This window comes from Microcaecilia unicolor, chromosome 1 (genome assembly GCF_901765095.1).
Source record: "Microcaecilia unicolor chromosome 1, aMicUni1.1, whole genome shotgun sequence".
Lineage (NCBI taxonomy): Eukaryota > Metazoa > Chordata > Amphibia > Gymnophiona > Siphonopidae > Microcaecilia > Microcaecilia unicolor.
The window spans coordinates 189,806,458-190,959,890 of NC_044031.1; the positions used below are offsets into that span (position 1 = coordinate 189,806,458).

The 1,153,433-nt window shown below is 42.7% G+C and overlaps 3 protein-coding genes across 4 annotated transcripts; all 3 read left to right on the top strand.

Moving 5' to 3' along the window:
• Nucleotides 1-394,074: 394,074 nt before the first annotated feature.
• On the top strand, nucleotides 394,075-927,748 carry ADCY1 (adenylate cyclase 1). Its single transcript, XM_030206815.1, has 20 exons — nucleotides 394,075-394,683; nucleotides 511,854-512,003; nucleotides 584,440-584,558; nucleotides 632,622-632,733; nucleotides 655,512-655,639; nucleotides 723,486-723,644; nucleotides 727,002-727,143; nucleotides 777,059-777,214; nucleotides 807,383-807,577; nucleotides 821,117-821,214; nucleotides 828,918-829,002; nucleotides 845,726-845,815; nucleotides 850,457-850,713; nucleotides 865,775-865,901; nucleotides 878,820-878,936; nucleotides 880,723-880,869; nucleotides 886,056-886,154; nucleotides 914,405-914,519; nucleotides 921,067-921,191; nucleotides 927,410-927,748. The coding sequence occupies exons 1-20, from the start codon at nucleotides 394,075-394,077 to the stop codon at nucleotides 927,746-927,748; spliced, it is 3,369 nt and encodes a 1,122-aa protein (XP_030062675.1).
• A 48,930-nt stretch (nucleotides 927,749-976,678) lies between these two features.
• On the top strand, nucleotides 976,679-1,010,425 carry LOC115460154 (coiled-coil domain-containing protein 201-like). 2 transcript variants are annotated; one of them, XR_003940389.1, is made up of 4 exons: nucleotides 976,679-976,785; nucleotides 988,107-988,584; nucleotides 1,004,017-1,004,119; nucleotides 1,009,903-1,010,425. XR_003940389.1 is itself a non-coding variant. In XM_030189993.1 (3 exons), the coding sequence occupies exons 2-3, from the start codon at nucleotides 988,123-988,125 to the stop codon at nucleotides 1,004,101-1,004,103; spliced, it is 549 nt and encodes a 182-aa protein (XP_030045853.1). In that variant the 5' UTR covers nucleotides 976,679-976,785; nucleotides 988,107-988,122; the 3' UTR covers nucleotides 1,004,104-1,004,518. The 2 variants fall into 2 exon arrangements, 1 of the variants encoding a protein (XP_030045853.1); XM_030189993.1 differs by lacking the exon at nucleotides 1,009,903-1,010,425 and having other exon boundaries at nucleotides 1,004,017-1,004,518.
• A 72,086-nt stretch (nucleotides 1,010,426-1,082,511) lies between these two features.
• IGFBP1 (insulin like growth factor binding protein 1) lies at nucleotides 1,082,512-1,105,274 on the top strand. Its single transcript, XM_030203343.1, has 4 exons — nucleotides 1,082,512-1,083,004; nucleotides 1,094,977-1,095,155; nucleotides 1,097,935-1,098,063; nucleotides 1,103,966-1,105,274. Exons 1-4 carry the CDS (start codon nucleotides 1,082,644-1,082,646, stop codon nucleotides 1,104,095-1,104,097), a joined length of 801 nt encoding a protein of 266 aa, XP_030059203.1. The 5' UTR covers nucleotides 1,082,512-1,082,643; the 3' UTR covers nucleotides 1,104,098-1,105,274.
• Nucleotides 1,105,275-1,153,433: the final 48,159 nt, after the last annotated feature.

Sequence of the window (1,153,433 nt, forward strand, 5' to 3'; positions counted from 1 at the left end):
CCAAGGAGCTGAAGTCGGACTGCTTGAACTATACAAAGGGGGAAAACCTATGAACATCTGCTTAAACTAGATTTTAAGAGACAGAGGAACTGTTTTCGTTTTTTTTTTTTTTTTTTTTTGCTTTTTATGGTCCTGAGGAGGAGAATTAACATATCAGGGCCTTACTACATTTATGGGTCATTTTACAAAGCTGTGGGAAAAGGGGCCCTGTGCTAGCGGCGGGAACCATTTTTCCCATGCACCAGGGCCCTTTTTACTGCAGTGGGTAAAAAGACCCCAGGCACACAAGGCCATGCGGTAAGAGAAATCTTACCACACGGCCATGCGACGGGAAGCCCTTACTACCACCCACTGACGTGGCGATAAGGGCTCCCGCACTAACCCAGCGGTAATCGGACATCACACGGTGATGCCCAATTACCATCGGGTTACCGCTACGTAAGCCATTTCTGGGGGTTTTCGTTTTCTCCTGGAAATGACGCGCTGTCAGGGCGGGACTACTGAGGGCCACGTTGGGCAGGCAGTAGTCCCAGAAGAGCAAGCGGTAAGCCCTCATTAGGCTTACCGCCGCTTTGTAAAAGGGCCCCTTAGTAAATGCAGAATATGTGAAGAAGAGAGACCAGTTGGCCAAGTACCTGGCTACCTGGGAGCTGATTGCAAATCCACATGTTCCCTGTGACAAACGTTACACTTTCTTTTAATTAAAACCTGATATATATATATATATATTGTAAGTTTGCTCCTCCTTCGCTCGCCCGGTGCAGCTCCAAAACAAAAAACAAAAACCCAAAAAAACACCCAGACAGCTGTTTATTGCAGAGGAGGTTAGATCCTCCTTCTTTCCCTTTATTCATCTACCGGCATACCAGCCGTCCAATCTCTTCAAGCCAGTTAGTTACACAGTCCAGGCTTCAGCAGCTACTTCCCCTCTCCCTCTTCACCCGAAAAGTCCAAGGTTATAACACATACAAAAAATAACAATGAGCCTCATGTCCTGCTCCCAGCTCCCAGGTTAGTTCCCTGCCCGTGACTCCCGGCGAGCTAGGGAAACTCCCCTGGGCTCCTCTCCGTCCCAGTAGTTGGTACACAAAAAAAAAACACCAAAAAAAAACACAGTATCACTGTCCACCACTCAGTCTTTCCTTAGCTTGTATATTTAAGCAGCAGTCTTTTCTCTCTCTCTCTCTCACCTCTCTCAATGGCTCTGCGCGGGCTCAAAGCCTAGGGTCCCACCCTCTTGGTCAGTCACACTCCCATCTGACCTCCTCCCGCGGACCCAGTTAAGCCCTGCGGTTGCTAAGGCCTTCGTTGAGCCAGAGCTGCCCAGTCCATCGGCTCTTCCAAGGTGCTCTCAGGCTCAGTCACCTCCATCGGGCAAGGCCCCTCCTTGTTCTCCTCCTCCTCCTCAGGAGCCCAATCCATATTCTCTGCACCCCGCCCTCCTTCCAGCTGCCGCCCCTTTCCTTCATTAAGAGTCTTTGGTGTCTTTTCTTTCTCCACCCACTTGCTCCACCCTCTCCCCCTCCAGGTTGGAGAATTGTGTTTACTCACTCCCCTGCGGCCCTCTTCTGATGACTCCCAGGGAGGCCCATACTCTCTTCTATCCCTGGGTTCCTTTGGGGTTTGCTGGGAGTCGTAGTTTCTCTTTTCGAGGTCTTTCTTGGGAAATGCCTGCCTGTAACGGGGGTACTCTTGCCTATCCCCGGGTTCCTTTGGGGCATGTTGGGTGTTGTAGTTCCTTCCGCTCCTTTTTCCTTTTTCTTCCCTAGCCCTTTCTACATACTCCTTACATACCCCCCCCCCCCCCCTTAAGCCTCCGTCTCCCCATTCTTCCTCCTTCTCCCCCTCCTCCTCCTCCACCCGGGACAGGGCATCCACATTTTCTAAGCACCTACCCGGGCGATGCTCCACAGAATATTGGAACGGCTGCAAAGCTAAGTACCATCGCATTAATCTCCCATTATTATTCTTCATCATATTCAGCCATTTCAATGGAGCATGATCAGTAACCAGCTTAAATTTCCTCCCTTCTAAATAGACACTACACTCTTGTACCGCCCATCGTATGGCTAAACACTCCTTCTCTATGGTGGAGTAATGCTCCTCATGAGGAAGGAGCTTCCGGCTTAAATAGAGCACCGGATGTTCTTCTCCTTCATGCTCCTGGGACAGAACTGCCCCTCCCCCCCTCCCCGAAGCATCTGTTTGAAGGACAAAGGGTTTCTCGAAATCTACCGCCTTCAACACAGGTTCTTGGCACAGGGCCCTCTGCATTCGTTCAAATGCCCTCAACTCCTCCCCTCCCCACCTCAATTGGTTCGGATTCTTCCCTCTCAGCATGTCAGTAAGGGCAGTGGCCATTGAGGAAAAATGCGGGATGAACCTGCGGTAATACCCTACCATACCCAGGAATCTACGTAATTGTTTCTTTGTGTTCGGTCGGGGAAACTCTTGGATGCTCTTGACCTTATTTAATAATGGTCTCACCTCTCCCCGGCCCACATTATATCCCAAATACTTCACCCGGTACTGAGCAAAATAACACTCTTTGGGGTTCAAGGTAAGTCCGGCCTCCCTAAAAGCCTGCAGAACCGCCTCGACCTGTTTTAAATGGGTATTCCAGTCCACACTATGTATTACTACATCATCCATATAGGCGGCTGCGTATGTCTGATGAGGTCGGAGAACCCTGTCCAGCAACCTCTGACAGCTCGCAGCCGCTGAATTAAGGCCGAAGGGTAATCTTCTGAACTGGTATAGGCCCATGGGCGTACTAAAAGCCGTCTTAGCTTGAGCCCCTGGCGTAAGCGGAATCTGCCAGTACCCTTTTGTCAAGTCCAGGGTAGTGAGATATTGGGCGGATCCTAGCCTATCCACCAGCTCCTCAATATAGGGCATAGGATAGGCATCCGCTTGGGAAATGGTATTAAGCTGGCGGAAGTCTATGCAGAATCTCCACTCCCCATCGGGCTTTGGCACTAATACCACGGGGCTTGACCAGGGGCTATTCGACTCCTCAATCACCCCGAAATCTAACATTTCCTGCACCTGTTTAATAACCTCCCTCTTTTTCATGGGGGACAGCCGATAGGGCCTTTGCCGGACTACCTTCCCCCTTTCTGTTCTAATGTCATGCTCCACCAGGTGAGTATTCCCCGGACATGCCGTCAACACATCGTCAAACCCTTTGAGGAGCCTTCCTATCTCCTTTTTTTGTGCCTGGGGCAACCGGGGATTAATCCCTGGTTCCCCAGGCTTGAAAATATCTCTTATTTGTGGCCCTAACTCCTCTCCCTCCTTTTCGTCCATCCGGGTCTGAAAGTCTACCCTTGCTACCCAGGGTTTCATAAGGTTCACATGGAAGGTTTGGACCCGACCCTTCTCGTTCGCCACTTCATACGTGAGCGGCCCTAGTCTCCTCTTCACAACCCAGGGACCCCTCCACCCAGAAGCAAACTTATGAGGATCCTCAGAGACCAGGATAAGGACCCTATCGCCTGCTATAAACTCCCGTTCCCGCGTTCCTTTATCATAATATTCCTTTTGATGATACTGGCTCCATTCCAGCCTGTCCTGGGAATATTCCTGTAACTTATCCAATCAGGCTCTCAGATCCTGTAGATATTCTACCACTGGCTGGTCGGACGTTTCCGGGGGTACCCAGTGTTCCTGGATTATATCCAAAATTCCCCTGGGCCTCCGGCCAAACATCAGCTCGAACGGGGAAACTCCTAATGAGTCCTGCACCTTCTCCCTATATGCATATAGCACGAAGGGTAACAGTTGGTCCCAACCCGTCCTATCCGCGCCTAGCGCTTTTTTTAACATCCCCTTTAAGGTTCTATTAAAACGTTCCACCATCCCATTAGTTTGCGGATGGTAGGCCGCGGTACGGATATGCTGTACCCCAAAAGCCTCCCACACTTGCCTTAAGGTGCTTGACATGAAGTTGGTTCCCCTATCTGTCAAAACCTCTTGGGGGAACCCCACCTCACAAAAAATTTTTATTAGTTCCCGGGCAATGCCCCTCGCGGATAGGCTCCTTAAAGGAATGGCCCAGGGGTACCTGGGGGCCATATCCATTACCACTAAAACATAGAGGAAGCCTCTCGGAGATTTTGTTACTGGGCCAATAATATCCATGGCTATTCTCCTCCCCGGTTGTTCCACCCTAGGGAGTGGCCTTAGAGGTGCCCTCGGGGGGAGATGGTCTGCCACCTTCTGACAATTTGGGCAAGACTTGCAATACTTCTCCACCTCCCCATAAACTCCTGGCCAATAGAACCGCGCCAATATCTGAGTTAGGGTCGCCTGAGAACCCTTATGCCCACCCAAGGGATGATCATGAGCCAGCCTTATCACCAGGGGACGAAAAGCTTGAGGCACTACTAGCTGTCTCCCTCCTTCAGCGTCCTCCCAGTTTGGCACCCTACGATACAATATGTCCCCTTCTACCATGAACCCCGGAGCCTCAATGCCCTCCCCCTGGCGGGCCCTCTCCCAGGCATATTCTAACGTGGGGTCCGCGGCCTGCTCCCTATGAAACTGGGGAAACTGTTCCTTCAATTCCCTCGGGGCTACCGGCAGGTAACTTTCTTTTTGTACCTGCTCCAAGGCCACCCGTCTACCCCTCTGCTCCTTTCTCCTCAAAGCTTTACCCTTTCTCCCTTTTCCAGGCTTCCCTAAGACCTCTCCCTGAAAAGGGAAAATACCTCCTATTCCCTCTTCCTCCGCCTCCCGGTCCTGTCGTGCCTGGGCTCGGGTAGTTACCAACACTTTTTTTTCACTAATACAGTCAGTAAACGGCGGCCAATCCCTTCCTAAAATCATCTCCTGGGGTAACCTGGGTAGAACAGCCATGGCTATCTCTATCTCTCCTGTGGGCCCCTTCACGTTAACCCTATGGAGGGTATACCGCGTACCGGCCCCGTGTATACACTGAATGGCCACTGCTCCCTCATAGGTATCCTTACCCCGGGTCCTCCTCGTTCTTAGTTGCTCCCATAATCGTCTAGAGATCATGGACTGGTCAGCCCCCGAGTCTAACAGGGCTAGAATAGGCAACCCCTCCACCTTGGCCGTATAACGTGGCCTGCACCCCTGGGCAACTTGAGAGATCCACCCCTCCCGACCTAGGCAATCCCTCTTGAAGTGCCCTGGTTTCCCACACTGATAACATAGTCTTCCCTCATAAGAGGGGGCCTTCTTACCCTGGCCTTCGGCCCCTACGGGCTTTTTACCCCCCCCCCCCCCACTTGAACCGGCCTGCCCTCCCTGGGGATCATTCTTGCGGCAGGAAACTTTGGGCCCCCAGCTTCCTGAGGTCGGGACTTTCCGCCCTCCAGGTCGTGTCCCCCCCAATGTTGGGCTTCCAGGTACCATTCCAACCCCGCTACCACGCCCTCTACCGTCCTACAGCCCCTTTGGACCAGCCCAGCCCTAATCTCCCTGGGAAGGCCCTGCAGGAATTGCTCCACTACCAGTTCCTGCAGAATCTCGGCAGTGGTATGGTGATCGGGTTCCAACCATTTTTTTACTAAGTCCATCAGTCTATTGGCCACCGCTTTAGGGGTCTCCCCCTTTTCCCACTTCGTGGCCCGAAACTTCCGCCTATACGCCTGGGTACTTAGTCCATAGCGGTCCTTGATGGCCTCTCTTAACCTCCCATAGTTGGCCGCGTCCCCAGTAGGCAAGTCTCTAAAGGCGGCCAGAGCCTCCCCTGATAGTGAAGGCACTAATCGCATGGCCCACTGCTCCTGTGGCCATCCTGCGGCCGCCGCCACCCTCTCAAATGCGGTAAGGAAATCATCCACATTGTCCTGCTCAGATAACTTCCCCCAGGTAAGTGAATTCATGGATATAGGTCCTACCGCACCGTTTCCTCCGGTCCCCTGTCCGGCCGCTCCGGTTCCAAACTCTCTAGGGTTACTGCTCCCCCTCTGAAAAAAGTCCTGTAGCAGATTCAACACCGGTTGTTGTTGATCTCGGGCGGCAGTCAAGGACTCCTCCACCATCTTTGCCGCCAGTTCTTGCTGTTTCTGGAACTGCATAGTCATCCATACTTGCGCCGGAACAGCTACTCCTGAGGAAATGAAAGCAGAAGACAAAAACTCCAAGTGCGATTTCACCACTTAGGTTTTCCCTCCACTCCCCCCCCAATCTTGGCCCTGCTTACCAGAACCCAAGACGGGTCTGCGCTTTTGTCAGCGTTGGCCCCCTCGACGGGCTTCAGGAACCTCCTGGACACCACCTTCCCACTCTGGCCACTCGTCTGGTCTCCGGACTCTGGGACTCCTCCGACTCGGTCTGTCTGCCTTCTGCGTGGACGTCCGCTGTACATCCCACTTCTGACACCAATTGTAAGTTTGCTCCTCCTTCGCTCGCCCGGTGCAGCTCCAAAACAAAAAACAAAAACCCAAAAAACACCCAGACAGCTGTTTATTGCAGAGGAGGTTAGATCCTCCTTCTTTCCCTTTATTCATCTACCGGCATACCAGCCGTCCAATCTCTTCAAGCCAGTTAGTTACACAGTCCAGGCTTCAGCAGCTACTTCCCCTCTCCCTCTTCACCCGAAAAGTCCAAGGTTATAACCCATACAAAAAAAAACAATGAGCCTCATGTCCTGCTCCTGGCTCCCAGGTTAGTTCCCTGCCCGTGACTCCCGGCGAGCTAGGGAAACTCCCCTGGGCTCCTCTCCGTCCCAGTAGTTGGTGCACAAAAAAAAAACACCAAAAAAAAAAACACAGTATCACTGTCCACCACTCAGTCTTTCCTTAGCTTGTATATTTAAGCAGCAGTCTTTTCTCTCTCTCTCTCTCACCTCTCTCAATGGCTCTGCGCGGGCTCAAAGCCTAGGGTCCCACCCTCTTGGTCAGTCACACTCCCATCTGACCTCCTCCCGCGGACCCAGTTAAGCCCTGCGGTTGCTAAGGCCTTCGTTGAGCCAGAGCTGCCCAGTCCATCGGCTCTTCCAAGGTGCTCTCAGGCTCAGTCACCTCCATCGGGCAAGGCCCCTCCTTGTTCTCCTCCTCCTCCTCAGGAGCCCAATCCATATTCTCTGCACCCCGCCCTCCTTCCAGCTGCCGCCCCTTTCCTTCATTAAGAGTCTTTGGTGTCTTTTCTTTCTCCACCCACTTGCTCCACCCTCTCCCCCTCCAGGTTGGAGAATTGTGTTTACTCACTCCCCTGCGGCCCTCTTCTGATGACTCCCAGGGAGGCCCATACTCTCTTCTATCCCTGGGTTCCTTTGGGGTTTGCTGGGAGTCGTAGTTTCTCTTTTCGAGGTCTTTCTTGGGAAATGCCTGCCTGTAACGGGGGTACTCTTGCCTATCCCCGGGTTCCTTTGGGCATGTTGGGTGTTGTAGTTCCTTCCGCTCCTTTTTCCTTTTTCTTCCCTAGCCCTTTCTACATACTCCTTACAATATATATTATTTACAAGAACTTGTTATACTGCTCTTAACACTAATATCAGATTGGTTTAAAAACCAAGATTTAAACAAACAGAAGGACACACACAGAAATTGAAAAAAAAAAGCCATTAGACAGAGGGAATGAAAATGCTTAATTGCAATATGGATTTGTCATGCCACCTGCGTATGTCTAATTTCTCAGGGTTACATGTGTTAGCATCCACATTAGTATTTTATGGTACGTACAAATTATGCTGTACAATTAACATGAACCACATGAACACTTTTTCTAGGTGTAAACCACTTTGACAGGCTCTCTCTTTTGAGTATATCAAGACTGAAATAAACTTGAATTTTAAACTTGAGGTGACGGTGAGAAAGAGGCTTTTTTGATCAGGACATATAATTAATCAGACAGATACATGCAGCTGGCTAAAGCCAACACCAAGTCAACCTGTCCTCTCTTTCCTGTACACCTCGGTACTTGTTTGATTTTCCTTTAATGGCTGCTATTTTTTTGACAAATGCATGTTCACTATCGTGCATGTACTTCGAACAATATAGCTCCTTCAAACACTGGGTGACAGAGCAAATCACTGGACCAGAGACCGTGATTCATTACCTTGACAAAATTCTATTCATAGTTGCTAGCACAGGTCAGTGTCAGAAGATTTGTGACATTTTTCTAAGAGTTGCTAAGCATTTTGGAATCATGTTGGCACACGAGAGAACAATTGGTCTACTCCATTACTATCATTCTTAGGTATCGAGCTAGACATAATGGTGCAGGTCTTGCGAGTGCCGTAGGACGAACTAACAAAAATTAAGAGTGCCATTAGGGAGTTATGTTAAGCTAAGAATGTGAACTTGAAACAATTTAATACTGTGCTGGGTCTTCTTTGTTTTGCTTCTCGAGCCATACCTATGGGACACATCTTTTCAAGGCGTTTAGCTTTAACCACAGTCAGGGTACATAGGAACCACAATTACATTAGGGTGAACAAAAACATTCAGGAGGACTCCATTTTTTACAGCTGTTTAATGGGTTAGCATTTTGGCAGGCGTTCCCCATCAGAGTCGCTGAGTTGAATTTTGTTTACCAATGCATCTAGGGGGAAGGTTTTGGTATATACGTCAATGGTGCCTGGATCTCTGAACCATGGCCAGTTGGTTTGAGACAAGGACAAATAAGAATATCACTTTCCTTGACTTATTCCATATCATGGCATGCTACACATCTGGGGGAGGGGGCATGCAGCTGGCCAATGGACACATAGGGTGGAATATAGTGAAATTAGAAAAGGTTTGAAGAAGAGCAACTAAAATGATAAAGAGGGTGGACCTCCTCTCATATGAGGAAAGGTTAAAGAGGTTAGGGCTCCTCAGCTTGGAAAAGAGACAGCTGAGGAGGGATATGATTGAGGTCTACAAAATCCTGAGTGGTGAGAACGAGTAGACATGAATCAACTTTTTACTCATTCCAAAAGTACAAAGACTAGGACACACTCAAGGAAGTTAGATGGAAATACTTTTAAAACAAATAGGAGGAAATATTTTTTCACTCAACGAATAGTGAAGTTCTGGAACTCTTTACCAGAGGATGTAATAACAGCTGTTAGCATATCTGGGTTTTAAAAAGGTTTGTGTACGTTTCTGGAAGGAAAGTCCATAATCTGGTATTGAGACAGACATGTGGAAGGCACTGTTTGCACCAGGATTGGTAGCATGGAATTTTGCTACTGTTTGGGTTTCTGCCAGGTACTTGTGACCTGGCTTGGCCACTGTTGGAAAAAGGATACTGGGATAGATGGACTATTAGTCTTACCCAGTATAGCTATTCTTATGTTCTTATGTTATGTTCTTATGTAGATTCAGTAAATTTGGGCACCAAAATAAATCAGTACCCAGCACTATTCTATACAAGGCACTCTGGGATGAGCAGTCTTTATAGAACAGCATTGGGTGATGAATTCTGTGCCCAACATCGAGTGCAAGAACTTACACTGACTGAAACCAGATATAAATCTTGTCTCACAAGCTGGGTGTGCATCAGCAGTATTCTATAATACTGCGTGTAATTTTCTAGAATGTCCCTGATCCGCCCATGCTCCACCTGCGGGAATGCCCCGTTTCCAGTTTCACATGGATATACTTAGGCACTATCCTATAACTGGGTACGTTAATATTTCCATACTGATTTGCTGTTTCAGCCCATTTTCATGCTTTGCTTTTCCACACCAAAATTTGAGCGTGGAATTAGTGCCTAACTTTAGGCACCATGGGCTAGATTCTAAATAAGGCACCTAAAAAATCCACACAGTAAACTTTTCTGCCTAAGTGTATTCTATAAGCGGTGCCTAGATTCAGGTGCAGTATATAGAATGTGCTTAGTTGATATCCCAGTGCCTAAAACTATGCGTCTCATTTACACCAGTGAAAATTTGGCATAAATCCCTGCGCATAGATTTATGCACACTGAGCCATATTCTATAACTATTTGCATGAATTTTGGAATGCCCACAAAATGCCCATTTCCCCGCCCATAGCCATGTCCCTTTTGAACTGACACATTAGAATTTAGGTTCAGTTCATTACAGAATACGCTTAGAGGGTTGTGCACGTAAATTCTAATTATTGCCAATTAGTGCTTATTATTGCTTGTTAAGTGCTCTTATTAAGGCTGATTAGCTTGTTAAGTACATAAGTATTGCCATACTAGTACAGACATCAAGCCCATCATCCTGTTTCCAACAGTAGCCAATCCAGGTCACAAATACCTAGCAAGATCCCAAAACAGTACAATACATTTTATGCTGCTTACAGGTCATCACTTACTATGTATGTTATGTATGTTATCGTAGAAATAAGCAGTGGATTTTCCCCAAGTCCATTTTAATAATGGCTTATGAACTTTTCTTTTAGGAAGCTATCAAACCTTTTTTAAACCTCGCTAAGCTAACTTCTTTTACTAACTTCTCTGTCAACGCATTCCAGAGTTTAATTACATGTTGAGTTAAGAAATATTTTCTCTGATTTGTTTTAAATTTACTATTTTGTAGCTTCATTGCATGCCCCCTAGTCCTAGTATTTTTGTAAAGAGTAAACAATCAATTCACGTTTACCCATTCCATTCCACTCATAATTTTATAGACCTCTATCATATCTCCCCTCAGCCATCTCTTCTCCAAGCTGAAGAGCCCTAGCCACTTTAGCCTTTCCTCTTAGGGAAGTCATCCCATCCCCTTTATCATTTTCATTGCCCTTCTCTGTACCTTTTCTAATTTCACCATATCTTTTTTGAGATGCGGTGATCAGAATTGCACACAATATTCGTGTAGGCATCTATAGGGATATTGTAGACGCTTACACAGTTAATGTGCATTAAAAACACTAACGCGCCTATAACTCAGCCTAGTAAACAGGGTCCCAAATGAGGTCTCATCAAAAAGTTACACAGAGGCATTATCAGCTCCTTTTTCCTACTGCCCATTCCTCTCACTATGCACCCAATCATCCTTAGGCTTTTGCCATTGCTTTCTACATAGGTGTAGCTTGTCTACTTCTTTTGAGGGGGCAAGGGATAAGGAGTTCAGATTAGTGGTGAAGGGAGAATTTTCTACCCCTACGCTCAGATGGGCATTGATTTGCTTTCTCCTTCCCCTCCATTTCTTTTGTTTTTAACTTATGTTTCTTTTTATCCCATCTATACTTTTCAATGTGCCTCTCCTTCTCCTGTACTCGCTCCTTACCTTTCCACAAACATTTTTCCTTCCCAACTCTTCATAATTCCCTCATCCTTTATCTCTTTCTCCACCTCTTCCCTCCTTGCATTTCTCCTCCACATCACCCTCTTCCTCTTTCCTTCTATCTACCTCTGGCTCTTCCCACTCATCTTTCCTCCTCACCTCTTGCTCAGTAATTCTTCATCCCCTCTCACCTCTCTCCTTCCCCCATCCTAACCCTTCCTCACTTGATTCTTCCATCTTTTCTTTTCACCAATTACTGTACTTCTTCCCTTCTCACTCCTCAGAAACCACTTCCTATCTCTCCCATCTTTCATCTTCCACCTCTCCAGCACATACTCTCTCATCCTCCAACCCCTTTGGCACACACTCTTCCAAACTCTCTCTTTCCTTCCCCCTACCCCGGCCTTCTTCCTCGGGGACATCAGAACATATTTTTACTTGGGAAGACCAAACAAACCAAGCTCTGTCCATGCCTCTCCTCTCTATATTGCTGATCCTATGTGGAGCAAAGAATTGGTAGGGCAATGGTCCCTGTGACCTGCCCTATTCCACTGCCTATGCGCCCTCTCTCTTCCCCTTCCACAACACTCTTCCATCCTTTCTCCACTGCCAGATACTGTGTGAAGTAACACAAAACCCTGCAAATAGACACATAGAAGCTCAGAAAGGAAAGGACAAATTTTGGTCATATTATAGAGAAAGAAATGGCAGGTTTTAGCAGCCTGTTGAATATGTGCAGAGAAGGAGAGATAGGAGTCAAAGATGACTCCAAGGTTACAAGCTGATGAGACAGGGAGGATGAGAGTGTTATCCACAGAGATAGAGAAAGGGGGAAGTTGGTTTAGGGGAAAAGATACAAGCTCAGTCTTGGTCATGTTTAGTTTCAGATGGCGATGAGACTTCCAGGCAGCAATGTCAGACAGGCAGGCTGATACTTTGGCCTGGATTCCTGCTGAAATTTCTGGTGTGGAAAGGTAGATCAGGGAGTCATCAACATAAAGGTGATACTGAAAACCATGAGATGAGTGCCAAGGGAAGAAGTATAGATGGAGAATAGAAGAGATCCTAGGACATATCCCTGAGGTACACCAACTGATAGTGGGATAGAAGTGGAGGAGGCTCCACCACAGTATACACTAAAAGTACGATGGGAAAGATAAGAAGAAAACCAGGAAAGAACAGAGCCACAAAATCCAAGTGAGGACAGCGTATCAAGGAGTAGGCGGTGATCAACAGTGTTAAAAGCAGCAGATAGATTGAGAAGGATGAGGATAGAATAGAGACCTTTGGATCTGGCCAGGAACAGGTCATTGGAGACTTTAGCAAGCACTGTTTCAGTTGAATGAAGAAGGCGAAAGCCAGATTAGACCGAGATGAAAGAAAGTCAGGACAATGACGGTGAACAGCATGTTCAAGTAGCTTGGATAGGAAATGGAAGAGGGAGATGGGGCGATAGTTGGAAGGACAGGTGGGGTCCAATAATTTTTTTTTGAGGAGTGGTGTGACTACAGCATGTTTGAAGGCATCAGGAACAGTTGCAGTGGAAAGTGAAAGATTGAGGATTTGACAGATAAAAGGGATGACAGTAGGAGTGCTAAGCAGATGGGTGGGAATAAGAGCAGAGGAACAGGTAGTTAGTTTTGAGGAGGAAAGAAAATGTGCAGTTTCCTCTTCAGTGATTTCAGAAAAGAAAGAAAAGGAGGCATGAGTTGAAGGAGGGTTGAGAGAATGGAATAAGGGAAGGAGAGGTGAAGGTGACTTGGTTGAGAATTCGTTTAATCTTGTGAACCTTATATGAAAGTACTCAGCCAGAGTCTGGGGAGAAAGTGAAGGGGGAGTTGAAGGTGAGGGCACTTTGAGGAGAGAGTTCAGTGTGGCAAAGGGGGCAGACTGAGGAATAATGTCAGGAAGTATTTTTTCATAGAGAGGGTGGTAGATACCTGGAATGCCCTCCCGCGGGAGGTGGTGGAGATGAAAACGGTAACAGAATTAAAAAATGCATGGGATAAACACAAAGGAATCCTATTTAGAAAGAATGGATCCAACTAAGCTTAGTGGAGATTTGAAAGCAGTGTTGGTAATTGGGAAGCAAAGCCAGTAATGGGCAAATATTTGCAGTCAGTGCTCTGGTTGTGGCTGGACAGATCCAGCTCCAGCTTCAGAAGTTGGAGAACAAGGACAGTGCTGGGCAAACTTCTACGGCTGAATAGATTTGGATGGGGTGGAGTGGAGCTTTTCAGGGACTTTGACGTTAACTTCAGAAATTTTAGAACAAGGACAGTGCTGGGCAGACTTCTATGGTCTATGCCCTGAAAATGGCAAAGACAAACCAAGACAAGGTATACATGTAAAGCATCACATATGTAATGAGTTTATCTTGGGCAGACTGGATGGACCATACAGGTCTTTATCTGCCGTCATCTACTATGTTATTATCCTGCTTATTTTTGAAGAAGAAGGGCGACCATCTTCCGACACAAATCGGGAGATGGCTGGCGTTCTCCTAATGCCGGCCAAATCGGTATAATCGAAAGCCAATTTTGGCCGGCTTCAACTGCTTTCCATTGCACGGCCGACCAAAGTTCAAGGGGGCATGTTGGCAGTATACCTCCAACTGAGCTCCACCACCCCTACTCTCCGATCTGGCTACTGTCTTGACCTCGTCCTCTGTTCTACCTGCTCACCCTCCAATTTCTGCGCCTCAGCTCTTCCTCTCTCTGACCATCACCTGATCACCTTCACACTTCATCACCCTTCCCCTCAGTCCCGCCCAATACTAACCACTACTTCTAGGAATCTCCAGGTGGTCGACCCTCCCACCTTATCCTCTACTATCTCTGATCTCCTCCCTTCCATCATGTCCTCCGAGACTGTCGACAAGGCTGTCTCCACATACAATCCCACCCTCTCCTCTGCTCTCGATGCCCTTGCACTGTCCATCTCCCGTCCCATAAGGTGTACTAATCCCCAGCCCTGGCTGACCCCTTGCACCCGATACCTTCGCTCCTGCGCCCGATCAGCTGAACGCCTCTGGAGGAAACCTCGCACCCATACCAATTTCATTCATTATAAATTCATGTTATCCTCCTTCCAGTCCTCCCTATTCCTCGCCAAACAGGACTACTACACCCAATTGACTAACTCCCTCAGTTCTAACCCCCGTCGTCTCTTCGCCACCCTTAACTCCCTCCTCAAAGTGCCCTCCACTCCCACCCACCCCCCTCACTCTCTCCTCAATCACTGGCGGACTACTTTCGCGACAAGGTACAGAAAATCAACCTCGAATTCACCTCCAAACCATCTTCTCCTCCTCCTCACCCTATAACACACTCCCTCAACCAACCAACCCAGGCCTCCTTCTCCTCTTTTCCTGATATCACTGAAGAGGAAACCACCTATCTTCTCTCCTCTTCGAAATGCACCACCTGTTCCTCAGACCCCATCCCCACCAACTTACTTAACACCATCACTCCTACTGTCACCCCCCCATCTGTCATATCCTCAACCTCTCTCTCTCCACTGCAACTGTCCCTGACACCTTCAAGCATGCTGTGGTCACACCACTCCTCAAAAAAACCATCACTTGACCCTACCTGTCCCTCCAACTACCGCCCCATTTCCCTCCTACCCTTCCTCTCCAAGATACTTGAACGCGGCGTTCACAGCCGTTGCCTTGATTTTCTATCCTCTCACGCCATCCTCGATCCACTTCAATCCGGCTTTCGCCCCCTACACTCGACGGAAACGGCACTATCTAAAGTCTGCAATGACCTGTTCCTTGCCAAATTCAAAGGTCACTACTCCATCCTTATCCTCCTCGACCTATCCGCCGCTTTTGACACTGTCAATCATAACTTACTTCTCGCCACACTGTCCTCACTTGGGTTCAGGGCTCTGTCCTCTCCTGGTTCTCCTCTTATCTCTCCCACCATACCTTCAGAGTACATTCTCAGGGTTCTTCCTCCACCCCCATCCTGCTCTCTGTTGGAGTTCCTCAGAGATCTGTCCTTGGACCCCTTCTTTTCTCAATCTACACCTCCTCCCTGGGTTCCCTAATTTCCTCCCATGGGTTCCAATATCATCTTTATGCTGATGACACCCAGCTTTATCTCTCCACACCACACATCACTGCAGAAACCCAGGCTAAACTATCGGCCTGCTTAGCCGACATTGCGACCTGGATGTCCAACCGCCACTTGAAACTGAACATGGCCAAGACCGAGCTTATTGTCTTCCCTCCCAAACCCACTTCTCCTCTCCCTCCACTCTCTATCTCTGTTGATAACACCCTCATTGTCCCCGTCTCATCTGCCCGCAACCTCGGGGTCATCTTTGACTCCTCCCTCTCCTTCTCTGCGCATATCCAGCAGATAGCCAAGACCTGTCGCTTCTTCCTCTATAACATCAGCAAAATTTGCCCCTTCTTGTCTGAGCACACCACCCGAACTCTCATCCATTCTCTCATTACCTCTCGCCTTGACTACTGCAACCTACTCCTCACTGGCCTCCCACTTTGCCATCTATCCCCCCTTCAGTCCGTTCAAAACTCTGCTGCACGTCTTATCTTCCGCCTGAACCGGTACACTCATATCACCCCTCTCCTCAAGTCACTTCACTGGCTTCCGATCAGGTACCGCATACAGTTTAAGCTTCTCCTTTTAACCTACAAATGCACTCGATCTACAGCCCCTCCCTACCTCTCTACCATCATCTCCCCTTACATTCCTACCCATAACCTCCGTTCTCAAGACAAATCCCTCCTGTCAGTACCCTACTCCACCACCGCCAACTCCAGGCTCCGCCCTTTCTGCCTTGCCTCACCCCATGCCTGGAATAAACTCCCTGAGCCCATACGCCAGGCCCCCTCCCTGCCCATCTTCAAAGCCTTGCTCAAAGCCCACCTCTTCAATGTCGCCTTCGGCACCTAACCATCATACCTCTATTCAGGAAATCTGGACTGCCCCTACTTGACATTTCGCCTATTAGATTGTAAGCTCCTTGGAGCAGGGACTGTCCTTTTTTGTTAATCTATACAGCGCTGCGTAACCCTAGTAGCGCTCTAGAAATGTTAAGTAGTAGTAGTATACTGAAGGCGGGATGGGGGCGTGGTTAAGAGATGGTCGGCCTCAGCTGATAATGGAAAAAAGAAGGCTGGCCCTGATGAGCATTTGGCCGACTTTACTTGGTCCCTCTTTGTTCACGACCAAGCCCTGAAAAGGTGCCCAAACTGACCAGATGACCTCCAGAGGGAATCAGGGATCACCTCCCCTTTCTCACCCAGTGGTCACCAACCCCCTCACACCCAAAAAATATTTAAAAAAAACATTTTTTTCCCATCCTTTATGCTAGCCTCAAATGTCATACCTAGCTCCTTCACAGCACTATGCAGGTCCCTGGAGCAGTTTTTAGTGGGTGCAGTGCACTTCAGGCAGGCGGACCCAGGTCCACCCCCCTACCTGTTACACTTGTGGTGGTAAATGGGAGCCCTCCAAAACCCACTCAAAACCCACTGTACCCACATGTAGGTGCCCCCCCATTACCCTTTAAGGTCTATGGCAATGTTGTACAGTTGTGGGGAGTGGGTTTTGGGGTGGTTTTGGGGGGCTCAGCACCCAAGGTAAGGGAGCTATGCACCTGGGATCAATTTGTGAAGTCCACTGCAGTGCCCCCTAGTGTGCCCGGTTGGTGTCCTGGCATGTGAGGGGGACCAGTGCACTACAAATGCTGGCTCCTCCCATGACCAAAGGGCTTGGATTTGGCTGGGTTTGAGATGGCCACCATTAGTTTCCATTATCAGCAAAAACCAATGGCGGCCATCTCAAACGCCGGCGAGCTCTAAGGGCGGCCCAAATGTTAAGATTTGTTCAGCCCCGACCGTATTATTGAAACAAGTGGAGTGAAGGAGTGGTCTAGTGGTTAGGGTGGTGGACTTTGGTCCTGGGGAACTGAGGAACTGAGTTCCATTCCCACTTCAGGCACAGGCAGCTCCTTGTGACTCTGGGCAAGTCACTTAACCCTCCATTGCCCCATGTAAGCCGCATTGAGCCTGCCATGAGTGGGAAAGCGCGGGGTACAAATGTAACAAAAAAACAAAAAACCGAAAAATGGCCAGTCATCTTGTTTCGATAATACAGTGGGGTATGCCGCTTGATGGAGCCATCATTAGAGATAGCCGGCCCCATTCGATTACACCCCTCTATATAACCCCATAGCTATTTCAAGTGATGAAAGATTGGTGTTTGTTCTGGTTATGTGGTATCATTGTGGGGGAAGGGCTAGAGGAAAAGCTAAAACCTGTAGCTAATTTAAAGAGTGAAAAGAAATGGTGTTTAACCCTGAGTTTTTAAGGTGGCTTAGTGGGCAAGAATCAGTTACTAAGAAATACCCCATAGCTACTTGAATGGTTGGAAATTAATGTGATTGAATCCTTATTGTAAATGATATGTAGAAAAGGTCCCTTGATTGATTATAAATTGAGTCATGCCTAGAGCTATGCTGTATAAAACCAGTAAGAAAACCTGGCCTGGATTGTGTGAAGTGAGCAAGGTCAGGCAGGAGCTTTAAGTAAGAGATTGCAGGAATATGTGGAATGTATTTCGATGACCCAGTTTCTGTTGTATGCTGTTTAGTTTGGACATATTAAAGAACCTGCATCTTACTGAATGGTCTTTAGTTTGTGTCTAATTGTGGGTGGCCCAAAAAGGTGGGGAAGGGGGGAGTCCCAAAGAAGAGGGTAAAAGCCTTATACCTAGGACCAGAAGGGGGCACCCCAAGGGGAGATATCACAGACTGCACCAGCATTTGGACTCATAAGGCACTTTGGGGCCCTTTTACCGAAGCACAATAGGCCTAGCGTGTGCCTACTGTGCGCTAAAACACCACTACTGCAGGATGTGCTGAGGCTTCCTGTGCTAGTTTGCTTCTTTGTGTATGCTAATCCTGTGCTGAAAAATATTGTTTATTTTTCAGCGTGGGAGGCATGAGAGTAGGCATGTCTGCATTAATCAGGTACCGTGGGCACAATATTGTACGCTGACAGATTAGCCCATGGTTAGCACAGGATCCCTTACCGCCTTCTAAATAGGTGTGGTAAGGGCTCCCACGATAATGGCCATGCGCTAATTGGGAAATTAGCGAATAGCCATTACAAAAAAAAAAGTATGGACATTTTACTGGTGTGCAAAAAGTATCTACAGTGCTTGGAAAACCCACATGCTAAAAGTAGCACAGGCCACTTTTTAGCACACCTTAGTATAAGGACCTTTTTTGTCTCCTAGTGGGGCTGTATCATCACTCAGTCTCCCTATTGGCCTCCCAGAAGCTGTAGGACTCCACCCGCACTTGACTTTCCATTGGCATCGGAGAGACACCAGTGGGGAAAGTATAATTTCTATGTTTATTGATTTACTCATAAATATAATTTACACTTGTTTTTGTTCTATTGGGATTTGCTGGTTTAAATCAACCAGAAGGCTTAATTATATAGTGCTCTTCTGTTGCATAACCCAGAGGCAGAAAAGAATAAACTGCCATGGCAATAGAGAATTTCTCAGAATAGAAAATGATACCTATAGGAATGATTATCTGAAACTTAACAATATCCCTCTCCTGTTTCCATCATCTGAGTACTTCGTCTCCTCTTTGTATCATTCTTTCTATCCCTTTCTGCTATGCCTGAGCTTCAAAACTGGTATATCAAGCACTTGTAAATAAAATTAAAATAAAACAAAGGGGTCTGTTTACTAATATGTATTGAAGTCAGTACTTAGTGCATGCTAATATGTTTAATTTATGCATGCATTAACAACAGAGCTAGAGCTACATGTGTAAAGTAAATACATGCATGAATGCCAAATAAGAAATTTGGCATTTATTCATTAAGATGCATAGCTTAATACATGTGGATTAATATGTATGCATGTTAAGGAAATAATGTATGTATGTGCTCTTTTAATGCATACGTGCTCCCCAGGGTTCCTCTCCAACCCTTTAATGAAATGGTGAAAAGGATCCCTCATGCTGCCTCTCTTGTCAGTGGTAAGAGGCAGGTGGTGAGCTCTGGAGGAGGATTTTGCTGGACAGAACAGGAAGTTAATTTTTCATTCAATTACTGATTGTGGCAATCCTGAGTGTTCCTTGTTTTCCCTTCCTTTGCTTTCAGTTGTCTGGTGTCTATCTTCTGGATGTATTTGTGTTTCCTTGTTTTGCTCTGAGTGTATTAGAGGATGACAGCAGGGGTGTAGCCAGACTTCGGCGGGAGGGGGGTCCAGAGCCCAAGGTGAGGGGGCACATTTTAGCCCCCCCCGGCGCCGCTGCCCCCCCGCCACCGTCGCCACCACCACCACCAACAACAACAACTTTGACCCCCCCTCCCCCGCCGCCGACACTCTCGACCCCCTCCCACCACCAATCCTTCCTCCCCCGCCGCCGCAGTTGCCTATCTTTGCTGAAATGAAGCCACAAAGGAAATCTACTGTAGCACCATTTAATTTTCAAAAAAGCGACTATAAAAAAATGAGGAATTTATTTATTTATATGTTACACTTGTACCCCACATTTTCCCACCTATTTGCAGGCTCGATGTGGCTTACATAGTGCCGTAATGGCGTTCATCAAGTCGGTTGATGGCAAATACAATGTAGTATTGTGGTCGAATGAGGCAGGTGTGTATCAGGCAACATGAGGGTCGAAGGGAATGAAGATTGTATATTGTCCAGTATGATCATTGGTAATGCTGTGTTGCTAGGTGTGGGGTTTACGGTGGATCAGTGGGGTGGACCTTTTTGAAGAGGTTGGTTTTTAGTGATTTCCTGAAGTTTAGATGGTCATAGATTGTTTTCACGGCTTTTGGGAGTCCATTCCATAGTTGTGCGCTTATGTAGGAGAAGCAGAATGCGTAAGTTGTTTTGTATTTAAATCCTTTGCAATTTGGGTAGTGTAGGTTTAGGTATGATCGTGATGATCCCATACTGTTTATGGTTGGTAGATCTATGAGGTCTATCATGTATCCTGGAACTACGCCGTAGATAATTTTGTGGACCAAAGTGCAGATTTTGAAGATGATCCTTTCTTTGATTGGGAGCCAGTGCAGCTTTTCTCGGAGGAGTTTAGCACTTTTGAATCGTGTTTTACCAAATATCAGCCTGGCTGCTGTGTTTTGGGTGGTCTGGAGTTTTTTTGTGAGTTGTTCTTTGCATCCCGCGTAGATTCCATTGCAGTAATCTGCATGGCTTAGGACCATTGATTGTATTAGGTTTCTAAAACCTTATCTCAGGAAGTAAGGTTTTAATCGTTTAAGTTTCCACATTGAATAGAACATTTTCTTTATTATTGAGTTTACTTGGCTCTCAAGGGTAAGGTTGCGGTCGATTGTGACTCAGAGTATTTTTAGGCTATCTGAGGTAGGGAGGGTGTGTCCTGGGGTGTTTATAGTTGTGGGTTTGTACTTACGTTGAGATGAGAGGATGAAGCACTGTGTTTTTTCAGTGTTCAGTTTCAGTTGGAATGAATTTGCCCAAGAGTCCATGATGTTCAGGCCGTCATTGATTTCATTGGTTATTTCTGTTAAGTCATGTCTGAAGGGAATGTAGATTGTAACATCATCTGCACAGATGAACAGGTTGAGGCCTTGATTGGATAGGGATTTTGCCAGTGGGATCATCATTATGTTGAAATGTTGAAGAGTATTGGTGATAATGGTGATCCTTGAGGTACTCCGCAGGCTGCTTTCCATGGCGGTGATATGTTTGAGTTTGATTTTACTTGGTATGTTCTGGTGGTTAGAAAACCCTTGATCCAATTAAGTACATTTCCAACAATCCCAAAGTGGTCAAGGAGTCTTAGTAGTATACTGTGGTTTACCATATCGAATGCGCTCGACATATCGAATTGGAGAAGTATGCTTTTACCTGTGGCTATTTCTTGTTTGAATTTCACCAGGAGAGTGACTAGGACAGTTTCAATACTATGGTGGGGTGGAATCCTGATTGTGAGTCATGTAGTATTGAGAACTTATCCATGTATTCCGTAATCTGTTTGGTCACCAAACATTCCATCAGTTTGACTACTAGTGGGATAGATACAACTGGGCGGTAATTGGTGAGGTTGTTTGTGTTTTTCTTGGTGTCTTTTGGTATTGGGGTGAGTAGGATGTTACCATATTCCTTGGGGAAGAGACCTTGTTGTAGCATGAAGTTTAGGTGGGATGTGAGGTCTGCTATGAAGTGGCCGGGGGCGGATTTAAGTAGATGATTGGAACATGTATCAAGTTTGCAGTGGGTGTTGGCGAATCTATCGGTTGCTTGTGTAACTGATTCAGTGGTGAGGAGGGTAAATATTGACCAGATAAGGTCAGCTGGGTATCCACCAGGGATTAGGTCCAGGTCATTAATGAAGTTTTTAATGTCGGTGTTATGCTGAGGAAGTGTGCTGCGTAATTTTGTTATTTTTTCGTTAAAGTAAATAGTAAGTTTGCAAGTGGGATATCTGTGTTGGTTGTGGTGATAGGGGTGGTGTTAGGGGTGGTGTTAAGTAACTTATTTATGAGTTGGAATAGTTTCTCCAGATCTTTGTAATCTGGTCCTATTTTAGTTTTGTAGTAGGACCTTTTGGTTTGTCTTATTGCATATTTGTATTTTCTTTGTATTTGTTTCCATGCATTGAGTGTGTGTTCATCTTTTATTTTTTTCCATGCTCGTTCAAGTTTCCTGGATTGTATTTTGAGTTTTTTAATTCGTCATTGAACCATGGTATTGAGTTTTGTCTTCTTGCTATTCTTGTATTTAAGGGTGCTATTTCGTTTAGTACGCTTCTGCATCTTTCCTCCCAGTGATTGAGATAATGTATGGAATCCGTTCGTGATGTCCATTCGTTGTTATATATCAGTTGCAAGAATACGTGTGGGTCTATTTGCCCTCTCGTTGTGTAAGTTGTATGTTCTGGTGTACGGTTTAATCCCTTCTTCTGCCAGTCTAGGGATAGGTTCAGTTTGTAGTGGTAGGTCCAAGGTGTTTCTGTCCATTTGATGTCGGTTATTAATAGGTTATGATTTGTGGACAATTTGTGTGATAAGAGATCCAGTGTGTGTCCCTTGGTGTGGGTAGCTTGCATGTGAGGCCATTTGAGATCCCAGGACTGTAGGAAGTCTTTGCATTCATGTGCATTGGTGGAGTTGGGGTCTTCTAGGTGAAGATTTATGTCACCTAGTATTAATGTATTGGAGTTGTTTATACAAGTGTTTGAGATGAAGTCCGTGAAGATAGCCTGGTTTTCATTCCAGTTACCGGGCGGTCTGTAAAACAGGACGCAGTTCAGATGATCGATCAGGGATTTGTTATGGATTCTGAATAAAGCAATTTCTAGTTGGGGTGTTATAGAAATGGTTAAAAAGAAGCTAAAAAAATTGATTGCAAAGGTTAGGACACTATCGGGCTCATTTTTAAGAGAGAAAAACATCCAAATGGTGATATAAGACTGCATTTGGATGTTTATTTCACAAAAACGTCCAAATCAGTATTTTCAAAACCTCTTTTTAGACGTTTTTCTCTGAAGTCCGTCAGAAGGACGTCTAAATTGCAAGGGGGTGTGTCAGGGGCATATTCAAGGTGGGACTTGGGCATTCCTAAGACTTGGACATCTTTCAGCCATAATGGAACAAAACAAAAACATCCAAGACTAAAACTTAGATGTTTTGAGCTAGACCTATTTTTATAACAAATAGCTGTAGTGGGAACTGAACCCACTTCCCTAGGAGCAAGGTCTACTGCACTAATCACTACGCTACTCCTCTACTCCACACAAGAGCTGTCCCAAAGGACCAGATGACAACTGGAGGGAATCTAGAATCACCTCCCTTTAGTCCCCCAGTGATCACTATCCCCCTCCCACCCCCAAAAAATGTGATTAAAAATATTACTTGCCAGCCTCAGATGTTATACTCAGGTCAATTAGAATAGCATGCAGGTCCATGGAGTAGTCTAGTAGTGGTGCAGTGCACTGCAGACAGGTGGACCAGGGCTTCTGCCTCCCCCTACTTGTTACACTTGAGGAGGAAACTGTGAGCCCTCCTAAACCCACCAGGAACCCACTGTATCCACATATTGGTGCTTCCTTCACTTCTAAGGGCTATGATAGTGCTGTACAGTTGGGTGTAGTGGGTTTTGGGGGGCTCAGCAGACAAGGTAAGGGAGCAATGGTGAGATGTGTACCTGGGAGCATTTTATAAAGTCCACTGCAATGCCCCCAAGGATGCTTTGTTGCTTTCCTAGGATGTCACTTTTCCACTATTCCACCTGATGCCAAACTTTCTGTAACATCTGAGCCTTGTGTATATTGTTTATCATTAGATGTGGGCTTTGAATTCAGATTTATTGATGAAAAGCAAGTCTCATTACATATATCTAAATACCAGAGTGCTATTCTCCATACTTCATAGCAAGAATGTACATTCCCTAATTACCTGTCCCAATACAACTGAATCTTTTACCTCCTCAGTGCATGTAAATGGTTTCATCCCTGTGTGGATTCTCTAATGCCTTGTGAGACTTTCTTTCCAACCAAAGCTTTTACCACACTCAGGACATGTAAATGGTTTCACTGCTGTGTGTATTCTCTGGTGCATTGTGAGTTTTACCTTCTGACCAAAGCTCTTACCAGACTCTATACATACAAATGGTTTCTCTCCCATGTGGACTTTCTGATGCACTTTGAGATTTAGATTGCAACTCAAACTTTTACCACACTTAGAACATGTGAATGGTTTCACTCTATTGTGGATTTTCTTGTGTATTTTGTACATTTTGCATTTGGATGTTTTTTTGTTTGTAAATGGATCAAAAAAATAAAACATACAAATCAGAAAACATTTTTCCAAACAGCATTTTCAAAAGGAAAAGAAAGACTTTTTTTTTGTAGAAAATGACCTTTCCTGTTCTGATTTTGGACGTTTTACAAAAAATGTCCAAATTCAGACTTGCATGTCATATCCATAAATGCCCCTTGTGCATTTGACTTGCTGAAAGTCAGAAGGAGCAGCACTAGAAACTGAACCCATGTTGCTAGGATCAAAGCCACTCCTCCTCTGTTTTGGACTTTTTGCATTTGGACGTTTTTTGATCAAAACTGGACCCCAAAAAAAGACGTCCACAGAATTTTCGAAAATAAAAGATAGACATCTATCTTTTTTGAAAATAACCTTCTTTCCTGTTCAGAATTTGGACATTTTTGTAAAACGTCTAAATTCTGATCATAACAGAAAATGCCCCTCCACATCAGGCATGGACATTGTTTAAAAATTCCATTTTGAAAGTCCAGACTAGATGTATTCCATGTATTTCCAAAGGTGGAAAGAAGAGAAAACGACAACTAGCATAGTTAAAAGGTGAAGGGAAAGAGGCTGTTACAGCCAAAAGAATGTCCTTCAAAGAATGGAAAAAGAACCCAAATGAAGAAAGTAAAAAGCAACATAAACACTGGCAAAACAGATGCAAAGCATTGATAAAGAAGGCTAAAAGAGAATATGTAAGAGAACCTTGCTGCAGAGGCTAAAACTCACAGTAACAACTTTTTCAGGTACATCAGAAGCAGAAAGCCTGTGAGGGAATCCATGGGACCATTAGATCATAAAGGTGCAAAAGGGGTGCTCAGGGAGGACAAGGCCAATACAGAGAAACTGAATGAATTCTTTGCTTTGATCTTTAAAGAAGAAGCTATAAGAGATTTACCTGTACCGGAAATGGTTTTCATGGGTGATGATGCGAAGGAACTGAAAGAAATCTCAGTGAACCTGGAAGATGTACTAAGCCAAATCTGCCAGTTAAAGAGTAGTAAATCACCTGGACCGGATGGCATACATCCAAAGGTACTGAAAGAACTCAAGTATGAAATTGCTGATCTGCTGTTAGTAATATGTGACCTGTCATTAAAATCATCCATAGTACGTGAAGAATTTTTAAAAAGGGTTCCAGGGGTGATCTGGGAAATTACATACCGGTAAGCCTGACATCAGTGCTGGGTAAAAAAGTGGAAACTATTATAAAGAATAAAATTACCGAATACATAAATAAATATGGTTTAATGGGACAGAGTCATCATGTGTTCAGCCAAGGGAAGTCTTGCCTCACCAACTTGCTTCATTTCTTTGAAGGTGTTAAGGGATCCTTTTACAAAGGCGTGCTGAAAAATGGCCTGTGGTAGTTTAGACACTTGTTTTGGGTGCATGAAGAATCATTTTTCAGCGCACCTATAAAAAATGCCTTTTTTAAAATTTTTGCCGAAAATGGACGTGTGGCAAAATGAAAATTGCCGTGCGTCCATATTAGGTCTGAGTCCTTACTGCCAGCCATTGACCTAGCAGTAAGGTCTCATGTGATAACTGGGTAGTAATGGTCTACGTGTAAAATGCCGATTACCGCCCGATTACTGCACGCGTATCAGAAAATAAATATATAAGCAGGGCAGACACGAGGTGCTGCCTGCCACACCGCTTCACTGTTTTTTTTAAAAGGCAGGGTGGTGGCAGGAGAAGAGGGCTGTCATTTTGACATAGCTGGTAGGCGAGGCAAAGCGGGTCGGGGGGCCCAGATGCGAGAAGGGGATGGGATGCCCAGATGGGTGAAGGGGATGGGGTGCCCAGATGCGAGAAGGGGATGAGAGAAGGGGAGCCCAGATGGGAGAAGGGGATGGGGTGGAGTGCCCAGATGGGAGATGGGGATGGGGAGCCGAGATGGGGATGGGGTGGGGTGCCCAGATGGGAGAGGGAGATGGGAGAAGGGGTTCGGGTCTGAGAAAGGGCCATGCCTGGGGCTGGTGGGAAAATGGGGCATGCCTGGGTCAGGTGGGAGAATGGGTCTGGGGCTGAAAAGGGGGGCCTTAATGCAAGGCATGTGGATGAAGGGGGCTGGAACTGGGGGATGAAAAGGAGGGTAGGTGGGATAAGGGGGCTAGTACTGGGACTGGGGGCTGAAAAGGGGCAGGGGCTGAAACTGTGGGGACTGGGGGCTGAAAAGGAGACAGGGAGAAGTGGCTGGGGCTGAAGCTTGGGACTGATGGGAGAAAAGGGCCAGGGCTGAAACTGGGGACTGGTGGGATAGTGGGGCTGGAACTGGGGGCTGAAAAAAGGGGCAGAGAGAGGGGACAGATCCTGGATGGAAGGGGGAGTGAGAGGGAGGGCAGACCCTGGATGGATGGGAGAGGGAGGGCAAATGGTGGATTGAAGGGGCAGAGAGAAAGGGCAGACAGTGGATGGAAGGGATAGAAAGGGCAGACAGTGGATGGAAGGGATACAAAGGGCAGACAGTGAATGGAAGGGGGAGAGAGAGGGCAGATGGTGAATGGAAGAAGCAGAGATAGAGGGCAGATATAGATGGAAGGGGCAGGGAGAGAGGGCAGACATTGGATGGAGGGAAAAGCAGAGAGGGCAGACACTGGATGGCAGAGAGAAAACAAAGACAGATGCTGGATGGAAGACAGTGAAAAGAAGATGAGGAAAGCAGAAACCAGAGACAACAAACTGTAAATAAAATATATTTTTTTATTTTTTTGCTTTAGGATAAAGTAGTATTGTAGCTGTGTTAATAAATGTTTATAATAGAACATGTAAACAAGGTAATCTTTTTATTGGACTAATTTTAATACATTTTGGCTAACTTTCGGAGAACAAAACCCCCTTTCTCAGGTCAGGATAGGATACTGTAACAGCACTATACTGTATTGACCTGAGGAAGGATATTTTGGCCTCTGAAAGCTAAATGTATTAGTCCAATAAAATGGTATTATTTTATTTTCTATATTTATTTTATTTCTATTTGTTAATTTGTAAAGTGGTGATTGGTTCTTGTTAGTTTTTTTCAAATTTACATCTGCTTCTTTTTAATTTGCACAGTATTAGGGGTCATTTTCTGTTTCTGTGGTGTTGCATTGTATGCAGAGTCTGGCATCTTGGGGGTTCAGTTTAATTTTTGTCTAAATAGAAAGTTTAAATATTACTACTTATTCTACAGTGGATTAGGGTGTATCTGTGTTTGTGAAAAAGACATGGCTTTCAGTTGGCACTGACTGTGCAGGATCGAGGATCTGTACTATTCTGTCTGGTTTTGTTTTACAATAGGTGAATTGATGTTCTGGTGCTCACTGTAGTGTTTAAGATGCTTTCCTTTTCCTTGTGTGATTCGTAGAAATGACTGCTTATGGTATGGTAGAATTGCTCTTTAGGTCCTGAGTGTTTTGTATTCTCGGCATGCCTAGTACTAGATTTTGGAGGGGGGGGGGTGTTAAAAAATGAATGGCCCCGGGTGTTAACTACCCTAGCTACGCCACTGCTTTGAAGACATTTATTAGTGTGGAGTTTTTTTTGGCTAGATGATGTTGCGCCGGGCCCACGCCTTACAGTCTGATAATCTCGGGCTGGTTGGGTGGCGATACTGAAGCTTTTTTTCCTCCACTTAAATCAACACTTACTGACGTGTATTGAAAAAGAGCTCTTTCTTGTATCCATTGTGTTAGACAGTGAGTGTGAAGCTGTGTTTTTGAGTTTCAATTAAATTTTAACTGCCAGACCCTGGACCATTCTTCTAACATTCGGAGATCCCTTCTCATCATTTCTACTCCCTCCAGGGTATCCACTCTATTGGCTATTTTTGTGTCATCCGCAAAAAGGCACACCTTTCCTTCCAACCCTTCAGCAATATCTCCCACAAATATATTAAACAGAATAGGCCCCAGCACCGACCCCTGATGAACTCCACTGCTCACCTTCCTTTCCTCCGAGCGGATTCCATTTACCACTACCCTCTGCCACCTGTCGGTCAACCAGTTTCTTATCCAGTTCACCACTTTCGATCCTAAGTTCAACCCTTTCAGCTTATTCACAAGTCTTCTGTGGGGGACTGTATCAAAGGCTTTACTGAAGTCCAAGTAGATTACATCTAGCGCACGTCCCTCATCCAGTTCTTTGGTCACCCAGTCAAAAAAGTCAGTAAGATTAATTTGGCAGGATTTTCCTTTGGTAAAGCCATATTGCCTCGGGTCCTGTAACCCGTCGGCTTCTAGAAAGTTATTTATCCTTTCTTTCAGCAGGGACTCCATTATTTTTCCTACCACCGATGTGAGACTTACCGTTCTGTAGTTTCCCACTTCTTCCCTGTCTCCACTTTTGTGAAGAGGGACCACATCCACTCGTCTCCAATCTCGTGGATCCTCTCCCGTCTCTAAAGATCTATTGAATAAATCTTTAAGAGGTCCCGCCAGGACCTCTCTGAACTCCTTCAGTATCCTGGGATGTATCTCATCCGGCCCCATAACTTTGTCCACCATCAGATTCTCCAGCTGTTTATAAACTCTTTCTTACATAAATGGCACAGTATCCACTCCATTCCCATATGTTCCCTCGGCAACCAACCGCGTTCCTTCTCCAGGATTTTCCTCCGTGAACACCGAAGAGAAATAATTGTTTAGCACGTTCGCTTTATCTTCATCACTCTCCACATAACCATTCTCATTATCTTTCAGTCTCCCAATTCCATTCCTATCTCTTCTGCTTTCTCCAAAATTTCTGAAAAAGTCTTGTCACCTCTCTTTACATCTTTAGCCATTTTTTCTTCCGCTCGCGCTTTCGCTAGCCATATTTCCCTCTTTGCTTCTTTGAGTTTAATCCGATAATCTTTTCCGTGATCCTCTCGTTGCATTCTTTTTTATTTCTTGAACAAAGCCTCTTTTGCTCTTATTTTTTCAGCTACTTGTTTGGAGAACCATATAGGCTTCCTGCTTCTTTTGTTTTTGTTTACTTTCCTCCAGGGCTTTTGTTGAGGGGGTACTTGGGGGTACTGAATACTGGCACCTTTTCCATTGTCTGCTAAAATTGACCCATGGTCCCCAAGGTTTAATGAAAAAGCTCAGGCTCTACACATCAATTCTGCCTTGTCATAGATTCTGTGGCTGGTTACAGGGGGCCTAGCTATTGTGGGGTGGGTCCCTCAGTGATCACCCCACCCCATAGGGTGGCCTGGCATTTGAGTACCGGCATCTTTTTTGTTAGAAAAAACACACTGCTTTCCTCACAAAAAGATCAGTCGCCATATTTATAGCAGCCTTTAGCTTGGACCAGTGTTTTTCCACTTCTCCTATGCCTTCCCATGCCAACAGCTCCTTCTTCAGGTATTCCCCCGTTTTATCAAAATCAGTATGTCTGAAATCCAGTACTTTGAGTTTTGTGCATCCGCACTCTGCCTTCGCCCTTATATCAAACCATACGGTGTGATGATCACTATTACATAGGTGGGCACCCACCCGGATATCAGAAACACTACCTCCATTTGTTAGCACTAGATCTAGCGTCGACCCTTCCCTCGTGGGTTCCGTCACCATTTGTCTGAGCAAGGCACTTTGACAGACGTTCACAATCTCCCTACTTCTTTCCGATTCCGCAGATGGGACATTCCAATCCACGTCAGACAAATTGAAATCTCCCAACAGTAGCACCTCCCCTTTCATACCAATCTTTTGAATATCTTCTATCAGATCCTTGTCTAAGTTCTCTGTTTGCACAGGAGGTCTGTAGATAACCTCCGTGTGGATACAGGTTCTGTCTTCTCGTTCCAGGGCAATCCATAAAGCTTCTTCTTTTCCCCAGGTTCCCCGCATTTCAGCCGCTCTGATATTCTCTGTCACATACAGAGCCACTCCTCCACCTCTTCAGCCCTTTCTATCCTTCCTAAAAAGATTATAGCCCGGTATGGTCACATCCCATTCATGAGAATCGTTGAACCACGTCTCCATAATAGCAACAATATCCAAGTTTTCTTCAAACATCAGGGCTTGCAAGTCTTGAACCTTTTTACTTAGACTCTGCAGTTCCTCAGTACCTCTCCGCTCTCATCTCTCCCTGCACTCCTCCCTGGGAACTCCATTCACTGGGTAAATCTCTCTTATCTGCACCCTTCTCCTCCACTGCTAACTCCAGACTCCGTTCCTTTTATCTTGCTGCACCATATGCCTGGAATAAACTTTCTGAGCCGGTATGTCAAGCTCCATCTCTGGCAGTCTTCAAATCTAAGCTAAAAGCCCACCTTTTTGATGCTGCTTTTAACTCCTAACCCTTACTCACTTTCAGTATCCTTATTTTATCATCTCCACCTTAGTAATTCCCTTATCTCTTATTTGTCCTGTTTGTCTGTCCTAATTAGATTGTAAGCTCTGTCAAGCAGGGACTGTCTCTTCATGTTCAAGTGTACAGCGCTGCGGACGTCTAGTAGCGCTATAGAAATGTTAAGTAGTAGTAGTAGTAGGTTGCACTTTCCTTGCATTGTTGTTTCATAAAAACAATTACTTAACGTGTGTATATGAAGATGTCTCTAGTTCAGACTCTTTGAATTCTTCTTTTTTGGATTGTGTATAACTTTGCTCTAATAAAAAATAAAATAAAAAGATGACTATATATGCATTATGATTAGGTTTTGAATACCAAGTATAAAAAATGAGGCAGAAGAGACCTCAGGAATGGACATATGAAAAACTAATTATGGTGGAGAGCTTCAGTTATTGTTAAATATGTCAAATAATGATGAAATAGCCTATTTACATTCTTATATACACTTGTGTGGAGCTATTGTTTCACTTTTGCTGATCTGATCAGATGATTTTTCTTATACACACAGCAATGCACATATATGATTGCTTCTTTTACACATTAATTAGTTTGTGTCCCTCATTATGCCGTATAATCTTCATTTTTTGAAGCAGTGATTGTTATTATCACTGTGGACAGACACTGCCAAGGCACCTTGCAGCCTGTGAAGCCCAAACCCACTCCCTGTCAGAATGACATGGGATTTTGGGCGATAAGGAGAGGCTGGTTTAAAACTGAAAGCAGTTTATAAAAGGTGGATTTTTAGGTGGAATTTGAATGTAGTTGAGTAGGCAGCAGGTGCACTGAAAGCATAAAGTAACTAAAACCATTTATAAGGTTTAGAGATGCTATAGGGTCAATATCTTCAGTGCCATATTGTAGCAATACTGAGAGCAAAAAGGGTTGTTGTTTTTTTTAAATTGGCTCAGCAGTTACTTGGTTTTGAATAAGAGCCAAAGTGGAGAAGAGAAGATTTTAAAAAGTGTCCTTTCAGCTTTATTGCCTCACATTAAAAATTCTTTTTCAGACATGTATGTTTTCCCCTAAGACTTTTTTGAGATAATTATTTTAAGTGTATATCAAATAATGTTAGTCACCAGAGTAGCTGAGACCATGTTTGCTTTGAATGTCAAAATGAGTAAGGTCCAAAGAAGTCAATAGTGGTATTGGCATGTTGTTATCAACACTCAGACGCCAAGACTTGTTACAATAACAAACTAGAAACTGAAAGGTGATCTCACTGCTGCTGTGTGCTGATAGCCAGGGTTGCTGAAGGATTACAAACCCATGCAGTGCTCTGAGGTGCTGAAAAGGTCTATTACCTTCCTTAGCCTGAGGCAGAACAGAGTGTTAAACCTCCATGCTACTGGGAACATAAATTTGATTACTGAATGCATATGCTCTACACTAAAAGATACACACTTTGCTCCAGAATACATCCAATTTAAAATGGAATAAACAACCATATTTGAAAAACAACATTGATCCTGCACTCTTTATAGAAGAACATAAGAACTGCCATACTGGGTCAGATCAATAATCCATCTTGCCCAGTATCCTGCTTCCATTAGTGACCAATCCAGGTCACAAGTACCTGGCAGAAACCCAATTAGTAGAAACATTCCATACTACCAATCCTAGGCAAGCAGTAGTTTCCGCCCATGTCTGTCTCAATATCAGACTATGGACTTTGCCTCCAGGAATTTGTACACTAACCACTGTTACCACTTCCTCTGGCAACACGTTCATGAGCTGAACTAGTTGTTTGAGTGAAAAAAAAATACTTCCTCCTATTTGTTCTAAAACAATGGAACAGTCTGCCATTGTGGCTCAAATGTGAGACCTAGGAGCCAGCATTTCGGAAGAGCTCAAAAGACTTCCTTTGCTTAAGGATTTTTATTGTCTTGTTTAAGTGATGTATGTTTAATACATCTTGTTTTTCCTGATTTTGTATTTTCATGTATTGTATATTTTATGAATGTTTTTATTATAATCTGCTCTGGGTAAGGGTGGACTAAAAAATTAATAAACCTAATCTAATCTAATCTAATTTAAAAGTATTTCCATGTAATTTTAATTGAGTGTCCCCCGTTCTTTGTACTTTTTAAGAGTTAAAAAATGGATTCACTTTTATCGATTTCACACCACTCAGGATTTTGTAGACATCAATCTTATCTCCCCTCAGCCATTTCTTTTCCAAGCTGAAGAGCCCTAACCTCTTTAGCCTTTCCTCATATGAGAGGAGTTCCAACCCCTTTATCATATTGGTTGCTCTTCATTGAACCTTTTCTAGTTCCGCTATGTCTTTTTTGAGATACTGCATCTAGAATTGAACACAATACTCAATGTGAGGTTGCACCATAGAGTGATACAAAGGCATTATAATATTTTTGGTCTTATTTTGCATCCCTTTCCTAATTTTTATTTATTTATTTGTTGCATTTGTATCCCACATTTTCCTACCTATTTGCAGGCTCAATGTGGCTTACATAGTACTGTGAGGTATGACAAATACAGAGTGATATTATGGTATAATAAGATGCATGTGTGATTCATAGTATCCTGTTGCTTTTTTGGCAACCGCTCCACACTGAGCAGAAGATTTCAGCATATTGTTTATTTTTACCTCCTAATTCTATGTGGTGTTCCACAAGCTAAGTGCTTAACTTTAGGCTCACAAATTAGTGTTAGGTACCCAAATAGGGGTAAACAGAAGTTAGATGCCTAACTGAACTTAGGCACTGTTCTTTAAGTTAGCACCTAAGTGCTTCAGTGCTTAAGTGCAAAGGGGCAGTGCATGGTGTATGGATGGGGCATGGCTGTTCACACACTTAGGCACCAGACTTTTAGAGTACTGCAACTTGCAAACCTAAATGCCAACATTTAGGCACCCACACTTACTCCTGCATTTTATATGTTGTAAGTGATAGCACCTAAATTTTGGCACACAAATGCTGTCTTAGTCTTTATTCTATAATGGAATCTGGGCACCCAGATGCCATTACAGAATACTATCTTGGTGCACAGATTTGGGTGCCTAATTTCTAGTGTCTGTTATAGAATTGCTCTCTTAGGACTAGATTAAGTAAATCACATTGAAAAATCATTGTGGACAAAAATTATGTGTCGAGTGCTATTCTAAAAAAGGTATTTGCACTTTATAGAACAGGGCTTAAGTGCCCAATCCATGCCTAACCTATGGTGCCTGCATTTACACCTACTGAAACTAGGAGTAAATGCCTGCACCTAAATTAGGTGTGGATCAGGCATATTCTATAACAATCTGCTTAACTCATAGAAAAGCCCCTGAAATGCCTCCCTAAACATGCCTCCTTCAAATTACATGCTATAGGAGTAACATGTACATTATTATAAAACAAGATGTGTGCATAACTCCCAATTAAGACCAATTAATGCCAATAACTGGTTGTAAGCAGCCAATTATTGGCACTGATTGGCTTATTAATCAATTAGGTTGTATGCACAAATCAGCTATGCATGCTGATTTGCATGCACAATTTTAGTCACCATATATAGAATCCATGGGTTAGTGTGTACTATCTGAAACCCATAGAAATTTTAATGGCGTATCTCAGATATTGAAGGTTGTGTAGATATTACTTGTGATGTAGTTGTAAGAGTCCAAGTATGTCTATGAGGTGCACATACAGGTAGGTATCAGATATAGGCAGATGCATGCTCATTGATGAATGTGCACATAGAGGTACACATGTTAGTGGGGTATGCATACATACATGGTTGTAAGCATAGGTCCAGACAGACAGACAGACAACCATGGCTATAGACATACACTGTAGATATATATTGGAGCTGATATTCAAACAAGTTATACATTCACCAGCAGGCAGTGAACATATAACAAACACTGCTGTCCAGAGACTTTCAGGCATTATATAAATAGTATCAGGCTGGAAATCTGTCTAAATGGCCTGATATTATTCATACAGTGAAACAGCAAGGGTGGATGAAGGGAGCAAAAGCCATGAAAACTAATCCAGATAACAGTAATATTAGAAATGATAAGTAGTAGTAGTAGTAATATTTGGTTGTTATCTGGGTAAGCTATAGATTTAATTTAGGTCTGCTCAAGAGCAGGCCTAAACTCAATGGATACCAGTGGAAGACATGCACTTATTTTAGAAGCATTCTTCATGTTTTAGAATTGCATAAACCAACATTTGGCAAGTATACTGCATACACATTTAAATCCCAATTTTAGAAAATCAGGAATTATATGTAAAAGACTCAACAATATACGCATGGCAAGGAGACATAGCCTGAGTATGTTTTGCACAGGACTTGGATAGGTCTAAAAAAATAGATGTGCATTCCCCCATTATAGAAGGGGAATGCACATCTATGTCTAAACAGATTCATGTCAGGACTTACACCTGCTACCCAAGATGTCAAGGAGTTAGAAAGTTGCTTGGTTAGTTCAGCGCTCCACTGGAGGGGTGGTCTCCCTCTTAATTTACAAGTGTTTTATTCCCCCTTCACTCACAAAAAAAAATGCAAAATTGGCAAGGGATATCAAACTCTGCAACAGTCTTGGAAAAAATACACTTGTATGTATCTAAAAAGGCGGGCATAAATGTGTGTATTATGGCCTTTATACATGTATATCAGTATTTTAGAACATACATGTGTATGTGCTGACACCTACACATTTGCACAGCTCTGTTTCCTCATAATTTAGATGTTTATGTTTCTAAGATGGATGCTGCTACTGCTGCATTTAACCAGGTCATATATATCCGCTCTTCAATGCATTTTAGAACAGGTTGTATGGCAGTAGATCCTATTCTAAAGTAGAAGCTGAACTTGAGACATCCCAATCTGGATTTCTCAGTTCTGATCTGTACGCCCTGTCTAAAATGTTGCTTCACACATGTAGCTATGTTTAAATTAACAAGGTCAACCACACTGAATAGGGGGCCCAGAGATACTCTGGTTTGAATATGTACACATTGTAATGGGACATGGTCATTACCTGATCCTGAGGGTGAAATAGAGTTAAGCTACAGGATCCTGGCTTCTTAGTTTATGAGAAATAAAGCAGAAAAGGATGATTTGCCTTTAAGAAAGAGGGAAGAAACAAACCAAAAAAATCCCATATGAGGTGAAGACATAGAACCCTGAAGCTCAGAGGGGAGGGTAAGTAAGAGTGTATCTGGAGAAGGCAAGATATAAGAAGTGCTACAGCCTGGGAGGGGACATTCTTCTGGTCCTTATTAATGAGAATTGGATAAGCAGGATGATAGGCAAAAACTCAATAAGGGGGGGGGGGACCTTCTAACAGACTCCCATACTTCTACTAGGTAGACTCCTCAGGTACTGCACCACTGATGGAAAGGTATTCAATCAAAAAGCAGGGGCAGGGGAGGTGTTGGTTCCCCATGGTCCTATATAAACCTCCCTGAGATAAATGAAGGCGCAGGAATGTCGATATTCAGCTGGGATGCACATAAGACACTTATGCAGACCCTGTTTTAATATCCACTGGGATCTGCATAAGGGATTCAGGTGTCCTCTGCTCTTCTGATCCCCCCTTTCCTTCCAGTCCCAATGTCAAAGAGGCCCAAGCGAGCTACCCTCTCCCCCACCCACACCTCCTATCCTGTAGGTTGCTAAGCCTACCTTGTCAAATCTTGGCGGTCAATGGGGTCTTAAGGGCAGAAGTGGTGGTGGACTTTGGTCCTGGGGAACTGAGGAACTGAGTTCGATTCCCACTTCAGGCACAGGCAGCTCCTTGTGACTCTGGGCAAGTCACTTAACCCTTCATTGCCCCATGTAAGCCGCATTGAGCCTGCCATGAGTGGGAAAGCGCGGGGTACAAATGTAACAAAAAAATAAAGAAGTGATACCTACTTAATCCTGATTATCATGGCTCCCTTTACAAAATGGCTGCTGTGACCTCTAGCAGCAGCTATTTTGTTAAAGGAGCCATGATGAGCAAGAGAAAGTAGACATTGTTTCTGCCCTTACCCCCACTAGACCACCAGGACTCAATAAGCTAGGCCTAAGGAGTCTAAGGCATAGGAGGGGATGGGATGGGTGACTAGCGCTCAGTCTGCCCTTCTTGAAATCAGAGGTGAAAGTGAGGGAAATTGTTATCACAGGGGAGGGTGAGGGCACCAGGAAAGCGGATGTTACAACCCAGAAGTTAACTAGGCACAAGCCAATATTCAAACCGATGCCTGGTTAGCTTTGTGACTAAAGTTAGGACAGCCTTTTTGCTGTCCCGACTTTAGCTGCTTATTTATATGGTTTGCAGTATGAGCATGGCTGCTAACAGCTTAATTCTCGACTCTGCCCAAACTCCGCCTTGTCACAAACCACAGTGCAGGGTTGATCTGTTGTAATATTTAGTGGTACAGTCTGATTAATTGCCACTGAATATCAACATTTATTATTATTATTATTTATTGCATTTGTATCCCACATTTTCCCACCTATTTGCAGGCTCAAAGTGGCTTACATAATGTTGTTAACAATGTCATTACAAGATATTAGATACAGTTAGTATTGTGCAGAGATTGAGTAGGGAAGAGAGAGGAAGGGAGAGAGTGATCGGGAGTTATGTAGTTGGATTTTCATAACTGATTGGGTTGGTGAGTTGAATTGATGAGTTGTCAGTTATCGGTTCTCATTGTAGGCTTTGTTGAAAAAGTATGTCTTCAGAGCTTTGCGAAAGATAGTTATATCGTTGATTGTTTTCAGGTCTGTAGGTAGTGCATTCCATAACTGCGTGCTCATGTAAGAGAAGGAAGTGGTATGCATCAGCTTGTATTTTAGTCCTTTACAGCTGGGGAACTGTAGGTTGAGAAATTTGCAGGATGATCTTGAGGCATTTCTGGGAGGTAGGTCCACGAGGTTAGACATGTATATTGGGGCGTCTGCATGAATGATTTAGAAGATCACACATGATTTAACCAGGCAAGAACCTCTCCTACCCAGTTAAACTACTTTGAATATGCTAATTTATATATATGCTGATCAATACCAACCTGCCTCTGTTTGTTCCTCTTTCTGAGTGGAAAAGGACACTAGAAGCTCTACAGATTATATAGAAGGTATTTTGGGCAGTTAATTTAAACTTTAAAGAAGAAGTTTATGTTGTGGATTTGAATTACACCCTGGCAAAAAAAAAGGATTAGAAAATAAAAACTATTGCAGCTGAAAAAGAAAGTCTTGATTGTTTCATTTTTGTAGTTTTCTTAGAGTTGAATATTTAACCCCTCAGCCCTGATGGTCTTGCAGCTGGTACATGCTACTTACATGGTGGTAACAATGTCTTGTTCCTTCTCATCCAGTTCATTAGTATATTGGCAAATGTTCACTTTCTATTATCTTGATTGGACACCTGAAGCATCAGAAGATAATGCACACAGAGGAGTTGCAAGATGCAGCAGGGTTTTGAATTTATATACAATAGGTGATAGTCAGTATTGTTTACTTATTGGAGAAAGAACAACTGGCAGTATCTCCACTTAACAATGGTAAATACCTATTTTACACCCTAGTATTTTGCAGGACCAAATAATAATCCGACCCAAGCACCAGAACTGGTAGACAAGGACAGGCAATTACAGTATTAGTCTAGTGCAGGGGTAGGCAACTCCGGTCCTCGAAAGCCATAGGCAGGTCAGGGTTTTAGGATATCTACAATGAATATGCAGGAGATAGATTTGCATACCATGGAGGCAGTGTATGCAAATCAAATTCATGCATATTCATTGTGGATATCCTGAAAACCTGACCTGCCTGTGGCTCTCGAGGACTGGAGTTGCCTACTCCTGGTCTAGTGGAATCATTTGACATAAAGGGGACATCAAAACCATGTTTTATTTACTGTAAAAGTAATAGTGGCAAAGTTAAAAAAAAATTGTTTTTAAACTTTGAGGCCAATATTTGAACATTACAATGAGCGTTTGTTTAAAACACTAGCCACGACATTTAAATAGCCTTCCATGTTCATCACTAGTGTCTGGATAACTAGGCAAAATTCTCTGACTCCAACTCAGTACTATACCGATAGTGCTGATGAAGTGAGAAGAATTTTCAGCAACAGTAATCATATAGATCAGCTAAAGTTAGGCACTGGGAATGATGAACGTTAAGTGCAAATTCTATATTGGCAACTGCATGTGTAATTGTCTTTATAGAATACTAGTGTTGGTCCATGGCCAACAGATTACCACTTTTCCTGACATGGCCAGACAAACACAGCTTCATAGGAAGCAATTTCTACAGCTGAAACCCAGAGTTTTAGCAGTAGGAGACACTTTTCTTCAGATTTCCTTGTAAGTGTCTGATCACGTATGGAAATAATCAACATGGTTTCCTCAGATCCTACCCATCTAGATACTTTTCTTTTGGGAAACCTGTTCCTCAAGATAATGCTACTTGGACTGGTTTTTTTTCTATGGTTTTGGAGTTAGTTTGAGCAGATAGATTTAGTTTAATATCATGTCCTTTTTGTTATTACTATTTTCTTTGATTTTTCTAATCTCAAGTGCTGCAGTCTCTGTTTGCTCCTAAGGGGTCCTTTTACTAAGAGCTTAAAATGGCTTACCACAGGACATGATTTGTTATTGCTATGCTGCTGGATGCCTGTTCCTGCCCCGACTGTGATGTCATCAAAAGTGACCCAAAACAGGTCCGTGATTTGTTACTGCTTCATTACCAGATGCCTGTTCCTGCCCCAACTAGGTTATCAAAATAAACCACTATAAATCTATATTTATTCAAGTTGGCAGTGGCATTTGCCTCAACTATCTCCTCTATTTTTGGCTTTATATTACATTATTTTGTGTGCATATGCGTGATATAGTTGTGCACTCTTGCAGAAATGGGTCCGTGATTTGTTATTTATTTTATTAGGGTTTTGCTATACCGCAATAATTGATAAGCAGAACCAAGCAGTGTACAAATAGGTTAGAAAGGAACTACAATCATTTACAGAAAAGAACTCACACAATAAGAAAGTTATAGATATTGAGAAGGGGGTGGGGGAGTCAGGGGATAACAGCGAAGGAAAAGCAGCAGGGGAGGGAGGGAGGCATGGGATCGAGGAAAGCAATTAGGAACAAATACTACAGATATGCATCAAAGGCCTGCTGAAATAGCCAGGTCTTAATAGCAGTTTTAAAACAGGGGAAGGACAATTCACTCATGCACTAGCTGGGCAATAGTGCTGATTTGGCGCGCGCTGTATATGCGTAGGCCCTCCTGCACCTTTGTAAAAGGGCTTCTGAGTGACCAAAAGTTCTGACGCCTCTTTCTTCTTCCCATCAGCCTACTTCTGATCTTTTGTTTCTTTCTTTTTCAATTTCCCTTCTCAGCTCCTGTTCTTTAAGATGTAAAAACTACTGCTTTGCTCTTGTCAAACTCCAGATTAATCTACCTAACTGAAACTTGGCAAAGGTTGGGCGAGGAAGAATGATTATATCAAAATCTCCCACTTGGTTTTTCTGTGTTTTTCTGGAATTAGGCATTTCTCATACCCAGAAAACTTGTTGGTATGATTATCTTTTAAAATCCATTACCCATATTCAATCTATTTTCTACAATATTTTAGGGGTATTTTATTAAATCAGACTCTTTTTAAAGCAGTGATTGGTTATACTAACCTGCTAATTGTAGGAGACTTAAAATTTCATGTCAATGATTCAAAAATATCCTATGATTAACTTTTTCTGTCTCAAGGATTTAAGTCTCACCCAACATGTCCCTTTTTCCACAATGTGGCAGGGCACATTTTAGACCTCGTCCTCTTAAGTTCTATGCAAGGTCTGATCAAGTTATCTAACTTCACTAGTTTTTCTATCCCATAGACTGATCCCTTTTTAATCTCGTTTACCTATTTTCTTATCCAAGATCTTCCATTGATCTCTATCAGTCAAATGCTACCTTTAAAAAGATTGATCTCCTCTCTCTCCATCCTTTGTTTCACCCTTTCCTCCAAGCTAAGATAATTTGTCATTTACCCCTCACCCCCTGTTTACCAAGCTGCGCTAGTGGCTGCCATGCACTAATGGTCTACTTTGAATGGGATGTGTTGGCATTGCCAAGCAGCAGCTGCTAGCATGGCTTAGTAAACAGGGGTGTTAGTGAGCAGGCCTCAATCTGAGAATTTATTTTAAACAACCCTAGTTACTCAAGCTTCTACATGAAACCACCCAGCTCAAAATCGGTGGTTGCGTACCATCTCAAATAACAAACACGTCATGCAGAGACACAATGAAAGAAATGTAAGTCACCTGCAAGACTTGCTTATTATAAGCAATGCTATAATTTCTACCATAGTAAAGTGAAAGAAGCCAAAATGAAGTATTGTTCTGCACTGATGTTTTCTTTGAACAATAAATTTCAGAAGCTTTTCTCAGTTTTAAATGAAATTACTAGACCAAGCACTTTGTCTTTGCACGTAAATCGACCGACTGCTGATGATCTGATGCAGTTCTTTTATAACAAAGTAATGCTCTATCAAACTAGCTTTGTTGCCTTGTCAGATTTCTCAAATCTAGTCTCTAGTGAACTCTCTCATGCATCCAACTTTGAAGCCCAGGTGTTTCCTGCTGATGATCCTACTGTCACACAATACTGGGATTCTTTCACACTACCTAGCCTGACCGTTTTTTCTAAGATTGTGACAAGCCACACATCCAACTACTTGCCCCCTAGATCCCATCATGGTGTCTTTCCCTCCCACACCATGGTCTTCTTTCTCTAGCAATAGCCATAATTAACAACAGTCTCCAGACAAGTATTGTACCTTCTATTGGAAACATTCAATCATATGTCCAATTCTCCACAAATGTCTTTAGATGCCTCCCTGTGATCTAATTATTGTCCAATTTCAAACCTTTGTTACGTTTCTAAAATCACTGAAAGATTAGTGTTTCAACAACTTCCAGATTTTGCAGATAAACATAACTTATTACATCCTTGTCAATCTGGGTTTCACAATGGTCACAGTTGAAAGACTATCCTCACTGCCTTACTGAGTAATTTTCATTCCACAATTGACCATGGTGATATTTCTATTCTTGTTTTTTTTTTTTTTGAACCTCACAGTGGCATTCGACACTATCGATCACAGTCCTCTTCTTTCCAGACTATCACACATGGGCGTTGCTGGAATAGTTGCTGGAATAGTGCACCACTGGTTTTCTTCTTTTCTGTTGACATGCACTTTCTCTGTTTTATTCTTAGATTCTACTTCTGAAAGGTTTTCTATTCCATGTGGAGCTCCTCAGGGTTTGGTGTTGGCCCCTTTGCTTTTTAATCTATTTCTTAGCCCTCTTGCTACATTTATACAGAATCTTGGTCTACATGCATTTTACTATGCAGATTACACCAAGATAGTTTTCCATACCTGTTAATCTCAAGAAACTAAATTCTGTTCTGACGTTGATTTCCTCTTAGTTAGAAGAAAATCACCTTATTTTCAATTCACATAAAACAGTTGTTACCTGGATTATAGATAAGCTTGCTGCTCCTTCTCCTGCTCAACTGATTGATGGTCAGGTAATCAAGCTGGTCTCTTCTCTCAAATATCTTGCTTCTTGGAGCAACTGGTATGGGAACTGACAAGAGTAGGAACTATTTTAGATCCACTCTGTAGTGGAATACGGGGCATAGTATGAGAGGTAACATTGTTGGGTCTGCTGGGAAACAGTGATCATAAAATGATCAAATCTGAGCTAATATCTGGAGTGAAGTCACTAAGAAAATCTATTGTAACAGCATTCAGTTTTCAAAAGGGTGACTATGATAAAATGAGGAAAATGGTTAAAAAGAAGTTAAAAGGATTGGCTGTAAAAGTTAGGACTTTAAACCAGGCATGGGCGTTACTTAAGAAAAAACATCTTGGATGCCCAGATCAGATGTATTTAATGTATCTAATAAGGTGGAAAGAAGAGCAAATGACAGTGACAGTCAGCATAGTTAAAAATAGAAATGAAAGAGGCTATAAGAGCCAAACGTACATCACTGAAAGAATGGAAAAAGGACCTGAATGAAGAAAATAAGAAGCAACATAAGCACTGACAAAGCATTGATAAAGAAGCCTAAAAGCCAATATGAATATAAACTTGCTGCAGAAGCAAAAAATCACAGTAATAACTTTTTCAGGTACATCAGAAGCAGAAAGCCTGTGAGGGAATCTGTGGGACCGTTATATTGTGAAGGATCAAAATTGGCACTCAGGAAGGACAAGACCATAGTGGAGGTCCTGAATGAATGCCTTGCTGCAGTCTTTAAGGAAGAAGATGTAAGAGATCTACCTGTACCAATAATGGTTTTCAAGGGTGATGATGCGGAGGAACACATGAAATCTCGATGAACCTGCACAATGTACTGAACCAAATAGACAAATTAAAGAGTAGTAAATCACCTGGACCAGATGGCATGCAACCTAGGGTACTGAAAGAACTCAATCATGAAATTGCTGATCTGCTGCTAGTGATCTGTAACTTGTCGTAAAAATCATCCATGGTACATAAAGATTGGAGGGTGGCCAATATACTGCCAATTTTTAAAAAGGGTTCCAGGGGTGATCCAGGAAATTACACACCGGTATTATTAGGAAAGAAATGGAAAACAAAAATGAGGATGTCTTATAATGTCTTTGTATCGCTCCATGGTTCGACTGCACCTTGAATATTGTGTTCAATTCTGGTCGCCACATCTAAGAAAAGATATAGTGAAATTAGAAAAGGTACAGAGAAGGGCGACAAAAATGATAAAGGGGATGGGACAACTTCCCTATGATTAAAGGCTAAAGTGGCTAGGACTCTTCAGCTTGGAGAAAAGGCGGCTGAGGGGAGATATGATAGAGGTCTATAAATTAATGAGTGGAGTTGAACGGGTAGATGTGAAGCGTTTGTTTACGCTTTCCAAAAATACCAGGACTAGGGGGTATGCGATGAAGCTACAATGTAGTAAATTTAAAACGAATTGGAGAAAATATTTCTTCATTCAACATGTAATTAAACTGGAATTCGTTGCCAGAGAATGTGGTAAAGGCAGTTAGCTTAGCGGAGTTTAAAAAAAGGTTTGGACAGCTTCCTAAAGGAAAAGTCCATAGACCATTATTAAATGGGCTTGGGGAAAATCCACTATTTCTGGGATATGCAGTATAGAATGTTTTGTACTTTTTTGGGATCTTGCCAGATATTTATTTATTTATTGCATTTGTATCCCACCTTATCCCATCTATTTGCAGGCTCAAAGTGGCTTACATAGTTTTGTTATACACAGTTAATCCTGGATGTCAGGTACAATTATTGTTGTGCAGAGATTAATTAGGGGAAGAAGTAGAGAGAAGAAGGAAGGAATTTAGTAGGAATATTAAACTATGGGTTTTCTTAGATGATAGGTTTTCAGAGGTGGATTAGTACAGTTCTGGGTTTTCATTGTAAACTTTGTTGAAGAAATATGTCTTGAGGGATTTGTGACCTGGATTGGCTACTGTTGGAAACAGGATGCTGGGCTTGATGGACCTTTGGTCATTCCCAGTATGGCAATACTTATGTACTTATATGCTTTTAAAATCTCCTGCTTAGCTTACTGTAACACTGTATACTCAGGGTACCCTTATTTTTCTTGTGCTATCTTCAAGCATTGTGAAATACAACTCTTTGGATTTCTTCTGCCTATCGTATACAGTTCAATATTCTCATCCTCACCTTCAAGGCTCTTCACCATGGTGCCCCTTCCTATCTTGCTGAAATTGTGTCCTGTACTCCACTCCTAGGCTTTTTCATTTGCTAAATGATCATTGTTTGCACATCCTATCCCCAAGAAATACCATGCGTGAATCAGCTAGAAAAAGTGCATTCTGCTGCACTGTCTCATCCTTATTGAATGCCCTTCCACCCCAAGTTCATCTGGAATTGTCATATCCTGAATTTTGTACTGCTCTTAAAAAGTATCTGTTCCAGAAGGCCTTTGGAGATGAGGTGGTAAATGGCAGCAAGGCACAATAAATTTACTGACCATTGATCTATTAGATTTAATATTTCCCATGTTTCTCCTCTTGTTCTAGTTTTAGTATTGTGTTAATGTTTCATTTCATGTTTTATAATTGGTGCTCTTTTCTTTTATCTAATTATATATTTTGAAGTTTCAAAGTTAATTCTAACATTTTTTTTAACAAAGCACAATGATCTGCAGTACTTCCAAGTGATTTTCAGAGTGATTGCATCTCTGACATGCAAAACCAAGATGGCCACTGGAACACGTGACATTTTAAAATAAAATTCTGTTTTTCCAACAATTTTTGCAGCGTTTTTTAAAATAGTTTTTTTTCTAGCATTCGTATTTAGTTTTTATGAAAAAGAATGTTTTACACATTAGTAAATAGGTTTTGTTAATGGCACAGACCATAGAAAAAAGGAGCTTTCTCCTCATTACTGAATATCTATATATTTTCAAGTTTTTTTTTTAAATTCAGTAAGTGCAATGAGTTCCAGAACTTAACTATTCTTTGAGTGAAGAAACATTTCCTCCTATTTATTTTAAAAAATATTCCCATGTCATTTCATTGGCAGTCCTCTGGTCTTTGTTTTTTTTGAAAGCTTGAAAAATTGATTCACTTTTGCCCATTCTACACCACTCAGGGTTTTATAGACCGCAATCATATCCCCCCTCATCCATCTCGCTTCCAACCTGAAGAGCCCTAACCTCTTTAGCCTTTCCTCATATGGGAGGAGTTCCATCCCCTTTATCATTTTGTTAAATTAAAAAAAAAACTTTTCTAATTCCGTTATTTCTTGTGAGATACGGCAACCAGAATTGAAAGCAATACTCAAGGTGAGGTCGCACCATGGAGTGATACAGAGGCATTATAATATTCTTTGTCTTATGTTGTGCCCCTTTCCTAATAATTACTAGCATATTGTTGGCTTTTTTGACTGCTGCCACGCACTGGGCAGATGATTTCAGCATATTGTTTACAATGACATCTAGATCATTTTCTTCAGTGCTGACTCCTAAGATGGAACCTAGCATCAGGTAACTATGATTCAAATTATTCTTCACAATGTACATCAATTTCCATTTGTCCACATTAAATTTTATGTGCATTTGGTTGCCCAGTCTTCCAGTTTCCTAAGGTCTTCCTGTAATTTTTCACAATCCACATGTGTTTTGACAACATTAAAGAAATGAAACAAATTGGTGAGGCAAGACTTCCCTTGGCTGAACCCATGCTAGATCCCATTTTGGCATTGCATACATTTATTGTTCTTTTTCTTTTTTCTTTTTTCTGTGTGTCTAATTCTATACCCATACACATAGACCAAAGAAGCTTTTGTTGCAGCACATTTTCAACAGTGCACATTTCACACCATATCATCAAAGGTATTTTTTATTTTTTACCCATAAATTGTGTCATGTATAACGTTTTATTTATTATTTGTTATTTTATATTCTTCATTTTTTATTTCGTATGGTTTTGTCACTTAATGGATGTGGTATCAGTAACATAATTAATTAAGCCTTTTTTAGAGATAAATGTAAATAATGATATGTTTCTGGTTTTTCATTTGTATAGCTCTTAATCATTTCATTTTTGTCTCACTTTTTTATATAGCCTTTCATATGGATGGTTTATGTATTTTATAACTATCTTTTTGTTTTTGATCATAACTTAAACGCATAGACAATATTTATTGTCCCCTAAGACAAATTTATGCATTCTATATTCCATGCATTTTAACATTTAATTTTCAATAATTGTTTTCTAATAATGTTCAATATTTAACTCATTGGAGTCAGGTTCTTATTTTTATTCAGTTTCATATTTACTTATGCAAAATTACTAACCATTGATGTTTCTGAATCAATTTTAATTTTCTGTTTTAATTTTTTGTTTTATTTTTAATGTCCTGTTTAGGTTCTTCAAGACCCCTGAGGCAGGCCTTTGGGCCGAAACACGGCCATGTCGGGTCGTTTTTCCTTATATAATAAAGCATTTTTTGGCATCCTCATTCGTTTTCCTCACTTTTTTGTTTCATATTTCAGATCCCATTAAGCCATATTTGTCTATCCAGCTTATAATTGAAAAAGAAAAACGTCTATATTGCGACCCAAATTGGGAGATAGACGTTTATCTCACAAAAACGAATAAAGTGGTATAATCGAAAGCCGAATTTGGACGTTTTCAACTGCACTCCGTCGCGGATACGGACAAAGTTGATGGGGTCGTGTCGAAGGCGTGGTGAAGGCAGAACTGGGGCGTGGTTATCGGGCGATCAGAGATGGGCGCCTTTCGCCGATAATGGAAGAAAAATATGCATTTTTAGCGAGAATTTAGGGCACTTTTCCTGGACCCTGTTTTTCCATGAATAAGGCCCCAAAAAGTGCCCTAAATGACCAGATGACCACTGGAGGGAATCGGGGATGACCTCCCCTGACTCCCCCAGTGGTCACAAACCCCCTCCCACCACAAAATATGCCATTTCACAACTTTTTATTTTCACCCTCAAATGTCATACCCACCTCCCTGGCAGCAGTATACAGGTAACTGGAGCAGTTATTAGGGGGTGCAGTGGACTTCAGGCAGGTGGACCCAGGCCCACCCCCCCCCCCACATGTTACACTTGTGCTGGTAAATGGGAGCCCTCCAAACCGCCCCCCAAACCCACTGTACCCACATGTAGGTGCCCCCCTTCACCCCTTAGGGCTATAGTAATGGTGTAGACTTGTGGGCGGTGGGTTTTGAGGGGGATTTGGGGGGCTCAACACCCAAGGGAAGGGTGCTATGCACCTGGGAGCTTTTACCTTTTTTTTTGTTTTTGTAAAAGTGCCCCCTAGGGTGCCCGGTTGGTGTCCTGGCATGTGAGGGGGACCAGTGCACTACGACTCCTGGCCCCTCCCACGAACAAATGCCTTGGATTTATTCGTTTTTGAGCTGGGCGCTTTCATTTTCCATTATCACTGAAAAACAAAAACGCCCAGCTCACAAATTGTCGAATAAAACATGGACGTCTTTTTTTTCAAAAATACGGTTCAGTCCGCCCCTTCACGGACCCGTTCTCGGAGATAAACGCCCATGGAGATAGACGTTTTTGTTCAATTATGCCCCTCCACGTGTTCCGTAATTTTATTCTTTGTAATAATTTCCACCATTTTGCCCAGCACTGAAATTAGGCTTAGCAGTTTGTAATTTTGCACATCATCCCTTGAACCCTTTTTAAAAAATTGGCGTTACATTGGCCACCCTACAATTTTCAGGTATTACAGATGATTTTAACAACAGGTTACAGATCACTAACAGCAATTTCATGTTTGAATTATTTCATACCATGAGGTGTATACCATCCAATCCAGGTGATTTATCATTCTTTAAATTGTCAATTTGGTTCAGTACATCTTCTAAGCTCACCAAAATTTCTTTCAGTCCCTCCGCATCTTCACTCTTGAAAACCATTTCTAGTACAGGCAGATCTCTTATATGTTCCATAACAACCAAAGCAAAGAATTCATTCAATCTCTCTGCTATGACCTTGTCCTCCTTGAGTTGCCCCTTTCCTCATAGGCTTTATTCTTCTGATGTACCTGAAAATGGTGTTATTAGTTTTTATCTCTGCAGCAAGCTTTTCTTCATATTCTCTTTTAGCCTTCATTATCAATGTTTTGAATCTAGCTTGACAGTGCTTATATAGCTTCTTATTTTCTTCATTTGGATCTTTTTTCCATTCTTTGAAAAAGAATGGAAAAAAAGATAGCATTAGAGGCAAAAAAACATAGTAAAATTTTTTTTCGGTATATTAAAAGCAGGAAGCCGGCAAAAGAATCGGTTGGGCCGCTGGATGACCGAGTGGTAAAAAGGGCGATCAAGGAAGACAAAGACGTAGTGGAGAGACTGAATGAATTCTTTGCTTCAGTCTTCACTGAGGAAGATTTGGGTGGGATACCGGTGTCGGAAATGGTATTTCAAGCGGACAAGTCGGAGAAACTTACTGACTTCACGGTAAACCTGGAGGACATAATGGGGCAGTTCAGCAGACTAAAGAGTAGCAAATCTCCTGGACCAGATGGTATTCATCCTAGAGTACTGATAGAACTGAAAAATGAGCTTGCGGAGCTACTGCTAGTGATATGCAACTTATTCTTAAAATCGAGCGTGGTACCGGAAGATTGGAGGGTGGCCAATGTAACACCGATTTTTAAAAAAGGCTCCAGGGGAGATCTGGGAAATTATTGACCGGTGAGTCTGACGTCAGTGCCGGGGAAAATGGTAGAGGCTATTATTAAAAACAAAATTACAGAGCACATCCGAGGACATGGATTACTGAGACCGAGTCACCACGGCTTTTGTGTGGGGAAATCTTGCCTGACCAATTTACTTCAATTCTTTGAAGGAGTAAACAAACATGTGGACAAAGGGGAACCGGTTAATATTGTGTATCTGGATTTCCAAAAGGCGTTTGACAAGGTACCTCATGAAAGGCTACAGAGGAAATTGGAGGGTCATGGGTTAGGAGGAAATGTCCTATTGTGGATTAAAAACTGGTTGAAGGTTAGGAAACAGAGAGTGGGGTTAAATGGGCAGTATTCACAATGGTGAAGGGTAGTTAGTGGGGTTCCTCAGGGGTCTGTGCTAGGACCGCTGCTTTTTAATATATTTATAAATGATTTAGAGATGGGAGTAACTAGTGAGGTAATTAAATTTGCTGATGACACAAAGTTATTCAAAGTTGTTAAATCGCGACTGGGAGACTGGGCGGCTAAATGGCAGATGACATTTAATGTGAGCAAGTGCAAGGTGATGCATGTGGGAAAAAAGAACCCGAATTATAGCTACGTCATGCAAGGTTCCACGTTAGGAGTTACGGACCAAGAAAGGGATCTGGGTGTCATCGTCGATAATACACTGAAACCTTCTGCTCAGTGTGCTGCTGCTGCTAGGAAAGCGAATAGAATGTTGGGTATTATTAGGAAAGGTATGGAAAACAGGTGTGAGGATGTTATAATGCCATTGTATCGCTCCATGGTGCGACCGCACCTTGAGTACTGTGTTCAATTCTGGTCGCCGCATCTCAAGAAAGATATAGTAGAATTGGAAAAGGTGCAGAGAAGGGCGACTAAAATGATAGCGGGGATGGGACGACTTCCCTATGAAGAAAGATTAAGGAGGCTAGGGTTATTCAGCTTGGAGACGAGAAGGCTGAGGGGAGACATGATAGAGGTATATAAAATAATGAGTGGAGTGGAACAGGTGGATGTGAAGCATCTGTTCACGCTTTCCAAAAATACTAGGACTAGGGGGCATGCGATGAAACTACAGTGTATTAAATTTAAAACAAATCGGAGAAAATCTTTCTTCACCCAATGTATAGTTAAACTCTGGAATTCGTTCCCAGAGAAAGTGGTGCAGCGGTTAGCTTAGCAGAGTTTAAAAAGGGGTTGGACGGTTTCCTAAAGGACAAGTCCATAAACCGCTACTAAATGGACTTGGGAAAAATCCACAATTCCAGGAATAACATGTATAGAATGTTTGTACGTTTGGGAAGCTTGCCAGGTGCCCTTGGCCTGGATTGGCCGCTGTGGTGGACAGGATGCTGGGCTCAATGGACCCTTGGTCTTTTCCCAGTATAGCATTATTTATGTACTTATGATGTTCTTTTGGCTGTAAGGGACCCTTTCACTAAGCTGCGTAAGCATCTACACATGCCCAACACGTGCCAAAATGGAGTTACCACCCGACTACCAGGTGGCTCTTGAGGTAATTTCATTTTTGCCGCACGTTCAATACGTGCATCCGAAAAATATTTTTTATTTTTAGGCGCAAGTAATAGACATGCACAAAGTGGCATTTGGTGTGCATAGGTCATTAGTGCCCAGTTACCGCTAGGTCAATGGCTGGTGGTAAGGTCTCAGACCCAAAATGGATGCGCAGCAATTTTCATTTTGCCGCACATCCATTTTCAGCAAAAAATTTAAGAAGGCATTTTTTATAGGCGCGCTGAAAAATGGATCGGCATACGCCCCAAACCCAATGCCTACACTACCGCAAACCTTTTTTCAGCGGGCCTTTGAAAAAGGACCCCTAATAGCCTCTTTCACTTCACCTTTTAACCATGCTGGCTGTTGTTTTTTCTACTTTCCACCTTTGTTAATATGTGGAATACATATGGTCTGGGCTTCTATGACGGTATTTTTAAATGTCTGATTTAAAGTACTAACCTTTGCAGCTGATCCATTTTGCTTCTTTATAACCATTTTCCTCATTTTGTCATAGTTGGCCTTTTTAAAATTAAATGCTGCAACAGTAGATTTCCTTGGTGACTTCACTCTAGATATCACCTCAGATTTGATCATGTTACGATCACTATTTCCAAGTGGCTCCAACACCGTTACCTCTCGTACCATGCCCTGCATTCCACTAAGGACTAGATCTAAAATAGCTCTAATAGCTCTGCCTCTTGTTGATTCTTGGACCAGTTGCTCCAAGAAGCAGTCATTTGTGACATCTAATAATTTTATGTCCCTAGTGCTCCATGATGTAACATTTATCCATGCAGAGTGGGGTAGACTAATGATTAGTGCAGTGGATTTTAAACAAGAAACCCTGGCTCAAATCCCACTTCCTATATTTTGTAATTATGAGTCCTCCAGGAAAAGAAAAATACTTTCTGTATCTGAATATAAACCTCTTCAATAGCTTTCAGGTTTGCAGCTGGCTTATATATTTAGGCACAGTAGGCATATTTCTGGTTCTAGAGGGCTCACAATTAAAAAAAAAAATGAGTTAATTTATAATTTGAACTAGGATCCCTTGGTTTAAAGTCCACTGCACTAACTACTAGGCAATTCCTCACACTTTCTTCCTGCTTTGGTCAGAATAGACTTCCTGGACCTATACGTCTAGCTCCATCTCTACCTGTTTTCAAATCTATGCTGAAAACCCACTTTTTCACTGCTTCTTTTAGCTCCTAGCCACAATTGCCCTCCCCTTGTCCCTTCCTCCCTTCTCACCCATTACTTCCCTCACCCGTAACTGTCTTGTTTGTCTGTATTACTTAGATTGTAAGCTCTTTTGAGCAGGGACTGTCTCTTTGTATCAGGTGTTCAGCTCTGCGTACGTCTGGTAGTGCTATACAAATGCTAATAATAATAATTCCTATAATATTTGAGGCTGTCATACAGCCTGGTTTTCTTTTCCAGTTTGATTTTAACAAGGGTAGGGCTGCTAGTTTATAATACATTCACTGGAAATATTTGAAGACCGGAAATGGCAAACGCCATAACGGCAAATGTAAGCCACATTGAGCCTGCAAATAGGTGGGAAAATGTGGGATACAAATGCTACAAATAAATAAATAAATAAATAAAATAAGTTTCACTTTCAGGAGCGAGGAAGAGGAACAGTAACCACTGGGGAAATTACGGAGGGGTCATGCCTTAATCTCTGCTGTGGTCAGCTGCTCACTCAGAGAACCTTTTTTTCTTTTCCTACCTTGGACATAATTGAAATAGGTCTAAGTTGGGACATCCTAAATTTAAGACTTGGATGTTTCTCCCTGTGACTATCACTGTTGGATGGCCTGTTTTGGGGCTGTCCCTAGTCCCTTCCAAAACATGCCTCGTACCCGTTCCCAACACAACCCCCTGCTATTTCGATTAACTGTAATGTTTGTACTTTTTTTTATGCCTTGCCAAAATTACAATTTGGACATTTTTGCAAGATAGACTTTTTTGGGTGTATTTTGAGAAGGTCTGTATTTATTGAAAATGAGCACCATAGTGTATCTAGATTTACAAAAAGCTTTTGACCATGTCCCTTATGACAGACTCTAGGAAATTGAAAAGCAACGGGATAGGAGAAAAATGCTGACTGCCACTGGCTGAATATCATGGGCTTGTGTGTAATTTTTCACACATAATGAAATTTTGAGAGGAAAGAGTAATGTTTCCAATTCAGTGTTTTAGCAAGTTAGACAACTGACAAATCTTTTAATCTTTTAGCAGAAGGTTGTACAAAAATATTTGCTGTTTCATACAGCGCGACATTTGGTAACCATGCACTGTTATCAGACATTTGGCCTCTGGATTTATCCAACTAGACTTCAGATATAGCTATTGCTAAGCATTAGTGTCATATAAAGAGATATCTAGCATAAGATGTCTAGGGAAAAAAAGTCATAACATTTTTTTTCTGCTTGATTTTAATACCTTTTGGTTTTCTGTGATTAAGAAGCACCTATGAAATTCAAAACGTTGATTTAAGCAGTAATCTTTCACATGGAAAATTTGAGCCATAAGATAGTATTTGAGGCTACCAAGGCTTTAGGCTAATTCATTTGGAAGCAAATGGTTTCCAGTGAATGTATTATAAACTAGCGTGAATGTATTATAAACTAGCAGTCCTACCCTTGTTAAAATCAAACTACATGGAGTAGACTAGTGACTCAGTCCATAGCACCCTGTGTTGCAGTGTGGTACAATTAGGCTTAAGAGTACTGCTAATTGGGGTAGGCTGGGTTGGGCCTACCACTGAAATTACATTCTTTATACTAGGAAGGGAAGAAGTATTTCTATTGATAATGTGGTAATCCATAATGACCATATGAAGATGATCTGAGGAATCACCTCAGAGATATCACTTTTGCTTTCATAGTCAGTGAGAATTTGTTCTGCGTCCTGTGTATGTGAACCTGCATTTTAGATAGAACACAGACTTCAGATTATAAACTGCTGTGATCTTATGTTTTTAAGCATAGCAGTATAGTAAATGAAATAAATTGTAAATTGTTGGGAAGTGCTCAGTTCTGATGGTATTTTAGAAAAGGATCTTCAGGCATAGAGCCTTTTCTAAAATGCCTGCAGAATGAACTGTCTCCGTGCAGCAGGATCATCCATTTTAAACGCCTAAATGTGGACAACATCAGTGGCTTAATGAATGTTGTAAAATCCTGCCTAAGTGCAGGTAGTTAACATGCAAGTCAGCCATTTTCAAAATCTACACACTACTCATACAGATGCTGCAATTGTCATTTTTTTAATTGGAGAAACTTAACAATAATAATTAAGGAGGATATCTGGCCAAATTGAGCAGTTTTAAAAAACTTCTATGTGCAAAGAAGCAGATGAATATCCCAAATGTGTGAATTTTCCCATATACATGTGCATTCTATTTGTTAAGTATGGAATACATGTGTAGGTTTTAGTTCTGCCCAAGCCCCATCCACATCATGGCCAAACCACACCCCCTTACAACCTACATGTACTGCAGATTTACACATGTGAATACCAATTTCTGAAATCAGGTTTTATATGTGTATCTGATACACACATGTAAATGTTGGTATTTGCAAATGAGTGGTCCTTTTATCAAGCTGCAGGAAAAAGGGTCCTGCACTAGCGGCAGGGGTCGTTATTCCCGTGCGCCAGGGTAGTTCTTTTTGCAGCCGGTAAAAGACTCCCCTCAAAAATGGCCATGCGGTGAGATAACTCTTATTGCGTGGCATGTGGCATGGAGCCCTTATTGTCACCCACTGAGGTGAAGATAAGAGCTTCCAAACTAACCCGGTGGTAACCAGGATGTGCATGGCAATGCCCGATTACTGCCGGGTTATCACCGCACAAGCCATTTCCAAGGGTTTTCCCACATGCTGCCTGCTGCTAACCTGCCAGAAGCCTCGATTATGCCATGTCTCACCTCCTCTGTCACAACTTTCTATTTATGCGTTGGTGGGACAAGGCAGAAAGGAGGCTTCCGGATTAGCAGCTGGCTGTGTGTGGGAATCACTGCCACTACTGGGGTCCTTTTCAAATAAGAGTGACCTTTATGGGAGGGAGATGCAGGACCTTGGGAGCCCAGCCTGCTCCCCTCCACACTGCCACTTCTGGGGACCCATTCATGAGAGAATGAGAGTTGTGGGTTGTGTTGTGTTGGGGTAGGAAAGGAGAGATGCTACATGGGGGGGGGGGGGTTAGAGAGACAGAGAATTGTTGAATGTGCAGGGGAGGGGAGAGAGAGAGAGAGAGAGAGGGAGAATTGTTGGATGTGTAGGGGAGGGGAGAGAGAGAGAGAGAGAGAGAGAGAGAGAGGGAGAATTGTTGGATGTGGAGGGGAGGAGGCAAGAGAGAGGGAGAATAGTTGGACATGGTTTGGAGGGGGAGGAAGGAAGAGATGCAGCAAAGGGGTGGAGAGTGGCAAGAAAGGGAAAAATCTTGCATATGGGGATGGGGGACAAGGATGAGAGAGGGACAATTGCTGGACATGGGGTGGAAAGTGAAGAAGGGAGAGAATGCTGCATGAGGGACGAGGAAGAGAGATTTTGGTTCCAGGGCCCAAGGGAGGGAGAGAGAAAGATAGTGGACAATAGGAGAGAGGGAAAGATGTAGGACATGTGGGTAGATGAAAGGGAGGGAGGGAGAGATACGCAGGAGGTAGAAAGAAGGTTGAGAGAGAGAGAGATGTTGGATTCAGGAGCAAAAGGGATTGAAGGAGAGATGCTGGACAATGGGAGTGAGGGAAGAGAGCGAGAAATGCTGGACCATGAGGGGAAGGTTTGAGATGGGTAATGGGAGAGCTAGTGGGTGAGAAAAGATTGAAATTTGATAGGTGGCTGAAAAGTAAAAGGGAGAAGGGTGAGAGAAGGTGAAACTTGAGATGACAGAGGGCAGAAATGAAAAAAAGAGGAAAGAGCTAAAAAGGAATGATCACTACATGTCACAGACAGGTGTAGTGAAGGAACAGACTAGAGAGAGTAAAAAAAAAACAAATGAGCAGCAGCCACTTGAAGTAGAATTAGCAGATGACAGACAGGAAAGAAGAAAAAAGAAACCGGAACCAACATGATGGAAAAATAAAACGTTCAGACCACAAATGTAGAAACCAGAATTTTATTGTGAATGCTTTAAATGGGACATGTTAGTTTTGGGAGATGTGCATAGTCAATATCTTTGTATCGTGTTCAGTAGGAAAGGAAATGCATTTCTGTTTTCCTTCCTCCAGTGTTACAGTACATGCTAATTTTAACTGCTTGGGGTCCGCAGTTCAATTTTGTCTAAATATTTTTATTTCTAATTTGTGATCCCTTGTTCTGTATTTGACAGTCTGTTGGTATGATAATAATGGCAGGTGGGGATATCGGAGGCCCTCCTTTATTTTCTAGCCTGGGCTGTAGCTTGGCTAACATCAGTCTTGACCCTTGCTGTATAACTGGTGGGGATCCCCAACCATCCCCAGCTAAGGAACTCCTCTAAAGATGGCCAGAACTCCCTTCTACAAAGCTCTGCAGTCAGTAACAGCATCCTTGAACCACCAACAACTAAACATGCATGAGGTGCTGGCATCAGTGGCTTAGGGACATTGCTGCTGCCTGCCAAGCTTGGTAAAAGGGAGTTCTGGGTTACATTTTGAGGTGGGGAAAGGGTGGGGCAGAGAAATGTTTGTGCCCACCCACTTTGAGCTCAGGCCCACTCCAAATTGGCTGTCTGGTTACTCCACTGCTTCACAAAGAGAATGTTTAATGCATCTAACAGTAGATCAGTGATCATCAACCCAATCCTCAGGGCATACCCAGCCAGCTAGGTTTTCAGGATATCCACAATGCATATGCATGAGATAGATTTGCATTCCTGAATTTCGAAGAGGCAGAGCATGTAAATTTCTCTCATTCATATTCATTGTGCATATTTTGAAAACCTAACTGGCTGGGTGTGCCCTGAGGACTAGGTTTAGAAGTCCTGGTTTAAGATCACTTCTGCTTATCCTTCTTCATCCTCATACCATGAGTTGACATTCTAGAGCCTCCTTTCCATTGAGAGAAGCACTTCATCTTCTGTACTGCTATCTTGAAGGTTTTTAAATGTCTTTGTCATATCTTCATTTCCTATCTTTTCTCCAGGGGGTACCTATTTACAACTTTAAGCCAATCCCTATATGCTTATGATGAAGACTATTAACCATTTTATTAGCTAGTGTACTTATTTTGTACCTGTGGCAATGGAGGGTTAAGTGACTTGCCCAGAGTCACATGGAGCTGTAGTGGGAATTGAACCCAGTTCACCAGGATCAAAGTAGGCAACTTCTCCACTCCATGCATAACTCCATATGTTTGCATTAAATTTAGCCTCCAAATTCGATATCATTTTTCAAGTTTCACTAGATCAGTCTTGTTGTTTACCATACTATATCACATACCCTACATAATCGCAGACAATGTCACGATTTACATCCCGTTCAAACATGATTTAAAGGAAATCACCAATGAGATTAATCAAAGCCTCCAAATCATGCACTCCTGGGCTGATGCATTCCAATTAAAACTCAACGCAGAAAAAACACAATGCCTTATACTCACCTCACAACACAACACAAGTAACCTCACCACCATATCCACACCTAACCTATCTCTTCCAATCTCAAACAACCTGAAAATTCTGGGAGTGACCATAGATCGAAATCTCACACTCGACACCCACGAGAAGAACACAACGAAAAAGATATTCCACTTCATGTGGAAACTCAAAAGAGTAAAACCTTTCTTTCCAAGATCCATCTTCTGTACCCTGGTACAGTCAATGGTGCTAAGTCACCTGGACTACTGCAACGCACTATACGTTGGCTGCAAAGAACAGACTATCAAGAAATTTCAAACAGCCCAGAATACCGCAGTCAGACTCATATTCTGCAAAGCAAAATATGAAAGTGCGAAACCTCTATGAGAAAAACTTCATTGGCTCCCACTCAAAGAACATATCGCATTCAAGATCTGCACGATTGTTCATAATATCATCCACGGAGAAGCCCCGAGCTACATGCTAAACCTCGTAGACCCGCCTCCCAGAAATGCTAAAAGATCAGCCCGCAAATTCCTTAACCTGCACTTCCCCAACTGCAAAGGACTAAAATACAAGCTATCACACGCGACCAGCTTCTCCTACATGAGTACACAGCTATAGAATGCACTACCAACTGACTTGAAAACGATTAACGATATAACGAACTTTCGTAAATCTCTGAAAACCTAGTTCTTCAATAAGGCCTACAATGGGAATCCATAGCTAATTACAACACCTCACCACTTCACCCTATTCCGATACTTATCTTTCTATAACTTTGCTTAGACTTTTTGTTCTTTCCTCATCCAGAATCTTTTTGTAACACCTATTGTATCTATCTCCTGGAATGGCGATGCCATAACAAGTGCTTGTAAGCCACATTGAGCCTGCAAATAGGTGGGAAAATGTGGGGTACAAATGCAATAAATAAATAAAAATAAAAATACTAGACCACCTAGCACCAACCAAACAGTGCCAAAACAGTCAGATCGTATAATCAACACTGCTGAATATCAAGTTTCAAATTTATTATAGGCTTACTATCCTGTCCTTTGGAGTACCTTCAGGGCAACTTACAATCTAAAGTACAAGCGAAAATAAACACATAGGTAAACAACAATGAAAATGTCAGACATGAGGATGTTATAATGCATTTGTATTGCTCCATGGTGCAACCGCATCTCGAATATTGTGTGCAATTGTGGCCGCCGCATCTCAAAAAAGATGTATAGTGGAATTAGAAAAGGTACAGAGAAGGGTAACAAAAATGATAAAGGGGATGGGAAGACTTCCCTATGAGGAAAGGCTAAGGTGGCTAGGGCTCTTCAACCTGGAGAAAAGACAGCTGTGGGGAGATAAGATAGAGGTCTATAAAATAATGAGTGGAATGGAACGGGTAGACATGAATCGCTTGTTTACTCTTTCCAAAAATACTAGGACTAGGGGGAATGCGATGAAGCTACAAAGCAGTAAATTTAAAACGAACAGGAGAAAATCTTTCTTCACTGAATGTGTAATTAAAATCTGGAATTCATTGCCAGAGAATGTAGTAAAAGCAGTTAGCTTAGTGGGGTTTAAAAAAGGGTTGTATGGCTTCCTAAAGGAAAAGTCCATAGACCATTATTAAAATGGACTTAGGGAAAATCCACTGCTTATTTCTAGGATATGCAGCATAAAATGTATTGTACCTTTTTGGGAATCTTGCCAGGTTCTTGTGACCTGGATTGGCCACTGTTAGAAACAGGATGCTGGGCTTGATGGGCCTTGGGTCTGTCCCAATAAGGCAATACTTATGCTTGTTAGGGTAGGGGGGAGAATTACATTAAATGAAAGGATAGAAAGGGGAAGGAAAGACCAAAAGGGAGGCTACCAGTATCCTCCAAGGTTGTTCCAGTTCAATGTTGATTTATTTATATGCATCTTTGCACACATGTGTTTTTAGATCAGTTTTAAACTGATCTAATGATGTCTGTTATCGGATACTAACAGGCAATGAGTTCCAAAGATATGGGACTTGTATATTAAATATAGCTTATCTTGTATGTTCATGAGGTATTTCATGGTAGCTTGGTATTACTAATTGATTTTGCTGAGCAGATCTGAGCACACATGCAGGACTATAAGGGATATGGTAACAGAAAAAATAAAGAGGTTGTTCATCTTGCAAAGTCTTGAAAACAAGTAATTTCAATTTATAGGTAATACGATATGTAATGGGGAGTAAGTTAGCATCCTTAAGGAAAGGTATAACATTTATCATATTTATTTGAATTGGTGATAAGATGAATAGCAGTATTTTGAATAATCTAAAGACACTATGGAGCTCATTTTCAAAAGAGAAAAACATCCAATAAGTGGTATAAATCTGCATTTGGATGTTTTTCTCACAAAAATGTCCAAATTAGTATTTTCAGAATGAATTTTTAGATGTTTTTATATGACGTCTGTCAGAAGTGCGTTCAAATCACTAGGGTGTGTGTCAGGGGCATGTTAAGGGCAGGATTTGGGTGTTCATAACACTTGGATGTTTTTCATCCATAACGGAAAAAAAACAAAACTGTCCATGACTAAAACTAAGACATTTTGAGCTAGACCTGTTTTTATAATGAATAAGGCATAAAAAGGTTCCCTAAATGACCAGATGACAACTGGAGGGAATGAGGGATGACTTCTCCTTACTCCCCTAGTGGTCACTAACCCTCTCCCACTGCCTAATAATTGGATTTCAAACATTACTTTCCAGCCTCTATGCAAGCCTCAGATATTATACTCAGGTCCAGTAGAGCAGCATGTAGGTCCCTGGAGTAGTTTAGTGGTGGGTGCAGTGAACTGTAGACAGGTGGACACAGGCCCATACCTCCCCCCCTACCTGTTACACTTGTGGAGGAAACTATGAGCCCTCCAAAACTCACCAGAAACCCAGTGTACCCACATATAGGTGCCCCCTTCACCTGTAAGGGCTAGGGTAGTGGTGTACAGTTGTGGGTAGTAGGTTTTGGGGAGCTCAGCAGACAAGATAAGGTAGCAATGGTGGGATATGTACCTGAGAACATTTTATGAAGTCCACTGCAGTGCCCCCTAGAGTGCCCTATTGTTTTCCTGGGATGTCTGGGGGACCAGTCTACTAAAAATGCTGGCTCCTCCTACATTCAAATGGCTTGATTTTGTGCACTTTGCACTTGATGTTTTTTTTTAAATGGGCCAAAAAACAAAACATCCAAATCACAAAACCTTATTCAAAACACTATTTTAGGGAAAAAAAGATAGACATTTTTCTTTTTTGAAAATGACCTTTCCTATTCAGATTTTGGCTGTTTTTTGCAAAATGTCCACAGTTGGACGTAGACATCATATCGAAAATGCCCCTCTTTATATCTTTAACTCACAGCCCCTTATACATAGAGTTGCATTAATCCAACAGTGAGATAACCAATGAGTGAACTAATATATGAAGTGCAGCTGGAAGAAGTAGTGAATGGACTAAATGGATCAGATGCAATCTGTAAAAAGGACATTTGACTACCTGGGAAATTTGTGATAGGAAAGAGAGGTTGGAATCTAACAGTACTCCAAGAATACAAACAATCTCTACTTGGGGAACAGGTGTATTAGCCAGAAGAACTGGAGAAGGCAAGGAAGGACTCATTCTATATCTGAAAAGTATAGTTTCTGAGTTGGTGAGATTTAAGACTAATTTATTTTCCTTAAGCCAATCAGAAAGTTGAGAAAGTTTTTATTAACTACTGAGATTTCAGAGGGGGTACATGTGTCTAATGGAACAAGTACTTGAATGTCATAAGCATACACACATGATGCGAAACCCAGGGATTGCACTAAAACCATCAGAGGGGCCAGAAATATGTTAAATAGCGTTGGTAATAAGATTGATCCCTGTAGGGCGTCGGATTCTAGACTATAAGGTGTGAAAAGAGAATTGCCTTGATAAAATTTAGTGGCAATTATTTAGATACGAAGTGAACCATGTTAATACTGTTCCTAAAATGCCAATAGACTGAAGGCGATGCAGAAGTATATGATGGTTGACCAGAACAAAAGCAGCAGATAAATCTAGGGAAAGTAGGAGTACAGACTTAGGGGGTTGTTTACTAAAACATAGCTCGAGATATCTGTAGCACGGCCCATTTTATTCCTATGGGCCCTGCTGCAGATAACTCAAGCTAAGCTTTAGTATTTCTGGGATAAGCAGTATAAAATGTTTTGTACATTTTTGGGATCTTGCCGGGTATTTGTGACCTGGATTGGCCACTGTTGGAAACAGGATGTTGGGCTCGATGGATCTTTGGTCTTTCCCAGTATGGCAATACTTATGTACTTATATATGTACTTATGTAAACAACCTCCTTAGCCTGATCTAGATAGAAGTAAATGACGGATGTAATACCTATCAATGTGGTTTCAGTACTGTGATGTTGTTGAAATATGGTTTGATTAGGGTGTAAGAATTGTGTCTCAATAATGAGGTTGATTAATTGTGTGTGAACTACAGATTCCAAGATTTTAGCAGTAAATGGCAGATTTGCAACAGGACGATAATAGTTCGAGTCTGTACTCGAGACCATTGGATCTTTAATTCTAGGCCATAAATTAGCAGTTTTTCAGTAGTCTGGTACAAAGCCTAAAGTGAGACAAAAAGAGATCATAGAGAGGATGAACGGGAGTAATGATTCCAGAGAACATTTCAAAAAAGATGACGGAATCAGATCATCTAGGGAGGTTGTGGTATTAAAGTTAAATAAATCCATTTTAAATATTGGGTTCTTAGCATTCTTCTCTTATTTTCAGTTTAGACTGCCATGGCATGACACGGAAAATGCCTGGATAGAATTAGGGCGGAGTGAAGTGGAACGCCCTGCTATATGTATAGCAGCAATATTCAGCCACTTTCCAATTCATTTTACATCAGAGAAAAAGCTGTCCTAAATTAAATTGCATGACCATATATATAATAGGTGAATGAAAAGTGGCTAGTAGAATATGTGACGAGTTACTGTATAGTGACAGAGTAGATGATTGCAGATAAATATCAAAATGACCCATCTAGTCTGCTCAGTAAAATAGTAGGGTTATACTACCACTCCACACAGGGACAGGAAATTATCAGTTGGCAGTGCCATATGCCTTAGTGATGAAATATGTTTTAACAGTAGCCTTGAAGGTTTTAATCAACTGTTCAACACGAAGATTACGAGGATTTAAATTCCGATTCATAAGTGCAGTAACAGAAAAAAAGTGGATCTGGCACCATGGGAGCAAATGTGCAGATGTGTAAGCATGGGTAGCAACTTCAAGAGTTTTATGTTTGGTTGAATCAATGAGATACAAACATAAAATTCACATTACAATCTTCAGATAGAAAAATAATTTTTTTGGATGTACTTGTAACTCAATCTGACAACACTTGGGAACGGAAGTATATATAAAATACATTCTTTGTTACATTTTTCTAGTAATTGTTCAGTACCACTGAAAAAGAGTTTACCAAATTCACTCAGTATTTAAGATATCGCAGGATCTGCATGACATAAAAACATTTAAACATCAATCCAAAAAAAACTTACTACAAAATTGTTAAATAGAGGGTATCCCAAAAGAGTTTTGAAAAACGCTTACACTAGAGCTAAATATAATCACAGGCAACTATTGCTGTCACAAGAAAAAAAAAAACATATTTGCACAGATTCAGAAATACAAACTTTAGTGATGCAATTTACATAGGGGTCTTCGTTAGCACCTAAAATTATCAAAAAACATTGGCGGATAATACAAGTTCATCCACCATTTTAAGATTAGAAGCTCAGAATTGCATAATCAAGAGGAAGAAATTTAAAAGAGCTTATGCAGAACAAAATAAATCGGTCATCAATGATGGATGGTTCTGATGTCTTTGGGCATTATATATGTGGCAATTGTAAATCCTATTCTATCATGCTACAGGTTTCAGTTGTCATCAATCCCAATGATTTAAAACATTATCTATTAAAATTTTGAACAGACTGTAATAGCTCACATGTGGTTATATCTTGATATGCCCGTGTTCAAAAAATGTACGTTGGGAAGACCACACAAAGTTTAAAGGTGTGACTCAATGAGCATAGATTTAATATTTCAAATGAAAAATGTTGACGCACCATGAGTTGAGCATTGCATACAGAAATCTCATAATTTTGAAGAATTAAAGTGTTGTGTATGGATCATGTAAAAGGACTCTATATGAGGTAGAGATAAAGGTTGAAGGCTTTTACAGATAGCACAACAATGGATTCACAATTTAATACATAAAGGCAGACAGGATTGAATAATAGAATTGAATGGAAAGCATTATTTGGATACATTCATTATGGATCAAGAATGTTTTTTCAATATATTCATAAATGATTATGAAAGTGTTTTAAAATGTACAGCAAATGATTATCATACACGGGGTGTATTCATCAGTGAGGGCGGAAGCTCTTATTTGACCTTAAAATTAATCTGATATTGATTTCATCTTAAATATTACAAAACTCTGATTGGCTGTTTCTGCTTGGCATCTGACGTATAAGTTCAACACTATTTTGGAATTTAAAAAATTGCTGGTAGTCAGAAAGAAACATATATGGGAACTGTATTAAGTAGGTTTTCTTCTTTTGCACAAACGTCCTTGTAAGTGAAATTACATAGCTGATATGATCCATGGGACATCAGTGCTAAGTTTTTGTTATAGGACATTTTCATGCTGTTGTAATATGTGCTGGTTTAATCAGAGTCTGGTTATGCTTCTGAAGAAGCTTTATGTGAAACAGGGGCACTTTGTTGAGCAAACCAGCACAAACTCTCAGCTTCAGATAAGTCCTGATTTTGTGTAAAAGTAGCACAGTAATTATCAAGCTAAAATAAATTTGATTAAAAGATTTAAAAACAAAAACAACAGAGAAAAGAAATAAAGAAAATAAATGGAGGTTTTGTTTTTAAGACTAGTGAGGAAGCTTTCTTAACAAGTCCCTATCGTTAGATAGGGCATACAGCTGAGCATCTAAAGTCTTTTCCCCTCCTGTTTTTGAAGCAAAAAGGTTAGAACTTAACTACATTTAAATGTAATACAGCTTAAATTTATATATTTTTGGCATTTTATTCTTCTGTAAATTTCTCTGCATGATTTTATCCTCATGTATTTTGTATTTGATATGTGATTTTCTATGTATGTGTCTTATGTATTTTGATATGTACAGACCCCTGATGCAGGCATTAGCTAACACACATTCTGTGCCAGGTCCGTCAATACAGTTTGCTTCCTTTGAAGTTTGGCTTTGCTTTGTTGTTCCATCTGTGGCACTCTACACTACAACACGGGCATTCGGCATTCACTCAGTCACCCCCTATCTATCCAAACACCACACCAGAAGCCAATTTCTTTAACAAATGTGGATTTATTTAGGCCGCAGCCAGGTCCGCAAAATGTATTTATTGTAAACCTTCACATAAACAATCACTGGTAAACATCCTTGATAAACATCTCCCTCTGAGTACACAGCCCTTCTTGCTTATATTACTACAGGCTGTGCCGTCCAAGCACCCTGTTCCTCCTCAGTGCTGTCTGCTATAGCACGCTGTCCAATCAAATGCATCCCGTACAAGGATGCATTTACCACTTTAACCAAAGCTATTGGCCCCCTGGCCGTCCAAGCCAGGAGACTAGCCGTATCCATCTTGTTCTGTAATCCTGCCCGCATGCAGGCATAACATTTTGCTGAGTATTGTAACTTGCAACAGGTCATTAACATATACATAGTAACTCAGTTTGCCATATTATCCGCTGAGGTGCTGTGTACTCGTCGCTAATGTTACCTAAGTTCCATAGCTTATGCCTTGCTGCGACAGCGACCCTTTCCCTGTACCTCATGGGCGGGAGGGCGGGTCAACACTGCTCCCTCTGCTTGCTGCAATCCAAATGGCGCTGTGTTTCCCTTCACAGCCCTTCTTCACCCCTCCTCCCTACCCGCCCCTTTTCCCATCACCCTTCAATCTCTTAATCTCCCTATCCCCTCCCACTCATCCCTCCCTCTCCTCCCCACCCCAGATTCTTCCTGAGCCTTCAGCCCGGTTGTAATCGGCTCCCCTTTAAGGGTGAGCCTTTCCATCAACACGGGCATTCGGCATTCACTCAGTCACCCCCTATCTATCCAAACACCACACCAGAAGCCAATTTCTTTAACAAATGTGGATTTATTTAGGCCGCAGCCAGGTCCGCAAAATGTATTTATTGTAAACCTTCACATAAACAATCATTGGTAAACATCCTTGATAAACATCTCCCTCTGAGTACACAGCCCTTCTTGCTTATATTACTACAGGCTGTGCCGTCCAAGCACCCTGTTCCTCCTCAGTGCTGTCTGCTATAGCACGCTGTCCAATCAAATGCATCCCGTACAAGGATGCATTTACCACTTTAACCAAAGCTATTGGCCCCCTGGCCGTCCAAGCCAGGAGACTAGCCGTATCCATCTTGTTCTGTAATCCTGCCCGCATGCAGGCATAACATTTTGCTGAGTATTGTAACTTGCAACAGGTCATTAACATATACATAGTAACTCAGTTTGCCATATTATCCGCTGAGGTGCTGTGTACTCGTCGCTAATGTTACCTAAGTTCCATAGCTTATGCCACAGCCCACGGCAACGACTCCTCGTTCGCCGCGGGCTCCCCCCAAACCCTGGCTGCGACCTACCACCAGCGTAATGGCTTCAATAAAATTCTGTAAATCAAAGTTATAGCACGCTGTGCAATCAAACTCTATACCTAGGAACGTTATCACATTCACAGGAACGTTATCACATTCACAGGCCCAACAGTCTTATCCTTAGCCAACGGTATCCCAAAATGAGCCGCCACTCGCTTGAAAGTGCTCAACAAAACCGCGCAGTCTCCCCCATCCTTACCCACTAACAAGAACAAGTTATAGGATCGATAAAATCATTAACCGACTGCCCCACGGGATAAGAAAGATTATGTATTAATCGAAACTTCCCGGGCTCCTTGTTTGGAACAATCCCGATTGGCGAAACTATCATGGCTGCAAAAGGTGGCTCACGAAACGGCCCTGCTATTCTACCCTTAAGCAACTCCTTCTGAATTTTCTCTGCTGCAATCTGATGATGAGCATGTATTGAGACAGCATTTCTGGGGTAATATGTAGAATGCAATAAAGGGCCCTGATAAGGAATAACATAACCTAAAGTGAAACCGGATGTGATGGCCTCCGCACTTACCCTATCATAGTAACGTGCCAGCCATACCTGCATACGCTCTAACTTAATTGGCGAAGGCGCCAGCTGACCCCAACTACTGACCAGTGTATCCCGACGGCATAGTCGAGTACCCTGGCTGCTGCCGACATTGCCCTGCTGAATGTCCCCCCCCCCCACACTGCACAGACATGCCTGAATTTACAGGGGTGCCTGGCCCCCCCACATGCCCTCCCGGCATTCCTAAGTACCCTACCCCTTCCTCTCGTTTCCAAATCTTTTCTTTCAGATTCTTGGAAATACAAGAAGACAAAGTATACACCCCACATAGCACACCACTTTTTGGATCTATGACACTTTTTGTCGTCTCTTGACTTAGACCCAGCAGTACTCCCGTCTCACCTGACCCCCCTGCCGGAACCCCTAAACCTACCCCTGGCCCCCCCACATGCCCTCCCGGCATTCCTAAGGACCTACCCCTTTCATAATCCAACAATGCATTGCGAATGCCTTGTGCTAAGGATAAATCATTATTCATAACATTCGCCTGGGTGGCAACAGTCGCACTACTTTGACCCGTAGGCAAAACACCACTTTGACCCATAGGCAAAACACCGCCGCACCCAGACTCATCAGCCGACGGCAGCGGAGCCGCACCATCAGCCGACGGCAGCGGAGCCGCACCATCCGGCCTGGACGACGGCCCCGCCTCCGCAAAGTCATCGGCCAATGAGTCAGATGGGTGCACCGGATCACCCATAGTTTGTAATCTCTGTGTAACAGATGACATTCCATACTGTTCCATTTGCTTCCGGAGCTCCGTCATCAATGCATCCAAACCTTCTTTTTCCTTTCCGGAGCTTCCCGCAGCCTGCTTGCTCCTTCCAGACACAGCCGTGCCTCTCTTAGCCACAGCCTTCGTGGGCACTGGAACTGTGGCCTTTTTTGGCGCTGCAGATCTGGATTTACGCTGAGATGGCATCTCTGCAACACAGAACTAATATGACAAAATGTAAATAAATTTGTACCCCTGCTTTAACACCTGCTCTCTACCCCCAGCCTATAACATCTTGAATCACTATGCCGTCACATATATCGAAACCTAATAGCGACCAAATCCCATGAATTAGCATAGAGTACCCCCATCAATACCATGCGGGATTCAAATGCAACAAATAAATACATAAAATAACCTAAACAAAATTATCCCTGAGACCGAAAATCGCATCCCACTATTTCCCACCGCCAGCATCACTAACTGTAACCAATCCTGAAAATATACCCCTTAACATTCCCGAACATCCATTATTAACATTCCTGAACATCCATTATTAACCATTGTCCAATAACTAAAATTGCCTTTGAGATGCCAATATGCCCAATAAAAAGGTATCATCTTATTTTCTTTTCCATGTTTTATTTTGTTTGATTTCTATTGATAGTCCAATAACTAAAAGAAATCCCTATTGAACATATGCTGCCAATATATGAACCACCAGTAGATGGCAATATATGAACCACCAGTAGATGTCACCCACGTATCATAATTAAAATGAATGCTAGCCTTACTGCTAAGCAATAAACGTCCAGTAGATGGCAGCAACGCACCATCGTTTAGGGAAACTGCGTAATTAAATATCGCCACTAGGTGGCAGCATTGCTATTGCAACGTATTGTACAGCAAATCAGGCCGGGAAAACAAAACGAAAGTAACCGGAATGCTTTTAAAAACCACACAACTGCGAATTCGGCCGGAAAAAAAAAAAAAAAAAAAAAAAAAAAAAAGGATCCGCAGCCAGCGATGGAAAGAGCTGAAGTCCCCCGTGAAACATGTGCAAAGGTGCAGCCCCCATGCTCCGCTTTGCCCACTGAAAGAGGCGCGAAAAATCGTGATCTGCGCCCCCCGAATGGCCGACGAGACACACACAAAATGGCCGCCGCAACAAAGAACTCAGCCAACCACGGGAGAAAGGGCGCGAAACGATCCACGGCGCTCCCAAAGTCCTGATCCGCGCCCCCAGGAAGTACACAACTGGCTCCTGAAATGGCACCAGAGACCTGAGCAACTCCGGTAAGATTTTCCCTTCAAAGCACAGCAGCAGCAACGCGAATTATATAAAACGCTCCCAAACTCCCCATAGCACAACCCCAATCACTGAAACCGCTCCCAAAACCCCCAAGCACTACTCCCAGCACTCGCATGCCCCCCCTATAACCCTTTCCTACCCTCTATATATTCCCTCAGATACAATGAATAGGTTTTTTTTTTTTTTTTTCCCCTTTCCTTCTCCCCTTTAATTTAAACTTGCTGCCCACATTATACCTGACAGCTTCACACAGCACAAATACAGAAAGCGCTATCCTCACTGTCCCAAAGCCACAAACAGATAATGGGTAATAGCTTGCTGATACCACACCAATTTCAACACTGCTCCCTCTGCTTGCTGCAATCCAAATGGCGCTGTGTTTCCCTTCACAGCCCTTCTTCACCCCTCCTCCCTACCCGCCCCTTTTCCCATCACCCTTCAATCTCTTAATCTCCCTATCCCCTCCCACTCATCCCTCCCTCTCCTCCCCACCCCAGATTCTTCCTGAGCCTTCAGCCCGGTTGTAATCGGCTCCCCTTTAAGGGTGAGCCTTTCCATTTACTGCTGCTCGACCTTCTGTGTTGCTGGTTCCCTCTGGTCTGCTTGCTTTTACCTGGCTTAAGAAAGCAAGTAGGTTATAAAAACACGTGGATGGGCATTTTCAGAAGAAACGTCTAAATCAGAATTTGGAAGTTTTACAAAGACGTCCAAATTCCGAACTGGGAAGTAGGTCATTTTCAAAAAAGATGGACGTCCATCTTTTGTGTTTGAAAATACCATGGATGTCCTGCGATTTGGACGTCTTTGATTTTCGGCCATTTCGAAAAAAAGACGTCCAAGTCTAAAACGTCCAAGGGCAAGTCATTGGGATGTGGGAGGAGCCAGCATTTTTAGTAGACTGGTCCCCCTGACATGCCAGGATAGCAATCAGGCACCCTAGGGGGCATTGCAGTGGACTTTGTAAAATGCTCCCAGGTACACAGCTCCCTTACCTTGTGTGCTGAGTCCCCCAAAACCCACTACCCCCAACTGTACACCACTACCATAGCCCTTACGGGTGAAGGGGGCAGCTATATGTGGGTACAGTGGGTTTCTGGTGGGTTTTGGAGGGCTCACAGTTTCCTGCACAAGTATAACAGGTAGTAGGGGGATGGGCCTGGGTCCACCTGTCTGAAGAGCACTAAACTACTCCAGGGACCTGCATGCTGCTGTCATGGACCTGAGTATGACATCTGAGGCTAGCATACAGGCTGTCAAGTAATGTTCTTCAACACACCTTTTGGGGGTGGGAGGAAGTTATTGACCACTGGGGGAGTAAGGGGCGGTCATCCCTCAATCCCTCCAGTGGTCATCTGGTCATTTGGGGCACTTTTTTGTGCCTTATTTGTAAGAAAAACAGGTCTAGCGCAAAACGTCCAAGTTTTAGTGCTGGACGTTTTTGCTTTGCTCCATTATGGCTCAAAGACATCCAAGTCTTAGGAATGCACAATTCCCGCCTTGACCATGCCCCAGATACACCCCCTTGAGATTTGGACGTCCTTCTGATGGACTTCTGAGAAAGATGTCCAACATGCAGTTTTGATTATACCAATTTGGACATTTCTGTGAGATAGATGTCCAAATGCCGATTTATGTCACTTTTTGGACGTCCATCTCTTTCGAAAATGAGCCTGATAGGCACCTTTGGGTCCCTTTTACAAAAGTGCGCTGAAAAATGGCCTACAGTAGTGTAGACGCATGTTTTGTGCATGCTCCGAATCATTTTTCAGTGCACCTGTAAAAATGCCTTTTTTATATTTTTCTTGAAAATGGATGTGAGGCAAAATCAAAATTGCCACTCGTCCATTTTGGGTCTGCGACCTTACTGCCATCCATTGACCCTAGCGGTAAAGTCTCAGAATGTAACTGGGCGGTAATGACCTATGCATGCCAAATGCCACTTGGCGCATTGCATGTCAGAAGATAAAAATTATTTTTGGCGGCGCGTATCGGCCACGCACCAAAAATGAAATTACAACAAAACCCACGTGGTAGCCTGGCGGTAACTCCATTTTGTCACATGTTGGGTGCACGCAGAGCCTTACACAGCTTATTAAAAGGCCCTCTTTGTGTCTTTCTAAGCTACTAATATTACTACTAGTGGCAGAAATTGCATTTACCTTGCAAGCATTGACTTAATTTTTCTCTCAAGCAGGTATAAATATCCTAGATTAATCATGTATATAAATAAATTATATATTTTATAATTTATGAGTAAGTGTGTACTTTCGAATTCCATCCACTTTCCACTCAAATTCTGCCCCTGTATAAGCCTACCAGCAAAGTACATGCTTCATGTCAATTGTCAAATGGCATGTATTTTCACACTGGTGGATATATATATATATATATATATATATATATATATATATATATATATATGGAAATGAATTTATAAAATTACCTCATTAATGTCCCTATGAATATATTATTATGTTTCTCTGTTTTAAATATTATATTTTACAAATTATTATTATTTTATTATTGCCATGGTATATGACAACAATGTTATGAGGGCTTTAGCCAGGAAAGGAAGTCTATAAATGCAAATAAATAAATAAGTAAATCAATCCTGCCATAAAAATAGATAAGAAATTTGATTTTCAGGGTTTTTTTTTTAACTTCAAGTTATTGTGTCCTTCCATAAATATAAGCTTCTTATTCTACTTCTCATGCTTGACTAATAAAACTACAGCAGAATATATGAAAGTGTATTTTCAAAGCACTTAGACTTACAAAGTTACATAGAGTGGCATTTTTGATATAACATCTAAATCCAATTTTGGAAGTTTTGCTGAAAATATCCAAAACTCAAGTGGCAAACATGGCCATTTTCTACCCCCCCCCCCCCTACAAAAAAAGACTATTTGTTTCAAAAATGGCTATTTCCTGAAATGTTTTTAGATGTTTTATGCCTAGTGCGTTTTCCCTTTGTGACCATTAAAAAAGATGTCCAAAGAAAAAACACACAAAACCAAGCCATTGGGATGTAGGAGGAGCCAGCATTCTTTGTAGATTGGCCATACAGACATCCCAGCAGAGCAATTGGGCACCATAGGGGGTACTGTGATGCACTTCACATAAAAGGTTCCAGGTACACCAACTTGATTGACTGCACATTTTGTCCTTTAGATTGTAAGCTCCTACGAGCAGGGACTGTCCTTCTTTGTCAAATTGTACAGCACTGCGTAACCCTAGTAGCGCTTTAGAAATGTTAAGTAGTAGTAGTAGTACACATCTCATCCTTACCCCTTTATATTGTATGGTGAACCCTCCAAAACCTACTGTACCCACTATAATAGCCCCTTAGAGGAGGAGTGGCCTAGTGGTTAGTGCAGTGGAGTTTGATCCTAGGGAACTGGGTTTGACTCCCACTCCATATCCTTGTGACTCTGGGCAAGTCACTAACCATCCATTGCCCCAGGTACCAATAAGTACCTGTATATAACATGTAAACCATTTCAAATGTAGTTGCAAAAACCAGAAAAGGCAGTATATCAAGTCACATTCCCTTTCCTCTTATGCCTGCAGGTGTCATCTATATGTTGGTAGAGTAGGTTTTTGGTGGGTTTTGCAGGATTCACACTACCATAAATGTACCAGTTAGAGTAGAATATGAGCCTGGATCCACCTCTCTACAGTGCACCAACCACTAGGCTACTCCAGGGACCTGCTTGCTTTTCTAATAGGAATGGCCACAACATCTGATGCTGCCATAGAGGCTGAAATGTACTGTTTCTTTCACATCTTTGCAAGTGGGGTTGGGTCATTGACCACTGGGGGAGCAAGGAGGAGTCATGTCTTAATTCCTCCAGTGGTCATCTGGTCATTTAGGGCACCTTTCTATGACTTAGTTGTATTGAAACAGATCCAGACCAAAACAACAGACTTTTAGTCCTGGACATTTTTGGTTTGTTCCATTATGGCAGAAAAGTGTCCAAGTTGTGGAAAAGCCCAAATCCCACCCCCAACATGCTCCCAACACACTCCCTTTTGATTTGGATGTACTGCAGATGAATTGCATAGAAAACGTCTAAAAATGTGTTTCAAAAATAGTGATTTGAACGTTTTTGCTTAAAAAAAAAAAAAATCCAGCTGCCACTTTATGCCACATTTTGGGCATTTTTCTCTTTTGAAAATATGCCTGATAGTAGCCTAAGGAACTTTGTAAGTCTAAGGGCCCTGTTTACTAAGCAGTGCTAATGATTAGCATGCTCTAAACGCTAAAGTCACTCATAAAAATATATGGGTGACTCTAGCATTTAGCATACACTAATTTTAGCGTGCAATAAAAACCCTAGCGCATCTTAATAAACAAGGCCCTAAGTTATTGGAAACTGAGCCCTATAGTGTATTTAATAAAAGCAAGAAATAATAAAAAGTAACTGCTGTAGGTTGTCATCATCACTATTATAAATAACTAAAAAAATTATGACATTTTATACACAGCCTGCCATGTCATTATAGTGCCTTACCCTATGCAGTGACAAGTTATGCTGCCATTGGTGTGTTGATTTCATTATGTATGTGATTTTGTAACTCATTCTTGGTGTTATTTGAAGAATGGTCTAAATATCAAAATAAATAAATACATGATTTACCAATGGGTTGATTTGTTGCAAAAAAAAAAAAAAAAAGGAAATATAGAACAGGCACAGCTTTACTCACTATCAGGTTTTTTCCAATTTTATTAAATGACTTAAAATCACTGGATAAGTGAGACAGATAGCTGAAGAAATGGCTGAATAATATTTTATTGCTATCATTTTTTAAATATTCATTTAATATATTTCGCAATGATGACTAGCTCACTAGTGCAACTAAGGATAACTATGATAAATGCATAAAATTAATTTACAGATAAAAATTCCAGGATATTCACATGCACTTCAGTTGTCTTTCTCTCTAGTGCCAAGCATGGTGCAATCAGTCCACTCGCAGATTCATCATATTTTCTTCTTTTCAAAACAGAAGTCTGTCATCTGCATGGTAAGAAAATAAATTCTCCCGGTGTGGTTACAAGCTGAGCTAACACCAAAAACATTTCTTATGGCCCAAGAATTTGAGAGATGATTTCTCTCCCTGTACATCGTGATGGGTGTCAGACAACAATTTTAAGACAGCCTGAGACTTCAACCCTGAGCCTGGAATAAAGGAAGTGGTGTTGAAAGCAGAGATTGGCTCCAGCAGAATTGATTATTTTGAGGAAATAAACATATAGCTGCAAAACATATAAACTGTATAGAGGAATTCATTTGGTGCTTCGTGTTCAGTTAGAAAAACAGCACATTGTTTAATATGCACTTTAAGTTAATATAATGCAGGATTAAGAAATTAGCTAGCACTGATGTGCACACACTGACCCAATGAATACACATCCCTATTAGCTGAGAGGAAGAGGGAACTTATTATTGGCAAGAAAAAATATTGGGCAATACTCTCTAAAAACACAGGGGCCCTTTTACAAAGCTGTGAAAAGCCCAACGCGGGCTTACTGCATGCTATCCTGGAACTACTGACGGTAGTTCCATTGCGTGCCATTTGTGGCGCACCAGCGTCTCAGCATTTACTGCCAGCTGATTTCTACCATGAGCTAAAAACACTACCGCGGCTTAGTAAAAAAAAAAAAACCCCTAATTGATTAGAGCAGGAATGCCCACTCTCTGCCCTCAAACACACATTTGGAACTTACTGCAGGACACCTGAGCACATCCTCTTGCAATAGACATACGTTAGCACATAAACGTTTAGTAAAAATGTCCCTAAATTTTATAGGCATGCCAATAAACTGACTGCAGACTAACAAATACACACATCCCTAATTACAACACTTCCTGTTCAAACATTACTAATTTTATTAATTATTCTATGGAATACAAGGTAGTAATTTGAATAACATGGAGGGGCATTTTCAATTGTGCATCTAAGTTTGACTTTGGATGTTTTGCGCTAAACGTACCAAATCCGAATTGGAAGTATACCCATATTTGAAAAGAATATCATTTTGAACAAGGTTTTGAGCTTTGTGTATTTATCTATTTAGGCCATTTAAAAAATCCCCTCAAAATGCACAAGTTAAAAACACATAAAATCAAGTTAATGGCATGAAGGAGGGGCCAGCATTTTTAGGAGACTGGTCCCCAGACATCCCAGGAGAGCAATGGGGCATATAAATACTCTCAGGTACACATCTCACCGTTTCTCCCATACTTTATCAGCTGAGTCCTCCAAAATCCACACACAACCCACTACCCCTAACTGTACACCACTACAATAGTCCTTATGGATGGAAGGGGCACCTATATGTATGTACAGTGGATTTCTGGTGAGTTTTGGAGGGCTCATAGTTTCCACCACAAGTGTAATAGGTAGGAGGAGGTATGTGCCTGGGTCCACCAGTCTACAAGTGCACTGCACCCATCACTACACTATTCCGGGGACCTGCTTGTTGCTGTAATGGACCTGGTTATAACATCTGAGGCTGTCATAGAGGTTGGTAAGTACTATTTTTAGTCACATTTTTAGGGAGTGTGTGGGAGGGGGGTCAGTGATCACTGGGGTAGTAAGGGGGGTCATTCTTGAATCCTTCCAGTGCTCATCTGGTCATTCAGGGCAACTTTTTGTATCTTATTCATTAGATAAACAGGTCTAGACCAAAAAGTTGAAGTTGAAGTTTTGTTCCATTATGGCTGCAAAATGTCCAAGTATTAGGCACACTAATCCCACCTTTGAAACACCCCTGTCACTCTCTCTTTCTTGCAATTTGGATGCCCTGGAGATGAAATGCATAGATAGATGTCTGCAAAACAGGTTTTGAAAATACTGATTTGGACATTTTGAGAAGAAATCCATTCAAATGGTGCCTTATGACACTCTTTGGTCATTTTTCTCTTTCGAAAATGAGCCCAGTAGTAATATAGTAGATGTCAGCAGATAAAGGCCTGTACAGCCATCCAGTCTGCCCAACAAAATAAACTAATAGTATAAGGTATGATGTGATACTACTGTAGATATGTATACTTGATCTTGATTTGTCCATGCCATTTTCAGGGCGCAGACCGTAGAAGTCTGCCCAGTGCTGGCTTTGCTTCCCAATTACTGATGTTGCCATCTAATTACCGCTAAGTTTGGTTCTATGCCTTCTATATATGATTCCTACAGTATGTGTTTATGACATGCATTTTTTAATTCTGTTACCTGTTTCATCTCCACCACCCCCTGTGGGAGGGCATTCCAGGTATCCACTACCCTTTCCCTGATATTTTCTGATATTATTCCTGGGTCAGTCAGCCCCCCTGCAACCCCAATTCATGTCCTCTAGTTCTATCACCTTCCTGTCTCTGGAAAAGGTTTGTTTGTAAATTAATACCTTTCAACTATTTGAATGTCTGTATCTTATCACCCCTGTCTCTCCTTTCCTCCAGGGTATACAGTCGGGGAAATAAGTATTTGATCCCTTGCTGATTTTGTAAGTTTGCCCACTGACAAAGACATGAGCAGCCCATAATTGAAGGGTAGGTTATTGGTAACAGTGAGAGATAGCACATCACAAATTAAATCCGGAAAATCACATTGTGGAAAGTATATGAATTTATTTGCATTCTGCAGAGGGAAATAAGTATTTAATCCCTCTGGCAAACAAGACCTAATACTTGGTGGCAAAACCCTTGTTGGCAAGCACAGCGGTCAGACGTCTTCTGTAGTTGATGATGAGGTTTGCACACATGTCAGGAGGAATTTTGGTCCACTCCTCTTTGCAGATCATCTCTAAATCATTAAGAGTTCTGGCCTGTCGCTTGGCAACTCGCAGCTTCAGCTCCCTCCATAAGTTTTCAATGGGATTAAGGTCTGGTGACTGGCTAGGCCACTCCATGACCCTAATGTGCTTCTTCCTGAGCCACTCCTTTGTTGCCTTGGCTGTATGTTTTGGGTCATTGTCGTGCTGGAAGACCCAGCCACGACCCATTTTTAAGGCCCTGGCGGAGGGAAGGAGGTTGTCACTCCGAATTGTACGGCAGAAAAATGGCCTTATCGCATTGGAACTACCTATATAAGGATATGCTAAGACCACTTTTTACCACAGTTTGGTAAAAAGGCCTCTTTTACATTTAACAAGTAAACAAATAATGGAACTTTTCAGAAACTTTGCATCACACCTAATAAATACTCCATAAGTTTCAGCCTTTACAGATGGCATCAGAATACAACTGGGGTGGACAACATTCTATATTTCTCAAAAAATAATTGCAACAAGCAGGTGTAAATGTTCCTAGTAACCTTTGAGAACTTGTCTATTTTCCTATTCCAGATGGTTTCTCACTCTGGTGATGGTGTCTAAGGACCTCAAGGTGACAAAACAATGTGACAATGTGGTGGCCATGGCCAGAAGGATGCTAGGCTGCATAGAGATGAGTATAAACAGCAGAAGAAAGGAGGTGTTGATGCCCCTGTACAGGTTCTTGGTGAGGCCCCACTTGGAGTATTCTGTTCAGTTTTGGAGGCCGTATCTTGATAAGATGTAAAAAGACTTGAAGGGGGTTCAGAGAAAAATGACAAAAAAGGTTTGGGGTTTGCATTGTAAGATGTATGAGGAGAGACTTGAGAACCTGAACATGTACAGTGGGGGAAATAAGTATTTGATCCCTTGCTGATTTTGTAAGTTTGCCCACTGACAAAGACATGAGCAGCCCATAATTGAAGGGTAGGTTATTGGTAACAGTGAGAGATAGCACATCACAAATTAAATCCGGAAAATCACATTGTGGAAAGTATATGAATTTATTTGCATTCTGCAGAGGGAAATAAGTATTTGATCCCCCACCAACCAGTAAGAGATCTGGCCCCTACAGACCAGGTAGATGCTCCAAATCAACTCGTTACCTGCATGACAGACAGCTGTCGGCAATGGTCACCTGTATGAAAGACACCTGTCCACAGACTCAGTGAATCAGTCAGACTCTAACCTCTACAAAATGGCCAAGAGCAAGGAGCTGTCTAAGGATGTCAGGGACAAGATCATACACCTGCACAAGGCTGGAATGGGCTACAAAACCATCAGTAAGACGCTGGGCGAGAAGGAGACAACTGTTGGTGCCATAGTAAGAAAATGGAAGAAGTACAAAATGACTGTCAATCGACAAAGATCTGGGGCTCCACGCAAAATCTCACCTCGTGGGGTATCCTTGATCATGAAGAAGGTTAGAAATCAGCCTACAACTACAAGGGGGGAACTTGTCAATGATCTCAAGGCAGCTGGGACCACTGTCACCACGAAAACCATTGGTAACACATTACGACATAACGGATTGCAATCCTGCAGTGCCCGCAAGGTCCCCCTGCTCCGGAAGGCACATGTGACGGCCCGTCTGAAGTTTGCCAGTGAACACCTGGATGATGCCGAGAGTGATTGGGAGAAGGTGCTGTGGTCAGATGAGACAAAAATTGAGCTCTTTGGCATGAACTCAACTCGCCGTGTTTGGAGGAAGAGAAATGCTGCCTATGACCCAAAGAACACCGTCCCCACTGTCAAGCATGGAGGTGGAAATGTTATGTTTTGGGGGTGTTTCTCTGCTAAGGGCACAGGACTACTTCACCGCATCAATGGGAGAATGGATGGGGCCATGTACCGTACAATTCTGAGTGACAACCTCCTTCCCTCCGCCAGGGCCTTAAAAATGGGTCGTGGCTGGGTCTTCCAGCACGACAATGACCCAAAACATACAGCCAAGGCAACAAAGGAGTGGCTCAGGAAGAAGCACATTAGGGTCATGGAGTGGCCTAGCCAGTCACCAGACCTTAATCCCATTGAAAACTTATGGAGGGAGCTGAAGCTGCGAGTTGCCAAGCGACAGCCCAGAACTCTTAATGATTTAGAGATGATCTGCAAAGAGGAGTGGACCAAAATTCCTCCTGACATGTGTGCAAACCTCATCATCAACTACAGAAGACGTCTGACCGCTGTGCTTGCCAACAAGGGTTTTGCCACCAAGTATTAGGTCTTGTTTGCCAGAGGGATTAAATACTTATTTCCCTCTGCAGAATGCAAATAAATTCATATACTTTCCACAATGTGATTTTCCGGATTTAATTTGTGATGTGCTATCTCTCACTGTTACCAATAACCTACCCTTCAATTATGGGCTGCTCATGTCTTTGTCAGTGGGCAAACTTACAAAATCAGCAAGGGATCAAATACTTATTTCCCCCACTGTAAATGGCCACCCATTATGTAGGCAGTAAAGGCTCATGCACTAAGCATGCACTAATTGGTACACAGCAATATAGCTGAATATACATTATACATGAGCGCAGAATTTATCCACTCTCTGCCCCCAGAGCTAAAAAGATACATTTTAGTTTTTAGCATGTGGATAGCACAAAAATTATTGCAGGATGCCTCAGTATATCCTATGGTGTCATTTTTTGCTGCAGTACACACATGTTAGTACTTATCACAGCTTAGTAAAAGGACCCCAAAATGACCCTATGTAAATGAATAAAGGAAAATGGGTGGAGAAAAGGTAAACATAGTACTACTACTACTTAACATTTCTAGAGCGCTACTAGGGTTACGCAGCGCTGTACAATTTAACAAAGAGAGACAGTCCCTGCTCAAAGAGCTTACAATCTAATAGACAAGTGAACAGTCGGTCCGATAGGGGCAGTCAAATTGGGGCAGTCTGGATTCACTGAACGGTAAGGGTTAGGTGCCGAACGCAGCATTGAAGAGGTGGGCTTTAAGCAAAGACTTGAAGACGGGCAGGGAGGGGGCTTGGCGTAAGGGTTCAGGAAGGTTGTTCCAAGCATAGGGTGAGGCGAGGCAGAATGAGCGGAGCCTGGAGTTGGCGGTGGTGGAGAAGGGTACTGAGAGGAGGGATTTATCCTGTGAACGGAGGTTACGGGCGGGAACATAAGGGGAGATGAGGGTAGAAAGATAGTGAGGGGCAGCAGACTGAGTGCATTTGTAGGTAAGAAGGAGAAGCTTGAATTGAATGCGGTATCTGATCGGAAGCCAGTGAAGTGACCTGAGGAGAGGGGTGATATGAGTATATCGGTTCTGGCGGAATATGAGACGTGCAGCAGAGTTCTGAACAGACTGAAGGGGGGATAGATGGCTAAGTGGGAGGCCGGTGAGGAGTAAGTTGCAGTAGTCCAGGCGAGAGGTAATGAGAGCGTGGACGAGAGTTCGGGTGGTGTGTTCAGAGAGGAAAGGGCGAATTTTGCTGATGTTAAAGAGGAAGAAGCGACAGGTCTTGGCTATTTGCTGGATATGCGCAGAGAAGGAGAGAGAGGAGTCAAAGATGACTCCGAGGTTGCGGGCAGATGAACATTTTTCCTCTTGAGAAAAATTGAAAGTTTTCATCCCGGATAACAGACTTATAAGGGAAGGAATGTGGGAAGTTGGACAACTTAAAGCAAAGGGTATACTTAATTTGTGGAGCTTTGCTATCAGTTGCTTATTGGAATTTTAATGAAATAATATTTTTCAGCTCTGAATTTGCCCTTTAATTTACTTTCAAAGGCATTTGACCATGTCCCAGGAAAAACAATATCCCATTATAGTGTCTGTGCTATAGCTCTAAAAAAGAAATTAAAATCCAGTTGACCTCAGTTTCAACTGTTTCTGTAATGCACTTCTAGCCCATTGTCACAAGATGGTGCTCGAGTAGCAGGAATGCTAAGGATTTGTATACAAACCATGGAGAAATGTGCTTGTTTCCAAATCTCTGCTTCTTATTACTTGAAAATAATAGTGTTTTCCCTTATATGTACACAGGTTGAAATGAAATAAAGATTTTACCCTTTAATTATGTCATTTACCTATTAAGAAATGTAAAATGTTGGTATTTATTGTAAGTATATATTATTTTATCATATATCTGAATCTGATAAATGAAAAATAAACAGGTAATACTCTGCTTTCTTTTTTTTTCACACAAAAAAGACCAAATGCTGTCAAATGGTTTATTCTTAGCAATACTTAAGCACCTTCTACAAAATTAGATTTTCATATCACAGACCTCAAGCACAAGAACTGCAAAGGAGCGGGAGCGGGGGTGGGGGGCAAGATGGTAGACATAAGATGAATCTTATTGGTGTTCACTCACAGCTTCCACCCCTTTCTTTTTTCTCTGGTAATTTTTTGTCTTTTTGGGGCTATAAACAGAAGCAAGGCCAGTGGCTGGAAGAGGTGTGTGGGCCGATGGATACCTAATTTTGGCCAGGAAGTATAATATATCAGAGCATTTGCTGAGATTGCTGGAAATGGAAGAAGTCACCCCCCCCCCCCCACACACACACACAACGTTGTTGATGGGGAACGCTGGGGGGGGGTGCGCTGAGAGGTGTGTGCTGGAAGACATATATAGTAAAATATTACTAATTGAAGAGTGCAGTTTGGCAAAATGACTTAATAAAAACTACAATAACTTGTTACTGGGGAAACGCGTCTTGGTCAGGTTTGCTGCAATAGGAGTGGGAGGCAGAGGAAGTGTGGGTAGTACTTTTAAGTTGTTCAGGTGCTGAAATTATAGAAGTAATTAGGGTTGGTGTGGTGTTCACTTTACTTAAAGGGACAGTATGTTTAATGTGTACTGGTGGTTGGGCTTTATATTGGTGATGTTTGTGAGGTGATGGTTTAATTCTGAAGATAAGGAATGGCTCCAAAGAAAGTAGTAGGAACTGAAGGTGGTGGGAAGGGTAAAAGCACTGGAAATAGTAAAGGAAAAGCAGTTAACTGACAAGATAAAAGGACGGGGGTTGGGGGAAAAAAGTAAGGGTAATGTATAAGGGGAAAAAGTTGGAAAAGGAAAAAAGATTTTGCAGAGAACTGAGGAAGTTGCCAGGAGTCGTCTACAGGAGGATGATGTGGTAAAAGGTCCTTCTTGGGCAGCTGATGAAGTTGCAATCAGAGGACAGCCGAATATGGCTTTCTCTTATGAAAAGTAGGCTGGATAAGACACCCAAGGAAACCTCCTTGGCCCACAGAGCACTTAAGTTGGGTGAACAAGAAAAAGGAGCACAGAGGAAGGTAAAGATGGATAGAAGCCCCATTATACCTAGAAACCTGGCAGGAAGGAACAGGGATTGGGCCTGTTTTAAATGTGGGAAAAAGGGCTATATTCAAAGGAACTGCCTCCAGAAAGATTGCCTTCTAGGAGAGTGGGGAGGAATGAAGGGAGGTTATGGGCCTTATCTAGAAGAACTGCACATAGAAGGCTACCCCTGTAAAGCTTTATTAGATGCAGAAACTAATCCATCCCTGATAACTAAGAAGCTATGGAGTAGAATAAAAGAGAGCTTAAAAGATGGGGAAAGCTGATATCGGGAAGGATTGGTAGTGAAGTGTGTCCACAGGGCAGCTACCTCGTATCCCTTACAAAATGTTAGCTTGAAATGGAGAGGCCACCTTTACAAAGAAGTGGCGGTAATAGGAAGATCCCCTTATAAAGTAGTTTTGTACCGAGACTGGAAGGGATTAAGTCAAACCTTGGGACCCATGGTAATTTTAGTAAATATAAGGGTCAAGGTTAAAGGAGAGGGTGACCTTCCGCTGTTAGAGGAGAACCTCAGTGAAATATTCCCTTTTGAAGAGCCCGGGGTTATAGAAGAACCTAAGACCAGCCGTAAACTAAGGACAGAAAGAAAGAGTGGAGGCCTTAAAAGACCTCCAATGCACTAAAGAAATGTCCTGGATATCAGAGGAGGTGAAGGGGAAGTTCCCTACATTTGAAGTGGAGCAAACCTAAGATCCTACCTTCAAATAAGCCTTCGAGAGACTAGTGAAAGGCCAAGGAGAAGGGTTTCCCCAATTTAAAGAACAAAAGGGGTTGCTTTTTAGGGAATCTGGGGAAAAGGACAGGGGAGTATTGATATCTCAATTAGTAGTCTCTAAGGGTTTCAGATGTACTTTACTGGAATTAGCCCATGACCATCCTTTAGCAGGAGATAAGGGCCTAAATAATACAGTTTCTCAGCTACAAAATCAGTTTTACTGGCCAGGATTCTATAGGGATATGCAACAATTTTGTTCCTCCTGTCCCCAATGTCAACGGGTATCCCACAGTATACTGATTAAAGCTCCTTTAATCCCACTACCTGTAGTTGAAGAGCCCATTAGTTGAGTTGGAGTTGACATTGTAGGTCCTTTAAATAAGAGTAAGAGAGAATTTCAATACATCATGGTGATGGTGGATTATTCCACTCATTTGCCATTGGTCCATTCCCTTGCATACCATTACAGCTAGGAATATTGGTTGGAAGCTTGTAAAAGTGTTTTGCCAAGCAGGATTTCCCCAGGAGATGATTACTGACCAAGGGAGTAATTTTATGTTCAATACCATGAAACAAGTATGGCATGCCTTTGGGATTAAAAATGTAAAAACCTTAGCCTATCACTCCCAGACCAACAGATTAGTTGAATGATTTAATAAAATCTTAAATGATATGTTATGCTGAGGCTTTGGAGGTCAAGGAAATAATTGGGATCAACTCTTACCATTTGTATTGTACACTGCAAGGGAGCAGAGACAGGCGCATTTAGGGGTCTCCCCTTTTGAGCTGTTGTATGGAAGGGTTCCTAGAGGCAAACTAGACATTGTAAAAGAGAAAATAGTCAGAGCATCCTATCCTGTCTGGAGGGTCTTAGGGAAAAGCTACACCAAATAACTAAGATAGCGAGTGAAAAGAAAAGATGTCTGAGCCTAGAGATCCTGGGGAAGAGATGGAGGCTCAATACCTTTAACATTTGGAGAAAGGTAGCAGTCAGCAGCCTCTAAAACATACCCTATCAAAACTCCACACCACAAAAGGGGCTCGGCAATCCCACCACCTGATCTTTCATCTTCCCACAACAGCACAAAAAGAGCTTGGGGATCCCACCACTTTTACAGGTCCCTCACCTCCCCCCCTGCCCCACACACACAGACATACACACACAGAAACACATATGAAGAGCAATTCTTTAACAGAGCTCCTATATTTAGGCACCCGATAGGAGCTTATTCTATAATGGAAAGTAGGCACCTACATTTCTTCACAGAATAGGCTTCTATCAGGTGCCTAAATATATGTGCCTACTATAGAACTGCCCTTAGAATATCCCTTCCAAATTAGAGATCTGCACAGGAATGGGGTTTGCGGGAATCCCATGGAACCTGCGGGATTCCCGCAGGGATGGAAGCAGTTCTACAGGGTTCCCGCGGGGATGGAAGCCATTCTGCGGGGTTGCCGTGGGGACAGAAGCAGTTCCTGTGGGATTCCCATGGGGATGGAAACAATTCCTGCGGGTTTCCCATGGAAGTGTAGGCTGCACCTGTGACAGCCTCTCATCTACCGATTACCAAGTTCTTTAAGTGCTGTCTTCTTCTCCTCTTCCTCCTTGCTTTAACACACAAATGACAAAAGTCTTCCATTAAGGAGGTGGTAGAGACACAAATAATGATGGAATTCAAAAAGGCATGGGATGAACACAGAGGATGCCTAATTAGAAAAATGGAAGTTGTGACGCTTAGATGGTGACTCTTGGCAGTGATGAACTAGGGCCGATACCGGACAGACTTGTATAGTCTGTGTCTCATATATGGCAATCTGGTTTAGGATGGGCTGGAAAGGGCTTAGACAACAACTACAGTGGTTGGAACATGAGGACAGTGCGAGACAGACTTTTACGGTCTGTGTCTCACAAATGAGAAGATGAATAGATTGGAGTGGACTTCGATGGCAACTCCAACAGTTGGAACATAAGGATAGGGCCGGATAGACTTCTATGGTCTACATCCCAGAAACATCAAAGGAAGACCATAATCAAGTATATATCATCACACTTGTTGATTTAATCATGAATTGATAATGAGTGTGGCTATTGGGCAGACTGGATGGACCACTCAGGTCTTTATTTGCCATCACTTACTATGTTACTATTAATCCTCTTTGCTCCCAGGCTGGTGCGCAGACCTCAGTTCTGACACAGGCATGAGCAACAGATGCCACCTGACCTACTGGCATGTGCATGTGGCGACGTCTCAGCACACAGTGCCAGTGAATCAGAGACAAATCTTACATTGAATTAAACCCATGTAAATGTTTAGGTCTTTTTACCACCTCTACAAAATCTTCATATATCAGTTACCCACGATTTGCAGAGATAAAAGACCAAGTATTGATACAATTAATATTTTTCTCATGGGAGAATAGAACTACTGCATAAATATGCTGGCTGTTTCTATCGCTCCAACATACTGGACTGAAACAGCTATTTTTGTACACTTGTGTTTAACAATGATTTACAGTGCCTCAACAAGTTATCTTACCCAGGATCATCCTGCCTTCTTTCAAAGTCATCTGGTTTCTCTCACCTGCTAAACCACATTCCCATGTTTGTTTATGCTTCCTCCTTTCCCAGGCCTGTTTGCCCGTAAGGATATCATATCAGATTATAAGTTCCTGGGCCTCACGATTTATGGCCTTTGCCCTTTGACTCTACTCCAGAGTGCATAACTGTGTTTATTATCTACAGTATGTCCGCACCAGAGTGTTCCAAATTCCAACTTCCATTCCTTCCTTGCCTGCAGGGCTGTGGCTCAAATCCAGAGAGAGACTGAGAGAGCTGACTGGAATTTTCTTTTATGCACCATTAAATTCTTGCATGGATTGGTGGGGGTGGATTAAATTATTGCGGGGATGGGTGGGTATGGGTAGGGATGAGTTAAATTCTTGCAGAGATGAGTGGGGATGGGTAAGAATCCAGTGGGGAAGGGTGGGGACAGGTACGATTCCAGCAGGGACGGGTGGGGATGGATAAGATTTCTGTCCCTATGCAACTCTATTCCAAATCATCTTTTCTCCCTGAAGATTTTGTACAACAGTTTACCCACCTTCTTGCTCCTCACGCTGACCTCCACTTTTGCCCGCCAATCCATCATAGGCAGTCAGTGACTGAACTATTTGGGGATACTCAGATGGGTGGGACTAAGGTGGAGGTGGAATGGGGTATGATGGAGCAAGTTAAAATCCTTATGGTGGGGAGGTAGCAACACCCACATCAACACTAAAGGTACAGTAGGGCCATTTTTGAACACAGCAGGGAAGGACCCCTTTTAAGGTGTCTCTGGTGCAGAGCTACCAGCAGCCACCCAATTATCATCTCTCTTACTGATGTTAATATACACCCTGAACACACACTCCAGGGAATTATGTGCAAAAAAAAAATCTAAATAATGTACTTCAAAATAATATACCATATTACATAGAATTTGCAGTATTCTGGTAATATATACAGGTACTTTTAACACTTGGCTAGCAGTCAGTTCTAGCTCCTCAGTCCAGTGTCTCCCTGTTGGCCATGCGAACAGAAGTGCTCAGCACACTGTTTCTCTTTCTATTGTGTTGCATTGTGTGCCGAACTTCTTAAGGGTTCAGTTTAATTTTTGTCTAGATATTTGTTTTATTTTTATATATTAACCTTTAGAGTAGGGTACATGGATAGGATACATTTTTTCCTACCTTTGTGGTCTGATCATTTAAGTTTTCTAATCATGTTGATTCCAATATTTGGGTTCTGCTTTCCTCTCGCTTCTCTTAACTTTCTCATCTTCATTACATCCGGCATTGATCTTTTCCTTTCATTTTCTTGTATTTATTTTTCTGCCTTTCTGTCCAGGTTTCATTATTACTAACCAGTCTTTAATTTCCTTCTTTTTATTGCATCTACCTATAGGCTTCCATCTCTTTCCCTCACCCTGGCCCTCCCATTCCCCTTCCTCATATTCCCCAAACTTTCACTAATTGTCCTCTCCTTCTTGCATCCCATGTCTCCTTCCTTCCCCTCTCCCCCCTTCAATCCACTGTCTCCCTCTCTCTTCTCTTCTATTCAGTATCTCTCCTTTCCCCTTTCTATCCAGCATCTTCTCCTTTTTTCCCCTTTCATTGTCTCCCCCTTCCATCCACTGTCTCTCCTCTACTCTTCCATTCAGTGTCTCTCCTTTTCCCCCTTCCATCTAGTGTCTCAACCCTTCCATACAGAATCTCCTCTCTTACTACTCCTTCTCTGCTACAACCATCCAGGATCTCCTATCTCTGTCTCCCTCTCTCCCTGCCTGCCCTGGGCATCCAGAATCTCCTCTGTCTCTCTTTCTTATGCCCTCACCATCCAACATCACCCCTCTGCTTCTCTTCTCCACCCCATCCCACACCACCACCTCCATCACCACACACCACCACCTCCTCTCTTTCCCTCCATCAAACATTGCCTTTCTGGCTATCATCCCCTAGCATTCAGCATTACTCTCTCTCCTCTCCCTCCATTCAGCATTGCCTGTCTCTCCCCAATACTCCTGTCTCTTTTTTCCTTCTACGTGGCTCTTTAAAACCTTCCCAGGTCGCTTACTTCTTGAGGTCACAACCACCTGGAGGAACTGTGACTTTCCTTACCCTGCTTTTCTCACATTCTCCTCCCTCTCCCCACCACTGCCTGCCGCCTGCTGCTACAGCAAAACAAAATAAACTGAGCTGCCCCAACCTGGGCAGGGGAAAAGGACACAAGTACTTAGATACTAAATTCCTCCTAGGCCACTACTGTGGCAGCCAGGAAGAAATGCAAGCTGCCCTACATCGTCCTGCTTTTCACTCGCTTTTCTTCCTCTCCTCCTGGGGTTACCATATGGCTCCAGAAAAAGGAGGACACATTGATCCAACCCGGGTTTTGCTTCCATTGAAAGCAATGGAAGTAAAACCCAAACTGGCTCAATCTGTCCTCCTTTTTCTGGAGCCATATGGTAACCCTATAACTCCTTCCCCAGCTGTAAAACAAAATGAAACTGCACACAGGGCTGTAGCCCTCTGTGCACCACTGTTGGCTTTTCTCCTCCTCCCTCCCACCCCAAAACAGGAAGTTACATCATGAGGAGAGGGAGGAGGAGGGTAGCCGGCAGCAGTGCACACAGGGCTATGGTCCCATATGCAGTTTCATTTTATTTTACAGCTGGAGGTGAGAGGAAAGAGAGCAAGAAAAAAGCAGGGTGAGGCAGGGCAGATCTCAGCTACTCCAGGCTGTCGCAGTAGAGGAGGAAGATAGTGTCTGGTTGCCTGTGTCCCTTTGTTTGGGGGGAGGGGCAATGCCCTCCATCATCCCCAAACTATGCCCATGCTTACCATCTACAAAATGGGGGCAGTAAGTGCTCCTGCAGTAATTGTTTTTAAAGGTCGCACGCTAACAGCAACATCAGCGTGTGGCCATTAATTAAAAAATATATAAAATTGGCCATTTTACTGTTGCAGTATCAATGGCCTTAGCACATGGGAAAAACCCACTTATGGGTACGCTGAGACCACTTTCTACCGCGGCTTAGTAAAAGGACCCCTATGTTCCTTGGCAATAATGCTGCTGAAACACTGAGTTCAATCACACAGGAGCCTGATGCTGACCTAAAGGGGTAACCTGTGGGACAGCAGTTCCAAGATGGAAGGATGTCTTCCTCCCTATATTGTTTATATCCTTTCTTGATTAGTGTGTTGGGGACCTTTCTTATGGTGGACTTGTAGGAGAGTTTTATTATAATTATTTTCATGATTTTATTCATTGGATGTAACTGTTTCTGGGTTTCCCCCTTTTTCTGTACAGTAATCTGACATGCTAGTAATGATAATTAAAAAAAAAAAAGAACAGCAAAGAAACTTTCACATAGGTGAAAAAAGAACTGGAAAGCATATATAACACTTTGACTCAAGAACCAACAGACTTTTGCACTTTGATTATATCAACTATTTTTTTTTTATTTTTAATTTATTTATTTATAATTTCAAAATTACACATCTTTTCAAAGAAGTATAAGGAAACAATAAAAAAAAACAAGAAAAATAATCACATTGTTGGGACAACCATTTGTCACAATAACAGTAATAATTTTGCTTTAACATCGACCACAAAAATTGGAAATACTTAAATGGATCCAAGATATAATTATATACTTAAAGGAAAACAATAATAAATTGTTACTTGCACTAGGTACATTCTCAATCTACCATACAGTGTCCGCATGGAATTTAAATTTTTACAATAACATTCTCAGCTTCTCTAGCATTAATAAAATCCTCAAGTTGTTTTGGATCAGAAAATTGATAATTATTTTGTAAATAAATAAAACGACAAATACAAGGAAATTTAAGAGTAAATGTTGCCCCTAAATTTAATACTCTTTGGCGCAGAGCCAAAAAAGCTCTGCGTCTAACCTGAGTTTCTTTAGCTAAATCTGGAAAAATCCTAATTTTTGCACCAAAAAACATCGAGTCCATATGTTTAAAGAATAATTTTAACACCATCTCCCTATCAATCTCAAGTGCAAAAGTCACTACCGCTGTTGTCCTTTGCGTAACAATTTCTAGAGAGGACTCCAAAAAGGATGTTAGGTTTAGTCCTCCATCTACAACCTCCTGTTCTCCTCCAATTTTAGGTGGTATTATTTGCTGGAGGTATATCACTCTTGTAATAGGTGGCAGGGCTTCGCCCGGCATCCCCAGAACCTCTCTCAGATATCTTTTAACCATTTCAACCGCTGATATAACAGGAGATCTGGGGAAGTTGACAAGTCTCAAATTAAGTTTCCTCTGTTGATTTTCAAGATATTCCAACTTCTTTTTAATGAAATTGCTATCCTTAACTGTGGCTTTATTCAAATTCTCCAGTTTTGTAATTTTACTGTGAAATGTTTTAATTTCGGACAACTGCTGGGCATTAATTTGCTCCTGAGTTAACAGGGCTTCAGACAATACCTTAATCTCTGCTGCATTATTTTTCAAAACTGTCTGAAGCGAGGAATGCATTGAAAAAGTCAGATCCCATAGTGATTCAACAGTCACTACAGCTGGTTTCACCGCTATGATATTAATCTCAGGAAGGGGGGTGTCGGAAATCCGTTGTAAACTTTCTTTCATTGTTAAGGAGAAATTTGTAAACTCCTGTCCTACCAGATTTCTTTCACTCTCTCCACGTTCGGCTGGGCTCCTTTCTTCGGTAGTCCCTTCCATTTCAGGCTCCGGGGCTCGCGAATCTCTAGCCTCTCGGGCACTTCCTGGTTGTGGTGGAGCTGTGCGGAGGTCAGGGCTCAAGGAAGCCCCGTCTACACTGCTGGCCGAGTTATTAAGACCCGGTCGGGTAGCAGGAGAAGATGTAGCCCTAGGGCCCAGCGATATACCGCAACTTTCCAAAGTCATTTGCCTCGATAAGGCGGCACTAGCGGGGGTAACAGGAGCCTCCCTCACCTTGCCTCGCCGTTTCCCCATATCCAAGGGAGATCAGCTACCTTACTCAGCTCCAACTAAGGTAAGTCGCGGGAACACGTCTGGCATAGCAATTCAAGCCAGCGCCATCTTGGATCCTCCTATATCAACTATTTTATCTATAAATTCTACAAAAGATGGCCTGCTCCTCACAGTTTATACCACAAGATGGCAGGGTGAATATGCTCTATCAAAAGAGTATTTTAAGGAAAGGTTAATAGCATCCATCTAGCAAGGAGTACTACCATCCATTTCCATACTAAAGTTGTACCATTCTAGGAATCTTAGGAGAGTTTTTACTAAATTATGCTACAATTTGCTGTTACCATGGCTGCAAATATAACTCAGAAACCAATGGAGACATTCCCAGCATTTTTCTTTACAAGTCCTAAATTAAAAGTTGCATTAGGGATATAAGTAATCTGTTAGTTTATTTGCTTATATTTCACTTAAACCTAAGCAGAGACAAAAAAAAACAAACAAACAAAAACATACAAAATCATATCAAACTGTCCATAAACAAAACATCAAAACTATAACAAAAACAAACAAAACTCCCTGTATTTACACATCAGACTCTTCCCCCTCCACCTTAATAATTTCTATAATTTCCACTATTACCTGCCTGAAAACCAGATACCAAACTCCACTGCCACCCACTACATAGAAATTTATATCAGTTGATAAGCTTCAGAAAACATATGAAGTTTTAAAAACTTACTTAAAATGCTATGTATCCATAGTTCTAATACACAAAGGCAACAAGTTGCACATCAATGGACCTGCTACAGAGAAGGCACTCATCCCGGGTTTTTTTTTTTTTTAAATGAAGCTTGTACAGTGCTGGAACAGGTGAGTGAAAAGACCTCTCTGACCTAGGAGATCTATTTGGCACATGAACTTTTTCACCTTAAAGTGAAATAATAAGCAGATTCCTGTTTTAAAGCCTTATGAATCAAAAGTAAAACTTTGAAAGTAATTCTCTCCTCTACTCATAGCCAATGTAAGGCTTGTAATATTGGTGTAATGTGTTGAAAGTGAGCACGTCCTTGAAATAAGATGGGCAGCAACATTTTGAACAACTTGCAGTGCTTGCATTTTTGTTTCTAGCAAGCCCAGGTATTGGGAATTACAATAATCAAGTATCTCAAGATCATTTTATTGATTCAGACAGCTGAAAATGAAGGGGCAGTGATACTCTTGGTAACTCCAGAGCAGTGGCGTACCAAGGGGGGGGCGGTGGGGGGCAGTCCGCCCCGGGTGCACGCCGCTGGGGGGGTGCCGCAGCGTGCGCCTGCTGCGAGAGTTCGCTAACTTCTCTCGTTCGCTGCAGCTCCCTCTGCCCCAGAACAGGTTACTTCCTGTTCCGGGGCAGAGGGAGCTGTAGCGAACGAGCAAAGTTAGTAAACTCGCAGCAGGCGCGCGCTGCGGCACCCCCCCCCCCCAGCGGCATGCACCCGGGGTGGGGGGGTCTTTCACGGGGGGGGGGGGGTCCACGCTGCATCGGGGGGGGCACTGTACCCAGGGGGCGGGGCACCGCCCCAGGTATCCGCCCCCCTAGGAACACCACTGCTCCAGAGTTTTAATCTTACTGCTTTTTTAGAAGCTTCTCAAAATTTGTTTCCTAGCAGAGCGACACTTCTGGTCTCATCTAATTTGGTTACGAAAACATATTTTCAATATAAAGAAGCATCCAAATATTCTCCGATGTGGCTTTTTTCACTCAGCTGAAGCAAAAGGCCTTTTTGTCTTTGAAGCCCCAGCTGTTATCAGTGGGAGGCACTTTTTATCTTAGATTTCCCTGTAAATGTTTGGCTCATATGCTGCTAAGCACTTTGTATTCTTTGAACTCTCTCAATTGGAAGGATTCATTTCTAATAAAGGATCCTTTAGATGTAGTACTCTGGACTTAGAAGCACAGTGCCTCTATTTAGGAGGTGCTAAGTGGTCCTCAGTTAACTCTGCATTGGTCGAGTACATGCGGTATTTGAAGCACATTAACCACAAAGCACCTTCCACACCTATTCTGTGCCCATGATACAAATGCATTTAGGGCTAGATTCTATAAATAGTGCCAAAAAAAAACCTGCTGAGCACTATTCTATAAACTGCATCTATAGTTATGTGTGGTTTATAGAATAGCACTTAAATCCTGGGGGGGGGGGGAGGGGGGTCATGCTTATATTTAGGTGTATCCATTTGCACCAGCAAAAATGTGGTACACATGCCCATGCCTAAATTTAGGCATGTAACCAAAAACCACACCCATGATCCGACCCAAAGCACCCATGACTCTCCCATTTATGTGCCCCCTTTTTTTGGAAAGCATGTAAAATTTAGGTGTGGATCACGGCCAAATCATTGCCCCCTATGTGCATTATCAGAACCTGGGGGGAAGGGTTATTTCTCAAAGTCCATAGGCACAGAGACCCCTGATTCTATAATTACACACATAACCAAAAACCACACCCATAATCTGCCCTAAAACACCCATGACTCTCCCATTTATGTGCCCGCTTTTTTGGGATGTACATAAAATTTAGGCGCGGATCACAGCCAGGGCAATGCCCCCTAAGTGCACTTTCAGCACCTGGGGGAAGGGTTGTTTCTCAAAGCCCATAGCACAGTTGGCATCAGCTGGTCTCATCTCAATCCCCCACAGTCCCATCTAGTATATCATTACTTTATTTTGAGGGAACCCCAGATTCTCACTGGTCGATCTTGATTGCGCTACATTCTGTGCCCAATATATGTATGAATGTCTGCATATCCAGATACGTATTGCCTCCGCTTGACCACCTATAAGGTATACAGTTATGACAATTTTCTCTGACACAGCTATACTGAAAGCACACGACTGGCATTTGCCTCACCCAGTTTGTGACCCATCTACCTATTATCATGATATGTTCCCTCGAGAGGCCCTGCATGGCTGCAGACATGTCCGCCCCGATTCTGAAGGACTGGCTGCTATATTTCTGAGTTTGCAAGCCTAGTCGCTTAATACTTTGGAGAATTGGAATTGGGTAAGTGGGTTCTTATCCTCATGTAGGAATAACCCCTCTGGACCCTGTGATCTGTGTGCTAGGAAGGCTTTCAAATTTTTTATGGGGCAGGCCTGGTCGTGTGTCATTTGGTTTAAAAATATACCAGCTCCCTTTCCCAGTTGGTCAGTTTTTGATTTTTGTATAAAGAGTTCCAATGCATTCCCTTTGAGAATGACACCTTGCATCAAAATGCCTTTATTGTACATGTCTTGCTTGGAATTGGGGATCAATTTGCCTATGCGCGGGGCACCATGGAAAGCCAAGACAAAGGCACATCTAAACAGCCGGATTTCGTAGTCATTGAAACAGATTTCTGGTATGTAGTGGAACAGACATAACAAGCATTCATGAGTAATTGAAAGCCGCTTGTCTACTTTGTCTGCTGTCCCCTGCTCCCATCCTCTCATCATTCTTTGAATAAGGAACATCTTTACAGGGTTGTTCTTTCCTAATGCTTTAGAGAAGAAGCTGATACTGCCTAAAGTGTTTGATACCATAGCTTTGCTACACCCTTTGGCTTTGGACATTAATATAGAATTTACCACCGTATCCATGCTAAAAATGTCCTCATATCCCTGTTCCTCACAGCTATTTCTGAATGACGCAAATGCGTTTGTATATTTCTTTCTTGTGGCATCAGAGAGGGATTGCAGCATCAATTCCCAAACTTTGTGGGGTCAAAGTCCCATACTCTGTCTAGTATCGTTATTATTATTATTATTATTTGTTGCATTTGTATCCCACCTTATCCCACCTCTTTGCAGGCTCAAAGTTAATAAACATTTAGTATTGCAGGGTTTTGGTCAGCATGATGAAAATAAGACAAAGTAATAGTGTACAAGCAGATATTAAGAGACAATTCTAAATATAGATGGGCGATTTGTACATATTCACATTGGTTGATCTTTGTGGTAGGCTTTATTAAAGAGGTGGGTCTTCAGTAATGAGCGGAAGTTTGTTCTTTCATAAACCGAATTCAAGCTGCATGGTAGTGCATTCCATAACTGCGTGCTCAGGTAGGTGAAGTTTGTATTTCATTCCTTTGCAGCTGGGGAAGTGCAGATCAAGGAATGTGCGGGATGATCTTTTGGTCCTAGGTGGTAAGTCAATCCGGTCTGAAATGTAAGCTGGTGTGTTTCCATGGATAATTTTATGAACTAATGAGCATACCTTGAAAGCGATATGTTCCTTAAGTGGGAGCCAGTGTAGTTTTTCTCGTAAGGGTTTGGCACTTTCAAATTTTGGTTTGCCGAATATAAGTCTAGCTGCAGTGTTCTGGGCTGTTTGGAGTTTCTTGATTATTTGTTCTTTGCACCTGGCATATAGTGCGTTGCAATAGTTTAGATGACTGAGCACCATTGATTGTACCAGGTTGCAGAAAACATTCCTTGGGAAGAAAGGTCGTATTCTTTTTAATTTCCACATTGAGTGGAACATCTTGGTTGTGTTTTTCGCGTGGTTCTCTAGTGTTAGGTGTCGATCAATGGTCACTCCAAGAATTTTTAGGGTTTCTGAGACAGGAAGGTTTAGGGTTGGTGTATTAATGGTGGTGAATTCTTTCTTGTTATGTTGGGAGGTGAGTATTAGGCATTGTTTTTTTTCTGCATTGAATTTTAACCGAAATGCGTCCGCCCAGGAATGCATGATATTGAGACTTTGGTTGATGTCATTGGAAATTTCTTTTAGGTCTTGTTTGAATGGGATGTAGATCGTTACGTCATCCGCATACATGTATGGATTAAGGTTTTGATTTGATAGTAATTTTGCCAGGGGTATCATCATTAAATTGAATAGGGTCGGCGAGAGGGGGATCCTTGTGGTACTCCGCATTCAGGTACCCATGCGGCTGAAATAGTCGAGTTAGATGTTACTTGGTATGATCTTGTGGTTAGGAATCCCTTGAACCAATTGAGGACGTTGCCTCCGATTCCAAAGTATTCAAGGATGTGTAATAAAATTCCGTGGTCAACCATGTCAAAAGTGCTTGACATGTCGAATTGTAGAAGTAGTATGTTCTTACCAGATGCTATCGTTTGTTTGAATTTAGCCATGAGAGTTACTAATACTGTTTCGGTACTGTGGTTAGACCGAAATCCTGATTGGGAATCGTGAAGTATTGAAAATTTATCTAGATAGTTTGTAAGTTGCTTGGTCACCAACCCTTCCATTAGTTTGGTTATTAAGGGAATAGATGCTACTGGTCTGTAATTAGTTAGTTCACTAGCATTTTTCTTTGCGTCTTTGGGTATGGGGGTGAGTAAGATATTTCCTTTTTCTTTGGGAAGAGTCCATTTTGTAGCATGTAGTTCAAGTGTTTCGTTATGTTGTTTATGAATTGTTGAGGTGCAGATGTCATCAGGCTGTTTGGGCATACAGTATATCTAGTTTGCAGTGTGATTTGGCAAATCTTTTGAGCATTTGGGAGATGATGTTCTCCGATAGTATCTCAAAGTTAGTCCAGGTTCTATCCGCTGGGTGAATACCAGGGACTGGGTCTAGGCAGTTGAGGAGTTCAGCGTAATCAATGGTACTGGTAGGTATTTTAAGTCGCAGTTGTACTATTTTTTCGTTGAAGTATCTAGCGAGATTGTCTGCATCAGGCGTGTCTTTGCTGTTGGTTGTGATTGGTGTGATATCTAATAGTTTATTCACGAGTTGGAAAAGTTTATGTGTGTCCTTGTAATTTGGTCCAATTATAGTTTTGTAATGTAGTCTTTTGGTTTGTCTTATGGTGTATTTGTATTTTCTTTGAAGTTGTTTCCAGGCGTTAAGTGTGGTGTCATCTTTCTTTTTATTCCAAGCACGATCTAACCTTCTGACTTGTGTTTTGAGTTTTTTCAACTCTTCGTTGAACCATGGTGTTGAGTTCTTTCTGTGTGAGATTCTTGTTTGGGTTGGAGCAATGTTGTCTAGTATAGATCTGCATCTGTCGTCCCATTCCAAGAGGAAATGACTTGTATCTGTTTTTATTGTCCATTCGTTATGGTAAATTTGTTGCCAGAATATTACCGGATCTATTTTTCCTCTCATTATGTAGGTTTTCTGTTCTTGTTTTTTCGGTGGTCCTTTTGTTCGCCATTGGAGGGAGATATTTGCTTTATAGTGGTCCGACCATAGTACGGGTGTCCATTTAGTGTCTGTTAGTATAAGGTTTGCATTGGGGTCAAAGTTGTGTGTGATGATGTCTAGAGTGTGTCCTTTTCTGTGGGTAGGTTGTGTGTGTGTCCTATGAAGGTCCCATAATTGTAGGAATTCTTCACATTCTCAGGTACTGGTTGAATTGAGGTCTTCAAGTTGTAGATTTATATCTCCTAATATGATGAGGTTTGAGCTGGAGACACAAGTGTTCAAGATAAAGTCCATTAGGTATGTTTGGGATTCTTGCCAGTTACCTGGTGGTCTATAGAGCAAGACTGCGGTAAGGTGTTCTTGCAGGTTTGAGTGATTAATTCTTACCGAAGCGATTTCAAGTTGAGGTAGAATGGATTCGGTTATTGTTGTGATGATGAACTCGGATTTGTATATAATTGCTATTCCTCCTCCTCTTTTTCCATTTCTTGTCCAGTGGGTAATTTTGTATCCCGGTGGACATAGATCTAAGATTATAGGGTCTTTAAGGTCATGAATCCAGGTTTCAGTGATGAATAGGAGGTCTAGATTGTCTGTGGTAATCCAGTCTATTATATTCCATGTTTTAGTTACCACTGATCTGGCGTTTATGTACCCCATTTGGATTTGCCTGTAGGGTTCCGTTTGGGATTTGGTTGTGTTGATTCTTATTATTTGTCTGGTTTCTTGGTATTTGGTTTTGTTGTGACCTTTCTTCTCTTTCTGTTGGTTGTTTCCGTACGTATTTGTTTTTAATTTTAGTTGGTTGTTATTCTTTTGGTTTGTTATGTTATTATTGGGTTGTTTATGGTTGTGTATTGTGGGAAGATTGTTGTTTATGTTGGGAGTGGTCCATACGTAGTGAATTAAGGGAAGGAAGTAAATTAGCATGAGTAGTTTGTTGGTGTTCATATTGGCTGTATTTGATAATGTTTGGTATGTCTGGTAGATGTTATTTGGTTTTGTTATAAGGTTTTGTGTGGTCATCAATCGGTATCGGCAATCATCATATGTGAACATTTATGAGCAGTTCTTGAGCCTTTTTGATATGATGTCAGTATTTTCAATATTAGCATAAATAGCATAAGCATATTATGTGTTAACGTATATGAACATTAAGCATGAATAAGCATTGAAACTAATGCATAAGGCATAAAGAAAGATGGTAGGTTCTGTTACATAACAGTGATTTGCTATAAGCTACAGAGTGAGCATAGGAAGAACGAGCAGAACAGTGATGGTAGGTTCTGTTACATGGCAGTGATTTGCTATCACCTACAGAGTAAGCATAGTAAGAATATGCACAACAGTGATACTTACAGAGTAGGCCTAGTAAGAACATGCACAACAGTGAGACTTACTACAGTTCGGTGTGATATATCAGGTGCATGCTGAATGAAAAGCAGCTAGACTGCAATGAGCTGTGTGGAAGGCATCCTCCAAGCAGAAAACTAAAGTTCTACGACACAGAGAGCTAAGGTTCTATGTGGTAGACAGCTAGAGATCAAGTTCATTAAAATCACTTTTGGGCTTAGATCATTCGGAAAGCCAGAGAGGGTCTCATGCATCGATAACTAAAACTTACCTCTTTGCTCCTGAGTGTCCGTGTTTGCGATAGCGAGGGCGCGAGGTCCTCCGGGGTTTGTCACTCAGGGTCGTTGATGAGGCGTTTTGCAGCCTCACTCGTGTGTTGCTTCTCTATCTCCCACGCTGCGTCGGCCACCAGGTACCGGGGTGATCAGGATGATCAGCCGCTGCGTGCTACCGTTGATACTTCCGAGGCCGTGTGGTGGTACGGCCGGATCGGTCGGTCTCCCGCTGCTTTCCGCTGCAGGTAGAGCACGTTGGTCTCGTTGATTTCCCTCCGCGGTCTCCCCTGGTCTCGTTGATCGCGCTCGTTGGGTTCCTTCTCACCTGGGCCACGCTGCTAGGCTATGATGCCTCTACCTCTATGCCTCAGTATTCCCGTAGTGGTTATGTCCAGGCTCTTTCGCCTTGTGCCAGGGTCAGCGTGTAGGAGTATACGTCGGCTCGGGCGGCCTCCGGAGCACAACCGTGAGCACGGTGCTCCTCTTTTCCTCCTCTTTGAACCGAGGTGGTCGGCGGCTGGCCTCTAGCGCTCCCCTCGCTTCACTGTCTTGCTATCCTGTCTTTGGTTGGGGAGAAAGATCTGGACTCTGCCATCTTGAAACGAGAAAGAGCATCAGCAATTTTATTATCACTGCTGGGTATATGTTTTTCCCTGATGCTAACATTATGTCTAAAATCAGGCAACAATTATGTCCAAAATCCTTACTGGATCCAATATCAAAATCATTGAAACATCATTGTATCCAGTTAATTTTTATCACCATCCTTCCATATATATATATATAGAGTAATTCCTAAAATTTTGGGAATTACTCTATATATTACAAAATTTTGGGAATTACTCTAACATTATGTCTAAGGCATTGCAATGTCTCTCATTAGGTTGATTATGGGTCCTGTATTGGAGGATAACCTCTTAAGGGTCTCCACCACAGCTATGTTATCTGAATTGAAGATAATGGCCCTGTTAGCAAGATGTTGTGCCCAAGTACGTAGTGCCACCATTATCGGGAAGAGTTCTAACAGGTAATATATTTTGTGGTACCTGCTTGTACCCATGTTTGTGGCCAGTGAGCTGTACATCATGCACCTTGAAAGTAGATTCCAAATCCCTCTCCTCCTGCAGTATTGGTGTATAGCTCGATGGCCTCAGTTTGCACGGGGTGGGGGTGGGGATGGGGTCCTGCCAGAAGGTACACCCCCATTGAATGTGCCAAGGAATTTACTCCACACCACACCATGGGTTTGGTTACTTTTATATGGTGGTGGACCCAGTTGCCAAGGCTAATCTCCTGACAAGTATGGGACCCAGTGGAATGACGGAGATCGCAAAACACAGCAAACTTAGCGGCTCCTGAAATTGCTTCAAAGTAGCTTTTTTGGCCATTAGCAAGCCTTCTACTGCTTGCTTCATTCTGGCAATCTTATCTTGAGGAAGTCTGGACATTTGTCTAACAATGTTAAGCTCTATACCTAGAAACATCAAAACCTACCGTCTTGTCTTGTGCCAAAAGGATACCGAATGCCTTTGCTACCTGTAAGAAAGTTTGCAATAATGCAGAGCAGTCACATATATTTCTGCTGATGAACAGAAAGTCATCCAGGTAGTGTACTATTGCTCCCACTGTCATTAGCTGTTCTACTACCCAGTGGATGAATGAGCAAAGTATGTGCAGGATATTGAGCAGCCCATTGGTATGCATTTGTCAAAGTAATATTTTCCATTACATGAGAAACCTAACAATCGAAAGGATTGTGGGTGGACTGGAAGGAGATGAATGTCTGCCTTTTCTAATTTTGCCTGAGCCCTGTGCATTTTTATTTCCTGGATGGCCTGGTCCAAAGACATATACTGCACAGCACAAAGCTGGGGGTCTATGAAGTAATTTACTGATTTGCCAATGGGATAGGATAGATTGTGAATAAGACAAAATTATCTTGGTTTCTTTTTTGGTATAATTCCAATTGGTGAGATGATCATGTTGCCTAGTGGTGGCATATCAAATGAGCCTGCTACCCCCTACCCAAGGTAGTCTTTTTGCCAATCTTGTCTAACACTATTGTGAGGTGCTTTTTAACTGAGGGTGTGTCCATAGACTGTGTTGTTGTCTGGTGCTGTGGACCTGTATAGGGGATGCAGTAACCTTCAGTGAAACCTCACAAAAGTGCTGCCGCTGCTGGTTAGTCATGCTAATGCTTTAGCCAAGGCCTGATAGCCTCAAGGTTGATGAGTGATGGTGCTATTGCCCTCTGGGATGATTAGGTTGGTATCCCTGAGTTTTCCTATCCCTTGGTGCTCTACATTGGCTAGCTGGGTGCATAGCGCCACATGTAGTACAGATATGTCTGTATTTACACAGGTTCCATGTACAATGGCCACTGCTGAACTCTCTACAGATCTTTTTCCAGCCATTGGACTGAACGGCCTGAATCCCCCTGCCTGAGGCGGGCTAAACATATTGTCCGTATGAGCTGAGTAAAATGTTGCTGGTTCGAGCTGATTAAATGCTCTGTCAGGCTGAAATAGGTCCACCACGTGGTGTTTCCAGGATATGGATGTATCTTCAGACCTTCAGACATATTTTCCTAAATTTGATATCATAATTTAACCATGCCCAGACCCTGTATCTCTTATGTGCTCTAATAATAATAATAATGTCCATGTAATGAATAAGGTATGGATCATTTCTGGTTCTTTTTTTACAATAACAGTCATAAATATGTAGAATGCTGAAATCCAATTAGTCATGCATTAAAATATTCATGGTTTCCTCTCCCTCTCAAAGGTGAAAACTAACATATCCCTGACATTTTTCTGTCATATTCCTGCTCCCACAGGAGAACATAAGAACATAAGTAGAGCCATACTGGGACACTCCAAAGGTACATCAAGCCCTGTATCCTGTTTCCAATAGTGGCTAATCCAGGTCACAAGCACCTGGCAAGATTCCAAAAAAGTACAATAAATTTTATGCTGCTTATCCTAGAAATAAGCAGTGGGTTTTCCCAATTCCATCTTAATAATGGCTTATCGACTTTTATTTTAGGAAATTATCCATGCCTTTTTAAATCCCCTTAAGCTAACTGCTTTTACCACATTATCTGGCAACAAATTCAGAGTTTTATTACACGTTAAATAAATAAATAAATAAATATTTTCTTCAGTTTGTTTTAAATTTACTACTTTGTAGCTTCATTGTTTGCTCCCTAGTTCTAGTATTTTTAAAAGAGTAAACAATTGATTCAGGTCTACCCGTTCTACTCCACTCATTATTTTATAGACCTCTATCATATCTCTCCTCAGCCATCTTTTCTCCAAACTAAAAAGCCCTAGCCACTTTAGCCTTTCCTCATAGGGAAGTTGCCCCATCCCCTTTATCATTTTTGTCGCCCTTCTCTGTACCTTTTCTAATTCCAATATATCTTTTTTGAGATGCGGTGACCAGAATTGCACAGTATTCGAGATGCGGTCCCACCGTAGAGAAATACAAGGGCATTATAATGTCCTCGTGTTTGTTTTCCATTCCTTTCCTAATAAGACCAAACATTCTATTGCTTTCTTTATCACTGCTGCACACTGAGCAGAGGGTTTCAACATGTCATCAACAATGATACCTAGATCCTTTTTCTGGTCAGTGACTCCTAACATGGAACCTTGCATCACATAGCTAAAGTTTGGGTTCCTCATTGCTGGCAGCTGGGAAACCTTGCCTGGCTGGTTATGCACATTGTTATCAGTATACCCTTGCTTTGCTATATACTGATGTATAGCATTGCGAATTACATCTGCTAATGACATGAGTCAGTGTCTGGAGGCCTTTCCGCAGGTGATGGTAAGGCCACATCATTAGAAGATGATTTACCCCCATTTTGCCTCCCTATGGTTGCGTTGGACACCGTTGAAGCACTTGACTGTGCTTCTGAAGGGGAATCAGCGGAGGGGTTGATGTCCATCGTGCACAATTGCTGGGCTATTGTGGCCATGCTGTGGTGCTTGATCTGTTTTTTCAATTCTGCCATCAGGAGTTCCATGTCTGTCTGTTGCGTTTGGTCCTGGGTCCTCATCTTCGGCCTTGTCACTCTCTTTTGTCGCTCTGATGTTGCCCAGCTACCGTCGCCTGCATTCATATTCTTGTAGGTAGTTCTCGCCATCTTTCGTGTTTTGTGCTTGGTACGCTGTGGAGGCATTTCCTATGCTGGGAAACACTATATATATATAAACATAGTTAAAACAACGAGTATCTGAATGGTATAATTTTGCCTGGTTCAATGGCCTCTCCCCCCTTTGTATTATTATTATTTGGTCTTTGTTATTGGAAAAAGGATATGTCTGTTACATAAAGGTGTTCCCATTGTAGCTGTGATGGAAAGTGCATCACTGCCCTCTAATGGCCTTTTAAATTGTTGCTCAGTGTGAATTGACTATTTTAACAGCGCTATAATATTGTCTGCAATTCAAAACAATTATCTCTCTCTCTCTCTCTCTCTCTCTCTCTCTATATATATATATATATATATACATTTTTTGTAAACCTGTATGCTTGTCCCCTCCTCCTCGCAATGCATGCTTCCAGTAGTGTATCTTATGAGTCAGTTCCCATGATCCTCAGTGCAGTTTAAGGCTCGTGAGGAAAATGGCTGCTTGCTAAAATGCAACACAAAATGGCTGACCGCCTTAAGAAAAAAACCCTATGCTTCATAGTAAACCCATCAGCCTCCTCTTCCTCATGGCAGCTTTATCGCTGAGTCATTGGCTCACTTCCCACTGTCTTTGTGCTGTTATTTTCTTCATGGGATTTTGGCATTTGGCCACCCTTGCTGGACTTTTCAGATTTAACGCTATGTCATTCTGACCTGTTTGCCAAGGGATACTCTACCGCGATGCTATATGTTCCCTTAGCAATTTTTTTTATATAAGGTATTTGATTTTAGAAAATATGCCTATAATAGGGTGCATGAAAACACTCATTAGCTAGGCAATTCTGCAAATGGGCACCTATTTCTAAAAGGGGCCTATTTAGAGCTGAATCTATAAAGAAACATAGGTGCCTACTTTCTTTTATAGAATATTAGTATAATAGGTCAAATTAGTGCCTATATTTTTGGTGCAACCACTTATACCATCTATAGAGCTAGAGTAAATGCACATATCTAGAATGCTCAAACATGGGTGTAAATTATAGCATTTAAGAACCTGTGCACCCTGTCCTTGATCTGTTTAGCCACCTTCAAACTGCAAACCATTGCATACCATCATAGATGAGTGTGTAGCCAAAATATTGGTATTTATGCATGTATTCTAGTATTCTGGTCACATGCATCTTGATGCCTAAATGTTGATACCCTCCTTATAGAATTACCTCCATAGTGGCTGAAAATTCATGGATGCCAGACTTACGTGTTTACTGACAGTTAAAATATAGCTTTGCAATTTGACATCTTTTGTACAGATGCCTCAAAACTGGATCCAAAAATGTAAACTATCCGCTAGTAGATTAGTACTGCTGAACAAAAAAAAAAAAAACCAATAATAACCCCTGCATAACCCAGCCTTTCTACAATGAATATATAAGAGATCCATTTGCATGCAGTGGAAGCAGTAAATGTAAATAGAGTTCATACATATTCATTGTAGAAATCCTGAAAACCAATCTGGGTTGTGTACCTCGAGGACTGGATTTGAGGACCTCTGATTTAGGCTTTAGGATTTATTCTAGTGTCTCATGGGTTTTCCAGGGTGATTTCTCTTCCTCTATATAAGAACTGTTGACATTGACCCATGTGGGAGAACAGGAAATGAGAGTTTTGGGGAAAAGTAGAAATCTTCAGCAACTAGTAGAACCCTTTAAGGTTCCTTCATAATTTTACCAGCATCTGGATTAATTTTCTTTTCATTCATATCCTTACTTTGTTCTTGTTGCAGTCTAATATATGTCTTGTTCAGGATGCAAAAAGGAAAAGCAAACACCATATTCTGATTCAGTATGTTAGATGTGTTAATTACAAAGGCTTTTCTAATGTTTTAACCTCAAAGATAATATACCAATCAAAATGCAAATAGGAGGGGAAATGATCAAATGATTACAATTTATGTACAGAGGGCATTTATATATATTTAAGCTGTTATAATAATAATACCCAAATGTTGTTATAATCATCACTCTCCATAATTCTAGAAAAGTGCATTTTTCAATATTTTTTGAAGAAAAATTGGTACCTCAGTTGGTAAACAAACTCACAAATTAATCAGAGTAGAATAATCAACTATAACAATTACTCATTTGCATAAAGCTCAAGCAGATACTGTATCTTCCAGAAGTCTCAGATATTAGTTAAATGGAAATACACACTAACACATAATAGTGCAATCCTAGTTTATGTTTAGAAATATATTCAAGAGATACATTCTGAAATATGAACATTTTAAAAACATGAAAAATATACTGGTGTGTTACTGTGGTAGAATATGTTAACACAAATTAATGCACATTCCACCTGATTCTATAAAGGTCACTAAAAGTTGCACACTCAAACTTAGGTGCGGTCCCCTTTTGCAAGTACAATTTAATAGAATAATGAGCCAATTAGTGCCAATACTTGGCTTTCTAACAAGCAATTATTGACACTAATTAGGTGTAATTGGGACTTATCCACGTAAGGTTAAGCACAGGATCCGCATCTAAACTTTACACGTGGTCCAAAAAATGGTGGTGCAGAATTGGGAGGGTCATGGGCATTTTGGGACGGATCAGGGGTGTGGTTTTGAGTTATGTGCATAACTGTAGAATAATGGTGTTCTGTGTGTAAATTTAGGTGCTAGAATTTGCACCATGTTTTCACTGGTGCAAATGGCCGTACCTAAATTTATGCATGACCAATCCACTTAAGTGTTAATTCTATATACCGTGCCAAATTTAGAATACAGTTTACGTGAGGGGTTTTCAGCACTGATTTTTTTAGGCACCATATATAGAATCTAGCCTTTTATTAACTATCCATGTACATTCATTTGAAATGACATGGGAAATCTTGATAACATTTCCCATATCATTTTGCGTCATTATTTTCTGAAATGTTGATTTTTTGTGTGTGTGTCATTCATAGTTTGCACTCTGCTGAAAGAGAGCCCACTTTTTTTTCAAAGTTCACTATTAGTGAAGAGTGGTCACTATTTGCAAAGGGGGCGTACTCTTTCTTGACAATGCACACATGCACAAACTATTGCACATGTATGAATAGTGCATGTATACAACTATTGAGAAAGAGGGTGGACTCTTCACAAACCGAGTATCACACACAAATTAATGATGTCAACAATCAGTTATTGCAGTTAATTGGCAGTAATTAGACTTGTGTGTGCATCTTCCTGCATGCCATTCTATAACTCCATGTGCCCTTATCTCCTAGCATCCAACTCAAAAGTGGGCATTCCAAAATTTGAACAGGAAATTGTAGAATACTGTCATTCTCATAACCAAATGCCAAGACTTGGATGTCCAAAAAACAGCCCAGTGCTTAACTGAACTTTAAAGTAACAAAGCACATTCAAACAGCCTCAGTGGTGACTCTTTTCACATAAGCACACAGATTCATGGATCATCAACCTCCTCATCAGCTGAAATTGAACATTTTAAATATCATTTGAAATAACATTTGAAATGACATTTGAAATAACACTTGGGGGTGACAAAAGGAAACAGGGGATTTCGGAAAGTCAACCCCAGAATAAACATGATGGCAGAGAGAAAGGTCATGTAAATATAAAAAAACACCCACACTCACTAAGCACATGGAAAGCTATGTGCACAAATGCTCCTAGTCTAAGTAAAAAGGTTGAAGACTTGCAAGCCCTGATGTTTGAAGAAAACTTGGTTATTGTTTCTATTGCAGAGATGTGGTTCAACGATTCTCATGAATGGGATGTGACCGTACCGGGCTATAATCTTTTTAGGAAGGATAGAGAGGGCCGAAGAGGTGGAGGAGTGGCTCCGTATGTGAGAGAGAATATCAGAGCGGCTGAAATGCGGGGAACCTGGGGAAAAGAAGAAGCTTTATGGATCGTCCTGGAAAGAGAAGACGGAACCTGTATCCACACGGGAGATATCTACAGACCTCCTGCACAAACGGAGAAGTTAGACAACGATCTGATAGAAGATATTCAAAAGATTGGTATGAAAGGGCAGGTGCTACTATTAGGAGATTTCAATTTGTCTGACATGGATTGGAACATCCCGTTTGCGGAATCGGTAAGAAGTAGGGAGATTGCGGATGCCTGTCAAAGTGCCTTGCTCAGATAAATGGTGACGGAACCCATGCGGGAAGGGTCGATGCTGGATCTAGTGCTCATGAATGGAGGTAGTGTTTCCGATATCTGGGTGGGTGCCCACCTATGTAACAGTGATCATCATTGATATAAGGGCGGAGGCGGAGTGCTGAAGCACAAAACTCAAAGAACTGGATTTCAGACGTACTGATTTTGATAAAATGGGGGAATACCTGAAGAAGGAGCTGTTGCCATGGAAGGCATAGGAGAAGTGGAAAAACAGTGGTCCAAGCTAAAGGCTGCTATAATTATGGCGACTGATATTTTTGTGAGGAAAGTAAACAAAAACAAGAGAAGCAGGAAGCCTATATGGTTCTCCAAAAATGTAGCTGAAAAAATAAGAGCAAAAGAGGCTTTGTTCAAGAAAAACAAAAGAACACAATGAGAGGATCACAGATAAGATTATCGGATTAAACTCAAAGAAGCGAAGAGGGAAATACGGCTAGCGAAAGCGTGAGTGAAAGAAAAAAATGGCTAAAGATGTAAAGAGAGGTGACAAGACTTTTTTCAGATATATTGGAGAAAGGAGAAGAGATAGGAATGGAATTGCAAGAGTGAAAGATAATGAGAATGGCTATGTGAAGAGTGATGAAGATAAAGCGAACGAGCTAAACAATTATTTCTCTTCGGTGTTCATGGAGGAAAATCCTGGAGAAGGACAGCGGTTGGCTGTCGAGGGAACATCTGGGAATGGAGTGGATACTGCACCATTTACGGAAGAAAGAGTTTATAAACAGCTGGAGAATCTGAAGGTGGACAAAGCTATGGGGCCGGATGGGATACATCCCAGGATACTGAAGGATCTCAGAGAGGTCCTGGCGGGACGTCTTAAAGATTTATTTAATAGATCTTTAGAGACGGGAGAGGTTCCGCAAGTTTGGAGACGAGCGGATGTGGTCCCTCTTCACAAAAGTGAAGACAGAGAAGAAGTGGGAAACTACAGAACGGTAAGTCTCACGTTGGTGATAGGAAAAATAATGGAGTCGCTGCTGAAAGAAAGGATAATTAACTTTCTAGAAGCCTACTGGTTACAGGACCCGAGACAATATGGCTTTACCAAAGGAAATTCCTGCCAAACAAATCTTATTGACTTTTTTGACTGGGTGACCAAAGAACTGGATGAGGGACGTGTGCTAGATGTAATCTACTTAGACTTCAGCAAAGCCTTTGATACGGTCTCCCACAGAAGACTCGTGAATAAACTGATAGGGTTGAACTTAGGACCGAAAGTGGTGAACTGGATAAGAAACTGGTTGATCAACAGGTGGCAGAGGGTGGTGGTAAATGGAATCCGCTCGCAGGAAAGAAAGGTGAGCAGTGGAGTTCCTCAGGGGTCTGTGCTGTGGCCTGTTTAATATATTTGTGGGAGATATTGCTGAAGGGTTGGAAGGAAAGGTGTGCCTTTTTGTGGATGACACGAAATAGCCAATAGAGTGGATACACTGGAGGGTGTCTCCGAACGTTAGAAGAATGTCTGAGGGTCTGGCAGTTAAAATTTAATACAAACTCTCCTAATTGGGGTAATGATTTATAATCAGAGTACAGACAAAATACTAAATCACTCAAAGTACTCCAAGTTCATGACTGTATAAATGTAATTTATTAAACATCATGTGTCCATAACTAAACTAGACTAATACTTCGAAACTCACATCCACTCACACAACAGCATTCATACCTGGTGTATTTCTATCAAACATTTACAATAACAATTAGATTATCATCAATCTGAACAGGAAAACGTTATATGATCATAATAGTCCAGTATACACGTGGAATGTCTCTTCACGTAATGCAGCAAACCTTGTTCAGTAGTGCCTCATTGAAAAGCCTCTGTTTTTCATAATCCAGATTGCATAAAAATGCATCAAAACGCACAACGCTTTCCCAAGTGTGAAGCCCTTTTCTGTCCATGGAAGCAGTATATGCACAGTAAATCAATTCAGCTGATTATCTTTCCCACACTCAGTATTGTCCTCTGTTCCTCAATGCTAGACTGCATTTCACTCTTCCTTCATCAGGAGGAACCATGAATCATTGAGACTTAATTCCAGGCATGAGTTATGGAGCGCTGCCCCAAAATTTAATGCCAAGAAGTGTAGAGTGATGCACTTGGAGTGCAGAAACCCGAAAGAGAGATACCGGATAGGAGGGGAGAGATTAGTAAGCTCGACTCAAGAGAGAGACCTTGGGGTGTAGGTGTCGGAGGATCTGAAGGTGAAGAAACAATGCGACAAGGCAACGGCCGAGGCCAGAAGGATGCTAGGCTGCGTAGAGAGGGGCATAACCAGCAAAAGAAAGGAGGTGTTGATGCCCCTCTACAAGTCGTTGGTGAGGCCCCACTTGGAGTATCGTGTTCAGTTTTGGAGGCCGTTATCTTGCTAAAGTTGTAAAAAGACTGAAAGCGGTGGAAAGAAAAGCTACAAAAATGGTATGGGATTTGCATTGCAAACTGTACGAGGAGAAACTTGCTGACCTGAACATGTATACCTTGGAGGAAAGGAGAAACAGGGGTGATATGATACAGACGTTCAAATATTTGAAAGGTATTTATCCGCAAACGAACCTTTTCCAGAGACGGGAAGGCGGTAAGACATGAATTGAGGTTGAAGGGGAGCAGACTCAGGACTAATGTCAGGAAGTATTTTTTCATGGTGAGGGTGGTGGATATGTGGAATGCCCTCCCACGGGAGGTGGTGGAGATGAAAATGGTAATGGATTTCAAAAATGCGTGGGATAAACACAATGGAATCCTGTTGAGAAGGAATGGTTCCGTGGAATCGTTTTTTTTATTTATATGAAGTCTTTATTGAAAGAAAATACAATTGTTCAACAGAACAAAGCAGGAATGGACCTCATATTCTTACATAAAATGTCATACTACATAGCATGAGCAACATGCTGGTCAGCACAAAGCACACAAACCCCGCATTGCCAGCCCAATAAGCCCAGACCCGTATACTGGTTTGCCACTATGCATGAACAAACAGAACCTTCAAAACATCAATCTTTATAGAACTTTTACATTATAGAACAGCTCTCAACCCCCTTACCCACCCCTCCCCCCATACCCCTCCCCTTCCCTCCCTATTAGAACTTGCACAGCTAGTACTCATAACATCCTCAAGGTTTTATGTTTACGATAAAAGGATCCCAGGCTGAGTGCCACCTATTGAGTTGGTTACACCTCTCAGCTATTAACTTTTCCATCTCACAAACATACCCCAGCTTCTTAAGCCACCTAGCTAGTGGCAGGACTGCGGAGAGTTTCCAGTAAGCCGCTATGACAATTCTAGCCGCACATGTGGCATAACATAGAAGGTGTTGTTGAACGGAGGAGAGTCCCCCCACTTTTGCTGAGAAGAGAAAGATTGTGGGGTGCTATGGAACTGGACTTCCCAGCCACACCTGCAATCTGCTGCAGACCGCTTTCCAGAAAGCCCTGATCTTCCTACAGATCCACCAAACGTGTCCCATAGAACCCTTAACCCCACAGCCCCTCCAGCACAACCCCGACAACGCAGGGTAAATGCGCTGGAGGCGATCAAGTGACATATACCACCTAAATAGGACTTTAATGGCGTTCTCCTTAAAGGGAACATGAGGCGACACCTTCGCCGTGTCCCGCTCCATCCTCTCCCATACCGCCTCCTCCACTGCCACACCCAACTCCCCCTGCCAACTCCTGCTATGAAGAGTGTATCGAGGTGCTTGCTGTGTGATAACATTATGTAGGTGTGATATCAGTCCACTGGTCATATCCGTTCCCTCACAAACAGGGCCGGTCTTAGCAAGTGCGGGGCCCTATGCAGACCAATTTGACAGGGCCCCACCCTAGCCCTGCCCCACCCTAACTTCGCCCCACCCTAGCTCCACCCCCACCCTAGCTCCAGAGCCGGCCACCCCTCCCTCTGAGCTCCAAGGCCCCCAGCTCCAGGGCTTGTCGATCCTACACAGTCAATGCCAACTGAAAACCATGTCTTTTTCACAAACACAGATACACCCTAATCCACTATAGAATAAGTAGTAATATTTAAACTTTCTATTTAGACAAAAATTAAACTGAACCCCCAAGATGCCAGACTCTGCATACAATACAACACCACAGAAACAGAAAATGTGCCCTAGTACTGTGCAAAATATAAAGACAACAGATGTAAATTTGAAAAAAAAACTAACAAATACCAATCACCACTTTACAAATTAACAAATAGAAATAAAACAAATATAGAAAATAAAATAATAGCATTTTATTGGACTAATACATTTAGCTTTCAGAGGCCAAAACCTCCGTCCTCAGGTCAATACAGTATAGAGCTGTTACAGTATCCTATCCTGACCTGAGGAAGGGGGCTTTGTTCTCTGAAAGTTTGTCAAAATGTATTAAAATTAGTCCAATAAAAAGATTACCTTATTTACATGTTCTATTATAAACATTTATTAGCACAGCTACAATACTATATCCTAAAGCAAAAAAATAAAAAAATATATTTTATTTACAGTTTGTCGTCTCTGGTTTCTGCTTTCCTCATCTTCTTTTCACTGTCTTCCTTCCATCCAGCATCTGTCTTCGCTCTCTCTCTGCCATCCAGTGTCTGCCCTCTCTGCTGTCCCCTTCATCCAATGTCTGCCCTCTCTCCCTGCCCCTTCCGTGCACATCTATCTCTGCCCCTTCCATTCACTGTCTGCCCTTTCTATCCCTTCCATCCACTGTCTGCCCTTTCTCTCTGCCCCTTCAATCCACCATTTACCCTCCCTCTCCCATCCATCCGGGTCTGCCCTCCCTCTCGCTCCCCCTTTCATCCAGGATCTGCCCCTCTCTCTGCCCCTTTTTTTCAGCCCCCAGTTCCAGCCCCACTATCCCACCAGTCCCCCGTTTCAGCCCCAGCCCTTTTCTCCCACCAGTCCCGAGCTTCAGCCCCAGCCACTCCACCCTGTCCCCTTTTCAGCCCCCAGTTTCAACCCGTCCCCAGCCCTTTTCTCTCACCAGTCCAAGCTTCAGCCCCAGCCACTTCTCCCTATCTCCTTTTCAGCCCCCAGTACCCACAGTTTCAGCCCCTGCCCCCTTTCAGCATCCAGTCCCAGTACTAGACCCCTTATCCCACCTACCCTCCTTTTCAGCCCCCAGTTCCAGCCCCCTTCATCCACATGTCTTGTATTAGAGCCCCCCCCCCTTTTTCAGCCCCAGAACCATTTTCCCACCAGCCCCATGCATGGCCCCCATTTCCCATATGGCCCCTTCTCAAACCCCAGTTCTAGCCCCCTTCTCCCATCTGAGAACCCCCATCCCACACCCTTCTCCCATCTCAGTCCCCCTTACCCCCTTCCCCCAACTGAGAACCCCCATCCCACACCCTTCTCACATCTGAGTCCCCCTTACCCCCTCCCCCCAACTGAGAACCCCCATCCCACACCCTTCTCACATCTGAGTCCCCCCCCGACCCGACCCGACCCACCTACCAACTCTTTTCTCCTGCTGCACCCACTAACTTAAAAAAAAACTTGAGAAGCGCCGAGTAGCAGGTAGAGCCTCGCGTCTGCCCTGCTAGTAAAAATCTCCTGCACGTCGTCGGGCCGACCTTCCTGCATTAAGTTCCGCCCTCCTCTGAGGTAATAGGCTCTTCCCGCATTAAGTCCCGCCCTCCTCTGAGGTAATAGGCTATTACCTCAGAGGAGGGCGGGACTTAATGCGGGAAGAGCCTATTACCTCAAAGGAGGGCGGGACTTAATGCGGGAAGGCCGGCCTGACGACGTGCAGGAGATTTTTAGCAGGGCAGACGCGAGGCACTGCCTGCTACTCGGCGCTTCTCAATTTTATTACATTACAGCGATCGATCGTCGGGGGTGGGAGCAGCAGGCGGGGCGACCCCAGGCGTGCCGCGAAGGGCCCCCTTGAGCGCGGGGCCCTATGCGGCCGCCTCGGTCGCCTCGCCCAAAGACCGGCCCTGCTCACAAAGGTGCTCTAGGGCTGATTGTTCCCTAAGCATCACTTCCCGGACTGCCTGTGTTTTAAAGAAATGATGTAATTGAAGGTAAGCATATTCATCAGTCTCCACTACCGGGAATTTCTTTCGGGCTTCTGGATAGGACATAAGAGATTCCCTTTCAAACAGTTGACCCCACGTTTGCAACCCTCCCTGATACCACCTAGTAAACGTTCCTCGCTCTGTTCCCAGGTAAAACAATGGATTGTGCGCAATAGGGGACAGACGAGACAGTGTGCACCGACGATGTGGAAAAAACTATCCCAGTTGGCTAGAGTAGTATATATAGAAGGACACAGGCCCTCCCCCAGTGACCTAAGGGAGCTCGGAAGCCACATAATCACCCCTAGGGGCCTAACACCCACAGTAAATTGCTCTATATGCACCCAATGCCTATCGCGGTAACCCTGAAACCAGTCCACAGCCGCACGCGCCTGTACTGCCCGATAGTACCAAGTCAGGTTAGGTACCAAGCCCTTCCCTATTCCTGGACTGATATAGGAAGGCCCATGCTAATCTCGGTTGCTTGCCTGCCCATATAAAGCGCACAATACGATCTTGTAGTGCAGCTAAGAACTTGCGGGGCATCTCAATCAGGAGGGCCTGAAATAAGTACAGCAGGCGCGGCAAGACATTCATCTTAACTGCAGCTATATGAACGAACCAGAAAAGTTCAAAGTCTCCTCACCTGTCCATGTCCTCAGTAAGTGCCCGGGCCATTTCCTTATAATTAGCTGTAAAGAGCTCTGAGAGCTTGGCCGTTATGTTCACCCCCAAATATCGAAGGCTCTTATTAGCCCACTGAAAAGCATACATGGACTTTAGTTCTTCCACCGTTTCTGCGGGGAGTGACACTTTTAAGGCTTCAGATTTCGACATATTCACTCTAAACCCTGATACTGCCGAGTACTCCTCAATGTCTCGCAAGAGCACAGGAAATGTGGTCAAAGGCCGAGGGACAAAGAGCAGCACATCATCGGCAAATAAAGACAGTTTGTGCTCCCTCCCCACTATCGTAATGCCAGTAATCCCCGGGTTTGATCTGACCCTAGAAGCAAATGGTTCCATCACCATAGCAAACAACAGCGGAGAGAGAGGGCACCCCTGCCTAGTGCCTCTGTGTAAAGTAAACAGGTCAGAATTCCCCCCGTTCACTCTGATACACGCTTTGGGTGAGTAATAAAATGCTTGAATCCACCCTCGGAACTGTGGCCCAATCCCAAATATCTCCAGAACTTTATACATAAATGGCCAATGCACCCTATCGAAGGCCTTTTCGGTGTCTAGACTAAGGAAACACAGAGGCCTTCTGAATCTTTTAGCCAGATATATGATGTCTACTACTCGCCTCATGTTATCCATTGCCATTCTGTGTGGAACAAAGCCCACTTGATCAGGATGAATGATCATTGGAAGCAGAGGGGCCAGTCTGTTGGCCAGAACCTTAGCTAATATTTTAACGTCCGCGTTTAATACCGATATGGGATGATAAGAGCCACATTCCAAGGGCTCTTTATTTGGTTTTGGTAGCACAGCTATCCAGGCCTCCAGCATAGAAGAAGGTAAGGACTCCCCCTTCCCAATTTGATTGAACAAGTCAGCCAAAAGTGGAGCTAATTCCGGGATACATTTCTTATAAATTTCGTTAGGGAGCCCGTCCAACCCTGGGGACTTACAAGATGGTAAATGTTGGATAGCTTTTTGGATTTCAATTGGGGTAACTGGTGCATCCAGAGTTGCTCGCTGTTGGTTTGTCAAGGAAGCTAGCTCACTCTGCGCTAAGTAGTCTGCAATGGAGTCTGCGGAGGGATTGATCTCCTGGTCATATAACTCCTGATAAAATTCATTAAAACGCCTTCATATAGCCTCCGAGGTATTAAGCATATATCTCCTGTCCCTCCCACCCCCCGGACCTGAGTTACCGCCCTCTCCACCTTCTGTTTATGCAGCCGTAGGGCCAAAAGACAGCCTGCCTTATTAGTGAATTCATAGGAACGAACTTTCGTTCTTGATTGGAGCTGGCATACATGTTCTGAATAGATGGAGTCCAGTTGAATTTGCTGGCTGCGCAGCTCCTCCAGGACTTCCTGAGAGCCACACGCCTTGTGCCGCTCCTCTAGGCTCCGAATCTTGTCCAAACATTGAGCCAGTTGATTCCTACGGACCCTGGCTCGCTGACTGGCTAGTTGCAGAAAGTAGCCTCTAGACAGGGCCTTCATAGCGCTCCAAGCTATACTAAGGGGAGGGCACAACTCCATATTCAACTCCAAGTACTCCTTTAACACTTTCCTACATCCCTCCACTACCTCCCCTTCTTGTAGCACACTCACATTGAGCGTCCATCTCTTATCTTTATGCTCTGCCTTAATAGTAGGCAGTGTAACCCAGACCGGTGCATGGTCCGATAATGTCACACTGCCAATGCCTGCACTCGGCCCTCTTTCTGCGAGGGCTACATCAAGAAAAATATAATCGATTCGTGAGTATGAGGCATGCACTGCAGAGAAGAATGTATAGTCTCTCACATGCGCATGACTCAGTCTCCAAACATCGAGGGTCCCCAAGAAGTGAGCCAGAGAACCTAAAGCCAGAGAATCCCTGTTCCCTACTTGCTGAGCAGATCCAGACCTATCTAGTTTCGGATCCATGACCCCATTGAAATCTCCCCCCAAGATGATAGCTCCCTGGGCAAATGTAGCTAAGAGGTTCTTTACCTTGGTGTAAAAAGCCCCCTGGTGGTCATTTGGTGCATATATAGAAGCTATAGTTATGTTCACTTGATCTATAATGATATGTAAAAACAAAAAACGCCCACCTGGGGTAGTTAGGATGGGAGAGAAGTCTCTCATGCCGTCGGCGAAGGTGCGTCTCCTGCAACATTACTATGTGAGGTTTCAGCTGCTGAAACTCCTTAAAGAGTTTTTGCCTTTTTTGGGGCACATTAAGCCATTTTACATTAAAAGATAAGACCTTTAAATCAGTACTCATTTTGGGTGACTAAGACAAAATAAGGTGAACACTACATACCGATCCATGACTGAATAGATAAGGGATGGGCTGAAGTGTAAATTTAAGGGACTTCGATGTTAGCTTCAGAACTTAGTTTAAGAACAGTACTGGGCAGACTTCTAAGGTCTGTGCTCTGAGAAAGGCAAGGACAAATCAAACTCGGGTATACATATAAAGTATCACATACCATGTAAAATGAGTTTAACTTGTTGGCCAGACTGGATGGACCGTACAGGTCTCTATCTGCCGTCATTTACTATGTTACTATGAAATATGCATTTATCACTTAGGTGTGAGCACTTGTGTCAGCCATAGGTTTGGCATATATGCATCTATGTTTCTGAGATACACATGCTCTGTTCAGACTCTGCCTATCAAAGATATGTGGGCGCCTATTTGGCAGTTATGCAGATATGTGCACAGATATGTGATTATATGCTGGCATTCTAATGGTTTATGCACATATATATCCCGGGATTCTATATATCGTACCTTGATTTCAGTGCAGAAATTGAAGCGTATTTCATATCAATGCTCATAACTTAAATGCATAAACAATTAGACTATTTTTTTTCAGATACCAGAACTGGATCTGGGTTTTTTTTTAATATATATATATCATTTCAGTATTCTGAAAGAAACAACAAGCTTTCTACTAGGTTTAAAATATGCATCTGCTGGTTGCCAAGTTATTCTGACAGAAATATTTCAGTGTGATCCCTTCCTTCACAAAATGACAGGCTGCTATCTAGAATTGTTGAGTAGATTCCATTTTTCTTTCTTTCAGAACTTCATCTAATTATCTTGGAAAAAAATTCTCCTTAACTAGGACAAATTTCTCCCATCTTTGTGGGATAAATTAGATTACTGAATTTATAGTAAACTGAATTCTCACAGGAATTTCTGTTTAAAGTCTCAGGAAATTATAAATCATACATTCCTCCACATTCAAATTTAATCATTCCCATAATTCTGCATGCTTTTACAATTAATTTGAATCTGCCAGAACATGTAATAAAGGCCCCAGTGCTGCCCAAGTTTCTAAAATAATATCAAGCCAATGAAGTCAGGTCAATCCTCTCTTGATCTCCCAACCACTATCCCCTATCTGATCCCCCTGCATTTCCGATGATTTGTGGTTTATTCATTTTATATACCACTCTTCCTCCAAGATAACAGAACAGTTTACAATTTGAAATAACAATTTCAACTAGAAAAGAACGCCATTATCCATAGTAAAGGGCTTAGGCCATAGATAGCAGGTATAAAACTTTAGTACTGACAACACAGAGCACAAACAAAAGACAGAGACTTGCAAGAGTGAATGGATCACAGGAGGAGAAGCCATGTCCAGTTGAGCATTAAACACATTTTCAAATAGATAGGTTTTTATTAGGGATCAAAATCTCAAATAAGAAGGTTCAAGGTAAAGATACCGGGTAAGGGAATTCCATAGGGAAGGTGAAGCATTAAAAAACGCTCTGCGTCTTGTGAGTTGGTAATGAACCTGGTGAGTTAAAGGAATTTGGAGACAGAGATCATCAAGAGAATGTAAAGTTCTAAAGGGGGAGTAGCACTGTATCAGCAAAGACAAATAGGAAGGGGTATCAGAGTAAAGAAGTTTATGTGTAAGAGTGAGAATCTTTAAATGAATATATGAAGTGATAGGTAGCCAATGAAATTGAATAAGGAGTGGTGAACCTCGGTCAAACCTACTGGCCTTAGAGCAGAACCTACTCAAAATCAACCTACTTCCCCCCAAACAGCCCTTTCTCCAAAACCATACCCCATACCAAGAGTAGATCCTGACCCTCCCCTCCCCCAAGTTCCATCCGGGCCTCACCCAAGGGTTCCTTGGTAGTCTAGTGGCATGGGATGGGAGTGGTACCCCTCTTCTCCCCCCCCCCACCCATCTGGCTCCAGGTAGTCTCATGGCACTACCCTTTCAGCATCCTTTAAATATAAGGAGCAGTTTCTCCTTATATGGAAGAATGACCTCTAGTGGTATTACCGCTAGGGATCATTGGTGCCATTTTGAAACCTGGAACCATAGGGGGAAGGAGTAGATGGAAGCCACTCCTGCCCTGTGCCACTAGACTACCGGGTAGGGGGTGAAGGAAGGTCTGCTCCAGAATTAGGGTCTACTCTGAGGGGTGAGGTATGATGTTGGGAGGATGTGTGCTTTGGGGTTTCTGATAGGGAGGAGGGTTCTATTGAGGGGCATCAAATGTTTGAGGGGAATTGAATATTCAGTGGGAGTATGTTAGGGGAAGGATTGGATGTTCAGGGGAATCATATGGAGGAGATGTGTTGGCAGGGGTCAGGAGAGGGTTGACCTAACACCACTAAAGCTACAGCAATGACTGTACTATTGAACTGCCAGTAGAGCTGCTGCATTTCGGTCACCTCTTTTTAACTCAGTTAAATGCACTGTGAAAGTTTTCATGCATGACAATGTGTACTATTCTCTGATGAAGCCCTATGTAGAGTGAAACCACCGAACAGGTCAGATTTGTTTGAAATACAACTTCTGGGTCTGATTTCTGCAAGTCTTATTTTTGGGGAGACATTGGAATTTCACGACATTAGCACACAAAGGGGTCCTTTTACAAATCAGCGTTAAGAAGTTGCTTTAGTGCGCCCTTATGTGGGTCTTTCCCACATGCTAAGGCCATTTTTAACACAGTAGTAAAATGGCTGATTTTTAAATTTGCATATTAATAGCCATGTGCTAATGTTTCTATTAATGTGTGACTGTTTAAAAAGATTAGCATGTATGCCCTTATGCCACTATTTGTAAGCAGGAAGGACACACACGCTAACCACGTGCTAATCAGTTAGCATGTGGCAATAGAGCAGTGTTAATTGATTATTGCAGAAATGCCTATTCTCCATACCCAGACATGCTACCTCCATGGTAAACATAAAAATAATTTTTTAGTGTTTGGTGTGTGCATGCTAACCTTCAACTTACCGCAGGATGCCTGAGCACACTCCACAATAAGCCATTTTGTGCTGCGGTAAGCACCTGCTAATGATTCCAGCAGCTTGGTAAAAAGACCCCAAAGATTTTTACTGCTGAACATTGATATTTAAGGTAAGTAGATGGTTATGTTTGCTGATAATATTTAACATATTGCCAGAGAGGCTTTTTTTCAGTTGGAGAGCTATGGTGATGCAATTTTTTACCTAAGCTAGGGCTCCTGTGGTAACTGAAAGTTCTGGAAACCTTTGAGCCTCCACCTCTTTTTCCTTCCCCTTTTTTTCAAGTGTGTATTTAGAATGGTATTCTTTACAATATAATGGGATAAGGTGTCTTTGGGACCCACTTTCGAAACAGAATAACATCCAAAAAGTGGCACAAAGAGGAATTTGGGTATTTTTTCCCCAAAACATCCAAATTGTTATATTTGAAACCTATTTTAAGACATTTTTTTCTATACAGTTGTTCTAAAGTGCATCCAAATCAAAATGGGGCATGTTGGAGGTGGAATGTAGGTATTGAAAAATTTGAATGTTTTTCTGTCGTAACGGACCAAAACAAAAACGCCCAGGTCTAAAACCTAGATGTTTTAAGTTAAATCTGTTTTAATAATGACCAAGTCACAAAAAGGTGCACCAAATGACCACTGGAGGGATTAAGACATGACCACCCTTACTTTTCCAGTGGTCACTGACCCCCTCCCCTCCCCAAAGATGTAAAAGAAACAGTACATACCAGCCTCTATGACAGCTTCAGATGTTATGGCCAGTCCTACAAGAGCAGCAAGCAGGTCCCTGGAGTAGCCTAATGGTTGGTTCAGTGCACTCTAGAGAAGGAGACCCAGGCCTATATCCCACTCTGTTAGAGTGTTCCCCTTCTCTGTTACACTTGTGGTAGAAAATGTGAGCCTCTAAAGCCCACCAAAAACCTACTGTACCTACTTATTTATTTATAGGTGACACTTGCAGATATAAGGGCTATTGTAGTGGTGTACAGTTGGGTACAGTGGGTTTTGGAGGGCTCCCCATATAATACAAGGGGGTGACAGTGAGATGTATACCTTGAACCTTTCATGTGAAGTGCATTGTAGGGTCCCCTAGGGTGCCCCACTGCTTTATTGGAATGTCTATGTGACCAGTCTACTAAGAATGTTTATTATTTAAAACATTTATAGATCACACTATCTTACAATTCTAGGCAGTTCCAAATTACATACACAATAAAACATCTTTACAAATAACATGATACTCTTCAAACATTTTAAACAAGACAAAACATAAAATACTGAGAAAGAAAGAAAAAAATAAATAAATAAATACCCTTCAGTCCTTAGCAAAAGCTTGTGCAAACATCTGAGCATTAAAGCACTTTCTAAACTGTGCAATAGAGCAACTTTTTTGCAAAACTTCAGATAGTGCTTTCCAAAGAACTGGTCCTTCAATATAAAATATGTAGAGCGATACACATCATATGCTGCAAAAAAAAAAGTCTTTGGAAAGTATTTTTGATTTTTACCACCTGATTGGGTTGATACTGATTGTTGAACAATTTATTACAAAATGTGCAGATTGTTGGAGTTTTAGTCACTCATTTTTTTTGTTGCTTGATTTCAGTTTGAATATTGACCTTGAATAGAGGATAAGAGAGGTATTACCAGGAAAACATTTTAGGTATTACTTGCCCTAACCTTGGCTGACTGAGGAATGTAAATTCACTAGGTGAGCCATCAAAGAATCAGCTTATACTATCAAACCTCCACTACAAAATTTATGCTTTTCTAGCTTTCTCATAGATACAGTCGCAAAGGGTCTGCTGAACAGCACCCCTCATTGTTAAATTTACTTAGAACATATTTTTTTCTCAGCTACAGTGCTCCAGGGAACTTCAGAAGAGCCTTTATCCTTCACTTCCTTTTATTTCCAGATAGCTTTTCTCATTAAAGGACAAAACAGGTCACTCCTCTGCTCCTTTGTCTTTCTCAGAGGCAATACACTTTTCTCCAGAGGTCTGGTCTATTTCTTTTACAAACCTTTTTGCAAATAGATGCACTACACCAGACAGAGCATTTTCTCTTTAGGCTCACAGGGCACATATAGATCCATAAGAGGGGAAAATTCTTTAAATGGTGCTCAGAATTTGGTGCAAATAAACCCCCCAGCACCGAATGGTATTTTATAATAGGTGTTCAGGGATTGGCACCCTTTATAGAAAAGTGCATAGCGCTGGGATCCATGCGCAACTTTGGGCATGAAGAGTTACACCAGCTGAAATCAGGTGTAAATCCCAGTGTGCAAGTTGGGTACAGATCTCCCAAATTCTATGACATTTTAAGGGAATGCTCCTGACCCACCCATGTTTCTCCCATGGCCATGCTCCATTTGCAGATCTGCAAGGAAACACTTAGGCATTTTTTTTTATAAATGAGTGTATAAGTGTGTTTTCATGTGGATATACCATTTACATGAGAACATAAGAGTGGCCAAACTGGGTCAGATCAATGGTCTATCTAGTCCAGTATCCTGTTTCCAACAGTGGCCAAGCCAGGTCACAAGTACCTGGCAGAAACCCAAATGGTGGCAACATAGCAGTTGCTGCCTCATGTCTGTCTCCATAGTAGACTATGGACTTTTCCTCCAGGAACTTGTCCAAACCTTTTATTAAACCAAGATATGCTAACCGCTGTTACCACTTCCTCTGGCAAAGAGTTCTAGAGCTTAATTATTCATTGAGTGAAAAAAATATTTCCTCCTATTTGTTTCAAAAGTATTGCCATGTGTGTATTGCGCTCACTAGAACACTTTTCCATTCCAAAAATTTGGCACAGAAGTAGTGTCTAATGTTTGGCACCATATACAGAATTTTTCCCATAATACATGAATACTCAATGGCACATGTAGTTCAATTTCATTGCATATTGTGAAGAGTGCTGTAGCCTTTCACTTCTGTATAATATTTATGGATATCTGCCTTTAGGAGGACATGCAGCATGGGTTGTGGATGCTTTGGTGGGGAGGGGATACTTGCACTAGATTGACCACCTGTGTTGAGTCTAATGCAGGGCTTTTTTGAGGGGGTACTGAGTACTGGCACCTTTTCCATTGTCTGCTAAAATTGACCCCAAGTTTTAATGAAAGGTCTCAGACTCTACACACCAATTCTGCCCTGTCATAGATTCTGTGACTGGTTGCATGAGGCCTGGCTATTGTGGGGGTGGGTCCCTCAGTGATCACCCCACTCCTGAAGAGTAGCCTGGCATTTGTACTGGCACCTTTTTTGCTAGAAAAAACACACTGGTCTAATGTAGCAGGGAAATAATATCATTGCAGCCTGACAATTCAAGTACATAATAAGATTGTTCTGTTTATTAAAGTCAAGAGTTCAGATAGTGGTGTTTATCAATGATTGATCCTATTAGTGCTGAACTAGACAAACTGCCATGGCATCATATCATATATATTATAATGCAAGAAGATCACCTCTTCAAATATATGACATTTCAATTATTTCTTAAACATGATTTTTCAGCAGGAAATGATGGTGGAATGAAATTCATAGGGTACTAATTATGCATTCTGACTGCATAGATGATTACTGGCAAAGATGTCATCTAGTTAACTAGGATTTGAAAGAGATGCAGTGTGTTAATTAAACTAATCGGCACATATTTAGGAAAATCCATGCATTCTTCTCCATCTGGAACTTCTGATGGGCTCTACTGCCTTATTTTAAAATAATAATGAATGGATATTTTGGGATTGCATTCTTAAATGTTGGGGTTATTTATTTATTAGGATTTATTTACCACCTTTTTGAAGGTGGTGTACAGGATTTATTTTCAGACAAGCAGATAAAAATTCTCATTCCTCCTGCTGTACCCTCCCTTCTCCAGTTTTCAAAATCTACCCATCAGTTGCTGAATAAAAGCTCTTTCAGGATCTTTTCCCTCTGGGGCAGACCATGAGCTGGTAAAAAACTTGACAACTCTCTTCCATGCCACATTCATTCTTCTTTGCCTGTGCTGCATTCTTAAAAAAAGGAAGAATCTCTCCTCCTCCATTATCAGCTTCAGTAAGGGAAAAGCTGGGATTTTGCATCAGTGGAAACAATTTCTACATGCACATGGAGAGGAATATATGTGACTGCCTCTGGTAAAAAGTGACTGAAATAGTAGATCCAAAATATCGAGAATGACTGATTTTTTTTTTGTAAGTAGAGTGGCATAATGGTTAGTGCAGTGGGTGGCAGACCTGGGGAACTGGGTTTGATTCCTGTTGCTGCCTGATGGTCAGCAGTGGGTTGAGACCCTGGGTGACAGGGTTTAATTCTCTCTGTATGACCCTGGGCAAGTCACCAAGCCCTCCATTGCCCCAAGTACAATATACTCCTTTTACAAAGGCATGCTAGCATTTTTAGCATGCACTAAAAATAAGCACGCACTAAACATTTGAGTTGCCCATATATTTCTATGGGTGTCACTAGCATTTAGCATGCGCTAATGATTAGCGTGCCCTAAAACTGCTAGTGTGCCTTTTTAAAAGGACCCCTGAGATTGTGGGCCCATTAGGGAAAGTGCCAGTATCTGTAATGAAATTTTAAACCACTTAGGTCTAGGCGGTATATAAATACTTAAATAAATAAAATAAAACATTTTATATTTGAACTTCACATCAAAGAATGGGGCTTGAACTGTTGTATTACACTAATTATTTGCACTAACAGAATTCATGAAGACTTCATTTTTTGTTTTCTAGAGACTTTAGTCAGACATTTTCAATAATAACTCAAGGCAAGTTGCATTCAGGTATGCCTAAGTATTTTCCTCTCTCCAGAAGGCTTGCAGTGTAAGTTTGTACCTGAAACAATGGAGGATTAAATGATTTTTGTGGAGGAGTGGCCTAGTGGTTAGGGTGGTGGACTTTGGTCCTGAGGAACTGAGCTTGATTCCTGGCACAGGCAGCTCCTTGTGACTCTGGGCAAGTCACTTAACCCTCCATTGCCTGCCACATTGAGCCTCTCATGAGTGGGGAAAGTGTGGGGTACAAATGTAACAAAAATAAAAATTTTTCCAAGGGGCAAAATGAACCGCAATGGGATTTCAACCCTCACTTCCTGTGTTCTCAACCCACTTCTCTATCTACTGGCCCCATTCATTCTAGGAAGATTGGGTGCAGAAAATGAGTATGCATCCGGCACTTCAATGCACCCCAAAAACAGAAGGGAGCTAATTGCTAATCTGTATGTTGAATTAATGTTGTGTATATGCAGGCTGTTGTGTAAAGTTATGTGCACAAAAAGGAAGGAGTAAAAGCGGTGTGGTGTGGGCCTACCCAGCATCAGTGTGACAAGACTCATTTTACAAAGTGGGTGTAGGTTGATGATGCACAGCTGCCACCTCCCAAGTGGAGGACTAGGCCTAATAGTACAGTAGGGGAACTGCGGGGAACTGGGTTCAATTCCCACTGCAGATCCTTGTGATCCTAAACAAATCACCTAACCATCGTTCCAGGTACAAACTTGGATTGTGAGCCCACTAAGGACAGAAAAAGTACCTGCATACAGTACATGTAAACAGCTTGTATAGAGCATGTTGAATAGATACATGAAACAAACTTATACTTCTAAACAGTTTTAGATAATAGAACATGAAAATGTACAAAGTTGTGAAGACTTTTTCAAGGCACTGCAGTTTTTTTCCTTTCTGCTATTCTTACCTTGCCAGCTTAAGTTGCTCATACCTCCAGTCATTTCCATGTTTCAGTTAATTTCCTCCATTTTGTGCAGGCCAAATATTTAATTTAGCTTCTTTCAAGCTCAGCAGGCTCTTGATTCAATACCTTTTTCACCAGAATCCAATTTATAGAAAGAAATCCATTTCGGGTGGGTTTTGGAGAGCTCCCATTTTCCACCACAAATGTAACAGGTAGGGGGGGATGGGCCTGGGTCCGCCTGCCTAAAGTCCACTGCACCCACTAAAACTGCTCCAGGGACCTACATACTGATGCGATGTACCTGAGTATGACATTTGAGGCTGGCATAGAGGCTGGCAAAAAAAAGTTTTTAAAGTTGTATTTTTGAGGGTGGGAGGGGGTTAGTGACCACTGGGGGAGTCAGGGGAGGTGATCCCCGATTCCCTTCAGTGGTCATCTGGTCAGTTTGGGCACTGTTTTGGGACTTGGACCTGAAAAAAAGGGACCAAATAAAGTGGACCAAATTCTCGTTACGGCCGGCATTCTTTTTTCCATTATCAGGCGAAGCCGGCCATCTGGTAGCCACGCCCATGTCCGCCCATGTTCCACCTTTGCTACGCCACCGACATGCCCCCTTGAACTTTCGCTGGCTCGATGATGGGAAAGCGGCGATGGTGTCAAAAAAGCAGCTTTCGATTATTCCGATTTGGCTGCTTTTGAGAGATCGCCGGTCATCTCCCGATTTATGTCGGAAGATGGCCGGCGATCACTTTCGAAAATAAGCTGGATAGTATTTGGGATATAGTCACACCATAGAGTGATAGAGAGGTGTTTTACATTCTCTGTCCCCCCCCCCCCCCCTCAATTTATTTCCTAATTATTCTTTGGACAGATAGTCAAAGATTTTAACCATTTTCAACCCACTTATAAACTAAGCAGTTCCTATAAAAACATGCATACTAAAGTACAAAAAATAAAAATAACAAAGTACATTTTCATTAACATACATGACATGAAGAACTGCCATCACAAACTCTCCAAACCTGCATTGCTCATCAGAAAAAAGCTTGTACGAAAAGCTGTGTATTTTAACAGCTCCTGCCCACTTAAATTGGTCAGGGTGAATGAGTGTTTGTATCACATATCATACTGAGAACTGTCAATTAGGATAAAAAAAAAATGAGCACTTGTCTCATAAATGAAAAAAATGTCCCAAAGGGAGCCTCCGTTTGACCTATAAGGCTTCATCAGTTGATTTTTTATATACTCTAGATGTGTTTAGATATCAATGGCAAACTTATACATGTATGATGCACTATGGGAGAGTTACGGCCCCTTTTTGTCTGTGCTCCAGTCTTGAACACAAAGAAATCCCCTGATGAAGCCTGATGGATGAAATGGAGGCCTCCCCACCCCCATCAAGACTTCCTAATTTATGAGATAAGTGCTCATATTTATTGGATTCTTATTGAGAGTTACTTATGGAGCTTTTTTATGACGTTTGCTCATTTTATACCTATGGGCTTTAGGAGCTTAGAGAAGGGTGCTAGAGGAGGAAGAAAAGCATTAAGGACCCCATTTAGTAGTGGACAGCTGGAGGAGTGGCCTAGTGGTTAGCGTGGTGGACTTTGGTCCTGGGGAACTGGGTTCGATTCCCACTGCAGGCACGGGCAGCTCCTTGTGACTCTGGGCAAGTCACTTAACCCTCCATTGCCTGCCACATTGAGCCTCTCATGAGTGGGGAAAGTGTGGGGTACAAATGTAACAAAAATAAAAATTTTTCCAAGGGGCAAAATGAACCGCAATGGGATTTCAACCCTCACTTCCTGTGTTCTCAACCCACTTCTCTATCTACTGGCCCCATTCATTCTAGGAAGATTGGGTGCAGAAAATGAGTATGCATCCGGCACTTCAATGCACCCCAAAAACAGAAGGGAGCTAATTGCTAATCTGTATGTTGAATTAATGTTGTGTATATGCAGGCTGTTGTGTAAAGTTATGTGCACAAAAAGGAAGGAGTAAAAGCGGTGTGGTGTGGGCCTACCCAGCATCAGTGTGACAAGACTCATTTTACAAAGTGGGTGTAGGTTGATGATGCACAGCTGCCACCTCCCAAGTGGAGGACTAGGCCTAATAGTACAGTAGGGGAACTGCGGGGAACTGGGTTCAATTCCCACTGCAGATCCTTGTGATCCTAAACAAATCACCTAACCATCGTTCCAGGTACAAACTTGGATTGTGAGCCCACTAAGGACAGAAAAAGTACCTGCATACAGTACATGTAAACAGCTTGTATAGAGCATGTTGAATAGATACATGAAACAAACTTATACTTCTAAACAGTTTTAGATAATAGAACATGAAATGTACAAAGTTGTGAAGACTTTTTCAAGGCACTGCAGTTTTTTTCCTTTCTGCTATTCTTACCTTGCCAGCTTAAGTTGCTCATACCTCCAGTCATTTCCATGTTTCAGTTAATTTCCTCCATTTTGTGCAGGCCAAATATTTAATTTAGCTTCTTTCAAGCTCAGCAGGCTCTTGATTCAATACCTTTTTCACCAGAATCCAATTTATAGAAAGAAATCCATTTCGGGTGGGTTTTGGAGAGCTCCCATTTTCCACCACAAATGTAACAGGTAGGGGGGGATGGGCCTGGGTCCGCCTGCCTAAAGTCCACTGCACCCACTAAACTGCTCCAGGGACCTACATACTGATGCGATGTACCTGAGTATGACATTTGAGGCTGGCATAGAGGCTGGCAAAAAAAAGTTTTTAAAGTTGTATTTTTGAGGGTGGGAGGGGGTTAGTGACCACTGGGGGAGTCAGGGGAGGTGATCCCCGATTCCCTTCAGTGGTCATCTGGTCAGTTTGGGCACTGTTTTGGGACTTGGACCTGAAAAAAAGGGACCAAATAAAGTGGACCAAATTCTCGTTACGGCCGGCATTCTTTTTTCCATTATCAGGCGAAGCCGGCCATCTGGTAGCCACGCCCATGTCCGCCCATGTTCCACCTTTGCTACGCCACCGACATGCCCCCTTGAACTTTCGCTGGCTCGATGATGGGAAAGCGGCGATGGTGTCAAAAAAGCAGCTTTCGATTATTCCGATTTGGCTGCTTTTGAGAGATCGCCGGTCATCTCCCGATTTATGTCGGAAGATGGCCGGCGATCACTTTCGAAAATAAGCTGGATAGTATTTGGGATATAGTCACACCATAGAGTGATAGAGAGGTGTTTTACATTCTCTGTCCCCCCCCCCCCCCCTCAATTTATTTCCTAATTATTCTTTGGACAGATAGTCAAAGATTTTAACCATTTTCAACCCACTTATAAACTAAGCAGTTCCTATAAAAACATGCATACTAAAGTACAAAAAATAAAAATAACAAAGTACATTTTCATTAACATACATGACATGAAGAACTGCCATCACAAACTCTCCAAACCTGCATTGCTCATCAGAAAAAAGCTTGTACGAAAAGCTGTGTATTTTAACAGCTCCTGCCCACTTAAATTGGTCAGGGTGAATGAGTGTTTGTATCACATATCATACTGAGAACTGTCAATTAGGATAAAAAAAAAATGAGCACTTGTCTCATAAATGAAAAAAATGTCCCAAAGGGAGCCTCCGTTTGACCTATAAGGCTTCATCAGTTGATTTTTTATATACTCTAGATGTGTTTAGATATCAATGGCAAACTTATACATGTATGATGCACTATGGGAGAGTTACGGCCCCTTTTTGTCTGTGCTCCAGTCTTGAACACAAAGAAATCCCCTGATGAAGCCTGATGGATGAAATGGAGGCCTCCCCACCCCCATCAAGACTTCCTAATTTATGAGATAAGTGCTCATATTTATTGGATTCTTATTGAGAGTTACTTATGGAGCTTTTTTATGACGTTTGCTCATTTTATACCTATGGGCTTTAGGAGCTTAGAGAAGGGTGCTAGAGGAGGAAGAAAAGCATTAAGGACCCCATTTAGTAGTGGACAGCTGGAGGAGTGGCCTAGTGGTTAGCGTGGTGGACTTTGGTCCTGGGGAACTGGGTTCGATTCCCACTGCAGGCACGGGCAGCTCCTTGTGACTCTGGGCAAGTCACTTAACCCTCCATTGCCCCAGGTACAAATAAGTACCTGTATTAAATATGTAAGCCACATTGAACCTGCTATGAGTGGGAAAGTGTGGGGTACAAATGTAACAAAAATAAAATAAAAAATAGATAGGAAGAGTGCCTGAAAAAGAGACTGTAGGGAAACAGATCCCACACTGAAAGAATCTCCTGTTTATGTGAGCAATGAGCATTGGAAGGGGGAGGGTGCACTCAAGGATAGATCACTATTGTCATAGCCAGTTTGGCTGGTTGAAGGTTGAGGGCAGAAACAACTAGCGAACTATAGCCCTTGCAGATTTTTTTTTTTTTTATGGAGAAACACCAAAAAGAGAAAATATGGTTTTGTTCAATGTTTAGGGAACTGTCCAAGGTTCTGAAACCTGTGTTAAAATGGTATAAAGTGTGATTGTGGTGTGGATGATTTTGCAGTAGGTGAAGTACGCTTTTAGAAAGTAAAGTGTAAGATAATTTTAAATTAATATGAGCACAGCATCTATTCTAGGAGTTGTCATATGTGAGGGGGAAAAGTATGGAATGTTTGGGAAATTTGAACCGATAAATAATAATAACTCAAACCTCTATTAAAGATTTCACCAGTTGGGTGCAGCATGGCAACTTGCATGAAATATGGGGGTGAAGAATGATTTCAGAGGATGGTACTTGTGAGTGGTATGGGGACCTTATGGAGTTCAGGTTATGGGTGTGAGTTCTGGGGGCATCCCAACTTCTGGCACACTGCCATAAGTTGGGATGTGGCTAGGTGATAGCAAAGGCTATGATAATTATCTCTGTTGTTTTATGGTTAAGGCAAAGCTCTCTGGCACTGTGGGCCATGCTTCTATCAGTTGTGATATGCTATGTTTCTAGACAAGGAAGCTAGTTCAATACCGACTAGCACCTAGAGAGAATGGCTAAGAATGTTTGTATGTTGTATAGTTTGCTGTTAATAAAGCTGCGACCAATGTTCTGCCATATTGGAATGGAGTTTGCTTTGTCTTTATAACACAGCTTGGGGGTGCTTGGTAATGCCTAGTGAGTATGCCACGTGAGTGTTGATGTCAGGATGCTTATGCATGGAACGCTGATCAGCAGATTGTCAATGGTGAGCACAAGGCTGACAGAACCAAACTATACTCCAAAAAAGAAAGGAGTTAAAACCTTTAAGTTAATAGAAAGAAATGGTATGTCATACTCTATAATTAAATCCTGGCTTAATGATGATATTTCAGCATCTCTGGAACAGGGTCGGAAGCTAAACAGAAAGTTGTAAATAGTCATTTAAAAATGATAATGAATAAATCCATGTGCCTACAAAAAGTGTTTGACAAGTTGAGTCACACAGTTTGAATCAATAGTAAAAGGGGATATAGTTAGGGATAAAGTACTATCTTGTTTATTATGTAGTCAGAAAACTTAGCAGTTCACATATCCAGTAAATTATGATTTTGCACACCTAGTATTACAAAAGAATATCAGGTAAATAAGTTAGAGTCTTTTTACTAAGATGCATTAGGTGCTAATGCATGTCTAACATAGCTTACATAAGTACATAAGTATTGCCATACTGGGACAGACCGAAGGCCCATCAAGCCCAGCATCCTGTTTCCAACAGTGGCCAATCCAGGTCACAAGTACCTGGAAAGATCCCAAAAAAGTACATTTTGTGCTGCTTATCCTAGAAATAAGCAGTGGATTTTACCCTAAGTCCATTTTAATAATGGTCTATGGACTTTTCCTTTAGGAAGCCATCCAAACCTTTTTAACCCCCCCCCCCCCCTAAGCTAACCACCTTTACTACATTCGCTGGCAACAAATTCCAGAGTTTAATTACAAGTTGAGTGAAAAAAACATTTTCTCTGATTCATTTTAAATTTACTACTTTGTAGCTTCATTGCATGCTCCCAAGTCCCAGTATTTTTGGAAAGAGTAAACAAGTGATTCATGTCTACCTGTTCCACTCCACTCATTATTTTATAGACCTCTATCATATCTCCCCTCAGCTGTCTTTCCTCCAAGCTGAAGAACACTAGCCACTTCAGCCTTTCCTCATAGGGAAGTTGTCCCATCCCCTTTATCATTTTTGAACACAATATTCGAGGTGCAGTCGGTCGCACAGTGGAGTGATACAAAAGCTTTATAATGTCCTCATTTTTGTTTTCCATTCCTTTACTAATAATACCTAACATTCTAATTGCTTTCATAGCCGCCACAGCACAATGAGGAGAGGGTTTCAACATATCATCAACGACGATGCCTACATCCCTTTCCTGGTCGGTGATGCCTAACATAGAACCTTGCATTACGTAGCTATAATTTGGGTTCCTCTTTCCAACATGCATCACTTTGCACTTGCTCACATTAAACATCATCTGTCATTTAGATACCCAGGCTCCCAGACTCATAAGGTCTTCTTGTAATTTTTCACAATCCTCTTATGATTTAACAACTTTGAATTATTTTGTGTTGTCAGCAAATTTAATTACCTCACCAGTTACAACCATCTCTAGATCATTTATAAATATGTTAAAAAGCAGCGGTCCCAGCACAGACCTCTGGGGAACCCCACTATCTACTCTTCTCTATTGAGAATACTGACCATTTATCCCTACTCTCTATTTTCTATTTTTTAACCAGTTTTTAATCCACATTAGGACACTACCTCCTATCCCATGACTCTCCAATTTCCTCTGGAAATCCAGATACACAATATCGACCAGCTAAAGAAATTGATTTTTCCTGGAATGCAACAAGGTATCCATCACATGAGAAGAATATCCTTTCTTCAAAAATTGCACCCTTTTAATAGCCAGGCCATGAGTTAGAATGCAGCCATGCCCTATATTAATAAGAGAAACTTGAACAGGCTCTACAATTCATGAGAGATATTTAACAGATGGACTAGATCTGTGTACCTGTGTCTCCTTGGCCAATCTGGAGCTATCAGGACCATGGAACCAGAATGCATTTCTGTCCTCTGAATAACTCTGGCTAATAGTGACCAGAAGGTTCTTTCCAGTGACTGAAAAATCTGTAACTTTGGCATTCCTTGCTGTCATCATAATATTCATAATTAGAGACCCCCAGCTTTAAACTATGCATTGGAAAGCTTGAGTCAAAAGACTCCACTCTCCTGAATTGAGAATTTCTGCAGAGAAAGTCTGTCTGAATATCTACAGCTCCTTCCACCTAAGCAGCTGAGAATTGAAGAAGCTAGCACTCCACTCAATTCATGAGACAACTGACTTCTAGCTCCACTAGGCAACTTTTGGTACCTCCTTGAATTATGTAAACCACTGCTGTAGCATGGTATGATATCTCTTGTACCTCCTTGCTCTGAATAAAGGGTAGAAACGCCTGCAGAGCAAGATGAATGGCTTTGGTTTATAGAAGAGTGAAAGAGAGGTTTTGTGGTCCAACTAAAGCCCATGAGCCAGCTCCCCCTGACAGTGGACTCCCCAACCTTGAACTTTGACATTTGTTGTTACTATAATCCAAAGACTCTAATTTCATCTCCCGACTGAGATTTCTTATGCTCAATCACCAGCAAAGACTAAATTTTGCTTCCCATGCTAGATTCAATGGTGCAGTGTGGTCCTGAGGTTGGGATGACCACCAAGAAAGGAAATAACTCTGCATGTGATCCCTGTTCCAGGGAACTAATTCCAAGGTTGCCACCATGGATCCCAAAATTTAAAGATCCCAGGCTATTTGAACTGACTCCAGGAGGCACTGTATCTCATCCTACAATTTCTGAGTCCTTTGATAGGTCAGAAACACCTTGCTTTGATGAGTGCCAAAAAGAGCTCCCAAATACTCTAGAGATTGTGATGGAGTCAGGCTGCTTTTGGACAGGTTCACCACCCATCTGAGCTCTCAAAGAAGTAGAAGTACTTGATTTCCTAGTAAAATTTTGCCCAAATAAACCAATTGTCCAAATAAGGGTAAACTAGCACTCCTCTTTTCCTTAAGGCCATTGCTACTACCACATTACCTTGGAGAAAGTTTGTGATGCTGTGGCCAACCCAAAATGAAGGGTTCAAAACTGAAAATGTTTCCCGAAGACTTCAAATCTGAGAAATTTCTGGTGCTCTACTCAAATAGAAATGAGGAAGTATGCCTCTGTGGCCACTAATGAGGTGAGATATCTACCCTGTTTTATTGCCACAATGACTGATTTCAAGGTCTCCATTATAAAATGTGGCACCGGAAGAGTCCTGTTCATGTTCTTGAGATCTAAAATAGGGTGAAAGGAACCCTCCTTTTTAGGAACTAATAAAGCTGGTCAAGGTAGATCTGACTGCTTGGATGTTCACAGGAGAAATCATTGTTTAGACATGGTGACATTAAGGGCTCCTATGCTGGAATCTCAACCTCCTCTATGGCCTGCATGAAAAGGCTGACTATAGAAAGGAAAATAGCACTCTGAGAAACACTTACTCTCTCAGGCATATACCACCTTGCATCCCCAAACAATGATCTAGAGGGCACACTTCTACCAGCAGGCTTAGACCTATCCTCTGGAAGTCTGGGAATTTTAGATTAATTAAAACGCTTCACCAACTTTTCTAAATTCTCCTCAAACAACAACTTAATCCTAATGGGCATCTTGTTCAGCCTAGATTAAATGCAACAACCACTGCCCAGTTTTTCAACCAGAGTAATTGACTAGCTGAAACAAATAATGCCAAGCCTTTAGCTGAAGCTCTAATGAGATCATGCAAGGTGTTGGACAGGAAGGCTGTGCCCATTTTCAAGAAAATCAACTGAGAGTAACTCCCAACAATATCTGACAAGGAATTATCTACAAACTGTTCAGCCCAGCAAAAACAGGCCCTGCCTGCATATCTACTGAAACCTGCAAAACCAAAGCCAACACTTGAAAAGCCTGTCTCAAGGCAGACTCTAGACAGTGATTCTGTGCTTCTTTAAGTGAAGCCTCACCTTCAACTGGGATTGTAGTCTTTTTTGCAACAGCTGTCACTAGGGCATCTACCTTGGGATAGCGTAAAGCCTCTTTTTCCTCTACAGGAACAGGATGCAATCTGCACTCGACTGAAACGGCACTCTCTAAAGTTTGCAATGACCTGCTCCTGGCCAAATCCAGAGGTCACTACTCCATCCTCAACCTCCTCAATCTTTCCGCCGCGTTTGACACTGTCACTCATGATTTACTTCTTGCCACGCTGTCCTCTTTTGGGTTCCAAGGCCCTGTCCTCTCCTGGTTCTCCTCTTATCTCTCCCACCGCACCTTCAGGGTACACTCCCATGGATCTTCCTCCACTCCCATCCCACTATCTGTTGGAGTTCCCCAGGGATCTGTCCTTGGACCCCTTCTCTTCTCAATCTACACCTCTTCCCTGGGCTCGCTGATCTCGTCTCATGGTTTTCAGTATCATCTTTATGCTGATGACACCTAGCTATACCTCTCCACACCTGACATCACCGCAGAGACCCAGGCCAAGGTATCGGCCTGTTTATCTGACATTGCGGCATGGATGTCCAACCGCCACCTGAAGCTGAACATGTCCAAGACCGAGCTCCTCGTCTTTCCTCCTAAACCCACTTCTCCTCTTCCTCCACTCTCTATCTCAGTTGATAACACCCTCATCCTCCCCGTCCCATCTGCCCGCAATCTCGGAGTCATCTTCGACACCTCCCTCTCCTTCTCTGTGCATATCCAACAGACTGCCAAGACCTGTCGCTTGTTCCTCTTCAACATCAGCAAAATTAGCCCTTTCCTCTCTGAGCACACCACCAGAACTCTCGTCCACGCTCTCATTACCTCTCGCCTTGATTACTGCAACTTACTCCTCACCGGCCTCCCACTCAGCCATCTATCCCCCCTTCAATCCGTTCAGAACGCTGCTGCACGTCTTATATTCCGCCAAAACCGATATACTCATATCACCCCTCTCCTCAAATCACTTCATTGGCTTCCGATCAGATATCGCATACAATTCAAGCTCCTCCTCCTTACCTACAAATGCACTCAGTCTGTGGCTCCTCACTACCTCTCCACCCTCATCTCCCCCTATGTTTCCGCCCGTAACCTCTGCTCACAGGACAAAGCCCTTCTCTCAGTACCCTTCTCCACCACTGCCAACTCCAGGCTCCGCTCATTCTGCCTTGCCTCACCCTATGCCTGGAACAATCTTCCTTTACCCATACGCCATGCCCCCTCCCTACCCATCTTCTAATCTCTGCTTAAAACTCACCTCTTCAATGCTGCCTTCGGCGCCTAACCGCTCGAGAAATATAGAATGCCCCAATCTATCCACCCTATCAGATTAACTGTTCACTCGTCCTCTAGATTGTTCACTTGTCTTTAGATTGTTCTCTTGTCTTTGAGATTGTAAGCTCTTTGAGCAGGGACTGTCCTTCTATGTTTAAATTGTACAGCGCTGCATAACCCTAGTAGCGCTTTAGAAATGTTAGTTAGTAGTAGTAGTAGTACATTCTCACCTTAAGTCCGGAGTTTCCCACTCAGCAGCAATCATCTCCTTAACTGATGTATGCATGGGAAAGGTTTTTGAAGGCTCTTGAACCCTTCTATAATAGGATCTTCATCAGAAAACGTTTTAAGAACACAATCCTCTGAAATTTTTAAAACTGACAAAACCTGAGAAATTAAACTGGGCAACTCATCCCTACAAAATATCCTCTCATTGGGGCTGCTGCGAGGGAATCGGAAGGGAAAGAAAAACATCCAAGTGCTCATCAGGGACATCCAAGTGCCTAACACGAGCTGGACGTCTTCCTTCAGCTTTTGTGATAGCTGTCCTTCTTGGACATGTTTTTCTTACCTGCCTGAACTGACCACAACCACAGTCCTCTCAATAATCCCCTCCAAGGTTGTTTTCAGCTTGCACCCCCCCCCCCCCCCCCCCACAGGATCAGGACGTGCGAGAACGTCCAAATCAAAACTTTTTGGACATCTCTCCCTCCAGGTCTCTCTCAGCCAATCACAGCACATTTAGCTGATACTGGTAACAGCTAAACATGCCGTGATTGGCTGAGAGAGACCTGGAGGGAGGGACGTCCAAAAAGTTTTGATTTGGACGTCCTTGCATGTCCCAATCCTGTGGGGGGGGGGGGGGGCGCAAGCTGAAAACAACCTTGGAGGGGACTGTTGAGAGAACTGTGTTTTTTTTTTTGTTCAGAGAGTCCTTCCTAGTTGCCTGATGTAAGCCTGCCTCTAACATGCAAAGCAGTAAACAATGGAAATGTTACACAAGCGAAGAGCAGCAGCACTTAAATTAACTGGGGCTCTTTTCAGTACTCTTTCTCTTCTGAGGTTTCATAGTAACATAGTAGATGACGGCAGAAAAAGACTTGCACGGTCCATCCAGTCTGCCCAAGAAGATAAATTCATATGTGCTACTTTTTTATTTGTACTGTCCTCTTCAGGGCACAGACCGTATAAGTCTGGCCAGCCCTATCCCCGCCTCCCAACCCCCCATCCCGCCTCCCACCACCAGCTCTGGCACAGACTGTATAAGTCTGCCCAGCACTATCCTCGCCTCCCAACTACCAGTACCGCCTCACACCACCAGCTCTGGCACAGACCGTATAAGTCTGCCCAGCAGTATCCCCGCCGCCCAACCACCAGCCCGGCACAGACCGTATAAGTCTACCCAGCACTAGCCCCGCCTCCCTACCACCAGCTCTGCTACCCATTCTAGGCTAAGCTCCTGAGGATCTCTTCCTTCTGCACAGGATTCCTTTATGTTTATCCCATGCATGTTTGAATTCCGTTACTGTTTTCATCTCCACCACCTCCCGCGGGAGGGCATTCCAAGCATCCACCACCATCTCCGTGAAAAAATACTTCCTGACATTCTTCTTGAGTCTGCCCCCCTTCAATCTCAATTCATGCCCTGTCAGGTTGCCGACAAATTCCCTGCTCCTCAGGGACATCTTTTTTTTTTTTTGAGTGAAGGACGTGTTTTCCTCATATGAGGGTGGTTTCCCTTTGAAAATCCATAGACAGGTCCTTATATGGGGAATATCTGGGAAGTATGTGAGATTCATCAGTGAAAAACAGCTGGTTTTCCAGGCCTGCCCTTGGCCCTGTCCTGAGTCTCCTCATTTCTCATGAAATATATCTGCTGTAATAGCATGCATATGTTCTCCACAGACAAAAATTTACGAAAGGATTTTTTTGTGGAAATCCCTTTGCAAATTGCCTCCTTAAAATATTAAAGCAGCATGACTGACCGAAGAAAGGATTCAGGCAAGAAATCTGTGGAAACTGGAGTTCAGTTGTGATAAAAGATTAATTTTAAAAATTTCAAACATACAAAAAACTATAATGGACTAAAGAAAGGAGACCATGAATAAGACTCAAAACTGTCTTTTACCAAAGCGTGGCAACATTTTGCACTTACCATGTGTAGATGCACAAATTAACACACAATGGGAGAATTCTAATTTTAAAAAATGTACATGGCAAATTCAGATGCCTAAATCTAGATGTTCTTTTATAGAATTGACTCTTTAATGTGCAAAGGCTTTTGCACTAACTGTTGAGGGTTAGGAGGTGACAAGTGCATCCACATTAAAACACCCATAACAGCATGTGGTTCATGACAGCCCATGTTCACAACCACATCCATAACCCCCCCCCCCCCCTCCATTTCCTGCTCCATAACAAATGATTCAGCTAGTATGCAATAATTGTCATACCAGCACAGTAATGGTTATCATGGTCATGCACTTCAATAACAAGACCCTAAAGAGTCTACCTGGATTTTGTTGAATATATGGGAAGCATTTCTGATTTAATAATTATAAGATATTCAGGCATTGTTTTTTAGGTAAGATATAGAATGTAATATAGGCACAAGAAAGAGATTATGTATGAAAATGTCGTATCCCTGAATGTTAGCAAAATCTCCACACAATTTTCTTTTATTCTTACTCACCGACTTTGAAAAAATAATTGCCTAAGGTGCTAGGGGAAAGTACCTGCAGAATCAAAGGAATCTAAAAATCACTTTGAAATGGTTTCAGCTGAGAACTTCTTTTGGAGGAAAAGGAATATGTAAGCGATCTAGCCTGTGATGATTTATAACCATTAAGTAGATCATAGCCCAGGGAAAACAATGGGTGAAAGGCTGCTAGAAGGGAATGTATAGCACCATTGAAAGAGTTCTAAGATGTCAAAAGATTCTATTGATTTAATCTACCCTTGTAGTCATTATATTAAATGTTTGAATCTAACATAGACCTTAGGAAATAGTTTCAAGCAGAACTGTTACCTTTTTTTTTTAAACATGAAAGGATGGTTTTCAGTAAAAGCAAATGAGAACAGCAAATGCGAGGTTTGATTCACCCAAATTCAGAACAGAAATATATTTTTGGCAGAAAATCTGACCCTTGATTTTACTACATAAAAATAGTCACATCTTAAAAATGAAAAGAAGACTCTGTGGTCCTGTATATCATGGAAAAGATCTGTAAAGCCCCAATAAATGATTTTTCTAAAACTCGCCACAGCTCTGAATAGCATGCTACTTTGAGAGTAATAGGCCCGGGTAAAAGAGTAAAAGAAGCTTAGCAGAGATTAAGTAATATATGTATATCTGGATTTTCAGAAGGCGTTTGACAAAGTGCCGCACGAAAGACTCCTGAAGAAATTGCAGAGTCATGGAATCGGAGGTAGGGTATTATTATGGATTAAGAACTGGTTGAAAGATAGGAAGCAGAGAGTAGGATTGCGTGGCCAGTATTCTCAGTGGAGGAGGGTAGTTAGTGGGGTCCCGCAGGGATCTGTGCTGGGTCCGTTGCTTTTTAATGTATTTATAAATGACCTAGAGATGGGAATAACTAGTGAGGTAATTAAATTCGCCGATGACACAAAATTATTCAGGGTCGTCAAGTCGCAGGAGGAATGTGAACGATTACAGGAGGACCTTGCGAGACTGGGAGAATGGGCGTGCAAGTGGCAGATGAAGTTCAATGTTGACAAGTGCAAAGTGATGCATGTGGGTAAGAGGAACCCGAATTATAGCTACGTCTTGCAAGGTTCCGCGTTAGGAGTTACGGATCAAGAAGGGATCTGGGTGTCGTCGTCGATGATACGCTGAAACCTTCTGCTCAGTGTGCTGCTGCGGCTAGGAAAGCGAATAGAATGTTGGGTGTTATTAGGAAGGGTATGGAGTCCAGGTGTGCGGATGTTATAATGCCGTTGTATCGCTCCATGGTGCGACCGCACCTGGAGTATTGTGTTCAGTACTGGTCTCCGTATCTCAAAAAAGATATAGTAGAATGGAAAGGTACAGCGAAGGGTGACGAAAATGATAGTGGGGATGGGACGACTTTCCTATGAAGAGAGGCTGAGAAGGCTAGGGCTTTTCAGCTTGGAGAAGAGACGGCTGAGGGGAGATATGATAGAAGTGTATAAATAATGAGTGGAATGGATCGGGTGGATGTGAAGCGACTGTTCACGCTATCCAAAAATACTAGGACTAGAGGGCATGAGTTGAAGCTACAGTGTGGTAAATTTAAAACGAATCGGAGAAAATTTTTCTTCACCCAACGTGTAATTAGACTCTGGAATTCGTTGCCGGAGAACGTGGTACGGGCGGTTAGCTTGACGGAGTTTAAAAAGGGGTTAGATAGATTCCTAAAGGACAAGTCCATAGACCGCTATAAATGGACTTGGAAAATTCCGCATTTTTAGGTATAACTTGTCTGGAATGTTTTTACATTTGGGGAGCGTGCCAGGTGCCCTTGACCTGGATTGGCCACTGTCGGTGACAGGATGCTGGGCTAGATGGACCTTTGGTCTTCCCAGTATGGCACTACTTATGTACTTATGTACTTATGTACTTATGTACTAAGAAAGCATGTGCTGGTAGACTCTACGGTCTGTGCCCTGATAGAGGATGAGTAGATTTGGATGGGCTGGAGTGGAGCTATTCAGAGGCTTTGACACCCCTAGAACCCTTTATAAAATCAGCATCACACTGGCCACCCTCCAATCTTCAGGCACTATGGTCAATTTTAATGACAGGTTACATATTACTAACAAACAGATCAGCAATTTCATGCTTGAGTTCTTTGAGTGCACCTGGATGTATGCCATCCGGTTCAGGTGATTTACTACTCTCTAATTTGTCAGTTTGGCTCAGTACATCTTCCAGGTTCACTGAGATTTCTTTCAATCCTCCACATTATCCTTGAAAACCATTCCGGCAGATCTTTCATATCTTCTTCCATAAAGACAGAAACAAAGAATTCATTCAGTTTCTCAGCTATGGCCTTGTTCTTCCTGAGCGCCCCTTTTACTCCCTTCTTGATCTAACGGCCCCACGGATTCTCTTGCAGGCTTTTTGCTTCTGATGTACCTGAAAAAGTTGTTACTGTGAGTTTTAGCCTCTGCGGCAGTTTCTCTTCATATTCTCTTTTAGCCTTCTTTATTAATGCTTTGCATCTGACTTGCCAGTGCTTATGTTACTTCTTAATTTCTTCATTGGATCCTATTTCCATTCTATGAAGTACAATCTTTTGGCTGTAATAACTTCTTTTACTTCACCTTCTAACCATGCTGGCTGTCATTTTCTCTCTTTCCACCTCTGCAAATATGTAGAATGTGTGGTTGTAATTATTTGTGCTGCTTTTACGAGTATAATTTCTCCTTTGTGCCAACTAAGAGGCCCTTTTACTAAAATGTGGCAGGTCTTTGCACTTACTGCACTTTAAAAGGAAATATTAATGTGCAGTACATCCATGAATTATGATTATTAACAATTTAATGCACATGCACTTACTGGTTGCTCTTGAGACAGCAATAACCCTCCTCATTCTATAACTTGGCACCTATTAGGGGCCAGGTGCGCACATAGTTTATAGAATAGTATCATTTCTACACTTCAGAGGCACCAATTAATTAACGTTTGAATGTGTAAGTTCTAGGTGCTTTTCTAAAAAGTATACATCAAAGTCACTTACCCTAGCTTCTAAGTATGTTGCCCAGAATTATGTGCCCAAATTTGTGCACCTGCCCAAGATACATGTACAATTTAATTGCTCAATGAGTCAGTTACATCAATAAGGGGGTGCTGACAACCAATTATTGACATTAATCAGCATTCATTAAAATTTTCACCCACACCTGGCTGTGTTCTATTCTACAGGATATTGCACCTAATTCTACTAGTATGTAACACAAAAGGAGGTTGTGGCTATGGGCATGTCAGGGGACATTCCAAAAAGGTATGCACAGAATACAGCCTCAGCATGCCTAACTTGGGCGCCAGCATTTATACCAGGTTTCAGCAGGCATAAGCCTAGCACCGAAAGTTAGGCGCTAAATGTGATTCTATGAAGGGTGTACATCTTTTACAGAATCAGCTTAACACTGATTTTTTTCCAGTGCCAAACTTTGAGCGCCGTTAATTGTACCCAGCCCTTTGTGGTGCAACTGTGAGGGGGCAAACACATGGGTGGATCATGGTCGGGCATAGGCATGTTAAGAAGTGACGTGCAATTTATAGAATACTATCAGTTGTATACATTGCATGGTGCACTTAGGCACACCAACTTACACCAGCAATTGTGGAGAAGTGGTCTAATGGTTGGTGTCAAATCAACAAGCACAGAAGAAACCAAACCCTCGTGCAGGTCACACCAAGCAGGCAAAACATCGGAGACACCAAAGATGATGAAAACAAACCAACGGACTCTAAGAGTTCACATCAGAAGTTTATTCCACAATAAGCACTGGAATAAACTTCTGATGTGAACTCTTAAAGTCCGTTGGTTGTTTTTCATCATCTTTTGGCCTCTGATGGTTGGTGTAAACAGGTTGTGGACCTGGGGAACTGGGTTCAATTCCTGTTGTGCCTGATAGCAGTGGGTCAAGATCTGGGGAACCAGGTTCAATTCCCTCTGCAGCTCCAAGTGACCCTGATCAAGTCATTTAAAACCTCCATTGCCCCAGGTACAGCAGTAGTATAATGTACTACTTAGACTGTGATCTCACTAGGGGACAGACCCAGTACCTGTAAATGAAACTGTAAACCGATTAGGTCTAAGCAGTATATAAATACTTGAATGAATGAATTAAGCTGAATAAGTGGGCACACTTACATTTTGGTGTGGCTTTGAAGCAGTATTCTACAATGGCTTAGGTGTGCTTATCTGCCACAACAGAATTAGTGCTAAGTATACCCCTGGTGTGCACTAACTTCACATCTGACAACACATGGTAAGTACCATGCACAGACTACAATGTGCAGTCCAATGCTGTTCTCACAGTGCCTGCCCCTAACATGGCATGAAGTTAATGTGTGAATTAGCATGAACTGTCAGGCTAACATGGTAACCAGTTGCTGAACTAAGAACTAAAAGTTAATTTGCACTAATTTGTATGCCAACCCCTGTATTCTATATGTGGTGCCCACAACTGGGCACCAATATGTGGACGCTGATTCCAAGATGTGCACCCAACTAAATGGCTAATGAGCTCATTAGTGCCAACAGGCGCTAACTGGCACCAATTAAAATTTGAATGCACATCTTGCTACGCACTATTCTATAAACAATGTGTATACAAATCCAATAGTGTGCAACTCAAAAAGGGGAATGACTATGGAGAATGTCAGAGGGATTCCTAAAATTTGTGCATGGGAGGTTGTCAGAGGCATTCCAAAAATTTGTGCACAGTGTTATAGGATACTGGGGATTTACACCCAAATTGGGCCCTGAGAATCATACCTGTTTCCAGCAGGTGTAGCCCCGGCACCCAAATGTGGATGCTGAAATTGGTACGCAATGCTATTCGAAATTGGTACGCAATGCCTATCTATAATTGGTGCTCATCTTTGAATTCCATTATAGTAGCATTGAGTGCCTTTTTCTCAGCACTGACTTTTGAGCACCATTTACTGAATCTAGCCTTAACTGCTTAATGTATTTTATTAAATGGGGCCCCTTAGTTATAAAATTTTAGCTTTCATTAAGATTTTAGCCTTGATTATTTAATACCTGGTTAATCTCTATGTGCTAACCTCTTTCTCTCTCTTGCTATATTGTCCCATTCCACAATGATTGAGAGGCAGTGTCCTACTTTGGCCTCACTACAGGGGAACGGTGTCTGATAAATGTTTTGGCAAACTTTGATGGCAGTGATACTGTGATGGAGAAAGTCATAGCACTAAAACTTATTCATAGCTGAAGGCCAACAACCGCAAAACCAAGTCCACTTGGGTAAGTATTGTCCCATCAGGTCTAATCCATACTGGCTCACCCGTCTCCAATTATTTTGCAGAACATTTCTATTTTATCAGGCAATGGATGCATATGAAAAATAAAAATAAAAAGAACAATCAAATTAAAAGAGTATATATATATATATATCTCCAAATGATGGAGAATTACTTGAATAGAACTATGCAATTCTCCTTGAGTATAGCTATATGTAGGATTAATTATAGAGTTACAAAAGCCAATCAGTTTAATTACACCCCTGTAGCATCAATTTCTAACTAGATGCTAGAAACTAATTATATAAGAAATAATTATTTCAGCTATAGTCCCCTTCAGAGATCGTTTTTTGTCTTGGAAGACACAATAAGTGATGATTTCTTGATTATCAATGTGAACATCCATATTATACAGAAGAATTGACCAGCAGTTTGTGGAAGACGATTGCTGCAATTTATAGATGTCTGAATATTTATCACCTCATTTTCAGTTTCACGTCGCTGCCGCATTATGTAACCGAGAACCCAAGGAAGCAGTTTTATCCTCCCACACAGAAGCAGACATATGGGCTTGTCACTGGTAAGGAAAGCACAGTGTTTTCATTCTAAATATGTGAGTGAAGACAGTCTGAAAACAACACTTAAAAAACAAGTCTTAATTTTGTTAGTATAGGAATATTATAGTGAGATTCCCTGTAAACCCCACCCTTTGAAGAGTACATTTGGTATGTATACATGTGTGCCATAATTTGCATGACTGTTGAAACTTCATTAGCTTGTCAAATGGGGGAAAAGGATGTCAGCAAAAGAGCACTACCTATTATCACTTCAGTAATAACATTTGACATCAATGCAGGGCATATCTGCTTCACTGAGAATGCTCTTTAACAAACATTGGAAGGCTCCATTCCCAAAGGTGTTACCAAGGAGTTCCTTAGGCTGATATTTGCATAATTTAATTGATTTAGCTAGACACAAGAGTCCCCAAACACAAGGGAAACACTTGTGGTCTCCTTTTACATTTCCTCTTGTTAAGGCACAGGTAGGACAAAGGTTTGCCAAGAAACTTTCATTGGTCCACTGACATATCATTCTCAACTCCCTTTAGGAAGCCATTTTGTCCTTGACCTTCACAATTTCTGCAAAGATCTTAGCACATAAAATCCATTTAAACTAGGACCCATGAACATACCTCTATGTGAGCCACACAAAGGAAGGAGAAGAAGATCTTCACGAGTATCAAACGACAACCAGAAAAGTGAGGTTCAAAGGAAACAGCATGTTAATAAGGGAAGAAAGATAGATGGGAACTAATGACTTTTGCTTTGAAAACCAAACCCAGGTGGAGTTAATGGATCATGGAAACATTTTCTGTATAGGCTTATTCCTCAAGAAAACTCTGGCCTCCTTCAGTTCTGTAGGCAGTTTTCCCCTCTCTTGGCTACACTCCTTCCAGACCCTGGCTTCCTGTGAATCTCACAATTATCAGGCTCATTCAAATCTTCTCTGCTTGCCCTCCCCATTTCAGCTGGGTGCTGATCCCTCTGCAGTTCTCTCAGGGTTACAGTATTCTTCATCTACTCTGCTCAATCTCCTCTTGGTGACTCTCTGCTCTGATGGTCTTTTTCAGATGGCACTTTTCACCTGCTGATGCTGTTGCTGGGCTTTGATCATCTGCTCAGCTTCTCTGTGCTGGATCACTTCCTCCACAGCTCTCCCATAAGTCCTGGGTAAATGATACTCCCCAGCCTTCAAGCTTTGTCTTATGCCCTCGGTGTCAAGCTCCTGTTACTCTATTATTATCCGTATGTTGGTTCCTTATGGTTTTCTTTCTCAACATGAGGGCTCTATGTGCTTATGCCATTTTTATTCTTCCTGCTTGAAGTATTCAGTTCCTTTTCTCTCTCCAAAGGAACCTATCTTTAGCCCTTTTCATGGGCTATGAGGCAAGAATATTTCTTTCTAGTTCTTGTGCCTGAGAGGAGGTAGGGAGATTCCATCTCTCAGCCATAATTCTTCCCTTTTCAGACTCACTGGAGGTCCCCTTCAGCTGCTTGCTGTCCCTACATATGTCTTTTTTTTCCACAGTTCTGAGTCATACCTATTGCAGGCTCAGAAGTAATAATGGCTGTCTCCCCAATTGTTCTCAACCCGCCTCCCAGTTCTCAATGCTCCTCCCAACAGCTTCCAGAAGTGTAGGCTCATAGGATGAGGAATACTGCAACAATCCTGTTCCTGCTGCTTTCATTCTTCCGCTGCCATGACCACAGCCACCCCTCAATGGCTCTCTTCAGGCTGCCAATGTCACAGCTGCCTCCCATTACGGGCCCTGAGGGATTTTTATTTAAGTGTATTTCATATAAAATCATGAGTGTCCACAATGGAGGGTCTATCTTTCTGTCAGTCTGTCTGTCTATCCATCCATACATAACCATTTCTGAGCCCATATGCAAAAAAAAAGATGTGTGTGTTTGTGGGGGGGGGGGGGGGGGGGGCGGTGGAGAGAGGGAGAAGGTAAGACAATACAGAAACTGGGCCATAGAAGAGGGCACAATGGTAGAGAACCTGGATTTTGCCACAGGATGATGGAGGAAATCCAGTCTGACTGGTAAAGAGATCCGCATAGTAATAAGAAGGCCAACCACACACTAGAAGATGCAGACTGGCAACATCAGAGCAGGTGGGGAAGGGGGTTATATGAAATGTCTAAAGTGTAATAAGAGAGTAGGTAGTGTCTATGTAGTAGCTTTGAGAGATTTTTTTTTAAAGCATAGGGAGATAGGGAAGGAGAAAGTGGAAGGGGGAAGGGGAGACAATCAAGGGAGTGGAGGAGGAGGGAAAGTGAGAGAAAGGGGGGAAAAAAAGAAAACTTCCACCCATACTCCACCTCTACCCTCTGCTCTTGCTCTTTCTGCCTTCCCACAACTCCCCTGCCCATTTATCCCTCCATACCACCTCACTCCCTTCTATCAAACCTCATACTCTCCACACCCCCTACCACTTTACTCCCCTCTACTTACATCCTGTCCACCACATATTTCCTGCCCATCATTCCCTTTCTAACCATTCCCTTCCTCCGTAACCCCAAAACATCTCCTCTGCTCATCTCTCACCACACTTCCTTTCAACATACAGATGTTCCCTCTATCCCTAAACCTTCTTGAACTACAAAAATAACTGCATAACCCACCCTCCAAAACACACTGTCACACTACACTCTTCCCATAGAAATATTTTCCTTACTTCTATCAACATTCCCTACACCCCTTTCTCCAACTGCTCTAAGTTCTAAGTGTTTCCCCCAGATTATCCCCAAAGAGACCCATTTGAGTCTGAATGGAGAAAAGGATATTTACCACTGTGTTACACCATAGAAGTGTAATTCTATAACACTATGGCTATATGGACACTCAGAAAGCACCTGATTGGTGCATAGTCTATAAAGGAAATTTCAGCAGGAATCCAGGCCAAAGTATCAACCTGCCTGTCTGACATTGCTGCCTGGATGTCTCCTGCCATCTGAAACTACAACATGACAAGACTGAGCGTCTTATCTTTCCCCCCTAAACCAACCTCTCCTCTTCCCCCATTTTATCTCTCTGTGGATAATACTTTCATCCTCCCTGTCTCATCAGCTTGTAACCTTGAGGTCATATTTGACCTCCTCTCTCTCCTTCTCTGCACATATTCAACAGACTGCTAAACCTGTCGTTTTTTTCTCTATAATATCACCAAATGTGTTCTTTCCTTACTGAGCCCCACTACCAGAACCCTATCCACGCTATTATCACTTTTTGCTTAGACTATTACAACTTGCTTCTCACAGGTTTCCCACTAAATCATCTCTCTCCTCTTCAATCTGTTCAAAATTCTGCTGCATGACTTATTTTCTTCCAGTGTTGCCTATGCTCATATTAGCCCTCTCCTCAAGTTACTTCTTTGGCTCCCTATTTTATTTTTTTTATTTCATTTGTACACCGTGCTTTCCCACTCCTGGCAGGGCTCAATGCAACTTACATGGGGCAATGGAGGGTTAAGTGACTTTGCCGAGAGTCTCAAGGAGCTGCCTGTGCTTGAAGTGGGAATTATAACCTCAGTTCCTCAGTACCAAAGTCCACCACCCTAACCACTAGGGCCACTCCTCCGTTTCTGCATACAGTTCAACCTCCTCTTAATGACTTACAAATGCATTCACTCTGCTGCTCCTCAGTACCTCTCCACTCTTATCTCTCCCTACACTCCTCCCTGGGAACTCTGTTCATGGAGTAAATCTCTCTTATCTGCACCCTTCATCTCCACTGCTAACTCCAGACTCCATTCCTTTTATCTTGCAGCTCCATATGCCTAGAACAGACTTCCTGAGCTGGTATGTTAAGCTCCATCTCTGGCTGTCTTCAAATCTAGGCTAAAAGCCCACCTTTTTGATACTTTCAGCGCCCTGAGCCAGTTTCTTACCTGGTCCATGCCTTGAGCCAGCCCTGCTAAATTCATAAAACTTACAGACTCACTGCTTTTCACTCAATAGGTGCAAACTGAAAATCAAGTCTTGGAAAGCCACCTAGAATCCTACTAAGCTGTCACTATGGTCAAGACATTTTTTATTTTTTAATGAAATTTCAAACATATCATTCAAGCATATCTACTATTCTCAAAACTTTAAGGTGGCAATTCTATAATGTGACTCCACCATTGAGGCACCTGAAAGAGCACACAGATCTTAATTTATAAAGGAAACTAGATGTCTTAGTCCTTTATAGATTACAAGCATAACCCAGTGTTGACTTGCCTAACATCTAGGCTCCTGCACTTGCACCAGCCATAAAGCTGGCTAAATGCGAGCACTTAAGTGCAGCAGGGCTACATGTAACATACAGTATTATGTAAATTCTGTAAGTAAGTGGGAACCCTGCTGATGTTGTGTCTGTGGTCCACCCTTATGTATGCCTCCCTTGCAAATATGCACTATGTAAGTTACACAATGAGGGGCATAATCGAACGGGGCGCCCAGGTTTTCCAGAGGACATCCTCACAGGATGTCCCAGCGAAGGGGCGGGGAAACCCATATTATTGAAACAAGATGGGCGGCCATCTTTCATTTCGATAATAAGGTCGGAGACGCCCACATCTCAACATTTAGATCGACCTTAGAGATGGTTGTCCTTAGAGATGTTTTCGGCGATAATAGAATCCGAGGACGCCCATCTCAGAAATGACTAAATGCAAGCCATTTGGTCATGGGAGGAGCCAGCATTCATAGTGCACTGGTCCCCCTCACATGCCAGGACACCAACGGGACACCCTAGGGGGCACTGCAGTGGATTTCAGAGATTGCTCCCAGGTGCATAACTCCCTTACCTTGGATGCTGAGCCCCCCAACCCGCCACCCAAAACCCACTCCCCACTCCCCACAACTGTACAACACTACCATAGCCCTAAGGGGTGAAGGGGGGCACCTACATGTGGGTACAGTGGGTTTCTGGTGCGTTTTGAAGGGCTCACATTTACCATCACAAGTGTAATAGGTAGGGGGGATGGGCCTGGGTCCACCTGCCTGAAGTGCACTGCACCCACTAAAACTGCTCCAGGGACCTGCATACTGCTGTCAGGGAGCTGGGTATGACATTTGAGGCTGGCATAGAGGCTGGCAAAAAATATTTTTTAAGTTTTTCTTTGAGGGTGGGAGGGATATAGTGACCACTGGGGGAGTAAGGGGAGGTCATCCCCAATTCCTTTCGGTGGTCATCTGGTTAGTTCGGGCACCTTTTTGAGGCTTGGTTGCAAGAAAAAATGGACCAAGTAAAGTCGGCCAAGTGCTCGTCAGGGATGCCCTTCTTTTTTCCATTATCGGCTGAGGACGCCCTTGTGTTAAGCACACCCCCGTCTTGCCTTCGCTATGCTTCCGGCATGCCCCCATGAACTTTGGTCATCCCCGTGACGGAAAGCAGTTGAGGACGCGCAAAATTGGCTTTTGATTATGCCGATTTGGGCGACCCTGGGAGAAGGACGCCCATCTCCCGATTTGTGTCGAAAGATGGGTGCCCTTCTCTTTCGAAAATAAGCCTGAATGTGATACTTGCAAGTGAGCCTTCTCCGGAGTAGCCCCCACACTCTGGAAAGCACTGGCCGAAAGGCTCCGCTTAACACAAGACTATTTCTACTTCAGGGAGCAGGTGAAAGCTTGGCTCCAGGCCTTTAATGGAAGAAATAACTAACTTGTTAGTCTCACTCGCACACACAAGGAATGACACAGGCTGCACATACTGCATCAGGACATGTTTATCCACTCCTACCCTAGCTGAGATAACATTTAACCATCTCTCTGACTGACCTCATGTGCAACTCTCTTTAAAGTAGTCACCTTACTTTCTAACTTATCTTACTCTCTTACCTATCTATATATTACATCTTTGCTTTACCCTTCATTATCAATTAAAATGTTCTATTTGACATCATAAGTAGTATACTATGCTATACTTTGTATTGTTATTTGACTATTTTTACTGCTGTAATTGCCTATTTCTCATGTTTGATCTGTTCTTACTCTATACCGCCTTGAGTGAATTCCTTCAAAAAAGCGGTAAATAAATCCTAATAAATAAATTCTACCACAACATTACTGTATTTGTTCATTCCGGAACTGGCGAACACCTTTACGGTACTATGTAAGCCACATTGAGCCTGCAAATAGGTGGGAAAATGTGGGATACAAATGCAATAAATAAATAAATAAATGGGTGTTTGCAAAATAGCACTTAGGCAAACATTTTGCATTTATATGAGTATGTGCACACATGCATGTGTACAGTAGATGCCATTATTCTAAACATTTAAGCACATAACTTGAACAAATGTGGGGGCTTAGGTTGTAGAATTGCCCCTTAAGGACCAAATTCTATAAATGGCACCAAAAAAACCCCAGTGCATAGTGCTATTCTATAAACCTCACTTAAAATGTAGGCGCTACCATTTACCCCAACTAAAACCTGGTGTAAAGGCCTGTACCTGACTTAGGCGAGGATCGGACATATTCTATAACAGTTTTCATAATTTTTTGGAATGCCCATGACACGCCCATGCCCCTCCCATGGCCACACCTCCTTTTGTGATCCACGCATTAGAATTTATGTGCACCGTTTTACAGAACACACTTAAAATTGCACACGTAAATTTTAATTAGTGCCAGTTAGTGCTGATAATTGTTTGTTAGTGACCAATTATTGGCACTGATTAGCTTGTTAAGTAATTAAGTTGAGCATGGTCTCTGTTTATAGAATCCAGAGGTAAATAGGTAGAAAGTATTTTCCTGAATTCTCAATATTGTTACCTGCCTGTACTTGCCCTTTGATGAATCTAATGCCTTAGGCATAGCACCTACATCCATCACTCTAATGCCCAGGAAGTAGCCATGGGAGAAAGTCCATCTTTCCTACATAAATCCCAGTCCTTATCACTGAGACAGGTACAACTTCTATTCCCTATGTCAGTCCTCCAGCATATGATGCATTACAGTGGCACCACCTGTGAGCAAGTTTATAAGTGATGATATGAACAGATGCCACAACAGATCAATACCTTTATTGGGATTCAGAATGTTCTCATTAAGGGAAGAAAACCATCTCCTGATGATTCAGCTCCATTCCTAATGGTGGTACCAAAGAGCTCCTTAGGCAGATTTTCAAATAATAAATGTATTGTCTTTGTCGCGGCTCTGATGTCACTCTGGTGTTGGTGAGCTCTCGAGTTTTCCCGAGCTCCACTAGGCCCAGGAAATAGCCGAGCACCCCAATCTTCACCCGCGGCGACCGCCGTTCACCGAGGGTTGAGCCCTCAGCTGCGGGCGGCCAGCAGGACTGCTGGAACCCCGGGGTGACGGCTGGCCTGGCTGGATATGGGTACGGAGTCCTTGGTGAGCGTAGCTTAGCCGGGCGGCTAACTGAGCACTGGGCACGGACCCAGTCTGAGGAAGTGGCTAGCAGGACGGCTAGCTGCCGACAGGAACAAACACAGTCTTGGAAATAGCTAGCAGGACGGCTAGCTGTCTTGAGGAACAAACACAGTCTCGGAAATAGCTAGCAGGACGGCTAGCTGTCTTGAGGAACAAACACAGTCTCGGAAATAGCTAGCAGGACGGCTAGCTGTCTTGAGGAACAAACACAGTCTCGGAAATAGCTAGCAGGACGGCTAGCTGTCTTGAGGAACAAACACAGTCTTGGAAATAGCTAGCAGGACGGCTAGCTGTCTTGAGGAACAAACACAGTCTTGGAAATAGCTAGCAGGACGGCTTCAAACAACAAAAACGGAAGCACTGGATCCCCCCCGTGTCTCCGTTTAAATCCCCCGCTCGTCCTGGCTGGAGAACAGCTGGAACCAATCCTCTCCGCCCAGGCCGGCAGCGGAGGGCCGGATTGGTCCTCCCGTCCGATGGGCGGAGTTCCTGCGCGGATGCGCCAATCCGGTGCGAGTGGGCGGAGCCTCCTCGCTGGTCTCGCTGCAGCGAGGAGGACGCCGACGCCGGCGCCGCCATCTTGGCCGGCGGATCTCCTTCTCCGAGGCCGGCGTTAGTTCTTCTGGATCGCCGGCCTCGGGGCAACTTGCGGCCGCGGCGATCCCCGTGGCATCCTTCCCCCGTCGCCCCGCATCCCACGGGCGACCCAGCCCTCCGCTCCGGCCCGCGGACCGCCAGGTAAGGGCCCGGAACGGGACAGTATCCTCCCCGGAAGACCCCTTCCTCCGGGGCCCGGGTTTGGACGGATATCGGGCGTGGAAGGCTTTGACCAAGTCTGGAGCATGAACATTAGCCACGGGTTCCCAGGAATTATCTTCGGGGCCAAAAGATTTCCATGATAACAAATAATACAGTCTTCCCCGCCGCCACTTTGAGTCGAGAATTTCTCCTACCTCGTACTCCGGGTCCGGGCCACCTGGAGATCTTCTTCTTGGGCTGGATGCGGGTGCCACCCGGACTCCCGGAACCTCTTCAATAGCGAGATATGGAAGGCGTTATGTACTCGTAGGGTGCCGGGTAACCGCAATCGATACGTTACTGGCCCAATTCGTTCTTGGATTGCATATGGCCCCGCATATCGAGGTCCCAGTCTTCGAGAAGACCCTCGAAGTCTCAGATGTTTCGTGCTTAACCATACCTTCTGTCCTGGTTGGAGCACGGGGGCAGGCCGCCGATGGCGGTCAGCAAAGAGCTTGTCCTTGATCGCGGTCTTCTGTAATTGTTCCCTAGCCATCTTCCAGACCTCTTGTAGGTCGGCTACGACTTGGTCCCCCGCCGGGTTCATGGCAGTCGCCGGGAACGGCCCTGGAAGCCGAGGATGTCGCCCATATACCAGGAAGAACGGGGACTGCCCTGAGGATGAGTGGTCACTTTGGTTATAGGCGACCTCGGCCCAGGGAAGTAGAGAAGCCCAGTTATCTTGTCGTTGGTTGACAAAGGCTCGTAAGAATCCTTTCAAGGTTTGGTTAATCCTCTCCACCATGCCGTTGGTTTGAGGATGGTACGCGGATGAAAAGTGGTTCTCTACCCCCAAGGCCGTGCACAAAGTTCTCCAGAAGCGGGAGGTAAATTGGGGTCCTCGGTCACTGATGATCCGAGTGGGTAATCCATGTAGTCGAAAAATGTGGTGAATGAACGCTTGGGCTAGAGAGGCGGCCGACGGAAGGTTCGTGAACGGAACAAAGTGAGCCATTTTAGAGAACCGATCTATCACAACCCAGATCACGGTATGCCCCTGGGAACGAGGTAAATCAGTGATAAAGTCCATGGATATCTCCGACCAGGGACTGGTCGGTACGGGCAGTGGTTGTAGGTCTCCCACGGGGGGTCCTCCTACTGACTTGGTTCGGGCACATACCGGGCACGAGGGTAACAAACTGGAGGATATCTCGCCTCATCTGTGGCCATCGATAATGTCTCGTGATGAATCGGAGTGTCTTTTGGTACCCGAAGTGCCCGGCCCATCTAGACGAGTGCCCCCATTGCAGAACCCTTCTCCGATCGGCGGCCGCCACGAATTTCTGGATTTGTGCAACCTCTCCTGTGGCTGCACTGACACAAGCGGGGTCTAACATCGGATGAGTCTCCTTAGTCTCTTCTGGTACCTCAAAGCCCGGAGAGCGCGTCTGCCGGGGTATTCTGGGAGGCCGCCCGGAACACTAATTGAAAATGAAACCTGGCAAAGAATAATGACCACCGGGCCTGTCGGGGATTCAGCTGCTGGGCCTCTTGGAGGTATAGGAGGTTCTTATGATCAGTGATGACCGTGAACCGGTGTTCCGCTCCTTCCAACAAGTGTCTCCACTCTTGCAGTGCTAGTTTCAGAGCCAAGAGTTCTCTATCCCCTACCGTATAGTTCCGCTCGGCTGGAGAGAATTTACGTGAAAGAAGGAGCACGGTTGACGCCGGCCTTCGGGGTTGATTTGAGAAATGACCGCCCCGGCCCCTAGGGCGGACGCGTCCACCTCTACAATGAAAGGTTTCTCAGGGTCGGGGGTCAACAGAATAGACGCGGACTCAAAAGCCTCTTTTACCTGACGAAAAGCCGCTTGCGCCTCTGGCGGCCAATCCCTGACCCTCGCGTTCTTGTGGGTGAGCGCCGTCAACGGGGTGGTCAACCTGGAGTACTGGGGAATAAATTGGCGATAGTAATTGGCGAAGCCCAGGAATCGTTGCAAAGCCTTCAAGCCCTTCGGTTGAGGCCACTCTCGAATGGCTTGGAGCTTGTCTGGCTCCATCTGTAATCCCCCTGGAAGCAGGATATGCCCCAAAAAGGGTAAGGATCGCTGATGGAAAGCACACTTACTCAGCTTAGCAAATAGATGGGCTTGACGTAGGCGGTGCAGCACTGCACGCACATGACCCGGATGCTCCCTGGGGTCCTTAGAGTAAACTAGGATGTCATCCAGATATACAATCACCGTGGAATTTAGCAATTCTTCTAGTACACAATTGATAAGACGTTGAAACACCGCAGGGGCATTGCAGAGACCGAACGGCATCACCCGATATTCAAAATGTCCCTCGTGGGTGTTGAAAGCCGTTTTCCATTCGTCCCTGACCGGATTCGTACTAGATTGTAGGCCCCCCGCAGATCTAACTTCGTGAAGATCTGAGCTCCTTGCAGTCTGTCCAAGAGCTCGGGAATGAGCGGCAGCGGGAACCGATCCTTCACGGTGATGGCATTTAATCCCCGATAGTCAATACACGGTCTCAGGGACCCATCCTTCTTGGCAACAAAGAAAAACCCTGCCCCGGCTGGGGATGTAGACGGCTGAATGAACCCTTTCCGTAGGTTCTCATGGATATAATCTCGCATTGCCTTGAACTCTGCTCGGGACAGTTTGTACAGTCGGCCCCGTGGGGGTACCGTATCCGTCTTCAGATCAATAGCACAGTCAAAAGACCTATGCGGCGGTAGTACCTCCGCCTCCTTGGGACTAAACACATCAGCAAAGTCTCTATACTCCATAGGCAGGGAGCCCAGTTCACCCGGTCCTTCCCCTGGCGACGTATTTAAAGCTGGACAGGTGCCAGCCCGACCCTTACAACAGTCTCTTGACAGGAATTACCCACGCTGAATATTTCCCCGGTCCAGTCGATAACCGGGTTGTGACCATCGTAGCCCGGCAATCCCAGAACCACAGGGTGGATGGTCGGGATAACACTAGAATTCGGCTTCCTCCCGATGGTCCTCTCCCACATTGCAGTCCCAACATAGGAGTAATCTCAGTGACCGGCTGGGGAAGGGTAGTTCCTTGGATGGAGGTTATCCGCAGCATTGGGCCTCCGGGGGAGCGTGGGCCAGCCCATTTGCTGCAGCAGTTCGAGCCCAATAAAATTGCCCCCTGACCCCGAGTCCACCAGGGCTTGGGTCTGAACCGTGGCCTCCTGCCCCGTAAGGTCACCGGTAGGATGATCAAAGTGTCCTGTAGGGGAGCGGAGTGCCCCAGAACCCTCCCCTCAGGGTGCCTTGGGGAGCGCATTTCCCGGCCGGATGGAACAAGTCCGGAGGGAAATGCCCAGCCTTCCCACAATAGAAGACAGTCCATTAGACTGTCGTTGCTGTCTTTCGGCAGGAGTCAACCGTTGCGGCCCATCACCATCGGCTCCTCCCCGGGCTCCGTAGTGTCCCGGTTCAACCTGGCGAGAGGACGGCCCTTTGTTTGTCCGGGGGGCCCCTCGTGCCCACTCTCTGCCGCTCCGCCCGGGCCTCTGGCTCGCATCCTGGAATCGGGTGTCCACCCGTATACAGAGTGAGATGAGGGCATCCAATTGTCCGGAATATCCCGTCCCGCCAATTCATCCTGATTCGTTCTTGTAACCCCTCCATAAAAATGGCCATCAAGGACTCCGGATTCCAACGCAGCTCCGTGGCTAAGGTACGAAACCGGATGGCATAGTCGGCCACCGTACCTTCTCCCTGATGAATCCGGAGCAGTTCCGATGCCACGGAGGAGGGTTCTTCCCGGAAGGTCAAACACCATCCGGAACGGCGCTGAATTCGTTAAATCCTCCAAAATGGGATCATTTTGTTCGTTCAGGGGAGCCACCCAGTCCTGGGCCTTCCTCCACAAAGGCCCATTAATGTAGCCCACCTTACTTTGGTCCGAAGCAAAGGCCTCCGGTTGCATCCGGAAGGCAGATTGCACGGTTGAGGAAACCCCCTACAACCACCCGGGTTACCATCGTAGCGTGGCTGGTTCAGGGAACCGAGGGTCCCACGCGGAACCCTCCCATACGGGGAAGTCGCTGCGGCCCCTTGGACCGCAGCGGCCTGGTTCTGTACCTGAAGCGTGGAAAGTTGAGAACATACATTCTGGAGCGGCCCGAGACAGGGCATTAAGCTGTTCCTGTTGCTGCTGGAGAACCTTGGCCAGGTACGTAGATCAGGTTGCGTCGGCGAGTCATGGCTTCCGTTTTCTGTCGATGGCTCTGATGTCACTCTGGTGTTGGTGAGCTCTCGAGTTTTCCCGAGCTCCACTAGGCCCAGGAAATAGCCGAGCACCCCAATCTTCACCCGCGGCGACCCGCCGTTCACCGAGGGTTGAGCCCTCAGCTGCGGGCGGCCAGCAGGACTGCTGGAACCCCGGGGTGACGGCTGGCCTGGCTGGATATGGGGTACGGAGTCCTTGGTGAGCGTAGCTTAGCCGGGCGGCTAACTGAGCACTGGGCACGGACCCAGTCTGAGGAAGTGGCTAGCAGGACGGCTAGCTGCCGACAGGAACAACACCAGTCTTGGAAATAGCTAGCAGGACGGCTAGCTGTCTTGAGGAACAAACACAGTCTTGGAAATAGCTAGCAGGACGGCTAGCTGTTTTGAGGAACAAACACAGTCTTGGAAATAGCTAGCAGGACGGCTAGCTGTCTTGAGGAACAAACACAGTCTCGGAAATAGCTAGCAGGACGGCTAGCTGTCTTGAGGAACAAACACAGTCTCGGAAATAGCTAGCAGGACGGCTAGCTGTCTTGAGAAACAAACACAGTCCTCGGAAATAACTAGCAGGACGGCTAGCTGTCTTGAGGAACAAAACACAGTCTTGGAAATAGCTAGCAGGACGGCTAGCTGTCTTGAGGAACAAACACAGTCTTGGAAATAGCTAGCAGGGCGGCTAGCTGTCTTGAGAAACAAACACAGTCTTGGAAATAGCTAGCAGGACGGCTAGCTGTCTTGAGAAACAAACACAGTCTTGGAAATAGCTAGCAGGACGGCTTCAAACAACAAAAACGGAAGCACTGGATCCCCCCCGTGTCTCCGTTTAAATCCCCCGCTCGTCCTGGCTGGAGAACAGCTGGAACCAATCCTCTCCCGCCCAGGCCGGCAGCGGAGGGCCGGATTGGTCCTCCCGTCCGATGGGCGGAGTTTCCTGCGCGGATGCGCCAATCCGGTGCGAGTGGGCGGAGCCTCCTCGCTGGTCTCCGCTGCAGCGAGGAGGACGCCGACAGCCGGCGCCGCCATCTTGGCCGGCGGATCTCCTTCTCCGAGGCCGGCGTTAGTTCTTCCTGGATCGCCGGCCTCGGGGCAACTTGCGGCGATCCCCGTGGCATCCTTCCCCCGTCGCCCCGCATCCCACGGGCGACCCAGCCCTCCGCTCCGGCCCGCGGACCACCAGGTAAGGGCCCGGAACGGGACAGTCTTGGCTAGACACAGGAGTCCCCAAACACGAGGGAAACACCTCTATTCTCTTTTACATTTCTTCATGTTGAGGCACAGGTAGAAAAAGGTTTCAAGAAACATTCATTAGGCCTACTGACATTTCATTCACAGCTCCCTTTAGGAAGCCATTTCGGCTTTGAGGTATCATACCACCCCTGGAGTCCTCCATCTCACATTTCCTTGGCAGTATCACTCCACCCCTGGAGTTCTAATGGGCTCACAATCTAAATTATATATTGTACCAATAATTCAATTATCTATGTTGTTGCAAATCTCGCACTGCAGCTGTGACAAAACTGCTTTCTTTTTGTAACCTCCAGTTGCCTTCTGACAAGCTCTTGAAAACCCCTGTAGCCTCAGTTGTTGGAGAGTATGTTCCTTTCCCTCCTAGTTGCTGCTGTCTCCCACTGATTCTGCTAATCTGTTTTATCATGTTCATATCTGCTTCTTAGCCATTCTCTCCAAACCTTGCAAAGAACTCTGTTTATTGCTTACACTATCCCCCTTTTCCATTTAAACTTACAAACTTATATGTTACTTGGCCTGTACTTAAAAACTTCTTGCCTCTGCCTTCATCCACTTTTTTTTTCTTTTTAAACTTTCATGTAAAATTGAGTGCTGATATTCCAGTAGTCATATTGCTTTGTATCAATATGTCTATGTTCTTTATATGAAAGGAATTAAAATATTAAACAGCAGTGGGGGTAGCCACGGGTGGGCCTGGGTGAGCTGGGGTCCACCCACTTTGGGGTCAGGCCCACCAAAAATCAGTGCTCCGTAAGTGTGGCTGGCGGGGATCCACGATCCCCATTAGCCAAAGATCTCCTCCAAGCAGAAAGAACACTTACACCCTGTGTAGCCAGCAGTATTGCTGAGGTGCTGCTGCCCCGCCCCTCCCGCATGCTCTGTTTGTGCTCATGTGCAGAGGCTGGCCATGTCAGTGGCTCTGGGACACTACCACTGGTTGCGTAAGGTGTAAATGTTCTTTCTGTTGAAAGGAGGTCTTTCGGCTGTCAGCTCAGGTTATTTCTTTTGGTTTGATTGGGGGGGGGGGGGGTGTAAGAGTACCAAAGGTGGCTGAGGAAAGCTGGGAGAGCACCGGAGGAGAGCAGGGAAGAGATGAGTTTTTGCACCCACTGTCTTTCGGCTCAGGCCCACCCTAAATATGCTGTCTGGCTATGCTCCTATTAAACAGGCACAAAGAGTTATGCTAACTGATAGAAGAATGTAATAAAAACTGAAAACATATTATTGTAACAAGCTTCGCTATGAAAGGTAAGGTTTAAAAAAAAAAAACTTACAGTGGCAGTGCATAAATTCTATAGTTTTTAGCATGGGTGACTTTAGTGTGAAGAGATTATGTGGACTTTTTATAGTTAAGGAGTTACCTTAATAACATAATGCCCTCCCGAGGGAGGTGGTGGAGATGAAAACGGTAACAGAATTCAAACATGCGTGGGATAAACATAAAGGAATCCTGTTCAGAAAGAATAGATGCTCAGGAGCTTAGCCGAGATTGGGTGGCAGAGCCGGTGGGGGGAGGTGGGGCTAGTGCTGGGCAGACTTATACGGTCTGTGCCAGAGCCATTGGTGAAAGGCGGGACTGGTGGTTCAGAGGAGGGGATAGCGATGGGCAGACTTATACGGTCTGTGCCAGAGCCAACTGGTGGGAGGTGGGGCTGGTGGTTGGGAGGCGGGGATAGTGCGGGGGGCGACTTATACGGTCTGTGCCTGAAGAGGACAGGTACAAATAAAAAGTAGCACATTATCTTGTTGGGCAGACTGGATGGACCGTAAAGGTCTTTTTCTGCTGTCATCTACTATGGTTACTATGTAATAACATAATTTTACACATTTTCATTACTTTAGAATTGTATTCTGCCTTGTTTAATTATTATACCGTATATTAGGGTTCTACCAGGTCCCTTCTAATGGTCTCCTTATCATTTATGTAGGCTAATTTATATGATATATAATATATAATAATAGTAAAAAAAGCGCAACTGGACCTTCAGGATTGAGATAAGTGTAGTCCTTTTTAATTATAAAAGAGACCCGACACGGGCCGTGTTTCAGCATACAAATGGCCTGCCTCAGGGGTCATGCACCAAAGGTTCTTATAAATTTAATGACACAAGGTTGAAAAGAACTGCACGGTCAAGGTATATTGCCCAAAGCGTAATAAGTGTTCATATAATTGTCCAGAATGCTATTGGTAAAAAAACCGCCAATACCTTATTAATTATTATACTCGTATATTGGGGTTCTACCAGGTCCCTACTAATGGCTCTCCTTGTCTTCTTTATCATTATGTGGGCTAATTTATACGAACAGTTATCTTAAAATATCTAGTCTTGGCATTCACCTAGAATTCCCCTTCCCCCAGCTGTATTACAGATTTTAGTAGAAATGTTGAAAGTATTGCCAGTGGAGTAGATTGAAAACAAAATGTAATTGAAATTTGAATGTATTAAACTCTTCTGCTGCCTTTAGTCAATAACTCAAATCAGCAAAAAATAAAAATAAAAAAAATACAAAGTTATTCATTGGGGAACTGGCTTAAAGGGCTCTACGTTGACCTGCTATATTCAAACACTGGTGGAGAAAACGTTAACCTATCATCTGAGACTAAATTGGTACAGCTTACAATTCACTGCTATTCACTCAGTCGGTGCAGAATAAAAATCAAGACTTGGAAAGCCGCCTAGAATCCTGCTAAGGTGTCACTATGCTCTAAACTTTAAATGGCTGCAAGCGTAACAGAGTAACACTGCTGAAATGTGACAATACAGCAATCACTTCATTTGCGTTTAAAAAAAAAAAAAGAATTCCCCTACTGCTTTTGATTATGTCATCTTTAACTGTGCAAATGGTAATAGCTAGAAAACTGTATCTAGGTTCTCTGAGCTCTCAGTATTAAGGGGGAAATGATCAAAACTCTGAGAGTATGTGCAAAATCTGTAGTTAACTTTACCCCATAAATTTCACATCAGTTCTCTAAGGGAAAGTATTAAAATTGCCTAGTGTTGAAATACTCCCAGAGATCTGCACATGGTTCTTGAAAGCAATGCATGCATTTTTTTTGCAAAAGTAAAACTTTATGTTTTTATCATCCTTGAATCTAATCCATCCTCTTCCACTTTTCCCACAGGATAAAGTCCATGCGTATATTTACCTGTGTGCAGGGTAGGTGATTTCAGACAACCTATTTACCCATGTAGAGGCAGTGGACCTCTTTCAATTGAAATGAGGCTCTGGAACAAGCAGGTGTAAACCACCAAGACAAACTCTTCTGGCTCAGCTCCTCATCTCTGGAGTGGTCTTTTTCATCCGCACATGCTCTCCAGAGGCTGGGGGGAAGGGTCACAAATAAATTTCTTCTTCTTCTCTGTCTCACACTTACAGCTCCACTCACACAAGCTGGACGTGGGCAGGGGCCGGATTTAATCCGAAAGGCTGAGGGTACTCTCTCTCTCTCTCTCTCTGGGCACATTCTCTCCAAGAATTAGCCAGCAGTCTCAGTTGCAACTAAATTTCAAATTTGCCTGAACATTACAGGGTGGTCCATGAGCTAAGGACAGGTACTTTCTCATTTCTCCCTTTTGTTCCTGTTCTTCCCTAGCATCACTCTCAAATAAGTGTATTAATTTTTTAAAATGAAGCTTATTTCTTTCTTATTCTCTGTATTCTAAAGTGTTTGTTCATTAAGGTGGACAGAAAATAAGAACTAGATTTACTAAAGTATGCTAGAGTGTTAGTATGAGCTGACACCATTTAGTAAATGGGTAACTATGACGATTTTTGTCAGTAATGGAGACCCAGAAGTGGTGAGTAAGCTAAGTCCACATACAGATTCCCACAGAGTGTGATCCATCACATTCACAGAAAGATAAAGCTTGAGCCCTCTAGTGCTGGTGGCTGCCTAGTCTTCACTGTCTGAGTCCAGAACCCAAGGAGAGAATCAGACAGCAGAGGAACCTCAATGGAGACACAAATTCAGGGCACTAAGGCAGTGGCATAGCAAGGAGGGCTGCCACCCGCGGCGGTTCGCTGTTGCACCCCCCCCCCCCCCCCGGGTGCAGCACGATGACACCTCCCCTCAGCGCATCAACACCCCCCCTGACCCAGTGCCTACCCTCCTCAGCTCCCTCCAACCAGCTGAGCAGCCCTACCTTTAAATAAATTTCGGAAGCCGTGGAGAGGTGAGGTGCAGCGCCTCGCGCCTGCAAGTAAAAGAAGCATGGATCATCATCGGGCTTTCCCTTCCACTGTCTGTCCCACCCTTGCAGAAATAGGAAGTTGCGTCAGCGGAGGTCAGGACAGACAGCATGAGGGAAGGCCCAAGATGATACATGCTTCTTTTACTTGCAGGCACGAGGCGCTGCGCCTCGCCTCTCCACGGCTTCCGAAATTTCTTTAAAGGTAGGGTGCTCAGCTGGTTGGAGGGAGCTGAGGAGGGTAGGCACTGGGTCGGGGTGGGGTGGCATCATGCTGCACCCGGGGAGGGGAGCTGGCAGGGTGCACCCCCCCCGAGCTGACACCCGGGGCGGATCTCCCCTCCCGTCCCCCCCCCCTTGCTATGCCACTGCACTAAGGACCTGATGCACAAAGGTCACAGTGCAAGCAGACTGGACCCTGAGTCCCCCTAACCCCAAATCTTTAAGGTACCCTGGTGGTTCAGCAAAACCCATTCCAAATCCCACCCTCTCCCCCAAAATAAACATACAAAACACCCTGGTGGACCAGCGGACCCCTTCCCAAATCCCCCCCCCCAAAAAAAAAAAACTTTGCAAAACTCCCTGATGGTCTACAACCACAAAATCTTGGTATTCCAATTGACCCCCTCTTGAGCCCCCCCCCTACAAAAAAACCTCCAAGGTGGTCTAGTAACCCCCCACTAATCCACATAGACGCAGGAGGGAGGAGCAATGCCTATTCCCTCCTGCCCTGGGCCCACCCTTGTCAAAATGACAGCACCCAGCCCTGCCCGGATGCACTGGGAGGGCTAAGAACTAAGGGAATGTTCGAACCCCTTTACCAACCAATGCTCAAAAAACAATGTGTATGTCAGTGCAGAGCATCGGTCGATAATTTCAATTTGCAGTTGAGCTGGCGTTTTTCCGCCGCTGTTCCCTTGCCAAAGTTTTGTGCATTGGGCCTTCACTGACAAGAGCAGGGCAGCATCAAGACTCAGATTCAGCAGGGAGTGAAGTAGGATCAAGAAGCATTTATAAGAAAATATTATATAAGAAAATATTAATCGGGGGAGGGGGAAGAGGGCAAAGCACAAGATGACAGCAAGTAGCTCTGGCAAGAAAATCAAACAGGCAATTCTATAAATAGGTACATGCGGTGCCTTATTGCACTTATTCAAGTTCACTATACATTATTCTATAAGGTAGTGCATAAGTGCCATAACTGAAAATGGTTGTATATGTCGGCAGAGCATGGAGAGGGCAATGGATGTGTTTCCAAAGTACACATTAATAATAGAATTCTATATGGCACACATAGGCAATGCCCATTTACACCTGTCTACAGTTGGTGCACATGGATGTGCGCCAATGCTTATGCTAGCATTCTATAACACTTCAAAACAGTGGCATAGCTACATGGGGCCACGGGGGCCTGCCCTCCCCCCAAATTTCCTCTGTTCCCCTGGTTTTGCTGCAGGGGTCTCCAACCCCCGCCAGCTGAAGCTTGTCCAGCGCCAGTCTCCAGCGCCGCTGCATTGCCTACCCTGCTCTGTCTTCCCCTCATGACTGTCACACACTTTTAGTGAAACTGAGCATGCTCAATTTCACTAAAAGGAGAATGCAGGATGAGAGGGGAAGAGAGAGAAGGCCAGGCAATGTGGCAGCGCCAGAGACCGGCGCTGGACAAGGCTTCAAGTGGCGGGGGTTGGGGACCCCCACCAACCAAGGTATTTGCTGCGGCGGTGGGTGGGGAGCGGCAGGGCAGCGAGGCAGCTGGGGAAATGGAGAGGTGGAGGTGGGGAGGCAGACCAAAATATGGCCCCCCATCCAAACAATATAATTAGAGCTTCTCGCATTAAGAAATTGATGATAATATTTTATATGGCCAATCATCTAGTATCTTCTAATTTTTCAACCCAATCTACAGTTAACACGGATAATATGGGACATGGTCCATGTGGAAGTTATAGAGCATGTCCTATGTCCTTTGCTATGTATTGTTTGGCAACATCCTCAGATGTCTAAACAATACAAATTATGTGCCAATACTAGCTGCTCTTCTGCCTTTGTAATATATGTTATAATATGTTCTTGTGTGATAGTTTATGTAGGATGAACTACAAGGACTATTAGACAGTGTCTTGATGAACACCACAGTAATTCTCACGGCCCATTTGGTGGCCCATTGTTTGGAACTGGATCATACATTCACTCAAATGCAGTGGTTGATTATTGAAAAGATTTTTGCAGGGTTTCCAGGGGGACAGATGACCTTCCTGTCTTTGAGAGAATATTTACTGGATATATGAGTTAAATTCTGTAATTCTGACTGAAGCTGAATGAATGTATTGAATGGAATGTCACTATTTAATAAAGTTGTTTGACATTGCCAACATCATGACGTTGATGGAAGTTTGTATATTTCTAGATTGCTGTTTATATGCATTAAGGATTTGACTGCAGTTGGGGAGAAGAAATCTGATATTCAGTCCTGGAAATTTTATTCTATTCAGCAGCCTGCAGGATCCCAGTACTGCAGGTTGCTGAATTCGAGGCAAGAAATAATGCTGCTTGTGAGCCACCTTGCACGCAGCATTATTCCTGCGGCTCAGCAGCATCGTTTAGCAAAGTTGTGGTCCGTGCTCCCAGCCACCAGATCAGATTCCCCCCAGGCTTCTGACACCCCTGACATTAATCACCCTCCCACACAAGGCCTGCCCAACCATCCACAAGAAAAATGCCCCCACTATCCTTTGTAGCAGTGGTGGTCCAGGGGATCTTCTGGCAGGAGTGATGTCCAGGTCGCTACTGCCAAATCCTTTACTGGTTACAAAATGGCACCTTAGTGGTAATTATGTGAGACTATTGCTAGGGGCAACCATTTTGAAGCAGGGCACGAGGACAGGGCAAAAGCGACTGGCAGTCACTCATGCCATAAGACCCCCCCTGGCCCCCCGGACCATCAATGCTACAAAGAGGTGGGGAGATGGGAGGCTTATTCTTGTTGGGGGTTGGCAGGCCTTGTGCAGGAGGATTAAATTGGGATGGACAGAAACCTGGGGAGACCCTGATCTGGTGGCCTGACAGCACCTCCCCGATGGTAAAATAACCCCAGCAAAAAGCTGGGGCTACTTACTGTGATTTCTTGGTCCTACCATGACTTGCAGTATATCACTTCAAATCGTGTTAGGGCATTTGCATAGTGATAAGATGCAGAATATGCATTTTCATATTTGCATCTCTTTACAACCTAACCTATGGGAACTTTAAAAAAATGGCCTTGATGCTGCTTGACCAAAAATACCACAGCGATTAAGTTGATTTAGGGCCTTAAATCATGTTATTTGGGCCTTAACGCTGCTTGATGAATTCCCCCCAAATGTAAATGAAATGAAATTTAAATAATTGAATTTAAAGCTATGTTGATCTTGGTTATTAATGCCAATGATATTACTTTCTTATAATTATATTTATTTTCAAATGCACAAACATGCTTTTCCCTGCTCAGGAATACATTCAGTTGCACTTCATGGCATACAATGTTTGGAATTTGAAACATCTTTATGAAGTCCAGAATTAACTTACTTAACAATGGCTCAAGGGTTACATCTAAATGCTTAAGTACACTAATCGTTTTGAAGCTGTCTCCTTGCAATATTGCTAATATTTTGACATGCCCAGTAGCAAGTCTGTTCACTGATAATTTTTCAAGTGGTATGTAAGAGTCATGCCACCACTGTTAATCAAACACACTGAATTCAAGGCAGGATCCTGGCTTTAAAATAATATATTAAATCTGATGAACAGCCTCTTAAATAGGAACTAATACTGCTATTAGCCCTTGGCTAGCCATTTAAAAACAGTAAGAAATGAAAGTAATATAAAAATTACGTTTGGGAAGCTTGCCAGGTGCCCTTGGCCTGGATTGGCCGCTGTCGTGGACAGGATGCTGGGCTCGAAGGACCCTTGGTGTTTCCAAGTGTGGGCATTACTTATGTACTTATTAGGATTTGGAACCTGTGCGATGGAAGCTTTTGTAGGTAGTTTGATACTGTTATATATTGGTTTGAATGCTATATGCAAAAAGTTCAGCACAAGAGATAAATAAGCTAAGGTTTTGTCATGGTCTCAGGCTCTAAACAACAGTCACGGACTCTGGAACAACGTGAGCCTTGCCTACTGTCGTCGAGCGGCAGCAGGAGGCAAAAACCCCCCAACCAGGATTGGCCTAACAAGCAAGAATGAAGCTGAAGCTTTAGGCAGGCATTGCTGGGAACAGACAGGACTAGAACAACAAGACTGGAGCTGAAGCTGTAGGCAAGCAATGCTGGAACAGACAGGACTGGAACAACAAGACTGGAGCTGAAGCTGAAGGTAGAGGGGACTAGAGCAAGCAAGGCAGACTAGGCAGAACACAAAGCTGATCCACACAGACAACAGAACTAAGGCTGAAGGCTGACCCTAGCACACAAACAAACAGAGAAAAACAGAAGTAGAAGTGCACACAGGCACCCTAAACAAGAAATCAAGACAGAAGTGCCCATGGGCACACAGACTAGAACAAGGCAGAAATGTTTCACTGCACGTGGACTAACCTGGAGAACCTTTGGCATTGCAAAGGCCCTGAATGAAAGGTCCACCACTTCCTTATAAAGGCCGTCACTACTACAGGACAGAGGCAGGAAACACACTGAATACCAAAGTGAGCCTTGAAACACACAGGAAGTGGAAACACTACAGGAAAGAAACAACAGTGCAAGGTAAAAGAACAGACAGGAGCCAGCTCAGAAGCTGACCATCGGGAAATAAGGTGAGTCAAAGAGGGGTCACGACCACAGTCATGACAGGTTTGAATGACATACAAGAAAATTTAATATACTGTATTATTAGGGCAATGTTGAGGGTAATGCAGTTATGTATGTATTATAAAATAATGAGTGGAATGGATCGGGTGGATGTGAAGCGACTGTTCACGCTATCCAAAAATACTAGGACTAGAGGGCATGAGTTGAAGCTACAGTGTGGTAAATTTAAAACGAATCGGAGAAAATTTTTCTTCACCCAACGTGTAATTAGACTCTGGAATTCGTTGCCGGAGAACGTGGGTACGGGGCGGTTAGCTTGACGGAGTTTAAAAAGGGGTTAGATAGATTCCTAAAGGACAAGTCCATAGACCGCTATTAAATGGACTTGGAAAAATTCCGCATTTTTAGTTATAACTTGTCTGGAATGTTTTTACGTTTGGGGAGCGTGCCAGGTGCCCTTGACCTGGATTGGCCACTGTCGGTGACAGGATGCTGGGCTAGATGGACCTTTGGTCTTTCCTAGTATGGCACTACTTATGTACTTATGTACTTATGTACTAATATAACTTTTCATAATGATATATGAGCCCAGCTGTTAACACATTATCACAGGATTAAGTACCAGTTGACTTTCCTAAAATAAAAATTGTTCATGTTCCCTTTGTCAATCTATATATGCAAATACTACCCCATGAAGCTTTAATTTTCAAAAAGAGATGGCTAGAAAGAATGATCCCATGATCAAATTTTCGCAGAAAAATAAATGAATCTAAACAAACAAAGAGAAATAAAATCAGTTCTTTTCAACTAAAGTACTCCCAGTGGTTATCTAGAGGTGGGATCTTATTATAATTATAACATGGGCATCTGGTTGTGGGTGGTTCATCAACTGATTCACACCCCAGGGCCCCCACAGAACATTTCTCCCAGTCTGTACATTTGCCACTTTTCCAAATTTTTTCCATCGTCAATATTTGTGGCTTACATTCCTGTAAACCCTTTTCCTGAGACTATAAACCAGTATAAGTTCCTGAACAAACTTGCACCAAAGTTGAAACAGAGCTTCCACTGATATCAACACAGTCTATAGTGAACCCGATGTTATTTGTGCCGTTTAGTAACAGTGGGATGCCCACTTAGCTAAGCTAGCTCTTTCATTATATTTGCAGGACTTATCCTCATTGGTGGTGTAGCAGAGTCCTGAATTTCTCCAAGATGAAACACAGGGGCTGATGGATCATTATTTCTGGGGAAGGCCGACAGCCGCTCAAAAAAGTGAATGGTTCGAACAAGGTATCTTTAAAAGATATCACTATAATAGGGGAGATAGGGGCATCCCGATAGCGAAGTTGCAATAGAGACCATAGCAGACCAGCCAGCTTATTTTCGAAAGAGACGGACGCCCATCTACCAACACAAATCGGGAGATGGACTCCGTCTCAAAAACAGGTATAATCGAAAGCTGAATTGGACGGCCCCAACTGCTTTCCGTCATGGGGTGCGGGCGAAATTCTTGGGGGCGGTGGGCCGAACGATAGCAAAGGCGGGGGCAGGGGGCGTTCCAGGGCGTGGTTAACAGATGGACCTCCGCGCCTGATAATGGAAAGAAGCAAGACATCCCCGACGAGCATTTAGTCCACACAAAGTTGGTCCTGTTTTTTTTCACGACCAAGCTTCCAAAAAGTGCCCAACTGACCAGATGACCACCGGAGGGAATTGGGGATGATCTCCCCTGTCTCCCCCAGTGGTAACTAACCCCCTCCCACCCTAAAAAACAAACTGTTTAAATATTTTTTCCAGCCTCTATGTCAGCCTCAAATACCATACCTAGCTCCATGACAGCAGTATGCAGGTCCCCCCGAGCAATTTTAGTTTAGATTGGTTCTGCGAAGGACCCATGCAGAGAGCAAAAATTGGAAGAAAAAAAAAACATGCAAGTGCAGTCAGGGACGTCCAAAAAAAAAACATGCAAGTGCAGTCAGGGAGGTCCAAATTAAAACAATAGTAATAGGGGGATTTGAACCAACCACCTTCTAGTTACACGACTTGTGCTTTAACCACTGCACCACTTATTCAGTTGCTTAGATATTCCTTCCCTTTCCATTAAGGTCCCGCCAAGTTTCTATCAGCCAATCACAGCTCATTTACCTGACATACGGTGTCAGCTAACTGAGCCGTGATTGGCTGACAGAAACTTGGAGGGACTTAATGGAAAGGGAAGAGGGCTAGGCAGCTGAATAAATGGTGCAGTGGTTAGAGCACAGGTCTTGTAATCAGAAGGTGGCTGGTTCAAATCCTACTATTACTATTGTTTTAATTTGGATGTCCCTGACTGCACTTGCATGTTTTTTTTTCTTCCGATTTTTGCTCTCTGCATGGGTCCCACGCAGCACCAACTAAACTAAAATTGCTCCGGGACCTGCATACTGCTGTCATGGAGCTAGGTATGATATTTGGGGCTGGCATAGAGGCATCTCAGGGGGACCAGTGCACTACAAATGCTGGCCCCTCCCACGACCAAATGGCTTGGATTAGGTCCGTTTTTGAGATGGCCGGCAGCGGTTTCGATTATCGCTGAAAACCGCGGACAGCCATCTCTAGGTCCAGTGATCTCATCATTTGTGTCGTCTATCTCTAGAGTCGACACAAATGATGGGATTTCAGCGGGCCGAAACGTATAATCGAAACCGAAGATGGACGGCCATCTCGTTTCGATTTTACGGTTCGCTCCGCCTCTTCCCGAGCCTTCTCCGGAGATGGATGTTTTTACACATGGGCGTTCGCGTTCGATTATGCCCCTCCAGGTGTCTTTAAATAAAAAGCAGACAGGTTTTCAAGATTGCAAATTATCACTGTCAATTGTTATTGATAACAATAACATAGCTTGAAATATCTATACAGTATGTAGATGCCAGAATCCTAAGAATTAAGATAAGCCAGTTAGAATATATTGCACTAATGAAAAGTTAGGCATCTCTGAGAACTGGTGGAAGGAGGATAACCACTGGGACACTGTCATACCAGGGTACAAATTATATTGCAATGATAGGGAGGATTGAATTGGTGGAGGGGTAGCATTGTATGTTAAGGAGGGCCTTGAATCAAATAGATTGAAAAATCTGCAGAACACAAATCTTGGAATCCCTATGGACTGAAAATTCATGTGTAAAGGGGAAAAGGGGCTTATGATAGGAGTGTACTACCGTCCACCTGGCCAGGATGAAGAGACAGATGGAGAAAATGTTATCAGAAATTAGAGAGACTAACAAACTGGAGAATACAATAATAATGGGTGATTTCAATTAGCCAATATTGACTGTGTAAATGTAACATTAGGGCATGTACAGTAGGTAAAATTCCTTCATGAAATCAAGGACTGCTTTATAAGGCAGCTGGTTCAGGAGTCATCAAGAGGGGGCACAATTCTAGACCTAGTCCTTATTGGAGCACATGATCTAGTGCAAGAAGTAATGGTGCTGGGGCCGCTTGATAACAGTAATCATAACATGATCAGATTATAAGCTCTGGAGTAAGTACACACAGGAAATCCAATATGTTAGCACTTAACTTAAAAAAAAAAAACTGATAAAATTTGTATTTATTTATTGCATTTGTATCCCACATTTCCCCACCTATTTGCAGGCTCAATGTGGCTTACAGAGTTTTGTTATGTCATAGTCATTACAAGATATCAGATATCATTGGTAGTGTACAGAGTTTTGTTATGGCATATTCATTATAGGATACTAGATACAGATGGTAATATACAAAGGTTAAGTCAGGGTTAAGTAAGAGAAAAGATAAGGAAGGTTTTAGGAAGGATAGTATAGAAGGTGGATTGTCAAAGCTGGTGGATTCATAGCATCTGCAAAGGTCAAAAATTTAAATTAGGTATGTATACTGTTCAAAAATACCACCCTGGAAGCCCAGGTCACATATATTCCATATATTAAAAGAGGAAGGAAGGCCAAATGACAGCCATCATGGTTAAAAAGTGAAGTGAAGGAATCTATTAGAGCTAAAAGAAATTCTTCAGAAAATGGAAGAGGATCAATCTGAAAATAATAGGAAACAGCATAAGGAATGGCAAGTTAATTGCAAAGCGCTGATAAGGAAAGCAAAGAGAGACTTGAAAAGAAGATTATGATGGAGGGCAAAAACATATTGTAAAAACTTTCTTAGGTATATTAGAAGTAAGAAACCAGAAACAAAATCAGGTGGACCCCTAGATTGATAAAGGGTGTAAAAGGGGCATCAGGGAAGAGAAGGCCATAGTGGAAAGATTAAATACATTCTTTCCTTTGATCTTCATCGAGGAAGATCTGGAAGAGATACTAATGCCAGAAATGGTATTTAATGCAGAGGAGTCAGAGAAAATGAATCAAATCTCTGTAAACCTGGAAGATATAATGGGGGCAATTTGACAAACTGAAAAGTATCAAATCACCAGAACCAGATGGTTTACAATCCCTGAGTACTGATAAAATTGAAAAATTAACTTGCAGAATGTTTGTTAGTAATATGCAATTTACCTTTAAAATCAAGCATGGTACCAGAAGATTGGAGGGAGGCCAATGTAACATTAATTTCTAAAAAGAGTTCCAGAGGTGAGGGAAATTATAGACCGGAGAGCCTGACATCAGTGCCAGGCAAAAATGGTAGAGACTATTATAAGAACAAAATTACAGAGCATATACTAAGCATGGATTAATGAGACAAAGCCAACATGGATTTAGTGAAGGAAAATCTTGCCTTACCAATCTACTGCATTTCTTGATGGGGTGAACAACATGAGGATAAAGGTGAACGGTATTGTGTATCTGGATTTTCAAAAGGTGTTTGACAAAGTATCTGAATGAAAGACTCCTGAGGAAATTAGAGAGTCATGGGATAGGAGGTAATGGTCTAACAGAAAGTAAGGTTAAATGATCAGTATTCTCAATGGAGAAGGGTAGATAGTGGGGTTCCACAGGGGTCTGTGCTGGGACCACTGCTTTTTAACATATTTATAAATGATCTAGAGATGGTAATAACTAGTGAGGTAATTAAATTTGTTGATACCACAAAGTTATTCAAAGTTTTAAATTGTAAGAGGACTGTGAAAAATTGCAAGAGGACCTTATGAGACTGGGCATCCAAATGGCAGATGAAGTGTAATGTGAGCAAGTGCAAAGTGATGCATGTGGCAAAGAGGAACCCAAGCTATACGTATGTGATGCATGGTTTCACATTAGAAGTCACTGACCAGGAAAGAGATCTAGGTGTCATCATTGATGATACATTGAAACCCTCTGCTCAGTGTGCACTGGCAACTAAGAAAACAAATAGAATGTTAGGTATAATTAGGAAAGGAATGGAAAGCAAAAATCAGAATGTTATAATGCCTTTGTATTGCTCCATGGTGTGACTGCACCTCAAATACTGTGTACAATTCTGGCCACCGCATCTCATAAAAGATATTGTGGAATTAGAAAAGATGCAGAGAAGGGCGATGAAAATAATAACGTGGATGGGACGACTTCCCTATGCGGAAATGCTAAAGTAGCTAGGGCTCTTCAGCTTGGAAAAGATGGTTGAGGGGAGATACCAGTTTTCAAAATAATGAGTGGAATGGAATGAGTGGATGTAAGTTGCTTTTACTCTTTCAAAATACTATGATTAGGGTGCACGTAATTAAGTTGTAAATTTAAAACAAATCAGAGAATATATTTCTTCACTCAATGTGTAATTAAATTCTGGAATTTGTTGCCAAAGAATATGTAAGAGCAGCTAGCTTAGCAGGGTTTTAAAAAAGTTGGGCTAACTTCCTAAAAGAAAAGTCCATAAGCCATAATTAAGATGGATTTGGGGATAATCCACTGCTTATTTCTAGAATTAGCAGCATACAATCTATTTACTGTTTTGGGACCTGGACTGGCCACTGTTGGAGACAGGATAAAGGGCTTGATGGACCTTCGGTTTGTCCCAGTATAGCAACACTTACGTTCTTATATTCTTATAATTGACCCGAGGAGAGCTCTCTGCTTCTAGGTGGGGTATTCTAACATTCTCTTCCAGTGACAGCATGACTTCAAGCTCAAGACCAGGAAAGATCCCCGCCCCCTTCTCCAATACCAGCAAGCTCACCCCTGAAAAACCTCAATGACTTTAAACTAGATGAAGGATCGCATGATCAATTTACATGCAGAAAAATGTATCTTTCTCCTTCAGTTAGAAACACTAGGGGCCCTGTTTACTAAGCCACGCTATAGGCACACTAGCATTTTTAGTGCACACTAATGCTAGAGACACCCATAGGAATATATGAGTATCTCTAGCATTAGCGTGCACTAATTTTTAGTGTATGCTAAAAATGCTAGTGTACCTTAGTAAACAGATCCCTAAGAATCTTTTGTATTTTTAAAAAGCTCATTTTAATCCCTTGTGAGGGCTCCACAATGTCCTCAATTAGAACTATCTTACTCACAGCAGCTCCTTCTTAGATCATGGGAGACCTTATAGTGAGAATAATATTTGGTGAGTAAGGAACTGGACTCAAAGAAAATTCCTAGAGCTCCACTGCTACCTTACTATCTATGGGCCCAATATTCCTAGCGTTTATCAGGCTGCTGACCAGTTAAATCACTTGGTCGGGACTAGCTGCTAAAATTCAGCGGCACTTAACTGGGAGTCAGCACTTGGTCGCTTAGGACTAGATTCTGTATATGGCACCTGAAAAGTCTCTGCAGAGAAAAAATACACCTAGTTGTATTCCCTAAAGTATGCCTAAATGTTATAGAATAGGCTTAAAGTTCTACTCAGTATATGGAATAAAGCCGAGCGCCTCTCCATGCAACCAAATCTGGTCACGTCCACTTAGGGCCATGCTTTACTTGGTGTAAATCCCAACTCCTAAATTAGGTGCAGCTGGTTATTCTATAATAACGCACATAGATTTTCGAAACACCCACAACTCACGCATTCCACATCCATAACCATGCCCCACTTTAACTGCGTAATTTGGAATTTATGCAGACCATGTTACAGCACACACGCTTAGGCGAGTTCTGCGTGTAAATCATAATTAATGCCAATTAGTGTTGATATTGCTTTGTTAACATCCAATTAATAGCATTGATTAGCTAGTTACCATTATTCACATTGCTATAGAATACGCCTCGATTTCCATATGGAAATCAAAGTGAGATATACAGAATCTGGGGTTAAGGGCTGATATTAAGCGGCCAGGTTTACTGCATAATTGAGACCAAATAAAAGTCTGTCCTATTTTTATGCGGTAACCCATGACTGCTTAAATGATGAAAACTGATGTAAAGTGTTAGCCAGATTTAAAATAACCAAATATTCAAAGCCGAGGCCCAGATACGTCCCAGTTTTGAATGTGGCAAAATGCTCACCACAGACAGCTGAATGTTGATCCCTATATTTTTAGGGGTGCTTTTACTTAGCTGAAGTAAAAATAGGTCTAAGCACACTCTTATGTGGTTCTTTTCCTCACGCTTAGGCCATTTTCACCACAGCCATAAAAATGCCTTTTAACATTTTTTTACATTAATGGTCATGCACTAATGTTGCCTTTAGCATGTGCCATTTTTTTTTAAATTACAGTGTGAGCACTCACTGCCACCGATTTTGTAGGCGATAAGGACTCCTTTGTTATCCATGCACTAACCAGTTAGTGCACAGTAATATTGATGTGCTAACTGGTTAGCACAGGATTCACACTCTTTGCCCTTGACATACCCTTTTTTTAGTTCCAATATTTTTATTGTGTTTTATAAATGATAACAAATGGCTAAAATAAAGCAATTAGCCAGCTTAACAAGTTACCCTTTTTAAAGAATTAGAAAATAATTTTTGTGTGCAGTTAGCATGTTCATATTTCACCTGAGCGTGTCCTGCGGTACTCCATTTTTTTGGTGCATTAGGTCCACATTAGCGCCTAACAAAGCTTAGTAAAAGGGTCCCTTAGAGGTCCTTTTACTAAGGTGTGCTGAAAAATGGCCCGCGGTAGTGTAGACGTATGTTTTGGGTGTGGGCAGAATCATTTTTTAGCGCACTTGTATAAAATGCCATTTTAACATTTTTGATGAAAATGGCTGTGCAGCAAAATGAAAATTGCCGCACGTCCATTATGGGTCTGAGACCTTACCACCAGCCATTCACCTAGCGGTAAAGTCTTACACGGTAGCCGGGCAGTAATGACCTACGCACGTCAAATGCCACTTGATGCACACAGCTGATGCATGCCAGAAAAAAAATATTTTTTGGACTTGCGTCAAAAATGAAATTACCGAAAGAGTCACGCGGTAGCCAGGTGGTAACTCGGAATTGGAGCACATTGGGCATGCATAGGTGCTTACGCGGCTTAGTAAAAGAGCCCCATAGTTAGCAGAGGTTCTTAGGACTCAGATCTTACAGTTCCCTGAACAAAGAATCTACACTTAGGTCTCTGTAGTGGAGTACCTATCTCTGAACCACAAGTCTTTTCTTTACCCTTCCATTTCCTCATCATAGGGAGCTCACCACCAGCAACAGCTCATCATTAAAATATTCAAATCCACTTGGGGACTGAAGATGCTCCCAAGTAGTGTTACTTCCAGTTGCATTGCCAGAAGACTCACTGTTATTCCAGCCTTTCTGTTAGAGTTTTTTTAAACAGTTTCATTGCTCTGTCCAAGTTTGTAAATCACTTGGAGTCCCTTTTACTAAGCTGCAGTAAAAGGGGTCTACGCTAGTGGAGGTGGCCATTTTTGCTACATAGCAAACACCCACAGAAGGTGAACTCTCCACAGGAAAACCAATGAAAGGCAAAACACACAGTGGATCCAAAAAAGTCCTCTCACAATGAGTGTCTTCCTGAACAAGGTCTTTATTAACAGTAGCAGAAATGTTCAGGAAGACACTCATTGTGAGAGGACTTTTTTGGATCCACTGTGTGTTTTGCCTGCCATTTTTGCTACATGCCAGGGCTCCTTTTACTGCAGCAGGTAAAAAGCCCCAAAAAAGAAATGGCCATGCAGTAAGTTTGCACTTGCTGCACAGCCAGTTTGGAAGGAGCCCTTACCACCACCCATTGAGGTGGCAGTAAGGGCTCCCGCGCTATCCTGGCAGTAACCCCCTGCGGAAATATTTTTTTCCAATACTTCTTCTAGCACCAGAAGTGCTGCACACTGGGGGGTGGAACTACTGCTGGCACCTTCAATGGGCTGGTGGTAAATCAGGATTGCTGCACAGCAAGCCTGTTGTCGTGTGACAACCCTTTAGTAAAAGGGCCCCTTGGTTCTCCCCCCAGCAGTGTTATTTTATTGAATTTTTTATCATACAACCAAGTAAACAACAACTTTTAAACAGCATATTCACAGAATTGACTAATGCACAATAGAATAGAGGACATCACATTCTATCATAGTGTTAAACCAAAACAATTAATTGAAAAATTCAAAAGAAACAAACTATTCTGATAAGCCCGGAAAGAAGCATATAAAATAAATGCCAACTTATAAGGGCTGAGATACGATCTAAGCTAGGTAAAACCAATCAGGCATTCAAACACAGTAATTCATTACAAAAGAAGTTAAGTAGCATAGAATAAAATAGGATAAACAAAACCAGAAACTCAAAAACAGCAAATCAAAATAAAAAGGGAAAAGACAATGAAAATGGACTATTACACTAAAACTAGAATAGAAGAAGAAGAAGAAAAGGAAACAAAATATAAAATCAAAGTCAAAACAACAACAAGCAAAGAATATGAACTTATTAAATTAGGAATCAAATCAAATTTAAAAAAGGAAGACCAAATTTCATAAAATAAGCTTGGCTTATTTTGCAGATTAAAAGACAGTTTTTCCATAGCATCAATTATATGCTAACCACCAGCACTATTCAAAAAATGCTTAGTGGATCTAAACTTTGCCACTGTCTAGCAACCACTGATCTTTATAATAAGATGAATAAACAATTTTAACTCTAGAGGCCCTGTTCACTAAGGCGTACTAGCGTTTTTAGCGCATGCTAAAATTAGCGCGCACTAAATGCTAGAGACACTCATAGGAATATATGGGTGTCTTTAGCATTTAGTGCATACTGTTTAGTGCACGCTAAAAATGCTAGCGCACCCTTACCTCAGCTTAGTAAACAGGGCCCTAGATCTGAAAAAAAACATATGCGCTTTAAGTCCCAAAAAGAAGATCTGAGGTTGATGATGAAATGTGCTGCCAAAAATTCATTACATTGTAAACAGGAAAACATCCCATCCAAAAAAGCTGTAGCTATGAACATTTCCACTATATCTGTAAATAATAATTTTCTTGATTACATCCACATGTCATCTAGATGGGTCCCATTTGCAAAGTTGAACAGCAGTAATGTAAACAATCATCAAAAGCTTTATTTGTGAGCAAAGAGTACCCACAGATCCCTGGGTTCTATATATGGTGTTCAATATTGCATGTAGAAAATTGGACATGTGTCCAATTGTTGCACGCAATTTAACTGAATAACAAACCAATTAGTGCCAATAATTGGGTGCTAATTGGCAATCATTAGAATTTACACACCCATCTTGCAAGGTATATTCTATAAAGATGTGCGTGTAAATTCTAGGTCACAGATCTGAAAAGGGGCGTGGTCATGAGAGGGGCATGGGGGGTCATAGGCATTCTAAGAATTTGTGCGGACTATTATTGAAAATGCCTGCTCTGTGCCTAATTTAGGCTTGGGGATTTACACCAGGTTTCAGTTGGTGTAAATCTGCATGCCTAAAAGTTAGGCACAGATCCCAGCACTAGGCGCTATTCTATAAACAGTGCCCAACTCAGAGTACCATTTATGGAATGACGCTTAACGTTTATTTTTTGGTGCTGATTTTTCTGCGCCATTTATAGAATTTGGTCGGAGCACTTAAAGGTATGTTGCAAATCTGTTGCCATTCTAATCCAGAACTAGGAAAACTCTCAAGATCATTCTACTTAGAGTACATTTTGGTAGGCCAAGTGGGAGAGAGTCTGCAAGTAATCTATACCAGTGTTTCCCAAATCCAGTCCTGGAGTACCCCTTGCCAGTCAGGTTTTCAGGATATCCACGATGAAAATGCATGAAAGAGATTTGCATATAATGGAGGTAGTATATGCAAATCAATTTCATGCATATTCATTGTGGATATCCTGAAAACCTGACTGGCATGGGGTACTCCAGGATTGATCTATAAAATTTGGAGATACATTTCTTATAATCATGCTTCTGGAATAAAACAAATCTTCCATGAAATAGAGAAAAAAAGCTATTCCCTGATGAACAGGAGAAAGATACTAATTGATAAAAGGTCAAAGACAGAGGTAGGTTTTATTTTTTTTAAAAGGATTCAATTGCTTGCAAAACTTCCCTAGTAATGAGATTTTAAAAGTCAGAGGATCCTCTTTCTTTAAAATGAATCTACACACATTAGTGCCCATTTGCCTTACAAAAGCAATGCTTGATAGGAAGACTGCTTAACAAAAAAACAAGATTCACTTGCATACCATCCTCCAATTTTTTTGAAACACAGGCATAAAAGGATAAGAATCATATGTTTTCTTCTGACAGTCCTTATCTGTTAATTAGAAAGCACAAATTGGGAGAGGATACACAATGATATGCTCTAGATGCACCCAGTTCTCATCAGCATTGGGAAATGTCCATGACTGGATAAATTTCAAATAGCACCTCCAAAAATACCATTGCAGGTTTGGCAGTCCTAAACCACCCTGCTGAACAGAGCTGGTTATCACATCAAAGCTAATTGTTGGCTTTTTCTTCCTCCATATAAATTTGATACATTTGTGCATAAGACAACAAAAAAAAAAAGAAGAGTGCAGTTGATTAAACAGAAATAGTAGCAGAGGAAAAAAAATAAACATTTTTATTTATTTATTATGATTTATTTACAGCCTTTGGAAGAATCTAGGCTGTGAACAGCAATATTAAGCTGAACATGGGCAATAGACACAGCAGTAAAAATATTCAAATAACAGTACACATTAAGGATACAGACAGATACGATAGAATAACAAGAGTTAAGAGAGAAAATAAGAGCAATTAACTTAAGAAAAAGTTTAGTCAGAAAAGATGCATGGAAATGATCTCAGCTGGAGTAGGAATGGAAAAGCAAATCCTGCTACAGTATGTACAGCTGAAATTAGTCTCTGTATATGTAGCTAGCTAGCTAGCTACTTCTTCCATTAAAGGCTTGGAAGAAAAACCAAGCTTTCACCTGCTTCCTGAAGTAGCAAATTGCATTAAGTGAAGTCTTTAACATTAACTTTAACATTAATTTTCCCATGCCATCTGCCCATGAAGAAAGGAGATTCCTAATTGTTTACTTTGAAATTCAACTGAATAATCTCAATAAATTTCTAGGTTTCACCACTCACAGATATCCACAGTTAAATATTACTCAAACCCGTAGATTGTGCAAAAGAGAACAATCTACAGGATGATTTGAAATACATGGCATTCGATTGATTTCAAATAATTCACTGCAAACCCTGACAAAGAACCAAAGAGAATTAAAATCCTCAAAATGTCATGGAAAGACTGGTGAAAATTAGATAATTACAAAAGGGTATTGTCAGCATACAACCTGACAATATGGCATTAATCTCTGACAGTGATATCAAATTGAGAGCCCAGTTGTCTAAAATAAATAGCTAAGGGCTCTGGTGCCAGGGCAAACAAGAACCATCCCTGACAGTCACATATCCCCTTAGAGAGGATAAATTCTGAAGTAGTAACACAATTAACGTGTACCAAAGCAAGGGAATGAGAATAAATGAGATTTTATTCAACCAGGAAAATGTGTACTAAATTAAAACTGACTAAAATCTGAAAGAGATAATCCCATTTGACTGTATCAGAGGCCTTTTCATTATCCATAGAGAACGATAGCCCTAGCAATATCTCCTTATTTAATAATATGCAGGACAGGGGTGGCCCAAGGCAAAATATCGCCTGAGGCAGGGATGAATTGCCCCCTCGGGCCATGGTCTGGCATCTCTCCTTCCTTCCTCCACCCCCTTCCCCAAGTTTACCTTCTTTTTCTATTTTCCAAAAGGCAGTGGTGGCAGCGATTCCCATATGCTGCCCTGCTGCCAGAACTGGCCTTTTCTCTACTGCGCCTGCCTCTGAGGAAACAGGAAGTTACATCAGAGAGGTAGGCCACAATAAAGAGAAGAGGCCGGTGCTGGTGGCAGGACAGCTTGTGGGAATCACTGCCATCGCTGCTTTTGGAAAACAGAAAAAGAAGGTAAACTCGGGGAAGGGGGTTGAGGAAGGAAAGGGGAGATGCCCCCACCTCGGCCTAATGATAGAGCTGCCACTGATGCAGGATATTGAATAATTGACAAACATTGTTGGAGCTCAAATGGCCCTGGATAAAGTTGATCAGAGTTGATTAAATATGAAATAAGATTTTCTAACCTTAAATATAAGATCTTAGTAAAAAAATTATATTCAGTATTGAGCAGTGATATAGGACAGTAATTTAGATCATAAAGTGAGTTCTTTACCTCCATTGTAACATAACATAGTAACATAGTAGATGACGGCAGAAAAAGACCTGCACGGTCCATCCAGTCTGCCCAACAAGATAAACTCATATGTACTACTTTTTGTGTATACCCTACCTTGATTTGTACCTGTGTTCTTCAGGCACAGACCGTATAAGTCTGCCCAGCACTATCCCCGCCTCCCAACCACCAGCCCCGCCTCCCACCACCAGCTCTGGTACAGACCTTATAAGTCTGCCCAGCATTATCCCTGCCTCCCAACCACCAGCCCCGGCACAGACCATATAAGTCTGCCCAGCACTATCCCCGCCTCCCAACCACCAGCCCCGCCTCCCACCACTGGCTCTGCCACCCAATCTCGGTTAAGCTCCTGAGGATCCATTCCTTCTGAACAGGATTCCTTTATGTTTATCCCACGCATGTTTGTACTAGCATAACTTACATCATATAAGATAGAAGAAGCCTGCCCCTATTGAATAACCTGAATATGTACTTCCAAGAGAACCGGGGGCAACTGATTCATGCAAAGCTTTATAGAATTCAGCAGGTATAACATCTACCCAGCAGACTTGTTGACTTGAGAGTCTTGATAACATGATAAACCTTGGATAAAGTGAAAACTTTATTCAGGTCTGTTTCCATTTCATAATATTATTGAGGCAGCTTAAGAGAAGCCAGCTTGGATTGTGCTATCATCAGTGCAGTAGAGAGTTGGGAGGAATATATGTCATTATAATAGGCAGCAAATGTTTTTTGCAATTGATGAGAGGTCAAAATCCAATTCTCCAGAGTTAGTACATAATTAGACTCATTTCACAAGAGAAAAATTCCTCAAAAACAGCATTAAGTGGCATTTGGATGTTTTTTGAAGATTTTCAAAACTCGGATTTGAGACTTTTTTTTCTGTACTGCGTGCAGATCACAAGGGGGCATGTTGAGGGCAGGATTTGTGTGTTACCAAAACATGGATGTTTTTCTGCCATAATGGAACAAAGCAAAAATGTCCAGGGCTAAAGTTAAACGTTTTGGTTTAGATCTGTTTCAATCATGACTAAGTCACAAAAAGGTACTCTAAAAGACGAGATGACCACTGGAGGGATTAAGGTATGACCCCCTTACTCTCCCAGTGGTCACTGACCCCCTTCCCACACCTCCACCCTCAAAGATGTGATAGAAACTGTACATACCAGCCTCTATGACCCTTACCCTTTTATACTGTATGGTTAGCCCTCCGAATCCCACCAAAAACCTACTGTACCCAACTATACACCACTACAATAGCCCTTAAGGCTGCAGGTGTCACCTATATGTAAGTACAGAAAGTTTGGGGGTTTGGGGGGGCTGACACTTTCCACCACAAATGTAACACAGTGGGTTACTGGCCTAGATCCCCTTCTCCTGAGTGTATTGCACCAACCTCTAGGCAAATCCAGGGACCTACTTGCTGCTACTAATAGGACTGGTTATAATATCTGAAGCTGTCAAAGAGGCTGCTATATGGTAAGTACTGTTTCTTTCACATATTTGGGGTGTGGGAGGGGGTCAGTAACCACTGAGGTAGTAAGGGGGATCTTTCCTTTATTCCTACAGTGGTCATTTGGTCCATTGGGGCACTTTTTGTGGCTTAGTCGTTATTAAAACAGGTCTAGACTAAAATATTTTAGCTTTAGTCCTGGATGTTTTTGTTTTTTTCCATTATGGCTGAAAACATCCAAGTCTTAGGAATTCCCTAATCCCACCTTAACACATCCCAGACACACTCCCTAGAGAATTGGATGCATTACAGACAATCTGCATAGATAAACATCTGCAAAATGGGTTTTGAAAATACTGATTTGGATATTTTTCTCACCAAAACATCCAAATGCTGCTTTATGCCACATTTTAGACGTTTTTCCTCTTTTGAAAATGTGCCCTGTGGAAGGGCATTTTCGATATGATGTCTAAATTTGACTTTGGAACAATACAAGAATACCGTGTCTCTGGTTTAGTTAAATATGACTTTGGACATTTTATACAAAATTTTCAAGGTTTGAATAAGAAAGAGGGCTCACAGTTTCGAACAAGATTTTGTACTTTGTACATTTTTTGACCATTTTTGGAAAACAAATGTTCAAGTGAAAAATGTAGAAAATCAAGCCATTGGGATGTAGGAGGGGGCCAGGCACTTTTAGTAGACTGGTCCCCCAGACAACCCAGGAGATCAGTGGGGCAACCTAGGGATACTGCAGTAGATTTCAAATAAATGCTCCAGGTATCTCACCATTGCTCCCTTAACTTGTCTGCTGAGCCCTGCAAAACCCACTACCTCCAAATGTACACCACTACAATAGCCCTTATGGGTGAAGAGGACACCTATAGTGTGTACAGTAGGTTTCTGGTGAGTTTTGGGATGGCTCACAGTTTCTACCAGAAGTGTAACAAATAGAGGGAGGTATGTGTCTGGGTCCACCTGTCTGCAGTGCACGGCATTCTGCTATAATGGACCTGAGTTTAACATCTGAGGTTGGCAAGTAATGCCTTTAATCACATTTTGGGGGGGGGGGGGGGGGGGGGGGGAGGGGGTCAGTGACCACTGGGGGAATAAGAGGAGGTCCTCCCTGATTCTCTTTAGTGGTCATTTAGGGCACCTTTTTGTGCCTTATTTGTTCTAAAAACAGGTCTAGCTTAAAATGTCTTAGTTTTAGTCCAGAACGGGTTTGTTTTGTTCCATTGTGGCTGAAAAATGTCCAAGTCTTAGGAACACCAAATCCTGCCCCCGCCCCCACCATGCTCCCTAGAGATTTGGATGCACTGCAGATGAACTGCATGGAAAAAACGTATTAAAATAGGTTTTGAAGATACCAAGTTGAAAAAAAACACAAACATCCAAATGCTGCTTTATGCCACTCTTTTGACATTTTTCTCTTTCAAAATGAGCACCATAGTAACCTGTGGAACTTTGTAAGTCTAAGTGCTTGAAAATGAGCCCTGTGGTCACATTAGGTCTTTTTACATCTTTCTTCATATTCATTATATAAATGTCTTGATCCTTGATTACAAGGTAGGCATTACTATACAGGAACAATATAATAAATTGCCAGGCAGGAATGGTACCCAATACAATAAACTGAGTACCTTTCGTGTCCTTTGCTGAGCTGTCAAAATAAAGGTTGAGCATAAATAAAAACGAAGCTTGTTGTAATCTTAGAAAAGAGATTGCAATTGTTTTGCAAATGTGGCCACATGTTATATCATTCACAAAACAATATAAATAATTTGCAAGAAGCAACACCCTTTGAATAAATCCAAAGAATACATAACATATCACATAGATGGAAAGTATGGTACAATGGAAGGTTGGGTGAGTTCTATTATTAAAAAAAAAAACATGGTGTTGACAGACAGGACTTACAAAGCCAGAATATAAAGGTTACTTTTCAATATTAATTCTCCAAGTGATTATGTCACTAACAAAACAAAAGAACACAAACATAAAAATAAACAAAATCAGTTATGTTTCTTTTCTTTTTGTAATTAAATTTAAAAGTTACAAAGTGTTTTTTTGCCAGTGTGGGAGGGGACTGAAAAATCCAGGGTGTTTGACTCATCAACAGAGTTCTGGTTTAGTTACAGCATTCAGCAGATTATTATATACTTAAAAAAAATTTGTTATTTTATGATTAAGGAAGAAAATCCTCCTGAAATGTGACCCAAAACCTCTTGAGGTGTGATGAATCATTTCATTACCATCTGTGAGGTGTTCGCATTTGATGTACTTGGTTGTTCTGGGGTTTCTTGCAGTTATGCTGTGAAGTGACCTTCTTGGAGTGGAGTGCCACATGGACTGGTGATATTTAACATATTTATAAATTATCTGGAAAATGGAACGACGAGTGAGGTGATTAAATTTGCAGATGACAAAAAACTATTCAAAGTTGCCAAAACATATGCTGATTGTGAAAAATTAGTAACATAATAGATGACAGCAGTTAAAAACCTGTATGGTCCATCCAGTCTGCCAGAGTAGATAAACTCATTACAAAAAGATATGAGATGATACAACATATGTATACCTCTCTGTCACCCTCAGTTCCTCCAAGTCTGCTACTCTAGCCTCAGAGAACAGAATCATTATCTGAGGGCTAGGAACTCCTTGCATCAAGTGCACACATATAACCTCTCACCAACTGGGAGATAATCATACATGTGACACTCAATGCAAAGACTGGATAGCACCCCTCAAGCTACTAGACTGCTGTCTGCATCTTAGTATTATAGATTTGTTTAATTAAAACTTCTTAAGGCACTAGGGATATTAGATGAATATAAAGACCCTTAAGATTATATAGTACTAGTAAAAAAGGCCCGTTTCTAACACAAATGAAATGGGCGCTAGCAAGGTTTTCCTCGGCTCCCCTGCAGCCACCCATGTCCAGTGACCCTCCTCTTTCCCCTGCTCTCCCGCAGCCACCCATGTCCAGCGACCCCCTGCCCCCCTGCAGCCACCCATGTCCAGCAACCCTCCTCTCTCCCCTGCCCCCCCTCCAGCCACCCATGTCCAGCGACCCTCCTCTGGACATGGATCAGCTGTGAGGCATGTTCCCCCCCCCCCGCCCCGGGTTCTGAAGTTGACATCATAATGGCTAAGGTGATGTCGGCCTGATCTACGGAGCCTAGCAGACCAACTTGGAATGAGCCACGGTCCCAGGCAAGTCAGAACATTGGAGGTGAGAATTATTATATAGGATGCATCATAATGGGTCTAGTGATATCAGCTAGGCTTCGGAGGCCCATCTTTGAAGAAAGTTACAGACACAGGCAGGCAGACACATAGAATGTTGGAGGTGAGAATTACTATATAGGATAATGTGTAATTTATTTAGTGTTTGCTTCTCAGAAACTAATTAAATGTAAATAAAACTCTAATAAAAAATCTATTCTTATCTAATTAGAATAACTGACTATAAATGAAGAGTTGTGCTAGGGGGTGGGTGGGAGATGGGGAGGGGGTGGGAATGAGACTGAACTAGGCCTTGCTATGCCTGCTAGAGGCTATCTGTTAATGCTGTGGTACAAAGTTCAAAAGGGGTATGGAGACTAGTAAATAAAGTCTGCTTTTTAAAAAAATTCTAACTATCAAAACCCCAATCTTTAAGTTCCCAAATAGGTTGAAGTGAATTCATTTTTCTCTCTTTCAAAAAGTACAAAGACTAGGGGTACTCAATGAAATTACATGGAAATACATTTAAAACAAATAGGAAAAAATATTTTTACACTCAAAGAATAGTTAAGCTCTGGAACTCACTGTGGAGGATGTGATAACAGCACTTAGTGTATTGGTTTAAAAAAGGTTTGTACAAGTTCCTGGAGGAAAAGTGCATAGTCTGTTATTGAGATGGACATGGGGGATGCTGCTGCTTGCCCTGGGATTGGTGGCATGGAATATTGCTACTAATTGGGTTTCTGCAAGGCACTTGTGACCTGCATTGGCCACTGTTGTAAGCAGGATACTGGTCTAGATGGATCATTGGTCTGACCCAGTATGGACTATTCTTATGATCTTATGAAGTCAACACACCTCTACTAGTTACGATCCAGTCTTCCCTGAACCCTTGTACTCTTATGAAAGAAGTTTTTGAAACCACTCCGGAGTGTCCAGTCTCTCCTAACTAGTAATGCTCAGTTACAGTAATCCAAGAGTCCACATGGGTTTTTATGAAGAGTAAATCTCATAATGTGAAGCTATTCAATATTGATTCTCTTATAAGTTCAACCACAAATGTACTACAGCAGTTTTCTCATCATTACAGGCTTTTATAGGAAGATCTGGAATACAGACCCTTATCATCTCATGACACTAAACAGCAATTCAAAGGTCAAATAACAAGATAAAGTTTCCCAAGTAGAAAAAATTAACTTCTAACTACTGTTCATCTATCACACTATTATGGAAAGTTAGTAGGCAGGATAAAACCTTAATTTATCAAAGAAGGAAAAAAATGCTTTCACTGTATTTGACAATCACAAGTCTGATGCAGAGAGTAAGAGAATTTTTTGAACACTGTATTTTCAGATATATTGCCAACAAATGGCAAAACCTAGATGTACCGTAAAATGCTGAGCAGAAAATGAACATATCCACATGTTCTGCTAAGCACTCCAGTGGTATAGCACTCTTCAATAATTAATTTGAGAGAAACCTGTTTTGTTCCTAACATACCTGCATTATTTCCATCTACTCATATTTTCCAATCATTTCTGCTCACTTCAATGCCATTTTACTGACTCCTTTGTGTCTGGGAGTTTCCTTTGTTATATTATGGGACCATTAATCACTATCCCACACGGAAAACTTAAAATGAGCATCTAGTTGCTGACTCTATTTATACAGTATTGACCTGACTCTGAAGAAAACCATGAATATCTTTTATCTCCTTCTAATTCTCTTTGTCATTCTTTCTCCAAATCCCTGTTCTTCTAGCCCCTTCCTATTTTTCCCTCTACAATCCTTCCTCTCTCCCTTCCCCTTCTTTTAGCCCTTTCTTGTTATCTCCCACTTCTATCCTAACTTCTACCCCCTCCTTCCACAAAAAGTCTCATGTGATCTTTTTTATCCTCTTCCTTTTATTCATTGGATATTGCTATGCTGCTGCACAAGAAGTAAGTCATTCAACTGAAAAGAAGCTCAGAATGAAAGGGCATGGCATGAAGGTGAAAGGGGATATAGACAGAAGTATTCTACAGAAATATTTCTTTATGGAAAAGGTGATGGATACAGGGTAGAAGCAAAGTCTGTATCTGAATTCAAGAAGCATGGGGCAAACACATAGGATCTCTAAAGGAGAGGAAGAAATAGTGGATTGTGAAGGACCTTAAGAGTGGGTGAGCCACCCAACTGCAGATATTCAACAGCAGTAAACTGGGCATTGCCAATGAATATTGTCTCTGATCACCCATGTTAAAAGTGAGCAGGTCAGAGGAGGTACAAGGGGCGGCACTGGGAAGGAGCCAGGGGTTATATGGATGCAGGAAATATTCAGGACAGCTCAAAATCTATCAAAACTTCACCCGCTTAACTATGCAGGCCCCGGCACTGAATATTGATTGGGACCTGCATAACATTTTTTAAATTCCTCCCTGAGCCCCCCAACTCCTTCCCTCACCTCTTCCACAGGCCACTAGCATTCTTAACCCCCCAAACATCTCCCCAACCCCCCACTAGTTTCTGCCTCTTGTGGCTGCCTTGTGCAAATGGCTGCCACAATCTCTTGTGGTTGCTTGAGGTATATTTGCAGAAGGCAGCCACAAGGGGCAGGAATAAGTGGACTTTGCTCCTGCCCCAATGCATCCCCCTGGACCCCAGGGCTACAGGTAGGCCCAGTGGGGCCTTCCTAGATGGTAGTGGTGGAGGGCTTGAAGGGTTGGGGACAGAGCCAGATTAAGGCATAGCAAACTAGGCATGTGTGTTCAGCTCAAACGTTTAGGGGGGCCCTGTCAGATGTGTTCAGGATTCAGCAGGCTAGGATTGCCAACTGTCTAGATTTTTTCAAGATTGTAAAAAATTGTACATTACCTGTCTCAAAGTCAGAAGGATGGCTAAGTGTGTGGATATTTTTCAGAGTTTAGCCCACTACAGCTCTTCAGTATTTCCCACTTCCAGTGCAGCAAGGAGGTTTAATAGACAGGAGACCAAGTGACGTCAAAATGTTGAACCCAATTAGGTCAGTCTCAGTTTCCCCTTCCCTGCAAAGCCGTCATTGTCATTCACTCAAAACAAAGCAAGCAAACCTGTGAGCTGCAGCATTCACATTGTCACTCTTTATTGTTGGTAGCATTTGTATTTAATCTCACTTATATTTTCAAACATGGCAACTTGTGCACTATTCTGAGGTACACAGAAGAAGTATAATAAAGGAATAACTTTTCATAGGTAGAGTAGTAATTTGTTATAAATCATAACCAGTGTGTTATTTGGAGGGGCTAGTTATTGGGACTTCTTAGCATGTGTTATATTCATACAGAGATTTTTTTTTTATCCTGGTAAATGGCCACTAAAACAGACATCATGTTATGAGAATCAGGTGCTCAACAAACAGAGTTTCTATTTATTTATTTATGACATTTATACTCCACATTAAGCATGAATTAGGTTGAAACCTGGGGGCATTTTAAATCTTTTTTTTCCTGTGCTTACATGAAAAGAAAAAGATGGCATGTGGGAACTTGCTCCTTTTGTGTTCTGGATTGCAGAGATATAGTATCAAAATGCACTTGATATTTTATTACTATTATTTAAAAGACAGATATTGAATAATGAGGGCAGAGCTACCTTCATGCAGAAGTCCAGAGTCAGTCTAAATGTGCCAACATTGTCCAGTTCAGCACACTATTAGCTGCCAAGTTCATAGAAAGTTAATTATGTTCAGTGGAAAATAAATCTGTTGGCTCAGGCTGCCGTCCCTTCCTCTTCCTCCCCATCATCTCTTGTGTAGGTTTTTCTGCTGTATTCGCTTCATTTTACTGCATTGGCAACTGCCTCTGTGGTGCACTGTAAGCCACATTGAGCCTGACACTGTTGGGAAATTGTGGGGTACAATGAGATAATAAATAAAAATATAAATATTCCATCATTGTTTCATTATTGCCACCATGTATTACATATGGGCATTTGCTTTCAGTTTTTGATTGTTTTAATTTGTTATCCAGACCTTACATACACATGGTTTGCTTTTAAACCCCAAAGTGAATCCTAAGGATGGTTGAATAATTAGGTATAAACTGTGTTGTTTCTGACTTTACTTGTTTTGGACTGCTATGGGTCCTGCTGATCTGTACATCTGTCTGGAATTCTGGAAGATGGAAATAAGGAATAATAAAATATTGGATGTACTCTGTAGAAGTTGTTGTTTACTTTTGCAATGTGATGGATGCCTGTTCTGGTATATGCATATGATAATCTTTGAATAACTGTCTATACTTATGGCTATGATTTCTGAACACATGGTATTATTAAGGACAAACCTTTAAATGCCCAGTTGGGTATATATGCTAATCTCAACTTTGTTAAATGTTTCAGACATATCCACCTATTTGATCCCATGATATAACTGAATTATATTATTCTGTCTCACCGTATTTTCAAATGTAAGCCACATTGAATTCGACTTTGTTTGGATAATGTGTGATATAAATGTAAAATAAAATCCTTTATCCTCCACCTTTTAAGACACTGCCTATCCAGCTGGATGGTGATGGCACAAGGAAAGCAAGTTTGGTCCAGTGAAGACTAACTCAAAATAACCTGTTCCTTAGCTGGACCCTAGTATTACCATATTGAAAATGTGACCATACCATGCCTCTTTGGTTATGTTTAGGGTTACCATATTTTGACCCCCAAAAAGGAAGACACATGCCCCGCCCCCTTTCACACCCACCCCACCCCTTCACACCCTCGCTCCGCCCCGTCACAACCTCACTCTGCCTCCTGTCACATTTTCCCTCTCCCCTGTCACATACCCCATTGCCCCCCCGTCACCCCCTCCCCTTACCTTACTACTGCCCTGGTGGTCTAGTGACCTCTTCGGGGCAGGAAAGAGCCCCCTCTTTCCTGCCCAGAGCGCTGCCCTGCATGCATCCTTCCTGTTGCTGATCCTTGGCACCGATTCAAAATGGCAGCCGAGAGTTGAAGTCTCGCGAGGTCACTTCAATTCTCGGCAGCCATTTTGAATCGGCATTGAGGATCAGCAACAGGAAGGATGCATGCAGGGCAGCACTCCGGGCAGGAAAGAAGGGGCTCTTTCCTGCCCTGAAGGCAGAAGAGGTCACTAGACCACCAGGGTACTAGTAAGTAAGGGGAGGAGAGGCTAGCAATCTGCCCATTTCTCTGGATTTCTGGACAAATGGGCAGGCTGGCGGGCGGGCCGTCCTGGGCCATCCTATAGGACAGCCCGCCCGCCAGCCTGCCCGTTTGTCCAGAAATCCGGACAAACTGGCAGATTGGCAAAACCCGCCCAGTTGCCCGGACATGCCCTCAAAAAGAGGACATGTCCGGGTAAATCTGGACATATGGTAACCCTAGTTATGTTCCACTAATAAGTTAAACGATTAACTGGATTTCTTGAAAGGATTATACAAACTTTGGATGCATGAATAGGGATACTTATTTATTCAATATCACAATTCCTCACGTACAGCCACAAACAACTCTTTTAGGGTGGATAGCATTATTTTTATTAACAACCAGATAGAGATAAGAGTTTTCGGTTTGGCACAGTACAAGTCATCAATTAATTCAACTCTGTGGTAATTGCCTATGAATCAGTTCTAATCTATAGTTGAGCAAGTATGATTTCTGCTCTATATTATATTATCAAATGTTGAAATTTTATATATTTCTGGATTGACAAGACTTCAGATGCTTGGCTCTCACAAACTGAATTTTTTAAAGATGGAATCCGGGCGAGCTTCCTCATTAGTCAAAAAAACCTCCGGTGTGGATTTTTAACTATATTCTATTTTAATTCTTATTTGATTATGATTTTTTAATTGATTTTTACTTAGATTTATGCAAGGGCACTTATCTCAAATATGGCTTGCACAGCTTGGTTCGCTCAACAGAGAGCCTCTGTTTCACAATTAGCTTCTTCAGGAGCCAAACCAATCAAAATAGATCAAAATAATGCCCTGGAATAAATGAAAAGAGAGAAATATGTCAAGAGTTCCATGGAAATATTCCTTTTGCACAGTGAAATCATGCTTTCTGCCTACCTTTTTGTGAGGTCAGTGCTTTCTTCCTTCAAATGCATAGATCCAACATGGCGCCTGTGTTTTAAAAGGAATTCATGGTGGGATTCATTATTTTATTTATTTCATTTCATTTTACAGATTTATAGACCACTCGAATCAAAGTGGTTTACAATAAAAACATACAAAATAAAATCACCAACAACAAAAACAACAAAATACATATCATCACTACATCATAACTGCATCAGTATAACAACTAGCTTTTCATAAATACCTCTATAAATAATTAAAGTTTCAATAGCTGCTTAAACTACAAAATTTCAGTATATAAATTAAGTGCAATTCACGGTGTACTTTATTAGGTAACTGTTTTGTTCTTACAGGGCTGGTTTGACCAATAGGCAGAGTAGGTATCCACCTAGGGTTTCACAATTTGAGGGGCAGCACAGTTGTGGTAATCAACATGGTTGTGTTCAGCATCTTCTCCCCAATGTGTTCAGTGGCTTCCCATCCTTTCTTTACCTCCTCCACTGTATCACCAACATATCATCTTGCCAATATAAGCTTTCTGTTTCTAAAAGGGCAGGACCCATCAGGCACATATGCACAGAAGCTCAAAGCCCTACACCAGGCATGACAAGTGTTGTATCGGTAAGCTAATATGCTGATTCTGCCACAGAAAGGGAAAGAAAGAGAAGGGACACCACTGCATACATTGGTGAGAGGATAGGGATATACTGGCAACAAGGGGGAGATAAAGAAGGAGAAAGATACTGGACACCAAGGAGTGGAGAAATTATGGAAAGAGAAAGATGCTGGACACCATGGGGGAGGGGGCAGAGAGTAAGGAATGGGAGATACTGGATTACTGAGTGAAAGAGGAGATACAAGATGTGAATGGGGTGGGGTGGAGGGGAGGGCATGGATCTGAAGTTTCATCTAGGGCAGCCATTCCCAACCCAGTCCTCAGGGCCAGGGGCGTAGCTACGGGTGGGCCTGGATGGGCCCAGGCCCGCCCAGTTTTTAATCAGGCCCACCCAGATGTCACCGTATCTCCTCACCCTCTCCCACCCCGCCGTAGTGCTTGTCTTCTACGCTATCAGCGCTGCCTCCTCCACCTCACAGTCTCCGAGTCCATCTCCCACTCCCGTGGCAGCTTGCGATTTGCTACTGGCACTGCCTGACAGCTGACAGACGCGGCGCAACATCCTGCTCCGGGGGCGGGGCCTTCCCTCTGCCGCGCTGATTCAACTTCCTGTTTACGCAGGGCAGAAGAACGCACATGGCAGAGGGAAAGTCCTGGAGCAGGTCGTCGGCTCTGCGTCTGTGATGTCAGGCAGCGCCGGTAGCAAGTTGTAAGCGCTGCCACGGGGGGGGGGGGGGGGAGACCGGAGACTGTGAGGTGGAGGAGGCAGCGCCGATAGCGTCGAATACAAGCGCTGCGGCAGGGGTGGGAAAGGGTGAGGAAGACAGTGGTCTGCTCGCCCTACAAGGGGAGGGGGCTGAAGGGAAGGGAGAGGTTCTGGATGTGTGTGGTGGCAAGGAGAGGTTCTGGACGTGTGTGGGTGGGGGGTGAGGAAGGCAAAGGAGAGCGGGCTGAAGGGAAGGGAGAGGTTCTGGACGTGTGTTTGGGCATCAGGGAAGGAGTGGGGGAAATCCTGGCCACACTGAATCACAGGAGAGGGGGGCAAGACGAAAGAGAGAAGTGACAGGAAGATGCTGGGAGGGGGTGAAGGTGGGGAGAAGAGAGGGAGCAGATGCTGGGTTAGAAGGGTGGAGGGAGAGAGACACTGGGAAAGGTGGAACCATGAGGCCAAGGGGTGGCAAGGAAATAATGCGAGGAAGATGGTGATTACAGGGGAAAGAATATGGTAATGGGGAATAGATTGAAGATGGAAGGGAATGGATGGCTGGGGAAGTAGAGAGATGGGGAATAGGAGAACTAGTGTGTGGAAAGGAAATGGAAATCTGACAGATATCTGAAAAGTAAAACAAAGGAAAAGGGGTTAGGATAAAATTTGGGTGGACAGAAAAAAGAAAAGAAAAAAAAAAAGAGGAAAGAGCTAAAATGGAAAGGTCAATATGTTAGAGGCAAGTGAAGTGAGGGAATGGAACAAGAGAGGAGAAAAAGACAAATGGACAGCAGCTGCTTGAAGGAGAAATAGCAGAAAGATTGGAAAGTTCAAAAGAGAAACTTGATCAACATGATGGAAAAAGAAAATGACCAGACAACAAAGGTAGAAAAGGCATTTTATTTTATTTGAATCTTAACTGAAATATGATAGCTTGAGAAATGTGCATAGCGGATGTCACTTTCCTCATGAGCTAAAGTGTTTCTGTTTCTATTTTGAGTTGGGAGGTGCTGGGGGAGAGGTGGAGAATAGGGGGAGAAAGGGGGCGGAGCAGAGAGAAAATTTTGTACCCACCCACTTTGGGCTGAGGCCCACCCAAAATTGGCTGTCTGGCTAAGCCACTGCTCAGGGCATACCTAGTCCCATCGGGTTTTCAGGATATACAAATGAATAGTCATGATTTAGATTTGCATGTAAGTGAGGCAGTGCATGCAAATCAATCTCATACATATTCATTGTGGATATCCTGAAAAACCAATGGGACTAGGTGTGCCCCAAGGACTGAGTTAGTGTAAATGGGGTATTAAAAGTTTTTTTTTAAATAATGTTTCCCCTTTACAGGGGCTTACCTGGGTTCCTGAGTTTGCTCTGGGGTCCGATTGGTTCTCTGGGGCATTTTGTTGTTGTGCCCTGCTGTTTTTCTTTGACTCCTTTGTGGGTCCAAATGTATTTGGGCTGTTTCTAGCCCATTTGGGGGCTTGTACATTGGTGGTCAGTGTTTCTGGGCTGCCCCAGGCTTGCTCCGGCGTTTTTGGGTCCCGTTTCGGCACAGGAGCAAGTCCTGGGGCTGAAGGGAGCAGGAGCATCCAAAAACGCAGCTGGTGCGAGTGGTGTGCTGCCGCGAATGCGAGGAGTAGGGGAGAGAAGGAAAGCTCTAGGCCTGGTCCACACATGCGCGCTGGATCTGGTGGATCCAGCGCATGCGTGGATCAGGTTCAGAGCTCCGGTGGGCCACAAAGTGAAGCCTGGGCCTCAATTTTTGAGATGCCCAGCCGGAGTTCCAGGGCTTTTTGCGTCTTTTCCATGCTGAAAATGGGAGGAGCGTCGGGGGGGGCTACTGGGACCCCAAAGAAGTTAATGGACCCCAGGGTACATGTCAGTGGGTTTGTTGCAGGAATTACCACTATTGTTAGCAGAATCTGTGGTACTTCAGGAGTCAAACACCACACACCAGAATGAGAGAGAAATCTTCTTTATTTGCCAGCAAACAAAGTAGGACATCAGCGCTAGCTCTCTCCTTCTCTTCAGCTCTCTGTGTCTTGTGTCTCCTGTCTTGGTTCCTTCTCGTCTAACGTAAGCTGCTTCTGTTCTCATTTATATAGGGTCTTAAACCCCTCTAGCCCCCCTTTCTCACCAGATGGTAAAGAATAGATTGATTACCCTGTCTTGAACTAATTATCTCTACACATTTACTCAAAAATATCAGTTACATAGGTTTGAGATATTTCCTAAACTGACCTATGACCTGGGGCCTCTCAAACTAGACAATGTGGCACCTATCTCCTGCATTTTATTATTATTAAATTCTCAGATTCCCAGCTAACTTCATAACTAGCTAGGTTCATTAAGGGGCCAATCTTACTTAATGGCACACAGACATGGTTTGTTATTACTTTCAGGAGACCAGTCCTACATTTAGCTATAATCCATCAAGGAGAAGAGTTGACTTTTCCTGACCTCTTTCACCTAGCTAGGACTGTGGATAATTCAAACCAGATGATGACCTCTTAAACTGCAGACAAATCTCACTTGAAAAGTCAGACAAAGATGTAACACTGAATTGAAAAGATATTTTACATAGAGAAATAGAACTTATTAATTAAACAGAATAAAACATATTTTAAAATAAGCAGAAATCAGAATTCCTTATAAGACAAAATCTAAATTATCTAGAATTATTTAAATCTAAACTATCTCCTTCTAAACAGCATTCAGCCTAATCTTTTAAAACTGCTTGCTTGCTGATCCCCTCAAGATTGTCCAGTATGCCTTACTTAGAATGGCATCCAGATGTGGTTTATTATGCCTTTGAACAATCCATCACTCAAAAAGGGACAAAGAAAGTTTCATTTCTCTCTGACCTTTCTAACCTCTAGTCTAGCAAAAGCTAGACATTTGAGTAATTAAACCCAGATGGCATTTTATCACTTGCAGGACTGAACCAAACTTAAACAGAATTAACAAATTAATATGATTTCTCTGTCCAAGCTGCCTCAGGTTAAGGTAAGAGGCCCTAGGGCCTTATTTTAATTTAATTTAGTTTAAGTTTTGAGCTTTTTGTGATGTTATTTGTCGGGCCTTCCCTGAATATTTTAAATTTTTCATTTTTATGGTTGGGGGATCTGGGGGGTCTGTTTAGGTGGACAGAGTCCTTAAAAAATTTTAATGTTAATTTTTAATAGTTTTGGGGGGTATTTTTGGTGCAAAGCATCCTACGCTGCTTTGGTTACATATTTTGGAATTCCAATGATGGCGTTTGTGAATGTACATGTTACTTCATATATGTGGAAAATTTGTTTAAATTCTGTTGAACTTTAGTGGTGTTTTTAGGTGAAAATAATGTAAAATGGTGCCTATAAAGGTTTTTTTTAAAAAAATAAAACATGGTCTGGATTCAGTATAATGTGACCTGAATGTTGGCACAATTTTTATTTAAATATTGTGTAATTTACATTGTATTTTGTGTTGAAATTCATTTCCTCATTGACATTAATGGGAAAAATGGATTTCAAGGTGGAGCCTGACCATAAATTTCAAACTGTAAAAGTTAGCTAACATTCTGAATGCTAGTGCCTGATTGGTGGTGACAGGTCAGATGACCAAGCTGAAGTTTTGTTGCCAGGGGAAATGAACCTGGTTACAGTGGGCAGAGGAGCTGAAGACACAGAAGAGGGTAGACATCTGTGGCAGGGGATTTGCTTGTGTCTAAGAAAATTGAGCTGTGAATAGGTAAGGGAGCCTGAATAAAGTATAATTTGACTGAATCAGAGAAGCTGGAGACGCAGAGCAAGCAGTCCTGCAAGTCAGAGTCTCTGTGAGTGTTTGCATGTGTATTGGTGTGCCAAGTGGTTATTCAGTAGGCTGTAATTCAATATAAAAACACCATTTTAAATGCTGGTGTGAACTTGCAGTGAAAGCCTGTTCTAATTTGAACGTAGATAAAACTGTTGTCCTTTGCTGGATCGCTGTTTATAAAGGCATTGGTGTCAATGGTGTGTGGTGAGAGCCTGACTGCACTGAGGGTCCATTAAAACCTGACGTCTCTTGTTAGATTGTTCATGTCAGTGGTACATGATGAATGACTGAGTATAAGGTGTGACAAAGTCATAGAGAAAAGTGTTCCTCATTAGCTAGGGAAAACAAAGTAATAAGATAGGTCTCACTATAGGGAAATTCAATTATTTATTGATTTGATTTAGATAATTTGGCCACAGTATTAAAATTAAAATCTCTATTAAAATTCCCATTGGATAGGGAAATAGGGTTTTATTTTCTTTGAGTTAATTAAAGTACAGGTTATGGGAGCTGTTAAATAGACAACGCTGGAACAACAAGTGCACCATCGTTCAAGAAAGACCAAAGTTTTCCCTCATTCAAGAAAGGTCAACATAAGCAGCTAAGTGTACAAGCATCAATCATACAGCGTTAAAAGAGACTCTACATACAAATATATACTTACCTGGAAGTTGGGTGTTTAGGCTCAGTCCTATTAGAAGAAAGGTTTGATTTCTGAAAAACAAAACGTTGACACAAAGAATCAATTCCTTAATTAAAGTTTTCATAGTTAAAGTAAAGTTTGAGCAAAAGAGAAATTAGCAAATATAAATATTTATCTGATTATTTTTGCTGTGTGAAGTTGTCGTATAGATAAAACTTGTTAATCAAAAGTATACACAATGTCTGGAAATTTAAGAAAGTAGAATTGTTGCAGGTTACTTATTCTTGTAGTGCAATATAAAAACTGCACTTTATAATTGATATTTTAAATGCAATTTAACATCAATATGTTACATTTTTAATACAGCTGTTTTTTTTAACAAAATCAATCTTAATATATTTATTGAAATATTTATTGTACTTTTAAAAGACCTTGTGGAGGAGTGGCCTAGTGGTTAGGGTAGTTAGGGTGGTGGACTTTGGTCCTGGGGAACTGAGGAACTCAGTTCAATTCCCGGCCCAGGCAGCTCCTTGTGACTTTGGGCAAGTCACTTAACCCTCCATTGCCTGCCGCATTGAGCCTGCCATGAGTGGGAAAAAGTGCAAGGAACAAGTAAAAAAAATTACTTTAATTTAATGTTTAAGTGTGCAATATTAACATCATTCTTTAAAACTTGAAACATCAAAGAAAATTTCTTGACCATCTTAAATTTCACATTATATATCATTCATAATACAGAATTTCCTCAATGTTCCTGTAAATTTCCTGAGTGGTAAGTGTTTAGAGTGGGAACCCTTACACCGTGATTAGATCATTTTACCACTCTCTTTAAAACCTCACCCATACGAGATCAACATTAGGAATGGCTGATCTAGGCTGTCAGATACTCATGTTGGCCCTGCCTTCTTATCATATAGGCCAGATTTCTTGGAGTGCTTGATGTATTGTCAGATATATGTTTTGACTAGTCTTGGCAATAAAGCCTGTATCTAGAAATGGGAGTAACTAGTGGGGTAACTAAATTTGCTGACTACATAAAAAACATTCATAAAAACATCACAAAATATGATGGTCAGCCGATGAGTATTAGCTTAACCCTCCTATGTGCATAGCGGCCAACCCACCCTCCTCCCCAGTAAATTCAATGCCAGTTGCCAGATACAGCCCAGCTTTGAATCTATGGGTTCACCGCCAAGCGTGGGATCAGCTCGGCTGATTCCTGCAGTCTGAATATCAGATTTGGCCCTACAGTTTTACATTTAGGATGCAATGTTTCTCAGACATGTTATAGAATAATGTCAGTTGTTCAATAACAATATAATAATTAGCTGTTAATTGTTACTAATTGCCAATTATTGACTATAATTGGTGCTAATTGACAGTAATTGGCAGTTATGTGCCTATCTGCCTGGAATAGACTTCCTGACCTGGTCCGTCAAGCTCCATCTCTGGCTGTCTTCAAATCTAGGCTAAAAGCCCACCTTTTTGATACTGCTTTTAACTCCTAACCCATACTCACTTGTTCAGTATCCATGTTTTATCATTCCCACCTTAGTAATTCATTTATCTTTTATTTGTCCTGTTTGTCTGTCCTAATTAGATTGTAAGCTTTGTTGAGCAGGGACTGTCTCTTTATGTCCAGTGTACAGTGCTGTGTACGTCTAGTAGCATTAAAGAAATGATAAGTAGTAATAGTAGTAGTCAGTATTCTATAAATTGTGTGCTGAATTTGCAGAGCGTGTAACTCTAAGGAGGCGTGGACCTGGGAGGGACATGGGTGGGACTAGGTCATGCTAGGCAGTTACACATGCAGGTTACAGAATACTAACATTTCTGCACCTAACTGCCAACAGTTGAGTGTCTGTATTTACATCATTTAGCTGGCGTAAGTGCTCATATCTAAAGTTACAATATAATACCCAACTTGCACGTTATTTAACATCTTCTTCGTAGCATTCAAATAGGTATTATTGTATAGGATCTATCAGGTGTCTCTGTCACCACCATTCAGGCTAATGTGAGCCAGGCACTTCTATGGTGGGTAGAAATTCCTCATTTAATCCCAACTTTTTCATTATAATTTTAATCAAACTTTAATTTAAATTAAATGCTGCTTAGCTTTAAAATTGTAGTATCACTATATTAATCTTTCTTCCTTGCTTCTAATACGGAGACATTCAGTCCGACATGAACTCATGTTTCGCAATACGTGGTGCTTCAAGGTATGTCTCCTTAATCAAGCTGGAGAACCACTCCATGCTTTTTTCTCCGTATTAGAAGCAAGGAAGAAAGATTAATATAGTGATACTACAATTTTAAAGCTAAGTAGCATTTAATTTAAATTAAAGTTTGATTAAAATTATAATGAAAAAGTTGGGATTAAATGAGGAATATCTGCCCACCATAGAAGTGCCTGGCTCACATTAGCCTGAATGGTGGTGACAGAGACACCTGATAGATCCTACACAATAATACATATCTAAAGTTAGGCAGGTAATATGGATTTCCGGTAATATAGTAGAAGTCCAAAAATCCAGACTGCTCAGGAATTAGGTTAGTGTGGATTTTTGGATTTTCCAGATTCTCAGGCAGCCCTGTCACATCACTCTTCCAGGCCCCAAGCACCCCCCCCCCCCCCGTGGTTATACCTCCCCCTTCCTTCCCTCTTGCATGACCTAGCATCTTTCCCCCCACTCCCGGCCCTGCCCACTTGCTCCTTCTCTAACCTGAAGTCTTCGCAGTGCCAGCGGCAGCCTTACTCACTGTCTGCCTCTGGCATGCACCGGGCCTTACCTGTCTGACCCGTATTGCCCCTTTTGATGCAACTTCAAGTCTTTGGAAGGGGTGCTAAAGGTCAGAGAAGAAAGGCCCAGTGCATGCCGGAGATAGCCAGTGAGTAAGGCTGCTGCTGGTACCAGGGGCATAGCCAGACTTCGGCGGGAGGGGGGTCCAGAGCCCAAGGTGAGGGGGCACATTTTAGCCCCCCCCCCCCACCATTGCCAACCCCCACCCCTGACGCCACTACCACCACCACCAACAACAACAACTTTGAACCCCCCCTGCCAATGACCCTCTTGATCCCCCCTCCCACCGCCAACCCGCCGTCGCCTACCTTTGCTGGCGGAGGACCCCAACCCCCGCCAGCCGAGGTCCTCTTCTTCCGGCGCAAGGCTTCGTTCTGTTTCTGAGTCTGACGTCCTGCATGTGCATGTCCTGCAAGATGTCAGAATCAGAAACAGAATGATACATGCAGGACGTCAGACTCAGAAACAGAACGAAGCCTTGCGCCGGAAGAAGAGGACCTCGGCTAGTGGGGGCTGGGGTCCCCCACTAGCAAAGGTAGGCGATGGTGACAGCGGGTTGGCGACAGCGGGTTGGCAGCAGGAGGGGGGGTCGAGAGGGTCATCGGCAGTGAGGTCCAGGGCCAAATCTATGGGGATCCAGGCCCCCCCGGCCCCACGTAGCTATGCCACTGGCTGGTACTGCAAATACCTCAGGACTTTGGGTTAGAGAGGGAGCAAGCAGGCAGGGTTCAATGTGGGAGGAAAGATGCTGGATCATGCGAGGAGGCGTAGCCATGGGGGAGGGGGCCTGGGAGAGTGAGTGAAGGACCGGGAGTGGAGGAGAGCATGCAGAGCTGGGAGAGAAGCTGAACCGTGTGGGGGGAGGGAGAGGGGATTCTGGTTTCTCAGGTGGTTTTCCGGTTTCTCAGGCAGTCGGCACGAAAATGTAAAGGGGCTAGATTCATGGGTATGGCATCCGGATTTATGGACTTCAATTATATTTTATAATGGCAGATACACAACTGCCATTATAGAATCTGCACTTAGAACGCATCATCCTGGTTCTTAATTCAGGTGATCTATTGAGAATTACTATGAACTTTTCTATAACTACTTCAGATAATGAACTGCAGACTGAATAATTGAATAAGTGAATAATCGTGACTGAAGAAATAGATTGTTGACCAGTTGACAGCTAAACAGATGATATGATTTCCAAGGATAGGCAGAGAAGGAAAGCAGTGGAATGGATTGTTTTCTGAACCCAAGATGGAGAATTTTGCCTTAGACAGAGAGTGTAATAAATGATCTTTAAGAACTGGATCTCTAGAAAATATATTTATGATCTGATGAATTCTGCTGTGGATATACACATTTTATAATGTATGCATGTATACCATGACCCTGCCTTCACTCTACCTAAACTATGTCCCTGAAAATACCTCCCCATGGTGTGCATATTATACATATACAGTATATACTTGTATGCCTGTAATTGGCCACAAGGTTTTATGAGTCATTTTCTGCTTGTGAAAATATAGGGTACTTTGTATGTAGAAAATGCTTTTTAAAATTACCCCCTCAAACATGAACTGAACTGCAGTAAACACATATTATTAATCCATGCTTCCAGGTAATATTTAAAAATAAGTGGCATGGAATGACAAAAGCTGTTTCCCAATTTTAATTGGTTAGTAAATGCACACAACCACAAATCCAAGATGCTAGCACTATATAGTGAAATGTCAAACACAATTGAATATCACAACCAATATATATATGGGGGGGGGGGGGGAGGGAGGATAAGTCTATATGTATACTGCAGAAAACAAGTTTTCCCTTCTTTTCAATATCAAAACAATAGACTGCAAAGATACTCAATATAAATTCTTCTTATCGTCCAAAATCATAGAGGCTGTCAACAGACAGACTTGCCATTTAGTTTTTCAGTAAGCTGACCTTTGTCACATTCTGCCCGATATTCAAAGTGACTGAAGCATGTAAGAGAGGATACTATCCATTTAAATTACACTTGGTCGGATGCTGAAATTCAGTGTTCCCTTAACTGGGCAGTTTTGCCATCTATGCTGGGTGCAAAGAACAAATTTTCAAAAAACTTCAAACTGCACAAAACACGGCAGCCAGACTCATATTTGACAAAATGAAATATGAAAACGCCAGTCCTTTACGAGAAAAACACTGGCTCCCTTTAAAAGAACACATTGCTTTTAAGGTTTGCACCCTGGTTCATAAGATCATACACGGTGAAGCTCCAGGGTATATGTCAGACCTTATTGACCTACCAATCAGGAACTCTACCAGCTCTTCATGTACATTCCTGAATCTCCACTATCCAAACTGTAAGGGACTGAAATATAAATTAACATATGCATCCAGCTTCTCCTACATATGCACACAATTTGGAATGAATTACCAAAATCCATAAAAATAACTCACGACATAGTGAACTTCCGTAAACTATTGAAAACGTATTTATTTAAGAAAGCATACAGTAACAACTCATCCTAAATGCCAATTAACAAAACATATCTATACAACGTGTATTCTATATGTCTTAACTGTTTTGCTAAATCTTCTTGATTTGTAGTTTAACGTTCCTAATTGTTCAAGTTAATTTTGTCATGAATGAAGTTTAACCTAATACCTTCAGCTCTCATCACAAGACGAACTTTCCTCCTGTAACCTAATCCACTCTATCCCCTCTACCTCAACTATGTATTTCTCCTATCCGGAACTGGTAAACACCACTTACGGAACTATGTAAGCCACATTGAGCCTGCAAGTAGGTGGGAAAATGTGGGATACAAACGTTATAAATAAATAAATAAATAAATAAATAAATAAATATTGGCTCTATCTGGCCATTTCTTAAGTGGGCAGGAGATGGGCATTCTAGTGGTGGAGGCAGGGAGGACATGTGGCTATGCAGGTGTCAGCAATGTTCAGTACTGGTGCCTGCATAGTTAAGTAACCAAATAGGACCGCAAGAAAAGCAGTTTGAACTTTGGTCCCTTAGCTATGTGGATGCTGACATTGAATATTGACTGGCATCCACGTAGCTTCTGGGTAGTAGCCAACATTGTTGCATGTGATCCCCTTCCTCCCACTTCCTCCTGGCCAATTGTGACCCACATCCCAAACCCTTTCCAAGATTAGACCCCAGAGATAGCCTTCCCAAGATCTGTCTTCCCCCTTCGGTGCCTCTGAAGTTGAGCCCTCCCCAAAGATGAGCTTCCCTAAGATGGCCTCATCAAGATCTTCTTCCTCCCCCTCAAGATGACCCCTCTCTGAGATGGCCCTCCTTGGGACCAGCCTCCAAAAAGGGTGTCTCCAAGATGGCCCCCTCTCCCACACCAGTGCCCCTTCCTTCCCCACACCAGCTCTCTCCCTCAATGCCTAGCTATTATCCCTGGTGGTCCAGAGGGGGTTTTTGCTGGCAGGAGTGATCCCCACTCGCTCCTGCCCCTAGTGGCTGCATGCCTTATAATGGCAGACATGAGCTCTAGCAGTAGTATTGCGGTACTACCACTAGAAGTCATCCTTCCATATAAGGGCTCGTATTCTATACATTTATGCACACAAGGGGCATGTACATGCGGTGCTTGGTTTTTAGATTTGCCCTTCACATGTCTTGTACATCAAAAAGATGCAAACTCTCAACCAATTTCCTATTACTGCCAATCAGCATTTACATCTAATTCCTCACCAAATCAAAAATAGCTTTGGTTATCCATCCAGAAGTTGCAATAAACATACTCCTGAACATTCTTCTGCCACTAAAAATTATTAACACAAACAAAAAACAGCGCAATCTATGTGTTTATTAAGCCAATTAGGAATACAAATGTGCAAAGTTAAAAATCTATCTTTGATCCATTTTAGGAAATGCATATTGAAATTTCCACCTTTAGGGTGTCTTATAGGCTCTACTAGGCTAGAAAATAAAGATTTTCAAGTGTGTATAATAACTGCAAACTATGAGACACTAATGGAGTATCAAGTTTTCCTCACACAAGCAACTTCTAAGTTCTGTCAACCTTGCTTGCAATGCCTGAGTGCTCTACCCAAAATAAAGTTTTCTAGGAGGGCTCCAAATTACATTTACTATTTCCTTAGCTTGACAAGTTGAGCAATGAACCAATTTCATATGTTTCCCAGCTGGACAAGGTAACAGAGAACCATTAAACAATTGTTCACAAACTGAGCAATGCTAACAAACAAAAATGTGCTTGTGTGTTAGAGGTTATTGTACCATGATTGCTAGAAAGAGATTGATAAAAAGAGCATAAATCTTAATCATGGATACGGTTACTTCTCCTAAATACAAAAATAGGAAGTTCTGGGAAATAAATGCAAAAATGGGAAAGTGTAGAAAAAACTGAGTGCAATTGCAATAACTTAGAATACTTCGTTTAACCAAATGAAACTGCAAAGAGAAAGGTAATATGCAAACACAGAGGTCCTTTTACAAATGTGCACCAAAAGGTGGCTTCGGTAGCGTGGGTGTGTGTATTGGACGCGTGCTAGGCCATTTCTCCAGCGAGTCTGGAAAAAAAGGTTTTTTGGGGGGTGGGGGGAACGGACGTGTGGTAAAATGAAAACCAGTGCACATCTACTTATTGCCTGAGCTCTTAATGCCACCCAAGCAGTAACCATCCAGCACGTGCCAACTGCCGATTACCGCCAGAAATGTCCATGTGGTAGAAAATAGAAAATTTTCTACCACGTGTTTTTGGCACATGTCAAACTTGGAATTACTGCCAGGTGCACGCACTAGCTGGGCGGTAATGACAATTTGATGCACTGCATGCAGGTAGGCCCTTACCTGCCTTTGTAAAAGGACCCCATAATGAGAATCCTTTCTTTGTAGTCATTTAGGGGTCCTTTTACAAAGGTGCACTGAAAAATGGCTTGCGGTAGTGTAGGCGTGGGTTTTGGGCACTCGCTGATCCATTTTTAAGCACGCCTATAAAAAAGGCCCTTTTTTTTGCTGAAAATGGATGTTTGGCAAAATCAAAATTGCCGCCCGTCCATTTTGGGTCTGAGATCTTACCGCTAGCCATTGACCTAGTGTTAAAAACCCACATGGTAAACAGGTGGTAATGACCTACACATGCCAATTTCCACTTGGCGCGTTTCCATTACGCGCGCCTGAAAATGAAAAATATTTTTCAGCCACGTGTATTGGACACAAGTCAAAAATGAAATTACCACAAGAGCCATGCAGTAGTTGGGTGGTAACTCCATTTTGGCGCATGTTGGGCACGCATAGACGCTTACGCGGCTTAGTAAAAAGACTCCTTAGGTATGTGTGAGATACATACAGTGGTGGAAATAAGTATTTGATCCCTTGCTGATTTTGTAAGTTTACCCACTGACAAAGACATGAGCAGCCCATAATTGAAGGGTAGGTTATTGGTAACAGTGAGAGATAGCACATCACAAATTAAATCCGGAAAATCACATTGTGGAAAGTATATGAATTTATTTGCATTCTGCAGAGGGAAATAAGTATTTGATCCCCCACCAACCAGTAAGAGATCTGGCCCCTACAGACCAGGTAGATGCTCCAAATCAACTCGTTACCTGCATGACAGACAGCTGTCGGCAATGGTCACCTGTATGAAAGACACCTGTCCACAGACTCAGTGAATCAGTCAGACTCTAACCTCTACAAAATGGCCAAGAGCAAGAAGCTGTCTAAGGATGTCAGGGACAAGATCATACACCTGCACAAGGCTGGAATGGGCTACAAAACCATCAGTAAGACGCTGGGCGAGAAGGAGACAACTGTTGGTGCCATAGTAAGGAAATGGAAGAAGTACAAAATGACTGTCAATCGACAAAGATCTGGGGCTCCACGCAAATCTCACCTCGTGGGGTATCCTTGATCATGAGGAAGGTTAGAAATCAGCCTACAACTACAAGGGGGGAACTTGTCAATGATCTCAAGGCAGCTGGGACCACTGTCACCACGAAAACCATTGGTAACACATTACGACATAACGGATTGCAATCCTGCAGTGCCCGCAAGGTCCCCCTGCTCCGGAAGGCACATGTGACGGCCCGTCTGAAGTTTGCCAGTGAACACCTGGATGATGCCGAGAGTGATTGGGAGAAGGTGCTGTGGTCAGATGAGACAAAAATTGAGCTCTTTGGCATGAACTCAACTCGCCGTGTTTGGAGGAAGAGAAATGCTGCCTATGACCCAAAGAACACCGTCCCCACTGTCAAGCATGGAGGTGGAAATGTTATGTTTTGGGGGTGTTTCTCTGCTAAGGGCACAGGACTACTTCACCGCATCAATGGGAGAATGGATGGGGCCATGTACCGTACAATTCTGAGTGACAACCTCCTTCCCTCCGCCAGGGCCTTAAAAATGGGTCGTGGCTGGGTCTTCCAGCACGACAATGACCCAAAACATACAGCCAAGGCAACAAAGGAGTGGCTCAGGAAGAAGCACATTAGGGTCATGGAGTGGCCTAGCCAGTCACCAGACCTTAATCCCATTGAAAACTTATGGAGGGAGCTGAAGCTGCAAGTTGCCAAGCGACAGGCCAGAACTCTTAATGATTTAGAGATGATCTGCAAAGAAGAGTGGACCAAAATTCCTCCTGACATGTGTGCAAACCTCATCATCAACTACAGAAGACGTCTGACCGCTGTGCTTGCCAACAAGGGTTTTGCCACCAAGTATTAGGTCTTGTTTGCCAGAGGGATTAAATACTTATTTCCCTCTGCAGAATGCAAATAAATTCATATACTTTCCACAATGTGATTTTCCGGATTTAATTTGTGATGTGCTATCTCTCACTGTTACCAATAACCTACCCTTCAATTATGGGCTGCTCATGTCTTTGTCAGTGGGCAAACTTACAAAATCAGCAAGGGATCAAATACTTATTTCCACCACTGTATTTTTAATTACAAATATCACAATGTGTTCATTTTAAATGGATCACTTTAGGTGTACTTTAGATTCACCTCACTTTTGTTTCTTCGCATTGCTTTTTACAATATCCTTTATACTGTACTTGAATATTTAGAATATAATTTTATCTGTATGATTGGAATATGTTTTCTGTCCTATTTTTGCAAGCTTTTTATGCATGTGATGCAAATGGTAGAGTTAATTACTCTGCTGTATTGACAGTTAATGCAAGGTAACAACCTGTACATTAACAAAATGTGCAGTCTTCTCCAATTTCACATTTTGTTGTCTACTTCATACACTCTTTTGGCTTATGAAAAACTTACCATGCACATTAAGGTACCACATTAAGGGCTAGATTCTATATATGAGCCTGAAAAATTGGTACCGAAAAAATTTTGATCTAGGCGTTTTCTATAAACCATGCCTAAGTGTGGTTTATAGAGTATACCTAGAGCCCTTACGTGCATGTAAACCTAGTCGTGGGAATTTATGCCAAGTAAAACCTGATGTAAATACTGGCGCCTAAGTTAGACACAGTGGGTGTCTTTTACTAAGGCTCACTAGCATTTTTATCGTGCACTAATTTTTAGGGTGTGCTAAATGTTAGAGACATCCATATATTCCTACAGATGTCTGTAAAGTTTAGCGTGTGCTAAAAATGTTAGCGTGCCTTAGTAAAAGAGGCCTAGTGCAGAGGTATTCTATAACCACGTGCACAACTGGGGCATTCGGCACTGCTCAATCATCCATTCTTTTACCACCAATAAGGAGAAACAGGACCAGCTGCTTCTTTGAAAAATTTGGAATTTATTATGGCCGCAGCCAAGCACTTTGCATTATATCTCAATAAATCGCATTTACTTCTGTTGTAAATTACATGACTTCCTATCGCATTACAACTCATAGGAAGACCCCCCAGGTACACAGCTTGTCACTCGTTTCGTGTTTGCTGATGCCCGCCCGAAAGACCTTTCCTTACCTGCTATCCCTCTTTTATGCCTTCCTTCCCCCTTCGACCCCCCCTCCCTCCCCTGTATTCTTTAACCCTTTCCTTGCCGCTGGCCTACAGCCCAGTTGTGTCCAGCCTCCCTATTTGGTTTGGCCTCCTCCTTAACTTTTTGTAATGCCCACAATCCGCCCATTCCACATCCATGGCCACATCCCCTTGTTGGCGGCACACATTAGAATTTACTCTCACCACTTTATAGAATATGCATAGCAAGTTGTGTACGTAAATTCTAAGTAAAGTCAATTGGTGCCAATAATTGTCTGTTAAGTCACAATTATTAGCGCTGATTGGATTGTTAAGAAATTAAATTGCACGTGCAAATACAGAATACATCTGGATTTGCGTGTGCAATTTTGGTCACACTATATAGAATCCAGAGGTAAATGTTAGTACGATGCCCACATTAATGGTTAGCACATGCTGTGACATTGACAGATAACTGGACTTAGTATATAGGCCCCTATGGTTTTATTTGATACATCTCCTTGAGTGAAGATACCTTTCATTGTATTGATGTGGACTAGGACGGGAATCACATTTTGTAGAAGACAATTGAAGAGCATAGGTTTGATATTTTTCAGTAGATTTATGTATTGTTTATTTGTTTTTTATTATAATTATCTCTCCTTGGATGATGGGTAAAGAGAATTTTTTTAATGATACTGCAGATTTCCCCGGTTACTTATTGCAAAGTCATGTGCAAGCTTAACCACACTCTGATGCTATGCAATGTGGGTAAAATAAATGAACAGGTGAATGGAAAAGATACAAGAAGACAGACTGTGCTATTGAGCATGTACTGTAGCATAAATAAACAATCAGGTGTTAACTGAAACAGAGGACATTAAATAGGCTACAAAAAAGAGTTCCAGCTGTATAGTAGCCTGGAATAAGGGAAATATAATACTAGAAGATAAAAGAAAAAGGACTCAACCAGCATTCCAACAAAAAATACTTTGGGAAAAAAAATCTGAATTAAAAATGTGTATTCCATGTTTAAAAAAAAAAACCCAAAATGAAACAAAACAAAAAAACCCACAAAAAAACAAAGCACAGTTGAGAAGAAATGCATGTCATGGAAGTTTTCCATATGCCCTTCTCAGACCATGTATAGGCAAACCCTACTTGTAATCATGCAGTTCATTACCAGTATGTATTCTTTGGGATTATGCTATATATAATGCTTATCTGGAATAAGTGCAGAAGAATCACAATGTATATAACCAGATTGTGTTATCATTATGGATCAAAGGCATTGGACTAAGAGTAGTGGTCATGGCTCAGCCTAACACTTTTTTCTCCTGTCACATGGTGTTTGCTGATCGGTTAGCTGGTCTTTTGTTCTCTCTGTGGATTAACTTGTTTTTATAACCACGTGCATACATAAAAGAATTATTCAAGCCAATCAGCTTCTTTTCAGAGAAAGTTGTTTGTGACCCCTGAGGCAGGCGCTTTGGCGCCGAAACACGGACCGTGTCGGGTCCTTGATATGAATATTCTGAATAAACTGTTTTTTGATATTATATCCCTATTGGTTTGCACATTTGTCAGCCTCTACTTTTGCTGTTTTGCTCAGCCTAACACTCTTCATCAAAATTTCACACGCTTTTCTTGGTTATGCAATGCTATAGAAATCAATGGGAATGACAAACATATTATAATAATTAAACGAACAATCTTTGAAATGACTTAAATAAAAGTGAACTAATCCATTTCGAGACCAATTTTAATATTGCCTACATTCCTTTGAAATCTGCAAGTAATTTTACATGTGGATTAGATACCAGTTTTCAAAGTGAAAGAGTACGTATGATTTGTAATGAAAATTGTCAAAAGAAAAAGTACCCAGGGAAACTTACATCTTCTTTTCCTATGGGTACTTTTTCTGATCAAATAACTTAGGGCTTCTATTACAATGCTGCACTAGCGATTCCTGCGCAGCAAATGAAAGATAGCACATAGGAATTGAATGGACTTCCTCTCATTTGTTGCACTGAGAATCGGTAGTGTGGCTTTGTAAAAGAGGCCATTATATAGTTTTGACATGTAAAACTGTCCCCCTAATTCTATAAAAGTTGTCAAAAATTACACTCACAATTTAATTGAACAACAAGCTAATTACTGTCAATAACTGGTATTTTAACAAGCAATTATTGGCACTAATTAGATTTAATTAGAACTTATGTGCATAAATTTATATGTGGAATCCACATATAAATTTTTAAACATGAGTAAAAAAAGGGGGGGGCTTAGAAATGGGAGGGTCATGTGTGGAACATGGATGTTCCTAGCATATAGAATACGAGAGATATGCACCTAATTTAGGTGTGTACATTTACACCAGGTTTAGGTGCAAATCCCGGGAATAAGAGCTGTTGTATAAACCGCACCTAACTTTAAGTGCAGCTTATGAAGTAGCACTTTATTGGCACTAATTTTTTAGGTGCCATATATAGAATCTAGCTCTATATGTATTGTTTCAGTCCCATCTTCAGCTCTTTACCCAGTGAGTGGATCATTTTATAACAGGTCACCAAGTTTTGAAGGTAGAAGAAGTGCCCATTTTTTAGTCTATTGTATAAAGTAAGTTGGCCACCAATGTGTATTATTAGGGGTAAATTGTCAGAAACTGCAGCTAGATTGAGGCTATGTACATTTACACCTGCTCAGAATCAGGCATAAATATTAATTCATAAAGTGCATTGTATGCACATATTTTTGAAACTGCAAGTGTATAGTAAATCATGAACCTTCCTGTGCTCTGGTCAAATTCTACTCTAAAACATGCATACAACCAGCTGCATAAAAGTACCGTATTTTTTCGGACTATAAGACGCACCGGACCATAAGACGCACCTAGTTTTAGAGGAGGGAAATAGGAAAATTTTTTTTCCTTTTTCCCTCCTCTAAAACCTAGGTGCTCCGGTGCGTTTTGTCCGAATCCCTCCCTCCGAGTTTGGGATCACCCTCCCCCCGGCCCTGTCACCACTTCTCCCTACTCACATCACGCAATCTTCCCTGGTGGTCTAGTGACGTCGGGGCAGGAAAGAGCCCCCTCTTTCCTGCCCAGCACGCTGCTCTCCATCCTCCTGTATGCAGCCTGACGGTCTCGGCGAGATTCAAAATGGCCGTCGAGACTTCATCTTGAATCTCGCTGAGACCATCAGGCTGCATACAGGAGGATGGAGAGCAGCGCACTGGGCAGGAAAGAGGGAGCTCTTTCCTGCCCTGACGTCACTAGACCACCAGGGAAGATCGTGTGACGTGAGTAGGGAGAAGTGGTGACAGGTCCGGGGGGAGGGCGATCCCGAACTCGGAGGGCGGGCGGCCTGCCAGCCAGCCAGCCAAATCTACCTTCGGACTATAAGACGCACCCCCCATTTCCCTCCCAAATGTTTGGGGAAAAAAGTGCGTCTTATAGTCCGAAAAATACGGTAGATGTGGAGGAGCATAAACGCCCGTGTGTAAGAGCGTCCATCTCTGAGAACGGGTCCGAATCGTATTTTCGAAAAAGATGGACGTTTATCTTTAGTTTCGAAAATACGGTTTGTGTCAGGCAAATGCATTGGATGTGGGCGTTTTTAAGATGTGGGCGTTTGTTTGAGCTGGGCGTTTTCGTTTTTCAGCGATAATCGAAATCGAAGCGTCCCAGCTCAAAAACGACCAAATCCAAGGCTTTGGGTCGTGGGAGGGGCCAGGATTCGTAGTGCACTGGTCCCCCTTACATGCCAAGACACCAACCGGGCACCCTAGGGGGCACTTTTACAAAATTGGAAAAAACATTAAATTACCTCCCAGGTGCATAGCTCCTTTACTTTGGGTGCTGAGACCCCCAAATCCCCCCCAAAACCCACTCCCCACAACTCAACACCATTACCATAGCACTTAATGGTGAAGGGGGCACCTACATGTGGGTACAGTGGGTTTGGGGGGGGGGGGTTAGAGGGCTCCCATTTACCACCACAAGTGTAACAGGTAGGGGGGGGATGGGCCTGGGTCTGCCTGCCTGAAGTGCACTGCATTACCCACTAAAACTGCTCCAGGGACAGGACTTGTTGCTGCTGTATAACCTTGCCACAGCAGTTCACACCGTAGGACTAATCTCGCTGAAAACGTCCTTTATTTCAATAACCGCATTTAGTCACAGTTAACTGCAGATCAGAGGTTGTGCCACTGGCACGAGTCTCCCTGGAACTAAGATTAGCAGTAGGTCAGAGCTGGCAGAATGGTGTACAATGCCCTCTTTCAGCAACATTCAAGGTAAGAACTAAGTTCTGTAACACACAAAAGGGATCTAAAACGGACTTATAAAAATGGCCACTACCTCGTGGACTACCGGAAACAAAACAGGGCACACTCTGACCCAGTAAGCAGAGGGAAAAGCACCATGGGAGAAGAGCCTACCAACTACCAACACCGTGAGACTGTAACACAAGCTAGTGAAATCACAGAGCCCAATACCCTACACCCACCACAATGCAATGCTGATGTGACCCTGCAGTGCACCCGAGAGCCACATCTGACCCAGGGAAAGGCTGTGAGAGGATCAAACACATTCTGCTGTCATGGAGGTGGGTACGGAATTTGAGAGTGGCATAGAGGCTGGGAAATAAGATTTTTGCAAATGGGTTTTTTTTGGTGGGAGGGGGTTAGTGGCCACTGGGGGAGTCAGGGGCGGTGATTCCCGATTCTCTCCAGTGGTCATCTGATCATTTAGGGCACTTTTTTGGGACCTGTTCATGAGAAAAAAGGGTCCAAAAAAAGTGTCCTAAATTCTCGCTAAAAACACCTTTCTTTTTTCCATTATCGGCCGAGCGCGCCCATCTCTGCTCAGCCGATAACCACACCCCAGTCCCGCCTTCACCATGCCTCTGACATGCCCCCGTCAACTTTATTCATTCCCACAACGGAGTGCAGTTGAAGACGACCAAAATCGGCTTTCGAATATACCGATTTGGTCGCCCACAGGAAATGGACGCCCATCTCCCGAACATGGGCATTTTTCTCTTTTCAAAAATAAGCTGGATAGTAACATAGTAGATGACGGCAGAAAAAGATCTGCACGGTCCATCCAGTCTGCCCAACAAGACAACTCATATGTGCTACTTTTTTGTGTATACCTTACCTTGATTTGTATCTGTCTTTTTCAGGGCACAGATCATACAAGTCTGCCCAGCAGTAGCCCCGCCTCCCAACCACCAGCCCCTTGATTTGTATCTGTCTTTTTCAGGGCACAGACCGTACAAGTCTGCCCAGCATTAGCCCCACCTCCCAACCACCAGCCCCTTGATTTGTATCTGTCTTTTTCAGGGCACAGACTGTACAAGTCTGCCCAGCACTAACCTCGCCTCCCAACCACCCCGCCTCTGACTATATTCTAGTCATTGTGCATACTATTAAAGTTGTGGGGTAATTTTATAAAAGCTCTCATATGTGCTCAAGGTATGTTACAATAAAAACATAAAATAATCTTACAATTGAATCAAGAACCTCTATCCTGTCTATATCAACCCAATTATATTTGCCCACTTTACTCACTAAGTGGGAAAGTTATCAATGTGGGCTACCATAAAGATAAGTTAATTTACTACAATTTGTGCTATTTTAGCACAGGTTCTCATTACATAACATGGGACCCTTTGCTAAAATAGCATGACAACAGTAGCCCGTTTTGATAACGCCCCCCTTAATGAAGAATTTAGACAACATCTAAGAAATCAATGACATCCTTATTAAATTCCTACAAAATTAAAAGCCTTCTCATAAAACAATACCAATTCCAGTAACTTAGTTCCCATAATCTTGAACCTATTACCATAATGCTCATGAGCAAGTAGATTGTAATTCAACAGCGCCAAGTATCTTAAGTAATGCTTGTTGCAAAGAACCAAGTCTCGTTGGGGGTTCATATCTATCTAAACACCCTCCAAATGTAAAGCAAAAAAGGGCCATGCAGTGTAGCTTAAGATGCATCTGAAATTCAACTGGTTGCCAAGTAATCTCTGTCAAAACTAGGAAAATATGATCAAAATGTTTGCTATTAATCACAAGTCAGGCAGCAGTATTCTGCACTAAATGTAATATTATCTGTTGATATTTTGAGAGGCCAAAAATAAAGAGTAGTACAATAATTTAATCTCAAACTAACATATGCATGATTCAATATAGCTAAGTCCTCATGGCCCAGCAGAGAGCAAACAGCAAAGAGAGGGTCCAAAAGTACACAAATCAGAACAAAAGAAAACACAAATGAGCCTTCAAGAATGGAACAATGGAGAGTCCTTTAATCCACCACTTGGAAAGTGTATGATGTAAGAATCCAGAGTTTGTATTTTGTGCTGTTTTGAAGAATCTACTTGGATACCTTTTTTTGTCATTGTTGAGAGTTTTAGCTTGACCCCTGAGGCAGGTGCAGTGCACACTGAAACACGACCCATGTTGGGTCAGTTGGATTAAACGACCATCCATTGTTCCATCCTTGAAGGCTCATTTCTGCTTTCTTTTGTTGTCCTTCAGAGAGCAAATCTACTAGAATTGCTAACATGCTGTCATCTCAGGAATGCACAGAGGCAAGCCTTGGGGTAGCAGCAGCGCATACTGTATTATATAACAAAATGTTACTTGATCACTAATATCAATAATTTCTTTCATAACAATAGAACAAAGTTGGTCAGCAATAAGACCAAAGCCACCTATATAAATTGGCTCCTGAAATGTTTATACTTTTCTTTAGAATACTAAACAAATGTCTAGATCTATCACTCTCCCCAGAACTCATCTCTGTATGGTCTTTGAATGTCCCCAGGGTCTTCAAAATGTATGTTTTATTCCATTTCCTTTCTAACTGCCTACCTTGACTCTTAATATTAACAAACCTGGATGAAACCATGCTGGCTGAAATTGGCCCATATTAATTTTAATCACCTTCTTATGGGCTAATTTAGCAACTGCCATAGTAAATTGACAATTCCATGACTCTACCAACTCTATAATACTAATATCTTGTATATCCTCTACTTTCAACTAGATCACTGCTCTTAATTTATTCACTGTCACCATTTCCTGTGTCTCTGCTCCATTCATTTTGTGCAGCTTTAATTTGATGAATACCTCCATATTAACTGTCCAGTCAATAGTAAGTGATCTGACCAGGGAATAAATTCTCCTCTAATAGCACTTAGACTCTCCACTATCTGTGCAGTAGAAAAAAATCAAATTGATAGTGTGACTTCCAGTACGGATTGATATAACAATTCTTTCCCTTATCAGCCATAGATTATAGGAATCCCTTTTCAATTGGGGATAGCAGGCCTTTAAAATTAATATTAAAATTCCCATTACTATAAATCTGATGCAGCTATAAGACATTCACTAAAAATCCAACAATTTTCCTAAAGCATTTGGAATGGGGGCAGAGGCCAAGTACAGACCCATTATCACTATACCAACTAGGATTTGAGAAATATCCCTCCACACATCTATACTGTTCCTACGACCCTTTCCACACACAGTTTACAATGTCTTGTCACTGAGTACCCCACTCAGACATGTCTGAGACTGGGAAAGGGGGAAAGGGAAAGTTTGCAGTTTTCAACTTTTTCAGGATGGATCTTGGTCTCAAATTATTGTTTACTGATTATGACTTCTATACTCCTGCAACAATCTTTATGTTCCTGCTCTTTGCTCCTTTGCCATTTCTATTTAAGTTGTTGTGATTGATATTACATTGAAGACCCACCTATCACTGATAATTGTTTGAAGTATTAATTGATACCGCTGTGGACATTGCCACCTGATTTGACAAACTAAAAAAGACCAAATTCCATACTTGTCCCCCAGCTTACCACTGTACCAGTTTACTGCTCCCAGTTCTCAGATCCTCACTGCTAATCGCCAACTTCACTTCTGGATTGCTATTTAGCCCAGTGAGTTCAAAGTGCTTGTGCCATAGGCGTGTGCTGTATAATAATGGCCAAGAACTACGTCATGCTTCTTGTGTGCTGTTTGGGGCACCTTATTCAGGTATATGTTACTTCTCTTAGCAGTTTTGACTGCATTTGTCTTACACCTAAATGTGCTTCTGCTCTGATACCCCTTCAAGCAACTCATTTGCCCTCTTTCAGATTCCTCTCTTTGAAGATGTCGCCTTATCTCTCAAGGTCAGGTGAGCATGATTGTTCATAGTTATCATGCTTACCTGAAATTCGCTTTCCAATCCTTCACATGATGTCCTCTTTGAAGGCTGCAGCACAAGGACCCACTTATTAATGACCTTGCCCTCACTTAATCTATACACATCTTATGTATCACTGAGATCTGGCTCCACCAGGTGATACTGTATCCTTCACTGTGGCTACCCCCTCAAATTACACTTACTCTTATTGCTGCCATCCTGTGAAATGCTTTTAGCTTCATATCAGACCTTCATGCTACCGCTTGGGCTTTTAATTTAATATCTCATTCTGATATTTCAGTTCTACATTTCAAGCCCTCTATTTTCTTCTTCATAGCTTTGCTCTATAATCTGCATCCTCTCTCTACTATCTTCATAGATGAGTTCTCTTATGCCTTAGCTGATCTATCGTTGACTTGCTCTCTGTTGCTTGCCCTAGGCAATTTTAATTTTCCTCCCTACAAACTTTTGCATGGTTTGTTCCTCTCTGGGATTCACTCAACATGTGATGATTCAACTCATTCCAAAGGTAATACTCTTGATTTCATCTCTTCCCACTCCTCCACAACCTTATTACCTACCTCTTTCTCTCTGCATTCCCAGTTCCCCAGTCTACTACTACTACTACTTAACATTTCTAAAGTGCTACTAGGGTTACACAGCGCTGTACAGTTTAAACAAAGAAGGACAGTCCCTGTTCAAAGGAGCTTACAATCTAAAGGACAACATGTGCAGTCAGCTTACAATCTAATGGACAACATGTGCAGACAGTCAAATTGGGGCAGTCTAGATTTCCTGGATAGAGGTGAAATGGTTAGGCAGTCTGTGGGAAAGAGCAGCCAGAGCTCAAGGAAAAGTCAGAGAGGTAAGACAAGGAAGGATATAGGAGGAGTGGTGGCAGAATGGGAACCATAGAGTAGAGAGAAAATCCTGTTCCAGCCAAGCCTGTTTGAGAATCCTGAATCCTGTTCCAGCCAAGCTTGTTCGAGAATCCTGAATCCTGTTCCTGCCTTGTGTATTGTCTTGCTTCTGTTATTCTGTTGCCTAGCTCCTGCCCTGTCTTGCCTATCTAGTTGTGCTTTGTTTTGTCTCTTTCAGTCTAGTCCTGTCCAGATCCAGTTCTTGCCTTGTCCTTGTCTTGCCCTTTTCTGGACCCAGTTTTAATCTACTTCTGTGTTTTGCCTTGTCTTGCACTTCTGGGTCCCAGTCCCAGTTTTAATCCAGTTCCGAGTCTTGCCTTGTCCTGTCTGGGTTCACGTTCTGGCCCTTGCCTACTTTTCCTTGCCTCATCTGGATCTGGTTCTTGTGTTGTCCATTGTGTTTAGTCACCTCTGTCCTGCCTTGTTGAGTCTGTTAGTTAATCCTAGTCCAGTCTGTTCTGATTCCTGCCTGTGCCAGCCCTGGTGATTTGTCTGCCAAAGCTCCGGCTTTGGTCCAAGGGCTCACTATTCCTGACAGTTGTGACACCAGCATACATGGAATTGCAGTAATCAAACTGAGGTAAAACCAAGGATTAAACTAGCAGTCTAAAGATGTCTGGCGAGAAATATGATCTGATTCTCCTTAGCTTCTGGTAGAACTGCTGAGCTGGGATGTGCCTTTGTAGGATATGACATGCTCACATGCACCCTGTGTACATAATCTAACCTCTTCCCTCTCCAAAATTCAATGCAATGTTCCTGTGAGTAGCAGCTATATCCATGGCCCATTTACTACAGAACACAGTAGTGCATGCCAGCAGATTTCATGTGATGTAAAGATCTCACATTTCTATTTTCCTTCCTTCTCCCAACTAGAAGCTTCCTCTCTGATCTACCTTTCTGTGAGGGAGTGACCGGTATAGCACTACCTGGAGAGTGACTGTGTTCCTGAGCATTCCAAACCTGGCTGCAGGGCCACATTGCCACACCTTCTGATTGCACTTACCTTTCTATGTATCTCTGTCTGCCTGTTGAAGCGATGGTGCATTCTCTCCCATGATCTGACTCTCAAGTAGTCCCTCCTGTGGCCTGTCTCTAGTTGCTCTCGATGCACCTGTGATGTCATCACATAGGTAATGCAAATGTGAGTGTGCATGTGCAAGAGTGCACTCAGAATGCTAGGCACCCCTCTGCATTTAAGTGTGAACCTCAAATCCAATATATTTGCCGATTCTATAAAGGGTGTGCATTTATGTTATAGAATCATAATCACTTTCGGATGTACCAAATTGCCTGCGTCCCCATGCAGATGGGTGCCCTTTAAAGAATTGTATCCATAGTACATACATACATAAGTATTGCCATACTGGGAAAGACCAAAGGTCCATCAAGCCCAGCATCCTGTTTCCAACAGTGGCCAATCCAGGTCACAAATACCTGGCAAGTTTCCAAAAAGTGCAAAACGTTTTATACTACTTATCCCAGAAATAGTGGATTTTCCCTAAGTCCATTTAATAACGGTCTATGGACTTTTCCTTTAGGAAGCTGTCAAAACCTTTTTTAAACTCCGCTAAGCTAACCGCCTTTACCACATTCTCTGGCAATGAATTCCAGAGCTTAATTACACGTTGAGAGAAGAAAACGTTTCTCCGATTCGTTTTAAATGTACTACATTGTAGCTTCATTGCATGCCCCCTAGTCCTAGTATTTTTGGAAAGTGTAAGTAGACGCTTCACATCTACATGTTCAACTCCCCTCATTATTTTATAGACCTCTATCATATTGCCCCTCAGCAGCCTTTTCTCCAAGCTGAAGAACCCTAGCCACTTTAGCCTTTCCTCTCTGTTTTCTATCTTTTAACCAGTTTTTAATCCACAATAGAACACTACCTCCTATCCCATGACTCTCCAATTTCCTCTGGAGTCTTTCATGAGGTACTTTGTCAAACGCCTTTTGAAAATCCAGATACACAATATCAACCGGCTCACCTTTATCCACATGTTCACCCCTTCAAAGAAATGTAGTAGATTCGTGAGGCAAGATTTTCCTTCACTAAATCCATGTTGACTTTGTCTCATTAATCCATGCTTTTGAATATGCTCTGTAATTTGTTCTTAAAATAGTCTCTACCATTTTGCCTGGCACTGACGTCAGACTCACCAGTCTATAATTTCCCGGATCTCCTCTGGAACCTTTTTTAAAAATCGGCATTACATTGGCCACCCTCCAATCTTCCGGTACCACGCTCGATTTTAAGGATAAATTACATATTTCTAACAATAGCTCCACAAGCTCATTTTTCATTTCTATCAATACTCTGGGATGAATACCATCCGGTCCAGGAGATTTGCTACTCTTCAGTTTGTAGAACTGCCCCATTACATCCTCCAGGTTTACAGAGAATTCATTAAGTTTCTCTGACTCATCAGCTTCGAATACCATTTCCGGCACCGTATCCCACCCAAACCTTCCTCGATGAAGACCAAAGCAAAGAATTCATTTAATCTTTTCGCTACGGCTTTGTCTTCCCTGATCGCCCCTTTTACTCCTTGGTTATCTAGCAATCCAGCCGATTCTTTTGTTGGCTTCCTGCTTTTAATATACCTAAAAAATTTTTTACTATGTGTTTTTGCCTCCAACGCAATCTTTAGTGCTCAATATTTAGTGCTATCTGCTCATTTTAAAGCCATACCTCTTAATGTTGCCTTGTACATAGTTCTAGCTGGCCAAAAGTTTGCATTTGCTAGCCCCATATTTAACAGCGTAAATCATGCTGAAGATCAGCTAGTTGTTTTTTAAAATTAAAAGTCAAGGGAAAGTAATTTTCATGGGAAAAGTATTATCATTAAGGGGCCCTTTTACTAAGCCACTTAAGCATCTATGCTCGCCCAACGCGTGCCAAAATGGAGTTATCACCCGGCTACCTCGTGGCTCTTGTGGTAATTTTATTTTTGGCGCACATCCGATACGCATATCTGAAAACTTTGAACATGTGTATCAGATGGGCGCCAAGTGGCATTTGACGTGGTTAAGTCATTACCGCCCGGTTACCGTGTGAGACTTTACTGCTAGGTCAATGGTTGGCCGTAAGGTGGCAGACCCAAAATGGATGCGTGTCAATTTTAATTTTGCCGTATGTCCATTTTCGGCAAAAATTTTAAAAGACCTTTTTCACAGGCGTGCTGAAAAATGGATCGTCATGCACCCAAAGTCCACACCTATATTTCCACAAGCCATTTTTCAGCACACCTTTATTTATTTTATTTATTTATTGCATTTGTACCCCACATTTCCCCACCTATTTGCAGGCTCAATGTGGCTTACAGAGTCCTTAGTTAAAGGACCCCTAAATTGCCAGCCTATGTGTAGGTGAAAGTGAGCATATGCTGCCATTTTGCCTGTTCTTTTATCCACTGTAGGGGGAAGGATTCCATTAGGCTGAGTTGGAGTGGGGTTTGGAAATATATGCATATGTTTGCATTTACAAAAGTAAGCACATATTTTTACTCAAAAGGATCTCCACAAATCAGAAGCTGTAAATGTATGTAGGTATTTTTCCTAGGATAATTTTCAAAGTGGTCATAAGCATACTTTCATTTTGAAAATCTTGGAAAACATAAAGAGTAAAAAGAATATGCATAATTTTCAGCAGTGAAGGCAATAATAAATTTACCCCCCTAAGCGAAAAGGGTGATGATTTTGTTTTTTAAGCCTAAACTCACTTTTGGGCACAAAAACTCTGTTATTCCCCTGTAATAAATTAACTCCTCCTGTCTCCTTCACATGACTTTATGGTGGGAGAAGAAGAAGTTTATTTCTGTGTGACTTCTTGGGTTTTCACAATTTATTACTTGATTTCAGCTGAACCACTTTACAAGAAACAGTGATTTGTGTATGCTGTGTACTTGTGGCAAGATGTAGCTTTGACTTGAAAGCTATTTCAAAAGTTTGAGATTTATATTTTATATCCTTTTGAAAACTTATTTGAAAGCTATTATTCTCAAGGGAGCAACAGATTCTGAATACTTATTGGCGTTTCAGAACTGAAAACAGCAAAACCATCTTGCAGATCTTACTGAGTATTCTATGCAGATCTATAAGTTCCTTATTCGTCAAAGTTTTTTTTTTTTCCTTTCGGGCAGTATTCAAAACATTTGTAGAGGTAACTTCAGGAGTTACCCAGGCAAAACACGAGGTTTAAAATTTCAGAGCCATAGATTTGAAAGCACCAAACCCTTCTGTGAAAAACTGCACTGGCTTCCAATCAAAGAACGTATTGCTTTCAAAATCTGCACCCTGGTTCATAAACTCATCTATGGTGAAGCCCCGGGATACATGACAGACCTCATAGACCTACCAACAGATACACAACAGAATCAACACGAACATACCTACATCTCCACTACCCAAGCTGCAAAGGACTCAAATACAAATCAACTTATGCATCCAGCTTTTCCTACATAAGCACACAACTATGGAACACATTATCAAAAGCCGTGAAAACAACATATGATCACCGAAACTTCCGGAAATCATTAAAAACCAACCTGTTAAAAAAGGCATACCCCACCAACCCAACTTAAATGCCTGTACCTTGCAACACAACGAAACCAAAGCTCGTAATGGACATATAAGAACTCTTCCTACTCTACGATTCTCTTCCTCTCTATGATTCCCTAATGTGTCTGTTACACATGAACCTTATTCTACCACAACATTACTGTATTTGTTCATACTGGAATTGGCGAACGCCTTTACGGTACTATGTAAGCCACATTGAGCCTGCAAATAGGTGGGAAAATGTGGGATACAAATGTAACAAATAAATAAATAAATAAATAAATAGAAAAATGGGGGGGAATGGTTTAGCAACTCAGGCACCAATTCTAATGTTTTATGATTCAATTTTATTTCGATTGCAATTTAAATTATGGCTCATTGATGAAACTGGTGAATATTTTACATAGTAACATTCAGCTGGTGGTGGGTAGCACTTTTGCTGTCCATTGCCATCATTAAATCTGGATATTCAATGCTGGGTCATTTCCGGCAACCAGCATTGAATATCCGGTTTCATTTTTGACTGCGGCAACTCAACTGGTTAAGCCAATATTCAGTGCTAACCTGTTATAAGCTTAGTGGTTAAAGATAAGCCTGCTATTTATGCGGCCTATTTTAACCACTAAACATAGCCAGTTTGGTGATGAATATCCATGCCTAATCGGCTATGTTGTACGATATAGATGGTTAGCAGCTAGCCGCTAACTGCGAATATTCAGTGGGAGTTAACTGCTGAATATCCGTGATTAGGCACTAAAATGTTATTTTAATAGTTTTGAATATTAGGCTCATTGTAAATGTTGGCAGATAAAGACCTGCACGGTCCATCTAGTCTGCCTAACAAGGTGACCAGAGTTCTAACTGCCACTTTGCACAGGTTCCACTTCACGATTAAACACTGGCGTACTTAATCTCTATTATCCCTACCAATTCTGGGGCACAGATCATAGAAGTCTGTCCAGCACTTTGGAATTATGACTGCCCAACTCAAGTCAAAATGCTAAAATTGAGACTTCTGAAGTTTATAAAATAACTCATTACCACCAAATGCATTTATTTATGCACTATTACTAAAGCTTAGCACATGCTAACAGTGTATGCTAAATGTTGTGCATTCTATTTTATACCTCTGGCCATGTGGCACTTAGCACTTGCTAATATCCATTTGTGCATGCTAAACTTTAGAAAGGCAGAAAAGGGCCTCTTACTTATTTTTAAAAAAATTTCTATTCTGCTCAATCTAAAATTCGTGTCAAAAATATGAAAAAGGAGTAGAGCTTTTTTGGCAGCAAAAAACAAGCAACTTCTACTATCACAACTTCTAAAAGGAGAGGAAAAAGGCCGGAGACATAAGACAAACATATGAATGAGCTATTGGATCTCTTATAGCCCAAAGCTATTTCAAATCCAAGCTCCTTCAGTTTCATCAATCATTTGACTCCAGAGCTTTAAACTGAATGGTCACTGTCTCAGCATATAAAACTTGTGAAAAAACAAAATACAAAATAGCTATCAACAATTATGCACAAATATGTTCCATAGTGCATATAAATATATATTCAAATATGCAAACAAATGACCACTTAACTTAAACAACTCCTGTGGATACAGAACTGCAAGTTTATTTTACTTATTTATTTATTTATTTATTTATTTATTTATTTATTTATTGGGATTTATTAACCACCTTTATGAAGAGATTCACCCAAGTTGGTATACAGCGGGTAGTAAAGAACTCCCGACGCCCTCTGTATAGAAAAGGCATTTCGGTCTACATGATCTGCCTCAAGGGATCAAAAGCAGTCGAAAGAATATAAATGTGTATGCTTGCAAAAAGTTGGTAAGCTAAAGGAAAACACCAAAAGCTCTAATTTCAAAAATAGTGAAAACTCTATTTCAACGTAATGACGTCACCCTCCACATACTACTACTACTACTACTTAACATTTCTAAAGCACTACTAGGGTTACGCAGCGCTGTACAGTTTAACAAAGAAGGACAGTCCCTGCTCAAAGGAGCTTACAATTTAAAGGACAACATGTGCAGACAGTCAAATTGAGGCAGTCTAGATTTCCTGGATAGAGGTGAAATGGTTAGGTGCTGAAGGTGACATTGAAGAGATGGGCTTTGAGCAAGGATTTAAAGATAGGCAGGGAGGGGGCTTGGCGTATGGGCTCAGGAAGTTTGTTCCAAGCTTAGGGAGAGACAAGGCAGAAAGGGCAGAGCCTGGAGTTGGCAATGGTGGAAAAGGGAACAGAGAGGAGGGATTTGTCCTGTGAGCGGCGGTTTCGGGTAGGAGCGTACAGGGAGATAAGGGTAGAGAGGTAGTGAGGGGCTGTAGATTGAGTGCATTTGTAGGTTAGTAGGAGAAGCTTGAACTGTATGCGGTACCTAATCGGAAGTCAGTGAAGTGACTTGAGGAGAGGGGCGATATGAGCATATTGGTCTAGGCGGAAGATAAGACGTGCATCAGAGTTCTGAATGGATTGAAGGGGGGATAGATGGCTAAGTGGGAGGCCAGTGAGGAGTAGGTTGCAATAGTCAAGGCGAGAGGTAATGAGAGAGTGGACGAGAGTTCGGGTGGTGTGCTCAGAGAGGAAAGAGCGAATTTTGCTGATGTTATAGAGAAAGAAGCGACAGGTCTTGGATATCTGCTGGATATGCGCAGAGAAGGAGAGGGAGGAGTTGAAGATGACTCCGAGGTTGCGGGCAGATGAGACGGGGAGGATGAGGGTGTCATCAACTGAGATAGAGACTGATATAGACACATACAGACAAAACAAACACAATTTGAAATTCTTGATAGATTACAAACCCTCCCAATATTCAAAACTATTTAGCCAGTCAGGAACAGCTCCTGGCTGGTTAAATAGTGTGTAAGCACCTAACCATGGATATTCAGTTTGAGATAACCAGTTAACTCATGCTGAATATCCTGGTTAGCAGTTAGCCACTAACTGGCTATTTCGTGCATCATAGCCAGTTAGGCGTGGATATTCAGCACATTTAACTTCACAATTACTTCAGTTCCTAGTAGATTATAGTCAATTATCCCAAGGAGATCTTTCAGCCTGTTGCAGTGACAGAAAAAAAAGCCATCTTAAACATTTATTTTAATTGAAATTTTCATAATATTAATGCTACAATACATTACAAAAAAAGAGAAATCAAGTACCCCTGTTTCTCCTTTCCTCCAGGGTATACATGTTCAGGTCAACAAGTCTCTCCTCATACGTCTTGTAACGCAAATCCCATACCATTCTCGTAGCTTTTATTTGCACCGCTTCCATTTTTTTAACATCCTTCGCAAGATACAGCCTCCAAAACTGAACACAATACTCCAGGTGGGGCCTCACCAACGTCTTATACAGGGGTATTAAAACCTCTTTTCTTCTGCTGGTCACACCTCTCTCTATACAGCCTAGCAATTTTCTAGCTTCTGCCACCGCTTTGTCACACTGTTTCGTCGCCTTCAGGTCCTCAGATACTATCACCCCAAGATCCCTCTCCCCATCCATATCTATCAGACTCTCCCCGCCTAACACATACGTCTTCCTTGGATTTCTACTCCCTAAATGCATCACTTTGCATTTCTTCGCATTGAATTTTAATTGCCAAACGTTAGACCATTCTTCTAGCTTCCGCAGATCTTTTTTCATGTTTTCCACTCCCTCTGGGGTGTCCACTCTGTTGCAAATCTTGTTGTCATCCGCAAAAAGGCAAACTTTATCTTGTAACCCTTCGACAATGTCACTCACAAATATATTGAATAGAATCGGCCCCAGCACCGATCCCTGAGGCACTCCACTACTCAGCTTTCCCTCCTCTGAGTGAACTCCATTTACCACCACCCTCTGGCGTCTGCCCGTTAACCAGTTCCTAACCCAGTTCACCACTTCAGGTCCTATCTTTAGCCTGTCTAGTTTATTCAAGAGCCTCCTGTGGGGAACCGTGTCAAAAGCTTTGCTGAAATCTAAGTAGATTACGTCCATAGCACGTCCTTGATTTAATTCTCCGGTCACCCAGTCAAAAAATTCAATGAGATTCGTTTGGCATGATTTCCCTTTGGTGAAACCATGTTGTCTCGGATCTTGCAAGTTATTGACTTCCAGGAAATTCACTATCCTTTCCTTCAGCATCGCTTCCATTAATTTTCCAATAATCGAAGTGAGGCTTACCGGCTTGTAGTTTCCGGCTTCTTCCCTATCACCACTTTTGTGAAGAGGGACCACCTCCGCCGTTCTCTAATCCCATGGGACCTGTCCCGTCTCCAAGGATTTATTAAACAAATCTTTAAGAGGACCCGCCAGAACCTCTCTGAGCTCCCTCAATATCCTCCGGTGGATCCCGCCCGGTCCCACTGCTTTGTCCACCTTTAGATTTTTAAGTTGTTCATACACACTCTCTTCTGTGAACGGTGCTATATCCACTCCATTCTCACATGTACTTTTGCCAGTCCATCGCGGTCCTGCTGCAAGATTTTCTTCTGTAAAACAGAACAAAAGTATCTATTTAGCAAATTTGTTTTTTCTTCATCATTACCTACACAGTGGTTCGCAGCATCTTTCAGTCTCACAATTCCCTTTTTAGTCTTCCTTCTTTCACTAACATGCATGAAGACATTTTTGTCACCCCTCCTTACATTTCTAGCCATTTGTTCTTCCGCATGTGCTTTCACCAGACATATCTATCTCTTGGCTTCTTTCAGTTTCATCCGGTATTCCTCCCCGTGTTTCTCTTCGTGAGTTTTTCTGTATTTCAGGAACGCCAACTCTTTAGCCTTTATTTTCTCAGGCACTTGTTTGGAGAACCATATCGGTTTCCTTTTTCTCTTGCTTTTATTTACTCTCCTTACATAAAGGTTTGTGGCCCTATTTATAGCTTCTTTCAGCTTGGACCACTGTCCTTCCAGTTCTCGTTCATCCTCCCATCCCATCAGCTCCTTCCTCAGGTATTCCCCCATTTTACTAAAGTCAGCATGCTTGAAATCCAGGACTTTGATTTTTGAGTGGCCGCCCTCCACTTTAGCCGTCATATCAAACCAAACCGTTTGATGGTCACTGCTGCCCAGGTGGGCACCCACTCGGACATTTGACACACTATCCCCATTTGTGAGCACCAGATCCAGCTTCGCTCCCTCCCTCATGGGTTCCATCACCATTTGTCTGAGCAGAGCACTTTGAAAAGCATCCACGATCTCTCTACTTCTTTCCGATTCCGCAGATGGAACTTTCCAATCTACATCCGGCAGATTGAAATCTCCCAGCAACAGCACCTCTCTCTTCTTTCCCAACTTATGGATATCTGTGACCAGATCTTTATCTAGATCATCCAATTGTGTCGGAGGTCTGTAGACAACACCCACGTGTACAGAGGTTTTATCATCTCTTTTTAAGGTGATCCATATCGCTTCTTCCTTTCCCCAGGTCCCTGACATTTCAGTTGCCTCGATGTCATTTCTCACATACAGAGCTACTCCTCCACCTTTTCGACCCTCTCTATCCTTACTAAATAGATTATAGCCTGGTATGTTTGCATCCCATTCATGGGAACTATTTAGCCACGTCTCCGTGATTGCAACAATGTCTAAGTCTGCCTCCAACCAGGGGCGTAGCCATGGGTGGGCCTGGGTGGGCCCAGGCCCACCCAGTTTTGGTTCAGGCCCACCCAGCAGTGGAGCGGAGGGAGCAGCTCTGTTCCCGCATCTGCCTCCCTCACTCTCACGGCAGCGCTTCCCAAACGCTGCCCACCACCGCCACGATCGTGGGATTTACCTCCCTCCTCTCAGCACTCAGCAGCAGCGGTAGCGAATCATACACGCTGCCTCCTTCTAACCCAGAAGCGGCAGAGGAGACGCTTCCGGGTTAGAAGGAGGCAGCTTGTATGATTCGCTACCGCTGCTGCTGAGTGCTGAGATGGAGGGAGGTAAATCCCGCGATCGTGGCGGCGGTGGGCAGCATTTGGGAAGCGCTGCCGTGAGAGTGAGGGAGGCAGATGCGGGAATGGAGCTCAGCCTGCACTGTAAATTTTTTTGGGGGGGGAAGAAGAGGGCTCCAGGCGGGCAGGTGGAATTGCAGGACATGGATGGGAGTGGGAGGGGCGAGAGGAGAATTGCTGATGGCTGGAGGGAGGGGGGCAGGGGAGAAAAGAGAATTGCTGGTATAGATGGATAGAGGGGGGCAGGGGCAAGAACAGAATTGCTGGGTATGGCTGGATAGGGGCAGGGCAGAGAGGAGAATTGCTGGGGATGGATGAATGGTGGGGGCAGGGGAGGGAATATAATTGCTGGGGATGGAGGAAGGGAGGGGGGCAGGGGGAGGGAAGAGAATTTGCTGGGATGGATGAATGGAGGGGGGGCAGGGGAGGGAAGAGAATTGCTGGGGATGGATGAATGGAGGGGGGGCAGGGGAGGGAAGAGAATTGCAGGGGATGGATGGATGGATGGAGGGGACAAGGGGAGAGAGAAAAGAATTGCTAGGTATGGATGGCTGGAGGGGAGAGGAGAGTTGCTGGATATGCGTGGATGGAGGGGAGGAAAGAGGAGATAGGAAGGTTGCTGGACATGGGTGTATGAAGGGGAGGGCAGGGGAGAGGAGGGTTGCTGGACATGGATGGAGGGAAGGACAGGGGAGAGGAGGGTTGCTGGACATGGATGGAAGAGAGGGAAGGGAGAGAGAAGAAATGCTGGACATGGATGGAGGGGATGGAAGAGTGAGGAAGGAGATGAGGGAAAAGGAAGAGAGGAGAAAAACTGCACATGGATGAAGAAAATAGGCAGAAGCTGGATCCACTGGACAGTCAAGTCTGCGGAGGACCCAGCTTTTACTTATGGATATAGAGCAAGAAATGAAGAAGAAAGGAGGAAAGTAAAGAAATAAATGGAAAGGAAGCCCTGGAAACGGAGTTAAGAGGACAGATAGCAGCAGAATCAGATACTGGGCCAGCATGATCAGAAAAACAGTCACCAGACAACAAAGGTAGAAAAAAATCATTTTATTTCATTATAGTGTTTGGAATATGTCCACTTTGAGAATCAGGTGCTCAACATTAAAAGTTTATATTTATTTACTTATTTATGGCATTTTATCCCACATTAAACATGAATTAAATTGGAACCTGGGATCATTTAATTTTTTTTTCCTGGAGAGAGTAATGCATTGCCCCCCCCCCCCCAGGCTCTCTCCCCGGCTATAGCCAGCTCTGCAATTTTGAGGGGAGGTGCACAGGTGGACGGGGGGGGGGGGGGGGGGGGGTGCAGAGGTGGACCGGGAGAGAGCCTGTTGTTAAACATTTACCAGCACACCACTGTCTAGTGCCCACCCATCCAACCTGTTGGCCCACCCAAAAATTGACTTCTGGCTATGCCACTGCCTCCAACATCAGGGCTTGAAAGTCATGAACTTTATTGCTTAGACTGCGAGCATTTGTGATCATCGCTTTCCATCTACATTTTCTGGTATGTGTTTCAACATTTGTGATTTGGGGGGGGGGGGGGGGTTGTCTTTGGGTACCTTCATATCTTTTTGTTCCACCTCCATTGCTTTTTCTTCCGCCTCAGTTCTATTTTGAGGAACATCACAGTGCTGTAATGGAGCAAAATAATTCTGTAGGGGCAACACTTGTGAGGGTGGATGCCTCTGTGTCACATAATGAAGTCTGCCTGAGCCTACAGTGAACCATCTATTCTTAGGTGGTTTTATCCTTTGAGGCAGTGATGTGAATTTGGCTTGATTCTGTGCATTATGATGTTCTGCAGTCTTAGAAGTTGCTTTAAGTGCATCTAATTCCTGCTTTACTTTACTGAGCTCCTGTTTTAAACTAGTGAGCTGATGACAGATAGGACAAGCCTTAAGGCTCCAGATGATTGGCTTTGAAACTAAAGCACCACAATTATTACAGAGAATAAAAGTCATCCTGATTTGTTGGAATGGGTATGAACAGGTACGCTATGATGGGGTTTAACAGTGTGCAAGATTAATTTTACTCCTCAGCAAACTGAGACAGTTGTAATTAGGGTGGAGTTAATTTGTGATAAATAGTGTATTTAGAAAAGCTATTTAGGAAGTGTCAGTCGGGGTGGGTGGGCTTAAACTTAAAACCTTTGGAATGTGTTTGCTGTAACCTATCTGTAGAGCTACATTTAAATGTACCAGAAGAAATGTCCAGGTCCACAGCTCTAAGGATTGGGACAAGCAAATCACAATTTTAGCAGAGTAGATAAAAGCAGGGTTTTTTGGAAAGATATAAATGCAAAATTAAAGCCAGAGCAATTCTTATCTGTGAGTGTCCTTTAGGCAGGAGTGTCCTTTAGGCATTTTTTAACCTTGTGGGTTAAAAAATGCATCTCCTTCAACAGAGCTATCAGCCACACCTGATCCTACAAATTGTCTTTTACAAAGCCAGATGGGGGGGAGGGCTTTGTAAAATAGCATTCTGGTTTGGCTCCAAAGTAAAAGTAACCACCATCATCCTCCTCTGAGTAATCACTTCCAGTGAGGATTCCAGAAATACAGTCAGATTCAAATTATCCTCCCTCGGAGCACTAACTGGCACTCTTAAAGATCTGCCTGGGGATAAGATGTACTGTGCCCATGTAATAATCACTAGACATACCCAGAACCTCCACCAAATATTTATTTACCATATCAAGAGGAGCAACTAAAGGTGAGTTAGAAGAAATTGAGCAGTCTCAGGTTAGTTCTTCCAACCTGATTTTCCAGGTATTCCAAGTGACGATGAAGGAAAGCCTTATCTTTCTCTGAGACTGAACTTAACCCCCCAAAGTCTGAAGTTTTGATTCCATAATATTCTGCTTAGAGGATTGCTGAACAGTGATTTGTGCTTGAACCAGTATCATTTCAGAAATAGTCTTAAAATCCATGCAGTTTTCCACTATTAAGGGTCACATAGAAGAATGCATATCATATGCAGTATCCCACAGTGCTTCTAAAGTCACAATGGATGGCTTTTCAAAATCCTGAATTTTAATAGCAGGAATAGGATTGCTTATAGCCTGAGCTACCGTACTTATAGTATCAACAGGGAAAAGGTTTGAAGCAAACTGCAATAACTCTCCTCCAGGGTCTGAAGCAATCACTGCCAAAGGTGAATTCCCTCTCTGTTCACTTCCATTCACCACAGTGGAGGTGTAGGGAGCATATTCACCAACAACAAATTCACTCCCAGGCTGCAGGGGTTCTGCTCACTTGACAGGGCTCAAACAAGCCCTGTCTAAGCTGCTGGCCAGTGCTGGCATGGCAGCACCAAAAGAAGGGAGGAAGTCAGCGCGCCAGCAGCAACCCTAAACTGGAACAGTATTGTTTGCCTCTTTGGGGGAACTGCGGTGGGGGTCGAGAGAATCTCTCTCACTTTCCCTCTCCTCTTGCCCATTGCAACCACAGGCACAGAACCTGATGGGGTTAGTGAAGCTGACGAGGATGGAGCTCCTGAAGGTATGTCTTTCCTCTACAACGCCATCTTCCCCCCCCCCCAAATTCTTTTTCTACCTTTTGTTGTCTTGCCATTTAATTTTTCTAATTGTGTTGGTCTCAGTCCCTGGTTTCTGCTTTCTTCTATTTTCTCGAGTAGAGAGGTGTAGTAGCCATGTTAGTCTACTTTTAAAGGTAATCAGTAGAAATAAAACAAAATAAAACATGGAAAAGAAAATAAGATGATACCTTTTTTATTGGACTCTATTTTCTCTTAACTCTGTCTTTTTTTTTTTTTGTCTTCAAATCATGTAACGACATTTTCATTTCCATACTCTGTAAGCCACATTGAGCCTGCAAAAAGGTGAGAAAATGTGGGGTACAAATACAATAAATAATAAATAAATTCTCCATTTGTCATTTTCTCTCTCTCCTCCTTTCTTCACCTGCTCCATTATATTCAGCTTGATTTTCCCCCCTTTCATCTTATTCCATTTAATTTTCTGCTTCTCTTTCTACTGAGACTTCATTCATTCTTACTATCCAGACTTTCAATCTCCCTCTTTTTAGTGTGTCAAACCATTGCTTTGCATCTCTTTTCCCCTAAGTTTTCAGTAGCTCTTCCCTTTCTCTTTTCCCCCTTCCATCCAGCATCTCTTCACTTTCTCAACCCCTTCCATCCAGCATCTCTTCTCCATTATCCCATTTCATCCAACATCTTCTATCTTTTTCTCTCCCCTTCCATCCATCTCTCTCTCTCTCTGCCCCCTTTCTATCCAACATCTTTTTCCTCTTTCTCCTCTTTTCCCTCCTTCCATTTAACATCTTACTCCTTCTCTTTCTTCTTTCCCCTTCCATCCAGTATCTTTCTCCCCTTCCATCTAGTATCTCCCCCTCTCACTCTGTCTCTTCAATCTCCTTGCTCCCCCTATGTCCATTATCACCCCACTGGGGTGTCTTCCTACCCCTGTCTGTGTCCAACATCACCTCTAAGTGTCTTCCTACTCTCCCCCTACTTATCATTTCTATAGTACTACTAGACATACCAGCGCTGTACACATGCATGCAGGTACTGCCTATGTCCATTGTGAGCTCACAGTCTAAGTTATTTTTCATACCTGGGGCAATGGAAGGTTAGGTGTCCTCCTACCAGGGTCACAAAGAGCTGTAATGGGAATTGAACTCATTTCCCCAGGCTCTTAGATCACTGCCCCAACCCATTAGGCTACTCCTGTAATATAACAGGTCAAATATTACTACTACTACATATTATTTCTATAGCGCTACTAGACGTACGCAGCGCTGTACACTTGAAGATGAAGAGACAGTCCCTGCTCGACAGAGTTTATAATCTAATTAGGACAGACAAACAGGACAAACAAGAGATAAGGGAATATTAAAGTGGGGATGATAAAATAAGGGTTCTGAACAAGTGAATAAGGGTTAGGAGTTAAAAGCAGCATCAAAAAGGTGGGCTTTTAGCTTAGATTTGAAGATGGGCCAGAGATGGAGCTTGACGTACCGGCTCAGGAAGTCTATTCCAGGCATATGGTGCAGCAAGATAAAAGGAACGGAGTCTGGAGTTAGCGGTGGAGGAGAACGGTGCAGATAAGAGAGATTTACCCAGTGAACAGAGTTCCCGGGGAGGAATGTAGGGAGAGATGAGAGTGGAGAGGTACTGAGGAGCTGCAGAGTGAATCCACTTATAAGTCAATAAGAAGAGTTTGAACTATATGCGGAAATGGATAGAAGCCAGTGAAGTGACTTAAGGAGAGGGCTAATATGAGCATAACGACACTGGCGGAATATTAGTCGTGCAGCAGAATTTTGACGGGTTTGAAGAGGAGAGAGATGGCTAAGTGGGAGACCTGTGAGAAGCAAGTTGCAGTCGTCTAAGCAAGAGGTGATAAGAGTGTGGATGAGGGTTTCTGGTAGTGTGCTCAGAAAAGAAAGGGCAAATTTTGGTGATATATATAAAGAAACACATAAACGATTAGAATTTAAATCTAGGCAGCTCTTTTATAGAATTACCTCCTGAATATCTAATGCTGTGCTGCTCCTGTGTACCTACCATACTATCACTTTTACTGAGAGAGACAGACAGACAAGCAAAGAAATAGAACGAGACAGACGGCAGAGAAATAGAGAGCTGGCCTGGTACAGTGTACATTGAAAACAGAAATTATCTCTGTCAGCTAGTGCACCTTTTTCTAAGGCGCATGCTACACAAGTCAGAGAGAGAGAGAGCGAGAGAGAGAGAGAGAGGGAGAGAGAGAGAGAGTCGTGTGCCACTGAAATTAGTTGCAAAGTTTATAGAAAAGGAGCCTAAGTAATTTGCACAAATAACTACATATAGTGGCAATTATTGCTCATTGCCAATTTTAGCGCCTATTAGCTAGTTCAGTTATGTGTATAAATGACAGCTGAGTGACCAATTGTATGCCCAATTTTTAACGCCCCTTTATAGAATTTGAGGGTGAGTGTACTGAAACAGTGAGAAACAGCAACTTTTCCTTGGATTCTTTCTGTCTGAAAGCTCTCATACAATTGACCAACTGCAGGATGGTGGCTATGGCAACTTCTGTTTAATTTCAGTTTCAGGAAAGCTCTGATGCAAACATGACTGCTCCTTTCCCCTTCCCTTCCTGGCTCCAGACCATCTGGGCTGAAAAGTAAACATGCAATTCTTCATTATTTTTATTATTTATTGCGTTTGTATCCCACATTTTCCCATTCTGTTTCCCCACAAACTGTAATAGCCCATAGACTTGAATTGGATTTCCACAGTAGCTCAAGATTATCTATATTCAGTAAGTAAATATAGTAAATATTTCCCATTCTTGGAGAGTTTACAATCTTTCATTAATATATTTTTGTTTAAACCTAAATTAAACAAAATAACCTTTTATTGTGTTTTTCATTTAATTTTCAAACAAATGCACATATCTTCCTTAAATGTAACCATTGTGAGATAGGATAAAAAGAGGCCATGCTGTTAACATAAATTTAAACAAAATAATTGACTTTGAAAAGCTTTCCTTTTGTTAAGGGTACAGTCATTTTTACTGCTGTCAGCTGAAATAAGGGCAGTTTAAGCACTACACTCAAAGACTCCTTAGTGGGATTTGCAAAAATACCAAGTAAGGCAAAGAAATAAGGATTTTCTCCTTATTTAAATTTGTTCCTTCCCATGGAGCAGTTAAACAATACTCAAAGGGTTATGTTTGAAGCACCGCATTGCATAGAGCCAAAGATAATACATGGGCCCATTTACAATCCTCATACTATTTTAACATTGAACACATTCCTCATACCTCAGTCTTTTGAACTGATTTACACTAAACCATGCAGCAAGCACACACTTGTAAACCAGGTATTTAAGACTTTTTGTATTTTAAGAGCCCTTTCCCTTTGATGTGGAATGGCGAAAGGCCCGTTTTAAATAGCAAGGTTCTTAATTAAGTGATCCACTTGACTTCACAACTAAGAGTATTATCAGTGACTCTATGATAGTGTGTACAAGTAGCTGCAAGCCATATTAACAACTACGAAGTTTAAATGGACATATGGCCAGGTTTAATCATTCTGTAATTCCTATTCCACAGTCCCATAACATACACTTAGGAATGCTCAAAATAGGGCTTCATCTCTGAAAACCTGGTTTGCATTCCAATTGAAATAATAGAGCAAGAACAAGAACAAAATGGACTCTTGAATTCCTATCTCCTTCTAGAAAGAAACGGTAGCTAATCAAATGTACCAATTAATATTTAATAAATGTGTACCATGCCTTATGATTTTAATTAAATCTTAAATCTCTGTGCTCTTATGGAAAAGGATTCTAAATTTAATCATTTTTTCTATGTCTATACACTGTTTCTACTGACTTGTCTCTCTAAAAATCAATGGAGGCAAGATTTAGACAGCCAGCTGCCACATGAAGATAAATCATCCACCTTTCTGCCTGATACCCAAGGCCCTATCCATGTAGGAACAGTCACCAAATAAGTGGTTTGTCTTAAATTAATAACTTATCCATTTGAAAAGGGCCTGTTTAGTAAACTGCAAAAGCTATAACTGAAAAATTAATGTATGGTAAATGCAAAGGCTGTACAGTAATTCAGAACATAAGAATAGCCAAACTGGGTCGATCAATGGTCCATCTAGCAAAGTATCCTGCTTCCAACAGTGGCCAATCCAGGTCACAAGTACCTGGCAGAAACCTAATTAGTAGCAACATGCTAAAAATCCTGGTCAAGTAGTGTCTTCACCTATGTCCATCTCAATAACAGACTGTGGACTTTTCCTCCAGGAACTTGTCCAAACGGTTTTTTTTTTTTAAACCAGATGCTCTAACCACTGGTACCTCATCATCTGGCAGCAAATTTCAGAGCTTAATTATACTTTGAGTGAAAAAATATTTCCTCCTATTTGTTTTTAAGAGTATTTTCATGTAATTTCATTGAGTATCCCTGGTCTTTCTCCATTTGAAAGAGTGAAACATTGATTCACTTCTACCCATTCTACACTACTCAGGATTTTATAGTCCTCAGCCATCTCTTTTCAAAACTGAAGAGCTCTAACCTCTTTAGTCCTTCATCATATGGGAGGCGTTTCATCCCCTTTACCATTTTGGTAGCTCTTCTTTGAACCTTTTCTATTCTGCTATATCTTTTTTTGAAATACAGTGACCAGAACTGAATGCAGTATTCAATGTGAGGTCACAGCGTGGAGTGATACAGGACATTATAATATTCTTGTCTTATTTTGCATCCCTTTTCTAACAATTCCAAGCATCCAGTTTGCTTTTTTGCTGCCGCCATACACAGAGCAGAAGATTCAGTGTATTTTCTACAATGACACTAAGATCTTTTTCTTGAGTGCTGACACCTAAGGTGGACCCTAGCATCAGGTTACTCTGATTCAGATTATTTATTTATTAACACGTTTATACCCCCACAATTTCCCATATAGTTGCAGCTCAATGTGGCTTACGCAAATACAACATACAATATAAAGTAGGAGCATAAGGTAACGAAGTATAAAGCAACAGTAAAATAAGGAGGGATGGTGATAAAAGGGTAATACAGTCGCTTATAGTAGGACTGATCACTTTGCATTTCTCCACACTAAATTTAATCTCCCGTTTGATGTCCAGTCTTCCAGTTCTAAGGTCTTCCTGCAACTTTTTACAATCCGCGTGTGTTTTGACAACTTTGAATAGTTTTGTGTCAAATTTAATCACCTCACTCATCGTTCTGATTTCCAGATTATTTATAAATATATGTTGATAGCACCAGTCCCAATACAGATCCCTGTGGCACTCTACTATTCATCCTCATCCATTGAGAAAAATGGCCATTTAACCCTACCCTCTGTTTTCTGTCCAATAACCAATTCCTAATCTGCAATAGATATTGCCTCCTATCCCATGTCTCTTAATTTTATTGAGAGTCTCTCATGAAGAGTTTTTTTCAAAGCGTTCTAAAAATCTAGATACACTACATCAACTAGCGTACCTTTATCCACATGTTTAATCACACCTTCAAAGAAATGAGGCAAATTGGTGTGGCCCCTTGACTGACCATGCTGACTCAGGCCCATTAAACCATGTTTGTCCACGTGTCCATAATTTTATTCTTTATAATAGTTTCCACTATTTTGCCTGGCTTACCGGTCTGTAATTTCCTGGACCACCCCTGGAACACTTTTTAAAATCGGAGTTACATTGGTAACCTTCCAATCTTCAGGTACTACAGACATTGTAATGACAGGTTACAAATCACTAACAGCAGATCAGCAATTTCATGTTTGAGATCTTTCAGTACCCTGGAGTGTAGACCATCTGGTCCAGGTGATTTATCACTCTTACTTGTGAATTTGGCTCAGTACATGTTGGGGGTATATCAAGCTTGTCCTCTGCAGTTACCATTCAAAAAAATATTTTCTATACTTACAGTATTCACAACCTGTACCTAACACTTTCTCTTGAGGAGGTGGTAAGTGCACTTGTGCTAAGCGCACATATGACAGAACACAGTAAGTACCTTGCATCAACTTCAATGTTCAGTCCATGCTCATTTTTGGCACATGCTGTTTTACCAATGTAATAATAGTTACCACTAGGAAATGAGCTTAATGCATTCTAACGTGTGACTTTCCATGAACAAAGCCCATTTCTAATGTGACCAGAATTGTCTCTTTGGACGAATTGGACTTTCCACAAATTGGATCCTTAGATGAACTGTCATTAGACCAATTATACCAACACAACTTACAGAATATTGTAAGTTATGTGGATAGCGCTGCATGTAGGGGCTCACATTTGTGCCAGCTCTATGGCTGGTGTAAGTCCAGGGTCTCTAGGTGTTTGGCGCATCAGTACCAGGTTGCACTATTATTCTGTAATTGAACCCAGGCATTTACTTTCCTTTATAGACTGGAATGCTCTTGGGATGACTAAATGGAGGTGCTCAATTATAGAATTACCACCCCCCCCCATGTGTGTCAATTTGTGAGTCAATATAAATAAAATTGATTTATCATATATTAAAGGCTAATATTCAAAGGCAGTTTGTGATTAGCAGTATTGGTCACAAACATGATAAAAGTTGCCGGTGCCACTTTCAAGGGAGGGGGACAAAAACCACTGGAGGATTAAGGGGCGTGACCACCTCTAATACCTCCAGTGGAACGCTGCACAAAACAAAACAGTTTGGGGGGGGGGGAATTATTAAGTTGGGCTTTTACTGCACTTTGATTTTCCATGGGAACCACCAACAGGTAGTTAACTTAGTACCACAGGTTGCTGACTATATGCTGCTTATGAGCCACTCGTAAGCAGAGTTATTCCACCATTCTGGGAGCATCAGGGCATAAGCTGGGCACAATACTCCTGGGTTACATCGTAAAGGGGGGAAATTCTGTATATGGCACCTAAACAATCAACTCTGAAATCAGTACCGACTAAGTGTATTCTATAATCCGTGCCTAGATTTAGTGCCGATTATAGAATACACTAATTCATATTTCAGTTACCTAAATTTACACGCATTCATTTACACCATGAAACATGGCATAAATCTCAGCATGTAGATTTATATCATAGGATCATATTCTATAACTAGGCGCATAAAGTTCAGAACACCCAAAAAAAACCCATTTTCCTGCCCATTTTTCCCTATGCGTTAGAAGTTCGGCACACATCATTACAGAATACGCTTAGCAAACTGTGTGTCAAAATTCGAATCAGTGCCAATTGGTGCTCATTATTGCTTGTTAAGTGCTGTTATCAGCACTCATTTGCTTGTTAAACTTGTTAGAGAATGCGTGCCAATTTTGGTGCCGATCTTTAGTGAAAACAGATGCCCCCAAGCTCCTCCCTAATTACAAACACCATTCCAAAGGCCACCCCATCTGTCGGCTCCACTTCAAAGTGCAACCCATGTTAAGGGCCCCCAAATGAAAGATTCCCCAGTTCAAGACTCACCAGAAGTTTTCTCTCCTGAAAATGCTCTCCAAATTCAAGCCCTCCCACCTGGAACTACTGCTTCCAACTTGAAGTCTCACCTGGGGCCCTAGTGAGTTCTGGGAAAAAAGCAATCCCCAGTCTTTCCTGTTGTTGTCAGCACCAGGTTCAAAATGGCACTGGCAACTTTTTAGGGGAAGGCTTGCAGAAATCACACTCATCCCCCTAACCAAAACTTGCATCCTCCCCCCCCAAGAACATCACCTGGCCCTTCCCAACCCCCTTTGAGCCCATCCCCCAGCACCAATAATGGACAATTATCACCCCCTACTCCCCTCAATGAAGGTGTGATTACATTACATTAAAGAAAATATGATCTATAGGTTTTGGAAAATTCCCAAACAAGATAAAATTTTACATTTTCTTCAGAATCCTATTATTTCTGCTCTTGAAGTTTTCTGAAAATGTTTGCTGGAAACATTCAGTTAAGATGTATCCTCTTGGGGAAAAAAATCTATTTACCACAGAAAAAAATTTAGATTAAGCTCAGAGGAAGATCAGCAGGCTGGAAAATTGACTTTGGACAGCCGATGTATCTCAATTGTTGCCAATTTCTTTAGAATCTGAAAATATCTCCTCCTTTATGTTGCAGTCCTTTACTCTGGAGAAGTAAATGTTCTCATTTTCCTACAAGAGAGATGGGTAGGGAGTTTCTGTGCTTTTCTGTAAGAGCATGATGTGCTTTAATTAGAACTGTAAACCTTTATTTTCCCTGGTGTATCTTAAGGATGTTGTGTGAATGGAAATTGTTTCTAGCTTTCTGAACACAGGCTCTCTACTGGAGCTCAATTTATCTTCCTTTCCCCCTGTTTCTTTTTAGATAGTACAGGGCCCAGATATATTTTCTACAAACCTGATCAACTAAAAGAGTAATATTTAAACTCTGTGGTATTTCTTTTAAACAACAACTGAATTGTGGGGGAGTCAGTGTGTCTCTTTGGCTGCAAACATAACAAATTCTATAATTGTCTGTTCTTAGGGCGATGGGTTTGGTAACCTAGACTAGCAGCTCTGAGAAAGTTATGATATTGGTTAATTTCTTCAAGAAAAGATTGGATTCCTGCCTTAGTCATGTTATAAAAATGTTTTTTTACTGATGTTTCTCCAATAGCCCAATAGATTCTAGGTGAATTTCTTGCTTCAAGACCCAGGGCTTTGGCCCTGGGAATGTCTCTTCTCTTGAAGTTCCCCAGAAGCTGTATGGTGAAATTTCAGGAGAAAGATTATTATTTTCTAGATCCTAAGCAATTACAAGAGCTAATCTTCTCACAGGAGAAGAACTGAGGGAATGTTCTGCGAGGTTCCAGAAGCTGGTGATGTATTATAGGGAGATTAAAGTTAATGGACAGGAATTACTACTGTTTAGTTTTCTTTATTTAACTAAGCTAAAGTAAAAAGTGACCTTATTGCACCCTTACACTGGTCTTTCTTCCACTCTAAGGCCATTTTTACCACAGCCGTAGAAATGGCTTTTTACTATTTTCTGTATTAATGGTCATGCGCTAATATTGGGTATGTACTAAATCTTAACACAAGGAGGAGATCCCGTCAAATTAGTCAATCTACACAAATCTATAATACAAGAGATATTCTTCTCAGGGTCTGAACTTCCAGAATAATTAAGAAGTGTGAGGAGGAAAAAAAGCCTCAAGAAACTCCCAGCTTCATCTAGCTGTAGGAGCAGGACTGCGTCAACACTGGCTTAAAAAACCTCCTACTGATAGTATCAGGGAAGGGTTTGGTACTGGAGCCTCTCTCCATGTAGGTTGACACCTTTCTATGACCACTGGTGTTCTCTGGAAGATCGTATATTAAGGATTCCACTCACTTCATGAGACTTTTGGAGTGGACCTCTGGAGGACAGTGTGCTTGTAACCCTAGATGTGGTACCCCTGTTTACTATGATCCCTCAGGAGGAGGCTCTGGTAGTCATTGAGTCATCCTTGAGAGATCTGTTTGACAGTAGCCTCACCTCTTTTGTAGTTAGTTTAGCCTCACTGGCGATGAAGAGGAATTATTTCCAATTTGATGGCAAGATCTTCCAGCAAGTTTCTGGTGTCGCCATGGGTGCTACGATGGCGCCCTCTGTGGCAAATCTCTTCATGTTGGATTTTGAAGAAGGATATGTCTATCAATGTGCTTTTCAGACGAACATCAAAATCTGGATACGCTTTATTGATGACATATTTTTGTTGTGGTAAGCTGATGTTGAGATATTGGATCGCTTTGTACAATATTTGAACTCCTGTCATCCAAAGATAAAGATCACTAAACAGAGCAATGACAGTACTATTAACTATTTGGATGTGAAGGTGTATAAGGAATTGTCCTCTTTTAAGACCACGATCTACTGGAAGGAGACAGATGTGAATATGCTCCTAGACTTTTCAAGCTGTCACCCAGGAGCCCTGAAGGATAGCCTACCTTTTTCTCAGATGTTACGCTATCGGCGTCTGCGCTCAGAAGAAAGGGATTTTCGGTGCCAAGCAAAAGATTTGGGCAAATGACTTCTGTCAAGAGGGTACCCAAAGAGGGTGATCGCAGGTGATTATCATTGCGCCAAGTATAACCATCGGGATCGCCTGCTTCGCCCTCGAGAGAGGATGGAACAAGATGAGAATGATATCATCACCTGTGTCTTGAGATATACGACAAAAGCTAATAGGGTCTCTAGGATTATTAGAGACCATTGGGGTATTCTGAGAACTCTCCCGATTTTTTCAGATGTAAGAATTAGATTTGCCTACAGTCGCTCTAAGAATTTGAAGGAGTAATTGAGCCCCTCTTTATTGCCAGCAAGATGTCCAGAGATACAGGTGTTTAATGGGCATAAGAGATGTCACGATTGCAGCATGTGTCCTATGATGCTAGAAATAGATACATATACACATCCCCATACAGCACGTGTCTACTATCTGAAAGTGAACACGACATGCAAGTCAGATCATGTAGTTTATTGTATTGTGTGTCCCTGCAACAAGTTGTATGTGGGCCAGACGATGCACCCATTGTATACTCGTCTGATAGAACATAAGAGTGCTATCAGGACTAAGAAATCCACTTCACCTCTTGCAAGTCACTGTGATGTTATGCAGCACCCATTCTCCCTGTTTAAGTGCTTCGTCCTATAACACATACTGACATCAACTAACCGTATTTGGGGTGACAGAAGATGTCTGCTGCTTCATAGGGAGCAACGTTGGATTTTTCAACTAAACTCTTTGATTCCTGAGGGTCTGAATGCGAAAGTAGAGTGATGCCATTTCTTTTGAAAGAAGTAAAAATATTTTTTCCATATGACGTGTTGATGAATGAGGATACTGTGTATTCCTTTAAGAAATCCCTGTGATTGACTGCCGTATTCACAGAGCACCTAACGTAATTACTTATATAGAGGAGCCATTTTGTTGAGTTCCCATCTTCCTCCTCTGCTAAGATAAGCGCGGAGGTAGTGTGCCATACACATGGATTAGTCGAAAGATTGTTTAATAGATTGACAGTGTATTTTTGCTTCATTTTGTTTTGCCAACTATGAGCTGATCTATTATCCGTTTTGACTGCCAGACCCTGAAGCAGGCTGAAGAATCGCTTGCCATCGTAGGTCATGGTCTTAATTTGTGGAAAAGGAAGTACATAAGTATTGCCATACTGGGAAAGACCAAAGGTCCATCAAGCCCAGCATCCTGTTTCCAACAGTGGCCAATCCAGGTCACAAATACCTGGCAAGATCCCAAAATAGTGCAAAACATTTTATACTGCTTATCCCAGAAATAGTGGATTTTTCCCAAGTCCATTTAATAATGGTCTATGGACTTTTCCTTTAGGAAGCCATACAAACATTTTTAAAACGACCAGAATTGAACACAATATTCGAGGTGCGGTCGCACCATGGAGCGATACAAAGGCATTATAACATCCTCATTTTTGTTTTCCATTCCTTTCCTATGCTTAACATTCTATTTGATTACTTAGCCACAGCAGCACACTGCACAGAAGGTTTCAACGTATCATCAACGACAACACCTAGATCCCTTTCTTGGTCTATGACTCCTAACGTGGAGCCTTGCATGATGTAGCTATAATTCGGGTTTTTCTTTCCCACATGCATCACTTTGCACTTGCTCACATTAAACATCATCTGCCATTTATTTATTTGTAGCATTTATACCCCGCTCGATAGCAGGTTCAGTGTGGCTTACAATGTATGGTACCAAGTATCACAGAGATAATACAATTGTATAGAGTAGGACAAGAGGAAGAGATGTGGGGGGAGGGATTGAGGTAAGGGTACTGTTAGTGGTGTGGATTAGGTTCATGAGGTTAAGTTAGGTCATTTGGATAGGCTTGTTTGAAGAGGTAGGTTTTCAGCAGCTTTCGGAAGGGTAGGTGTTCTTTGGTTGTTCGGATGTGTCTTGGTATGGCGTTCCAGAGTTGGCTGCCTATGACGGAGAAGTTGGATGCATAGTAGGTTTTGTATTTGAGACCTTTGCAATTGGGGAGGTGAAGATTGAGATATGTTCGAGAAGATTTGGACCTGTTCCTGGCCGGGAGATCAATCAGATTTGTCATGTAACTTGGAGCTTCTCCATGGAGGATCTTGTGAATTATTGTGTGAACTTTGAAATGTATTCGTTCTTTGATAAGGAGCCAGTGGAGTTTTACACGGAGTGGTGTTGCGCTTTCAAATTGTGATTTGCCAAAAATGAGTCTGGCTGCTGTGTTTTGAGCGGTTTGGAGTTTTTTCAGGATATGGGCTTTGCAGCCAATGAAGATACTGTTGCAGTACTCGGCGTGGGTAAGTACTGTGGATTGTACCAGATTACGGAAAGTTTTTTTGAGGAGGAATGGTTTGATTATTTTCAGTACCCAGTCTCGTAAGGTCCTCTTGTAATTTTTCACTATCCTCTCGCGATTTAACGACTTTGAATAACTTTGTGTCATCAGCAAATTTAATTACCTCACTAGTTGCTCCCATCTCTAGGTCATTTAAAAATATGTTAAAATGCAGCGGTCCCAGCACAGACCCCTGGGGAACCCCACTAACTACCCTTCTCCATTGAGAATACTGACCATTTAACCCTACTCTCTGTTTTCTATCTTTTAACCCGTTTTTAATCCACAATAGAACACTACCCCCTGTCCCATGACTCTCCAATTTCCTCTGGAGTCTTTCATGAGGTACTTTGTCAAACGCCTTCTGAAAATCCAGATACACAATATCAACCGGCTCACCTTTATCCACCTGTTTGTTCACCCCTTCAAAGAAATGTAGTAGATTGGGGAGGCACATTTTCCCTTCACTAAATCCTTGTTGACTTTGTCTCATTAATCCATGCTTTTGAATATGCTCTGTAATTTTGTTCTTAATAATAGTCTCTACCATTTTGCCCATCATTGATGTTAGACTCACCGGTCTATAATTTCCCGGATCTCCTCTGGAACCTTTTTAAAAAATCGGCGTTACATTGGCCATCCTCCAATCTTCTGGTACCATGCTCGATTTTAAGGATAAATTACATATTACTAACAATAGCTCCGCAAGCTCATTTTTCAGTTCTATCAGTACTCTGGGATGAATACCATCTGGTCCAGGAGATTTGCTACTCTTCAGTTTGTAGCAAAGGTGGAGGGTGGGGAAATACTGAACAACATATGGGGGAGGCCATAAGGGGTTGTCAAGGAGATGAGTGAGAGGAGAATGGTGAATACAGAGGGTAAAAATGTTGCAATGGGGGGGGGGTGACAGAAGGGAATAGGAGAATGGAGAATTAGTGATATCAGAAATGGGAGAGCTAGGTACTGAGAGAAGGACATGGAAAGTTGATAAGTATGCAAAAATTAAAAAGGAGGAGTTGGAGAATTGGAGGGTAAGAAAGAGAGTGAAATTTGAATGGACAGAAAGGCAGAAAAGAAAGAGAGGAAAGAGATAAAATGGAAAGATAAATAGAAGGAGGAGCGAGAAGAAAGGAAAAATAGAGAAAGTTAGCAGAAGATAGACTGGAAAGCAAAAGAGAGAAACTCACTCAGATTGTCATGATTGGAAAAATAAAATGCTCAAACAAAGGTAGGAAAAAAGTGTTTTATTCTGAATTTATGAACTGGAATATGTTTGGGAAAATGTGCATTGCGAATATCTTTGTACTGTGTTCAATACACGAGTAAATGAAAAAACATTTCCAGTGTTGAGTGCTGAGTTTTGACTTCTTGGGGTTGTCAGTTCAATTTTTTTTCATATTTCTGTTTCTAATTTGTGTTCTCTATTTGATGAAGGTCTGTCTGTCACTGTGTTTTGCCTGTGACCAAGGTGTTTTGCCTGTGCACTAGAATTAATATATGTAGGGCAGAGCCAGTTGTCCCCATGCTAGCCTGGATATTGTTTTATCACAATGAGAACAAAAAAAAAAAATCCCAGTCACAGGGCACAAACCAGATATTTGCAAGTGCTGCAATACAGGCTTCTGCCAAATCACAAATTATGTGAGAGGACTACTTAATTCATGAGAAATCTTCCTGCCCACATGCCACCTGCTGAGCTGGCTAAATCTAAATCAGTTTGCAATAGAATCTGAAATGACTCACATTAAAACCAGAAATGGCTTACCTAAAAATATCTCAAAACCTTGGTTAACTCCAACTTCTGCTCCAAGTTGGATTTTGGAAAGTAACAAAACAGCCCAAATTTAGAATGGAGTACCTCCTTTTTTTTTTTTTTTTAATAAATACCTTAGTGTGCCCTTACACAGGTCTTTCCCACACCCTAAGACCATTTTACCATAGTCGGAAAAATGCATTTTTATCAATTCTTTTCATTAACGGCTATGCACTTATTTTGTAGGTGATACGGGGCCGGCCATCTATAAGGGCGGCCATCTCTAATGACGGCCTCGTAAAGTGGCGTATCTGACTGTATTATTGAAACAAGATGGCCGGCCATCTTTTGTTTCGATAATACGGTGGGGGCCGGCCAAATCTCAACATTTGGGCTGCCCTTAGAGATCACCGGCATTAGAGATGGCCGCCATTGGTTTTCGCCAATAATGGAAACTAATGGCGGCCATCTCAAAACCGGCCAAATCCAAGCCATTTGGTCGTGGGAGGAGCCAGCATTTGTAGTGCACTGGTCCTCCTCACATGCCAGGACACCAACCGGGCACCCTAAGGGGCACTGCAGTGGACTTCACAAATTGATCCCAGGTGCATAGCTCCTTTACTATATGTGCTGAGCCCCCCAACCCCCCCTCAAAACCCACTACCCACAACTGTACAACACTATCATAGCCCTTAAAGGGTAACGAGGGGCACCTAGATGTGGGTACAGTGGGTTTCGGGTGGGTTTTGGAGGGCTCCCATTTACCACCACAAGTGTAAGAGATGGGGGGGGGGGGGGTCCTGGGTCTGCCTGCCTGAAGTGCACTGCAGTACCACTAAAAACTGCTCCAGGGACCTGCATAGTGTAGTGATGGAGCTGGGTATGACATTTGAGGCTGGCATAGAAGCTGGCATAAAAATGTTGAAAAAAATTGTTTTTGGGTGGGAGGGGGTTGGTGACCACTGGGGGAGTAGGGGGAGGTGATCCCCGATTCCATCCGGTGGTCATCTGGTCAGGTGGGGCACTTTTTGGAGGCTTGGTCCTAAAAATAAATGGAACAAGTGGAGCCGGCCAAGTGCTCGTCAGAGCCGGCCTTGTTTTTTCTATTATCGGCCGAAGCCAGCCATCTCGTAACCATGCCCTCATCCCGACTTCCGTACCCTGCCAAAATGCCCCCTTTAACTTTGGCTGGCCCTGCGACGGAAAGCAGTTGAAGCCGGGCAAAATCGGCTTTCGATTATACCGATTTGGCCGGCAATAGGAGAATGCCGGCCATCTCCTGATTTGTGTCGGAAGATGGCCGCCCTTCTCCTTCGAAAATAAGAAGGAAGGGCTCCTGCGTTATCCATGTGCTAATCAGTTAGTGGACGATAACGTAGATGTGTTATCTGGTTAGCACAGGGATGCTCATTCTCCTCCCTGATATACTCCCTCAAAAATATTTAGCATGTGGTTAGCACACACATGGGAAAACTAACATGGAATGATTTGGGGGCCCTTTTACGAAAGGGTTGGTGTGGGGCAACCTCATGTGCAACTTTCTTCAAATCAGTCACCTTACTTTCAAATTTTTCCTACTTTCTTACTCATCTACATGCTACAACTTTGCCTTACCCTTCACTACCAATTATAATGTTCTATTACGTATTGTGTTGTCATTGCAAGTAGTATACCATGCCATATTTTGTATTGTTACTTGAATATTTTTACTGCTGTAATTGCTTATTGCTCATATTTGATCTATTCTTACTGTACACCACCTTGAGTGAATTTTTTTCAAAAAGGTGGTAAATAAATCCTAATAAATAAAATAAATAAAACAGGCTTGCAGTGCGGCAGTCCCTATCTACCACAGGAGCCTAGTGGTAATTATTATTATTATTATTATTAGCATTTGTATAGTGCTACCAGACGCACGCAGCGCTGAACACCTGACACCTGAACACCTACAGCACGTGCCAGTTCCAGTGCTACAAAAATATTTTCTATTTTTGTAGCACCAGTGCTTATCCAGCGGTTACCGCTGGGTTAGTGTGGGAGCCCTTACCGTCACTGTAATGGGTGGCAGAAAGTGCTCCTCCCCCGAAATGACCGTGTGGCAAGTGGTTCACTTACCGCATACCCATTTATTTTCCAGCAAATAAAACAACCTTTTACCCACTGCAGTAAAAGGGGGCCTCAGCATCAAAATCACATGCTGATGCTAGCGCAGGCCACCTTTTACTGCAGCATGGTAAAAGGACCCCTTAATGTGTCACATGTTAAGCTATTTTTGCTGCATTGAGCATGTGTTAGTATCAAAAGCAGCTTAGTAACTATAGAATATAGATAACTCTGTAGTAGGGTAATTGATGATTTTTAAAGCAACTAATTATTATTACTTTTATTAGTATTAGCTATTAATTCCCAGCTTTGATCTTGTTTCTCTTTTTGTAACCTGCTCAGGACCCATTTTTGAAATACGGCAGCATGCCCACAGCATAGAAGAGCAAAGAGAGACAGAGAAGCAGCAGAGGGCAGGAAAGAGTGGGATTCTTTCCTGTCCCCGCAGCTGCAAAGGCCACTACACCACCAGGGGGGCCTTCAAGAATCAAGGTAGGTCTTCATGGGAGGGCTGTAGTGTAGCGCGGGGTAAGTATGGCAGTTTCTGGTGCCCCTCGAATGTTGGTGCTGGCCCTGTCTTGTAACTTGTGAAGGCTAATCTTCTTTCCCTTACCTTTTCAGCTACTGCGTTTGAGAACCAGAGCAGCCTTCTTTCCTCTTACTCTTATGTAATTTTCTAACATAAAGGTTAGTCACCTTTAAAACAGCTTTTAGTTTCACCCTACTGCTGTTCTACTTCCTTCAGCTGTTCCCATCCAACCAACTCTTCCTTTAGAAATTCCCCCATCTCAGCAAAGTTAGTTCTCTTGAAATCTAGGACCTTCAATCTTGAATAAGCCCTCTCCCCCTTTGTCTTAATATTGAACCATACCATTCAGAGATCACTAGATGCCAAAAGATCTCCCACAGTAACATCAGAAATAATGTCCTCGTTTCTATGCATGAGGTGTAGAATAGCTCCATCCTGCTTTGGTTCTGTCACCCACTGCTGAAACAATTCTTCCTGTAGAGAATCCAAGATCTCTTTGCTTCTAGTCAACCGTGCAGTAGGGACGCCTCAATCGACGTCCAGCATATTAAAATCAGCTATCAGTAGTACTTCCCCTTTCCTAGCTATCTTATGGATATCTTCAATTGTCTCTGTCCATTTCTTCTGACTGTGAAGATGACCTGTATATTACAGCAATGTAAATACATTTTCCTTTCCCTTTTACTAGTTTAACCCATAGTGCTTCTTCCTTACCCTATATGTCCTGCAGTTCTGTCACTTGGATATTATTCTTAACATATAACGCCACTCCTGTCCTTCCTGGTATAACTTCCAAATATCTACTCAGTGGTTGTTATACTGTGGTGCTCACTGTTTAGTCTAAGTGGTGGAGGAAAGCTTCTGTTTATCCCCGGTCACTATTCAATGTTTAGTGTGACTCTCAAGGATTAAATTCTTCATTGGCTCAAAACCCTCCATTTTATTATTTAATTTTTTTAAATCAATTTTTTACTTCTAATGTTGTTATAAGGTTAACATATAGCACTTATCTTCGTTTTCCTATATGCTAACCTTATAATAACATTAGAAGTAAAAATGGCACTTAACCCGGCGGTAATCGACAGTGTACGCGCAGTGACGATTACCGCCTGGTTAACATCATAAGACCTTACCGCTAACTCAGTGGGTGGCGGTAAGGTCTCAGGTTGAAAATGGATGCGCTGGTTTTAATTTTGCCACACGTCCATTTTTGGCCACTAAAAAAAATGGAACTGTGAGCATCCAAAACACATGCCTACACCAGCACAGGCCATTTTTTAGTGCACCTTAGTTAAAGGTCCCCTAAGTTCCTTCATGGTTTTCCCTACCTATTTTATTCCCTTTTGAGGTTTTATTTGCAGTTATGATTTATGTTCTTAAAATTTAATTTAGCGACTCCTTTCCATTTAAAATCTTCCAAAGTTTGTAAACATACAATGTAAAGTCTAAATGGAAAATGCCAAGAAATAGGAATCTCTACTTATTGTTCAATCATGTTTTAGGGAATAGAAAATATCAAGTTCTCTCCTCTATTAAAAAAACAAAAACAAACCTTGGATATAAGGTAAAAATACAAACTCTATCTCTGGGGTGAAATCCACATGACACGTAACAGCGTTACCAAGTAATGCAACAAATGATAATATCACGTTTCTTTCCATCATTTTGCTTCAAGCTATTTGTATAGGTCTTACCATTACTATTTATTTCTAATTACACATGAGCATAAGTACCCTGCTGTGTTAGACTAAGGGTGGCCAAACCCAGCTCACCTGTCTTCAGCAGTGGCTAGTCCAAATCTTGTGGAAGAACCCAGGAGATATCAAACAACAAGGCCCTTTACATGTTCCTCCCTCCCAAAGCAGGGGATGGAGACACCCAAGAACATAAGAATAGCCAAACTGGGTCAGATCAATGGTCCATCAAGCCCAGTATCCTGCTTCCAACAGTGGCCAATCCAGGTCACAAGTACTAGGCAGAAACCCAATTAGTAGCAACATTCCATGCTACCAATCCCAGGAAAAGCAGTGGCTTCCCCCATGTCCATCTCAATAACAGGACTATGGACGTTTCCTCCAGGAACGTCTCCAAATCTTTTTAAGTCCAGAAATGCCTACCGCTGTTACTGTATCCTCCAGAAATGAATTCCAGAGCTTAACTATTATTTGAGTGAAAAAATATTTCCTCCTATTTGTTTTAAAAGTATTTTCATGTTACTTCACTGAGGGGCACTTTTACTAAAGGGTTGCCGCGTGGCAACCCGGAACTACTGCTGGCCCAACTGCCTGCTCTTCTTCCTCTCTTCCAGATCATGTCTTCTTTTCCCAGCAAACCCATGCACTCCTCACTGCCTGTTTCTACTCCTATTCCACAGCTTCATTATCAGTCCATGTCCCCAACACACAGCTTCTCTGCCCTTTAGAGCTCCATTTCTGCCTCTTTCAGCATTTCAGAGAAGCATTCTCTCTCCCAACCAGTAACCATTTTCAATTCCCTTTTCCCCTTTCTGACCCCCTTTATTTATCTCCCAGTGCTTCTCTGTCTTTTTACCTTAACTGCTATAGGTATTACTTTGGTAACATAGGTAAATTGTCATGCCAATAAAGTTATCGGAATAAGTGTCTTTTTCTTTTCTCAGTAACAGTCTGCTGCACTTTCCTTCCGCATTGGCAGCTCCTATTTACAGCAACTCTCCCCTTGCAGTCTATTGGCTGCAGGTAGAGGTGGAAACAGTAGCTAGGATACAGAAGCACCTCCTTCCTGTGTTTTCCTGTAGCTCTGCGACCTGGAGCTTGCTGCCTGAAATCTACAGACTTCCAGGGGAAAATATTGGGGTGCCCAGGCACCCACAGAGCTGGTGCCTATGCCTACCACATATAGGTGACCATACATGCCAGTGTAGGGAATTTCACTTTTTAAACTGCCTTACCTTGTTCTCTAACTGCTACATTTCATTCTATGTAAGTTTGTATGCTACTTGGATAAAGCTGGAAATCTTCCCTTAGAAATGCATTTTGGGGGGCTTAATTCTCTGGAACCCCTGGTTCAATGTGGTCCAATTTCCAACTCAATATGTATTTTTACCAGATTTACCCATGTGCCAAATTTCATCCTAGTCTGTTACATTTTTTATTCTTTCTACCCACCAGAAGCTAGAAAGAATTATACAAAAGAGGTGGACAAAGTCTGTTTGTCTGAGGGCAAAATAACTCTCTGAAAATGTAACAGAATAAGATCAAATTTCGCAAGAAGGGAAAACAAGCCAAATCAGACTAGGAGTTCCAGAAATAAGCCCCCCTCCCATGAAATATAGATAGATAGATAGAGATTTATATTTCTGTGGGAGGAGTCCCAGCTTATGATCCATAGAAAAATTAACGGAATGGGGTGAAACTTGACATGTGGCAAAAATCAGTAAAAAGACATACTGAATTTGAAAATAGGCCACATCAGACTAGGGGTTCCAGAGAAATGAACCCCCTTCCCTAAAACATGGCCCAATTCATTTCTATGGGAAATAAATTCCAGTTCCTGTAGCATAGAAACCTAGGTAGGGCACAGCAATTTAAAAGGTGGAATTCCTTATTTTCCAAACACCTAAACTGCTTCGTCTGTCTTCAAAACTTTACCCCCTCTCAACTGCTCCATCCCTAATAACTACTCCCCACAACTCCCATACTACCCCACAACTTGCCCCATCCCCAAAACAATACCCCCTGCAACTGCCCCACCACCTCCCTAATTGCCTTATCCCCAAACAAAAACCCCTGCTATTACCCCATCTCCAAAACCTGTCCCTGCAATCTGGGCCACTACCAAAAACAACTCCTCGCAATTACAGCCCCCCAACTGACACACTCCAAAAGTATACCCTGTTATTTCCCTACCTCACCACAAACTAGCTTCACCCAAAATCATTTATGACATATATGCTAACACTGCCACACAAAGGTTAGCACTAACACAACCCCTTTTGTATAATTCTTTCCAAGTTCTTTTGGGTGGGAAAGAATAAAAAGGTAAAAGAATTTTAGAGATTATTTGAAAAGGATTGGAGAAGAAACTGAGAATATTGTTATGTCTCTACACAGATCACGGTACATATGGTTGTCCTATCTCGGAAAGAAAGAAATGGAGCTGGAAAAGGTATAGAGAAGTCAAGAAGAATGTGATTAATCTTCACAAAAGTTAGGGCTGTTAAGTTTGGAAAGAAGAAGATGGGGGATATGATAGAAGTTGATTATATCATGAGTGGGGTGGAATGAATAAATAGAAGATGGTCATTTAGCCTTTAAATAATATTAAAAGATTATACACAATGAAATTAACAGCAAGCTGATAGAAAACAAATCATAGGAAGTATATTTTTACATGTGTGTGTCATAAGCTGTGAATATGTTTCTGTAGGATGGGCCAAGGTGACTAATATAAAAGGGTCAAACAAGGTTTGTTCCTGGAGGAAATGTATTAAATTATTAGCAAGATAGGCTTGGAAGCCATCACTATCTTTGAGCTATGAGAAATTTGTCTACTTTTTTGGGATTCCTGGTACTTGCATTGGTCACTATTGGAGACACAACGCAGGGCTCACTGGACTTAGTCTGATTCAGCCTGGAGCTTCACTTTTCTTATGTTCTTATAACCTAAATTGTAATGGTTGTGGTATAGAAGCAAAAATATACTAAATTGTACTAGCAATATATAAAGTCACACAGGTTTTAAAGCTCTGCTATCTAAAAAGAAAAATGGGCAGCTGCATGTGAAAGACTGTAAGTCTATTAAAGTGAGACGAGCATGGAACAAAGTGTACAAATAGACTGAATCATAAAACATAAAAAGAATAAAACAGCAGCTGAGGACCACTACTTCTATCTAGTTTGTCAATATGCAGTTTATAATGCAGTGCCATAAACCCAGTTGATATAGATCCTGACAAATTTGGGGGGACTCTACTCACTCATTTCTTTGACATTTGGGATCCTTGGCTTATCTCAGACTTGCTTGCATTCTGATATGATAATTGTCTCTTTCACTTCCATTCCTGCATCCATTTCTCTTTCCCTGAAAAAATGTTTTTGTTTTAAATCTTGCTCCTGAGTCTAACCCCAAGGCTCATTCTGTGACCTCTGAGCTAGAACATTCTTTCTCAATAGAAACGTTTGCATCTTGATTACACTTCTGAGGCCATTCAGTGCCTCTGTGATAGTTTCCCTAGTTCTTCTCAAGGCTATACATATTTCTAAGCTGTGTTAACTTGATATGTGATTTGATATGGCACTGCTCAAATATGACTTTTAACCTAAGTTAAGACAAGACAAACTTTAACACCACCAAACTGAGAGTGGAAGAGTAGCATAATTGTTAGAGCCCAGGTACAAAACTCAGATTGTGAGCCCACCAGGGACAGAAAAAGTACTTGTACATAATATGTAAACCACTTTAGTTGTACTACAGGAAAGATGGTATGCCAAATGCATTACCCTTACCCTTACTAGGGGCTCTTTTACTAAGCTGCGTAAACATTTATGCGTGCCCAATGTGCACCAAATGGAGTTTCTGCCGGCTTCTGCCTGGCTCTTGCGGTAATTGCATTTTTGGCATGCATCTGAAAAATAATTTGTATTTTTGGACGCACGTATCGACGCGTGCCAAGTGGCATTTGATGCGCGGTAGGTCATTACCGCCCGGTTCATTTTGCCGCACGTCCATATTCGAAAAAATGTTAAAAAGACATTTTTTACAGGTGAGCTGAAAATTATTCTGCGTGTGCCCAAACGCACGTCGACACTTACCACAGGCCATTTTTCAGCACACCTTTGTAAAAGGGCCCCCTAGTGCTACAGGACAGAATCCAATAGACCTAGACCTGTAACTCCACCATCTTCTGATACTGAAAGGCACTATGGGGACAATTCTATAATATAGGTGCTAACATATGCTCATTACACAAACTGGACATCCATAAGTATGCACATACTTTAATATGCCAATATTCTGCCTTAGTTTATTCTGTAAATATTTGTGTGACCTCACTTTCAAGAATTTACTTACCATACCCTGATAAATACCTCAGGCAAACTTTCATTAAAACGGAGGTGAAGTACAATTATTTAAACTAACCCTGCCGTTCTATTTCTAAAGTAGAAGGGGAAATAGAATCTAAGAAGAATAAGTAACTCAGATCACAAATTAGTTAGATTAATGAAAATCAATAAAATGTATTTTAAAATTTAATTATAATAATGTTTACTACTGAACAAAATAACCAAGATTTTGTATTTTGTTTTACGTTCACTACTCAATCAAATCAAGAAATTTCTACTGGCAATCTCTATCAATAAGTATTTTTCTTTATATATATGACCAAGTTTGTATGAAACATATTAATATGTTTAGGTTTAACCCAGAGTAATAACATTTTAAAAGAAATGATGCTTTGGTGTATGTTTCTTTCTATTCAGGTCTTCACTACTACAGAGGTAAGTATTGATTTACTTTCTGCACTCTATCTTTTAAATTTCACAGTTCTTTTTCCTTATTCTTGTTGAAGTTAGCTGGTTTTCAAGCTTTCTTGACTTTCTTCGGCTCTTCTCCTTTCTTTCATGTTGGGTTACCATTTTCAAATACTGGAAGAACTGGAAGCTGGTCCTGGATATACCTCTACACTAACTTAAACAATTTAAATGAAAAAAACAAAACCTATTCTCTATTTATAATTTATAATTTATTTATATATATATATATTTTAAGCTAGCTATCCCAGATAATAAATGGATAGTTAGGATTCCCTGCACCTTAATCCACTCACATTTAAAAACTCAAAGGAAAGTCTCAATCCAGAGTGTTATTTCAAATAAAATATTAGGCTTTGCACTGGTGTACCAAGGGCGGGCGGTGAGGGCAGTCCGCCCCGGGTGTCAGCAGGTGGGGGGGTACTCGCTGGTGCCACAGTCCCCACTGCTACCACCAGCTCTGTCAACAGACGACCCTCTTCTCCTGCCACCCGGCTGGCACCCAGCCTTTAAAATAAATCTGTGAAGTGCCTCGCGTCTGCTCTGCTGTAATTAAGCAAATGCCTTGTCACGTCGGCCCTTCCCTCACTGGTCTCGCCCTCTGATGGTAACTTCCTATTCCTTGAGGTCGGGACACAGTGAGGGAAGGGTCGACGCGACAAGGTGATTTGCTTCATTTACAGCAGAGCAGGCACAGAGGTGTTTCACAGATTTTTTAAAAAGGCTGAGTGCCGGCCAGGTGCAGGAGAAGAGGGTTGTTGTTGACAGAGCTGGTAGGCAGGTGGGGACTGGGTCTGGAGGGAGGGCTCAGATGGGAGAAGGGACTGAATCTGGGGGGCTCAGATAGAAGAAAGGGACTGGACTGGGTCTGGGGGGGCTCAGATGGGAAAAGGGACTGGGACTGGGTGGGGACTCAGATAGGAGAAGTGGACGGTCTGGGAGAAGGTCTCAGATAGGAAAGGGCCTGGAGCTGGAACTGGGGTCTGAAAGGGGCAGGAGGAGAATGGGCCATGCCTGTGGCAGGTGGGAGAATGGGTCTGGGGCTGAAATGGGAGGCCCTAATGCAGGGCATGTGGATGAAGGGGACTACTACTACTACTACTACTATTTAACATTTCTAAAGCGCTACTAGGGTATGCAGTGCTGTACAATTTAACATAGAAGGACAGTCCCTGCTCAAAGAGCTTACGATCTAAAGGACAAATGTACATTCAGTCAAGGGGCAGTCGAATTGGGGAGTCTAGATATCCTGAAAGGTAAAAAGGGTTAGGTGTCGAAACAACATTGAAAAGGTGGGCTTTGAGCAGGGATTTGAAGATGGGTAGGGAGGGGGCTTGGCGTATGGGCTCAGGAAGTTTATTCCAAGCATAGGTTGAGGCGAGGCAGAATGGGCGGAGCCTGGAGTTGGCGGTGGTAAGAAGGGTACTGAGAGGAGGGATTTGTCTTGTGAGGGCTGCAGACTGAGTGCATTTGTAGTTGAAAAGAAGAAGCTTGAACTGTATGCGTTATCTGATTGTAAGCCAGTGAAGTGACCTGAGGAGAGGGTGAATGAGTATATCGGTTCAGGCGGAATATAAGACATGCAGCAGAGTTCTGAACGGATTGAAGGGGGGATAGATGGTTAAGTGGGAGGCCAGTGAGGAGTAGGTTGCAGTAGTCAAGGCGAGAGTAATGAGAGCATGGATGAGAGTTCGGGTGGTGTGCTCAGAGAGGAAAGGACGAATTTTGCTGATGTTAAAGAGGAATAAGCGACAGGTCTTGGCTGTCTGCTGGATATGCGCAGAGGAGAGGGAGGAGTCAAGATGGACACTGAGGTTGCAGGCGGATGAGACGGGGAAGGATGAGGGTGTTATCAACTGAGATCAAGAGCGGAGGAAGAGGAGAAGTGGGTTTTGGTGGAAAGACGATAAGCTCGTTCTTGGCCATGTTCAGTTTCAGGTGGCGGTTGGACATCCCATGCAGCAATGTCAGATAAGCAGGCCGATACCTTGGCCTGGTCTCCGTGGTGAGTCTGGTGTGGAGAGATACAGCTGGGTGTCATCAGCATAAAGATGATACTGGAAACCATGAGATGAGATCAGTGAGCCCAGGGAAGTGGTGTAGATCAAAAAAAGAAGGGGCCCAAGGACAGATCCCTGGGGAAACTCCAACAGAGAGCGGGATGGGGAGGAGGAAGATCCATGGGAGTGTACTCTGAAGGTGCGGTGGGAGAGATAGGAGGAGAACCAGGAGGGACAGAGCCCTGGAACCCAAATGAGGATAGTGTTGCAAGCAGTAAGTCATGATTAACAGTGTCAAAAGCTGCGGATAGATCGAGGAGGATGAGGATGGAGTAGTGGCCTCTGGATTGGCAAGGAACAGGTCATTACAGACTTTAGAGAGTGCTGTTTCTGTCGAGTGTAGAGGGCGAAAACCGGATTGAAGCGGGTCGAGGATGCCTGAGAGGAGAGAAAATCAAGGCAGCGGCTTGTGAACGGCGCACTCAAGTATTTTGGAGAGGAAAGGTAGGAGGGAGATGGAGCGGTAGTTGGAGGGACTGGTAGGGTCAAGTGATGGTTTTTTTGAGGAGAGGTGTGACCTACGGCGTGCTTGAAGGTGTCAGGGACGGTTGCAGTTGAGAGAGAGAGGTTGAGGATATGACAGATGGTGGGGTGATAGTATGAGAGGGGACTGGAACTGGTGGCTGAAAAGGGGCAAGGGCTGAAACTGTGGGGACAGGGAGAAGTGGCTGGGCTGAAGCTCGGGACTGGGTGGGAGAAAAGGGCTGGGTTGAAACTGGGGACTGGGGGCTGAAAAGGGGACAGGGAGAAGTGACTGGGGGCTGAAGCTTGGGACTGGTGGGAGAAAAGGGCTGGGGCTGAAACTGGGGACTGGTGGGATAATGGGGCTGAAACTGGGGGCTGAAAAGGGGGGGGGGGCAGTTGGGCTAATGGGGCTGGAACTGGGGTCAAAAAGAGGGGGCAGTGAGAGAGAGGAGGGGACAGATCCTGGATGGAAAGGGGGAGTGAGAGGGAGGGCAGACCCTGGATGGAAGGGGGAGCGAGAGGGAGGGCAAACCCTGGATGATGGATGGATGGATGGAGGATGGATGGATGGATGGATGGATGGGATTAGAAAAGCAAATAAATAAAAAACATTAAACAGGGCAGGGGTTAAATTAGAAATTCAGCACAAAATTTCAGCACCAGGCACTTAAACTAGGCTCATAAATCTAGTCAAATGGATGGCAGACCGAATTTAGGAGCATAACTCATAAACTCCTAATGTAGGTGATGTTCAGAAGGAAAAACGTACACTCTTATGTTTGACTAAATTAGGATACAAAGTTTGGGGCCCTTTTACAGAGCGGCGGTAAGCCCAACGCAGGCTTACTGCTTGCTCTTTCGGGACTGCCACCAGCCCAACGCGGCCGTCACAGTAGTCCCGCCCCGAGTGTGCAACATTTCCAGGGGAAAAATGAACTACCCCAGAAATGGCTTGTCTGGCAGTAACCCGTGGAAATTGGGCATTGCCGCACGCTACCCAGTTACCGCCGGGTTAGCACAGGAGCCCTTACCGCCACCTCAATGGTTGGCGGCTAGTGCTCCTTGTCGCATGGCTCTGGTGCATGAGAAAAACGCCCCCCGCCACCAGTGAAGGGTCATTTTTCCCACAGCATGGTAAAAGGGTCCCGTGGAGGGTCATATCGAATGGCGCCAGCCAAATAGCTGGCCACCATCTTCGAGGCCGGTGCTGGAAGTGGGCGGAGCCAACTGTATTTTCAAAAAAGATGGCCGGCCATCTTATTTTGCCTTAATACGGTTTGGGCCCGGCCAAATGTCAGAGTTGCCGGGTTTAAGATGGCCGCATCAGTTTTCGGCTATAATGGAAAATATGCCGGCAATCTCAAACCTGGCCAAATCCAAGGCATTTGGTCGTAGGAGGAGCCAGCATTTGTAGTGCACTGGTCCCCCTGACATGTCAGGACACCAACCGGGCACCCTAGGGGCACTTCTAAAAATTAAAAAAAAATAAATAAAAATAGCTCCCAGGTGCATAGCTCCCTTACCTTGGGTGCTGAGCCCCCAAATCCCCCCCACAAAACTCACTCCCCACAACTCTACACCATGTAGCCCTTGTTGGTAAAGGGGGCACCTACATGTGGGTACAGTGGCTTTTTGGGGGGGGGTTGGAGGGCTCCCATTTACCACAAGTGTAACAGGTAGGGGGGGGGTGGGCCTGGGTCCACCTGTCTGAAGTGCACTGCACCCACTAAAACTGCTCCAGGGACTTGCATACTGCTATCAGTGAGCTGGGTATGACATTTGAGGCTGGCATAGAGGCTGGGAAAAAGTTTTTTTTTTTTTTTTTTTTTTGGGGGTGGGGGGGGGTTGGTGACCACTGGGGGGAGTAAGGGGAGGTCATCCCCATTTCCCTCCGGTGGTCATTTGGTGAGTTGGGGCTCCTTTTTGAAGCTTGGTCATGAAAAAAAAGGGACCAAGTAAAGCCGGCGAAATGCTCTACAAGCCTGGCTTTTTTTTTCATTATCAGGCGAAGCTGGCCATCTCGTGAGCACGCCCCCGCTCTGCCCCCATCCTGCCTTCACTACCCTACCGACATGCCCCCTTGATGTTTCGCCGGCTCCACGACGGAAAGCAGTTGGCACCGGCCGAAATCGGCTTTCGATTATACCGATTTGGCCGGGTTCAGGAGATCGCCGGCCATCTCCCAATTTGTGTCGGAAGATGGCCGGCGATCACTTTCGAAAATGAACTGGTTAGGCACTTAACTAAGGGCCCTTTACTAAGCTACATTTCCTGTTATTTGTGTGGTTTAGCACACTGTAACAACTAACATAAGGATATATTAGCATATCTATGTGGTGAAAACTCCATTTCCATGCATTGAGGGGCCCTTTTAGAAAGGTTCAGGAGGGCTAACACACAGGTAGGCTTCCTCTCATTTGCCACACTGGAAATCGGTAGTACAGCTTTGTAAACACGCCCCCCCCTCAGAGAAAAAGGTTTCTGCCCCACAGCATTCCTTCAGTCATATCTATTTGTGGAAACACTGCAGAGAGGAAGATTGCACACTTGATTGCATAAAACATGGCAATGATACAGATTGATATTTTTGAGTCTGCGTTACGGAAGCTTGGGAAATTAAATATGTTGGCCATATGTATGGTATATTGTCTCTCTGAACTACTGTCCTAGTAGTTTTTACTGGAGCTTTAGATAACATTAGTTTCAGTTTCATTGATTCTGCAAAGGAACTAGCACAAGGCTGGAATCTATTTTCCAAGTCCCCTGATGCATTGACCCTGTGAAGTGTTGAAATTAGCTCAAACTAAGACCTCCCCTTGATACAATTCTAACTTGTGGGTAATGAAATGTGAGGGGAGGCATTTGGAAGGATGCTGACAGTCAAAACATGAATCAAATAAGATGAATTCCTCAACTTTTAAAAAAATCTACAAGGCTCCTCTTCCAGAAGCCAAGGGGTCAATATTCAAAATATTTTAACTGGTAGGATATGGCTCCTGGATGGTTAAATTGCTTAGTCACATCTAAGTACTCATTTTCAACGAGACTTAATGCCGCTGAAAATGACCAGTTAGCGCCTAATGCAAATCAACTATTTTAGGGCATTCCGAGGGCAGAGATAGTACTTACCTGGCCAAAGTCACCGCATAAAAGTCAGTCCTATCTTTATGTGGTGCCCCAAAGCCGGTTAAGTGCTGAATATTGCACTTAACTGTAAACCTGGCTCAAACATGGCCCAGCGTTGAATTTCTGGGCACAACACAAGCAGTGGTCAGCAAAATGCAGAGTATGAACCCCTAAATATTCATGTATTTAAGGAAGAGAACAGGGGACATCAGTCTTTTATCTAGTAAAATCTGGATTCTCCTTTTTGTAATCTCCTATATATTTCTTATTCTTCTCAAGAATGAAAAAATATCTATAAATTAAAGTCTTCACTGAGTTAAAGTTACAAAGATTACCGGAGGGATACAGGCTTAATTAGCCAGGTGAAGCAAGTGGGGGAAGGTACTTATAACTCTCCAGAGCACTGTCTAATTTTATCCTAATGACCAGAGACAAGGCCATTATTTTTCTTAGGAAGCCATGAGTGCCTTCTTGCCTGAGGGGCTTAAGTCCTTTGTATGTGATCACAGAATCAGAGGATGTGTTATCTAAGTATTGAGCAGACTTAGAGGCCCTTTTTTTTTGTTTGTTTTTTTATTTGTACCCCGCGCTTTCCCACTCATGGCAGACTCAATGCGGCTTAGGTACTTATTTGTACCTGGGGCAATGGAGAGTTAAGTGACTTGCCCACTGTCACAAGGAACTGCCGGTGCCTGCAGTGGGAATCAAATCCAGTTCCCCAGAACCAAAGTCCACCACTCTAACCACTAGGCCACTCCCCACTCCTTTACCTAAACTACCATAAAATTTGCAACCAGCGCAACAGGATTACACTGTGTAGTGCTGCTGATTTAACACAGTAGCAACTGGGGGTGTTCTTACTATTTCTTATTGCAGGTGGTATGTTAATATTCAGATGTACATGTGCTACCTGCTCCTGGTCAAAAATTTACATCAGGCATAGATGGTGTTCAAAAATACCATCCTGGAAGCCCAGACCAGATACATTAAAAAAAGGAGGCAGGAAGGCCAAACGACAGCCGGAACGGTTAAAAAGTGAGATGAAAAAGCTATTAGACCTAAAACAAAATCCTTCATTAAATGGAAGAAGGAACTGACTGAAAATAATAGGAAAGAGCATAAGGAATGGAAAGCCAAATGCAAAGCACTGATAAGAAAAGCAAAGAGAGATTTTGCGCCCTATGGAATGCCCCGCTCTATCTGTAACAAACTCCCCTACATCCAGGACCTCTTTATCTCGCGTCACCTCCATCTGCTCGCCATAACAGAAACCTGGCTCTGCCCTGATGACTCTGCTTCAGTCGCAGCCCTCTGCCATGGTGGTTATCTTTTTTCACATACTCCTCGCCCTGCTGGTCGCGGGGGCGGTGTTGGACTACTTCTCTCTCCCTCCTCCAGATTTCAACCCCTTCTTCCACCTCAATCTCACTGTTTTTCCTCCTTTGAAGTCCACTGTATCCGCCTTTTCTCTCCTCTGCCTCTTCGAATAGCGGTCATTTATCGTCCCCCTGATAAGTCCCTTTCATCCTTTCTCAGTGACTTTGATGCCTGGCTTGCCTTCTTCCATGATCCTTCCTCCCCCTCTCTTATCCTTGGCGACTTTAATATTCCTGCTAATGATCCTTCCAACTCTTATATTTCCAAGTTACTCACTTTAACATCCTCCTTTAATCTCCAACTATGCTCCACCTCCCCCACTCATCAAAATGGTCACTGTCTTGATCTCATCTTCTCCTCCAACTGTTCACCCTCTAGTTTCCTTTCCTCTGAGCTTCCCCTCTCTGATCACCATCTTATAACTTTCACACTTAAATCTCCTCCCTCCCAGTCCCATCCTATCTTATCTAATTTGTCTAGGAATCTTCACGATATTGACCCTTCATCTCTATCCTCCCATGTTTCAAACCTCCTCTCTACTGTGGCACCATCCACGTCTGTCAACGAGGCTGTTTCTTCTTACAACAATACTCTATCCTCTGCCTTAGACACTCTTGCACCTTTGATGACCCGCCCTAAAAGGCGTACAAACCCCAACCTTGGCTGACTTCTAATATCCGCTACCTACGTTCCTGTACTCGCATCACCGAACGCCTCTGGCGGAAATCTCGGGCCCTTGCTGATTTCTTACACTTTAAGTTTATGCTGACCTCCTTCCAATCTGCTCTTCTACACGCCAAACAGGATTATTATATCCAACTGACCAACTCTCTTGGCTCTAACCCTCGTCTTCTCTTCACCACATTGAACTCTCTCCTCAAGGTGCCCCCTCCCCCAACTCCCCCTTCATTATCTCCTCAGACCCTTGCTGAATTCTTTCATGACAAGGTTCAAAAGATAAACCTTGAATTCTCTACCTCACCACCTCTCCCTCCATTAGTCCATTCCCCTCTCTCTCCTTCCCCTTAATCCTTTTCCTCCTTTCCTGAAGTTACTATAGAGGAAACTACACTTCTCCTTTCTTCCTCAAAATGTACCACCTGTTCCTCTGATCCCATTCCCACCCACCTTCTTAATGCCATCTCACCTGCTCTTATTCCTTTTATCTGTCACATTCTCAACCTCTCACTTTCCACTGCAACTGTCCCTACTGCCTTTAAACATGCTGTGGTCACACCTCTCCTTAAGAAGCCTCACTCGACCCTACTTGTCCCTCTAATTACCGACCCATCTCCCTCCTCCCTTTTCTCTCCAAATTACTTGAGTGTGCTGTTCACCACCGCTGCCTTGATTTTCTCTCCTCACATGCTATTCTTGACCCACTACAATCTGGTTTTCGCCCTCTCCACTCAACCGAAACTGCACTTACTAAAGTCTCCAATTACCTATTACTGGCTAAATCCAGAGGTCTCTATTCCATCCTCATCCTTCTTGATCTTTCCGCTGCTTTTGACACTGTCGATCACAGCATACTCCTCGATATCCTGTCCTCACTTGGATTCCAGGGCTCTGTCCTTTCCTGGTTCTCTTCCTACTTCTCCCTCCGCACCTTTAGTGTTCACTCTGGTGGATCCTCTTCTACTTTTATCCCTCTGCCTATCGGCGTACCTCAGGGTTCTGTTCTTGGTCCCCTCCTCTTTTCTATTTACACTTCTTCCCTTGGTTCATTAATCTCATCCCATGGCTTTTCCTACCATCTCTATGCTGATGACTCCCAAATCTACCTTTCTACCCCTGATATCTCACCTTGCATCCAAACTAAAGTTTCAGCATGCTTGTCTGACATTGCTGTCTGGATGTCTCAACGCCACCTGAAATTAAACATGACCAAAACCGAGCTTCTCATTTTTCCCCCCAAACCCACCTCCCCACTCCCCCCATTTTCTATTTCTGTTGATGGCTCTCTCATTCTCCTTGTCTCCTCAGCTCGAAACCTTGGGGTCATCTTTTACTCTTCTCTCTCCTTCTCTGCTCATATCCAGCAGATCGCCAAGACCTGTCGTTTCTTTCTTTACAACATCCGTAAAATCCGCCCCTTTCTTTCCGAGCACTCTACCAAAACCCTCGTCCACACGCTTGTCACCTCTCGTTTAGACTACTGCAATCTGCTTCTTGCTGGCCTCCCACTTAGTCACCTCTCCCTTCTCCAATCGGTTCAAAACTCTGCTGCCCGTCTCGTCTTCCACCAGTGTCACTTTACTCATACTACCCCTCTCCTCATGTCGCTTCACTGGCTCCCTATCCGTTTTCGCATCCTGTTCAAACTTCTTCTACTAACCTATAAATGTATTCACTCTGCTGTTCCCCAGTATCTCTCCTCACTCGTCCTTCCCTACACCCTTCCCGTGCACTCCACTCCATGGATAAATCCTTCTTATCTGTTCCCTTCTCCACTACTGCCAACTCCAGACTTCGCGCCTTCTGTCTCGCTGCACCCTATGCCTGGAATAAACTTCCTGAGCCCCTACGTCTTGCCCCATTCTTGGCCACCTTTAAATCTAGACTGAAAGCCCACCTCTTTAACATTGCTTTTGACTCATAACCACTTGTAACCACTCGCCTCCACCTACCCTCCTCTCTTCCTTCCCTTCACATTAATTGATTTGATTTGCTTACTTTATTTATTTTTTGTCTATTAGATTGTAAGCTCTTTGAGCAGGGACTGTCTTTCTTCTATGTTTGTACAGCGCTGCGTATGCCTTGTAGCGCTATAGAAATGCTAAATAGTAGTAGTAGTAGTAGTAAGCTCTTTGAGCAGGGACTGTCTTTCTTCTATGTTTGTGCAGCACTGCGTACGCCTTGTAGCGCTATAGAAATGCTAAATAGTAGTAGTAGTAGTAGTAGTAGTAGTAGTAATATTAGAAGAAAGAAACTGGTAAAAGAATCATTGGACCTCTAGATGTTCAGGGGTAAAAGGGTCACAAAGGGAAGACAAGGCCATAGAGGAGAGATTAAATTAATTATTTCTTTCAGTTTTCACCAAGGAAAATGTGGTATTCAATGCAGATGAATTAGAGAAACTAAAACAAATGTCTGTAAACCTGGAAAATGTAATAGGGCAATGTGACAAATTAAAGAGTAGCAAATCACCTGGTCTGGATGGTATACGTCCCAGAGTGCTGATAGAATTCAAAAATAGAACTTGAAGAGCTACTGTTAATAATATATAATTTACCTTTAAAATTAAGCATGGACCAGAAGATTGGATAGTGGCCAATGTAACACCAATTTTTTAAAGGATTTCAGAAGTTATTCCACGCCGACACTCACCTGGCCCCCAGGTGACCAAGCTTTGTGGTTGCTGTGGACTGTTTTTTCCCTGTTTCTCAGACATCTTCCAGGTTCCATTCCAGTCCTGATATTCCAGCACTCCAGTCTTGCCCTGAGGATTCTGCTGCCAAGCCTCACCTGTGACCTCATCTGTAATTGCCTTTATTAAGCACCTGGGAACTTTCAGGCTTTGCCTTTGCAACAGATGTCTTCAGATGTGCTTCATCTGTGAGTACTTGTTGCTGTTCTAGCTCTGCTAGTTCTTGTTCTGTGTATCTTTAAGCTTCAGTTCCTTTCTGTTTGTATCTAGCTGCTCTGTGTGACTTTAAGCTTCAATTCCTTACCAACGCAGAATAGTAACTGTCAGGCCTAAGGATGAAAAGTCAGGGGAAAGAAGGGGAGTAATCAATGAGGTCAAACATGAATGAGAGGTTAAGAAAGACTGCAAGAGCAATTTGGCCCTTGTCCAGTTGTGAATGGACCTGATTTATAATATTGTCTCAGTACTACAATGAGACCTAAAGCAAATTAAGTTGAAGAAATATCACTTATCCATGATCTTAGAGAAAAAGTAGATTAGAAATTGGATGACAATCTGCAGCCAAATCGGGGTCAAATGATTTTTTTTTTTAATGAATTGGTCTTGTAACTCCCGTTTTCTTTTGAGGAGGCACTTGTCCTGATGAAAGGCTGAGGTTAATCTGGGAAAGAACAAAGGAGAGCAAACCTATGTTGGCTAATCTAATCCAGGTAGATGGGACTGGATCCAAAATGCATGTGGTCTTTTTTTTTTTATGTATGATACAACTTTAGTGAAAGTGCACAGGGATTGTGTCTGAAAGTAAGACCAGGGAATGGAACCTATGAATGTATTAGGGTTCACCTGTGAAGAGGAGAGACACAGTGCAGGAACCTCTACCAAAGACTGTGGGGTAAGGGATAAAGGATCAACAAATGGTGCTTGCAGTGTAGATATTTTAGAGTATCATATAACAACTCAATTCTCCCTATGTATCTTCAAACTAGGGGCTCATTTTCAAAGCACTTAGACTTAGAAAGTTCCATAGGTTTGTAAGGCTAAATGCTTTGAACATACACCTCCACATCACTTAATGGTAATTCAGTTTAATGGCAAGTATTTTCATCAAGTCTCTGGTGTTGCCTTGGGGGACATTTTGACCCCATTGGTGGCAAATTTGTTTATGTCTACATTTGAAGACAAATGGATTCCTATATCACAATATGCTTTATGAATCAAACTATGGTTAAGATTTATAGATGATGTTTTTTTTTCCTTTTGAACTGGACCTAAAGAGATCTGCATGATTTTGTACAATGGCAGGATGAACATCATAGCATGATTAAATTTACAATGACCAGTAGTGAAACACAGTTACTTTTTTGAATATAAACATTCAACGGTTAGAGACTGAATTAGAAACAACAATTTTCTGGAAGCAGATGGTCATTTTTCAAGTTTTTATCCTGAACATTTGAAACAAGTCTACCAGTATCTCAATTTTTGAGGTACAGAAGGATATTTTCTTCATGATCAGACTTTAAGATGCAATCTAAAGAATTGTGTAAGACTTGCTGCTAGGGGTATCCTTTGAAAATTTTAGAACAAGCATCAGGAATGAATCCCGCCCTCCTGATCCCCTCCAATCTCCGAAATAGCTCCCTCCATCATCCCCTCTACCCCTAGCCAGTGAGCATCAATGCCCCTCCCCTCCCCCTTCCAAATGAGCCCCCCTCCCTAGGTCTAGGTAGGCCCCCTTGTGCCTACCTGTTTCCTTGGTGGTCTTAATGGGGGTCATTGGGGGCAGTAGTGGTTCCCTCGCTCCTGCTCCTTTCAGCTGCACTTGAAAAATGGCTGCCATGACCTCTCATGGCAGCTCATGGTACTATACAAACTAGTGTTGATTTTTTTTGGAGTGATATATAGAAACCAGCCCTTAAATCTAATCTAAACATCTAAGAGCAGAAACAAAACAAGTCATAAATCAGTAATAATTCAAAGGTAATAGTCAATCATTTAATGTGCATTATATCAAAGGCAGGCAGGGAAATCAAGCTCCTTATTCAGACCTAGAGGAATTACAGTCTTAAACTAAAAAATCAATTTCTGATTAACTTTTATTAGCATTTTATCTATTTTACCTCCTCTCTGTTATTAATGGTCTTTGCAGTATAAGAAATCTCTAATCCTCATATTTATGGTTCTTCTTCAAACAATGTTCAACCAAAGGCTTTTCCAATAATTTCCTATTGAGAGCACTGCAATGTTCTATCAGTCTTTTATTGAGCACTCACTTAGGGGTCCTTTTACAAAGGCACGCTGAAAATGGCTTGCGGTAGTATAGGCGCGGGTTTTGGGTGCGTGCCAATTCATTTTTTAGTGTGCCTGTAAAAAGTCTTTTTTTTTTGCTGAAAATGGACGTGCGGCAAAATGATAATTGCCGCGCATCCATTTTGGGTCTGAGACCTTACCACCAGCCATTGACCTAGCAGTAAAGACTCATGTGGTAACCGGGCAGTAAAGTAATGACCTACGCTTACCAAATGCCACTTGGCACATGTCCGTTACATGTGCCCGAAAATAAAAAATATTTTTCAGACGCACATATCAGACGAACGCCAAAAATGAAATTACCGCAAGAGCCACACAGTAGTCAGGCGGTAACTCCATTTTGGCGCACATTGGGCATGAGTAGATGGCTTAGTAAAAGGGCCCCTTAGTTTTTCCTATATATATTAATTTGCATGGACATTAACATGCATAAATGACTCTCCTGCTTATAATCGAACGAGACAAACGCCCAAGTTCCGACCTAAATCGGGAGATGGACGTTAATCTCACAAAAACGAGTAAATCCATATAATCGAAAGCAATGTTTCAGTGCGTCCGTGTCGCTCGTACGTGAACGTAAAAACATCCAAATAAGAGGCGTGTCGGGGGCGTGTTAGGGGCAGTGATACGACGTGGACGGGTACAACGTATAACGAATAGCGAAATGGCTCTGGTTGAGCGGGAAGATGGGCGTAATATGATGGACCCGAAATAAAAGCGACCAGAGCAAGGGGGAAAGCGTCTTTAGACCCATTAGCGATTGTGTGTAGTTGGAGAGTGGCGATATTGTTGGTGGAAGAGCTGAAGTGGTGGTTGCAGAGAGAAAGCCGAGCGTGTTGAGTACCTGTGACGGTCGTCTGTGTGCCCTGCCTCTTTTTGTGTCTTACCCTTTGACCGTTCCTTACTCGTACTCCTTTGCTCCATCGCCCCCTTCCCCTCCCCCTATCCCTCCCCATTCACTCTTCCCACGTGTATACTCTATTCCCTGACCTCCGTTTGTCTCTGTGTTCCTGTACTGTTTGGCGAGTGAGTGGCCAGAGGGCGTGGTGGCTGGAAGTGAAAGATCTGTGTGTGTTGCTGTTTGTTTGACTACTAGTCCTAATACTTGCACTGGTGGTGGGGATATGGATGCACTTAATGCACTTGTGGCATGCATGCTACACGAAGAGGCCTCCCACCGCAGGAGGTATTCACGGCCCCGAGTGTTTAGGCCCCGCACCACCTTCCTACAACTCACTGACCAGCAGTGTCTAACAAGGTTCAGGTTTGATAGGGCCACTATTCGTCAGCTGTGTGAGCAGCTGACACCCCTCCTTCAGCCCCAGACACGTAGGAATAACCCCATCCCTGCCCACCTCAAAATCACTTCCGCTCTCTCTGTCCTGGCCACTGGCAGTTTTCAATCCGTATTCCATATCATCAAGCTGATCAATCCATAGACTGGTGGGTTGTGTCCATCTACCAGCAGGTGGAGATAGAGAGCAATCCTTTTGCCTCCCTATATGTGGTCATGTGCTGCCGGAAACTCCTCAGTATGTTCTCTATCTCAGCAGGTGGTGGTCACACACAGCAGCAGCTCTGGCTAGGCCTCCAAGCCTAATTTTAGGTTTTGTTGAGTGCCTGGGGTTGAGGGCTCTTCTTGAGCAAGTGCAAACCTGGTGGCGCCAGGTCCCTCCTTTTCTCCCCCCTCCCGCTGGCTCCGTTAAAAAAAAAAAAAAAAAATTTTGAACGTCCTTAAAGGCGTTTATTTCGACGTTTATTTAAACGTTTATTGCAGCATACTCACTGGGACACCAGGTCGTTACAGCTCGGAGCGGAAAGCAGGTAATTTTTACCTTTTTATAGCGGGCAGGGGGTTCCCCGATTGATCTCCACGTGGCATATGGCGTCGGAGGGCGAGGGCGCAAAGGGTCGCTCCCCGGATCGCTTCGGCGCTTCTAGAGGGGATGCGGGGGTCTTAAAATCTGATTCGCCCTTGTTGGGTGACAGTTTCGTGACCGATGAGTGTCCCGGTCCTTCCTCCGGCGTGGCGGTTTTTCCCGCCATAAACGCCCATCCCCCGCTGCTCGCCTCCGCCATCTTGGCCGGCCACGCGGCTCGGACGGCTTCTTCTTGGGCCGCCCTTGAGGGAGACATTAATGCCATGGACGCCCTTAATTTGGGCGACGGCACCAAAACGGCTAAAGTTAAGCGCCGTTCTTCCCGCGCGGCTCCTTCGCGGAGTGTCGCGCCGGACGCCATCTTGGATGCGCAGCATGTCTCTCCCCCGCTCTTGCGAGCGCCGGTTGAGGGTGCGTCTAGGGCTGTAGCCCAGGCTGCGGAAGTGCACAGTCTGGGGGGTTTCTCCCCTGAGTTTGTTTTGCTGCTGCATCAGGCCTTCCTTATGCAAAACGCTGCCCCTGCTCCCTCGTCTGGTAAAGAGGTTGAGGTCCCCGGAGGTAAACGCCCTCGGGTTGATTCCCAGGCCTTGGAGGACCTTGTCTCCTCCGATGTAGATGAGGGCAGCGTATCTGAGTTCTCCCAACGGTCCTTTGCGGATTCCTTGGAGGAGACAGATCCCCGCTCGGTTGGAGCGGATGACCCCTCTGCAGCGCGGCTTTTTAGCTCGGAGGATTTGCCCAACCTGTTAGTGCAGGCCATGGGCATTTTGAAGATTTCCTCTCCGGAGGACGTCTCTCCCTCAGCCCCTGTTGGCTCTGCCATTATGCTGGGGACGAAGCGCCCGCCTAGAACCTTCCACGTGCATGATGCCATGCACACCTTAATTTCGGCTCAATGGGATGTCCCGGAAGCGAGCCTCAAAGTGGCTAGGGCTATGTCCCGCCTCTATCCTTTACCTGAAAGTGAACGTGAGGCCTATCTGTGGCCTACCGTGGATTCTTTAATCACTGCGGTGACTAAGAAAACGGCGTTGCCGGTGGAAGGTGGCACGGCCCTAAAGGACGCCCAAGACAGAAGATTGGAGGCGGCCTTAAGGTCGTCCTTTGAGGCGACTGCTTTAAGTTTGCAGGCCTCAGTTTGCGGTTCCTATGTGGCCAGGGCGTGCCTGACTATGGTGCAGCGGGCTTCCCCCTCGGATCATTCCTTGAGGGCTGATTGGCCGGCCCTGGAATCGGGCTTAGCCTATTTGGCAGACTTGCTGTATGATGTCTTGAGAGCCTCAGCTAAAGGCATGGCTCAGACCTTCTCTGCGCGGCGGTGGCTTTGGCTGAAGCATTGGTCTGCTGACCACGCCTCTAAATCCCGCCTGGCTAGATTGCCTTTTAAAGGCAAGCTGCTCTTTGGGGTCGAGCTGGACAAAATCGTGACCGATCTCGGCACATCTAAGGGCAAGAAGTTACCAGAGGTTAGGGCTCGGGCCAGTGCTCGCCCCGGTATCTCCAGAGGACGGTTTCAGGAAGCCCGTCGGTACCGCCCGGGCAGGTCGGGCTCCTCTGCCCCCTCTTCCTTCAAGAGGAATTTCTCCCCCAAGCAGCATTCCTTTCGCAGAGACCGCCGTCCCGGAGGTGCTCCCTCCGGTCCTCCCCCAGGGTCTCGTACCCAATGACGGGGCCTTGGTCCACGCCCCAGTGCAGATTGGAGGACGGCTGTCCTCGTTTCTGGGCGAGTGGACCACAATAACTTCAGACGCTTGGGTGCTGGAAGTCATCAGAGACGGCTACAAGCTAGAGTTCTGCCGACCCTTAAGAGACGGGTTTGTACTCTCTCCCTGCAAGTCTCCGGTCAAAGCTGTGGCAGTGCAGCAGACCTTGGACAACCTGATCCGCCTGGGGGCGGTCGTTCCGGTGCCAGAAAATCAGATTGGCAAGGGACGTTACTCCATTTACTTTGTGGTACCAAAGAAAGGAGGTTCTGTCCGGCCTATCCTCGACCTCAAAGGGGTCAATCGGGCCTTGAAAGTGCGGCACTTTCGCATGGAGACTCTCCGCTCTGTTATAGCGGCAGTGAAGGCAGGAGAGTTCTTGGCTTCCTTGGACATCAAGGAAGCGTACCTGCATATTCCCATCTGGCCTCCTCACCAACGCTTTCTGCGTTTTGCAGTCCTGGGACGACACTTCCAGTTCAGAGCCCTCCCTTTCGGGTTGGCTACTGCTCCGCGGACCTTTTCCAAAGTAATGGTGGTCATAGCGGCCTTCCTGCGAAAGGAAGGAGTACAAGTCCATCCTTATCTGGACGACTGGTTGATCCGAGCCCCCTCTTATGCAGAGTGCGGCAAAGCTGTGGACCGGGTAGTTGCTCTTTTGAGCTCCCTGGGATGGATCATCAACTGGAAGAAGAGCCAGCTGCGCCCGACTCAGTCCCTGGAGTATCTGGGAGTTCGATTCGGCACCCAAGTGGGCAGAGTGTTCCTGCCAGACAATCGGATTGTCAAACTTCAGGCTCAGGTGGACCAGTTCCTAGTAGCCTCTCCTCTTCGGGCTTGGGACTATGTGCAGCTGTTGGGCTCTATGACGGCCACGATGGAAGTAGTGCCCTGGGCCAGGGCTCATATGAGACCACTACAACACTCTCTGCTGCAGCGCTGGACTCCGATGTCGGAGGATTATGCTGTGCGCCTTCCCTTGGACCCAGCAGTGCGCAAGGCGCTGAGCTGGTGGATGCAGACAGACAAGTTGTCTGCGGGAATGCCTCTGGTGACCCCAGAGTGGATTGTCGTCACGACGGACGCCTCTTTGTCGGGCTGGGGAGCCCACTGCTTGGGAAGGACAGCGCAGGGGCTCTGGTCTCCTGCAGAGGCAAAGTGGTCTATCAACCTCCTGGAACTCAGAGCCATTCGGTTGGCGCTTTTGGAGTTCATCCCGGTACTGGCCTTGAAGCCAGTACGGGTCCTGTCAGACAATGCCATGGCTGTGGCCTATGTCAACCGCCAGGGAGGTACCAAGAGCGCCCCTCTAGCCAAGGAGGCCATGAATCTATGCCAGTGGGCGGAAGCGAACCTGGAACAGCTGTCAGCGGCCCACATTGCTGGAGTCATGAATGTCAAGGCGGACTTTCTCAGTCGCCATACCTTGGAGCCCGGAGAGTGGCAACTATCGGCTCAGGCGTTCTTGGACATCACGAAGCGCTGGGGCCAGCCGAGCCTAGATCTGATGGCGTCATCGGCCAATTGCCAAGTGCCGCGCTTTTTCAGCAGAGGATGGGACCCTCGATCCCTGGGAGTAGATGCTCTTCTCCAACAGTGGCCGACACAAGAGCTTCTCTATGTGTTCCCGCCCTGGCCCATGCTGGGCAGGGTGCTAGACCGGGTGGCAAAGCATCCGGGCCGGATAATCCTGGTGGGTCCGGATTGGCCCAGACGTCCCTGGTATGCGGACTTGATCAGGCTTTCAGTCGATGATCCTCTGCGACTGCCAGTGGAGCAGGGCCTGTTACATCAGGGTCCCGTGGTGATGGAGGATCCCTCCCCCTTTGGTCTTACGGCCTGGCTATTGAGCGGCAGCGTCTGAGAAAGAAGGGCTTCTCAGACAAGGTCATCGCCACTATGCTGAGAGCGAGGAAGCGCTCTACTTCTACTGCTTACGCCAGGGTTTGGCGTATCTTTGCAGCGTGGTGTGAAGCAGGCTCACTTTCTCCCTTCACTGCTCCAATTTCTTCAGTGTTGGCGTTCCTGCAAGAAGGTCTGGAGAAAGGCCTGTCGCTCAGTTCCCTTAAAGTCCAGGTAGCGGCTCTGACTTGCTTCAGGGGCCGCCTGAAGGGTGTTTCCCTGGCTTCTCAGCCAGATGTGGTGCGCTTTCTCAAAGGAGTTAATCACCTGCGCCCTCCTCTGCACTCTGTGGTGCCTGCGTGGAATCTCAACCTGGTGCTAAGAGCATTGCAGAAGCCGCCTTTTGAACCCTTGTCGAGGGCATCTCTGAAAGACCTGACGTTGAAAGCAGTCTTTTTGGTGGCTATCACTTCAGCCAGAAGAGTTTCCGAGCTCCAGGCACTCTCATGTCGAGAGCCTTTTCTGCAGTTCACTGAGGCAGGAGTGTCTATTCGCACAGTGCCTTCCTTCCTGCCCAAGCTTGTTTCTCGCTTCCATGTGAATCAGCAGCTCTGTCTCCCTTCCTTTCGTAGGGAGGACTACCCAGAGGAGTACTCTGCTCTCAAATATCTGGATGTGAGACGTGTCATCATCAGATACTTGGAAGTGACCAATGATTTCCGGAAATCGGATCATCTGTTTGTCCTGTTTGCAGGTCCTCGTAAGGGTCTGCAGGCTGCTAAGCCTACAGTGGCAAGATGGGTCAAGGAAGCCATTGCAGCGGCTTATGTGGCTGCGGGGAAGATGCCGCCCATCCAGCTGAAGGCTCACTCCACAAGAGCTCAGGCGGCCTCGATGGCAGAGGCCGGGTCCGTCTCCTTGGAAGAGATATGCAAGGCGGCAACTTGGGCATCGGCCCATACATTCTCCAAGCATTACCGCTTGACTGTGGCTGCTCGGGCGGAGGCCCGGTTTGGGGCCACAGTGTTGCGGTCAGGGATTTCAATGTCCCGCCCTGGGTGAGTACTGCTTCGGTACATCCCACCAGTCTATGGATTGATCAGCTTGATGATATGGAAGGTAAAATTATGTATCATACCTGATAATTTTCTTTCCATTAATCATAGCTGATCAATCCATAGCCCCTCCCAGATATCTGTGCTGTTTATATTCTGGTTGAATTTTAGGTTCAAGTTTAGTCTTCAGTTACTTCAGGAGGACTTCGTGTTCAAGTTTTTTCACTTGGATCCTACAAGAGTTGAGACGAGTTTGTGTAACAGTGAGCTGCTGCATTCCTCTCCCCTCCGTTTTACGGGGCTGGATTGAGACATAAATTCTGCCGGCACTCCCTCCCGCTTCGTGCGGCTGTAGGGCAGCTTTGTACCCCTCCCGCTTCGGCGGTGTTAGGGTCAGTCAGCTCCTCCCGCGGTTGCGGTTGCAGGATAAGCCAGATCCCCCCGCATCGGCGGGTGTGGTGTCCCTCCCCCGCTCCACGGGGATGAGCTGGACGGATTCCCCTCCCCCACTTGTGTGGGGATGAGCTGGGTTAATTCCCCTCCCCCGTTTCGGCGGTGGTGAGCTGGGCAGAGTGTCCCTTTGTGGGTGTAATTCTCTAAGTGCTGAGTCCTGCGGATGGAGCTTTGATATCGACATACTGAGGAGTTTCCGGCAGCACATGACCACATATAGGGAGGCAAAAGGATTGCTCTCTATCTCCACCTGCTGGTAGATGGACACAGCCCACCAGTCTATGGATTGATCAGCTATGATTAATGGAAAGAAAATTATCAGGTATGATACATAATTTTACCTTAGCTGCTAACACAGGCCTCACCCAGGCTTCTATTTCACACTGTCTCACCCAGTTCCTAGATGCCTTCATAACTGACACCTCACACTACATCACTTTCCCCACCACCCCCCAGGCCCTGCACAACAACATGGCCGCCTTCTATGCTGTTGCTAGATTCCCCTCGGTCATCGGTGTGATAGACTGCACACACGTAGCCCTCAGACCCCCCCGGGCACACGAAGCCACCTACAGAAATAGGAAGGCATTTCATTCTATGAGCATGCAAGTTGTATGTGATGCCCAGGGGGAGATATTAGACGTGTGTGCCAGATACCCCGGCTCCAGCCACGATGCCTACATCCTACAGCACTCGGGCATCTTCCGCAGGTTCCAGCGAGGGGAGTTCATTGGTGGATGGCTACTAGGTAAGTGCAACATGCATGTACCACCCATACTAGACCTCCTCCACTGGGCAACCCTCCGCCCTGGCTTCCTCCACCACAACCCACTATCCAAATCCCCCCGCCCCCCCTGTATTGCTCCAAGCGATACACACTCATCTATCTCATTCTGCTTTTCTGCAAAGGTGACTGAGGCTACCCGCAGAGGACATGGCTCATGACCCCCCTGATCCACCCACAACCAGGGCCAGAAGAAACCTACAACAGGAGACATCGCAGCACCCGGGGGATCATTGAGCGCACCTTTGGTTTATTGAAAAACCGCTTCCGCTGTCTGGACCAGTCTGGAGGAGAGCTGCTCTACAGTCCAGAAAAGGTGGCCAAGATCTTTGTGGCGTGCTGCATGTTACACAATTTGGCCCAGCGCAGAGGACAGCCTCTCCCAGAGGAGCCACAGCCACCACCAGAAGAGGCCCCAGATGAGCTGGAAGAGGAGCCCCCTCCACCCCCAGCCCACAGAGCAGAGCTCAATGCCTACCAGCTTGGCGTAAGAGCAAGACAAAGACTCATTGAAACAAGTTTTATTTTTTACATTCAGTGCATATGTGTGTGTTCAACCCCACCACCACCACCACCACCACCACCACCACCCCCCTCCCACACCCACCCCCCTCCCACCAACCCTCACCCTACAGCATGTCCCATCATTTTCCCCTTCCCTTCCCCTCCTACCCCTCCCACGCCCTTCCTTTGCAGCTGGTGCTGCATGGGAAGTCTCTTCACCCTCTTCTGAGCTGCTGCTCCCAGTGTCCTCCTCCCTATCCCCACGGCAGCCTGCGGCTTCGGCTGCACCGTGGAAATCGGGCCACCTTCTTCGTTCTAGTGGTCTGGCCACAGGACCCAGAATGGGAGCAGATTTGGTGGGTGCTGCAGGAGTGGGTGCGGAGGCTGAGGATCGCAATGCCCACCTCTTAGCTGGTGGTTGCTGGTGGTCAGTGGAGGAGGATGTTGATGGCAGGGGCTGCTCCAGCAGCACGGGGGCTGGAGTAGGCGCGGTGCCCTGAGGGCGCAGGTGTTGGATGCTCTGCTCCAGCCGTCTCAGTTGCTGGAGCACCTCCTGGTGGCCTTCACGTTGCGCTTGGAGGAGTTCCTGGTGTGCTCGCTGCTGTGCCTCCAGTGCTTGGTGCTGCAGCTCCAGTTTCTGCTGCCGGTACTCCTCCAAGCGCACGTTGTGGTGGAGTAGTTCCGTGGCCAGCCGCAGGAGTTGCCTCCTTTGGCCGGATGGCCTCTGGCGGGGAGCTGGGCCCTCCTCCTCCTCAACAAAGTCCTCCGGTGCTGGAGGTGCGGCCTCTGCTGGTGCAGGTGGTGGTGGTGGTGGTGGCAGAGGCTGGACAGCTGGTGCAGGTGGTGGTGGTGGTGGCAGAGGCTGGACAGCTGGTGGTGGTAGAGGCTGGACAGCTGGTGCAGGTGGTGGTGGACGCAGAGGATGCACAGCTGGTGCAGGTGGTGGAGGCTGGACTGCTGGTGCTGCAGGCTGTGGAGGTTGAGGCTGGACTGCTGGTGTAGGGCATTGGCCTTGCAGGCCACTAGGGCCAGCCTCCTCTGAGTCATCACCTGTATAGCACAAGAGTGAGGAATAGTGTTGGTGCAAATAACCCACTTTTGTCTTTCAGCATTCATATACATTGGTATGTCCCCCAACCTGATGACCCAGCAAAGAGATGGTGAGGAGGAATGGAATTGACACGGGTACGAAAGAGAGAGCCCCGCAGGCAGCTGGGTAGAGGTGGTGGATGAGCAGCCAAGAGAAGGACACCACTCACAACGTTGTGCTCAAGCTGTTAGTTGTATAATTGTTAAATTGAACAACATTGCAGCATGTGTTGTGTTACTAATGACTTGCTAAACTGCATAGAACTGCTTTATGACCCCCATTACAGGCTCCTTCAGTTGAATGCATGTGGCCCACACTCAGTAGAGCACAGAGGTCACAGGAGGAACTAGGCACAGTTTGGTAATGGGAAAATAGGAGGGAGTAGTAGGGAAGGACGGCCCCCAAAGTTCTGCCACAGTAGTAACCTACACACACCCATAGGAGCCAACTGGAAAGTAGTATTGGGGGTGCTAAGCCCAGTGACCAACACTCCTCCCTGCACAGCTACATGATCTTTCCTCAATATTGGGGGTGCTCACACACACACACAGCACCCACCCTGTCTGCTTGCTCCTATAACACACATGACCACTACCACTACTCAAATAGAGCTTACAATTAATTCTATAAATATGGGCACACAGGACAAGTAAGAGGAAACCCAATGACAACGGTAGGGATAGGGAGTAAGGGTAGAGAGCTAGTGAGTAGGGGTTACCAGGTCACAACAGCATCATAAAGGTGGCCTGTTAATATACATAAAGACAGCCAGAGATACTCCCCCCCCCCACCTACCTCCCTCCTCCTGCCCCCCACTCCTCACCTCCCTCCCCCTGACCCCAACTTCTATAACACAAGTGTACTGCAGCACAACAGATACCCCAACTGCATAATGAAACACCTACCTGAGTCCTCAGCCTGGCCCGAGGTGTCCAGGGAGCCAATCCCGTGGATGCCCTCCTGGGGTAGGAGGGAGTACACCATCAGCTCCATGGGCGTAAGGTTGGCAGTGTCATTGCCTGGGGGATTGGCCCCCGCCTTCCTCCGAACATCCCTCCTCAGCTTCCGCCACTTCCTCTTGCAATCCTCCACGTCTCTCCCAGCATGGAAGACAGCATTCAGGCTGTCCCGTACTGCCTCCCATTCGCGCTGCTTTAATGTTGCTGCCAGCCTCTGCCCTGTGGGAGCAAACAGACTCCGGTGCCGCTGTACTATTTCTTGCACCAGGAGCTCCACCTCTGCTTCGACAAAATTACCCTTCCGGGTCGGCGGCATGCGTGGTGGCATTGTACCAATGGGGTTTTCGAAAATACGGAGTGGGCATTTATATAGGCGCCAAGAACGCCCATTGAGACGGGGGAATAGGCGTTTCTGATATGGGCGTTTCTTTTTCAATTATACACATAATTCCTAAGCGTGCCCAGCTCAGATAGCGATTAGGAACACATGGTTTCGATTATGAGTAGATAAGTATGGGCGTTTCCACCTGCCTTCCCTTTCTTCATTGCCATTTTACCTGCCATTTCCTGCACTTAGACCTTGCCCGTTGTTCGTAATAATCATTTACAGGGTTTTACCCTCACTTATATGAAGGTATGTGTTTAGCAATGTATGCTTGGGTACACCTGTGTATTTAGGGGGGGGGGGGGAATTATTGTTGGCCCTCAGCCACCACGCCTTCCGTTTCCTATCTTCCACATCCCCTGATGCTCCCTTCCTTTCTCCCATTCTCTCTGCCTGGTTGTAGCAGGCAGTGTGTGGGGGCCAAGAATTTAGTACAGTCGGCCCAAATCAAGCACCCCTCGGTAAGGGTCATTTCAATCAGGGAGATGAGCAGCTAATGTTCCAGAAGATAAAAGGCGCACTACACAGTCTTGAAACAGACGTTCATGGTAAGCTCTCATTTGTCTGCCACCTCTTCTCTTTGTGCTCATAGTCAAGGAGTGTGCATTCACTGTATGTATGTAGTCTGGAGTCAGATGTTAGGTAGCTCTCTTTTCACCAGGTTCCTGTGCACTGTACTGTGGGGTTGGCAGGTCCTCAGTGGTGTGGGCCAGCTGTTGGAGGTGCTGTATTGGTTCCCGGTAGCTTCCATCTTCCTTGTTTATGTGGTGTACCCCAGTCCCCATTTATGAAGTGGCCACCCATTCTCAAGGTCCATAGGCGGGGGAGGGGAGAATGATTAATGCAATGGATGTGTATAGCACATTATGGAACACCTTCCTAAATTGCTCCATAGGTAGTAGGGTAGGGAACATGCACATTACATTGTTTTTAATCGGTAGCCTGGACAAAATGATCGAGGTGGCTACAGGTAGTGCCACTGAGGCCTATGACGTGGTGGTGAGGGAGAGGGGGGTGTGTACAGGTACCAACCCAAAGTAACTGGTGGTGGCTAAAGCATGGTGGCTGCTGTGGCCTAGTGGTTAGAGCACCAGCCTTATAATCATAAGGTTGCTGGTTCAAATCCCACCTAAGGCAAGTTACTTCAGGGACAAAGTTTGACACAAACCCAGAATACTTGAATGTAACACACCTTGATCGACTACTGGAGAAAGTGTACTGTGATCACACCTGCAAGTAATGAGCACCATTTTTATTTGTGCCCTTCCCTAACACAAGTATTACATTGCAACTGTGATGAAGTAACCATCCATCTATTGGGTTTCCCATTGTTTCCCTTTTGCTCCTCAGCATTATATACCATAGCTGATGTATTCAATGTGAAAATATGAGCCAGCTGTTTGTAGGTCCTTCTTGCCCCCCCCCCCCCCCCCCACCAATGTGGCATGTGGGTAAGGATATGTGTCCATCAGACAGCAAACACTGTGTATGTGGTACCTGGAGTTATGTGGAAGTGTGTACCTGGCAGATCACACGTGGTACACTATTAATCTCTTATTGATGGCACTCTGTATTGTGGGTCAGTATGGTGGAGGGGAGGGAGGAAGGGAGAGAGAGATGCTGGCTGGCCATTTTTATTCATGAACACAAATATCCATCCAGCCTCCCCGGCCCAACCCCCCTGCACATATGGCCATGCAGGTTGGAATGAACAGGTGGCGTTCTGTATGGCCAACATTCTCAGACATACATCACCTTCTCATTCACACAGCACATTTAATGCTATGCATATTGCTGCCTCCTTCCTCTCAACTCAACAGCACCATTTGGTGTTATGTAATGCACAAGGGAGACAAACACACACACACACCCTGATAGTTATATTGTAACAGAAACATTTATTTCCCCCCCACCCCCACCCCTACAAAATAAGCCCCAACAATGCCCTCCTCCCCCCCACAACTCCCCACACACCCCAACAATTCCCTCCCCCACCCCCCACAGAACCCCCAACATTTCCCTCCCCCCACACACACAATCCCAACAATTCCCTCCCCCACCCCCCACAGAACCCCCAACATTTCCCTCCCCCCACACACACAACCCCAACAATTCCCTCCCCCACCCCCCACAGAACCCCCAACATTTCCCTCCCCCCACACACACAACCCAAACATTTCCCTCCCCCCCCACACACAACCCCAACAATTCCCTCCCCCACCCACTCCCCACACCCCCAACAGGCCCCCCCTATTTAAATTAAGGGCGGCCACGCCCTCTTAGCAAGGCCCTCTGTAGCAGGGCAATGAGCAGCCCCAGCAGTACCCTTAGTGGGCCCTGGAGCTGCTCATTGCCCTGCCGTAGGGCTCTCACCTCCTGCAGCAGCTGGTGCTGGCCAACTATAAGCTGCTGCTGGCCATCTACCAGCTGCTGCAGGAGGCGCACCACAGTAGCAGGGCCAAAGGCTGGAGGTGGGCCAGGGGACATGGAAGATGGCCCAGGGGATGGAGGTGGGCCAGGGGACACTGAAGCTGGCCCAGGGGATGGAGGTGGGCCAGGGGACACTGAAGCTGGCCCAGGGGATGGAGGTGGGCCAGGCGATGGCGCTGCCTGAGGGGAGGGAGAGGCCTCATACGGAGCTGCAGGTGGGGAGGGGTCCTCATGAATGTCCTCATCCTCCTCATCTATGATGAGGACTCCCTCCTCCAAGTCCTCCTCCTCCTCCTGGTGGGCCGCCTCCTGGCCTGGCTGCTGCTCCTCCTCCTCCTCCTCATCCAGGTGCCCCTTCTCCTGCTCCTCCTCCTCCTCCTGCTCCTCCTCCTCCTCCTCCTCCTCCTGCAGGTGGTGGCCCTCCTCATCCTCGCGCTCAGCTTCCTGCTGGTGGAGCCCTGTGTATGTAAAAGGAGTGTGATTGAGATCAGTGCATACACCATGGCTTGCATAGTGCAGTAGCTGGGTGGCGTGAGGCAGGGGATGGGGCAGGGTGTGGTAAGGCGTAGCCTATGCCCATGGGGAATGAGCTGCATCAGATGACATGAAACAGAACCCTGGACCCTCCTCTGACACACACCACGCAGGACATGTTGCCATACCAAATTCATTGCTGACCAGCATGTTTGCATTGTGAGATGCAACGAGGGGTTGATGGGCAGTTGTTGTAGGAGTTATTGGGGGGGTGGGGGCAGTGGGAAGGGTGTTGAGCACAATTCTTTTATGTGATTTAGGCCATAACATGCAGTAAAAGTAGGGCCTCAGGCAGCTGTACCAGGACACAGTAATCAGCCACCACAATAAGGGGAATAGTAAAGTGTGGCATATCATCTCATTCATCTTGGGGGGATGGTCGGACGTTGCAGGCACGCTCATGGGAGAACCCCTGCAACCTGCATCCTTGATCTGGGACAGATATGGTATTACTAGGTGGCTATTAGGCACATGGGAAGTGATATTGTACAACACATTTGCTTTATTCATGAAATGTATGTAGTAATCTGTACAGGTGTCCTGTTTTTGAATACTTACGGCGAGCCCTGAGGTGCCTTCGCACCGCCCGGATGAGGTCGGGCCTCTCCCGCCTCACCCGGCGGAACCGCCACCTCAGGGACTCCAGGTCCCGGTGGACTCCAAAGCGTCTGTAAGATATAAGTTTGTAGAGCAGGGGTCAGGGGTGTTGGTCCTTTTTGTCCTCTGCACACATTCATTTGCTATTCACATACCAGAGAGAGAGGGTCTACAGTGTTGGGGGGGGGGGGGGCACCTCCATTGGTAGTGAATCATAGGAGCCACCTTTTACCATTTTGGGGGGTGGAACCCCCAGTGGAGATGACCCCTCCCTCCATACATATTTGATATTGGGGGTGGGGTGGTGAAGCACCCACAGCAGCCACCGAGTTGGTTCCTATGCAGATGATGCCAGAGAGGTGGGCATGAGGCCAGACAGTACCGTTTGTATACATTATAATGTATGCTTGTTAAACTACTTTATATGTGTTATCATGACCATGTTATAAAGTATGGTATAGGTTTCATTGGTCTCATGCTTCCACTATTCGGAGGCGTTGTAACCCACTGGCTGCAAAGAGGGGTTGGAAAATGTGGCCTTCACATAACTAACGAAATTGTCACATAACACTAATAGCATAGTCACATACCTAACCTAACGAAATACATTCTTGTAGGGATGTGGGAATGGTGGTCGTTTCAATAACATACAAATTATTAGTGATTGTGCATGTTCCTATATTACTCATGATCCTTGCATGGACACTCCAGTTACTGCTGGTAACATTGATGACGGAGCTGTTATATGTGTAGGTACAGGAGGGGAGGGGGGTTGGGCCATAACCTTACCTTTCTAACCTTTCCCGGATGCGGGACCAGGCTCGCATGGCCTGCAGCCTGGGGGGCAGGTGGTGGTGCTGGATAAACAGCCTGTGCCGGTGCCTTACGCACAGCCGCACCAGCAGCAGGCTCTCCTCCTCTCCAAAATTTGGCTCCCTGCATTGTGCCATTTTTCCACGTGTTGGAAAAGAAGTGCCTTATATAGACGACCTTGCGTGAGGGACGTCGTTTCATGCACAGCTCCATATATGGATGACCATTCCATATATGGCCCCTATCAGCACGTGGACGCCCTCGTAAGCATAGACGTCTTTGACGTGCACATGCCTGCAGGAGTGTGAAACGTGCCTTATATAGATGAGTATGACGCACCCCACCCGACCCTTTTTACATATACACAATATGCATTTACTGCATGTTCAGTAGGTGTACAGTGCATGCAGATCCGGACATTCAGATGGGCACATATGATGAAAGTATGGGTGGAGCAGCATGATATGTCTGTAGTTGACACATATATGCGTTCCTCATATATTTCCATACCTGGATGGCCTGAACAACATGTACTGTACTTGCGATACACCTTTGTACATTATTTTACACACCACGTGATTTGGTCGTTTGCACCTGCAATAATCGACCATCTTAGGGCGCCCAATTTAGTCACGCTTATGCGCTCGTCATTTGATTGTTTTCTTACAGGGATAATCGATTATCGAAAAACGCCCACACTATTTTTCCATTATACAGGTCTATTTTTGGACATTTTCGTAAGAACGTCCTAATTCGTACTTGGACGATCTTTCCATTATGCCCCTCTCTCTGTTTTATAATTTGAAAAATGTCTCAATATATATTCTTTACCAGTAGCTGAATGTTGAATGCATCTGATGGTCATGTTCACATAGACAAGTAACAGAAGAGAGGGTCCAAAAGTACACAAATCAAGACAACAAAAAAAGCACAAAAGGGCCTCCAAGGCTGGAACAATCTTTAATGAAAGGGACCTGACATGGGCTGTGTTTCCGCACAACGTGCGCCTGTCTCAGGGGTCTGACAAAACACAAATATACAAAATTCTAAATTAAAATATGTATCCACGGTGGTTGAAACTGATTGTATTGGCTGTCTATTTTTCTGTGTTGAAATATGACATTTCTCTCTCCCCATTTATAAACAACCTCACCCAGGAAAAATATTGCCCAACAGGTTTTTCAACTAGGAATGATTTGGAGAAATGATTCCACATCAGAAATAGCCCAAAAAGCTGAGGTAGAGGGAGGGGCAGAAGAGTTAGCAATAGACAGCTACCTCAAATGGTTTTGACCACCGACACAGGAAAAATATTAAGTAGAGGCTATAATCTCTCAGGTAGAACATTGAATACTGATAAGATTGTGGTTTTAAATAGAGGTCTACCATTTACACCAACACCTCATTACAATGAATTCAATACAAGAGTAGAATTGTTTAGATTCAGTCTCAAATTATTTCTCAAAACAAGCTACTAGTGTTTCAGATATGTCTATTGAGAAATATGATAGTAAATGGATGCCTCTTGACATCCATAACTCCATGATTATAGCCTATGAAAACATGATATTAAAGGAAATTACTCAGCTTGAGAATAGAGGTAAGAAAGTGTTATATAATTTGAGCAGAGATGAAAATGCTGCTATAGCATCATTGAAAAATGATCCTGGTATTAATATAAAACCTGCTGATAAGGGCAGTGGGGTGGTTGTTATGGACACAGAGCAATAGTCTAAAACATTGATCGACAATTACAGGATCACAAATTTTACATGACATTAACTCATGATCCTACCTGGGAGATCTAAAGAAAATTGATCCCATCCTGAAAAAGGGGCTGGAAGGTGACTATCTGTGACTAAGAAGGAATTTGAATTTTTAACAGTTCAATCACCGAGTATTGCTGTACTATACATTTTGCCTAAAATACATAAATCTTAAAAAAAAACACCTAATAGACTGATAGTATCTCTAAATGGTTCTGTTTTTGAACTAATCTCTATTTTATTGACAAGTTTTTGAGACCATTCATACCATTAATACCATCATACTGTATGTTAAGGACTCCTCTGATATGATTAATTGTTGGAATCAGATAAATTTTGATGAAAATTGTGTTGTAGTGACCTTAGATGTAGAATCATTGTATACTAACCTCCCACAAGATGAAGCTTTAAATGTTATTCAAGAAGCATTACTTAGGTGTACACATCCAAGGAGAATACCTGTCTTATTTTTTATATCCCTTGCTGAAATAGCATAAAAAGAAAACTATTTCTGTTTTGATAAAACATTCTACAAACAAATAAGAGGCACAGCTATGGACTATACTATGGCACTGTCTATTGTCAATCTTTCCCTCCTGTTTACAAAGCTGTGCTATAGACTGTTGATGCGGTAATGCTGACACAGCCCATTCACTGTGAATGAGCTGTTTGGCTTTGTAAATAGGGCCCTTTATATAGCAAATTTTGAGAGACAAAATAACCTATTTTAAAATAACCCTCCATGCATAAAGTACATGTAATGACAAGAAGAAGCGTACTTGTATATGACTCTGCAGTAGGTGTTTTGGGTGGAGTCATGATTTATACATAGTCTTTATAAGATGCTCTTAAACATGAACTTTGCCTGACAAATTACCGCACAAGATTTTATCACTAATACACAAAATACAGAATACTGGCTTCCCTCTATTTTTATTCCTCTTACTCATTCCTTAGAGTGTTCATCACTTCGTATCTAGCACTTAATTCAGCAAAATTTGCTGGTAATCCCCTCTTTCCATCAAATTGAGTTTGCATATATTCGATCCTCTATCTTTATTGTGATTGCACCAACATTTTGGAATGACCATCCACATTATTTGAGGTTTCAGCCTTCATATCAAAAATTAAAAACTAGTCTGAAAACCTCTCTTTTTTTTTTTTTTTTTGGGGGGGGGAAACATTTGAAATTCAAAGACTTTGAAAAGCAATTGGGAATAGGTGCAGCTATTGGATCAAAGTGCTCAATATAGTGAACTATCAACTATGTCTTTTTTATGAATGGAGTTCCTTTCCTTAATACTTATTAGTAAACCATATAAATGGGGTTCTGATGTGAAGTATATCAAATATATCAATAAATCTGGTGAGACCATGGTCACTAAATCTGCCAAAAAGATCACCTGAAAGTGTTTAAAGATAAGATGGTGGATAACCAAGGAGCCGTGTTCTCACAATTTATGTCCTCAGCGCTGTCCAACTTTATTGCTGCAGTGACAAACCTGATGGAGCCAAGGTTGATGCAAATCTCAACCCAGCTGGCTCACCTGGAGATATTTTTTACAGAAATTACCAGCTGTACAACAGAGTTGTAACCCAAATATCACAGACAGAGGATGAGTCCCATGCTCTAAAAACAGCGATGGCAGCATTGCAAATGCAGGTTCACCAGCACTTCGATGGCTTGGAGGAACTGGAAAACTGCTCCTGTCAAGACAAGATTCTTTGGTTTTCAGAATCGTTGGTTGCCTCACAGATTTTAACTACTCTGGAACACTGGTTAGATGTTACATTTTTGCTGTGTGATGGCCATGACTTTGTGAGAATAGATAGGGTGCAGCATCTGGGCAACTGCAAGGTCAGGGATGTGAGACCGCGTGTGATCATCACAAAATTTCACAGCTACCAGCAATGGGTGGAAATCTTAAGGCAGTATAGAGTGAAATGAGATTCCTTGATGTACGATGGAGTGCCCATTAGTATCTTTCAAGATCAGTGCAAAACTCTGATGTTTCTCAGAGTTTTGCACTGATCTGCTCCGCATCCATTGATAAAAACCTGCGCTTCATGCTGGTGTACCTGGTCACCCTAAAGATATATCATGCAAGGTGATGGGAATCTTTGTGCACCCTGGAGAGTGCCTTGGCCTTTTTGAACCACCTTACTTTGCCAGGACTCCCAGTCTCTTCAGCAATGAGACTGTATAGACTGTTAGTTGTGAGTGTCCCTTAGGATATTTTTTTTTGTTACATTTGTACCCCATGCCTTCCCACTCATGGCAGGCTCAATGTGGCAGACAATGGAGGGTTAAGTGACTTGCCCAGAGTCACAAGGAGCTACCTGTGCTGGGAATTGAACTTAGTTCCTCAGGACCAAAGTCCACCACCCTAACCACTAAGCCACTCCTCCACTCTATTGACTGGTTTGCTCTATTGCTCTTGGTTATTTACGTGTTATATATGGATTACTTGCCTATTTACGCTTGGGTGGGTTTGAGATTTATTATTTTCAAGTTATTTCTTTAGTATTTCAGTGCTAAAATTTCTGTTTACATTATCTGTGCCATAGACCCTTGCTATTCATGTGTCTGTGAGTTGTTGAGAGGAGGGGGTCCCTGTTACATTTTAAAGTGACTCCTACATGTTAGCCGCTGTCTGTAGGCTGACATGTTATTTGCTGGTTTTGTTTGGGGGAGGAGTTTGGGAATTGGGTGGGGGAGGGCAAAGGGGGTCAGTGTGGGATTTGGACTTTGTGGGGACTCCTACATCATGGTTCTATACTTGTTTTCTCACTAGATTGCATACTATACCCAAGTGTCTCACAGGGTGTTCAATTGTACACTTTTTTGGATGTTCTCAGAATGGGGGCTGGGTATCCTGAGTATCACTTGTCAAGATTCTTAGCTAAAGTTATCCTCCCCATAGCTAGCTTTGTATGACAGTTTTTTTTTTTTTACCACTTTGCTTCCCGGAATGTAGATGGGATAACATCTCCTATTAAGTGCAACAAAATCCTCAACACCCTGAGATGTCAGTGCAGTGACATTGCCCATTTACAGGAGACATGCTTAACAGACACCGAACACTTAAAACTAAAGCACCTGTGAGTGGGGAATGTCTTTTATTCCTCATCTAGGAGCAGGCATGGTGGAGTTGCTAGCTAAATCCCTCAGTTACCAGGCAAAGCTGATGTTTAAAGATGACAAGGGGCGCTGTTTGTTTCTCCAGGTTGGGTACAGGGTAGGTCTTATCTTCTATTGGTAATCTATGGCCCTCACCTACTTTGAGAAATCCTTTTATCTTCCATTGTTAAAGACTCTTTTACCCTTCACAGACTCGGAGCTGATAGTATTGGGTGACATAAACCTGGTCTTGGATGTTCTGATGGACTGCTCTGATTCACATTGGGGAGGGAGGGGAGTCATTGAGGTACCGTGGACAATGTTCTCAGGGCATTCACCACTGCTTTGGATTTGATAGACCCCTGGCAGCTGTTATAACCTGTGAACAAAGATTTCATGCACCTCTCCGAGGCCCATGGCTCGCTTGCACGATTGGATTATATTTTGGTTTGCTGTGCGATGTTTTCACAGGTTGCAGCAGCTGTTGTGGACCCTGGTGGGGGTGTCAGACCACTCAATAGTTTGGGCTGACTTGGAGGCTCCATCATATCATATAGATCATGTAGGAATTGGTGAATTTCTATTTATCTCATTCATGTCTTACTGTCAGTCCCAGCAGATCCTGCCCTTGGCTGTGAGCCTTGATGCAGAAAAGGCCTTTGACAAGGTTAGTTGGGACTTTTTGTTTGAAGTTCTTTCTGCTTTTGCATTTCACAGTTGGTTGTGATGTGACAAAATGTGTATTGTTACCTGTTTGCACAACAACATAGTGTTACACAGCCAACTATGCCTGCAAATAATGCCTCATTGTACATGCACAAGCAAAGGCTAGACAATAAAAAATGTATCTCACCTTAAATAACCAGTAGAACACCTATGCATGTCCAGCTCTCACTTGTCATGTATCCCTCTAATCATTTTTGCTAAATTGGATTGTACATAGAATCACACCAACAATCTATATATTCAAACATCAATTAAGAGTTCAATATGTGCCAATGTGAATAACATCTTGTGGCTCAAACTCTCACTAAAAATATACTGGTTTGGGTCATTAAAAAGCAAGTGGGTATCCCCTGAAATTTTCTCACTGACCTCTGTTGCAAAAGCACTGTGATGTGTGAATATAGTCTGCACAATAGCAGCAGCTGTAACAATATTAATATAAAAAAATTAATAGGAGAGGCAGAACGTGATGAAAAAAAGAACAGAAGACCCGCCCCTCTCCCCCGAGTTCATGCTTAATAAATCTTAGCAGATATTTTTAAGGAAATGGCTGAGCATTTATCTTCAGTTGGCACAAATGCAATGGCCTTTAATGCATCATTCCAAGTGGAAACAGAGCAAGTGTTGGAGCCAGATGGCCTGTGTTCTTAATTGGCAAATATGGTTGTTATTCTGTTGTATCAGACAGCTCTCATCTGCACAGAATGAATTCATGTGCTACAGGTATCACACTAAGTTACCAGGAACAACGGAGTAATTTTGCTAAGTTTTAAAGCAGTATATTTCATTATCAGATGTAGAAAGCAGTAGAGATTGTGCTCACTGAATTGGATCTAAGGATAGCACACCTGTTAGTGTGACCTATTAAGCTTTCCTATGAAACAAGCATCTAAAGAAACAGAGATACTATAGCAAAATATTTATGTATTTATTTATAATCCCCCTGATATTCCAGCCGGTGAAGGTTAGTTTTTTTTAATCCATGCTGACCATCACAAGCTAAATTAACCCTCAATATTCAGTGCCGGGCCACGTTCCGCATCAGCACTAAATATTGGGGACTAAATGTGGGCAGGCTGGGCGCAAGAACTTATGCAGGGCTGGCTGATAATCATCTGGATCCCACATAAGAGTTATGCAGCACAGTTGAATATCAGGCCATGACCTGCTTAATATTAAAAAAAAAAAAAAAGTAAAGTTCCCCCAAGCCCCCTCCCACCCCTAACAGTGCCCCATCCTTCCCTCTCTCCTCCCCAAGCCCACAGAAAGACATCCCAGAACCCCCCAGCCATCTAGGTAGGCCTCCCGGGCCTACCTATATCTCTGGTGGTCCAGTGGTGGTCACTGAGGGCAAGGGGCCACTCCAAAATGTCTGCCACAAGGGGCAGGAGTGAGGGCACGTTGCTTCTTCCCCTAACCACCACCACTGTACCACCAAGGATACAGGTAGGCCCAGGTGGGCCTACCTGGATGGCTGGGGGTGGAGGATGTTCCAGAAGGGGGCATTTATTGATGAGGGTTGGGGGGAGAGGGAGGGAAGGAGGGGGTATTGTTGGGGGGCAGGGGGGGCTCCAGTTTTTTTTAAGTTATGTGAGTGACAGCAATATTCAGTGCCAGGACTCACATAGCTAAGCGACCTTATTTAGGACAGCTTTTTAGCTATCCTAAGTCAGGCTATTTAGCTATGCGAGTGCCAGTACTGAATATTGCTGACATCCGCATAATCTCGGGCTCCTCTTTGGTGTCGCCCCCATCGCCACCCCTAACCTGCCCACTTTTTGTTGTCTGTTGGGATATTTAACAGCACTCTCTGGTTTAAGTGCCGCTGAATATCCCCACTTAGGCAGTAGCAGTGTGTTTTTTCTAGCAAAAAAGGTGCTGGTACTCAAATGCTAGGCTACTTTTCATGGGTGAGGTGATCACTGAGGGACCCACCCCACAATAGCCAGCCCCCCTGCATCCATTCACAGAATCTATAACAAGCCTGAGCTCGTTCATTAAAACTTGGGGTCCATAGGTCAATTTTAGCAGACAATGGAAAAGGTGCCAGTACTGAGTGTCCCGAAGTACCCCTCAACAACAAAAAAGCCTTGGACAATTGGCATTCATAAAAATAACAAATAAACCGATTGCATTTTTTGGTGTTTAGAACTGAGAAGAAAGTGTTGTGAATTGATTTGATTTCATGTCAATTGTATTAATAAGTATGGTCTGATATTATTTTGTTCATACTGTAACAGTGCAAAAAGCAGTAAGTACAAAATATGCCTCATCAGTCTAAATGACTGTTTATAATTAATTCAGTTGGTATTCATTGTACTATCTTTAATCAGGAGTAACTCATTTGACTTTCAAATGGCTGTCAAGAGAGACTTCCACTGGGGTGCCATTGTTAACTTGCAATGCCCCTTCATGCTGTTATGCAGTCAGAAACAAAAATGTCTGTCACTGGGACTCAAGTGGTGATAAATTTGTACATTGCTAACACTGTACTGTTAATATAGAAGGAGTAGTTATGATTGCTGTGAAAGGAAATTAATGACCACAGTATTCTGCGGAACACTAAGGGGCTAATTCTGTAAGAAGCCACTAGATTTGTGTGCATTAATGCCAGTATTCTGGTCATCTGTGCCGCTGTGCGTAAATGAGTGGTTCCGGTTATATACTATTCCGTAAGTACGTGCCAATATTCACACAGTTACATGCACAGATTATAAAATGCAATAAACTTTACTCATACTTTCATAATGTAGGCATGAACATTTACTCTGGCTCTATGGCCAGTGGGAGTTCTGGTGCCTAAAATAGAGGTGCATGGCTACTTGTTACACTAGTATTCTATAAAGTAGTTTTCTTTATAGAATAGGGTAACAAAAGACAAAAGGAAACTCAATTCAAAGTGTAGAGTGAGGAATAACCTCTGTGTGATCTAACACCATAAAGGAATGGTGGGGGGGAAGACCTCAGATGACTGTGGTATCCTTTCAGATGCCAAAATAATGTAATATCACAGCATCTAACCCACAGTTCACAGCTTCTATCATTGGTCACAAAACCCCGCAACCAAACCAAGAGACAATTTTTTAATGAAAAAAAATGATTGTTGGTGCAGACAATTTCCATCAACAAAAATGTATAGTGACATAATTAATTTTCATATAACCAAGTGAAAAAGGAACTAAAAGTTGAACTTAACTTGTATGGTAGTCTGGAGCAGTAGAGTCCTGATCCCAATAGGAACCTGTTTCACCATACAGCTTCCTCACGGGACTGCAGTGCCTTCTCTTATGTTACTGCCTGTTCAACTACTCAGCAATGGCGGCAGTTAGTCTTGGCAAGTAAAAATAGGCACACTGTTAGAAATAAATATATCCATATAAAGGATCGAGGGTTATTGAACGGCGTTAAGGCAATAACCTGTCTTATTTGTTCCTTAAAGTGACTTAAAGGGCACTAACATAGGTTGTCTTGCCCTAATATAATATTATTTAAGTCATAAGAACATAAGAAAAGTCATACTGGATCAGACCGATGGTCCATCTAGCTCAGTATCCTGTTTTGAACAGTGGCCAATCCAGGTAACAAGTACCTGGCAGAAACCTAAATAGTAGCAACATTCCATGCAGCTGAGGGGACTTATGAAAGAGGTCTATAAAATAATGAGTGGAGTTGAACAGGTAGATGTGAAGCGTCTGTTTATGCTTTCCAAAAATACTAGGACTAAGGGGCATGCGATGAAGCTACAATGTAGTAAATTCAAAACGAATTGGAAAAAACTTTTCTTCATTCAATATGTAATTAAACTCTGGAGTTCGTTGCCAGAGAATGTGGTAAAGGTGGTTAGCTTAGCGGAGTTTAAAAAAGGTTTGGACTGCTTCCTAAAGGAAAAGTCCATAGACCATTATTAAATGGACTTGGGGAAAATCCACTATTTCTGGGATAAGCAGTATAAAATGTTTTATACTTTTTTGGGATTTTGCCAGGTATTTGTGACCTGGATTGGCCACTGTTGGAAACAGGGTGCTGGGCTTGATGGACCTTTGGTCTGTCCCAGTATGGCAATACTTATGTACTTTTATGCTACCAATCCCAGGGCAAGCAGTGGCTTCCCCAGGTCTATCTCAATAGCAGACTATGGACATTTACTCCAGGAACTTCTCCAAACCTTTTTAAAACCCAGATACGCTAATTTCTGTTACTATATCCTCTAGTAATGAGTTCTTGAGCTTAACTTCTTATTTGTTTTAAAAGGATTTCCATGTAATTTCATTGAGTATCACTTTGTCTTTGTACTTTTTGAAAGAGTGAAAAATCAATTCACTTTTACCATTAAGAACATAAGAATGTAAGAATAGCCATACTAGGTCAGACCAAGTATCCTGCTTCCAACAGTGGCCAATGCAGGTCACAAGTACTTGGCAGAAGCCCAATTAGTGGCCCAGGCTAGTTAGAGAGGGACTTTTCTTAAGGGTGAGGGGCAGTGTTCTATAAACCCCCCTCACACTCTACAACTGTAATCTTCAGGACAGGTGGCAAAAATAAATCTTTCAAAATATCATTTAATTCATTCACACTTGAGAAGGATATGCAGTTGAAAACTGATATCTATATGCATATCCAGGAATTATGACAGGGAATTCTAGGAAATTTTGCACTACTGACCCAGCCTCTTGTATAACTGGAAGTGTTACCATACATCTAGAAATGACTATACTTTAGAAAGCAAAGATCTGATGATATATTAGTTTCTAAAATATTTTTCATTCTGATCCTAAATTAATTGTAAGTGCCTAAATTCATTTATAGGGCTTTAACTTCATTCTACAAAATATTGTCAGTTTTATATCACAGTGGGTCAGATTTTTTGTTGTTGCATGAAACAGTTTATTAGTGTCCATTTATTAAATACTACCACTAAATGATATTGAAGGCAACAAAAAAAAGGCAACTCAAATGCAAATTCTAAGTGCAAAAAATTATTCTACAAATCTATTTAGGGACGTCGTTATCGAGGTGCTTTAAGTCAATGAAATGTGTGAAATACCACTATCATAGGTTATATTTACCATGACACATTTGTTATTGTGGGTTATATAGTAATAAGATGCAAAGCATGTAAATATATGCAAAACATCTCATAACTAGTTAAAAATTCAATGACACTGCAAGCAGTTTTATTCCCTGAAAAAGTTTTTCTATCTTGAGAACATTGGGCTGCAAAGCTACAGCCCAATGCCCCCAGGCTGCTTCTGAAAGGGACCAATCATTACTGGGTAGCAAGTGCCATCCCCAAAAAACTGGCTTGCCACCCTTTATTCAAGCCATCAGATCAGGTCCAGGGTAACCATACCCTGCCTGATTTAATGGCTTACTGCTTCTGCCCTACTCTACCTATCACTCTCTCTGTTCCACACACTTTGTTCTGTCTCTTTAAGCTCCATAACTATGAGCACAGCACTTTCAGTGGTACTCACAGATGAGACCGGAATTTCCTGTTACAATAACTGGAAGTTCCAGACCCACCTGCGACTACCACTGAAAGTGCTTATGTTTGCAGTGCTGCAGCTTAAACTAATGGGACAAAGGCTGTGGAGTATAGGCAGTGAGTATAGGCAGCTGTTCCTTCTAGTTCTTCCAGGCGAGGAAGAGACAAGGGCAAAGGTGGATTGACTGGAGAATCAGGTCCAGATGCTGAGAAAAGGGGCAAAGGAATGGATGTTTAGGAAGGAGGCAGATGGTGCAGGAAGGGGCAGGGATATAAGCTGGAAAAGAAGTGAAGAGGGAAGGGGTGCTGGGGAAGAAGGCAAGGCAGATGCCAGGAGAGGGAATCGATGTTGAAGGAGACAGGCAGATGGGAGAGGGAGAGGCATAGACAAATGCTGAGAAAGTGGAAGTGGCAGGGACAATGGATGCTGGGGAAGAGATAGATAGGTGAGTTCTGGGGAAAGGAGCCAGGAGACAGAAGATCAGATACTGACATGGAGTGATGGGAGAGCAGGGACTAGAGAATTAGGTAGGTATACAGAAAATGAGTGGGAGAGCAGAAGAGCAGGGTGTGAGATTGGGTTTGGATAGAATGTGGGGACTCAGGATTTAGATGAGTAGCATGGGAATATGGAAACTTAAGGAGTAGGTGAGGGCAGAGTGAGGACTGGTATTAGGAGAACAATGGGAAGAGTATGACTAGAGGTGTATTAGATGTGCAATGCGGTATGAGACTAAATAAAAGTGGGAAGATGGTATGCAAAATCTAGAGGGGCTGTAGGTTGAGAGGCTGTAGGGGTGGTCTCTGTGTCTCACCTTTGTTAAGCCTGAGACCTGGTTAGGCCATGAATCATCTTTTCTGAAACAACATGGATTCTGCATTTCTTCTTGGCAGCATTGTGCTGGCTGACATCCTTCAAGGACATGCTGTTTAATTGCTCTGGCCCTCCAGTTTATCTCCTGGGAAGCTGTAGAGGAGAAAGAGCTTTCAGGCACAAAGGGCCTCCGTATCATGTGTAAAATTGTGAAGGAGTGGTATGCACTGCAAGAAATGAATAAGGTAATGCTTTCTGTTTAAGCTCAAGGCCCCTCATTATGATGACCATCCAGCTTATAATTGAAAGTGATCGCCGGCCATCTTCCGACACAAATCGGGAGATGGCCGGCAATTTTTTAAAAGCGGCGAAATCGGTATAATCGAAAGCAGCATTTTTGACTGCATCGCCGCTTTCCTGTCGCTTCGCCGGCGAAAGTTCAAGGGGACGTGTCGGTATATTAGCGAAGGCGGGGCATGGGCGGGCATGGGCGTGACTACCAGATGGCCAGCTTTTGCCAATAATGGAAAAAAAAGCGGCGTTAAGCAGTATTTTGCTGGCTTTACTTGGTCCTTTTATTTTCACGACCAAGCCTCAAAAAGGTGCCCCAACTGACCAGATGACCACTGGAGGGAATGGGGGATGACCTCCCCATACTCCCCCAGTGGTCACCAATCCCCTTCCAAACTAAAAAAATTAAAAACCTTTTTTGCCAGCCTGTATGCCAGCCTCAAATGCCGTACCCACCTCCATGATAGCAGAATGTGTGCTATCCTCCGACAGCCTTTCTCTGGTTGCGATGTGGCTCTCGGGTGAGTGTGACACCTTTTCTGTTAGGTGCCCTGCAGAGTCACATTAGCAATGCATTGTGGTGGGTGTAGGGTACTGGGCTCTACTCCCATGGTGCTTTTCCCCCCTGCTAACTGGGTCAGAGTGTGCCCTGTTTTGTTTCCTGTGTAGTCCATGCGGTAGTGGCCATTTTTGTAAGACAGTTTTAGTTCCCTTTCCTGTGTTCCCCACGTTAGAGAATGTAGTTCTTACCTTGCATGGTGCTGAAAGAGGGCATTGTACACCATTGTGCCAGCTCTGACCTACTGCTAATCTTAGTACCAGGGGATTCTTTGCCAGTGGGGCACAACCTCTGATCTGCAGTTAACTGTGAGTAAACGTGGTTATTTCAAGAAAGGATTTTTTTCAGAGAGATTAGTCTTCAGGTGTGAACTGGTGTGCCAAAGTTATACAGCAGCAATAAGTCCTAGAGGCTGTATGCAGGTCCCTGGAACAATTTTAGTGGGTGCAGTACATTTGTGGGTAGTGGGTTTGGGGGGGGGGGTTGGGGGGCTCAGCTCCCAAAGTAAGGGAGCTATGCACGTGGGAGCTTTTCTGAAGTCCAGCGCAGTGACCCCTAGGGTGGCTGGTTGGTGTCCTGGCATGTCAGGGGGGCCAGTGCACTAAAACTGCTGGCTCCTCCCATGGACAAATGCCTTAAATTTGGCCGGGGTTTGAGATGGCCGACATAACTTTCCATTATCGCTGAAAAACAAACCCGGCCATCTCAAACCCGGCGAACTCCACGGCATTTGGCCGGACTAAACTGTATTATTGAAAAAAAGAGATGGCAGGCCATCTTTTTCGATAATACGGTTCCAATCAGCTGTAGTGCTGCCGCCAACATAGATCGCTGGCGATCTATTTGGCCGGCGACGTTCGATTATGCCCCTCCATATGTAACCTGCTGGACAGAGGTATACGGTTCTAGATTGGTCCCTGATTGTCACCTGGGAACCCGGAGGGCAGTGCCAATGCTGGACTTGGAGAAATGAAAGAAAGGGACAGAAGAGAGGAGAAGAAGATCTATGGTATAAGCATTTCTCTGAGGCAGAAGTCTACATTGCTAGAATACCTGTGAACTGTATCTCTTTGTGTTGAGTTCAGCACAAGGCCAAATTCAGGAAAAGATTTACGGCTTCTAGAACAGGAGCTGAAATGTGGGTACCCAGTCAAAATAGCCCCGACAAAATAGCCCAGACAAAAAAGCTCCAAACAAAATAGCTCCTGACATAATAGCCCCTGACATAAAAGCCACTGTCAAAATGGCCTGCCCACAATATAGCCCATTGACAAAAGAGCCCGATCAGGCTGCCCAGAATATGGCACTGCATTTTTTCTAGGGGGCTATTTTGTCTAGGGGCTATTTTGTCAAGGGTTATTTTATGGGAGGGGCCATTTTGTCAAGTGTTATTTTGTGGGAGAGGCCATTTTGTCAAGGGCTATTTTGTTACAGGCTGATTTGCCAAGGGCTATTTTGTTACCAGACTGTTTTTTTAGGGCTATTATGTCATGGTGCCTGAAATGTGCTATTTACTGTGGATTTTGGTGTTCTAAATTCAAATATGACAATTAAAACAGCTGAATGGCTACTGTTTTCAAGATATTTAAATAGCGCTGAAAATTAAGAACCAATAAAATTTGACGCTCAATGCTGTTCTATAAAGGACACACTGGGATGTGTGCTCTTTATAGAATGGCATTGAACACCAAATTCTGCACTTAATTTTGGGCACGATGACTTAAGCCAGCTGAAACCTGGTATGAATCCTGGTACATAAGCTGTAACACTGTGCACATCTTTTGTGACCCCCCCCCCTGACCTGCCCACAGCCTTTCGATGGCCAAACCTTCTTTTGAGTTGTGTGTGATCCAATTTAGGTGCCCATTGATACAGAATACTGTGTAGCCTGATTGGTGCTAAAATCACAATTAGTGCAATTATATATAAGTTAATTCCAATAATTAAATTACTGGAGCCCATTAATTATTTTGGGCGTCGATCTGGGATCCATGCCCAAATTTGGGTGACCTTTATAGAATCTGGGGCTTTATGTATATATACTGCATACTCTTTAGATAGCACAGTTTTAATTAAAATGTGTAAATGTAGGTATTTTTATGGTTGCTTTACATGATAATATTTCACCTGTCCTCTTTATGTAAATTTTTAGAACTCAAGAAAAAGTTATATAAATAAAAAGTATTATGAAAAAAAAGACAAAAATCTTTTATCCATACATATGTGCATTATAATTTAGTCCTTTTTCAGTGTCTACTCAGTGCTTCTTGGCTTGTATTTTGTATTCTTGAAATGGAGCATCTCTTATCAATATCCAACAATATTCTGCAAGCTTTGATGAGCTCCATTTGACCTGAGGGGGATCTAGATGAGAGTGCAAAAATATATATTTTTAGTGACATGCTGAAGCCAAGGCTTTTATATTCCTTGAGGAGGTTTTCTATCAACTGTTTATAGCTGTCTGCCTTATTTCCACAAAAGGTTTTTGTCACTTACTGGATGCAATCTTTTCCTTCCCACACAGAGCATGATCAAGTGCATCATCTTGAAGAAGATGGTGAATCTGGGGACCCATAAAGGTACCCTTTAAAAAAAATTTAGCTTTACTTAGGTGTCCTTTTATCAAGTGGCGGGAGACATTTTTGTTGCACACTGAGGCCCTTTTTACTGCTCTTACCATGTGGCCATGTGGGGGAGAGCACTTACTGCCACCCATTGAGGTGGCGGTAACTAGGTTGTGCGCTTCTCTGCCCGATTACCGTCAGGTTAGCACTATGCTAAAAAATATAGACTGATTTTCCATAGCACAGGAAATGGTGTGCATCAGGACTGGAACTACTTCTGGCGCCCGCGTTGGGCTGACGGTAGCTCCAGATTAGCATGCAGTAAGCCCGCATTAGGCTTACCGCCACTTTGTAAAAAGACCTCTTAAATTGGAACTTTTCCAGACAGTTACTTGAAAGTTGCTTTTATCTTGTCTGTGGTCTTGACAAAGTTCTTCATTAGACCCAGCTTGATGTGTAAATTTAGTAACAAAACCTTCTTTGATTCAACAAGCGATGGGAGATGAACACTTTTCCTCTCAGGCTCCAATGCTTGTCTGGGTGGTCAGTCTCCCCTGATCAGAGTTGCCAGGTGGAAAATTTTTTGCCAGCCCAATCCAGCCCCAAAACCAGCCCAAAACCCGCCCAAACACAAACCCCGCCCCTAACACCCCCACCCCCGCGTCATCACCCCCCGCCCCCCGCCGTCATCAACCCAGCCCCCGCCGTCACCGGCCCCGCCTCCCCGTCATCGGCCCCGCCTCCCACGTCACCGGCCCCGCCTCCCCGTCATCGGCCCCGCCTCCCACGTCACCGGCCCCGCCTCCCCGTCATCGGCCCCGCCTCCCACGTCACCGGCCCCGCCTCCCACGTCACTAACCCCGCCCAAAACGTCACTAACCCCGCCCAAAAAAACGTCACTAACCCCGCCCCCCCGCGGCCGAAAAAACCGCCCTGAAGCCCAAAAACAGCCCAAAAAACCGCAACCCGCCGCGGGCAAAAATTTCCCGCGGCGGGTCGCGGAAAACCGCCCAATTGGGCGGTAAAACCGCCCACCTGGCAACACTGCCCCTGATGTAGTGAGAATTTCTTGCACAACTATCCCATTCACAAGAAAACAGCAGTACTTTGTGTATCCAGTCTGCAGATCAAGCTAGAGAGCAATAGCCTTCAAGTTCCATTTGCTGAACTAGCTTAATCTGTTAGTGATATACACACCTACTTTGTTATTTTACAAATTTCTTACACTGCTTAAAACAAAGCAATTTCCAAAAAACAAACAAAATAAAATACATAAAATACAACATAGAAAACATCACTACAAACAATGGAGTTAACATAAAGTGCTATATAAATCTGCTAACATTACAACATACTGTCTCAAAGCTGTACACAATTATCTCAGTCTTGTTTGCAGAAAAGCCTCAACAAACAAGGTGGTCTTTAAAAGCTGTTTAAATTGCAAGGCCTTTGGACATAAACATTACTGCCTCTTCAAGGAATTCCATAAAGAAATCCCTGCTACAGAAAAGGCTGAAAGCTTTGTATCCTGACATCTCACATGAACGGCTTGGTCGAGAGAGAAACACATTGCTGTCTCCGATCCCAAACTTCTACTTGGATGATACACACAAAAACAGTCCTTCAAATTTTGTGGAGCAGACAAATATATAGCTTGATTAATAAATAAATATATAATTTTAAACTGAACCCGAAACTGAACAGGTAACCAATGTAACTGTTTCAGGATAGATGTAATATGGGTTACTGTAGAACAGTGGTATGCTGGTAAATTTTTAACAACAGGCTCTCTCCCCGGTCCACCTCTGCGCCCCCCAAAATTGCAGAGCTGGCTATAGCCGGGGGGGGGGGGGGGGGGGGGCAATGCATTACTCTCTCCAGGAAAAAAAATTAAATGATCCCAGGTTAAGTACATAAGTACATAAGTACATAAGTAGTGCCATACTGGGAAAGACCAAAGGTCCATCTAGCCCAGCATCCTGTCACCGACAGTGGCCAATCCAGGTCAAGGGCACCTGGCACGCTCCCCAAACGTAAAAACATTCCAGACAAGTTGTACCTAAAAATGAGGAATTTTTCCAGTCCATTTAATAGCGGTCTATGGACTTGTCCTTTAGGAATCTATCTAACCCCTTTTTAAACTCCGTCAAGCTAACCGCCCGTACCACGTTCTCCGGCAATGAATTCCAGAGTCTAATTACACGTTGGGTGAAGAAAAATTTTCTCCGATTCGTTTTAAATTTACCACACTGTAGCTTCAACTCATGCCCTCTAGTCCTAGTATTTTTGGATAGCGTGAACAGTCGCTTCACATCCACCCGATCCATTCCACTCATTATTTTATACACTTCTATCATATCTCCCCTCAGCCGTCTCTTCTCCAAGCTGAAAAGCCCTAGCCTTCTCAGCCTCTCTTCATAGGAAAGTCGTCCCATCCCCACTATCATTTTCGTCGCCCTTCGCTGTACCTTTTCCAATTCTACTATATCTTTTTTGAGATACGGAGACCAGTACTGAACACAATACTCCAGGTGCGGTCGCACCATGGAGCGATACAACGGCATTATAACATCCGCACACCTGGACTCCATACCCTTCTTAATAACACCCAACATTCTATTCGCTTTCCTAGCCGCAGCAGCACACTGAGCAGAAGGTTTCAGCGTATCATCGACGACGACACCCAGATCCCTTTCTTGATCCGTAACTCCTAACGCGGTTCCAATCTAATTCATGTTTAATGTGGGATAAAATGCCATAAATAAGTAAATAAATATAAACGTTTAATGTTGAGCACCTGATTCTCAAAGTGAACATATTCCTAACATTATAATGAAAATAAAATGATTTTTTTTCTACCTTTGTTATCTGGTGACTGTTTTTCTGATCATGCTGGCCCAGTATCCGATTCTACTGCTATCTGTCCTCTTAACTCCGTTTCCAGGGCTTCCTTTCCATTTATTTCTTTTCTCCTTTCTTCTTCATTTCTGGTCCTCAGCTTCTGCCTATTTTCTTCATCCATGTGCAGTTTTTCTCCTCTCTTCCTTTTCCCTCATCTCATCTCCTTCCTCACTCTTCTCTCCCCTCCATCCATGTCCAGTATTTCTTCTCTCTCCCCTCCTCTCCCCTGCCCTGCATGCACCCATGTCCAGCAGTGACCCTCCTTTCTCCTGCCCTGCATGCACCCAGATGTCCAGCAGTGACCCTCCTCTCCCCTGCATGCACCCATGTCCAGCAGTGACCCTCCTCTCCTCTCCCCTGCCCTGCATGCACCCATACCCAGTGACCCCCTCCATTCACCCATGCCCAGCAGCGACTCCCTTCCCCCCCCCCCTGCCACCCCCTCCCGAGTTGTTTTGCAAATTCTTCTCCTCCCTCCCTCTCTCCCGATCTGGTCCCTCACCGCCCGCTTGTTTTTTGAATTCTTCGGGGCAGGCAGTCTTGCCTGCCCGCTTCCAGTTCCAACTGTCCTCCCTTGCCGATTCGCGCTTCAAAATGGCCACCGAGACTTCAGCCGAAGTCTCGCAAGGCCGCCTCTGGAAGTCTCGGCAGACATTTTTAAAGCGCGAATCAGCAAGGGAGGACAGTCAGTGCTGGAAGCGGGCAGGCAAGACTGCCTGCCCCGAAGAATTCAAAAAACAAGCAGGCGGTGAGGCGGATCCGGAGGGAGGGAGGAGAGCCAGAGCCGGCTTGCTATTTTCAACAACCGGCTCGCAAGCCGGAAGAAAATTTAACAACTGGCTCTTGCGAGCCGGTGCGAGCCGGCTCCAGCACACCACTGCCGTAGAACCATTGGTGACCAACCTTGCAGCAGTGTTTGTATCAACTGCAATGCTCTAATCCTGGATTTACACACCCAACAGGCATATAATGGTACGGAGAAATAACATACTTTCATGAGGATTGCTCCTATTATGTTTTTAAAAATCTCCCCCCCCACCCCCCCCACCCCGCTATGCAAAACTACTTAACTGGCCAGGAACAGTTCATGGCTGGTAAAATAGCGTTTAAGCACCTAAATGCAGATATTCAGTGCTTACCTTCCACTGAATATCCTGGGTAGCGGCTAGATGCTAACTGACTATATTGTGTGATGTAGCTGGTTAGACGCAGATATTCAACACCAAACCAGCTATGTTGAGCAAACAAAATAGGCCACTTAAATAACAGGTGAGATAAACCAAAGAGGCAAACCTTGAAGAAAACACACAGTCTTTATTTGTTACCTAAAGGTTCCCAGGAGTTCAAACATCTGTGCCTGACAAACCTGTCTTGTTCATTGGAAGGTGCAGGTTATAAGTCATAACAACAACAACAACAACAACAATAATAATAATCCTTTGTCATTCACATGTCAAAGGTTGTACATTCTAACCCAGTAGCATATTTTTGTCCTCAGAGATCCATAATTAGTAAAGTTTCATTAAATTTATTCCTGAAGCATTTTGGCTGTAGAACCATGTAATCCACCTTGCATGGACAAAGTAAAGAGTGGACTATAAGTTACAGTATTTGTATTAGTATTAGTATGTCTGCTGCTCAGTATAATTGTTTGAGAGAAGATTATCAAGTAAAATCCAGGATAACTGAAGCAGAATGGACCCCCTGCCTGATTTTCATGCAAACATAATTACTAGGACTGTGTACTTGTTTACTCACCTTAAAAAAGGTGTTCGATATTCAGTCAGCAGTGGTGAGTGTTTTTTGTTTTTATGTTCACCATCATTGCCAAGTTTAGACCTAGATATTTAATGCTGAGCCGTGTCCATGCATCAGCATTGAATATATGGGCAAGCAATAATCCTTGCATACCCACATAGTTAATCTGAGCATAGTTAGGACTGCTATTTAAGCAGTATTACTTGCATAGGTAGCTATGTAGACACTGGCACTGAAATTCACCAGTGCCTGCATAACTTTTGGGGCTACTCCAGCACTGCCTGGTTAAGTGCCACTGAATATCCCCTCCCAGCCCACTTAAGGGTCCTTTTACTAAAGGGTTGGCGTACGACAATGGGCTTGCCGTGTGCCAATCCAAAACTACTGCAGGAGCCCGGTGGTAATTTCCACCTGATGGGGTATTTTCCTGCTTTCTCACCTTTGTTGGTTAAAGGCCTGGACATCCTTTCCTGTTCTAATATGTATTCTACAGCCTGTGGCATGAATACCTCAGTAACTATTAGAAACCAGATTTTTACATGGCATAGCTGTGCTGGCTTTGTCCAAGGACATGTGTTTACATGCACAAGCCATCTACCTTATCTCCTGAGAGGCATGGAGGAGCAGTTTTCACAGAGACAGAGTCTCCAGGAGTATTTGTGAACCAAGAGGGAGTTTGATACTATCAGACTTGTGACTGATAAGAGTTTCTTTGCTGCAATCTGAAGGCCTCTCATTGTCATCACCATTAATTCTGCTGGACAGAAGTGCACAGTTTGTGATTGGTCCATGTGTGTCACCTGGTCCAAGAGGGATGCCAATGTTGGACAGAAGAGAAAGAAAGAAAGTGAGAAGAAAAGATTTGTTGGTGGAGAAATCTCTCTCAGAGGTTCTAGAGAGACTGATTTCCCAAAACACCAGTGAACTGAATTCCTTGTGATCAAAGCTGACAAGGTCAGTTCCACTGCAGCTCTGTAACTTTCCCCAAAAACTGTTGGCTCCTTTTACTCATTATAACAGCAGTAGCCCTCTAGGAACAGAGAAAGTACCTGCCATATATACATAGTTGGAATAATCAGTATACTTTGGTAGTGAGCAGAAATTTGTAACTAGCTTAGCATTTTGCCATATTGTTATTTTTAAATCCATAATAAATAATATATTTCAGTTTTTGCCATTATTGCTTTCATTGGTGCAGTATGACAGGTACTTAAGGGCCAAATAAGAGGTGCTGTCATATTCCTAGAAACAAGTCCAGAGTAATTGCTATTTAGTGATTTTCTCCCAACCTAAGTACTTCTACACCTCCCCCCCCAGCGCGCACCATTTTCGATGCTACAAAAATATTTTCTATTTTTGTAGCATTGGTGTTTACCTGGTGGTAATAACTGCCCCGTTACTGCCAGGTTAGTGCAGGAGCCCTTACTTCAACCTCAATAGATGGTGGTAAGTGGTGCTTCCCGAAATGGCTATGTGATAAGTGGTTCATTACAGCACAGCCATTTCTTAAAAAAAAAAAAAAAAAAAAGAAACAGTCTTTTAACTGCTGCAATAAAAAGGGGCCTCAGTGCACATCAAACACTCATGACAGCGCAGGCTCCTTTTACCACAGCTTAGTAAAAGGACCCCCTAGTGTGGTTTAAGCAGGCAGGAACCCTTTTCTGCTTGGTTAGACCTTATTGAATATCGAGACAGTAGTATGCAGGAAATTGTCTTAACATTCGTTAACCTACATACCACACAAAGAATTGATTTGTGTGTAATAAAAAGTTTTAATTCCAGTTTAAAAGAATTATTGTTAAAACAACTGCTTGAAATATATATTAAAAAAAAAACACCCTCAAATTAGGGAAAACTCCAAAAATGAACCAATTTTTTTTTTTTGCTTTATGTCATGCACATCCCTATAATTCATAGCAGGGAATTGTTTCCTGCCCTGTAACTTTATTTACAAAGGTGTCTCTAATGCCTTTGAAAATCCAGATATGTTAATAGTTACACAATGTATTTGATATTTGATAGACCATTATTCAAAACACATTATACAAAACCAAAAAATATGACTGTAAAAACTAAACAATATATAATCAGTAAAAAAAAAATGAGCAAATGCATAAAACAAAATATTCATAGACAATGAATAAGCAATTGAGCTGAAAATGAAGGAAACACTTGGGAAAAAAGGTAAGACAACAAGGGAAACACTGCTCACCTGGTCTATCAATAGAGGATGTAGAAATGTGGCCATAATGTGAAGTAGGTACCTGAAAATCATATTTTCCTTATTACAAATTTGACAATAATTGTCTAAAAAGCCCTGGTTTTAAATGTCCTGGGAACGAGTTCCAGTATAAGGGAGCTAAACCACTAAAGCTGAGTTCCAGTATGAAGGCCAAGATGGCTGTCGCATAAGGAAATTAGTTTACTTTTCATGTTCAAAGATTTCTTTAATTGTATATATTGTGAAAGATTACAAATAAACCTTAACTTCTAATTCTGGAGAATTAACTTCTAATTCCGGAGACTTCAGTGGCATTATTACAGTCTTAGGGCTCCTTTTACGAAGCAGAACTACTGATTAGTGTGCGCTGAATGCAAAGAAACACATTCAGTTCCCATGGCTTCTTTGTATTGAGCATATACTAATCGGTAGTGCCACTTTGCAAATGGACAACTTAGTGCTATTCAATTTATTCCTGTATGCTTTATGTAAAAATCAATACAAAGTTAAAGATTTTTTTAAAACATAAAAATAAAAAAAAAACAGTCTGAAAGGACCTAAGAACACATCTCAGACAATAAGGATAAAGAAGAAAATGTAAATACAAAGGAAGTCCTGAATTAAAAGCATGATGAGCCAGGTGATATAGTAAATACATCCTTTCAAGAAGGAGCTCTACCTTGGTGTTCAACGCATTTTTCTGTTTGATTGGTGTAGAAAACCCTGAACTTGACCCAGAACTCCATTCCAACTTCAACTCCAATTCTAATCTGACCTTTATGGATAAATTGACAAGAAAAGTCTTGATTCAACTTGAAACTATCATATCTCCCCTTAGTCATCTTTTCTCAGCTTGGAGATGAGACGGCTGAGGGGAGATATGATAGAGGTCTATAAAATAAAGAGCGGAGTGGAATGGGTAGATGTGAATCGCTTGTTTACTCTTTCCAAAAATAGGGGGCATGCAATGAAGCTACAAAGTAGTACATTTAAAATGAATTGGAGAAAATATTTCTTCACTCAACTTGTAATTAAACTATGGAATTCATTGCCAGAAAATATAGTAAAAGCATTTAGCTTAGTAGGGTTTAAAAAGGTTTGGATAGCTTCCTAAAAGAAAAGTCCATAAGCCATTATTACAATGGATTTGGGGAAAATCCACTGCTTATTTCTAGGATAAGCAGAATAAAAAGTATTGTACTGTTTTGGGATCGTTCCAGGTACTTGTAACCTGGATTGACCATTGTTGATGGATCTTCGTTCTGTCCCAGTATGGCAATACTTATGTACTTAGGATGTCAAATGTGCCTTCCTATATAGTTGCAGGAGGAACATTTGGGGGTCTTTGCTCCAGAGTAGTGCCAGTTAATGATAATAAAGGAGTAGTCTATTCAGGAAAAGTAACCTGATTAGAGAGAAATATAAAAATCCAGGTTAGGGTGAGAAGCAAGGTCTTCTTCCTCTAGAGGGGGTGCTGCCAGGAATGATGTTGAACTGTACAAGATGGATTTCCCAATTTGGGGCCTTTCTGAACCTTGACTCCCTGTTCTAGGAGCAAAGGGAAGAAAGAGAAAGCACTGGGGCTCCCAGTCTGCTCCACAGACGTCCCTTGTAATAACAAGAAAAATCAGGGGTTGCCAGCTTAGCACACAGCTGTCTCCTGAAAAACAGATTGCCTTAAAGAGGAAGGAGAATAGATCAAAGAAAGAAAGGTGCAGAGTGAAACAACATCTAGCCCACTGTGCTGACAGGGAAAACAAGGATTGGAAGCTAGAGAGCGCTTGATTCTTCTGTGAGCTAGGAAATTGAACCTAAGGTCCTGGGTAAATCCTGACCTGCGTATACTCAAGAAAAGGGAAGCAATGGCAAACACAGAGCCATAAATTGGAGAGAGAGAGAGAGAGAGAGAGAGAGAGAGAGAGAGGTGTGTTTGGAGCACAGAGCAATTGTACTATATGCCAAGATCAAGAGAGGTGATAACCAGGGGCTACTGTACACCCCAAAGTCTGAGTATTAAAAGGGGGGTTTGGTTAAAAGGAGAGTGACTGCTAACCACTTTGCTAGAGAAAGAAGGCTCTTATGAAAGAGAAGAGTGCAACACTCATCTAGCAGAAAAGGAATGAAAGAGATGTTGGAAAATTTAGGAAAGAACACAGAATTGCTAATATTTTGAATGTCTTCAATACTTTTATGGACTGTTTGACTCATCATTTTCATATAATTGTTACTGTATATATTTTGACACTTGAGAAGAACTAAATAAATGAGGCTTTTATTCACACTGTACAGCAGCCTCCTTTTCCTTTCAAAGTTCCATTACTGTGCCTGCCAGAGACTTTGTTCTAAATGAATACTCAGTTATCATGGGACCCTTGGACTACTCTGTGTGTTATGAGAATGATTTTGAGGAGTTTGATGTATTTTGATCACAGACTCTTTTACAGTTGTTTACATATCCACCTCTGTGGTCAACCCTCAGCACCATATTTGAGAGGTCCATTACACATATTTTATTGAAGTTCAAGAGAGTAGATCAATACCAGGCTGGATTCTGCAGGGATTTTTACATTGGTTTAAGACACTGACAGATTTATTTCACCTCATGTTTGATTTTGACATTACAGATCACATGCTGCTGGTTAGAATATATTTAAGAGTTAGGAACTGAAAGCACTTCTATAAATTGGATCAAATCCTTAAAATGTAGGCCTTAATCAGCGTGAACAGCATAATTTCCATCTTAAGACAATTCTTTTGTGGGGTTTAAGTGTGTATTGCCCCTGTTGAGCAGAACTATCTGGAAGTTTGAGAGAGTGGCCCATGTTATTTTTCTTTTGAAAAAGGACTACGTGAGAAAAACTATGCACCTTAATCTGTCCCCAGGAAGTTTCAAGCTCACTGGCAGGCAGTAAATTCAGACTCAATAGTTATAAAACTCTGGGCCTGATATTTATCCAGTGGCAATTAACGTTTTGCTGACCACCACTGGCGTTCCACCACTGGCGTTAAACCCAAAATTTTAATACTAGGCCATGTCCAGGCACATACATTGAATTTCTGGGTTTCTGGAGCTGGTTAATGCATAGGTTGTTAAGTGTGATATTCAGCACTTAACTGGCTCTAGGTTACTGCATAAAGATAGGACTGACTTTTATGTGGTCCAATTTATTCAAGGGGCAGGAGCGAGAGGGCTGCACTCCTGCCCTGATGACCACCAGGGCTATAGATAGGTCGGGGGGGGGGGGGCTCTACCTTGACAGTGGGGGGTGGGGACCTTCCGGGGTGGTGGCTTCTTATTTCTGGGGGAAGGGGGAGGGAAAGAGGTGGCATTGTTGGGGGCTCAGGGGCTCTTTTTTTTTAAGCAAAAAAAAGTTACGTGGGCTCTGGTTGAATATCAGCCAGGCCTGCATAAGTTCCAGCACCCAGCCTGCCTAAAATTATCTCCCGCTATTCAGTGCCTGTGCCAGGATATAGCCAGCACTGAATATCGGGGGATAATTTAACCAGCGACGATCAGTGTTTAAAAAAAAAACAATGATTGCTGCCAGCTGAATATCAGGGGAAAGATTTTAAGGACCCTTTTACTAAGCCACGTAGGTGCTTACACGTGCCCGAGCACCAATTCGGAACTATCACCTGGCTACCACATGGCCTGGGCGGTAATTTCATCTTTTATGCGCATCCACAACATGCGCTGGAAAATATATTTTATTTTCCGGCACGCGGTGCTAACCGGGCGGTAATCAGCATTGTACATGCACTGATTATTACCACCCGGTTAACGTGCGAGACCTTACCGCTAAGTGAATGAGTGGCAGTAAGGTCTCAGACCCAAAATGGACATGTGCCAATTTTCATTTTGCCGCACATCTATTTTCGGCCAAAAAGAAAAGGCCTTTTTTGCAGGTACGCTGAAAAATGGACCTGCGTGCGTCCAATACATGCTTCTACACCAGTGCAAGCCACTTTTCGGCGCACTTTAGTAAAAGGACCCCTTAAAAATCATATCTCAGTGAAAACTTCACAACTTTTACCCAATTACAGTTATGACTATTACTGCTCCTGATTTGTCTATCTTTGCCTCTTCACAGACATTATTCTTCAATGTTAATTTAATCAGGACTTTGTTTTCCCTGGGCTCCTGATAAGCAGTGGTGTGCTGGAGCCGGCTCGCAAGAGCCGGTTGTTACATTTTTAAAGCTCTTGCGAGCCGGTTGTTCCTGCAGGCGAGCCGGCTCCCAGGGGCGGCGCAACATGGCGGTAATGGTTACTCTCCCTAGTACTGTGTTGTCAGCGGGGAGATCTGTCTGCCGGATGCACCCTCCCGCTCCCACGCACTTCCTTCTGCCAAGAAAGGGGCGGTTCTTCTAACTTGAGTCGTCGACGTCGTACGTTCCGTTTCTCCTCCCCCCTTGCTCTAAGTGTGTGATGCGAGCGACCTGGCAGATCCAAAGGGCTGTTCTTCTCCAATCAGTAAGTCCAGACTGGGGGGGGGGGTTGATGTTGCTGCCTGCTGTCAGAAGTGATCTTTGCGCCTCCGTGTGTCCTGCTGCTGCCCTTGTACAGGAGGTGACGGCTCGGAAAAGGGAAGGGTTGGCTTTCCTTTCACATGCCTCGTGTTTGGTGAAAAAAAAAAAAGGAAAGCGCAGCTGCATGCTGGTGCCTAACTTTTTGGGGGACTGCTGAAAGGCAGTAGCAGATTAAGGGAAGTGCCGGGGTTAGACCTGCTGGGGCCCACAGCTGAAATCTGACCCTCCCCATCCCTTTACAGCCCACTGGAAAGCTGTGTTTTCTTAAGCTTTAGGTAGGTTTGGGGGTCCCAGAGCAGTTGCCCGGTTTGTACCCCACTAGCACCGATCCTGCCTTTACGTTTACCTCCTTGGTAAGTTTTTCAAACTTTGGCATCTAAAAGGCAGATCGCCCGGGGTGGGCTGCAACATGTGCTGTGCCAGTCCCCCGGCACAGTATTTGCAAAACTAACCGGTGATGCGCCCAGGTATCGTCAAGGGATGCTGCTCTATTTTTTTTACCACCAAAATCGGCAATCGGATGTTCCCGCTGGGTAGAAAGTTGAATTGAACTGTGAGGTAACCTAAGGGGACACTTTTTTTTGTTATTATTATTTTATATTGAAATTGTGTGTTTGAATGGAGACTCCGGAGGAAGCATTTCATTTGCATTCATATGGCTGACATGATACTGTACAAGCTTTGCCATGGACTTGGTGTTTTGTTTAGGTTTGATGTGGTACAGCACATTTCAAGGTGTTAATTTCTGCTTTTATCCTTTACTCTGCCTTGGACTTTTGCTTGTCTCTAGCACAAACGGGATAGCGGGTGGAAGGAAACATTGGAGAAATGCTGGAGAGGAGGCGGGTAGACGCTAGAGAGAGGTGGATGGAAGGAGAGATTGGCAGAAGATGCTGGAGAGGAGGCCGTTGGCCATGTGAAAAGAGACATCAAGAGAAGATGCTGGAGAGGAGGCCAAGTGGAAGGGGAGATCAGGGGGGTCACTGGATATGCTGGAAAAGTAGATGGAGGATATACTGGCCACAGAAGAAGGTGGAAGGGGAGATCCTGGAAAAGTAAAGTAAAGAAATAAATGGAAAGGAAGCCCTGGAAACGGAGTTAAGAGGACAGATAGCAGCAGAATCGGATACTAGGCCATCATGATCAGAAAAACAAAGTCACCAAACAACAAAGGTAGAAAAAATCATTTTATTTTCATTATAGTGTTTGGAATATGTCCACTTTGAGAATCAGGTGCTCAACATTAAAAGTTTATATTTAATTACTTATTTATGGCATTTTATCCCACATTAAACATGAATTAGATTGGAACCTGGGATCGTTTAATTTTTTATTCCTGGAGTAATGCACTGTCCCCCCCCCCAGGCTTTCTACCCAATTTGGAGGGGGGGGGGTGCAGAGGTGGATGAGGGGCGCAGAGGTGGACCGGGGAGAGAGCCTGTTGTTAAACATTTACCAGCACACCACTGCTGATAAGTAACATCCCCCAGAATACAATCACATACAACCCTCTGACACTCTTTATTGACAGTAGCTGCTTCTTCCACTGTATATCTCCTCATCAATACAGGATTATCCAGAGGTGGATATTCCTAGCTTTTTAAACTCCAGGTGGATACCATACTATGGTTTCTACTCAAGAGCTTGCATCACAAACAAATTGTCCTCTTAGCAGCTTCCCGAAATTCTAAATTACCAAATAATACTGTAGCATTCTTTTCACCAAATTCCTACATCCCTTAAGGGATCTGAGAATTAAGCTTCACTGAATTCTACCTTTCTAGTATTTCTCTGAATCTTTTGTAGCTTTACACCAGGATATAAAAGCAGAGGACAGAAAAGTGTGCATGTGTGTGTGGGGTGGGAAAACATAAAATGAAAGATCAATGCCAGACAGATGTAAAGAATGAAAGGAAGAAGACGAGGAGAGAAAAGAAATGGAAAGGCCAACATGCAAAAGAATTTGGGAGAAGACTGGCACATGAAAAGTGGAAAAGAGACTGGGACCAGCCTAATTAGAAAAATAAAATTCCCAGACAACAAAGATAGAAGATGCATTTTTTTCTATTTTTATTTTGCAAAGTACAGGGGACAATACATTTCTGCTTTGTTTTTTTAACCAATATTGTCCTGCTTATAGTTTGAGGGGGGATGTCCATTTCAGTTTTTGTCAGAATGTTTTTTTTTTTGTGGTCCCCTATTTTGTAGCAGGTGAGGGTCTGTCCATATTCTACATGTGCAGCTGAGGTGAAGGATTCTGCTAGTGTGTTGTGTCTGTGTAGGAATTTGTAACAGTCCAGCTTGTTACAGATTCCCAGTAGCAGGTATATTGGTGCTCTAGGGCCCAGTGTGACATTTATAGTACTAGCTTTTCATAGGTGGATTAGGACTGCTATGGTGTGGTAAGTTTTCTGTATAGGTTTTAGTGTCTTCTTGCAGGGTTTTGTGTTATTTCATAAACTGGCTGGCTTTATTTGAAAGTAAGCTCTGGGGCATGGGCTACCTTTGGTGGTGCTTGTCACCAAAAATAAAAATGCTCAGGACTAATGGGCTCCACATCATGTAGAGTCACCACACAAACAAAAGCCTATCTGATTTAAACAAAGTTTCTACTGGTGGAAGGATTGTTCCTGAGGTGATGGTCACAATTTGAATAATTTTACATGGAGTTAAGACAGGCTGCCTATTATGGCTGGTCCTGGGACTTCTGCTACCTCCCGCCTCCTGATGTAACTTCCAGTTTCCTTGTAGGTGGGATGCAGCAGAGGCAGCCTGTTCTAATAATTGCTGGCCACGGTCACTGCACTTGAGCGGCAATACTGGCACTGCCGCTTGTCCGACACTGACCAGCACCTAATTTACAAAACTCTGCTTCCCCTGATGTCAAAACCTGATGACACCTCTGCTGTGGAGCAATACAGAGGCATTATAGTTTTCTTGGTCTTATTTACCATCCCTATTCTAATAATTCCTATCATTCTGTTTGCTTTTTCTGGCTGCCGCCACACACTGGGTAGAAGATTTCATCATATTGTCTACAATGGCACCTAGATGTTTTTCTTGAGTGCTGGCATCTAAGGTGGAACCTAACATTGGGTAACTATGATTTGGATTATTTTCCCCAATGAGCATCACTTTTCACTTGTCCACATTCAATTTTGTTTGCCATTTGGATACCCAGTCTTCCAGTTTCCCAAGATCTTCCTGCAATTTTTCACAGTCTGCATATATTTTAACAACTTTGAATAGTTTTGTGTCATCTGCAAATGTAATCACCTCACTCATCATTCCTATTTCTAGATCATTTATAAATAAGTTAAATAGCACTGATCCCAGTACAGAACCCTGGGCTATGCCACTATTCACATTCTTCCACTGAAAGAAATGGCCATTTAACTCTACCCTCTGGTTTCTGTTCATTAACCAATTCCTAATCCACACAGAACATTGTCTCGTATTCCATGATTTTTTAATATTCTCAGGAATCTCTCATGAGGGACTTTGTCAAAATCTTTCTGAAAATTTGGATACGCTACACCACTGGCTCACCTTTATCCACATGTTTATTCATCCCTTCAAAGACATTAAGCAAATTGGTAAGGCAAGATTTCCCTTAGCAGAATACATGTTGACTGTATCCCAATAAACCATGCTTATCTATGTGATCAGTAATTTTATTGTTTATAATAATTTCCATTATTTTGCCTGGCAGTGGTGTCAGATAAAATTATATAGCTACATGAGGATGCTTCTGTTGCAGGCTTAAATTTATTCAGGTAACATTATCTGGGTAAATGCAGCAGAAAAAAAAAAACACCACCAACAACAAAAAAAACCCTTTAATATCCAGAGACGTCCTACTGAAAACAAACTTGCATATAGTTTTCCAGGTAAATCTATCAATAGAAATCAAGCAAAATAAAACATGGAAAAGAAAATAAGATGATACCTTTTTTATTGGACATAACTTAATACATTTCTTGATTAGCTTTTGAAGGTTGCCCTTCTTCGTCAGATCGGAAATAAGCAAATGTGCTAGCTGACAGTGTATATAAGTGAAAACATTCAAGCATTACTATGACAGTCTGACAGGGAGGGAGGATGGGGGTGGGTAGGAGGTATGCATGGGGACATCAAAGCATATCATTGATATTCTAAGGTGAGGGGTGGGGTGATCAACAGAGAAATACAGCTTTATGGTTTATAATGGGCTAGGAACCCCAGATCCTTGTTAAGTCCTTTCTGTTGGGTGTTAAAATATTCAATCATTCTGACTTCAAAGGTTTTACGTTCTTGTATGGTTTTAAAGTTACCTTTCAGGATTCTCACTGTGAAGTCACTGGTACAGTGTCCTGGTCCTGTAAAATGCTGACCAACAGGGGTGGGAACCCTACTGGCACCAGTATTGTTCATGTGATGTCTATGTAAATTGAATCTTGTCTTAAGCATCTGGCCTGTTTCTCCAATATAGCATCCTTCGTTACATTTTTTTACACTGAATGATATATACCACATATACCAGGTAAATCTAGAAAGTTTGTTGCTCACCTCTTGCTGAATATTGACCTTTAGTTTTTCAAAGAAAAAAGACAGAGGGCATAAAACTGGAACATAAGAGCATTCTAAGGAGTTGATGAGGTGAGGGATTGGCAGCTTTAGAAGGTGTTGGATATGTGCCAAATTTATGGTAGTCTGTTTAGAATGAAGTTGCCAATGCCCAACCTGCTAACCCTCTGAAGTCTACTTGCATGGTTATACACTGGAGGAATCCGAACATGAACCAAGCCTCAGGTTGTTTCATAGCTGAACTCTACAGAAGGAACCAGTGGCATGCATGCTGAGATGAATTGCACCTAGACAGCACTAGTGCATCAGACAGGATCAGCTGTGACCCCTTGATAAAGCGTTCCGTGAAACAGGTAACTACCGGGGTCCTGTTGGCTGACAATAGACTGAGATAATCCAGGTAAGTCTGGCTGGTTTTTTTGAGTGATTCAACTTAATTGCCATCACAAGTTGCATTATACAGACGAAGGCTTGTCTTTTTTGAGCAAATTGCATAGAAAGGAATCTGTGTACATTAGGAGAGATTGCATTGTGCATACTAAGCACTTCTTTGGACAAAGAAATAAGACAAATAAATAAGTAAAAAAATTTAAAAAAACACTTAAAAAATTAGAAATATTCAATTTGGTAGGAGGGAGATCAGTCGATGATTACATAAGGACACCTCTGGGCAAACACCCCAATACAGGGTATACAAAGTTGTTTGATAGCGCGTGGAAATTATATGAGACCTGTTCTTCCCCCTCAGATCAAATTAGAGTTTGTATTGTAACATATTTCTAGGATAAGCAGCATAAAATGTATTGTAATGTTTTGTTATCTTGCTAGGTACTTGTGATCTGGATTGGCCACTGCTAGAAACAGAATGTTGGGCTTGATGGACCTTTGGGCTGTCCCAGTATGACATATTTCATGATGTTGGAAGGAGCAAAACTGAAGATGGCAAGAACTGAAATGACCTAAGTGTGGCAGGCAAAGAGTTGAGGCTTAAAAGACATAAAGGAAAGGGACTTGGTGTGGGGTAAAGTATGGAAATTTCTGTACAAATCTGTTAAAAGTGGAGAAATGTGAACTTGACTGACTGGATGGATCATTTTGGTGTTGATGTATTATGATACAATACAGTGGCGTTCCGAGGGGCGCTGACACCCTGGGCGGATCGCCGACGCGCCCCACCCCCCGGGTGCAGCGTCCCCCCGTGCAGCGCGACTTCCCCCCCCCCGGCAAAAGGACACCCCCACCCCGGCAAAAGACCCCCTCCCGGGTGCACGCCGCTGGGGGGGGGGGTGCCGCGTGCCGGTCAGCGTCATTGGTTTCCATGCTCCCTCTGCCCCAGAACAGATTACTTCCTGTTCCGGGGCAGAGGGAGCATGGAAACCAACGACGCTGACCGGCGCACGGCACCCCCCCAGCGGCGTGCACCTGGAGCGGACCGCCCCCACCGCCCCCCCCCCCCTTGGTATGCCACTGATACAATATGCTGTTATGTTCCAGGGTTAGCAGATGGGGTTATAGAAGTTAGCAAGGGAGGGACTGTCTCTTTATGTCCAGTGTACAGTGCTGCATATTTCTGGTAGCTCTATAGAAATGATAAGTAGTAGTAGTAGTGCCTCAGATATAGAGAAGATCTCTTGGCAATTTCTCAAAATGGGTTAGTTTTGCATATACCATGACAGGAATGAACCTCACTCATAAGCCATGGCATGTGGAGTATAATCTCAGTCTCTCAAATGTACTACTAATACTTGCAGTAGAACTTGCATTGTGCCCACGAGATCTTACCCCTGGAGCTCATAAGATGTATCATGTATGGGCAACTTATCCAGGTGAGTTTGAGAATTCTTTTTGATCAAGCCTGTGTCACCAAAATGATGGGAAATATTTCAGTATCTTTCTGCCACATTTTCTTGGTCCAGATTGCATTTCTTGGTACTTGAAGATCTTCTTTCTCTCTCTCTAAACATGATAATTACTTGGGACTGGCATCTCTTTGATTAATGCTGCTCAGGAGTTTTTCTTTTTTACTACTATGTCTGGCTTTCTTGCATCTAGTTTAGATTCTGTCTGAATGAGGATGTTCCAGGTGATCATAATCTCTTCATTTTCCACAATTGATGTTATAATGTTAAAGAGTTTCCAATGAATGAGAATTGCCACTTTGTTGAGCCTTTTCATATAAAAAGTTTCTGTCATCAGCACTTCAGAGCCAGCTATGAAAAGACTACCTATTTCGAGCTCTTTCTTACAGAATCTACAAATGTTGCTAGTATCATTTTTTTTCTATGCTTTCTGTGGACCATCTCTGTGTGAACATGTATGCATCTCCCTACAGGCAACATCTCTTCTGTGATTACCGCAATAATGAGAACAGAATTTGCAGGATCTGCAAATGTGACATTATGATTATTCTGTCCTTAAGTGAGAGATGTTGGTACATTAGGCATTTGTGCTATTGTTCAGAACCATGCAGTGAAAGATTACAAGTAGTGGCAGCATGATAAGGAAAAGGAAGACCTGTAAAGGCAGGTTGGAGTGACAGAACATATCAGGACCTTAGAGAAAGGAGAATGTGCTGGCAGGGTTTACAGAAAGAAGGAAGAACAAGGGAAGATAAGGCATATGCTTTCTTCCCCCCACAATAATGAGGGTTTGTCTGCATGAACATGGTCATTGTGTGTGAGGACAGAGAGACAGAAAGAAACTTGTAAGAGCTTAGCAGGGGACAGAGTGTGAACTGGGAAGCTTGCTATATCTAGGAATTTGCTTGCACAGATCAAGTTTGTCAGTTTTATCTCCATGCGTTGTTATATCTGTGCTCCGTGATGCTAGTGGGAAGTATTGAAATCAGTGCTTCAATTTCACAAAACACAGTAAAACTAGAAGATATACTGATCTGACAGCTATGTCCTGGAAGTGGTGGCCTTTCCAGATCAAAGTTGAGAACAGATAGACACATTAATAAATTGGATCCAGAAATGGGAAGCCCCATCCTATAAGCAACACCCAGCCATGCTCTGTAGCAGAGGAAGGGCCCCCTGAGCCCTTTTCTTCAGCTATTTCTCTTTCAGGTGATATGAAGTTCTATGGTTGTATCATCAAATCAGTGCTTCCCAGGAGATGGTAATTACCATATTTTTCCACTTCCAGGCAGCTAGGAACAATGGATCCCCCTCTGGCAGCACGAACCTTGCAAGCAGAAAGAGGTCCTGTTAAAAGATTTGGATTTCCTATCCTAAAGAATTGACATAATAATATCTGCTTCTGGGTACAAAGAGATTGGAAACTGAGCAGTAATTATAAGTGTGTATTCTGTCCATATTAATACAGGCATTGACTTTTCTCAAGTATTCACATAGTTTTCTAGGCTGAGATGACACATTTCAAAACAGTGTGGCTCTGGTCTGTGCAAGATAAAAATCTAGAAAAATGATATATGGCATCTGCAAACAACCAGTTAAGTGCTCTTTTAGGAGTGTGAAAACTGCTGTCAGGTAGACAATAATGAAAATCTTTTCCATATACATAGCTAGAAGTATATGCTTATGTCAACAATGCTGTCATGTCGAGTTTTGGAGGAATTCCCAGAGTGGTAAGAGAAGGCAAGTTCCTGATTATTTAGCAAATCCCATCTGCAATTTGATCATTTACCTTTATACTATAATTTTTCAGTGACAATTCTCAAAACAATTCTTATCTGTTTCAAAACTTGTTTTATGATTGTTATAAGCATTGCACTTTGATAAAGATAACTGGGATGATTCTTGATTTTATTATGTATGTGAAGATGTACCCCACCTAGAGTTATAGGTAATCCGGCCAATATTCAGCCAACGGTGGTCAGTGTTTTTTAAAATTCTTACTGTTACCACCTGAATTAGACAGCAGTATTCAGTGCTGGACCATGTTCAGGCACTGGCACTGAATATTGGGGGCTAAATGTTTGGCAGGTAAAAGTTTATATCAAAAGCATTTATTTGGAGCAGTCAATCAGGCTTATTTTCGAAAGGGATTGCCGGTGATCTTCCGACACAAATCGGGAGATCGCCGGCGATCTCTCAATTCCGGCCAAATCGGTATTATCAAAAGCCGATTTTGGCTGGCCCCAATTGCTTTTTCATTGCGGCGCTGGCCAACCTTCAAGGGGGCGGGGCAGGAGGGTAGCGAAGGCGGGAAGGGGGCGGGGCGGGGTTACGAGATGGCCGGCTTCACCTTATTATGAAAAAAAAAAAACGCCGACTCAAACGAGTATTTCGCCAGGCAGACTTGGTCCATGTATTTTTAGGACCAAGTCCCAAAAAAGAGCCCCAACTGACCAGATGACCACTGGAGGGAAGTGGGGATCACCTCCCCTTACTCCCCAAGTGGTCACCAACCCCCTCACAAACACACAAAAAAAATTTAAAACATTTTTTCCCAGCCTGTATGCCAGCCTCAAATGTCATACCCAGCTCCCTGACAGCAGTATGCAGGTCCCTGCAGCAGTTTGTAGTGGGTGCACTGCACTTCAGGCAGGTGGACCCAGGCCCATCCCCCCTACCTGTTACACTTGTGGTGGTTAATGTTGAGCCCTCCAAAAAACCCCAAAACCCACTGTACCCACATGTAGGTGCCCCCCTTCACCCCTTAGGGCTATGGTAATAGTATAGACTTGTGGGTAGTGGGTTTTGGGGGGGGATTTGGGGGGCTCAGCACCCAAGGGAAGGGTGCTATGTACCTGGAAGCCAATTTTGTTTTTTTAAAAAGATGTTTTAAGTGCCCCCTATTGTGCCCGGTTGGTGTCCTGGCATGTCAGGGGGGCCAGTGCACTACAAATGCTGGCTCCTCCCACAGCCAAATGCTTTGCATTTTGCCGGGTTTGAGATGGCCGGGTCCGGTTTCCATTATGGCTGAAAATCGGACCCAGCCATCTCATCTAAACCCGGTGATCCGCCGGCGATCCTATTCTAAACCCGGCGAGCGATTTGGCCGGCGCCAAGCGTATTTCGAAAATACGCTTGACTCCGCCTGCTTAAGGTGCCGGGCCCGAAGATGGCCGGCCAGCAATTTCGCCGATGCCGTTCGATTATTCCCCTCTATGTACCATAAAAACTATTGTATAAGATCATGACTGCATTACTTGCAATTGCACCACAAAAAAAAAAAAAGAAAGAATACCCCCTCTCAGGGCTACATTAAAGTCTATGGTGGTCTAGTGGCAGAGGCAGGGCAGGAGCGATGCCCCAGTCATAGCAGCCATTTTGAGAACAGAGATAGAATAGGCAGAAGCAACTGGGGTTCCCTCCTGTCCAAACTACACCCCTAGACCACCAGAGATTGTAAGAGGAGGAGGGGAAGCTCCTGTTCAAGAGGGAGGAGGGATGGAGGGAGACAAATGGGATAAAGCACACATTCTTGGCTTCCACCGAAAACAGTCATTTTCGGCGAAAACCAAAAACTTGGCTGAAAATTAAAATTAAAGTTCAGCCAGCCTCTACTTCCATGTAATGCTTTGAGTGACTCTCTAATTGTCCTTTACTAGTTCGTCAGTCTATCTCATGTGAGACTCGTCCATTGCTGTCATGAGATTATCCACTTCATTTTTGATCACACAAATCTGTTCTTCCCGGTCCACAATTACACTATTTGGCCTAGTGATGCACAGTACTCACAACAACACAGTCATCACCATAAACAACCTGCATTTGGCAGTGAGTTTCAATTGGAAGGACTCCATCAACAGTTAGAAATATTATCATGGCACGTTGCTTAAATCACACTGACGAGTGCTCACTGCATGCTTCTTTTTCACAACCAATAGCAAAACAGCATCTTCACACAAACACATCTCACCAACTGAGGTGAAGGAAATTTAGTTCATCAGTGTTGCCATCTGTTGATGAATTATGGAAGTAGAGGCATTATTTTTCATTTAACCCTTGTATTTTAACCAGTTTTTCTACCAGGCCAAATTTTATCCTGTTCTGTTAAAAGTGTTAGACGGTTATTTTGGCTCCCAGGCAGTCATATAGTCAATCTCAACCCCTTATTTATAACTCTTTCCAACATCAGTTGATTTGGAAAGAATAATAAAGCTCAAAGAGTATTAAAGTTTAACAAATCCTACAGAGTTACTAGTGCAGCACTGACTCTAAGGTTTGTACATTCCCACCATGGTAATGTGGTTTGGCAGACCCCTGCCCAGGGCTACCGTCTTTTAAAGGGGTAACAAGATAGTACTACAGCCTCCTGTCCCTTTCTCAAAGCTGCATTTTTGTTAACGGTCTGGAACACTGGGTCACTAACATGCAGCCCAATGCACCTATGTTCCATCTTAAAAAGGTTGGAGCATTTCCAAATTAACAGTGCTCCCTGTCTCCCCTCCTCCTGAAAACCCTAACATGAAGATACTGCCAATGATCTCTACTCTCCTGAAGAGACCACCCCCAAAAGAACTCCACCCCACCCCCATAGGTCCACCCTTGTTCTTACCTCTATCACTGATGGTCTAGGGATTCCAAAATAAGAGTGATTTCAGTCTCTCCTGCCCCTGATGGTGCCTGGTTCAAAATGACACTAGTAATCCCTAGAAGAAGCCTCACAATACAACCACTAGGGGTCAAGCCAACACACCGCCTTGGGTGAATCTCTTCATAAAGGCAGTTAATAAATCCCAATAAATAAATAAAAGGGCAGTCAAGGATAATTTTATTGATATTACATATTACAATATAGATCCAGTGGAATACAGGTTCACTTTTATCTCAATCAAATATCTTGGATTCCAGCACCCACGTTGTGTGGGGTGTACAGTGCACATATATTGCCATTTTGAAATATGGTGTAGGTGGTAGATACCATGTTTTAAAAAAAAATTCAGATAACTATCCAGGCTTTGGCACTGAATATCAGTGGTGCCCAGATAATTTCCAGCTCCATCTATGCCCCATCCCCAAACAGCCCCAGCATTAACCAAAGCCATGGCAGTTAGACATGATAATCAGCAGCACTGTCTGGTTAGTGCTAGGGCTGTCTGGGGATGGGACATAGGTGGAGCTGTAAGGTGTCTGGGCACCACTGATATTCAGTGGTGGAGCCTGAATAATTATCTGAATTAAAAGAAAGCATGGGCCAAGCACATAGGATCTCTAAGGACGAGGACGAGATCAGTGTCGTACCAAGGGCGGGGTGGTGGGGGCGGTTCGCCCTGGGTGTCAGCACAAGGGGGGGTGCTCCGCTCCCGCTGCTCCCACCCAAAGGCCACTGGCACCACAGTCCCCAGTCCCCACTTGCCTACCCTCAGCTCCATCGACAGCCCTCTTCTCCCTGCCACCCTGCCTTTAAAAATAAATCTCCGAAGCGGTGGCGCAGTGCCTCACGGTCCACTTCTTTTACACGAAGACGTGAGGCACTGCACCACCACTTCAGAGATTTATTTTTAAAGGCAGGGTGCCAGGTGGCAGGGAGAAGAGGATTGTTAATGGAGCTGAGGGAAGGCAGGTGGGGATTGGGTCGGAGGGGATTCAGATGGGAGAAGGGGACTGGAGCTGGAACTGGGGTCTGAGAAAGGGACAGGAGAGAGAATGGGGGTCCAGGTGGGAGAATGGATCTGAGGCTGAAAAGGAGGGCAGGTGAGAGAATGGGGCTGGAGCTGAAAAAGGGGGCCCTAATGCAAGGCAAGTGGATGAAGAGGACTGGGAGCTGAAAAGAAGGGTAGGTGGGATAAGGGGGCTAGTACTGGAACTGGGGGCTGAAAAGGGCAGGGGATGAAACTGTGGGGACTGGGGGCTGAAAAGGGGACAAGCAGAAGTGGCTAACCCCATGTTAAGACATCTTGGTATAATACCAGGAAATTTACCTTATTTCATTTATAAATATATATTTTATTCTTGCAAGCAAAAAGAGAAATGAGAAGTAAGAAGGTGAGATCTCATTTTGACAGGTTTTACAACATGACATTACTTACTCTGCAGAAAGTGCAGCCACTCAGCAGTTTCAAAATTACAGGCAGTTCTGCACCTGTCTTTCTGAACTAAACAAAGTATAGAGCAATCAGGGCTTTTCCCCTGATGGCTTATTTATTAAAAGGCAGAACATAAAATGTGCAGGCTCCAGGTCTGGCTACTGAAGAAAAGTCCAATTCAGCAGTATTCTGAATACATAAGGAGGAAGTTGCTAATATGGCATTTTACAGCAGCTTAGTCTATGAGAGTCACAAATCTGCGGTAAGTCAATGCCACATAAGTTAGCAACTCTATGGTAAATAAAGAGTGTAACTTGTGATCAACCTCACAAGCTGTGTTATTCAGCTAACACATGGCCCAGTGCTTTTGAGGGGAGGGGTTAAAGGGGCAGGGGCTTTTCCAAATGAAGCAGGGTCCCCCTTCCCCCAAACAGACTCCCTTTGAAGACTCCCCACCCTCTCCCCTCATAGGTTCCCCTAACTATATTAATCCCTGGTGGTCCAGGGAGTTTGGGAAGGAGTAACCCCAGTTGCTTCTGTCTCTGCTGGCAGTGGGTTTATGGTGATGAAGACTTCTAGCAGAATATTAGGTGTACAGTGAATGTTTTGAAAATCCCCCTACCTCCACCTCTTTTGGTATTTACTTCTGTTTCAAGTCATGCATGGTTGTAGGCTAACCACTCATTTGTGGGAGTGCATGGGAGGACAGCTTGAGGGAGAATTAGTGCTTACCTCTCTAGGGTTAAAAAACACCCCCAAAATTGCAAAAATGCCAGTTTAATTTTAGAGCTGTTTTACAAAATCCCCTAAGCACACTCGGGGAAGGAGTTTGAGTGGAGCGTGGGCAGTCTTGAAGTACACAGAGGGCAGATTCTGTAAATGGCATCTAAAATCTAGACGTGTCTTAATACAGCGCTTAGTGTTTTTTTTTATATAATATGCCTAAAGTTAGGTGTTGTGTATAGAATAGTGCATAGGATCAGGGAACATGCCTACATTTAGGCACAGCCATATACGCCACTGAAAACCTTGTGTAAATACCAGCACCTAAATGTAGGTGCATTCCCCTGAATTCAGTAACCACGCACATAAATTTGAGTAATGTCCCTGACACGCCCGTACTCCTCCCATGACTGTGTCTCCTTTTCAGCTATGTGTGTTAGAATTTACATGCACCTCTTTTTAGAATACTAAAAAAAAAGCGTGCATAAATTCCAATTATTGCAAATTAGTGATGGTAATTGGTTGTTACCGGCCAATTACCATCACTGATTGCTTCATTACTCAACTGAGTAGTGTATGTAAATTGGCCATTCACTACTCGCCACACCTTATATAGAATCCACAGGATAGGTTATAAAATATGCACCATCACATGTACGTCACTCATATACATTTTACACCAGTTCCTGAGCGGATGCATATATACTCAGCCACATTTCAGCAGCTTTGCTGATGTTACTTTATAAATGCACACAGATGCCTGTATGTTTTTATAAAATAGCAGCTAAATAGGCACAAACTTGTACTCCCAACCTAAGTGGGCCTTTTAGAAAGGCGTGCTAGCATTTTTAGCACATGCTAAAAATAAGCGTGTGCTAAAAGCTAGAGATGCCCATATATTCCCATGGGTGTCTCTAGAAATTAGCGTGTGCTAATGATTAGTGTGCGATAAAAATGCTACTGCACTTTTGTAAAAGAACCCCTAAGAGAACAGTTATAAAATCACCCACTTTAGTAATATATTGTCATGTGTCGTGTAATATATCTAAATGTTTATTTAAATACTACTACTAATAGCATTTATATAGCGCTACCAGATGCATGCAGCGCTGAACACCTGACATAGAGAGACAGTCCCTGCTCAAAGAGCTTACAATCTAGATAAAACAGACAGACAAGACACTATGGGCAAGGGAAATACAGGGTAAAGAGGAACAGGGGAGGAGGAGGGCAAATGAGTAGCGGTTAGGAGCCAAAGGCAGTAATGAAAAGGTGAGCTTTCAGCATAGATTTAAAAACAGGTAGAGATGGAGCTAGATGTATGGGTTCGGGAAGATGGTTCCAGGCATAAGGTGCCGCAAGATAAAAGGAACAAAGTCTGGAGTTAGCGGTGGAGGAGAAACTGCAAAATATTAATGTTAATTTTTGTGAAAACGGGAACAGAAAGAAAAACGGCTTTTTGTGGTCGTTATTGAAAAGCAGATATCGACACCACGGAGCTTGGATATACATTGTCAGTAACAGTTGAAAAGATTTTCATGACCCCAGTCAAATCCCTTGCCTTCCTCTGAGTGGGCAAATCCCTGGTGACCAAGTGGTGGTAAGGGATGGCCCTTCTACCCCCTCCTCCCCAGACACAGCTCCATTATCAGTAGGAACATACACTTAATTTTTAATTTAGAAAAATATTCAGTTTGTCATTGGGCACCTTGATTGCTGATCAGTACATACACCAGATGTAGAAGACTAACCTGTGAAAAGGAAATTGTTTGTCTTGAGTTCTTTAAGCACAAGGAATACAGGTCTGACTGGGAAAGGTCTTAGGGGGTCTTTTACTAAATATTACCTCGAGTTATTTGCAGGAGGGCCCATAGCAATAAAATGGGCCCTGCTGCAGATAACTCGAGCTAATCTTAAGTAAAAGACACCCAGCTAGTGTCATAACTGAGAGGGGGCTGATAGTCTAGGACCAATCAATTTATTCAGCATAAATCTGAGGGAGACCAAGACACTGTCACCTCAGGATACCTAATATGTAGCTCAGAACTGTATGAACATCCGTCAAATATGCAGGGTTGTACCCGCTGCTGTAAAAGGGGACCTCAGCGGGCATCAAAAAAGCTCGCTACTGCTAGCGTAATCCCCCTTCTACCGCAGCTTAGTAAAAGGACCCCGCGATGAGATAACTCAGACTTAAATAGAGAAAGGGGCTAAAATAATACAGAGAGTTCTTTCCCTGCAAAGAAACATTCTTTTGCTGAATAAGGTGGACCTGTAAAAAAAGAAAAGAGGAATGTTTTATGTTTTTATATTCGTGTTGATTTATTTTCAAAAATTAAAAAAAAATCATTGATTACATTTGAATATATTTATCATCCACCAGGAGAGTTAAATAAAACTGTCATTTCTTTTAAACTGACTGGTCTTTTGACAGCTAACTGGTTCCATCATGTATCCTCTAACCTGACTGGAGAAGCATACTCTTCTTTTTATATTTTAGCATCTCAGCCTCGCCTCTTAACCTCTAGGAGCAAGATAGACTATGGGGTTAATTTTTGAAGCAGATAGAAATTTCAAAATGGCCCAAAACACGTCCATCTGACGAAAATGTCCACATCACGATTTTTGAAAAGGCAGAATTTGGACATTTTCCACTGAGGTCATCCAAATAGCCAGGGGGGGGGGGGTGAGTGTGAGTGTGTTTTGGGCAAGCTCAAAATTAGGACATCTTTCTGTGATAATAGAACAGGAAAACACATCCAAGGCTTAAAAGAAGAACATTTGTATTTAGACCTATTTCAATCATGTTCCAGTAACAAAAAAGGGTTCTCATTCACCAGCTGACCATCAGAGGGATTGACCCCCTCCTCCCTCTTTAAGAAGTACGTTTTTGGGATCTTGCCAGGTATTTGTGACCTGGATTGGCCATTGTTGGAAACAGGATGCTGGGCTTGCTGGACCTTTGGTCTGTCCCAGTGTGGCAATACTTATGTATTTATGTATAAGTGAAACTGAAAAGGGATATCAGGCTGTATGACAAATATCAGGTATTATGGACATACCCAACACTGCAACAAGCAGCTCCCAGGAGTAGCCTAGTGCAGTGGACTGTCAACAAGGGGATCCAGGTCCAATTCCCACTCTACCTAGTACATTTGTGATGGAAAACGTGAGCCTTTCAAATCACCAAATTACCTACTATACCTAAATATAGGAGGCACCTGCAGGGTGGGAGGTGATTGTACTGGTGTACAGTTAGGAACATTAGGTTTTATTCTGTTCCTGGAGGACTCACACTACAAAATAAAGGAGTTATGGTGGGAATTGGACCTGGGTGCCATTGTTTAAAATCTACTGAAGAGGTTGCCCCTCTGATTTGCAGGGATGTTTGTGTGTCCATTTCTCTCAAAATGATGTGTCTGGTTTTCTAGCATTTATAGATGTCTTCTGTGCAAAAATGTCTATCTTAGAGCCATTTTCAAAAGGGAAACCCAGATGTTTTTCCTGTTCGAAAATGGCTCTAATATGAACTTTTTTTTTTTTAACATAATGAGCTAAACATCCCAATTCCATCTTGGACATTCAAAAATGCCCCTCCATGTGGTTTTAATATTTTTATTTGTTTATTTATTTTTTTAATTTACATTTATGAGATGTCTGCCCAAAATGCTCCAGGTGACTTACAATATAAACATACAGGTATAATATTCAGTGGGAGTTACCAGTCAGAAATGGCTCCTATTTAGTTAACCCCCACTGGCTAGATCTCGCCATGTTATGATGGTTCTGTGGTATCTAACCAGATAATGCTACAGAATATCATGCCTGACTACAGTGGCACTATCCAGTTAGTGCTAGAGCTGTCTGGGGATGGACATAGGTGTAACTGGAAATTATCAGGACACCACTGACATTCAGTGCCGGAGCCTGGATAACTATCCAACTTAATAGTTTAACTTGCTCAGATAGCTATCTGGACACTGGCTGAATATCGATGGTACCCCGATAACTTTTGGTGACCATCCAAGACCCAGATATTCAGTGATGGTAGCTGGAAATTTCACACACACACACACACACTCCTCCTCACACACATACCTAGACATACCAAAATATACATCTCTACACTCCCACCCCATATAAACTGCCTGAAATAGGCGGTTGTCCGCTCACTGTGATTTGGGTGGGCAAGAGCCTCTCCTGCCCACTTAAACAGTACTGAAAAGCAACTGTTGCATTCCTTCTAAACCAGTTTGTCACAAGCTGACACCAGACTTGTGCTTTCCTTAACAACCATGTGAATAACAGGTTGGGGAGAGTTGGTAACCTAGAGGTCAGGTACTTGAAATCTCTATAATTAATCTTTCTGCCACCAGCCTCAAATGGAATTGTTGTAGGCCTCCACTACTTCCTCTCCTCCTCATAATCACCACCATTCCTTCTGTATTTCCCTTGTATTATTGCTAGCAACAACTAAATGATACATGGAGGGGTTTGACATTTTTGATCAACTGTGAATTGTAGTGTTAAGTGTGCCACGCAGGTGAACAATGTCTGTCAGATGTGTCACAACAGAAGAAAGGCTGAGAACTACTACTCTAAACATAATCTCATCTCTAACCCAACAATATCTTCTAAAAATCTATGGAGGCCTTTTACTAAGCTGCAGTAGTGTTTTCAGCATGCTGTAGAAATCAGCTGTCGGTAAATGCCAGCTGATTTCTACCGCGAGCTGAAAACGTAACAGCGGCTTAGTAAAAGACCCACTATGTTGGAAAGCATTCCCACAGTTGTGATTCTGCATGCTTTCCCTACTTGTTTTCCAAATAAGTAATTTGGAATTTTTGGGGGGGATCACTTCTCTAACACTGATCAAGTGGTTCTGGTGTTCTGCGTTTCCAACTGTTCAGTAATATTTACATGAAGATTTGTGAGTTTTGTCCCTTTATTGCAGTTCTTTTGCTCAGAAACAGGCACAGGCAACCGTTGATCCAGGGCCAGATTTAGGGGGTGCAAATAGGACTGAAGAAGATACAGCTTGCTGATGGACTTTGGGGACCTCTCCTAAATTTCTGCCCTGGGCCCTAGAATATTTAACACTAGCCCTACCTTGATAATTTTTTCTATAATTCTTTCCAATATTCCATATGCTGGAAAGCATAAAAAATGATCATGCATGCATCAAACTGAAAAGAAGGGCATCTGACTCTGCAGAGAATCATCACGTATCATTGGAAAGTGACAGCTTAGAGTTGCACATAAGGAGTGGTCACAGGCTTTCAGCTCTAGTTGTCATGGAAATGTCTCTTTTGCATCCCTAGGGCTTCAGTTTGCTCTTATCCAGTCAAGTCAATATAATCATTCGCAACATTTACTGTTAGAAGAAAAATCCTTAAGAAAAAAACATTTTTAAAATTGTGTATTGTATAAACAGTTGTCCACTTTTGCTCATAGGGATCTTCCTATGTTAGTCTCTGAATAAAGGAAATCTCACAGTTGAGCATTTTTGTTCAGACACTCAGGCAATATTTAATTGAATGAGTGATGGTCCCTGTGGCAGCAGACACATTCATTAAGTGCCTGCAATTGGAGCCTGACATATAGACTGAACTGTTGAATAATTGCATGGGAGCCCAAGAATAAAGAGGCTAGAATATTTAGACAATAGATTTATAAGTATTGATCATTATTTGAGCTATAATTTGCAGTAAATTTCAACTTTTAATTATTGCCCACTAGGAAGCTGATTCTCAAAATGGATGCTAGCAGTAAAAGGAGGTTAGCGCTAGATTTGTGCACATGTTAAACAGCGCCAAATGCTTAGAGAGCTGAAGCACAGGTGCTAACATGTGCACCAAAGATGGCTACAAACTACATTATGATGTATTTAAATGGATGATAATGAGGTCAGTAACTATTTTTTCCTCATTCTCAGATGGCTAAGGAGCCCATCCTTAACCAGTGTTATTTGATCTCCCAATACCGACAGTTGATTCATTCAGATACTTGGGCATCATGATTGATAGTAGCCTTTCTTTTGACAAACAAATCTCACAGACAATAGGTACAGGATTCTATTGGTAGTGTCGTCTTCATTCAGTATCCCTGTATATCGATCTTTTTATCTTGTCACACTTTAATCCATGCCTTCATTATTTCACACTTAACTGTAATATAGTTTATAAAGGTCTTCCTCACTTCCAGTTATGCTGCTTGCGAGTGTTACAAAATACTGCTGCCTGTTTTATTTTCAGGAGCTGAAGGAGATAAAAAGGTACGTAGACAAGGCCTACAGAGATGTTGTAGAGAAGTCCCACTTCCAGTCTGGCAGCCCCTGTGCTGTTTTGGAGGATGGAGGTCTACTAGAAGGAAAGCATCACCTTGGTGAAGTAGGAAGTAATACTTTACCCAGAACCTGCCCACTAGGGAATACAATATCCTCTCACAGTAGGGATGTGTCTCCAGGAGCTTCTACCAAGGAGGGAACGGTTAGGACAGCTGTTGTAGTTGGTGATTTAATTATTAGGCATGTTGATAGCTGGGTGGCTGATGGGTGTGAGGATCCCCTGGTCACTTGCCACCTGGTGCAAAGATGGCGACCCTCATGCAGTATATATAAGTAAATAAGTGCTGCCATATTGGGACAGACCGAACGTTCATCCAGCCCAGCATCCTATTTCTAACAGTGGCCAATCCAGGTCACAAGTACCTGGCAAGATCCCAGAACAGTAAAATACATTTTATGCTGCTTATCCTAGAAATAAGCAGTGGATTTTCCCAAGTCTATCTTAATAATGGCTTATGGACTTTTCTTATAGGAAGCTATCCAAACCTTTTAAAAATCCCACTAAGCTAACCACCTTTACCACATTCTCTGGCAACGAATTCCAGAGTTTAATTACACTTTGAGTGAAGAAATATTTTCTCCAATTTGTTTTAAATTTACTACTTTGTAGCTTAATTGCATTCCCCCTAGTCCTAGTATGTTTGGAAAGAGTAAACAGATGATTCACGTCTACCCGTTCCACTCCACTCATTATTTTATATACCTCTATCATATCTCCTCTCAACCACTTTTTCTCCAAGCTGAAGAGCCCTAGCCATTTCAGCCTTTCCTCATAGGGAAGTCGTTCTATCCCTTTTAGCATTTTTGTCACTCTCCTCTGTACCTTTTCTAATTCCACTATATCTTTTTTGAAATCCAGTGACCAGAATTTCACACAGTATTCATGGTGTGGTCACACCATGGAGTGATACAAAGGCATTATAAAATCCTCAATTTTACTTTCCATTCCTTTCCTAATAATACCTAATGTTCTATTTGCTTTCTTTGCTGCCACAGCACACTGAGCAGGGGGTTTCAAAGTATCATCAACTTTCCTGGTCAGTGACTCCTAACACAGAACGTTGCATCATGTAGCTATAGTATGGGTTCCACTTTCCCACATGCATCACTTTGCACTTGCTCACATTAAACATCATCTTTCATTTGAACGCCCAGTCTCCCAGTCTCATAAGGTCATCTTGCAAATTTTCACAATCCTCTTGCAATTTAATAATTTGAATAACTTTGTGTCATCAACAAATTTAATTACCTTACTAGTTATTCCCATATCTAGACCATTTATAAATATGTTTAAAAGCAGTGGTCCAAACACAGACCCCTGCAGAACCCTACTGTCTACCCTTCTCCATTGAGAACAGGGAGCATACGTCGCCTACATAAGATTTTAGACAGTGCTGTCTTGATATAGGTGGGTACCAATGACATAGTAAAATGTTGGAGGGATGTTCTGGAAGCCAAATTGAGGCTCTTAGGTAGAAAGATAAAATCCAGATCCTCCAGGATAGCATTTTCAGAAATGCACCCTGTTTCACGCGCAGGACCCAAGAGGCAGGCAGAGCTCCACAGTCTCAATGCATGGTTCAGACAATGGTTCAGGATTGAGGGATTTTGATTTGTTAGGAACTGTGTAACATTCTGGGGAAGGGGGAAACTGTTCTAAAAGAATGGACTCCACCTTAATCGGGATGGAACCAGGCTGTTGTTGCTAACTTTTAAAAAGGAGATAGAGCAGCTTTTAAACTAAAATGGGAGGGAAGCCAATAGTCACCCTGGAGTGCATGGTTCCGTGTGGAGTACCTTTGAAGGATACTATTGAAATAGGACATTTAGGGAATCCCAACAGAAGCTTTTAATAATGGTGAAAGAAGTCCAGGATGTAAATTATCCCCGTCAACTTCAAAGCAGCTTGTAGATGCTAGGAAAAACACAACTTGAAGTGTCTATATACAAATGCTAGAAGCCTAAAAAATAAGATGGAAGAGTTGGAGTATGTAGCACTAAATGAAGAGGTAGATAAAATAGGCATCTCAGAGACCTAGTGGAAGGAGGACAATCAATGGGACACTCTGGAATCAGGGTAAAAATTACATCAATGATAGAGTGGATCAAATTGGATGGGGGGGGGGTTTGTGCTATATTTTAAAAAGGTCATTGAGTCAAACAAAATAAATATTCTACAAGTAACAGATAATAGTGTGGAATCCTTGTAGATAGAAGATCCATGTATGAAGGGAAAGAGTATGCTGGTAGGGCTGTACTACCGTCCACCAGGACAGAATGAACAGACAGATGAAGAAATGTTTACAGAAATTAGAAAGCTGGCAAATTGGGCAACATTATAATAATGGGTGATTTCAATTACCCCAATATTGACTGGATATTTGCTAAATCAGGGAAAGCTTGGCAGGTAAAATTATTAGATGCAATAAATGGCTGCCTTTTTGAGCAACTGGTCCAAGAACCAAGAAGGGGAACTATTTTAGATCTACTCCTTAGTGGAATACAAGGCATGATAAAATTTGAGCTGATATCTGGAGTGAAGTCACTAAAGAAATCCACTGTAGCAGCATTAAATTTTCGAAACGGTGACTATGACAAAATGAGGAAAATTGTTAAAAAAGCATCTGAAAGGCTGCAAATGTCAAGACTTTAAATTAGGCATGGACGTCATTTAAAAATACCACGTGGAAGCCCAAACCAGATTTATTCCATGTATTAACAAAAGTAGGAAGAAGAGCAAATGACTGCCAGTGTGGTTAAAAGGTGAAGTGAAAGAGGCTATTAGAGCCAAAAAAGCATCATTCAAAGAATGGAAAAAGGATCCAAATGAAGACAATAAAAAGCAATATAAGCAGTGTCAAGCTAGATGCAAAGCACTGATAAAGAATGATAAAAGAGAATATGAATAAAAACTGGCAGTGGAGACAAAAACTCACGTACCATCTTTTTCAGATACATCAGAAGCAGAAAGACTGTGAGGGAATCCGTAGGGGTGTTAGATCATGAATGAGAAAAAGGGGCACTCAGGGAGGACAATGCTATAGTGGTGAGATTAAATGAATTCTTTGCTTTAGTCTTTATGGAAGAAGATGTTAAAGATTCACCTGTACTGGAAATGGTTTTCAAGGGTGATGATATGGAGGAACTGAAAGAAATCTCGGTGAACCTGACACACTGAGCCAAATTGAGAAGTTAAAGAGTGATAAATCAGATGGATGGCATACACCCCAGGGTACTGAAAGAAGTCAAACAAGAAATTGCTGATATGTTGATAAAATAATCCATAGCACCTGAAGATTGAGGGTGGCTGGTATAACACTAATTTTTAAAAAGGGATCAGGGAAATTACAGGCCTGTAAGCCTGACTTCAGTGCCGTGCTAAATACTGGAAACTATTATAAAGAATAAAATTACGGAACACAGACAAACATGGTTTAATAGGATAGAGCCAGCATAGGCTCAGCCAAGGGAAGTCTTGCCTCACCAATTTGCTTCATTTCTTTGAAGGAATAAATAAACTTGTGATAAAGGTGAGCCATTTGATATGGAGGGGCATAATCGAACGGCGCCGGCCAAATAGCTAGCAGGCCATCTTCGGGGCTGGAGCCGTAAGTGGGCGGAGCCAACCGTATTTTTGAAAAAGATGGACGGCCATCTTTTTCTTCACTAATATGGTTGAGCCCGGCCAAATGTCAGAGTTTGCAGGGTTTGGGATGGCTGGCATCGGTTTTCGGCCATAATGGAAAATAATGCCGGCGATCTCAAACCCGGCGAAATCCAAGGCATTTGAGCATGGGAGGAGCCAGCATTTGTAGTGCACTGGCCCCCCTCACATGCCAGGAAACCAACTGGGTACCCTAGGGGGCACTTCTAAAAATTAAAAAAAAAATCAAAATAGCTCCCAGGTGCATAGCTCCCTTCCCTTGGGTACTGAGCCCCCTAAATCCCCCCAAAACCCACTCCCCACAACTCTACACCATTAAGGGGTGAAGGGGGGCACCTACATATGGGTACAGTGGGTTTTGGGTGGGTTTTGGAGGGTTCCCATTTAACACCACTAGTGTAACAGGTAGGGGGATGGGCCTGGGTCCACCTGTCTGAAGTGCACTGCACCCACTAAAAACTGCTCCAGGGACCTGCATACTGCTGTCATGGAGCTGGGTATGACATTTCAGCTGGCATAGAGGCTGGCAAAAAATGTTTTTAATTTTGTTTGGGTGGGAGTGGGTTGGTGACCGCTGGGGGAGTAAGGGGAGGTCGTCCCCAATTCCCTCCGGTAGTCATTTGATTAGTTGGGGCTCCTTTTTGAAGCTTGGTCATGAAAAAAAGCGACCAAGTACAGCCGGCGCAATGCTCCACAAGCCTGGCTTTTTTTTTTCATTATTGGGCAAAGCTGGCCATCTCGTGAGCATGCCCCCGTCCCGCCCCGTCCCACCTTCACTACCCTACCAACACGCCGCCTTGATATTTCGCTGGCTTCACGACGGAAAGCAGTTGAACCCGGCCAAAATCGGCTTTCGATTATACCGATTTGGCCAGGTTCAGGAGATCGCCGGCCATCTCCCGATTTGTGTCGGAAGATGGCCGGCGATCACTTTCGAAAATGAGCTAGATAGTGTATCTAGATTTTCAGAAAGCTTTTGACAAAGTCCCTCAAGAGAGACTCCTGAGAACATCAAAAGGTCGTGGCATAGGAGACAATTGTCCTTCTCTGCACTAGCAATTGGATATTGGACAGAAAGCAGAGGGTAAGGTTGAATGGCCATTTTTCTCACTGGACGAGGGTGAATAGTGGAGTGCTGCAGGGATCTGTACTGGGACCGGTGCTATTTATCATATTTATAAATGGTCTGGAAAACTGAACGACGACTGAGGTGATTAAATTTACAGGTCACACAAAACTATTCAAAGTTGCCAAAACATATGCTGATTATGAAAAATTGCTGGAACACCTTAGGAAACTAGAAGACTCGGCATCCAAATGGCAGAAAAAAATGTAATATGGACAAATGTAAAGTGATGCACATAAGTACATAAGTACATAAGTAGTGCCATACTGGGAAAGACCAAAGGTCCATCTAGCCCAGCATCCTGTCACCGACAGTGGCCAATCCAGGTCAAGGGCACCTGGCACGCTCCCCAAACGTAAAAACATTCCAGACAAGTTATACCTAAAAATGCGGAATTTTTCCAAGTCCATTTAATAGCGGTCTATGGACTTGTCCTTTAGGAATCTATCTAACCCCTTTTTAAACTCCGTCAAGCTAACCGCCCGTACCACGTTCTCCGGCAACGAATTCCAGAGTCTAATTACACGTTGGGTGAAGAAAAATTTTCTCCGATTCGTTTTAAATTTACCACACTGTAGCTTCAACTCATGCCCTCTAGTCCTAGTATTTTTGGATAGCGTGAACAGTCGCTTCACATCCACCCGATCCATTCCACTCATTATTTTATACACTTCTATCATATCTCCCCTCAGCCGTCTCTTCTCCAAGCTAAAAAGCCCTAGCCTTCTCAGCCTCTCTTCATAGGAAAGGTCGTCCCATCCCCACTATCATTTTCGTCGCCCTTCGCTGTACCTTTTCCAATTCTACTATATCTGTTTTGAGATACGGAGACCAGTACTGAACACAATACTCCAGGTGCGGTCGCACCATGGAGCGATACAACGGCATTATAACATCCGCACACCTGGACTCCATACCCTTCCTAATAACACCCAACATTCTATTCGCTTTCCTAGCCGCAGCAGCACACTGAGCAGAAGGTTTCAGCGTATCATCGACGACGACACCCAGATCCCTTTCTTGATCCGTAACTCCTAACGCGGAACCTTGCAAGACGTAGCTATAATTCGGGTTCCTCTTACCCACATGCATCACTTTGCACTTGTCAACATTGAACTTCATCTGCCACTTGCACGCCCAATCTCCCAGTCTCGCAAGGTCCTCCTGTAATCGTTCACATTCCTCCTGCGACTTGACGACCCTGAATAATTTTGTGTCATCGGCAAATTTAATTACCTCACTAGTTATTCCCATCTCTAGGTCATTTATAAATACATTAAAAAGCAACGGACCCAGCACAGACCCCTGCGGGACCCCACTAACTACCCTCCTCCACTGAGAATACTGGCCAAGCAAACCTACTCTCTGCTTCCTATCTTTCAACCAGTTCTTAATCCATAATAATACCCTACCTCCGATTCCATGACTCTGCAATTTCTTCAGGAGTCTTTCGTGCGGCACTTTGTCAAACGCCTTCTGAAAATCCAGATATACAATATCAACCGGCTCCCCATTGTCCACATGTTTGCTTACCCCCTCAAAAAAATGCATTAGATTGGTGAGGCAAGACTTCCCTTCACTAAATCCGTGCTGACTTTGTCTCATCAGTCCATGTTTTTGTATATGCTCTGCAATTTTATTCTTAATAATAGCCTCCACCATCTTGCCCGGCACCGACGTCAGACTCACCGGTCTATAATTTCCCGGATCTCCTCTGGGAAGAATAATCCGAATTATAGTTACCTGAAGCTAGGATCCATCTTAGGAATCAGGAGTCCTGAAAAAGGTCTAGGTATCATTGTATACAATACAATGAAATTTTCTTCACAGGGTGCAGTGGCAGCCAAAAAAGCAAACAAGATGCTAAGAATTATTAGGAAAGGGATGCAAAATAAGACCAAGAATATTATATTGCCTCTGTATCGCTCCATGGTGCAACCTCACCATGAGTATTGCATTCAATTCTGGTCCCAATTAGAGGAGTTTGACTCTTATATATCCTGATAGTGTGGAGGTGTTCCTTTAAATTGGTGAAAAACAGATAGATTCACCCTTAAAGCTATTAAATCTTAACAAAACGAACCTCAAATCTCCCAGCAAAGAACTCTGCAAAAATATTGTCAATCCCCTGCGTTAATGGGAGTGGAGTACTATCATAGGTTCTGTTCAAGAGAGAATAGAGAAAAAACCCCCAACGTAAAAACTCATCAGCTGGATGAGAAAACCGAAAGGGATAAAAAACTCTCTTTCTCTCTTGAGCTTTGTATATAACTAATATATTTAAACGAACACCAGTATACCCAGTATAAGAGAGTTTTTTATCCCTTTCGGTTTTCTCATCCAGCTGATGAGTTTTTACGTTGGGGGTTTTTTCTCTATTCTCTCTTGAACAGAACCTATGATAGTACTCCACTCCCATTAACGCAGGGGATTGACAATATTTTTGCAGAGTTCTTTGCTGGGAGATTTGAGGTTCGTTTTGTTAAGATTTAATAGCTTTAAGGGTGAATCTATCTGTTTTTCACCAATTTAAAGGAACACCTCCACACTATCAGGATATATAAGAGTCAAACTCCTCTATTTGGGCTTATATATATTATATTGGGTTTGCTTTCTCCTACACTAGTTAGAGTTTTCCTATATTCAATTCTGGTCACCATATCTCAAAAAACATATAATGGAATTAGACAAGGTTCAAAGAAGCGCGACCAAAATGATGAAGGGGATTGAACTGCTCCCATAAGAGGAAAGGCTAAAGAGGTTAGGGCTCTTCAGCTTGGAAAAGAGACGGCTGAGGAGGATAAGGTCTACAAAATCCTGAGTGGTGTAGAATGGGTAGAAGTGAATCAATTTTTCACTCTTACATAAAGTACAAAGACCATCCTGGAAGTCCAGTCTAAATATATTCTGTGTATTAAAAAAGGAGGAAGGAAAACCAAATGACAGCAGGCATGGTTAAAAAGTGAGGTGAAGGAAATTATTAAAGCTAAAAGAAAATCCTTCAGAAAATTGAATAAAGAACTGACTGAAAATAATAAGAAACAGCATAAGAAATGCAAGTCAAATGCATAGCGCTGATAAGGAAGGCAAAGGAGGACTTTGAAAAAAAGATTGCGTTGGAGGCAAAAACACATAGCAAAAATTGTTTTAGGTATATTAAAAGCAAGAAGCCAGCAAAAAAATTGGTTGGACTGCTACATGAATGAGGGGTAAAAGGAGCAATCAGTGAAGACAAAGCCATAGTGGAGAAATTAAATGAATTCTTTGCTTTAGTCATCACCAAAGAAGATTTGGGAGAGATACCTCTGCCAGAAATGGTATTCAAAGCTGACAAGTCAGAGAAACTGAATGAAATGTCTATAAACCAGGAGGATGTAATGGCACAATTTCAGAAACTGAAGAGTAGCAAATCTCCTGGACCTAATGGTATTCATCCCAGAGTACTGATAGAACTGAAAAATGAACTTGCAGACCTATTGTTAGTAATATGTAATTCATCTTTAAAACCAAGCATGGTACTGGAAGATTGGAGGGTGGCCAATGTAATGCTGATTTTTAAAAAAAGGTTCCAGAGGAGATTTGGGAAATTATAGACAGGTGAGCCTGACATCAGTGCCAGGCAAAATGGTAGAGACTATTATAAAGAACAAAGTTATAGAGCGTATTCAAAAGCATGGATTAATGAGACAAAGCCAACATGGATTTAATGAAGGGAAGTCTTGCCTCACCAATTACATTTCTTTGAAGGGGTGACCAAACATGTGGATAAAGGTGAGCCAGTCAATATTGTGTAGCTGGATTTTCAAAAGGCATTTGACAAAGTACCTCATGAAAGACTCCAGAAGAAATTGGAGAGTCATGGAATAGGAGGTAGTGTACTATTGTGGATTAAAAACTGGTTAAAAGTTAGAAAACAGAGTAGGGTTAAATGGTCAGTATTCTCAATGGAGAAGGATAGATAGTGGTTTTCCCCAGTGGTCTGTGCTGGGACCACTGCTTTTTTAACATATTTATAAATAATCTAGAGATGGAAGTCACTAGTGAGGTAATTACATTTCCTGGCGACAAAGTTATTCGAAGTTGTTAGATTACAAAAGGATTATGAAAAATTACAAGAGGACCTTACGAGTCTGGGAGACTGGGCATTTAAATGGCAGATGACGTTTAATGTGAGGAAGTGTAAAGTGATGCATGTGGGAAAGAGGAACCCAAATTATAGTTATGCAATACAAGGTTCCATGTTAGGAGTCACCTACCAGGAAAGGGATCTAGGCATCATTATTTATGGTACATTGAAACTCTCTGCTTAGTGTACGGTGGCAGCTAAGAATTCAAACAGAATGTTAGCTATTATTAGTAAAGGAATTGCTAACAACAATGTGGATGTTATAATGCCGTTGTTTCGCTCCATGGTGAGACCGTAGCTCAAATATTGTGTTCAATTCTGGTCACCACATCTTAAAAAAAGATATAGTAGAATTAGGTACAGAGAAGGGTGACAAAAATTGGAGCTTTGGTAGGCCCAAACAGAATCCAGGGCCTGAATTTTAAGTATCTGATTTGATATGATGCCAAACAGATTGCTATGGGAGATTGTGGGCAGGCTCTGGCAATACAGTGGATCTATCCAGACCAGATCCAAGGATGGTGGCCTTCTGAAGAGCATCCTTGGACCAAGGTAAGAATCTTGTGGGCCTCCTGGGTGGTTATTTTAGTTTTAAATTGTGAATTGTAGAGTTGCTGGGCTCAGGCTACTGGGGTATTTTATAAAATTTTAATTTTGGTGTATGGGGAGTCTTGGAGTCTCCCTGAGGTGGACTGGATAGCTAAGAAATGTTTTTAAATAATTTTAATTATTTTCACTTTCCATGTTGCATGTGGCCTGCTTGTGGGCTTCTGAGTATGCATTTTGGATCCACTCACTTATACTAGAAGCCAAAGTCATATTTTAATTTTTGAGATGGGCGCTTTGGATTTTTATTTAATTTTTGGACACTTTTGCAAGAAAATTTGATAGTATCTTATACTTTAGGTTATTTTAAATTTAGAAAATAGAGTGTGGTTGGGGCACTGTAAAATGGGATTTTGCAGTGATTTTTTAAAAAAGGTTATGATAATTATATTGGTATTTCACCAGGAAGTTTATTTTTCCCACTTATTTCAATGGGAAAAATAGTTTCCAAAATGGAGATTGCCCTAAAGTTCTAAGGGCCTTTTTTTTTTACTAAACCACACTAGTGATTTCTACGTGGCAAATGTGAGATAGCTCATTAAAATTGAATGGGCTGTTTTGCATTTGCTGTGCCAAGAATCACTAGCTTTTTAGTTCTGTGTTAACAAGCTGGTATGCCTGATTTTCTGGGAGGACTGGGGAGTGCTTGTTTCAATCTTAAAACACCAGAGGTGGTGCAGTTGGTGAATAGTTACCTAGCCTGGCATGGCTTAGGGAGCAGATTGGTTTGGCATAAATGAGCTTAACCAATAAGGGCCTGTTTTACAGAAACCAAGCACAGTTTCTGCTAAGTGTGGTTAAGTGGGCTTGAGTGCATCTGAGTGCACCAACACAGAGACTATAGAGTAGTGAAATAGTCACAGAACAGGCATTTCAGAAGGGAAGTGAATTATCTTTTACTTTTAAATAATAAAATAGTCCAACAGTGTTATAATTTTTAAAATTGCCAGATAGAGTCTCTGCTGTGCAGAGGTAGTAAGGAAGGTAGGGTTTCCCTTTCTGTTTTATGAGTTATGCTAGTAGCTTGCAGAGCGTAGCAGTGTCAATGCTAGACTGCTGGACTGTTATGGGCACCTCCAAAAGCAAGGCCAAAGCCTGGACCAAGACAGATAAGTGGTACTATACAACAAACACTTCCAAGGGAAACCCAGAGAGACAAGGGACATTGCTTTATTTCTTGGAGTCAACTTTTAAGAGACTTAGGGGTCCTTTTACAAAGGCACATTAGCATTTTTAGCATGTGCTAAAAATAAGCATGTGCTAAACCCACAGTGGGTGTCTCTAGCGTTTAGCACACGCTAATCCTTAGTGTGCACTAAAAATGCTACTGCGTCTTTGTAAAAGACCCCCCTTACTTACCAGTGACATAATCCTGGTTTGGGTCTGAGGAGTTGCTTCGGGGCAACTGAAAGAGAGAAAACATAAAGAGTAAATTCTTTGAATGGTATAGTGATTAATAAAATAAATGGAGCTTTAGGAAAACAAACATAGAAGTAACTTATCTGATATTAAATCTGAAGTGAGGTTTTTTTTTCCACTTGATTGAAGTGTTAGGGGAAAGTAGCATTCTTGTTGTATAGCAGTGTGCAATAAAACATTCTAAACATCTTGCACTGTCACTTTCCTGTTCTTGTGAATTCCCTAAGTGGGTGTTGGTTTTGAAGAGAGCCAAGACACCGTGACACCAGGGGTGTAGCCAGACTTTGGCGGGAGGGGGGACCAGAGCCCGAGGTAAGGGGGCACATTTTAGCCCACCTCCCAATGCCACAGACCCCCCACCACCACCTTTGACCCCCCTGGTGCCCCTCCCCTTTCGACCCCCCCCTTCCCCCCCGCCATCAACCCTCCCCCGAGTCCCCCGCTGCTGCCGCATTCAGGTACCTGTGCTGGCGGGGGTCCCCAACCCCCCCCAGCTAAAGTCCTCCTCAGCCGGTCTCCGGGCCAGCGCATTGGTGCAGCTGATGTGGAAGCCTAGGATTCTGTTTCCTCTGTGTGAGTCATCCTGACGTCCTGCACATTGAACATGCAGGACGTCAGGACGACTCGCACAGAAACAGAATCCTAGGCTTCCACATCAGCTGCAGACCAGAGCTGAGAGAGAAGGGAAGGCTGAAGCGCTGAGCCTGCTCGCCTTTCCCTGCTGCTGGGACCCATGGTAAGATGAGTTTTAAATTCTGGGCGGCAGGAAGGTGAGGACAGCTGTTGTGGGAGAAGAGGTCTGGCTGAGGTTGGGACTGGCACTCAGAGGAGAGGAGGAGGGGGGCCTGGAACTCAGAGGAGAGAGGGGGCCTGGAACTCGGAGGAGAGGGAGGGGGGCCTGGAACTCGGAGGAGGGGGGAGAGGGGAAGGGGAGAGAGGGGGAAAGGGGAAGAGGGGAGGAGGGGAGAGGAGAATGCACCACCTGTAAAAAAAAAACACATTTCAGCACCCCCAATCATTTTGAAAATTTGGCGCCTATGAGACCTCGTCCTTAGTGGAGTGCAGGATCTGGTGCCTTGATAACAGTGATCATAATATGATCAGATTTGATATCAGCTTTGGAGTAAGTACACACAGGAAAATCAATTTGTTAGCATTTAACTTTCAAAAAGGAGACTATGATAAAATAGAAGAAGGGTGGAAAAAAAGAACCTTAGAGGAGCAGCTGCGAAGGTCAAAAATTTACATCAGGAGTGGATGTTGTTCAAGAATACCATCCTGGAAGCCCAAGCCAAATATGTTCCATATACTAAAAAAGGAGGAAGGAAGACCAAACAACAGCCGACATGGTTAAAAAGTGAGGTAAAGAAAGCTATTGGAGCTAAAAGAAAATTCTTCAGAAAATGGAAGAAGGATCCAACTAAAAATAATAAGAAACAGCATTAGAAATGGCATACTGTTTTGGGATCTTACCAGGTACTTGTAACCTGGATTAGCCACTGTTGGAAATAGGATGCTGGGCTTGATGAACCTTTGGTCTGTCCCTTTGGCAATACTTATGTTCTTATATTATTGAGTCTTGTGGAGAGTAATTCTATAAGGAGAATGCCAAAATGTAGTCACCATGAGTCTACTTAAATGACCAGAATACCAGTGTGAGCAAATGTCAATATTTCAGCTTCGTGCTATGCTATAACACAGTGCCTACATTTGATGAAGGGTGTACATGGGCGGAATCTGGATGGAGCATGGGTGGTGTACAATTATGTGCATTAATTATAGTACTATGCATGTTTTTAAGCAATCTAGGTCACAACATTTACATCTGCTGTATGGCTGTTGTAACAGCTAACACTTAAATAGGCTTGTAATTGTAATTGCTTTTCTTTATAGAATAGCCTCCCTAGGCAACTTTGTGGCACCTAAAAAGAGGTACCCCTTTAAAGAATTGTCCTCCACATGACTTATAAGTCCAAAATTATCTGTTCAACCCCTGAGAATATCTAAAAAATACATTTTCATGGCAAGAGCAATCACCAACTACATAATGCTTTTGAATACAGGGATGCCTAGGGAGGGAGGACAGGGAGGGCAAGAGTCCCCCAGGCCCAGCCTCCAAAGGACACCTGGCTCCAGCAGCCCAAGTAAGAGCCAGCGTCTTCCCCTCCCCTTCCAACCCTCCAGTTCACTACTTGCCTAGAGTCATTGAATGGCAAACGACAGTGATCAAGAGACACTGCTCTGCTGGCCAGGGCCGCCTAGAAGGGGGGGGGGGGGGCAGGGGGGACAAAATTCCCTGGGCCTGGGCCTCCAAGGGGGGCCCGGCGCCGAGGTCTCTCTCCTTCTCCTGCTCCAAGGCCGCCGGCGCTGCAGTCCCTAGTCTCACCTGCCTGCCCTCAGCTCCGTCGATAGCCCCCTCGGTCCACCACCGGGCCACCTGCATTCAAATCGGCAGCGCCTCACCTCCGTGTGAAAGCGGCAGATTGCCTCCCTTCGGGCCTTCCATCAGTGTGTCCTGCCCTCGTCTGATGTAACTTCCTGTTTCCGTGAGGGCAGGGCACAGTGAGGGAGGGCCCGAAGGGAGGTGATCTGCTTTCACACGGATTTGAGGCAGTATCGATTTGAATGCAGGGGGCCCGGTGGCGGACGGAGGGGGACTGTCGTCGGGGATGGGGGTGGGCGGGTGCAGACTGCAGCACCGGCAGCCTGAGAGCAGGCGAGGGAGGCAACAGTGGTAGTGATTGGGGGGGGGGGGGGGGGACAGCCCTGCTGCCGGTCACTGGTCCTTCCTGCCACATCTCACCTATTCAGAAACAGAAGTTACTTCACAGGAGGTGAGATTTGGAAGGAAGTAGGACATGTGGTCTCTCTCATTCGCTGCTGCCTATCATTTAATGACTCTAGGCAAGTAGTGGATCGGAGTGGGGGAAGGGCAGGGGGCAGTAGCAGTGGCAGGCCTCTTAACATTGTTTGCCTGGGGTCTGGCTTTGTCTCTCAGTGGCCCTGTCTGAATATTGTATGTTTGACTAAGGTTTAGACTTTATATTTATAAGGGCAAGACTTTGATGTTTCTCTTACATATGTGGCTTTTATGATTGCACAGTTTGATTCAGAATGCTTCACAAATAAATCTGGAATTTAAATCTCTCATCTGTGGTACCTAGAAATGCTTAAAGAGAAACTATTCAAGAGAACCTTATATGGATGACCTTGCACTGTGATTTTAATTCTGCCTGCACAAGCTCTGTAGTCACAACTTTTGTAGCCTATAATTGAATCTTCAGTTCCCATTTACTGGTTTATAGATTTTCTTGACAGGCTTTTCTCTGATTCTTCCTGCATAGCTCCTGAGATACTTCTCATCACTTCCCAAGGAACAGGAGTGATTTAGTCAGACTGTATACATGTCTCCCCCATACTGAGAAAACCTTTTTGCTACTCAACTTTCTCTCTGCGTTAAAGCTTCACCCTGCTGCTGACACACCAATTGGCATTAAGCTGATGGGAGTGGCAATGTTTGTGAATTTGAAAAACATCTTTAAAAGGAAACTGAATAATGCTGAGACAAAAGCAATTAGTATGTGCAATTTTTCTAGCTAAATGCAAAATGGGTACTAAAGATTTTCATTTCTTGAGATGAAAAACATTGAAATATTTGCAAAGGGCCTTGATTCTAGATTGACTTTTCATTTGTTTATGTTTAAGCAAGAAACTTATCACTTGCACAATAATTTTCTATAGGACTGTTTTAACATGCATGTTAAGCCCTATTGAAGGAAGGGAGACTGGATATGAGCTACGGCAATTGCCAGGACCGTGCTCTGAAGCAGCTATAGAAATGTGGCCCATGTCAGCTGAGGTCCTGAATATGTTACAGTGCTATTAAGCTAAGTGCAATTGAGAAATAAATAGTAATATTTGATAGATAACTTGAGAATTTGGGAATTTTATAATAAAGTTTAAAAAAAAGTCATTTTATTAAAAACTCAAAAAGAAAATTAAATATTAGCAAGGCTGGCAGTGATTATGGACCAATGATGAGCTGTGCAAGCTGCGAGGTTGTGATCCCTTTGTGAAATGAGTTGCTACCGAGGTCTTAGCTACCATCCATAAAAGTTACCTTGCACCTGTTAGAGAAGAATGTACTCACACTGGGTTCTAAGATAAGGCCTTATTGAAGAGCACATAGTAACATTTCATGGTTTGTAGCTTGCATAAAAAGTCATTAAACTACACATTTGGTTTTCTGGATAGGCCCCATAAAGTTAAGATTTTCTCTACTAAACATTTTATTCAGTTTTAATTTAGACTCACTGAACAAATTTAGGATATGTAGTTTATGTATTCTCATAATCTTGTATATTAATATGTAAGAAATGACTTTACAACCCATTTATAGGGGTAATTCTCAAAAGGTCATTCAAAGTTAGGCGCCAAGATACAGTGGAATGAGCATGGATTCTAGAACAGCAATTAAACATGCAACTGCAGTTATAGAATACTAGTGTAAGTTTGTATTTTACTCATCTAACTTTAGGTGCGAGCACTTATGCTAGCTAAATGACTGGTATAAATGCTCGTGCCTTAATGTAGTCAAAAAATGTCAACAGTGTGATGATCCCTTACTGAAGGGTGAAAAGCTATATGACATGGCTAGACTTGTCATGAACTTGAGGAGGTTGATAGCAGCAAAAAATTACTATATAGCAGAGTGTGGGAACGCCTTACAAACATTGGAAAGTCTACAGAGGGGGCACGTCGCTGTTTAGGAATTGGAGCAAGCGATGTTGCAACATTGGAGACCACGAAAAGCAGTCATTACAAGTTGTGAGGTGAAACAGAGGCGGACCATTGACTCACAAGCTAAGTACCCATATTGTAGCAGTTACAACTTATTGTCTTATTATATAGACAACCTATTGTCTCATTATACAGCGCTATGGATATATAGTATATTACAGTGACTGATAGTATATTACAGTAGTAGATAAAGTATGAAGCAAATGTAAGAACGATATCTCTCACTCGAAACAAGTAGCGCTTGTTTAGGTGCAAAACACCAGACAGAGTGAATGAGAGAACATATCCAGATCTTTTAAGCATGGCACATTGTCTATTTTAGAGTACATGAGGGTTATTGCTCACAAGAAACAAAAAGAGAAAATATAGTGGAGACATTCTATGATCGAGAAGCTTGTCCACCCTCTGGGGCATAAATCACTTCGTGTAGTCCCGTTTGGGTGAGTTTACACTCTTGAGATTTCTCCATTTTCTCATAAAAACTTTTCACAGTAGTTGACCTGATACTGGATTGTTTGTTCTCTCATTTGCTCTCTCCTTACCATACCCTGGTTCGTTGTTGGTTCTAGTATATTGTTACCAGAGGTTATTTTGGGATTAATTTTCAAGATATGGCTAGACTTAAAACATCCAAAAGGTATATCATTTTTGATTGTGAATGTATGCAAGAGACAGGAGTACACAGGTCCAATTACATCTTTGCAATGCATCTTTACTGTGAGCATGAGTGGGAATTGAAGGGTTGAGCTGTCTCTGAGTTCATTGGGGCTTTTATTGACAAACTAGTAAAAGAGGCCCGTTTCTGAGCAAATGAAACGGGTGCTAGCAAGGTTTTCGTCGCCAACACCCTCCCTCCCTGGCCAACCCCTTCGTTGTTCTGCCATTGCTCCGCCCCCAAAGTCATGACGTTTGATGCGAGGGCGGGGCCCGGAGCGATTTCCCCCCCCACCTCCCTCCCTGCCAACCCCTTCGTTGTTCTGCCATAGCTCCGCCCTCGAGGGCGGGGCTCGGAGCGATTTTGGTGGCTTCACCACCACGAACCTTCGAACCTTTTTGAAGGAAGTCAGGGCTTGGATTCACTGACGTCAGTGTCCTCAGAACGTTGAGGGTGAGTTTTATTATAGTAGATGGTTCAAGGACTTTCATAGCCCACAACTCAAAACAGTATGACAGCTATTTCATCATCAATCAGCTGTTGCATGAAAAAATGGAAACAGGGTTGTTAGCACAGGGCAGTACCCTTTTAGAAATTAGGGTTGATACGCTTGGCATTCACATTACAGATTCTCTAAATTTTCTCCCCATGTAACTTAGCAAGCTCTTGCAAGCCATGGGCTTTGAAGGCAAGGCAGTGTATTTTCATCATTTTTTTAACACCATGAAAAATCAAAGCTATGTGGGGGAAATGCCTGAGGAAAAATACTACTGTGTTAAGAGCATGATGTGTGATGAGAAAGAGACTTTCATGTGCTGGTATAGTAAGACCAGACATAAGATGTTTGATTTGCATAAAGAATTGGCCTACTATTACAGACAGTATGTGTACATTTTACAGCAGTCTTGTATCCTGTACACAGAAAACAATTATGAAAATGACAGAGAGGGTTACGGAAGTAGAACAAGAAAAAATACCAGGGGTTGGGGGCGATAACCCTAAAGAATTGTATAGATCTGTTTAAAGACATCACACTTGCTTCCACGTGTATGGCCAAGTTCAGGTTTATGTGTTTAAAAATGAAAACCATAGCACTGCTGCCACCTGATAACTATCACCGGCAATTCAAGAGATATTCAGCCCCAGTATCTGGTGGTTGATGTACGTTGAAGACAAGGAACATATACATATCAGGTATGCTCTATTGAGTGGTGAAGCGCAAGTGTATGACTACTTTCTCAACAGCTAGGTATGGACTGGTAATAGCAGGTTCTTAAAAAATGGAATAGCTCATACTGGAAAACAGATGTATTCTTAGCTCAAGGGTCAAAGGTTGAAGATTAGTTTGTGTCTGGTAGCTATTAATACTGAAGAAAGCTGAAATGTAATGACATTAGAAGTAAACCTATTTCAGTTTTTTTCCCTTTCCTTTCTGGTGAGACTCAGATTTAACTGAGTGTTTCTATCAGCTTTTTTATTTAGATGACTGACAATCTTTCAGTACCTTTACTTTGGCTGGTTCATTCTGTCACAGAGTCCCTAGTAGGTAGAATAATACAATACTTAGGATTGCGTCTTTATGTCATTGTACCTTCAAGAAATGCATCCAGCACAAAAGGGCATACAAGGATTATTGAAAGCAAAGAGCCAACCAGGAAACAGGAACTAAGATTAACAGAAATACGAGACATAGGTAGGCATAGGCTGGCTATAGCAGACTCTCAAGAAGATGTACCTTAAGGTCCCTTATCCTTGGAATCTGGTGTTCACTTGTGATGTGCTATATCCTGAACAGGAAATATGAAAGAGATAAAAGTATAGAAAAGGACTCCCAAATGTTGACTTTTTGAACTATGCACTCACGGTACTGTTTTTACTGTTTTCTTAATGTCAGTGTTAGCTAGTTGTGGTAAAGTTTGCAGCACTGTGTTTCAGGTTTCTCTCCACTCCTACCCACATGTTAAAGGAACTCTCTTAAAAAAAAAAAAAAAAAAAAATATATATATATATATATATATATATATATATATATATATATATATAACATTTTTCCATATTGTCAACTGAAATCAATCATAAAAGAAAATATTACAAACATTTCCACTGACATCAATATACCACAGCATAGGGGAAATTACTTAATACCATATTAAACTGCAATAAATAATAACAAAATCTACAGAGGATCACTTCCCCCCAGAAGAAAAAGCATCACAGCTTGGAACCAGTGAAGGACCAATCCAACAACCTACCGCCTGATATTCAAAAGGATTTAACCAGGCATAAGAGGCTCCTGCCCAGTTAAACCTCAAGTGCTGACCCAGCACATGATATTAAGTTGCACTTAACTGCTTAGTGCCATTGAATGTCGCAGTGAACCAGCCATCTCCTAAGCACTTAAGTTTGGACAGGCCAGGCAGAGCACCTACTTAGTCAGTTAGTGGTGATTTTCAGTCTACTAATGGACTAAGTAACTGCATAAGGTTAGGACAGCAAAAAAGCTGTTAACAAGTGTCAGTCTGATTATCGACCGGTGCCCTGTTAACTTCCAGCTGACCGATGAGACTCAGATATTCAAAGCTGGGAGGTACGCAGGCCCCAGCATTTAATATCCAGGGTCAGTTCAGCCTGTGTCTGTGAGTGGCTCACACACCGCTTACCAGTAAGGGCTGAATATTGGGCAGCTAGACTTTTCCTGATTTTAATCCATTATATTATAATACTAAGAAATTACTAGAAATGATGATGTGTATATTCAAAACTTTGAAATTCGTCATATAAATGTTTTTTTAAAATATGGGGCCACCCACTTAATATCTTTTGCCAGACATCTCAATTTCTGTTGAAAAATCATCCAGATAACAGGAGGGCCGGGAGACAAAAGTTCATATATCCCACTATCTTGTTGCTTATCCCTTTAAGTAGGACAGTATAAATGGCTTACCTTATTCTAGTATTCAGCATTCAGGCTTAAATGGCTAACCAGTTTATAATCGAAAATGATCGCCGGCCATCTTCTGACACAAATCGGGAGATGGCCGGCGATTTTTTAAAAGCGGCGAAATCAGTATAATCGAAAGTGGCATTTTTTACTGCATTGCCGCTTTCCCGTCGCTTCGCCGGCAAAAGTTCAAGGGGGCGCATCGGTAGATAAGCGAAGGCGGGACATGAGCGGGCATGGGCGTGGCTACCAGATGGCCGGCTTTCGCCGATAATGGAAAAAAAAAGTGGCGTTAAGCAGTATTTCGCCACCTTTACTTGGTCCTTTTATTTTCACGACCAAGCCTCTAAAAGGTGCCCCAACTGACCAGATGACCATTGGAGGGAATGGGGGATGACCTCCCCATACTCCCCCAGTGGTCACCAATCCCCTTCCAAACTAAAAAAATAAAACTAAAAACCTTTTTTGCCAGCCTATATGCCAGCCTCAAATGCCATACCCACCTCCATGACAGCAGAATGTGTTGTATCCTCCGACAGCCTTTCCTTGGTTGCGATGTGGCTCTTGGGTGAGTGTGACACCTTTTCTGTTAGGTGCTCTGCAGAGTCACATTAGCAATGCATTGTGGTGGGTGTAGGGTACTGGGCTCTACTCCCCTGGTGCTTCCCCCCCCCCTGCTAACTGGGTCAGAGTGTGCCCTGTTTTGTTTCCTGTTGTAGTCCATGCGGTAGTGGCCATTTTTGTAAGCCAGTTTTAGTTCCCTTTCCTGTGTTACCCACGTTAGAGAATGTAGTTCTTACCTTGCATGGTGCTGAAAGACCTTTGTGCCAGCTCTGACCTACTGCTAATCTTAGTACCAGGGGACTCTTTGCCAGTGGGGCACAACATCTGATCTGCAGTTAACTGTGAGTAAACGTGCCTATTTCAAGAAAGGACTTTTTCAGAGAGATTAGTCTTCAGGTGTGAACTGGTATGCCAAAGTTATACAGCAGCAATAAGTCCTAGAGGCTGTATGCAGGTCCCTAGAACAATTTTAGTGGGTGCAGTACATTTGTGGGTAGTGGGTTGAGGGGCTCAGCTCCCAAAGTAAGGGAGCTATGCACGTGGGAGCTTTTCTGAAGTCCAGCGCAGTGACCCCTAGGGTGGCTGGTTGGTGTCCTGGCATGTCAGGGGGGCCAGTGCACTAAAAATGCTGGCTCCTCCTACTGCCAAATGCCTTGAATTTGGCCGGGGTTTGAGATGGCCGACATAACTTTCCATTATCGCTGAAAAACAAACCCGGCCATCTCAAACCCGGCGAACTCCATGGCATTTGGCCGGGCTAAACCGTATTATCAAAAAAAAAGAGATGGCCGGCCATCTTTTTCGATAATACGTTTCCGACCAGCTGTAGCGCCGCTGCCAACATAGATCGCCGGCAATCTATTTGGCCGGCGACGTTCGATTATGCCCCTCTGCGTCTGCTGAAAATCAGTTTTAAAGTTAACTAAGTAATCCAGTTAACTTCAACTAGATTTCTCACTGCTGAATGCCAGTCCCTATTTGAAGCGTCTTGGAGCAGGAGCTGTCTCCATTTTATGTATTGGTACAGCACTGCATATGTCAGATTGAGGAGCTCCCTGCAGAGTATGTGTCAGTTCCAGTTTAGAGTACAAGCAGGCATTTATCCGGAAGCATACATACAGAACTGAAACAGCAACCTTACTTAAATTTCTCCAGGTTAAGGCTACACAGCATAGGAATAATGCAAGCACAGTGAAAAATCTATTGTAGGTCAGTTACATCAGTCTTTTATATGCCTGACACAATTAGATGGACTTCATGTTGGTTTTTTATATACTGGAACAGATACATAGATACATACTTTATATATGAGAAGTCACAAGTCTCTTCAGATGTTCAATTCAACTTAGCCATCTAGGCATCAAGAACTCAGAAACATTTTGATGATCCTATAAATCCCTTTTGAACTCCACAGGATCAGACTGGATCATGAGGGATAGGGACATATTTGTTTGCTTGAGACCACAAGCAAGCCCAATGCCTGATCAGGAGATTTACACAGTGGCTCAGAGATAGAGCTCCATCCTGAAGTGAGATAAATCCTTGGTTCCAAGATAGTCAGGGTTCTTTTTATCTGATAGCATCCACCAACTAGCACTACAGAAATTTTAAATAGTTGTAGTAGAAGTTGTAATAAAGCAATTCAAGAAAGATCCTAGATCTGGTATGGTTTATGGTTTATTAGAACTTGCTATACTGCTCTAGCTGCCATGGCAGAACAGAGAGGTGTACAGTTTAAAATTTTCGGAAAGGAAAGGAACGCCATTAAAAATAGGAAAGGCATGCATTCAAACAAAAGAAAGTATAAGAACAGAGTAGCCAAATATTTAAACAAATATTAAATACAGCTTTCCCAACTATCTCACACTAGGTAATCTGACAGGATTTAGTCTCCAAAAGCTTGCCTAAAAAGTCATATCTTCAAATTGGCTTTAATAGATTTAAGCGAGGGATCACCATGAAGAGAGCGGGGCAGAGTGTTCCAAATGTGAGGAGATAGAAAAAAGAAAGCACAGTGTCTAGTGGTTTCTATGGCCCCCTTTTACAAAGCTGCACTAGCAGCTGCCGTGCAGCAATGCCGACACAAATTGGGAGATGGGCATCCTTCTCTCAGGGTCACCCAAATCGGCATAATCGAAAGCCGATTTTTGGACGTTCCCAACTGCTTCCCATTGCGGGGATGACCAAAGTTCCCGAGGGCGTGTCAGAGGTGTAGCAAAGGCATGCTTAACAGATGGGCGTCATCAAGCGATAATAGAAAAAAGAAGGGCGTCCCTGAGGAGCAATTGGGCGACTTTACTTGGTCCATATTTTCTTATGACCAAGCCTCAAAAAGGTGCCCGAAATGACCAGCTGACCACCAGAGGGATTCGGGGATGACCTCCCCTGACTCCCCCAGTGGTCACTAACCCCCTCACACCCTGAAAAAAACAACTTTAAAAACTTTTTTTGCCAGCCTGAAATGTCATACTCAGGTCCATCGCAGCAGTATGCAGGTCCCTGGGGGGGTGGGGGGGTGGGAGGTATGTGTGTGTCAGCGGAGGCATAGCAAAGGCATGGACATCCTTTTTTCAAACATTTTGGACGTCCTGAACTGCCCCCCCCCCCCACAGGGACAGCCAAATTTCAAGGGGGTGGCAAGGAGTGGAGGAGCAGCCTAGTGGTTAGAGCATTGGTCTTGCAATGCAGAGGTGGCTGGTTCAAATCCCACTGCTGCTACTTATAATCCAAATAAATAAAGGGGATGTCAGAGGCATAGCAAAGGCATGGACATCCTTCTCACAGAAACATCCACATTTTGGACGTCAACTACGGAGGCATAGCAAAGGACGTCCTTCACCCATACTCCAAAATAAAAAAGACATGCCTGACGAACACTTGTACATTTTAACCTGGACTTCTGTTTTTCTAAGGTTGTAGATTGCAATTTATTTAAGGTTGTAGACAGTTATTATACACGCAGCTTGTCTGCATGCATGAAGCCGTCTTTGGCATGCGCAGAGCACATAGGCGTAGACTGGGGGGGCGAGGGGGGCAATGCCCCCCCAAATGACGACGAGGCGCCGCCGCGCCATTAGTTAAAAAAAAAAAAAACACATGCAGGCATGCGCTCCTCTCCATCCGCTTGGCTTCCCTGCCCTCTCTATCTGCGTCCCGCCTTCCTCTGATGTCATTTCCTTTCGGGCGGGACGCAGACAGAGAGGGCAGGGAAGCCAAGCGGACGGAGAGGAGCGTGTCCATCTACCCCTCTCTCTTCCTCCCTCCCTCCGGCGCAGGCAGCAGTCTTTTTCAGCGTTCCTGATAGCGGTAGCGATGTACACGCTGCCTTCGGCTCTGCCCCAAAGCCTTCTCTTCAAGTTCCTGTTCCCGCATAGGTGGGAACAGGAACTTGAAGAGAAGGCTTCCGGGGCAGACCGAAGGCAGCGTGTACATCGCTACCGCTGCCAGGAACGCTGAAAAAGCTGAAGACTGTTGCCTGCGCCGGAGGGAGGGAGGAAGAGAGGGGGTAAACGGAGTCACCATCTTGGACCTCGCGGGGGGGGGGGGCAGTAGAAGGAAGATGGATGGAACTGGGAGGGGTGGGGAGCAGAGGGAAGGAGCAAGAGATGGATGGGACTGGGAGGGGTGGGGAGCAGAGGAATGGACCAGGAGATGGATGGGATGGGATTGGGAGAGGTCAGGCACAGCAGAGGGAAGGAGCAGAAGATGGATGGGACGGAGGGATGGTGAGCAGAGGGAAGGAACAGAAGATGGATGGGACTGGGAGGGGTGGGGAGCAGAGGGAAGGAGCAAGAGATGGTTGGGACTGGGAGGGGTGGGGAGCAGAGGGAAGGAGCAAGAGATGGATGGGACTGGGAGGGGTGGGGAGCAGAGGGAAGGAGCAAGAGATGGATGGGACTGGGAGGGTGGGGAGCAGAGGGAAGCCTACTGGAAAGAAGACACTGCATAAAACAGAAGACACTGGGACCAAAGCGAATAGAAAAACTAAATGATCAGACAACAAAGGTAGATAAAAGTATTTTATTCATAATTTATTAATTGAAATGTGTCAGCTTTTTGAAATGTGCATCTGTGATATTTTGCCTGTAAATTTCAATTCCGTCATCCATATTAGCATATTCATTTGCATATGTATATATGCAAATGATATGCTAATATGCTCCGCCCATTCTTTGCCCCCCCAAATGAAACAGTCAAACTACGCCTATGGCAGAGCAGCCACTCATAATGCATGGCTGCTCTGCACTGGCTTTCTCTCCTTAGGAAGGAAATCATGTGCAAATGAGCTAACAGCGAGCAGCTCATTTGCATGTGGCTTTCTTCATGTATGCCCATTCTTTTGCTAAGGGATCAGTAAGGGAAGGGCTTTTTCCGTTCAGTTTGTGCATCTGGCTGAAGGCAAGGGAGCTATGTACCTGGAAGCAATTTGTGAAGTCCACTGCAGTGCCCCCTAGGGTGCCCGATTGGTATCCTGGCATGTCAGTGGGACCAGTGCACTATGAATGCTGGCTCCTTCCATTACCAAATGTCTTGGATTTGGTCATTTCTGAGATGGGCGTCCTTGCTTTCCATTATCGCTGAAAATCAGAAATGACCAAGTCCTGGGGATGACCATCTCTGCTGGGAACGACCATCTCTAAGGTCGACCTAAATTTGCTGATTTGGGTGTCCCTGACCGTATTATTGAAACGAAAGGTGGACGCCCATCTTGTTTCAATAATACGGGTTTCCCCGCCCCTTGCTGGAGCCATCCCGCGAGGATATCCCCAGGAAAACTTGGGCGTCCCTTTCAATTTTGCCCCTCTATGCCTCTTTTTTTTTGTTCTTTTGTACAGTACTTTGCCTGTCAAGTTTAATAAACAGTTTTCAAAAAAGGTATATAGATAGATAGATAGATAGATAGATAGATAGACACACAGTACAGTCTTATCTGAGTTTTGCTAATATGACCATCTAGCATATCCGACAGCCCACCCCCGGTGATGTCATCACATTTATTTCTATTAAAAATCTTTGTTTTAGAACAATTTTTGAAAATTGGGAACTCTATGCCTTTGTTTATCCATTGTTTGAGGGATTTATGCAGAGTTATCTGTATTAAATGACTTTGTACTTATCTGTCATGTCTGTGGCCGTGCCCCCTCTCAGACTCACCTTATTTCCTGTGGTCAGCTTCTGAGCTGGCTTCTGTCTGTTCTTTGTGAGTTAGTTCTGTCTCTGTCTCTGTGTGCTGGCTGCATTAGATTGTCTGTGTGCTGTCACCCGTTCCAGATTTCAGCCCAGTCCGGTCCGGATCTTCCAGACTGCCAGACCTGCTTGTTTTGTTTGAACCTGCACAGCACCCTTAGTTGCCAGGTGATTGTTGCTTCTGAGTCTCAGTTGCTGCTGGGCTTATTAGCCATTTTGAAACCTTTCTGCTTTGCCTTTGCATTGCGTCTAAGGCCCTGGTATGTTGGAGCTTGTTGCACTTCAGCCTGAGTTTGTTTCCTTGCTCTTGTTCTTGCCTGAAGTCTTGCCTGTTCTAGTTAGTCTATGTTTAGTTTAGGGTATTGCTTGTTTACTGTATTGCTTGTTTCCCAGTCTTGCGCCTTGGTTGTATGTCTTTGTCTAGTTCTGGGTTTATCTGTGTTTGTTCCCTGCTTCAGTGGCTGCTTGCAGCTTTCAGTTCAGTCTCCTGTCTAGCTGTGTTTGTTCCCTGTTTCAGTGGCTACTCGCAGCTTTCAGTCCTGTCCTTTAGCCTATCCTTTCCCTGCCTTGCTGTCCCTGTGCTGCCTAGCAAGTCCTGCCGGTCACCTGAAGCTGAACTCTTGGTGAAAAGTGGCCAGGTGCAGGTGAAGCCTAACTGTTTGTCAGAGATCTGCCCTGTCTCTAGCGTGGGGTGGTTTTGCCTGCCACTGCCGCTCCTCAGCAGTGGCCCAAGGGCTCACAAACCCAGTTTCCAGCTTTGAAAACGTGACATTGTCTGACAATTGATCGGTCCCGTTTACATCAGAAAATTGAGACTGTAGTGTGTATATATATATATATATATATATATATATATATATATATATATATATATATATATATATATATAAAGCGTCCACAAAGAGGTATCAGAACCTTAAAGGATTTCAATGTATTTTTGTGTTCTTCAGCTTGGAGAAAAGATGGTTAAGGGGAGATATGATAGAGGTGTATAAAATAATGAGTGGAGTGGAATGGGTAGACATGAATCGCTTGTTTACTCTTTTCAAAAATACTAGGACTAAGGGGCACGCAATGAAGCTATAAAGTAGTAAATTTAAAATGTATCAGAGAAGATATTTATTCACTTAATATTTAATTAAACTCTGGAATTCATTGCCACAGAATGTAGTAAAAGTGGTTTGCTTAGCAGGGTTTAAAATGTTTGGATGGCTTCCTAAAGGAAAAGTCCATAGACCATTATTAAAATGGACTTGGGGAACATCCACTGCTTATTTCTAGAATAAATAATATAAAATGTATTGTACCTGGAATGGCCACTGTTGGAAACAGGATGCTGGGCTTGATGGACCTTCGGTCTGTCCCAGTATGGCAATATGGCAACATACTTACTAGATGTCACATTGTTTCCCTGGGAAGTGGAAGTGAGCCCTTGAGTGACTACCCAAAGGGTGGTCTAGCTGACAAGCTTTTGGTTCTTCATCTGGACTGACCGCTGTTACCCTTGGGTTGAGCCCTTAGGTGCAGGCAGCCTGCAGTACTTGCAAAGTCTCAGTCGAAGGTCGGAGTCCAGTCAGCGGTCAGGTCAGGCAGCAAGCAGTAGAGACATCCAGGCAGAGGTCAGGTCAGGCAGCAAGCAGGAGAGGTGTCGATATCCAGGCAGAGGTCAGGTCAGGCAGCAATCAGGAGAAGCGTCTATATCCAGGCAGAGGTCAGGTCAGGTAGCAGGCAGGAGAGACATCGGTATCCAGGCAGAGGTCAGGTTAGGCAGCAACACTCACAACAGAAAGGCAAATTCACAGCAGAAGACGAATACTGAGGATCTGAGTAAGGTGAGAGGTAGGAAATATAAAGGGAAAGTGTCTGACATCAGAGCTCCACCCCTGACCGCCATGACCCACCCTGAGACGCCCTGCTGAGAGCACACCCTAGAGGCCTCAGCCCAGCCAGGTCCCCAAAACAGACCACCAAAGTCAGCCTGCTGCCAGAACGGTTGTGCCTGCGTGCACCAGAAGTTAGCGGAGCACAACAGAATGGCGGGAGTCAGCTGAAGCAAGGCAGGAGTCGGTGGTGTGGCAGAGATGTGACACTGAAGCAATATACTAGAATATGTAAATGACCTATGAAGCAAATGAAGGATTGTACTTTTGGAATGAGTAAAAACATCGATTTACTTCTACTCATTCTACATCACTCAGCATTTTGTAGACCTCAATCATATCTCCCCTCATCCGTCTCTTTTCCAAGCTGAAGAGCCCTAACCTTTTTAGCCTTTCCTCATATGGAAGGAGTTCCATCCTCTTTACATTTTAGTTTCTCTTTTTTGAAACTTTTCTAATTTCACTATATCTTTTTTGAGATACAGCAACCAGAACTGAACTCAATACTCAAGATGGGATGCACCATGAAGCGATACAAAGGCATTATAGTATTTTCGGTCTTATTCACCATCCCTTTCCTAATAATTCCTAGCATCCTGTTTGCTTTTTTGACCCCCGCCGCACACTGAACAGAAGATTTCAGTGTATTATCTACAACAACACCCAGATCTAGCATCAGGTAACTATAATTCGGATTATTCTGTCCAATGTGCATCTCCTTGCATTTGTCTACATTATATTTCATCTGCCATTTGGATGCCCAGTCTTCCAATTTCCTAAGGTCTTCCTGCAATATTTCACAGTCCTCATGTGTTCTAACAACCTTGAATAGTTTTGTATCATCTGCAAATCTGATCATTTCATTCATCGTTCCGATTTCCATATCATTTATAAATATGTTGTATAGTATTGGTCCTAGTACTGATCCCTGTGGCACTCCACTGTTCACCCATTTTGAATATAACAGAAAGATGTCATTCTACCTTTAGCAAAACTACATTGAGTGGGATGAATACATTTTGGCATCATTTTTCCAAGTCTATCAGCTAAGAGTTTTGAAAATATTTTACAATTAAGGAATGACTGATATAAGCACATTAATTTATGTGTTATTAAATGTTGGAATGTACGATAAAACTCATACAATGCCATCACTATCTGGGGCTTTATTAATGTTAAGATTTTTAATTGCAGCCTGTATTTTAATTAATGATAAAGGGAGCTTTAAGCGCTGTAAGTTGATTTTGTGTCAATTTTGGTGGTGAGAATTTGTTATGAAAATCAGAATTGTGATTATCAGTAGGATGAGCAACAGATGTAAAGAATTGCTCATAGTATTCTTTAAATATAGTTACTATATCATGTGCTTTATAATATAATGTATTTTTTGATTGAATTGCTTTCATTTTAACCATATTGCTTTTTTTTTTTTTAGGTAATTAGCTAGTAATCTGCCAACTTTATTTCTGTGCTCTGTGATTCTGCTGTCATACTCCCACAGGGGAAGAGAAGGATTAGTTATTTCTGGTTTCAACTTTTCTCTCCAGAAAGGTTCACTTACTCCCTCCCTCTCTCCTTTCTTTCTATCTTTTTACAAAAAAAATCAAACATTCAAGTCCTGAGCGCAGCTCTCATTTTTACCCTAGGTGTTCACCTAGAGCAGCCCGGGGTCCATAGTTCAACACAGTGTCCTTTCACTGGCTTTTCCACTTCAGTTACATATCAGACCAGGCCACATGCAGGGTTTATAGCAGCCTCTCCAAGCTTGGGCCCACCACCTGCCTTCACCCGGTCCACAGTAAAAGTCAGGATTGTCACAACCCAGAGTCAAAGCTGGGCAATTGTCCTTACCTCCCCCCAAAGTGGGGAGTGCAATTCCAGGTACTCTGGCAGGCCCTCTACTTCTTGCTGCTATCAAGATACCCTCTTATAACAAATATGTGTAGCACAGTTCTCTCATTGTCCTTTTCCAAGCATAGTTCATAAATACACAAAGCAGTTTATAATGTCTTTGGCTTCAATCCTTTCCCTTCCCCCTCCTCACAATATCTGCTCAGAGGTTCAAGGGACCCCCACCCATTCCTTACCAGCACTAACACCTGGCAACCTCCCACATGGGTCTGAATTGAACTAATTATCTGCTATTGCTCTGATTTTGTTGAAACCTCCTCCTTCCTTGCACCAAGGTAAAGAACCAGACCACCAGCAACCCTTTCAACTGTTCATCTTTCATCAGGGCTAGGGAAGAGACGTCCATGGGTTCCTCCTCCACTGCCTTCTCTCCCCCCCCCCCCCCAACTCCTCTCATTTCTCTTCACTTTGCCAATCCACCAGCTTCTCCTCGGGGCCCTCTTCCAGCTACCTCATATCTTCAAAATTAGCCTTCCCTAGTCCTTCCCCCTCTTCCCCCTTAGGATCCTGGGAATTGTAGTGCGGGGAACGCCTTTTGGCCTATCAGGTGACCTTTCCAAGGGCTGCTGGGACTTGTAGTCCCTTGGCCTTTCTGGGGAAAGAGAAAAACTGAGTTTTAGTTTTCAAGGTAGGAGACAATGAAAATTTCTGTTCAGCTGATTTAACTTCAGATTCTAACTGGTGTAGTTTTTCTTTCCTCATTTTATTTTGTTTAGCAGTATAGGCAATGATGTCTCCTCATATATATGCCCCCAAAGGTATCCCAGATAACAGAATATCTCAGATCTAGAGTTTCATTATATTCAAAATATTCTGATATCCATAATTTAGCAGAAGATAGAAATGTGCGAAAGTGTAATAAAGCAGTATTAAGTTTCCATATATCAGATTTTATTGTTGTAGATCCAATTCAAGTAGTAATGAGATGCAGGCATGATCTGATACATGAATTGGTTCTATTGTAGTCATCTTCAATGTTGAAGAAAGAGTATTAGGTATTAAAAAATAATCTAATCTCATATGAGAATTATGTGTATTAGAATAAAAGGTGAAGTCAAATGTGGAGGGATGTTGGTAAGTGAACATTATTTTGCTTTGTGCTTTGGGAACTTAAAGATTGGGGTTTAAAGGAGGAATTGTAGGTTAGTGGTAGGCAGAATAAAAAAGTAAAAAAGCAAACTTTATTAACTAATCTTCCTACTCTTTTCCCTCTAGTTTTAAAACTTGAACTTTCTACCACAGCATTAACAGGTAGCCTGTAGCAGGCACTGTAGGAACTAAAGTATTGGGGGGGGGGGGGGGGGGAGAGAAAAGCAGGCATTATTAACTAGTTTCCCCATAGTTTTTTAATTGGATTATTAATTCTTTTTGTATTTAGAGATACAAATTTATACAAACCTGTTATATAATCTATAATTATATAATTAGAAAGTTTGCCATGAATGTGAAAAAAATACAAATAATTATATTATCAAAAAACTTTTAAAGCTATATATCTTCAATGAAGGAATACATCCAAACTATGTTTACTCGTGCTCTTAATAGTAGCCCAATAGCACTAATTTGCTTAAAGGAATATAACATCTTACTATTGAAAAGAATAACCCCCATGTTCATTAAGCCGTGCTAGCGGCTGCTGTGTGGTAATGCTGACACAGCCTATTCAGTGTCAACATTAACGCATGTTTGCCGCTAGCGTGGCATAGTAAGTAGGGGGGAAACTAAACATCCAAGTAACATGAATAGAACCTTAATCCCACCCGGCCCTCCAAAGAGCCGCGTAAAATTTGTGGCTATCCCTAATGCTCTCATCAGGGTAAGATAAAAAATAGTGATATATCTTACCCGAGGGGGGGGGGGGGGGAGAGAAACTCAGAAGATTTTACAGGAGCAGCTCATCCATTACAGCACTTTATTATCATGATAACATAAATAATGGTTCAAGAATCACCTGCAAAACTTTAATAACAACTCATAATCGTGTGTTTCATGAATCATGAGAGATGGAAAGTTCCAGCAAATGTAGTTGTCATCTGGTTTAGCTCTTCTTGCTCCCTTATAAAAGATTTCAGCAATTTTGGGTCAGCTTCAATAGCTTTCAAATGGGCTCTGAGTATCAAAAATTGACACCGTCAAACCGCTGTGGTTTTAGTATAATCAGCAGTGATATAGATGGATTGACCTTGCTACAAAATCTGATGCATAGTTTTCATTTTGTCCATAATCAGAAAAACGTGTTGATATCTTAGAATCTTCACAAGCAAAAGAACAAGATTTGGTATTATTAGCTTGAGTTTTCACAGGAATTCAATCTGCCCTTTCTACTTTGAAAGGGAGTTCAAACCACATTTGCAAGATTTCTGGCAACCACTTAAAAAAAAAAAAGAGCAGGCTGTGTGCCTTCCGACCGTTTATTTAATCTAATGACCCTCACATTTCTTCAGTTTTGATTACTGAAGTCTTCTAATTGTGCCACTATCATTTTTAAGGCCTTCCGGTCAGTTCTGTGTTCCAATGATAATTCATCAATTAACTTTAACTCCTGTTTACTAAGCTGCACTAGTGACTGCCGTGCGCTATAGCAGACACAATCCATTCACTTTGAATGGGCTGTGTCGGTATTCCCGCGCGGCTTAGTAAACAGGAGAGTTTTCTTCTGTTCCAATTTGTTTAAACGGACATCCAGTGATGATATTTTTTATGTCAAATTCATAAGTTCAGATTTGATATCTTTGACATCACTTTTACTGTCTGTCAGTAGTTCTGATATTCGGTGTAGCTGTGACTCCACGTCATCCATATTACTTTCTGTCAGAGTCATGACCTGTTTTGTCGGTGATGTTTTGCTGGGTCATGTTTCTGCCATTTATTTGTTGTTTATTGAGCAAATGATGCTTCAATTTTACTATGCCTGTGATTAGGCATTGCATTTATTAGGTGAAATTGCCAAAAAATCATAGAAGATGATGATGTTTTGCTTTGATTATTTGTGGTGAAATGGAGGAGCCGATCTTTCACACCTCCATTTGTAGGAGCTCTCAAGCGCCCCCCCCCCCCCCCCCCCCCCCGCAATATTGTAACAATTTAACAATGATTGCTCTCTGGAGCAAATGAGGATCCAGTTTCACGTTTAACTCACAGTGCGCTCTGTCCACCTCATAATGAGGTACTACCGGGGAGTCTGGGAAGCAATGGAGTAAAATTAATCCAAATACAAACATTTCACCCATTTCCCTACCTTCAGGAACTCCTACTATAAGGAGGATGGATATCCCCCTCCTGTTTTTTTGATCTTTTAGTTTTTCTTCTAAATAAGCCATTTGATGCAAAAGACCTTTCTTTTCAGTTAACTCTCATGATTGCTCTCCATTACCATCAAGTGACCTTCCGGCTCCTCCTTCATGCCTTTCAGCACCTCTAATTTTGCTTCAATTCAGCAAACACTGCATCCATAATCTCATGTTCAGCTGCTCTTATCTCCTGCAACACAGTTTCTAAAGTTGTGGTGTGGAGCTCCATAAGTCCTCAGTTATAGAGTTCTCCTTCTCCTGTTGTTGCACTGTCACAGTTTAACTCTAGCCACCAGTGGCCTTAGCAGTTTTCAGGGCATACATCTCCTTAGGGAGGCAGCTGTTTTAGGCTTCAAAATTTTCAGCATGGTGCAATAGAAACAGATTGCTGGGATCTTTGCAACTGCAGGTCCCAAACATCATTCACATGCATATCCCTATTTATTTCTACTTTGCTGAAGCTGGGGATATTTTGCATTCTCAGCCCAAGCAATGTTAAGGTAGCAGGTCCCTAGTTTGACTTGCTATCTTCTACAGGAGTATCCTATGATATTTTCAGAATTGCGCTCAGTTCTCGAGCCCCCCCCCCCCAACGGTCATATTCCCACACTCCTGACCCCCCCCCCATACACACACACTTCATAAAACATTTAAGTGTCAGCCCCTTGATTCCCTAGAAAATTCTGATATACAAGCTTCCTACACCTAATTTCCTGATTCCATAGAAAATGTTGTGTCAGCTCTCCAAGTCTCACTCTCCAATTCCCCCCCCCCCCACCCTCCACCGCCTTGGGCACCTACCATTTACTCTCTGGCAGGCAGTGGAGGTGTACAAGTGGTCCTCCTGCCCCAGAACCTCCTTCTGTAATAATGGTGAGACTGTCGGTAAATGCCAGGGCGATCAAGATGAGGGGCTAGGGGAAACGAGGGGGCTGTTAATTCAACTTTTTCTGTTGTGGTGGTGTTAACTTTCAATAGTAACATAGTAAATTCAAGCAGATAAAGACCTGCATGGTCCATCCAGACTGCCCAACAAGGAGGCCAGAGTTGAATCAGGTACGCTGCACAGGTTCCACATCTTCATTATTAAACAGCCCCTATCTACTAAGATGTTGTGACAAGAGTGTATTATTTGCTAATTAACACGTTAGTTGTTCAGCATAGTGAAATTTAATGCAAGTTACCTCATTCATTTTTCATAATAATGAACTTCTTTGCATGTATTTGTGTGCTTTGTGGCTCATTATTTTTTAACATGAGTTGCATTAAAAATGCCCATTAAGCAATGTCATTATGTAATAAATACTGCATATTATTGCCAATTAGAATGTGTTAATTAGCAAATATGACACACTAGTGTCATAACACCTAAGATGATAGGGATCTTTGTTTGAAATATATTTATTTGGACACCTAGGAGGGTCTAATGTTTTGTCCAGAGAAATCTCATAGGCTACTTTTTGACCTGAAATGTCTAAGCTAGAGACTTCAAACTGTCTCTGAGAAACACATTCACCCCACACTTTCTCTTTCTGAGAAATGCATACATTAGACTCTCTCTCTCTCTCTCTCTCTCTCTCTCTCTCTCTCTCTCTCTCTCTCTCTCCAATATTCAGCCGGTGACAGGCAGTTCAGTTAGCTGCCACCACTGGCGCTGACCCCGGATATTCAATGCTGGGCTGTTTCCGGAGACCAGCATTGTTCTGCACAGAAATGGATTTATAGACTCCACTCTTTAGAACCTGGAGGTTTGAATACGCGCTTGGAATGGTGTCATTTCTTCTAGCTTGCTGATTGGCTGTTATCTTTTCAGCGTCTGATGTCACGATTATAAATTCAACATGCAATGGCGACAGATTGGAACTTCCACGCTGCTGAAGAGAGCTGTGTGAGTACTCTATGTACTGTTGGAGGGTTTGCCATCGATTTTGATAAATTATATGTTTGCATGTGACTCTAATTATAGAACATTCACTATTTATTTTTTCCCACAGTTGCAGCCTGAGACCCTGAAGAAGCAGCGAAACGCTGGCCACCATCGGCTCAGGGCAGCTTCTGAGGGACCGCACAGCGTGAGCAGGAGTGAGAACCTTAAACAGAGATAAGTGAACCTGTTTAATATTGATGTTCTTGAGGATTTGTAGTGTAACGTTCAATGCATTACAGATCAATTTATCAATGAAAAAAAATCAAAAAATTAGAATATTTTGGCTTCAGCTAGAAGAATTTTTTATAGCTGTAGCCCAGTGGCGTTCCGAGGGGCGCTGACACCCGGGGTGGATCGCACGATGCGCCCCGCCCCCACGGGTGCAGCGCCCCCCCCATGCAGCGTGACCCCCCCCTGGTGAAGGGACACCCCCCCCCGGCGAAAGACACCCCCCGGGTGCATGCCGCTGGAGGGGTGCCGCGTGCCAGTCAGCGTCGTTGGTTTCCATGCTCCCTCTGTCCTGGAACAGGTTACTTCCTGTTCTGGGACAGAGGGAGCATGGAAACCAACAACGCTGACCGGCGTGCGGCACCCCCCCCCCAGCGGCGTGCCCCCAGGGCAGACCGCCCCCCCCCCCCCCTTGGTACGCCACTGCTGTAGCCTCAGGGTTTTTTGCCAATGATGAAGAGAGGGCATTTTTGCCCGTTTTAGCTTGTAGAGACTTTTCATAGAGTCCCCAAGCTCATTGAGGCTTTTTCCCTGATTGTTGTCATTTCATTATTTGTGGATTTATTTTTGATTTTTGAATGATTGATTTGTATCCACACCACATATTTAACATTTAGTGAATTTTTATTTTGCCACACGTCCATTTTCGACAAAAATTTTAAAAAGGCTTTTTTTTACAGGTGTGCTAAAAAATGGATCTGCTCACACCCAAAACACGCACCTACACTAGCACAGCCCATTTTTCAATGCACCTTAGTAAAAGGACCCCTATGTGAATATTTAGCGCTGGCTGATTAAGTTAATAGTGAGCAAAGATAGGACTGCTATTTATGTAGTCTGATTTGCCCACTGAACTTAGGTGGCCAGCTCTCGAATATTCATGGTTAGCTGGCTATAGCCATTTAACCGTTATGCTCTAAGCGCTATTGTTCAGCAGAGATAACCAGCTATCTTGTGCTGAATATTAGTGTTTAGCCAGCTACGCACTATTTAACTGGCCTGGAGCCATTTCTGGACAGTTAAATAGTACTGAACATCAGGCTCTCTGTCTTTAAGAAACAAAACACATTCACTTTCTCTCTCAGAAACACACATACAGAGGCCAGTTTTAGAAAGGACATTAAGAAGGAATTAAGACATCCAAGTTAACACATGGAAAATTCTCCAGTATTTACAAATGCTGTGCCAAAGACAGAATGTCCTTGCACAAATTTTACAATTTCTTGTAAAATTTGTGCAAGTACATGCAGAACTGCATGTTGATGTCTCCCAACATCCAGCAGCATAGGAGCCATCTTTTCAAAACTTTTGAGAGTGCTAAACCCAATGGAAATTACCCCTCCCAGGACAGATTTGATGAGTTTCTTAATATTGGTGGTGCTCAAGCACCCACAACACCCACAGAGCTGGTTCCTATGTCCAGCAGAAGCAGTAAATTAAGAAAATAAAAGCAGCTGGTGGGGAGGGGGAGGAATATGCAAGTGCAATCTACATGTATGCAGCAGCAGATTGTTAAAATGGCCTCCCTGTTCCTTGTTCACATCCCAGTCCTGCAGCACCAGTTCCCACACCCTCCCTGATCACTCCTCAAAAGCACCTGATCTCCTGAATAAGGTACCTGGCTGCTTTGTTGGGGGACTGGGTGCCTTGTTGAGACAGTGGGTGTTTTGGGGGATTAGATGCCTTGGTGATTTGTTTGGTGAGGGAGAGGAAATTGACCTCAGGCTCTATACCTGCTACTTCAAGCAAGCACTTCTGCATGGCTCAGGCAGGTGTAAATGTTGACATCTAGATATTTTTGTCATTGATGTGGATTTTCCTTGTAAGATGGGTAATCCATCTCAGTATTGTAGGTCTTCCTAAACCACTCCCTCTCCACACCCTTACCTCACCTCTTGGTAAAAGTGCATCACCGAATTAAATAGCCCCTGTCTAAAATCGCAATTACACATACAAATATTGCTATTTACAAGTGGGGATGTTTCTAAACTAGGGCCTGAGTCTCTATCTATGAGAAACATACACTTAGTTTCTCTCTGACTTTCTCTGTAAGAAGTGCGTGCTCTCTCTCTCACTCTTTTTAACTTTCCATCAATATGCTCAAGTACAGTCACTTCAGGCAGCTAGTATTAACCTGAGAATTCTTTGCTTCTTTCATGACCAAGTTCATGTACTATGCTCAGAAGTTGGTTATGGAAAAAAAATGTATGCATTTGTTAACTCTGAAACAAAAAAATAAAAATAAAAGAGAACGCCTATCTTTCGACACAAATCGGAAGATGGGTTTCCTTCTCACAGGGTCGCCCAAATTGGTATAATCAAAAACCAATTTTGGGCGTCCCCAACTGCTTTCTATCGCAGGGACAACCAAAGTTCATGGGGCATGTCGGAGGTGTAGCGAAGGCGGGACTTGGGCGTGCCTAACACATGGACGTCCTCGACCCATACTGGAAAGAAAAGGGCATCCCTGACGAGCACTTGGCCAACTTTACCTGGTCCTGTTTTTCTTACAACCAAGGCACAAAAAGGTGCCCGAACAGACCAGATGACCACTGAAGAGAATCGGGGATGACCTCCCCTTACTCCCCCAGTGGTCACTAACCTCCTCCCACCCTCAAAAAAAAATCTTTTAAAATATTTTGTGCCAGCCTCTTTGCCAGCCTCAAATGTCATACTCAGGTCCATCACAGCAGTATGCAGGTCCCTGGAGCAGTTTTAGTGGGTGCAGTGCACTTCAGACAGGCGGACCCAGGCCCAACCCCCCCCCCCCCCTACCTATTACACTTGTGGTTGTAAATGTGAGCCCTTCAAAACCCACCAGAAACCCACTGTACCCACATGTAGGTGCCTCCCTTCACCTCTTAGGGCTATGGTAGTGGTGTACAGTTGTGAGGGGTGGGTTTTGGGGGGCTTGGGTTGCTCAGCACACAAGGTAAGGGAGCTATGTACCTGGGAGCAATTTGTGAAGTCCACTGCAGTGCCCCTAGGGTGCCCAGTTGGTGTCCTGGCATGTGAGGGGGACCAGTGCAGTACGAATGCTGGCTCCTCCTAAGACCAAAGGGCTTGCATTTGGTCGTTTGTGAGATGGGCATCCTTGGTTTCCATTAGCACCAAAAATCAGAAACGACCAAGTCTAGGGACGACCATCTCTAAGGACGACCTAAATTTCAAGATTTGGGCATCCCCGACCATATTATTGAAGCGAAAGATGGACGTCCATCTTGTCTCAAAAATATGGGTTTCCCCGCCCTTCCACCGGGATGTTTTGCGAGGACGTCCTCAGCAAAACTTGGGCGTCCCTTTCGATTATGCCCCTCTATGCATCTCAATGCTTTCCAAGAAAAATCTGATCTAAAGTTTATTTGATCATTTTCTAAAATGTCAAGCATTATATATTGGATTCCCTGAGTAGCACTGTCAGGGGCATTTTCAAAAGAGAAGGGCGCCCATCTTCCGTCACAAATCAGAAGATGGTCATCCTTCTCTCAGGGTCGCACAAATCGGCATAATTGAAAGCCGATTTTGGGCGCCCTCAACTGCAGTCCATCGCGGGGATGACCAAAGTTCACGGGGGCATGTCGGAGGCGTAGCGAAGGCGAGACTGGGGCGTGCTTAAGAGATGGGCATCCACGGCCAATAATGGAAAAAAGAAGGGCGTCCCTGATGAGCATTTGGTCTACTTTACTTGGTCCATTTCTTTTCACGACCAAGCCGCAAAAAGGTGCCCAAACTGACCAGATGACAACTGGAGGGAATCGGGGATGACCTCTCCTTACTCCCCCAGTGGTCACCAACCCCTTCCCACCCTAAAAAAAAATTAAACATTTTTTTTGCCAGCCTCTATGCCAGCCTCAAATGTCATACCCAGCTCCATGACAGCAGTATTCAAGTCCCTGGAGCAGTTTTAGTGGGTGCAGTGCAATTCACGCAGGCGGAGCCAGGCCCATCCCCCCCCCCCCACCTGTTACACTTGTGCTGGTAAATATGAGCCCTTCAAAACCCACCCGAAATCCACTGTACCCACATGTAGGTGCCCTCCTTCACCCCTTAGGGCTATGGTAGTGGTGTACAGTTGTGGGGAGTGGGTTTTGGGGGGGTGCTCAGCACCCAAGGTAAGGGAGCTATGCACCTGGGAGCAATTTGTGAAATCCACTGCAGTGCCCCCTAGAGTGCCCGGTTGGTGTCCTGGCACGTGAGGGGGACCAGTGCACTACGAATGCTGGCTCCTCCTACGACCAAATGCCTTGGATTTGGTCGTTTTTGAGATGGGCGTCCTCGGTTTCCATTATGGCCAAAAACCGTGGACGACCATCTCTAAGGTCGACCATTTCAACATTTAGGTCGATCATCTCTAAGGTCGACCTAAATGTTGAGATTTGGGCATCCCCGACCTTATTATCGAAATGAAAGATGGACGCTCATCTTGTTTTGATAATGCGGGTTTCCCCGCCCCTTCACTGAAACGTCCTTAGAGATGGGTGCCCTTAGAGATGGTCGTCCCCATTTAATTATGCCCCTCCACATAACTCACCTCGTTCAGTAATAAACTGCATCCTGTCAAAGATCTAACACATTTACCAATTTAGTAAAATGCCAACTGAATAGAGAAGCCACCGGTATTCACCCTGTTTCATAACCTGGCAGAACAGAATCAAGGTTGTAGTGTACAGGGAAAAGTATTTCATTTTTGTTTGTGACTTTTTGTTTTGTTTTCCATTTTTTTAAATTCTTTAATTTCTATAACCAATAGGAAATAAGTGCATAAGTAATGCCACACTGGGAAAAGACCAAGGGTTCATCGAGCCCAGCATCTTGTCCATGACAGCGGCCACATGCAGCCTGCAGCACAACTCAGGTTTTGTTTCCTGCCCTGGTATCTCCATGTTCCCATCCAAATGTCTGAATTCCTTTCTCCATTCATTTCTCTTTATAAAATACTAATAAAAGCAGCAGAAATTGTCCCTATTTTGCAAGTACAGACACTTAGAGGGGCATTTTTGATATGTCTAAACTCGATTTTGAAAGTTTTGTAGAAAACGTCCAAAAACCCAGTAGTGAACATGACCATTTTCAAAGCAGAAAAGCATCCAACTTTTTGTTTCAAAAATGGCAATTTTCTAGATGTGTTTGTGCTCAGTGCATCTATCATTTTGGACCATTTTTGAAAAAAGAAAAAAAAAAGTCCAAGGTAAAAACGCACATAAACAAGCCATTGGGATAAATGGGGGCCCAGCATTCTTAGTAGACTGGCCACACAGACATCCCAGCATAGCACTGGGGCAACCTAGGGTCCAATGCAATGGACTTCACATAAAAGGTCCCAGGTACACATCTCACCATTACCTCCTTATATTGTATGGTGAGTCCTCCAAAACCCACCAGAAGCCTAGTGTACCCAACTGTATACACTACTTTAGCCCTTATGCCTGTAGATGTTACCTATATGTGGGTACAGTAGGTTTTTGGTGGGTTCTGGGGGGCTCGTACTTTTCACCACAAGTGTACCAGTTAGAGTGGGATATGGGCCTGGGTCCCCTTGTCTATGGTGCACTGCACTGACCACTAGGCTACTTTAGGGACCTGCTTGCTGCTGTAATAGGATGGGCTATACTACTACTTATCTCTTCTATAGTGCTACTAGACATATGCAGCGCTGAACGCAAAACATTTAAGAGACAGTCCCCGATTGACAGAGCTTAAAATCTAATCAAGATAGACAAACAGGACAAATAAGGGGTAAGGAAATTACTTAAGGTAATGTAGTAGCCATAAGGAAAGCCACCCTCAGGCCAGAGGCCTGCTCTTTTAACAATGAAGAGGAGAGTTTGCAGATCAGGCCTGTCACATAGTTAAAAGTGGCCCAGAACATGTCAATTTCATGTGCCAAAACTAGCGCAGGCTATTTTTACCACAGCTTAGTAAAAGGGTCCCTTAGAACTACAAAGTCACAAATATAACCAACAAATAAACAAAAATAGTAAAAACAAAGTACGACCACCTAAATTTCCGGAAAGAACTAAAAACAATCCTGTTCAGAAAGGCATATCCCATCGACCCAACATAAAAGCCTGAGCACCTGCAACACTCTCCACTTATACCTCATACAATCACTATACGACTGGGCAAACGCATCTGATGGTACTATGTAAGCCTGCAAATAGGTGGGAAAATGTGGGGTACAAATGCAACAAATAAAATAAAATAAATAAATAAAAGTTGGACATTTGTTGTGAAAAAACTTCCAAATACAGATTTATGCCACATTTTTTGAAGTTTTTCTGTTTTAAAAACGAGCACCCTGGTATACCTGTTATGAAAAGTACTTTTTTTAAACCAGCTAGCTTCATGCATATAATTCTGCTATGAGTGATATGGATGCTCCTCTCAACTCCAAAGTCAAGTTTCATCATATTAGAATCACTGCAGTGATAGTAGCCCTCTTCAAATCTGCCCTGTTGAATATCATCTGCAAAGCAGCTATGTGGTCCTCCCTTCTTACTTTTACTACATGTTATTGTCTGTACCATGCCTCAGCAAAAGACAGTGCCTTTGGTCAAATGGTGCTAACCAACTTATTTCTATGAGCTAACATCTCTTGCAATGGACTACGTGGACTGTTCTATATACTAACTCCCCAATATTCAGTGCAATTGAACTGGCCAGGAATGGCTCCTGGCTGGTTAAATAGCCTTAATCCAGCTAAGTGCTAATATTCAGAGTGAGATAGCCAGCTAACTCGGCTGAACATTAGCACTTAGTAGCCAGCTGGATGACCGGCTATGTTGCGTGATATAGCTGTTCAGTGCCAATATTCAGCATCTGGCCTACTAAATTTGGTGGCCAAATTAGGCCGCCCAAATAGCAGGCCTATCTTTGGCCACTTTGAACTTAACCAGCCAGTGCTGAATATCAACTTGGTTGGCTATGTTCATAGCGGCCAAAAATAAACCAGATATTCAATGCTGGTCACTGGAAATGGCATGGCATTGAATATCTGGCATCACTACCAACCATGGGCGATAGTTGAGCTAATTCCTGTGGTCTGAATATAGGCCCCTAAGATAATATAGAAGTTGAATAGCCCTAAGCTTGGGAGTCACCTACTAGTATACTTGACCCAATCCTGCTTGTCAACAAAGAAAGTGATGTTGCTTACCTATAATAGGCATATAACAGCAAGACTTAATAAAGCATACAATCCCTCCCATCTCTCTGAGAGCTACTCATATTGAGCTTTGAAAGCAACTGAAGAAGCCACTGTGCACAGGAAGAATATGCACATGCTCAGAACTTTCACTAAATTCTGAGGTCTGGGAGATCAGTTCAATCCTGACATCATTAGATGTATGCCTTATCACTTATCATTATATGTGTCCACTGAAAACACTCGCTGCAGGTAAGCAACATGACTGTGAATGTTCCATTTTTTTAAGAGTAGAAAATTCATTTCACAGATGTTACATATGCATAATTACACAATGCATGATATAAATATATTGAAATCTACCTTTTTTTTTAATCATCTCTTTGTGAAGAGCAATGTAAACCTTTGGATACATTGCTATCAATAGCTCTGCAATTGATTCTTGCATGCTGGAAGGATAGTATGAGATTGTATTCTGCCTATTAGTGGTATACTGTATTGATGTTTTAAAACATTAAGTTGCTGCAACAGTAAAACTTTCTAGGGTAAACCAATTATATACAAGCTTGACATCTTGTGAATATAAGATGTTATATAATTCTAAGCTGTAGCTAAAGAATCTTAGCGGGAACCCATGGCTGCAAGAACCTATTGATAGTTTTGCTGACTTTTTCTTCTGTCCTCTATGGTTTTCCTTCTTGTTATGTATTTACATAAAACTTAAGAACAATGTTTTAGTCATCTTGAGAAGCCTTCTCTCTTTTTTTGTTTGCCATGTATTTTTTTTATTTTCACAATACAAGCTGTTTGCATCCTGCAAGAGAATGCTAATCCCCACTTTGGCAGGGACTGACAGCTATGACAAACCACAGGAGGGTTTGGAAATGAAACCTAAACACCTACTAAGACTTAGGATGAGACACTGTGGAGCCCGTTTACAAAGGCACATTGAATAAAATGGCCTGCGATGGTTTAGATGATTATTTTGGGTGCGTGTAGAATCATTTTTCAGCACAATACTAATTTTGGTTCGAATGCAGATCAGACAATCAAAAATACAATACAAAAAAAGGGATCTGCTACCGATAGATGACAGGAAATTCCTCCAACGAAGGCTGTCTTCAAATTAGCAGGAAATTAGTAGGGTTTTGATACCCGGCGTAGCTTTTGCAGATCAATTGAAGACCTGAAAGCTCTTTGAGGCCTTTTTTCCTGCTAATTTGAAGACAGCCTCCGTTGGAGGAATTTCCTGTCATTTATCAGTAGCAGATCCCTTTTTTTTGTATTGTCATTTTTCAGCGCACCTGTAAAAAATGCCTTTTTTGTTATTCTTGCCAAAAATGGACGTGCGGCTAAATGAAGATTGCCGCGTATCCATTTTGAGTCTGAGACCTTACTGCCAGCCATTGACCTAGCGGTAGAATCTCATACAGTAACCGGACAGTAATGACCTATACACGTCAAATGCCAAGAGTTATTTTACCATGTGGCCATTTTTTGGATGGGGGGCATTTTACCCACTGTGGTAAAAAGGGCCCTGGCACGTGGGAAAAATAGCCCTCGCTGCTACCACAGGGCTATTTTTCCCGCAGCTTGGTAAAAGGACCCCTAAGTAACATGCAATAAAAAAAAAAGGCAAGGCAAAATCAGAACACACTTTAAAGATTTTTATATAACCCTATTTTCTTCCATTTTATTTTACTACGATTAGGGCTGTTAGAATACATACCAATAAAAATGCTTTCTTGGTTATTTTTTTAACTGTTTTTCTTATTAATGTGATAACCTTATGCTGTTAGCTATCCTGGATCTTGTTTTAGAGAGGAGCAACATAAACTGAAAAAATAAAAGTGCCCTGTGCTTTGGGGTCCAGTTTAATAAGATATTTTATTTTGCTTCTGGCACATAATTTAAAAAAAAAGAAAAAAAAATGACAAGAAATGTGTTCCTGACATGCCAGCATTAAATTTCAATTCAAGTATGTGCTGGAAAATAATGTGCCCTTAAGCAAATCAGGGGAAGAAATATATACCATGTAAAATTAAGGAAAGAAGCTTAAATGCAGGATACATGTAGAGGATTTGGTTCCGTCACTAAGCAGTTCTAACATATTTATTCATAGCAACAATGGGGCACGGCCATATGTTAAACAGCAATAAGTAAATTTACATGTATTTTAAATCAAGAAAGATTTGAGAATAAACACGGATAAAATCTGATGTGATATATATTTTTTAATTGTTTAATTGAACGTAGTTGTAAGACTGCAGAACCAGGAAAGCAGCTGAAAACAGGCTTTTATTCTAAGCCTAGCAGTGTTCAGGCTTCTAAAGAGGTAGCAACTCTGCTTGGGGGATTTACACTGGAAATAGATCCAGCAACAGATGTGTAGTTAATTTGACCTAATTAGCCCTTATTGGTTTCTAGAAATACTCGAAGGAGCTCACATAGATCCAGTGGCTTCTATAAATAGCTTGATGGTACTGTGCCCCATTTGCCACTGAGAATGAAAACAGGCAGCTTTCCTTCCTGGGTGTTTATTTAACTGTGCATGCAATCAGCTTTGGGGATCGAGATTATTTTGTTATCTTGTTGTAATTTATCTGCACTGATCAAGAGAGCTTTTATGGAGGGTTGGGGGGGGGGGGACCTCTCATGGTTGCCACCTCTACAGAGAACTGTGTACAGTATCTGTCATATATCTAGGGCTGCTTTAACCAGCTATGGGGCCCTGGACAAACTTTTGTGGATGGCCCCCCTGCCCTAAGTCCAGCAGCATAGTTTCCTATTACCCCCCCCCCCCCCCCCCCCCGTCAGCCAAGCCACTACTAAGCAAAAATAAAAAGTGACATAAAGTCATGGAGCTCTTATAAGCAGGAAGTCTACATCTGAAGAGGCAGGACTGTCAGAGCCATCAACAGCTTCTCTTTATGCCACTTTTCTAAACCAGGAAGCATTAGGGCTGGCGGGGGGGGGGGGGGGGGTATGAAATCTGCCTGACCAGAGTGGACTCTATGATCGGTTTTGCTTTTACCCAGTGCTTTTATTCTAGGAAAAAAAGGTGCTTGTAGTCATACAGGGCCAACTTTAGGGGATGGATTGACCATCCATGTCTCTGTCCCCACATTGGCCACACCCCTTGTTCTCAGCAGCAAAGCATATAAAAGAGCTAAATGAAAAGTTTGCAAATGGTAGATATACTCAGCAAAACTTGCTACAGTTAAATTGTGTAGTCTGTAAAATAATGATCCCTGACCCTTTACACTGGAACATTGATATGTTATATGTAAACATACATTCTGCATGCACAGAAGCCTTCTTGACACAATAGTAGGTAGAAAGCAGAGTCAGACATTCCCCCATAGAACTCATCATACAAAACAAATGTGTGATTGCAGTGTCATCTCAATGACACCATCATGAACCCTCTCCAGTAAAAGGCATCTTGTGAAGTAATACAAAACGCTACCAAAGTCATTCAGGGATTATAGGACAAATCTATCAATCCATAACAGCACCAACTTAAAAAACTCGTACAAGAACCTATCTAGGAAATGACAGCAGAGTGAATATTGCATTGAGCCCTAGAATATACACCAAGTGGGAAAATTGAACATGCCAGATCTCCCTTACTCAGAAAATTTGGTCTTGGCCACACTGACAGTCTCTCTTCAAACATAAGTGACCACAAATTAAAAGAACTAATGTAGGCAACAATTAACTTTCAACCCGTAGATGCCAGAATATACATATAACATAACACCAAGAAAACAGGAGATAGACACATTTTCTCCTCTACAGTGCAAAATATAAAGTTGGCAGATGTAAATTCGCAAAACTGGCATATTGTAACCACTAAAATGAAAATAAAATCATTTTCCTACCTTTGTTGTCTGGTGATAATATTTTTCTAATCATCTTGGACCCGATATTCAGCATTATTAAACCAGCAGGAATGACTTCAGGTGGTTAAATAGTGCTTAACCAACTATGTACTAATATACAGCATGAGATAGGCAGTTATCTCCATTGAATATTAGGGCTTAGTGCATAGGGCCTTATTCTATGAAGGTTATGCTCCCAAATTTACGCTCCTAAAATTTATTCTCCTAAATTTATGAGCATACTCTAAAATAGATTATGCTCCTAATTTAGGAGCATACCTTTTAGGAGCATTAACTTAGGTGCATAAATTTTAGAAGCATAAATTTAGGAGCATAACCTTTAAATAATAAGGCCCATAGGGGGAGATTCTATATTTGGCGCCTAAAAAAATTGGCAGTGCTGGTGGTAGTAGTAGGAATATAAGCTGTTTGTTAATCATCTTTATCTACTAACTAACTAGCTGACCTAGAAGAGCCCGTGTCGGGTATTCATCATTAATAAAGGATTGCATTTTTCTCATTCCTGAAGGCCCAGTGTTTACTTTTTCTGTTTGGAGGAAAAAGGAGGACAGTTCTGGTTCCCTATATAACTTCAGAATTGTACCAGAAGGATCTGTCATTATTTGAATTTTTAGATTTAATTGCTTTTCTGAAACCTGAACTTCAAATGAGTTTTAGCAGGTAGGACTTTTTCCTAAAAGGCATACAGTCTAAATTGGCACTAAAGGTAAGGGAGAGAAAACTGATTTGTATAAGGAACATGAGCGGTAGAAGGGGATTTTCGCCCTGGGTTCCTTGGCTCTTGGCTCTGGCATTAACCACCAGTTATGTTTGCTATGGAGTTCATGTATCATGCCAGCACAGCCCAGTGTAGTGTTATCGTGCCAGACTCCACATTCTAATGCTGGGTGATTGTTTCATTCAGTAGTAAGAGAAAGAGAATAGGAACATTCCTTCACATTTCTAAAATGAACTGTTCAGAACATGGTGTTAAAAATAGGCAAGCAGTCTTCTCTGCCCTCAGGAACAGTTTGAAGAGAAAAAGAGACAAGATAGTTGGTGAGAATACAGAACTGTCCTAATGAGGATAGATTTGTCAAGAAACCTAAAATAATAAAGCAAACAAACCAAATCAATTAGCTTTCAGTGTGTAGAAAATCCTTTAAATACAGAGAGATGTAGTTTGCCTCTGCTTTGCAGCAGTAAATTTGAAATACTAAAGAGGCCCCTCTGCAACCCTATAAATTTCATATATTTCATTAAATAGCGTGCAGTACTTATTCTGCCCATTTTATGTTGTCGTACATTATGGCCATGCTTCTCAATCCAGCCAGTCAAGTTTTCAGGATATTCATAATGAATATGCATGAAATACATCTGAATACCAAGAGGACAATTCATGCAAATTTATCTTTCGCATATTCATTGTGGATATTCTGAAAGCCTGAATGGCTGAGTGTGCTCCAAGGAATGGGTTGAGATGCACTGCATTAAGGTATAATTTTATAAATATGTATATACATAAGAAAGAATATGTTTAGTTTTCTCAGTGTGGACTTGGCTGGATTTTCACAGTAAAAGCAGATGCATGGTTCTTCTTTGAAAATCAACCCAGGAAAACCGCAGTGGCGTAGCCATGGGTGGCCCAACCAATTTGGGCTCAGGCACTCTCAAAATTGTGGCACTCTTGCTGTGCCTGGCGGGGATCCCCAAACTCCACAGATGATTTCCTCCTCGTCAGGCATCCAGAGCTCTTCCAAACAGCAGCACTTTGCTGGAGCTGATGTTGACACTGGCTGCTCTGCATAAGCTTAGTTTTCATACATGCGCAAGCACCAAGCATGCGTGGCTTGCCAGTGTCACTGTCAGTACGAAGTAAGAGCTTCTGGCTGCTGTTTGGAAGAGTGCTGGATGCCCGAGGAACAGGGACTCATCAGCTGGTAGGGTTTGAGGATCCCCTCCAGCTCAGATATTTAATATTTTGGGTGGGGAAAAGGGGAAGAAAGTGAAGAGGGGTAGGGAAGGGGAATAAATTTTGTGCTCACCAATCTTGGCCTCAGGCCCACCCAAAATCAGACGCCTGGCTATGCCCCTGAAACAATGTAACATGGAGGGGAATAATTGAACGGCGCCTGCGAAATTGATGGCCGGCCATCTTCGGGCCCAGCGCCATAAGTGGGTGGAGCCAAGCGTATTTTTGAAATACACTTAGTGCTGGCCAAATCGCTCGCCGGGTTTAGAATAGGATCGCAGGCAGATCGCCGGGTTTAGATGAGATGGCCGGCTCCGATTTTCAGCCATAATGGAAACCGGACCTGGCCATCTCAAGGCATTTGGCCATAGGAGGAGCAAGCATTTGTAGTGCACTGGCCCCCCTGACATGCCAGGACACCAACCGGGCACCCTAGGGGGCACTGCAGTGGACTTCAGAAATTGCTCCCAGGTGCCTAGCTCCCTTACCTTGGGTGCTGAGCCACCCCAATCGCCCCCCCCCCCAAACCCACTGCCCACAAGTCTACACCATTAGCATAGTCCTAAGGTGTGAAGGGGGGCACCTACATGTGGGTACAGTGGGTTTTGGTTTTTTTTGGAGGGCTCAACATTAACCACCACAAGTGTAACAGGTAGGGGGGGATGGGCCTGGGTCCACCTGCCTGAAGTGCAGTGCACCCACTAAAAACTGCTCCAGGGACCTGCATACTGCTGTCAGGGAGCTGGGAATGACATTTGAGGCTGGCATACAGGCTGGCAAAAAATGCTTTAATTTTTTTTTGTGGTGTAAATGGAGGCATGTAGTTTTAGGCGTTAGGATATCAACAAAGCATATTCTATATACTGCGCCTAAATCTAGGCGCCACTTATTGAATACGCTTAGGTGGAAATGTTTACCAAACAAATTTTATAGGCGCCTTATATAGAATCTGGCCCTTTACGTCTATTCTTTTTTATCTTAAGCAAACTCTCCAGCTACTCACAATGCACACTCTACATTTACATGTTGGTCTTTCAAATCTAATCCTCCTGTTTACTAAGCCGCACTAGTGGATGCCATGCGCTAATGCCGACACAGTCCCTTCACTTTGAATGGGCTGTGGCAGCCACTAGCATGACTTCATAAACAAGGGGGCAAGTTTCTTGCTATTAGCGCTAGAGATGCTATCAATGTCTACTGTGGTACCTTTTTTAGGTCACAAACTTTGTCCAAATATGCTCCAGAGAACTATATTTACTATATGAAATTCTTTATTTAGTGGAATCACTGCTTAAATAAAAACACAAGAAAATAATATCACTCAAACTTCATTCATACCAATCACGCCTTCCATTCACCATACCCAACACAATTGCCAGTTAAACAATCTTAACAAGATTATCTTTATTCAGAAGCTGATGATCCAACTAAAGGATCAATTGTAGAAAAACACCAGTTTCAATGAGACATCCATGTCCAAAATGATGTGTAATCGGTGCAAATCTACTAAGCACTACTGCTTCATACAAGTCAAAAGGTGTTTTTGATGAAATCCCATTTAAAACAGCAGGACTTGATAATCTCTTTGTAGTGGAACAAAATAAATATTGACTCTGAATATTTTTGCTATGGTTGTCCAGTCTCTTGTTACTTGGGTTTCATCAGCTAGACAAACTAGTAAAATCTTACCACATTTGTTCCCCAACGTGGAACCACATTTTGATTTCTTCTTCAGGAGGAACAAGTAAACTCCCTACAAAAAAAAAAGCATGCACATAGTACTCCGAATTTAACTCCTGCGCGTATAACATGTAAATACTATCTCAACCTCAACATCATTCAATGTCAACTTTTAGCTGCTTACCATAGGGATAATATTCAAACTTCACCCGCTACAAATGTTGACCTCAAACAGAAATACTCTTTTTATATACTTCTGGGTTTATAAAGGAAGCAAATGCATCCCAACATATGAAAGTCATTAGAGTCCCCCACAAGGTGAATCACCATTCTGCATCCAGGTTTAACCCCCCCCCCCCCCCCCCCCCCCCAGGGACCACCATGTGGCAATAGAAAATAAACATTTGTTCCTGAGTCATCAATATGCTGCTAATATCACCACCTCTCTTTAAATTAACTAGCAATAATGTCATAAAGCTTAAGTCATTGACTGAATGACCTGCTTCCACCCAGTGACCCATCAGGGGAGCTTCCATTCTCATATTCCTGATATTGCTAAGGTGCTCTGCTACACACTTTCAATTTCCTGTTTGTTTGCCCAATGTAATACAGCCTTCTGACTATGCCACTGTGAAGCTGAACTATGCAATACACTAACTGATGGCTGCCACAGGTAGTCTTGCTTTTAAAATAAAACTTTTTAGCTGTCCCTGGGATAGGCAAACTATTGGTAGTAAGGGAAAATTTACAAAACATGCATTTCCCACATGGGGAATGCTCTCCATTCCACTGTTCAAAGTGTGATGTTTTAAATATTTTCCCCGACATTAGCCTTACGTTTATAAGCCACCTTAGGGTGTTCCTGAAGCCCCAATGCACTGTTAAAACATTCCAATGCTTATGAATAATCTGACCAACAGCAGTTGCACAAGGGAAATAAGCAAGAACACACACTGGAGGGCTCCTCCCCAAAATTTGCTTTGGTAAAAAAAAGCCAAGCCCAATGAGCATATAACGCCCACTTGTATGCTTTTATTTTGATCACATTAACTAGGCACCCCCATTGAGTGAACCGATCCATCATACTTCTCGCCTGAAAAATTAACTCATCAACTGTAGAACAAAGGTGCCTGATCCTCAAAAACTGACCGACAGAGATTCTCCTCTTTAAAGAATTAGGATGAAAACTAGAATACTGTACAAGGGTGTTATTGTCCGTTTCCTTCCTGTAAATAGTAGTAGTGAATTTATGTACAGGTGATGTCATCATTTTAATATCCAAAAATTCTATTTCTGAATCATGAATTTTGACTGTAAAGTTAATATATGGAACACATTGGTTAATGTGGTGAATGAACGCCTGTAAATCTTCAATATGACCCCTTCATATCATATCAACATTGTCAATAAAGCGTTTCCACAGTACTACATGATTTTTATAACAGGAGAGGTAAACATATTGGTTCTCAAACTTGGTCATATACAATGTTAATATGTGGCCTAGCTTCAGACCTACCACTGGAATAGTGGTAGGCTAAGCTACACAGCCTGAAGCAACTGAAAGAGTATTGACTAGGCCAAGTAACAAGCTAATAATGTCATATTTGAGGATCTGCAATAAGCAGTTCTGAACAATGAGTCTTAACACAACCAGGTACAACTTTTTAATTGAATATAGCACCTATAATGAAAAAATAATGAGTAAAAGGAATAAAATGAGGTTCATAAAATGGGACATATTTTCCATAAGATGGCACACAGATCATGAGATGTTATGAAATTTATTACAAAAGAGAGATATGAAACTGATAAAGATATTTTGGTAAACGAACAAAACAGAATGTTCCAAAAACATGTTGACTTTAACGGATATGGGGTAATCTCTTGAAATAGCTAGAACGGAAAGACAGATGGTACAGATGCGCATGTGGCCGGATACGAAAGTATGATCTCAGAAATTGAGAAATATTAGAAAAAAAAAAGGTACCTCACAATAGACTTCTATTGGGATTTGTGGCTATAAAAGAGATAAGATTTTGAGAGAAAGTTGGAGTTCTCCCCAACGCTTGCTCAGACGGCAGGGCCCTGTGCGACTGAAACCAGAGTCTGTCTGATGTCTGTACTTAATTGAACAACTTGGTAAGATTAAAGTCTTCTTTCTGAAATTTATCTCTGTCTTTATTTCCAATAATTCTTTACCTGTCATTCTAACTTAAAACTAAGCCACATACAACTCACACACACTCTTTACACTAAGTTTCATAGATTTCTAATACTATATATATATGGGGACTTAAATGGACAAAGATCTATTTAGATCCTGTATAGATCCTGACAAATGGAAGACCATGATCATGGACTTTATCCTAGACTTAAGCCTCGTGGTATCTACACAACAGAGGTATCACTGGCATGGAATATCAAAAGGATTTAGGCAGGCGGCCTAACACATAGTGGAAGCGCAGACCCTTTGTCCCTGGAGAAGGGTATTCCTAGGGCGCAAGGAGGACCTTCCAGTTTACAACAAGAAGACTATAGAGGGTGCTACAGTTGCACCCATTGCTACGTAGGCCCTTAGTTTGAATGAAAAACCGCTGATGGATTTCAAAATAATTGTTGCAAATGACATAGGAAAGTAATTCACGCAATACCCTAATCTTGGAGTCTGGAATGGCTGCCATTTGAAAATAGTGGCATGCCATACCCACCGCCTGAAATTGAGGAATGTTAGTATACAGCGCTACTACATTAAGTGTAACCAGAGCACTGCCATTATCAGTGACCTCCACTTCTTCCAGTAATTGAATGAAATGTATAGAATCAGCTTGAATGACGTGGGGACATAAAATCATGTCTATATATTGAGACAAAAGTTCTAAAACTGAACCTCTTGTAGACACAACAGGGCACCCAGGAGGATTCAGCAGAGATTTATGGATTTTTGGTATAAAGTATATATATGGAATCTTTGGGCACTCACAGCATAAAAAGCAATACTCTTTACAGGGTAAAACCCCTATGTCAAGTGTTTGAGCAACACAAGCTATAATATTCTGTTATGATTCATATGTAGGATCATGATCAATAGCCCTATACAATTGTTCCTGCTATAACAGTTCAATTCCATCTTTAACATATTTAGAACAATCCATAACTACTATGGCCCCTCCTTTGTCTTTTCTTTGAACTATTAACAAGGCAGTTGGTTAATTCTTGTAAACACTGCCACTGACTATGGGACAAATTACCTCTCCTGTTTAATCTAGACCACTTTAGATCAGAAAGGTCTTTCAGCATTAACCTATTGATGTGTTCGGACTACCTGGGGGAACCCATCTAGATTTTTTAGGTGACACTTGATGCCCAGACGTCAATTGAGTTGTTTCTTAGCACTTTCATCTTATAGATGTTTCAGCTTCTGTCTTTTAAGTTGTTCTTTGTATTCAACTTTTCTTAAGCACACGCCATATTGTTGGCTTATATTTTCTCACTTTTGTTTATTTGCTGCTCTGGCAGGTGCACAGATGTCAAGTTTTACCTTTCAAGGTTGAAAAACCTAGATGCACCATTCATATAGGTGTTGGCAATCTCCAAGCCCTGCTAGCTGAAGAAATTCACAGACAATTCAACCTCAGTCAGTAAACTGTGGCAGTCAGCAGCGGTGCTCCAAGCTGTTGATGCTGGCACCATGTGCATGCTCAATTCTTGCATATGCTCAGTTTACGTATGAGAACTGAGCATGCCTGATGTGCCTGTTTTGGTGGCTCAGAGCACTGCCACTGTTTTCTAAACATTGATCTGCGGGCTACAGATGTCTTCAGCTGGTGGGCCTTGGGGATCCCCACCAGCTAAGGTATTTATTTTTTACATTTCATAGAGGGGGGGGGGAAGAGGTAAGAAAAAAGAAAATGTGTGCCACCCAACCTACCTATTGGCCTTTCCAAGAATATCCTTCTGACTATGCCACTGGAAAGCTGACCATATTTCAAGTTACATAAATATTTTTGTTCATTTTAAAACCTATTTTATACTAAAATACACCATTAGCCAACAGCTCAGTATATGACTCTGTAAGCAAATATTTGACTGCCAACTGACTCTATCCTGATCCAATCCTAGTTTTATGCCATTGCCTGCATGGACTTATAGTCCTGGTGTCCTTAATGATTTTCCTAAGAAACCCAAGACTATTGGGCCATCTCCCATAAGTGCAAAGCCTGTGCAGTGATTGTTGGTAGCATCACCAACATCTTCCCACACAGGTACCGCACAGAAAACCTTTATCATATGGTACGTGCAGTTACGGCTCTTGCAGATGCATTTACCACTTCCTCTTTCAGTATTCTATAACAACGCATGTAACTTAATTGGCTTACCAAGCTAATCAGCATTATCGGCACTTAACAAGCAATAATGAGCACTAATTGACAATAATTAGAATTTACACACTCACTAAGGGGGGCTTTTACAAGGTATGCTAGTGATTTTAGTGCATACTAAAAATAAGTGTGTGCTAAATGCTAGAGACACCCATATATTCCTATGGACATTTCTAGCGTTTTGCGTGGCTTTGTAAAAGACCCCCTAAGTGTATCTGTAATGCAGAGCGCCTAAATTCTAATGCATGGAGCCAAAAGGGACCATGGTTAAGGGCAGGGAAATGGGCACTTTGTGGGCATTCCAAAATTTATGTGCACTGTTATAGAATAGTGTTTCCCAAGTGCAGTCCTGGAGTACACCTTGCTTGTCACGTTTTCAGGATATCCACAATGAGTAGGCATGAACTCGATTTGCATATATTACCTCCATTATATACAAATCTGTTTCATGCATATTCATTGTGGATATCCTGAAAACCTGACTGGCAAGGGGTAATCCAGGACCGGACTTGGGAAGCACTGCTATAGAGTATGCCTCTCTGCACCTAAATCTACACGCTGGTATTTTCCTTGGTGTAAATGGATGTGCATAATTCTAGGCACTAGGATATCAACTATGCATATTCTATATACCATGATTAAATCCAGGTGCCACTTATAGAATACACTTAGGTGAATATTTGTTCCATATTACACACCGTCTTTAGTGACCATAGAAAACTAGTTGGGCAAGCATGGCAGAAACTTCTCTCCACAGCTTGACTTTAAGAATGAAAAGCCAACTATGTTACATTCCTGCTTTGGGAAATTTCGCTATCCTATGGATTTAGCTCAGCTAGATGGAAGAATACATATTTTTCTATTGCAGCTTCTCTTCACCACATTGAACTCTCTCCTCAAGGTGCCCCCTCCCCCAACTCCCCCTTCATTATCTCCTCAGACCCTTGCTGAATTCTTTCACAACAAGGTTCAAAAGATAAACCTTGCTTTCTCTACCTCACCAGCTCTCCCTCCACTAGTCCGTTCCCCTCTCTCTCCTTCCCCTCGTTCCCTTTCCTCCTTTCCTGAAGTTACTATTGAGGAAACTACACTTCTCCTTTCTTCCTCAAAATGTACCACCTGTTCCTCTGATCCCATTCCCACCCACCTTCTTAATGCCATCTCTCCTACTCTTATTCCTTTTATCTGTCACATTCTCAACCTCTCACTTTCCACTGCGACTGTCCCTGCTGCCTTTAAACATGCTGTGGTCACACCTCTCCTTAAGAAGCCTTCACTTGACCCTACTTGTCCCTCTAATTACCGACCCATCTCCCTCCTTCCTTTTCTCTCCAAATTACTTGAGCGTGCTGTTCACCGCCGCTGCCTTGATTTTCTCTCCTCACATGCTATTCTTGACCCATTACAATCTGGTTTTCGCCCTCTCCACTCAACCAAAACTGCGCTTACTAAAGTCTCCAATGACCTATTACTGGCTAAATCCAGAGGTCAATATTCCATCCTCATTCTTCTTGATCTTTCCGCTGCTTTTGACACTGTCGATCACAGCATACTTCTCGATACCCTGTCCTCACTTGGATTCCAGGGCTCTGTCCTTTCCTGGTTCTCTTCCTACCTCTCCCTCCGCACCTTTAGTGTTCACTCTGGTGGATCCTCTTCTACTTCTATCCCTCTGCCTGTCGGCGTACCTCAGGGTTCTGTTCTTGGTCCCCTCCTCTTTTCTATCTACACTTCTTCCCTTGGTTCATTAATCTCATCCCATGGCTTTTCCTACCATCTCTATGCTGATGACTCCCAAATCTACCTTTCTACCCCTGATATCTCACCTTGCATCCAAACCAAAGTTTCAGCGTGCTTGTCTGACATTGCTGCCTGGATGTCTCAACGCCACCTGAAATTAAATATGACCAAAATCGAGCTTCTCATTTTCCCCCCCAAACCCACCTCCCCGCTCCCCCCGTTTTCTATTTCTGTTGATGGCTCTCTCATTCTCCCTATCTCCTCAGCTCGAAACCTTGGGGTCATCTTTGACTCATCTCTCTCCTTCTCTGCTCATATCCAGCAGACCGCCAAGACCTGTCGTTTCTTTCTTTACAACATCCGTAAAATCCGCCCCTTTCTTTCCGAGCACTCTACCAAAACCCTCATCCACACCCTTGTCACCTCTCGTTTAGACTACTGCAATCTGCTTCTTGCTGGCCTCCCACTTAGTCACCTCTCCCCTCTCCAGTCGGTTCAAAACTCTGCTGCCCGTCTCATCTTCCGCCAGGGTCGCTTTACTCATACTACCCCTCTCCTCAAGACCCTTCACTGGCTCCCTATCCGTTTTCGCATCCTGTTCAAACTTCTTCTACTAACCTATAAATGTATTCACTCTGCTGCTCCCCAGTATCTCTCCACACTCGTCCTTCCCTACACCCCTTCCCGTGCACTCCGCTCCATGGATAAATCCTTCTTATCTGTTCCCTTCTCCACTACTGCCAACTCCAGACTTCGCGCCTTCTGTCTCGCTGCACCCTACGCCTGGAATAAACTTCCTGAGCCCCTACGTCTTGCCCCATCCTTGGCCACCTTTAAATCTAGACTGAAAACCCATCTCTTTAACATTGCTTTTGACTCGTAACCACTCGCCTACACCTACCCTCCTCTCTTCCTTCCCGTTCACATTAATTGATTTGATTTGCTTACTTTATTTATTTTTTGTCTATTAGATTGTAAGCTCTTTGAGCAGGGACTGTCTTTCTTCTATGTTTGTGCAGCGCTGCGTATGCCTTGTAGCGCTATAGAAATGCTAAATAGTAGTAGTAGTAGTAGCTTGGCGATCCTGCATTCACTGCATAGCAGTACAGCTAACAAGAAAAAAAAATGGAAAGAACAGTCTTTACACTTGGCTGATATAATTTCCTAGATAGATACAAAACTAGGTGGCTCTGTGGCCAGTTGGTAAAATTGAATGCTCTGCTCAGGCTCTCAATTACTTGGAGCTGTGTGCTGTGCTTGGAGGAAGAAGTGCTGTGCCCCTCATGTCCTTTGATCAGTTTGACTGAATCACAGTTCTTCAATTTGACATATGCAGAGTTGAATATTAGTTCTTTTGGTCTGAGTTATTCATTTGACCCCTGATGTAGGCATTGCTATATGCCGAAACAAGGGCTGTGTCCAGGGGTGTGCTGGTAAATTTTTAACAACAGGCTCTTTCTCCGGACGTAGCCAGCTCTGCAGTTAGAAGGGCCAAGGGTGGCGGGGGAGGGGGAGCAACACTTGCCTCTCTCTCCTCCCTCCCTTTGTGCAGGCACACTAGGCGTACCTTTGCTGTTAGCCAATAAATGGACTGCCACCACTCCCAACGTCTTGCTCTGAGCAGCATGCTGAAACTTCTCACACATGCTGGAGAAGTCCCAGCCTGCTGCTCAGAGCTGGAAACAAGGAGCGAGGAACAGCAGCAGTCTATTTACTTGGCTGGCAGGGCTCAGCATCCCCCTCCAGCAAAGTAAAAGAGAACTCAGCAGGGGGCCCAAGACCACATTTTGGGAGCCAGTTGTTAAAGTAGCCATGGAGGGCCCTATTTTAACAACCGGCTCCCAAAATTCTTAAAACCTTAACAACCGGCTCTTGCAAGCCTGTGAGAGCCTGCTCCAGCACACCACTGGCCGTGTTGGATCCCTCTATATCTGCATCAAGTGTTGGATTCGTCCTTGGTCAGCCTCTACTCTTTTCTGTTGTGACTTTCTGGCGTAGAGGCATCCCCTGTTTGTGTTTTGTCTCAGTTACTGGCCTCCATTTAAAATGCAGCTGCAAGAACGATGCAAACTGTTTTTGAATTCCACAGAATGTCCCTCCTCATTTTGGACTGCACATAATATTAGGAAAGGTGTTTGCACATGCATGTGTGTTTTCCTGCACGTCCAGTGCAAGTGTTTTTTTTTTTTTTTTTCATATTGGGTGTTTGAGCAAGCCCTGGAGGGCTGGTCAGGCTGATTTCCTGGTGCTCTGGATGCTGTATCCCAGCAGTTACTGCATTTCTTCACCCTCCACCCCCCTCCTAGTACCTGCTGCACAGGAAAAAGTGCTATGCAGTGTTCTATGTTCCCTGCCTCCCCCCTCTATCCTATTCCTGATACTCAATGATCCTGACTTCTGCAGCTGCACCACCTCTTTAACTCTGTGAGTGCTGAGAGTTGCTGTCCCTTTGCAGTGGCTGGAACCTAGGAGTGATAACACTCTTAATCTCTGAGACAGAGAGAGAGAGAGAGAGAGAGAGAGAGAGAGAAACTGCTGGCCTTTGGGAGGGGGGATGGAATAGAGATAGAGACTTGGGGATGAGGAGGAGAAAGTACTATGCATTGGGGAGGGAACCAAGAGAGAGAGGGACTGCTGGGCAGGTGGAAAAGGTAAAATAGAAACAATGTGCTGGACATGAGGATGAGTGGGGAAATAAGAGAGTGCTGAGTATGAGGGGGGAAATAATAGAGAGGAAGAGACAGACAGCCACAAAAATAACTGCTGGGCATGAGGGAGGAAATAGAGAAAGAGACTGTTAGGTCTGAAGGGGATAAAGAAATGGAGACTTCTGGGCATGAGAGAGAGAAGGAAACTGCAAGGTATGGGACAAATAATAGACAGAGGGACAAGGAAAAGAGAGATGAAAAATGTCACGGGGGGGGGGAGGGAAGAAAGAAGTGTGAGAGATGAAAATTGCTGTGTGGGGGGAGGGGGGAGAGAGAGGAAGAAAGAGTGAAACTGCCGGGCATGGGGGAGAAATAGATAAAAAGAGTAGTACACATGAGGGGAGAAATGAAAGACTACTAGTCATGAGAGAGAAAGTAGGACATGAAAAAAAAAAGTGAAAATAACAGTAAAATGGCTATTTTGTTTTCAGTGCTTGAAAACCCCTGCTCAAAATCTATCAGTCTCTTACTCTAAAATGCAACTGATGTGGGGCTCTGTTTGTAGATAAAAGAACTTTCCTAATGTGAACTGCTAAAAATGTTCTGCATGCTGAAATATTGTTGTCTCAGGTAGATTAGTATCTGAATACAAGGTTGTACATTAAGTACATAATTGTGCTCTGATTATATAATCTACCTAAAAAGCCACTAATCTACCTAAAAAGCCACAAACAGTTTGCAGTTCAACTGAGACAAAAATATTTCAGCATGCACATTTTTAGCAATTCACATTAGGAAAGTTATTTTATCTACAAACAGAGCCCCACATCAGGTGCTCGGGCTGACATTTATCTAGAATGGACCCCTGGTCCAGTGTCTTCATTCTGCCCAGTACTTACACAACTGCATAGCACAACTGGAGCAAAATCTGAAAAGGGAAAAAAAAATGATGAATGCAGTCTCTAAGCAATGCTAGATCAGTGGATTTATGTGATTCCAGTCTGTTTCCCCATTACCGTTTGGGAAGGGGAGAGGGAGAAGGAGAACGTGGATAACAGTCTCAAGCCAGGTCATGTTATAAGTGCCACCTTGGGGAGATGTGTCTGGTTCTGCATCGGCTATGCGCATACGCTCAGTGAAGTGCTGGGATCAGACGTAGGAAGGGAATCACCCTCTCTCTCTCTTTCTCTCTCTCTCTCTCTCCCTTTTCCTCCCTCCCTCTCGATGCATCTCGATCCATGCCCCTCTTCCTCCCTCTCTTTTTTATTTTTCAGACATTGGCTTGTTTTTGTTTGCTTTATCTTTTTTGTTTGGTTGTTTTTTGAGGGGTTAATGGTGCACACAGCATACCATCACCTCCCCACTTCTCCTAAGGATAAGAACCTGAAGCCGGACCTGCCTGTTGATTACTTCATTCCTTGTCGCTTTCAGTTTTTGGATGTGGTTTAGCGTTATTCCGAGATTATCCGCACAGCAGCAGGAGGGCTAGGTGGAATAACCCAAGAGATTTTACAGTCCAGCACTTTCTGATCTTGTTGCGATCTGTCTCTCTACGATGCCCTCCCGGCTGGGCTTCAGGCATTGAGGGGCTCTGAGCACTCACCTGGGGTTTTATGAATGGCCCTGACATGGAGGAAATACCGTTTCAGAAAGTCAAAACCAGGAGGAAGAAGTGCCACTGCTCGCCCAGACCCCCTCTGGATGCCATCGCCTGCGAGGATGAATTTGACTGCAAGGAGCTGGAGTCCCTGTTCCACAACTACAACCTGAAGCTGGAGCAGACTTCCACCCTGAAGGCGCTGGCTGTGCTCATCATCCTGACGGCCACCCTGGCCCTGGTGGAACTCACCTCGGGCCCCAGCTTAACCATTTCCAAAGGCTCTCACCCCGTGCACTGCATCATCTTTGTGTCGCTGTTCATTGTGACCAACGTCAAGTACCTGCAGGTCACCCAGCTGCAGCAGATCGTCAAACTCACCCTGCTCTTTGCCTTCACTTTCTCCTTCCTCTGCTGCCCCTTCTCCCTGGCAGCCTACGGCTTGAAGCCCCCGCAGGCTCCCGAGCAGGGCATGTGGCAGCTCATGCTGGTGACGTTGGTTTCCTACTCTTTGCTACCTGTGTGGACCCTGCTGGCCATCATCTTCGGGCTCATGGTGTCCATCTCGCATCTCATTGTCACCGTCACCTCGGTTAGTGCCAAGGAGCAGAGGCTCTGGAGAGCGGTGAGTGCCACCTTGCCATTTCCAGGCGTTCCCAGTACTGTGTCACCTATTCCTCTCTCTCTCTCTCTCTGAATGAAATCTCCCTTCGGTTCTTTCCCCTTTTCTCTGTTATGCTTTGTTTCTATTACTGTTATTTTCTTGGAGGTGGTGTTCTTGGAAAGGTGGTACCGGGGTCAGTTTTTCTTTGCCCCTCTCAGTATTTGATCATTATGAGGGGAGGGTAACCGATTCTTGACTGCATCGAGCAATGAAATGGGGAGACTAAACAGGATCTGACTTTTGAGATCAAAATAAATCTTCATGAGTGGAGGAGTAGCCTAGTCAGTGGTTATGCAGCGGACTTTGGTCCTGGGGAACTGGGTTTGTTTCCCACTGAAGCTCCTTGTGACTCTGGGCAAATCACTTAACCCTCCAGTGCACTAAGTGCCTGTGTATACTATGCAAACCGCTTTAAATGTAGTTGCAAACACCACAGAAAGGCGGTGTATCGATCCCCTTTTCCTTTCATGTCCATGCCAAGCTGTAATGTAAAGTGTAATGCTGGTGCTCCTGAAGCAAAGCGAGCAAGAGGGCAGCAAATCCTGATGGGAGCTGTTCCACAAGTTGGCATTCCGTGGCAGTAAAACTCCTTAGGTGGTGGGAACCCGAAAAGGGGAATCCTCGAGTCTAACAAAATTACATCTCCTCTCTCAAAGCAGGCTTTAAACCTTGGAGCTGGGACCCGTTCTACCAGGCATGTCCCCACATCCCCCCCCCCCCCCCATACGCTTTCACTCAATAACTCTCTGCACACAATTGTGGAATAACCATAGGCCGCAGCTTGATTTATTAACATTTAAACTTCCAATTAACATCCGTATAGGATAACCCCCACCCCCGAGCTACAGTTGTCATAACAAAAGCACCCACAATTGCCCCCTCCGCCGCTCGCCATGATAGCAAAGCAGCAACTTCCACTTCCGGCTGTCACCGCAACTCTTCACCCTTTCGACTCCGCCTTCACAGCAAGAGGCCTGGCCCGTGTGGACCTCCACACATTATTCCGGGTCACCTGACCCATCTTAATGACCTGGCTCAGCCCCCCCATGAGCCATTGCTTCTGTAGCTCGGGTTTTTTTGCCACAGGGGGGGAGGGGTCCGTGCACCTGCAAAGGCCCCCTCCCACCCCCCCCCCAAAGCAAGCTGCGGCCTACTGAGACCCTGCAATACCATGCTGCTCCAAGAATACCTGCACATCATTTTAGAATAGATCCAGACCCCCATCAGACAGGTGTACCCTGTCCCGTGCAAAAGCCCCGCTCATTGAGCAGCCACCCAGTTGTGTTGAAGTTGGAAACCTCCCATCGTTCTTACCCATACTGTGACCTGCCGATTGACCTTGCGCAACCCCTGTGCCCCTTGCGCGCCAGTAGGCGGGCAGGTCTGGGTATAATATCCGACCACCAATTTTGTACCAGGAAACCAGGCCAATACCAATCGTGAGTCTCCCCCTTTTTAGTGTCACTGAGTCTCTTACCCGTCCAACCATCCACCTCGTTCCCCCACCCCGAACCAGTAACCCCTGAAGGTGTCGCGGTCTGTTCCGCAGCCGATACAACAGTGGCCCTCGCTGACTCCTCAGCATGCCCCACTCTCCTCGCCAGGCTATCTAGGCCCCGCGCCGCGCCAATCCCCGGTGAATCCCCCCAGGATGTCTCGCTGCTCTGCTACCAGCCGAATGAATGAAGGCGTGTCCAACCATCCAGACTGAGTAGATCGAACCAACAGCATCTCAAAGGGGAAGGGGCAACCACACACGGGGAAAGCGAGCACCCACACCGGCAGCCCCTTCAATAAACTAAACCGCCGGCATATCAGGCCACCGGCTAAAGCATAGAAATAACCACGACAGAGCACACCCCACCATTATGTACTGGCCCTGTACTAGGCTCCCTCAGGAGGGCCTAATATACCCACGGTACGCCCCGGAAGACCACCTGCTGGCGCCATTCGCATGTACTAATAAGGAAAGAGGGCCATGTGGGCGGACCCCCCAGGTAGGCCTCCAACAAGGACACTGGGTATGAGATCCTGCCCGGAACTCCATTTTTTGTGCGCAAGATCTTACTGCGCCATACTCCAGTCTGGATACCAACAGTCTCCCGTAACAACCCAGATAACACAGCAACCGACCTGCGGCTAGCTACAAGCTCGCCTGCCCAAAAGGTCCCATAAGATGCCAATGCGGAGGTCACTCGGAAGAAGCGTATCTCGAATGTTGGATAAGTCGCGCACTCAACAGCCCGCAAAAAGCACACCCAAAGTCGTGAGTAATCCGCCAGCGCACGTCCAGCACCAAGGAAGATGAGCGGCTCTGACCATTCAAGGCACTGCTCACCTGAAAACTAAAACTCGGCAGGCCTCACCCACACACGTTGCTGGAAAAGGAGAACCCAGCCAGATGATGCGCGGCTGCATTTAGAAAAATACCCCATGCCTGTGTGAGAACAATGTAGGCTGCTAACAGCTCACCTGATGCCCAACTCGCTGTCCAGCCTTAGTCCCGAAACTAACTAGTCACTCTGTCCTATCCACAGGTATACGCTGACCATGTGGCAGGTGCAATCGAGATTCTCGACCGCTCCCACACCTCAGGCCTCCTAGCCGCCAAAATGCCCTGGCATTGGCTGCCCTTCCGCCTCTGCCGCCTGTGCCAAAGCCCGGAAAGTCTGAAATTGAAACGAGAAAGTGCATCATCCATACGATTGGACATTCCCCGGCATGTGCCTAGCCCGTACGTGCACATTTTGTTGCACACAGCGCAGGACCAATTCCCTGATCACGGAGCTCACCAGCAAGCACGTGCAACCTCCTTATTCACCACCTCTACCACCCCCTGATTGTCGCACCACACCAGGATGCTTGTACTTTGCCACTTCCCTGGCTGCCACTCGCATGCCCCTACAAACGGGAACAGCTCCCTGAAGGTAATGGTCTTTGTAACTCCCGCCGCTATCCAGCTGTCCGGCCACGGTTCAGTGCACCACGCGCCCTCACAGTACACCCCAAACCCAAGCCTTCTGCTGCATCCGTACAGAAGTCGAGATCCGCATTAGACACCACCGTGCTCTGCCATGCTAATGTACCTTTACACGCACACAAAACTCCAACCACATCGCAACGAACTCCCGCTGACAAGCACACATGATGAGAAGGCTCCGTGACCCCTGACGTCGCAAATGCCAGCCGCCAAGACAAGGCCCGACCCGTCGGGATGACGTGACATGCCAAATTAAGGCTCCACACCCGGGACTGAAATGGTACACAATGTAGCCTTACGGGCCTGTAACACTGCCAGAATCTGCTCTTCCGACTGAATCACCTTCTCCCGCAGCAAATGGGTAAACTGTCCGTATTGTGTCAATTTCAGTGCCGAGGTCTGTGAGGACCGCGGCTGGGCCCTCCATTTTGTCGGTAGCCCAGGGGATGCCAAAGTCCTCCGCAACCACCCTAAAGACTCTCAGCATATGCCCACGGTCCCCGACCTCAACTGCCCCAATAGAGAGAAATTGTCTAAATAGCGCACTATACTTTCGAGCCTGGACCCCTGCCCATCACCCAGTGTACGTATGAGCTGACTGTTCCCCGTACGTACAGGCGACTGAACCACCCATCGGCATTCCAGCCCCCATAAAAAAGACCCTTCAAAGTGGAAGCCCAGCAACAGAAACGCAGAAGGGTGAACAGGTAACAGCCTGAATGCCGCCTCAATATCGACCTCAGCCATCTGCGCCCCTACCCCCCCGGGCATATCAACCGTACCACATCGTCAAATGACGTGTACTGCACTGAGCAGAAGTCTCTGGGAATGCTCTCATTTACGTACCCACCCGCTGGGTCCGAGAGGTTGCGCCTGAGCTGGAATTACCCCAGCGCTGTCTTTTAGGTATAACCGCACCAGGAGATATCGCAAAGGACGGAAATGGACCGGCAATCCTGCCGAACGCAATCCCCTCCGTCAACTTATTCCTCACCACCTCCCGCAGCCACTCGGTGGACCCAAGTTCTGCCCCCAATTACTGCCCAGCTGACCTTGAAACAGAATGACAACCCCCTCCACGAGATCCCACCCTAATGCCTCTGCAGCGTCCCTGACCGGATATCGATGGAGCCATGGCAGCATCGCATCGACCCTCACCGGTATAAGGGCACGGCTAATCAATTATGGCTTCGCTGCGGACGGTCCCCCCGGTCCCTTCCTGACATTCTGCTGCTACATGCCTCTGGCCGCAGACGGAACGGATGCGTCGCAACTTGCAGTCCATAAATGGACAGGAAGCTCTACTGAACCACCAATAGACCTCGGAGTATGGCCCAGATCCGGCTCCCGGGACACCGCCCCCCCCCCCCCCCCCGCACTCATGGCCCGAAGGACCGACCCAGAGCCGCCTGGGCCAACCCCCATTTACCCATCCCCCAACCTCTACCAGTGCTGCCCTGGGAGCCATGTGAACCACCATAAATTGATCCTGTGTCGGCAACGCCCCCATTCACTGTCATGCGCAGACAAGACCGAACCAAATTACCACCAGTTTGGCGCTCTCACGCTCCCTCGTACCCTCTGCCTATGTCTTCTCCTTCGCAACCTTCCGGCGCCCCCCAGCCTCCCGCTACTAACATATAGCTATGCACTTTCTCCGCCTGATCTTCCTACATAACGAGCGCAGGACCCACTCCCAGACAGGGCTACCCTGGCAGGCGGGCCCCTCGTCCTCTCTCCAGCACCCTTTGCCAATTCTGCCGCCCTGGAGACGCCCACTGACCGCGAAGAGGAGGATGCGGAAGAGGAATAAGAGGAAGCCCTAATCCGCTTCCCCCCTGCCCCTCCCTTTTCGTCACCCACTCCCCCCTGTGCTCGCTTAGAGGACGACCCATTACCCGATCCAGAAGCTCCAGCACCTGCCATGGACGATCCCGAGACTGCAGCAGGGCTGTGTCCTGACGCCCAGTCCAGCTGCTCCGCCGTGTCCTGGATGAACGGGGTCCTCTCCTGCCCTGTCTCTGTCTCACCACTGGTTCCTCCTGCTGCACTGTAGAAGGGCGTTCCGCCGTCCCCTGCTCGATCTGGCTGGACCCGGCAGTCGCCGGCTCCACTCCCTCCGTTGCAGTCTGCACCTGTAATGACAAAAGGAAGCGGCAGCAAAACCAGCCCCCTCGGACTTCCACACTTGCCCCAGCCCCCCCCCCCCCCCAGGACGCTTCCGGCAAGACCCCATGGAACCCCGGAAATGCCCAATGCATATCCGCCCTCGGAGGTATCCCAGCCCATGTGACCACCTGGGGAAGAGCCATGGCCGCTGCCCATAGGGGCATAGCGCAGGGAGACCCAAAACTCATGGGTATGGACCCCAGCCTGTCGAAGAGTCGCCTATGTTTGTAGGAAAACCCTCCCCCATAGCTCCTCGATACAGGACCAGAAGGCTGTGCGTGCCCACCAACCGCCGCTGCTCTCTCCACCCGCCGTCTACCCGCAGGCAGCAGACCCCCCCTCCATAAGCACTCTGCCCAGGCCATGTGTGCTCCCCTTAAAACCCCAGCCGTTGCCACCTCTGCCATGCAAGCAGCAGGGAGGGGGTAGGAATCCCTCACTGATTCCCTGCACCAGCCCCCCTACTCTGACCCTTTCTCACTCACCGCCAGCTCCAGCCTGTTAGTGAAGGTCGATGCCTCCACTGGCAACTCCCCTGCCCCTTTTTCTGTGACCCCCGCTGAGCTCCTTAGATCTGCCTCCCCCCCCCCCCCCCCCCTGGTACTCACATGTGCTGGGCTGCCTGGAGTCACTGGCGCAAAATGAGCTCCACACCTTGATTCTCCTCTGCCTGCTCCCAACACCATGGTGCAGGTCTCCCCAGTTCCTTCCTGCCTGCCTGGGAACTTTGTCCTTTTGACCTCCTGAAGTTGGACTCGATCCAACAAAGTTTCTAACCTCTCTGTGAAGGCAGGAACCTTTCCTCCAAGCCACTGCAGCTGTTAGTCTGTAAGTTTTCTATCTCTTAAAGCCTCAATCATTCTTGAAAAGCTGCACAGCTCCTTTGCAAAACTGCCTCCGAGGATCAGACAACGCCCTGAGCCTCGGAGGAAGCAGAGCCCCTCTTCCCTTCCCACAGCCCTGCCCCCCAGCAACCTATCCTCCAATCAGCTGCCTGTGTTGCTTCTGTGCTGTCAGCTTCTGTTGATCTGACCAATCCCAGCTGCCCACGTGCTCACCAGCAGAACACGACCCCCCACCCCCCCCCCCCCCCATAACCACATGCTCTTCACCCCACTGCCCTCAGAGCCTTCTCGAACGGGCCCAGCCCTCGTTTAACTGGGCCCGTCGAGACAAGCTCTCGGGCCTTTCATTCGCAGACGTCTAAAGCTTTTGATCTGTCTGCAGTCGCAGGGGCTCCCTCCTCCCCCCCCCCCCCCCGCTATCCGCACAATGACCACAGTGAATCTTTCTCCCAGTTGCATTAATTCCCAAGCAATTTGCCTTTCCTAAAATGATGCTCCTGCTGTACCAGGTTTGCTTGCATATGCCCGTAAATGAAAAAAAAAAAGGGGGGGGGGATGAGAGTTCAAGTCAAAATTTGCCAATTTCATTTTGTTTCTGGCATTTTGAGATGTTTGTTCAGGGTCCCAAAGAGGCAGCATAGGACGTACGCGTGTGATGTACCCTTTTTCTTAGTGCTTGATCGATGGAAAAATTATTATTTCTTTAAACTGTAATCTCGGTTAATTAGTTAAAAATTTGGCAAAGCAATTACTAAACAAAAATGCTCCTTTCTGGTTTATGATCAGGTTGTATTGTTTTGATAAAATATAGAAAACATTGTTTCGTTATAGTTGAATAGGTTTATATATTTTTTATCTATACGTTTATATGTTTTTATATTTTATGTGCCCTGTTAAAATTATTGTTTACTTAAAACTCAAACAATTTATTTGACCTAAGGGATGTTCAGAATGGTGAAGCAGAAGGAATTCCGTGTATTGGGCATTCTAACATTGGAAGAAAAAGGTTGCAGGAGCTGTAGGTTGCTACTGGGATTAACCTGGGTGATGAAGTCGCTTTAAGAGTGTGTTTCAGTGTTTGAAACCCAGCAGTGCAGGGAATTTGGCCGTGTTAGCTTGATAATGGAACATTAATGACGGTCTAATTTACAGAAGGATGACTGTCATTACTTGTATTTGATTCCATTTGAGCTACCTAGTTGGAGAATTAATTGCCCACAGCCCAGGAGATTGGAGTGGCAAGGATACAGTGAAAATTCTGTACTATGCAAGATAATACACGATTAATAGGAACTGGGTCAGACTCTGGAAATAATGAATACCACTCAATTGGCAGTTTTTTAGAATGTCCTGCTATTATCTTTCTTACCTCCTTGCTAGAGTTGATAAATGTTGTGCAGAATGCGAACCTAACCTGCAGTTCACCGGGAAGCAGTGCATAAAGAGCGGATTGAAGGGAAATATCAGCCGAAAGGATTTATTTCTTTACCAGTCCGTCGGATATCAAATTATACAACAATCAGAGCACAATTATGTACTTAACAAATTCCAGCCTTGTATTCAGATGCTAATTTACCTAAGAGCCACTAATAGCTTGCAGTTCAACTGAGACAAAAATAACATTTGTAGCAAATTCACAATCCAATTCAAATGAGGAAAGTTGTTTTATCTACAAACAGAACCCGGTATCAGGTATATTTTCAGAGCAGGAGGCTGATAGATTTGAGACTATAGCAAGGGTTGCAAGCAGTGAAGCAGAAGAAATGCTATTTTCTGTTCCCTCCTCCTCTCTACCCAGTTGTCTCTTTCTCTTCCCTGTCTTCCTCCATACCCAACAGTTTCTCTCTCCCCTCTCATCTACCATCAAGCAGTTTCCCTCTTTGCGCATGCGTGAGCCTGTCAACGCTCAGTGAAGTGCTGGGATCAGACGTAGGAAGGGAATCACCCTCTCTCTCTCTTTCTCTCTCTCTCTCTCTCCCTTTTCCTCCCTCCCTCTCGATGCATCTCGATCCATGCCCCTCTTCCTCCCTCTCTTTTTTATTTTTCAGACATTGGCTTGTTTTTGTTTGCTTTATCTTTTTTGTTTGGTTGTTTTTTGAGGGGTTAATGGTGCACACAGCATACCATCACCTCCCCACTTCTCCTAAGGATAAGAACCTGAAGCCGGACCTGCCTGTTGATTACTTCATTCCTTGTCGCTTTCAGTTTTTGGATGTGGTTTAGCGTTATTCCGAGATTATCCGCACAGCAGCAGGAGGGCTAGGTGGAATAACCCAAGAGATTTTACAGTCCAGCACTTTCTGATCTTGTTGCGATCTGTCTCTCTACGATGCCCTCCCGGCTGGGCTTCAGGCATTGAGGGGCTCTGAGCACTCACCTGGGGTTTTATGAATGGCCCTGACATGGAGGAAATACCGTTTCAGAAAGTCAAAACCAGGAGGAAGAAGTGCCACTGCTCGCCCAGACCCCCTCTGGATGCCATCGCCTGCGAGGATGAATTTGACTGCAAGGAGCTGGAGTCCCTGTTCCACAACTACAACCTGAAGCTGGAGCAGACTTCCACCCTGAAGGCGCTGGCTGTGCTCATCATCCTGACGGCCACCCTGGCCCTGGTGGAACTCACCTCGGGCCCCAGCTTAACCATTTCCAAAGGCTCTCACCCCGTGCACTGCATCATCTTCGTGTCGCTGTTCATTGTGACCAACGTCAAGTACCTGCAGGTCACCCAGCTGCAGCAGATCGTCAAACTCACCCTGCTCTTTGCCTTCACTTTCTCCTTCCTCTGCTGCCCCTTCTCCCTGGCAGCCTACGGCTTGAAGCCCCCGCAGGCTCCCGAGCAGGGCATGTGGCAGCTCATGCTGGTGACGTTGGTTTCCTACTCTTTGCTACCTGTGCGGACCCTGCTGGCCATCATCTTCGGGCTCATGGTGTCCATCTCGCATCTCATTGTCACCGTCACCTCGGTTAGTGCCAAGGAGCAGAGGCTCTGGAGAGCGGTGAGTGCCACCTTGCCATTTCCAGGCGTTCCCAGTACTGTGTCACCTATTCCTCTCTCTCTCTCTCTCTGAATGAAATCTCCCTTCAGTTCTTTCCCCTTTTCTCTGTTATGCTTTGTTTCTATTACTGTTATTTTCTTGGAGGTGGTGTTCTTGGAAAGGTGGTACCGGGGTCAGTTTTTCTTTGCCCCTCTCAGTATTTGATCATTATGAGGGGAGGGTAACCGATTCTTGACTGCATCGAGCAATGAAATGGGGAGACTAAACAGGATCTGACTTTTGAGATCAAAATAAATCTTCATGAGTGGAGGAGTAGCCTAGTCAGTGGTTATGCAGCGGACTTTGGTCCTGGGGAACTGGGTTTGTTTCCCACTGAAGCTCCTTGTGACTCTGGGCAAATCACTTAACCCTCCAGTGCACTAAGTGCCTGTGTATACTATGCAAACCGCTTTAAATGTAGTTGCAAACACCACAGAAAGGCGGTGTATCGATCCCCTTTTCCTTTCATGTCCATGCCAAGCTGTAATGTAAAGTGTAATGCTGGTGCTCCTGAAGCAAAGCGAGCAAGAGGGCAGCAAATCCTGATGGGAGCTGTTCCACAAGTTGGCATTCCGTGGCAGTAAAACTCCTTAGGTGGTGGGAACCCGAAAAAGGGAATCCTCGAGTCTAACAAAATTACATCTCCTCTCTCAAAGCAGGCTTTTCGCAGACGTCTAAAGCTTTTGATCTGTCTGCAGTCGCAGGGGCTCCCTCCTCCCCCCCCCCCCCCCCCCCCCCGCTATCCACACAATGACCACAGTGAATCTTTCTCCCAGTTGCATTAATTCCCAAGCAATTTGCCTTTCCTAAAATGATGCTCCTGCTGTAGCAGGTTTGCTTGCATATGCCCGTAAATGAAAAAAAAAAGGGGGGGGGGGGATGAGAGTTCAAGTCAAAATTTGCCAATTTCATTTTGTTTCTGGCATTTTGAGATGTTTGTTCAGGGTCCCAAAGAGGCAGCATAGGACGTACGCGTGTGATGTACCCTTTTTCTTAGTGCTTGATCGATGGAAATATTATTATTTCTTTAAACTGTAATCTCGGTTAATTAGTTAAAAATTTGGCAAAGCAATTACTAAACAAAAATGCTCCTTTCTGGTTTATGATCAGGTTGTATTGTTTTGATAAAATATAGAAAACATTGTTTCGTTATAGTTGAATAGGTTTATATTTTTTTATCTATACGTTTATATGTTTTTATATTTTATGTGCCCTGTTAAAATTATTGTTTACTTAAAACTCAAACAATTTATTTGACCTAAGGGATGTTCAGAATGGTGAAGCAGAAGGAATTCCGTGTATTGGGCATTCTAATATTGGAAGAAAAAGGTTGCAGGAGCTGTAGGTTGCTACTGGGATTAACCTGGGTGATGAAGTTGCTTTAAGAGTGTGTTTCAGTGTTTGAAACCCAGCAGTGCAGGGAATTTGGCCGTGTTAGCTTGATAATGGAACATTAATGACGGTCTAATTTACAGAAGGATGACTGTCATTACTTGTATTTGATTCCATTTGAGCTACCTAGTTGGAGAATTAATTGCCCACAGCCCAGGAGATTGGAGTGGCAAGGATACAGTGAAAATTCTGTACTATGCAAGATAATACACGATTAATAGGAACTGGGTCAGACTCTGGAAATAATGAATACCACTCAATTGGCAGTTTTTTAGAATGTCCTGCTATTATCTTTCTTACCTCCTTGCTAGAGTTGATAAATGTTGTGCAGAATGCGAACCTAACCTGCAGTTCACCGGGAAGCAGTGCATAAAGAGCGGATTGAAGGGAAATATCAGCCGAAAGGATTTATTTCTTTACCAGTCTGTCAGATATCAAATTATACAACAATCAGAGCACAATTATGTACTTAACAAATTCCAGCCTTGTATTCAGATGCTAATTTACCTAAGAGCCACTAATAGCTTGCAGTTCAACTGAGACAAAAATAACATTTGTAGCAAATTCACAATCCAATTCAAATGAGGAAAGTTGTTTTATCTACAAACAGAACCCGGTATCAGGTATATTTTCAGAGCAGGAGGCTGATAGATTTGAGACTATAGCAAGGGTTGCAAGCAGTGAAGCAGAAGAAATGCTATTTTCTGTTCCCTCCTCCTCTCTACCCAGTTGTCTCTTTCTCTTCCCTGTCTTCCTCCATACCCAACAGTTTCTCTCTCCCCTCTCATCTACCATCAAGCAGTTTCCCTCTTTTTGTTCCCCCTTCATGCCCAGTAATCTCTCATTATATATTTATATTTCTCCCCCCCCCCCCCCGCAGCAGTTCTCTCTCTCTCTCTCACTCTCTCTCTCTCATGCTTAGCAGTCTTGCTTTCTATTCCTCCCGCAAAGTCATCAATATCTCTCTATTCCCCCCCCCCCCCCCCCCCCCCCCCAATTGCCCAGCAGTTTTCCTTTCTCTCACACCTGGTACACACACTCTCTGTTTCCCCCCTTGTCCCCTGTCAATCTCAGCAGTCTCTCTCACACATTTTCCTCCTCATGTTCAACAGTGTCTTTCCCTTTTTACCACCATGTGCCTAGCGGGTTCTCTCTGTTTCTCATGCACAGCAGTCTTTCTCTATATTGCTTTATCCCCCCCCCCCCCTTGTTGTCCAGTAGTTTCCCTCTATCTTTTATATTTCTTCCCTCAAAGCCCAGCAGTTCCCCTCTCTCATTCCCAGTCTGAATCCATTCTCCACCCGCACCCCCATGCCCTGTAGTCCATTTCTATTTCTCCCTCTTACCATGTCAAGCAGTCTGCCTCTTTTTTGAAGATTAAATATGCTATCACCCTCCCCCCCCCCCCCCCCCCCCCCCCCCCCCCCCAGTCTCCAGCTCTGTCTTTCCCTCCCTGAAAGGCAGGCTGGCCACTGCACTTCTGCAGAGAAGCTAGGCAATAAACCAAAATAGCAGAATTAATTTCAATTCACACCTTGAGCTGCAAACTGATGGGGCCGATGGTTAGAACCAAACACAGGCTCTAGAGGCAATTAGCTCTGGACTTAACACCCGCAATGGTGAGCACAGAATACTCAGAGGCTCTAGCACGGAAGACAATGTGCGCTCCAAAGATTAGCGCAAATAGCATGCTAATGTAGTCAAAGGGATGTTAATGAGGTCATTTCCTAGTCCCTCCCAATACTCAGGGAACAGCGCACAAAACAAAGCCGCCCTTAATGCTGAAAAATAACACCAGCTCAGAGCAGGCATTAGAGTGTTTGACGAGAGGACTTCTCATGATCCTTTCTTTAAAATCTGATGTTTTTTTAAATATAATTTGGAAGCAGAAGAGAGCCTGTGCAAGCCCCTAACATCGAGATTCTATTTATGGCGCTTAAAGTATCTGCGCAGAAAACATTTCTGCCTAATCATATTCTATAAGATTTAGGTGTGGTATGTAGAATATGCTTAGATTATATCCCAGCGCCTAAAACTACGTGCCTCCATTTATTCCAATGGAAATATGGCATAAAACCCTGTGCATAGATTTACATGGACTGGGCCATATTGTATTGCAATGCACATAAATTTGGGAAATGCCCATTTTCCCGCCTATGGCCATACCCCTTTTGAACTTCACGCTTTAGAATTTATGCGCAGTTCATTACAGAATACGCTTAGCGAGTTATGTCCTCAATTCTAATTATTGACAATTAGTGCTCATTATTGATTGTTAAATGTTGTTAAAAATGCTGATTGGCTTGTTAAGCCAATTAAATTACACACATTGTTATGGAATGTACTTAGATTATGCGTGATATATGTGATCTGGCAGTAAGCGTTGGTAGGGAGAGACAAATGTGTGTGAGTCAGAGTACGCCCAAAAGTGAAAGCACACATTGGCACCAGTTTCTTGCATTTAAATATAAGCCTTCCATGTTTAAAAAAAAAAATGAAATGCATATGTTTAAAGGTGCAGAAAACACACCAATGTGTGTTTCACTTTTGGGTTTGCCAGATGCATGTGCATAGGAGCTGAGCTTACCGTGAAACTCTTCTGCACATGTGCCAAACACATTCCCCCCTTGCTTAAGCAGTGTGCATATAATGTGAATACCATTTCCTTTGAGCATTGGTGAGCTAAGTTTCTGCGCTGTTCCAGTGGTATGGTTTCTGCGCAGTTGACTTACTGCGGGAGTTCTGAGCATTGGCCCATGACTGTATGATAGGGGATACAGGTGGCCCTAGCTTGACTTGCAGGGTAAGGCTTTGTACCCCTCCCAAATCCTTTCTAACAGTCCTGCTACAATACTTTTTTCATTAGCACCTCCAGAGATCAACAGTAGCTGCTGAGCTGTCCCTGCTTGTAATTAGAGAGAATGGCTGCTGATTTTGCTTGGAGTTAAGAAGTTGAGCTGGGCCAAAAAGCAAGTGCTGGCAATGAGAGGTCCAGAAGGACTGCATAAAGTCCTCTTCCAGTATAATTAAAGGGGTAATGCAGTTGCAGGAATCCGGTTCAGTGTATGTGAGTGGCTACAAGTTAAAATACACAATTGGAAATTGAAAATACAAGAAAGAAAGATTTTTGGGGGGAAAGTAAAACAAAATTATTATACTTGATTTACTCATGACTTGCTTAAAGTCGGTGATGGTTTTGACATTTCAAATGCTTGAACCTCCTTCTATTGTACATCCAGGTAATAGAGAGCACTGCTGTAGACCTCTAGGAGCACCCACCCCTGTCTTATATGAAGAGGGAATTCCTGGAAGAGAGCACAATTTTTATTCAATAGAGGTGGACAAATTATTATTATTATTATTATTATTATTAACATTTGTATAGCGCTATCAGACGCACGCAGCACTGAACACCTGACACAGAGAGACAGTCCCTGCTCGATAGAGCTTACAATCTAAAAATACAGACAGACAAGACAATTAAGGGTAAGGAAAGTACTGGGTGAGAAGGAACAAGGATAGGGGAATTGAGTAGTGGTTAGGAGCCAAAAGCAGTGGTGAAAAGGTGGGTTTTCAGCTTAGATTTGAAAACAGGCAGAGATGGAGCTAGGCGTACAGGCTCAGGAAGTCCATTCCAGGCATAAGGTGCCGCGAGGGAAAAGGAACGAAGCCTGGAATTAGCAGTGGAGGAGAAGGGGGGCGACAAGAGAGATTTGTCCAGCGAGCAGAGTTTATGGGGAGGAATGTAGGGAGAGATGAGAGAGGAGAGGTAATGGGGGCTGCAGAATGGATGCATTTAAAGGTCAGTAAGAGAAGTTTGAACTGTATGCAGAAGCGGACAGGGAGCCAATGAAGTGACTTGAGGAGTGGGCTAGTGTGGGTAAAACGATTTTGGCGGAAAATAAGTCGTGCTGCAGAATTTTGGACAGACTGGAGAGGAGAGAGATGGCTGAGCGAAAGACCAGTGAGAAGCAAATTGCAATAATCCAAGCAAGAGGTGACAAGGGTTTGGATAAGGGTTCTGGTAGCGTATTCAGAGAGGAAGGGGCGAATTTTGCTAATGTTGTAGACAAAGAAGCGACAAATGAGAAAATGCATAAATTATGACAAAAAAAAGTGACATAATAATAACTGCAACCAAAAAGGAAGCACTAAATACTTGAATAAATGGATAGTTTGCAGTCTAGTTCAAAATGCAGATTTTAACAAAATACCTATCATAATATAGACAAATATACACGTTTCCCAATTTTAGCTCTCTGATACTGTATAAAGTTAGAAGATGGGCATGCTTGTTGAGATGAAAGATAAATATTAGTAGCGTGTGTCTGATTGTGCATTAGAACGTAGCAAGAGAAAACCTTTTAGAGTGGCATCATGATTTGTTGCCCAAGTTCAAGGCTTCAAGCGTTCTTCCAAGTAAAAGAGAACCAACTGATTGTTATAGTCACATCAAGGCTTCCTTAAATACTTTTAATGACAGAATAGAACACACAAGGTTAGGAAAGTCCTTTTATTAAAAGACATTGTTAAACTGAGGTATTAATGACTCAGACTTTGTTTTAATTAGAGGTGGCATCTATACCAGATACGAAGAAGCTACCTTTTAATTTGCATTATAAATTGCATTGTAGCTAGAACAGCAGCACTTCCTGCTGGTACCTTCCTGGTTCTTTTGTATTTTTGAATGGTAAGTGTGCACAAAACTACAGACTCACACAAAATCACCAAGGAAGTTGATATGATAAATATCTTTAATATGATACCAACAGGTTAAACAGCTACATAGCTTCTGGTAATAGGTAGAGGATCTTCAAAGCAGGCTCTTGCCTCCCTTGCATTGGGAAAGGGCATGAAGGGTCTGGACTGCAGAGACTTGTGACTAAATCCCCACAGTGCACAAAGATGGAGTAACAAAGCAAAAAGCAAAAATAAGAAAAAAACTTCTCTTAAAGAACCAGTGCATAGTTGCAATTAAACTCTTGCTCTGCCCAGCCCAAATGGGGCAGAACCTGGTTAGGCTGACCAATCAAAATATGTACACATACACAGAAAAGGAACACTTCTCACTCCCAGTTACTAATCGATAAGAGATGTGAAAACTCCTTAGCAAAGCCCTTTAGAAATCTGTGGTAAACAAAGAAACGTCAGAAGAGAAAAAAAGACCAAATATGTGAGGCCAAAGGTAAATGGATTAAATGAAGGATGTGGATACCTAGGGAGCCTTCTAGGCCATTTCAGTACAACCTTGTGAGCCTGATTTCCAGTAACAGAAACAGGTTAGTTTTATTCTGCATCACTGATTCAAACAATTTGTGGGTTTCATACCTGTTAACAGCTATGGTTCTTATATTTGAAGAAGCTGGGCTTCTAAATTTCTGCTGTATTTTCACCCAAACTTAAAGAGAGAAATTTTCCAGCTGAGAATTTGTCTTAGTTTAGGCCTAGAAGTAAAAAGTAACAAAACTGAAGAAATACCACGTCAATATGGTAAATACCAAAAACAAAAAATAGTGGATTAAATATCTCTTCTAATCAGAAACCTTCACTTCCATAAATATGTAAGATGATAAAAAAGTGGAGGCGAAAAAGACCTCAGATGGCTGTGATCCTTTCTTCACAATGTATTTGTTGATCCTGCAACAGGGCAGCCACTTCTATCATACACAGCTCACAGTTTTGATCATTGGTCAAAAACCTCCTTTGGAATTTTCAAGTTTTCCTGATAATGCTCACTCATATATACAATATATCTTCACCTATCATTAATTTTCATGCTCGTTGACTATACTTCACACCTGCTTCCTGTTCTGTTAAGAATGCCTATAATACCTGAAGCTGTTACAGATCCTATTGTTCCTTTCCGGTTCCACTTCCAGGGGAGAGGGAGAGGGACAGCAACCACTGGGGAATTAAGGAGGTGTCATGCCTTAATCCCTCCAGTGGACAGTTCAGTAATCAGAGCACCTTCCTGTAACCTAGATGTTCCTGAAACAGGTCTAAATATGGACGTCCTTCTTTTTAAGCATGGACATTTCTTCCCCTTTGGTAATCACTGCTGGACATCCAGATTTTCAAATACAAATGACTAAAGTATGCTACCACATTAACAGATTTGAATACCCTTGATGTGTGTTATTTTACCACTGGTCCCATTTTATGCAATAGGGTGTTTTTATTAATTGCTTACATTAATGCTATTCCACCTGTTGACAATTGTAGCTGATATAAATACAATGAATATAGGAGTGATATAAAAGCCCAGGTGAAAGATTGCATGTAAAGGACAAGGAATACTTTGGGTGCAAAGAGGAGCAAAAGAGATAGAGGGTGGGAACAATCCAAAATAAAGGCAGACTTTGACGGTGGAATTCATGGTTACAATAGTTAAGGATAGAGAAGATAGTAATTCTCTGCAAAAATTAGACTTCAGACTTTTCCAAATTATGCCATGCATATATACCCTTAATTGTAAGGGCAATTCTATTTCTAGTCAGTTAGGAAAACATCTTTTACTGAGTTATGACTTAGCTGTGTCATTGAAATTCATCATGCTGGACTGCTTCCACATGCTTATATAAACATGATTATGTGAATGTGACAAGTAACCTGAAGACAATTTATGGCAAACAACAGTGTGAAAGAGAATAGCAATTCTTGCCCTTTGGCAAACATCATAGTGTAGACTAGGTCTTACATTATTCAGATTATCTTTTGTATGAGCACAATGTGACACTATCCAAAAGACAAACAGATGCCTTGTTTTAATAGATATTTAAAGTAATTGAATGAACACATAAATATATTGCAGTAGTCAACAATTAAAAAAAAATGTTGATAAGGCATAAAGTCCTGAACAATTTTACTGTATATCTACTATAACCTACAAACAGATGCATTTGAGCAATTTCTTTCTGTTCTAAGGTCAGATGTGTCATAAGGCCCATTGAAATTCAAATGCAGACATCCAGGATGAGATGAGGTCAGTTTTGGCTGTATTTTACAAAAGGCTTTGGAAAATGCATAGCCCAGGGCCAGTGGAACACAGTAAGCAAGGTAAGCATGACAGGGGGATGTGAGGCACAAACAGAGCCCCCCATCATGGTTGTCTTGCTTACTGTGGTACACCAGGGCCACACTCAAAGCTGGAAGTCATTAGTGGGGATGGGATGTGGTAGAGGTTTGTCTGTCTAAGCCACGCCTGAACCACATCCAAGTCACACCCCCTCGAAACTGCTATGTCCCAGTGACCTCCATGCATCAATAATGGCTTTCTGAAATCATCATTTACACGTGTGTGCAATCTATGCACATAAATGCTGCTATTGACATGTGAAGATGATTTCTAAAATAGTGGCATTTACGTTTTTGGGAATATTTTTTGTACCCTTAACCCCACATCTCCTATCTATACACTGCTGCTGACATTTGCAAAGTGTTTTAAGTATGCAAAGGTTCAAAGAAGAGCGACCAAAATGATAAAGGGGATAGAACTCCTCTCATATGAGGAAAGACTAAAGAGGTTAGGGCTCTTCAGTTTGGAAAAGAGATGAATGAGGGGAGATATGATTGAGGTCTACAAAGTCCTGAGTGGTGTAGAACAAGTAGAAGTAAATCAATTTTTTACTTGTTCCAAAAGTACAAAGACCAGGGGACACTCAATGAAATTACAAGGGAACACTTTTAAAACAAATAGGAGGAAATATTTTTTTTTACTCAATGAACAGTTAAGCTCTGGAACTCTTTGCCAGAGGATGTGGCAATAGTGGTTAGTGTATCTGGGTTTAAAAAAGGTTTGGACAAGTTTCTAGAGGAAAAGTCCGTGGAGGGGCATAATTGAACGAAAACGTCTATCTCCATGGGTGTTTATCTCCGAGAACGGGTCCTTGAAGGGGCGGACCGAACCGTATTTTCGAAAAAAATACACGTCCATGTTTTATTCGACAATTTGTGAGCTGGGCGTTTTTGTTTTTCAGTGATAATGGAAAATGAAAGCGCCCAGCTCAAAAACGAATAAATCCAAGGCATTTGTTCGTGGGAGGGGCCAGGATTCGTAGTGCACTGGTCCCCCTCACATGCCAGGACACCAACCGGGCACCCTAGGGGGCACTTTTACAAAACCAAAAAAAACGGTAAAAGAGCTCCCAGGTGCATAGCACCCTTCCCTTGTGTGTTGAGCCCCCCCAAATCCCCCTCAAAACCCACTGCCCACAAGTCTACACCATTACTATAGCCCTAAGGGGTGAAGGGGGGCACCTACATGTGGGTGCAGTGGGTTTGGGGGCGTTGGACGACTAAGCATTAAGCAGCACAATTGTAACAGGTGGGGGGGGATGGGCCTGGGTCCACCTGCCTGAAGTCCACTGCACCCCCTAACAACTGCTCCAGGGACCTGCATACTGCTGCCAGGGAGGTGGGTATGACATTTGAGGGTGAAAATAAAAAGTTGTGAAACATCATGTTTTGTGGTGGGAGGGGGTTAGTGACCACTGGGGGAGTCAGGGGAGGTCATCCCCGATTCCCTCTGGTGGTAATCTGGTCATTTAGGGCACTTTTTGGGGCCTTATTCGTGAAAAAACAGGGTCCAGGAAAAGTGCCCTAAATTCTAGCTACAAACGCATACTTTTTTTCCATTATCGGCGAAAGGCGCCTATCTCTCCTCGGCCGATAACCACGCCCCAGTTCCACCTTCGCCACGCCTCCGACACGCCCCCGTCAACTTTGTACGCTTCCGCGATGGAGTGCAGTTGAAAACGTCCAAAATCGGCTTTCGATTATACCGCGTTATTCGTTTTTGTGAGATAAACGTCTATCTCCCGATTTGGGTCGAAATCTAGGCATTTTTCTCTTTCAATTATAAGGTGGATAGTCTGTTATTGAGATAGACATGGGGGATGACACTGCTTGCCCTAATGTTGCCACTAATTGAGGTTTCTACCAGGTACTTGTGACCTGGATTGGACACTGTTTGAAACAGGATACTGGGCCATTGGTCTGACCCAGTATGGCATGTTCTTATGTATGTATGCCGGTTGTTTCGTAGCACAGCTTATTACCAAGTAGAACTGGTGCTCTGAGCAATGCAGCTGTCATCTCTGCACAAAAGCTTATACTTTTAGCATTTCTCAAAGAAAGCTTCTATCAGGTATATTGTCTGTAAATCCCAGAAAGGAGACAGATCAAAGTCAATATTTTCACTTCATTTTCATTATCTGTTCAGTAGCAGTGTCATCATGGATCTTAGTTGCCTAATTTCTTATATATACCCAAGGTTTGTTTATTATTATTTTTATATTAAAAAATAAATTTCAAGTACATATATTTTCTATAATACCTATAGAAGTATGGATAGTGATGACTAGCATATATGCATTACAGTAAATGGCCACACTAGTGAAGATTTGATATTTTCTGAGCACTGCAAGTGGCAAGGAGTCACAAATCGAGGGTGGCAAGGAACACCTTTGGTATGCTCCTTGCACACTTTTGGTGTGCTGTTCAAGGCAAAGTATAGTGTAGCTAAACAGCCATCTTAAAGCATCCTCAAGTAGATAGCAGTCATAATAAACAAAGAAAATCCAATTCAAAGTTCAATTGCTTAGAAGAGAATTGTTGCCATCTGCACAGTCTGCATCTAGCCAAAAGCAAGGAATTGGCCAGAACCTCAGCCCAGCTAAAAGGAAACACTAACTCTCAAAGGAAATATGGGGAAGTAACTCAGGGAAAATAAAGGGGAATGACTTAGGGAGATGGTGAAAAGTCTTGATGGAATTACAGTAGATATAATATTGTATTTCAGATTTTGTATGGCATTGCCCCTGACTATATGCTGCCCCTTGCCTTCTCACAATTCAGTCTTTGGTGCAAGATATTACCTGTGTCTTCATTTTCCTACCTGTAAAAAAGTAGTTTATAAATCTATAGGTACTAAATGGTGAAATTCCTTGCCGAAAAATAAAAGATCCCAACATGATTATTTGTTTTGTTTTTGTAAGTGTTTGAAACCTTTCCTTTTCAAAACATTTCTGTCAATTGATACTGGTGCCTAATTTCCTCCTTCCATTCTCCCCATTATGCTTTATTATTGAATTCTTTATATATTTACAGTCTTTCCTTATTGATATGTGTGGGTTTATATATTTTGTTTCATATTTTGTAATGACTTCTTTTTAGCTTGTTAGCCACATTAACTCAAAATTGCACAGGAAAATGTGGGGTATAAATGTCATAAATAAATAATAATAGATTATGGATCAGCCCCCTAGAACAGCTGCTGATGACAAAGCATGGTAGCAAGACTGGGCTGTCTCATAGACTGCAGGGGCAGAGAGGGAAGGCTGGTCCTAACTCAGAGCTAACAGTCAATAGGGAAAGCACACAAGGAGTCAATCACAGGATACTGCAAACTATAGGGAAAAGCAATTCTAAAACACAGTGCTATCTATTACACAGACAATGCAATTGAATTTAAATAATACATATACTAAGTAAATATAACAATACCCCATGCCTCCATGAATATGGGGGCAGAACACTTGGTACAGTGAGTAGTAAAGTGTAAGGAATAAAAAACTGGATCATAAATGAGTGAATGTAACTAAAAGCTTTGACTGCATTTTAGAAAGGCTGTACAAATTGGAATTGAGATATGCAAGCTGGGATATCTCAAATCTGCTAGCATTTTAGAACAGGATCTGCTGATGTAGATCCTGTTCTGATATACATGGAAAAAAAGACTTTTATGTGATGGTTGCAGATAATGAGTGCATCTTTTTTAGAAACAGAAACATCTAAAATATCAATGGGTCAAAGTGGGAACATAAATGTTTATGTTATAGAATAGTAACATAGGTGTTTATGTTAACCATATTAGAAACATATGAACATAAGAAAAGCCATACTGAGTTACATCAATGGTCCATCTAGCCCAATATCCTGTTTCCAACACTGGCCAATCCAGGCAAAAACCCAATTAGTAGCAACATTCCATGCTACCAATCCTAGGCAAGCAGTGGCTTCAACTACGTCCACCTCAGTAACAGACTATGGACTCTTCCTCTAGGAACTTGTCCAAACATTTTTTAAATCCAGATATGCTGACCGCTGTTCCCACATCTTCCGTCAATGAATTCCAGAGCTTAACTATTCTTTGAGTGAAAAAATATTTCCTCCTATTTGTTTTAAAAATATTTTCATGTAATTCTATTGTGTGCCCTGGTTTTTGTACTTTTTGCAAGAGTGAAAAATTGATTCACTTTTACCCATTCTACACCACTCAAGATTTCAAAGACCTCAATCATATCCCCCCTCAGCCGTTTCTTTTCCAAGCGAAGAGCCCTAACCTCTATTACATTTTCTTATATAGGAGCAGTACCACCCCTTTTATCATTTTGGTCACTCTTTGAACCTTTTCTAATTCTGCTATATCTTTTTTGAGCTATGATGAGAAGAATTGAACACAATACTCAAGATTAGGTTGCACCATGGAGCGATACAGTGGCATTTTAATATTCGTAGTCTTATTTACCATTTCTTTCCTAATAATTCCTAGCATCCTCTTTGCTTTTTTGGCCGTCACCACCGCACACTGGGCAGGAGATTTCAGTGTATTGTCTACAATGACACCTAGATCTTTTACTTGAATGCTGACTCCTAAGGTACATATAGTTTGGATTATTCTTCTCAATGTGTATCACTTTGCATTTGTTCACATTAAATTTCACCCTACCATTTGGATATCCAGTCTTCTAGTTTCCAAAGGTCTTCCTGCAATTTGTCACAATCTGCATGCATTTTGACAACTTTGAATAGTTCTGTGTCATCTGCAAATTTAATCTCTACATTTGTCATTCTGATTTCCAGATCATTTATAAATATGATAACTAGCACCAATCCCTATATGTACCCCTGTGGCACTCCACTATTCACCCTCCTCCACTGAGAAAAATGGCCATCTAACCCTGCCCTCTGTTTTCTGTCCAATAACCAATTTCTAATCCACAGAAGGACATTGCCTCCTATCCCATGGTTTTTCAATTTTCTCAGGAGTCTCTCATGAGGAACTTAGTCAAAAACTTTCTGAAAATCTTGATACACTGTCAACCAGCTCACTTTTATCCACATGTTTATTCACCACTTCAAAGAAATGAAGCAAATTGGTGAGGCAAGATTTCCCTTGGCTGAATCCATACTGACTCTCTCCCATTACACCATGTTTGACTATAAGTTCTATAATGTTATTCTTTATAATAGTTTCCACTATTTTGCCCAGCACTGAAGTCAGGCTTTCTGGTTTGTAATTTCCCAGATTACCCTTGGAACCCTTCTTAAAAATCGGTGTTAAATTGACCACTCTCCAGTCTTCAGGTACTACAGACGATTTTAATGACAGGTTACAGATTGCTAGCAGCAGATCAGCAATTTCATGTTTGAATTCTTTTAGTACCCTGGGGTATATACCATCCAGACCATGTGATTTATCACTCTTTAACTTGCCAGTTTTACTCGGTACGGCTTCCAGGTTCATCGAGATTTTTTTCAGTTCCCCAGTACTTTCAGTTTCATCATCAGCCTTAAAAAACGTTTCCAGTAAAGGTAGATCTCTTACATCTTCTTCCGTAAAGACCAAAGCAAATAATTAATTGAATCTCTGCAATGGCTTAGTCCTCCTTGAGTGCCCCTTTTGATACTTCATGATCTAATGGTCCCACGGATTCCCTCACAGGCTTTCTACTTCTGATATACTTGAAAAAGGAGTGACTATGAGGTTTTGTCTCCACAGCAAGTTGTTCTTCATATTCTCTTTTAGCCTTCTTTATCAATGCTTTGCATCCAGCTTGACAATGCTTATGTTGCTTCTTATTTTCTTTATTCGGATCTTTTTCCATTCTTTGAAGGATGTTCTTTTGGTTCTTTTAGCCTCCTTCAATTCACCTTTTAACAATGCTGGCTCTCGTTTGATCTTCTTTCAACCTTTGTTTATACATGGAATACATCTGGTCTGGGCTTCCACAATAGTATTTTTAAACAAGGTCCATGCCTGATTTAAAGTCCTAGTTTTTGCGACTGATCCTTTTAGCTTCTTTTTAACCATTTTTCTCATTTTGTCATCGTAGCTTTTGAAAATTAAATGCTGCTACATTAGATTTCCTTAGTGATTTCATTCCCGATATCAGCTCAAATTTGATCATGTTATGAACACTGCTTCCTAGCAGATCCAACACCATTACCTCTTGTACCATGCCCTGCATTCCACTAAGGACTAGATCTAAAATAAGTCCTCCTCTTGTCAGTTCTTGGACCAGTTGCTCCAATAAGCAGTCATTTATTATACCTAGGAATGTAACCTCCATAGCACTCCCTAATTTAATATTTATCCAGTCAATATTGGGGAAATTGAAATTACCCATTATTATAATGTTGCCCAATTTGCCAGCTTCCCTAATTTCTGTAAACATTTCTTCATCTGTCTGTTCATTCTGTCGTGGCAGATGGTAGTGCAGCCCTATCAGTATACTATTTCCCTTCACAGATGGGAATGCTGTTTCATGTGGAATGTTTATTGTGTTTGACTCAATTTTCTCTTTAACATATAGCACCCCCCCCCCTTCAATTTGATCCACTCTATCATGGCAATATAATTTGTACACTGATAACACAGTGTCCCATTGATTGTCCTCCTTCCACCAGGTGTCTGAGATGCCTATCCCCATAACTATCACAGAGGCCAGAATCCCTTGCCAGTTGTGCTTCTAGGGATTGGGGGGGGGGGGGGGTGTGGGGACACCAACCATTTTACCTGAACTCTAATCAGCTTTTCTGTGCTAGAATCTCAGTGCACTGTTTGTTAGCTTGTCTTTGACTGTCTCAGTGTTCCATGTTCTTTGGGGTGTGGGAGTTTGCTCCACCCTGTATGCTGAAGTCAGAAGCAATGATTTAGTAAAGAAAAATATTTTAAGGCAATACCAGTTCTACTTACCGTTTCTGCACTTTTACACAGCGACTTTGAGCAGTGACTAAAGCTAATCTTTTAATATGTTTGTTTCTATTATGTTAGTGATAGGAATTTTTAAGCTTGGAGGTGTTATTTTGTGAAACTGCAAAGCATTTAAATACTTGGTTGTACGAACTAAGTAATAATCTTGATATTTTAAGTGATCTTAACATAAGCACAAAGGGCTAGATTCTATATATAGCACCTGAAAATTCCGCATGGAAAAAAACATATGACTAGGCGTATTCTATAAAGTATGCCTATATTTATAGAATAGGTCTAAATTTCTGCACGGTATATAGAATACGCCAAGCACCTCTCCATGTGATCAAATGTAGTCATGGCCATTTTTGCCGTGTTTTAGATGGTGTAAATTCCTATGACTAAATTAGGCGCAGAGTGGCTGTATTCTTTAACAAAGCACTTATAGAAATGTCTATGCCCTACCCATGGCCATGCCCCTTTTTCAACTATCTATCTTATTTTCGAAAAGGAAGGACGCCCATCTTCTGACACAAATCGAGAAATGGGCGTCCTTCTCCCGAGGTCGCCCAAATTGGCATAATCGAAATCTTTTGCATCCTCAACTGCTTTCCGTCACGGGGATGACCAAAGTGCATGGGGGCGTGTCAGCAGTGTACCAAAGGCAGGCAGGGGGCGTGGTTAAGAGATGGGCGTCCTCGGCCGATAATGGAAAAAAGAAGGGTGTCCCTCATGAGCATTTGGTCGACTTTACTTGGTCCATTTATTTTCACGAGCAAGCCTCCAAAAGTTGCCCGAACTGACCAGATGACCACTGGAGGGAATCGGAGATGACCTCCCCTTTCTCCCCCAGTGGTCACCAACCCCCTCCCACCCTAAAAAAAAAAAAAAATCAAAAACATTTTTTCAGCCTCTATGCCAGCCTCAAATGTCATACCCAGCTCCATCACAGCAGAGTGCAGGTCCCTGGAGCAGTTTTTAGCCGGTGCAGTGCACTTCAGGCAGGCGGACCCAGGTCCATCCCCCCCCCCCCCACCTGTTACACTTGTGGTGGTAAAAGTGAGCCCTCCAAAACCCACCTGAAACCCACTGTACCCACATGTAGGTGCCCCCCCTTCATCCCTAAGGGCTATGGTAGTGGTGTACAGTTGTGGGGAGTGGGTTTTGGGGGAGGATTGGGGAGCTCAGCACCCAAGGTAAGGGAGCTATGCACCTGGGAGCAATTTGTGAAGTCCGCTGCAGTGCCCCCTAGGGTGCCCTGGCATGAGAGGAGGACCAGTGCACTACGAATGCTGTCTCCTCCCACAACCAAATGGCTTGGATTTGGTCATTTCTGAGATGGGCGTCCTCGGTTTCCATTATGGCCGAAAACCAGGGACGACCATCTCTAAGGTCAACCTAAATGTTGAGATTTGGGCGTCCCCGACCGTATTATCAAAACAAAAGATGGACGTCCATCTTGTTTTGATAATACGGGTTCTCCCCCCCCCCCCCCTTTGCCGGAACATCCTTAGAGATGGACGCCCTTAGAGATGGGTGTCCCCGTTTGATTATGCCCCTCTATGTGACTTAGAATTTAAGCGCACCACATTGCAAAATACAAGGGCTCTGTTCAATATGGTATGCTATAGACACCCTGAGGAATATATGGGTGTCTGTAGCGTTAGCGCATGCTAATTTACAGTGCCCACTAAAATTGCTAGAGCGCCTACAGAGCGGCTTAGTAAACTGGGCCCTTAGTGAGTTGTACATGTAAATCTTAATATCAATTAGTGCTGATAATTGCTTGTTAACATCCAATTAACAGTGCTGATTAGTTAACCAGTTAAGTTATGCGTATTGTTATAGAATATGCTTTGATTCCACACAGAAATTAAGGCACAATATATAGTTTCCCAGGGTAAATGCTTTTCAAGAAGCATTGGTTAAGGTTTTTAGGTCTTTTGCATTTGAGGTTTGGCTTGTTGGGAGGAGAAGGTTTGAGCACTGCTGGGATTTCAGTTTCTTCCCTCATACTTACAAAATGTAACTGTACTATTTGATAAAAAAAGCAATCATAAAATGACCTCTTTACCTATCTACAATGTGATAGATTGTTTTTCATTGCCACAATGCATTCCAGAAGTTGTGCAAAAAAGTAGATGTGTGAAAAGGAAGAGCAGAGGTAGGAATTTACAAAATTTAATCAGGATTAATATAGATCACTTGGTTGAAGAAAATGTGGTGGTTACTGAATGCATCTATTTTAATGCCCATTCTGTATGTAGTAAAAACAGAGTTGATAGGGGATTTAATTAGAGATAGACAACCTGGGTTCAGTTTTATTACTAAAACATGGCTTTGATTCTATCTTTTTGTCCATCTGGTTATAGATTCATTCATTGTAATAAATTGGATAAAAGTGGAGGAGGTTTAGCATGGTTATATAAGAATTTTTATAATTTAAAATTTACAGAAAAATCAGTAGAAGATATGAGTGGGCCTGAGCCCTAAGTAGGTGGGCCCCGGCCCACCCCGGCCCACCTGTGGCTATGCCACTGGATAGAATATATGTTTTGCCAATTTTTAGTGAGTGCAGTGCACTTCAGGCAGGTAGGTGGACCCAGGCCCAACCCCCGCCCCACCTGTTACACTTGTGGTGGTAAATGGGAGACCTCCAAACCCCCCCCCCCCAAAAACCCACTGTACCCACATGTAGGTTCACCCCTTCACCCATAAGTGCTATGTTAATGGTGTAGAGTTGTGGGGAGTGGTTTGGGGGATGATTTGGGGGGCTCAGCACCCAAGGTAAGGGAGCTATGCACCTGGGAGGTATTTTAATGTTTTGTTTTTATTTTTAAAAGTGCCCCCTAGGGTGCTCGGTTGGTGTCCTGGCATGTGAGGGGGATCAGTGCACTACCAATCCTGGCACCTCCCATGACCTAATGCCTTGGATGTGTTCGTTTTTGAGATGGCCGCCTTCGGTTTCCATTATCGCCGAAAACCGAGGCCGGCCATCTCAAATCCGCCCAAATCCTAGGCATTTGGCCGGCCCCAACCGTATTATCAAAAGAAAAGATGGCCGCCCATCTTTTTCGATAATACGGTTGGGACTGCCCCTTCTCGAAGCCGTTCCCAGAGATGGGCGCCCTTAGAGATGGGCGGCCCCTTTCAATTATGCCCCTCTATGTCTCATAGGTTTTCAGATAACAATATTTTTTTGGAATGGGTCTTAATACAGTTAAAATCTACTCCTTCATATGCTTAAGGAATGATTCAAGTATGGAATACTGCTATTTCTGGAGTACGAGATAAACTAGCACCTTTACATTGAAAAGTAAAGAATAAAAAAATCTAATAATTGCTGGTGCACTGAGATTTGCAGGATTTGAAAAGGAACGGCAGAACGACAATGGAGAAAAACTAGAGAGTATAGTTTGTATCAGGCTTGTTAGTATTTGGGATTATAAAAAGGCAATAAAAGAAGTAAAAGTTCAAGTCTATGACAAAAAGATACATGATTCTGAAACTGCTTCCAACACACTATTCAAAATTTATATTGAATTAACTAGTACTGATAGAACCAGGAATATTTCTGAAATATCTCAGCCTTCTACAGATCAACTTACTCTTTTTTTTTTCAATCTAAGGTTAACAATATTTGACATTTATTTGTATTAAATAATATTGATGCTGATTTACTATTTGAATGACAGGTTTAACTAGATATTTGATATACCAGCGGATAGATTATGGAATACATTTTCTCCTGTTTCTTCTGCTACCAATCTATTACACTTCTTTGAAGGGGTGAACACACATGTGGATAAAGTTGAGCCGGTTGATATTGTATATCTGATTTTCAAAAGATATTTGACAAAGTACCTTATGAAAGACTCTAGAGGAAATTGGATAGTCATGGTAGTGTTCTATTGTGGATTAAAAACTGGTTAAAAGATAGAAAACAGAGAGTAGGGTTAAATGGTCAATATTCTCAATGGAGAAGGGTAGTTAGTGGGGTTCCCCAGGGGTCTGTGCTGGGACCACTGCTTTTTAACAAATTTATAAATGACCTAGAGATGGGAGTAACTGGTGAGGTAATTAAATTTGCTGACGACACAAAGTTATTCAAAGTTTTTAAATCGCGGGAGGATTGTGAAAAATTACAAGAGGACGTTACGAGACTGGGCGTCTAAATGGCAGATGCCATTTAATGTGAGCAGGTGCAAAGTGATGCATGTGGGAAAGAGGAACCCAAATTATAGGTACATAATGCAGGGTTCTACGTTAGAAGTCACAGACCGAGAAAGGGATCTAGGAGCCAGTTGATATTGTGTATCTGGATTTTCAAAAGACTCTAGAGGAAATTGGAGAGTCATGGGATAGGAGGTAGTCTTCTGTTGTGGATTAAAAACTGGTTAAAAGATAGAAAATAGAGAGTAGGGTTGAATGGTCAGTAGTCTTAATGGAGAAGGGTAGATAGTGGGGTTCCCCAGGGGTCTGGGCTGGGACTGCTGCTTTTTAACATACTTATAAATGATCTAGAGATGGGAGTAACTAGAGAGTTAATTAAATTTGCTGACAACACAAAGTTATTCAAAGTTGTTAAATCACAAGAGGATTGTGAAAAATTACAAGAGGACCTTACAAGACTGGGAGAGTGGGCATCCAAATGGCAGATGGCGTTTAAGGTGAGCAAGTGCAAAGTGTTGCATGTGGGAAAGAGGAACCTGAACTATAGCTACATAATGCAAGGTTCCACATTAGGAGTCACCAACCAGGAACGGGATCTAGGCATCATTGTTGATGATACATTGAAACCTTCTGCTCAGTGTGCAGTGGCAGCTAAGAAAGCAAATAGAATGTTAGGTATTATAAGAAAAGGAATGGAAAAAAATAATGAGAAAGTTGTAATGCTGTTGTAATGCTTTTGTAATGTTCCATGGTGTGACCACAACTCGAATATTGTGTTCAATTCTGGTCACCACATCTCAAGAAAGATACATTGGAATTACAAAAAGGTACAGAGAAGGGCGACAAAAATGATAAAGAGGATGGGATTACTTACCTATGAGGAAAGGCTAAAGTGACTAGGGCTCTTCAGCTTGGAGAAAAGACAGCTGAGGGGAGATATGATAGAAGTCTATAAAATAATGACTGGTTTGGAATGGGTAGATGTGAATTGCTTGTTTATTCTTTCTAAAATACTAGGTCTAGGAGGCATGCAATGAAACTACAAAGCAGTACATTTATAACAAGTCAGAGAAATATTTATTTTCTCAATGTAATTAAAATCTGGAATTTGTTGCCAGAGAATATAGTAAAAGCAGTTAGCTTAGCGGGGTTTAAAAAAGATTTGGATTGTTTCCTAAAAGAAAAGTCCATAAACCATTGGGGAAAGAATCCACTGCTTATTCCTAGGATACTTCAATTTGGTAGACCAATATTTCTCGTGTGGGGACTTTATAGCCAATATCACATATATTTTGTCCCAAACTACTATATATTCTCCTGATCAATCTATTTCAATTATTTAACAATTACCAATCTCTCACAGTGGCAATAATCTCACACTTTGTAGTAGTCTCACACTTTACAGTAATCACTTTGATGTGATATCTTCATTCTTTTGGGGATCCTCAGATATTAATACTGCTCTTACCATATGAACATAATATTCAATGTTCCTCCAACTAGATGGCTGAGGCGCAAATCCTCATAGATCAACCCAGTTATTTTCTAGAAGTTTTTGATTTTTTGACATTTTTTAACCTTTTCATATAGTTTCTTATGATTTAAAAAGATATATCTTAACTGCACTTTAACTGCTTGTAGTAAACTTGAAAGCAGCACTTATCTTTAGTAACAGCAACATTTAAATATTGCTGTTACTAAAGATAAGTTTTGCTTTCAAGTTTACTCCAAGCAAAGTGCAGTTAAGATATATCTTTTCAAATCATAAGAAACTATATGAAAAGGTTAAAATGGATACAGTCTTTAAAACGACTATCAATATAAAAGGCGCTAAAGTAGTATACTGCTATGACTGCTGCTTTAAAAACAAGATATGAATCCAGGAAAAACACCAAAGCTGTGTACTACTATAACCCAGGGGCATAGACAGACACCCACATTTGGGTGGGCCTGGGCCCAAGATGGGTGGGCAGAAGAACTCTGCCCTGTCCCACAAGTGATTTGGTCTCTCACTCTCTTGCCTGCATGCCATATGGTCTCTCAAACATCCCCCCTACCCCGCATACCTTTTAAATAGCAGATTTTCACCAGCAGAGAGCAGCAACTAATACACACTGCTCATGTTGGCCCCACAGTCTTCCCTCTGATGCAACTTCCTGTTTCCACATAGGTGGGAATACAGCAGAGGGAAGGCTGGTATGCAGTTGTTGGGAGTTTTCGACAGGTGGGGCTTGGGGATCCCTGCCAGACACATCATAGGTGTGTCTGCTACTGGGTGGGCCTGAACCCAAAGTAGGTGGGCCTAGGCCCGTCTAGGCCCACCCTTGGCTACGCCACTGCTGTAACCGTGATAATATTAAGGTTGTACTATGAAAATGATAGCACCCCCAGCTCAGAAGGGAATATCAAGAGTTAAACATTAAAAATGTGAAACTGAGATTAGTTTAAGACAGAGCAGGACAGATGCATTTAACCTAGTTACAGATTGCTGACACTTGCTGAATTAACAGTTTCAACAAGCTTAAGTAATGACTGTTTTGTTCTGATGCTGGGAAGTGCCACTAAGAACCCGCATGTTTGGAAGGGAATAGGGAAGTAAGAGAGAAATATGCAGATGTTTGAGCATGCAGATGTAATATGAAATAATTTTGTTAGTTCCGTATTTCTATAAATGATAATGATCTTTACCAAAATATCTAGCAGCTGTCTGACCTTTGCTCTTTAGAATTCTGATAGAAGTTGAATATAATCTAGCCAGTGCATTTTTTTTCAAAGTTTGTGTCCCATGATTTGTGATGTAACCAGTTAATTTATGACTTAATGCATTCTTAATAAACTAGTAAAAAAGGCCTGTTTCTGACACAAATGAAACGGGCGCTAGCAAGGTTTTCCTCGTAGTGTGTATGTTTGTGAGAGTGTGTGTGAGAGTGACTGTGTGAAAGACAGAGAGTGAACGTGCGAGTGTGTGTGTGTGACAGAGAGAGAGTGAGACTGGGTGCGAGTGTGTGTGTGTGTGTGTGAGAGAGTGTGTGTGAGAGAGTGAGAATGAGAGTGTGTGCCACGGGCCCCCCCTCCCAGTTCCAGGGTCAGGCCCCCCTCCCTCCCTCCCAGTTCCAGGGTCGGTCCCCCCCTCCCTCCCTCTGAGCTCCAGGGTCGACCCCTCCCTCCCTCCGAGTGTCAGGGTCATGCCCTCCCTCCCTCTGAGTATCAGGGTCATAGGGTCGTAGGGCCATCCCCCCTCCCTTTGAGATGCAGGGCCGTCCCCCCTCCCTCTGAGTTGCAGGGCTGTCCTCCCTCCCCCTCCCTCTGAGTTCCAGGGCCGTCCCCCCTCCCTCTGAGTTCCAGGGTCCTCCCTCCCACCCTCCGTTCCTCCCATTTCCAGAATCCCCCCTCCCACTCTCCATTCCTCCCAGTTCCAGGGTCCCCCTTCCCTCCCTCACTCCCAGTTCCAGGGTCCCCCCTCCCTCCGAGTTCCAGGATCGTCATCCCCCCTCCTGTTGCAGGCCCCCTCCCTCCGTTTTTGAAAAGTCATCTTCACTTATCCCGTCGGGGTTACGGCGGCCGGCAGCAGCGGGACAATGCATGCAGGCTCGGCCCTTCTGTCTCTCTCAGCTCTGGTCCCGCCCTCATTTCCAGTTTCTGCAAGGGCGGGACCAGTGCTGAGAGAGACAGAAGGGCTGAGCCTGCACGCGTTGTACCGCTGCTGCTGGCTGCCGTAACCCTGACAAGGTAAGTGAAGATGACCGAGCAGAAAGAGGAAATGACGTCAGAAGAAGGCGGGATCACTGACAGGAATGAAGGGAAGACTAGAGACGGGCTTTCACTGCGGCTGCTGCGACGGAGGTAAATCAACTATTTAAACCCTCCAGAGCGGCGGGAGGTGAGGTAAGTATGGCTTGTGGTGCCCTCCTACCATGCTTACCTCACTTACCGCCGGGTTGCACCACCCCTGGGAGCCGGCTCACCTGCCAAAACAACCGGCTTGCAAGAGCTTTAAAAATTTAACAACCAGCTCTTGTGAGCTGGTGCGAGCCGGCTCCAGCACACCACTGGAAGTAGCGCAGTAGCCTTTACCGTCTCCTAAATAAGTGACAGTAAGGGCTCCCATGGTAATGCCATGCACTAATGGAAATGAGTGTGTGGCCATTACAAAACAAAATATGGCATGGTAACCATTTACTGCCATGCTAAAAGTGGCCACAGCACATGGAAAACCCTTAGTGCAGTTTGGTAAAAGGACCTGTTATTGATTTCCTTTCAAAATTTTGTGGTTGGAGCTTGGAAGGGAGGAGTGCTGGGTGTGAACAAAACAGAAAACCTTCCAAATTTGATCTGGAACCCCTGGTTTGGCTGGCAGGGGTCCCCAAACCCCTGCCAGCTAAAGCCTTTCTCCAGCGCTGTTCTCTGCACATTGCCTGCCCTGCTTCCTCTCATGTCACATGCATGCTCAGTTTCACTAAAACCAAGCATGCAGTTGATGTGAGAGGAAGCAGGGCAGGCAATGTGCAGAGAACAGCGCTGGAGAAAGGCTTCATCTGGGGGGGGGGGGGGTTGGGGACCCCCACCAGCCAAGGTATGTGGAGTTGCAGCAGGGCGGGGGTTTGCAACCAGAGGCGGGCCAAACTGTACCTCCCTCCCGCACTTTGGGCTCCAGACCCTCTTAAGAGCTGAGGTCTGGCTAAGCCCCTGGAATGGAGTATCAAGAAAAAAGGTCAATAAGAACTTGAGGCTGATGCAAAAAATTATGCTATGCCTTTTTTCTGCAGGATTAACGCTGCCTTAACACATAGTTTTGCACATGAGCTAACTCTGCATAATGCCTTGTGTAGACATCAGCACACAGCCTATTTAAATCCACGGTAATTAGGCTATTAGCTGTTCTGTGCAGATGCAGAGAAGCGACAGACTGAGCACAATGCCAGGGCTTTAATGCCAAGTCTGAGAAGATTTAAAAGGTTAGGTCATTCTTCTGTTGTCACATTAGTGGAGATTTCAAACTAGTTTCTTCTTTTTACTGCCAGCATATGAGACCTGCATAGGTAAGAACCCCCCCCCCCCCCCCAATATAAATTCACAACTAAATACCACCACTATTTATCAAAAAAGGAAGAGGGGACCGAAGCAACTCTCAGTGACTCCAATGCAGTGACCTTATAAAGTTTCCTGAGCAGTGATCCTATAAAATAATTCTCACCTCCAACGTTCGGTCTCTGCCTGGGACCCTGGCTCCGTGGTCTGATTCCGGCAGTAGATCAGTGACGTCATCCGCATCACACAGCCTCTTCTATCACTTCTGTTTCTGCTGTTCGTGTGGTCCCACCCTTAAGGGCGGGATCACAGGAACAGCTAAAACAGAAGTGAAAGAAGAGGCTGTGTGAAGCGTACGGAAGGTAAAAACGTGCAGGAGGTGGGGAGGGGGGTCCTGAAAGGACAGGGGAGGGAAAGGGGGGGTCATGAATGACACGGGGGGGGGAGGGGGTCTTCTTTCGCTTCTGTTTCGGCTGTTCGTGTGGTCCTGCCCTTGAGGGGTGGGACCACAGGAACAGCTGAAACAGAAGCGAAAAAAGAGGCTGTGTGACGCAGGAGGTAAAAATGTGCAGGAGGTGGGGAGGGGGTCCTGAAACGACAGGGGAGGGAAGGAGGGGTCATGACCGACATGGGGGGGGGTCCTAAAACTACAGAGCGGGGTCTTTTGAAATGACACGTGGGGAGGGGATTCCTGGAAATCAACTGGAAGGGTAGGGGCAGGTCCTGGAACTAGAAGGGGAGGGGGGGTCCTGGGTCAGGAAGTAGGGGGGATGGGAAGAAGGGGGAGGGGATGAATGGGGAGGAGGAGGGGGAGGGGGTCCTGGAATTCGGAGAGGGGGGAGAGGCGGAGTGGGAAGGGGAGAGGGGGGATGGGAAGAAGTGGCAGGGGGGTCCTGGAACTCACATGTGAAGAAGTGGGAGGTGTTTCAGGAACTCAGACAGAGGTGGAAGGGGGGAGGGGAAGGGGGTTCACCAAACTCTCGGTTTTGCTGTGTCTCACATATGCACTCACACACACAGTCATTCTGACACACACACACTCTCTCACAGACACACTTGCACCCACTCTCACTCTCTCTCTCTGACACACACTCACACAATCACTCTCTCTCTCACACACAGTCACTCTCACACACACACTCTCTCAAACATGCACACTACGAAGAAAACCTTGCTAGCGCCCGTTTCCTTTAAAACTGAAACGGGCCTTTTTTATTAGTATATACAGTGGGGGAAATAAGTATTTGATCCCTTGCTGATTTTGTAAGTTTGCCCACTGACAAAGACATGAGCAGCCCATAATTGAAGGGTAGGTTATTGGTAACAGTGAGAGATAGCACATCACAAATTAAATCCGGAAAATCACATTGTGGAAAGTATATGAATTTATTTGCATTCTGCAGAGGGAAATAAGTATTTGATCCCCCACCAACCAGTAAGAGATCTGGCCCCTACAGACCAGGTAGATGCTTCAAATCAACTCGTTACCTGCATGACAGACAGCTGTCGGCAATGGTCACCTGTATGAAAGACACCTGTCCACAGACTCAGTGAATCAGTCAGACTCTAACCTCTACAAAATGGCCAAGAGCAAGGAGCTGTCTAAGGATGTCAGGGACAAGATCATACACCTGCACAAGGCTGGAATGGGCTACAAAACCATCAGTAAGACGCTGGGCGAGAAGGAGACAACTGTTGGTGCCATAGGAAGAAAATGGAAGAAGTACAAAATGACTGTCAGTCGACAAAGATCTGGGGCTCCACGCAAAATCTCACCTCGTGGGGTATCCTTGATCATGAGGAAGGTTAGAAATCAGCCTACAACTACAAGGGGGGAACTTGTCAATGATCTCAAGGCAGCTGGGACCACTGTCACCACGAAAACCATTGGTAACACATTACGACATAACGGATTGCAATCCTGCAGTGCCCGCAAGGTCCCCCTGCTCCGGAAGGCACATGTGACGGCCCGTCTGAAGTTTGCCAGTGAACACCTGGATGATGCCGAGAGTGATTGGGAGAAGGTGCTGTGGTCAGATGAGACAAAAATTGAGCTCTTTGGCATGAACTCAACTCGCCGTGTTTGGAGGAAGAGAAATGCTGCCTATGACCCAAAGAACACCGTCCCCACTGTCAAGCATGGAGGTGGAAATGTTATGTTTTGGGGGTGTTTCTCTGCTAAGGGCACAGGACTACTTCACCGCATCAACGGGAGAATGGATGGGGCCATGTACCGTACAATTCTGAGTGACAACCTCCTTCCCTCCGCCAGGGCCTTAAAAATGGGTCGTGGCTGGGTCTTCCAGCACGACAATGACCCAAAACATACAGCCAAGGCAACAAAGGAGTGGCTCAGGAAGAAGCACATTAGGGTCATGGAGTGGCCTAGCCAGTCACCAGACCTTAATCCCATTGAAAACTTATGGAGGGAGCTGAAGATGCGAGTTGCCAAGCGACAGCCCAGAACTCTTAATGATTTAGAGATGATCTGCAAAGAGGAGTGGACCAAAATTCCTCCTGACATGTGTGCAAACCTCATCATCAACTACAGAAGACGTCTGACCGCTGTGCTTGCCAACAAGGGTTTTGCCACCAAGTATTAGGTCTTGTTTGCCAGAGGGATTAAATACTTATTTCCCTCTGCAGAATGCAAATAAATTCATATACTTTCCACAATGTGATTTTCCGGATTTAATTTGTGATGTGCTATCTCTCACTGTTACCAATAACCTACCCTTCAATTATGGGCTGCTCATGTCTTTGTCAGTGGGCAAACTTACAAAATCAGCAAGGGATCAAATACTTATTTCCCCCACTGTATATATTTTTTTTCAGAGACTAATCCCCCTGTTTATTAAACCGCACAGCAATGCCGACACAGCCCATACAAAGTGAATGGACTGTGTTGGCATTAGCACACAGCAGCCACTAGCGTGGCTTAGTAAACAGGGGGTAAGATTTTATATAAACCTAAAAATTATAGACTTTAAAATTTTGCATGATAAGGACATTTAAGTGATGGATGATTATTTCAGCCAATGATTCAACCAGACTTAAGCACGAGGAAATATTGTGCCATTGAATGTTTTGAGGCTTTTTCCTTCCAATCTCTGATATCCTATGAGACTCTTTTTTGATAAATAATGGAAATATTAGTTGTGAATTTATATAGTCCTCCATTTCCCTATTACAATAATTGTGTGAATAATAATAATAATAAACAGAACTGATGTTGTAGTAAAGCTAGATTACTGAGAGCTCCATAAACACACAGGTATGAACACAACTATATTGGTACCCGGAGTTCCATGTGCACACATCTGTACAAGGGCTGTTCTGCAATAAATATCACTAAATGAAAAAAAAAAATGCACAGAATGGCATTCTAGCACATGGGCAGACAGATATGCATGCAACTCCAGGTGCCAGTAAAGGGCTAGATTCTATATATGGCACATAAAAAATCAGTGCCGAAAAATATAACACTAAGTTCTATTCTATAAACCTTGCTTAAAGTTAAGCACAGTTTATAGAATAGTGCTCATGCCTGGGAATCATGTCTAACTTTAGGTGTGTCCATTTGCACCAATTTAAATGTGGTGCAAATCCTCACGCCTAAATTAGGCACGTATCGCCCTTATGCTGTAACTACATGCATAAATTCTAGGAATGCCCAGGATCCGCCCATGCAGTGGCGTACCAAGGGGGGGCGGTCCGCCCCGGGTGCACGCTGCTGGGGGGTGCCGCGGCGCACGCCTGTCAGCTCCGAGTTCGCTAACTTTGCTCGTTCGCTGCAGCTCCCTCTGCCCCGGAACAGGTTACTTCCTGTTCTGGGGCAGAGGGAGCTGCAGTGAACGAGCAAAGTTAGCGAACTCGGAGCCGACAGGCACGTGCCGCGGCACTCCCCCCAGCAGCGAGCACCCAGGGGAAGTGTCATTTCGCCGGGGGGGGGGGGGGGGGCGCTGCACCCGGGGGGGGGGGGCACATCGACGATCCGCCCTGGATGCCATCCAGGCTAGGAACGCCACTGTGCCCATGACCCTCCCATTTCCACTCCCCATTTTAGGACTCACATATAAAATTAGGCACAGATCCAGTACCTAAATGTATGTGTGTAACTACTAATTAACTCCAATTAATGCTAATAATTGCTTGTCAGGATGCCAATTGACTCATAATTTAACTAAGTCGTGCGTGCGCCCAAATTTGCATATGCACTCAAAGTACCATATATAGAATCTGGGGGAAATGGCTTTCTGCTCAGATGTGTGTGTAGCTCTAGCTGCTGATAGTGCAGCCCTGTATGTCTATCCATCCAGTGTGATCTCCCAGGTTAGCAAGCACATTTTGCATATAATTTGCTTACTGCATCGGCAAACAAAAATATGGCATTATGCTTGGATTAGGATGTTGAGCACTAAGCATCAGTGCATGGCTCTAATGCAAGCTTACTGCATCAGACTCTGTATTAGATAAGATGTGATATTTTTATAAGCAGCTAAGCTCTGTGGTTGGCACTAGTGATACATCCTGGGTAATTTGGAGTGGAATTATAGGACAGACTAAATGGGCCAGTGGGCCTTTTTTCTGCTGACATGTTTACAGTAGTTTCTATTTGGCATTTTTCTAATATCTGTCCTCCAGAAGCCATATCTTGTGTGAATCAAGACTCTAATACATACCTGGGAGTATGAGAAAGTACTTATAACGTGTCCTGTGGGTAAAACATGAGCATTGATTTTCTTTTGAAGAATATTTTTTATTCTTTCAGATTGGAATCTTTAGTCCTAGAAGTACACAAATAAGACTAAAACAGTTCTAAGGAAATCAACAATCTCATGAAGTTTCCTTCTTCTCTCCCACTACCTTGCTATCCTCTTAATCTCAAATGCATAAGTATTACCATACTGGGACAGAACAGGTGTTTATCAAGCCTAGTATTCCAACAGTGGCCAATCAAGGTCAATAGTACCTAGCAAGCTCCCAAAAGAGCAAATAGATTTCATGCTATTTATCATAGGAATAAGTAGTGGATTTTCCCAAGTCCAGTATAATAATGGTTTATGATATTTTCTTTTAGGAACCTGTCCAAACCATTTTTAAACCCTGCTAAGCTAACAGCTTTTACCACATTTTCTGGCAACAAATTCCAGAGATAGATTATTTATTGAGTGAAGAAATATTTTTTCCAATGTATTTTAAATGTACTACTTTTACTAGGCCTTGTATTTTTGGAAAGCGTAAATGAGTAATTCACCTCTACCCATTTCACTCCACTCATGATTTTATAGTCCTCTATCCTATCTCCCCTCAGCAGTCTGATTTCCAAGCAGAAGAGACCAAATTCTCATAATGGAGTCATTTCATACCCTTTATTATTTTCATCGCTCTTCTCTGTATCTTTTTTGAGATGCATGGACCAGAATTGCACACAGTATTTGAGGTGTGGTTGCACCATGGAGCAATACAAAGGCATTATAACATCCTTATTTTTGTTTTCCATTCCTTTCCTAATAATTCCTAACATTCTATTTGCTTTCTTAGCTGCTTCTACACACTGAGAAGAGAGTTTCAATGTATCATCAACAGTGACACCTAAATCCTTTTCCTAGGTAGTGACACCTAATATGGAACCTAGCACAATATAGCTATGGATCGGGTTGCTCTTCCCTCCATGTATCACTTTGCACTTGTTTACTTTAAAGGGGGAGTTCACCACAAGTTGTGCTATTTTAGTACAGGGTCTAATTGCTTAAAATGGGATCCTGTGCTACAATAGCGTGGCTTGTATTAAAGTAACCCATCTTATCTATAGCTCATGTTAATAAAGTCTCCTCCCATTGCCTTTGGAAGCCCAATTTCCCAGTCTCATAGGGTCTTCTTGCAATTTATCATAATCCTCTTGTGATTTTAAAACTTTGAATAATTGGCACCTGATCTCTGGCACCACAGAGTGGGTGTGCTTAGAACCAATTATATAATGACTTAAAGGTGTGCTTATGCCATTATAGAATACTAGTAAAAAAGGCCCGTTTCTGTTTGAAAGGAAATGGGCGCTAGCAAGGTTTTCCTCGGAGTGTGTGTGTTTTACAGAGTGTGTATGAGAGTGAGTGTGTGATAGAGAGAGAGTGAATGTGTGAGTGTGTGTGAGACAGAGAGATTGAGACTGGGTGCGAGAGTGTGTGTGTGAGAATGAGAGTGTGTGCCAGGGCCTCCCCTCCCCTCCCTCCCTTCCAGTTCCAGGGTCCTCATCTTCCCTCCCTCCCTGGGTCCTCATCCTCCCTCCCTCCCTGGGTCCTCACCCCCTCCCTCCTTGGGTCCTCACCCCCCTCCCTCCCTCCTAGGGTCCTCATCTCCCCCTCCCTCCCTCCCAGTTCCGTTCCTTCCAAGCATGATTGCATAGCTGTACAGTGACATGCATCATCTTTCACTTTTGCTTACCCACATCGCTGTAGCGCACCCATTTCTGATGGAAATGAAACGGGAGGCAGGCAGGCACAACTGAGGCTCCTAGGGGCGGTGTTTTTTTCGTCAGCTGGGGGGAGTTTCGGGAGGGCATCAGCATTTCGGGAGAGGAGAGTTAGGGAGGCGGCGGTTTTTTTAGGGCGGTTGGCAGGGGGAGGAGTAGGGAAACACCCTGCCTGGGTCACGGTTTTACTTACCCACATCACTGTAGCGCATTTGTTTCACTTTCCCCACTGTGCAACAAAACAACTCAGGCTGCAAGGGGCGGCGGTTTTTTCGTCAGCTGGGCGGCAGCAGTTCGGGAGAGGAGAGGGATGTCACCGGCGCTTTTTGAGGGCGGTTGGCAGGGGGAGGAGTAGGAAAACACGCGGAGCGTGTTTCCCTACTCCTCCCCCTGCCTGAGTTGCGGTTTGTTGCTGTGCGTCGGGCTGGTGACGTCATCCAAGATGCAGCCAATCAGTGGGATGATCTCTCCATCTACCAGACCACCTTCGAGAGATCCACAGTTCCAGGCAGCCTCAGAACGTTGGAGGTGAGAATTATTATATAGGATTAGTACAAAGCCACTTTGGCACATCAAAAGTTAGAAGCACTGATTTACAACATGTCAATGGCTCATGGAAGTGGGCATGCCTAAATGTGCCATGAAATGCACACAACTGAAGACCCATGACATGCCCATGCTCTGCCTATGTGTACACACCCTGACAGTTGCATGCTAAGCAATTTAGATGCACTTTTTATAGAATAGCATCTAACACTTACACGCATAACTGCAAATTATTGGCACCAATCACATGCCTAATTACTTATATAGCCACACTATCGGTGCCTAAATTTAGGTGCCGTCTTATAGAATTGCTTTTTTGTGTGTGTGTCATTAGCAAATCTGATAACCACACTAATTATTATTCTTTACAGGTCATTTATAAATATGTTAAAAAGCAACAATCCCAGCACAGAGCCCTGAAGAACCCCACTATTCACCCTTCTCCTTTGAGAATATCGACCATTTAACCCTAGTCTCTTCTTTCTGTCTTTTAGCTAGCTCTCAGTCCACAATAGTACATTGTCTCCTATCCCATGATGTCTCAATTTCCTTAGGAGTCTCTCATGAGGTACCTTGTCAAAAGCTTTCTACACATCTACATACATTATGGTGTGCCGTTCCCTCACTTTCTGTGGGTGTTTTCCCTTGCTGCTCATTTTCAAAGCACATAGATTAAAAGTTACATGAGTAACCTATGTAACTTTGTAAGTCTATATGCTTTGAATTGAGCCTCCATATCAACCAGCTCACCTTTAAACAGATGTTTTATACTTTCAAAAACATGTGGCAGTTGGTGAGACAAGATTTCCCTTGGCTAAATCCATAAGTACATAAGTAATGCCATACTGGGAAAAGACCAAAGGTCCATCGAGCCCAGCATCCTGTCCCCAACAGCGGCCAATCCAGGTCAAGGGCACCTGGCAAGCTACCCAAACGTACAAACATTTTATACAAGTTATTCCCGAAATTGTGGATTTTTCCCAAGTCCATTTAGTAGCGGTCTATGGACTTGTCCTTCAGGAAACCGTCCAACCCCTTTTTAAACTCTGCCAAGCTAACCGCCTTCACTACATTCTCTGGCAACGAATTCCAGAGTTTAATTATGCATTGGGTGAAGAAACATTTTCTCCTATTTGTTTTAAATTTACTACACTGTAGTTTCATCGCATGCCCCCTAGTCTAGTATTTTTGGAAAGCATGAACAGACGGTTTTGTCCCATTAAACCAAGCCTGTACATAATGTTCAGTAATTTTGTTCATTACAACAGTCTCTACCTGTCACGCTTAATGGAAGGTGAACCCTTGGGTCGTGGCCAGATTGGCACTGCCAAGCTAACCCAAGGATCAGCTAGGCCTCAGCTGGTGACAGGCTATTCACTCTAGGATGCTAACTATACAGTCAGAAGCAGGATCTTGCTGGCTATAGATAAGGCTGAAAACACTGGACAGGGAAACTAAAGTACACTCATACCAAAGCGAAGAACAAAAGCACAAGGAGCCTTCAAGATAGGGGGCATCAACTCAAATTTTATTGGACAGACCTGACACAGTCCATGTTTCGGCAAAATAGCCTGCATCAGGGGTCTTAAAAACAGTACACAATGTCCACAAAAACACTTCTGAAGCTGAAGATGCTAACAGATGCCAAACAATCACAGAAACAGCTGGATTATAATCTGTCCAACGCATTTGCTGCATTGTACAATGGAGAACCAGCAAGGCTGGACTGGATACAAGCTGGAGCCAAAACTGGACTGAAGACAGGCAGGAGACTAGGTTGGACTGAAGACACGCTGGAGGCAAAGCTGGACTGAAGAGATGCTGGAGACAAAACTAGACTGGAAACAGGCAGGAGGAAAGGCTGGACTTGAAACAGGCAGGAGGCGAGGCACTACCAAGTCACATTCACAGAAGCGTTTGTGAAGGCACTGGAGTGAAGCCAGAGCCTGCCTTAAATGTGGATAGCTAGAAGTAGAGTCTCTCTCTGGTTTCCTGTCCCAGCTACCTGGGCCCTGTAAATGGAAATTCTGCGTGAGCATGCAGCTAGCAGGACCGGCCCTTGACAGCCACAGTGACTCCCTGAAGGCAAGCTCTGCCTCCCCAACCAGAAGCCCTGCCATTGGAAGCATCCCACCACTACAGGAGCATCCTGCCATTGCAGAACAGCCACCTGGACTCTGGGGGGAGCCACAGGGACCAACCTCAGCACCCTTGTGAGGCTGAAAAGTGAATCAGGGAATGGGGAGCAGTCCTAGTAGCTGTGACACTACCATTTTGCCAGTGCCATACTCCAGAATGGAGCTTCTCATCCTTCATATTTCCTATCAGTGGCATTCCTAGGGGGAGCATTGGGTGCGGTCCGCCCCGGGTGCACGCCGCTGGTGGGGTGCTGCGCGTGCCTGTCCTGAGGGAGCATGGAACGAACGAAGGACAGGCGCGCGCAGCACCCCCCCAGCGGCGTGCACCCAGGGGGGGTTCTTTCGCGGGGGAGTGTCCTTTCGCCGGGGGGGGGGGGGGTCGCGCTGCATCCGGGGGGGGGGGGGCGCTGCACCCGGGGGGCGGGGCGCATCGGTGATCCTCCCCGGGTGTCAGCCCCCCTAGGAACGCCATTGTTTCCTATTAAGTTTTAAATGAAAACACACCCCTAAAACCTTAAAAAGGAATGGAAAATGATACTTGCTGAAATGAAGGTTTGAAAAACTACAGCAGAGTCTTTAAAAGCTACACTATCTCCATCAAATCAATGAATCAGGTATGATTCAATCTGAGTTACATTCCTGTTCTTTTTCTAACAGCACATCATATATAATTGGATTTAATTTCTGAAATTGCAATGTCAAGTATTTTACAATAGAAAAGACACACATTCTGATGTTTTAATGAAAGAACAATTATCTATAACAAAGGTAGTACATAAACATCAAAAGATTATTTCATTTTGACTATAGCTGTGAAAGAATATTAATTCTTGCCTCCTAATAGTAAAATGGAGTTGGTATTATATGATAATACAATTCAACTTTAGCAGAGGGTAGCTCATTAATTGCGATCTTAAGAGAAACAGTGGGTGAATTAAATATATCCAGCTGTCTCCTACAGCATCTGCCATTTTTGCAGACTTTTCTGTGGCCGCATTTTTGCATCTACCCTTTGCACTCAGATCTGAATTTCATTAGAACCAGTACCAAATAAAGAACTGATTATTTTTATTTAGTTTGCTGCTGAATTTTGATATTTACATTTATTGATCAGACTGAATGGACTGTGCGGGTCTTTATCTGCTGACATTTACTATGGTGCTTATTTTCAAAGCATATGGATGTCTCAAAAGGCTGAAATGGATGTCCATGTGCTTGAAACATCCAATTCGTGAATTTATAAAGGCAGAATAGGGAAGTCCAACATTGCAGTACGTACAAATAGCAAGGTAGTGTGTTCTGGACTAGGAAGGGCCTGAAATCTGGACATTCAACAGCGATTACCGAAGGGGAAGAAACGTCCAAGTCTAAAAAGAAGGATGTCTTACCAGTTTCAGGATCCAGCAACAGTCCATTCAGATCAAATTCTTCACAAAAAACTGTTTTTAGGTTTTCAAGGTTTTTTTATACTCAAAACATATAACTTTAAATCACACATTGATAATTTTCATGGTGACCTCAGCGGTGCTCATTGAAAAGAATGTAAACATGGCAATGTAACTAGCACCCACTTCTTCATTGGTCCACCCAATTCCTTTAATTTTCTACTATCTGTCTTATCTCTCTTATCAATTAAATTACTTAGCTTTTCTTTTTTAATATCAGACCAAGTTCACTCAATTCAAGTTTTTGAACTACTACAACATTATTCAATTTTTATCCAGTTAAATGTCTGTTATCATATAATTTCTCTTATAGAATGGAAATTATAAAACATTGTTATTTTGTATTGAATTTGGATGTTTGTTACTCTTAAAATCTAATAAAATGTATTAATATAAACTAAAAAAACATTTACCATTCCTTTCCTAATAATTCCTAGCATCCTGTTTGCTTTTTTGGCTGCCATTGCACACTGGGCATAATATATCAACTTGTTGCCTACAATTACACCTAGATCATTTTGTTAGGTGCTGACCTCCAAGGTGAACCCTAGCATAAGACAGCTATGATTTGGACTATTCTTCCCAATGTGCATCACTTTGCGTTTGTCCACATCAGGGTTTTTTTTGAGGGGGTACTGAGTACCGGAACCTTTTCCATTGTCTGCTAAAATTGACTCATGGTCCCCAAGTTTTAATGAAAGGTCTCAGGCTCTACACACTAATTCTGCCTTCTCATAGATTCTGTGACTGGTTGCAGGGGGCCTAGCTATTGTGGGGTGAGTCCCTCAGTGATCACCCCACCCCTGAAGGGTGGTATGGCATTTGAGTACCAGCACATTTTTCACTAGAAAAAATGCACTGGTCCACATTAAACTTCATCTGACACTTGGATGCCCATTCTTCTTATCTTCCTGCAATTTTCACAGTCCGCATGTGTTTCAACAACCTTGAATATTTTTGTGTCATCTTCAAAAATCATCTCACTTGTCATTCCGATTGCCAGATTATTTATAAATATGTTAAATAACACTGGTCCCAGTGCAGATCCCTGCAGCACTCCACTATTCACCCTCCTCCACTGAGAGAAATGGCCATTTAACCTTACCCTCTGTTTTCTGTCCAATCATCAATTCCTAATCCACAACAGAACATTGCCTCCTATCCCTTGACTCATTAATTTTCTCTTGTTCAAAAATACATGTGCGATGGACGTTCATTTGGGATATTCTGGTTTTGACATCCTTTCGAAAATGCCACTCCATATAAGTTGAGACAGTTCCATGCAGCTAAACTTAGTAGTAATAATGTATTTAGGATGATGATTACTGATGTGTTCAATGGGTTATATTGAGAACCATTTTGGGGTCCTTTTACTAATCTGTGGTAAAAAGTGGCCTTAGCACAACCTTGCATGGGTTTTACCCACATATCTAGGCCATTTTTGCCACAGTGTAAAAATGGCCTTTTTATATTTTTTTTTTATTCATTGCCATGGAGCTATTATAAGTACATAAGTACTTAAGTATTGCCATACTGATACAGACCGAAGGTCCATCAAGCCCAGCATCTTGTTTCCAACAGTGGTCAATCCAGGTCACAAGTACGTGGCAAGATCCCAAAACAGTACAATACTTTTTATGCTGCTTATTCTAGTGCCATTGTGCACGACAACAGAAAGAAAAAAAGTACAACTAGGATTTCAAGATTGGAACAATCAAGAGTCCTTTTATTCATAAAGACTCAACACGGACCATGTTTTGGCATGACAACACCTGCTTCAGGGGTCCAAAACACTTTAGGCCCCTTTTACAAAGAGGAGGTAAGCCTAACGTGGGCTTAATTTTCATTTTGTGTTGTTTCCCCATGTTGTGTATGGAAATTTGTCTTGTTCTGGATTTTCTGGCCATTTTGTTGTTTTGTCAGTTTCCTAAAATAGTGCTCACTCTTTGGCAACACTGTGTACTATGTGGAAAGAGGGTGTACTGTTTCAGAAAAAGGATGAAGTCTTTTCCCGAGAGTGCTCATGCATACTAGTTTGATCACACGTGTGTTTTGGTTCCACTGATGGGAATGAGTGCACACTACTTCCACACAGTGCACTTCTAAATAGTGCAAATGACAAAACATGAAATGTTGTGGTGATCACATGAAACAATGTAAGATATGCCGTTGACATTTCCTGTGTCATTGCAAATGACAGCCCATCCCTAATACAGGGATTCTCAAACCAGTCCTCAAACCATTCTGGTTTTCAAGATATCCAGAATGAATGTACATAAGATAGATTTGCATTAAATGGAGGCACTGCAAATGTATCTCATGCATATTCACCCCCCTTCCAATATTCATCTGGAAGCGGTCAGCGTTCTTTAAAAATGCTGACCATCGCCCACTGAATTAACCTCCAAAATTCACTAGCATGCCATGTCCGTGCACTGGCACTGAATATTGGGGGCTAAGTGTGGGCAGGCAGTCAATTGGAGCTGATACGGGCCCAACCGATATTCTGAAGGGACTGGCATAAGAAAGTTATGTGACCCAGCTGAATATCAGCTGAGAGCTGAATAACTATTTTTTTTTAAATAAAACCATCCCGATTCTCTTCCCAGCCTCCCTCCTATCCCCTGACATGTTCTTAAGACCCTCTCTCCCCTTGAACAAACCTTCCCACCCTCTTCCCCCTCCCGATGTCTAGGTAGGCCCCCCCTTGGGCCTACGTGCCTCCCTGGTGGTCCAGCGGGAGTCTTCGGGGGCAGGAGCAGAGTCCCCTTGCAGCTGCCTTTCAAAATAGCTGCCGTGACTTCTCATGGCTCGTGGGAGGTTTGGTTTGGAGGGAGGGGAGGAACTTAGGAACATGGCAGGAGTAGGAGGGGGTTCAGGAGGGTTTTATTAAAAGAAAAAAAAAAGTCATGCAGGTGCCGGCCCAATATTCAGCACTGGCACCCACATAGCTTAGCAGCCTAATTTAGGACAGCTTTTGTACTGGCACCCACATAACCACAGGCTCCTCCCCAGTGCCTCCCCTAGCGCTGCCCTTGACCTGTCCACTTTTTGGTTGGGCAGTCTGTGGGGATATTCAGCGGCACTCTCCGGTTAAGTGCCATGGAATATCCCCACTTGGGCTGTGGGAAGTGATTTAAGCAGGCAGGACAGGCTCCTGCCTGCTTAAATCGCTTTCAATATTAGCCCCATTGTGGATATGCTGAAAACCTGATTGTCTGGGTGTGTCCCATGCACTGGGTCAAGAACCCCTGTGTTAAGACAGTATCATACTATAAAATAATGGGCTTTGATTCTATCCCAATCAGAATTTCATCTAAGGTAGTGGTCTCAAAGTCCAGGTTTTCATGATATCCATAATGAATATGCAATGGAGACAACAGGCTTGTAAGTCAATCTCATTAGGATGTGTTGAAATCCAACTGTTTTGTGACCCTCAAGGACAGCAGTCTGAGTAGGGATGACAGACTTCCCCAACCTTGCTTGAAGGAACATAAATGATTCTGGAAGGGTGGAGGAGAATTGAGTCAGCCTTCTGACGGCCAGCCCAGCACACCTTGAAACGAGAAGCAGCCCAGGTAGAACCCCGCCAGAGGGATGTAGGTGACTGGGCATTCCTGTTAGGATAATGCTGGGAAGAAGGTTAAATAATTGTGAGAAAAACAAACAAACTGTTTCCAGAAAAAAAGGATCCCAGGCCAGGAAGGGAAGGAGACAGGTGAGTGTGGATTTAGAACCAATGAAAGGCTCTGCTCCCAAGCTAAGTGAAAACTACATTCCTTGGTGCGTATAGGGTGGGGTGGGGTCAATAAAAACTGCTCAAGTTTATTGAGAGGTTGAAGGACTGTTCAAGTTTTTTGAAAGGTTGTATGAGACTGTGCTGTTTGCTTGTATGAATATGAAACTTTTTGGGGTACCAGTATGGGATAGAATTATAAATGTGTTAGGAATTCGCACGGAACTTAATTATAATGTTGTTCTGTTGTGATCAGTCACTTGATCTCATTTAGGGGTATGTTTACTAAGGTGTGTTAGAGTTTCTAACACACCTGTAAAGTTAAGGTATGTTAAACGCTAATGCGCCTATACATTTCTATGGGTGTGTTAACATTTTATGCGCGTAAACCATTTACGTGCATTAAAACGCGCCTATAGCACTCCTTAGTAAAAATAGGCATTATTAAAGAAAGGCGCATGCTAAGCCATTTGATTTACTTATGACCATAGCTATATTGTCTATATTTTCTGATTGGAAAAACAATACAGTTTTGTCTATGAATGCTTGGTGGAAAACTGTGTGTCTCACTAGGAAGTACAAATAAATTGCTGCAGATAAAAGACAGATCTTTTTAGTGTTTAGAAAGGCCTAGGTTCCTTGAGATTTGTTTTGTCAGTAGGTTGATATATAAATAGAGCTGAACTTTGGTCTTTATTAAAAGGGACTGTGTAATGTATTTGTTAGACCCGGGGCTTTATTAAGTTATACTGTATTTGTATTTGTTTTTTTGGCACCTCTGAGAAAATTTTAAATGTTTAAACTATAAGAGTCATGGAAACATGCAGGGCCACCGAGGGGGGGGGGGGGGGGGGGCAGGGGGCAAGATTACCCCAGGCCCGTCCTCCAAGGGGGACCCAGCGCCTGGCTCTCTCTCTCCTGCTCCTGACGGGACTCGGGTGATCGGGTCCTAATAGGAGTGGGAGAGAGAAAACTCCAGCACTGGGCCCCCCCTTAGAGGCTAGGGAGGAGCAGACACAGGGCTTTGGGGCCTCTTTTTTGGCTGGCGGGGGACCCCAGGCCCCACCAGCAGAAGAAGCCTTCCTCCAGCAGTGTTCTTCACTCCGCATCATTGCCTGCCCTGCAGCTGCTTTTCCCCTTACATTGTACGCTTGGTTTTGGTGAAATTGAGCATGTGCGACCTGAGAGGAAAAGCAGCCAGAGGGGCAGGACAGGCAATGCGGCGGAGTGAAGAACAGCACTGGAGAAAGGTTTCTTCTGCTGGCGAGGACTGAGGATCCCTGTCAGCTAAGGTATATGGATTTGTGGCATGGGAGAGGGGGACAACAGAGATCCTGAGGGGAGCAGCAGCGGCGGCCCTGCCCCGGGCCTGGTTCAGTCTCTCGACAGCCCTGGAAAAGTGCACCTACTTTTACATGATCTGTGCAAAGATATTGTTGGGGTAGACAGGAGACAGTTGTGTTGCATGCAATACACAAATTTGCACCATTTCAAAAGCCTTTATTTTGTATCATTTAAGGGGGTAATTATTAGGGTGCAGTAAAAGTCGAGCTTTTACTAAAATGAAGTAACTGTTTGCACTTATTGTACCTTAAGTGCAAAGCCTGAGTGGTAAATGCAGGGGGTGTGCCCAGCATCTGCCCTACATTTTCAACAAAGGGTAGACACTTACCACACAGCACTATATAGGGTCCTTTTATCCAGCTGCACTAGAAAGTGGCCAGCGCTATAATTAGCATGTGGATTTGCTGCTCACTCCAGCCACTTTCTAGCATGGCTGAAAAATGGCCACAGTCAACTTTTTTTAATGACCACATGCTAATTTCCCATTGTGAAATATTTTTTAGGAATCTTTCACAAGGGGAAATGTGCTTCAAGATTAGAAAAGTCTAAATTGTAAATTAAGCTGGATAATGGTAACTCACTTTGATGGAGGTTGCTTCTTTGGAGTGATGAAGGAGATCCTCACTGGAAAATAAGTCTCTTTGTTGCAGAGTTGTTTCTGGAGTCTGGAGAAAGTCTTATCAGGGATGTGTGTGAAGTCTAGCAAGGATGGAGGTGCAGATCAGGAATCAAGACCAAGAGCCAAGAGCAAGAGCGAAGAAGCAAGCTGGACATTTTCCAGGCTTTTTATCATCTCTTGTTGGACCATAGACTGAAGTCAAGTGGGGGTGTACTCGATCCAATGAAAACTCAGGGATAGCTGAAAACTGGTTTCATCTAGTTTTGAGATGGAGCATGGTAACTGGTCACATGTTCAATGACATCATAAGACTTTCTGTCTGGATATCTGCTGTGATATACATCCAGAAGGCATCTGACAGGATTACAAGAGTCTTTGTCTGAGAGTAGGTGGGCTTCTTTTGTCAGATTAGATAGGTAGATGGGCTTTTCAGTCTGAGTCATTGTCTGAGAATAGATGGAGTTGCACTGTCTTTGGTTAACTCCAGTCTCTGTGATTGCTGTCCATCTTCTGATTTTTGTTCTTTGGAGGTGTGTTGATGGACTTTAAGTATCCACCTGGCTAGCTTTTGTTATCAGTAGTTTCCAGGGGGAAGGGGAATGTGAAAGCCAGACCAGTTTATCTGATACTGTTCCAATAAGTCTTTGCAGCTGTATTTTTTTATATATACATTTGTATCTGATCCAGCAAAATCAATAACTCTGATAATTACACTCATATCATGCTACACCATTAGTGTGTGACTGTTACTGCTACCTATATAGGTGGTGGTAAGGGCTCCTGCGTTAATTGGATAGTGCGCAGTAATGTGCCAGACCTTTCCGATTAGTGCAGGCATGCCTACTCTCCGCCCCCAGACATGCCTCCTGCGCTGGAAAATAAAAAATATTTTACAGGGTGGGATTAGTGCGCACTAAGCAGAATACTACCGCAGGATGCGTCAGCATGTCCTACAGTATTGCTTTTTTAGTGCGTTGTAGGCCCGCGGTAGGCCTACCATAGCTTAGTAAAATGGCCTACAATGCACGTGCTCCCACTCAGTCTGCCACTGCAGATAATGTGGAATGGGCCTACTCAGAAGTAATAATAATAATAATAATAAATAAACTCACAGAACTGCTGTGAAAACTGACATCCCGCCCCAACATCAAGTCCCTCAAATCAGAGCCTCTGACACTCTCTAATCCAGACCTCTCCAAGTTCACCCTCTGATCTTAACCACCCCCAAGATATCCACATCCGAATCAATCCCTATCAAAATTGCACCCCCCACCAAGATCACATCGCATCCTATCTTTCCAAAGACCTTTCTCACTCAATCTGATTTCCGAAAAACCTCCCCAGAGCCGTACATTTAGAAATAGCCCCATTGCATTCTCAACCTTTTTCCCCTTTTATTTTTTGTTGTGTGGTACTAACTTGTTGGTCTCGTTCACATACACAGGGAGTGACACTGGCCACACATACTGCAGCAGGACATGTTTATCCACTCCTACCCTAGCTAAGGTAATATTTAACCATCTCTCTGACCTCATGTGCACCTCTCTTTAAATTAGTCACCTTATTTTCTAACTCCTCTTACTCTCTTACCTATCTATAAGTTTCATCTTTGCTTATACCCTGTGCTGTCTATTAAAATATTCTATTGCGTATTGTGTTGACATTGTAAGTAGTATACTATCAGGGGCATTTTTGAAAGAGAAGGGCGCCCATCTTTCGACACAAATCGAGAGATGGGTGTCCTTCTCTCAGGGTCACCCAAATCGGCATAATTTAAAGCTGATTTTGGGCATCCTCAAATGCAGTCCATCTCGGGGACGACCAAAGTTCACAGGGGCATGTTGGAGGCGTAGCGAAGCCAGGACTGGGGCGTGCTTAAGAGATGGACGTCTTCGGCCGATAATGGAAAAAAGAAGGATGTCCCTGATGAGCATTTGGTCGACTTTACTTGCTCCATTTTTTTTCATGACCAAGCCTCAAAAAGGTACCCAAACTGGCTAGATGACCACTGGAGGGAATTGGGGATGACCTCCCCTTACTCCACCAGTGGTCACCAATCCCATCCCACCCTTAAAAAAATAACTTAATTTTTTTTTTTTTTACCAGCCTCTATGCCAACCTCAGATGTCATACCCAGCTCCATGACAGCAGTATACAGGTCCCTGGAGCAGTTTTAGTGGGTGCAGTGCACTTCAGGCAGGCGGACCTAGGCCCACCCCCCCCCTTACCTGTTACAGATTCTAGTGAATGTGAGTCCTTCAAAACCCACCCGAAACCCACTGTACCCACATGTAGGTGCCCCCTTCACCCCTTAGGGCTATGGTAGTGGTGTACAGTTGTGGGTAGTGGGTTTGAGGGCTCAGCACTGAAGGTAAGGGAGCTATGCACCTAGAAGCAATTTGTGAAGTCCACTGCAGTGCCCCCTAGGGTGCCCGGTTGGTGTCCTGGCATGTGAGGGGGACCAGTGCACTACGAATGCTGGCTCCTCCCATGACCAAATGGCTTGGATTTGGTCGTTTTTGAGATGGGCGTCCTCGGTTTCCATTATCACTGAAAATCGGAGATGACCATCTCTAAGGACGACCATCTCTAAGGTCGACCTAAATGCTGAGATTTGGGCATCTCCGACCGTATTATTGAAATAAAAGATGGACGCCCATCTTGTTTTGATAATAGCGGTTTCCCCGCCCCTTCGCCGGGACGTCCTTAGAGATGGGCGCCCTTAGAGATGGTCGTCCCCGTTCAATTATGCCCCTCCTTCTGTAATTGTCTATTGCTCATGTTTGATTTATTCTTACTGTACAATGCCTTGAGAGGCCCTTTGTCAAAGATACTTAAGGGCCTATGTGTGTCCAATGTGTGCCAAAATTACCATTACGCCCGGCTATTGCGTGCCCCGAGCAGTAATTCTGAATTTGGCATGCACCGAAAACATGCAGTAGAAAATATTTTCTTTTTTCTACCTCATGGCACTGACCCAGTGGTAAAAGGCAGTGGGTGTGCGCTGCATGCCGGCGTAGCGTGTGAGACCTTACTGCTAAGTCAATGGGTGGCGGTAAGGTCTCAGGCCGAAAATGGATGTGCGCTGGTGTTTATTTTGCTATACGTCCATTTTCCGGACCCTTAAAAAAGACCTTTTTCCCAGGACTTGGTAAAAACTGGCCAGGCACATGCCCAAAAGACATGCTCACACTGTCGCAGGCCACTTTTTGCCGTGGCTTAGTAAAAGGGCACCTGAGTGAATTCCTTCAAAAAGGCGGTAAATAAATCCAAGTCTAACACAGGCCACTTTTACTGCGCCTTTGTAAAAGGGCCCCTAAGTGCTCCTGAGGTAACTCTGAGCAGGTATAGATCCACCCTGGGTTTTACCCCGGGGTGGGATAACATGGCAGAGTCACCCTGAAACAGTTAGTGGTGATTAGAGACAAGAAGAAAGGTAATGAGATTGATTGGGTTGGGAGAACAGGGAACCAATGGGAGGGGAGGCATTAGTTTAGTTGCGTGAGCTCAGATGGGAGTAACAGATTTCAGCATCCCTCCAAGCCCTCCCAGTTCTTGGTGTTGGGCATGGGGGGAGGAGTAAGTAGCGGTAGGGCCTTAGTTGGGGGATGGGGGTGTCTGTTTGCCGCAGTGGGGTTGGAAGTGCATTTTTCATTGTCAGTGGAATTGTGGAAGTGGAACAGTTAGGGCATTTATAGTAAGGAAATTGGAGAGGGGTTCATTTGCGGTACCGCCATAGACTTGGGGAGGAAGTAAGATGGTTCAGCGGTACCATGGACCTTTCCTTTGGGGACAGTGTTATTGTTGATATGTCAGTACATTATCATCTGACTGAGATGGGGTTTGTATTGTTAAATATGATCAGTTCAATTCTAAGTGATTTACTCATTGTTTAGGGTATTTAATAAAGCTGTGGCTGATTTTAAGCCACAATTAGTGTATTGGTTTTATTTTGATTTGAGTGTGTTTGTAGTGCATGGAAAGGGCGTGTGAATGTCTATGTTATGAACTAATGGGAACATTAATATATACCCTGAATTAAAAAAAAAACTATAAACCCCCCCTCAAATTGCTGTATAAAATTTGCTGTGCTAAAATAACATGAGTAGTAGTATTGTAAAATAACATGTCTTAAAGGTATGACACATTGATAACTACACCCCTTAGATGGGTCTCAATCTCCCTGGAAATATTCACCAGGCAAAATAACTTTCATACATATAACTTTGCTATGCTATGGGTGACTTATATTCTGCAATATCTCCATTTGGATTCACTGTGGATTATAAGCAAAGAAAAGATGCACCCTAGTCAGGTGGAATTACATTACATAAAAAAGCAAAAAAGCATAGCAGACAGAAATTAGACCTAAATTAGCAGAAAAAAAAAATCATACCTAAATTAATCAATACCAAAGACAGAAAACATATGATCTTGTAGGCATTTCCTAAATAAGAAATAAGACAAAGTTGATTTTACAAAGGGGCCCTTTTACTAAGTGGGCTTCCAGCTCACCATTCTGGGACTACCACCTGGCTACCACAGGAGCCCAGAGGTAGTTCCCACCCCCCTGTGTGTGCCATTTTTGTATTTGTATTTTTGTAGCGCTGGTGCTTTCCTGGCGTTAATCAGGCTGCACTGAAAACGTTAGCACACCTTAGTAAAAGACCCCCTTAGGATCCGAAGGGGTCTTTTTACAAAGCCGTGGTAAAAAGTGGTCTGTGGTTGTGTGAGCTCATCTTTTAGGCACGTGTTAGGCCATTTTTTACCGTGGCTAGGAAAAGACTATTTTTTAAAGGGCTAGGAAATGGGCCTGTGCTAATATTAAAATCAGCGTGTGCCTATTTACGGCCTGAGCCCTTACCACCACCCATTGACCTAGCAGTAAGGGTTCATGCGCTACTCACTCGGTAACCATGCAACACGCACCACATGGGCGTGCTACCGGTTATCGCCTGGAATGCCCCCGTGGTATTAACGCATGCTACCTGCGCATTAGCCCATCTGCACCTTAGCAAATGGGCCCCTAATTTAGGAGCATACATTTAGGAGCTCAGCTTTATTCAAACATTGGTCCCATAGATTTTAGAGCACATGCAGTTCCAGGTGAAGGAGAAAGTGATATGGCCAGGGGAGGCAAAGTATACAGGAAGGTGTGCTCAGATTTATTGCTTCTGGTTTAGCAGACAAAAGAGCACAGCAACTGGTATAAAAAGCACATAGGGCCTCCAAGAACAGGTTGGTGTCAAAATGTGGCTTTATTAAAATATACGGTCCATGTTTCAGCAACCTCCTGCATCAGGGATCTATCAAAAAGACAATAAATATCACATAAATCAATTATATAATATGAAAATGTACATAATATGAAAAAAAAAATGAGAATTAAAATCATAGTAAGCTAAATGAAATAAAAACATTGAGATTATAATGTTAATATTAAATGTATAAAGCATACACATTGTCAACAGAAACTATAAAACAGACAGTAAATCACCTCAACATCAATATTACATAATGTCAACAGAACATATTACATATACAAAAAAGTCAAAATAAAATATGTGATGCTATTAAATATTACATATGGATTAAAAGGTAGAAGCTATTAAAAAGTGTTTAAAAAAGAAGGTATGAAAAAGACCAAGCTGACACATCTTGATAATAATTAATTATCATCTGCAATGATCTGATCAGTCAATAGAGAAAGCCAATTAGAATACTATTTTAGAAAAAATATGTTGAAAAAAAGTTAAACGTTCATATGACAAAACATTGCCAGTAATTATTCTGGTGATTAGAATACGTAGAGGATGGTAGAAAAACCTTTGTGCTTCAAAGATATAAGTAATGTCACTAAACTGTTTGATACAAATTAGTAATGGTGATAAAAGCATGCAATACATGTGAATTCCAATGGGAATTCACATGGCTCTTTACCATTACGGCTCAGGGCTGTCTTTCAGTTTACAGTTAAATAAAACATATTTTTGCCCTTTGGAGGGCCAAGTTATTTTTCTGTGTGTTTGCTATTGTAAGATGTACTTTCATTCTTGACACTACACAGTTTTCACAGGGCCTAAAATTTCTTTTGTCTTGAGCTAAAATATTTTTGGCAGTGTATGAAAAGAAGACTAGCTCTGTGAGCAATGATGCACTTAAGCCTTATATGATTCACTGTAAACTTCTGATTTTGGTGAGTCTTTTGTCTGAATTATTACAGCAACAGAAAGCATGAGGACTTCAATGCTACGTGTGTAAACAAATACAGCTCAAGATTAAGCAGCAGAATTTTCTGTAGTTCTGATCTTATGGAAACACCTTTCAGAATTGATGCATAGATACAGGGTGAATGAAAAAATGACAGCTAGGCCAAGGTGGGCCAGAATATTAAACAAAAGTAAGAAATATATTTATTGTAAACTGCACTGGCATAAAAATTATAGAACATTTACAATTAAAGCTCATGTAAAATATCCGACATGGCCTTGGTTTGGTTATCACACCGGCATCAGGGAAATAATAAAACTTTTATATGTATAATAAGCACAAAAACACAAGAAAATAATATTTCTCCAATTCAACACAACATTCCTGGAGGGAAGAAATAAATAAGAAACAGAAAACAACAGGACAAAATTAGTATTTGGAAAACAATGATTGCATCATACAAATCACAAAAGGGTAATTAGAATGGAAAACAGACTCACCTGGAAGGGATGAAGACAAAACAAATTCCTACATGTCTGGTCATAGGCTTTCATCAATTTGACCAGAGCAATTAGTAAGAACATTTTGAAAAATGGGATATCACCTTTAAAATAATAAGAATAAAAAAGAAACATTTATAAAAATAACAAAAGTCTTGTATTAGCTATGCATACTCAAAATAGAGTCTTAAAAATAAAGGGGACATTTTACTTAGCTGCACTTTAAAATGGCCTTGGTGTTCCCTTACGTGGGTTTTTCCCGCACCTTGAGGCCATTTTTACTGCAGCACTAAAATGGTCAAATTTCCTTTTTTTATTTTTTGCATTAATGGCCACGTGCTAACGTCATGGCCATCCATGCTAATTAAAAGTAGATGAGGGAATGACAACTGATATTGCCTCCAGCAGAGAAGCCAGTAACTGGGACCTTAGCATGTCCTGGACACTTAGGAGCCTTTTACCAAGCTGCGGTAAAAAGGGCCCTGTGATAGCGTTAGCACGTGGATTTGTCACTCACCAAGGCCTCTTTCTGCAGCCGGTAAACAGCCAAAAAACGGAAATGGCTGTGTGGTAAGTAAACACTTGCTGCATGGCCATTTCCAGGGGGAACCCTTAGGTGACGGTAAGGTCTCCCACGCTAACCTGGTGGTAAAAAAAAATAAAGATTTCCAGTCATGCCAGATGTGGCATGCCCTGGGGGCAGTACTACCGCCGTCTCCCACAGACCGGCAAAGTGCAAGATTGGCACACAACAAAGCGGTCGTAGCTATATCGCTGCTTTGTAAAAGAGTCCCTTAGCCAATGCAGACTTATTCTAGCAGAGGCAAATGCAAGTCACAAATCCTACTGAGACTTTGCTGCCCTTCTTGGTCCTCCCAAAAAACCCAAGGAACAGAACTTAACACAAAACTATCTCTACTTCCAGAAGCAGTGAAAGCTTGGCTCTTTAACCAGGACTTTAATGGAAGAAGCAACTAACTTGCTAGTCACACACACACACATGACACCGGCTGCACATACTATAGACATATTTATCCACTCGCTAGGAAAGCGAATAGAATGTTGGGTGTTATTAAGAAGGGTATGGAGTCCAGGTGTGCGGATGTTATAATGCCGTTGTATCGCTCCATGGTGCGACCGCACCTGGAGTATTGTGTTCAGTACTGGTCTCCGTATCTCAAAAAAGATATAGTAGAATTGGAAAAGGTACAGCGAAGGGCGACGAAAATGATAGTGGGGATGGGACGACTTTCCTATGAAGAGAGGCTGAGAAGGCTAGGGCTTTTCAGCTTGGAGAAGAGACGGCTGAGGGGAGATATGATAGAAGTGTATAAAATAATGAGTGGAATGGATCGGGTGGATGTGAAGCGACTGTTCACGCTATCCAAAAATACTAGGACTAGAGGGCATGAGTTGAAGCTACAGTGTGGTAAATTTAAAACGAATCGGAGAAAATTTTTCTTCACCCAACGTGTAATTAGACTCTGGAATTCATTGCCGGAGAACGTGGTACGGGCGGTTAGCTTGACGGAGTTTAAAAAGGGGTTAGATAGATTCCTAAAGGACAAGTCCATAGACCGCTATTAAATGGACTGGAAAAATTCCTCATTTTTAGGTATAACTTGTCTGGAATGTTTTTACGTTTGGGGAGCGTGCCAGGTGCCCTTGACCTGGATTGGCCACTGTCGGTGACAGGATGCTGGGCTAGATGGACCTTTGGTCTTTCTCAGTATGGCACTACTTATGTACTTATGTACCCTAACTAAGATAATGTTCAAGCACCTTTCTGACCTCACTTGCAACTTTCTATAAACTAGTCCCTTATTTTCTTACTCCTGTTACTCTATCATATCTATCTATATGCTCCATCTTTACTTACACACTATGCTGTCTATTAAAATGTTTTATTGCGTATTGTGTTGAGGGCATCAGTTTAACCTCCTTTTTTAATTCTTCCAGCCTTAGCCACCCCTATCTGATAGGCTATTGCATTGCATAGTTGGCCAATAGGAACATGGCCCAATCAAGAGAGTGCACACACAGAATGTAGGGAGCAAAACAGCCTACCAATAGGATATAAACAGGAAGGGATGTGGCTACTTGCAAGACCAGATAAGCTATGTCATATTAACTGCACAGATGGAACAAGGACCCTCTTCCACCCCAATGGGCTTGTGAGTGCAGTGGCACACACAGGTGTATGGGTACCACACCAAAGACAGTGTCTGTATATCTGGAACAGCGGTGGATTTTTTAATTTGTGTCTTGCAGCATTTTTGCTTTCAATGAAAGGTATTAACCAAGGTCAGCCTTGGAGTGGCCTAGTGGTTAGGGTGGTGGACTTTGGTCGTGGGGAACTGAGTGCAATTCCCACTTCAGGCACAGGCAGCTTCTTGTGACTGTGGGCAAGTCACTTAACCCTCCATTGCCCTATGTAAGCTGCATTGAGCCTGCCATGAGTGGGAAAGCATGAGGTACAAATGTAACAAAAATAAATAATATTATTATGGGCCCTTTTACTAAGGCGTGCCCAAAAGTGGCCTGTGCTGGGGTAGGCATGTGTTTTGCACACAGACTGGTCCATTTCCTGATTGCGCATGGATAAAAGGGGATTTTTTAATGTGCTGGAAAATTGGCATGCAGCAAAATGAAAACCATCATGTGTCCATTTTCAGCCTGAGACCATAATGCCACCCATTGACTTAATGGTAAGGTCTCACGTGTTAACTGGGTTTTAAGCATGCAGCGTATGCCAACTGCTGATTATTACTGGGTAAGGACCATACAGTAGAAAATAGAAAATATTTTCTACCGCGTGTTTTGGGCACGTGCCAAAAATGGAATTATCACCAGGTGCATGTGGTAGCCGGCTGGTAGTGACAATTTGACGCACATTGGACATGCGTAGATGCTTACACGCCTTTGTAAAAGGGCCCCTCAGTGTTCACTGGACTGAATCATATTGCAGTATATAATGAAGGGAAGCTAATGTTGATATCTAAAAGTCAGCGGTAAAGAGAAACAGAACATTAGCAAGCTGAAACATTCACATTTTGGTGTAAGGTTTAAGTATATTAAACCAGGGCATACTAGAAACATTTTTTAATCATTTTATAATATATTAGCTCATGAAGTAGCTGCATTCTACTTCTGAAAAACTGTTTTTGTTTCAGCAGTGAGGCAAAAGCATCCTGAGTTATGTTATCAGCAATGCCTTTCAATGATTATTAATACAGTTTAACGGAGATGGTTGGACTCTTACATTGCAGGTTTTTCTACGCCTCATCTTCTTTTGAGGCCCTTTTACTAAGCTGTGCTAAAAAGGTGGCCAGTGCTATCAGTAGCATGGGGATTTCCCGCACACTGAGGCCACTTTTAGGAGGTCTTTTACGAAGTGGCAGTAACCCCAATGCGGGCTTACCACTCGCTAATCCAGAACTACCACCGGGCTGCTGCAGCTGCCTTGCGGTAGCTCTCACCCCCAGCATTCGCCACATCTGGTGCTACAAAAATATTTTTTTGTAGCACCCGGTGTTTACCTAGCAGTAATCGGGCAATGTCGCGTGCTGCCTAGTTACCACCAGGTTAACATGGGAGCCCTTACCGCCACCTCAATGAGTAGTGGCAAGTGCTCCCCCCAAAATGGCTACGTGGCAAGTGGTTCACTTGCTGCACAGCTATTTCTTTTAAAAAAGACAGCTTTTTACCCACTGCAGTAAAAGCGGGCCTCAGCGTGCTTCAAAAATATGCCTTTTACTGCAGCTTGGTAAAAGAACCCCTTAGTATGGCAGTAAAATAGCCATACTTTCCATTTTCTCTGTTAATGACCATGTGCTAATTTTCCCATTAGCTCATTCTAATAGCCAAAACAGCACAAGGAGCCTTCAAAACTCAGAGCGTCCCATCTTCACTTTATTGATCAGACCCGACACAGTCTGCATTTCAGGGGTCTATTGATGATATCTGATTCCAAAGAAACAATCCAATAATGAAAACCAAACTTGTCTTGAAAAAGACAGGTCCACTAGGTGCTTAATAAAGAGACGCCAAACAGCGCAGGAACAAAATTTGAGCCTGATGGGGTGTTCCACACTGTAAATAATTGTCAAACAATAATTGGCAAGATTAGTGCTGAATCAAATGAGACAAGAGGCATAGCTAGCTGGTTATAAAAAGTTAAGTTGAGATGCTCTCAGTTTTGAAAGCTCCTTGTGCTTTTTTGGCTTTTAGCTTTTGCTTCTTTGCTTTTTGATTCCCTCTCCTCTGTATCTCCAATTAACTCATAGCCATTAGCTCATGAGCCCTTACCGACACCAATTTTCTAGGCCGTAAAAGGTTCCTCTGCTAACTACATGCTAATCGTTTAGCACGCACCAATTAGTAGTGCTAACCAATTAATGTTGGGCACGCCTGCTCTCTACCCCCAGAAACACCACCAGTGCTATTTTAACCAAACACAAAACCACTGCGTTAAAAATGATTATTAATGCTCAACGTTTTGATCATGTTACTCCACTGTTACTGAGTGTATAGTGGCTGCCAATATCTACCAGAATCCAACTATTTCAAGAAAAGGCTTTTTTTCTTGCTCACTGATGAACCTATAAGGTGTAACGTATATACCAGTGCAGAATGAACTAGCAGTTATAAATGGTTAAGCTCTTGAAAAAGCCCCAGCGAAAAAGTGGCGCTCTGTTGAGCTTCTTGATGAAAATTGGAGACTCAATTTGCCAGATAAGGCATTAGTTTGAGCTTGAATAAAAATAGAGGAGTCATGACATAGGGCCCTGTTTACTAAGCTACACTGTGAGCATGCTAACTTTTTAGCACATGGTAATGATAGAGACATGCATTATATTTCTATGGGTGTCTCTAGCATTAGCATGTGCTCATTTTTAGTGCGCTAAAAAGTTTACGCGCCTACAGCGCAGCTTAGTAAACAGGGCCCGTAGAATTAGGAGAAAATGTAACAAATGCAATAAAATATTGCTGATTTGAAAAAACAGAGGTTTTTTTTTTAGATCAATAAAGAAAAAGCTCACCATTGTAAAGAGCAGCAAACACATTGCGAGCTGTAAGTTGTAAACAGCATTGGTAGAGTGCCAGAGATCTTTTTTTCCTCCAAATGTTAATATACATTTAGAAAATACAAAAAAATAAAAAACCATGGGCCTCTTTTGTTAAGCGTCAGTAAGCCCAACACAGGTTTATCGCTCGCTAAACAGGAAGTACCGCCAGGCTACCGCAGCAGCCCAGCAGTACTTCCCATCTCTAGCACGCCTTCATATCCAGCGCTACAAAAATGTATTTCTGTAGCACCAGAGTGTACTCGGCGGTAATCAGGCAGTTCCCCGTAACAAATCTCTGTAAGCCACATTGAGCCTGCAAATAGGTGAGAAAATGTTAAATAAATAAATGTGCTTCAGGGGAGGGGTGATATGCCGGGGGAGGCGTAGTGGCAGCCAACTTAGGTACGTCACTGATCTTGGTAAAAGGGCCCTTTGAGATTTATGCTCATATAGCCTCTTGGAAAATTTACTAGGGCTGAGCACATACATTTTTAACTCAAAATTTCACTAAACTCTTAAATGTAAGAGCTTAAAAAGTAGGTGGTAAAGGGCAGATTTAGGGCTGGGAAAAGGAGTTAAGATCTTAGCACTGAATTTTAGTATTAGCCTCATAAATTAGGCTCATACATTTAGGCAAATGAATGGAAGATATAAATTTATGAGAATAACTTTTAAATGATAACATTTCAGCTACCAAGTAGGAGCATGCTGCTAAATTTGGCTGAAAATAGGGCACACATTTAAGAGGCTAAACTTAAGAGCATAAGGGGCCCTTTTACTAAGGTGCGCCGAAAAATGGGCTGCGCTAAGTACATAGCCTGTTATGAGGTGGGAAATGAGTGGGTTATGGGCAAGGAAAGGGCATAGACCTTACATTGCATTTAGCACATGATCACTTACTATGTACTGTCACTGTTACAAAGAGTTTAGGTGTATTCAACCTGTGCATCCAACCTGTCGGTACATTTAGAGGGGAATTCATTAAGCAGCATTAAGGCTTTAATGCACCTTAATGCAAGGTAAGGGAATTAGTATATTTTAAATGCTAAAAGCCCATAGGTATAAAATAGGCTTTTAGTATTTGGGACTAGATTCTATATATCATGCCTAAAAAATCAGTGCCAAAACGAAATATGCTTAGGTGTATTCTATAAAGTACGCCTAAATTTAGAAGGAATCTATAGAATAAGCCTAAAATTCCATGTGGTTTATAGAATACACAAAGCACCAACGTGGTGTAAATGCCGATGCATAAATTACACATGGACTGGATGTATTCCTTTTACTAAGCCACAGTAAAAAGTGGCCTGCGGTAGCATGAGCACATCTTTTAGGCATGTGCTGGGCCATTTTTTTTTTACTGCATCTAGGAAAAAGGGCCTTTTTTAAGGGGCTAGAAAATGGATGTGCTAAAATTGAAACCAGCGCTCATCTGTTTTTGGCCTGAGACCTTACTGCCTGCCACCCATTGTAAGGTCCCACGTGCCACCCATGCGGTAAGCATGCAGCATGCGCCACCTGTTGTTTACTGCCGGGTAAGCAGCCCGCAGTAAAAAATAAAAAAATATCTTCTACCACGGGATTTGGTGCGTGCCAAATTCATAATTACCGCCCAGTTCATGTGCTAGCCTGGCGGTAGTGCCGATTTGGCACATGCTGTACATGCCCTAGGTCCTCCTGCAACTCTGTAAAAAGGCCCCCATAAATTTTAGAAATATCCCGACCCACCCATTCCATGCCATGGCCATGCCCCCTTTTCTACTATGCAGCTTAGAATTTACATGCATCATAATACAGAATATGCTTAGACTAATTAATGCCAATTAGTGTCAATAATTGCTTAAGTGGCAATTATCAGCGCTGATTGGCCTGTTAAGTAATTATGTTGTATGCGCAAATCCAGAACACGACTGGATTTGCATACACAACTTAGATCGCGCTATATAGAATCCAGGGGTTAGCACATTCTAATTCCCATAATGTGCATTAAGGCCCTGACACTGCTTGATGGAAATTCCCCATATTTTTCTGGCAAGATTCTGGGAATACCCCCAACAGATACTGCATAGGCTTTGCACTTACTGTGCAGTAATTTGAGCACTTTCTATGCAGCAAGTGCAAATCTTTAGTAAAAGGGCCCCTAAGATAGAACCATAATTTCCTAAAGTAGCCCCTGCAAGAGAACACACTATCAGTCAGATATGTATGTGATCTGTAGGATTACTGCTTCTCACAGGTCAACTGAACAGGTCAATCTATTTTTAGTTTTACCCATTCTGTGCATGGATTTCCAGTTCTAATTTCTATATAGAAATTCCTATGAAAGTTAGGGAATGGGGTAAAATCAGGAATAGATCAGTCTACCTGCTGGGTGAGGTGACAACAGGTTAGTACAGTGGTTCCCTTTTCCCCTCAACTGCTGGAAGACAGTCCTCCTGCTTCTCTCATTTACAGATGCTATATCTTAAGAAATTGTAGAAACTGGAAGAATTATATTCTTCTCATTCAGCATAAGTTTCCTAGAGATATCAGTTGGTAAATGTGGTGAAATCTGATCCAAGCAGTTTCATTGCCCAATAGTTTGAGAAATGTTATTCGCCCAAAAAGTTGACATTATGACACCACTATAGCTTATATAGAATGTCACAAAATTTGTGATAGACTAGACTAAATACAGAGATTTCTAATGAGTGATTTTAAAAGAATGTGGTTCATCAAGATACGGAAGTCCCTGATTCAGCTAGGGCTGAATAATGGGGCTGAATGGAATCCCTATTTTCTCATTGGGTCTTGTGCTAGTGGTTCAAGCAGTCAATCTGGAGACAGCACTAAGGATGGGAAGAAGATGGTGCTCTCACTCCCATTCTGGGCAGCTGTTGCCTGCCCTTCCTCTGTGGTTTAGATTATTGTTGGTTTTTTTTTTTTTTTTTTGGGGGGGGGGGGGGTTGTTGCAGCTGGTGAAGTTGAATCACATGTTGCCCCACTTGTACCAATCTAGGGAGGTTTAGTCCAGTTGAATTTTGGCTCAGGAGGACCTACAGTTTTCTAGGGTCACCACTGAAGAGTTCAATGGTCTTCTGGGTGTGAAGCTGGAAGTCTGTGATCTAAGCAACCTAGTGTCAGGGCAGGAAACTCAGTAGGTATTGCTATATTATTGAATACATTCACTTTGACTAGCATGACACCATCTAGTCAAGTGGCCTATGGCAGCAGATGAGAATTTTGGGGCAGCTGACAGATCATGTCAGCTCCAGAGCAGGCATCTTGTTGATATGCATAAGATATGTATTCAGCTGGACTGGCAGTGTGGATGTACAAATTATTTTACTGTATTTCATGATTTTGGATTTTGTTAGCTAATAAAGCTGCAGCTCTGTTTTTCCACACAATTATGTGTCTGTCATTTACTGAATAAGGGAAGGGGGGTGGTTATGAATGTCCACATTAATGTTCTGAGATTTATGCTGTGTTTGCCTGAATTAGCAGTTGAGTCAAGGTCCATTTAGCAAAAATGGCAGATAACAGATGGCTTTATCTGAAATGATAATTCTGTAGACAATTTATTAGAAACTGTATTAAAGAATATATAAGAAGGGTAATTTCAAAACTAGATACGCATTACTTGACCTGTGGAAACAGGCTATTATAAATTTGCCCACCTGATGAGCTGGTAAATTTGTGCATATAGAAGGTAATTTTATAGCAGAACATCTATGTTGGAGGTTCAAGAAGATGCCCATTTTCCCCCTAGCTTACAAAGGTAACATGGGCATTTGATTATCTGTACAAAATAGGCTTCCAGAACCAGCCTCAATAAGATGTATAAATATGTGTGTGTGTGTGTGTGTGTGTGTATACTACAGGTGGACCAGAATATTCTAGAAGGTTCAAGTATGTACATCATTACTTTGCCTCCCTTCTGCCCCAACTACACCCCAGAAATATCTATACAAGATCCATACAGAAGTACACACAAGTTTTTGGCACACACACACACACACACACACACACATATATACACGTTTATGTTTTCAAAAGTATGTGGGGAAATTTTGCAAGGAAAACTATACACAGATGTTCGCCACTGTAAATGTGTGAGGGTAGTTTTCCTTGTGTAAGTTTTAAAAGATAAGAACATGCATTTTTTTTCTTTGAAAATGAGAGTAAATCTCACTAGTATAAGTTACCCACAAAGTTTACTACCACGTGGTCTGCTACAAAATTTCTCCCATAGTTTACAGCATGTGACATGGTACTAAAAAGTCTCCTGTGGACAAGAGTGTGGGATAGTATCTGCAAGTTCTCGAAGCTGTTTCCTCCACAATCCTGTCTTCCTCTCCAAAAATTTGCACATGTAGGTTATAAAATAATTGCTTAAATGGGTGCAAATTGGCACTAACAACCAATAATTGCCAATCTTTGGAATTACTTGGCACTAATTGACACTAATTTGCAGTTATGCATGTAACTCCACTTACACTCCATTCTATAATGTTAGCGCATAAATTTGATAGTGTGTAACTGTGAGAAGGGCATGAGAAGGGTAGGGGAGTACCAAGAACTAATGTACTATTCCCCCCCCCCCCCCCCCGATATTCAAAGCCAGGAATTGGTACATAACCAGCTATCCAGAGATATGCAGGGGCCCTTTTACTAAGCTGTGTAGATGTGTATGTGAGTCTTCCATGTGTCAGTTTTGATCTACTGCCCGGCTACCACGTGGCCCGAGTGGTAATTTTATTTTTTACGCGCATTCACTAAGTGCGCTGGAAATTTTCTGGCGCACAGTGCTAACAGGGCGGTAATCAGCATTGTACATGCTTACACCATTACCACCCAGTTAACGCATGAAACCCTACTGCTAGGTCAATGGGCAGCAGTAAGGTCTCAGGCCCAAAATGGACGCACGTCAATTTGTATTTTGCCGCACATCCATTTTCAGCCAAAAAAGGCCTTTTTTGCAGGTATGCTGAAAAATGGACCTGCACACATCTAATACTCGCGTCTACACCAGCGCAGGCCAGTTTTCAGGACCCCTCAATGAGAGATAGCCGACTATCTCCTGCTGAATATCCCCAGTCAATGGATAGCAGCTAGCCGGTTATATCGCGCAATATAACTGGCTAGCCGGGAATATTCAGCTCCAGTTAAGTGGTCAAATTTGGCTGCATGAATACCTGGTATATCTTTGGCTGATTTGAACTTGACCAGTCAGTGGTCAAAAATAAACCGGATATTCAATGCTGGTCACCAGAAACAGTCCGGCATTGAATACCTGGGCTCAGTGCTGATTGCAGGAGGCAGCCCAATTACCTCCCACAGTGTGAATATCGGCTCCTATGATTTAAAAGACTGTCAGTTATGCCTGTGTCAGCCATATTTAGGCACAAACATTTACACTTGTCATAGGTCTAGAATAAGTGCTCCCACCTAATGTTTTGTAAGTAAATGTGTACTTATGCTAGTATTCTACAAAGGCATTTGTGTAAGTATTTATGTATTTATTTATTAGGATTTATTTACCGTCTTTTTGAAGGAATTCACTCAAGGTGATATACAGTAAGAATAGATCAAACATGAGCAATAGGCAATTATAGCAGTAAAAATATTCAAATAACAAAACAAAGTATGGCATAGTATACTGCTTACAATGTCAACACAATATGTAATAGAACATGTTAATAGACAGCGTAGGGTATAAGCAAAGATGTAACATATAGATAGGTGAGAGGGTCAGAAGAGTTGGGAAGTAAGGTGATTGATTTAAAGAAAGTTTCACATGAGGTCAGAGAGATGGTTAAATATTATCACAGCTAGGATAGGAGTGGATAAACATAAAATTTATGGATAAAGTGGATAAAGTAATTACCATTAGAGAATCTGAGCTTTTTCCACACAGTTTAGGCGCTTACCCTTAAGCAACCTTTAGATAATTACCACCCAATTCACTTGTGATCACGGTGATTTACAAATCTAAAACATCAAATAAGAAAGTGTGATAGTCACATCCAGGATAGTTGGGTTAAGGCAGTTTCAGTTTGAAATACAAGTCCCAGAAGGCATTGCAGGCAAGGAGCCAGGGGGTGAGATGAAGAACCTGGACTGGACTCCTAGCTGCAATCGGGGAAGACATGGGTGTAAGCTGGCAGGATGTGTAGAGTGACAGCCACTAGGGGGAAAGAGAGATAGGAAACCCTGTGTGCAGGAGCTCCTCATTAGTCTAATGCTTACCTCAGCTGGTATGGGTGTGAGGGAAGCTAGTGGAAGGAGAATGATTGGTTGTGTGAGCAGAAGCCAGGAATTGATTAGGGAGGTGGGAAGGAGTCCCAGAGGAGTTCAGTTTAGGAGGAGAGAAGCAGTTGCAGGCTGAAAATCCTTGGGCAAGAGAGGTCCCTAAAGTACTGAAGCAGGCTGCAATTCCTTGGGTGTGAGGAAGTCTCTAAAGTATTGAAACCTCCTGAAAGTAAAGGCTGCTTTGTAATTGAACTGGGGATGATGAACTGATTGAACTGTTTGTCTTGGGAATTGAACTACTGTTTATTGTGCACTGGATAAAGAGCCCAGGCTGAAGCTGACTATGAGCCTGTATTGAATCCTGGTAGGTGCTGGTAGCCTACTGCTTAAAGGGGACTATTTGCCACACACTTTCAAGTGGCTTACATGTGCTTAAGATTTAAGGTGAATGCTGCTGTTGGAACCGTGTATCAGGTCTACTAGAAACCTGCATGGAATAAAAGTCTTAAAATTGAAGTTGCTGGTGGACATTTGTTTCTGGATTGTACCGGGAGCACTCTTCCTGGTGACAAAAGAAATTACTTAAAATACAAGATAGACACACTGGGCCAGATTCTATATAAGGTGCCTAAAAAATCTGCACGGTAAATATTTCCAACTAAGTGTATTCTATAAACAACACCTAGATTTAGGCTTATTTGTTATCCCAGCACCTAAAACTATGAGCCCCCATTTACACCAATGAAAATGTGGCGTAAATCCCTGCGCATCGAGACACACTGGGTTATATTCTATAACTACGGACATAAATTTTGGAACACCCATGAAACACCCATTTCCCCACACACATATCTACGCCCCTTTTTAACTACACACATTAGAATTTAGGCGCAGTTCATTACAGAATACACTTAGCGAGTTTTGCATGTAAACTCTAATTATTGCCAATTAGTTGCTCATTATTGTTTGTTAGGTGCTGTTATGAATGCCGATTAACTTGTTAAGCCAACTAAGTTACACACGTTGTTATAGAATACACTGATTTTGGTGCGGAATGCTAGGCGCGATATATAGAATCCAGAGGACATGTTCTTTTTTTGCATGTTTTGCATCTCATTTCTATGTAATGCAGGGTAACCTAAATTACACAGTGTTAGTGCACCACAACCAGCATTAAGTCCTTTAACACATATCAAGGGACAAATAACTTAGATAGTGCCCTAACACAGCTTAATAACTACCTCCTTCAGTTGCAATAGAAAAGAACAATATTGGCTGAAATATCACATGATCAAAAGAAAAGACATCCCATACCAAGAATCAAATGTATTATACGCCTTTATGGTGGAAGAGGGCTGAAGCTTGTCTCTTGACTTATCTTCATAATGAAGCAAAGACAAAAGAGTGAAGAGGGCAAAAAAAAATTTTGAAACAAATGTATGTCTAAATATATATTTGTCTAAACCAGCTAACTGAAATATAAATCAAAATTAGTTAAATGAATGAAAGTGACCCAACATGTTTCATTATATTTGCCTGCATCAGGGACAATAAAATATTTATAAATCTCCAGTTCAACCTGCAACCTGCTCACTGTGCCAAACTGTGATTATAACCTTCATGGTACCTTCTGCTCAGAGTGAATCTGCTGCTGTGGCTTAGAAGGACCACAGCATAAACAAGATCTTGTTGGGCCCCTTGGGCCTTCTTGCTCCTCTACCTCCATGGAGATCAATAAAGTTTCTAACTCAGAATATGGAGGGACCTTGGAGAGGTTCTGGCTTGCATAAGCAAGGGAACCATTTGACCCTGGAAGCATTTCCAGCAGTTGTGACTGAGTCAGGAGAACTCAATTGCCTGGTCCCAGTGGTGGTTGGCGTGCAGAGCAACTGTAAGAGGCTGTCTTGTCAACAGTCAGAGAAGAACTGGCTACCATGGATCCCCTCAGACTGTTGGTGAGACCAGCTAAAATTGACATGGAGCTATTTAGACAGCCCTGGAGGGTCTACACCAGGTTTGTTCCAATTTTGCTACTTTTTTTTTTAATTCTTCATCTAGGTTGTCTAATCTTGAAACTACTTCACAGTAACAAAGTACAACGATTGATACAGTGCTAAAATCAATTAAAGTTCTGAAAAATGCTGCTACTCAGTAGGTGGCTGGTAAAGCACTATCATTGAGAAAGATAGAAACCTTGGAGAATAGGAATAGGAATTTGAACCTCAGACTGTTGATTTTTCCTGTTTCAAATATTATTGGACCTAGGGAACTTTTTTATAAGTTCCTCTCATCAACTTTGAAGTTTACAGAAACTAATATGACACCTGTTCAAACAATTTATTATTTAACGTTACCTAAAATGGAACTAGTGACAGGAGGGGCCTAGATGTCTCTGGGCTCCTGTAAACTTCAGATATTAAATCAATGGTAACTTCAGGTATTAAATCAACCAATAGAACTACTCTACTGATTCTCTGGTTTTTCTACAGAATAAGGAATCTATGTTGAGACTTCAGTACAGGTTAAGAAATGTTTCCTTTTGGGGTTAGAGAGTATATCCCCCCCTGTTTACAAAGCAAAGCTCCTTCTACAAGCTTTGTCTCATCAGATTCATCCAGCCTCTATTAAATCCCTCCTGATATCAATGTTTTAATTCACTCACTGGTTATTTCACAATTCGATTACTGTAACTCCCTCTACCTAGGACATCAGATTAAAGATCATCACCATTTACTAGTATAAAATACTGCTATGAGTCTTCTATCACATTAAGAAATTCGACCATATTACTTCGCATCTCAGATCTTCACACTGGCTTCCCATTTCATTACTTAAACTCTCACGGCCATGGAACCTCTTTATCTTTTGAAATGCCTTACTCCATATCTACTAACTCGTGCTCTAAGATCATCACATCTCAGTCTCCTCTCCATTCTGTCACACAGAAAAATTATTCATAAACAAAGTAGACATACAATATTTGCCTTTGAAGGTTCTAAACATTGAAATTCCTTACCATCTCACTTTCGCCAAATAACTTTGCTATTTCTGTTTAAAGCCAAACAAGACTTTTTAAATTTCATGATGCATATACCTAATTTTATTTCAGATAAGGTCACTTTACCTGATTAACAGGTTTTTCCCCTTCCATATCGTTTCCCTCTTTTCTCCATCTTTCCTATTAATATTGTAGTTCTACACGAGTTCCTTTTGTTTCGAGTAAGTCATATATGTTGATTTTTCTCTTCTTCTGGAGGAGGAGTAGCCTAGTGGTTAGTGCAGTGGACTTTGATCCTGGGGAACTGAGTTGATTCCCACTGCATCTCCTTGTGACTCTGGGCAAGTCACTTAACCCTCCATTGCCCCTGGTACAAAATAAGTACCTGAATATGTAAACCGCTTTGAATGTAGTTGCAAAAACCTCAGAAAGGCGGTATATCAAGTCCCATTTTCCTTTCCCTTCTCCTTTCTCCTGTTTTTAGACTGCACTCCACCTAGATAGCTTGCTCTGTTAGGTGGGATAGAAAGTTTTTAATAATCTTACTCCTTCTGTACTTTCCATGTATGATCCCTATGTAAACTCCATGATTCACTGCTACCATATCGAGGGAATGAGTGAACAGAACCTAATACCATTTTTTTTCTCGGATTTGAATTCTGCATTTTCCAGCACATCAGTCATGCAAATTGACACCTTCCATGTTTGCACTGTAATTCTTTATCAACTTGTGCTGCATAACAGAAGTCATGGCATAACTATCCTTACTTCACCTTTGACATGTTGAAAGCAGCTCCGCAGCATTAAAATTTATTGCTATTCTGATGATACCTCATCATTTGAACTTTGTGTAAAGAGTCAAAGTGGGCATCAAAACTTCCTCATATCAATTTGCTGATATTTTTTACAGAAGAAAATGTGCATCATTTTGTACCATTTTCTTGTATTGTTCCCATGGCATGAATTGACATCACAGAGAATGTGGCCAGTAGATTGTAACTTGTAAAAGAATTCTAGAAATATACTTTATAGTATAATCTGTCAGAAGGTGGAACAACATCCAGAAGAGAAATGACCACATGTGTTCCAAGAGGCAATGCTGTCTGTTGAGCAAGACCTTCTTTGTTACAATATAACTGGAACTTAAGGCAGTAGCCCATGCTCGACCACAGAGTCCAATATTTGTAGCCCAATCGCATTGGTGTTCCTCAAATAAATTGTTTTAGGCCATGATGACCATAGTAACAAACAATTATTTCATCAATTGAAAGGCCCTTTGAATGAAATCCAAATTTAAAAACATTTTTGCTCAAAGAATCCAAAATCGGATGGATTTTGAATGCTCAGTTATTAGCATGCTGAAGTGCAGTGCTATTGTCAGTGAAATGCAGTAATGACTTCAATTTCATGTAGCGATTCCTGGGCATCAGCTTTTGAACTCATTTGGCTTTTAGATCATCAGCTACACTCCAGTAGTCTTTTTTCACTTGAGTGAATTTAATAGCCAGACAGTAAAAAAATGCCTATGAAGGTTCAAATTACATTGGCATTTAAAGTGAAGTCAGCATCCTTTTTACAGCCCTTGGCTAGCATATTGCTGCATTTCACTTGAAGTAAGGCTGAACATGTGCTTAAAAAATTCAGTTAGTGTAATGTACTCCAAATCTTGCTTGAGCTTCAAAGTCAGTTCATCTACTTTGCTATCTTCTCCAGCTAGAAAATTACACTTTGTTTTAGTCTTTTCCCACTTCATACAGTAACAAGGAACTTGGTAATTGGTTTTATTAGCTACTCTTCACTGGCAGACGATGGTTGAATTCCATGACTATATCGATGCTTCCTGACATGTTCATTATTATCCACAAAGGATTCTACAACTCTCTTACTATCAAGTTGACCTTTCTTAGTAGATTCTAAACAAGCATTGGTAATGACAGAGGATTCAGCAACTCTCTGACAACTGCGCTGATGTTTGACAGTAGGTTTCAGTACATCACTCTTAATGTCAGTTGCTTCCAGGATAGCAGTTTTACAAACTGGTTCTTCTGCAACACTCTGACCTTTTTCAAGCATCTTCAAGTTCAATATCACTGTTGTCAGCAGCTTCAGTAGCAGCATCAACACAGTCCTCCTCATCAGTTACTACATCAACACATTCTGGTGGAATTAAAGCCAAGTCAATCTCTTCTCCATTGAAACTTTCATTTGTAATTAGTTCTATGGCTTGTTGCAATGTGTTGAACTTCTAATGAAGCATTATTCTACGAAATATAGTACAACATAGTAAATGTTCTTTATCAGTGATAACACTTACTGGACAATTATAAAATCAGTATGTCAGCCTGTTAAGGAAATTGGACTAAATATTAAGAAGGCTAGAATACATAGGCCTATCGAAAGCTAATGACTGTACATGATAAATATATGGTAATAAAGAAGACATTGTTAGATGTACACAAAGCACTTTTTTTTATTCTAGGGTTGTTAAGGTATAATAGCAACGCATCAACATGCAATGCAAAGGGTAATAATTAGAACTCACTAATATTGATTCAACAGAACATGAAACCACAATGATTGCCATTGACACAATCACACTACAACACATTTTACAAGTGCTACTTGCAGCCAGCATCCTATATATATGAGTGGAGGCATGGCCTGGTGGTGGACTTTGGTCCTGAGGAACTGAGTTCAATTCCCACTTCAGGCACAGGCAAGTCACTTAAACCTCCATTGCCCCATGTAAGCCGCATTGAGCCTGCCATGAGTGGGAAAGCATGGGGTACAAATGTAACAAAAATAAATACAAAATATAGAAAACATGAAAAATTGTAGACTGTCACTTTGCTACTCACTCTATTTATAATTCATGGATAAACAATTACTATTGTAAGAGGCTTTTTCTGCTCAACAAACATTTTTATATTAAAAATCATTTTTGAAAAATCATTTATGGTCCTGAAAAATCATTTATAGTCCTGTATGTCCACACTGTACTTTATTTTATATACACCATTGTTTAGATAACTCTATTTTCTAAATGACATTTTGATCCTTTTTCTTGGTTGAGAAACATATTGTTGGATCTATCTTAAGATGACAGAACCTTGGAAAACAGGCTTTAGTTTTTCTGCCAATTCTGTATCTGCTTTATTGGGATCAAGCTCTTTCTTTGGTACAAGCCTGGTTGCTGGACATCTAGATTGGGAAACATTAAGTATTCAATTTAAGTCCGCCATAAAATTAGAACTGAACAGCGCAATACTTGTGGAGTATTGCAAAGTGGAGCACATCCCAGGAGGGGAGGGTTATGGATTGTGAAAGCTCCACAAATCTTTAAAGATGACCAACAGTTTGTGCAGCGATGGAATAGGATACTCAACAAATGCTCACTTGATCTAATGCTCCTTATCATTGAGAAGAGTAAAATAGTATTGGAAACTGAAAAGATTTCTCTTGATGAAGAATTAAAGAAGTTTAAAGATAAAAGTTCAGTGGCAGATTTTGAAAAAGAACACGATAAATTAAGAGACTATGATCAATTTCCGTGAATCTATTAGAAAATTCAAGTTGAAAAAGTTTGTACGAGACACCAGAGACTATGAAGACAACAAAGTTTACCCTTTAATCCTATAATCCTTTACCCTATAATCCTTGGGTGTCTAAGGATTATAAAGCCCCAGCAAGTCTTGATTGAGCTGATGTTGATGATCCTTTGGAATCTAGATTAAGTGATAGCAGCTCTAGCAGTCATAGTGATGATGAATCTTTTTTAGAGGCAGATGCACTAAACGTTTTTCATCGTTAAATGAGCCCTCAGGGAAGAATTTCCTATCCTTTCCATGCACTTAAGCCTATTTTCCGACGACAGTAGCAGCTAACGAAAACGGAATGGAGATGAGCAATTAGTGTGAAAACCCCATTGAAACGACATGCACTAACCTTTTCCGATTGCCTTTACGCAGGAAAAAGGCAGGAAAACTAACGAGAGGTCTGGACCTCTCGTTAGGACAGCTCTGTGCCAGGAAAAAGTGTTAATTGAAAAAATAAACAAACTTTGAGCCAATCCCAGCGCATTAGCAGAGCTAAAAGCGCTGTGATTGGTCCAAAGGACCTCAGAAAACACATAAAAAAATAAAAATAAAAAAAGGATCGGGAGGGGGCAAGGGCGCTCATCAGGAGCGTCCTGTACGGACGGCCTTGCCCCCCCCCTGCTGCTCCCCACTTTCCGCCGCTCCCCCCACCCCGAAAAAGCAAACTTCTAGAAGCCCCTGCCCCCCTCCCTTCCTCAGTACTCTGTCACCTGTGCTCCGCCTCCCGACATCCTCCGTCCGTGTCCCGCCCCCTTTTGGGGTCGTCGCCGCCATTCCCCTCCTCCATCGGGCCCCCCTTCCTCTTACCGGGCCCGTGCAGCGCCTCTCTCCCCTGTCCGAAGGCGCTGCACGGGCAAGAAGAACGCTGAATCAGCTGATGCCTGCCTTCGCGATGGCGCGTCTTTCTCCTCCTGGGCCCGCCCCTGTCTGACGTCAGTAACCTACGTAGGTTACTGACGTCAGACAGGGGCGGGCCCAGGAGGAGAAAGACGCGCCATCGCGAAGGCAGGCATCAGCTGATTCAGCGTTCTTCTTGCCCGTGCAGCGCCTTCGGACAGAGGAGAGAGGCGCTGCACGGGCCCGGTAAGAGGAAGGGGGGCCCGATGGAGGAGGGGAATGGCGGCGACGACCCCAAAAGGGGGCGGGGCACGGACGGAGGATGTCGGGAGGCGGAGCACAGGTGACAGAGTACTGAGGAAGGGAGGGGGGCAGGGGCTTCTAGAAGTTTGCTTTTTCGGGGTGGGGGGAGCGGCGGAAAGTGGGGAGGGGGCAGGGGCTGCTAGAATTTTGCTTTTTCGGGGTGGGGGGAGCGGCGGAAAGTGGGGAGCAGCGGGGGGGGGGGGCAAGGCCGTCTGTACAGGACGCTCCTGATGAGCGCCCTTGCCCCCTCCCGACCCTTTTTTTTATTTTTGTTTTTATTTGGGAGCCATGTGCTTGCGATTTGACTGTGTTGTGACTGTTTGTGGCATGCGCAGAGCAGCTAACATAACGCTTGGCTGCTCTGCGCATGATTTGGGGGCCGATTAACGATGTGTATTGTGATTCTTTGATACATTGTACGTTTCACTACCGATCTCAGCATGTGTGACTTTTTTTTTTGGTGCATTTTTCGTTATTTTAAAATCGTTAGGGACTTTAACGATTTAGATTTTTTTACGTTTGGTTGCTGCATCTGCCTCTTAGAGACTTGTTGCTCCCGAGGTCGGAGAGGAGGAGGGCGCAATCGGTGACAATGGAGAGGTCCCTCAGGATCCACAAACCAGATCTGCGAGACAACTTCATCAGTGGTATTTAACCTTTCCTCCATGACCCTTGAACAGGCAGACATTTCGTTGTTTTCTAAAAGTCTGTACCAGCAACTCGTTTCGATGAATTTCAGTTTCATATTGATCTTGAACGGTTCATTAGAAAGTTGCAATTACGCATATATTTTTCCACCAAGGAGCAAACTGATGACCCCTCTAGATTGGCTGTCCATTTGAATTGGACCCCTCCAGGACCCTTAGACCCCATTATAAAAATCTTTAAGGAAGTAGTACTAAGAGACAGAAGCAGAGAAAAACATCCAAAAAGTGACATAAGTCTGCATTTGGACATTTACTACTACTACTACTACTACTACAACTTATCATTTCTAAAGTGCTACTAGACATACACAGCGCTGTACACTTGAACATGAAGAGACAGTCCATGCTCGACAGAGCTTACAATCTAATTAGGACAGACAAACATGACAAACAAGACATAAGGGAATATTAAAGTGAGGATGATAAAATAAGGGTTCTGAACAAGTGAATAAAGGTTAGGAGTTAAAAGCAGCATCAAAAAGGTGGGCTTTTAGCTTAGATTTGAAGATGGCCAGAGATGGAGCTTGACGTACCGGCTCAGGAAGTCTATTCCAGGCATATGGTGCAGCAAGATAAAAGGAACGGAGTCTGGAGTTAGCAGTGGAGGAGAAGGGTGCAGATAAGAGAAATTTACGCAGTGAACGGAGTTCATGGGGAGGAATGTAGGGAGAGATGAGAGTGGAGAGGTACTGAGGAGCTGCAGAGTGAATGCACTTATCTTACAAAGATGTCCAAATCAGTATTTTCAAAATCTCTTTTTAGACGTCTTTCTCTGAAGTCCATCAGAAGGACATCTAAATCTCAAGGGGGTGTGCCAGGGGTGTGTTCAATGTGGGACTTGGGCATTCCTAAGACGTCTTTCACCCATAATGGAACAAAACAAAAACGTCCAAGACGTTTTGAGCTAGACCTGTTTTTATAACAAATAGCTGTAGTGGGAATTGAACCCACTTCCCCAGGATCAAAATCTGCTGCACTAACCACTAGGCTACTCCTCTACTACACACAAGTGGTGCCCCAAATGACCAGATGACCACTGGAGGGAATCGGGGTTCACCTCCCCTTACTCCACTAAATCACAAAACATTTTTCCTAACAGCATTTTCAAAAGGAAAAGATAGACTTTTTTTTTGTAGAAAATGATCTTTCCTGTTCTGATTTTGGACGTTTTTTGTAAAACGTCCAAGATCAGACTTTGATGTCATATCCAAAAACACCCCTTGTGTATTTGACTTGCCCAATGTCTCAAGGAGCTGCAGTGGGAATTGAACCCCTGTTGCCAGGATCAAAGCTCACTGCACTAACCATTAAACCACTCCCCCTCTGTTTTGGACATCTTGCATTTGGACGTCTTTTGTTCAAAAATGGATAAAAAAAAAGGACGTCCAAATCACAAGAAGTCCATAGCATTTTCAAACACAAACGATATATGTCTATCTTTTTTGAAAATTACCTTCTTTCCTGTTCAGAATTTGGACGTTTATGTAAAACGTCCAAATTCTGATTTAAACGTTCTATCGAAAATGCCCCTCAAGGTCTCTCAGCAAAAAACATCAATACCACAACAATCTGACAAGTAGTGAGAGACACTTTTTGAACACTCTTAAATCTAATTGTGACGCAATGAGGGGCATAATCAAACGAGGGCGCCCATCTCTAAGGGCGGCCATCTCTGGGAACGGCCCTGGGAAGGGGCGGAGCCAACCATATTATCGAACAAGATGGGTGGCCATCTTTCATTTCGATAATATGATCGGAGCCGGCCATGTTGAGATCGCCGGACTTAGAGATGGCCTGCCTTGGTTTTTGCCGATAATGGAAACCGAGGCCGGCCATCTCAAAACCGGCCAAAACCAAGCCATTTGGTTGTGGGAGGAGCCAGCATTTGTCTTGCATTGGTCCCCCTCACATGCTAGGACACCAACCGGGCACCCTATGGGGCACTGCAGTGGACTTCATTAATTGCTCCCAGATACATAGCTCCTTTCCCTTGGCTGCTGAGCCCCCTAAAACCCACTCTCCACAACTGTACACCACTACCATAGCCCTTATGGGTGAAGGGGGGCACCTACATGTGGGTACAGTGGGTTTCGGGTGGGTTTTGGAGGGCTCCCATTTACCACCACAAGTGTAACAGGTAGGGGGGGATGGCCTGGGTCCGCCTACCTGAAGTCCACTGCACCCACTAAAACTGCTCCAGGGACCTACAAACTGTTGTCGTGGAGCTGGGTATGACATTTGAGGCTGGCATAGAGGCTGGAAACAAATGTTTTTAATTTTTTTTTAGGGTGGTAGGGGTTGGTGACCACTGGGGGAGTACGGGGAGGTCATCCCCGATTCCCTCCAGTGGTCATCTGGTCAGGTTTGGACACCTTTTTGAGGCTTGATCCTGAAAATAAATAAACCAAGTAAAGTTGTCCAAATGCTCGTCAGGGCCTGCCTTCTTTTTTCCATTATCGGCCGAGGGCGCCCAGGTGTTAACCACGCCCATTCCTACCTTTGCTACGCTCCCGACATGCCCCCTTAAACTTTGGTCGCTCTTGCGATGGACTGTAGTTGAGGGAGGCCAAAACTGGCTTTTGATTATGCTGATTTGGCCGCACCTGAGAGAAGGGCACCTATCTCCCAATTTGTGTTGGAAGAAGGGCGCCCTTCTCTTTCAAAAATAAGCAGGATAGTGATCAGAAGAGCTGACAAAGGAGGAGCTGTTGTTATTTTAAACACAACAGATGATGCCCTAACACAATTAGCTGATGCTAATACATATAACAAACTTGATCTAGACCCTACCAGTGAAATCAAAGAAGAAATTAAGCTTCTCACACAAGAAGCTTGGGAAAAAGGTTTTTTTGATGAAGAAAGAAGTTAAATTTTTGAATTGTGCACATCCGCAAACTCCAGTTCTCTATATGCTTCCAAAGATCCATAAGAAATTGGACAAACCTTCAGGAAGTCCAATATTATCAACTAGGGTTTCATTATTAGAAACCTTATGCACATTTATGGATTAGTTTTTTAAACCATATGTTTCTACAGCACCATCATTTGTTAAAGATATGACCCACTTTTTAAAGATCTTACAGGGAACACGAGTTAACGTCACTGATAACATTCCTATGGTGACTATGGACATCAAATCTTTATATACATCAATTCCACAGTCACAAGTGTTAGAAGTAATTTGGCAAATATTGAAGATTGACAAAGACCTCTTGATGTTCCATCAGAATTTTTATTTGAATTGTCCAAATTGGCCCTAAACAAGAATTCTTTTTTGTTTCAAGGCACTTTTTATCTACAGACTGCTGGGGTCACAATGGGCGTCACATTTGCCCCACTATAGCTAATTTTGTATATGAACAATTTTGAGAATAAATGGCTAAAGAATTCACCATTTGGGAACAAAATTTATATGTGGAAACATTATATTGACGACATTTTCTTCCACTGGTCAGGCAATAATCATCAGCAATTAGGGCCAGTCGAACTCTGTGCAAGCAGTGAGCAAAAAGTACTGCATCGTATGAAGCCCACATACATTCCCACTGTTTGTGGTGAAACAGGTCCTGTTGGAGCTTAAGATAAATGCTGGCTAATTTGAAGTGTTGTTCATGCAGGCAGCTGTATTTATTCTGATATTATTACTCATGCATCAATAACAAAGCATAAGGATAAATACTGAATTTTTAATGAGTAGTTTCAATTAAATAAAAAAATAATGCAGAGGTTTTTGTAGGATCAATGAATGAAACTTGAACTCGATTGTACAGACATAAAGAGCATTGGATTTGTCTGTGGGTTTCTGAGATCTTTTTCCTGTGTAAGTTGGCCTGATTAAGGACCTTTTGCTTTCTGCATGTTTGCAAGTGATCTTTACAGATCTCTGGTCTGTTAGTAAATCCTCAGGTCCAAGTTTGGCACAGAAATCGGCTCTAAGCACTGTTCTACAAACAGTGCACAACTCGGTGCACCGTTTATAGAAAATAGCGCTCCACGTGGATTTTTTTTTTAAATCCAAATTTGGGTTTGCATTGGATTGATACGAGAAACAGGTTCTTGGCACTGTTTCATATTCTCCTGATGAAGTAGCGAAACAGACGGGTCCCTTGCTGTCGAGAAATTGAAAAAAATATTGAAAAAAACATTGTGAATAACAAGTGGAATATCCATAAAATTGAAACGTTGGTTATATCAATATGGGGAGCTCCTTGGAACATGCTGCACTGTATGGTCTATACTGAGAAAGGAAAGCCAAGACTTTGGATCATTTGCAGGATCATCATAACCAGGATTTAAAGCTAAGTGAAAAGATTTTGAATATGAGACTATCCTGAGGTTTCCTAAGACTGATACACGTTAGCTAAGTGCAACTTATATCCTTGGATGTGTATTTTGAATGAGTGAGCTCCTCTGATGAGATTGGAAAATGTTTTTCACACCCTTTCTATAATAGGGTGTTAGATTTATGCACTGGGATTGATATATTGATAAAATTAAATATATCCCCTGATCCGTTTTTTGGCCACAGAATCTTTTTCTCCCCATGATTGAGAGTAAATGGGAGTTTTTTGATGTCTGTGGTTTGTTTCGGAGGAGGGAGGAGCCAATAATGACAGCCATCAGAGGGGAGTCCTAAATATAGGTTCCTTGTGCTTTTAAGGCTAATTTGTATAATTGATTTAGATTTGATAATTGGTTAGCCCAGTGCTTAATCTAATTCTCGGGTAGAGTGTATTTATACTGATTTTCTGTGCTATTTTTTCACTCTAAGCAGTCGTGCGAATTTTTTGAGAATCCAAATTTGGGTGCCATTTACTGAATCTAGTCCTAAATTTAAAATTGTGTGCAAGATTATAGAACTAGGGGTTATATGTACATGTTTCGTAAATGGGTAAATAGAAACTCTGATCCACATCCACCATAATGAATGCCCCCAGGAACACCTATATAAGTACTTAAGTACATAAGTATTGCCACACTGGGACAGACCAAAGGTCCATCAAGCCCAGCATCCTGTTTCCAACAGTGGCCAATCCAGGTCACAAATACCTGGCAAGATCCCCCGAAAAGTACAAACCATTTTATGCTGCTTATCCAGAAATAAGCAGTGGATTTTCCCCAAGTCCATTTTAATAATGGTCTATAGACTTTTCCTTTAGGAAGCCATTCAAATCTGTTTTTTAAACTCCACTAAGCTAGCCACCTTTACCACATTCTCTGGTAACGAATTCCAGAGTTTAATTACACATTGAGTGAAGAAACATTTTCTCTGATTCGTTTTAAATTTACGACTTTGTAGCTTCATCGCCTGACCCCTAGTCCTAGTATTTTTGGAAAGAGTAAACAAACGCTTTGCGTCTTCCCATTCCACTCCACTCATTATTTTATAGACCTAAGCACATTCTGCCTATTCTGTGCCATCTCATAGGTCCTCTTATACATGTGTATTATATATGTTTCCATATGCAAAACATGATTCACATACAGAAAATACTTTGCTAAATACCCCTTTTTATTTTTTGGCTTGCACTAGATCACACATTTTGCAAATGCAGCTCATAATTCTAAACTATTATGCAGATTTTTAAAATAACTTTCCAGATCTTGATGCATTTCAGTTCTATCACTTATGTAGAATACACACTTCACATTAAAAGGAGCTTCTCTTTAATGAAAATGAACATATTAATGTATTTATAGTGTCTCATGAAAGCTATTAAACTACAACACAGTAGGGACTTTTTTATGTGACAAGAACTTTGCTTGAGCCCTTGCTGACTGGCTGCTGAGACTGTTGCGGTACAGGACATAGCTCATGAGTTGTAGAAAATAGGGCTTTGCTGCCTAGATTTTCTATATGTGCACACTTATCTTTATAGCAGTGTAAAGGCTCAGTGGCTAATCTACATAGTTTAGTATTGTTTGCATCACTATTCCATGATCTATCACTGTACCTCTGATTGGAAAGAATGTACTAATTATTGTTTTAATTTGCAGGTATATCATTGCACAATATTATTGGACCCTTTCATTAAGCCATTTCATTTGGCCCTGAGAGAACTTTTGGTTCTATGAGATTGTTTTCTGTCTCTTCTAAATGGATGGATTTTTAGTTATTTTGATGCAACAGCTCCTCTAGGGTTCTAGTGATGCTATTTCTTTTTAATGTCATAAATATATAAAAAAAAGGTTTAATATTGAAAGCTATATGGATTTTCAGTCAGACCATTTGTAGTGGCCTCAGGCTTCTTGAGTACCAGAAAATTAACTAGGCTGAAAAGATAACCTGTCTGTGCGTGGGGGCCTATAAACGTAGACTTCAAAGGAAGATATCATTTTAACTCATGTGTTCAACTGTTCTGAATTTTTTGGACTTGTCGGTTTCTATATATCCCTCTTTATTTTACCCTCAAGTCAGTATTATTATTCACTGTTATGCATAAGACAAATTTAATTCCTAGGCTTGACTTTTGCATTTTGAGCTCTAAGATTTGGGGATGCTGCCAAGATATCATTTAAAGCTCCCATGGTGGGGGGAAAGGAAAGGTGCCCTAGACATTGAGTAGAACTGAGGTACATGCATAGCATGTTCTTAAAGGAGAGAGATGCAGTCTTAGTGTCTCTAATGTTATAAAGTCAATTTTAAGGCACTGGAAATCATAATGTCCAACAACTTTTGTTCAGTTTTATGTGGAGAGACATTTTTGATATGACATCTAAATACAATTTGAAGAGAGACTATCTCTATTCTGCAAGTGTGACTGCAAGGCAGTGTCTGAATAGGGATCGATTTGTGGTTCTGAGATTTTGGTAACATATTATGTTTCAGATTTGGCAAGACTGTTCTCCTAATTCCTGGTCTGTGTGCTAATTTGGTTTGTGTCATTTTGGGTATACTTGAGCTGTAACAGTTTATAGAAATTCTAATGAAAAAAAAATCACAAGCTATTTTTCTTCTCCAATACTGGTGTAGTATTTTCAATGATGCCTGTTTACATGTGGCATAGCTGGAAAAAGGGGTGTGGCTACTGTAGGTGTGGCTACCATAGGGGCAGAGCCATAGATAGTGACCCCACCCTAAGGTTACCCATAGTGAGATACCAGTACCTTTTTTCTTACAAAAAAAGCACTGCAAATAAGACAGGATATGAAGTAGGAGAAGAGAGAACTACAATCTCAGATAGGATGGGAGAGGAAAGCACACAAGGGTCAATAACTGTGCTGCCAGAAGCTGCACATCTGGTGCCCACAATGAGAGATGTGACTCAGTAGTAGTCATCTTCAAAAAGAAAAGTTTTCAAATCAGCCTTGAAACAATCAGACTTAAGTGCCCTGGCATCATATTCCGCAGTTCAGGGTCTAGCACTGAGAAGCTAGTTTATGACTCCACTTGACATTCAATTTCCAATTTAGTGGGTACAACTAGACAGTTCTTTTTGGAGGATTGAAGTATACTTGGAGGAACATAGGGTATCAGCAAGCATGAAAGGAAACCGGGTTCTCCTGAGGTCCAAATGACCCAATAACAGAGGAGGGTTTGACAAAATCCTGAGAGGGCATCAGCCAATCACCTCGACCCCTACCCATCAAAGATAGTGCAGCATGCCATTAGGGGCCTCATAGAAAGGGCCATAAAATCTTCTTCTGTTTCTAATAGCCAACTACCAACATTAAAAAGGGCAGCGATCAGATCCAAGATTATGTGGGCACAGTAGGATGCTGTGCAACAGAATTCCTAATTTGTTTGGAATTTGCCCCATTCTATTTACTTTTGTTGCTGGTGCAATAGTTAAATGGAAGGAGGAAGTCAAGGTTCTTCCTCAAGAATCCACTTTGGTCGTCCAGACCACCATTCTGCATTATTCCACCCAAAATTGATATTTAAGAAAGTGAGAATCCATCCATGAACGTAAAATATCCCCTATTGCCATGGTAGTCAGGATTAAAATTAGGTGAATGTTATCTTCTGTTAAATGAATTAGATAGAAATAGATTGAACAATACTCCTTTGAGTGAAAATGGTTCTGAAGTATGAAGTATCTCCTGTATTTTATGCTGCATCTGCTGTAGAAATGATTGTACATTAGGGTACCAATATAACAAATGTTCAAATGTGCCTTTGTCAGATTTGCATGGCCAGCATTAATCTGAAATTTCAGAAGAGATTTTATGCAATTTAGCAGCTATCCAAAGGGCATGATGTGCCAGGAAAAACATTGTTTGGCAGACGCTGATCTAATTGAGAGTATTCTCTTAGTCCAGAAAGTGTTCCACTTCTTTTCATCCACCTCTATGTAGAGAGTTTTATACCACAATGAATATAAATTGTTCAAAACATTTTTTTCTCATTTTGAGGTGAATGGAATAGTTTTGTAGTTAGGAGGTGATTGCAATAATTTTAACAAACTTTACAAGATAAACTTGCAAATAAAAATATAGTGAGAGATTGAACACATCTAAATCATAAGAAACACATTAAGGAAAACTTTATTAATTACAATTTATCACTTCCTTAGACCACAAATTAAGTGGTGGGGGGATGATTAACAGATGAGGAGATCCAAAAGAAATAAAAAAAATTCTGTTGGAAAATGGCCAGACCCGAGTATTCCCATTATATTCTCTACTTAATCAGTTGCCCTCTATCTTATTCCTTTGGTCTATTAGATAGCTTTTTCATATCAAAAAAAGTTTTAAGTTATTCCGGTTCAAAGAAAACATATTTGCTGCCCAGACATCTTACTAGGCATTTGCATGGATATGCCAGAAGAAATGTTGCTCCCAAACCCTTTGTCTCTTCTCTAAGAGCTAAGAATTGTTTCCTTCTATCTTGTTTTGTCTTTGTAACATCAGGAAACATCCAGATTCTTTGACCACAAAATGTTTATAAGGAATTCTTAAAGTATAACTTCATTACCGAATTCATATCTTGTTCAAATTGAGCCACCTCAGACATTGAATCTTCCAATAATGCTGAAATATCCTGAATTTCTTGCATGGAATCTTGATTTAAAGGCAAATTCCTTGATCTAATAGGCTCTGATCCAATAGGCTCTGCTCCAGACTATAAAGGTATCGGTATATAATAAGTCTTATTAAATGGAGGAATAGCCAAAGCAGGATAATGTAGAATTTCCTGTAGGTATTTTTTGAAGAAATCAGTAGAACTCATTCCTACTACCATAGGAAAATTCAATATTCTTAAATTCAAATGTCTATTGAAATTCTCAATTTGCTCTATCTTCCTAGATTTATCTTTTATCAAAACTTCAGTAGTGGATTTTAAATTTACCAACTCTTGTTGCATTTGTTCTGTTTGAATTATTGAATCCTGTTAAATTTTTTCCAAAGAAACAGTTAAAGTATCAACTTTACTCACGAGATGAGCCATGCCCTGAACTGTTTTTAAGGCCACCTTGGTTAAATCTTGCAAAGCTCTCCAAATAGCCTCCAGAGTAACCTCCATGGGAGCTAATAGCTCCAAGTTCACTTCCCCTGCGATCTGGGTAGGTGCGCTGCCGTTCAAGGCCCTGCCGACATTGACTCCTGACTCAGCTAGGGCCTCCGCACTCCGCCCAAAAAACGCTGGGCATGGAGGGGGATTAAGATCAGGAGGTGAAAGCGACATTTCTATTCCCAAGAAAGCCGTCGCTCCTCCATCGGCTCTCAGCTCAGGTTCAGCTGGTCCAGTAAGTGGGACACCGGTTGCATAGCGATCTATCGTCTGCTGAATCAGGGACGAAGTTCTAACCAACGGCATTTGGCCCTTCACTGTCCCCTTCCTTTTGGTGTGAGGCATCGTAGGAAAAAAGTTAAAGAGACACGCCAGCAAACAATACTGATCGATCGGCAAGCATGTTCAGGACGCAGGGCACATCGATTCAGGGGGCGTGTCAAGATGGCGACCTGATCGTGACACGCCCCCCTGAATCGATGTGCCCTGCATTTACTGCATGGGACAGATGGTCACTGAACCGTGCAGTAATTAAAACTTGCCGTGTGGCCATTTCTAGAGGGAGTCCTTACCACCACCTATTTAGGAGGCAGTAGGGGCTCCCATGTTAACCCAGTGGTAACTGGGCAGCGCACAGCACTGTCCAGTTACCACCGGGTAAACCCCTGGTGGTAAAAACAAATTCTGGTTGCACCAGAAATGGCACGCGTTGGGGTGGCACTATTGCTGGCTTCTGAAGTGAGCTGGAGGTAGTGCTGGATTGGTGTGCGACAAAACAGCAGTAGCTCTCCCGGCACTTTGTAAAAGGGCCCCTAAGTGAATGCTAAGCTTTACATTGTTGAAAGAATGTCTATTACCAATAAATCCTGTTTGGTCTGTCTGAATTAATTTGGATATATATCTTGATATTCTGTTGGCAATACTTTTTGCATAGATTTTTCCATCTATGTTTATAAGAGATAAAGGTCTACAATTAAACATGTCTGTGGGATTGCGACGTGGTTTGAATAATGCTGTCATAAGTACATAAGTATTGCCATACTGGGAAAGACCAAAGGTCCATCAAGCTCAGCATCTTGTTTCCAACAGTGGCCAATCCAGGTCACAAATACCTGGCAAGATCCCAAAAAAGTACAAAACATTTTATACTGCTTATCCCAGAAATAGAAGATTTTCCCCAAGTCCATTTAATAACAGTCTATGGAATTTTCCTTTAGGAAGACTTGACATAAAATCAGCCAAAGCCAAAAAACTCCAAAAATGCGCAACGCTCAACCATCCTAGTTCAAAATTAAGACAAAAACTGACTCGGAAAACAATCAAATACATTAGCTTAGTAGTATTGCACAAAATACAATCTTCTATATGCCTCACCCCTGAACATAATTGAAATGTTTCACTTATCTGTGTCACCACTCTTGACTTCTATCTAATTCAGTTCCCCTCAGCTACAGAGAACTCAAATTCCAGGATTTCCAGCAATTCACCATCTCCTGATCATTAGGTCCCAGTGTTCATTAGAGAATCAGCTCCTCTGATGAAGTGGATAGTGAAATGAGGGGCCATAATCATTAGGAGGGACAGGGTTACAACAGATATGAAAGAAATTATACATAAAATGGTTAAGAATGTCCAACGGTCTGTCTAAGTGCAAAATAGTTCTCAAAAAATTAACAGAACAGGACAAAATCTAGCATGGGGGAAAAATGTTAGCAATGAGCCAGATCAGACTTGGGAATCCAGAGATGTGCACTATAACCGCCCCTCCCCCCCCCCCCCAAAAAAATACAATGCATTTCCATGAGAGAATCAGCTTCAACTACTGCAGCATAGAAACTTTAATACACCAAAACAAAGTAGTTAGAGAATTGCTTCATTTCCCTGCCTTTCTACTATACTCTCCTCATCACAGACCGCAACACAGTCAACAGACATGCACATAGCTACCCACACAGACACACCCATCTGCCCACACACAAGCACTCTTACATACACCCTTCATAAAGGTCCCTGTTTACTAAACAGCATTATAGGCGCATTAACGTATTTAACGCACATTAACCATGTATGTGCATTAACCAAGTATGTGCATATAATATCCCTATAGGCGCCTACATGGTTAGCATGTGTGCTAAGTGTAGTTGCACTAAAAACACTAACATGCCTTAGTAAACAGGGCCCAAAGACAGATACATCTAAGCAAATAGACCCACAGACCCAGACATACAACACAAAATAGATGCACACCTATACAAAATATAGATATACACATACACAAATAAAACATAGACCCTCACAAAAAAGACATACTAACCCATATACATGCATACACACCCACACAAATATAAACAAAACATATATATATATACACACACACGCTGAGGGAATGAAAATAATTCAATGAAGCATATTTTGTATGCTTTCCTCACCAAGCACTCTACTTGCTACCTTACCTCCTTCCCTTATGCTTTCCTCAATGGGCTGGCTCTTAGCAATTCAGATATACATTTCATTTTCCTGTAGATTTTACTGTAGAACCTAGTGACTCAACTGTATAGCTTTCTTAATGGTTGCTGTGTATGGATACCTAGTGGCTGAACCATGAAATTTACAAGTGGTTACTATGTGTATGGACTCCTAGTATGAAAATGCATAGCAATACCTGCTGCCTTGGAACAGTGATACTCTGTGGTTAAATTGTAAAATATATCCTTCAATGTCACTGTAAATATAATTCAAATAGTTAGATATACTTGGGTTGATATTAAGTCGACAGTGTTCAGCGTTTTGCTGACTTCTGTCAGCATTATTCCCAGACATTCAATGTCAGGTCCTGCTCGGGCTTCGGCAATGAATATCTGTTCTTGTGAAGCCGAGTATTGCATAGCTGGTTAAGTCCAATAGTCAGCACTTAACTGGCTATAGATTGCTGCATAAAGATAGGACTGACTTTTATGTGGCACTTAACCGGCCAAATGCTGACTCCACCTAGCCAGGTTTCATTTAACCCCAAACATGCAATCACACAATTTAACTGGCCAGGAGCCATGTCTGGCTGGTTAAATCGCTTTGAATATCGACCCCATTATTATTATTTTCAAACCAAAACAATGTTTGGATACTATCCACCTCTTTCTCCTCAATACAGATTATGCTTCACATGTTTTCACCACTTGTTTAACATTGATCATTAATATTTTTCTTGCTTGCTTATTTTATTATACTTCACGCACATAAGTCAATACTGTTCAAATACTTCACCATGTATAGAATTGTATCTCTCCATTTCACAAGTGATATTGTTCCTTCAATAGCATTCTATTCATCTCATCCTTCCCATCACACACAACATGATACATGATTCTATGAAAGCTGACACCAAATACAAATTACGCAATATTTTAGCTGAGACCTATCAGGAACTATGAAACGTGTGGGTTATGAGTGGTACCTTTACTTAGTTAATAGTGATGTGAGATAGAGTATGTGTATGAGTGTGTTTTGTAGCTTGGGTACTTTGTCATATTTTTCTTCTCTTTTCCTGTGTTCCAGGTGATCTATTTCTGAAGAATGATCCTGGCTCCGTTTCTCATTGCCCCTACCCTTCCTGTGCTGGGTTGCTCTGTATAATACTATTGTGAGCTTTTAGGGCATCCAAGCATTGAAAGGGTGGAGAGCTGATTCTTCTGTGAAAGAGAAGCCAGATTTTTACCTTTATGAGCAGAACAACTGTTAAGGAGAAGGTAGAGTGTGTACATGGAAATAGTTCTTTTTTTTCATGTTAGAAACATGCTAACTTTCCAAAAACATCATACTTTGTACTTTCTTAGGTCAAATTCTTTCATTTTCAACCAAGAAACAATAGATTTCTCTGCATACTTTCTGTCTGCTTTTCAGTTTCTACTGATCAGTGTTATTTTTTTTTTTTCTCTCAGCATACTTAAATGAGGCAGAGTGGTGATTGTGAACAAAGGACATTTTCATTTCCTGCCCTCAGGGCCTCTTTTAGCAAACTGCACTAGTGATTCCTGCCTAGCAATGTGGAAGAAGCCCATTGAAAGTGAATGGGCATTGTCAGCATTACCACATCAGGAATTGCTAGCACAGTTTGGTAAAAAAGGCCCTTAGTCAGTGCTGGCCTCACTCCAGAAGGGTGCTTTGTACATGTTATCTTCTCTGTTCCAGATGTTACAGATGTTTCAGTGGAAAAGGGATTTAAAAAAAAAAAATTATAGATGCACATTCATTTTGAAAAAAATGGAGAAATGTGACAAATTAATTCATTTTCACTTTGTTTCAGTTAAAAAAAGCAATAAATGTGCACTGGTCTCAAATGAGCAGAAATCTTTTGCTTTTATTCATTTTCATTAGTATTATAGTACATGAAGCAAGATCAAGAACACTTGTTATTGTTGTTGACAGAACAGAAGGACAAGGAAGAAACCAAAACCAGTTGATTTATCATGCTGAAATTTTTGGACAAGCAGCCTAACAAACCTATCCCAGTTTCACCTATTTCAAATTCTCATGAATAATTATATCTTGAAAATAAACAAAACAAACCAAGCACTATTTTGTAATCAGAAATCTTGCTTACTCAATGGAATGGAAACTGGATACATAATCAAATGTATTGATTTAGTATAGGGGCTTTCAATCCAGTCCTCGGGCACACCCAGCCTGTCGGGATTTTCAGGATATCCCCATTGAATTCAGTGACCAAGACTGGGGCTAGTATTCACCAAACAGCCAAATAAGCAGTTGAGACTTTTTTTTTAAATATAACTTCACACTCAATAACTTTGTTGATTATAATAATGATGCTCTAAACCAGAATTGGCAAGGCATTCAACATGTATGCAATAGAACTATTAACTATAGCATAAGTATATACAAAGTCTGTACTTCACTTCTGTATTTCAATAGTACTTTATTCCTACAAACTCCTATTTCCTATCACTAGGAGGTGGAAGGGGTCAACCAATGTTCTCCTTAGCAAAATTCCTATAGCTAGGTGCTGATAGCAGGGGTATCAGTGCTGTTATCAGATGGTTATCACTTGCAGTTATGCTGACACTCTTGATGGAAACCCATAGAAACTGGTTTACAAAGAAAGTTACTTTCTGATTAGGACCCTGTTAGCTATGCCTAGAACCACAAATTAGCCCTGCACAGATGATAAGATGTTCCTGACACAAAATATTGTGACCAGGGTGCCTTGCTGGAATTTGCAAAGTAGTTCAGATTCCCCTTCTCTATTCCTATGATTAGAAGAGATGTAGAGGAGCCTCCAATACTCTAACAATCCTGACAGGACAGTGCATCTGACACCTGTGCTCTTCTGTTTCACCCCTTTAGCCTATTATTACGCTGGGTGGCTAGTAAAGGATCAGTGTCCTACATCTGCTAAAGCTTGACTTGATGGTTCTCCCTTGTAGTTGAAGAGTCAGAGGTGGGAATTATGAACTTAAGGCATGCTTACAAAGATTCATCTCAGTTTTAAAGTAAGAGGAGGATTCTGCTGCCACCAGAGCCTCCCACTGATTATATTAGTTTCCAGTAAATTCCAGCTCTCTCTGAAGAGTGTCAGAAGGTAGGAAGTTCACCTGAAAGACACCAGCCTGCCTGCCTACATATGGGTTTATTCTAGTAGTGGATTATAGTAGCAGCATTGAGGATTCAGGCAACATTCCTCACTGCTGCTACAGACAAAAAATGCTACAAACAGGTGAAACTAAACAAGAAAACAAATTTTGCTCTGCACAAAATTTAAGTTCTTGCTGTGACAGGCAGGCAAACAATCTGTGTATGAAAGAGTGAATTTTAAAACCCTATCAGCCGTTTTTGTTTTTTAGTCAGAGTATTAAAGTTCATATTAGGTACCAGAGAGACTATGAGGGGCATTTTCGACCGGGGACGCCCATCTTTAAGGGCGCCCATCTCCGAGGACGGCGCCACGAAGGGGCGGGGCCGACCGTATTTTTGAACGAGATGGCCGACCATCTTTCATTTCGATAATACGGTTGGGGCCGGCCAAATGTCAGAGATGGCCGGCCTCGGTTTTCGCCTATAATGGAAACCGAGGCCGGCCATCTCAAACCCGGACAAATTGAAGGCATTTGGTCATGGGAGGAGCCAGCATTTGTAGTGTACTGGTCCCCCTGACATGCCAGGGCACCAACTGGGCACGCTAGGGGGCACTTCTAAAAATGAAAAAAAAAATTAAAATAGCTCCCAGGTGCATATCTCCCTTACCTTGGGTGCTGAGTCCCCCAAAACCCACTCCCCACAGCTCTACACCATTACCATAGCCCTTATGGGTGAAGGGGGGCACCTACATGTGGGAACAGTGGGTTTTATTGGGGGGGGGGGTTGGAGGGCTCCCATTTACCACCAAAAGTGTAACAGGTGGGGGGGATGGGCCTGGGTCCGCCTGTCTGAAGTCCACTGCACCCACTAAAACTACTCCAGGGACCTATATACTGCTGCGATGGACCTGAGTATGACATTTGAGGCTGGCATAGAGGCTGACAAAAAAAGTTTTTAAAGTTGTTTTTTTTTAGGGTGGGAGGGGTTTAGTGACCACTGGGGGAGTCAGGGGAGGTGATCCCCGATTCCCTCCAGTGGTCATCTGGTCAGTTCGGGCAGTTTTTTGGGACTTGGACCTGAAAAAAAGGGACCAAATAAAGTGGACCAAATTCTCGCCAGGGACGCCCTTCTTTTTTCCATTATCGGGCGATGCTGGTCATCTCAAAGCACACCCTCATCCCGCCCCTGTCCCGCCTTTGCTACCCTACCGAAACACCCCCTTGAAGTTTGGCCGGCTCTGCGATGGAAAGCAGTTGGCGCCGGCCAAAATCGGCTTCCGATTATACTGATTGGCCGGCCATCTCCCGATTTGTGTCAGAAGATGGCCAGCGATCTCCTTCGAAAATAAGCTGGTATGGGCCCTGTTTACTAAGACACGCTAGCGTTTTTAGCACACGCCTAAAATTAGCACATGGTAAATGCTAGAGACTCAGACAGCCACATATTCCTATGTGTATCTTTAGCATTTAGTGCACAATAAAAATGCTAGTGTGTCCTTATCACTGCTTAGTAAATAGGGCCCTATGTCTGCAGTTTGCTCCTCATACAGTGTGTTCCCTGTTGTATGTAAAATAGAACCTTTATATCTTTTATATTACTACAGAAATTGTGTCAGTGGTGTCAAAGGGCAGGAGCGGTAATAGTAGAAGTAGAGAAAGAAACTTATCCTCCAGAGAGAACTAGGGCCAATAGAAGCAATGTGATGCTCAGAGATTTGGATTGCTTTGCCCATCTTCCTGATTCTTGGGGTGTTTGTGCATTTGTTTGGGATGCTTCAGCCCTGTCTCAGTGCCTGAAACACCTCAAGGAAAAGACTGGTGCTGCTTTGTCCCTCTCATATCATCATGAACCTGAAAGAAGCTATAATAATCATCTTACAGTTATTTCTGTGTTGGATTTCAGAAAGAAAAGTTGCATAGAAGTTGCATGCTTCAGAATTTGGTGAAGGAAAGGCACAAAATATTAAAAAGACAGAGAGAGAGAGAGAGAGAGAGAGAAAGGAACACTGGAAGGTGGTCTCTTACAGGCAAGCACTCACTCCTCTCTGTATGTATGAGAATAATGAGCTATAAATTAATACTTGCATGCATATATAATACGAATGCTAGCAGTGATCTGTTTCTCATTCAGTCATACTAATGGTTTTTAAGAGGCAAGCGTGACAATGGAAGAAGCAGAAGTGGAAATGTAGTTCAGCCTCCAGAGAGAGATATTGGGCCAGCACAAACACTAATGATGATCAGAGACTTGGCAATCCCATAGTCACCTTCCAAGATATAGAGAGATATTTTCATGATGGAGGAGAGAGAAAGAGAGAGAGAGAGAGAGAGAGAGAGACCTGGAGAGGCAAGGGTCATTGAGAAACTGAGACTACAGCCATCTACTCCAATTTACTTTCATGGACAAAAGAAGGAATAGTCATTGGAGAGTATCAGCAACAACCTGGGGAGGTGAACACAGTAGTAAGAGGACGGCAGATAAAACCAACAGAACGCAGTAAATGTGCCATAAAATAGATTTTGGTAGATACCCCTCTGCCTGATTCTTGGTGCTTTGGGATGTTCCTGACCTTTCTGGTACAATTTTGTTCATCTCTCAGTACCTTGGAGTGTTTTCTTCCACCGCTGGTGTCACTCTATCTTTCTTGGGGTGTTTCAACTACTGTTGGTGCCACTTGCCTCTCCTTGAATGCCTTGGGTTTTTCATGCAACTATTGCTGCTTCTTTGCTTCTCTCTTGGAGCTTTGGAATCTTCATGTCTTTCTTGGTGCACTACAAATGCTGGCTCCTCCCATGACCAAATAGCTTGCATTTCGCCGTTTTTGACATGGACGTCTTTGGTTTCGAAAATCACCGAAAGTCAGAAATGTCCATCTAAGGATTTGGACGTCCCTGACGGTATTTTCAAAATGAAAGATGGACATCCATCTTGTTTCGAAAATATGGGTTTCCCCACCCATGGATTTCGCCGTTTTGCAAGGATGTCCAAATCGCAACTTGGACGTCCCTTTCGAAAATGTCCCTCTATGTAAACTACATTTCAGGGCCTGCCAGTCACAGACCTAGTTTCACATTTCCTCTGAGTCTTGAGAGACTTTACCTTTTGTTTTCTGTACCTGTGAAGCAACAGGCCTTTTTATATTGGACCTTTCCAAATGCCCTGTCAGCCACAGCAGTGAAGTTAGAGGACCCCAGTCTCCCACACAGACATCCTTGCCTCAAGCAGCCCACAACCCTGAAACAACAGTGCCTGGAGCCACAGACTCTGGGGACTACTGTTTGTGGGCATAGCTGTGTTCGCGCTGGTATTAATACTGCTAGAAAAACATTGTATTATCTTTTGTTAGTTTTTCACTTTGTGTTATCTGTTGTTAATTTTTTCTTTCTGTTTATGATTAGGAACTCACTGTTATAGGATTTATTATTAATCTTCACCTTCTTATTAGCCATAATATTAGTTATTAGAAAGGAACTGTATTATTTTTGTTTAGCATAACCATTAATATGTATATCATCTATTGGCTTTTTATTATTCATACTTTTACGTCTATCAGCATACATGTCTTCAATTCCAGGACTTTTTTGGCAATAATAACTTAGATTCCCAAGACGTGGATAGGTACTACACTCTGGGAAGATAACTGGTCAAGACCACAATGAAGTTAAATTTAACTGATGAGATAGTCACATTACAATTGGATGTTTGTAACATAGCCAATTGTGGATCTTTAGACTGGCAATGATGGTATTGTCAATAGTATGTTTATTTGTGTACTTATGTTGAAATGAGTCAGTATACATCTCCTTGCATGACATGGGCTAATGTATGGTGGTATACCGTACCCAACTTTTCCACAGAAAAATACCAATTGGCTTGGAATAATCTCTTATGTCATAATATAACCCTTGTCCGACAACCAGTAGACTGTACAAATTGTGAAGAGGGAAAATGTAACCCTGTACTTATTATCTAATACTGGTTCACTTAATCCCTTGCTACCTCAAATTTCAGAAGCAAAGATTCCTATTAAGCTCCTTAATGTAACCAGCCTTAGGGAAACATTTGTTCTTGAGACTGGTTTCGGTGAAGCTAATGTGTGGCTAGATTGGATTCGGTATACTATCCGGAGTTTAAACGTATCTGATTGTTATGTTTGTTCTGCTTCTCGCCCTGAGCCTCAAGCAGTCCCTTTTACCTTAAATTCAGTAAATGATTACAATGGAACCATGTGCATGTTAAAACTGCTTCAGGGTTCCAGTAAAACTATCGAACCACACTGCCTTTCTCTCAGTATATTGTTCCCTGACTTATCCAAGGGAGCGAAAACACCCCCAGTATTCAGACCACCAGTCCCTGGGACAATTTTTTAGATCTGTCTAACCCCCCAAAAATAATCCTGAATCCTTACTCAATTGGTAACCTTTCACTATGTAACTATAACTTAACCTTTATCATTGACCTTGACTTTTCTGACTTTTTTTTGTCCTCAGGCAGACATATGGTGATATTGTGGATCCAAAACCTTATACTCAATACTGCCCACCAACTGGCAAGGCAAATGTGGTCTAGTCTAATTAGTGATTCCATTTAATAACCCAATCAGTTGATAATCCAGTTGTTTCTAGAAAGAAGCAAGAAATCCCTGGTTCCTTTGATGATAGAATTTATATTGACTCTATAGGTGTACTAAGGGGGGTGCCAGATGAATTCAAGGCCCGCAATCAAATTGCTGCAGGTTTTGAATCCTCATTGCTTTGGTGGTCCACTATTAACAAGAATGTTGATTGGATTAATTACATTTATTATAATCAACAGCACTTCATTAATTATACTTGAGATGCAGTTAAAGATATTGCTGCTCAATTAGATGCCACATGAACTTGTTGAGAATTCTGGTGTAGATACCACCTGGACTGGGTGGATGGACAATATTTTTGGAAAATGGAAACTTTCATATTATCTAGTTTGACTACAATGATGTTATTGCTGTATTTGTACTTCTTGGCTGTTATACAACACCCTGTATTAGAAGTTTAGTGCAACAATTAATTGAAACTGCTTTAAGTAAGAAAGAACCTATAGGACATGAATATATTCTATATGAAAGACTACCTATTGACGCAGAGATTTAAAATGTTGATGATAATGCTTAAATTTTTTGTGATTTCCTTTATTCTGCATCATTATCCTTCTCTAGGATTATTCAGATGGGAAGGCATTGTAAGTAACATAAGGCCCGGGGAAGGTTAAAGAAGGACAATATATATCTCACTATAACCACCTTGTCTTGTTACACATAACCCAATACCTGTCATTTATAGCCTATAGAGTTGGCATGAATTGTGACTGATACCTACTCCCTAACCTTAACAATGTGACCAAAATCTAGACACTTATGCAGGAAACTGAAATCGCCCTTTAGTGCTCATGAGATCGTATGGCAATGACGGGTAAAGACAGGATTCTTATCCTGCTAAGGGAATCTGAGTGGCCTGCAACCTAAGCCAGCATGGGGCTGGGGCACTAATACAGAATATGTAGAATAAGTTAACGAAATAAAGGTGAGATACAGGTCCTAGGTGCAGGACTAGGCTGTGGTTTATGTTTTCTGTAACACCAGGATCACAAACCTAATATAAATGAAGTCCTAATTACAAGGCCTTCAAGGGGGGAGATGTAGAATTATGAGCACAGATATGCATTATGGAATTGGTTAAAAGGCCAGAGATTAATAAGTCTGTGTGACACAGGAATCTATCAGAGATCGATGAGCCTGCATGATCTCTGGTATTTATGAAACCCTTACGAACAAGGGAGGCCTTTGAAAAGAGGATAGTGTAAACAGCAGAAGAATGATGCCCAAGCAGCCTACGAGAACCAGATGCTGGGAATCAGATAATAATCTGTGAGAAGGACTGTTTGCAGAAAAAGAGTCATGTAAATCATTGCCTGAAACAAACGATATAAGCTGCCGTCTCAGAAGAGTATTTCAGAGAAGCAGTTTCAGTGAACAGCTTTTTATGTTACTGAATTGATCTCTCATGAGAAACAATTGTATTTGTATTGGTAAGTGAATAAAAGATACTTTCTCATATGCACTTAGCATTGGTTTCTTTTACCCCTCCCAGTTGAGAATGGCTGGTTCATGCTAATTTAGGAAGGGATACAAGCAGCCTAAAAATAGGCTTCAACCTTTTGAGTTAAAAAAGTGTTTTGTTTTACCTTTGTAACCTCGTCTGTCTGTATAATCTGAAGGCCCACCCTTAACCCTTGCTCATGTTATCACAGGTTGGTTGTTTTATTTTTTTTGGATTTTTTTTGTGTCTTGTCTCCTTTTGGCGCCTTTGGGTGTTCATGTGCCAATTTACTCCTCTCATGGTAGTTTGAGCTGGCTATGCCACAGTTGGTATACTTTGCTCCTATTTTGATGCTATAAGATGTTCATGCCACTTATGGTGACTTGGGGTTGCTGTTGCCTCTGCTGCTTTAGCTTAGCTACATTAGAGCATGCAATTATATTTATTGAAGGTATGCTTATCCAGGAAACCAGAAAATGTTATCCACACTTATCAATTCATCAGCAGGTAGGAAATACATACAGACACATTGGAAGAAATGAGATATGTGAGGTTGTGATGTGAGTGTTGGGGTATTGATTTTTGTAAAGTATAGGTGAGCCGTAGAGGGAGTGCTTGCATATAGGAGTGTGTACACCTGGAGAGTGAATATGCAGGATGTGGGTTTATAAGGAAATATAGAATATATAAATGAGTGTGCTGAGGTTTGTGAGAGTATTGGGAGCAGAAAAACTGGTGAGTTGAAGTGGTAAGAGTGTTGTTGTGATATGTCTAGGGTATATGTCTAGAGGGTATTGGGAGCAGGGAAACGAGTGAGTTGAAGTGGTAAGAGTGTTGTGATATGTCTAGGGTATATGTATAAGATAGCAAACTAGTGATGATGTATAAGGAACTGGGTGGTTATTTGGGTGTGAGCACATGTCCACGGTTGTAAGGGTACACAAATGTGTGGCTATGGATGATGGGTGTGCATAAGTGGGTGTGGTTTGGAATATATGAGGGTAAGGTTAACTTAAAAATGCACGGGATATGTGTCTGTGTGGATGTGGGGGGGGGGGGGGGAAATGATTTGGAGTGAATTGGGAGCTGGTGGTTGTATATATGGCTGTGAGTTTAAACAAAACAGTCCTGGATATTCAATAAAGTAGAATTTTCTACATCATCTGCTGTCCCCCCCCCCCCCCCCCCTTTCTTTTGTTGCCCTTGTTGTGACTGTTTTGTTTGCACGGCTACAAGGGTTGCTGTTCTTCTGTATTTTGGTTGTGTGCTATGAGTTTACGTACATGGACACAAAGGGAATGTGAGCTATATAGGGTAGGTGCATATATATGAAACCTTGTATGGTTATATTTTTGTGTTGGGGGATGTATATTGTGACCAGAAAGCTAAGTCAAACCACCTGGGAACAGAGGGCGGGACAGACAGCGTGAAGGAAGGCCCGATGAGGATCCACGCTTCTTTTACATGCAGGCTCGAGGCGCTGCACCTCGCCTCTCCACGGCTTCGGAAATTGCTTTAAAGGTAGGGTGCAGGAGCTGGTTGGAGCCGGAGGGAGCTGAGGAGGGTAGGCACTGGTCGGGGGGGTGGGGGGGGTTGATGTGCCAAGGGAGGGGGGAGCTGGCAGGGAGCACCCCCCCCCCGAGCTGACACCCAGGGCAGACCGCCCCTCCCGCCCCCTCCTTGCTACGCCACTGCATACCTGTGTAAGACTCCAGGGCCTGCTCACTCAGTTTAGCCAGTCGTCAAGACCAGGACTCTCACCCTAGGGTGCCCCAGGAATGTATTATTTCTGGGGTGTGTGGAGATTGTGTGGGTGTCAAAATATAATGCGTGTGAGGTGCCTTGAAAATGTCTTTTGATGCCATTCTTTGCCAGCTACTTCATTTCATTTTTCTTTTTTCTTTTTATTGTCTTCCTATTTCACGTTGCCAAATTGCTGGCAAAAATCAGGAATGGAGAGATGGTCAAAATTCTAACAGCTTCTAATGAAAAGCAATATGTTTTGGTAGGCAGGGCTCAGTTCTCTGAAAATATTGACCCTGTATTTGTGACATTGGATTGTATATTTTTACCTTTTCATCCCATATGCTAAATTTGGTGAGTGCTCTTCTATTTTTGGAGAGTTATTATGTCTACAGGCACACATACAGATAGCTGGACAGATAGACATCAGTCCATTTTTTATATTTATTTTCCGCATTTTGCAAAGCGTAAAAAAAAAAGGAGTTACCTGCAGAAAAAATGAGAGGAAATGAGAAAAACATTAGTAATATTGTATGACAGGAGTGGCCTAGTGGTTAGAGCACTGATCTTGTAATCCAGAGGTGGCTGGTTCAAACCCCACTGCTGCCTCTTGTGATCTTGGATAAATCACTTAATCCTCCATTTTAAAAGTATATATTTTGGGGAGGGGACATGTCATGGACAATGTGGGCAAGTCTGTGTTATCCAGCTAACACATTATGATTAGCATTAGCACATTTTAATTGGATAACACAGAGTTAACGTGTGAGGCGGTAAGTGCTTCCCCCTTAACATGCAGGCACCATGTGCTAATGACAACATCAGCGCACAACCTGCATTAAAGTATATAAAAACTGCTGCATTAAATTCCACATTACCACGTGTTAAGCCCAGATTCAAGCACATTTTAGTAAAAGGTCTCCAAATTTTTCATACTTGTATTAAGAAAATAAGAATAGCCATACTGGGTCAGACTAATGGTCCAGTATGCTGTTTCCAACAGTGGCCAATCCAGGCCACAAGTACCTGGCAGAAGCACAATTAATAGCAACATTCCATGCTACCAATCCCAGGGTAAGAAGGCTCCCCCCATGTACATCTCAATAACAGACTATGGAATTTTCCTCCAGTAATTTGTCCAAACCTTTTTTAAACCCAGATGCGTTAAGTGCTGTTACTACATCCTCTAGCAATGAGTTCCAGAGTTTAACTATTCTTTGAGTGAAAAAAAAATTCTCCTAGTTGTTTTAAAAGTATTTCCATGTAATTTAATTGAGTGTCTCTTGGTCTTTGTACTTTTTGAAAGAGTGAAAAAAAAATTCACTTTTGCCTGTTCTACACCACTCAGGATTTATATCTCACTATTCACTCCCCAATGATAGCCCAGAGCAGGTGTTCTTAACCCAGTCCTCGGGACACACCCAGCAAGTCAGGTTTTCAGGATATACACAATGGATATGCATGAGATAGATTTGCATACATCATTGTATGCAAATGTATCTCATCACAATCGTGGATATCCTGACAACCTGACTGAGTGTGTCCCGAGGACTGGGTTGAGAGTTCCTGTCCTAGAGTGACTTACAAGAAACTTAAACATAAATGAACAATGGGAGGCCAGTAGTTTTGGACAAGAGGCTTACTAATTTTGGTAGCAATGAGGATTACTACAGAACTCAGTAATAAGACATGACATGGGTTTGGGTGTTTGATTAAGTGCTGGTCTGTAAGAATTGAAGAGAACTACAATGAGGCCTGAAATGGCCTACCAGTGGAGGTGACAGAGGCCAGTATTATACCAGATTCTATGCATGCTATGGAAAGAGAGGATAATGGTAGGAAAAGGATTAAAAGACATCCCCCTCCCCCGATATTTGAAACCATTTAACTGGCCAGAAACGCACCTGGCCAGTTAAATGGCACTTAGACAGTATTCTGTACAATTACAAGCTCAAATGATGCATAAACATGTGCCCCCTATTGGAAAATTGAACTTTAATGGTGAAGCACATGCACAGTTGTCAGATCAGAACTGCTCAGCATCGGATGTCAGCTCTGAAGCCAGGCACCCATCCTTTCTAGAGCGATTCCAAAATCAGTCCGGATTCAAAATAACCATTTGGATAAATTATGACTGAAAATTGCATGTAAAACTAAAAAGTCATATCATGTGATGCAGCAACTTACCATTCATAGAAAGACATCAATTTACTATGTTCTTCTGTTTAAAGCTTACAGGCATGGAAGCAGTGCATATTTTCTAGCGAAAAAGGTGCCGATACTCAAATGGCAGGCCACCCTTCAGGAGTGTGAGTGATCACTGAGAGACCCACCCCACAATAGCCAAGCCCCCTGCAACCAGTAACAGAACCTATGATAAGGCAGAATTGTTGTGTAGAGCCTGAGCTCTTTCATTAAAACTTGGAGACCATGGGTCAATTTTAGCAGACAACGGAAAAGGTGCCGGTACTCAGTACCCCCAAGTACCCCCTCAAAAAAAGCCCTGCATGGAATTATCAATGAGAATGTGCAAGCATGAAGGTAAAGCTGTGTGAGAGGGGGTGAAAGACTGTGCAGCTCACAGCAGAAGCTGTTGAGGTCTGAGAAGTGATCAGATCCTCCACCCAGGACTCTGTGGCTTCTGCAAGCCTTGGAGAGGGACCACACCAGGGAATCTTGGCCCCTTTGTTCTTGCTTAGACCACTCTGGGCTACATTTTCTGGCTGAAAAGAGTTCTGGAACACAGAATATATGAGCAAATGGATACCACTAAAAAACATTTTTGACATTTTGCAAATGTCCATTCTCTCTCTCTGTCTGCACGTTCAGGTCACTATTCAGTGAGCCACTGAAAGGCAACAAATCTGTATAAATACAGGTGTTGAAAAATATCTACAAATATTTTAAAAAAACACAATTTTCTATTCAGTTCTGAAAATATATACTTGTGCCGTTGAAATTAAAAGTGTAGCAAGTCTATTATACGGCTGCACTGAATATATTCTAGATTGGATACATTGGAATCAAATAAAATACTGACCTTCCTATTTGGTACTTATATATGTACATTTGTAAAGCTACCACGTATATTTGACAATGACAGAGGTAGGTACCAGCTTATATAACCAACTTCTTTGGGCATGAGTGTTTGAAGATCAGAGTCCATACTATCATATGCATGAATTTTTGTTCAGGAGGTAGGTAAATACACATAAGATACATGGAGGTGAGGAGGATACAGAATCTGGAAGTGCAGGGCAGGGTATGAAAAGAAAAGCACTTGTTCTCACCCAATCAAGACTTTGACAGTAGGACATTCCAAGTGCTTGGCTGATAGGTAACTGTTGTACATGAAAATTCATTCCATCACCTGATCTTGGGAGTCAGGGGCTGTGAAACTAGGCAGAAAGCTTTGTATCTTGTCTCTAACCCTTATTTAGTCATACCTTGTTCCTGTTACCTCCCTTCCTCACCCATCACCTATAGCCTTACATTGTAAGGTCTTGGGTACAAGAGAATAGTGAGCTGATAGCTGTTACAACAATTCTCTCCCTCATTCACTACATCTGTATTTGCCCATGTTTTGGATGACTGACTCCAGATAAGCTCTTGTCCTTCTAACCATGCTGCCTGCCTGAATATACCATCTGGCTTTGCCTCTTCCTCTTCCTCTCCCTCACCCCACCCCCCACCCCCAGGCAATTGCAGTTACCCACTGAAAATCTGGCTACTTGTTCCCTTCTAATTGTGCCTTTCTTTGTGAGGACTTTGATGCAATCATGCTCACCAGCACACCAGAGAGATCATAGAACATCCTTAAGCCATTTTGAAAATCCACTTCAAAATGTCTAGATAAAATAGCAGGGTATTTTACTCTACAGCCCAGAAAAGGTCTGCCATATCTTTGGTATCTGCTGTACCAAATGTGCAAGAATGTGCTTTGGTCTAGTAAACCAAAAATCTTCAGACATCCCAGTAATCTGGGGAAGAAGAAACAATAGACACTTATCTAGCTATACCCACATGAATACTTGCCTACCACCATCAAGTGACCCCTAAAACTACAACTACAAACAGACCGGTACTTGGAAACTTGGGCCTAGTAAATGCCAGATCATCCAATAAAAAATTTCCTACGATCCATGATGTCATCAGTGAATACCACTTAGACATCTTGGGAATAACTGAGACTTGACTGGATGAAAGCGGAGGAGTGCCATTGGCTGGAATATATCCCACAGGATTCACTATCCTGCACCAACCAAGGCAAGGGAAGCAGGGTGGAGATGTAGCAGTCCTGATCCGAGAGACATTCAAACTGTGCAGCATCTCCATCCCCCACCTGTCTGAGTCAGAATGCCTGCTTATCCAGCTGGGAGACAAGGAACCAATATGGCTGCTTGCCTGCTAATCCAGCTTGGTGACAAGGAACCAATGTGGCTGCTCATGATCTACAGACCACCTCGCAATACCACATCTGTGCAAGAACTGCTGAATCTGGTAACTGAGGTAACCCTAGCTACTCTAGGTTACTGATCATGGGAAACTTTAACCTACATATCCAGACACCACTACTGCTGCCTTCCTTAATATGATGGAAGCTCTAGGATTCATTCAGGTGATCAATTTCCTACTCATGAAAAATGTCATATATTAGACTTGATGTCCTCCCAAGGGATCAACTTCTTGAAACATAAGACCAAGTCAAGCAGGTCAATAACAGTCTCAGAGGCCCCTGAGCTAAATGCTCCCAGGGCAAAAAGGTTTAAGCAAAGCAATGTCCGAGCCAATGCTCCCAGGGCAAGCAGGTCAATAACAGTCTCTGAGGCGCCTGAACCGAATGTTCCCAGGGCAAAAGACACACAGGCACAGCGCAGCAAAACAGGAACCAGGAACAGCCCAATTGGATCCTTCCACACTCCGAGCACAGCCACCTCGTCCAGGGATAATACAAGACGCGGCTATGGCCGCAGGACCTATAGCATTCCATGCCATCCCAGCACACACAGTCCCAAACTCATCACTGAGCGTACTCACTGCAGCCAGCGACCAATGACTCACTAAGGACGACTGGGGACTCAGCAAAAGTGCAAGAAGCTCTCAGGACTTCAAAGCTTGGAGGCAGGCTTCACTGGAACAGAGCAAGAAGGTGAAAGCTACAGCAATGCTTCAGGCCACAGCCTAACAAAGAAACAGCAGATGGAACTAGCAGAGCCTCAGCAGACCTTAGCTCAATCAGGAATCATTGCCAGAACAGCGAGTGCACACCGAGGCCGGCTTAAGAAAGGCTCAGCACTAATGACATCATCAGCTTGACTTCCACCACCCTACAGTGACCCCCACAGGTCACTGGCTAGAACTACAGATAGATCTAATGGGGTCTAGATGGAACAGGGCACTGACGTGCAAGGCACAGACGATGATGACCGTGACATTACTGTTCACGGTTGCAGCCAATGAAAATCGTATACCAAACAATGCTAATGAGATGATCAGCATTCAAATGTGTATTCTTAGGGATGCACAGCCTAATTAGGTTGTAAGCTCTGTCGATCAGGGACTGTCTCTTCATGTTCAAGTGTACAGCGCTACGTACGTCTAGTAGCGCTTTAGAAATGATAAGTAGTAGTAGTATTTATGAGCAGTGCACGGAAAGGCCCACCTACCTTTAGCAGGGGAAATTTTACAGGAGGTTTGGAGCAGCCAAAGCAGGCAGCTCTTCAAGTAGGCAATGGGATAACACGCCTTGGAAGCCAGGATCCTCTTGGCTGTCCTGTTGGTGCTTGGCTGCTGACAGACCTTGGAGATGGCTATGGGAGACTTGGGGCAGGAGCAGCCAGACTTCCCTGTCCTCCTGACAGTGCAAGATAGCAGCTTAGAGGCTCTGTGCAGCGCATTGCACTCCCAGGCCACCCTTGGTTTCTGGAAAAATGCTTAAAGATTAAAAATCACCCCTTTCCCTCTGGCTCCAGCTGAAGTTGTTTTGCATCAAAAAAGTTTTTAAAAAACTACTCACAGCTTTCATACATACAACTTGTATGCATGTATGAAAGCCATGGGTATCACACACTGTTCTGAGAATGTGCAGAACAACCAAGCTTAGCGATTGGCTATTCTGCGCAAGTGCAGCTTACTGATTGGCTTGCTATCCACCGAACTGCTCACTGTTCCAAAGGGAATCGCTCACAATTTTCAACTTGGTAACTTTTACCAAGAATCTCAATGAAGACGGATGTTTCCTGAGACTTTCATGCATCTGCCTCTGAGAATCTATGCAGGCACCTACACTGCCAGATTAACAGCTACCCTACATCTTCTCCTGTGTGCAAGGAGAAATGACAACCTCATGGGAATCACTTCTTTGACCCCAAAACTCCATTTACACTTTAGAGCAATAGCAATGGTCTCATTAAATTTCACTAGGAAGCCCCCCTAGAAAAGAAGAGACAACACCACTTGTCACAAATTCAGATTTTATATTATGTAAAAATACATTTGCCTGAGTATTGTACTTGCATGTGCTTCTATAAGTGCCAGTCTTATTTATTTATTGCATTTGTATCCCACGCTTTCCCGCTCATCGCAGGCTCAATGCGGCTTACATAGTAACAAGAGAATACAATCTGTAGTATCTGAATCAACAAAGGAGGTGTGTGGTAGGACAAATGAACAAGGGTAAATGGGATAAAAGAGGTATGAGAGAAAGGATAGGGATAGGTAAGGAAGTGAAGCGATGAAGAAGAGGTAGGGGAAGAGCATGGAGGGTAAGAAGATTGGTAGGAGGTAATTTCTGAGCCATTGTTGTTAATGATTAGATGAACCGGTAAATGGATGGGTTGCTTATGTTTGCTTATGGTAGGTCAAGTCATTTGGGTAAATCTGTTTGAAGGGTTTTCAATAGTTTCCTAAAGGGAAGGTATTTGATGATTTGACTTGATAGGATCTAGAGGTAATAAAGCATTCAATCCATTTTATAACGTTGCCACCAATTCCCAACTTATTCAGAAGTCTAGTAAGAATACAATGGTCAACCATGTCAAATGCTCCAGACATATCAAACTGCAAAAGGAGTACGCTATTTCCGATTGATATTTCTTGCTTGAATCTGGATATTAAAGTAAGCAATACTGTTTCCGTACTATGGGTAGGACGGAACCCCGATTGAGATTCATGATTCAGTCTCGAGATAAATGTATATTTTTGTATGTGAGAGTAGAAGAAAATAGTATTTTATCTCTAAAATTTCATGACTGAAGAGGTCTTTCTACAAGATCTAGCCAGAAGTCTCTTCTGTTACATGGATAAATCATTATTAAGACATTCATATTTTTGACATGTTATTATCAGGAAAGCTCTTTGGTTAGGGAGAACCAATCTTCCAGTACGCTTGTTTGTTTCTCTTGAACTGTTTTCTGATGAGTGGAGATACATACTTTCCATTATCTCCTTGAGTGGAGATACATCCTTTCTTACTAACACTATTTACATAGGTTTCTTCCGGAAAAGAAACCATTTAATTACATACGAGAAATCTAATATTTACTTGCTGTATGATCAATATTTACATTAAGTTCTTGTGGGTCTTTGCCTATCTAAAGGTCCATCATAGAGAAGCAGGACATCTATGTACAGGTGGTAGCCTGTCTTCCTTTACTCTTTACACTCATATCCGGTAGACGTCAAGTTATATTATTTTAATTAACTCCATGAATATTCCCAGATACTTTTGGATAGAGGCACTCAGTGGATTTGCTTTCCATCAGTTCATACTCTATTTACCCTTGTTTTTTGTCTTCCTGAATTCCTCTGGAAGATGCTGAATTAATTATATACATGGTCTGATTTCAATATGATAATATTAGCTACTTCCTCCTTGTGGAATAGAATAAACTATCATGTTCATAAGTTAGGTAATGCTCTGCCTGACAACTACTGATGTGAGACAAAAGTAAAACCTTACACTGCTTCTTGTAGAGGCACTGGAAATCTATGCAGGCATCCACGCTGCCAAATTACCAGCAGTCCTACACCAGCATCAACTGTCACAAAACTGAGTATTAACATAATGAGGAAATATTTAACAAGCACTTACATAGATTAGGCAGATGCATGTGGAATTCAAAGGCACTTCTATGTATAAGTATGAAAATGTATAATCTCACAAGTCTATTTGTATATCTGCTTTAATAAGTCAGACTTAATAGGTTAATTAATATATTGTTCCCCTCCCCCCTCACATAGTCTGTGAGCAATGAAGGCAGATTAGGCAAAAATGTGTCTGTTTAGTTGAACTGTGTGAAAGGGGCATTGGGTGTGCACAAGTTCTTTCAGGTGTGGTACTTGGGAAGCTGTAATAATATTTTAAAGGCAATGCATGCAGCCTTTCTGCTTTGTGGTCCTAAAATATTTCTGGTCAATATTTAGCTAGCTGTGATCAGCTTTTTTTAAATGCTGACCGCCACAGGCAGAATTAACCCCCAATATTCAGTGATGGGCCATGTCAGGGCACCAACACTGAATATCAGAGCATGACCAATCAAGAATGTGCCGCTCTTATACAGATCCCATCCGACATTCAGCTAGGACCCACATAAGACGATGTGCCAGTCCAACCCTCCATTTCCCTTTATCATTACCTCCCCTCTGATCCCTGAACCCCCAGATCTGAAACCTCCTGATCTCTCTCCTAACCAGAAGCCCCTCCACAATAGCAAATTTACCCTTAGTGCATATAAGGTCAGATTCTATATAAAGAGTCTACAAAAATCCATGTGGTAAACATTTTTGCCTAAGCATATTTTGAAAATGTGGCTACTCTGGTATAAAGCTCTTTATGATTCACACAACTTCCATATTCATGAAGTGGAACCCTTTTCTATTTCTGCAAAACTCATCATGCTGAACTTGCACTTATAGCAACTAGGTATAGTTTGTTGTTAGAAATGGCATTGAGAAATGTCAACAAAATGGTGCTTACGACTGTATTCTACACGGTTTGGGTGTGGGTTACAGGACCCTTTTAGGAGGGCAGCAGTTGCTGCCATGTGTCATGTTCCCTTCTTCTCCATTGGGAAAGTGGCTTGCAGATGGCCCAGCTTACAGCATAAGCACCATTTTGAGTCAGGGCTAGCAGACCTGTGTGCCTCTTGCATCTTGAGGGCTCCATCACCACATTACTGCATTGTTGTATCTGGTGGGGGGTACAGGTTCTGACCAACTTTTGCACTATTATAATGTGTGTGAGTGCTTAAACCTGATGTCATGCCCATTGACATACTGGGTTCCTGTGTGCTATCCCAATACTAACTGTGACCTACCCAATATAGGGGAAGGCTCATGGAAACACTTGTTGACTTTCCAGGATCATCCAAATCTCCTCCTGTATCCTTCTAGTTGTAGTGTGAGTGATAGTAAATGACCCTATCTAAAAAGGTGATGCTTGTTGTCAATGACAAGCACTGCCAGGAGGTTGCTTTCCTCATCGGAGAAATTTGGTTTCCTCCTGGCCATCATCTTGCTCATTTATGATCTTTATCAGAGGACGCTGTGTTATGCAGAATAGGAAACATGCCATTGAGGCTTCACATGGCTTGTGCTGCTCATCTGCAAGATGTGCACTAGTACACATGCACTGAATGGCTATGTGCACAGGTGGCCAAGGGGAGGAACAGCCATGTTAATAAACAGTCAGTCTTCTGGCTAAGTGTTTTTGAGTGTAGATCAGTCTTAGATAGTAGTGCCATGCTGTACAACTTGTGATCAGTACCCTAGTCAGCATAGGTATGTGTGAGCTCACTGGAGCAGGGATAGATGCCTATCCATGGTTTTCAAGTCTTCTGTTATACCATCTGGCAGTAGTCTTATGCACTTATGTAACTCATTATTTTGGAAACTTAGGGGGAAGTTATCAATGTGGGCTATTGTTAAGACAGGTTATATTATGCAATGAGAACCTGTGCTAAAATAGCATTTTAAACTAGAAGGTGAGGGTGGCATATGGAAGCAGGTCAATTCAGGTAGTCACCCCACAGCAAAAGTCAAGATGTTCCAGTAGTAAAGCAAGCAACATAAACACTAATCTTAGCAATTCACTTCTTAGCAACACAGTAGAAGGTGAGACTGAACAAAAATGCATATAGAAGATAAGACTGCCACTGAGATATAGCTGGAAAGCAATGACCATAAATGCTCACAATTTAAGCAACAAAGTTCATGATCTGCATGTCCTGATGTAAGAGGCAAATTTAGATATTGTTGCTATCACAGAGACATGATTCAATGAGTCCCATGAATAGTACACAAACATATCAGGCTATAATCTAGGAAGGATACAGATGGCCGAAAGGTGGAGAGTAGCTCTATATGTGAGAAACAATATCATAGCAACTGAAATGCAGGGAACCTGGGCAAAAGAAGAAGTTATATGGCTTGCCTTGAAAAGAGAAGGTGGAAACTCTGTCCACATGGGTGTTGTCTACAGACCTCAGACACAATCAGAGCAGCTTGATAAAGATCTGGTTGTAATTATCCAAAAGTTGGAAAAGAAAGGGGAAGTACTGTTGCTGGGAGATTTCAACCTGCCAGATACAAATTGGAAAGTTCCATCTGCAGAATTGAAAAGAAGTAGAGAGATCATGGATGCCTTTCAAAAGTGCTCTGCTCAGTCAAATGGGGATGGAACCCACAAGGGAAGGAATGACGCTGGATCTGATACAAATGGCGAAAGTATGTCTAATGTCTGAGTGGGTCCCCACCTGAGCAGTAGTGATCATCAAACAGTTTGGTTTGAAACAACCTGTGACCTTTGACTCTCTTTGCTTGTGAAATAAACTGGATTTACAGCTGAGAAACCTCCTGAGATCTGCATTAATTGTAACAAAGGGCACCAGAATCAGAAACTGCTAACTGAAACCACCACTACAACTTGTGAGTTAATGTTCATATCTATTACTTATACTATCTCTAAAGCTCAATTATCTTGCTTAAGCTTCCTCAGCATTAAAAAGTCCAAATAATTTCACAGGAGTGAAACATATCCATCTGATGCCTGTTAAATATTAGATACTGGACTTTAAAATCCAAAGTACCAAGCATTTCCCCTTGCTACATTCCATGGTATGGTTCATGTCAATGATGCCTCTTTGTCTTACAAATACCTGAACTGCTCAGATAATCTCCTCCTTCCCTTTCCATTGCCTGCAGTAATTCCAAACCTACATCTTGAATATGTGGAAGGGCAAAATCGAAAGGGATGCCCAAGTTTTGCTGAGGACGTCCTCGCAAAACGTCCCGGTGGAAGGATGGTGAAACCTGTATTATCGAAACAAGATGGACATCCATCTTTTGTTTCGATAATACGGTTGGGGATGCCCAAATCTTGACATTTAGGTCGTCCTTAGAGATGGTCGTTCCTAGACTTGGTTGTTTCTGATTTTCGGCGATAATGAAAACTAAGGACGCCCATCTCAGAAACGACCAAATGCAAGCCCTTTGGCCATGGGAGGAGCCAGCATTCGTAGTGCACTGGTCCCCCTGACATGCCAGGACACCAACCGGGCACCCTAGGGGGCACTGCAGTGGACTTCAGAAAGTGCTCCAAGGAACATAGCTCCCTTACCTTGTGTGCTGAGCCCACCAAAACCCACTACCCACCACTGTAGACCACTACCACAGCCCTAACGGGTGAAGGGGGCACCTAGATGAGGGTACAGTGGGTTTCTGGTGGGTTTTGGAGGGCTCACATTTACCACCACAAGTGTAACAGGTAGGGGAGGATGGGCCTGGGTCCGCCTGCCTGAAGTGCACTGCACCCACTAAAACTGCTCCAGGGACCTGCATACTGCTGTGATGGACCTGAGTATGACATTTGAGGCTGGCATAGAGGCTGGCAAAAAATATTTTAAAAATGTTTTTTTAGGGTGGGAGGGGGTTAGTGACCACTGGAGGAGTAAGGGGAGGTGATCCCCGATTCCCTCTGGTGGTCATCTGGTCAGTTTGGGCACCTTTTTGTGGCTTGGTCATAAGAAAAACAGGCCCAGGTAAAGTCGTCCAAGTGCTCATCAGGGACGCCCTTGTTTTTCCATTATCGGTCAAGGACGCCCATGTGTTAGGCACGCCCAAGTCCTGCCTTCGCTATGCCTCCGACACGCCCCCGTGAACTTTGGTCATCCCCGCAACGGAAAGCAGTTGGGGATGCCCAAGATCAGCTTTCGATTACGCCGATTTGGGCAACACTGTGAGAAGGACGCCCATCTTCTGATTTGTGTCGAAAGATGGGTGTCCTTCTTTTTCGAAAATAAGCCTGATTGTGACATAGTAGATGATGCCAGATAAAGACCTGTATGGTCCATCCAGTCTGCCCAACAAGATAAACTCATTTTTGTGATACCATGTATGTATACCTGACCTTGATTTGTTCTTACCACTTTTAGGGCACAGATGGTAGAATTTTGCTCAGCACTAGCTTTGCTTCCCAATTACTGATGTTGCCACCCAATCTCCACTAAGCTTCTGTGGATCCATTCCTTCTGAACAAGATTTCTTTGTGTTTATCCCATGCATTTTTTTAATACTGTTACTGTTTTTTTATCTCCACCACCTCCCGCAGGAGGGCATTCCAAGTATCTACCACCCTCTTCATGAAACAATACTTCCTGACATTTTTCCCGAGTGAATAAGAGAACTATCTGGATTTGTAACCATGAGAGCCACACTGTGGCCCGGCGTTCACCATAAACTCTTCTATCAAAGCTGCATGACAGACTATGGAAGAATGGCAGCCTGTTAGAGAAACCCAAGGGATGCTTAAGCTCAATTCTCTCCAAATACTTGACCTGCTCAGCTCTGTACTTATAACCATACTTCAAACAGCAAACAAAGGAAATCAATAACTTTATAAAATGAGAGCTACTCTGTGGCCTCTCACCTGATATAAACTGTCTACTGCTGCATGACTGACTTTGGAAGAATGGCAGCTTAAATGAGGAACCCTACCTAATTACAGCGAGTCATAGCATCACTTTGAAGTCTGCCACACTGGCACATCCATACCCCCCACCTTATAAGTTCCTGAAACACCATGACCTCTCCTCACCATGGGTAGCTTGTACCTTCAAGGAGAACTCAGTTGTGAAATCTTTAACAATGTGCATTTAAAACTGATAAAGAGTGCTAAATCCAATTGACTTTAATTTAAAAAAAACTGTTACCATGAAGCTTAACCCTCTCGAGCACGTCCGGTGGCAACCTACCAGCTAACTTAGTGCCTAATCCTATCCTCATAATCTGTAATCAGTCTAGAACCCTGTACTAAGAGACACCCTAATTGTAATGTCAGATACCTGCTAGACAATGCCAATATATACCGTCAGAATACTACTATGGTTATGGACCAGAACAAAATGGCTAACATTCAACAGCCTAAAAAACCTTACTACCTTTTGCAATTAACCAACCAACTTTCCCTTTTGGAACACAAGGTTCAACTCACTTCTATCCCAGCTATCCATATCAATTCTAGATCTGTGGGGAACAAGGCTCTTTCACTCAAAGAGCTGCTATAATCTTCAGATCTGAGCTTTTTATTCATCTCAGAAACATGACTCATAGAAGTTGATAGTCCGATACTGCCCCACATCTATCCTTCCACATCTATTCTTTATTCTCCAAGACAAGGGAAAAAAAGGAGGCGAACTTGCATTTATCTTTCATAGTTTTTTTTCCACATGTCTTTAGTTAGTTCTGGGGTTTTTTCTGAACTGAAATACATGCTATACAAATTCTGTGATAATTCAAGAGGCAAATCAAATCACCCTACTCCTCATTTACCGTTCTCTGGGTAAGACTGAGCTTCTTATCTTTCTCCCTAAACCAGCCACTCCTCTTCCCCCATTCTCTATTTATGTGGATAACACTCTCATCCTTCCTGTCTCATCAGCTTGTAACCTTGGGGTCATCTTTGATTCCTCCCTCTCCTTCTCTGCACATATTCAGCAGACTGCTAAAACCTGTCGTTTCTTTCTCTATAATATCACCAAAATTTGCTCTTTCCTTTCTGAGCTACCAGAACCCTCATCCACACTCTTATCACCTCTCGCTTAGACTATTGCAACTTGCTTCTCACAGGTCTCCCACTTAGCCATCTCTCTCCTCTTCAACCTGTTCAAAATTCTGCTGCACCAGTGTCGTTATGCTCATATTAGCCCTCTCCTCAAGTCACTTCACTGGCTTCCTATCCATTTCAGCATACAGTTTAAACTCTTCTTATTGACTTATAAGTGCATTCACTCTGCAGCTCTTCAGTACCTCTCCACTTTCATCTCTCCCTACACTCCTCCCCAGGACCTCCGTTCACTGGGTAAATCTCTCTTAAATGCACCCTTCTCCTCCACTGCTAACTCCAGACTCCGTTCCTTTTATCTTGCTGCACCATATGCCTGGAATAGACTTCCTGAGCCGGTACGTCAAGCTCCATCTCCGGCCATCTTCAAATCTAAGCTAAAAGCCCACCTTTTTGATGCTGATTTTAACTCCTAACCCTTATTCACTTATTCAGAACCCTTATTTTATCATCCTCACTTTAATATTCCTGAGGAACTGAGTTCAATTCCCACTGCAGCTCCTTGTGACTCTGGGCAAGTCATTTAACCCTCCTTTGCCCCTGGTACAAAATAAGTACCTGATTATATGTAAACCGCTTTGAATGTAGTTGCAAAAACCTCAGAAAGGCGGTATATCAAGTCCCATTTCCCTTTCCCTTATCTCTTGTTTGTCCTGTTTGTCTGTACTAATTAGATTGTAAGCTCTGTCGAGCAGGGACTGTCTCTTCATGTTCAAGTGTACAGCGCTGTGTACGTCTAGTAGTGCTATAGAAATGATAAGTAGTAGTAGTAGCTTGATCCAAAGCAGAACCACTAGTTGTAGAGATAACTTCCTCTGCCATGTCACAATTCTCAAGGATTATCTTCCTGGGAGACTTAAACCTACACTTGGAAAATGATGCAGACATCAATGTCCACAATTCAAATCATTCCTGAAGGACTGTGACCTAACTACATTCTCCGAAGGTGCAACTCATAAAAAAGGACATATGTTAGACTTCATGACGTCCTATCCTAATAGCTTGATTAGTTCATTCAAATGGAAGCTTGATATCTGTATGTGAAGCTTAGTACTACTACTACTTATCATTTCTATAGCGCTACCGGACATACGCTGTGCTTCACACTTGAACATGGAGAGACAGTCCCTGCGCAATAGAGCTTACAATCTAATTGTGACAGACAGACAGGACAAGTAAGGGATAAGGGTTAGGACAGACAGGACATATCAGTGATAGGGGACAGTTGAAGGTTTAGGATTAGGAGTTAAAAGCAGCATCGAAGAGGTGGGTTTTTAGCCTAGATTTGAAGATGGCCAGAGATGAGGCTTGGCATACCGGCTCAGGAAGTTTATTCCAGGCATACGGTGCAGCAAGATAGAAGGAACGGAGTCTGGAGTTAGCGGTGGAGGAGAAGGGTGCAGATAAGAGAGATTTGCCCAGTGAGCAGAGTACCTGGGGAGGAGTGTAGGGAGAGATGAGAGTGAAGAGGAAAGTAAGAGGAGTTTGAACTGAATGCGGAAATGGATAGGGAGCCAATGAAGTGACTTGAGGAGAGGGCTAATATGAGCATAACGATACTGATGGAATATTAGTCGTGCAGCAGAATTTTGAACAGATTGAAGAGGAGAGAGATGGCTAAGTGGGAGACCTGTGAGAAGCAAGTTGCAGTAGTCTAAGCGGGAGGTGATAAGAGTGTGGATGAGGGTTCTGGTTGCATACTCAGAAAGGAAAGGGTGGTGATGTTATAGAGGAAGAAATGACAGGTTTTCGCAGTCTGTTGAATATGTGAAGCGAAGGAGAGGGAGGAGTCGAAGATGACCCCAAGGTTACGTGCTGATGAGATGGGAAGGATGAGCGTATTATCCACAGAAATAGAGAAAGGGGGGATAGGAGAGGTCGGTTTAAGTGGAAAGATAAAAAGCTCAGTCTTGGTCATGTTTAGCTTCAGATGGCGGTGAAACATCCAGGCAGCAATGTCACAGGCATGCTGAAACTTTGGCCTGGATGCCTGCTGAGATTTCTGGTGTAGAGAGGTAGATCTGGGAGTCGTCAGCATAAAGATGATACTGAAAACCATGGGATGAGATCAGAGTACCAAGCGAAGAAATATAGATGGAGAAGAGTAGAGGTCCCAGGACAGATCCCTGAGGTACACCAACTGACAGTGGGATAGAAGAGGAAGAGGATCCACCAGAGTATACGCTAAAAGTACGTTTGGATAGATAAGAAGAAAACCAAGAAAGAACAGAGCCTTGAAAACCAAGTGAGGATAGAGTATCGAGGAGTAAGCTGTGATCGACTGTGTCAAAAGCAGCAGATAGATCAAGAAGGATGAGGATAGAATAAAGCCCTTTGGATCTGGCCTGGAGCAGGTCGTTGGAGGCTTAACCAGACACATGTCATCCAAACTCATCTCCACTAGAGGTAAAATCAATTAGGCCACTTTCTGGTTGGAGTTAACAGATTCTCTCACTAAAGCATCTCCTATACATGGTTTGTTCAAATCCCGCTGGCACACCAAGGTGAAAGCCATACTAGACAAAATTGTTCCATTTACCATTAAAAAGGTCAAGAGATCCAGACATTCACCATGGTTAACAGAGGAACTATCCATCTTAAAAAGGAATGTAGACACCTTGAAAAGCAATGGAGAAAGAACAAAGATATTACCGATAAATCCAAATTGGAGTCAGCCTTCAGATGCAACAAAAAGAAGGTAGCTGACTCAAAACGCCAATACTATAGCCTAATAGGTCAAGATGATCTTGATAACAAAAAACTTTTCTCTTTAGTTAAAACACTAGCTTCCACCAATAAGGATGAACATTCATAGAAAACATATCCCAATGCCCAAGACCTCGCTGATCATTTCACCATTAACATCCTCCAAATTAGGTCTGAACTATCTAAGGCTATTCCAACAGAGGAAAATAGCCCAACCATAGTTCAGCCTTAATCACCAGAGATCCTACAACCCAAGGACTCAAAACTGACCAAAAACAGAGAATATTTTCAATAACTAACAGTTGAGGATGTAAGATCAATGCTCCTGAGCCAACTGCTCACTGGATCAATGCCCAAAACACTTACTCAAATACATCCCTATAAAACAGTAAACTGGTTACTCGATGATCCCAATGAGCCGTTAAAAACTGGCTCTCTTCCTCCTGATATGGGCAAAATTGTTCTCCACTACTGAAGGGATCTGGGCTAGATGTAACATCACCTACAAACTACTGTCCAGTGACTACTACTACTACTTCTTATCATTTCTATAGCACTACTAGATGTGCGCAGCACTGTATTTTGGACATGAAGAGACAGTCCCTGCTTGACAGAGCTTACCATAAGCGCCAACTCTGTGGGTGCTCAATCACCCCCAATAATTTGGAGCAGTGACCGTGTTGTTTAGGCACTACTGGCTGCCCTTCTGCTCCCTGCACTGCTGTCCCACTCCCTGCCTTGCACCTCTGTCCTTCAATTTTCTGGGCCACCGGCAGCATCAGTGAGGTAAGCATACTGCCTTCGGTGGCCCGGAGCCTTTCCCTCTGCTACAATTTCCTGTCCCACATAGGCGGGATGCTGCAACAGAGGGAGAGCTTCCGGGGCCACCGAAGGCAGTGTGCTTACATCACTGGTGCTGCCTGCGGCCCAGAAAATTGAAGTAGGGCGGCGGTACAGGTAGCCAGAACAGGTTACATTAAAAAGCTGAAGCAAATTAGGTAAGTCTACTTTTCCCTCTCCCCCACACTTCTGTCGGTCATCCCAGTTCACACAAAACAAAGCAAGCAAACCTAAGAGGCGTTCTATCCACGTTGTTGTTTATTGTTGATAACATTTTTATTTGATCTCGCTCATTTTTTCAAAAATGTGAACTTTGTAGCATATGGATGTACACAGGAGAAGAAGTATTGAGTAATTAATTCTAAATTGTAAATCATTGTGTCATTTGGAGGGGCTGGTTATAGGAACTCTCTGTATTCATTCAGAGATGTTTTCACCTAGTAAAGGGCCACCAAAACAGATATCATGTTATGAGAATCAGGTGCTTAAAAATCAGACTTACTATTTATAACTACAATTTTAAAAAATACAAAACATTAATTAGGTCGAGACCTGGGAGCATTTAACGTCTTTTTTTCCTGTGCCTTCATCAAAAGATAAAGATGGCATGTGGGAACTTGCTCCTTTTTGTTTTGTGGAATGCAGTGGTTATTATAAAAATGCACTTGCTATTTCACAGATAGATATTGAATAATGAGGTAGGGGCTTCCCTCATGCAGAAGTTCTGTCCGGAGACAGTCTAAATATGCCACCATTGTCCAGTTCAGCACACTGTTAGCCACCAAGTTCATACAAAGTTAATTATGTTCAGTAGAAAATATATCTGTTGGCTCAGACTGCCTACTGTGTGAATATTCCACTATTATTGCTACCAAATGTTACATATTAAGGGAATTTACTTTAATCTTTGTTATCCAGTCCTTACATGGGTTTTGCTTTTTAAACCCAAGGTGAATCATAAGGGTGGTTTATTCTGAATTAATTAATTGGAATATGTCAGTTTTTGGAAATGCACATCTCTGATGTTTTCCATTTTACTTGACTTCTTGAGGTTTCTAGTTCACTTCTTTTGCCTTCATTTGATATCTGGTCCCTTGTGATATATTAATTGTGTCATGTGTTTTTCATGTATGACCACAGTGTGGTATTCTGCATAGAGATCTTTGTTTTGTTTTGTTTCATTAGGGCCCAGTGTAATATTTACACTGCTGTCTTTTTACACATGAGGTGGTAGCTCTTCGTGTCCTAGCAGTTAGTGCTATAATGATCTGGTAATATTCTTACTGTCTCTTTACCCGGGTTGGTGTATACTGTTAAAGATGTCTTAACAAGACGTGGTTTGGATTTTAAACATGCAGGGCACAGTGCTTTGATGGTGTAGTAATGTCTCAGGATTAAGGAATGCTGTGCAAGCTAAAGTTTGGGAAGCGGAGCCTCGTGTTATCTGTGAATGCAATCTAGGACTATTTCTTAATTAGTACAGACAAACAGGACAAATAAGGGATAAGGGAATTACTAAGGTACGAATGATAAAACATGGGTACTGAGCAAGTGAGTAAGGATTAGGAGTTAAAAGCAGAATCAAAAAGGTGGGCTTTTAGCCTAGATTTGAATACGGCCAGAGATGGAGCTTGATGCACTGACTCAGGAAGTCTATTCCAGGCATATAGTACAGCAAGATAAAAGGAACAGAGTCTGGAGTTAGCAGTGGAGGAGAAGGGTGCAAATAAGAGAGATCTACCCAGTGAACAGAGTTCCCAGAGAGCAGTGTAGAGAGAGATAAAAGTGGAGATGTACTAGGCCACTCCTCCACTTTTGTGTGTTTGGGCACCATTTCCAGTTTTGGGCTGGACACAGCCCCCCCTACCCCCCCCCCCCCCCCCCCCCATACACACACCTTTTCCAAGGTGATGAAGGTGATGGCAGCCTATTTGGGATGCCAGTGTATCTGGATGCATCCCTACCTGGGCGATTGGCTGATCCAGTCTGACTCAAAAATGGAGTCAATGGGGGGTCACTGTTCAAGTTATTGTTCTCATGGATGGTCTGGGCTGGGTGGTGAATTGTCTGAACAGTCATCTGCTCCAGACTCAGGTCCTGGAATATTTGGGAGTTCGCTTCGACACAGCTCAGGGGATGGTTTTCCTTCTTGAAGATCGGGTGGCAAAGTTACAGGCACAAAAATTCAGAGACTGCATGCTACCAACTCCCAAGCTTTGTGACTGCCTGCAGCTCCTGGGCTCCATGTCAGTGACTTGGAAGGTGGTTATTTAGGTGCAAGCATGCATATGACCTCTATAGTCAGCCTTGTGGTCCAGGTGGTCTCCACGTTCACAGGATTTTGAGCATATTTTACCTCTCTTTGCAAGGGCATGAGCTACTCTGGACTGATGGGATTGTCCGGTTCACCTCCTTTGGGGAGGCCTCACTGGAAACCCCACATTGTGTGGTAGTTACCATTGATGCAAGTCTTGTCAGCTGGGGAGCACATTGCTTGGGCCAAGGGTACACCCTGGAGTTGTCTTGGTTAATCAGTCACCTGGAGGTGTGGGTCATACTTCTGGACTTGCTGGAGCTTCTTCCACTGCTTCAGGGAAAGGCAGTCCAGGTGATGATGGACAATGTCACAGCGGTGGCCTAAATAAACAAACAAGATGGCACCCAAACCTAGGCAGTAGTGTTGGAAGTTGCAAGTCTCTGTCACTGGGCAGAGAAGCATCTGCAGGCCCTGGCAGTAGTGCATAAAGCAATGTCCAAGCGAATTTCTTTAGCCACTCCCAGTTGGATCCCAGGAGTAGGAGCTGGAGCCAGAAGCCTCCCAGCTCATTCAGGATGTTGGGGGCTTCCAGTGTTCAACTTGATATTTACATGCTCCAGTGCCAAGACTCAGCGATTCTTTAGCTGCATAAAAGAGGCAGCCTCGCAGGGGATAGATGTCTTCATTCAACTGTGGACAGCAGAGAAGCCTCTGTATGTCTTCCCTCTTTTTCTTCTGATAAGCTGTCTGTTGCACAGAATAGTGTGTCATCTACATCCTGTCCTTCTGGTAGCTTCGGATTAACTATGGCATGCAGATTTAGTGCATTTACTAGTGACCGAACCACTTCCTCTACCCAGAGGCCTTGATTTTCATCAGAGGCAGGTGGAAATAGAAGAACCGGATCTCTTCTGGCTTACAGTCTGACCCTTGAAAGACAGCATTTGGTGAGGTGTGGCTTTTCATCTGCACTGATTTCTACCTTGCTTAAGTCCCAGAAGTCTTCCACGCCATTGGCTTATATGCAGGTCTGGAAGGTGTTTGAACAACGATGTGCCAAGTTGGCTCTGTCATCATGGAAGGCTCATATTCCTGTTGCTTTTTTTTTGGATCAAGGGCTGAATCAGGAGCTGACACTGAACTCTATCAAAGTCCAGGTGTCATCCCTTTCCAGTATTTGGGGCAAGATGAATGGCCTCTCCCTGGCAGTGTATGGGGATGTAGCCTGGTTTCTGAAAGGAGTCACTTATTTGTGGCCTCTGATATACCCTTCCTTTCCTTCCTTGGACCTGAATTTGGTCCTTCACATGCTCTTTGGGGGCTCCCTTTGATCCCTTACAGTGCGCCTTGATTAAGGACCTTATCCTCTAGGTGGTCTTCCTTGTGGTGATTACTTCAGCTTGCAGAGTCTCAGAGTTGCAGGCATTGTCCTGTTGGGATTTGTTCCTCTCTTTATTTTGGAGGATTCAATGCCTATCCATAAGTTCCCTCCTTTCTGCCCAATGTAGTCTCAGCATTCTATGTGAACCAGTAGGTATATTTGCTTTCCTTTCTGGAGGAAAGATGTGATCCCTCTGCTTGGAAACTATACAAGTTAGGCTTATAGTGGACATTGCTTTGCTACTTGGAAGAGACAACAATGAATTTCATCAATCTGATCATCTTTTTGTTCTGTTCTCTAAGGCCATATTGTGCATTGGATCAAGTTGGTCATAAAAGCCACTTATATTTATAGATATTGGTCGGTGCCTCCAGGTGTGAATGCTCACTTGACAAGAGTTCAGGCCACCTCATGAGTGGAGGCCCAGAATGTTATTCCAGAGGAGATTTGTAGGGTGGTGAAGTGGTTGTCACTTCATTCTTTTGTGAATCATTTCAGATTGGACATGCTTGCTAGGGCATGCTCAGACTTTGGCAGAGCTGTTCTGAGGGGAACTTTGTCTTCCTCCACCCAGTAATTCTGCTTAGGTACATCCCACATATTCAGAATGATGCAGCCAGATGAAAAGGTGAAATTATGTCCTACCTCATAATTTAGTTTCCTTTAATCAACTATACTGTTCCAAAGCCCACCCTCGGATGACTAAAGCCCGGGGGTCTCAGGGTGCTCTGCTGTTTCCTCTTCAGTAAAAAAAAAAAAGAGAGAGACAAATGATAATGTTAGCGAGTGCCACTCTGTGATGTTTTGCTCACTTGGTTATCATTGCAGCTGCAGTGGTTAGCGGGGCATGGGTGTATGTTATGAAGGGACCTTCTGTGCTTTGACAGATGCATAATGGAGATTTCCTTGAGCACCAGGAAGTTATAACAGTGAGTTCACTGGAAAAGACCAGTTTTTTCTCTATCTTCATCTCCTCATAGGAGTGGAAAACATCCACATGTTCTGAATGGTGCCACTGACTAAAGGAAAGGAAATTATCAGGTAAGATAGCTCTTTCTTATCCCAACCCCTGGGATCTCTTTCTTGGCTCCATCTAATATATTTCAGGACAAACTGGATGTTAGGGATAGGCTGTCATTTGCAAGAATATGGGAAATATCAATGACATATCCTATGTAGTTGCATGTTGTTAGTGATTGAAAACAAGCAAAAAAAAAAACATGACATTTGTGGTCTATCAATTGCAAAAAATAGTGTGCACTCTTTTGAAAGAATAGGCACTATTTTGAAAGAGGGCACACTTTTTTGAAAAGAGCACACATTCTTATCCCAATAGTGTACTCATTTGAACTTTTGTTCATGCATGAACCACTGCACATGTGTGCACTATCAAGAAAAAAGTATGCACTCTTTTTGTAAAATTATGCCCTCTTTCAAAACAATGTACACTCTTTTGAAAGAGTACACACTCAATGACTTTGCTCCTGTGATGACAAAATAGCCAAATAAAAATGAATGTTCTCAGAAATGACACAGGAAACAAAGTAGATTGAAAATTTTTCTGGTTGATTTTTCTATTGGATGTACAACTTCTGAAACGTGATAATTCATTTTTCTTTTAAATACATACTCAGTTTATGTATTTATTTAAAATAGATATAGCCCATGCTATCTTGTAATTCTAGGCAGGTTACAAAAATAAACATACATAATAGGATACAACATTACAAAACATAAAAATAAATACATAAGGCATTCCTTAACATGGAACTCTACAAACTAAAAATAATCATGTGCCTAAGGCCTAATCAAAAGCATAATTAAACAAAACAGCCAATATTTTCTAAATTGCAAGATTTAGATAATCTCACGCAAATCCAAAGTTAATGTAGTCCAGAAACGTGCACCTTCCACCTGAACCAAAGTAGCATGATACCAGGGGCGTAGCTAGACAACAGATTTTGGGTGGGCCTAGGTAAGAAATGGGTGGGCACCAAGTGTTCTACCCCCCCCCCCCAAAAAAAAAAATATTTCAGTGGGTGGGAAAATGCTTCTTTCCACCTTCGCAGTCTTTAGCAAGCATGCACTGAAAACTGAGCATGTGCAGATGCCAGTATCATGTAGAGTAGCATTTTTGTTACCATCAGGGGGAGGTCTTCAGCTGGCAGAGCTTGGGATCCCCACCAGCTACCACTAAATGTGTGCTACTGTTGGGTGGGCCTGAGCCCTAAGTAGGTGGGCCCCGGCCCACCCCGGCCCACCTGTGGCTATGCCACTGCATGATACGTGTCCAATCTCGTCTTTTCAGTAGAGCGTAGATTATGTGAGGGTTGATAAATTCTTAGTGAAGATACCAATACAAGGCATACCTCATTATTCAGTGATTTATAAATCAAAGTCAAAACCTTGAACCTGATTCTCAAGTACACAGGCAACCAATGAAGTGTTTTCTTGTTGTTGTTTTTAACTGGGGTTACATGATTGTATTTGGAGACTCCATTCAATAGTCTCGCAGCAGCATTTTAAATCAGCTGCAGGGAATGAATTACAAATTGTGCCAGACACTAATAAAGCAAATTACAATAATTTATAATTGATGAGACTAGCGCTTGCAGTACTGTATGGAAATTGATCTCAGGTAATAGATTCTTCAATCGTCTCTACAATTTTAACCTAAACAAATAAACTATAAATAAGGATATAGTGTGCACTCTTTTTAAAAAAAACTGCACATTATGTGCAAAGAGGGTGCAGTTTTTCTGATAATTCACACATGCATGATGGCTCATGCATGCATGCACTACTAAGAAAGAGAGTGTACTCTTTGTCAGTGGCATACCAAGGGTGGGACGATGGTTGTGGTCCACTCTGGGTGCAGGCAGTAAAGGTGTGGACTGAGCAGTCATGCGGCTGTTGGCTCTGCCGGTCCCCTGCCCCCTCTGATGTCAGTTTCCTGTTCCAAGACAGGAGACCGGCAGAGCCTACAGTCACATGATTGCTCAGTGCATCCCTTTGTTGCTTGGAGCGAAAGTCAGAAGCGGGCAGCATGGGTGACACACCTGAAGAAGGGTGCTCTGCTCAGGATGGCAACCAAGCTAGGTACGCCAATGCTCTTTGTACTTAGTCCCTCATTCTATAATTTTAGAGCTGAAATGTGATTGCTAAAATTATAGCATACTAGCAATTACACGGGTACTAGTCTATGATTTTAACACACAATTTTCTTAGTGCCTAAATGTAAGGGTGGGCCTACATGTGGGTGTAGCATGGGTGGAGCATAGGCAGGGCTCCCACTTACATGCACAAGTTACAATAGTCATGTAAATGCGGCACTTTCACATTTCCACTTTCTATTGAAACCTAATTGTAGGCGCATAGATGCCAATTTGCGCCAGTTGTAGAATTGCCCCATAAGGCCAATTCTATAAATGGTGCCTGAAAAATCTGTACGGTAAAAAAATATGGCTAGGCATTTTCTCTAAAGTATGCCTAAATTTATAGAATAGGCTTAAATTTCTGCACGGTATATAGAATACGCCAAGTGCGTCTCCATGCAATCAAATTTGATCACGTCCATTTAGGCGTAAATCCTGACATCTAAATTAGGCACAGAGCGGGTGTATTCTATAATAATGTGCATAGATTCTAGAAACACCCACGCCCCGCCCATTACATGGCCATAACCACGGCCCCTTTTCAAATATACATCTTAGAATTTACACACACCATATTACAGAATACACTTAGCGAGTTGTGCATGTAAATCTTAATTAATGCCAATTACTGCTGATAATTGCTTGTTAACATCCAATTAAGTTATGTGCATTGTTATAGAGTACATTTCGATTTCTGTGCAGAAATTAAGGTGTGTTATATAGAATTTGGGGGATAGTGCACTCTTATTTAATAAGAGTGTACCCTTTTTGCATATGGTGTGTGCTCTGTGAGAACAGCATACACTCATAACAACATTCATTTCATAGCAACAACAAAATGACACAAACGTTTTCTGGCTGTTCATCCCTAATTATCTATCTATCTATCTTGGCTAAATCACTTCAGGGTCCTTTTACTAAGGTGCTCTGAAAAATGGGCTGTGCTAGTGTAGGCGCATGTTTTGGGTGTGCGCAGATCCATTTTTCAGCGCACATACCAAAAATGCCTTTTTTTGCCGAAAATGGACGTGCGGCAAAATTTAAATTGCTGCACGTCCATTTTGGGTGTCTGACCTTACTGCCAACCATAGACCTAGTGGTAATGAATCTGTGCGGTAAAGACCTACGTGTGTCAGATGCCACTGGCAAAAAAAAACCTTCCAGACCCGCGTAGTGGATGCTCGCCAAAAATGAAATTACCACAAGAGGCACGCGGTAGTCGAGCAGTAAGTTCATTTTGGCACACGTTGGGCATGCGTAGAGCCTAACACAGCTTAGTAAAAGCACAGCTTAGTAAAAGGAGCCCACAGTGTCCGGATTCTCATTTTGTCCGCTCTCGATACCTTGCCTATGATTGCCATTCCAGTTTGAAATGCTTGTAAATAAATCATCTATAACTTATCATATTATCAAATACAAATTATTCAAATTCAAATTATTGTTTTACAAATGTCTATGTCACTGTGACATCATTAACAGTAAGCTGGTGCCCCTTTTTTTCAAATAATGGTAGTTTTACAGTGCAAACATTTTTGAAAGTGCAAAAATCGCTTGGTGGTCATGCTAAAAAGTCTGTAATTTCACCATATTTAATTTCATCATATTTAAAGATAATCCATTCAGCATATAAACATAGATAATAACAACAAACAAAGCTGAAAAATTTCACATTGACATTTCAAGTGGTTGCTGAGAAAACAGCAAAAAAAAAACTCTAGAGGGTTACTTTTTTTTTTGCCTTACCCTGTATATTTAGATAGATCCAAAACAATACAAAACCAATATAGATTTACATAGAGATCTCTCATTCTCTGTATTATAGAAATATATGCTATGTATATCTCCTAGATTGGTTCCAGACTAGAATCAGAATAAAACCAACTATGGGGCACTTATACTAAAGTTTATTAAGCAAATAACATGAGCATTAGCGCATACTGTTAGTGCACAGATAGCTAAGAGTTAACTCAGCAGCTTGACATTTTGGGGGTAATTCTATAATGTAGGTGCTAGAAATTCCCGTGAAAATGTTTAGAATACTCCCATATACACGTTTGCTAAGTACCAATTATCAGCGTTGATTAGCTTGTTAATCAATTAAGTTGTGCTTGCAATTTGGCTGCACAGACAAATAACACACAGAACTTGAGACAACATATATAGAATTTGGGGAACAATGCCTGTGGCCCATGATTTATTTTTTTTAATCAGAAATAATGACAATGAAGTAGAAGTTATTTATTTTCATGCCTTGCCTTTTGTCGTTGAAAATATACATAATGAACAGAAAACAAATACATAAGATACAAATATATACATACAGTTCAAATTAAAAGCTCATTGGTATTTTAAATGTCACAAAATTCATAATGTGGTCCTGCCTACACAAATACATATCCTTTAGTAAAAGAGCTCCCTGTGTGTCACTTAGCAAGCAGAAATATAAACGGTCTACATAGAATATTAAATCATATCTTCTTTTTTCTTGCAGGTTATGGCCAATTCCATCCTTTTTATCAGTGTTAATTTATCAGGGATCTTTGTGAGGATTCTAACTGAAAGAGCACAGAGAAAGGCATTCCTGCAAGCCAGAAACTGCATAGAAGACAGATTGAGACTGGAAGATGAAAATGAAAAACAGGTCAGTTAAAATATTGCCAGTTTGTCCCATCTTTATATGAACATCTTTGTTCTAGGTTACACATTCAGCAACCAGTTGCAAAGGAGGGGACTCCTAAGCATATCCTGGGAAAAGATTTATACTTTTGCACAGCACTGATAATCACCATTATCATCATAGTCTGATTTGGGCATGTAGTGGAATTGAATTTTAAAGATTGTTTTTCAACTCTGCCTTGACCGACCAGTGCACTTGGGGTCTGTATTTTTGATTAGAAGTAATTCTGTTTAAAAATGATTGTTTAACTTTGATTGTGTGAAAATAAATTGGAATGTAGAAGATAAGACACAGCTCTAAATAATTTGGTATGTGCCGGGAGAGGTGGAGCCTGTTTTCCGATTCAGACTGGCCACCTGGACTGGGAAACATGTGACCACATTCCCACAGTATGGCTTGTTTACCTAAACAGAGAAATTCTAAAGCATTCTGTAATGTTCCTTAGCTCTGAACATGAGTTCTAAGCCTAATAAAAAGGGAAGTTCCTTTCAGGGAAATGGGGAGCTCGTCTGTAAGTAACGTACGAACTGTGCAGAGAACCATATTTCCTGGTTAAAGAACTCCTGGCTTTCGCTGAACAGCCCCCCCCCCCCCCCCCAGCTGATGATAAGAGCCTGGATGATGTAATGATCAGTGATGGACATATGTATATTTCCTGGTCTAGAAACTCCTAGCATTGCTTGGATGTAGAGATTAGGGACCAGTGATGTAATGATTGTTTACAGGTATTGTTTCTTTTCGGTTATAATCATTGTATATAGCTTAATTATTATATATATCATAATCATTGTAGATTTTAGAACCTCTAATAAAGGTTTCATTTACCTAATACGAATCCAAAAGAATCCACAGTAATTACTGCGTAATCTGTGTCAGTAAAGCAGGTTGTAAATCCATAGCAGAACAGGGTAAGAATACTAGAGTAAAGAATTTCTCATAACTAATTTCACCCTTCACAACTAGTGCCCTTCTTTAATTCCTAGCTTGATGGATTTATACACTTGTAATCCTACATTTGTATTTATGAAGGAGGATAATTCATCCTCATGGTGCAATAATCAAACCATGCATGCTGTTTATCTACATTTTCTAACCAGGTGTTTCGTTTACTGTTGCCTCTGAGAAAAGTACCTCAGGGGCCCTTTTACTAAGCCACCTACGTGTGCCCAACATGCGTCAATTTTGAGTTACCATCCGGCTACTATGTGGCCCCTAGGGTAATTTCATTTTTGACGCACGTCGGTTATGCACGCTGGAAAATATTTTTATTTTCTAGCATGTGGGTGGTAATGGGGTTGTAATCAACATTTTATGTGCACAGACTATTACTGCCTGGTTACCGCGTGAGACCTTACCACTAGATCAATGACTGGCAGTGAGGTCTCAGACCCAAAATGGATGCGCGGCAGTTTTCATTTTGCCATTTGTCCGTTTTCAGCAAAAATTTTAAAAATACATTTTTTTACAGGTGTGCTGAAAAATGGTTCTGTATGGGCCCAAAACACGTGTCTACACTACCGCAGGCCATTTTCAGCATGCCTTTGTAAAAGGGCCCCTCAGTGATTTGTGCCTGTTTTTTTCTGCACATCTGTTTTCCCTTCAGACTAATGTGTGTAGATTTGAACGTGTCATCATGCATAATTCCCTAAACAAACCTTCATCAATGGAGATCATTTTAAAAGGGATTTGTGGCATTTGCACATGTAAATAAATGGCCCTATTCATCAAAAGTTACTGTTTACACCTGTATGTCAGTGGCACACAGAGTTTTGAAGGGAACCTGCTTTCGGTGTCATTTCATTAGGCATGAAAAATATGGTTGTTTTTCAAAGTTTGCAATGGTAATACACATCATGGGGTTATTTTAGAATATAATTGTGGCCCTGGTTTGGTGACCATTTTGGAGAACACTTAAGGGCCCTTCTACAAAGGCGTGCTAAAAAGTGGCCTGCGCTAGATGATTTTCTGGTTCTCTCAGGCCACCTCTTAGCGTGCAGAATTTCTATTTTTGGCAATAATGGCGAGGCACTAAATCAAAAATTAGCACCTGACCATTTACCATATGAGCATTTACTGTCTTCTGTTTACTTGGTATAAAAGGCTCACGTGCTAACCCCGCTACAATCGTGCAGTGTGCGGCAATGTGGCTAGGCTGCCAAAAGCCCCCCCCCCCCACACCCAAGGTAGAAAATAGAAAATTATTTTCTACCATTGTAGAGAGGTGTGGTAGCCATGTTAGTCCACTTTTAAAGGTAATCAATAGAAATCAAACAAAATAAAACATGGAAAAGAAAATAAGATGATACCTTTTTTATTGGACATAATGTAATACATTTCTTGATTAGCTTTCGAAGGTTGCCCTTCTTCGTCAGATCGGAAATAAGCACATGTGGTAGATGACAGTATATATAAGTAAAACATCCAAGCATTTCATTGATAGTCTAACAGAGTGGGGTGGGTAGGAGGTATGCATGGGAACATCAAAGCATTTCAGAGATAGTCTAACAGGATGGGGGTGGATAGGTGAGAGGAGGCTGATAAACAGAGCAATACAACTTTATGATTTATAATGGACTAGAAAACCCAGATCTTTGTTAAGTCCTGTTTGTTGGGTGTCAAAGTAGTCAATCATTCTGACTTCAAAGGTCTTACGTTCCTGTATTGTTTTAAAGTTACCTTTCAGGATTCTTACTATGAAGTCACTGGTACAGTGATCTGGTTTTGTAAAGTGCTGACCCACAGGGGTGGGAACCAGGTTGGCACCAGCATTCTTCATGTGATGTCTATGTATATTAAATCTTGTCTTTAGCATCTGGCCTGTTTCTCCAATATAGCATCCTTCGTTACACTTTTTACACTGAATGATACTGTATATACCACATTGGAAGATGAGCATGTGAAATATTCCTTTATGTTGAATATTTTTCCTTTGTGAATGACTGTGGGGTCCTGTGAAATGTTTTGGCATAGCTTGCAGCTGGCTATATTGCAAGGATGTGTGCCCTTCTCTACTTTTTCAGTCTGTGTTGGAAGTTTACTTCTGATTAGCTTGTGTTTCACGTTGGGTGGCTGTCGGAAGGCCAGCATTGGTGGGGATGGGAATATCTCTTTCAGTAATTCATCCTCTTGGAGTAGAGGCTGAAGATCTTTTATGATTTTTCTTAATTTTTCCAGCTCTGGGTTGTATGTCACTATAAAGGGGATTCTGTCTGTGGCTTTTTTTCTTTGTATTGTAGCAGATTTTCCCTGGGTGTTTTCAGGGAGGAGGCAATATTTTTGGAGATTATTTTGGGGTTGTAGCCTTTCCGTTCGAAGGATGCAGTCAGGATTTCAAGATGTCTGTCTCTGTCCCTTGGGTCAGAGCAGATGCGGTGGTATCTTGTGGCTTGGCTGTAAATAATGGATCTCTTTGTATGTGAAGGATGGAAGCTGGAGTTGTGGAGGTAGCTGCATCTGCCTGTGGGTTTCTTGTATATAGATGTTTGTATATAGCCATCACTGATTGAGACCGTGGTATCCAAAAATTTGACTTTTTCTGGGGAGTAGTCAATTTTGAGTCTGATTGTAGGATGGTATGTATTGAAGGAATAGTAAAATTGTTTCAGAGTTTCTTCCCCCTCCGTCCAAATCATAAAAATGTCATCGATGTACCGGTAGTATTTTAGAGGTTTGGTCTGGTATGTATTCAGAAATGTCTCTTCCAGCTCAGCCATAAAAAGGTTGGCATATTGGGGTGCTGTCCTGGTACCCATTGCAGTGCCCATTATTTGTAGATAGATATCATTGTTAAAGCGGAAGTAGTTGTGAGTTAAAATAAATTTGATTAATTTTGTAATAGTTTCTGGTGAGTATTGATGGTCCAGTGTGAATGTTTTTAGGAGTCTCCCACATGCAGCTATGCCATCCGCATGGGGAATGTTGCGTTACAGTGATGTTCAGATGAAAGAATAAGGCAGTGTATTTTTTCTTTATTGAGTTTTAGTTTTATACACTTGCATGACTACCAATAAAGTATTCATAAATGAAGATATTATAATATTACATTAAATATATAAAACAAGGACATACCACAATAATAGTGGAAGAGTAGCCTAATGGTTAGCACAATGGAATGAGAACTAGGGGAGCTCAGTTCAAATCCCACTGCAGCTCCTTGTGATCTTGAGCAATTCACTTAACCCTCCGTTGCCTCAGATACAAACATAGGGGCAGTTTTACAAAGTTTAGTGTATGCTAACAGAATTAGCACACACTAAATGCTAAGAAGCCCATTTTATACTTATGGGCTTCTTAGTATTTAGCTTGCACTAATCTTTAGTAAAAGGGCAACTTAGATTGTGAGCCCACTAGGGACAAAAAAAATGCCACCTGTACCTGAATGTGCACCATTTCAATAAGTTTGGGGATTGCAGGCAGTATATAACAAATCAAAATACAAATATATTTACACAAAAATTAAAATTTCTTAACTGCTATAAAGTCTTTCTTCAACCACAAATTGCAAGGTAAATTATTTCAGAGTTGGAGCCCGATAACTAAACATTTGCTTGGGTCATAGTTTTCATGTCACTAAAAAAGGATATAAAACTAACAACGCCTGCACACAGGATACTTGATTAATGTGCAAGTTTGTAAAAATGATCCTATGCTAACTTTTGAACAAAAGGGTAAGTTTTTAGCCCCCTGTTTACTAAGCCGCACTAGCGGCTGCCATGCGCTAATGCTGACTCAGCCTATTCTCTTTGCCATGCAGCAGCTGCTAGCACCACTTAGTAAACAGGGAGGGGGTTAGTTTATAACAGAGTACCTAGGCTCAAGGCACACAGGCACTTGTGCTGTAATTATTTACCATTATAAAAACTGTAATATGTGGAATGTGATTGTTTTCTTTCTCCTGAGTTTGTTTTTATTATGTATACTAGTAAAAAAGGCCCATTTCTGACACAAATGAAACGGGCGCTAGCAAGGTTTTCCTTGGAGTGTTTATGTTTGGGAGAGTGTATGTGAGACTGACTGTGTGAGAGACAGAGTGAAAGTGTGAGTGTGTGTGTGTGAGAGAGAGAGAGAGATTGAGTCTGGGTGTGAGTGTGTCTGTGAGAGAGTGTGTGTGTGAGAATAAGAGTGTGTGCAAGTGCGTATGTGAGACAGTGTGAGAGAGAGTGTGTGTGTGTGCGAGAGAGAGAATATGTGTGAGACACAGATTCTAACTCCAGACTCCGCCCCTTCTGGTTCCAATCTAATTCATGTTTAATGTGCAATAAAATGCCGTAAATAAATATAAACTTTTAATGTTGAGCACCTGATTCTCAAAGTGAACATATTGCAAACACTATAATGTAAATAAAATGATTTTTTTTCTACCTTTGTTGTCTGGTGACTTTCTTTTTCTGATCATGCTGGCCCAGTATCTGATTCTGCTGCTATCTGTCCTCTTAACTCCGTTTCCAGGGCTTCCTTTCCATTTATTTCTTTCCTTTCCTCCTTTATTCTTCATTTCTGGTCCTCAGTTTCTGCCTATTTTCTTCATCCATGTGCAGTTTTTCTCCTCTCTTCCTTTTACCTCATCTCATCTCCTTCCTCACTCTTCCCTCCCCTCCATCCATGTCCAGCATTTCTTCTCTCTCCCCTCCTCTCCCCTGCCCTGCATGCACCCATATCCAGCAGTGACCCTCCTTTCCCCTGCCCTCCATCCCCCCATGTCCAGCAGTGATCCTCCTCTCCCTTGCCCTGCATGCACCATGTCCAGCAGTGACCCTCCTCTCCCCTGCCCTGCTTGATGCACCCATGTCCAGCAGTGACCCTCCTTTCCCCTGTCCTCCATCCCCCCATGTCCAGCAGTGACCCTCCTCTCCCCTGCCCTGCATGCACCCATACCCAGTGACCCTCCCCTGCCCTCCATCCCCCCATGTCCAGCAGTGACCCTCCTCTCCCCTGCCCTGCATGCACCCATTTCCAGCACAACCTTTAGTTATCTCCCCTCCATCCACCCATGCCCTTCTCTCCCCTGCCACCCCTCCTGAAATGTTCACCAGCGACTTCTCCCTCCCTCCATCCGTATCAGTCCCGTCCCTCGCCGACCTGACTCTTCTAATTCTTCGGCGGGGCAGGCAGCCTTGCCTGCCCGCTACCAGTGCTGACTCTCCCCTGCCGTTTAGCGTTTCAAAATGGCCGCCGAGACTTCAGTAGAAGTCTCGCGAGGCCGCCTCTGGAAGTCTCGGTGGCCATTTTTAAAGTGCAAACCGGCAGGGTAGAGTCAGCGCTGGTAGCGGGCAGGCAAGAGTGCCTGCCCCGTCGAAGAATTAGAAGAGTCAGGTGACGGTCGGTTACAGTGAGGGTCCGGATCGGGCGAGCGATTGATTTATTGGGCGGGCGGGAGGAGAGACGGCTCGCAGTAGAAAACAACCGGCTCGCAAGTCGGTACAAAATGTAACAACCGACTCTTGCGAGCCGGTGCGAGCCGGCTCCAGCACACCACTGGTGGTTTCCCTTTCCGCGGGTGGGTCGGCAGGGGGAGGAGTAGGGAAACACGCGGAGCGTGTTTCCCTACTTCTCCTCCCTTTGCGTGGGTGCGATCCGTTTGTTTAGTATTTTTTTTTCCGCCCTCGACGTCATGATGTTTGACGCTAGGGCGGGGCACGGGTCTGTGGGGTGGCTTCACCACCATGAATCCACGAACCCTTCAAGGAGTGATTGAGTGACTTCAGAACGTTGTCTTCAGAACGTTGAGGGTGAGTTTTATTATAGTAGATTATTTTGTAAACTACCTAGATTATAGACAATATATAAAATTTTAAAATAAATAAATAAAATCAAAGTAGGAGCTCTATTTTCTTAGCACCTAACTAGTTTTACACATTTATAAGTATATTTGAGTACCTAATTGAGTATGAAATGAATTGTTCCACGTGCATGAGGCACTTACAAAATGACCTTTGTATATTCACTTCTTATGTCCAAAGTGGACAAAATCTCTATAATTTTTGACTCAAGATTTATTATGAATTTGCAAGGAGATGTATCTTTAATTCAAAAGCTTTGTTCCAAAACCTGTTAAGTACAAAAAGCTGTTTTCTGGATAAATGAACATTTTTCTTGTTAAGAATTTTTTTGTCAACATAGTACATTTTTTTTCACTGAATATCATATACTTTATGAATAAAGGCCTTTTACAGCCAATTTGACATATCCTATGGCTATCAATGAAAGTAGTCCGTTTCTAATATAAACTCGTTTTTGAAAACAAATGTACTTAGGTTTTGGAACTAAACTTTTCAATTGCTTTAGAACAGCAGGGGAATAACTAACTGGTTTACAAAAAGACATTTGGCTAAACTACAAAGAATTCTGAATTCTAAAGATAAGAACATAAGCGTTGCCATACTGGGACAGACTGAAGTACCCTGCTTCCAACAGTGGTAAATTCAGATCCAAGTACCTGGCAAAATCCCAAGTAAAACAGATTTTATGACTTATCCTAGAAATAAGCAGTGGATTTTCCCAAGTCCATTTTAATAATGGCTTATGGACTTTTCTTTTAGGAAATTAGTCAAACCCTTTTTAAACCCTGCTAAGGTAACTGCTTTTACCACATTTTCTGGCAATAAATTTCAGAGTTTAATTACACATTGAGCGAGACATATTTTCTCCAATTTGTTCTAAATGTACTACTTAGTAGCTTCATTGCATGTCCCCTGATCCTTGTATTTTTGGAAAGATTAAACAAGAAATTCACTTCTACCCATTCCACTCCATTCAGTATTTTATAGAACTCTATCATATCTCCCCTCAGCCGTCCCTTCTCTGGGCTAAACAGCCCTAGCCTCTTTAGCCTTTCCTCATAGGAAAGTCATCCCATCCCCTTTATACAAGCATTCATTTGAAACAAGAAAGGAAATATCAAAGACATTTCTATTCAGGGCCAGATTAATACTATATTGGGTCCTAGATAAACATATATTTGTGGTCCCATTCTACCGTGGACCTCACCCCCCACCATCATTTCACCTCTCCAGAAATAACAAGGACATGTGCAGAGCCTAGCTGTGGATATGATAGCAGTCATAGGGGGTCTTTTACTAAGCCGCAGTAGAAATCAGCTGGCAGTAAACACTGAGACGCCCATAGCTGATTTCTACCTAAATGCTAAAAATGCTACTGCAGCTTAGTAAAGACCCCCATAGTTTGTGAGTGAGCCTGGGGACTATGTAAGCACATGCTTTGAATGGAGAGGCTTAATGGATAGACAGAGAACTGCCAAGTTACCCAGTTCCAGGAGGGAAATTCTGAGCCAGTCCTGAATTTCTGCAACTTTATCCTGGTACACTATCACGCTTATTTTTGAAAGAGAAGGACGCCCATCTTTCGATACAAATCAGGAGATGGGCGTCCTTCTTGCAAGGTTGTCCAAATCGGCATAATCAAAAGCTGATTTTTTGACACCTTTGACTGCTTTCCGTCACAGGGATGACCAAAGTTCACAGGGCGTGTTGGCAGGGTAGCGAAGGTGAGACTGGGGCATGATTACAAGATGGTCGTCCTCGGCCGATAATAGAAAAAAGAAGGGCGTCCCTGACGAGCACTTGACCGACTTTACTTGGTCCATTTTTTTTCACGACCAAGCCTCACAAAGGTGCCCCAACTGACCAGATGACCACCGGAGGGAATCGGGGATGATCTCCCCTTACTCCTCCAGTGGTCACTAACTCCCCCCCCCCCCACCATAAAAAACAAGTTTAAAAATACTTTTTTGCCAGCCTCAAATGCCATACTCAGGTCCATTGCAGCAGTATACAGATCCCTGGAGCAGTTGTAGTGGGTGCAGTGTACTTCAGGCAAGCGGACCTGGGAGGGGCGGTTGGGGAGCTCATCACCCAAGATAAGGGAGCTATGCACCTGGGAGCAATTTCTGAAGTCCATTGTAGTGCCCCCTAGGGTGCCCGGTTGGTGTCCTGGCATGTGAGGGGGACCAGTGCACTACAAATGCTGGTTCCTCCCACAACCAAAAGTCTTGGATTTGGACGTTTTTGAGATAGACGTTTCCATTATCGCCGAAAACCGAGGACAATCATCTCTAAGGTCAACCTAAATGTCAAGATTTGGGCGTCCCCGACTGTATTATTGAAACGAAAGATGGATGTCCATCTTGTTTCGATAATATGTGTTGCCCCGCCCCTTCGTGGAACCGTCCTTAGAGTTGGGCGCCCCTAGAGATGGTCGTCTCCGTTCGAAAATGCCCCTCCACAGGGTCCAAAGTGCAGTTCCAGGAGGGAAATTTGAGCCAGTCCTAAATTTCTGCAACTTTATACTGATACACTATTGGGCTCATTTTTGAAAGGGAAGGACGCCCATCTTTCGACATAAATTGGAAGATGGCCGTCCTTCTTACAGAAATGTCCAAATCGGTTTATCGAAAGCTGGTTTTGGACATTCCGAACTGTGATCAGTCGCAGGGATGGCCAAAGTTCAAGGGGGCATGTCAAAGGCATAGCGAAGGCGGGACTTGGGCATGCCTAACACTTAGACGTCCTTCACCCATAATCGAAAAAAACAAGGACGTACTTGACGAGCACTTGAATGTTTTCACCTGGTCATGTTTTTCTTATGACCAAGGCACAAAAAGGTGCCCGAAATGACCAGATGATCACCGGAGGGAATTGGGGATGGCCTCCCTTTACTCCCCCAGTGGTCACTAACCCCCTCCCACCCTCAAAAAAACATTTTTAAAAATATTTTGTGCCAGCCTCTATGCCAGCCTCAGATTGTCATACTCGGGTCCATGACAGCAGTACGCAGGTCTCTGGAGCAGTTTTAGTGGAAGCAGTGCACTTTAGGCAGGCGGACCCAGCCCCATTCCCCCCCCCCCCCCAACCTGTTACGTTTGTGGAGGAAACAGTAAGCCCTCCAAAACCCAACACAAACCCACTGTACCCACATCTATGTGCCCCCCCCCCCTTCACCTGTAAGGGCTACGGTAGTGGTGTACAGTTGTGGGTAGTGGGTTTTGGTTTTTTTTGGAGGACTCAGCACACAAGGTAAGGGAGCTATGTTGCTGGGAGCTATTTATGAAGTCCACTGCAGCACCCCCTAGGGTGCCCAATTGGTGTCCTTGCATGTCAGGGGGACCAGTGCACTACAAATGCTGGCTCCTCCCATGACCAAATGGCTTGCATTTTGTTATTTCTGGGATGGACATCTTTGGTTTCAAAAATCTCCGAAAGTCAGAAATGTCCATATCTAAGGTCGTCCATCTCTAAGGATGACCAAATTTAAGGATTTGGACGTCCCTGATGGTATTTTTGAAACGAAAGATGGACATCCATCTTTTTTTGAAAATACAGGTTTCCCCGCCCCTGGATTGGGACATTTTGCAAGGATGTCCAAATCAAAACTTGAACGTCCCTTTTGAAAATGCCCCTCCACGGGGTCCAAAGTGCTGATTTCAATTGGTGGTATCAGAGACTACAAATAGAACACTTATATGGGATAAAAGTTCAGGGTTGGCCAAAAGATCTCCCTCTTGGAGCTGAGTAACTTGGCAGCTCTGCAGCAGTGGGCTCTGAACAAGGTGAACTGTGCAAGTCATTTTCACTCTCTATTGCCTCTGATTAAATACTTGAAAGATATTAATATAGAAACAGAAATTTTCCAGAGAAGGGAAAATGGTAAAACTAGAGGACATGAATTGAGGTTGCAAGATGGTAGACTTAGGAGTAATGTCAGAAAATTCTTTTCACAGAGAGGGTGGTTGATGCTTGAAATGCCTTTCCAAGAGAGGTTGTGGTGAAAAAAATGGTGACAGAATTCAAAAAGGCATGGGATGAATACAGAGGATCTCTTATTAGAAAAAGAACAGTTTTAAAAAACTCAAATGGTTGCAGGTGTGTTTGCATGTCGAGGATGAGGACCAGAGGAACTCAATTTGATTCTCACTGCAGCTCACTGTGATCCCAGACAAGTTACTTAACCATCCATTGCCCCAGGTACGCACACACACACAGATTGTGAGCCCACTAGGGATAAAGAAAATAATATGGAAACTGCTTTGGTTGTACCACAGAAAGGCAGCATATCAAATGCATGACCCATCTCTAGTAAGAGAGGAAACGTAGTGCCTGCATATCATTGACATTCGCTCATCATCATCCACCTATTCTTGCATTCAACCTTATTTCAACAAATGACATTACCATTCTTTATTGGCATAAAATTTGGCTGCGGCTTTATTCAACAAACATAATTCATTACTTTAACACAATACATTAACTTCTTCCAGTAAATGTTGGCATCCCCATAATGTTTTTTTTAACAATTCAGAGCCATTTGGTAACGAAACTAGCTCCCTACCTTATCCCCAATTGCCCCCCTTCAAGTCCATGTGACTCACGGTACCGTCAAGCCACAGTTCACTCATGGCGGTTCCGCCCATGAGTTACTCTTTTAATCAAGCATCTTTTATTTTTTTTATATTTTATTTATAATAATTTTACAAACTTTTTACAAGCCATACACTTATCAAACAGAAAAACAGCATACAATAAACAAATAAAGGAAACATCATATTGCGAGATAAAGTCAGTTTTCTTAGACCACCATTATGGGAAGCGTGGCTGGATCATAGAAGATTTATCGTAAGCAACTTCAAATGTAAACATAAAGGCTACGTGTGATTACCTCACCTACATTACTATTTCCAACATTATTTTAACTTTTTTAAATCAAGAAAAACTTTTAATTGCTTAGGGGAATAGAAAATGTATGTTGTCTCTCCAAATCAAACCAAGCATTTACATGGGTAAGCAAGGTAAAAAGTTCCCCCAAGTTTCAATGTTTCCTGTTTCACGGCCAAAAAACGTTTTCTCCGTTCTTGAGTCAATTTGGAACATCCGGATAAATTGAAATTTTTCCTCATCCAAAAACCGCATTTGAATGATTAAAGTAAAGTCTTAAAACGGCATTAAGATCTTGTTCAAACACGAAGAAAACTAAAAGCGTGGCTCTCTCCGTAACATTTTCTATTGATTGCTCCAAAATAGCAGATATATTGTTCACATCAATATTTATGTTTTCTCTGCCTCCACCTTCTCCTTCTTTCTTCCTTGGAATCTTAGGCAAATAAAAAATCTTATTGATAGGGGGAATAGCATCCTGTAGTACTTTCAGATTTTCAACCAAATATCTTCTAAAGAAATCCATAGGCAGAGTCCCTGGGACTTTAGGGAAATTCAAGAGGCAAAGATTCAATCGCCAATTAAAGATCTCTATTTGCTCAATCTTTTTATGGAGAGCCAATTTGTCTTTAACCACAGTAAGCTTGAAGTCTTGAAGCTGTTCCACTTCATTTTAAATTTGTTTGACCCGAGTGGAGAGATCTTCTTTCACTGACTCAAATGTCTTGACCAAATCTTCAAATTTAAGAAACAAAGCAGTTACCTCACCTGAGGATTTCTAGAGTTGAGTCCATCTTATTGAGCATTAACCAAATCTTTCCAAGATTTACTTCCGTTGATGTATCTGAGACTCCGATCAAACCCTGGGCCTCATTCACCAGGCTCTTTCGCTGCAACGCATGGCCCTCGCCAGAAACTTCACACGCCACACTTTCGGAAACGTGTAGGCCATCTCCCTGCAAAGCAGCCGACGCTGGACACAGAGGAATGTTGGAAGCAGAGGGGAGAGAAAGTGATGTTTCATGTCCCAGCAGAGGTTCTACTTCTCCAATTTTCTCCGCAACGGGACTTACCACCCTCAACTCACTTGGAGAGGCTCCGGCGAGGAAACGATCCAATCTCTGCTGGATTGGGGATGACACTGAGGTAGGCAGGGGAACAAATCTCACTGTCCCTTTTCTCTTTGTATGAGGCATTATTCAAAGGTAAATTTACAAGAAATAACCCAGCCAGAGATAAGCATCTTACACACCGCCTGGGTCACACCACCATCTTGCCACACCCCCCTAATCAAGCATCTTTTAATGCAACATTAACTTCACTGCATCTGCTGCCTCTTTCTCCCCTCATATCCCACCAACAATAAGCTGTGACCGACACCCCCCCCCAAAAAAAAAACCTAGAAAGAAAAAAAATCCCCAATCTCAACTGAACAACCCCACTTACCCCCAAACTTTCCTGCCAATAACCCAAATAAGCATAACAAATCAAAATAGAAGACACACTGCACACAAATAGGTTGTGTATGGATGGGCACACAATTTTCAAACTACCTCAGCCACCCACACTTGCTCTTACCCACCCAATAATAATTTTAAAACACCACCAAAACTTCTATGTTTACCCCAAACCACCCAGCACCCACTCTCCTATCCACCAATCATCTTCTCTCCTGTTGCTACGCTTCAATAATATACTGTTCAACCCTTTTCTTATCCTTCCTTCATTCTTCCTCTTCTCTTAGCCACCCATCCCACCCCCCTTTTTTCTATACCCATCATTCCACTGTTCCTTCCTTTACTCAGTCAATGTTATTAACCCTCACAGTCCAAACTGTGGGGTCTCTTTATGTAGAACAAAGCTATTGAAATCTGAAAGGGAGATTATCTAATCTGTGCCCTGGATGCATGAACTGTTACTTCTGAAAAATAAATATTATGGAATATAAGTTATACGTTGATTGATAATGGTAAGATTCAGAAATAATGCTGCTTCATCTCAACCCTTTCTCAACAGTATGTATTGATTAGCAAGCCTTACTTCCATTTATGTAACTAGATAAGTTAAATGGGCTCTATGGCATGACAACAATTAATTGTGCTGTCAATTAGCATACCCATGTTTAGGAACAAGTACAGAATCAAATAGCCTTTGGCCAAGAAATGATAAGCACAAGAAATACCATTTATAATGGGACTCAAGGGAAAAGCATTTGGAAGACATGAATGACTCTCCTATGAAGAATGAGCTGTCAACTGAAGGAAAGGTAAATAGACTAACCACCCTGGTTGCTAAGCTGTGCTAGCAGCTGCCGAGCGGCGATGCCGACATTGCCCATTCAAAGTGAATGGGCTGTGTTGGCATTACTGCACTGACAGCCGATAGCATAGCTTAGTAAACAGGTGGGTAAGGGTTATTCAACCTAGGGAGAGATTGCTGAAAGGAGGCACGATAGAGGTCTATAAAATCATGAGTGAGGTAGAACAAGTAAATAAGGAACAGCTATTTACTCTTCCAACAGTATTAAGATTAGATTATTCTCCATGAAACTAATAGGTAGTAAATTGAAAATAAATTGAAGAAGATATGGTCATGGCAATTAGCATAGTTGAGTTTAAAAAAAAGGTTTAGACAAGTTCCTGAAAGAATAGTTTTAAGCTATTATTAGCTACAAAGCTAATAAAGAGATAAATTCTTGGCTTTACTGACCTTTGGTTTAATTCAGTCTGGAGCACTGCATGTTTTTATTTTCTGTATCTTCCTTTAAACACTTTAAAACATCCACAAGGATGAAACAGACTGCCTGCCTTTAGTATACTACTCTTGGTCTGTATTCTTTCCCAGGTAAACTTTTCTCTCTGTAGGATATTTTTCTTAAATAGGAAATAAGTAAGAAAAAAAAAGAGAATTCATTGGTCCCTATTAATTTTATTTTAGGCTTGATTTCCCAAAAATAAAGATGAATAAAAGAGGGTTATAAACAGCAAACAATAAAAATCTCTGTCATGCTTTGATTCCATAAAGCCTTCCAAAAATATTTCTGAAAACCCATCATTAGATGCTCACTCGTATCCCTTTAAGTGCTTCTTATTGGTACTGTCAATGACAAATGTTATACTGCAGTATATCTGTACACAACTATAAGCAAGAACAGAGCATTGGACAACATTGAAAATTGACATGCTATGTAACAATTTACCCAGACAAAACTGTCAAAAGTACAAACACACATATAATAATATCAAACAGCATTCTCAATAATAGCCATAAGAAAAAATCGTAGTCCTGAGCAAAAGATTTTAAAACAATTTCACAAAGAAACCAGAAATAGCATTCCAAAATAGGCAATTCTCTACAAAATTATGACTCAAAGTCTGCAACAGGATGCATTTTTGAAGGATAGGCATTGACTAAGGTTGGCCAGACTCATTCATACGAGATGTATATAGAAGCTGTTCATTAGGGATATACATTTGTTTTTGAATAAATTCTAAATTGTGATGAGTGAGGGAATTTTATTAAGAGGGCAAAATTAACTGAATCCTCATTCGTGTATTTCTTTGTTTTGTAACAAACTGCACCTGCAGACAGAAGGGTGCACGCAAACTGGAGCCACTTTAGGAAAGGGAAGGCATACACATGAGGCAGTACACCAATCATGTTGAAATTTTTTGATAAGTAGTGAAACAAACCTATCCATGCTTCTCTTCTTCCAAGTCCCATGGCTGCTGATATGATCATCACCTCAGTAGAAAAGTGAAACAATATTGCATCAGAGTGTCATTCTGCCCTGCATTTAGAAAGTGATGCAGAGAAAAAGGTGCAAGGTTGAAAAAAAAATAAGTATCCTGTTTAATAAGCCATGCTATAAGTGTGTTAGCATTTTTAGCACATGCTAAAAATTAGCACGATAATGCTAGAGACACCCATAGGAATATATGGGTGTCTCTAGCGTTTAGCATGTGCTATAAATGCACACCTTAGTAAATAGGGCCCTAAATTTTTTTATGTCAAAAACTTAAAAAAAGCAATTTTAATATCATCACACATTCTTGGTTAATAAGTAGCCTTGAAATGTATTAAGTGAATCCCAGATTGACAGAGGTCATCACGTTTACCATGAAAATGTGGCAAACCATACTCCATCTGTAAGTTATTGTTTGCTAGATAGCTGTCCATCTTATATATTATCTTATCCACTTCCACTAGTGATTCTGTGGTGTACTTTGTTTATTAGCAAACTACTGGATTATGGGAGTTTTCCAGAATCACTGGGCAATATTGTCCTCACTCCAGTTCCTAATAAAGTTGGATTAGAGTTATCCATTACATTGAATTATAGACCTATTGCTAGTATTCCACTTTTTAAATTGATGGAAGCCATAGTGGCTTCTCAATTAACAAACTACTTGACCAATTGTAATTGTCTACATCATTCTCAGCATGGCTTCCGTGCTTTGTATAGTACAGAATCCTTGCTTCTTACATCATTATCAAATGCTTAAAGACTAGTCTCTTATTCAATTTGATCTTACTGCAGCCTTTGATACAGTGGATCACTTTTTCTATTGTCTAAATGTAATGATTTTAGAATTTTTGGTAAGGTTCTTAAGTGGTTTGAGGAATTTTTAAGTTATAGGACATACAAAGTAAACATGAATGATAATCTTTCCACAAGCTGGAGAGTACATGCAGGGCAGATACTGGGCACACTCCCTACATGTACCACCTCAAGAAATAAATGAGTCTTTAAAGCTACCTCAATTTTTGATTTAAAAAAGTTTAGAGAAATAGAGGCTGGGAGAACATTCCAAAAAGAAGATGCCATGCAATAAAAAGTGTAACTTTTAATCGTATCAAGTCTTGCGCAGGAAACTGATAGAATATGCAAGCAATAATCATTGAACGATTGCAGAACTCTAGGAGATGTGCAAGGAACAACAGAACATGAGAGAAAAGAAGAAATACCTGTGTACAGAACTTTGAGTAAGAGTGAAATATTATACTGACTACAGTAAGGAATAGGAATGCTGGATTACTATAAGAATGTGGTATACCTATATGAGTAAAATGGACTGTATGAAATTTTAGAATGCCTGTGTCTGATATCTAAAAGACACAAACAGAATTCTTGATAACCTATACAAGCTATTCAATGTCCTTTAACAATATTCCAGATATTAAAATGATTCAAATGGGTTAAAATGATTTAAATGGTTGTAGCTATGCTTTGGGTCATACTTGTTGAACAGGTTTTACTTTTTGTACAGTCTCATTTTGACATAACTGGGGAGGTTGCTGGCATTGAGCTGTTTCTCTCTTCTCTGATCTCGGACATAGCTGCCTCTTCCTAGCATTAGTTTCACATGACCCAAGTGATCTGCCGTTCTGATTTTACCAACCATGCCATTAGTTTACAACCTCTATGATGAGCATGTTTCTATGTACTGTAGATACCTGTCTTCTTTCTCTACTTGCTGTGCACCTTTCTTGGGATTTCAAGTCTTCATTTCACTATTGCTGATGCAATTTTTTCCCTTTGTACACTGTCTTTGGTTATTTTCCTTCTATTGCAGTGATTCTCAACCAGTGTGCAAGTGCATATTGGTTTGCCTTAGTGGTGGCAACCAGGAACATAACTATGCCTGGTCTCATGAGGCTCCTGCCTCATCTCTATTGTACATTGCCCCAGAAAACAATCCTCTGACTTTTCCCAGGTATCATGTACAGAATAACAGGGGCAGAGATGAGCTTGAAGCAGACAGAGCAAAGAAGATCTACCTTGTTCCTATTCTGCCCCTTCCCTCCTATCATGCAAGGAAGAAGGGGATGGGTGTGAATGGAGAAACAACTACAGAACAAAGAAGATCAGCTACTCCAACTTTTTGTCTTCCCAGCTGAGAAGAGACTGAGCGATATTTCATCAATGGTGGCCTCCTGTAGTCTTATCCACGGATTTAAATTGAACACCGATAAGACTAAACTTCTCTGGTTGGACAGAAGTGTTGATTTTGTTCCTGACTCTCTATTTCTGATAATCTTTCTTTAAAGGATAACAGAACGTCAAAGGTTCTTGGTATCATCTTGGATAACACTCTTTCTTTGAACCTCAAGTAAATCATATCTTACAAGTAGTATTTTTAAAGCTTTGTCAGCTACATCAAATTGTCATTTTTTTTCAAACTCCTCATTTTGCTACTTTGGTGCAGGCTACTGTATTATCTCATTTTGACTATTTTAATATTTTATATCTATCCGTTACTGCTAAACTTTGCTCAGAGCTACAGATCTTGCAAAACACTGCAGCCAAATTGGGTCTTAAAAGATCGGATAGCTCTTCTTCAGCTCTTGTTTCTCTTCACTGGCTCCCATTTCAAGCTTGTGTTCTACTTAAACTGTCCTGTATAATTTTGAAATATTTGATGGTTTTGTTCCTGCTTATATTCTTGATTTCTTTTCACTGCCTTCTGTTAACAGTTTCATTAGAAAAAGGGACCCATTTCACTTGTTTCTGCTTCCTACCTGCGTCGCTCCTCTTTATGACCTCCCCCTTTTTCCCCCCTCCCTTCCCTTAACCCTTTCTTTACCTACTGCCTATACTTTGATCTACCTTCCTCCCCGTTTTCCCTCCCCTCACCCCCTCCCTTTCTTCAAACTACCTTTTGTCTGCCCTCAGCCCAGTTGTGTCCGGCCTCCCTAATCGGATTGGCCTCTTTCTTTTCACTTGTTTCTGCCTGCTTTTTTAGGAGTCAGAAACAAGTGTTATCTTGCAGCTTCTTTTATTTATCAAACTTCTCATTTTTTGGTCATCTCTTCCATTAGAATTACGTATTTTGGGTTGTTATTCTTTTTTGTTTAAGAAATGTATGAGTTAAGTTTTCATTTTTTTTTGTTACCCACTTTGAACCACTTTTGTGGGAGTTAGCGGGATACAACAGCCATATTATATTACATTACATTACATTATAATGAAGCTGGGTGAAGCTGGTGGCGAAACGGGAGCTCGCTGTAGGGCGTGGGCGTACCGAAAGTCCTATATGGAGAGCAGCAGATAAGTGTACCTTTTAAGTAGAATATGAAAAAAGGGACATGAAAAAATAAAAAAATAAAAAAATAAAAAAACAGAAGTCTAAGGCTTATGAGGATACTCGAGGTAGGCTTATTGCGTGAATATGGAAGCCACCGGTAAGAGTCAGTGAGCTAAATACTTTTATAATACGCTCACTGAGTGTCTGAAGCCGATTCTTCTATAAATTGGAATAATAGAGGGTTATTGTCTTGCTATTTATAGTAGACTTGAGAAAAGAAGATTAGCAAGTTCCATTAGTTTATTTAATTATAATGGAATGGCAATGCACATTGCAATACATTAATTCTAAATTCAACTGCATACTGAAACGTTTCTGGAATAATATTAAAGAGAATTAAACTTTCCAGTCCTCCCCTAGATAAAACAAATTACATACAGTATATAGTACTAAACAATCCATAAAGGATGGGAAACCCAGATAAAGCGTAAGAAAAAGACTAGCTTGTTCTAGTAAACCACAAGATTCATCTTGTTCTATAATGCCCCAGTTAATGGGGATATATAGAGATGGCACACCTGGGCACACAAACTGGGCTCATCAACCAATTTTTTTATATTTTGGATTTAATTTACACATTTCATTGGTAGCATAATGCAAGTAACATTTAGTATAGTAAGTATTTTCAAGCCCACCAGACGGTTTACCATCTAACAGGTTTATTTACTAACCTCTGCTAAGGTTTTGCATTTAATACACTTTAACAGCCACATTAAATGTGTGTTAAGTACAAAACCTCTTCATTAACTGTTGGGGTATTCCTGGTGCTTTGAGTAAGGCAGAAACAAAACAAAGTGGAGATAACCAAGGACCAGCGGACCCAACAGTAATCTGTAACTGGAATCCACAATATATAGCATAGCAGTAAGCCAAAATAAGCATGTGTCACATGTACTACTACTACTTAACATTTATAAAGCACTACCAGGGTTACGCACCTAATAATGGTTAGGTGCCGAAAGCGACATTGAAGAGGTGGGCTTTGAGCAAGGATTTGAAGATGGGCAGGGAGGGGGCTTGGCGTATGGGCTCAGGGAGTTTATTCCAAGCATAGGGTGAGGCAAGGCAAAAAGGGCGGAGCCTGGAGTTGGCGGTGGTGGAGAAGGGTACTGAGAGGAGGGATTTGTCCTGTGAGCAGAGGTTACGGGTAGGAGCGTAAGGGGAGATGACAGTAGAGAGGTAATGAGGGGCTGCAGATTGAGTGCATTTGTAGGTTAATAAGAGAAGCTTGAATTGTATGCGGTACCTGATCGGGAGCCAGTGAAGTGACTTGAGGAGAGGGGTGATATGAGCATATTGGTCTAGGCGGAAGATAAGACACGCAGCAGAGTTCTGAACGGATTGAAGGGGGGATAGATGGTTAAGTGGTAGGCCAGTGAGGAGTAGGTTGCAGTAGTCAAGGCGAGAGGTAATGAGAGAGTGGATGAGAGTACGGGTGGTGTGCTCAGAGAGGAAAGGGCGAATTTTGCTGATGTTAAAGAGAAAGAAGCAACAGGTCTTGGCTGTCTGTTGGATATACGCAGAGAAGGAGAGGGAGGATTCAAAGATGACTCCGAGGTTGCGGGCAGATGAGATGGGGAAGGATGAGGGTGTTATCGACTGAAATAGAGTGGAAAGACAATGAGTTCGGTCTTGGCCATGTTCAGTTTCAGGTGGCGGTTGGACATCCAGGCAGCAATGTCGGATAAGCAGGCCGATACATTGGCCTGGGTTTCCGCAGTGATGTCAGGTGTGGAGAGATGAAGCTGGGTGTCATCAGCATAAAGATGATATTGGAAACTATGAGATGAGATCAGCGAGCCCAGGGAAGAGGTGTAGATTGAGAAAAGAAGGGGTCCTAGGACAGATCCCTGAGGAACACCAACAGAGAGCGGGATGGGGGTAGAGGAAGATCCATGAGAATGTACTCTGAAGGTACGGTGGGAGAGATAAGAGGAGAACCAGGAGAGGACAAAGCCCTGGAATCCAAATGAGGATAGTGTGGCAAGGAGTAGATTATGATTGACAGTGTCAAAAGCGGCGGATAGGTCGAGGAGGATGAGGATGGAGTAGTGACCTTTGGATTTTGCAAGGAACAGGTCATTACAGACTTTAGTGAGTGCCGTTTCTGTCGAGTGTAGAGGGTGAAAACCTGATTGCAGCGGATCGAAGATGGCATGAGAGGAGAGAAAATCAAGGCAGCGGCTGTGAACGGCGCATTCAAGTATCTTGGAGAGGAAGGGTAGGAGGGAGATGGGGCGGTAGTTGGAAGGACAAGTAGGGTCTAGTGATGGTTTTTTGAGGAGTGGTGTGCTTGAAGGTGTCAGGGACAGTTGCAGTGGAGAGAGAAAGGTTGATGATATGACAGATGGGGGGGGGGTGACAGTAGGAGAGATGGTGTTTAGTAAGTTGGTGGGGATGGGATCAGAGGAACAGGTGGTGCATTTCGAGGAGGAAAGAAGGTGGGCGGTTTCCTCCTCAGTGATATCATAAAAAGAGGAGAAGGAGGCCTGGGTTAGTTGGTTGAGGGAGTGGGTTAAAGGGTGAAGAGGAGGAGGTGGCTTGGTAGTGAATTTGAGGTTGATCTTCTGCACCTTGTTGCGGAAGTAGTCAGCCAGTGATTGAGGAGAGAGTGAGGGGGGTGGGAGCGGAGGGCACTTTGAGGAGGGAGTTGAGGGTGGCGAAGAGACAACGAGGGTTGGAGCCGAGAGAATTAGTCAATTGGGTGTAATAGTCCTGTTTGGCAAGGAATAGGGAGGACTGGAAGGAGGATAGCATGAATTTGTAATGAATGAAGTCGGTATGGGTGCAAGATTTCCTCCATAGGCGTTCAGCAGATCGGGCGCAGGAGCGAAGGTATCGGATGCAAGGTGTCAGCCAGGGCTGGGGATTATTACGCCTTGTGGGATGGGGGATGGATGGTGCAAGGGTATCCGGAGCAGAGGAGAGAGTGGCGTTGTAAGTAGAGACAGCCTTGTCGACAGACTCGGAGGACATGATGGAAGGGAGGAGATTAGAGATACTAGAGGATAAGGTGGGAGGGTCAACCGCCTGGAGATTCCTGAAAGTAGTGGTTAGTGTTGTGCGGGACTGAGGGGGAGGGTGATGAAGTGTGAAGGTGATCAGATGATGGTCAGAGAGAGGAAGAGCTGAGGCGCACAATTTGGAGGGTGAGCAGGTAGAGGAGAGGATGAGGTCAAGACAATGGCCAGTTTGGTGAGTAGGGGTGGTGGAGCTCAGTTGGAGGTTGAAGGAGGATGTCAGAGTGAGGAACTGAGAAGCGTAAGAGTCGGATAGGTCATCAGCGTGTATGTTAAAGTCTCCAAGAATGAGGGACGGAGATGAGGGTTCAAGAAAAATGGACAGCCAGGCATCGAAGTCGGTAAGGAAGAAAGAGAGGGACTTTTCAGGGGGGCGGTAAATGACTGCAACTCTGAGTGGCAGTGGGTAGAATAGACGGATGGAGTGAACTTCAAAGGATGAGAAGCAGTGAGATTGCGGTAGGAGGATGGGTTGAAAACTACAGGAGGGCAAAAGTAGAAACCCGACGCCTCCTCCGCGGCCAACTGGGCGGGGACTGTGGGAGAAAAGATAACCTCCATGGCATAGGGCCGCGACTGAGACAGAGTCGTCAGGGGTGAGCCAGGTTTCAGTTAGGGCGAGCAGTTGAAGGGAACGGGAAATGAAGAGATATTGGGTGAAGGAAAGTTTGTTGCAGACCGAGCGGGCATTCCACAGGGCATACGAGAAGGGGAGGGAGGGGATTAGAGATGAGATTGGAGACATCCTGGAATTGTTTGCATGGATAGGACGAGGACAGGTGTGGAGGACCAGGATTGGGATTAATGTCCCCAGCGGAGAGCAGGAGAAGGAGTAAGAGAGTATGGAGAAGAGTAGGAGAGGTACAACGACAGCGACAAAGGCAACGAAGGCGAGATGTACTCAGATAGAAAGGAGATGGACGAATAGAAGGAAGGAAATGTTTAAGGTTGAGAGCTGAGAAAAAGGAAGAGGAAAAAAGAGATGGTGAGATGACGAATACAGATGGTGGAAATTGTGTTCCTGCAGTGTACAGTGGTTTAAGATGGAGAAACAAATTAGGAAGGGACAGTGCCAAGAAGAAAAAGTGTACTGGAGCCATAAGTAGTAACTGGGAGAAAAATAGATGTAAAGATAAAAGTGCCCCGGCACCTAGAACGGAGGCCCTGAGTGGATCGGAGTGGACCTGGGAGTCACCCCGGAGAAGGCTGTAAAGGATATGCAGATGAGCTGCAAGTCCTCCACAGCACCTGAAAGGCAGCCGGTGGTAGGGCTGGGCACTTCTCAGCTGAGGAAGGCTTACCAGGGGTTAGGCCGAAGCCAGCATTCCTCCCCCTGAGGGTCGCCTGATCCTAGCCAAAAAGCTAAGTTGTATTTGAATCACAAAACATCTCAACTTCCAAACAACCTTAAAGACTCTCTAGCCACTATCTCCTGAGACTGAAATGCAAATGTAAGATAATTATCAGAAATCACCCCCAATATTTTCATTTTGGTCTCCAAGGGAAAAGTCATTCCATCAATATGTAGATCTTTATCATTAATGGGGTTGAAAAGAGTGCTGAATACTAAAAACTTAGTTTCCTCCTTGTTCAATTTTAAATTGAATGTTGCAGCCCATTCCTCTAATATTTCTAATCTCTTTTTTTTAATGAAAGAAGCTATACTTAAAAGCTCATCCTCCAAAGGAATAAACATTGTATTATTATCAGTCTATATCAATGGTTGGAAGTTATGTCTAGAGATCCTACATTCCAGGGAGGCCATCATTAGATTAAACAGACTTGGTGATATGGGGGAACCTTGAGGGATGCCACAACTCAGGTTCCATTTTTTGGATAATGCTCCCTTCATTTTCACCCTATAATATCTACAAATCAGAAACCCCTATACCACAAAACCTCGTGGTCCAGCAGGTCAAAAGCACCCAAAATGTCAAATTTATTATTCCTTGATGCAAAAAAGGACAAGAATTCACAAGGAGCATTTTGCAACAAATATGCCAGGCAAACATCCAGTGAGCAATGGGATCTAGATGTAGGCATGTTCTAATTAAAGAAATGGGGAGGGGGGAGGTGAGAGAACCTCGTGTTCAAAGTCTAATTCTTGAATATGGTCCAATGGATGCTGTGTTTGAGGGGGAATTTCTCTCCTGGCATTCTCTACCTTAGACCTAAAAAAACAAGACAAGTGAGTTCACAGATGGGATCAAATCATTTGATGCCAATAACTCCTTCAGATTAGTCAGAATATTAAACAAGGAATAAAGTTGTTTTGTTTTGTTTTTTTTTAGATTCATTCAGTCCGACTTCCGGCGGAGCTGCTGGCCAAGATGGCCGCCACGAGCTGAGCTCCGCAAAGTCGCGATCGGGGATCCTCGATTTATCCCCCTTTAACGCCCCGAAACCCAGCACAACTCTGCGCCACAACAGCAGGGCACGCGCTGAAAGCAGATCAGAGTAGTGGACAAGGGAAAGCGGCGAAGTTGAGAGTGCGGAGAGCCGAAGTTGTGTACCGCCCTTCCCCCACGTCGCGGCGTGCTACCACGAGCCGGAGAAGTAGGAAGGTCGAAGCTCGCACGTGATCGGGACGGAGAAGAACAGCGGAATTGACTGAGTCCTGCAAAAGGAACAATAAACTAAGCAAGAGCGCCCTAGCAATTAGCCACGACACAGGCTGCTGAGTGAAGAAGGGGCAAGGGAGCTAGAATCGCTACAGGCAATAGGAAAAAGGCAGTTTATAGGCCTGCATACGGAGGCCAAAAGCAGCACATGCTCTTCACAGACACCCGGCAGACTCAGCATCGGGTAAGAGATTAAAAATATACAACAGAGCTTGATGTAAAGACGCCAGAAGCCATTAATATTAAGAGGAAAAGAAAAGAAAAGAAAAGAAAAAAAAAAAACAGCTATTGGCCCTAGAACAATATGAGAAGCTTTTCCTACTTTAAGACATTAAAATAAGATCTTAAATTATAAGAGATACAGACGATTGTTTAGAGCAAACAGATTAAACACTCGGGAAACAGGAACGGAGATCCAAAGACCTCTGAGGACAGAATAAAAATCATCGCTGTGTATGGCTACCCGCAGCTTAAAAAAAGAACCGGAAAAATCCAGGGGGGGAGGCACAAAGATGGCGGAGAAAAGCACCCCCGCATCTCCTTCAGTGAGCTCGGTTTGGGCCTCAGAAATAGTAACAGAGGTCAAAATGGCAGTAGAAGAAACAATGAGCCAACAACTTCAACAGATACTGGACAAGCTGGATGGAATGGATCAGCGGTTTACGACCTTCACGAAAGACTTTCAAGAGGTCCAGCAACGGTTGGGGGAAGTAGAAGCAACAACGCAGGAATCATCAAGGACCATACAACATCTCCAAAAAACAGTAACAGTACTGGAAGAAAAAGTAGATGATCTAGAGAACCGCTCTAGAAGAAACAACTTAAGACTGGTAGGAATACCTGAATCAATAAAAGATGGAGAGCTCAGGGAATTTCTTGAAACCTGGCTGGAGAAGATTTTTAACAACCAAAGCACGGCAGGGCCGCTCAAGATTGAACGGGCACATCGGCTGGGAGCCAGAAAAGCAACCTCAGATAGACCTAGAGTGGTCATACTGAAACTGCTCCATTATCAACACAAAATGGACATATTAACAGCTCTCAGGAAAGGAGAAAAGCTGGAGATAGAAGGACATAAGATAATGTGCTTTCAAGATTACTAAAGTCTCTTTACAAAGAAAGCAATATTCACAGGTATGTGGACGCCTTCATAAATTACAAATACGTTTCAGCCTATTATATCCGGCAAAACTGCGAATCCAGCACAATGGCGGAGTGAAATTATGTGAAACTGTGGAAGCAGCACAAACGTTGGTTGATCAACTGGAAAGAGACAGATCGAGCCCCTCCAAAAATAAATAGTCTCAGCCGGAAGTGAGCGAAGACAAGAGAGGGACAGAAGACACAGTGTAAACCTGTGGTGTTAATTTTGCATGGCTGTGATAAGGTGGTAAATGTTACATAGAAAATATTGTATAACAAAAAGGGGACAAGTAACAAAAAGTTGAGATTTAATTGTTAGCGAGGATCCTTGATCGCTGACACGGAGGTTGAGCACCATTGGTGCACTTAGGAGTAAGGGAAGGGGGGTAAGTCAGGGGAAGGGTGGGGTAGGGATGGGAAGAAGGGGGCTTACATTAAGTAACTGGAACGTCATGGTACAACAGGTAGAACAACAAATAAGCAGTAGCCTAACACCTGGAGATTTAAAATACAGAGTGATGGGTAAAGATAAGCGAGGGGGGGGTACAGGCTGGGATGCCTCCTTTGCCCATTGAGAGCGGGAAATACTTCAGTTTATCATCAAATAGAAGATGTCACGTAATGGCACTTAAAATAGTGATGTGAAATGTGGGTGGTATCTCTTCACCGATTAAACGACAGAAGATATTACAAGCACTCCATAAACAAAAGGTTTCTATAGCCTTATTGCAAGAAACGCACTTGAATGCTAGAGAACATGAGAAACTTCATAGATGGTGGGTGGGTTCCTACTATGAATCCCCGGCGCAGGCCAAAAAAGCAGGAGTCATAATATTGATCAGGAAGGGGATCCGTGTTCTGACTCATAAAGTTATAACAGATACAGAGGGAAGATTTGTGATAGCACATCTAACAATAGAGCGTCAACCAGTTGTACTGTGTAATCTGTATGCCCCTAATACATATAACAAGGCTTTCTATAAGAAGCTCCTACGACATCTGTCGGGGTTTGAAGGGCTCCCACTATTGGTAGGAGGTGATTTTAATGCAGTAGATGACCCTAGTATAGACAGGTCGCACGGAGAGAAGAAGGGGACAGGAGCGGACTCACGGGGAATCAGAACACTTAGTGAGGTGCTGGACATGGTGGATGTGTGGAGGACTATGCACCCAGTTGAACGAGACTACACTCATTTATCTCGGGCGCACGACATCATGTCCCGCATTGACTATATCTTCATATCACGAGATCTGTTTACAAGGATTCAAGAGTCTGAAATAAGTCCCATAAAAATTTCAGATCACGCGATGGTAGCTGTCACTTTGAGGCCCTTAAGTATAGACCCAAGTCACTTCCAATGGAAATTTCCAACTAGATTATACAGGGACAAAATATTCCGGGAATATATACTACAAAAATACAAGCAGTTCCAAGAAAACAATCAGGAACATAGACCCACCCCAATATTGTTCTGGGAGGCGGCCAAAGCGGTAATACGGGGGGAGATAATAGCATACACGAGCCATCAAAAAAAGACAAGGGACAAGGAGATGCAGAGGCTGGAAAAAGAGGTAACAAGGTTGAGGAGAGCATACGGACGAAGTCATTCCATACAGTTAAAAGCTCAACTCCTAGAGCTACAACAGACTTTAAACGAAAAGATTCAGCAACAGGCCCAGAAAAATTATATATATTATAGATATCAGTTATATAAATATGCCAACAAAAATAGCAGGATGTTAGCACGTCTGGCAAAGCCAAGACAAGGACCTTCTAAAATAGCTGCTTTATATTCCTCAGATGGCACATTAGTGAACGAGGATGCCCAAATAAATAAAGTACTGTTAGGGTTTTATAAAGGCCTATATTCAGCCCCAGATCCTCCCCCGTTGGATAGCAAGTTGTATTTCAGTAGCCAAGAGGTAATGCGCGTAGACCAGAGGAGCTTGGATATGTTAAATGCCCCCATTACGGAAGGAGAGGTGTCCTGGGCAATACAGCAAAGTCCATTGGGAAAGGCCTCGGGCCCAGATGGCTACAGAGGGGAATTTTATAAAATGTTGAGAGAGGAGGTGGTACCATCTTTGACAGATATGTTTAATGCTATAGTGAAGGAGCAACAAATGCCTGCATCACTACGTCTGGCGCAGATCATAGTATTACCTAAGCCAGGGAGAGATGCAATGAAACCAGAGGCATATAGACCGATTTCATTGCTCAATTATGAAGCTAAGCTTTATGCTAAGGTCCTAGCAAATCGCCTCTCTAGGATATTGCCAGATATTATAGAGGAATCTCAAGTTGGCTTTGTACAGGGTAGGAATACTATGAAAAATGTGCGAAAGATAATTACAACATTAGAAGCCGTGTCAAATCAAACCATACCATCAGTGTTAGTCAGTTTTGATGCCGAGAAGGCTTTTGACAGGGTGGTCTGGGATTTTTTATTTGGTACATTAAAAGCCTATGGGATAAGTGGGTTTTTTCAAGAGGCGATACGGACGCTTTACTATTTACCACAAGCCCAGATATGGGCCAATGGTATAATGTCTACCCCTTTCTCTATATGTCGTGGCACTAGGCAGGGGTGTTCATTGTCGCCTTTACTGTTTGTCTTAACATTAGACCCCCTAATAAGAGATATCCTGCGGACATCAGACATACAAGGAGTTACAATTGGCGCTAACACTTTTAAAATTGCAGCTTTCGCTGATGACTTGCTAGTTCATGTGACCCACCCTAACACCTCACTGCCGGCCCTTTTGGAATGTATGGAAGAATATGGAGACTTTTCTGGCTTCAGATTAAATTTAGAGAAGTCGGAAGCTTTAAATGGACAGGAGTTACCAGAAGGAGATTGGCGTGAAAGGGTTCCATTAAAATGGGCAGAAGAATCTTTTCGCTACTTAGGAGTGAGACTATCCATGGATATTTCTAAATTATACCATCTGAATGTAGAGAAGTTGATACAGGATACAGGCCGCACTTTAGAGCAGTGGAATCATTTGCCTTTATCACTGATGAGTAGAATAAGTATATTCAAAATGATTATATTCCCAAGATGGCTGTATATCCTACAAGTCATGCCACTACACTTACTACGTAAAGATATACGAAAATTGAATAGGATATGTAGGAAGTTTCTCTGGGGGGGAAAAAAATCTAAGATGCGTATAGAATATCTCTATGATAAATGGGAACAGGGGGGATTGGGACTACCCAATATCCGACGGTATAACCAAGCATGTCTCCTGAGACATCTTCGGGATTGGATGTTGGATACGGAACAATTTACCCCGCTAAGATGGGAGCAAGCATTATATGCACCTTGGCACATAAATTTTTTGTTACAGGCCCAAACCAAAGAGCTACCACCAATGTGTAAGAAAAGTATATTGTTACACCTCCTAAGACAAATTTGGCGCTTTCTTATGACAGTTTGGAATCAACACCCAAACATTAGCGATCAGCTTCCACTTCGGGGAAATGGAGGTTTCCTGCCTGGACTGGAAGCTCGGATATTTAAGAGATGGTCAGACATGGGAATCACTCTAATTGAACATATAGCAAATGAAGAGGGAAGATTATACACATTTACATACCTGCAGCAGAGACTGTCTTTAACCAACACAGATTACTTTACATATAGACAGTTACATCATTACTGGCATAGCTTAGACCAAGAGGCATTGGGCTCAAAATTGGGACAAAAACTGCAAGATTTTTTAAAAGGGGACGCACGTGGCCAGGTGTCTATATCCAGTTTGCATCGGGCGCTGCTGTCGCTCTGCCAGCCCCGAAACTATAAAGCATTAACAGAGGCATGGAGCAAAGATTTGGGGTATGAATTGAAAGGGGTAAATTTTGCAAAATTGATAAAAGATATCCCAAAACAAGTGGGTGGGGCGGAGCTGCAGGAGAGTCAATACAGAATAATACATAGGGGATACATAGCACAGACACAAGCAGCAAGAGCCGGTTGGGCACCGGAGGCGCAGTGTGTAAAATGCAGACTAGGGAGAAATACATTGTTGCATGCATTTTGGAGTTGTGTAAAGGTAAAAATTTTTTGGAAAAGGCTCCATAATTATTTGGAGACTCTAGTAGGGTACAGGTTAATCCCCTCTTGGAGAGGGGTGGTACTAAATAAAAGGGGAGCCTACGAACTTTCAGATAAGAGCACGGATCTCCTGCTGGGTAAGGCGTATGCAGTGGGGAAAAAATGCATATTGAGACATTGGATGCAAGAGGAACCACCCACCATCTGGCTTTGGAGGAATACATTTCATGAGTTGATGCTATGGGAGGCTAGAGCAGCACGAGGCACCCCAAAGAAAAGAAAAGCATTCATTTCCATTTGGAACAGATACTTGCAACAAATCTCTCATAAAGCACGAAGTGCAGTGCTCAATAATCTGACCGAGCCACGAGATAGAAGGAGAGAGAGGCTAAAAAATTTAAGGTATGGGAGGGGTTAGTGAAGTATGCATAGTTTGAGTAGACCGCCTCAGAAATGGGGGAAGGTGCCAGAGGAATCCGGTCACGTTCACCTACACTCTGATAAGTATACTGAGGGGAGAGGGATGACATGAAGTTAAAAGTTGGTTTAAGAGAAGGGAGGGAGGGGAAATAGTTTTGAAAAAGGTAAGATGCTATGTAAATTGAAGGGTTACATGCCATAATAGCTAGGAAAAGTTTTGATTGAAGAAAAACATTCAGCAGTCTCGTCGGTAAACATTGTTGAGACCTAAATGAGGTAATAAAATACAGAGCAATCACGAGACACAATTATTGAAGTTTAATATGGAAGTTTATGGGTTAAGATAGAATTATCTGTTATCAAACTTTTATTGTATAACAAAGAATTGCAAATAATGCATCTTCATTCATAACAATAGTTAAAACATAAAAAGTAAATATAGAATAGGGTCTGGGGGGAGGGAGGGATAAATGTTGTATTTCAAAATGGGATGGCTGTACGCAATGTTGCATGGTTGAAGTGCTGTTCCACTGAGTTTTGTATAATTATTTTGAGAATGTTATGTTTAGGTGGATTGGTACTTTTGGAGATGTCATCAATAAAAACGGGTGAAAATGACAAGTAGAGGGGAAAGAGGGAGGGTTAGGGGAGTTGGGAGAAACTGTCAAAAAGATTGATGATGGACTTTATCATTGTATTTCTATTTTGAAAGTTTGCTGGTGGCATTTAAGTTTCTGCCAGATACTGGATGTAGTTATCTTTGTCATCAATAAAAATGTTGAAATATAGATTCATTCAGTCCTTACTTAGTGTGAGGGGGTATTCAGAACACTGCCCCTCACCCTTAAGAATGATCTCTCAGGTACTTCAAGCCACCTTAAAAACTTTAGCCCCACCCAGGGAAGAAGTGAGACAGGAGGGGTGGAACTGAAACCAGGAACTGTAAAAGGCAGGGCCAGAGTGGGGTTAAGAGATCCCAGAGGGAAGGAGCAAAGACATATTGCATATACCCCATCGCGTACCTGTGGAAAGGAACCGTAACAGTCAGGTAGACCAAGTTTAACATGGACCTTGTAGCTCTGCATATTGGATCCATTCTGAGGCAGGCTAGCTAGTGAAGTACTAAGAACTGTACAGATAACTCTGGGAACCAGGCTAGAGTCAGGAGAATGTATTTCCTTACCAAGAAACTGTAGTGCATGGAGTAGTCCTGCAGGAGCAGGCCATGGATGACATTCTTATGTTCAAAGACTAGTTTTTCCTTTGATTTCTCCTTCCCCTGTGAATTGAATAGGACCCCTTTCCCAACACCTTTAATAAACATCAGTTTTGCTCACCCTTACCTGCATCATGTTGTCGCTTTATTAGGACCCAAAGCTTGCCTCACTAACAGTATCATACCCAGATAATATGAGTAATAACTACATTTAGTTTGTTCTGTCTCAGACTTATATTCATTAATCACCTTTCTCCATGCTAGTTTGTGTGTCATGACTCTGGGAAGGTGAGCCTTTGGGCCTCAGCTGAGTTGGCGCTGCCTGATCAACCTGAGGGTTAGCCTGGCCTTGACTGGCAAGTTACCCAGGCTAGGCACAGGCTCAGCAGGAACTGGTGAACAGTCTGGATCTGATGACAAGGCAGGCAAGGCAGGATAGAGACAAGGCAGGCAAGGCAAAAGCTGGAGGCAAAGCAGGAGCTGGAGGCGAGGTAAGCAAAGCTGGCTGGAGACAATGCAAGGCAAGGCTAGCTAAAAACACGGCAGGCAAGGCTGACAAGGCTGGCTGGAGACAAGGCAAGCAAGGTTGGCAAGGCTGGCTGGCTGGAGACAAGGCAAGAAAGGCAGGAGCTGGAGACGAGGTAAGCAAGGCTGGCTGGAGACAAGGTGAGGCAAAGCTGGCTGGAGACAAAGCACACACTATGTACTCAAGGTGACTTGTTGTGAAGGCAAAGAAGTAAAGTCCCAGACACCCTTATATAGGGCTTAGCTTCTGTTGTCACTGGAAGGTGTACCTGGAGTTTCCTGCCGTTGGCCCCTTAAGAAGTGGGCTTCCAGCGCACGTGCGTACCTAAACTCACCAGCATTGGCCAGTGTCACGGGACTGAAGAGTTGGTCTGGCGGGCATCCCTGAGTGTTTAAGGAGCAACCCACCATGCTGGCATGAGCAACCCACCATGCTGACAGCAGAGCCCTAAGACCCAAGGACTGCGGGGACTGGTCCCGACCTGTGACCAGCAGGTGAGCTGGGGGGTTCAGGGCCAGTTGTAGCTGTGACAGTGTGCGACTCAGTAGGATCTTTATGCCATAATCTCTCTAGCTTCCTACATTCTCTTTTAAGTGCTAACAGGTCATCTTTAAACCAGCTTGACTTTTTTTTACCTAAACCTCTCTTAAGTTGAATGAGAGCTAAGTCATCTAAAACCTTACCACAAACCTCATCCCAAAACACTGTTGGGTCATCAATTTTCAATCTGTTGCATTAAAATACCTATTACCATATTCATAAACAGTTGTGAATCAATTTTCCCTTTTGTTTCAAACTATAAAATCATACCATTATTAAGGTTCCAAGTTTTCTCCTTACAGTACAGTATAAACTTCAGCTTAAAAAGGTCTGACCAAATTATTGGCTTCCAAGTCCAATCTTTAACAATAAAATAATCCACAGCTTCCATTCTTGCTACAATTTGATGACCTTTATCATGAGTGTGTCCTGTGTAAAAAAACACATAACCTAAATAATATAACATATCATATACCATTTTAGCATCAAAGTCATCTTACCTTTCTTAATGGATATTAATACCCCCCAGCAGCAAAACATTAGCAAACCTCAGGCTAATATCAGAAATAAAATCCCTGAGGTCATCATACGCTGACCTCCATTTTCCCGGTAAACAATAAACTAATATACAACAGAATCTGCTATGTAAAGAATCATCCAGAACAGAAAAATATAAAATGTCTATAGAGGGGGAAATAAAACTAGCTTCTAATTGTAAATCAAGAAACAATTTATAGATTAAAACCAGCCCTCCATCCCTTTTCCCATTTCTAGTTAGGTGAATCGTTTTATAACCATTGGAGCAGGGAATCATTTTATAACCATTGGGGCAGAGGTCTCCGATTACTGGATTGTCTTTGAAACGGAACCATGTTTCAGTTATAAGCAAATACCTGGTTGCCCCTCTTCTATCCAATCCTTAATTATATTAGTTTTATTAACTACAGATCTTGCATTAATAAAATATACAAGCATAGGGTGTAGGAAAGTTCCTAAGGATTAACTTCTCCTGGGATCCTAATTAAATTAGTCACGAGGAGCCACTACACACATGCTTATTCCTAGAATGTCCACCCTTCATTAAACTTCCTTGTGGTGTGTATCTTAATAGGGGTAAGCATTAAGCTAGCGATAGCAATTAGAGTAGATTGGCGATAACTATTCTGCACCACATTAGTGTGACAAAAATTTGTTATAATCACTGGAATATGTACCCCCTCCCCCTATAGCCAAACACCTAATGAGTCACTAAAAATAATATTTAAAAGATGTTCAACAACCAGCATCCTGACTTCACCATTTTCATAAATAAAACTGCTAAAAAAAGAAAATAAAACTAAAATAACTTGCCTTTCAGACTACAATCCCCCAATTCCAAATCCTCCTACCAAAATCAAACAGGAAGGACAGAAGATATAAACACTCATAATTACTCAAATAAGAGTCAAATTCCAACAGTTAGCAAGCCTAAGTTCCCATCAAATCATATGGCTCCTAAGGGGCTCACTAAAGGGTGCTTGCCTTCTGCTCATGCCTTACGCGAGCCGTCTCCAGCATCTTACTATGAAGAAATAGGGGTGGGGGATGGTGTCATCAACAGGTGTCAGGCTCTGACCCTATAGCTCCTCCTACTCCTCAGTTCTGATGTTGAGGGAACTGCCAATGATGTAAGAACAGGGCAGGAAGCAGTCCACAGCACTGGAACAAGATAAGACAGCAAGACTTCCTCTCCAGGCTCAGGAGTAGTACACAAAAACTATCATCTTACTGGGAAGAAATAGGGATGAGGGATGGTGTCATTGACAGGTGCCAGACTCTGACCCTGTAGCTCGTCCCACTCCTCAGTTCCAATGTTAATAAGATTAGTTTATTTGATATACCCTCCATAAAGCAGATTATAGACCATAGACTAAGTTGCAAGTCACTTAATCCTATTTTAATGCATTAATACCGAGCATAAACAAAGCACAAACAGAATCCTAAATCAAGGTGAGGCCCTGTCCCTAATTTGAATGCCAGACTCAGTTTATGTCTCATTCAAGCCATCTTTACACTTTGAGAAAACTTAACTGAAGAGCCAATATTTCAGTCCTTTCCTGGATGTTAGACAGTTTTCTGATCCTTTAAGCTGTAACAGTAAAGTGTTCATGTAAATCTGTTCTACTGTAATAGAGTTTTTTTTGTTGCCGTATTTCTTGAGAAGACCCTAGGGACCAGGATGCCTTATACAGAAAAAGGTGTTATTTTGGTTGCAAATATCCTTGACAACTAAATACTTTATTGACAAGATTATGAACTGTGCAGGGAGCCATTGGAGGCTTTTCAGCATTGGAATAATTTGATCTCTGAGGGCACACCTCACTATGAGCCACTTCATTTTGTATTTGCTGGAGACACTATAGAAACTTCTTGAGGATACCTGTTTACAGTATGTTGTAATTGCCCAGGCATGCGGTAATAAGAACATGAATAGCCCTAATCAAATAATCTCTCTCCAAACCATGATAAAATCAATGCCATTCTTTCTGATTGGAGTCCCACATCTGACCTCTAAAATCCTCCAATTCTAAGATTTCCAGGCCACTAGAGCTGATTTTACTTTCCAGTTATCCTAATAACAGTTGAAAGATAATGGGCCATGTATGAACCCTTGAGTAGGTAAGACATTGCCTTCAAGAAGTTCATTGCCATCAGCTTTTTGCTGGCAATATTTTTCCAGGAATAACTCAACTTAAGGTGTTCATTGCTTTTCTCATTATTTGATTTACATAATAACAAGCTGTTTTGAAATCATTTACATGCTCTGCTTCTCATTACTACAGTATGTATCCCACGATACCTTATATTAACATATATTATGGTAATATAACGTGCTCCATTGCCCTTTAACACATGTTAAGAAACAACCTGTGTTGTGGCCATACTGCACCTTCATAACTTCCCCCCATAATTTAGGGATCATAGACCTCTTGCTTCAGACCGTCTGATTCATAAATACATCTGGTATTCTTATGATTATGTAGAAGTACCTCTAGAAACATATGGTGATTCTAGACATAAGATGGTTTTTACCACCCTTTTCCAACTTTTCAGGTCAGTTGCTTCTTTGTCAATATTTTGGCATACTTTTTATTGCTTTTCTAATTAATATTTAGATTGGGATTTGAAATGTGTTGCAAATTATCTCATTAACTGTGCATTTTTTTTGTTTGACATTTTTCATTTGTTTGTCTGCCCTTCTTGTTGGATCTATCCTTGGAATATCCTGACAAGCATTAACCTTTCGTGCCAAAAAGAGTAAAGCTCATGAGCACTGTATCTGAAATTAAGAAAATGTGTGCAGCAACTAATATGGCAATTATAAGCATCTGAAATCATGGAAGGCACTATGATTGTGATTAAAATCAATTTGAAAACCATGACCAGAAATATTGCAAGACTAGATTTGCAAGTCTTAAGTGTTTTGATATTGGACACTGTTATATAAACTGTTACTAAAGTTTCAAAATGACTGCTGAAATTACTAAATGGATAATTAGGAAAACAAAATAAAGGCCTGCCAACTTACATTTAAATAAAGTAACAGAAAGAAGACCTTCGAAGGATATATTTTGTGGACACATGCAAGCATATTTACACAATATCCCCTGGTTTCTATATAGCGCAATTTAAGTTGTGCGTGCAAATCTGGTCATATTCTGGATTTACGTGCATAGCTTAATTAGTTAACAAGTCAATCAGCATTGATACTTTCCACTTAACAATCAATTATTGACACTAATTGGCATTAATTAAAATTTATGCACACAACTGTCTAAGCGTATTTTGCAATGTGATGCATGTAAATTCTAAGTTGCATAGTTGAAAGGGGGCGTGGCCATGGGTGTGGAATGGGTGGGTCATGGACATTTCTAAAATGTATGCGCATTGTTATATCATACACCCGGTCCACGCCTAATTTAGACATCGGGATTTCCACTAAGTTTTACTTGGTGTAACTACCTGCAACTAAATATAGTCATGCAGATGGGCACTTGGCGCATTCTATAATCCATGCAGAAATTTAGGCTTATTCTACAAAGTACACCAAAATTTAGGCATACTTTATAGTATACGCCTAGGTGCATTTTTTCAGTGCAAATTTTTCAGGTGCCATATATTGTATCTATCTATCTATCTATCTATCTATCTATCTATCTATCTATCTATCTATCTATCTATCTATCTATCTATCTATGCATGTGTGATGTCAACCAAAAATTTAAATAATCATTAAGGGGTCCTTTTACTAAGCTGCTTTAGGCACTAATGTGACAAAATGGCTTAATGTGGGACACGCTGAAATGCCATGCATTAGTTCTGGAATATCTGCTTGGTACCTACGTGGTAAATATTTTTCTGAATTTTTTATTTTTGTTTTTTGAGATGGGTATGTCAGGGGCAGAGAATAGGGATTCCTGCACTAACCAGTTAGTTTGTCTATATTACTATGTTCTAACTGGTTGGTGCACAGATAACATGGGAGACCTTACTGCATGCAAAATAGGTGGCGTTGCAGTTGTGGTAATAATGGCCATAGTGCATGGGAAAGGGCAGACTATGGCCAAGTTTTACTGCAGTTTTGCAAATGCAACCCTAAGTTCTTCAAAAATCTTGGGAATGTGCAGGAGGCAAAATGACTACAATTGTATCATTTTTTTACACCAGTTTACCAACAATTACATAAACTCATCTTTAGAATGTACATGCATCTTTTATAGGTCTCAAATGCAAATATATTTATTTTCTGCTTCTGGCTGCTATAAACTGGGTAGAAACTCCACTGCACCTGCACAGCTCCCATTATAGCTTATGGGTGATGGGGTTATAAGTGTCCTTTGTTCAAGTGATATCTGTTGTGGAGGTTTTTTTCTATCTGTCTGTCAATCCATTCATTCATACACTTATGTTTCCACATGCATAGATGTTTTAGAGGCACATACACAATCAGAATGAAATGGAGGTGGTGTGAACTGAGGGGATGGCGGGAAGGCCAGGTCCACGTCCCAAAAGAAAAGAAGAGCCAGTGGCAGAAGTATTGGGGTAACACGGTGCCTATGCCCCATTAGTCAAAATGTGCCAATGGCAGCATTGACTTAGACCAGGGGTGGTGGGGAGCTCACGTCCCACTGGCTAGCAACAGCTGATGTGAAAAAGGTTACAGAGGTGGGGGGGGGGGGGGGGTGGCAAATAGAAAAGAGGAGAAGGTGGAAGGGGATGGGGTAAAAGGAAGGGGAAGAAGTAAAAAGAATTAGTACAGAATATAGAATGAAAAAAAGAGAAAGCGGAAAGAGTTAATACTACAAATCTCCACCACAGGCACACAGATGTGCACCCCTTACATACAACATCCCCACCCCATATAAACCCTCCCCACGCACATATACTCCCAAAAACCCATGCACATACTTTAATATACATGTCCTTCTGTCTCCCTCCTCCCAACTACACCAAACTCCCTTCCCCCAAAGTCATGGGTGTAACGGGGGTATTCCTAAAGTTTTTGTGCATTGTTATAGAATAATTGGGATAAGCACCTAATGTAGGCACATACATTTGTACCACATTTCAGTTGGTGCAAATGGCCATGGCTAAGGTTAGGTGTGACTCCCGGGCATATGCTCTATTCTAGAAACTGCTCCTAACTTTAATCACTGTTTATAGAATAGCACTTTTTTGGTGCCGTATATAGAATCTAGATTTTAATATGTGGGTAGTGCTTACTAACAGGCTACTGCAAAACATGTTAAAGTGTTTGTGGTGTTTTTCTTGCTTGTGTGCTCTAACCACACGTTACTGATTTTTTGGGAGGGGGCATATCATGATCAGAGATTGGGTGGTCCTATGTTATCTGGCTAGTGCTTAATGTGGTAGCACTTAGGGTTAGATTCCATATTCCATTCCGATTGAAACTGAACGCAGAAAAAACTCAATGCCTCATACTTACCTCCCAATACAACATGAATAAATTTACTGCTATTAACACACCCAAACTAAATCTGCCAATCTCAGAAACTTTAAAAGTCCTTGGAGTCACTATTGACCGCCATCTAACACTTGAGACTCATGCGAACAACACAGCCAAAAAGATGTTCTACTCCATGTGGAAACTGAAAAGAATAAGACCATTCTTTCCGAGATCTGTCTTCCGCAGCCTAGTGCAATCACTTGTACTCAGTCATCTGGACTACTGCAACTCACTATACGCAGGCTACAAAGAGCAAATACTGAGGAAACTTCAAACAGCCCAGAAAACAGCAGCCAGACTCATCTTCGGAAAACCAAAATACAAAAGTGCATAACCCTTACGTGAGAAACTACATTGGCTCCCACTCAAGGAACGTATCACCTTTAAAGTATGCACATTAGTTCACAAAATCATTCATGGTGAAGCCTCTACATACATGTCTGATTTAATAGACCTGTCACCTAGAAACGCTAAAAGATCATCCCGAACTTTCCTCAATCTCCACTTCCCTAAGTGCAAAGGCATAAAATACAAAGTACTGCATGCATCAACCTTCTCTCATATGAGCACGCAATTCTGGAATACACTACCACGCAACCTGAAAACGATCTACGAATTAACCGACTTCCGCAGACTATTGAAGACTCATCTCTTTGAGAATATTTACTGCAAAGATCAAAACACATGAATCCATACACACTAAAAGAAAAGCACCAATACACTCTCTTCTGAATTCTCTTCCCCCATACTCTCACCAAACTTAAAACTCTACCCACAGATAAAATTGTTATACCCTAATGTTCTCTTGCTATTGTTCTATCGCCCTATCATTTCCCCATTGTTACATTCCATTGTTCTATTCCCAGATGATATTTTGACTTTGACTTTGTCTTTCCATAACTCTTCACAATGTAACCCATAATCATACTGTGACTAATTGTATTTCCATCATTCACAATGTATTGTAAGCCACATTGAGCCCGCAAATACGTGGGAAAATGTGGGATACAAATGCAATAAATAAATAAATAAATATATAGTGCCTGAAAATTCTGTATGGAAAAAAAATAAACCTAGGTGTATTCTTTAAAGCACACCTATATTTTGTAGAATAGGCTTAAATTTCCATGCAGTGTATATAAAAACTATGCAAAAATATTGACAATATTGCAGTATATAGAATACACAGAGCGCCTCTCCATGCGACCAAATTTAGTCACGGCCATTTACACCATGTTTTACTTGATGTAAATCCCGATGCCTAAATTAGGCACAGAGCAGATGTATTCTATAACAAGCATAGATTTTAGAAATGACCACACCCCGCCCATGACCACTCCTCCTTTTCAACTTTGTGACTTAGAATTTAAGCACACCATGTTACAGAATACACTTAAAGGTCCTTTTAGTAAGGCATGTGGAGGGTCATTTTCGAAAGGGATGTCCAAGTTGTGATTTGGACGTCCTTGCAAAACGGCAAAATCCAGGGGCGGGGAAACCCCTATTTTCGAAACAAGATGGACGTCCATCTTTCGTTTCAAAAATACCGTCAGGGATGCCGAATCCTTAAATTGGGACGTCCCTAGACATGGACATTTCTGACTTTTGGTGATTTTCGAAACCAAAGACATCCATGTCAAAAACGACCAAATGCAAACCATTTGGTCGTGCAAGGAGACAGCATTTGTAGTGCACTGGTCCTTCTAACATGCCAGGACACCAACCAGGCACCTTAGGGGGCGCTGCAGTGGACTTCATAAATTGCTTCCAAGTACATAGTTCCCTTACCTTGTGTGCTGAGTCCCCCAAAACCCACTACCCACAACTATACACCACTACCATAGCCTTACGGGTGAAGGGGGGCACCTAGATGTGGGTACAGTGGGTTTGTGGTGGGCTTTGGAGGGCTCGCTGTTTCCTCCACAAATGTAACAGGTAGGGGAGGTATGGGCCTGGGTCCACCTGTCTGATGTGCACTGCAGTACACACTAAAACTGCTCCAGGGACCTGCATGCACTGTCATGGACCTGAGTATGACATCTGAGGCTGGCATAGAGGCTGGCACAACATATTTTGAAAGATGTTTTTTGAGGGCGGGAGGGTGTTAGTGACCACTGGGGTAGTAACGGGAGGTCATGCCTGATTCTCTCCAGTGGTCATCTGGTCATTTTGGGCACCTTTTTGTGCCTTAGTCGTAAGAAAAGCAGGTCCGGGTGAAAACGTCCAGGTGTTCGTCAGAGATGTCCTTGATTTTTTCAATTATGTATCAAGGACGTCCAAGTCTTAGGCACGCCCAAGTCCCGCATTCGCTATACCTCCGACATGCCCCCTTGAACTTTGGCCGTCCTTTGCAACGGAGTGCAGTTGGAGACGTTCTAAATCGGGTTTCAATTACACTGATTTGGATGTACCTGGGAGAAGGACGTCCATCTTTCGATTTATGTCGAAAGATGGACATTCTTCTCTTTTGAAAATGAGCCCAATAGGCACCTACATGCATCCAACGTGTGTCAAATTGGAACTACCACCCAGCTACCGCATGCTCTGGGCGTTGATGTACGTTCAAAACACGTGGTAGAAAATATTTTCTATTTTCTACCATGTGGCACTTACTCGGCAGTAATCAACAGTTTAGGCATGCTGATGATTACTGCACGGTTAGTGCATGAGACCTTATTGCTAACTCAGTGGGTGCCGGTAAGGTCTCAGGTCGAACATGGACTCGTGCTGGTTTTAATTTTGACGCATGTCCATTTTCAGCCACAAAAAAGGTCTTTTTCCAGGTGTGCTCAAAACTTGATCTGCACATATCCAAAACATGAGCCTACACCAGCGCAGGCCATTTTTTGGTGCACCTTAGTAAAAGGACACCTTAGTGAGTTATGCATGTAAATATTAATGCCAATAAGTGCTGGTAAGTGCTTGTTAACATCCAATTGACAGCGCTGATTAGCTAGTCAACCAGTTACGTTATGTGCACTGTTATAGAATGCAATTTCTGCACGGAAATTAAGGCGCGATATATAGAATCCTGTGATATGTGTCTCCTAAATAGGAGATGGCAAGTACCCCATTTCAATTCTTTGCACATTTGCTTATGGGAACTTATGCACATGTCCTGCAATAGAAAAAGCTCTAAAAATGCTGCATTCAGTCTTGGTTTAGCGCACGGGAAAGTCCCTTGTAACACTCCCCCCCCCCCCCCCCCCCCCCGTTAAGCTCAGATTTTATTGCAGCCTATAAAACTACCCCTTTATTTGCAAATAATGTGCACTGTTTTAAATAATGCACTTAATTTGAAAATGAAAGTAAACAAATTTTTACTTAATTTAATATCAGTGCTTATATTTTGATCTTTCAATCATATAAGGTACAGTGATTATCATTTCTTTCTTTTTTTAGTTTATCTTGAAACAAAATGAAATCAAACAAACCTGTTTCATTATGTTTTTATTTTCATTGCAAAAAGAATGCATGAATGCACCTCTCTAATCAGCAGCTGTTTCAAATAATCTTGAAGTATCCATCTGGCTCTGTACATCTTAGGTTAGTCTGTCACTGTACCTAATATGTAAATTCCTTTGATTGTAACCACAGAAAGGCAGAATATCAAATCCTATCACTTTCCCTTTAAAATGTATGCATATAGTTCACATCATAATTTTATCTGCATTATAAAAGAGTATTCCTTTGGCTATGTTTAGGCTTGGTAAGGAAGATATGCATACCTGACTTTACAAATAAGTGATAGAGAATGTCTCTGTCTGGGGACAAAATAATACTGAAAATTCAGTAGAAAGGGACAAAACTTGGCATGGGAAAGGGAGAGGAATGGCTGAAAATATACACTGGGTTTGAAAATGGGCCCGAACAGCCAGGGTCATCCAGAGATGTAAGCTTCCCTCAAAAACTGGTCAACACATTTCTATGGGAGAAGCCATTCCAGCTTCTGCAACATTGGAACTTACATGCAATGAAATATAACAGTTAGAGAATTACTCCTTTCAAACTGCCTCTCCTCTGTTTTCTAATTCCCAGTTACATTGCTGCCCCCACCCCCATCACACACACACATAGCACCCCCCCATATACAATACCCTCCACATACAAAAATTACACCTGTCCCCCACCCCTACCTACCCCACTCCCTCTCCAACCACACCCTACCTATCCTGCACAAAGCCACTCTTACTCTCCTCTAAGTCAAATATATATACAGAGACAGAACAGCTACATACATACATGCACAGAGGGGTTGTAAAGAATTCTATGTGCAATGATTCACCTGCTTTCCCCACTATCAAGTATACAAGTATCTAAATAAATAATAAATACATGCTATTTTCCTTCTTTCAGCCACCTGCACAAATAGGAGAAAACAATGAGGGCAGTAGTGACCTACATAAATCTATCTATCTATCTATCTATCTATCTATCTATCTATCTATCTATCTATCTATCTATCTATCTATCTATCTATCATATGAGTATGTGTGAGTGATTTTTTTTTCTCTGGATTCATGTTCGGTGAACAGCTTACATTAGATGCTCTGATGATGATGAATTCTGATGCAGTTTAGTGTTCCCTCTTAATTTGCTCTTGCTCTTATTTTATATCCACTGAAACCGTAACCTTCTTCTGTGTATCTTTTCCCAGCTAATTTCATTGTTATTGGTATGATGATCTCTAAGAACTTATCCACTGGTTAATTTCCAGCTGTATGTCCACAACTTAAGACAGGGCTCAACACATCCTGGATGCCAGGTTGCCATAGCAACTAAAAATTGGGACCTGGTGCCTAAGTTTTGCAGCCCTGAACATAAGGAAATTAAGGACGAGGCAGTTCAAAGCACAGTAGGCAGTACCAGCATCCTTCTCCCCACCAAACCTGTACTTCCAATGCACGCTCGCTTGACCACGCATGCATGCACTCCCAGACGCCCCTCACAGCAATGGTCTGGCACAAACGAGAAGTGAAAGAACAGAAGAACAGCTGGATGTCAAGTTATAGCTGCCTTTTTTTTGCCACTTTGTACTAGTAATGTAAAATTTGAACCATGTGGTTCAAATTTTGTATATAGCGCCAAAGCGGCATGGGAGGCAGTTGTGGCCTGACATGTAGCTACTCTTCTTTTCTTTCTCTTCTCATCAGTGCAGGGTGGCAGTGGGGGAGCAAGACATGGGTGCCTGTGTGCCATGGAGAGGGGAGCAGGAGGGAACATATGGTGGGTGTCTGTGTGCCACAGGAAAGAGAGAGAGCTGGGTGTCTTTGCAGGGGGAGGGGGATGAAGCAAGAAGGGAGAGAGCTAAGGGTTTATATGTTGGGGTGCAGGAGCTGGAGAGGTATGTGCAGGTGGAGAAAAGATAAGGAGAAATTCAGTTATGAGGTGGTCATTAGGAGATAGTTGCAAGAGGGGGAGTTTATACCACAGGGAGGTACAAGGGGTGGTGGTCAACAAGAGACAACTATTTTTGTGTGCATGCTGGGGAATGCAGAAAGAAAGCTGTGGGGAATTGTGGCATGGGGCAGAGAGAGAAAGAGCAGTGGTGGATTGTGGGCTGGCGGACGGCAGACAAAGAGAGAGAGAAAAAAAATGGGGATTCAGTGCTGGAAGAAGTCAGAGATAATGTTGCGGCAAGGCAGAGAGAGAGAGAGAGAGAGAGAGCATGTTGTGGGAGGCAAAGAGAGAGAGAGAGAGAGTGTTGTGAGTGGCAGAGAGTGAGAGAGTACTGGGGAAGGTAAAGTGTGTGTGTGAGAGAGAGAGAGTTAGGGGGGAAGAGAGAGATTGTGCTGGGGTGTCAGAGAGAGAAAATGCTGGGAGAGGCAGAGAGAGGGAAATAAATTGAGGTATCTACCCTGGAAAGGCAGCCCACTTGGAACTTTCTTAATTAAGAGGATATTTGAAGCACTGGCAACTGCATAAGCAGCCCATAAGGACAGTTGTGAGAGGGGAGTTTATGCCACAGGAAGATATATGGGGTAGTGGTAATCGAGATACAGCTGTTTCTGTGTGTGTGCTAGGGGGAGGCAGAGAGAAAGCTGTGGGGGCTTTTGGGCTAGGAGTAGAGAGAGTGCTATGGGGGATTGTGGGCTAGAGAGAGAGAAAGAGTGAGAGGGAAAGAAATTGAGGGCCACCCTGGAAAGGCTGCCCACATGGAGCCTTCTTCATTAAGAAGATATTTGAAGCATTGGCAACTGCAGAAGCAGGCCCATAAGGAACATTGCTACTGAAAAGGAAATTCTCAGCTTTTGCTAGGATCAATTTAAATTGCTGGAGGTGTTGTGGTTGATCAGTCACCTGGTGACTCGGGCATCGTGCCTGGCCTCTGTGGAATTCATTCCCCTACTTCAAGGGAAGGCACTCCAGGTGATGACAGACAACGCAACAGAAGTAGCCTACATAAATAAACAAGGAAGTACTAGGAGTTAGGGAATGGCATTAGAAGCTGTGAGTCAATGCCATTAGGAGGATAGGCATCTACAGGCCCTGTCAGCATATGACGTAGTGGGAAAAGACAATGTCCAGGTGGACATTCTCAGCCACTCCTAGTTGGATCCCAGGGAGTGGGAGCTGGATTCAGAGACCTTTCAGCTCATTCAGAACTGGTGGGGTCCACCAGTGTTTGACCTGATGGCTAGATACTCCAATGCCAAGGCAGAGCACTTCTTAAGCCACTGGAGGCAGCATCACAGGAGATAGGTGCTTTGGGCCAGCTATGGCTGGCAGAGGAGCCCCTGTATGTTTTCTCTCCATGGCCTCTGATGGGCTGCCTCATCTCATCCTTCTTGTGGCTCTGGATTGGCCCCATTAGCAGCAGTATTAGTATGCCTGTTGGTAGCTGAACTGCTTCTACCCAGAGGACGCAGCCTTCTTTGTCAAGGTCTAGTGGAAATGGAGGATCTGGATCCTTTCTGACTTACAGTTTGGCCCTTGAAAGGAAGTGTTCAGTGAGGCATGGATTTTCATACACAGTTGTCTCTATCTTGCATAAGCCCTAGAACATAAGAACATAAGTGTTGCCATACTGGCACAGACCGAAGGTCCATCAAACCCAGTATACTGTTTCTAATAGTGGCCAATCCAGGTCACAAGTACCTGGCAAGATCCCAAAACTGTAAAAACAGATTTTTTGCTGTTCATCCTAAAAATAAGCAGTGGAGGTTCCCCAAGTTCATTTTAATAATGGCTTAAGGGCTTCTTTTTTTTTTTAAGGAAATTATCCAACCCTTTTTAAAACCCTGCTAAGCTAGCTGCTTTTACCACATTCTCTGGCAACGAATTCCAGAGTTTAAATACACATTAAGTGAAAAAATATTTTTTCTGGTTTGTTTTAAATTTACTACTTGGTAGCTTCATTGTGTGCCTCCTAGTGTTTTTGGAAAGAGTAAGCAAGTGATTCACATTTACCCATTCTACTCCACTCAGTATTTTATAGACCTCTATCATATCTCTTCCAAGTCTTCAATCTCCATCGCTTATGTGCAGGTTTGGAAAGCTTTTGAAACTTGGTGTGCTGAGTGGGCACTGTCTCCTTGGAAGGCACAGATTCCTGATGTCTTTTTGCAGCAAGGGCTGGATCAGGGCCTGGAAATTAATTCCATAAAAGTTCAGGTGTCTGACCATTTCAGTTTTGGGGGCAGAATACAGGGCCTTTCCTTGATAGCACATGGGGAGGTGGTCCAGTTTCTGAAGGGGATTGCTTATTTGTGGCCTCCAGTATGGCCTTCATTTCCTCCTGAGACCAGAATTTGATCCTTCAAGTGCTTTCCGGGGCTCCCTTTGAGCTCTTATGGCATGCCTCAATCAAGGATCTTATCCTGAAGGTGGTTTTCTTTCATTGTAGCAATCACTTCAGCTTGGAGTATCAGAGTTGAAGGCATTGTCTTGGGACTCAGGACCCAGTCCTCTCCTTTTCGGAGGATTTGGTGTTAATTTCCATGTTTCCCTCTTTTCTGCCCAAGGTGGTTTCGCTGTTCTATGTGAACCAGGAAGTCTATTTATTCTCTTTTCTGGAGGATGGCTCCAATCTCTCGGATTGCAGACTACACAAGTTAGATGTCCAGAGAATGTTGCTTCGTTATCTGGAGCAGATAGAGTTTCTGATCACCTCTTTGTTCTGTTCCATGGCCCTCATAAAGACCAGGCAGCCTCAAAGGCCGCCATTGTGCATTGGATCAAGGCAGCCATTGAGATAGTCTATGTTTGTACAAATAGGCCAGTGCCTTCGGGTTTTAAAGTCCACCTGATGAGGGCTCAGGTGACCTCATGGGCAGAGGCCAGAAAGTCACACCAGAGATATATAGGGTGGTAACTTGGTCATCACTTCAATTTTTGGGAAGCATTACAGGTTGGACATGCTGGGCAGGGCTCGCTTGGACATTGGTAGAGCTGTCCTCAGGAGAGCTTTGTCTTCCCCTGCCCAGTAGTTCTGCTTGAGTACATCCTACTTGTTCAGAAAGGAGCAGCCAGACAACTTTTGTCTTACCTGATTATTTCCTTTCTAGTCAGCTATGCTAGTCTGAAGCCCATCTTTGGAAGACTAAGGGCCTGGGGCTCTCAGGGTGCTCTGCTATTTCCCTTACAGTTAACAATAAAAAATAAACATTAATGATGAGAGGAAACAATAATGCAGTTTTTAGAAATGCAAGTTAGCAAGTACCACTCTGTGGTGTTATGCATTTTGGTGATCATTGCAGTTGCAGTGGTTGATAGAGCGTTACAAAAGGACCTTATGCTGCTTTTGCAAATGCTTACTGGAGATTTTCCTGAGCACCATAGGCAACCCGTATAAGAGGCTTGGGGAGGCTAAGCCTCCCCAGCCCAAATGCAACATGGGGCTCTGCACGTCGCTGCCTGGCAGATTACCGGTTCCTGCCCGAAAGAAGCCGGAACTTCCCTTCCATGCTGCCTTGCTGCTTAACCCACTGCCTCTCCGATTCAGTGGTGATCGGCAAACAAACACTATGCACGGAGCCATAGAGCTCCGCATGGCAGTGCTGACAGCTCTTCCGGGCCCACCCTCTATGATGCAACCGTTGCATCATAGAGGGTGGGACCGGAAGAGCTGTCAGTGCTTCCATGCGGAGCTCTATGGCTCCGTTCACAGTGTTTATTTGCCGATCGCCACTGAATCGGAGAGGCAGCGGGTTTGGTGGCAGGGCAGCATGGAAGGGAAGTTCCAGCTTCTTTTTCTTTTTGCAGCTAGGCCAGGGGGAAGAAAAAAAAAGAGAAGATAATGCTGGAGGCAGGAAATGGGAGGAAACAGAGAGGATGGGGGAGGGAAGAGGCAGAGGCACAATGTTGGATACTGGAGGGGCAGACAGAGAAGCAAGGCTAGATGTTGGATATTTGGGGGGGGGCAGACAGAGAAGCAAGGCTAGATGTTGGATATTTGGGGGGGGCAGACAGAAAAGCAAGGCTAGATGTTTTGGGGAAGAAGAGGCAGATGGACAAAGCTGGATATTAGGGGGAGAGAAGAAAGAGGAGCAAAAAGCTGGGTATTGGTGGGGGGGAGAGACAGAGGAGCAAAGCTGGATAGTGAAAAGAAAAACAGGCAGTGGAAGAAGAGAGGCTGAGGTGTAAAGTGAAGAGAGAGAGGGAGGAGCAATGCTGGAAGGTGGGAGAGAGAGAGAGAGAGAGAGACAGACAGACAGACAGACAGACAGACAGAGAAGAGATCTGTATGGTATGTGAGGTAGGGTGAGGTGGAAGAGAGAGAGGAGATCCTGGGTGCCTGGGGCAGGGGAAGAGAGAGAAGAGATGCTGCTTGGCAGGGAGGGGGAAGAAAGATGGAGGGAGAGAAACAGAGAGGAAATTACGGCAGGCAGGGAGAGAGACACACACACAAGATCCTGGATGGTGGGGTGGGAGAAAGAGAAACAGATCTTTTGCCCTGAGGGGGGCATTCAGACAGACACACACACACCCTGGGTGAGGGAAAAAGATGGAAAACAGGGAAAATGAAGTATGGATAAGTCTGAGTGGTCAGAGAGGCAGAAAAATGGAAGAAAGCAGAAAAGAAAATATCAGTGTCGGAGATGGATGTAGTAGAAGATGTGAAGAAGACATGCAAAGAGAGAAAAATGATAAATGGACAAGAGATATGGAAAGAGTTAAAAGACAGAAAGGCAGTAACCAGAGGCAGCGACCTGCACAATTAGAAAAAATAGATGCCAGATAGCAAAGGTAACATTATTTTTAATGTAGAATGAAGTAGCCATGTTAGTCCACTTTACAGGTTAATAATAAATTAAAATAAAACAAAAAAAAATGTAAAATAAGATGACAACTTTTTATTGGACTAAATACATTTTTGACTTGCTTTCAGAGGTCTAAACCTCCTTCCTCAGGTTAGTAAACTCCAAAAAACTAGTCAAAAATTTTATTAAATTAGTTAAATAAAAAGGTGTCACCTTATTATACATTTTTGTTTCAAATATTTATTCATTTTTTAATTTAGTGAGTGGAATGTGTCAGTTTCTGAAATTTAAATCTGTTGGGCTGACTCAGTATGGCTATTCTTATGTTACAGTCAATTTGCTTTATAGGTCCTGAGTGACTTTTTTAAGGTTTTGCATTACTTTTCAATACACCTAATATTAGAATTTGGACTTAATTTAGCTCATAGCATTCTCAGTAGTAACTCAACATTCACTTGCTAACCTTGAATCTAACTAATTGGGATGGTACTTTTCACGTTTGGGATGGGACACCCTTGGTATCTCTGCACTCTGGAAACTGGACCTTAGCACTGGTGCTTTTGTGTCATCCAAATGTTCTGGCTGCCTATTCTGTAGAAATGCACTTTTCTTCCAACTATACTGTTCAGCCATCAAGCTCTCAGACAGTTTGAGCAACCACTTTATTCTTTGACATATGATACATATCTAATATCTAAATTAGATAATTATGGATGTAAGCCCCACCACTGGCACCGCCCCTGACCCTGCCTCCTTTAGCCTCCCCAAACAGTTGGGCCACCGACCGCCTATACTGAACACAATCAGGTTATACAGCGAGTTCAATGGAAAAGGCCAGTTTTTTTATTGTTATTGAAGATTGTTGCTAAATAAAGATTTTCCCTGGACACCATCTGCGAGAGGTTTTTTCTTCCACTGTTTGTTGTCAGGAGGGGATAACACCCACTTGTTCAGAAAGGTCCAGCCGACTAAAGGAAATAAAATTATCAGGTAAGACATAATTTCACCTTTGTAAATTTTGGACCTGGTCTGGATGGTCCTGTGTTAACCAGTGCAGATAGCTGAAGTATAAACATTGTTTAAATTAAAATTGAATAGGATAAACTGGAAGTCAAGTGGAATCTGAAGTACTGAAACAGGAGGAGGTAACAGGAATGAGACCTGGTATTCTTTTTCAACATTTTCATGCCCCTTTCTCTTCCAGCATCAAGTTGCTATGTGCTTCCTAGGGTTTTCAATATATATTATCCTAGGAGGAAAATGTTGGAGAATTATGCTTCATAGTCGTTGAATGTAATGAAGCTTTTCCTTGATGCATTGTGTAGTTCATAAGGAAGTAAGACAATGTGTGCAAAGGTTTTAAGATTTATTTCCTCTTCAGCTTTCTAAACAATATCTAGCAAAGCTATAGAAATGATTAGTAGTAACTCTTAACTCCTGTGGAGAATTCTCTCTAGTTTCATTCTGGATGGAAAAATGCTATTTTGTTCTTTTTCTTTGTAATATATTGATACTTACAGAGTTGAATTTTATTTTTGGTTTAGAATATATGTAAATGAGGCAGGCTGAAGCACAGGCAAACATTTTTACCATAGTGGAAGATGAAATCATAGTCAGAAAATGTCTAGTGTCTTTCCTCAGAGTTCCATGTGTTTATTTATTATTTGTTGCATTTGTATCCCACATTTTCCCCACCTATTTGCAGACTCAATGTGGCTTACAATAACACATCATGGCAAGCGCCATTCAAGAGTAGATAAACAATTGGTTGCATACAAAAAAACAAGTTTAGCATAATGGATATAAACAATTCAGTAAATCAGAAACAGTCAGACTATCAAGTAAGTAATGATGCATTGGAATACCTATTATTGATTATTATGGTAAGTCTTGTTAAAAAGAAAAGTCTTTAGTGATTTTCAAAAGTTGAGATTGGTGCTGAATATTAGAAAAGGTCTAATAAATGAAATACATATTGGAGGAAATCTAATAATGTATTGCATGTGGGTTTTCAAATAATGTTTAATTTTGTTGGGTTTTTCTTTGTAAGAGGTCGCAATTATTTTTATTTACCAGTTAGTGAATATATTTCTGCCATACATTTTTCTAAGCCCAGAACTTGCTTAAATCAGTTTTTTTTTTTAATCATAACTTTTATCCCCTTGGTTACTAAGCTGACCTAACAGCTTCCACACAGTAGTGCTGACACAGCCCATTCAAAGTGAATGGGTTGTGTTGGCATTAGCACATGGCAGCCGCTAGCTTGGCTTAGTAAACAGGGGGGGGGGGGGGGGGGGGGTTAATGTGAATCACATTATACTCTAAAATTATAAAATGAATGTTATAAAAGTATCTGCATTTAACAGTATTACAATCATTATTTGTCATTTATTTTTTACTCTTTGAAATTTGTAACATATCAGCCCACAATTTATGTTTATTACAGAATTTAGCCCTGGTGTTCTAGAGTGTGATATTTTGGAGGGGAAAATGGACTTTGCATAGTAAACAATGAAAAACCTTAGGCAACTTCTCAAAGAGGCAGAAATACCAGGCTATATCTAAAGTTTAAAGCACAAATACCCTTTTGAGAAAAATATTTAGTAAAAGCGACAGTTTTAGTAAACGTTCACATTCATGAGTTACTACTATGTAGATCCATGAAAATCATCTCATTCCTGTGGAAAAATAGAAAACTCAGGACACAAAAATGGTTCTACAGGTTGGCACAGTTCTTTTTCTGAAGAGCTGGGGAATTTGGATACAGCAGTGGCCATGCAGTAAAGGGCCCAAGTTTACTAGTAGCTAAGCTCCTCTCCAGGCCTCTCTGAACCCCTGGGCCATTTAAGTTGTGTACCTAATTAGCTTGTGCAGATCTCGATGTGCGCCAAATGTTGGTATACAACTTTGGATACCGGGGGATTATGTATGCAATTTTTTAAAATTCTATAAGGGGCCCTTTTACTACAGTGATTTGTGTTATTTATTTGCTGCATTTGTACCCCACATTTTCCCACCTATTTGCAGGCTCAATGTGGCTTACACTATGTTGCAAAAGGTATAATCATAAAGAGAGTAAGAGGTATGGTCTAATTTAACATATTACTGTTTAAGAAATTAGGTAGGTAGGTCAGTAGAATTATTTACATAACACAAAATAAAACAGGTAAGATATAATGACCAATAGTGATAATGTGATTAACATAATCAAATTAGAAGGGATCAGTATTAGTTGGTTTAGATGTAGAATGGAATCAAGTCATTAAGGAGGATTTTTATTGTAAGTCTCTTTGAACAGGTGCGTCTTCAATAACTTCCGGAAGGTTGTCAAGTCATGCGTTGTTTTTATAGCATTCGGTAGTTTATTCCATGATTTTGTGCAGAGATATGTGAAGGTAGATGCATGTAGTGATTTGTATTTGAGTCCTCTACAATTGGGGTAGTGGAGGTTTAAGAAGGTACGTGATGAACTTTTGATGTTTCGTGCAGGTAAGTCAATTAGGTCTGACGTGTATGATGGAGCTTCTCCATGGATGATTTTATGGGTTAAGGTGCAAACCTTGAATGCAATATGCAATTTGATCTTTTAGTGGAAGCCAATGTAATTTTTCTCTGAGGGGTTTAGCGCTCTCATACTTCGCCTTTCCGAATATGAGTCTAGCCGCAGTATTTTGGGCATCTGGAGAGTTTCTTAATGGTTTTTTCTTTGCATCTTGCGAAAATGGAGTTACAGTAATCCAGGTGGCTCAGTACTAGCGATTGCACTAGTTTGTGGAATACTTCCCTTGGGGAAAAAGGTTTCACTCTTTTCAGCTTCCACATAGCAAAAAACATTTTCTTTGTCACATTCTTCGTGTGGCAATCAAGGGTGAGATTTCGATCAATAGTAACAACGCATTTTTATTCTAAAGTCTTATTTTTGAATGAATACTGTATATTGTATGGTAGCCACAGTATGTTGAGATTTGTTCTTAGCTTCTTCCTCTTATGCTGACTGTGAATGAAATCTTTTTGAGACATAACATTACATACTTCTGTCTTAATTAATTCAGTCCTTCAGTTCAATGATTCTGAAATACCAATAAAATGAACATTAAAAAGAAATGAAACACAGTATGATTTACAGTAAGATATCATGAGAGATGCAGTGATCAAACAGCTGGTAGCATATGCTCATGGCTTATACCTTGCTCTAATCTTCATATTCTGAAGCTTATGTTTTCATGAAGCAGCTAATTATAGGATTTACAGACAATGATTTCCAGCAGGATATTAATAGGGAATCGGGGAAGCTAAGTAGAAATCTAAAGCAATACTTTTGTAATTTGAGCTCTGGGTTCTTCTTTGCAGGTTGTGATACACACTGCAGTGTAGGAATTGTGCAAAGACGAGGGCGTGAATGAACTTTCAAGCTCATAGCTTGAGTGTTGTGACATGCTATAGAAATGGCAATGACCTTCGCCTTAGCACCTGTCACTCATGCAGATCTCCTGGTCAGTGACAAGTTACTCTTGATTCTGCTTGCAGAATATGGCCAAACATAACCAGAAAGAGAGATGGCAGCAAGTTTCTGGGCCAACTTTTAGAAGAGAAAGTCAAACAAAAAGCAATCTAGAAGAACAGATCAACGTAAAAAAATGATAAGATGTGTTGAAAGAATAGCATAAACATGATTTTAAAATATGGTCTGATTCAGTGGCATACTGAGGGCAGGGTGGTGGGGGCTGTCCGCTCCGGGTACACGCTGCAGGAGGGTTGCAGGGAACAGCCGCACAGCTTTCGGCTCTGCTGGTTCCCTGCTTCCTCTAATGTTACTTTCTGTTCCGGGGCAGAGGGAGCAGGGAACCGGCAGAACCGACAGCCGTGCGGCTGCTCACAACACCCCAGCAGGCAAGAAGAATGCACCCGGGGGGGCTTGGCGGTGATGCTCCGGAGGGGAGATGCTGCACCCAGGGAGGGCGTTGTGCTGCACTGAGGGGGACGGATGACGCTGCACCTGGGGGAGGGGGCTGCGCAGCGGCGAACTACCCCGGGTGGCAGCTGACCAAGGAACGCCACTGGTCTGATTGACAATAGAACAGCAGAATAGATAACAGAAAAGTAGTTACCAGTCTTCTGCATAGCTTGTAGCTAGTAGGCAGAGTAGCCACTGAAATTATTTGAGGTACAGAAAGATTATTGAGAGGGTGGTATCACTGGAATGCACAGAGAGTTCTTAAAAGGGTCTGTGGAGGGGTATGCAAAAAATAGACCTGAACTGAAAATGCTACTAAAGCACTTATTATATACATATAAATCAAGGGAAGTAGCATAGAATTTTGGTTGGAGGCACTGTACCCTCTAAGCTGAGTGGGAGTCCTTCAGTCACATTGCTGCCAGTGGGGGGGTGGTGCTTCAATATTGTGTTTTCAATCGCTAGGGACAGGTAGGTTCACTGGAGTCATACAGAGCTTACCTGTCCCTCACTATTGAAAATGACACAGTGAAACAGCACCCCCACTGGCAGGACTGTAGGTGGAGGACTCCCACTCACCTTAGAGGGAACAGTGGTTGAGAGTGCCAAAAAAAAAACCCCAAATTATAGCGCCGCCTCTAAGCTCTTTTATTTCTGATGTTATGTTGAACAAAATATTGGTTGGTCTATAGCCACTGTGGCCCATCCTACTCCTCCCTCAATGCTATAAATATGCTAATGATATTTACTTGCATATATTTATTGACTGCTAATTTTTCCTGTTGTCTCTCATTGATAGTAAACAAATGTATTTGTCAAAAACATTCACATTAGGATTAATGCATTAGGGAAATCCAGGAATATAACTACTAGGTTAAAACCAGATGAGTACTGAGGGCTTTTTGTTTTTTTAATTTATCAACGTTTTGATTTTTAACAACCAAGGGGCTCTTTTACAAAGGTGCTCTGAAAAATGTCCTTCAGTAGTGTAGACGTGTGTTTTGGGCGTGCGCAGAATCATTTTTCAGTGCACCTGTAAAAAATGCCTGGTGGATAGGCATCTGCACCTGGAAAATCACTGTCAAATGGTAGTCAAAAAGGAGTTCAGTGTTCTTAGGAAATTAAAGCAACTATGTCACTGTTTTACTGTTGATAATTTTAGACAGCTGGTACAATCCCTCATCTTGTCACAAATCGATTATTGCAATGTGTTATATGTAGGCTGTGCTGAATTAGTAAGAAAGAGATTGCAGTTGGTACAAAATGTAGTTGCAAAACTGATCTTTTCTATGTCCAAAGAGTTGCCCCGCTGTATATCACATTGCATTGGCTTCCAGTGGAGGGAAGAGGGATTTTCAAACTTTATACAATCATTTATCTGATTCTATATGGAAATTTTCCTGAATATCTAAATCAATGGATATTATTACCAAAATTAGGAACAGAGGACTGGCTGGCAATTTCATAGATCTGTCATTTCCTTCTCCCAAAAGCATAAGATTCAGGTCATTATATGCATTGACTTTACCTTATCTATCCGCAAAATGTTGGAATGATTTACCAATCCAGATAAGGACCGTGACTCATTATAGAGCATTCCACAAACTGTTGAAAACTCATTTATTTAAAAGACATGTTTTACGAAATATACAATAATTAATGACGGCTGGTAATTAGTCTATCAGATGACATTTAAGTTCCTTCTCTTTTTGTTGTAATTCTTACTATGTAATTCCGGAGAATGAAATCACTTCTTGATATAAGTCACATTGAACTTTTAATGGGAATATTGGCGACTAATAAGAAATAAAGGAAAGGAAAGGAAAGAATTGACAAGAGAATCATAATGGCCTTAGATTCATGATGATATCATCAGCCTTGGTATTTAGAAGCCTAGGATCAGTATGTCTGACTTTCTATCCAAAAGCTTCAACATAGTGGGTCGAGGGACTCTTGCTTCTTTCTTGTCCCTTCCCAAGATGGCTCCCACTCTTCTAGCTGTCAGATTCACCTGTGATAAAACTCAGGATTCCTAGTAGCAGAGACTGGGGATTTATAGTTGAAGCCAAAGTAGCTATAGAGTGAAGGCAAAAGTTAGTGAATCCTTATTCTCTGGGCAGCAGGTGACAGTCTCATTAGATCAGCATCAAGGAGGGGGGATTCTTGATTAGAGACCAGTGTTAGTATAAAGGGCTTCTCCAGGGAGCTGCCTCAAAATAACTACTCACTGATTACTACATTGAGAGTGGCTTCAATTGAAAGGTTCTATCCTTTCCCACACTGGCTAAACAATAACAAGTGCTATTTCCCAATCTTTCCATGCCCCATAGACTACAATGGTACTATCTTTATGGACTCATGTACATTGAGTTTGTTAAGAGGAAATTAAGTGAAGATCTGAAAATCAAAAGAGGCTTCTGTGAAGTTAATCCATGCTAAGTAGGCTAGGAGGGGATATTCAATGGCACTTAACTGGGCAGTGTCACTGAATATCTCCTCAGACCACTGCAGTGCAAGGGTGGTCCAGGGGTAGAGTCAGGGCAGAGCTGGGATTTACTCAGCAGCAATATTCAGTCTGCTAACTTGGAAAGGACAGCAAAAATGTGCATGTGTGTTGGGGGGGGGATCATGAGAGTAGCACATGTGTGTGGGATGGGTAGGAGCTAGGGGGTTGTGAATGTATTTTGTGGAGGGGTTGAGGGCAGCAGATGTGCTACAATGTACTCAGGGGCTGATGATCAAATTCCCCATGCTGTTCCGAACAGCGCTGGGAATTAAAGTTCCATTGACAAACCTAATAGCATGCATATTGATCCGTGCTATTAGTTTTGATCATAGGGGGACTTCTGCAGGAGGATTGAAATCACACCCAGTGCATCCCACGATGCACCAGGCAGTGCAGTGCACTACCATTTTTAAGGCAGTGTCCCACGAGGAAGGAGTGCTACTCCCTCTTCCCTTCTAAAGGTACTGGGGGGTTTGGGGGGCACTAGACCACCAGGGTGGGTGGGGGTATGAAGGCAGGTGGAGGTAGGGTTACTCACTGTACCACCAGAGACTTTTTGTGGTGTCGGGGGGTTGGGGGCTAGAGGTCTGCCAGACCTCCAGCCCCTTGTGCCCTTGTGGCGGGGGGTCGAGGGGCTGGAGATCCACTGTACCTCCAACCCCCCCATGTCTAGGGGGGGACAAGGCCACTGGACCACTAGGGAAGCTTACCATGGGGAGTTGGAGACTGGAGGTCCACTGACTATCCAGCCCCTATGTCTGGAAGGGGCATGTAAGCATGCAAATGCATACTGGACAGGGATCCACATTCCTCCCCAATGCTCCACAGGACCTAATGCCAGTTCCGAGTTGGTGTAGTGTTTGAGCATTCTGGAGGAATAGGTAATGTCCTACTTGTGAGCCAGTAAGCTCGTTGTTTCATGTGCTCACCGACTCTGATCATGGTGCAGCAGCAAATGCGGGTGCTAGTACGGCGCTAATAGCCTCTAACGCCCATGTTTGCTCTGATCATCTGGGCCTCAGAGTCTTTGTAAAAGAGTAAAGAAAGACATCAATCTGCAAAGTGACAGTTACAGGCCAGTTGCAGGCAGCTTGGGTAGAAAGGTTGCTGAAGGAGACCTCCACATTTACTGCTGAGGAATGAGACTACTCAAGCAGTGTGTGCACTGATGACACTACAACCTCATAGCCCAGAGGAGCAAAGGACAATATTAAAGTGGAGAAATCCCCAGTTCCCAAGCATGGTGGTCCAAATTCTTGGACTTGTTCATTCACTCCAGGCAGGCTGACATTGCTGCCCTATATGTACATTTTCTTTAATTGATAACACTAGCTGCCTATCATTGGACAGTTTCTATTAAGTCTATTCTTTAACAAAGGCAAAAATAAAAGCCAGCTTTATTCTCACTTCCTCTGCTCTAGCTCCACCTGACTGGAATATGCTGGAATCATTGATCATTCTTTTATTGTTAATTATGGCTCACACACACAATGGTATTTGGTCATTTTATAGTGAAGATCTGCAGTGTCTGCCACCACTTTACCCTAATAAAGAAAGAGCTATTTCATCAACACTATTCCCTTTCTCCTCTTAATCCTCATTTCATTTATTTATTCTCTGATTAAATTTACTTTCACTGTGTATCTCCTCATTCTGTTAATCTTAATTTGCCTTTGCCTGCCTGTCTGTCTCCCTAAATCTGATGTGATTGAGGTAGTTTATCCTCACCCCACTCTTTCTCAAATATTCTAGGGTTATCTTGGGTTATCTTCTGTCCCAAAACATAGGGAGAGATGTATTAAACTTACTGGGCCAGTAATGTGAGTTTTTGACCGGTTCAAGACAGTTTAGTAAGCAAGGAGTCCAGCAATGAATGCACAAGAGAGCTCGGTGGGCTTTTCACCATTTGCGGCAGCAGACACCAGGAATCACATGTTAATGTATTTAAATGAGCAGTTTTGTATTCAAATGTGCATTCCGAGCAATGCACAGAAGCAGCTCCTACCTTTTATGAGGGAATTTTAATGGGTAGCCAGGAGCTGTCGCAGCATGACAGTAAGCTGAAGAAGCAATTAATTACTTGTTCTGTTCTCTTGTGCCTTTAACCCTCCTGTCCTTTGTACTCTTGTGCCTTACCCCTTCTTCTCCCTGAAGAGAAATGTCTTTCAAGGTGGCTGAGCGGTTGTCTACATGTAGTTGAGGCATGCCCACTGCACCCATGTAGTTTAGAAAAAAGCTACACATGGCTTTCACACATGCATGTATGAAAGCCGTGTGTAGCAGTGGAATCACGCAGAGTGCCCGGAATCAGGAAGCCTTGAATGTTCAGCTTCCTCTTGGTGGGAGAGGGCTGTTGCAGTTTCCTGCTACAGCTGGGATCTGATTCTTCAGCTGTGCAGTCAGATTGTATCTGCTTTGGCGCAGCAGTGAATACTGGAAATTCACTTCTGCTGATCTAGGACTAGTTTACAGAAGATTTCTCTCCAGAAAAGCAAAGCTTTCTTGGGGTAGCCAGGAACTTGTTAGGCACTAACAAGGTGGGTGACCAGAAACAGTTTGGGTTTCCTTGGTCACCCATGGCTTTCATATACACTGCTTGTATGTGTGTATGAAAGCTGTGGGAACCACACTCCGTTCTGAGCATGCGCAGAGCGGACGTGCTTAACGATTGACTGTTCTGTGCATGTGCAGATTACCAGCTACCTTTCCCCTACCGAGTTGCTTGCTGTTTTTGTGCGCAGCTCATTTGCATGCGATTTCCTTTGGGAATTATTCGCTTTACCGAGGTGGAAATAGTGAGCGGTTCCCTCCGGAGACTTATTGCCTGCCACATACCTTATACATTGTGCTTCCTGACTTCCAATACTGTCTTGTGATCGCTTACTGATACTTACTATAGGTTTTATGAACTGAAATGAATCAGGACTCAATTTTTCAGATATTTTAAAGCATAATGAAATAAAAGAGCTAAAATAAATGGAATATGGTAATGGAATTCAAGAATGCATTGATTCATATTTGAAAACAGAATGGAAGCAAAACAACTTATGCTTAAGAGGCAAATCCAGTAGTTACAAAGTAGTGCCAGGCAGACTTCTATGGTCTGTGTCCCAGATCTGGTTCAGCTGGAGCGGGTTTTGATGGAAACTCCAGCTGTTGAAAATTAAGCCAGTGCTGAGCAGACTTCTATAGGTTGTGTCATGAAAATAGCAAGGACAGCTCAAGATCAAGAATGCATACGTTTTCATATCAAATACCAGGAGTTTATTTTGTTGGGCAGACTGGATTAACCATGCAGATTTTTATCTGCTGTCATCTACTATGTTACTATGAATGTAATACTAGCACATATGAAGCTGGGCAGTAAAGAGTGAGAGGAACAATTGAAATACAGATAGGAAAAAAATCAAATGATCAAATTTGGGTGGGTGACTGAATAACTTGGGAAACTGACATGAAGTTAAAAGCCTTTCACTTGTCCAGGTGGTAGTCTCGCTCTACTACCACTAGGGGGCACAGGCACATTGGATGATGGCACTGACTGGGCAGTAGTAGAAGAGAACTGCTATTGGCCCAGACCCTAAACTGCCAGTGGCAGAAAACTGGTTAGATCAGTGGGTGCAGGAGGGTAGTGCTTGGGGGGATGTTGGTGTCGGGATATGGGGATGTTCATGTTGGGGAGGCTTTGTGTCTAGCAGGGGGATTGGGAGATGGATCAGTCATTGGGGGCAGCATTGAAAGAGATCGGACATCAGAGGGAGAATCAAAAGGCCAAGTAGCTGCCCCACCGCAGCACTACAACTGTCACCAACCATGCTATCAGACTGTCAGTAGCAAGGCTGCACTTAGCACGTCCTCTTGAACAGGTGGTGCGTGGTACTGACCATGCCTCCAACCCACCCATCATGTCTGGTTTCTGCCCCTACAAGTGTTAAGCAGCTAGTGCTGGATTTTTACTATATGGATTCTTTTAACATATAGTAAACATCAGCATGGGTTCACGCTAATGTCTACTATGTGATAATACCCACACTATCTACTTCATGTACCTTTGGTGGCTCAACCACATAAATGCTTTAAAAAATGACCAGATATCCAAATAGCTTCATCTGTTTAAAATTCAAAATGACTAATGTGCATATTAAAAAGGGGAGGGACTTGGGACAGGTCGAGGATGGTTCTAAAAGTTATACATTCAGTTGCAGAATTCAGCTACTGAAAGATTTTATAAAAGGGTATTTATTTATTTATTTATTGCATTTGTACCCCACATTATCCCACCTTTTTGCAGACTCAATGTGGCTTACAGGGTGTTAATATGAAAAGTCATTACATAATCTTAGATACAGTCTGTAATAATCTGGAGGTAGAAGAGGAATAAGTTAGAAGGTGTTAGGTAAGGTCGTGTGAGGGGTGTTTTAAAGCATTTGGGTGGTGTAAGGAGTGCTTATGTTGAAAGTCCAAAAATTCCCCTTTTCTCTAAAAGCTACTTAGAAAATATATCTATTAAAAAGCAAAAAAACAAAAACAAACCTCCAGTCCTATACAGAGAGTCTTTTAAAGCACTCCATAGATCTCAGAAATCAAGGCAAGATTGTTTTAGTGAGTGAAATAGCAGGAATATATTTAGTTTGATTGTTGCTGCATTAACAGCTCACTCTTACGGTCCCACAGGCAAAATAGACCTCACTTTTTTGTTCAGTTTTATAATGCAAGTAAACAATCTCAGTCCAATCTCGCATTAGCTCATAAAATATTTATCTCTAAGCCCCAAGAGTGTTCAAAAATTAGAATTAAATCAACTGCCATTTGAGCTGCATTTTACAGAGCATTATTTACTGAGATCTGCTATTACAGGATACATCTAAGTTGCCTATGTTTCAAGTTTATTTAATTTTTGATATACCATCCAATCAGGAGACTTTCTAGGTGGTTTACGATGTCTATCATCAGAATAGTAAAGGGACCTCCATTTGCAGACAGTAAGGAGAAAGGTGAAATAAGTTAAAATGCAATGAAATTCTTCGGCAATGACCTGCCTATACCCATCATAGAGTGCCCAGGGCAAAATATATAAATAAATACAGAGAGAAAGGGCACAATAATATTAAACCCAAAGGCATCTTGAAATAAGAGCTTTAGTTTCTTCTTGAATGCCCCTATGGAACATTCTTCACAGGGACTTTCGAATGGGAAGAAACGACCATGAGTAAAAAAGGAGATTTTTATCCAGACCTGTTTCAGTCACATCCAAGTTACAAAAATGTTGCTCAATTGAACAGCTGACCACTGGGGGGGGGGGGGGGGGGGTTAAAGCATGACCCCTTCCTTGATCCCTCAGTGGTTGCCATTATCCTCCCTCTTCCCTAAAAGTGAAACTGAAAACGAAAACCAGGCTCTATATCAGCTATAGGTATTATGATAATTTTCAACAAAGCAGCAAGTAAGTCAGAGGAATAGCCTAGTGGTTACTGCAATGGAATATGAACCAAGGGACACAGGTTAATATTATATATTAAAAAAAATGAAGTCACACTTCATTTTTTAAATATATAATAATAATTCTAAGACTTCCAGAAATAGAAACATATCTACTGTACCTAAGACACCTGCAAGCCTGAAGGCTATTAAAGTGGTGTACATTCAGGGATAGTAGGGCTTTTTTCAGGTCCCGGAGAGATCAAATTTACAAAAAAAAAAAGTTATAGTGGGATTTCTTTTTTTTTTTATTTAATTTATTTATTTATAAGTTTCACATAATTACAAGATATACTTGTTTAAGATAACTCGGAATTGAAAAATCATTCAAAAGAAATCACAATAATATTTCATATATCCTTAGAAACAATATTTTCCTATCTTAGACCACAAATAAGGGGGAGTTAAAGAACTTGAGGAGACAAAATCAAATTATTTCCCTTATTTAGGTAATAGGACCTAGACCGCCCCACGGGTTCTCAATACTTCATTGTTCCCCTTAGTCCAAGAGGTCACTTGACAATCTTCTTTGTTTCAACAAAACTTTTCAATTGTTCAGGTTCAAAAAAAATGTACTTATTATCCAAATATTTAATTTGACATTTACATGGATATGCTAGCAAAAAGCTAGCCCCCAGAGCTTTAACTTCATCTCTCAATAAGAGGAACTCCCGTCTTTTTTCCTGGGTAATTTTAGTGACATCTGGGTAAATCCACAAGCGAGATCCCAAAAAAGTTTTTTGAGCATTTTTAAAATACAGTTTCATAATTGAATTTAGGTCTTGTTCGAAGACCAATTATAGTGGGATTTCAACCTGTGTCCTTAGGATTACAGTCCACTACCCTAATCACTAGGCTACTGATATCTCTGTGGCCATATTTTTGAAATGATGCTAGACAGATATTCACATTCCTGTTTTTTTGTCATTCGAAAGTTGGATATTTCACTTTGGAAAATGACTATTCATTTTGGATGTTTTCAGTGCAAAAATGTCCATCTTGCAGCCATAACTGAACAGGAAATCTATACATGTTTCCTGTTTGATTGTGGCTGTGAGAAGGACTTTTTTTTTTGGGAGGGGGGGGGGGGGTTCGGACTTAGACCTTTTTTTTAAATGCCCCTCTATATACCCTGGACCAGATGGTATCTAGCCAAATGATACAGTAGGAAGGGATAACTAAATGGATACTCTCTCTTGACTGTAGGAGACTAGGAGCAAAATAAGGGGAAGCATGAGAGATAAACAGGGGACTTCTATAAATGGCCCTTATTTATATATTTTTATTTAGTTGTACATTTGATATACCGCAAAATTGAGCCTGGGTAGGTGACGTGGAGGGGCATTTTCGAAAGGGACGTCCAAGTTGTGATTTGGACGTCCTTGCAAAGTGGCGAAATCCAGGGGCGGGGAAACCCGTATTTTTGAAACAAGATGGACGTCCATCTTTTGTTTCAAAAATACCATCAGGGACGTTCAAATCCTTAAATTTCGCCATCCCTAGATTTGGATGTCCCTAGAGATGGACGTCTTTGACTTTCAGCGATTTTCGAAACCAAAGGAGTCCATGTCAAAAATGTCCAAATGCAAGTCATTTGTACATGGGAGGAGCCAGCATTTCTAGTGCACTGGTCCCCCTGACATGCCAGGACACCAACCAGGCACCCTAGTAGGGGACACTGCAGTGGACTTCACAAAATGCTCCCAGCAACATAGCTCCCTTAACTTGTGTGCTGACCCCCCCCCCCCCCAAACCCACTACCCACAACTGTACACCACTACTATAGCCCTTAAGGATGAAGGGGGGCACCTAGATGCGGGTACAGTGGGTTTGTGGTGGGTTTTGCAGAGCTCGCTGTTTCCTCCACAAATGTAACAGGTAGGGGGGTATGGGCCTGGGTCCGCCTGTCTGAAGTGCACTGCAGTACCCACTAAAACTGCTCCTGGGACCTTCACGTACTGTCATGGACCTGAGTATGACATCTGAGGCTGGCATAGAGGCTGGCACAAAATATTTTTAAACATGTTTTTTGAGGATGGGAGGGTGTTAGTGACCACTGGGGGAGTAAGGGGAGGTCATCCCCGATTCTCTCCGGTGGTCATCTGGTCATTTTGGGCACATTTTTGTGCATTAGTCGTAAGAAAAACAAGTCCAGGTGAAAACATCCAAGTGTTCGTCAGGGACGTCCTTGTTTTTTCCGATTATGGGTCAAAGACGTCCAAGTGTTAGGCACGCCCAAGTCCCGCCTTTGCTGTGCCTCCGACACGCCCCCTTGAACTTTGGACGCTCTTGTGATGGACTGCAGTTGAAGACGTTCTAAATAGAGCTTCGATTATACCGATTTGGACGTCCTTGGAAGAAGGACGTACTTCTTCCGATTTATGTCAAAAGATGGATGCCCTTCTCGTTCGAAAATGAGCCCCTAAGTGGTTTACACCATAACTAAAAATATCCGATGAAGTATGGGACTGGGACTGGGAGAGAAATGGGCAGAGAAAAGGATAGAAAAAGGTCAGGGAGAAAAAATAAGAAAAAGACAAAGAGACAAAGAAAAAAAAAAAGAACAAGAGCTTATTTATTTATTTATTTATTTATTTATTGCATTTGTATCCCACATTTTCCCAACTATTTGCGGGTTCAGTGTGGCTTACAATACTTTGTGAAGGATGGAAATACAGTGTTACAGTACGATTATGGGTTACATTGTGAGGAGTTATAGGAAGACATAGTCAAGTCAAAATTCGTTAGGGCATGGAAATCATGTGAGGTTATAGTGGGGAAAAGATAAGGCGATAGATCAGATTCAAAAGAACATAGGGTATAACATTTTATCTGTGGGTGGAGTATGAAGTGTGGTGACAATATGGGTAAGAGAAGTTCAGAAGGGAGTGTATTGATGCATTTCTATTAGTATGTATGGACTTCATGTGTTTTGATCCTTGCAATACATTTTCTTGAAGAGATGAGTCTTCAATTGTTTGCGGAAGTCGGTTAATTCGTAGATCATTTTCAGGTTGCATGGTAGTGTATTCCAGAACTGCGTGCTCATATAGGAGAAGGTTGATGCATGCAGTACTTTGTATTTTATGCCTTTGCAATTAGGGAAGTGGAGATTGAGGAAAGTTCTGGATGATCTTTTAGCGTTTCTGGGTGGCAGGTCTATTAAGTCAGACATGTATGCAGGAGCTTCACCGTGGATAATTTTGTGAACCAAGGTGCATACCTTAAAGGTGATACGTTCTTTGAGTGGGAGCCAGTGTAGTTTCTCACGCAAGGGTTTTGCGCTTTCGTATTTTGGTTTTCCGAAAATGAGTCTGGCTGCTGTATTCTGGGCTGTTTGAAGTTTCCTCAGTATTTGTTCTTTGCAGCCTACGTATAGTGAGTTGCAATAGTCTAGGTGGCTGAGTACGAGTGATTGCACTAGGCTGCGGAATACGGACCTTGGGAAGAATGGTTTTATTCTTTTCAGTTTCCACATGGAGTAAAACATCTTTATGGTTGTGTTATTCGCGTGAGTCTCCAGTGTTAGGTGGCGATCAATAGTGACTCCGAGGATTTTTAAAGTTTCAGCGATTGGCAGATTTAGTTTAGGTGTGTTGATAGCGGTAAATTTGTTCATGTTGTATTGGGAGGTAAGTACGAGGCATTGAGTTTTCTCTGCGTTCAGTTTCAGTCGGAATGCATCTGCCCAGGTATTCATGATGTATAGGCTTTGGTTGATTTCATTGGAGATTTCGTTAATGTCTTGTTTGAAAGTAATATATATCGTTACATCATCTGCATATATGTAAGGGTTAAGGTTGTGATTTGTAGAAGTTTTGCCAAGGGAGTCATCATTAAGTTGAAGATGGTTGGCATAGTAGAATTTGATGTGACTTGGTATGAGTGCAGGGTTAGGAACCCCTTGAACCAGTTTAGGACATTGCCTCCAATGCCAAAGTATTCAAGTATATGTAATAGGATTAAATGAGTCTTCACACTCAGTTACATGCATTTGCAAATAGATAGGGCTTCAATAGGGCCTTAAAAGATTGTACAGGCATGGGTGTCCTCAGTGAAGAAGGCAGAGAGTTCCACAAGTTAGGACCTAGATAGCTAAAGGAAGTATCTCGAGAAAGTGAGAGACGAAGAGCCGATGGTGATAGAACCTGTAGAAAATTATCAGAAGAGGATCGAAGATTACGCACTGGATAATATGGAACCAATAATTTGGATAAATAAACTGGGGCAACAGAAGAACGATTCTTAAAGGCCAAAAGTAGTATTTTTAAATGGATCCTGAATAATACTGGAAGCCACTGTTCCAGTTGAAGAAGAGGGGTGACGTGATCAAAACGATGTGCACAATGGATGAGTTTAACCGCCGTAGACTGAATCAATTGAAGATGCTTGAGTGAGTATAAATGTAAACCAGCGTACAGTGAGTTATAGTAGTCAATATGTGAAATAACCATAGCATGAACTAGATCACAAATAGAAGAATCTGAGAGACATGCACAAATTGAACCAATTCTGTGCAAAGAAAAAAAAGAAGAGTGGATAACAGCATCAAAATTAAAATTGCATGTGCAAATTTGGACGCATGCCCAATTTGTGTGTGCAATTTAATTAAATAATGAGCCTATTAGCACCAATAATTGTGCACTAACAATCAATTATTGGTGCTAATTGACAATAATTTAGATTTATGTGTGCATCTTGCTAAGCACTATTCTATAAAGATGGACGTGTAAATCTTTTAGCACACAACTGAAAAGAGAGTGTGGCCAGGTCAAGATATTCACTTACTATACGTGCACTACTACAGAATTTGGGGGATCCACACCTAATTTAGGCATGGAGATTTAGGCAGGGATCTTCACCTAACCTAAACGTTAGGCACAGATCCCAGCACTACTTGCTATTCTATAAACGGTGCCCAACTCAAAACACTTTTGTAGATTAACGCTCATCACACAGTTTTTATGGTGTCCAAATCTGAGCATCATTTAATGACTCTCATTCAAAGTGTATACTATAGATATAGATGCCTCCTCCTCCTTAATGTACTGTATAAGGTCAGTTCTATAGACTAGGTGCTCACATTTATATATGTGTTACATGTATTAATGTTAAATACTAGCACTTACTGCATGTACTTACCGGTGCATATACTTAGGTAAGTGCTAGCAGGTTGCCTAAGCACTGTTCTGCAAATACCCACTTAACATGCAGCGTGGATACTTGCAAGGGAGCAGTCACGGGGGTGAGCATGGGTAGTACTCCCACTTACACACACAATTTGAGAATTCTGTACAGTACATGTCTTTTCTTCTCACATTTAAGTGTCCACACTTACACTGGCTCTATAACTGCTGTAACCACAGATATCTAAATATTAGACCTGCCGATACTGGGCTACACTTCTATTCTATAACTTAATCCATTATAGAGTAATTTGCTACCACATGGCTTCAGGGCTCATGAACAGAGGTGCCTAGCTAATGCTAGTTTCAATAGAAACTCCAGCTGTTGAAAATTAAGCCAGTGCTGGACAGACTTCTACGGGCTGTGTCATGAAAATGGCAAGGACAGCTCAAGACCAAGTATGTATATGTTCTCATATCAAATACCAGGAGTTTATCTTGTTGGGCAGACTGGATGAACCATGCAGGTCTTTATCTGCTTCCATCTACTATGTTACTATGAATGCAATAGCAATACAATTGAAGTTGGGCAACAAAGAGTGAAAGGAACAATTTCAATACAGTTTAAAAATAGGAAAAGATTAAATTATCAAATTTGGCTGGGTGACTGAATAGCTTGGGAAACTGAAACAAAGTTAAAAGCCTTTCACCTGTCCAGGTTGATAATATCCCTTTGTGGTAGTAGAACAAGACTACCACTAGGGAGCAAAAGCACATTGGATGGTGCCCCCAATGTACATCATTTGGGATCATCAGAATAAAGCTATTTCTATTCAACAAAACTTCCTCAGATATCTGTGTGGTCTCGATATCCCTTACTGGCATAGTAACTTAGAAATATGTTAGTAAATCACGTCAGCTAGGACCTGTATAGTCCATCTAGTATGGTCAACAAGGCAGTCAGAGTTGTACTTTCCGATCTATGCAGATTACACCAATCTATGCCCTGTTTAAAGTGTTAAGGTTGTTTAACTTTTGTTTTCCTTCCATTCTCTTTTTGTATAGGCATCCTTTGTTTTTATCTCATGTGTTTTTGAATTCTATCACTTTACTGTCTCCACAAGGAGGGTATTCCAGGCAGGCTTCCACCGCCCTCTCTGTTAAAAAGTACTTTCTGATGTTACTCCTCAGTAACAAAAGGACTTTCAGCTCCTTCAAGAAAATACTGTGAGCAAGAATCATATTCCTATGGGGAAATTCTGACTGTCTGTAGTGCATCACCCTAGGGTTACATACACAAAGTGGAAAGCTTTAGATTTAGACTAGCTGCTCATGCTCTGCATAAAAGGTGGGAAAATGTGGGATACAAATGTAACAAATAATAAATAATAATAATAAATCAACTCCTATACTACCTGTTTTGCTGCCCTGTGCAAATGATTATTATAGTGCCCACTTCTCTGCTCCCCACACATACATGGACCTGGATTAAAATGAAGTCCTTCCAGGACAGGATAAGCGCCTAGGACCCAGAAAAGTGTCTTGGTTCTCATCATAATATCAATATAATGGTCAATACACAGCCTGTGGCAGTGAGTGTTTTTTTTTCTTTTTTAATACTGACTGCTACATCATAAGAGCCAACTTTTCAAAGTGATTTGGGCTGCTATACATATTTAATGCTCCCTCATCAGAGTAATAGAGTTTGCCCGATTTTGGGGGTCCTAAACAACCTACAGAGCTGGTACCTCTACTGCAGGCAGAATTAGGGCTTGGTATTCAGTGTTAGCACCTATGTGGGAACTGGAACTGGACTGAATATCCAAGCTCTGGTTAGCCTCTGCCTATAGCCAGAATGAATTGTAGGCAGGTGAAATATTCAGTCTGTTACTCAGTAGCAAGCTGAATATAGTTTTGTGGTACCCACTCACCCCCAACATAAATGGCACCCCCTCCTGACATCCCCCTAAAAAATAAGCAGTTTCATGTTGGGGGAGGGGGGTTGGGAGGGGAGTGTTGATCTTGGGTGGGGATGGGACCAGGAGGGGTGATTGGAAGGGATTTGAAGCAGAAACAGTATTGGTGGATTGCAGCTGGAGTGAGAATAGCAAGGCAACACAAACATTATATGAGTTCTGGCTAACATGTAGTGCCATCGTTCTCACAATTAAGCAGTGAAAATTAGGACTGCTTTATATACAGTCCTATCTTGCCACTTAACTATGCAGGCACTAGCACTGAAAGTGGTCTGTGCCCGATAACTGCCGGCTTCTTCCTGACTCTGCCCAGACTTGACATTTGTGGTCTATAGGAATAATTTAGCATCACTGCCTGATTACTTGCAGTTGAATAGCCCACAGAATACGAATCGAGCAGGCAGGAGCATCTCCTGTGCTTATGTCATTTTGAATATCAACCCCATAGTGTAAACCCTTCAAAATAGGTGATTTCCCGTAAATTTGTGACTACAACTAACTATATTTCATGAGGAGATTTGAATTTAATGAGAAAATAAATCTCATACACCAATTAGACTACACACTAATAGCAAAACAATTGATTCTGAAATATTTTTGGTACTCAGAACCTCACGACCTATACCATGCTAAAATATAACTAACTCCCAGAACTCAAACAGCAGCAATTCTATGTATGAAAATGCAACAATGCAAATATGACAACAGGATATAGAACCTGGCTTAAGAGTGAGGATCATTCCTGTCATGCAATGTGAAAAACAAAATAACTACTGAAACATAGTTTGCTCAGAACTGTGAGTGGCACAGACTGCATGGATCCTTAGTATAAAAAAAATATCTTTTAAATTAATATTGGCCTCAAAGCTCCAAGAGCACATACTGGCTCGATTAAACTACATTAAATCATTAAATCAGGTGTTGCTTTTACTCCTGGTTTTACTTCCATTGCATTCAGATGCTGAGGAAAATGAGAGGGAAGATAGGAAGCAGGTACTGGGGAAGGGGAGGAGAAATATCTTACTAACTGATCCTAGATCATGGAGAACAGGCTAAGCCAATCTCCCTGTTACTTCCATTGTATTCAATGCCCTGGAGCCATATGGTAACCCCACTCTTTCCCCACTTTCCCCAGAACCTGACTCCTAGCTCCCTCCTTCCCTATTACCTGATTACTGCCTTCCCCTTACCTTTCCCCAGTATCTGGTTCTTGACTTCTGCTTCTGCTGTTTCCCCATTAACTGGCTTCTACTTCCACCTTTCCTGCTTCCTCAGCACCTGACTTCTGGCTTCTGCTCTCCTCTTCCCATATTTCAGCCTTTCCTCCATCTCCTCTTCAACAGCACCATCCTCCTAACCTTTACCTTCCCCTCCCCCCTCCACACACTTTCATTACCTTCCCTAACATCTGATTTGAAGCAACAGCAGCATCGGGAAGGCTAGAGCTTCTTAAAATGCTGTTGCTGCTCTGACACTCTCTCCTGGCACAAACTCATGACTAGAACTTCCTGTCCTTATTGCTGATCTCACAATAAAGATCATGTGGCCTATCCAGCCTGCCCATCCACACCAAACACCAATATCTACAGTCTGTTGCTTTCCCTCAGAGAGACCCCCCTGTGCTTGTCCCATGCTTTTTAAAAATCAGATACCCATCATTATCTGCACCACCTCCAATATGAGGCTGTGTCTTTCATCTATCACTCTTCCCATAAAGTTTTATTTCTATTTGGATTACTACTGAGTCTATCTCATTTCACCTTTATCTTATGCCCAGAGCTTCCTTTCAGGTAAAAGAGGCCTCTCCCTTGTATGTTTATACTATAGAGTCATTCAAAGGTCTCTATCATATCTCTCTGGCCCTCTTTCTTCAAAATTATACATAGATGGATTTAAAGGTTTGTACTATATGCTCTATGATGAAGACCTCTAGCCATTTTAGTAGCTGGCCTCTGAACTGAGTTTATCCTTTTTATCTTTTTAAAGGTGTGATCTCCAAACCTTGCAGAGTACTCTAATCCCCCTGTTTACAAAGCTGTGCTAGTAGCTGTCATGTGGCATTGCCGACACAACCCATTCAAAGTGAATGGGCTGTGTCAGCAGTACCGAACCTCCAGCCGCTAGCGGGGCTTTGTAAACGGGGGGGGGGGGGGGGGGGAGGGTAAATAAGGTCTCGCCAGAGACCTATACAGAAGTACTATCACCATCTTTTTCTGCTGGCCATTTTTCTCCCTCTGTCCCAAAGCATCCTTCAGGCTTTTTCTGTCACCTTATCTACCTGTTTGGCCACCTTAAGGTCATCAGATTCCTCTCTTCACCTATCACTTTATCTCCTAGGTCTCTCACATGGCAAGTCACGGTGCTATTACTGAGCTGCACCTTCTGTCTGTCACCTGAAAAATGTATTACCTCCATGTTCTTTCTTGGTTTAAAAAGACAGCAGATAAGAAATGCAAGTTATTTCCAATAAAGGACTTGAACTATCGCCTCTGAAATATTCACAATAAGCATGCTAAGAAAGAAGAGCTGATAAGATTTGAAACAAATTATATTCTGAATGATAATATTAAAATAAAATAGAGAATAAGCAATTACAGAACATCAGACCTCAAGGAAAATATAGATAAACCATAGATTGCAGAATTAAAACAACACAAATTCTCTTCGGAAAAATTACCAGCACTAAATGACAACATTGTAGACAGTTTCAGCAGAAAGACTCAGAAATTTACATAAGCAGGAAGAGTGAATAATTCTGCAGGATGAGGTTGTGGTACATAGGCAGGGAAAGGTTTATTGTTTATATTTAAATTTGGCATACTGCTCCTCCTATTCAGAGATCAAAGTGCTTTACAATACAACATAAAAATCTGCATAATAAAAACTAAAACAGAATTACCATCCATGCAGCTGTAGCTCAAGGTGGGTTACATTCAGGTATAGTAGGTATTTTCCGGACCTATTGCCAGCCCGACGCGGGTGCTGGCGGTAGTTCTGCCCCCCAGTGCACGCCATTTCTGGTGCTAGCGGTAATTAGGGAAAATATTACTGCAGGGGGTTACCCGACTGTAATCAAGTAGTGCTGTGCACTGCCTGGTTACCATTGGGTTACCGGGGAACCCCTACCGCCACCTCAATAGATGGCGCTAAGTTCTCCCTCCAAAATGGCCACACGGCAAGTGCAAACTTACCGCACGGCCATTTCATTTTTTCCAGTTTTTATCCACTGCGGTAAAAGGGGCCCTGGCGCACAGCAAAAATGACCGTCTCCTCTAGCGCAGGGCCCCTTTTACCGCAGCTCAGTAAAAGGGGCCCTTAGCTACAAAGCAAATCAAGATGATTTTCACAATAGAATTTAAACAGGCAGAAAGGAACTCCACAAGGTACAGGACAGATATCATTCATCTGAAGAAGCAAGCAAACTGCAAGATAGCAGATCGACTGCAGTACTGTCCGGTATTTTTATTTATTGGGGATTTATTAACTGCCATTATGAAAAGATTCACCTAAGAAAGTATATAGCAGATTATAGTGAAAAATGAGGGCGTGCAAACATGACCAAAATGGGAGTGTGTTTGTGTCCTAGGTACCATGCTGCAACACCATGGTTTAATAATTTTCACTTTAACCCCCCTCCCCCCACACACCCTTTTCAAAAAAACAAAAACAAAAACACTTTTTGATCACTAAATCTCCTGATGCTTCAAAGATTCACTTATTTCCCATTTTGTTTCATAATACTTGCTAAGGTGATATGAGAAATAAAGTGCCAAAACCTTCTACTCGGGAGAGCCGCACAAGATATATCAGCAAACAAAGGAGATTGAATGGATGTTTTCTTTTCTTGCAGGAACGGCTCCTGATGAGTCTCTTGCCTAGGAACGTTGCTATGGAAATGAAGGAAGATTTCCTGAAACCACCAGAAAGGATCTTCCACAAGATTTACATTCAGAGACATGACAATGTTAGGTAGGATGAACAGCATCTTGTGAAATCGTGTTTATGTGTGTGTGTGTAAATGCCTGAGTCATTTAACAGTTTACATTAGAAGTAATGGGTGGAATAAATCTTTTCAGACTGTTGACTTAAGTTATATGCTTCGCCTATTCCCTACTCTATTTTAGTCTTTTTGATGATGCTGGGGAACCACTGTCTTTGTCTATGCTAGTGGCAGCCTATTTGTATTTTTGTATAACCAGGAACAAACATTCACTGTATTTAGCTGTTAGAACATTTGAGAGGTGAAATGGTGGTATATTTCCAGTCTCCTCTCCCTTAAAAGAAAATATACTATAGAATTTGAAGGTTTATCTGGGAAATACTTTTCTAAACTCAAGTAGTTGCTGAATTGAGTTAAATTATTTTCTATTGAGAATACATAATAAGCTGTAGAGCATAATCTTTTGAAGACTAATTGTCTATACTAGAAAATGAATACATTGGCAAATTGTATCAAAGATGTAAAAGCATCTTTATCATCCAAAAATTAAAAGATAAATGCTGCCTTTTGCAAAGTCAAAGAGAGCAATCCATTATAAATACAGGGTTGCTGCAAACTGTCATCACCTTAAAATGCCTGACAAGAGGGTTAATATTCAGTCTGCAGTGATAAGCGACTTGTAAGTCACTCACAGTTCACCTCAGATGTTTAATGCCAGGGCATGTATGACCACTGGCACTGGATATCCAGGTTAGTGTAGCAACTTGGAAGTTTACTAGGCACTGGTCAATATTCAGACCAGTACCCAATGAACTCGGCGGATAAAGTTAGGACAACCTTTTTCTGTTCTAAATTTATCTGCTTAATAGCGGTGAGCAGACTGTAATATTACTGGACCTAGCCGGTTAGGCGCTTACTGGTTAGAGGTGATATTCATCAGCATTACCCAGTTAAGCACCACTGAATTTCAGTGACCGGTCAGCTCAGCGAGGAAGTTGAACCAGCCAGGAGCCTTTCCTGTCTGGTTAAACCAGAGCTGCCAAGTTACCTATTCCAGGAGGGAGACATTTTGGCCAGTCCTGGTTTTAAACTTACATCCCAAAGCAGTGAAGTATTTGTAGTCCATGATTCTACCCATTGAAATAAGTGCTGCAGGTCCCATAATGCCCCATGATGAGGTTGACAGAAATCCAGGACTGGCCAATAATCTCCCTCTTGGAATGGGTAACTTGGCAGCTCTGTTAAACTTAGAATATGGATCCCAATGTGTCCAAAATACACAATCTTTAGATTCATTCTGACTTTAAATGAATGTAATTTAATGCTTATAAATAAAGCACAAACTCTGAAAAATGTCTCACAAGCTCATTTCTGCCTTCCTTCTGTGTGCAGAGGCAATGTTCAGGACTCTGTGGTGTATCAGCACAGCTCCTAGTATTCTTTGACATCTGAATCATTTTACATATAAAATGTAACTTTTGTTTTACATATAAAGATGAAGTAGTTTGGTAGGGGCAGGTTCAAAGGATCTCAATGATCTGTGCAAAGATGGAGGGAGACTGGCTTATGGTGCAAAGGTGTTGAGGATGTCAGGAGATGAAGGAGAAAAGATCAGAGAAAAAGGGAAGAAATAAGGTATAGAGACAGGGGAGAAAGGGGAAAGGATGGAAAATCTGGGATAAGGTTGAGGAGGAGTATGAAGGATGGGTCTGAGACAGGGAAGAATTGAAGGATGAGTGATGAGAAGGGGAGGGGTGGAGAAGAAGGAACTGGGGTTTTTTTCAGGGTGGGAGGTGGTTAGTGACCACTGGGGAAGTCAGGGGAGGTCATCCCCAATTCCCTCCGGTGGTCATCTGGTCAGTTCGGGCACCTTTTTGATGCTTGGTCGTGAAAAGAAATGGACCAAATGTTCGTGAGGGACGCCCTTCTTTTTTCCATTATCAGCCGAGGACATCCATCTGTTAACCACGCCCCCATCCTGCCTTCAGTACACTGCCAACACGCCCCCTTGAACTTTGGTCGTCCTCACGACGGAAAGAAGTTGAGGACGCCCAAAATTGGCTTTCGATTATGCCGATTTGGGTGACCTTAGGAGAAGGACGTCCATCTCCCAATTTGTCGGAAGATGGGTGCCCTTCTCCATTGAAAATAAGCAGGATAGAGTCTGACGTCCCCTTCTGGTTCCACTTTCAGGGGATAGAGAGGGGGACAGCAACCACTGGGGGATTAAGGAGGTATTATGCCTTAATTCGTCCAACAGACAGCTGCACAATCAGAGCACCTTTCTGTAACCTGGACATTCCTAAAACAGGTCCAAATAAGGACATCCTTCTTTAAAAATATGTTTCTTCCCCTTTGGTAATTGCTGTTGGACATCCAGATTTCATGCCCTCCTTAGTCCCGCTCAAAACATGCCCAGAAAATACCCTTCTGCTATTTGGATGTACTACAGTGTTGGACATCCCTGTTCTGTCTTTGAAAAATTGGGATTTGGACATTTGAAGCACGTGGATCTCCATTTCAGCCTTTTGAGACATCCATATACGTGAAAAATGAAATGACATGCTTCTTATTATGCAATCACTTTGGTCTAAGAGCTGTTTCATAATACTAGAACAAAAAAGTGATGAGCGAGTCAAACTCATCTTATGGCTAACTGCTGCAGAAAGCCCAGGATGAAGCAAATATAAAATTAGCTCTCATATAGTAACGGAATGATCAAGATAAAGATGACCTTCGTGTTGACTCGGAAGTTGATCTGCAAAACAATTTGGTATTTTAGTTTCATGAAGAACAAGATAGCATAGGAAGCAAAAGGAATGAGAGTTTTGCTAAATTTACCAAACCTCTGGGGCTTAATTTGAATAGTTTCAGTTAGAGCCCTTATTGACACTTTGGTCTTCCAGTTGCGTCCTTCTATGTCAGGCTTGCTCAAGTTCAGCCCTTGAAGGCTGCAAGCAGACCAGATTTTCAAACTATCCCTAATGTATATGCACGAGAGAGATCTGCATACAGTGGGTTTAGTGACCATGCAAATCTTTCTCATACATATTCATTAACAAACCACTATACTGGGCTAAATCAATCACTACAATAACTGTAGCCTATATATGTATAATATAAACCCTATAAACAGTTATGCTCAAAATCTTTTATTATGCAACTTTAATCAATACAAACCCCATATCACATTATTTTTATATAACTTAATCTTCACATCCGTGCACACTCACCATACATACTGGACTAATCCAATACAAATACCACACATAAACTCACTAATACACCTCAATCCTGACTACCCGTTCTATTCAATAATATACTCATGCTTTTACAGTCCATAATCATCCTCCGTTGTCATCATATCTCCAAAATTCTTTTGTATAATCCAATCTCATACCACCCAATGATGGTTGATTATGCGATGTATTCCTTCAAAATGCACATTCCACACTGCACAATATCGCAATGTTAATTACGATGCCACTCCTTGAAAATGGCTGAATGCTGAACCCAGTTGTATCCAACTACACTCTCAGTGCAGTATGCAGTAATCTTTGCTGTACCACTTGCTTAAACTTGCTGGATATCTGAACGAATAGTATTTCCAATATACAGGTTTTCAGCTCTTTAAACCATTCCACATCTTCAACATAACACCCCAGACTCAACACAGTCTGCGTTTCGCTACAGCGTCATCAGGAGTCGGGTCCTATAAAAACCAACATGTATGGTGATACTTTGATAATGCACACAACATATATATATACCATCTTCCTTATCAACCATTGTTATGTTACCCACAATTAGTAGCCATAAGCTACTTATGGATGCGGGACGATAAGGTATTCCACCTTGCACCAACTCATGCGCTCAACAAAAAACCACCGGCACATGTGCGGTGAAGCCTGGTCCACTCCCCCTATTAGTACCACCCAAACTCCTCCCTATTCACACACTCAACCATTCAACCTCTTTGTTTAAACCGAATGGCTCAACAGTGTTCCACATGAATATGGTTCTTTGCTCTTGCCGTAGCAATTGTCGTGCAGTATTCCCCCCTCAGGCTTGGTAAGCAAGAAACACCACTAGTTGTACATTGGGATAGGGCAGGACATACAGTGGAGGAGTTGCGGTTTGTGGTGTTGATGAGGGTACTGAGTAGGAGCCGAGGGGGGAATACTGCATGAGGTCTTTTTTTGTACTTGGTTCCCTCTCTTTGTTACACCTTGTATGCTATAAATTTGATTTATCTTAAAGGGTTTTTATATAAGATAAGTTGGGGTGTCTTTTCTTATTATCCAGGTTTTACATGTTCACAAATCTTTACACACACAGGATAAATTTGGTAGGAAAGTTTACTGGTAATTGTGTGCCTTGAAAAACGTTATCAGTATATTAGTTGTAAATTGCAAGCAGTTCATTAAAGTTGAGTATCAGTGAATCAGGATAAAAGGATCCCCAGGGCCTAAAGAAGTCTATTGTGGTCTAAGAATGGAACCCATGTGATCAGAGCAATTGTCTCAGTGTCTCTCCATAATGAGAACCCGAAGAACAGTTGGTTCAGGGGAAGGAGATGCAATCATGCATAATTTATATTTTTCATTCGAAATTTCCTTTGTCATTTTGGAAAACTTTTATTGCAGCTGTTTGTGCCTCAGGTATTTTAAATGTGTGTGTTACTGTTTCACTTGTTGGATAGGAGACATATTTATTATTCTAATTAGCCCTGGTGCTGTTGATCCTTTTTATTACAGGGGGAGTTTCTTGAGGAAATAACCACGCATACATTGCTGTTCCAATTCAACTTTCTCATATGCGTTCAGTTTAGCATTGAATTCATTCCAGTGAATGTGTCTGAAGCACAACTACAATATATGTAAAAGTCATTTGCAGAGCACTTAGTGGAGACCCTGCTATAGAAAGTCAAGCATCAACCATTTTTAAGTACATACTTTGCCAGCTTCTGTGCTAATGTAATCTGCAAATCACACTTTTTTTTCCCCCAGTACGGGTTGCTAAAGGGCTGTTTTACTAAAGTGAATTAAGCAGGTAACCTATGAATTAACGCACACTGTTACTGCATGAGCGCGGTAACTCTTACTATGGTGGCATGACAGAGTACACTAATTGGTGCATGCTATGTTAGGGGTGAGAACTGGGCAGTTTATAAGCAGAGAGTGGGCATGGACTGCACACCACGGTTAAGGTACAGTACTTACCATGCTCTGTTATTTGTGTGGTTAGCATGGGTATACTTACTACCTGCTCAAGAAGTGGCATTAAGCTTATCCCTGCTAATTGCAAACAGTATTAATGACAGTAAAAAAAAACATTTCAGTGCAGTAGCTGCAGAGGACAAGCCAGGTACAACCTCAATATTTACTGCACAACCTTTGTGCTTACTGCATATAAACAGGGATATTCTATAAATGGTGTACAAATCTGCACGTTATTTTGAGATGCTTGTTCAACTAAACTGGGTAGCGAGAAAACATCAGCGCTAATAATTGGGTGCTAACAATCAATTATTGACGTTAATTGACAACAATTACACATCTCACTAAGCACTATTCTATAAAGATCCACGCATGCAACTCAAATGGGGTGTGGCCAAGGGAGGAGCATGGGTGGTTTAAGGGTATTCACTAAAGATGCACGCTATATTACTGAATACCAGGCATCCATGCCTAACTTATGTGCCAAGATTTACACCAGGTTTCAGTTGGTGTAAATTCATGCATCCAAAGTTTGGCCTAGAAATTGGCTCTGAGCAGTAAATGGTGCCCATTATAGAATACCGTCCGCACCAATGTTTTTCGGTGCCAACTTTTGAACACCGTTTACTGAATCTAGCTCATTACGTTTGCTGCTAAAGCATGATTAATGCAAAAACTTACCACAAAATGATCTGTTGCTCATGTCTGAATTTTAAATACAGAACACGTGGCTGTCAATAGTAAATATCAAATGTATTTTATTTATGCTATAGACAGGAACACCAGTTCAAACTGCAAAAGCAACCTTTATAGCCGAGCAACTTTATTGTAGTAGGTGTTACTAAGCCTACGATCAACATTTTTTTCCTATTTTATAATAATTTCAATATAGAATGAACCCAAACAAGAAGACCTAAATAGATAACAAAATTAATTCTCCCATAGAGATTTCACCAAGTGAGCAAGCTTAGAAAAATATACCATTAAATAGATTGGTGATAAGAGTAGGGTCCCTCAATTCATGAGCCATGGCAACCAGTCCTCGGCATTAGGAGCAACCAAATGAACACTGCCTTATGTTTAGGCAAATCATTACTGCTTACTGAGGCCCTTTTACTAAAGCTTAGCACATGTTAATTCCATACTGCATGGTAAATACAAAGAAGTCCATAAAAACAAAATAGGCTTCTTGACACACATTAATAGAATTAGCATGCGCTAAGCTTTAGAAAAAGTAACCTAAACATCATATGGCACACATGTGAAACTCAAAGTGTGATCTCTAAGTGCAATTATGCAATGATTCCCAAACCTTGTCCTGGAGGCATCACAGGCAGTCAGATTTTCAGGATACCCACAATGAATATCCAGGAGAGAGATTTGCATGCATTGTCTCCACTGCACCTGCAGATCTATCTCATGAATATTTATTGTGGGTATACTGAAAACCTGACTGGCTGGGAAGCCTCCAGGACCAGGTTTGGGAACCACTGCAATAATGTGATACTTTCAATTTAAATGTAACATATGCTGACAACAAACTGCTCCTAGTCTAATCTCTCTATCATCTGATCACAAAATGTGTTGAAACACCTATCTGTAAGTCACTGCACAGAGGAGGCACAACAGAGCTCCATTTCAGAGAAACTATCCTTCTTCAAGAACCCCAAACCACTGTTGGTGTAAAAAAGTGTAGGCATGTGCGTTTCATTTTTGTAATCTCAATAAAGCTTTCTTAGTGATGCCATGCTTTGACTCTTTTTCCATAGGAAGACAAGACTCTGATCTGCCATTTTCTCAAACACACATGCCTACACTGTTTTACACTACCAGCAGTTTGGGGTTCCTGAAGAAGGATAATTTTTTGCACATTACCAAACAGGTCAAGCTTCCTGCAACAGAATTCTTCCTGAGGTCAGTTTAGAAAAGTGAACTGAAAATATGCAGAAGGATATCAAAATGACATTAACCTTTCTCCAACCTTGGCTCCATCCCTTAATTCATGGTGACAAGTAAATTACACAGCATGCATACTTCTTAATTTTATTTGCTCCTTCTATTCCACCCAAAACCCAAGGGAATCACCTCATAGCATACGTGGAGGGGCATAATCGAACAAAAACGTCTATCTCCATGGGTGTTTATCTCCGAGAACGGGTCCGTGAAGGGGCGGACCGAACCGTATTTTCGAAAAAAATAGATGTCCATGTTTTATTCGACAATTTGTGAGCTGGGCGTTTTTGCTTTTCAGTGATAATGGAAAATGAAAACGCCCAGCTCAAAAACGAATAAATCCAAGGCATTTGTTCGTGGGAGGGGCCAGGATTCGTAGTGCACTGGTCCCCCTCACATGCCAGGACACCAAACGGGCAACCTAGGGGGCACTTTTACAAAAACAAAAAAAGGTAAAAGAGCTCCCAGGTGCATAGCATCCTTCCCTTGTGTGTTGAGCCCCCCAAATCCCCCTCAAAATCCACTGCCCACAAGTCTACACCATTACTATATCCCTAAGGGGTGAAGGGGGGCACCTACATGTGGGTACAGTGGGTTTGGGGGGGTGGTTGGATGACTAAGCATTAAGCAGCACAGTTGTAACAGGTAGGGGGGGATGGGCCTGGATCCACCTGCCTGAAGTCCACTGCACCCCCTAACAACTGTTCCAGGGACCTGCATACTGCTGCCAGGGAGGTGGGTATGACATTTGAGGGTGAAAATAAAAAGTTGTGAAACATCATTTTTTGTGGTGGGAGGGGGTTAGTGACCACTGGGAGAGTCAGGGGAGGTCATCCCCGATTCCCTCTGGTAGTAATCTGGTCATTTAGGGCACTTTTTGGGGCCTTATTCATGAAAAAACAGGGTCCAGGAAAAGTGCCCTAAATTCTAGCTACAAACGCATACTTTTTTTCCATTATCGGCGAAAGGCGCCCATCTCTGTTTGGGTGATAACCATGCCCCAGTCCCACCTTCACCATGCCTCCGACATGCCTCTGTCAACTTTGTACGCTTCCGCGATGGAGTGCAGTTGAAAACGTCCAAGTTCGGCTTTCGATTATACCGCGTTTTTCGTTTTTGTGAGATGAACGTCCATCTCCCGATTTAGGTCAGAACTTGGGTGTTTTTCTCGTTCGATTATAAGCAGGATAGTAGAACAGAAAAATAACAAATGGTGGTAGCAGGTGGGATGGATAGCCAATTTTCAGGCCAGGTAATTTACCTGCTTAATTTCTTATTCAGGTAAATTCCTTTAAAAAAATATCTTCTCCATTTGCAAATAAATGGTTTTATATGCAAATAAGATGGTGTGGCAATTGAAGTTTGAGTAGGTGCTATTGCCTTCTTGACTGTTTTGTGCAGACAGCATGGACCACACATGCTCCATGAGGTTTCCATGTTTTGTTTTATTTTTTCCTATAGTGGACCAATACTACTCAACCAACTTGGCTGGATGAAGTTTAGACACTGCAAGGCATGGACATCTTGTACATAAACCCCCAAACCATACTCAACAAAATGATCCCATGCACATAACACCACCCCACCCCTCCTATATAAACACCCATAGAAATACAATCCCCTTCCCACAAATGCCTCCTTATATTCTCTCCTAAAGACATCTTCCACTTTGAAACACAAATCCATATCTCCATAAAACATATTCCTGATAACCCCCTTGAGACACAGTCTATCCACAAACCTCTCAACCTACATAAGCATCTATCCACCCAAAAATACCCCATGCATCTGTAATGCCCCTGACCTGGGTACTTCTGGGTTCGGGGTTTGAGCAGACTTGAGCCCCCCGTGAAGGTCAGACTCTGTTGGATCCTTGCTCACTCAATCACTTGGCACGCAGTACCTCCATCTGGGGAAAGAGGTGCTAGGGTGTGGGAGTACCCTCTTCTCTCCCAGGAACCCAAAAGGTAAGGTCCAAACTCCTGTGGGAAGCAAGGCTGGCAGTTAGAATAGGCTGCCTTTGGGGGATGGCTATACACTTTCTCAGGGCCGTGCCAATGCGGTAAGCCAGGTAAGCAATGCAGGGGGGCGCCTGCCTTCGAGGGGCGCTGCTGCCCTGCGGTCCCTGCCTTCCACTCACTTGCAAAATCTTTTAGCTGAAGTTGCGATCGCCCCTGCCCTAAAACCGGAAGTGAAAGCAACAGCATTATTCACTGAGGCAGGCAGGCTCTTCAATTTATTTTAAAGAATGCAACCAAATTGCTATATATGCTGTGGTTTGTGGCTAATTCCTCACTCAGGGTGAGCTTCAGAGCTTGAACCGCATTCAAATTAAAGACAACCTGAAATTTTAAAAGTGCTAAAAATAAGTTTTAAAAGTATTTGTATTAAATCTAATTGCAGAATTCAGGTGCTGGGACTCTGTACTTGGTTGTCATGTGCTCAGATTTGTTTAAATCGTATGCAAATTAGTCCGTTTTTGGGAGGTTCTCATTTGCATATTTATGAATAAAAAATGATGGAAGTGTTTACAGCCTTAATGTTAGGGCATGGCTCTGATCAAAAGTGTGAAGTTTGGTCCAAAAACGAAGGGTTTATCTAGTGTTTTTCACTAAAAATTCCCATTACAGTGTCTGTATGTTAATCTGCATTCAAATAGAGCTCTCTGATTGGATGATCAGCTTTTGTTAGAAATCTGCCCGGAAGGGAACAGAGTGAGACAGCAACTGACTGTCGGTTTGGCCAAGAGAGACATGCAGCTGTGAGTTCCTGTGTGTGTTGACTGAAATTATAAAAGACTGCCAGATTATGTGGTAAATGAGAAAATATGAATGAAAAGAGGTTGGTGGAGATTGAAGTTTGAGATTTCTCTAGTGAAAAAGGATTTGAATATTTCAGGATTACTTGAAGTTTATGAAGAATAGAAAAGGGTGAATTTCAGTTTAAGAGTGTTTAAATCCTATAAGCTATATAAAGGCTAGGTAGATTTAAGTGACTGTAAGCAAGGAAACCTTAATATTTAATCTGAAATAAATATTTGATCTGAGATAGTTGATCAGAGACAAATGTTTGATCTGAATTATATCCTTTGGTGCAAAGGAGATTAGAAAAAGAATCTTTGGAAACTAAGAGGACTTTGCTCACATTTTGAATTAGCATTCCTATTTTGAGTTGGAAATCTTTGAAGTGTTATGAAAATACATTTTGCTTTAATGAAATTGCTAAACTTTAGAGTCAGAGCCTTATCAATGAGGGATACATACAGTGCTATTTTTTTCCTGAGGTCCAGCTTACTTGCCTGCTCCCTTCTGTTCCTGCTTTGCTAGACGGAGGGGGTGGGGGCGCCAACTGATAGTCTGCAGGGGGGCACCAGAGACCCTAGGCACGGCCCTGCACTTTCTAGTCCAAAATGACCACTCCTCAGTCAGCAGCTTAAAACTCAAAAGAACAGTTTATTCTTCAACTGTAGACCACCAGAACATTCCAACTGTATGAACTTTCCACCAACATGTACAATCTTTAAATAAGACATACTTCTGATATTCCCCCACGGGAACTGCTGTATTCTCCTCTCTTGGATATATTTTCAAGGTGCTTTGAAACAGGATTATTTACACTTTGTACAAGCTCCTATCCATGCCTATCCCCAAAGACAGTGCCCCAAAGGCTTGGCTTCTTTCTGTATCTCAAGTCCAGACCCTCATGCTCTGACCTCCACCCAGCGTGACCTTTGTGTTGGCTGACCCTGGCTACGGGATGGGCATACCCTAGCTCCAATCCCACACTGCCCACCCAGAGCTCTCCTTCACAGTTGTTATTTTTCTCTTAGCCGCAACTCTCCTTTTTCTTTAGCCATTGGATTCACTTCTTTTAACTCTGGGACTCCCTGTTACCGTTCAGGTCAATGGTAGGGGACCATGAGGCAACCAAAAACCTGAAGGTAACCAAAGACTCCCCTAAAGGGCAAACAGTCCTCTTTATCTCCTCTTAATCTCCTTCCCCCCTCCCGTTACTCTTCAGTCTCATGGCACTCTCTGCATTTTATTTCAAAAACTAGTCCCTATGGGTGGGCTCCCTCCGGGACCTCCCAGTCACCCCCTCCCAGTGACTCCCTACATGGACTTACTATCTCAGTAATCCCAATCTAACAGGGGAATTACACATCTGTCTCCAAGATACACAGCCCCATTCTTGTTGGAAAATATCCTAAAGCCATTTCTCTGGATGCTTTTTCCTGCTACTCTGTTTTACTTTATTCTTATAAATGCCTGAGAAATTGAATAGCCCATTGTTATTTTTTAATGGATATTTATTTAACTGAATAGATTCATCACAGTGAGCACAGATAATACCAGAGGGACTTAGTGTATTGATGAATTACTTTAATCTTTTTTTAATCTCATAAGTACTGTAAAGGTAGTCTTCCATTTTAATTGTATTCATTTAATAAACATCCTGATTATTTTCTTTTATGAAGTCTGACTTTCTGCAAAGGCAATTCTTACTGCATACTGATCTGCTGAAAATAACAAGTGTATTTTCCTCTTAAGCAGCAGGTTAATACTCTTGCTGGGAAGGAGTGAGGGAAGTTGAAGCTTAATGTGTGCCATCTTGATTAAATCTATGAGAACAGACAACCGCTGCAAAGGTACCTGCTGTGAAACTCTTATTCTGAAGGAGAAGATTTCACTGAATTTATTAGGTCTTTTAGAAAAGCTAAAGCACATTTCTGGGTTAAAATATCAAAGGATTCACTTCAGGTGCCATAGGGCACCCACCTCTTTGTTCTTTATATATGTCCTTTACATTGTCCCTGTTTGAGCACTGAATATTTTACAACCATCCAATCTGAAATATTTGCCTTACAAACAAAAGGCAAAGTCAGCCTGTAAGAAACTCTCAATACCTGTACCAGAACAGAAATAGATTACATTCTGAGCTAGAAAAACAATTTTGATGGGCAGACCAAAAACTTTTTATTTCATTTAGTTTGCTGTGTCATTTAGGCACATTTTTAATTCTGTTTTGTTTGTTTGTTATGTTTTGGGAGCAATGCCATAAGTAATGCATATTAAGCACAAAGGGCTAGATTCTATATATGGCACCTGAAAAATCCGTGTGGTAAAAAAATAACCTAGGCATATTCTCTAAAGTACACCTAAATTTATAGAATCAACTTAAATTTCCACGTGGCATATAGAAAATGAGCAGTACCTCTCTAATTGACCAAATTTGGTTGTGTCCATTTAGGTCATGGTTTACTTGACCTAAATCCCAATGCCTAAATTAGGTGCAGTAGGTGTATTCTATAATAATGCGCATAGATTTTAGATATACCCATGCCCCACCCATGGTCATGTCCCCTTTTCAACTATGTGACTTAGAATTTACACACATCACGTTACAGAATACACTTAGCAAGTTATGCACATAAATCTTAATGCCAGTTAGTCTGGTAATTGCTTGTTAACATCCAATTAACAGCGCTCATTAGCTAGTTAACCAATTAAGTTACATGCATTGTTGTAGAATACCCTTTGATTTCTGAGCAGAAATTAAGGCTGTACCTTGCGAAGGATGTAAAAAGAATTGAAGCGGTGCAAAGAAAAGCTACGAGAATGGTAAGGGATTTGCGTTACAAGACGTATGAGGAGAGACTTGATGACCTGAACATGTATACTCTGGAAGAAAGGAGAAACAGGGGTGATATGATACAGACGTTCAAATATTTGAAAAGTATTAATCCGCAAACGAACCTTTTCCGGAGGTGCGAAGGCAGTAGAACGAGAGGACATGAAATGAGATTGAAGGGGGGCAGACTCAAGAAAAATGTCAGGAAGTATTTTTTCACGGAGAGAGTAGTGGATGCTTGGAATGCCCTCCCGCGGGAGGTGGTGGAAATGAAAATGGTAACAGAATTCAAACACGCATGGGATAAACATAAAGGAATCCTATTCAGAAGGAATGGATCCCAAGGAGCTTAGCCGAGATTGGGTGGCAGAGCCAGCCGGTGGTGGGAGGCGAGGATAGTGCTGGGCAGACTTATTCGGTCTGTGCCAGAGCCAGTGGTGGGAGGCGGGGCTGGTGGTTGGGAGGCGGGAATAGTGCTGGACAGACTTATATGGTCTGTGCCCTGAAGAGGACAGGTACAAATCAAAGTAGGGTATACACAAAAAGTAGCACATACGAGTTTGTCTTGTGCTGGGGATAGTGCTGGACAGACTTATACGGACTGTGCCCTGAAGAGGACAGGTACAAATCAAAGTAGGGTATACACAAAAAGTAGCACATATGAGTTTGTCTTGTTGGGCAGACTGGATGGACCATGCAGGTCTTTTTCTGCCGTCATTTACTATGATATATAGAGTTTAGGGGAAAGAATGTGTACATCCTCGTTACATATAGCGCACGCTATTTATGAGACAGGGAAAATTCAAAATTTCAGATTTTTCCTCTTGTGAGCTAAAAATGACATGAAACAACATGAGGGGAAAAGCATAGCAGGGCTGGACCAGTGGGCTTCAGTCAAGGAACAGAAATATCCAGGAGTTATAAATATAGTGAAATTTTTATTGAAAATGTATCTAGATATCTGATATAACAAATGGACTCCCATGTAGTTTGAAATGAATGCACTTCCCTATGAAATGCCCCCTTTATGGAGCTTCCTCATGTCCGGGATCTGAGCAGGAGGGGGTCCTCCTCAACGGGCAAATTCCCTCGGACCCTTTAACTTCTCAGTTGATGTGTGGTGCCTCTACCTGGGAAAAGAAAGTGGTTATGATGATATTAAGATTATATGTGAAAATAATAGTCCCCCATTCAGAAATAAATATTAGAGGTTAAATGTTAGTATAATAAAATGATGGAAATGATTAAATGCTGTCTTTACCAGATGCAGGAAACTGTTATTAAACATAAACATGTTTGGAAGAGAACAGGGAAGTGAATGTGAGATTTACAGATATCTGAGCATACAGATGATGTATGGAATAATGTGTGATAGTTCTGCATTCCTATAAATGTTAGATTTTTACTGGAACCACTAGTAGTGTTGGAAAGTATACTGAATCTCCTGAATTTGCAGATGTAAGCAGAATATAATCTAGCTAATGATTTTTCAAAGTTTGTGTTCCATGATTTGTGATGTAACCTGTTTATTTATTTAGATTTTGCTCACACCTTTTTCAGTAGTAGTTCAAGGTGAATTACATTCAGGTACACTGGATATTTCTCTGTCCCAGGAGGGCTCACAATCTAAGTTTGTACTTGAGGCAATGGAGGGTTAAGTAACTTGCCCAAGATCACAAGGAGTGACAGTGGGATTTGAACTGGCCACCTCTGGATTTCAAGACTGGTGCTCTAACCACTAGGCCAGTCCTCCAGTCCACATTTATGATTTAATGTATTCTTAATAAAAGAGCAGAGGACCTGAGGGATCTTGAGACAGTTATGGGTGAACTCACTGTCATTATGTGGAACTCTCAGGTTTTCTTCCAAAGGCCTATGATATATTTTGTTTATTAGTGGTATGTGTGTGTTCTCTGTCCTTTGGCCTTCTAGAGATGGGAATAAAGAGCCGGGTGTGTTATCTGCTCCAGTGGGGCAGTTAAATGGTGTGACTCGGATCTCTATCTAGGAATTGTCAGCGGACACACACTTTCACTCAGGTAGGACCATGGGTTGGTTCTGGTTGTTTAAAGGAAACTGTTGCAGGAAATTTTAAGATGCTAAGAGAGACACGGGTTAGGAGTGGCTGGGACCAGTTGGCATTAGGGTCATGGCAGGAAAAACGCTCATTCTTATTCCTTGATGATGACTATGAGTGGATGCTGTTTTTGTGTCTGGCAACCCACCAGTTTGAGTGTCATACATGGAATTGGAAAAGCTATGACTGGTAATTTGTGATGACGGGAAACCACGTGAATCTGGGAGGAAGGCTGATAATCTTTAAGTGCACTGTTCTAAGTGAAAAAGATGATTCAGTTCAGGGACATGTTTCACTTATGTTGCTGTTTATTAGAACTGCAGTGGAACTGAAAAAGAAAGCAAATATGAATGCACTGCCATTGATATTTTTTGATCATTCTAAATTGTGCTCTTTAAAGGGAATTCTGGAGGATTCCCATCTAATGGATATCTATGTACAGAAGGAGCAGAACTTGAGTACTCAGCCTAGCCTGTTAGATATTCCTGATTAAGTTTAAAAATCTGCTCAGAATTTTATGTCTGCAGACAGTGTCCGGTTTATATATGTGTCTCCAGTATGGTCTGTTAGCTAAGTGTTATGTGGCCAGATAAGGGAACTATAGGCTGATTGCAATCTTGTGCTGGCATGTTCTCATCTAATGCTGTTTGTTGGGGTTTTTTTGTTTGTTTTTTAAGTGTTTGTCTCTCCCTCACAGTGGCACAGGAAAGGAAGTAGCAGAGATGACAGCCCTGTGCTATACAGTGACATAGTGAGGGCGGCTGACACCCAGGGCGGGTCGCCGCTGTGCACCCCCCCCCCGGGTGCAGCATGGTGCACCCCCCCCGGCGCGCGCACCCCCCCACGGAGCGCATTCTTACCACTGGCACTCCGCCCCGAGTGCACATCGTTTCTGGGAGCTGCGTCGGCTCTGCTGGTTCCCTGCTCTCTCTGCCCTGGAACAGGAAGTAACTTGTTCTGGGGCAGAGAGCAGAGAACCAGCGGAGCCGACATCCCCCCCCCCCCCAGTGACATGCACCCGGGGTGGACAGCCCCACTGCCCCCCCCCCCTTCCTATGCCACTGGTGCTATATTTGTTCTATATTTAAATGTTTAGAATTTTAAGGAAAGAGTAAAAATGCATGCTAACGTATTTTCTTGAAATACCTCTCTCCTAGCAAGAATGTTAAAATAATATGACTTTACCAGGAAAAAGTTTTTGTTATGTCAGTTCTAAGCTATGTGATTTATGAGGCACTCCTTTTTCTAATGTGTTTCTAATCCTTCACAACACAACAGGTTCTATAGAGTAAGAAAAATGTTATAATATTGTTTTGATGTATATGAAAAAGAATATAGAACTACAAAACATCATATTTAGGATAATATATTTGGGTGTGATAAGTTAGCAAAACTCCGTAAGGATTAAACACCTTAAAAAGGATAAACGAGGGAAAAGATCTCAGAGAGCTGTGGTCACCAGCTAAATATATGGTTATATGCAACAATCAAAGTCATTCAAACCACAGTGCATAGCTTTAATCATCAGTCATAAAACCCCCCCCGATCCAACCTGGTGTTTAATAACTAATTTTTAAATTTTCGTATTGTTCTTGTGAAAAAACATTAATGAAATTTCTGGGAATGTAGTTGCCTTTGCAAGCAAGGTCCGTTGTTTTGAGGGTTATAAAAACTACTTTACAGTGTGGGCTCTACCCAGGGAACTTACTTAAGAAGAGAAAAGGGTTCTCTCAATAACTGAAGGGTCTAATCTATATTTTTTCCCAATTTTAAATCTGTTATGAGTGAATGAAGTAAGTTTTATGTTGTCATCCTGCCTGATATAGATTTAAGGAGTACTCTGATCTTTGTCGTAGCATAGAATAAATAAAATATTTGGGGAGATTTGTAACTATGGTTGAATGTTATAGAATTGATGTCTATTGTTTGAAATATGCTAGAGTGAATGTCAATCTTAACTTACTCTGATAATAAGTGAAGTTTCCTGAGTGCTGCTGACATGAAATGTTATTTTAAATTAAGTCATGTTTCTGTGAGGTTTAGTGCATCCTGTTTCCTTAGTGACAGCAAATGATTTAAAACACTACAAGATATAATGTAAAAAAAAAAAAAAAAAAGCATAAATGTTAGATTTTAAGTTATATTGTGATTTTCATTCTGCTTTATGTGCTTAGATAAGGTATGGGACCTTATTACATAGGTATGATATGCCTCAACATTGTACATCATTGGAAATCTTTTAAAAGTGCCCTAATAGATGGAAAGTTGCAAAAAAGAAAAAATGTAATTGACCAGACAAAAAAATGACTACTTCTGTTTCTGCTGTAGGATGGTGTACAAATACTAAAGATACACCAAGGGTCCTGAACACTTTTCTCAGGCTTTGTGGGAGTGGAGGAGTGGCCTAGTGGTTAGAGTGGTGGACTTTGGTCCTGGGGAACTGGGTGCGATTCCCACTGCAGGCACAGGCAGCTCCTTGTGACTCTGGGCAAGTCACTTAACCCTCCATTGCCCCAGGTACAAATAAGTATCTGTAATATGTAAGCCGCATTGAACCTGCTATGAGTGGGGAAAGTGCAGGGTACAAATGTAATAAAAAAAAATTTATAAGGACCCGGTGCCCTCCATTCTGGTACAGATTTATTCATGTGTACTAATAGTTCAGAAACAAGTTATGTATCATATAGGATTTAAGCTGAAATTTGTTAATCTAGAATGACATTTTCTGAAATGTCTGTAATTTATAAAGGGAAGGAAATCTAAGAATCATGGCCATCCTAAATGTGTCTTCCCCTTAACAGCATGACTGCAAACTACCTGTATGTTTGTGAGTAATGGATTTCATATAGATTGAACCTCTTTATGCCATGGAAAGCAGACGTCTGCCTTTGCTAAACTTAAGCAGCTTTGGCCAAAGCACCCTCTGTCTGTTGTTACCGGATTATGCTTTGAGATTTCATTAGGGAGACCCTGCAGTTTAGACTGTTGGGGCAATAACATTGACTGAGCCAGAAGGAAGGGAGATAAATAGTTAATAGAGGTGAGGGTAGGGAAAAGATAGAATGGTTTGAAAGAAGGAGTTGAGAGGGTTAATGTTGAAGTATGGGTAAGGTAGTAACAGGAGAGGAAGGGTTATTGGATGATAAGGGGAGGTGAGGATTGGTGGTTGTCATAGGAATGGTTGTGGGTAAACAGAAGTGTTTTTGGCGGTTTAAAATCATTATTTGGGTTGGCAGGAACGGATGAGGGTGGATGAAGGGTTAGGATTTTGTGCCCTTCCCAACCCGCCCTGTGTTGTGTGGTTTGTCTTTAATTACAATGGATAGTTGGTGACATGTTGTGGGTTTATTTTATAATGATTTTGATGGGATGGTTATGGTGGGTATGTGAGTTTGGGTGGGGAATGGGAGGTTGGTAGCAGCTTTTGAGTCAGCCGGATATGTGGGGATAAAGAGGCACCAGATGCGGTTAAGTGGATATTGGTTAAAAGATATTTTGATGGAAAAAGTAACTTGTGGGCGGAATTGCCACGAGTGAGATGTGGCTTGATGGCACCGTGAGTCACATAGAATAAAGGGGGTAATTTTGGACAAGTCAGAGAGCCAGTTTCGTTACCGAATGGCTCTGAACTGTTAAACCACTCTGGGAATGCTAACATTGGTATGGAAGAATTTAATGCTTTGGGCCAAGGTTAAGTTATAGAATTGAGTTATATATTTATATATGGTTAATAAAGCTGTGGCCAAAATTTAATTCCAATGATGAGTTGTGGTATTATTATTTATAAATTAATAGATTGTAAGATGAGGATTGGATGATGTGCGAATGTTATGTGTTTCTCATACCAAAACGGTTTTGATATGAACCTGTACATTAGGGTAATTTAAAGCTAACTTATGATTTTTTTTTTTGTGCACAGTTGTTCAGTGTAATTCACAATGCTTTGTAATGTATGGAGGAACTTGGAAGTTAAACCCTCATCCCTGAGGAAAATCTATGTATGGTGCCTGAAAAATCCATACAGAAAAAAACAAATGCCTAGGCGTATTCTTTAAAATACGCCTAAATTTTACAGAATAGGCTTAAATTTCCACGTCATATATAGAATATGCTGAGCGGCTGTCCACACAACCAAGTTTGGTCATGTCCATTTAGGCCATGATTTACTTGATGTAAATCCCGATGCCTAAATTTGGTGCAGATAGGGTATATTCTGTAATAATGCACATAGATTTTAGAAATGCCTATGCCCTGCCCATGGCCAAGCCCCCTTTTCAATTATGCAACTTAGAATTTAGCCACACTACATTACAGAATACACTTAGGGTCTTGTTTACTAAGCTGTGCTAGGGTCTTGTTAGTGCTTTTAGCGCGTGCTTACCATTAGCATGCGCTAACTGTGTAGGTGCCCACAATATTCCTATGGGCGCCTACCCAGTGCGTGCTAATTTTGAACATGCGCTAAAAACGCTAGCACACCTTAGTAAACAGAGCCCTTAGCAAGTTGTGTGTGTAAATCTCAATTAATGCCAATTAGTGCTGATAATTGCTTGTTATCATCCAATTAACAGCGCTGATTAGCTAGTAAAACAATTAACTTATGCACATTGTTATAAAATGTGCTTTGATTTCCACACAGAAATTGAGGCGCCATATATAGAATCCCGGGGAATGGGCCCAATCTTCAAAATAAGCTGAGCGCCTAAATTTAGGCTCCTAAGTTAGCCTCCTAAACTTGTGCTCTTTTCAGCTGAAAATTCATTTTAATTTAGAAGCTTAAAAGCAATATTCATAAATATAGGCCTGCCATTCATTTGGCTAGATTTATGAGCCTAATTAATGTGCCTACTGCTGAAAATCACTGCTAAACTCCTAACTTCTTTTCCCTGCCCTAATCCACTCCTGTTGTCACCCACTTTTTATGCTCCTAAATTGGCCTCTTTGAAAATTTAATAAGGCTGAGTTCATAATTTTTTACTCAAAATTTCACTAAACTTAAATTTAGGAGCATAATTCTCAAAGTTAGAATATAAATCCTATATGAAACTGATCATTGAAATTGTTGTTTCAAAACATACCTTATCGTAATGTTCACTCAGATTCCAGTGGAAGGGCACATAGTTGCTGGAAATTTTGCTTCCCTGCCCATTCTGAATTCATTGATCTGCTGGGTGCTTTCTTGGAGTAGAGGAGTAGCCATGAGGTTAGAGCTTTGGGCTAAGAACCTGTGAAGCAAGGTTCAGTTCTCACTGATGTTCCTTGGGATCATGGCTAGGTCACATGAAAGGCAATTCTAAAAGCCTACATTTTCTTGCCAAATAGCATCATATTTACAGAACAGTAGTACTTTTCTGTATGAATAGTGCCACTAATTGAAAGTTTTACATATAGGACCTGATATTCAGTGCTGTCTAACTAGCCAGGAACAGCTCCTGAAGGTTAAGTAGCATTTAGCAAACTAATCACTAATATTCTGCATTAGATAGCCTGCTATCTCCACTGAATATTAGCATTTAGCACCTAGCTGTTAACTGGCTATGTCTCATGACTTAGCCGGTTATATGCAAACATTCAATGCTAACCAACTAAGTTTAGTGATTAAGATAGGCCATATAAATGTAACCCTATGGGTTAAATTTTAAAAGATTACCTGGCTCCTTCTAGATCTGGTGTAGAGACAGTGAGCAGCAATGCAGTGAAACTGAGTGGTCTGTGTGCATGCGCTGAGTGTTCCGCATGCTGATGGAACTCTCAGGAGAGTGACAAACAGCTCAGGCTGGCAGTTGGGAGAGAGCTCTATTGGTGAGAACATGTTACTAGGGAAAGACTGGAAGAAAGTTGATGCTGGAGATCATCAACTGAAAGAAAAGGTGCCCACCGTTCAAGAGAGAGAGAGAGAAAACAGAGAGAGCAGCTAAGTGACTGAAACTATTTTAAAAAGTGCACATAAGAGAAAATAGTAAAGGAAACCTGAACAATAAGTGAGAGATAACTAAAAGAAGAAAAAAAAGAGTAGAGGAAAACTTACATGTTGGGATCCTTGGGGGTCTGAGGGACAAGAGAGGGGAGACTTTGAAGAGTCTGGTGTTTTGCAGAATTGAATGTACCTAAATGATTTATGTTACTAATAGTTATACTTATCTGAGGATGCTCTCAATGTTTCTAGAGACTAAACTGATTTGTGTTGTAAACCTGTAATTGAAATACATATGTTAAATTTGCAAGTTGGTAAGACTTCATTAGCATTTAAATATAATTCAAATAATAAAAAAAATATGTTATTTTTATTGTTAAACTCCCTGGTTGGTGTTGAGTCATTTTGGGGAAACACTGTGACATATTTGGTACCATCATTTAATACCTTGCTCTGCCACCAGGGGGTTTACAATTGGCATCACGGACAGGATAAATCACCCCACTTAACACCCTGGGGGTGACCTTGCCTATAAATTTAAAATGTATTGTGGAATGTGTATCAGTGGGTTCTTTCTGGCTAATTTTTAGGTCCCCCGAGGGTCTGAGTTCACTCCCAGCCACAGAATGGAGAAACAGCGACGATTTTGGGATCGAGGAGCAGATTATAATAGAGAAGATTACTGGGAAGAAGAAGAATACTGTAGAAAAAATGCAGCTTGGCATCATGGACAGTGGTGTGAGAATGCTGGGAGGTTCTCATTTCAAGAGGACCGGAGGTCTCTCATATGTCACAAGTGTGGTCAAGCAGGTCATGTCTGGCGACACTGCTGAGCTGAGTGGGCAGTGGAAGACCTCCATCATGAGAGGATGCAGAGGTCCATGGCAACCAGAAGCAGGGACCGGAGGCCTCTCATATGTCACAAGTGTGGTCAAGCAGGTCATGTCTGGCGACACTGCCGAGCTGAGTGGGCAGTGGAAGACCTTCATCATGAGAGGATGCAGAGGTCCATGGCAACCAAAAGCAGCAACCTAGGCTTGTGGGAATATGAGTCAAGTCCTGAAGTTGAAAGGGTCCGGCAACCCAGGTCTAGTCCAACACAGTGGTACCAGGTCTATCAGACCACTGAGGTCCGGACCCTCTCGTCTGAGGAGTTGGTTCAAAGACAGAAGAAAGCTCAGCTTCTAGCACTGATGGAAGAGAAATTAGATAAGATTGAGAGGGCATTTGAAAAGTTGGTTGAGGAAAAAAGAAGGAAAAAAGAGGAAGTTGTGGAAAATTTGGGTGTTCAGCAGGACTTGGAGTCACCGGTTCTGGTGTTTGAAGAAGAGCAGCCAGTGACAGAGGGGAATGGGAATGAAGAAGCCTCAGATCCTGAGTTGGTGGAATCACTTCCTAAATCAATATTAATCTCTCACTCTGATGAAGTCAAGCTGCCAGAAGGAGAAGTGGTAAATGAGGATCCTCCGGTGATACAACCACACAGGGAACCAGTGCAAGAGGAAGAGCTCCATGTGGAGAATTCTCTGGAGGAGGAGATGTTGGAGCGGCAGGAAATTTTGGAACCCCTTGTGGAAAACAGAAAACTCCAGGCAGATGTTGATGAGGTAAAGAGAAAATATCCTGAGAGCAATAGTCCTGAAAATTTAATATGGTTGAGAATAAGTGAATCAGCACATTCAGAAGAGATTGAATGGGCAGTCAGTTCAGTAAGAAAAGAAACGGTACTGAAGAAAAAGTTACCGTGTCGGGTCTGATCAATAAAATACTGAGTTAACACCCCCACTCTTGAAGGCTCCTTGTACTTTTTTAGGTTTGTTGCTTCAAATCGGGTAGGTGGCACTTCAGCACTCTCCTTTCAGTCCACACCATACACAGTATATATATTCACACTTAACCAGTTATCCGATAAAGAGTGGAATTTATTGTGGCCGCAGCATTCTACAATTTATATCTATGAATTATTCACAATAGCAAGCAATTTCCAATCATGTATACATTTTACAGTAATAAACAATCAAATATATGACTCGATTTCTATCTAGAGCATTTGAGGCAAGTGGCCTAGCCTTTTTGAGTCGCACAGTTCTCTCTCTTTCTGCCATAATCACGCTGTAGCTTTTTGCTCCATCTGGGGCATATACCGCCGACATTCCCAGGTGCTAACATCACAGCTTTGCTGAAGGGATTGCCATAAAAGCATCTTCCCTCTCATACCCGTTGACTCTCTTTCTTGAAGCCTTCAGCCTCCCCATTCCATCCAAGGCTGAGGTAGGCTCCGCTGATCATCTGCTAATCTTTAACAGGCCCCCCTCCGTACAAGAGGGGAACTGCCCTTGATCTTAGACATCATCCATGCCACTACTAGCATGGGACAACAACCACATGACCTTTGACTTTGCTTTGGTCTGAAACATAGTGCTGTGTACTCTTTCAGGCTAGGACCCACTGCCTGTGGAATGCTGCGATAAGTCTCTACCTCCTTAATATGGGGTGGGTGGGGTGGGAGAGCTGTGGGAGCAGCAGGCTAAAATGGTGAATGGTACTGCCCTTCTTGCTCCCAGAGGTCACCTCTTTCCCCACCTCCTAGACTTCCTGTCTTGTTACCTGCCTCCCTATAGGTCCTCTATTTTTTAGTGCCCCCCCTTACTTATCCCTTTCCTAACTTGCCTGTGCTTGCAGCTCTTCTATACTTCCCATCGCTCTCCACTCTACCTCCTATTCCTGCTGTGCTGGGCCACGGCCCGTTTGTGCTTGTGACTGCCTAATGCTGGGTCAGTGTCCTTTTCGGATATTCTTCAGATTCCCACTGATACAGTAACTTGTAATTGACGCCATCCTGTATTTGGGTAAATGTAGTATGCAATTAATATTTCTTGTATTAATTGCTTAATCGTGTCACATTTTTAATACCATTTGATGAACTAATATAGACAAAAAATTACTTTGCTTCCAGACAGTTTTTTGACTTGCTATTAAATGAACCATAAGTACAGCATATTCTTAGAATTGGCAACCGTTTTTTTCAGCTGCACCTGTTGAGCTAAACACAGCTAGATTTCCAAGTGGTTATTGTATCCATTTAATACTTATCTACATATGATTACATCTATTCAATCTTTTGTAATAACTGGCAATAGAGGCACGTTGATAAAACTCTCATGATTACTTAAGTGTCGTCCTAATTTAACTCTCCCTCTGCTTGAAATCAATTCTTCTTGTGTTTCTAAAACGCTTGCTTGAATAGGCGTGAAACTCACATGGGTCATATTGCAACTTAATTTAAGAGAAAGTTAAATGAGGACTTGTGATTCAATTTTCTCATTTCAGCGTGTTTAGTTAGTATAAATGGACCATAAAAGGATTAGGACTTGTGCTGGCTGTATTCTATGGATGTGCAAAGGACAAAATATTTTTGAATTTTTTCAGTTCATTTGGACTTTTTTCATGAATTTTGAGTGGGTTTTTTTCCAGTTTTTTTCACATCCTATATAATAATTTGCACCTCCATCTGGATGCCTGGATTCATAACACACTTCCCATTGGTCTGCCCTGGCGATGATGTCAGAGGGCGGATCAGTGAGAAGGAAGGGAAGCCAGCACCAGCCAGCGGAGGTGAGTAGAGAATCGCCCCCGTCCCTCCGAGTTACAGGCCCCTCTCCCCTTCGAGTTGCAGGACGTCCCTCTCCCCCTTCTCTTCGAGTTGCAGGACGTCCCTTCCTCCCCTCCTCCGAGTTCCACGGTCCCGCGCCTCCCTCACTCTCTCTCTCCCCTCCGAGTGCAAGCACGACCTGTCCTCTGGCAGCCCCTCGCCTTCCTGCGTGCCGGCTGTAATTTAAAAATTCTTACTTTGGGGTCCGGCATCTGCAGTGAAGGTGAGCGGCGCTTCAGACAGCCTTCCCATGTGTCTCAGCTCTGCCTCTGATCCCGTCCTCATTTCCTGTTTCCGGAAGGCTGTTGTAGATGTGTATATTGTACGCACACAGGCCCATTTTCAGCGCACCTGCAAAAAATGCCTTTTTAGGCTGAAAATGGATGTGTGACAAAATGAAAATTGGCGCACGTCCATTTTGGGCCTGAGACCTTATTGCCACCCATTCACTTAGTGGTAAGGTCTCATGCATTAACCAGGTGGTAATCATCAGCGCACGTACAATGCCGATTACCACCCAGTTAGCGCCGTGTGCTGGAAATAAAATATATTTTCCGGTGCACCTACTGGACGCACGTACAAAATGAAATTACCACCCGAGCCACGCAGTATTTCTGAATTGGCGCTCATTGGGCGCACGTAGGCGCCTACACAGCTAAGTAAAAGGGCCTCTATCAGGCTTATTTTCGAAAGAGAAGGATGTCCATCTTTCGACACAAATCACAAGATGGGCGTCCTTCTCACAGGGTCGCTCAAATCGGTTTAATGGAAAGCCGATTTTGGGCGTCCCCAACTGCTTTCCATTGCGGGGATGACCAAAGTTCCCAGGGGCGTGTCGGAGGTGTAGCGAAGGTGGGACTTGGGCGTGCCTAACACATGGGCGTCCTCGACCCATAATGGAAAAATAAAGGGCGTCCCTGACGAACACCTGGACTACTTTATCTGGTCCTTTTTTTCTTACGACCAAGCCACTAAAAGGTGCCCAAACTGATCAGATGACCACTGGAGGGAATTGGGGATGACCTCCCCTTACTCCCACAGTGGTCACTAACCCCCTCCCACCCTTAAAAAAATTTTTTTAAACATTTTTGCCAGCCTCTATGCCAGCCTCAAATATCATACCCAGCTCCAGGACAGCAGCATGCAGGTCCCTGGAACAGTTTTAGTGGGTGCAATTCACTTCAGGCAGGTGGGCCCAGGCCCATCCCCCCTACCTGTTACACTTGTGGTGGTAAATGTGAACCCTTCAAAACCCACCAGAAACCCACTGTACCCACATCTAGGTGCCCCCCTTCATCCCTAAGGGCTATGGTAGTGGTGTACAGTTGTGGAGAGTGTATTTTGGGGGGGTTGGGGGGCTCAGCACACAAGGTAAGGGAGCTATGTACCTGGGAGCTTTTTCTGAAGTCCATTGCAGTGCTCCCTAGGGTGCCCGGTTGGTGTCCTGGCATGTCAGGGGGAGCAGTGCACTAGGAATGCTGGCTCCTCCCATGACCAAAGGGCTTGTTTTTGTCCGTTTCTGAGATGGGCGTCTTTAGTGTCCATTATCGCCGAAAATCAGAAATGAGCAAGTCTAAGGATGACCATCTCTAAGGACGACCTAAATGTCAAGATTTGGGCGTCCCCAACTGTATTATAGAAACGATAATACGGTTTCCCCGCCCCTTCACCGGGACATCCTGCAAGGACGTCCTTAGGAAAACATGGGCGCCCCTTTCGATTATGCCCTTCCAAGTGTGTCTGCAGCCTGGAGAAAGCAGAGCAGGAAATCAGGTACTTGAAATCCACATAACTGGTCCTTTCTGCTTCACCATTATCCACAATGCTCACTGCTGCCACCAGCCTCAACTGGAAATATTGCAATATTCCCCAGCAAGCAGTCACCACCTTTCTTTGCATCATTTTCAGCAATAATGAATGATGTATGAGGGATTATTTTGTTTTTGTTCAGCCATGAACTGTAGTGTTCTGTGCGTCACAGATGTGAACATCATCTGTCAGGTGTGTCACAATGGAGGAAAGGTTGAGAGCCACTTGTCTAGAGACATGAGGCAGGAGAGATCCCCCAATTGCTTTTCCCCCATCTGTTTTGCGATGCTGTGAAGAGGTAGTGAGAGTACCAATATTATGATTGTATAATTTTTATTAGAATAGGTTACTATAATATTCTTTTCTTTGGGGGGGGGGGGGGTTATAATCTAAATATGCCAAAAAGTTACAACTTATTCAGAATAAGGCAGTGAAAGTAATTTTTTAACAAGTACAATAGTGTTTCTGAATTTATTTCTAAATTGCATTGGCTTTCTATCAATAAAATAATTATTTTTAAGGCAGCCTGTTTTTTTTTTCAGATTCTGTACAGTTTTACATGAGATTTATTGATTAATATGGCTTCTGTTTCTTTAGTTGGATTTTCATCTAGATTGCAAAATTATTTAGTGTTACGCCCTCCTCTTATTAAGAACGTGTGTTTTCTAAAATTGCTAATGCTACATTTTTAGTTAAGGGGGTGTCATTGTAGAATTCTACTAGAACAGACACAAATTATCTAATGCTTACAAAGAAGTTAAAAACGTATTTGTTCCCTGGAGGTTTTCCAGCTAGGTAGATATGACTTTAATATATGTTGGTTTATGTCTACAATATATTGATGTAGTATATTATAATATTATGCAGTTTAGTATGTTGCTGAATATTCTTTCTACTGTAAACTGTACCAAACCTGAAAGGCATATTTTTATGTATGTTGTTGTAAGTTGATGGCTTTGTTTTTATGTGCTACTGTAAACCACATTGAACTCTGAAAAGGGGGAGTTTAGCGGTCTATAAAAATAAAATTGATATTGATATTTTAGTTTGAGTTTTTATAATCAGCATTCTGCTTTTTGGGAACTGAGTTTTAGCTCTGTTATATCTTTTGTAATCTGCTCTAATCCTTTGGTGAGATGCGGAAAATAAGTACCTTGTATTTTATTGTATAAATTCTTTGGCCATGTTCCGTATATTGACCTTCTGGAGCAACAAACTTTATAGTGGACTTGATGATTAGGGTAATTAGCTTTCTAGGTTTTGTTAACTCAATATACTATAATATGAAATTGCATTATGTCATGCATCTGTGAACATTCAAGGAAGTTCTTTAAATTGGCACCTACATTGAGGGCTAGATTCTATATAAGGCACCTGAAAAATCTGAGCGGTAAAAAAATACACCCAGGCATATTCTCTAAAGTACATCTACATTTTATAGAATCCATTTAAATATCCATGCAGTACATAGAATACGCTGAGCGCCTCTCCATGTGACCAAATTTGGTCGCATTCATTTAGTCTATGTTTTACTTGGCGTAAATACCTGCACCTAAATTAGGTGCACGGAGGGTGTATTCTATAATAACAGCGCTGATTAGCTAGTTTACCAATTAAGTTCTGCATATTGTTATAGAATATGCTTCAATTTCCATGCGGAAATCAAGGCATGATATACAGAATTTAGGGGTAAGTGCCTAGAGCCTATCTGACTGAAGCCTACCCTAATGGAAAGTAAGCAGCTACTTCCCCTTTACAGATACTAGTGTAACCACATTTATATACACATCTGTGATTAGATATGAGTACTTACACCAGCCATTGCACGGGTGGAAAATGCTCATGCCTAGATTCCAGAAATACATAGTAACATATAGTAACATAGTAGATGACGGCAGAAAAAGACCTGCACGGTCCATCTAGTCTGCCCAACAAGATAAATTCATATGTGCTACTTCTTGTGTATACCTTACCTTGATTTGTATCTGCCATTTTCAGGACACAGACCGTAGAAGTCTTGCCAGAACTAACCCCACCACCCAAACACCAGCCCCGCCACCCAATCTCGGCTAAGCTTCTGAGGATCCATTCCTTCTGCACAGGATTCCTTTATGTTTATCCCACGCATGCTTGAATTCCGCTACCGTTTTCATCTCCACCACCTCTGGCCGGAGGGCATTCCAAGTATCTACCACTCTCTCTGTGAAAAAATACTTCCTGACATTTTTCTTGAGCCTGCACCCCTTCACTCTCATATCATGTCCTCTCGTTCTACTGCCCTCCCATCTCCGGAAAAGGTTCGTTTGCGGATTAATACCTTTCAAATATTTGAACATCTGTATCATATCACCCCTGTTTCTCCTTTCTTCCAGGGTATACATGTTCAGGTCCGCAAGTCTCTCCTCATACATCTTGTAACGCAAATCCCATACCATTCTCGTAGCTTTTCTTTGCACCGCTTCCATTTTTTTTACATCCTTAGCAAGTGTAAATTATACATGTGTAAATTATAGTAGTCTATAAGTTATGCATGTAAGGGTGCACACCACCTATATGCCATCCAGACTTTGTACATGTATATACCCATCTGCACATATTACAAATAGTACAGAACTAGACTTTTGGCATTTCTGCACATATGTGCACACATACTCTTGCATATGCCAATATTCTGATCATTTAAGTGTGTAATTTGCATATCAACATTAGCAGTTTCTTCATAGAATTACCCCCATTGTGCTCATGGAAACAAATACTCTACATAAGATATAACAAATTATCAAGGGTTTAAAATATATATTTACAAGAAGAATTAGGACTTAGAAAAAACTGAATTAAGACCTATAAAGGATTTTGTAAAAAGTACAGGGAGACCTCTGCAACAGGTCTTGTTAGCTATACTTACGTTTATGCATTGAAGGACAGCAGTTTTCATATAGCCAATTTGCAAGAATACATCACTATTTACTCACATAAATGGCTTTAAAAATTTTTCTCCCCAAGCCAGGCTCCCAGAACAGCTGGCATTTAATGAAAATGGTAGCAAAATACTGATTGTGCTTGCCAGCTTGGAGCACAGAGAAAGGATAGCCAGACACCAAGGCAAATAATTATGCAGTTATTAAACTCTGCACACAAGATACTGCACAACAAGAAAGAGGATATCCGTTTCATCAGCAAGAAGAGTTTGACCTTCTTGATTTTTCAATGAGGGTTCTAGCAAACAGAAGGGGAATTATCGTACTGCTCACAGCTATATCAGGAAGGATTTAAATCCCAGCCACAATTAATGTTGAAATACGTTTTGTAAAACACATTTCAGACATTGTTAACAACCTTTCCAGAGTGCTATAATAATCATGACAATGAGGTTAATATTGTTATAACACTATTTTCATTTCTTTTGGTTTTTCTTTTTTTTTTCTTCATTTTTTATTGTATGAGTAGAACTAGGAATTCTTTAAGTAGGTACACAATGACAAAGGGGCTCATTTTCAAAGCACTTAGACTTACATAGGTTAATATGTAACTTTGGAGTCCTTTTACTAAGGTGTGTAGAAAAATGGCCTGCACTGTTGTAGACGCATGTATTGGACACGTGCAGGTCCATTTTTCAGTGAGCCTGCAAAAAAGACCTCTTTTTTGGGCCAAAAAAGGACGTGCTGCAAAATAAAAATTGACGATCGTCCATTTTGGGCCTGAGACCTTACTGCCACCCATTGACTTAGGGGTAAGGTCTCACACGTTAACCACACGATAAAATATATTTTTCTGTGCATGTAGGGAATGCGTGTACAAAATGAAATTACCGCCCAGGCTAAGCGGTAGCCGGGCGGTAGTTCCGAATTGGGGTACATTGGGCATGCATAGACGCGTACACGACTTAGTAAAAGGGCCCCTTTGTAAGTCTAAGTGCTGTGAAAATACGCCTCCATAGATCTGAAGCCATGGGGAGAAAACTCTGATAGTTTAGCTAATAGACCTGACACTGATAGTTGAACCGGGTGGAGATCTGACAGTCGGCATCCAAAAGATGGGAAAGAAGGAGTAGGTGGTGATGGTAAGAGATTTCAATGTATCAGATGTGAATTGGAGCATACAGCCTGCAGAATTAGTCAAAAGTAGAGAAAACCTGGACTTTCGTAATAGGGTTCTTCTTAGGCAAATATTTATTTATATATTTAAAATATATATTATCCACACTATCCACATTTCTAGGTTGGTGTGAGAGAGAGAGTGAGTGACATAGTGGCAGGTGTCCCTAGAAACACTCTCTCACTGAGGTTATAGTTCAGCCTTACATCAGGTGGCATTAAACCTGCAGTGTCATAGGGGTGGGGCTCAGGCAAGGAGGAGGTTACATTCCCAGAGCCAGAAGAGTTCAGGGAGGTCCTGAAGCAGGAGGCTTTCCATGATGAAACCCTAAGGCAAGAGGTCTCTGGAAGGGAAGGTCCTGAGGGCAAGGATCCTTCCAGCATATTCTTGTTGGCTGCTGCACCTGGAGAAGTGGAGTAGCCTTCAGTGGATGTGGTTACCCTAAGTGTTTGTGAAGAAGAGGTTCCAGTAAGGTAGAAGAAATTACTTGTAACCTAAATAGACTCTGAGAAATAAAGTTTTCCTTTTGACCTTTACACTACCCGCTGTCTGTATTTTATGAGGAGTGCAAGCCTCCCAGTCACTCATGTGACCACATATTGTGACTGTGGTGGGATTTTTTTGTGTCTCTACAGAAGAGACAGCCCATGTACTGTATCTTCAGGGATTGGGGCTTCACTACAGCAGGGGGAGGGGTCTATATAAAGGCTAAGGAGATTAGCTCTGCCTTAGAGAGCTTATGGTCTGTTTGGGGCTATTGTACAAGCCACACCTAGCCAGGTGGAAGAGATGGAAAAAGTAGTTTCAAAGTGTTAAAGCAAATACCTTGGAAGCTGTTCTCTGTTGGAAGCACAGAGTGAGAGAAAATGTGTTGTGGCTTCAGATTGAGCTATAAACAGCAGAGAGCTGACAGCTTGATTGAGCTGTAGTCTGCACCTGAGAGTAATCAGCAGAAGCTAGTCAGAAGCAGAGAAAACTTCCATGCAAAAGTGAAAGTAAGATTGCTGCCTTTGGAGCAGTCAAGGAAAGCTGGTCCAGATTCCAGGAGTGGAGCTTGAACTAGAGCTGCTATTGATAAACTGGCTCTGGGAAACTTCAGAGCAAAGAAGTATAAAGTTGTAAACTGTGCACAGAGAAAAATATTAAAGGATGAATTGCTTCCAGAGAAGCTGCATCTGGAGCACTTCAGGAACTTGGTCTGGAGAGAAATGTTACAGCCAAAGCTGGAGCTTGTTTGTTCTGAGGAAAGGTCAGGTCCTGAAGGCACAGCAGACTACATAGAGTGAGAGACTCCAAGTGGTGACCAAACACACAAAAAAACTGCTGCCAGAAAAACTGCAACTGGAACGGTTGGAAATCCTGGAGTGGAGTAGTTGTTCCAAGCCAGTACTCCAGCATATACTAGTAAGGGACCAGTGAAGGTGCATTAAGGATTGAAGAGTAAAATTTTAGGATGGACATTTGGAATCAGGAGTGGCAGGAAATCCGGTTAGCCCTACAGCAATGCTCTGTAAATCCAGAGGTTTACTGGCCCTGAGGATGGGGCATGGCTGAGGAGCAGGTAAAGTCCAAAAAGAGGGCCATGAAACAGTCACAAGGGGTGACTGGCAAAGATCCTACTGGGGTCTTTCCTTTCTGAGCACACTACCAGAACCCTCATCCACACTCTTATCACCTCTCACTTAGACTATTGCAACTTGCTTCTTACAGGTCTCCCACTTAGCCATCTCTCTCCTCTTCAATCTGTTCAAAAATCTGCTGCACGACTAATATTCCGCTAGTGTCGTTATGCTCATATTAGCCCTCTCCTCAAGTCACTTCACTGGCTTCCCATCCGTTTCTGCATACAGTTCAAACTCCTCTTATTGACCTATAAGTGCATTCACTCTGCAGCTCCTCAGCTCCACTCTCATCTCTCCCTACATTCCTTCCCGGGAACTCCGCTCACTGGGTAAATCTCTCTTATCTGCACCCTTCTCCTCCACTGCTAACTCCAGACTCCGTTCCTTTATCTTGCTGCACCATATGCCTGGAATAGACTTCCTGAGCCGGTATGTCAAGCTCCATCTCTAGCCGTCTTCAAATCCAAGCTAAAAGCCCACCTTTTTGATGCTGCTTTTAACTTTTAACCCTTATTCACTTTGTTCAGAACCCTTATTTTATCATCCTCACTTTAGTATCCCCTTATCTCTTCTGTCTGTCTGTCCTAATTAGATTGTAAGCTCTGTCAAGCAGGGTCTGTCTCTTCATGTTCAAGTGTACAGCGCTGCGTACGTCTAGTAGCGCTTTAGAAATGATAAGTAGTAGTAGTAGGGTAGCCAAAAAGGCACCAGGAGGAAGTAAGATAAAGGAGTCTTCAAGAGGGAGCAAGTTAAGTGACCTGCCAAAATTCAAAGGGCTAAGGAGGTTAAGTACCCTGACAAAGGCAGGAAGCCAGAAGCCAGACAACTGGCTGGGCAGCAAGTGAAAGTGATGTCTTGGCAGAGTAGTGAGTTACAACCCAAGGCTAAAAGCCCCAAGAAGGAAAAGGGGACCTGTCATGGACAACAGGTAGATGTTAAGTGCCTGTCTCATATGCAGCCCAAGAGGTGGAAGAAAATCAACCACTAGAGGTGACTGAAGACCTGGATGTCTGCTATGGTGTCTCAACCAAGGGAGGAGACAGAACCTCTTGAAGTTCACCCAGTAAAGGTTCAGGACCCAGCTCAAGGTTTAGTAAGCGAGTTGGAAGAGGTCGACTGCTATATTAAGATGCTGGAAGATGAATTGCAGTAAGCTGCAGTGTGTGCACATCAACTATGGGAAGAACAGAAGTCCCTCCAACAACAACTGGTAGAGGTTAAGGACCAGTTGCAATTTCAAAGAGAAAAGTGGAAGGAAGACCATGCCAAGCTACAGGACATGGCAAGAGAGAAAGAAGAGCTGATGGGAGCTCTTGCATAACAAGCCAGGAAGTATGTGGAGGAATTACAGAGTATCCATACTACTGTAAAAGCAGAACAGGAAGGGTTAAGGGAAACCATTGAACAGCAGGCGGAAGATATAAGGCAATTGAGTGTCAAGTCCCTGGGAAGGGATCCTGCAGAGACAAGAATACAACCAAGGTAGGAGGAGCTCCAGGCCTTGAAAGTCTCCTTAAACCATAGAGAGGAGCAGTTGGAGAAGGAGACAAAGTAGTCACAGAGCCAGAATGCATGGCTGAGAGCCCAACTGAAGGCTAAGACCTAAGAAGTCCTGTCTCTAAACAGTGACAGAGAACAGGAGGTTACAGAGTTGAGGAGCTGTCTGAAGCAGAAGACAGAGAAGGTTACCCAGCTATAAGAGCAGGTAACCTGTATGAATTCCTCCAGTGAGACACTGCAGAAGCAGGCAGAGGTGCTGCTTCTGAAGTAGAGAAGGCAAAGACACTCACCCAGGTTGCAGAGGAGCCATGGATGAAGTTAGCCAGTCATCTCTATATATAAAAGGCACTTCCAACGTTCTAATGAAGCCTCAGCCGGACGTTTGAAGCGGTCTAGATATCCGGTTTCCCCATGAGTGTCTGCCCCGCCCTCGCGTCACACTCGATGAATCGCGATCTCCCCCTGCCCCTCGGCGGCCATTTTCAACAGGCAACCGGCATCACGGAGTGCCAGCGACAGCCGCGACCAGGCAGGAACGTGGATCTTTCTTGCCTGCCACGAACATTTCCTAAAAAACAACCGCAGTGGATGGAGGGGCAGGTGAGACAGCAGGGTCGCTAGACATGGGTGTCTGCTGGGGGGGCAGGGCGAGAGCAGGTTTACTGGCATGGCTGGCTGCAGGGGGGGCAGGGGGAGATGACGATCGCCGCTGCACATAGGTGGCTGCAATGGGGCAGGGGGAGAGGAGCCTCACCACTACACATAGGTGCCTGCAAGGGGGCAGGGGGATAGGAGGGTTGCAGGACATGGGTGGCTGCAAGGGGGCAGGAGAAGAGAACGGTCGCATGACATGCGTGACCGCAGGTGGGGCAGGGGGAGAGCAGGGTGGCTGGAGGGGGGTAGGGGAGAACAGGGTCGCTGGCCATGGGTCGCTGCAGGGGGGGCGGGGGAGAGGAGGGTCACTGGACAGCAAAACCTTGCTAGCGCCCATTTCATTTCTTACAGAAACGGGCATTTTTTACTAGTGTGAAAATAATGAAAACATTCCAAAGTACTTACAAGAGCATTATAAAATGTAGAAATCGTTGAGTAGGAAGGATTGGGAAATTGTGATGGAGTAAATTTGATAGTATGTTTGAAGAAGGAAAAAAAAATGTTTACTATGTACAATTTTTTTTTCTCAGCTGATAGGAATGTAACCCTTAGGGGTTAAAATTTGATAAAAATATTTTCAGTGGATGTTTTCCCAGAGGGGGTCTTAAAGGGAGTCTTTGGCAGGGTTTAAAAATAACCATCGACGGAGTGGGTATCTTAAGGGTTAATTAGATTTTTGATGGGTGTTCTGATTTATTTTGGAATTTTTAATGGGGCTAAATTATAGAAAAATGTGTGTGGGGGGGTTGCTTAAAGGGGTTAATTTTAGAAAGTAAAACCATGGTAATTTGGGCATGGTAAAGTATGATTGAACTAGTGAGTTTGGTGGGGTTTCGTGTAAGAATTCATCTAAATATCTAGTGAATAGCATTTTTCCATTATTTTCTATGGCAAAATTCAAAGTAAAAATGGAAAATCAGTTAAGCTCAGACAGGGTTCTAAACATCCATTAAAAAAAGGTTCTAAAGGAACATTTCTATTGGTCAAGAGATGCCAAGTATTCTAGCTGAGTCACCGTTGCCTAGGAAACGGTGGGCCTGTGAAAAAAGAGAAGGGCAGAAGCAGCTGAAGAGAGAGAGTGTGTTGGGAGAGTGTCTGGAGGAGAAAACAGGAGAAAGCAATTCAAAAATATTTTAAGAGGGACTTCCAAGGTTTGCTAGGGAACCTGAAATATAGTGATGAACAGCCGTAGCGAGGGGAGCTGATACCCGGGGCGGGTCGCCACTGTGCACCCCCCCCCCCCCCCCGGGTGCAGCACGGCGCACCCTCCTCCCGCTGGAGTGCACCCCCCCCCGGAGCGCATACCTCCCCCCCCCCGGAGCGCATACCTGCGGCGAGGGACAGGCGGGAGGGCCGATCCGCCTCGACTGCACGTTGCTGGGGTGTGTCGGCTCCGCGCTGGTTCACTGCTCTCTCTGTCCCGGAACAGGAAGTAATCTGTTACGGGGCAGAGAGGGCAGTGCACCAGCACGGAGCCGACACCCCCAGCAGCGTGCACCCGGGGCGGACCACCCCCCCCCCCTTCCTACGCCACTGGTGATGAATTTGAATATTGTCATTAATAAATGTCAGAAGTTCTGGGAAGAGAATAAGTTATTTTGGCTGATGTAAGTAGCAGAGTGAGTGAGGCTTAGTAGAGAAAATCCAAAAGAATATTCTTCCTTGAGAGGTGTGGATGGATGCAGTGTATAGTAAGCCTCTGTGTTGTTTTTCTCTGAATGGAAGTTTTAAAAAAATGAGGTATGAAACATAGTGTATGGGGATTGAGCGTAACAGTTTTTCAGCTGTATTTGCTTCTGTTTCTGCCCATCCTTAGTGAAGGGAAAGTAAAAGAAAAGGTGAGGCCTGGAAGAGAGGGATTTTCCAATTATTTTTATTTTCATTAGTTTAATTGGCCACAGTATTTGCATATCTCTTTTAAAGTCACTTAGTATAGTTGTTTTTTTGTAGTGACAGGAAGATTTATTTATTTATTTATGGTTCATTTGTATCCCACATTTTCCTACACATGCAGGCACAATGTGGCTTACAGAAACATGAGGAAAATTTACAATTTAAGAAAATATTGTAAAGTTGACAAAGAATAGACAAGGGGAGCAGTAGCTAACAATGGAGAACTAAGCAGGGTGGGGGATCGTGATGGGAATATCAATCAGCTGAGTAACTAGGGGAGTACGTTTTAGCAAAGAAGTAAGTTTTCAGCAATTTCTTGAAGAGGATGTGGTCCATTTGCGTTTTGAGGTGCTGTGGAAGAGCATTCCAGTATTTAGGACACCAGTAGCGGAAAGAAGAGGTGAAAAATCATCATATATTTGTCGCCCTTGCAGTTTGGGAAGTGTAGTTGGAGATATGACCGTGCTGCAGGCGTGGCATTCCTTGGTGGAAGATCAATCAGGTTGAGCATATAGTCCGGAGCAAGACCATAGATGATTTTGTGGGTTAAGGAGCAGATTTTAAAAATAATACGTTCCTTCACAGGCAGCCAATGTAGGTTGTAGCGCAGAAACTCAGCATGTGCAAATCGTTGTTTTCCCAGAATCAGTCTTGCGGCAGTGTTCTGGACTGTCTGGAACTTTTTCAATAAAGAGACCTTGCAGCCCGCATAAATCCCACTGCAATAATCTAGGTGGGATAGGACTAACCAATGCACAAGGGTACAGAACAGCTCTCTGGTAAGGAAATACCTTATGTGCCGGAGCCTCCACATAGCATTAAACATTCTTTTGGAGACCAAATGCACATGATTGTCGAACTGTAGGTGCTTGTCCAGATTCACTCCTAAAAGCCGCAGACTGTTGGAAATTGGAAGAACATAATCCTTAAGGTTTTCTCTCCAAATTTAATTTGGTTAAGCTAGGTGTAGGGAGAAGTTTCACCAGGAAAGGAAACCAGAGACTACACATCACTTCTTGGAAGGAAATCTTCGGGCCCCCACGCAAGAAAGAGTCTCAAGCTTCCACCATCTTAAGAGAGGAGACTACAGCTAAGTAACTGGTTAAACAGGATTACAAACTGACATACTTACCAGAGTATCACCTGGGTTCTTCCATGGTGAAACGTGTGAACATATAGATTATTCACAAAGAATCAAATTCCAATTAAGGTCTAAGAATTCAAAAGGTTAAAAAAGAAGTGAGTTTATGCATTCTAAGGTTAAAGTATTTTTACTTATCTGATGCTTGTGCTGGTTCTGTAATGCTTCGGATAACTCTGTTAAGAGAGAAAAAGTTAATAGAAAAAGTTCTTTTGGGAAAATTTGTGTTCAAATGTTAAAAGCAAACGAATTATATTGAATTTCTAATCTAATATATAATTAAAAAACCTTACCAAAGTTAGTTGAGAATATAAAATAAGGATATAAAATTAAGAAACTGATTTTTTTTTTCTTTAATCTTGAATGTGGGGGATTAAGTAAGTTTAATGTACACCCACCCTTTACTCTCAGCGGTGTGATCCTTGGCCCTTGGCATGATTACAGATGTTAATATCCTTTACAATAGAACTTATTGTTTGCAGAGAGCCTGAGGGGCAGGGGTGGTTACATGATGAAAGTCTCCAGGGGGGTAGACCATGAAGGAGTTGCAGTATATGACTACCCAGCTCAAGAGAACTACTCAGACAAAGGTTTGGCTGGAGAACCAACTGAGAGATGTCAGGAGAAGAGCAAAAGAAAAGCAGTGGATACAATGAGCTCATGTCCTCACTCACAGCAGGGAGATGTCTCTCCACAAATGGAAGATATAAACAGACAGCTAAAGGAAGAATCAGGAATTACAAAGGGCCTGGCTGGTGCCTTACAGATGGCCAGCCAAGAGCTTGAGGCGGCTTGTGCACAAAATGCCCTGGGAATGAAGAGTAAATGCCAAGGGATGTTACTCCAAGTAGTTTCAGAAGTGGTTCACTGGCAAACCAGGTGTGTGGCAAGTGGGCAACCAATATCAGAAGGGCCACACTAGATAGAGAGTGGCTTGGCCAGTACTGAGGAGGGCCAGTCCAGTGTCCCTGAGTTCTGGAGAACAGTCACCAAGAATTAAGTAAATTGCTACAGGCTTATGAAAAAGCCACCATGAAGCAGCTAATGGACATTATGGTGAAGTTCTCAGAGAGTGGGGAAACCTGTGTGTTTCATGTTGAAGTTTCACCCAGAAATGCAGTGCTTTTTTTTTGTGCCGGTACGCAGATGAGGGAAAACATTGCATTTGAGAGACTTTGAGGGTGCAGAACCCGTGCCTGTTTATTTTCCTTCCAGTTGCTCATGTGACCACGGGGGGGGGGGGGGGGGGGGGGCCTAAACATATATCAAAGGAATTTAAAAGTATAGTATCAAAAATATCACCTGCTCGTCCTTTGTGATGTTTGTAACCCGCTTAGATTGTTTAATGATAGAAGCAGGATATAAATGTCAAGAGTAGAATAAAATAGAATACTTCCAAATGCCCTTCTAAACAGTAGTTTCTTCAGTAGTTTGACATGGTTCTAATCCCAGCTGTAAACTGTACCATTGAAATCCTCTTCTGATGGTAAATGACTGATAGGAATTTGCAGAAGGAATCTGCAGTAACCTATTGGTACTAGAATGCAATTCTCTTGCAGCAATATAAGGTGTCAAAGATTCTATAAAACAGAAGGGAGCATAGAACCCGTGAGCAATATTGGACCAGATTCCTATGAAGAAAGATAGTGTTTCCAATGTTTAAGTAGGTGCCCAACTGTGCAATCAGTAATCATTAGATGGGACAGTATAAGATGATGAACAGAGAGGAGACATAAGCATTGGCAAGAGATTTATTAAATGTCTTGAGATTAGGGATAATGGGGTTGTACTGAGTTCAGCTGCTAAAAGCCATCAAACCTTTGTTGTTGTTTTGTAAAGTGCTGCTTCTGAATCCTGCTTTAAAATGTTGAAGGTAGCCTGAAATTTCCTGTGGAGTTGATAGCTTTAATGACTAATCCTCTTGTTTCAACTGCCACCTGGGATTAATATAAGCTTGACACAAAGTATTGCAGCATGATTGTTATGCTATTTTAAATGTATTGGTTTCTGACCTTTCTTCTCCTTCATTTTTTTCTATTGTTTTCTCACCTCTTTTCTCTTCCTTGTTTTTATTAATATATATATTTTTGTATTCAAATATTAGCACATCTTTTACAGTTGATGGGGTAAGAATAATCCTTGACCAGGATCTACTAAATTTGCATTTTCATTTCTAAATTCTGTGTAGAAAGATTTAATACTGAATTTTAGTTGGCATTTTTCTCCAAAGACAAGCAAGACTTTAGATTCTCTCTGATGAGTGACATCTGCTGACGGGTCCCCAGTATGGATGCTACCTAGTGTTCCTTTACCTTTAAGAAGCATTTAATAGGTCTGCACGGCACATGCATGAGTGACTTCTTATCAGCTCATGTCACATGGGACCTACAGTCTTGTTCTTTCCACAAAGCAATGAAGACTCATTTTCAGTCGTATGTCATGAAGAGATTTTTAAATTTTCTCTTATGTATCTTTCTGTCTCATGGTTCTGAGTACTGAGGAGCTATGATTCTATAAAGTGTCCTCTTGGTGCCCAAATGCACAAGAGACCCCAGTAGTCTAGAGAAGTGGTGTGTGAGAAACTGTTTGGCACCCAGAAATCTGAGTTGTCAACATTAGCATCAATAGTATCAGTTCCCATGGCTTGTGGAGGTGTACTAGACACTAGCGACACAACAACATCGAGGAGGTCCCTGCCTACTTCGACATCAAGTGCCAGTAGTGTGCCCATGGGTCAAACATCCTTGGACCCAACACAGAGGAAATACATGGATTCAGTGTCATCCTCATCAGCACCAAGAGGTTCCAATGCTAGGCATCAAGCAAAGGTGAAGAAGCACAGCATTAGTCCTCCTTGACGCATGATGCCAGGAGCCCCAGGGCATCAGTGTTGCTGGTACCTAAGAAGAATCAGCAATGGGAAGACTGATCTTGGTAGCAGTGCTGTCATGCCAATATTCCCAAAGCTAGGACCTTGCTCTTGATTCAACACCAACAGTTTCTCAGGCTTTCCCTACACCAGCACTGGCAACTGCTTTTACCAATGCCTGCACTAGAGTTGGAGCCAAGTAATGATCTAGGAAAAGCTGGGGCGCCTCCTGGATCAGCATGATGCCAAGGCATTGAGGGTGGTTGTCCCAACTATTGACCCACTCCTGCCTATCTTGGAGACCCATGCTCTGTCTGTGGGGTGGTCGTCAATGCCGGTGCCTCACTGGTTTGTAGAGCTGACACTGTCCGATGCAGTGACCCTCTCCAGCCCATTAGGGGAGGAGGCTGACCCAAAGTCATGAAAGGGTTCTGCACCTCAGTGCCCTCACTCTGGGCTCTCTAGGGACACAGAAAGTACCTGCATATAAAGTTACAGTGCTGCATATGTCTAGAAGCGCTATAGAAATTATTAGTAGTAGTCGTAGTAAATTTGGGTATGCTGCTGAGATGTGCATTCAAATTAATTAACACATTCTTAACCATCAATAATAAGGTAAGAACAACCAATTATTGATGTTGGTTGTCATTCATTTTCATGTGCATCTGGCTGCGTGCTATTCTATAAGGCAGGGTGCCTAACTCTCATAGCGCATGTCCCACATTGCCATGGGAGGGGCATGGGCATTTCAGGGATGTTCCAAAAAGTCATGAACATAGTTATAGAATATTAATTAATTAATTTTTATTTTATTTATTCATGCTTGTATCCCATAATTAACCAAAAATGAGTTTCGGTTCAATGTGGCTTACATTTAACAGTTGTTAGAGATTACTTTGATTCAATTACATTTACAAGGTTGTATGATGCTGTATTTTATATTGGTTGGCAAGTGTGCCTAACTTCAGCGCCAGTATTTACACCAGGTTTCATCAGGTGTAAGCCTGGTGCCCAAAGTTAGGCATGGGAATTAGTGCTGTGCATAATTACTGCTAGGTTAGTTCCATGCTAAAACATATGGGCTGATTTTTCCCTAGTGTGGGGAATGCTCCTAGCCAAGGCTGGAATTACTGCTGACGCCTGCAATGCTACATGCAGCCTACATGTCAGACCTAATAGACCTACCATCCAGGAATGCAAAAAAATCTTCTCGCACATTCCTTAATCTTCATTTTCCCAACTGTAAAGGTCTAAAATACAAATTAATGCACGCATCTACCTTCTCCTATATGAGCACGCAACTCTGGAACGCGTTGCCACGCAATCTGAAAGTGACCTATGAACTGACCAGCTTCCGCAAATTACTGAAGACTTATCTCTTTCACAAGATCTACCACAAAGATCAACACATGTAAAAATCCCCAAATATATCCAGAAATGTCTTATAACGTCTTGTTATACCAATATCATGTATTTCCTTCTGTAATCCAAATGTATATTCTCTCCCTATTTCCATTATCCATGATGTATTGTAAGCCACATTGAGCCTGCAAAGAGGTGGAAAAACGTGGGATACAAATACAATAAATAAATAAATGGGCTGCTGGTAGCTCCAGATTAGTGTGCGGTAAGCCCACATTGGGCTAACCGCTACTTTGTAAAAGTGCCCCTCAGTTTTTCTCTTTTTAAAACGTTTAGGGACCATTGGTTGAGGTAGAAATGCCTTGTTAACTTAGAGGCCCTTTGTCTTAGTGTGTACTAGTAGAATTAGCACGTGCTAAGAAATTCATTTTATACCTATGGCCTCTTAGCATTTAGTGCATGCTAATTCCATTAACACATGCTAAGCTTTAGTAAAAGGGCCCCTTAGCCATGAAAACAGCCATTTGGCTATTTTGTTTTTAATAATATTGGATGGGTCTAAAGGTCTTTATGCAAATACCAAAAACACACATTCTGATCAGCACTGCAATTCCTTTGAAGTTTGCAAAGAAATGAGGCAAGAATGTCCTTTATTGCCTCTATTGTTCCTGTTTTTCCTAGAATCACTCACTAGCCATTAAGCTAAGGAAATTAGATTCTTGTTGAAAGCAGTTGATTTGTATAGGAAGGAAGTGAAATTCTCTACTTTGCTCTAAACTTGCTGGCTTTCAGTAATAACCTTGTTGTCAATGATATCTTCTTAATATTTGAAATGTTTGCTGGGTTAGTTGTACTACAAATGATATTTTCGAAATCGTTAGTAATGAAGTTAAGCATTTTGATATATTTTATTTTTGTTACATTTGTACCCTGTGCTTTAAGAAATGAAGAGCAACCTTCCACATGGGGATGCTAATTTTATAACGGAAAGCCTATGTGAAAAGTGCCTATTTTTATTACATTTGTACCCCACACTTTCCCACTCATGGCAGGCTCAATGCGGCAGGCAATGGAGGGTTAAGTGACTTGCCCAGAGTCACAAGGAGCTGCTTGTGCTGGGAATTGAACTCAGTTCTTCATGACCAAAGTCCACCACCCTAACCACTAGGCCAACATTAGGTTAACATTAACATTAGGTACCTATAAATATTATGTGCCTTTATAAATAGAACACCCAGAATCTTCCCCAATACTGCACAAATTCATATACACAAATTTACACCTGCTCTAAAGATAGTGTAAATTAGTGCAATGTATTTTATGCACGTCCCTGTGTATCTTATAAAATATGCATACACTTCAGTGGTATCCAGACTTTTATATTTGGGGTAAAAATATGCAGTACAACACATACACATCTCCCTTAATTAACTAAATTTTGCAAAACGGACCATCAGATAAAAAAGTGAATGCCAAATGAAAGTTTTTGTGGTACACTCTAAACTTCTCATAGGTCCATGATTTCTATTCTATACTCATATTTACTTTAAGGTGTTCTCTTCTTTCTGGTTATTGAAACTTTCTTTGGGATATGGAATTTAAACTTTCATTTTAGTTTAAATAAAAGCTTAACTTCTAGGTCCATCAGTAACCTCTTTCGACATAATCATGTTTCATGTATATCCGCATCAGAGGCCTCTGTCCTGATTCAGATATAGGCAAATTACGTATCCAACCAATGGTTACACTTTACCCACTATAGCAGTGATTAGAGCCTGATCGAATGATACAGGGACGTTTGAATACTGCTGGGTGTTTGAGGTCTTTCTTCACTGTGAGTTGGCCTATTCATACTTGTAGTATTAATTGAAATGATCAAATTAGTTAGACTTACAGGTTTCCACAGTGGTTGTTTTTTTGTTTATAAAAGGTTGGTTGTGGAATTCTTTTCTTCACCCTTTTGTTTTAAGTGCTCTTATGACTATGGGGCCCTTTTACTAAGCTGCAGTTAAAGGATCCCTGCGCTAGTAACGGCGGCTGTTGTCGTCATGCACCAGGAACCCTTGTATTGCAGTGGATGTAAAGGCCAATAAAAGAAATGGTTGTGCAGTAAGTTTGCACTTGCCACATGGCCATTTTGGGGGAGAGCCCTTACCGCCACCCATTGAGGTGGCGGTAAGGGCTCCCGCACTAAGATGGAAGTAAACGGGCAGATTACTGCCCGATTACTGCTGGGTGACCCATGCACTAGAATACTGCTGGGTAACCCATGCACTAGAAAATCAGGTCTGATTTTTTTGTAGCTCAGGAAATGGTGCATGCTGGGGGTGGAGATACTACCGGCATGCACGTTGGGCCGGCGGTAGTTCTGGGTTGCTGCATGGTAACCCTTTAGTAAAAGGTCCCCTATGTGTGGTCTGCATAAAAGTATGTGTGATATTTTGTGCGTTTATACATTTTATACACGTATGCCTGGGCAGTTTTATAAGGGCCCCTTTCAAGTTGGAAAATGGGATTTATGCATGCAAAATGTTTTCTCTAAGTGAGTACATGTTAAATTAAAATGGTGATTTTCATACAGATAAGAGGGCATTTGATAAATGGTCCAAGATTTTGGCACTGGTACAAATCAGTGCAGAGCGCTAGTCTATAAATGGTGCTCGGGGTTGGGCACCATTTATACAATAACACTTAGAGCCCATTTCCTCACCAAACATTGGGCACCAGTATTTATGCCAGCTGAAACACGGTGTATATACCAGCACCAAACTCTGTGCGTTTTGGTGCGGAAATGGGGCTATTCTATAGTCCCATGCACAACTTTTAGGAATGCCCCTCCCACTCTCCTGGCCACACCCCCTTTGAGTTGCATGCTAGGGGATTCAGACACATGGGGTTAATTATTTATTTATTTGTTGCATTTGTATCCCACATTTCCCCACCTATTTGCAGGCTCAATGTGGCTTACAATGCTCCATCATGGCATTTGCCATTCCAGAGTGAAAGATACAATTGGTAATACATAAAGAACATGGGTGATATAATAGAATTAAACAATCAGGTATAGAGAGAAAACATATAGAACATCTGGTGAGTGGTGATGTGATACAGTTTTTAATTATGGATCATTGTGGTATGCCTTGTTCAAGAAATAAGTCTTAAGTGATTTACGAAAGTTGAATAGGTCATATATTGTTTTCATATATTGTTATAGACTAGGGTATGAGAAGACACGAACAAATTTCATTTATTGCCAATTAACTGCAATTGATTACATTAATTGTAATTAATTGGCTCATAAGCTGATTAATTTGCATGTGATCAAAAATTTCATTGTCAAAATTTTGGCGCCATATATAGAATCTGAGGGATACTGTATAGTCTTTTTATAAAATAATCATCTTAATATGTGTGTAAAGTGTATGGCAAAGATTTTGGTTTGCTTGTTTCTGGTTCCATTTTGGATGTTTTGACTACCTTTGAAGCTTTTTTTTTCTTTTTTAACAATTTGTTTCCAAGCTTCATTTATAAACATTTTTTGAATTATGGAAATCAACTTTACAGAAGTATGGGGGGGGGGGGGGGAGTTTCAAGATGGCGGCACACCGAGATCGCGATTAACATATATCAAGGAGAGTTGCAACTAAATTAATATTCTTGAAATAAAAATACCTCATACAAAATGAAAAGGTTTGGTCAGGGTCATAGCCTCATCGCCCATGACCTCCTCTCCCTCGCAACAATCTATCGAGAGGTTTACCGTGAGGACGTCAGACCACAACGCCGGGAGGGACCCTGCTGTCTCTTTGGGAGGAGACCTTCGAGACTTAGGGCTAAATGTTACCGGAGCTCAATCCACCACCTCCACCCGTTGGTCCTCTCTCACAGTTGGGAACACCTCTATCAGAAGTCGATGCAGGGGAAACTGAGGAAGGAGGCACTGAGGAGAGCAGAGCCAACGGAGGTTTGGATCCACGTGGTCCACAAACTCAGCCTAGAGGAGACGGTAACACTTGAGAGCATTTGGGAAGCTCTCCAGCAACTAGACGCCAAGCTGACTAATTGAACAGAAGAGATTGCCACATTAGTGAATACTATTGATACATTTTCTAAATCTCTAGATGGAATTAAAAATGACTCTAATAATCAAATAACTGTGCTTAAGGATGAGGTAAAAAAGTTACAAGAATTTTCAACTATGACTATAAAAGACAAAAACTTGATAGATAGAAAAATTGAGCAGATGGAAAACTATAATCGAAGACTGAATCTATGTCTCTTAAATTTTCCTAAATCCTTGGGGATTAGTCCTCTGGATGCATTCAAAAAATATTTGATTGAAGTTTTGAAATACTCTCCTGAACTTATTCCTCCAATGAATCATATATATTATATTCCAATTAAGAAAACAACAGACGCAGACCAGAAAGTGGAGTCACAATTACAAAGAAAAGAGTCAGAAAAACTTAATTTGACTGGAATCATCTGTGTCAGAAATTTCTGATCGTATGACTCTACTTGTTTCCTTTGTATTTGAACAAGACCTAGAAGCGGTCAAACGTTTATTCTTTAGAAACTCTCAATCCTTATTTTATGGTGAAAAGATTTGGATGTATATGGATGTTACTAGACAAACTCAGGATAGGAGAAGAGCTTTTTTGGCTATTAGGAAGGATGTTTTGGCATTAGTGCCTCATTCTATCTTAATTACCCTTGCAAATGTGTAATAAAATATTTAGGTCTTAAATATATCTTTTTCTATCCAGAACAATTAAGAATCTTTGTTAATGCTAAAAAATTAGAAACAGCTTGACGTCTGAAATTGAGATTAAGATTTCAAGGTCTGAGTTAAGTCGTGCAAAGCAATATTCATCAACCAAGAGACGGGCAGAGCTACGGAGTCTCAATGCGTGGATGAGACGATGGTGCAGGGAGGAGGGTTTTAGATTTGTTAGGAACTGGGTAACATTCTGGGGAAGGGGGAGCCTATTCTGAAAGGATGGGCTCCACCTTAACCAGGGTGGGACCAGGCTTCTGGCATCGACATTTTAAAAGGAGATAGAGCAGCTTTTAAACTAGAAATGGGGGAAAGGCCGACAGTCGCTCAAAAGCGCGTGGTTCGGGATAATGTATCTTGCAAGGATACCTCACAAACAGGGAAGATAGGGTTTCTGGATAGTGAGGTTGCACAACAGACTGTGGTAGGCCAGGTGCCCTTAAATACAACTAAAGATCAGACAAAAGATGGCAAATCAATAGTGTCAAGTGCTAAGCATCATGCAAATAGGAACAACAAACATACTCTGAAATGTCTATATGCAAATGGTAGGAGTCTAAGAAATAAGATGGGAGAGTTGGAATATATTGCACTAAATGAAAAATTGGATATAATAGGCATTACTGAGACCTGGTGGAAGGAGGATAACCAGTGGGACACTGTCATACCGGGGTACAAAGTATATCGTAGTGATAGGGTGGACCGGACTGGTGGAGGGGTAGCATTGTATATTAACGAGAGCCTTGACTCAGATAGATTACAAATTCAGCAGGACACAAATCACACCTTTGAATCATAGTGGGTTGAAATTCCATGTATAAAAGGGAAAAGGAGTGTACTACCGTCCGCCTCGCCAGGATGAGCAGGTAGACGCAGAAATGATAAAAGAAATCAGAGACGCAAACAAAATGGACAATGTGATAATAATGGGTGACTTCAATTATCTAAGTATAGACTGGGTAAATGTAACATCGGGACACGCTAGAGAGGTACAATTCCTTGATGAAATCAAGGACTGCTTTACGGAGCAGCTGGTGCAGGAGCCGACGAGAGAAGGAAAAATTCTAGACTTGGTCCTTAGTGGAGCGCATGATCTGGTGAGAGACGTTATGGTACTGGGGCCGCTTGATAACAGTGATCATATGATCAGTTTTGATATCAACCTTGAAGTAACTATACACAGGAAGTCAAATATATTAGCGTTTAACTTTAATAAAGGAGACTATGATAAAATGAGAAGAACGGTGAAAAAAAAACTTAGGGGGGCAACTGAGAGGGTAAAAGGGGGTCTCGGCGCATGGCAAATCCATATCCCAACACAGGCCCCCTTTTACAGCAGCTTGGTAAAAGGGGCCTTTAAACACTTACACACAGCCTTACATAATAGCACTTCCATCACTTATGTGCATAAGTGGTAATTTTATATGCACACAAAGGGGTGAGCACTCTTGAGTGCCTTGTTATAGAACTGCCCTTAACTTATGTTCAAGAAATAATGACTCAAAAATAAGGAAGTATATTAATGCATGTGGTGTTGCGCCTGCAGGAAAAAACACTACCTAAATATAGTGGTCTCATATAGCAAGCTCCTTTATTAGAAGCTATTGGTTATAGCAAATGAAAATATTGCCCCTTCCCAAAACTTCTTAGCATATTTTTTAAAGTGGCTATATGATTTGGCCTATTATATTTATTTATATTGTATTTCTAGTATATTGTTGAGTACATTAACCCTTCTATAGGATGCATTCATTGTCTCCCCAAATAAGAGTCAGAAAGGATGAAGCCACGCTATGAAAGTGTATATGCTCTGGGAACTTCATGTTTCTCCATATTTATGTTTGGAGTATTTCTCTGAGTATCACTGGAAAATTAACATCCCTTGAACTGTCTGGCACTAACATTGGCTTCCTTTTTGTTTCAGCATTTTGTTTGCGGACATTGTGGGGTTCACTAGCTTGGCATCACAGTGCACTGCCCAAGAGCTCGTGAAGCTTCTAAATGAACTCTTTGGAAAGTTTGATGAATTAGCTACAGTAAGCTTGAATTTTTTTTCTTTTTACCTGAATTTATACTGCTTTCAGAAAACTGATGCCCTGAGTTGAGTATTTGAGTTTGAAACATAATGTTATTGACCACTGAAAACTCTTTTGCTGCAGGTGTAAATAAGGAACTACTTCACACTCCATTATTTTGAAGTCATCTCACATTTTGGAGTAATGTATATTCTTAACACATATGTGAGTCTACATGCCAAAGGGGACACTAACAATCATGTGACTCAATTTAGCCTTTCTCAATACAAAATCATTTCTTTAAAGGTGATATGCCATGCATACCTCATTGTCACTCCCTATTTTAAATATTAATAATTATTTTTCTGGTATCTAGATAGATAGATAGATAGATAGATAGATAGATAGATAAAGAGTAATTACCATGGAGGTGACTGGGGAAGGCAATGGCAATCCAGCCTACTAATAGACTGCCAAGAAGCTTTCATGCAAGTGGCGACCCTATAATTTTTTTGCAACTTAGTACTTGCGTACAGGGGACTAAATTTACCTTTAATTATTATTTGGTCCTGTCCCAGGAAACATAGAGGCCCTTTTACTAAACTGTGTTAAGCACTGAATGCAAGTTTACCCCATGTTAACTGCTAGGTCAGAGCCATGATAAGCGGCTTGGTGGTACTTCAGCAGTTAGCAAACTTTAAACATGGTGTTAAGTGCTTATTGTGTCAGAGGCGTGGCATGGGTGGACAGTAGGTATAAAAGGCATTTGGCTGTTAACATGCTGCATTTACTGTACACTAACTGCCTAACAAAGAGTTAACATAGGACCACTTACCATCTTCTAAAAAGGTGGCAGTATCAAATTCTATATACAGCGCTCAAAATTATCTGGGCAAATTTGGGCAAGCATCAAATTAACACACGCAATTCAATTGTTTAACAAGCCAATTAGCTCTGATATTTGGGTGCTATCAATCAATTTGTGTTGCTATTCTGTAAAGATACTGTTTATCTTTCTGCCCCTCTCCCAGGTATAAAGGTACTAGTTACCTGTAACTCCAGGGAATATGGTCCTAACACCACCAGGTGGAGAGACAGAAAGACACAATCACAGTTAAGTGTCCTGGTGCAATTGCTTGAGCACCAGGAGGTGGATAGTAAATAGGAGAGACACTAGTGTACTATAATTGTGAGGTACAGTGGCTAGGATGTGTAACAGAGAGAGGGTAATGTGAAGCAAGCCAGTAAGGTGTAGGTGGACCCACCCATGGTCTTATTAAGTTACCCATTAGTATTTGGTGACAAGGGAAGATGATCATGCATGGATGTATTATACATTACTGTTCATTAACATTAATATTTAAATATTCAAAATCAGCATGAATTTCAGCATGTTCAGGTGCAACATTATGACGCATTCTTTCGCATAACACATATTGTCCGATAGGTTCTTTCTGGCTCAAGGCAGTTTCAATTAAGCGTTCTACTAATCTTCAACAGCCAAAAAGTATAAAAATAGAAATAACAACAATGATTGTGGTCAGTCCAGACAGAAAGAAGTTTTTCCATTTTGTCCAAGGGCACTGTCCGATCATCCTTGATATACCGCCTTTCTTAGGTTTTTGCAACTACATTCAAAGCGGTTTACATATATTCAGGTACTTATTTTGTTCTAGCTCATCAAGCAGTAGTAGCCATTAGAATAAGAAATATAGCCAAAACAAGAGTGGCATCATTTTGGGGTTTGCCTATGTAATCTATAGGGGCAAATCTAGAACTTGATGCCTCCCGTGAGGCACACCTGTGCCACACGATAAGTGTCAATTCTATAATGGCATCTGTGCATCAAAATGCCATTATAGAAAACTAGCATAAATCTGAATTGCTGGAACTAAATGTAGGCACATCCATTTATGCCAGGGCAATGACAGACATAAAAACACCATGCAAGGCACATAACTTATAGTATACTATGGTCAGTTGGAGACACACCCAGAGCTCTCCCATGTTCTACCCACATATATGCCCCCTGGCAGTTAGGTGCTATAGCACTTATGTGCGACCTTATAGAATAGGCCTAGTGTGCTTACACAGCTAACTGCTAATTTCTGACGTGAATAAGTGGTGCGTAGGTGCAAGTGCCAAGTTATAGGCTTGCCTTTCACCACTGTTCCCTCTAAGCTGAGTGGGAGTCAAACTACATTGCTACCAGTAGGGGGTAGTGTTTCAATATCTTGCTCTCAACTGCTAGGGATAGGCAGGTTCCCTGAAGTCCTGCAGAGCTTGCCTGTCGCTCACTGTTGAAAATGTGATAGTGAAACAACAACACCCGTTGGTAGGACTGTAGGTGGAGGACTGCCCCTTAGCTTACAGGGAACAGTGCCTTTCATGTCTATAAATGTCAGTGCTTAAACAAACAAGTGCAAGATTTTACAAAATTGGATGCCCACGATCAGAAAGGTGAGCATAATTGCCTCCTCAATCACTGATGCAAGCCTTGGTCCAAATGAGCAGTTAACTCCAACTAACACCTGTTTTGGAGCAGGTGTAAATGCTAATGCCAATATTTTTTCAAGTACTATTATACCACATGTCCCATTTTATTCATTGAGACCTAGCTACAGCTTAATGGTAGCCCACATTGACAATTTCCCTCCAGGGGCACTTAGGGGCAGGACTACCGCTGGTGGCTGCGTTGGGCCGGTGGTAGTCCCGAAGAGCGAGCGTTAAGCCCCTTAAACTGTGCTGAATATAGTCATTTCAGCTTTCCTTCAACCTGACTAATCTGTGAACCTATAAGAACTGGAAATGAATACCACTGAATTATGTGATCATATATTCTATCTGGTTTTAATTATTGTAACCAGCTTATATATTGCAAGTAAACAGTTATTAGTCAGAAGGTTTTGAAGACATTACTCGTATCTCTCTTTCTGTTATTATATTAATTCTGGCTGTGCAATCAATTGATTTTTTTTTTTCAGCTTGTGGGATCTTTCTAGAAAAGATGTTAAATATGTTAACCAAAAGTCAGGCAGTCCATCAGTGCCAGGCTTCTTCTAGTTTGGGGCAATTTCTCATTGGTTGTGAGCTCAGCCCATTGCTTAGTTTGATGTTTGCCTTTTTCACTTTGTCCTGTGTGCTGGGTAGACATTTTGCTTTTCATTTAAATTTCACCAGAACCATTCTACTTCAGCTTTGGTTGATGGTGTTTTAAGTGCATTAATGTTCTTTCTTAGTTCCCCATTGAATTGCTCTGGGCTTTGTCTAAATGTTTAATTTTGATATTTCTCATTTTTGTTGACTTCATATCTCCACAGCTATTGTGCTTCTGACATTAATTTCAGTTTGTTATTGGAGCATATGAAATGTATTCATACAATCCCCCATTATTCTATTATTTTATGGTTCTGTATCATAGACCAACTCTCAATATGTCAAATATTCTCTCTGTGCATAATATGTTGCATCCATACTAGATTGTATAAATTATTTTGTTGTTATTCATATTGTAAGCCATATCGAATTAAATAATGATATTTGGATAATGTGGGATATAAGCATCAATTAAATAAAATAAATTATAAGGGTGATTACTGAGTGATGTGAGAGCCCTCCCTGGAGTCCTTGTGTAAGCAGCAATAAAGAAATGTTTTTACCTGCTTACACAAGCATTTTTGATGATTGATTTTGATCTTCCTGACAATTCTCCCTAGTAAGTCAGCAGCTACTAAGAAGGATATTGTTATATCATTGTATTATTGAGTCAATTTTATTTGTCCTAATTTTATGAATGTTTTATTGTAACCCACTTTGATATAGAAGCAGGCTATAAACTATGAAATAAATAAAAATACAAATAAAAAAGAAATAGAAAAGAAAGACGGAAGTCCAAAAGACACCCGGCCTGGTTGAAAAGTGAGGTGAAGGAAGCTATTAGGGCTAAAAGAAACGCCTTCAGAAAATGGAAGAAGGAACCATCTGAAAATAACAAGAAACAGCATAAGGAGTGTCAAAGCAAATGCAAGGTGCAGATTAAGAAGGCCAAGAGGGAGTATGAAAAAAAGATAGCATTAGAGGCAAAAAAACATAGTAAAAATTTTTTTCGGTATATTAAAAGCAGGAAGCCGGCAAAAGAATCGGTTGGGCCGCTGGATGACCGAGGGGTAAAAGGGGCGATCAAGGAAGACAAAGACGTAGCAGAGAGACTGAATGAATTCTTTGCTTCGGTCTTCACCGAGGAAGATTTGGGTGGGATACCGGTGTCGGAAATGGTATTTCAAGCGGACGAGTCGGAGAAACTTACTGACTTCACGGTAAACCTGGAGGACATAATGGGGCAGTTCGGCAAACTGAAGAGTAGCAAATCTCCTGGACCGGATGGTATTCATCCTAGAGTACTGATAGAACTGAAAAACGAGCTTGCGGAGCTACTGCTAGTGATATGCAACTTATCCTTAAAATCGAGCATGGTACCGGAATATTGGAGGGTGGCCAATGTAACGCCCATTTTTAAAAAAGGCTCCAGGGGAGATCCGGGAAATTATAGACCGGTGAGTCTGACGTCGGTGCCGGGGAAAATGGTAGAGGCTATTATCAAAAACAAAATTACAGAGCACATCCGAGGACATGGATTACTGAGACCAAGTCAGCATGGCTTTTGTGTGGGGAAATCTTGCCTGACCAATTTACTTCAATTCTTTGAAGGAGTGAACAAACATGTGGACAAAGGGGAGTCGGTTGATATTGTGTATCTGGATTTTCAAAAGGCGTTTGACAAGGTACCTCATGAAAGGCTACAGAGGAAATTGGAGGGTCATGGGATAGGAGGAAATGTCCTATTGTGGATTAAAAACTGGTTGAAGGATAGGAAACAGAGAGTGGGGTTAAATGGGCAGTATTCACAATGGAGAAGGGTAGTTAGTGGGGTTCCTCAGGGGTCCGTGCTAGGACCGCTGCTTTTTAATATATTTATAAATGATTTAGAGATGGGAGTAACTAGCGAGGTAATTAAATTTGCTGATGACACAAAGTTATTCAAAGTCGTTAAATTGCGACAGGATTGTGAAAAATTACAAGAGGAAACCTTACGAGACTGGGAGACTGGGCGGCTAAATGGCAGATGATGTTTAATGTGAGCAAGTGCAAGGTGATGCATGTGGGAAAAAAGAACCCGAATTATAGCTACGTCATGCAAGGTTCCACGTTAGGAGTTACAGACCAAGAAAGGGATCTGGGTGTCGTCGTCGATAACACACTGAAACCTTCTGCTCAGTGTGCTGCTGCGGCTAAGAAAGCGAATAGAATGTTGGGTATTATCAGGAAAGGTATGGAAAACAGGTGTGAGGATGTTATAATGCCGTTGTATCGCTCCATGGTGCAACCGCACCTTGAGTATTATGTTCAATTCTGGTCGCCGCATCTCAAGAAAGATATAGTAGAATTGGAAAAGGTGCAGCGAAGGGCGACTAAAATGATAGCGGGGATGGGACGACTTCCCTATGAAGAAAGACTAAGGAGGCTAGGGCTATACAGCTTGGAGAAGAGACGGCTGAGGGGAGACATGATAGAGGTATATAAAATAATGAGTGGAGTGGAACAGGTGGATGTGAAGCGTCTGTTCACGCTTTCCAAAAATACTAGGACTAGGGGGCATGCGATGAAACTACAGTGTAGTAAATTTAAAACAAATCGGAGAAAATATTTCTTCACCCAACGTGTAATTAAACTCTGGAATTCGTTGCCGGAGAAAGTGGTGAAGGCGGTTAGCTTAGCAGAGTTTAAAAAGGGGTTAGACGGTTTCCTAAAGGACAAGTCCATAAACCGCTACTAAACGGACTTGGAAAACTCCAAAATTCCAGGAATAACATGTATAGAATGTTTGTACGTTTGGGAAGCTTGCCAGGTGCCCTTGGCCTGGATTGGCCGCTGTCGTGGACAGGATGCTGGGCTCGATGGACCCTTGGTCTTTTCCCAGTATGGCATTACTTATGTACTTATCTACTTATGTACTTAAAATGAAGGCAGGCATTGAGTAGCTTTGAGGCCCTGGAAGCTGCCTCAGCTAGTCACAGGTAACATAACATAGTAACATAGTAGATGACGGCAGAAAAAGACCTGCACGGTCCATCCAGTCTGCCCAACAAGATAACTCATATTTGCCTCTTTTTGTGTATACCCTACTTTGATTTGTACCTGTGATCTTCAAGGCACAGACCGTATAAGTCTGTCCAGCACTATCCCCGCCTCCCAAGCACCAGCCCCTCCTCCCAACCACCGGCTCTGGCACAGACCGTATAAGTCTGCCCAGCACTATCCTCACCTCCCAACCACCAGCCCTGCCTCCCAACCACCGGCTCTGGCACAGACCGTACAAGTCTGTCCAGCACTATCCCTGCCTCCCAACCATCAGTCCGCTGCCCACCACCGGCTCTGGCACAGACCGTAAAAGTCTGCCCAGCACTATCCCCGCCTCCCAACCACCAGCCCCACCTCCCGATCTTGACTAAGCTCCTGAGGATCCATTCCTTCGGCACAGGATTCCTTTATGCTTATCCCATGCATGTTTGAATTCCGTTACCGTTTTCATTTCCACCACCTAGCGTCCATCCAGACCATATTAAGGGCCAGGAGCAGCCTAAAGTGGGCATGAGGAGCCATGTAAGAGGTCCTCAGGGCCTCTGGTTTATTTATTTTTATTTTAAAATATAGGTTTTGAGCCACGTTTGCTGGGGGGCTCCGGGGAAACATTTTAAAAATTACTTTTTGGTAGTCATAGGGGTCTGTACCTTGGAAAATTTTATTTTTGCCCAGAAATCTGGAATTTTAGGAGCAGAGGGATAGTGATCTTTAGAATGTGCATTTTGAGGTTTTGTAGGTTATAGACATAAGAAGGAAATGTAGCGCAATTTTTCATTGTCAAGGGATTTTGACAAGATTTTTGGCCGTTTTTCAGGGGAAAATATATAGTGTTCAGAAAAACATTTACTTTTAAAATCACAAGGACTTTGATATCAGGATGATGTGACAGGGTGATGAATTTGGTAGCGTTTCACATTAATGGGTACTTTTACTAAGATGCACTAATTGATTTAGTGCACACTAATTATTAGCATGTGGTAAATGATGATGCCCATAGGACTATAATGGGTATCATCATTTACCCCCCTGTTTTCTAAAGCTTAGCTCAAGTTATCTTCAGCAGGGTCCATTTTATTTCTATGGGCCCTGCTGCAGATAACTCGAGCTAAGCTTTAGTAAACAACCCCCTTAGTGTGCTAATCATTAGTGCAAATCCATTAGTGTGCCTTAGTAAAAGGACCCCCCATTTTGCAGTAAAACTGTAAAAATTACATTTTTTCTATTGAAGTCAATGGAAATTCAGGGTTTCAAAATAGAGCTGAGTACTGTAACCATGGGGTTTTGTGATTTTGAAAAAAATTATAAGATTTAAAAGCTGGGTGCTGATTGGCTAGTGGAGGTTGGGAGGCGATGGGATGACACTAGCGAGATCCCGTTGAAACAGCAATGGCTTGGGCAGTTGGGTGCAAGCTCTGAAAGAGAGAGGTTTGTTCCTGAGTGTTTGAAAAGAGAAACCAATAATTTTATTGACTCTCTGGTAATGATCAGGAATAGTTTGGCAAAGGTTTAGTGGGAATTGTCTTAGAGTTTTGTAATGGTGGTGGTTGTGGGGGGTGGGGTGAGGGTTGGCTTTGTGGAAAAGGCCTGTGAGGGTTAGGTTTAAGACTCAGGAGTGGGAGCCTGGTCTTAGGTATGGCTCTTGCCAGCTGGAGGAGTTGATACCAAGTTTTAGTGAATTCCCCTTGGTTTTTCTTTGACAGGCCCAGAATTTTGAGGAGCTGAGCAGTGCTGCACTGCTCTGTGGGGTCCTGCTTGTCTAAAGCAGTGGCCAAGCATAGCTCTTAAGGGGCAAAGTCAAGGCTGCGTGTTTGAAGCCTAAATTTAGTAGTTGAGAATCTCAACTTCATACTTGAGATTGTCTGAGAGTCCAGACAAAGTCTGAGACCAAAATAAAACCTGGCCCTAATCAAGGATACTTGCACATGAAAGTTTAAGTTGCAAGAACGAGGGGCAGGGGCAAACCTTCTTTTTGGCCCAGAAGGGTCACTGTCTGTCTGGGTGGAAAAAACTAGGGACTCATGTTTATTATTTTATTTCTGATGGGTAGCTAGCTACAGATAGGTTCCTGCTAAGAAGCCAGTTCACACATAGATTGCACACAGAAGGAGAAAGTTTGATGTTGTTGTTGTTAATATGGTTGAGAAAGGTAGTATGTACTAACCTGAAGCTAATGATCTTGCTAGTTCCTGCTCCTGATCTTGTATCTAGTGGTTCTGGTTCCTGCTCCACGAATGAAGCTAGCCCAACATCAAGCAAGAGCAGGGAAGAACACTTATTACAAGCTGAATGGGCTTTGTCGGCATTAACACACCGGGAGCCACTAGTGCTGCTTGATGAAAGAGGCCCTTGACATAAGAACGTAAGCGTTGCCATACTGGTATAGACAGAAGGTCCATGAAGCCCAGCATCCTTGTTCTAACAGTGGACAATCCTGGTTACAAGTACCTGGAAAGATCCCAAAACAGACAAATAATATTATGCTGCTTATCCTAGAAATAAGCAGTGGATTTTCCCCACGTTCATCTTAATAATGACTTATGGACTTTTCTTTTAGGAAGTTATCCAAACCTTTTTTAAACCCCGCTAAGCTAACTGCTTTTACCACATTCTCTGGCAACAAATTCCAAAGTTTAATTACACGTTGAGTGAAGAAATGTTTTCTCTGATTCATTTTAAATTTACTACTTTGTAGCTTCATTGCATGCCCCATGGTCCTAGTGTTTTTGGAAAGCGTAAAGAAGCCATTCCACTTCACTCATTATTTTATGGACCTCTATCATATCTCCCCTGAGCCATCTTTTCTCCAAGCTGAAGGGCCCTAACCACTCTAGTCTTTCCTCATAGGGAAGTCATCCCATCCCCTTAATCATTTTTATCGCCCTTCTCTGTACCTTTTCTAATTCCACTGTATCTTTTTTGAGATGTGGTGACCAGAGTTGCACACAATATTCAAGGTGCAGTCACACCATGGAGCAATACAAAGACATTATAATGTCCTCATTTTTGTTTCCATTCCTTTTCTAATAATACCTAACATTCTATTTTCTTTGTTTGCTGCTGCTGCACACTGAGCAGAGCGTTTCAATGAATTATCAATGATAACACCTAGATCCCTTTCCTTGTCAGTGACTCCTAATGTGGAACCTTGCACCACGTATAGTTCGGGTTCTTCTTTCCCACATGTATCACTTTGCACTTGCTCACATTAAACATCATCTGCCATTTGGATGCCAAGTCTCCCACTCTCGTAAGTCCCTTAATTGGGACATACTTGAAGTGGGGTGGGGGTCCACATTGCCTCTTGTTGAGTTGAGCTGGAAAATAAGAACAAGAAAAAATAATTTTACACAAAATAATGCATTCTAAGGTAAAAGGTAAACACAGGAGTTGCAAGACAAGGAAAATGGCACTTATCTGGTATTCAAAGCTGACGAGTCAGAGAAAGTGAATGAAATCTCTATAAACCTGGAGGATGTAATGGCGCAATTTGACAAATTGAAGAGTAGCAAATCTCTTGTACCAGATGGTATTCATCCCAGAGTACTAACTGAATTGAAAAATGAACTTGCAGAACTATTGTTAGTAATATGTAATTTATCTTTAAAATCAAGCATGGTACCGGAAGATTGGAGGGTGGCCAATGTAATGCCAATTAAAAAAAAAAAATTTCCAAAGGAGATCAGTGAAACTATAGACCAGTGAGCTTGACGTTGGTGCTGGGCAAAATTTTAGAGACTATTATAAAGAACAAAATCACAGAGTATATTCAAAAAGTCGTTGGTGAGGCCCCACCTAGAGTATTGTGTTCAGTTTTGGAGGCCGTACCTTGCGAAGGATGTAAAAAGAATTGAAGCGGTGCAAAGAAAAGCTACGAGAATGGTAAGGGATTTGTGTTACAAGACATATGAGCAGAGACTTGATGACCTGAACATGTATACTCTGGAAGAAAGGAGAAACAGGGGTGATATGATACAGACGTTCAAATATTTGAAAAGTATTAATCCGCAAAAGAACCTTTTCCGGAGGTGCGAAGGCAGTAGAACAAGAGGACATGAAATGAGATTGAAGGGGGGCAGACTCAAGAAAAATGTCAGGAAGTACAGTATTTTTTCACGGAGAGAGTAGTGGATGCTTGGAATGCCCTCCCACGGGAGGTGGTGGAAATGAAAACGGTAACAAAATTCAAACACGCGTGGGATAAACATAAAGGAATCCTGTTCAGAAGGAATGGATCCTAAGGATCTTAGCCGAGATTGGGTGGCAGAGCCGGTGGTGGGAGGCGGGGCTGGTGGTTGTGAGGCGGGGATAGTGCTGGGCAGACTTACACGGTCTGTGCCCTGAAAAGGACAGGTACAAATCAAGGTAAGGTATACACAAAAAGTAGCACATATGAGTTTATCTTGTAGGGCAGACTGGATGGACCATGCAGGTCTTTTTCTGCCGTCATTTACTATGTTACTATGTAAAAGCATGGATGAATGAGACAAAGCCAACATGGATTTAGTGAAGGCAGATCTTGCCTCACAAATCTACTACTACTACTACTTAACACTTCTATAGCGCTACAAGGCATATGCAGTGCTGTACACCATACACATAAAGACAGTCCCTGCTCAAAGAGCTCACAATCTAAATAAGACAGGTAACAGACAGAACAACTAATGGGGTAAGGGGAATTAAAGAGGAGGGGATAAAAGGTACAGGCAAGTGAGCAGTGGTTAGGACTCAAAAGCGGCGTCAAAGAGGTGTGCTTTTAGCTTGGACTTGAAAACGGCCAAAGACGGGGCTAGATGTACATGCTCGGGAAGTCTATTCCAGGCATGTGGTGCAGCGAGATAGAAGGAACGGGGTCTGGAATTAGCAGTAGAAGAGAAGGGGACAGACAAGAGAGATTTGTCAACAGAACGGAGTGCCCGAGGGGGTGGGGTGTAGGAAGAGACAAGAGTGGAGAGGTACTGGGGAGCAGCAGAGTGAATACACTTATAGGTCAGTAAGAGAAGTTTGCATTGAATGCGGAAACGGATAGGGAGCCAGTGAAGTGACTTGAGGAGACGGCTAATGTGAGCATAGCAATTTTGGTGGAAAATGAGTCGTGCAGCAAAGTTTTGGACTGATTGAAGAGGAGAGAGATGGTTAAGTGGGAGGCCGGTGAGAAGCAGGTTGCAATAGTCTAGGCGAGAGGTGATAAGAGTGTGGATGAGGGTTCTGGTAGAGTGCTCAGAGATGAAGGGACAGATTTTGCTGATGTTATAGAGAAAGAAACAACAGGTTTTGGCAATCTGCTGAATGTGAGCAGAGAAGGAGAGAGAGGAGTCCAAGATGACCCCAAGGTTACGAGCTGATGAGACAGGGAGAATGAGAGTGCCATCCACAGAAATAGAGAAAGGGGGGAGAGGAGAGAGGTGGGTTTAGGGGGAAAGATGAGAAGCTCGGTCTTGGCCATGTTAAGCTTCAGATGATGTTGAGACATCAAGGCAGCGATATTAGACAGGCAGGCTGAAACATTAGTCTGGATGTTGGTTGAGATTTCGGGGGTAGAGAGGTAGATCTGGGAGTCGTCAGCGTAGAGATGGTATTGAAAGCCGTGGGATGATATCAAAGAGCCAAGGGAGGAAGTGTAGATGGAGAACAAGAGAGGACCGAGAACAGAACTCTGAGGTACTCCAGTTGGTAGTGGGATAGAAGTGGAAGAGGATCCACCAGAGTGTACACTAAAGGTGCGAAGCGAGAGGTAGGAGGAGAACCAGGAAAGAATAGAGCCCTGGAATCCAAGTGAAGACAATCTATTTCATTTCTTTGAAGGGGGTGAACAAACATGTGGATGAAGGTGAGCCAGTCGATATTGTGTATCTGGATTATCAAAAGACATGTGACAAAGTATCTGGTTAAAAAGATAGAAAACAGAGAGTAGGGTTAAATGGTCAGTATTCTCAATGGAGACGGGTTGATAATGGGGTTCAACAGCATTTAACTAGATAGAGCCAATATTCAATGATACTAACTGGCCACCTTGAAACTGGGCTTTATGAGGCAGATACGTGAGCGCTGTAAATATTCAGTGCTAGCTCCTGCATAGCTAACCAGGCAGGTAGGACTACACAAAAAGCAGACCTAACTGTCCACTTAGCTATGTGGGTGCCATCATTGAATATTGGCCAGCACCAGCATAACTTCTGGATAGCTGCTTGAAGCAGCACTTAGTCTTCCATACCTTTCTGAACCAACCCAAAGAGCAATAGGTCCCTTCCCTCCTGACATACATAAGTACTTAAGTATTGCCATACTGGGACAGACCAAAGTTCTATCAAGCTCAGGATCCTGTTTCCAACAGTGGCCAATCCAGGTCACAAACACCTGGCAAGATACCAAAAAAGTACAAAACATTTTATGCTGCTTAAATAAGCAGTGGATTTTCCCCAAGTCTATTTTAATAATGGTCTATGAACTTCCCCAGACCCCTCCCAAAAGACAATAGGTCCCCATCTTCCCGATGCCCCTCAAACAGCAACAGGCCTATCTCTCCCTTCTGCCCCCCCCCCCCAAAAAAAAACAGTAGGTCCCATCCTGAAGCCCCCTACCTCTCAAAACTATGTTGCCCCCCCCCCCCCACATACTGAGGCTCCAAAGATGCCTTTGGAACAGAAGCGATCCCCAGTCCCTCCTATCCATGCCAGCTGCAGCCTCAAAATGCCTGCTGCAACCATTAATGGAAGTCTCACATTATTGTAGAAGTCACAGCAGCCATTTTGAGGCCACAGCTGGCATGGACAGGGGTGACTGGAGATCCATCCTTCCATGAAGTCTACCAGGGAAGTTTAAGATAGGCTCAAAGGGGCTTACACGGGTTGGTGGGGTAGGTTGCTTCAGGAGGGATTTATTGCTCTTTGGGGGATTTTGGAAGGGAGAAGGCCTATTGCTGTTTTGAGGGGTTGAGAGCCTATTACTCTTTGAAAGAGGGTGGTTGGAATCAGGAGAAGCTGATACTCTCATAAGTCCCAGCAGTCAGCACATATTTAGTAAGACCTGGCTATTCAATGATGGTGCCCAGGCATGGGCCAGCATTGAATATTCAGGTCTAATTTAGCTGGCAATGGTCAAAGCTTTAAAAAATATGCTGACTGCCATTGGCAGAACAATGACCTGATGATCTCATTCTAAGCAGTGGCGTAGGAAGGGGGGGTGGGGGCGGGGGGGGCGGTCCGCCCCAGGTGCACGCTGCTGGGGGGGTGTCAGCTCCGCTGGTTTACTGCTCTTTCTGCCCCGGAACAGGTTAGATCCTGTTCCGGGGCAGAGAGAGCAGGGAACTAGTGGAGCCGACACAACTCCCAGTGATGACGTGCACTCGGGGTGGAGCGCCAGTGGTAAGAATGCACTCCGAGGGGGTGGTGCGCGCTCTGAGGAGGGGGTGCGCCATGCTGCACCCGGGGGGGGGGGGGGGCGGGTGCGCAGCGGCGACCCGCCCCGTGTGCCAGCTGCCCTCACTATGCCACTGATTCTAAGACTGCATACACAACATAGATAGAATGACTTACTTTACATCTGGTTTATATAACGCTCTAACGGCTTCTTTCACAAAACTGCACTAACGATTCCCATGTGGCAAATGAGAGGAAGCCCATAGGAATTGAATGGGCTTCCTCTCATTTGCCGCACTGAGAATCAGTAGCATGGCTTTTTTAAAAGAAGCCCTTAACCAGTTGGATTCTGAGTGGTTTACAATGTGAAAGAACCAGGGTAAACCCTTGGGAAAATTACAAATATCACACAAATAAACTAAGCAATGTACAGAAAATACAACATGATATATAAGTTGTGGCCAATTCCAATATACATGTTATTCAGACTAATAAATTGACATTATAAAGGATCTAGAAATATCCTAAAAACTAATGTTTTCAGATTTTTCCTAAACAATGCATAGTTAGAGAACTGATAGAAATATTTCCAAATTTTAGTAGATTGAACAGCAGAAAGTTTATTGTAAGTAGAGGCTATCCTAATACCCTTAAGAGAAGGTAAAGGAAAGTAAGAAAAATGACAAGTTCTCCAAAGCCTGTTAAACCTTGCAAATTCAATAAAAAAAGCTAAATAATCTGGACAAGCTCCTAAAAGAATTTTAAATAATGTACAACATAGGCAACCAATACAATTTCAAATAATCAGAACTTCTTTTAAATTTTTTCTAAGAAAAAATTAATCTAACTGCAGTGTTCTGAATAGTTTGCATTTTTTTAATCAACTGCTTTGGTGAACCCAAATAGATCAAATTATAATAGTCTAGTTTGGAAAAAAAAAGTAAGGCCTGCACTAATAGTCTAAATTGTTCTTTTTCAAATAATTTTCTAATTCTCCTTAGTTTCCTCATACATAGAAAGCAAACTTTAACTAGGATATTGACATGATGATCCAATGAAAGTGTTCGATCCAAGTACACCCCTAACATTTTAATTACAGAACATAGAGGTTATTTAATTTGATTGATGACAGATGTTTTCTGCTGCAAATGATGAATTGTTTGATCTTGAGGATCAACGAAAGTTTGTAATGTGACAGTCACATATTTTATATTAGCAACATTTGAAGTTGCCACCCTATCAGGCTTATTTTCGAAAGAGAAGAACGCCCATCTTTCGACACAAATCGGGAGATGGGTGTCCTTCTCCCAGGGTCGCCCAAATCAGCATAATCGAAAGCCGATTTTGGGCATCCTCAACTGCTTTCCATCGCGGGGACAATCAAAGTTCCTGGGGGCGTGTCAGAAGCATAGCAAAGGCAGGACTGGGGCGTGCTTAACACATGGGCGTCCTTGGCCGATAATGGAAAAAAGAAGGGCATCCCTGACGAGCACTTGGACAACTTTACCTGGTCCTTTTTTTCTTACGACCAAGCCATAAAAATGTGCCCTAAATGACCAGATGACCATCGGAGGGAATCGGGGATGATCTCCCCTTACTCCCCCAGTGGTCACTAACCCCCTCCCACCCTAAAAAAACAACTTTTAAAATATTTCTTTGCCAGCCTCAAATGTCATACCTAGCTCCCTGACAGCAGTATGCAGGTCCCTGGAGCAGGTTTAGTGGGTGCAGTGCACTTCGAACAGGTGGACCCAGGCCCATCCCCCCCTACCTGTTACACTTGTGCTGGTAAATGTGAGCCCTTCAAAACCCACCGGAAACCCACTGTACCCACATGTAGATGCCCCCTTCACCCCTTAGGGCTATGGTAGTGTTGTACAGTTGTGGGGAGTGGGTTTGGGGGGGGGGGGTTGGGGGGCTCAGCACCCAAGGCAAGGGAGCTATGTACCTGGGAGCAATTTATGAAGTCCACTGCAGTGTTCTCTAGGGTGCCCGGCTGGTGTCCTGGCATGTCAGGGGGACCAGTGCACTAGAACTGCTGGCTCCTCCCACGACCAAATGGCTTGGATTTGCTCATTTCTGAGATGGACATCCTTGGTTTCCATTATCGCCGAAAAACAGGGACAACCATCTTTAAGGTCAATCTAAATGTTGAGATTTGGGCGCCCCCAACTGTATTATCGAAACGAAAGATGGACGCCCATCTTGTTTCGATAATACGGGTTTCCCTGCCCCTTCGCTAGGATGTCCTGTGAGGACGTCCTCAGGAGAACTTGGGTGCCCCGTTCAATTATGCCCCTCCACGAATCTCTCAACCTCCTTGGGGCTGTTAGACATAGAAAATCTTCTTTTAGGTTCTACCTGCAACTAAAAGCAATTTTTTTATTCTCAAAACAAGAATTTAAAGATGGGACTCGCCAATATTTTCTAATGACAGAAATAATTTTAGAAGGTAATAGAGAATATTGCTAAATACATATTGCATCCCCTTTCCAGTCAATATTCAGCCACAGCAGTCAGTGTTTTTTTTAAACACTGACCACTGGGGGCAGCATTAGGCAGTAATATCCATAGTCAGGCTGTGTCCAGGCACTGATATTGAATATCAGAGTCTGACCAGAGTATGTCAGGTCGCTGGCCCTTATGCAGAGGGGCAATACTGGGCACAAGGGTAGGGATAGGGACACAGAGGAAAGATGCAGATATAATATGTACCTTGCAGTGACTTAAATAAGGGCAATAAAACCTGTTCTAGTGCTCTTTAAGTCACCTTAAGGGGCAAATAACATGGGCTATTGCCCTAAATTTCCTCCAGCAAGTAATATCAAAAGTCTGATATAGTTTATTTGATATTTACTATACTGCTTTTAATGGTTATGGGAAAATGGTTTACAATCCTAAAATATTAAGAAAATGCAGAAAGGAATGCCATTTTTTAGACAGGAGAGAAGAAAGAGAAATATCGAGTAAAACTAACAGTAAAAAGAAGGAGACAGGGACAAATTATACAGGATCTTTCTGGGTTTATTTGATGCTAGATTGAATCATGATTGCTACGTTTAATTATCAAAATCTCAGGGGGTGAGTTAGGAGCTGAAAAATATTTGGGGGGTGTGCAAGTCTAATGCCTAACACAGTGATTCCCAAACCTGGTCCTGAAGGCACCCCAGCCAGTCAGGTTTTTGGGATATCCACAATGAATATTCTTGAGAGATATTTGCATGCACTGCCTCCACTGCATGCAGATCTTTCTCATGAATATTCATTGTGGATATCCCAAAAACCTGACTGGCTGGGGTGCCTCCAGGATCAGGTTTGGGAACCACTGGCCTAAGACACTTCATACTCTTGCGCTGTCTGTGCTCTAGAACAGGGGTTCTCAACTCAGTCCTCGGGACACACCTAACCAGTCAGGTTTTCAAGATATCCACAATGAATATTCAGGAAATAGATTTGCATAGAATGGAAGTGGTGGATGCAAATTGATCTCCTGCATATTCATTGTGGATATCCTGAAAACCTGACTGGGTTGGAAACCCCTGCTCTAAAAGAGTGTGACAATTGATTGCTTGCTCTGGGTATTTTCTTTTCTAGGAATAAAAGTAGCACAACAATATATGTATCAGCAGAGCAAATACATTCAAGCAGTACTGTCATATTTTCCAAGACTGAAGCCTGGAAAGTTATTTTTAGGATTGCTTCTGTAACTGGAGGTGCACTGTGTTGGTTGGAATCCATTCGCTCTGAATTAGGTCAGGATTGCATTCAAGAAAAATAGGTCAAGACCTGCACCTGCATCAAATTGTACTATTACTGAATATTTAGCGATGACAATGCCTGCCATCCCCCGCAGTGTCACATCTTTTCAAAATAAGTTTTTCCTTATGCTACATACAAATGAAATTGCTTTTCTGAGAGGGTCTGTGTGCCTCCTCCTGCACGACACAGAACAGGTGCACAAGGTAATTTTTAGCTGTGCTACATGTTGAGAAGGAACAAGTGCAACTTTCCTAAATACAGCAAGACTATACACTGAGGATGCCTTCTATCTATTTCCTTTTTAATTCTTTTTGGAGGCATATAGATTACCTGTGATTGATATTTCAAATGGAAATTTGAATTAAGAAAAACGACTTATTCTTAATCATCCCATTTATATGTTGACATGTAGGAGATGGGTAATTGGTTGTACAACATGAAGCATTACTCATTCTATGAAGAGGAAGGCCAGGAGATGTTGCAAAGGGTGGAGAAACCAAGTGAGCAATCTGGCCAAAGCAGGTACTATCTCAGCTGGAGAACTGCTCCTTTAGATCAGTTGTAGGGTTCCTCATTTAAGGGCACCCTGAGTAACAGTGCTTTAAAGGTTTGCAGTTACCATGTTACATCTAATGCACATAGGAGTCCTTTTATTAAGCCATGGTAAAAAGTAGCCTGCGGTAGTGCGAGCGCGTCTTTTGGCATGCACTGGGCCATTTTTTGTTGTGTCTAGGAAAAAGGACCTTTTCTAAGAGGCTGGAAAATGGACATGCACTAAAATTGAAACCAGTATGCATCCATTTTTGGTCTCAGATCTTACCCTACCCATTGATTTGTTTTACATTTACTACTTCGTAGTTTCATTGCATAGCCCCTAGTCCTAGTATTTTTTGAAAGAGTAAACAAGCAATTCACACCTACCCATTCCACTCTATCATATCTCTATCATATCTCCCTTTAGCTGTCTTTTCTCTGAGCTGGAGAGCCCTAGCCACTTTAGCCTTTCCTCATAGGGAAGTCGTCCCATCCCCTTTATACTTTTTGTTGCCCTTCTCTGTACCTTTTCTAATTCCACTATATCTTTCTTGAGACACGGTGACCAGAATTGACACACAATATTCAAGGTGTGGTTGCACCATGGAGCGATACAAAAGCATTATAACATCTTCATTTCTGTTTTCCATTCCTTTCCTAATAATACCTAACATTCTATTTCCTTTCTTAGCTGACACCACACACTGAGCAGAGCAAAACGTATCATCAATGATGACACCTAGATCCCTTTTCCGGTCGATGACTCCTAATGTGGAACTTTTCATTACATAGCTATATTTTGGGTTCCTCTTTCCCACATGCATCACTTTGCTCTTGTTCTTGCTCACATTAAACGTCATGTGCCATTTGGATGCCCAGTCTCCCAGTCTTGTAAGGTCATCTTGTAATTTTTCACAATCCTCTTGTGATTTAACAGCTTTTAATAACTTTGTGTCATCAGCAAATTTAATTACCTCACTAGATACTCCATTTCTAGATCATTTATAAATATGTTAAAAAGCATCAACCTGGATCATACTCCTGGGGAACCACACCATCGACTCTTCTCCATTGAGAATACTATCAGGCTTATTTTTGAAAGAGAAGGACGCCCATCTTTCGATACAAATCGCAAGATGGGCATCCTTCTCACAGGGTCGCCCAAATCGGTATAACGGAAAGTCGATTTTGTGCATCCCCAACTGCTTTCCGTTGCGGGGACAACCAAAGTTCCTGAGGGTATGTCGGAGGCATATCAAAAGGCGGGACTTTTGAGGGTTGGAGGGGGTTAGTGACCACTGGGGGAGTAACGGGAGGTCATCCCCGATTCTCTCCAGTGGTCATCTGGTCAGTTTGAGCACCTTTTTGTGGCTTGGTCATAAGAAAAAAAGGACCAGGTAAAGTCATCCAAGTGTTAGTCAGGGACGCCCTTTTTTTCCATTATGGGTTGAGGACGTTCATGTGTTAGGTACTCCCAAGTCCCGCATTCACTATGCCTCCGATACTCCCCCTTGAACTTTGGATATCCCTTCGACGGAAAGCAGTTTGGGACATCCAAAATCAGCTTTCGATTATACCGATTTGGGCGACCCTGTGAGAAGGACGCCCATCTTGCGATTTGTGTCGAAAGATGGGCGTCCTTCTCTTTTGAAAATGAGCCTGAAAGTGATCCATGTTTCAGAAAGGATGTGGTGTTATTACTTTTTCTGGATATCTCTTCAGCATCTGATATGGTGAATCATTGTTGCTTGATTGTCTGTAGGCTTTGGGAATTTGTGACACATATAGCTGATTTTGCTGGGGGGGGGGGGGGGTTGGAGGTGGGGGGGCTGAGCAGCAGTAAAAGGTGCTATGAGAATGGCAAGAATTGAGCTGGATAAAAATGGTTTCTTCCTAGCTGTAGTTAATACTATAATGCAGTCACTTGCCACTGTGTTGAGATAGTATAGATCAAAGTAGGGGTGTACCATGGAAATCCACTAAAAGGAAGGCTGGAGATAAAGAATCAAAAATCTTTAATGAACATAAGTATAAGACACATAGTAAAAATCCAAACATCCAATGTAAAACGTTCATATAACAAAAAACAAAAACTGTATAGATTTCCACCAGAGGATATTGCAATTATATTCAAGTACCCAGCAAAGATGTGAAGCAAATTTTGGAAAGTGCTTCTTTCTTAAAAATTGATGTGAAGCCTGCAGGCCAAAATCTGCATGGACTCTTTACCAGTGCAGACATCTTTGAAAATCCTCCCCACCCTCTTATGTAGACAGTTTACATATGGTATTCAAGCAATGAATGAACTATAAAAAAAAATATGTTCACTTTTTACTGAGTCTGTGGTACCTTTGCTAATGCGTCTGACTTTCTGGAAATCATCTCAAGTAGTGCTGCTGAGTCCTACTTTTGTGCTAGAGGAAAGTAAACAAACCAGTTATTAAAAACACAAGAGAGCTATGAGAAGAGAGAAATAGCTTTAATATATTCTCCCTTTGGGCTCTTTATTTTTTGTTCAAGGAAATCAAGGCAATAGTGAAGAAATGTTAAATTTCTCCATACTGTTTCAAAAGAACTTAAGCAGAGTATTTGTCTTACTACCTTTATAAACTGGATAGTGTAATTTGATTTGATTTATTTTTTCTTTTCAACATTTATGACAGACATGTTTAAAAATAATAAAACATTAAAATTTCTATGATCAAATTTAGGAGCTATAGAGGATAATATAGAAATTCCCACTTCAACAAAAATCCTCTCTAATATTGGATTTACTAAAATGAAAATGTAGCCTAATACACTATACAAACTAAATATAATATTGGAGGAAAAAGCCTCAACAGACTCCTCTACATTAGGCTCACAGGCCAATAATTACACAGAATACTTGCTGTCATTGGCACAGAAGTGAAGTGAGCTGCACAGACCATGGATCCTGACAAAACTTTGGCCATTGTCGGATGTGGAGAGTGTGAAGAAACTGTGCACCTACAAAAGATAAGTTTTTGTCCTGTGGACTTTAAAAATGTCAATAACTCTTAGAGGCTTTTTGTGCCGATGATGACAGTAAGTACTCCGTGTAATTATTGGCCTGTGAGCCTAATGTAGAGGAGTCTGTGAGGTTTTTTCCTCCAATATTATGATATATTTAGTATGAGTAGTGTATTAAACTACATTCTCATTTTAGTAAATCCAATATTAGAGAGGATTTTTGTTGCAGTGGGAACATTAAAATTTCCACATACACTGAAAACTAATAATTATACTGTATTTGACTACTTGTGTTGAATGCAATATTTGTAGAGACAGTACAAGTCAGGTGTAGAAAAGGGGGGAAAATCATCCTTTCATCTTGCTTTGGGACCAAGCAGATCAAGTTTGTTGAATTTAAATTCACCATAGTCAAGAAGTTTCTGTCTACAAGGGTCCAATTTAACGTCACATGCAGACAATTATATTTCTGTTTTGCCCTTTCCTTTTAATTAATTAACCAGAAGGTTTTCTGTACAACAGCAAGAAAAATGGCACTTCAACACATTTTCTAAAGAAAATGTGTATATGAAAAAAAATAGCAATTTGTTTACTAGGAAATTCAGGTACACTGCATACATAATTTTCAAATGGATACTAGAAACAAGGACTTGCCAGAGGCCACAGGAACAGTTGATGGTATGCATGACTCAAACTCACCTTCCAATGGTTCTCAAAAGACTTAGCCCAGTGCTCAATCTACTTGACCATTCCTTCTCGCAGTTGGTCATGTCATATTATATTACATGATTCAAATCAATCAACCAAGGCCAAAATAAGCAAGTTGAAAGATATACAGCCATTCTCACAGAAAAATGTGGTCAAATTTTGAACTGATTTGAATATTTTCTCATACCAAGTTGTGTAAAATTGCACAATTTAACATTTGTCCATTTGCTCCAAAAATACAGTGAAAGAACTTGGTGAAATTTACATAGCTCAAGTCCTGATGCTGGGCTTACATGAAGGAGAAGTGCTGCAATTGTAACTGGATTGTTTCCACATTTAATAGGGATAAATGTGGAGGAATATTTTCAAAGCATTTAGTAACCTATGGAGCTTTGTACGTCTATGGGCCCCTTTTACTAAGCGGCAGTAAGCCAAATGCAAGCTTACCGCTCGCTGAACTTGAAGTACTGCTATGCTACTGCAGCAGCCCAGCGGTACTTCCAACCCTTAGTGTGCCGTCATATCCAGTGCTACAAAAATACATTTATTTTTGTTGTTCTGGAGTGTACCCAGCAGTAGTTACTTCTGGGATAGCACGGGAGCCCCTACCTGTACCTCAATGGGTGGTGGTAAGGGCTCCTCCCCGAAATGGCCACATGGCAAGTGCTTTACTTGCTGTACGGCCATTTCCTGCAGGAAAGAGAGACTTCCCTTTTAACTGCTGCGGTAAAAAGGGGCCTCGGCATGTTTGAAAAACACAAACTGACACCAGCGCAGGCCCCCTTTTGCCACAGCTTGGTAAAAGGGGCTCTATGTAATTATGTAGGTCTAAGTGCTTTGAAAATGAGCCCTTATATAGTGTGAGTCTCACATGGTTTTCAACAGTGTTTTGAGGAGGCTCTACATTTGTGTACACCTCATTCATTCACCCTTGAATTGTACTTTGGACTCCTGATGCATGTAGCTGAAACACAGCCCGAGTCGAGTCCGCCGAGCAGGTTTGCATTTGTTTATGATACTGATGTGAGCAGATGCCAATAAAAGTGTCATTCCTTTGAAGACATCTTTGGCAGCACGCTGGTCTTTTTTTGGTCATCTGCACTGTTTTCTTGTGCTTCAAGGTGTGGAGGTTTGTTCCTCTTCTGGGCTTAAATAAATAGATTTAGAAACTGTATTATCAGCAGGCTATCAAAATGGCTAAATCATGAACAACTGAAATATAAGTAGCCAAGCATTTTCTATGCTAGGCATCTTGTAGCCTTGGTATTAAGGAGTGTTTTATCATTGCTGTTGTTTCTCATTTTGTTACAGGAAAACCATTGTAGAAGAATAAAAATCCTAGGAGACTGTTATTACTGTGTATCAGGACTGACCCAGCCAAAAACAGATCATGCCCACTGCTGTGTTGAAATGGGGTTAGATATGATTGACACCATTACGTAAGTACTTTCTGTATGAACTGCATTGGCTTAAACTGAAATACTTGGTAACAGGGAGAAGACAGAGATGAAGACTTGGAGAAAGAGAAAGTAACATGAGTGTAGGCATCATGTTCGATTATGTATTTTGTAATCCAGAAAAGAAAGCATTTTCTCTACACTGCATTCTCCACTGTACATTACTTTTCCACTACATTGAGTCAGTGTGCAGAGAAATGAGGAGAAAAACTCATTAAATGCTACTACTAGCATTTCCCACTTAACAATGAGAATTCAGCCAATGTTAGGAGAAACCAGTTCTCTTGTAAATGTAATAAATAAAGAATGCAATACTCTGTGTGTGGGTAGCTTTGGACTTTGCTCACAGCTTTTTTTTTTTTTCCATTAGTAGCTTTGGATTTTGATCTCATCTTTCTTCTAGTGCTAGCTCAAGGAGAGTTGCATTTAGGTACACTGGATGTTTCCCTGTTGCTGGAGTGCTCAGTTGGTATCTGAGGCAATGAAGGGTTAAATGACTTGCCCAAGAACACAAGGTGCAGTAGTGGGATTTGAACTTGCTACCTCTGGATATCAAGACTGCTGCTCTAACCACTAAGCTACTCTCCCACTCCCAAAGTTCATGCTGGCCTTAACACTTATGTTAAGATCAGAAGCTTCATTGGCTGCTGACAGAAACGCGGATCAAATTTAAGCTACGTGTTGGCATTTGGAATCTTGTGTAGTCAGGCTCCTAAATACTTCACAGCACTAGTTAATTTACTTGCTAGTAGACAATTATACTTGCTATGGAATCAAATGCAGCTTAGTTTTCCCATTTTTGAAAGCTCTCAAGAGTTATAGGTATTTAACATCAACTATTTCCTATCAGGTTCCCTCCAACTGGAATTCATTACCACCAATAATTTGAGTTGAGTCCAGTTGCTTCCCTTTTAGGAAAAAATTGAAGACCTTATTTCAACAATTTAATAATACTAAACAACTTCATGGTTAGTTTACATGATGTGATTGTAGAGTTGTTGATAGTTATTTAAGATCATATGTTTATCTAGGAATGTTCAAGAAATTTAGGGTTTCTTTTACAGAGCCGCACTAGTGATTCCCACACGACAAATGAGAGGAAGCCCATAGACATTGCCAGCTGCAGCCTCAAAATGCCTGCTGCATCCACTAATGGAAGTCTCACGTTATTGTAGAAGTCAAAGCAGCCATTTTGAGGCCATAGCTGGCATGGACAAGGGTGACTGGGGAACCATTCTGCCATGAAGTCTACCAGGGAAGTTTAAGATAGGCTCAAAGGGGCTTACATGGGCTGGTGGGGTAGGGTGCTTCAGGAGGGATTTATTGCTCTTTGGGGGAGTTTGGAAGGGAGAAGGCCTATTGCTGTTTGGAGGGGTTGAGAGCCTATTGCTCTTTGGAGGAGGGTGGTTGGAATCAGGAGAAGCTGATACTCTCATAAGGCTTCTCATAAGTCCCAGCAGTCAGCACATATTTAGTAAGACCTGGCTATTCAATGATGGTGCCCAGGCATGGGCCAGCATTGAATATTCAGGTCTAATTTAGCTGGCAATGGTCAAAGCTTTAAAAAATGCTGACTGCCATTGGCAGAACAATGACCTGATGATCTCATTCTAAGACGGCATACGCAACATAGATAGAATGACTTTACTTTACATCTGGTTTATATACCATTCTAAGGGCTTCTTTTACAAAGCCACACTAGCAGTTCCCACGTGGCAAATGAGAGGAAGCCCATAGGAATTGAATGGGCTTCCTCTCATTTGCTGCACCAAGAATTGGCAGCGCAGCTTTGTAAAAGAGGTCCTTAGGAAAGTTATTGTAACCTGCATAGAACTAAAAAAGGTAAACATGGGCTATGTCTTAAACGTAACATAATGTTTCATTTCAGGTACTTAAATCTATTTCTTGTTTTGGTTCTTTTTAAGCTGGCACTTTTTCACATTTGTGTTTTTCAAAATGTAATCTTTGAAAAAAAATGATTAAGGGGCGCTTTTACTAAGCTACGTTAGGCACTGACACATGCTGAATGCAGCTTTAAAAAGCTCACTGTAGGACGTGCTCAGGCATCCTGCAATAAGTTTGACATTCATGTGCACAAACCGTGTGGAAAAATATTTTTCATTTTTTTCCAGGGGGGGGGGGAGGGATGTTGTGAGCAGAAAGTGAGCATTTCTGAGTTAATCAGATAGCACATCTACAATAACTTGTGCTAACTGATTAGCGCAGGAATGCTTCATGAGCCCTTACTGCTTACAAAGTGGGTGGCAGTAAGTACTCGGGCACTAATTTTTCTTAATGGCCACAAGCTAATGGCAACATTAGTGCATGGCCATTAATTCAAATAATTGAAAATCAGCCATTCTATGGCCTTAGCATGCAGGAAAGACCTATGCATGGACACACTAATGGTATTTAATGCTAATTTCATGACCTTTTTAAATGTTAATATACATCGCAGGATGTTTACTAAAATGCAGTAAGTTCTGCATGTACTGCACCTTAAGTGCAATCAGTGCATTTCTCCTAGCAAAAAAGGTGCCGGTACTCAAAAGCCTGGCCACCCTGAAAGGGTGGGGTGATCACTGAGGGACCCACCCCCAAAATAGCCAGGCCCCCCTGCAACCAGTCACAGAATCTATGACAAGGCAGAATTGGTGTGTAGAGCCTGAGCTGTATCATTAAAACTTGGGGACCATGGGTCAATTTTAGCAGACAATGAAAAAGGTGCCGGTACTCAGTACCCCCAAGTACCCTCTCAAAAAAAGCCCTGAGTGCAATACTTAATATATAGTTTTTGCAAAGCTTGTACAAAAGAGTGAAGGAGTAACCTAAAGGTTAGTGCAGTGAGTAGAAAACCTGGGGGACAGGATTCAATTCCCAGTATAGCTCATTATGCATCAGGTACAAAAACAGCTTGCGAGCCCAGTAGGGACGTAGAATGTTCCTGCGTAGAATTGGTAAACCACCTTGGTTGTACCACAGAAAGGCAGTATATCAAGTCCATGACCCTTTACCCTTTTAGTACATATGAGGGCATGGCCAGCAACTGCTCTATATTTACTATACAGGACAGATTATTGCTGCATGGGCTTTCGTTATATGCATCTACAGATTGTGTAGATGTATCCATGCTATCTGCTGAAGCATGTAACACATATCCCAGCACCAGTACTAAAGACCGTGCACTTCTGGTAAAGCAACCCCCTGATCAGCACCCCCTGAATTGGTTTGGGGATTTTTTTGACCCATTCTTGTAGGGTTAAGGTGAAGGATGCCTTTTCTTCACCATGGAAGAACACATGTGGAGTCCCACAGGGATCACCCCCCCCCCCCCCCCCTCCTTTGCTCATCAATGTCTTTTTACGGTCTTTGGGCTTTTTGTTGCAAAATAACAATTTCCTATATTATATTTATTGAGATGATATTTCTGTTTTAATACCATTAATTCTATATCTGATAGTGACTCCTCCAAGAGCCAACATTATATAACATTATTAGGTAACTAGATGTTCTGTCATAAATTAAAATTAAATGCAGAAAAACCCAACACATTTATGTTTTGATACTAAACTGGAGAATACAGTGCACTCCATTTAAGTGCATGTCAGATAAGCGCATGCTCTGTTTAACTGTATGCCGTACTTCGGTCCCGTTTTTGGTGCCATCAATTTCTATGGGGACAAACTTCGGTTTAGCGCACCACTGATAAGTGCAAGATTCGCTTACATGCATGGTGTAAGACCCCGCTCCTCTGCAGGGAAGACTCTGCACAAGCGCGTGCACAGAATATGGAAGCTGCTTGGCGTGTGACAACCAACGAGATTTCAAATATACTGCCTCTTTAGCTGCCACAGGCAGAATAAGTGAAAGAATGTTGTTAGAGTGTACACTGGGGTCGTCGTCGCGGCGGAACTGTAAGACTTTAACACTGGCTGAACGAATATAAGTTCTTTAAAAAAAATTAGAAAACAAAGTCAAGCATCTATTGCTAAAGAATATGGTGTCAATCCTAGTCAAATTTCAAGTGTCTTGAAGCAGAAAGAACAGCTTCTGGAAGACTGGCAAAACAATACAAATCCACAATGGAAACGAAAACGGGAGGGAAAAGCTGAGGAGGTAGAAGATGCTCTTCTTCGGTGGTTTTCTCGAGTCAGGAGCAGACAGTGTCCTGTCAGTGGTCCACTGCTTATGGAGAAAGCTAACCAGCATAGTCTTGGACTAACTGAATTCAAAGCCACTGTTGGATGGTTGGAAAGATGGAAGGAAAGGAACTACATAAAATTCAAGTAACAGCATTATGAGAAACAAGACGCTGATGACTTTGGTGCTGAAAATTGGGTTGTTTCCTTTCTTCCTACCATCTTCAACGAGTTTGCATCTTGTGACATTTTCAATGCTGACGAAAATGGTCTCTACTGGCGAGCGATTCCTGATGGAACATTTGCATTCAAACATGCCGAAACTACTGGAGGTAAAACGTTGAAGGACCGACTGATGATCCTCCTTTGCTGCAATATGGATGGGAGTGAGAAGTTGGAACCCCTCATCATTGGAAAGAGCAAACAGCCCCATTGCTTCAAGAAAGTTAAGCGACTTCCTGTGTCATATGAGGCTAACGCAAATTCATGGATGACTGGGGAAATTTGGAAGCAGTGGCTAAAGAAGTTAGACACTAGAATGCGGGCACAAAAGCGTCAGATTTTGTTGCTTTTTGATAATTGTGCTGCACACAGTGATGATGACAGGCTGTCTAATGTCAAGGTGGCCTTCCTGCCACCAAACACTATCTCTCTGATCCAACCTGTGGATCAGGACATAATAGCCAATTTCAAACAACATTATCGGGCTCTTGTGCTACGTCGTCTAATGAGCGTTATGGATGACCAGACTGGCTAGGATAAACATGCTGTTGAACTGGCTCGTAATTTATCACTGTTGGATTCCCTACGTATGCAGAAAGAAGCCTGGAATCATGTTACACAGGCAACCATTGTGAACTGCTACAAGCGGGCAAGCTTTGTTAAGAATGTGGAGAGGGACGAAACAGATGCAGCTGTTGCAAACACGTCAGATGAACAGGTTATTGACATCCCAGCTGGTGTTATTGAAGAGGAGTTCCATCGCTATATAGCTGTTGATTTCGATCTACAAACAGCTGAAGACAGCACTGATGTCGAGATATGCGCCTTCATGCAGGCAACAACGGCTGATGATGGAACAGATGATGAAATGAGCAGCGAGGCACGTGCTGATGAAATTCAACAACCTCCTCCTGTCACTTTTGCAAGAGCACTGGAGAGTCTCAACACCGTGCGGGCCTATCTGGAGGCCACTGGATGTCAGTGCTATGACAGTTTTTACCATCTGGCAGACATGGTCTATGGAACTCACAGACCCAATAGTGTACAGAGGACTATAACTGATTACTTCAAGTAAGCCTAGCGTCAGTTAACGGAGACTGTATACTGTACGTATAATAATATTGTACATATGTTTATCAGATGTCAAGCCTCTTTGGGTAACAACGGTTAAGTGCACGCTCCGGTTAACTGCATGTAGAGGCTGGTGAGTACTATTTTTATTCATATTTTGGGGGGGGGGGGGTGGGAGGGAATCATTTCCCACTAGGAGAGTAAGGGGGGGGGGGGTCATCCCTGATTCCTTCCAGTGGTCATCTAGTCATTTAGGGCACTTGTTTTGTGCCTTATTCATTCTGAAAACAGGTCTAGACCAAAACATTGAAGTTTTCACCTTAGATGTTTTGGTTTTGTTCCATTATGGCTGTAAAACATCTAAGTGTTAGGCATGCCCTAAGTCCACCCTAATCCATCCTTCAAAATGCCCCTGACATGCCCCTTTGTGATTTGGATGCACTGCAGATGATATGCATAGATAAACATCTGCAAAATAGGTTTCAAAAATACCAATTTGGATGTTTTGAGATAAAATCCATCCAAATGGCGCTTTATGACACTTTGTGGACATTTTTCTCTTTTGATAATGAGCCCCACAATGTTTGAGCACAATAGGTGGACATCACATGTGTACGGGTTCAGTGCAATTACTTCTTGCTCTCTTGATGTAATTGTTTTCTGCAAACTGCATCCCAGTTCTGGTCATCTTCATTACTGCAATTTATAGTACTCTCATCAATGTCCATCAGTCTGGTATGCCTATGCAGAACTGAACAGACAATGAGACTACCACTGATATGTGGCTGGAAAGCAATGACCACAAACGCTTGCAGTCTAATTATCAAAGTTCATGATCTGTAAACCCTGATGTTAGAGGCAGATTTAGATATTGTTGTTATCACAGAGACATGGTTCAATGACATAGTAACATAGTAGATGACGGCAGAACAAGACCTGCACGTCTATCCAGTCTGCCCAACAAGATAAACTCATATGTATTACTTTTTGTGTATACCCTACTTTGATTTGTACCTGTCCTCTTCAGGCCCCGCTTCCCACCACCGGCTCTGGCACAGACCGTATAAGTCTGCCCAGCACTATCCCCGCCTCCCAACCACCAGTCCCGCCTCCCACCACCAGCTCTGGCACAGACCGTATAAGTCTCCCATGAATGGGATGCAAACATACTAGGCTATAATCTATTTAGGAAAGATAGAGATGGTCAAAAAGGTGGAGGAATAGCTCTATATGTGTAAAACAATATCAAAGGAAATGAATTGGGGGCCTGGGAAAAGGAAGAAGCAATATGAATCACCTGGGAAAGAGAAGATGAAACCTCTATCTACATGGATGTTGTCTACAGACTTCCATAACAATTGTTTTAGCTTTATAAAAATATGTTTGTAAATATCCAAAAGTTGGGAAGTACTGTTGCTGAGAGATTTCAACCTACCATAGGCGGATTGGAAAGTTTCATCTGCAGAATCAGAAGGAAGTAGAGAGATCATGGATGCTTTTCAAAGTGTTTTGCTCAGAGAAATGGTGGCAGAACCCATGAAGGAAAGAGTAACGCTAGATCTGGTGCTCACAAATTGGGAAAGTGTGTCTAATGTCAGAGTGGGTACCCACCTGGGCAATAGTGATCAGATGGTTTGGTTTGATATAACAGCTAAAGCAGAAGGTAGGCACTTAAAATTCAAAGTTCTGGGTTTCAAACATGCTGACTTTAGTAAAATGGGGAAGTATCTAAAGAAAGAACTGATGAGATGGGAGGACATATGAGAAGTAGAAAGACAGTGGTCTAAGCTGAAAGGATCTATAAAAATGGCTAATGACCTTTACATAAGAAGAGTAAATAAATGTAAAAGAAAAAGGAAACCGATATGGTGGCTGGGAACACAAAGGCAAAAGAGTTGGATATTCATGAAATACAGAAAAACTCAAGAAGAGTAAAAAAGAAAAGAATACCAGATGAAACTGAAAAAAATCTGTGAAGAAAGTGTGTTTTAAGCCTGTAAAAATGTATTGGATATTTTCCTGCATTGATTATGTTCTGAAGTGTATTTCTTCTATTTGACCAGCAGATGGTGTTTCTTTGCTCTAAAGCTGTTACAGAGAACTGAATGTTTTTTCTTTAGTTTGACACAAAAAGGAAGCTAGAAGCAGTATATATTTGAAATCTTGTTGACTGGGTTCTGATTAGCCCAGGAGCACATCTCATTTGGACTTCACTGGTTTTGAGTTCAATTTCAGCCCAGGAGAAGAGAGAGAGAGAGAGAGAGAGAGAGAGAGAGAGAGAGAGAGAGCTCTTTGCTGAAGCCTTGTAAAAAAGGGTTATATTTGATAACTGGTGAACAGCTATATATGTCCTGATCTTCCCAAGTACTTTCTAGGAAGTAAGCAAATGTTTAGTTAGTTTTCTAATTGATACATTTTCAGGTACTTGTTACTGTTTGCTATTTGCATATTGTCCACTGTTCCAAGTTCTGAGAATAAACACATTTGTTTGTTCATTCTGCCTGTCTGGACTGATAAAGAATCCTGGTGGTTTGTGTGTTAGGTCTTTGAGTGCTTTCTGGGAACTATGGGACCACTGGGAGTGTGACTCCAGTAACCTAGAAATCACTGGGGATAATTTGAGAGTGGGAGACTCCCCCATAGGCGGTTGTGACCCAGTCGGTGGGAGGAGGATAGACCTTCTAAGTGGCCATGGGGTAACTTCAGGAGGTGGCTAGGTGTTTTGTGACAGAAACCAAGAGAGATATGTGTCTGGTAAAAGCACAAGTGGAAGAACAAATGGCTAGAAGTGTAATAAGAGGAGATAAGAACTTTTTTAGGTATATTAGTGAAAGGAGGAAGGCTAAAAATGAAATTGTGAGAGTGAAAGATGCTGTGGACAGCTATGGTCCTTATTCTATAAAGGTTATGCTCCAAAATTTATGCTTCTATTTTTTGAGCATAATGTATGCTCCTAATTTAGAAGCACAAATTTAGGAGCTTAATTATGCTCATAAATTAGGAGCATAAATTTTAGGAGCATAACCTTTATAGAATAAGGCCCTATGTGGAGGGGAATGAGGAAAAAGCAAACGGGCTAAACAAATACTTCTGTTCTGTGTTCATGTAGGAAACTCCTGGAGAAGGGCCACAATCGGCTGGTAAAGGTACATATGAGTAGATATTGCACCATTCACAGAAGAAAGAGTTTATGAACAACTTGAAAAATTGAAGGTGGACAAAGCCATGAGACCAGACCGGATCTATCTCAGGATATTAATGCAACTCAGAGAGATTTTGGTGGGTCTTAAAGAATTGGTTAATAAATCCTTGGTGATGGGAGAGGTTCCACGGGATTGGAGAAGAGTGGATATGGTCACATAAGTGGTGACAGAGAAAATGCAGGAAACTATAACCCGGTAAGCCTCACTTCGGTTATTGGAAAAGTAATAGGAGCATTGCTGAAGGAAAGGATTATGTACTTCCTGGAATCCAATGAGTTACAAGAACCAAGGCTACATGGTTTTACCCAAGGTAAATCGTGCCAAATGAATTTGAATTATTTGACTGGGTGATCAGAGAACTGGATTGAGAACAAGTGCTAAATGTAATCTACTTGGATTTCAGCAAGCCTTTGACACAGCTTCTCATACAAGGCTCTTGAATAAACTGAAGTTGGACCCAAAGTGGTGAACTGGATTAGGAATTGACTGACAGACAGAAGACAGAGGTTGGTGGTCAATGACATTCACTTGGAAGAAGGAAAGTTGAGTAGTGGAGTGCTTTAAGGATCAGATCCGGGGCCGATTCTGTTCAATATATTTGTGAATGACATTGTTGAAGGGTTAAAAGGTAAGGTTTGCATTTTTGCAGATGATAACAAGATTTGTAATAGAGTGGACACCCTAGAGGGAGTGGAAAACATGAAAAAGCATCTGCAAAAGCTAGAAGAATGGTCTAATGTCAGGTTCTCAGATTCAGAGCCCGCGGGGCTGGGCTCTGGAGCAAACGTGAGCCCTTGGGCTGCTGACGAGGAGCGACAGCAGCAGGCAAAACCCACCAACCAACGCTGGGCAAGCACACCGGCACCGGTAGGGACTGCAGGCACCGCCCAGCGAGCCAGGACACACGGACTGGAATCCCCCGGACTGGAGGACACAGGACTGGAACACTGGACTGCACTCCCCCGGACTGGAGGACACAGGACTGGAACACACCGGACCGGAACACACTGGACTGGAGCACACTGGACTGGTCCATCCAGCTTCACCTGCGCTTGGCCACTACCCCCCCAAGGGTTGAGCCCTTGGGTTCGAGTGGCCGGCAGGACTTACCGGATACCAGATGACACAGGGACCAGGACTGGAAACAGAAGTACTGCTAAACCTAAACTGACCTAAGCGCTCCCAAGCCCTAAACCACCAGAAGTGTTCCAACAGTACTAACAAAAGGACTTCCTAAGCCCTTCACTACTAGAAGTACTACTAATAGAGACACACAGGTAAGCAGGGGAGCCACAGGGAGAGAGCAGGGAACCTAAACACAACAGCTCACACAGGTGCTCCTAACAACCCCAAAACCTGAAGTACTTCTATCGGCAACAAAAGGGAAAGCAGGGGAGCTACAAGGGAAAAGCAGGGAAGCTACACACCTACGCAGAACAGGTGCTTCCTAAGCACTACACTAACAAGCTAAACACAAAACTAACAAGGTTCCTAAGCACTACTCTAGCAAGCTAGATACAAAACTAACAAGGTGCTTCCCAAGCACTACCCTAGCAAGCTAGACACAAAACTAACAAGGTGCTTCCCAAGCACTACCCTAGCAAGCTAGACACAAAACTAACAAGGTGCTTCCTAAGCACTACTCTGGCAAGCTAGATACAAAACTAACAAGGTGCTTCCTAAGCACTACCCTAGCAAGCTAGACACAAAACTATCAAGGCGCTTCCAAAGCACCAAAGGGAAAGCTAATGAAGCAGAAAGTGCTCCTCAACACTAAGCACTAACCGTGACCTTCAGCAGACGTTCTAAAGCACACGCAAACACCAACGTTGCAAAGGCCCTGAAGGAAAGAACACCACTTCCTTATCAAGGCCTTCCCAGATGATGTCACACTCCCTAGACCCAGGTAACAGCACACTGACCCAGAGAGGCCCAACCCACTCCAATGCAGCCCCGTGAAGCACTTGAAGCCAGTACACCCAGAAAGGGAGCAGAACAACTCAGGCAACACCTACAGCTGCAGTAAAGTGAGACAATTAGCCCCATGCTGCTGGAAGCTGCCAGCACACAGAGAGAGAGCCAGCTCAGAAAGGACAGACAAAAGAAACAGAAGCCAGCTAAGCTGACCACCAGGAAAAGGTAAGTTTGAGAGGGGTTATGACCATCATCATAACATCTAAGTGTAGAGTGATGTATCTGGGGAGTAGAAATCCAAGGGAGCTGTGTATTTTAGACGGTGATAGGCTGATATGCACAGAGAGGGAGAGGGACCTTGAGGCGATAGTGTCTGAAGTCTAATGGCGACAAAACAGTCACTCCAGTGGAGATCTGTAGGGCTCTGACATGGTTTCCATTCTTTCTTTTGTGAAGCATTACAGATTGGATGTGCTCGCCAAGGCCTGCTCACATTTTGGCAGCGCTGTCCTTAGGAGGGAATTGTCTTCCTCTGCCTACTATTTCTGCTCGGCTATATCCCACTTGTTCAGAACAGTACAGCCAGACAACAAGGAAGGTAAAATCATGTCTTATCTGATAATTTCCTTTCCTTTAGTTGGCTGCACTGTTCTGAAATCCACCCATGGAAGACTAAGGCCTGGGGCTCATGGGGTGCTCTGCCCTTTCCTTTACCATTAAAACAAAATTAAGAATTAAAAACAATTCTTGAATAAACAGGATAGTGAGTGCCATGCTATGGTTCTCTGCTTGCTCGATAATAATTAAAGCTGCAGTGGTTAACGGAGAATGGGTGTGCATTAGAAAGGGCCCTTCTACTGCTTTGGCAGAAGCATACTGGAATTTTCCACTGTGCACCAGCTGATTATACTGGTGAGTTCACTAGAAAAGATCACTTTTTCTCTACCTCCATCTGCTGGTAAAAGGGAATAACACCTACTTGTTCAGAACAGTGCAGCCAACTAAAGAAAAGGAAATTATCAGGTAAGACATAATTTCCCCTTATCTGCAGCAGTAATAAAATGGGTCCTGTGGAAGATAACATGCACTAATCTTTTGTAAAAGACCCCCTTGGATCCCAAAGGCACATCTCATGGGGCATTTGGTACAGATACTGCACCATTGTTGTAGCCCTTCTCTAGGCTGCTTCAACTGTATTTCCATCTGGAGATAAGGCAAGGATGTCCTGAACCAGCTTTCTTAAAAGAACAGAGACAAATGAAAAATTGAAGCCATGAATAGAACAGTGTTTTAGAATATCAATTAATTCTTTATGATTAATTGCAAAACAAAATCATTATGGCATGCTTTCAGAGTGGGAGGCAAAGTTTCAGATTGTTTTGTCTTCTGCTGACATGCTTATTACCAGCTGTCCTTGTTTTTCTAACATTTAAAAGAAATGTAAAATTAATGTGTTTTTTTTAGTAGCAAGTATCTTCACTACGACTACCTTATTTAATTCAAAAACAGAATCCCGAAAAACAAAAGATGTAAAAATTTAATCAAGAGTAATAAACTCATGCTGGAGTCCCAAGAAAGCTAAAATGTATACAATGAATAAATAGTTTAACATTTCTTTTCTTTTTACATTTACCAGATTGTTTTTCTAGAATTCTGTTGAAATTTGTGCACTTGTGATTTCCTTCTCTATAAGTAATTATATTGTACATTGCTCTGAGCATCACAATAAAAGAGAGCTTTAGAAGAGTGAAACAAAACTGAATATTTTCTAAAGCAATTCAAGTAATTGAGACCAGAAGAATTCCAGGTTGAAGTGTGGCTTGAAATTAAATATGAAATATTGGCAATGGACAAGCAAGTTTCCAGAAAGAAGTAGTCAAACTTGTGAGTCAGAATCAAATCTTTAACAAAAAATTACTTCCTGCATAATAAATATACATTTAAGAGTCCAATATTATAAGAAGTAATGGGACAATAGTTAGAGGTGTTAAATGGGGTCAATTGGTCTAGAACAAGGTGCCTGACCCTTGTGCGTGCTCCTTAGGCATGTACTCACAGAATGTGCCTGCGGCATAGCTGCAAGAAAAACTCAAACATATTTGCCACTATTGATGATGTCACTTCCAGAGTTGTTTGGATAGCAGGAGGTACAGGAGAGAGAGAGCAATCAGCACTGGAAAGAGATCCAAGTCTGCAAGACACAGCACAAAGGCTTACAGTAATAAAACAAGCATAATAAAATTAATTAGAATAAAATGCACCACAAGAGAAGCTCAACTTTATGTGATAATAATAATGAAATCATTTCCAGGGTTGTTTGGCTAGCGATCAGATACAAGAGGGACAGCAATCAGCGTCATAAAGAATTCCTAGTGATGATATCACTTCTGGGGTAATTTAGATAGCAATCAGGTACAAGAGGGAAAGAAATCATCATCAAAAAGAGGTCTGAGTGATGTTCTGAGGTCATTCAGATAGCAATTAGGGACAGAAACGACAGCAATCAGCATCAGAAAGAGGTCCAAGTGATGATATCACTTCTGGAGCCATTCAGATAGCAATCGGGTACAAGAGGGACAGCAGTCAGTCAGGTAGAACATAGAAAGAAGAACAATACCAACAAAGGAATAAAAGAAAGGAGGAAGGAAAGGAAAGTGAGTGGAGGAGTGGCCTAGTGGTTAGGGTGGTGGACTTTGGTCCTGGGGAACTGAGGAACTGAGTTTGATTCCCGCTTCAGGCACAGGCAGCTCCTTGTGACTCTGGGCAAGTCATTTAACCCTCCATTGCCCCAGGTACAAATAAGTACCTGTATACAATATGTAAGCCGCATTGAGCCTGCCATGAGTGGGAAAGCGCGGGGTACAAATGTAACAAAAAAAGTGAAAGGAAAACTATGAGGGGTAGGAATAGCTAGAAAGCAGGGGCAGAAGGAAGGGATGGGGATTGTGTTGGGGGTGTAGATAAAATAGAGACTGGAGTGGGGGAGGGGGAAGAAAGTAAAGAGTAAAAAGGTGATGTAGGAAGAAAAATGGAAGGACAAGAGGAGACAGTTAACTATCGGGGCATAATTGAAAGAAAAGGGCGCCCATCTTTCGACACAAATCGGGAGATAGGCATCTTTCTCTCAGGGTCGCCCAAATCGGCATAATCGAAAGCTGATTTTGGGCGTCCTCAACTGCTTTCCGTCCCGGGGATGACCAAAGTTCATGGGGGCGTGTCAGCAGCGTAGCGAAGGCGGCACGGGGGCGTGGTTAAGAAATGGGCGTCCTCGGCCGATAATGGAAAAAAGAAGGGCGTCCCTGATGAACATTTGGCTGACTTTACTTGGTCCCTTTTTTTCACGACGAAGCCTCAAAAAGGTGCCTGAACTGACCAGATGACCACCGGAGGGAATTGGGGATGACCTCCCCTTACTCCCCCAGTGGTCACCAACCCCCTCCCACCCAAAATTACTTTTTTAAAAACATTTTTTGCCAGCCTCAAATGTCATACCCAGCTCCATCACGGAAGTATGCAGGTCCCTGGAGCAGTTTTTAGTGGGTGCAGTGCACTTCAGACAGGCGGACCCAGGCCTATCCCCCCACCTGTTACACTTGTGGTGGTAAATGTGAGCCCTCCAAAACCCACACGAAACCCACTGTACCCACATGTAGGTGTCCCCTTCATCCCTAAGGGCTATAGTAGTGGTGTATAGTTGTGGGGAGTGGGTTTGGGGGGGGGTTGGGGGGCTCAGCACCCAAGGTTAAGGAGCTATGCACCTGGGAGCAATTTGTGAAGTCCACTACAGTGCCCCCTAGGGTGCCCGGTTGGTGTCCTGGCATGTGAGGGGGACCAGTGCCCTATGAATGCTGGCTCCTCTCATGACCAAATGCCTTGGATTTGGTCACTTTTGAGATGGGCGTCCTTGGTTTCCATTATCGGTGAAAACCGAGGATGCCCATCTCTAAGGACGACCATGTCAACATTTAGGTTGACCATCTCTAAAATCGACCTAAATGTTGAGATTTGGGCATCCCCGACTGAATTATCGAAATGAAAGATGGACGCCCATCTTGTTTCGATAATACGGGATGCCCCCACCCATTCGCCGGGACGTCCTTAGAGATGGGCGCCCTTAGAGATGGTCATCCCCGTTCGATTATGCCCCTTCACATGTGTTTTATTGAAATCAGTTTTGGGTTCAAAGTGGAATATAAATGTTTTAGATAAATAAATAAAGGGCCAAGAGAGGAAGGAAAGGAAGAAGGAAGAGAAAAAGGGATACAGGAAATAGAGTGTGCAAGGGAAGGGGAAGGAGAGAGAGAAAAGGGAAAGAGAAGGGAAAGGAAGGAGAAAAAGTAATGGGAAAAGGAAGGGAAGGGGGGAAGGGTAGGGAAGAAAAGGGAGAGGAAGAGAAGGAGAATGGGATGTGAGAGGTGGAGGAAGAGAAGAAAAATAGGGAAGGGGATTAAAGGGGAGGAATGGGAAGGAAAAGAAGGGAAAGGAAAAATGAAGAAACTGGGAGAAGAGAGGAAAAGAAGAGGGAATAGGGGAATGGGAAGAGAGAGGAGTAGAAGGGGAAGGGAAGAGGTGGAGGGCAGAGGGAAGAGGAAAGAAAGGGGGAAAAGAAGGGGAAAAGGAAAAATGGGGTGACGAGGAAACAAAGGGGATGCAAAAAAGAAAAGAGGGGAAGGAAAAATTGGGAAAATGTGAAAGGAAGAAGTAAAAACAAAAACCCTAAATGTGGAAAAAGAGAACTGAAAAATGGAAATCATACCAGAAAATTTATCCAGGGACTTTCTGACAACTCTTAATAAAGTTTACAAAAGGGTATTTTATTTTTTATTTATTTATTTATTGCATTTGTATCCCACATTTTCCCACCTTTTTGCGGGCTCAGTGTGGCTTACAATACATTATGAGTGATGGAAGTACAATTTGTTACAATTCGGTTATGGATTACATTGTGAAGAGTTATATGAGACAAAATCAAAGTATCTTTAAGGAATATAGCAATGGAAAAGAAAAGTGTAACTTTGGAAGGAAACAACGGGAAGCTAAAGGGCAATATATAATAGTAAAAAAAAAACAACAACATATGGTATACATTTTTCTGTGAGTAAAGGTGAGTGTGGTGAGATTTCGGGGGGTGAGAATTCATAAGAGGATGTATTGATGTATTACTGAACAGTGAATGTGGACTTTATGTGTTTTGGTTCTTTCCGTAAATTTTATCAAAAAGATGTGTCTTCAATAATTTGTGGAAGGTGGTTTGTTCATAGGTCGTTTTCAGGTTGCGCGGCAGTGTGTTCCAGAACTACGTGCTCATGTAAGAAAAGGTTGACGCGTGCAGCGCCTTGTATTTCAGGCCCTTGCAGTTAGGGAAGTGGAGGTTGAGGAAAGTTTGGGATGATCTTTTAGCGTTTCTGGGTGGTAAGTCGATTAAATCTAATTAAATCTAATTCCTGATTAAGGAGTCCTTGTCACGGAACCCAGGATGGTGAGCTCTTGGGCTGCAGCCAGGCTGCAGCAGACCTCTGGGGAGGCACAGAGCAGAGGCAAACCAGGCACTGAATACAAATAAGATTCCAGACATGGCAAGTAGACAGAGCACACTCAAGACAAGCAACAAGCACCACCAGAAAAGGGAGATAGACCACTCAGGCAGGCCACAAGGCTGATCCGGAACCCACTCGTACAGAGTCCAAGCGTACGGGCCTCACGGCCGAACTGGAACCAAATCACACCAGAGGGAAGGGGAAAGAAACAGAACAGAATCTCTTGAGCAAGTACTACTCAAGCAGTGCACACATACTGCACTAAACAGAGCCACAAACAAGGGGTCAAAAGACCCTACACACAGGCACAAAGAAACTGAAGGGGAAAAGGCAACCCAACTTAGACTCACATGGTAGAAACCACAAGTAAAAATAAGAAAACCACATAGGAAGGCAGCACAGGACTGGGCTTAGAACCCCATCTATAAATGAATAGTCGTAACCAAGTCAAACATACATCACACAGAGAGGTAGCTTAAAGCTGAGCTAGTAGTCCCAGCTAAACGGAAGAGCTGACCACTTGTGCCACACAAAGAGGCAGCTCAAGGCTGAGCTAGTAATCACAGCAAACAGAAGAACCATTCACTCAAACAGACAGGATGCACAGGACTGTGCTAGTAGACACAGCTAAACAGAGGAACGGCCCACTCATGCCACAGAGAGACCACTCAAGGCTGCGCTTGTAGTCACAGCTAAACGAAAAATCGATCCACTCAAACACAATCAGAAACCTCACAGAAAGAACTCAAACAGAAAGCACACAGGAAAAACTCAAGACAAGGCCACACAAAGGAACACTCACGGCTATGCCATACAGAACTCAAGGATAAGAGAAACCACTCATGAAGGAACACTCTAAGCTGTACCATACAGCACTCGGGGAGAGGGAAACCACTCAAAGGAATATTCAAGGGTGTACCACCAGACACTCAAGGGAAAAAGGGAAGCCACTCATAGGAATACGCTAGGCTGTGCCAAATAGCACTCAGGGGAAAAGGGAAATCACTCATAGGAACACTCTAGGCTGTACCATACAGCACTCAAGGATAAAGGGAAGCCAATCATAAGAATATAAAAGGCTGGCCATACAGGACTCAAAGGTAAAGGGAAGCCACTCATAAGAATACACAAGGCTATGCCACAGAGCCAAATAGCACTAGAGACAAAGGGAAAAGCAATCACACAGGGAAAGCTGCCTTTACATACACAAATCAGATAAGGAGGAATGCTCACAAGAATCAGGAGATAGACACAGCAGACAAAGAGTTAAAGCAGGCTAAAGGAAACACATCAGCAAGAAGCAGGGCTTACACTGCAGTCAAAGGTTTAAAGCAAACAAAGGGAAAAACAACAATGTTCTTACCATAACTCAGCCAGCACCCAAAGCCAGGTAGGGAAAGGAAAGGCAGGGAGAGACAGAGCACACCCAGCTGCACGGAAGCAAGGTAATCAAGGAAAGCAGTTGGGCTGGCAACAACCGGCTCTCTGAACAGTGAAAGGTAACAAGGGAAACCACACAAGGAAACAGAACAGGCTTAAGCTGGAGAGCCTAGACAACAAGAAAAAAATCTATTTGGGTTCAAACTAGAACCACACATAAACAGAAAAACAGAACAGGGCTTTGCTTTGGAGCAAAGTTAACAGACAAGTAATCCATACAGGTTTAAACCAGAACAACACACACAAAGAAACAGAAGAGGGCTTTAAGCAGAACAACACACACAGAGAAACAGAAAAGGGCTTTGCTTGAGAGCAAACCTAACAGGGAAGTAATCCATACAGATTCAAACCAAAACCACTCACACAGGGCTCAAGGATGTGCCCAAAGGCACAGCATAACAAGAAGACCAGTTCCCTCAGAATCACACAACAGTACAAGAAAAAGGAAAAAAGACCTGTTGCAAAGGCAATGCAGGAAAGCACCCTGGGTCCTTATAAAGAAGTAGGCTGATGATGTGTTGTATGTGTGTCGGGAAAGTGTGCAAGCCTCCCTAAAGATCTCTCCGTTTGAGATGATGTATGGGAGAGTACCCAGGGGAGTGCTGGACATTCTAAAACAGCAGTGGGTGCCACCCGAGGAGCAGGATAAGGAAGTTAATAGGTATTTGGTTGATCTAAAGGAGCGCTTGAGGGGGGTACAGGAGGGGGCGCAGCAGCAGCTAGCCAGAAGCCAGGTCACCCAAAAGACCTATTATGATAGGAAGAGTGCTAATCGGACATTTCAGGTGGGGCAAAAAGTGCTGGTATTGATATCTGACTCACCACATAAATTCACAAGCCAGTGGAAAGGGCCTGTAATGATAGAGAAACAGTTAGGTCCCACCACCTATGCCGTGAGACATGAGCAAGGCCGGATACAAACGTATCATGTGAACGTTCTGAAGCCTTGGCGGGAGAGAAAGGGGTTATGGAGTCAGGGGATACAGGAAGGGGAAGAAGACCTGGGGCCCCAGATTATAGAGTTCTCACAGAGGGGGGAACCCCGGATAGATCCAGGCCTTAGTGAACCCCAGCAGCGGGATCTGCGGGCAGTCCTAGATGAGTTTCGGGATGTGTTGACCGCTCGTCCCGGGGAGACCACTCTCATAACTCATGATATTATATCAGAACCAGGGAGAGTAGTGAGGCAGCGGCCCTATCGTCTCTCACCTCCCAAGCGGCAAGAGGTGGTCCGGCAGGTTAAGGAGATGGTATCCTTTGGGGTAATCGAGGAGTCATTCAGTCCCTGGTCAAGCCCAGTGGTGCTCGTACCAAAAGCTGATGGTACCTGGCGGTTCTGCATTGACTTCCACCAAGTCAATGCCCTGTCCACCCCGGATGCTTACCCAATGCCCCGCATTGAGGAATTACTGGATCGTCTGGGAACCGCCAGGTATCTGTCTACCCTGGACTTGACCAAAGGCTATTGGCAGATACCCCTGACGGAGGGAGCACGGCCAAAAACTGCTTTTGCTACCCCAGTAGGACTTTATCAGTTTAAAAGAATGCCATTCGGGTTGCACTCAGCATCTGCGTCCTGCCAACAGTTGTTGGATCGAATATTACGTCCGCATCAGGAGTATGCGGCAGCATACTTGGATGATGTGGTCATCCATAGTGAGGACTGGGCCACCCATATAGTCCGACTCAGAGGGGTACTGGATACGTTCCGACAGGCAGGTTTAACCTTAAACCCCCAGAAATGTCATTTCGGCCAGCGACGCGTGAAATATTTGGGGTACATGGTGGGGGACGGACATATCACTCCCTTGTGCGACAAAGTGGCTAGCATTAGGGAGTTTCCACGTCCGGGGAATAAGAAAGGGTTAAGGTGATTTTTGGGCATAGTGGGCTACTATCGGAGGTTTATTCCCCATTTCGCCTCAATAGCAGCCCCTCTAACAGATAAGTTGAAAAGTAAGAGCCCTAACACTCTTCAGTGGGATGGGGAAAGTCAAGAGGCCTTTGATAAGTTAAGGTCGATATTGTGTCAGGAGCCCGTACTAAGGGCAGTGGACTTTGATAAAACCTTCGTGCTCCAGGTGGACGCCTCTGGGGTGGGGTTGGGGGCAGTGTTATCCCAGCTAAATGAGGGACAAGAGCATCCTCTCCTGTACCTGAGTCGCAAGTTATTACCGCATGAGACGAGGTATTCCACCATTGAGAGGGAATGTTTGGCCAGTAAGTGGGCCATACAGGCCTGTCACTTCTATTTGGATGGCCGAGCATTTACGTTGGTGACTGACCATGCTCCTCAAATGGTTGGGACATATGAAGAACAACAATGCCCGTCTTACCCGGTGGTACCTGGCCCTGCAACCCTACCGCTTCTGAGTGGAGCACCGGGCGGGTCGGCTGTTAACCAATGCCGATGTCCTGTCACGAATTGCTAGTGAAGAAATAGAAATCCCTAGCAATCAGTTGAGGATGGGGGTATGTGAGAGTGCAGGTGAAAGGGGATCCGGGAAGGCACGAAGAAAGGGGGTACAGGGAGCCGGGGAATCCCAACGGGGCAGATTTCATGTGCACAACACCCACATTCAGAAAGCTGGGCTACCGGAGGCAGAGAGGTTGGCTGGGTTAAGGAAGAAGGGGAGGAACTACCAGTCCCAGAATCCTTCTCTTCCCCACCCGGCTGTGCAAGAGTTAGGGGAGGAGATAGAAGATTGGGAAATGGTCTCTGAGGAAGGTGATGAGGGCCAGCTGGAGAGATTGGGGGTGGGGGAAGTTGAAGAGGAGGATAAAATGGAGATTACTGAAGGACTAGGGGAGGAACAGATGGAGATTGGAGCCCTGGCTCAAACCCAAAAAGCTGCTGTAAGAGGGTGGCTAGCTGTACCTTGGAGAGACTGGTGGAAGACCGGAGGAGAGAGGCTGAGGCACTGGGGGAAATCTCTACTAAAGAGGAAATAGGTGCAGCCTGTGGGAGAGAAAGAGAGCTGGGCACAATTGAAACTCCAGCCTGAACCAGGTGGGAATAAAACTGTGTAACCGTGCTGTAAGAAGGTGCAAGAAAGACTGTGTAAACTGTTTCGTACTAAAAAGGTCTGGGCTGCAACCTACCAAGCTATTTGGTTTTTCCCTCTGATAATGTACTGTTCCCTAAGTGAAGTAATCTGAGCTAAAGTGAAGTTATATGGACTGTTTTTGAACCTGAATTTGACTGTGTTGAACCTGAATTGTGCTCTGGGCTGCTAGCCTAAACAACCTGGAGTGAAGGGTGTTTTGTTGATTTGAAGCAAGAAAATAAAAGCTCTTACTTATAAACATTGGGCTTTGAATGTGCTCTGTGAAAGGAACAGAGGGAGGAGGAAGTCCTGGGAGTTCAGAGGAGCCAGATTGCTGTGGAGTGAAGGCAACAGTCGTGTGGAGGAAGAGACAGCTAAGCAGGGTCAAGCCTGGCTGGGTCCTGGATGGGTGACCCAGCTACAGTAGGTGAGAGACAGGGAGATATGCATGGAGACAGGAGGGTGTCAAAGCAATACAACTTTATGGTTTATAATGGGCTAGAAAACCCAGATCTTTAAGTTCTGTCTGGTGGGTGTCAAAATATTTATTCATTCTGACTTCAAAGGTCTTACATTCCTGTATTGTTTTAAAGTTCCCTTTTAGGATTCTTACCATGAAATCACTGGTACAGTGTTCCGGTTTTATAAAGTGCTGCCCCACAGGCGTGAAATCGTTATTGGTACTAGCATTTTCATATGGTGTCTATGTAAATTAAATCTCTTCTTTAGTATCTGACTTGTTTCTCCAATGTTGCAGCCTTTGTTGCATTTTTTACACTGAATGATATATACCACATTGGAAGATGAGCACGTGACAGATTCCTTAATGTTGAATATTTTTCCTTTGTGAATGACCTTGGGGTCCTGTGAAATATTTTGGCATAGTTTAGATGAAACATTTAGATGAAATGTTTTTCTTGAAGCAGAATGGAATCCATATCACTCGTGGGATTTACAGCCTTGATAATTAAACAACTTCAGATGTTTGATAGTATGTTCTGCTTCTAACCACTGATCTACTATCGGTGCAGTATGAATTCCTTTAGTGATAAAACTTTTGTGTTCTATAAATTCTCATTTTGATTTTCCTTTCTATTTTACTTATATATAAGAGCTAATGGGGGTACTGGATAATAAAAATCACAGTCTGAGTAGTGGTTGGTATTAAAATCATAATTAGTAACAGGATCTGTGAACCAGGATTGCTCCAAAGAATGTTTACAAACAGTGCAGTTCCCATGACCCTGGTGTTGGGAGTTGTTCAAAGGAGCCCAGAAAGTTCTGAGGGTACAAGTTTCTCTTTCAAGTTCTTTCATCTTGGATAGGATATGGTTATTTTTTTTATATTGAAACAGTCATGTCCCACATGAACACACCAGAATCTCCTAATGATGTTTTGAATATCTCATGCTAAATGTAAGACTTTTAGGGTACAAACAATGCCTGGCTCACTTTTTTTGTCCCTCCAAAAGCACCTGTCTGTTAACTGTCCTAATTTAACATACACCTAGTGGACAAATTAAAGGGGAAAGTTATCAATGTGGGCTATTGTACTATTAACCCCAAGTTATTAGTAATTAGATCTCTTTGCTTAAAATGGGAACTGTGCTAAAATAACGTTAGTAGTAAAATAATCCATTTTAATGGTAGCTCACATTGATAAATATGCCTCTTACTTGGATAACTTTGATTGCTAAATCTTTGTACCATACTCTGAGCTTGTCATTCAAATTCATCAAAATTTGATCACTATTTATATAGTCTCAAAAACAGGCAGTATAGCAGGTTGCTGTTTAGGGGCCTCTTTTACAAAGCCATGCTGCCAATCCCCGCGTGGCAAATGAGAAAGCCCATAGAAATTGAATGGGCTTCCTCTCATTTGCGACACCGAGAATCGGTAGAATGGCTTTGTAAAAGAGGCCCTAGGTTTCTTGTATGGAAGCCATTATAATGTTAAGTATTTGTTCTTGTCTGTGGGATTTTTGTATATTGTAGTTTCAAAACAGTTCCTGTGTATTTTTTTAACCTAAATACTCAAATAAGGAATGGATTTATAATCATTCTGCATTTTGAATTTTTGATTTTTTCCGTTGAAGTCAACCATAACAGAAATGTCTGTAGTCATCCTACATCATCTCTTCATATCAAAAAGATGTCAGCTATATATTGCTTGTAAAATCTGATTTCATTACTAAATGGGTGTTCTCTCCTCAAACTAAGCAACATACAGATTTGCAGTATCAGGAGCCATAGAGGCTTCCATGGCAGTACCTTTAATTTGTTGAAAAAAACTTTTCTTGGAAGCAAAAGTAATTCTTAATAAGAACTACAAATGCAAGAATAAGAATAAAATGGGTTGGGATTGTACAATGGCTGAACCTTTTTTCTCTGTGGGATGTTTGCATATAATGAATCTATATCAAGTGTGACCAATATGATATCTGAAAAGTCAGCATCAAATTCATGTAGCATATTAAGCACAACTTAATTGGTTAACGAGCCATTAACAAGCAATAATTGGATGCTGACAATTATTGGTGTGAATGGGCACCAATTAGGAGTTGCATGTACCAAATGCCTGTGAGCTATTCTTTAACACTGGGAGCCCAAATCCCATAATGCACAACCCAAAAGGGTTGATGGCCATGGGATGGGCATAGGCAGGTCAGGTGTGTTCCAAAATTTTGGGTGCAGTGTAATAGAATACCAGGATGTGTGCCCAACCTGCGGGCCATGATTTACACCTGGTTTCAACAGACGTAAGTCCTTATGCCTAGTATATACTCAGCCGGAAGCATTCTATATATAATTGCACCAAGCACTGATTTTTTTCCATTGCCAATTTTTGTGCACCATTTCCTGAATCTGGCCCAAAAGATCTTAAAAATGATGTATGAATATCAAAAGAGGTGCTAAAACAGAGTCATTTTCCAATAGCAATTTGTGGATTTTGGGTAGGATGTATATAACTGGAATGACAGATTTTTAACAGTGAGAAGATGTTTTTCTGTAATATGCCTGGTCTGAAAGGTCAAATCCACAATAGGAAATGTCTCTTCCATGAGGTAATATTCCCTTTCATTGATCTGTCTATTTATTCAATATATTTCTCTCTTTTCATAATAAAAATACCCCTCCACACATACACACACACGCCTCCCCCCTTGTCTGCAGGTTTGATCACTATGGGCCTCTTTACTAAACCATGCTAGCGATTCCCATGTGGCAAATATGATGCAACCCTTTCAAAATGAATGGGCTGCGGCACGATTGCTGTGCCTGGAATCACTAATGCGGTTTTGTAAAAGAGGCCCTACAGTATGTCTACATTTCAGGCTAAAGTGTGAATGGCCTCGTTTTCTCCCTTAAAACTGAAAAAATCTCTAATGCTTTCTTTGTTCTACGGTTGAAACTTCCCTAAGAACACATTCATTGAATGTGTGCATCAGGGTATCAATTGATCCCAGGGGGAACCCATTTAGAACTATTTTCATCTAACAATGCATCTGAGTGACTAGCTGCAGTGTTAGCAAAGTGTAGTTTTCTACTAAAATGGAACAAATCCACCCTGGCTTGGAATGCATTATAACATCTGGATGGGACAAAAGATAAGTCTAGATGGTGGGGAAGGAGATCATCTAAATCACTCCCAATTCTTTTCCTGTTTTCTTCCATTTGATCTATCCCCTATTGTGTTCTTGATGTGCAATACTTTTCTTCCTGAATGTAACATGTCTAGTCTATTTTTGGCTTAGATTATGATACTACTCTTCCTGTAATCTATTTCATTGCATTTAAATTTCTCTTCTTTATGTGCTTAATCTCTTTTCTAAAATTGTCTCTGAGTCTATTTATATCATCTAGCACAACTTCATAGTTCTCATCCTCACTTTTTAAAACATTCATTTTTTTTCTTAGCTGTTACTTTCAAGTGATCCCAAGTTACTCTTCCCTGTTCTTGAATATGGCCCTTAGGGGTCATACCACAAGACTACCACTAGGGGCACCATATTGGCTAAAGGCACAGGCATGAGTAGGGTTACCATATGGCTCCAGAAAAAAAAAGAGGCTAGATTGAGCCAGTCTGGATTTTACTTCCAAATGGAATTAAAACCCAGACTGGCTCAATCTGTCTTCCTTTGTCTGGAGCCATATGGTAACCCTAGCAAGAGCAGGCGGTGTGGGGGTCTTGACTGGTGGACAGAGGACAGGGATGAGATCAGGAGATGAGGATGGTAATCTAGGAGGTAGGGGTCTTGATTGAGGAGATAGGGATCTTGATCAGGGGAAAGTTCCAACAGTTCCTTCAAGATATGGTAATAGCTTTGAGGTCCAATGCACCTGGGCTATTGGAATAATGCTGCTTGTGGGGTGACTTGAAAGCAACATTATTAATTTCATATTGGAGTCAGCAACTTGCTGTAACTCCAGGGGTAAATCAAGGTGCTGTAAAAGCCCACCTTTCACCACATCTTGATAACTCCCCCCCCCCCCCCCCGAGGAGTGAAAGGGGGGCATCCTCGATGGATACCATGTCCCAATTGAAAGAGGTGGCAGGATCAACCATTAACTAACAATGATGCAGAAGGAACTCAATAAAGTACTTTGACCCAAGTTGTAAATTACCTCCAAAATTAAAAGCGTCTAGAACTTAAGAGCATCTTCTACAAAGCCACGCTAGCAATTCCCATGCGGCAAATGAGAGGAAGCCCATTCAATTCCTATGGGCTTCCTCTCATTTGCCATGCAGGAATCACTAGTGCAGCTTTGTAAAAGAAGCCCTGAATTAGATAAATAGCACATAAGATACCAGAGTTTCAATCAGGGGAAACACCAATGAGAGAACAGGTATATTCTCTCAAGGTGCCCCACCTGAACCACTCACACTAGTACTCAATAATAATTTAACATAAGTGCTCTCTCTTAAATTTTAGAACTCCAACCCCTAAATGGTCCATACTTAAAAGTTAATGTTTTCCACTCAAACGGGGAGGAGCAAGAGAAAAATTTTTTTTAAAGCACGTAGCTTGTGTAAAGGTGGTCCGCTGACAAAACGTGTGTAAAGTCCAAAACTTCTTATATATCAGCGTTCAAATCTCCCACCAAAGCTCCATTGAAGCACATAAAAAGCGTTGGGAACAATTACTGTCCATCAAGAAAGGTCCCACACGCTGTCAATATACTGTGGTAATCCACACTAGTCCATTCTGAGATGATTTATTTAAAACTGGACCCCATCAGACCTCGACACAGCTGTGTTTCGTCCATACAGTCCTGCGTCAGGAGTCTTCTCACCGTCTGTTATTTATAGATTCTATCCAATTCTTGTAGTGTTAATATATAAGATGCTGTTCCGATCTTTTCCGCTTGCCTTGGCTTCGGTCAGCATTTAACGCTACAATATCTACAAGAGATATTTTTCTCAAAAAATTGGATAGAATCTATAAACAACAGACAGTGAGAAGACGCCTGATGCCAGGCCTGTATGGCCGAAACACAGCTGTGTCAAGTCCTTTTCTCCCTGCTATTCTTTGGCTAATAAAGTTTATTTTTTAATTTTTACAACCCAAGTGTCGTCTATTTAATGTATTTATATTTTTAAATACATAGCCTGCGACTAGTTTTATATTTTGATTATTTTATTATTATTGTTTATTTTTGTTTTTTTCCCATTTTTGTTTTTGTGAGTCATCTTCACTGTTTTGTTTTCTATAAAGCTCAGCAGTCAGCTTCATTGTTCTGTAAAGAGAGAATGGCTCTATCTACTTCCCTTATTGTAAATGGTTTGTTAATTTGATGCCTAGCAGAATCATCTAATAGCGGAATAGGTAACTTTACTAGTCAATCTCTTATTCAATCTTGGGTAACAATTAGGTGAGCTGAGAGAAGAAAATAGTTTGGTAATACTAAGAAAAACAAGTGTCATTATCTTTAGGCCTGTATACAAGAATGGAGGATCAAGTTTTAACACAGGTGATTTTTTTTTCTTCATTTGTTATGGTGTAGTTGCCACAATAAGATTTTGCTGGCCTTATTTGCATGTTCATAGAAAGGTGGTTTGGTTAAGCTCATGTGGTATGCTACTTTGGTTGATTCCAAGGCAGCTAGTTTGCCTTTAACCTCAAGTAGATGATGCAAGGTTTTATCCCTTCTATTATGCTTGTGATTTTGTACATGCCTGGTGAAATCAAATTGTAAATGAAAACTTTCTGCCATCCTCTGCTTCTTAATTTGAGTAAAAATTGCAGAAATGTTGCCTCTAAAGACTGCTTTTCTTGCATCTCAAATTGTTAAAAATATGGGGGCCTTACTATGATTGAATTGAATGTACTCTAACCAGTCAGCTGTCAGCTTTTTCACAAACAAAAGATTAGATATTAATTGCTTGTTAAAAGACCACTGTTGGGAAGTCTTTGCCCATTTGTATCTGTAATTGAAAGCTTACGGCTGCATGATCTAATAGCACTGTGTTCTACAGAATACAGGAGGCCCTTCAAAATAAGCCAGTAGTCAATTGTAGAAGAAAGGTTATGAACAACTATACATATATAATTGATAATATGCAATTTTAGGGATTTAAAAAGTATATTGAAAAGACCCCCCCAAAATCTCAGGGGAGTCATCATTAGACCAAAATATATGACTTCTCAAAAAATGGGGAAAATGTCTCATACACTCCTGTGGCAAACTCTCACTTTTCAGGTGCACACAGCACAAAAAGTAATCATAGACATAAAAAACCCCTTAGATACTTTTTTTGGTTTTTAAATATGCACAAAAGTATATAAAAAATATACGTAATTAAATTCTTCGCTTTTGAACGCCCAAATTGACAGCAAGAATTCAAATCACTTATCTTAACCTGCTGTCCAGTTCAAATGAAGGGTGGTACTTCCTTGCTTCCAGAAACACTGTCATGGAGTCCCAACGGTCCCGTTTCGCTCTGCTTCTTCAGGGAACCACATTGCCATAATCCAAATGCTGGAGGGTTAACTTCCCACTGCCTTCAGGTTAAGGTTTTTTTTTTTTAATGTCTATGATTACTTTTTGCGCTGTGTGCACCTGAAAAGTGAGAGTGTTGCCACAGGAGTGTATGAGACATTTTCCCCATTTTTTGAGAAGTCACATATTTTGGGCTTCACTGGCGGACATTGTGTTGTTTAACAGCTATTCTTATTAGTGAAGTTGATATTTTGTGTGGATTCATACAGTCATCATTAGAAGCATATAAGTTGACTAGCATAGACAACTCTCCAAATATATATGCCACAACAATAGCAAATCTTCCCTCCAGATCAGAAAGTACTTGTTCTGGCACAAATGAATAGTGTTTAGCAACCTATATAGCTATACCTCTTTTAACTTTGGTATATGAGAAGAAGAAAACCTGGCCCACCCACCTCATTTTCAACTGCAGATGTTCTGAAGTAAATCTCCTGTAGAAAGACAATAGACAGCATAAATTTCTGAAACTCAGTCAATATCTTTTATTCCATTAAGATGGTAAGTTATGTATGTGGACTAAGGATTGCTCTTTATTTCAGTTTCCTTCTGAGCTACTTGTATCAGCCATGGAATTTAGGAAACGTGAGAGAGGCTTGTTTGACTGCTTGTCATATCATTTCAGAATGAATGGTAAAGTGACCTCTACTCCTTCATCTTTCCCCTACCAAAATGGTTCTGCTGCCTTTTGCCCTATAGAGTAAAAGGTGTCAAAACCAAATAGCATAAATGAAGATTCAGCTCATTCCATCCCAATTATTCAGTTTGTTTAAAGGTACATGAATCAAAAATGCCCTCTTCTGTTACATTTTAATATTAGACAAATGCACATTTCTATTTGGGCCTTGCCTTTTACCAACAGCTAGGATTTCATATAATAATCATGGTCCATAGTGTCTCTTGATTTTTTTGTTTTTGTTTTTAAGAGTGTACATTCATGAGCATGCATGTGGTTCATTTAGGTGCCTAAAAATGTAGAGTGTATGCCAATTACTCGAACTTATCTACAGTGATAAATTAGCATACCTACAATTGAGTGCCTGTTGAAGTTCTTGTGTGCATAAATCCCCCAGATTCTAAATAAGTCAGTCAGATTTGGGAATGGATCCCAAAGCTACATGTAAACTAGCTAATCAGGTGTTAACAATTGATTATTGGCATTAATTGAGAGTAATTAGGAGTAATGCATGGATTTGCCCTATGTCCTATTCTATAACATGTGTGCTTAAATTACATTGTGCTTAACTGCAAAGAAGCTATGGCAATGGGAGGGGCACGAGCGGGTCAGCAGCATTCCCAGAATTTAGGCACAATGTTATAGAATACTTGCATTTGCATGCCTAACTGCCATTAGTTGGGTGCTATCATTTACACCAGCTTTTGGCAGGTATAAACACTGGTGCCTAAAGTTAGATGCAAAATGCGTGCTAATTTAGTATTCTGTAAAGGGCACTCTGCACACAGAATACTATCTTAGCACAGTTCATCCTAGTACCTAATTTTGGGCTCCATTTACTGAATTCCCCCCCAAAATGCATTACTACAAAATTAGATAGGTCAAAGGATCATGAAAAAAATTGTGGAAATCAGGAAAAATGTGTTTTAAATGAGCACAGACCATTTTTTTTTATGTTTGGCTGTGCATACCTGTGGAGGGGCATTTTCAACATGATGTCTGTCTCAAAGAAAACGTCTCTCAGAAACATCCCCAAAAAGTGATGCCATAATACATGCCGAAAACCCCCCCCATCTATCAGTGTTCAAAAATACACCTTCAAAATGTGTAAAATGAAGATGTACCGCAGAGTGAGATAGATGCAATAAGATTGTTGTGTTGCCAATAGAAAATAATCAGCAACAAATGTACAAATGTGGAAGTGGCCCTGCATTGTATACAATTGGCGCACACAGTAAAAGATTTGACATGCATGGTAATTGATCACATTAATCCCACACGTCGGGGTGGAGATACTGACAAAACATTGCTGCAGCGAGAAACATTTTGAATATACTGTCTTGACACTTTAGAACCCAGGGGACTCAATACATACTTGCAGTGGGGATGTTACATGTGAGCCAGTTATGTTTTGCCACCCGTGTACCATCAGTTCCTTCTGCACACTTAAGTCACTTCCAGTTTATAAGCCGTTAGAAGACGCCACCGCCATTTGCCTTTCGTGGTGGCACAAGCTAAGAAGAGGTAAGTTCAATACATTTTATGCTGCTTATCCCAGAAATAAGCAGTGGATTTTCCCTGTCAATTTAATAATGGTCTATGGACTTGTCCTTTAGGAAGCCATCCAGACCTTTTTAAAACTTTGCTAAGCTAACCACCTTTACCACATTCTCTGGCAACAAATTCCAGAGTTTAATTTAGAGCAGGAATTTTAGAAATGTTCGTGCAACATGAGTTTTTGTGCTAACGTGTTTTATTCTTAGAATTGGAATCTATACAATAGTTTTTCTAATAAAAAGTTGTTAAAAAATGGAGGTTTTGGTTCCTGGAGGCAAGTGATTGACCACACACAGTAGGCTCAAGGGTCCGGAACAGCCCTGTGCCATAGAGCCCCACAGCACAGAGTTGTGTAAATAATAGGTATGTTGTCTAGCACTAGTGATCTGCCAAGTACAAACTTGCAGATAACCATATACTATGTTTGCTCTGTGATCAGCAGACACCCTTACCCACAACCAAACCACATTGGTGAGGGCCAGGAAGGAGCTACAAACAGCTGGGTCATCTTTGTCACATTGAATGTATCAGCAATGGTATATAGTGCTGAGGAGAAAAGGGAAAACCACTGTAAAAGCATTAGATGGATGTTTACTTCGTCAAAATTGCAATATAATACATCAGGTACAGAAGGGCACAGGCTAGGGGAATTATATAGGCACCGTGCTGTAGCCACCTGCAGGTTATTTAGAATAGGAGCTGTAACCAGAACCCCTCTCCCGCACCATGACTTAAGGACTCAAGACCATGGTAGGCACACACCTGTGGCCTCCTTGAAAATGGTTTGCAGGGTAGAATTTAGAAATGTTGTTGTTCCATAACTATGGAGGATTGTAGGACTGGCCAATAATGTGGAAAAGACATTCAGTGCATATATGCTTCCCCCCTCCCCACCCCCAGCAACCTTCAGGATGGGTGGGCACTTCATAAAAAGGGGACTGGGGTTCACCACATAAAGAAGAATGGAACCTACCGGGGAGCGGTACAGGCCCAATGAGAAGCTAGAGCACAGCATCGAGGGCCTACGGCATGACCTGCAAGCACACAGTACAGCCCTGATGCAGCAACAAGTGGCATCTCCTTCCACCACTGCACAGCAACCACTGGCAAACCTGGTGAAAATAGAGGTAAGATTTGAATGCAGAGAACATACAGAGAATGGGAAGCCCTTGACCATGAGGGATGCACACATCCATTCTCAGGGCCTCTTCCCGTCCCCCACCCCCACCCCACAGGCAGCTACAACTGAGTGTGTCCAATAGAGAACAAGACATCTGTACAATGAATTCGGTAGAAACAATCATGGCTCTCAGAGTCCAGTGTATTACAGTCCACTGCTGTCCCTTGCAATCCTGTTGACCAGCTGCAGTGCAAGATGCAAGACGTGTTTGTTTAGCACCTACATAGCAGAAGGAGAAGAGGTGGCTAAGAGGTATGAGCTTACCTTGAACTTGCCAAAAGGAACACCAATCTGTTTGCTCCAAGGGGCCAGAGGCTGGCTGCTTCAACTATGGAGAGAGAATGGGGGTCAGTGAGGGACCGCATCAAGCACAGCAAGCAGCTCTTGGAGGGTAGAGGTTGGAGAGTTGGTCAGATGCAGAAAGTGCAGAGTAAATGCTAAGCTGCCAGCTAACACCCAGTCAAAAACTTTTTGAAAGGAAAGGTACACAGCCCACACACCAGTTATCTTTTAAGAATTGGCCAAAAGGTGTCCCCTCTCAAAGAAAAACAAAAGAAAACTAAAAAAGCAAACAGGTCTACAAAAGCATACAGTGGCAAAAACAAGGTTTACTATAACTGAAGATAAAACGCTTAGAAATACCACCCCATAATCTAAAGAAAAACCTCTAAAGTGCAAGCACAGAGAAAACCGTTTTAAAGAGGCGCCAATAAAGGGAATGCAAACTTCCAAACCGGAAAAGCAGCTGGGGATGTTTATCATTTTCACTCATAATCAAAATTAGGGCATCTAAAACACAGAGCAGCTGGGGACATCCATAGTTCCCACCCATAATAGAAATGAGGACGACCAAATCAGAGGAAGCAGCTGGGGACGTTTAGGGATTTTGCCCATAATCGAAATTAGGACGACCATCTTGGGGACGCCCATGCCGCTCTTACATGGGTGTCCTTGGGACGTCCTTCTCAGTATTTTCGATGTTTTGCATCCCATTGTCAGAGTGGCACCAAAACAGGCACCCACCCGCAAAGGTAATTTCACTGTATCCTCTGCACTCCTTCCACAGTTCTATGTGTACCCGCCTGCCTGTGTGGCTCTCTTGCACATCACTCTCTAAAATGCACTGTACTCCTCTTCTCCAGCTCTGTACCATCTACAATCAGATCTGTGATTACCTGCTAATGCCATTCTTCACCATCTGTTTGCTGGGTCTTCACATGTGGGCCTATGTATATGAATGCTGCAAAACAAAACTGGGTTATTTTGACCAACACACTTCCGCCCCTTTTGCTATGCAGGTGATGACACCAGTCAGACACAGAAGCTGGTCTTAGTGGGCCCCAGCCCCAGCATACTGAAAGGCAGATAGAGCAGCAAACCAGGGACACAGACAAAGGTAATAGGGCACTGAACAGCTCTCTACTTTCTCTCTCATCAACGATCTCACCACTCTCCAACTCCACAAAATCGCTAATGGGTCTAAAGACGACTTCCCCTTTACCCTGGTCGCTTTTATTTCAGGTCTAACTAAGGACGCCCATGTTCCCACCCATGTGAAACCATTTTGCTAGCCGTTATATGTTGGAGGTGCCCATCTCGTAACGCCGACCATAACACGCCCCTAACACACCCCATGTGGAGACATCCTTAGATGGGCATCCTCTTGCTGAGGATGTCATTATGGCCCTGTTTCGCTTGTTGGATTTGGACGACCTTCTTTCACAGGGTCACCCATGTGCCTTTTGTGTCGCTTTTTGGATGACCTTCTCTTTCGAAAATGAGCCTGATAGTGTGTATCTCAAAAAGGGATCATGGCCATGGGAGGAGCATTCCGAAAATTTGTGCAAGCTATAGAGTACTGGTCTGACTGGCACCCAAAGTTAGGTGTGAGATCTGTGCTTAAACGCTATTCTATAAAGCGCATGTGCCCTTTACAGAATAGCGTTTAGCACAGATTTTTTTTTCTGATGCCAAATTTTGAGTGCCATTTACAGAATCCAGCACCTAGTGTCTGCTTATGAGGAGACAGTAAGTGAACTTGTACATAAGTACATAAGTAATGCCATACTGGGAAAAGACCAAGGGTCCATCAAGCCCAGCATCCTGTCCACGACAGCGGCCAATCCAGGCCAAGGGCAGCTGGCAAGCTTCCCAACGTACAAACATTCTATACATGTTATTCCCGGAATTGTGGATTTTTCCCAAGTCCATTTAGTAGCGGTTTATGGACTTGTCCTTTAGGAAACCGTCCAACCCCTTTTTAAACTCTGCTAAGTTAACCGCCTTCACCACTTTCTCTGGCAACGAATTCCAGAGTTTAATTATACGTTGGGTGAAGAAAACTTTTCTCCGATTTGTTTCAAATTTACTACACTGTAGTTTCATCGCATCCCCCTAGTCCTAGTATTTTTGGAAAGCGTGAACAGACGCTTCACATCCACTAACTGCAAATGTGATAGTGCATGTTAAGTATCATGTACTAACTTCAGTTTGTAGACTCTGCCCATCCTCTACCAATCAGGGGCGCAGCCAGACCTTGTCAGGAGGGGGATCCAGAGCCTGAGGTGGGGGGGCACAGTTTAGCCTGCCTCCCCAGCCACCAACCCCCCCGCCACTTTGTTACCCCCTCCCACTGCCGTCCCCCCTCCGCCGCCATCGCCGCCGACCCTCCTCTGTCACTGCCAGGTACTTTTTCTGGTGGGGGTCCCCAACCCCCGCCAGCCAAAGCTTTCTTCAGTGCCGGTCAACTTCGGCACCTTCGCTGATGATCTGTTTCTGACTCCTGACATTCTGCGTGCACATCCTGTATGTAGCCTCCTGCAGGACATGCACACTGGACGTCAGGAGTCAGAAACAGATCATCAGTGAAGGCGCTGGAGTTGATCGTCGCTGAAGAAGACTTCGGCTGGTGGGGGTTGGGGACCCCCGCCACTAAAGGTACCTTGCAGCGGCGGCGATGGGGGAGGACATCAGCGGGAGGGGGGTCCAAAGTATAGGGGGCCAGGGCTTAATGTGTGGGGGGTCCATGCCCCCGTGGTCCCACCTAGCTACACCCCTGCTACCAATGACCTGCCTAGTTCCCACCCTCTAACACAACATGAGAGCACATGAACATTCATGGGCAGATGATCAAAAGCCCCGCGCTGTTCCAAACAGCGCTCTCAAAATAGCGCTAGAACAGCGCAGGGCTTTACCGTACCTATGATTAGAGATAATTGCATGCATATTTAAGCATGCACTGCTCTCTGATCATGGGGTAGAAGTGCAGGAGGATTTGCCTGAGACAATCCTCCTGCACTTGTTTGACAGGTTTGGGCTGTCAAAAGCCCAGACCTGTCAAACACAGGGGATCACCGTTGGACCAACAGATCCCAATTACCCCCGCCCTGAGCCAAGCGAAAGAGGGGCTAGAGGTCCAGTGGACCTCCAGTCCCCCCGACCCCTCCAACACAGGTTGGGGGGGTCACTGGCGCTCTGGTCACTGATCATTGGGGATGAATAGATTTAGCCCTGTTTTGCATGCTAGTTGTGTTCAGAACCCATGAGTGCATTGTTTCATGCGCTCGGGGGCTCTGATAATGGGGCGGTATCAAACGCAAGTGCTAGTATGGTGCTAACAGCCTCTAGCACCTGCGTTTGCTTCTGATCATCAGCCCATCAGGCATTAACTGCATTACACTGCAACAATTATTGTTCACAATTTCAGGTGTTAATTGTTTTCTGCTCTTTAGTAAAAGGGTTCCTGAGTGTATGTTTGTTCATATGTAGGGTAATGAGAATTAGATAATCTTGCATAAATTTTTGTAAGGCACCTTAAAAAAAAGAAATATGCACTAATGAATGTACATGAATATACATCCCTAAGTTTCACTCTCCCAACCTCCCTATGGTTGTGCAGAGTATACCTTTTACCCAGCTAAAAGATGCAGCGTGCTTACTTTTATCTGCTCAGATGGTGGGTAATTTTCAAAGATCTGTATTAATTATGTAAACACATTTACCTACATAAAATCTTTCAAAATTACCTTCCCATATATAGAAGTGCACTTTAAATAGAGTGACTTGTATCCTTACTAAGAAAACATTAGCTTGCATGAGAATCAGTATGTGATACTCTTCACTGATTTTTGTCTGCACTGTTCAATTCCACTCATTTAGCTCTAAAATAAACATCTCTTGGATTTTGGGAGGATGTCTGCAGCACTCATACAGAAACTAATGAACTTAAATAGAAATTTGAGAGCTGGTGCTTGCAGTGTAGACGTGCGGATGAAAAGTAATGTCTCTGCTCTAGCAGATCTTTATTCAAGTGATGATTTCCAGTAATGATTTAAGTAAAAGAGCTTATCAGAGCTGAGTTAATTATTGCTTTTAGAAATACAATTGGAAATGTTTCAACAAGCAGAATACAAATACAAGCATTCACATACTTAACATCAAAACCACTTTCAGGACCTACAAACTCTGCCTTAACTCATATGTCAGGAAACTCGGGGTACAGCTGGAATCAACACTTCTGATGATCCCCCAAATCCAAGACAACCTTCAGAGGCTGCCTGTATTATCTGGGCAACTATGCTGTCTCTCGCCATAGATTGAGAAGGGAAGGGAAATGGGACTTAATATACCACCTTTCTGAGGTTTTTGCAACTACATTCAAAGCAGTTTACATATATTCAGGTACTTATTTTGTACCAGGGGCAATGGAGGATTAAGTGACTTGCCCAGAATCACAAGGAGCTGTAGTGGGAATCAAACTCAGTTCCCCAGGATCAAAGTCCACTGCACTAACCACAGTGGTTCATGTCAGCATACATAATAATATCAAGACTGGATTACTGTAATGCAGTCTTCATTTGTGTGCCTACAGTGGACTTGCACCTGCGCCAGTTGATTCAGAATGCTGCAGCATGACTCCTAGAAGGTTGTATATGATGTGATCACACCACCCAATTCTGCAAAAAGTCCACTGGCTACCAGTACAACTCAGGGTTAAATTTAAAACTCTATGATCTTCAAGGCCATTAAAGGAAATAGTCCAGAGTACCTGAAGAACAGGATCTGCTGCTATGCACCTCGAAGGTCGCTAACCACACTTTTTCCAAAGGATATCATATGATGTGACACCCGCCAACAAGCCTTCTCTGGAGTAGCCCCCACACTGTGGAATGCACTCTTAGAAAAGCTTCACCTAATACAAGACTATCTCTACTTCTGGAAGCAGGTGAAAGCCCAGCTTTTCTGCCATGCCTTTGATGGAAAAAGCAACTAACTAGATAGTTACACACACAAGGACTAACATTGGCTGCACTTATTGCAGGAAGACTCAATTCTAATACGTGTGCCTTTTATGACATCATGTGCAATTTTTCCATAAGTTAGTCATGCTTATCTTCTTTGTAACTCTTGTTACTCCATCTTATCTGTCTGGATGTTCCATCTCTGCTTACCTTCTGTGCTGTGTCTATTAAGATGTTTTTATGTGTATTGTGTTGACATTGGAAGAAATGTATTATATTATAATGTGTTTGGTTATTGGGTTTTTTTTTAACCAACGTAATGTGTATTGCCTATGTCTAGATGATTCTAGCTGCATACTGCTTTAGGTGAAAAATCCTAATACAAAAATAAATAATGAAACAAAGAACTAAGGGGTCCTTTTACTAAGGTGCACTTAAAAATGGCTTGTGGTAGTGTAGGCATGGGTTTTGGGTGCACGCAGAATAATTTTTCAACGCACCTGTAAAAAATGCCGTTTTTAAATTTTTTTGCTGAAAATGGACGTTCAGTAAAATCAAAATTGCCGTGCATCCATTTTGGGCCTATGACCTTACCATCAGCCATTGACCTAGCGGTAAAGTCTCACATGGTAACCAGGCGGTAATGACCTATGCATATTAAATGCCACTTGGCGCATCTGCATTACGCACGGCCGAAAATAAAAATGATTTTTCTACTACGTATATCGGACCCACCTCAAAAATGAAATTACCACAACAGCCACATGGTAGCCGTGTTGTAACTCTATTTTTGCGCACATAAAGCCTTAAGCGGCTTAGTAAAATGGCCCCTAAATAAAAATTAAAGAGGCCAAACAAGAAGTGATCTGCAACTGAAGTACATTACATGAGCCTCAACATTTTATTCATCACTATGAAACAGAGGAAAAAAATCATAGACAATTGTAATCAGATAAAGACCATATGGCCTATCCAGGCTACAGTGAGATGATGGTAAGTTAGGGTCCCTTTTTAGAAAGCATCGGTATGCCAAATGCAGGCTTTCCGCACGCTAAGCCAGAACTACTGCTGGCCCACCACTACCGCCGGTGATTGTTCCAGGTTGGAAAATTTCTTCAATGTTATAGTGCAGCGCTAACCCAGTGGGACTTGGGCATCGGCTTGCACTGCTCGGTTACTATTGGGTTACCGCAGGAGCCCTTACCGCCACCTCAACGTGGTAAGAGTAATCTTACCGCATGGCCATTTTTAAAAGGGGCTTTTTACCTACTGGCGCACAGGAAAAATGGCCCCTGCCGCTACCACAGGGCCATTTTTCCCGCAGCTTAGTAAAAGGACCCCTACATGATAGTAATTAGATAAGCAGGTATCCCACTGTTAATGTCACCTGCAATTTTCTTCTTCATCTTTTAATTTCCAGCCCATATTCACTAATTTTATTTTATTTTTACTTGTGTCCTAAATTAGATTCAAGTCTCGTGTTCTGGACCTGATTGTGTCAGTACCTGAATTCATTGCTTCATTGAAATCTTAACCTCTATCATAATGCATGTTAGCTCTGCTTGTCCTCTCTGGGGTAAAATTTGAAAGCTTTTGCCACTTTTTACATGAATAAAATAGAGTTAATGCCCTGTATGTGGCTAAGTGAATGTTTAGCCACCTGAAGAGTATATGTACATTCATAAGATGCCCAAGCATGGTCGCACAAGAAAAGAGGCATTCTGTGGATGTTTTGAGGGGATGTATTAGATTTATACACATATATTATATTTGAAAAAGGTATGACATAAATATGCCACTAACATACCTAAATTTACACCTGCATTGTACTGTACATTGCAAATAATAACCCCATATCCAAATTTAATTTAGACAGGTATCTTACGTTTGAAAGTGAAAAGCAGTCGGGTAACTTTGCAGGTAGGCAGCCGGATGAAAATGTACCCCTATACATTTCATGCAGTCTGCTGTAGTAACTTTTTTTCCCTTTTATCCTGATATAGTAATTTAGACAATGCCTTGACCTACCCTAGTCAACATTAGCATTCTAAGAGGTGTCTTGTGGTTTGTTATAAGTAGTGCTTAAATAACTGTACAAGAAAATGATCAGTAAGCTGTGATAAAAACATCTGGGCCAATATTCATTCCCAACGGTCAGTGTATTTTTTAAATGCCAAACAATAGCGCAACTTATGTATAGTTAGTGGCACAGAATATGCATGTACAGTAGTACATTGACTAATGGTGACTAAATATAAATATAGGAGTCCTTTTACTAAGGTGCGCTAATGGATTTAGCTAATGATTAGTGTGCATTAAATGATAAGAAACCCATTATATTCCTATGGGCATCTTATCATTTAGCATGTGCTTATCATTAGTGTGTGCTAAATCTGTTAGTGTACCTTAGTAAAAGAACACCATAGATTTTGTGGTAATATTCAGACGTTATGGAGTAATTTTATAAACTTATATATGCACGAAACCTTATTTTTTCAATGCGTAAAAGGCCTCTTACATAATTACCCTAGGGGTTGTGGGCATAAGATTGCATGTGATGACAAAGTAGCATGTATTTTTACAGGCTATATATGATCTGAGGCACAGATGGAACAGATTGTGGGCAAAGTCAACAGTAACTATGTATATACATTTTTTAATACATGTGATTGTGCAGATTGTACATGTATAAATTTATACCAGCTCCTAAGCTGTTGTAAATGCCTACAGCTTCAATCTAGCTATGATTCTACCAGTTTACCCCTAGTAACCTATAGCAATTATGTAAACAGGTGCCTTATGCTCCCTTTTACAAAGCCGCGTGGTAATGCCGACACATCCCATTCACTTTAAATGGGCTGTGTTGGCATTACCACAGCAGCAGCCGCTATTGCAGCTTTGTAAAAGAGAGGGTTAATTTACATGCCAATTATGCACCAAGGGGCCCTTTTACTAAGGTGCAGTAGGCTTAATGTGGGCCTGCCCTTCGGTAAAAGTGCACTACCATGGAATGTGCTGAGGCATCCAGCATAGTTTACTGCTCAGTGTGCACTAATCCCGCACTGAAAAATATTTTTATTTTCCAGCGTGGGAGACATGCCCATGGGAGGAGAGTAGGCATGCCTGCGCTAATTGGGTAGTGTAGACACATTACTGTGCGCTACCCAATTTGCACAGGAGTAGCGCGGAAGCTCTTACCATCTCCTAAATAGGTGGCAGTAAGGGCTCCCGTGCTAATAGCCACACACTAATATGGAAATTAGTGTGTGGCCATTACCAAAAATAATAAAGATGCAGCCATTTTACTGGCTCACTAAAGGTGGCCGCAGCATGTGGTAAACCCAACCACGAAAGGTAGTGTGGGTCACCTTTTAGTGTCCCTTATTAAAAGGACCCATAAGTGTATAGAATACTGGTACTTACCCATGGAATTGTCACCAGAAAGCACAAATTGTATGTGTAAGTGCTAGGCATGTCATGGGCATAATGGGTATATCATGGGCATCATTCACAGCCTATAGAATACTATCAGTTGTGCACACTGCATGGTGTACATAAGCGTGCCCACTTACTCCTGCTTTGAATTGGGATAAGTGGTTGTGCCTACATTGCAGAATACCAGTGCCACCTTATGCTAGTATTATACAATGGCTTAGATGCACCTAACTGGCGTTATAGAATTAGCACTAAACATAGCATTTTGTGATGCCCAAGTTGTTGCCAGTTTATAGAATACCTCCCCCTCCCCCTCCCCCATATGTCTTTATAAGATAGGCTGAAAACAGGTGACCTGCTATATAATTATCACCATACATATAACTAAGCAGGCTTAAAGTGAACCACTCAGCTACATATAATGTGGATAAATATCACCACTGTAAGTATAATCATTGCCCCACACTCTGCCCTGTTTGAAGTGGTTAAAGAGATTTTCTGACATTATCCTTATTGGGACTTTCAATTCATGGGCCTCCAGTGAACGTATAAGTCATTTTCAATATTGGGCCAATCGTGAAACAGTGTTTCAAATTTTGGAATGGAATTAGAGGGGGAAGTAATCAACATGTGCTATCGTTAAGACAGGTTATTTTACCACAAGTGATGCTATTTTAGCACAGGATTTCAATGCATAAAATCTTAATGGTGGTCCATGTTGATAACTTCCCCCCTAAGTAGGGCCTCTTTTACTAAACCATGCTAGTAAAATCCCAGTGCAGCAAATGTGCTGCAGACCATTTTGAATGAGCTGCATCGCATTTGCCGCACGGAAATCGCTAGTGCGGTTTAGTAAACGAGACCCATCATTTCTTAAATAATATGTAAAACTTCTTCTGGTTAGGCAAATCTTTGCTACTCGTTAGATTGAAAATAGAACTGAATAGCTCAATGACATTTTTAGAGCCATTCTTCTTCAACTGATACCACATTCTGCTTGCTTAATGTGCTAACATTAAAAAAAGGAATTTGTTTTGGCAGATAATGATGCAAATGTTCTTGTTTTTTAGTCATCACATTTGTTCCCATTGATTTATTGGAAAACACAAATAGTGAACAACAAGTCTTGTTTCCAAATACTTTCTGTGAAATATTACAGAACTATTGTCTAACTAGCTCATCTATCCAATACAATATGAAAACAGCAGAACGACAGTGCTTCTGTTTAAAAACAGATTTTTCCAGAAAAATGTCAGCATTATTGTGTTTCAGGTTGGTTAAAATGTTTGTTGAAGAAAAGGGAGATTGTTTTCATTATAATATTAGTATATCTCACTGTCCATTTCTACCTCTGCCCTTATGCTGGTCTTTAATTCAAGATGGCATTCCGTAAACATCATAGGATCAATTTTCAAAGGATTTAGCCTTCTAACTTTGAGAATTAGGTACATAATTTAGCCCCTTTGAACACTGACTAGAGCTAAGCCCCTAATTTTGATATCTGTTTCCAAAATGCTCCAAACATTAGGTGTTTGCAAATAGGTGGAGCCAGGGGCAAGGCCATGGGGTAAGACCTAAACATCAGCGCTAATATCCAGCATTGAGCACCTAGCTTAAGTGCCAACATTTAAGTGAGGCAATAGCAGGCCTAAAATTAAATGCTTCAGTTGTGGGATCCTCAATTACATGAGTTTATCCTAAAACTTAAGACATCTAATTTCAGCTGAAATGTCACCATGCTTAAGTTACCCAATATGGAAACGCCTAGGTAAGATGCTTTAACATCCTTTGAGTGCCTGCATGATATTGGCTAGAGATGCCATGGTAGGTTTTTAAAAGTTATACAAGTCTCATTCTAAGTGGGCATTGACTACTTTGTTTAGGGAAGTTGAAGCAATAGAGGGAGTATGGTGGAAATGGAATGACAGCCCTTGACTACACAGATTTTCTCTTTTGCTTCATCCCCATACCCCATGGATATCTCTGATTCATATGATCTTCTGCTCTTCTCTATGTCTCCCACCTCACTTAGTCACTCACTCCTCTTACCATCCACAGAAAAAGTGCTGGCATCTGCTCTCTATGCCCCCTTTCCTTCCCCATCAATTGAAGAGTTGGAGTATTTTCCCATGTCTGGCTTCTGATTGGCTCATTCTGCTGGCCAGGACTAATCAGAGACAGGAGGTGGAGAAGTAATAGTCGCAGAAAGCAGACAGCTTCTTCCACCTTCCTGTTCCTGCATAGGTCACTGTCCTAGATCCGGCCCTGAAGGTTAGTTGTTTCACCTACTCTGTTTTTTCTTTCCCCTTTTCATCCAACCTCTGGGATTTGTCTGTAACTTGGGTCTCACCGACCAGCTCATGTCTCTCTGATCAGCCACAAAAAGAAACTACTCATTCTCCACACACTGTTCAGGCTCTCTCACTTCAGCTTGGGCACAGGCCGGGGCCAGACAAAGATCCTGAAGGCCATAGAATGCTAAGCTGGGCTTTGTCCTGAGTATCCTTAACAGTCCAGAAGCAGGCTCTTCACTCTCTCACGCTCAAGGAATACTCGCCACACCAAGGAAAATCTTTACTGAGCTCTGCAACAGGCAACAGGCAGTAAATCCAAACTCTATAAATCCTTATGTATAGTTCGCATTTGGTTTAAGAGGTTTTTTGTCCATCCAAGACTATTGGGTACAGTTTTATTCACTAATTAAATGGTTTCTAATAGCAATTCCTGAAGTACATACAAATTTACAACTTCTCCAGTTCATCACCCATCCTTTTGGGCTATATAATCCAAAGCTGTGCTGGTAGTGTTGGTGATCACCAGCTAACTCGTCCAGGATCAGACCTTTTTGAAGTGGCGTAGCCAGACCTGATATTTTGGAGGGGCCCAGACAACATGGGGGGAGGCACTAGACATTTAGGTGCAAATAGTGCTTGGTGTACTCCTAAATAATGCTTTGGAGTGCACTTGATGATGGATTTTGAAGTAAACACTCTGCCCAACAGCTGTCCTGCAGCAGCAAAAGCCCCACACACATTTATGGAAACTTTGGAAACACTGACATTTTTAAATATAGTCACATTATCCCATAACTTAAACTTGAGTCTGGTCGACATCTCAACACATATCAAAGTATCCTGCAAAATAATTACTAAAATAGTACATATCCTTCAACTTGCTTTATAACAAATATAAACACCTGACCAAGCTGTATTAATAATACAGGTAAATACCTTTGAAGTTGCAGTTTAAATATACAGCCTAAGAAATCTAATATAAAAAAATACCAACCCCTAACACTGCACAATGGAGTATCAATCTGTTAATTTAAACATATTTTTTTACATCCACAGAAATCCCCCATAGCTCCTCCTCTAAGAATGGATACAAAACAGAAAAAGGGCATTTCCTCAGGAACTTGCCATTCAAAAAAAGTTGATTTTGGTGTAATCTCAATAACGCAACAGCAAAACAAGGAGACACACTCCACACAACACTGAAACTCAGACAAACAGTGAAGTATGGTGGGAAAATCGTTTGGCAACGTTCATGCTAGATACTTTTCTATTGAGCAAATTTACGTTTAGAACTCTGCACAGCGCTGCAGACAGACTGTACTGTTAGGGGCCCTTTTACTAAGCCATGCGCACCAATTTGGAAGTACCACCCAACTACTGTATGGACCGGGCAGTAATTTCATTTTTTACACGAGTCCACTACACGCTGGAACTTTTGCGGTGCACAACGCTAACCAGGTGTTAATCGGCAGTGTACACACACTGATGATTACCGTCCGGTTCACGTGTGAGACTTTACTGCTAAGTCAGTAGGTGGCAGTAAAGTCTCAGGCCCAAAATGGGCACGCACCAATGTTTATTTTGCTGCATGTCCATTTTCAACCAAATAAAAAAGGCCTTTTTTGCAGGTGCGCTGAAAAATGGACCTGCTCATGTCTAATACACTTGTCTATACCAGCGCAGGTCATTTACAGCGTACCTTAGTAAAAAGACCCCGTAGTGTATGGATTTTGTGCCTTTGGCAGTGTAAGTAATACTTTGCACCTGCATTTGATCAGATATTAATAGACCCCTGATGCAGGCTTTTGGCCGAAACATGGTCCATTTAGAATTATTTGCATGTTTCAATAAAGAATCTTCTGCCATCCATCATCCACTTCGTTTAATATTTTGGCTGAGTAATCTCAGTAAAAATATAGACCCTCTCCAGACCCAAGCATATTGTGAAGCACCTGTAACACAAAGCCTACAAAAATCACTCAGGACCTATAGAGCTAATCTACTTTACCATTACACCACTAAGTTACAGAAGTAGCACAACAAGGACTCTGCCTAGGGAAATGCAACACAGTAAACACTGCATTCAGACCTAGAACATCAATATGCCTATTGGAAAATTGAACAAACTGAAAAATCACAGATACTTAAATAGAAACTCCATGAAAACAGACTACCTAGCCTTGGTCACGGAACAAAAATAGACCCTTGCTAGGTACAGAATAAGTGAGTACAAAGTTAAAATATAAATACATAGACAAAAATTAAACTTAAACCCTAAGAAGCCACACTCTGCAGGCAGTGCAACACTAGCAAAAGAGAAATAGAAACGGCATTCTGCAAAATATAAAGAAAGCATTGTGAATTTACTGTAAATTTGACATTTTCTGTTCACTGAATTAGGAATAAAATTCTTTCTACCTTTGTTATATGGTTGTTTTGTTTTTTTTCCAGTTATGGAATCCTTTTACTAAGGTGCGTTGAAAAATGGGCTGCGCTAGTGTAGGCACGTGTTTTGGGCGCACGCAGATCCATTTTTCAGCTCACCTTTAAAAAATGCCTTTTTAAAAATTTTTGCTGAAAATGGACGTGCAGCAAAATAAAAATTGGTGTGCGTCCATTTTGGGTCTCATGACCTCACTGTCACCAATTGACTTAGCAGTAAGGTTTCAAACAGTAACCATGTGGTAATCGTCTATGCACGTAGAATGACGATTACTGCCCGGTTTCCGCCACGGGATTCTGCCTCTCTCATGATGACCTTAGTGATCCTTATTATAATGGGGAATTTTATATCGATACTTCTATGGTATAATGAAGATGACATGTACATCCTGTTTTCTATTGACCCACTTCTCTAATTACACCCCACTTCACTTCTGTTTCCATGCCATTTCATCCGGGTTAAAGGTTAAGGGTAACACATTTGATATGCCGTCTTTCTGTGGTACAAGCAAAGGAGTTTACATATTATGTTCAGGTACTTTCTCAGCCCCTAGTGGACTCATAATCTAAGTTTTTTTTTTAACCTGGGTGTTTGAACATCTCTAAATTCAAGTCTGTTTTCTGGGCTCCACCTCCTGTTCTCTTTCTCCCCCTTCAGTCTCTGGGATCACTTGGCCTTTGTCAGGTCTGTCCACATCATCGGATTTATCCTGGATTCTAGTCTCATTTTCAAGTCACAGAGAGATGGTATGGAGAAATTTTCTTTTTTTTGCTCTTCAGCTTATTCATCAAACCCTTCCTGCTACTGAACATAAAATCTTGATTCTTTTCTTTGTTATCTTGAGGCTTGATTTCTGCAACTCTCTTTACCACAGTCTCACTCTCTCCTACTTAAAATGTCTTCAGTTCATTCATTGCATTGCTGTAAAGCTTCTGGCTGGGACCTATTGTTATGACCATGTTACTCATCTTCTAATTTCTTTTCACCTGTCATCCTACCAATGTTCCCTGTAAGGAGTGGCCCTGGATTTGAATATTTATGAGAGTGATTTGCATGTACTGCCTCCACTGAATGCAAATCTCTCTAATGAATATTCATTGTGGATATCCTGAAAACCTGACTGGCTGGGGTGCCTCCAGGACCAGCTTTGGTAACCAGTAGTCTAAGCTGTTGTTTCTTTCTCAAATCCAGGGCCACTCCTTACAGGTTTGGGAACCACTGGCTTAGATAGTTTCATATAGAGCAATTTTGTTTGAAACTCATTTAAATTGGGTCAATAAAGGATTTAGTTTAATTTTTATTTAATTTTTAGTATTTAATTTTGTTTGAAAGTCGAGTCAGTATTTTTGTGAACAACCATGTCAAATCTGTGAGCTATGCTCCTAAAATGTATGAGCAAGCGCTCACACGCTCTGCTTAGAGGGAACATTGCTTCCTACTACTGCACATCTCAAATTCAAGATCATAACTTTGGTCCATTGTGCATTTTATTGTGACCAGTTTCCGTTCTTAGTTTTTCTGATTACCCCTTACAATCCATCATGCACCCTTTGAGTACCTTATGCCCTTCTTTTGCTTCCCTCTCCTCATCTGCATCTGAACATTTCACATCACTCTGCTTTCTCCTAACTGAGCACTTCCCTTTGGAATTTGATTCCCCTCTATCGTCATCAAGAATCCTCATTTAGAAAACATAGGGGTTGTTTTTCAAAGCGGTGCTATCCCAGAACTCCGCTGGCACAACACAGCCACCTTCGGTAGTTCTGGGTCGAGTGCGTGCCATTTCCGGTGCTCTGTGGAATTTTATTTTGTAGCATGGTGCTAACTTGGTGGTAATCAGGCATTGCTGTAAACTGCCTGGTTACTGTCGGGTTACCACAGGAGCCCTTACCACCACATGGCTATGCGGTAAGAGTTATCTTACCGTATGACCATTTTTTGGGGCGGGGGGTATTTTATCCTGGCACACAGAAAAAATAGCCCACGCAGCTTAGTAAATTGACCCCTTAGATTGTGAGCCCACTAGGGACAGAAAAAATATCTATAAGTAGTATATGTAAACCACTTTGGTTCTACCCTGTGAAGAAACAGTGTTTTAAGCCTGTAAAATGTATTGGATATTTTCCTGCATTGATTATGTTCTGAAGTGTATTTCTCCTATTTGGCCAGCAGATGGTGCATGTTTATGCTTAAAGCTATTACAGAGGACTGACTTTCTTTTAGTAGGCACACAGATAATAGCAAGTGTCTGTAATGATGTAACCAGTTTTTATTTGAAATCTTGTTAACTGTGCTGTGATTGGCCCAGGAGCTCATTTCATTTGGACGTTTTGAGTTTCAGTTTCAGCCTGGGAGAAGAGAGAGATATCTGAAGCTCTGTCAACAGATATATGCCCTGATCTCCCCAGCTACTTTCTAGGAAGTATGCAAATGTTTTCTTAGTTTTATAATTGATCCATATTTGTTCATTGTTCACTTTTTATGACAATAAATAATTGTTTATTACCTCTGCCTGTCTGGACTGATAAAGAATCCTGGTGGTTTGTGTGGGGTCTATGAGTGCTTTCTGGGAAATCTGGGACTACTGGGAGTGTGGCCTCAGTAACCTAGAAATCACTGGGGATAATTTGAGAGCAGGAGACGCACCCAAAGGTGGTTGTGACCCAGTCAGTTGGAAGAGGGTGCTTGTGTATGCTCACTGTGTGGCGTGAGGGTCACCATCTACTGAGTAGTTCAAGTATTTTTAATCTGTAACCTCCAGTTACAGAGCACAGTGAACAAGTGCAGCAGTAACAGGGTCCCTTTCCTGTTAAGGATTTTTTTTGGTAGTGTTTGGAGATTAGCAGTGTGCTGATGGTGACTGGCAGTGGCCAGCAGACAATGGAGATGCCTGATCTAACACAAGAGCAACCGGATATCCTCAGCGAGGATGAGGTGCAGGATTGGCCTGTGCAGAATTCTCCTGTGGGGAGAGCAGACCTCTTGTGGGCAGAGGCCCATGAGTCGACAGGGCCAGATGCAGTGGTGTGCAGATAAATGTTTAACAACAGGCTCTCTCCCTGGTCCCCCTCTGCGCCCCCCCCAGTCCCCCTCTGCGCCCCCCCCCCCCAAATTGCAGAGCTGGCTATGGCCAAGGAGAGAGCCTGGGGGGGGGGGGGGGGGGGCGGCGGCAATGCATTACTCCAGGGAAAAAAAATTAAATGATCGCAGGTTCCAATCTAATTCATGGTTAAAGTGCGATAAAATGCCATAAATAAGTAAATAAATATAAACTTTTAATGTTGAGCACCTTTTTCTCAAAGTGAACATATTCCAAACACTATAATGAAAATAAAATGATTTTTTTCTACCTTTGTTGTCTGGTGACTGTTTTTCTGATCATGCTGGCCCAGTATCCGATTCTGCTGCTATCTGTCCTCTTAACTCTGTTTCCAGGGCTTCCTTTCCATTTCTTTCCTTTCCTCCTTTCTTCTTCATTTCTGGTCCTTAGCTTCTGCCTATTTTCCTCATCCATGTGCAGTTTTTCTCCTCTCTTCCTTTTCCCTCATTTCATCTCCTTTATCTCTCTTCCCTCACCTCTATGTCCAGCAATTTCTCCTTTCTCTCTGAGCCCTGCCCTCCCACCCATGCTCCTCTGTCCCCTCCATTCATCCCTATCCAGCAATTCCCCTCTCTCCCTGAGCCCTGCCCTCCCATCCATGCTTCTCTGTCCCCTGCCCCCTCCATTCATCCCTATCCAGCAATTCCCCTCTCTCCCTGAGCCCTGCCCTCCCATCCATGCTTCTCTGTCCCCTGCCCCCTCCATTCATCCCTATCCAGCAATTCCCCTCTCTTCCTGAGCCCTGCCCTCCCATCCATGCTCCTCTGTCCCCTGCCCCCTCCATTCATCCCCATCCAGCAATTCCCCTCTCTCCCTGAGCCCTGCCCTCCTATCCATGCTCCTCTGTCCCCTGCCCCCTCCATTCATCCCTATCCAGCAATTCTCCTCTCTCCCTGAGCCCTGCCATCCATGTCCAGATGATCCTCTCTCCCTTGCCCTCCTGCTCCCATGTCCAACTGCCTGCCTGCCCTGGTGCCCTCTTCTCCCCCCAAGGATCCTTTTTCTTTTATTTTAAATTTACCTAACCTCCATCAGAGTCCAACCGCATGGGCAGCAGCATCATTGAAAACGCTCCCCTCCCGAGTCCCAACGTCTCTAGCAGAAGCTTCCTGATTTGTTCATTCTCAGTGTCCTTGGGGGGAGAAGAGGGTGCCAGGGCAGGCAGATAAGTAGCGGACAGGCCCTGCGCGAACCGGCAGCGAGGGAGAGTCAGTGCTGGCAGGGTTGGTGAGGGACTGGATCTGGAGGGAGGGAGAGCCGGCTCGCGCTGTTCAACAACCGGCTCGCAAATCCAACCAAAATATAACAACCGGCTCTTGCGAGCCGGAGCGAGCCGGCTCCAGCACACCACTGGCCAGATGCCACACCCGTAGATCCAAAATGATCTACTTGCTAGAGCGACAGCGGCTACACCAACAGCAGCTGCAGCGAGAGGAATAGCAGCAGTGGCAAGAGGAACGGGAAGAGCGACAGCGGGAGCATGAGTGGAAGTTCCAGCTGCAGAAAATGAAGTTGGAGATGGAAATAACTTGTATCCAAAGCTCCAGCCTAACTCCTGAGCCATAGCCAGAAGCAGGATCTACAGCACAGATTGGAACCAACTTCTTTGATGATGTTTGAGGTGATATTCATGGATATCTAACTGCCTTTGAAAAAATTTACCACTTCAGTGAGATTCCTCAGAAAGACTGGTGTGCTATCTTGGAGGAAAGCTCACTGGTAAAGCACTTGAGGCGTTCCAAGACTGTTCATGGAGACATGCTCCCAGTTTGAGAAGGTGCACAAAGCTTTGTTGAATTGTTATGCCATTACCCTCGAGATCAAACAGACTAAAGTTCCGGACTTTGCAAAAGGGGGTGGATGATACTCACAGCAAGTTTGTGGTTCAGCTAAGATACCAGCATCAGTGGTGGCTCAGTGGAGCTGAAGTTAAAACCCTGGAGGACTGCCAAAACCTGATGGTCCTGGAGCAGTTTCTGTAGCGTTGTTATCCAGAGGTGAGGGAACATGTTCAAGATCACCAGCCCCATACTCCAGAGAAAGCGGCTGAGTTAGTTGATATCTTTATGGCTAACCGTCCCTGGTTGGCAAAGAGTAGCCGACCATATCACAGCAACCAGTATCTAAGGGCAGCCAGGGCCCTAAGCCAACTATTCCTGCAAACCTCAGAGACTGCCAGCAAACCCTCCAGTGTTCCCCAAAAACCTAAAGATTTCAGGCATGAATGTCCTTCTTACCATTGTGGGCACACAGGACATTTCAAAGTGGATTGCCCAGATAATACCAAGCCTGCGCTAAAGATCCTTTCAGTTCCTGCACCTAAGCTGGCAGCTTTCTTGGGTGGCTCCAGTACCACAAAGGAGACCCACACAGTTGCTTCAGCACAAAAAGTTACTGTCCATTCCTCAAGTAAGGAAGCATATGGATTTCCACAACACTACAACACTCCAGTAACTATGAACCAGAATCTGGTGGCTGGACTTGTGGACATAGGCTCTAGCATGACTTTGTTATGACCAGAGCTAGTGCTGGAAGATGCTATTCTACCAGGGTGCACTGCAGAGGTAATGCTAGCCAATGGATCCAGAGAGATTGTACCCATTGATCGAGTATTCCTGGATTGGGGGTACCAAGCCTGGATACAGAGAAGTAGGCGTAATGAAAAACGTGCCAGTACCAATGGTGTGTGGGACCAACATGGGTCCAATGAACATTACCCTTGATAGCGGAGTCAGCATTTCTGCTGTGGTGATCCGTAGTAAGGCCAGGGTGGCCCAACAAACAGAAAACGGTTATCATGTTCTGAGTGTGGTAAAAGCTTCTGTTATAAGCTCCGGAAGGGCAATGAATGTGGCAAAGCTGATGACCTTTCCAGAATGGAAAAGCCAGAACCACCCTAACACTGCACTATCGAAACACGATCAGCAGTCTGTGAAGGCCACAGTCCGGGGACTCTCTCTTAAGGAGGGAGGTGTGAAGAAACAGTGTTTTAAGACTACAAAATGTATTGAATATTTTCCTGCATTAGTTATGTTCTGAAGTGTATTTCTCCTATTTGGCCAGCAGATGGTTCATGTTTATGCTTAAAGCTGTTACAGAGGACTGACTTCTCTTTCTTTTAGTTGGCACACAGATAATAGGACGTGCCTGTAGTGATGTAACCAATTTTTATTTGTAATCTTATTGACTGCGCTCTGATTAGCCCAGGAGCTTATCTCATTTGGACTTTATTGGTTTTGAGTTTCAGTTTCAGCCTAGGAAAAGAGAGAGAAAGAGATCTCTTTGCTGAAGCTCTGTGAACAGATATATGCCCTGATCTCCCCAGGTACTTTGTTAGTTTTATAATTGATCCATATTTCAGTTAGCTGTTATTGTTTTGCTGTTTGTACATTTTTTATTTGTTGTTCAATTTCTAAGACGATAAATAATTGTTTATTGCCTTTGCCTGTCTGGACTGATAAAGAATCCTGGTGGTTTGTGTGTTGGGTCTGTGAGTGCTTTCTAGGAACTGTGGGACCCCTGGGAGTGTGGCCCCAGTAAAACTAGAAATCACTGGGGATAATTTTCCCAGTCGGTTGTAGGAGGGTGCTAATGTAGAGCACAAGTGGCTGATGCAGGCTGACCTGAGCTGTGCTGGAGACAGACCCTCTAAGTGGCCGAGGGGCAAACCCAGACAGGTGGCTAAGCATTTCATGACATACCCACAGAAACATGGCATATCAAATCCTTAACCCTTAACTCTCTTGATTTATAAAACTTTCTTAAGTCTTGAAGGGAAAGGGGACTTGATATATCGCCTTTCTGAGGTTTTTGCAACTACATTCAAAGCGGTTTACATATATTCAGGTACTTATTTTGTACCAGGGGCAATGGAGAGTTAAGTGACTTGCCCAGAGTCACAAGGAGCTGTAGTGGGAATTGAACTCAGTTCCCCAGGATCCAAGTCCACTGCACTAACCACTAGGCTACTTGAGCTGCCCTTTTCATATGCCCTTGGAAATGATTCCTTTTGTTTCATTATTTTTTATTTATAGGTTACAAACATATATTACATTCAAGCAGTGCTTGTAAACTAAGGCACCTTTTTACGGAGTTGCACTAGTGGCTGCTGCATGGCAAGTGCTGACAGAGTGCTTTCAAAGTGAATAGGCTGTGTTGGCATTACCGCATCAACAGCAGCTAATGAGGCTTTGTAAAACGTGGCCTAGGAGAAAGTTTATTTGAAGAAGAATTACATTAAAATACAATAATATTGAGGAAATAAATTTTACCCCTCTAATTAAGTCCACTACAAACTGCAGAACAGTCCCAAAAGGAAGTTTTAAAGAAGAAAATAGCACATAGTAAAGTATTTTAGCAGAATGCTGATGTAACTTCACAGTCAATTAAATATTATGGCTCAGTTTGGAATTACAGGGAGTTCTATCATCTGAGAAGTTCTCTCTGTAGAATGAGAGACAGGGGCTTTAGAGGATAGAAAGAAAGTCAATTGTGACAGTTCTAAACAAAAAAAAAACATAGTTAACATTATTATACTATGTTAGACACTTAAAAGAAAATTAAAGATAAAATTGAGCTCCTAGTTGTAAACTTGAGGTCTGAGAAGCAAAAATGAACAGCTACATCAGGAAATGTCCATACTTTAGTAGTACAGTATAAAGCTAGGCTAGAAACAAAATATCTCTTTAAAAACCAAGGCTTTATCTCTCATTTCTCTGTTGCAACCAGAGTTATCAATTGATTCTGAGTCTTTTCTCTTTGAACTAGCTGTTAAGCCCGTAAAAACGGGCAAGTATTGCAGCCCTCCTCTCTCCCCTGGCCTCACCCCATCCACCAATCCTCCCCCTCATATCCAGCAACCCTCCTCTTTCCCTTGGCCTCCTCCCTCCCCCCATGTCCAGCAATCCTCCTCTCTGCCCTGCTCTCACCCCATGTCCAGCAACCATGCCCTCTCCCCCCTGCCCTCCCCCCATGTCCAGCTACCTTCCTCGCCGCCGCTCCCTCCCCCCTCCGTGCCGGGCCCCCTGCACTGACCTGACAGCACCACTCACCTCCGTGTGAAAGTACTACAGGCAGCAGCAGATCGCTCTGCTGCTGCCTGCAGCCCTTCCACATGGAGGTGAGAGGCGCTGTCAGGTCAGTGCAGGGGGCCCGATACGGAGGGGGGCAGGAGCGGCAGCGGGGATGGGGGGAGGGTGGAAGTTGGTTCGCGCGATGTTCGTTTCCAGGCGGCAGCGGCGGCTTCCGACAGTCCGACTCCATTTCCCTCTCTGTTCCGCCCTCTGACGTCATGACATCTTGACGCGAGGGCGGGACAGAGAGGGAAGTCTGTACTGCGCATTTGCAGTTGAGTCGGTCACTTGCTGTTTATATGTTTGATAGAACCATTAGACTAGACTAACCAAAAGTTCTAATGAGGGTTCCATATTCTGTCTATTGTCAGCAGATATGCCAGTAGAAGATGGCCCATAACCAGCTTGAGACAAGAAAGTTGGCAATACTAATTTTAAACCTTCTAGAGTACATCTGGTTAAAGATTCAGTTGATGTCATTAGCAGATCACTTTGGAAAATTAAGAAATCTTAAGTTTATCAATCTACAGACATTTTCCACTCTTTGAATTTTCTATTAATAATCAGATTATCTTTCATTAGTGCCATACCCATCAAACATATAAACGGCGAGTGACCGTACTCACTCGCAAATGCGCAGTAGAGACTTCCCTGTCTGTCCCGCCCCCACGTCAATACGTGATGACGGGAGGGGCGGGACAGAGAGGGAAACTGCGCCGCCGAGGTTGCTACCCCTCCTCCCCCACTCGGAGTCGCCGCCGCCGCCACCCCTCCACCCGGCCCCGGCCCTTTCTTCCCTTCTGAACTTACACATCCATTCGCCGAATGCAGCAACGCACATCAGCTGAGCTGCCCCTTCCTTCTCTGCCTGACGTTACGTCACAGGAGGGCGGGGCCACAGGCAGAGAAGGAAGGGCACACGGCAGCTCAGCTGATGTGCCTTGCTGCGTTCGGCGAATGGATGTGTAAGTTCAGAAGCGAAGAGAGGGCACGGCCGGGTGGAGGGGTGGCAGCAGCGGCGGTGACTCCGAGGGGGGGGGGGAGCGGTGGTGACCTCGCAGGGGGGGGGGGAGGAAAACTCCAATACCAGCCCGTTTTTACGGGCTCAACGGCTAGTAAGAACATAAGCCATACTGGGTCAGACCAATAGTCCATCTAGCCCAGTGTCCTGTTTTCCAAACAGTGGCCAAGCCACATCATATGTACCTGGCAGAAACTTAATTATCAGCAATATTCCATGCTACCAATCCCAGAGCAAGCAGGTGCCTCCCCATATCTGTCTCAATAGCAGACTATGGACTTTTCCTCCAGATCCGTTAACAGCTGTTACCATATCCTTCCACAAGGAGTTCCAGAGCTTAACTATTTGTTGAGTGAAAAAATATTTCCTCCTATTTGGTTTTTAAATATTTCCATGTAACTTCCTCAAGTGTCCCCTATTCTTTATACTTTTGGAACGAGTAAAAAATTGATTTACTTCTACTCATTCTACACCACTCGGGATTTTGTAGACCTCAATCATATCTCCCCTCATCCGTCCTAACCTCTTTAGCCTTTCCTCATATGAGAGTTCCATCCCCTTTATCAATTTGGTTGCTCTTCTTTGAACCTTTTCTAATTCCACTATAACTTTTTTGAGATACAGTGACCAGAACTGAATGTAATACTCAAGGTGCAGTCACACCATGGAGCAACACAAAGGCATTATAGTATTTTCAGTCTTATTCACCATCCCTTTCCTAATAATTCATAGCATCCTGTTTGCTTTTTTGGCCACTGCTGCACACTGATTGTTTGAAGTTTTGTTTTCCCCTGAAGCAGCTTGGATTGCAAAACAGGGACACCCTGTCGGGATTGAACAAGACAATTTTGAAGGAAGAATGTACCAAGATAAGTGTTGTAGATAATCTGAACATTTGCAACATATGATTATGTACTGTTCTTATTTTTGATACTGTATCAGTAAGAGTAATTGCTTTCTAAGGATGTTTTTTGATCTAAAAGTGTGGAGGAGGTTTTTTTAATGACTGATGATTATTGTGAGCCACCTATATAAAATGAAAGCTTGCCTTACAGATAGGTGTGTCTCCTTTTACCCATTTACCACCAGGTTAGAGTGGAGAGTGCCAGAGAGTGGAGAGTGCCGGAGAACGTGGTGAAGGTGGTTAGCTTAGCAGAGTTTAAAAAGGGGTTAGACGGTTTCCTAAAGGACAAGTCCATAAACCACTACTAAATGGACTTGGGAAAAATCCACAATTCCAGGAATAACGTGTATAGAATGTTTGTACGTTTGGGAAGCTTGCCAGATGCCCTTGGCCTGGATTGACCGCTGTCGTGGACAGGATGCTGGGCTCGATGGACCCTTGGTCTTTTCCCAGTGTGGCATTACTTATGTACTTATGTACTTTTCCACTGAGGTCTTTTTTCTCCACTTTTAATGATTGATGCAATTCTCCTGATACAGTTCATTCATGTAGAATTTTTCATTTGAGTTGTGTGATCGGCAGTGCTTTTTTATTAGGAAAAAAGGTACCAGTACTCATTATAGGCGGGGTCACCATCTATGGCTTTGCCCCTATGCTAGCCACATCCACAGTTGCCACACCCCTTATACCAGCCATGGCGCATATAAGCAGTATCACTGAAAATACTATACCAGTATAGGAGAAAAAATAGCTTGTGATTTTTTCTCATTATAAATAATTTCTATAAGCTGTTACAGCTTTAGTATACCCAATACAAAATAAGACAGCAGATATAAATTCTCAAATTGGACATCTTCCAAACACTAAAATGAAAATAAAATGATTTTTTTCTACCTTTGTTGTCTGATGACTTTGTTTTACTGATCATGTTGGTCCCAGTCTCAGATTCTACTGCTCTCTAGCTGTTCCCTTAACTCTGTTTCCAGGGCTTCCTTTCCATTATTTCTTTACTTTCCTCCTTTCTTCTTCATTTCTTGTTCTACATCCTTAGGTAAAAGCTGGGTCCTCCGCAGACTTAACTGGAGGAGGTATAACGTGGATCCAGTTTTTGCCTACTTTCTCCATCCATGTGCAGTTTTTCTCCTCTTTTCCCTTCAGTATGCATCTCCTTCCTATTCTTCCCTCCCCTCCATCCATATGCATCTCCTTCTTCTCTCTTCCCTCTCATCCATCCATGTCCAGCATTTCTCCTCTCTCCTTCCCTCCATCCATGTTCATCTCACTTCCTCTCTCTTCCCTCCCCTCCATCCATGCCAGCATTCCAACTCTCTCCCATCCCCTCCATCCATGTCCAGAATGTCTTATCTCCCCTAAATCAATGTGCATCTCCTCCTCTGTCTTTCCTCCCCTCCATCCATGTACAGCATTTCACCTCTCCCCCTCCCCTCCATCAATGTTCATCTCACTTCCTCTCTCTTTCCTCCTCTCCATCCATGTCCAGCATTTCAACTCTCTCCCTTCCCCTCAATGTTCATCTCCTTCCTCTGTCTTCCCTCTCCTCCATTCATGTACAGCATTTCTCCTCTCTCCCTTCCCCTCCATCTGTGTGCATCTCCTTCCTCTGTCTTTCCTTCCCTCCAACATTTCTCTTCTCTGCTCTCCACTTCATCCTTGTCCAGCATTTCTCCGCTCTCCGCTCCTGTCCATCCATGTGTATCTCCTTCCTGTCTTCCCTCTCCTCCATCCATCCATGTCCTGCAACTCTCCCCTCTCCCCTGCCCTCCCCTCCCATCCATGTCCAGTGATTCTCCTCTGCCTCCCCTCCCATCCATGTCCTGTGATTCTCCTTTGCCCCTATTCTTCCCTCCCATTCATGTCCAGCGATTCTCCTCTCTCCCCTGCCCTCCCCTCCCCTCCCATCCATGTCCAGCGATTTTTCTTTGCCCCTATTCTTCCTTCCCATTCATGTCCAGCATTTCTCCTCTCCCCTGCCCTCCCCTCCATGTCCAACATTTCTCTTCTCCCCTGTCCTCCCCTCCATGTCCAGCAATTCTCCTTTGCCACTATTCTTCCCTCCCATTCATGCCCAGTGATTCTCCTCTCTCCCCTGCCCTCCCCTCCATGTCCAGCAATTCTCCTTTGCCCCTATTCTTCCCTCCCATCCATGTCCAGCGATTCTCCTCTGCCCTCCCCTCCAATTCATGTCCAGCGATTCTCCTTTGCCCCTATCCTTCCCTCCCATCCATGTCCAGCAATTCTCCTCTCTCCCCTGCCCTCCCCTCCATGTCCAGCGATTCTCCATTGCCCCCTATCCTCCCCCTGTCTTCCATGTCCAGTGACTCACCAAGCCTCCACCTTCTCCCGAGTTCATTCCAGCCCCAGCCCCACCTGCCTGCCCTCAGCTCCCTGACTTTCCATTCGTGCCTCCTGCATTGACATCTTCTATTTACCCGAAGTCGCAGCGGTGAACCAGCAGAGAAACTAAGCAGCAGGCAGGCAGTCTCGCCTCCTCGTCGCTTCCCTCCTTTCTCAGTGCCCCACCCTCGCAAAAAGAAAATTACATCAGAGGAAGGCAGGACGCTGAGAGGGAAGGGAAGCGACAAGGAGGTGAACCTGCCTGCCTGCTGCTTAGTTTCACTGCTGGTTCGCCACTGCGACTTCGTGTAAATAGAAGATGTCAACACAGGGGGCACAAAAGGAAAATTGGGGAGCTGAAGGTGGGCAGGTGAGCCGACCCTTAGAAAAAAGGTGCCTACTCCTTGTAAGTGCTAATTGAAATCACCCATTATAATAGCATTGCCCAATCTGCTGGCTTTCCTAATCTCTGTAAACATTTCTTCATCTGTCTGTTCATTCTGTCCCTGCGGATGGTAGTACAGCCCTACAAGAATACTTCTTCCCTTCACACATGGAATTTGTATCCATAATGATTCCACGCTGCTATCTGTTCATTTGGTTCAATTCCATCTTTCACATATAGCGCAACACCCCACCCCCTCCAATTTGATCCTCTTTATTATTGGGATACAATTTGTACCCAGTTAACACAGAGGGGCATAATTGAACGAAAATGCCTATCTCCATGGGCGTTTATCTCCGAGAACGGGTCCGTGAAGGGGTGGACCGAACCGTATTTTGGGAAAAAATAGACGCCCATGTTTTATTCAACAATGTGTGAGCTGGGCGTTTTTGTTTTTCAGCGATAATGGAAAATGAAAGCGCCCAGCTCAAAAACGAATAAATCCAAGACATTTATTCGTGGGAGTGGCCAGGATTCGTAGTGCACTGGTCCCCCTCACATGCCAGGACATCAACCGGGCACCCTAGGGGGCACTTTTACAAAACCAAAAAAAAAGGTAAAAGAGCTCCCAGGTGCATAGCACCCTTCCCTTGTGTGTTGAGCCCCCCAAATCCCCCTCAAAACCCACTGCCCACAAGTCTACACCATTACTATAGCCCTAAGGGGTGAAGGGGGGCACCTACATGTGGGTACAGTGGGTTTGGGGGGGTTGGACGACTAATAAGCATTAAGCAGCACAATTGTAACAGGTAGGGGGGATGGGCCTGGGTCCACCTGCCTGAAGTCCACTGCACCCCCTAACAACTCCTCCAGTGACCTGCATACTGCTGCCAGGGAGCTGGGTATGACATTTGAGGGTGAAAATAAAAAGTTATGAAACATCATTTTTTTGTGGTGGGAGGGGGTTAGTGACCACTGGGGGAGTCAGGGGAGGTCATCCCCGATTCCTTCCAGTGGTCATCTGGTCATTTAGGGCACTTTTTGGGGCCTTATTCGTGAAAAAACAGGGTCCAGGAAAAGTGTCCTAAATTCTAGCTAAAAACGCATACTTTTTTCCCATTATCGGTGAAATGCGCCCATCTTTGTTCGGCAGATAACCACGCCCCAGTTCTGCCTTCGCCACACCTCTGACACGCCCCCATCAACTTTGTCCGCATCCGCGACGGAGTGCAGTTGAAAACGTCCAAAAATCGGCTTTCGATTATACCGCTTTATTCGTTTTTGTGATATAAACGTCCATCTCCCGATTTAGGTCGGAACTTGGGCGTTTTTCTCGTTCGATTATAAGCAGGACAGTGTCCCATTGATTGTCCTCTTTTCACCAAGTCTCTGAGATACCTATTATATCTACCTCATCATTTAGTACTATATACTCTTAACTCTCCCATCTTATTTTTTAGGCTTCTAGCATTTGTATTCAGGCAGTTCAAATTGTTTTTTTTCCCTTTGATCTACAAGTTGCTTAGATGTTGAAGGGGATATTGTGCATCCTTTATTCTGCTGTCTCATTAAACACACCTGGCTTACTTTCAGCATTGCTGAAACCTCTCTACTGGGATTCCCTAAATGTTCTGTTTCAATAGTATCCTTCAAGGATACTACACATTGAACCATGCGCTCCTGGGCGACTGTCAGCTCCCCCCCCCCCCCCCTCCCATTCTAGTTTAAAAGCTGCTCCATCTCCTTTTATAAAGTTAGCACCAGCAGCCTGGTTCCATCCCGGTTAAGGTGGAGCCCATCCTTTCGAACAGTACTCCCCCTTTCCCAGAATGTCACCTAGTTTATTTATTTATTTATAACATTTGTATCCCACATTTTCCCACCTATTTGCAGGCTCAATGTGGCTTACATAGTTCCATAAGTAGTGATTACCATTTCCAGAGAGGAGAAATGCATAGTTGAGGAAGAAGAGACAGAGTGGACTAGGTTATAGGAGGAAAGTTCGTCCTATGATAAGAACTGAAAGGTATTAGGATAAGCCTAGTTCCTAACAAATCGAAGTCCTTAATCCATGCACCATCATCTCAACCATGCATTGAGACTTTGGAACTCTGCCTGCCTTTTGGGTCCTGAAAATGTTACCCTGGAGGTTATGGACTTCAGCTTTCTACCTAAGAGTCTAAATTTGGCTTCCAGAACCTCCCTCCCACATTTACCTATGTCATTGGTACCCACATGTACCAAGACAGCCGGCTCCTCCCCACCACTATATAAGATCCTGTTTAGGTCATGCCCACAGAATCCAACTTCTTCAATTTTAAATCTATATCTTGAAGCTTCTCTTGTTCTGCAAGCTGTTTTACATGAAAAGTCATCTCACTAAGGGGTCCGTTTATTAAGGTGCGCTAACAGATTTAGCGCACGCTAACAATTGCCCATAGGAATATAATGGGCATCTTATCATTTAATGTGCCTTAGTAAAGGGACCCTTAAATGATTCTTTTGATCTGCTTGTTCTTCCTCCTCTTTTTTGCTATGAAGCTGATATAATTTCTCTTTCCTCTTGTTCTTTTCTATTTTATTGGCCTTCAGAGTTTTGAAGGTTGGTATAGAAAATGCCATAAATACATAAACAATGTAAAAATAAATGGGCCCTTTCACTAAGTGGTGGTAAGCATTAATGCGTGCGTACCATATGCTAAAAGGTACTACCGCCAGACAAGCTCAGACACCCCATGGGATTGGTGCACATCAATCCCATGCTAAAAAATAGAAAATATTTTTAGCATGGGGGGGGGGGGGTGTTTGGAGGTATGCCCTGTGCTAATTGGCAAATTGCAGCGTGCTGCTGATTAGCATGGGAGCCCTTACCACCTTGTAAATAGGTGGTTGTAAGGGCTCATGCGATAATGGCCACACGCTAATTGGAAAATTATATTGTGGCCATTAAAAGGAAAATTGAAATTGTGTCCATATTATAGCCATGCTAAAAGTGGCCTCTGTGCGTGGGAAACCCATGCGCTAAAAATAGCACAGGATACTTTTTAGTGCAGCTTAGTAAAAGGACCCCAAAATAAACTGTTTTGGGAAGACTTATTCTTCTCATGCCTCTTATAGTCGGGGCATATAGGATTCTGTTTCCCTGTCTCTCTTGTATGACAAACTCAAAAGAATTTTAGAGCCAAGGATAAATTGAACAAATGAGTTTGTATTGAAATAAGAAATCCAGATGATAGATCAGAGAAAGGAAAGTGGAGAAATAGATACACTATACAGCAATTTAGTATCCAAAGGGCTCTACTCTATCCTCATCCTTCTTGATCTTTCTGCTGCTTTTGACACTGTTGATCACAACCTACTCCTTAGCACGCTGTCCTCACTTGGATTTCGGAACTCTGCTCTTTCCTGGTTTTCTTCTTATCTCTCTCAGCGTACTTTTAGTGTTTACTCTGGTGGATCCTCCTCTTCCTCTATCCCGCTCTCAGTGGGTGTACCTCAGGGATCTGTCCTAGGACCTCTCCTTTTCTCCATCTATGCTTCCTCCCTTGGTGCTCTGACTTCAGCCCACGGTTTTCAATATCACCTTTACGCTGATGACTCCCAGATCTACCTCTCCACACCAGAAATCTTGGCAGAAATCCAGGCCAAGATATCTGCCTGCCTGACATTGCCGCCTGGATGTCTCACCGCCACCTGAAGCTCAATATGTCCAAAACTGAGCTCCTTATCTTCCCACCTAAACCAACCTTTCCCCTTTCCCCACTCTCTATTTCTGTCAACAACACGCTCATTCTTCCTGTCTCATCTGCTCGTAACCTTGGGGTCATCTTCGACTCCTCCCTCTCCTTCTCTGCACATATTCATTCAATAGAGTGCTAAAACCTGTTGTTTCTTCCTCTATAACATTGCCAAAATTTGCCTTCTCTTTTCTGAGCATGCTACCAGAACCCTCATCCACACTCTCATCACCTCTCGCTTGGACTACTGCAACTTGCTTCTCACCGGTCTTCCACTCAGCCATATCTTTCCTCTTCAATCTGTTCAAAATGCTGCTGCAACTTAGAATTTAGACATACTACGCTATAGAATACTCTCAGAGGGGCATAATCGAAAGGGGCGCCCAAGTTTTCCTGAGGACGTCCTCGCAGGATGTCCCGGCGTAGGGGTGGGGAAACCTGTATTATCGAAACAAGATGTGTGTCCATCTTTCGTTTCGATAATATGGTCGGGGATGCCCAAATCACAAAATTTAGGTCAACTTAGAGATGGTGGTCCTTAGAGATGGCCGTCCCCGATTTTCGGCCATAATGGAAACCGAGGACGCCCATCTCAGAAACGACCAAATGCAAGCCCTTTGGTCATAGGAGGAGCCAGCATTCATAGTGTACTGGTCCCCCTGACATGCCAGGGCACCAACCGGGCAAACTAGGGGGCACTGCAGTGGACTTCAGAAATTGCTCCCAGGTGCATAGCTCACTTACCTTGTGTGCTGAGCCCCCCCCCCCAACCCACTCCCCACAACTGTACACCACTACCATAGCCCTAAGGGGTGAAGGGGGGCACTTAGGTGTGGGTACAGTGGGTTTCTGGTGGGTTTTGAAGGGAGCACATTTACCACCACAAGTGTAACAGGTAGGGGGGGATGGGCCTGTGTCCGCCTGTGTGAAGTGCACTGCACCCACTAAAACTGCTCCAGGGACCTGCATACTGCAGCCATGGAGCTGGGTATGACATTTGAGGCTGGCAAAAAATATTTTAAAAGTTTTTTTTTAGGGTGGGAGGGGGTTGGTGACCACTGGGGGAGCAAAGGGAGGTCATCCCCGATTCCCTGTGGTGGTCATCTGGTCAGTTGGGGCACCTTTTTGAGGCTTGGTCGTAAAAAAACAATGGACCAACTAAAGTCGCCCAAGTGATCATCAGGGATGCCCTTCTTTTTTCCATTATCAGTCGAGGACGCCCGTGTGTTAGGTACGCCCCAGTCCCGCCTTCACTACGCTTCTGACACCCCCCCCCCCCCCCCCCGTGAATTTTGGTCATCCCCGCGACAGAAAGCAGTTGAGGTTGCCCAAAATTGGCTTTGGATTAAGCTGATTTGGGGGACCCTGGGAGAAGGACACCCATCTCCCGATTTGTGTCGAAAGATGGGTGCCCTTCTCTTTTGAAAAAAGCCTGGTAGTGAGTTTTGCATGTAAATCTCAATTAATGCCAATTAGTGCTGATAATTGTTTGTTAAAATCCAATTAACAGTGCTGATTAGCTAGTTAACCAACTAAGTTATGCACATTGTTATAGAATACACTTTGGTTTCCGCAATGATTTTCAGGGGTTGGCCTTAATTTACAAATCATTCTTAATTTTACATAACCACTGCAAAACCATAGAAATTAGTTTCTGACCAGAATAAGGAAGAAACAGTTACAAATATGATCATTCACTGGATCGGAGAAGGTAGAATCCAGAGAAGACAAAAGAAAGACAATGCCATAAAAGAGAAGTTGTGTAGCCACATCAGAGCTGATCTACACACTGCATAAAGGCAGCACATGCTTTTCCTTAGCATGCAACAGTGAACTGTTCCCAACACAAAATTGAAAGGCGGCAGGTATGCAATGAATTTATATTGATGGGCAGACTGGGTGGACTGTACAGGTCTTTATCTGCCACCATCTACTATGTTAGAACAGAAAGAGGCATAATGAAAGACAGGAACTGGGGCAGGCAGGATGTAAAAGCAGAAACTGACTCATCAAAAATTTTAAAAAAAGAAACCCTACTGTGACAGTTTGCCAGGCAGTTAAGTAACACATGAAAGCAAACTATAGGTAACAATTATACAGAGCCCTGTCTAATGTGGTGTCTGTAAGATGGAGCAATCTATATTAATTTATCAATGCTGGCAATACTCTCTGTAGAGTTCATCAGTGCAGGTAGCAACAATCTGCCAGCTCTAGAGTCTATTGCTTGCGTCAATTTATTTCTCAGCTTTCATTTTCACCAGCTGCCTTTTGGTTTCTACTAGACTCTTTTCACCTGGATTTCCATTGGGTTAGAGAATGAGTCAGAAGATGCTGGCATGTCTTTGGAGACCAGTTACCAAGCTCCCCAAGCCTAGCTGTTGGTCTGAACTGCAAACTAATTTGGCATACTTATATCAGCCTCACAGAGGTTTTCAGGGGTCTAGAGTGCAGCAAAGCCCACTGAAGTATCCAGTGTATCGAAAACCACTGAAGATTTTGTAGTGAAGCCCACCACCAGCAAATTTCACCACACACATTTTCTGCTCACATGGAATCAAGCACTATGTACATCGTGCCACTAACATATCTGAACTTACACCCACATTTTGCTTAGTATAAATGTGCATGCATATATTTGCCACATAACAATGCTATATCCAAAGTTAGGGCCTCTTTTACCAACCTGCATTAGCGATTCCTGCACGGCAATGCCGATGAAGCCCATTCTTTTGTAAAAGAGGCCCTTAATATAACTAGTTCATCTTTTGTTTAGAAGTCTACTTGTGTGTGAGCATGAAAGCAGTCATGTGATTTTGCAAGTATGTGCACCTACATTCACTCTCCCCCCCACCCCACCAAGAAACATCCACACACCCTTGTGTACTAATTTTTGACATGGGGAAAAAAAAAACTAAATATCGAGGTTTTTACTGATGTTTCAGGGAAAGAAAAGACACAAAATGACATATCATTGATATCAATGTACATCCCTAATAAATTACAGAAGGGACAGACCCTGCTCTGTATAACTTAAAGGGTATGTTTTATGTAGCCCACCATGGGTGTATTTGCAAGGACAATCTACATATCTAAATGTAGGAAATTAAGACAAAATTATGAGACACTTTTCACATTTTTGATATATTGAGAATATCAATAATAAATGAAATAAAATATATTAAGAAATAGTTAAAATCAAGAAGGCTGTGATCAGAAAAAATGGAGGTTAAGGTTCAAAAGAAGTCTCAGAAAGGCAGGGTTTTAGACTAGATCTGAATTAGGCTAGAAAAGGAGCAGGCTGCAGTCACTGAGGAAGCCTATTCCAAATTCCTCCTCATAAACTGCTCTGGTAGGATTCATTCTACCTAGCTAGCCAGATGGTAGGGATGGAAAACTGAGAGCTAAGTGGAAAGGCAGGAGCAGGGGATGTGTGACCAAGGAAAACACAGCTGTTATCTGCCTTGAATCCTATTAGAAAGAAGCAGGCTATAAATACCTTTTTAAATGAAATAAAGCACAAAACAGGAAAACAAAATGATGAATAAATTGGACTCCTCATGTTCCCCCCCCCCTCAAGAGAAAAAGATTAATGACAGAAAACAAATGTTGCCAGACTTTCATTTAAACTTCAATCATTTCCTGTCATTTTTAAGATGTATTGCCCTCTCCGTGGTGTTTAAAGAAGTGTAAAAGTTATGTGGTGGGGAACAGCAAGGGTGGCTGGTATCAGAATTTACAGGCTATGCATTGGGGTGCTTAGCTCACATCCATGCTCGGAGGAGGATCAAGATCCCAGGCTGACAACACCAGAATATTAATCCCCACATTTCTTCAATCTGCTGGCTTTTCTGATCTATTTGGATTCCTTAGAATACTAATTACCCCCCCCCCCCCCAAAAAAAAAAAAAGTATTATAATGTTAGGGTGCTATAAGGCAGGTTACATTTCTATAAATATATTACAAAACAATATATTTAGGCGTTTGCTCGTGTTCTATATTACTATACTACATATACTACATAGTAAACTGATATTGTGCTTACTCGATGACTATTTTATTATTAAAGAGGAAAGACTTCAGAATCTCGGGCTCAGCTGATCATGCTTATTAGCGATACAGCTGAGCACAACGCCCAGCGTGCCTTTTATTCTTGGTTCACACTGGCGAGAATCCTCATTAGCCAAAACCTCTATCTACCTGTAAGTATATTTTACTACAAAAGTACTTAGCTGTGGATAGTGCTTAATTTATTGTTCATGTCCGTGCCCGACGGCGAGCTCCCGCTTCGCTCTTAGCTTCAAGGAACCGGACTGACCGTCTCTTTACTGCACCTACAGACGTACATAAAACAGTGTTTAAATCAGCCACCTTTTGCACATGGAAAGTCGTTAGATAACTCACTTACTTAGGTATTCAGGTTCACCTTCCTTTATCACCAGCGTACTCAGTTGTGATTATCATTGCAGTGCCGGGGGTATTTAAACTGTTTCCTGTTTAAACCCCTCCTATCTTTTACGGGGGGGATTTAAAGGGCAAGACCCTAACAGCCTGAAAAAAATCCATCTCTTCAAAAAAACCGATCATCTCCTCAAAAAAGTATAATAATTCATCTCTTCAAAAAAATACTTTCCATTCAACTTTGGTATTTAATCTGTAAGGAATCAGAGATCCCAATTTATAAATCCAACGTTGCTCTCTCTGTGTTATTCTACGGTCTCGATCTCCGCCATGAATATACACAGGAACGTGATCGATCACTATGCATCTCAGGTCTTCAAACTTATGTGAATATTGTATACAATGCTGAACAAGAGTAGCATCTATGCGAGAATACTTTAAATTGTGTTTATGATCACTTAATCGAATTTTTAGAGACCGTATGGTTTTTCCCACATATAATTTTCTACACGGACATATTAAAATGTACACCACATGATTCGATTCACAATCCGTGGTGTATCTTAGATTGTATTCTTTACCATCCCGCGGATTATGGAACTTATTCATGTTCATCATCAACGGGCAAAAAATATATCTAGAGCAAGATCGATGTCCCAATATATATTAAATATAAATATATTACAAAATTACTTTCATATCATAGAGAGTGCCTCTGTTTTACTCTTTGCACATATGAGGATGCGACATCTCAAATTACAAGTTAAAACATCCCACCAAATAAAATCTGGCTCATCAGCCAAAGTCATTTTTTTAATTCCCTCAACTGGTCTAAATGCGAGTCCATCATGTTCACTGGCCCACATTCTTCTTTACCTCCTGCTCTGGTTCTAGACAACAACTTTCTCCCTTTTAATAATTCTATTAGAATCTTGGGGGTTCTGTTTGACTCAAAACTCTCCTTCAAACCGCAGATTGACAAATTTCAAATCTTTATTTTTTGCTTTACACCGTATCCATTCTGTCTGCTCAGTTTATTCTCACTTTTATTCTAGCTTAGACTAATATAACTCTCTGTATGCTGGACTTCCTTTACACTCTCTGAAACAACTTCAATTGACTCAGTCAACAGTCATCAAACTCATCCATTGAGCACATCACTTTGACCACGTCACCCCTCTCCTTCACCTTGAACTTTAGCTACCAGTTTCTTCTCATATCCTCTATTAGCTGCTCATGCTTGTCTTTAAAGGTCACTTCCCTAATGCTCCTGCTTATATACATAGGGGCCAATATTCATACAGTGGTAGTTAAACTGGCTAACTCCCACGGTTGGTGCTAAGCCTGGATATTCAATTCTGGACAGTTTCTGGTGACCGGCATTGAATATCCAGGTTAATTTTGGCCAGTTTGAAGATAACCAGCTAAGACGATACTCAGCCAGTTATCCTCACACCGGCCAAAGATATTCCATGGTTTGACGTCACCAAATATGGCTGCTAAACCCACTTTAAAAATTGGCAGAGAGCTGGTTATATCATGCGATATAACCGGCTATCAGCTAGCTGCTAACCGAGGATATTCAGCACGGGATAGCCAGTTATTCCCCATTGAATATCGGTGGATAATTGGCTAAGTGCTATTGAACCGATCAGCAGCTATTCTGACTGGTTAAATAGTGCTTAATATCAGATGGATAAACTTTTAGGGGCTCATTTCCAAAGCACTTAGACATACAAAGTACTGTGCTTTAAAATGATCCCTTTAAGCCCTTATTCTCCTGCCTATCACCTTTGCTTATCTTCTGATAATCTTCTTTGCATTCTGCCTCCCTCTGCTCTTCATCTTTCGCTCTCCCATGACATGGCCTTTAGCTTTCTAGGAACCCAAGCTGTGGAATACACTTCTCTCTTCTCTTTCAGTCCTTAAAAACCTTACTCAAAACTTTTCTCTTGGAATGGAAAGCAGTACTCTGGCCTGAGCCATAGGAACAGTCTAGCCAATACGAGATTAATACTTCCTGCTCATAAAAGTAACATAAGAAAATATTTCAGCCCTTGAGTATGTATGAGTCATGGTTCAAATTATATGTTTATTTACCTAAGCAACTTGATTGACAGCCTCTGGGGAAGAGGGAGTCAGATTCCAGCCTTGGGTTTGATTGAACTGGTATCCAAAATCTGAAAGAGGAAACTGCTTGATCAAACTATATGCATAATACTCAATTGTTGCAAATACTGTAGTGGTAATACTAGCTCCTTCTGCACTTATAAGAAATATTTTATAGCTGTACCTTAATAACTTGTCAGTTTTACAGGTTTGTACTTTAAAAACAATTGCCAGCTATTAATTCAGGTCTGCAAGTAACACTTGAAATATGTATATCATCAGCAATCCAGATTATATAATACAAACAAATCAAGTATAAACATAACATATATACTATCTATTTCAGATCGGTAGCAGAAGCTACTGAGGTAAACCTCAACATGAGAGTTGGATTGCACACAGGCCGGGTTCTTTGTGGAGTCTTGGGTCTTCGTAAATGGCAATATGACGTCTGGTCTAATGATGTTACTTTAGCCAATGTGATGGAAGCTGGGGGTTTGCCAGGGTAAGTCTAGAAAAATTACTGGTACTCACTCAAATGTGTTGTCCTCAGGTGCTGAAATCCACTTCAAAATGCTAAAAACTGGAATTTTGGAGCTTGGCACCTTTATTGGCTCCCCTTACATCTGCAATTAAAAAAGAATTTCAACCATTTATACATGTAATTGGTGGAGTGAAGGAAAAGCTTAATAGTGCAGTGGCCTGTGAACCAGGGGAACTGTGTTCAATTCCCACTGCAGCTCCTTATGACTCTGGGCAAATCCCTTAACCTTTCATTGTCCCAGGTGTATATAATGCGCAAACTGCTTTGATTGTAACCACAGAAAGGTGATATATCAAATCCCACCCCTTTTACTTGTGGACAGTAAAATCTGCTGCTCATTTTTGGAAACATATCCATCTATGTTTTCTGGCACTGTTTTGGAACCCACTATCCTTGGTTGGTTTTTTGTTTTTTTTGGAAACTGGGGACCGAACCAGAAACACTGGGGGATTATAGGGGTGACCTCCTCTAATCCTTCCAGTAGAGCGTTACATGAAACAAGCACTTTTCTTAAATCTAGCCATCCAGGGGAGCAGAAGTAGAAACCATCTGTTTGAATATAGATATACATTCCTCTTCAGACATGTGAAATGCATGTGTATTTTTTGGCCCTACCCCAGTCCTGCCCTAAACATTTCCACACAATAGCCCCATTGTCAAATGAAGTGAGATTTAGGGGCATAGTTATCAACGTGGGCATCATTAGGATATGATGTTTTACCACTAACTTGTGCTACAAATTGATAAATTCCCCCCATTGACATGTATATCCTGCCTTTGTAAAATTGGGATTTAGACATGTATGCAACATACATGTCTACAAGCCAGGCTATGCATGTCTAAAACATGCATAGGGCTTCTAAAATAGCACCACCTTGTATATGTTTTCTTATACATATTTTACAAAAGTTTGATTCATCAAGCTTTTTGTAAAATTCAGCATGAGTTTTGAATACCCCAACTTGGACATCCTTTGCAGACCTAGATAATTTATGCAAAACTGGGCCTCACATATCTCATTCATGGCTGACTGAACATGAATTAATGATGCTATTGCTTCAAATGATATGTTTCTTTTATTCCATCTATCTTCTGAAGTATAAATGAAATCAGTCTGATGGCATATACACTAGATAGATAAGTTGACACAAATTGAAATTCATCAAAAGAGCCTGTTCATTCCCCTTCCCTATGAAGTCACCTTTCTCCAGGCTGATTCTATCACCTCTTTCCCAAGCATTTGCCCTCCACCCACCTATCTTGCTGCTCAACCCTAGCCCAGCACATGCAATCCCTTTTTTTTTTCCTTTTCCTTACCAGTTGGTCTTTCTTTCATTCCTTCTCCCCATCTCTATTCTCCATCACTCTAAATTCACTCTCCATATCCTACCAGTCTGAGGAGAATGGGGTAGAGGAGGGGGAGAGGGAGAGGGAGAGGGGGAGACAGAGAATGGTAGAGTGCTGTTGGGTGGTGGTATGATTCATCTTCTCCCTTCCATATTTTTACCTTCCTTCCCTTCTGGCACCCTGCTCTTTTCTTTCCCTTCCTACCTTCTTCCCTTTCATCTCCTCTCATTCTCTCTTTCCTTCTCCTTCTGCTACTTGCCCTTTCTTAACAACTACCTCATTTGCTGTTCTAGGTCTGGTTCTCTTTCTATTGCTGGAGGGGGGAGCAGGGAATACTCCACCAGTACTACAGATCCTTGGCAGTTAATCTTAATTACTCATGTAAAGCTCTGGCTGTAATGAGCACATTTTAAAAACCTGTTCATGCTTTGGAACACGTGTAAAAGCCATTCTCGAAATGTGTTTGCTTAAATTTATATTCCTTTTTAAATCGGGACTATATAAATACATTTTAAGTCTGCCAAATCCATACCAGCCCTTTGAAGTTTCTGCATTTGAGGGATCATCATGCGTAAGCAGTTCCTTTCTGAAATCACCATTTACATGTATGTAATCTATATGTTTGTCACTATTTACAAGTAGAGAGGCTTTCAAAATAATCTTTAAGAGGCCCCTTTTACAAAGCGGCTTAGTAAAAAGGGCCCTAATTTAGGTGCCTAAATATTGTTTACTATTTTTAGCCAAAATTAGAAGCATAAATTTTCAGCAACAAATTCACCAAAATTTAGAAGCCTATAAATTATGTTCACAAATTTGGGTCTGTTATTCATTCATTGACCTAGATTTAGTAGCCTATTTATGGTTCTTTCGCCTTCATTGTTAACCCTAATTTCTACATGCCTAATGCTGAAAATCAATGCTAAACTCATACCAGATGATATTCAGCTGGTAGAGGTCAGCACTAACCATAGGCAGCTAAATTAGCCCCAGATATCTCAGTGCTAGGCATGTGCGGTCACCAGCACTGAATACCCGGGACTAACTGGAAAACCAGTGGTTGCTAGGTCTTATGTGAATTCTGACTGATGTTCAGCTAGGGCCCGCATAAGACAGTTATGTGGGCCCTCTCTGAATATCAGCCAGGACTCACATAACTTTTAAATGATTTCTAGCCCCTCCAATCCTCTATCCACCCCCTCCATCCCCTGCAACGTCAATACCCCCACCCACTTACCCCTACCACAGCCCTCCCAGGCCACCTATCATCCCTGGTGGTCCAATGGGAGCATTGGGGCCAGGTGTGAACCCCACTCGCTCCTGCCCCTAGTGGCTGCATCATCAAAATGGCTGCCTCTCACAGCAGCCTCACAGTACTGAATATTTCTGGCACTGTATAACTGCCATCTCCTCCCCAATAGCGCCCATGACCTGCCTACTCTTTTTATGGCCAGTCAAAGCCGATATTAAGCAGCACTGCCCAGTTAAGTGTGCTGAATATTGGCAGTTGGGCAGCCCTAAGCAGTTTAAGTGGGCAGGAGCTTCTCCTGCTGCTTAAATTGCTCTGAATATTGGTCTGATTTTTCCCAGTCATAAATCCAACTTTGCTGCCACCCATTTCTAGACATCTAAATTTAGGAGCCTAGATCATATAGGTGCATAAATTTAGGAATTCAGCTCTAGCAAAGTTTCAGAGGGCAATTTAGGAACCTAACTCTCAAATTCATGAGCCTAAAACCATTGAAATTCAACCTCACTGTATTTTCACAACTGAAGGATGTTCCAGTTATAAGAACCAACTTTTTATGAAGCCAAAACTGTATTCTTCAATGTGTAACACAGTATGGTGCATATTTCAGAATGTCACAATGTAATGATGTTACTTTAATTAAATAGGCCCCCAATGTTTATGGAAGAAGGGAAAACATTTACCACCTTGCTTATTCTTTCCTTCCCTTTTTTTTTAACCTCCAGAAAGGTTCATATAACAAAGACCACCTTAGAGTGCCTAAATGGGGACTATGAGGTTGAACCTGGATATGGGCATGAACGGAACAGTTTTTTGAAGAAGCATAACATTGAAACTTTTTTCATTGTGCCATCCCATCGAAGGAAGGTAGAGTGCATCATTATTTTCATTATTCATGCTTTGGGTTTAGTGGCTAATTTAAATGTCTAATTTTTATGATTAAAATAACTGCTGCTGTAGTTATAAATGCAAAGTGTCAAACTAGGAGCTTTAATTTGAAACCTAGGAATCATAACAACTTCTTGCCAGACACAACTACATGTAAAAAAGTTATTTTCAGAAAGAAATGTAGATAAGAACATAGGCATTGCCATATTGGGTCAGCCCAGTATGCTGTTTCCAATAATGGCCAATCCAGGTCTTAAGTACCTAGCAAGATCTCAGAAGAATAAAAACAGATTTTATGCTGCTTATCTTAGAAATAAACAGTGGATTTTCCCAAGTCCATTTTAATAATGGCTTATGAACTTTTCTTGTAGGAAGTTGTACAACCTTTTTTTAAATACTGCTAAGCTAACTGCATTTACTACATTCTCTGGCTGTCACTGGCAATGAATTCCAGAGTTTAATTACATGTTGAGTGAAGAAATATTATCTACAATTTGTTTTAAATTTACTACTTAGTACTTTCATTGCATGTCCCCTAGTCCTAGTATTTTTGGAAACAAGGATTCACATCTACATGTTCCACTCCACTCAGTATTTTATATACCTCTATTATATCTCCCCTGAACTGTTTCTTCTCCATGCTGAAGATCCTTAGCCTCTTTAGTCTTTCCTCAAAGGGAAGTCATTCCATCCAACTTACTACTTTTGTCACCCTTCTCTGTACCTTTTCTAATTCTACTATATATTTTTTTGAGATATGGTACCAAAATTGCACACAATATTCCAGGTGTGGTCACACCATTGAATGATACAAAGACATTATAATATTCTCAGTTTTGTTTTCCATTCCTTTCCTAGTAATTCCTAACAGTCTGTTGCTTTCTTAACCGCCACTGCATACTGAGCAGAGGGTCTCAACATATCATCAACACCTAGATTCTTTTCCTGGGTGGAGATTCCTAACATGGAACCTTATATCATGTAGGTATGGTTTGGGTTCCTCTTTCCCACATGCATCATCACTACACTTGTTCACGTTAAGGAGTCCTTTTACTAAGGTGCACTAACCGATTTAGTGCACACTAAATGATAAGACTCCCATTATATTCCTATGGGCATCTTATTATTTAGTGCACACTAATTGTTAGTGCGCGTTAAATCTGTTAGCACTCCTTAGTAAAAAGATCCCTAAATGTCATATGATATTTGGATGCTCACAGGCTTATTTTTGAAAGAGAAGGGTGCCCATCTTTCGACATACATCGGGAGATGGGCGTCCTTCTCCCAGGGTCACCCAAATCGGCATAATCGAAAGCCGATTTTGGACGTCCCCTACTGCTTTCCATTGCGAGGATGACCAAAGTTCCTGGGGGCATGTCAGAAGCATAGCAAAGGCGGGACTGGGGCGTGCTTAACACATGGGTGTCCTCGGCCAATAATGGAAAAAAGAAGAGTGTCCCTGATGAGCACTTGGCCGACTTTACTTGGTCCATTTTTTCTTGCGACCAAGCCTCAAAAAGGTGCCTGAACTGACCAGATGACCCCTCCCACCCTAAAAAAACTTTTAAAATATTTTTTGCCAGCCTTTATGCGAGCCTCAAATGTCTTACCCAGCTCTCTGACAGCAGTATGCAGGTCCCTGGAGCAGTTTTAGTGGGTTCAGTGCACTTCAGGCAGGTGGACTCAGGTCCATCCCCCCCACCTGTTCCACTTGTGGTGGTAAATGTGAGCCCTTCAAATCCCACCAGAAACCCACTGTACCCACATATAGGTGCCCCCCTTTGCCCCTTAGGGCTATGGTAGTGTTGTACAGTTATGAGGAGTGGGTTTTGGAGGGCTCAGCACCCAAGGTAAGGGAGCTATGCACCAGGGAGCAATTTATGAAGTCCCCTGCAGTGCCTTCTAGGGTGCCCGCTTGGTGTCCTGGCATATGAGGGGGACCAGTGCACTATGAATGCTGGCTCCTCCCACGACCAAAGGGCTTGCATTTGGTCGTTTCTGAGATGGGCGTCCTCGGTTTCCATTATGGCCGAAAACCAGGGACGACCATCTCTAAGGTCAACCTAAATGTTGAGATTTGGGCATCCACGACCTTATTATCGAAACAAAAGATGGACGCCCATCTTGTTTCAATAGTACGGGTTTCCCCGCCCCTTCGCAGGCACATCCTCCGAGGACGTCCTCAGGAAAACCTGGGCGCCCCATTCAATTATGCCCCTCTCAGTCTCCCAATCTTGTAAGGTCCTCTTGCAATATTTCAGAATCTTCTTATGATTTAATAACTTTGAACAACTTTGTGTCATCAGCAAAATTTAATCACCTCACTCATTGTTCCCTTTTCCAGATCATTTATAAATACGTTAATAGCAGCAGTCCCATTACAGCCCCTTGGAACCTCACTACCCTTCTCCATTCAGAATATTAACCATTGAACCCTACTATCTGTGTTCTATCTTTTAACCAATTCTTAATCCACAATAGGATGCTGCCCCCTATCCTATGAGATTCCAAAGTCGTTGATGAGGTACTTTGTCCAAGTGGTTGTAACACTGTAGATAGTGTCAGAAAAAAAGAGCAACTGGCCTAGCCAATCTGCTCAATTATTCCTATTCATATTGTTAAACATGTATCCATGCTGTCAGTCATAAAGTGTGACCACTTGCATGATAAAAAAAAAAAAACAGTCCTGGCAAGTGGTTAATTGGGTTCATAATTTGTATTCTATTATTTAGACAAAGAATATATGAGTTCCTCCAATTAGTTAATGATCAGCGCACCTCCCTTCCTATGTCCACTCCCAAAGTCTGTGATTATTGAAATAGTTGTCAATACCTGTGTTGTGATTGTCCAAATATCTAAACTCTTAGGTCTTCTTGTAACCTGTGAGACAGACCTGGCTGTATAAAATGTCTGTGTTTTATCTGTGAGTTGTAGTAGTAGTGTATTTTCAGCCTCTCATCTAGCATCAGCTACTAGTTTAATTCTGTCTTTACAGTTTCATCTAAAGAGCTATCATTACTAATGGGGCTGAAGTATCCTTGGAAATCTGAAGAGCAACCCTGGATATACGAACCACTATATTTCTGCTAAAACGTCTTGATTTTACTAGAGCTGCATATTAATCACAGTTAACACTTTATTTATTATAGTCACGATTTAAAAAAATTAATTACAGCTAATAAAATTAATTCCCAGCCCCCCACCCTGCATTTTCCTCCCTTGTCAGCTTCTCTGTACCTTCCAAGTTGCTTAGAGAGCAGTGGCAGCGCAGCACTGTCTATACCAAGGAGGTTAGATTAACAGAAGACGGCATGACATCAAAAAGTTGAAGCCCTCTCCCTTGCACAGCAGCCACATTAGTTTGTCCAAAACAAACATATGGGAAACTTACAAATATACAAAAAAGCTGACAAAGCTGTCTAAGTAACTTGGAAGGTACAGGAGGAGGAGGAGGAAAGAAGCAGGCAGGAGGGAGGGAGGGAAAGAAGAAAGGGAGCAATATTGGACCTGGAGGGGGGAGCAGGGAAAGAGAGAGAGAGAGTGATGTTGGACTCGGTGGGGGGAAGAAAGACAGACAGACATAGAGAGAGAGATGTTGGACTGGGGGAGGGGAGAGGGAAATGCATCCCTAATTGTTACTGTAGTTGCAACTTGACAGACAGACCCATTAGTTGACTGCTTGTATATTTATTAGGGCATCTAGGTTTATCTACTGTGTCATTCTGTGCACATGTGATCAAATCTTTTATATAAAGTACATGCATAAATTGAGACTCCGCCCACATTATAACCAAATTCCAAACCAGTACACGTCACTCTCAAGTGCACATACAAGGATGAACATACTTATACACATGGGGTAATTTTATGAGGCACCATAGGCATATGTAGCACGTATGATGTTGAATCATTACAGTTAAACGTGTGGTTCTGGGTGGGGCCTCTGCCATCTCTTCACTTTTTTCAGCTAATGATACCTTGCTTATCCCATAACTTCATTAATTAATTCCCCCCTGATATTTAGCTCGTGGCAGTCAGTGATTATTTTTTCAAATGCCTGCCACTGCAGTTTTTTTAAGTACAGATATTCAGTGCTGGACTATACTAAGATATTACTGCTGAACATTTGGGCATAAAGCAGCCACTGGCACTGAGCCAGGTGCCAGCAATATTCAGACTGGTACTCAGATAATTACATGGATAAAGTTAATACAGCCTTTTTGTTGTCCTAACGTAATCCGATAACTGCTCAGTTAACAGATTGAGGGGTCTTTTACAAAGGCACACTAAAGGAATATATGGGCATCTGTAGCATTTAGCACATGCTTATTTTTAGAACATGCTTATTTTTAGCACACGCTAAAAACGCTAGCGCACCTTTGTAAAAGGCCCACTGAATATTGCTGCTAACCCCCGGATTCTCTATAGTGTGCCTAGAGATCTGTACCGAAATCGGTGTGGATTCTATAACGATGTGTGTAACTTAATGAGCTTAACAAGCTAATGAGTGCTGATAACAGCACTTAACAAGAAATAATGAGCACTAATTGACACTGATTAAAATTTAGGTGCATATCTTGTTAAGTGTCTTCTGTAATGATGTGCGCTGAACTAACATGCACAGGCGAAAAGGGGCATGGTTATGGGCGGGAAAATGGGCATTTCATGCGCATTCCAAAATTTATACTCCTAGTTTTAGAATATGGCCTAGTGCTCCTAAATCTATGCGCAGGGATTTACACCAAGTTTTCGTTGGTGTAAACGGATGTGTGTAGATTTGGGCGCTGAAGTGTGAACTAAGCGTATTCTAAATGGGTCCTTTTACTAAGGTGCACCGAAAAATGGGCTGCACTAGTGTAGGCACGTGTTTTGGGTGTGCGCAGATCCATTTTTCAGCACGCCTGTAAAAAAGGCCTTTTTAAAATTTTTGCTGAAAATGGACGTGTTGCAAAATAAAAATTGGGTGTGTGTCCATTTTGGGTCTAGGACCTTACTGCCACCCATTGACTTAGTGCTAAGGTCTCACGCGTTAAACAGTGCAGTAATCATCTACGCTCATAGAATGACAATTCCTACCTGGGTTTTGCCACGTGCCAGAAAATAAAAATTATTTTACGGTTTGCGTAGCAGACACACGTCTACAATGGTAGGAGGGCAGTAACTCCAAATTGACATGCATTGGGCACGTGTAGGTGCCTACAAGAATAAGTAAAAGGGCCTCTTAGTCGGCACTGATTTCAGCACCAATTTGTTTAGGTGCCATATATAGTATCTCCTCCTAACTGTGTAACTCTCAGCATTTTCTTAGCTCCAGTGCCAGATTGCCCTGGTACTTTCTGGATAGCACCAGGGTGGTCCTTGGTAATTTTCAGCAGGATTAACTGGAAAATGCTGCTGAAAATTAGTGGCTGGCCCCAGTGAGTAGCAGTTATCAGGGAAATAACTACTGCTACCCAGATAAATGCCCTGGAACATTAACCTCTTACATTATAGCCTCTACCTTGCATTCCAGCCAGGTGTGCCATGCAGTCACCTTACGTTCCATGGAAAAATATTTCCTGATTATTACTCCTGTCTGTCCCCTAAAAGTCTCTTATTACTTTTAGTATTTACAGTTATGTGTTAACAGCAACATTAATATGGATTTTTGTGTAAGGTGTTCCGCCTTGCATTTAAATGGGCAGTTTAGCACAAATTTGCATTTTAATCAGCTCAGTTAAATGTTAATTCAAAACCTCAAAGCAACGGACATAAAATAAAATTGCAACCATTAATGTCAATGCATTAAGATGTGTTAATGTGCATTGATGCTGTTTTAACTCATGTTCAATGCTAATGCAAGCATTTTACTGCATTAACATGTTAACTCAGTGTATTGCTGTTTTCCAGTTTCTTTTCCTTATTTTTTAAAAAGCTGATTATCAGTGGGCATCTCTATATACACATCATGAGTAGCCATACTACTTGGCTGAGGAATAATTTATTGTTTACAAATATGAAAATTAAAGCATGGATAAGCACCAAATTAAATAGTGGGAAAATGGAAATTGAACAAATAAAGGGCTTCTTTTACAAAGCCGTGCTATCATTTCTCGGTGCAGCAAATGAGAGGCAGCCCATTCAATTCTTATGGGCTTCCTCTCATTTGCCATGTGGGAATCGGTAGCGCGACTTTGTAAAGGAAGCCCTTTTTAATGTAATGGGTAAAAAGCCCCCAGAAAAACATGGCCATACGGTAGGGAACCCTTACTGCCACCCATTGAAGTGGCAATAAATGCTACCGCGGTAACCTGGTGGTAACCGTGCAGCGCACGGTGATTCCCAATTACTGCCAGGTTACTGCTCCGCAAGCCATTTCCAGGGGTTTTCTTTTTCCTCCAGAAATGGTTCATGCTTGGGGTGGAATTACTGCCAGTAGCCACATTGGGCTGGTGGTAAAAGAGCCCCTTAGTTAAGCAGTGAGACAGCAACTTTAATTTCCTTTCATTTTGAAGGCAGAAATAAGCAATGAGGGACTGATGAGAGTGATCCCTTAGTCCCTCGTGTAAAGCCCTGGCCAAAATGTGCACTTTTTAAGAATCTGTGCATGGTTCTAAGTTGGTGTAAAACCTGAAGGGGATATTTACCCCATAGACATGTATTTCCTTTCTAAAATGAGGGATACACTTGTAGATTTTTGCTTCACCAAAGTCCCACCATTGTAAGATCTCTGCATGGTGTAGATATCTACATTTAAATAGCAGATTTCTAAACTATTTACACATATATGCAATTTATACATGCAAATGCTACCATTAACACATAACCTACTGTAGGTCTTCAATTCAACCAGCCTGAATTAAACATATAAAGTACACCTATAATGCCAGATTCTATATAAGGTGCCTAAAATAATACGCACAGTAAACATTTCCTCATAAGCATATTCTATAAGCGACTAAATCTACGTGCCTCCATTTATACTAATGAAAATGTGGCATAAATCCTGGCCCTTAGAGTTATGCACACTGGGCCATATTCTGTAACTACATGTGTAAATTTTTCCCCGCCCATAGCCATGCCCCTTTTGAACTGCGCCTTAGAATATGCTTAGCGAGTTGTGTGAGTAAATTCTAATTATTACCAATTAGTGCTTATTATTGCTTGTTAAGTGCTATTATCAATGCTGATTAGCTCGTTAAGCCAATTAGGTTATGCACGCTATTACAGCGTGATTCCCTGGTATAAGCATCTAACTTTTTAAAAACTTTTTATTTATAACCATTTAAATTTTTACAAGCGATAAAACAACTTGCTGGAAATACAGAGAAAGTAATATATAGGAATTATTTCAGTCAGGTAATTCTATTCTCTTCCTTAGACCACTAAATAGGGAGAGTGAAACAAGACAAGGAGATCAATTAAACAGTAAACAGAAAAAAATGTGGTATTAACCTGATTATCCCCAGATATTACTCGTCTAATTCATTATTCCACATTGATCATCTGGTTGGCTTCTTCAAGGCCAATACGGTGTATAGTCAAATCATTTCATTGAAAACATACCCACTGTCCAACATTAGTCAGAAATAATACATCTGATTACATTCTTTCTCCTTCAAAAACCAGAAGCCATTTAACAATACATATACTTAAATCTCTAATTCAAATTCATAAGCATCTAACTTTAAGTGCAGCTTATAGAACATTGCTTTTTTTTAGCACCAATTATTTTGGCACCATGTATTAAATTTAGCTCTATATGGATAGTGCTGGAGCATTTAAACCCATTTGCACCCTGGCCCCATAGGGGTAAGTTTTATAATTAACTTCTACCCCCTCATTCATTCGGTAAATGGTGCCCAATGTTAGGTGTACAATTAGGCGCACGGTTATAGAATAGGGTCAGTTACGTGCATTCATTGGATAACTGGTGCTAAATTAATTTCCAAGTTAATTAGTTCCTTCTTTGTATTGCCTGTTGCAAGACCCTATTTCCAGTTGTTTGTTGTTTTCATGGAGCCTGGTAGGTAGAGATTCTCAAATGTGACAAATAATGTCCTGCTTGTCCTTGGAGAAAGGTAACTTACTCACCTATAGCGGTGTTCTATGATGATAGCAGAACATATAGGGGTTCTTTTACTAAGGTGTGCCGAAAAATGGCCTGTGCTGGTGTAGACATGTGAATTGGATGTGTGCGGGTTCATTTTTCAGTGCACCTGCAAAAAAGGCCTATTTTCTTTTTGCTGAAAATGGATGTGTAGCAAAATAAAAATTGGTGCGCGTCCATTTTGGGCCTGAGACTTTACTGCCACCCATTGGCCTAAAGGTAAGGTCTTACACGTTAACTGGGTGGTAATGGGCTACGTATATACAATGCCAATTATCGCCCGGTTACCGCTGTGTGCCAGAAAAATTTCTGGCGCACTTAGTGGAAGCGCGTACAAAATGAAATTACCACCCAGGCCAGTTCAAAATTGATGCGCATAGGTGTCTACACGGTTTAGTAAAATGGACCCATATTGACATATACCCTCTCTCCTCCCATAGGAGTTGCATTCCTTAAGATTTTTCATTATACAGTTGATCTCGCGCATTCACAATGAGCAGTAAGGCACCTGCACATGCTCATTACAGTGCTGCCAAAGGCTTCAGAAACTACTAGAAAATTGAGTAGCATCTGTGCTAGGCTCCAGCGGATGGCATCACCCATATGTATTAATATGTGTCCTGCTGTCCTTGGAGAACACCTGCTACAAATGAGTGATTTCACTGTCAAGTAAGCACGTAAAAATGAATATTATCTAGGCACAAATTTAACAGCTTATACTCTTGCTATGTGGCTTTTCTATATCTATGAATAAGGAAGCTATATATTTGCTGGCTGTAAGTGTATGCTCCTTTGAAAATTGACCCCTTAGTTCACTTGACATATACAATACAAAATGTTTAGTGAATATGGCAATAAATATATATAATTCTGCTAGTCATTTTATTGAATTCTTATCATTTTTCAAGAAGTCAGTAGCTTTAGATGAGTTTAATAACTGATAGAGTCAAAGTTAACATATTATTGTCAAATTATATATCAGTATGAACTAGTTAACAGAGAGCAGAATATATCAATGGCATAATAGTTCCTAAGATAATTAAACCTTTTTCTTATTCCTTTCTGTTAGGGGGTCTTTTACTAAAGATTAGCTCGAGTTATCTGCTGCAGTTAACTTGAGCTAATCTTTAGTAAAAGACCTCCTTAGGGCTCCTCTTACTAAGCAGCAGTAAGCCCAACGTAGGCTTACCACTCACTGCAGAGGAAGCGCCAGAGTGCACCCGGCGGTAATTGGGCAGTGCCATGTGCTGCCCGGTTACTGCTGGGTTAATGTGAGAGCCCTTACCGCCACCTCAGTGGGTGGCGGTAAGGGCTCCCTCATGAAATGGCTGCATGGATAGAGCCTATTTTCCCCACCCCTTCTTTGTTTTCTTGTACTTGCCACCCGGCCATTTCCTGTAGGAAGATGAGACTTCCCTTTTATGAGCTGCGGTAAAAGTGGGCCTTGGTGCGTGTGTAAAACACACACCGATGCCAGAGCCGGCCACCTTTTGCCACAGCTTGGTAAAAGGGGCCCTTAGTTTGTTAAGGAGTTCCATTTTGTGTATTGATTTGTTTAATTTCTTATTTTTTTCATGTAAAATAAAAACACAGAATACAAGTATTTTGATCATATATTCTACCATCTTTATTAACTTTACAAAAGTATCTTGATGAATATATTCTAAATTAAACCATATATTGTCCTACATTGTATGGGGACTTGAAACTCCCCATCATCAACTCCTGGGAAGTTACTATGCCTATAGACAATTTTCAGACCTCTGTTAAAATTAGACTTGTTAATTGCATCCATCAGGTCAATTAAAATGTGTAAACTAAGCTCGAGGGTGGGGAGATGCAATTTCATAACAGGGTACTTAGCAAAATTTACATAAAACTAATATTGATGCTTATATTATAAAATCCAAGAATATAAATACAAAAATATGTATAAATTAAGATACCAGAAAAGAGTCACCGGAGTTGGTGTATGACAAATATAATAATAATGTATCCTTAAAATGAATAAATTAGAGGAACATACTCAAACTCTCATGACCAGTATTTCAATCAATGGTTCCACTAGTTCAGCCAGCTGCATTCAGGGTCTCAAATTTCTATTACCTCCTGTCCCCTTATAAAACACACATTTACTCACACCAGGCTGAATAAATCTATGAATGGCTCAATACCGAACAAAAATAACTGACAGTGTTGCCCCCCCCCCCCCCCCAACACATACATAAGCTGCCTGTTGCTTAAAAAAAAACTGTATCGGGGGAGTTCCCAATGTTTTTGAATAGGAACATAGTTTTTATAGTGAAACATCAAGAAGCAACACTGTCATGAAATTCTGAGTAGTTCCCTCAATTTATTAATATTGAAGATACAATATATTTTTAAATTTATTATTCCATTTGTTATACATTAGCTCTGGTGATTTTTCTTCTGGAATTTTATATAGGCAAAACGGCCATCTGTGTACCATTATAAAACAGGTTCTAAGAACTATCCCTAATAACACACAAATTCTCTTGCATAAATGTACATCTACTCTGAAAAAGCTGTAAATATGTGTGTGTATTCTGTACATGCATATGTATTCCCATTCCATTCAAATTATGTCCTGGGATCATTTACGTACACATTATAAAAAAGTAGGTACAATGTTGTAATGCACCCACTTCTTCTGTATGTATACCTCCATGTAATTTTATAACAGCTACTATTTGCATGCAAAACATTTACACATTGAAGATACTTTATAAAATTACTCCCATGGAAAGTAATTCTATGTAAATCAGGTAGGCAGAGATGTATGCCTGGAAATGGAGGCCTAAAAGTGTGCCAGTATTTTATAAACTATGGCACAAATCACACAGTTTATTAGATAGGCATATTTTTACTACCCCCCCCCCCCCCACCCCTTGTAAGTAAATGCTTACATGCCAAATATATATATTTACAAATGTGCATGTACATATTTTATGCAATGTGTGCAGAGATGTACATACATAGGAACATAGACAAAATGATTCGTAGAGCCAGGACACCAAATTTGAGCAGGAGGACCAGTGCCAGTTTTAGACATATAGGAGGAGATTCTATATATGGCCCCTAAACAATCGGCGCAGAAATCAATGCCGACAAAGTATATACCATAAGTGAAACCTAGATTTAGGTGCGGTATATAGAATACGATTAGTTGATATCTCAGTGCTTAAAACTATGCACACATAAGCACCGCCATACTAGGAAAAGACCAAGGGTCCATCAAGCCCAGCATCCTGTCTCCAACAGTGGCCAATCCAGGCTTCAAGAACCCGACAAAACCCACCCCCCCCCCCCCAAAAAAAAAATATATATATATATATATTTAATAATGTTCAATGGACTTTTCCTTCAGGAATCTGTCCAAACCCCCCTTAAACTCCATAAGGCCAGCTGCTGTCACTACATTCTCCGACAACGAGTTCCAGAGTCCAACTACACGCTGAGTAAAGAAAAACTTTCTCCTATTTGTTTTAAATCTACCATATTCTAGCTTCATCTCGTGTCCCCTGGTTCTATTATTTTTTGAAAGTATAAGCAAATGCTTCACATCTGTCCGCTCTACTCCACTCATTATCTTGGGGACTTCTATCATATCACCCCTCAGCTGCCTTTTCTCCAAGCTGAAGAGCCCTAACCGTCTTAGCCTTTCCTCATAGGGAAGTTGTTCCATCCCTTTTATCATTTTCGTCGCCCTTCTCTGCACCTTCTTCAATTCTTTTATATCTTTCTTGAGATGCAGCGACCACAATTTGACACAATATTCGAGATGTGGTCGCACCATGGAGTGATACAACAGCATTATAACATCCTCGTGTTTGTTTTCCATCCCTTTCATAATAATACTGCTATGGTAGCTGTGGAGGAGCATAATCGAATGGAAATGCCTATCTCCATGGGCGTTTATCTCCGAGAACGGGTCCGTGAAGGGGACGTTTTTGAGCTGGGCGATAATGGAAACTAAAAATGCCCAGCTCAAAAACGTCCTAATCTGAGCCATTTGGTCATGGGAGGGGCCAGGATTGGTAGTACACTGGCCCCCCTGATATGCCAGGACACCAACTGGGCACCCTAGGTCAGTGCGGTGGACTTCAGAAAAAGCTCCAACATGCATAGCTTCCTTACCACGGGTGCTGAGCTCCCAACCCCCCTCCCCCAAACCCACTACCCACAAATGTACAACACTATCATACCTCTTAGGGGTGAAGGGGGCACCTACATGTGGGTACAGTGGGTTTTGGAGGCCTCCCATTTACCAGCACAAGTGTTACAGGTGGGGGGGGGATGGGCCTGGGGCCACCTGGCTGAAGTGCACTGCAGTATCCACTAAAAGTGCTCCAGGGACCTGCATACATGCAGGCCTCTAGACTGGTTGCTGCTATATAACATTGGCACACCAGTTGACACCTGAAGACTAATCTCTCCGAAAACGTCCTTTATTGGAATAACCGCCTTTACTCACAGTTAACTGCAGATCAAAGGTTGTGCCCCACTGGCAACGAGTCTCCCTGGTACTGAGATGAGCAGTAGGTCAGAGCTGGCAGAATGCTGTACAATGCCCTCTTTCAGCCACATTCAAGGGAAGAACTAAGTTGTCTAACGTGGCTAACACAGGAAAGGGAACTAAAACTGGCTTACAAAAATGGCCACTACCGCATGGACTACAACAGGAAACACAACAGGGCACACTCTGACCCAGTAGGCAGGGGGAAAAGCACCATGGGAGAAGAGCCTACCAACATCGTGAGACTGGAACACAAGCTAATGAAATCACGGAGCCCAATACCCTAAACCCACCACAATGCAATGCTGATGTGACCCTGTACTTAACTCGAGAGCCACATCTGACCCAGGGAAAGGCTGTGACAGGATCGAACACATTCTGTTGTCATGGAGGTGGGTACGGCATTTGAGGCTGGCATAGAGGCTGGAAAAAAAGTTTGTAAAGTGGGTTTTTTTTGGTGGGAGGGGGTTAGTGACCACTGAGGGAGTCCGGGGAGGTTATCCCTGATTCCCTCCAGTGGTCATCTGGGCAGTTGGAGCACTTTTTTGGGACTTGTTTGTGAAAAAAAAGGGTCCAAAAAAGTGACCCAAAATCGCGGTAAAAACACCTTTTTTTCGATTATCAGCTAAAGACACCCATCTCTCCTCGGCTGATAACCACGCCCCGGTTCCGCCTCCACCACGCCTCCGACACCCCCACCGTCAACTTTATTCGTTTCTGCGATGGAGTGCAGTTGGAAACGCCCAAAATCGGACCATACCATGCTTCTGTGATTATGTTCCACTAATAAGTTAAACGATTAGCTGGCTTTCTTGAAAGGATTATACAACATTTGGATGCATGACTAGGATCAAAAATATATATCTATTCAATATCAGAATTGCTCATGTACAGCTTCAAAACAACCTTTTAGTGTAGATAGTGCTCACAATGTGCTCCTTTTATTATCGACCAGTTTTGGCAAAGTATAACTCATCACAGAACAAAATATAAGAAAACCAATAGACTGCATTAAGGGCTTATAGCCCATTTAGTTATGTTTAAGCAAAAGAGATATGCAAGAAACAAAATATTTATTTTTATTTTGACTTACAAAACCACTTGTCCTTAAAACATGCTCAAAGCAGAATAATCCATTTGTATATCTAAAATGTAGGCTTCTACAAAACAGATGAAGATGTGATTCTGTGTGCCCCAATGAAAGGAGAGTTTAATTTTACTTCCATTTAATTTCAGTACATTCCATTTTTATAACACCAGGCTTCCCAAGGCAGATTACAACAACAGTTAAGGTTAACCCATCAGGAGACAGGATATCCTCACGGAAATTTGGCAATCTGCATTGTATAGAACAGTGTAGAAAAATGAGCACAAAATGTGGAGTTTATAACTGCTGTTTCTACCAGCTACAATAATTAAGCTGTTATAGAGGGCCATTTTCAAAAGAAATGTCCAAGTTGTGATTTGGACGTCTTTGCAAAACATTGAAATCCAGGGGCAGGGATACCCATATTTTCAAAAAAAGATGGACGTCCATCTTTCATTTAAAAAATACCGTCAGAGACATCTAAATCCTTAAATTTGGACGTCCCTAGATTTGGACGTCCTTGGATCTGGACGTTTCTGACTTTCGACGATTTTCAAAACCAAAGACGTCCATGTCAAAAACATCCAAATGCAAGCCATTTGGACATGGGAGGAGCCAGCATTTATAGTGCACTGGTCTCCCTGACATGCCAGGACACCAACCGGGCACCCTAGGGGGCACTGCAGTGGACTTCATAAATTGCTCCTAGGAACATAGCACCCTTACCTTGTGTGCTGAACCCCCCAAAACCCACTACCCACAACTGTACACCATTACCATAGCCCTTACAGGTGAAGGAGGCACCTATATATGGATACAGTGGGTTTATGGTGGGTTTTGGAGAGCTTGCTGTTTCCTTCACAAATGTAACAGGTAGGGGGGGTATGGGCCTGGGTCCGCCTGTCTGAAGTGCACTGCAGTACCCACTAAAACTGCTCCAGGGACCTGCATGCACTGTCATTGACCTGAGTATGACATCTGAGGCTGGCACAAAATATTTTTAAAGATGTTTTATGAGGGTGAGAGGGGGTTAGTGACCACTGGGGGAGTAAGGGGAGGTCATCCCCGATTCCCTCCGGTGGTTATCTGGTCATTTCAGGCACCTTTTTGTGCCTTATTTGTAAAAAAAACATGTCCAGGTGAAAACGTCCAAGTGTTTGTCAAGGACGTCCTTGCTTTTGTTGATTATGGGTCAAGGACATCCCAGTGTTAGGCACGCCCAAGTCCCGCCTTCACTATGCCTCCAACACGCCCCCTTGAAATTTGGACGTCCTTGCGATGGACTGCAGCTGGAGACATCCAAATTTGGGTTTTGATTATACCGATTTGGACGTCTCTGTGAAAAGGACATCCATCTTCCATTTTATGTCGAAAGATGGACGTCCTTCTCTTTTGAAAATGTGCCTGTTAGTGATGTTCAATTTTTATTTTATGATATTTATATCTACATATGGGAAGCCTATCAAATAAGTAATTATAAAAAAACAAACAAACCTTTGTCCTCCACCTTTTAAGGCACTGCCTATCCAACTGGAACAGCTTTTGACTTTTTACTGATGTACCGCGCATAGGCAGTCCTTTATTTCTAATAAACTTTGGCTACTGTTTTCAATAGCATTTGCTATTGTTTTCAATAGCATTTGCTATTGTTTTGAGTGTGCGAAAATGGCGGTAATCTCAGCCTACTGCAGCAAGCTCCACCTACTAGCTTTAGCCCATATAATGGCCTAGATAGGCTCACCCCCATCTCCTGTTTTCATCTAACCTCCTTGCCTATGCCTTAATCCTTCTCTGCTAACAAAATGAAATTTCTTCCAAGTTCCTCAGCGAGTAGGATTACAAACTAAATACTGAGTGCGATCAGAGAAAAGCGAGAAGATCCTAAAGTTGATGTTATAATCCACCTGGGGACAAGTGAACTGGCCAAAAATAGCATATTTGTAGCAGAGAGACCTTTCCAGGATCTAGGGGAGGGGCCAAATACTTTGCTACAGACTAAATATTTTTGAAATGCTACCTGCCATTGGAAAAGGAGAGGAAAGTTTGCATAATACAGAACACTTCAATGAGTGGCTGGTGTTCATAGAAAGGTTTTAGATAAATAGGAGGATAAAACAATGTATAGAAAAATAAAAAGCTATGTGGTAATGACAGGCTACATCTTTAAGTGGTAGGGAAGAGGATTCAGGCATTTCAACTAGACTGTGAGGTGGCAAACTGAAGCAGATAAGTTCATGAAGTCATCCTCTGTAAAAGCAAACGTGCAACAGTGGGAAAAATAATAAATTAAACCATCTTAGGAAATCATTTATCTGCAAAAAGAAGTGGAAACTAGGCAAAAAGCACACAGTCTAAATTACAAAGTACAGGATCTGAAAGGCCTGATGTTAGAAGCAGACTTGCATATTATAGCTATTACAGAGACATAGTTCATTGACTACCATGAATGAGACACATCTATAGTGGGTTATAATCTTTTTAGGAAAGATAGAGATGGCCAAATAGTTGGAGTAACAATTCTGTATGTGAGGCAAGACTTCCTTTGGCTGAGTCTATGGTGGTCATGATGTGGTATTGGGCTTGCAGCCCTGGCTTGGTACTCAGAGACACCATAGCTGGCAGGAAAAAACAACAGCCTGGTGGACAGACTGAGCAGGGTGATGCAATCGCACCAGTGATCTATGAATATGGGTGTTGCATGTCAGGTGTTCTGAGAGTAGGGTACTCCCTCGGTGGACCTCTTTGCCACTCATCTGAACTGTTCTGCTCTAGTTCTGTGATCACATGATATACTAGCCTCAGATGCCTTCCTCCTCCATTGGGGGAAGGGCCTTCTGTAGTCATGTCCTCTGATATCTCGTATGGGGAAAACTTTGCTGAAACTCAATGAGGATTGGGAAACATGATCCTACTGACTGAGACAGATATGGTAAACGATGTTTTTAAAAAAAAAGCTGAAAATGCAGGGCATATGAGAAAGGAGGAAGCAGTATGGATCGTCTTGGAAAGAGAAGATGGAACTTCTGCTCACTTGAGTTTCATTAACAGACAGAGAAGCTGTTCAAAGATCTGATTGTAGATATCCAAAGGTTGGAAATTTCATCTGTTGAATAGGAAAGAAGTAGATGGATCATGGATGCCTTTCAAAGTGTTCTGCTCAGACAAATGGTGACAGAACCCACGAGAGGGGGCAGCGCTGAATCTTGTGCTCACAAATGGTGAAAGTGTATCTAACATCTGGGTATGCTTCAATATAAGAGCTAAAGCAGAGTGCAGACACATAAAACTCAAAGTCCTAGATTTTAAACATGGATTGCCTAATATTCAAAGCAATTTAACTTTAGGGGAGATGCTCAAGCTTGGTTAAATTGCCCATGTCCACCTAGCTGATATTCAGCAGCAGATAACTGTATAGTGCCACTAAATATCTCCACAGACCACTCCTGCACTGCCCAGTTAGTGCCAGGGTGGTCCATGGGTGGAACTAGGAAGGAGCCTGAACTTAACTGGTTAGCAGCCAAATTTACACCGCTAACTGGTAAAACAAGTGGCTACAGTTAGAAAAGCAAAAAGACTGTCCTAACTTTAGCAAGGAGATAACTGGGCAAGGGTCTGAATATTAGCCATTGCCCAGTTACTACCCTGAATTGGCTGAAGGGTTTCCCGGGGTCCCTTGTTCCTCCCGACCATAACCCCCTTCCTTCCTTCCCTCCTTCACTCTCTGAAACAAGTATATAATGACCAGGCCCACCCCATGCCCTTTTCCTCACCTTTTAAGGCCCTGATGGTCTAGCAGGGGTCCATCATGTTGGAATGTAATTGTATTTTACATGCATTGCCTGTCACCTATTATTTCTCTGTGATTACTCTGTGACCTCTGATGTAAATTACTTAGAGAGGTCACACAGCTATGTAACTTCCTGTGGGGGTTAGATGCAGCACATGGAGCACATGGAGCTCATGATCTCTCCTAACCTGAGAGGATCTATGGTGGTGTGAGCATCCATTACCATCTAAGCACATGGAAGGAGCTGATAATACAAATGTATAGTAATATGTATATATAAGCCTGTCTGATTATAATCTAACTACAAACTGTGAGTAAACAGATGTTTTGTTACTTCAACTTTAAAGTGACTCAGCAGTGAATTATTCAGGGGTGAATGAGAGAGAGATGAAGAAAGAAATTAACATTTCTAAAGCTGAAGCTGTGTGTACTAAAATCTGCTAATTATTTACTACAAATAATCCAACAAAAGGGTTATGGGCCCAGGGCCAGGAATTGAAAAAGAAGAGAAATATTACCAGGCAGAAAAAAAGGCCACATTTTTCTCTTAAGTTTTAAAGGAAAGATTCAGTCTGTCTCTCTCTCCCCCCACACAGCAGACAGAAGGCTAAGAAAATGGCTGAGGGAAGAAATTCACCATTTTTCTATTCTCTCAAGGTGCCTAAATTAACTGAGTTTAATTATCAGCAGTGGGAATTAAGATTCATATGTCTCCTTCGAGCAAAAGGATTAAATATATGCTTAGACCAAGACAGAACAGATGAAAATATGGCTGAATGGGACAATGCAAACTATTATGTGAAGTGCATGCTTTTGGAAGCTCTCTCAGAGAAACAAGCCATATTAGTGGAGGGAAAAGATACACCAAAGGACATTTTATGTAAACTGAGAACTATGTATGCAACTACATATGCAAAGCAGCAACCAATTTGGTTAGCAGAGTTGAATGAAACCAAATTAAGGGATAAAAGTAAATGTAATGATCACATTATGCATCTTATGTCTTCATTTCAAAAGCTAGAACTTTCTGGAATTCCCATGTGTGATGCATTGAAAAGAGCATTTCTTTTTACCTCACTATCAAAGAAGTTTGATGTTTTTAGGTCTGTAAATGAGGCCATTGAAGGGCAATCTTTTGAACAGGCAACATCAAAACTAAGGCAGGAATGCATAATAAATGATTCTGAGGAGATCTGTTCTCAAAGTCAGTCAGAGAGAAATGAAACAAATTTCTTGGCAAAGAACAGAGAAAGGCGGAGCTATGGGAAAACTCCACCCAAGGGCAAGCTGATTTGCTACTCATGTGGAAAGGAGGGACATGTATCTAAATGGTGTAAGGAAACACAAAACACTCCCTCTAGCTCACCTAAGCCAATGGAACTAAAGAATTTTCAAACCAGGAAATGTATGAAGGACAAAGATAAACACAAGGGCTTTCTAATGGCAGAAAAATCTTTGACTATGGTAAATAATAATTCAAATGAAAGTACTTGGATTTTGGATTCAGGGAGCACATGCCATTTAACCAATTGTAAAGATTTCTTTCAGGAAATGTGTCCAGAAGAAGGAATTCTTAAAACTGCAAACGCAGGGACTGCTAAGATCCAAGCAAAAGGTATTGGATTCTTAAAATGCAAAGTGTCTAATGAAGTTAAAGAAATTCCTGTAAGTGATGTCTTGTATATTCCCCAAGCAGTTTGCAATATGCTTAGTGTATCTACATTAGATAAGAAGGGATTTGCGATTCATTTTGAAAATAGTAAGTGCACAATCTCTAAAAATGATGAAGTGTATGCTGAAGCTTTTATGCATAATGATGTTTATAAGCTGAACATTTCAGGTGAAGCCTCACATATGGCGCAAGTAAGGAAGAATGATGGTAAATGTAGTCTGGAAATCTGGCACAGCCGCCTGGGACATCGTGATTCTAAGGTGATCCAGGATCTTTACAGTAAGCAACTGGCCACTGGCATTCAGATAAGTGCAGATGCTGGTAAAATGGAGAAATGCATAGACTGTGTTACTCAAAAAGGTGTGAGACCCTCATTTCCTGCATACACAGGAAATAGGAGTAATAAAGTGCTGGACTTAATACACAGTGACTTATGTGGACCGTTTAATATCCCATCATTGGGAAATAACAGATTTGTGCTAATATTCTTGGATGATTTCTCTAGATACTGTGTGGCCTATTTGCTGAAAGAGAAAAGTCAAGTCACAGACATGCTGAAGAAATACGTAGCCATGGTGAGCAATAAATTTGAAAGAAAACCAAAGGTTCTTCAGACCGACAATGGTGGTGAGTTCACTTCACAAAGCATGCGCACATTTCTAGAACAAGAAGGCATTCAGCATATCACAACAGTAGCTTATACACCAGAGCAAAATTCTGTTGCAGAGAGAAAATTTAGGTCAATTGTGGAAATGACCAGATGTATGCTGTCAGATAGCAATCTCCCTAAAAGACTATGGGGGGAAGCCATTCTCACAGCAGTGTACCTACAAAACAGAATGCCAACTAAAGGCGCTGAGCGCACACCACATGAGACATGGCATGGTAGGAAGCCAAACCTGTCACACATAAGGACATTTGGAAGTACAGCATATGCTCATGTACCAAAGCAAAGAAGGCATAAGCTGGATTCCACAACAGAAAGGGGCATTTTAGTTGGCTATGCTCCAGGACACAAAGGATATAGAATTTTGAATCTGAAAACTGGCATTGTTGGCATAAGACATGTTACATATTTTGATGAAAACAAAAGGGTTGATAAAGGCTGGATTATCCCAGATGAGCCTTATCATCCAGAATATGAAACTAGAACCATAATAGACATGCCAGTGTATATAAATGCCATACCAAGGCAGATGTCTGAAAGCAACTCATCTGTATCTAACGAGGAACAGGCAGAGGAAGCAGACACAGAAAGGATCATTGAAGAAGACAGTACAGTTGGAGAAGGGGAATCAATTGGAGAAGGACTCTCAGATATAGAGGATGCAGAAAGGTCAGACCAACCTGTTGTCAGACGCTCATCCAGGGAAAACAAAGGTGTTCCACCCCCAAGACTGTCTTACCTAACAAAGTCAGCAGAAGCTCAAGAGCCCTTAACATGGGATGAGATTGAGAAAATGCCAGCAGAAGAAGCTGCTGAATGGCATAAAGCTGCACAAGAAGAAATTGATGCATTGGATAAAAATAATACTTGGATTCTTACAAAATTACCTCCTGGCAAGAAAGCTATAGGATGCAAATGGGTATTCAAGTTAAAAAGGAATGCACAAGGAAAAGTGGAAAGGTATAAAGCCAGATTAGTGGCAAAGGGATATCTTCAAAAATATGGAGAAGATTTTGATGAAGTGTTTGCACCTGTAGTGAAACACACGACAATCAGAACACTTCTGAGCATTGCAGTCTCAAAAGGCATGCAAGTCAACCACATTGATGTGAAAACAGCGTTTCTTCACGGAGATATAACTGAAGACTTGTACATGGAACAACCAACAGGTTTCATAAATACAAAACAAAGACAGCTAGTGTGTAAATTAAACAAAGGTCTTTATGGATTAAAGCAAAGTGCAAAATGTTGGAATGATAAATTGCATGAAATATTGACAAATTTAGGATTTAAGCAAGGTGAAGCAGATAAATGCTTGTACACTAGGTGCACAAATGGACAATATGCATACATTTTAGCTTTTGTTGATGATCTGCTCATTGCAAGCAAAAGTGAGCAAGAGTACAAGGACATTGTAAAGTGTTTAAACCTCAATGTTGAGATAAAAGAACTTGGTAATGTGTCATACTATCTTGGTATAGAAATTGAGAAACAAAATGATGGTTCTTATCTTCTAAGCCAGAAGCAGAAAATAAATGAGCTTATTGAAAGTTTAGGTATGCAAGATGCCCAAGTTGTAAGCACTCCCATGATCACTGATTTTCTGAAGGATGAAACAGTAAGAGAACCTTTACCAGATAACATCCAATATAGATCAGCCATAGGTAAGCTTTTATATCTAGCTACCACATACAGGGCTGATATAGCAAATGCAGTAGGAATTTTGAGCAGAAGGGTCAGCTCACCTACCAAATCAGATTGGACTGCAGTTAAAAGGATGGTAAGGTATTTAAAGGGTACCATTGATTGTAAATTAAAGATTTCAGCCAATAGTAATCCAAAACTAATATGTTACTGTGATTCAGATTGGGCAGGGGATCATTCTGATTATAAATCCACAAGTGGATATGTGTTTATGTATGGAAATGTACAAATTTCATGGGCCAGTCATAAACAAAGTATTGTGAGTCTGTCTTCTACAGAAGCTGAATATGTGGCTGTATCGGAAGCGTGCAGAGAACTGATGTGGATTGAAAAACTTTTGCTGGATTTCGGAATAGCTGAAAAGAGACCAATCCAGATAATGGAAGATAATCAGAGCTGCATCCGACTGTCACAGAATGACAAGGTTCAGTCACGCACCAAGCACATCGCAACGAAATACCACAACGTGCGAGAGTTGGCGAAAGAAGGGGTCATCAGTCTACACTATTGTCACACCAGTGAGATGACAGCTGACATCATGACCAAACCGTTACCCAGAGAACATTTTGTGAATCTGCGTATAAAGCTTGGACTTTGTATGAATAAATAATTGCATGACAGTTATGCATGAGAAGGGGTTTGTTGGAATGTAATTGTATTTTACATGCATTGCCTGTCACCTATTATTTCTCTGTGATTACTCTGTGACCTCTGATGTAAATTACTTAGAGAGGTCACACAGCTATGTAACTTCCTGTGGGGGTTAGATGCAGCACATGGAGCACATGGAGCTCATGATCTCTCCTAACCTGAGAGGATCTATGGTGGTGTGAGCATCCATTACCATCTAAGCACATGGAAGGAGCTGATAATACAAATGTATAGTAATATGTATATATAAGCCTGTCTGATTATAATCTAACTACAAACTGTGAGTAAACAGATGTTTTGTTACTTCAACTTTAAAGTGACTCAGCAGTGAATTATTCAGGGGTGAATGAGAGAGAGATGAAGAAAGAAATTAACATTTCTAAAGCTGAAGCTGTGTGTACTAAAATCTGCTAATTATTTACTACAAATAATCCAACACATCAGGCAGGAGAAATGTCCACTTGCTAATACTGCAAGGCTATACCTAGGGATCACAGTGGCCATATTGGAACAAGAACTGTGAAAAGTAGGAGCAAGTTGGCATCACTCCTGCCCAATGAACCCCACTAGAGTGCTTACATAGGGAGAAGGGGTGGGGGTATGGGGACTGGTCTGGTCACTAACTACTTGCTTCGGGGAGGGAGGGAAGGAGGATTGCAATCGGGGGAGCAAGGGAGGTCAGAGATGAACAGTGAACCTGCATTTATTTATATGGGTCCTGGCTGATATTTAGCTGGGACCCACAAAATTGTCTTATGCAGCAGTGGCGTAGCCACAGGTGGGCCTGGGTGGGCCAGGGCCCACACACTTAGGGCTCAGGCCCACCCAACAGTAGCACACATTTAGTGGTAGCTGGTGGAGATCCCAAGCTCTACCAGCTGAAGACTTCCCCCTGATGGTAACAAAAATGTTAGTCTCCATGCTACTGGCACCTGCACATGCTCAGTTTTCAGGGCATGTCTGCTGCAGATTGCCAAGGTTGAAAGAAGTGTTTTCTCACCAGCTGATATTTTTTTTTTGGTTGGGGGGGGGGGTGGGGAGAACACTTGGTGCACACCCAGTTCTTGCCTAGGCCAACCCAAAATCTATTTTCTGGCTATGCCCCTGTTATGCAGGTCGTGGGTGAATATCAGCCAGGACCTGCATAAGCCCCAGTAGCTTTCTTATCCTGTGGAGGTGTGGCCTAGTGGTTAGGGTGGTGGACTTTGGTCCTGGGGAACTGAGGAACTGAGTTTGATTCCCACTTCAGGCACAGGCTGCTCCTTGTGACTCTGGGCAAGTCACTTAACCCTCCATTGCCCCATGTAAGCCGCATTGAGCCTGCCATGAGTGGGAAAGTGCGGGGTACAAATGTAACAAAAAACAAATTAGCCCTGGATATTCAATGCCAGTGCCAGGACATAACCCAATATTAAAAAACTTGACTGCCAGAGGCTGAATATTAACTGGGTTGACTTTAGTAAGATGAGATAGTACCTGAAGAAAATGGTGGCAGAATAGGAGAATATAAGAGAAGTGGCAAGTCAGTGGTTCAGGCTGAAAAGAGATATAGAAATGACAATAGATCTTTATCTAAGGAAAGTAAATAAAAGCAAGAGGAAAAGGAACTGAGATGGTTAACCAAACAAGTCTCTGAAAGAATAAAGACAAAAGAGGTGGCATTTGTGAAATACAGAACAACAGAAAAACAGCACAGAAAAAAATATCGGATAAAACTCAAATAAGTGAAGAGAGAAATATAGCTAACAAATGTCCAGGCAGAAATAAAAATACTTAGAGATGTAAACAGAGGTGACAAGACTTTATTTGGGTATATTGGGGAAAGGAGGAAGGTTAGAAATAGAATTGTGGAACTTAAAAATGCTGTAAACTGATACATGAAGAAAAAACAGACATACTAAAATACTTCTGTGTTCATGGAAGAAAGTCATGGAGAAGAATTTCTGTTGGCTGACAAAGGCTTATATGGAAATGGAGTAGATATCACAACATTCATAGAAGAAACTGTTTATGAACATCCTGAAAAATTGAGATAAAACAAAATTGACTGACATGAGATACTACCCTAGATATTGAAGAAGCTCAGAGGTTCTGGTAGGCCCTCTTATATAGTAACATAGTAACATAGTAGATGACGGCAGAAAAAGACCTGCATGGTCCATCCAGTCTGCCCATGACAAACTCATATGTGTATACCTTACCTTGAATTTGTACCTGTCCTTTTCAGGGCACAGACCATATAAGTCTGCCCAGCAGTATTTCCCGCCTCCCAACCACCAGTCCCGCCTCCCATCACCGGCTCTGTTACAGACCGTATAAGTCCGCCCTCCCCTATCCTCGCCTCCCAACCACCACCCCCTCTTCCCCCCAACTGCTCCACCACCCAATTTCTATAATAGATTCTTGGAGATAGAGCAGGTTGCATAAGTTTGGAAAAGAGCGAATGTGGTCCCTCTCCACAAAAATGGTGACAGAGATGAAATGGGAAACTACTGGCCCGTAAGTCTCACTTCGGTCATTAAAAAGTAATGGAGGCACTGTTGAAAGAAAGAATACTGAATTTCTGGAATACAATGGCTTACAAGATCCAAAGTAGCAAGGTTTTACCAACAGAAAATCATGTTGCCTTGGGTAAATTTAAAACTGTGTGATCTTCAAGGCCCAGAGTACTTGAGGAAAGTATCTCTCTCTACACACCTCCAAGATCACTAAGGTCCTCCCATGGACTATCCCTAACTATACCCTCCCCAAATGACATCATGTGATGTGATGCCCGCCAGTGAGCCTTCTCTGGAGTAGGCTCCGCACTCTGGAAAGCACTTATAAGAACATAAGTGTTGCCATACTAGGAGAGACTGAAGGTCCATCAAGCCCAGTATCCTGTTCCAACATTGGTAAATACAGGTTACAAGTACCTGGCAAGATCCCAAAACAGTAATATAGATTTTAGAAAGGGGATGGGACTTGATATACTGTCTTTTCTGTGGTTACAATCAAAGTAGTTTACATATTATATGCAGGTACTTATTTTGTACCTGGGGCAATGGAGGGTTAAGTGACTTGCCCAGAGTCTCAAGCAGGGGCGTAGCCAGACCTCGGCAAGAGGGGGGTCCAGAGCCCAAGGTGGGGGGCACATTTTAGCCCACCTCCCCCGACACTTTCAACCCCTCCCCAACGCCACCGCCCCTCCACCGCCGCTGCTATTGCCAGGTACCTTTGCTGGCGGGGGTCACCAACCCCCGCCAGCCGAAGTCTTCTTCAGCATCGGTCTCTGGCGCATTTGCTGATCTGTTTCTGTCAGTCCTGACTCCTGACGTTCTGCATTCACGTCCTGCACGTTCCTATGTGCAGGACGTCAGGACTCACAGAAACAGATCAGCGAACACGCCAGAGACCTATGCTGAAGAAGACTTCGGCTGGCGGGGGTTGGGGACCCCCACCAGCAAAGGTAACTGGCGGTGGTGGGGGAGGGTCGGCGACGGCAGCGGAAGGGATGTCAAACGTGGCGGTGGAGAGTTGAAAGTAGAGAGGGCCAGGGCTAAATCTGTGGGGGCCCATGCCCCCATGGCCCAGCCTAGCTACGCCCCCAGTCCCAAGGAGCTACAGTGGGAATTGAAACCAGTTAACCAGGATCAAAGCCCATAGTGCTAACCATTAGGCTACTCCTCTACTTAAAGTTAGAAGACAGTTCAGTATCCGCCATGCCTATGAACATGGCCACCAAGAGACTGGGTTGGGCCCAGGGCAGGGCCGCCCCTGAGGTCGCCGCTGCTGCTCCCCCCTCCATCCCCCGAGGTCTCCGCCACAGCTCCCCCCACTCCCCCCGCTCCATCCATCCCCTCCATCCGCCACCGGGCTGGGCCCCCTGTATTGAAATCACAGTGTTTCTCACCTCCTTGTGAAAGCGCTGCAGGCAGTTGGGCAGCAGATCACCTCCCTTCGGCCTTCCTTCCCTCCTTGTGTCCTGCCCTTGCGGAAGTTACATCAGATGAGGGCGGGACACAGGGAGGGAAGGAGGCCCGAAGGGAGGCGATCTGCTGCCTGCAGTGCTTTCATATGGAGGTGAGAGGCGCTGTGATTTCAATGCAGGGGGCGCAGCCCGGTGGCAGAAGATTGACGACGGAGGGCGGGTGGGACTGCGGCGCCGGGCCCCCCTTGGAGGCCCGTGCCTGGGGAATTTTGTCCCCCCTGCCCCCCCTCTCGGCGGCTATGCCTATGAATGATCCCCACCTGCACTTACTCAGCAGTGGAATAGCCTTAGGCAAATACTAGTTTCCCTTAAGAACATTCCCTTACCAGTTCATTTAGTGGCCAATGTTCCCGTAATAAGCCATATGGGAACAGATTGATGGGAACATTGGACACTAAAGGGTTAAGAATATGTTAATTAGACTGCCTAGTCAGGAGGTGGGGGGGGGGGGGGGGGACTCAGACAGAGAACAGGAAGTTAAAATCCCATAGTGGAAACAGAAGAGGGAGCACAATGGAAAGAGGAACAGGAAGTTAAATCCCCATAGTAGAAACAGAACAGGGAAGCACAATGGAAAGAGGAACAGGAGGTTAAATTCCCAGACTGGAATAGAACAGGGAGGCACAATGAAGGAAGGAGTCCTGCAAGTGTGCTCCAAGCTGGCTGCAGTACCAGGAAGGAGAGTACTAGGAAGAGAGGAGCAGCCTCAAGCTTAGATCTCCACAGTCTATAGGTAAAATATTGTCAAGGTAGGAACTACCTTGATTTATATGTGAAGACTCTGGTACTGGGAAGCCAAACTGTTCACTGTGATTTGGAAAGAGTCTTCACTGGCACAGTATTAAGCCTGTGAAACAACAGGCTGTTATATTATATCTGACTGCAGAAATAAAAGTGTTTTCCTTTTATCTGCAAACCCCTGTGCAGCTGTGGTTTTTTGAGGTTGTTGGCCGTGCTGCCACACCTAACTAAAATGTACATACTGAACCAATTATCAGGCTGGGCCAAGAAGATCATGGATACCCCTTCCTGAATGATAAGGAAACTTGGGTATAATTTAATAACTGATTGCCTGGATTGAGAGAGCAAATAAACACCTATTTGCAGCCTAATCTAATCAGTTGTGTCTGGGTCTTATGTTTCTTTTCTGCTTTCAAAATGAAGAGGTCACTACATAAGTACATAAGTAATACCACACTGGGAAAAGACCAAGGTTCCATCGAGCCCAGCATCCTGTCCACGACAGCGGCCAATCCAGGCCAAGGGCACCTGGCGAGCTTCCCAAACGTACAAAACGTACAAACTACTTTAGTTTGGATCACCCCTTCCCCAAAGCTCCAGAATGCCCTTCCTAGGTTGCCTCAGAAGTGAACAAACTGACCAACCCAATAGTTGCACTTTCTGATGACCCTCTGCCTGGAATGATACCCATTATTGCAACAGAATAAGTAGAAAATAAAACAATATGATTCTTAGCTTTCTTGGGCAACATCTCCACTACAAGCAAAAACTAATACTATCAGAAGATGTAATTAATTAAAATATCTAATAAACAATTCCCATCTTCTAAACCATCCTCTAACTTAAATTATCTCAAAATAAAATATTTCTTTCTCTCATATCTATCAATCTATAAATAGATATAGTTATACATATATAGATATATATCTATACTGATATATAATAGATATCTATATGTATATACAAATAGAGATATACAAAAAACAATCCCCTTAAAAACATTCTGCCCATCCCCACCAAAACAAAATCCCTTATTGTTATTCTTTTATTCAATGTCCAAGGCAAGTTTGAAACTGTTGTTATGCAACACCCCAGTCCTTAAAGTCTGAGCCACTGCAGTTTCTTCTCCAAACTCCATATCAGGAAACAATATTTTTAAAAAATGTTTTCTTTTTAAATATAACTTGAATGATTATCCTCATCCCTACTCATTCCATTTTTTGGGATCTTGCCAGGTATTTGTGACCTGGATTGGCCACTGTTGGAAACAGGATGCTGGACTTGATGGACCTTTGGTCTGTCCCAGTATGGGATGGAGTCGGTCCAGAGGGTGGCTACGAAATTAGTAAGCGGTCTTGAATACAAAAATTATAGGGACAGGCTTATGAACCTCAACATGTATATGCTGGAAGAGAGGAGGGAGAAAGGAGACATTATAGCAATGTTTAAATATCTCAAGGGCATTTATGTACAGGAAGAGAGCCTTTTTCAAATGAAGGAGAGCTCTGGAATGAGGGGGCATATGACAAAGTTAAAAGGGAATAGGCTTAGGAGTAACCTAAGGAAGTATTATTTCACAGAAAGGGTGGTGGAGGCGTGGAATGGCCTCCCGGTGGAGGTGGTGGAGTCGAGGACTGTTCCAGAATTTTAAAAGGCATGGGTTAAGCATGTGGGATCGCTTAGGAAGAATTAGGGGTTAAACAGGATGGGCAGAGTGGATGGGTCATATGGCCTTTATCTGCCGTCATGTTTCTATGGCAGTACTTATGTACATTCTCTCATATCTCACCCCATATAGTAGGACCACCACTAACTGCCAGACTCTTTCTTCTTCTACCCAGCTGAAATTGTGAGACGCCCAACCAGGAACCATAGGAGGATGGCACTCACAGCTCCTCACCTAGTCTAACCCACTCAACACTGGTTCATCCCTACTACCCACAAAGCACTGCTACTTAATCCATCAGACTAAGAGGTGCCATCACTCCCTAAACTACTGATGAAAACCTGGAGCATTAAAGCCTCTGACTACCTGACTCATTTCTGCTGTACTACAAGGCTAACAGCAGGGTCACTCTGCTTATACAGCTAAGGAAAAACCCCATTAAAAAAAGAGGTGAAAACACTACTAAGGATTCTGAAAGCCTATCATGAAACAGTGAAGTACCATAGATTCCCTCAACCCTCAACCCTCAACAGATACCCCAGAATTATAACAGCTTAATGACAACCACCAAAAACTCCAACTCTCTAGCACTATCTGATTAGCCAAATAAGCACCTCTCATCACTCACCCCTCATCCTTCACCCACAGGCAACTCTCCTGCTACTGCCTAATAACCAGAACCCATCAGGAAATTGCCTGACCTGAAAAGGACTAGTATTCAAGAGAAGCTCAAAGACCCCTAATGGTAAAAGGGTGGGCAGGATGATCTCAGCATTATACTGGGGTGTTCTAACATGGCTGAGATCAGCCATTCCTAACCCAGTCCTTGGGGCACACCTAGTCCCATTGGGGTTTCAGGATATCCACAATGAATATTTATGATTTAGATTTGAAGCACTGCATCTAAATCTATCTCATGCATATGGGACTAGGTGTGCCTCGAGGACTGGGTTGGGAATGGCTGATCTCAGCCATGTTAGAATACCCCAGTATAGTCCAGTGCTCCATGTATTTTATAATCAGAAAACAAACTAATTCCTGATTGAAATTTGTATAAGGCAAATTCCAAAGAAGCTACTTATTAGGGTAACCAAGTGAATGTGTGTTATACTTAGAAGTAAATGTTCTAATGCTAACTGAGCCTATGTGTCTTTATATTTACATGAAGTATGCTGAATAGTCAGCTGTTACTGATTAACATGTCATCAGCTGCAAAGGCAAATGGCAGGCTCCTTGTTATAGTGTCACTGCATGATTTATGGAAGTGACAGATGTTCCTATACAACTTGACTAATAACATTAGCTCCCTTGTATGTATCAGTGGAGTGCCTGTTAACTCTGAAGAAAAACACTCTATGAATTCTTGCCGATCAACCAATATGTGACTTTGCAGTTTGTTACTACATATCAAGGTCCTTGGCATCTATTATGTTCACATGCTGATTACTAAGACACATACACACACACACATATGCGTAAAGTAACAGGCTATTGTAAAACAAACACAAAAAGAGATTGTGTGTTAACTGGAATTAAAACTAGTATGATAGCATGAGTTATTTACTTGCTTTAATATAATGGGTACATTGGGCTTTAACGTCTTGTGTTAATGTGAGTGAGGGTGAAGCCAGGAAAAACTAGAGTCATACAATGGGTGCAGGTAAAAGAAAATACTATTTATTATTAGTATCAGATATGGGTCTTGTTCCATTCACAGGTAAAGGAGACAAAATAAACACAAAAATATTCTTTAGACATAACAAGGTTCTTCAGTGGCCTGTTCCTGCAGGGTCATGGTGAACATTACCAATTCTCCGCACAGCAATACACTTTACTTGACTCTGGCCTGGTTCCCCAAAGTTATCAGTGTAGTCTCTAGAAGTTACTTTGGTCAAAATTTAAAATTGCAAAGTTAGAAGTTGAACTTGGCCTACCAGTTGCAGTTCACATGTTGCATCACTGCTTCCCTCTGGGCCTCCTTAACCTAGCTGTACTCTGAGCTTTTATACTTCCTGGACCATGCCCTCCTGCCTCCACTCCTCCTTTGTCACTTCCCCCTTGGGCAAGACTATGGGTTTTAAGGAGGCTCTGACACTGTAAGGGAGTATCTTTAACAGGATCTGCTGTTAGTGATCTGTAACCTTTCATTACAGTTGTCCGTAGTACCTGACGATTGGAGGGTGGTCAATGTAATGGTTCCGGGGTGATCCGGGAAATTACAGAGTGGTAAGCCTGATGCCAGGCAAAATAGTGAAAACTATTGTAATCCCCTGGTAAACTGAGTTTGACAATTTCCTCAGGGGATTACTAGACTGGTGTAGAACTCTGTAGATTCACTGGGGGGAGGAAAACCAAGGGAGGGTGAACAGCCCAACCCAGAGGGAGGATTAACAGAGAATGACTGACAATAGGTGCTATAGTTGGGGTGGATTTGGCAAGTTATAAAAGTTATAGGATTAGTGAGCACATGGTCTTTGGTTGCCTTCACCCCCTCTAGGACCCGTGAGGAGAGGGGGTGTCCTGGATAGGCCCAATAACCTAAGGCCTAGGAAATACATAGTAACATAGTAGATGACGGCAGAAAAAGACCTGCATGGTCCATCCAGTCTGCCCAACAAGATAAACTCATATGTGTATACCTTACCTTGATTTGTACCTGCCTTTTTCAGGGCACAGACCGTACAAGTCTGCCCAGCAGTATTTCCCGCCTCCCAACCACCAGTCCCGCCTCCCATCACTGGCTCTGGCACAGACCGTATAAGTCTGCCCTCCACTATCCTCGCCTCCCAACCACCAACCTCTCTTCCCCCACCTGCTCTGCCACCCAATTTCGGCTAAGCTTCTGAGGATCCATTCCTACTGCACAGGATTCCTTTATGCACATCCCACGCATGTTTGAATTCCATTACCATTTTCATCTCCACCACCTCCCGCGGGAGGGCATTCCAAGCATCCACCACCCTCTCCGTGAAAAAATACTTCCTGACATCTTTTTTGAGTCTGCCCCCCTTCAATCTCATTTCATGTCCTCTCGTTCTACCGCCTTCCCATCTCTGGAAAAGATTTTTTTGCGGATTAATACCTTTCAAGTATTTGAATGTCTGTATCATATCACTCTTGTTCCTCCTTTCCTCCAGGGTATACATGTTCAGGTCAGCAAGTCTCTGCTCATACGTCTTGGAACGCAAATCCCATACCATTCTCGTAGCTTTTCTTTGCACCGCTTCGCAAGGTACGGCCTCCAAAACTGAACACAATACTCCAGGTGGGGCCTCACCAACGACTTGTACAGGGGCATCAACACTTCCTTTCTTCTGCTGATCACACCTCTCTCTATACAGCCTAGCAACCTTCTCGCTACTGCCACCGCCTTGTCACACTGTTTCATCGCCTTCAGGTCCTCGGATACTATCACCCCAAGATCCCTCTCCCCTTCAGTACCTATCAGACTCTCCCCGCCTAACACATAAGTCTCTCGTGGGTTTCTACTCCCTAAATGCATCACTTTGCATTTCTTCGCATTGAATTTTAATTGCCAAACCTTAGACCATTCTTCTAGCTTTCTCAAATCCCTTTTCATGCTTTCCACTCCCTCCCGGGTGTCCACTCTGTTGCAAATCTTAGTATCATCCGCTAATAGGCAAACTTTACCTTCTAACCCTTCGGCAATGTCACTCACAAATATATTGAACAGAATCGGCCCCAGCACCGATCCCTGAGGCACTCCACTACTCACCTTTCCCTCCTCCGAGCGAACTCCATTTACCACCACCCTCTGTCGTCTGTCCGTCAACCAGTTCCTAATCCAGTTCACCACTTCGGGACCTATCTTCAGCTCATCTAGTTTATTTAAGAGCCTCCTGTGGGGAACCGTGTCAAAAGCTTTGCTAAAATCTAAGTAGATTATGTCTATAGCACGTCGATGATTCAGTTCTCCAGTTACCCAATCAAGGAATTCAATGAGATTCGTTTGGCACGATTTCCCTCTGGTAAAACCATGTTGTCTCGGATCTTGCAACTTATTGGCTTCTAGGAAATTCACTATCCTTTCCTTCAGCATGGCTTCCATTACTTTTCTAATAACCGAAGTGAGGCTTACCGGCCTGTAGTTTCCAGCTTCTTCCCTATCACCACTTTTGTGAAGAGGGACCACCTCCACCGTTCTCCAGTCCCTCGGAACCTCTCCCGTCTCCAAGGATTTATTAAACAAATCTTTAAGAGGACCCGCCAGAACGTCTCTGAGCTCCCTCAATATTCTGGGGTGGATCCCGTCCGGTCCCATGGCTTTGTTCGCTGTATCTTTTAGTCTCACAATTCCCTTTTTAGTCCTTCTTTCACTAATATATCTGAAGAAATTTTTGTCGCCCCTCCTTACATTTCTAGCCATTTGTTCTTCCGCTTGCGCCTTCGCCAGACGTACCTCTCTCTTGGCTTCTTTCAGTTTCATCCGGTATTCCTCCCCGTGTTCCTGTTCTTGAGATTTTCTATATTTCTGGAACGCTAACTCTTTAGCCTTTATTTTCTCAGCCACTTGCTTGGAGAACCATATCGGTTTCCTTTTTCTCTTGCTTTTATTTACTCTCCTTACATAAAGGTCTGTGGCCCTATTTATTACTTCTTTCAGCCTGGACCACTGCCCTTCCACTTCATGTATGTCCTCCCAGCCCATCAGCTCCTTCCTCAGATATTCCCCCATTTTGCTAAAGTCAGCATGCTTGAAATCCAGGACTTTGAGTTTAGAGTGGCCGCCCTCCACTTCAGCCGTTATATCAAACCAAACCGTTTGATGGTCACTGCTTCCCAGGTGTGCACCCACTCGGACATTTGACACACTATCCCCATTTGTGAGCACCAGATCCAGCATCGCTCCCTCCCTCGTGGGTTCCATCACCATCTGTCTGAGCAGAGCACTTTGGAAAGCATCCACGATCTCTCTACTTCTTTCCGATTTGGCAGACGGAACCTTCCAATCTACATCCGGCAGATTGAAATCTCCCATCAACAGAACCTCTTTTTTCTTTCCTAATTTTTGAATATCCGCGATCAGATCTTTATCTAGTTTCTCTAATTGTGTCGGGGGTCTGTAGACAACACCCACTTGGACCGAGGTTCTATCCTCTCTTTTTAAGGTGATCCATATCGCTTCTTCTTTTCCCCAGGTCCCTGTCATTTCAGTCGCCATGATATCATTCCTCACATACAGAGCTACTCCTCCACCTTTACGTCCCTCTCTATCCTTCCTAAATAGATTATAGCCTGGTATGCTTGTATCCCATTCGTGGGAACCATTGAGCTAATGTTTTGCTAATAAGAGCAAGAAATGTTTTGCTAATAAAAGCATTAATGGTAAGGAGTGCTCGATGGGTAGAAAGGTTTAACCCAGACCAGGAGCAGCGCAGGAAGAAGCCTGTACAGTGCCAGAGGGAACAGCTTGAAGAAGTGCACCTTTGGAGGAATGGACAGACAGGGAGGTCTGATCCTGAGTGATGGAGACAGCTTACCACACCAGCACGGCAAGCATAGCCTTGGATTGTACTGACAAAAAGGATGGGCATTGAAGGACTGGTGGATAATGTAAATATGTAAATACTCTATGATTTATGTCTTGGATTGACACAAAACCTCTTTCAGCAAGTTGAACTGTTTGATATTAAATGAACTGTTTGTTACAAGATAAGCATTAAGTTTGGATTATCTGCCTGTTGCAGTGTTCCAGTAAAGTTTGTTTTTGTATAAAATACAGATCTCAGAATTCCAAAGAGAAGGGACGGCAAAAAAGAATGAACAGCAACAAGCTGTCTCTAATCGTGCAAAACGGGGCCCTGGTAAAGTCATACATTGATCATTTTTAGAGCATAATACTCGAGCTGATGAATGTGGGATAGTCAAAGAGGCCAGGTATAAAGAAGTACCTTGTCTGAAAGCCTTGAAACCTAATAACAGAGCTTTAAACTGGATATGATACTGAATAGGCTGCCAATGATTCTCTTGTAAAGCAGGCATAATATTATTGAATTTACGTAAGTGGCAAAGTAAATAGCTGTGTTTTGAAGTGTCTGAAGCCTAGTAAGCAGAAGTTTAGTAATCCTAAGTAGATGATGTTACAATACATGTGAGTTATAAAAAGGGACAAAAAAGTGAATGGAATGCATCAGGATCAAAAATTGCACGGACTGATCTTGATTGACGGAGCAGACAGAATTGGAGTTTTCATAGAGCAGCAACCTGTGGTTTGAAGGAGAGAGTAGAGTCCACAAGGACCCCTAAGTACCTGAAACTAGGAACTGGAGAAATATGGGTACCAAATAGTAGAATTGGAGCAATAGGGGCAGTATAAAGGTCAGATAGCCAACAGGAAAATGTTGCTGTTTAGTACAAGGCAATGATCTGTGAGCCATTGTGCAACAGCATGTAAGCATTGTTAAAGAGGTAATAAATTCATGGTTGTAAAGTCAACTTTAAACAGTAAAAGAATATCATTTGCATAGATATGAAAGGAGATACATGATTCTTGAATAAGGGTTGCAAGCGGGCTGAGAAAAATATTAAAAAGAAGAGATGAAAGAATGGCCCCTGTGGGACACCGCATATTAGAGATTTAACCAACGAGGTGGACTGCCATAAAGAGGCCTGCTCACGCAATGGTAGGGTATGGAAGTCAGAAGAGAAACGAGTGATTAGAGAAGGCAATGAAGTGAGATCCTTAAGAAAAGTGCATTTGACAACATGTGAATGTAAAGCAAAGGGAGGAGGACCATATTCAGCAAAGGGAATTATAGAACAGATTATAACATGGTCCGACTAGGATTGACTAGAAAACGACTGGTATTCGGGACAAAAGGAAGTGTGGATATAATTAGGTCGAGAATGTGGCCTGTGTTATGTGTGGGAAAAGAAACCCATTGTTGTAATTGTAGATCCAGAAGTAGGGAGCAGAATGATACCCATAATCAGGGGTGTGCTGGTAAATTTTTAACAACGGGCTCTCTCTCCGGGCATAGCGACCCTGAAATTCTTTTTTTTTTTTTTGGGGGGGGGGGGAATACATGCCTCTCTCTCCCCTCCCTTGTGCGGGCATGCTAGGCATACCTTTGTTGAGCCCCACCAGCCAATAAATGGACTGCCACCATTTTCTGCTGCTTGTTTCTGGCTCTGAGCAGCATGATGGAACCTTCTTGCGCTTGCATGAAAAGTCTCAGCCTGATGCTCAGAGTCAGAAACAAGGAGCAAGGAGCATCAGCAGCAGTCTATTTACTTGGCTGGTGGGGCCAGCATTACTGCCAGCAAAGTACAAATGAATTCAGGAGGGGGCCCAAGCCCACATTTTGGGAGTCAGTTCTTAAAGTAGCCATGGGGAGGCCTACTTTAGCAACCGGCTCCCAAAATTCTTAAAAACTTAACAAACGGCTCTCGCGAGCCTGTGAGAGCCTGCTCCAGCACACCACTGCCCATAATCCTGAGGATCGTCCATGTGGGTATTAAAGTTTCCATCAATAACTAAATTCTGGTAGTAAGTAGTAAGATCAACAATAGCCTGATAGCAACAGTTCCAAAAAGGAGCAGATAGGGATGGTGGACAATAAAAAAAAGGGAGAGGTAAAAAGAATGATGTCATCCTATTTTCACGGTCAATGCCTCAGGATAGGGTAACAATTGTGTAGTTTGTAACCTGAAGAGAAGTGGCATAAATAATTGCTAGACCGCCGCCATTCCGTGAGAACCAAGAGAGGGACACAGCATTGAAACGAACTGGTAGACACTGATAAAGGTCTCCACACTTGGTTTTAACCAGGTTTCAGTGAGGTATAAGAATTGACATCCTGAGGAGATCAAAAAATCTTTAATAAATACCGATCTGGATTTCAATGAATGACAGTTCAATAATGGTACCAACAAGCGAGAGGCTTGGGTGCACATGGGAGTTGTTGCAGGGGAAAATGCAATTAAGTACTTTGGAAAACTGCCATGGTTGATTTCCCTAAATGACCGGAATGTGGCCAACGGTGGTAAGAGAAGAATCAGGTGATATGGTGTTAGCCCTTGCCCAGGACACAGCATTTAAAAGGAGAAAAAGAATGCCTAGAAAACATACATACCAATTGTGTACTGGTGTACTTTGATGGTGAAAAACTGGAGACGGTGCGCACCACCACAGTGGTTCGTGATGCCACTAGGGCTCATTCTAATAAGGCAAGACTCCAGAAGTGGCCTTACGTTGTGGGTCACGTGACCTGACGTGTCGGAGAATGCAGTGACAGCAGATGAGAAGCTCAGAGACCAGCAATTGGGAATAGCAGCAGGTTAAGTACAAAATATAAAGACTAGGGGACACTCGAAGAAGTTACATGGAAATACTCTTAAAACAAATAGGAGGAAATATTTTTTCACTCAACGAATAGTTAAGCTCTGGAACTCCTTGCTGGACGAGGTGGTAACGGCAGTTAGCGTATCTGGGTTTAGAAAAGGTTTGGACAAATTCCTGGAGGAAAAGTCCATAGTCTGCTATTGAGACAGACATGGGAAGCAACTGCTTGCCCTGGGATTTGTAGTATGGAGTGTTGCCACGATTTGGGTTTCTGCCAGGTACTTGTGACCTGGCTTGGCCACTATTTGGAAAACAGGATACTGGGCTAGATGGATCATTGGTCTGACCAGTGGTGTGCTGGAGCAGGCTCTCAAGGGCTCGTGAGAGCCGTTTGTTAAGTTTTTAAGAATTTTGGGAGCCGGTTGTTAAAGTAGGCCTTCCCATGGCTACTTTAACAACTGACTCCCAAAATGTGGGCTTGGGCCCCCCCCTGAATTCATTTTTACTTTTCTGGCAGTAATGCTGGCCCCACCAGCCAAGTAAATAGCCTGCTGCTGCTGCTCCCTGCTCCTTGTTTCTGACTCTCAGCATCAGGCTGAGACTTTTCATGCAAGCGCAAGAAGGTTCCATCATGCTGCTCAGAGCCAGAAACAAGCAGCAGAGAATGGTGGCAGTCCATTTATTGGCTGGTGGGGCTCGACAAAGGTATGCCTAGCGTGCCCGCACAAGGGAGGGGAGAGAGAGGCATGTATTCCCCCCCAAAAAAAGAATTTCAGGGCCGGTTATTCCCGGAGAGAGAGCCCGTTGTTAAAAATTTACCAACACACCCCTGGGTCTGACCCAGTATGGCTACTCTTATATTCTTAAGCAGCAATACCTGAAAGAAAGACAGGAGACAGTCAATCAGCTGCAATTAAAAACACAGAGTAAAGCAATGCAAGGGCTCATTCTAATAAAGCAATACTTCGGAAGAGGCTGACGTGTCGGAGAGTGCAGTGACAGCAGGTGAGTAGCTCAGAAACCAGCTACTGGGAATAGCAGCAGGTTAAGCAGCAATACTAAAATGATGAAACAACAACGTGTAGAAATGAGAATGTTTATGTGTCAAAAAAGACAGCATAAGAGCTGTGCACCTTAAGCACCCAGGATTTCTGAATATACATGCAGAATTATTCATTCTACACATGCATGCATGGGCACGCGTCTATATGTATGTGGAGGAAGTTATTTTCAGCGACTTTAAGGAAATAAAATTGAGGGCTTTGAGCATGGCAGCATGGTTCAAAAGATGATTGATTGATAAAACTTTATGACATCTGGCCAGCAACCCAGTCAGAATAACCATGAAAAAGACAGCGAGAGAGAGAGAGAGAGAGAGAGAGAGAGAGCTATTCATTAGATTTCAGGTCAAAATATAAAATTCAAATAGATACAACGGATAAGGATCTGTTACATAAATACAATAATATAGAAATGCAAATAGGACAGACAGTGCATTGGCAATCACACTTAGAGAAAAACAAATCTATTTATATTCTTACAGTTTTGTGTATGTCAGGTGTGTTTTCTTTTCCCTCTTTTGTACAGAACTGGAGTAAATTGTAGCACTGAGCTACAGTATAAATATTAAAATGTAAAAATCTTTCATTTGGAAAATTACAATCTAAACAGATCAAAAAGGTACATGAGGGAAATGCTAGCTCCATGTTGGCACATTTAGCACAGCGGATCCTTCATAGAATGTCAGTTAAAGTCTACAATAACATTTGTTAGTTCACATGACCATGATCATAAGTCCTAGGGATAAAAGCATTTGCCAATAAATAAATAAAACTATCAAATTCACTAGATAATTTCCTTGATTTGTAGTCTACAGAACAGCAATTCATTCATCTAGAATCCACTTTAAATGGTGTGACAGCAGCTGTAGGAATAGTGGTGATGGCTGTCAAATCACTGTCATCGGATGTTGTTTTAGCCAGCATAAATAGAAATGATTTTACATTTTCTACAGTTACAAACCTGTCACCTCTATTTCCTCCTAAGAGCCTTGCGCTGCTAGTGACATGTATCTAGAAAGGCTCAGCATGCAAATATTTCAGTAAATTTCATAGTATTCTTCTGGGCCAGAAAATCTCACTGCAGCAATGTGGGAATCATTTGTGTCATTTTGTACCATTATCTTTTGCTTTTAGGCTTATGATATTAATTAATTTACTTAAGATTTAATAATCATTTTTATGAAATTCACTTTAAGTGGTTTACAATAACAACAGCTTAATATAAACAATTTACATTGTAGTAACAACATACAGGTAACACTAGTAAAATGACAAAGGAGGGGCCTTATCAACGTGTGTTAAAAGGAATGCTTGATTAATAACAGGCTATATTGCTCCTCGGGGAGGATAGAGGGACATAGTAGTTCTTCCAGGTTGTTCCCTCTATTATAAGCAAAACGTACTCTAGAGCTGGAGAAAATAGGGAGTGTATGTAAAATGTCCAGTGGTTTTTTTATGATCCATGCTACCATATGAGATTGCAAAGTGTGTTTCAACACATATGTATGGATTTGATCAGATCCATCTTCTGACTTAGATCTTGGCAACAACAGTAGCTCCCTATTATTATACTTGTCTCTCCGATAAGCTGAAGTAATGACCCGTTTAGGGTATCTTCTGTTGAACAGCCGCTGATTCAAACATTTAGTTTGATCACGGAAGTCCTTGTCCTCAGAACAGATCCTCCGATATCTTAAAAACTGTGAAAATGGGAGACTATCCCTCAATCTCTTAGGATGGCAACTAGAGTAGTCGAGGAAAGGGTTTCTATCAGTTTGTTTACAAAAGACCGTTGTCACGAAACGATCTTCAGCCTTATGGATCTTCATGTCTAGATATGTGATTTCTTTCTCATCAGTGATCTTAATTTTATGGTGACAACCGTTGAGGTATGCCACTAACTGCAATAAAGTATCAGCACCACCCTTCTGAAGCAAAAAAAATGTCATCAATAAAACGGACCCAGAACTCAATATTCTCCCAAAAAGCACAAGGGTATACAAAGTGATATATGCACAGTCCCAGACACTACATATATTCATTAGTGTGTAGTTGTCAATTAATACTAGACATACTTTTTGTTATTTTTTTTTTACTATTTTTTTTGGGGGGAGGGGATCATCAGAATGTCCTGCAATAAACAATGCTGAAAAACTTTCATGAAGCAGCGAAGTGCAAATCCTCATCGGTCCACAATGTTTTTCTTTTAAGCCTCAATTTCGCATAAATAGTATTTAAATCATTTTTTTTTCAAAATTATGCAGTTTAGTGGTAACGTATAGCATCACTTTCATGTAACGTAACCGGCAGCAACTTTCAATGAAGAGAGAACCTCCACCGACATGGCCATTTTCTTCTTGTATGAATGAATTTTGTGCTTAACTACGTTTGAACCTCTTCCCTGACGAAGGATTTGAAACCTGGCCATGTCGGCGGAGGTTTTCTCTTCATTGAAAGTTGCTGGCAGTTAAGTTACATGAAAGTGATGCTATTCATTACCACTACACTGCATAATTTTGCAAAAAATGATTTAAATACTATGTACGCGAAATTGGGGCTTAAAAGAAAAAAAAACTGTGGACTGATGAGGATTTGCACTTTGCTGCTTTATAAAAGTTTTTTAGCAGTGTTTGTTGCAGGACATTCCGATGATCCCCCCCCCCCCCCCCAAAAAAAAGTAAAAAAATAACAAAAAAGTCGTATTAATAAAATAAGTCTTCTTGTCCCTTCCTCTGGTTCTACTGCTTTCTCTCCTTTCTGAAGCTGACATTAACCAGTTCAAGTCTACGGAGTTCCTGACAGTGTTCCTTCCACCCCTTCTCCTTACGAAGGAGTAGACAAATATAGGATTGTCTAGTAAATTACCTGGTGAAGTAACATTAAATCCTGCAAAAAAGCTTCTCAGTGCCTCTGTAGCAAGCTTAACAGCACCAATTCTGAATACATAAACATTAGTAACTGTACCTTTGGCAGCAGTGAATATACAGAACTGCAATATGCTTCCTTTTGGAAAAGCCAGAAAAGTCAGACTCTTATGGATCCACACATTTTCGATATGGTAATACCAGAGCCCAGCTAAGGAACAGGTTATTTTGAGTTAGTTTTAACGGGACCAAACTAGCTTTCCTTGTGCCATCACCATCCAGCTGGATAAGCAGTGTCTTAAAAAGTGGAGGCTAAAGGATTTTTTTTTTAACATTTATATCCCACATTATCTGGTGGTACTTCCCTTTAGCGAGCAGTAAGCCCGCATTGGCCTTACTGCCGCTTTGTAAAAGGGCCTTAACTCTTTACCCAGTGTACCTGAATGTAACTCACCTTGAGCTACTACTAAAAAATGTGTGAACAAAAATTGAAATAAATAAATAAATATTTAATACCCATCTGTGAAATAGTAGTAATAAAAAAAGCAAACACATTTTTATAATATACCACTGCAATCCACAAAACAAAAGGAATAAGTTCCCACATGCCATGTTTTTCTTTTGATGTACGTACAGGAAAAAAAAAGATGTTAAATGCTCCCAGGTCTCAACCTAATTAATTATTTTTTAAAATAATAACTCTGATTGTTAAGTACCTGATACTGATAACATAATGTCTGTTTTGGTGGCCCTTTACTAGGTGAAAACATCTCTGCATGAATACAGGGAGTCCTTATAATCAGCCCCTCCAAATGACACAATGATTTATAATTTAGAACTTATTACCACTCTAACCAATGAAACCAATACTTCCTCTTTGTGCATCCATATGCTGCACAAGCCGGCATGCATGCTTGAAAATATAAGTAAGATAAAATAAAAGTTCTACCAACATTAAAAAACAACATGGATAGAGCAGCTCACGGGCTTGCTTGCTTTGTTTATGGTGAATAGGGATAACGGCTGCACGGAGGAGAAGGAAAGGGAGTCTAACCTCATGGGCTTCAGACGTCACGCCGTCTCCTGTTCTCAATCTAACGTCCTTGGTCAGTGCTCTCCTACTCGTTCCTTCCTGGCTTCCTGAACTGCTGCCCTTCTTCAATCTTCTGGGCTGCCGGTAGCATGAGTGATGTAAGCATAGTGCCTTCGGCAGCCTGAGGCTCTCCCTCTATTGCAGTAGCCCACCTATGCAGGACACAAAATTGTAGTAGAGGGAAAGCTTCCAAGCCTTCCAAGTGCTAACCTCACTGATGCTAACGGCAGCCCAGAAAATCGAAGGACAGCAATGCAGGGAGTGAGTAGTCAGTAGTACCCAAAACACAGGCACCTAACTGGCCACCAGGGATGGGGGGCCTGGGCTCCCAATGGCCCTCCCATAGATACCCCACTGCCACGCCAGTAGATCAGGTGACCGTGACCTTGTGCATGTGTGTGTGTGTAGCTATGCAATATTCCTAGTTGCTTGGAAACTGGACAAACTCTGAAAATATTTTTTAAATGGCCGGACACCCGACAGTGCCCTCAAAAACAGGACATGTCCAGGGAAATCCGGTCATATGGTAACCCTAGTAGGAAGAGAAGAGAAGAAGCTGCATATGGATGGGAGAGAGAGAAGAGGGCAAGCTGCTCATAGATGGGAAGGAAAAGAAAGGGGGACATGCTATTCATGGATGTTTACTTTTTTGGAAATGTACATCTTATCTAATTTTGTATTGAGATTATGTAAGAAAATGCATTTTTGTTACTTTTACCAGTATTTTCACTGCTTATAGGATCTGGCTTCTTAGGGAGAGGGGTCAAGGTGACTGTGCAGCAGCAGTGAGACTGGGATCGGGCCAGGGGCGGGGCTGGTGCGTAGGCCAGGGGTGAAGCTGGGGGCAGTACAGGTTGGGTTGGGGAGGGCTGACATTTTATTTTTTGTGTTCTCTTTTTTGTCTCCGCAAATATGGTAACCCTATAGAGGCAGGTAGGTGGGAGGAGGGTTACTCCTGCCTTCAGCACATTCAAAGTATGTAAGGATGTAGTTGGGGGTCACTAGACCACCAGGGAGTCTTATTTAGAGTGAGGGGTGTCAGGAGGCAGTCCACTGGACCGCAAGGGTTTTTTTCTGGGGTGGGGGGCCTTGGAGGATGTGCAGGAAGAGCAGGGTTGGGGTCGGGGTCCACTGGACTACCAAGGAAATTTTAAAGGTCTTGATGGGGGTTGGATTGGGAGGTGGATTGGGAGGTAGTCCACTGGATCACCAGGGGTTTTTTTTTTGGACATGTAGGAGAGAGAAGGGGAGCGGTCACTAAACCACCAGGGAGCTTTTTGAGTTGCATAAGGGGAGGGAACTCAAAAGGGGGATCCACTGACTCGCTGTCGACCCCCCTACCCTGTCCTCTCACATCTCCAATCTCTTCCCTTCCATTTTGTCTTCTGAATCTGTCGACACGGCTGTCTCTACCTACAATGAAATTCTCTCCACTGCTCTGGATACCCTAGCACCATCTGTCTCTCACCCCATTAAGCGCATTAATCCTCAGCGATCTCTTGTTCCCTTCAACTGCTCGCCCTAACTGAAACCTGGCTCTCCCCTGACGACTCTGCCTCAGTCGTGGCCCTTTGTCATGGAGGCTATCTCTTCTCCCACACTCCCCGCCCAGATGGCCGCGGTGGAGGTGTCGGGCTACTTCTCTTGCCCTCCTGTAGTTTTCAACCCCTCCTCCTACCGCAGTCTCACTGCTTCTCGTCCTTTGAAGCTCACTCCATCCGGCTATTCTACCCATTACCACTCAGAGTTGCAGTCATCTACCGCCCCCCTGATAAGCCCCTCTCTTCATTCCTTACTGACTTCGACGCTTGGCTCACTGTCTTTCTTGATCCAGCATCTTCATCCCTCATTCTTGGTGATTTTAACATTCATGTTGACAACCCATCCAACTCCTACGCTTCTAAATTCCTCACTCTGATATTCTCCTTTAACCTCCGACTATGCTCTACTACCCCTACCCACCATGATGGCCATTGTCTCGACCTCGTTCTCTTCTCTTCCTGCTCACCTTCCAATTTCTGCACCTCAGTCCTTCCTATCTCAGATCATCACCTAATCACCCTCACACTTCATCACCCTCCCCCTCAACCTTGCCCAACTATAACCACTGCCTTCAGGAATCTCCAAGCTGTCGACCCCCCTACCCTGTCCTCTCACATCTCCAATCTCTTCCCTTCCATTTCATCTTCTGAATCTGTCGACACGGCTGTCTCTACCTACAATGAAATTCTCTCCACTGCTCTGGATACCCTAGCACCATCTGTCTCTCGCCCCATTAAGCACATTAATCCTCAGCCCTAGTTAACCCCTTGCATCCATTACCTTCGCTCCTGCACCCGATCTGCTGAACGACTCTGGAGGAAATCTCGCACACTGTCAGAATTCACCCATTACAAATTCATGCTATCCTCCTTCCAGTCCTCCCTATTCCTTGCCAAACAGGAATATTATTCCCAATTAACCAATTCTCTTGGCTCCAACCCTCGTCGCCTCTTCACCACCCTCAACTCCCTACTTAAAGTGCCCTCCGCTCCCACCCACCCCCTCACTCTCTCCTCAAACACTAGCTGACTACTTCTGCGATAAAGTGCAGAAGATAAACCTTGAATTCACTTCCAAGCCTTCTCCTCCCTGTGACTTCTTAACCCACTCCCTCAACCAACCTAACCTGGCCTCCTTCTCCTCCTTCCCTGAGATCACCGAAGAGGAAACTGCTCGCATTCTTTCTTCCTCTAAGTGCACCACCTGTTCCTCTGACCCCATTCCCACCAATCTGCTTACCAACATCTCCCCTACAGTTAACCCCTCAATCTGTCACATCATCAACCTCTCTCTCTCCACTGCTACTGTCCCTGACACCTTCAAGCACACTGTAGTCACACCACATCTCAAAAAACCATCACTTGACCCCACCTGTCCCTCCGATTACCGCCCCATCTCCCTTCTACCCTTCCTCTCCAAATTACTTGAACGCGCTGTCCACAGCCGCTGCCTTTTTCCTCTCCTCTCAGGCCGTCCTTGATCCACTTCAATCTGGCTTTCGCCCACTACACTCGACAGAAACAGCACTCTCCAAAGTCTGCAATGACCTGTTCCTGGCCAAATCCAAAGGTCACTATTCCATCCTCATCCTCCTCGACCTATCTGCCGCCTTCGACACCGTCAATCATAATTTACTTCTTGACACACTGTCCTCATTTGGGTTCCAGGGCTCCATCCTCTCCTGATTCTCCTCGTATCTTTCCCAACGCACCTTCAGAGTATTTTCTAATGGCTCTTCTTCCACCCCCGTCCCACTCTCTGTTGGGGTTCCTCAAGGATCTGTCCTTGGACCGCTTCTTTTCTCGATATATACCTCTTCCCTGGGTTCGCTGATCTCATCACATGGTTTCCAGTACCATCTCTATGCCGATGACACCCAGCTTTACCTCTCCACTCCCGACATCACAGTCGAAACCAAGGCCAAAGTTTCGGCCTGCCTCTCAGACATCGCTGCCTGGATGTCTAACCGGCATCTGAAATTGAACATGGCAAAGACTGAGCTCCTTGTCTTTCCACCCAAACCCTCCTCTCCTCTTCCCCCACTTTCCGTCTCTGTTGACAACGCCCTCATCCTCCCCGTCTCTTCAGCCCGCAATCTCGGAGTCATTTTCGACTCCTCCCTCTTCTTCTCTGCCCATATCCAACAGACAGCCAAGACCTGTCGCTTCTTCCTCTATAATATTAGCAAAATTCGCCCATTTCTCTCTGAACAGACCACCCGAACCCTCGTCCACTCGCTCGTTACCTCTCGTCTTGACTATTGCAACCTTCTCGCTGGTCTCCCACTTAGCCACCTATCCCCCCTTCAATCTATCCAAAATTCCGCCGCACGTCTTATCTACCGCGTGAACCGATACTCTCATATCACCCCTCTCCTCAAGTCGCTTCACTGGCTCCTGATCCGCTACCGTATACAATTCAAGCTTCTCCTATTGACCTTCAAGTGCACTCAATCTGCAGCCTCCCATTACCTCTCTACCCTCCTCTCCCCGTATGTTCCCACCCGTAACCTCCGCTCTCAGGACAAATCACTCCTATCTGTACCCTTCTCCACCACCGCTAACTCCAGACTCCGCCCCTTCTGCCTCGCATCACCTTTTGCCTGGAGCAGACTTCCCGAGCCCATACGCCATGCGCCCTCCCTGCCCATTTTCAAGTCCTTACTCAAAGCCCATCTCTTCTCCCTTGCTTTTGGCGCATAACCACCTTCCCCATTCATGATACCTACACTGACTACTTAGTTTGTTACCTTTAGATTGTAAGCTCTCTTGAGCAGGAACTGTCCTCCCCATGTTTAAACTTGTACAGCGCTGCGTAACCCTGGCAGCGCTATAGAAATGCTAAGTAGTAGTAGTAGACTCTGGTGGATCCACTCTCAAGCCCTCCGCCTGTGCAACTCAAAAAAACTCCCTGATGGGCAAGCTGTCAAATGCATTTGACAGTAGTGTCAAATTAATTTGACAGCTTCAAGTCACAAACAGCGACCAATGCACAAAGGGGGATCTGTGCATTTCATTTGCATGGAATCTCCTTTGTGCATTGGTTGCTGTTTGCAGCTTAGTAACGTTTCCTGCAGCATCCGTATTTAACAGGTACCTTTGTGTATCATCCCCTTTTTCTGTTGTGAGACTCATTTGTTGTATTTGTGAACCTTTGTGTACAATAAGAAGTGCTAAAGCTGATTTTTTTTATACTAGTTGTAATTTTGTTGTTCTGTTTCTGTTCAGGTTACTAATTAAAAAAAAAACTTTTAAAAAATAAAGAAAATAGCACAATTTGTCAATATAATCCCCCTCGTATGTACAACTTTCTTTCACTTTTTAGCAGAACCACAACATTGAGTTTCATACCTTACATTTCTCTGTTCCAGTTATAATTTTTGGATGTGCTCAATCGATAGTGCCTTTTGGGCATGGTTTGTTTGTCTGTCGGTGTCTATCCATATGCTTAAACTTCTTTACACATGTGCAAACAAACCTGTGTTTCCTGATAAATTCAGGAGAAGAGAAGGAATCAGCAGCAGGAAATGGTGGGGTGCTGGGAAAGTCAGAACCCACCACCCAAAGATAAGTAGAGACAGCAGAAAAAGGTCAGTACCACATGGACCCTTAGCCCTACGACTAAAAAATTGTGAAAAAAAATCTCAAAATAGTAGCAGCACATTTTTCAATTTGCTAGAGAAGGTGTGCTACTGTGAAGGTTTCTCCAGTGTGTCGGTGGGATTCCAATCATCAACAGCACAGGAAGAACAGGCCTCCATCCATGGTGGTGGAACAGTCAGCCAGGCTGCTGAAGATGATAGCAAGCTGGGAAACAAGAAAAAGAAGTGAGTTCAAGTCAGAAGGAGGAGTGCAAGAGGGTGGAGTGAGCGAATGCAAGGGAAGAAAGACGGAGTATCGGAGACAGGGGAAAGGGTAGAGTGCAATAGACAGGGATAACATGGAAGGGAATTAGAATATATTGAATTTGGGGAAGGGCACAGAGCACATGGGAGAGAACATGAGGGAGGGGGATAGAATACTATATACTGACACCCATGAACAAACACACTTCCAGACACATCATTCCTCCTACACATCTCTAAATAATCCCCCTGTACCCCATATTCCTATACATCCCTACAAACATTCATACAGACCACCAATCATACATCCTCATCCCCCACTCCTTCCACTTTCTGCAGACATTCCACATCCTGTCTAAATATCCCAACCACATGTTTCCATAAATGGACACTGACACCCTGTCCATAGATACTAATATACACACTGTATCACTTAAACACACATGTGCTAAACATCCTAACCCAAGATAACAACTGCCACAATACAGACACGATCATGCCTGTCCCACTGAGTCGTTCATGAAGACATGCCCGAGTTTGCAAATGGAGCAAGGGGAATTCTGCCCTTACGTTGCACTGTGTGTACTTTTCTAACACTTCTTTCTACTTCAGATTGAGATACTGATGTTTGTTTCACTCTCTCGCTTCAAACCTTAATTGTACAGGGAATATATTGTTCAGATCATTTGAAATAAATGTTTTTCTGATGAATTGTGTTCTGTTGTAGTGAAATACATACACTATACTCTAACCCCCTGATATTCAGCTGGTAGAGGGCAGCACGTTGACTGCCTGCTGCCGGCGGTCAACCCAGATATTCAATGCTGGGCTGTTTCTGATGACCAGCATTCAATATCCAGTTCGTGCAGTGCCAGCTAGCGTATGGCAGGTTAAGTCAGACTTAACCAACCATGGCTTAACGGGCTAAGAAAGGACGGCTATTTATGTGGTCTTATTTGATCATTAAGCCCAGCTGGTTAAGTTCCAAATATGAGGACTTAACCAGTCATGCATCCAACATCTCTGGATTTATTTTGGGGGTTAACTGGGCATTTTCAGCAGTGATAACCAGTTAAATGCTGATGCAAATGCCCGGTTAAAGCCAGTTAACTGGTTGGCGGCTGCTCCCAGCCAGTTAATTTGCGCTGAATATTGTCTGATATTTTTCTAAAGATTCAAAGTGTATTAAGTGTCATTTTACTAAGCTGTATTAGGTGCTAATGCAAATGCATGCCTAACACAGCTTAAAGTGCTGTACTGTGGGACATGCTCAGGTGTCCTGCGATAACTGCCAAATTAGCACACACCAACCCATGTGCTACATTTTTTTTGGGGGGGAGGGGATGTCCCTGTGCTAAACAGCACATCCACGTTAGTATACACTAACCTCCAAATTCTGCATATGCTGCCTGATATTCAGACTACCGGAGATAGCCGGGCTATCTCCCACTGTCTGGGCTAAACCCGGATATTCCAGCATTGAGTAATACATGGTTTAACATTGGCTGGTCTGACTTTACCTGGCCAAGCTGATATTCAGTGCTGGCCGGTTAAAGTCAGTCCAGCCAAAGTTATTCTACCTATTGTGCAAACATGGCTGGTCTGCTTTTAAAAATCTACGGATAGCCAGTTATATTCAGTGCCGAATAGCCGACTATCTGGTGCTGAATATCGCTGGAAAGCTGCCTAAATGCCGTTTTAGCAGCCATTTAAAAAAATATTGGGTGAATGGTGCTCAAATTTGCGTGTACAAATTTTTGGGCACAAGTCAAATTTACATGCTCGATTTAATTGAATAGCAAGTATTTTAGCACCAATAACTGCAGTAACGAGCAATTATTGGTGCTAATTGGCACCAATTTCAGTTTCTGCATGCATCTTCCTAGGTGCTATTCTTTGCACACATAAATTATCAGTACAAAACTGAAAGGGGGGAATGGCTTTGGGAGGAGTATGGATGAGTCAGGGCTGTTCACTAAAGATGTGTGCACTGTTATAGAATTTAGGGGATCTGCACCTAATTTAGGTGCATGGATTTACACCGGGTTTTAGTTGGTGGAAATCCTCATCCCACCTCTAAGCACCGTGTATAGACTAGTGCTTAGCGCTCATTTTTTTTTTTATTTTTTTTTTGTGCCCACATTTGGGTACCATTTACTGAATCTAGTCCTAACTGGTTAGTACAGGAATGCCACTTGAGGCCTAAGGGCCCCTTTTACTAAGTGTTGGTAAACCCAATGTGCAGTAAAAGGGAGCCTCAGCGCATGTGAACAACACACGCCGATGCCAACGCAGGCACCCTTTTGCTGCAGTTTAGGAGCCCTAAGTTCGCATACAGTATTTTTTTTTAATGGTCGTGCACTAATGACAACATTGGCGCATGACCATTAAAATAAAAAATAGAAAATTGACAGTTTTACAATTGCAGTATAAATGGTCTTAGCACATACGAAAAACTTATATAAAGTGCACTGAGCCTACTGTTTGCCAAAGCTTCATGTAATGACCCCTTAATTTGCACTCCTGTTTACAGTGAAAATGCAAAATGCTGCTATTATTCCTTGATATATTTATCTTCTTTTAATTCTACCCTTTTGCACTTTTTTACTGACAGATATTTCCAGGACTGATTCTGTCTGACATAAAACCTGCCAAAAGGATGAAATTCAAGACAGTCTGTTACCTGTTGGTCCAACTTATGCATTGCCGTAAAATGTTCAAAGCTGAAATCCCTTTCTCGAATGTTATGACGTGTGAGGATGATGACAAGGTAAGATAAGCATGCCTATGCATTAAATACCCTGTGATCCATATTCAGTTTGGCAAATATCCAGATATTCAGTGCTACTCTGCATAGTGGCTGGCAGGGGCGTAGTCAGACCTCGAGGTGGGCGGGGGCCTGGGCCCAAGGTGGGGGGGCACATTTTGGTAACCGCCCCACTGCAGCCCCCTCCTGCTGCCCACTGCTGCCACTGTACATCTTGGCTGGCGGGGGTCCCCAACCCCTGCCAGCTGAAGACTTTGTCCAGTGCTGGTCTCCGGCGCCACTGCATTGCCTTACTTGCTCTGTCTTCCCCTCACGTCCAGCACGCTCCTTTTAGTGAAACTGAATTTCACTAAAAGGAGCGTGCCCGACGTGAGGGGAAGCGAGATCAGGGCATGCAATGTGGGGACCCTCGCCAGCCAATCAGTGGCCCAGAGCAAATTTGGGAGGCCCAGGCCCCTGTGGTTTTGGGTACGTGCCGATCCATTTTTCAGCACGCCTGTAAAAAAGGCCTTTAAAAAAATATTTGCCGAAAATGGACATACAGCAAAATCAAAATTGACGCACTTCCATTTTGGGTCTGAGACCATACCGCCAGCCATTGACCTAGCGGAAAGTCTCATGCGGTAACCAGGTGGTAATGATCTACGCGTTTCAAATGCTACTTGGCGTGTGGCCAAAAATATTTTTCAGATGTGCGTATCGAATGCACGCCAAAAATTAAATTACTGCAACAGTCACATGGTAGCTGGGCAGTAACTCCATTTTGGCACACGTTGAGCGTGCGTAGACGCTTACACGGCTTAGTGAAAGGACCCCTTAGACGAAAATATTTACCCAACAAATTTTTGGGGTGCCATATCTGGCCCATAGTGCTGAAGCAGTCTGTAAGATTATTCCAAGGCACTATGGGTCCTTTTTACTAAGCTGCATAGGGGTCTACGTGCGCCCAATGCACATAAATATTGAGTTACCGCCTGGCTACCGCATGACCCTTGTGGTAATTTTATTTTTGATGCGCATCTGCTACGCACACCAGAAAATATTTCTGGCATGCGGGTGGTAATCAGGCAGTAATTGGCGTTTTACGCGAGTAGACCATTGCCGCCCGGTTAACATGTGAGACCTTACTGCTAGGTCAATGGCTGGCAGTAAGGTCTCAGACCCAAGATGGACACATGGCAATTTTCATTTTGCTGCACGTCAATTTTTGTCAAAACTTTTTAAAAAGGCATTTTTACAGGTGCGCTGAAAAATGATTCTGCGCGCGCCTAAAACATGCGTCTATACTACCATAGGCCATGTTTCAGAGCACCTTTGTAAAAAGATCCCTATCTGAATAGTGCCTCTCACTATCCTGGTCTGCTGCACTTATCCGGATAGCAGGTGATGTTATATTAACTCCTGAATTTTAGCTCACAGCAAGTTAAATTGTTGTAAGTATTTTCTTATCCCCAGAGGACTTTCAATCTAAGGGTCCGATTTACTAAAAGACACTGCCATTCATTAACACACATTGTTTACCATGTCCATTGTAGGCAATGAGACCTATTGGCTGTTAACACGGACAAGCACATTTTAGAAAAACTGGCCCTACATTTGAATATTTTTTTAATTTGTACCCCACGCTTTCCCACTCATGGCTCAATGTGGCTTAGGTACTTATTTGTACCTGGGGCAATGGAGGGTTAAGTGACTTGCCCAGAGTCACAAGGAGCTGCCTGTGCCTGCAGAAAGAATTGAACCCAGTTCCCCAGGACCAAAGTCCACCACTCTAACAACTAGGCCACTCCTCCACTCCAACCAAGAAGGATTAATTGATATGTTTGAATTCCCAAGAAGAAAAAAAATCAGTGGAATTTGAATCCTCTGGTATGCAGGCCAATACTCCAGGCTATTCCTCCTAGCACTTTCTTGCAAATGGAAGGATACATTTTGTACATAGAAGTTGACACACAGTCAAAATGTATCTATTTTAAGTATGGGAAGTTCCAGGGCCATAGTGGCTAGTGATAATATTTAACCATTATCCATATAACTTTATTTCTTTTCGTGGCCCACATAAATAACAGTTGTAATGTTAAATGGATAATTTATCTATTTAAATTTAGGACTATATAACAGCAAATAAGGAGAACGAAAAGGTGCTTCATGATATACAGATACCTCATATAGGTATTTAAGCAGGTGCCTTCACTCTGAATGTTGATACTTATGTTTATATTAATTCATATTTATTTAGAGTCAATAAACGTTGTGAACTCCAAACAAATCTATGTGAACTTAAGTTTAGGGGGGAAGTTATCAACGTGGACTACTATTAAGATAGGTTATTTTACCACAAATCTTGCTATTTTAGTACACGGATGGAACAAAGACTGATTTATAAATTCCGAACGGTTGCACCTAATGGTTTGAAAATGGAGATTGATTTATCAGTATTCCTGTAATTGAGTTTTCACTGTGAGTACCTTCATTTATATATATATATTTTTATGCATTAATTCATTATTTATAATAGTAAGACATGTGGTAAAATAACCCGTCTTTTCTGTAGCCCACATTGATAACTACTCTCCTTGGTATTGGAAATAGATCAGAGTTAAATATTCAGAGAGAGTCGAGTTCCTCATTAGAGGTTTCTAAGGGGGTCCTATTACTAAGGTGCGCTGAGAAATGGCTACGTGTTTTGGGAGCACGCAGATCCATTTTTAGTGTGCCTATAAAAAGGCCTATAAAAAATATTTCACCCAATATGGATGTGTGGCAAAATAAAAATTGGTGCACATCCATTTTGGGTCTGAGACCTTTCCGCCACTCATTGGCTTAGCGGTAGGGTCTCACGCAATAACCGTGCGGTATTCATGTACACCATAGAATGACGATTACTACCCAGTTTCTGCTGCGCACTGGAAAATAAAAATTATTTTCCGGCACACTTAGCAGACGCACGTAAAAAACAAAATTACTGCCTGGGCCACACAGTAACCAGGCAGTAACTCTGAATTGATGCGTATTGGGCGCGCATAGGTGCCTACGCGGTTTAGTAAAAAAGCCCCTCAGGTGCTAAGATTAAGTCCTATATTTAGAAAGAAAAAGTGCAAACTTTTAGGGAGAAGGAGCTAATATTTACACTTGTGTTACAATGTAAATGTTAAAAATACTAGCATACACATGCGCATGTGCCAATATTATGCCTAAGTGCTATTCTGTAAGAACATAAGGGTTACCATACTGCAGCAGACTGAAGTCCATCAAGCCCTCTTTCCTATTACAACAGTACCTATCTAGGTCACAAGTACTTGGCAAGATCCCAAAAGAGTAAAACAGAAATAAGCAGTAGATTTTCCCAAGTAATAAATGTTTAAGGACTTTTCTTTTAGGAAATTATCCAAACCTTTTAAAAACCCTGCTAAGCTAACTGCTTTTACTACATTCTCTGGCAATGAATTCCAGAGTTTATACATTGAGTGAAGAAATATTTTCTGTGGTTTGTTTTAAATTTACTACATAGTAGCTTCATTGCATGCCCACAACCTTGTATTTTTGGAAAGGGTAAACAAGCGATTCACATCTACCCATTCCACTCCACTCAGTATTTTATAGACCTCTATCATTTCTAGCACTGGTAACTCCCCCACATCTTCTTTAATGAAAACTGAAGCAAAGAATCCCTTTAATATCTCTGCTGTGGCCCTGTCTACCCTGAGTGCTTTTTTTTTTTACCCTTTGGCTACCTAGCAGTCCAACTGATTCTTTTACTGGCTTCTTGCTTCTAATGTACCTAAAAATGTTTTTACTATGTGTTTTTGCCTCCAATACACTCTTCTTTGAAGAGTCTTTCTTTGCCCTTATCAGTGCCTTGTTATTTGACTTGCCATTCCTTATGCTGTTTCCTGTTATTTTCAGTTGGACCCTTCTTCCATTTTCTGAATGATTTTCTTTTAGCTCTAATAATTTCCTTCACCTCACTTTTTAACTATGCCTGCTGTCATTTGGCTTTCCTCTTTTTTAAATACATATAATTTATCTGGTCTAGACGTGGATAAATAACATCCACGCCTGATGCAAATCAGTCTCCTTTTTGAAGGTTAAATGTACTGGTTTCCTGTGTGTACTTACTCCATAGATTATATCAAATATGTTCATGTTATTATCACTGTTATCAAGTGGTCCCGGCACCATTACCTCCTGCACCAGATCATGCACTCCATTAAGGACTAGGTCTAGAAATGTTCCCCCTCATGTTGTTTCCTGAACAAACTGCTCCATAAAGCAGTCCTTGATTATCAAGGAACTTTACCTCCCTAACATGCCCTCATTTACCCCGTTAATATTGGGGCAATTGAAACCACACTATTATTATTGTGTTACCCAGTTTGTTAGCCTCCCTAATTTCTGATAACATTTCTGCATCTGTCTGAGCACACACATCTTGGATAGTGCATATTTGTAAGGGACACACAAAGATGGAGCCAGAGCAGAACATTGGTAAGGCTCCCACCTATGCATGTAACTTATTCAATGTTTATTTATTTATTTAAAACCTTTATATACCCTCTTGCATCCCGAAAAATAATTCTGTAAATGTCATGGGAAACTAAACAAAATGAAATATTTTGGCTTGCACACCACTTCTCTAAAGGTGGCAAAAATTAAGGACCTCTTTATCAAGCCACGCTAGCGGTTCCCATTTGGCAATGTCGATGGAGCCCATTCAAAGTGAATGGGCTTTGTTGGTATTACCACACTGGGAGTATCTAGTGCAGCTTGATAAAACAGGCCCTAAGTGTCTTATGATTTAAGGTAACTAAATTTTAGCATCCAGAGTAGAAGTATACACAGTTTTTTTTTTAATTTCTATTGATACACAGTGATATAATCTGGTCCCCATCCCCACCTGTCCCCAGTCAATTCTGTTCTGCCTGACCCATCATATTGATATCATCCCCTCATCATCCCCATACCCAACCTCCATTTAAAAGAACTTGTACATCCAAACAAAACATAAAATGCATCCTATAACTTGTTCAAATTTAACAAAAAAACAGGCATAACTTTGTTAAATGTGCAAGAAAAACGTATTAATGTGGACTGTGAGAAAACTATCATTTCAAACTATGTAAAAACAATACCATCTACAAAGCCAGAGCTCAGTTCCTTTCTACACTCCTCAATTGCTCATGGCGCAGCTGAAAAGAATGCTCAGATGTCTGCTCCCTGCTTGGAACTCCTGCCACCGGCACATCATGTGTCAGGTTCAGGCACACATGGGACTTCTCTTGACAATAGGTAGTAAGAGAAACAGAATTCCTTGTCTGAGCTCAGCATGTGTGTATCCACTTTGTTGACCACTGAAGCTGTTTCCTGGCTCTTGAAGAAGTCTTCAAAAACAATCTGCCTCTGATTCTTCTCATTTGGATGTTTTGTTGGTGGTTCAGCAATTGGTTACACTTGATTATAGCTTGATCTGCTGTCAGTGTTCATAGTTTGATTATTGCATTGTTACGCCCTTCTTTTTAACATTTTTGTAAGCAATATTGCTGAAGGGCTGTTTGGTAAGGTTTGCCTCTTTGCAGAAAATACCAAAATCTGTAATAGGCTAAACACCCCTGATGGTGTGGATAACATGAGGAAGGACCTTCAAAAATTGAAGAATTGTCCAGAATTTGGCAGCTAAGATTTAATGCTAAAACTTGCAGCATTTGGGCTGTAAAAACACAAGGGAACAGTACAATTTAAGGGCAAAGAAATTTTCTGCACGAAAAAGGAGAGGGACATGGGTGTGGTCATATGTGATGATCTTAAGGTCGCCAAACAGGTAGAAAAGGTGACGGTGAAAGCTAAAAGGATACCCGTGTGCATAGTGAGGAATGGCCAGTAGGATAAAGGAGGTGTTAATGTTTCTGTATAAGATGGTAAGATCTCATTTTGAATATTGTGTACAATTCTGGAGACCACACCTTCAAAAAAAATGTAAACAGGATGGAGTCAGTCCAGAGGGCGGTTACTAAAATGGTCAGTGGTCTTCATCATAATGTGTATGGGGACATACTTAAAGATCTCAATATGTGTACTTTGGAAGAAAGATGGGAGAGAGAAAATATGATAGAGACATTTAAATACAGTATCTCTATGGCATAAGTACACAGAAGTGAGTCTCTTAAAGGAAATGCTAGAATGAGGAGACATAGAATGAAGGTGAAAGTGGACAGACTAAGAAGTAATCTGAAGAAATACTTCTTCATGGAAAGGGTAGTGAAATCTAGGTATGGCCTCCCAGTAGAGGTAGTTGAGAGGAAAACTGTATCTGAATTCAAGAAAGCTTGGGATAAGTCCACAGGAACTCTAATGTAGAAGAAGGGATTATAGATTACATGAATGGGCAGACTAGATAGGCCATATAGTCTTTATCTGCCTTAATTTTTCTGTGTTTCAACCGGCATCAAATGTAAATTACCCTTCAGTCTTGGATCCAGCAACGTTGCTGCCAAGTGTGTCTATGAAACTGTAAAACAGCGATCCAGGTGATCTGCAAGACAATTCTTTAAGGATGCTATCACATGGCTGTCTGAGCTTGCAGTTGTCAGATGCTAGTTCAACTGATATTTTGTTGGGGCTATCAGATGTAGTGAAGGCTTAGTATCTGTTGACATTTCTTTTCTAGCCCTGTCAAATGGTTTCAACACCATAACAATTTCTGCCAGCAAGGAGTCATCAATTGTACACAATTTGGCCAGGAACTGCTTGTTTGCACTAGGTTACATAAATACATAACTATTGCCATACTGGGACAGACTGAAGGTCCATCAAGTCCAGCATCCTGTTTCCAACAGTGGCCAATCCAGATCACAAGTACCTGGCAAGATCCCCAAAAATTACAATACATTTTATGCTGCTTATCCTAGAAATAAGCAGTGGATTTTCCCCAAGTCCCATTTTAATAATGGTCTATGGACGTTTCCTTTAGGAAGCCAGCCAAACCTTTTTTAAACCCCGCTAAGCTAACCACCACATTCTCTGGCAACAAATTCCAGCATGTAGCTCCTCCATATTCTCTGCCACAGATTTCAATGTCAGCAGGATGCTGTTCCAACAAGTTGACATGCACTGATTGAGCACTTTCTTCAGTGAACTATTGACTTTCATTCATTTAGAACCCCTTTTACAAAGACTTGCTAGCATTTTTAGCACATGTATTGCCAATGTGTGCACTAAATGATAGATATGCCCATATATTCCTGTGGGTATCTCTAGCATCTAGTGCATGCTAATCATTAGCATGCACTAAAAACACTAGCACACCTTTGTAAAAGACTCTCTTAGTAAGTGTAACAACCTTCTTGCACAATGTTCACTGAGGAGGTCATTCAGATAAACTTCAGTTTTTAATGGCTGCAGTCCATATGAGCATGAGATTGAGACTATTACATATGCATTCAGACCTCATCTCATAAGCACATGAGCACCGCCATACTGGGAAAAGACCAAGGGTCCATCAAGCCCAGCATCCTGTATCTGACAGTGGCCAATCCAGGCTTCAAGAACCTGGCCACCCCCCAAAAAAATAATTGTTAATAATGTTCAATGGACTTTTCCTTCAGGAATCTGTCCAAACCCCCCTTAAACTCCGTAAGGCCAGCCGCTGCCACCACATTCTCTGGCAACGAGTTCCAGAGTCCAACTACATGCTGAGTAAAGAAAACCTTTCTCCTATTTGTTTTAAATCTACCATATTCTAGCTTCATCTTGTGTCCCCTGGTTCTATTATTGTTTGAAAGTGTAAACAAACACTTCACATCTGTCCGCTCCACTCCGCTCATTATCTTGTAGACTTCTATCATATCACCCCTCAGCCGCCTTCTCTCCAAGCTGAAGAGCCCTAACCTTCCTAGCCTTTCCTCATAGGGAAGTTGTTCCATCCCCTTTATCATTTTTGTCGCCCTTCTCTGCACCTACTTCAATTCCTTTATATCTTTTTTGAGATGCGGCGACCAGACTTGGACACAATATTTGAGGTGCGGTCACACCATGGAGCGATACAACAGCATTATAACATCCTCGTGTTTGTTTTCCATCCCTTTCCTAATAATACTCAACATTCTGTGCGCTTTCTTAGCCGCCATGCTGCTTTCATATTGGCTGCATTATAAGTCACATAGATTATACTCTGCCAAAATGCTCAAAATAAATCAATGAATATTTTCACCAGTTTATCAGTGGTTTCCCTTGTTGCCAAATTGCTGAACACATGCACCAGTTTTTATCAAGGTGAGCTCTTCTTTTGATTTTGATATTTTTTTAGCTGAGGTGTTGGTGTCAAGTTTAAGTCAAGGTGTGCACAGGAACATAATCTGGTCCCCATTCCTTCATGCCCCCCATTCACTTCCAATCTATACCCTCCTATTACTCATTTTTGATCCATTCCCTGTTATCCCCATGATAATAATCACTTTTTTTCCCCTTCACCGTAAATTCTCATGGGTTTCCCATTATTCCCGTCCTGCACACACCTCAAATCCAGAGCTAAGATATATTTACATTCTATTCTACTCTATTCCACTCTGATCAACAAAAGGTTCTGGGCAGATTTACAAAAGAAATCAAATAGAGAGTTGAGAATTACAAACTTAGCATGGTTATTATTATATAATCAAAGTAGAAAAATTACAGTGTCACCAATTTTCTAAGTATTTATGTGTATGATTATGTTTATTCAGGCTTACAATACCACCTTACTTAACTAACAGATCCAAGCGGTTTACAGATTAAAATTCACACAAACTAGAAAAAGAAAAGGAACTAAAATAAATCATACAGGAAAGAGATGAACATGCATACAATCGCTAAGGGGAGTCATCAGGCAAAGGGGGGCATAGGAGCTGAGGAACGGATGGCACAAAGGTAAAATACCACACACTTACAATGCCGATTACCAACCAGTTAGTGCCGCTCACCGGAAAATTTCTAGCCCGCTTACTGGACACATGTAGAAAATGAAATTATCACCCAGGCCACATGGTAGCTGGACAGTAGTTCCAAACTAGTGTGCATTGGGCGTGCATAGGCGCCTATGTAGCTTAGTAAAAGGGCCCACAATTGTTTAATAAGAATGCCTTTAGTTGAGGGAAAGCGTAATATTTTGATGTCAAATTGAGAAACACTTCTTAAAGCAGAGCATGAAATAAATTAACAATGTCCAGGTGCATAACTCTGAATATTTTGGCGTATAAGAACAAAAATGTTCCCTTACAGGGTAAGACCAAAGGTCTGTCTACCCAGTATTCTGTTTCCAACAGTGGTCAGTCCAAGTCACCTGTCAAAATCCAAAAAAGTACTTCTTAGCCAGGATCAGGTGACCCTCAGGGGGAGGAATGCTGGCTTCGGCCTAACCCCTGGTAAGCCTTTTCTTGGTTGAGAGGTGCCCAGCTCTCCCACCGGTTGCCTTCTCAGGTGCCGTGGAGGACTTGCAGCTCATCTGCATATCCTCGGAGCCTTCGCCGGAGTGACTCCCAGGTCCGTTCCGATCCACTCGGGTCCTCTGCTCAAGGTGCCGCGCGCCATTAGGCGCGCAAAAGCTTTCCTTCTAATAAGTTCTGGGAGAAGAGGATATTTCTCTGGTAAGTGAACAAATTTTGCTTGTGCTTTCGGAACTTGAAGATTGGGGTTTAAAGGAGGAACTGTAAGTTAGTGATAGGCTGATATCCTTAATACTTTAGCAAGTTTTAAATTACGGAAAAACTCAAAAAACACTAAGATGGAGTCAGCAGTCCAGCAGTGAGAGGGGTGCTATCCAGTCTTTTGCATTGAGTGTCACATGTATGATTATCTCCCAATTGGTGAGGTGTCATGTGTGTGTGCCCGATGCAAAGAGCTCCTAGCTCTCAGAGAACGTGTCCGTTCTCTTGAGGCTAGAGTAGCAGACTTGATGGAGCTGAGGGAGACAGAGAGGTACATAGAGGAGACCTACAGGGATGTTGTAGAGAAGTCCCACCTCCAGTCAGGTAGCCCCTGTGCTACCTTGGAGGAGGGAGGTCTCCTAGAAGGAGAGCATCACCCTGGTGAAGTAGGAAGTACTCCTGTAGCCAGGACCTGCCCACCAGGGGATGTATTATCCTTTCGCACCGAGGATATATCTCCAAATGTTGCCCGGGAGGGAAAGGTTAGGACAGCTGTTGTACTTGGTGATTCGATCATTAGGCATATAGATAGCTGGGTGGCTGGTGGACGTGAGGATCGCCTGGTGACTTGCCTGCCTGGTGCGAAGGTGGCGGACCTCACGCGTCACCTAGATAGGATTTTATATAGTGCTGGGGAGGAGACGGCTGTCTTGGTACATGTGGGTACTAATGACATAGGAAAATGTGGGAGAGAGGTTCTGGAAGCAAAATTTAGGCTCTTAGGTAGAAAGCTGAAATCCAGATCCTCCAGGGTAGCATTTTCTGAAATGCTACCTGTGCCACGCACAGGGCCCAAGAGACAGGCAGAGCTCCAGAGTCTCAATGCGTGGATGAGACGATGGTGCAGGGAGGAGGGCTTTAGATTTGTTAGGAACTGGGCAACAATCTGGGGAAGGGGGAGCCTATTCCGAAAGGATGGGCTCCATCTTAACCAGAGTGGGACCAGGCTGCTGGCATCGGCATTTAAGAAGGAGATAGAGCAGCTTTTAAACTAGAAATGGGGGGAAGGCCGACAGTCGCTCAAAAGAGCATGGTTCGGGATAAGGTATCTTTCAAAGATATCACCATAACAGGGAAGATAGAGTATCCTGATAGTGAGGTTGCAAAAGAGATTGTAGTAGATCGGGTATCTTTAAATAACAATAAAAATCAGACAAAAGATTGCCAATTAATACTGTCAAGTACTAAGCATGATGTACTTAGGAACAACAAACATAGTTTGAAATGTCTATATGCGAATGCCAGGAGCCTAAGAAATAAGATGGGGGAGTTGGAATATATTGCACTAAATGAAAAATTAGATATAATAGGCATCTCTGAGACCTGGTGGAAGGAGGATAACCAGTGGGACACTGTCATACCGGGGTACAAATTATATCGTAGTGATAGGGTGAATCGGATTGGTGGAGGGGTAGCATTGTATATTAACGAGAGCCTTGAATCAAATAGATTGAAAATTCTACAGGAAACAAAACACTCCTTGGAATCACTGTGGATTGAAATTCCATGTGCAAAGGGGAAAAGGATAGTGATAGGAGTGTACTACCGTCCGCCTGGCCAGGATGAACAGACGGATGCGGAAATGTTAAAGGAAATCAGGGACGCAAACAAACTGGGCAACACAATAATAATGGGGGATTTCAATTACCCGCATATAGACTGGGTTAATGTAACATCTGTACACGCAAGGGACATAAGATTTCTTGATGAAATCAAGGACAGCTTCATGGAACAGCTAGTTCAGGAGCCAACAAGAGAAGGAAAAATACTAGACTTAGTCCTTAGTGGTGCTCATGATCTAGTGCAGGGGGTAACGATACGAGGGCCGCTTGATAACAGTGATCATAATATGATCGGTTTTGATATTGGCATTGAAGGAAGTGAAACTAGGAAATCAAGTACGCTAGCGTTTAACTATAGAAAAGGTGATTACGACAAAATGAGAAAAATGGTGAAAAAAAGACTGAAAGGAGCAGCTCGCAGAGTAAAAAACTTGCATCAGGCGTGGATGCTGTTTAAAAACACCATCCTGGAGGTTCAGGACAAATATATTCCACGTATTAGAAAAAAGGGAAAAAAGACTAAACGTCAGCCGGCGTGGCTAAAAGTAAGATAAAGGAAATCATTAGAGCCAAAAAACAATCCTTCAGAAAGTGGAGAAGAGAACCAACTGAAAGTAACAGGATAGATCATAAGGAATGCCAAGCCAAATGCAAAGCGGAGATAAGGAGGGCAAAAAAGGACTTTGAGAAGAAATTAGCGTTGGAAGCAAAAATACATAGTAAAAAATTTTTTAGATACATTAAAAGCAGGAAACCGGCCAAAGAGTCGGTTGGGCCGCTGGACGAAAATGGTGTTAAAGGGGCGATCAAGGAGGACAAAGCCGTAGCGGAGAAATTAAATGAATTCTTTGCTTCGGTCTTCACCGAGGAGGATTTGGGGGGGACACCGGTGCCGGAAAGAATATTTGAAGCGGGGGAGTCGGAGAAACTAAACAAATTCTCTGTAACCTTGGAGGATGTAATGGGTCAGTTCAGCAAGCTGAAGAGTAGTAAATCACCGGGACCTGATGGTATTCATCCCAGAGTATTAATAGAACTAAAAAATGAACTTGCGGAGCTACTGTTAGAAATATGCAATCTGTCCCTAAAATCGAGTGTAGTACCGGAAGACTGGAGGGTAGCCAATGTTACTCCGATTTTTAAGAAGGGTTCCAGAGGAGATCCGGGAAATTATAGACCGGTGAGTCTGACGTCGGTGCCGGGCAAGATGGTGGAGGCTATTATTAAGAATAAAATTGCAGAGCATATACAAAAACATGGACTGATGAGACAAAGTCAGCACGGATTTAGTGAAGGGAAGTCTTGCCTCACCAATCTAATGCATTTTTTGAGGGGGTAAGCAAACATGTGGACAATGGGGAGCCGGTTGATATTGTATATCTGGATTTTCAGAAGGCGTTTGACAAAGTGCCGCACGAAAGACTCCTGAAGAAATTGCAGAGTCATGGAATCGGAGGTAGGGTATTATTATGGATTAAGAACTGGTTGAAAGATAGGAAGCAGAGAGTAGGATTGCGTGGCCAGTATTCTCAGTGGAGGAGGGTAGTTAGTGGGGTCCCGCAGGGGTCTGTGCTGGGTCCGTTGCTTTTTAATGTATTTATAAATGACCTAGAGATGGGAATAACTAGTGAGGTAATTAAATTCGCCGATGACACAAAATTATTCAGGGTCGTCAAGTCGCAGGAGGAATGTGAACGATTACAGGAGGACCTTGCGAGACTGGGAGAATGGGCGTGCAAGTGGCAGATGAAGTTCAATGTTGACAAGTGCAAAGTGATGCATGTGGGTAAGAGGAACCCAAATTATAGCTACGTCTTGCAAGGTTCCGCGTTAGGAGTTACGGATCAAGAAAGGGATCTGGGTGTCGTCGTCGATGATACGCTGAAACCTTCTGCTCAGTGTGCTGCTGCGGCTAGGAAAGCGAATAGAATGTTGGGTGTTATTAGGAAGGGTATGGAGTCCAGGTGTGCGGATGTTATAATGCCGTTGTATCGCTCCATGGTGCGACCGCACCTGGAGTATTGTGTTCAGTACTGGTCTCCGTATCTCAAAAAAGATATAGTAGAATTGGAAAAGGTACAGCGAAGGGCGACGAAAATGATAGTGGGGATGGGACGACTTTCCTACGAAGAGAGGCTGAGAAGGCTAGGGCTTTTCAGCTTGGAGAAGAGACGGCTGAGGGGAGATATGATAGAAGTGTATAAAATAATGAGTGGAATGGATCGGGTGGATGTGAAGCGACTGTTCACGCTATCCAAAAATACTAGGACTAGAGGGCATGAGTTGAAGCTACAGTGTGGTAAATTTAAAACGAATCGGAGAAAATTTTTCTTCACCCAACGTGTAATTAGACTCTGGAATTCGTTGCCGGAGAACGTGGTACGGGCAGTTAGCTTGACGGAGTTTAAAAAGGGGTTAGATAGATTCCTAAAGGACAAGTCCATAGACCGCTATTAAATGGACTTGGAAAAATTCCGCATTTTTAGGTATAACTTGTCTGGAATGTTTTTACGTTTGGGGAGCGTGCCAGGTGCCCTTGACCTGGATTGGCCACTGTCGGTGACAGGATGCTGGGCTAGATGGACCTTTGGTCTTTCCCAGTATGGCACTACTTATGTACTTATGTACTTATGTATGCCATGATACCCCCAGGTCTACCTTAGTAATAATTTATAGATTTTTCCTTTAGTTCAATAAAGTTGGCAAAAATTGTGTGTGCAAATTTGGGCGTGTACGCAATGTAATTGATTAACGAGCTAATTAGTGCCAAAATTTTGCTTTTTAACAAGATTTAATTGGAACTTACACTCTGGATCTGCACCTAAATTTTACTCGAAAGTAAAAAAAAAAAAAAGGCGCAGAAACGGGAGCATCATGGGTGGAATGGGAGTATTCCTAGCATTTACACACATTGTTATAAAATAAGGGGGATATGCACCCAATTTAGGAGTGCACATTTGCACCACATTTCAGTTGGTAGAAATGGCCATGCCTAAAATTAGGTGTGAGTCCTGGGCAAAAATGCTGTTCTATAAACTGCATCTAACTTTAAGCGCAGCTTATAGAACAGCACTTTTTCTGTGCCAATTTTTTCAGTTCCATATAAAGAATCTACACCTCTATGCTCAGGAAATTTGTCCAAACCTTTTTTTTTTTTTTTAACCCAGCTACATTACTTTCTTTTACCAAGTCCTCCAGCAACAAATTCCAGAGCCTATGTGTATACTAATATTTTTTTCCTTTGATTAGAGCCAATTCCAAAAAGATCTGCTCCACCTTAATAGAGGTGGATCCAAATTGCTGGTGCTAATGTTTGAAAAGGAAGAAAAGCAAATTTTAAACTAGAATATGGAGGAAAGTTGACAGTAGATTATGAGCACATTGGTCAGAATGAGGTATCTTTGAAGGATGCTATCAAAACGAGGAAGTAAGGACATCCTAATAGACAGATTTCAACAAAGGTAAAAGTAAGCCAGGTGCCTTTAAGGGAAGAGCAGAGTAAAGACTGCAATTTATCCCTGTCAACTTCTAAGCAGGTTATAGAGCACTTATATACAAGCACTTATATACAAGTATTTCAAAGTGTGTTTATTACTTGTAATAAACACACTTTGAAATGCTTGTATATAAGTGCTCAAAGCCTGAAATTCAAGATGGGAGAGTTAGAGTATTTTAACACTAAATCAGGGATGTCCAATCTTGGCCCTTGCTAGGTCAGGTTTTCAGGATTTCCCTAATGAATATTCTTGAAATATATTTGCATACAATGGAGGCAGTGCATGCAAATAGATCTTATGCATATTCATGAGGGAAATCCTGACAATCCAATGTGGATTGCGGCTCTTCAGGACATAGTTTGGACAACCCTGCACTAAATGAAGTGGTAGATATTATATGCATGTCAGAGACCTGATGGAAGGAGGATAATTAATGGCACACTGGGGGTCTTTTACAAAAGTGTGTTAAACGCTAGAGACACCCATAGGAATATATGGGAATCTCTAGGGTTTAGTGCCTGTATATTTAACACACAAGCTAAAAACACTAGTGCATCTTTGCAAAAGGAGTCCACTGTGATTTCAGGGAACAAATTAAATTATAATGATAGGGTAGATCAAATTGGAGGGGGTGGTACTATATGTTAAAGAAGGAGTTGAATCAAACAGAACAAATGTCCAACGTGGAACCTTATAGATGGAAATTCCATGTGGAGACAAAAAATACTAGTGGGGCTATACTACCATCCACCAGGCCAGAATAAACAGACAGAAGATGAAATGGGTGGTCAATAAACCTATGCATTGTAAATGATTGTCTTGAACATAAGTTCATTAGTCAACTAAAGGAGGTAGTATTTTTCTGATGTTTATCCAATACACACTCCCCTCATCTCCTCCCCCCCCCCCCCCCAGATAATCAGCCGATGACAGACTTTTTAAATGCAATCACCACAGACAGCTGAATCTGACCCAGATATGCAGTGCCAGGTGTAATCCAAGCACCATCATTTAATGTTTGGATATGACCAGCCACCAGAAGTTATGCGGGTACTGGCTGATATAAAGGTACCTGGATAAGTGTCCAGCTAAAATTAGGACATTTCTTTTTCTGTTCTAAGTTTAATCTCAGCACTTACCTGTTTAGCAGTTGGGTTTAACCAGGTAGGAGCCTTCCTACCTAGTTAAATCCATTTGAATATCTATGCCGCATACTTTATTAATTTATTTTGCAAGAGGGTATTTTATCAGTGTGTATTGGATAAAACCTACAGTCAGAGGTTTTCTGCATAATATCCTTTTTTTTTCTAGGCTGAACAGTAGTTTGGTTTTATTTGATTTGAGCTGTTAAACTAGGTAACCTTTCTTTCTAGCAGGCCATTGAATATTTTACTTGGCAGTATTACAGTTGCTCCTTTAGCCAATAACAGAGTTTTGACACTTCAGTTAGATGGAACATGAGTAAAACTTAACTGTCAAGAAATTGCTCTAGAAAAGTAATTGCCCATTCATAGCTTTTAATTCTGTCTGAAGCACAAACTCTCAGCATAATATTTGATTATTTGATCAAAGGGTTCAAAGAGTCCCTGGGTTGCTTTGTAATTAGTGGAAATTCTTGCTGCTGAAAGACAGTGGTTCTAAAACTCCATGGAATGAATTGAATTTCAAGTGTCTCAAGTACAAATAAATGACCACTTATGCATTATATTGTGGGTGGAAAAGACTGTTGAACATTCAAACATTAGACATAAAAAGCTCTTTTAGTAATTTTTTTTCTTCTGGAAGCTGTCAAAGAAACCAATGAAGGAACTGGAAATAGTGCAAGATTTCTATGAATTCTTTCCTTATAAAAGTGATTTCCTATATAAACATATGTCATCAATATAAATGAAAAGCTCAGGGAAGTTCAGGATCATAATGGTGTCTCAGTGTCAATACATAAGGATCTGGGTTTGAACCCAAGCTCAGGTTTTCTATTCCCTAGGTGGGCTTTGGCTGGGGTCTGCATTCACAGTCGTGAGTGGGGAAGAAGTAAATCATTGTACAATAGTGCCATCCGCTAGTCAGATTTAGGAACAATGGGGTCCTTTTACTGAGCTGTGGCAAAAAAGTGACCTTGGTGCAGCCTTGAGTAGCTTTTTCCCACGTGCTAAGACCATTTTTACCGCAGCCATAAAATGTCTAGTTTTCTATTTGTTGTATTCATGGTGGCCATGCATTAATGTTGCCATTAGCACGTGGTCATTTTAAAAAATACTGTGTGAGCACATACTGCCATCCGTCCATTTTGTAAATGGTAAGGGCTCAAGCGGTAATCCTGCACTAACCAGTTAGTGTGCAGTGATGTAGCTGTGCTAATTAGCGCAGGATCGGCCACACTGTGCCACTTAAAAAATATGGGCCTGATAGGCCGTGGGAGTTAGCCAGGCCGAACACTCTGGAAGCTGATGAGAGGCCAAAAGGCAGGGGATGGTACTGGTAGTGATGTTTCCCCACCTGAAATCTGAGATGCTTCCTGTGATTGGGTCATATGGATGTAGGTATATGCATCCTTCATGTCTAGAGAGCATAGCCAATAGTTTTTTTCTGATTCATGGGAAGAAGGGTGCCCAGGGAAATTATTCTGAACTTTCCTTTGACCATATATTTGGTGGCAGATCTACTGATCATGCTACCCCTTACCTAATCAAATTGCATTAACTTCCGATACAAGCCAGAAGTCACTTTAAGTTACTACTGTTTGTGTTTAAAATTTTATACAAACCAGATCGTGGCTAATTTTAGAAAACTGCACACCAGTCCCATATAAATCCTAGCAACTATCTCAGTCAAATTGGGTCCAGTAATTAATTCAGTTAAAGCAAAATCTTCAGACTGTTTTTAGAGTTTTCTAGCTTTCAAACATATAAGAACATTTTTCCCAAAAACATATGTTAACAATTTTCATATTTTTCAAGGCAACCTCAGCGGCGCTCATTGCCAAAAATGTAGACCTGGCAATGTAACTAGCGCCCACTTCTTCATCGGTTCAGCCGATTTTCTTAATTTTTAGATTTCAAACTCTTTTATTTTTTATCAATTAAATTACTTATCTTTTCTTTTGTAATCAGACCAAGGGGTTCAACTGCCCGACATGCATGTTTCACTCTACACCGAGCTGTGTCAAGGGCTGTCCCCTATAGTCTCTTCCAGCGTCAGCTCTACTTTATTGTAATGGGTTTACATGCATGACAGCAGAAAGTGTTGTATCCTCCTTTCCCTGGTTGTGATGTGGCTCTCGGGTGAGTGTGACACCTTTTCTGTTAGGTGCCCTGCAGAGTCACATTAGCAATGCATTGTGGTGGGTGTAGGGTACTGGGCTCTACTCCCATGGCGCTTTTCCCCCCTGCTAACTGGGTCAGAGTGTGCCCTATTTTGTTTCCTGTTGTAGCCCATGTGGTAGTGGCCATTTTTGTAAGCCAGTTTTAGTTCCCTTTCCTGTGTTACCCACGTTAGAGAACATAGTTCTTACCTTGAATGGTGCTGAAAGAGGGCATTGTACACCATTGTGCCAGCTCTGACCTACTGCTAATCTTAGTACCAGGGGACCCTTTGCCAGTGGGGCACAACCTCTGATCTGCAGTTAACTGTGAGTAAATGTGGTTATTTCAAGAAAGGACTTTTTCAGAGAGATTAGTCATCAGGAGTGAACTGGTGTGCCAAAGTTATATAGCAGCAATAAGTCCTAGAGGCTGTATGCAGGTCCCTGGAGCAATTTTAGTGGGTGCAGTACATTTGTGGGTAATGGGTTTGGGGGGCTCAGCTCCCATAGTAAGGGAGCTATGCACGTGGAAGCTTTTCTGAAGTCCACTGCAGTGACCCCTAGGGTGGCTGGTTGGTGTCCTGGCATGTCAAGGGGGCCAGTGCACTAAAAATGCTGGCTCCTCCCATGGCCAAATGCCTTGAATTTGGCCGGGGTTTGAGATGGCCGACATAACTTTCCATTATCGTTGAAAAACAAACCCGGCCATCTCAAACCCGGCGAACTCCACGGCATTTGGCCGGGCTAAACCATATTATTGACAAAAAAGATGGCTGGCCATCTTTTTCGATAATGAGGTTCCGGCCAGCTGTAGCGCCGCCGCCAACATAGATCGCCGACGATCTATTTGGCCGGCGATGTTCGATTATGCCCCTCCATGTGGTTTCCATATATTCTGCTTCTAGAAGTCTTCATTCTTTGCAGGAGATTAGATTGGCAGTGCCTTCTGTGTTGAAGTGTCGAAGACTGACTACTAGAAATAGGTTTATAATTGGCCAGGGCCGTGAGCTTTGGAACAAGTTTCCCAAGGAGAGCAGAGAGATCACATGTTATCATAGCTTTAGAAAGGCAATAAAACCTTTTTTGTTTAACCAATATTTAATGGATCGGTCAGTTGATAGATCTTTTCTGCCTAATCTATTGTAATTTGGAGGAACTGGTTCACCTATTTCTTGGTTCTGGGATCTGCCTTGAGCCTTTATAGGTAAAGCAGAATATAAATGTCTAAATTAGATTAGATTAGGATTAAGTCTAGGATGGGATGAAATCTTCCTGTTTTTTTGGGCACAAGGAAATATTTGGAATAGAATTTTTTTCCCTTCTTTCCCTGGTTGTACGTATTTGACCACATGGGCCTTTAGAAGGGAGGAGAGTTCCTTTGCAAGCACTTCCCGGTGCTGAGAGCTGTAGTTTGACACTCTTTGTGGGCAATTTGGAAGAAGTTGACACCAATTGAGAGTCTAACTCACCTGGACTATTTGCAGAACTCACTGATTTGAGGTTAAAAGGGGCCTCACCTATCAGGGAAAAAAAATTCAGCCTCCCTCCTACTAGTAGGCCTTCCAGGCACCCAGTGAACCCTTGCTTCTCAATGGTGTTAGGCCACCGGGAGCCTCTGTCATCTGTCACACCAGAGTTAGCTCAGTTGCATCTCTGGTTTACGATTCAAAACAATTTGAGTCTGGGACTCTCATTCCAAATTTCTCCACCCCTGAAGATTCTGACCACAGATGCATTTAATCTGGAATGGAGGAGAGCTCATGTAGATGGGCTTTCACACCCAGGGACACTGGTCTGCTCAGGAGACCAAGCTTCATATCAATCTCCAGGAGCTACAGGCACTCTGGAACTCTCTAAAGGCTTTCAGAGATTGGCTGTCAAACCAAACTGTTCTAATCCAGACATACAATCAGGTTGCTAAGTACTATGTCAACAAGCAAGGGGGTACAGGATCCTAACCCTTTTGTCAGGAAGCAGTTGGAATGTAGCAGTGGGCCATGGCATGGTTATCTGAGCTACATACCTGGCAGGGAAAGAAAACAGTCTGGCAAGCAGACTGAGCAGGGTGATGCAACCACCTGAACTTGTTACCAATGTTGTAGTCTCTATGGACATTGCCTGCAAGTTCTTTTGAGAGTAGGGCATCCCCTTGATGGATATTTTTTGCTACTCATCTCAACAACAAGGTACTTCAGTACTTCTCCAGACTCAGATAACACAGCAGGCCAGCGTTGGATGCCTTCCTCATCAATTGGGGGGAAGGCCTTCTGTATGCATATCATCCAATCCTTGTAATAGGGAAAACACTGCTTAAACTCAAGCAGGACCAGGGAACCATGATTCTCATTGTGCCTTACTAGCCAAGGCAGATCTGGTTCCCTCTTCATCTAGAGTTGTCCCTGAAGAACTATAGAGATTGCACTGTTTTCTGACCCTCATCACGCAAAATGAGGGGTCTCTTCTGCATCCAAGCCTCCAATCCCTGACCCTCAAGCTTGGATGTTGAGAGTATAGAATTTGCAACCCTTCAACTTCCTTAGGATGTCTCCAGAATCCTACTGGCTTCCAGGAAATATTCCATCAAGAGGTGATATACTTTTAAGTGGACGAGGTTTGCCGTCAGGTGTGAGTGCAGGGCCCACGATCCTCTCTCATGTCCTACACAAAAACTCCTTGAGCACCTTCTACACTTCTCCGAGCCTGGTTTGAAACTGAACTCTGTAATGGTTCATCTTAGAGCAATTAGTGCTTACCATCGCTGTGTAGAAAGTAAGGGTCGGTGTTAGGGGGTGGCAAACAGGGCAATTGCCCTGGGCCCCCATATTATAGGGGGCCCTAAGTCTGCCTTAAGCTCAAGGAGGCATAGGTTGAAGGCCAGCTTTCAGGCCCCCTCCCCAGTTTCTGCCCTGGGCCCCCGAATGTCTAAAGCCAGCCCTGGGTAAGCCCATCTCTGTACAGCCTGTAGTTGTTCGCTTCACAAGACGTTTGCTATTGACAAAGCAACCCGTCTAACATCTGACTGTCTTGGGACCTCAATGTTGTCTTCACCCAGGTGATAAAAGCTCCTTTTGAGCCACTTGATTTCTGTCATTTGAAGTAGCTGACTTGGAAAGTCTTCTTTTTGGTAGAAGTCACTTCAGCTCGCAGGGTCAATGAGATTAGTTCTCTGTATGCATCCTATGTTCCTTCCTAAGTTGGTGTTGGAAGTCCATTTTCCCCCACACCTCCTGCCCATTCTGGCGAAAGCGCACTGCACACCTTGGACTGAAAGTGAGCCTTAGCCTTCTTTCTGGAGCAGACTAAAGCCCATAGACCCAAACAAGATGGGGGCAGCCATCAGTACTCATACTTTATCCAACTGGATAGCTGATTGCATCTCTTTCACTTATGCCCAGGCCGAGCTGACTTTGGAGGGTCATATCATGGCTCACAATGTCAGAACCATGACTACATCAGTAACCCATTTGAAGAGATTTGTAGATCTGAAAAGTGGTTTTCAGTCCACACATTCACATCTCATTTTTACCTTGAGTAAATACCCAGCGAAACAGTTGGTTCAGTCAGACAGTTCTGAAGAATTTTTTGGAGTATAGAATCCAACTCCATCCTCCTAGGTTCATTCTTTTGTTTTTTTCAGGCAGCACCTTCACAGCAAGTCTGTTTATTTGTTAGTGTTATTGGTTCTCATTGGCCTTGCTGTTGCAAGTCCCTATTGACTGTTGTTTGTTGTCTTCGGTGAGCCTGGTAGCTAGGGATTCCCACATGTGAGTATATTATGTACTGCTTGTCCTTGGAGAAAGTGAAGTTACTCACCTATAACAGATATTCTCTGAGGGCAGCAAGACAAATAATCTCACATACACTCCTATCTCCCGTAGGAGTTAAATTCTTTCCCCCCAATATTCAGCACTATATAACCAGCCAGGAACGACTCCCGGCTGGTTAAATAGCGTTTAGTCGGCTAACTGCTAATATTCAGCAGGAGATAGCTGGTTATCTCTGCTGAATATTTGTGGCTAACCACTAACTGGCTATGTTGTGCAATGTAGCCAGCTACCCATAAATATTCAGCGCTAGCCAGCTAAATTTAGCAGCCAACTGCATAAATAGCAGACCTATCTTTGCCCGCTATTAATTGGCCAGTATTGAATATTTGCTTATCTAGTTAAGTTAGAGTCAGCCAAAAAAAAAGCAGATATTCAATGCCGGTCAATGGAAACAGCCCAGCATTGAATATCCGGGGTCAGCACCAACCTTGGCACTTATGCGGGATGCCTCCTGCCGGCTGAATATTAGCCCCATAATGGGTTTTAGCCAACAACATTTCCCATGTCAATCTGGCAAGCAGGAAGGAACTTGTGCATGCATGGTGGGGGCCTGTCAAAGGTTTCTAGAACTTACAGAACACTGAGCATCATCGTCACTGGGGCTCAATTAGTAATGCCACCCACATGTGAGAATACTTGTCCTGCAGTCCTCGGAGAACATCTGTTACAGGTGAGTAACTTCACTTACAGAGATATAGATAGATACATAGATATAAATAGATGCCTATAATCTATCTACCATAGATACTGCTATAAGTTTAAACAACAACAACAAAACTTAGGGCCCTGTTTACTAAGGTGCACTAGTGTTTTTACCACATGCTAAAGATGAGGGTGTGCTAAAACTAGAGACACCCATGGGTGTCTCTTGTGTTAGCGTGCCCTAATTTTTAGCATGCACTAAAAACGCTAGCACGCCTACAATGCGGCTTAGTAAGCTGGGCTCTTAGATTGTGAGCCCTTTAGAGACAAAGGAAGTACCTGCATATAATGTGCCCAGTGCTGTGTACATCCAGTAGCACTATTAAAATGATTAGTGGTAGTATATAGATACATAGATATAGGTATATATGCACACAGCTCTGGAATACTCTACCAAAACACCTGAAATCCACGAATAATCATCTTGAATTCCGAAGAAACCTAAAGACTCACCTTTTCAGATCTGACATAAATACCGAATAATGTAATATGGCAATTTAATCAGGAAACGGACAGTACTCTACCCCGACACATGATCACACCCTAACATTCTGCTTGGGATGAACCATCCCAACCTATTTACTGATATTTCATTACTGCATTTGTCACTGTAACATTATCCCAACACTGTATTTGTTCACACCGGAGTCTGGAACCACCTCTCCGGAACTATGTAATCCACTTTGAGCCTACTAATAAGTGGGAAAAGGTGGGATACAAATGTAACAAATAAATAACTATATATATATTTCTCTATATTTGTGTTGGGGATCACTCTGATCAGATGCATTTGTAAAAAATAGATGTACAATGAAAAAAAAAAAAAGAGGAGTCAGGACAAAAGATTGATTTGTTCAGAGAGCAGATTATAAAGCAATGCTAATTATCTCTGAAATGCCAGTTCAATTAAAACAGATGTGCTTTATCAAGCCAGTGTCAACAGAATGTCACAGGAATTTTAGAGCTGGTTATGCTCATTCACCTCAGATCTCTGGAGGATGAATAGTGCCAAAAGACTGAACACAAACTATCATAAAAACTAATAGCTAGTACTGTCAAAGAAGATGATGTTTGTCACAGTCTGGAAATGGACATTGAGTTCACAGGAGGACGAGCCACCATTACTGTCTCTACTAATTTCTTTCATTATGCCTATACACATTCCCACTTAAATTTGATTTACCTCTGGGAGCTCTCATAACCAAATATATTTACCCTGGTTTAAGTCCAAATTAGAGAGCAGACACAACTGTGCACTTCCTACCTTCATATCCCATGGAAGAGATTTTGATATTTTTAAACTTTAATTTTGGGATAATTCAGAAAGCTAGTAGGAAGCAACAGTCTGTCAGAATTCTCTAAGGGGCCCTTTTACCAAGATGTGCTAAGAAATGGGCTTAGTGCATTGTTATGCTGCCCTATTCCTGCGTGCTAAGCCCGTTTCTAGAGCATAAGAACATAAGTGTTGCCTTACTGGGACAGATCAAAGGTCCATGAAATCCAGTATCCTGTTTCCAATAATGACCAATCCAGGTCACAGGTACCTGGCAAGATCCCAGAACAGTAAAACAGATTTTATGCTGCTTATCCTAGAATTAAGCAGTGGATTTTCCCAAGTCCATCTTAATAATGGCTTATGGACTTTTCTTTTAGGAAGTTAGCCAAACCTTTTTTTAAACCCTGCTAAACTAACTGCTATTTGTGAAATTTTAAGAGTTCACTGCTAGTAAAAGTCTATTTAGTTTCTTGTACAATTTCACGCAAATCAGCTCTTTAACTGTGAGGCCCTTTCAGTAAGCTGTGCTAAGCAACTATCATGGATTTTCCTGCACAGTAGATGTTAGCATGGACCCGCACCAACAGCTATAGCACATTAAAATCAGCCACCACAGTAAAAATTCTGCAGTAGTATTAGCACGGAGCCATTTAAAAAAAATTGCCATGGGAGCACTTACTGCATTCATGTCTATTCTCTGCTCGTAATATGCCCCTTTTAAATATATACCATGCTCTAGTGCACACAGATGGCAAAATTAACACAGAGTGCTTTATCGTGTCCCACTTTAGGACATTTTTGCTGTATTAGGCACTTATAATAAAGAATTTCAGCTAAAGTGGTGAACAGCTGATACAGCTTTACATAAAACTTACAGTTTTGTTAATAGCATAACAATAGCAAATGAAATATAAAAATTAATACATCAATGAGGTAAACTTGGAGATGACAAATTGAATCCTAGTAATAGGACTAACATGATACAGTATCAGAACTATACACATTTAACAGAACTACAAATCAAAGAATGGAAATATGATTGATTTCAGCAGGATGTGAATGATACCATAATAGGCAGCATGGAAGTACATTCATTACAACAGAAATGAAACAAATGATGTAAGCACAATGCAACTGATGCTCCCTAAAAATATCAAGTTCCAGTGCTGCTAGGTACCTGCAGGGGAAACGAGCTTCTGAGTCTGTCTTCTCTCTTTTCTGGATCCCCCTTTTCCAACACCTTAGCTTCAAAAATCATCAGTTTTGCTACAACGTCCAAGTCCTGTGAGGCTCTTGACCACCGCTGAGCACCTCCTAGAACACAGAAAACATGACATATCAAGCACTTGCAGTATTCATCGGGCTAGGCAGGGGTGGTGGAACTCAGAAGGGGTTAAATGGTACAGGTTTGCTGCAATTTTTATTTTGTTAAATTGCTGAAGAAGGGCTAAAACACACATGTCAAACTCATTCTCCCTCCTAGGGAAACTATATTTAAAAAAGGACAAACAAACTCACCGGTTAGTCTGTGGATTGTTACCACCCTTCCCCTCCCATCCTTTCAAAAGCAAGACAAAAACTAGCCTTAAATCTCATTTCAGGGTTTGTTCTCACAGAGCTGCAGCAGACAATCTGATGCTTTCTAAAAATATATTAGAAAACCACACAGAATATAGGCAGAATACAAAATTTGTTGCAATGCAAAATATTATATTATGATGCACTTTGGCATATGCCAGCACCAGCATAAGCCTATATAATATTCATATTATGAGACCTCACATTCTAAAACACATAAAAATCTGCAAATGAGACTTCATATGCTAAATCTGGAGTAGTGTAAGCCAGTGGTTCCCAAACCTGGTTCTGGTTAAAGGGATGTATCCCTTTGCGGGGATGCATCCCTTTAACTATAAAGCAAAGCTGACACTAAGACGGCAAGGGGGTCAGCCCTTGAGACAGCCCTGGACAAGGGCGATACATGCATGTCGGGCATTAACAACAATCCCCTGACCTGATACAACTCATTAAGATGAGTATGTGAAACAATATATATAAATATAAAATATAAAATAAGTAAAAGTGGCATTAAAAGTGAGCCAATGAAGAATTGTGTGCTTGATCCATTGCCAAAAAAACATTGCTGGCAATGAGCACAGCTGAGGTCACTATGAAGTAGATAAAACACTTGTGTAGTAGATGAAGACACTGTAGTGTTTTAAGTTCTTGAGTCTTGGAACCAAGGGTGATAGAGAGAGAAACTATAGTGGTTCCAGAAATTATATATTGAGAAGAAGCCACTCAGATTGGTATTTTTAGCACACATAGGGGCAGGTCATGGGTGGAAAAGGGGTGGTGACAAGGCATGGTCATCCAATGTGCAACTACTGTCCAAATTAAAAAAAAAAAAAAAACCGCTGCAGTAACGGTTCATCATCCTCCCAATCTCCCCCCATCACTTGCCCCCTTTCCATTTACACCTGGCACTTTCCCCCTTCTGATCAGTATCCTCGTGGACATTTCCTTCCCCCCCCCCACATTGATCAGTATTCCCCACCCTGACAGCACCCACCCTTGCAATGCAGCCCCACCCCTGCACACACACTTCGGGCTCTACCAGGTATTTCCTGGTGACCTGAATAGGCCACTGTCAGAAAAGCATATTGGGCTTGATGTACCTTTGGTGTGACCCAGTATACCACCTGCTATGTTCTTGACCCTCCCAAGAAAACCCCTCTCCCCTTTCACGTAACCCAACCTGACCCTCTGTAGGCCTCATCTTGGAGCTTTCTGGTAATCTAGCAGCAGATTGGGACCACTCTTACCCCATGTCACTAGCTTACCAGTGAACCCCAGGGAGAGTTTTTTGGGTGGGGGGTCAGAGGTTGGGGGGAGATTTGGGCTTTGTCTTTTGTGGAAGATCTGCTTGAGTGGGTTCTGCTTGGGTTATGTTGTTTGGGGGTCTCCTCATGGGGGTCCTGTTCAGGGGAGTGGAGTAAGGAGGGTGCTATCAGGGGAGAGGGTACTGATTTGGGGGGGGTGCCTAAAGAATTGGAAAGAGGAGTAAGTACTAGGGGACAAGGAAGGTGCTGAACCACTGTTCTGCATTTTTAAAAAACTTTGGGCAGTAATGGGGCTCACTTTCCATGAATGAGGTATATTTATGTTTTTTAAAGAAAATGTTCAAAAAAACTATCCTAATTGCAGCCTCTTCTTTTTTTTTTCCTTTCTATTAAAACAATCACAGTTACACAATCACTGTTCACACTTGTGGTTCACATACTTTCTCATTCACACGTCTTTTTTACTAGTGTGCATCAGACACCTATCAGTCAAGGGAACGATCAGTGCTCATGTGCAGTGAGTAAATTTATATTATGTGCTGGTGTAACTGAAAGCTGTACAAGCACTTCATTTAGCACCACAGAAGAAGACAAGAGCCATTCCTCCTACTTTTATGATTTCAGACCAGCTTTGTTTATGTTTATATTTATTAAAACTTTATTAATTGCTTTTTTGTAACAAGTAAATCATAGTAACATAGTAGATGACGGCAGAAAAAGACCTACACAGTCCATCCAGTTTGCCCAACAAGATAAACTCATATGTGCTACTTTTTGTGTATACCTTACCTTGATTTGTATCTGCCATTTTCAGGGCACAGATCGTATAAGTCTGCCCAGCACTAGCCCTGCCTCCCAACCACTAGCCCTGCCTCCCACCACCGGCTCTGCCTCCCAATCTCGGCTAAGCTTCTGGGGATCCCTTCTTTCTGAGCAGGATTCCTTTATGTTTATCCCACGCATGTTTGAATTCCGTTACCGTTTTCATCTCCACCACCTCCTGCGGGAGGTCAAAAGTGATGTGAAATCAAAGTGATGTGAAATTATAATTAAGAACAAACAGTTAAGAAAAGGAATGCCAATGGATAGTAGGAAAGAACACAATGATATCAAGGACATTCACATCAAAACCTAGCACTGTACCCTGAAATGCTAAGGAGCCACCTGCCCTTTCCAATACCCAATAAATCGTTACTTCTAAGAGTAAGCCTTAGTACAAAGGTGGGGTTTTAACATAATCTTAAATGCTTGCATCAAATTTCTAAAGAAAGCCCATTCCATAAAAAAGGAGCCATAAAATAGAAGGCACATTTTCTTGTCACCTCCCATTAACCCTATCTAGGATTGGGAAGGACCAACTTAAAATCATTCATGAATTGGAGGTTACGGACGGCAACATATGGGATAGTGAGCTTTGCTAAGTATCAGGGAGACCTATCCAAATGGCTTTGAAGACTAGAGTAAGAAATTTGAACTGAACTCGAAAATAAACAGGAAACCAGTGAAGTCTCTTAAACAAAGGTGTAACATGTTCACTGCGTTGGGCTGAATAAAGTAACTGAGCCACAGTGTTCTGAAGTGTCTGTAGATGCTTCAGTTCAGACTTCAGGAGACCAGCCTAAATTAACACTTCCAGTTGTTAATTATACTTTTACCGAGATCCAATAGTCTATCACTGAAGTCAAACTCCATGCAATAAAATGTCACTTAGCACAATCTTCAGCGCTCCAGTCCACTCGGAGCTTCGAGTGGACTGGAGCGGTGAAGATTGTGCTAAAAAGTAACACTTTATTGCATGGAGTTTGACTTCAGTGATAGACTATTGGATCTCGGTAAAAGTATAATTAACAACTGGAAGTGACTGTAAGAAACATGGACTGATCTCCTCATTATATGAACTTAAGTGATCCTTAAAATTTGATGAGTGTGTGTGGTTTATGTATGATAGTCTTTGGTATGTGTGAGAAAAGATTTTAAATACTCAAACAGCATAGTAGGTAAGATTTTCTCAAGGTAATAAAGGTTAAAGGCAATGTAATAAAGATTGATGATGTAAAAAATATATAACAGTTGTTTGAGAATTAGTATATTATACCGACTACAACTAGTATGTGAAGTTGTACCCAAGTAATGGCGCTGATTGTATTATGTCAGGGAAGGCATATTAAGCCCCAAATCCTTATACTAAATAAAAGTTTAATGTGCATTTGCTTATTATAAAAAGGCCTTTGTTAATGTTTTTGATTTACACATCAACTCTCATAACCAAACACACTAAGGGCTCAATGCAGTAGTTCTAGGAAGTGAGTTTTACTGGTTCACTCGTTTTATTGTTTGTAAAGTAGAACATAATTTTATAGTCATCCTTGAGTGATAAATAATCTAAACTAAATTTGAAGGAAAAAAATCATACTTGCTCCTCACAGATGTGCATTTCTTAGTGGGAATTACATTTTAGTGCCTTGACAAATTTGTGCATGCATAATCAATTTAGCACATGTAAAACCTTCAACTTACCTGCACTTAAAGTTGATTTGGACACAATAAAATATTCTAACATCCATTAAAACATTTTTTCATTCTTGAAATGAACCAAAAAATGTCTAAACATCTGAAACAAAGTCTGAAAATGATCTGAAATTGAACCAAATTATTTTTCTCCGTTCATATCCATACTGCTCACCTTTCAGGAAACTATTATAAAAGCGGTCACCTGATAAAATGGATAAAAAAGAAGTCTCAGGTTGATTCTTTCAGTAGCTGACATTGGGCCTTTTTACTAAGCTGTAACAAAAAGTGGCCTGTGGCAGTGCGAGTGTGTCCTTTGTTTGCGTGCCGGGCCAGTGTTTACCGCATCCTGGAAAAAGGGCCTTTTTTAAGGGGCTGGAAAATGAATGTGCAACAAAGTAAAAACCAGTTTGCATCCATTTTCAGCCTGAGACCTTACCACCACCCACTGACTTACTGGTAAGGCCTCATGTGCTACCTGGGCGGTAGGCATTCAGTGCATGCCCACTGCCATTTACCACTGGGTAAGCACCACATGGTGGGAAAATAGAAAATATTTTCTACCGTGTGTTTTTGGCACACGCCAAATTCAGAATTATGGTCCAGAGCAATGCTGTAGCCAGGTGGTAATGCTGATTTGGTGCATGCTGGACAGACATAGGCCCATACACGTCTTTGTAAAATGGCCCCATTGTTTACTGATGTCAGCATATGACCAAATCATCTTAAATGTTAATTTTGCAGTTAAATATGAAAAAACAAAGATCTTACCCAATAACCTGAGCTGCTGTGTCCTACAAGGCATCAAACAACATCTTGTAAATAAACCATATGCCTCAGTTTTACAACTTGGTTTATATTGATGAAAGTCCACTTTAGTATAACCTTTCAACGACACATCCAGGTAAGGCAAAATGTATCTTCAGAATGTCAACACAGTGATTTTTTTAATACCTGTTGCTTTTATCTGTGCTGCAGAGGAGAGCATTAAGGACAGCCTCTGAAAAACTCAGGAACCGTTCTTCCTTTTCTACAAATATAATCCACAACACTCCAGGAACTCGAGTAAACCGATACATCGGTCGATTGATAGAGGCTCGACAAACTGAGTCAGAGATGGCAGACTTGAATTTCATTACCCTAAAGTATAAACATATTGAACGCGAACAGAAAGTAAGTGTCAGTGCTGGAAACTGTAACTTCCCAAGGCATGTTATGAAATCTGTCATAAGCAGTGTGTTAGCCAGGAAAAGATATGTGGAAACCAAGGCTTTCCATCACATCTGAATTCCACTAAGTAAAGATATCTTTTTGAGGGGCCTTTCACTAAAGTGTGATAAAATCTGGACTTAATCCGGTCAATATTTAGCACTATTTAACTGGCCGGGAACGACTCCTAGCCAGTTAAATAGCAGTCAGCCAACTAAGGGGCCCTTTTACTAAACCGCATAGGCATGTGCGCGTGTCCTATATGCGGCAGTTTTGAACTGCTGCCTGGCTACCGCATGGCTTGGGTGGTAATTTCATTTTCTATTCATGCCCACTATGCGCCCCAGAAAATTTCTGGCGCATGGCGCTAACTGGACAGTAATCGGCATTGTATGCACACTGACGATTACTGCCCAGTTAACGCATGAGACCTTACCGCTAGGTCAATGGGTGGCGGTAAGGACTCAGGCCCAAAATGGATGTGCGCCAATTTTCATTTTGCCACGCATCCATTTTTGGCCAAAAAGGGCCTTTTTTTGCAGGTACACTGAACAGTGGATCTGCACACGCCCAATACATGCATCTACACCAGCGCAGGCCATTTTATGGGGCACCTTAGTAAAAGGACCCCTATGTGCTAGTATTCAGCATGATATAGCCGGTTATCTCTGCTAAATATTAGTACCTAGTGGCTAACCATCTATATCATGTGATATAACCAGCTAACCAAGAATATTCAGCGCTTTGCCGGCTAAGTTTAGTGGCAAAATTGGACCACCTAAATAGCATTCCTATCTTTGGCCCTATTAACTGGCCTGAATATTAACTTGTCGGTTAACTTTAAGCGGGCCCAAAATAAACCCAGATATTCAATGCCGGTCACTGGATCTGGCCGGCATTGAATATTCGGGGTCAGCGCCGATTGCAGCACTTAGCTGGCCTGCCTCGCGAAACATGATTTAATGTGGGCCTTTTCTTCATGCTAAGCCCAGATTTAACATGGTGCCTTTTTTAGGGTTTTTTTCATTCTTTTTATTTGCGGGTTATGTGCTCATTTTCCCATTAGCGCATGGTACCTGTAAAAAATTAACGTTGGAGCACTTACTGCTTCCTATTTAGGAAGCACTAAATGCTCCTGCATTAACTGAGCAATATCCAGTTTGCATGTGCTAATCATAATGCACTGGCTGGATAAAGCAGGAATGTCCACTCTCTGCCTATGATACATCCTCTCCCAATAATATTTTTTTAAATATTATTAATGCACAGATTAGCACATGCAAGCCGTTATGGGTTTAACACTCTTTAGTAAAAGGACCCCTGAATGAATCAGGTGCAACAGACAATTTTCTTTTCAAAGAATCAACAACCTAGAAATCTTTGTTTGAATATAACATGATGTTGTTTTTATGATTTCATCTTACATATTTTACATCAGTATTCGGTTGACTTTTTATGCTGTAGAGTACAATGTTTTGAATTTCATTTTTGGAGAGTCATATTTTGCACCTGTGAGCGCTTTTCATTATGGAACTTTTCAAAAGACGTAAAAGAGAAATTAATGGTTAATGTTTAGAAGATTATCTCTGTTATGACAGTACAGAAAAAAATCTTAGGGGTCCTTTTCCTAAGCTGCTGTAAAAGGAGGTTTGCACTAGCATCAGCGCGTGCTTTTGATGCATGCTGAGAACCCCCTTTTTACCGCAGCGGGTAAAAAGCTTTTTTTTTTTTCTGGAAAGGAAATGCTCGTGCGGTAAATGAATCATTTGCCATGCAGCCATTTTTTTGGGGGGGAGGGGTGGCAGTAAGGACTCCCATGCTAACCCGGTGGTAACCAGGCAGCGCATGGTTCTACCCGATTACTGCTGGGTAAGCACAAGCGCTACAAAAATAGAAAATATTTTTATAGTGCCAGAAATGGTGCACACTGGGGGTGGGAACTACTGCTGTGCTCCTGCGGTAGCCTTGCAGTAGTTCCATGGCAAGCCTGTTTCCACGAGCCAACCCTTTAGTAAAAGGGCCCCTTAATGTCACACTAAGCCTAGATTCATATCCTATATAGAACTGATGCGAGATGATGGGACCGCACCTTAAATACTCTGTAGTCACCACATCTCAAAGAAAGATATAGTGGAATTAGAAAAGGTACACAGAATGGCGACGAAAATGATAAAGGGGATGGGACAACTTCCCTTTGAGGAAAGGCTAAAGCAGCTAGGGTTGTTCAACTTGGAGAAGAGACGGCTGAAGGAAGATATGATAGAGGTCTATAAAATACTGAGTGGAGTGGAATGGGTAGATCTGAGTCCCTTGTTTACTCTTTCCAAAAATACTAGGACTAGAGGATGCACAATGAAATTATAAGTAGTAAATTTAAAACAAACCAGAGAAAATATTTCTTCACTCAACATGTAATTAAACTCTGGAATTTGTTTCCAGTGAATGTAGTAAAAGCAGTTAGCTTGGCAGGGTTTAAAAATGGATGGATTTGGGGAAAATCCACTGCTTGTTTCTAGGATAAGCAGCATAACGTCCTTTTGACTTGGTTTGACCACTGTTGGAAACAGGATTCTGGGCTTGCTAGACCTTGCTGGAGTAGAGGAGCAGCGTAGCAGTTAGTGAAGTACCCTTTGATCCTGGGGAACTGGGTTCAGTTCCCACTATAGTTCCTTGTGACTCTAGACAAGTCATTTAACCCTCCATTGCCCCACGTGCAAAAATAAGTACTTCTGTATAATATGTAAACTGCTTTGATTGTAACCACAAAAATTCCCATTCCCCTCTTTCCCCTTCAGTATGTCCTGGTATAGCAATGCTTATGTTAGTAAGAGGCCTATTGTTCTAAAACATATTAGGTGTTCAACACAGCTTTTGACCTGAGTTAAGTGCTTAATGCAGGTCTCTGAAACAGCTATGACACTGCAAAAAACAGTTAATGGAGATATGTTCATGCCCCTCCCATGTTACTCCCTTGTGTACACCCCCTTGCAGTTACCACTATGGCACTCATACACTGTCTTATAAAATAGTGCCTAGCACACTTACACATGCAAGTGCTGCTTTTCTGTGAACTTGTCCCCCAAGACGCACATAACTATAGGCACCCAGTTATAGCATTACTCATCAGGCAAATACATGTGTATATTGCATCTCTGCCTCCATGTCACCCAAACTACACCTTTGGGATTGCCACATAGAGATTGCATAAACTAATTTGCAGACTTAGATGTGCTCATGCAGTCATACAATTTCATAAAAACCTTTTCTGCGTATACTAAAGGCTTTACATGTGGAACTAACTTTATCAAATTACCCACAATGTTCCTTAATTTTGGCTGATAGCATGCATTAAGGGACATTTCTATAAGTGGATGCCTCCATTTGGGTGCCCAATATTGCAAGGTGAGAATCTATTTTACAATGAGAGGCATTTTCAAAAGAAACGTCTAAGTTGGGATTTGGACGTCTTTGTAAAACGTCCAAATCCAGAGGCGGGGAAAAGCGTATTTTCGAAAAAAGATGGACATCCATCTTTCGTTTCGAAAATACCAAGGATGTCCTTAGGTACATAGCTCCTTTACCTTGTGTGCTGAGACCCCTAAACCTCTCTCCCAAAAACCCACTACCCCCCAACTGTACACCACTACCACAGCCATTACAGGTGAAGGGGGGCACCTATATATGGGTACAGAGGGTTTCTGGTAAGTTTTGGAGGACTCGCTGTTTCCTCCACAAATATAACAGGTAGGGGGGTATGGGCCTGGGTCCACCTGCCTGAAGTGCACTGCACCCACTAAAACTGCTCCAGGGACCTGCATGTGCTGTCATGGACCTGAGTATGACATCTGAGGCTGGCACGTAATATTTTTAATGATGTTTTTTGGAGGGTGGGAGGGGGTTAGTGCCCACTGGGGGAGTAAGGGGAGGTCATCCCCGATTCCCTCCGGTGGTCATCTGGTCATTTCAGGTACGTTTTTGTGCCTTATTCGTAATAAAAACACGTCCGGGTGAAAATGTCCAAGTTGTAGTCATGGACATCTCTGCTTTTTTCGATTATGGGTCAAAGACGTCCAAGTCTTAGGAACGCCCAAATCCCGCCTTCACCATGCCTTCGATACGCCTCCTTGAAATTTGGACATCCTTGCAACGGACTTCAGTTAGAGACGTCCAAAATCAGGTTTCAATTATACTGCTTTGGACATGTCTGAGAGATGGATGTCCAAGTACTGATTTATGTCTTTCGAAAATGAGCCTGAATGGCTTCTGGGTGTCAAGATTCCATTATAGAATGCTAGCGATCCTTGTATCAGTGAGCCTTACATTTGTTAGATCTGGAACATCTGACAGTGCCTTATGCAGCAGGAATGTATATAAATTACACCCCTCGATATTCAGCTGGTGGTGGTCAGCATTTTTTTAAACCACTGGCCATCGCCAGCTAGATTAGCCCCCAGTATTCAATGTCAGGCCATGTCCGGGAACCAGCACTGAATATTCAAGGATCATTTCTATGGGACTGGCTGATGGAGCTTATGCGGATCCCGGACAATATTCAGCTAGGGCCCACATAACCTTTCTTTTAAAAATTTCTCCCCTCCTGCCAAAGCCCCCAATGCTGCTTGCCACCTTTCCTCCCCCTCCCCCAACTCACCACCATTTGAATCCCCCAACCCATCATCATACCCCCAAACTCCAACCCTCCACCAGGTCTAGGTAGGGCCCCCTCTAGGCCTACCTGTATCTCTCGTGGTCCAGTGAGGCGTGATGGGGCAGGAGTGAAGCCCACTCACTCCTCCTTTGGCTGCTTTTGCATCTTGCGGTACTGTGACCTGGGCATTAGCATTTTTTATTGTGAAGATGATATTTTGTTAGCTCACTATACAATTTTTCTGATCCTGATCTTCACCCACTACAGAGTTGTTTAGAACCTGTAGCAGATTGGATGTCAGTTCACCATTTGGGTTCTTAACCCAGAAGAAACCACTGCATATTGGTTCACTGGCCACCCTGAATGACCATATAAGTACATAAGTACATAAGCACTGCCACGCTGGGAAAAGACCAAAGGTCCATCAAGCCCAGCACTCTGTCTCCGACAGCAGCCAATCCAGGCCCCAAGAACCTGGCAAAAACCCAGAATTTAATAACGATCAATGGACTTTTTCTTCAGGAATCTGTCCAGACCCCCTTTAAACTCAGCAAGGCCAGCTGCTGTCACTACCTTCTCCGGCAATGAGTTCCAGAGTCTAACCACATGCTGAGTAAAGAAAAACTTTCTCCAATTTGTTTTAAACCTACCACATTCTAATTTCATCTTGTGTCCCCTAGTTCTATTATTGTTAGAAAGCGTAAACAAATGCTTCATATCTGTCCACTCTACCCCACTCATTATTTTGTAGACCTCTATCATATCACCCCTCAGCCGCCTTTTCTGCAGGCTAAAGAGTCCTAGCCGTCTTAACCTCTCCTCATAAGGTAGTCGTCCCATCCCTTTTATCATTTTTGTCACCTTTCTCTGCACCTTCTCCAATTCCTTTATATCTTTTTTGAGATGAGGCGACCAGAACTGAACACAATACTCCAGGTGCGGTCGCACCATGGAGCGATATAACGGCATTATAACATCCTCATGTTTGTTTTCCATCCCTTTTCTAATATTACTCAACATTCTGTTCGCCTTCTTAGCCGCCGCAGCACATTGAGCGGAAGATTTCAACGTTCTATCCACGATGACTCCCAGATCCCTTTCTCGGTCCATAACTCCTAAAGCGGAACCTTGCATGACATAGCCGTAATTCGGGTTCCTCCTTCCCACGTGCATCACTTTGCACTTGTCAACGGTGAACTTCATCTGCCATTTGGACGCCCAATCCCCCAGTCTCACGAGGTCCTCTTGTAATCTTTCACACTCCTCCCGCGACGAGACGACTCTGGATAACTTTCAGGCTTATTTTCGAAAGAGATCGCCGGCGATCTTCTGACACAAATCGGGAGATGGCCGGCCATCTCCTAAAACCAGCCAAATCGGTATAATCGAAAGCCGATTTTTGGACACACTCGCTGGCATTCCGTCGCGGAGGCGGCTAAACTTCAAGGGGGCGTGTCAGCAGGGTAGTGAAGGTGGGATGTGGGCGTGCTTACGATATGGCCGGCTTCAGCTGATAATTGAAAAAAGAAAAACGGCGATGACGAGCATTTGGCCGGTTTTACTTGGTCTATTTATTTTCACGACCAAGTCTCAAAAAGATGCCCAAACTGACCAGATGACCACTGGAAGGAATCGGGGATGACCTCCCCATACTCCTCCAGTGGTCACCAACCCCCTCCCACCCAAAAAAAAAAAACCTTTAAAACATTTCCTTCCTAGGAGGGGAAGCCAGTCGGCCAGCTCGTAAAAAAAAAAAAAGGATCTTGCTGATCAGTTATGTTATGACTTACTTGTTCTGGAGTTCAAGAAAGACTTCATACAAATGAAAAAAGTCCCTGCCGTTCATTTTCCCTTGATGGCCGTCCCTGACGTGCACTTCCCTTAATAGCCGTCTTTCTCTTGATGGCCGGCTTTCTCCCCGAACAGGGAAATCAAAACAGTTTTCTCTCACAGTTTTTTTAGTAGTAACAGTGGGATTAAGCTGTCTATGAGTGGCTGAGAGAGACGTGGAGGGGTATAATCAAAAGGGAGGGACACCAAAGTAAGTGGAGCTGTGGCCAAGTGGTTACATCACTGGTCTTGTAATGCAGAGGTGGCTGGTTCAAATCCCACTGTTACTACAAAACCAGCAGTATACAAAAGCTTTTGATTTCCCTGTTCAGGAAGAAAGACAGCTATTAAGAGAAGTGCACTTTCGGAGAGAAAGACGGCTATTAAGGGAAGTGCATGTCAGAGACGGCCATCAAGGGAAAATGCACGGCAGGGACTTTTTTCATTTGTATGAAGTCTTTCTTGAACATTTCTCAAAACAGTATCACAAAATACAGCACTCCTGAACAAGTAAGTCATATCATAACTGATCAGCAAGATCTAAACATCCAGAAGTACCAGTGCACTACGAATGCTGGCCCCTCCCATGGCCAAATGCCTTGGATTTGGCCGGGTTTGAGTTGGCCGGTTCCAGTTTCCATTATCGCTGAAAAACAAAGTCGGCCATCTCAAACCCGGCGATCTGTGGCATTTGGCCGGCCCCAACCGTATTATCGAAACAAAAGTTGGCCGGCCATCTTTTTCGATAATACAGTTCCGGCCAGCTGTTGCGGCGCCGCCAAAATAGATCGCCGGTGAACGATTTTGCCGGCGCCGTTTGATTATGCCCCTCTTTGTGTCATCTGCGAATTTAATTACCTCACTAGTTACTCCCATCTCAAGGTCATTTATAAATATGTTAAAAAGCAGCGGTCCCAGCACAGACCCCTGAGGGACCCCACTAACTACCCTTCTCCATTGAAAATACTGACCATTCAACCCTACTCTCTGCTTCCTGTCTTTTAACCAGCTCTTAATCCATAATAATACACTGCCTCCGATCCCATGACTCTCCAGTTTCCTTTGGAGTCTTTCATGAGGCACTTTGTCAAACGCCTTCTGAAAATCTAGATATACAATATCCACTGGCTCCCCTTTGTCCACATGTTTGTTCACCGCCTCGAAAAAATGCAGTAGATTTGTGAGGCAAGACTTCCCTTCACTAAATCCGTGCTGACTTTGTCTCAGCAGCCTATGCTTTTGTACGTGCTCCGTAATTTTATTCTTAATAATAGCCTCCACCATTTTCCCGGCACCGACGTCAGACTCACCGGTCTATAATTTCCCAGATCTCCTGTGGAACCCTTTTTAAAAATCGGCGTTACATTGGCCACCCTCCAATCTTCCGGTACCACACCTGATTTTAGGGATAAATTGCATATTCCTAACAGCAGCTCCACAAGTTCATTTTTCAGCTCTATTAATACTCTGGGATGAATACCATCCGGACCCAGCGATTTACTACTTTTTAGTTTGCAGAACTGCCCCATTACATCCTCCAAGTTTACAGAGAAATCATTTAGTCTTTCCGACTCGTCCATTCTGCTTTTAATATACTGTACCTAAAAAAAATTTTGCTATGTATTTTCGCTTCTATCGCTAACTATTTTTCAAAGTCCTCCTTAGCCCTCCTTATCTCCTTTTTGCATTTGGCTTGACATTCCTTATGCTTTATCTTATTGTCTTCCGTCGGTTCCCTTCTCCATTTTCTGAAGGATTGTTTTTTGGCTCTAATAGCTTCCTTTACCTTACTGTTTAGCCACGCCAGCTGGCGTTTGGTCTTTTTTCCTCTTTTTCTAATATGTGGAATATATTTGTCCTGTACTTCTAGGATGGTGTTTTTGAACAGCATCCACGCCTGATTCAAGTTTTTTACCCTTTCAGCCACTCCCCTCAGTCTTTTTTTCACCGTTCTCCTCATTTTATCATAGTCTCCTTTTTTAAAGTTAAACACTAGTGTATTTGATTTCCTGAGTTCACTTACTTCTTAGTCAATATCAAAACCGATCATATTATGATCACTGTTATCAAGCGGCCCTCGCACCGTTACCCCCCGAACCAGATCATGAGCCCCACTAATGATTAAGTCTAGTATTTTCCCTTTTCTCGTCGGCTCCTGAACCAGCTGTTCCATGAAGCTGTCCTTGATTTCATCAAGAAATTTCACTTCCCTTGCGTGTACCGATGTTTCATTCATCCAGTCTATATCCGGATAATTGAAGTCACCCATTAATATTACATTGCCCTTTTTATTCGCTCCCCTAATTTCCCTTGTCATTGCCACGTCCATCTGCTCGTCTTGGCCAGGCGGACGGTAGTACACTCCTATCACCATCCCTTTTCCCTTTTCACGTGGAATTTTAATCCACAAGGATTCCAGTCGGGGTTTTGTCTCCTGCAATATTTGCAGCCTATCTGAGTCAAGGTTCTCATTTACATGCAGCGCTACCCCTCCTCCAATCCTATCCACCCTATCGCTGCGATATGATTTGTAGCCCTGTATGACTGTGTCCCATTGGTTATATTCCTTCCACCAGGTCTCAGAGATGCCTATGATATCCAGTTTTTCATTGTGCGCAATGTACTCCAGCTCTCCCATCTTATGCCTCAGGCTCATGGCATTTGCGTATAGACATTTCAATGTATGCTTGTTGTTCTGATTATTATTACATTTAATACGTGGCATTATTAATATGTTGTCTTCCATCACTGATTCCATCTTTGTTTGGAAAATCTATTCCAGTTGTTGACTCTTTCAGATATCTTGGAGTAACATTGGATTATCAACTATCATTCTCCACACATATTTTGTCGGTAGTAAAGAAGTTTTTTTTTTTTTTTTTTTTTTAAAGTTTGCATTATTTATTTATTTTGCTGCATTTGTATCCCGCATTTTCCCACCTCTTTGCAGGCTCAATGTGGGTTACATTATGCCGTAATGGCAGTCACCAATTACGGAATGAGAGAACAAAATAATATACAATTAAAGTACATAAGATATAAAAAAATTAGAAGTAAAGAAATAATCAATACATATTAGATATGTAAAATGTAGGATCAAGAGTAACATTAGATGATAATAGTGAAATTAAAGTAGTCAGATTAAGGAGTTCAATGTTGATTAGTACTAATACAGTTCTGATGATGAATCTTTATGAAGGATTTTTTATATAAGTCTTGTTGAATAAGTTAGTTTTCAGTGATTTCCGGAAGGCTGTCAAATCATATGTAGATTTTAAGATAGTCGGTAGTGCATTCCAACGTTGCGTGCAGATGTATGAAAAGCTGGATGCATATAGAGATTTGTATCTTACACCCTTACAGTTGGGGTAATGGAGGTTTAAGAAAGTGCGTGATGAGCTTATTGTGTTTCTTGCTGGTAAGTCTATAAGATCAGACATGTATATCGGGGCCTCTCCATAGATGATTTTATGAGCCAGGGTGCAAATCTTGAATGTAATTCAGTCAGGTAATGGGAGCCAGTGCAGTTTTTCTCTAAGGGGCCTGGCGCTTTCATATTTCGCTTTTCCAAATATGAGTCTGGCTGCAGTGTTTTGGGCTGTCTGGAGTCTCTTAATGGTATGGGCTTTACATCCAGCATAGATGGAATTACAATAATCCAGATGACTCAGTGCAAGTGATTGCACCAATCTACGGAATACATCCCTTGGGAAAAAAGGCTTCACTCTCTTCAATTTCCACATTGCATGGAACATCTTCTTTGTTACATTTTTCACATGACTATCAAAAGTAAGGTTTCGGTCAATTGTGACTCCCAGGAGTCTTAGGGTGTCCACAATAGGAAGAGTGTGATTTGAAATGCTTATATTGGTATAGTTGGTTCTGTTAAATTGTGATGATAAGATAAGGCATTGAGTCTTTTCTGTATTTAGCTTTAGCTGGAATGCATCCGCCCAAGAGTTCATTGTTTGGAAGCTATGGTTGATTTTATCTGCAATTTCTGATAAATCATTTTTAAACAGGATAAATATCGTTACATCATCAGCATAAATGTCTGGGTTTAGGCCTTGGTCAGATAGTGTTTTGGCCAATGGTAACATCATCAAGTTAAAGAGGATTGGTGAAAGTGGCGATCCCTGAGGCACTCCATATTTCGGCCTCCATGGTGATGATATAATCGATTTAGATATCACTTGGTACGTCCTATCAGTTAGGAAGCTATGGAGCCAGTTTAAGACATTTCCTCCAATTCCGAAATATTCCATAATGTTCAATAGGATACCATGGTTGACCATATCAAACGCACTGGACATGTCAAACTGTAGGAGGAGTACATTGTTGCCAGTTGCTATTATTTGTTTGTGATGAAGCCTCTTTTCACACACTAATCCAGTCTTATTAGTGTCAAGGCTTGACTACAGTAATTCTATCTATGCAGGAATAACAATGTGTAATCTGAAACGATTACAAACACTTCAAAATATAGCTATTCATCTATGTTGTGCATGCTGATTTGATTCTGCAAAATCACTACTTATGAAGTACCATTTGCTACCCATTCAATATAAAACACAATTTAAAATTCTAGTTCTGGCACATAAGGCAGTTCATACCAATACCCTTTCATACTTATCCTGGTTGATTGTTCTACAAAAACTGAAGACATTTACGCTCCTTGTTTGAACATAAAACTAACACTACCACCACCATCAGTTGTTAGTACACATTGTAGCACTTTCTTTATCCTTCCAACTCTCTGGAATGCTGTCCCAGAGCTTCTTAGAGCGGAGCACATTCATAAAAGATTTAGGGCCCTTTTAAAAGCACATTACACACAGACTTTTGGCTTGCCAATGACTTAGGTCAAAGGAGGAAGGCGTGGACGAGTGTTCGGGTGGTGTGCTCCGAGAGGAAAGGGCAAATTTTGCTGATGTTATAGAGAAAGAAGCGATGAACAGTGATTCATACATGTTGCTCACACCCATCACAGAGCTTTCTCTCTTATGCTTCCCGTGTCCTTGAAACTAGGAAGTGCATCAGAAAGAAGGGCCTGAGATTCACACAAACAGTGTGTTTTAATCATTATTCTCTGCTGGTTGTCTTGAACAATGAAAAACACTTTGTGAAATATACATCGCGAAGGGGGGGGGGGGGGGAATTGAGAGGCAAGTAGAGATGTTGGCTCGCTGGCTGGGGAGCATACAGGAGGTAAAGAAGTTAGTCTATGGTGTGGACAGGGAAAAAGGGGTGGGGACATCACTTCTGGCCACAAAAAAGTGCCACAATGTTGTTCCACTCTGTTCTGGCACAAATTAAGCCCTGGTGTTAACTGAACAGGGAACTGCTGGGAACATACCAACAGTTAATGCTATTGTTTTCAATTTACACACATTAATTGCAAACCTTAACAAACTTAAATAAGGGCCCTAATGTATTATTGTATAGGCAGACAAGAAATTAGAAAGCAACTGTTTCTTTTTTTTGTTTGCAGTTCAGCAGCACACTAGGGGTCCTGATAGATGGAAAACTGATGAGCACCTACTGCCTGTATGTTCTGTCTTAATAAGCCGCTGTCTTTAAAGTGTGGAAGACAGGCTTGATGTGCCCATGACTTCAATTAAAACAGGTCTTACAAAATAAAACTGTTGGCACAAAGGAGCAAGCTAGTAATCTAACAAGACCTTTTTATCAACTAACCTCAGGGCAGCTAAGCTAAAGAAATGTCACTGGAGTTAATGTACACTTGATATTTCCTAGTCCCTATTTTTAATTGGAATGCACATGATTTGTGTTGCATGCACTCCTCTCCTTCCCCCCTACCCCTGCTCCTTCCTCTAATCTCTTAAATTTGGGAGTGTAACACATGTATCCATGTTGTAGAATAGGAACAACAGGAAATACAAAGAGTGTGTGTGTGTGTGAGAGAGAGAGAGAGAGAGAGAGAGAGAGAGAGAGAGAGAGAGAGAGAGAGAGAGAGAGATCACATAATGAGATGCTTAAACATTGTGAATCTCAGAATAATAAACATTTACATTTATATAATAATAGCTAGAGATCTTACCACAATATAAAACTGGATATAATTGCATTGGTTTATAATACATTTGAAAAATGCTTAACTGTTTTAAGTGGCTCCTTCTTACCTTTAATCCCTGCTATTTTAAGATGCTAGATGTAAGACATAAGCCTGCAAGTATATGTTCCTTGCATGGCAGTCCCTACAGTGAAGGCTTTACAGTATGTATTTAAAAAACTTCTGTTCCCCCAGACTTGAACAGCTGATTGCAGTGCATTCATAAATTTGTTTCTACTCTGAGCCACTGTACTGTATGGTATGGTAGTTCCCCCTGCATGCATGCTGTGAACAACTTATGGGGTGTGATGGTTTCCATGGCATAGCCATGAGTGGGGTGGGTTGTGTGAAATGGCCCTAGGAAAACTGTGACTTGGGATGGGTTAAGTAACTTGCCCAAGTCCACAAGGAGCGGCTGTGCAATTTGAACTTCGGTTCTCTGTTTCCCAGTGTGCTGCTCTAACCATTAGGCTACTCCTCTGTCTACTGTACTATATAAATTCTAACAAAATGATATAGCCCTTAGGAGACCATCTCTGATGCATACAACTGGAAAAATATTAGCACTGTGCTCCAGTGACAACTTGTTAGAGGATGATGGACTGATTGTCCTGACATGTATTCAAGGCCTAGATCCATACAATCTTCCCATAAAATCTGATATCAAAGATACTTATACTGTTGTTGAGTGCTGCTCAGATATCATTATTCTTTGCCAGGAAGGAGGTGAAAAAGAACACAGCAAGAGAAAGTAAAATATGAATCAAGTGATTTAAACATGACTCAGTTTTCCCCTACTATGGACTTGGCTCACAGGAATAATTTGAAGAAATTTTACCATAAAAAAAAAAAAAAATCTGTATTTGCATTTTGTAAAACTATTGTCCCTTGCAATAATATTCAGAACAACAACAACAACAAAAAAAAAAACCTTTATGTTTTTCATTTGCAGTATCACCAGCTCCACGATGAATACTTCACCAGTGCTGTAATTCTCTCACTGATACTAGCTGCCTTATTTGGTCTTGTATACCTTCTAATAATCCCACAGTAAGTATAATGTTTCCATTTTACATTACAGCTCACCTAGACTACCTCACACAAACTATCAAATTAGCTGGTTCAGTCTAATGGGATTCAAACTATTATCTTTACAATGACACCTTTCACCATTGAGGAACATTACAAAGAAGCACTTAGAGGCATTAATTCCCTTCCTTATCCCATCAGTCAAGTAATGGCTCTCGGTCATTCTATGGATCAGTGGCATCAATAAAGAAAACAAAAGTGTTGCCCATGTCACCAAAGTCTAATAAAACAGACCAAAAACTGCTGTTGTGCCTCACTAGGGTAAAACAATACAATGGCTACAATGAAAAGATATGAGACTTGAGAAAGCAATAAGGGATCGATATTCAGCCTATGGCAGTCAGCACTAAAGCACTGACTGTCGTGGGCTGAATTAAATCCAGTTATTTAATGCTGGACGTAATCTGGCTGCTGGCACTGAATATTCCAAGTATCTTGAAAATAACAAGTCTATAGGAAGAGAATATAACGTAATCCACTTCAAATACTTTCTACCCAAATTTTTATGACTTTATGTGGAACATAGAGCCACAGCATGCATTAAATAATATCTATTGTTATAAATGTATAAGAAATCACTCAATGTGTCATTGTGCGCAAAACCAACGTGTCACATATGCGGAACAGAGCTATCAGTTGCCTCTGCTAACAATGGTGACCATGTTCACACATCACTGTGACCACTTATGTGAACATAATTTACCATAAATATGTGCAAACTTCAAAATTGTGTGTTTCTATGTCCATAAAGCAATACAAAGTGCTAAATCTTGATGTGCTCAATTTCAAAAATAACCGCTACTCCAAAACAAAGTCAAAATCAAATGAATCATGCTTGTTTTATATCACTTAGCTGTGGCGTCCTTCAAATAGACTGCAGCTGCATACAAAGAACAGAGCTTCTTGATAAGAAATAGGAAGACATACTTTTTAGCTCACAGAAAAGTTACTTTGTGAAAAGGTCTACACTGCATGGGGAGTGCATGCTCTAATCCAGGCTGCCCTGCAATAGCGAAAAGAAGCAAATGCTTCAGTAAAGATAGGCATTTGCTTCTTTTTGCCATTGCAGGACAGCAGGTCTGTATAAAATATATAGATATATACTGTATCCCTATATGGTACCTGGTCAAAATGGCCCCAACAAAAAAGCTACAAACAAAAAAAGCTCCCGCCACTGTCAAAGCGGCCTGCCCACAATATAACCCTTGACAAGTTAGCCCCCCCCCCCCCCCCCCCGACTAAAGAGCCCGACCAGGCTGCCTAGAATATGGGACTGTATTTTTTTTTCCTAATAATCTTACCTTGCCAAACAGGATAAGGTTGGTAAGACTATGAAAATATTGTTGTTGTTTTTTAATTAGCATGTTGATGGAAGAATAGTTTCTTTAAATAGCAGAACAGATCGTGAATACCAGTTTGTAGCTATAGAATTTTGTTTATTTATATATGCCTTATGCAATTGAATGCTAGTAGGAGTCTTCATTAGTGAAGATTTCAGTTGTAGTTTATTATATTTTTTGTGGTGTTATTTTTTCTTAGGGGGATGTTTTGTTAAGGGGGCTGTTTTGTGTAGGAGCTATTTTGTCAAGGGTTGCTTTGTGGGAGGGGCCATTTTCTCAAGGGCTATTTTGTAAGGGTGTGAAATGTCAAGGGTTATATTGTTACGAGGCTGTTTTGTCAGGGCTTTTTTGTCCTTGCTATTATGACTGGGTGTCTGTATATTTGTAAAGCTAAATCAGGGTTTGTAAAAGCAAAATAAAATAAAATTGCCAATTCCAGGGAAAATTATCATTTATTTGCATTTTATATACTGTCTTTCAGTCAACAGTCAGTGTTTTGCAATCTAGCAAATCAGAAAAGATTAGCTCCTATACTACTAATGTCTGTAATATTCTCTTCTTTAAGGAAATGTCTTTGTGCTGAAAGTCAGTTAAGACTTCATTTTCCTTCAGTGTCTCAGGTGAAATGTAAATGGGTACATGCTTTGTTAATCTCTTATCAGGCAGCTAGAATTTGGAATTCTTTACCAAATGAGGTCAGATTAGAAATGAACTAGGAAGAAATTAAGTTTACCTATTTACTCTTTACTTAGGAAATTACATTTTGAGTTTATTGTAGTCTGTAATTTTCCAAAGTTGTTTTAATTTTGTAACTTTCCAGTCTAAATCGACTGGTTGTTTTTATTGTAACCCACATTGAACCAGGAGGTAATTGTGGAATATAAATATAATTGTGATATATAAAAACATTTAAAATGGAATGGGTCCAGGTAAATATATGTGCACTTACAAGACTATATAAAGCAATACATACTTACAATCATAACAAAAAGTAAGGTGCACAGAAAAAAGGCTTGCAGTAGTGTAGATGTGGGTTTTGAGTGTGCGCCGATCCATTTTTCGGTGCGCCTGTAAAAAAGCACTTTTTTATATTTTTTACGAAAATAGGCGTGCGGCAAAATCAAAATTGCTGTGTGTCCATTTTGGGTCTGCGACCATACCGCCAGCCATTGACCCAGTGGTATAGTATCACGCGGTAACTGGGCAATAATGACCTACGAGCACCAAATGCCACTTGGCACATGTCCGATACGTGCATCTGAAAATAAACATCATTTTTCAGCTGGTGCGTATCGGACACAAGCCAAAAATGAAATTACCACAAGAGCCACGCAGTAGCCAGGTGGTAACTCCATTTTGGCGCACATTGGGCGTGCATAGAGCCTTATGCGGCTTAGTAAAAGGGCACCTAAGACAGTTAGCAGAGATAAAGAGAGGTTATGTAGGAGGTGACGAGAGAGGAGAGGTAAGAAGGTGTTGCAATGTGAAGTATCCTATGTGTCAGGGCAAACATCTCATGTTGGATGCGAAAAACAAGAGGAAGCCAGTGATGGGGGCTAGTAGAGGGGTGACATGATCATGACGGTTATCCCAGGAGAGAATTCTAATAGTAGGCTTCTGTAATGTTTGTAACCATTGAAGGAAGGAGACAGAGAGACCCAAATCCTATATAATAAAACGCACCTCCAACATTCTGAAGCTGACTGCATGGCTGAAGCATTCCTGCTCTCTGTATCCATCTCCTGAATTGACATCACGTACTTCCGGGTTCGTCACAAGCAGAAGTGACCAATCACACGAGGTTGGAGGTGCATTCTGTTTAATAGGATTGGTCAGTTCCTTGAAGCACAGCCAGAGCTCAGCGTCCTGCACAGTAACGCTCAGACACCAGAGAAAGGGAGGGAGGGAGGGGGGCCTGACACCAGAGAGAGACAGAGAGAGAGGGAGGGAGGGAGGGAGGGGGGGCCTGACACCAGAGAGGGGGGGAGGTATCTCTGTCACACACACACTCTCTCTCTCACATACTCACTCTCTCTCTCTCTCACAGTCAATGTCTTTCTTTCTTTCTTTCTCTCTCTCACTCTCACACACTGTCTCTCACACACACTATCCAGCTTATTTTCGAAAGTGAAAGCCGGCCATCTTCCGACACAAATCAGGAGATGGCTGGCCATCTCCTAAAACCGGCCAAATCGGTATAATCGAAAGCCGATTTTTGGACACACTCGCCGGCATTCCGTCGCGGAGGCAGCTAAACTTCAAGGGGGCATGTCGGCAGGGTAGTGAAGGCGGGATGTGGGCGTGCTTACAAGATGGCCGGCTTCAGCTGATAATGGAAAAAAGAAAACCGGCGATGACAAGCATTTGGCCGGTTTTACTTGGTCTATTTATTTTCACGACCAAGTCTCAAAAAGATGCCCAAACTGACCAGATGACCACTGGAAGGAATCGGGGATGACCTCCCCATACTCCTCCAGTGGTCACCAACCCCCTCCCACCCAAAAAAAAACTTTAAAACATTTCCTTCCTAGGAGGGGAAGCCAGTCGGCCAGCTCGTAAAAAAAAAAAAAGGATCTTGCTGATCAGTTATGTTATGACTTACTTGTTCTGGAGTGCTGTATTTTGTGATACTGTTTTGAGAAATGCTCAAGAAAGACTTCATACAAATGAAAAAAGTCCCTGCCGTTCATTTTCCCTTGATGGCCGTCCCTGACGTGCACTTCCCTTAATAGCCGTCTTTCTCTCTGAAAGTGCACTTCTCTTAATGGCCGGCTTTCTCCCCAAACAGGGAAATCAAAACAGTTCTTACTCACAGGTTTTTTTTTAGTAGTAACAGTGGGATTTGAACCAGCCACCTCTGCATTACAAGAGCCCTGATGTAACCACTTGGCCACAGCTCCACGTACTTGGCTGTCCCTCCCTTTTGATTATACCCCTTCAGGTCTCTCTCAGCCAATCACAGCGCGTTAAAAAAATCTTATATTATATATCCCAGGCAGTGATCATTGTATAACACCAGACAGAAGAAGATTAGCAGTCGAAAGGGAGATAGTTTGTCTTTAGGTGAACTCTTTCCAAGAGAAAAAAAATACAATTGCATTCTATTCCAGTAACATCACCAGAATCTCCACAGTTCCACCTTGTTTCAAATAAACAAAAGGAAGGATCCATAGTGGTGTGGGAAAGGGAAAGAGAAATTGGACTTGATATATCACTTTTCTGTGTTTTTTACAACTACATTTAAAGTAGTTTATGTGGAGGGGCATAATCGAACAGGGACGACCATCTCTAAGGGCGTCCATCTCTACGGACGTTCCAGCGAAGGGACGGGGAAACACGTATTATCGAAACAAGATGGACGTCCATCTTTCATTTTGATAATACGGTCGGGGATACCTAAATCTCAACATTTAGGTCGACCTTAGAGATGGTCAACCTAAATGTTGAGATGGTCGACCTTAGATATGGTCGTCCCCGGTTTTCGGCCATAATGGAAACCGAGGACGCCCATCTCAAAAAAACCCAAATCCAAGCCCTTTGGTCGTGGGAGGAGCCAGCAGTCGTAGTGCACTGATCCCCCTCACATGCCAGGACACCAACCGGGCACCCTAGAAGGCACTGCAGTGGACTTCACAAATTGCTGCCAGGTAATAGCTCCCTTACCTTGGGTGCTGAGCCCCCCAACCCTCCCCCCTAAAACCCACTAACCACAACTGTACACCACTACCATAGCCCTTAGGGATGAAGGGGGGGCACCTACATGTGGGTACAGTGGGTTTTGGGTGGGCTTTGGAGGGCTCACATTTACCACCACAAGTGTAACAGGTGGGGGGATGGGCCTGGGTCCGCCTGCCTGAAGTGTACTGCACCCACTAAAAACTGTTCCAGGGACCTGCATACTGCTGTGATGGAGCTGGGCATGACATTTGAGGCTGGCATAGGGGCTGGAAAAATGTTTTTTAATTTTTTTAGGTTGGGAGGGGGTTGGTGACCACTGGGGGAGTAAGGGGAGGTCATCCTCGATTCCCTCCAGTGGTCATCTGGTCTGTTTGGGCAACTTTTCAAGGCTTGGTCGTGAAAAAAAAGGGACGAAGTAAAGTCAACCAAATGCTTGTAAGGGACGCCCTTCTTTTTTCCATTATTGGCCAAGGATGCCCATCTCTTAACCACACCCCTGTCCCGCCTTCAGTACACTGCCGACACGCCCCCGTGAACTTTGGTCATCCCCACGATGGAAAGTAGTTGAGGATGCAAAAAAAATTGGCTTTTGATTATGCCAGTTGGGGTGACCTTGGGAGAAGGACACCTATCTCCAGATTTGTGTCGGAAGATGGGCATCCTTCCCTTTCGAAAATAAGCTAGATAGTATATATATGTACTTATTTGTACCTGGGGCAATGGAGGGTTAAGTGACTTGCCCTGAGTCTCAAGGAGCTGTAGTGGGAATTGAACCCAGTTCCCCAGGATCAAAGTCCACTGCACTAACCACTGGGCTGCTCCTCCATTTGGGTGGGTGTATATGTGATTGCCCACATTCGCCCCACCATCCAGTTAACAAAGCAGTAGTTTAAAATGACAGAAAATTATGGATTTTCTATAGGATAATTATTTTTCATTTCTGTTGTGTATCACACTGGAGCTTAGAATCAAAGGGGTAGACATAGAGAGGATAGTCACATGTAAGTGTCCCACTGACTCAAGAATGACAGATTTCCTTTCTTGGTATCAATGGGATGGATCAGGCAGGACTAGTCAAGACATCTTATGATCTTAGTCCTTCTTTTTCCTCCAGACATTTCAGGCATGCATTTTTAGACTGTATTTTCTCAGTTTCTTCTAGCATGTGTTAAATACTTTAGCATACATACACTTGTAACCCAGGTCCAATAAGGAGTGGGTGTTTTGAGCAATCACCTCCAGGGGTACACACAGGAATTTGTATAAACTCAATATGAAGATCCTGATGAACAAGGGGTCACATGGAGGGGCATTTTTGATATATATAAGTCCAATTGTAGACATTTTGCCAAAAATGTCTAAAATTCTCATCCTGAACATAGCAATTTTCAGACCAAAATAACGTCTACTGTTATGTTTCGAAAATCGCTATTTTCTAGACATGTTTGTGCTCGGTACGTATTTCTTTAGGTGCCATTAGAAAAAAAACATCCTAGAGAAAATCACAGAAAACAAGCCATAGGAATTGCTGTGTGGCATCATTCCTAAAGAACTGGCCGCACAGACATTCCAGCAGAGCAGAGGTACAAATACCACCATACCACCCTTATTTTGTATTGTGAGCCCTCACACCTAGAAACTTATTGTACATAATTCTACATCACTACAAAAGCCCTCAAATCTACAGGTGTCTCCTATCTATAGGTACAGTTGGCATTTTCTGGGCTTTGGAAGGTTCATAATTTCCACCACAAATAAGTGTACTAGTTAGAGTGGGATATGGACCTGAGTCTTTTTCTCTACAGTCCACTGCACTAACCAGTAGCCCAGGGGCGTATCCAGACCTCGACGTAGGAGGGGGCTAGAGCCCAAAGTGAGGGGGCACATTTTGGTCACCCTCCCCACCAGTCCCCACCCACCCACCACCGCTGCCACTACTGTTGCTGCTGCTACTGCATGTACTTTGGCTGGAGGGGATCCCCAACCCCCGCCAACTGAAGCACCGCTACCGCCGCCGCCGCACATGCCTTGCCTGGTGGGGGTCCCAACCCCCACCAGCTGAAGCACATTTTCCAGCGCTGGTCTCCGGCGCCACTGCATTTCCTGCCCTGCTCTCCCTTCTCCTTACGTCCATCCGGTATGCTCATTTTAAAGAAATTGGGCATATGTGCATGCTCAGTTTCACTAAAATGTGAATGCCAGATGTGAGGGGAAGAGAAAGCAGGGCAGGAAATGCTGCAGCACCGGAGACAAGCGCTAGAAAAAGCGCTTCAGCTGGCAGGGGTTGTGGATCCCAGCCAGCCAAACCAGGGGCACAGATCCAGTTTTGGGAGGGACACTGCAGTAGCCTACTCCTGGGAACAGCTTACTGCTTACTGTTTGAAGTATGACATTTATCATTATTTGTTGTTATATAAATTTGTTGCAAATTAATAACAATATAAAGTTAAATATATTTATATTTTTTTCAAGTGTTATACAATTACATAAACTACAATTACAGTAAAGACACTAAAGTGGTTTCCTCGTTTGTGTTTGAGTTTCAATACCAACATTGTTTCCTTTACAAGACTCCGCAGTCAATTTGACTGTCCTAGCTGTAGTACTCTGCAGTAAAATGCTATTTTTCTATATTTTGTCTTCTAGGAGTACCATAGTCTTAATTCTCTTGGTGTTCTGCACATGCTTCCTGGTGGCTTGTATTATGTATCTACATATTGCACGAGTGCAGGTAAATATTCAGTAATTTCACTCTTTGATTCATAGCAGAATTATTTATAATTGCAGTACATTGAGTGAAGAAATATTTTCTTCGATTTGTTTTAAACATACTACTTTATAGCTTCATTGCATGCCCCTTAGTCATAGTATTTTTGGAAAGAGTAAACAACAATTCACATCTACACGTTTCACTCCACTCATTATTTTATAGACCTCTATCATATCTCCCCTCAGACATCTTTTCTCCAAGCTGAAGAGCCCTAGCCACTTTAGCCTTTCCTCATAGGGAAGTTGTCCTATCCCCTTTACTATTTTCTTCGCCCTTCTCTGTACCTTTTCTAATTCCAAGCACAACTTGTAACCATTGCTAACGTTGATAATTCCCCTATATCCCCCTCCCCCAAATGTTTGTACTGGCCTTTACTGATGTCACAACCTTCAGTGAATCCATGTTATAGATTTTTCAGTATTCTGTATAGGCTAGGGATTTAAGAGTACCCAATGTTCTCTGTAGGTTCAACAAATTGATAGTGACCCAGCTCGGAAACCAGCTCAGATTAATGGCCTGGCTTAGATATTTGCTCAGTTTTAGAGATTACTTGGGAAGCATGAATGGCAAGATTGGTTTGTGGTACTTCCAAGTTCGAGCCTGCCACGCCCCTTCGACAAAAGTTACATTGGCTCCCTGTCAAAGAACATATGACCTTCAAACTTTGCTCTCTAGTACACCAAATCCTTTACGGCGAAGTACCTGGCTATGTGATGGTTCTCATCTCCCTACCGCTCCAGAATGCGTCCCATCTAGCCAGCTTGTATCTTACCCTCCACTATCCAAACTGCACTGGAGTCAAGTACAAAACTGCATTCGCCACCTCCTTCTCTTTCCTTGGGACTCAGTTTTAGAACTCTTTACCAAGGTCCATCAAAACCACTGCAGATCATCCTGTCCCGTTTCGGGACCTTACCAGTGCTCCCGCGGCGGGGAGCGATGGTCGGCGGGGGCCGCGGGCCCCGGTGCGGCAGAGACAGGCCGCCGACGGGGCCGGCACTTCCGCGGGGCGGCCCAAGGCTGGCGACCCGCGGGAACGAACGCCGGCCCCAGGGAAGGGAGGACGCCGGCCAAGATGGCGGCGGCGTCGTTGTCTCCCCGACCGGAGCTGAGAGGATTGCAAGTCCCGCCCCCTTGCGCCGGATTGGTGCATGGCAGGAGGAACTCCGCCTGCGAGGCGGGTCCTCCAATCCCGGCCATCCTTGCCTTTCAGGGCTACAGGGATTGGCTCTTCTCCAGGGAGAGGATGGACGGGCGGGGGATTTAAACCCCGGAACAAGGAGGGCTCGGGGCTTCCGTTTCAAATGTCAGAAGCCACTTCAGGGATTGTGTTCTTCGTCCTGCTAGCCGTCCTTGCTAGCCACTTCAGAGACTGTGTTCCTTTCATTAGCCGTCCTTGCTAGCCACCCTCAGAGACTGTGTTCTTCGTCCTGCTAGCCGTCCTTGCTAGCCACTTCAGGGATTGTGTTCTTCGTCCTGCTAGCCATCCTTGCTAGCCACTTCAGAGACTGTGTTCCTTTCGCTAGCCGTCCTTGCTAGCCACCCTCAGAGACTGTGTTCTTCGTCCTGCTAGCCGTCCTTGCTAGCCACTTCAGAAACTGTGTTCTTCGTCCTGCTAGCCGTCCTTGCTAGCCACTTCAGGGATTGTGTTCTTCGTCCTGCTAGCCGTCCTTGCTAGCCACTTCAGAGACTGTGTTCTTCGTCCTGCTAGCCGTCCTTGCTAGCCACTTCAGAGACTGTGTTCCTTTCGCTAGCCGTCCTTGCTAGCCACCCTCAGAGACTGTGTTCTTCGTCCTGCTAGCCGTCCTTGCTAGCCACCTTCAGAGACTGTGTTCCTTCCGCTAGCCGTCCTTGCTAGCCACCCTCAGAGACTGTGTTCTTCGTCCTGCTAGCCGTCCTTGCTAGCTACCTTCAGAGACTGTGTTCCTTTCGCTAGCCGTCCTTGCTAGCCACCCTCAGAGACTGTGCTTTTGCAGCGCTAGCCGTCCCTGCTAGCCACTCAGTCGGGACTGTGTTGCTGGTGTTCCGCCAGGCCGGCCGTCACCCCGCGGTTCCAGCAGTCCCGCTGGCCGCCTGCAGCTGGGGGCTCAACCTCCGGTGAACGGCGGTCGCCGCGGGTGAAGATCCGGGGTGCGCGGCAGTCCTCTGAGGTCCTACGGGCCTCAGAGAACCTAAGGGCTCACCACTACCTAGACGAGACAGGAAACGGAAGCCATGAGCTCGCCGACGCAGCCTGATCTACGGGACCTGGCCAAGGTACTTCAGCAGCAGCAGGAGCAGTTGAACGCCCTATCAGGGCGCTTCAGAATGTATGCTCGCAACTGTCAACGCTTCAGGTACAGAACCAGGCCGCTGCGGTCCAGGGGGCCGCAGCGGCTCCCCGTTCGGGAGGGTTCCGCACGGGACCTCGGTTCCCTGAGCCGACACGATATGATGGGGCCCCCGGAGGTTGCCGGGGATTCCTCAATCAGTGCAACTTGGCCTTCCGGATGCAACCGGAGACATTTGCTTCAGACCAAAGTAAAGTGGGATATATCATGGGCCTATGTGAAGGGAAGGCCCTGGCCTGGGTGGCCCCATTGAATGAACAACAGGACCCCATCCTGGATGACTATAGTGAATTTCAGCGCCGTTTCCGTATGGTGTTTGACCTTCCGGGAAGACCATCGTCTGTGGCCTCGGAACTGCTGCGAATTCATCAGGGGGAGGGGACGGTGGCCGATTATGCCATCCGTTTCCAGACTTTAGCCACGGAGCTCCGTTGGAACCCTGAGTCCTTGATTGCAATTTTTATGGAAGGGTTACAAGAACGAATCAAGGACGAATTGGCAGGACGAGAGGTCCCAGGCCAGTTGGATGCCCTGATTTCGCTTTGTATCCGGGTAGATACCCGGTTCCAGGAACGAGCCAGAGCCCGGGCAGAACGGCAGAAGTGGACGCGGGGAACGCCCCGGACTGCCAAGGGGCTATCTCCTCGCCGTGGGAACCGGGATGGCAAGGAGAGTGGGGAGGAGCCGATGGTGATGGGCCGGCAACGGCTGGCTTCCTCCACTAGGAAGAAACGCCTGTGGGACGGACTGTGCTTCTATTGTGGTGAGGCTGGACATTTTATTCGAGCCTGTCCCTCCCGGGCGGGAAACGTCTCCCCCAAGGCACCTTGAGGGGAGGGGTCTTGGGGCATTCCGCTCCCCTGCCGGAGGCCTTGATCACGCTACCAGTAACCCTCCGATGGCATGAGACCATGATTCAGACCCGGGCCCTGGTGGACTCGGGGTCGGGGGGCAACTTCATCGGGCACGAGCTGCTGCAACAGATGGGCTGGCCCACGCTCCCGCGGCGGCCGGCACTGCAAATAACCTCCATCCAGGGGACGACATTACCGCAGCCAGTCACTGAGATCACCCCCTATTTGCAGCTCCAGGTGGGGGAGGATCACCAGGAGGAGGCCCGATTTCTGATTCTATCCCGGACCATTCATCCAGTGGTCCTGGGACTGCCCTGGTTACGGAAACATTGCCCGGTTATTGACTGGACCAGTGGAAGCATCCAAGCTTGGGGTAGTGCCTGTCGGAAGAACGGTTGTAAGGGCCGGACCGGCAGCTGCTCTGCCCTGGCGGTGGTACCCGGAGGGGCACAGGTAGAGCTGGGCTCACTGCCTATGGACTATAGAGACTTTGCAGATGTGTTTAATCCCAGGGAGGCGGAGGTTCTACCGCCTCATCGGTCGTTTGACTGTGCCATTAACTTGAGAGCAGACACCGTGCCGCCCCGGGGTCGCCTATATACCCTGTCCCGAGGAGAGTCCAAGGCGATGCAGGAATACATCCGGGAGAATCTGCGGAAAGGTTTTATCCGGCCCTCTACGTCCCCGGCCGGGGCCGGATTCTTTTTTGTTACTAAGAAGGACGGCTCCTTAAGGCCCTGTATTGACTATCGGGGATTGAATGCCATCACGGTAAAGGATCGTTTTCCTCTACCGCTCATCCCCGAACTCTTCAGCAGGTTGCAAGGGGCCCAGATGTTTACCAAGTTGGACTTGCGGGGGGCCTACAACTTGGTTCGAATTCGGCGAGGGGACGAGTGGAAGACGGCTTTTAACACCCACGAGGGACATTTCGAGTATCGGGTGATGCCCTTTGGCCTGTGTAATGCCCCTGCGGTGTTCCAGAGACTTATCAATTTTGTGCTTGAGGATTTTTTGAACTCCACCGTGATTGTGTACCTGGACGATATCTTGGTGTTTTCCCAAGACCCCGCCGACCATGTGAGCCATGTTCACGCCGTGCTGCAACGGTTACGGCAATACCGCCTGTTCGCTAAGCTCAGTAAGTGCGCTTTTCATCAGAGGTCGCTACCTTTCTTTGGACACATTCTGTTACCCGGGGGCCTACAGATGGAGCCGGACAAACTCCGGGCAATTCAAGAGTGGCCCCAGCCGCTGGGATTGAAGGCCCTACAACGTTTTTTGGGATTCGCGAACTACTATCGCCAGTTTATTCCTCAGTATTCTCAACTGACTGCACCGCTGACGGCCCTTACTAGAAAAGACGCCAACGTCCGGGACTGGCCGCCCGAGGCGCAAGTGGCCTTTCGCCAGGTGAAAGAGGCCTTTAAATCAGCATCCATTTTGCTAGCCCCGGATCCGGAGAAACCCTTTATTGTGGAGGTGGACGCGTCTGCGTTGGGAGCCGGGGCGGTCCTCTCGCAAGTGAATTCCAAGGGCCGGTGTCAGCCTTGCTCTTTCTTCTCTCGTAGATTCTCCCCGGCGGAATGCAATTATACAGTAGGGGACAGAGAGCTCTTAGCATTGAAATTAGCCCTACAGGAATGGAGACATCTGCTGGAGGGGGCGGAACATCGATTCACAGTGATCACTGACCACAAAAATTTACTGTATCTACAAGAGGCTCAACGGCTCAATCCCCGACAAGCCCGGTGGTCATTGTTTTTCGCCAGATTTCATTTTCAATTAGTTTTTCGGGCGGCTGCTCAGAATACCCCTGCGGATTCCCTCTCCAGAGCGTTTGAGGTTCCTGAGGAGACTAAGGAAACCCATTCCATGTTGGATCCGGCCTGCCTCAGCGCGGCCGTGGGGGAGGTGGCTCCTACTAAGGAACTAGTGCCGGCCGCTGAACGAGCGAAGGTAATGCAATGGGGGCATTCGTCCCGATGGGGGGGACATTTCGGCTATCAAAAGACTTTGCGGCTCATTGCAAGACAGTATCAATGGCCTCAGATGAGACGGGACATTCTTCAATTTGTCACCACCTGTCCTGTGTGCGCCCGGATCAAACCGGTGATCGGGACCCCCATAGGGAAGCTACAACCACTGTCCGTACCGACAGGGCCCTGGACGGAACTTTCCATGGATTTTATCACCGACCTTCCCGGTTCCCGGGGACATACGGTGATTTGGGTGGTAATTGACCGTTTTTCCCGAATGGCCCATTTCGTGCCCTTGCCAGGACTTCCTTCGGCGATCGCATTGGCTCAACTCTTCATTCAACATATTTTTCGACTCCACGGGCTGCCTCTTCGGATTATTAGTGACCGGGGCCCCCAATTCACCTCGCGCTTCTGGAGGGCCTTGTGTACAGCATTGGGGGTGAAGACCCATTTCTCATCAGCATACCATCCCCAAACCAATGGCATGGTCGAGAGGGCGAACCAAACGTTAAAAGGGTTCCTACGAGCGTTTGTCAACAAACGCCAAGATAACTGGGTCTCCCTACTTCCCTGGGCCGAGTTTGCATATAACCACAGTGTCCACTCGGCCTCGGGAGACTCTCCATTCTTCTTGGTGTATGGACGACATCCTCGACTGCCAGCACCTTTCCCATCTGGATCTCCGACCCCCATGGTTAATGTGACTCTGGCAGATCTGCAAAGAGTTTGGGAAATGGCCCGAGAACAACTACAGAAGGCAGCCACCAAGTACAAGGTCTTCGCAGATCGGCATCGGAGACCCGCTCCCGACTTGCAACCAGGGCAGAAGGTCTGGTTAAGCACCAAATATCTCCGACTTCGGGTACCCTCGCGGAGATTAGGACCTCGGTATATTGGACCGTTTGCAATCCAATCTCGAATTGGAGCTGTGACTTATCGGTTGCGATTGCCTAGGACCCTGCGGGTGCATAACGCCTTCCATATTTCCCTATTGAAAAGCTTTCAAGGATCTCGATGGCACCCCCAATGGCAGGAGACCGAAGATCTTGAAGCAGATCCCGATCCAGAGTATGAGGTGGAGGATGTTCTGGATTCAAAGAAGCGGCGGGAGAAGTTATATTACCTATTGTCATGGAAGAACTTTGGCCCCGAAGACAACTCCTGGGAGCCCGCGGCAAATGTACATGCTCCGGACTTGGTCAAAGCCTTCCACGCCCGGTATCCTTCCAAACCCGGGTCCGGGGGAAAGGAGGCATCCGGGAAGGATACTGTCCCGTTTCGGGACCTTACCAGTGCTCCCGCGGCGGGGAGCGATGGTTGGCGGGGGCCGCGGGCCCCGGTGCGGCAGAGACAGGTCGCCGACGGGGCCGGCACTTCCGCGGGGCGGCCCAAGGCTGGCGACCCGCGGGAACAAACGCCGACCCCAGGGAAGGGAGGACGCCGGCCAAGATGGCGGCGGCGTCGTTGTCTCCCCGACCGGAGCTGAGAGGATTGCAAGTCCCGCCCCCTTGCGCCGGATTGGTGCATGGCAGGAGGAACTCCGCCTGCGAGGCGGGTCCTCCAATCCCGGCCATCCTTGCCTGTCAGGGCTACAGGGATTGGCTCTTCTCCAGGGAGAGGATGGACGGGCGGGGGATTTAAACCCCGGAACAAGGAGGGCTCGGGGCTTCCGTTTCAAATGTCAGAAGCCACTTCAGGGATTGTGTTCTTCGTCCTGCTAGCCGTCCTTGCTAGCCACTTCAGAGACTGTGTTCCTTTCGCTAGCCGTCCTTGCTAGCCACCCTCAGAGACTGTGTTCTTCGTCCTGCTAGCCGTCCTTGCTAGCCACTTCAGGGATTGTGTTCTTCGTCCTGCTAGCCGTCCTTGCTAGCCACTTCAGAGACTGTGTTCCTTTCGCTAGCCGTCCTTGCTAGCCACCCTCAGAGACTGTGTTCTTCGTCCTGCTAGCCGTCCTTGCTAGCCACTTCAGAGACTGTGTTCTTCGTCCTGCTAGCCGTCCTTGCTAGCCACTTCAGGGATTGTGTTCTTCGTCCTGCTAGCCGTCCTTGCTAGCCACTTCAGAGACTGTGTTCTTCGTCCTGCTAGCCGTCCTTGCTAGCCACTTCAGAGACTGTGTTCCTTTCGCTAGCCATCCTTGCTAGCCACCCTCAGAGACTGTGTTCTTCGTCCTGCTAGCCGTCCTTGCTAGCCACCTTCAGAGACTGTGTTCCTTCCGCTAGCCGTCCTTGCTAGCCACCCTCAGAGACTGTGTTCTTCGTCCTGCTAGCCGTCCTTGCTAGCTACCTTCAGAGACTGTGTTCCTTTCGCTAGCCGTCCTTGCTAGCCACCCTCAGAGACTGTGCTTTTGCAGCGCTAGCCGTCCCTGCTAGCCACTCAGTCGGGACTGTGTTGCTGGTGTTCCGCCAGGCCGGCCGTCACCCCGCGGTTCCAGCAGTCCCGCTGGCCGCCTGCAGCTGGGGGCTCAACCTCCGGTGAACGGCGGTCGCCGCGGGTGAAGATCCGGGGTGCGCGGCAGTCCTCTGAGGTCCTACGGGCCTCAGAGAACCTAAGGGCTCACCACTACCTAGACGAGACACATCCGACATTCCAGAAATCACTGAAGACCATGTTATTCCGAAAAGCCTACCCTGCTGGCTTTCTCAGTGACTCCACTGCAGGAAGCCAAACAAACTGAAGACATTTGGACATATTCCCTTCCCTAACAGCTTGCCCTCTATCGCCCTGCCTACCTATTTATTTGGTTTAAGATTCTATTTATATTCCCTTCCTTTATCTCTCTGTTCCTTCTACCCTTTCAGTTCTCATTGCATTTATTTTAATGGTTCATTGTAAGCCGCTTTGAGGCTGCAAAACTGCGGCAAAAGGCAGGGTACAAATGATCAAAATAAATGAATCAAATAGTAAGAGTTTTCAATCAACTAAGCTGTATTTCATATCATATGCCAATCTTATAGTAGTTGTCCATCAAGAAAATATCAAACTCATGATCCACTCGTATGAGATTTATTTACAAAGCAGATGTAAGTAAGAGCTAAATTTGGGTTGGCTAAAATTGTTGTGTTCTTCCTTTAAGACAGTGAAGGGATAATTTTATACCAAAGCAGCTGGGCTTTGAGGTAGAGAAGATGTCTATTTGAATTCTAGGCACCTATATGTTATTATAAAATGCTAGCAAAAATTCTGCAAACATTTTATCTAGATTGAAAGTGCAGACATTATGGACCAGATTCTATATAAGGCACCTAAAAAATCCACAGAGTAAACATTTATGCCTAAGTGTATTCTATAAACGGTGCCTAGATTTAGGCACAGTATATAGAATATGCTTAGTTGATATCCCAGTGCCTAAAACTATGCACCTCCAACAAAAACATGGTATAAATTCCAGTGCATACAACTATGGGGCCCTTTTACTAAGCTGCGGGAAAAATGGCCCTGCGCTGGTGGTGGGGGCTGTTTTTCTCATGCACCAGGTCCTTTTTTACCACAGAGAGTAAAAAAGCCCCCAGAACACATAGCCATGTGGTAAGAGAATTCTTACCGCATGGCCATGCAACGGGGAGCCCTTACCGCCATCCATTGAGGTGGTGATAAAGGCTCCCGCGCTAACCTGGCAGTAACCAGCGATGCCCAATTACCACAGGTTACTGCTGTGCAAGCCATTTCCTGGAGTTTTTTTTCCCATGGAAATGGAGCTCGCTCAGGGCGGGACTACCACCAGCAGCCGCATTGGGCCAGCTTCAGTCCTGAAAGTGCGAGCAGTAAGCTTGCGTTGGGCTTACTGCCGCTCTGTGAAAAGGGCCCCTATGTGCATATATATTTGGAACACCCATGAAACGCCCATTTCTCCTTTTGAACTGTGTGCATTAAAATTTAGGTGCAGTTCATTACAGAATATGCTTAACGAGTTGTTCACTTAAATTCTAATTATTACCAATTAGTGCTCATTATTGCTGATTAGCTTGTTAAACCAATTAAGTTACATGTGTTGTTATAGAATATGCCTGTATTGCCATACGGATCTCTATGTGCGCTATATAGAATCCCACAGTATGCCTGTTACCTAATGTAACCTAGTTACCTAGTGTTACCTAATTTGGGGGCCATTTTACTAAACAGATGCCATGTTACTCAGTTCCAGGCTGGACATTTTGGGAAGTCCTGTTTTTCTGACCATCCCGTCATGGTGCATTATGGGACTTGCAGCACTGATTTCAGGCACTATGAATCCCACACTGCTTTGGGATGTAAGTTCAAAGTCAGGTTTCACCAAAACGTATCGAGTCTGGAACTGGGTAACTTTGCAACTCTGACTAAACCATTTTAGGGGGCCCTTTTACAAAGTGGTGGTAAACCCAATGCGGGCTTACCACTCGCTTTTCCATGACTACCGCTGCACCCGCCCCGAGCGTGCGCCATTTCTGGGGGAAAAAGAAAACCTCAGGAAATGACTTACTTAGCTGTAACCCGGTGGTAATCAGGCATCATTGCATGCTGCTCAATTACCACCAAGTTAGCTTGGGAGCCCTTATCGTCACCTCAATGGGTGTCAGTTAGAGCTCCCCGTTGCATGACCATGCGGTAAGAGTTCTCTTACCACATGACCCTGTGTGCTGGGAGCTTTTTTTACCTGCTATGGTAAAAAGGGTCCTGGTGAGTGGGAAAAACAGCCCCTGCCGCCAGCTCAGGACCATTTTTCCTGAAGCTTATTAAAAGGGCCTCATAGTTATAAAATAAGGCCCAGTCTGTGTAAATATATGCACTGTGATTTATACCATGTTTTTGCTGGTGTAAATGGAGGAGCATAGTTTTAGGCACTGGGATATCAACTAAGCATATTCTATATACCATGCCTAAATCTAGGCCCCATTTATTGAATACACTTAGGCATAAATGTTTACCACACAACTTTTTTAGGTACCATATATAGAATCTGGCCCAAAATGTCTGCGGGAAAAGTGACCATGGCACACGGGAAAAATGGCCCCTGCCGCTTGCACAGAGCCCTTTTTCCCGCAGCTTGGTAAATGGACCCTTAAGTGCTTAACACAGGAAAAAAGGCTTACTGCAAAATGTTTTGTGGTAATTTGCCTGTCAGCACATCCTAATTACTGCTATCGATATTCAGTGCTATTTAACCAACCAGGAATGGCTCCTGGCCAGTTAAATATCACTTAACTGGCTAAGAGTTAATATTCAGCGTGAGATAGCCAGTTATCTGCACTGAATTTTACCACTTAACACATACGGCCAAATTCTATCTATGGCGCCTGAAAAATCCACGTGGAAAACATTTCCGCCTGAGTGTATTATATAAGTGACACCTAGATTTAGGCACGGTATATAGAACATGCTTAGTCAATCTTATCAGGCACTGTCAGTTATTACCACCACTCTATCAGTCTTTCAGTTTCTAGAGGTGGTGTTTGATGAACAGTTCTTGTTAAAAATGCAAATATAGAATAATGTCCGTATCTTAATAGATAAAGCTCCATTAAATTGGAGGTTGCAATAGTGGAAAAATATATGGTTGCTTGGTCAATTATTCAATGGCTACACATTTAAAGCATTAAAGGCCAGATTCTATAAATGGTGGTGAAAATTTGGCACCAATAAATTTTGGCACTCAACAATTTCTATAAAGGGTGCATTGGGATGAGCACTCTGTATAGAACAGCATTGAACTCTAAATTTGGCACTCAACTTTGGGTGTGAAGACTTATGGCAGCTGAAGTCTGTTATAAATCCTGGTGTGCAAATTGGCCACAGATCCTTGCTTTTCTGTAATGTTGTTGTGAATGCCCCTGGTCCGCCCATGCTCCTCCCCTGATCACGCCCCTTTTGAATTGCACGCAATCCAATTTAGATTTCCATTGTTACAGAATAGTGTGTAGCCACATCGGTGCCCAAATGATAATTAGTGCCAATTAAGTGTTCGTTAGCTCCAATAATTAAATCATTGGAGCCCATTAACTAATTATTTTGGGTGCTGATCTGGGTTCCAATCTGGGCACCCAAATTTGGGCAACCTTTCTAGAATCTGGGGTATATCCCATATATATATATATATATATATATATATATATATATATATATATATATATATATATACATACAGAGGCCGATATTCAGCTAGCGGGAGGCAGCCTGCATAAGTGTTAACTGATTTCACCCATGTAGCATGGAAAATTTGACTGAAGTGAAGCAGTCATAAATGAAATTGGCCTGGATTCCTTTCAAGTCTTGTTTACGTATCCATGATCATAACAAGGACCATTTCACTTAACATGGGGTGCTCATTGTGAAATCTTTGTTGTTGTTGTGTTGGTGGATAGCTGAATCACTGTCTGATATTTCTATTCATACCTTTAAGACAGGAGAAGTGGCCATTGTTAGATTTAAAAATAACCTTTTCTGTGTCAACTTTCAAACTTTTCTGTACTGTAATCTGTCTTTAAAGTTCTGTGTCCTGCTTCGCAGTGGTGCATTTCTGTACAATATTTGAGAATTTCATTTATAAGACATAGGTTTCTCTTTGGCACTAATAACAATTATGCTGACACAAAGCACAGCAGGGGCTGCTCCTGTATGCTGTTCTCTTTTTGCAAGTACAGTGCTTATTGCTGTAATCTGCAACAGGATACATTTGCTTAGATGTTGCTTCACTTTTGAAAGAATGTTCTATGACCTCCTACTGCTGGTTTCTGAAATTATTCATTAACTTTGAAAGAGAAAGGCAGCCTGTAATGCAAATGGTCATTTTTAAGATCACAGCGCCCCCTGACGCAAAGGAAGAGGCTTGCACCAAGCTACAGACACCATATTTTAAATGATCAGATGTTTCTTAGAAGTCTCACAAACAAACAATACCCAGATTAGCAGCTTCAAATTTTGATTTTCATTAAGTGTAAAGGAAACAAAATTGATATCTAACAAAAAGAGTCTAATACAGTCATCGTGACTGAATAGATCTGGATGGGCTTGAGTTTAAATTTTTAAGGGGCTTCGACATTAGCTTCAGAACTTTTAGTACAAGAAGAGGGCTGGGCAGACTTCTACGATCTGTGCCCTGAGAATGGCAAGGACAAATCAAACTTGGGTATACATATAAAGTATTACATACCATGTAAAATCAGTTTATCTTGTTGGGCAGACTGGGTGGACCGTTCAGGTCATTATTTACCGTCATTTACTATATTACTGTATATATGTTATTTACAGTGCTGTACAGTAACTAAGGGCCTCCTTTACTAAACCACACTAGCGATTCCCGTGCGACAAATGCGATGTAGCCCATCAAACTGAATGGGCTGCTTCACATTTGCCACGCCGGGAATCGCTTATGTGGTTTAGTAAAGAAGCCCTAAGTAACTAGTTACTGTACGTAAGTAAACGTTTTGTCACTTTTACTCGTAAAGTAGTACAGAATAACATTTGTTACTTTCACTTGTACTGAAGTATTTATTTCATCAATTTATACTACTTTTACTCAGTTAAATCTGATGCTTGCAGTTAAAATGAAAAGTAAAAGCGGAAGCAAGACATAAATAATGAAACAGCAAAACTGGGAACAGGATTTTGCTATTACGAACCTCATCACGAAAACAGTGGATCATCTCATCTTAAATGTTGTTGTTCAATGAATATGGCCTATAAGAACAGTGGAGTTGCCTGTGATTGTTGAACTGGTTACCAGTCTCCATCCTTCACAGAACAGAGATGAATTGGGTCACTTTAAACCCAGATGAAGCTGCAGCTGGTTGCAATTCTTGGTGAACAGACATATGTCTCTATCACAACAGACTGCTGGTCATCCCATAAAAAAACTTTACATTGGGGTGACTGTCCACTGGACTGTCCACATATTTTTACCGAGGACATCTGTTTGTCTGCAGGATGTGGCAGCCCAGTGCAAAATACTGGGCCAGATCGTGGCAATGACCATTTTGCATATAGTTTTTGGTGTTTATTTGGTACAAATACAGTATCTACAGATTTTCACATACAAAGGTCTGTGTGTTACAAATGTGTTGATTCCCTGGTATGCAAAGTTGGCAGGTGCTGTGCTGCCATCACTGCTAGGCAAGCCCTGGGAAAAGGGGACTGCAGAAAAAAGGGGAGGGAAGGGTGACAAACAGGGCCACCAAGAGAGGGACAGGAGGGCAAGATTTCCTGAGCCCAGCCTCCAAGGAATGCCTGGTGCTGCCGCCGCCACCGCAGCAAGACCGGGTGCTAGGCCAGGATGAACAGACGAATGCAGAAATGTTAAAGGAAATTAGGGATGCAAACAAACTGGGCAACATAATAATAATAGGTGATTTCAATTACCTTGATATTGACTGGGTAAATGTAACATCGGGGTATGAAAGGGAGGTAAAATTCTTTGATAAAATCAAGGTCTGCTTTATGGAGCAGCTGATACAGGAGCCAACGAGAGAAGGAAAAATTCTAGACCTAGTCCTTAGTGGAGTGCATGATCTGGTGTGAGAGGTAATGGTGCTGAGGCCAATTGATAACAGTGATCATAATATGATTGGATTTGATATTAGCTTTGAAGTATACATAGGAAATCAAATACGTTAGCGTTTAACTTTAAAAAAGGATACTATGATAAAATGAGAAGAACGGTGAAAAAAAAAACTTAGAGGAGCGTCTGCGAGGGTCAAAATTTTACATCAGGTGTGTATGCTTTTCAAAAACACCATCCTGGAAGCCAAATATATTCCGTATATTAAAAAAGGAGGACGGAAGATCAAACAACAGCCGGCATGGTTAAAAAGTGAGGTGAGGGAAGCAATTAGAGCTAAAAGAAAATCCTTCAGAAAATGGAAGAAGGAACTGACTGAAAATAATAAGAAACAACATAAGGAATGTCAAGACAAATGCAAAGCGCTGATAAGGAATGCTAAGAGGGACTTCAAAAAAAAGATTGTGTTGGAGGCCAAAACACATAGTAAATTTTTTTTAGGTATATTAAAAGCAGAAAGCTGGTAAAAGAATCGATTGGACCGCTAGATGACCGAGGAGTAAAAGGGACGATCAGGGAAGACAAAGCCGTAGCAGAGAGAATAAATGAATTCTTTGTTTTGGTCTTCACCGGGGAAGATTTGGGTGGTATACCGGTGCCAGAAATGGTATTCGAAGCTGACGAGTTGGAGAAACTTAATGATTTCTTTGTAAACCTGGAGGACGAAATGGGGCTGTTCTACAAACTGAAGAGTAGCAAATCTCCTGGACCAGATGGTATTCATCCCAGAGTGTGGGAGACTTGGCAGGTAGGTGCCCACCCAGGCCCACCCGTAGCTACGCCCCTGGATGGGATCCACTGCCACCCCGACGTTTGTAAAGCCAGAAAATAAGGTAAATTCAAGGAAGGAAGGAAGGAAGGGGGGGGGGGGGAGATGTCAGACCGGGGGGGAGGGCAGAATGGAGCTGGGGGAGGATGACAGACCATCCTCTCACCTCAGGTGGCAGACTGTCTTGGGCTGCCCCTGCACTCATGCCCCACCCCTGGTCACACACCCTTTTGAGTTGCACACTATGGGATTTAAATGCCTGGTCTTAAATAATAGCACACAGGCAGATGTGCATGCAAAACCAGATTAGTACCAATTAACTTCAATAATTGGTTGTTAAGGTCAATTAATAGTTAACAGCTTGTTCATTTGTTGCAATGCATCAAAATTTCAGCACCATATATAGAATCTGGGGGTTTGTGCCTTTCTAAACCCAAATTGACAACGATCCAGAATGTCAAATTTCTCCACAAAATCATCCAAATGTATTAAAACATCCCTCTCAATGATCTTTGCAATCATCAACAAGGAAAAATAGGACGATAGTTATCAGGGATCTGAATGATAAGTTTTTCAACAATGGACATACAATAGAAGTTTTTAAAAGAAAATACAGGGGAAGGAAACAAATCACATGGAATGGGAGGGGGGTGAGGGTAAGTGGAAGGGTTCCATCATTGGGCAGTTCAGCTATGTTATGGTATCCCAGGTCATACCTCAGGGTGCATTATCATTTTTTGAAAGACCAAAGGAAAGTATGGGCCATGCAGTGACATGGAAGGATTAAATTTTTTTTTTTAAGTACAAATTACATTTTCTGAAACAGTATCAAAATCAGTCCAAATCAGTAGAAAGAAAGCAATCAGTTGGAATAGAGAGTATCTCAAGGGAATTCATTTGATTCAGACGTTGATAGACTATTCCAGTGTGGATGGAAGTGCTATCTTTTCTTTCCTAGACAATGCTTCCTCTTTTCCTTACACCCTCTGCATTTCAGCTGCTTGAATATTGTTTTTGTTGTTTTTTGTTTAACCAAACATCCAACAGCACATTAGAATTATGATCAATCAAATTTCTACTAGAAAAGCAATTTCTTGGAGGAATGGACTTCAAACCAGAAGACTCATGTCATAAATTGCTTTTCAGTGTGGCATCATCATTAGTCCAATAGTCCAGTGTTTTTTTTCCAATAAATTTATATATCAAATCCCATCACATTCTCCTTATTTTGCAAAAACACTTATTTTATTTTGATTCCCAGTTCCATAATTCATACTGAAAAGCTGTTGTTTGTGATATAAAGCCTTCTAGTTTGAAGTCCATTCCTCCATGGAAATTGTTTTTTTCTAGTTGTAGTTTGATTATTATTGTTTTTGATATAGAGAGCTACTCCTCCCCCTATTGTTCTATGTCTATCCTCCTAAATGGATTATAATCAGATACAGCAATATTTATAATACTCATTAAACCTTGTCTCCAGTCCAGCTCTGTTTCCACCATTATGACTTCCAGATCTGCAATTTTATTATCTAAACCATCCCACCCATCCTCCTCTCCTCTGCCCTCCCCTCCCTCCCTCCCCTCGATGTCCCGCAATTCTCCCCTCCCCTTGATTTGTACCTGAACGTTCTCTGGCTGGCTGGGGCTGGCTTCCGTTCCATTCATAACATCCCTTCTGATGTCAGCTCGCCTCCAGAGTTCCCTTCCCTCTCACTGTTCCACCCTCTGATGTCATTACGTCTTGATGCAAGACCAGGACAGTGAGGGGGAATGGAACGCTGGAGGCTGGCAGACGTCAGGACATGTTACGAACCCAGGCAGCCAGGAGATGTTACGAATCCAGGCAGCTAGACATGGAACGTTGGAGGTGCAAATTATTTTATAGGATATATATATATATATATATATATATATATAGCCTTTCTTATAGCATGTTAGAGTCACAGACTGTGATGCAATCTCTCTTCTCCCTTACCGCAAATAACAATTTCTGGAAATACTGCTGTCTTGACTATGGTTTTAAGTTGATAACCAAAAATTTGGAAGTCTCTGCAGTGCGGAGGTGCTGCTTCTAGCCAGGTCATTTCTCTATGCTGTCTAATACTGCCTTGAAAAATGAAAGTGACTAATAAAATTCTTTAAGTTTAATAAACGAATGACTAAATTTTACACTCTGTTAATTTCAGATATACTACTGAATCCTGTTTTTCTTTCCTTTCCAGTGTTTCCCAGGGTGCCTGACAATACAAATCCGAACCATTTTATATATTTTTATTGTTATCTTCATTTACTCTTTGGCCCAGGGAAGTGTGGTGAGTATCACAGAGAATCTAACAACCATTTTGCATTGATATATAATGAAAATGTTATGAATGGATGGTCAGCTTGGACAAGGAATAATCACACACTAGAGGTAGACGCATCTATCAACTTCCAGTCAAGACTAATAGGAAGGTGACATAAGTCAAATGTACTGTTCCTGATCTCTTCCATGCTTAATCTCTCTAATTTACTAGCATATAAATATAATCCACTGTACTCTGCTACTTTTGCATAAGAACATAAGAACTATAACACTGGATCAAAGTGTCCATCTATTATATCATTCTGTTCCTGATGCTGGCAAGCATCAGCCATTTAGATGAAGTGTCTACTGTCTTTGGCTTTCAGTTTCTAGCAATGAAGATGTATTGACCCCAAAGTGATAGCTCTAGATTTTATATTTGATAGGATAAGACTAGCGAGCCAACTTTCTAGCTTGTTTGATATATATTCATACAGCGTTCTCTTGTTTGATGATACGTAATTTTTAATCCTCTATTATAAAATATGGTGGGTAACATATTTAGTAACTTTGGCTCTTACTACTGAATACTCTTGTAGTATTCTTATCCTATCCTTTTATATGAAGGTTAATATTTGTCACTCTACTATTCAGGGAGGGTGATGAGATTTTCTTTTTTCATCTCCATTCACACTCTCACCTCCATAGGTCTCCTAAGGGAGGTTCAGACTGTTATGGCATTTTTTTTTCTTTTCCATTTTCTTATTCCTGTACCATGACTGTTCTGTTTTCATTTTTGTTAATGTCATTGTCATATCCTATACACTGCAAAAGTTCTTCATAATATTTGGGTGTATTACTGCAAGCATATATTTGCCTATACCACATTAATGAATAATCATATGAAATGTGTCTCTCTTAATGTAAAAGGTATTTAAAATCCTATAAAGAGGAAAAAGTCTTACTTACAATCCCTCTCTGCATCAGTTGCTTTTTTACAAGAGACACATTTATCTGCTACAGAATCTGTAAAATTGAAATCTAAATGGTTTACTTCCTGTTATTTTTCTCCTAGTAACAAAAGGAAAAACAGTGTTGATATTTTATTAGCCAGAAATTTACAATTCTCCCTTATTAATCATCATACAGAGTCAGAAGGCAGATGGGTTATTCTTGTATTGCAAATTCAAAATGCCTCATATGCTTTTATTAATGTTCATGGTCCTAATCTTAATTGTCCACAATTTTTCATGGATTTATCTCATCAGATTTCACTGCTTAATGTAGATCACATTCTCCGAGGACAAGCAGGCTGCTTGTTCTCACATGTGGGTCGACATCCACGTCAGCCCAGGAAACATCAAATTTTTCCCAGCAAAAATAAAAAGTTTTGCCAGAGTCTTCTGGCGCGTGAACAACGTACACCGCGCATGTGCGGACGGCTTCCCGTCCATTGCGTTAGCGTGCCTCTTCAGTTTTCTTTTCTCTGTGTTGAGGTGCGATAGGTTTTTTCTGCGCTCCTCTCAGGCCCAGGAAAGGGTCTTTGCGACTATTTTTTACTCCTAATTTTTTCTGCATTTTATTTTATTATCACAAAAAAAAACAGTATCCCGTAGTACATTTTTAGTTTTGTCCTCTTTTCAAGTTTCCTTTGTTTTTTCGACATGGCCGGCTTTAGGCCGCGCGTTCGTGTTATTCCCTAATTTTTTTCTGTGCCCCTTTTTCTTTAACAGGCACAATTGCGTCGTTTGATTTCGCCAAAGCCGTTTTCCCTTCCATGTCATCGAAGACACCCAGTGGCTTCAAACATTGTACTCGGTGCAACCGGATCATCTCAGGTACCGATACCCACGCCTGGTGTATCCAGTGCCTTGGGCCTGACTATAGCCCAGCTGCTTGTAGTCTGTGTCTTCGTATGAAGAAATGGACACAAGCATCTCGAGAAGCCCAACGAGAAAAGCTTTTAGGGGCACGGTCCGGTCCTTCGACATCGGTACCGAGGTCAGTGGCGTCGGTGTCAGCATCAAAAGGAGCATCAACGTTGGAAGAAGAAGTAATGGCTGCTGAGAGACCAACTTGTGCTGGGAGCAGTGAGGTGTCAAGTGGGTCTCCACCTGCCTCGAGTCCTCCTGTTATGCAGGCCCCTCGGGACCGACCTTTGTCGGACCCGGCCCCGAGGAGACTTGACGATTCCATGTCCTCCTCGTTTTACTGAGGAGTCTCGATGATGGGCGTCGAGCGAAGAAGAAGAAGCACCGTCATCATTCTTCTTTGACACAAGGTACTGGGTGCTCCGGGCGTCAAGAGATTCAGTACCTGAGAAGCATCGGCACCGATAGGCTCGCTCCCCCTTGATACAGGAAGTGCTGATGTGTCCGTCTCCTAGCAGCCTGGTACCTGCTCCTGAGCCTCCATGGATTCTGACACTGCCTGTTCCACAGATCCCGCAGCCTTCGCCGATGGCGGCTCTCGACGAGCGCATCCAGGCCTTGTTTCCACAACTTCTGGAAAGACTACTTCGACAGTCAGCTTCGGTGTTGGGGGTGCTTGCGCCTTGTGTACCGTCTGCTGCAGCGGTGTCTGGCCCTTCTCCTGCGGTGAGGTCCCTGACCGCAGTGCCGCCTGCGGCATCGGCGTCGGCTGCCACCCAGGTCGACTCCCCTTCGACATCAGTGGAGGGGCCTTCACCGCAGTCAGAATGGGTGTTGGCCTCTTGACATCGCCATCGAGGACATCGTTCCTCAGCATCAAGGCAGGTTCAGTGTCGAAGTACCTTAACAGAGGTCTTATCTGATACTGAGCAGGAGCATTCGTGGGAGTCAGAGGAAGATCCCAGGTACTTTTATTCTGATGAGTCCTATGGGATTCCCTCTGAACCTTCCCCTCCACCAGAGAGGAGACTATCTCCACCGGAGAGTCTTTCCTTTTAATCTTTTGTCCGGGAAATGGTTACGGCTATTCCCTTCCCTATGGAGGTTGAGGATGAGCCCAGGACTGAGATGCTCAACGTCCTGGACTATTCTTCTCCACCATAAAGAGGCTGTGACAGTCCCTCTGCATAAGGTACTGAAGGAAGTCCTTATGCGAAACTGGTCGGCCCCTCTGTCTGGCCCTGTGACCCAAGAAAGCTGAATCCCGGTATTGGATCCATGGTGAACCTGGATTGATGAGGTCTTAGTTACCCCACAATTCTATGGTGGTGGATTCCACCCTCAAGAGAGCCAGGAGTACTATAGACCATGCTTCGGTGCCCTCAGGCAGAGAAGCTAGGACTCTTGATTCTTTTGGGAGGAAGACATATCAGGCTGCTATGCTCGCTGCCAAAATTCAATCATACCAGCTCTTCACGAGCGTTCACTTGCGGGACTCGATAAGGCAACTGTCTAGCTTGGTTGATGCACTCCCTCCGGAGCAAGCTGAGCCTTTTCACCAGGTGGTCAGGCAGCAGAAGGCGTGTCAAATTCCTGGCCAGGGGTACATTCAACACTGTTGATGTATCATCCAGGATCGCTGCTTAAGGTATAGTGATGCGGTCTAGCAATGAATGGCGGATGTTCCTTGCTGGGGAGGGGGGGGGGGGGGACAACCTTTTTGCTAAAAAAGTAGAGGATCTTGTTGATCAGATCAAGAAGCATAATGATGCTATGGATTCTCTCTCCCACCGGGCATCTTCTGCTACTACCTCCTCATCTAGGAGGTATTTTGGGGGGAAGAGGAGTGCTCCCTATTCCTATCCTAGGCGTAGGTACACTCCTGCTTCTCAACAGCCTTCCCATGCTCAACCCCTGCGTGTTCGTTCTCGTCAACAGCGAGCGTCTAAGGCCCATGCTGCTCCCCAGCAAAAGCAGGGAACGGGCTTTTGGACTGGCTCCAGTTAAGCATAGCCTCTGTAAAAGTGTCTATACCGGATGACTTGCCTTTTTCCACTCTCTCGTTTATTATTTATTTGTTCAATCTTTATTTGCTAATTTTCTTTATGTACCTCAAGACAGATTACAATTAGTAAACGTAATACAGCAATAATGTACAAGGCATTGTAATAGAGGGACCTGGTGTGATCACTGGGTTAGTCCAGAGGAACCCTTTAACCTGCTGCCAACAGAGCATTGATGAAGTGGGAGGGAAGCCTAGCACTGCAGTGGACTCATTAGTCTATTAGGAAGCATTGGGCTGGCTCCAGTAATATACTCCCATTACTAGCTGTGAGGGTACTTTCACTTTTAAAATTATCTTTAACTATCTACATTTATCTTTCAAAAAGCCCATTTGCATGCAGATATGGATTTGATTGGATGTATATTAAGGAGACCTAATAATAGAGTTTGCCATAGCATTAACAGTTATGTATGCTTTGATGACTATGTATTTTAGTCCTCAGGGCACACCCAGCTGGTTGGGGTTTTTAGGATATCCAGATATCCTGAAAACCCCAACGGGCTGGGTGTCCCCCAACGACTGGGTTGAAAAGCCTCTTATAGACAGAAGATTGTATATACATACAATTAAACTAAAGGGAAAGGATATTGCATTTGAATGATCCTTATATAGAAAGCTGTATTTATCAATGTATCCTCCATCACCATATTCTAACATAGACTCTTGCATTTTTATGGGAGGATTATTGTTAGCTTGGTTATTCATTTTAAAATGTTCTGGTCTCTTTTCATAGGTTAGCTGCATGCCATGGATGTGGATTGTGAATTCTAGCACTTCTATACTAGTCCTGTCTCAAAATGGAGTGAACAAGACCATGAATGAACTTCCATGTGAAACAGCCCACTATGCTTTCCTCTCCTGTATCATGGGAACCCTGAGTCTTGCACTATTTCTACGCATTTCTTCCCTACCAAAAATGATCCTTCTCCTCTTTGTTACAATTGTGTACATAGTTGTTTTGGAACTCAGTGATTACAGAAAAGCAGTGGGGTAAGTAGAATACTATCTAAGATTAACAAAGCTTTGCTTACATTGATTTGGTTTATGGAAACATTGGTTTAACAGTATTATATTAATGAATCTGGCAGCATTGACATAACAGTATATCACCAGAAAATATGCTCTGCTCACCAAGGGGCCCTTTTACTAAGCCACGTAGGTACTTACGCATGTCCAATGCACATCAATTTGGAGCTACCGCGAGGCTTAGCTGGTAATTTTATTTTTTATGTGCGTCCGCTACTCGTGCCAGAAAATAATTTTTATTTTCCAGCGCGCAGCAGAAACTGGGCAGTAATCGTCATTCTACATGCATAGACGATTACTGCACAGTTACCGTGTGAGACCTTACTGCTAACTCAATGGCTGGCGATAAGGTCTCAGACCCAAAATGGATACACACCAATTCCTTTCCGGATCGGTAAGGGAAGGGCTTTTTCCATTCAGTTAGTGGGACCAGTGCAGTACGAATGCTTGCTCCTCCCACGACCAAATGGCTTGGATTTGGTCGTTTCTGAGATGGGCGTCCTCGGTTTCCATTATCGACAAAAACCGGGGACGACCATCTCTAAGGTTGACCTAAATTTCATGATTTGGGCGTCCCCGACCGTATTGTCAAACGAAAACTGGACGTCCATCTTGTTTCTATAAAATGGGTTGCCTTGCCCCTTTACGGGACCGTCTTTAGAGATGAGCGCCCCCGTTCGATTATCCCCCTCTCTGTCACTTATGAACCTTAATGCACTAGAACTCTGTATTTCTCATTCCAGAAATGGCAATCGCCATTACGGAACAATGTAAGCCACATTGAGCCTGCAAATAGGTAGGAAAATATGAGATACAAATGCAACAAATAAATAAATTTTTTTTGCAAAAATTTAAAAAGGTGATTTTTACAGGTGCACTGAAAATGGATCTGCATGCGCCCGAAACACGCATCTACACTAGCACAACCCATTTTTTCAGTGCAACTTAGTAAAGGGACCCCAAAGTGACTTAGGAAATTGTGAGAGTCTGATAAGAAATCAATCCTGTAGTGAGACATTGGAAAAACCGTAGGGCAAAGCATTCTCTTCCATTCTATTCTTAAAACCGTTACTATGTACTCTAGATGCATGCATGTGGAACCTACATTTTTGTGGTGAAATATTATAAATATTAGAATGTTATAGGGAAATAGTTGAAATTGAAGCTTGGAATTAGTTTATGGATTGAATACACAGAAATAAAGTGCCCAGTATTCAAAAGGATTTATGCTTTTAACTTTGGGGGTCTTTTACTAAGGTGCGCTAACATTTCTAGCTCCTGCTAAAAATCAGCTGTTGCTAAATGCTAGCGCACCTTAGTAAAGCTCATAAAGTGGCCTCTTTGAAAATTTACTAGGGCTGAGTTCAGAACTTTATATTGATGAGGCCTGATATTCAGCCAGTGGCAATCAGCATTTTGCTGACCACTGCTGGCACTATTCCTGGAAATTGAATGCCAGGCTATGTCCAAGCTCCAGCACTGAATTTCTGGGAATACAGGGGCAGTGAAAACATAGCCGGATAAGTGCAATGTTCAGCACTTACCTGGATATGATGAACCACATAAAGATAGGACTGACTCTTATGCGGTCCTATGTATGCAGTTAGCTTGGCCAGTTAACTGCTGACTCTACCCCATAACGCCCCCAAAGTAGACATTTTTGGCTTGGACACTAACTGGACATTTTCAGCATCACTATCCAGTTAAGTGCCACTGAATATGCCCAGTTAGCCCCAGACAGGCGAATTAAACAGCCAGGAACCTCTCCTGGTTGTTTAAATTATTTTAAGTATCAGGCCTGATATTCAAAAATGTCTAACCAGCTGACCATCCTCCAATATTCTGTAGCATTTAACCAGGTACTGCTGCTGAATATTAGTAGTTGATGAGGCATGGACACCGACAACATTTGAAAAGAAACAACAAAGGTGGTAGTACATTCATTTTAACAACTGATATACCGCCCCACCAGAAAAGTCAGCAATATCGCCGCTGGACAAGATCTAGTCGGATTTCATGAAATAGCCATGAGTAATTGCAAAGTAATTGCAATGATACAAGGAATTCAAATCTCAAGGGATTTACACTCCCAAATAGCAAAAATGCTCAACTGCCCATCGGAAAGAAAAGCATTGTTGTAAATGTTCCTCCTTCTGCCCAGATAAGTTAACCCCCAACATTTCAGTCTTATCCAAATTAACTTTGAATCCTGCCAAAGCTCCAAACTCAGCCATTTCCTGCAAGATAATTGGCAAAAATTGCACTGGTTGAGTAACATAAAGTAAAATGTCATCCACAAACAAGGAAAGCTTGAGCACAGCAGGCAAAATATAACCCTGGTATCTGGATGTGCTTGAAGTTTAAGAGCTAAAGGATTCAAGAGAAATAGCAAAAAGTAGGGGTGGGGCAACGGGTACCCCTGATGCGTGCCACGTCCAATCGAAAAAGACTTAGTATAGCCAGCATTCACCCGCACTCTAACTGTTGGTGCTGCGTAAAAGCATTTAAACTAGTCACAAAAACACTCCCCAAACCCCATCCGTTACATGACTGCACACAAAAAGCTCCACTTCACATAATCAAAACCTTTCTCAGCATCAATAGCCAATAATGCCTGGGGCTGATGCTCTTGCTGTTCCAACCATAACAAATGAAGTGTCCTATGGACATTTATCTGGCTTTGTAAAATAAAGCCAGACTGATCGGGATTTAGAGCAGGCAGATGAGCCGCCAACTGGACAGCTAGCACTTTAGCTGTAAGCTTCTTATCAATGCTTAACAAAGAAATAGGTATGTAAGATCCACAAGTCAGTGGATCCTTACCTGGCTTGGGAAGAACTGTGATAGCTGCCTCCCACATAGACGGAGGCAAAGTCGCACCCCTGAGCCAACTGTTGGCTACCTTTACTAATAAAGGAATAATGTCAGATTGAAAAGTTTTATAAAAGCTACTGTAAAGCTGTCCAGGTCCGGAGCCTTTCTCCCTTTCAAGTTCTTAAAGACTAGTTCTAAGCCTGAGTATGTAATATTTGCCTCGAAGGAGGACTCCACCTCCTCCGTGAGAGTGGGAAAAGTTATAATATCCAAACAATTCACCTCATCTACCACTTGGTCCGAGATACACAAAGTTTTATGAAGGTATAGAAATTGAGATCGAATGTCTGAATCCATATAATAAAATTTCTCACTTTCCTTTTATCCGTTGAATTGTATGACATAATTTAAGTTGTTTCAAGTGTCTAGCTAAAAGGTTGCCAGAATGCTTACCAAACTCAAAACATTTCTGCTTCAAGCATCAGTGTTTAAATTCAAGGTCACTAGAACCTTCACTTGAATATATCATCTCCACACCTATCTTAATATTAAACCACACCATCTGCTGATCACTGGTTGCCAGATGATGCTAGATGATCATCTACTGTAACATCAGAAACACTTTCCCCATTGTTAGTAATACAAAATTTATCTTTAAAATCAAGCATGGTACTGGAAGATTGGAGGGTGACCAATGTAATGCCAGTTTTTAAAAGGGTTGCAGACCAGTGAGCCTGATGTTGGGGCTGGGCAATGGTAGAGATCATTATAAAGAACAAAATTACAGAGCATATACAAAAGCATGGATTAATGAAACAAAGCCAACATGGATTTAGTGAAGGGAAATCTTGCCTCAACAATCTACTATATTTCTTTGAAGGGGTGAATACACATGTGGATAAAGGTGAGTCGGCCAATATTGTGTATCTAGGCTTTCAACAGGCATTTGAAAAAGTACCTCATGAAAGACTCCTGAGGATGTAAGAGGTTAAAAATTCACGAGCTATTGTTGGCTTATCAGGGTCCTAAGTTCTGGCAAGAATTTTCTTCTTGTTTCTCTCGTTGATTCTTATCTTTTATTTAGGAGGAAACTTAAGACTTACCTTTTCCACAAGTTGATTTTGTTTAAATAATTAAGGCCTCTGTTTACAAAGCTGTGCTAGTGGCTGGCGGTGCGGAACTGCCAACACAGCCCATTCACTCTGAATGGGCTGTGTCGGTGTTGCTGCGCGGCTTTCCTGCTTATAATCGAATGAGAAAAACGCCCAAGTTCCGACCTAAATCGGGAGATGGACGTTTATCTCACAAAAACGAATAAAGCGGTATAATCGAAAGCCGATTTTTGGACGTTTTCAACTGCACTCCGTCGCGGATGCGGACAAATTTGATGGGGGCGTGTCAGAGGTGTGGCGAAGGCGGAACTGGGGCGTGGTTATCTGCCGAACAAAGATGGGCGCATTTCACCGATAATGGGAAAAAAGTATGCGTTTTTAGCTAGAATTTAGGACACTTTTCCTGGACCCTGTTTTTTCACGAATAAGGCCCCAAAAAGTGCCCTAAATGACCAGATGACCACTGGAGGGAATCGGGGATGACCTCCCCTGACTCCCCCAGTGGTCACTAACCCCCTCCCACCACAAAAAAATGATGTTTCACAACTTTTTATTTTCACCCTCAAATGTCATACCCAGCTCCCTGGCAGCAGTATGCCGGTCACTGGAGGAGTTGTTAGGGGGTGCAGTGGACTTCAGGCAGGTGGACCCAGGCCCATCCCCCCTACCTGTTACAATTGTGCTGCTTAATGCTTATTAGTCGTCCAACCCCCCCAAACCCACTGTACCCACATGTAGGTGCCCCCCTTCACCCCTTAGGGCTATAGTAATGGTGTAGACTTGTGGGCAGTGGGTTTTGAGGGGGATTTGGGGGGCTCAACACACAAGGGAAGGGTGCTATGCACCTGGGAGCTCTTTTACCTGTTTTTTTGGTTTTGTAAAAGTGCCCCCTAGGGTGCCCGGTTGATGTCCTGGCATGTGAGGGGGACCAGTGCACTACGAATCCTGGCCCCTCCCACGAATAAATGTCTTGGGTTTATTCGTTTTTGAGCTGGGCGCTTTCATTTTCCATTATCGCTGAAAAACAAAAACGCCCAGCTCACACATTGTTGAATAAAACATGGGCGTCTATTTTTTCCCAAAATACGGTTCGGTCCACCCCTTCACGGACCCATTCTCGGAGATAAACGCCCATGGAGATAGGCGTTTTCGTTCAATTATACCCCTCTTTGTAAACAGGGGGGTTAGAGTCTACTGTGAATTACATTCTATTGTAACTCCTGGACATTGTCCTGACTTTTTAATAAGTGTTGTGAACTACTTAGAACTTTGCAGTTATAGCAGTATACAAACACTACTGTTATGTTGTGTTAATGGATAGGAGGGTTAAATGATCAGGATTCTCAATGGAGAAGGGTAGATAGTAGGGTTCCTTAGGGGTCTGTGCTGGGACCACTGCTTTTTAACATATTTATAAATGATCTAGTTAAGGGAATAACTAGTGCGGCAATTAAATATGCAGATGACACAAAGTTATTCAAAGTTGTTAAATCTCAAGAGTATTGTGAAAAATTGCAAGAGGACCTTACGAGATTGGGCTTCCAAATTGTAGATGATGTTTAATGTGAGCAAGTGCAAAGTGATGCTTCTGGGAAAGAGGAACCCAAACTATAGATACATGATGCAAGGTTCCACATTATGTGTCACCGCCCAGGAAAAGGATCTAGGTGTCAGTTAATGATACACTGAAATCCTTTGCTCAGTGTGCAGCAGCAGGTAAAAAAGCAAATAGAATGTATGAATTATTAGGAAAGGAATGGAAAACAAAAATGAGAATGTTATAATGCCTTCGTATTGCTCCATGGTGCAACCTCACCTTGAATACTGTGTGCAATCCTGGTCACCGTATCTCAAAAAAGATTTAGCAGAATTAGAAAAGATATAGAGAAGGGAGGTGAAAATTATTAAAGGGATGGGACGACTTCCCTGTGAGGAAAGGCTAAAATTGCTAGGACTCCTCAGCTTGGAGAAGAGATGGCTGAGGGGAGATACGATGGAGGTCTATAAAATACTGAGTGGAATGAAACAGGTAGACATGAATCACTTGTTTATGCTTTCTAAAAATACTAGAACTACAGGGCATGCAATAAAGCTACTAAGTGGTAAATTTAACTGGAGAAAATATTTCTTCACTCAGCATGTAATTAAACTCTGGAATTCTTTGTCAGAGAATGTGGTAAAAGCAGTTAATTTAGTAGGGTTTAAAAAAGGTTTGGCTAACTTCCTAAAAGAAAAGTCCATAAACCATTATTAAAATGGACTTGAGAAAATCCACTGCGTATTCTAGGATAAGCAGCATAAAATCTGTTTTACTGTTGTGGGATCTTGCCACGTATTGGCCACTGTTGGAAATGGGATACTGGACTTGATGGACCTTCAGTATTTCCCAGTATGGGAATGCTTATGTTCTTAAGTTCTAAGTCCAGTATGACCCCATCCCTTGTGGCTTCCATTACCAACTGCTGGAATAGTTCCCTCTGTAGAGAATCCAGGATCTCCTTGCTTCAAAAGACCCTACAATAGAAATACCCTAATCAACATCTGTCATATTAAAATCACATATTAGTACTTCCTCTTTCACATTTATATTTTGAATATCTTCAATAAAATCTCTGTCCTGTCTGTGAAGGAGGCCTGTATGATCACACCAATGTAAATACTGAAGGAAGTCCTTATGCAAAACTGGTCAGCCACTCTGTCTAGCCCAGTGGTCCTGAAGAAAGCTGAATCCCAGTATCGGATCCACAGTGAACCTGGATTGATGAGGTCTCAGTTACCCCACAATTCTATGGTGGTGGATTCCGCCCTCAAGAGAGCCAGGAGTACTAGAGACTATGCTTTGGCGCCCCCAGGCAAAGAAGCTAGGACTCTTGATTCTTTTTGGAGGAAGATGTATCAGGCCGCTATGCTTGCTGCCAAGATCCAATCATACCAGCTCTTTACAAGCGTTCACTTGCGGGACTCGATAAGGCAACTGTCTAGCTTGGTTGATGCACTCCCTCCGGAGCAAGCTGAGCCTTTTCACCAGGTGGTCAGGCAGCAGAAGGCGTGTCGAAAATTCCTGTCCAGGGGTACATTTGACACTTTTGATGCAGCATCCAGGATCGCTGCTCAAGGTATAGTGATGTGTAGACTCTCATGGCTGCGTGTCTCTAACCAGGATCATTCGGTCCAGCAGCGAATGGCGGATGTTCCTTGCCGGGGGGACAACCTTTTTGGTGAAAAAAGTAGAGGATCTTGTTGATCAGATCAAGAAACATAATGATGCTATGGATTCTCTCTCCCACCGGGCGTCTTCTGCTACTACCTCCTCATCTAGCAGGTATTTTGGGGGGAAGAGGAGTGCTCCCTATTCCTATCCTAGGCGTAGGTACACTCCTGCTTCTCGACAGCCTTCCCAGGCTCAGCCCCTTCATGCTCGTTCTCGTCAACAGCGTGCATCTAAGGCCCGTACTGCTCCCCAGCAAAAGCAGGGAACGGGCTTTTGACTGGCTTCAGTTAAGCATAGCCTCTGTAAAAGTGTCTGTACCGTATGACTTGCCAGTTGGGGGGAGGTTGATATTTTTTCACAAAAAGTGGCCTCTCATAACCTCTGACCGGTGGGTCCTTCAAATAGACCAGTCCGATTACACCCTCAATCTGGAATCCAAACGTCCAAATTGCCCACTGGGATCTCATTCTTACAGTTCCCAGCACAAACAGGTACTTGCAGAGGAACTCTCCGCCCTTCTGAAGGGCCTAGAGGTCGAACCCGTTCCACCAGGGGAAGAAGGGCTGGGATTCTATTCCAAGTACTTCCTTGTGCAGAAAAAGACGGGGGGGGGGGGGGGGGGGGGGATGCATCCCATCTTAGACCTGAGGGCCCTGAACAAATTTCTTCTCCGAGAAAAGTTCAGGATAGTTTCCCTGGGCACCATTCTTCCCATGATTCAAAAAAATGATTGTCTATGCTCTCTGGACTTAAAGGATGCTTACACACACATTTCAATACTCCCAGCTCACAGGACGTATCTTCGATTGTGACTGGGAACTCAGCACTTTCAGTACTGTGTACTGCCCTTTGGTCTGGCGTCTGCACCCAGAGTGTTCACAAAGTGCCTAGCGGTAGTCGCAGTGTCGCTACGCAGACTGGGAGTGCATGTGTTCTCTTATCTCGATAATTGGTTGGTGAAGAGCACCTCGAAGGCAGGCGCTCTACAGTCTATGCGAATGACTATTCAGATGCTAGAACTACTGGGGTTTGTGATCAATTACTCCAAGTCCCATCTCACCCCAGTTCAAAAGTTGGAATTCATTGGAGCTCTGTTGAACAGAAAGACAGCTTGAGCTTATCTTCCCGAGGCAAGGGCAGACAACCTCCTGTACCTGGAGTCCATAGTTCGAACATCTCAACAGATCACGGCTTGGCAGATGTTGAGACTTCTGGGGTACATGGCCTCCACAGTTCATGTGACTCCCATGGCATGCCTACACATGAGATCAGCTCAATGGACCCTAGCTTCCCAGATGTAATCCAACTGTCCACCGTCTTCCAAAATTCTCTGCAGTGGTGGACAATTCGATCCAATTTGACCTTGGGACATCCATTCCAAATTCCTCAGCCACAAAAAGTGCTGATGACGGATGAATCCCTCCTGGGGTGGGGAGCTCATGTAGATGGTCCTCACACTCAAGGAGCCTGGTCTTTTCAGGACAAAGGTCTTCAGATCAATCTCCTGGAATTGCGAGCGATCTGGAACACTCTAAAGGCTTTCAGAGATCGGTTGTCCAACCAAATCATATTGATTCAGACAATCAGGTTGCCATGTATTACACCAACAAGCAGGGGGGACACTGGATCTCACCCTCTGTGTCAGGAAGCCATCCAGATGTGGCTTTGGGCGCACCCTCATGGCATGTTTCTGCAAGCCACTTATCTGTCAGGAGTAAACAACAGTCTGGTCGACAGGCTGAGCAGACTAATGCAACCTAACGAGTGGTCACTGGACAGGGGTGTCGCCCGCAAGACCTTCTGAGCATGGGGCACCCCCTCGGTGGATCTTTTTGCCATTCATATCAACCACAAGGTCCCTCAGTTCTGTTCCAGGCTTCAGGCCTACGATAGCGTCAGATGCCTTTCTCCTGCATTGGGGAACAGGCCTCCTGTATGCGTATCCTCCCATACCTGTAGTAGGGAAGACTTTGATGACACTCAAGCAAGGCTGTGGAACAATGATTCTGATTGCTCCCTTCTGACTGCGTCAGATTTGGTTCCCTCTTCTTTTGGAGTTGTCCTCCAAGAAACCATGGCGATTGGAGTGTTTTCCAAACCTCATCACCCAGAACGAGGGGTCACTTCTGCATCCCAACCTCCAGTCTCTGGCTCTCATGGCCTGGATGTTGAGAGCTTGGAATTTGCCTCCTAGGGTCTTTCAGAGGGTGTCTCCCAAGTCTTGCTTGCTTCCAAGTAAGATTCCACGAAGAGGTGTTACTCTTTCAAATGGAGGAGGTTTGCCGTCTGGTGTGACAGCAAGGCCCTAGATCCTCTTTCTTGTCCTACATAGACCCTGCTTGAATACCTTCTACACTTATCAGAGTCTGGTCTCAAGACCAACTCCATAAGAGTTCACCTTAGTGTGATTAGTGCTTATCATTGCCGTGTAGAGTGTAAGCCTATCTCTGGTCAGCCTTTAGTTGTTCGCTTCATGAGAGGTTTGCTTTTGTCAAAGCCCCCGGTCAAACCTCCACCAGTGTCATGGGATCTCAATGTCGTTCTCACTCAGCTGATGAAAGCTCATTTTGAGCCACTGAATTCCTGCCATCTGAAGTACTTAACCTGGAAAGTCGTTTTCTTGGTGGCTGTTACTTCAGCTCGTAGGGTCAGTGAGCTTCAGGCCTTGGTAGTGAATGCACCTTATATCAAGTTTCATCATAACAGAGTAGTCCTCCGCAAGCACCCTAAGTTCCTGCCAAAGGTGGTGTCGGAGTTCCATCTGAACCAGTCAATTGTCTTGCCAACATTCTTTCCCCGTCCTCATACCCGCCCTGACAAAAGCAGTTTGCATACATTGGAGTGCAAAAGAGCATTGGCCTTTTACGTGTAGCGGACAAAGCCCTTCAGACAGTTCACCCAGTTGTTTGTTTCTTTCGATCCCAACAGGAGGGGAGTCACCAATGGAAAACGCACAATCTCCAATTGGCTAGCAGATTGCATTTCCTTCACTTATGCCAAGCTGGGCTGACTCTAGAGGGCCATGTCACGGCTCATAATGTTAGAGCCATGGCTGTGTCAGTGGCTCACTTAAAGTCAGCTTCTATTGAAGAGATTTGCAAGGCTGCAATGTGGTCATCAGTCCACACATTCACATCTCACTACTGCCTTCAGCAGGATACTACTACTACTACTACTACTTGACATTTCTAAAGCGCTACTAGGGTTACGCAGCGCTGTACAATTTAACATAGAAGGACAGTCCCTGCTCAAAGGAGCTTACAATCTAAAGGACAAATGTACAGTCAGTCAAATAGGGGCAGTCTAGATTTCCTGAAAGGTATAAAGGTTAGGTGCCGAATGCAACATTGAAGAGGTGGGCTTTGAGCAAGGATTTGAAGATGGGTAGGGAGGGGGCTTGGCGAAAGGGCTCGGGAAGTTTATTCCAAGCATAGGGTGAGGCGAGGCAGAATGAGCAGAGCCTGGAGTTGGCGGTGGTGGAGAAGGGTACTGAGAGGAGGGATTTGTCCTGTGAGCGGAGGTTACGGGCGGGAACGTAAGGGGAAATGAGGAGGATACCTGATGTGACAGTCAGTTTGGGCAGTCAATGCTACAGAATCTTTTCGGGGTTTAGAATCCAACTTCACCGCCCTAGACCCATTTTTGTTCTGTTCCAGGCTGCACTCTCAGTTAGTTGTTTATGGTTTTGTCACACCTCTCACGGTGCTCAGTTACGGAGCGCCAAGACCAAAGGAAAGGGTATAAGAACCCCTTCCTTGAAGCTGTTATCAACTAGCTGTTATCTGATGGGGGCTCTGAGTCTACCACACAATGAGGGCTTGCTAATCTGTGGCATCACTTTCCTGCTTGCTCTTACCCGACTGAGAAGAATAACCTGCTGCCTGAGTTCCTGAATTCCTGATCATGTACCGTCATCAGTTCCTGACTGCTGCAGATCCAGTGTTCATTAGTTATCATCTGTCAGGTTGAATTGCTATCTCCTTGGTGCCTGGTAGTGCTTGGGGTGATAAGTATTCTATTACTTTCAGGATTAGAACAATGTGTGTTATTTTAGCTCCCTTGACAGGTACTTAACATACTGTACCATCATCTGGGTGATTTCGCATAATTTATAATCTCCAAGATATTTTTTTTCACATACATGGATAGGCAAGTTATGTTTTCTTCTCCTGTTAGCAATAGAAATAACTCACTCTGAATATTGGTCAGATAGTATTATCATAGTAGGTCCATCCTTCACAAATTTTGAATATCGATATCTAACATGGCCCAAGTTTCGGAAATGCCTACCTCAGGAATGCAAACTTTTAATTAGAGCTGCCGATCTATAACTACAGCTTCTGGCAGCATCTCAACTGATTCTGCCTTGCTGAGCCAGGGCTGGCATATTTTCCTTCCTGGCATCAAAAAGATGGATGTAAAAGAGCTGGAATGCTTTAGGAGTGACAGATGGATGGAAAGTCAGTATTAAAATATAAGTTCTTTTGGGAGATATGACGTAGATATCAAAAAAAGAGACAGAGGACACAAAGGAAGGAACAAAGATAAGAAGTGGTAACACTACTACTACTACTTAACATTTCTAAAGCGCTACTAGAGTTATGCAGCCCTGTACAATTTAACATGGAAGGACAGTCCCTGCTCAAGGAGCTTACAATCTAAAAGACAGGTGTACATGTAGCAGAGAAGAGACAATTCACACTTGAACACTTCAAAATTATATATACATTTACATAATAAAAATGTATATCCAAGGAATAAGTTAACAGAAAACAAAGGTCTTTGAGTGTCAGTGACTTCATTAGTGATTTGAGATTAAACAGCATTCTGGGCCTCAAAAGCTTCTTTGAGCTTCACCAATTGCTTTATTTGGTGTCAATTGCTTTTCTTTCGGTTTTGAGTGCCAGGCAGAGTGTGCCATCCAGCTATTGCAGGGCCCACATTATAAGGACTACATAGAGAAGATAATTACTAAATTTAAGCTAGTGTCATCCAGTGGCATAATCACGAGGGGGGGCTCAGGGCCTAGGCCTCTCAATTTCAGCTTAGGATCTCTCTGCTTTCCTGGCTGGCAGGGCTACCAAGCCCCACCAGCCAAAGACCTCTCTCTCCTGTCTGAGTCTCACCTGCACTTATTTAGCAGGCGTGCTTTGCCACTAATGCTGGCTGTCTCGCACATGTCCAGTTCGGGTCTAACCAAGCATGCATGGGAGAGCTGGCATTAGCGGTGAACCATGCCTGCTGAATAAGTGCTGCTACAGGTAGGATTCAGGCAGGAGAGGTCTTCGGCTGACGGGGTTTGAAATCCCCACCAGCTCAGGGGGCATAGTGGGAGAGAGAATTGCGTGCCAACCCATCTTGTGCTAAGGCCCATCCAGAATTGGTTGTCTGGCTGCACCACTGGTATCGCCCCTTATGTCTTACCTACTTTTACCAAACACATCCATTCATGCCTGTCTCTCAAGACTTACTGGCACAGAAAACAGATGGTTAAAAACGTACACTTACATCCGGTTTGCGTTTTCCTGGGATTCTCTGTCCCCTCATTACCTCCTATTTTTGGGTCCAGTAGGATTCCCACTTCTCCTCTCAGAACTGACAAGCAACCTTATGTTCTGAGCTTATTTTGGTATGGTTTAGAAGCTAGTTGCAAGAGCCAGAAGGGAAAGAGCCGAGTATTCTCAGTTTGACATCCAAACAATATTTATCTTCCACAAAGTTAAATAATACTCATGTTAGTTTGCAATTGCATTTTTGGATTAATGTGCACCTTCATTGTGTAGGCAGAATTTTCTGGAAATGTTTTACCATGCACACACTAAAATTTATTAAGATAGAACATAGAAATCAGAATTGAGATGTCCAGGTTGGGATGTGTCAAATTACAGTTATATTTTAGAAAATAATCTGCTGATGTAGATCCTTTTCTAAAACACATGCAGGAATGGACATGTATGTGCTGGCTACATGTGGTGGCAGCATGCAATTTGAAAATGTCAAATTTTACAATATCAAGGAAGGCAACTCCTCAACATATACATCTAAATATTAGTACATACACCTGTATGTAGATATTTCAGAACATACGTGTAGGTGCTGATATTTAGAAATGCATGTCTGCCATTTTAAAAACCTATCCATCTGTATTTTCCCAATTAGTTACAGAGCTCAAAATCAGTTGGCACTCTTGATTTTGGGAGGGAAAGACACTGGGAAATTAATAGGGTGACCTCCCCGGTCCCTCTTGTAAAATATGCCCATAACAAATAGCTTAAGAAAATCTAGGGGCATGGTTATCAATGTGGCCTACCATTAAGATGTGTTATTTTACTACAGATTCCATGTTATGCAAGGAGAGCTAATTACTAATAATTGGGTTTAACAGTAAAATAATAAATCTTAATGGTAACCCTTGCTCGTAACTTCCCCCTAGATAACCCTATGAGCAGGTATAAATCTTCACATTGATCTCAGGGGTCATAGATGTGCATTCCCTTTCTGAATTAAGGTACATTTTTAGCCCTGCCCAAAACACAAACAGAGATTAGTTAGCAGACATAAGTGCTAGGGGGGAATGCGAATAGAAGGAGCATGGGCGGGGGTGCCAACTGATGCACATACCTTTCAGATTCCTGTAAGTTAAGCATTTGCTGAATTAATGTGCCAACAGTTACATCATGTCTGTGATAGGCATAACAGATGGCACGTTACATTTCTGGTGTGCCAGTGGTGGCTTGTGCTAGTACGCTATAATGGAATCTTGGCGACAAGGTCGCATTATAGAATTGACACTCAGCATGTGTCAATGGGATGCCAAAATTGACACACAACTTTATAGAATTACCCTTATAGGGGCAATTATATAACTGGGTGCAACAATATAAGTTACATGGACTGTGAACCTAAGGTAGTCTAATCTGATATTCATATTCCACCTTATTTCAACAAGGATTCAAAGATGATTACAGCTAAGAAGTTAACACACCAATTCTGTTGTTAAACACATCAGCTGAGGATAATAGATTTTGATCCCTAGAGCATCATTTACACATGCACATGTCATATGTGTGTAAACAGCAATTTTAGAAAGCCACTATTTGCATAAGGAAATCCAGCCTGTTTGGGGGGGGGGGGGGGGTGGCAAGGCTCTGATGCAGCAAAAATCTACACTTGAATTCCCCATTTCACAGAGGGAATGTATGGATTTAGGGGAAAATGCTACTGCTGGGTTTTACAGTAGCTCAGAGCCACACAGCAGATTTTTTAAAAAGTACTTGTTTAAGGCCAGGGCTTTACATGAGAAATTAAGAGAGTCATTCTTGTTATTTCTGCCTCCAAAATGAAATCAATTACAATTGCGATCTCGCTGAGTAATTAGCAGGACTTACAGGTATAGGTTTGTAAAATGGGAAAGCAACAGATGGAAGCGGCATCACTTACAAGCATAAGTTCCGACACTTCCACGTGGAAGCTGCCAGATTTCTGCCATTCATTTGATCCATGTATATATTTCTAAAATAGAAGCTTCTGCTCCACATGCCAGCAAATACACATGCACTCCTGCAGATATTTTAGAAAAAGGCTCTGCACCCACAGAGCCTTTTCAAAAATACTACGGAAATTGAGTTCATCCTTGGTCTGAACAACTGAATTCCAGTCTCTGTCTTCTATGTAAAGTGGGCCCTTCTAATGTGAAACAGCTCTCAGTTACTATATTCCACTTTTAATGGTTACAAATGTATAATTGTATTTTCATGAGTTATTTATTATAATCATAGTTTTCACAAGAAAGACACAAAAAAGACGTTTATAATTAGTATGTTACAAGTGAATTTCTTTTTAATCAAGTTTTGTAATTTTTCTATATGTGTGCTTTGGTGTTTTGAAGGAGAGGCTCGATTTATATGCGTGGCTATGAACCTATACTTGCCATTTTGCTGTTTTGTTGTGCTTTGGCACTTCACTCCAGGCAGGTGGATTTGAAATTGCGTCTGGACTACCTCTGGGCTGTGCAGGCAAGACAATTTTTTGTGTATGCATTTCTATCTATTTATAGATTAATATATGTATCAATGTATGGACCTGAAAATTAATACATGAGATGTTATGTTCCCAATATCTTATGAATAAAGCACTTTCTAGCTCTATACTTGGTGCTCAACGCAGATCTTGGAAATACCCTAGCTAGTCTCATTTTTAGAATATTCAAAATCATCATGCATCACACACAAATTCTATGTGGATAGCCAAAGTAGCCAGGGTATAACCATGGTCTCCACTGAGAACATATAACACAGCAAATGTTGAACAAAAACAAGTTAATTAATACTAAGGAACATATCAAATGAAGTTTACTGTGTGCACTAAGACCATTTAGCAAGTATCCAAAATATCAAGCTATACATTAACATGTGCATGAAACCAATCTGAAAAGACAGTGACATATATGCACCAAAATTCAAACCTCACTTAGTCCACATTAAATGTATCAATTTGATATAAGCACATGGGGGTAATTCTATAACTGTGCACCTTGTATGAGCCTATTCTATAAAATACATAGAGGGGCATAATCGAACGTGAATGCCCATCTCCTTGGGCGTCTATATCCGAGAACGGGTACGTGAAGGGGCAGGACAGACCGTATTTTCGAAAAAAATGGGTGCCCATCTTTTTTTCGATAATACGGTTTGTGCCAGGCAAATGCATCGGATTTGAGCTGGGCGGTTTCGTTTTTCAGCAACAATGGAAACTGAAGGCGCCCAGCTCAAAAACAAACAAATCCAAGGCATTTGGTCATGGGAGGGGCCAGGATTCGTAGTGCACTGGTCCCCCTCACATGCCAGGACACCAACCGGATACCCTAGGGGGCACTTGTAACAATTTTAAAAAATGTAAAATACCTCCCAAGTCCATAGCTCCTTTCCCTTGGGTGCTGAGCCCCCCAAATCCCCTAAAACCCACTGCCCACAACTCTACACCAGTACCATAGCACTTATGGCTGAAGGGGGGCACCTAGATATGGTTACAGTGGGTTTTGGGGGCGGTTTGGAGCACTCCCATTTACCACCACAAGTGTAACAGGTAGGGGGGATGGGCCTGGGTCCACCTGACTGACATCCACTGCACCCACTAACAACTGCTCCAGGGACCTATATACTGCTGTGATGGAGCTGGGTATGGCATTTGAGGCTGGCATACAGGATGGAAAAAAAATTGTTAATGTTGTTTTTTTTTTTTGGTGAGAGGGGGTTAATGACCAATGAGGGAGTCAGGGATGGTCATCCCCAATTCTCTCCGGTGGTCATCTGGTCATTTAAGGCACTTTTTTGGGACTTGTTTGTGAAAAAAGGGTCCAAAAAATTGACCCAAATTCGTGCTAAAAACGCCTTGCTTTTTTCGATTATCGGCCGAGGGCGCCCATCTCTCCTTGGCCGATAAACACGCCCCAGTCACGCCTTCACCACGCCTCCAACACGCCCCATCAACTTTGCCCATTTCCAAGACAGATTGCAGTTGAAGACGCCCAAAATCGGCTTTCTATTATACCGATTTGGGCGCCTTTGCGAGATGGGTGCCCATCTCCCGATTTGGGTCAAAATATGGGCGCCTATCACTTTCAAAAATAAAGCTGATAGTAACATAGTAAATGACGGCAGAAAAAGACCTGCACGGTCCATCCAGTCTGCCCAACAAAATAAACTCATATGTGCTACTTTTTGTGTATACCTGACCTTGATTTGTTTCTGCCATTTTCAGGGCACAGACCGTAGAAGTCTGCCCAGCACTAGCCCCGCCTCCCAACCATTAGCCCTGGCTCCCACCACCAGCTCTGCCACCCAATCTCCGCTAAGCCTCTGAGGATCCATTCCTTCTGAACAGGATTCCTTTATGTTTATCCCACACATTTTTGAATTCCGTTACCGTTTTCATTTCCACCACCTCCCGCAGGAGGGCATTCCAAGTATCCACCACTCTCTCCGTGAAAAAATACTTCCTGACATTTTTCTTGAGTCTGCCCCCTTCAATCTCATTTCATCTCCTCTAGTTCTACCGCCTTCCCATCTACGGAAAAGGTTCGTTTGCAGATTAATACCTTTCAAATATTTGAACGTCTGTATCATATCACCCCTGTTTCTCCTACTTTCCCTTATAGAGTGTTTATTATTTATTTATTTGTTTGTTCTTATATCCCACATTATCAAAAAAGCAAATTTTGATTCAGTGTGGCTTACAGTTAAACAATGAGAAAAAGTTTACATATAATTGGAAAGAGGTTTTTACATTAATGATTACATAAAGAAATATTGTTTAAACAGATAAGTTTTTTAAGCTTTTCAGAATAGAAGAGAGAAGCTTATGCTTCTGATTTCTTTTGGATTGAGATTGCACCATTTGGATCCTGGATAACCAAATCCAGTTGAATAAACATTTGATTGTTATAGTTTTACAACTAGGTAGATGTAATAACAAATATTTTCTTGACATTGTCTTTGCATTTCTAGCTGTCAAGGTATTTTTGGCTCGTCATATAGTCAAGTGTCATTCCAAACAGAATTTAAAAAATTAATGTACATGTTTTGAACATGATTTGACCTCTGATTGGAAGCCAGTGTAATGCTGTAAGTAAACTGGTAGCCTTGTTACATTTTGTTGCCCCATAAACTAATCGTGCTGCTGTGTTTTGTGCTGCCTGAAGCAACTTAAGTATAGATTCTTTGCTTCCTACATATTGAGGGGCATTTTCAATATGATGTCTAAGTCCAACTTTAGACGTTTTGCAAAAAGCATCCAAAATCATTACTGCCCAGTTACTGCACGATTCTTTACCGCTAGGTCAGTGGCGGTAAGGCCGCAGACCCAAAATGGACGCGTGACAATTTTGATTTTACCACACGTCCATTTTTGGCAAAAATGAAAAAAGGTCTTTTTTATAGGTATGCTGAAAAATGGATCGGCACGCACCCAAAACCTGGGCCTACACTACCGCAAGCCATTTTTTAGCCCACCTTAGTAAAAAGACCCCTTACAGCACAAATAAGCTTCAGTTTTATGAGCTAGTTCTGTGGAGGCTATTTTTTGCATGTAAATGCTAAAACTTAGGGGCCCTTTTACTAAAGGGAGGTATGGCTACTGCGTGGGTAGCACACGGCAAAACAGCACTACCGTGGGGCAGGGCCAGATGTCCTGCAGTATTTCTGGCTTCAGTATGCACAGTTTCCTGCACTAGAAAATAGAAATTATTTACTAGTGGGGAGTAGGTGTGCCCAGCGGTAATCAGTCAGTTCATATCCATCACTTCACACTGCCCAATTACCACTGGATTAGTGCATGAGCCCTTAAGTTCAAGTAAATAGCTGGTGATCAAGGCTCAGGCAGTAATGGCCACAAGCTAATTGTGAAATTAGCACACACCCATTAAGAATGCCAATGGAAAAAAGGCTTTTTACGGCTGCAGTAAAAAGTGGCCTCGGCACATGGCAGTCCCACACACCAACACTTCCGCTTGAAAATTTTTATTGCAGCTCTGTAAAAGGACTCCCTACTTTGTTGCCCTTCAAAAAAAAAAAAAAAAGAAGCTCAACAGTGGTTATTAGGCATTGAAACCAGTGAACATTTCACAATAATAGATATCATTGACCTAACATTTCATTCTGAAAAGCAGACAATAATGAATGCTGTCCCTGTACAAGATTCAGTATCAGATATTCTCAAGGCTGTAAGGGGCAATTTTATGAAAGTTTTTTTCATGTTCAAAGGCAATTTAACAATTAAAAAGGTTTTCATAAAGTTACAAGAAACGTAGAAGAGGGAATCCGAAGTACATCGAACACAGGAGTGAAAACAAAAGCCAAGGAGCCTTCAAGGACGGGGGTGTCAAGTCAATAAACAGACCCGACATGATCTGTGTTTCGGCGAAACCGCCTGCATCAGGGGTCTAGATAAAACAAGTATATATATAAATACACAAACATGGATAAATTTGATAATACATAAAACAAAAAGTAAAAATATAGTGTTGGTTGCTTTCACTGTTTACATTTTTCACCTTTCAACTATTTATGCATTTGGCACAGGCACAGTCTTAGGTTTCTTTGTGCAGGCATCCCCGCTTTTGAGCACACCATCCATTTTCTGTATGTTCAGCATTTATCATTATTTGGTTTTACCAGCACTTATAATCTCTCTTTTGTGTGTTCACAAACATTAATATCGACATCTTTTATCTACTTATAAATTTGGAACAGTCACAGCACAAGTTTGGTTTGTTCAGGCATCCCCGTTTTTGAGTGCACCGGTCAACATTCTATTTATGTCATTCTGTATGTCACAAATCTTTTGGTGTTTTATCCTTTTATATATTTATGTATTGTTTAGACCCCCTGAGGCAGGCCTTTTCAAGCTGAAACATGGTCCCGTGTCAGGTCCTTTTGTTCTATAATAAAACCATACCTTTGTGAATATCCTCTCTCATTTATGTGATTGCTTTGGAAGACTCATCCGTTGACCGTACTGTTTGCCTGTTTTTACAGACATCATAAGGTTCCTTTTGTTTCTCCACTTTGGTGGTTTTCTTTCTTGTGTCCTGAAATATCAAACATACACATGTACATGCCAATACTTAAATGTGTATGTTGTTGAGTTGCTTCCATTGATCTTGAAGACTTTGACGATTACAAAATGGGTGCTGCATGTACTTAGCACACACATGTTCATTCCTGCACATATTTTAGAAAAGGCTCTACACTGGCAAATCCTTTTTTTAAATTATTACTGGAATAGTACACTTCCAAAGAGGGATGTGTCAATTTTGATTTCTATGATCATCCTAAAATATGTCTTGCTGTGCTGTTATAAAATAGACTTTAAAAGGTGCCTACTTGGCCTTCACCCATATGCAGCCTGTTATAAAATTGCCCCCCCCCCCCAGATCGCTGCCACAATTCAAATATCTTGGCTGGTGGGGATCCCGAGGCCCTGCCAGCAGAAGACGTCTTCCTCCAGCCCTGAATCTTCACTCTGCTGATTGCCTGTCCCTGCGGCTGCCTTTTCTCTTAGGGCATGCCTGAGAGGAAAAGCAGCCGCTCAGCAAGCAATGGGCAGAAAAATAGCACTGGAGGAATACCTGTAGTGTCTGCTCCTCCAGGTCCTCCCCATCCTCCAAGGGGGGCCTGGCGCTGGAGTTTTCTCTCTCCTGCACCTGTCGGGACACGATCACTCGGGTCCCATCAGGAGCAGGAGAGAGAGAGACCCCGGCACTGGGCCCAGGGAATTTTGACCATGTAGCCTAGGCGGTAATTTCATTTTTGACACATATCTGACTGGCAGTAAGGTCTCAGACCTAAAATGGACATGTGTCAATTTTCATTTTGCTGCACGTCCATTTTCAGCAAAAATTTAAAAAATGCATTTTTTACTGGTGCACTGAAAAATGATTCTGTGCGCACCCAAAACACACGTCTACACTACCACAGGCCATTTTTTTCAGTGCACCTTAGTAAAAAAACTGTCCCCCAAAAAAACCCACAACAAAAGGAACCCAAGACAAAATAGACTCTTAATCAAGCTGGATTATGTTTTCAAGCAGATTTATGATTCTCACTAGATACCAAGTGTGGATAGTGAAGTCAAGCCGTAGGCAGGTGCCAGGACTTTCACAGTAATTTACTCTTGAAATTCATACCATTGAAAAATAAATCTATTCAACAAGCCCTTTTGTCAGGAGTCTATTTTGACTGGGACTTTTATGTCGGAAATCTTTTTGGTTTGGAACTTTTTTGTCTGGCTTCTTTTGACCAGTTCCTTTTGACCAGGTACCGGTTTGGGGAGAGTAGCCTAGTGGTTAGAACACCAGTCTTGACATCCATAGTTGGCCATTTCAAATCCCACTGCTGCTCCTTGTGATCTTGGGCAAGTCACTTAACCCTCCATTGCCTCAGATACAAAATTAGATTGTGAGCCCTCCAGGGATAGGGAAATATCCAGTGTACCTGAATGCAACTCACCTTGAGCTACTACTAAAAAAGGTGTGAGCAAAATATAAATAAATACGGATGTACACAGAGGAAGTATTGGTTTTATCGGTTAGAGTAGTTAGAACAAGTATGTGTGAGAACTCTTGGCATGCTGCTCAGAGCCAGAAACAAGTAGTGGGGAACAACAGTAATCCATTTCTTTGGCTGTTGGGGCTCGACATCCCTGCCAGCAAAGGTGCATGCCCTCATAGGGGCAAGGGAGGAGAAAGAAGAATGTGTTGATCCACTAGTCCACTACCCCCTGCCCCCCCCCCCCACACACAAATTGCAGGGCTGGCTATGCCCAGAGAGAAAGTGCCTGTTAAACATGTCCCAGCACACCACTGGCAACACCACTTATGCTTTCTGTATGGCGGGTGTAAATGGGCAAGCCTAGATGCAGCAGTGAGGTGCCTAACTGACAATATTCAATAAAGCACGTTTAAATATTTACAGCTCATGAGATTTGAAAGACTGGAAACTAACCAGCAACCCCCCACTGGAGATCTTCGATTTCAGCGCAGGTGGGGCCCATTTTGGGAAACGTTGACCCCCGCAGCCCGAGGACATTTATTAAATATGTGAATGGATAGAAAAGGAAATGGTACTGGGTGATGATAGCTTGAACTACCTCTAGGGGGAGGGATGGGGTGTTTTGTGGGAGGAGGGAGGAGGGAGGTTTGAAAGTTATATGCGATACGTTAAGTTGAAGATTGTATAATTGATATTACTTGGATAACTTGTATGCACTATGTGTTAAGTAAAAAACTAATAAAAATCATTTAAACATAAAAATATTTGGAACACCATGACCAGCCCATGCCACTCCTATGTGAACATCCCTTTTGGAGTTATACACTAGAATTTTAGGCACCAAGTTACAGAATAGTGCCTAGGTGTTGTTTCACCCCTGTTTTGGCATTTAACTTCCATTTGAGTGCAAAATGTTAGGCACCTTAACATTGAGCCCAATCAGACTTGCCTGTCTAAATCTGGCCTGACAGCACTGCATATTAGCATTGTCTGGCTAAAGTCAAATCCAGAGATGCCAAATTACCCAATTCCACACTGCTTTGGAATATAAATTAAAAACCAGGGCTGTCCCAAAATCTCCAGCCTGAAACTAAATAACTTGTCATCTCTGCAAACTGTGTCTCTGGAACACCTGTGCTGCCTCTGTTGCATCGGCTAAATTATGTGAAGTGAATGAGTTGGCCGGACAAAATTTAATTGCTGAGCGAGAGAATTTAAAACCCAAACATCTGTCTAGGGCAGGGCTGTCGTGAACTATGTGCGCAAAGTGCAGCCACACATGGCGCAAAGGAGAAAGAGTAGGCAAAATTGCACCCCATCCGTTGCCTCTGTTTGGCTATAATGCAGTGGGTGGGTGGGAACACTAGGGGGTGTCTGCACAGGGTACATATCTGGCTTGGGATGGTGCTAGTCTAGGATAACTCCAAAATTTTGTAGAGAAATATTTTGGAATATCAACCTCAATATATATATTTTGTTACATTTGTACCCCGTGCTTTCCCACTCATGGCAGGCTCAAAGCGGCTTACATGGGGCAATGGAGGGTTAAGTGACTTGCCCAGAGTCACAAGGAGCTGTCTGTGTTTGAAATGGGAATCGAACTCAGTTCCTCAGCACCAAAGTCCACCACCCTAACCACTAGGCCACATTTATTTTCTGCCATCAACTTGGTATGATTGTATAGAGCAAAGTGGGGGGGGAAAGAGTTTCTTGTAAGACTTCTAAGTGAGATCCTGAAGTTTTAAACAGGACCATTATCCTCCCTCTTTCAATAGGGCAATCTCAACCACTGACAGCAAACTGCATTAGGCCAGTGTCTTATGACTAAATGAATCTCTTCCACCAGATGGTAGCATGGCTCCACATGCAGTACTCTGATCAACACATATTATAGTTTCCCACTTCCCAGCACCCATGGACCAATTTAATAAAACATCTTTTGTTCTAAATGTTCACATCATATAATTGAATGGTCACCAACTAGCTACAGCTCTAACTGCACTTCCTTAGCCAAGGGCAGCACAATTATATCTTATGATTTTATGGTAACATGAAAAAAGGCAAAACTTTCCTCTATTAGAATATTGTAAGCCACTCAAATGGTTTATCCATGTAGCAGGAACTTGTGCCTTCAACCAAATGAGAAATGTGAAGCTCTGTAAAAGAATTTTTTAATCAAAAAAAAAGGAAGAAAATAGGAATCAAAAATTATATGGATTTTGAATAATACATCTTAATGTTAGTATAAGTTCATCCCCATACCATGACATCCAACAGAACCAAATCTAGTGAAATAGGCACCTCCCGTGAGCCCGGAAGTGCCGCAGACCATGACTCTCAACAGTGCTCTGGGTCGTGGGGGGGGGGAGGGGGTTGAGCGAGGAGCAGACTCAGGAAGTGGAGCAAGGAGCAGGCAGAGTGGGAGTAATGTGTGTGTGTGTGTGTGTGTGTGCCTGCCTGCCCGCCCAGAGAGAGGTAGGCCAACCATGTGACTGCCTGTCCGGTACAGAAGAGGCCGATCTGGAAAGAGAAGAAGGCCCACAAAGAGAGAGAGAGAGAGAGAGAGAGAGAGACCCCCTCCCTTTCCCAAGTGCCCAGACTCCAAAGGAACTGGTTTTGGAGTGGCTGCCAGCGTGAATATCTAGAGTAAAAGCCAGCTGGTTTGAGTGTCCACACCTAAGACAGCCTGCCTTGAGGAAGGAGCTGCCCAGCCTTAGACTTGAGCCCTGTGAGTGATTGCAGTTAGGGGCCTGCCCTTAGGGGGTTTAGTTTAACCATCCATCAGTTTGAGTACTGGGAGTAGTGCTGGTGAAAAGGGAAACAATAAAATAAAAAGGGTATATATTAGGAGGGTTAGGTAGGAATTCCCCTTGCTTATCTTTTTATTTAAATTTAGTTAGTCCACAAGGCTCTTTGCTAAGGAAATACTGACTGAGTCTAGAGGGCACACACACCAAGCACAGGGAGTCAGGATTTTCCTTTTTTTCAGCTCTTTTGAGTCAGGATAATGGTGTCCTGGAGTCCCTGAGCTGGTGAGCTGACCCTACTCCTCCCCCTGCCTGGCTCACTGTTTGCTGGTGGCTGGGTCGCGGTTTGTTGCTGTGCGTCCAGCTGGTGACATCACCCGAGGCGCAGCCAATCAGTGGGATTTGTGACGTCATTTTGATCTACAGCACCTAGCAGACCACTCTGCCCAGACTACACCCCCAAGAATGCCTACAAGTAGATCACAAAAGTAAGTGCGCCTTTCAATGTGTGTATTTTTTACATACATATGCAAGGATGTTGTTGTATAAAAGCCCTTTTCCACATGTAAAACAAAAAGCATTATCAAATTATCTGCGCAGAAAGACCAGTTGATCTTTTAATTATCTACTCTGTATCAGGGGCGTACCTGCGTGGGGCCACAGGGGCCTGGGCCCCTGCAGATTTCGCCCCGGACCCCCCCTACCGCCGTTAACCCTCCCTCCCTCCCCCGCCTACCGCCTTCACCTACCCCCGAGGTCCGCTTCCTCCTGCCGGCTTTTTAAAATATTGCTTCAGCTGGCAGGGGACCCCAACCCCCCGCCAGCCCAGCTGCGGTCTTCTTTAACTTCTTCATCCTCATCGTGCTGTGAAAGCTGCATGCATCCTTAGTTCCAGTTGGACGGAGTCTGACATCGCAGTACGTTCAACGTGCTACGACGTCAAGGATGCATGCAGCTTTCACAGCACGACGAGGATGAAGAAGTTAAAAAAGAGCACGGCTGGGCTGGCGGGGGGTTGGGGTCCCCCGCCAGCTGAAGCAATATTTTAAAAAGCCGGCAGGAGGAAGCGGACCTCGGGGGTAGGTGACGGCGGTAGGCGGGGGAGGGAGGGAGGGTTAACGGCGGTAGGAGGGAGGGTTGACGGCGGTAGGGGGCGGGGGCGGCCGGGGGGGGCTATAATGTGCCCCCTCACTCTAGCCCCTGCTCCCCCTACCACCGAACCTCAGATACGCCCCTGCTCTATATACTTCAGAGTAAATTCTCAAAAGTTCATCAACATTTAGGTGCTAGGAGGATACACACTAAGTGCAAATTCTATAACTGCAGTTCTGCACAGAGCTGCTGTTGTAGAATACTGGCATAAGTCCTCAGTTCCACGTCTAAATTTAAGTTTGAACAAATGGTAGGTGTAACTTCAGACAGTTAGGCATATAACTGCCAGTATTCTATAATCCACACATGTAACTCCTAGGCATGCCTAAATGCTATTCTATATAAGGCAAGCACCATTTATAGAATAGTGCTTAGTGCCAAATTTTATCTGCACTTAAGTTTCAGTTCCACTCATAGAATTTCCCCTAGTTAGAAATTTGGGTGTACAACTTAATTCTTTAAAGGGATTGATTTTCTGTCTGGGTTTCAAGCACTGAGTAAACCTCCCACATAAACCACCAACACTCTGGCTCCACCCTATTCTTATTACTGCCCTCTGTCTCTGCCCCAACCATAAATTCTGCTGCAGCATTGCCGCTACTCCTTCCATTGGTAGACTATTCCATGTCTTGTAATGCCTCTTTATTTTTAGAAAGGACATTTCACAAACTACTGTCAAATATGCTTCAAACCTATCATGTGTGGAAAGCATAAGATAAAACACAGAAGAACAAGTCTTCACAAAAGCACACCAAGCAGGAAAACACAGCGGAGAAGGCAAAAACGCAAGTTAATTGGTGCCAGTAATCCTCTTTTGCACATCTGGAAGAGTCGACATGGGTGGTGTTTCAGCTATGACGCCTGCATCAGGAGTCCCTAGAGTCTTGAAAACCAAGCAGTCAGACTGGCATTTAATGCTCATGCAGCAAGGATCACTACTACTTATCATTTCTATAACACTACTAAATGTACGCAGCACTGTACACTTGAACATGAAAAGACAGACCCTGCTCGACAGAACTTACAATCTAATTAGGACAGACAAATAGGAAAAATTAAGGATAAGGGAATGACTAAGGTGGGAATGATAAAACAGACAAGTGAATATGGGTTAGGAGTTAATAGCAGCATCAAAAAGGTGGGCTTTTCATCTAGATTTGAAGACGGCCAGAGATGGAGCTTGACGTACCAGCTCAGGAAGTCTATTCCAGGCATATGGTGCAGCAGGATAAAATTGTCAAACTCTAAAAACTGCACCCGCAGTTCTTTGCCATCCACAATTACAGAGCTCTTCTTCCATGAAGGATTACTGACACCAGTTTCCTTGTGTTTTTGCCTTCTCTGCTGTGTTTTCCTGCTTGAAGACATGAGATATTCATAAAGGTCAGAAGTAAAGAATCTCCAAACAACGTTAAGTTGCATATTCAGTTAGAAGCTTGATCTCTTCACCATGCATAGGAGCTAGTGGGTCATTTCCCATAAGTGGGGAAGCATATACTTCAAGACCTTAGTTGTGGAAAATGGAACTGGCAAATTTTCCTTCTGACTCGTGAATAATTCACAGTAATACAGGTTGATCATTCCCAAGAATTTTTTTAACGCAATTATTAGTAGAGTTTATTAATGAGAAAGCAATTCTATAAAGGGGTGCCTATAATGCTACAAAGGAAAATAGGTGCCTACTTTCCTTTAGAGAATACTAATGTGACCTGGTTTTATACGTGTATATGCAGTTTGGCATAAACATTTAGGTTCTTCATATCAAAATGCAGGAGATACACACATTATTCTATCAGATGGGCGTGTGAGTCCCGCCCATGCCCTGCCCAGACTCTACCCATACATATGCCCACCTGTAAAATGTATATGCATAAGTGAGTTTTCAACATTTATGTGCACAGATATGCATATATATGTCAATGTTCTGGTCAAGTATGTATATATTTGGCATGTAGAAGTTAGCATTTTATTTGTAGAATTACCTCTTTACAGTCCATCCAGTAATCATGGGGATGAATAATCTATTTATCTTCCATATTATGAATGCAGTTGTGTAACAATGCCAGCGTGACTTTCATTCCTTGTCCAACTAGTAGCTGCAAATTTTCTAATTCTGGTTGTACGTTAAAGTACCAATTAGAACCCCAGTTAGCACACAGTAAGTGTAACATGCTAGCTAGCTAATGCTTCAGTGCCCACTCTCCGCCTAATCCACGCCCACTGACACAAACATACTTACTGTATATGGTTTATTGCACAGTAACTGCTAAATTTCTGTAAAGCCTCTTAATGTGGCTTTGCATTAGCAGCTATAGCATGGTTTACCACATATTTAGTGTTTAACATGGCTTAGTAAAAGGGACCCTAAAATCCCAAAAGGCAAGCATTATGCCTCTGCCTGTCTACCTCCATGTCTGCTGCCATAATAGATTTTCCAACTTCAGATGGGGTGGGGGGTAGGGTTGGATCCCTGCAAGCCTGTTGCTATGTACACCACAATGGAATCCTGCCCTGATTTCAACTGGTGGAGTTGAATCTCTACCACACCACTGCTGCTTTCTGGAGCTTTCTTCAGCATTTGTGCTGTGGGACTTGGAATCCCCATCACACCGAATTCCTGGCCATCATCCACAAAATCTTCATATGATGGAAGCTTGATATCCTCACCACCACACTGCTAACTGTGTTCATCTTTAATACTAGGCATAGGTTTGTTTGAAAACCCATGTGGGTGCACAGAGGAACAGACAGAGACAGACAGACAAGTTCCTCCCTAATCATCATCATCAGTCATCATATTAATATATCTAAAACATCAGTGCATTCCTGAATAATTCTTTTATCAAAGATTGGTGAGGTTCTTCATAAAATAATTTTGCACCTATGTGCTTTTCAGCCTGAGACCACACCATTTATAGTGCCATAAATCCCAGATTGTCGTATTAATAGGATGAATGAAATTCACTGTCTTTCCCTTTGCTTTTAGGCAGAAGAAGAGAGGGATGATATGGAGAGAGTAAAGCTAGATAATAAGAGAATTCTCTTCAATCTGCTGCCAGCACATGTCGCACAGCACTTTCTTTTGTCTAATCCAAGGAATATGGTAAGCCAAACAGATGAACTTCATGCACAAATGTGTCTTATGTTCTGTGTATGGTTTTTTATTTCAAAGTGCAAAAAAAAATCTCATATATAAAATTATCCCTATAGTTGATAACTGAAACAAATCTGTGCCAGAACCAAGAAGCCCATAAATCTTAGGAGCCTTTTACAAAATCATGCCCTGTGATTCCATTTTTAGAATGACAGTATATTAAGGTGTGCATCCAATTGGCTCTGTTCGGACATCAGATATCAGTTATCATAAGGTTGATAAGTTCTGAAAATAATCCCTTGTTTTCAGTTTTATGAGAACACTTTTCAAAGTGTTCACCTGGTTAAGTGTCATTTACCTGGGAGTTTCTTTGTCTTAAAATTTCCCTCAATCAGGCTAAAAGTATGCATGCAATTTCATTGCTTAGGTACTAATTAGCGGAACAGAAGGAAGGTTTTCCCAAGTACATATTTAGGACAGGTTTAGAAAATCTATACACTCAGACTTATACACTCTTGGGGCAATATTCAAAGGGACTTAGCCATATAAATCTCCTATCCATGAAGTTTTCACCCCTATTATATGGATAGTGCTGGAGCTAAATTAAGGAGGAGTAAGGGCGAAATGCCCAACTGAAGGGCTAAGGTCATGGTTTTTATATACCGCCTTTCTATGGTACAACCAAAACACTTCAGTTACACAGACACATCAGTTTCTGAACAGCTCTGTGTGGCCTTTGCCTTGAGTTTTTATCTGAGCCCATTTTACAAGATTTTTACTGTTTTGTGTAATTGAGTGCTGGTACTGTGATGTCTGACATGGGCCTAGTGCTGAAACATGGCCTTGCCAGGTCTTTTGTGCCATGGATTGCTTCCAAATTGTATCACAGCTGTTGCTATAGACTGCATCTTCTAATAAAGACTGGTTGATGTGATTTTTGAACACTCCATCATCTGTTGTTGTTGCCTCACTTCCTTATCCACAACCTAGGGTTACCATATATCTGGTTTTATCCGGATATGTCCTCTTTTTGAGGACACTGTAGGACGTCTGGGAGGGTTTTTCCAGCCTTCCCATTTGGTCGGGTTTGTGAACAAATGGGCAGGCTGGAATCTCCCGCCTGTATGTCCCAGAGTGTCCTCAAAAAAAGAACAAGTGTCTCCCACTTGCCAACGGCGCCACATCAAAATGGAAGCCAAGACTTCAAGCGGTGGCCTCGCGAGCCTTCCAGAAAACTTGCGAGATCACTGCTTGAAATGTTGGCAGTCATTTTGAAGCAGAGCTGGCAGTGAGCGGGCAGCGGCATCACTGGGCAGGTAAGAGAGAAGTCCTTTCCTGCCCCAAAGAGGCCACCAGGGCACAATAAGGTAGGGGTTGGGAGGGGATATGAAATGTGAATAGAGGGTAGGGAGGTTGAGGGAGCTGTAAAAAAAGTGGGTGGAGAGAGACTGGAAAAGGTTTTGAGGGGAAGGGAAATATATAGAAGGGGATGGCTTTCTTTGGGGGGATTAAGTCAAGGTGACTGTATAGCATGGTGGGGTGATGAGGGAGCATGGCTGTTGGTGTCCTCTTTTTGTCAGGGCAAATATGGTAATCCTATCCACAACCAAAACAGTTTAAATTTATTGTATGCAGGTACTTTATTGATATATGGAGATATTCAGTTACAGCCTTTGCACCTAAGTCATCTCTCTGAACATTCATCCCTTAATGGGCATTACAGTGCATTGATTAGCACTAGCAACGTTTCCTGTGTAATAGTTTTCTCTAAAATGTTCATTTCAACAAATTGCAGGACCTTTATTATCAATCATATTCTCAAGTCGGTGTGTTGTTTGCTTCCATTCCAAATTTCAACGATTTCTATATTGAACTAGATGGCAATAACATGGGAGTGGAATGTTTACGACTTTTAAATGAAATTATTGCTGATTTTGATGAGGTAAGTGTGTAACTTTCTTATGATTTCAAACTTAACCAATTTCTCTTGTCTTACATTTTTTACTCTAGGTGCTTATTGACACTATTTTGAACACTTGCAACCAGTTGAGAAAGAGATGGGAAAAGAGAAAAGGAGAAATAATAACAATATAAATAAATAAGCAATCCATTTTGGTCCATATTCTTGAGAGCTGTTTTATATTTATTGCTACCCTGTATAGATTTGCTGTGCCAACCTCAGTGGGTTTATCTGGTTTGCCAGTGGGGGATAGGTCAGAACATTTGTCACCCTCCATCATAATCTGGGACTGCCATTTTATATCAATGAGATGGCAAGTAAATTTCATGGACTCGCTCTCTTCACTCTAAGGAACTCTTAAAAAGTGCATTAAGAAGTTAATGCCCAAATTAGCATGAGCTATTACCATGGTGACATGACAGTGCACGCTAATTTGTGTGCTAACTGGGGGTGGAAGCTGGGCGGGATATGTATGGGTGAGAATGGGCAGGGTCATTATACTGCAGTTACCCCCAGATTCTATATATGGTGCCCACAATTGAGCACCGATCTAAGATGTGCACCCAACTAAATTGGACACTGAGCCAATTAGTGCTAATACTTGGGCGCTAATTGGCTCCAATTTGAATTTGCATGCACATTCTACTATACACTGTTCTATAACAATATGCACCCGAATCCTATAGTGTGCAACCCAAAAGGAGGTGTGGCTATGGGAGGGGCATAGGCAGGTCAGGGATGTTCCTAAAATTTGCATGCAGCGTTATAGAGTATTAAGGATATGCATCCAATTTGGACACCAAAACTTACACCTGGTTTTCAGCAGGCACAAGTCCTGGCGCCCAAATTTGGATACCAAAATTGGCACTCAGTGCTATAATAGGTGTTCATCTTTGAGTGCCTGTTATAGAATAGCATTGAGCACCCATTTTTTTCAGAGTCCATTTTGAGCACCATTTACTGAACCTAGCCCTTAGTGCATGATACTTACTGTGCAATGTCATTTGCACACATGCTACCTCCTCTAGACAGTACATATGTGCTCATTTCAGTCAGTCTTAATGTGTGGTAAAAAAAAACCAAAACATTTTAGTACAGTAACTGCACAGGACATGCTGGGCACAGTTTCTTTACTTACTGTATATTTATTTTCACTGTTGAAGCATGGTAAGTGCAGAAACTTACCACCCTTTAGTTAAATGGCCCCTATGTTTGGAGATAACTCAGATTAAAATGAGTGTGCATCATAAAGGTGGCAATTCTATAATAGGGGACCTAGAATTAGGCGTCTTGAGGGTGCCTGTTAGAAGCCTATTTTATAAAGGAACATAGACTTCATTGCTCATTTTTAGAATGCTAGTATAACCAGGTATCAATGAGCCTAACATTTAGGTGTGATAACTTATGACAGCCATAGAGCTGGACTAAGCAAAGTGCATAACAAACAGTATTATTGTTTGTCATTTATCGTTTATTAAAATCTTCATATACCTCTTAAGTTGTAGAAGTAAGTCAAAGTGGTGTACAGCTACTAAAAAAATAAAGATAGAAAAGAACAGCATTAAAACTGATGGGAAAGCTGCAATCATTCCAACAGGGTATAATACAGAGGTCATTCATTCATTCATTCTGTGGCTCCCATGAGTCCCAGAGCTGTACCCCAACCCACAACAGGAAGAAGAAGAATGTCTTTCAAAGTTATTAAAAGCTAGTTGAAAGAGGTAAGTTTTTAGTGATGAACAGAAATTGCTACATAATCTTTTGCAATTTAGATACTGCGGTAGAGAGTTCCAGAGTGCTGGTGCAAGAAAATAGAAGTTACATGCGAAGTGGGAGTTCCCGCTTACATCCCACTTATTCTCAACCCCTTTGCACACACCCCTTGCAAAATACACTCTACGTAAATTCAGTAGGTATTTACAGAACATTTACATACATAAGTGTGCACACAAGCTGTGGAAATACTAGTCTTCTAAACATTTGCCCTGAAAATGTTCCAGATATTCCAGTGTAAGTAAGGTGTAGCTAGTCTGATAACTCAATTATCAACCAGTGGACAGGAAAAATTAGACAGTATGACATATGTTTCTACACTGGCCAGCAAATAAGTTAGTTCACCCAGAGCTCCAGTACTTTTCATTTAATTTAATGTAAACAAGCATTTGTATTGTACCTTTTCCTGCAAATGCTGATTAAAACTCATGACAAAGTGCACATTTTCCCAGAATTCTATTCAGGTCGCCTAAAGTTGGGCACTGGAATTCACATGTGGATCAAAGATCCACAACTTAATGAGGAAATAGACAACAATTGGCCACTTAATTGGTGCCTGATTGAACTTGCGTGTGGGTTTCCCCTGTGCGCTATTCTATAACTGTTTGCCTAACCTTTTCTGCTTACAACCCCAAAGGGGATGTGGCCATGGGAAGGGCATAGGCAGGTCATGGGCAGTCCCAAAAGGTAGTGTTATGGTGATAGAATAGTTATGATCTGCGCCCAACTTTAGGTGTCAGACTTACACCTGTTTCTATCAGGCGGAAGCCCAGTGCCCACAGTTAGGTGCGACCAGCACACTATGGATTAGGTTCTATATATCACGTCTAAAACTCTGTGCCCAAAAATATTTCTGTGTGGTTTATAGAATATGCCAAGCGTCCATCATATGACTAAATTTAGTCGCGGCCAACTACTTCAAGTAAAACTTGGTGTAAATGCTGATGCCTAAATTAGTCATGGACTGGGTGTATTCTATAACTATGCACATATATTTTAGAAACACCCATGACCTGCCCATTCCACACCTATGGCCACACCCCCTTTTCAACTATGCAACTTAGAATTTACATGCATCACATTATAGAATACGCTTAGACAGTTGTGTGTGTAAATTTTAATTAATGCCAAGTAGTGTCAATAATTGTTTTCTAAGTGGCAGTTATCGGCACTGATTGGCTTGTTAACTAAATAAGTTGCATGAGCAAATCCAGAATACGACTGGATTTATGCACGCAACCCAAGTCACACTATATAGATTCTGGGGTAAACCAGTATTCAATAAAACTTGGGTGCCCTTTATAGAACAGGGCCTCAGTGCCAATCTTTTTGGCACCTAACTTTCAGCACTATATATAGAATTCTTCCCTTTAAGGGCAATTCTATAATTGGATGCCTATATGTATGTGCTGCTTGCATGCATCCATATACAGAATACCACTTTTGCAGATAAGTGTATACTTACATAAGAACATATGAACGTAAGCATTACCATACTGGGAGAGACCAAAGGTTCATGAATCCCAGTATCCTCTTTCCAAGAGTGGCCAATCCAGGTTACAAGTAGCTGGCAAGATCCCAGAACAATAAAACAGATTTTATGCTGCTTATCCTAGAAATAAGTAGTGGCTTATGGACTTTTCTTTTAGGAAGTTAGCCAAACCTTTTTTAAAACCCTGCTAAGCTAACTTCTTTTACCACATTGTCTGACAAATTCCAGGGTTTAATTGCAAGTTGAATATAGAAATATTTTCTCCATTTTGTTTTAAATTTACTTCTTAGTAGATTCATTGCTGCTCTCTAGTCCTAGTATTTTGTGAAAGAGTAAATAAATGATTCATGTCTAACCATTCCACTCAGTATTTTATAGACCTCTATCATATCTCCCCTCAGCAACAAAGCAACTAAACGTTATTCCCTAAGGGCCCTATTTTCAAAGTCACATTAGCGTTTTTAGTGTGTGCATTAAATATGTGTGCGCTAAACGCTAGAGACACCCATATATTCCTATGGGTGTCTCCAGCATTTAGCATATGCTAGTCATCAGCGCATGCTAAAAACGCTAGTGCAACTTTGTAAAAGGACCCCTAAGTGCATACGTAAGTGGTATATTGTGTAAATGCAAGGGGGCATTCACATGGGAAGAACATGGACGGTACTGCCACTTATGCACACAATTTACTGTATGTTATTTATACCCTTGCCACATTAGGCGCCCACAGTTATGCTCTATTTATGGCTGGTGTAACTGCACATGTATAAATGTAAGATGCACTGATAGCAGATAATGCTAGCATTCTATAATGGAATGTAGGTACAGAGATGAGGTTATAGAATAGGCTTTCACCATGCGGCATCCTGGCACCTCATAGGAGGGTTATTCAAGATAATCTGATCACCCCTTAGCAAAGTCAAAATGCAAGTTAAAACACATAATAATAGATTGTGCTGAAATAACTGCCCTGGTTCTGTTTCTTTAATACATTTTGGAAAACTTTTAAAAAATACTGTAGGTTTTCTTGTGCAACCTGATTTCATGTGATGCTTTTAGAATAAAACTTGGTCGGCTTGCTAATTCCTAATAACATAATTTAGAAGAGAGGATAAAGTATTTTAACTGAATAATTATTAAGAAAGAGGCATGTGTATGGCACTAAGGCACAATCGCTTGAGAAGATATAGGGAAGTAGAACATTTGAATGCAGTAATCCCCATGCACCGATTGGGGGAATTTTCTTTCCAAACGTTTATCCAGTTTTTCTCACATCCTTTTCATCTTTACTGTACTTTCCAGGCCTTTGCCTATATCTCAAATTATCATGCACTTTTTTTTATTTCTTTCATATCTATTTAATATTTACTTCTTCCCTCCATTACCTGTTCCATTCTAGTCTTTCACCTCCTTCTGTTCTTCTATCTTTTTCTTTCTCCCTCTGAGTGCTTCTTTCCCTACTCCTGTCGTCCACCTTCTCGTCACATACCATCTTGCCCATGTCTCACTTTTCTTCTCATCCAATCTCCCCTTGATCTTTATCTCGCTATCTATCCCAAGTTCTTCTCATCATTTCCCCATTTTTCTTCTTTTCCCCACTTCTCCCATGCTCTTCTTCCTCATCTTTCCAAAAGTTCCCATTACCTCCATCAGATTAGTGGAGGTTACATAGGATAATGATTATTACAATGTGCTTTCACACTTTGAATTTTGTTGTAGCTTTTAAATGCTATAAGATGCACAAAGAGGGATTATATATGCCTGTGGAGCAAAGTATGTCATTGCATGTAGCTAATTATGTAACTTGAATCCTCAAAATCATAGTATAATTTACAACTGTATCTGCTGATATTTTTGGAATATATCATATTTGTTTATATTTGTTTTGTTATTTAAACAAAAGCTTATGGATAAAGAATGTTATAGGGATATTGAGAAGATCAAGACAATTGGAAGTACTTACATGGGAGCTGTTGGACTCGTACCAACTACAGGAACAAAGGTAAGTCTTTGCACACAATATCACATCATAGAAGCGAAATAGGTACTTGTCTTTCACAATGTTGAATGTTTTCTTCAATAACACAATACAACACCTGCTAACTACCAATAGATGACACATAAACACACCACCAAATACACATTCAAAATTTGGAAGGTAATGCCCCGGTGCTAAACACCCAAAACAGGACCAATGTCCAAATATAGAGGCTACAGCAGTTATAATCACTGGCAACCTAACCACCAAAATAAAAAAAATAGTGGAGTATAAAGTGCAAAGCACAAAAATAAAACACTCAACTCGAAGTGTGTGTGGTAACTCTATCTAATGAACCGAAACCCCTGACGCAGATCTCAGCAAAACAAGGGACACTTTTGTTGGGTTTGGATTTGGAGCACAGCATCAGTTGAATTGGATTAACCAGAAATTTTCTAAAGATAAGTGCAATAATATTTGAAGATGTTTTTGTATGGTTTAGCTGCCTTTATTATCTGGTGCTGGCATGTTTGTCAGTTGAACTTGTTACCACACACTTCAAATCGAGTGGAGATTTTTTTCTACTTTGTGCTTTTTTTCTCCACTATTTTTTTGTGTTGGTGGTTAGGTTGCCAGTGATTGTAACTGCTGTAGCCCTTATGTTTGGACATTGGTCCTGTTTAGAGTGTTTAGCACTGAGGCATTACCTTTTACTTTTTGCATGTATTTGGTGTTGTGGTTATGTATTATCTAATGGTAGTTAGAAGGTGTTGTATTGTGTTATTGCATATATTCCTGCTTACCTCTATATTTTTGATGAATGTTTTCTTCAGTCATTTATGTTTATCTTATTCTAAAGATGAATCAATGAACTTTATTATTAGCTATAGTCTGCCTTAGTAATTTCAAGTAGAGACCAAATCCATTCCAGTCCACCCAGTTGTCTTCTTCTTTGGTTCTCTGCCAGTTTGAGTAGCTGGATCGTGCAAAACTCCTATGTAAACCATCACCAATTTCCTCCCTTATATTTTACTCAGTCTTTTAGCCCTTATCCTACCACTTTCTACATTCCATTACAATTTTGGCTTCCACCATCTTCAGTCCTTGTCATCTTTCTTTACAGTGTTTACAAAACATATTAATCCAAGAATCAATCCTCTCCCATACTTTACCACCATGTTTTGTAATAATCCACAGAACCATCAAAATTAAGAGTGCCCTCAAGCTAAACCTGAGGGCATATAACATGGCTCAGCCTGCCATACCGAGCAGGAGCTTGGACTTGAGGGGAAGAAGAGGGGGGATTTGGTTAAGGGGGATGGGTGAAGGGTAAGATGGAGTATGTGGCTTGAGGATGAAATAGGTGGGATGTAAGGGTGTTGTGTTTTTAAGGGTTAAGTGTGAGGATGGCAGTGGAGGGTATGTTGAGCAGCTACAGTTAAAGGTATAAAATGGATTAGTTGCTGGGGCATTGGGATTGGTGGGGATTTGGAAGGGGCAGAGTTTGGTCAGGAGTCTTGGGAGTGGGTTTGAAAGGGCTGGGGCAGTTGGAGGTCGGTGGGGTTGCAGTGTTTGTCGTCTGTTCTGGGGTACTTGCCTGCTTTTTGGTGTGGTTTTGTTTCTGTGCAACATGGATCCAGACCATCATTGGTGCTGCAGCTTTGGGTGTGTTGTTCCAGTGACTGTGTGTCTGTCTGCTCAGTTGTCCTTTGCATTGCTGTTGGGATAGTAAGTGAGTTCAGAAGCACTGCTGTTTGTGCAGTGAGGCTTGCATTTTGACTTACTGTGGTGCCTAGGGGGGCCTTGAATGCTGACAGGTTTGGTCGTTTTTGTGAGCTGACAGATGAGGGACTGTAGCATCACAGGTACCCAATTCTGCTCCCCTCTTTGTCTGTGGAAGGGATTGTGCCTGGATGTTGGGTCCTGGCTTTCTGTATTCCTTTACATGGGTTTTCTAGTTTCTGGGCCTGCTATTTGGTGAACGAAGTTGCTGTTTTAGTTGTACTACCTTTCTGGTCTGTAAGGTGTAGAGCTAGATTGTAAAAAAAAAAAAGGCAATAACTTTAATTAGATAGAAACATAAATAGGTAGGGAGGGGGGCTTCGGGTTTTCTGTAAATTGGCTGGTGGTAAAAATGGGGTTATTGTTTGCCAGTGTGTGTTAGTGCGTCATGGTTCCCTGCAAAATGGTGGGGGCTGCACAGGGAAAGGGGGTCTTTTAGGGAGTTGTTCAGTAAAAGTCAGTCAAAGACCAGAATGGCAGTGAAAATGGTTCATGATATTCAGGGAAAGGGCTAGGGTAAGTCAGCTAAGATTGGACATCCTCCTTGTGGAGCAGCTAGTTCAGGGTCTTTGATTTGGAGGGCATCCTGTGCAAGCACCTGTCCTCAGAGAGATGTGGAGTCTTTTACTGCCCTTGCTATACCTCAACAGCCTACTTCTCATGAGTTTTTGGGAGGGTTGGATGCATTTTTAGTTGAAGCAGGGGTGGAGGATTGGCTATGTCATATACCTTGGAGATATAGGCTGGGGAGTACTTCAAAGAGATGTTTAGGGCAGTGCTTGTACGATAAAAAACTTCTAAAGTATTTGCAGCATGTGGTTAAGTACTTGGACTTAGACTTAGAGGAGCAGCAGCACAGGGCAGCATTAGGTGACCTGATATCTGGGGCTCTTCTGAGTCTTCTTTATCTCTTCCTCTTTTTTTTGGAAGGGGTTAGGGAGGTCCCAGGTTCTGCAGTGACTGAGGTGGTGTCCTTGTAGCAATCTGGGGGCATGTCACATGTATCTAAGCATGGTCATATTCTATGTGCTATAGCCCTTTTAGATTGACAGATTTCGCAGAAGTGGCATCAAAGGATTTTGAAGGACATGTATACTGATTTATTTGCCTTATTGGCTCATGAGTAGGAGGGTTTTGATAAAGAAAAAGATGGTGTTAAGGATGGCATGAATTGCTGTAAGGTCAGAGTCCTAAAAACAATATTTAATTGGCTTCTGGGTTTTCATGTTCATGCTAGTGCATTGGGGGGAGGCAAAATCTGCTTTATATCCCTGCTTATTGAAATATTCAGATTTGATTCTGTGGGAGTACAAGCTTCATGGTGGTTGGGCCTGGCTCAAAAGAAAACGAAAGGAAACTGCAAATGGCACAGGAAACTAACTGAAAAGTTTGTTGCCTGCACACCCTTAACCAAAAACAGGTGTCCCTTCCTTGAGCCCGCCTAGGCCGCCTGTGATAAAATTACCCTCCATGTGTTTGTCCTGTTGTTTAGAGCACTGGTTACCAACCCTGGCCTGGGGAACAACCAGTTGGGATTTCAGGATATCCATGAAATAATGGTCAGTAAATAGATGTACCCTGAATAGCTCATGGCCCTTCTTCAACTCAAGATAGGTGTTGAGCTAGCTGGCAGGGAAGTCATATCTTCTGAATTTGTATTCCTGGTGTGGGTTAGGGCTGTGCATTTTACTGCAGTTCTGTTTTTGTATTTTGCGTTTTAATCTATGACAGTGAGGACCCTTCAATAAAGGAACTCTATGGTTGGAGGAGGCTGTGTGGCTTGCAATGAGTCTTTCTTGTCCCATAGTAACATGCATTTCTTTTTCTTAAATATCTTTATTAAGAGCCAACAAAGTACCAGAGTTAACATTTCACAGTAGCATGGAAAAATCAAGTGGATTATAGTGATTCATGAGCATAGCCCAAAGAATACATAGATCAGGAGGAAAGAATAAAACAATACAATGAAATGCACTCTTGGCCCCATTTTTCCTTCCTAGTATTTATGCCCCTCCTACGAGATTGTGATTGTTACTGTGTTAAATAAACATGTGACTCAACCTGGTTCTGCCCAGTCACCTCCAACTAGTGCTGATTACCTCTTTACGTAATGGTTCACTGTTTTCCATGGTTTTTAATAAATGTTATTTTGTTAACTGGATCATGAACCATTAAGCAGCGTAATAAATTGCATCTGTTTGCTATTAACTGAATCTTATAGTAGATAACTCTGACCTCAACTTGAAGCTTTAAAATAATGTATGTGTCAATTGGTTAGCTGATCAAAGCAGCTTATAATGCTACACTGTTGCAATAAGAATAATTAGCACAAAATTAAAACAGTATCTCAAGTAGCAAGCAAACCAAACTCTAAAAAGCAGAGTCCCCCTAAAATTAAACCTAACATTCCCTAACCATATATACTATGAAAAAAAGGGATCCTTTCACTATAGTAGTATCATCATATGCAATTACCATGCATTACTTGCAAAAATTAATGTGTGGTAACTGCAAAGCCTGTGCAGTAACTATAGGGGGCAAACCCAGAACCTTCCCATTCAGTTAATACAAAGACAAAAGGGGGCGTTAAGAGATCTGTGCTATCTGCTGCAGCTAATCCACACTGTAGGCTACAGGATATTCTATAATGAAGTACCTATTAAAGGGGCTGGTTATGGCCCCCGTTTTAAGCCTCTTCGATAAAGAAATGTAGGCATTTACTCTTCTTTACAGAATACTAACACAAGTGGCAAAAAAAACCCTTGCATGCATCTAGAGCAAAAACATCTACCAACAACAATAACAACAACAAAATATGTATATACCATCTATACCTAGAGCTCAAGATTGTTTAACTATCAAAAAGTCTGAGGGGGTCTTTTACTAAAGATGAACTCGAATTATCTTCAACAGGGCCCATTTTATTCCTATGGGCTCTGCTGCAGGTAACTCAAGCAAATCTTTAGTAAAAGACCCTCTGAGTAACATAATGAATAGCCTCATACAATTCAGTAATAGAAAAAGCACGATCATTTACTTAAAGCTTTAGCAAACAGCCAAGCCTTCAGTTTATTTCTAAATCGTAATCAGTTTAACACCAAATAGATAATGGTAATGAATTCCACATTGAAGGAATATCATAACTAAAATGTTTTGTGTAAAAGGAATACATTCTAACAGATGAAGGTAAAGGCACTTCAAGCTTCTTCGTATGAATCTGTCTAGCTGGTGTGAAGGCCCTCACATTGATATATGCTTGAGGGTGCATAAATTCTAGTATTATATGTTTATGCATGTACATGTGTACTCCACCCATAGTCCACTCAAACTCTGCCCAATCATACGCCCACCAGCAAAGTATGCACCATCAAAACATAACACAAGATTTTCTGCTAATTGGTATTCTATGAGTCATTTACACTCATATGTACCCACGTCTATGTGTAAATAACTACAATACTGCCATTTACATGCCTTCCTGCCCCCCGAACTAGATGGCATCTTATAGAATTAGCACACGCTATGTGGCAAGTCACTGCGTTAATTGTTAGTGCAGCCATGCAATAGTGACATACCCTGATTGCCATATTAAGAGGATAATTCTATAAAGAAAGCATCAAGTGGCATGACCTCTGACATGTTTGGGCCCTGCAACTCACTCTCATACTCTTCATTTAGTGTTCTTGAGGGAACCACCTTGGTCAAAGTGGGGTAGCCCATGCAGGTGGATCGTTTATCCCTCTCAGATCAAGAAAAACAGCATTGCTGGACATAAAATCTGTGCCTGTTCTGTGGGGAGAAGAACCATTACTCCATCAAATGCTCCAAGAAGCCAAAAAGACAATTTTTAGACGTTTTTTTGCCGATGATGAAGAGATCATTTGATCTGCTTAGCTCTGTAAATCTATAGGATTTTGAGCTCTTTGAGGCTTTTTCCTTCTCCTTATGAATATTTATGAGCATTTATGAATATTCACGAATGGTTTCCCACTAATATCATTTTCATGCTGTGGACAGATTTACTTTTAATTTGTTTGCAGTTTTGCAAAGTTTCCTTCAATTATTTGGCCAGTGTAAACCACCTTTATGATTTTTTGCCTTATTGTAAAGAAAGCTGGAGATCATCAGCAAAAAGAAAATGTTTGACAACATGAAAATATCTGGGTGTGTGATTAAACATTGATATTCAACAGCAATGGGGATGATGGTGACCCCTATGGCATACCACATCACACAAGGGCAAAAATGATCTAAATCCTATTCCAAATCACTGACAATGATCTTTCTACCTACACATCTACATATTACCAGAAGACAGGACACCTGATTGAAAAAAAATCATACTAGACATTGCTAGATCTAGGGGGTCATTTACCAACAGTTAGAAAGCGCTAGTGTCTTAGTACATTATTTGCACCGTGCCCTATGGCAAATAATACTCATTAGCAGTGTCAGCACACGCCTTCTGTAAATGATCCCCATTAAGAGGGTGAACTTCTGTCTTTTCTCTTCTTTGACAGTCAGATCAGTGGCAATGACAGCAAGTCAGCAGTGTGGAGACAGAGCATGCATTTATCCTTCCTTCCTGTCCTATATTTCGATTACAAAGGAAGTATACACCATGGAGTAGCCATGTGGGCAATTATTATATGTTCTCTGTGTCCTGTCCTGTGGGCTGCCATTGTTCTGCACAGCAAGGATAAAAAGCAGAAGAAAGAGAGTAGGAATAAAGGGACAATGATGTACCCCACCACCTGAAACACCATTCCCTCCCCTTTGGCCATATCTGTGCATCCTGTCCTCGTTTAGGCTGAACATAGGACATTTTCTTTGAAAATTCCTATCCAGTCTGTCCATATGAATAATGTTTTCATCCTCTGTGCTAGTAATGTTCCACTGTAGTTCTTTTGATCATATAACCAGGGTCAAAGTAAGACAGATCACAAATCAGTTTGAACGAGCAAGAATAACGCAATAGAGAGAAAACAGACCAACAAGAGGGAACATCGCAACTGAGTTGTTATAAACATTGTTTTTGTTAAACTGGTGGTTTTCAGTGCACAAGTATTTCACAGTAGAATATTTTTAATCAAGAGATAACCTTCAGCATATCTGTTTTTCAGTGAACTGTTTGCTTTAATAAGCAATGAAGGTTTTTTTTTTTTGCTCAGTCTAAAAAGCTTATTCAATAGTTTTCACAGTTGAAGAAGTAAGTAAATTAAAAAAGGTATTAAAACTATATTCTGATCAGTAGAAACATAAGTCTCCAGCAACACTGACCTGGGGGAACCTGACCTCAACAGATCTCAGAGGATAAACAAAATGTGTGCTGGTTAATAACTGGGAAGGGGAACCACGAGGGTGTGGTTGAGTATAGAAGACACGATCACGGGTGCCATGATCACCCAACAATCAGGAAGGGCCCCTTACAAAGGGACAAAATAAAAACAAGCAAATAACTTTGTTGGATAATTTTTCCCTTCATCAGACAAGAAAGAAGAGACTAAATTTTGTTTGTTAATGAAAGCAATATCTTGCCCATATAGGAGTAAATTATTTTTTTTTGTTACATTTGTACCCTGTGCTTTCCCACTCATGGCAGGCTCAATGCAGCTTACATATTGCATACAGGTACTTATTTGTACCTGGGGCAATGGAGGGTTAAGTGACTTGGCCAGAGTCACAAGGAGCTGCCTGTGCTTCAGTGGGAATTGAACCCAGTTCCTCAGGACCAAAGTCCACCACCCTAACCACTAGACCACTCCTCCACTCCAAACAATATCTTGCCCATCTAGGAGTAATGTCTATAAGTGGTGCCTAAAAATCTGCACTGAAAATTTTACTCACTGAGCACTATTCTATAAAGGGTATGCATCCTATATAGAATATCGCTTAGGGCATAAACAAAGTCTAACTTTAGGCACTGACAATTACGCTTGCTAAAAGCAGGTGTAAATGTTCGTGCCTAAATTAGGTGCAGTTCGGCTGACTTCTGTATTTATATGTGTAAAACTTTGGAATGCTCCCTGAACACCCTCTAGCCACACCTCCAAGAATTTACACCCATCAAGATTTACACGTGGATCATTATAGAATACGATCTGCATGTAAATCCTAATTAAGGCCAATTAATGTCAGTAATTGGTTGCTAGCTGTCACAGTCATGGTCGTGTCCCCATGTCCCACATCTTCTTATCCTCCAGTAGTCAGGTTGCAAGGTGTCTTCTGACCGTTGGTGGTTCCCCTTGCCATGTTGAGCTGCTACTATGGTGGTTTCTGGCAGTTCCATGGTCCATAGCTCCTTTCTCCTAGTTAGGCTGGCTGACACCGGTCTCCTTAGGCACGTGCATGCACAGGGGGTACTTTTAAATTACCCACAGCAGGAACTCCAGGACGCCCGCTGAAGCCTTTGTTTCTAGTTCAGGGGATGTTTAGGGGAGTTCCTGACTTCCACGGACTGCCTTCGCAACAGGTGTCTTGAATGTCTTGCCTGATCTCCAGCCTGCCTTGCCTCACCTGCAGTTTACCTTACTTCACCTCCAGTTTGACTAACCTGAACTCTAGCCTGCCTTGCCTCCAGCTCCAGCCTTTACACATTCCAGCCTTGACTCCAAGCCCTGTCTGTCTCCAGTCTAGTCTTGCCTCTGCTCCTGACAAATCTTCAGCTCCAGTTCAGCCTTGCCTTAGCTTCTGCGGAGTCTTCAGCTCCAGTCCAGCCTTGCCTCAGCTCCTGCCATCTCTTCAGTTTCTGCTGAGCCTCATCTGCAGCCCTGTTGGGCCAGTGCTTGGCCCGGGTGACTTGCCTGGCAACAGTTGGGGCCCAACTAACCCTCGGGTTGACTGGGTAGCGCCAATTTGGCTGCAGCCCAAGGGCTCACTTTTTATGAATTGTGACATTAGCCTTTTATTGGCGTTGATTGGCTTTAAGCAACTAAATTGGGTACATAAATCGGCTACACATGCTGATTTGCATGCACAACTTTAGTCACTGTTTATAGAATCTTAGGCATAGGGCTTAATTATATAACAGAATACCTATGTGGAATGCCAGGAAGATACCTATTTTATAAATGTAACATTGGTGTCTGTGTAACTTTTATGAAATAGGTTTGCAGAATGAGCTTCAGGCACACACAAATCTGATACACAAATTTAAACTTACTGCAGAGAAGATATAAAATATGTGCATGCCCTCTACGCATGCACAAGTATTCAACTCCACCCCTGCTCTGGCCAAATTTGACTCTGGGAATATCTATGCACAGATTTTGTAAAAGTACGTGCACTCTTTCCATGTGTCTACTATTTTACATGAGTCTACCACTGTACAGTGTTATAAGAGCCCTGTTCGGTGCATCCTTCAATATAGGAAAAAAAAGTTTCATAAAATTACCTGCCCACCAGTGCATTCTACATCAAAGACCAAGCTAGGCAAAGTATTCAGTATAAAAGAACTGCACTCAAGTAGCAGTTAAATGCAGAATCTAAATTATTCTGAATTACTAAACAAACATATGAAATAAAGGACAGTCTGATAATCTAGGCAGTGGCCTAGTGGTTAGGGTGGTGGATTTTGGTCCTGAGGAGCTGAGTTCAATTCCCACTTCAGGTACAGGCAACTTCTTGTGACTCTGGGCAAGTCACTTAATTCTCCATTACCCCATGTAAGCTGCATTGAGCCTGCCATGAGTGGGAAAGCGTGGGGTACAAATGTAACAAAAATAAAATAAATGTTTATAGTACAGGTAAATATACACATATGTGTGCATATACACGTGAACTTCTGCCTACGTGCTAATCTGTAAATACCTGCTTAACTTACATGCCATGTTTTTGAAAGGAGGGTGTACACAGGGGCAGAGCATGGGTAGGACATAGGCGGGGCTTCACTTATGCACATCCCTGCCACACTTAGAGGGCCATTTCAAAAGAATAGTCAAGTCAGAATTCAGATGTCCCACACATAATTCAGAATTCAGAACTCACAAGTCAAAATTCAGATGTCCCACTTGGGTCGCAAGAATCCGAGGGAACAGTACAGTATAGGGGGTGAAGTGCTTCAGTGTGCGAAGGAAGAGCAAGACTTTGGGGTGATTGTGTCTGATGACCTTAAAGCTTTCAAACAGGTAAAAAAAAAGTGATGGCCGAAGCCAGAAGGATGCTTGGGTGCATAAAGAGAGACATGACCAGCAGGAAAAAGGAGGTGATAGTGCCATTGTATAAGTCTCTAGTGAGGCCCTATTTGGAGTACTGCGTGCAGTTCTGGAGACTGCAACTATGGAAAGTTATAAACAGGATGCAGTTGGTCCAGAGGGCGGCTACAAAATTAGTAAGCAGTCTTGAACGCAAAAATTATAGGGACAGGCTTAGGAATCTCAACATGTATACGCTGAAAGAGAGGAGGGAGAGAGGAGACATGATAGAGATGTTTAACTATCTCAAGGGCATTTATGTACAGGAAGAGAGCCTTTTTCAAATGAAGGAGAACTCTAGAATGAGCGGGCATATGACAAAGTTAAGATGGAATAGGTTTAGGAGTAATCTAAGGAAGTACTATTTCACAGAAAGGGTGGTGGAGGTTGTGGAGTTGAGGACTGTTCCAGAATTTAAAAAGGCATGGGATAAGCATGTGGGATTGCTTAGGAACAGGAAGAATTAGGGGTTACAGAGGATGGGCAGACTGGATGGGTCATATGGCCTTTATCTGCCGTCATGTTTCTATGTTTCTATAATGTCCATAAAAACATCCATCTCACAGCCATTTTCAAATAGGAAAAACATCAGAGTTTCCTACATAAGAACAGCCAAACTGGGTCAGAACAACAGTCCATCTAGCCCAGTATCCTGCTTCCAACAGTGGTCAATCCAGGTCATAAGTACCTGGCAGAAACCCAATTAGTATCAACATTCCATGCTACCAAACCCGGGGCAAGCAATGGCTTCCTCATGTCCATCTCAAAAACACATTATGAATGTTTCCTTCAGGAACTTGTCCAACACTTTTTTTAAACCCAGATACGCTAACTGCTGTTCCCACATCCTCTGGCAGCAAGTTCCTCCTATTGGTTTTAACAGTATTTCCATGTAATTTCATTGAGTGTCCCCTGGTCTTCGTACTTTTTGAAACAGTGAAAAAACAATTTTCTTCTACCCATTTTACACCACTCAGAATTTTATAGACCTCAATCATATCCCCCCTCAGCCGTCTCTTTTCTAAGCTGAAGAGAACTAACTTCTTTAACCATTCCTCATACAGCAGGAGTTCCATCTCCATTATCATTTTGGTTGCTGTCCTTTGAACGTTTTCTAATTCCGCTATATCTTTTTTGAGATATGGCAACCAGAACTGAATACAATACTCAAGGTGAGGTCGGACCATGAAGCGATACAGAGGCATTATAATATTCTTGCATCCTTGCATCCTGTTTGCTTTTTGGGCCGCCGCCGCACACTGGGCAGAAGATTTCAGCGTATTGTATACAATCACACCTAAATCTTTTTCTTGAGTTCTGACTCCTAAGGTGGACCCTAGCATCAGGTAACTATGATTTGGATTATTCTTCCTAATGTGCATCACTTTGCATTTGTTCACATTATATTTTGTCTACCATTTGGATGCCCAGTCTTCCAGTTTCCTATGGTCTTCCTGCAATTTTTCACAATCCGCATATGTTGTGACAACTTTCAATAGTTTTGTGTCATCTATAAATTTAATTACCTCACTCATCATTCGATTTTCCAGATCATTTATAAATATGTTAGATAGCACCAGACCCAGTACAGATCCCTGTGGCACTCCACTTTTCACCCTCCTCCACTGAGAACATGACCATTTAACCCTACCCTCTCTTTTCTGTCCAATAACTAATTCCTAAACCACAGAAGGACATTGCCGCCTCCTATCCCATGACTTTTTAATTTTCCCATGAGTCTCTAATGAGGAACTTTGTCAAAATCTTTCTGAAAATCTAAATACACTACATCAATTGGCTCACCTTTAGCCGCATGTTTATTCATGCCTTCAAAGATATGAAGCAAATATGTGAGCCAAGACCTCCCTTGGCTGAACCAATGCTGACTCTGTCCCCTTAAACCATCTATGTGTTCCCTAATTTTATTCTTTACAATAGTTTCCACTATTTCCCCCAACACTGAAGTCAGGCTTAGTGGTCTGTAGTTTCCCGGATCACCCTTGGAACTCTTTTTAATAATCAGCGTTATGTTGGCCACCCTCCAATCTGCAGGTACTACAAATGATTTTACCGAAAGGTTACAGATCACTAACAATAGATCAGCAATTTCATTTTTTAGTTCTTTCAGTATCCTGGGGTGTGTACTATCCTGTCCAGGTGATGTATCACTCTTTATCTTGTTAATTTGGCTCAGTTTTATACTTATTTTCGAAAGAGAAGGGTGCCCATCTTTTGACACAAATCGGGAGATGGGCGTCCTTTTCCCAGGGGCGCCCAAATCGGCATAACTGAAAGCCAATTTTGGGCGTCCCCAACTGCTTTCTGTCGCAGGGACAACCAAAGTTCCTGGGAGCGTGTCAGAAGCATACTGAAGGCGGGACTGGGGCATGCTTAACACAGGGCGTCCTCGGCCGATAATGGAAAAAAGAAGGGCATCCCTGACTTTACTTGGTCCATTTTTTCTTGTTACCAAGCCTCAAAAAGGTGCCCGAACTGACCAGATGACCACCAAAGGGAATCTGGGATGACCTCCCCTTACTCCCCCAGTGGTCACTAACTACCTCCCACCCTAAAACAACTTTTAAAATATTTTTTGCCAGCCTCAAATGTCATACCCAGCTCCCTGATAGCAGTATGCAGGTCCATGAAGCAGTTTTAGTGGGTGCAGTGCACTTCAGGCAGGCGGACCCAGGCCCATCCCCCCTACCTGTTACACTTGTGGTGGTAAATGTGAGCCCTAAAAATCCCACCAGAAACCCACTGTACCCACGTGTAGGTACCCCCCTTCACCCCTTAGAGCTATGGTAGTGTTGTACAGTTGTGGGTAGTGGGTTGTAAGGTTTTTTGGGGGGACTCAGCACCCAAGGTAAGGGATCTATGCATCTGGGAACAATTTCTGAAGTCCACTGCAATTCTCCCTAGGGTCCTGGCATGTGAGGAAGACCAGTGCACTACGAATGCTGGCTCCTCCCACGACCAAATGGCTTGCATTTGGTCATTTCTGAGATGGGCGTCCTCGGTTTCCATTATCGCTGAAAACTGGGGATGACCATCTCTAAGGTTGACCCAAATGTTGAGTTGGGCATCCCTGACCGTATTATCAAAACGAAAGATGGACGCCCATCTTGTTTCGATAATACGTGTTTCCCCACTTCATTGCAGGGACGTCCTGCGAGAATGCCCTCAGAAAAACTTGGGTGCCCCGTTCGATTATACCCCTCCACGTCTTCCAGGTTCACTGAGATTTCTTTCAGTTCCTCAGTATCTTCATCCTTTAAAACCATTTCCAGTATAGGTAGATCACTTACTTTTTCTGTAAAGACTGAAGGAAAGAATTCATTCACTCTCTCCACTATTGCGTTATCCTCCCTGAGTGCCCCTTTTGCTGCTTCATGATCCTGTATGGATGGTCCCACAGATCCCTCCATAGGCTTTCTCTTCTGATGTACCTGAAAAAGGTGTTTCTTTGAGTTTTTGTCTCCATGGAAAGTTTTTCTTCATATTCTCGTTTAGCCTTTTTTATTGGTTGGGAGGAGTAGCCTAGTGGTTAGTGCAGTGGACTTTGATCCTGGGGAACTGAGTTCAGTTCCCACTGTAGCTCCTTGTGACTCTTTGCAAGTCACTTAACCCTCCATTGCCCCTGGTACAAAATAAGTACCTGAATATATGTAAACCACTTTGAATGTAGTTGCAAAAACCTCAGAAAGGTGGTATATCATTTCCCTTTCCCTCCCCTTTATCAGTGCTTTACATATAGCTTGACACTGCCTATGTTGCTTCTTATTTTCTTCATTCAGATCCTTTTTAAATTATTTGAAGGATGCACATATAGCTCTAATAGCCTCTTTCACTTCACCTTTTAACCACGCTGGCTGACTTTGCTCTTCTTTCCACCTGGTCTTTCCACATCTGGTCTGGGCATCCACGATGGCATTTTTAAATAAAGTCCATGCCTGATTTAAAGTCCTAACCTTTGCAGCTGGCCCGTTCAGCTTCTTTTTAACCATTCTCCTCATTTTGTTATAGTCACCCTTTTGAAAATTAAATTCTGCTACAGTAGATTTCTTTAGTGACTTCACTGCAGATATCAGAGCTCAAATTTGTTCATTTTATGAATACTGTGTCCCAGCGAATCCAATACCTTTACTTCTTGTACCATGCTCTGCATTCTACTAAGGACTAGATCTAAAATAGCTCCCCTTCTTGTCGGTTCTTGGACCAGTTGCTCCAAGAAGTAGTCATTTATTACATCAAAGAATTTTACCTCCCTGGTGCTCTCTGATGTAACAATTAATCAGTCAATATTGGAGTAATTGAAATTATCCATTATTATAATATTGCCCAATTTGCAAGCATTCCTAATTTGTGTAAGCATATGTTCATCTTTCTATTCATTCTTTCCTGGAGGATGGTAGTACAGCCCTACCAGTATACTCTTTTCCTTCACACATGGAATTTCTATCCACAAGGATTCCACACTGCTATCTGTTTCATGTAGAATATTAATTTTGTTTGACTCAACCCCCCTCCAATTTGATCCACTCTGTCATTGCTATATAATTTGTGCCCTCATAACACAGTGTCCCATTGATTGACCTCCTTTCACTATGTCTCTGAGATGCCTATTATACCTACCTCTTCATTTAGTGCTATATATTCCAACTCTCCCATCTTATTTTTTAGGCTTTTAGCATTTGTATATAGGCACTTCAAATTGTATATTTTCCTAGCATCTACAAGCTGCTTTGAAGTTAATGGGGATAATTTGCATCCTTTACTCTGTTCTCTCATTAAAAACTCCTGGCTTTCTTTCACCATTATTGAAACTTCTCTGTTGGGATTCCCTAAATGTCCTGTTTCAATAGTCATTCAAGAATACTCCACACCGAACCATGCGGTCCTGGGCGACTGTCGCCTTTCTCCCAAATTTTAGTTTAAAGGCTGCTCTATCTCCTTTTTAAAAGTTTTCTGTTCAAAAATATGTGAGAACATCCAAAACAAATAGCAATTTTCCAAAATAAAACATCCAAATTATGAGTGGTAGAAACCATGGACAAGGACATCTGTCTGGCAGCATTTGTACAAAAATGGCCACACAGACATCCCTGCAGAGAAGAGGGGAAGCCTAGTGGTCAGTACAGTGGATTTTATTCCAAGGCACCCAGGTTAATATTCCAATGATGAGCCCTCCAGAGACAGGGAAATACCTACTGTACCTGACTGCAACACCTCAATAGCCCTCAGGCTTGCAGGTATCTTTAATACTTAGTTACAGTAGGTACATCTCTTTTTCTGGAGGGCTCACAATTAAAAGGCAAAAAAAAGAGCTGAAATAGGATTTGAACCTGGGTCCCCTGGTTTACACCCACTGCACTGGCCACTAGGCTACCCTTCAGACCTTCTTGCTGCTGTGTTCAGAATGCCCACTATACCTAAAATTGTCAGGGAGCCTATTTTCCTTTTCTGGTGTCGGGTGAGGGCAGGGGACAGTACCTTAATCCCTCCAGTGGTCAGATACTCAATGAGGACACCTTTTTGTACCCTGGACGTGACTGAAACAGATCTAACTTAGGATGCCCTTCTTTTTTAGATTTGGACATTTTAGACATTTCTTCACATTCGATTATTGCTGCTGGATATCCTAAATTTGAGCCCTCCCTAATACCGCCCTAAACACACCCACAACATGACCCCCTTAGTATTTAGACAAACTGCAGTGTTGGACATTCAAATTCTACCTTTCAAAATTGGACATTTTTGACATTTTGGGGGGCATCTGCTTTGAAAATGAGTACCTTAGGCGCTCATTCTTATGCCAGTTCTATGGTGTAAATGGGCATGTCTATACTGGGTACCTCTCAGTTCCTTTATAGAATAGGCTTTTATCGCATGTCCAGTTATAGAATTGCCCTAATAATGTTAAAAGACAAAAACGTATTTAAGATTGCCCTATATTATTTCTTTAAGAAAAATATTCCTTTTTGTGCCCAGCAGATTTATATGTTCTCTGATGTGGCCAGACAGATGCAGCTTTGGAGGAAACAGTTCTTACAGCTCAGGCCTAAAGCCTTGGCTGTTGGAGTCACTTTTTTTCTTAAATTTCCATGTAAATGTCTGGTCACATATGGGAGCAATAAATATGTTTTTCTTGATCCCTCCCAATTGGAAGATGTAGATAAAACTGAAGTACCGGACTGTCTCAAATTTTTATTTATTCATTCTCAGGGAGGATAAGAGATGAATAGATATTTAGGCAGAATGTATTTATGTGCTATTTTTGTATTCTTTGCCTGGTTTTCACACACATATAAAAATAAGTAAAAGACACTAATTATAATGTAGCATGCATGTGAGGCATTCATGAAATGTAGCCCCTGTGCTAATGAACTCAGTGATCAGGATAGTAGTCATGTTAAATTCCTCTCAAACTGAATATTTCTGCTCTTTCCATGTGCTTCAACATTTTTCATTTTCTATCCTAAAGCCTTAAGTGTTATGTCATAATTGTACAATGACAGCCCAAGAGTTGCATCTGCTTCCCATTCTTTACAAACCTATGCCACCATCATGGCATTTTAGTATTAGGGACTTGTAAACATTTTATAACCCTTTTGTAACCATGCTTCAATTTAGAACTTTCCTTCCAAAAAATGAAGTAAAACAAAAAAAAGAGAACTTTCCTTTCATATGTGTCTGATTATAAAAGGATTTAGCCTAGCTTCTCGTTAATGCTTGACAAAGAATGGATCATGTGCATTGCCTATCAGTGCCATCTCAGACAAACAAGGGGAGGAGTATAATTGCAATAGGATTCTGCTCTTTGATCTAGAAAGTGGAAAACAACCGTACCTCTAGCAAATATTGCAAGAGCTAATCACTTCATGTATGTCACATATATTATTTTTTTTTATTGTTACTGAAGGAAGCTTTGAAATTATTCATTTTTCATATGCCCTCCCAGCTCAGTCTAGTCTAGGTCACAAGCCCCAGATCTCTCTAGAACTCAGCAAATGAAAATGTAGAGCCTCAGACTTTGAGATGTTCCTGTTGAGCAATGGCTATGATTCCCTTGGCCTAGAAAGTGTGAAAGCCATATCTGCAGCAGCCCAATGCCTGACTGGTCCAAGGACCAGGGTGATGTCCTAGGAAAAATTCCTTATTTTATGGCACGCGGCAAAAACCAGGCATTTTAAGTGGTCAATTACTAAGTAGTTTAATTACATTTTAAGTAGTTAACAACAAGAAAATCTCAGTTGTGTTTTTAAGTTCTTCTGCAATGCTTGCTTACTGACTTTCTAACACCCCAGCCTGTGTAGTTCTTTTGTGATATAATAACTTTGGTTCTGGAGCAAGTGACTGAATAAAATGAGAAAATGCATTGTGATTGGGTAAAATGAGAAACTGTACTGCGATTGGGTAGCATGAGAAACTGCAATGGGATTGGATGGATAGAAAGGAAGCATTGTGAGTTGATAAAATGAGAAATTATTCTGTAATTGGATAGAATAAGAAACAGCACTGGGATTGGATGGATAGGAAGGAAGCATTGTGATTGCATAGCATAAGAAACTGTACTGTTATTGGATGGATAGGAAGGAAGTGCTGTGATTGGATAAAATGAGAAACAGCACTGGGGACATTTCTTTTGTGTTATGATATAGCTAATGTTTGTTAGTACATAAGTGTTGCCATACTGGGACAGAACAAAGTTCCATCAAGTCCAGCTTCCTGTTTCCAACAGTGGCCAATCCAGGTCACAAATACCTGGCAAGATCCCAAAAAGGTTCAAAACATTTTATGCTGCGTATCCCAGAAATAAGTAGTGGAGTTTCCTCAAGACCATTTTAATAATGGTCTATGGACTTTTCCTTTAGGAAGCAGTCCAAACCTTTTTTAAACCCCATTAAGCTAACCACCTTTACCACATTCTCTGGCAACGAATTCCAGAGTCTAATTACACGTTGAGTGAAGAAAAATTTTATCCGATTTGTTTTAAATTTACTACTTTGTAGATTCATTGAATGCCCCCTAATCCTAGTATTTTTGGAAAGAGTAAACAGACGCTTCACATCTACTCTTTCCACTCCACTCATTATTTTATAGACCTCTATGATATCTCCCCTCAGCTATCTTTTCTCCAAACTGAAGAGCCCTAGCCACTTTAGCGTTTCCTCATAGGGAAGTCATCCCATCCCCTTTATCATTTTTGTCACCCTTCTCTGCACCTTTTCTAATTCCACTATGGGGCTCATTTTCAAAAGAGAAGGACGTCCATCTTTTGACATAAATCGGGAGATGGACGTCCTCCCAGGCACATCCAAATCGGTATAATCGAAGCTCGATTTAGGATGTCTCCAACTTCACTCCATCGCAAGGATGGCCAAAGTTCAAGGGGGCGTGTCGGAGGCGTAATGAAGGCGGGACTTGGGTGTGCCTAACACTTGGACGTCCTTGACCCATAATCGAAAAAACCAAGGACTTTCCTGTCAAACACTTGGACGTTTTCACCAGGACCTGTTTTTCTTATACTAAAATTTTCTGTGTTCCATAAAGTATGTTTGTGTTTTATGTTGATGCAAGACATCTGCTGGGCAGATAAGTTTGTCATCAAGTGCACGCTAAGACATTATTTAGACTATCCCATGAAACACGACTCATGCCTTTATAGATAGTGCCCACCCATATTAGCCCTGGGCCCATCCAAAATGTCAGCACTGCTACCTCCTATCCCATGACTCTCCAATTTCCTCTGGAGCCTTTCATGAGGTACTTTGCAAACGCCTTTTGAAAATCCAGATACACAATATCAACTGGCTCACCTTTATCCACATGTTTGTTCACCCCTTCAAAGAAATATAATAGATTGGTGAGGCAAGATTTCCCTTCACTAAATCCATGTTGGCTTTGTCGCATTAATCCATGCTTTGAATATGCTCTGTAATTTTGTTCTTTATAATAGTCTCTACCATTTTGCCCGGCACCAACATCATTTACTGTTTAAAAAAGCCAGAATGAATAGTTTAGTAGCGAGGGAATTTTATGAGAAAGAGATTGAAAAGTGGTAAACCAGATGAGAAAAGATTTGTAGCAAACTGTAAATTCTGTGTACGATGGGAGATCAGTGGCAATATCACATTAACCACCAACTTCATGATGCATCTCAAGGTGAATATTGTAGGCTACTGATGCACTGATTGCTTGTTAGTGTTTCATTTTCATACAATTTTCAGTTATATAGGGGGGGATTCTATATATGGCTCCTAAAAAATCTACACAGAAAACATTTTTGCCTAAAAGTATTCTATAAGTGGCACCTAGATTTAGGAGTGGTATATAGAATATGCTTAGTTGATATCCCAGTGCCTAAAATTATGCATATCTATTTAGACCAATGAAAACATGGTGTAAATCATAGCCCATAGATTCAGGTGCACTGGGACATATTTTATAACTGCATGTGTAAATTTCATAACACCCATGAAATACCCATTTCCCCACCCATAACCATGCCCGTTTTTGGCTGCGCATGCTAGAAGTTAGGCACACTGTATTACACAATACGCTTAGTGAGTTGTGCGCGTAAATTCTGATTATTGCAAATTAGTGTTCATTATTGCTTGTTAAATGCTGTTATCAGTGCTGATTAGCTTGTTAAGGCAATTAAGTTATGCATGTTACAAAATGTGCTTGGATTTTGGCACTGAGATCTCTAGGCGCGATACACAGAATCCAGAGGATGGTGTTGGTTTGGTTAGTTAAAATATGGCAGCAGTACATGTTTTACCTACTGCTGCAATTCATAAAAATGCTGTTCTGATTTATAACTACATAAGTACATAAGTACATAAGTAGTGCCATACTGGGAAAGACCAAAGGTCCATCTAGCCCAGCATCCTGTCACCGACAGTGGCCAATCCAGGTCAAGGGCACCTGGCACGCTCCCCAAACGTAAAAACATTCCAGACAAGTTATACCTAAAAATGCGGAATTTTTCCAAGTCCATTTAATAGCGGTCTATGGACTTGTCCTTTAGGAATCTATCTAACCCCTTTTTAAACTCCGTCAAGCTAACCGCCCGTACCACGTTCTCCGGCAACGAATTCCAGAGTCTAATTACACGTTGGGTGAAGAAAAATTTTCTCCGATTCGTTTTAAATTTACCACACTGTAGCTTCAACTCATGCCCTCTAGTCCTAGTATTTTTGGATAGCGTGAACAGTCGCTTCACATCCACCCGATCCATTCCACTCATTATTTTATACACTTCTATCATATCTCCCCTCAGCCGTCTCTTCTCCAAGCTGAAAAGCCCTAGCCTTCTCAGCCTCTCTTCATAGGAAAGTCGTCCCATCCCCACTATCATTTTCGTCGCCCTTCGCTGTACCTTTTCCAATTCTACTATATCTTTTTTGAGATACGGAGACCAGTACTGAACACAATACTCCAGGTGCGGTCGCACCATGGAGCGATACAACGGCATTATAACATCCGCACACCTGGACTCCATACCCTTCCTAATAACACCCAACATTCTATTCGCTTTCCTAGCCGCAGCAGCACACTGAGCAGAAGGTTTCAGCGTATCATCGACGACGACACCCAGATCCCTTTCTTGATCCGTAACTCCTAACGCGGAACCTTGCAAGACGTAGCTATAATTCGGGTTCCTCTTACCCACATGCATCACTTTGCACTTGTCAACATTGAACTTCATCTGCCACTTGCACGCCCATTCTCCCAGTCTCGCAAGGTCCTCCTGTAATTGTTCACATTCCTCCTGCGACTTGACGACCCTGAATAATTTTGTGTCATCGGCGAATTTAATTACCTCACTAGTTATTCCCATCTCTAGGTCATTTATAAATACATTAAAAAGCAACGGACCCAGCACAGACCCCTGCGGGACCCCACTAACTACCCTCCTCCACTGAGAATACTGGCCACGCAATCCTACTCTCTGCTTCCTATCTTTCAACCAGTTCTTAATCCATAATAATACCCTACCTCCGATTCCATGACTCTGCAATTTCTTCAGGAGTCTTTCGTGCGGCACTTTGTCAAACGCCTTCTGAAAATCCAGATATACAATATCAACCGGCTCCCCATTGTCCACATGTTTGCTTACCCCCTCAAAAAAATGCATTAGATTGGTGAGGCAAGACTTCCCTTCACTAAATCCGTGCTGACTTTGTCTCATCAGTCCATGTTTTGTATATGCTCTGCAATTTTATTCTTAATAATAGCCTCCACCATCTTGCCCGGCACCGACGTCAGACTCACCGGTCTATAATTTCCCGGATCTCCTCTGGAACCCTTCTTAAAAATCGGAGTAACATTGGCTACCCTCCAGTCTTCCGGTACTACACTCGATTTTAGGGACAGATTGCATATTTCTAACAGTAGCTCCGCAAGTTCATTTTTTAGTTCTATTAATACTCTGGGATGAATACCATCAGGTCCCGGTGATTTACTACTCTTCAGCTTGCTGAACTGACCCATTACATCCTCCAAGGTTACAGAGAATTTCTTTAGTTTCTCCGACTCCCCCGCTTCAAATATTCTTTCCGGCACCGGTGTCCCCCCCAAATCCTCCTCGGTGAAGACCGAAGCAAAGAATTCATTTAATTTCTCCGCTACGGCTTTGTCCTCCTTGATCGCCCCTTTAACACCATTTTCGTCCAGCGGCCCAACCGACTCTTTGGCCGGTTTCCTGCTTTTAATGTATCTAAAAAAATTTTTACTATGTATTTTTGCTTCCAACGCTAATTTCTTCTCAAAGTCCTTTTTTGCCCTCCTTATCTCCGCTTTGCATTTGGCTTGGCATTCCTTATGATCTATCCTGTTACTTTCAGTTGGTTCTCTTCTCCACTTTTTGAAGGATTGTTTTTTGGCTCTAATGATTTCCTTTATCTTACTGTTTAGCCACGCCGGCTGACGTTTAGTCTTTTTTCCCTTTTTTCTAATACGTGGAATATATTTGTCCTGAACCTCCAGGATGGTGTTTTTAAACAGCATCCACGCCTGATGCAAGTTTTTTACTCTGCGAGCTGCTCCTTTCAGTCTTTTTTTCACCATTTTTCTCATTTTGTCGTAATCACCTTTTCTATAGTTAAACTATCTGATTTAAAAATCTATGTTTAATTCTGTTGCAATTCAATTGTTATGTTAGAAGAAATTTTAGTGCCATGACAATGTGCTCTTTGAGAAACTGTTTTTTTTTTTTCTGCAGCATAAACTAAAGTGACATCTTTAGAATTCTGAGGGGGTCCTTTTACTAAGGTGCGCTGAAATTCAGATCACAAGTAGCTGGCAAGGTCCCAGAACAGTAAAATAGATCTTATGCTGCTTATCCTAGAAATAAGCTGTGCATTTCCCCAAGTCCATCTTAATAATGGTTTATGGACTTTTGGGAAATGATCCAAACCTTTTTTTAAACCCTGCTAAGCTGACTGTTTTTACCACATTCTCTGGCAATGAATTCCAGAGTTTAATTACACTTTGAGTGAATTTTCTCCACTTCAGACCAGGCTTGATGAGTCTCAGCAAGCTTTCTGTAACATCTTGAATTTTGGCACCTGGCAGACAGGTGTTCTAATGTCTGCAGAATGACACTTTTGCATCCTTCAGAGAAGAATCGCCAACTACCACTATCTTTCACTTCTTAGTGGTCACTGCTTCAACAATTTTGGGGATTTTAAGCTCTGATTCCTCTACTCTCTGGTATGCTCTCACCGCCTCCACTTCCAGGGTTGCATATTAGTTCTTTAGTTCAAGGGCAGGTGGGTTCATAGTATCAATTCTGCAGGATCTTGTGATCTTAGTCCAGTTGTCCTCTTTTAGCACAAGTTCTTCCCCACTGCTGGAAATCTTTGATGCTTCATGAAGCATTTCATCAATGTATTTCTTATTTTCGTGGCATTCAAAAAGAGAAACACAGAAAAGAATACAGTTGGTGGAGGAGCAGGCAGAAGAAAAAGTGGTTAGAGATGTAAAAGGAACAGACAAGACTTTTTTCAGGTATATTGGAGAAAGGAGGAAGACTAGAATTGGAACTGTGAGACTGAGAACCACTATGTGGAAAGTGATGAGGAAAGAGCAGATGTGTTAAACAAATACTTCTGTTTTCATGGAAGAAAAGTCTGGGGAAGGACCTCAGTTGGCTGACAAAGGTATATATGTGAATGGAGTAGATACTGCACTGCTCAAGGAAGAAAGTGATCACACACAAGTTGAAAAATTAAAAGTGGGCAAAATCCATCATCAGAGAAGTTCTTGCATGTCCTCTCAAAGATTTGTTTAATAAATCCTTGGGGACAGGAGAGGTTCTGGGGATTAGAGAAGAGCAAATGTGGTCCCTTTTCACAAAAGTGGTAATAGAGAAGAAGTTGAAAACTACAGACCAGTAAGCCTCACTTCGGTGGTTGGAAAAATCATGGAGATCTGCTAAAGGAATAGTGAACTACCTGAAATCCAATGAGTTACAAGATCCAGGCAGCATGACTTCACCAAAGGAAAATCGTGCCAAAGGAATCTGTTGATTTCTTTGACTGGTTGACTAGAGAATTGGATCAAGGACTTGCAATAGATGTAGTCTCCTTGGATTTCAGCAAAGCCTTTGACACAGTTCCTCATAGGAGACGTCAATAAACTCAGCAGATTGAAGTTAGGACCCAAAGTGGTGAACTGGATTAGAAACTGGTTGACTGACATATGGCAGAGGGTGGTGGTAAATGGAATTTGCTCACAGGAAATAAAGGTGAGTGGTGGTATGCCTCAGGGAACAGTACTGTGGCTGGTTCTATTAAATATATTTGTGAGTGACATCGATGAAGGGTTAGAAGGAAAAATGTCTTTTTGCACATGATACAAAGATTTGCAACAGATTGACACATCAAAAAGATCTGGAAACATTAGAAGAATGTTCTAATGTTTGGCAGTTAAAATTTAATGTGAAGAATTACAGATTAATGCACTTGGGGAGTAAAAATCCAAAAGAGCTGTATATACTAGGGGGTGAGAAGCTGATATGGACAGTTCAAGAGAGCGACTTTGGAGTGATGATATCTGAGTATCTCAAGGCTGCAAAACAATGTGACAAAGCAGTGGCCATGGCCAGAAGGATGTTGGGCTGCATAGAGAGAGGTATTACCAGCAGAAAAAAGGGAGGTGTTAATGCCATTGTACAAGTCATTGGTGAGGCCCCACTTGGAATATTGTGTTCAATTCTGGAGTCCATATCTTGCTAAGGACTTCAGAGGATTTGAAGTGGTCCAGAAGGAGGCAATAAAAATGATATGAGGGTTGTGCCAAGAGACATATGAGAAGAGACTTAAAGACCTGAATATGTATAACCTAGAGGAAAGAAGAAATAGAAGAGATATGATACTAGTTTAAATACTTGTGTGGTATTAATCTACAAACAAATCTTTTCCAGAGACAGAGAAACGGTAAAACTAGAGGACATAATTTGAGGTTGCGGGATAATAGACTTAGGAGTAATGTTAGGAAATACTTTTTCACAGAGAGAGTGGTGGATTACATCGGTTACTTCCAACTGCGGTTTGTTTGGACTACGACTTCAGAGGTTGGAAGTAACCGATGTAATCTGCTTGATATTTGGCAATTCTCACACTTGGACATTTCTTTCCTTTTATACCCTTAAGGAGATTTACATTGACCACTGAGGCAGGCACTGTTGGGCGCTGAAACACGGCCCTTGTGGGGTCTAGTCCATTAAACTCTATATCATTGTTCCAGTTCTGGGGCCCATTTGTGCTTTTTTGTGTATTGCTTTGTTTCTGCTTTATGATATTTCTTTGTACATCGCTTCAATATTCTTATGAAAGGTGGTTTAATAAAGGTTTCACATAAATAAATAAGTAATGAATTGTCCAAGTAATCCAAATGCAACATATACAAATATCTTGGATGTGCATTTATTCCATTTTCACACACATAAACACAGTGTAGACATGTAAAAAGGCAATGTGGTTAGCTGCCATACCTTGCGCAGGTCCCAAATATTCAATGCTGGGCCAAATCCGGCGACCAACATTCAATATCCGGGTTAAATTTTGGCCGCTGCAAATTAACTGGCTAAGCAAATATCCAGTGCTTGCCAGTTAAGTCAAAATTACTTAAAGATAGGCCTGTTATTTAAGTGACCTATCTTAACTGCTCAACTTAGCAGGTTTAGCGCTTAATATTCACACTTAGCTGACAGGCTTATTTTTGAAAGAGAAGGGCGCCCATCTTCCGACACAAATCGGGAGATGGGCGTCCTTCTCTCAGGGTCGCCCAAATCGTCATAATCGAAAGCCAATTTTGGGCGCCTTCAACTGCTTTCTGTCGCGGGGACGACCAAAGTTGATGAGGGCGTGTCGGCAGCTTAGAGAAGGCGGGACTGGGGTGTGCTTAAGAGATGGGCGTCCTCAGCCGATAATGGAATAAAGAAGGGCTTCCCTGATGAGCACTTGGCCGACTTGGTCCATTTTTTCTTGCGACCAAACCTCAAAGAGGTGCCCCAACTGACCAGATGACCACCGGAGGGAATCGAGGATGACCTTCCCTTACTCCCTCAGTGGTCACTAACCCCCTCCCACCCTAAAAAAAACTTTAAAAATATTTTTTGGCAGCCTCCAGTGTCATACCCAGCTCCCTGACAGCAGTATGCAGGTCCCTGGAGCAGTTTTAGTGGGTGCAGTGCACTTCACACAGGCGGACATAGGCCCATCCCCCCTACCTGTTACACTTGTGGTGGTAAATGTGATCCCTTCAAAACCCACCAGAAACCCACTGTACCCACACCTAAGTGCCCCCCTTCACCCCTTAGGGCTATGGTAGTGGTGTACAGTTGTGGGGAGTGGGTTCGGGGGGGGGGGGCTCAGCACACAAGGTAAGGGAGCTATGCACCTGGGAGCAATTTCTGAAGTCCACTGCAATGCCCCCTAGGGTGCCCGGTTGGTGTCCAGGCATGTGAGGGGGACCAGTGCACTACGAATGCCGGCTCCTCCTATGACCAAATGCCTTGCATTTGTTCGTTTCTGAGATGGGCGTTCTCGGTTTCCATTATCGCCGAAAACCGGGGACGACCATCTCTAAGGATGACCTAAGGACGACCATCTCTAAGGGCGACCTAAATGTTGAGATTTGGGCGTCCCCAACCGTATTATCAAAACGAAAAATGGACATCCATCTTGTTTCGATAACGGGTTTCCACGCCCCTTCACAGAGCCATCCTGCGAGGATGGCCCCAGGAAAACTTGGGCGCCGCGTTCGATTATGCCCCTCTAAGTGACATGACATAGAGGGCCATAACTGAACGGGACTGGACATCTATAAGGGTGGCCATCTCTAGCGCCGACCCCGTCAAGCGGCGTACCTGACTGTATTATCAAAACAATATGGCCGGCCATCTTTCGTTTCAATAATACCGTCGGGGCCGACCAAATCTCTTAGAGATCGCTGGCATTAGAGATGGCCGCCATTAGTTTTCGCCGGTATTGGAAACTAACGGCGGCCATCTCAAACCCAGCCAAATTCAAGGCATTTGGTCGTGGGAGGAGCCAGCATTTGTAGTGCACTGGTCCCCCTCACATGCCAGGACAACAACTGGGCACCATAGGGAGCACTGCAGTGGACTTCACAAAATGATCCCAGGAACACAGCTCCCTTACTTTGTGTGCTGAGCCCCCCAAAACCCACTACCCACAACTGTACACCACTACCATAGCCCTTAGGGATGAAGGGGGGCACCTAGATGTGGGTACAGTGGGTTTTGGAGGGCTCCCATTTACCTCCCCAAGTGTAACAGGTAGGGGGGATGGGCCTGGGTCCACCTGCCTTAAGTGCACTGCACCCACTAAAACTGCTCCAGGGACCTGCATACTGCTCTCATGGAGCTGGGTATGACATTTGAGGCTGGCATAGAGGCTGGCAAAAAAATTTTTTTATATTTTTTGGGGGGGTGGGATGGGGTTGGTGACCACTGGGGGAGTAAGGGGAGGTCATCCCCCATTCCCTTTGGTGGTCATCTGGTCAGTTGGGGCACCTTTTTAAGGCTTGGTCGTGAACAAAAAGGGACCAAGTAAAGTCAGCCAAATGCTCGTCAGAGCCAGCTTTCTTTTTTCTATTATCGGCCGAAGCCGGCCATCTCTTAACCATGCCCCCGTCCCGCCTTCGCTACCCTGCCGACACGCCTCCTTGAACTTTGGCCGGCCCTGCAATGGAAAGCAGTTGAAGCCGGCCAAAATCGGCTTTTGATTATACCGATTTGGCCGGCTTTAGGAGAAGACCGGCCATCTCCAGATTTGTGTCGGAAGATGGCTGGCCTCGTTCGAAAATAAGCAGGATAGTGAATTAGCAGCTAGCCACTAACCCCCAGATTCTATATAGCATGCCTAGAGATCTGCATCATAATCCAGGCGGATTCTATAACAGCGCATGTAACTTAATTGGCTTAACAAGCTAATTAGTGTTGATAACACTTAACAAGCAATAATGAGCACTAATTGGCAATAATTAGAATTTACCCGCACAACTCGCTAAGCGTATTCTGTAATGCACTGCACCTAACGTCTAATATGTGCAAACAAAAAGGGGCGTTGTTATGGGTGTGAAAATGGGCATTTTGTGGGCAATCTGAAATGTACGTGTATAGTTATAGAATATGGCCCTCTGCACCTAAATCTACGCGCCAGGATTTATGCCATGATTTCATTGGTGTAAAATGACATGCTTAGTTTTAGGCGCTGGTATATTAATAAAGCATATTCTATATACTGCGTATAAATCTAGGCTCCGCTTATAGAGTGTGCCTAGTCGAAAATGTTTTCCTCGTAGATTTTTTTTAAGCACCATTTATAGAATCCTCCCTAAGCACTAATATTCAGCGGAGAGAACTGGCTGTTCCACGCTGGATATTAGCGCTTAGCCTGCTGAGTGCTTTTTAACCGACCAAGAGCCGTTCCTGACTGATTAAATAGTGCTGAATATTGGGCCCTACTTGTTTTGTGATTTTCCGTGTCATTAGCTTTCTAACAGACTTAATAGCATTTGCCATTTTAGTACTAAGAAATATAGTGATGATGAAAATTGATTAATGTTTTGTCCTTAAAAGCAATGATGATTTTATTCTTGAAAAGGAATCACACTTGACATTTAATCATATATACCATGTTTGAAATCAGTCTGATGGTCTTCCAGAGTGAAGGCTTAAATTTAACATTCAGTGATATATTTTTTTAGTCACGTCTCATACGCTTTAAATGTACTAATATTTTTTTTCTATTCCATGTCAAGGCTAAGAAATCTATTTATTCCCACCTGAGTACACTGGCGGATTTTGCAATAGAAATGTTTGATGTTCTTGATGCAATCAACTATCAGTCCTATAATGACTTTGTCCTCAGAGTGGGTAAGTCATTGGTTTAAACTTATATTACCACTGTTATTTTACCTATATAAATTACTACAGATGTTAACAGTTTTTCTGAACGTACACAGCTAGCGTTAGTAATGTATGCTACCGTGTTAGCACATGCCACCAGCACTAATGTGCACTATTAGTGATTAAGCCCCATGGAACAAAATGATGCCTGTGGTACAGTAACACACATTAATGTTGTTAGTGTGCACTAACATTATAATGCAAGATAATAACCCTAGCTGATGGACAGGCACATTATCAGCATGAGAAGACCACATACATGGATAACTTAGCTGTTTAAGTGTATGCTTATTTACAACATTTCTATTTTTCCCAGTAGGATTGCTGAAGCATGCAATAAAATTAAGAAGCGTGGTTATCAATGTGGTCTACCATTAAGATGTGTTATTTTACCATTAACTTGTGCTATTTTATCACAGGTCTCTGAGACCTAGTTAATGATAACTGGGAATAACATGTCTTAACACTAGCCCAGGTTGATAACTTTTCTAAATGGCTGAATTATTTATTTGACTTTATACCTATTCATTTTATTTATTATGATTTATTTACTACTACTAATCATTTCTGTAGCACTACTAGATGTATACTGTTCTGTACATATTATAAGCAAGTACTTTATCTGTCCCTAGAGGGCTCACAATCTAAGTTTTTGTACCTGGGACAATGGAGGGTTAAGTGACTTGCTCAAGGTTACAATGAAGCCCGGGTATCCAGAACCAAAGCTCACTGCTCTATTAGGGCACTCTTCCGCACTGCATTTTTGAAGGAATTCACTCAAGATGGTGTACAGCAAGAATAAGTCAAACATAAGCAATAGACAATTATAGTAGTAAAAATATTCAAATAACAATACAAAGTATGGCATACTATGCTACATCACAATCTGCAATAACACATTTTATAAGAGTGTAAGCAAAGATGGAGTTAGAGAATAAGGGGACTAATTTAAAGAAGTGTGTGTGTGTGTGTGTGTGTGTGTGTGTGTGTGTGTGTGTGTGTGTGTGTGTGTGTGTGTGTGTGTGTGTGTGTGTGTGTGTGTGTGTGTGTGTGTGTGTGTGTGTGTGTGTGTGTGTGTGTGTGTGTGTGTGTGTGTGTGTGTGTGTGTGTGTGTGTGTGTGTGTGTGTGTGTGTGTGTGTGTGTGTGTGTGTGTGTGTGTGTGTGTGTGTGTGTGTGTGTGGTGTGTGTGTGTGTGTGTGTGTGTGTGTGTGTGTGTGTGTGTGTGTGTGTGTGTGTGTGTGTTAAGCGAAGCCCTTCAAGTAGTGCATTCCAGAGTGTGGGGGCTACTCCAGAGAAGGCTCAATGGTGGGTATCACATCGTGTGATGTCCGTTGGAGACGGTGTGGTTACAGATATTACTTGAGAGGACCTTAGTGACCTTGGATGATTTTTTTTTAATGGCATTTTAGACTTAATCAACTCATTACATTATATTCTGAGGAGTTTTAGTGTTCCAGCAAATAAGCCTTCATCGACATATAGTCGATTTTTGCTACTATGGTAATTTTTAAAAATGGGGCCAATAGCAGCTTTCTTTAAGCACTGAGGGACCAGATGCATTTGAAGAGATTTATTCACTAAGGGCCCTGTTTACTGGGATGCGCCGGTGTTTGTAGCGTGCTCTAAAGATTAGCATGCGCTAATGCTAGAGAAATCCATATATTCCTATGAGTATCTCTAGCGTTAGTGCGCTAATTTTTAGCGCATGCTAAAAACGCTAGTGCACCTATAGCATGGCTTAGTAAACAGGGCCCTAAGCTCTGGAACAACCTCTGGCATAAACGTTTTCACAATTCTCACTGGAACACTACCCTGTCAGCTAGAAAAAGGGAAGATAACTTTAGTACATTTCCAGACCTCCAATAGCAATTCCAGATAAAAGGCTGCTCATACCTAAGGATTGTTTGAGAGCAATTTTCTAAGACACCTATGTGTGAAGAACAACCAGCATCATTTCTAAAATTCTGGTAACATGTTGACTGAGCTAAATTGTGTCAGCCCTCAAATGCTGCTGTTTACAAGTTTGTTAAGAATTTGGAAGCAATCACAATGCTACCTGTGATTCAGTTGAGCCTGCTCATACAGTAACACATTAGTTGTGCATGTTGACTGTTCTCTTTTGTGGTACTTTCCTGCTGCCCTTTTCTTTTAATGTCAATAGCAGTTTAAACTAGTCAGTCAGTGCAACCATCTGCAACGTTTACCTGCTTATTACATTCTCACATTATTTTCTGTCCCTGTGAAGATACGTATTACTTTTGCTGGTATAAGAGGGCTGCTATTGTAACGTTGCGTAGCATTAGACAACGAATTTCAGGGCCAACCAGTGGCTCGGTAGAAGACCTGTATTCAATACCTGGGCCATGCTTCTGCTCCTGGGACCAGCTAAGGCATGGGAATGCTTTGTAGACACTGTTCACAGTCCCAGAAGAGGTAGGAACGAATCTCAGCCATTGTTCAATAGTGACAGCAAGAGACCAGGTTTAGGGTCCATTTTAGCCAGTTTTGGGAGACTGCAGGTGTTTGTGGCCTTTGCTGTAATGGTTGTTGAATAGTTAGTAGAGGCTGTTTTCAGTTGAGCAGAAGCCCAAAGGAATAGGTGGAGCAATTCAATACAAAACAAGGTGCAAATAAGTACAATTTGCTTCTTTTGCCTTGCATATGATAGGGGTTTTTTATGTATTATGTAAGCTTTTTGTCCATTGCAAGGCCTTGACCTAATCTTAGGTTCCTGTCATTGACCTATCCCACATCAGGTCAGTGAACTTTAATACATGAGCCCACACAATCTCTCTGGAGCAACGACGAGGCTGTAGGTCTCTTGACCTCATACAATAACAAGAGGAAGTAACACAAAAGAAAATGTTGCCAGGCTGGGTATGTCTGTTGATACTTTTCTGAAGCCCAGCTATACAGAGCCCTTATAAATCAGAACTAAAATATCTAGGGCAATGTTGCTGCACAATATATATATAAATTCTTCTATTTTATATATTATGTTTACATCTAATAGTTGTGGTGATGTCTGTTTTCTAAACCCTGTGCACAGCTTGCAGGCTCACAGGTACTTTCTATCCATGAGGAAAAGAGAGCAAGAGGCATTGAAAAAGCACAACAAGGAGCAGAGGGAAGTGAAGGGAAAGAGGAGCATAAAATCATTTCAAGGGCCTTCTGTATAAAAACTGGCTTTCTTATATAATCAGTATAAAAGGCAAAAACATATGGAGCCCCATCAAAATTGACAAGTTCAGGTTGGGACATGTCAATTTCCACTAGTATTTTAGAACAAGATCTGCCTTCGTAGAACCTATTCTTAAAAAAAACAACCAAACAAAAAAAAAGCCACAGCAACAGATGTGTATGCACTGGTTACGTGCAACAGAACCATCCATTTTACAAGCTTCAATGTCTACAATATCAATGGCAATAACAAGGCATGAAAAATCCAATTAGTTGAGTTGTCTCAGAGCATCCAACCAAGAGACTATGTACTAGACCATATTAGCAAATATGCCAACTTACCTTTACTAACCAATAGTGAATAACAGTTGCTGAAAAAATGTGAAGGGGCATTTTCAATATGACATCCAAGTCCAGTTGTAGATGTTTTGGAGAAAACGTCTAAAATTCTCATCTTTAACATAGCAATTTTCAAACAGGAAAAATGCCTAATTTTTTTTTTTTTTTAATCTCACATTTTCAGATGTTTTTGTCACGTTTTCAAAGCTGGAAACTAGGTTGTCAGCCCTTGGGCCACTGCCGAGGAGCGGCAGTGGCAGGCAAAACCACCCCACGCTAGAGACAGGGCAAATCTCAGGCAAGCAGTTAGGCTTCACCTGCACTGGGCCACTTTTCACCCAGAGTTGAGCTCTGGGCTTCAGGTGGCCGGCAGGACTTGCTGGACAGGGCAGGGCTGGATAACAGCAAGGCAGCACAGGGACTGAGGGTCAGAGGGGAAAGGGAGGAACATGGGCAGCAAGGCAGGAGACAGGGCAAGGAAGGGAAAGCTAAAGGGCAGAACAGAAATCTGCAGAACAGCCAATAAACAGGGAACAAACACTGACTAACAAGACACAGAATTAAGAGCTGCAAGCAGCCCCAAGCCAGAACACAGTCAAACAGAAACTAAACACAGAATTATAAACAAGAAACCAGGCAAGGAAAGCAAGCAAAACCTAAACTAAACACAGACTAACTAGAAACAGGCAAGAATCTCAGGCAAACACTGGACTAGCAGAAGTGCAACAAGCACCAACATACCAGGGCCTTAGACGCAATGCAAAGGCAAAGTCAGAGAGTTTCAAAATGGCTAATAAGCCCAGCAGCAGCTGAAGCTCAGGTGCAGCAATCACCAGGCAACTACGGGTGCTGTGTAGGTTCAAACAAAGCAAGCAAGTCTGGAAGATCTGGACCGGACTCGGCTGAAGTCTGGACCGGGTAGGAACAGCAAGACAGTCTATGGCAGTTCATAGCAGCCACCGGTTCTGGCCACCAGAGACCGAGGTGAGTACAGATGTGACAGTTTTTGTGATCAGTACATATGTACTATTAAATAAAAAAAGTCCTAGAGAAAAACGCACAAAAAGAAGCTATAGGGATGACTGTGTGGCACCATTCCTAGTAAACTGGCCACATAGACATCTCAGCAGAACAGAGGGCCAGCCTAGTGGTCAGTGCAGTAGACTTCACATAAAGGGATCCAGGTACAAATCCTATTTTAACATGCTTATTTTATATTGTGAGCCCTCCAGGAACATCTAAAAACCTAATGTACCTAACTACAACACTACAAAAACACTCAGGTCTGCAGGTGTCTTCTATCTAGTGGTGTGCTGGGAAATTTTTAACAGACTCTCTCTCCGAGCATAGCCAGCCCTTCAGTTTGGGAGTGCCCTGAGGTGGACTACAGGGCAAAACATTTCTCTCTCTCTCTCTCTCTCCTCCATCCCCCCCTTGCGGGCACATTAATCATACCTTTGCTGGCAGGGATGCTGAGTCCCACCAGCCAAATAAATGGACTACCGCCACTCCCCACTATATTTAGCTGGGTGATAAATTCTTTGAGGATGGAACTAGTGGTGGAGTGGAGCAATAACAGCCTCCTGTGCACTATAAATATTTCTCCACAGGACCCAATGAGTATGCTTTTTAGAGTCTCAAAGTGTACCAGTATGATGACAACAGCAGATATTTGGGAAACCATCAATTTGTCTGTTGAACACTAAACCTCTGAGGCCAGTTAACTCCTTCTTGTTATAATGCCTTTGTATCGCTCCATGGTGCGACCGCACCTCGAATATTGTGTTCAATTCTGGTTGCCGCATCTCAAAAAAGATATAGTGGAATTAGAAAAAGTGCAGAGAAGGGCAACGAAAATGATAAAGGGGATGGGACGACTTCCCTGTGAGGAATGGCTAAAGCGGCTAGGGCTCTTCAGCTTGGGGTGGGTGAGGGGAGATATGATAGAGGTCCATAAAATAATGAGTGGAGTTGAACGGGTAGATGTGAAGCGTCTGTTCACGCTTTCCAAAAATACTAGGACTAGGGGGCATGCGATGAAGCTACAATGTAGTAAATTTAAAACGAATCGGAGAAATTTTTTCTTCACTCAACATGTAATTAAACTCTGGAATTCATTGCCAGAGAATGTGGTAAAGGCGGTTAGCTTAGCAGAGTTTTAAAAAGGTTTACATATAACATATAGTAACATAGTAGATGACGGCAGAAAAAGACCTGCACGGTCCATCTAGTCTGCCCACGATAAACTCATGTGTATACCTTACCTTGATATGTACCTGTCTTTTTCAGGGCACAGACCATATAAGTCTGTGCAGCAGTATTTCCCGCCTCCCAACCACCAGTCCCGCCTCCCATCACCGGCTCCGGCACAGACCCCGTATAAGTCTGCCCTCCCCCATCCTAGCCTCTCAACCACCAACCCCTCTTTCCCCCGCCACCCAATTTCAGCTAAGCTTCTGTGGATCCATTCCTTCTGCACAGGATTCCTTTATGCCTGTCCCACGCATGCTTGAATTCCGTTACCGTTTTCATCTCCACCACCTCCCGCGGGAGGGCATTCCAAGCGTTCACCACCCTCTCCGTGAAGAAATACGGCTTCCTAAAGGAAAAGTCCATAGACTGTTATTAAATGGACTTGGGGAAAATCCACTATTTCTGGGATAAGCAGTGTAAAATGTTTTGTACATTTTGGGGATCTTGCCGGGTATTTGTGACCTAGATTGGCCACTGTTGGAAACAGGATGCTGGTCTCGATGGACCTTTGGTCTTTCCCAGTATGGCAATACTTATGTACTTGTATATTAGCAAAAAGCAGCAAATATAATGCAAATTATAAATGTTACAGAAGACGCCATTTTTCCACTTATTGTATCAAACAGAAATACACTAGGATGAAATACTTTGGTAGTACTAAATTTCTCTTTGATCTTGGAAATACATAAAATCTTGATGTACAATGCAAAAAATAATAAAGCATTTTACTATTATTCTTAGGTATAAATGTTGGGCCTGTGGTGGCTGGTGTTATTGGAGCCAGAAGACCACAATATGATATCTGGGGGAATACCGTAAATGTTGCCAGCAGAATGGATAGTACAGGTGTTCAGGGAAAAATACAGGTAAGCAAAGTAGTGTTATTAAAAAAAAGTGGTTCCAAAGCAAATAAGCAGCCTGCTACAAGCCAATAATTTAGAAAAGTCTACTGGCTTATTGATGGAGCAACCATAAAAACAGTGAGTGGGGAAATAAAATGTTCAGTGGGGTCAATATTAAATGTGATTTATCCAGGCAGGACAGGCTTCTGCCCAGTTAAGGGGCCCGTTTACTAAGCTGCGTGGGAACCTTTAATAAATTTTACATTTACATGGAATGTCCTTGGTCTGTTTTTTGAAGAGCCTGATTCTGTTCCCACTTCTCCTGTACCTGTGACTTTTCGTGGGACATTGTTGATCTTTCCACCGCCTGTGGTCTGTTCACACCTACATTTCAGCGCAATTTCTTGAATTTACTCCTAACTAATCTGGAGTCAGAGGTAGCATTCAACTGGTTAAGTACCAATATTGAGCCTTTAAATGTTTACCTTATCTTGCCAAATAGTACTGCACTAAACTGTAACAAAATCCCACATGCAAGGTAGATGCCATCTTAGAATCTACTTGACCTTCTCACACGGACATCAAAAAGATGTGTCCTTTTTCCAGTACCATAGCTCATCATTGGATAGACTAGCTTGGAGGTGTATGGAAGCCAGTGGAGTGAATTAACTCCTTAGGATTATGGATTATTTAAATTTTCAAATTTAAGTCTGAAGTGATAAGCTCAGCAAAACAAGTAATAAAAAAATAAAAAATAAAAAGAATAGAAAAGAAATAGATCAACATAGTTGAGCTTTGGAGGGTTTTTTCTTTTGGCCGATGATGAAGAGAGGATTGAATTGATCTGTTTAGCTCTTTTAGATAGTAAATATCCAAGAGCTCTTTCAGTCCTTTTTCCTTCCCAAACGGAGACCGAGAAGGTCAAGTAGATTCTAAGCTGGCGTCTACCTTGCATGTGGGATTTTGTTACAGTTTCATACTCTAGTGATTTATTAATCCCACCCCAACGTTTTGAATGTTTAGTGGATTCTACAAATAGTACTGCATACATAATAGTCCAATCTTTGGCTGGTTAAGTGCCAACCATCCGCTCATACCTGAATATTTACCCCAGGGTGTCATATCAATTATTTATCGGACATTTACTTATCGGACATTTTATCTCCTCACCATTGTTTTTATGGTTGCTCCTTCAATAAATCAGTACACTTTTCTAAATTACTGGCTTGTCCTAGGCTGCTTCTTTGCTTTGGAACTGTTTTTTGCTGCTGCTGTATACCTTTTTTTTAATCATTTAAAGCAGACAACGTTATTTTTCAGCAGAGAATATATTCATTTGTTTAACTCAGCTGAACAAATCAAACTATTCCTGACACAGTGCCATGTTAGAATTAAAGCATATGCAAACTAGGCACATGCACAGGGAATAAATATTTAGTAAGGGCCCTATCATATGTGCTCCCATAAGTCAGTTGCCAGCAGAAAGTAGAGTGGCAGGGGAGGGAAAATCAGAGCCACCACTGCCCAGAGATATTTGTCTATTCTCACCACCCCTGTGCCTTGCCCTCCAGTCAACAGGAGGAGTTGGTGAGCTCTGCTTCCTCCTGCAGCTTTCTTCTCCTGTACAACTTTTACTCTGCAGTCAGAACTACACAGGGCCCCATTTGTGAAAGCTTTAAAATGAAGAGCCCAGTATGTTTCCTAGCCTGTGACACTCCAGATAGTTAATTATGCCCTGTATTTCGCTGCATATCAGCATGCACTGGGTCACATTTATTTGGAACTAATGTCTATAGCAAACATTTTGCTCTCAAATGCTTCTCAAGGACCTAATTAAAATACCCTGAGAAGAAGAAAGAGAGGAGGATATGACAGAGACATTCAAATTCCTCAAAATTATAACTAATTATTACTAATGAACAGCCAGTGGCTATTTTTCAGTGGAAAAGTGTAGAGTTCATGATGTTACTGTCAAAAAGAAGAGAGTAAAGTAAGAAAATATTTCTTCATGGAAAGAGTGTTGGGTATATTGAAACTAATATATACTATATTACTATACATACATAATATAGTATATACTATATCCCTGATGGCGAACCTATGACACGCGTGTCAGCACTGACACGCGTAGCCATTTTCGATGACACGCGGCGCCGCCGCAGTGTGGTCCGCCCTCCCTCCTCGCTCCTGGAAACTATCCTTAAAGCCTCCTTTCATGTCGCAGCAAGCAGCAGCAGGGCAGGCCACTCCTTCCTTCCGTGTCCTGACCTCGCCTGACGTAACGTCCGCGAGGGCGGAGCACAGAAGGAAGGAGGAGAGGTCTGCCCTGCTGCTGCTTGCTGCAACGTGAATGGAGGCTTTAAGGTTAGTTCCGGGCCCGGTAGCGGGTGGAGGGGGGGCCCGGCGACCTCAGGTGGGCAGCGATCTCAGGTAGGGGGGGCCCGGGGGCGATCCTAGTAGCAGCGATTTTTCTTGAAGTGACACACCACCCGAGTTATGCTTGGTTTTTTGGTGAATTTTGACACACCAAGCTCAAAAGGTTGCCCATCACTGTACTATATATTATTATATACTACTTCCTCAATGTAATATAGTACCACCCATAGGAGGGTGTAAGTAAATGCATACAGTGGTGGAAATAAGTATTTGATCCCTTGCTGATTTTGTAAGTTTGCCCACTGACAAAGACATGAGCAGCCCATAATTGAAGGGTAGGTTATTGGTAACAGTGAGAGATAGCACATCACAAATTAAATCCGGAAAATCACATTGTGGAAAGTATATGAATTTATTTGCATTCTGCAGAGGGAAATAAGTATTTGATCCCCCACCAACCAGTAAGAGATCTGGCCCCTACAGACCAGGTAGATGCTCCAAATCAACTCGTTACCTGCATGACAGACAGCTGTCGGCAATGGTCACCTGTATGAAAGACACCTGTCCACAGACTCAGTGAATCAGTCAGACTCTAACCTCTACAAAATGGCCAAGAGCAAGGAGCTGTCTAAGGATGTCAGGGACAAGATCATACACCTGCACAAGGCTGGAATGGGCTACAAAACCATCAGTAAGACGCTGGGCGAGAAGGAGACAACTGTTGGTGCCATAGTAAGAAAATGGAAGAAGTACAAAATGACTGTCAATCGACAAAGATCTGGGGCTCCACGCAAAATCTCACCTCGTGGGGTATCCTTGATCATGAGGAAGGTTAGAAATCAGCCTACAACTACAAGGGGGGAACTTGTCAATGATCTCAAGGCAGCTGGGACCACTGTCACCACGAAAACCATTGGTAACACATTACAACATAACGGATTGCAATCCTGCAGTGCCCGCAAGGTCCCCCTGCTCCGGAAGGCACATGTGTCGGCCCGTCTGAAGTTTGCCAGTGAACACCTGGATGATGCCGAGAGTGATTGGGAGAAGGTGCTGTGGTCAGATGAGACAAAAATTGAGCTCTTTGGCATGAACTCAACTCGCCGTGTTTGGAGGAAGAGAAATGCTGCCTATGACCCAAAGAACACCGTCCCCACTGTCAAGCATGGAGGTGGAAATGTTATGTTTTGGGGGTGTTTCTCTGCTAAGGGCACAGTACTACTTCACCGCATCAATGGGAGAATGGATGGGGCCATGTACCGTACAATTCTGAGTGACAACCTCCTTCCCTCCGCCAGGGCCTCAAAAATGGGTCGTGGCTGGGTCTTCCAGCACGACAATGACCCAAAACATACAGCCAAGGCAACAAAGGAGTGGCTCAGGAAGAAGCACATTAGGGTCATGGAGTGGCCTAGCCAGTCACCAGACCTTAATCCCATTGAAAACTTATGGAGGGAGCTGAAGATGCGAGTTGCCAAGCGACAGCCCAGAACTCTTAATGATTTAGAGATGATCTGCCAAGAGGAGTGGACCAAAATTCCTCCTGACATGTGTGCAAACCTCATCATCAACTACAGAAGACGTCTGACCGCTGTGCTTGCCAACAAGGGTTTTGCCACCAAGTATTAGGTCTTGTTTGCCAGAGGGATTAAATACTTATTTCCCTCTGCAGAATGCAAATAAATTCATATACTTTCCACAATGTGATTTTCCGGATTTAATTTGTGATGTGCTATCTCTCACTGTTACCAATAACCTACCCTTCAATTATGGGCTGCTCATGTCTTTGTCAGTGGGCAAACTTACAAAATCAGCAAGGGATCAAATACTTATTTCCACCACTGTATACCAGCCTCCTAGTACTGGTGTTAGAATTCAAGAAGGCATGGGATAAGCAAAGATAATCCTTAATTGTGAAGAAATAAAGGGAAACTCAGATGTTCAAAAAAGCTATACATTGTACCAGGAAATAATCATGGAAGATTAGTGGGCCTGCTGGTGTTTATGTGTTAGAAATGATCTGTTTCTACTGTTATGATGTATATTTAAGTGGAATGTTCAGTCTTTGAAATGTTCACCATTTGTGCTACAGCCATAATATAGATATTTGTTCCATAATACATTAATGAGATTGCTTTACTCTGGGGCCAATATACTGACCCCTGGATTTACAGAACCTCACTGCGGCATTCCGGAAGCGTCTGGTACAATTTACCTAAGATTGCAAAAAGGTTCTTCAGAACCTCATCACGGATCTTGGAAGCATTTGGCACAATCAGATTGAAACTGTATGATCTTTAAGGAATATTTATCTCGACCCCTGAGGCAGGTGCTGTTGAACGCCGAAACACGGCCCATGTCGGGTCGATTTCATTAAAGATTGCACCATTGTTCCAGTTCTGGAGGCCCTTCTGTGCTTCTTTTTGTTGTTGGCTTACTTGACCCGACATGGCCATGTTTCATTGAATGATGCCTGCATCAGGGGTCCAATATTTCTGTTTAAATACAGTGAAGCAGCAAACGATTGTAAAAGTAATCATAAGAGCTAGATCAACCTCAAAAATAATGTGTGTCTTAAAGACCGCTCGGCACTATAAACTTAGCTAGTTTTATTCAAAAGTAACGCAAAAATAGAAGGAGAAATACTGATTCATTATCTGGATTGTTTTTGGCTTTTACTTTAAGAAGAGTGGGAGGACAGGGGAAATTTAAACCATGTCATTGTATAGGTTTGTCATTACTGACTTCCGAATCAAGAAAACAATCTAGCTCATTTTCGAAAGCAATCGCAGGCCATCTTCCGACACAAATCGGAAGATGGCTGGAGATCTCCTGAAACCGGCCAAATCTGTATAATCGAAAGCCGATTTTGGCCGGCTTCAACTGCTTTCCGTCACGGAGCCGGCGAAATTTCAAGGGGGTGTGTTGGTAGGGTAGTGAAGGCGGGACGGGGGCATGCTCAAGAGATGGCCAGCTTTGCCCAATAATGGAAAAAAAAAAGCCAGGCTTGACAAGCATTTCGCCGGCTTTACTTGGTCCCTTTTTGTTTCACGACCAAACTTCAAAAAAGAGCCCCAACTGACCAAATGACCATCCAAGGGAATCGAGGATGACCTTCCCTTACTCCCCCAGTGGTCACCAATCCCCTCCCATGCAAAATTTTTTTAAAAAAATCCAAGTGCTCATCAGGGACGTCCTAAATCAAAACTATTTTTGCTTGGCTTGGTCAGAAGTACCAGTGGGATTTGAACCGGCCACCTCTGGGTTACAAGATCTGTTCTCTAAGCACTTGGCCACAGCTCCACTTACTTGGATGTCCCTCCCTTTTGATTATGCCCCTTCAGGTCTCTCTCAGCCAATCACAGACAGGGGTCTCTCTCAGCCAATCACAGTGCATTTAGCTATCTGTGAGTGGCTGAGAGAGACCCCTGTCTGTGATTGGCTGAGAGAGACCTGAAGGGGCATAATCAAAAGGGAGGGACATCCAAGTAAGTGGAGCTGTGGCCAAGTGGTTAGAGCACCAGTCTTGTAATCCAGAGGTGGCTGTCCAAAAAAGTGCATGCTAGGGATGTCCTTTCACTCATAAAAAAAAAAAGGATGTCCCTGACAAACACTTGGATTTCTTTTCCACTTTTTTGAAGCTGGCCATCTGTAAACCTGGAGATAGATTTAGCCGGCCCCAACCGTATTATCGAAAGAAAAGATGGCCGGCCATCTTTTTCGATAATACGGTTGACACTGCCCCTTTGTGGAGCCGGCACCGAAGATGGCCGACCATATAGATGGCCGGCGCCATTCGATTATGCCCCTCAATATGACACAGTTTTAGAAAACCTTAGCTAACAGCCACCTTTCCTTATCTGCAGGTGACAGAAGATGTTCATCGGATACTGAAGAGGTGCAATTATGAGTTTGTATGCCGGGGTAAAGTCAGTGTCAAAGGAAAAGGTGAAATGTTGACATATTTCCTTGAAGGCAAAGTCAATGGAACTAATTCTCAAACACGGTCATTAAACCTTGAGCGGAAAATGTACCCATATGGCAGAACAAACGTTCAAACAAAGTTAGGCACTAGCTGTCCATCAGTGTCATCTGTTGCTAGTTTTACAGTCAAAGCTGGGGTAGGACCATTTCAAGCTTCAACAGCTCATGCAAATCAGACACTTCATTACCTTCCTTCTGTGCCAGCAGTGAAAGAGGCATAGAACAAAAGAAATTTGGTTGTGCCATTTTCAGTGCACTAAGAATGAAAAAAGTTGCCTAAACTTTTACCAGGAAAACTAAGACTGTGGCACCAAACCAAGGATCGTTTACTCAACCAAAGAGAACTTCGGGATATGCATTGGAATGGAACATATAAGGGCTAAGAATTCTGTTAGAAAAAGCATAAGATGAATTTTAAGAAGAAGAAATATTTTCTAGGAATTTTTAATTGGTTATCAAAGAGAAAGGTGTGCAAGAAATATATGTATTGAGAGAGATATGTGAATCTATTAGAAGTTGAGCTTGAACCAGATGGATTTTAGTCCCGTTAAAGTGCAATGAATTTTTTTTCAAGACCTGCCAGGGAAAACATAAATGCATCTGTGTTCTATCAGAAGAATTTTGGAACATAAGAAAATCCTGAAGCAACTTGTCTTGAACTACCATTGGAAAGGCACGAGCTAAATACTAAAATAAATAAAGCCATTTTAGATGGTCTGAAAAAAAATTCATTTTTTTTAAATCCAGAGTTTATTGTTAATTTCTGCTTTGGATTTCTACATAAACATGTAGAGGAGCATTTTTGATATGATGTCTAAATCTGATTTTGGATAGTTTGTGAAAAATGTTCAAAAATCCAGTAGTGAACGTGGGCATGTTTAAACCTGAAAAACGTCCAACTTTTTTGTTTCAAAAATGGCCATTTGCTAGATGTTTTTGTGCTCAGTGCATCTATCTTTTAGGACCATTTTGAAAAAAAATGTCCAAAGGGAAAAACAAACAGAAACAAGCCATTGGGACATATGGGGAGCCAGTATTCTTAGTAGACTGGCCACACAGACATCCTAGCAGAGCAGTGGGGCACTGCAGTGGACTTGACATAAAAGGTCTCAGGTACACATCTCACACTTACCCCCTTATATTCTAAGGTGAGCCCTCCAAACCCCACCAAAAATCTACTGCACCCAACTGTGCACCACTATGATAGCCCTTATTCCTGTAGGTGTCACTTCTATATAGGTACTACAGGTTTTTGTTGGGTTTTGGAGGGCTCACACTTTCCACCAAAAGTGTAACAGTTAGAGTGGGATACACGCCTGGGTACCCTTCTCTACAGTCCACTGCACTGACCACTAGGTTACTCCAGGGACCTGTTTGCCGCTCTGTTAGTACTGGCCATAACATCTGAAGCTGTCATAGAGACTGGTGTGTACTGTTTCTTTCACAGCTTTGGGGGTGGTGGGAGGTGATCAGTGATAACAGGGGGAGTAAGGGGATTTATGCCTTAATCCCTCCAGTGATCATTTGGTTATTTAGGGCACCTTTTGGCCACTTAATTGTGACTGAACAGGTCTGGCCAAAAAATCTTAATTTTGGCCCTAGACGTTTTCATTTTGTTTCATTATTATAGAAAAACGTCTATCGTTTGGTGCCGCCCATGTTCCACCCAAAATACGCCCCCTTGAAATTTGGATGAATTATGGAGCAAAACATCTAAAACTGAGGTGTCAAAAATTTTCAGAGAAAAACGAAGGTAATAAGGTAGCAGAAGGACGCTTTTCTCTTTTGAAAATGAGCCCTATAATGATCCAGTAGTGGAAATTTCTATAGGCTCATCTAAATGTTGAATTTATTAAGGGATATGTTTACTAAGGTGCATTATAGGCACATTAACATTTTTAACACACGTTAATGGTAGATGTGCTCATAGGAGTGTATTGGCACATTAGCGTTTAACGTGCCTTAGTAAACATACCCCTATATTTTGTAGAAGTTCATGCATCTCTACCTGTATATATACTGGTCACCTCTAGGAGATATAAGTGCTGGACATCTCTATGGAGATACTTGTTTTCTTTCATATCCAACTTTGTTGGGTCTGCGATTGGAAAAGTGTTTGATTTCTGATTGTGCTAACATTTGGAGGTGAGTAAATAAAAATGATATGAGATTGTAGCAGGTATAAAGATAATGGCATGAGAGAGAGACAACAGTTGAGCAATTATGGGTTACTGAAAGCCTATCACTAAATGGATGCATCTTTTAATGTGTCTGCTTGCTTCTAATATCTCTGCATGAGGTTTCCAAATTCTTATCACACAGCAACAAATGAGTTAGAAAAAATGGCTGGACTCAGGGCTTTTGGCAGCGTACTGATTAGGAAGAAAATGATTCAAACCCTCTGCTTCTGAATACTGTCTCTTCAGAGGCTTGAGAACCTAATATAACACAGAGGTGCCCATCCTGAAAGTGAAACTCGGAAAGCAATACCAAAATGCAAATGAAAATCTCTGCTATCTACCTTATGAGCACTACCAGATCTTCTAAGAATTCCAGTGAAATATTGTTGTAGGAACAACAGGAGATGTTCACTATCACTTTCAACAATGGTATCTTGCTACTTATGCACTACTTGAGAGCAGGCCTCATTGGACAGCTCAAATAACTATCCTTCTTCCATTGTGAATGTCTTGTTCACACTGTACGATTTTTATAAAGGTTCACAACTGAGTTTCATTTATATTTTGTGACAAGGTTGCTGTGGCGTATTGTGATGTAACAAAGTCAGAAGTTCTGCTCTCCATTTTACATGGAAAAAATGCCATCCTACTGAGCTTTTCTCCTGTCAACACAAATTTTGGATTGGATTCATTAACGCTTTTCGCCCATTCTGTATTTATGTGTAAAGTCCTTTATGAATCATACCCAAAATGAGAAAATCCCTTAGCACATCCAGCAGAGCTCCAGAGCACCTGGATTAAATTTTTTATGACATCATGCTATTTCTTATAGCTGCATTGCAGAAGGGCAATTTTCATATAATCGATTAATATGAGTGCAACACTTTGTACCCAAGTAAATATCTTTGAAAACTGTCCTCACAACTGTGAAAAAAGAGAAAAGAACTACACTTTGAGTGGCTGATATTTAATGGAAAGCAGTCTAGTTTAAGTGAATCTTCTAAGTTATCCAGTTCATTTTTCCCAGATATTCAGGCAAATTATCCAGTAAATTAGGGCTGCTGAATACAATATACTAATTTATAGTTTACAAAATAACATATCCAGTACATTTTAAAACAACTATTTATGTTGCCTATCTTAGGGCCTCTTTTACCAAAAAGCAGTAGTGATTCCCACACAACAATGCCAACAAAGCCCATTCAAACTGAATGGACTTTGTCGGAATCGTAGCGCCAGAAATCGCTAGCACAGTTTGGTAAAAGAGGCCCTTAATCAGATAACTTTATCTGGACAGGTCTAATATCAGAGCTGTCTGGGTAAGACTTAGGTAAACCTCTGCAATGCCTGTTTCCTTCCTGGATATATTTTGTCTCATCAATGATTTCAGTAGACAACATTTATGCAATGTGAAGGACGAAAATTTGAGAATTTGTCAGTGTAACTTCTTCATTTACCTGAATATTGACCATTGTGTCATACAAGAAGACGTCCAACTAAAAAAAGTCCACAAGTTTATTGATAAGATAACCAAAGCAGACTGCATCAGGGGCCACAATCTGTTGGAAATGATCTCAGTTACATTAAAAAAAAAAGTGTGGTGTTGGAAAGCACTCAATGGATTTAAAGTATATCTTTTTCCTGATTTGAGTCGATTGACAAAAGTCCCCCAAGAGTGACAAAAGCAATTTCTTTTGCTTTGTCCACGGGTATTTCAAATAGGCGCACAATTTCATCTTAAATTCCCTTGTAAATGTATTAGTATCTATCAATCTGTTAAATATGTCTTCTGGAGCCCTATCCATTTGTCCTCCCTTTTAGCTACGAAAAGGGTCATTGGTTAGCTCACTGAGGGATAGTTTAGGGTCTATTGAAAGTTGCTCTACTTCTGTTCTAAAACTATGCTTCCCCCCCCCCCCCCCCTTGATTATAATTCTGTTTTCTTATTCCCTGCCTTGTAGACTTGAGATGGATTAAAAAAGTTAAAATTAGTGAAGTTAGTAATATTGTATTATAATGCATAGTTTCTATAGGCCAGATTCTATAAATGGCATCAAAATATAGGTGCCGAAAAAAATGAGCTATTCTACAAAGGATTTGCCAAGTTGGGTGCCATTTATAAAATAGCGCATAGCACCAGGATCTGCGCCCAACTTTGGGTGCAAGGATTTATACCCACTGAATCCTGATGTAAATTGTCTCATCGAAGGGGCCCTTTTACTAAGCTGTAGTAGGGCTACCACACAGATAATGCGCACTAAATCAACACGACCATCGTAGCATGGGCACTCAATAGTAATTTCGAAGTTGGAAAGCTTTGTTTCCCGCAGTAGAAAATAATTTTCTATTTTATTCCATGGGGGGGGGGGGGGGGGGGGGCGTTCCTGGCAGTAATCAGCAGTGCCCATCTTTCTAGGCATATTCTATAACAAAGTGCTTGTATATTTTAACGTACACAGCCGAAAAAGGGACTTGGATATTGGCGTGGAATGGGCAGGTTGTGGGCATTTCAGAAAACTATGCACACTACTATGGAATACATCCGCTCCGCGCCTAACTTAGGCGCAAGTGTTTAGGCCTGGTTTTATGTGGCCTGAATGGGTGTGCCAAAAGTTTAGTCACAAGAATGGCGTATATGCATATTCTATAAACTATACCTAACTTTAGGCGTATATTATAGAATCACGCTTTGCACATGGTTTTCATTGCTGATTTTTTAGGCGCCATTTATAGAATTTACCCCTAAGCTAATTTATACATGTTCATTGATATTTTAGGGGTGGACATTTACACCTGCTTGAAAACAGGTATAAATGTCCACACCTGCAAGGTAGGCACAATTTCTGTTGCATATGCTAGCATTTTATAAAAACACATAACATGTCTTGAAAAATAACACCTAAGTAGGTGCCTACTCTTAAAACAAATGCTCTGTATAAAGTTATCCTTCATGGGTGAGATTCTATATAGGGCACCAAAAAATCGGCGCTGAAAAAAACGCACTTAGTGGTATTCTATAAACCTCACCAAAAGTTAGGCCCAGTTTATAGAATATACATAGTGGCCATCCCACGACTACAGTTTAGGTGCATCCATTTATGCCAACAAAATCAGGTGTAAATGCCCACGTCTTCTTTAGGCACAGATTGGGCATATTCTGTAACAGTGTGGGTAATTTTCAGGAATGCCCATGACCCGACCATGCCCTTCCCATGGCCGTGGCCTCTTTTCTGATCTGCACATTAGAATTTACACAAACCACTTTGCAGAATATGCTTAGAAAGTTGCTCACGTAAATTCTGATTAGTGCAATTAGTGCTAATTGCTTATTATTGGCCAATTATCGGCACTGATTAGCTTGTTAAACAATTAAGGGGTCATTTTACTATGGTGTACTGAAAAATGGCTTGCAGTAGTGTAGGCGCAGGTTTTGGGCACGCGCCGATCCATTTTTTCAGTGTGCCTGTAAAAAGACCTTTTTTTTTATTTTTGCTGAAAATGGACGTGCGGCAAAATCAAAATTGCTGCTCCTCCATTTTAGGTCTTCGACCTTACCTCCAGCCATTGACCTAGCGGTAAAGTCTCATGCAGTAACCGGGTGGTAATGACCTATGCACATCAAATGCCACTTGGCACGTATCCGATATGCACGTCCAAAAATAAAAATTATTTTTCAGCTGCGCTTATCGGATGCGCATAAAAAATGAAATTACCACAAGAGCCACGTGGTAACTGTGTGGTAAGTCCATTTTGGTGCATGTTGGGCTTGCGTAGATGCTTACGCGGCTTAATAAAAGGGCCCCTAAGTTGTGTGCGAAAATCGACTATTCATGCAATTGCAGTTTATAGAATCTGGGGGCAGGGCAACCGAGAGACTAGGCCAGGCCCGGGGCAAGGCCGCCTCGGCTCCTACCCTTGCCGCTGCCATCCCCCGCCGCTGCAGTCCGTGGTCTCACCTGTCTACCTCCACGGCTCCGGGCCCCGGGCCCCCTGCATTCAAGGCGGCAGTCGCAGATCGCCTCTCTTCGGGCCTTCCCTCCCTGTGTCCCGCCCTCGTCTGATGTAACTTCTGGTTTCCACGAGGGCGGGACACAGGGAGCGAAGGCCCGAAGAGAGGCAATCTGTGACTGTCGCTTCGAATGCAGGGGGCCCAGAGCCAAGGAGGCGGCAGGCAGGTGAGACCAGGAACTGCAGCGCCGGCGGTCTGACCCCAGCGCCGGCCCCCCCTTGGAGGCCTGGGCCCAGGGAATTTTGTCCCCCTGCCCCCCTTCCTCTCAGTGGCCCTGTCTGGGGGCATATGGATAAATGAATTTTTTTTATTCTTCCCCTGCATCGTAGTTTCACTGATACTTATCCAATTGTGTCTAAATAAATCGGGCATTTGCTGTACCCTGTCTTATTGTTGTATCCTCCTAGCATCGAAGACAGCCACAGAAGCAACAACAGAAATGAAGCTATTTGATATTTGTCAAATTTAGAAACCCATTCCTAACTGCACAGTGTTCTCCCACTGTGTACATTTCCTTATACCTGGATGCCATGGGTAGGGATGCGACTGATAGCCATGATGGACTTAAAATAAGTAGTCTAGCTGAATACCTCTCCCGTATGCCTTTTTTTCAGAAATTGGCATGGCATAGTTTGGGGCTGATGAGATCTAGCATGACACTCATGCCAAACGTTGGTAACGCATTCTAATATATGTCGGCTGCAAGCACAATACTTTATATCAACTTGCACGCTCAGTTTTAAAATTGTACTAAATATTCAAATAGGTCATTTTCTTGCAAAGCAGATATTTTATATGACAACTAGTGTTCACTCTCCTTTGCTCACTGGAATGAAGCCTAATAGCATGTTTGCTTGGTCATTTTATTGAAAAATGTTCTTGTATTATTTTTCTTATATATATGTATATGCATACAGTATCTAGGTTTATAGCAACTTTTATTATAACTGTAAATTTGCAACATATTGTTCAGTTCTTTTTTTATAAATAGATTATTTATGAGCATATACGTATTTCTTCTGCAGCAATTGTTTTATTTGACAGACTAATTCAATTTCCTTCCTACTCAATCATTCCTAATGACTGTTTGTTCACCAGATCATAGAATTTGTAGGCTCATGTCTAGATGAGATATGGAGAGAACTTTGAAGTTAGAGCTCACAGTGGGTTGCCTTGCTTGGTTTGAGGTGGGAGTAGGGCTTGTGAGTCAAATTTTGGGGCTTATTTTCCACAGGGGTTTTGGTCAGCTCCATATCTTTGGAAAAACCCCTTTACAAAAAAAAAAGCCAACACACAATCAATGGAAGAAAGGGCAATATCTATGAAAATATCACTCCTAGGCCCAAATAATTGCAAAAATTACATTACATTAAAAATACTTATAATCCACAAACACCTATGCAGTTAATTGTGCATAAAAACAAGAGATAGGCATTTCTAAGAGCTTACATTAAAATCTTAGGGGCCTTTTTACTAAGCCGCTTAAGCATCTACGCGTTACCATACGACTACTGCATGGCTCTTGTGGTAATTTCATTTTTGGCGCATGACCAATATGCGCGGCTGAAAAATTATTCTTATTTTCAGACGCGCATATTGGACGCGCGCCAAGTGGCATTTGATGCGCATAGGTCATTACTGCACGGTTATCGTGTGAGACTTTACTGCTAGCTTGATGGTTGACGGTAAGGTCGCAGACCCAAAATGGACACACGGCAATTTTGATTTTTCTGCACATCCATTTTTGGCAAAATTTTTTAAAAAGACCTTTTTAACAGGCGCGCTGAAAAATGGATTGACGCATGCCCAAAACCTGCGCCTACACTACCGCAAGCGATTTTTCAGCACACCTTAGTAAAAGGGCCCCTCAATCAACAAGTATTTAACAATATAATAATTAAGGGGTCCTTTTACAAAAGGGTGGTAGGGCTACTGCGTGGGTAGCTTGTGGGAAAACAGCACTACCACTGGGCGCACCCAGTTGCCTTGCGGTAGATCTGTTTTTGGCATGTGCCATTTCCTGATCTAGAAAATAATTGTTATTTTCTAGTACAGGGGCAGGGAGTAGGTGTTCTCAGCAGTAATCGGCAGCACAAGGTCATGGCTAGGGGCTGCCCAATTACCACGGGAGTAGCGCTTGAGCTGTTATTGCCTACTAAATGGGTCGCAGTACGGGCTCAGGCAGTACCCCCTTCTCGCGTCATTTCCAGCGCTAGCAGAAATATTGAAAAACTATTTCTGCAGAGGGTTACCCGGCGGTAATCAAACAGCATCACGCGATGCCTGATTACTGCCAGGTTAGTATGAAAGCCCTTACCACAGTGCTTCCTCCCAAAATGGCCACGTGACAAGTGCAAACTTACCACACGAACATTTCATTTTAAAAGGGGCCCTGGCATGCAGCAAAAATGGCTGCTGCCACGAGCGCAAGGCCCCTTTTACCACAGCTTAGTAGAAGGGCCCCTAAACAGTGGAGAAGTAGCCTAGTGGTTAGTGCAGTGGACTTTGATCCTGGAGAACTGCGTTCAAGTCCCATTGCAGCTCCTTACAACTCTGGGCAAGTCACTTAACCCTCCATTGACCCAGGTATAAATAAGTACCTGTATATACCATGTAAACCGCTTTGAATGTAGTTGCAAAAACCACCAAAAGGCAGTATAGCAAGTCCCATTCTCTTTCCCGTTCCCTCTAGGATTAACATATAGCTCCAGAGAAAGGAGGACAGATTGAGCCAGTCTGGGTTTTACTTTCATTGCTTTCAATGGAAGCAAAACCCAGACTGGATCAATGTGTCCTCCTTTTTTCTGAATCCATATGGTAACCCTACCTATCACTGTGCGCCAATTGTAAAATTAGCACACAATCATTAAGGGGCTCAATTTAAAAATAGAGTTTTCCCTGCCATGGTAAATAGTGGCCTCAGCATGTGGTATTCCCTCAAGCCCATACTTTCACAAGCCATTTTTTTTACTGTGGCTTAGTAAAAGGGCCCCTAAACGTGCTGTAAAACATATAATCTTGCACCAATGTGTACTTTATAAGACGTTCACTTTAGAACAAATATGGAGGGGAAAAATAACTGTTTTTGCAGTTTGTTTTCATAGCTTCTTCTCTTTTAGGAAGGGTTTGGGCACTACTCAACCTGCTCGCATTGGTACAAACTCCACAGCTGTTACTGGTGAGGTTTGCACCAGTAATTTTATTTTAGTTACATTTGTACCCTGTGCTTTCCCACTCATGGCAGGCTCAATGTGGCTTACATATAGAAGTACTTATTTGTACCTGGGCCAATGGAGGGTTAAGTGACTTGCCCAGAGTCACAAGGAGCTGTGCCTGAAGTGGCAATTGAACTCAGTTCCTGAGGACCAAAGTCCACCACCCTAACCACTAGGCCACTCCTCCAGCTAAATACCAGCTAAACTATTCAGGCAGATCTGCTTTGAGTATTGCCCCAAGAACGAGTAGCTGCAGAGATTTGCACATGCTTTACCCACAGGTACATGTACTTACCAAAACAATGTATGTATGTAGTTTTGAAAATTTAAAATTATGCATGATGTCATCCTCTGACCTAGCCCTGCCTGCGAGAAGGCCTTTAAATTCTTTACCCATGAAAATGTCTTTGAATATTGCCCTTTCCATGTTTAAGGTTTAAAAGACAAAAAAAAAAAATCAGAGTTTTATATGATTTTTATCAGTTTCATCCATAAAATTCTTCCATTAAATTCAATGGCAAATATTTTTGTAAATGTGAGAATTTTACTCAGTATTTGCAAAAATATTTGTGAAATGACAAATGACAGGGGCCCTTTTACTAAACCGAGCTAAAAGGGGCCATGCGCTAAGATTAGCGTGCAGGTTTCCCCGCTTCCTGAGGCCACGTTTAGCACGGTTGTAAAAAGGCCGCATTTCCATGTTTTCTATTAATGGCCAGGTGCTAATTTCCAAATTAGTGTGTGGTCATTAGTTTGTGAGCCCTTACTGACACCTATTTAGTAGGTGGAAGGAGCTCACATGTTAACCCATGTGCTAATTGGTTGGCATGTGGCAATGTAGCTGCGCTAACTGATTAGCGCTGCGTACACCTACTCTCCCCAAACATGCCCCTGGTGTCCTCAGATGCCTGAACTAGCGCCAGGTGCCTGAGCGCGCCCCACGGTAGTACATTTTGGCGCTTGGGAAGCATGCATTAGTGCCTACCGCTGCTTAGTAAAAGGACCCCTCAATAATACACGTCTTTACACGTGTCCCTTTTTTGTTAATACGTGAAAGATTTGACATACATGAAGCAATCAAGAAAGAGTCTTGTTTTATTTCTTACAGCCCTCTAATTTAGCAAAGAAGAAATCACATTTGAAGAGCAACTCTGAACTTTGTACATTTACTATTAGGGCAGAAGTCCTTTGTAGCCATATATGTTCCTTTAAATCAGAGTTTTGTATCACACTGCTAATTAAAAATGTTTATTTTAATTTGTAATAAAATTGCATTATATTGCCTTATTTTTAATCTTGTACAGTGTTACCAATGTTGTCTTTGATGTGTTATTCACGTTAAAGGATTTATTGTATGAAAATTTTGTATATACTTTTAGCTATGATGAGCTCTTGCATGTACACTTGTATAAAAAAATGCACATTTTTGAAAAAACAATCTGAATGACTTTTGTAATGAGAGGTTTTACATGTGCACGAGGAATATTATAAAGCCTTTAGCAATGGCCCTACTTTGTGCTTCTTTTTACAATCCTTTTGCATGCCACTCATGTCTGACTCCAGTGCAATGTCTTGACACTTTGACATTGAGTTTACCAATGAATTGCTTGTGAATTCATAAAAAAATAATAATAATATCCCAAACCAACAAGTGACAAACATAATCTAGTTGTAATTTTCTGCCAAGCTCAATATTTACAGTTTTACTGTATAGTGTGGTATAATTCATCTTTGCTATTTTTCTATTTTTTGATCATCAGAAGCAATAATTGAACACCACAGATTGTAATTCTAAAGTGAGTGGTAATACTGGTTTGTAATGAATTAATATTTGCTATTCAAATGGTGTGGTACTAAATTGTAGTACTATGCCACATGCAGTTATTAAATGAGTGAAGACTTGAATTCTCTAAAGTGTTATCATCACATTATTTAGTGTCATATTACTGGATCTGAGAAATAGTAAATGTAGGCATGATAGTAAAATGTATTTCACTCTTCTAACATCCAGATAGCTATCCAGGTGCTGCCAGTGGATATCCGGGTACAAATGTAAATGTTGCGGTCAGCATTTAATAATCATGGTGTTTAAATATTAGGGCCTTGGGTTTTTTTTTTTTGGGGGGGGGGGTGTCTTCTGAATGGATTATCAGTTGGTGTTGGAGATTAGCATGAGAGATAATGGTCAGTGTTTCTCTTAATACATTTTTGTCTTCTGCTTCCTTCAACCCTCCTTTTTCCTGCATGTCTACTGTCTTCTCCTCTCTCTTCCCTTTTTTTTCTATTGACATCATCTTGCCTCTGGCTTTCTCTGTTTTCTCTATTCCTGCCTATCCTCTCCCTGCCTGTCTCTGCTTCTGTTCTGCCTGTTTTTCTCTCTATAAGTATGAAATACAGGGGCCCTATTACAAAGCATTGGTAAACCCAATCGGGCTTCTGCCTTGAATGCATGCCATTTCTGGCATGCAGGAAAAAAATGTTTATATTATAGCATGGCGCTAACCCGCCAGTAATTTTGCATCGCCGCATGCATCCCAGTTATTAGGTTACTGCAGGAGTCCTTAACACCACCTCAATGGGTAGTGATAAGTACTCCCCCTCTCCCCCCCCCCCCCCCCGCATGGCCATGTGGTAAGAGTTCTTACCACATGGCCATTTTGTTGTGGGGGCTTTTTACCCGCTGTAGTAAAAAGGGCCCCGGCGCATAGGAAAAACAGCCCCTACTGCTACCACAGGGCCCTTTTCCCACAGCTTAGTAAAAGGACCACACAAAGATATATATATATATATATATATATATATAGTAGTAAAAAAGGCTCGTTTCTGACACAAATGAAACGAGCGCTAGCAAGGTTTTCCTCGGAGTGTGTATGTTTGAGAGAGTGTATGCGAGAGTGACTATGTGTGAGAGAGAGTGAATGTGCGAGTGTGTGTGTGTGAGAGAGAGAGAGTGAGTCTGGGTGCGAGTGTGTCTGTGAGAGAGAGAGTGTGTGTGAGAATGAGAGTATGTGCAAGTGCGTATGTGAGACACAGTGTGAGAGAGAGAGTGTGTGTTTCACATAGATACAGTGTGTGCGAGAGAGAGAGTGTGTGTGAGACACAGACTGTGAGACTGAGTGTATGAGAGCAAGAGAGTGTGTGAGTGACTGTGTGACACATAGAGAGTGAATGTGATACAATGTGAGACATAGAGTGTGTGAGAGACAGTGTGTGAGAGTGAGAGAGAGAAAGACATTGACTGTGAGAGAGAGTGTGTGTGTGACAGAGATACCTCCTCTCCCCTCTCTGGTGTCAGGCCCCCCCTCCCTCCCTCTCTCTGGTGTCAGTCCCCCCCCCCCCCTCTCTCTCTGGTGTCTGAGCGTTACTGTGCAGGACGCTGAGCTCTGGCTGTGCATCAAGGAACTGACCAATCCTATTTAATAGAATGCACCTCCAACCTTCTGAAGCCGAGAAACTTCGTGTGGTTGGTCACTTCTGCTTGTAACGAACCAAGAAGTACGTGATGTCAATTCAGGAGATGGATACAGAGAGCAGGAATGCCTCAGCCATGCAGTCAGCTTCAGAATGTTGGAGGTGTGTTTCATTATATAGGATATATATAACATTAGATACCATTGGATTGATGCATGAGACTAAAAACATTAAGGAAAGGATAATGAATGATACTAGGTGGTAGAAGTAATTATGGACTGTTATGAAGCAGTCTTTGGGAAGAGAAAGGTTTTTAGCCTCTTCTTGAAGTTGAGGTAGCTGTGTTCTGATGGGAATAGGTAGAGAGTTCCATATTTTGACTCCAAGAACGGGGAATAGAGATAGAGGGAGATAGGGACCTGGGTCCTCCACTGTGTACTGCACTGATGATTATACTACCCCAGGGACCTGCGTGCTGCTGTAATAGACCTGATTTTAACACCTGAGGCTGTCATAAGAGGTTAGTAAGTCATATTTTTATTCAAATTTTTTGGGGGTGAGAGGGGGGATCAGTGATCACTGCGTGGGGCTACCCCTGATTCCAGTGGTCATCTGATCATTTAGGGCACCTTTTTGAGCCTTATTCATTCTGAAAACAAGTCTAGACCAATATGTCTTAGTTTTAGTTCTTGTTTTGTTCCGTTATGGCTGTAAAGCGTCCAATTATTAGGAACGCCCTAATAGCACCTTAGAAAACCCCCAAGACACCCTCTTGTGAGTTGGACACATTTCAGATGAATTGCATAGATAAACATCTGCAAAACAGGTTTCAAAAATACCAATTTGGATGGTACTTTATGACACTTTTTGCACATTTTTTTCTCTTTTGAAAATGAGCTCCATAGTCTGTTACTGCAAAGTGTAAGATATTCAACTGGCTAAATCAGAGACAGTGACATCATTAAGGGGAAAGGACCTGGCATCATTCAAGAGAAAGGACCTGGCATTCAATCAGCAGAATAACCTGCCTGTAAGCCTCCTTCAGACTCTGGCTGCCTGGTTAGCCGTGATTTTTTTCCTAAAGTGTCTCCATTTCTTTCAGAGGTCCTCAATGTTATGGGTATTATGCAAGCTGGTCTGTTTGGTACAAATCACTTGCCACCATTTTTCACGTAGAGGGCAATCTCCCCTGGGACAAAGCCGCCCTTCAGGAGAAGCACTTCTTTCTTGGCAGCCATGGTACATGTACTCAGCAGAATGCATTCATATCCTTTAAAACAGATGTGAGAAACACCAAACAGGAAAAACCTCTATGTTGAATCCACACAGCACAAGAGGAGTAGAGGCTGACCACAGACTGACCCAACTTAGGAGATAATGCTGAGAAAACGCTTTATTGATTATACAAGGGACCTGACACGGCCTGTGTTTCGACGCACCAAGGCATCTGCCTCAGGGGTCAGAAATGAGATTCTAAAGATAGATAGATAGATAGATAGATAGATAGATAGATAGATAGATAGATAGATAGATAGATAGATAGATAATGAAACATAAAAATCATATATACTTTAGACAATCAACTAATGAAGAATATATGATATAATTAGAACATGTACAAAATAAAACCAAAAGAACAAAAATTCATAAGGATAATTTGGGATAAAACGAAATGTATCCTTTAGCCTTAAGAGCAGACATATACCATACATGTATACTGTATATATAAAAGCAAAAAAGGCGAGTATCAGTGGACTATTGAAAAGATAAACATATCAATGGACCACTGTGCAGAGAAATTTAGCTCGTATGTAAAAATATCAAACTTACCATAGAGTACACATGATAAATAGAATTGCTACCAAAGGTGAACTCTATGAAATGCAAATCAAATTTTCTCCACAAAATAGCTCTATAAAATAAAAGAAAAAGGACACTTATAATACAACATGATAAAAACATTTGGCTAGCACAAAAAAAACTAATGTTAAGTCAAAGAAAAGCAAACATCAAAGTAAACATATGTTACATAAAATGGATTTAGAATAGGGCTTATCTGAAGACCACCTAATGCTACTGGTATATTTGCGATGGCACATAAAGTTAGTTAAAACACTTGTTTGTTTTTTGAAAGAATTATGCATATACATAAAACAAGAGCATATATATTAGCGTGTGTACTCTGTGGTTTTATGTTTTTACATACGAGCTAGATTTCTCTGCACAGTAGTCCATTGATATGTTTGACTTTTCAATAGTCCACTGATACTCGCCTTTTTATTATATATGTGTAATGCATTTATATATATATATATATATATATATATATATATATATATATATTTTTTTTTTTTTTTAAGAATCTCATGTGTGACCCCTGAGGCAGATGCCTTGGTACGTCGAAACACTGACGTGTCGGGTCCCTTGTATAATCAATAAAGCATTTTCTCAGCATTATCTCCTAAGTTGGTTCAGTCTGAGGTCAGCCTCTACTCCTCATGTGCTGTGTTAAAATAGGTGTGCACCCATCTAAGTAGGTGCTATGTAGGCACACTTGACCTATCTAATGGTGTTCAGTTTCCCTGTATCCTCATTTTTTATATAGGTGTCATTTATGTGGGATACCAGTTAATGCCTACTTCCATTGAGCTGTAGATTTCTATATGCCTGATCTAGTCAGCTCTGTTCCCTAAAGTATGCTAAGTACGGGGCCGTCCTTAACAATGACAGAAGTAAGGAGTGAATTTAGGAGTTTGAGCTACGAGTTAACAAAAGAGCGAGAGAGAAGCACCAACCAGGAGCTTGATTAGAGGGGAAGGTGTTGTGGGGAAAAGATTCCCTTTGGGAAAGACTCTGTATGAAAAAGGATCTCAAAGAGAAGGAAAAGGCCCTGTGACATTTCAGTCAGAAGGGACTAAGGGCCCTGTTTACTAAGGTGCGTGTTTTTAGCGTGCCTACACTTAGCGTGTGCGCTAACCATGTAGGCGCCTATAGAGATATTGTAGGCACATACATGGTTAATGTTCGTTAAAAATGTTAACGTGCCTATAATGCTGCTTAGTAAACAGGGCCCTAAGTTTATCCTGTACTCAAGGAACCCTTAATCTAAAACAACTGATCATCAATGAAAGGGATCACAGACACAGATGTGTGACTATACAGTATTTACCTAATGCTGTACAACTTCAGAAAGGAAAGACTATCTCAAAGCAGTGTTTGATTTGCACAAGTCATCAGTAAAGTTAGTTGGAGCACCACAAATCAGTCTCTGAGTATTTGTGGTGAAGGGAATATCTACACCTGGGTCTAATACTAAGCGGCTTACAAAAGAAAATATACATAAAATTATTCTCTCTAAAACACAAAATGTCAAAAAATAAACAAAAAAAAAAAGCTTGTTGTCAGAAAACCTGCTGACAAAATATTCAGGAGAAGATATCTAAACATTGAGAAATCTGACAATATAACTAAAAAACATTCTTAACCTTCTGGCTTAATATTCAAAGAACTTTCATCTAAACATTAAAGAAAGCCTGCACAAATAAATTAGGGGCCCTTCTACTAAGCCATGTAAGCGTCTACGTGCACCCAATGAGCACCAAAATGGAGTTACCGCTCGGCTATTGAGATAATTTCATTTTTGGCGCGCGGCCGATACACATGGCTGAATAATATTTTTTATTTTGGGGCGTGTGCCAAGTGGCATTTGACGCACCTAGGTCATTACCACCTGGTTACCATGTGAGACTTTACCGCTAGGTCAATGGTTGGTGGTAAGGTCTCAGACCCAAAATGGACCTATGGCAATTTTCATTTTGCCGCACGTCTATTTTCAGCAAAAAATGTTAAAAGGCACCTCCAGGTGCGGCTTGTTTATCTCTATGACTAGTTTTATCTGCAATTTAAATAAATGCAAGTGACTAGTTTACTCTTAGACTCTTATGTTTTCTTGGATTTCTCTCCACTTTCTACTCTCATTTGCTCAAGAGGTGTTTGTCCTCCTGTTTTTACCTGAGAACCAGGGGGACTGGGTTCAATTCCCACTGCAGCTCCTTTTGATTGTAGGCAAGCCATGTAACCCATGGGTATCCTGAAAACCTGACTGGCTAGGTGTGTCCCGACCACCAGGTTGAGAACCCCTGCTCTATACATAAGATGAAGCCCTACTACAGAAAGAAATAACATCATCAAGCAGCAGCAAACTATTGTTTTCTGAACCGGAAGCAAATTCTGTGTAGGATACTGGGTTAGATGGACTATTGGTCTGACCCAGTATGGCTATTCTTATGCTCTAATGTACTGTAGCTTCTGGGAATTTTTCACAGTAATTGAGTAGGTTCCCAATAAAAAAAAACATCTGAGCCACTAGCAATAGAAAAAAAATGAAGAACGGACAAACCTTTGATAATGAGTATCAGTAAGAATCCACATACGCACCATCTGGCCACCAGCTTTTCAACAACATTCTTAAGAGTGCATGATCACAAAAGAGATTTCCCTCTGAAAGATCTTTGTCAGCTGGGATCTTCACTCAAGAACATCAACCATTTAAAATCAGGAAAGGCATAGCAAATTGGATAGATTTTTGATATTATACATTGACATGAATAAAAGAAAATCTGCCAACATTACATTTTATCAGCTTCAGAGGGGAAGCTGTCTTTGGCATCATGCAAGTACTATGACAAGCATTAGCAGTAAATTTGAGAGATTTAGGAGTCAGATTTATTACTGTCAATGAAGACATTGCCCATGAGAGAATATTTTGTCTCTACACTTACCATATTTTAGATTTGTTAAGTATAAAAGGAGTCAAATTTTGGAATGATCTTCATGTAATTCTTAGATCCCTTGATAGTCTCTCGTGATTCAGGAAATTATTAAAAATGTGGTTATTCAAAAAGTTTTTGTACTGAGCATTTGAATGTATGATATGTTTTCTAGTTGTTTTTAATTTTCTTTGATTGATTCGATTGTAACTTTCCAGGTATGCCTGGCCTCTTTTTATCTGTAAACCACATAGAACTGGCAAGGTTATTGTGGTATAAAAGTATTTTTTTTAGTTTAATTTAGTTTAGTTGTTCAGGTTCTCAACACCATGATTTTGATGATAAATTGCATTAAGCATAGATGCCAGTTCTGTGGGTGCCTGGGCACCCCTAGTATTTTATAATGTACTTTATTGAATATGTAGAAGAAACCTCCATGCTGTAGAGCAGCAGGGAAAAGCACAAAGAAATGTGCTTCTGTATCCCAGCAAAGGAGGCTGGATGAAACAGGAAATGAAGTGACCCTATCTAGTCCATTGTATGAGCTTGCAGTGCTTTTAGTACACCCAAAACAATAGCAAATGCTATGGGAAACAATAGAAAAAGATTATTAAAAATAAGGGACTGCCTATGTATTGTCCATCTGTAAGAAGTCTAAAGCTGTTCCAGTTGGACAGCTTTTTAATTTATTTGAAAGCTTCCCATATCTAGATATAGATATCATGAAATAAAAACTGAATATCACTAAAACAGCTTCAAAAATAATGGTAGCTGGTAGCAAAAACAGTTATAAACTCTGTACTTTTGTGCTCATTTTTCTACACTGTTCTATACATTACAGATGGCTAAATTTAAGTGAGGCTATCCTGTTTCCTGATGGGTTCATCTTAATTGTTTTTGTAATCTGCCTTGGGAAGTCTAGTGTTATAAAGACGGAATACACTGAAATTAAATGGTAGTAAAATTAAACTTTTTCATTGGGACACATGGAAACATATCTGCATCTGTTTTGTAGAAGTTTACATTTCAGATACACAAATGGATTATTCTGGTTTTGGCATGTTTCAGGGATAAGTGATTTTATAAGTCAAAATAAAAATAAATATGTTGTTTTATGCAGATCTCTTTTGTTTAAACATAACTAAATGGCCTATAAGTCCCTAATGCAGTCCATTGGTTTTCTTGCATTTTGTTCTTGTGATGGCTTATACTGTGCCAAAACTGAAAACTCTTATCTCTATAGTCGATAATAAAAGGAGCTCATTGTGAACACTATCCATCCTAAAAGGTTATTTTGTGGCTGCACATGAGCAATTGTGATACTGAATAAATAAGTGTATGTTTGTGTCCCTAGTCATGCATCCAATGTTTATATAATCCTTCCAAGAAAGCCAGTTAATCATTTAACTTATTAGTGGAATATAACCACAGAGGCATGGTGTCACATTTTCAATATGGTAATACTAGGGCCCAGCTAGTCTTCACTGGACCAAACTTGCTTTCCTTGTGCCATCGTCATCCAGCTGGATAGGCAGTGTCTTAAAAGGTGTAGGATAAAGGATTTTATTTTTGACATTTATATCAATATCACACATTATCTCAAGCAAAGTTGGGTTCAATGTGGCTTACATTTGAAAATAAAGTGAGACAGAATAATAGAATTCAGTTATATCTTGGGATCAAATAGATGGATATGTCTGAAACATTTAACAAAGTTGAGAGTAGCATATATACCCAACTGGGCATTTAAAAGTCTATTCTTTATTGATGTGACATATTCAGAAATCATAGCCATAAGTATAGACAGTTATTAAAATATTATCACATGCATACACCAGAGCAGGCATCCATACACACGTTGCAAAAGTAAACAACTTCTACAGAGTACATCTAAAACTTATTTTTTATTTTCTTGTTTCCATCTTCCAAAATTCCAGAGAGCATATGTACAGATCAGTAGGACCCAAAGTAGTCCAAAACAAATGAAGTCAGAAATAATACAGTTTACACTTAATTGTTCCACCACCCTTAGGATTCACCTTTGGGTTTAAAAAGCAAAACTATGTGCATGTAAGGACTGGATAAATGAATTAAAACAAAACCTCCTGTTTACTATGCTGTGCTAGTGGCTGTCTTGCTCTAATGCCAACAGAACCTATTCACATTGAATGGGCTATGTGGGTATTGCCGCGCATCAGCCGCTAGCATGGTCTGGTAGACAGAGGGGTGGGGGTAAGTTTAAACCAAATGCCCTTAATATGTAATACTTGGTAGCAATAATGAAACAGTGATGGAATATTCACATAGCAAGCAGCCTGAGCCAACAGATTTATTTTCCATTGAACATTATTCATTTTGTATGAACTTGGCATCTAATAGTGTGCTGAACTGGCCAACGTTGGCACATTTAGACCAGCTCTGGACTTTTGCATGAAGATAGCTCTGCCCTCATTTTTCAATATCTGTCTTTTAAATAGTAGTAATAAAAAATGTCAACTGCATTCCACAAACTTTTCCCCCTGGCTAGTAAAGCTTAGCTTGAGTTATCTGCTGCAGGACCCATTTAATTCCTATGGGCCCTGCTGCAGATAACTCAAGAAAAGCTTTAATAAACAACCCCGAAAAGAGCAAGTTCCCAAATACCATCTTTTTTTTTCTAATCTCGGCACAGGAAAAAATAAGGGGCCCTTTTACTAACCGACATAAGCATTTATGTGCGCTAAATGCACGCCAATTTGGAGTTACCACCAGCTACCTCTCGCGGTAATTTTATTTTTGGCGCACGTCAGATAAGCACGTCTGAAAAATAATTTTTATTTTCTGGCAAGCGTCCGCTCTGTGTGCCAAGTGGCATTTGACGCACGTAGGTCATTACCACCCGGTTAACACGTGAGACCTTACCGCTCAGTCAATGGCTGGAGGTAAGGTCTCAGCCCCAAAATGGATGCGCGCCAAATTTTATTTTGCCACACGTTCATTTTCCGCAAAAAATTTATAAAAGGCATTTTTTTTGCAGGCTCACTGAAAAATGGATCTGCACGCGCCCAAAACACACGTCTACACTACCGTAGGCAATTTTTCAGCACACCTTAGTAAAAGGACCCCTAATATTTCAAATGCTCCCAGGTTTCAACATAATTCATGTTTAATGTTGGATATAAATAAGTAAATACATAAATAGGTAGAAACTCTGAATGTTGAGCACCTGATTCTCATAACATGATGTCTGTTTTAGTGAACCTTTACCAAGAGAAAAAAATCTCTGCCGAATATAACACATGCTAGGGTGTCCCTATAATAAGCCCCTCCAAATGACACACTGATTTATAACAAATTACTACTCTACCTTTGAAAAGTTATTCCATTATTATACTTCCTCTGTGTACATCCATATTCTGCACAAACTGGCATGTTTGAAAATATAAGTGAGATTAGATAAAAATGCTACCAAAAATAAATATTGACAATGTGGATGCAGCAGCTCATAGGTTTGTTTGCTTTGTTCTGAGTGTACACAGAATGACGGCTATGCATGGAAGGGAAAACACAGATTAACCTAATTGGCTTCAACATTTTGACATCACTTCATCTCCTGTTTTATTCAACCTCTTTGATCCCAGCTACTACTCTTTCCTCCTTCTGACGCCTATTTGCTGGCTATGTCTGACTGATGGACTTCAGGGAGAGGAAGGAGCTGCGATAACCCAATGGGAAGAAGAGCAGCAGGTAGACACTGAGAAAAAAAAAAACAGACTAAGGGTGGAATTCATTAAGGTACAGTAAAATGATTTCACATGGGATTTAGCACAGCAGGTTGTTGAATCCTGTCTTAGAGGAATAACGCTGATTGCAATCTACTTTGCAAACTACATTACTCCTGCTTCCTGGGAGCAATGGGGACATTTTGGCCCAATACTCCTGGGCTTCAAAAGCTGGTCCTCACCAGCCTGCTTGGCAGTATCCAGACCCCCCCCCCCCCCCACAGGCTCCTCCCAGCAGCATTCAGAGGCAATGCTAGGGGTACCATTTTCTTACAGATGCCAGACTGGGCAATAGCAAGTGGGCTTCGCTCCTGACTGAAGACTGCCCAGGGCCAGCACTGTCGGAAGGGTCTGGATGCTTCTAGGAGAGAGTCTGCATAATAATGAGATACAAAATATTAATTTGAATATTTTGCATTTCATTACTCCCTAATCCTCAGCGACTTAAATTTTGCTGCAGTATTTGGCGATATTTAAGTCAAGTGGCATTAGAGCCAAATAATATGTGTTAAGGGCCAAATAACATGCCTTATGGCCCTAACTCTGCTTGATGAATCCCCCTTTACATCACATAACTTTATTGACATGACAATTTTGCACAGTAACACAGTTAGAAGTTAGGGTAAAAAAGACAGAGAAGTACTAGGAGATGAATAGAGGAACTGGGAAGGGGTTTGACAGAGGTTGCTGGCAGAGGTAATGAATGTTGCTGTAAAAAACCTGGAGGCGGCAGAGAGTAGTTGTAAGAGGAAGAGGCTGGCATGGAGCAGAAGCTGGGTGTAGACCTGTGGGGAGAGGAGATAGTGGCCAGAAAGAGGTGAAAGGAAATGAAAGGGATTACTGGTAAGGAAAGAAAATTCTGATGGCAAGGGCTGGAGTTTGCAGAAAGCAGCTGTAAGGGGAAGAGAGGTTGGGTGATAGGACAGAGGCAGGGAGTTAAGCTGTGGCAAGAGGGCTAGGAAGAGGTTATTGGCAGGGAGAGAGAGAATTCTGCACTGAAGAGCTGGAGCTGGCAGAAAGCAGCTAAAAAGGGAAGAGGTTAGTGATGGGGACAGAAGCTGGGAGTGGAGCTGTGGGGATAGAAATAGAGAGGATGGGAAGGCAACTGTATGTAAGGAGAAGAGGTTGGGAATGCAGACAGAAGGGCCCTTTTACTAAGCCGCGTAGGTGCCTATGTGCGCCCAACGCGCGCCAAATTGGAATTGATTCCCAGTTACTGTGTGGCCCTCGCAGTAATTTCAATTTTGGCATGCATCCGCTACGCACGTCCAAAATGTTTTTTTACATTTCTGGCACCAGGGGCATAGCTAGGTGGGGCCATGGGCCCCCACAGATTTAGCCCTGGCCTAGGTACCTGGTGGCGGCTGGGGGGGGTCAAAAGTGGCAGGGGAGGGTCGGCGGCTGGGGGATGCAGGCTAAAATGTGCCCCCCTACCTCGTGCTCTGGATCCCCCTCATATTTGTTCTGTACCTATTGTCTACACTGCATATATGTCACATTCATCCTACAGGCCAGACTATGGTAGCTTTGTTACACTACTGCTTTGCTACAAAATGTGAATGAATAGATACCAAAGATGCCTTGTTAGAATCCTTTATTGATGGCTTTTCACAGCTGCATTTCTACCAAGTTTCTCTGGAGATAAATGGCCTCTTCCACTGCATGCAAATCTATGTCATGAATATTCATTGTGGATATCCTGAAAATCTAAATGACTGGGGGGTTCCCCAGGACAGATTTGGGAGATAGATAGATAGATAGATAGATAGATAGATAGATAGATAGATAGATAGATTCAACATTTTATATACCCCTGAATCAGGCATGTGTTGAAACATGGCCAAGTCAGGTTTTATGATTTTTTAATTGAATTATTATTAAATTCTTATGTGATATCATCATTTTCTTACTCCTTTTTTTTTTTTTTACTTCACCTGTTAATCTTAAACACATATTTGTCAGCACTGCATAAGGGGACTTATGTGTTTGGACAAATGAAAGGCATTGCTCCGTTTATGAGTGCAGCTGAGTTGTTTGTTACCTATCCTCTTGTTGCCTACATTCAGTCTTCCTTCCCTACCCCCACTGTAATCCTAATCTCAGTAAGAACATAAGAAGTGCCATACTGGGACAGACTGAAGGTCCATCAAGCCCAGTATCCTGTTTCCAATAGTGGCCAATCCAAGTCACAAGTACCTGGCAAGATCCCATAACAGTACAATACATTTTCTTCTTATCCTAGAAATAAGCAGTGGATTTTCCCCAAGTCCATCTTAATAATGGCTTATGGGCTTTTCTTTTAGGAAGATATCCAAACTTTTTTTAAACCCTGCTAAGCTAACTGCTTTTACCACATTCTCTGGCAACAAATTCCAGAGTTTAATTACATGTTGAGTGAGGAAATATTTGCTCCAATTTGTTTTAAATTTACTACTTTGCAATTTCATTGCATGCCCCCTAATCCTAGTAGTTTTGGAAAGAGTAATCAAGCAATTCATGTCTACCTGTTCCACTCCACTCATTTTTTTTATAGACCTCTATAATATCCCCCCTCAGCCATCCTTTCTCCAAGCTGAAGGGCCCTAACTATTTCAAGCTTTCCTCATAGGGAAGTTGTCACATCCCCTTTATTATTTTTGTCACCCTTCTCTGTACCTTTTCTAATTCCATTATATCTTTTTGAGATATGGTGACAAGAATTGCACACAGCTTTCAAGTGTTGGTGGTTTGTCTCTAGGCCTCCTGCTTATCACTTATCACTTGTATATTGACCTTTTGATAGCATGGACATGCTGTCAGACACATCTCTCTCTGTTTACCATGTACTTGAGGCCTAGTTCACCCTTCCCAGATGTGCTCCCTGTCAGCACGTTTCTCTCTGGGGCTCAGATGCTCAAAACCTAACGCCAGCAATAGAGGTAATTAGCTAGACTAGCATGCACATTAATGTGCGCAAAATATACATCAAGCTCTAGTGTGGTAAACAAAGTGTGCACCAAAGATGGCTGGAAATTGTATTGTAGGGGAGATTCGCCCCAGGTGCACGCTGCGGGAGGGGTGCTGGGAGCAGGGGCATAGCTACTATGGGGCCACGAGGGCCTGGATTCCTGTAGATTTGGCCCTGGACCCCCCCTGCCAATGACCCTCTCAACCCCCCTCCCACCGCCAACCCGCCGTCAACCTGCTGTCGCCGTCTGCTACCTTTGCTGGCGGGGGATCCCAACCCCCACCAGCCGAAGTCTTCTCCTTCGTTTGGTTTCTGAGTCTTACGTCCTGCACAGGAAGTAACAACAGAGGGAGCAGGGAACTGGTGGAGCCGACAGCCGCACGGCTGCCCCTTGCACCCCAGCAGGCAAGAAGAATGCACCCGTGAGGGGGGGACACTAGGGGGGGGGGGTCATGCTGCACTCATGGAAGGGGTGCACAGTGGCAACCACCCCAGGTGGCAGCTGACCAAGGAATGCCACTAGGTGTAGAACTGAGTCATGTTGTTTTAGAGGGCTTGGACTGTAGGGGGAAGGTAATATAGTGTGAGGACTAGGTGAGGAAGGCATTGAGGAACTGGGCAAGACGCTCTCCAACTCAGCAAATTCACAAATGGGTCCAAAGGCAGGTTTGGCCTTAACCTAGACACTTTTAAAGTAGGTGTAAATCACAACATTTTTCTTTCTGGCCCCAGAAAATAGTTTTGCTATCCATTATCACAAAATAAATGTCCATCCATAATGCCGCCCATCTCACTCCCATGATAAGCCCTTCAACGCTCCTTCTGAAAACGTTGTTTTTGGTGAATATCCGACTTAAACTTTTACTTTTGGAAGGTTTGATTATATGATTATATGGTTTAAACATTATTGTGTGAGAAATACCTCCAGCTGCCACTTCTGACACATTTTGGACATTATTTTTCTTTTGATTATGAGTCCCTGCATGTCATTTTGGAGAGTCCTGAAAATGTGGCTATTCGAGAAGAATCTTTTGAGTAAATAGCTGGACTTTGGTGAAACAAGTTTATTTTTAGATATTTGTTTTGTTTGTTTGTTTTTTACTTCTTGATGTTCACTTATATTTTATATTTTGTTTTTTGTTTTTTTAATTATTAATTTACTGTATTTTGATATTATTTCACATTGTAACCCACTTTGAGGTTAAGCAGGATAGAAAAGCTGGAATTAAATTAAATTAAAAACTTATGAACTTGAAGTCCATAGGAATCAATGGGGACTGGGATGGGATGGGAAAAGGAATAAAAATAACTGGGCAATGCATTTATAGTACAAAAGAGATTCTATAGCAACAATGCACTAGTCTGATCTTTTCCTGAAAATACTGAAAATTTACTCTTCACTCTATTATCATATATGAACTCCATATATGGAGTGGAGGCGTGGCCTAGTGGTTAGAGCACCGATCTTGATATCCAGAGGTGGCCAGTTCAAATCCCATTGCTGCTCCTTGTGATCTTGGGCAAATCACTTAACCCTCCATTGCCTCAGGTACAAACTCAGATTGTGAGCCCTCGAGGGACAGAGAAATATCCAGAGTACCTGAATGTAACTCACCTTGAACTACTACTGAAAAAGGTGTGAGCAAAATCCAAATAAATAAATATGAACTGCTTTGTTCCGGTTAGGGGAGAGGATGGAGGATATGTTGAATCATTGCCCAATATATTGGAATAGCAAGCTCTCAGCCTATTCCCCCCTGTTTACAAAGCCACGCTAGTGACTGGTGGTGCGCTACTGCCGACACAGCCCATTCACTTTATAATGGGCTGCGTCAGTATTGCTGTGCCACTTTGTAAACAGAGGGTATGTGCTTTATTTTCATGTTACAGTGGCAAGTAGGTTCACATACAGTTTACAGTGTATATATACGTGGTTACAATAAATCAATATTATACGTCCATGTGGTTCTATAAGCTGGCCCTACCGATGAACAATATTACAAAAATGGTTCTACAAATATACCACCCAGTCAGAGTTTGTTAAAAAAATTATAGTCATAACATGTTGTAGCCTTGTGATGCAGAAAACCAACATGTCCAAATGCCTCAGATTACAAACTGTTTTCTTCAGGTGTTTGTCTGGGGTTCTTTTCCTGGTTTGTTCAAGTGCATTTCTCTGTATTAATAAATAGATCTTCTTTTGACCATATATCTTAGCTAAAATATTTACCCATGACATCACTTCAGAAACCTGTCAAAACAAAGAGCTCTGTAGTGAGCTAACAGGCTCAGCACCCGGGGAGCAGACACCATAAAAGAGCCATGTGTGGAGGATTAAATTACCTGTAACAATGAATTCAGTTTCTTGAAAGAAATGTTTTCTTTGTGGTTTGCATTAACTATTCTCTTAATGAAACCACTGCCATGGCATGCTTGAATAATGAGAGGCCAACACTGTATTAAAACTGCCCCTGTCCTTTTCATTAGTACACCGCGTGAATCATTTGTGTTGCTACATGAAACATAGTGTTCTATTCCACCAATGCATAACATTCCTTACACATTTACTAAGCCCTGCTATACAATTTCTGAGCAGGGGATTAGAATTTAGATATTCGGTTTTACGTCATCCAAGTCAATCACAGTTAATATGTAACGAGGAATTTTACCCTGTGGCATGTACTGTGTTTGGTGTGAGGGGCTGCTCTGTCATTACTTTGAGAATGTGATATTGGTGAAAGCAGTTGAACTTCAACCTTCATGATCACTAATGTATAAATAAATGGAGAAAGCAATGCTGATATACTATTTCTCATATGACAGTCATTGGATCATCCTTTGAACAAAGTGATGATCTGCTCCTGGTGTTCCTTAGGGATTGGTAATTAATTCAGAAAGGTTGTATTGTTATGAGATAAAGGCATCAGAGGGCGTGGAGGCCTGAGACAGCAAAACTCCAACCTTAGTGCCATCTTCTGATGCTCTAGTACTAATTATGTAGCCTCCCAAAGCTTGACACAAGCAGTGCTTTTTTTGTACCGGCACCTTTTTTCCCTAGGGTTCCTGACTTGCGTTCCTGCCGCCCGTCGAGATCCAGCGCCCCTGCCCCAGCTGCCCGCCCTCTTTGCTTCCCGACAGCCCTGCTTTCCGATCCAAACCTCCCCCCCCCCCGCGACGCGTTTCAATCTTTTATTTATTTTTTTTACTTGCAGTCACAGCGCCGGCATTGTTGAGAGGACCAGGATCGCCTCCTCATGCTTTCCTTCCCTTCGCTGTTCCGATTCGCTGCCTCTCAGTGTCCCGCCTTCCTGTGACGTGTTTCCTGTTTCCGTGAAGGCGGGACACTGAGAGGCAGCGAATCGGAACAGCGAAGGGAAGGAAAGCATGAGGAGGCGAGCCTGGTCCTCTCAACAACGCCGGCGCTGTGACTGCAAGTAAAAAAAATAAATAAAAGATTGAAACGCGTCGCGGGGGGGGGGGAGGTTTGGATCGGAAAGCAGGGCTGTCGGGAAGCAAAGAGGGCGGGCAGCTGGGGCAGGGGCGCTGGATCTCGACGTCGGGTGGGGAGAAGGTCTGATGTGGGGGTTGGATGAATGGCAGACCCTGGGGATGGGAGAACAGGGCACATGCTGGGTGCTAGGAGTTGAGGAGAGAGAAGGGCATTTTGCTGGGGCTGGGAGAAGGGAGCTGATTTAGGGAGAAGAGTCTGACTCTGTGGCTGGAGAAAAAGGGACCAAGGCAGACGCTGAGATTTGGGGCTGAGGGTCTGATGCTGGGGCTGGAGAAGAAGGGGAGGGCAGGGAAGAGAAAATTGCTGGACATGAATGAGAGGGGAGGGGAGAGAGGATAATCAGTGGACATGGATGGCAGGGGAGGACAGGGGGCAGAGAAGAATGGGTCGTGGATGGCAGGGGAGGACGGAGCAGAGAAGAATGGCTGGTCACAGATGGCAGGGGAGGACAGGGGGCAGAGAAGAATGGCTGGTCACGGATGGCAGGGGAGGACGGAGCACAGAAGAATGGCTGGTCACGGATGGCAGGGGAGGACAGGGGGCAGAGAAGAATGGCTGGTCATGGATGGCAGGGGAGGACAGGGGACAGAGGAGAATGGCTGGTCATGGATGGCAGGGGAGGACAGGGGACAGAGGAGAATGGCTGGACATGGATGGATGGAGGGGTTGGCGAGGAGAGAGGAGAAATGCACTTGGATGGAGGAGAGGGGAGAGAGAATTATTTCTTTATATGGATACAGGGGAGGGAAGAGAGAGGAGAAATGCTGGACATGGATGGAGCGGAGGAAAGAAAAAAAGAAGATGCACATGGATGGAAATGAGGGAAAGGAAAGAGAGGAGAAAACTGCACTTGGATGGAGAAAATAGGCAAAAGCTGGATCCATGTTGTACCTCCTCCAGTCAATTCCACAGAGGAGGATCCAGCTTTTACTTATGGATGTAGGGCAAGAAATGAAGAAGAGGAAAGGAAAGAAATAAATGGAAAGGAAGCTCTAGAAATGGAGTTAAGAGAACAGATAGAGAGCAGCAGAATCAGAGGCTGGGACCAATATGGATAGAAAAACAAAGTCACCAGACAACAAAGGTAGAAAAAATCATTTTATTTTCATTTTAGTGTTTACATCTGCTGTCTTATTTTGCACTGGGTATACTGGAGCTGTAGCAGCTTACAGAAATTATTTATAATGAAAAAAATCATGTTATTTTTTTCTCCTATACTAGTATATTTTCAATGATGTCTGTTTATATGCGCCATGGCTGCTATAAGGGGTGTGGCCAATGTGGGTGTGGCTATCATAGGGGTGGAGCCATATGTGGTGACCCCGCCCACAATGAGTACTGGCACCTTTTTTTCTACAAAAAAAGCGCTGGACACAAGGGTACTACACATTAGATGCTGACCATATTTCTGTTTTGATTTTGGATTCGGCACTGAAACAGACCCCAAATCTAGGTTTGAGTTTCCATCTGAATTGCTTGTTTTTGACAGAAACATGAAAACTTAGCACCACATCCCTGCTAATGACAACACTACTGCAGGCCAGCCTATACCTACCCCCAACAGAAAACATGATCCCCTCCTCCCAGGCTGCCCACCACTCTGCCCTTCTTGCCCTCCTCTCCCCCCTTCTGATAGGCCCTCCCCAGGTCTACTTTGTAAAGACCCTAGTGGTGTCGTGGTGTATTTTGGGGCAGAAGCAGCCCAAACGGTTCCTGCCCCCTTCTTCTGTGTTGAAAAAATGTAGGCTGTGACTTCCTATGGCATCGTCCAAGCCGCTATTTTGGAATTAGAATGGACTGAGCAGTAGCTCCTGCTCAGGCCATTCCCAAATCCAAAATGGCAGCTACGACCTTCTGTGGCAGTCTAGCAAGGCTGTTGCAGGAAGTTACAGCCACCATTTTGGAATTGGGAATGGCCTGAGCAGGAGCAAGTTGTGGCTGCTCAGGCCAATCCCAGTTCCAAAATGGTAACCTCTACCTCTTGTGGCAGTCTCATGAGGCTACCACAGGAAGTTGTGTCCACCACTTTTTCAGTGCAGCAGATGGGGGCAGGAGCAAATTCGGATGCTCCTGCCCTGAAGACACCACTAGACTATGAGGGCCTTTACAAGGTAGGCCCTGGGAGGGCCTACCATGGGGGAGGAGGAAGGAGGGCAAAGAAGGCGAAGAGGGTGGAGTGGTGAGTGTCCCAGGAGGAGGGGACTTGTTTTCTGTCAGAGGGATGGAGGGAGGCTGGCTTGCAGTGGCAGAGGTCAGGGCCACAGTTTCAGTTCCAGTTCCAGTCAAAACCGAGCAGCGGATTTCAAGTGCAGATTCGATTTCGGCTGCCTCTACTACACATGACCGAATCTGGAGTTTTCTGTCTATCTGATACCAGAAAATCCGTAAGGGAGAAAAGTGGCATGTTTAAGATGTGACCTCAGTTGGCATTAAAAGATCCAGTTCAATGAAAACAATTATTTCCCAGTATTTGACTTATTGGGAGGAGGAGTAGCCTAAAAGTAGGGATGGTCTATCATTTGAAACAAATGTTTGCCAACAATAGTGCACACTGTAGAGAAAGAGTGCACACAGTGGGGGCAATTCTGTAAAGTTCATCCAAAATTGGATACCAAAATGCAGGGCTCTAAGTGTGAATTGTATTTGGGTACCCAGCATAGGCGTAGACTGGGGGGGCAAGGGGGGGCAATGCCCCCCCCAAACGACGACGAGGCGCCGCCGCGCCATTAGTTAAAAAAAAAACACATGCAGGCACGCGCTCCTCTCCATCCGCTTGGCTTCCCTGCCCTCTCTGTCTGCGTCCCGCCTTCCTCTAGGAAGGCGGGACGCAGACAGAGAGGGCAGGGAAGCCAAGCGGACGGAGAGGAGCGTGTCCGTCTACCCCTCTCTCTTCCTCCCTCCCTCCGGCGCAGGCAGCAGTCTTTTTCAGCGATCCTGGCAGCGGTATCGATGTACACGCTGCCTTTGGCTCTGCCCCAAAGCCTTCTCTTCAAGTTCCTGTTCCCGCATAGGTGGGAACAGGAACTTGAAGAGAAGGCTTCCGGGGCAGACCGAAGGCAGCATGTACATCGCTACCACTGCCAGGAACGCTGAAAAAGCTGAAGATTGTTGCCTGCGCCGGAGGGAGGGAGGAAGAGAGAGGGGTAAATGGAGTCACAATCTTGGACCTCGCGGGGGGGCAGTAGAAGGAAGATGGATGGAACTGGGAGGGGTGGGGAGCAGAGGGAAGATGGATGGTACTGGGAGGGGTGGGGAGCAGAGGGAAGGAGCAAGAGATGGATGGGACTGGGAGGAGTGGGGAGCAGAGGGATGGACCAGGAGATGGATGGGATTGGGAGAGGTCAGGCACAGCAGAGGGAAGGAGCAGAAGATGGATGGGACAGAGGGATGGTGAGCAGAGGGAAGGAACAGAAGATGGATGGGACTGGGAGGGGTGGGGAGCAGAGGGAAGGAGCAAGAGATGGTTGGGACTGGGAGGGGTGGGGAGCAGAGGGAAGGAGCAAGAGATGGATGGGACTGGGAGGGGTGGGGAGCAGAGGGAAGGAGCAAGAGATGGATGGGACTGGGAGGGTGGGGAGCAGAGGGAAGAAGCAAGAGATGAATGGGACTGTGAGGGGTGGGGAGCAGAGGGAAGGAGCAAGAGATAGATGGGACTGGGAGGGTGGGGAGCAGAGGGAAGCCTACTGGAAAGAAGACACTGCATAAAACAGAAGACACTGGGACCAAAGCGAATAGAAAAACTAAATGATCAGACAACAAAGGTAGATAAAAGTATTTTATTCATAATTTATTAATTGAAATGTGTCAGCTTTTTGAAATGTGCATCTGTGATATTTTGCCTGTAAATTTCAATTCCTTCCTCCATATTAGCATATTCATTTGCATATGTACATATGCAAATGATATGCTAATATGCTCCGCCCATTCTTTGCCCCCCCCAAATGAAACAGTCAAACTACGCCTATGGTACCCAGTTTCTGTTACAGAGTAGAGTGTATGTCTGCATTTATGCACCAATATTTATGGTGGACAAATGCACCATAAAAGGCTCACTTATGCCATGCAAAATGCAGATGTGAGTACGTGAATATTGCACTTTAGCACAGAACTTACAGTAGATATGTTACATGCATAAATGTGGAACCACCCTTGACCCATCCATACTCCATGACTATGTATACCTCACTGCAGTTGCATGCTATATGGGTTACACACTACAGGACTGATATTCAGACCACAGGAGACAGCCCAGCTAACTCCCACAGTTGGCAGCAAACCCGGAAATTCAAAGCCAGGCTGTATCTGGCCACCAGCATTGAATTTCCAGTTTTTTTTTTTGCCGACATGAACATAGCTGGATAAGCTAATATTCATCAGCTGACTGGCTAAGTTATAGTGGCCAAATATAGACCTGCTATTTATGTGGGTCTACCTGGCCACTAAACTTAGTCGGTCAGCCGATAAATATTGGTGCTAACTGGCTATGTTGCTTGACAGTGACCAGGCTAGCCACTAAGTGCTAATATTCAGCCACCATAGCCGGCTATTGGAGGCTCGATAAGAAGCGTCCCTTGGACTGGACTCAGAGACTTGACTGGAAGCGCTACTTGAGCTGGAATCGGAGGCTCAGTTTGAAGCATCACTCGGACAGGCTCAGAGCTTGGCTGGAATTGGAACTCGACTTGGAGTAATTCGGCTGAGAGGGTCCCTCAGGAGGGACTGATTGTACGCCTGGACCTCGGGATTTGCAAGGCGCTTCCTTTCGATGGCAGCTTCCCGAGTATTCCGCAGAGCGGGGTCAGAGAGAAGTAGGTGGCGATATTTCCAAAGCGGGGTCCTAGGATCAATGGCCGAAACAGGGTTTTCAATGAGCCCAAGCTGCCTGATACGCTTCCTCTCTGCTGAAGCTTCAGGCAGTTTCTTCAGGAGTGGATCAGACAAAGGTTTCCCACGATACTCCTCCAGAGTCATGAAAAGATCAGGAACAATAATAGAGCCAGAACCAAACTTCACCAGGGAAACAAGGGTAGAAGTTCTAGGCCGGAAGCCTAGTAGGTAGGGTGATCCTGCCGAGCTCATGGCCTTTGCAGTCTGGCACGTTTTCAAAGCTGGAACACGGTTTGTGAGCCCTTGGGCCACTGTCTAGGAGTGGCAGTGGCAGGCAAAACCACCCCACACCGGAGACTAGGCAGAACAGGACTGGACCCCCGGACTGGAGTAGCAGCAGAGGCAAACAAGCAGGAAAGCAGAGCAGGCACACTAAACTTCACCTGCACTTGGCCACCTTTCACCAGGAGTTGAGCTCCTGACTCCAAGTGGCCGGCAAGACTTACTGGGCAAGGCAGGACTGGAAACCCAACTAGGCAGAACCAGGACAGAGGGTCAGAGGGGGAAGAAACCTACAGGGGCAGCAGGGCAAGGAAGGGAAATAGACAGGTATAAGGGTCAGGACTGAAAACTGCAATCAGCCACAGAAACAGGGAGCAAACACTGACAAACAAAACATAGAACTAAAAGCTGCCAGGCAGCCACAAAAGACACAGACAGACAAGAACCACACACAGAAAATATAACTAAGAAACAAGACTAGGAACAAGCAAGGAACCTAATTTAAACTACACACAGACTAACAAGAAACAGACAAGAATCTCAGGCTAGAAACCAGGCAAGGCAGAAGCAGTGCCATAGCGAGGGCAGCTGACCCCCCCCCCCCCCCCCCCCCGGAGCACCCCCCCCCCCCCCGCCTCGGAGCGCATACTTACATCCGAAAGCGGCGAGGAATGGGCGGGAGGACCGATCTGCCCCAACTGCACATTGCTGGGAGCTGCGTTGGCTCCGCTGGTTCCCTGCTCTCTCTGCCCCGGAACAGGAAGTAACCTGTTCCGGGGCAGAGGGAACAGGGAAGCAGCGGAGCCGACACCCCCCTCCCCAGTGGCGTGCACCTGGAGCGGACTGTTCCACCGCCCCCCCCCCTTCCTACGCCACTGGGCAGAAGTGCAACAAGCACCAACATACCAGGGACCTTAGACGATGCAAAGGCAACAGCAGAGAATCTCCAAATGGCTAATAAGCCCAGCAGCAGCTGAGACTCAGCTGCAGCAATCACCAGGACACTAAGGTGCTGTGCAGGTTCAAACAAAACAAGCAGGTCTGGCAGTCTGGAAGATCTGGACCGGACTAGGTTGAAATCTGGAATGGGTGACAGCACACAGACAATCTAATGCAGCCAGCACATAAAGACAGAGACAGAACTAACTCACAAAGAACAGACAGAAGCCAGCTCAGAAGCTCACCACAGGAAATAAGGTGAGTCTGAGAGGAGTCATGGCCACAGACGTGACAGCTATCTCACACTGAATATTAGCACTTAACCAGTTTAAGGTTATTTAACCGGTCAAGAGTCGTTCCTGTCCATTTAAATAGTACTAAATATCAGACAGTAAGTTTGCAGAATACCCCTTAGTGCCTAACTGGCATATATGTACATGAATGTAGCATCTATGCATTTCACAGTATTCTATAATCTTAGTGTGCAAATGGCGCTTACATTGAGGCACTGAGAGGGTCATTTTAGAAAGGATGTCCAACTCAGAATGTAGGCATCTCAGTCAGTATGTCACAAATGGATGTCCATCTCACATGTAATTTTGAACAGGACACAGCCTGCTGTAAAATACATAGGAGAAGAATGTCCACGTGCTGGAAATATCTAGCATGAACATGCATTTTAAAAACTGAACTCCCCAAATTATGAATGGGAGGGTTGGAGGTGGAAGAAAGGACATGGACATCTTTATGTCTAACACAGCAGTATGTCCATGCGGCAAGGAGCATGATCTGGGCGTATTTTGGGTGGAACTAGGAAGGGTTCAAAATATGGACGTTGTGAAGGATCCCTCCGCTCCTCTCAGGAAAACTCTGGCCTCTGGCCCAAGTTTTCTATATGATATTCCACTTAGGTACAACTCCCTGTAATCTTCCAGGTGTACCCTCCGACCTGAGGTACATCAGTGGTACTATTCCAGCACAGCTCCTGAGATATCCGCCAGGGAAATTATCCCAGCGGTTTCAAGAATGCAATCCCAAAAACAAAGAGTTTAGAAAAAATAGTTTTTAATAATGCAGTTCCAAAAGAAAAGCAGTTCAGGAATCTCCACAGCTTCAAAAATGCAGTTCATAAACCAACAGGACATGAATCTCAGCAGCCCCAATGATGCAATATAAAATAAGTAATTCCAAAAGCAAAAAAACGTTCCACAAAGAAAAATAAGCAGTTCAAAGCAAACAGGCACCTCCAAACAGGCAGTTCAAACAAGCAGTTTAGAAATCCCATCAGCAGTTCAGAGGCAGAGAGCTCCCAGGGGTCCCCTCCCTCTTCTGGCCAGCTCTATCTCCTGGCTTCCTCTCACTTGACCCCGTCACTTCTTGGCTCCTCCATGATAGCCACTGCCTTCCCTTGTTTACCAAGACCCCTCACCAAGCTGTTACCTGCTGTCTGAACCTTTTACCTTTGGATCTTGCCAGAGCTGCAATTTCCATTGGCTCCTCTTGCCTCACTTTCTCCTCCTTTACTCCCCCCTTCCATTCCATGGGCTCCTCGCCCCACCCATTCTCCAGCTGATCCTCCTCCTCCTCCCCCTGATTAGTCTGCTTAGAGGCTCCCCCTCCATTCCTGGCCTCCCGACCGTGTCTTGGGTTTCACCTTTACCTGCCTTTCCCTTGGGCTCCACCAGGGGCTGCTGGGATAAGAAGTCTATGATTCTGTTGTAAGACCTCCTCAAGGGCTGCTGGGAATTGTAGTTTTTACCCTGCCTCCAGCCCTCTGGGGAAAATGATCTATGCCTTCTCCTGACATGTGGAACTCCTTGAGCTAAGAATCTGGGTTGTCCCCTCCTCTGGGCCTTATCTTCACCTCCGCCGGTAACCCCCCCCCCCCCCCTGTTCCCTTATCTCCTTCTTCACAACGTCCACCTCTGATCACAAAAGGGGAAGGTACGTCTAAGTCTAAAAAGATGGATGTTGATATTTAGACCTGGTACTTGTCTCATCCAGGTTAGAGAAAGGTACTCTGACTGAGCAGTTCTCCACTGAATAGAGATAAAGGAAGTCACAGTAGGTATAAATCTAGGGTATGGATGTCTAAAACTGCAATGCATCCATATGACAAGGGAGTATGGCCTGGGCATGTTTTGGGTAGGACTAGGGACGGACCAAAATATGGATGCCCAACTCTGATTTCAGAAGAGGAAGGGATGACCATGTCAAAAAAGATGGTTGCATAGGGCACAGCAAAGATGACACAAGGATATAGTCCAAAAGATGATGTCTACAAAAGTCCAACTTTATTCTATTTATCAATGGAAATATTCAAAGTGACTCAACACGGCCATGTTTCAGCCCACCAGCCTGTCTCAAGTCTTTATGCTCTTGAGGATTATCCATGGAAGAAAGCTGTGTGTTTAAGTCTGCTACCAAATAACAACCGGTGATCGGAAAGTTGCGTTGAGAGAAAAAGCAATCGAAAGTCATTTCTTCAAAAGGTTTTCTTTTAGACTATATCTTTGTGTAATCCTCGCTGTGCCCTATGTGTCTTTGAATTTGCGAAGACCGTGTTCTTCTGTGTTTACATCGAAAAAAGATTGATGTCTATATTTCAACCTGGTATGTGGCATGTCCAGGTTACAGAAAGTTGTTCCAATTGAGCAGTTCTCCACTGGAGGGAGTAAGGAAAGACATAATAGGTATGTTTTGTGTCCCTGAAGGGCTCACAATTAAAAAAAAAAAAAAGGAAAGTTATAAAAAGCTACAATAGGATTTGAATCACCATCATTTGATTTTCTGAACTGGTTTTCAGCCAGCATGTCTAACCATTAGATTACTCTTCCATGTTGTCATGCATGTGGTCATTTTATAATATGGATGTTCCTATTCTGCCACAAAGACTTCCATGTCCCTTGTTTTGCCCCATTTATAGTTTGGACATTTCAGTTTGTAAAATGCATGTGAATGCTGGATGTATCCAGTACTTACAGGAGTACCAGGCAAATACTGACTATAATCAGAGAAGAGACTAAGGGATCTAACACTGATATTGTTATCCACCTGAGAACAAATGATCTAGCCAATAATACCCCACTTGTAGCATAGAGAGCTTTCTAGGAGTTGGGGGAGGTATTAAAACCTTTGATACAGACTAGTTTTTTCTAAAGTTCTACCAACTTGTGGAAAGAGAGAGGAGAGACTACAAAATACTGAGAACTTCAATAAGTGGCTCAAAGCCTGGTATCACCAGACTTTAGGTACATAGGAAGATGGGGCAATACATGAAAAAACAAAAGACTATATTGTAATGATGGGCTGTATCTCACTGTGGCAGGAAAAAGAATCCTTGGTGAGAGATTCAGATAATACGTTCCTAGGCATTTAAACTAGGCGTGGGTTGCATTTAGAAGCAGGTCAATTTAGTCACCCCCAGCAAAAGACAAATATTGACAGTAGTATAGAAAGCGATGAAAACAACAATCTTAGCAATTCACTTCTTACTTCCAAGAAAATGCCATAGAAGGTGAGACTAAACAAAAAATATATACAGAAAATGAGACTGCCACTGAAATGTAGCTGGAAAGCGACCACAAATGCACACAGTCTAAACAACAAAGTTCATGATCTGCAAGCCATGATGGTAGAGGTAGATTTAGATGTTGTTGCTATTGCAGAGACATGGACACAAACATATCAGGCTACAATCTATTTAGGAAGGACAGAGATGGTGGAGGAGTAGCTCTATATGTGAGAAATAATATCAAAACGACTGAAATTCAGGGAAAGGAAGAAGCTATATGGATCACCTTGAAAAGAGAAGACAGAACCTCTATCCACATGGGTTTTGTCTACAGACCTCCAACATAATTGGAGCAGCTTGATAAAGATCTGGTTGTATATGTCCAAAAGTTGGGAAAGGAAGGGGAAGTGCTGTTAGTGGGAGATTTCAACCTGTTGAATGAGGACTGGAAAATTCCATTTGTGGAATCAGAAAGACGTAGAGAGATCATGGATGCCTTACAAATGCTCTGCTCAAACAAATGGTGATGGAAACCAAGAGGAAAGGAGCAATGCTGGATCTGGTGCTCACAAATGGGGAAAGTTTGTCTAATGTCCGAGTGAGTCTCCATCTGAGCAGTACTGATCATCAAACAGTTTGGTTTGATATAACAGCTAAAGCGGAGAGCAGCAACTCAAAACTCAAAGTCCTGGATTTGAAACATGCTGACTTTAGTAAAATGGGGGCATACCTGAAGAAAGAGCTGATGGGATGGGAGGACATACAAGAAGTGTAAAGACAGTGGTCCAGACTGAAAGGAGCTATAGAAAGAGTAAATAAAAGCAAGAAAAAAAAGGAAAATGCTATGGTTTTCCAAACAAGTAGGTGAGAAAATAAAGGCAACAGAGATGGCATTCATGAAATACAGAAAACCTAAAGAAGAGGCACACAGAAAAGAACTCCAGATGAAACTGAAAAAAAGTCCAGAGAGAGATACATCTAGCGGAAGCACAGGTGGAGGAACATGGCTAGAAATGTTAGGAGGAGAGACAATCATTTTTTCAGGTACATCAGTGAAAGAAGAAAGGCTAAAAATGGAATTGTGAGACTGAAAGATGCTGTGGATCACTATGTAGAAAGCGATGAGGAAAAAGCAAACATGCTACTGTTCTGTGTTCACGGTAGAAAATCCTGGAGAAGGACCACGATTGGCTGGCAAAGATACATATGAGAATGGAGTGGATACTGCAGCATTCACAGAAGAAAGTATTTATAAACAACTGGAAAAATTGAAGGTGGGCAAAGCCATTGGACCGGATGGGATCCATCCCAGGATATTGAGGGAACTTAGAGAGATTCTGGAAGGTCCTCTTAAAGACTTGGTTAATAAATCCTTGGAGGCGGGAGAGGTTGAATGGTATTGGAGAAGAGTGGATGTGGTCCCTCTTCACAAAAGTGGTGAGAGAAGAAGCGGGGAAACTGCAGGCCGGTAAGCCTCACTTTGGTTATTGGAAAAGTAATGGAAGTGTTGCTAAAGGAAAGGAAAGTGAATTTCCTGGAATCCAATGAGTTACAAGATCCAAGGCAACATGGTTTTACCAAAGGTAAATCATGTCAAATTAATTTGATTGAATTCTTTGACTGGGTGACTAGAGAACTGGCACGAGGACATGTGCTAGATGTAATCTACCTGGATTCAGCAATGCCTTTGACACAGCTCCTTATAGGAGGTTCTTGAATAAACCTGACAGGCTGAAGTTAGGACCCAAAGTGGTGAAATGGATTAGAAACTAGTTGACAGACAGATGCCAGAGGGTGGTGGTCAATGGAATTCACTTGGAGGAAGGAATGTGAGTAGCGGAGTTCTTCTGGGAGCGGTGCTGGGGTTGATTCTGCCCGTACATTCCTTAATCTTCATCTCCCAAGTTGCAAAGGTCTAAAATACAAACTTACGCATGCAGCAAACTTTACCTACCTGAGTGCCAATCTATGGAACACACTGCGGCACAGCCTGAGAAAGATCTACGAACTAACAAACTTCGGAATATCATTGAAGACCCATCTTTTTAACAAGGCATACCTTTACCTTTACACAGACCTATTTTTATAATATCTGTTTGTTCTAAACTTCTACTATGTTACTCAAAATCTCTATGTAACAATATGTAATTATTTTATAATATCTGCCTGTTTTAAACTTCTGTAGACAATAGTAAGAGGATTACCATACAGGACTCCAAGATGTAAGATCACCGAACATATAAAGAGGAATCCAATAAAATTTATATGGAAATATAATGTTTGATTTTAACAAAATATTTCTAAAAAGCAAGGAAAAGACCTCAAAACGCCCGACCGCTTACTTTCAGTTTTCAGCGGCTTTAACTAGGGACGTGGTGTTCATCACTGGTCATAAAAACCTTGCTTGGAAAGAATTATTTTAACTTTTAATTTATTTCCAAATAGATTTTAACAATTTTGCTCTTTTTACAAGAAAAGGTTTTTTAATATATTGACAATAGCAATGCTAACTTCAAATTTTCTTTGGTTCATAAAAACCTTCACTGATTCTCATGAAGTGCTCTAAAGCAGCTTTACAAAGATAAAGTCGAGCACTTACAGTGGTGGAAATAAGTATTTGATCCCTTGCTGATTTTGTAAGTTTGCCCACTGACAAAGACATGAGCAGCCCATAATTGAAGGGTAGGTTATTGGTAACAGTGAGAGATAGCACATCACAAATTAAATCCGGAAAATCACATTGTGGAAAGTATATGAATTTATTTGCATTCTGCAGAGGGAAATAAGTATTTAATCCCTCTGGCAAACAAGACCTAATACTTGGTGGCAAAACCCTTGTTGGCAAGCACAGCGGTCAGACGTCTTCTGTAGTTGATGATGAGGTTTGCACACATGTCAGGAGGAATTTTGGTCCACTCCTCTTTGCAGATCATCTCTAAATCATTAAGAGTTCTGGGCTGTCGCTTGGCAACTCGCAGCTTCAGCTCCCTCCATAAGTTTTCAATGGGATTAAGGTCTGGTGACTGGCTAGGCCACTCCATGACCCTAATGTGCTTCTTCCTGAGCCACTCCTTTGTTGCCTTGGCTGTATGTTTTGGGTCATTGTCGTGCTGGAAGACCCAGCCACGACCCATTTTTAAGGCCCTGGCGGAGGGAAGGAGGTTGTCACTCAGAATTGTACGGTACATGGCCCCATCCATTCTCCCATTGATGCGGTGAAGTAGTCCTGTGCCCTTAGCAGAGAAACACCCCCAAAACATAACATTTCCACCTCCATGCTTGACAGTGGGGACGGTGTTCTTTGGGTCATAGGCAGCATTTCTCTTCCTCCAAACACGGCGAGTTGAGTTCATGCCAAAGAGCTCAATTTTTGTCTCATCTGACCACAGCACCTTCTCCCAATCACTCTCGGCATCATCCAGGTGTTCACTGGCAAACTTCAGACGGGCCGTCACATGTGCCTTCCGGAGCAGGGGGACCTTGCGGGCACTGCAGGATTGCAATCCGTTATGTCGTAATGTGTTACCAATGGTTTTCGTGGTGACAGTGGTCTCAGCTGCCTTGAGATCATTGACAAGTTCCCCCCTTGTAGTTGTAGGCTGATTTCTAACCTTCCTCATGATCAAGGATACCCCACGAGGTGAGATTTTGCGTGGAGCCCCAGATCTTTGTCGATTGACAGTCATTTTGTACTTCTTCCATTTTCTTACTATGGCACCAACAGTTGTCTCCTTCTCGCCCAGCGTCTTACTGATGGTTTTGTAGCCCATTCCAGCCTTGTGCAGGTGTATGATCTTGTCCCTGACATCCTTAGACAGCTCCTTGCTCTTGGCCATTTTGTAGAGGTTAGAGTCTGACTGATTCACTGAGTCTGTGGACAGGTGTCTTTCATACAGGTGACCATTGCCGACAGCTGTCTGTCATGCAGGTAACGAGTTGATTTGGAGCATCTACCTGGTCTGTAGGGGCCAGATCTCTTACTGGTTGGTGGGGGATCAAATACTTATTTCCCTCTGCAGAATGCAAATAAATTCATATACTTTCCACAATGTGATTTTCCGGATTTAATTTGTGATGTGCTATCTCTCACTGTTACCAATAACCTACCCTTCAATTATGGGCTGCTCATGTCTTTGTCAGTGGGCAAACTTACAAAATCAGCAAGGGATCAAATACTTATTTCCACCACTGTATCTGTTGCCCGACGGTGGCCCCATCTGTTTCGCTTGTGGGCTTTTTCAAGGGCTGTGCTTCGACAGGGAAAGCATTGAGATAAATGTTTTCCTCTCTCTTGATCTGACCATAACTTCAAAGCAGCACTAAGTTATGGTCAGATCAAGAGAGAGAAAAAACATTTCTCAATGCTTTCTCTGTCAAAGCACAGCCCTTGAAAAAGCCCACAAGCGAAACAGATGTGGCCACCGTCGGGCAACAGATAAGTGCTCGACTTTATCTTTGTAAAGCTGCTTTAGAGCACTTCATGAGAATCAGTGAAGGTTTTTATGAACCAAAGAAAATTTAAAGTTAGCATTGCTATTGTCAATATATTTAAAAAAAATTTTCTTGTTAAAAGAGCAAAATTGTTAAAATCTATTTGGAAATAAATTAAAAGTTAAAATAATTCTTCCAAGCAAGGTTTTTATGACCAGTGATGAACACCACGCCCCTAGTTAAAGCCGCTGAAAACTGAAAGTAAGCGGTCGGGCGTTTTGAGGTCTTTTCCTTGCTTTTTAGAAATATTTTGTTAAAATCAAACATTATATTTCCATATAAATTTTATTGGATTCCTCTTTATATGTTCGGTGTTTTAAACTTCTACCATGTTACTCTAATTCTCCATGTAACAATAAGCAACTATGTTCTAATCCACTACCACCAAGAACGATACATTGTAAGCCACTTTGAACCTGCAAAGAGGTGGGAAAATGTGGGATACAAATGCAATAAATAAAATAAATAAATATGGGCGTCTTTTACTAAGGTGCGCTCACGTTTTTAATGCGCTCTAAAATTGTGGGCGTGCTAAACGTTAGAGACATCCATAGGAATGCATTGTCATCTCTAATGTTTAGCACACCCACAATTTTAGCGCGTGCCAAAATTAGTAAAGGACCCTCTATATTTGTTAGCGGCATTGCCAAAGGGTTAAAAAGTAAGGCTTGCCTTTTGTGGATGATACCAAGATTTGTAACAGAGTGGAAAACATGAAAAAGGATCTGCAAAAGTTAGAATTGTGTAATACCTGGCAGCTAAAATGTAATGCAAAGAAGAGCAGAGTGATGCATTTGGGGAGCAGAAATCCAAGGGAGCCCTATGTCCTAGGAGGTGAGAGGCTGATATGCACAGATGGGGAGAGGGACCTTGTGGCATTGGGGTCCAAGGATCTTAAAATAACAAAACAGTGTGACAAGGCAATAGCTGAATCAGGAGAGGCATAACCAGCAGAAGAAAAGAGGTGTTGATACCCCTGTACAAGTTATTGGCGAGGCCCCACCTGGAGTGTTGTGTTCAGTTTTGGAGGCTGTATCTTAGAAGCGATCCAGAGGAAGGCAACAAAAATAGTATGGGGTTGCATTAAAAGATGTATGAGAAGAGACTGGAAGACCTGACTATGTATAGCCTAGCAGAGAGGAGGAACAGAGGAGATACGATACAGATGTTTAAATACTTGAAAGGTATTAATATAGAAACAAATCTTTTCAGAGAAGAGAAAACAGTAAAACTAGAGGACATGCATTGAGGTTGTGGGGTGTTAGACTTAGGAGTAATGTAAGTCAGGGCCACCAAGAGACTGGGCCGGGTCCATGGCAAGGCCAACCCCGCCCCCCCCCCTGAGGTCATCGTCGTCGTCGGTGCCCCCCCTCCGTCTACCACTGGGTCGGGCCCCCCTGAATTAAAATCATAGCGCCTCACCTTGACCTTGCGCCGTGTGAAAGAAGCGCAGCAGCGGCAGTCTGCAGATCGCCTCCCTTTGGGCCTTCCCTCCCTGTGTCCCGCCCTTAAGACTGCCTTATACTAAAACAATATAAGCTTATACCCTAGGGCTTAAGGCTGAGGGGTACTCCCTTGTGATATGGGTAGAGACTGGTTCCCTCCAAAAATATTCTCCACTTCTTCTAATTACCAAAGCCAAAGAGATATTCCTTCTTTCCTGGACACTCCCTCTATACAGGTAGAGTCACAAATATTTAGTTTGTCCAGCAACTCATTATGTCACTGGTGAAAACTCCTTACAATACGCCTATTTGGTCCTTGAATATTTAATGCAGGTGTTGCTGCCACATCAATTTCTTGCAGTCGACACATCCTATATAATAATTCTCACCTCCAACGTTCTGAGGCTACCTGGAACCGTGGAAAACTTGAAAGTGGAGTAGATCATCCAACTGATTGGCTGCGACACGGATGACGTCACCAGCCCAACGCACAGCAATAAACCGCGACCCAGGCAGGGGGAGGAGTAGGGAAACAGGCTACGCGTTTCCCCTGACTAGGAATCGCTGGCGGAGCATGTGGAGCAAGCGGAGCATGTGGAATTGCATCGAGAAGGGGTAATTGTGGGGAAAAGGCCACATCGAGGAGAAGGATATGGATGGGACACAGCCTGTGTGGAGACAGAGATGGATGAGGGCGCTCCGCAGCACAAAGAAAAGAGGGGCGAGGTAGCAACTCTCACCTGTACCTGGCACTCTCACATCCACATAGGCAGCCAGCAGGACCCGGGCCTGTGCACACAGAAACTCACAGTGGCCATAGCGGGAAGCAGTGGCTGTCTAGCTCCGAGCTGAGGGAACAATGCAGGGAAACCAGGAGGGGCGGGGCCACAGAGACCGAGGGACGGAACAAAGACAGGCTAGCGGAGGGTCACAGCTAGGGAAAAACCAGAGAGGGGCAGCGTACAGGAGTCTAAAGGGGGAGAGAATGGGAGGGGCGGAGCCACATCGAGGGCAGCGGGCCGGATACACAGGAGGGGGCGAAGGCTAGGAAGCAACAGTGAGAGAAGAAGGGGTAAAATGAGAGACTGACCGATGAGGAGGGCGGAGATAAAAACAAAACACAGCAAAAAGGAGGAGGGGTGGAGCCAAGGAGATCTGATGCAGAGTGGAGTCAGGGGCGGAGCCAAAATAGACAAAAGGGAGAAAAAAGAGGAGGGGGTGGAGCCACGGGAGAACTGAAAACAATGCCAACTATAAAGAACAAAATTACTGACCACATAGAACATGATTTAATGGGACAGAGTCAACATGGATTTAGCCAATGGAAGTGCTACATTTTTTTGGAAGGCATGAATAAATATATAGATAAAGGTGAGTCAATTGATGTGTATCTAGATTTTCCGAAAGATTTATATAAAACCCCCCAGGAAAGACTCTGAGGACATTAATGGGATAGGGAGTAGGGTTAGATGGCCAATTCTATCAATGGAGGAAGGTGAATAATGGAGTACCACAGGGATCTGTACTGGGACCAGTGTTTTAAAAATATATTTATAAATGATCTGGAAATGGGAATAGTGAGTAAAGTGATCAGACTTGCAGGTGGCACAAAATTATTCAAAGATATTAAATCACATGTGGATTGTGATAAATTGCAGGAGGACTGTCAGAGACTGGAAGACTGGGCCTATAGAATCCCAGAACCTCAATTCTCTTTTTCACAACCCCAATCGTCCCTCCTCCAGATCCCTGAGATCTTTCTTTTAGACACTGATCATCGAGATCCCTCAACCATGCTTACCTCATTTATTGTGTTTAGTTTATTCTTGGTTATTTTACTATTATTATGCTGTAAACAAAATTATAAGTTTTATGTTAAATTGTACCTGCTGTACACCGCCTTGGGTGAATCTCTTCATAAAGTTGGTTAATAAATCTTAATAAATAAATAAATGGAATGGAATATAAAAAAGTGCAAGGTGATGCACCTAGGAAATAATAATGCAAATTATTGCTACACAATCCTAGGTTCTGCATTAGGAGTGACCACCCAGGAAATGGATCTAAGTGTCATCATGGACAAAATATTGATTTCTTCTGTTCAGTGTGCAGTAGTGGCCAAAAATGGAAACAATGTTAGGAATTATTAATAAAGGAATACAAATAAGACAAAACATATCATAATACTTCTGTATTGCTCCATGATGTGACAGCAACATGAGGACAATTCAATAAATGGGGCATCTATTTTTAGATGCCAAGAAGGTGCTTACTTTTCTGTATAGAATACTCGCATAACTGAGTATATACATGTGTATATTTTTAAGTGTGTAAATGCTTGTGCCTAGATTTGGAAGATATGGATGTAAATTATTATATAATCTATGCACATAAGTGTACACCCCACCCATGGTCCACCCAGGCTCCAGTCATGTGAATGCCATCTGTAAAGTGCACACACTGGAGATTGGGGTACACTTACAGAATATCACATAGCTACAATATGGTCATTTATGCATTTATGTGTGCTATACATGTTTAAATGACTACCCACACTTACATGTGTTCTTCTATATGACTCCTTATAGGTTTACTCACCTTGAGTACTGGCTGTAGTTCTGGTCACCACATCTGGGGAAAAAAAAGATATAGAGGAATTAGAAAAGATACAGAGAAGGGTGGCCAAAATGATTAAAAGGATGTTAAGACTGTGAGGAAAGGTTAGAGAGGCTGGGGCTCTTCAGCTTGGAGACGAGATGGTTTAGGGGTGATAAGACAAGTCTATACAATTCTGTGTGGATTGGAACAGGAAAACATGAATTGATTGTTTCCGCTTTCAGCAAGTACAAAGGCGAGGTGATCAGCCATGAAGTTGCGGTGTTCCAAAATAAAAACCTTTATGGAAAAAGAATTTTCATAGCAACATGATCCAGTGATAAAACTTTGAATTGCACTTTCACAGCTACAAGTACAAAAGCAGAATAGGGATTTTAATATGGATGAGATGTTATTTAAAATGACTATCGTTTGCTGATAAGAGCACACACTATGCACACTCTTTCACAACAGGGTGAGTATGTGTGCATGTGCCATGGTTCATGCATGTGTACTAGTCTGTGCATATGTGCACCTTGGGAAAGAGTGCACACTATGGACATCTCAACATGCCTAAAAAACCATCCATCTGCTAAAAACGTCCAATTCCCATTTTTGGAAAGTCGGAATTTGGACATTTCACAAATAACAAGGGGGCATGTTGTGGGTGTGTTTTCCGTGGGACTAGGGAGGGCCCAAAAGTAGGACATTCAACAACGTTTTTACTCAAAAATTCAAGGTAAATAAAATCATTAAAAAAAAAAAAACAGCCACAAATTGCTGACCAGCAAGAAAATCAAAATGTTGCTGCACAAGGACTCAGGCAACCTGACTTGTTACAGTCAAAGACTTGAATTTCTGATTCAGAGTTATTACGGCATCGGTGACACTGATCTCAAATAGTATTAGGGGAAAGTGTACAGAGAGGTTTATTGATAATTAAAGATATTTTTATTGTTGTAAATCACTTTGGGTCTGGTTGATAGAGCAAATACATAAACTGATTTAAATAAATATGTAATGCATTAGAACATAAACTCAAAAACCAGGCCTGGCCAAAGAATCCCTCCTTGAACTGGATCATTTGGCAGCTCTGTGCCAGGGTTGCTAATTCCTGAAGAACATTTTTCTGACCAACAGGCATGACAGTAAAAACATTTTTCAGGCTCCCTGCTTAGCAGTTATTGTGCTGTGGGAGAGAAGTATTTCCATTCAGCCAGCTTGATGGGATATAGGATTTATCCCCCTCCAAATTGAAACCTCTTCTCTCCTCTCTTTCTAGGTTTTCTTCTACTCTGGCAGTCATTTCACCTTTTATATTGCACAGGCCTCACTTGGCATTTACATCTCTCATTGATGCCAGAGGAAGATGGGAAAGATGAATGGTCCAGTAGAACTCACGTTTCCACTGCAGGCTGGAAGGAGGCATCATAAAAAAAAGACCTTTTGGCCTTTTTTTAGATCTTACAGGTAGATCAATTTTTGGAGCATTTTTTTTTTTTGCAGCTTTAAACTTTCAAACTACTACTATGGAATATGGCATCAGTATGAGCAAATAAAAGTCATTCCTAATAAATATAGTTTTGTTTAGGAAGTTAAAGCACATGGGCTGATCTCTAGTAGTAGCTCCTCAAGCTCTTGATGAACCTTGCATTGAAATATAATAGAAGAATGAGCCATATAAAATGAACATCAGAGAAAGAAATAACATGCCTCCCAAAACAAGGCATGAGTGGAGGAGTGGCCTAATGGTTAGTACAGTGGATTTTGATCCTGGCACCCTAGGTTTGATTCCCACTACAGCTCCTTGTGATAGTGGGCAAATCACTTAACCCTCCAGTGCACTAGGGACAGAGAAAGTGCCTGCATATAATGTGTACAGTGCCCTGTGATTAGTAGTATAGAAGGCTCCCTTTACTACATTTTTTGGGGAAAATGCACTACTGCAAGGTGTGCTCAAGCATCCCACAGTAGTGTTGGCATCTGTTCACGCTTCCCGCATGCTAAAATACTTATCTTTTAGCACTGGAAGTGTGTTTGGGGGGGGGGGGGGGAGGGCAGAGAGTAGGCATGCCCTACACTAATGGGCAGTGCAGCTACATTGCTGCATGCCTACCAATTAGCACAGGACTCTTTTCCACCTATTAAATAGGTGTCAGTAAGGGCTCAGGTGCTAACAGCCATGCACTAATTTGGAAATAAGCATGTGGCCATTAATTAAGGAAATAAAAAATTGGCCATTTTACAGCTGCACTAAAAGTGGCCTCAGCGTATGGGGAAACCCATATGCTAATCATAGCATAAGCCACCTTTTAACACAGCTTAGTAAAAGGGCCCCATAGTAAACAGAGCTGCTAAATGTCCCAGTTCCAGGAAGGAGATAATTTGGCCAGCCCTCATACTGACTTTGCATCCTAAAGCAGAGTGGTATTTCTAACCTGTTTCCAGTCCCATAATGTATCATGATATGGTTGTTAGAAATCCAGGACTGGCCTTAAATCTCTGTCCTGGAACTGGGTTGCATGCTTATTGATGAGGTACAACCTCCAGTGTCTAGAAAAGCTCAATTATTTTATTTTTGCTAGGTATTTCCTGAAGAATAAGAGCTTTCTTAAATCAAACTTAAAAATTGTTGAATAGACAAAGGCAAAACTAGCAAGTGGATAATCTGCCAGTTCTTAGACCTGCAAAGACCCACTGGTTAATTTATTTATTTACACACAGCATATTAAGTTGGTCCTACTGAGTTAAACCTATATTTGCAGACATGCCAAGTCATCTAGTTCCAGGCTGGAGATTTTAGCAACCCTGGTTTTGAACTTGCATTCAAAGCAGTGTGAGATTTCTAGTGCCTGATCCTACCCATTGGAATCAGTACTGCAAATCCCATAGTGCACCACAATATAGTGAGCAGAAATCCAGTCCCAAAGTCTGCAGCCTGGAACTGGATGACTTGGCAGCTCTGTGTTTGCTCCTTTCTGTTATTTAATTGCAGCTGGGTTGAGGAGGTGACTGATTTTAAGGGTTATTTATTTAGCTCTGGGCAATTATATCTCTTTAGTATAAGCGGACAGGCCTTTCAACTGCAGAAGTTCCTAGTGTTTTGTTGCTGTTCTTTAGAATAAAAGATATAACTACCAAGTTACCCAGTTCCAAGAGGGAGATTTTGGCCAGTCCTGGATTTCTGACAACCCTATAAGATGCATTATGGGACCTTAAGCACTGATTTCAATGGGTAGAAACAGGGACTATAAATACTATGCTGCTTTGGGAAGTACATTCAAAATTACTACTGGCCAAAAAACTTCCTCTTGAAACTGATTTACTTGAAGACTCTGAAAGGATCTCTTTCTGGTAAACAGGTATGTTTTTTTTCCTAAGCTGTCTTATTTTGGAAGGTGGACTTTATTTATAACATGTTTATCATCTATAGGTGCCTATTTTATTAAAGATTTTTCTCCCATTTTGCATTTATGAGAAAAATGCATAGTTTGCTACAAAATTTCAATAGCTTATATCTAGAATGAATATCATTTAAACATTTTCCCATACCTGTCAAAAGAGTTTATTTTTTTGTAGAGTGAAAGGTTTCTGGTATGCCACAGACCAATGTTTCTCAAGAAGGTCCCTGGGGTACCCCCTAGCTAGTCTGGTTTTCAGAATATCCATAATAAATATATACATGAGAGCTTTTTGCATAGAGCAGAAGCAGTGCATATTCACTGTGAATGTGTTGAAGAACTGCTTGGTTAGAGTGTACTCCAGGAATAGCATGAGAAACCCTGCCTTAGACAGAATATATCAGTCAATCAGGGAAAGTCACAAGGCTGGTAGCAGCCAAAGGCAAAGGTTCTGAGCGGTTCCTTTGAATACCTAGGCACTATGAGGGGATCACCTCGGCTGTTTTCAATTCCTCAAGAGACAACATCATATAGTTTTTGATTGAAAAATAAAAAGATCACTATCAATCCACCATGGATCTCTCCATTGAGTTGCTAAGGTTGTTATTAACTTCAATTATATTGCTGATTTCAAGTAAAAAATGAAAGCAAACATCTGAGGATATAATTGACCTGTAGCCAAGGCACCTACATTCCTAGTTTAATCTTGTGGCTTGGATATTATCTACATATAAACCAAGGTTCAACCCAGTCCTCAGGCCATACCAGGATACTCTGGTTTTCATGATATCCACAATGAATATGCATGAGATAAATTTGCATAGTAATATAACATAGTAGATGATGGCAGATAAAGACCTGTACAGTCCATCCAGTCTGCCCAACTACATAAATTCACAACATAAGGTATGATGTGATACTAAATATGCACACTTGATCTTGATTTGTCCTTGCCATTTTCAGGGCACAGTCTGTAGAAGTCTGCGCAACACAGTCCTTGTTCTCTAACTACTGAAGCTGTCATCGAAACTCCACTCCTGCCCATCTAAATCTCTCTAGCCATGATCAGGGCACAGACTGTAAAAGTCTGCCCAACGCTGGCTTTGCTTCTCAGTTGCTGGAGTTGCCATCTAGACACCATTAAGTTTGTTTGGTTACATTCCTTCTATACAGGATTCCTTTATATTTACCCCATATATTTTTGAATCCTGTTTTTGTTTTCATCTCCACCACCTCCCATGGGAGGGCATTCCAGGTATCTACCACACTCTGTGAAGAAATACTTCCTGAGGTTATTCCAGGGTTGGCCCCCCTGCAACCTAAATTCATTACCTCTAGTTCTAACACCTGAATATATTAATACCTTTCAGATATTTGAAAGTCTGTGTCATATCACCCTTGTCTCTCCTTTCCTCCAGGCAGGGTATACAAACTCAGGTCAGCAAGCCTATCCTTGTATGTCTTGCTACGCAAACCCCAAACCAATTTTGTTGCTTTTCTCTGAACTGCTCCAAGTCTTTTTACGTCCTTAGCTAGATACAGCCTCCAAAACTGAATACATTGCTTCAGTGGGGCCTCACCTACGATTTATACAGTTATACCCCTCTCTATGCAGTCTAGTATCCTTCTGGCTGTGACCACCACTTTCTCACATTGTTTTGTTACCTTGAGATCCTAAAACACCATCACCCCAAGGTTTCTCAACTGAGCTGTTCTTATCAGTCTCTATCTCATACATCACCTTTGGATTTCTGCACCCCAAGTGCATCACTCTGCACTTCTTCACATTAAATTTTAACGGCCAGACCTTTTACCATTCTTTTTTTGGAGATCACTTCTCATGGTTTCTACTTACTCCAGGGTATCCATTCCATTGGCTATCTTAGTGTCATCTGCAAAAAGGCAAACTTTTTCTTCTAACCCTTCAGCAATTTCTCTCATAAATATATTAAACACAATTGGCCCCAGTACTGACCCCTGAGGCACTCCACTATTCACCTTCCTTTCCTCAGAGTGAATTCCATTTACCATCACCCTCTGTCACCTGTCAGTGAACCAGTTTCCAATCCACTTCACTACTTTGGGTCCTAGGTTCAGCCCTCTTAGCTTATTTCCGAATCTTCAGTGAGAAACCATATCAAGGGCAATGCAGAAATCCAAGTAGATTACATCTAGCACATGTTCTTTGGTCACCCAGTCCAAGAAATTGATCAGATTCATTTGGCAGGATTTTCCTTTTGTAATCCCATGCTGCCTGGGTCTTGCAAATAGTTGGACAGTCACAAAATGCCTAGCCGGGGTTGGTCTTAGGCAGGGGCAACACACAGAGCCCTCTCTCTCCTTAGTTTTATTTTTTCCACGGTTGCCTTTTGGTCCCTTCAAAATTTTAGAATTTTTATTTTAATCTTAATTTTATTTTTATTTTCAGTTCAACTATTTATTTAACAAAATAATAAAAAATCTCAGCAGCAGTAGGTCACTGCAAGCGCTTCTAATGACATATATCTAACCTGCAACCATGAAGAGATGTTATCACATTGTAATCTCTCTGCAGCTTAGATGTTGGACCCATGCTACAATAGAGGGAGAGAGAGATGGTCGACAATGGGAGAGAGGGAGAGATGTTGTTCATGGGGATGAATGAGAGGGGAGCAAGACACACAGGAGGTGGAGAGGGGGAAAAAGAAAAAATTGGTTCCAGGAGCAGAAGGGAGAGGATGGAGAGGCTGGACAGTGGGAGTGAGGCAAAAGAGAGGGAGAAATGTTGGACCATGGGGGAGAGGGCACAAGGGAAGAGAGAAGGGATAAGGAGATGTCAGGCTTCAAGAGTGGGAGGAAAGGAGAGAAAGTGGGAGCAGATGCTGGGGTGGAGGGAGGAAGGTGCTGGAAATGGTGGAACTATATGGGAGAGGCCATGTGGGGAAGAAGGGGGTGGAAAGGAAATGAATGAGAGGATAGTGATTTACAGAGGGTAGAAATATGATAAAGGAGAGTGGATTAAAAGTGCTGGGGAATGGCAGAGCTAGAGGGTGAGAAAAGAAGATGGAAATTTGATAGGCAGCTGTAAAGTAAAAACAGAGGAGAAGGTTGCTAAAGGGTGAAAATTTGAGTTGACAGAGAAGAAAAAGATAGGAAAGAGCTAAAACAAAATGATCAATATGTCAGAAGCAAGGGTTAAAAAAGACAAATGGACAGCAAACGCTTGAAGGAGAATTAGCAGATGACAGACAGGAAAGCAGAAAAGAGGAATTGGAACCAACCAACATGATGGGGAAAATACAATGTTCAGACCACAAACGTAGAAAAAGGCATTTTATTTTGAATGTTTTAAATGGAATATGTTAGCTTTTGGAAATGTACATAGCAAATGTCTTTGTATTGTGTTCAGTAGAAAAGGAAATGCATTTCTTCAGTGTTGCCTTACATGCTAATTTAACTTTTTGGGATTCCCAGTTCAATTTTTGTCTAAATATTTTTTTTTTCTAATTTGTGATCTCTTCTTCTGTATTTGGTGAGGGTCGGTTGGTGTGATAGTAATGGCAGGTGGAGAAATTGGAGGGAAGACGGATAGGATAAGGGGGCCCTCCTTTTTCTGACCTGTGCCCTAGCATGTCTAACACCAATTCTGACCCTTGCTGTATAGCTAATAGGGGTTCAAGTCTCCCCAGCTGAGGACTTCCTCCAAAAGCAGAACTCACTTCTACTAAGTTCAGCAGTCAGTGACAGCATCCTTCAGCCACCAACAGCTAAGCATGTATGGGGTACTGGCATCAGAGGCTTACTGACATTGCTGCTGCCTGCCAAGCTTGGTAAAAAGGAGTTCTGACCACATTCAGAAAAAAGTCTTCAGCTGACAGAGCTTGGGGATCCTCATTAGCTAATCAAACATATAAATGGCGAGTGTCGTACTCACTCACAAATGCGCAGTAGAGATCCTCTCTGCCTCGCCCCCGCATCAATACGTGATGATGGGGGTGGAACAGAGAGGGTCTGTACTGCGCATTTGTGAGGGACGAAACTGCCGTCGCTAACGCTCCCCCCCACCCTCCACCCGGCCGGGCCCTCGCTCCGCTATTGAAACAGCGAGGGAACGCAGCACACAGCTCTGCTGAGCTGCCGTCAACCTTCCTTCTTCTTCTCTGCCTGTGTCCCGCCCTCGACGACGTTACATCACACGAGGGCGGGACACAGGCAGAGAAGAAGGAAGGTTGACTGCAGCAGAGCTGTGTGCTGCGTTCCCTCGCTGTTTCAATAGCGGAGCGAGGGCCCGGGCCAGATGGAGGGGTGGCAGTGACTCGGGGGGGGGGGGGGGGGGGAAGGCGAGCTCGGTGGCGGGGGGGGGGGGCCTTGCAGCGGCGACAGGAAGGGGCTTTCAACCCCCCCCCCTTTCCTATACTAGCCCATTTTTATGGGCTCAACGGCTAGTGTATTTATATTTTGAGGTGGGGGTAGGTTGAGGCAGAGAAAATGTTGTACCCACCCACTTTGGGCTCAGGCCCATCCAAAATTGGCTGTCTGGCTATGCCACTGGTGGGAATGCCCAAATCCTGCCCCCAACATGCCTCTGACATGCTTCCTTGTGATTTGTATGCACTGTAGATGAACTGCATAGAAAAACATCTTTAAAATGTGTTTTAAAATAGTGATTTGGACATATTTGCAAAATAAAAGTACATCTTTTTGTTTTGTGCCACTTTTTAGATGTTTTTCTGTTTCAAAAATGAGCCCCATTATATACTATCTCACCAATGGGTTTAATGTTTGTTTTTCTATTAATTATAAATTGATTATGATTAACATTGTCAGAAGGGAAGAAATACTACAATGATTGATTGTTTTATTTATATTTTATATAGATCTCAGTTGTATTTTTTGTTACAAAAATTAAAATGTTTGAACTTAAGGAAAGAACTCATCATCTGCTTGCTTGATCACAGTGTCTTTTAATGGTATCCCTTGAATATTGGGGTTTTCTTTAACTGCAAACAGTAGTGGTTCTAAGGCTAAGTTGAATAAAAGAGGTGGAAGAGAACATCCCTGTCCTGCACCACAGTGCAAGGGAATATCTTTTGTGAGTGTATTATTGACTAGAATCCTTGAAGCTGGACAGCAATATAATGCTTAAATACATTTCATCAAAGTCAAATTCACACTATCGTAGAACCTGTAATAGGCATGAGCACTGAACGCCTCATTTATGGTTTCATGTTAACATTTCCTAAATTCTCCCTTTGAATAACCTAAAGAGATCTACAATTAAAAATCTGAACAAATATATAATAAAATAAAACATTCATCAAATATAACAGTCAAAAGTGGCACTATGTATAAATATGTAATATCAAGTCATATATTGGGAATTGCACATCGTTTTACCCCTGAAACACCATGCCTGGTAGTATGTGATCAACATTTAGCCATCTGGAATAGCCAAAGCTTAAAGAAAAAAAAAAACATTTGTGGTGGGAATGCCTGCCAGCTATGACATATTCAGGCTTATGGAATAGTCCTGCTTATTTTCGAAGGAGATCGCCGGCCATCTTCCGACACAAATCGGGAGATGGCCGGTGATCTCCTGAACCCGGCCAAATCGGTATAATCGAAAGCCGATTTTGGCCGGCGCCAACTGCTTTCCATCGCAGAGCCGGCCAAACTTCAAGGGGGCATATTGGTAGGGCAGCGAAGGTGGGATGGGGGCGTGGTCACGAGATGGCCGGCTTCGCCCGATAATGGAAAAAAAAGCCAAAAGCTGGCCCTGACGAGCATTTCACCGGCTTCACTTGGTCCTTTTTTTTTTCCAGGACCAAGCTTCAAAAAGGTGCCCCAACTGACCAAATGACCACTGGAGGGAATCAGGGATGACCTCCCCTTACTCCCCTAGTGGCCACCAACCCCCTCCCACCCAAAAAAAATATATACATATTTTTTTGCCAGTCATACCCAGCTCCCTGACAGCAGTATGCAGGTCCCTGGAGCAGTATTTAGTGTGTGCAGTGCACTTCAGGCAGGTGGACCCAGACCCCCCTACCTGTTACACTTGTGGTGGTAAATGTTGCCCTCCAAAACCCACTGTAACCACATGTAGGTGCCCCCCTTCATCCCTAAGGGATATGGTAGTGATGTACAGTTGTGGGGAGTGGGTTTTGGGGGGGCTCAGCACCCAAGGTAAGGGAGCTAATCACCTGGGAGCTATTTTTGAAGTCCACTGCAGTGCCCCCTAGGGTGCCCGGTTGGTGTCCTGGCATGTGAGGGGGACCAGTGCACTACAAATGCTGGCTCTTCCCAAGACCAAATGCATTGGTTTTGGCCGGGTTTGAGATCGCTGGCATTAGTTTCCATTATTGGCGAAAACCGATGCCGGCCATCTCAAGTCCGGCCATCTCTGACATTTGGCCGGCCCCAACCGTATTATCGAAATGAAAGATGGCTGGCCATCTTTTTCAATAATATGGTTTGGGACTGCTCTTTGTGGCGCCATCCATATAGATGGCTGGCACCGTTCCATTATGCCCCTCAGTGTGGGTTATTGAGAAGGATATAGCTCAGTTACGGAAATCTTATGCTGTGGGATGTTATTAGGTTGAGACAAGTTGTACCCACACATACCCATATATACATTTTACTTTGTTCATGTCATTTACTGGCAACTTAGTAAAAGTTTGTTTATGCTTGATATGCTACTGTTACTGCATTGCAAATCAAGGTGGTTTACATTAAAAATATAAACAGAAAATGAAAAGAACTACATTATTTAAAAGAAAAGGCCTCTGTCATGTACCTGCACAAACACACAAATCATCACACATACACCAAATCTATCACCGGATACCCTAACTCCTAATCCATATAGGCCAAGCGAAATAAATGAGTCTTCAGTAGAGATTTAAAACAGTAAAAAAAATTTTCTTCGCTTAAATGCTTTGGGAGGTCATTCCATAGATGTGCTTTTAAAAAAATAAAAGGTGCTCTGGTCTTGAAAACTAGTGTTTGAAAAAGTCTGTTGCACGTGTAGCTAACAGAATGAAGGAGTTTAACTGGACAATCCATGTCTGGAGTAGTCCAGGGGTGGAGCATGGACACAGCTACAACTTTGCCAGTTAGGGCTAGATTATAGATAAAGATATAATCTATCAATCACGCTTAGACAAGGTTTATAGAATAGCACTAACATTAGGTGTGGTTTAAAAATACACATAGCTGCCATCCTGCGACTAAAATTTAGGCGCAGGCATTTACACCAACTAAAACCTGAAATTAATGCCCACATCTTATTTTGGCATGGATCAGGTATATTCTGTAACAGTATGTGTAAATGTTTGAAATGCTCATGCCACTCCCATGGCCATGCCCCCTTTTGAGATCCATGCAGTCTGATTTACGTTCATCACCAATTAGTATTGCTTAACATCCAATTATTGGCTCTGGCTTGTTAACCAATTAAGTTCCCTGTGCAAATGGGTTTATGCGTGCTGATTTGCACGTGGAACTTTAGTCACCATTTATAGAATCTGGGAGGTTAGTGATGATATTCAGTCCACTAACTGGCTAAGTAAGTGCATAACCCCCCCCCCCCCCCCACCCCCTGTTTACAAAGCCACGCTAGCATGCCAACACAACCCATTCACTTTGAATGGGCTGTGTTGGCATTGCCGCATGGCTTTGTACACAGAGGGGAATGTTAGGACAACAAAAAGGCTGTCCTAACTGGGCACCAGTTGGAATATTGGCTGGTGCTTGGTTAGCTCCCGGGTTGGCACATATACCGGTTATTCAATGCTGGAAGCCAGACATGCCTCAGCATTGAATATCTGGGGTTAGTTTAGTCCGTGGTTGTCAGTGACTTACAAGTCACTTACCCCTGTGAGCTGAATATTACCCCCAGGTTTCCAGGCCAATGGCAGTTGTGGTGCAGCAATAGACATGCCATTGGATGAAGAAAGGTTTTTGCAAATGGGACTGTGGTCTGTGAGGCAGGAAATAGCATCAGAAACTCTCTCTAACAAATACAATGACAGATATGTGAAGGCCCATTTTAGATTAACTGTGGGGAGGGGACTTGAGATGTCTAGGTCATGGTCAATTTCCCCTGTAATTTAAAAAAAATGGATCTACCAAACACAGAGCCTTTTATAAAAATACATATAAGGATATGAACATGTGCACATGTATGTGAGGGCATGTGCAATGATACCACAATTGAAATAAAAGTAGAAAAAAAGAGCATTATGAGCTTTTAAACACTGCAGGTTTCTGGCTGTAGAAATGAGATACTAGGCCTAATAACTACAAAAGGGTCTCTGTGGTTTCTAGTGAGGAGCAGGAGCAATCCAGTCATTCCTACTACATTGGGCACCCAGGTAAAAACACTGCCTCAAACCTTCCAGTTTCAGACTCCCTGTACTTTTGCTTGGGGGTAAGTTGCCAAATAAGGAGACTGCTTGAAGTTTGACCTCTAGCAATAGTACAATTAGACTGCGGCTAGGAGGTTGGAGGCATCATTTTGTGACATAAGTCTGAGGCATTTAGGGGTTATTTTGCAAAGCTGCAGCAAAAGGGGGCCTGCGCTGGTGTTGGCATGTGTGCCGAGGAATCCCTTTTACCTCAGCGGGTAAAAGGCAGGTCTTTCTTGCCACGCAACCATTTCAGGGAGGGATCACTTACTGCCACCCATTGAGGTGGTAGTAACCGGGCAGCATGCAGCACTGTCCACTTACCACCAGGTACACACTGGCGCAACAAAAATAACAATATTTTTGTAGTGCCAGAAATGGCGCACGCTGGGGGTGGGAGCTACCGCTGAGCTGCTGCACTAGCCCAGCAGTACTTCCGTTTTAGTGAGTGGTAAGCCCGCATTGATCTTACTGCCACTTTGTAAAAGGACCCCTCTATGAAGGAAATGAAAAACCATGGTATAAAATGGTGCTCGAGGCAGTGCAAATCTGTCACATCTATATCCTTTATATGGATATCCTGAAAACCTGATTGGGTTGAGTAGCACTAGTATAGAAACCTATGTCCTATTGTTGAAAAATCAATTTGTCTTCCACATGGGGAGAGGAAAACGCTGGAGTACCCCAGATATCTGTGCTAGATCCAGTGTTTATCTAAGTCATTAATGACCTGGAAAAGGGACAAAAAGTAAGGTGATCTGTTCTGTGAATGACATAAAATTATTCAAAGTGGTCGAAATGTAAACTGATAAGGAATTAAAGAGAAGGGCTGTAGCAAGCAGAAAGTGTGCCCTGAGTGACTCATCCATGGCCCCCACCCCCAAACCTCTCCCCAGTGGTAAATCCAAGTCGCAAGTATATTGGAGGATCCCAAAAGAGTAAAATAGATTTCAAGCTACCTATCACAGGAATAAGCAGTGGATTTTTTTTCATGTCCATCAACTATATATCTTTTTTTGAGATGCGGTAACCGGAATTGCACACAGTATTTGAGATGTAGTTGCACAGTGGAGCAATACAAAAGCATTATAATATTTCTGTTGTATTCTCCATTCCTTTCCTAACAATTGCTTTCTTGGACACCACTGCATGCTGAGCAGAGGATTTGAATGTATCATAAACAATGACACCTAGACCCCTTTCTGGGTTGGTGACTCCTTATATGGAACCCTGATCATGTAGCTACAGTTTGGGTTGCTCTTCTCCACATGTGTCACTTTGACTTACACTAAATAACATCTTCTAATTAGAGTCTCTGTCTCCTAAAGGTCATCTTGCAATTCCTCATAGTCCTCTTGTGATCTAAGAACTTTGAATAACTTTGTATAGTTAGCAAATTTAATCACATCACTTGTTGTTCCTGTTTCTTTCTTTATAAATATGCTGAAAAAAAGCAGTGATTCCAACATAGACCCCAGAAGAACCACGCTATTTGCCCTTTTCATTGAGAATACTGATCGTTTAATCCTACTCTGTTTTCTATATTTTAACCAGTTCTTAATCCATATTAGGACATTTCCTCACTCGCAATTAGATGATACACAAGAGAATTTTATGAAGTTGATCCAAGAGACGCTGTAGCACAACTATAAGATCTACCTTTGAAAGATGAAAACAAGATTTGTCACATTAGATGGTGAAAGATATAAGAATTTACATTTCTGATGGTGAAAAGACGTATGATGCAGGCCCAAAAGGCCGAAACACAGCTGTGTCGAGTCTTGTACATCGACCATCCTATTGTAGTTTTTATCTTTACCGACCATTAAAATCGAATTTTTAACTGGATTTTTACTTTGAAGCGTTGTCCTTTTATTTTTTTTTTTAGTCATCTTCGCTGTTTGTTTCTGTTTACATTTTTTGCGAAGACTTGTTTCTTCTGTTTTTGCATCATCAAACATTTTTGCCTAAGCATATTCTATAAGCAATGTCTAGATTTAGGCGCGGTATATAGAATACGCTTAGTTGATATATGCACATCCATTTATAATAATGAAAACGTGGCATAAATCCTTGCATGCAGATTTAGGTGCAGAGGGCCATATTATATAACTATGCATATAAATTTGAGAACACGCGTGGAACGCCCTGTTCCCTGCCTATAACCATGCCCCTTTTTTGTCTGCACACATTGGAAGTTAGGCACAGTGCATCATAGAATACACTTAGTGAGCTGTGTGCGCAAATTCTAATTATTTCCAATTAGTGCTCATTATTGCTGTTATCAATGCTAATTAGCTTGTTAAGCCAATTAAATTGCAAGCTTTTGGTGCAGATCGCTAGGCACGCTATATAGAATCCAGGGGTTAGCGCTAAAGTTTTCAGCACCCAAGTTTCAGTGCTATTTATAGAATTCCCCTATATTACATAACTACTGCAGTAACCAGGGTGTAGCTCAAGTTACTGCAGTCTTCAGTAACTAACCAGATCAAGGGTAGGCAATTCAGCCCTCAAGTACCATGAATCAGTCAGGTTTTCAAGATTTCTGTAAAGGATACGCATGATATGCAGTTGCAGGGCAGTGCATACAAAAGTATCCCATGGCTCTTTTGAAAATCCTGACTGCCTCACACTGCTTGAGGACCAGAATTGCTTATCCCTGCTCTAGTCTATAATAAATGAAGGTGAGTACTAACCACCTAGTGATTTAAAATATGCTTTTGTGACTTTTTGTTACCAATTTAACAATGACTTAGTCACTGGTTAATTTATACTAGCAACTTTTATTGCCAAAGTGATGTCGGTGAAGCCACTTTTCACCCGCTCCATCTCCCCACCCCCAAAATGTCACTCAATGTAACACAAGGTTTTAAGACACTGTTTATGTTGCAGAAAGATAAATCTGAAGATGTCAGAGGAAGAATATTCTTTCTTAAATGTGAAAAGATATTCAAGGAAAATGTTGGCTATAAAACACAGCACACCATTAATGGAGACTGCAAATTCTGACAAGTTATCCAGTGAGGACATTTTAGAACAAACTAACCAAGAACTGCATGCAGAGAACATAAAAGGTCAGAGGCCACGAACACCGTATCCTTTCAAATGGTCTTTGCGAGATGACCTAATGTATCATCCAGGCATAAAATCCCTGAGTACCATCCATAGAACAAGACTATCGACAGTGTTGGCCTCGGAGGAATCAATTGAAGGGTCAAGTTCAAATATAGATCATAACACAGAGAGAGGTGCAAAAGAGACTGGAACATCTTCACCAAAAGGGGTTCCATTGCGGGTTTCAGGAATTCCAGGAATACGAGATAAGCAAGAACAGAGAAAAAAAATGACTAAAGAGAAACGATTATCAGTGGTAAATAATATATTTTCATCTTTTGCTAAGAATTCTATCCTTTTAGTCATATCGCTTAATTTACGCAAACATGTCAACTTTGTGGTTTTCCTTCCATGAAAAATATGGACAAATGATCAAATATGCAAAAATACCTGCATTTTTTAAATGTCCAAGTATCTTTTAGTTTGTCATATAATGAAACATAACCAACAGGTCAATAACAATTGAAGAACAATAAAGAGGGACATAGCATTTAAGGATATATAGCAACATTAAATCTATAAGGATGCTCACATTTTGTCATTAAAAAGCAAGATGAAAGTACTGTAGTACTATAGAAGAATGTGTGGGACATTATAAGTATTTCAATGATTAAAATGTGCTATATCTAAGTAATGGACTTATATTTTTCAAGTTTAGCGCAAACCTTGGATACAGAAAGGCATGACCCACACTTGTCTGCTAAGGAGATTGCAAACGTGTGGACTTGCAATACAGATTTGCCACCAGAAATGAATGTTAGGAGTTATTTTTCCAATTAGAACTGTTTTCAAGGCTAGAGCCAGTAGTATATTAAATAATTTTGTCATATTTATCCAACATTAATTCTAGTGCTAGGGAACCAAAAATAGTCACAGAAAGCAGTGGTTGTAGTATTGAAGAAATAATTTTCTGAGCTTGTTGCCAAAAGTCTTGTGTTGCAGTACAGTCATACAGATGATGTTTGAGAGTTACAGAATGATTCTTAGAGGACCAGCAAGAATTATAGGAGAGAACACCTGCCACTGCCATCTTCTGTGGGGTCCAAAATGACACAGAGGGGCATAATCGAAAGGTGCCAGCCAAATAGCTGGCCGGCCATCTCCGGCGCGGGTGCCGCAAGCGGGCACAGCCAACCGTATTTTCAAAAAAGATGGCTGGCCATCTTTTTCCTCGCTAATACGGTTGGGCCCGGCCAAATGTCGGAGTTCGCTGGGGTTGAGATAGCCGGCCTCGGTTTTCAGCCATAATGGGAACAAATGCCGGTGATCTCAAACCTGGTGAAATCCAAGGCATTTGGTCATGGGAGGAGCCAGAATTTGTAGTGCACTGGCCCCCCTGACATGCCAGGACACCAACCAGGCACCCTAGGGGGCACTTCTAAAAATATTTAAAAAAAACATTAAAATAGCTCCCAGGTGCATAGCTCCCTTACCTTGGGTGCTGAGCCCCCACTCCCCATAACTCTACACCATTACCATAGCCCTTATGGGTGAAGTGGGGCACCTACATGCAGGTACAGTGGGTTTGGGAGGGCTCCCATTTACTACCACAAGTGTAACAGGTAGGGGGGGATGGGCCTGGGTCCACCTGTCTGAAGTGCACTGCATCCACTAAAAACTGCTCCAGGGACTTGCATACTGCTATCAGGGAGCTGGGTATGACCTTTAAGGCTGGCATAGAGGCTGGCAAAAAAGTTTAGTGTTTTTGGGTGGGAGTGGGTTGGTGACCACTGGGGGAGTAAGGGGAGGTCATTCCCGATTCCCTCCGGTGGTCATCTGGTCAGTTCGGGGCCCCTTTTTGAAGCTTGGTCGTGGAAAATAAAAGGGACCAAGTACAGCCGGCGAAATGTTTCTCAAGCCTGGGGTTTTTTCCCATTATCAGGCGAAGCTGGCCATCTCGTGAGCACGCCCCCATCCCGCCATCACTACCCTACTGACACGCCCCCTTGATATTTCGCTGGCTCCGTGACGGAAAGTAGTTGAACCCAGCCAAAATCAGCTTTCGATTATACCAATTTAGCAGGGTTCAGGAGATCGCCGGCCATCTCCCGAATTGTGTCGGAAGATGGCCAGCTCACTTTCAAAAATGAGCCTGACGATGTAAAAAGAACAATGATTGTATGTTTGCAGATGATAAAGTTCTACTAACTTTAGACCAGAATATCTCCCATTGATCTGAGGACAGTTTACTTTCTGTGTCCACTTCCCATGAGTATAGAAGTCCTTGTTTCACCATAGAACACTTGGATATGAAAAGCTTGTACAAATGTGATGCTATCCGACCAGTACAGAAAAGCTTTTCAATGAAAGAAGAGATTGATGGCTGTTATGCAACTAATTTTTTAATAGATTCATTTCTGGAAAGGCAATGCTGAAGTTGGGAGCCACTTAAACAATTGGTCGTGTGGTAGAGAAAATTGTTTTGCAATGACTGAAATGAATTTAAGTGAACATCTGTAATAACTTGCTCAAGTAACAAAATTCATTTTGTTGTACCATTCAGACCAAAAAGAGGAGCTTTAATTTATTTTGATCCGAGGATGTTCCCATTGCATAGATTGTGCAGAAGATGTACTAGTAATTCCTATTAGATTATCAAGTTACATTAAACGTATATAAGTTATTTATAATTGGGTTTGAAGCTAACCCCCAAATTTGGTGCCTTAAGTTGTACGTAATAATTTGGCCATGTGGCCAAACTGTGTGCACAACTTAATTGAGTAACACCAGCCAATCAGCACTGATAATTGATACTTAACTAGCAGCAGTAATGGGCTTTAATTACAATTGACGTGCATAACTTTCTAGGCGCATAAATTCTAATGTGTGTAGCCAAAAAGGGGGCATGCTATGGGCGGGTTGTAGATTTTTCAGAAAACTTTGTATTTAGGCCTGGTTTTAGGTGGCCTAAATTTTAGTTGCAAGAATGGCACATGAACATATTCTATAAACTACACCTAACTTTAGACATAGTTTATAGAATCATACTAAGGCCATGGTTTTTCGATGCCGATTTTTAAGGCGCCATTTATAGAATTTGGCCCTATGTGTCTAGGCAAGAAGAAAGGTAAGGTATTCTGTGCTAAGCAATGGTTCCATAATTCCTTCTTTAGATGAAGCCAGACAGGAGTGTATGCTGTATGGGTTTTTAATCCAGTAGTAGACCTGGTATGTGATAAGCCTTATGGTATGAGGAAAAATTCTGGAAAAGAAACCCCTGAGAACTCCTTTGGTTGTTTTCAGAGTTTTAAGAGCCATTTTTGGAACCTTGGAAGCCCATAGAAATTGTCAGTATTGTATGTATCTAATGATAAAATGAGGTAGCATACTCAAAATGAAAATTGACCTTGGGTATAAATAGGAATCTTTAAAATTATATCTGCCCCACCATGTGAGGTGTAAAGGATTCCAAGAGAGTCCCAAAAAACAACAAGGCAAATGATCTGCAAAATCCAATATGGGAAAGAAAGCCAGCAGATCAATGTCACAACAAAAAGATTGTATTGAAGATACCGTGTATGAACAAATCGCCCGACACAGCCTGTGTTGGGTGATTTGTTCATAAACGGTATTTTCAAGGATTCCAAGAGATCAATAAATTCTTGACATAGGACATAATTTGTTTTTTAGTTTGCTTCCATAATAGTCTAAGGGTCCTATTTACAAAAGTGCACTAGCGTTTTTAATACGTGCTAAAATTAGCACACACTGAACGGGAGTTACCCTTATGTTCCTATGGGTGACAGCGTTTAGTGCACGATAATCATTAGTGTGCACTAAAAATGCTAGTTTGCCCTTATCATGGCTCAGGGATTATTTTACAAAGCCGTGCAACTGATTCTCGGTGTGGCGAATGGGATAAAGCCCATTCAATTCCTATGGGCTTCCTCTCATTTACCACATGGGAATCGCTAGCGCTGCTTTATAAAAGAAGCCCTAAATCAGGTAATAGATCTAGGCCCAAGTATCTGAATCAGATTAAACCAAATGTTGAATCTATATCTGGAGTGGGATTATTTGAGTTTTTTGTTGTGTTAATTTTGTATCCACAGAATGAGTTACAAATTTACTAGTTGCATAAAGTTAGGAATAGAGGAACAAGAATTAGAAAACAGTAAAATGTCATCTGCATAAGCTGCCTGCTGCTTTGATCTCGGTTTTGTTGAGAGTAATTCCTTGTATTCCAGAATCTATTCTGAGTGTTTTATAAGTAGTGGCTCTAAAGCCAGATTAAAGAGGAGAGGAGATAAGGGGCACCCTTGCCGTGCCCTCCTTTGCAATAATAAGAGAGGGTATTATTGACAAGAATTTTGTTTTGTCGGATTAGCATATAATATTTTAACTTTTTTATTACTGTATTTGGAGCCCTAGAGGTCTTAAGCAAAGTGAACAGGAAATTCCTTTCCACCCTGTCAAAGGCTTTTTCAGCATCTATAGCCATAGCAATAACAGGGTGGGATAGAGATTTAGCAGGTACAGAGATTTAGTGAAATCTAGCATTATCGGTTATTTAACCTTCCTAGCAAGAAGCCTTGCCTGATTAGGATGTATGACTGTACTTATTTTCCTAAGATTTGAGAGAATTTTTACAAAATTTGTAATTAACATTTAAGACTATTGTGGGATCTTTGGTTTGGGGATAATTGTAATAATGGCATCAGAAGACCTGTTGGGTACAATGTTTTTGTCTTCAAGAGCTGAAAAATAGGAATGTTATTTTGGGAGCAATTCTTAATTTTCTAGAATTCGCCAGGAGGCCATCTGGGGCTTTATTGGTTTTTTTTTTTTTTTTTTAGCTGTGAAATAGTTTAGTAATTCTTATTCAGATATAGGGGCTTGTATAGAGCTAGCTTATTTATCTGATCAGGAAAGTATGGCAATCTTTGACAAATAATTTTCTGGGTCTGCTGGGGAATATGATGTTTCAATTTTGTTTACAGTTGTGTATAAAATGCTTGTAAAATTCCTTTTTATGGAAGTCAAAAGTGGATCTGGAAGAGTTTAATCAAAGGAATTAGAATTTTTAATTGTTTCCTCTTTAAATTGGCTAGCATGCAGCTACACTTGTTCTGTTCTGCATATAAAGACCTATTACGGAGAAATATTTCATTACCTGCTTTAACATTCCAAAGTTTAGCCTAGTGGTTAGTGCAGTGGACTTTGATACTAGGGAATTGAGTTTGTCCCACTGCAGCTCCTTGTGACTCTGGGCAAGTCACTTAACCCTCCATTGCCCCTGGTACAAAATAAGTACCTGAATATATGTAAACCACTTTGAATGCAGTTGCAAAAACCTCAGGCGGTATATCAAGTCCCATTTCCCTTTATATATATTTGAGTTGATAAATTGAATTAAGGATAGCATGTGTGAGAGAGAAAATATATTGTTGCTCTAAACATTTGATCTCCTGCTCTAGGTCTGTGAGGAGCTTATACCCTTCTTTATTTTGGTGGGCAGCTAGAGCAATGAATTCTCCCTTTATTTGAGGCTTTAAAGGCTTCCCAAATCATGACAGAAAGAACATCTGGTGTTTGATTCCAGAGGAAGAAATTTGAAATAAATTCTTGAATTTTAGATTTATAGTTGTCAACTGTTAATAATTTTGAATTGAGTCTCCAGAAAGGTTTTTTTTTGTCTTTTTTTTTTTTTTGAGAGGGGATAAGAGTTAATTTGAATATTACTCGAGATCGATGCATAATCTGATATGGATGAGAGGCAGAGTTAGTTTGATCAAGGAGATTGCGGGAAATGGAAATCAGAATATAATCTTTTTGTGAAAAACTCTGATGGGGAGCTGAGAAATAGGTATAATCCCTGGAATCTAGGTATAATTGTCTCCATGGGTCTATTAAGTTATCAATCGGAGAGAGAAATGCAGTATGTGCCTTAGGGGATTTGGACTGGCGGTCTAGCCATATGTCTACCGGCAGATTAAGGGGTATGTTTACTAAGGTGCGTTAGTGGTTTTTAATGCGTCTGTAAATTTAAGGCTCATTAAACGCTAACGTGCCTATATATTTCTATGGGCACATTAGTGTTTAACATGTGTAAACCATTTACATGTGTTAACGCTAACGTGCCCACAGCGCCGCTTAGTAAACATAGGCGTAAGTCTCCTGCTAGAATTATAGGAATAGGAGCTGTAAAGAGCATTTGTAATGTTACTTTTTACAGAGAATATGTTGCTATATCCTTTATACCAAAAGAAAAAAATAGAAATGACTATGTTCCATAAGAATCTAAGGGTATCTAGAGCGATAAAGCTCTACCCTGAAGAGCTAACAGATAAATGTAGAGGAAACTGGGCAGGGGTAGACCCACAAACAGAGCACCATCCCCCAGGCATCATTTAAACAATAGAAAGTGTCTCCAAAAAATAAGAATTGACATTTAGTATTCAACAGCATGGCTAACTAAGTTTTAAAATGAATGAGAAATCTCTCATTCTGATTACAAAACTTTAAACAAACTAGATATCAAAACATTTGCAGAACAGCATGTTCAATGTATCCCAAACAGTATGTACATAAGTATTGCCATGGTGGGACAGACCGAAGGTCCATCAAGCCCAGCATCCTGTTTCCAACAGTGGCCAATTCAGGTCACAAGTACCTGGCAAGATCTCAAAACAGTACAATACATTTATGCTACTTTATTCTAGAAATAAACAGTGGATTTTCCCCAAGTCCATTTTAATAATGGTCTATGGACTTTTCCTCTAGGAAGCCATGCAAACCTTTTTTTAAACCCCACTAAGCTAACCACTTTTACTACATTCTCTGACAACAGATTCCAGAGTTTGTTTACACATTGAGTAAAGAAATATTTTCTCAGATTTGTTTTAAATTTACTACTATGTAGCTTCATTGTGTGCCCCCAAGTCCTAGTATTTTTGGAAAGTGTAAACAAGCAATTCACATCTACTCATTATTTTATAGACCTCTATCATATCTCTCCTCAGTTGTCTTTTCTCCATGTTGAAGAGCCCTAGCCATTTTAGCCTTGCCTTATAGGGTAGTCATCCCCTTTATAATTTACGTCGCCCTTCTCTGTACCTTTTCTAATTCCACTATATCTTTTGAGATGCGGTGACCAGAATTGAGCACAGTATTTGAGGTGCAGTCGCACCATGGAGCAATACAAAGTTGTTAGAATGTTAGGTATTATTAGAAAAGGAATGGAAAACAAAAATGAGAACATTCTATTTGCTTTCTTAGCGGCCACCGCACACTGAGCAGAGGGTTTCAACGTATCAATGATGATGCCTAGATCCCTTTCCTGGTCGGTGACTCCTAAGGTGGAACCTTGCATTACATAACTATAATGTGAGCATACTTAAATGAAATCGTATGCAGGAAAGTTTTTTTTTTTAATGTGTGTGTGTTCATCCAGCCATACCTTCTGAAGCCCTGATATAGGTTTATAGTGAATGTGGGGAATCGAGACCCGGGTGGAATTGTTAAGGGTAACGGTCATTGTATACTGTATCTGGCTCCTATCTCTTTAAGTTGCTGTCTCATCTTCAGAAATCTTGTGTGTTTTAAGTGCTGTTGTTTTGGAAAGATCTGGTACAATATTAGTTCTTCTGCCGTTGTGAGAAATGGAAGGAATTGATTTAGCAGAAGTGAGGATCATTAACGCTTGAAGATATCGAAGGAGTTTAGGGATTCTTGGTCATGGACCTTTTACATGGGTTTTCAGCCTCCCTGGGGAACAATGAGCATGTCCAGAATACAACATGATGTCTGGAGGAAGCTAGAGAATGGAAATTAGCTACGAGATTAGGAATTTAATAATATCCAAACCTTCTGCATTTTCAGGCATTCCTAAGATTCTAATATTATTTCTTCTGGATTTGTTTCATAATTCCTAGAGCTGACTTTCCAAATTTTGGATTTTATCATGAAAGATGCTGTTGAAGCTTATTAGTCATAGTCTCCGCATGTTTTTCAACAGTTTCTAGTCCGATTTGGAAAATAGACGTCAATGTGGTTAGCATAGCCAGATCAGTTTTAAGAATGCAGGTGGTTTTGAATTGTTTTGTTGCGAGTTTCTGCAGAGCTCTAAGCTCCTCCATGACTGCCTCCATCAAGGAATGCTCAGCCCTGTTTGGTGCTATCTTCTCCGGGTAAGGTGGACCATATTTATATCATTTCACTCCGGAGGATGACACCGAGCCAGACTCAGATTTATGCAATTTGTTTGAGGACATCTTTATTGATTTAGATTAAAGATATGTTGTGAAAAGATTGTGCCTAAAGACATGATAGAAAAGCTTTATATACCTGGGGGGGAGCTCTCCATTCAAGTGTCTGTCACTCCCAAGGTCCTCTAGCGTCCCCCCCCCCCCCCATGCCTGCATTTTGACCATTGTGCATAATGTTTTACACATGCAGGAGTAAAATCAACACAGGGTGCCTTAAATTAGGATCCAAACATCATTTGAGCACTAACACCCAAATTCTATATATGGTGCTTTGAGTTGTGCACACATCTACGTGCATGTACAACTTAATTGATGAGCCAATTAGGGCTGATTGGCATCTTAAGCAATTAGCGCTAACTGGATTCAGTTAGTAGTTATGCGTGAGTCTGAAAAACGCCGAAGACATGGAAGGGTCCTGGGTGGATCGGGTTGGGGGCGTTCCTAGAATTTACACACACAGTTTATAAGGGGGATTCACAACTAATTTAGGTGTGAGATTTTGCACCACGTTTCAATTGGTGATGGCCGGACCTGAAGATAGGCGTGATTCTCAGGCATAAATGTTATTCTATAAACTGCACCTACCTTGAAGTGTGGTTTATACAATAGTGCTGAATGTTATTTTTTTAGGTGACATATATAGAACTTAGCCCTAACCCCTGAATTCTATAGATAGCGCTTTCAGTTGCATATGCAAACTTGATATGAACCCAATTTGTGAGAACTTAATTAAGCCAATTAACTCTTGCTATCTAACAAGCAATTAGCATTAGCATTAATTGGATTTAATTAGCAGTTAAATTTAAGCACAGTTTTTATAGAATAATGCTGAGCATTATTTTTGTGGGCGCCAATTTTTGTAGGTGCCATTTTATAGAATCTAGACCTAACGTCATGTCTATAAGGGCAGCTCTGCACAGAACTGCCTTTCTAGAGTACTAAATCATAGGAAAAGCACAAAATTGTACTGAAACATGCAGGGACAAATGAAATAAATCAATCGATCCCAAGCAAGTGTTTCTTTAAGACTCGTAAAGTAGTAGATTAAGAGGCATATTTTCAAAGCACTTTGGGAGGCTAAGTTCCATAGGTTTCTATGGAACTTTGGGAGGCTAAGTGCTTTGAAAATGAGCCTCAAAGCCACACATCTCCTCTTATATGTATCCTAGGTCATTATCAATCTTCTAGGATCATCAGAATACAATGCATTGGTGCTGCTTTGTAGTATTTCATATGACAGTGATGCGCAAATCATCATCATCGATCCTTAGTTTTTAGTAAATTTCATTTATTTCAGAAAATTTTTTTTTATTCTAATGGATATTCAACATAATCACTTTACTTAACTGGCAGCAACTTATCTTGTAGAGAAAACCTCCACCGACTTGGCCAGGTTTTGAATCTTCATCAGGGAAGAGGTTCAATTTCTGCCACCAACTTCGTTCTCTCATCCCTCCCTTCCATCACTCCCCACCCCGCCTAAAATCTTTTTTTTTAACCTTTTTCTTTTAATCTACTACCCAGAGGCAAAGGGCTGGAATTTTATCCTAAGCTCTGCAAATTGCTTTCCTCTCTGGGGTTCAGCTGACAGCAGAGGCATGTAAAAGTCACCTAGAGCACTAGTACAACCATAATTTTTGGTTGCTGAAGGGACAAAGGTAGTGAATATTGGAAGGGAAAAGATAATACAACAGAGAGTAAAAGCTTCTGGGAGAATGGATTGAAAGACTAAACACTGCAAGGTTAGAAGGGGTAATAAGGCGAATGAGTGGGAGGTAAGGAACTGATGAATGCTGTCTTTTTCTAGATCTATACAGCCATGTGTGCCTCAGTAAGTATGAGGGGATCAAGCAAGTGTGGAGGGAATACAAGGAATGAGAGGGCCTGGTTAGGGTTTTTCTAGGTGTGCATGTTAAGGAGGGGTATGTGTGAAATATGGAAGGAAGAGGTGCATGAAAGCCAGGGTTGGAGATAATTTTACAGTGCTGTGAGAAAAGCAAAGGAGAGGAAGTCTGTGTGGATGACAGAAGCAAGAACTCATGATATGAGTAACTTAAAGAACCAGAAATACTGTCATGGTGGAGCAGAGGTGGTGATGAAGATGTGTGTGTGAAAGATAGAAGTGGTGAAGAGGGAGATAGGTAACTGCCAGAAGTTGATATGGGAGAGGGGGGAAGGAGAGAATGGAAGATCAAAGATATCGGGTAGTGAGAGAACCAATTGTGGCAGTTGAGAAAGTTGATGGAGAGGAAGAGCTGGAGAGGGTGGGAGAAAGGAAGGTAGGGTACAAATTGAAAAATGGAGAGAGTGGAGATGAGATGAGGATAGGACAGGGGAAGGGGTGGGACATGTTGGGGCTAGTGATCTCTCATTCTTTACAAGGTGTTAACTTCTGTTGGGAATGCATTTATAGGCAGAGCCTTGTGGGTAAGGAAAGATATATCTAGGGATAAGCTTTAGGACAGGTCCCCATTTGGGGACTTCTACCTTGAAAATGTGATGCTCTTTAAATACTGTGCATTCAAGACACCTTGACTCTTGGGGACTCTTCTAGTAAACTAAGGAGGTGCATGCAAATCTCTCTCATGAATATTCATTGTGGATATCCTGAAAACCTGACTGACTGTGTGTACAGGCTGACACACTCAAACGGGATCTTAAAATCCCTTGTGAGGGAGGAGAATGAAGCCTTCCTAACTCTCCTTCTTGAGCAAGCCTGGAGAGAGGTCCTGAGTCTTTGGGTCGGGGGAAAGAGATCCACTGTTATTTTGGTTGTGATGTGGGGTCTGTTTTCATGGATGCTGGTAAAGTGCTTAGGAGTGCAAGGATGGTAGTGGGAACATAAGCAGTTGGTGACTCAGCTGTTTGGGAAGGCTAACATGGGTGGGGCTTGGCAGAACAGAGCAAACTAAAATCTTTGGGATGGGAGCAATTCTAATGTCTGTAGGAAAGGGACTGGGGCTCTTTTTTGAACACAACAAGGAAGGAATCTTACACTGTGTAGCTTTGTGTACCCCCCCCCCCCCCCCCCCCCGGTACATTTGTTACTGATGGTAATATGCAAAGTGGATACACTCCAGGAATTATATACCAAAAAATCAAAATAATGCACCAATATTTACAGTATTCTGGAAATATATGCAGACACTTATACTTGGCTCTTAGCCCTAGCACTGTAGTCTACCATCTTCTAGTTGGTCATGTGAACAATGGTGTTTAGCAGCATTGTAACAGAAATGCTGTGGTTAATGGCAACCATAAAATTATTTTGTCTTTTTTTTTTTTTTTTTTTTTTAGTAGGTTGCCAAATGGCCACCAGGCTTCAGATCTTCTGGCCTTTAGTTTATTGTTGAGTTACCAAACGTGTTTGGAAATTTTTTTTTATCTGTATTAGTTGTACCTAATGCTTAGCGGAGCAGTCTGAGAACCAGGAAATTCAAGGTTCAAATCCCACTGTCACTCCTTGAGATCTTGGACAAGTCACTAAGCCCTCCAGGGACAGAAAAATACTTACTGTACCTGAATGTAACTCACATTGAGCTATAACTGGAAAAAATCAAGGGCCTAACTAGAAAAAGGCAGTGGGAATTAGAATATCAATTCACCTATTGGAAAACTAAACAAGTCTGATTAGTATGGATTAATCTTACACAGATATCCAGTACTAACAGAGAACCCTCTCTTTCATACGTGCAGAACACAGACTCTCACCAAGAGCAGAATAAGTAATCACAAACTAAAAACAGAAATATGTACACAAATTAAATTGAACCCCAAAAAAGCTTGACTCCGCATATAATGCAACAACCAGGGAAAGAGAAGCAGTGATGCATGCCTTCCTCTGCTGTGCAAATTATAAAGATAGCAGATGTAAATTTCAAAACCTGGCATATTCCAATCATTCCATTACAAGTTAACAAAAAAAATGGAAAATAAGATGATACCTCTTTTATTGGACTAACTATACAATTTTTGACTAGCTTATAAAGGCTAAAACCTCTTCTCTTAGGTCAGGATACTATAACAGCAGTGTGCTATCACAACCTAAGGAAGGAGGCTGTGGCCTGCAAAAGTTAGAAAACTAGTCAAAAATATATTTAGTCCAATAAAAAATCATCTTCTTTTCCTTTTTTTTTTTTTTCTTTTAAAGTGGGCTAACATTGCTACCATATTATTTTATCCTAAATAAAATTCTTTTTCTACCTTTGTTGTCTGGCCACTTAATGTTTCTAATTGTATTGACCCCCGTCTCTGGTTACTGCTTTTTGTCTTCTTTCCAAAGGTCTCCTGTCCATTTGTCACTTTTGTTCTCTCCATCTATCTTCTTCACCTCCTCTACTATATCCAGCTCTTACACTGATCGGTTTCTTTCAGCTTTCTTCCATTTAGATTTCATTTGTTCATATTTATCCAGTATCTCCCTCTATTACTGCATGTACCTACAGCTTTCATGTTTTTTCTTCACCCTGCCCCCATTCTCCTTCCTCTTATCTCCAATCTTTCACTAACTCACCCAACCGCTGTCATCTTTCTCTCCTTTTCTCTCTCTTTCTCTTTTTTTTCCTCTCTCTCCTGCATCTTTTCTCTCCCCAACCCCATATGCAATATTGCCATTGCCTCTTTGTGTGTCACTCTCACTCTCTCTCACTGGCATATAACAGTATTTTCTTCCTTCCTTCTAGCTACCATCTCTACCAGCCCGAAGCAATAATTACAATGGCACAGCTGCTTCCTTTGGCCTGGTTCCACCTCCTCTGAAAGAGAACGTTGTTTCAGAGAAGGTGGAGTCAGCCTACATGGCTGTGCTGTATAATTGTCACCATGGGCTGGCAGACATGGCAAGTGGAGAGAAGAAAGAAAGAAAAAACACTCTATGCCAGTTAGGGAGGGGAAGGCAGCAGGCGTGAAAGTAGCAGTTTGGGCTGGGAAAGCTTAGCATCTCCAAGCCTCTTATATCAGGCGCCTGTGAGTGGATAGGTACTTGCATTCCTCTTGGCTGATGTCCAGTAGGCGTGGAGGGGCATTTTGAAAGAAATGTCTAAGTTGGAATTTGGACCTCTTTGTAAAATGTCCAAATTCGGAGGCGGGGGAAAAGGTCATTTTCAAAAAAAAGATGGACATCCATCTTTGGTTTTGAAAATACCATGGTCGTCCTTGGATTGATTTTCAGCCATTTTCGAAACAAAAAACATCCATGTCTAAAATGTCCAAATTCAAACCATTTAGACGTAGGAGGAGCAAGCATTTTTAGTACATTGGTCCCCCTGACATGCCTGGACACCAACTGGGCACCCTAGGCGGCATTGCAGTGGATTTCATAAAATGCTCCCAGGTACGAAGCTCCCTTACCTTGTGTGCTGAGTCCCCCAAAACACCACTACCATGGCCTTTACGGGTGAAGGGGGCACCTATATGTGGGTACAGAGGGTTTCTGGTGGGTTTTGGAGGGTTCACGGTTTCCTCCACAAAAGTAACGGGGGGGGGTATGGGCCTGGGTCCACCTGTCTGAAGTGCACTGCACTTACTACTAAACCTGCATGTGCTGTCATGGACCCGAGTATAACATCTGAGGCTAGCATAGAGGCTGGCAAGTAGTATTTTTAATTATGTTTTTTTGAGGGTGGGAGGGGGTTAGTGACCACTGGGGGAGAAATGGGAGGTCATCTCCGATTCCCTCCAGTGGTCATCTGATCATTTTGGGCACCTTTTTGTGCCTTATTTGTAATAAAAAAACAGGTCCGGGTGAAAAGTCCAAGTTTTAGTCATGGACATCTTTGCTTTTTTTCCATTATGGCTCAGACGCCCAAGTCTTAGGAATGCCCAAGTCCCGCCTTGAACACGCCTCCGATACGCCCCCTTGAGATTTAGATGTCCTTGCAACGGACTTCTGACAAAGACGCCCAAAATCAGGTTTCGATTATACCGATTTGGATGTCTCTGTGAGAAGGACGTCCAAGTGCCAATTTATGACACTTTTTGGACGTCCATGTCTATCGAAAATGAGCCTGATGGTGTCTGTCTATCCTGCAATGTTCCAGTGAAGCAGCTTCAACCTGCCTGTCTGTTATGACTGAAAGAAAGATTACTACTAATAATCATTTCTATAGTGCTACTAGACACATTATATGCAGGTACTTTCTCTATCCCTAGAGGGCTCACAATCTAAGTTTTTTTTTTTTTTTTGTACCTGAGGTAATAGAGGGTTATGTGACTTGCTGAAGGACACAAGGAGCTGCACTGGGAATCAATCTCAGTTCCGTGGTATCAAAGTTCACTGCACTAACCGTTAGGCTACTGCTCCCATACATTACTACCCAACATGGCCAAAGATTGATTGACTGACCTGATTTTTTTTTCCATTTCTAGCCCACCTGTTAACTGGGTTACACTAAAACATAAATAATTCAAAAATACAAAAACACTTGTAGAAATGTCAGCAGAGGACTCCCATGTACATTGGAGTTGCTTAGCAGGAAAGTTGCTGTCCTGTGTCTGAAAACTGTAGTTCCCAGACAGTGGTTTTAAGAACTGACAGTTGGCTTTTGTGTCCATGCTGTGCTTACTTGGAGTTAGTGTGAGAACTAATTTCAGCCATATTATCTGGAAGATTTCATAAATGAAATGCACTCAGACTGGACCTTCGGGGGAGGGGGGGCAGAGAGGCTGGGTCACTGTATGAAAGTGACGACATTCATTTGTAAAACAAAAATCCACAGAGGTGGCACTAAGGTACTGTAGATATTCCTCTACTCTCTAGGGCCAGCCTTAGTAATTGCGGGGCCCTGTGTGAACCAGTTATGTAGCCCCCCCCCCCCCCCCACACACACACACACACCCTGAACTTAAGATGTTAACTGAGAGGTCAGGGATTTATTTAATTATTTTTACAGTATTCTTTAATTGCTGAAAAGGCAATAAAATGGTGCTATCCCTCTCTGAGAAGCGCAGAACCAAAAGGTGAGGAGGGGGGCTAGCTGGCAGTGCAATGGGAGAAATTTAGAACATCCATGCTCCGGAGCACATTTACCAAGGGGGAGGGAGAGAAGGAGTGAGAAAAAATGGAGATGGAAAGGGAAAAGGAGCTTTAGCTTTTGGTCAGCTGCCAACTGTAAAGCTGACTCAAGCACAGGGCCTCTAGGAGCGCGGGGCCCTGTGTGGCCACCCTTGTCACCCCTGCTTAAAGCTTGCCCTTCTATTATCCAACATGGCCAAGAGGTGTGGGGTAAAGAGTGCTTGCTCATACCCATGCAATAACCCTAGATTCTACTATGGTGCAAATATACCAAGATATTCATTGTGACCTCAAGACCACCTCATTTATTATATTTAACATAATTGTAATGTCCATGTTTGATAACATATTTTATTTCTCATCTGGTAGATCTGAATCATTTGCTTAAAACATGTTTTCCTCTGTACAATCCTCTGGCAAAAGACAATATCTTGGTCCTTTATGATGACTTTTATTTCCCCTGATTCAGCTAAAACGAATAAGAAGATGGGAAATCCGCCAGCTTAACAACATTGAAGAAGCTACTACCCATGAGCTAGTAATAGAAGAAGCTTGATTAACATATGTCAAAGGTACATCTTTCAGTAAAATGCTAAAAATGAAGTAAAGTATATTCCTGGTGGTTTCGAATGGAGCTGGAGAACAGATCTCAGACTTCCTTTCTACTTGTATTTTGTCATGTTTTCCTGTGCTGCTGCTTCACTGAAACAGCATATATGATGAGCATTGTAGCTCTGCTCCTGTGTTTTCATAAAACATTTCAGATCTAAGTTATTTGTACCTCCTTTGTAATGTTTAATATTTCCAGTCATTACTCATAAGCTACGCAGGAGAAGTAGTACACCTATATTTTGGTATTCTCTACATAGAAACTGAGGAGCCTGTTCACTAAAGTAAAGCTTTATTCCACCTACCATGTGTTTAGTTACAAAAATTAAGGTAACAACAGTGCATGTGGAGAAACTGTTTAGCAAAGGAAAAAAGATGTATGTATGTGTGTGTGTGTGGGGGGGGGGGGGGGGGGGGGATTCAATTCCAACACAGGAATAGTCAAGATATTTTTTATTGTTACACACTTTGAAAGCAGACAACGCAGATCTGCATTTTGGCGCACAGGCACCTACCTCAGGAGTCAACAATATCAGTATAAATGGCATTATTTGAGAATATGGACAATCTTGTGTGACAGGAATAAAAAAACTCAGCATCTTCTATAGAAATATCTATTATTTGGATATGTAAGCAACTGCTCGAAAAAGCGGGCTTCAAACAAGCCAAAATAAATCTGTGTCGAGTCTTAGTGTGTGAATATAAAATTTTATATTGTTTAATCCTTGTATTGGCATTGAATAGGTTCCTTCCCACCCCCCCCCCCCCCCCCCACACACACACACACCTTTTTTTCCTTTGCTTTTGGTTTTTACGAGGAGGACTATCTTTGTCTTTCTTGTGGTAGAGTAACTGTTATTTCACTAAAAGAAAGACAGGCCCAACATCTGCCTTGCAGCTAACACACAGGGCAACACTTACCATATGGTATATGTATCAGCAAATAGAGCGGGTACACTTACTACATCCTGTTGGCATGCAATTACCACACCTGCTGGTGTAAAAAAACAAAAAAAAGAAGCAATCACCTTGATTAACATCCCACCCACCCCTCTTCTCCAACCACTCCATCCCCTAGTCCCCACTTCCTGTATTTACTGGGGGTTCCTTGGTGGTTTAGTAACAGGCAAGAGTGATCCCCCCTCCCCACCTCTCTGCCCCAGATGCACATGCCTTGTCACCAGTCCATGTTCTAAATGGTAGCTCTGACTTCTAGCCACAGTCTTGTACTGTTATCATGGGGCCAACCTACCAAATAGGGAAAGCAAACTTACTCACCTGTAGTAGATATTCTCCGAGGACAGAGAGATGAGTGACATCACTGATGGAACCCAGCTTGGGAAATGCTCCCCCTGCATTCTTTCCAGAAGCATTAGGCAGCATCTTGCTAGACGTGCACGCACCTTCACATCTGTTGTCGCCCCACGGGACGACCTCGGTCTGATGCAATAGCTGAGAGAATTCAACTCTTAAGGCAAGGTGGGCGGGGCACTGAGAAAACTCATCCTTCAGTCCTCAGGCGAGTAAGTTTGCTTTTCAGAGGACAAGCAAGATGTAGTATTCTCACTAATGGGAATCCCTAGATACCAGGCTGTCAAAAAAGAAAGAGGATCAGTGGTTCTCAACTTTTTTTTAACTTAAAACATTTTTATTCATTCAGAATAAAAACAATCAACAAGTATCTAATACAGCAACAGTGCTATCCAAAACTCTGAAAAGGTTTTCCAGAAACCCTAAAACCCCCCTCTCCCCTGCCTACCTCCCCATCCCCCCCCCCCCCCCCAAAAAAAAAAAATCCTAATTTTCCAAATGGGAAAACAGAGACCTCCAAGAAACTGTAAAACCATCAAATCTTCCTCAGCCCAAATGTACCAGTATGTAGGGGAATAAAGAAATATCCAAAATTTCTCCTCTCCCTCTCCCAATGGGCCAGCATTTGTTCTCCTTTCCCCATCCCACCCCCATGATCCTGCATCTCAGTCCTGTTCCCGCCATAACTGGTGAACTGGCATCTCCCTTGGCCTCCTGTCTCACCCTGCCCCCCCCCCCCCCCCCCAATGTACCCTTTTAAAAGTTTTTTTTTTTTTTTTTAATGCTTGGAGCAGCCACAGTGGCCTGCAGCAATGCATACACACTGCAAGTGTCCTCCCCACAGTCTTCCCTCTGACAGTTCCCGCCTACGCGGAAACAGGCAGTTATCAGATATCAGAGTGAAGGCTGTGGGGAGGACGCCAGCAACACATATGCATTCCTGCTGCACTGTCAGCCACAGCTCCAAGCATTAAAAAAAAAAAAAAACTTTTACAAAGGTACACCTGGAGTGGTGGAAGGCTTGAAAGGCCAAGAAAGATGACAGATCGTAGGGAGTGAGAGGGGCATCAGCATCGCTGCAATGTAGAGGGAGATGGGAGGAGATCAAAACCAGACCTTTGTTTTGTTTGTTTGTTTTTTTAAATCTGTGCAACCAATAGGTAAGCTTCCTCTGCCTCTGGGGAATCTGAGCCAGGCTAACCTATGGGCTGATGACATCACAGACTCTGGCGTTTGGCACCCTTTATCGCCAGCGCACTGAGTCAAAGCCTCACCTGGTCTATAGGTTAAACTGGCCCTGCCTCCCCTAGACATGTACACTACAAGTCCACATGTAATTCTGCCACCTTCTTTTTCGCTCCTAGTCTATGGAACAGTCTGCCTTTTGATATCGAATCTGAATGTTCATTAACTAGATTTAAGATGAAACTTAAAGCCTATGCTTTTCAGATGATTTTTGGAGATACTGCTGAGTGCAGGTCCTATGAGTGATCATTGGAGCATTTCACCTTGCATCCCCCCCCCCCCCCCCCCCTTGTCCTTCCCTTCTCCCTTGCCTGACTCCTCTAGGTATTTGTGGGTGTTTTATTTTTCTATTTTTAATTGGAGTTCCTTTCTTTTATGATTTATCTACATTTTTATCTGTTGTTAACCACTTTGACCTTTTCAAGCTAAGGCAGTATATCAAGTATTTGGCTTGCTAACTTAACCAGTTAAGGGCTGAATATTCAACTCTGCCTCAACTCCATCCCTGGACCGCCCACTGAATGGCCAGTTTCAGCTTAGGCAGTTAGTGCTGGTATTCAGCAGTGCTATCCATTAAATGCTACTGCTCAGCAAAGGCAATTTAACTAGGCAAGAGCCTTTCCCTTCCTGGTTAAATCACTGTTAATATTGAACCCCCAATGAAAGGGTTTCTTTTTTTTCTCATATGAAAGTTAATTAGATACTATGCATTCCAGGTTCTTTGTAAGCGTCATCTAAGACCTTGGTGAAGGACGGACAGTTGAATGATTTATTCCCAGTAATAATTTTGAAAAACAAATAAACAGTGTACTGGGGGAAGTGGGTGCAGAAATGTTATATATTACTTTCCAGCAAGGGAGAACCACATGCCTAAGGAAAGGGCTAAAACTGTCAGTAACGCATCAGGGAGCAGATGTGCCAGAAGAAGCGTATGGAGGAAGAGTGCACCTGGGGGGGTGGGGAGGAACAGGGTGAGAGAGAACATTGTTAGGGGTAAGACAGAGTATGGCGGGGAGGACAGAGAGTGGCAGCGGTAAATGATGGGGCCACCACAAATGTTGAGTGTCTGATAACATATATGGTTCTAGTTTTGTTACAGCCATTGTTATTTGGATTAGGGTATGAGAACATTCCTAAATGACTTGATATACTGTAGTATAACCTGCCCTAGTAGTGACTGGCACTTAAGAAGCTGGTGAAATGGGGTGAGACTGGTGGATTCCTGATCAATCATCAGCCGGCGAAGGGCTGCTTCATCCAGAATGCACAGGATTGATGTAATTTGTAATGTTTTCACTGTTGCCTGAATATGAAGAAATCCCAAGAGGCATAAACAAGGAAAGCCTCTTTGTATATATAATCAGTTCACAAAAGCTACATTCAAAAGCATTTATTCTTCCTTCCTTCTTATATGGGCATACTTTTCTGTCATTTCACACTATAATGATCGAAGACCAATACAGCAGGGTGGATGCCACTTAGAAATCCTGATACTACCTTTGACAATATAGTTAAAGGTATCCAAGTGGAATTGCTGAATATACAGCCCTAAACTTTGTTGGATAAATTAAACATTTTAAGCCAGGACAGTTATTTATGCAGTCCTGCTTACAGGCCAGTGGCGTAGCCATGGGTGGGCCAGGGCCCATCCATTTAGGGTTCAGGCCAACCCAAAGGTAGCACACGTTTAGTAGTATCTGGTGGGGATCCCAAGCTCCACCAACTGAAGACTTCCCTCTGATGGTAACGAAAACGCTATTCTCCGTGATACCGGCAACTGCGCATGCTCAGTTTTCAGGACATGCCTGCTGCAGAGGGGGAGGGGGTACATTTCGTGCCCACCCACTTCTTGCCTAGGCCCACCCAAAATCTGTTGTCTGGCTACACCCCTGTTACAGGGTCAGCATTAGGGGTGGCAAATAGGGTAATTGCCCTTGGCACTCCTACCATCAGGGGCTTCAAACCTGCCTCAAGCTAAAGAAGGCATAGACTGAAGGCCAGTTTTTGGGCCTCATCCTCTGTTACTGCCCTGGACCCCTAAATGTCTAACACCAGCCCTGCCTGCTTAAACAGGTAAGTGCACAGAGCTGAATTTTGCCACTATCTGTTTTTTTTTTTAATTCTGACACAAGAATACTACCTTCTTATTCAAAGTCATTGGCATAGCTTGAGTTGAGCATGGAATAGCCACTCCCCAAATGTTGCAAGTGCTAACGTTGATTTAAAGGCTGATGTAGTAAGCCACACAGTAGAGCCACATGAGCATGGCTGAGCACAAGACTTCTACTGTGAACTTAAATTACACTATGCAGAAAGCAACAACATAAAATTATTACATGCATAGAACGTGTGACATAATCAGGGGAAATCTTCCAGATACACGCACACAAAAATTCAGCAGTAAGCATGGCTTCCTGTGTGCATATCCAAAGAAAATGAAAAAGCCAGCACCTATGTTGCTCTGCACATAAATATTAACCTCCAAAATTTTTCTTGCACTTCCACATTTTTGTGAGGCAGAACAACAGTCACAAATGGCTGCTGCCTCTTTCATTTTTGTTCAGACATATGCGTGCTGTTGCTGCTACATCCATCTGTGTTTGTAGATACTTGTTCTAGCTGCAGAAAATAGAAAAAATAGATGTTTGTTTATTTTTTTTTTAAGGGCATGCATCTACCCTTTTATGCTATCACCAGCCCTGGTAAAAAAAAAAATGTCTGTTTCCTTCTGTGCATTATAACAGAATACTTAATGATCTCATTACCATATGTCAGGCTTGTCAAGAGCTGCAAACAGGCCAGATTTTCAGGATATCCCTAAAGTACATGCATAACGAAAAACATAATAGTGGCGCTTAAACTCAAAACAGACCTGACCAAATATATGGTGAATTAACCAAAAAGAAGAAAAAAATGCTCAGTGTCTAATTAACAAATCGATAATATAATCAATAATGGAAAAAAAAACCCTAAATTATTAAAATGTGTGAAGTGTGCTCAGAACCTAGTTCTACCCAAACAGGCTAACACCCACCAATCCCATCATAGCACATTAGAGAGAATGTTGAAAGATAATACAGTCCATTATCAATCGTCTTCTGAAGCAAATGCATGGAAGATACTAATACACACTTATGAGCTGGAACAAAAAAAATGTAACTAGTCTCTCAATTGATTTTCCCAAATGTAGTTCAAACCCCACATGTGTCTGAAGAGTCAACTTATCTGCAAAACTGGTGATCTTCAATGAATGGACTGTGCATCATTAGATGGGAGCGCCTCGGTCTACTATATTCGCACATGAATCCCCCATATGGAGGAGAAGGACTTGAATGTCCAGTACATCCATTGTATACAGATCTCTCTCATGCATATTCATTACTGATCCTTATAATGAGATCCCTTGATTTCACTCTATTTACAAATCTAAATAATACCAAAATAAAGTAACTACCTACCTATTATTTGCTTTCAATTCTTTATTCTTATCAATCAAACCATACATGTATAAAATCCACTTCTGAATTAAATCAGATTATTTTGGTTCTCATGCATTCCATCCATCCACTCCATATCACTTCTCTCATATTCCTGATTCAAACTCTCTTCTCCTTACTGCTGCTTATTTACACCCACTTTTCCTTTGGAGACAGTGTGATATGTTTACATCAATATACCAATATATAGCCACTATTATCATCACATCATATGGAACCCTCTGTTACTGATGAATATACTGTATATTGGGTCCAATTTTCTACTTCAGTTCATTCCGTGCTGAAGCGCTACTGATGCACTCAAACGTGATGTGCTTCCATCAAAGTTACTGTGTAAACATTCTTGAAAAGATGTTACAACAGTTCTCCTTTATTACTGGATAAGCTCCTCCAGTCACTGTATCATACTTCTTCGGTACCTCAGTGATGAACCTCCATGCTCAAATTCAAATCACCAACTTAACTTGCATTGTTGCAAACGTTTATGTTCATATGAACAGCACCACGATTTGACGAGGAGGTTATCCAGTAATAAAGGAGAAATGTTGTAACATCTTTTCAAGTTACTTTATTTTGGCATTGTGGATATTCATTAGGGATATCATGAAAACCTGGTCTGCTTGAACTTGAACAAGCCTGCTATGCATTTTAATGCAATGTGCTGCTATGTCTGCCGAACAAGTTAACACCTATGCTCAATCCCTTTCTGTATTGCTCAACCAGTAATGTGTGCATGAACCCCACAGTAACTGTGCAGCTAGGCTCATGGTAGCTTTCTACATTGAAATACAAAGAACAGTGGAGATGACAAAATGACCAGCTGTGCTTGAATAGCCTGTAATAAATCACTTCTATACAATACTTTTGGGTCTTGAATAGCTTTTTATAAATCACTTCTCTATGACTCGACACAGGCTGTGTTTTGGCTCAGTGGCCTGCATCAGGAGTCTTATGTGGTAAAACAGATAAAAAGAGGTACATATCAAAACAATTACAAGGATAAACATATACCCCCCCCAGATTCTATATAGTGCAACTAAAGTTACATGAGTAAAACGGGGCATATTTCTATTAGTGCGTGCAACTTGGTTAATTTGGACCCACTATTGTAACTGTTGTTTTTTTAAATTATTTATTTCTGTGGAAAAACCTTGAGAAAGCTTAATATATACTTAGACGCCTGAAATAGGCATATTGTTGCCGAAACACAGGATTGTGTTGAGTCCGCTGTATCTGCTCTTTGACAATAAAGACATTTATCTATTCTACCTCTGGAGTTCTATGTGTGTTTGGTTGACTTACATCTCTTCCCTACTTCTTTGGAAAATATTTTCTCCATAGGGTTCCTTCCTTGTCTATCATGCATTTATGTTTTTTGCCAACCATGGTTTTCACTTCTTCTAAACATTCAAACATAGATTTTTGTCTGGGTTGATGAGAAGAGCTGGGTGTTGCTCTCGATTTGAGGGGGCTTCCAGGTCACAGCTGGCCAGACACTCCCAACTGTGCTTAAAAGTGTCTCATCATTAAGAAGGCTATAAGCTGTCTAGGTAGCATAGTCTAGGCTAGCACACTGAACTTTGATGCTACCAAGTGTTGTTCAAATCCCACTGTAGTAGCTGGTCAGCATACACAACTTAAACAAGTCAGCTGGCTAGAGTGATGGAAAGAGAGATTTGTCTTTGAAGAACAGCCCATCCAGGGGTGGCGTGACAATGATCTGGACACAAAGGGGCATGGGCCACTCACCACCTACCAAAAACAAAGAAACTAGATGGAAGCTAGGGGAGAGTGGCCCCACTTACTGCTGTGGACCCTTGGACACTGCCCTATTGTCTCAATGGTAAGTCTTACCATGGAGAATGTGTGTTTGGGAAATCCCAGACTGTTTCACTATCAGGCTTATTTTCGAAAGAGAAGGGCGCCCATCTTTCGACACAAATCGGGAGATGGGCGTCCTTCTCTCTGGGTCGCCCAAATCGGCATAATCGAAAGCCGATTTTGGGCATCCCCAACTGCTTCCCGTCATGGGGATGACCAAAGTTGCCGGGGGCATGTTGGAGGCTTAGCGAAGGTGGGACTGGGGCATGCCTAACAGATGGGCGTCCTCGAGCGATAATGGAAAAAAGAAGGGCGTCCTGGCAAGCACTTGGCCGACTTGCTCTATTTTTTTCTTACGACCAAGCCTCAAAAAGGTGCCCGAACTGACCAGGTGACCACCGGAGGGAATCAGGAATGACCTCCCCTGACTCACCAAGTGGTGACTAACCCCCTCCCACCCTGAAAAAAACAACTTTAAAAACTTTTTTTGCCACCCTCAAATATCATACTCGGGTCCATCGCAGCAGTATGCAGGTCCCTGGGGGGGAGGTGTGTGTGTGTTTCAGCAGAGGCATAGCGAAGGCGTGGACATCCTTCTTTCAAACATTATGGACGTCCTGAACTGCCCCCCCCCCCCCCCAGGGATGGCCAAATTTCAAGGTAGTGGCGTGGAGGCGTGGCCTAGTGATTAGAGCACTGGTTTTGCAATCCACAGGTGGCCGGTTCAAATCCCACTACTGCTACTTGTGATTCAAAATCCAAATAAATAAATAAAGGGGGTGTCGGAGGCATAGCAAAGGCATGGATGTCCTTCTCACAGAAACATCCACATTTTGGACGTCCTCAACCGGTGCCCATCGCAGGGACGGAGGCATAGCGAAGGCGCCTGGATGTCTTTCACCCATACTCAAAAAAAAAAAAAAAAGGAAGTCCCTGACGAGCATTTGGATGTTTTCACCTGGACTTGTGGGTTTTTTAAGGCTGTAGATGGCAATTTATTTAAGGTTGTAGATGGCTTTTATACACGCAGCTTGTCTGTGTGTATGAAGCCGCCTTTGGCATGCGCAGAGCAGCCATGCATAATGCTTGGCTGCTCGCATAATGCTTGGCTGCTCTGCACTGGCTTCCCCTCCTTAAGAAGGAAATCGTGTGCAAATGAGCTAACAGCGAGCAGCTCATTTGCATGCGATTTCCTTCATGCATACCTGTTCCTTTCCGAATCGCTAAGGGATTGGTAAGGGAAGGGCTTTTTCTGTTCAGTTAGTGCATCAGTTAGTCCACTGCAGTGCCCCCTAGGGTGCCCTGTTGGTGTCCTGGCATGTCAGAGGGACCAGTGCACTACGAATGCTAGCTCCTCCCACGACCAAATGAGTTGGATTTGGTTGTTTTTGAGATGGGTGTACTCAGTTTCCATTATCGCTGAAAACCAGGGTTGACCATCTCTAAGGTCGACCTAAATGTTGAGGTTTAGGTGTCCCCGACCGTATTATCGAAACAAAAGATGGATGCCCATCTTGTTTCGATAATACGGGTTTCCTCGCCCCTTCGTGGGGACGTCCTGCGAGGACGCCCCCAGGAAAACTTGGGCACCCCGTTCAATTATGCCCCTCCATGTCTCTTGGGTGTGGGAGTGGTCCTGTGAGAATCACAAAGAGAACTGTCTGTGGTCAGGTGTGTCATACTGAAGTCCTCTGTGTGTATAGAAATGAGGTGTGAAGGTGAGTTGGAGAGGGAATTGAGCTTGTTGCCATATGATAGATGTCTTACAGTCTCTTTTTCCAAGGCATTTGATACTGGCAATCTCACCCTCTGACCTAGACATACTAATCTCCGAAAAAATCTTCAGATGACAGACACAGTAGATTATATAACTCTAGAGGTTAGAACAGTTGGCTTGTCATGCTTGAAAACAGAACAGTGATGCATCTGGGCCACTGCCTTATGTAATCCAAGATACAACAAAAAAGCACCAAGAACCTTCAGAAACGGGACACAGTTCCTTTAATTATAAACATCAATTTTCCAAGATTTTTCAATTTTCCCGTTTCTGAAGGTTCTTGGTGCTTTATTGTTGTATCTTGGACTTTTTCTGTACTTTGGACTCTCTCTGTGTTGTTGTACCCTGTGTAAATTCCCATTATAATGGGGATTACTAAAGAACATGAGAGAACGCTCCAGAGTTTCTGAGGGGAGGGTTCTGAGGTTGTGGGTGGTAAAGGATCCAGCCCAGGGGGGTGGTTCCTGGTTAAATTGCAGAGGAAAATGTTTTAGGTTTTTGAATGACATTAGGGAAGGAGTTTTGAGTTCATAAATAATGTTGTTGGGCTTTGCACGAGGTCATTGCTTGCCTCTAACTCCGCCAGGACCCATGAGAAGAGGGGTGTGTGTGTCCTGGATGGGTTCAAGAAACTAAGTCTGACCAAAAAGGAAGGTTTCTGCCAGAAAAGCATTAACCGTGAGAAGGAGTGCCCCAGGTGCGAAGTAGGGAATCCCAGCTTGGGAGCAGGAAACGTGAAGAGCCAAAGGTGATAGCCCAGAGAGGTACTCCTTTGGAGGAAAGGAGCATGGATATACAGGGAGGTCTGATCCAGAGGAAGATCTGCTTGTTGCACAAGTGCTGAAGGAACAGCCTTATATTGTTACATCCAGAAGGGATGGGTATGGACAGTAGGAGCTGTAAATGAGTACATACTGTAGGATTATAAATTGCATTTAAGAAGACACACCATGTCCTTAAATTTGCTCTGGATTTATAGTTTGCATCTGCTATCAAGTTGGATTACAAATTGTTTTTTTTTCAAAGAGGACTTGAACTACCTGTTGCAAAATCTTCAGTAAAGTTTTGGGTTGTTTACATAAATTCTGAACCAGAGTCTTGAGTGAAAGTGAAACTTATATACTCCCAGACTGGTAAAAGAAAGAGAACAGAGTAACGTGAGATAAGCCTCTGCTCAAAACCCTACAGCCTTCCCGATTTTTATCCAACCCCAGCCTGCACCCAGCTCAATCTGTGTAACCAAGGGAGGTTTTTGGTTTGGATTTCTTTGTGGCCCTAGTCTTGGGTGCCCTCTGACCCGTACTGTTGATTGCACGTGGTGCCCCCCTAGGTAGATGCTAGAAGTGCTGTACTGCAAGCTCCTAATACTACATTTTTAGCCAACACAGGGCAAGACCTAGGGGGGCATCGTGTGCAATCAACAGTACGGCTCAAAAGAACCAGCAAGAAGACTCACTAATAGTTTTCAACTCGTCTTCTAAAAATTTGAGCCATACACAGCTTCAAGTATTGAGCTTAGGTCTCTCATTTGTTCCCACTCAATTTCACAATTCTTGTGACATTCGTGTTTATTTACACAAATTTTTTTCGAAAACTACGTCTACGATTACATTTTGATTCAGATGATAATAATCAAGTAGTTCCAGTAGCTGAACTATACACATCGTTTTTACAGAAGTATCGACTTCAGTCTACGTGGCTACCGCATGGTCCTATTGACCCTGCCATCACCACATTTCAGCAATGGGTCTTACGTGATCTTCAACAGTTGGAGATGCAAGAAGGCAAATACTACAGTAATCTATCCAGGTTGCAACGGGAGGCTTTGGTTGAATTACAAAACGATGACACCATTATAATCTTGAGGGCTGATAAAGGGGGTGGTGTGGTTGTGCAAGATGCACACAAATACAATTTAGAAGCTCAAAAACAGTTGGGTGATCTTATGTTCTATAAACAGATTCAGGCTGATCCGACTTTAGAATACCAGCAAGAAGTGTATAATATGTTAAAACAAGCAGCCGATGATGGTGTAATTGCCATCCAGGAGTTCCAGTATCTGCTTAAACAATATCCTAGGACCCCCACTATTTATTTCACCCCTAAGATTCATAAAAGCTTAGAAGACCCCCCCCCCCCCCCGGTCGCCCTATTGTCTCTGGATGTGATTCATTGTTTGAACCGCTATCCCAGTTTTTAGATTTTCATCTGCCCCCGTGTTTGTCTACTATTAAGTCGTATGTCAGGGATTCCGGGTATTTGTTGGAATTACTGGATCAGGTGGTTGTTGGCCCTGATCAGCAAATTTGCTTGATCACATTAGATGTCAACGCGCTCTATACTAACATCCTGCAGGGGGAGGCACTGCTACTTATTAATAGTCTGTTGGAATCATTGTCCCTGTCAGCTTCTAAGATTCAATTGTTGGGAGAGATGGCTAGGCTGGTTATTTCTCATAATTATTTTAAATTCCAGAAACTGTTTTTTCATCAAATTAAGGGGGTGGCTATGGGGGCCACGGTAGCCCCTACCATAGCTTGTTTGTACATGGATCAATTTGAAAAGCGATTCATGTACACTTCTCAATATTTTCAAGGGGTTATTCGTTGGTTCAGGTATATTGACGATATATTTCTGATATGGGGCGGTACTGATGAACATCTTCAATATTTCAAACAACATCTCAGTTCTGTCAGTATGCACATTAAATTTGCCCATGTTGTTGGTTATCATCAGGCAAATTTCTTAGATGTTAATATAGCCTGGTCTAATGGGAAGTTTAGCACTAAATTGTTCTGTAAAAAGACGGATCACAACACAGTGCTGCACTACCGCAGCCACCACCCTAATATGCTGAAAAACAATATTCCGGCTAGCTAGTTGCTCCGTATCCGCCTTTGTGTAGTTCCAAAGACGAGTACTGTATGCAAGCTGACAGGATGATCACTAGATTCCAACAGAGGGGTTATCCGTTTAACATACTTAAAAAGGCTGCTAAACGTGCTTTTAATTTTCATCGAGGGTGGCAACAAAGTGAGAACGTCAACAAAAACACTGACCAACCCCTTACATGTGTATTACTGTATACACGGTCATCTGACAGCATTGTTTAGATATTACAGTGGCATTGGCTGTTATTGACTATACATGATACATTTAAATCGATGACTCGTTTTGCTTTTACTTGTGGCATTAATTTAGGTGAACAGCTGACTAGGGGACGTGGTGTGAGTAATGTTGTGGCTAGTGAATCTGGTCACTACAGATGTAATCATTGCATTTACTGTCAATGTTCGCTAGACATTTATGAGATTTCAATTCCTCATACTAATAAAATGTATCGTTTAAAACTCATACTGATTGTGACACTACTGGCTGTGTATATGGAGTGGTGTGCCTGTGCGGGCTATGGTACATAGGGCTAACTACACGTAAAATCAAATGCCGGATAGCTCAGCATTTAAGTTGTATTCATACTGAACGCACTGATGCTCCCCTAGTCTCTCATTGGATTACAGCTCAGCACTCAGTACAAGATCTTAGATTTGTTGTTTTAAATCAAGAACAGGTAGAACCAGGCGGTAATCTTTCTTTATTGTTATTAAAGAAGGAACAACGCTTAATTTTTCTATGGGGTACAGTTGCCTCAGGTGGGCTCAATAAAGAGATCGATTGGCTGAGCATCTAGGAGTATATTTAAACCACTGGGAGTCTCAAATCAGTTAGTGCGCATGTGTGGGCGTCCTTTTGACGGTTCCATCGGCTGCTTACTGGGGCGAGTTCCTGACTACTGATAGTAGCTAGTAAGTAATTTTATGTTTTGTTTGGTTGTGTTTGTTAAGTTTATACAAGGTTTAGGTTTATATACACTGTCTCCTTATTTAGAGTGAAAGACCCTTGAAGACGCTTGGTTAGCGAAACATGGTCATGTCGGTCTCTTCCGAATATCATCATCAGTTGATTTAAGCTGAATTTTACTGTGGAGGATGCAGTGAAGAAGATTGTTCAAGTTGAATTGGCACTACTATTGAGCTTGCAGCTACTTTTGTGATTGACTTTTGCGGTGCTCATCAACTACTATTTAATAGAGCCCGCAGACCCTTTGAGCATTTGTCAAAGATTGTGAACTACTCTGCAGCATATGTTATGATTCTGTGGTGAATACGCAGTGTGAGCTCATTATAGAGTTTACACGTTAAGCAAAGACTATCTACATCTGCTCATAAAGGAGTTTATACGTTGAGCAAAAGACTTTCTACAACATTATGAAAATAATTGCTGCATATCTTCATATAGTACTTTTTGTATAGTTTTTTTTTTATCTATTAATGTTTATAGCATTATGTGGAGTGATTTTAGGTTGTGGATGTGGGTTATGAATGAGAGTGTGTAAATGTGATTGGATGACAGGATATACAATGTTTAGATTATTTTGATATTTTGACATTTAATAAAGATTGAATTGGTCAATAATTGTTTAATGGTTGCTTGATAGTTTATATTATTTATATATCTATATATATCTATATATCTATATATATATAGATAGATATATATATATAGTCATATTCATGGTCGATTTGATCATGGATTTATTGTGGGTGTGGCTGTTGGGTGGACTGGAGAGACCGTTTAGGTCATTATTTGCCATCACTTACTATAGTACTATGATACAACATATGATATACATATAATTTGCCAGTTACGATATGTGTTCATAGTATTGCCTTACTTTATTGCTTTTGTTGCAAGAATGAAAGCAGCTTCAGCGAAGCGCTCCCTTGATACATTACTAGATTGTCTTCAGGTGGAGCTTCAGGTACAGAATCATCTGTTGCCTTGTATGTGCCTAGATTGCCCGGAGGACAGCTGTGGATGGGCAACTGCTTATTTAAACATAAAAGGGCATAGGAATAGACATGCTGGGTCAGATTGGTGGACTATCTAGCCCAGTATTCTGTTTCCAACAGTTAGCTAATCTAGGTTACAGAAACACAAATAATGGTGGCAGAAACACAAATAGTGGTGGAATTCCATGCTACCAATTGCAGGGCAAGCAGTGGCTTCCCCATGTCTGTATCAAGAGCAGTCTATGAACTTTTCCTCCAGGAACTTGTCCAAACCTTTTTAAACCCAGATATGCTAACCGCTGTTACCACATCCTCTGGCAAACAGTTCCAGAACTTAACTATTTGTTGAGTGAAAGATATTTCTTACTATTTGTTCTAAAAGTATTTCCATATAACTTCCTTGAGTGTCCCCTTGTCTATATTGTTCAACAGAGTAAAATTTTACTTCCTGCTTGAGCAATGGGTATTTAGTTGGTGCCAACCCAGTAAGCAACTACCCGGCTCATTTGTTATGTACTTATTTTTATTTGTTGTGTCACATAGACTTCTGATGCAGGCCACTGAGCCAAAACACAGACTATGTCAAGTCCTACACAAGTGATTTATTAAAGACTATTCAAGACCCAAAAGCATTGTATAGAAGTGATTTATTACTGGCTATTCAAGCACTGCTGGTCTTTTTGTCACCTCCACTGTTATTTGTACTTTGGTGTAAAGTGTGAAGTTTTTCTTCTGGTTTTTTTTTCTGGTAGTTTTCTACATTAAGAAATGGTGGCAGCAGGACCAATGAATCAGTCTTTACTCCCCCCCCCCCCCCCCCCCTCACCCAGTATCCAGTTAAGCTTGAGCAAACTCATTCCAACTGAAATTGAACACTGAAAAAACACACTGCCTCATCCTCTCATCTCAACATAACAAATACAAACCCACAACCATAAACACCTCAGAATACACCCTCCCTACCTCAGAAAGCCTAAAAATACTCGGCGTCACAACCTTACCCTTGAGATCCAAGTAAAATCCGTAATAAAGAAAATGTTATATTCAATGTGGAAACTTAAACGAGTAAAACCTTTCTTCCCAAGAGAAATCTTCCGAAACCTAATACAGTCAATGGTCCTAAGCCATGCAGGTTACTGCAATGGAATTTATGCGGGATGTAAAGAACAACTCACAAAAAAACTCCAAACTGCCCAAAACACAGCAGCCAGACTGATATTTGGTAAAACACGATTCGAAAGAGCAAAACCCCTCAGAGAAAAGCTGCAATGGCTCCCAATCAAAGAATGGATCTTCTTCAAAATCTGCACCTTGGTCCACAAAATTATCTACGACATAGTCCCAGGCTATATGATAGACCTCACAGACCTACCAACCAGAAACAGAATCGGATCATCACGATCATACCTAAACCTACATTACCTGAATTGCAAAGGACTTAAATACAAAACAACTTACGCATCCTGCTTCTCCTACATAAGCGCACAACTATGGAATGGACTCCCAAAAGCTGTGAAAACAATCCACAACCATCTAAACTTCAGGAAATCACTAAAAACCAACCTCTTCAAAAAGGCTTACCCCACTGGACCACCGCAATTCCCCACACCCAGCAACACCACATAACCAATGATCGTACTGGACAACATACAATCTTCATTCCTTCCGACCATCATGGTGCCTGATACACACCGATCTCATTCGACCACAATATAACCTTGTATTTGTTATCAACCAAAATGGTGAATGCCTTCTCGGTGCTATGTAAGCCACATTGAGCCTGCAAATAGGTGGGAAAATGTGGGGTACAAATGTAACAAACAAATAAATAAATCATGATTGAAGTATACACTAAGCTGAATGTATTTCATCTGATTGGATATTGAGATATCTGACCAAAAGTTATGTATTTTACCAGCTCCAATAAATAGAATATTTAATCACATGGTTAGAATTCTGAATCTTTCACTGGAAAATTTCCACTAGTAAAGTGTTGCTAATGTGGCAATAGTTAATCTCCGTCAGCAAATCTGTCATCTAGAACAATTTTTGACTCCAGGTTTCCTAATTCTCTATTGAGAAATAAAAGTTGAAAATTGCATCACTGGGAAAAACAGATCGGAAAGCACAGGCAGATTGCTAAATAGCTGTACATTTTGGTAAAAGAAAAGTTTAATTTCCCATACTATGGGGTCGATTCTGTAAATTAGCTGCTAACATTTATGCCTGCCTTACATTGGTAAACATTTAGTTAAATAGATATCAACATGAGCTACTGTTAACCCCAGTTATTAGTAACCAGGTTTCATTTTCATAAAATGGGAACTGTGGTTAAAAACAAACAAACCCATGAGTTTGTAGTAAAATAACACATCCTAATAGTAACACACGTTGATAGCAATGCCCTTAAGTATATTAGCATATATGCATATAAGTGCACACATATGCACATATATGTCAGCATGCCACCTACGCTACTTAACTCCAGACCATGAACTCCTGGGTGACTATTAATTTTCTCCTGAAATCTAGATAAAAAGCTGATCTACTCCTTTTTTAAAAAAATATCAGCAGCAGCCTGGTTCCATTCTAAGATAGAGCGTATTTTGCAATAGGATCTCCTTTAACAAAAATGTTGACCAGTTTCAAACAGATCTAAAATCCTCTCCCATGCAGTATTATCAGATCTATGCATTGAGATTCTGGAGCTCTGCCTTTCTTTGGGGCTCAGCATAAGGAACAGGGAACATTTCTGAGAATGATACGATGGAGGTTCTACAGTAGATTACAAACTGTCTACCTTAAAATCCTAAATGCGGCTTCCAAAACCTCTTTCCCATACCTTCCTATACCATTTGTACTCGCACATACCATCTAATCTCAAGCTTTTCTTGAAACCATAATTCCTGAGAAGGTTCTGAGCAGTTTTCAGTCAAATAAGCCAATTCATTCACTGGGAAATTACAAATCAAATAAATAAAAACTACAGAACTGCCTCAGCACTGTTTCAAGTCCTATATATCTAAAACAAGAGGTCCATCATTTTTGTACCAGACAGGCAAAATACCAAGAGATTTTTATATAGTGGAAAAAATCCCTCCACTCCACACCTCTCCTCCCCCAGCCTATAAAACACAGAATGTGACTGGAGTGGGGTGAGGTGGGGTGGGTGAAGGGGAGGGTGGGGAATCAGTTTTCAAAAAATGAGCTAAGTTTTAAACTCACTCCGAATTTATCAGTTTAAGTCAATATCTCTTTTCTCACCCAAATTTTAAAATTTATAATTTTACAGCAAGCCAATACTCACAAGTCCAGTTTGCTCATATGCAGACGTAGGTCCTGTCTCACACTCCTTCAGGATTCAAAAGATCATTGACCATCTGATGTGGGGTTGGAAACCATGACCCTGAGCTAAAGTGCCTCATGCTTTACCAACTGAATTAGCCAAGCTGGAAAATTTTCACCCCATTTTTCAATCAAAGTACAAGAAAAGCATTGTTGTGTATGACTGTGTGTTTCTATGTGCTAGAGTTGTACTGTTTCTAATGTATTTCTTTGCTGTATAATTTTTTTTCAGTATGTGAATCTGAAGAAGAATGTGATATCATTTTTGTAGCCATCTGATGCTCACTGTCTTGTGTGATCATTTGTTCTATATTCCTCTAATATTATTTATTTATTATTTATGCAAACTTGTATCCCACTGTTAACCAAAAACAAGTGGCTTACAATTTACAGTTACATTGTTATTTCACCATTATGACCTGGAAAGGACTTTGATATACTATAGAATTTTCTGAGAGACTGCTTGAAGGAAGTATGATGGTAATTTATGTAGTTTTTCTGTAGGGTTCTGATGAGGTAGGTTTGAAGAGGTGGGACATTGATAGAGGTAGGACGATAGTTTGGGTGATTTTCTGAAGAGTTTTTTTGATTAGGTAGATTTGTAATGGTAGATTTGTACAGGTAGATTTTTATATTTGGGATGTTGATAACCTATGTAGTTAGTTATAGAATTTTTTGAAAAGGTAGGCTTTCATTTCTTTCCTGAATTGAAGGTAGTTGGTGATGCTTCTTGTGGCTTTTGGTATTGAGTTCCAGCATTTGGAGCCCAGGTAGCTAAATCATGTTGTGTAGTTGGTTTTATTGGTGATATTTCTGCAGTTGGGTAGTGAAGAAGAAGGTAGCCTCTGCTTTCTGGACTTGCATTTCTTGTGGATAGCTCAATCATGTCTAGCACATATTCTGGTGCCATTCCAAAATAGTATTTTAAAAATGAGTATACTCATTTTGAAGCGTAGTCTTGCCTTGATTGGCAGCCAGTGCAATGTTTTGAGTAGTGGAGTTGCTCTTTCATATGTCAACTTCTTGAATATCAGTCTTGCTGCAGTGTTTTAGACAATTTGCAATGATTTTAGTGTGGTTCCTTTGCACCCTACGTATGCTGAATAGTTGTGATAGTATTGTCGATTTACCATTATCCAGAAGTCTTGAAAAATGGTCTCTTATCCTTCTCAGTTTCCACAGTGTGTTGAAGCATTTTGATATTACTGCTGATATTTTCCTGTCCAGTGATAGATGTTTATCAAGAATAATTCCTGATATTTTTAGTTTAGTTTCAATTTGATATGTTTGATGATTGATTGTGAAATCTTGGTAAGATGTGGGGTTGTGTGGGGCTGGATAGAACCAGGAATTAGGTTTTGTATCTGTTTAGTTTCAGCTTGAAATTTGTTGCCCAGTTTTCCATGAGGTCCAGCCCTTTTTTGATTTTTCTCTGTTACTTCTGAGATGCTGTTGTGAAAAGGTATGTAGATGGTGATGTCATCTGCTTACATGAATGGGTGGAAGCCCATTGAATCCAGTTTTTTTTTCTGAGTGGTGCCATCATTACATTGAACAGTATGGTGAAATTTGGGATCCCTGTGGTACCCCACACTCAAAGATCCATGAGGTTGATATCTGGTTGGACATTTTTACTATGTAGGATCCGGTCCTTAGGAAACCATGAACCATGCTGCTACTGCTCCGCTGATTCCCATATTGTCAAGCAAGGTCATTAGTATTGTGTGATCTACTAGGTTGAATGCACTTGACATGCCAAATTGTAGTAGTAACACATTTTGTCCTTGGCATATTAAGCTTCTGAACTTCATTATCTGGGTGGTTATGACCGCCTCAGTGCCGTGTTATGGTCTGAAGCCTGATTGGAAGTTGTGAAGGATTGAAAATTGCTCACCTTTTTATTTGAAAGTATGTTTAAATTTATCATTTACTCTTAGCAGTGTAAAACAACATAGTTTTAACCAATATAAATAAAGATTAAAAACCAACAATGTAGTCTATTCACCAAGCAAACTTATTTTTGAAATAACATCTTAACTCCTGTACCGGGTGGTTTGACCCAATGCTAGGAATGGAAAGCTGAATGATGGTACAGCACAGAAGCACAGTATCTGCCAGATTCTGTATAGGTCGCCCAACGTTGGGCAGCAATCCGAGATCAGCGCATAAATTAATTAGCCAATTAGGCACAAACAATCAGTTATTGGAGTTAACAAGAGCCTAATTGGCAGTAATAGGAGTTATAGAATAGGATGTAGGGCAGAGGAGTAGCCTAGTGGTTAGAGCACCAGCAGTGACACCCAGGAGTGTCTGGTTCAAATCCCACTGCTGCTCCTTCTTGGGTAAATCACTTAACTCTCTATTGCCTCAAGAATAAAATTAGATTGTGAGCTCTCCAGGGATGTGGAAATACTCAATGTAACTCACCTTGATCTACTACTGAAAAAGGTGTGAGCAAAATCCAAATAAATAAATAAAAACATGTGTGCCTAAATTTTGTGCACAACTCCAAAAGGGACAAGAGAATGGGCGGGTCAGAGGTATTCCCAGAATATAGACACAATGTTATAGAATGCCTGCATTTGATCACCTAACTTCCATCAGTTGGGCACAAGCATCTACACTAGCTTTTTGGCAGGCATAAATGCTCACAACCAAAGTTAGGAAGGAAAAGCATGCTAATCTAATATTCTGTAAAGGTTCTTTAGTGCAAAGCACCCTTTGCAGAATACTGTCTTAGTGTGGCTCATTCCGGCGCCTAACTTTGGGCACCATTTATTGAATTTCCTCACTACCCCCCCCCCCCCCCCCCCATATGTTCAAGGTCACCTTTAATGCTTAATTGGAGTTGTTAGGACATATTGAGCACTTGTCTATCACATGCACCAGTGCCCAAGAAATGAATGCAACTAAGTAAGCATTTAGTAAAACAAAATAGACAAGCATGAGAAAACTCGTATTTAGTAACTTGATCTTAGAGTGCAATGACTCAGAACAAACTAAGAAGAAAGAAAAACTGTCGAAGGATCAGGATTTTCAAATTGAGATTTTTTGGATACGGGACAGTAAGTTTGATTCATAGCATGGTTGAAAATTATTTGAAGTTTCCCCAAAGGGTTTATATAAAGTATTCCTGTGACAAGCAGTGAATAAGAGGATTAGATTATGTAATTTAACCAAAAACATAGCTCATGAATGCTTAGTGTACATGTCTAAGGATTTTCAGAACTATATAAAATGTTCCTACATTGAGTCCAGGTGCACTTCCAAATGTAGGCTTAATGCCAGTGGGAAAGTTAAACATTTTTACTTTTCAAAATTACAGTATGCTGGAAAGGTAACGGAAAGCTGATTGTATTTTGGGAATGCCTGACAAATCAGGGTTCTTTTTTTCTATTAAGCAAAGAAATAAAGAAGTTGTCAAAGGAAAAGGGCTAGTTGACTCACCAATGTATCCATTTTTAATTCACTACTTTATCACAGATCTTTTCTGATTATACCATCCGTGCTTGAATTTCATCAATGTCCTGCTTTCAACCACTTTTGCAGAAAAATTGTTTAAGATGTTGAAGATGTTCCCGCCCTCTCTAGGAAAAATGTATTCACTTCATATAGACCATATGTATGTGTGTAAAAGTGCTTTACCTGAGGAAATGAGCTTTTGTAACATTTCCTGCCCTACACATGGGTGAAAATATGCCTGAAATGCCATTTCATGGGTACTTTTGCCCACTGTCTGGAAAAATATTTCAGAGGGTAGGGTTTGGAAATATAGCCCCAATTCTGAATTGGGTAGGTGTATATTAGGGGCATGCAGGACAAAAAGTTTCATTCTGTTTAGTTTCCCATGTCATTGATTTCTCATTCTTGTTTTTGTTTCTTTTTTAGATTTTTTTTTTTTTTTGAAGTGTGGATTGTATTTCATGGGGCTTTTTTTACTTTTTTTTATTTTTCTGCAATTTAAGGGCCAAATTCATTAATAGCATACACTCTTCACAAAGTGCACAAACTCCCCTGGATTCTATATAGTGAACCAAAATTTCCACATGGAAATCAAGGTGTATTCCATATAATGCACACAACTTAATTGGTTAACTAGCCAATCAGCACTGATAATTAGATGTTAACACTCAATGGTACTAATTGGAATTTATGCACACTAATCGCTAAGCATATTCCATAACATAGTCCACATAAATCCTATCACATAAATCTGAAAAGGGGGTGTGCTGATGAGTTTGACTTAGGCATGACATGGGCGTTTCTAAATTCTATGCACATGACTACAGAATTTTGCTGCTCCATGCAGATATTTGGAAGCTTTTATTGGCGTAAATGGCCTCATCTACCAGAACAGCACGCATATCGGCTTTAGGTGTATACTAAATATGGTGCCTTGCACTTAGACTTTCTTTTAAAAAGACTACCTTTCCTATGGACTAATCTGTTCGTGTAACTTGGGCCTCTGCTATATTAACCTTTTGGCCAAACATGCTTTTTTACTTCCTCGGTCAATCAAACATAAACCTTTGTCTAGGTTGATGGGAATGACTGGGTGAGCTTCTCGTGTTTTTTTATTTATGTATTTCTGTTTATTAAAGTCAATGGATTACATCAGGTTACCAAAATACAATACCGTACAGTGTTCCATACAGTACATCAAAGGAGAAACCATTCCAAAGCATACTATCATGGTCTATTAAACCTCCTCCATACAAATATCTCAAATGCAGCTACCATCACATTGACAAATTTTTTAATATGTAAAAAAAAAAAACCATCCTCTTGCATTCACCCCCTTCCATGGCCACTTTACCCCATCTCTCATGCAACCAAATCCACACCTTACACACTCCCATACAGACAATCCTACTAGCAACCCCTCCACCCTCCCCCCTCCTCCCCCCTCACTCTGATGATGAAATGCTTTCCGATGATCCCAACACCTCTAGGAGTCTGTGCCACAAATTTTCATACTGTTTGGTATAAAGGTTTGCTGACCTCTCCTGTCCTCTATCCTCGAACCTTGCCAATTCAGAAATTTCTGTCCCCCAGCTGGAGTATGGGGCCGATTCCTCAAGTATCCAGGACTGCAGTATAACTTTTTTGACTGCCAGCACTGACATATACAGGAATCTTCTTTCAGGGAATGTTAAGCCCTGTTTGATCAGTCCCACTTGATCTCCCAACAACAAAGCAGGGTATGTCCACTCCACCTCCTGGTGTAAGACTGTATTTAATATGTCAAATACCTTGATCCACAGGGTCAATTTTGGACACTCTAGAAATGTATGTACATATGTACCCATCCCTGTGTGACATTTCTGGCAGGTGTCATTCTCCCATAGGTGCATCAGTTTTCCCTGCGTTCTGGTGATATATGCTCTATGAATCAGTTTATACTGAGTGTCTTGCCACTCTGCAGATTTTACCATGTCATATAAAGTCCTATAAAATGACCTAATATGTACTTGGGAGTAATGCGTGCCCAGCTCCCTATTCCACTTATCCATGTACCCAAACAGCCCCCCTTCCGGGATGGACATTATTAGTATTTTATACCAGGTTGAAAGCTTATTGCCCTCTCGAGGCAACTCCCTCAACACCTTGTCAAGCGGACCCGATTTCCATTGATCCCCATGCATCCCCTGCTGTTGTTGCCAATAGTGTCTGATTTGCATGTATTGTAGCATATGTGCGTTCGGAACCTGCCATCTGTCCCGCACTTGGGAGAAGGTCATAAACTGCTCCTCTGCTCCCTGAAGTGACAAATGTCCTATGTTACTACAGCCTTGTATTGCCCACTTCTGAAAAACCAACCTGCCCATACCCGCTGGAAATCCTTTCAGACCTACCATAGTCATGAAAGGTGAGGCATTCGGACTTCTCTCTTGTTTCTTTCTCCTCCAGCTCCATGCCATGTGCAAGGGTCTCAAAAAAGAGTATTGCCGATTGAACCTTGTGCCCATCCCAGGGGGTACATGTAACATGTTTATGAGTGTAAATGGTGAGCACCAACCACCCCACCAACTTTGTGGTGTAAACTTGGCGTGCCCGCTTATTCCTTCAAATATCAGCCTCATCAATGCTGCTATATTGTATAATCTCAAATCCGGCAAGTTAAGCCCCCCCCCCCCCCCCCCCATGTCTTTATCTAAGATCAGGGTTTGGTGTCCTATTCGCGACCTTTTCTGTTTCCATACAAATGCCCTCAACAGGGAACGGAATAGCCTCTCGTCTTTGCGTTTAATCCAAACCGGCATAGTTTGTAGTGGGTATAACAGCTTTGGTAATAATACCATCTTAGCCAAGGCCACCCGACCAAAAAGGGAAACCGGAAGGTCTTTCCAACGATGGCATATTTGTTTAATTTTATCTATTTGATCTGTAATATTCCTTTGATACATGACTTGCGGGCTAGTGCTGAGGTATATACCTAGGTATCTCATCGAGTGTTTTACCGGTGGAATAGAGAGACATGAAAATTGTGATACGGTTGCTTTACCTGCCAGGGGTAGAAGCTCCGACTTAGAGCAGTTCACTCGTAGACCCGAAATTACCCCAAAGTTTTTTACAATTTGTAATGCTGGTTCCAAATACTTGGGAGCATCCGCCAAGTAAAGCAAGGTGTCATCCGCAAACAGGTTGAGGCGAATCTCCTGTCCTCCCACTTGAAGCCCTCGGACCTGTGTGCTATTTCGAAGCTTGATTGCTAACGGTTCAATAGCTAGTAAAAATAAAAGTGGTGACATGGGGCACCCTTGTCTCGGGCCCCTTTGCAGTTCAAACGGGTCCGTGAGATTGTTATTAATTAAAAACGGGCCCGCGGTTTTGAATATAATACCCTAACCCACTCTGCAAATCGCCCCTGTAACCCATATTGCCCCATTACCCAAAATAAGAATTGCCAGGATATGCTGTCGAACGCTTTTTCCATATCAAGTCCCGCAATCGCCTCATTCCCCCCCAGTCCACTATAAACTTGAATAGCTGCCATGGCCCGTGTAAGATTCATCGAGGCATATCTACCAGGGACGAAGCCCACTTGGTCCTCGTGTATAACCCCCGGGAGATAGGCATTCATTCGTTTTGCCATTATGTTCGCTAGCAATTTGATATCTTGGTTGAGCAACGAAATGGGACGGTATGAACCCACCTGTAAAGGGTCCTTTCCTGGCTTGGGTAACAAAATGATGTGTGCCAAGTTTTGTGCCATTGCCGTCCCCTCCTGACCCAGGCTGTTATACATGCCTACCAGTGGGGGTGCTATCAAATCAGACAGGATTTTGTAATATTCGGGCCCAAAGCCATCTGGTCCCAGTGCTTTGGTCAATTTGAGTGCCTTTATACCCTGCCGAACCTCCTCTGAGGTAATCGGCCTATTCATACTTTGCATTTGATCTGACGTGAATTTGGGCAGTGAAATGTTTTGGAAAAATTCATCCCTTTGCTCCGCATCAAAATCCCTTGCCTCATATAAAGATTGGTAATACATAACAAATTGTTGCTGTATCTGGTGTTCCTGAACATATTGCCTCCCGTCACTGTCCTTCACAGCCACAATAACCTGCCGTTTTTTATAAGGGCGCACTAGGTTTGCCATTAGTTTTCCTGCCTTGCTTCCCCATTTAAACAATCGGAACCTTTGATAATAAATGTCCTTTTCAGCTCTACTAATAAGTATTTGGTCTATCCGCCGACGCAACTCTCCTATTTTCCCCTGCAGAGATTTATCTAAACTTCGAACATGTGTCCTCCGAAGGAACTGGTATTCCTGGGATAAGTGAAACAGCTCGGCCTCTGATTTTTTCTTTCTGCTTGCTGTGTATGCTAATATGTGGCCCCTCAGCACTACTTTGGATGCCTCCCAATATGTAATTGGATCTATCTCAGGGGACTCATTGAAGGTTTGGTACGCTATCCATTTTTCTCGTACAAATATACAGAATTTGCATCATTATATAGCGCAGGTGAAAATCTCCATATCTTCTCCACCCCTTCCTCTGTGTATAAGAGTGCCATCGAGATTGCTGAATGGTCTGACAGTGTATGATCTATGATGTGGACATCTTTTGCTATGGAGAAAAGTGTTTGTAATATCAGAAAATAGTCCAGTCTAGAGTAAGAGTTATGTGGGTGTGAATAAAAAGTAAAGTCCACCTCGTGCGGATGATGTAGGCGCCAAACATCCACCATCCCTAGCTGGTGCATGACGAAATTAACCCCCTTATTTTCCACTGTCTGATTCTTAGTTTTTACCGGCTTGCAATCAATGGTAGGGTCGGCACATATATTAAAATCGCCCCCCATTATTATCTGATATTCCGAATGTGGCACCAGCTTAGTCACTACCTCTGAAAAGAATTTATGACTATATATGTTTGGACCATATATATTGCACAGGCTCAGCTTTCTACCCCAAAGCTCCCCCAGCACTATAGTATACCGTCCCTCTTTATCAGAAAGTATTTTGTGAATATGAAACGGAAGCTGCTTGTGGAATAGGATGACCACTCCCCTCTGTCTGCTGTTAAAAGCTGAGCCTACCACCTCTCCCACCCATCCTCTTTTCAGTTTAGCCTGTTCTACAGTGGTAAGATGCGTTTCCTGCATAAAAATGATGTCCGCCCTATTTTTCTTTAACCAAGATAGTATTTTGGTTCTTTTGATTGGGGAATGTAAGCCGTCCACATTTATAGATATTATTTTTAACTTAACCTTTGTTAATAACTCTCCCAGTATAAAGCAAAATATTCCTTGATAGTATCCCGCAGGCCTCCCAGCTCAGCCTGCCGGACTCCACTACCCTCCATGCCTCATCCACAAACTCCCAATTACACACATGAAATCTCATCAATAACCGAAGACATTTAATATGTAATGCCGTCCCCACCCCCTCTACCCACTCACTCATAACCCACACACACTCCCCTGCCCCTCCTACTTTCCCACTCCCACCTAGCACTCCCCCCCCCCCCCCTCATCAACCACTTCGCCATCCTTCTCCTTTCCCGGACCCTACAACAGGAAAAACATAACCCACTCCACTCCCCACCAGCCATGCTGAGTAACCCCTTCTCCATCAATAACATCCCCCTCAACTGAATTAACACAACCAGCTTCCCCTTTGTAAAAAGTTAATTAACAATGTCCTCTTCCCTGATTATGGATGCCGGCTCCTTTGCACCGCTACGGGGAAACACTCACTCAAACATAACTTTGGTGCTGCTCTCAGTGCATCTAAAGTAGGGCAGAGCATGGCGTCGAAATCTCACCACCTCTGACATTGTTCAACACCAAAATGCGTCTGCCAGCCCCTCTGCGATCGCCTATCTCACTCCTGCTGTCCTGGATGATTAATTTTGTCCAGAAAGGACTGAGCTGATGTTACTTCAGAAAACACAAACTGTTTCCCGTCATGCCAGACCTTCAATTTAGCAGGAAATGCAAGAGCAAATCGGATTCCCTTCTTGTACAGGGATGTGCAGGCTGGCGCCAGTGCTCTCCTCTGCTGTGCAACCCCTGCCGAGTGATCATTAAATAATAAAAGTTTATTACCCTCATACTCCAGGGCCTCCTTGCGTGTACAAAATGCCTTAAGCAGTTCTTCCTTAATGAGCCAGTTCGCAAAATGGGCTATGGCCGTGCGGGGTTTCAGATCACCCTCTCTTCGTGCACCAATTCGGTGTGCACGATCACACAACCCCGACTCTCCTCGTTCTGCAATTCCCAGGTGTTTTGGTAGCCACGTGTTGAAGAACCGATACAGGTCCGTGTCCTTCACTGTCTCTGGAAGCCCGATGACCCTCAGGTTGTTGCAACGATTTCTATTTTCTTGTTCCTCCACTTTTTCGCGGAGTGCTGCTGTTTCCTTTTGAAGTTCTTGTATTTGAGTTGTCATTCCGCGCGAGGAATCCTCCTTCGCTGATACTCTCCGTTCGACTTCGTCCAGCCTCTGGGTTTGGGTGTCAAATTTTTCATTAATTTCATCCACCGCTGACTGGATCTTGTTTAGACGGTCCTCCAACGCTGTCGCCACCGTCATGGATATTTCCTTCACCCATTCTCCTGTCGGTATCTCGGGCGAGCGTCGGAGTTCCACGTCTTCCGCCATATTCTGTACGTGTTTTTCTGGCACTTTCTTCCCCTTCAGGCCTCTCTGACTCTTCGTGGGCATACCCTTCGTCGCTGCGCCTTTTGCTTTACCCTGACGCTATTTAGATGATTCTCGGAGGTAAGTTCTAACTGCACAAGCTGCTGGGTATATAATATTCTGTATTTTAGCTGCTTTGTAGCTGGGGTTTTGCGGAGCTCGCTTCTCCTGCTGCTGATCAGGAAGCAGGCATCACGTGACCCCCCCCCTCCCCCCGAGCTTCTCGTTTTTATTTATTTATTTTTATTTATTAACATTCACAATAAAATACTTACTTTTGTAAGGTACATCTACGAGTTATGATGGTTATTTTTTTTCTCTCAATGATTTTAATGTATTGTGTGAGAGAACAGTTTATTTTTACAACAGCATTAATATAGGGTCGATGGTTTTCTGATTATATTACAATGACACTGTCAAGCTATTTCAAAGAAAAATACATCAACATCTATTTGAAGGATATCTTATCTTATATATTATGTACTAATTCATAATGGTAATTTATGCACCTTTGCGCTTCTCCTAGAATTGTACTGTAGATAGTGTAAGTAATACTTTTTTTTTTAATAAAGCTTTTGAGTCTGATTGCTTTTCAGCCTTGAGCTTCTGCCTACAGTGGTCTTTGGCCATAGTAGTGATGTCAATAACAGCAAAGACCTTTCTCCACCTTTGGTAATTCTGTGCTTAAAAATACATTTACCTTCCGAAGGTTCCTTCTTTGCTTTCATGGTTAAATAAACTGTGGTATATTTGTGAAATGGAGAGATTGTGGGCTATTAGACATCATACTTTGACTAAGTGGGAGGCTATTTGGCAGTGGCGTAGCCAGACAGCCAATTTTGGATGGGCCTGAACCCAAAGTGGGTGAGCACAATATTTTCTCTGCTCTGCCCTACTGCAAAATATAAATACATTAGCTAATAAGGATCCTCAAACTCTGTCAGCTGAAGACTTTCTCTGAATTTGGCCAGAACTCCCTTTTATGAAACTTGGCAGGCAGCAGCAACGTCCGCAAGCCATTGATGCCAGCACTCTATGCGTGCTTAGCTGTCGGTGACTCAAGCATGCTGTCACCGACTGCATAACTTGGTAGAAGGAAGTTCTGGCCGTCTTTGGAAAAGGTCCTCAGCTGGGGAGGATTGGGATCCCTACCAGCTATACAGCAAGAGTCAGAATTGGTGTTAAGACATGCTAGGGCCCCCTCCCTGATCCCCTCTCTTCCCTGCCTTCCCTCCAATTTCCCCACCTGCCATTACTGTCACACCAACAGACCCTCACCAAATACAGAACAAGGGATCACGTATCAGAAATAAAAATATTTAGTCAAAAATTGAACTTGGAACCCCAAAAAGTTAAAACTTAGCATGTACTGCAACACTGGAGAAATAAATGAATTTCCTTTCTGCTGAACACGATACAAACACATTTGCTATGTAGATTTCCCAAGGCCAACAAATTCCATTTAAAACATTCAAAATACATTGCTTTTTTCTACCTTTGTGGTCTGGACATTGTATTTTTCCATCATGTTGGTTGCAGTTTCTTTTCTGCTTTCCTGTCTGTCGTCTTCTAATTCTCTTTCAAGCGGCTGCTGTCCATTTGTCTTTTTTTTACCTTCACTACACCTGCTTCTGACATATTGACTGTTCTTATTTTTAGCTCTTTCCTCTCTTTTTTCTTCTTTGTGCCTTGCTGTCAACTCAAATTTCTTCAGTTTTCTTCAAACATCAGGGCTTGCAAGTCTTGAACCTTTTTACCTAGACTGCGAGCATTTGTGCTCATTGCTTTCCATCTGCGTAGAGTTTAGGTGGTTTTCTTTATTTATATGATTTTTCCCTCTGCCATCAAGTTTATTCTGGGGGTGACTTTCCGAATTCCCTTGTTTCCTTTTGTCACCCCCGCCTTCTAGTTTAAATGTCTAGAAACATACTGTCTGAATTTCTCCCCAAGGATCCTTTTTCCCGTCACTGAAAGATGTAGCCCATCATTACAGTACAGCCTGTTATTTTTCCATGTATTACCCCACGCCCTTATGTGACTAAAACCTTTACAGCAAGACTCAAGCCACTTATTGAACTCCACTGTTTTGCGTAGTCTCTGTTAAGAGACATACTGAATGGCCAGGAAGTGTGTCATCCACTAGGCACAGTAGAAATCAGTGCTATCGCCACCTGCTGGTAGATGGACACAACCCACATGTCTCTGGATTCATCTGCCGCGGACGCTAAAGAATGTTTTTTTTTTTGTGCCCTAAAACAACCGCCTAGTCTTGTTCAATTGGTGGGCCAATTCTGTATATGCTTAATGAATTATAACCGATTTCTACTTTCAATCAGAAAAAGTTAATGCGAGCAAATAATAAGCTTGTTTTGAAAGTTTATAAAGCAGAGCTCTAACCTGAGCTACCAGCTGTGGCACCACAGAATTCTAGCAGATATACACAATATTTATATTTATTTATTTGTTACATTTGTATCCCACATTTTCCCACCTATTTGTAGGCTCAGTGTGGCTTACATAGTACCGGAGAGGAAAGGAATGGAAAACAAAATAAGGATGTTATAATGCCTTTGTATCGCTCCATGGTGCGACTGCACCTCGAATATTGTGTGCAATTCTGGTCACCGCAGTTCATAAAGACATATTGAAATTAGAAAAGGTGCAGAGAAGGGCGACAAAAATGATAAAGGGGATGGGACTACTTCCTTATGAGGAAAGGCTAAAGTAGCTAGGGCAGCTTGGAGAAGAGATGGCTGAGGGGAGATATGATACAGGTCTATAAAATAATGAGTGGAATGGAACAGATGTGAATCGCTTGTTTACTCTTTCCAAAAATACTAGGACTAGGGGGCATGCAATGAAGCTACAAAGTAGTAAATTTAAAATTAATCAGAGAAAATATTTCTTCACTCATACATGCAAAATGTATTCACTCAGAATCACAATTTATTACTAATCATTAAGCCGGGGGGGGGGGGGGGGGGGGGTAGGCTAGATCCTTGCCTAGCACATTTGTGATATCTACAAAATATGAAGGGTATTCAGAAAATTGGGCCTGGTTTACAGGCAGAAAGCTGCTGTCCTACTACTCCACTTGGGAAAGTGAGGATGTTTCTTGCAAAAAAAAAAAAACAACAACTGCGGATCCCTTTTGTATTTTATTGCATTATGAAACTGTAAGTACTTTACATCTTTAGGCTGTTCCATATTGAAGATAATTCCTCTGAGTATGTGCACCACTTAGGGGAGAGAAGAAAACTTTACAATATGCCATATCCCGAAATTTCTAAGCACTAGCACTTTAGCAGACCATAATGCACACAGCATATTATAGAAGAGGATCCTTAAAGAAGGTACTTCCAAAGGTCAGACTAGGATGAGACTGCTTGATCCAAGTGCTATCAAAATGTATTACTTTTATACATAATACATTCAAAATCAAAGTTACTATTTTATCTTAGCGACAAGACATAATTATATCTGAGAAACAAAAACTACGTTAAAATAAACGGGCCACTTCATCAATTACAGGTTAGCACGAGAAAGTGAATGATGCTCATTACTAGTCGGCTACAAAAAATGTACATATTGACCATTTCAACGACAAAGACCACCGGCAGCGACGTCTTACCAGCAGCGATCACGGCGGATCTCCTGGGCCTGCTGCTCCGACACCACGATGTGCTGCAGTAACGTGTTCAGGCTCATGATCGTCAACCGGAGCAACAAACTTTCTCAGAACACAAAAGTAACAATCTCCACAGTGGTGGCACGAGGAACTCTCACTTCCGCTGCTGCCGCCGCGCACCAATCATCCTGCACCTCCGGTCTCGCGGTTCTCTTTGTGGCCCCGCCTCCATCCCTTCTCCCTCCAATTTCGTACCAATCGCTGCCGCTGAGATAGAGGGAGGTAGATGCAGGATCGTGGGAGTTTAGCCTGCTCCCTCCGCTGCCCGGTGCTGTTAAGGATGCTCCACTGCTGGGTGGGCCTGAGCCCAAACTGGGTGGGCCTAGGCCCACCCAGGCCCACCCGTGGCTACGCCCCTGCTATTTGGGTGCCTTTTGTAACACATTGTTCTTTTTAGGTTGTGGGGATGATGGTGGGGTGTTTTTTTTTAAGGGTTTGGTTTGGGTCTTACTTATTATAAAACTTTTGAAGAAATAAGAAGTAATTCTATGGTATCTTGAGTATCTATAAGAGATTTTCTTTTTGTTTTCTTTTTTAAAGTTGTTCAAAGAATTTGGCATATGATGTTTCCTTCTTATTATAGATCTTTGATATCACTTTTGCAGCCTTTGACTATGATGTTGCATTTGTATTTCATTGAACTATTGTTTTCTGTTATCTCTTATAATTCAATAAATACTTCTTACAATTGAAAAAAAATACATTTACCTTCTGTAAAGAAAGGTCTTAATAATTATTACATTGTGAACAGAACTAAAAAACCAACAACAACATACTTTTCCAGGTCCTTTTTACTAAAGCATGCTAAGCAGTTAGCATATGAATTAGCACAATGTAACTGTTTAGTGGATGGTCACAGTAACCACTACTGTGCTGGCATGACAGTGGGATCCTTTTACCAAGTTGCAGAAAGCACTGACCTACACTTGACCATAACTTGAAAGGCTTTACCGTAGGATGCACTCAGCAGAAGCATAGCCAGGTTGTGACGCCAAGGGGAACGGAAAGCGGACTGCATAGGCACATGCATGCAGTACATAGGCGTGATGGACTGCTAAAAAATAGGCACCGGCAGAAGTCTGTTTGGGGAAGTGGTCGCCCCACCTAGCTATGCCTCCAGCACTGAGGTGTCCCACCGTAATTTTGCACTCTGCTCACACACACCATGGTCTAAAAAATGCTTTGTTTTTTTGCAGGGGGCATATCTGGGGGTGGAGAGTGGTAGTTTCTACACTAATCAGTTCATGCCAATGCTCATTTGCTAATCCTTTGTAATGGTCACTTGCTAATGGTACTCTCTAGGACAACTCCCACGACATTAAATTAAAAGATACGTGCTGTAGTTTTCAGCTTTGCAACTATTTCATCTGTAAAAGTCTTGCTCTGATATTTTGAGACCCAGTGTTTAAGGAAAGAGAGATTTACTTCCAAACAGATTTTTTTTAAAGTCTAAAAATACATTAAAAAATTGTTTTCACTGAAAAATTATTTTTCATTATTCAAAGGGGGGTAATATGATGCAAATTAGCTGTTATGAGGAACTGTTGCTCAACGGTCATTTCATACAATTGAGCTCTCAGGTCTCGGTATATGACCTGATTTACTGAATACCCTCTATCACTTCAAAAATTTACTAAAAGAATTTCAAAAATAACCTAGTATTCTCTCTCATATTTGGGGACTTGGGTTGGTTTTTAAAGGTAAACATTAGCATGTGGCCATTAATGCCAGAAATTGGAAATCACCTATTTTCTGGCTACGGGAAGAAATGGCGTTAGTGTGCAGAAACCCACTTTACTCACATCTAGGTGCCCCCTTCATCCGTAAGAGCTATGGTAGTGGTGTACAGTTGTGGGTAGTGGGGTTGGGGGGGGGTTGGGGGGCTCAGCACACAAGGTAAGGGAGCTATGTACCTGGGAGCAATTTATGAAGTCCACTGCAGTGCCCCCTAGGGTGCCCGGCTGGTGTCTTGGCATGTCAGGGGGACCAGCGCACTACAATTGCTGGCTCCTCCCATGACCAAATGGCTTCCATTTGGTCATTTCTGAGATGAACGTCTTTGGATTCGAAAATCGCTGAAAATCAGAAACGTCCATGTCTAGGGACATCCATCTCTAAGGACGACCAAATTTAAGGATTTGGACGTTCTTGACGGTATTTTCGAAACAAAAGATGGAAGTCCATCTTGTTTCGAAAATACAGGTTTCCCCTCCCCTGGATCGGGACGTTTTGCAAGGACATCCAAATCGAAACGTGGACGTCCCTTTCGAAAATGCCTCTCCACGTCATCCAGAATATATTATATCCTACATTTTCCTAACTGTAAAAATGTGAGTTACAAAGCAATCCATTATGCCAATTTCTCATATCAAGGACCCAAAATTCTGAACTCTGTTCCCAAAATAATAAAATACACAGACAAGTACCTGCTATTCAGAAGCCTTCTGAAAACATATTTCTTTAGATCAGCCTTTCATGACAACAATCAAATTTAATGAATAAAGCATGGAGTCTATCTCTCGAGGTACTTCTTTCATTTCTTTCCAATGGCTAAGTGAAAAAGTTAAATCAAGGGTTATTCGATTCCCTCAGTTGCTGTTGGACTTATGGACAATCAATCACCCTCCCAAAAAATTTGGAATGAGACCCTTAGATGACTCACTTGCACAGGCAAAAAAAAAAAAAGCCTCCATAGTACTCTCAATTTCTAAGATTTATTTACAGTGGTGGAAATAAGTATTTGATCCCTTGCTGATTTTGTAAGTTTGCCCACTGACAAAGACATGAGCAGCCCATAATTGAAGGGTAGGTTATTGGTAACAGTGAGAGATAGCACATCACAAATTAAATCCGGAAAATCACATTGTGGAAAGTATATGAATTTATTTGCATTCTGCAGAGGGAAATAAGTATTTAATCCCTCTGGCAAACAAGACCTAATACTTGGTGGCAAAACCCTTGTTGGCAAGCACAGCGGTCAGACGTCTTCTGTAGTTGATGATGAGGTTTGCACACATGTCAGGAGGAATTTTGGTCCACTCCTCTTTGCAGATCATCTCTAAATCATTAAGAGTTCTGGGCTGTCGCTTGGCAACTCGCAGCTTCAGCTCCCTCCATAAGTTTTCAATGGGATTAAGGTCTGGTGACTGGCTAGGCCACTCCATGACCCTAATGTGCTTCTTCCTGAGCCACTCCTTTGTTGCCTTGGCTGTATGTTTTGGGTCATTGTCGTGCTGGAAGACCCAGCCACGACCCATTTTTAAGGCCCTGGCGGAGGGAAGGAGGTTGTCACTCAGAATTGTACGGTACATGGCCCCATCCATTCTCCCATTGATGCGGTGAAGTAGTCCTGTGCCCTTAGCAGAGAAACACCCCCAAAACATAACATTTCCACCTCCATGCTTGACAGTGGGGACGGTGTTCTTTGGGTCATAGGCAGCATTTCTCTTCCTCCAAACACGGCAAGTTGAGTTCATGCCAAAGAGCTCAATTTTTGTCTCATCTGACCACAGCACCTTCTCCCAATCACTCTCGGCATCATCCAGGTGTTCACTGGCAAACTTCAGACGGGCCGTCACATGTGCCTTCCGGAGCAGGGGACCTTGCGGGCACTGCAGGATTGCAATCCGTTATGTCGTAATGTGTTACCAATGGTTTTCGTGGTGACAGTGGTCCCAACTGCCTTGAGATCATTGACAAGTTCCCCCCTTGTAGTTGTAGGCTGATTTCTAACCTTCCTCATGATCAAGGATACCCCACGAGGTGAGATTTTGCGTGGAGCCCCAGATCTTTGTCGATTGACAGTCATTTTGTACTTCTTCCATTTTCTTACTATGGCACCAACAGTTGTCTCCTTCTCGCCCAGCGTCTTACTGATGGTTTTGTAGCCCATTCCAGCCTTGTGCAGGTGTATGATCTTGTCCCTGACATCCTTAGACAGCTCCTTGCTCTTGGCCATTTTGTAGAGGTTAGAGTCTGACTGATTCACTGAGTCTGTGGACAGGTGTCTTTCATACAGGTGACCATTGCCGACAGCTGTCTGTCATGCAGGTAACGAGTTGATTTGGAGCATCTACCTGGTCTGTAGGGGCCAGATCTCTTACTGGTTGGTGGGGGATCAAATACTTATTTCCCTCTGCAGAATGCAAATAAATTCATATACTTTCCACAATGTGATTTTCCGGATTTAATTTGTGATGTGCTATCTCTCACTGTTACCAATAACCTACCCTTCAATTATGGGCTGCTCATGTCTTTGTCAGTGGGCAAACTTACAAAATCAGCAAGGGATCAAATACTTATTTCCACCACTGTATTTATTATTATTTTATTAGGATTTATTTACCACCTTTTTGAAAGAATTCACTCAAGGCGGTGTACAGTAAGAATAAATCAAACATAAGCAATAGACAATTACAGTAGTAAAAACATTCAATACAAAGTACGGCATGTGCAATTTTTGTTGACTTTTATAGAAATAGGGGGTTGACGTCTATCTTTCAGGCAATCAGGATAACTGTCATTAAAGACACTCTTTTTTTTACATTAGAAACTGGAGGTAATTGAAAATCAAATATTACTAGAAAACTTGAGATTTTCTAATTTTTCTATTTGTCCATCATCTGCAAAGATTCTGCTATAAAAATATTTTAAGGAGGTTTTATTAACCAGTGCAAATACTATTTCCTTTTCTAATTGTTACTATCTTTCTCGTACTAAGGACAGATGGGAGTCCTTTTACCAAGCTGCAGGAAAAAGGGTCCTGTGGTAGTGGTGGGCCCTTTTTACCACAGCGGGTAAAAAAAAACCCCTAAAAAAATGGCCATGCAGAGTACTCTTACCACGTGGCCATGCGCTGTGAAGCACTTACTGCCACCCATTGAGGTGGTGGTAAGGACTCCCACGGTAACCCAGCGGTAACTGGGCAGCATGCAGCAATGCCCGATTACTACCGGGTTAGCGCCACAGTATTAAGTTAAAAAAATATTTTCTGGTGTGCCAGAAATGGGGTGCACTCGAGCCAGAACTACCGCTGGCGACCATATTGGGACAATGGTAGTTCCGTGATAGCATACAGTAAGCCTGCGTTGGGCTTTCTGAGGCTTTGAAAAAGGGCCCCTAAATGCTATAGTCTACATGCTAAAAATGTTTCTATTTTTTATGGGAGGGGTCATGTCAAGAGGGTGGAAAGTGCTAATCAGTTAGTGCAGCTACATTATCGCATACTAACTGGTTACTGCAGGCTTACCATCTACTGACTAAGTGGCAGTAAACACTCATACAATAACTTTTTTTAATAGCCGTGCACAATTGGCAACATAACCATGACTACAAAAAATAGAAAATCAGCCATTTTACAACTGCAGTAAAAATAGTCTTAGCGTCTGGGGAAAACACATGCAAGGGCATGCTAAGGCCACTTTTTGCCAGAGCTTGATAAAAGGGCTCCTATGTTTCTTGAGCCTCTTACGATAACATTTTAATCATTGCAACCCTCGTGGTCCCATTTCTATCCGACCACGAGGGTTGTTTCTTTAAGAAACAAGGGTACCTTTTTATAGTGACTTGATGAAGACAGGTTACATAGATTGGTCATAAGTTCTTAAAGTTGAAACCCCTATTGCTTTCCCTTGGAGCTACTTTTTTCCTTAAATTTCCATGTAAATGCTTGATTACATATAATAATGATAATTAGCATGCCTGCTTCAACCATGCCGATCCAGCTGGCCACTGATTATTCAATGTCACTTAACCAGGCAGCCATGCTGAACATTGGCTTTAACCACCCAGGTAGAATCTGGGCAGTGCCTGGAAAGTCTGAAGGCAGAGTTGAGAAGGAGCCAGAAGCTATATGTGCATGTGCCATATTCAGTGTCAATGTCTGCAGAGCTAATCAACCAGATAGGACCACACAAAAGGGTGTCCCATCTTTGGATATCTTAGCTAGGGTGCCAGCATTGAATATCTGCCAGCACCCACATAACTTTCAGGTTGCGGCCTTGACATCTTTTTTTTTGTTGTTGTTCTCTCCTCCTGACAACCCCATCAACATCCCCATCCTAATAAATCCCATCAAGAGCAGCCCTCGAAGATCAGCCCACTTCCTAAACTCTCTTCCAAGAGCTTGCCCCTCTGATTATTCCCCATCTCAAACCCCTCCCAAGAGTCATCTCTGCTCCTGGACCCCCACACTCCCCCCCCCCCCCCCGAAGACCTCCTCATATACATACCTGTACTCCCTCCAGACTTGCCTTTGGGTCTGTGGTGGTATAAGAGGTAGTCTTGTGGCAGCCATTTTATGTTCAAAGCTGGGAGGAGTGGCTAAGGTTTGTTCCTGCCCAGCCTAAACCCCTAGATCATCAGGGACCCTAAGGTAGACCCAGAGGATCTACAGATGAGGGGTGCTTCAGGAGGGTAAGAAACTTGTGGGGGGGGGGGGTTCAGGAAGGGGGCTGCTCTTGGAAGGGTTAGAGATGGGGGTGAGCTCTTGGAGGAGGATGTGGGAAATGCTCTTGTGAGGTTTCAGAAAGGGGTATGCTCTTCAGGGCTGTTTGAGAAGTGGGCTGATCTCTAGGGGACTGTATAAAAAAATCCTGATATTCAGTCCGCTAACCGAATAGTGGGCAGAATATCACATCTACATTATGGATGCAGCCAGAGCCCTGCCAGAACCTAGATATTAAGTGTTGGTACACAGATAGATGCAAGCACTGGATCTCAGCCCACAGTGGTCAGCTGAATATTTTTACTGGTATGTTTTATTTTATATATATTACATACCTGAAACATTTTATATTAGAAAGACACAGAAATTATTAATTCTGCTAGTGATTGATAATAAGGATTAGAACATCTACCTCCCTGTTTACAAAGCCACAACCAATTCACTTTCAATGGACTGTGTCGGCAGTACAGCTAATATTTTGAATCCATCTAGGTGTAGGTAGAAGTATAGACAAATATTTGAGGTTTATTCTCTTATTTTCCTTAATATTTCTACTGATTTATATCCACCTTCTCAATTAATGTGAAGTAGGAATGACAAATATAATTTAAATTTTCTTTGATTTTTTTTTTATATAATATATTATTAGTCACTGTGTCATTCATATTTTGCTTTTTTGACAACAATTTAATTAAAATATCTAATTAAAGAAATTTTAAAAAATACATTTGATCAACTTTTGGGGATCTACCAGGCACTTGTTACTGGGACTAGCCACTGTCAGAAATGAGAAGTTGGGCTCAATGGACCTTGGTCTGATCCAATACGGTTTATCTTATGTTCCAAGTGTCTTTTCCACAACACTGCACATGAGCGTTACAGGAATGTCTGACACATCTGATGTTTAAAAACAAGGACAAGAGCAAAGACACAGAGGTCATGTTGACTAATGATGTCAAACTTTTCTGTTTTGTAGTCATGTACCAGGTGCCATGTGTACTGTTAACCCTAATCTGTATCACCTCTGTTTGGGGTATTTCGTGCAAAATTTTCAAAAGCGAAAAATCAATTTTTTGAAAAACTTTAGTCAAATTGAGGTTGACCATATAAAAAAAAAAGACCAAATGTTTATTTTTTTAATTTCTGTTATCTGATATTATTTGTAGACAGATTAAGCATATGTTAAAGTAAAAAAACAGTTCATTACAAATTTCATGTATGGTATGTATCTATTATGGGGCCCTTTTACTAAGTCATGCCAAAACGTGGCCTGCGGAATCAGTAGCGGGGGGGTTTCTCGCACGCTGAGGCCACTTTTAGCACATCTGTAAATGGTTGCAATTTCTACTTCAGACCAGCAGGAGCAGAGGCCAACCAACAGACAAAGCCAACTCGGAAGATGGTGCTTTTATATATTTTGTTGTATATGTATGACACATTTATGTGTTTTTCAGAATACCATTTGTGACCCCTGAAGCAGGCGTTCTATCACGCCAAAACACAGACCGTGTCGAGTCCTTTGTGCAAGCAATCAATAAAACGTTTTTCAAGCACCATCTCCCGAGTTGGCTTAGTCTGTTGGTCAGCCTCTAATCCTGTTGGCCTAGTTTGCTTGTCGTGGAGGTTTCCCTGTTTGCTGTTCCTGCAATTTCTATTTCCTCATTGATGACCATGTGTTAATTTCTCAATTAGTGTGTGAGCCCTGAACACTACCTATTTACTAGGCAGTAAGGGTTCACATGCCAAACCCCATGCTAATTGGACAGCACCTGACAATTTACCCACCCTACCTGATTAGTGCAGGATACACCTACTCTCCACCTCCAAACACGACCACGTGCTAAAAAATAAAGTCTATTTTTTAGCACAAGGGTAGAACCCGGCGAGCCCAGATCTACCGCAGGATACACACACTAGTGCTTACCGTGGCTTAGTAAAAGGGCCCCTAGGTTTACATCCAGAATTGCCTTAGAATACCTGCTTGTCATACTATTATCATGTTTTATCATTATAATGTGAACCAAGATCCTTCTGTAATATTAAATGTCTATTTTCTTATATATGTCCACCACTCATGACGTATTGTAAGCCACATTGAGCCTGCAAAGAGGTGGGAAAATGTGGGACACAAATGCAACAAATAAATAATAAATAAATAAATAAAGCTGGTATTTTTTCCTGATAAAAGCCAGAAACTTTCATTTTCTTTCAGAATGTGCAACTAAATTATGCTCAAAAATACTGCTGTATTTTAAAACATTCTTTTTCCAAGTGAGAGAATAGCATAACAGCCAAGCATTTACATAGAACTTAATTATTATACAATACTCTAATTCAGTATTTTGTTAAGTTGGTCAACAGGGGAAACATTAAGGCAATTTGGGGGTCATTTACTAATGGTTAGCATATTTGAAAAGCAATAGAGACATCCAGGGCAGGACAGACTCAATTCAGGTGGTATTTTGGAGGATAATATGTCATCCAAGAGTCTTTTCTAAAATACCCAAAGGAGAGAATGTGTATTGCCAGCCCATGCATCAGAAGCAGCCATTTTACAGATCTACATGTGGCAAAAATCAATGGAGGCAACTTTTACATGCAAATGCTAACATATGGAGTGTGCTGTTGAACAGAAACAAGATGGCAACTTAATTACAGAACTCCTGTATGACTCTGAATCCTCATCCATCCATCGTTTAAATCCTACAATTTTACTTGCAATCACTACATCGAGTGGTAACAGACCACATAATCTGGAAAGGACAATAAACATCATAAACCGGAGCCTCTATCACCATAGAAAATGTGATGTGGAAATCTGAGGATGCGGCGTCTCCATCAATACCAGAGGAACTCCATTCTGTGAAGGATTTGCTAACCAAAACAAAGAAGATACTGGCGAAATCCAAGAGGGCATCGCAGTAATAAAACAGGAGATGATGCAATTTAAAACTTGGATTCAGATCAGTGAAATTAAGCTTGCCACTGCCGAAAACAACATTAAAGGCCTAATGCAGTATGTGAACTGCATCGGGCATCTTAAGAAAGAAATAAGAAGGCTCTAACGATCACGCACATAGGAATAACATTCGGATTCTTGGAGGGGCATAATTGAACGAAAACGCCTATCTCCATGGGCGTTTATCTCCGAGAACGGGTCAGTGAAGGGGCGGACCGAACCGTATTTTCGAAAAAAATAGACACCCATGTTTTATTCAACAATGTGTGAGCTGGGCGTTTTTGTTTTTCAGCAATAATAGAAAATGAAAGCGCCCAGCTCAAAAACGAATAAATCCAAGACATTTATTCGTGGGAGGGGCCAGGATTCGTAGTGCACTGGTCCCCCTCACATGCCAGGACATCAACCGGGCACCCTAGGGGGCACTTTTACAAAAACAAAAAAAAAGGTCAAAGAGCTCCCAGGTGCATAGCACCCTTCCCTTGTGTGTTGAGCCCCCCAAATCCCCCTCAAAACCCACTGCCCACAAGTCTACACCATTACTATAGCCCTAAGGGGTGAAGGGGGGCACCTACATGTGGGTACAGTGGGTTTGGGGGGGTTGGACGACTAATAAGCATTAAGCAGCACAATTGTAACAGGTAGGGGGGGATGGGCCTGGGTCCACCTGCCTGAAGTCCACTGCACCCCCTAACAACTCCTCCAGTGACCTGCATACTGCTGCCAGGGAGCTGAGTATGACATTTGAGGGTGAAAATAAAAATGTGTGAAACATCATTTTTTTGTGGTGGGAGGGGGTTAGGTACCACTGGGGGAGTCAGGGGAGGTCATCCCCGATTCCCTCCAGTGGTCATCTGGTCATTTAGGGCACTTTTTGGGGCCTTATTCGTGAAAAAACAGGGTCCAGGAAAAGTGTCCTAAATTCTAGCTAAAAACGCATACTTTCTTCCCATTATCGCTGAAATGCGCCCATCTTTGTTCGGCAGATAACCACGCCCCAGTTCCGCCTTCGCCACACCTCTGACACGCCCCCATAAACTTTGTCCGCATCCGCGACGGAGTGCAGTTGAAAACGCCCAAAAATCGGCTTTCGATTATACCGCTTTATTCGTTTTTGTGAGATAAACGTCCATCTCCCGATTTAGGTCAGAACTTGGGCGTTTTTCTCGTTCGATTATAAGCTGGTTGGTATACCAGAAGGAAAAGAAGGGCAATATACAATCAAATTTCTAGAATCATTGATACCATTGATTTTAGATTTGAAATTTGAAATTGGAAGAGCTCACCATTCACCTTCTTACTGTCATTAGAATGTTAAGTATCCATGTCCTTTTATTAAGGTATACACAAGTTGTGGATATATTGCAAAAAGCTATTGCATGCCTCAATTATAAAGGTTTGCTGAAAAATGGCTTGCGGTAGTGTAGGTGCAGCTTTTGGGTATGCGCAGATCCATTTTTTAGCGTGCCTGCAAAAATGCCTCTCTTTTTTTTTTGCCCAAAATGGACATGCGACAAAATCAAAATTGCCACGCGTCCATTTTGGGACTGAGACCTTACCGCCAGTCATAGACCTAGCACTAAGGAATTTGGGCGGTAATGACCTACGCGTGTGAAATGCCACTTGATGTGTGTCTGCTACGTGTGCCAAAAAATAAAAAATATTTTTCAGACACGTGTAGTGGACGTGCACCAAAATTGAAATTACTGCAGTTACCGGGCAGTAACTCCAATTTGGCTCACGTTGGGTGTGCATAGGTGCCTATGCAGCTTATTAAAAGGGGCCATAAATTTGAAGGAAATACTGTATTATTTCTGCCAGACTTATTTATTTATTTTATTTAGATTTTGCTCACACCTTTTTTTCAGTAGTAGCTCAGGGTGAGTACATTCAGGTTGTTTATTAATTTACCTGCCCTTCCCAACCTAGAGGAATGCTCCACACACTCCAGTAGTTAGGGAGAGACAAAGTGGATGCTACACCGATATAAGAAAATACTGATTTTTATTCACTTACCAAGTTAGAAAAACAGACAGTCTATAATGGCAGAGTCTATAATGCTTTTCTCATGGGAGTGTACACAGGATCCATACAGGTGCAGTCTCTAAGCACATCTCTGACTAAGTCCAGCTGACTCCCAGGTTATATATTTTTTTCTATCACCATATAATCCTAACAGTTTGCAAGCATTAGACCCTTCCCCAATATTGCTAAACATTGGTTTCTACAGCTGATCAAGATTATTAGGGTGGTCCACAGCAACATCATACCAATTAGAATGTTTATTCACTTGCTTCATAGTCCATTTCACCAGCAACCTTTTATCATAGGCCTCCAGGCCTGATAAGCTGCAAAAAGCCCCTAACCACATTCTGTCCTATGCCCCTGGCTGGAACATTTTTGCTCTAGGTTCTTCGTTCTGCAAGCTTGCAAAACAGCTTGTCACGAAGCACAATCTCTGGGTCACACAGAGGCTATGCTTTTAGTTTTAGCTGTTAGCCTCAGGCTTACAGGACTTTGGTTCAGAGAAGGCCCAGACAGGTTCCTTATTATCATATCCCCCCTTGAAGACCTGTGTAAGCAAGGTCTTCACAAACAGGGATACGCGAGGTTGAGGGCATTGGGAAATGTCTCAATGTACATAACAGCCCAGTCCTGCAGCTGAAACTGTGACCTGTCTTCAGGTGCAATATGTTAGTACCCTGGTCATAGGCTGTCTTAGGTTGCGAGCGAGAACTAGGCACTCACTTTACCCATCCTGGCCACACAACCTCCAGAGCACTAAGATGTGAGCACAAAAGGATGTATATTGTGTCTTATAAGTAGGACAAGGGCAATCAAAACAATATGGTCAGAATGTGTATCTAATGGATAATTGGAAACCGTCCCACCCCCCCACCCCCCCCTGGACCTGATGTAAATTATATCTTTCAATATTTCCCATGGTTGCTGAGGAAGAGGACAAGATTAGCAAGAAGAAGATAAGGCATATCCTATAAACTAAGTAATAAAAGCCTAAAACCAGTAAAGCATAATAAACCTAAACATAGTATATCTCATAATAAGCTTAAAATCTATATGTCTTATAATAAACTGATCCTAAAACTAATACGTCTTATAATAAACCTAAAATAAACATGTCATATAATAAACTTAACCTAAAAGTTATATATTGTATAATAAAATAAATTATGTATTGGTATGTAACTTTACATGCAGGACAAAAAGCTTGTCCTGTAGGCCTTATTTCTTACTACTAACAGTTTCAGTTATATATTTTAGCAAGATATAAATGATTACATATTGTACGATGGATTACATTTTATCCTAAAAGCAGTCTTAACCAACAAGGTTCATATGTTCATATTCCTCGCTAACATTGTGGTCTGCACTGACAGCAGTTTTAGCTTTTAGGGTAGTTAGTGGGGTTCCTCAGGGGTCTGTGCTAGGACCGCTGCTTTTTAATATATTTATAAATTATTTAGAGATGGGAGTAACTAGCAAGGTAATTAAATTTGCTGATGACACAAAGTTATTCAAAGTCGTTAACTCGCGACAGGATTGTGAAAAATTACAAGAGGACCTTACGAGACTGGGAGACTGGGCGGCTAAATGGCAGATGATGTTTAATGTGAGCAAGTGCAAGGTGATGCATGTGGGAAAAAAGAACCCGAATTATAGCTACGTCATGCAAGGTTCCACGTTAGGAGTTACAGACCAAGAAAGGGATCTGGGTGTCGTCGTCGATAACACACTGAAACCTTCTGCTCAGTGTGCTGCTGCGGCTAGGAAAGCAAATAGAATGTTGGGTATTATTAGGAAAGGTATGGAAAACAGGTGTGAGGATGTTATAATGCCGTTGTATCGCTCCATGGTGCGACCGCACCTTGAGTATTGTGTTCAATTCTGGTCGCCGCATCTCAAGAAAGATATAGTAGAATTGGAAAAGGTGCAGCGAAGGGCGACTAAAATGATAGCGGGGATGGGACGACTTCCCTATGAAGAAAGACTAAGGAGGCTAGGGCTATTCAGCTTGGAGAAGAGACGGCTGAGGGGAGACATGATAGAGGTATATAAAATAATGAGTGGAGTGGAACGAGTGGATGTGAAGCGTCTGTTCACGCTTTCCAAAAATACTAGGACTAGGGGGCATGCGATTAAACTACAGTGTAGTAAATTTAAAACAAATCGGAGAAAAGTTTTCTTCACCCAACGTGTAATTAAACTCTGGAATTCATTGCCGGAAAATGTGGTGAAGGCGGTTAGCTTAGCAGAGTTTAAAAAGGGGTTGGACGGTTTCCTAAAGGACAAGTCCATAAACCGCTACTAAACGGACTTGGAAAAATCCCAAATCCCAGGAATAACATGTATAGAATGTTTGTACGTTTGGGAAGCTTGCCAGGTGCCCTTGGCCTGGATTGGCCGCAGTCGTGGACAAGATGCTGGGCTCTATGGACCCTTGGTCTTTTCCCAGTATGGTATTACTTATGTACTTATGTACTTAGCATGGCCTATATCGTCATAGAGTCCAGTTTCAGCGTTGCCAGTCTTTCATATAGCACATACTATCCAGCGGGATCTCTCTTACTAAGAGCTGTCTCAATTAGGCGTTCAACAAGTCTCCTGACACATGGTATGATGCAGCAGCCTACAAGCACAAAAACAGCAACAAAGATAAGTAAAGTTGTAGCAACAGAGAGGAAGAAATTTTTCCATTTTCCAAAGACACTGTCCAGCCACCCTGTCCAAGAAGTGTCAATGCTAGAATTTTCTACAAGTTCATTGGCAAGGGTGGTGAGTCCTTCTAAAGCCCTGGTAATGGTTCCATCAGGTGCTGTATTGTTGGAAATAAAAGTACAACAGTGGGGGCCAATCATGGCACAGACCCCCCTTTTTCAGCTAGCATCATATCAAGGACTATCCGATTCTCCCATGCCATCCAGCTTGTGGCATCTAGCTGTTCAGCGATCCCTTTGACAGCATCCCAAGTGTACTTGATGAAGCGCTGCTGGTTATAATAAATATAATTAATCCAATCAAAATTTTTATTAATTGTCACCTACCTGAGTAAGGACTCAAATCCCACTGCAATTTGGTTGTGGGCCTTATACTCATCAGGCACCCCCCTTGGCAAGCCTATAGCATCCAGGTAAACTGCTTCATCAAATAAACCGGGAACTTCCCTCTTGATCTTTTCACGGGTAGGGAAGGGTTTGTCAACGTGCTGTGATGCAATAACAATGGGGATTATCAATTGAACTAGGGCATACTGTCCTTGCCATTTACGGGGTACGGCCATATAAAGGGTTCTATGCCCGCAATACTACCACACATCTGCTCGAGAGCATGTGAAATCAGAGAAATCCAGATTGCCACTAGATGTGGTGTTGCATGATGATAGGTTTCCCACCCAATAGGGGTTGGTAACCTTTTTTCTGCAGATGCAAATTTGGAATTTGGTTCCTAGTATAGGTGGCTTGAATCTTGGGGGTACCTTCTGGCTACCCTTGGGTGTCTCTGGAAACAAAAAACTGAGGGATAGACAAGACTGATCATTAGTTTTGGTACCTTGGAGTAATTTTAACATCCATACAGTGCCATTATAATCATTAATAAAATTCAAAGGAAAAGGAACGACCAATGGCTCTGGGTGGGCAGAAGCACATACATAACAGTCAGTGACATTTAGACTTTTAGTAGTATATCGTACCCAATCTAACCACAGATTTAGGTCACTGTAGCCTGTCTTTATGGCAAACGTTTTGCTGAGGTCAGTGATATTTAGAATTTTAATTGGGACTTTAGTTTCTTCAGGGGCTTTAGGCACTAGGGGGTTCTTGGGATCTATTCCTGGTATCAGGGGACGGGGAGTAGGTTTGGCCTTCGTGGGCACAAAGGCTAAGACCCTGAAACGGGCCATAGGTTTTGCATTAGTGGCTTCTATTCCAAGAACATAGATGCAGTTCATTTCTCGGTATACTCTATAAAAGGTAATGATTACTGGGTTGCATTTTCATATCTCGCAAGTAGCTCTGTTGATGTATGACTCGTACAGTGGTGGAAATAAGTATTTGATCCCTTGCTGATTTTGTAAGTTTGCCCACTGACAAAGACATGAGCAGCCCATAATTGAAGGGTAGGTTATTGGTAACAGTGAGAGATAGCACATCACAAATTAAATCCGGAAAATCACATTGTGGAAAGTATATGAATTTATTTGCATTCTGCAGAGGGAAATAAGTATTTAATCCCTCTGGCAAACAAGACCTAATACTTGGTGGCAAAACCCTTGTTGGCAAGCACAGCGGTCAGACGTCTTCTGTAGTTGATGATGAGGTTTGCACACATGTCAGGAGGAATTTTGGTCCACTCCTCTTTGCAGATCATCTCTAAATCATTAAGAGTTCTGGGCTGTCGCTTGGCAACTCGCAGCTTCAGCTCCCTCCATAAGTTTTCAATGGGATTAAGGTCTGGTGACTGGCTAGGCCACTCCATGACCCTAATGTGCTTCTTCCTGAGCCACTCCTTTGTTGCCTTGGCTGTATGTTTTGGGTTATTGTCGTGCTGGAAGACCCAGCCACGACCCATTTTTAAGGCCCTGGCGGAGGGAAGGAGGTTGTCACTCAGAATTGTACGGTACATGGCCCCATCCATTCTCCCATTGATGCGGTGAAGTAGTCCTGTGCCCTTAGCAGAGAAACACCCCCAAAACATAACATTTCCACCTCCATGCTTGACAGTGGGGACGGTGTTCTTTGGGTCATAGGCAGCATTTCTCTTCCTCCAAACACGGCGAGTTGAGTTCATGCCAAAGAGCTCAATTTTTGTCTCATCTGACCACAGCACCTTCTCCCAATCACTCTCGGCATCATCCAGGTGTTCACTGGCAAACTTCAGACGGGCCGTCACATGTGCCTTCCGGAGCAGGGGGACCTTGCGGGCACTGCAGGATTGCAATCCGTTATGTCGTAATGTGTTACCAATGGTTTTCGTGGTGACAGTGGTCCCAGCTGCCTTGAGATCATTGACAAGTTCCCCCCTTGTAGTTGTAGGCTGATTTCTAACCTTCCTCATGATCAAGGATACCCCACGAGGTGAGATTTTGCGTGGAGCCCCAGATCTTTGTCGATTGACAGTCATTTTGTACTTCTTCCATTTTCTTACTATGGCACCAACAGTTGTCTCCTTCTCGCCCAGCGTCTTACTGATGGTTTTGTAGCCCATTCCAGCCTTGTGCAGGTGTATGATCTTGTCCCTGACATCCTTAGACAGCTCCTTGCTCTTGGCCATTTTGTAGAGGTTAGAGTCTGACTGATTCACTGAGTCTGTGGACAGGTGTCTTTCATACAGGTGACCATTGCCGACAGCTGTCTGTCATGCAGGTAACGAGTTGATTTGGAGCATCTACCTGGTCTGTAGGGGCCAGATCTCTTACTGGTTGGTGGGGGATCAAATACTTATTTCCCTCTGCAGAATGCAAATAAATTCATATACTTTCCACAATGTGATTTTCCGGATTTAATTTGTGATGTGCTATCTCTCACTGTTACCAATAACCTACCCTTCAATTATGGGCTGCTCATGTCTTTGTCAGTGGGCAAACTTACAAAATCAGCAAGGGATCAAATACTTATTTCCACCACTGTATATCAAGATCTTGCTTCTCCAGTCATAGTTCCATGTCATATGGGAGGAGTCAGGCCATGGGGGTGATCCAGTGTACCACCACATTCCATGGTCCCACCTATAGCAAGGGTGATTGAACCAATGTGGGTCTTCGCTTGGGTCAGTGCACAGCGAATGCTGAATAATGCCTTTGGTACCCTAAATTCCCACAATTGGCAATGCTACAAATATCAAGGTGGGCTGTGACAAAATCATGAGTCAGTTCGAGCCGAATAGTACTTTGGACTGGGTAGTTGGTATCTGCATACCAGGAATCTGCATCTTCACTAATTATGGCATCACCACTATAACCAAGCAGGTAGGCCAGGCAATGGCAGAATAGAAACGCTGTGTACATTTTGGGCACCTAATGTACTAACAGATTGTCAAAGGATGTTAATATGTCAGGATCAAATAATGGTGCTATGGCCCCTTTGCTTTAGGAAGGTGGAGTTCTAACCTGAACGAGTTTAAATGGTTCAATGATTCTGCTTCCTCTCTTGCGTAGGAAGTACAAAGGCCAAATCCTCCCTGGTGCCTCACATGTCAACAACCAAAAGGTTTCTAATTCCCCCATGTTAGGTCTGGGTATTGGTATGCTCCCTTTCTCTAAATGTAAGGTTGTGCCCTCAAATATAATGGCATCAGATATTATATTGGTGTCAGGCCCCGTTGTCCAATTGTCTAGTAGGGGTTCACACAGTGTACTAAATCTGGTCAGAGGGTCCCAGGTGGGATTATCATTGGGGCCAGGATCCTAGCCTAAGGTATGGGACATATGGTATCTGTCAGTTTCTAGTCAAGTACCCCAGTCAAAAACCTTATCAATAGCAGAAGCTTATTGCAATATAATATGAAAAGCAATAACAGTATTAAGGCTAATATGGTTGTGTCTATACCTAATAACAAAGCAACCATGCATATTATGCTGTGACTATCAGTAACAAAATCACTTTAAAGATAAACAGAAAGCAATGCAATATTAGTAATGTATCTTCGGTGAAGATAATACTAACAGTGTGTATGAAAATGCTCCCAACTAGGAGTCCTAAAATGAAGACAGTAAATTCAAGAGTGAGAATTTCCTGGCTTTGTCTCAGTGGTTCCTGAATCTGCCTCTGTGGTTCCTGGTCCTGGTGCAGTTGTTTCGAGACTGGGGCTCTTGGTTGTGGTTTCATCTCGTTCCAAAGTGAGGTAAACTCGAATATCCTTGAGATGCACCCAGGAACTGTGGTCTTGCAGCTTTGCTGCTGCTGTTGTTGACAATGCTTCAATTCTGAAGGGTCCCACGTAAATGGGGTCTTTCCACTTCTTGTGCGTGTAATATTTTCTATGCACTAAATCTCCAACTTTCAGAGTCTTGGGGTTTGCTGTGTTGGCTGTACTATTTGTATCTTTATCATTATCCCCCCTTCTGGCTGGCAGTTCCTGGTGGGAAATGCAAGACAGAGATGTTATAACAGACTGCAAAAGATTCCAATACACTGAGTAGTGGTCAGGGAGCCATCGGTAAACCAGACGGGTCCATTTTGCAGAACTTCGAATTGGATACTTAAAGAGTCAGGCAGCGGGGGTAATTGGATGGTACATTGGTGGGGTAACAGAGCACTGTTTTCGGCAACTGTCACCAATGGATCCAAGCATTGCAGATCAGACACAGTGAGGGGCTGTATCTGGTGGACAATACTCAATAAAACAACTTGGTATTTGTGTAAGCGAGAGACAGTCATGTGACTAATGTTTTTATCTAGAAGGTACTTACTGTCATGTGACATATGGAGAACCACAGGTAGGTGAGGTATATAGCTGTACAGCTTTAATACGGCCGTGGATGCGGCCACCAGCCCACGCTCGCATGAGGCAAATGCCAAATCAACTGGGGTAAAATTTCCAGATAAGTATCCACAAGCTATATCCTCATCATCCTGAGTTATCAATGCGGACCACGTTCTCTCACTATGGGTAATCCATAGGTGTACATCAGTAGACACATTAATAGTAGCAAGGGGAGAGCTAAGCATTACATCTTTAACTAATGAAAGCAAAGCAGAGGTTTCACCATTAGAAAGGTCAATGGGGTCATGCTTACAGTTTTGTTTTCCCAGCAGTTTCTGGTAGAACGGTTGTGTACGTTCAGAGTAGGAAGGGATCCACAAGCGACAAAAATTTAGCATGCCTAGAACATCCCTAAGCTCAGTGACAGTAGAGGGCATTTGTAGGGCAGAGACATGTTTCAAAGTGTCAGGACCGAAGTTTCTCACTTGGGAACCCAGATCATGACCAAGGAAAGTGGCTTGGGTCTGTGCAACTTTCAATTTTTTCTTATTGACTTTGTACCTTTTTGTGGATAAAAAGCCCAGAAAGTCACACGTGACCTGTATGTAGGTATCAAAATCATGACAAGTAATTAACATGTCATCCACATACTGTAGTAAATGGGTCTGGGATGGCAAGGCATATCGCTTTTTAAATTCACGGATATGCCCTGCCAATGTCTGGGAGAAAATTGTGGGACTATCAGCAAAGCCTTGTGGTAGCCAAGTCCACTGGTAAGTGTTGTTATCAAACTGAAAAGCAGTTAAAGGTCTAGAATCGGGGTGCAAAGGGATAGAGAAAAATGCATTAGAGAGATCAATAGTAGAGTGGTATTTCTGCAGCGTTACACTGTGTAACAGGGTAGTGGGGTTCTCAACATTGTGAAAAATGTGTTTAACAACATCATTAAGTGCACGTAGGTCTTGGACAATTCACCATTGTCCAACTTCCTTTTTCTTGACCGGGAACAAGGGTGTGTTGTATGGGGAGTGGCATTTTTCTATAATGCCATGCTCTAACAATTTTCGTACTTGTTCCTGTGCTCCTTCTTCTACCTCTGGCTTTAAGGGGTACTGGGAGACTTTGGGTCCATCACATCGATGTAGTAACTCGATGTAATGGGGTTGTGTGAGTACCTCGCCGTAGGATGAGTCAGGGGTAGCCCAGAGAAAATCGGGCAGTTTGTCCAATGCTGCAGCTATCTGCTGCTCGGCAAGGGCTGTGACTGCAAATATTAGAGAAGTATTTTGAGTGGACTCAGGTATGTCAAAGTGAATTTGGAATTTAAATTGAGTTAGTAGATCCCTGCCTAGCAAATTGACAGGACACAAAGGGGCATACGGGAAAGAAGCAGATAACTCTTGATCAGCAAACTGTATTCTCAATGCCTCTAACAGGGGAGTGTCAGTAGGCACCCCATCAAAGCCAGTGGTGGTGACGTTTTCATGGGAAATTTTCAATTGTTGTCATAATCTGTTGGGGGCGTTAGCCAGCACTGAGCGTGATGCGCCGGTGTCTACCATAAATGGTACGGGGAAGCCCTGTATAAGTAACGTAACCATAGGATCACTGTACGTGCCTGCATGTGAACCACGCCTAGTCATTGGTCATGGTTGTCAGGGTCCCAAAGAGGAAAGCTCTGATGTGGGGGTGGTGGGTTATGGTACCTCCCTGCTCCTTGTCTGCACTCAGCCACATAGTGGCCGAATTTATTACACTTGAAGCACTCGACCCAGGGCCGTCAGGAGGGGCTGGGTTGGTCGCTGTAATCACGAGAGCATTGATCCCGGTTTGGGAAACCTCTCTGTCTTTGTCTGCCCTGGGGGTTTTGTGGGGCCCTGTAGCCTCTGTCTCTAAAATCATCTCTATAATTTCCCCTATTCTGTCTGCCATCATTGTTGTTCATATACATCGTATATGGATACATGGTACTCGGATCCATTTCATCACAGAAGGGTAGAGGTCGCAATGGGGGTACAGCCGTGTTTGCCTCCGTGATGAAAGGGGTGGAAAGAGTTCTCTGAGCTGGAGCCACTGGAACTGGTAGTGGATGTGGAGACTATGGAGTCAAGGCTGGAGCTCCGGGTAGAGCTGCCACTGGAGCTAGAGCTCCGGGTAGAGCTGCCACTAGAGCTAGAACTTTGAGGATTACTAGTCTGTACTTTAATCTGTTGGATTTGCAGGGACATCAAATGAGCCTGTAGCTTCTTAAATTCTTTGGATTTATTCAAGTTATTTTTGACAAAAGTTCTGCAGTGATGCAGAATATGTTCTTTCATTTCAGGCCAAAGTTTCTGGGCAAGACCCACGGTATTGTCCAGCCCTTCTTTAATTTTAGAAGGTAAAGTTTCTTTAAACAGATGGTAAAATATAGGGAGACTGTTTGGAGCATCAAATCTCTCTTTAGTCTCGTCCCTGTATATCTGTTGCAGTTTGAGCATGTATATTTCTATGGGTTCGTTGTCTGGTTCCCAACGCTGTGAAGTAAGGACAGAAAAATCCTTATGTGTGGGAAAGGTGGTAAGGATGGCGGCAAACATGCCTGCCTCAATAATCGAGAAGGGATTGCCATCATATGTGGTGTCTGTGATGGCATGGCCATAGCCAGCTTGGGCGAAAGTGAATGATACATACCTGTAGCAGGTGTTCTCCGAGGACAGCAGGCTGATTGTTCTCACGACTGGGTGACGTCCGCGGCAGCCCCCACCAACCGGAAAAGGCTTCGCGGGACGGTCGGCACGCAGGGCACGCCCACCGCGCATGCGCGGCCGTCTTCCCGCCCGTGCGCGATCGCTCCCGCCAGTTCCTTTTTTTCCGCGTCTGGAGAGAGTCGTGCCTCGCCGCTCTCTCTGTTTCAGCTGCCGGATTTCGATCGCGTTTACGCGGATCGTGCTTTTTCTTTGTTTCACTTTGTTTGTTACCGTCCGGTTTCTTTTTAAAAAAAAAAAAAAAAAAAGAAACCCTGCGCGTGTGGAACACGCGCTCCCTTTTTCCCTCGCTTCCAGCGGGGACGCCGCGTTGCGGCCTAGTGGCCGCACGGTCGTTTTCCTTTTTCGAAAAGGTCAGAGACATTGGCATGGGGTATGCGCCCTAACAGCGCATTTATGTCCCCAACAGCTAGAGTTATCCCTAAAGTGGCAGTTTTAAATTTAGTGAGATTGGGTAACTGTTGAACAAGCCCGTTGAGTTCAACAGCAGAGTATGAGGTATATTCAGTGTGGGGTTACCTGTTGACATTTTGTGCAGCAAGGGCAGGACTTTAATCCCTGTGCTAGGAGGAAATTTATTCTCATATTTTTCCAGACTTTAAGACCCTCTATCATATAAGTGAGGACCCTAGGACCCCAAGTGGGGTCGGGGTAGTAGTGGATAAGGTGGTGCACTGGTTGGAGCATGGCGCTGGAAACAGAGCCCTCGCCGGGGTACACATCGGACTGAGGCTGAAGGGATTCAGACCATCGGACAAGATTATCAGCCCATGGATCCACAAAGTAATAAGAGTTTTCTTGTTGAGCTACATATTCCCTTGGCATGTCCGGGGAAGTGCCAGTGTACCCAAAAAAGTGGCAACCAGTGGCACCTTCAATGGGGATGACGACGGAACCGTCCTTGGGGCGGGTGTCTTTGTGTGACCTAGTGTGATTGGCAATGCAATCACTGAAGTTGTGTTGCAGTTGTGAAAGTGCCTGATCGGTATTTTGGAAAGCTCCAATGGCAGCAACTTCGTCCTGTCATAAAGTGCAAAGGGTATCTTTTTCTGCCTGTTCAAATCTTTCCATGGCAAGGGACAAGTCCGCTTGCACCTGCGTGGAATTAACTGGGTGGGTAGCAGGGAGTGGCTCATCAAAAGGCATGAGCTTAGGGGGCATGGAATTAACAGGGTGAATGACAGGGAGTGACTCATTGAAAGATGTGAGTACAGGGGGCGTGTCCCAAAGGGGACCGGGGTCCATAGTGATAGATCCACTATTCCCTTGATCTGGACCCTAGTGGGATCAGATAACTTAATAGGGTTGTGCGTGACAGTCAACGGCGAAGCGTCCTCGTGCTTGAGTTCCGGGGATAATTACATGTAATCCACAGCAGTACCACAGGTCATTACTTTAGTGGTGCATGGGCTGTCATAAGGTGGCGGGGCAGATGGAGCAGTGGCCGCCAGTCGTGGAGGGGGTGAATCCCCGAAACAGGTAGGGATTTACTCTCAGCATCGCGGTCAGAAATTAAAATGAATTTTTTTATCGCCTGAAGATGCTTAGAACGACATTTCCCAGTTTTATGATTCTCGTTATACCATATCAATTTTTATAAGACAACTGGGTCAAAGGAGCCATTTAAAGGCCAGTGGAGATCACATACCATTTTTGACAAATTGATGTAAGTTACTTTTTCTCACCTGGAAAAAAATCTTAGCACAGTATCTAGGGGTGTGGTCATTCTAAACAAAGTAATTCAGTTCAGCCAAAGAAAAATTGGTACTTACCAGCCTTTGTGCAACCTCTGCACTAATGCGATCAGGACCGAGCAGCTATCAGAAACTCCTGCAAAAAAGTCCGGAAGCTAGATGCCCGTGGGCTTAAGGGGTTCAGTTGATCCAGCATCCAGGATCACTTACGTGCCCTTAGATAAATGCAAAAATTTATTGCTAACAGCCAGGCCAACCAAAAGGGTGTTAGCAGATTAACTGGAGGAGTGGCCTAGTGGTTAGGGTGGTGGACTCTGGTCCTGAGGAACTGAGTTCAATTCCCACTTCAGGCACAGCTCCTTGTGACTCTGGGCAAGTCACTTAATCCTCCATTGCCCCAGGTACAAATAAGTACCTGTATATGTAAGCTGCATTGAGCCTGCCATGAGTGGGAAAGCACGGGGTACAAATGTAACTAATAAAAATATATATATATATATGTATTTTTTTTGTGTGTGTGTGTGTGTGTTAAAAGCCAAGCCAACCAAAGGCAGTTAACAGAAGAATCAAATTTTCAAGTTAACAACCACGCTAACCAAAAGGTTGTTAAAAATATAATTAAATTTAATTGCCAACTGCTAAGCCAACCATAAGCTGCTGAACATTACAACTAATTTTAAATGTAAAACATCTAAGCCAACCAAAAGTTCACGGGGGCGTGTCGGAGGCGTAGCGAAGGCAGGACTGGGGCGTGATTAAGAGATGGTGTCCTTGGCCGATAATGGAAAAAAGAAGGGCGTCCCTGATGAGAATTTGGTCGACTTTACTTGGTCCATTTTTTTTCACAACCAAGCCTCAAAAAGGTGCCGGAACTGACCAGATGACCACCAGAGGGAATGGAGGATGACCTCCCCTTACTCCCCCCAGTGGTCACCAACACCCTCCCACCCAAAAAAAAAATATATATATTTTTTTTTTGCCAGCCTCAAATGTCATACCCAGCTCCATGACAGCAGTATGCAGGTCCCTGGAGCAGTTTTAGTGGGTGCCTGATAGTATCTTTCACCACTGGACCTCATCTCACAAGTCTTAGCAAGAGTCTTCTTTGTGTCTAGGGAGGATCAGGAGCAATCCACAGACACTCCTGCTGCCAGTACCTCTGACCCTCCTAATAGTAGCAGTCTACTGCTAGGGCTTCAGAAGTTCAATCTTGAGCCCATGCTCCAACAGAGCTGGAGCATCTAGGACTTGCTCCTGTCCACCACTACCCACCAGGATAACCCCCAATAAGAGCTGATGAGGAGTTCTGGGGGTTAATAGCTGTTGTTAAGGGGTAACTTGAGTCCATCATTGACCACGTTATCAGATAGCTTGCCTGATTCTATGTCCACTATCTGTGTTGCTGCAGCCAGGAACCCATAATGTTCTGGGTCAAAGCAACACAATTTGTGACACCGGGCCACTCATCTTTATTTATCTTTTTTAATAAAATTGCTGTTCACACTAGATGTGTCAACAAATACCCAAGTTTTTGTCATCATTCTTACAGTATTTTACAAAAGACTTTGTTTTACGTAGAGCCAGGGTAGAGCATATATTTTTCTGCTCAATTATATAGATAGGTGTGATGTTCCACTGTTCTCTGGATAGCAGAAAAAGGCTGCCCTAAATGAAACAGCTCGGCGATAGAAGCCAAATATCACTTTCTTTGGTGCCTCAATAAGGATCTTCTGCCTGTGACTCCCATCTTGAGAGTCATGTGTCATCCTCTACTCCTGTGGTGTACGATTCACTATCATAGAGGAGTTTCCTGTTTTTCCCTCATTTCCTTTTTAGCTCAACTGTCCTACATATGTATTTAATCTATTTAATCCCTCTGATTATATGTACAATGGTGCTGAATATATATAATTTTTTTTAAAATGCCGTGGCCAGTGTTTTAAAAAAAATCTGACTTTGGGGTTTAACTAGACCTGCATGACTAATTTTATCCTGTTTTAGGACTGCTTGATAAAGATGAGATGGATTGAGTAAAGTAGGTGTAATAGTTTTGATTGTCCACTAGATGGCAATCATCTAGATACCATAAAAGGAAGAAAACAGATCCTAAAACAGACATTAGATTTAAGGAAGAAAATTGTTATACATTTATTTTATCTCCTCTTTTACGTTTTATTTCTCTTCATCTCCATCTCTTATTCTGGTCTTCCTTTAACAACATATCCTCATTTCTCTTTTTTCTAATTCTCATCTCCTTGACCCCTAGCCCATCAGATCATCTCTTCTCATTCCTCTCAACACATCCACCTTTCACTCAATTTCTCTCCATTTCTACCCACCCCCTACCAATTCTTTGAAAATGTTCAACCCTGCTATCAGAATTACTGGTAGATTTTACCTCAGGATATTAGTACCGAATTATGAATGATGGATAAAATAGTTTACATCCTCTTCCATTAAAAGATATCTTATCTGTGGGATAGATGTACTCTTTACTGAACCATAAAGCCTGACATAAGTTGATGACCAAAGAAGGAACGCAAGCTGATCAAATAATTCCCTGAACTCTAAGGTGGAAAAGAGGAGGATTGTGGTCTCCTGTGTAATAGAAAAACAACCAGTGTTTGTGGTCTAAATCTCCCACCTCCACCCATTCTCATACATACTCCCTGAGAATGGAAGTTCAGGAAGAGATGGGGGGGGGGGGGGGTGACCAGAAGAAAGCAGAACTTAATGCAGGACAAAAACTTACTAAACCTCAGGTCATGAGTACAAACTCTGATGCTTTGGAAGTGACCTAAACTGTGTTGTCCTTCTCATGCTCAATTGTATGGCTAGATTTGCAAAGGATTGGATGAGCATAATAATTGTGTATGACTTGAACCAAAACTGTTCAACCTTTGGTTCAATCTGAAATATGTTGTATGTATCTTATTGGACAGTGATTACTGACTCCCATTTGAAAGAAAGTAAAGACTGAAATTGGGAACCACTAAATCAGTCTGGGGTTTATTGATGAGTAGAAGGTCTATGAATCACTGGAAGGCCCAATAGAACTTTGTATCCTCTCGGGGAAAAACCTAAATGGCCCTATCCATGTCTGAGTGGCACCAGATGGCCAGGGAATTACAGCTGTAGTAAAATAAAGGTTAAGTAAATAAGGGGTCCTTTTACTAAGCTGTGGTAACAAATAGCCTTAGCATGCCCTTTCAGGTCGTTCCTGCATTCCAAGGCCATTTTTACCGTGATTGAAAAAACCTTGATTTTCTATTTATTTCATTAATGGCTGTGTGCTAATGTTGCTAATCAGTTACCATATGCTAATGTAGATGAGCTAACAGGTTAGCGCAGGAATGCCCACTTTCTGTATGTGCTCCCTCAAAACAACTTTTCATGCAGGTAGCGCGCACACATCCCAAAACTAAATAGAACACATTAGTGCTTCCTGCATTAAGCTTTTTATTTATTTTTTTTTTTTTTGCTGCATTAAACATAAGTTAACACTGAATCTCTGCTGGGCTAGCTCTTAGTGATTCAGTTGTATATTTCATTTTCTTTGCTGTAAATTCTACTGTGAAACCTAATGACTGAACCTCTAGAGTTTTCTTCATAATTGTCATATATGGCGACAAATAGTGACTCAACCAAGTAGTTTCTTACTGGTTGGTATGTGTACTGCCACTGAATGGTGAGGAAGCACACCAATACCTGTTGCCAAATGACAGGGGCACCCTGTAATTAAAAGTGTAAAATCCCATCCTTGAAAATCTGTTAAAAACAATATCTATTAATATATTAATCATACTTGGTTTAAAAGGAATGTTTGGAAGCCATTCCACTCAAACTGTCTCTCCCCTCTCCCCTCCAGATCAAGCATACACATGTAGGCAGAGGAGATGGAAAGAATTCCATGAACTATGCTTTATATGCTTTCCCCACTTGTTTCTTTATCATCCCCCACATGACGTGCTTGTTTCCAGCTATAGGAAGAGCCGAAAGAAGAACAAATGCCCTCTAAAGCAGGAGATACAGTCCCCAAACATCATTTCAGCAAAATACTCAGGTCTTGTCTTTTTGTGGGGTTTGGTTTTTTGTGGGGGATAAAAATGTAGCCATTCATTGTAGTTCTGCATTTCTGTTTCAAATTGTTTGAAACAGAAACTGTTTGTGTTTTAATGGGAGATAATTTTAAGGAAGTCATTAAACTTGTTGATAAATATTTTCGACAAAAGTACTAACTGACCTTCCATGACTCATTTATCTAAAATAGTAATTTTGAAGATAAAAATGAACCTATTGAGCTGTATGTTTTGAACAGGAATTACATTTCTCAGTGTGTTCGGACCAGAGGGAGTTGCAATCAATGAACCTAGAGTGTGTGGGTGAGTATGGCCTCTTTTATGTAATACTACAACTCCCACCTGACCTTGATAATTGTTGAAAGAACACAAACAAAATAGATAACCATAACTAGGCAGGAATGTCAATGATTTAGAGTCTCTGTTTGTTTGAGATTCTTAACCAAAGCATATGAGTGTTCCATTTGAACTTTATCTCGATTACATATCAAAGCACAGCACATGAAACTTAATCACTGTGTACTTTGATTTGAAACTCTGTAGGCGGTTGCCAACATCACTGCATTAATTTCTTTAGTGTTCTATTTGTGCATATCAAGACCCTGTTTAATGGCATGCACTGACGTGAGCCTGAATGATTTCGTAGGTTAATACGATCTAGTATCTCTCAATGGCCTTACTAATTAGTCACATATCACCAAATCTTAATATTAAAATTGCTCCAGCAAATGATAAGGCATTAATGATTGCTAAAGTTTTGACTTTCTAACTAAAGTGTATCCTTAATATTTCATAAATGCTAGCGATTAGCCTCGAGTAGTTTCATGTAGCACAGTGTTTCCCAAGTCCAGTCTTAGAGTACCCCTTGCCAGTCAGGTTTTCAGGATATGTACAATGAATATGCATGAACTTGATTTGCATACACTGCCTTCATTATATGCAGATCTCTTTCATGTATATTCATTGTGGATATTCTGAAAACCTGACTGGCAAGGGGTATTCCAGAACTGGACTTGGGAAACACTGATGTAGCGTATGTGAAATACAGCTGCCAAGATATCTGGTTCCATGACAGAGATTGCAAACCAATCCAGGATCCCTGACAACCCCGTGCTGATGGATTATCCTGGGGATTCTATATAGCGCGCCTAGAAATCTATGCCAAAATCCAAGCATATTCTGCAACTATTTTTATTTTTTTTGTTACATTTGTACCTCGCGCTTTCCCACTCATAGCAGGTTCAATGCAGCTTACATATTATATACAGGTACTTATTTGTACCTGGGGCAATGGAGGGTTAAGTGACTTCCCAGAGTCACAAGGAGCTGCCTGTGCCTGCAGTGGGAATCGAACCCAGTTCCCCAGGACCAAAGTCCACCACGCTAACCACTAGGCCACTCCAATTAAGTTACTATGAATGTAACTTAATTGGCTTAACAAGTCAATCAGCATTTTTAACAGCACTTAACAAGCAATAATGAGCAATAATTGGCAATAATTAGAATTTAGGCGCATAACTCGCTAAGCATATTCTGTAATGAACTGTGTCTAACATCTTATGTCCACAATTGAAAAGGGGCATGTTTAAGGTTGGGGAAATGGGCATTTCGTGGTGTTCCAGAATTTACACACATTGTTATAAAATATGGCGTGTAAACCTATACGCCGAGACTTACACCAAGTTTTTGTTGGTGTAAATGGGCACACGTAGTTTTAGGTGCTGTAATAACAGTGTATTCTATATACCATGTGTAAATCTTATAGAATTCACTTAGGTGGAAATGTGTTCCAAGCAGATTTTTTAGGTGTCATATATAGAATCTGGCCCAATGGGACTTGCATTGATTTCAAGGGATTAAGTCAAAGGCTACGAATACCACATTGTGAATTCTATTTGTTAAACTGTCTTTGATGTTAATGCACCAGTTAATGCTGCGTCTTAGAAGTTAACGCCCAATAATTTCCACATTAACATCTAATGCAGAACAGAGCAGAGAATAAGAGAAGAATGCACCCTAAAGGTAAGAGAGGAAGTGACCATGTATTAACTATTAACCCATTAGTACCCAATGTTCCCATATGGGCACATATTATGGGAACATTGGGCACTAGTAGGTTAAAACAGCAGGTAACACAGTTTAGTTAACACCACCTGAACCAAGTGTAGAAAACTGCACTGTGTTATTTTAATGCACATTAAAACATTTTTCTCTGCATTAACTGAGACGGGAAACTGCTGGGAACACTTCCAACAATTAACACACAGGTGCTGCAGTTACTGCAGTTTAATTTTGGTTATTACTGCACAGTTACTACAGAACTTTAGCAAACCTTAATAAACAGGCTCCTGTACTAGAAATGCTGCTTGCAAGCAACATTATTTCATCATCTCACCAAGCCATGGCCCAATGATGCCGGGCTGGATCTTAAAGGGACCAGGATCCCTACAATATAGCTGTGGACAGAACACTTCTCCCTCATACAAACTCTCTTATATGGCATCCTCCCAATCCAGGCCCCCCCAATAATGCCCCCCCCCCCCAATTAATAATCTCCTCCAAATTCTTCAGGGCCCCCTTTCTAAAATCCCTGGTCCTTAGTGATCCAGACAGTAGCAATCCCCAGTCACTCCTACCCATGCTGGTGCCATCATCCACAATGTTATGAGTGACCTCTAGTGATAGTCTCATAGTATTACCACTAGAGGTCATGTTTCTGTATATAGGCATCTTTGCTGGGTGGGGGGAACTTTGCAGGTTCAAGGACTGGGAAGGCTTCCAGTATGGGAGGGAGAACCTCCAGGCAGTGTTTTTATTGAGGAGTTATTCTGCCCATAACTATATTGTAGGGACGCCAGCCCTTTTAAGGTACAGGTCAGGAGCATTGGGCCATAGCTTGGTAACCCAATGCTCCCGAGTGGTGAAATAACCCTAACTTTTTGCTAACATTATTTTACTAGCTATAATATGGCTTGTGGTGTGCACACAATGTTCATCACAAGCTGCGTTATAATATTTACATAGTATTGAGCTGCTCTGCATGCATTTGTATGTTTTGCATCTCATTATTATGTACCATGAGGTACCCTACATACCTTTGGTGCTCTAATCTAATGCAGTCAATGAACAACCTAAACACTGATTTTGAACTGACTGTGTTAAGGTATCAAACTTAGTGTTAGAGCCCTTTAACATGTTTAAGGGAGCAAATAACATGGGTTAGTGCCCAAAGGTAGCTTAATAACTTCCTCTCTATGGGGGTCTTTTACAAAGGTGCGCTAGCGTTTTTAGCACTTGCTAAAAATAAGGGTGTGCTAAATGCTAGAGACGCCCATAGGAATATATGGGCTTCTCTAGTGTTTAGAGCACGCTACAAATGCTAGCATGCCTTTGTAAAAGGATCCCTATGTGTCTTCGTAGAATACTAGGAGTAAGCCGGCACAGAATACAGCTAGGAGTAGCCTAGTGGTTAGTACAGCAGACTTTGGTCCTGGGGAACTGGGTTCAGTTCCCACTGCAGCTCCTTGTAACCTTGGGCAAGTCACTTCCATTGCCCCAGATACCAAAACTTAGATTATGAGCCCTCTAGGGACAGAGAAAGTACCTACATATAATGTGTACAGCGCTTTGTATGTCTAGTAGCGCTATAGAAATGATTATTGTTAGTAGTAGCAGAAGTAGGCATACGTATTAGCACATAAATATACCAACATGTTTTATGAAGACTGTTCATAAATTACCAGACCCAGACCATGCTTTATCCACACTCTGCCCCTGAACACGCCTTCATATGAGTCACATAATACACACCTTCTTTGGCACTGTGTGTACATTTACATGTGTAACCTTTGCAGTAATTTTACAAAAGCCCTTTTAAGCAAGTATAACGGTTTTTAAGTGTCAAAAAGTCCTTTATAAATGAAAGGATCTTACATGTATTTTTTTCTTTTAATTTCTCAGTTGTACTCTGACTGTATCTTTGCTAATCAGACGCTGTGATTCAGCTTAAAATGTAACTGGCATGGAGGGGCATTTTCGATATGACATCTAAGTCCGACTTTAGACATTTTGCGCAAAACATCCAGAATCCAAATAGCAAATATAGGGACCTGTTTACTATGCTGTAGTAAAAGGGGCCCTGCTGTGGCCTCGGTGTGTGGATTTGCAGTGCGCTGAGGCCCCTTTTACCACAGCGGGGCTTTGTGAAAAAAAGGAAATGACCGTGCAGTAAGTATATACTTGCCGTGCAGCCATTTCCTGAGAAAGCCCTTACCACCTCTTATTTAGGAGGCGGTAGGACCTCCTGAGTTAACCCCAGAAATGATGCAAGGTGGTGGCGGCACAAGACACAACAGTGGTAGCTCTACTACCATTTTGAAAAAGGGCCCCAGAGCAATTTTCAAAACAGCAAAACATCTTTTTTTTTTTTTTTTTAAATGGCTACTTGCTAGATGTTTTTGAGCTCTGTGCATTTATATTTTTGGTCCATTTAAAAAAAAAAAAGTTCATGTGAAAAATGCATAAAATCAAGCCATTGGGATACAGGAGGAGCCAGCATTCTTAGTAGACTGGCCACACAGACATCCCAGCAGAGCAATGGGGCACCTTAGAGGGCACCACAGTGGACTTCAGCTAAAAGCTCCCAAGTATACATCACACTATTGCTCTCTTATATTGTATAATGAGCCCTCCAAAACCCACCAAAAACCTACTGTACCCAACTATACAATAGACCTTGTGGCTGCAGGTATCACCTATATGTGAGTAGAGTAGGTCTTTGGTGGGTTTTTCCACCACAAGTGTAACAGTTAGAATGGATTCTGGGTCCCCTTCTCTATAACGCACTCAGGGCTGTGCCTAGGGTCTCTGGTGCCCCCCTGCAGACTATCAGTTGCCCCCCCCCCCCCCCCCTCCCGTGTGGCATCTCCTTTCTCTCTTCTCCCTCTTCTCCCTGCTTAAGAGCATAAGAAATTCCATACTGGGATAGAACAAAAGTCCACCGAGCCCAGTATCCTGTTTCCAACAGTTGCCAGTCCAGATCACAACCTACTACTACTAGATGGAATGGGAAAAGGATAGCAACTAAAAATATGAGAATTCTGGGTATGTTAAAAAAGCAGCACCTGGTACCACAGTTTTACACCATTACCAGAAGTGAAAAGGGCCGAGACATGTTTCAGTTGGACTGGAAGCCCAAGCAGAAAGCAAAAGCACTGCTAGGCCAAAATTAATAAACCAAAAAAATGTAACAAAGCCAGTACTGAGCTAGCAATAGCCAAAGGAGCAAATTATATGTTAGAGAGGTCAAAACCATCCATTGACAGTCCTCTAGTTCCTCTTCAAACTGAATTTTGTGTTTTTTCTTCAGCGCTGTACACTTGAACATTTGAAATTGAGCCAAGAGAATTTTGGTACCTGGCAGAGTAAAAAGCAACAAGATTCCATCTTACCTACTCAAGGTATAAGCTGTGGAATAAGCGGCTCTCCTCCTCTCAGCACTCCACGGCAACACGCGGCCCTCCTGCGGTCCAAATAACTACTCGACGGCGTGGAAGAGCTGGGCGGAGTAGGCGGTGCCAAAGTCAGAGCCAAGCGCTGCGCGCAGGAAGGCAGCAGTGCATGCGCATAGGCGCCAACGCGGTAAGGCAGTAGTAAGGTTTTTTTTAAAAATTTTAAATCAGCACTTGACCGGCAGCGCCGCAGCCGGCGCGGCGCCCTTCAAGGCAGGCGCCCTCTTGCGGTGCTTACCCCGCTTACCGGGTTTGCACGGCCCTGAACGCACTGCACCTACCACTAGCTTACTCCAGGAACCTGCTTGCTGATCTAATAGAACTGGCTACAACATCAGAGGCTGTCATAGAGGCTGGTTTGTACTGTTTCTTTTACATCTTTGGGGAGTGGGAGAGGGTCATTCCTTTATTCCTCCAGTTGTCATCTGGTCACTTAAGGCAGTTTTTTGTGGCTTAGTCATTATTAAAACAGGTCTAGGTCGAAATGTTTTAGTTTTATTCCTGGATATTTTCATTTTGTTCCGTTATGGCAGAAAAATGTCCAGGTCTTAGGAATGCCGAAATCGTGCTTTATGCCAATTTTTTGACGTTTTTCTCTTTTGAAAATTAGCCCCTTAAGTATATAGGGTTTTAAAATAAATTTGCACCCCAATATTTATCTGTAAATTTCTCACTGGTAGTGAATTTTTGTTTGATTTTCTGGATTACGTAGTTCTGCCCTGCTTGTACCTCATACTTTTACTTGGATGGGTTCCTGTGTTTGGAAAGTAGAAATCTATGCTGATTACTGATTAGCTCCAGTTAAAAAGATAAAGGTTATTTCAGAGCAGAAGATCACTTCAGGTTAACATTTAAAGCACTACAGTAGTAAATAAACATGTCTGGTGCTGCTTTTTTTTTTTTCACTGCCCTGTGCAAACAAATTATGCTGTTTCCTCCTGCACCATAGATTCCAGTATAGTCCTTCAAGGGCTTTTCTTTTGTCCCAGTAATATATCATGAGGTCTAACACCGTTTACAGGTTAGACTGGTTGGTATGTATACTGCCACCAAGCAGGTGTTCTCAATCCAGTCCTCAGGACACACCAAGCTAGTCTGGTTGTCAAGATATCCACAATGTATAACATAGATTTGCATGAAATGAAGGCAGTGCATACAAATTTCTCATACATATTCATTGTGGATATCCTGAAATCCTGACTGGCTGAGGGTTCCCCTGGGACAGGTGGGAACCAATGACTTAAGAGCACTGTGGGGTCCTTTTATAAATGCACGCTAGTGTTTTTAGCGCATGCGTTAAATATGTGTGCACTAAATGTTAGAAACGCTCATATATTCCTATGGGAATCTCTAGCATTTAGTGAGTGCTAATTAGCACATGCTAAAAATGCTTGCACGCCTTTGTAAAAGACCCCCTAAGTATTTGATTTGTGGATGTGCACTTAGTAGAGTTTGCTCTACGAATGAGAGCAGAAAATATTCACCCAATTAACGGCTGCAGGTTAAGGCCATGCAGCAGGTGATAAAGTGTTCTGAGAGCTTCTCCATTATTAAAGACATTATTTAAAATATTATTAATACGTTTATGTAAGTTATTTACAAAGTTTATAGTGACATTATTTTGCCTTGGTTTTGTAACATTGGAATTAGTGTTTGTACCAGTGCTTTTGGTCTTCTTTCTTTATTTTTTGTTTGTTTGTTTTGCCAGTAGTGACCAAGCAGTTCACTTAGTGGTGGTGGAAGGGAGAGAGAGAGGACGATTGTTGTCCAGTGAAAAGTTATAGAAATATACTCTTACATTGTACCTAAAAATACCTCCCGATATTCAGCCGGCATGGAAAATCATTAAAGACATAACTGTTTGAAAAAGAACTGGGTAATTAAGACTTCAGACTATGTAACTGATAAAATGAATATCCTTCTTCATTTGAGAGCTTCTTGAATTGTGAACCGCTGAGAATCCTTATCAGAATAATGTGCAGCATAGGAGCCGACTCTGTGGGTGCTGTGGGTGCTTGAGCACCCCCAATATTGAGAAAATTCCTTCTATGTGTCCAGGGAAGGGTTATTTCCACTGGGTTTATCACCCCCAATAATTTTGAAAAGTTGGCTCCTATGATGTGCAGTATATAGGACACAGAATAGACTGGATATTCAATGCAGCCCCATACAGCGCTGCGTAACCCTAGTAGCGCTCTAGAAATGTTAAGTAGTAGTATATCTGATGACCAGCATTGAACATCTGGCTTCACTTTTGGCAACAGCAAATTAATCGGTTAAGCTGACATTCAGTGCTAACCTGTTAAGCAGGGGCATAGCTAGGTGGGGCCACGGGGGCACGGGCCCCCACAGATTTATTCCTGACCCCCTCCACTTTTGACCTCCGCTGACCCTCCCCTGACACTTTTGACCTCCCCTCCCCGCTGCCGCAAGGTACCTTTGCTGACGGGGGACCCAACCCCCGCCAGCCTTAGTCTTCTTCAGCGCCGGTCTCTGGCACATTCGCTCACTTCACTGATCTGTGCTTTGAGTCCAAAGTTAGACTTACAGTAGATGTCATATTGAAAATGCCCCTCCACATCATGCGATATAACTGGTTATCTCCAGCTGAATATCCGCAGTTAGGTACTAAAAAGTTATTTAGTCTGCCAGGAGCCGTTCCTGGCCAGTTAAATAGTTTTGAATATTGGCCAGACAATCTGTAAACTCTGATGCAGCAAAATATTTTCAGTTCAATGCAAAAGCCTCAGGGGTGATAGATAGGGCCCGCAAGAAAGAGAATTATACACAGAAAATTTCAAAGCACCCAACAAAATTCAGCTATTTTCAGCAAGTACATTCTCTTTGGAAGTAATGTCTATATCATCAACACTAAATAATTATTAATAATTTTTATGAGATAATAAAATACATTCCAACCTTTTTTGCCTCTGGCTTGATTTCTGGCTCATATGGGGCTTATAATCAAAAGAAAAAGAATGTCAAAAAAATGGCATAACTACTACTACTACTACTATTAAACATTTCTATAGCGCTACTAGACTTACGCAGCGCTGTACAAATTAACATGAAAAGACAGTCCCTGCTCAACAGAGCTTACAATCTAAATTGGACAGACGAATAGACAGCTAGGGGTGGGGAAATTGTGTTTCTCACACAAAAAAAGATCTAAACTATATAATCAAGCATTTTAAAAAAATGTTTAAGTAGATATTTGCCGAAAACAAAATATCTTTAGAAGAATTGTTTCAGGGGTGTAAGATGGGCAGTGTTACCTAATGCTTGTTTTTTTTCTCCAGTAACAGTAAACTACTTCCTGGGACTGGAAAGAAAAACGTTGTGATTTAGACCTACTCAGTGGCATACCAAGGGTGGGGCGGTGGGGGCGGTCCACCCTGGGTGCATGCTGCAAGGGAGTGCAGGGAGCAGCCGCACGGCTGTCAGCTCCGCTGGTTCCCTGATCCCCCTGACGTTACTTCCTGATCCGAGGCAGGGAACCAGTGGAGCCAACAGCCGCTCAACTTCTCCATGCATTCCCCACAAGATGATGCACAGGGGGGTGAAGGTGATGCGCCAGGGGGGTGGTGGTGGCGGCAATCTGCCCTAGGTGGCAGTCGACATAGGAACGCCACTGAACCTACTTTAAAAGCATCTAGGTCAAGGCGGAACCTGTCTTTGAACACATATATGAATTTTTTGCTGAGTTGGAGAGTGGAGAGGTGGAAGTGGTCATTTATGAGAAACAGAGGAGAGTTGCTAAGTGCTTTGTCACCTGTTTGTTTGCTTGCCCCAGTCTGAACCCTATGACCCTCACATTTTCTACCTTGCATCCTCTGTGTCTCACATCCTCAGATCCTTGCCCACACCTGCTAGTCTCCCCTGCCACACTAATCCCTTGCTCTGTATCTGGCTATGGTTAACATTTTTTGTCCTTAAAAAAAGAGGGCACTTGCCCCGCCCCATTTCACGCCCTCGCCCAGCCCCTTTCACACTCTCTCCCTGCCCCTTGTCACACCTCACCCTGCCCCTTGTCACACGTCGTCCCGCCCCCCTGTCGCATTTTCCCCTCCCCCTGGTCACCCCCTCACCTCACCTCACCTCCCCTCCCCCGGCCCCGTCAGCACCTCTCCCCTTACTCACTATCTTCCCTGGTGGTCTAGTGACTTCTTTGGGGCAGGAAAGAGCCCCCTCTTTCCTGCCCAGAGCGCTGCTCTGCATCCTGTATGCTGCCTGTAATGGTCTCAGCAAGATTCAAAATGGCCGCCGAGAATTAAAGCGGCCTCACAAGACTTCAATTCTCGGTGGCCATTTTGAATCTCGCCAAGACCGTCACAGGCAGCATACAGGATGCAGAGCAGCACGCCGGGCAGGAAAGAGGGGGCTCTTTCCTGCCCCAAAGTCACTAGACCACTAGGGAAGATCATGAGTAAGGGGAGGGGAGGTCCGCCGCCCGCACGCACGTCAGCGTCAGCCCGCCCATTTGTCCAGAAATCCGAACAAATGGGCAGGCTGACTAAAACCCTATATCTGGCCCGCTTCCCTCACCAAACCCTCACTGTACCCAAACCCTCACACCTCCCATTCTATCCCCTACCTGCTTGTCTCCTGTCTATCATTGTTGTTCTGTTTGACCAGTCCCAGTTTGTCACTGTGCTGTGTGCTACTGCTGTGTGAGGGCTGTTTGTTGCTTCTGGGAGAGTGAGAGTATTGTGTTGCTGCTGTGTGTTTGAGAAATGTTTGCTGGTGCTGGGTCTCATTCGGTGCAGTAGGTGGAGGTGTGCCTAGTGGTACTCAAAGTTGTAAAAATGTATGTGGATTGTAAAAAATTGCAGGAAGACCTTAGGAAACTGGAAGACTGGGCATCAAATGGTGGATGAAATTTAATGTGGGCAAATGCAAGGTGATGCACGTTGGAAAGAATAATCCAAATCATAGTTATCTAATGCTAGGGTCCACCTTGGGGGTCAGCGCCCAGAAAAAGATCTAGGTGTCGTTGTAGACAATATGCTGAAATCTTCTACTCAGTATGCGGTAGCGGCCCAAAAAGCAAACAGGATGCTAGGAATTATTAGGAAAGGGATGGTAGATCATTTATTGTTTATTTATTTTACTAAACTGTCACTTATTGTCAAGCAAATCAGAATTGTTTACAATTCAAACATTACAATAAAACCATAAAATAATGAATAAATAAGACCAAGAATGTTATAATGCCTCTGTATCACTCCATGGTACGACCTCACCTTAAGTACTGCATTCAGTTCTGGTCACAGTATCTCAAAAAAGATATATTGTAATTTAAAAAGGTTCAATGAAGAGCCACCAAAATGATAAAGGAGATAAAACTCCTCTTATATGAGGAAAGGCTAAAGAGATTACAGCTCTTCAGCTTGGAAAAGTGATGGCTGAGGGGGGGATGTGATTGAGGTCTATAAAATTCTGAATGGTGTAGAACGGGTAAAAGTGAACTCTTTGAAAAAGTACAAAGACCAGGGGACACTCAATGAAATTCCATGGAAATACTTTTAAAACAAATAGGAAGAAATATATTTTTTCACTCAAAGATTAGTGAACTTGCTGCCAGAGGATATGATAACAGTGGTTAGCGTATCTGGGTTTAAAAAAGGCTTGGATGAATTCCTGGATGAAAAGTCCATAGTCTGCTATTGAGACAGACATGGGGAAGCCACTGCTTGCCTGGGATTGGTAGCAAAAAATGTTGCTGCTAATTGGGTTTCTGCCAGATACTTTTGACCTGGATTGGCCACTGTTGGAAGCAGGATACTGGGCTAGATGGACCATTGGTTTGACCCAGTATGGCTACTATTATGTTCTTATGGGGCTAGTGGGTTGTAGCAGTGGTAGTGGACCGGCATGTGAATCTTGGATGCACTGAATGCAATTGTGGCTGACGCTTTGCTGAATGTGGATGAGAGTTTGGAGGAGAGGCCCCCGAGGAGATACCCCTATGGGAGAGTATTTGGGCGCAGGACCCGTATTCTGGACTTCACTGACCGGGAATGTCTTACTAGGTACCGCTTTGATATGGCTGCCATACAGCACCTATGTGACTAGCTACAGCCCCTATTCCAGTATCAGTCTACCAGTTACAGCCTGTTTCACCTTTCTTGCCACTGGCACTTTTCAGTCAGTGCTAGCAGTCCATGCAGGCCTCACCCAGCCTGTCATCTTCAACTGTCTTTCCCAGTTCCTAGATGCCTTCCTCACCCACACCTCACAGTATATTACCTTCCCCACTACCACTCAGGCCCTTCAGAACAACATGGCTCAGTTCTACACCATAGACCACTTCACCTCAGTCATAGGCATCACTGACTGCACACATGTCACATTTTGACTCCCGAGCACACGACGACACCTATAGGAATAGAAAATCATTTTACTTCATGAACATGGAGGTCATATGTGATGCCCAGGAGGAGGTTGTGGATGTGTGTGCTCACTACCTGGGGTCCACCCGTGATGCTTATATACTAAAGCATTCAGGAATCTTCCACAAGTTTAACAGAGGGGAGATTACCAGCGGCTGGCTCCTAGGTAAGCAGTACAGGGGTTTCCAACCTTCATACTCAATCCCCCTCCTTTCACCACAGTCCCTCCCTCAAGATGCCCCTAGAACTCACACTCCTTCCAAAAAATCCACAAGGTTCCATACCAGCTACTACACACCCATGTCTGTGATTCCTGTTCCCCTCTCCCCCATTTGTGACAGAGGCTACCCTCAGTGAACCTGGCTCATGATTCCCATTGTCCACCCCCAAAATGAGGTGGAGGAGGAATACAATAAGAACCATAAGAACACCAACACCATCATTGAACAGACCTTTGGCCAGCTCAAAAATAGATTCAGATGTCTCAACCATTCTGGAGGGGAGAGCCTCTACAGCCCAGAAAACGTCGCCAACATCTTCATGCCTGCTGCATGCTGCACAACTTGGCACAGCAAAGAAGACAGCCCCTGCCAGAGGATACACAGCAGCAGAAGCAGCAGCAGCCAGACCAACAGGACAATGACCCCTCCTTCCCAGAGAGCTGACCAGGGACCATGCCAGCTGGGAGTCCGCGCCAGACAAAGACTCATACAGAGAAATTATCAGTAAAGTGAAAAGCAGTACAGTAGAGTCTTGATTATCTGACCTTTCCTAATGCGACCATCCGGCATATCCGACAGACCCCCCACAGTGACATCATTGCATTGCCATTAAGAAGCGTGTGACTTCTCTTCCTGTTTTTCTGGCTTCACAGGCTGCAAGAAAGTCATGTTTTTTTATCTGAGATTGTGGTTCTTTGCAAGGGAACCTTATGGTGCAGCTGATATTCCTTCATGCACCCCTCAAACAAGTTAAGAAGTGTGTGGCTTCTCTTCCTCTTTGTGATTTTAACCCATGCTTCTACACATGAATTTTTTGATCTGGGACCTCACTTTTGCAGCGAAGGAACTGTTTTTTTTTTTATTTGAGACCATGGTTCTATGCAAGGGAACCATCATTTTTAAACCTGGAACCGCACTTGTGCAGCAAAGGAACCATAGAAAAACTTTTAAGCTGAGACCTTGTTTTAGGGCACGGAAGCAATTTTTGGACCTGGGATCCTGCTTTTGCAAAGAGGGAACCATTGAAGAAGTTTCTAGCTGAGATCTTGCTTTTACAGCAAGGCAGCAATTTTTGGCCACGGGAAAGATGAAAAAAGTTGTTTTGTCTATAGAGCAGAAACTTTTGCAGAAAGGGACTGCTACAGAAAGTGAACACTGAAGATGTTTTCAGCTGCTTTCCAGCCACGGAACCATTTTTGATCTGAGACCATGCTTTTGCAGACATTTTTGGAGCCAAAACACAACGCTATGTGATCTTTTTTTGATCTTAGGCCATGTTTTTGCAGAAACAGGACCATGGTAAGATTCTTGTACACAATGAGTTTATATAGTGTGTATGCACACCTACTCTATTCCTGTGTGTTCATTTACATTTACAGCACTTTTTTTATTCTTACTCTTATTCTTAGATCCGGAGGGTTTCTAGTTGTAGTTCTGCTGCCTTGAATTCTGCTTCACAATGGTTTTGACTGGAGAAGACAACACAGTGTATTTCTGTACTGCATATGGAGCTGGATAAATATGATTTCCCTTGCTCAGTTCTGTACCTCTACACATTGCCTTTGCACAATTGCTGTGCTGTGTATACTGCTCTGTATTTCTGCTCAGATTGCCTACCGTACAATTTTTTTCATTGCTGATTAGTGTAAATAAACAATAATTTTAAATTAAAGATACCCTATGCCTGTTATTCATGCATTAGATATGTTTTTTGTGCATTGTGAGGGGTTCCCATTTTTTTTTCTGTATTATCCAACTTTTCACTTATCCAACAATAGGCTGGTCCTGGTTACGTCAGATAATCGAGACTCTACTGTATTTATTTGTAGGGAAGGGGAAATGGGACTTGATATACTGCCTTTCTGAGGTTTTTGCAACTACATTTAAAGCAGTTTACATATATTCAGGTACTTATTTTGTACCAGGAGCAATGGAGGGTTAAGTGACTTGCCCAGAGTCACAAGGAGCTGCAGTGGGAATCAAACTCAGTTCCCCATGTTCAAAGTCCACTGCACTAACCACTAGGCTACTCCTCCACTCCATAGCTTTTATATTCCTACCACCATAACCACCCCTTCTTCCCCCCCCCCCCACCCCGCGCTTGCACACACACACACACACCTTCCTTCAACACACACATACTCACCCCTATACCCCCACCCCTCAGCACTCACCACCACAGCATGGTTAATAGATCCTTCACAGCCCTTCCTCATGCCAGGGCTTGCCTAGTAGTGTTTAAACCACAGCAGTTGTCAGCTTTGCATATCAGGAATCAAAACATATTTTAGAGACTGTATTATAAACTATGTACACATTTTTTGGTCCACAGTCTTTGTTATGGCTACTGCCACTCCTCACAGAGCCGAGGATGCTCTGCGAGGATTTGCTCCTGAATTTTAATTTATTATAAACTATGTACACATTTTTTGGTCCACAGTCTTTGTTATGGCTACTGCCACTCCTCACAGAGCCGAGGATGCTCTGCGAGGATTTGCTCCTGAATTTTACATATCGCTCCCAACTCCTGCTGCACATCTCTGTGCAGGCCTACGACACAGGAGGGTGCTGTCCAACATCCCTCCCCTCCTCCCCTCCTCCCTTCCTTTCTATGTCATTTCATAGGTTTGGGTTTGGTTGTGGCTGCAATACATTCTAGTGGATATGGGGATTGTTGGCACACTTTAATGAGGACAGTTGCATACTCAGGCTTTGATCCAGGACAGAGCTGTTGCGGGGGTACAATGTCAAAGGTACTTACATTGGGCCCTAAGGAACTCGCTCATGTGCATTATGAAGACTGAATTTTCTTGCCATATCTTATGGTAACGGCGCCTGAGCGCCTCGCGATTCCTGTGTATGCTACGTTTTTTGTTCTGGATCTAAACTACTGGTAAATATAATTTATTATTTATCAGTACTTTAGATCCATGACAAAGATAGATAGATACTTTTATTCTGGATCTAAAGTACTGGAAAATATAACTTTAGATCCAGGAGAAGATAGATATATCTTCTCCTGGATCTAATATGATAACTGATCTATATGATAACTTACTGGAGGGATTAAGGAGGTGACTCACCTTAATCCCTCCAGTGGACAACTACTCAATCAGAGCACCTTTCTGTAATTTGGATGTGCCAAGTAGCAGGTCTAAATAACAATATCCATATTTTTGGCCATAGATGTCCCTTCCCCTTCTGAAATTGGAGTTGGAGGTCCATATTTTAGACCCTCTCTAGTCTCACCCACAATCTACCTGCAGCCATAAGGACGTACTGCAGTTCTAGATATCCACATCCTGACTTTATGTGGATGGCCATGCAATACAGATTCTAAATGCCAGATTTCAGACGTTCAAAACACAAAGGGTTCCCTTTCAAAAGCGATGCTACTGGTTAACGTGTGCTGAATGTGAAGAAGCCCTTGGGAATTCAGTGGGCTTCTTTTATTTGTGCTGAATGTGAACTTCTAAAATAAGGGCCATAGCCTCCTAGTATTAACAACAAAATCATCATCTCAGAAACTGAAGTAATGCAGAAAATAATAAAATGAAAACTATATGTTAACAAAATGCATACAACCTATTCAACTTCATAAAGATCAAGAAGCGTAATCCGAAAAGAAAGCCACAGACCACTGAAATGCATCAAATAATTTACTGATTCAAACAAAGCCTTTAAGTATACCACGAATAGTGTTAACGGAAAACACAACAAGGAAACAAAAAAAAAATGTATAAGGAAAATATCTATAAAAACATGGCTAATTTATTGTGATGGAGTTCATCTGATAATCTGGAATGGAATGAAGGTAAATATAGTGAAAAATGCCAGATAATTCTAAGAGGGTATTATATACTCGTTGCAAAAAAACATGAATATGGTCAGAATAGAATTACAATCACCAATCAGCTTTCTATTAAATCCAGGTCATTCCTGGTTAACAAGTGGAGGGTTAGTGCTGTTTTAGAATTATGGGCTGAAAACAATGGATCAAGAGCCTTCCCTAGTAGTGTCCTGCAGCTGACTAGATCTTCCACACTGATCCTCATCTGCTTTGTGTATGTTCCCAAAGGTTCCCACATTTCACTGCAGGCTTGGAGAGACAGCTCTTAAATGCAGGGCTTATGTTAGAATTCCTGGGGCCCTGGGAAGAAATTTGGGAGAAGACTCTCAAGCCCACTAGCAAGCTACGCTTCATTCAGCCTCAGGCAGGCATGGATCCCCCTATGGTAAGACAGCTCAGGGCAGTTGCCCTGGGAAAAAGGTAAAAAAACAGATACCCCGGATCTTCCAGATCGATCCAGGGGATCTGGTTTTTACCCAGACCCATCTGAAGCCCTTATAAGAGAAAACAATGCTGTATCCAGGTAGATACTGCTCTTCTTGGTGGGATGGAATGATGGATGCAGGGGAGTAGATCCCTTCTGGGGGGAAACCGTTCCTGAAGAAAACAGTGCTGGATTCGGGTGGATGCAGCCCTTCCCAGAGAAAACAGTGATGGACACAGGGGGATTTGGCCCTTCTAGGGGGAATAAATGCTGGATGTATGTGGCTGCAGCCCTTCTAAAGAGAATCAGTGCCCGGGAGGATGCACCTTTCTAAAGAGAATTGGTTCTAGATCCAGGAGGCAGCAGCCCTTCTAAAGATAATTAGTGCTGGCTCCAGGTTGACTGCAGCCCTACTTAGGGCCAGATGCACTAAACTTGATGAGCCAATAACGAGCCATTAACGAGCAAGCAGTAACCCCTGGCATGCACTAAAAACTTTTATCCCGACGACGGTAGCAGCTAACGAAAACGGAATGCAGATGAGCAAATCGTGTAGAAACCCTATTGTAATGACATGCACTAACCTTTACTGATTGCCTTAACGCTGGAAAATCTAATGAGAGGTCTGTACCTCTCGGGGCTGCGCGGGATTGGAAAAATTATTAAAATGTAAAAAAAAAAACAACAACCTGGAAGTCTCTGAGCCAATCCCAGCGCATTTAGCTGAGCTAAACACGCTGTGATTGGCTCAGAGACTTCTCAGCTGAGTGAAGCACGGGCAAAAAGGACGTTTTTGTTATTCCGGGGTTGAATGATGTCCAAAAACGAGCCTGCAGGATCGGAGCCTGTTTGATTTTTTTTAATAAAGCTTCGCTTTAAAAAAAAAGTCCATTTTGTGCGTCCTCCCCCCCCCCCCCCGCAATAATAAAAACGTCCTTTTTGCCCATGCTTCACTCAGCTGAGAGACCTGGAAGTAAGGGAGGGACATCCAAATAACTAGAGCTGTGGTGAGTGGTTAGAGCAGCGGTCTTGTAATCCTCAGGTGGCAGGTTCAAATCCCACTAATAGTTTTGTTAAAATTGGAGTTATTTATTATTTTCTCCCCGTTTTTATTTATTTATTTGAACATTTGTTATTCTGCCATTCATGAACCAACAACTTCCAAACTGCACTTGCTTGCTATGAGTGAAATTCAGTCAACACATTAGCAGAAGCAGCATCGGAGCCTGTGATTTTTTTTAATAAAGCTTTGCTTAAAAAAAAACGTCCATTTTGTGCGTCCTCCCCCGCAATAATAAAAACATATTATAAAGGCGTATTTGGCATGTGCAGAACAGCCAGCATAACGCTTTGCTGCTCTGCGCATGCTTGACCGGCCGATTCTTCGACTGTTTTAAGAAGGAATAGAGAATGCAAGTGAGCTACAACGAGTAGCTCATTTGCATTCCCTTTCCTTGATGCATAGCCGTTCCCTACCAATTCGCTATGGAATTCGGTACGGAATGGCTCTAACGACGACTTTAGTGCATCTTGGCCTGAGAGAAAAGAGTGCTGGATCCAGGTAGGGGCAGCCTTTCTAGGGTTTAATGAGTGTTGGATCCAGAGAGATAGAGCACTTCATTATTATTATTATTAACATTTGTATAGCGCTACCAGACGCACGCAGCGCTGAACACCTGACACAGAGAGACAGTCCCTGCTCGATAGAGCTTATGGGGGGGCATAAGTGTTTGATTCAGGTGGAAGCATCCTTTTTCACAGAAAACATTGCTGGATCCAGCTGGATGTAGCCCTTCAAAAGAAGACAGTGTCAGATCCTGGGGGATGCTGCCCTTCAGAGAGAAAATAGTGCAGTGCAGAAATGTTGGGGGTGAATGAGTGCTGGATCCAGGTATATAGAGCTCTTCTGGGGTGAATGAGTGGATGCAGCAATTTTGGGGGCAAATGAGTGTTGGATGGGGGGGGGCGATGCAGCTCTTCTCAGGGGGAAGGAGTGATGGATCCAGGGGGATGCAGCCCTTCTGGGGGGATAGAAAAGGGCTGGATTCAGGGGAATGCAGCCCTTCTGGGGGGGGGGGGGGGGGGGGGGGAGAATTGGATACAGGGAGATGCAACTCTTCTGTGAGAAAGCAGTGCTGGATCCAGAGGGATAGGACCCTTCTGGGGGAAATGAGTGCTGGATCCAGGGGGATACAGTCTTTCTGAGAGTGCTGGATCCAGGTGGTTCTAGCCCTTCAGAGAAGAGAGTTTTCTGGATTCAAGTGGATCCAGCCCTTATGAGAAGAATGTGTGCTGAATACAGCTCTTTAGAGGGTTATGAGTGCTGGAGGGGGAAATCCTTTTTGGAGAGGGATTTCTGCCCTCTAAACAAAATAGCGCTCTGTTTTTAAGATGGTACTCTGGAGATCCTGAAGATCTGGGTTTTACTCAGACCCCTTGCCCTGCTTTCATCCCTTCCCCACTAAAGCCAGTCATGCTGTAATGCAGATAGTTATTGAAGTCCTCAGAGGATTCTGACTCAAGTTCCAACAGTCCTTGGAAAGCTGGTGGGGGGGGGGGGGGGATCATCAGGTTTAGTGCAGCCGACAGCTGTCAGGTGCTCCCAAAGCAAACTGAGTTGTCAAGATATTTCACAAGAGACCAGCTAGACCCGGGGCTTCCCATTGAACGTGAAGTCAGTTCTGTGAAGTTTTTGTTTACACCTCATTTCCCGGCAGTTTCAGGGAAGGGGGTATCAGGGAAAAGTATCCTCACAGCTCTTTGTAAAAGGATGGGCGGGAAACGGGCGCCACCAAGTTGCAGACCACATTAGGTTTCCCACAAAACTTTTGGCTAGCTAATAGTTAACTTCCTGTCAACCATTAATGTCCCCTGCAGCCGGTTCTGTATAAAGGGCCCACACTGTCGAAGCACCGCAAGTTGCACAGAAGAAAAAGTTGTGTATCTAAAATCCAGTTTTCTCTCTCTGTCCTTCCTAGTCTATTTTTTTTCCACTTGTTTGTTCATTTAGCTTTGATTTTCTATCTTATTTATCGGTTATGTCCTGCATGCTGCTGCTTGCTCTTGTTGCTCCTGCACTCCTCCTGGTGAGAGTACCAGCCACCGACGCCTCCTCCGAGCCACTGCGTTGTGCGCCCTGCACCGAGGAACACCTGGCGCTATGCCCGGCTGTGGCAGAAGATTGTGCAGAGCTGGCACGTGAGCCTGGCTGCGGCTGCTGCCTGATGTGCGCGCTGCGTGAGGGCAGCTCATGTGGCGTTTACACCGCCCGCTGTGGCCAAGGGCTGGCCTGTCGCCCACGCCCCGGTGAGCTCCGCCCGCTGCACGCTCTCACCCGTGGACAGGGTGTTTGCATGGAAGCTGGCAAAGTGGAGGGAACGAGCACGGCAGAGGCTACAGGTAAGTTGCTCAGGTCACACGTGTAAACTACCTTAGATTCAATGTTTGCATCTTTGTGTATGCATATATGTGTTTGATTTTTAAATGTATATGTTCAGGTATCAATATATAGATATGTATATATCCAGATTCAGATGCAGCCTTGAGTTAGAGCTGATTATTGCCGACCACACAGTGAGAGCATAGAAGCCAGCTCGGTGGGTGCATGAGCACCCTCCAATATTGAGCAAAGTCAGGGTTACAGGTTGCCAAAACGTTTCCAGCCCAATTCATGCCAGCTGATTTTTAGCTTGAGCTAAAATGCTAGCACACCTTAGTAAAAGACCCCCCTATGTTACTCTGGCTAGACCAAGTTGGGCATAATATCCCAAAGAATTGTTTCTCTCTGATGCGTTTACATTAAAAGTTGACAATATTTCTAAGATACTTGTGGGCAGATGAACAGAAGCCCCACACTATTACAAATAGCACTTTAAAATAGCGCCAGAATAGCACGGGGCTATATCGTCCCTATGATCAACTCCCTAACCCCCCCCCCCCCCATACCCCAAAAATAAGGCCCTGGTGACCCAGTGGGCCGCAAACCTAAATACTCCCCACCTGGTGGTCTAGTGGCCTCCTCTCCCCCCATACCTTCATGGTGGAGGAGGGAGTAGCACACTCCTCCTCTTCAACGCTACCTTCAAAATGGCGGCACCCAGCCCTGCCGCATTCAGGGATGCGCTGGGTGGTACTTCCCTACCATATAAGGGAAAAACTCTGCTGAACCTCCAGCCCCCATGTCACTGGCTTGGGGTGGGGGAGGGGTCAGGGCTCCTGCAGGGATGCTCAGGTTCCAGTCCTGTTGCGGGAGATGGGGGAGTCTGCTAGCATTGCCGGACAGGGCTCCCCATTCCTCCCTAATGCTCCACAAACCCTAATGTCAGCTCTGAGCTAGCGTAGGGTTTGCTGCGGGAGCAGCGCCAATGTTTGGAGCACTGCCCACTGAGCATTGGGGAGGAATAGGTAATGCCCTGTTTAGCATGTATTTGCATTCTTATTGCATTCAGAGCACGTGCTCGCTGGCACTGATCTTCAGGCGGGAGCAAATGCGGGCGCCAGTATGACGCTATTAGCCTCTAGTGCCCGCATTTGCTTCTGATCATCGAGGCCTTGGGGCCCTGTTTACTAAGCTGCGCTAGAGGCACGGTAGTATTTTTAGCACACACTAAACATGTAGGTGTCCATAATATTCCTATGGGCACCTACATGGTTAGCGTGCACTAATTTTTAGCATGTGCTAAAAACACTAGTGCATCTTAGTAAACAGGGCCCTTGGTATTTATCTGGATAAATCTTTGTCCTTAAAGCCCCATATTGATACAGTTATTAAAGCTACTTGCTACAAATCACGACAAATTTGTTCTCTCTTCAGGGAAAAACATTTTTCAATCTTAGTCCAGGTGGTACTTCTTTCTAAATTAGGCTAGTGAAATGGTCTATTTTGTCTTCTTTTGGCCAATTTGATGTCTAGATTACAAGTGACTGTCTAATTTCCTCAATTTTTCAATAATTTTATTAAAAATGGGAGGAAAAGCCTCAACTGACTCCTTATTGGCTGCAGAGCCAAGCAATTCTGGGAGTTCATGCAACCATCGATGGCTGAAAAACCTCCCCCAAAATTTGTATGTATGTATATATATATATATATATATATATATATTGCAAAATTCAAATGAGCTCTTTACTTAGCTTTTAAAGATGACTCTTCATATCATCAAATCTCTCTTTTCACAAACTTTGTCAGGGCTCGTGGAACATAAACTTACTCCACTCTGTGGCTGTTACGAGCTCTGACGAAGTTTGCAAAACTTTGGCAACTGTCGGTACTCCTCTAAGAGTCAAAGCATTTTTAAAAGCTAAGTAAAGAGCTCATTTGAGTTTTGCATATACATGTATGAATAAAAGATTTTGGGGGAGGTTTTTAGCCAATGAGGACTGCATGAACTCCCGGAATTGCTTGGCTCTGTAGCAGTGGCGTAGCTAGGTGGGGCGCCAGGGGAGCAGCCGCTCCCCCAAACGGAGTTCTGCTGGCACCGGTGCCTATTTTTTTCTTGTTGTGTTGCACTGAAAATGTGCGCTGGCAGAAGTCCGCTCTCACTCCCCCTGCGCCGTCAACCTGGGTCAACCTGGCTCTGCTTCTGCTCTGTAGCTAATAATGAGGCTTTTCCTCCCATTTTTAATAAAATCATTAAGAAATTGAGAAAATTGATAAAATTAGATACATTTAACTAACTAACAAGGTGACGTACACTTATTTGAAGAGGATTATTTCAAAGTTGTGTATGATCTAAGTTATCCTTGTTAGTCCCTATTTACATTACAACTGATAAGGAACACTGTAGCTAAAACGGTTTTTGAACAAAAGAGGTCAGATCACATTGTGCCCACTGTGATAAAACGTCACCGGTTGCCCATTAAGGCCCGCATTATTTTCAGATTATCATGTTGGGTTTATAAGCACATGTCAAGAATACCTATTTTCCTTGTTTTCCTTCCCATTGTCTCTTTCTTCCTCATGAGCTAGATACTCTTGTCTTATTTATTTTCCATCTTTTGTTAGAGTTAAATACTAAATACATCTATCCACTTCAGTTCCTTACCAAGCACTCTCAGCTAGGTGTTCTCTGCCCGCTAAACTTAGGATGATTTCCCATTATTTGTTATTCCGTAAACAATTGAAGGCCTATTTGAAAAATGTCTTGATTAGGTTTGTATCTCATGTTGATTTTTCCTGAATTTTATATTCTCCGCTTTGATCCTGTATATGGGAGTTGGCGGACAATAAGCATCATTACAATTACTCATGTAGTAGAGCAAATACATGTGTATATTTTTGGAATCAACGCTTACAACAGCCATTCAGCTGGTGTAAATGCTCAGGCCTAGATAGCTAAAATCCATGCATAAATAACAGTACTCTATAATTTATGCATGCAACTGTGTGCTGTGTACTACCCCCATACCACCCATGTATACACGCCCTCAAACGATGTGCTACCGCATTCAGTTGCCATCCTATATAATAATTCTCACCTCCAACGTTCTGACTTGCTGCCTGGGACTGTGGCTCATTCCGAGTTGGTCTGCTAGGCTCCATAGATCAGGCTGACATCACTGTAGCCATTATGATATCAACTTCAGAACCCGGGGGTGGGGGGGGGAAGAAAAAACATGCCTCCCAGCTGATCCATGTCCAGAGGAGGGTCACTGGACATGGGTGGCTGGAGGGGAGGCAGGGGAGAGAGGGGGGGCAGGGGAGAGAGAAGGGTCGCTGGACATAGGTGGCTGAGGGGGGGCAGGGGGGGCGCTGGACATGGGTGGCTGCGGGGGGGCAGGGGAGAGGAGGGTCGCTGGACATGGGTGGCTGGAGGGGAGGCAGGGGAGAGAGGGGGGGCAGGGGAGAGAGAAGGGTCGCTGGACATAGGTGGCTGAGGGGGGCAGGGGGTCGCTGGACATGGGTGGCTGCGGGGGGGGCAGGGGAGAGGAGGGTTGCTGGACTTGGGTGGCTGGAGGGGGCAGGGAGAGAGGAGGGTCACTGGACATGGGTGGCTAGAGGGGGGCAGGGGAGAGAGGAGGGTCGCTGGACATGGGTGGCTGGAGGGGAGGCAGGGGAGAGAGGGGGGGCAGGGGGGAGAGAAGGGTCGCTGGACATAGGTGGCTGAGGGGGGGCAGGGGGTCGCTGGACATGGGTGGCTGCGGGGGGGGGGGCAGGGGAGAGAGGAGGGTCGCTGGACATGGGTGACTGGAGGGGGGTCAGGGGAGAGAGGAGGGTCGCTGGACATGGGTGGCTGCAGGGGGGCAGGAGGAGAGGAGGCTCGCTGGACACGGGTAGCTGCAGGGGAGCCGAGGAAAACCTTGCTAGCGCCCATTTCATTTGTGTCAGAAACGGGCCTTTTTTACTAGTTTTATATAATATCATGTAGTTGGAATATTAGCATTCACATGCATATATGAACATAATGATATTCTGGTCACTTACGTTCATAGGTGCCCCTTTACAGATTTATCCTCCTCATGTGCTCCTAAGGGGGAGTCTGTATTCAGTACAGGAAACGGTGCAAACATATCCTGAATACTGAGGGGCCCTTTTAATAAGCTGTGGTAAAAAAGCGGCCTTAGGGGCCCTTTTACAAAGGTGTGCTGAAAATGGCCTGCAGTAGTGTAGACGTGTGTTTTGGGCACGCACAGAATCATTTTTCAGCGCACCTGTAAAAAATGCCTTTTAAAAATTTTTGCCGAAAATGGACGTGCGGCAAAATGAAAATTGTCGCGCGCCCATTTTGGGTCTCACACCTTACCGCCAGCCATTGATCTAGCGGTAAGGTCTCGCGTGGTAACCGGGCGGTAATGGTCTACGCACATAAAATGCTGATTACCGACCGGGCGCCTGAAAATAAAAATATATGTAGTAGACGCACGTCAAAAAGGACATTACCGCAAGGGCCATGCAATAGCTGGGCGGTAACTCACAATTGACGCACATTGAGCACGTAAAGGCGCCTACGTGGCTTAGTAAAAGGGGCCCTTAGTGCATTGTCACATGGGTCTTTCCTGTGCACTAATGTCATTTTTATCACAGCAGTAACATGGCTGAATTTCATTTATGTGACTTAACGGCCATGCGCTTAACATTGCCATTAGCACACGAGTATTTACCGCCACCTGTGCTAATCAGTTAGCATATACTAATGTAGGTGTGCTAACCGATTAGCACTGAAACCCCACTCTCCAGTCCTCGACATGCCCCTCCACAAAAAAGTCTATTCTTTTGCGTTAAGTTTGTACATGCGCTAATGTCAAAAGTACAACAGGATGCCTGAGCGTGTCTGCGTTAAGCCCTTTTAAGTTGCGTTAGGCATGCTTTAATGCCTAATGCAGCTTAACAAAAGGATCCCCAAGTTATTTAAGGGGTCTTTTAACTAAGGTGAGGTGAAATCTGAGCTTAGTATGTTCTAATGCAGGACTTTCCTGCGTGCTAAGCCCAGATTTACTGTGGCATTTGTCAGACATTTTCTTTCTTTTCTTTTTTTTTTTTTCAGGTCATGCACTAGTGTTCCCATTAGCATGGGGCACCTGCAAAAACAATAACACAGGTTCACTTACTGCCTCATATTTAGGAGCTGCTAAGTGTTCCCACATTAACCCTGCATTAACCAGTTAGCATCCTTCCCGTCATGACCACTACCTTGTCACCTTGTCATCCTCAGACATTACCACTGCATGTTAAAGCTAAGCATTATCTCCCCAACTGTAGCTCTAGCGTAATACAAATAATTTTGCCCTTCCCTGTCTTATAACTGACAACGCATCTTTTTATTCTGCTGTAAATGCTTAGCATGACGAGATGATGTTTAACTAAAGCATGAATTCACAATGAGTCACTCTGAGAAGACGTGATTTCTATAAGCATATCTGACAAAGTGCCAACAAATACAAAAGAGGGGAAAAAATAAAGGTTTCAATCCTTCCTTCTAAACCACCCTGCACATAGCTTTAACAACTGGCTTAAGTACATGTGGGACACTGTATTCCGTTTCCAACTTTCTCTTACTTGGCCATTCAGTAAGATTTTACTTACCATGTGGCCATGTGGGGAGGGAGTACTTACCACTATCCATTGATGTGGCGGTAAGAGCTCCCATGCTAACCCAGCAGTAGCGCCGGACATGCCACATGCTGGGGGTGGCACTACCTCCGCACCCGCATTGGGTCTGCAGTAGCTCCAGATTGGCACATGGTAAGCTCACAGTGGGCTTACCTCCGCTTAACAAAAGGGCCCCTAGTATTTTTGTATCAGCTGGGCCATGAACTCAGAAGTAGCACAGGTCCCCTCCCAACGCGATCGACCCACTCACTGTTTACAGACCGCGGTATGCTTGCGTGATCTGTCACCTCGTTTGCTCACTTGTGTAAACAGTAACCCACTGCTCTCCTTTACGTTTCCCAAGCAGTAAATCGAACCAGATAAAATCTGTCATGTGACTATTGCCTTGCTGCTGCTGACAATTCATTATATTTCTCATCTCAAAAATACAAATCCTGGTTTGCTGATGCTGTGATATAATCCAGCGTGCTATTTGATCATGCACAGATGTATTTTATTTGTCTCTATTTGTGCACTGTGGTTTTCTGTTTGACATGGCAGCAGACAAAATGTGACCTTTAGCAACTCCATCAAGACTTTAGCAGCAAAGATTGCAGCATATGCCACCTCCAGAAACTGAGCTTATCCATTTTAAATTTGTTTTTTCCTACAAAAAATGTTCTGTTAATGGGTAAGGGTCTTAATATCATGAAGAGCTGCAGGAAGCAAGAGAGAGAGGGTGTGCTTAAGCCAGCACCCTTAGCAATTGCTGACTTTGTAATAAAGGATACAGCTCCGACCCCCCCCCCCCCCCCCAATAGCAAGGATCATCAGAGTTACTGTATTGATAGCATGGAGTGAGTTTGAGCAGTGTGCTGGGTGGACCATGTTGGTCTCTAATTGGCATCATTGGGTGAATCTCTTCATAAAGATACAGAATGTTACAATAATCTAAACGACTAAATATCACAAACTGTATGACCATTTTCAAGTCACTCCAAGACAGAATAGACTTCAAACGAGATAGCATACAACCCTGAATAAGCTCTTTGGGGTGGGGGCATCATCGTCATGTGAATGATCTTGTATAGTACTATGCCAATGGATAACAGTAGAAACAGTGTGCAAACTTGGGAACAACTACACAGAGACAGTGCGAAGATTTCTTTTTTTAAACCATGACTTTTATTGCTGGAGAGCTACATGAAATGAACATTGCAATAGTAGCGTCTTGGGATGCAGCACCCTGGACAAGGTTTGATTCTGGTTCCTCACCACCCTTTTGGGCTCCTTTGCTTGCAGACTCTCAGTCTGACTGGTAGGGACACAATAGCGTGGTGCCCTTGTTTGCACTCCCAGTGCAACATTCCAGCAGGTAGCAAGGAGGGGCTGCCATTGTTGGAAGTATAGGGCTTAGTGGGAACTTACAGTCCCAAAGCATATTCATTGGCACTCAATAGTTCGCAGCAGTGTTGTAGCTATGGGGGGAGCCATGGGGGCCTGGGCCCCTGGTTTGGCTGGCAAGGATCCCAACCCGTGCCAGCTGAAGCATTTGTCCAGCGCTGGTGAGGGGAAGAGCTGGGCAGGCAATGCAGTGGAGACCAGCTCTGGACAAATATTTTTCAGCTGCCCCTGCCAACCAAGGTATGTGAAGCGGCGGCGGCAGCAGCAAGGAGGCAGGTCAAAATATGTCGTCGTCCCCCAATTTTGGGCTCTGGACCTGGACCCCCCCCCCCCCCCAACACACACACACGTCAGGGTCTGGCTAATCCACTGGTTCACAGCAATTTCTCTTTTATCATATTAAGACAAAGCAAAGCCTGGAGGTCACTTTCCTGTGGGGTACTTAATCCCAGGAGACAATTAGCTCACTCCACACAAGTAGCCTTGCTAACTGTACTCTTCTGTTTGACTTTTTGTCCTGTTTCCCTTCACAAACAAATCTTATCGGGCCAGAGTAAACTTGAAACGTAGAAGCGCTCAGTTTATAACTTACTATTAGATCTGCAGTCAAGGATGAGTCAATCTTTCAAAGAAGCTTTCACTAGCTCACTTCCTGTAATTTTCTTTCTCCTGTGAGGGGAAAAGGGCAGCTGTGTTTTATCCAGTCTGCCTTTTAACTACAGATGCTTTTTATTGACCAAGCCCGCCATCCAAAGGGCTGCGCTACGGCTTTCTAGTTCATGACAGACCAAGAGCTACAGTTCAGCATTGTCAATCATGTGACATCTATAACATTTGTTTTTAAAGCCACAGCCCATAGGTAACCTTAAGAACTGTGAGGCCTCGCATCTGCAGCTTGACTTTTAAGTTATCCACAGGAGATCCCTTGAGTGGAAACAGAACTGCTTTTCTTCCATGAATATAGTAGAATAGTAGGCAGCAGTCCATGTGAGGTCATCAAATTACGTTTTTGGGTTTTTCTTTTCCCCCTTCTTGTACTTCTAATGGGGAGGGGCCGTTTGTAGCACAAACAGGTGCTGGCAGTCTGTTTTACAGCAAAAAAGATGGGCTTTTCTAATGCAAAGATTCCCGTAAGGAAGCCTGATTTCCAAGATATCTACAGTGAGTACTCATTTACAGCCACTGAGTCCAAGAACCAGGTTCAATTCCACATTTAGGTTATAGCTTTAATGCTTAGGCGCTGGGATCTCTGTTAACTGCACCATCCATCCAGGAGCCTAGATTGATTTTTGAGCTGACAAGATCATAGAACCTAACATAAAATGACCTGCTGTCTTGTCTGCAAAGTTGTCAGTAGTTCATATAGCAGGCAGTCATGACCCCACTGGCCACTGAAGTGTAAAGGATTTGGAACAGAAGATGATATCTTATTATATGATAATCATTACATTTTATGTACTCAATTACATAGTAACATAGTAGATGACGGCAGAAAAAGACCTGCACGGTCCATCTAGTCTGCCCACGATAAACTCATATGTGTATACCTTACCTTGATTTGTACCTGTCTTTTTCAGGGCACAGACCGTATAAGTCTGCCCAGCAGTATTTCCCGCCTCCCAACCACCAGTCCCGCCTCCCATCACCTGCTCTGGCACAGACCCCGTATAAGTCTGCCCTCCCCTATCCTAGCCTTTCAACCACCAACCCCTCTTCCCCCCGCCACCCAATTTCAGCTAAGCTTCTGTGGATCCATTTTGTACACTGTGTAGAATGGTAGATACTGTGATACAGAAGTTATTGTAAATAAATAAACTTATTTACACCTGAAAACTGCCTTTTCCTGCATTTTTGAATAGTACCATAAAACTAAGAAAGGTGGTCACTTTTATTTCAGTGGAACAATACTAGCTCGACAGGAGGGCATCATGGTCAAAAGAGGCATCAGTGCAAGGTCTACAGTCGGGTTTTCTTTTTTTTTTTTGGAACTTTTGTCTTTTCACTTCAGTCTCTGACTTTGGAGCCTTTCCTCTAGTGAGCATTCTTTTCTGCTCCTCAGATTTCAACTGCTAAGATCTAGTTACTCAGCATCCTGCTTTTCCTTAATCTGGCCACAGTGGGGAAAAGGTCCATTCTATCAATGAATTTCTTCCATCTTGAGCAGGAGTTCTTAGCCCAGTCCTTGGGACATGCTCAGCCAGTCAGGTTTTCAGGACATCCACAATGAATATGCATGAGATAAATTTTTTTTTGTTACATTTGTACCCCGCGCTTTCCCACTCATAGCAGGCTCAATGCGGCTCCAAGAAAACACAAGGGCAAACGGTCTGCAAGCTCCAAGATGGAAAACAAAAGAAGCAGATCGCAAAAATAAAACAGTAATTTATTATTAAAACCTGAAGTTATATATACATAAATAGCCCGACACAGGCCGTGTTTCGCCCGACAGGGCTGCTTCAGGGGCTATACTACAATCCTTTACTCACAAGTTTAATTGATAATATTGGATACTAGTAAAAAAGGCCCGTTTCTGACACAAATGAAACGGGCGCTAGCAAGGTTTTCCTCGGAGTGTGTATGTTTGGGAGAGTGTATGTGAGAGTGACTGTTTGAGAGTCAGAGTGAAAGTGTGAGTGTGTGTGCGTGAGAGAGAGAGTGAGTCTGGGTGTGAGTGTGTTTGTGCGAGTGTGTGTGTGAGCCGTGCCCTCCCAATCCATGCCCATCTGTCCCCTGCCCCCTCCATTCATCTTTTTCCAGCAATTCCCCTCTTTCCCTGAGCCCTGCCCTCCCAATCCATGGCCATCCATGCTCCTCTGTCACCTGTCCCCTCCATTCATCCCTATCCAGCAATTCCCCTTTCTCCCTGCCCTGAAATCCATATCCATCCATGCCCATCTGTCCCCTCCGTTCATCCCTATCCAGCAATTCCCCTCTCTCCCTGAGCCCTGCCCTCCCAATCCATGCCCATCCATGCTCCTCTGTCACCTGCCCCGTCCATTCATCCCTATCCAGCAATTCCCCTCTCTCCCTGAGCTCTGCCCTGCAATCCATATCCATCCATGCTCCTCTGTCACCTGCCCCCTCCATTCATCCCTATCCAGCATTTCCCCTCTCTCCCTGAGCCCTGCCCTGCAATCCATATCCATCCATGCCCATCTGTCCCCTCCATTCATCCCTATCCAGCAATTCCCCTCTCCCTGAGCCCTGCCCTCCCAATACATGGCCATCCATGCTCCTCTGTCACTTGCCCCCTCCATTCATCCCTATCCAGCAATTCCCCTCTCTCCCTGAGCCCTGCTGTGCAATCCATATCCATCCATGCCCATCTGTCCCCTCCATTCATCCCTATCCAGCAATTCCCCTCTCCCTGAGCCCTGCCCTCCCAATCCATGCCCTTCCATGCTCCTCTGTCACCTGCCCCCTCCATTCATCCCTTTTCAGCAATTCCCCTCTCTCCCTGAGGCCTGCCCTCCCAATCCATGTCCATCCATGCTCCTCTGTCCCCTGTCGCCTCCATTCATTCTTTTCCTGCAAGTCCCCTCTCTCCCTTCCATGACCCCCCCTCGCATCCATGCTCCTCTCTCTCCCATGTCCCAGCCTGGCCCGCCCTCTTCTCCCCCCCTTCGCATCCTTGCCCTCCCCCTTCGCATCCATGCTGTCGTTTCTCCCCTGCCCTCCCGCTCCCATTGTTCTTCTTTACTGCCCATCCTCTTCTCTTTCCCTTTTTTTTTTTTTCTTCTTCTTTTTAAATTTACCTCCGTGGCGGTTCCGGCAGCGCAGCGTCAGGGAAGGAGGCGGCGTTCCCGACGTCTAGCCTTTCCTTCGCTGTGTTCCGCCTTCTTCTGACGTCATCTTTGACGTCAGAAGAAGGTGGATCTCAGCGAAGAGAAGGCTGGAGACGTCGGGAGCACCGCCTCCTTCCCTGACGCTGCGCTGCCGGATTTGTTTGTTCTTGTTTCCGCTCCGCCCTCGACGTCATGACGTTTGACGCGAGGGCGGGGCAGAGACGGCTGGGTGGCTTCACACCACGAACGCCACGAACCCTTCAGGGAGTGTTTTAGTGACTTCAGAACGTTGTCCTCATTAGAACGTTCACGGTGCGTTTTATTATATTAGATGTGCTGAGATGAACTGAAATTTCATACATTTGAACCTCTACTGAAACAACCCCTAATGCAGACAGATTGCTGAAACACAGCTGTGTCAGGTCTTTCAATAAATGTGCTTCTCTGTATCAATTTCTTGATGTCCATCGTGCTTTCTTTTGCTGTGCCTTGTTCACTGTGCTTATGGTTCCCTCTCTGTTGTTGATTTGCACCTAACTTGCACAGCATGCAAATATAAGAGGGCATGTATACGTGGGTGGAGCATGGGCAGGGCTCCCAGTTACACATGTAACTTACAGAATACTGTCAGAGAAGCACGTCCCTGCTGCATTTACGCATCTGTGGTTACCCAAAATCTATGGCTGGTGTAACTGCAATCATGTAAATGATGGGCTTGCCGATACCAGGTTCCACTAACTAGTACTGTATAAGGGAAATGGGACTTGATATACTGCCTTTCTGAGGTTTTTGCAACTACATTCAAAGCAGTTTACATATATTCAGGTACTTATTTTGTACCAAGGGCAATGGAGGGTTAAGTGACTTGCCCAGAGTCAGCTGCAGTGGGAATTGAACTCAGTTCCCCAGGATCAAAGTCCACAGCACTAATCACTAGGCTACTCCTCCACTCCATTCCAACAAAACCTGGGTGTCTAGGTACCATTAAATAGGCTCCCACTGTGTGTCCTCAGGGCACCCAGTTGCAAAATAGCCCCCCCCCCCCAACTGCTTAATGCACTTTAGTAAAAGGGCCCCTATGAAAGACGGGGACATATGATGGACAAAGAGGGGGAAACACATACATACATTTTCAGCTGTGTTCTTTCTAATTTCAGATACAAAGGACCCTTTGGGACATGAAAATACAGCACCAGAAAGCACAGAGATCTCACTCAACTACCGACTAATGTTTCCCGGTACCTTGGACAGGCTGGATCCTTGGAATACCATCAGTGCTTACGAACAAATGAAAGCAAAGAGACTCTTTGAGTTAAAGCGATTGAAGAATCTACAGGTGAGAGCTGGGCAAGTCTTTTGGAACGTCTGTCCAGGAATATGTTTTAATTCACATACCAGCTGTGGGGCTCCTCTCAAGATCTCCATTATTTCACCCCAGAGCTTGGGAGAGGAAACTTGTCAGTCAGGATTCAGGTAGTGTTATCATTAGTATCTTTGAGTTCAAAAAAGAAAAATAAACTTCTAACGTCACACTTTGCAGTTTAATAGTAAAGACCTCAGCGGTGCCACCGTCTTCTAACTCTAAGATTTGCGCCCCCACCTTTTCATTGGTCAAACCAAAAATTGCATAATTTAGCATTGCTTTAGCAAGTTTTAAATAATTAGTAGTTTCTTTCCCTAGCCATTGTGGATACTTTAAAAAAAAGCTAAGTACTTGAAGCTTTTGAAAGCTACTAATTATTTATAACTTGTTAAAACAATGCTAAATTTAGCAATTTCTGGTATGGCCGATGAGGAGGTGGGGGCATAAATCTTAGAGCTAGAAGTCGGTCTGAGCTCTAAGTGGCACCACTGAGGTCTTTACCATTAAATTATGAATTCTGACAACAAAAGTTTACTTTTCTTTTTTGAACTCAAGGTTTTGAATATACTGTTATGTTGCATTATTGAGTTCTAAAAATCTTCTGGCCTGGTTTATTTGGATCCTTGACTACTTGTAATCTAGAGTTGTGTTTTCTGGCGTGAACATGCGGCATGGAAGACTGCCAGAATTTTGAATTAACAGATGGAAGTTTTCATTTTCACGAGACAGCATTTATGAGCGAGCTACTCAGGGTCATCCATGATGATTAAGACTGGAAGACTTGGTCATATCCCTAAGCCCCTTATATATTCGAGGTGTTCCCTGTTTATGACAAAAATAAATGTACATGAAGACAGCTATTACAAACAGAACCTCTCACTGCAAAACTGTTAACCAGCAGTGACCGTTCTAGTGCTTCATGCTGTGGCATTCAAAAAGGCACAAAATGAAGTCTTTCAGCCAATGTTTGCATAATAGTTTGAAGAAAACTGAAGCTAGTATTGCTTCTATGGTGAAATAAGAGACCTCGCTATCTGTGTAAATAGACCTTGATACTGCTGCACAGTGTGTGCAGTCTTTTTTGACAGCCAAAAGAGGGCACCAGAGACTGGAAAGAAGATAAAATAAGTTGGCCCTGTTCTTAAGTCACTCGCCTGGAGCAGAGTTAAGGGGTCAATGCAGAAAACTACTGAGAGCCTAACTGTACAGTTACCACAGTTTTACGAGCACATTAGCGGCCACCCAATGCAGGAAGGGATTGTTAACTTGTGCGGAAGAAATGGCCACTCATTTCATTGAAGTAATTTGTGCAATGCAGGGAAGGAAAACGGTGGCTTTTGATGCATGCACAATGCAAACAAATTTTCGTCAGGTCCAGGGCAGCATAGAAGAGATGCCAGTTTTTGACATATAACTGCCAGTTTTGTCTTTTTTTTTTTTTTTTTGCAACTGGAAAGAAGTGCCTGCAAGCTTAAAAGACCAAAGGGAGGTAATCGATCACGTGTGCGTGTCCAAACAAATGTGTGAGAACACATCAACTGCGTTCTTCTACGCATAAAGATCAGCCTCGCAAACATTTTATGTACAAAAAGGTTTTGTGAGGTTAATACTTATGAGTGGAAGAACAGGTGCCGACGTGTGCCCGCACTTTTGTTGCTGTTTGGACATGCGCACAAGAAGCCACACTTACTGCAAAATTCTTGTGTACAAGTGCCTGGCTGGTGTCCCCTGATTAACATACAAGTTCTGTGCATTTTTAATTTGCATATCATTAGGTTCCTGCATGGCACAGAATTAAGGCGCCCTTTTACTAAAGGGCGGTAGGACTACCACATGGGTAGCACACGGGAAAACAGCACTATCGCAAGGTGTGTCCATGAATTCAGCGGTAGGACTGCGTTCAACGTGTGTCATTTCCCATACCCAAAAAATACATTTTCTAGAACGGGGGGGGGGGGGGGGCAGTAATTGGCAGCACATGGCTGTTGTTGCATGCCACCCGATTACCGCATGAGCCCTTACCACCTACTAAATAGGAGGCAGTAAAGGCTCAGGCAATCAATGACCGAACATCAATGTTCTTATTTGCGCACGGCCATTTATTGCCTTCACTGAAAACAAGGGTTTTTACATTCAAGGTAAAAAGTGGCTGGACCATGCAGGAAACCAACATGCTAAAACTACTGTCGGCCACTTTTTAGCACAGCTTAGTAAAAAGACCCCAAAGTTTGCGTTAGACGCCATACGCTCAGCCATTCACGTGCAGCTCTAGCGCAAGCTTTTCTGTATCAGCCTCCAAGAGTAAAAAGCAAAGGGGATTTGGACCCATGAGGGCAGCTTGTATGGCTTCAACTGTGGTTTCATCATGCATCTAAGCACTTCCTGGCCTAAGAAACATGTAATGTTTTTGTAGGATTAAAAGAACAAGACTGTAGTTTTGGTTTTAAATAGGAAGAAGTAAGATGCATGGAATTTGCAGTAGGCGCCTGGCACCTCAGTAAATAGGAAGTCAGCAGTGGACAGAAAAGTTGAATCCCGCTAAACCAAATGAAGATTAGCTGGAATCATAAATGCATTTTCTGTCCTGGAGATCTTGAGTCTCTTGCCATATCCGTGGAAAATAAATCCCTATTGAATAACCCATAGACAGGGGATGGCTTTTGCATTATCGATTAAGGTGTTCTATGCAGTACATGGTTGTTTTGTTGGTCATTTTTAATAAGAATTTTCATCTGTCCTTTTTCTCCTCCAGGGCCCGTGCCAGAAAGAACTTTATAGAGCAATGGATAAATTAGCTAAGCTTCAGCAAATAACAGGTGACGAGACATATCGGTTTCACCTCCCTAACTGCAACAGAAATGGATTTTATCACAGCAAGCAGGTAAAGTGTACGCTTATTATAATTATTATTATTATTTACAAGTTATATTTATCTAGAAAATGATTAAGCTCGATTGACCAATGAACAAGGCAGCTAGGAAAACAGTTGTTGATTAGACTGAGTTTATTTTATAGCAAACTCTACAATTTCCAGAATCATTTTGTATTGTTGCAATGAAATTATGGAATTTTGGAGCACATGAAGAGTGGCTTTAATAAACGTGTGGTAAATGCCAACAGCTGACCTACATGACCTCCAGCATCTGTTCCCAGGGTTCCCTCACACTTTTGTAAATCTCTGATTGGTTTTTCACTTCAGCTTGGGTTCTTTTTTTTCGGTCTCCCTTTTCACCACCTCTTTCACAGCCCCCACCTACCACCACCACCACCATCACCATTCCTTTTCCGAAGCGTAAAAGCTGTTTCACTGCTGTTTTGAGTTGAAGCACTCCTTGCCTGGTTTATATCATCTTGCCATTTAGGGTCCCCTGTGCTTTCTCCACATCTGTAGACCTCTTTCAATTCTCTCACTGTTTTGTCTCCAGCACCTCCTCCAGGAGACCATTCTAGACACCCACCATCCTGATGTGGCTTCAGACTACCTCCTTGTTGCTGCATACCATGTCCCTTAGTTCTACAGCTTCCTTTCCTTTGAAAAGGGTTTGTGGATTAATACTTTCAGGTGTTTGAACATCTGCATCTTATCTCTCCGTTCCTCCACTCCTCCAGGGTAGATATATACCAGACTTGAGGACCTAAGTATGTCTTCTGGTGCAGGTCCTATACCATTCTGGTCTCTTTCCTCTGGGCCTCCTCTAGCCTCTTTATATCCGTACCGAGCTAAGACCTCCAAAACTGAACATAGTATCATCACATCCAGTTTTCTACTGGTTCTCACCCTCTCTGTGCAGCATAAGAGTCCTCTGACTCTGGCCATTGCCTTGCAACACTATTTACGTACCTACTTACCTTAAACTCCATCATCTCAAGCTTTCTCTCTCTCTCTCTCTCTCCTGGTCATGCACATCAGCCTCTTCCCTCCCCCCCCCCCCCCCCCCAACACCAATTTAAAACAGCTTCTTTTAGATTACCACATTATTCTGCACTTTTTCACATTAAACCAGTCTTCTGGCATTCGTAGATCAGTTCTCATGTTGTTTAGTTACTCAGAGGTGTCTGCTCTGTTTAATATCTTTGTGTCATTTGCAGACCTTTCCTTCTAACCCTTCAGAAACGTTGCTCACAAAGATACCAAACAGCATCGGTCCCAGGAGTGATCCTTGAGTCACTCTACTGTGCGCCTTTCTCTCCTCTGAATGAATTCCATTTAACACTACCCTCTGTCTTCAGTCAGCCTGACAATTTCTAATCTAGTTCACTATCTTTCAGACCCACCTCCCTCCCCCCTCCAGCCTGTTCAGTTTATTCACAAGCCTCCCATAAGGCACGATATCAAAGGCTTTGCAAAAATCCATCACATCTTGTACATGCCTTCAATCGAATTCTCTAGTTTCTCCCAGGGTAGTGAAACACCTTTTTGGCTGGAGGGGACCAAACAAGCACATTTCTGGCGCTGCCCCCAGCTGTGTTGGGCAAAATATCGGTTAGGCCATGGCTCTAGTGGCCTGCCTTATTCCGTGCCTATGAGTCACCCAGTTGAATAAATCATTCATAACTGCTTGGCACAATCTGCCTACAGTTAAACCATATTACACTGCATCTTGCAACTCATTGTATTCTAGAAAGTTTGCTGGACTATAGTAACACATCCATTATTTTAGAAAGTGCAAGGATTTCAAAACGAAATGTCTTTCCATTGGAAGTGGGTAAAATAGTTGTGCTGTTCCTTTTACATGATCCTCTTAAGCACTCAGCATGGGTCCCAGGGTGGCCTTGGCTGAGTATGACTGCAGTGTTGGTGCTTCATGGAGGAGAAGTTAGAAATGTGGTGCCACAACCTACATCATAAGCAGGAGGAAGATGCAGAGCCAAAAAGTAGCAGCTCTGAGAGCAATGCTGGAGCAAAGATGCCCTCTGGTGGCCGTCTGACATCTCTACAGCTTATTTCAGCCCTCATGGTGGCCAATCTGATAACTGGTGATTAAGGAGGCAATTCTATAACAGGGCACTTACATTTATACTCTCATTATCCCCCAAGTTCTATAAATGGCACCCAAATTTAGGTGCACAAATGGGCATGCTGATATAGAATAGGACCAGTTATGCATGTAACATAATTAATTGGCACTAAATTGGCAAATAATTGGTGATGAATACGAGTAATTGGTATTAATGAACACTAATTTGCCATTGCGCATGTAACAGACTTACACTCCTATTCTATAAACAGCGCACCTAACTTCTCTTGCACACAAATGCAAAGGGGGAGTTAAAGGGTAGGGGGATGGGCACGTCAGGGATGGTCTGACTAGTCTTATGTACACTTTATTATAGAGTAGTTGTATTTATGTGCCCAGCTGCTGCATTTAGGCACCACCATTTACACCAGCCATAGACGTGGCATAAGTGGTCAAGCCTGACGTTTGGTTAATAAATATAGCAGATTGGGCATGCAAGTCTGCCGTTATAAAATTCTATCTTAGCAGCGACCAGTTTTCGGTGCATAACTTTTAGTGACCAATATAGAACTTACTCCTATTTGCATAAATATACAGAATACTGAGATTAGCATGCACATAGGCCTGCCCTTACAGAATAGTGCTTAGGGGGAATATTGACACTTATGTGCATAAGTTGCATAGCGCCTAAATGCAAGAGGGCATACACAGAAGCGAGGTTGCCACTTCCACATACACTTTAGAGAATACTAGAAGTTATGCATGCCCTTTCTACAGTTACACCAAGTCTATGGCACCTAGATTTTAGGTACTTTGATATGAGTTTATACTAGTATTCTATAATGGCATCTGGATCTGGACACCCAGATGCCATTACATTACTACTACTACTAATCATTTCTATAGCGCTCCTAGACATATGCAGTGCTGAACACATTATGGGCCAGATTCTATATCATGCAAATTTTGGAATGCACTTTTCCCTTCCAATAGCCACACCCCCTTTTTAACTGCACACATTAGAATTTAGGTGCAGTTTATTACAGAATATGCGTAACGAGTTGTGCACATAAATTATTATTGCTTGTTAAGTGCTGTTATCAATGCTAATTAGCTCGTTAAACCAATTAAGTTGCACATGTTGTTACAGAATACGCCTGGATTTTGGCACAGATCTCTAGGCGCGCTATATAGAATCTGGGGGTATATGCATGTACTCTTTCTGACCTTAGAGGGCTCACAATCTAAGTTTTTGTACCTGGGGCAATAGAGGGTTAAGTGACTTGCCCAAGGTCACAAGGAGTTACAGTGGGAATCAAACCGAGGTTACCAGATCAAAGCCCACTGCATTAACCATTGGGCTACTCCTCTACTCAAAATTAATAGTTACAGTGGGATTAGAACCTGTGTTCTTTGGTTTACAGTCCACTGCACTAACCAGTAGGTTGCCACCATGCAGCATTAGGGCACCTAAACGGAGGTGCCCACTTATAAAATTACCCCCTTAAACCTGTTCACATAATCTCTTGCACATTGGCCCTACCAGAGAAGTCATGAACTGATTCCAACAGAAATGGATTTTATTATCCTGAATTTCCTTTCAGACACAGAGTATGTGTTGATCAGACTTGTACATTGCTAAATTACGTCCATAGAGATTTTGAGGTCCTGGGGTTGGTGGTTCCCGTTACCTGTTTTTGAAAATGAGTGTTGCCTTTTCTCTGATACCTTAGCATGTCTTTCATGCTGAGCAACCAGTCTTCCTTTCCTAGTGGTGTTCGTGTAAGTTCATAAGTGTTCTGGCTCAGTGGCACTTTTCCAAATTGGGGGTAGATATCACCATGCATTTTATCATTACTAACTTGTGGCTCAGTTCTGTACCATTAGGAAAAATAAATTGCTACTTTAATTGTTTTTCATAGTTTGAGTGAATGAAAAAGAAGAGTCAGAGGGCCTTATTCAAGAAAGCTTTTCCCCATTATCCTCCAGATTATATATATGGCACCCAAAATTGGGCACTGATATTTGGCCATAGATCCAAGATGTGCACCCAACTGAACTGGCTAACAAGCCAAATAGTGCCAATAATTGGGTGCTAATTGGAACCAATTTGAATTTGAACGCACATTTTGCTACGTGCTATTCTATAATAATGTGCACCCAAATCCCATAGCGGGTAACCCAAAAGGGGGTGTGACCATTGGAGGGGCATGGGCAGAATGGAGTTACCGCATGGCTACCGTGTGGCTCTTGCGGTAATTTCAGTTTTGCCATGCAGCAGATACGCACAGCCATAAGTACATAAGTAGTGCCATACTGGGAAAGACCAAAGGTCCATCTAGCCCAGCATCCTGTCACCGACAGTGGCCAATCCAGGTCAAGGGCACCTGGCACGCTCCCCAAACGTAAAAACATTCCAGACAAGTTATACCTAAAAATGCGGAATTTTTCCAAGTCCATTTAATAGCGGTCTATGGACTTGTCCTTTAGGAATCTATCTAACCCCTTTTTAAACTCCGTCAAGCTAACCGCCCGTACCACGTTCTCCGGCAACGAATTCCAGAGTCTAATTACACGTTGGGTGAAGAAAAATTTTCTCCGATTCATTTTAAATTTACCACACTGTAGCTTCAACTCATGCCCTCTAGTCCTAGTATTTTTGGATAGCGTGAACAGTCGCTTCACATCCACCCGATCCATTCCACTCATTATTTTATACACTTCTATCATATCTCCCCTCAGCCGTCTCTTCTCCAAGCTGAAAAGCCCTAGCCTTCTCAGCCTCTCTTCATAGGAAAGTCGTCCCATCCCCACTATCATTTTCGTCGCCCTTCGCTGTACCTTTTCCAATTCTACTATATCTTTTTTGAGATACGGAGACCAGTACTGAACACAAAAAAATAATTTTTTTTCAGCCGAGCGTATCGGACGCTTGCCAAGTGGCATTTGGCGCGCGTAGGTTATTATCGCCCGGTTACCACGTGAGACTTTACCACTAGGTCAATTGCTAGTGGTAAGGTCTCAGACTCAAAATGGACGTGTGGCAATTTTGATTTTGCTGCACGTCCATTTTTGGCAAAAATTTTACAAAGGGCTTTTTTACAGGCGCACTGAAAAATGGAATGGCGTGCACCCAAAACCCGCACCTACACTACCGCAAGCCATTTTCAGTGCACCTTAGTAAAAGGACCCCCTTAATTTACTCGCTTGAAAACAAATGTTTTAAATAGACTTCAGTGTGGGAGCTAAGTGAACAGTGGGTTCAAATGTCGCTTAGACCATTCCCAATGTCGTCACTGGTCCATACTTATTTAATGCTATCAATTTTTAGCGTGTATGTCCTATGCTTTAAACTTTTATGAATGTTTAAACTTGTAATTCTATAAGATCTTACTTAGCTTATCAGCAAATGGTGTCGGCTCTGAGGGTTCTTCAATCCAACATGGCACATGTTTCGCCTTCAAGCGGCTTTTTCAAGGATAGCCCCCCTCTTTATCAATGTCTGTCTTACATGCCAATTACTCTACTCCAAGTCGTCAAGTAAATAAGCTGCATTAGAGAATGGCACCCCTATGCCACAGGGGAGCCCAAGCTCAAGGAGGTATAGCCTGCAGGCAGGATTTGGGGCCCCCCCCTCTCCAGTTTCTGTCCTGGGCCCCTGAATGTCTAACACCAGTCCTGGCCCAAACTTGAGTACATATGGGTTCTTAAGTATGCAGCTGATCTGATCCAGGCAAATGCAAAAATGTGTCCCTGTCTCATATGCAGTAACATACATATTCCCTTTCTCCCTATTCACAGTTTGTTTTGTCTCTTTTAATTAAGTGTGAAGCATCCTTAGATGGAGAGCGTGGCCGATGCTGGTGTGTATATCCATTAAATGGCAAAAGGATCCCTGGATCACCTGAGCTAAGAGGAGACATTGATTGTCAGCAGTATCTGACTGCGCAGGAATAAGATAGCGAGAGAGGTCATATAGGGGAGAAAAACACATGAACTGCTCAAGCAAACAGATATGTACACTGTCTAATAATGTAATATTGAGGAACTATTTATTTTACAGTAAATATATTTTCTTTTTCTTTGGTGTGTGCTAGAACTTGTGTATTATTATATTTTCTACATATAATATACCTTTATATGTAAATACTTAATTTAAAGTGTCTAAAACCTATACGTATGTTTTGTTATTTTTAGACAGTGATATGTCTACATACATTTCAGTAAAGCACTCAGTGAAACTTCGTTTTAAGCTTATGTATTTATGGTTTGTGGATGTAATGAGAAATCATTTTGAAATAGATCTGATTTTAAAGTCTCAACATGTTAGAAACCATATTTCCACAGTTTTTTTTTATTATTATTTGTATATTGTAGTTACCTTCATGCCTCCCTTCCAAGTGTTAATCTGTTTCTTTATGAAAGACCCTCTACATTTTTAGATTCTGCAGTAGAAGCCTAGGAAGGAAACACTAGCGAGATAACCCAAGGACCAGTGCAGTTTGTCAAGAGTCTTCTTGGGCTCTGCACTGGTCCTTGGTTATCTCTGCTGTGTTTTGCTTTTGCTTCCCATCCATGGAGATCGATTTTTCTTTTGTTTTTCTTCCTGATAGTTTCCAGGTGGACCAAGTGCCCTGGCTATAGAAAAGTAACAACACCTTACAGAAACTGGGTGATATTTTTGATCATCCCAGCGTGTGGCAGTACGTTCCAATTTCTGCAACCAACAAATCTTTAAACAAAAGGAAGAACAAATGTTTTCTTGAAGGTCTCGCTTGCTTCGTAGGCTTTTCTGCTCCCTTTAAGCTTTGCATATTAAAACTAGTTTATTGTACCCCTTCCAACCACTTAGATTGAGTAAATGGTGCTCAAAATTTGGTTCAAAAAAAATCGGTACTGAACGGTATTGCTCTGGGATTGGTGCTCGAGCTACCAGGATCAGCACTCAACTTTGAGCACAAGGATGTACGCCAACTGAAACCAGTTGTAACTCCTGGCGCATAAGTTAGGCCCAGATCCCCAGTATTCTGTAATATTGTGCAAATCTTTAGTGAATGTGCCTGACCTGCCCATGCCCCTCCCATGGCCACACCCCCTTTTGAGTTACACGCTAAAAGATTTGCACGCAGCTCTTTACAGAATAGCACATAGCAAGATGCGTGTGCAAACCCAAATTGTTGCCAATTAGTTCCAGTAATTGATAGCACCCAATTAGCACTAATTGGCTTGTTAGCCAATTTAGTTGCACGCGTAAATATCTGCACCATTTATAGAATCTGGGGAAATATATATATGCAGGGAATTTTCACTTTTTTCCTTTTGATTTTTTGTATCGTATCAAGCATACGATACAAGCATCTAGCTGTTATTAAAGAAAATTATTAAACAATCCGATATATCTCATATAGACAAATACATAAAACAAGTTGCATTACCACAAATTAAAACCTCTGCTACCTCTGTGCTGTTTTGCTTTCAGATACTAAGGGGCCCTTTTACTAAGCATCTACGCACGCCCACCATGCACCAATTTGGAGTTACCACCTGGCTACCGCGTGGCTCTTGTGGTAATTTCATTTTTGGCGCGCATCTGATACGTGCGTCTGAAAAATAAGTTTTATTTTCTGGTGCACGTCCACTACGCATTCCAAGTGGCATTTAACACTTGTAGGTCATTACCGCCCGGTTAACGCATGAGACCTTACCGCTAGGTCAATGGCTGGCAGTAAGGTCTGAGACCCAAATTGGACGTGCGCCAATTTTTATTTTGCCGCGCACATCCATTTTTGTCAAAAATGTTTAAAAAGGCATTTTTTGCAGCCGCGCTGAAAAATGGATCTGTGTGCGCCCAAAACATGTGCCTACACTACCGCAGATCATTTTTCAGCGCACCTTAGTAAAAGGAACCCTAATATTTTTGTCACGGATCGTTACAGTTGCGTACTGCCATTGAGCAAGTGTAATAACAGGCCTCCCCTCCCCACCCTCAGACCTAGCTAGGGTAACTTAGCAAGAGGTGGTGCACAGCAACCACATGGAATTCTGCTTAGTTCTAGCAGAGGGTACCGTTATTTCAATTTTTCTACGTTCTTGCTATGGTGCAGGGAAGAGTTTAATAGTTTAAAACTGAGCAGTGTCTAGTTGTTAAAAAACAAAAAATCTAGCGAGATTAAGCAGTTCTTTTTGCTAAGGTGTGCTAATGGATTTAGCACGCGTGCTAAATCTGTTAGCGCACCTTAGTAAAAAGACACCTTAGTTAATACTCTCTACTTTGTTACAGCTACTGTTCTCCCTTGAACAAGCAGCTGGTGGAGGCTGCTTGCAGCAGCAAAACCTGAATTCAGTCACTCTGATCTGAGCCTTTCTAATTAATAGATCCATTTTTGGATAAAGGGACAGGAAAAGTAGGCTTCAGGCCACAAGTGTTTCTAGTAGTTAACTGCTGTTCTAGGGGGTTGAGCAGACTTTTTATTAAGCACATAGTAATTAGTTAGATATACAGCCTTTTAAAACACTCACAGGAATGTGGAGTTCAGTTGCAGCTCTAAATGAACACTGGAGTTCTATTCTGTACCGCTGGTCCTCTGGCACCTTTCTTTTAAAAAATTTAAACAAATATTACAGCCTACCCCAAGAGAATCAGCTCATAATGCAAACAGTTTAACACAGTTTCATACCATGGTTTTGCCACATGCTGACAGGCCTAAATAGCCAACAGTTGAAAGAGTACGATTCAGCCTCTCACCTCAGATCATGCACAGAGTCTGAGTGGCAAGTTGAGGATGGTCCCTCCTTGACCTTCTGGCTAAGATTTAGAACCTGGACAATATGAGGAGGCGGGGGAGCATTGATGCCTTGCCACTAGAACCCCACTGTGGACATGAAACCATTTGGACGCTGGGAGATATTGCCATATCTTTCCTATCTGCCCTGTCCAAATACCATTACTGCTGCTTGTGATCTTGGGCAAGTCACTTAACCCTCCATTGCCTCTGGTACAAAACTTAGTTTGTGAGTCCTCCAGCGACAGGGAAATATCCAGTGTACCTAAATGTAACTCATCTTGAGCTACTACTGAAAAAGGTGTGAGCAAAATCTAAATAAATAAAACAACAAATTAAAATAGGTGTTCATTAGATAAAAACTGCTTCCCCTAGTACACTCTTGCCCCTCCGCTTGGCTGCTTTGTCTCCTCCAATCTGGTTTTCATACCTTTCCTGCATTGCCACTCCTATGCTACTCAAATATGCATATTTGATTCAACTGGTAAAGGTACTCAGTAATAGTGCCTGAGCCATGAAAACATCAAACACTGCTTATATATATATATATATATATATATATATATATATATATATATATATATATATATATACACACACACACACACACACACACAAACACCCTAATTAGCTGGAAAATAAATCCCTAAATTTACAAGTTATAAACACCTAAAAATAGAAGCCCTAATTATAACTAAACTGGTCTGCGTTCAAGACTTGCATTCGTTTTTAAGGCACTCAGAGGAACTTTCTCATAAAAAGAGAGGTCACCTTATGTGACTATGGGGTGGTTAATTCATAGAGAGTGCAGTGACAATTCTCTGAATGTTCTGTAAATCTTTTGCTTCAATATAGGCCTTATTTCTCTTCATGCGGCTGTGAAATGTACTCTCTCACCAGTGCAGAATGTACTAACAACTAATTAATTCTGTGGTTTGGTATCCATGCAAGCCCTCTGTCCATGTGCACAAATAGCCACCATTATGCCCTGAAGGGCAGGTTGGCCAGAAGGGAGGAGGGACCTGGGTATGTATGAGGCTTAAAGAGCTAAGTGACAGAAAAGCCCTTTAAAAAGAAAACATTTTTTTTTAAACTAGGCAGACAGATAACAGAGCTTTCAGCAGAAAGCTTTAAACTTGTCATGTGTCAAAAAAGGTTGAACTAGCCCAAGGGTCTTAAGCATATTAAGGGAAGTACTTTGAGAAGTAGATGAGTCTTTTGTTTTCTGTGGAGATTTAATTCACAATGTATGTTTTCACTGGGGATAAAATCGACCCTGTGACTTTGTACCACTCTGAGACATTGAAATGCACTGTATAATGCTGGAATATTTTGTAAACCACATGGCTGTCAACCTCCATATGGAAGTGAAGGGGAATGTTTGTAAAATGTACCAGGAAGTGGTTGTTTCCTCTGTTGAGGAAAAAGTGGAATTAAGATGGCGAAGGTTGACTAGCATGCCCCCAACTCATCCAGTTTGCTGCTAAACATGTACATTTTCTTTGTGTAAACCTACGTTTCATGTTGATATGTGACATATGCTGCTAATATGATTCTTTTTTTTACATTGTACATATATATCTGTGCTGTGGAACAAACTGATCACAAGATGTTTTGCTTTGTATTTAAATTCCTCTGCTGCTTAACCCCTTTGGCAATTAATAAACTTGCTGCACTTCACAGCTGTGAGTGATCTTTGATTTTTCTAATTAAAGATGTAAATTTTGCAGACGTCTGGTTTGGCTTTTGTTCAGTCTTTTCAGAAAGCATCTGTGCCTGCCTCAGCAATTACTGTTCTGACTGTAGGTGATGCCTGGCTTCACTTTATTGGGATAACCAGGGAAAGGTCAGCACTCAGAACACTAGCAAATAACCCCTGACAGCTCAGTTAACCATGGGATAAATGTCTTCTCTGTTCATAAACCAGGTGTGAAGCTGAGCAAGATGTTCACCCAATCATTCATCTGCAGAAATGCATAAGAACATAAGAATAGCCATACTGGTCAGACCAATGGTCCATCTAGCCTTGTATTCTGTTTCCAACACTGGCCAATCCAGGTCACAAGTACTTGGCAGAAACCCAAATATTAGCAACATTCCAAGCTACCAATCCGAGGGTAAGCAGTGGCTTTCCTGTGTCTGTCTTAATAGCAGACTATGGACTTTTCCTTCAGGAACTTGTCCAAACCTTTTTTTTAATCCAGATACACAAACCACTATTACTACATCTTCTGGCAATGAGTCTCAGAGCTTTACTATTCGTTGATTGAAAAAAGTATTTCCTCCTATTTGTGTTAAAAGTATTTCCATGTAACTTCATTGAATGTCCCCTAGTCTTTGTACTTTTTCAAAGAGTAAAAAAAATCAATTCACATCTATGCAGCTTAGTAAAAGGGCCCCTAAGTTTATAAAATACTATCTGGGCAGTCTTCTAAAAGTTCTTTTGCTGCTTAAAGGATTCCTTCAGAAAGTTGAGCAAACTGTACAATGAAATGAGGTCTTCTCTGTTTTCCATCAGTTTCAAGTCTACGAATAAAACAATTTTTAGAACATGTAGTCTGTTTTCAATCTGTTAAAATTTGGAACTCGCTTCCTCTTATTATCCAGTTAATATCTTCTAATTATCTTTTTTTTAAGACAATTGAAGACATTTCTTTTTCATAAATATTTAATCTAAAAATGTAATACTATAATATCATAATTGTTTGTAATATTCCTAATCCTAATAACTAGATTCTTGATTTGTGACTTCACTTTGGACCTTACCAGGAGAAGACAAGGATATAAATACATAACATAGCATATATTCAGGTATAATAGGTATTTTTTCTGTCCCTGAAGGGCTCAGAATTAAAAAAAAAATTTTTTACTGAAGTGGGATTTGAACCTGGATCCCTTGGTCTCAATCCAGTACACTAAGGGGCCCTTTTACTAAGCTGCAGGAAAAAGGGCCCTGCAGTAGCGGTGGGGTCCATTTTTCCTGTGCGCCAGGGCCCTTTTTACCGCAGCAGGTAAAATGTCCCCCCCCCCCCCCCAAAAAAAAATGGCCATATGGTATGATAACTCTTACTACATGGCCATGCAGCAGGGAGCACTTACCGCCACCCATTGAGGTAGCAGTAAGGGCTCCTGCGGTAACCCGGCAATGCCTGATTACCGCTGGGTTAGCACTGCACTATAAAATAAAACATTTTTTTCCGGTGTGCCAGAAATGGCGCACACTGCAGCCGGAACTACTGCCGGTGGCCATATTGTGCCAATGGTAGTGCCAGGATAGCGTGCGATCAGCCCACATTGGGCTTACTGCCACTTTGTAAAAGGGCCCCTAAATATTAGTCTACTCCTGGGATCTGCATGGTGCTGTGTTAAAAGAATGTGCATAGAACATGAATCTGTCCTACAGCCTGGTATCCCTTCCTGGTTTCATTTTCAGGAGAGAGGAAGGGGGATATCAACCAGTGGGGGATTAAGGAGGTGTCATGCTTTAATCCCTTCAGTTATAATTTACAGTTTTATTACACTTAATATACCGCATTATAAAATAGTTATATCAAAGCTGTTTACGATAACATCATAAAATACAAATAAGAAGAAAAATATGAAATTTTAGTTCTTTTTCAATGGTTATAGGAAAGCTCACAACACTCCAGATACACACTCAAAGATGACTCATAGATAGTAATAATAACTCTCCCACTAACCACCCAAAAAGATGTTAGAAAACAAATACGCTTTTAACAAGCATTAAAAATATTGAGAACTACGTTCTGCTTATTCCAAAGATCAGGGGCAACTACAAAAAAGTCCTGTTTCGCGTAACCCCCAGTGCCACTAACAGAAAAGGCTCCTCAGAATGCAACTCCCTACTTGGGACACAGGCTAATATCAATGATGCAATACTCAATGGAGTATGTTCCTGATATGCCTTGTGGGTCAAAACTAATACTTTAAATGATATTGAACATAAACTGGAGTAACATGCTCCTGATAGGCCACTCTCCCTAACACATGAATAGCCACATTTTGTAATGTTTGAATCTTCCTCAGACGGTATTGAGGTAGCCCAATTAAAACTGCATTAGTATAATCTAGTTGTGATATAAACAGAGCATAAAATAAACAATGAAAAACCTTCTTGTCCACATATCCTCTTATTGCCCATAAAACCTCAGCCCACCAGTCTATTTGTCCTGAACAATCTAATTGATAGTCCAGCCAGACCGCAAAGTATTTTAACTCATCTATTATTGGTAGAGCATCCCCACTACAATGCACAGAAGTACTCGGTCTGTTCCGCCCACTTGCTATCCAGCAGGCCACCGTTTTCTTCACATTCAAAACCATCTTATTACTTTTTAACCACTGGCAAATTGCCTGTCAGTGTCAACAACCTTAGACAGGAACCAAACCTGGTGAAATCCATACAACCACCAAAATATCATCAGCATAAAATACGGACTCACTCCATAGCGATCAATCAAGCCCATCAGGGGTTGAATAAAAATATTTAAAAGAATTGGAGACAACGTTGACCCCTGTGCTTTTACCTGTGGAGTGCCCCAGGAGTCAATGGAGGACCTAAAGATGTATTCTTAAATACAGGATGCATGCTTCTAATCATGGGGTATAATACCTTCAATCAAACTTTGATCTAACATAGCCAACAATAACAGTACCAACCCATGATGATCACAAAGTAACCAGCTTTGCTGTACTAAATCCAAAACCGGATTTATTTTATGGACCTGCCCAACCAGTTTTTTCAAATAATCCAAGGTTAATGGAGCAAAGACAGACTGACCAGCATCCTCCTGATCCCCAAAATCACAAATAGATGACACCCCCCTCCAACTGAATCATCCTCCTCTCCTAAAACACTCACTGTTCCTCTTTAAGCAGTCATCTTACTCACAAAAAATGAGGCCAGATTTTCTACAGAAGGTATAGGCACCTGGACCAAAGCCATGCCCTCACTTAACTCCCGCATTATAGCATACATCTTACATGCAGGACACACATCCTGAACAATAAGTTCACTAAGAGGCCCTTTTACCAAGCTGCGTAAGCGTCTACACTTGCCCAACGCATGCCAATTTGGAGTTATTGCCCGGCTAACGTGTGGATCTTGCAATAATTTCATTTTTGGTGCGTGTCTGATACGTGCGTCCAAAAAATAATTGCTATTTTCTGGCGTGCATCCCCTACATGAATTTGACATAGGTAAGTCATTACTGCCCAGTTACTGCGTGAGACTTTACCGCTAGGTCAATGGCTGGTGGTAAGGTCTCAGTCCCAAAATGGATGCATGCCAATTTTTATTTTGCTGCACATCCATTTTTGGCAAAAAGGCAATTTTTGCAGGCGCGCTGAAAAATGGATCTGCGCACACCCAAAACATGTGCCTACACTACCACAGGCCGTTTTTCAGCACACCTTAGTAAAAGGACCCCTTAGTACCTTCATGATAAGGTTCACAAGATTAACCTTGAGTTCTCAACTAAGTCACCTCTACCTCTCATTTCCCCAGTCCTTTCTGTCAACTCTCCTTTAACCACTGCCTGCTTTTCTTCCTTTTCTGAAATCACTGAAGAGGAAACTGCACAGTTTCTTTCCTCCTCCAAACTGACTACCTGTTCCTCTGATCCTATTCCCACCCATCTACTCAGCACTATCTCTCAAACTGTCATCCATTCTATCTGTCATATCCTCAATCTTTCACTTTCCACTACAACTATTCCTAATGTCTTCAAACATGCCGTAGTTACACCACTCCTCAAAAAATCGTCATTGGAACCTACCTGCCTTTTCAACTATTGCCCACCTCCCTCCTCCCTTTCCTATCCAAGATACCTGAGCTTGCTGTTCACTGCTGTTCTCTTGGCTTTCTTTCATTGCAAGCTATCTTGATCCACTTCAATCTGGCATTCACCCTCTATTTTCAACTGAAACAGCATTTGCTAAAGTCTCCAATTACCTGTTTCTGGCCATTTCCAAAGATATCTATCCTATCCTTATCCTTCTCGATCTATCTGCTGCTTTTGACACTTTTGATCACCACCTACTACTTGATTCGCTGTCCTCACTTGGATTTCAGGGCTCTGTTCTTTCTTCATTTTCTTATCTCTCCCATTGCATTTTTAGTGTATACTCTGATGGATCTTCCTCCACTTCTATCCTACTATCAATTGGTGTACCCCAGGGCTCTTCTTTTTTCCATATATACTTCTTCCCTTTGTGCTCTGATCTCCTCCCATGCTTTTCAGTATCAGCTTTATGCTGATGACTCCCAGATCTAGCTCTCCACACCAGACATTTCAGAAGGAATCCAGGCCCAAGTCTCAGCATGCCTGTCTGATATTGCTACCTTGATGTCTCACCACCATCTGAAACTAAACATGGCCAAGACTGAGCTTCTTATCTTTCCCCCTAAAATCACCTCTCCTCTTCCCCCATTCTCTATCTCTGTGGATAACACTCTCATCCTCCCTGTCTCATCAGCTTGTAACCTTGGGGTCATCTTTGACTCCTCTCTCTCTCTTTCTCCCCTCCACTGTGAACTCCAGACTCTGTTCCTTTTATCTTGCTGCACAATACACCTGGAATAAACTTCCTGAATCAGTACATCAAGTTCCAGCTCTGGCCGTCTTCAAATCTAGCTCATCTTTTTGAGGATGCTTTAAACTTCTAACTCCTATTCACTTGTTCAGTACCCATGTCTCTTTTATACTCCCCACCTTAAATAATTCCCTTATCCCTTATTTGTCCTGTTTATCTGTCTTGATTAGATTGTAAGCTGTCAAGCAGGGACTGTCTTTTACATGTTCAGTGTACAACTCTGCATACGTCTAGTAGCACTATAGAAATGATGAGTAGTAGTAGTAGTAAAATAAGCCTTTTTTTGCCTTCTGCACTACCACATTATACTGGGTCCTAAGAAACTTACAATGGATTTTTAAATCTGATGTATCTTTCTTTCTCCACAACCGCTCATGATGCCTCACCTGCGTCTTCAAAAGATGCAAACCTGAATGGCACCAAGAGGCATGCCTATCCCTACACACCCTGATAAAGGGCCAAATCATTCAATATTCCAGTCAGTATTTCTTGCCATTGGATCACTTTTTCTTCTATAGTCAGGTCCCCCAAATCTGGGAAAGTTCTCCGATAAAGGAGGCATGGAGTCTAACTCCAAACCCCCCAGAAATCGAGACAACACTTCAGTATGCAGTTGCTCAATCAGAGCACCTTTCTGTAACCTGAACATGCCAAGTTCCAGGTCTAAATAACAGCATCCATCTTTTTAGACATAGACATCCCTTCCCCCTTTGTGATCAGAGTAGAACATCAATATTTTGGACCCTCCCTAATCCCACCCAAAACATGCCCAGACCATGCCTTCTTGCATATGAATGTACTGCAGTGTTAGATGTCCATATCCTGGCTTTATATAATTAGAATTTGGACATTCATGCAACATGGACACCTAAATGTCAGTTTTCATATGTCCAAAAACAAGAATAGAGGTTCTAAATTATCCATCATATTGTAGGATTAAAAAAAAAAGATATACTGAGAAACAAAAATCCTCAAATAACTTAGCATAAGATAGAAAGGAGGAAACAATAGAATTCCTGGAGAATGAGACAAACTGAGTTCAGATATTATAAAAGATGAACTGAAATGAAGCAGTGTATTTTGCCTTGATGCTCCAGATTTTTCTATTTTAGCCACATATAGATGGCTACCAAAACCTGTAAGTTATATAAACTGAATGAAAATATCAGTGAGCAGGAGGCGGAGCCACCATAGACAACTAATTACTGCTCTTGCTTCCATATTTGCATCAGCCCACAAGTACTAATTTAGGTTTTATTAATCTGTCTGCTGGGAATTAAAAATAAAATAAACCACATTTTGTATGTATGCATATGATTAACATAAGAATAGCCATACTGGGTCAGACCAATGGTCCATTTAGACCAGTATCCTGTATCCAACAGTGGCCAATCCAGGTCACAAGTACCTGGCAGAAACCCAGATAGTAGCAACATTCCATACTACCAATCCCAGGGCAAGCAGTGGCTTTCCCAGGTCTATCTCAATAGCAGACTATGGACTTTCCTCCAGGAACTTGTCCAAACCTTTTTTAAACCCAAATACGCTAACCGCTGTTACTATATTCTCCGGTAAAGAATACCAGGGCTTAACTATTCATTGAGTGAACAAATATTTCATCCTATTTGTTTTAAAATTGTTTCCATCTAACTTTATTGAGGACTCCTTTCGCCAATCTGCAGCACTTGCTGTGTGCCCATTTGGTGGGGGGAAGCCCTTACTGCCACCCATTGAGGTGATAGTAAGGGCTCCCACACTAACCCAGCATAACTGGGCAGCACACAGCACTGCTCGATTATGGGTATACACTGGTGATACAATGTAGCACCAGATTTGACGGTGTGCTGGGGTTGGGAACTACCACCGGGCTGCTGCGGTAGCCCAGTGGTACTTCCTTTTTAGTGAATGGTAAGCCCACACTGGACATTTTCAAAGAGTAAAAAATTGATTCACTTCTCCTCATTCTACACCACTCAGGATTTTGTAGACCTCAATCATATCTCCCCTCAGCCTTCTCTTTTCCAAGCTGAAGAGTCCTAACCTCTTTAGCCTTTCCTCATATGAGAGGAGTTCCATCCCCCTTATCATTTTGGTCGTTCTTCTTAAAACTTCCACTATGTCTTTTTTGAGATTTGGACACTAGAACTGAACACAATACTCAAGTTGAGGTCACACCATGGAGCAATACAGAGGAATTATAATATTCTAGGTCTTATTTACCATCCCTTTCATACTAATTCCTAGCATCCTGTTTGCATTTTTGGCTGCTGTCGCACAATGGGCAGAAGATTTCAGTGTATTCTCTACTATTGGGCACATTTTCAAAGGAGAACAACATCCAAAAAGTCACATGTCTGCATTTGGACGTTTTTCTCACAAAAAACATCCAAATCAGCATTCTTAAAATCTATTTTTAAACATTTTTTTATGAAGTCCACCAAAAGTTCATCCACATCTCAAGGGGGCGTGCCAGGGGTGTGTCCATGGCAGAACTTGGGCGTTCCTAAGACTTAGACGTTTTTCAGCCATAATGGAACAAAACTAAACTGTCCAGGACTAAAACTTAGATGTTTTGAGCTAGACCTGTTTTTATAACGAATAAGGCACAAAAAGGTGCCCTAAATAACCAGATGACCACTGGAGGGAATCAGGGATGACCTCCCCTTATTCTCCCAGTGGTCACTAACCCTCTCCCACCCCAAAAAAATGTGATGAAAAACATTACTTGCTAGCCTCTATGCCAACCTCAGATGTTATTCTCAAGGCCATTAGAATAGCATGCAGGTCCCTGGAGTAGTCTAGTGGTGGGTGCACTGCAGACAGGTGGACCCAGGCTTCTACCTCCCCCTACCTGTTACACTTATGGAGGAAACTGTGAACCCTCCAAAACTCACCAGAAACCCACTGTACCCAAGTATAGGTGCCCCCTTCACCTGTAAAGGTTATGGTAGTGGTGTACAGTTGGGGTAGTGGGTTTGGGGGGGGGGGCTCAGCAGACAAGGTAAGGGAGCAATGGTGAGATGTGTACCTGGGGGCATTTTATAAAGTCCACTGCAGTGCCCCTTAGGGTGCCCTGTTGCTTTCCTGGAATGTCACTTTTCCACTATTCTACCTGATGCCAAGCTTTCTATTTTTTTTTTTTTTATAACATCTGAGCCTTGTGTGTATTGTTTATCAGTAGATTTGGGCTTTGAATTCAGATCTACAGATAAAAAGGAGGTCTCGTTACATATATCTAAATACCAGAGTGCTATTGTTCTATACTTCATAGCAATAGTGTACATTCCCTAATTACCTGTCCCAATACGTTTTTACCTCCTCAGTGCATGTAAATTGTTTCATCCCTGTATAGATTCTCTGATGCCGTGAGAGGCTTTCTTTCCAACCAAAGCTTTTACCACACTCAGAACATGCAAATGGTTTTACTCCTGTGTGTATTCTCTGGTGCATTCTGAGGTTTACCTTCTGGCCAAAGCTTTTACCATGCTCTATACATGCAAATGGTTTCTCTCCCGTGTGGCCTCTGTGATGCATTTTGAGACTTACATTACAACAAATCTTTTACCACACTTAGAACATGTGAATGGTTTCAGTCTATTGTGGATTTTCTTGTGTATTTTGTGCGTTTTGCATTTGAACCTTTTTTTGTTCGAAAATGGTCCAAAAAATAAAACATCCAAATCACAAAACGTTTTTCCAGACAGTATTTTCAAAAGGGAAAGATAGACATTTTTTGTTGTTGAAAATGACCTTCTTTCCTGTTCAGATTTTGGACGTTTTTGCAAAATATCCAAATTCAGACTTAGACGTCATATCGAAAATGCCCCTCTATGTGAATCTGGAAAACAAAATTAGCTGTCTGACACCTGTAGGAACCCTCACATGCCCTGAAAATTTGGTGTTGTTAGGTCATGAATGGGAAAGTTATTAGCAGAACACAGCAGAGAGACAGGGGGATCGTATAAGGCTTTCTCCCTACAGCAAGTATTGTAGCCTTTAAAACAAGGCAAGGGGAAAAATAGAGAACAATGCTTACAAAAAGAGCAAAACATGTCTGGAAGTGTAAGAGAATAGTCAACATACTAGAATTGTAATGAAAGAAAAGCTGCCAAATACAGCAGAACTAATGCCAAAATGCTTTTAAAGCATGTTTGTTTTATATGATTTATTAACCATTTTTATGAACAGATTCACCCAAGGTGGTATACCACTAATGTAGCCAGACATAGCAACTTACACTGTAGTAACAGCATAATAATAGTAAAATGACCAAATGTCAGCATAATACAAATGTTAGAACAGTGAGGTAAAAAAAAAAAAAAAGAGCAAATGGAAGTGGGAATAAAAACCAGGATTCCCAAAGACTAGACCACAGCAGTAGTGAAAATGAAGCAAAGTTTATTAAACAATAAAATGACTCGACACAACATTGTGTTTCGGCCAGAAGGCCTACATCAGGAGTCTATAAATAAAAACAATGTGTAAAAGTAAAATTCTGACAAAAATAGAAAATACATATAGTATTGAACATTAATAGGTGCCTATTACGTATAGCATTGAAATCTTGAAAAAACTTGCTATGAAATGTAAAAACATGGATATGTAACAGAACTATATTTGTACTTGAGCAATCATATATATAGAAAAAAATAAAAAAAAGTATATAAATGACATTAGATAGTAATGGTGTGAAAGGAAACCATCCATATGTGTGTATGTATAAGTGACCTGAAGAAAAAATGTAAAAAATACTAAAAAAGATACATTAAAAATATATAGAATCTGACTTCCAGTACGGGATATAATAATGAAAATTATGATAATAATGAAAGAATAAAAATAAAAAAATAAAGAAAATGTGAAAAATGTGAAAAATGTATATGTGTTTGTGTTACAGAAAATTATAATTGAAAAGGGACTAACCTGTATGCTTAAACAAAAAAATGATGAGAATCCAGAAATGGCGATGTTGGATTACGGTGGTCTAGAGAGATAGAGAACACAAATGCTAAAGAACATTGTAATAAGCCAGTATATGTAAAGGGAAAAATATTTTAAAAAGCATATACAAAAACATGGACTGATGAGACAAAGTCAGCACGGATTTAGTGAAGGGAAGTCTTGCCTCACCAATCTAATGCATTTTTTTGAGGGGGTAAGCAAACATGTGGACAATGGGGAGCCGGTTGATATTGTATATCTGGATTTTCAGAAGGCGTTTGACAAAGTGCCGCACGAAAGACTCCTGAAGAAATTGCAGAGTCATGGAATCGGAGGTAGGGTATTATTATGGATTAAGAACTGGTTGAAAGATAGGAAGCAGAGAGTAGGATTGCGTGGCCAGTATTCTCAGTGGAGGAGGGTAGTTAGTGGGGTCCCGCAGGGGTCTGTGCTGGGTCCGTTGCTTTTTAATGTATTTATAAATGACCTAGAGATGGGAATAACTAGTGAGGTAATTAAATTCGCCGATGACACAAAATTATTCAGGGTCGTCAAGTCGCAGGAGGAATGTGAACGATTACAGGAGGACCTTGCGAGACTGGGAGAATGGGCGTGCAAGTGGCAGATGAAGTTCAATGTTGACAAGTGCAAAGTGATGCATGTGGGTAAGAGGAACCCGAATTATAGCTACGTCTTGCAAGGTTCCGCGTTAGGAGTTACGGATCAAGAAAGGGATCTGGGTGTCGTCGTCGATGATACGCTGAAACCTTCTGCTCAGTGTGCTGCTGCGGCTAGGAAAGCGAATAGAATGTTGGGTGTTATTAGGAAGGGTATGGAGTCCAGGTATGCGGATGTTATAATGCCGTTGTATCGCTCCATGGTGCGACCGCACCTGGAGTATTGTGTTCAGTACTGGTCTCCGTATCTCAAAAAAGATATAGTAGAATTGGAAAAGGTACAGCGAAGGGCGACGAAAATGATAATGGGGATGGGACGACTTTCATATGAAGAGAGGCTGAGAAGGCTAGGGCTTTTCAGCTTGGAGAAGAGACGGCTGAGGGGAGATATGATAGAAGTGTATAAAATAATGAGTGGAATGGATCGGGTGGATGTGAAGCGACTGTTCACGCTATCCAAAAATACTAGGACTAGAGGGCATGAGTTGAAGCTACAGTGTAGTAAATTTAAAACGAATCGGAGAAAATTTTTCTTCACCCAACGTGTAATTAGACTCTGGAATTCGTTGCCGGAGAACGTGGTACGGGCGGTTAGCTTGACGGAGTTTAAAAAGGGGTTAGATAGATTCCTAAAGGACAAGTCCATAGACCGCTATTAAATGGACTTGGAAAAATTCCGCATTTTTAGGTATAACTTGTCTGGAATGTTTTTACGTTTGGGGAGCGTGCCAGGTGCCCTTGACCTGGATTGGCCACTGTCGGTGACAGGATGCTGGGCTAGATGGACCTTTGGTCTTTCCCAGTATGGCACTACTTATGTACTTATAAAGATAAAAAAGAAAGAACATGGCGGGAGAAACACAAATGGATCAATAAAAAATATATTATAAGGCAAGTAATAATAAACACTAAAAAATGGACTATTCAGACAGAACGACAAAAAAATGGGTAAATTTTATAGGCAGAAAAAATGTTCTGAACAATATGGCAAAAAATGAAAAGATACTATCAAACGATATTAAATAGTATACAAAAAAAAAAAAAAAATATATATATATCTATATCACGTTCCTTATTCTATAAAGAAACGTCGATAAACCATCCAAAAGGACCTTAGAGTCTGAAAAAAATGGGGAGCAGTATGACACTAATCGGTAGTCTTGCTGTGACTGGGCTACGGGATCAAATGCCAAATACCGAAAATAGAAAACTAATATAGACGGTAGTTGTGGATTTCTATACAAACTTGAACAGATGGGCATATAGAAATCTGTGTCATTAAATCAAAATTGAGAAAGACCGTTATTGAGAATCCTTGCTAGATCGCAGATGTGACAGTCTGAGCAATAATGTTGAAAAACAGCTGATGAGAAGTGAACGCCTTTGTAAGAAGAAAGTGCGGGAAAAACGGTTAAGGTTATGCAATCAATGACGTGTGCTATAGTGATTAAAAACTTTAAAATTGTATGTAATAAAAACCAGAACATTGTGGGACAATTGTATAAACCAAAAATGTAGTTGAAGGAGAATAATTTAAACGGGAAAGAATTTTTACAAAAGAAATTCCATGACGTCAAAAAATTAGCATATGTGAAGTAGCACAGAGAATCGGAGATAGTGGTTGTAAAGAAACTTCAGGACAGTCTGTAGGCTAACCCATATGATGCGATGTATGGTGGAATAGAACATGAGAAATAATACAGGACATATAAACAATTTTTTACGGGAAATATATAAACATCGTGGACTATGTAAACTGATAATATATAAAGATAATTATGAATAAATAATATATATGTCTCTTAAAAAATATAAAAATAATGAATGTGGTCTGCATAATTAATTAACTAGATGATCCAAAAACATATATATATAAGAAAACCATATGAAAAGAATATATATAAAAATTATATTAAAAATTAAATAATAATGTAAGGTTAGGCAAGGAAATAGTTTAAAAATTGTAATAATGACAGAATTAACAAGTCTATGTTATAATCTCAAATATGTAAATAGAGGGACTGCTACATGAGGAGTAAATGCTATGTAAAGAGGTAAAAATGACAGCAATGACACAATGAGGGGCATTTTCAATATAACATCTAAGTCCGACTTGGAATGTTTTGCCCAAAATATTCAGAATCCGAATAGTGAATATAGTGATTTTCGAAACAGCAAAATGTCTAGCTTTTTTTTTTTTTTTCGAAAATGGTCACTTTGTTTTTGTGCTCTGTGTGTTTATCTTTTTGTTCCATTAAAAAAAAAATGTTCAAGTGAAAAACGCACAAAATCAAGCCATTGGGATGAAGGAGTAGCTAGCATTCTTAGTAGGCTGGCCACACAGACATCCTAGCAGAGCAGTGGGGCACCATGGGGGCATTGCAGTGGGCTATAATGAGCCCTCCAAAACCCACCAAAAACCTACTGTACCCACATGTAGGTGACACCTGTAGCCATAAGGACTTTAATAGTGGTGTACAGTTGAGTACAATAGGTTTTTGGTGGGTATTGGAGAATTCACACTTTCCACCACAAGTGTAACAGAGTGGGTTATAAACCTGGGTCTCCTTCTCTACAATGCACTCCACTAAGTTACCCCTGGGACCTACTTGCTGCTCTAATAGGACTGGCTATAACATCTGAGGCTGTCATAGAGGTTGGTATGCACTGTTCCTTTCATATCTTTGGGGTGTAGGAGAAGGTCCGTGATCATTGGTGGATTAAGGGTGGGGGAAGGTCATTCCTTTATTCCTCCAGTAGTCATCTGGTCATTTAGTGCACTTTTTTATTAAAACGGGTCTAGCTCAAAATGTTAGTTTTAGTCCTAGATGTTTTCATTTTGTTCCATTATGGCTGAAAAAGTCCAAGTCTTGGGAATACCAAAATCCTGCCCTTGACACACCCCCAACACACCCACTTGAGATTTGAATGCACTGCAGATGAACAGCATAGAAAAATATCTGGGAAATGGGTTTCAAAAATACCAATTTGGACATTTTGGCGAGAAAAATGTCTGCCGGTTTATGCCACTTTTTAAACATTTTTCTCTTTGAAAATGAGCCCCAATGTCACTACCATACACACTAAAAGAGCACAGTAGACAATTCATAACAGAAATAAGATATGATGGCAGCATGATGCAAATGAAACATCTTAATAGGCAGCAAAAGGGACATATGCAGTTGGGACATATTAGGAGCCAAGGAATGAGGCAGGTTGCTAATGAATTCCTTTGTGGGTAATATGGAGAAAATAAATTATAGGGATAAAGCAGATATCATAAATTATGTTGTAATTTTTTTTATTTGAAAAGAAAGGCCATGTAAGCAAAATAACCCATGTAGGATGAAATATTAGGTTTTGCATAATTCAGAAGCTGGTAAAGAAAGAACTGTATAGTGAATAAAATAATGGGCAGACAAAATTGAAACAAGGGTACTACAAGAAACAGGTGATGTGGTTGCATAACCACTGTAATTTTTTAAAGACTTATTTAAGGTGGGGCAGCTTTTTCATTATTTGCTAAGGGTACATTTAATCCCCATATCCAAAGGAGGAGTCAGGTGAAATCAGACAAGTATATACCAGTTAGACTAACCTCATTCTAGGGAAAACACTTGATGTCATTATAAAAGATGTGACAATTGCACACACAGAGTAAAGGCAATGATTACTAACAATCAGCATGGATTCAGGTGCAACAGGTCTTGCCAGATCAGAAATTTTTTCCTCAAGAATGTTAGTGACAAACTTGATCTTTAAAGGTGAAAGATTGCTTAAGAGCAAGAGGTCATAGTATTCTACTTTTTTTGTTCATTAGACATATTTCAGCATTATGCTTTAGAAACCTTATCCAGTGTTTTTTTCTTTTGGAAAGACATCTAGAAGCATGATAAATAATAAGTATGATTCTCTAAGTAAGTTGTGATGGCCAATGAGGTGGTTGAGACAAAAATGGTAATAGACTCTTAAAAGACATGAGATTAGGAGAAACTGTCTCTAGTGGAGAATAAGGGAAAACACTAGAGATTTGCTAAAATCTATGGTATTGAGTAATATGATAGGAGCAGGGTTGGGATATTGCAGTATTGCAAACAGCTCACCTTCATTCCCTCAAGAGAAGAGGATGGAGGATGGAGAAAAAAAAAACATGACCAAGCAACAGCATAGGCCATGGAGTACTCAAGCTGGTACCAGCAAGTACTAGAGCTGGTACCAGTAAGCTACAACTCCTCAGAAACTGTGCTGGTGTTCATAAGCTGAGAGTGGCCAGGTACTGGCCAGCAAAACTACAGGATCCCAGGGGGTTGGACGTTCAGGCAATAGATTCATCAGTTTTGTTTGGTATTGAGCTTATGGGTGAATTTGGTGGGGGTGCTGGGATCTGGTATGCTCATCTGCTGATGATGGTAGAGTACTAATGAATAGGCATCAAAATTGACTTGGATGAAGGTAAGACCCTAGAAGTTGTCAGACTTTTTTTTATTTTTTGAAGGGGGCTGGAGCACTACGGACTCATTTTCAAAAGAGAAGGATGCCTATCTTTCGACATAAATTGGAAGATGGGCGTCATTCTCCCAGGGTCATCCAAATCGGTATAATCGAAAGCCAATCTTGGACGTCCCCAACTGCTTTCCGTCGCAGGGACGGCCAAAGTTCAGGGGGGCGTGCTGGAGGCATGCGTAATACTTGGACGTCTTTGACCCATAATCAAAAGAAACAAGGACGTCCCTGACGAACAATTGGACGACTTTACCTGGTCGTGTTTTTCTTACGACCAAGGCACAAAAAGGTGCCCAAAATGACCAGATGACCACCGGAGAGAATCGGGGATGACCTCCCCTTACTCCTCCAGTGGTCACTAACCCCCTCCCACCCTCAAAAAATATCTTTCAAAATATCATGCCAGCCTCAGATGTCATAAGCAGGTCACTGGAGCAGTTTTAGTGGGTGCAGTGCACTTCAAACAGGCGGACCCAGGCCCATACCCCCCTACCTGTTACGTTTCTGGAGGAAACAGCAAGCCCTCCAAAACCCACCACAAACCCACTGTACCCACATCTAGGTGCCCCCCCTTCACCTGTAAGGGCTATGGTAGTGGTGTACAGTTGGGGGTAGTGTTTTTTTTTGGGGGGGGGGTGGCTCAGCACATAAGGTAAGGGAGCTATGTACCTGGGAGCAATTTATGAAGTCCACTGCAGTGCCCCCTAGGGTGCCCGGCTGGTGTCCTGTCATGTCAGGGGGACCAGTGCACTACAAATGCTGGCTCCTCCCATGACCAAATGGCTTCCATTTGGTCATTTCTGACATGGACGTCCTTGGTTTCCATTATCGCCGAAAATCAGAAACGACCAAGTCTAGGGACAACCAAATTTAAGGATTTAGACATCCCTGACTGTATTTTTGAAACTAAAGATGGACATCCATCTTGTTTCAAAAATACAGGTTTCCCCGCCCCTGGATCAGGACGTTTTGTGAGGATGTCTATATCAAAACATGGACGTCCCTTTCGAAAATGCCCCTCTAGAGAGCTCACTAAGAGATGGTAACTTAAGATCAAACCTGTTTTTAAAATTTCTGTTATTTGATATACTGACATTCAAATGACTCATCTTAGTGGTACCAGTTACAATCAATGAAACATTACTCAATAACGTAATTATAAATACACATCACGAGGAAGAGAAAATGTACTATGTTTATGTTATATCGCCCTTTTATGAGCAAGCAGGTCAGGGCGGTTTACAAACAAGGCTAAAATAGCATGTATAAAAACAAAGAAATGAATTCTATTGTGATAGGAAAGACACAGGCAGACCAGGGAATACTCAAATGAATTATGTAGTATCAGTTGAACCCGAGCACTGGAAAAATCACTGTTGTAAAATTCCAAAAGCTAAGGAAAAATAATGGAACTTAAGTAATGATTTAAATTTCTTAAATAAGGGTTCGGACCAAAAGAAAGGGGGTAAATCGTTCCAAAGTTTTATCTAGCAACCTTGATCAAATAACAGTGGAAAGCTGAAAAAGTGTAGTGCAGGATCAAAACAGATATGAGAATCGCAAATCACTATCGGGCTCATTTTCAAAACAGAAAAACGTCTAAAAAGTGGCATAAAGCAGCATTTGGATGTTTTTCTTACAAAAACGTTCAAAACAGTATTTTCAAAACCTATTTTTAGACGTTTTTCTATGAAGTCCATCAGAAGTACGTCCAAATCCCAAGGGGGCATGTCAGGGTATGTTCAGGGTGGGACTAAAACTAAGTCATTTTGAGCTAAACCTGCTTTTATAACAAATAAGGCACAAAAAGGTGCCCTAAATAACCAGATGACCACTGGAGGGAACCAGGGGTGACCTCCTCTTATTCCCCTACTGGTCACTAACCCCCGCCCACCCCCCCAAAATGTGATGAAAAACATTACTTGCCAGCCTCTATAACAACCTCAGATGTTATATTCAGGTCCATTAGAATAGCATGCAGGTCCCTGGAGTAGTCTAATGGTGTGTGCAGTGCAATGCAGACAGGTGGACCCAGGCTCCTACCTCCTCCTACCTGTTACACTTCTGGAGGAAACTGTGAGCTCTCCAAAACTCACCAGAAACCCACTGTGCCCACATATAGGTGCCCCCTTCACCCACACAGTTGGGGGTAATGGATTTTGGGTAAGTTTTGGGGGGCTCAGCAGACAAGGTAAGGGAGTAACGGTGAGACGTGTACCTGGGAGCTTTTTATGAAGTCCACTGCAGTGCCCCCTAGGGTACCCTATTGCTGTCTTGGGATGTCAGGGGGACCAGTCTACTAAAAATGATGGCTCCTCCTACATCCCAATGGCTTGATTTTGTGCGTTTTGCACTTTGACTTTTTTTTTTTTTTTTCGAAAATGGTCCCCCCAAAAAACTGTCCAAATCACAAAACGTCCAAATCATGAAACAGTTTTTTCGAAATAAAAAAGACGTTTTTCTTTTTTGAAAATGACCTTCTTTCTGTCAGCCAGCCTAGGAATGCCACTGATGAGAATGCAGAGTGAATATTCTTTCTTTGTCTTGCTTGAACACAAAGGATACAATAAAGTAGCCTTGTTAGTCTCTTCATCCACTGATCTCTCTTGTATGGCTGAAACATTGAGACTATCATTAGAAATGTCAACTCTCTCATCATCATCATCTCTTTGCCCAGATTTTACTGGTAGAAAATAACACAGCCACAGGAGGGTGCAACTCAGCTGAAACCTACAGGATATCCATAAAGTATCTCTTCAAGGTGTCTCTCGGTAGTTCAAAGGGCACCTTGGTAAAGTTCATAAACCTTAAATTTAAAAGATCTTAATTTATTCTCCGCCAACTCCAACCTTCAATGTACAAACAGTCTATCCTGAGCAATTGAATTAGACACCATACCTTGTTGTTCCATGGCTTGTTCTAGCTTTTCCACTCTGTTAGTGTTCCAATTTTTCCTTCCTGATGAGTTTTATCCATTTCTAATGTTTTAGATATCTCAGCTAGTTCTTCTGTAATTCTTGATACTGAAGTGTCCAATTACTACTACTACTGACCAAACTACTGACCAAACAGCTTCTAATGTCACCACTGGTGGTTTAATCATCGAAGCAGAGGCATTCCCTTTCAGCACCTTAGTGACAGAAGCCTGCACCGAAATGCCCGACTCCAAAGTTGATGGCAATAATCCCACACTCTGCCCCATAGATGAGAATGAAGCCTCCCCCGCTCAGTCCACCAGCTCTGCAGTTTGTATCTTCAAGGGGATCTGCCAGACCTGGCGGGTCATTCACTGCCATTGGTCCCAATCCAAGCAAAGCCTTGCAGCTCGACAAGCCGGTGCTCCGCAAAACTTCCTGCGACACCTGTGTGCTGGAACCTGGCAGGGGAAGAGGAGGAGGAGAAGGAGGAGGTAAATTCCTCAAGTCCAGGCTCAGTGAGCATTCCAGGAGATGGTGGACCAAGGCCCCTTCAACCTTCCGGTCCCTGACCTACAGACACCAACGGAGAAGGAAGAGCATAGGAGGTAATCAGTAGCTATTTGGTTTTGGGGAGTTTAGGAGGCTGGATGGATAGTTTCTTTCTCCATGCGCTTCGGAGTCATAACAAAGTGTTAAGGCACACCCCATGAGTAGCTGTGTGATGGGATCACACAGGGAAGTCCAGTGGCTATTCATAATGGCAATGGCATCTCATTAGTAATTAGAAACCATGCTGATTGCAAAGAACAAACAAGAGAAGCTGGTTTCTGGTAATAGTAAGTTGTTCTTTAATTATATATGTAACAATAGTAACATAGTAAATGACGGCAGATAAAGACCTGTACGGTCCATCCAGTCTGCCCAACAAGATAAACTCATTTACATGGTATGCGATACTTTATATCAGCGGCGTAACGAGGCCGGCTGACACCCGGGGCGGGTCGCCGCTGCGCATCCCCCCCCCGGGTGCAGTGTGGCGCACACACCCCTCGGCGCGCGCAACCCCCCCCCAGAGTGCATCATTACCGCTGGCACTCCGCCCCGCCGAGTGCACGTCGTCTCTGGGAGTTGCGTCGGCTCCGTTGGTTCCCTGCTTTCTCTGCCCCAGAACAGGAAGTAACCTGTTCCGGGCAGAGAGAGCAGGTAACCAGCGGCACCGACACCCCCCCAGTGCGTGCACCCAGGGCGTACCGCCCCACCGCCCCCCCTTCCTACGCCACTGCTTTATATGTATACCCGAGTTTGATTTGTCCTTGCCTTTCTGAGGGCACAGACCATAGAAGTCTACCCAGCACTGTTCTTGTACTAAGTTCTGAAGCTAACGGCGAAGTTCCTTAAAATTTACACTCCAGCCCATCCGTATCTATTCAGTCACAATCAGGGCATAGAGCGTAGAAGTCTGCCCAGCTCCCATTTTGTTTCCCAATTTCTGGCATCGCCACCCAATCTCCGCTAAGATTCCACAGAACCATTCCTTCTAAACAGGATTCCTTTGTGTTTATCCCACGCATGTTTGAATTCCATTACCATTTTCATCTCCACCACCTCCCGTGGGAGGGCATTCCGCATATCCACCACCCTATCCATGAAAAAATACTTCCTGACATTAGTCCTGAGTCTGCCCCCCCTACAACCTCAATTCATGTCCTCTAGTTCTACCGTCTTCCCATCTCCGAAAAAGGTTAATTTGTGGATTAATACCTTTCAAATATTTGAATGTCTGTCTCATGTCACCCCTGTTTCTCCTTTCCTCTAAGGTACACATGTTCAGGTCAGCAAGTCTCTCCTCGTACGGTTTGCAACACAAATCCCATACCATTTTTATAGCCTTTCTTTGCACCGCTTCCAGTCTTTTACATCTTTAGCAAGATACGGCCTCCAAAACTGAACACAATACTCCAAGTGGGGCCTCACCAACAACTTGTAGAGGGGCATCAACACCTCCTTTCTTCTGCTGGTTATGCCCCTCTCTACGCAGCCTAGCATCCTTCTGGCCACGGGACTGATATATGATGGATATAATGAAGATGATAATTCCAGTTTTTTTGTATAAAAAATATGCTGGTTTAGTGAAATCTGAAAAAGCCTGAATGCTGTCAAGAAAAACGGTGGCCTTGTTGGGTCTAAAGTTATGTTTTCCTAGCTCCGTGTCAACTGCACAAGTGACTTACCAACTAGTACATTGCCCAGTGGGTCTTCTGAGAGTGGGGCATTCCCCTTGGTGGATCTCTTTGCCATTCATCTGAACAACAAAGTCCTTCAGTTTTGCTCCAGGTTGAGATCACGTGTACAGCGTACTAGTGTTGAATGTCTTTCTTCTCGATTGTGAGAAGGGCCTCCTGTATGTGTATCCTGTCAGACATCTCATAGAGAAGACTTTGCTGAAACTCAAGCAGGATAGGGGAACCATGATCCTCATTGCGCCTTACTGGCTGAGGCAGATATGGTTCCTTCTACTTCTGGAGTTGTTCTCTGAAGATCTGTGGAGACTGGAATGTTTTCCAACTCTCATCAGTTAGAACAAGGAGTCTCTACTGCATTCCAGTTTCCAATCCCTAGCCCTCACAACTTGGTTGTTGACAGCGTGGAATATGCATTTCTCCAACTGAATGACAGTGTTTCCTGGGTCCTGCTTGGTTCCAGGAATGATTCTACTAAGGGGTCAAATCATTTTAAATAGAGAAGGTTTGCTGCCTGGTATGAGGGCAAGGCCTTAGATCCCTTTTCCTGTCCTATACAAAAACTACTTGAATAACTTCTACACCTTTCTGAATCTGGTCTTAAGACCAACTCCATAAGGTTTCACCTGAGTGCAATTTGAGCTTACCATCACCGTGTAGAAAGTAAATCCATCTTTGGAGCGTTTGGGGAGCGTGCCAGGTGCCCTTGACCTGGATTGGCCACTGTCGGTGACAGGATGCTGGGCTAGATGGACCTTTGGTCTTTCCCAGTATGGCACTACTTATGTACTTATGTACTTATCTTGGTACAGACTCTAGTCCATGTTATGAGAGGTTTGCTTTTGATTAAACCCCCAATCAAAACTCCTGCAGTGTCATGGGACCTCAACATTGTCCTCACCCAGCTGATGAAAGCACCTTTTGAGCCGCTTGATACTTGCCATCAGAAGTTCTTGACATGGAAGATTGCTTCCTGTGACAGCCAATCCTGAATGCAGGGTCAGTGAACTTCAGACTCTAGTAGCTGATCCACCTTACACAAAGTTTCATCATAATAGAGTGGTTCTTTGCATGCATCCTAATTTTCTTCTAAAAGTGGTGTCAGATTTCCACCTTAATCAGTCACATTTTCCCCATAATTTCATGCCCATCCTGGCAAAAGTGCACTGCACATCTCTGAGTTCAAGTGAGCCTTAGCCCTCTATCTGGTGCTGACTAAAGCTCATAGACAGTCCACCCAGCTTTTTATTTCTTTTGATCCAAACAGGATGGGAGCAGTTAGGCAGGAAGGCACCCATACATACATGGTACAGAGCTGCCAAAGGCTTCTATTTTTTCCTAGAATACTAAGTAGTGTCCACGCTTGGCTGTCGGATCACATTGCCCACGTGGTAATGTGTGTCCTGCTGTCCTCAGAGAAAATCTGCTACAGGTGAATAAGTTTGCTTTATTGTTGCCTGGAGATTTCTCAGCAGATGAAAGAAAATATTGCTCATATGTTGATATCTATAGTGAATTCTTTTCTTCAATCAGTATAGTTCCCAGAAAATCTAAAGCCAGCCACCATTCAATCACTATTGAAGAAGAATACATTGGACCTTCAGTGTTGGCCAGTTATCATCCAATATTTTCCCTCCCAGTATTAGGTAAATTAATTGGGTGGGTAATCCTAGAGCTGCTGTCTGACTTTCCAGATAAAGCAACCCATCCTACTGTAGATGCATTTCAGTATATTTTCTAATGTCTCCAAGTACAGAATCATTGCTGAATCTTCATTTGATGTACTTTGTCCGAATTTAGACCACTGCAATAAATTTTTGTAGTCTTTTAGATATATCTGCTGCATTTGACACTTTCAACCATCAGATATTGCTCAGTCAGCTTGAACTCTTTGGGATGAAGGGTATAGTTTGTGAGTTGTTCTAACAATTTAGACAAGAAGAAGGCAAAAAGTGCAACTGGAGCATGGACTTTCCTCCCCTTTGCCTCTAATAGCTGGGGTTCACAAGAATCCTCTTTGTCACTTATCAGTAATACTATTTATTCTTTATCTCATTCCTCTTTATTGGAAATTGAAAGAACTAAATGGTCACTATAGAATATATGATGATAACATTCAGTTTTGCTTTTCATTTGATTCATCCTTGGAGGAAGCTACAGTCAGACTGTGACACGTTTTGCCACTATCAATGAAAACAAGCTAGCATTGAATGTGGCCAAAACTGAAAGTTATATGTTAGCTGCACCCTGTGTCCCCAGGGATTTACTCATATTAGTACATAATACATAAGTAATGCCATACTGGGAAAAGACCAAAGGTCCATCGAGCCTAGCATCCTGTCCCCGACAGCAGCCAATCCAAGTCAAGGGCACCTGGCAAGCTACCCAAATGTACAAACATTTTATACAAGTTATTCCCGAAATTGTGGTTTTTTCCCAAGTCCATTTAGTAGCAGTCTATATACTTATTTTTTGTTGTTACATTTGTACCCTGTGCTTTCCCACTCATGGCAGGCTCAATGCAGCTTACATGGAGCAATGGAGGGTTAAGTGACTTGCCCAGAGTCACAAGGAGCTGCCTGTGCCTGAAGTGGGAATTGAACTCAGTTCCTCAGGACCAAAATCCACCACCCTAACCACTAGGCCACTCCTCCACTTGTCCTTTAGGAAACCGTCCAACCCCTTTTTAAACTCTGCCAAGCTAACCGCCTTCACCACGTTCTCCGGCAACGAATTCCAGAGTTTAATTAGGCATTGGGTGAAGAAAACTTTTCTCCTATTTGCTTTAAATTTATTACACTGTAGTTTCATCGCATGCCCCCTAGTCCTAGTATTTTTGGAAAGCGTGAACAGATGCTTCACATCCACCTGTTCCACTCCACTCATTATTTTATATACCTCTATCATGTCTCCCCTCAGCCGTCTCTTCTCCAAGCTGAAAAGTCCTAGCCTCCTTAGTCTTTCTTCATAGAGAAGATGTCCCATCCCCGCTATCATTTTTGTCGCCCTTCTCTGCACCTTTTCCAGTTCAACTATATCTTTCTTGAGATGCAGCGACCAGTTTATGTGATCAGGATATCTCAATTTGACAACAGGTTTCAGGTGTACGGGTTGTGTTGGATTCTCATAAACCACATATACGATCAGTGATGAAAGATGTCTTCTTCAAATTATGATTATTGAGTAAACTGAGTACTCTGGGAAGGCTTTCTAAGATCAACTACTATAATTCTGTATATTTAGGCTTATCTGCAGCAGCCCTTAGACCCCTTCAGATTGTACAAAGTGATGCAGAACATTTTCTAACTGGTGTTTCTCATTTTCTGCTTATTATACCACAGTTGTTAGAGTTTATGCAAGAGTTAAATTTGAAATTCTTTTATTGATCCACAATGCTCTAAAATAGCAGGCATCTTATTACTGTTAAAAATCTACCAGGCCAATAGATATATTTGGTTATAGGGTGCCCATGCCCTGTCTAGACTCTGCCCATGTGAATGTCCACCTGCAAACTACATGATATTGAAGATATGTACATAGAAAATAGTGCATAGCTGGATTTCCAGCATTTCATGCATATGTGCACACAAACATGCATATATGCCGGTATTCACATCATTTTGGATGCACATTTACCATGTAAATATTAGTGTTTTCTTTATAGAATTATACTCATCATGTCCTGGTGGAACATCTTATACATTACACATACATACAAGTTGGTTGTGACCAATAAAACTACTCACACCCACGCTGGGCAAGAGATTTGGAAGCTTGAGGTATAAATATCAAACACAAGTAATTTTACCAAATGACATCTGACTTGAGTTTTGAAAGTGATCCTTAAATTGCTAAATCTGTTTAAAGTTTGTTTAAAGACTGGTAAAATAATGTATTTATTTCTAACTTTCACCCTTAAGAAAAGAAATAAAGATATATTGAACTCAGAAAAACTAGTTAGTCTGACATTTGGGATATATACTTGCTCTGTGGAAAGGAAAATCTGTGTGGACTGGATGGGCCACTTGATCTTATTCTGTCATCAATGACTATGTAACTGTGTTGTTATTTACATACAGACTCACTGATGATAGAAGGATACAGACATCTTGGAATTTTGGCCACCAGAGACAGATGAGATTTAGGAGGTTATTTTAGGAAGGTTACGCTCCAGTTATACATGCAAAAAGCCAATTTACATGGGCAAACTGGCATATACAAATAAGTAGCAATTTTAGAAAATGTGCTACATAATGTGGAAGTCACAGCACATAGAAAATTTAAGATAGCTTTTTCTGCATCTGGTGTGGATAACCCTTCATAGTATATGTGCATTATATATTTTATAACAACTTGCAAACAGTGGGTGTTAAATAGCAATTGTGAAACAATAAATGAGAAACAGAGGAGGAGAGGACCTCAGACCAGTGCCACCTTTTTAATCAATAAAACGATATTCATGTGGCCATAATCATATAATCACTGGTCCTCTACCAACCTCCTCCCTCAATATTCGTTTGTGTGCTGCTACTCTGTGACGGTGCTAACTATCACAGACGTCTTTGACAAATATCAAACACCACAGCTACTTAGCTTGTTGCTGCTCCAACCAGGGGCTCCCCAACGGTCCCTTTCGCCACCTAGGGCTTCGTCAGGGGAAGAGCTCCCTGCAACGCCAAACGTACTGCTCAAAGAAATGTCTCACATAGCTAGAAGGTTTACTACAGCAAGATAGTAAGCATTTAAGTTTTGCAAAGAACAATTTTTGTTGCATTATGCTTGATTCTAATTTGACATTACATGCCGATAGCTGCAGAGTCTCATAAACTGGTGTTTGTAACTGTTTCCGCATGGCGTTTGGTAATCTTACAAAATGGAACAGGTAGATGTGGCCACGTGGCATCTGCAATGTGCTGTGTTGGTGGCCATCTTGATGAACCCTCCCCACCCTCCCTGCAGTGAGTACCTGCAAATGATAGGCCGTGTGTTCATTAGTTTTCATAATGTTCTGCTTTTTTATCCCGCAGATCAAGAAACATCAACAACTGGGCATCCACTGCAGTCATGCACCAATCCCAACCATAGCATTAAGAAAACAGGACAGAACACAACAGTGGCGTAGCAAGGGGGGGGCGGCAGAGGCAGTCCGCCCTGGGTGTCAGCTTGGGGGGGGTGCTCCCTGCCAGCTCCCCCCCCCCCCGGGTACAGCACGATGACACCCCCCCCCAACCCAGTGCCTACCCTCCTCAGCTCCCTCCAACCAGCTGAGCACCCTACCTTTAAAGAAATTTCGGAAGCCGTGGAGAGTCTTACAAAATGACATATGTAGCTGCAGTCATGTGACATCCATCCATTACAGTGTTGACATCCATCTTGATGGTCTTCAGCAACAGGAACCTGTGAGTAAAAGATTGGTTGTTTGTAAGTTTCATGATTTTTTTTATCCCTCAGATCAAGAAATGAGCCAATTGGTGAAATATCATCAGCTGGACATTTGCTGCAATCCAATCACGGGCAATTGACGCTGCCAAACTGGTACATTAAACCTAGAAATAAATCCAACTATTTGTAAAAATGACTGAGGAGCACAACTGAGAAAAGAGGAAAACGCTTGAATAGCCCTCCTAAACAAAGAGGGAGAAACAGGGTGCACTGTGATATCAGTGCAGAGAGCGGATCTTTGGACGTGGACACCATCGGTAGTGAGTATGAGGCTGGTAATGATTCTGAAACTGTAAGTGATTCTGTTATAGACAATATGTCTGGAAATGTTATAGTGGACCCTGAACCAATGAGCTATATAGAGTTTGTGAACACATGAACTAGAACCTCACCCAGGTTTAATGGCACACGTTACTCAGATCAATTCCATTTTGTTAATATAGACATAACAAGATCATTCAATGATGTTCAAAATGCCATATGACAAGGTATCCAACAAGCTTTAGGTATCATAAATAGTAGAACATCGCCCGAGGATTGCTTACAAATAAGATTTTTGCCCAGCAGTTTATATAATTCCTTGTATTCTAGCAATCACAGAGCAGGAGGGCCCGAGGCATAACAAGAATTTCCTACAGTTTCAGAGAAATTCACATTAATAAGAATATGCATCTCATTGAGATGGTTATCAGAAACAAAAGTAGTGGTGGGGGGGGGGGGGTTGTAACAGGTCTTTACAAAGTGTTCTCAATAGCCACATTATCGGGAAAAAAAAGAAGACATTTAGTAGATCTAAACAATGGGGGTAATAGCTTGTGTTTTGCGGGGAATCTCAAGGCACTCATGACCGCTGTTAAGCTAAAACATGTAAAATTGTACAAGAACCCAGAAAAATACACGCCGAACATGGAAGGTCAGAAGAAGGCGGGACATTGAGCGAAGGGAAGACCAGTAGAGACGTCGAGAGCGCCGCCTCCTTCACTGACGCTGCGCCGTTCGCTGCCCTGCCAGCCGGACGGAGGTAAATTTAAAAGAGATTTTGTTGGGGGGAGAAGAGGGCGGGCAGTTGGGACATGGGAGCGGGAGGGCGAGGCAAGCATGGCGCGGCGGGGCGCCCCCCAGAGGACGGCGCCCCCCTGCCACGCTTACCTCGCTTACCGCTTTGGCACGGCCCTGGCTTTGAGGCTGCCTACGTTGCCATGCTTTTTTTAAACATTTTTTCTCGTCGTTAAGCTCACCTACCGGCTAAGAGGATTCATTGAGAACAGGAGATGAAGTGAGGTCAATAGTTGAAGCCACTTAGGTTAATCTGTGTTTCCCCTTCCTCGTGCAAGGGTCGTTCTGCATTCGCTCAACACAAAGCAAACCAATAGCTGCTTCATCCCACGTTGTTCTTCTTTATTGTTGGTAGCATTTTTATTTTTAATCTCATTTATATTTTCAAACATTCCAGCTTGTGCAGCATACGGATGTACACAGAGGAAGTAGTTTGTTATAAATCTTAATCAGTGTGTCATTTGGAGGGGCAGGTTATTATATTCGTGCAGAGATTTTTTTTTCTCCTGGTAAAGGGCCACTAAAACAGACATCATGTTATGAGAATCAGGTGCTCAACATTCAGAATGTCTATTTATTTATTTACTTATTTATGACATTTATATCCCACATTAAACATGAATTAGGTCGAAACCTGGGAGCATTTAAAATCTTTTTAAAGGATGGCAGAGAAAGAGGGAAAACGGAAGGATGGGGAGAGAGACACTGGATGGATGGAAGGATGGGGAGAGAAAGAGGGGAGATGGATGAAAGGATGCAGAGAGAAAGGGGAGAGACTGGAAGGATGTGGAGAGAGAAGGGAAACTGAACAGAAAAGGGTAGAGAGATAGACACTGGTTAGAAGGAGGGAGAGAGACATTAGATGGAAGGATCAGGAGAGAGGGTAGATGGGTGGAAGGATGGGGAGAGAAAGAGGGAAGACGCTGGATGGAAGGGTAGGGAGAAAGAGATGACACTGGATGGAAGGATGCTGAAAGAAAGAGATGAGACTATTGGAAGGATGGGGAGAGAGAGGGGAGACGCTGGAAGGATGGGGAGAGAAAGAGGAGAGCTGCTGCATGGAAAAGGGGAGTAGTGAAAGACTGGAGAATAAGAGGAAGGGGCATGGGGAGAACAAGGGTGAGAAAAATATGAAAAGCCATAAGTAGATGAAGGAAATTAAAGAATGGATAGTAAGAATGAATTAAATCTGGACACAGAGAGAGGCAGAAAAATATTGAAGAAAGCAAAGAAAAAGGAGAGAAAAATGACAAATGGCCAGGAAACCCTGGCAGAAGAGTTAAACGAAAGAAAGCAGAATCTAGAGACACAATGAGACAAAGTAAATGGCCATACAACAAAGGTAAAGAAAATAATTTTATTTTTAATTTAGGATAAAGTAATATGGTGTTAATAAAGTTTCAGAGACCAATACTTCCTTCCTTAGGTCAGGAGAGGATACCGTAACAGCATTATACTGACCTGAGGCAGGAGGTTTTGGCCTCTGAAAGCTCACTGAAAAGGATTAGTAAATTGTCTGAAATCGGATGCACTGAAAAGCAGCACTTTACCCTGTGTGACAAATGCATCTGAGTGTGACTAAATTTTGCTGGGGAGGGGGGGGGGGGGGGAGGTAGAGAGAAAATTTTGTGCCCACCCACTTTGGGTTCAGGCCCACCCAAAATTGGCAGTCTGGCTATGCCACTGTTTGTCAGGTGTACTGGTGGGGAGGGGGCGGTGTACACATTTGGTGAGGAGGGACAGGCTACAGTGTGATGTTAACTACCACTTTACCTTTTTTAAAGCAGCCAAATTGCAAACAGCATAAAATATGTGGGTCTGGAGTGTTTTCTCTGTTGTGTGGGGCTATCTGCCCCTGATTCACATTGCCAGGCTCTGATCCTACAGACAGAAAATGGAGGGGGGGGGGGGGGGGTTGCAGCTCTTCAGTCACTTTTTCTCCCCTTTTGAACTGTCTGCAGAAAGAAATTTAGGTGAATGTGGATTCTCACACAAGAAGCAGCACATCCCTCCTTGTCTGTTTTAAAATTCAACACTAGTTCTTTTGTCTGTGTGGCCTTTACAGCCTAAAAAATGTAATTTTGCTTTTTCCCTGCATGGGTTCAGAAAGGTCTTTTTTCCTGACATGTCTTAAAAACTAACAGCTCTTCAGGCACAAAAAGCAGGAGCGCTGTGAGAGGAGGGGCACAGCACATCTCCTTCACACTAGTTCTTTTGTCAATTTGCCCTTTAAAGCAAGGAGGAGGAAGAGGAAAGTCTGAGTCAAGCCTTTTGTTTTAAAACAGCTGTCATTCAGCAATCAGCCTGTCATTCTGATATACAGATGGATTTAACTCCATCTAGCTTAACATAAACACAAGGTATCCTTTTGAAAGAGAAATAAGAAAAAGAAAACAAATGCCTATTTTCTTTCCTGAGAGAAAAAAGGTTAAGCTGCACACATGCCTCCACAGCTGTATGGAACAGTGTTGGGGGGGGGGGGCATTTGACATCACTTCCTGTCATGTGACCCCCCCCCCCCCCCCCCCCCCATCCAAGATAGCAGCTAGTTCTCCAAAGACAAGCAGGCCAATATTCTCACAGATGGGTGATGTCACGTTGGCCCGGAGGACTTTCTAGCAAAGTCCATGACAAAATCAAAAAATGTCCCCCGTCGCGCGGGCGGATGCAGTACGCATGCGCACGTCCGTTTTCCCGCCCGTCGCACGGGCACATTCCTCAGTTTTTTCTTCTCCGCGTCTGAGGTGACACGGAGCTCGACTTTCGTCTTCGTGTTGTTGTGCCCGGAGGTGAAGATTCGAAGAAAGAAAGAAGTATCCTTAATAATTGTATTAGTATTTTTTCGTTTATTAAGTTTCCTTTCTTTTAGCCTGCGATTTTATTTAAATCGCTCGTTCGGGTTTATTTTTTCCCCTTTTTTGTCTTGTGTCATCTTTTTATAGACACAATCGCGTCTTTTGATTTGGCAGGGACAGTTTTTCCCGAGATGTCAACGAAGACGCCCAGCGGCTTCAAGCCTTGTGCCCGCTGTCATCGGGCCATCTCTGGCACTGACACACACTCGTGGTGTATTCAGTGCCTTGGGCCGGACCACCGCTTGGAGAGCTGCAAATTGTGTCTCGCCATGAAAAAGCGGACACTGCTCTCTCGAGATGCCCAGAGAGAAAAGATTTTGGGCCCGGTGCTTCGGCGTCGGCGCCGTCGACGTTGGCGCCGTCGATGTCGTCTAAGTCAGCGCCATCCAAATCGGCGCCGGTGAAGTCGGTGCCGTCGAGGACGATGTCTTCGCAGCCGGGGTCGTCGAGGTCGACGTCGAAGGAAGCGTCGGCACCGGGAGACAGGGGACAGGCTGCCATTCGACCGATGCACGCTGGGAGCAGTGATGCATCGAGTGGGTCTCCACCCGCCTCGGCGCCTCCTGCTTTGCAGACCCCCCGGGACCGTCCTGCGTCGGACCCGGCCCCGAAGAGACGTGTGGATTCCACATCCTCTTCTCCGGTGCCGAGGAGTCTCGACGACATGCGTCGGGCGAAGGCCAAGAGGCATCGTCGTCGGTCTCCTTCGCGTCACGGCACCGGGAGCTCCGGGTCATCGATACATTCGATACCCGAGAAGCGTCGGTGCCGAGAGGACCGCTCTCCCTCTATTACTGAGGTTCCAACGCGTGGGGTCACTGGCAGCCGAGTCCCCACTCCCCAGCCTCAGCAGACTTTGCCTCCAGTGCCTCAACCGACCCCTCAGCATCTTCCGGCAGCAACTCTGGATGAGCGTATGCAGGCCATGTTCCCATTTTTTATGGACATGATGCAGCAGTAGCAGTCGGCATCGAGGTTGTCGGTGCCGACGGCGTCGGCGGTGCCGGTGTCGATGATTTCAGAGGCACCGGTGCCGACGGCGTCGGAGGTATCGACATTGCCGGTGCCGGATGTTTCTGCATCAGGCCTTCAGTCCGTGGTGAGGTCTGTCTCACCGGTGCCGCCTCCGGCGCCGGTGTCTTTGACTTCCCAAGTTGGCTCTCCCGAGACGTCGGGGCAGGAAGCTTCTCCGGAGTGTAAGGGACCGTCAACTTCTCGGCTTCGTCATAGAGGCCGTCAAGCCTCTTCGTCGAGACGGGCTCAGATCAGGGCGGCTCTGTCTGAGCTTTTAGCCCCATCTGACAATACCTCGTCTGAGGATGATGATGGAGTGCATGGGGAGTTCTCTGGCGAGGATTCTCAAGGCATTCCATCTGACTCCACTCCCTCGCCACAGAGGCAGCTGTCTCCTCCCGAGAGCTTGTCTTTTTCATCTTTTGTTCGGGAGATGTCTGAGGCCATCCCCTTCCCCGTGGAAATTGTGGATGAGCCCAGAGCCAAAATGCTTGAGGTTCTGGACTATCCATCTCCACCTTCATCTTCTGCCACAGTTCCTTTTCATGAGACTCTCAAGGAACTTATGTTGAGGAACTGGGAGAAGCCTTTTTCTTGCCCAACCGTCCCCCAAAAAGTTGAGTCCCAATACCGGATCCACGGGGAACCCAGCCTCATGCGGGCTCAATTGTCCCATGATTCAGCGGTGGTGGATTCCGCTCTCAGAAGAGCCAAGAGTTCCAGGAGCTTCTCCTCGGCGCCCCCGGGGCGGGAGTTTGGGACTCTGGACTCTTTTGGGAGAAAGGCGTATCAGGCTGGTCTGCTTGCTGCCAAGATCCAATCGTACCAACTCTACACGAGTATTCATTTGCGGAACTCTGTGAGGCAACTTGAGAGTTTGGTAGATACACTCCCAGAGGAGAAGGCCGAACCCTTTCGTCAAGTGATCAGGCAGCAGAAGGCGTGTCGCAAGTTCCTGTCCAGAGGCATTTTTGACACTTGCGATGTGGTATCTCGCTTCTCTGCTCAAGGTATAGCGATGCGCAGGCTCTCATGGCTGCGTGCCTCTAACCTGGAGGAACGAACTCAGCGGAAGATAGCAGATATCCCATGCCGGGGGGATCACCTTTTTGGAGAGAAGGTAGAAGAGATGATTGATCATCTCTACCAGCGTGACAACGCTATGGATTCTCTCTCCCGCCGGGCGCCTTCTGCAACCACTTCCACTGCTAGGAAGTTTTTTAAGGGAAGAAGAAGTGCTCCTTTCGCTTCTAGGAACCGAAGGTACACTTCTTATTCCCGTCAGCCGGTTCAGGCTCGACCCCAGCCCGCTCGCTCTCGTCAGCAGCGGGCACCAAAACAGGCCCCTGCAGCTCCCCAGCAAAAACCAGGGACGGGTTTTTGACTGGCTCTGGCAGAGCATAGCCGAAATCAAAGTACCTGTGCCGGACGATCTGCCGGTCGGGGGGAGGTTAAAATTTTTTCACCAAAGGTGGCCTCTCTTAACCTCCGATCGGTGGGTTCTCTAAATAGTCCGGTACGGGTACGCTCTCAATTTGATTTCCGAACCTCCAAATTGCCCACCAGGAGCTCAGTCTTACAGCTCCTACCACAAGCAGGTACTTGCAGAGGAACTCTCCGCCCTTCTCAGCGCCAATGTGGTCGAGCCCGTTCCACCAGGGCAAGAAGGGCTGGGATTCTATTCCAGGTACTTCCTTGTGGAAAAGAAAACAGGGGGGATGCGTCCCATCCTAGACCTAAGGGCCCTGAACAAATTCCTGGTCCGAGAAAAGTTCAGGATGCTTTCCCTGGGCACCCTTCTTCCCATGATTCAGGAAAACGATTGGCTATGCTCTCTGGACTTGAAGGACGCTTACACTCACATATCGATACTTCCAGCTCACAGGAAGTATCTTCGATTTCGGCTGGGATCACAGCACTTTCAGTACTGTGTTTTGCCTTTTGGCTTGGCGTCTGCACCCAGGGTATTTACAAAGTGCCTGGCAGTTGTGGCAGCGTCGCAACGCAGACTGGGAGTGCATGTGTTCCCTTATCTGGACGATTGGCTGGTGAAGAACACCTCCCCGCAAGAAACTTTGCAGTCCATGCGGATGACTATTCAGGTGCTAGAGATGTTGGGGTTTGTCATCAATTATCCCAAGTCCCATCTCGTCCCAGCTCAAAAATTGGAATTCATAGGAGCTCTGTTGTGCACAAAGACAGCTTGCGCTTATCTCCCAGGACCCAGAGCGGACAGACTTCTGTCTCTGGTTTCCACAGTGCAAGCGTCTCAGCAGATCACAGCTCGGCAGATGTTGAGATTGCTTGGCCACATGGCCTCCACAGTTCATGTGACACCCATGGCTCATTTACACATGAGATCTGCTCAATGGACCCTAGCTTCTCAGTGGTTTCAGGCCATGGGGAATCTAGAGGATGTTGTCCAGCTGTCCATCAATTTTTGAAACTCCCTCAATTGGTGGACCATTCGATCCAATCTGGTCTTGGGACGCCCATTCCAAATTCCTCAGCCCCAAAAAGTGCTGACGACGGATGCATCCCTCCTCGGGTGGGGAGCGCATGTAGATGGGCTTCACACTCAAGGAGCTTGGTCTCTTCAGGAGAGGCATCTCCAGATCAATCTCCTGGAATTGCGAGCGATCTGGAACGCCCTGAAGGCCTTCAGAGATCGGCTAGCCAACAAAATTGTCCTCATTCAGACAGACAATCAGGTGGCAATGTATTACACCAACAAGCAAGGGGGTACCGGATCTCGTCCTCTGTGTCAGGAGGCCGTGCAGATGTGGCTATGGGCATATCAAAACGGAATGTTTCTCCAAGCCACTTATCTAGCCGGTGTAAACAACAGTCTGGCCGACAGGCTGAGCAGAGTTATGCGGCCTCACGAGTGGTCCTTGAACATGACTATTGCCAAAAAGATCTTTCGAGTCTGGGGCACTCCATCGATAGATCTTTTTGCTTCCCAGGACACTCACAAGGTTCCTCAATTCTGTTCCAGACTTCAGGCCCACGGCAGACTAGCGTCGGATGCCTTCCTCCTTTTTTGTGGGACAGGACTCCTATATGCGTATCCTCCCATCCCTTTAGTGGGGAAGACTCTCCTGAAACTCAAGCAAGACCAGGGAACCATGATTCTGATAGCGCCCTTTTGGCCCCGTCAGATATGGTTTCCCCTTCTTCTGGAACTTTCTTCAGAAGATCCATGGAGATTGGACTGTTTTCCGACCCTCATTACTCAGAACGAGGGGGCGCTTCTACATCCCAACCTCCGGTCTCTGGCTCTCACGGCCTGGATGTTGCGAGCATAGAGGTTGCCTCCTTTGGTTTCTCTGAGGGTGTCTCCAGAGTTCTGTTTGCTTCCAGAAAATATTCCACACATAGGTGTTACTCTTTTAAATGGAGGAGGTTTGCCGTCTGGTGTGACAGCAACGGTCTAGATCCTTTCTCTTGTCCTGCACAGACCTTGCTTGAGTATCTTCTGCATTTATCCGAGTCTGGTCTTAAGACCAACTCGGTCAAGGTTCATCTTAGCGCAATCAGTGCTTATCATTCACATGTTGATGGCTTGCCTATCTCTGGACAGCCTTTAGTCATGTGTTTCATGAGAGGTTTGTTTTTGTCAAAGCCCCCTGTCAAACCTCCTCCAGTGCCATGGGATCTCAATGTCGTTCTCACCCAGCTGATGACAACTCCTTTCGAGCCACTGGATTCCTGTCATCTGAAGTACTTGACCTTGAAGGTCATTTTCTTGGTGGCTGTTACTTCAGCTCGTAGGGTCAGTGAGCTTCAAGCCCTGGTAGTTCATGCACCATTCCTTGTCTTTCATCATGACAGAGTAGTTCTCCGCACGCACCCAAAGTTTCTACCGAAGGTGGTGTCGGAGTTCCATCTGAACCAGTCAATTGTCTTGCCAACATTTTTTCCCTCTCCTCACACGAGCCCGGGCGAAAGCAAGTTGCACCCTTTGGACTGTAAAAGAGCACTGGCCTGTTACGTGGAGCGGACACGCCCCTTCAGACAGTCCGCCCATCTGTTTGTTTCTTTTAATCCCAATAAGAGGGGAGTTGCTGTCGGAAAACGCACCATTTCTAATTGGCTAGCAGATTGCATTTCCTTCTCTTACGCCCAAGCTGGGCTGACTTTGAATGGCCATGTCACGGCTCATAATGTTAGAGCCATGGCGGCGTCACTGGCTCATCTGAAGTCAGCCACCATAGAAGAGATTTGCAAAGCTGCGACGTGGTCTTCAATCCACACATTCACATCACATTACTGCCTTCAGCAGCATAGCCGACGCGACAGTCGGTTTGGGCAGTCGGTGCTGCAGAGTCTGTTTGGGGTTTAGAATCCAACTCCACCCCCCTAGGCCTATTTTTATTCTGTTCCAGGCTGCACTCTCAGTTAGTTGTGTTTGGTTTCAGGTCAATTTTGTTTTTGTCCTCGCCGTTGCGGGACCCAATTGACCACTCTTTGTTATGTTGAGTGAGCCTGGGGGCTAGGGATACCCATCTGTGAGAATATTGGCCTGCTTGTCTTTGGAGAAAGAGTAGTTACTTACCTGTAACAGGTGTTCTCCGAAGACAGCAGGCAATATATTCTCACAACCCTCCCACCTCCCCTTTGGAGTTGTATTCCTCTAATTCTTGTAAATTAACTGAGGAATGTGCCCGTGCGATGGGCGGGAAAACGGACGCGCGCATGCGCACTGCATCCGCCCGCGCGATGGGGGACATTTTTTGATTTTGTCATGGACTTTGCTAGAAAGTCCTCCGGGCCGACGTGACGTCACCCATCTGTGAGAATATATTGCCTGCTGTCTTCGGAAAACACCTGTTACAGGTAAGTAACTACTCTTAATGGAAACAGGAAGTGATGTGATGTGTCCAGTAGTAGCCACCATTTTTTTAAAAAAGGAGCATTGCTATGATGTCACTTCCTATGGTATCACCAAAAGGGGTGGAGCTATATAAATAAGGCAAGGTAAGAGGCATTGTTATATAAAGGGGTGGGGCTTGAGTGGGGCTATGATACCATATCCTGACGTTATCAAAGGGGCAGCGCATGGCTTTGGCAGAGTATGGGTGTGGCTTTGGTGTGTCCTCACTTCTGATTGGCCTAGAGCCCAGAAGTGGCATGTCGGTACGATAGATACACTACTTATTTGTTTTTTTCTCCAATATAATCTTCTGTTCAAAGTCTCTCTTTGCCTTCCTTATCAGCGCTTTGCATTTGACTTGACATTCCTTATAATGTTTCCTATTATTTTCAGTAGGATTCTTCTTCCATTTTCTAACGAATTTTCTTTTAGATCTAATACCTTCTTTCACCTCACTTTTAACCATGTTGGCTGCCATTTGGTCTTCCATCTTCCTTTTTTTAAAACTTGGAATATATCTTGTCTGGGCTTCCAGGATGGTATTTTTAACAGCATCCACACCTGATGTAAATTTTTGACCTTTGCAGCTGATCCTCCACGATTCTGTTTTGTTTTTTTTTACCACATTTCTTGTTTTATCATAGTCTCCTTTTTGAAATTTAAATGCTAACATATTGGATTTCCGGTGTGTACTTACTCCAGAGATTATATCAAATCTGATCATTTTAAGATCATTGTTGTCAAGTGACCCTAACACCATTACCTCCTGCACCAGAACACACACTTCACTAAGGACTAGATCTAGAATTGTTCCCCCTCATGTTTGTTCCTGAACCAGCTGCTCCATAAAGCAGTCCTTGATTTCATCAAGGAATTTTACCTCCCTGGCATGCCCTGATATTATATTTGCCCAGCTAATATCAGGGTAATTGAAATTACCCATTATTATTGTGTTCCCCAGTTTGTTAGCCTCCTAATTTCTGATAACATTTCTACATCAGTCTGTTCATCCTGGCTAGGTGGACAGTAGTACACTCCTATTAATATGCTTTTCCCCTTTACATATGGAGCTTCTGTCCATAAGGATTCTAAGATGTGTTTCATGTCCTGCAGAATTTTCAGTCTATTTGATTCTAGGTTATATTGCTACCCCTCCACCAATTTGATCTACCCTATCACTGTGATATAATTTGTACCCTGGTATGACAGTATCCTACTGGTTAATCTCCTTCCACCAGGTCTCAGAGATGCCTATCTTTTCATTTAGTGCAATATAATCTAACTTTCTCTCAAGAACAGGCATGTTAGCCTGCCTAGCCCGGGGGGGGGGGGGGGGGGGGGGGGGGGACTCAAGCAGAGATCAGGAAGTTAAAACCCCAGAGTGGGAATAGAACAGGGAAACCCCAAGTAAGAGAGAAAGATCCTCCCAGGGTGTTCCAAGTTAAGCTGTAGTACCTGAAGAGAGGCACAGGGAAGCAGAGCAGCCCTCCAGCTTATGCCTCCAGAGTCTGTGAGAAAGACTGTCAAGGTAAGAAGTTTTCTGCAATCACTTGGAAGATTCAGATATATTGTGTCCAGGCTGAAAGTAGGCCTGTGTTTATCTATGTTTGTTTGGAATTGCAACACTATTTGCCTTATTAAGACTGCCTCCTTCTGATTTTGAAAGAGACATTGATGGCACTGTATTAAGCTGTGAAGCAAAACATTTTGGCATAGTGGAATACAGTGTTTTCTTTTGTACCCTTTCTAGCTGTTTCTGTGAGGCCCTGCAGCTGGCTGCCAGACACGCTACTACACACCTGCATTCAGTCACATATAGGCCCTTATTTTAGAAAGATGCCCATGTGTAAATATTAGCTTTTACATGTGTAGATATATATGTGTAAATGCAATTCTTGAAAGCTGCTGTTTATATGCGGTGATTCATACTTGTCTTAATGGAAAGGGCGTGCTTAGGGCATGGAGAGACAGTAATATGAGTGGGCCTACAATATTCATTACCTCCATCCCACTGATCACACTCCTTTCTCCCCCACCCCACCCTGCCCGGATCTTACTGGTGTTTGGGAGCCAAAATAATCCTCACTTGATCATGTTTTTCCAATTCTGAGGTTAAAAATGGCACTGATGATCCCTAATGGTAATCTAGTGGTGCTACCGTTAGGGTCAAGCCACCATTATGGATAAAATCACTGTTTGTACATCAGTGGCACTACTTAATGAGCCAAGTTCTGGCACTCCTTTTTCGAACATTCTTATTTCTGAAATAGCTCCTTCTGTGGCACTATATGCATTTTATAAAAGTCTCTGCATTCAGCAAGCCTGTTATAAAATACTAAGGATTTTCTGAATATAAACACCTAAATGGCATTTTCCAGCCTAGACACCCTATGAAAAGTTATCCTTCATGTGTGAAACCAATATATATGACAGTGCTTTTCAAGTACAAGAATAGTTTCCAAGTCTAATCAATATTTGATATACAGTCCATTTAGGAATCCAGATGGAGCAGTTTACATTAAGACAATCCAATAATTAGAAGGAAATAGTGAAAAAAAGTTACATCATAAGTAAAAAGGGGAGATAAAGAGAAGAGATATAGTCAGATAGTGTTGGTGTCCCCAACTGCTCCACCAGAGGACAATATATTCTGAATGTGACAGTACTTAAAATAGTAAAGGTCAAACCTATGATTTGAGACTTCCAATCTGGCAGTCCTGCTGGAAGGATGCAGCTAAGACTGCTCTGAGTTCCCCTTTCTACTTCCTAAGTGTTCAAGAGCTGTCAGGAGAAGATACATTATTTGCAAGGTGATAGTTTGGAGATTCCAGCAGTCCACTTTTGAGGGCGGTATGCTGAGAAGTATGAAACCTAAAACCACCACTTGTTTATTTAGATTTTGCTCAGAGATATGCACGCGCTCAAAAGTGCTAAGTTCAGAGGAAGTCAGAGTTCATCTATTGCCAGAAGCTCCTCTGAAAAGGCTCAAAGGTCAGTGAAAACAGAAGGCCTCAAGTTAACAGTCTGTAAACTGCTGGCGGAGATACAAGACTAAATATGAGATAGTGGAGGCAGTCTCCTTTCACATAGAACAAAAAATGGAGGAACTGAAAGGCATTATAGAGGAGTTAGAGGGCTGTTTGATGGTGCTCAAGGATAGCCATGAGGCAGAGTCAAATGAGTAGAAAGGCCTACTCCATGATAGGGCATATTTGAAAGAGAAAATAGAAGATCAAGAAAACTACTACTACTACTACTTATCATTTCTATAGCGCTGGAGTCAGAGATCCAACATGGAGTCGGTGTTCCTGAGGGTAGAAAAGAAGTGACTTCTATGTACTCTATTTCATATTGAGACACTGTGAGCGAGTTCAGGAAGTAGATTGTGTATAAAATTCACTACATTTGTACATTTGTCCCTCCCACGACCAAATGGCTTAGATTGGGAAGTTTCTGAGCTGGGTGTTTTTAGTTTCCATTATCGCAAAAAAAAAAAACACCCATCTCAGAAGGGACCAAATCCATGGCATTTGGTCCGTCCAAACCGTATTTTCAAAATGAAACATGGACGCCCATCTTTTTCGATAATACGGTCTGTCCCGCCTCTTCACATACCTGTTTTCGGACATAGACGTCCATGGAGATGGCCGTTCACATTCGATTATGCCCCTCTACTTCTTCACTTCCTGAGTGGAGGGGCATAATCGAATGCGAACAGCCATCTCCATGGACGTCTATGTCCGAAAATGGGTATGTGAAGAGGCGGGACAGACCGTATTATCGAAAAAGATGGGCGTCCATCTTTCATTTTGAAAATACGGTTTGGATGGACCAAATGCCATGGATTTGGTCCCTTCTGAGATGGGCGTTTTTTTTTTTTTTTTTTTGCGATAATGGAAACTAAAAACACCCAGCTCAGAAACGTCCCAATCTAAGCCATTTGGTCGTGGGAGGGACAAATGTACAACACTACCATAGCTCTTAGGGGTGAAGGGGGCAACTACATGTGGGTACAGTGGGTTTTAGAGGCCTCCCATTTACCACCACAAGTGTTACGGGTGGGGGGGGATGGGCCTGGGTCCGCCTGCCTGAAGTGCACTGCATTACCCACTAAAAGTGCTCCAGGGACAGGACTTGTTGCTGGTGTATAACCTTGGCACAGCAGTTGACACCTGAAGACTAATCTTGCTGAAAACGTCCTTTATTTGAATAAGCACCTTTACTCACAGTTAACTGCAGATCAGAGGGTGTGTCCCACTGGCAACGAGTCTCACTGGTACTGAGATTAGCAGTAGGTCCGAGCTGGCAGAATGGTGTACAATGCCCTCTTTCAGCAACATTCAAGGTAAGAACTAAGTGCTGTAACGTGGCTAACACATGAAAGGGATCTAAAAGTGTCTTACAGAAATGGCCACTACCTCATGGACTACCGGAAACAAAACAGGGCACACTCTGACCCAGTAAGCAGAGGGAAAAGCACCATGGGAGTAGAGCTCACCAACTACCAAAATCGTGAGCATTTAACATAAGCTAGTGGAATCACGGAGCCCAATACTCTACACCCACCACAATGCATTGCTGATGTGACTCTGCAGTGCCCTTAACAGAAAAGGTGTCACAGTCACCCGAGACCCACATCAGAACCAGGGAAAGGCTGTTAGAGGATAGAACACATTCTGCTGTCATGGAGGTAGGTACGGCATTTGAGGCTGGCATACAGGCTGGCAAAAAAAGTTTGTAAAGTGTTTTTTTTTTTGGTGGGAGAGGGTTAGTGACCACTGGGGGAGTTAGGGGAGGTGATCCCCGATTCCCTCCAGTGGTCATCAGGTCAGTTGGGGCACTTTTTTGGGACTTGGACCTGAAAAAAAAGGGTCCAAATAAAGCGGACCAAATTCTCGTCAAAAACGCTCTTCTTGTTTCGATTATTAGCTAAAGACGCCCATCTCTCCTCGGCCGATAACCACGTCCCAGTCCCACCTTAGCCACGCCTCCGGCATGCCCCCATGATCTTTGTTCGTCTCCATGACGGACTGCAGTTGAGGACGCCAAAAATTGGATTACAATTATACAGATTTGGGCAGCCACAGGAAACGGACGCCCATCTCCCGATTTGGGTCGAAATATGGGCGTCTTTCTCTTTCGAAAATAAGCTGGATAGAGATCTAAGACCAAAACCAGACCCTCATGTACCTCCCAAAGCATAATTGCAAAGTAGCTAAAATATCCTGAAGTGGATTATATGCTGTGGCAGGCAAAGGGACAGTACTTCTGAGAATACAAAAATCCGTATTATTCCTGATTTTGTGGTAGAGACAGTGTGACATAGAAATTGAAATATAAGCAGGCCTTGTTGAACAGAGGAGTGTGCTCAGGAATTTGGTTCCTGGCGAAAATGGTGATTAATAAAGATGGTAAGCACAGATTTTTGAAATCGTACAAGGAGACAGAGGCCTTCATTAAGACACTGAACTTTATAAACCAAAAGGGAGATGAACATTTTTTTTAAAAACCAAGATGTCTTTGGGGGATGCACCCAAAAACCTAGCAAATTAAGATTGGCAACTCCCACAGACAACAGATTTGGAGTATTGACTAGCCGGTTGTGAAAGGGCAGGAATCTGCACCTAATTCCCTGAGGGGACAGTTCACCTTCTGCTAATACTTTAGACTCTCCAGTTGATGAGCAATCAGGTGAACACTCCACCAGAGACAATGAAGATGACACTCAGGCTGAGTGCTGTGGGGGACAGAGTGGGCTCAGATTTACCAGAGAAAGAAAGGAATGCAACAGTTGAGGGTAACGACTGATACTATGAAACTTTGTGGTTCATTTGCTTGAGTGAGGGTGCACTGGTTAGTATTCTACTCCAGTATCTAAACTGATCATTTTGAGCAAAGGGGACATTTGAGATGGGGCACATATTATAGTGATTGGGAGGATGCTACGAACAAGGACTCGGACTGGATGTGTGGGGTTAGGGTTGGTACAAATGTGTGACACTAAGAAGGAGATGTATGAGGAGGACAACAGTGAGTCTTGGTAGGGGAGGGAAATGGTGGAACTAGATGGGGGGTGTTAGGTTATTGGGACTTTAGGGAGTGTGGGAGGAGAAGGGGTGGGATGGTATGGGGGCAAGAGGTATATTATAGGACCTTGGTGTGGGGGGTGGGACAATGCAGTTAAATGAAAAACGGTACTAAAATGGTTGAAGGATGAGGAAGTTGACATTGTCCTGTTACAGGAAACTAAATTAATTGAGCAGGAGGAAAATAGATATTTCAATTCTCTTTTGGCCCCAGAAAAGGAGGGGTAATGATCCTGTTAAAGAAAATGATCCCCTTTACTCTGCACAAGATAGGTGGGGATACAGAGAGTAGGTGGGTGTGGGTACAGGGGAAAATTAAGAATACAGAAATTACTTTGGTCTCTCTCTATACACCCACTGGCAGTAAAAGGATGGGACAGTGTGTTTTTTCCTTGTTGAGTTTTAGTTGAAATGCATTAGCCCAAGAGTCCCTGATGTTCAAACTGAGAAAGTTAAGTGTGAAACATTAAAACACACTTTTTTGTAGTTTGGAGTGAAGTTCATGAAGGCACTAAAGGCCCCTTTTACCAAGCCGCAGAAAAAGGGGGCCTGCAGTAGCATCAGTATGTGTTTTTGACGTGTGTCAAGGCCCCCTTTTACTGCAGCGGGTAAAAGGCATTTAAAAAAAAAAATAGAAAATGGCCCTGCACTAATTACAGAGGAGCCCTTTTACAAAGGCATGCTGAAAAATGGCCTGCGGAAGTGTAGACGCGTGTTTTGGGCATGCGCAGAATCATTTTTCAGTGCACCTGTAAAAAATATCTTTTTAAAATTTTTTGTCGAAAATGGACATGCGGCAAAATGAAAATTGTTGCGTGTTCATTTTGGGTCCGAGACCTTACCGCCAGCCATTGACCTAGCAGTAAGGTCTCATGCTGTAATGGTCTATGCATGTAAAATGCCAATTACTGCCCAATTACCACCCATGTGTCAGAATTTCCGGGGCACGTAGTGGGCGCGCGTCAAAAATGAAATTACTGCAAGGGCCACGTGGTAGCTGGGCGGTAACTCAAAATTGATGCACGTTGGGCATGTGTAGGCACCTACACGCCTTAGTAAAAGGGCCCCAGAATTTGGCGCATGGCCATTTCCAGGGGGAGCCCTCACCATCACCTATTTAGTTGACGGTAAGGGCTCGTGCGCTAACCCAGTGGTAACTAGGCAGCGATTACTGTTGGGTAAGCCCCAGCACTACAAAAATACAAAATATTTTTGTAGCACCGGAAATGGTACGCGCTGGGGGAGGGAACTGCCACCGGATTCTGCATTAGCCCAGCTGTAGTTCTGAATTGGTGCGTGGCAAGCCTTTTGTAAAAGGGCCCCTAACTGTGTGATGATTATATTCATGTGAGCATTATTAGACCAATCGGTCTGTGAAAGTCCTTTGAAAATGTATGAGTGCATTTTTAAAAAAATTTCTATACTGCAATGATTTAGAAAGTATTGATTTATGGGATTTACATTGGCTGTAATGTAGTTTGAAATTTTCCCATAGGAAAGATAACACTACTCTTTTGGTTGTGTGACAGTTTCTCCAGCACCCAACGCATGGCATTTTGGGACATCAATGGTGTTATTCTATCACACTGTGCAATCCTGCCCCACCCATGCCCCTTCCCTGGCCACACTCCCTTTTGTGTTGTTCTCTATAGGATTTAGGTACCTGGGGCCCGACATTCAGCGCTATTTAACCGGCATTTGCTCCTGGCTGGTTAAAGAGCGCTTAACTAAGCATTAATATTCAGCACAAGATGGACAGTTATCCCCGCTGAATATTAGAGCTTAGCAGCTAGCCACTAACTAGTTATGTCACATGACTTAGCTAGTTAAGTGTGAATAATCAGCACCAAACTAGTTATGTTGAGTGGTTACGATAGGCAGCTTAAATAGCAGGCCTGTCTTTGACCGCTATTAACTTAACCGGCTAGCACTGAATATCAGCTTAGCCGGTTAAGTTGCCACAACCAAAACTTAAACTAGATATTCAAGGCCGGTCATCAGTTATGGCCCAGCATTGAATAACCAGGGTCAGCACCAGTGGTGGCAGCTAACCGCACTGCTTGCCGCCAACTGAATATCGGGGGGGGGGGGGGGGGGCGAAGTTATAGAACAGCACAAGTAGATGCATGTGAAAATCCAAATTATTACCAATTAATAATTGATTCTTAATGCTAATTATTTGATAATGGCTTATTAACCAATTTAGTTGCATGTGCATCTTGAATCTGAGCTAAAACGTTGGCACCAAAAAGTCGGTGCCATATATAGATAGAATCCAGGGGTATGCACATAGAGACCATGGACCAAAAATTGATTTACACACATAAAATCTAAAACTTAATGCTTATACATGTGACTTATATGTATGTTACACATTTTTATGTGCATTAATCAAATTTACATGGAATAATGTTTGGAATAAATAGATGAAATATTTATTTATTTATTTATTTGCTGCACTTATATCCCACATTTTCCCACCTATTTGCAGGCTCAATGTGGCTTACAATATAATACAACAACAATCACATTGATGGGATAAGGAAATCAGAATATAGATAACAAATAAGGTGCATGAGAATATCATGGCAACCTATTAACGGAATAACAATTACAGCCTTATAGCATTTAAGGTGCGTAAGAAAATTATGTATAATGCGAAGTGGAAAAACAAAACATAATAAATATGGTAAAATTATGTATAATCATACCTGATAATTTTCTTTCCATTAATCATAGCTGATCAATCCATAGACTGGTGGGTTGTGTCCATCTACCAGCAGGTGGAGATAGAGAGCAAACTTTTGCCTCCCTATATGTGGTCATGTGCTGCCGGAAACTCCTCAGTATGTCGATATCAAAGCTCCATCCGCAGGACTCAGCACTTAGAGAATTACACCCACGAAGGGACACTCTGCCCAGCTCACCACCGCCGAAACGGGGGAGGGGAATTAACCCAGCTCATCCCCACACAAGTGGGGGAGGGGAATCCGTCCAGCTCATCCCCGCGGAGCGGGGGAGGGACACCACACCCGCCGATGCGGGGGGATCTGGCTTATCCTGCAACCGCAACCGCGGGAGGAGCTGACTGACCCGAACACCGCCGAAGCGGGAGGGGTACAAAACTGCCCTACAGCCGCACGAAGCGGGAGGGAGTGCCGGCAGAATTATAAGTCTCAATCCAGCCCCGTAAAACGGAGGGGAGAGGAATGCAGCAGCTCACTGTAACACAAACTCGTCTTAACTCTTGAAGAATCCAAGTGAAAAAACTTGAACACGAAGTCTTTC

Coding starts and splice junctions, on each gene's coding strand:
- ADCY1 (XM_030206815.1), top strand. CDS start 394,075: ATGAATGGCCCTGACATGGAGGAAATACCGTTTCAGAAAGTCAAAACC. Junction 512,004..584,439: donor AAGATGAAAATGAAAAACAG/GTCAGTTAAAAT, acceptor CTTTTCTTGCAG/GAACGGCTCCTGATGAGTCT. Junction 878,937..880,722: donor TGTCTAATCCAAGGAATATG/GTAAGCCAAACA, acceptor AACAAATTGCAG/GACCTTTATTATCAATCATA.
- LOC115460154 (XM_030189993.1), top strand. CDS start 988,123: ATGTCAGAGGAAGAATATTCTTTCTTAAATGTGAAAAGATATTCAAGG. Junction 988,585..1,004,016: donor AAGAGAAACGATTATCAGTG/GTAAATAATATA, acceptor CCCCTGATTCAG/CTAAAACGAATAAGAAGATG.
- IGFBP1 (XM_030203343.1), top strand. CDS start 1,082,644: ATGTCCTGCATGCTGCTGCTTGCTCTTGTTGCTCCTGCACTCCTCCTG. Junction 1,095,156..1,097,934: donor AGCGATTGAAGAATCTACAG/GTGAGAGCTGGG, acceptor TTTCTCCTCCAG/GGCCCGTGCCAGAAAGAACT. Junction 1,098,064..1,103,965: donor GATTTTATCACAGCAAGCAG/GTAAAGTGTACG, acceptor CTTTTAATTAAG/TGTGAAGCATCCTTAGATGG.